This window comes from Falco punctatus (assembly GCF_963210335.1).
Source record: "Falco punctatus genome assembly, chromosome: 4".
NCBI lineage: Eukaryota > Metazoa > Chordata > Aves > Falconiformes > Falconidae > Falco > Falco punctatus.
In genome coordinates, this window is record NC_137583.1 from 89,807,200 (window position 1) to 90,922,145 (window position 1,114,946).

The 1,114,946-nt window shown below is 43.1% G+C and overlaps 12 protein-coding genes, 6 long non-coding RNA genes and 1 gene segment (V, D, J or C); 12 read left to right on the plus strand and 7 right to left on the minus strand.

Moving 5' to 3' along the window:
• Positions 1-18,897: 18,897 nt before the first annotated feature.
• LOC308062162 (uncharacterized protein) lies at positions 18,898-23,923 on the plus strand (the record flags this gene model as incomplete). Its single annotated transcript, XM_080383219.1, has 4 exons — positions 18,898-19,085; positions 19,666-19,730; positions 20,376-20,679; positions 21,424-23,923. The coding sequence occupies 4 exons, from the start codon at positions 18,898-18,900 to the stop codon at positions 22,049-22,051; spliced, it is 1,185 nt and encodes a 394-aa protein (XP_080239345.1). The 3' UTR covers positions 22,052-23,923.
• Positions 23,924-39,442: 15,519 nt separating this feature from the next.
• Positions 39,443-59,648, minus strand: LOC308062402. The gene is made up of 2 exons (XR_013927560.1): positions 56,822-59,648; positions 39,443-40,329 (listed from the first exon to the last, which is right to left on the minus strand). It is a non-coding gene; the product is annotated as an uncharacterized lncRNA (long non-coding RNA).
• Positions 52,281-56,322, plus strand: LOC308063677 (uncharacterized protein; the record flags this gene model as incomplete). The annotated part of the gene is made up of 4 exons (XM_080386978.1): positions 52,281-52,468; positions 53,049-53,113; positions 53,737-54,061; positions 54,880-56,322. 4 exons carry the CDS (start codon positions 52,281-52,283, stop codon positions 55,505-55,507), a joined length of 1,206 nt encoding a protein of 401 aa, XP_080243104.1. The 3' UTR covers positions 55,508-56,322.
• A 32,664-nt stretch (positions 59,649-92,312) lies between the features above and the next one.
• LOC308061735 (T cell receptor alpha chain MC.7.G5-like) lies at positions 92,313-195,396 on the plus strand. 5 transcript variants are annotated; one of them, XM_080382135.1, is made up of 7 exons: positions 92,313-92,554; positions 93,347-93,631; positions 166,188-166,262; positions 192,554-192,811; positions 193,256-193,303; positions 194,476-194,581; positions 195,056-195,396. In XM_080382135.1, the coding sequence occupies exons 1-7, from the start codon at positions 92,509-92,511 to the stop codon at positions 195,084-195,086; spliced, it is 849 nt and encodes a 282-aa protein (XP_080238261.1). In that variant the 5' UTR covers positions 92,313-92,508; the 3' UTR covers positions 195,087-195,396. The 5 variants fall into 5 exon arrangements, with proteins under 5 accessions (XP_080238261.1, XP_080238260.1, XP_080238262.1 ...); XM_080382134.1 differs by lacking the exons at positions 92,313-92,554; positions 93,347-93,631; positions 166,188-166,262 and adding exons at positions 102,812-102,954; positions 103,672-103,955; positions 170,449-170,527; XM_080382136.1 differs by lacking the exons at positions 92,313-92,554; positions 93,347-93,631; positions 166,188-166,262 and adding exons at positions 102,812-102,954; positions 103,672-103,955; positions 175,638-175,704.
• LOC308061742 lies at positions 112,019-121,590 on the plus strand. Its single transcript, XR_013927339.1, has 3 exons — positions 112,019-112,648; positions 113,119-120,363; positions 120,864-121,590. It is a non-coding gene; the product is annotated as an uncharacterized lncRNA (long non-coding RNA).
• Positions 143,767-151,009, plus strand: LOC308061740 (T cell receptor delta constant-like). The segment is given in 5 exons: positions 143,767-145,737; positions 148,289-148,570; positions 149,218-149,271; positions 149,604-149,720; positions 150,346-151,009.
• Positions 195,397-199,703: 4,307 nt separating the features above from the next.
• Positions 199,704-201,945, minus strand: DAD1 (defender against cell death 1). The gene is made up of 3 exons (XM_080382140.1): positions 201,465-201,945; positions 200,441-200,591; positions 199,704-199,902 (listed from the first exon to the last, which is right to left on the minus strand). Exons 1-2 carry the CDS (start codon positions 201,928-201,930, stop codon positions 200,461-200,463), a joined length of 597 nt encoding a protein of 198 aa, XP_080238266.1. The 5' UTR covers positions 201,931-201,945; the 3' UTR covers positions 199,704-199,902; positions 200,441-200,460.
• A 4,004-nt stretch (positions 201,946-205,949) lies between these two features.
• On the minus strand, positions 205,950-243,516 carry PLA2G4C (phospholipase A2 group IVC). Of its 2 annotated transcripts, none has more exons than XM_080382127.1 (16): positions 243,309-243,516; positions 237,782-237,822; positions 235,538-235,696; positions 233,966-234,108; positions 223,616-223,814; positions 223,228-223,345; positions 221,616-221,756; positions 220,529-220,582; positions 217,413-217,466; positions 216,008-216,134; positions 215,778-215,899; positions 215,560-215,619; positions 213,956-214,051; positions 212,829-212,983; positions 208,807-208,975; positions 205,950-208,189 (listed from the first exon to the last, which is right to left on the minus strand). In XM_080382127.1, the coding sequence occupies exons 3-16, from the start codon at positions 235,673-235,675 to the stop codon at positions 208,020-208,022; spliced, it is 1,746 nt and encodes a 581-aa protein (XP_080238253.1). In that variant the 5' UTR covers positions 235,676-235,696; positions 237,782-237,822; positions 243,309-243,516; the 3' UTR covers positions 205,950-208,019. The 2 variants fall into 2 exon arrangements, with proteins under 2 accessions (XP_080238253.1, XP_080238254.1); XM_080382128.1 differs by having other exon boundaries at positions 215,778-215,903; positions 216,012-216,134; positions 235,538-235,654; positions 243,309-243,492.
• On the plus strand, positions 237,830-260,082 carry LOC308061743. Its single transcript, XR_013927340.1, has 2 exons — positions 237,830-242,031; positions 254,814-260,082. It is a non-coding gene; the product is annotated as an uncharacterized lncRNA (long non-coding RNA).
• Positions 244,494-260,082, plus strand: LOC308063678 (olfactory receptor 10A2-like). The gene is made up of 2 exons (XM_080386979.1): positions 244,494-247,622; positions 247,727-260,082. Exons 1-2 carry the CDS (start codon positions 247,412-247,414, stop codon positions 248,248-248,250), a joined length of 735 nt encoding a protein of 244 aa, XP_080243105.1. The 5' UTR covers positions 244,494-247,411; the 3' UTR covers positions 248,251-260,082.
• A 12,176-nt stretch (positions 260,083-272,258) lies between these two features.
• MRPL32 (mitochondrial ribosomal protein L32) lies at positions 272,259-275,597 on the minus strand. The gene is given in 4 exon segments (XM_080382141.1): positions 272,259-274,247; positions 274,848-274,877; positions 274,881-275,029; positions 275,291-275,597. Coding segments are annotated over 4 exon segments (558 nt in total). The 5' UTR covers positions 275,415-275,597; the 3' UTR covers positions 272,259-273,992.
• A 99-nt stretch (positions 275,598-275,696) lies between these two features.
• PSMA2 (proteasome 20S subunit alpha 2) lies at positions 275,697-282,082 on the plus strand. The gene is made up of 8 exons (XM_080382139.1): positions 275,697-275,834; positions 278,099-278,175; positions 278,803-278,935; positions 279,350-279,472; positions 279,859-279,940; positions 281,043-281,116; positions 281,551-281,608; positions 281,691-282,082. The coding sequence occupies exons 1-8, from the start codon at positions 275,794-275,796 to the stop codon at positions 281,805-281,807; spliced, it is 705 nt and encodes a 234-aa protein (XP_080238265.1). The 5' UTR covers positions 275,697-275,793; the 3' UTR covers positions 281,808-282,082.
• Positions 282,083-282,707: 625 nt separating this feature from the next.
• Positions 282,708-288,084, plus strand: LOC308061734 (UPF0415 protein C7orf25 homolog). Of its 2 annotated transcripts, none has more exons than XM_080382132.1 (2): positions 282,708-284,232; positions 286,502-288,084. In XM_080382132.1, exon 2 carries the CDS (start codon positions 286,518-286,520, stop codon positions 287,784-287,786), a length of 1,269 nt encoding a protein of 422 aa, XP_080238258.1. In that variant the 5' UTR covers positions 282,708-284,232; positions 286,502-286,517; the 3' UTR covers positions 287,787-288,084. The 2 variants fall into 2 exon arrangements, with proteins under 2 accessions (XP_080238258.1, XP_080238257.1); XM_080382131.1 differs by lacking the exon at positions 282,708-284,232 and adding an exon at positions 284,247-284,438.
• A 4,006-nt stretch (positions 288,085-292,090) lies between these two features.
• LOC308061741 (uncharacterized protein) lies at positions 292,091-294,452 on the minus strand (the record flags this gene model as incomplete). The annotated part of the gene is made up of 3 exons (XM_080382142.1): positions 292,091-292,184; positions 293,905-294,159; positions 294,383-294,452. 3 exons carry the CDS (start codon positions 294,450-294,452, stop codon positions 292,180-292,182), a joined length of 330 nt encoding a protein of 109 aa, XP_080238268.1. The 3' UTR covers positions 292,091-292,179.
• Positions 294,453-294,477: 25 nt separating this feature from the next.
• GLI3 (GLI family zinc finger 3) lies at positions 294,478-721,511 on the plus strand. 2 transcript variants are annotated; one of them, XM_080382113.1, is made up of 16 exons: positions 294,478-294,536; positions 316,609-331,420; positions 486,571-525,140; positions 579,884-580,126; positions 628,228-628,333; positions 651,752-651,957; positions 657,031-657,177; positions 665,056-665,257; positions 681,091-681,307; positions 682,776-682,889; positions 684,164-684,304; positions 709,977-710,126; positions 710,721-710,885; positions 713,897-714,187; positions 717,370-717,697; positions 718,890-721,511. In XM_080382113.1, exons 3-16 carry the CDS (start codon positions 525,017-525,019, stop codon positions 721,172-721,174), a joined length of 4,719 nt encoding a protein of 1,572 aa, XP_080238239.1. In that variant the 5' UTR covers positions 294,478-294,536; positions 316,609-331,420; positions 486,571-525,016; the 3' UTR covers positions 721,175-721,511. The 2 variants fall into 2 exon arrangements, with proteins under 2 accessions (XP_080238239.1, XP_080238240.1); XM_080382114.1 differs by lacking the exons at positions 294,478-294,536; positions 316,609-331,420; positions 486,571-525,140; ... (1 more) ...; positions 628,228-628,333; positions 651,752-651,957 and having other exon boundaries at positions 652,005-657,177; positions 682,773-682,889.
• A 4,020-nt stretch (positions 721,512-725,531) lies between these two features.
• LOC308061744 lies at positions 725,532-776,636 on the minus strand. The gene is made up of 2 exons (XR_013927341.1): positions 751,344-776,636; positions 725,532-738,100 (listed from the first exon to the last, which is right to left on the minus strand). It is a non-coding gene; the product is annotated as an uncharacterized lncRNA (long non-coding RNA).
• Positions 776,637-839,565: 62,929 nt separating this feature from the next.
• INHBA (inhibin subunit beta A) lies at positions 839,566-860,894 on the plus strand. 2 transcript variants are annotated; one of them, XM_080382129.1, is made up of 3 exons: positions 839,566-839,711; positions 842,377-842,898; positions 853,999-860,894. In XM_080382129.1, exons 2-3 carry the CDS (start codon positions 842,511-842,513, stop codon positions 854,883-854,885), a joined length of 1,275 nt encoding a protein of 424 aa, XP_080238255.1. In that variant the 5' UTR covers positions 839,566-839,711; positions 842,377-842,510; the 3' UTR covers positions 854,886-860,894. The 2 variants fall into 2 exon arrangements, with proteins under 2 accessions (XP_080238255.1, XP_080238256.1); XM_080382130.1 differs by lacking the exon at positions 839,566-839,711 and having other exon boundaries at positions 842,005-842,898.
• Positions 860,895-865,093: 4,199 nt separating this feature from the next.
• Positions 865,094-903,151, plus strand: LOC308061746. The gene is made up of 2 exons (XR_013927343.1): positions 865,094-866,452; positions 899,029-903,151. It is a non-coding gene; the product is annotated as an uncharacterized lncRNA (long non-coding RNA).
• A 59,125-nt stretch (positions 903,152-962,276) lies between these two features.
• Positions 962,277-970,158, minus strand: LOC308061747. Its single transcript, XR_013927344.1, has 2 exons — positions 964,466-970,158; positions 962,277-964,370 (listed from the first exon to the last, which is right to left on the minus strand). It is a non-coding gene; the product is annotated as an uncharacterized lncRNA (long non-coding RNA).
• Between the last annotated feature and the right edge of the window lie 144,788 nt (positions 970,159-1,114,946).

Below are 1,114,946 nucleotides of genomic sequence, written 5' to 3' on the forward strand. Positions count from 1 at the left end.
GCTTGAGGACATGATGCACTCAGAGCCTGAGCGAACGAGGCCTTAGCAAAAGAAGGCTCCAAGGGAGACCTTAGGGGTGTCCACAGCTACGTGCTCTGAGCACGTGGAGAAGACGAAGCCAGGCTCTTCTCCAAGTGCACGGTGCCGGTAGGCCGCGAGGCCACAGACACAGTTTGGAACCTGCGGAATTCTACTGACGTGTGAGAACCTTATTTTCCAGTTCTTTTTGACCCTGAAAAAGCTCAAGGACTGGAATGCACTGTCCATAAATGTTGTGCAGGCTCTGGCCTTGGACGTTTTCAAGACTCGTCTGGACACAGCCCTGACCGGCCCTGTCCAACCTACATCATGCTATGGGGAGAGCAGAAACAGTTTGGCAGGTTTGTTTGATGGGACTGGAAGTAAGGGCAGGACAGCTGGAGATCCAGCTGGTTTGGAGGAAAGGGAAATTGGCAGGGTTACGGTCATCTGGAGAGGCTGCGTGGTGTTGGGTGAGCTTTGCAGAAGCTGATTTGTAAGAGGGGTTGAGCAGCGGGGCACAAAGCTTCATGTGTTGCTTCCTCGAGTACCGATCTTCTTTTGCATAGAAGGAGAAAGTCCACAGTGCCTGTGGGGCTGAGTGGGACAGTTGGTGTCTGCAGGGCTTGGGGGTGTTGAAGATGATGTTTGTAAGAGCTGCAGCCTTGGGCTGTGCTGACAGGAGCTTGGCGCTGGGCACCGTGAAGGCGCTAGGACAGGCCAACCCCACCAAGGCCTTGTGCTGTGAGAGAGAGGGCACAGGCATCAGGGAAGGAGAGACTCCCACGACATTGCATGGGAGGATGTGTCAGAGAGGTTGGTCCCCAGCTGCAGGCCTATCGCCCCTCCACCCTGGCAAGGCAGAAGCTGCTGAGTGCAGGAGCAACAGGGGCCACTGCTGGAGGAGGCAGGAGCACAGCACAGGCATTTCAGGCATGCTAAGAACAAGAATTCTCTCCTCCCTTTCTCGTTCTGGGTTCCCCTGGCAGAGTCATTTCTGGCAGCTCTGCTCTCTCAGAGCTCCTGGTGGGGACGCGGGCGTTCTTTGAGTCGCTCTCACACATGCAGGACGATCCATCTCAGCATGGTCCTTGCGTATCTCGTCATCGCTGACTTCCTGAGGCAACCGCTGGGTAAGCCTTGGCTTTGACTGACGGTACGATTCCTCGTCTGCTCTGGTACCAGCAGAAGAAAGGCTAAGCCCCACAGCACGTCTCGTAGCAGGCAGCGGGTACTCCCAGGCAGAGCGGCCATTTCACCACGTTGCTGAACAGCACAGGGAAATAGAGCGTCCTGCAGCCAGCGCAAGTCGAGGTCTCGGCCAGTGCCGTGCACCTCGCTGCTGTGCAAGACACCCTGGCACAGGGAGATGCTCCGGCTGTGCAAGGAGCCAGGGGAGGGAGGGGACGTGCCTGTGCAAGGCTGAGCTTGGGGGAAGGGGCCCTCAGGTGTCCCCGGGCAGCGCTCCTTCCCCCGTCCACCCAGAGCTCTGCGGGCCAAGACCCTCTCCCAGGGAGGGCCGGTGTCAGTGGCCTGAGAGGCAGCAGAAGGCGGTGAAAGAATCTGAGGTCCCCGTGCCTTCACTGTGGCTTACCTGAGTATTCTGCCCAATGGCTCTGCTGAGGCGACAGGCAATGCAGGAGATCAGCGCAGTTTCTGCATTGGTGCCTTGCTGCTGCTCTTGGCTTTCTGGTTTCCCTGCGGCACATTGCTTCTTCAGGTATTCCTGCAGGCCTGTCTCTTAGAGCAGCTGCTCGAGGATGCGTCCCTCACAGGTCAGAGCTCAAGGTAAGAGCAAAGGTACATAAGTAACATGCCACGTGGCAATGCTCCTTCCTGGAACTACATGATGACAAGGATTTTGGAAAACCCTCCGGCTGCTGTGTGTTGGGACCCTGAGGAAGCCTCTTCTCAGTGCGCTCTGTCCGCCCCTGGAGCCTTTCTCATGCCCTACCTTGTGTGCTGCCCTCAGCCCTGCCTCATCTCTTCTGCAGCGGGACCATGCTGTACAAGTCTATCCAAGAGCTGAATGGGGGAGCAGACCAGCAGGCAGAGGTGGGCAACATGTCCTCCAGGAGAAGAGCTGGCCTGGGGGAAAGCTGCTTCCTGCCTGGGGGAAGGCCAGGCAGCACAGAGCAGCTGTGGGGGCTTGGGCACTGGGTGCCGTCGTCTGTGGCCTGGCCAGGCTGACTTCAGCATCAGCCTGTGAGTCGCCTTAGCCCTGCCCATGCGTGCAACTGCCGTGCTGTGCAGGGAACTGTTTCTGGGATAGAGGGTGTACAGGTGACCTGCCCTTGCTATCCTTGCCCTTGGGTGCAGGCCATGGACCATCATTATGGGGACAGGTGGGAGGAGGGGGAGGAGGAGGAGAATGTCTTGGGCTCTTGTAAATGCTTTTTCCTCACTCTAGCCCCAATCCTGCTTCCTTTGGAGCATCTTCAAATGACCACGGTGACTGGAAGACGTGCCTGAGCACTGGAGGAAAGCCAGTGTTGCTCCTTCCTTCAAGAAAGGAAGAAGGAGAATCCAAGGAACCACAGGCTTTTCAGCCTCACCTAAGTCTCTGTGAAGGGGATGGAGCAGGTAATCCCAGAAAGCCTGATTAATGCAGGCATGATAGCGATGAGAAAGCCACCATGAGTAGTCAGTATGGCTTCACCAAGGGGAACTCATGCCTGACCAAGCTGGTAAGCTTCTGCGATGAAGAGGCTGGCTTGGGAGATGATGGGAGAGCAGTGGATCTCATCTGGCTCCACTTGAGCAAGGCCTTTGATGCCGTCCTCATTAAAGAAGCCATTGACATAGAGCGCTGCATGAGCAGACGGTGAGGTGGATTGAAAACTCTCTGAATGTCCAGGCCCAGCGGGGGCCGGTCAGTGGCGCAAAACTGAGTCACAGGCCACTGAGTAGTGGGTGTTCCATGGATCAATAGTGGGCCCTGTTCAACCCCTTCTTTAATGATCTCTAGGATGGAACAGAGCGTGCCCGCAGCAGGGTTGTAGAGCACCCCAAGCTGGGAGGAGTGGCTGCTGTTCCAGCGGGTCTGGCCACTGTCCACAGGGACCACACCAGGCTGGAGAAATGGGCTGATGGGAACCTCATGCAGTTCAACAAGGGAAAGGGAAAAACTCCCGTCCTTGGAAGAACAGCAGCACGCTCCAGGGCAGCCCGGGGTCACCCATAGAGAGCAGTCCTGTGCAGAGAACAAACTAGGCTTCTGGTAGACACCAAGCTGGCCATGAGCCAGTACTGTGCCCCTGTGCCAAGGAGTTCCAAGGGAATCCTCGGCTGCCTCAGACAAAGCATTGCCAAGAGGTCAAGAGAGGCGATTGCTCCCCTTTTCTCGGCACTGCTGGGCAACAGGTGGAGTGGCATCTTCTCCCATACTTTGTTGATCCCCAAAGTGGTGACAAAAGGGATCAAGAAGAGGTGAGTAGCAAAGGGCCTGGACTAGCAGGCTCCAGGAGTTGTGAGCAGTGGTGCAAAGCCCAGCAGGCAGACAATAGCAGGGCCTCTCAGGGATAGGCAGCAGGACCCACACTCCAATGTTTTCATGAATGCCAGGGGAAATGGAAAGGAGGACGCTCGCCACAAGTTTAGGGATGAAAGCCAACCACAGGAACAGACGGTACCTCTGTGGAGCCAAAATTGTTCCCAGCAGGGGCAGGATCTACCTGCTCAAAGGAAACAGAGAAGAGGGACTGCACTCGGGAAGTGCTCTGCAACAGAAGCCGAGGCAATGAAGAACTGCTGGAACACGGGGAGGCGTGCTTAAGCAACAGGCCAACAGCAACAACAAGAACTGGAATGGATGTGCCTGGACGTTTCTGCAGTACCAACCTGAGCGAGCCTGTCCAAGGCTGGACTGACTGTGACCTCGCGTAACCTCATGCAGTGGGCATTGTTGCAAGCAGGGGTGGATCTCGATGAGCTCTGGCGGTCCGTTGTGCCCAACACTGCGCTTCCCCAACACCCCTGCTCAGCCTGAGCCCCGCACGCCCCTGGGCACACGCGTCCTCACGCTGCCTTTGCCTGCACAGGACTCTGCGGCCCAGGGCTGGGGCTGCAGAGGCAGCAGAAGGCAGGCTCTGAGGCTGCTCCCCGGCACCCGCAGGGCAGCGGGGGCTGCCGCTTCCAGCCGCGGAGCGGGGAGGCAGCTCTGGAAGCTGCTCCATCTCCCGGGCCGAGGCCCCGCTGCTGCCACAGGCCGCTGCGAGCCCCCGAGCGGCGCCGGCGCCGGGCTCAGCCCCGGGGCGGAGCTGGCGGCGGCGCGGAGCAGAGGAGGCGGCGGAGAGGAGGCGCCGCGGCCGCCGCCCAGAGCCGGGGCTGGCGCGGGGCAGCGAGGCGCGGGCGGCGGAGCGGCGGCATGCGGCGGGGCCGGGGCGCAGGGCTGGCGGGGCTGGCCGCGCTGCTGCTGGGTGCGCGGGGCTGGCGGCGGGGGGCGGGCCGGGGCTCGGCCTGCGGGGGCCCCCGCGGGGCTGCCGTCCCCTCGGGCTTCTGCACGGAGCCCTGCCGCCGCGCCGGGCTCGCGTCCCTCCCTCCCTCTGCTGCCATCCGGCCTTCCCTCCGGAAACTCGCCGTGCTCTCGCTGTCCAGCCCTGCCCGCTGCCTCCTTCCCTCCGCCTTCTGCCGCGGAGCGCCTGCAGCCGCTCCTTCCCCGCTGCTGCTTCCCCCCGGGCTCCTTCCCTTTGCTCCTTCCCCGCTGCTGCTTCCCCCCGGGCTCCTTCCCTTTGCTCCTTCCCCGCTGCTGCTTCCCCCCGGGCTCCTTCCCTTTGCTCCTTCCCCGCTGCTGCTTCCCCTCGGGCTCCTTCCCTTTGTCCCTGTTTTTCTCCAGTGACTCCACCTGTCACTCTCGCGTTCCTATGTCTGCCAGCCGTTAACGGACACCTCCGTTAATGCACCTGTAGACATCCTCTGGGAACTCTGCCCCCCATGCCCGAATGTTCCTGGCTGGGATTTGCCATGGCGAACGGCAGGCGGGGCTGGGCACAAAGCAGGTTTTGAGGATTCCCCCTTCTTTTTCTCCTCGGCAGTGGCTGTGGGCAGAGCCCAGGTGCAGCAGGAGCCGTCGGCAGAGACCACCGAGGACACCGGCATCGCCATCAGCTGCTCACACCCCAGCATAGGGACAGGAGACTTCATCCAGTGGTACCGCCAGCTCCCGGGCCGAAGCCCCGCATTCATCACGAGCGGTTACAAAGGGTCCAGAGAGGTGCAGGACCCTCCGGGGCGGCTGTCGGTGGCGGCAGACCGCCGGTCCAGCGCCCTGTGGCTCGCCCGGCCCCGGCGCAGGGACGCGGCGGTGTATTACTGCGCCGTGGGAGACACGGGGCTCGGAGCCGGGGCTGCGGCCGGGCACGAACCTCCGCTGCCGGGGCCGGGCGTGTGTGTCGGGGGCGGGGGGACGGCCCCGGCCGGGCCCGCCAGGGGGCGCTGCCGCCTCGCCCCGCCCGGCCCCGCCAGGGGGCGCTGCCGCCTCGCCTCGCCCCGCCCGGCCCCGGGCGCTTCCCGCCACCGCCTGCGGCACCGGCCCCGGGATCAGCGGGTGCCCCTTGCAGTCGCTGCCCGGGCTCAGCACCTCTCCTCGTTGAGGGCTGCTGCGCATCGGTGCTCCGAGGCAGCAAACAACCGCGCTTGGGCCGCGCTGCACGGGGAGCCTGAGAGGGTCTGTGCAAGGCAGGGGGGCGCAGCGTGTTTCCCACCACGCGCTCGTGCTTGCCCAGCACGGGGTCAGAGCCTTGCGGGTACCGTGGCGTCCTCTGGCCTGTCTGAAAAGGCCTGCCGGCATTGTCCCGCAACGCCTTCCCAGAGGGGACCGATTCCCATCCAGGCCACCTCAGGCTGCTTCTCCTCTTGCCAAGGATGCTGAGCTCTTCATGACTTTTAGGAAGGCCAAGTGACACCTCTGGGTCCTCCAAGTGCTGCCATGGCACAGGGAGTTCACGATGTCAAGAATAAAGCGAACGCAAATGCTCCAGCACGATGCTCAGCTTAGTGGGTGTCTCACCTTTGCCTGGCTGCCTTGGGCAAACACAGCAGCAGCTTCCACCCGGTAATTTTCCCCATCCCAAGGACGCACGCAAAGATCTCAGCTTGGAGTTGTTAGTAACACTAACAAGCTCCCTGGGCATTCAAATCAGGCAATTCCCTGCAGATCCTTGTGCGTTTCTTCCTGTCAGGCTTTCCTTCTTGGAGATCTGCTGTGTCACCACCATCGTCCCCCAGATGCTGTCCCCAGGATTCCTTGCCAACAGAACAATCCTTTGTGTTTCCTGCTGTTATTTTCCTGCTTCTTCCTGGCTATGACTGAGTTCCCGATCCTCTCAGCCATGGCCTTCAGTCATGGTGTCACCATACGCAAAGTGCTTGGCAAAAAGCACTGTCATGACAAAGGAAGTCTGCTCTCTGCCAGCGCGGGGAGTGTGGGCAGTGGGCTTTTTGGTCACCTCCTCCCAGGTGGCTCTGCTGTTGCCGCATCCCCTTTTGCACCAGGAAGGTTGTTGGCCATTTCTACTGCTCTACTGGGCCAGCATGAGCATGGCGTGTTGGGGTTGGGTTGACCTTGCCTGGCTGCAACGTCTCCCCCACTCTGCTCTATCACTCCCACTACTCACCAGGATGGAAAAATAAGAATGCTCATTGTTTATGGCAAGGACAGGGAAATTTTGACCCAGCAGTCGGTGTCACAGGCAAAACAGGCTCAGCTTGGAGAAATTAATTTCTCGCCAATCAAATCAGAGTAGGAGAATGAGAAATGAGAATACGTTTTAAAACACCTTCCCTGCAACACTTCCTTATGCCTGAGCTCACCTTCCCTCCTGACGTCCCTACTTCCTCCCCCAGAGGAACACAGGAGGATGTGCAATGGGTGCTGCAGTCAGTTCATAACTCATTCCCTCCGCCGCCTCTTCCTCCTCATGCTCTTTCCCTACTGCGGTGTGGGGTCCCTCCCGTGGGAGACTGTCCTTCTCCAACCTCTCCAACACGAGTCCTTTCCATGGGCTGCAGTTCTTCACAAACTGCTACAGCATGGATCCCCCGTGGGGCCACAGCTCCTGCCAGGAGCCTGCTCCATGATGGGATCTCCACGGGGTCACAGCTTCCTTCAGGGCACATCCACCTGCTGTGGCATGGCTTCCTCCATGGGCTGCAGGTGGATGTCTGCCCCACCCTTAACCTCCATGGGCTGCAGGGGGACAAGCTGCATCACCAGCTCATCAGGGACAACCTGTGTCATGAGCCACACATGAACCTGGAGCCACCCCTGCAGCCCCCCTGCTACCATAACCTTGCCCCATAAACCAAATACATTCCACTCCTCACCTCTGTGAATTAATTGTTTATCAATTAACAGTCATATATGCATTCTCAGACAGTCCACAATGCTCACAAACTTCCCCTTACACCAGCAGGCCACAGCCAGGGCACAGGACACTGTGCAGATCGCGTCCACAGAAGGATTATGCCATTGTGGTTGGTCATGCTTTTAGAGCATTTTCTTCCATTGGAAACAGATCTGACATCATTGCTACTGTGAACCACCACAAGCCGGACAGAAGTCGATTGCAAATCAGCAGATAGTAGCAGCTGGGACATCCTGAGTTCTCAGGGTATAAATCAAGGCAATCAGCAGGGGAGTAAGAGAGGTGTAAAGAACAGCGACAGCTCCATCAGTAGGTGGTTTAAATCACCATCAAAAAACCCCAGAACCTCTGGCAGCAGCGCCCTTAGTTTGGACTGTAAAGCCTGCATGGATTCTGTACCGGTTTCCTCCATGTCCAAGATCTCCTCGGTTGGGCAGGCAAACCAGGGGGCATGCCAAGGGCCAGGAGCAGCGCTTTGGCGGTGCTGTGGCCAAATGGCCTCCTCGTCTGTATGGAGAAATGCCATCCCTCCCTCTTCTACAAGGACCATTGCAGGTGCTATCCTCATCAAGAAGGACCTCCAGCTTATTACAGGGTTTACTGTGATTGGGTTAGGAAGTGCAGCTGTGCTGCTGCAGGTGATGGTTCCTTGTAGCACAGCTAGGGAAAAAGGATTTCAGACATGCAAGTGAAATGCCCTGATAAAACATTGCCCTTCAGTCGTGGTCCCTGGCGAGGAGCGACTCCTCTTGGGTCCGCACAGGGAGGCAGGCAGCAGAGGTCCTCCTGCCACATGAGCCGGGCATTGCTGCTGCTCAACAGGCAGGGGCTGGGGATCTCTTCCACCCCACTAACATAGCCAGGCCCTGTTAGAACAGAAAGTCACAACTGAGACAGCCTGGGGGCAAGCCATTGCTTTGAATCCACAAGGAGAAGTGGTTTCTTGCTGGTACCTTTGTAACGTTGGCTCAGGCACACAATTACAAACTGGCTGCCCCGGCTTCACAGTCCACTTCCAGCGTGCTCCTGCTGCTGTGGGAAGGCCTCCTGCAGAGAGGTGTTTTGCCATAGACCGGGTCAGTACAAAGGAAACAGACCCCTAGTTAAAGAAGTGAGTTTAGCTTTACTTACATTTTAAAAAATAGAATAGGGAGTGAAACAAGTAGTAAGTGAAAGGATACAGCAAGAATAAAACAAGGCAATGCACCTAATCACTGCTGCCTATGACAGGCTACAGCGGTTAAGAAAGATACATCACCAATTGCCTTAATACTTTACCGTCATCCGGGTCCACAGTTGCTGGGAGCCCTGGTTACAGCGAGGATTTGGAGAGCCTGTCCCGGCATTTGGGAGGTCCTACACAGGGCATCCACTCGTAGGTGAGGTCTCCAAAGTCACTGTCAGAGGGTCCAGCTCTTATAGTGTTGAATAAACAAGATCGCCTGATTTCAAATATAGAGACATCTGGTTTCACTCTCCTCTCAGATCCCACCAAAGCCTGGCCAGGGCTACCAGGAGGAACCAAGGGAGCCTCCCTTACCTACTTGATTTTAACCACCGGTTTCCATACAAGGCCGTATATCTGGTTTCACAATCTTGGCCACCTGCCTCCAAGCAAGGAAGGATGCACTCCATCTTTGCAAATGATTATATTCTATCTAAGCTACATCTTTCACTAATGATCATGCGTATTTTACCAATGATTGGATACGAAATACATATATATATATATGTATATATAACATTTGGTTGGCGTGTTCATCTAGATGTCAAAGTTGGCTCCTGGTCCCAGCCAGTCCCCAGTGAGGCCGGTGCGGCTGCAGGAGCTGACACAGCTGTGAAAGTTCATGTGCACAGGCTTGAGAGGCAGAGGGGAAAGGTTCAGCCCTTCGTCCTGCCTCAGCTGGGGACTGTGGTGGCAGCTACAGTGCATTACCAGGAGCCCCTGGCAGGTTTGCAGACATTGGAGAGCAGAGGGCAGCCCACCGTCCCTCTGCCACGGCCTCGGCTGAGCAGCAGGACCCTGAAGGCCTTGTGGGAGCGGGGTTGTGAATGGGGGCTGCTGCGCTCACCAGCTGTTTTCTGCAGTCCCTGCCAGCTGTGTGAGCCAAGGGCCCTGGGTGAGAAGTGGCAGAGGAGCCCTGCTCCAGGAGCAGGAGGCAGTAAAATCGAGCAGCCCTTTGGCTTGCCTGGGTATAGCGGTTCTGGGGCCCAGGGTGGGACAAGCACCTGGCGCCTGTGGCTAATGTGGGCAGGTGAAGGGACACAGGGGGACTGCCTGTACAACGCAGAGCTGTGTGCCAGTGTCCTCCCCCTGCCCGAGCGCGGGAGCGTGCCTGTCCCTGTGCGGCTGGTTTCTGCAGCAGATGCTCTTTACAGAGATGTTTCTCTTCAGGTTCCTGCTCCACGGCCAGAGGGGAAGGGAGAGTGTGCGACACCTGGGTCCGGGCACCTCAGCGTGTGCCTGCTCCTCTCTCCTTCCAGACAGTCCCAGGAACAGGGCGGGCATGGGTGGGTGCAGGGGTGCCGGCTCCATCTCCTGCAGAGCCGGCTGCTGGCCTGTGCAGCTGCCTAGGGGGCCGATGCCAGGAGAAGATCACCAGGGATGCCATTCCCTCTGATGGACGGTACCTACACCACGAGGCTCTGGAGAGCGTTCTGGTGGTAGAGGCTGGGGGACAGGTGCAACGAGGCCTGCCTGGAGCAGCAGGGAGAGAGTTTTGCTCCACCCTCTGGGCTGTGGTTTGGAGGCCTCTTTGATCGGGCAGAGGCAGAGGCAGAGGTGAAGTTGCAAGCATCAGGTCCCTCCGGCTGGCAGGTGCCTGCACACCCCGTGAAGGGAGAGCGTGACATGGCCCTGATTGTGCTGGCAGCCCTGGCGGGACTGGCAGCCTTTGGTGAGATGCCGCTTCCAGGCTGGGGTGAACGAGGCAAGAGTTTGCGCAGCTGGTGGTGGAAGCACGGAGATGTCAGTCCTGACTGCCTGGGGGATCAGGGAGTGTTTCTGTAGGGAGAGCCGGGGCTGCAGGTGGGTATGGCAAATAATGTGGGAGATGTCAGGAGTAACGAGCATAAGAGGAAGGACAAGACTTTACCCTGCATTTGCGGGTACCGAGCATTCTTGAGTGTGCTGCTAATACAGCCCAAGCCCGAAAGAGGGAAGACGCTGGGGAGCGGAGCTGTGTGGCATCTGGGAGCTTCTCTCCTGGGTGTGCTGGAGAGAAGGTTACCGGCCTCTGCAGGGCTGTCTGTAAACCTCGGGGGACAAACAGAGAAGGCTAACTAGAGTCAAGGAGAGCTGAAATGCTGTACAGAGACAGGGCAAGGGCAGAGGACGTGGTGTGTCATATGGAGGAGCTTCGCTAGCAAGAAGATACAGTCAGAGGTGGGAGAAGGACAGCTCATGGCTGCTGCTGCTGAAGGAGACAGCAGCAGTTAACATAGCTCAGAGGCAGATACGGAGAGAAAGAGTGGCTGGAAAGACATGTGCGCGCTGCTGGAAAGCAGGATGATCTGGGCGGTGAGGAGTGGCAAGAAGCTGCAGAAAGAAGGGTGCAGGGACAAGCAGCTCAGCAGCTCAGAGGCTGGGAAAAGTGAGATGGAGAGCGGGGACAGTGAGCAAGCCCAGGAAGTGATAGATGGACTGGTGCACAGGCAAGCAAGGCTGAAAGATGTTTCTGGCTTTACAGGTCGTGCCCAAAAGGACTCTGTGCTCCAGTTCCCCGCAGAAATGACCATCCAGACGGGACACAGCACAGCTCTGCGCTGCAATTTCTCCACCAGTTCTGCCAATCCCTACATCTTCTGGTACCAGCAGCGTCAGACGCAGTCCCCGCAGATGCTGCTGCAGGGAGTGTACAAATGGAAACCGCAGGTGGATTCAGGGAGGTTCTCGTCTTCACTGTCTGTGGAGACCTCCCAGGTGGTTCTGCATGTGCGGGATGCTGAGCTCCAGGACAGCGCTGCCTATTTCTGTGCGCTGAGCCCACAGTGGTGCCCACAGCACGCAGCAGCGCATAGAAACATGGGCGGTGCTGTGAGGGGCAGATCCCTCCCTGCCACTGCTTGCCTGGAGCTCTGAGCTCAGCCTGCTCAGCAGCAGCACCTGGGGGCTGTGGTGAGGCTGGGCCTCTGCCTCCCCAGCCTGTACTGCTGTGAGGCACAGGCCTGTGTGACTTGTGCAGCTGCGTCTGGATCCAGGCTCTTTGATGATGAGAAGCGCTGGAGAAAGCACCGCAGAGTGGACGTTTCCATGGCCCTTCCAGATATCGAGCCTGTCCACATCTCAAGCCTATGTGTGGGGGATAATGTAAAGCTGGAGAACATCCCCTTTGCTGCAGCCACCCAAAGAATTCCCATGGTACCAGGAAAAGAAAGGAAAAGAAACATTAAATCCCTCAGTGGTAGCAGCTCCCGCCTGACCTTGGTGATCTCCTCAGGGGTCTGGGACCAGCCCCTGCCCTTGCAGAGGGAGCAGTTCCACAGTGACACACTCATGTGGCCGCAGAAGGGGTGTGTCTGGGACAAGCCAGACTCCCCTTGGGCCGCAGACACTGAGGCTGGGGCATCAGAAGTGATGTAGCAGTGAGCCTGTCTCTAGGCTCACGTGAAGGCAAATACCCTCTCGTGTAAAGGCAGAGAAAGGCAGGAGCAGCATTAATTTACAGAGCAGCTGAGCAAATGGTTTGGCTGCCCTGTGAATGCTCACGCATTCTTGTTATTTTTCCCCTCTTTTAATTGATGTGCTGGCCTTTGCTCGGCTGCTGTTTTGCCTGCAGGTGCGGGTGCGGTAATTGCCCGTAGCAAGAGGGAGCTGCCAGCAGCCTCCTCTGTGCGCCTTGAGCTGGCTGGCTTTATCCTGCAGACACAAAACAGGTTTTGCACATAACCATACCAGGGTAATGACAGTGCACGTGTTTCACCTAAGGCTGTGGTAGCGGACGGGCTGCAGGGATGCCTTCTGTGAGAAGCTGCCAGAAGCTGCCCCCATGCCAGAGCCATAGACAGAGCCAATGACAGCCGGCTCCAAGGCGGTCCTGCTGCTGGCCAAAGCAGAGCTGATCAGCAGCGCTGGCAGCGCCTCTCTGATAACATATGCAAGAAAGGGTAAAAGGTGCTGTGCATTGCCTGGGAGAGAAGAGTCAGAAAATGTGAGAGAAACAACTCGGCAGGCACCGAGGTCTTTGAGGAAGGAGGGGGAGCCGGTGCCTGAAGTGCCAGAGCAGATGCTCCCCTGCAGCCACGGAGAAGACAATGTTGACACAGCTTGTCTTCTGGCAGCCCGCGGAGGACCAGCTTTACAGGCCAGCCCAGGTTCCTGAAAGGCAAATGTCCCTGCTGGACAACCCCAGGCTCTAGGAGTTTTTGCGAGCTGAGTGGATGTGGGAGGAATATTTTCCCCCGCTGGATATGGAAAGCCTTCCCTGCTAAGGTATCGCGGCCTGTGATATGTAGCAGGGCACTCTGGAAGCCCACCCCAACTTGTAAGTAGCTCGTTTCCTGCTGGCTGCAAGGTTAGAAAGACTTTTGGAGACAACTCTTCTGCCTCTCCCCCCAACAGCCCCTTCCCAACTGTGTTACCGGTCACTGCTTTCATCTTGGGGTGATGGTGCAGATCGCCATGAATTAGGGTTACTTCTGGCCCAGTATCCAGCAGAGCCGTAACACGGTGAGTGCTGTGCTGGCTCCGCAGTGTCACAAGCAGAACTCAAGGGCTGTGTTCATTCCCGCCCCTGGCCAGCCCTGTCCCTGCCCCAGTGCTGAAGAGGGGACACCCCTTCCCTGGGCTGGTTTGCAGGTGAGGAGGGATGCCACCCCGTGTGCCCCCTGCTCTGTCTCTGCTTCACTATTGAATAATGGGCCATATACGATTTATTTAAAGAACATGTGCTCATGTTTGTCTGAGGAGACCCTTATTGTTAACTTGAGGGTGCACTAAATCCTTGAATGGGTGACACAGGGAGTGGGCTAATTGTCCAGGCATGAGATATGTTAATACTGTTAACTTGAAGATGTACTAAATCCTTGAATTTGTGACAGAGGGAATGTTGTGCTAATTGTCCAGGTGTGAAATATGTTAATGAGTTCATGGAAAGTTAATGAATAGACATGAGTGACTTGTATAAAGAAGGGGCTGAGAGGTTCCCTTGCTGTGCATGACTTTGGTGGAGCGATCCCCCATGCACCCACCGCTGCCAAATAAAGATAACCTGCGCTTGCTCATATATTGCTAGAGTGATTCTTTAAATCACTGTCCTTCCCCTGCAAAGGCATTTCCCACGGGGACCTGCCAGCTGCACCAAACGTTTTGCACCAGGAGCTGCTGGTTTGATTCCCAGTGGAAAGGCACCCGGACTCTGTAAATGGCCATTTCTTATCCCAGAGAATGTCACTGAAGAAAGAGATGGCAGTACAGATAATCCTGTGTCCTTCAGATGCTGGGAGCCCTAAGCTACGTGCTGTCAAATAGGCGGCTCCAGTCAGGGCACAGCACGCCACGCTCGTCCTGCCCATGAAAAGGTCACCCCTTCTTGGTCAGTCAAACTCTAAGACGATTGTCATGAAATAAAACAGCTCTATTCAGCATTTCTGCTGCGAAACAGAAGCCATGTTCACATGAGACCTTCCTGCTGCACTTCAGATACAGGCAAGGACACAAGGGCAGTGCAATCACTGGCACCAAGCAGAAGCTGCCTGAAAGCTCATCGGTTGCAATGGACGGGCTGAGTTTGTCCCCTGGCCAAGGGATCTGTGCAGAACAACACGGGCCTGAAGGCCAGGCTCTGCTTGTAGCAGGGCACAGCAGAGGCCAGGGCCTCCTCGGGATACCTGGATCACCAACTCCCTGACCTACGGTGATGTGGGGGTGAGGGTGATGGCACCCTGCTGGTTGTTTCCTTCATGTGAAGAAATGCCAGCTCTTGACCCTGCTCAGAGCAGCAGCTTTCACATCCTCCTTTCTTAGGGTGTAAACCAAGGTGTTGAGCAGAAGAGGAAGAACCACGCAGAGAACAGCCGCTACTCTGCCCAGTGACCTTTTCTAGGGGGCTCCCGTGTAGGTGAAGACACATGAGGCATAGAACCAGGCCACAGCAGTGAAATGAGAAGCGCAGCCTGAGACAGCTCAGTGCCCGTCTTCTGCACAGAAGAGCTGCAGCATGATTTAAATCTCCATTGGAAAGGACAGCCGCTGGCAGCAATGCCCTTAGTTTGAGGTCTAAAACTTGGGTGGATCCTGTGCCCCTTTTCTATCTTTCCATGGTCTCCGTTGGGCAAGCAAACTAGAGGTCGTGCCAAGAGCCAGTAGCAGCGCTCTGGCAGGGCTTTGGCAAAAGGCCTTACTTGCCAGGCACGCAACAGAAACGCCCTTATAATGGTGTTGGCCTTTTCATATTTTTGCTATGCTTGTATGTGCTTCATTAGCCATAATCCCCTCTCGGTGGAGGACAGGGATGTAGGGATTTCCATCCTTCCACTTGTACACTTTTGCCAAGACACTGGGATTTTCATGGAGGAAATAGGATATGAGACTGTGGTGGCTGACAAGAGACAATTCCATCTCCCAGAAGGGATGAGATTTACAGGTAAAGGGAATTCTAGGTATGTTCCCCCAGCACTGCAGCCAATTCCTGAGCACAAGGTCTGTGGTGGAGAGGAAGCCTGCATGGCTCTAGTAGCTCACTCAGCTGTTCAGAGTCCACGTTCTTGGGCTTCAGAAGCACAGAGGAAAACCTGGTTTGTGCAGCGGCAGAGGCCCTCGCCGTGAACCGGTGGTAAAGGATCCCTTCTCCAGGCATTCTTTGCATGCGGTTCAAAGCGGCCAGCCAGCACGCTTGCCTCAGCGGTGGTGGCCTGGAGCCCCGGGCAGCACAGGCCGCCAGGGGTTCTCCAGGTGGGTACTTGGAGGGATGGATGAAGCCTGGCTGTAAAGCAGAGGGCAACATGGTGCTGTGGGCTGTGGTTAGGCTGGGCGTGTGCCTCCCCAGCCTCTGTGCCAGTGAGGAAAGCTGTAGAGATTGGTATGGGGGTGACTTTTTCAGCCAAGTCCAAGCCCAGGGGCTTGGAACACAGGAGTGAACCCTCAGCAGAAGGATCCTACTTGTCTTGCTCCTAGGCTCCCCCCAGCATCCACCGAGAGTTGCCGTTGGAGAGAAGGGTTCTAGGCAGGAGGCATGATCGTGCTCGTGACTTATTTCCTGGCCAAATGAGCCCAAGGAGGGAAGATCCCCTCCTTGCCTTGCACCTGGGGGTTGGCTGAACCCTGAGCCTGCAATCTCACCCTGTTCAGATGCATGGATCAGCCTTTGGCAGCTTATAGAAAGCGAGGTGGAGCATGAGCCCAGTGCCAAAGCTGACAAACGGATAGATACGGCGGACACGGAGCCAGGCAATGCTGAAATACCTTTCTGGCTTGACAGATCACAGGCAGAAGGAATTTACGCTGCACTTCCACCAGAAGCGACCATGCAGGTAGGACGCACCAGAAGAGGATTGTTCTCCAAAGGCCTGAGCCATGATCGAGCACTTCCTCCGGGGAGAGGCACCTTTCAGCTTCTGGGTGGCGCTGGGACCGTGCTGTAGACACAGGTTGTAGGTCAGGCAGCTGGGGAGGCAGGGGATGCCTGGTGGCCAGTGGCTGAAGGTGAGTCAGCAGTGTGCCCGTGTGGCAAAGCACACCTACTGCGCTCTGAGATGCCAACGAAAGCGGAGCCAGCACAGGCAGGGAAGTGATCCTTCTCCTCTCTTTGGCGCTCCTGGGACCATGCCTGGGCTCCTGCGTTCAGCCTGGGGCTCCTCGGTGTGCAGGAAAGGTACAGGCGTGTTGGAGGGAGTCCAGCGGGAGGCCCCAAGGCAGGCAGGGAGCTTGAGGACATGATGCACTCAGAGCCTGAGCGAACGAGGCCTTAGCAAAAGAAGGCTCCAAGGGAGACCTTAGGGGTGTCCACAGCTACGTGCTCTGAGCACGTGGAGAAGACGAAGCCAGGCTCTTCTCCAAGTGCACGGTGCCGGTAGGCCGCGAGGCCACAGACACAGTTTGGAACCTGCGGAATTCTACTGACGTGTGAGAACCTTATTTTCCAGTTCTTTTTGACCCTGAAAAAGCTCAAGGACTGGAATGCACTGTCCATAAATGTTGTGCAGGCTCTGGCCTTGGACGTTTTCAAGACTCGTCTGGACACAGCCCTGACCGGCCCTGTCCAACCTACATCATGCTATGGGGAGAGCAGAAACAGTTTGGCAGGTTTGTTTGATGGGACTGGAAGTAAGGGCAGGACAGCTGGAGATCCAGCTGGTTTGGAGGAAAGGGAAATTGGCAGGGTTACGGTCATCTGGAGAGGCTGCGTGGTGTTGGGTGAGCTTTGCAGAAGCTGATTTGTAAGAGGGGTTGAGCAGCGGGGCACAAAGCTTCATGTGTTGCTTCCTCGAGTACCGATCTTCTTTTGCATAGAAGGAGAAAGTCCACAGTGCCTGTGGGGCTGAGTGGGACAGTTGGTGTCTGCAGGGCTTGGGGGTGTTGAAGATGATGTTTGTAAGAGCTGCAGCCTTGGGCTGTGCTGACAGGAGCTTGGCGCTGGGCACCGTGAAGGCGCTAGGACAGGCCAACCCCACCAAGGCCTTGTGCTGTGAGAGAGAGGGCACAGGCATCAGGGAAGGAGAGACTCCCACGACATTGCATGGGAGGATGTGTCAGAGAGGTTGGTCCCCAGCTGCAGGCCTATCGCCCCTCCACCCTGGCAAGGCAGAAGCTGCTGAGTGCAGGAGCAACAGGGGCCACTGCTGGAGGAGGCAGGAGCACAGCACAGGCATTTCAGGCATGCTAAGAACAAGAATTCTCTCCTCCCTTTCTCGTTCTGGGTTCCCCTGGCAGAGTCATTTCTGGCAGCTCTGCTCTCTCAGAGCTCCTGGTGGGGACGCGGGCGTTCTTTGAGTCGCTCTCACACATGCAGGACGATCCATCTCAGCATGGTCCTTGCGTATCTCGTCATCGCTGACTTCCTGAGGCAACCGCTGGGTAAGCCTTGGCTTTGACTGACGGTACGATTCCTCGTCTGCTCTGGTACCAGCAGAAGAAAGGCTAAGCCCCACAGCACGTCTCGTAGCAGGCAGCGGGTACTCCCAGGCAGAGCGGCCATTTCACCACGTTGCTGAACAGCACAGGGAAATAGAGCGTCCTGCAGCCAGCGCAAGTCGAGGTCTCGGCCAGTGCCGTGCACCTCGCTGCTGTGCAAGACACCCTGGCACAGGGAGATGCTCCGGCTGTGCAAGGAGCCAGGGGAGGGAGGGGACGTGCCTGTGCAAGGCTGAGCTTGGGGGAAGGGGCCCTCAGGTGTCCCCGGGCAGCGCTCCTTCCCCCGTCCACCCAGAGCTCTGCGGGCCAAGACCCTCTCCCAGGGAGGGCCGGTGTCAGTGGCCTGAGAGGCAGCAGAAGGCGGTGAAAGAATCTGAGGTCCCCGTGCCTTCACTGTGGCTTACCTGAGTATTCTGCCCAATGGCTCTGCTGAGGCGACAGGCAATGCAGGAGATCAGCGCAGTTTCTGCATTGGTGCCTTGCTGCTGCTCTTGGCTTTCTGGTTTCCCTGCGGCACATTGCTTCTTCAGGTATTCCTGCAGGCCTGTCTCTTAGAGCAGCTGCTCGAGGATGCGTCCCTCACAGGTCAGAGCTCAAGGTAAGAGCAAAGGTACATAAGTAACATGCCACGTGGCAATGCTCCTTCCTGGAACTACATGATGACAAGGATTTTGGAAAACCCTCCGGCTGCTGTGTGTTGGGACCCTGAGGAAGCCTCTTCTCAGTGCGCTCTGTCCGCCCCTGGAGCCTTTCTCATGCCCTACCTTGTGTGCTGCCCTCAGCCCTGCCTCATCTCTTCTGCAGCGGGACCATGCTGTACAAGTCTATCCAAGAGCTGAATGGGGGAGCAGACCAGCAGGCAGAGGTGGGCAACATGTCCTCCAGGAGAAGAGCTGGCCTGGGGGAAAGCTGCTTCCTGCCTGGGGGAAGGCCAGGCAGCACAGAGCAGCTGTGGGGGCTTGGGCACTGGGTGCCGTCGTCTGTGGCCTGGCCAGGCTGACTTCAGCATCAGCCTGTGAGTCGCCTTAGCCCTGCCCATGCGTGCAACTGCCGTGCTGTGCAGGGAACTGTTTCTGGGATAGAGGGTGTACAGGTGACCTGCCCTTGCTATCCTTGCCCTTGGGTGCAGGCCATGGACCATCATTATGGGGACAGGTGGGAGGAGGGGGAGGAGGAGGAGAATGTCTTGGGCTCTTGTAAATGCTTTTTCCTCACTCTAGCCCCAATCCTGCTTCCTTTGGAGCATCTTCAAATGACCACGGTGACTGGAAGACGTGCCTGAGCACTGGAGGAAAGCCAGTGTTGCTCCTTCCTTCAAGAAAGGAAGAAGGAGAATCCAAGGAACCACAGGCTTTTCAGCCTCACCTAAGTCTCTGTGAAGGGGATGGAGCAGGTAATCCCAGAAAGCCTGATTAATGCAGGCATGATAGCGATGAGAAAGCCACCATGAGTAGTCAGTATGGCTTCACCAAGGGGAACTCATGCCTGACCAAGCTGGTAAGCTTCTGCGATGAAGAGGCTGGCTTGGGAGATGATGGGAGAGCAGTGGATCTCATCTGGCTCCACTTGAGCAAGGCCTTTGATGCCGTCCTCATTAAAGAAGCCATTGACATAGAGCGCTGCATGAGCAGACGGTGAGGTGGATTGAAAACTCTCTGAATGTCCAGGCCCAGCGGGGGCCGGTCAGTGGCGCAAAACTGAGTCACAGGCCACTGAGTAGTGGGTGTTCCATGGATCAATAGTGGGCCCTGTTCAACCCCTTCTTTAATGATCTCTAGGATGGAACAGAGCGTGCCCGCAGCAGGGTTGTAGAGCACCCCAAGCTGGGAGGAGTGGCTGCTGTTCCAGCGGGTCTGGCCACTGTCCACAGGGACCACACCAGGCTGGAGAAATGGGCTGATGGGAACCTCATGCAGTTCAACAAGGGAAAGGGAAAAACTCCCGTCCTTGGAAGAACAGCAGCACGCTCCAGGGCAGCCCGGGGTCACCCATAGAGAGCAGTCCTGTGCAGAGAACAAACTAGGCTTCTGGTAGACACCAAGCTGGCCATGAGCCAGTACTGTGCCCCTGTGCCAAGGAGTTCCAAGGGAATCCTCGGCTGCCTCAGACAAAGCATTGCCAAGAGGTCAAGAGAGGCGATTGCTCCCCTTTTCTCGGCACTGCTGGGCAACAGGTGGAGTGGCATCTTCTCCCATACTTTGTTGATCCCCAAAGTGGTGACAAAAGGGATCAAGAAGAGGTGAGTAGCAAAGGGCCTGGACTAGCAGGCTCCAGGAGTTGTGAGCAGTGGTGCAAAGCCCAGCAGGCAGACAATAGCAGGGCCTCTCAGGGATAGGCAGCAGGACCCACACTCCAATGTTTTCATGAATGCCAGGGGAAATGGAAAGGAGGACGCTCGCCACAAGTTTAGGGATGAAAGCCAACCACAGGAACAGACGGTACCTCTGTGGAGCCAAAATTGTTCCCAGCAGGGGCAGGATCTACCTGCTCAAAGGAAACAGAGAAGAGGGACTGCACTCGGGAAGTGCTCTGCAACAGAAGCCGAGGCAATGAAGAACTGCTGGAACACGGGGAGGCGTGCTTAAGCAACAGGCCAACAGCAACAACAAGAACTGGAATGGATGTGCCTGGACGTTTCTGCAGTACCAACCTGAGCGAGCCTGTCCAAGGCTGGACTGACTGTGACCTCGCGTAACCTCATGCAGTGGGCATTGTTGCAAGCAGGGGTGGATCTCGATGAGCTCTGGCGGTCCGTTGTGCCCAACACTGCGCTTCCCCAACACCCCTGCTCAGCCTGAGCCCCGCACGCCCCTGGGCACACGCGTCCTCACGCTGCCTTTGCCTGCACAGGACTCTGCGGCCCAGGGCTGGGGCTGCAGAGGCAGCAGAAGGCAGGCTCTGAGGCTGCTCCCCGGCACCCGCAGGGCAGCGGGGGCTGCCGCTTCCAGCCCCGGAGCGGGGAGGCAGCTCTGGAAGCTGCTCCATCTCCCGGGCCGAGGCCCCGCTGCTGCCCCACGCTGCTGCGAGCCCCCGAGCGGCGCCGGCGCCGGGCTCAGCCCCGGGGCGGAGCTGGCGGCGGCGCGGAGCAGAGGAGGCGGAGGAGAGGAGGCGCCGCGGCCGCCGCCCAGAGCCGGGGCTGGCGCGGGGCAGCGAGGCGCGGGCGGCGGAGCGGCGGCATGCGGCGGGGCCGGGGCGCAGGGCTGGCGGGGCTGGCCGCGCTGCTGCTGGGTGCGCGGGGCTGGCGGCGGGGGGCGGGCCGGGGCTCGGCCTGCGGGGGCCCCCGCGGGGCTGCCGTCCCCTCGGGCTTCTGCACGGAGCCCTGCCGCCGCGCCGGGCTCGCGTCCCTCCCTCCCTCTGCTGCCATCCCGCCTTCCCTCCGGAAACTCGCCGTGCTCTCGCTGTCCAGCCCTGCCCGCTGCCTCCTTCCCTCCGCCTTCTGCCGCGGAGCGCCTGCAGCCGCTCCTTCCCCGCTGCTGCTTCCCCCCGGGCTCCTTCCCTTTGCTCCTTCCCCGCCGCTGCTTCCCCTCGGGCTCCTTCCCTTTGCTCCTTCCCCGCTGCTGCTTCCCCCCGGGCTCCTTCCCTTTGCTCCTTCCCCGCCGCTGCTTCCCCTCGGGCTCCTTCCCTTTGCTCCTTCCCCGCTGCTGCTTCCCCTCGGGCTCCTTCCCTTTGCTCCTTCCCCGCTGCTGCTTCCCCCCGGGCTCCTTCCCTTTGCTCCTGCCCCGCTGCTGCTTCCCCTCGGGCTCCTTCCCTTTGTCCCTGTTTTTCTCCAGTGACTCCACCTGTCACTCTCGCGTTCCTATGTCTGCCAGCCGTTAACGGACACCTCCGTTAATGCACCTGTAGACATCCTCTGGGAACTCTTCTGCCCCCCATGCCCGAATGTTCCTGGCTGGGATTTGCCATGGCGAACGGCAGGCGGGGCTGGGCACAAAGCAGGTTTTGAGGATTCCCCCTTCTTTTTCTCCTCGGCAGTGGCTGTGGGCAGAGCCCAGGTGCAGCAGGAGCCGTCGGCAGAGACCACCGAGGACACCGGCATCGCCATCAGCTGCTCACACCCCAGCATAGGGACAGGAGACATGATACTGTGGTACCGCCAGCTCCCGGGCCGAGGCCCCGCATTCATCACGAGCGGTTACAAAGGGTCCAGAGAGGTGCAGGACCCTCCGGGGCGGCTGTCGGTGGCGGCAGACCGCCGGTCCAGCGCCCTGTGGCTCGCCCGGCCCCGGCGCAGGGACGCGGCGGTGTATTACTGCGCCGTGGGAGACACGGGGCTCGGAGCCGGGGCTGCGGCCGGGCACGAACCTCCGCTGCCGGGGCCGGGCGTGTGTGTCGGGGGCGGGGGGACGGCCCCGGCCGGGCCCGCCAGGGGGCGCTGCCGCCTCGCCCCGCCCGGCCCCGCCAGGGGGCGCTGCCGCCTCGCCTCGCCCCGCCCGGCCCCGGGCGCTTCCCGCCACCGCCTGCGGCACCGGCCCCGGGATCAGCGGGTGCCCCTTGCAGTCGCTGCCCGGGCTCAGCACCTCTCCTCGTTGAGGGCTGCTGCGCATCGGTGCTCCGAGGCAGCAAACAACCGCGCTTGGGCCGCGCTGCACGGGGAGCCTGAGAGGGTCTGTGCAAGGCAGGGGGGCGCAGCGTGTTTCCCACCACGCGCTCGTGCTTGCCCAGCACGGGGTCAGAGCCTTGCGGGTACCGTGGCGTCCTCTGGCCTGTCTGAAAAGGCCTGCCGGCATTGTCCCGCAACGCCTTCCCAGAGGGGACCGATTCCCATCCAGGCCACCTCAGGCTGCTTCTCCTCTTGCCAAGGATGCTGAGCTCTTCATGACTTTTAGGAAGGCCAAGTGACACCTCTGGGTCCTCCAAGTGCTGCCATGGCACAGGGAGTTCACGATGTCAAGAATAAAGCGAACGCAAATGCTCCAGCACGATGCTCAGCTTAGTGGGTGTCTCACCTTTGCCTGGCTGCCTTGGGCAAACACAGCAGCAGCTTCCACCCGGTAATTTTCCCCATCCCAAGGACGCACGCAAAGATCTCAGCTTGGAGTTGTTAGTAACACTAACAAGCTCCCTGGGCATTCAAATCAGGCAATTCCCTGCAGATCCTTGTGCGTTTCTTCCTGTCAGGCTTTCCTTCTTGGAGATCTGCTGTGTCACCACCATCGTCCCCCAGATGCTGTCCCCAGGATTCCTTGCCAACAGAACAATCCTTTGTGTTTCCTGCTGTTATTTTCCTGCTTCTTCCTGGCTATGACTGAGTTCCCGATCCTCTCAGCCATGGCCTTCAGTCATGGTGTCACCATACGCAAAGTGCTTGGCAAAAAGCACTGTCATGACAAAGAAAGTCTTCTCCCTGCCAGCGCGGGGAGTGTGGGCAGTGGGCTTTTTGGTCACCTCCTCCCAGGTGGCTCTGCTGTTGCCGCATCCCCTTTTGCACCAGGAAGGTTGTTGGCCATTTCTACTGCTCTACTGGGCCAGCATGAGCATGGCGTGTTGGGGTTGGGTTGACCTTGCCTGGCTGCAACGTCTCCCCCACTCTGCTCTATCACTCCCACTACTCACCAGGATGGAAAAATAAGAATGCTCATTGTTTATGGCAAGGACAGGGAAATTTTGACCCAGCAGTCGGTGTCACAGGCAAAACAGGCTCAGCTTGGAGAAATTAATTTCTCGCCAATCAAATCAGAGTAGGAGAATGAGAAATGAGAATACGTTTTAAAACACCTTCCCTGCAACACTTCCTTATGCCTGAGCTCACCTTCCCTCCTGACGTCCCTACTTCCTCCCCCAGAGGAACACAGGAGGATGTGCAATGGGTGCTGCAGTCAGTTCATAACTCATTCCCTCTGCCGCCTCTTCCTCCTCATGCTCTTTCCCTACTGCGGTGTGGGGTCCCTCCCGTGGGAGACTGTCCTTCTCCAACCTCTCCAACACGAGTCCTTTCCATGGGCTGCAGTTCTTCACAAACTGCTACAGCATGGATCCCCCGTGGGGCCACAGCTCCTGCCAGGAGCCTGCTCCATGATGGGATCTCCACGGGGTCACAGCTTCCTTCAGGGCACATCCACCTGCTGTGGCATGGCTTCCTCCATGGGCTGCAGGTGGATGTCTGCCCCACCCTTAACCTCCATGGGCTGCAGGGGGACAAGCTGCATCACCAGCTCATCAGGGACAACCTGTGTCATGAGCCACACATGAACCTGGAGCCACCCCTGCAGCCCCCCTGCTACCATAACCTTGCCCCATAAACCAAATACATTCCACTCCTCACCTCTGTGAATTAATTGTTTATCAATTAACAGTCATATATGCATTCTCAGACAGTCCACAATGCTCACAAACTTCCCCTTACACCAGCAGGCCACAGCCAGGGCACAGGACACTGTGCAGATCGCGTCCACAGAAGGATTACGCCATTGTGGTTGGTCATGCTTTTAGAGCATTTTCTTCCATTGGAAACAGATCTGACATCATTGCTACTGTGAACCACCACAAGCCGGACAGAAGTCGATTGCAAATCAGCAGGTAGTAGCAGCTGGGACATCCTGAGTTCTCAGGGTATAAATCAAGGCAATCAGCAGGGGAGTAAGAGAGGTGTAAAGAACAGCGACAGCTCCATCAGTAGGTGGTTTAAATCACCATCAAAAAACCCCAGAACCTCTGGCAGCAACGCCCTTAGTTTGGACTGTAAAACCTGCATGGATTCTGTACCGGTTTCCTCCATGTCCAAGATCTCCTCGGTTGGGCAGGCAAACCAGGGGGCATGCCAAGGGCCAGGAGCAGCGCTTTGGCGGTGCTGTGGCCAAATGGCCTCCTCGTCTGTATGGAGAAATGCCATCCCTCCCTCTTCTACAAGGACCATTGCAGGTGCTATCCTCATCAAGAAGGACCTCCAGCTTATTACAGGGTTTACTGTGATTGGGTTAGGAAGTGCAGCTGTGCTGCTGCAGGTGATGGTTCCTTGTAGCACAGCTAGGGAAAAAGGATTTCAGACATGCAAGTGAAATGCCCTGATAAAACATTGCCCTTCAGTCGTGGTCCCTGGCGAGGAGCAACTCCTCTTGGGTCCGCACAGGGAGGCAGGCAGCAGAGGTCCTCCTGCCACATGAGCCGGGCATTGCTGCTGCTCAACAGGCAGGGGCTGGGGATCTCTTCCACCCCACTAACATAGCCAGGCCCTGTTAGAACAGAAAGTCACAACTGAGACAGCCTGGGGGCAAGCCATTGCTTTGAATCCACAAGGAGAAGTGGTTTCTTGCTGGTACCTTTGTAACGTTGGCTCAGGCACACAATTACAAACTGGCTGCCCCGGCTTCACAGTCCACTTCCAGCGTGCTCCTGCTGCTGTGGGAAGGCCTCCTGCAGAGAGGTGTTTTGCCATAGACCGGGTCAGTACAAAGGAAACAGACCCCTAGTTAAAGAAGTGAGTTTAGCTTTACTTACATTTTAAAAAATAGAATAGGGAGTGAAACAAGTAGTAAGTGAAAGGATACAGCAAGAATAAAACAAGGCAATGCACCTAATCACTGCTGCCTATGACAGGCTACAGCGGTTAAGAAAGATACATCACCAATTGCCTTAATACTTTACCGTCATCCGGGTCCACAGTTGCTGGGAGCCCTGGTTACAGCGAGGATTTGGAGAGCCTGTCCCGGCATTTGGGAGGTCCTACACAGGGCATCCACTCGTAGGTGAGGTCTCCAAAGTCACTGTCAGAGGGTCCAGCTCTTATAGTGTTGAATAAACAAGATCGCCTGATTTCAAATATAGAGACATCTGGTTTCACTCTCCTCTCAGATCCCACCAAAGCCTGGCCAGGGCTACCAGGAGGAACCAAGGGAGCCTCCCTTACCTACTTGATTTTAACCACCGGTTTCCATACAAGGCCGTATATCTGGTTTCACAATCTTGGCCACCTGCCTCCAAGCAAGGAAGGATGCACTCCATCTTTGCAAATGATTATATTCTATCTAAGCTACATCTTTCACTAATGATCATGCGTATTTTACCAATGATTGGATACGAAATACATATATATATATATGTATATATAACATTTGGTTGGCGTGTTCATCTAGATGTCAAAGTTGGCTCCTGGTCCCAGCCAGTCCCCAGTGAGGCCGGTGCGGCTGCAGGAGCTGACACAGCTGTGAAAGTTCATGTGCACAGGCTTGAGAGGCAGAGGGGAAAGGTTCAGCCCTTCGTCCTGCCTCAGCTGGGGACTGTGGTGGCAGCTACAGTGCATTACCAGGGAGCCCCTGGCAGGTTTGCAGACATTGGAGAGCAGAGGGCAGCCCACCGTCCCTCTGCCACGGCCTCGGCTGAGCAGCAGGACCCTGAAGGCCTTGTGGGAGCGGGGTTGTGAATGGGGGCTGCTGCGCTCACCAGCTGTTTTCTGCAGTCCCTGCCAGCTGTGTGAGCCAAGGGCCCTGGGTGAGAAGTGGCAGAGGAGCCCTGCTCCAGGAGCAGGAGGCAGTAAAATCGAGCAGCCCTTTGGCTTGCCTGGGTATAGCGGTTCTGGGGCCCAGGGTGGGACAAGCACCTGGCGCCTGTGGCTAATGTGGGCAGGTGAAGGGACACAGGGGGACTGCCTGTACAACGCAGAGCTGTGTGCCAGTGTCCTCCCCCTGCCCGAGCGCGGGAGCGTGCCTGTCCCTGTGCGGCTGGTTTCTGCAGCAGATGCTCTTTACAGAGATGTTTCTCTTCAGGTTCCTGCTCCACGGCCAGAGGGGAAGGGAGAGTGTGCGACACCTGGGTCCGGGCACCTCAGCGTGTGCCTGCTCCTCTCTCCTTCCAGACAGTCCCAGGAACAGGGTGGGCATGGGTGGGTGCAGGGGTGCCGGCTCCATCTCCTGCAGAGCCGGCTGCTGGCCTGTGCAGCTGCCTAGGGGGCCGATGCCAGGAGAAGATCACCAGGGATGCCATTCCCTCTGATGGACGGTACCTACACCACGAGGCTCTGGAGAGCGTTCTGGTGGTAGAGGCTGGGGGACAGGTGCAACGAGGCCTGCCTGGAGCAGCAGGGAGAGAGTTTTGCTCCACCCTCTGGGCTGTGGTTTGGAGGCCTCTTTGATCGGGCAGAGGCAGAGGCAGAGGTGAAGTTGCAAGCATCAGGTCCCTCCGGCTGGCAGGTGCCTGCACACCCCGTGAAGGGAGAGCGTGACATGGCCCTGATTGTGCTGGCAGCCCTGGCGGGACTGGCAGCCTTTGGTGAGATGCCGCTTCCAGGCTGGGGTGAACGAGGCAAGAGTTTGCGCAGCTGGTGGTGGAAGCACGGAGATGTCAGTCCTGACTGCCTGGGGGATCAGGGAGTGTTTCTGTAGGGAGAGCCGGGGCTGCAGGTGGGTATGGCAAATAATGTGGGAGATGTCAGGAGTAACGAGCATAAGAGGAAGGACAAGACTTTACCCTGCATTTGCGGGTACCGAGCATTCTTGAGTGTGCTGCTAATACAGCCCAAGCCCGAAAGAGGGAAGACGCTGGGGAGCGGAGCTGTGTGGCATCTGGGAGCTTCTCTCCTGGGTGTGCTGGAGAGAAGGTTACCGGCCTCTGCAGGGCTGTCTGTAAACCTCGGGGGACAAACAGAGAAGGCTAACTAGAGTCAAGGAGAGCTGAAATGCTGTACAGAGACAGGGCAAGGGCAGAGGACGTGGTGTGTCATATGGAGGAGCTTCGCTAGCAAGAAGATACAGTCAGAGGTGGGAGAAGGACAGCTCATGGCTGCTGCTGCTGAAGGAGACAGCAGCAGTTAACATAGCTCAGAGGCAGATACGGAGAGAAAGAGTGGCTGGAAAGACATGTGCGCGCTGCTGGAAAGCAGGATGATCTGGGCGGTGAGGAGTGGCAAGAAGCTGCAGAAAGAAGGGTGCAGGGACAAGCAGCTCAGCAGCTCAGAGGCTGGGAAAAGTGAGATGGAGAGCGGGGACAGTGAGCAAGCCCAGGAAGTGATAGATGGACTGGTGCACAGGCAAGCAAGGCTGAAAGATGTTTCTGGCTTTACAGGTCGTGCCCAAAAGGACTCTGTGCTCCAGTTCCCCGCAGAAATGACCATCCAGACGGGACACAGCACAGCTCTGCGCTGCAATTTCTCCACCAGTTCTGCCAATCCCTACATCTTCTGGTACCAGCAGCGTCAGACGCAGTCCCCGCAGATGCTGCTGCAGGGAGTGTACAAATGGAAACCGCAGGTGGATTCAGGGAGGTTCTCGTCTTCACTGTCTGTGGAGACCTCCCAGGTGGTTCTGCATGTGCGGGATGCTGAGCTCCAGGACAGCGCTGCCTATTTCTGTGCGCTGAGCCCACAGTGGTGCCCACAGCACGCAGCAGCGCATAGAAACATGGGCGGTGCTGTGAGGGGCAGATCCCTCCCTGCCACTGCTTGCCTGGAGCTCTGAGCTCAGCCTGCTCAGCAGCAGCACCTGGGGGCTGTGGTGAGGCTGGGCCTCTGCCTCCCCAGCCTGTACTGCTGTGAGGCACAGGCCTGTGTGACTTGTGCAGCTGCGTCTGGATCCAGGCTCTTTGATGATGAGAAGCGCTGGAGAAAGCACCGCAGAGTGGACGTTTCCATGGCCCTTCCAGATATCGAGCCTGTCCACATCTCAAGCCTATGTGTGGGGGATAATGTAAAGCTGGAGAACATCCCCTTTGCTGCAGCCACCCAAAGAATTCCCATGGTACCAGGAAAAGAAAGGAAAAGAAACATTAAATCCCTCAGTGGTAGCAGCTCCCGCCTGACCTTGGTGATCTCCTCAGGGGTCTGGGACCAGCCCCTGCCCTTGCAGAGGGAGCAGTTCCACAGTGACACACTCATGTGGCCGCAGAAGGGGTGTGTCTGGGACAAGCCAGACTCCCCTTGGGCCGCAGACACTGAGGCTGGGGCATCAGAAGTGATGTAGCAGTGAGCCTGTCTCTAGGCTCACGTGAAGGCAAATACCCTCTCGTGTAAAGGCAGAGAAAGGCAGGAGCAGCATTAATTTACAGAGCAGCTGAGCAAATGGTTTGGCTGCCCTGTGAATGCTCACGCATTCTTGTTATTTTTCCCCTCTTTTAATTGATGTGCTGGCCTTTGCTCGGCTGCTGTTTTGCCTGCAGGTGCGGGTGCGGTAATTGCCCGTAGCAAGAGGGAGCTGCCAGCAGCCTCCTCTGTGCGCCTTGAGCTGGCTGGCTTTATCCTGCAGACACAAAACAGGTTTTGCACATAACCATACCAGGGTAATGACAGTGCACGTGTTTCACCTAAGGCTGTGGTAGCGGACGGGCTGCAGGGATGCCTTCTGTGAGAAGCTGCCAGAAGCTGCCCCCATGCCAGAGCCATAGACAGAGCCAATGACAGCCGGCTCCAAGGCGGTCCTGCTGCTGGCCAAAGCAGAGCTGATCAGCAGCGCTGGCAGCGCCTCTCTGATAACATATGCAAGAAAGGGTAAAAGGTGCTGTGCATTGCCTGGGAGAGAAGAGTCAGAAAATGTGAGAGAAACAACTCGGCAGGCACCGAGGTCTTTGAGGAAGGAGGGGGAGCCGGTGCCTGAAGTGCCAGAGCAGATGCTCCCCTGCAGCCACGGAGAAGACAATGTTGACACAGCTTGTCTTCTGGCAGCCCGCGGAGGACCAGCTTTACAGGCCAGCCCAGGTTCCTGAAAGGCAAATGTCCCTGCTGGACAACCCCAGGCTCTAGGAGTTTTTGCGAGCTGAGTGGATGTGGGAGGAATATTTTCCCCCGCTGGATATGGAAAGCCTTCCCTGCTAAGGGATCGCGGCCTGTGATATGTAGCAGGGCACTCTGGAAGCCCACCCCAACTTGTAAGTAGCTCGTTTCCTGCTGGCTGCAAGGTTAGAAAGACTTTTGGAGACAACTCTTCTGCCTCTCCCCCCAACAGCCCCTTCCCAACTGTGTTACCGGTCACTGCTTTCATCTTGGGGTGATGGTGCAGATCGCCATGAATTAGGGTTACTTCTGGCCCAGTATCCAGCAGAGCCGTAACACGGTGAGTGCTGTGCTGGCTCCGCAGTGTCACAAGCAGAACTCAAGGGCTGTGTTCATTCCCGCCCCTGGCCAGCCCTGTCCCTGCCCCAGTGCTGAAGAGGGGACACCCCTTCCCTGGGCTGGTTTGCAGGTGAGGAGGGATGCCACCCCGTGTGCCCCCTGCTCTGTCTCTGCTTCACTATTGAATAATGGGCCATATACGATTTATTTAAAGAACATGTGCTCATGTTTGTCTGAGGAGACCCTTATTGTTAACTTGAGGGTGCACTAAATCCTTGAATGGGTGACACAGGGAGTGGGCTAATTGTCCAGGCATGAGATATGTTAATACTGTTAACTTGAAGATGTACTAAATCCTTGAATTTGTGACAGAGGGAATGTTGTGCTAATTGTCCAGGTGTGAAATATGTTAATGAGTTCATGGAAAGTTAATGAATAGACATGAGTGACTTGTATAAAGAAGGGGCTGAGAGGTTCCCTTGCTGTGCATGACTTTGGTGGAGCGATCCCCCATGCACCCACCGCTGCCAAATAAAGATAACCTGCGCTTGCTCATATATTGCTAGAGTGATTCTTTAAATCACTGTCCTTCCCCTGCAAAGGCATTTCCCACGGGGACCTGCCAGCTGCACCAAACGTTTTGCACCAGGAGCTGCTGGTTTGATTCCCAGTGGAAAGGCACCCGGACTCTGTAAATGGCCATTTCTTATCCCAGAGAATGTCACTGAAGAAAGAGATGGCAGTACAGATAATCCTGTGTCCTTCAGATGCTGGGAGCCCTAAGCTACGTGCTGTCAAATAGGCGGCTCCAGTCAGGGCACAGCACGCCACGCTCGTCCTGCCCATGAAAAGGTCACCCCTTCTTGGTCAGTCAAACTCTAAGACGATTGTCATGAAATAAAACAGCTCTATTCAGCATTTCTGCTGCGAAACAGAAGCCATGTTCACATGAGACCTTCCTGCTGCACTTCAGATACAGGCAAGGACACAAGGGCAGTGCAATCACTGGCACCAAGCAGAAGCTGCCTGAAAGCTCATCGGTTGCAATGGACGGGCTGAGTTTGTCCCCTGGCCAAGGGATCTGTGCAGAACAACACGGGCCTGAAGGCCAGGCTCTGCTTGTAGCAGGGCACAGCAGAGGCCAGGGCCTCCTCGGGATACCTGGATCACCAACTCCCTGACCTACGGTGATGTGGGGGTGAGGGTGATGGCACCCTGCTGGTTGTTTCCTTCATGTGAAGAAATGCCAGCTCTTGACCCTGCTCAGAGCAGCAGCTTTCACATCCTCCTTTCTTAGGGTGTAAACCAAGGTGTTGAGCAGAAGAGGAAGAACCACGCAGAGAACAGCCGCTACTCTGCCCAGTGACCTTTTCTAGGGGGCTCCCGTGTAGGTGAAGACACATGAGGCATAGAACCAGGCCACAGCAGTGAAATGAGAAGCGCAGCCTGAGACAGCTCAGTGCCCGTCTTCTGCACAGAAGAGCTGCAGCATGATTTAAATCTCCATTGGAAAGGACAGCCGCTGGCAGCAATGCCCTTAGTTTGAGGTCTAAAACTTGGGTGGATCCTGTGCCCCTTTTCTATCTTTCCATGGTCTCCGTTGGGCAAGCAAACTAGAGGTCGTGCCAAGAGCCAGTAGCAGCGCTCTGGCAGGGCTTTGGCAAAAGGCCTTACTTGCCAGGCACGCAACAGAAACGCCCTTATAATGGTGTTGGCCTTTTCATATTTTTGCTATGCTTGTATGTGCTTCATTAGCCATAATCCCCTCTCGGTGGAGGACAGGGATGTAGGGATTTCCATCCTTCCACTTGTACACTTTTGCCAAGACACTGGGATTTTCATGGAGGAAATAGGATATGAGACTGTGGTGGCTGACAAGAGACAATTCCATCTCCCAGAAGGGATGAGATTTACAGGTAAGGGGAATTCTAGGTATGTTCCCCCAGCACTGCAGCCAATTCCTGAGCACAAGGTCTGTGGTGGAGAGGAAGCCTGCATGGCTCTAGTAGCTCACTCAGCTGTTCAGAGTCCACGTTCTTGGGCTTCAGAAGCACAGAGGAAAACCTGGTTTGTGCAGCGGCAGAGGCCCTCGCCGTGAACCGGTGGTAAAGGATCCCTTCTCCAGGCATTCTTTGCATGCGGTTCAAAGCGGCCAGCCAGCACGCTTGCCTCAGCGGTGGTGGCCTGGAGCCCCGGGCAGCACAGGCCGCCAGGGGTTCTCCAGGTGGGTACTTGGAGGGATGGATGAAGCCTGGCTGTAAAGCAGAGGGCAACATGGTGCTGTGGGCTGTGGTTAGGCTGGGCGTGTGCCTCCCCAGCCTCTGTGCCAGTGAGGAAAGCTGTAGAGATTGGTATGGGGGTGACTTTTTCAGCCAAGTCCAAGCCCAGGGGCTTGGAACACAGGAGTGAACCCTCAGCAGAAGGATCCTACTTGTCTTGCTCCTAGGCTCCCCCCAGCATCCACCGAGAGTTGCCGTTGGAGAGAAGGGTTCTAGGCAGGAGGCATGATCGTGCTCGTGACTTATTTCCTGGCCAAATGAGCCCAAGGAGGGAAGATCCCCTCCTTGCCTTGCACCTGGGGGTTGGCTGAACCCTGAGCCTGCAATCTCACCCTGTTCAGATGCATGGATCAGCCTTTGGCAGCTTATAGAAAGCGAGGTGGAGCATGAGCCCAGTGCCAAAGCTGACAAACGGATAGATACGGCGGACACGGAGCCAGGCAATGCTGAAATACCTTTCTGGCTTGACAGATCACAGGCAGAAGGAATTTACGCTGCACTTCCACCAGAAGCGACCATGCAGGTAGGACGCACCAGAAGAGGATTGTTCTCCAAAGGCCTGAGCCATGATCGAGCACTTCCTCCGGGGAGAGGCACCTTTCAGCTTCTGGGTGGCGCTGGGACCGTGCTGTAGACACAGGTTGTAGGTCAGGCAGCTGGGGAGGCAGGGGATGCCTGGTGGCCAGTGGCTGAAGGTGAGTCAGCAGTGTGCCCGTGTGGCAAAGCACACCTACTGCGCTCTGAGATGCCAGCGAAAGCGGAGCCAGCACAGGCAGGGAAGTGATCCTTCTCCTCTCTTTGGCGCTCCTGGGACCATGCCTGGGCTCCTGCGTTCAGCCTGGGGCTCCTCGGTGTGCAGGAAAGGTACAGGCGTGTTGGAGGGAGTCCAGCGGGAGGCCCCAAGGCAGGCAGGGAGCTTGAGGACATGATGCACTCAGAGCCTGAGCGAACGAGGCCTTAGCAAAAGAAGGCTCCAAGGGAGACCTTAGGGGTGTCCACAGCTACGTGCTCTGAGCACGTGGAGAAGACGAAGCCAGGCTCTTCTCCAAGTGCACGGTGCCGGTAGGCCGCGAGGCCACAGACACAGTTTGGAACCTGCGGAATTCTACTGACGTGTGAGAACCTTATTTTCCAGTTCTTTTTGACCCTGAAAAAGCTCAAGGACTGGAATGCACTGTCCATAAATGTTGTGCAGGCTCTGGCCTTGGACGTTTTCAAGACTCGTCTGGACACAGCCCTGACCGGCCCTGTCCAACCTACATCATGCTATGGGGAGAGCAGAAACAGTTTGGCAGGTTTGTTTGATGGGACTGGAAGTAAGGGCAGGACAGCTGGAGATCCAGCTGGTTTGGAGGAAAGGGAAATTGGCAGGGTTACGGTCATCTGGAGAGGCTGTGTGGTGTTGGGTGAGCTTTGCAGAAGCTGATTTGTAAGAGGGGTTGAGCAGCGGGGCACAAAGCTTCATGTGTTGCTTCCTCGAGTACCGATCTTCTTTTGCATAGAAGGAGAAAGTCCACAGTGCCTGTGGGGCTGAGTGGGACAGTTGGTGTCTGCAGGGCTTGGGGGTGTTGAAGATGATGTTTGTAAGAGCTGCAGCCTTGGGCTGTGCTGACAGGAGCTTGGCGCTGGGCACCGTGAAGGCGCTAGGACAGGCCAACCCCACCAAGGCCTTGTGCTGTGAGAGAGAGGGCACAGGCATCAGGGAGGGAGAGACTCCCACGACATTGCATGGGAGGATGTGTCAGAGAGGTTGGTCCCCAGCTGCAGGCCTATCGCCCCTCCACCCTGGCAAGGCAGAAGCTGCTGAGTGCAGGAGCAACAGGGGCCACTGCTGGAGGAGGCAGGAGCACAGCACAGGCATTTCAGGCATGCTAAGAACAAGAATTCTCTCCTCCCTTTCTCGTTCTGGGTTCCCCTGGCAGAGTCATTTCTGGCAGCTCTGCTCTCTCAGAGCTCCTGGTGGGGACGCGGGCGTTCTTTGAGTCGCTCTCACACATGCAGGACGATCCATCTCAGCATGGTCCTTGCGTATCTCGTCATCGCTGACTTCCTGAGGCAACCGCTGGGTAAGCCTTGGCTTTGACTGACGGTACGATTCCTCGTCTGCTCTGGTACCAGCAGAAGAAAGGCTAAGCCCCACAGCACGTCTCGTAGCAGGCAGCGGGTACTCCCAGGCAGAGCGGCCATTTCACCACGTTGCTGAACAGCACAGGGAAATAGAGCGTCCTGCAGCCAGCGCAAGTCGAGGTCTCGGCCAGTGCCGTGCACCTCGCTGCTGTGCAAGACACCCTGGCACAGGGAGATGCTCCGGCTGTGCAAGGAGCCAGGGGAGGGAGGGGACGTGCCTGTGCAAGGCTGAGCTTGGGGGAAGGGGCCCTCAGGTGTCCCCGGGCAGCGCTCCTTCCCCCGTCCACCCAGAGCTCTGCGGGCCAAGACCCTCTCCCAGGGAGGGCCGGTGTCAGTGGCCTGAGAGGCAGCAGAAGGCGGTGAAAGAATCTGAGGTCCCCGTGCCTTCACTGTGGCTTACCTGAGTATTCTGCCCAATGGCTCTGCTGAGGCGACAGGCAATGCAGGAGATCAGCGCAGTTTCTGCATTGGTGCCTTGCTGCTGCTCTTGGCTTTCTGGTTTCCCTGCGGCACATTGCTTCTTCAGGTATTCCTGCAGGCCTGTCTCTTAGAGCAGCTGCTCGAGGATGCGTCCCTCACAGGTCAGAGCTCAAGGTAAGAGCAAAGGTACATAAGTAACATGCCACGTGGCAATGCTCCTTCCTGGAACTACATGATGACAAGGATTTTGGAAAACCCTCCGGCTGCTGTGTGTTGGGACCCTGAGGAAGCCTCTTCTCAGTGCGCTCTGTCTGCCCCTGGAGCCTTTCTCATGCCCTACCTTGTGTGCTGCCCTCAGCCCTGCCTCATCTCTTCTGCAGCGGGACCATGCTGTACAAGTCTATCCAAGAGCTGAATGGGGGAGCAGACCAGCAGGCAGAGGTGGGCAACATGTCCTCCAGGAGAAGAGCTGGCCTGGGGGAAAGCTGCTTCCTGCCTGGGGGAAGGCCAGGCAGCACAGAGCAGCTGTGGGGGCTTGGGCACTGGGTGCCGTCGTCTGTGGCCTGGCCAGGCTGACTTCAGCATCAGCCTGTGAGTCGCCTTAGCCCTGCCCATGCGTGCAACTGCCGTGCTGTGCAGGGAACTGTTTCTGGGATAGAGGGTGTACAGGTGACCTGCCCTTGCTATCCTTGCCCTTGGGTGCAGGCCATGGACCATCATTATGGGGACAGGTGGGAGGAGGGGGAGGAGGAGGAGAATGTCTTGGGCTCTTGTAAATGCTTTTTCCTCACTCTAGCCCCAATCCTGCTTCCTTTGGAGCATCTTCAAATGACCACGGTGACTGGAAGACGTGCCTGAGCACTGGAGGAAAGCCAGTGTTGCTCCTTCCTTCAAGAAAGGAAGAAGGAGAATCCAAGGAACCACAGGCTTTTCAGCCTCACCTAAGTCTCTGTGAAGGGGATGGAGCAGGTAATCCCAGAAAGCCTGATTAATGCAGGCATGATAGCGATGAGAAAGCCACCATGAGTAGTCAGTATGGCTTCACCAAGGGGAACTCATGCCTGACCAAGCTGGTAAGCTTCTGCGATGAAGAGGCTGGCTTGGGAGATGATGGGAGAGCAGTGGATCTCATCTGGCTCCACTTGAGCAAGGCCTTTGATGCCGTCCTCATTAAAGAAGCCATTGACATAGAGCGCTGCATGAGCAGACGGTGAGGTGGATTGAAAACTCTCTGAATGTCCAGGCCCAGCGGGGGCCGGTCAGTGGCGCAAAACTGAGTCACAGGCCACTGAGTAGTGGGTGTTCCATGGATCAATAGTGGGCCCTGTTCAACCCCTTCTTTAATGATCTCTAGGATGGAACAGAGCGTGCCCGCAGCAGGGTTGTAGAGCACCCCAAGCTGGGAGGAGTGGCTGCTGTTCCAGCGGGTCTGGCCACTGTCCACAGGGACCACACCAGGCTGGAGAAATGGGCTGATGGGAACCTCATGCAGTTCAACAAGGGAAAGGGAAAAACTCCCGTCCTTGGAAGAACAGCAGCACGCTCCAGGGCAGCCCGGGGTCACCCATAGAGAGCAGTCCTGTGCAGAGAACAAACTAGGCTTCTGGTAGACACCAAGCTGGCCATGAGCCAGTACTGTGCCCCTGTGCCAAGGAGTTCCAAGGGAATCCTCGGCTGCCTCAGACAAAGCATTGCCAAGAGGTCAAGAGAGGCGATTGCTCCCCTTTTCTCGGCACTGCTGGGCAACAGGTGGAGTGGCATCTTCTCCCATACTTTGTTGATCCCCAAAGTGGTGACAAAAGGGATCAAGAAGAGGTGAGTAGCAAAGGGCCTGGACTAGCAGGCTCCAGGAGTTGTGAGCAGTGGTGCAAAGCCCAGCAGGCAGACAATAGCAGGGCCTCTCAGGGATAGGCAGCAGGACCCACACTCCAATGTTTTCATGAATGCCAGGGGAAATGGAAAGGAGGACGCTCGCCACAAGTTTAGGGATGAAAGCCAACCACAGGAACAGACGGTACCTCTGTGGAGCCAAAATTGTTCCCAGCAGGGGCAGGATCTACCTGCTCAAAGGAAACAGAGAAGAGGGACTGCACTCGGGAAGTGCTCTGCAACAGAAGCCGAGGCAATGAAGAACTGCTGGAACACGGGGAGGCGTGCTTAAGCAACAGGCCAACAGCAACAACAAGAACTGGAATGGATGTGCCTGGACGTTTCTGCAGTACCAACCTGAGCGAGCCTGTCCAAGGCTGGACTGACTGTGACCTCGCGTAACCTCATGCAGTGGGCATTGTTGCAAGCAGGGGTGGATCTCGATGAGCTCTGGCGGTCCGTTGTGCCCAACACTGCGCTTCCCCAACACCCCTGCTCAGCCTGAGCCCCGCACGCCCCTGGGCACACGCGTCCTCACGCTGCCTTTGCCTGCACAGGACTCTGCGGCCCAGGGCTGGGGCTGCAGAGGCAGCAGAAGGCAGGCTCTGAGGCTGCTCCCCGGCACCCGCAGGGCAGCGGGGGCTGCCGCTTCCAGCCCCGGAGCGGGGAGGCAGCTCTGGAAGCTGCTCCATCTCCCGGGCCGAGGCCCCGCTGCTGCCCCACGCTGCTGCGAGCCCCCGAGCGGCGCCGGCGCCGGGCTCAGCCCCGGGGCGGAGCTGGCGGCGGCGCGGAGCAGAGGAGGCGGCGGAGAGGAGGCGCCGCGGCCGCCGCCCAGAGCCGGGGCTGGCGCGGGGCAGCGAGGCGCGGGCGGCGGAGCGGCGGCATGCGGCGGGGCCGGGGCGCAGGGCTGGCGGGGCTGGCCGCGCTGCTGCTGGGTGCGCGGGGCTGGCGGCGGGGGGCGGGCCGGGGCTCGGCCTGCGGGGGCCCCCGCGGGGCTGCCGTCCCCTCGGGCTTCTGCACAGAGCCCTGCCGCCGCGCCGGGCTCGCGTCCCTCCCTCCCTCTGCTGCCATCCCGCCTTCCCTCCGGAAACTCGCCGTGCTCTCGCTGTCCAGCCCTGCCCGCTGCCTCCTTCCCTCCGCCTTCTGCCGCGGAGCGCCTGCAGCCGCTCCTTCCCCGCTGCTGCTTCCCCCCGGGCTCCTTCCCTTTGCTCCTTCCCCGCTGCTGCTTCCCCCCGGGCTCCTTCCCTTTGCTCCTTCCCCGCTGCTGCTTCCCCCCGGGCTCCTTCCCTTTGCTCCTTCCCCGCTGCTGCTTCCCCCCGGGCTCCTTCCCTTTGCTCCTTCCCCGCTGCTGCTTCCCCCCGGGCTCCTTCCCTTTGCTCCTTCCCCGCTGCTGCTTCCCCCCGGGCTCCTTCCCTTTGCTCCTTCCCCGCTGCTGCTTCCCCCCGGGCTCCTTCCCTTTGCTCCTTCCCCGCTGCTGCTTCCCCCCGGGCTCCTTCCCTTTGCTCCTTCCCCGCTGCTGCTTCCCCCCGGGCTCCTTCCCTTTGCTCCTTCCCCGCTGCTGCTTCCCCCCGGGCTCCTTCCCTTTGCTCCTGCCCCGCTGCTGCTTCCCCTCGGGCTCCTTCCCCGCTGCTGCTTCCCCCCGGGCTCCTTCCCTTTGCTCCTTCCCCGCTGCTGCTTCCCCCCGGGCTCCTTCCCCGCTGCTGATTCCCCTCGGGCTCCTTCCCTTTGCTCCTTCCCCGCTGCTGCTTCCCCCCGGGCTCCTTCCCTTTGCTCCTTCCCCGCTGCTGCTTCCCCCCGGGCTCCTTCCCTTTGCTCCTGCCCCGCTGCTGCTTCCCCTCGGGCTCCTTCCCTTTGCTCCTGCCCCGCTGCTGCTTCCCCTCGAGCTCCTTCCCTTTGCTCCTGCCCCGCTGCTGCTTCCCCTCGAGCTCCTTCCCTTTGCTCCTGCCCCGCTGCTGCTTCCCCTCGAGCTCCTTCCCTTTGCTCCTTCCTCGCTGCTGCTTCCCCTCGGGCTCCTTCCCCGCCGCTGCTTCCCCCCGGGCTCCTTCCCTTTGCTCCTGCCCGCTGCTGCTTCCCCTCGGGCTCCTTCCCTTTGTCCCTGTTTTTCTCCAGTGACTCCACCTGTCACTCTCGCGTTCCTATGTCTGCCAGCCGTTAACGGACACCTCCGTTAATGCACCTGTAGACATCCTCTGGGAACTCTTCTCCCCCCCATGCCCGAATGTTCCTGGCTGGGATTTGCCATGGCGAACGGCAGGCGGGGCTGGGCACAAAGCAGGTTTTGAGGATTCCCCCTTCTTTTTCCCCTCGGCAGTGGCTGTGGGCAGAGCCCAGGTGCAGCAGGAGCCGTCGGCAGAGACCACCGAGGACACCGGCATCGCCATCAGCTGCTCACACCCCAGCATAGGGACAGGAGACTTCATCCAGTGGTACCGCCAGCTCCCGGGCCGAAGCCCCGCATTCATCACGAGCGGTCACAAAGGGTCCAGAGAGGTGCAGGACCCTCCGGGGCGGCTGTCGGTGGCGGCAGACCGCCGGTCCAGCGCCCTGTGGCTCGCCCGGCCCCGGCGCAGGGACGCGGCGGTGTATTACTGCGCCGTGGGAGACACGGGGCTCGGAGCCGGGGCTGCGGCCGGGCACGAACCTCCGCTGCCGGGGCCGGGCGTGTGTGTCGGGGGCGGGGGGACAGCCCCGGCCGGCCCCGCCAGGGGGCGCTGCCGCCTCGCCCCGCCCGGCCCCGGGCGCTTCCCGCCACCGCCTGCGGCACCGGCCCCGGGATCAGCGGGTGCCCCTTGCAGTCGCTGCCCGGGCTCAGCACCTCTCCTCGTTGAGGGCTGCTGCGCATCGGTGCTCCGAGGCAGCAAACAACCGCGCTTGGGCCGCGCTGCACGGGGAGCCTGAGAGGGTCTGTGCAAGGCAGGGGGGCGCAGCGTGTTTCCCACCACGCGCTCGTGCTTGCCCAGCACGGGGTCAGAGCCTTGCGGGTACCGTGGCGTCCTCTGGCCTGTCTGAAAAGGCCTGCCGGCATTGTCCCGCAACGCCTTCCCAGAGGGGACCGATTCCCATCCAGGCCACCTCAGGCTGCTTCTCCTCTTGCCAAGGATGCTGAGCTCTTCATGACTTTTAGGAAGGCCAAGTGACACCTCTGGGTCCTCCAAGTGCTGCCATGGCACAGGGAGTTCACGATGTCAAGAATAAAGCGAACGCAAATGCTCCAGCACGATGCTCAGCTTAGTGGGTGTCTCACCTTTGCCTGGCTGCCTTGGGCAAACACAGCAGCAGCTTCCACCCGGTAATTTTCCCCATCCCAAGGACGCACGCAAAGATCTCAGCTTGGAGTTGTTAGTAACACTAACAAGCTCCCTGGGCATTCAAATCAGGCAATTCCCTGCAGATCCTTGTGCGTTTCTTCCTGTCAGGCTTTCCTTCTTGGAGATCTGCTGTGTCACCACCATCGTCCCCCAGATGCTGTCCCCAGGATTCCTTGCCAACAGAACAATCCTTTGTGTTTCCTGCTGTTATTTTCCTGCTTCTTCCTGGCTATGACTGAGTTCCCGATCCTCTCAGCCATGGCCTTCAGTCATGGTGTCACCATACGCAAAGTGCTTGGCAAAAAGCACTGTCATGACAAAGGAAGTCTGCTCTCTGCCAGCGCGGGGAGTGTGGGCAGTGGGCTTTTTGGTCACCTCCTCCCAGGTGGCTCTGCTGTTGCCGCATCCCCTTTTGCACCAGGAAGGTTGTTGGCCATTTCTACTGCTCTACTGGGCCAGCATGAGCATGGCGTGTTGGGGTTGGGTTGACCTTGCCTGGCTGCAACGTCTCCCCCACTCTGCTCTATCACTCCCACTACTCACCAGGATGGAAAAATAAGAATGCTCATTGTTTATGGCAAGGACAGGGAAATTTTGACCCAGCAGTCGGTGTCACAGGCAAAACAGGCTCAGCTTGGAGAAATTAATTTCTCGCCAATCAAATCAGAGTAGGAGAATGAGAAATGAGAATACGTTTTAAAACACCTTCCCTGCAACACTTCCTTATGCCTGAGCTCACCTTCCCTCCTGACGTCCCTACTTCCTCCCCCAGAGGAACACAGGAGGATGTGCAATGGGTGCTGCAGTCAGTTCATAACTCATTCCCTCCGCCGCCTCTTCCTCCTCATGCTCTTTCCCTGCTGCGGTGTGGGGTCCCTCCCGTGGGAGACTGTCCTTCTCCAACCTCTCCAACACGAGTCCTTTCCATGGGCTGCAGTTCTTCACAAACCACTACAGCATGGATCCCCCATGGGGCCACAGATCTTGCCAGAAGCCTGCTCCATGATGGGCTCCTCTCCACAGGGCCACAGCTCCTGCCAGGAGCCTGCTCCATGATGGGATCTCCACGGGGTCACAGCTTCCTTCAGGGCACATCCACCTGCTGTGGCATGGCTTCCTCCATGGGCTGCAGGTGGATGTCTGCCCCACCCTTAACCTCCATGGGCTGCAGGGGGACAAGCTGCATCACCAGCTCATCAGGGACAACCTGTGTCATGAGCCACACATGAACCTGGAGCCACCCCTGCAGCCCCCCTGCTACCATAACCTTGCCCCATAAACCAAATACATTCCACTCCTCACCTCTGTGAATTAATTGTTTATCAATTAACAGTCATATATGCATTCTCAGACAGTCCACAATGCTCACAAACTTCCCCTTACACCAGCAGGCCACAGCCAGGGCACAGGACACTGTGCAGATCGCGTCCACAGAAGGATTACGCCATTGTGGTTGGTCATGCTTTTAGAGCATTTTCTTCCATTGGAAACAGATCTGACATCATTGCTACTGTGAACCACCGCAAGCCGAACAGAAGTTGATTGCAAATCAGCAGATAGTAGCAGCTGGGACATCCTGAGTTCTCAGGGTATAAATCAAGGCAATCAGCAGGGGAGTAAGAGAGGTGTAAAGAACAGCGACAGCTCCATCAGTAGGTGGTTTAAATCACCATCAAAAAACCCCAGAACCTCTGGCAGCAACGCCCTTAGTTTGGACTGTAAAACCTGCATGGATTCTGTACCGGTTTCCTCCATGTCCAAGATCTCCTCGGTTGGGCAGGCAAACCAGGGGGCATGCCAAGGGCCAGGAGCAGCGCTTTGGCGGTGCTGTGGCCAAATGGCCTCCTCGTCTGTATGGAGAAATGCCATCCCTCCCTCTTCTACAAGGACCATTGCAGGTGCTATCCTCATCAAGAAGGACCTCCAGCTTATTACAGGGTTTACTGTGATTGGGTTAGGAAGTGCAGCTGTGCTGCTGCAGGTGATGGTTCCTTGTAGCACAGCTAGGGAAAAAGGATTTCAGACATGCAAGTGAAATGCCCTGATAAAACATTGCCCTTCAGTCGTGGTCCCTGGCGAGGAGCAACTCCTCTTGGGTCCGCACAGGGAGGCAGGCAGCAGAGGTCCTCCTGCCACATGAGCCGGGCATTGCTGCTGCTCAACAGGCAGGGGCTGGGGATCTCTTCCACCCCACTAACATAGCCAGGCCCTGTTAGAACAGAAAGTCACAACTGAGACAGCCTGGGGGCAAGCCATTGCTTTGAATCCACAAGGAGAAGTGGTTTCTTGCTGGTACCTTTGTAACGTTGGCTCAGGCACACAATTACAAACTGGCTGCCCCGGCTTCACAGTCCACTTCCAGCGTGCTCCTGCTGCTGTGGGAAGGCCTCCTGCAGAGAGGTGTTTTGCCATAGACCGGGTCAGTACAAAGGAAACAGACCCCTAGTTAAAGAAGTGAGTTTAGCTTTACTTACATTTTAAAAAATAGAATAGGGAGTGAAACAAGTAGTAAGTGAAAGGATACAGCAAGAATAAAACAAGGCAATGCACCTAATCACTGCTGCCTATGACAGGCTACAGCGGTTAAGAAAGATACATCACCAATTGCCTTAATACTTTACCGTCATCCGGGTCCACAGTTGCTGGGAGCCCTGGTTACAGCGAGGATTTGGAGAGCCTGTCCCGGCATTTGGGAGGTCCTACACAGGGCATCCACTCGTAGGTGAGGTCTCCAAAGTCACTGTCAGAGGGTCCAGCTCTTATAGTGTTGAATAAACAAGATCGCCTGATTTCAAATATAGAGACATCTGGTTTCACTCTCCTCTCAGATCCCACCAAAGCCTGGCCAGGGCTACCAGGAGGAACCAAGGGAGCCTCCCTTACCTACTTGATTTTAACCACCGGTTTCCATACAAGGCCGTATATCTGGTTTCACAATCTTGGCCACCTGCCTCCAAGCAAGGAAGGATGCACTCCATCTTTGCAAATGATTATATTCTAAGCTACATCTTTCACTAATGATCATGCGTATTTTACCAATGATTGGATACGAAATACATATATATATATATGTATATATAACATTTGGTTGGCGTGTTCATCTAGATGTCAAAGTTGGCTCCTGGTCCCAGCCAGTCCCCAGTGAGGCCGGTGCGGCTGCAGGAGCTGACACAGCTGTGAAAGTTCATGTGCACAGGCTTGAGAGGCAGAGGGGAAAGGTTCAGCCCTTCGTCCTGCCTCAGCTGGGGACTGTGGTGGCAGCTACAGTGCATTACCAGGGAGCCCCTGGCAGGTTTGCAGACATTGGAGAGCAGAGGGCAGCCCACCGTCCCTCTGCCACGGCCTCGGCTGAGCAGCAGGACCCTGAAGGCCTTGTGGGAGCGGGGTTGTGAATGGGGGCTGCTGCGCTCACCAGCTGTTTTCTGCAGTCCCTGCCAGCTGTGTGAGCCAAGGGCCCTGGGTGAGAAGTGGCAGAGGAGCCCTGCTCCAGGAGCAGGAGGCAGTAAAATCGAGCAGCCCTTTGGCTTGCCTGGGTATAGCGGTTCTGGGGCCCAGGGTGGGACAAGCACCTGGCGCCTGTGGCTAATGTGGGCAGGTGAAGGGACACAGGGGGACTGCCTGTACAACGCAGAGCTGTGTGCCAGTGTCCTCCCCCTGCCCGAGCGCGGGAGCGTGCCTGTCCCTGTGCGGCTGGTTTCTGCAGCAGATGCTCTTTACAGAGATGTTTCTCTTCAGGTTCCTGCTCCACGGCCAGAGGGGAAGGGAGAGTGTGCGACACCTGGGTCCGGGCACCTCAGCGTGTGCCTGCTCCTCTCTCCTTCCAGACAGTCCCAGGAACAGGGCGGGCATGGGTGGGTGCAGGGGTGCCGGCTCCATCTCCTGCAGAGCCGGCTGCTGGCCTGTGCAGCTGCCTAGGGGGCCGATGCCAGGAGAAGATCACCAGGGATGCCATTCCCTCTGATGGACGGTACCTACACCACGAGGCTCTGGAGAGCGTTCTGGTGGTAGAGGCTGGGGGACAGGTGCAACGAGGCCTGCCTGGAGCAGCAGGGAGAGAGTTTTGCTCCACCCTCTGGGCTGTGGTTTGGAGGCCTCTTTGATCGGGCAGAGGCAGAGGCAGAGGTGAAGTTGCAAGCATCAGGTCCCTCCGGCTGGCAGGTGCCTGCACACCCCGTGAAGGGAGAGCGTGACATGGCCCTGATTGTGCTGGCAGCCCTGGCGGGACTGGCAGCCTTTGGTGAGATGCCGCTTCCAGGCTGGGGTGAACGAGGCAAGAGTTTGCGCAGCTGGTGGTGGAAGCACGGAGATGTCAGTCCTGACTGCCTGGGGGATCAGGGAGTGTTTCTGTAGGGAGAGCCGGGGCTGCAGGTGGGTATGGCAAATAATGTGGGAGATGTCAGGAGTAACGAGCATAAGAGGAAGGACAAGACTTTACCCTGCATTTGCGGGTACCGAGCATTCTTGAGTGTGCTGCTAATACAGCCCAAGCCCGAAAGAGGGAAGACGCTGGGGAGCGGAGCTGTGTGGCATCTGGGAGCTTCTCTCCTGGGTGTGCTGGAGAGAAGGTTACCGGCCTCTGCAGGGCTGTCTGTAAACCTCGGGGGACAAACAGAGAAGGCTAACTAGAGTCAAGGAGAGCTGAAATGCTGTACAGAGACAGGGCAAGGGCAGAGGACGTGGTGTGTCATATGGAGGAGCTTCGCTAGCAAGAAGATACAGTCAGAGGTGGGAGAAGGACAGCTCATGGCTGCTGCTGCTGAAGGAGACAGCAGCAGTTAACATAGCTCAGAGGCAGATACGGAGAGAAAGAGTGGCTGGAAAGACATGTGCGCTCTGCTGGAAAGCAGGATGATCTGGGCGGTGAGGAGTGGCAAGAAGCTGCAGAAAGAAGGGTGCAGGGACAAGCAGCTCAGCAGCTCAGAGGCTGGGAAAAGTGAGATGGAGAGCGGGGACAGTGAGCAAGCCCAGGAAGTGATAGATGGACTGGTGCACAGGCAAGCAAGGCTGAAAGATGTTTCTGGCTTTACAGGTCGTGCCCAAAAGGACTCTGTGCTCCAGTTCCCCGCAGAAATGACCATCCAGACGGGACACAGCACAGCTCTGCGCTGCAATTTCTCCACCAGTTCTGCCAATCCCTACATCTTCTGGTACCAGCAGCGTCAGACGCAGTCCCCGCAGATGCTGCTGCAGGGAGTGTACAAATGGAAACCGCAGGTGGATTCAGGGAGGTTCTCGTCTTCACTGTCTGTGGAGACCTCCCAGGTGGTTCTGCATGTGCGGGATGCTGAGCTCCAGGACAGCGCTGCCTATTTCTGTGCGCTGAGCCCACAGTGGTGCCCACAGCACGCAGCAGCGCATAGAAACATGGGCGGTGCTGTGAGGGGCAGATCCCTCCCTGCCACTGCTTGCCTGGAGCTCTGAGCTCAGCCTGCTCAGCAGCAGCACCTGGGGGCTGTGGTGAGGCTGGGCCTCTGCCTCCCCAGCCTGTACTGCTGTGAGGCACAGGCCTGTGTGACTTGTGCAGCTGCGTCTGGATCCAGGCTCTTTGATGATGAGAAGCGCTGGAGAAAGCACCGCAGAGTGGACGTTTCCATGGCCCTTCCAGATATCGAGCCTGTCCACATCTCAAGCCTATGTGTGGGGGATAATGTAAAGCTGGAGAACATCCCCTTTGCTGCAGCCACCCAAAGAATTCCCATGGTACCAGGAAAAGAAAGGAAAAGAAACATTAAATCCCTCAGTGGTAGCAGCTCCCGCCTGACCTTGGTGATCTCCTCAGGGGTCTGGGACCAGCCCCTGCCCTTGCAGAGGGAGCAGTTCCACAGTGACACACTCATGTGGCCGCAGAAGGGGTGTGTCTGGGACAAGCCAGACTCCCCTTGGGCCGCAGACACTGAGGCTGGGGCATCAGAAGTGATGTAGCAGTGAGCCTGTCTCTAGGCTCACGTGAAGGCAAATACCCTCTCGTGTAAAGGCAGAGAAAGGCAGGAGCAGCATTAATTTACAGAGCAGCTGAGCAAATGGTTTGGCTGCCCTGTGAATGCTCACGCATTCTTGTTATTTTTCCCCTCTTTTAATTGATGTGCTGGCCTTTGCTCGGCTGCTGTTTTGCCTGCAGGTGCGGGTGCGGTAATTGCCCGTAGCAAGAGGGAGCTGCCAGCAGCCTCCTCTGTGCGCCTTGAGCTGGCTGGCTTTATCCTGCAGACACAAAACAGGTTTTGCACATAACCATACCAGGGTAATGACAGTGCACGTGTTTCACCTAAGGCTGTGGTAGCGGACGGGCTGCAGGGATGCCTTCTGTGAGAAGCTGCCAGAAGCTGCCCCCATGCCAGAGCCATAGACAGAGCCAATGACAGCCGGCTCCAAGGCGGTCCTGCTGCTGGCCAAAGCAGAGCTGATCAGCAGCGCTGGCAGCGCCTCTCTGATAACATATGCAAGAAAGGGTAAAAGGTGCTGTGCATTGCCTGGGAGAGAAGAGTCAGAAAATGTGAGAGAAACAACTCGGCAGGCACCGAGGTCTTTGAGGAAGGAGGGGGAGCCGGTGCCTGAAGTGCCAGAGCAGATGCTCCCCTGCAGCCACGGAGAAGACAATGTTGACACAGCTTGTCTTCTGGCAGCCCGCGGAGGACCAGCTTTACAGGCCAGCCCAGGTTCCTGAAAGGCAAATGTCCCTGCTGGACAACCCCAGGCTCTAGGAGTTTTTGCGAGCTGAGTGGATGTGGGAGGAATATTTTCCCCCGCTGGATATGGAAAGCCTTCCCTGCTAAGGGATCGCGGCCTGTGATATGTAGCAGGGCACTCTGGAAGCCCACCCCAACTTGTAAGTAGCTCGTTTCCTGCTGGCTGCAAGGTTAGAAAGACTTTTGGAGACAACTCTTCTGCCTCTCCCCCCAACAGCCCCTTCCCAACTGTGTTACCGGTCACTGCTTTCATCTTGGGGTGATGGTGCAGATCGCCATGAATTAGGGTTACTTCTGGCCCAGTATCCAGCAGAGCCGTAACACGGTGAGTGCTGTGCTGGCTCCGCAGTGTCACAAGCAGAACTCAAGGGCTGTGTTCATTCCCGCCCCTGGCCAGCCCTGTCCCTGCCCCAGTGCTGAAGAGGGGACACCCCTTCCCTGGGCTGGTTTGCAGGTGAGGAGGGATGCCACCCCGTGTGCCCCCTGCTCTGTCTCTGCTTCACTATTGAATAATGGGCCATATACGATTTATTTAAAGAACATGTGCTCATGTTTGTCTGAGGAGACCCTTATTGTTAACTTGAGGGTGCACTAAATCCTTGAATGGGTGACACAGGGAGTGGGCTAATTGTCCAGGCATGAGATATGTTAATACTGTTAACTTGAAGATGTACTAAATCCTTGAATTTGTGACAGAGGGAATGTTGTGCTAATTGTCCAGGTGTGAAATATGTTAATGAGTTCATGGAAAGTTAATGAATAGACATGAGTGACTTGTATAAAGAAGGGGCTGAGAGGTTCCCTTGCTGTGCATGACTTTGGTGGAGCGATCCCCCATGCACCCACCGCTGCCAAATAAAGATAACCTGCGCTTGCTCATATATTGCTAGAGTGATTCTTTAAATCACTGTCCTTCCCCTGCAAAGGCATTTCCCACGGGGACCTGCCAGCTGCACCAAACGTTTTGCACCAGGAGCTGCTGGTTTGATTCCCAGTGGAAAGGCACCCGGACTCTGTAAATGGCCATTTCTTATCCCAGAGAATGTCACTGAAGAAAGAGATGGCAGTACAGATAATCCTGTGTCCTTCAGATGCTGGGAGCCCTAAGCTACGTGCTGTCAAATAGGCGGCTCCAGTCAGGGCACAGCACGCCACGCTCGTCCTGCCCATGAAAAGGTCACCCCTTCTTGGTCAGTCAAACTCTAAGACGATTGTCATGAAATAAAACAGCTCTATTCAGCATTTCTGCTGCGAAACAGAAGCCATGTTCACATGAGACCTTCCTGCTGCACTTCAGATACAGGCAAGGACACAAGGGCAGTGCAATCACTGGCACCAAGCAGAAGCTGCCTGAAAGCTCATCGGTTGCAATGGACGGGCTGAGTTTGTCCCCTGGCCAAGGGATCTGTGCAGAACAACACGGGCCTGAAGGCCAGGCTCTGCTTGTAGCAGGGCACAGCAGAGGCCAGGGCCTCCTCGGGATACCTGGATCACCAACTCCCTGACCTACGGTGATGTGGGGGTGAGGGTGATGGCACCCTGCTGGTTGTTTCCTTCATGTGAAGAAATGCCAGCTCTTGACCCTGCTCAGAGCAGCAGCTTTCACATCCTCCTTTCTTAGGGTGTAAACCAAGGTGTTGAGCAGAAGAGGAAGAACCACGCAGAGAACAGCCGCTACTCTGCCCAGTGACCTTTTCTAGGGGGCTCCCGTGTAGGTGAAGACACATGAGGCATAGAACCAGGCCACAGCAGTGAAATGAGAAGCGCAGCCTGAGACAGCTCAGTGCCCGTCTTCTGCACAGAAGAGCTGCAGCATGATTTAAATCTCCATTGGAAAGGACAGCCGCTGGCAGCAATGCCCTTAGTTTGAGGTCTAAAACTTGGGTGGATCCTGTGCCCCTTTTCTATCTTTCCATGGTCTCCGTTGGGCAAGCAAACTAGAGGTCGTGCCAAGAGCCAGTAGCAGCGCTCTGGCAGGGCTTTGGCAAAAGGCCTTACTTGCCAGGCACGCAACAGAAACGCCCTTATAATGGTGTTGGCCTTTTCATATTTTTGCTATGCTTGTATGTGCTTCATTAGCCATAATCCCCTCTCGGTGGAGGACAGGGATGTAGGGATTTCCATCCTTCCACTTGTACACTTTTGCCAAGACACTGGGATTTTCATGGAGGAAATAGGATATGAGACTGTGGTGGCTGACAAGAGACAATTCCATCTCCCAGAAGGGATGAGATTTACAGGTAAAGGGAATTCTAGGTATGTTCCCCCAGCACTGCAGCCAATTCCTGAGCACAAGGTCTGTGGTGGAGAGGAAGCCTGCATGGCTCTAGTAGCTCACTCAGCTGTTCAGAGTCCACGTTCTTGGGCTTCAGAAGCACAGAGGAAAACCTGGTTTGTGCAGCGGCAGAGGCCCTCGCCGTGAACCGGTGGTAAAGGATCCCTTCTCCAGGCATTCTTTGCATGCGGTTCAAAGCGGCCAGCCAGCACGCTTGCCTCAGCGGTGGTGGCCTGGAGCCCCGGGCAGCACAGGCCGCCAGGGGTTCTCCAGGTGGGTACTTGGAGGGATGGATGAAGCCTGGCTGTAAAGCAGAGGGCAACATGGTGCTGTGGGCTGTGGTTAGGCTGGGCGTGTGCCTCCCCAGCCTCTGTGCCAGTGAGGAAAGCTGTAGAGATTGGTATGGGGGTGACTTTTTCAGCCAAGTCCAAGCCCAGGGGCTTGGAACACAGGAGTGAACCCTCAGCAGAAGGATCCTACTTGTCTTGCTCCTAGGCTCCCCCCAGCATCCACCGAGAGTTGCCGTTGGAGAGAAGGGTTCTAGGCAGGAGGCATGATCGTGCTCGTGACTTATTTCCTGGCCAAATGAGCCCAAGGAGGGAAGATCCCCTCCTTGCCTTGCACCTGGGGGTTGGCTGAACCCTGAGCCTGCAATCTCACCCTGTTCAGATGCATGGATCAGCCTTTGGCAGCTTATAGAAAGCGAGGTGGAGCATGAGCCCAGTGCCAAAGCTGACAAACGGATAGATACGGCGGACACGGAGCCAGGCAATGCTGAAATACCTTTCTGGCTTGACAGATCACAGGCAGAAGGAATTTACGCTGCACTTCCACCAGAAGCGACCATGCAGGTAGGACGCACCAGAAGAGGATTGTTCTCCAAAGGCCTGAGCCATGATCGAGCACTTCCTCCGGGGAGAGGCACCTTTCAGCTTCTGGGTGGCGCTGGGACCGTGCTGTAGACACAGGTTGTAGGTCAGGCAGCTGGGGAGGCAGGGGATGCCTGGTGGCCAGTGGCTGAAGGTGAGTCAGCAGTGTGCCCGTGTGGCAAAGCACACCTACTGCGCTCTGAGATGCCAACGAAAGCGGAGCCAGCACAGGCAGGGAAGTGATCCTTCTCCTCTCTTTGGCGCTCCTGGGACCATGCCTGGGCTCCTGCGTTCAGCCTGGGGCTCCTCGGTGTGCAGGAAAGGTACAGGCGTGTTGGAGGGAGTCCAGCGGGAGGCCCCAAGGCAGGCAGGGAGCTTGAGGACATGATGCACTCAGAGCCTGAGCGAACGAGGCCTTAGCAAAAGAAGGCTCCAAGGGAGACCTTAGGGGTGTCCACAGCTACGTGCTCTGAGCACGTGGAGAAGACGAAGCCAGGCTCTTCTCCAAGTGCACGGTGCCGGTAGGCCGCGAGGCCACAGACACAGTTTGGAACCTGCGGAATTCTACTGACGTGTGAGAACCTTATTTTCCAGTTCTTTTTGACCCTGAAAAAGCTCAAGGACTGGAATGCACTGTCCATAAATGTTGTGCAGGCTCTGGCCTTGGACGTTTTCAAGACTCGTCTGGACACAGCCCTGACCGGCCCTGTCCAACCTACATCATGCTATGGGGAGAGCAGAAACAGTTTGGCAGGTTTGTTTGATGGGACTGGAAGTAAGGGCAGGACAGCTGGAGATCCAGCTGGTTTGGAGGAAAGGGAAATTGGCAGGGTTACGGTCATCTGGAGAGGCTGCGTGGTGTTGGGTGAGCTTTGCAGAAGCTGATTTGTAAGAGGGGTTGAGCAGCGGGGCACAAAGCTTCATGTGTTGCTTCCTCGAGTACCGATCTTCTTTTGCATAGAAGGAGAAAGTCCACAGTGCCTGTGGGGCTGAGTGGGACAGTTGGTGTCTGCAGGGCTTGGGGGTGTTGAAGATGATGTTTGTAAGAGCTGCAGCCTTGGGCTGTGCTGACAGGAGCTTGGCGCTGGGCACCGTGAAGGCGCTAGGACAGGCCAACCCCACCAAGGCCTTGTGCTGTGAGAGAGAGGGCACAGGCATCAGGGAGGGAGAGACTCCCACGACATTGCATGGGAGGATGTGTCAGAGAGGTTGGTCCCCAGCTGCAGGCCTATCGCCCCTCCACCCTGGCAAGGCAGAAGCTGCTGAGTGCAGGAGCAACAGGGGCCACTGCTGGAGGAGGCAGGAGCACAGCACAGGCATTTCAGGCATGCTAAGAACAAGAATTCTCTCCTCCCTTTCTCGTTCTGGGTTCCCCTGGCAGAGTCATTTCTGGCAGCTCTGCTCTCTCAGAGCTCCTGGTGGGGACGCGGGCGTTCTTTGAGTCGCTCTCACACATGCAGGACGATCCATCTCAGCATGGTCCTTGCGTATCTCGTCATCGCTGACTTCCTGAGGCAACCGCTGGGTAAGCCTTGGCTTTGACTGACGGTACGATTCCTCGTCTGCTCTGGTACCAGCAGAAGAAAGGCTAAGCCCCACAGCACGTCTCGTAGCAGGCAGCGGGTACTCCCAGGCAGAGCGGCCATTTCACCACGTTGCTGAACAGCACAGGGAAATAGAGCGTCCTGCAGCCAGCGCAAGTCGAGGTCTCGGCCAGTGCCGTGCACCTCGCTGCTGTGCAAGACACCCTGGCACAGGGAGATGCTCCGGCTGTGCAAGGAGCCAGGGGAGGGAGGGGACGTGCCTGTGCAAGGCTGAGCTTGGGGGAAGGGGCCCTCAGGTGTCCCCGGGCAGCGCTCCTTCCCCCGTCCACCCAGAGCTCTGCGGGCCAAGACCCTCTCCCAGGGAGGGCCGGTGTCAGTGGCCTGAGAGGCAGCAGAAGGCGGTGAAAGAATCTGAGGTCCCCGTGCCTTCACTGTGGCTTACCTGAGTATTCTGCCCAATGGCTCTGCTGAGGCGACAGGCAATGCAGGAGATCAGCGCAGTTTCTGCATTGGTGCCTTGCTGCTGCTCTTGGCTTTCTGGTTTCCCTGCGGCACATTGCTTCTTCAGGTATTCCTGCAGGCCTGTCTCTTAGAGCAGCTGCTCGAGGATGCGTCCCTCACAGGTCAGAGCTCAAGGTAAGAGCAAAGGTACATAAGTAACATGCCACGTGGCAATGCTCCTTCCTGGAACTACATGATGACAAGGATTTTGGAAAACCCTCCGGCTGCTGTGTGTTGGGACCCTGAGGAAGCCTCTTCTCAGTGCGCTCTGTCCGCCCCTGGAGCCTTTCTCATGCCCTACCTTGTGTGCTGCCCTCAGCCCTGCCTCATCTCTTCTGCAGCGGGACCATGCTGTACAAGTCTATCCAAGAGCTGAATGGGGGAGCAGACCAGCAGGCAGAGGTGGGCAACATGTCCTCCAGGAGAAGAGCTGGCCTGGGGGAAAGCTGCTTCCTGCCTGGGGGAAGGCCAGGCAGCACAGAGCGGCTGTGGGGGCTTGGGCACTGGGTGCCGTCGTCTGTGGCCTGGCCAGGCTGACTTCAGCATCAGCCTGTGAGTCGCCTTAGCCCTGCCCATGCGTGCAACTGCCGTGCTGTGCAGGGAACTGTTTCTGGGATAGAGGGTGTACAGGTGACCTGCCCTTGCTATCCTTGCCCTTGGGTGCAGGCCATGGACCATCATTATGGGGACAGGTGGGAGGAGGGGGAGGAGGAGGAGAATGTCTTGGGCTCTTGTAAATGCTTTTTCCTCACTCTAGCCCCAATCCTGCTTCCTTTGGAGCATCTTCAAATGACCACGGTGACTGGAAGACGTGCCTGAGCACTGGAGGAAAGCCAGTGTTGCTCCTTCCTTCAAGAAAGGAAGAAGGAGAATCCAAGGAACCACAGGCTTTTCAGCCTCACCTAAGTCTCTGTGAAGGGGATGGAGCAGGTAATCCCAGAAAGCCTGATTAATGCAGGCATGATAGCGATGAGAAAGCCACCATGAGTAGTCAGTATGGCTTCACCAAGGGGAACTCATGCCTGACCAAGCTGGTAAGCTTCTGCGATGAAGAGGCTGGCTTGGGAGATGATGGGAGAGCAGTGGATCTCATCTGGCTCCACTTGAGCAAGGCCTTTGATGCCGTCCTCATTAAAGAAGCCATTGACATAGAGCGCTGCATGAGCAGACGGTGAGGTGGATTGAAAACTCTCTGAATGTCCAGGCCCAGCGGGGGCCGGTCAGTGGCGCAAAACTGAGTCACAGGCCACTGAGTAGTGGGTGTTCCATGGATCAATAGTGGGCCCTGTTCAACCCCTTCTTTAATGATCTCTAGGATGGAACAGAGCGTGCCCGCAGCAGGGTTGTAGAGCACCCCAAGCTGGGAGGAGTGGCTGCTGTTCCAGCGGGTCTGGCCACTGTCCACAGGGACCACACCAGGCTGGAGAAATGGGCTGATGGGAACCTCATGCAGTTCAACAAGGGAAAGGGAAAAACTCCCGTCCTTGGAAGAACAGCAGCACGCTCCAGGGCAGCCCGGGGTCACCCATAGAGAGCAGTCCTGTGCAGAGAACAAACTAGGCTTCTGGTAGACACCAAGCTGGCCATGAGCCAGTACTGTGCCCCTGTGCCAAGGAGTTCCAAGGGAATCCTCGGCTGCCTCAGACAAAGCATTGCCAAGAGGTCAAGAGAGGCGATTGCTCCCCTTTTCTCGGCACTGCTGGGCAACAGGTGGAGTGGCATCTTCTCCCATACTTTGTTGATCCCCAAAGTGGTGACAAAAGGGATCAAGAAGAGGTGAGTAGCAAAGGGCCTGGACTAGCAGGCTCCAGGAGTTGTGAGCAGTGGTGCAAAGCCCAGCAGGCAGACAATAGCAGGGCCTCTCAGGGACAGGCAGCAGGACCCACACTCCAATGTTTTCATGAATGCCAGGGGAAATGGAAAGGAGGACGCTCGCCACAAGTTTAGGGATGAAAGCCAACCACAGGAACAGACGGTACCTCTGTGGAGCCAAAATTGTTCCCAGCAGGGGCAGGATCTACCTGCTCAAAGGAAACAGAGAAGAGGGACTGCACTCGGGAAGTGCTCTGCAACAGAAGCCGAGGCAATGAAGAACTGCTGGAACACGGGGAGGCGTGCTTAAGCAACAGGCCAACAGCAACAACAAGAACTGGAATGGATGTGCCTGGACGTTTCTGCAGTACCAACCTGAGCGAGCCTGTCCAAGGCTGGACTGACTGTGACCTCGCGTAACCTCATGCAGTGGGCATTGTTGCAAGCAGGGGTGGATCTCGATGAGCTCTGGCGGTCCGTTGTGCCCAACACTGCGCTTCCCCAACACCCCTGCTCAGCCTGAGCCCCGCACGCCCCTGGGCACACGCGTCCTCACGCTGCCTTTGCCTGCACAGGACTCTGCGGCCCAGGGCTGGGCTGCAGAGGCAGCAGAAGGCAGGCTCTGAGGCTGCTCCCCGGCACCCGCAGGGCAGCGGGGGCTGCCGCTTCCAGCCGCGGAGCGGGGAGGCAGCTCTGGAAGCTGCTCCATCTCCCGGGCCGAGGCCCCGCTGCTGCCCCACGCTGCTGCGAGCCCCCGAGCGGCGCCGGCGCCGGGCTCAGCCCCGGGGCGGAGCTGGCGGCGGCGCGGAGCAGAGGAGGCGGCGGAGAGGAGGCGCCGCGGCCGCCGCCCAGAGCCGGGGCTGGCGCGGGGCAGCGAGGCGCGGGCGGCGGAGCGGCGGCATGCGGCGGGGCCGGGGCGCAGGGCTGGCGGGGCTGGCCGCGCTGCTGCTGGGTGCGCGGGGCTGGCGGCGGGGGGCGGGCCGGGGCTCGGCCTGCGGGGGCCCCCGCGGGGCTGCCGTCCCCTCGGGCTTCTGCACGGAGCCCTGCCGCCGCGCCGGGCTCGCGTCCCTCCCTCCCTCTGCTGCCATCCCGCCTTCCCTCCGGAAACTCGCCGTGCTCTCGCTGTCCAGCCCTGCCCGCTGCCTCCTTCCCTCCGCCTTCTGCCGCGGAGCGCCTGCAGCCGCTCCTTCCCCGCTGCTGCTTCCCCCCGGGCTCCTTCCCTTTGCTCCTTCCCCGCTGCTGCTTCCCCCCGGGCTCCTTCCCTTTGCTCCTTCCCCGCTGCTGCTTCCCCCCGGGCTCCTTCCCTTTGCTCCTGCCCCGCTGCTGCTTCCCCCCGGGCTCCTTCCCTTTGCTCCTTCCCCGCTGCTGCTTCCCCTCGGGCTCCTTCCCCGCTGCTGCTTCCCCTCGGGCTCCTTCCCCGCTGCTGCTTCCCCCCGGGCTCCTTCCCCGCTGCTGCTTCCCCCCGGGCTCCTTCCCCGCTGCTGCTTCCCCCCGGGCTCCTTCCCTTTGCTCCTTCCCCGCTGCTGCTTCCCCTCGGGCTCCTTCCCTTTGTCCCTGTTTTTCTCCAGTGACTCCACCTGTCACTCTCGCGTTCCTTTGTCTGCCAGCCGTTAACGGACACCTCCGTTAATGCACCTGTAGACATCCTCTGGGAACTCTTCTGCCCCCCATGCCCGAATGTTCCTGGCTGGGATTTGCCATGGCGAACGGCAGGCGGGGCTGGGCACAAAGCAGGTTTTGAGGATTCCCCCTTCTTTTTCTCCTCGGCAGTGGCTGTGGGCAGAGCCCAGGTGCAGCAGGAGCCGTCGGCAGAGACCACCGAGGACACCGGCATCGCCATCAGCTGCTCACACCCCAGCATAGGGACAGGAGACATGATACTGTGGTACCGCCAGCTCCCGGGCCGAGGCCCCGCATTCATCACGAGCGGTTACAAAGGGTCCAGAGAGGTGCAGGACCCTCCGGGGCGGCTGTCGGTGGCGGCAGACCGCCGGTCCAGCGCCCTGTGGCTCGCCCGGCCCCGGCGCAGGGACGCGGCGGTGTATTACTGCGCCGTGGGAGACACGGGGCTCGGAGCCGGGGCTGCGGCCGGGCACGAACCTCCGCTGCCGGGGCCGGGCGTGTGTGTCGGGGGCGGGGGGACGGCCCCGGCCGGGCCCGCCAGGGGGCGCTGCCGCCTCGCCCCGCCCGGCCCCGCCAGGGGGCGCTGCCGCCTCGCCTCGCCCCGCCCGGCCCCGGGCGCTTCCCGCCACCGCCTGCGGCACCGGCCCCGGGATCAGCGGGTGCCCCTTGCAGTCGCTGCCCGGGCTCAGCACCTCTCCTCGTTGAGGGCTGCTGCGCATCGGTGCTCCGAGGCAGCAAACAACCGCGCTTGGGCCGCGCTGCACGGGGAGCCTGAGAGGGTCTGTGCAAGGCAGGGGGGCGCAGCGTGTTTCCCACCACGCGCTCGTGCTTGCCCAGCACGGGGTCAGAGCCTTGCGGGTACCGTGGCGTCCTCTGGCCTGTCTGAAAAGGCCTGCCGGCATTGTCCCGCAACGCCTTCCCAGAGGGGACCGATTCCCATCCAGGCCACCTCAGGCTGCTTCTCCTCTTGCCAAGGATGCTGAGCTCTTCATGACTTTTAGGAAGGCCAAGTGACACCTCTGGGTCCTCCAAGTGCTGCCATGGCACAGGGAGTTCACGATGTCAAGAATAAAGCGAACGCAAATGCTCCAGCACGATGCTCAGCTTAGTGGGTGTCTCACCTTTGCCTGGCTGCCTTGGGCAAACACAGCAGCAGCTTCCACCCGGTAATTTTCCCCATCCCAAGGACGCACGCAAAGATCTCAGCTTGGAGTTGTTAGTAACACTAACAAGCTCCCTGGGCATTCAAATCAGGCAATTCCCTGCAGATCCTTGTGCGTTTCTTCCTGTCAGGCTTTCCTTCTTGGAGATCTGCTGTGTCACCACCATCGTCCCCCAGATGCTGTCCCCAGGATTCCTTGCCAACAGAACAATCCTTTGTGTTTCCTGCTGTTATTTTCCTGCTTCTTCCTGGCTATGACTGAGTTCCCGATCCTCTCAGCCATGGCCTTCAGTCATGGTGTCACCATACGCAAAGTGCTTGGCAAAAAGCACTGTCATGACAAAGAAAGTCTTCTCCCTGCCAGCGCGGGGAGTGTGGGCAGTGGGCTTTTTGGTCACCTCCTCCCAGGTGGCTCTGCTGTTGCCGCATCCCCTTTTGCACCAGGAAGGTTGTTGGCCATTTCTACTGCTCTACTGGGCCAGCATGAGCATGGCGTGTTGGGGTTGGGTTGACCTTGCCTGGCTGCAACGTCTCCCCCACTCTGCTCTATCACTCCCACTACTCACCAGGATGGAAAAATAAGAATGCTCATTGTTTATGGCAAGGACAGGGAAATTTTGACCCAGCAGTCGGTGTCACAGGCAAAACAGGCTCAGCTTGGAGAAATTAATTTCTCGCCAATCAAATCAGAGTAGGAGAATGAGAAATGAGAATACGTTTTAAAACACCTTCCCTGCAACACTTCCTTATGCCTGAGCTCACCTTCCCTCCTGACGTCCCTACTTCCTCCCCCAGAGGAACACAGGAGGATGTGCAATGGGTGCTGCAGTCAGTTCATAACTCATTCCCTCCGCCGCCTCTTCCTCCTCATGCTCTTTCCCTACTGCGGTGTGGGGTCCCTCCCGTGGGAGACTGTCCTTCTCCAACCTCTCCAACACGAGTCCTTTCCATGGGCTGCAGTTCTTCACAAACTGCTACAGCATGGATCCCCCGTGGGGCCACAGCTCCTGCCAGGAGCCTGCTCCATGATGGGATCTCCACGGGGTCACAGCTTCCTTCAGGGCACATCCACCTGCTGTGGCATGGCTTCCTCCATGGGCTGCAGGTGGATGTCTGCCCCACCCTTAACCTCCATGGGCTGCAGGGGGACAAGCTGCATCACCAGCTCATCAGGGACAACCTGTGTCATGAGCCACACATGAACCTGGAGCCACCCCTGCAGCCCCCCTGCTACCACAACCTTGCCCCATAAACCAAATACATTCCACTCCTCACCTCTGTGAATTAATTGTTTATCAATTAACAGTCATATATGCATTCTCAGACAGTCCACAATGCTCACAAACTTCCCCTTACACCAGCAGGCCACAGCCAGGGCACAGGACACTGTGCAGATCGCGTCCACAGAAGGATTACGCCATTGTGGTTGGTCATGCTTTTAGAGCATTTTCTTCCATTGGAAACAGATCTGACATCATTGCTACTGTGAACCACCGCAAGCCGGACAGAAGTTGATTGCAAATCAGCAGATAGTAGCAGCTGGGACATCCTGAGTTCTCAGGGTATAAATCAAGGCAATCAGCAGGGGAGTAAGAGAGGTGTAAAGAACAGCGACAGCTCCATCAGTAGGTGGTTTAAATCACCATCAAAAAACCCCAGAACCTCTGGCAGCAACGCCCTTAGTTTGGACTGTAAAACCTGCATGGATTCTGTACCAGTTTCCTCCATGTCCAAGATCTCCTCGGTTGGGCAGGCAAACCAGGGGGCATGCCAAGGGCCAGGAGCAGCGCTTTGGCGGTGCTGTGGCCAAATGGCCTCCTCGTCTGTATGGAGAAATGCCATCCCTCCCTCTTCTACAAGGACCATTGCAGGTGCTATCCTCATCAAGAAGGACCTCCAGCTTATTACAGGGTTTACTGTGATTGGGTTAGGAAGTGCAGCTGTGCTGCTGCAGGTGATGGTTCCTTGTAGCACAGCTAGGGAAAAAGGATTTCAGACATGCAAGTGAAATGCCCTGATAAAACATTGCCCTTCAGTCGTGGTCCCTGGCGAGGAGCGACTCCTCTTGGGTCTGCACAGGGAGGCAGGCAGCAGAGGTCCTCCTGCCACATGAGCCGGGCATTGCTGCTGCTCAACAGGCAGGGGCTGGGGATCTCTTCCACCCCACTAACATAGCCAGGCCCTGTTAGAACAGAAAGTCACAACTGAGACAGCCTGGGGGCAAGCCATTGCTTTGAATCCACAAGGAGAAGTGGTTTCTTGCTGGTACCTTTGTAACGTTGGCTCAGGCACACAATTACAAACTGGCTGCCCCGGCTTCACAGTCCACTTCCAGCGTGCTCCTGCTGCTGTGGGAAGGCCTCCTGCAGAGAGGTGTTTTGCCATAGACCGGGTCAGTACAAAGGAAACAGACCCCTAGTTAAAGAAGTGAGTTTAGCTTTACTTACATTTTAAAAAATAGAATAGGGAGTGAAACAAGTAGTAAGTGAAAGGATACAGCAAGAATAAAACAAGGCAATGCACCTAATCACTGCTGCCTATGACAGGCTACAGCGGTTAAGAAAGATACATCACCAATTGCCTTAATACTTTACCGTCATCCGGGTCCACAGTTGCTGGGAGCCCTGGTTACAGCGAGGATTTGGAGAGCCTGTCCCGGCATTTGGGAGGTCCTACACAGGGCATCCACTCGTAGGTGAGGTCTCCAAAGTCACTGTCAGAGGGTCCAGCTCTTATAGTGTTGAATAAACAAGATCGCCTGATTTCAAATATAGAGACATCTGGTTTCACTCTCCTCTCAGATCCCACCAAAGCCTGGCCAGGGCTACCAGGAGGAACCAAGGGAGCCTCCCTTACCTACTTGATTTTAACCACCGGTTTCCATACAAGGCCGTATATCTGGTTTCACAATCTTGGCCACCTGCCTCCAAGCAAGGAAGGATGCACTCCATCTTTGCAAATGATTATATTCTAAGCTACATCTTTCACTAATGATCATGCGTATTTTACCAATGATTGGATACGAAATACATATATATATATATGTATATATAACATTTGGTTGGCGTGTTCATCTAGATGTCAAAGTTGGCTCCTGGTCCCAGCCATTCCCCAGTGAGGCCGGTGCGGCTGCAGGAGCTGACACAGCTGTGAAAGTTCATGTGCACAGGCTTGAGAGGCAGAGGGGAAAGGTTCAGCCCTTCGTCCTGCCTCAGCTGGGGACTGTGGTGGCAGCTACAGTGCATTACCAGGGAGCCCCTGGCAGGTTTGCAGACATTGGAGAGCAGAGGGCAGCCCACCGTCCCTCTGCCACGGCCTCGGCTGAGCAGCAGGACCCTGAAGGCCTTGTGGGAGCGGGGTTGTGAATGGGGGCTGCTGCGCTCACCAGCTGTTTTCTGCAGTCCCTGCCAGCTGTGTGAGCCAAGGGCCCTGGGTGAGAAGTGGCAGAGGAGCCCTGCTCCAGGAGCAGGAGGCAGTAAAATCGAGCAGCCCTTTGGCTTGCCTGGGTATAGCGGTTCTGGGGCCCAGGGTGGGACAAGCACCTGGCGCCTGTGGCTAATGTGGGCAGGTGAAGGGACACAGGGGGACTGCCTGTACAACGCAGAGCTGTGTGCCAGTGTCCTCCCCCTGCCCGAGCGCGGGAGCGTGCCTGTCCCTGTGCGGCTGGTTTCTGCAGCAGATGCTCTTTACAGAGATGTTTCTCTTCAGGTTCCTGCTCCACGGCCAGAGGGGAAGGGAGAGTGTGCGACACCTGGGTCCGGGCACCTCAGCGTGTGCCTGCTCCTCTCTCCTTCCAGACAGTCCCAGGAACAGGGCGGGCATGGGTGGGTGCAGGGGTGCCGGCTCCATCTCCTGCAGAGCCGGCTGCTGGCCTGTGCAGCTGCCTAGGGGGCCGATGCCAGGAGAAGATCACCAGGGATGCCATTCCCTCTGATGGACGGTACCTACACCACGAGGCTCTGGAGAGCGTTCTGGTGGTAGAGGCTGGGGGACAGGTGCAACGAGGCCTGCCTGGAGCAGCAGGGAGAGAGTTTTGCTCCACCCTCTGGGCTGTGGTTTGGAGGCCTCTTTGATCGGGCAGAGGCAGAGGCAGAGGTGAAGTTGCAAGCATCAGGTCCCTCCGGCTGGCAGGTGCCTGCACACCCCGTGAAGGGAGAGCGTGACATGGCCCTGATTGTGCTGGCAGCCCTGGCGGGACTGGCAGCCTTTGGTGAGATGCCGCTTCCAGGCTGGGGTGAACGAGGCAAGAGTTTGCGCAGCTGGTGGTGGAAGCACGGAGATGTCAGTCCTGACTGCCTGGGGGATCAGGGAGTGTTTCTGTAGGGAGAGCCGGGGCTGCAGGTGGGTATGGCAAATAATGTGGGAGATGTCAGGAGTAACGAGCATAAGAGGAAGGACAAGACTTTACCCTGCATTTGCGGGTACCGAGCATTCTTGAGTGTGCTGCTAATACAGCCCAAGCCCGAAAGAGGGAAGACGCTGGGGAGCGGAGCTGTGTGGCATCTGGGAGCTTCTCTCCTGGGTGTGCTGGAGAGAAGGTTACCGGCCTCTGCAGGGCTGTCTGTAAACCTCGGGGGACAAACAGAGAAGGCTAACTAGAGTCAAGGAGAGCTGAAATGCTGTACAGAGACAGGGCAAGGGCAGAGGACGTGGTGTGTCATATGGAGGAGCTTCGCTAGCAAGAAGATACAGTCAGAGGTGGGAGAAGGACAGCTCATGGCTGCTGCTGCTGAAGGAGACAGCAGCAGTTAACATAGCTCAGAGGCAGATACGGAGAGAAAGAGTGGCTGGAAAGACATGTGCGCTCTGCTGGAAAGCAGGATGATCTGGGCGGTGAGGAGTGGCAAGAAGCTGCAGAAAGAAGGGTGCAGGGACAAGCAGCTCAGCAGCTCAGAGGCTGGGAAAAGTGAGATGGAGAGCGGGGACAGTGAGCAAGCCCAGGAAGTGATAGATGGACTGGTGCACAGGCAAGCAAGGCTGAAAGATGTTTCTGGCTTTACAGGTCGTGCCCAAAAGGACTCTGTGCTCCAGTTCCCCGCAGAAATGACCATCCAGACGGGACACAGCACAGCTCTGCGCTGCAATTTCTCCACCAGTTCTGCCAATCCCTACATCTTCTGGTACCAGCAGCGTCAGACGCAGTCCCCGCAGATGCTGCTGCAGGGAGTGTACAAATGGAAACCGCAGGTGGATTCAGGGAGGTTCTCGTCTTCACTGTCTGTGGAGACCTCCCAGGTGGTTCTGCATGTGCGGGATGCTGAGCTCCAGGACAGCGCTGCCTATTTCTGTGCGCTGAGCCCACAGTGGTGCCCACAGCACGCAGCAGCGCATAGAAACATGGGCGGTGCTGTGAGGGGCAGATCCCTCCCTGCCACTGCTTGCCTGGAGCTCTGAGCTCAGCCTGCTCAGCAGCAGCACCTGGGGGCTGTGGTGAGGCTGGGCCTCTGCCTCCCCAGCCTGTACTGCTGTGAGGCACAGGCCTGTGTGACTTGTGCAGCTGCGTCTGGATCCAGGCTCTTTGATGATGAGAAGCGCTGGAGAAAGCACCGCAGAGTGGACGTTTCCATGGCCCTTCCAGATATCGAGCCTGTCCACATCTCAAGCCTATGTGTGGGGGATAATGTAAAGCTGGAGAACATCCCCTTTGCTGCAGCCACCCAAAGAATTCCCATGGTACCAGGAAAAGAAAGGAAAAGAAACATTAAATCCCTCAGTGGTAGCAGCTCCCGCCTGACCTTGGTGATCTCCTCAGGGGTCTGGGACCAGCCCCTGCCCTTGCAGAGGGAGCAGTTCCACAGTGACACACTCATGTGGCCGCAGAAGGGGTGTGTCTGGGACAAGCCAGACTCCCCTTGGGCCGCAGACACTGAGGCTGGGGCATCAGAAGTGATGTAGCAGTGAGCCTGTCTCTAGGCTCACGTGAAGGCAAATACCCTCTCGTGTAAAGGCAGAGAAAGGCAGGAGCAGCATTAATTTACAGAGCAGCTGAGCAAATGGTTTGGCTGCCCTGTGAATGCTCACGCATTCTTGTTATTTTTCCCCTCTTTTAATTGATGTGCTGGCCTTTGCTCGGCTGCTGTTTTGCCTGCAGGTGCGGGTGCGGTAATTGCCCGTAGCAAGAGGGAGCTGCCAGCAGCCTCCTCTGTGCGCCTTGAGCTGGCTGGCTTTATCCTGCAGACACAAAACAGGTTTTGCACATAACCATACCAGGGTAATGACAGTGCACGTGTTTCACCTAAGGCTGTGGTAGCGGACGGGCTGCAGGGATGCCTTCTGTGAGAAGCTGCCAGAAGCTGCCCCCATGCCAGAGCCATAGACAGAGCCAATGACAGCCGGCTCCAAGGCGGTCCTGCTGCTGGCCAAAGCAGAGCTGATCAGCAGCGCTGGCAGCGCCTCTCTGATAACATATGCAAGAAAGGGTAAAAGGTGCTGTGCATTGCCTGGGAGAGAAGAGTCAGAAAATGTGAGAGAAACAACTCGGCAGGCACCGAGGTCTTTGAGGAAGGAGGGGGAGCCGGTGCCTGAAGTGCCAGAGCAGATGCTCCCCTGCAGCCACGGAGAAGACAATGTTGACACAGCTTGTCTTCTGGCAGCCCGCGGAGGACCAGCTTTACAGGCCAGCCCAGGTTCCTGAAAGGCAAATGTCCCTGCTGGACAACCCCAGGCTCTAGGAGTTTTTGCGAGCTGAGTGGATGTGGGAGGAATATTTTCCCCCGCTGGATATGGAAAGCCTTCCCTGCTAAGGGATCGCGGCCTGTGATATGTAGCAGGGCACTCTGGAAGCCCACCCCAACTTGTAAGTAGCTCGTTTCCTGCTGGCTGCAAGGTTAGAAAGACTTTTGGAGACAACTCTTCTGCCTCTCCCCCCAACAGCCCCTTCCCAACTGTGTTACCGGTCACTGCTTTCATCTTGGGGTGATGGTGCAGATCGCCATGAATTAGGGTTACTTCTGGCCCAGTATCCAGCAGAGCCGTAACACGGTGAGTGCTGTGCTGGCTCCGCAGTGTCACAAGCAGAACTCAAGGGCTGTGTTCATTCCCGCCCCTGGCCAGCCCTGTCCCTGCCCCAGTGCTGAAGAGGGGACACCCCTTCCCTGGGCTGGTTTGCAGGTGAGGAGGGATGCCACCCCGTGTGCCCCCTGCTCTGTCTCTGCTTCACTATTGAATAATGGGCCATATACGATTTATTTAAAGAACATGTGCTCATGTTTGTCTGAGGAGACCCTTATTGTTAACTTGAGGGTGCACTAAATCCTTGAATGGGTGACACAGGGAGTGGGCTAATTGTCCAGGCATGAGATATGTTAATACTGTTAACTTGAAGATGTACTAAATCCTTGAATTTGTGACAGAGGGAATGTTGTGCTAATTGTCCAGGTGTGAAATATGTTAATGAGTTCATGGAAAGTTAATGAATAGACATGAGTGACTTGTATAAAGAAGGGGCTGAGAGGTTCCCTTGCTGTGCATGACTTTGGTGGAGCGATCCCCCATGCACCCACCGCTGCCAAATAAAGATAACCTGCGCTTGCTCATATATTGCTAGAGTGATTCTTTAAATCACTGTCCTTCCCCTGCAAAGGCATTTCCCACGGGGACCTGCCAGCTGCACCAAACGTTTTGCACCAGGAGCTGCTGGTTTGATTCCCAGTGGAAAGGCACCCGGACTCTGTAAATGGCCATTTCTTATCCCAGAGAATGTCACTGAAGAAAGAGATGGCAGTACAGATAATCCTGTGTCCTTCAGATGCTGGGAGCCCTAAGCTACGTGCTGTCAAATAGGCGGCTCCAGTCAGGGCACAGCACGCCACGCTCGTCCTGCCCATGAAAAGGTCACCCCTTCTTGGTCAGTCAAACTCTAAGACGATTGTCATGAAATAAAACAGCTCTATTCAGCATTTCTGCTGCGAAACAGAAGCCATGTTCACATGAGACCTTCCTGCTGCACTTCAGATACAGGCAAGGACACAAGGGCAGTGCAATCACTGGCACCAAGCAGAAGCTGCCTGAAAGCTCATCGGTTGCAATGGACGGGCTGAGTTTGTCCCCTGGCCAAGGGATCTGTGCAGAACAACACGGGCCTGAAGGCCAGGCTCTGCTTGTAGCAGGGCACAGCAGAGGCCAGGGCCTCCTCGGGATACCTGGATCACCAACTCCCTGACCTACGGTGATGTGGGGGTGAGGGTGATGGCACCCTGCTGGTTGTTTCCTTCATGTGAAGAAATGCCAGCTCTTGACCCTGCTCAGAGCAGCAGCTTTCACATCCTCCTTTCTTAGGGTGTAAACCAAGGTGTTGAGCAGAAGAGGAAGAACCACGCAGAGAACAGCCGCTACTCTGCCCAGTGACCTTTTCTAGGGGGCTCCCGTGTAGGTGAAGACACATGAGGCATAGAACCAGGCCACAGCAGTGAAATGAGAAGCGCAGCCTGAGACAGCTCAGTGCCCGTCTTCTGCACAGAAGAGCTGCAGCATGATTTAAATCTCCATTGGAAAGGACAGCCGCTGGCAGCAATGCCCTTAGTTTGAGGTCTAAAACTTGGGTGGATCCTGTGCCCCTTTTCTATCTTTCCATGGTCTCCGTTGGGCAAGCAAACTAGAGGTCGTGCCAAGAGCCAGTAGCAGCGCTCTGGCAGGGCTTTGGCAAAAGGCCTTACTTGCCAGGCACGCAACAGAAACGCCCTTATAATGGTGTTGGCCTTTTCATATTTTTGCTATGCTTGTATGTGCTTCATTAGCCATAATCCCCTCTCGGTGGAGGACAGGGATGTAGGGATTTCCATCCTTCCACTTGTACACTTTTGCCAAGACACTGGGATTTTCATGGAGGAAATAGGATATGAGACTGTGGTGGCTGACAAGAGACAATTCCATCTCCCAGAAGGGATGAGATTTACAGGTAAAGGGAATTCTAGGTATGTTCCCCCAGCACTGCAGCCAATTCCTGAGCACAAGGTCTGTGGTGGAGAGGAAGCCTGCATGGCTCTAGTAGCTCACTCAGCTGTTCAGAGTCCACGTTCTTGGGCTTCAGAAGCACAGAGGAAAACCTGGTTTGTGCAGCGGCAGAGGCCCTCGCCGTGAACCGGTGGTAAAGGATCCCTTCTCCAGGCATTCTTTGCATGCGGTTCAAAGCGGCCAGCCAGCACGCTTGCCTCAGCGGTGGTGGCCTGGAGCCCCGGGCAGCACAGGCCGCCAGGGGTTCTCCAGGTGGGTACTTGGAGGGATGGATGAAGCCTGGCTGTAAAGCAGAGGGCAACATGGTGCTGTGGGCTGTGGTTAGGCTGGGCGTGTGCCTCCCCAGCCTCTGTGCCAGTGAGGAAAGCTGTAGAGATTGGTATGGGGGTGACTTTTTCAGCCAAGTCCAAGCCCAGGGGCTTGGAACACAGGAGTGAACCCTCAGCAGAAGGATCCTACTTGTCTTGCTCCTAGGCTCCCCCCAGCATCCACCGAGAGTTGCCGTTGGAGAGAAGGGTTCTAGGCAGGAGGCATGATCGTGCTCGTGACTTATTTCCTGGCCAAATGAGCCCAAGGAGGGAAGATCCCCTCCTTGCCTTGCACCTGGGGGTTGGCTGAACCCTGAGCCTGCAATCTCACCCTGTTCAGATGCATGGATCAGCCTTTGGCAGCTTATAGAAAGCGAGGTGGAGCATGAGCCCAGTGCCAAAGCTGACAAACGGATAGATACGGCGGACACGGAGCCAGGCAATGCTGAAATACCTTTCTGGCTTGACAGATCACAGGCAGAAGGAATTTACGCTGCACTTCCACCAGAAGCGACCATGCAGGTAGGACGCACCAGAAGAGGATTGTTCTCCAAAGGCCTGAGCCATGATCGAGCACTTCCTCCGGGGAGAGGCACCTTTCAGCTTCTGGGTGGCGCTGGGACCGTGCTGTAGACACAGGTTGTAGGTCAGGCAGCTGGGGAGGCAGGGGATGCCTGGTGGCCAGTGGCTGAAGGTGAGTCAGCAGTGTGCCCGTGTGGCAAAGCACACCTACTGCGCTCTGAGATGCCAACGAAAGCGGAGCCAGCACAGGCAGGGAAGTGATCCTTCTCCTCTCTTTGGCGCTCCTGGGACCATGCCTGGGCTCCTGCGTTCAGCCTGGGGCTCCTCGGTGTGCAGGAAAGGTACAGGCGTGTTGGAGGGAGTCCAGCGGGAGGCCCCAAGGCAGGCAGGGAGCTTGAGGACATGATGCACTCAGAGCCTGAGCGAACGAGGCCTTAGCAAAAGAAGGCTCCAAGGGAGACCTTAGGGGTGTCCACAGCTACGTGCTCTGAGCACGTGGAGAAGACGAAGCCAGGCTCTTCTCCAAGTGCACGGTGCCGGTAGGCCGCGAGGCCACAGACACAGTTTGGAACCTGCGGAATTCTACTGACGTGTGAGAACCTTATTTTCCAGTTCTTTTTGACCCTGAAAAAGCTCAAGGACTGGAATGCACTGTCCATAAATGTTGTGCAGGCTCTGGCCTTGGACGTTTTCAAGACTCGTCTGGACACAGCCCTGACCGGCCCTGTCCAACCTACATCATGCTATGGGGAGAGCAGAAACAGTTTGGCAGGTTTGTTTGATGGGACTGGAAGTAAGGGCAGGACAGCTGGAGATCCAGCTGGTTTGGAGGAAAGGGAAATTGGCAGGGTTACGGTCATCTGGAGAGGCTGCGTGGTGTTGGGTGAGCTTTGCAGAAGCTGATTTGTAAGAGGGGTTGAGCAGCGGGGCACAAAGCTTCATGTGTTGCTTCCTCGAGTACCGATCTTCTTTTGCATAGAAGGAGAAAGTCCACAGTGCCTGTGGGGCTGAGTGGGACAGTTGGTGTCTGCAGGGCTTGGGGGTGTTGAAGATGATGTTTGTAAGAGCTGCAGCCTTGGGCTGTGCTGACAGGAGCTTGGCGCTGGGCACCGTGAAGGCGCTAGGACAGGCCAACCCCACCAAGGCCTTGTGCTGTGAGAGAGAGGGCACAGGCATCAGGGAAGGAGAGACTCCCACGACATTGCATGGGAGGATGTGTCAGAGAGGTTGGTCCCCAGCTGCAGGCCTATCGCCCCTCCACCCTGGCAAGGCAGAAGCTGCTGAGTGCAGGAGCAACAGGGGCCACTGCTGGAGGAGGCAGGAGCACAGCACAGGCATTTCAGGCATGCTAAGAACAAGAATTCTCTCCTCCCTTTCTCGTTCTGGGTTCCCCTGGCAGAGTCATTTCTGGCAGCTCTGCTCTCTCAGAGCTCCTGGTGGGGACGCGGGCGTTCTTTGAGTCGCTCTCACACATGCAGGACGATCCATCTCAGCATGGTCCTTGCGTATCTCGTCATCGCTGACTTCCTGAGGCAACCGCTGGGTAAGCCTTGGCTTTGACTGACGGTACGATTCCTCGTCTGCTCTGGTACCAGCAGAAGAAAGGCTAAGCCCCACAGCACGTCTCGTAGCAGGCAGCGGGTACTCCCAGGCAGAGCGGCCATTTCACCACGTTGCTGAACAGCACAGGGAAATAGAGCGTCCTGCAGCCAGCGCAAGTCAAGGTCTCGGCCAGTGCCGTGCACCTCGCTGCTGTGCAAGACACCCTGGCACAGGGAGATGCTCCGGCTGTGCAAGGAGCCAGGGGAGGGAGGGGACGTGCCTGTGCAAGGCTGAGCTTGGGGGAAGGGGCCCTCAGGTGTCCCCGGGCAGCGCTCCTTCCCCCGTCCACCCAGAGCTCTGCGGGCCAAGACCCTCTCCCAGGGAGGGCCGGTGTCAGTGGCCTGAGAGGCAGCAGAAGGCGGTGAAAGAATCTGAGGTCCCCGTGCCTTCACTGTGGCTTACCTGAGTATTCTGCCCAATGGCTCTGCTGAGGCGACAGGCAATGCAGGAGATCAGCGCAGTTTCTGCATTGGTGCCTTGCTGCTGCTCTTGGCTTTCTGGTTTCCCTGCGGCACATTGCTTCTTCAGGTATTCCTGCAGGCCTGTCTCTTAGAGCAGCTGCTCGAGGATGCGTCCCTCACAGGTCAGAGCTCAAGGTAAGAGCAAAGGTACATAAGTAACATGCCACGTGGCAATGCTCCTTCCTGGAACTACATGATGACAAGGATTTTGGAAAACCCTCCGGCTGCTGTGTGTTGGGACCCTGAGGAAGCCTCTTCTCAGTGCGCTCTGTCCGCCCCTGGAGCCTTTCTCATGCCCTACCTTGTGTGCTGCCCTCAGCCCTGCCTCATCTCTTCTGCAGCGGGACCATGCTGTACAAGTCTATCCAAGAGCTGAATGGGGGAGCAGACCAGCAGGCAGAGGTGGGCAACATGTCCTCCAGGAGAAGAGCTGGCCTGGGGGAAAGCTGCTTCCTGCCTGGGGGAAGGCCAGGCAGCACAGAGCAGCTGTGGGGGCTTGGGCACTGGGTGCCGTCGTCTGTGGCCTGGCCAGGCTGACTTCAGCATCAGCCTGTGAGTCGCCTTAGCCCTGCCCATGCGTGCAACTGCCGTGCTGTGCAGGGAACTGTTTCTGGGATAGAGGGTGTACAGGTGACCTGCCCTTGCTATCCTTGCCCTTGGGTGCAGGCCATGGACCATCATTATGGGGACAGGTGGGAGGAGGGGGAGGAGGAGGAGAATGTCTTGGGCTCTTGTAAATGCTTTTTCCTCACTCTAGCCCCAATCCTGCTTCCTTTGGAGCATCTTCAAATGACCACGGTGACTGGAAGACGTGCCTGAGCACTGGAGGAAAGCCAGTGTTGCTCCTTCCTTCAAGAAAGGAAGAAGGAGAATCCAAGGAACCACAGGCTTTTCAGCCTCACCTAAGTCTCTGTGAAGGGGATGGAGCAGGTAATCCCAGAAAGCCTGATTAATGCAGGCATGATAGCGATGAGAAAGCCACCATGAGTAGTCAGTATGGCTTCACCAAGGGGAACTCATGCCTGACCAAGCTGGTAAGCTTCTGCGATGAAGAGGCTGGCTTGGGAGATGATGGGAGAGCAGTGGATCTCATCTGGCTCCACTTGAGCAAGGCCTTTGATGCCGTCCTCATTAAAGAAGCCATTGACATAGAGCGCTGCATGAGCAGACGGTGAGGTGGATTGAAAACTCTCTGAATGTCCAGGCCCAGCGGGGGCCGGTCAGTGGCGCAAAACTGAGTCACAGGCCACTGAGTAGTGGGTGTTCCATGGATCAATAGTGGGCCCTGTTCAACCCCTTCTTTAATGATCTCTAGGATGGAACAGAGCGTGCCCGCAGCAGGGTTGTAGAGCACCCCAAGCTGGGAGGAGTGGCTGCTGTTCCAGCGGGTCTGGCCACTGTCCACAGGGACCACACCAGGCTGGAGAAATGGGCTGATGGGAACCTCATGCAGTTCAACAAGGGAAAGGGAAAAACTCCCGTCCTTGGAAGAACAGCAGCACGCTCCAGGGCAGCCCGGGGTCACCCATAGAGAGCAGTCCTGTGCAGAGAACAAACTAGGCTTCTGGTAGACACCAAGCTGGCCATGAGCCAGTACTGTGCCCCTGTGCCAAGGAGTTCCAAGGGAATCCTCGGCTGCCTCAGACAAAGCATTGCCAAGAGGTCAAGAGAGGCGATTGCTCCCCTTTTCTCGGCACTGCTGGGCAACAGGTGGAGTGGCATCTTCTCCCATACTTTGTTGATCCCCAAAGTGGTGACAAAAGGGATCAAGAAGAGGTGAGTAGCAAAGGGCCTGGACTAGCAGGCTCCAGGAGTTGTGAGCAGTGGTGCAAAGCCCAGCAGGCAGACAATAGCAGGGCCTCTCAGGGATAGGCAGCAGGACCCACACTCCAATGTTTTCATGAATGCCAGGGGAAATGGAAAGGAGGACGCTCGCCACAAGTTTAGGGATGAAAGCCAACCACAGGAACAGACGGTACCTCTGTGGAGCCAAAATTGTTCCCAGCAGGGGCAGGATCTACCTGCTCAAAGGAAACAGAGAAGAGGGACTGCACTCGGGAAGTGCTCTGCAACAGAAGCCGAGGCAATGAAGAACTGCTGGAACACGGGGAGGCGTGCTTAAGCAACAGGCCAACAGCAACAACAAGAACTGGAATGGATGTGCCTGGACGTTTCTGCAGTACCAACCTGAGCGAGCCTGTCCAAGGCTGGACTGACTGTGACCTCGCGTAACCTCATGCAGTGGGCATTGTTGCAAGCAGGGGTGGATCTCGATGAGCTCTGGCGGTCCGTTGTGCCCAACACTGCGCTTCCCCAACACCCCTGCTCAGCCTGAGCCCCGCACGCCCCTGGGCACACGCGTCCTCACGCTGCCTTTGCCTGCACAGGACTCTGCGGCCCAGGGCTGGGGCTGCAGAGGCAGCAGAAGGCAGGCTCTGAGGCTGCTCCCCGGCACCCGCAGGGCAGCGGGGGCTGCCGCTTCCAGCCGCGGAGCGGGGAGGCAGCTCTGGAAGCTGCTCCATCTCCCGGGCCGAGGCCCCGCTGCTGCCACAGGCCGCTGCGAGCCCCCGAGCGGCGCCGGCGCCGGGCTCAGCCCCGGGGCGGAGCTGGCGGCGGCGCGGAGCAGAGGAGGCGGCGGAGAGGAGGCGCCGCGGCCGCCGCCCAGAGCCGGGGCTGGCGCGGGGCAGCGAGGCGCGGGCGGCGGAGCGGCGGCATGCGGCGGGGCCGGGGCGCAGGGCTGGCGGGGCTGGCCGCGCTGCTGCTGGGTGCGCGGGGCTGGCGGCGGGGGGCGGGCCGGGGCTCGGCCTGCGGGGGCCCCCGCGGGGCTGCCGTCCCCTCGGGCTTCTGCACGGAGCCCTGCCGCCGCGCCGGGCTCGCGTCCCTCCCTCCCTCTGCTGCCATCCGGCCTTCCCTCCGGAAACTCGCCGTGCTCTCGCTGTCCAGCCCTGCCCGCTGCCTCCTTCCCTCCGCCTTCTGCCGCGGAGCGCCTGCAGCCGCTCCTTCCCCGCTGCTGCTTCCCCCCGGGCTCCTTCCCTTTGCTCCTTCCCCGCTGCTGCTTCCCCCCGGGCTCCTTCCCTTTGCTCCTTCCCCGCTGCTGCTTCCCCCCGGGCTCCTTCCCTTTGCTCCTTCCCCGCTGCTGCTTCCCCTCGGGCTCCTTCCCTTTGTCCCTGTTTTTCTCCAGTGACTCCACCTGTCACTCTCGCGTTCCTATGTCTGCCAGCCGTTAACGGACACCTCCGTTAATGCACCTGTAGACATCCTCTGGGAACTCTGCCCCCCATGCCCGAATGTTCCTGGCTGGGATTTGCCATGGCGAACGGCAGGCGGGGCTGGGCACAAAGCAGGTTTTGAGGATTCCCCCTTCTTTTTCTCCTCGGCAGTGGCTGTGGGCAGAGCCCAGGTGCAGCAGGAGCCGTCGGCAGAGACCACCGAGGACACCGGCATCGCCATCAGCTGCTCACACCCCAGCATAGGGACAGGAGACTTCATCCAGTGGTACCGCCAGCTCCCGGGCCGAAGCCCCGCATTCATCACGAGCGGTTACAAAGGGTCCAGAGAGGTGCAGGACCCTCCGGGGCGGCTGTCGGTGGCGGCAGACCGCCGGTCCAGCGCCCTGTGGCTCGCCCGGCCCCGGCGCAGGGACGCGGCGGTGTATTACTGCGCCGTGGGAGACACGGGGCTCGGAGCCGGGGCTGCGGCCGGGCACGAACCTCCGCTGCCGGGGCCGGGCGTGTGTGTCGGGGGCGGGGGGACGGCCCCGGCCGGGCCCGCCAGGGGGCGCTGCCGCCTCGCCTCGCCCCGCCCGGCCCCGGGCGCTTCCCGCCACCGCCTGCGGCACCGGCCCCGGGATCAGCGGGTGCCCCTTGCAGTCGCTGCCCGGGCTCAGCACCTCTCCTCGTTGAGGGCTGCTGCGCATCGGTGCTCCGAGGCAGCAAACAACCGCGCTTGGGCCGCGCTGCACGGGGAGCCTGAGAGGGTCTGTGCAAGGCAGGGGGGCGCAGCGTGTTTCCCACCACGCGCTCGTGCTTGCCCAGCACGGGGTCAGAGCCTTGCGGGTACCGTGGCGTCCTCTGGCCTGTCTGAAAAGGCCTGCCGGCATTGTCCCGCAACGCCTTCCCAGAGGGGACCGATTCCCATCCAGGCCACCTCAGGCTGCTTCTCCTCTTGCCAAGGATGCTGAGCTCTTCATGACTTTTAGGAAGGCCAAGTGACACCTCTGGGTCCTCCAAGTGCTGCCATGGCACAGGGAGTTCACGATGTCAAGAATAAAGCGAACGCAAATGCTCCAGCACGATGCTCAGCTTAGTGGGTGTCTCACCTTTGCCTGGCTGCCTTGGGCAAACACAGCAGCAGCTTCCACCCGGTAATTTTCCCCATCCCAAGGACGCACGCAAAGATCTCAGCTTGGAGTTGTTAGTAACACTAACAAGCTCCCTGGGCATTCAAATCAGGCAATTCCCTGCAGATCCTTGTGCGTTTCTTCCTGTCAGGCTTTCCTTCTTGGAGATCTGCTGTGTCACCACCATCGTCCCCCAGATGCTGTCCCCAGGATTCCTTGCCAACAGAACAATCCTTTGTGTTTCCTGCTGTTATTTTCCTGCTTCTTCCTGGCTATGACTGAGTTCCCGATCCTCTCAGCCATGGCCTTCAGTCATGGTGTCACCATACGCAAAGTGCTTGGCAAAAAGCACTGTCATGACAAAGGAAGTCTGCTCTCTGCCAGCGCGGGGAGTGTGGGCAGTGGGCTTTTTGGTCACCTCCTCCCAGGTGGCTCTGCTGTTGCCGCATCCCCTTTTGCACCAGGAAGGTTGTTGGCCATTTCTACTGCTCTACTGGGCCAGCATGAGCATGGCGTGTTGGGGTTGGGTTGACCTTGCCTGGCTGCAACGTCTCCCCCACTCTGCTCTATCACTCCCACTACTCACCAGGATGGAAAAATAAGAATGCTCATTGTTTATGGCAAGGACAGGGAAATTTTGACCCAGCAGTCGGTGTCACAGGCAAAACAGGCTCAGCTTGGAGAAATTAATTTCTCGCCAATCAAATCAGAGTAGGAGAATGAGAAATGAGAATACGTTTTAAAACACCTTCCCTGCAACACTTCCTTATGCCTGAGCTCACCTTCCCTCCTGACGTCCCTACTTCCTCCCCCAGAGGAACACAGGAGGATGTGCAATGGGTGCTGCAGTCAGTTCATAACTCATTCCCTCCGCCGCCTCTTCCTCCTCATGCTCTTTCCCTACTGCGGTGTGGGGTCCCTCCCGTGGGAGACTGTCCTTCTCCAACCTCTCCAACACGAGTCCTTTCCATGGGCTGCAGTTCTTCACAAACTGCTACAGCATGGATCCCCCGTGGGGCCACAGCTCCTGCCAGGAGCCTGCTCCATGATGGGATCTCCACGGGGTCACAGCTTCCTTCAGGGCACATCCACCTGCTGTGGCATGGCTTCCTCCATGGGCTGCAGGTGGATGTCTGCCCCACCCTTAACCTCCATGGGCTGCAGGGGGACAAGCTGCATCACCAGCTCATCAGGGACAACCTGTGTCATGAGCCACACATGAACCTGGAGCCACCCCTGCAGCCCCCCTGCTACCATAACCTTGCCCCATAAACCAAATACATTCCACTCCTCACCTCTGTGAATTAATTGTTTATCAATTAACAGTCATATATGCATTCTCAGACAGTCCACAATGCTCACAAACTTCCCCTTACACCAGCAGGCCACAGCCAGGGCACAGGACACTGTGCAGATCGCGTCCACAGAAGGATTACGCCATTGTGGTTGGTCATGCTTTTAGAGCATTTTCTTCCATTGGAAACAGATCTGACATCATTGCTACTGTGAACCACCACAAGCCGGACAGAAGTCGATTGCAAATCAGCAGATAGTAGCAGCTGGGACATCCTGAGTTCTCAGGGTATAAATCAAGGCAATCAGCAGGGGAGTAAGAGAGGTGTAAAGAACAGCGACAGCTCCATCAGTAGGTGGTTTAAATCACCATCAAAAAACCCCAGAACCTCTGGCAGCAGCGCCCTTAGTTTGGACTGTAAAGCCTGCATGGATTCTGTACCGGTTTCCTCCATGTCCAAGATCTCCTCGGTTGGGCAGGCAAACCAGGGGGCATGCCAAGGGCCAGGAGCAGCGCTTTGGCGGTGCTGTGGCCAAATGGCCTCCTCGTCTGTATGGAGAAATGCCATCCCTCCCTCTTCTACAAGGACCATTGCAGGTGCTATCCTCATCAAGAAGGACCTCCAGCTTATTACAGGGTTTACTGTGATTGGGTTAGGAAGTGCAGCTGTGCTGCTGCAGGTGATGGTTCCTTGTAGCACAGCTAGGGAAAAAGGATTTCAGACATGCAAGTGAAATGCCCTGATAAAACATTGCCCTTCAGTCGTGGTCCCTGGCGAGGAGCGACTCCTCTTGGGTCCGCACAGGGAGGCAGGCAGCAGAGGTCCTCCTGCCACATGAGCCGGGCATTGCTGCTGCTCAACAGGCAGGGGCTGGGGATCTCTTCCACCCCACTAACATAGCCAGGCCCTGTTAGAACAGAAAGTCACAACTGAGACAGCCTGGGGGCAAGCCATTGCTTTGAATCCACAAGGAGAAGTGGTTTCTTGCTGGTACCTTTGTAACGTTGGCTCAGGCACACAATTACAAACTGGCTGCCCCGGCTTCACAGTCCACTTCCAGCGTGCTCCTGCTGCTGTGGGAAGGCCTCCTGCAGAGAGGTGTTTTGCCATAGACCGGGTCAGTACAAAGGAAACAGACCCCTAGTTAAAGAAGTGAGTTTAGCTTTACTTACATTTTAAAAAATAGAATAGGGAGTGAAACAAGTAGTAAGTGAAAGGATACAGCAAGAATAAAACAAGGCAATGCACCTAATCACTGCTGCCTATGACAGGCTACAGCGGTTAAGAAAGATACATCACCAATTGCCTTAATACTTTACCGTCATCCGGGTCCACAGTTGCTGGGAGCCCTGGTTACAGCGAGGATTTGGAGAGCCTGTCCCGGCATTTGGGAGGTCCTACACAGGGCATCCACTCGTAGGTGAGGTCTCCAAAGTCACTGTCAGAGGGTCCAGCTCTTATAGTGTTGAATAAACAAGATCGCCTGATTTCAAATATAGAGACATCTGGTTTCACTCTCCTCTCAGATCCCACCAAAGCCTGGCCAGGGCTACCAGGAGGAACCAAGGGAGCCTCCCTTACCTACTTGATTTTAACCACCGGTTTCCATACAAGGCCGTATATCTGGTTTCACAATCTTGGCCACCTGCCTCCAAGCAAGGAAGGATGCACTCCATCTTTGCAAATGATTATATTCTATCTAAGCTACATCTTTCACTAATGATCATGCGTATTTTACCAATGATTGGATACGAAATACATATATATATATATGTATATATAACATTTGGTTGGCGTGTTCATCTAGATGTCAAAGTTGGCTCCTGGTCCCAGCCAGTCCCCAGTGAGGCCGGTGCGGCTGCAGGAGCTGACACAGCTGTGAAAGTTCATGTGCACAGGCTTGAGAGGCAGAGGGGAAAGGTTCAGCCCTTCGTCCTGCCTCAGCTGGGGACTGTGGTGGCAGCTACAGTGCATTACCAGGAGCCCCTGGCAGGTTTGCAGACATTGGAGAGCAGAGGGCAGCCCACCGTCCCTCTGCCACGGCCTCGGCTGAGCAGCAGGACCCTGAAGGCCTTGTGGGAGCGGGGTTGTGAATGGGGGCTGCTGCGCTCACCAGCTGTTTTCTGCAGTCCCTGCCAGCTGTGTGAGCCAAGGGCCCTGGGTGAGAAGTGGCAGAGGAGCCCTGCTCCAGGAGCAGGAGGCAGTAAAATCGAGCAGCCCTTTGGCTTGCCTGGGTATAGCGGTTCTGGGGCCCAGGGTGGGACAAGCACCTGGCGCCTGTGGCTAATGTGGGCAGGTGAAGGGACACAGGGGGACTGCCTGTACAACGCAGAGCTGTGTGCCAGTGTCCTCCCCCTGCCCGAGCGCGGGAGCGTGCCTGTCCCTGTGCGGCTGGTTTCTGCAGCAGATGCTCTTTACAGAGATGTTTCTCTTCAGGTTCCTGCTCCACGGCCAGAGGGGAAGGGAGAGTGTGCGACACCTGGGTCCGGGCACCTCAGCGTGTGCCTGCTCCTCTCTCCTTCCAGACAGTCCCAGGAACAGGGCGGGCATGGGTGGGTGCAGGGGTGCCGGCTCCATCTCCTGCAGAGCCGGCTGCTGGCCTGTGCAGCTGCCTAGGGGGCCGATGCCAGGAGAAGATCACCAGGGATGCCATTCCCTCTGATGGACGGTACCTACACCACGAGGCTCTGGAGAGCGTTCTGGTGGTAGAGGCTGGGGGACAGGTGCAACGAGGCCTGCCTGGAGCAGCAGGGAGAGAGTTTTGCTCCACCCTCTGGGCTGTGGTTTGGAGGCCTCTTTGATCGGGCAGAGGCAGAGGCAGAGGTGAAGTTGCAAGCATCAGGTCCCTCCGGCTGGCAGGTGCCTGCACACCCCGTGAAGGGAGAGCGTGACATGGCCCTGATTGTGCTGGCAGCCCTGGCGGGACTGGCAGCCTTTGGTGAGATGCCGCTTCCAGGCTGGGGTGAACGAGGCAAGAGTTTGCGCAGCTGGTGGTGGAAGCACGGAGATGTCAGTCCTGACTGCCTGGGGGATCAGGGAGTGTTTCTGTAGGGAGAGCCGGGGCTGCAGGTGGGTATGGCAAATAATGTGGGAGATGTCAGGAGTAACGAGCATAAGAGGAAGGACAAGACTTTACCCTGCATTTGCGGGTACCGAGCATTCTTGAGTGTGCTGCTAATACAGCCCAAGCCCGAAAGAGGGAAGACGCTGGGGAGCGGAGCTGTGTGGCATCTGGGAGCTTCTCTCCTGGGTGTGCTGGAGAGAAGGTTACCGGCCTCTGCAGGGCTGTCTGTAAACCTCGGGGGACAAACAGAGAAGGCTAACTAGAGTCAAGGAGAGCTGAAATGCTGTACAGGGACAGGGCAAGGGCAGAGGACGTGGTGTGTCATATGGAGGAGCTTCGCTAGCAAGAAGATACAGTCAGAGGTGGGAGAAGGACAGCTCATGGCTGCTGCTGCTGAAGGAGACAGCAGCAGTTAACATAGCTCAGAGGCAGATACGGAGAGAAAGAGTGGCTGGAAAGACATGTGCGCGCTGCTGGAAAGCAGGATGATCTGGGCGGTGAGGAGTGGCAAGAAGCTGCAGAAAGAAGGGTGCAGGGACAAGCAGCTCAGCAGCTCAGAGGCTGGGAAAAGTGAGATGGAGAGCGGGGACAGTGAGCAAGCCCAGGAAGTGATAGATGGACTGGTGCACAGGCAAGCAAGGCTGAAAGATGTTTCTGGCTTTACAGGTCGTGCCCAAAAGGACTCTGTGCTCCAGTTCCCCGCAGAAATGACCATCCAGACGGGACACAGCACAGCTCTGCGCTGCAATTTCTCCACCAGTTCTGCCAATCCCTACATCTTCTGGTACCAGCAGCGTCAGACGCAGTCCCCGCAGATGCTGCTGCAGGGAGTGTACAAATGGAAACCGCAGGTGGATTCAGGGAGGTTCTCGTCTTCACTGTCTGTGGAGACCTCCCAGGTGGTTCTGCATGTGCGGGATGCTGAGCTCCAGGACAGCGCTGCCTATTTCTGTGCGCTGAGCCCACAGTGGTGCCCACAGCACGCAGCAGCGCATAGAAACATGGGCGGTGCTGTGAGGGGCAGATCCCTCCCTGCCACTGCTTGCCTGGAGCTCTGAGCTCAGCCTGCTCAGCAGCAGCACCTGGGGGCTGTGGTGAGGCTGGGCCTCTGCCTCCCCAGCCTGTACTGCTGTGAGGCACAGGCCTGTGTGACTTGTGCAGCTGCGTCTGGATCCAGGCTCTTTGATGATGAGAAGCGCTGGAGAAAGCACCGCAGAGTGGACGTTTCCATGGCCCTTCCAGATATCGAGCCTGTCCACATCTCAAGCCTATGTGTGGGGGATAATGTAAAGCTGGAGAACATCCCCTTTGCTGCAGCCACCCAAAGAATTCCCATGGTACCAGGAAAAGAAAGGAAAAGAAACATTAAATCCCTCAGTGGTAGCAGCTCCCGCCTGACCTTGGTGATCTCCTCAGGGGTCTGGGACCAGCCCCTGCCCTTGCAGAGGGAGCAGTTCCACAGTGACACACTCATGTGGCCGCAGAAGGGGTGTGTCTGGGACAAGCCAGACTCCCCTTGGGCCGCAGACACTGAGGCTGGGGCATCAGAAGTGATGTAGCAGTGAGCCTGTCTCTAGGCTCACGTGAAGGCAAATACCCTCTCGTGTAAAGGCAGAGAAAGGCAGGAGCAGCATTAATTTACAGAGCAGCTGAGCAAATGGTTTGGCTGCCCTGTGAATGCTCACGCATTCTTGTTATTTTTCCCCTCTTTTAATTGATGTGCTGGCCTTTGCTCGGCTGCTGTTTTGCCTGCAGGTGCGGGTGCGGTAATTGCCCGTAGCAAGAGGGAGCTGCCAGCAGCCTCCTCTGTGCGCCTTGAGCTGGCTGGCTTTATCCTGCAGACACAAAACAGGTTTTGCACATAACCATACCAGGGTAATGACAGTGCACGTGTTTCACCTAAGGCTGTGGTAGCGGACGGGCTGCAGGGATGCCTTCTGTGAGAAGCTGCCAGAAGCTGCCCCCATGCCAGAGCCATAGACAGAGCCAATGACAGCCGGCTCCAAGGCGGTCCTGCTGCTGGCCAAAGCAGAGCTGATCAGCAGCGCTGGCAGCGCCTCTCTGATAACATATGCAAGAAAGGGTAAAAGGTGCTGTGCATTGCCTGGGAGAGAAGAGTCAGAAAATGTGAGAGAAACAACTCGGCAGGCACCGAGGTCTTTGAGGAAGGAGGGGGAGCCGGTGCCTGAAGTGCCAGAGCAGATGCTCCCCTGCAGCCACGGAGAAGACAATGTTGACACAGCTTGTCTTCTGGCAGCCCGCGGAGGACCAGCTTTACAGGCCAGCCCAGGTTCCTGAAAGGCAAATGTCCCTGCTGGACAACCCCAGGCTCTAGGAGTTTTTGCGAGCTGAGTGGATGTGGGAGGAATATTTTCCCCCGCTGGATATGGAAAGCCTTCCCTGCTAAGGGATCGCGGCCTGTGATATGTAGCAGGGCACTCTGGAAGCCCACCCCAACTTGTAAGTAGCTCGTTTCCTGCTGGCTGCAAGGTTAGAAAGACTTTTGGAGACAACTCTTCTGCCTCTCCCCCCAACAGCCCCTTCCCAACTGTGTTACCGGTCACTGCTTTCATCTTGGGGTGATGGTGCAGATCGCCATGAATTAGGGTTACTTCTGGCCCAGTATCCAGCAGAGCCGTAACACGGTGAGTGCTGTGCTGGCTCCGCAGTGTCACAAGCAGAACTCAAGGGCTGTGTTCATTCCCGCCCCTGGCCAGCCCTGTCCCTGCCCCAGTGCTGAAGAGGGGACACCCCTTCCCTGGGCTGGTTTGCAGGTGAGGAGGGATGCCACCCCGTGTGCCCCCTGCTCTGTCTCTGCTTCACTATTGAATAATGGGCCATATACGATTTATTTAAAGAACATGTGCTCATGTTTGTCTGAGGAGACCCTTATTGTTAACTTGAGGGTGCACTAAATCCTTGAATGGGTGACACAGGGAGTGGGCTAATTGTCCAGGCATGAGATATGTTAATACTGTTAACTTGAAGATGTACTAAATCCTTGAATTTGTGACAGAGGGAATGTTGTGCTAATTGTCCAGGTGTGAAATATGTTAATGAGTTCATGGAAAGTTAATGAATAGACATGAGTGACTTGTATAAAGAAGGGGCTGAGAGGTTCCCTTGCTGTGCATGACTTTGGTGGAGCGATCCCCCATGCACCCACCGCTGCCAAATAAAGATAACCTGCGCTTGCTCATATATTGCTAGAGTGATTCTTTAAATCACTGTCCTTCCCCTGCAAAGGCATTTCCCACGGGGACCTGCCAGCTGCACCAAACGTTTTGCACCAGGAGCTGCTGGTTTGATTCCCAGTGGAAAGGCACCCGGACTCTGTAAATGGCCATTTCTTATCCCAGAGAATGTCACTGAAGAAAGAGATGGCAGTACAGATAATCCTGTGTCCTTCAGATGCTGGGAGCCCTAAGCTACGTGCTGTCAAATAGGCGGCTCCAGTCAGGGCACAGCACGCCACGCTCGTCCTGCCCATGAAAAGGTCACCCCTTCTTGGTCAGTCAAACTCTAAGACGATTGTCATGAAATAAAACAGCTCTATTCAGCATTTCTGCTGCGAAACAGAAGCCATGTTCACATGAGACCTTCCTGCTGCACTTCAGATACAGGCAAGGACACAAGGGCAGTGCAATCACTGGCACCAAGCAGAAGCTGCCTGAAAGCTCATCGGTTGCAATGGACGGGCTGAGTTTGTCCCCTGGCCAAGGGATCTGTGCAGAACAACACGGGCCTGAAGGCCAGGCTCTGCTTGTAGCAGGGCACAGCAGAGGCCAGGGCCTCCTCGGGATACCTGGATCACCAACTCCCTGACCTACGGTGATGTGGGGGTGAGGGTGATGGCACCCTGCTGGTTGTTTCCTTCATGTGAAGAAATGCCAGCTCTTGACCCTGCTCAGAGCAGCAGCTTTCACATCCTCCTTTCTTAGGGTGTAAACCAAGGTGTTGAGCAGAAGAGGAAGAACCACGCAGAGAACAGCCGCTACTCTGCCCAGTGACCTTTTCTAGGGGGCTCCCGTGTAGGTGAAGACACATGAGGCATAGAACCAGGCCACAGCAGTGAAATGAGAAGCGCAGCCTGAGACAGCTCAGTGCCCGTCTTCTGCACAGAAGAGCTGCAGCATGATTTAAATCTCCATTGGAAAGGACAGCCGCTGGCAGCAATGCCCTTAGTTTGAGGTCTAAAACTTGGGTGGATCCTGTGCCCCTTTTCTATCTTTCCATGGTCTCCGTTGGGCAAGCAAACTAGAGGTCGTGCCAAGAGCCAGTAGCAGCGCTCTGGCAGGGCTTTGGCAAAAGGCCTTACTTGCCAGGCACGCAACAGAAACGCCCTTATAATGGTGTTGGCCTTTTCATATTTTTGCTATGCTTGTATGTGCTTCATTAGCCATAATCCCCTCTCGGTGGAGGACAGGGATGTAGGGATTTCCATCCTTCCACTTGTACACTTTTGCCAAGACACTGGGATTTTCATGGAGGAAATAGGATATGAGACTGTGGTGGCTGACAAGAGACAATTCCATCTCCCAGAAGGGATGAGATTTACAGGTAAAGGGAATTCTAGGTATGTTCCCCCAGCACTGCAGCCAATTCCTGAGCACAAGGTCTGTGGTGGAGAGGAAGCCTGCATGGCTCTAGTAGCTCACTCAGCTGTTCAGAGTCCACGTTCTTGGGCTTCAGAAGCACAGAGGAAAACCTGGTTTGTGCAGCGGCAGAGGCCCTCGCCGTGAACCGGTGGTAAAGGATCCCTTCTCCAGGCATTCTTTGCATGCGGTTCAAAGCGGCCAGCCAGCACGCTTGCCTCAGCGGTGGTGGCCTGGAGCCCCGGGCAGCACAGGCCGCCAGGGGTTCTCCAGGTGGGTACTTGGAGGGATGGATGAAGCCTGGCTGTAAAGCAGAGGGCAACATGGTGCTGTGGGCTGTGGTTAGGCTGGGCGTGTGCCTCCCCAGCCTCTGTGCCAGTGAGGAAAGCTGTAGAGATTGGTATGGGGGTGACTTTTTCAGCCAAGTCCAAGCCCAGGGGCTTGGAACACAGGAGTGAACCCTCAGCAGAAGGATCCTACTTGTCTTGCTCCTAGGCTCCCCCCAGCATCCACCGAGAGTTGCCGTTGGAGAGAAGGGTTCTAGGCAGGAGGCATGATCGTGCTCGTGACTTATTTCCTGGCCAAATGAGCCCAAGGAGGGAAGATCCCCTCCTTGCCTTGCACCTGGGGGTTGGCTGAACCCTGAGCCTGCAATCTCACCCTGTTCAGATGCATGGATCAGCCTTTGGCAGCTTATAGAAAGCGAGGTGGAGCATGAGCCCAGTGCCAAAGCTGACAAACGGATAGATACGGCGGACACGGAGCCAGGCAATGCTGAAATACCTTTCTGGCTTGACAGATCACAGGCAGAAGGAATTTACGCTGCACTTCCACCAGAAGCGACCATGCAGGTAGGACGCACCAGAAGAGGATTGTTCTCCAAAGGCCTGAGCCATGATCGAGCACTTCCTCCGGGGAGAGGCACCTTTCAGCTTCTGGGTGGCGCTGGGACCGTGCTGTAGACACAGGTTGTAGGTCAGGCAGCTGGGGAGGCAGGGGATGCCTGGTGGCCAGTGGCTGAAGGTGAGTCAGCAGTGTGCCCGTGTGGCAAAGCACACCTACTGCGCTCTGAGATGCCAACGAAAGCGGAGCCAGCACAGGCAGGGAAGTGATCCTTCTCCTCTCTTTGGCGCTCCTGGGACCATGCCTGGGCTCCTGCGTTCAGCCTGGGGCTCCTCGGTGTGCAGGAAAGGTACAGGCGTGTTGGAGGGAGTCCAGCGGGAGGCCCCAAGGCAGGCAGGGAGCTTGAGGACATGATGCACTCAGAGCCTGAGCGAACGAGGCCTTAGCAAAAGAAGGCTCCAAGGGAGACCTTAGGGGTGTCCACAGCTACATGCTCTGAGCACGTGGAGAAGACGAAGCCAGGCTCTTCTCCAAGTGCACGGTGCCGGTAGGCCGCGAGGCCACAGACACAGTTTGGAACCTGCGGAATTCTACTGACGTGTGAGAACCTTATTTTCCAGTTCTTTTTGACCCTGAAAAAGCTCAAGGACTGGAATGCACTGTCCATAAATGTTGTGCAGGCTCTGGCCTTGGACGTTTTCAAGACTCGTCTGGACACAGCCCTGACCGGCCCTGTCCAACCTACATCATGCTATGGGGAGAGCAGAAACAGTTTGGCAGGTTTGTTTGATGGGACTGGAAGTAAGGGCAGGACAGCTGGAGATCCAGCTGGTTTGGAGGAAAGGGAAATTGGCAGGGTTACGGTCATCTGGAGAGGCTGCGTGGTGTTGGGTGAGCTTTGCAGAAGCTGATTTGTAAGAGGGGTTGAGCAGCGGGGCACAAAGCTTCATGTGTTGCTTCCTCGAGTACCGATCTTCTTTTGCATAGAAGGAGAAAGTCCACAGTGCCTGTGGGGCTGAGTGGGACAGTTGGTGTCTGCAGGGCTTGGGGGTGTTGAAGATGATGTTTGTAAGAGCTGCAGCCTTGGGCTGTGCTGACAGGAGCTTGGCGCTGGGCACCGTGAAGGCGCTAGGACAGGCCAACCCCACCAAGGCCTTGTGCTGTGAGAGAGAGGGCACAGGCATCAGGGAAGGAGAGACTCCCACGACATTGCATGGGAGGATGTGTCAGAGAGGTTGGTCCCCAGCTGCAGGCCTATCGCCCCTCCACCCTGGCAAGGCAGAAGCTGCTGAGTGCAGGAGCAACAGGGGCCACTGCTGGAGGAGGCAGGAGCACAGCACAGGCATTTCAGGCATGCTAAGAACAAGAATTCTCTCCTCCCTTTCTCGTTCTGGGTTCCCCTGGCAGAGTCATTTCTGGCAGCTCTGCTCTCTCAGAGCTCCTGGTGGGGACGCGGGCGTTCTTTGAGTCGCTCTCACACATGCAGGACGATCCATCTCAGCATGGTCCTTGCGTATCTCGTCATCGCTGACTTCCTGAGGCAACCGCTGGGTAAGCCTTGGCTTTGACTGACGGTACGATTCCTCGTCTGCTCTGGTACCAGCAGAAGAAAGGCTAAGCCCCACAGCACGTCTCGTAGCAGGCAGCGGGTACTCCCAGGCAGAGCGGCCATTTCACCACGTTGCTGAACAGCACAGGGAAATAGAGCGTCCTGCAGCCAGCGCAAGTCAAGGTCTCGGCCAGTGCCGTGCACCTCGCTGCTGTGCAAGACACCCTGGCACAGGGAGATGCTCCGGCTGTGCAAGGAGCCAGGGGAGGGAGGGGACGTGCCTGTGCAAGGCTGAGCTTGGGGGAAGGGGCCCTCAGGTGTCCCCGGGCAGCGCTCCTTCCCCCGTCCACCCAGAGCTCTGCGGGCCAAGACCCTCTCCCAGGGAGGGCCGGTGTCAGTGGCCTGAGAGGCAGCAGAAGGCGGTGAAAGAATCTGAGGTCCCCGTGCCTTCACTGTGGCTTACCTGAGTATTCTGCCCAATGGCTCTGCTGAGGCGACAGGCAATGCAGGAGATCAGCGCAGTTTCTGCATTGGTGCCTTGCTGCTGCTCTTGGCTTTCTGGTTTCCCTGCGGCACATTGCTTCTTCAGGTATTCCTGCAGGCCTGTCTCTTAGAGCAGCTGCTCGAGGATGCGTCCCTCACAGGTCAGAGCTCAAGGTAAGAGCAAAGGTACATAAGTAACATGCCACGTGGCAATGCTCCTTCCTGGAACTACATGATGACAAGGATTTTGGAAAACCCTCCGGCTGCTGTGTGTTGGGACCCTGAGGAAGCCTCTTCTCAGTGCGCTCTGTCCGCCCCTGGAGCCTTTCTCATGCCCTACCTTGTGTGCTGCCCTCAGCCCTGCCTCATCTCTTCTGCAGCGGGACCATGCTGTACAAGTCTATCCAAGAGCTGAATGGGGGAGCAGACCAGCAGGCAGAGGTGGGCAACATGTCCTCCAGGAGAAGAGCTGGCCTGGGGGAAAGCTGCTTCCTGCCTGGGGGAAGGCCAGGCAGCACAGAGCAGCTGTGGGGGCTTGGGCACTGGGTGCCGTCGTCTGTGGCCTGGCCAGGCTGACTTCAGCATCAGCCTGTGAGTCGCCTTAGCCCTGCCCATGCGTGCAACTGCCGTGCTGTGCAGGGAACTGTTTCTGGGATAGAGGGTGTACAGGTGACCTGCCCTTGCTATCCTTGCCCTTGGGTGCAGGCCATGGACCATCATTATGGGGACAGGTGGGAGGAGGGGGAGGAGGAGGAGAATGTCTTGGGCTCTTGTAAATGCTTTTTCCTCACTCTAGCCCCAATCCTGCTTCCTTTGGAGCATCTTCAAATGACCACGGTGACTGGAAGACGTGCCTGAGCACTGGAGGAAAGCCAGTGTTGCTCCTTCCTTCAAGAAAGGAAGAAGGAGAATCCAAGGAACCACAGGCTTTTCAGCCTCACCTAAGTCTCTGTGAAGGGGATGGAGCAGGTAATCCCAGAAAGCCTGATTAATGCAGGCATGATAGCGATGAGAAAGCCACCATGAGTAGTCAGTATGGCTTCACCAAGGGGAACTCATGCCTGACCAAGCTGGTAAGCTTCTGCGATGAAGAGGCTGGCTTGGGAGATGATGGGAGAGCAGTGGATCTCATCTGGCTCCACTTGAGCAAGGCCTTTGATGCCGTCCTCATTAAAGAAGCCATTGACATAGAGCGCTGCATGAGCAGACGGTGAGGTGGATTGAAAACTCTCTGAATGTCCAGGCCCAGCGGGGGCCGGTCAGTGGCGCAAAACTGAGTCACAGGCCACTGAGTAGTGGGTGTTCCATGGATCAATAGTGGGCCCTGTTCAACCCCTTCTTTAATGATCTCTAGGATGGAACAGAGCGTGCCCGCAGCAGGGTTGTAGAGCACCCCAAGCTGGGAGGAGTGGCTGCTGTTCCAGCGGGTCTGGCCACTGTCCACAGGGACCACACCAGGCTGGAGAAATGGGCTGATGGGAACCTCATGCAGTTCAACAAGGGAAAGGGAAAAACTCCCGTCCTTGGAAGAACAGCAGCACGCTCCAGGGCAGCCCGGGGTCACCCATAGAGAGCAGTCCTGTGCAGAGAACAAACTAGGCTTCTGGTAGACACCAAGCTGGCCATGAGCCAGTACTGTGCCCCTGTGCCAAGGAGTTCCAAGGGAATCCTCGGCTGCCTCAGACAAAGCATTGCCAAGAGGTCAAGAGAGGCGATTGCTCCCCTTTTCTCGGCACTGCTGGGCAACAGGTGGAGTGGCATCTTCTCCCATACTTTGTTGATCCCCAAAGTGGTGACAAAAGGGATCAAGAAGAGGTGAGTAGCAAAGGGCCTGGACTAGCAGGCTCCAGGAGTTGTGAGCAGTGGTGCAAAGCCCAGCAGGCAGACAATAGCAGGGCCTCTCAGGGATAGGCAGCAGGACCCACACTCCAATGTTTTCATGAATGCCAGGGGAAATGGAAAGGAGGACGCTCGCCACAAGTTTAGGGATGAAAGCCAACCACAGGAACAGACGGTACCTCTGTGGAGCCAAAATTGTTCCCAGCAGGGGCAGGATCTACCTGCTCAAAGGAAACAGAGAAGAGGGACTGCACTCGGGAAGTGCTCTGCAACAGAAGCCGAGGCAATGAAGAACTGCTGGAACACGGGGAGGCGTGCTTAAGCAACAGGCCAACAGCAACAACAAGAACTGGAATGGATGTGCCTGGACGTTTCTGCAGTACCAACCTGAGCGAGCCTGTCCAAGGCTGGACTGACTGTGACCTCGCGTAACCTCATGCAGTGGGCATTGTTGCAAGCAGGGGTGGATCTCGATGAGCTCTGGCGGTCCGTTGTGCCCAACACTGCGCTTCCCCAACACCCCTGCTCAGCCTGAGCCCCGCACGCCCCTGGGCACACGCGTCCTCACGCTGCCTTTGCCTGCACAGGACTCTGCGGCCCAGGGCTGGGGCTGCAGAGGCAGCAGAAGGCAGGCTCTGAGGCTGCTCCCCGGCACCCGCAGGGCAGCGGGGGCTGCCGCTTCCAGCCGCGGAGCGGGGAGGCAGCTCTGGAAGCTGCTCCATCTCCCGGGCCGAGGCCCCGCTGCTGCCACAGGCCGCTGCGAGCCCCCGAGCGGCGCCGGCGCCGGGCTCAGCCCCGGGGCGGAGCTGGCGGCGGCGCGGAGCAGAGGAGGCGGCGGAGAGGAGGCGCCGCGGCCGCCGCCCAGAGCCGGGGCTGGCGCGGGGCAGCGAGGCGCGGGCGGCGGAGCGGCGGCATGCGGCGGGGCCGGGGCGCAGGGCTGGCGGGGCTGGCCGCGCTGCTGCTGGGTGCGCGGGGCTGGCGGCGGGGGGCGGGCCGGGGCTCGGCCTGCGGGGGCCCCCGCGGGGCTGCCGTCCCCTCGGGCTTCTGCACGGAGCCCTGCCGCCGCGCCGGGCTCGCGTCCCTCCCTCCCTCTGCTGCCATCCGGCCTTCCCTCCGGAAACTCGCCGTGCTCTCGCTGTCCAGCCCTGCCCGCTGCCTCCTTCCCTCCGCCTTCTGCCGCGGAGCGCCTGCAGCCGCTCCTTCCCCGCTGCTGCTTCCCCCCGGGCTCCTTCCCTTTGCTCCTTCCCCGCTGCTGCTTCCCCCCGGGCTCCTTCCCTTTGCTCCTTCCCCGCTGCTGCTTCCCCCCGGGCTCCTTCCCTTTGCTCCTTCCCCGCTGCTGCTTCCCCTCGGGCTCCTTCCCTTTGTCCCTGTTTTTCTCCAGTGACTCCACCTGTCACTCTCGCGTTCCTATGTCTGCCAGCCGTTAACGGACACCTCCGTTAATGCACCTGTAGACATCCTCTGGGAACTCTGCCCCCCATGCCCGAATGTTCCTGGCTGGGATTTGCCATGGCGAACGGCAGGCGGGGCTGGGCACAAAGCAGGTTTTGAGGATTCCCCCTTCTTTTTCTCCTCGGCAGTGGCTGTGGGCAGAGCCCAGGTGCAGCAGGAGCCGTCGGCAGAGACCACCGAGGACACCGGCATCGCCATCAGCTGCTCACACCCCAGCATAGGGACAGGAGACTTCATCCAGTGGTACCGCCAGCTCCCGGGCCGAAGCCCCGCATTCATCACGAGCGGTTACAAAGGGTCCAGAGAGGTGCAGGACCCTCCGGGGCGGCTGTCGGTGGCGGCAGACCGCCGGTCCAGCGCCCTGTGGCTCGCCCGGCCCCGGCGCAGGGACGCGGCGGTGTATTACTGCGCCGTGGGAGACACGGGGCTCGGAGCCGGGGCTGCGGCCGGGCACGAACCTCCGCTGCCGGGGCCGGGCGTGTGTGTCGGGGGCGGGGGGACGGCCCCGGCCGGGCCCGCCAGGGGGCGCTGCCGCCTCGCCCCGCCCGGCCCCGCCAGGGGGCGCTGCCGCCTCGCCTCGCCCCGCCCGGCCCCGGGCGCTTCCCGCCACCGCCTGCGGCACCGGCCCCGGGATCAGCGGGTGCCCCTTGCAGTCGCTGCCCGGGCTCAGCACCTCTCCTCGTTGAGGGCTGCTGCGCATCGGTGCTCCGAGGCAGCAAACAACCGCGCTTGGGCCGCGCTGCACGGGGAGCCTGAGAGGGTCTGTGCAAGGCAGGGGGGCGCAGCGTGTTTCCCACCACGCGCTCGTGCTTGCCCAGCACGGGGTCAGAGCCTTGCGGGTACCGTGGCGTCCTCTGGCCTGTCTGAAAAGGCCTGCCGGCATTGTCCCGCAACGCCTTCCCAGAGGGGACCGATTCCCATCCAGGCCACCTCAGGCTGCTTCTCCTCTTGCCAAGGATGCTGAGCTCTTCATGACTTTTAGGAAGGCCAAGTGACACCTCTGGGTCCTCCAAGTGCTGCCATGGCACAGGGAGTTCACGATGTCAAGAATAAAGCGAACGCAAATGCTCCAGCACGATGCTCAGCTTAGTGGGTGTCTCACCTTTGCCTGGCTGCCTTGGGCAAACACAGCAGCAGCTTCCACCCGGTAATTTTCCCCATCCCAAGGACGCACGCAAAGATCTCAGCTTGGAGTTGTTAGTAACACTAACAAGCTCCCTGGGCATTCAAATCAGGCAATTCCCTGCAGATCCTTGTGCGTTTCTTCCTGTCAGGCTTTCCTTCTTGGAGATCTGCTGTGTCACCACCATCGTCCCCCAGATGCTGTCCCCAGGATTCCTTGCCAACAGAACAATCCTTTGTGTTTCCTGCTGTTATTTTCCTGCTTCTTCCTGGCTATGACTGAGTTCCCGATCCTCTCAGCCATGGCCTTCAGTCATGGTGTCACCATACGCAAAGTGCTTGGCAAAAAGCACTGTCATGACAAAGGAAGTCTGCTCTCTGCCAGCGCGGGGAGTGTGGGCAGTGGGCTTTTTGGTCACCTCCTCCCAGGTGGCTCTGCTGTTGCCGCATCCCCTTTTGCACCAGGAAGGTTGTTGGCCATTTCTACTGCTCTACTGGGCCAGCATGAGCATGGCGTGTTGGGGTTGGGTTGACCTTGCCTGGCTGCAACGTCTCCCCCACTCTGCTCTATCACTCCCACTACTCACCAGGATGGAAAAATAAGAATGCTCATTGTTTATGGCAAGGACAGGGAAATTTTGACCCAGCAGTCGGTGTCACAGGCAAAACAGGCTCAGCTTGGAGAAATTAATTTCTCGCCAATCAAATCAGAGTAGGAGAATGAGAAATGAGAATACGTTTTAAAACACCTTCCCTGCAACACTTCCTTATGCCTGAGCTCACCTTCCCTCCTGACGTCCCTACTTCCTCCCCCAGAGGAACACAGGAGGATGTGCAATGGGTGCTGCAGTCAGTTCATAACTCATTCCCTCCGCCGCCTCTTCCTCCTCATGCTCTTTCCCTACTGCGGTGTGGGGTCCCTCCCGTGGGAGACTGTCCTTCTCCAACCTCTCCAACACGAGTCCTTTCCATGGGCTGCAGTTCTTCACAAACTGCTACAGCATGGATCCCCCGTGGGGCCACAGCTCCTGCCAGGAGCCTGCTCCATGATGGGATCTCCACGGGGTCACAGCTTCCTTCAGGGCACATCCACCTGCTGTGGCATGGCTTCCTCCATGGGCTGCAGGTGGATGTCTGCCCCACCCTTAACCTCCATGGGCTGCAGGGGGACAAGCTGCATCACCAGCTCATCAGGGACAACCTGTGTCATGAGCCACACATGAACCTGGAGCCACCCCTGCAGCCCCCCTGCTACCATAACCTTGCCCCATAAACCAAATACATTCCACTCCTCACCTCTGTGAATTAATTGTTTATCAATTAACAGTCATATATGCATTCTCAGACAGTCCACAATGCTCACAAACTTCCCCTTACACCAGCAGGCCACAGCCAGGGCACAGGACACTGTGCAGATCGCGTCCACAGAAGGATTACGCCATTGTGGTTGGTCATGCTTTTAGAGCATTTTCTTCCATTGGAAACAGATCTGACATCATTGCTACTGTGAACCACCACAAGCCGGACAGAAGTCGATTGCAAATCAGCAGATAGTAGCAGCTGGGACATCCTGAGTTCTCAGGGTATAAATCAAGGCAATCAGCAGGGGAGTAAGAGAGGTGTAAAGAACAGCGACAGCTCCATCAGTAGGTGGTTTAAATCACCATCAAAAAACCCCAGAACCTCTGGCAGCAGCGCCCTTAGTTTGGACTGTAAAGCCTGCATGGATTCTGTACCGGTTTCCTCCATGTCCAAGATCTCCTCGGTTGGGCAGGCAAACCAGGGGGCATGCCAAGGGCCAGGAGCAGCGCTTTGGCGGTGCTGTGGCCAAATGGCCTCCTCGTCTGTATGGAGAAATGCCATCCCTCCCTCTTCTACAAGGACCATTGCAGGTGCTATCCTCATCAAGAAGGACCTCCAGCTTATTACAGGGTTTACTGTGATTGGGTTAGGAAGTGCAGCTGTGCTGCTGCAGGTGATGGTTCCTTGTAGCACAGCTAGGGAAAAAGGATTTCAGACATGCAAGTGAAATGCCCTGATAAAACATTGCCCTTCAGTCGTGGTCCCTGGCGAGGAGCGACTCCTCTTGGGTCCGCACAGGGAGGCAGGCAGCAGAGGTCCTCCTGCCACATGAGCCGGGCATTGCTGCTGCTCAACAGGCAGGGGCTGGGGATCTCTTCCACCCCACTAACATAGCCAGGCCCTGTTAGAACAGAAAGTCACAACTGAGACAGCCTGGGGGCAAGCCATTGCTTTGAATCCACAAGGAGAAGTGGTTTCTTGCTGGTACCTTTGTAACGTTGGCTCAGGCACACAATTACAAACTGGCTGCCCCGGCTTCACAGTCCACTTCCAGCGTGCTCCTGCTGCTGTGGGAAGGCCTCCTGCAGAGAGGTGTTTTGCCATAGACCGGGTCAGTACAAAGGAAACAGACCCCTAGTTAAAGAAGTGAGTTTAGCTTTACTTACATTTTAAAAAATAGAATAGGGAGTGAAACAAGTAGTAAGTGAAAGGATACAGCAAGAATAAAACAAGGCAATGCACCTAATCACTGCTGCCTATGACAGGCTACAGCGGTTAAGAAAGATACATCACCAATTGCCTTAATACTTTACCGTCATCCGGGTCCACAGTTGCTGGGAGCCCTGGTTACAGCGAGGATTTGGAGAGCCTGTCCCGGCATTTGGGAGGTCCTACACAGGGCATCCACTCGTAGGTGAGGTCTCCAAAGTCACTGTCAGAGGGTCCAGCTCTTATAGTGTTGAATAAACAAGATCGCCTGATTTCAAATATAGAGACATCTGGTTTCACTCTCCTCTCAGATCCCACCAAAGCCTGGCCAGGGCTACCAGGAGGAACCAAGGGAGCCTCCCTTACCTACTTGATTTTAACCACCGGTTTCCATACAAGGCCGTATATCTGGTTTCACAATCTTGGCCACCTGCCTCCAAGCAAGGAAGGATGCACTCCATCTTTGCAAATGATTATATTCTATCTAAGCTACATCTTTCACTAATGATCATGCGTATTTTACCAATGATTGGATACGAAATACATATATATATATATGTATATATAACATTTGGTTGGCGTGTTCATCTAGATGTCAAAGTTGGCTCCTGGTCCCAGCCATTCCCCAGTGAGGCCGGTGCGGCTGCAGGAGCTGACACAGCTGTGAAAGTTCATGTGCACAGGCTTGAGAGGCAGAGGGGAAAGGTTCAGCCCTTCGTCCTGCCTCAGCTGGGGACTGTGGTGGCAGCTACAGTGCATTACCAGGAGCCCCTGGCAGGTTTGCAGACATTGGAGAGCAGAGGGCAGCCCACCGTCCCTCTGCCACGGCCTCGGCTGAGCAGCAGGACCCTGAAGGCCTTGTGGGAGCGGGGTTGTGAATGGGGGCTGCTGCGCTCACCAGCTGTTTTCTGCAGTCCCTGCCAGCTGTGTGAGCCAAGGGCCCTGGGTGAGAAGTGGCAGAGGAGCCCTGCTCCAGGAGCAGGAGGCAGTAAAATCGAGCAGCCCTTTGGCTTGCCTGGGTATAGCGGTTCTGGGGCCCAGGGTGGGACAAGCACCTGGCGCCTGTGGCTAATGTGGGCAGGTGAAGGGACACAGGGGGACTGCCTGTACAACGCAGAGCTGTGTGCCAGTGTCCTCCCCCTGCCCGAGCGCGGGAGCGTGCCTGTCCCTGTGCGGCTGGTTTCTGCAGCAGATGCTCTTTACAGAGATGTTTCTCTTCAGGTTCCTGCTCCACGGCCAGAGGGGAAGGGAGAGTGTGCGACACCTGGGTCCGGGCACCTCAGCGTGTGCCTGCTCCTCTCTCCTTCCAGACAGTCCCAGGAACAGGGCGGGCATGGGTGGGTGCAGGGGTGCCGGCTCCATCTCCTGCAGAGCCGGCTGCTGGCCTGTGCAGCTGCCTAGGGGGCCGATGCCAGGAGAAGATCACCAGGGATGCCATTCCCTCTGATGGACGGTACCTACACCACGAGGCTCTGGAGAGCGTTCTGGTGGTAGAGGCTGGGGGACAGGTGCAACGAGGCCTGCCTGGAGCAGCAGGGAGAGAGTTTTGCTCCACCCTCTGGGCTGTGGTTTGGAGGCCTCTTTGATCGGGCAGAGGCAGAGGCAGAGGTGAAGTTGCAAGCATCAGGTCCCTCCGGCTGGCAGGTGCCTGCACACCCCGTGAAGGGAGAGCGTGACATGGCCCTGATTGTGCTGGCAGCCCTGGCGGGACTGGCAGCCTTTGGTGAGATGCCGCTTCCAGGCTGGGGTGAACGAGGCAAGAGTTTGCGCAGCTGGTGGTGGAAGCACGGAGATGTCAGTCCTGACTGCCTGGGGGATCAGGGAGTGTTTCTGTAGGGAGAGCCGGGGCTGCAGGTGGGTATGGCAAATAATGTGGGAGATGTCAGGAGTAACGAGCATAAGAGGAAGGACAAGACTTTACCCTGCATTTGCGGGTACCGAGCATTCTTGAGTGTGCTGCTAATACAGCCCAAGCCCGAAAGAGGGAAGACGCTGGGGAGCGGAGCTGTGTGGCATCTGGGAGCTTCTCTCCTGGGTGTGCTGGAGAGAAGGTTACCGGCCTCTGCAGGGCTGTCTGTAAACCTCGGGGGACAAACAGAGAAGGCTAACTAGAGTCAAGGAGAGCTGAAATGCTGTACAGAGACAGGGCAAGGGCAGAGGACGTGGTGTGTCATATGGAGGAGCTTCGCTAGCAAGAAGATACAGTCAGAGGTGGGAGAAGGACAGCTCATGGCTGCTGCTGCTGAAGGAGACAGCAGCAGTTAACATAGCTCAGAGGCAGATACGGAGAGAAAGAGTGGCTGGAAAGACATGTGCGCGCTGCTGGAAAGCAGGATGATCTGGGCGGTGAGGAGTGGCAAGAAGCTGCAGAAAGAAGGGTGCAGGGACAAGCAGCTCAGCAGCTCAGAGGCTGGGAAAAGTGAGATGGAGAGCGGGGACAGTGAGCAAGCCCAGGAAGTGATAGATGGACTGGTGCACAGGCAAGCAAGGCTGAAAGATGTTTCTGGCTTTACAGGTCGTGCCCAAAAGGACTCTGTGCTCCAGTTCCCCGCAGAAATGACCATCCAGACGGGACACAGCACAGCTCTGCGCTGCAATTTCTCCACCAGTTCTGCCAATCCCTACATCTTCTGGTACCAGCAGCGTCAGACGCAGTCCCCGCAGATGCTGCTGCAGGGAGTGTACAAATGGAAACCGCAGGTGGATTCAGGGAGGTTCTCGTCTTCACTGTCTGTGGAGACCTCCCAGGTGGTTCTGCATGTGCGGGATGCTGAGCTCCAGGACAGCGCTGCCTATTTCTGTGCGCTGAGCCCACAGTGGTGCCCACAGCACGCAGCAGCGCATAGAAACATGGGCGGTGCTGTGAGGGGCAGATCCCTCCCTGCCACTGCTTGCCTGGAGCTCTGAGCTCAGCCTGCTCAGCAGCAGCACCTGGGGGCTGTGGTGAGGCTGGGCCTCTGCCTCCCCAGCCTGTACTGCTGTGAGGCACAGGCCTGTGTGACTTGTGCAGCTGCGTCTGGATCCAGGCTCTTTGATGATGAGAAGCGCTGGAGAAAGCACCGCAGAGTGGACGTTTCCATGGCCCTTCCAGATATCGAGCCTGTCCACATCTCAAGCCTATGTGTGGGGGATAATGTAAAGCTGGAGAACATCCCCTTTGCTGCAGCCACCCAAAGAATTCCCATGGTACCAGGAAAAGAAAGGAAAAGAAACATTAAATCCCTCAGTGGTAGCAGCTCCCGCCTGACCTTGGTGATCTCCTCAGGGGTCTGGGACCAGCCCCTGCCCTTGCAGAGGGAGCAGTTCCACAGTGACACACTCATGTGGCCGCAGAAGGGGTGTGTCTGGGACAAGCCAGACTCCCCTTGGGCCGCAGACACTGAGGCTGGGGCATCAGAAGTGATGTAGCAGTGAGCCTGTCTCTAGGCTCACGTGAAGGCAAATACCCTCTCGTGTAAAGGCAGAGAAAGGCAGGAGCAGCATTAATTTACAGAGCAGCTGAGCAAATGGTTTGGCTGCCCTGTGAATGCTCACGCATTCTTGTTATTTTTCCCCTCTTTTAATTGATGTGCTGGCCTTTGCTCGGCTGCTGTTTTGCCTGCAGGTGCGGGTGCGGTAATTGCCCGTAGCAAGAGGGAGCTGCCAGCAGCCTCCTCTGTGCGCCTTGAGCTGGCTGGCTTTATCCTGCAGACACAAAACAGGTTTTGCACATAACCATACCAGGGTAATGACAGTGCACGTGTTTCACCTAAGGCTGTGGTAGCGGACGGGCTGCAGGGATGCCTTCTGTGAGAAGCTGCCAGAAGCTGCCCCCATGCCAGAGCCATAGACAGAGCCAATGACAGCCGGCTCCAAGGCGGTCCTGCTGCTGGCCAAAGCAGAGCTGATCAGCAGCGCTGGCAGCGCCTCTCTGATAACATATGCAAGAAAGGGTAAAAGGTGCTGTGCATTGCCTGGGAGAGAAGAGTCAGAAAATGTGAGAGAAACAACTCGGCAGGCACCGAGGTCTTTGAGGAAGGAGGGGGAGCCGGTGCCTGAAGTGCCAGAGCAGATGCTCCCCTGCAGCCACGGAGAAGACAATGTTGACACAGCTTGTCTTCTGGCAGCCCGCGGAGGACCAGCTTTACAGGCCAGCCCAGGTTCCTGAAAGGCAAATGTCCCTGCTGGACAACCCCAGGCTCTAGGAGTTTTTGCGAGCTGAGTGGATGTGGGAGGAATATTTTCCCCCGCTGGATATGGAAAGCCTTCCCTGCTAAGGGATCGCGGCCTGTGATATGTAGCAGGGCACTCTGGAAGCCCACCCCAACTTGTAAGTAGCTCGTTTCCTGCTGGCTGCAAGGTTAGAAAGACTTTTGGAGACAACTCTTCTGCCTCTCCCCCCAACAGCCCCTTCCCAACTGTGTTACCGGTCACTGCTTTCATCTTGGGGTGATGGTGCAGATCGCCATGAATTAGGGTTACTTCTGGCCCAGTATCCAGCAGAGCCGTAACACGGTGAGTGCTGTGCTGGCTCCGCAGTGTCACAAGCAGAACTCAAGGGCTGTGTTCATTCCCGCCCCTGGCCAGCCCTGTCCCTGCCCCAGTGCTGAAGAGGGGACACCCCTTCCCTGGGCTGGTTTGCAGGTGAGGAGGGATGCCACCCCGTGTGCCCCCTGCTCTGTCTCTGCTTCACTATTGAATAATGGGCCATATACGATTTATTTAAAGAACATGTGCTCATGTTTGTCTGAGGAGACCCTTATTGTTAACTTGAGGGTGCACTAAATCCTTGAATGGGTGACACAGGGAGTGGGCTAATTGTCCAGGCATGAGATATGTTAATACTGTTAACTTGAAGATGTACTAAATCCTTGAATTTGTGACAGAGGGAATGTTGTGCTAATTGTCCAGGTGTGAAATATGTTAATGAGTTCATGGAAAGTTAATGAATAGACATGAGTGACTTGTATAAAGAAGGGGCTGAGAGGTTCCCTTGCTGTGCATGACTTTGGTGGAGCGATCCCCCATGCACCCACCGCTGCCAAATAAAGATAACCTGCGCTTGCTCATATATTGCTAGAGTGATTCTTTAAATCACTGTCCTTCCCCTGCAAAGGCATTTCCCACGGGGACCTGCCAGCTGCACCAAACGTTTTGCACCAGGAGCTGCTGGTTTGATTCCCAGTGGAAAGGCACCCGGACTCTGTAAATGGCCATTTCTTATCCCAGAGAATGTCACTGAAGAAAGAGATGGCAGTACAGATAATCCTGTGTCCTTCAGATGCTGGGAGCCCTAAGCTACGTGCTGTCAAATAGGCGGCTCCAGTCAGGGCACAGCACGCCACGCTCGTCCTGCCCATGAAAAGGTCACCCCTTCTTGGTCAGTCAAACTCTAAGACGATTGTCATGAAATAAAACAGCTCTATTCAGCATTTCTGCTGCGAAACAGAAGCCATGTTCACATGAGACCTTCCTGCTGCACTTCAGATACAGGCAAGGACACAAGGGCAGTGCAATCACTGGCACCAAGCAGAAGCTGCCCGAAAGCTCATCGGTTGCAATGGACGGGCTGAGTTTGTCCCCTGGCCAAGGGATCTGTGCAGAACAACACGGGCCTGAAGGCCAGGCTCTGCTTGTAGCAGGGCACAGCAGAGGCCAGGGCCTCCTCGGGATACCTGGATCACCAACTCCCTGACCTACGGTGATGTGGGGGTGAGGGTGATGGCACCCTGCTGGTTGTTTCCTTCATGTGAAGAAATGCCAGCTCTTGACCCTGCTCAGAGCAGCAGCTTTCACATCCTCCTTTCTTAGGGTGTAAACCAAGGTGTTGAGCAGAAGAGGAAGAACCACGCAGAGAACAGCCGCTACTCTGCCCAGTGACCTTTTCTAGGGGGCTCCCGTGTAGGTGAAGACACATGAGGCATAGAACCAGGCCACAGCAGTGAAATGAGAAGCGCAGCCTGAGACAGCTCAGTGCCCGTCTTCTGCACAGAAGAGCTGCAGCATGATTTAAATCTCCATTGGAAAGGACAGCCGCTGGCAGCAATGCCCTTAGTTTGAGGTCTAAAACTTGGGTGGATCCTGTGCCCCTTTTCTATCTTTCCATGGTCTCCGTTGGGCAAGCAAACTAGAGGTCGTGCCAAGAGCCAGTAGCAGCGCTCTGGCAGGGCTTTGGCAAAAGGCCTTACTTGCCAGGCACGCAACAGAAACGCCCTTATAATGGTGTTGGCCTTTTCATATTTTTGCTATGCTTGTATGTGCTTCATTAGCCATAATCCCCTCTCGGTGGAGGACAGGGATGTAGGGATTTCCATCCTTCCACTTGTACACTTTTGCCAAGACACTGGGATTTTCATGGAGGAAATAGGATATGAGACTGTGGTGGCTGACAAGAGACAATTCCATCTCCCAGAAGGGATGAGATTTACAGGTAAAGGGAATTCTAGGTATGTTCCCCCAGCACTGCAGCCAATTCCTGAGCACAAGGTCTGTGGTGGAGAGGAAGCCTGCATGGCTCTAGTAGCTCACTCAGCTGTTCAGAGTCCACGTTCTTGGGCTTCAGAAGCACAGAGGAAAACCTGGTTTGTGCAGCGGCAGAGGCCCTCGCCGTGAACCGGTGGTAAAGGATCCCTTCTCCAGGCATTCTTTGCATGCGGTTCAAAGCGGCCAGCCAGCACGCTTGCCTCAGCGGTGGTGGCCTGGAGCCCCGGGCAGCACAGGCCGCCAGGGGTTCTCCAGGTGGGTACTTGGAGGGATGGATGAAGCCTGGCTGTAAAGCAGAGGGCAACATGGTGCTGTGGGCTGTGGTTAGGCTGGGCGTGTGCCTCCCCAGCCTCTGTGCCAGTGAGGAAAGCTGTAGAGATTGGTATGGGGGTGACTTTTTCAGCCAAGTCCAAGCCCAGGGGCTTGGAACACAGGAGTGAACCCTCAGCAGAAGGATCCTACTTGTCTTGCTCCTAGGCTCCCCCCAGCATCCACCGAGAGTTGCCGTTGGAGAGAAGGGTTCTAGGCAGGAGGCATGATCGTGCTCGTGACTTATTTCCTGGCCAAATGAGCCCAAGGAGGGAAGATCCCCTCCTTGCCTTGCACCTGGGGGTTGGCTGAACCCTGAGCCTGCAATCTCACCCTGTTCAGATGCATGGATCAGCCTTTGGCAGCTTATAGAAAGCGAGGTGGAGCATGAGCCCAGTGCCAAAGCTGACAAACGGATAGATACGGCGGACACGGAGCCAGGCAATGCTGAAATACCTTTCTGGCTTGACAGATCACAGGCAGAAGGAATTTACGCTGCACTTCCACCAGAAGCGACCATGCAGGTAGGACGCACCAGAAGAGGATTGTTCTCCAAAGGCCTGAGCCATGATCGAGCACTTCCTCCGGGGAGAGGCACCTTTCAGCTTCTGGGTGGCGCTGGGACCGTGCTGTAGACACAGGTTGTAGGTCAGGCAGCTGGGGAGGCAGGGGATGCCTGGTGGCCAGTGGCTGAAGGTGAGTCAGCAGTGTGCCCGTGTGGCAAAGCACACCTACTGCGCTCTGAGATGCCAACGAAAGCGGAGCCAGCACAGGCAGGGAAGTGATCCTTCTCCTCTCTTTGGCGCTCCTGGGACCATGCCTGGGCTCCTGCGTTCAGCCTGGGGCTCCTCGGTGTGCAGGAAAGGTACAGGCGTGTTGGAGGGAGTCCAGCGGGAGGCCCCAAGGCAGGCAGGGAGCTTGAGGACATGATGCACTCAGAGCCTGAGCGAACGAGGCCTTAGCAAAAGAAGGCTCCAAGGGAGACCTTAGGGGTGTCCACAGCTACGTGCTCTGAGCACGTGGAGAAGACGAAGCCAGGCTCTTCTCCAAGTGCACGGTGCCGGTAGGCCGCGAGGCCACAGACACAGTTTGGAACCTGCGGAATTCTACTGACGTGTGAGAACCTTATTTTCCAGTTCTTTTTGACCCTGAAAAAGCTCAAGGACTGGAATGCACTGTCCATAAATGTTGTGCAGGCTCTGGCCTTGGACGTTTTCAAGACTCGTCTGGACACAGCCCTGACCGGCCCTGTCCAACCTACATCATGCTATGGGGAGAGCAGAAACAGTTTGGCAGGTTTGTTTGATGGGACTGGAAGTAAGGGCAGGACAGCTGGAGATCCAGCTGGTTTGGAGGAAAGGGAAATTGGCAGGGTTACGGTCATCTGGAGAGGCTGCGTGGTGTTGGGTGAGCTTTGCAGAAGCTGATTTGTAAGAGGGGTTGAGCAGCGGGGCACAAAGCTTCATGTGTTGCTTCCTCGAGTACCGATCTTCTTTTGCATAGAAGGAGAAAGTCCACAGTGCCTGTGGGGCTGAGTGGGACAGTTGGTGTCTGCAGGGCTTGGGGGTGTTGAAGATGATGTTTGTAAGAGCTGCAGCCTTGGGCTGTGCTGACAGGAGCTTGGCGCTGGGCACCGTGAAGGCGCTAGGACAGGCCAACCCCACCAAGGCCTTGTGCTGTGAGAGAGAGGGCACAGGCATCAGGGAAGGAGAGACTCCCACGACATTGCATGGGAGGATGTGTCAGAGAGGTTGGTCCCCAGCTGCAGGCCTATCGCCCCTCCACCCTGGCAAGGCAGAAGCTGCTGAGTGCAGGAGCAACAGGGGCCACTGCTGGAGGAGGCAGGAGCACAGCACAGGCATTTCAGGCATGCTAAGAACAAGAATTCTCTCCTCCCTTTCTCGTTCTGGGTTCCCCTGGCAGAGTCATTTCTGGCAGCTCTGCTCTCTCAGAGCTCCTGGTGGGGACGCGGGCGTTCTTTGAGTCGCTCTCACACATGCAGGACGATCCATCTCAGCATGGTCCTTGCGTATCTCGTCATCGCTGACTTCCTGAGGCAACCGCTGGGTAAGCCTTGGCTTTGACTGACGGTACGATTCCTCGTCTGCTCTGGTACCAGCAGAAGAAAGGCTAAGCCCCACAGCACGTCTCGTAGCAGGCAGCGGGTACTCCCAGGCAGAGCGGCCATTTCACCACGTTGCTGAACAGCACAGGGAAATAGAGCGTCCTGCAGCCAGCGCAAGTCGAGGTCTCGGCCAGTGCCGTGCACCTCGCTGCTGTGCAAGACACCCTGGCACAGGGAGATGCTCCGGCTGTGCAAGGAGCCAGGGGAGGGAGGGGACGTGCCTGTGCAAGGCTGAGCTTGGGGGAAGGGGCCCTCAGGTGTCCCCGGGCAGCGCTCCTTCCCCCGTCCACCCAGAGCTCTGCGGGCCAAGACCCTCTCCCAGGGAGGGCCGGTGTCAGTGGCCTGAGAGGCAGCAGAAGGCGGTGAAAGAATCTGAGGTCCCCGTGCCTTCACTGTGGCTTACCTGAGTATTCTGCCCAATGGCTCTGCTGAGGCGACAGGCAATGCAGGAGATCAGCGCAGTTTCTGCATTGGTGCCTTGCTGCTGCTCTTGGCTTTCTGGTTTCCCTGCGGCACATTGCTTCTTCAGGTATTCCTGCAGGCCTGTCTCTTAGAGCAGCTGCTCGAGGATGCGTCCCTCACAGGTCAGAGCTCAAGGTAAGAGCAAAGGTACATAAGTAACATGCCACGTGGCAATGCTCCTTCCTGGAACTACATGATGACAAGGATTTTGGAAAACCCTCCGGCTGCTGTGTGTTGGGACCCTGAGGAAGCCTCTTCTCAGTGCGCTCTGTCCGCCCCTGGAGCCTTTCTCATGCCCTACCTTGTGTGCTGCCCTCAGCCCTGCCTCATCTCTTCTGCAGCGGGACCATGCTGTACAAGTCTATCCAAGAGCTGAATGGGGGAGCAGACCAGCAGGCAGAGGTGGGCAACATGTCCTCCAGGAGAAGAGCTGGCCTGGGGGAAAGCTGCTTCCTGCCTGGGGGAAGGCCAGGCAGCACAGAGCAGCTGTGGGGGCTTGGGCACTGGGTGCCGTCGTCTGTGGCCTGGCCAGGCTGACTTCAGCATCAGCCTGTGAGTCGCCTTAGCCCTGCCCATGCGTGCAACTGCCGTGCTGTGCAGGGAACTGTTTCTGGGATAGAGGGTGTACAGGTGACCTGCCCTTGCTATCCTTGCCCTTGGGTGCAGGCCATGGACCATCATTATGGGGACAGGTGGGAGGAGGGGGAGGAGGAGGAGAATGTCTTGGGCTCTTGTAAATGCTTTTTCCTCACTCTAGCCCCAATCCTGCTTCCTTTGGAGCATCTTCAAATGACCACGGTGACTGGAAGACGTGCCTGAGCACTGGAGGAAAGCCAGTGTTGCTCCTTCCTTCAAGAAAGGAAGAAGGAGAATCCAAGGAACCACAGGCTTTTCAGCCTCACCTAAGTCTCTGTGAAGGGGATGGAGCAGGTAATCCCAGAAAGCCTGATTAATGCAGGCATGATAGCGATGAGAAAGCCACCATGAGTAGTCAGTATGGCTTCACCAAGGGGAACTCATGCCTGACCAAGCTGGTAAGCTTCTGCGATGAAGAGGCTGGCTTGGGAGATGATGGGAGAGCAGTGGATCTCATCTGGCTCCACTTGAGCAAGGCCTTTGATGCCGTCCTCATTAAAGAAGCCATTGACATAGAGCGCTGCATGAGCAGACGGTGAGGTGGATTGAAAACTCTCTGAATGTCCAGGCCCAGCGGGGGCCGGTCAGTGGCGCAAAACTGAGTCACAGGCCACTGAGTAGTGGGTGTTCCATGGATCAATAGTGGGCCCTGTTCAACCCCTTCTTTAATGATCTCTAGGATGGAACAGAGCGTGCCCGCAGCAGGGTTGTAGAGCACCCCAAGCTGGGAGGAGTGGCTGCTGTTCCAGCGGGTCTGGCCACTGTCCACAGGGACCACACCAGGCTGGAGAAATGGGCTGATGGGAACCTCATGCAGTTCAACAAGGGAAAGGGAAAAACTCCCGTCCTTGGAAGAACAGCAGCACGCTCCAGGGCAGCCCGGGGTCACCCATAGAGAGCAGTCCTGTGCAGAGAACAAACTAGGCTTCTGGTAGACACCAAGCTGGCCATGAGCCAGTACTGTGCCCCTGTGCCAAGGAGTTCCAAGGGAATCCTCGGCTGCCTCAGACAAAGCATTGCCAAGAGGTCAAGAGAGGCGATTGCTCCCCTTTTCTCGGCACTGCTGGGCAACAGGTGGAGTGGCATCTTCTCCCATACTTTGTTGATCCCCAAAGTGGTGACAAAAGGGATCAAGAAGAGGTGAGTAGCAAAGGGCCTGGACTAGCAGGCTCCAGGAGTTGTGAGCAGTGGTGCAAAGCCCAGCAGGCAGACAATAGCAGGGCCTCTCAGGGATAGGCAGCAGGACCCACACTCCAATGTTTTCATGAATGCCAGGGGAAATGGAAAGGAGGACGCTCGCCACAAGTTTAGGGATGAAAGCCAACCACAGGAACAGACGGTACCTCTGTGGAGCCAAAATTGTTCCCAGCAGGGGCAGGATCTACCTGCTCAAAGGAAACAGAGAAGAGGGACTGCACTCGGGAAGTGCTCTGCAACAGAAGCCGAGGCAATGAAGAACTGCTGGAACACGGGGAGGCGTGCTTAAGCAACAGGCCAACAGCAACAACAAGAACTGGAATGGATGTGCCTGGACGTTTCTGCAGTACCAACCTGAGCGAGCCTGTCCAAGGCTGGACTGACTGTGACCTCGCGTAACCTCATGCAGTGGGCATTGTTGCAAGCAGGGGTGGATCTCGATGAGCTCTGGCGGTCCGTTGTGCCCAACACTGCGCTTCCCCAACACCCCTGCTCAGCCTGAGCCCCGCACGCCCCTGGGCACACGCGTCCTCACGCTGCCTTTGCCTGCACAGGACTCTGCGGCCCAGGGCTGGGGCTGCAGAGGCAGCAGAAGGCAGGCTCTGAGGCTGCTCCCCGGCACCCGCAGGGCAGCGGGGGCTGCCGCTTCCAGCCCCGGAGCGGGGAGGCAGCTCTGGAAGCTGCTCCATCTCCCGGGCCGAGGCCCCGCTGCTGCCCCACGCTGCTGCGAGCCCCCGAGCGGCGCCGGCGCCGGGCTCAGCCCCGGGGCGGAGCTGGCGGCGGCGCGGAGCAGAGGAGGCGGAGGAGAGGAGGCGCCGCGGCCGCCGCCCAGAGCCGGGGCTGGCGCGGGGCAGCGAGGCGCGGGCGGCGGAGCGGCGGCATGCGGCGGGGCCGGGGCGCAGGGCTGGCGGGGCTGGCCGCGCTGCTGCTGGGTGCGCGGGGCTGGCGGCGGGGGGCGGGCCGGGGCTCGGCCTGCGGGGGCCCCCGCGGGGCTGCCGTCCCCTCGGGCTTCTGCACGGAGCCCTGCCGCCGCGCCGGGCTCGCGTCCCTCCCTCCCTCTGCTGCCATCCCGCCTTCCCTCCGGAAACTCGCCGTGCTCTCGCTGTCCAGCCCTGCCCGCTGCCTCCTTCCCTCCGCCTTCTGCCGCGGAGCGCCTGCAGCCGCTGCTTCCCCCCGGGCTCCTTCCCTTTGCTCCTTCCCCGCTGCTGCTTCCCCCCGGGCTCCTTCCCTTTGCTCCTTCCCCGCTGCTGCTTCCCCCCGGGCTCCTTCCCTTTGCTCCTTCCCCGCTGCTGCTTCCCCCCGGGCTCCTTCCCTTTGCTCCTGCCCCGCTGCTGCTTCCCCTCGAGCTCCTTCCCTTTGCTCCTTCCCCGCTGCTGCTTCCCCTCGGGCTCCTTCCCCGCCGCTGCTTCCCCTCGGGCTCCTTCCCTTTGTCCCTGTTTTTCTCCAGTGACTCCACCTGTCACTCTCGCGTTCCTATGTCTGCCAGCCGTTAACGGACACCTCCGTTAATGCACCTGTAGACATCCTCTGGGAACTCTTCTGCCCCCCATGCCCGAATGTTCCTGGCTGGGATTTGCCATGGCGAACGGCAGGCGGGGCTGGGCACAAAGCAGGTTTTGAGGATTCCCCCTTCTTTTTCTCCTCGGCAGTGGCTGTGGGCAGAGCCCAGGTGCAGCAGGAGCCGTCGGCAGAGACCACCGAGGACACCGGCATCGCCATCAGCTGCTCACACCCCAGCATAGGGACAGGAGACTTCATCCAGTGGTACCGCCAGCTCCCGGGCCGAAGCCCCGCATTCATCACGAGCGGTCACAAAGGGTCCGGAGAGGTGCAGGACCCTCCGGGGCGGCTGTCGGTGGCGGCAGACCGCCGGTCCAGCGCCCTGTGGCTCGCCCGGCCCCGGCGCAGGGACGCGGCGGTGTATTACTGCGCCGTGGGAGACACGGGGCTCGGAGCCGGGGCTGCGGCCGGGCACGAACCTCCGCGGCCGGGGCCGGGCGTGTGTGTCGGGGGCGGGGGGACAGCCCCGGCCGGCCCCGCCAGGGGGCGCTGCCGCCTCGCCCCGCCCGGCCCCGGGCGCTTCCCGCCACCGCCTGCGGCACCGGCACCGGGATCGGGTCCGTTGAGGCTCTGCCTCTCCCGCACAACCTTGATCCTTCCTTTTCCTTGTCTCTGCTACTTCCCCTAAACCTCTGATGTCTTGCAGAATCCCCTAATATTTTTTTTTACTGCATCCATAGGGAGTCTGCTCCTCATGGAGGCAGGATCACTTCTGAGTTTATAAGATGATCACCTAACCCTTGTAGGAGATATTATCCCCAGAGCAGAAGTCATAATACCCTAAGGGTTGGTGAGAATATTTTGGTAAGGCAGGTTGTGCTGAATTTCTTCCTGCCGGAGAGTAGCAGTGGGAAAAGGGAGTCACACTCCTGCCCAACAGAAAACGGCTGGTGGCTGCATTTCAAGGATGTGCATTTCTGGGATCAGTTTTGTCCCTCTGTGCACTCATCTCTTCTTACACAAAGTCGTTTTTGGAAAGCAATGACTGGCCTTGTAGGTGGGAGTCTGTGGGGAAAGCTGAAAAAAGCAGCTACGGTAGCAGGCCAACAGGGTCTAATTACTGGAGTGAGTCAGCTCATCAGGCCATGACAGTGGCTGTTTATATGGTGCCTTCCAAGGTGACAAAGAAAGCTCATTCTCTGCTCCCGGAGGAAAATATGTTTATGGAATATCTTTACTGGAAGGCATATGAGAAGCCTGAGAAGCCCCATTGCCACCTGAATGGGGTAGGAATAATAGGATTTGGATGTCACCCTGGGGTAGAATTCAGGTCTGTGTTCATGCTCAGCTGTACACACAAACGTCTGTTAGGGTGTATTCAGAATCTTGGAAGAAATGCAGGACATCTTGGAAGGTAAACTGTAAATATGTTGTAATATGGTGATGCTAACTAACTCTCTCCAGACTGACATTTCACATGACCTGAGTGCATTTTTACACCCACGTTACATTTGGAACTGATTGCTTATTTGGCCAATCTTCCTGTTTTTCTTCATGTTTGGAACATCTCAGGCTTTCTGGAAAGTGAGTGCTGTGGCTTAGCACTGCTGCAGGTGTTGCAGGGAGACACTTTAAGAACTGAGATCAACATGATGTTTGCCCCCAGAGCCTTGGCTCAAAAGATCCAGTTTTCTCAGGAGACAGAAGCCTTTCAGCATCCTGAGGGACAAGCACGCCTGAGCATTTTCATCAGAGGCCACTGTAAGGGCATGTGGAAGGTGGGAGGGGCTGATTCACTAAAGCTGTCTAATCAAGTCCCTTTTCCTTTCAAAGGGAAGAACAAGTAAAAGGGAAAGTGATAAAGCACACAATGACACAGGTCTCTAAGGGAGTGATAAGGGAGACAAAGGGGGAGACCAGAGCTCTTCAGCTGCTGATTGATGGGCCATTAGGAAAGTAAGGGTGTGGGTTTGAAGTGCATCAGTCTGAGCTTTATAAGTGAGGAGTGACAGAAGGAACATCATTATGAATGTTTGAGGGTTCCTGGGGGACTAGTCCAGCCCCCACCTCTCACAGTGCAGCACTCCAATGGGTGCCCTAAGCGTTCCTTGGGTGTATGTGTGGGTGAACCACTGATCCCTCATCCTGTTCCTTGCTGACCCCTCACCCCTTCTCTTGCTGAATAAGTTGTCCTCATCACCTCTGGCTCTGCAGCATCCAACAGCCTCACTGGAGGCAGGTTCCTCCATTAGACTATAGCTTATATCACCAGAGCAGGACACAGAGACAGAGGACACAGCAGGGTTCAGCTCCTGTTTCTGGAGACATGAGGAAGAGGTTGTGTTCCCAGGAAGCTGAGGAAAGAAATGGCAGAAACAGAAGAGACTTCTGTCCCCAAAGAAATAGTAACATCTCTAGAGAGGCAAGGACCCCAGCAGAGATGTGAAATGCCTGGCCTAACCCAGCAGTGGGTGTGCAGAAAGGCAGCCAATTCCAGCTGAGGAGGTGAGGGCTCCACTGCAAGCTGACTGGGAACAGCCCTTTCCCACAACTGGCACACCCAGAGCCCCCAGGGACCCTCATTGTGGAATGAGAGGAGTGCAGAGGAGAGCAGGTCCTCCAGATCCTAAGACACAGCCGTGCAGCAGCTTGTAGTTTTCTGACAAGCTCATTTTGAATGCAAAATATCCCAGCTAATGCTGTGGGCTGTGGTTTGGCTTCCTGAATTGCTGCCTTTTCATTTCGTGGGCACATTCCCCAGTTAAGGCACCTTTTGCATGACAGGATGACAGGCCCAAGCAAAACATATCAGCATGGGCAGAGAACTCCACTCGTATGCTGGAGTCATCAAATAACTGCCGCATACCAGTCCAAGACTAGAGCGAGGTTCTGCTTGTATTCTCAGGACTCAAAACAGAGTCAAGGAACTTTATTTGCCTGAGAACAGGTTTGCAAATGTGAAGGAGAGAGTGAGAGATAGAGAAAGGAAGGAAAGAAAGAGGGAAAGAATGAAAAAGTTCACAGCAATAGCTACTACGCTGGAGCTGCAGCATCCCAACAGTTTGATTTGTTTCCAAGTCCAGTGGGGGAACGTTTCATCTGATGTTGGTTGCTTCCATTCTTTTATAGGGTTGTCATGAGCTGTTAACTACACCTTCCACCCAGCGGTGGTGTGTGGGCCTAATACAACCAAGTGGTCCCTAGGGGTCTCCAGGCCCCTTGATATCCCAACCCCGGGTCTGGGCGCATGCACAGGGGTTTGGTTAAATTTCCCAGGATTAGGTCCCCTCATTGCTCCATGGTGTCAGTCAGTGGGTTTCCTGCCTTAACAATGTTGAAATAAACCTTTGCTGTGGTGATGGTGTGAGTTTCCTGCCATAGCAATGCTGAGACAAACATCTGCTGTGGCGATGGTGGTTCTCACCGATGCAGTCTCTTCTAATATCTGATGTCAGTCTGGGTTACACTTTTGGGTCTTTTTGTGGTCCTGTTGCCAAGAAGTGGCCTGGCTCCTGGGTTTGACCATATCCTACCTAACACTACTCCTGGGAAAAGTCCGCTGGTCTGTTTTATCTCCTCCTGTTCTGCACCAGGGAGGAAGGTATGGGTCAAGATGTGGTGCAAGCTCTTTTCCATATCTCAGAAAGAAAGGGCTGACAAGAAATGGTATAATAAAATGTCTGATTTAGAAAGATAGAATAAAAAGAGGAATACAGATACTGATAAACTTTACATTCCTTCAAATGCAGAGAACCCTGGCTTCATGCAGCATTGTGCAGACCCAGGTGGATTTTCCCAAGACACGCCGTACAGATCCCATCTAGAAAGAAATTCTAGTTTGCTCCCATGTTGTGTGCCTTTAAAAAGAAAAGGAAAAAAAGCCACAACTTCTCTTGACACACTGGAAGGTTATTTCTGCCATAACACACACCAGCGTGCAGCACAGGCTGGCAGAGGGCACTCCAGCAGATTCCCTTGCGGCAGCTACTCATGCTAACACACGGGCTTCTCAAGCCTGTAGTGCAAGGCCCCATAGAGCAGATATGTCTTGCCCAAGAATACTGGCTCCTTGAATGCAATCTTTGTTTTCTTCAGAGCTTCCAATACAATGCCCCTCTGTGCCGTCTCCCTGGGTACTCAAGCAACATTATTAGCACGTGTAGAGTCTTGTCCTTCCTCAGAATGCTCCCCAGAATCCCTGCTGGGGCTGTCCCCAGGATGTTCCCAGCCGAGTGCAAAGTTGCTCATGTTTATGCATGTGTTCTCTTGTCTACACTTATCTGCACGCTGGATTTGTGCAAGTTTTTGTGAGTGCAGATTTTTGCATGATTCTATACTGGTGTGCATGAGTATGTGCATGTTTGTGTGTCATTGGGTGTCACTCATCACAAGGGCATCATCTGCCAGTCATAGCAGAGGCAGTCTCCACTACTCTGATCGTGAGGTTCACAGAACAGCCAGAGCCAGAAGGATCCTGAGTGCAGCTGAACAGCAACAGAACCAACCTGGCAAAGAACTGTCCATAGCACAGGCACTGAAATGCAACCTTTGGCATCTTCAGCCCTCCTTTTTCTGCCTGCCCCTGCAAAGCTGACACTCCACCACTGCTACTTCAGGCCCCAGCAAGGATGGTTTGACACTAGTTTGGATTCTTATTTTAATTCAATATGGAGATATTTGGAGTGCCTCAGCATAGCTGGAAATCACCTCTCTCACCAGTTCCCTGCCAGCCCAAGACACAGTGGTTGTCCCAGGTACTAGAGTACAAAAGAATGGGGTTTGCTTTATGAGAATCTTGTTTGAGACCAGGAAACATGGCTGACTCATTGTCAAGTTGGTGTCCAGTAGAACCACCCAGGTCATTTTCTGCAAAGTTGTTTTACAGCTGGGTGGTCCTCAGCACATGCTAATGCATGGGGTTGCTCCTCCCCAGATGCAGAACTTTGCACTTTTGTCCAAAGAGGGAAGCACGGATACCTTGTTACCCTCCCATAGGCACTGCACCAAACCAGATCCTTCCCATTGCACTTCTCAAGTTGCTCACATCAGCTGGGTAGTTTGTCACAGTCACCTGCACCACCACCTCCTTGGACTGAAATCCCTCCTTCTTCTGGTACTGGTCATCAGGAGCAGTGAGCCCAGATACCTTCTGGGCTCTGCTGGGTCCTCCAAGAACAGTGACTGCTTTGTCCAGGTGATGTTCACCACCTGGGAAGATTTCAGCTGAAGGTCTGTGATTTACAGGGCCATCCTCACCTTGCAGCCTTGACTGACAGAGGAGTGCCTTACTGCAGAATTAGATGCACAGCAGTGAAAGTTCCCCTCTCCATTGTATGCAGAGTACCCACCAAAATGAGAAATGCAGCAAAGGCTGCAGATCTGACAGGAAGCTGGAAAGAGGGAAAGGTGCTGCCCAGAAGCAGTTGTTCCCAGTGCCAGGGCTGCTCCTATTACTTCTCTGCTCACCGGCTCCAAACACCAGAACTTTGCCTCCCACCCCTGTCCCAGTCTTGGTCCCTTTCCTTTTCAGTGTGCCAGCAGCTGCTGGGGCGGGGGGGGGGGGGGGGCAAGTCCTGCCCTTATGCCTTGTGCAGGTGTAGAGCTGCACTGGGGTTGGGGCTGCAGATCCTCAGACTCCACACCCCACCAACCTGCCCTGCCCCAGCAAGCATTGACCCAACCCATCAGAATCAGGACTTCATCTGCCTATTCTAGGAATTTATATGTTCACCCATTAAAATACGGGGGGTTTTCCCCTTTATCACCCCTTCCCCCCCCCCTTCTTTTTGTATATACCTTTTTTTCCCCTTTTTCCCCCTGTCTCTGAGTCCTCATGTGTGGAGAAATACTGAACATCTGCTTCCAAAATAACAGAGGTTAAACTAAGAGAAATCTGAAACTTTTTGAAAAAAACACTACACCTGTGTTTCCCAGAGCCCTGAACGTTATGAGGAGCAGCTGTGCTTTCAAAAGCCCTCCCACCAACAAAAAGCACACAAAACCAAATACACTCTACGGCAAGGAAGAAATGTTCCCATGCAGCATAAATCTTACAGAGGGAGAGGGAAACCCAGGGAAAAGTTCAGGAAGCCACTGTGACTGTCCAGTCTGCTGTGAAGACAAGCAAAGGCAAAAGGTGAATGGACCTCATTCTTGCCCTCCTCAGCCTAGAGGTGTGACTATGTCATACACGCTCTGGCATACTCTGCAGGATGCAGCCATTTCATTGTGCTCCCAAGAGTGCCTTGCTCTGTAGTGTGCTGAGAGTCTCCGGAGGTACAGGGGTACTGCAGCCAGGAAAAATGATCTTCACCATGGCTGTGCCAGCTTGTGTCCTGCTAATCCAGTCAGGTGGGTGTATTCATGTACTTCTTATTGTCTCCAACAGTTTTTAGTACATTACGTGGAGGTCTGTGCTGGCAAGATGATGAGGTCAGGGAGAAATGCAGAGGGGCAATGGAAGTAGATCTCTGAACTTTCCTTTTCTTTGCAAAGACAGAAGGGTTTGGTGCAAACACAGCCTTAAACCTAGGGCAAATGAGAGAAGGAAGCAAGCTGCCCCACAGACACATTTCTGCCTGTGTTGCAGGTCTTGTTGGAGGTGACCCCCAGAAGCAATTCTTCTCCGAGGTGTCAGTCGCAGTTGGGCAGCGAGTGGTTCTGCCCTGCCAGTCCACCATAGAGGACAGTGACAGCAATTTGAATTTCTTCTGGTACCGCCATCTCCCAGGGGAAACCTTGACATTTCTCCTGCAAGCATTTAAAGCTTCAGGGAATGACAAGTTCCGCAATGGCCGATTCTCTGTGGTGGTCTACGAAAACAAAACAGCCCCCTTACAAATAGCAACTGTCTCTTTCCAGGACACTGCAATTTATTACTGTGCTGTGAAACACCACGTAAAGCTAAGCCTCATTTCCGCTCGTGCAAAATCTGCATCACCAAGAACAGCACAGGAGTGGCGAGGCTTTCTCTGCATCTTCCAATCTTGGTAATGCTTTTGCCCTTGAAATGATTCTTTCCTCTTACATCAACCTTTACATCTCTCATCCCCAGCTTCTCCCTACCTTTCTCAAAGACCCCATCTATGCAGAGGTATTCAGATCAGGGACTTAGAAACGCAGGACCATGCGACTGTTTGCAGATGAGCTGAGACACTCAGCTTTCCTTGCTTTCTCACACAGAAACCAACACCGCTCGAGGAAATGATCAACAATCCCAGACATAACCTCCAGATGCAGCATCAATTTCTACCTGCTCTTGGTTCCTCCAGAAGCTGCCAGAAGAACCCAGTGGTGCTGGGGTTACAGCATCCTGCCTGAGGTCTTGACCCAGCTGTAGGCAGAGCCAGGGGATTCATGTCTCTGCTTTGCTCTTGGCCAGCCCTAACCCTCAACACAGCTGCCTGATGGACCACAGACCCTCATCTTGCTCCTCTTTGCCGAGCCACCAAGGAGCAGGAAAGCAGCTTTTACCTTAATACTGCAGCACTGGACAGGGTAATCCTTCTTTTGCTGCATATGGTTAAATGGTGAGATCTCCCCACACCCCAGGCAGCATAAAGTCACATTCTGTGGAAAATACTAATAAAAAGAAAAGCTAAAGAAAGTGTAGTAAAACTAAGAAACACCTAAGCAACCAATACCATTGCAGCTTATGAGGCAAGAGGCTCTACATATTAATAAAAGGTACTCCCTAACACTTCCCTGAGATAATCAAATAATAACTGATGAAGATGAATAAGTTCAGGAAGATGAAGATGATCATGCGATGATGATGGGGTTCCCCAGGGTGTGCTCTGCTCACTGCTTGGTAGCACTAGGGACCCAAAGGCAATTTGGTTTGAGCAGCCCAGAGCCCAGGCAGGATTCGGCTTGGTATGTTCTCCCCACAGAACAGGCCAGGGAGCCTCCTACAACAGGTTTTCCAAACAGAACAATCATGACTGCAGTACACTGGATGTCACCACACTGGATCTGAAGGACACCATCTTGTGTCCTGGCAGGAACGACAGGAAAATACACCCAAGAGTGTCCTGGCAATTCCTACTTTACCACTGTGCAGCTTCTAAGTTGCTTCTGGCACAGGCCAGACCAGCACCAAGGAGGTTACAGGGCTCTGACTGAAGCATAGAGTGGGGTGAAGGTGGGGCAGGCAGGGGTGAAAAGGGCACAGGCAGGGCAAATATGGGGAAAGATGAGGGTTGCTAAGGTGGAGCAGTTCTGACTATGCAGTCTCCCATGTCCCTGGGATTGTTTCCCAGGGAAGGATGACATAAAGACTTGGATCCTGAGGACCTGAGCAGGTCCCCGCAGCCCCAGAGTCCCCCACAACCAGCTTCTGCTTTTTCCTGAAGATGGAAGGCAAGGCACACAAAGCCTGATGTCACTGCTCACCCACAGGACAGCTGTACAGCCCAGCAGAAAACAAGGGCAAAAACAGGTTGAAAAAGGTGGGATTAACGGTCCGGCTCCGGCAGGGCTGCAGTGGCGGTGAGGAATGGGGAACAACGCGGTGTGGAAAGTAAGAGCGCGGGACAAGGCGAAGGAGTGCGGGATCACCTCCGCACCATGGGCCTTGGTCCCCGCGGGCAGGGCATGGCCGTGTGGGCGGGGCGGGCTGGGGGTGCGGGGCACGGGGAGGGCGCTGCGAGGGGCCGCTGCGGGCCGGCGTGCCGTCCGTGGGGCTGGGGCGGGGGCTGAGGAGGGGGCTGGGTCCGGCGCCAGGCGCGGGCGGCCGAGGCGCCGACCCCCTTCGGCAGGGCCCGGAGGGCGCCGAGCCGGGAGGGCGCCGTGAGCCGCGGGCCGGGAGCGTTCGCGTGCCGGGGCCCCGCGCCCCCGCTGCTGTGCCCGGGGCCCTGCCCCGCAGCCCTCCCCGCGCCCCCCTTCTCCTGGGCGGCAGGGGCCGCGGGCGCGGGGGGCCGGGCCGGGCCGGGCCTGGCGGGGGCGGGCAGGGGCGGCGGCGCTGCGCCGGCGGGGGGGCCTCGGCGGCGGGGCGGGCAGGGCCGGGCCCGCGCGTGGCTCCGCTGGGCTCCGCCGCGGCTCCGCCGGCCCCGGCGCGGCAGGGCGGGATGGCGGGCGGGCTGGGGCCGTGGCTGCTGGCCTTGGCCTGGGCCGCGGGGCCGGCAGGTGAGAGCCGGGCGGGGAGGGCAGCGAGCCCCGGGCCGGGGAAGGGGAGGAGGGGGAGAGGGGGTGATTGGGAGGAGAGGGAGGGCAGGGAGAGTGATGGGGAGAGGCAGAGGGGGAGGGAGAGGGAGGGGAGTGGGAGCGAAGCTAGAGGAGGGAGAAGGAGAGGGAGAAAAGGGAAGGCAGGAGAGGAGAGGAGAGGGGAGGGAGAGTAGAGAGGGAGGGTGAGGAGGCAGAGGGTGAGGAGGCAGAGGGTGAGGAGGCAGAGGGATGCTTTCGGGCAGCGGCCGTGCCGGAGCGCGGGGAGCAGGCGCGGCTCAGCGCCGGGCAGCGCAGGCGGGGCATTGCCCCGGGCCTGGGGCTTTGCCGGGCCCGGGAGGGGCAGCTGCCGCCGTGCCGGGGCGAGGGGCGGCGGGCGGCGGGGAGCGTCCTGGGGCCGTGGTTGCCCGGCTGCCCGTGCTCTCTGTCCGCAGGGGTGTGGGCGCAGCCGAGGCTGGTGGAGGCCGGTGGGGGGCTGCGACCGTCCGGGGGCTCCGTGCAGCTCTCCTGCCGCGGATCCGGATTCCAGTTCAAGAGTCTTGATGTTTGGTGGTACCGACAGACACCTGGTGGCGGACTCGAGTGGGTGTCCGTTATCTGGAAGGATTCCTCAGTCACTAAATTCGGGCCAGGAGTGGAGGGTCGAGCCACAGTGTCCTGGAACAATTCCCAGTCTGTGTTATATCTCGCTCTGCGTGCCCTGCGCCCCCAGGACTCTGCCCGCTACTTCTGCTCAGTCGTCACGGTGGCAGGAAATCCAGCAGAGCCGTAACAGAAACCTGCTGGAGTCTGGCCCAGACGGTGGGACTGTTGGGGAGTGGAATGCTAGGGCAGCTCTGGAGTGTTCCCAGGGAGAGAGAGGGCATCACTGTACATGGCACGTGGTCCTGGCTTTTTAGCAAGAGTTTCATTCCCTGCAATGCCCTTTTCCTTCTGCTGAGTCCCAAAAGCAGTGCTTTATTTTGCAGAGAACACCCAGTATATTCCTTGTCACTTGCCAACATAAATAATTTTATGCTTTCTTGGGACACCCAAAGCACTTGGGCTTTGGCAGCATCATTCCATGCTTTCTTGAATCTCCATGGGCATTTATGTGTGCCAGTGAGAGCAAAGCAGTAGTTCACTCCTGTATCATATGTGTTTCAGTTTGATCTAAGTGACGAGGTTTTCAGGATGGTGGCGAGCTGAGATACTTGGGGACCTTGCAAGGCACTTGCAGATCCAACGCTTCCTGTATTTATGTGGCCTGGTATCGGCAGCGTCCTGGTGGACCCCTGCAGTACTTGCTGCAGAGCAAGGGCCGGGGAGGCTCCTACAGCCACACAGCCCCTTTTGCCCGCAAGAGGTTTTCCTGCCAGGCTGACAAGAACTCCGGCACCCTGGTCATCACCGAGCTGGAGGTGGGGGACAGCGCGCTCTATTACTGCACCCTTCAGGAACCACAGTGAGGGACGCTTGGGGCATGCCTGAACAACAATGCTTCCTCCCCCTCCTGCTCTCTCTTCCTGCATGTTCATGGGGGTCACAGCCCACCTCAGGGGTGAGTCGATGAATGGGCTGTGCCTGGGGTCAGAGGGTGGGGGGTCTGATCGTGGCTAGGTGCTGTCAGTGGTCAGCACCTCCTCTGAGGAAACAGAACAGAACAGGATAGCATGGAACAGAATGGAACAGAACAGGATAGGATAGAATAGAATAGAATAGAATAGGACAGAGCAGAACAGGATAGGATAGAATAGAATAGAATAGGACAGAGCAGAACAGGATAGGATAGGAGAGACTCTTTCGATTGGAAGTCATCTTCTAGTCCAGCTGCCTAACCAGTTCAGCATGTTATTAAGGGCGTTGCCCAAGTGCCTCTTAAACACCGAGAGACTTGGGGCATTGACCAGCTCTCTAGGAAGCCTGTTGCAGTGTTTGGCCACCCTAGCAATAAAGAAATGCTTCCTAATGTCCAGTCTAAACCTCCCCTGGTGCAGCTTTGAACGATTCCCACGCGTTCTATCGCTGGATACCAGGGAGAAGAGATCAGAACCTCCCTCTCTCCTTCCCCACCTCAGGAAGCTGTAGAGAGCAATGAGGTTGCCCTTCAGCCTTCTTTTCCCCAAACTAGACAAACGCAAAGTTCTTAGCTGCTCCTTATATGACATTACTTTCATCCCTTAGGGTGGGAACCCTGATGTGGGAAACGTGAGCAGAGCAGACATGTAGTTCACCATTGTCTTCTCCACAGGCTGCAAAAGAATCTCTGCTGCGGCCCGGAGACCACCTCCTCCCCCTCCTTGTTCACTGACCTTGGTGTCTGCAGGGGGGTTTATCTCACAGTTTTTGTTCCTTTTTTTACCTTGTTGTAAATATGTTACCACAGAGGCACCAGCAGCTTAGCGGGTTGGCTTTGTCTTGGCCACCAGTGGGTCATTTTGGAGCTGGCTGGAATCAGCCATGTCTGACGTGAGGGCAACCCTGGTCTCCCAGCACAGAGGCTGCCCATGCAGCCCGCCCTGCTTCCAAAATATTGCTGCATAAACCCTGTAGCGCCACAAGGTCACACTGCTGGACACGTTCAACTCGGTGTCCTGAAGGAGCCTGACGGCTTTTGGGCCTTTCCAGTTGGAGAACCCCCAGCACACACTGGTATATGGGGTTGTTCTTCCCCGGGTGCAGGACTTTGCGCTTTCCCTTGTGTTGTGGTTTAACCCCAATAGGTAGCTAAGTATCACACAGCCGCTCACTCTCTGCCTCCTCAGCAGGAGGGGGGACAGAATTGGAAGTATAAAAGAGAGCAAACTCGTAGGTTAAGATCAAGGCAGTTCAGCAGGTGGAAAAAAAAAGCTGGGTGCACAAGCCAAGCCAAGTGAAGAACAAATTCCTTACTTGCATTGGCGGGCAGGTGTTTAGCCGTTTCCAGGAAAGCAGGCCTCCCTCACGCACAGGGATTGCTTGGGAAGGGAAATGCCATGACTCCAGATGTCCCAATTTCTCTCCTTCTTTCCTGGAGTTTTATTGCTGAGCCCGATGTCATATTGTATTGAATAGTCCTTTGTCGGTTGGTGTGAGCGTTCCTGGCTGTGTCCCATCCCAACTTATCGCCCACCATTAGCTTGCTCGCTTGGGGCAGCAAGCAAATCAGAAAAGGCCTTGATGCTGTGTGAGCACTGGCCAGCAAAAGGTTAACCATCCCTGTGTCATCAATACTGTTTTGTTCATAAATACGATACGTAGGACCGTACGAGCTCATTTGAAGAAAACTAACTGTATCTGAGCCAGAGCGAGCACACCTTGTTGAACTGCCTGAGGTTCCTCTCAGCCTGTTTCTCCAGCCTGTCAAGGTCCCTCCGCATGGCAGCACAAGCCTGTGGAGTAGCAGCCCCTCCTCCCAGTTTTGTTTCACCAAGTCATGTGTTGGGGGTGCTCTTTATTCCATCCTTCAGACCATGGCTGAAGATGAAGTGGGTCTGGGCGACCCCCAGTATCAATACAGACTGGGCAGAAAATGGATTGAGAGCAGCCCAGAGGAGAAGGACTTGGAGGTGCTGGTGGACGGAAAGCTCAGCATGCCCCGCCAGTGTGCACTTGCAGCCCAGAAAGCCAGCTGAATCTGGGGCTGCATTAAAAGAAGCGTGTCCACCGAGTCGAGGGAGGTGATGCTCCCCCATCTGCCCTTGTGAGATGCCCCGTGGAGTACTGCACTCGGGTCTGGAGCCCCCAACATAAAAAGAACATGGACCTGTTGGAATGGGTCCAGAGGAGGGCCACAAAGATGATCAGAGGGCCGGAGCGCCTCTCCTATGAGGAAAGGTTGTGTTGGCGTTGTTTAGCCTGGAGAAGAGAAAGCACCGGGGAGACTTGAGTATGAAGGCACGGACTCTGGTTGTGGTGCAACCAGAGACACTGTATTGTGCAGAGAAGCTCATATTTACATCTCTGAGCCTGGATACAAATTCCAGCTGTATGTACCACCAGGCTCAGGACAGAAACCATTCCTGCAGTTACATAGCTATATATCACTAACAAGCATGGAGACACCTTTTTGCTACTAGATAACCGTGTTTATCTTTCTTACTTTCCTTCATAATATCCAGCTGTTCTCTCATCTCCTGCCAGGTCACACATTCTTCATCCCCCTCTCATATATCTCTCTTCAGACATTCTCTGTCCTCCGCTCTCACATCTCCCCCTTTTTTGCTTGTTAATTGTGACAAGACAAGGGTTGTGTGTAGCTGGGCGAACATGACCTGATGTATGTTATGGTTAACTAAAGCTGAATACAGGAAGAGGCATGGGAGACATAAGGCAAATATCATTAAGGTGGTTAAGGCAATTATGATAAATCCTGCAATAGTTTTGATCCAAAGCCCAAAGTTTCCCAGCCATGAGAAGAGATCAAAGGCATCCCACCCCTAGCTCTGCTGCAGGTCTTTAAGGCTTTTAAATTTTGTATGCTTTTGTGAATTGATTCATAGCAGTCACAGATTCATGCAACACATCCCATCAAAGTCTTCATACCCATGTCCTTGTGCTAACAATAAAATATTAATAGCACCTCGGTTCTGTAGTGACACATGATGGACAGAATCAACATCCTCTAATAAGCCAAAAAAAAGCAGTGTTTTTAGTATCACTTTCTTTAGCAAGCTAGCAGCCTAATCTATTAAGCAATTTAAGAGCGTGTACTATTCCTACAGAAGAAATCAGAGAATCAAAAATGCGTTGTGCTGCATTCCAGAACTCAACCTGAGAGTTACAGTCTGCTGTGAGGACTGTGTTATAAACGTTTGACGCCTGGTGGGGTTGCGATTTTGCCAAGGCTGCAATGCCCACTTGCAATCATCTTTGGCATTATTGTAGCTAGTTGTTTTAAAAGCAACCCTCGAGTTTCCTCATGCTTGAATTGTCGTTGTAAAATATTCTGAAACCAATCAGTAAAGGTAGTATATGACTCTCTAGGACCCTGCAAGACTATAGCGAACGACTCACTAGAGGCTCGCCCAGACTCGGTATCTTTCCGGACTGCCTTAATAGCCATCTCCTTCATTTGCAAGTAGTCGTCCCTGGGATACCTTGTCTGAGTCATGGAAGCAGCAGAATTATTTTCCCCAGCCAACTGCTCATAGTTAACAGCAATTCCCTGATTAAGGTTTTTAATTGAGGCCAGCACACATAGCTCATGAAAATCAGGTAACCATACTATATACTGTGTCGGAGTTAGTACCATGCGAAGCAATGACTTCCAATCATGCCATGCGAGTGTATAAGGCTCTGCCATTGCTTCAAGAAGGCACATAGCAAATGTGCTATGAGTCTCCCCTTCCCACACTGTTTTTCTTCACTCTTTAACAGCCTCATATTGCACAGGCTGCCACTCTGGAGGCTGGTTTGGCCATTACAGTACTGGACATGCCATAGCGACTCTCAAATCCCCTTGACTAAGTGCTTCCCGCTTGCATTCCTGCCACTGATCCCCTGGGCCCCCTTTCACCCTCCCCAAAAACACAGTCAAGTCATTGGGGGGGGGGGGAAAGAAAAAAGTCTGGTTCCTTTTCTGGATCTACAGGGCTTGGATCAAAAGGTTTCTCAGTGTCAATGGAATCATTGTCTGAGTTGTCCTCTTCCTGCACTTGGTCCTGTGCTGTGAGGGTCACTGCAACTGGTGACAGGAGCTTTGAGGGCAGAGGAGGTACAGACAGAGTCATCATCGTTTATGGTGTGTTGAGAATGGTTGCACTGTCAGTGGAATTTACAGACTGCCCTGGTTTAGTGCTCGTGCTGTTGGTGCAATTTAAAGCCTGCCCTGGTTTAGCACTGTTAGTCGAATTAGTCAACACTTGGCGAAGGGTATTCAGAATTTGCTACGAAGGTGCTAAATGCATTCCCGCCCTGGAGTCCCTCTCCTCAGCAGCATCATACAATTGTCTGCCAACCTGTCACCAGGCAGGAATTTACAAAGAGCCATCAGGTGGAAAGTCCGGCACTTTGTCATGGATCCATTCTAACTAGCTGCGGAGCTGTCACAGCTCGTTGCTGAGCTGCAAGCAGCTGTCGCAATAGGTCCAGGCTGCGCTGTTGATTTCCAGATAACTTCTCTTCCATCGTTCCCGATTGCTCGGCTTTTTTTGTAGGTGATGGGTGCACAAAATTTTCTATGAAGCCTGGTTCACTCAGGCTACGCCACCAGTTTGGGCTCTGTGAGTCTCCTACTTAAGTCCCACGTTGGGTGCCATTTGTGGCGTATGAAGGCATGGGCTCCGGTTGTGGTACAGTCAGAGAGACACTATTCTGCAGAGAAGCTCATATTTATATCTCTGAGCCTGGATACAAATTCCAGCTGTATGTACCACCAGGCTCAGGACAGAAACCATTCCTGCAGTTACATAGCTATATATCACTAACAAGTATGGAGACACCTTTTTGCTACTAGATAACCGTGTTTATCTTTCTTACTTTCCTTCATAATATCCAGCTGTTCTCTCATCTCCTGCCAGGTCAAATATTCTTGGTACTCCTCTCACACATCTCTCTTCAGACATTCTCTATCCTCCTCTCCCACACTGCATCCTTTCAAAATACAAAGAGATCTTCTACGAAATATGTGGATGATTTTTAAATAGGGTCTGTAGCAACAGGACAAGGGGTGATGGTTTTAAGCTAAGAGAGGGTAGATCTAGATTGGATACTAGGAAGAAGCTCTGTACTATGAAGGTGGTGAGACACTGGAAGAAAATGCAAATGCCCCGTCCCTGGAAGCGTTCAAGGCCAGGTTGCATGGGGCTTTGATCAACCTGGTCTAGTGGAAGGGGCGTTTGGAGTTAGGTGGTCTTTAAGGTCACTTCCAACCCAAAGCATTCGATGATTCTGAGTTAAACAGGACTGTACCCAGCACTGACCTCTGTGGTACACTGCTAGATACTGGTGTCCAGCTAGACTTCACGCTACCAGTCATCACACTTGGGAACTGGCTATGTGTCCGGTGCTCGGTGTGGAAGAAAAAGAAGGCACCAAGAAACAGCAGGGATGACGAGGGACTTGCGAGGGTGCAGTGACGGTGGGGAGGACGGAGCTCTGCGATGCGTGAAGTAGGAGTACGGGGCAAGGGGGAAGGCGCAGGGAGTCTTTTTCTCCACGTGTATCTTGGTGGTCCCCGCGGGCAGGGCATGGCCGTGTGGGCGGGGCGGGCTGGGGGTGCGGGGCACGGGGAGGGCGCTGCGAGGGGCCGCTGCGGGCCGGCGTGCCGTCCGTGGGGCTGGGGCGGGGGCTGAGGAGGGGGCTGGGTCCGGCGCCAGGCGCGGGCGGCCGAGGCGCCGACCCCCTTCGGCAGGGCCCGGAGGGCGCCGAGCCGGGAGGGCGCCGTGAGCCGCGGGCCGGGAGCGTTCGCGTGCCGGGGCCCCGCGCCCCCGCTGCTGTGCCCGGGGCCCTGCCCCGCAGCCCTCCCCGCGCCCCCCTTCTCCTGGGCGGCAGGGGCCGCGGGCGCGGGGGGCCGGGCCGGGCCGGGCCTGGCGGGGGCGGGCAGGGGCGGCGGCGCTGCGCCGGCGGGGGGGCCTCGGCGGCGGGGCGGGCAGGGCCGGGCCCGCGCGTGGCTCCGCTGGGCTCCGCCGCGGCTCCGCCGGCCCCGGCGCGGCAGGGCGGGATGGCGGGCGGGCTGGGGCCGTGGCTGCTGGCCTTGGCCTGGGCCGCGGGGCCGGCAGGTGAGAGCCGGGCGGGGAGGGCAGCGAGCCCCGGGCCGGGGAAGGGGAGGAGGGGGAGAGGGGGTGATTGGGAGGAGAGGGAGGGCAGGGAGAGTGATGGGGAGAGGCAGAGGGGGAGGGAGAGGGAGGGGAGTGGGAGCGAAGCTAGAGGAGGGAGAAGGAGAGGGAGAAAAGGGAAGGCAGGAGAGGAGAGGAGAGGGGAGGGAGAGTAGAGAGGGAGGGTGAGGAGGCAGAGGGTGAGGAGGCAGAGGGTGAGGAGGCAGAGGGTGAGGAGGCAGAGGGTGAGGAGGCAGAGGGATGCTTTCGGGCAGCGGCCGTGCCGGAGCGCGGGGAGCAGGCGCGGCTCAGCGCCGGGCAGCGCAGGCGGGGCATTGCCCCGGGCCTGGGGCTTTGCCGGGCCCGGGAGGGGCAGCTGCCGCCGTGCCGGGGCGAGGGGCGGCGGTCGGCGGGGAGCGTCCTGGGGCCGTGGTTGCCCGGCTGCCCGTGCTCTCTGTCCGCAGGGGTGTGGGCGCAGCCGAGGCTGGTGGAGGCCGGTGGGGGGCTGCGACCATCCGGGGGCTCCGTGCAGCTCTCCTGCCGAGCATCTGGCTTCCCGTTCAGGAATTTATACCTTTGCTACTACCAGCAGGCATCCGTTGGTAGACCCAAAACTGTTGCTTGGATCACCATGTCAAATATGACACTGAATTGCAGGGTCAAGCCACAGTGTCCTGGGACATTTCCCAGTCTGAGGCATCTGTCTCCTTGCATGGCCTTAACGCTGGGGCACAGCCTGCTGTTCCTCAGCTTTTTGCAGAGAGACAAGAAATCAAGCCACGCTGTAACGCAAACCTGCTGTGGCCCGGTCATGGCTGCACAAGGTTTGGAGCTGGCAAGTGCTTAGATGTCTCAGGAGTGTTCCCAGGGAGGCAGGGGCCATCACTGCACACTGCATGTGGTCCTGACCTTTCTGCAGGACTTCTTTCCTGGCACTACCAGTTTTCAGCTCCTGAGTTCAGAATGCAGTATTTTATCTGTGGAGGTGATTCAGTGTGTTTCAGTCAGCTAGCCAGGCTTGCCACTCTGCATGCCTGTAGCCCCTCTCTGCCTTCCCTTGTTCCCCTTTTTCCTAGGGCCACACAAAGCACTTAGGCATTAGCGACACCTTTGCCTGCTTCCATTACCCCCTTGTGAGCCATCTGCTTGCATCAGCGAGAGCAAAGCAGTGCGGGAATCTCTCTCATTTTGTTTCAGCTGCTTATCAGGGTGATGAGATCAAACCAGAAACATCTGCAGTGTGGTGGCGAGAAGGAGGCTCGGGTACTTTGCAATGCACTTACAGCTCCAATGCCTCCTATATTTATGTGGCCTGGTATCGGCAGCGTCCTGGTGGACCCCTGCAGTACTTGCTGCAGAGCAAGGGCCGGGGAGGCTCCTACAGCCACACAGCCCCTTTTGCCCGCAAGAGGTTTTCCTGCCAGGCTGACAAGAACTCCGGCACCCTGGTCATCACCGAGCTGGAGGTGGGGGACAGCGCGCTCTATTACTGCACCCTTCAGGAACCACAGTGAGGGACGCTTGGGGCATGCCTGAACAACAATGCTTCCTCCCCCTCCTGCTCTCTCTTCCTACATGTTCATGGGGGTCACAGCCCACCTCAGGGGTGAGTCGATGAATGGGCTGTGCCTGGGGTCAGAGGGTGGGGGGTCTGATCGTGGCTAGGTGCTGTCAGTGGTCAGCACCTCCTCTGAGGAAACAGAACAGAACAGGATAGCATGGAACAGAATGGAACAGAACAGGATAGGATAGAATAGAATAGGACAGAGCAGAACAGGATAGGATGGGATAGAATAGAATAGGACAGAGCAGGACAGGATAGGATAGGAGAGACTCTTTCAATTGGAAGTCATCTTCTAGTCCAGCTGCCTGACCAGTTCAGCATGTTATTAAGGGCGTTGCCCAAGTGCCTCTTAAACACCGAGAGACTTGGGGCATTGACCAGCTCTCTAGGAAGCCTGTTGCAGTGTTTGGCCACCCTAGCAATAAAGAAATGCTTCCTAATGTCCAGTCTAAACCTCCCCTGGTGCAGCTTTGAACGATTCCCACGCGTTCTATCGCTGGATACCAGGGAGAAGAGATCAGAACCTCCCTCTCTCCTTCCCCACCTCAGGAAGCTGTAGAGAGCAATGAGGTTGCCCTTCAGCCTTCTTTTCCCCAAACTAGACAAACGCAAAGTTCTTAGCTGCTCCTTATATGACATTACTTTCATCCCTTAGGGTGGGAACCCTGATGTGGGAAACGTGAGCAGAGCAGACATGTAGTTCACCATTGTCTTCTCCACAGGCTGCAAAAGAATCTCTGCTGCGGCCCGGAGACCACCTCCTCCCCCTCCTTGTTCACTGACCTTGGTGTCTGCAGGGGGGTTTATCTCACAGTTTTTGTTCCTTTTTTTACCTTGTTGTAAATATGTTACCACAGAGGCACCAGCAGCTTAGCGGGTTGGCTTTGTCTTGGCCACCAGTGGGTCATTTTGGAGCTGGCTGGAATCAGCCATGTCTGACGTGAGGGCAACCCTGGTCTCCCAGCACAGAGGCTGCCCATGCAGCCCGCCCTGCTTCCAAAATATTGCTGCATAAACCCTGTAGCGCCACAAGGTCACACTGCTGGACACGTTCAACTCGGTGTCCTGAAGGAGCCTGACGGCTTTTGGGCCTTTCCAGTTGGAGAACCCCCAGCACACACTGGTATATGGGGTTGTTCTTCCCCGGGTGCAGGACTTTGCGCTTTCCCTTGTGTTGTGGTTTAACCCCAATAGGTAGCTAAGTATCACACAGCCGCTCACTCTCTGCCTCCTCAGCAGGAGGGGGGACAGAATTGGAAGTATAAAAGAGAGCAAACTCGTAGGTTAAGATCAAGGCAGTTCAGCAGGTGGAAAAAAAAAAGCTGGGTGCACAAGCCAAGCCAAGTGAAGAACGAATTCCTTACTTGCATTGGCGGGCAGGTGTTTAGCCGTTTCCAGGAAAGCAGGCCTCCCTCACGCACAGGGATTGCTTGGGAAGGGAAATGCCATGACTCCAGATGTCCCAATTTCTCTCCTTCTTTCCTGGAGTTTTATTGCTGAGCCCGATGTCATATTGTATTGAATAGTCCTTTGTCGGTTGGTGTGAGCGTTCCTGGCTGTGTCCCATCCCAACTTATCGCCCACCATTAGCTTGCTCGCTTGGGGCAGCAAGCAAATCAGAAAAGGCCTTGATGCTGTGTGAGCACTGGCCAGCAAGAGGTTAACCATCCCTGTGTCATCAATACTGTTTTGTTCATAAATACGATACGTAGGACCGTACGAGCTCATTTGAAGAAAACTAACTGTATCTGAGCCAGAGCGAGCACACCTTGTTGAACTGCCTGAGGTTCCTCTCAGCCCGTTCCTCTCAGCCTGTCAAGGTCCCTCCGCATGGCAGCACAAGCCTGTGGAGTAGCAGCCCCTCCTCCCAGTTTTGTTTCACCAAGTCATGTGTTGGGGGTGCTCTTTATTCCATCCTCCAGACCACGGCTGAAGATGTAGTGGGTCTGGGCGACCCCCAGTATCAATACAGACTGGGCAGAAAATGGATTGAGAGCAGCCCAGAGGAGAAGGACTTGGAGGTGCTGGTGGATGGAAAGCTCAGCATGCCCCGCCAGTGTGCACTTGCAGCCCAGAAAGCCAGCTGAATCTGGGGCTGCATTAAAAGAAGCGTGTCCACCGAGTCGAGGGAGGTGATGCTCCCCCATCTGCCCTTGTGAGATGCCCCGTGGAGTACTGCACTCGGGTCTGGAGCCCCCAACATAAAAAGAACATGGACCTGTTGGAATGGGTCCAGAGGAGGGCCACAAAGATGATCAGAGGGCCGGAGCGCCTCTCCTATGAGGAAAGGTTGTGTTGGCGTTGTTTAGCCTGGAGAAGAGAAAGCACCGGGGAGACTTGAGTATGAAGGCACGGACTCTGGTTGTGGTGCAACCAGAGACGCTGTATTGTGCAGAGAAGCTCATATTTACATCTCTGAGCCTGGATACAAATTCCAGCTGTATGTGCCACCAGGCTCAGGACAGAAACCATTCCTGCAGTTACATAGCTATATATCACTAACAAGCATGGAGACACCTTTTTGCTACTAGATAACCGTGTTTATCTTTCTTACTTTCCTTCATAATATCCAGCTGTTCTCTCATCTCCTGCCAGGTCACACATTCTTCATCCTCCTCTCCCACACTGCATCCTTTCAAAATACAAAGAGATCTTCTACGAAATATGTGGATGATTTTTAAATAGGGTCTGTAGCAACAGGACAAGGGGTGATGGTTTTAAGCTAAGAGAGGGTAGATCTAGATTGGATACTAGGAAGAAGCTCTGTACTATGAAGGTGGTGAGACACTGGAAGAAAATGCAAATGCCCCGTCCCTGGAAGCGTTCAAGGCCAGGTTGCATGGGGCTTTGATCAACCTGGTCTAGTGGAAGGGGCGTTTGGAGTTAGGTGGTCTTTAAGGTCACTTCCAACCCAAAGCATTCGATGATTCTGAGTTAAACAGGACTGTACCCAGCACTGACCTCTGTGGTACACTGCTAGATACTGGTGTCCAGCTAGACTTCATGCTACCAGTCATCACACTTGGGAACTGGCTATGTGTCCGGTGCTCGGTGTGGAAGAAAAAGAAGGCACCAAGAAACAGCAGGGATGACGAGGGACTTGCGAGGGTGCAGTGACGGTGGGGAGGACGGAGCTCTGCGATGCGTGAAGTAGGAGTACGGGGCAAGGGGGAAGGCGCAGGGAGTCTTTTTCTCCACGTGTATCTTGGTGGTCCCTGCGGGCAGGGCATGGCCGTGTGGGCGGGGCGGGCTGGGGGTGCGGGGCACGGGGAGGGCGCTGCGAGGGGCCGCTGCGGGCCGGCGTGCCGTCCGTGGGGCTGGGTCCGGCGCCAGGCGCGGGCGGCCGAGGCGCCGACCCCCTTCGGCAGGGCCCGGAGGGCGCCGAGCCGGGAGGGCGCCGTGAGCCGCGGGCCGGGAGCGTTCGCGTGCCGGGGCCCCGCGCCCCCGCTGCTGTGCCCGGGGCCCTGCCCCGCAGCCCTCCCCGCGCCCCCCTTCTCCTGGGCGGCAGGGGCCGCGGGCGCGGGGGGCCGGGCCGGGCCGGGCCTGGCGGGGGCGGGCAGGGGCGGCGGCGCTGCGCCGGCGGGGGGGCCTCGGCGGCGGGGCGGGCAGGGCCGGGCCCGCGCGTGGCTCCGCTGGGCTCCGCCGCGGCTCCGCCGGCCCCGGCGCGGCAGGGCGGGATGGCGGGCGGGCTGGGGCCGTGGCTGCTGGCCTTGGCCTGGGCCGCGGGGCCGGCAGGTGAGAGCCGGGCGGGGAGGGCAGCGAGCCCCGGGCCGGGGAAGGGGAGGAGGGGGAGAGGGGGTGATTGGGAGGAGAGGGAGGGCAGGGAGAGTGATGGGGAGAGGCAGAGGGGGAGGGAGAGGGAGGGGAGTGGGAGCGAAGCTAGAGGAGGGAGAAGGAGAGGGAGAAAAGGGAAGGCAGGAGAGGAGAGGAGAGGGGAGGGAGAGTAGAGAGGGAGGGTGAGGAGGCAGAGGGTGAGGAGGCAGAGGGTGAGGAGGCAGAGGGATGCTTTCGGGCAGCGGCCGTGCCGGAGCGCGGGGAGCAGGCGCGGCTCAGCGCCGGGCAGCGCAGGCGGGGCATTGCCCCGGGCCTGGGGCTTTGCCGGGCCCGGGAGGGGCAGCTGCCGCCGTGCCGGGGCGAGGGGCGGCGGGCGGCGGGGAGCGTCCTGGGGCCGTGGTTGCCCGGCTGCCCGTGCTCTCTGTCCGCAGGGGTGTGGGCGCAGCCGAGGCTGGTGGAGGCCGGTGGGGGGCTGCGACCGTCCGGGGGCTCCGTGCAGCTCTCCTGCCGCGGATCCGGATTTCACTTCGGGCATTTCGGAATTTGGTGGTACCGTCAGGGCCCCAGTGGCGGACTGGAGTGGGTGTCCTGGATAAGCCATAGTTCATTAGTGATTCACATCGGGCCAGGAGTGGAGGGTCGAGCTGCCGTGTCCCGGGACAACTCCCAGTCTGAGACATATCTCAGCCTGCACCTTATTCATCTTGGGGACTCTGCACGCTACTTCTGTGCAGTGTTCACACAGAGACAGGAAATCCAGCTTAGCTTTAACACAAACTACCCACCAGGATCCTGGCTGCACTCCTTGGAGCTTGAGGGGAGGTGTGTAACATTGATGTTCACAGTTGTTTTTGGAGAGTTGTGTAGTTACAGCATACAGTCTTCAAACGTTGGATTATGAAAGGGACATGCTACCTTTTTCTGTCCCCAAATGAGACTTTGGATGAATGCATCCACTCCTGGGCTCCCCAGCACAGGAAAGACAAGGACATACCAAAGTAAATGTAATGAAGGGCCACAAAGATGAGGAGGGAGCATCTGACATACAGGGAGAGACTAAGAGAACTGTTATGATGTAGTGTAGAGGAGAAAATTCTAGAGGGGAATTCATCACTGTATGTAAATACTTGAGGTTGTGTAGTCTCCATTCTTAGAGATATTCAAAACTGAACTGGACAAGATTGTGGACAGCCTACTATCCCTAACCCCAGTAGGCAGCTAAGCACCACCCAGCTGCTAGCTCAGTCACTGGCAGTTGGGTGGGTGGGAGAAATGGAAGAGAAAAAGTCATAAAACCTGTGTGTTGAGATAAAGGTAGTTTAAGAAGTAAAGCAAAAGCTGCACACAAATCAGTCACAATAACGAATTCTTTCCCTGCTTCCCACTGGCAGACAGATGTTCAGCCATTTCCCAGAAAGCAGGCCTTTATCATGCGTAACAGTTACTTGGGAAAGATAAATGCCATAACTCCAAATATTTCCCTTTCTTCCTCCTTTCCCCCCAGATTTTTTGCTTCACATAACATCATGCTATACACATTATCCCTTTGGCTGGTTCTGGTCAGCTGTACAATTGGTGGGCAACATGAGAAATGAAGAAGGCCCTGATGCTGTGTAAGCACTATTAAGCAATAGCTAAAACATCAGTGCATTATCAACATGGTTTTGGTCACAAATTATCACAGCTGCCCACGCAAGCTGCTATGAAGAAAATTAACTCCATCCCAGTCTCATGCAGTACACCCACGCGACACCAGTTGACCTGCTTCAAGCAGGAGAGTTAAACTAGACCTTTTCCAGAGGTCCATGGTAGCCTCCACTCTTCTACCACCCTGTGAGCAAAACTGGCTTTTCTTCTGCTCCTGTTTTCTTGTTTTCTGGGAACTTGAATAGACAGCATCAGGCCTGATGGCCATCCAGAGCTTTTAAGAGAGCTTTGGGGTCTGGAAGTGCTTTGGGAGTACTCTTGCATCCTTGGGTTTCTGACTGGGAGGACAACCTCTAATGTCTCCTCCTCATGTGCCGCCAACTTGCTGCCTGTACCCCCTGCAGTCCTCCACCAGTGGCCTTCAGGTGGCTGTGAGTGGAAAAGGGAGAGCCTCTACCAATCATTTCCTGATCTAATTGTCTCCACTCTTTCCATGAACCCTGCCTCCAGCAACACACTGTGGCCAGCAGTAGGCCGCTCAGGCAGCCAGTCAACCAGTCAAATACATGTGGATCCACGTTATTCCCCTTCATGGTGGGCTGGTCTTGGCTGGACACCAGGTGCCCACCAAGCTGCTCTGTCACTCCCTTCCTCAGCAGAACAGGGGAGGGAGAAAATAAGATGAAAAAACCCCTTGTGGGTCAAGATAAAAGCAGTTTAATGAAACAGTAGCAGAAGTTGCTTGTGCAGAAGCAAAGGGAAACAAAAGATGTTATTTTCTACTTCCCATCAGCAGGCGATGTTTGGCCACTTCCCAGAAAGCAGCATTTCCATACACGTAGAGGCTGCTCTAGAAGACAAACTCTGTAAAAACCCAGCGCCCCCTCCCCCTTCCTCCTCCATTCTTGTAGCTTTTATATCTGAGCAGATGTCCTATAGTATGGAATATCCTGTAGGGTCAGTTTGGGTCAGCTGTCCTGGCTATGTTCCCTCCCAAGATCTTGCCCACCCCCAGCCTACTAGTGGGGGGGAGGGGGTGCTGGAGAGACAGCCTTGCTGCTGTGCAAACACTGCTCAGCAGTAGCCGTAACATGGGTGTGCTATCACTGCTCTTCTAGCTACCAATACGAAGGACAGCACGATGAGGGCTGCTATGGGGCTCAGCCAGACCCAATCCACCATTCTTCACCAAAACTGTGTCACACAGGCAGGATATGGTAAATAGCAACAGGGACTGAAATCCTTCCAATAAGTGGGCTCTGGACAATCCATCATTTCATGAAGAGTCCACTCCTCCACTAACTGAATCACGCTGACTGGAAGGCCATTAGCTGCAAATGTTTCTTTGTGCTCTTTTTTTTTTTTTTTCTTGTGCTCTTTCTGGGGAACCTGAAAGGACAGCATCAGGCCTGATGGCTCACCAGAGCTTTTAAGAGACAGCTTTGAGGTCTGGGAATTCTGTGGGAGTACTCTTGCATCTTTGGGTTTCTGACTGGAGGAAAGACCTCTAGTCTTTCCTCCTGACCCCGTGTGCTGCCAACATGACGCCATGTACCCACTTTATTCTCTCCATGAACCCTACCTCCAGCAACACACTGTGGCCAGCAGTAGGCCTCTCAGGCTCTGGGAAGCAGCCATTCAACCAGTCAAATACACGTGGATCCATGTTATTGCCCATCCTTTCAAAGCTAGGCTCTGTGTTGTGTACCTAGTTTGTACAACCTCATCACATGCGCTTGTATCTGTCTCTGCAACTTCACAAAAGAACAACACACCACTATCTAACAGAAGACCACACACCATAAAAAATAGCAGACATCAGAAACACAGCTAACATAAGCATACTGAATAGCTCCTCTGTGTGATACTTTTTTACCCACCCATATTACTTTGTATCACTTGCATATTTATCTCTGGAGTGCCATATCTGAAACTTGAAGCCAAAAGAGGAAAGCAAATTTTCCTAAACACCCCTATAGAAAGCTATTTCCAGAAGTCATCAGGGGAGTAGCTCTGAAAGGCAAGATGCTAACTGCAATACCACTTGCTTAGAAGGATGGAAACTGAGACTATGAGCTCTTACCTCAAGGTCAATGTGACCTGAAGGCCCAACCAAAGCCAGCCAGCTCTTCCTGACTCAGAATACCCCATACTGATGACAAAACAATAGAAGATTAACCCTTTAATGAAATCAGGCATATAAGCATGGCCAGAAGTGCAATCAGCCAGAATTCAGGATAACCACCACCACCACCACCTGCACTGGACATGGGTTTAGAGGAGTGAAGATTCATACAGCACTTGCCATACATCTGTACCACCTATGCAGGACAAGTGTGTACTGATCCAGTGTAGGACAAGTACATTCTGATTATGCAAACAATAGTCACTAATCAGCCACATATAAAGACTCTGCTTTCCTCTATATCAGGCAAAGGCACAGCAATGAGCATAGCTAAAATACAAAAGAATAAGTTCCTTTGATAATTCTATGATAAGCAAGCACCCTTGCGCCTCTCCTCAAATGGCAAAGAACTGACTTTACATAGCAGTTAGACTTTCAGTTTTCCCCTTTTCCCTGGCACATATCACCTGCAAGGATGTGAATGAGCCTGTGAGTCTTTCACAGAATCACAGGAAGGTTGAATTTGGGAGGCACCTCAGGGGGTCATCTGGTCCAAGCCCCCCTACTCAAGCAGGGCCTCCTACAGCCAATTGCCCAGGACTGTCTCCAGACAGCTTGTGAATACCTCCAAGCACGGAGACCCAGCAACCTCTTTGGGCAACCTGTGCTTGGTCACCTTGACAGTGAGAAAGTGTTTCCTGAAGTTCAGAAGGAGCGCTCTTTGTTTCAGTTTGTGCACACTGCCTCTTGACCTGTCACTGAGCTCTACTGAAAAGGCCCTGGCCCTGTCTTCTTTGAACCTTCCTTCAGATGTCACAATTGGAGGCAGCCTGGGCTGTAGTGATCATCCACTGGTGGAATTTGCAGTCCTGATGTTACCGAAATCTCGGAATGAAGAACTTATCGACACCAATGTGATGTAGATAAGCAGACACTTCTTTCTTAACGCCCGGGTGCGTGAGCGAGTCCTCTCACGATCAACGCACGCCAGGTCTCAAGATCAGACACCATATATAGAACTTATTCATACATATTCATTAAGTATTCATGCATAACCATGATATTTCCCCTAAATCATTAACACATTCTCCTCCTATATCCGATTCTGCACAGTAGAGCTTAGAAAGGTCTAGAAATGGGTCTGGGGTATGATTTGGGTGGGTGGTATAGAGTCGGTGGTCGCGATCTCCCCCTGCCGGAATTACCTTTTACTAAAGTTCACGATTTCTTGGCAGGTAACTACAAGCTGTTCCAGTCAACTCTCCCCAGTTTCCATTAATCTCATATTCTGACATTTCAATACACCTCTACATACAGAAGACTGGTCAAATACAAAGAAACCTTTCAAACCCTGAAGTTATTGCCTAAGTTTTAACAATGGTTCTAGCCCCTTCTTCTAGCCTTGGTACAAGACGTACAGAAGATCTCATAGCAGCTTTTACTGTGCAACTATAAGTTTCATTAAAAATATTTCTTATCCTTCTATTTTTCAATTTTATAAAATGATTTTATAAAATCAATTAATCAATCAAATAAAGTCAATCAATCTTAACTTATTAACAAATCGATAACACTGAGGGATATGGGACAGGTAAAAAATATAGTTGGGATCCTGAATTTTAGGAAAGCAAACTTCCAGCTGTTCAAGGAGTTAGTCAATGGGACCTCTTGGGAAAAATCCCTCAGGGATAAGGGAGCAGAACAGAGCTGGCAGATCTTTAAGGTTGCTTTCCATAGAGCACAAGAACTCTTGATCCCTAGGTGTAAGAAATCAGGAAAGGAAAGCAAGAGACTCGCATGGCTCAGTCAAGACATCCTGGTCAAACTAAAGGGCATGAAGGAAAAGCACATGCAGTGGAAGCAGGGACAAGTATCTTGGGAAGACTATAGGGATGCTGCCCAGTTGTGTAAGGATGGGGTCAGGAAGGCCAAGGGGCAGCTGGAGCTGAACTTGGCAAGGGACACGAAGAATAATTAGAAGGAGTTCTATAGGTACATCAGCAAAAAAAGGAAGGTCAAAGAGAGTGCACACGCCCCCGTACACCTCCCAATGAACTCAACTGGCAAACTGGTAACAATGGCTGAGGAGAAGGCTGAGATACTCAAACAAATCTTGCCTCAGTCTTCACTAGCAATCTCTCTTCCCACACCTCTCAAGTGGATGGACCACGAGACAGGGACTAGGGGAGCAAAATCCCTTCCCCTGTAAGAGATGATCTGGTTTGAGACCACCTGAGGAATGAACCTGAACATACATAAGTCTCTGTACCTGACAGGATGCATCCCAGAGTTCTGAGGGAATTGGCTGATGTAGTTTCCAAGCCACTCTCCATGATACTTGAAAAGTCATGGTAGCCAGGTGAAGTCCCCAGTGACTGGGAAAAAGGAAAGCATTGCACTCATTTTTAAAAAGGGTAGAAAAGATGACCCTGGGAACTACTAATCTCAGCCTCACTTCTGTGCCTGAGAAGATCATGGAAGAGATCCTCCTAGAAGCTATGGTCAGGTACATGGAGGACAGGGAGGTGATCCAGGACAGCCAGCACGGCTTCCCAAGGGCAAATCTTGCCTGACCGACTGAATGGCCTTCTATGATTGAGTGGCTGCATCAGTGGACAAGGCAAGAGCTACGGATGTCATCTGTCTGGACTTCTGTAAGGACTTTGATGTGGTCCTTCACAATATCCTTCTCTCTAAGTTGGAGATAGGTGAATTTGTTGGATGGACTATTTGGTGGATAAGGAATAGGTTGGATGGTCACATCCAGAGAGCAGTGGTCAACAGCTCAATGTCTGGATGGAGATCAGTGACAAAAGGTGTCCCACAGAGGTCTGTATTGGGACCACTACTGATTAATAGCTTCATCAATGGCATAGACAGTGGGATTGAGTGCACCCTCAGCAAATTTGCAGACAACACGAAGCTGAGTAGGGCAGCTGACATACCTGAGGGACAGGATGCCATTCAGAGGGACTTAAACAAGCTTGAGAAGTGGGCTCCTGTGAACCTCATGAGGTTCAACAAGGCCAAACCCAAGGTCCTGCACCTGGGTCAGGGCAACCCCCATATCAATACAGGATTGAGAGAAGCCCTATCTGAGAGATAAGGACTTGGGGGTGCTGGTGGATGAAAAACTGGACATGAGCCAGCAATGTGTGCTTGCAGCCCAGAAAGCCAACCACATCTTGGGGTACATCAAAAGAAGCATGGCCAGCAGGTCAAGAGAGGCAACTCTGCCCTTCCACTCCATGCTGGTGAGACCCCAACTGGAGTACTGCATCCAGCTTTGGAGTCCTCAGCACAGGAAAGACATGGACCTGTTTGAATGGGAGAGGAGGGCCACAAAGATGATCAGAGAGCTGGAACACCTCTCCTATGAGTAAAACTTAAGAGAGTTGGTGGTGTTTAGCCTGGAGAAAAGAAAGCTCTAGGGAGACATTGCTGCAGCTTTTCAAAGTATAAAGGGAGCTTTATATATGTACATATTTATTTATATACATAAAAAAGATGGGGATGACTTTTTTATAGGGCCTAAAGCGACAGGAAAAGGGGTAAATGGTTTTAAACTAAAAAAGGGTAGATTCACACTAGATATAAAGATTACATTGTTTACAGTGAGGGCAATGAAACAACAGTTTGCCCAGAGATAATGTAGACCCTCCATCCCTGGACACATTTAAGGTCAGATTGGATGGGGCTCTGAGCGACCTGATCTAGCTGAAGATATCCCTGCTCATTGCAGGAGGGTTGGACAAGGTGATCTTTAAAGGTAATTTCTAACCCAAATGATTCCATGATTCTGAAGTTCTGTATGTTTCTATGCATTGATAAGACCCTACCCCCAAGCCTTCTCTTCTCCATAGTAAACAGTCACAGGTCTTTCAGCCTTTCCTCATGTAAGAGGCAGTTCAGTCCCACAACCGTCATCGTGGTCCTTCACTGGCCACTCTCCAGTATATCCAACTCTCTGTTGTACTGGGAAGCCAAGAAGTGGATGTAATACTCCAGGTATGACCTCATCTATGCTGAGTAGAGAGAAAGGATCCCATCCTTGAATTGCTGGAAGCACTCCTCCCCGTGCAGGCCAGGGTACCATTCGCCCTCCTTGCGGCAAGGGCATATTGCTGTTTCATGGTCAGCTTGTCCCGCAGAAGCCTTGGGTCCTTTTCAGAGAATGTTATTTCAAGTAGAACAGCCCCAGCCTGCCCTGAGCATGGCGTTGTTCCTCCCCAAGTAGAGGACTTCACTGGTTCCCCGTGTTGAGCTGCAAGAGGCTCACATCAGCCCATTTCTCCAGCCTGTTGAGGCTCCTGTATCACAGCCCTCTGTGCAGGTTGGTCCCTGCGGGCAGGGCATGGCCGTGTGGGCGGGGCGGGCTGGGGGTGCGGGGCACGGGGAGGGCGCTGCGAGGGGCCGCTGCGGGCCGGCGTGCCGTCCGTGGGGCTGGGTCCGGCGCCAGGCGCGGGCGGCCGAGGCGCCGACCCCCTTCGGCAGGGCCCGGAGGGCGCCGAGCCGGGAGGGCGCCGTGAGCCGCGGGCCGGGAGCGTTCGCGTGCCGGGGCCCCGCGCCCCCGCTGCTGTGCCCGGGGCCCTGCCCCGCAGCCCTCCCCGCGCCCCCCTTCTCCTGGGCGGCAGGGGCCGCGGGCGCGGGGGGCCGGGCCGGGCCGGGCCTGGCGGGGGCGGGCAGGGGCGGCGGCGCTGCGCCGGCGGGGGGGCCTCGGCGGCGGGGCGGGCAGGGCCGGGCCCGCGCGTGGCTCCGCTGGGCTCCGCCGCGGCTCCGCCGGCCCCGGCGCGGCAGGGCGGGATGGCGGGCGGGCTGGGGCCGTGGCTGCTGGCCTTGGCCTGGGCCGCGGGGCCGGCAGGTGAGAGCCGGGCGGGGAGGGCAGCGAGCCCCGGGCCGGGGAAGGGGAGGAGGGGGAGAGGGGGTGATTGGGAGAGGGAGAGGGAGGGCAGGGAGAGTGATGGGGAGAGGCAGAGGGGGAGGGAGAGGGAGGGGAGTGGGAGCGAAGCTAGAGGAGGGAGAAGGAGAGGGAGAAAAGGGAAGGCAGGAGAGGAGAGGAGGGGAGACAGAGTGGAGAGGGAAAGACAGGAGAGGGAGGGGGAGAGAGAGAGGCAGAGGGTGAGGAGGCAGAGGGTGAGGAGGCAGAGGGTGAGGAGGCAGAGGGATGCTTTCGGGCAGCGGCCGTGCCGGAGCGCGGGGAGCAGGCGCGGCTCAGCGCCGGGCAGCGCAGGCGGGGCATTGCCCCGGGCCTGGGGCTTTGCCGGGCCCGGGAGGGGCAGCTGCCGCCGTGCCGGGGCGAGGGGCGGCGGGCGGCGGGGAGCGTCCTGGGGCCGTGGTTGCCCGGCTGCCCGTGCTCTCTGTCCGCAGGGGTGTGGGCGCAGCCGAGGCTGGTGGAGGCCGGTGGGGGGCTGCGACCGTCTGGGGGCTCCGTGCAGCTCTCCTGCCGCGGATCCGGATTCCAGTTCAAGGGTCTTGATGTTTGCTGGTACCGTCAAGCATTCGGTGGCGGACTCGAGTGGGTGTCCGCCTGCTGGTCATTTGGTGCTATAAATTGTGGAGCATCAGTGGAGGGTCGAGCCACGGCGTTCCGGGACAGTTCCCTTTCTGAGTTATCTCTGTCTCTCTGTGCCCTGCACCCCTAAGACTCTGCTCGCTACTTCTGTGTTGTTTCCACGGGGCAGGAATCCTGTCTGAGCTTTTACACATATTTCCTGCCAGGTTTCCCCCTCTAGGCGTCCTGTTCCCACAGTTGTTCAGTGCTGCTCCCTGAGAGTTGTAGAGTTACAGCATACAGTTTTCAAATGTTTGATTCTGACCAAGATGTTATAATTGGTTTTGTCCCCTTCTGTTATACCCTTTTTGCCTGCCGTCTTCCCACATCTCTTGTCAATCTTCACTCCTCTCACTCCAAAACCTCTTCACCTTTGAAAACAAGCATTCCTGTTTCTGTCAGTTCCCAGTAGTACAGGTACCCCGTTGTGGCTTAGCTGGTGAGATGTGTGAATAGCCCTGCTCTAGTTTTGGGCTCAGGTCGACTTAGTGCAGCCATGAGTGTTTCTTCCTGAGGAACGAGCAGAGGAAATGGTAAAGTACGGAGGGTCATTTAACAGCACCGTGGAGAAAGAGGAAGTCTGTGCTTCTCTCCCAGAACTGAGACTATAACAGGAGCAAGAACTTGTGAGCATGTGTATTTGGAGCTACTAGTTCCTAGACATGACAAGCAGAAGCCTAGGGAAGTGGTAGAGTAGATGAAGCAATTGATTGAGCTGTTCCTGCCTGTTCATCCTTTTCTCCCAAAGTTGCAGGTGCCCTTTCTGAGGTCCAAATAGGGACCTCTGGCCCCATGGTAGGGAATGTCTCAGGGTCTGTCACACTTATGTGCCACATCTGTGGTGTACCCATCACTGACAGCAGCTACGCTTGGGACTGGATCCGGCAGACTGCTGGCAGGGACCTGCAGCATATAGCGCTGAAATTGCCTTTTATGGGACTCCAGCACATGGCATCATGTTTCCAGACCCGAGTCACCAGATCTGCAAACCCCTCCAGGAACCAGCTGTCCCTGGAAGTGCTCTTGCCATCAGCTGCAGACAACAGCCACCTATTCCTGCCACACCAGAGAGCTGGAAAAGGGCACAGTGCTTGAAACACAGTCAGGGCCGGGGCAGAACTGGAAGAAGTGCTTTAAATCCAGCCAGGCCTCTTGTGGTTGCTTCGGGGCAAGGCTGTTCCTAGATTTTTGAGACTAGTCTGGGCTGACTTTCCTGGAAAGGGGCAGAGAGGTGCTGCAGCAGCAGCAGACTCTTTCTTGAGCACACATGAAAACCATGAACATGCTGTTACCTTCTTGCTTCCCTCTCAGTCTCTCCCATAGGCAGAAAGAGACAGGAAAAGATGGTTTGAGGTTCTTTTGGGAAGAATGTGCTGGTTTTGGCTAGGGTAGAGTTAATTTTCTTCATCGTGACTAATATGGGTCACTGTTTGAATTAGTGAGCAAAACGGTGTTGATAATTCAAGGCTTTTTTTGTTATCGCTGAGCCATGCTTACACAGCCTCAAGGCCTTTTTTGCTTCTCCTACCACCTTGCCAGTGAGTCGACTGGTGGTGCACAAAAAGCTGGGAAGAGACACAGCCAGGACAGCTGACCCCAACTGACCAAAGGGATATTCCATACCATATGACATCATTCTCAGTATAGAAAGTAGGGGAAAGAAGAAGGATGGGGGGAGAATAATGGCATTTGTCTTTCCATGTGATGAAGCCTTGCTTTCCTGGAGATGGCTGAATACCTGCCTCCCAATGGGGAGTAGTGAATAACTTCCTTATTTTGCTTTGCTTGCGCACATGGCTTGTGCTTAACGTATTAAAATCTCTTTATCTCAACTCATGAGTTCTCACTTTTACCCTTCTGATTCTTTCCCTGATCTCACCAAGGGCAATAAGCAAGTGGCTGTGTGGGTCTTAGGTGCTGGCTGGGGTTAAACCATGACAAAGAAACACGACGAGCATTGAAGGAATTAAAATTTTAACATGGAAATGCAGAACTCATTTGTATATCTCATATTGTTTAGGGAGTCTCAGGGTAGTGTGCAGGAATATAATGATCGTCAACTGTATCTGAGAAGAGAGTGGCACTGTACCAGGAACTGCACTGCCAAGATGATTTTTCCCAGGATATAATGCAAAATTTCTTCTCTGCACTCCTAGCTTTGTCTCCATGTAAATAAACACACATGTTCTTATTCTGAGTACTGACCATTCGTTTCTTTATTTGGAAGTGTAGAATTTCATGGAAGACATACAGAGACGTATGCAGATGCATCCATATGCTTGTGTGCATGGACTCATTACCCTATACAAGAGTTAAAGATACATGGGAGGTCAGTTATCCCCAAACTATCCTGATTACTCTGTTTGGCTCTATGGAAGCATTGCTGCGGTGGATTAGGTTAAGAGTCATGCAACACAGTAGACTGCCTGTCAGGCCAGTGTCAGATGTCTTGCAATGGCTATAAATACAAAGCAAATGCTACTTTATTTCTTCTGTTAACCACTCTCCTTTGTTGTAGGTTTCAGCAGCTTAGGGACTTCCCCAAGCAGGTATTATAGATCTGTTTTTAAATCACTACTTCTAGCTGTCCTCTCCAGAGTGAAGTTTGTAACTTACTGTTTGGTCTTAAATGTCTAGTTTCCTAAGCTCATCGATAGTGTCTCCAAGGAATTAATGGCCAGTAATATTTCTGTCTTGGAAGAAATGTTGAATGGGGTAACTGAATCCCATGAAACAGAAGAACATAATGCCCACTGCATCCTTTAAGAGAAAAGTCACCTTCTTGACAGATGTCTCCCAGAAGCAGCTCTCCTTACCAGTAAAAGTCATGGACACAGTCTCCTATAAACATGTGATGAAATCAGCTAGCCATGCTGGGAGCTAGGCTCAGGGTGAGGTGTTCTCAAAAAAAGGAAATTGTGTTAAAATACAAATGGAGGTTTTGAGGGGGGATCAAGAAGAATTATGCTGGAAGGGCTGGGGTAGTTTCTTCTGGAAAGAAGCAGGATAGGCCTTTCAGCAAGAGCTGAAGGAATACAGCCAAGCATGTGTGCCCAAACTACCTGCTAGTTCCCCTCCAAAGCCTATCTTCATCTGCCTAGGACAGCTTTCTGCAGGGAAGGGGGACTCCCTCTGTTCTCATTTCCTCTGAAGCAGAACTCCAGAAGAAGTCTTCAGTATCACCTCATGGAACACAGCCTAAACATGCTCTCTAACATGTCACTGGCACTATTGGAGCATGTCCTGCAATTTTTTTGAGGGCATGCACCAGGACAGAGAAAGGAAAAACAAAGGCAGAACTCAACTTTTAAACCAAACAGATCCAAGCATGTGGCTTGCAGGAGGCTGTTGAAGGCAGGTGTTTCTGTGGCCACCCAAATGGAAAAGACTGTTTAACTGCATCTGAGATCTTGGTGACAGTGACAAGCAGGGTGTGGTCTCATTGCTCTGAGAAGATTTGGCAGCAAGCAAAGGGTGTAGGGGGGCACCTGTATGTACCCAGGCCTGTTGCAGGAGGTATTTAGAGCTTGTTCTGTTTGTCCTGCCAATGGTTTGGGAGACTGAAACTATCATGCCAGCCAACTCGACAGCTTTCCTGGAGAAGGGAGGCAGTAAGGTGGAGAATACATATAATAAATACATCAGAAAATATAGCAGCACTGGTGTTAAAACAGTGATTAAAAATAAGAAATAGGCCTTTGCACTTGGTAACAATAATGCAAATAAATATTGAGTACTACAGCATGGAACCATGCAGATTTGTGAACAGGATGAAATAACACTATTTCCTTTTGTGTCTTAGAACTGGATTTGAGGATTCAGAAACTGCCTTACAATGCCAGGTAACCATTAATCAAATCATTAACATAAGATAAAAATAAAATTAAAAGCCAACTTTAGTCAGCCATAACTAGATGTTCCCCACTTTCAAACTCAGCTAAAGGCACATATAAATAAATCAAAAGTCCAAAGCATGGCCAAGTCAGTGGTCAAATAATCTACCTCACAAGATCAAAGAAACTGAGAAAAAAATTGGTGCATATAATCAGGAAAAAACTCCCAAGACCCTTATAAAAATGGCACTTTAACAATAAATATTAAAAATCAAATACCTGAGTACATAAGCAACTTTAGCACATCAAACCACTATCAGCTAAACCAGAATAACTTTTGAACAATTCATAACATAAAAAATGTTCTATTTTTTATTTGCATGAAGACAGGCCTTGAGAACATAAATACTTGAAGGTCCAGCAAGACTTATAAAATGTAGAAAGAAACTCAACTGAAAATTCATAAGACTGGGGCAGGTGGTCCCCAGATAGTCTTTAAAATATTTCACCCAAACTGTCTTGATGTTTCGCAAAAGACCAAATGGTGATCAGGTCATTTAAGTGAGAACAGCTCTAACAACTCAAAAGGAACAATATCCCTTTTTGACAAGTATGGGCAATATTTTAGTGAGAATATTAATACTTCCCTATCTGCTAAAAAAGGCAATGCTGATAATAGTTTTAGTGTATAGCAACTTCTGGAATAGTATTAGATTGTTCAGAAGTAGAAAAGTGTAGAGGAAGAGGAAAATAAAATCTAGCTCTTCAAAGGACATGAAAGAGAACACATCACCTGGCACTGGAAAAAGCAGTTGTTTTTGTACAACTGTCTACCACTGTGTGAACTACGTACCACAGTGGTTGAAAAAGACTGAACATCTACACATAAATTATCTCACTCACTGACTGCTTTTGAAGGTGGGAACATGGTGCCCTATATAGTCTCTTTTTCCTCACACCACTGTATGCACATACACAAATTTGATTTCCAGAATTACTTAGACAGCAGAAAGACCTTTCTATGCAAGAACAGTTTCCTCAACGTTCAGCATCAGATCTTGAGTCTTGCAAGCATGTCATTTTAGACATCTGATAGTCAGCTCAAGTTGAGCAAGTGGGCATTAACCTACTGTACTTAGATGTTTCCATTTAAGCTTAGCATTATGTTCTATTTTTACCAGAGCACAGAGTAGGTAAGACTTGTTCACACTTTTTGGAAAGAACAAAGATCCCTTCAACTTCATATCCAACAGTGTCCAGAAGCAGATGCATGAAAAACAAGAACAGGAGACCAGAAGCAATCTCCCAGCTACTAGACATCAGAAGAAGGACTTGAATCATGTATGGTTCCTTTGTATTAAATATTTATGAGTTTTTCAGGAGCCCCTTGTTCATAATTCTGGCCTTCTGTCACCTTTGTCTGACATTGCTTTGTCAAGATGAATGATTCTTGAGCCTGAAGGAGCTAATCTCTGAAAATCAAGCAGCTGTCCTAAACCTCTTCTCTGTCCAGAACCATAAGCCATGGGACTCTTCCAGGAAGATCACTGAAGAGCTCAGATTCTGCTCTCCTGAAGTCCAGGGCTGCAGTCCTGTTTCGTGCATGGCTTCCTGTTCTCTGGATCCTGAGCTCAAAACACTGCATGATCATTGCAGCCAAGGCTGCCCCTCACCTTCACATCTACCACCAATTCTTTCTTGTTTGCAAGTAGGAGGTCAGGCTCATCAGTCACTTGTGTCAGGAAGTTTTCATCGCTCCACTCCAGAAAACTACTTGATTGAGCCCTGCTGTGCTGTCCTGCCAACAGATGTTTGGAATGGTTCAAGTACTCCATGAGGACCAGGGCCAGTGAATGTGAAGCTTCTTTCAGTGGTCTGAAGGAGGCCTTGTCTACTTCTTCCTGATCATGTGATCTCTAGTAGTCATCCATCACAGTGTCACCTGTGCTGATCTGCCCTCTAATTCTGGCATATATGCTATCAGCTGGCTCATTGTACATCCCAAATGTATATGCATTCTAGCTGCTTCCTCACAGACAGGGCATTTCCTCCTCCTCACCTCCCAGCCTGTCTTTCCTGTTCAGCCTGGCTCCATTCACTACAGTAAGCTCTCCCACTACACCTCCCTCATCCCATAGCTCTGCAACCAGGCTGCGGAGGAAAAACTGGGTCGTGCTGGAGAGGAACCCAGGCAATGTACGCTAACCTGCACTTCGCCATGCATTTCAGTTCTTGGGTCGTGTGAGCTCTCCCACCACATCTCTATGTTATCAATGAGATCATAGCCCTGCAACTACTAGCAGAGCTCTAATTTCTCTTGTTTGCTCCCCATACTGCATGTGTTTCTACACAGGCTCTTTAAAGAGGCACCCAGCCATGCTGATTTCCCAGAAACAGTATGAGGCCTTTTTTCCCCATATATACTTATTTATGTACACACACTTGAAGTCCATCCCTTTCAGCTCTTTTGTTAAAAATTTGTATTATTATGAAGTCTGTCCTGTTCATATCACTCCTCATATGTTTTGTACCAATCCTTCCCACCACTTCCTCATTTGATTATTGATCATTCTTTTCCTCCCCTGTTGTTCCTAGTTACCCTTCTTACCAGGTTGGCAAAGATGAATTTGTCTCATTTAGTCAGGATCCAGCAGGATCCATCCTCTCCTTCTCACTACCCTCCACCTCACCAGTAGGATCAAAGAGAAAACCCACCTGGGTCCACATGTCCTTGACCATCACCCCCAGAGCCTGCTTGCTGCTTTCCAGGACTCCCCTAGCAGTATCATACCCACATGGAAGAGCAGCAGGAGGTAATAGCAGGTAGGTGTGGTAAGTTTTGCAAGACTTTTAACAATGTCCCGAATCCAAGTCCATGGCAAGGAGTAAACCTCCCTAGATGACAGGCCCAGTTGTCAGAGGGGGGTTCTGTTCCGTGCAGCAGGGAGCCTTCTGTTGCTAACACTCACCACTTTTTTTGGTGCTCCTGTGTGGCTCATGGGCTCAGACTCCTCATTTGACAGAGCTCCCAGCTCCTCATTTGCTATGATCTGTTGCTGCAAAACTTAAGGTGAAGCAAGACCATTCCTCTTGGTGTCAGAAGTCATATCAGCAGCCTTTATCATAATGGGAATCTCCATTCCCCATCCTGGTGGGCACAGACTCAATATGCCTCTCCTTTGCTAGAAGAGGAAGGAGTGGACTCTTGAAGCCACAGTGTCTCTGAGATTGAGTCCATTTCTTGCTATCAAGGCCTAGACAGTGCTAACAATGCAGAAACTGATATTCAGGAAGGATTTGATAAATATGCAAGAACTCCTTTGCTCTTTAATAGATACTTCCATGAGTACAGTGCCCCTACCTAACAAAGTACAATCATTTTGCCTACTTTCTCATCTTAAAAAGGCATGAAGACTTTCTAAGGCACCAAATAACCCCCAAACACCAATTCTAAAAGCCCAGATGAGGCATATTCCTCATACTCCTGAGCACTGAAACAAAATTCAAGGTAAAAAAGCCGCTTCTGGCAGCCCAGAAGAATTTTCATAAAATGCTCTGAAAAATGCTCTGAGATAGCACTAAAATTACTGATTTTTTTTTCCTGCTTTCTATCCAGCTTAACTCCATGAGACTTTTCAGAGGTGTCATGTAATCCCCAAGTTTCCACTTATAATTCTACTTTTCCGGTATTATTTTAGACCCTTCTTTGAAAACTTCTTTGAAAGTTTCTTCATGTGGTATTTTGTGTTAAAAACCACTCGAGAAGTCATGTGACTGCCTGTGTAATCCAAAAGTCTGTATAGTGAAAAAGAAGGAAGAGAGAGTTTTTGTAATGAAATGTATCACTGTGTCTAGGGGCTGGAGTTCCACAATGATATAAACAACATAGGGCCCTGTACAAAAACCTAAAGAAGGAAAAAGGCAATATATTTTTGGGAAGAAAGAGGATGGGTGACTGAAATGATTAAGGAGATAAATACAGCATTCTTTTCATGTTTCTATTTGTCCTGGAAATACAGACCTCACAGGGTTTCTAAAAGCTGGAGGAAAGGGAGAACTTGGAAATTCTGTACTCAATCAAGTTATTTGCAATTATTGAACTATTCAAGTACTGTTTTTCCCTTTCTGGTTTTGGAAGAAAGTGTGGCTCTGGGTACCCTCATGGAGTTGCATATGTTGATAGTTAGGACAAATATCTGGCTTTTCATCTCCTGTTTTTACAACACTTTTGAAAACCATGAAGAAAGAGCTGTTTATTGGAGTAAGTATTAGCAGTGTGAGTGCAGAAAAGCTTTTATTTGGAAGTGGGACCACTCTCACAGTTGAACCAAGTAAGTACCATTACTTTATTTTTTGAAATGTTGTTAAAATTAAGGAGGGGGATGACAAAGGAATCTAATGGTTTGAGTTCACTGTAAGAATTTTCTGCTGCAGTAATCCCTAGAATGTATTCTCTTTGGCTAGGGTTTCAAGCTGAATCCTCAGCTTGTATCTGCTTAAGAAAGCTTAACAGGAACAACTGAGCTAACTCTATATATCACCGTTACTCCATGACCCCCAACCTGGTGTGTACTGCTTAAGTTTAACATGTCATAATTATTTCCAGTCTGGATAGGACTGTGGCACAAATTTACTGTGAAGTGCCCTATCCTCCAGTGTTCACTGCCTTATTTTGAGCAGGAATGCATGGTTCAGTGAAGAGCTGACAGTGGAGAGAAGTTTTGAGACAGATCTTTGGCTCTTGGTGTGAGAAGTTAGGTTTTGACACTGCCAGTACACTCATAGTATCACCAGGTAAGTAATTCCACTGTCATGGAGACAGAGGAAGAAGGAGGTTAACTATCCTTAGGCTTGAATTTTCACAACTGCCTCATATCCAAGACCACTTAGAATTAATGAAAGTTGGCTACCAAGTTGCCTAGATTTTGAAAATGCAGATGTGGTTAGCAGGGATTATGAAAAGCCTTAGTTATTTCTGTCTTTATTTGGAATTTCACAATGTACAAAAAGGGTGGACATGACCCCAAGGTTTTCTGTGGGAGTGTGAATGTTGGGGCAGCAGGGGAGTTTGTTAGGTTGATTTGTATTATATTAAGCATCCAGGTGCATACCTTAAGACTTGTTGCAGTGTTTTCAGAGGTCTGCATGTCTTTACAGTACTGCAAAAATGTCCCATGTAATTTTACATAGCTAAAACATCCTGCTCTCATTCCAGAAGGGCAAGTGGCTCCCTTAGGTAATGCCTAATATCTGTCCAGGTCTGTAGATTATTTTGTGTGGGAATAAATGTCTATTTTGGAACAATTTAAGTCCACTTCCAATTCCAAAGGGACAAAGGAATACAAAGTTATAATTCTGAAGAAAGGTCTGTTCTTTCCAACCAGCAGGTCCTGTTGTAAATGTAGGACCATAAGAAACTGCCAGATGCAATTATTTTAACATCGGTCTACGTTGGTTTGAATATGACATAGAGAATAGTAGAATTTGGCAAGAAAAAAACAACCAACAAGATTGAGGAATGGTATTGCCATGTTAGACATCTACAGAAATGCTGACATGATACTCCTTTCTCACATTAAGGGTCTTATACGTCTTTTTAAAAAAAGTTTAGTGTGTTGGTTCTGCTGACAAGAAAATATTTGTTCCTTATCAGCTGAAGGTAGCATGTGGCTCACACATGTTGTGAGTGCAACAGGTATTCTTGGTGTAAGGAAAAATTTTCAGTACATTACTCAAAATTCTAAAACATCTTCATTAAGTTTCCCAAAACTTGGGTTAGAGAACAATTCATTTCACAAAAGAAAGGTATTAGCCTTGTCTCCTCCTGTGCCTGAATGTTTTAAATTATTCTTTCTCTGCTTTTCCTGCTTATCTATCCTCTCTGACATCCTAATGCAAAATTAATGACACTTCAGTTGAGTGAAGTTTCCATGCTGTTAAATGATTTCTCTTTTCTAGCTAAGGATAGGATGACATTTTCAAATCTGCACAAAGAATTTATGATTATATCTGACATTAAGAGATAAAAGGCCTTAAGCATCTAAGTCACTCAGTCTCTGTTGAAATAATTAACAAGTTGAAAACAAAATTTTCAGAATTTGAGCAACCTGACCCTTTTGTTGTTAAGTCTGGATTTCTTTGGGAGATACTAATATGCATTTTAAGATGCTAAGAACAGACATACTTTATTACCCAAATCTTCTGAGAATCCCCAAAACCAAAATGACATAGGAAAATGTGCATTAGCAGTCACTATAAGATATTCAAGACATATTCTCTTGAGGACTCAGTTGTTTATTCTAGATAAAACTTTCATTAAGAATACTAAGGCCTACAACATTTGGAATATATAGTTCTTCCATGACCTTGTACGACTGAAGGGAAAAAGAAGTACAACTTTTTGTACTAATGAAATGCCACTGACAGAATGTAAAACACAAATCCCTAATCCCTGCCAAAAATAAGCAGTGGTAGGAATTCATGGCTCTCTTTTCAGGTAATGCAAAACAACAGGACTCAGTTGAGGCTTCAGGGGTCTGATAAAGAAGTAATTCTGTTTTATTAACTACATTGCACTGAGTGAGTTATGCCAGAGAAGCAGCTTGCTGGTATACTGGTTATTTGGAAATACTGGAGATCAGAAAACTAGAAAAGCCTTTAAATATCTCAGGTAACAAAGAATGCACAGGACTAACAGGTTCTGACAAAACCATGCAACAGTACCGGGAAAGGAAATGTATGTAGGGGGAACAGCGAAATAAGCCTTTTTTGATTTACGCTTTTCAACTGTGTGTAAATGCTGCTCTTGTTTTTGGGAATGGGACTCAACTGAGTGTGGAGCCAAGTAGGTATTATTTATACATTAATCTTTTCTGAGTTGTTGTTATTTGGATTTTCACTTTTTTCCTTTTCTTCCTCCTAAAATTCAGGCTTTATAGTAAGGCAGTCCCCCATGCCTTGAAGTTACTGGTTAGACTTTACGTTTTCTATGTGTAGCATTTTTATATATAATTAGACAATTTAAGTATAAAAAACATGCTGAACCCACTTCTGAGGACTCACCAAAGAATCTGGGCTCCACAAGAGCAAGTCCTGTCTGCTGTCGTGCTGAATTTCTTTGGTACCTAATGTCTGTCAACTTACTCAGGCATCTTAATAAGCTTTTTGTAGTAATTGTTAGGTTTTAAAATCACACTTGGACAGTCTAAAGAGATATAAAGTTTCTGTGGAGGTTGACATTTGAGTTCCTAAGACTCTATTCTGTCAGAGTTTGAAGGACAGCACTGAGAAAAGGGAAGAATAATGTACAAAAGCATTAAATGGAATCTTATCCAAGATCTCTGTACTGGTTTAATCTTACTAAATTGTTCAGAGTTTGGGTTAAATTGAATAGGTCAAATGAAGTCAAGGAATGCTTAATTCCTGTTTGGCATCTGTTTGCTGTAGGTGTTGACAAGCATGGAGTTGTGCCTGGTTTATTAGTAGAGCCAACCCATGAAGTTATGGCAGAGTACCATTTGACTTTCAACTCAGTTCCTCAGTACTAGGGTATGGGTGGTGGGGAAAGAGAGTAAAATCAGAGCCCTTTGATCAAACCTTGAAAAAACATCCTGTGATGAACAAAATTTTAGACCTGAGGGATCTCTTGACCAGACTGCAAGGCAGATGCCATGCAAAATTCAAAGCCTAATGCACCTCTCTAGCAGAGATCCATCAGGATGCTGCTGTCAAATTGGACATGTAAATCTTTTTTGATATGCCTGATAGCCTTTTATAAGATAAGCCCTTTTTGACAAGGAAGCATGCTAGATGATTCCTTTCAGTTTCATGTTTTTATTATAATTCATATTGCTAATATTGTCCTGGCATTGTATGTGGAATCACCCTAGTTTCTCCACCTATGACCTGAGGGCAAAGATATTATATTTTTTTTAAAAAAAATCATGATATCGTAATGATTTTCTGGCTAGTAAACTATTTTGAGACCAACTCTTTCCTTAAAAGACATCCTCTGCAATCTTTTTTCATTACTTGTATGTCTTATAAGAAATTCCCGGAGAAGACTACTGCTATATAGTTTCAATTCAGGCTTTTGCAGTTGTCAAGCCTTTTTCATTCATTTATATTGCTTGGAATTGGGAATTCAACTCTAGAATTCTTTCCAAAATGAAAAAAATACATCTGCAGGTTTCATAGTAACTCTCCTAAAAGATGCGTGAGAGAGCAGAGATCCCAGATCCCACAAAAATTTGTCAGCATCTTTTAGATTCTTTCAGAACTCCAGTTATAGGGCACGTTTTTCATCCCTTGATGTTTATGGGTATCTTAATGCTAAAGGACTGTTACTGAAGGTTATTACACTAAACTAAGGCAGATTGTAAGATTTGTCCATGGACATCGAGTTCATAGGCCTCAAGGTGTCCTTCCCTTCAAATCAGTTTATTATACAAATTCTGCAAATTCTAACTGCCCCTGGTGCTGTGGGACTAACAATATGGCACAGCATATGAATGAGAAAGGTCATAGTTTTTGGAACAGGCACAAGACCTTTTGTTGAACCAAGTACCAATCCTATTCTCTTTTCATTGTCTCCAGACTGCATTGGAATCTCTTACATCTTGTGCAATGTCTAGTGGGGAAAACCTCTCCCACAATTGAAAGTTCTTGACCTCATCAGAAACTCCTGGAGGAGTGGAGAGATGGAATTCACAAACTTCTGGTTGCTTCTCTCCTACTTTCCCATCTTCAAGACAAAAATCCTTCTTTCATTTGAGCATGTTATTGAAAAGATCAACCTCGTACCCCACTCCAGCAGCAGTACTTCATTTCTGCAAGTAATGCCATTCAATGGAGTAACCTTGCACCACAGTGAAGCAACAAACTGACTTCTCTTTGCCCTACTGCTCTTGCTATGGTTAGACCTTTTAACCACATCAGAAGAAGATTTGAGGGAGGGAAGGGAGAGCAAAGAAAAAGGTTATTCCTTCATGTCTCATCAATATACAAGACAGTCCTTGATAGAAGTGTTATTTTTAGGAATTAAATTGTTGAGAAAGCAGAATAATTTGACTCTTGGAGTGGCATGCATAAAAGTTCTCTCCTCATTTGCAGGTCCCTTATAAAGAATTCACATATAGGCACAATCTTTGGCAACAGGAAGTTTAGAATCCTGTGGAATTAAAGCTGATATAAAAAAACTACTTTCACACACACTTTCTGTCTTTGGTGTGATCTTTGGAAGCAGCAGCAAGAAATAATGACAAAAAAAGGAAGTTAGTCATTGATAATGTTAGAAATCAGTCATGGCTGGAGTATATATGAGCTTTAAGTGACTCAGCACTCAAGCAAACTTGCAATAAGATTAAATCATGACAATACAATGCTTGTTTTTACAGATGATGAAAAAAGTTCTGTCCCACAAGTCATTGTGATGAAATCGAAGAAAGTAGAAGATGACAGAATTGGGAAAGCAGCTTGTTTGGCAAGGAATTTCTATCCAAAGAACATCAGCTTGGAGATGACCTCTAATGAGGTTGTATATGAACAGAGTACATCCATTTTGACATCAGAAGGGTTGTATGATACTATTAAGGTGGTCAACGTGGCAAAAGACACAGGGGTGACCTGCATGGCCAAATTCAACAGCAGCACTATTACAGCCAATGCAACATTGCCAGGTACAATTTTGTGGTACAGCTGCAACTTATTTCTGGAGGCAGTGTCTTCTAGCACTTGCTATTTCTCCTGCTAGTAAGCATTGCCCTGGGTAACCAGCAGAAAAGGGAAAGACATCTGGTACTCAAGTAGATAGAGCTGAAAGATATTTAAAAGCATCTAAGATAAATGGTCTTAACTGTAACAACTAGAAGCTACTTCTTTTTTTGGGAAAAAAGACACAATCTTTTTTTAAAATGTACATTTACTTATGACTAAATACTTCACCACATATCAGCAAACCTGCTAGAGCACAACCTGAAATAGCCTTTCTAAAAACAACAAAATGCTGAAGTAGTGGTGTGTCGGGTTTTTTTCCTAAACCACTTTTAATACTTTGGGGGAATGTTTTTGTCATCATGAAGCTCATTCAAATAGTAAACCCAAAACAATTCAGGAATTCTTTTGTTTCCTGCAGTTGCATGAAGAAATTTTCTCCTCAAATTAATGTTAGAATTAGTGACTAGTCATCTAAGCCTCAGACTGTACTGCCCACATGTTCCTATGGAAAGGAGATACATATATATATATATATATACACACACATTTTGTTTAATCCTTTTTAAAATGTGGATATAGTTTATAATGTCTTTTCTTTATCATGCTACAGAAAAGGAGGCTGAAGAACCAGTAACAGGGAACGTTTGCGACACCTCTGCTCAAGGTTAGTTACCTAAATAGATTGTGAAGTTACATCACTATGTTGGGGATATCTTCATGGAAATGTACTTTCTCAGGGGTAGAGGAATCAGAATACAGTGTATCATCAAACACAATCTGCCTTTCCAAGGTAGCTAGTTTAGCAACAGGCAAGCAACAGAAAGCAAAATCCAGTCTAGACAGACATCATCTCCCCTGTTGTTGCCATGTTTATCATCTTTTCCTTTGCTGCTGTTTCTTTTCCTGAAACTATTACCTGTGGTTTTTTTCCTGCCAATATCACAATATCCAAATCTAGACCATGATCTCTCCCATCTTTTCTCTATCACTACACAGATACCAAAGTGGAGAAAGCAAACATGCTGTCTGTGGCTGTGTTGGGTTTGAGAGTCCTGTTGGCAAAAAGTATTGCCTTCAATACACTCATGAGTATCAAGTTGTTTCTTTTCTGAGGTAAGGAAGCACGTAGCTTGATCTGTAGAAATACTGGAAGCACATACCTGTCTTTGTATAATTCTCTAACCCCACAAGCAGTGATACCTGTTCATCTGACTCTGTTTCCTTTAAATAACTCTTGCAGGTTTCTGGGGAAAAAAACAATGATGACCAACAAAACCCACAAAACCCCCAACAAACACCAAAAAAACAACTAATAAACCTCCCACCCTCTCTCCCAAATCACAAAGAAAACAGCCCCTTTCTGTATCAAAACCTCAGTGCTTGGTGGCTGTTTCCCAAATTTCTTTTGCAGCAAACTTGCTTTGCCAGAGCAACTCAGGTATTACCAGAAATGCCTAAGAGATATCTCATTGACTATTTGAAGTGGCAGAGCACAAAGGCTGGAGAAAAATCAAGACAAATAAGGATTCAAAAGCAAGGCTGCCAAAACACAAACGTGAAGTAGTGGGAGGAAAGAGAGGAGGGGGGAGGATTTTTAAATTAAGGTATCCAAAGAGGCACAACAGATAGCGCAACCTGTTTTGTGAGCCTACCTCTGTCTTGATCTGACAGCTATTGAACAGTGGCACATAGGCCAAATTGCATTACATGTAGTTTAAAACACACTTTGCTCTTCCAGACAGTGGGGAAGCAAGGCAACAGCAATCTGAAGAACAGCAGGAGAGAGCATGTACCAGCAGTACAACAGGTTGAACAGCTAACATCAAATCTGCGGACGATAACCATCCAGAAAACAAGGCACCTTCCTCTTAAGCCATTTTATACTGCTGAATCCTGCATAGCTAGTTTATATAGTTTTAAGAGTTTTAACTGCTTTTGCTATTTCTTTTTCTCTGTGAACTGAGGAGAGTGTATTCTTCCTCATCCCCCTGCTAAACAGAAATAGATCTCCCTGCTTTTCTAGCCTTTGCAGATAATTATCCAATCTACTTCAACAGTTTTGAAAAATCCAATCCTCACTGCAGATATGTGACCCTTTTAAAACACCTTTTGAAGGCATGTTGCATTGCTATCTGTAGAATTGATGTATTACTGATTGGAGAATTAAGGCACAGTAGATGCTAATTATAGCTTTAATGTTTTTTAGATAGCTTTAATAACAATAAGTTTCTAGTGTAGATGAGAAGACCTGTATTGGATCTGAAGTGATTCAATTCAACCAGACAACGTTCAACCATAGAAGCATTTCTTTATTAAACCTGTATTTCTTTTGCAAAGCGTACAGCACATGAATTTTGGGTTACTGTAGTAATAAGCAAAATAAAGTTTTACTTGAGCCAAAATACTATGGTTTGTTCCATGCTTTTACTTCTGAATTTGAGATGGACATTGCTGAAATCCAACTGTTCTAATGACCACTGGGATTAGAAATGCAGCTTTGATAACCTAAATTTCCTGTTGGCTGAATTTGTCTTTTCTAGACTTTGTACAGGGAAGTGGAGATTCTTTTTGGCACATTAAAAAGCTTCAGTAGGGCCATGAATTCTAGACTTAGGGGATTTGAATGAGGTCTGATCCTTCAGATCACTTTGAAGAGACCCCAGCAAGATATTTTGCATCATGGCAAAAAGACACACATGTCCAAGGAGAAATCAGTCAAGAGCTCAATATGAGCAGGAGGAAGGGAACTACACATATCAGAAGAGAAGAAAACATGTTTTTTTCCACTCACTGATACTAGGAAGAGGCCAACAGGAAATTGTGTTTGATGGAGTGATAGTTTCCATAGCAGCTTGGTTATTAGTTAAAAAGACCCCAACACACACATTCCCCAACTCATCTTTCTCTCACAAGCAACAAGCAGGATGCTGTGGTCAATATTCATGACTAAGTTACACCATGTAAGATTAACTCCTTGTTTTGAGAAACAAGTTAACCACATCCTGAAGGGGAAATAAGGTTTTTCACATGCTGACTGAGTTACTGCTGGCTTTAAGACAGCCTCTACAGAATGCATAGTAAGGTCTGTTTAATTAAGCTTTGTCAGGTTAGTCCCTCAGACCCTGCAGACACCTAGAGGAAGACCCTCACCCTATGCAGAAGATAAGTGAAATTTGCATGACAAATCTAAAAACAGTAAAATGCTTATTTAGTGCATTCTACCACCATAATCTAAATCAGAGGGAGCGGTTCACTAGTATTTTTATCCTGGTTTTCTGATGACACCCTGAACCCTTTTGTCTTGCACTCCACACATTTTCCCAGTCTCTCAGACAAAATGCAGATTTCGAGTACCATTTCTGTGTCTTTATGCAATCAAGGAGTGACATCTTCCTAAGCAGTCCTTCGTTATGCCTGAGAGCTTTGACAGAATTAAAATCTGCAACACTGCACAAGCAAAAAGAGGGATCTGCAAATGTGTGACTACTGAGGTGTAGCATTGACTCATATAGAAATTTATTAGCCAGGTAACAACTTCAGTCTCTATTGTTCCTAAGCATAGGGCACCAGAGCCCTCATTTCCATCACAAAAATATTCATGATCTGAGTGATACCTCCATGGTCAGGTTTTTCAGACCTCTCTGTGTCACTGGGAAAACTATCAGTGTGGCAACATCTGTGTCCTCACTAACTCCCTAAAATGTCAGTCACCCAAGTCTGTTATCTAGGTCTCAGTCAAAAAAAGAGAATCTGGTGCCTTTGAGAAGATAATTCGAAGTCTTCAGCTCTGTGGATCATGAGAAGCAGGGAATACCCATCGATCAGTCTCTTACCACAGTCCATCACCCACCAACAGTGATCAAAGTTAGTCCTCACTGGAGTGGGATAGCCTGATGGCCAGGCCTGTGGCTCCCCTAAGACTTTATTTCAGGTCAGAGTATATGAAAGAAGAGGGCTGTGTCACAGCTGGCCAAAATAATGTTTCTGAGACATGATGTCAAGGTTGGATACTGAAGACAGTCCAGGCATCCTCATACTGTAGCCAAAGCTGACACAGCCTGTTTTTCTCACTTTACCTGGAGAAAATTATTTAGTTGGCTGTGTCTGGCCTTATTCTGGAAGGAAAGGATTAGTTTCCCAGGGCAAGAAACAACCTATGCTAGCTTAGACTAACTGGAGATGAGAGAGGAAGAGGGAACAAAGTGCATAAGTACGCCCTTGGGGAGAAGAGAGGTATCTGTACCCAGTGAGGAATCCTGGCACCCCTAGGCTGCTCATGTCTAGAGAAGGGATGTCAATGGGACAGGCGGTGTGGTACTAGGCCACAAGATCCAGCTAAAAGAAGCAGATACCTGTGCAGACACACAATCCCTTTCCAGCTCTTAAACTTCTAGGCCGAGTCTGCTGGATTTTTTATTTGAACCATTCCCCCTGTTAGGAAGGATCTGTCTAGATCTAATTATTCCAGTTTGAGTTAAGAAAGAGCCTCTTTCCTATTTTCTGTCACTATGACTTCCTGGTTGCCTCCCACTAGCAGTGACTTTTCACTTTACAGTTGCCAATCTGTAATTTTGAGCCAATGCAGAACATGCAGCTTAAGAAAACAGGAGAAAATCTTTGTTTGCAGAAGAAAATCCATAACAGGGAGCTTTTGTACAGCCCAATAGCTAGGCTGTGTTGGTGTGACTAATTCCACAGAAGACGGTAGACTCTGTAGGTTTCCCAGCTGATATGAGCTAAGAGAAAGTTTTTGTAGAGATATTCTGCTCCACAGTAAAATATCCTCTGTTAAAATCAGCACCTTGGAATTTAGAATTATCCCTAAACAGGAAAAAACATATTGTCCTGTAAGAGATCCAATGATATTGGAATAAATTAAGATGATGATAAGAAGAACTCCTGAGTAAAAAACATTTTAATAGTACTATTCATATTATCCTACAGATTTAATTGTGTCCATATTAGATTATGTTCAGATAGCCTTTGAATATCTCCAGAGGTGTAGTCACTACCCCTGGAGATATTCAAAAGCTTTCTGTACATGGTCCTCGGCAAACAGCTCTAGGCAGTCCTACTTTAGCAGGGAAGACCAGATGACCTCCAGAGGTCCCTTCCATCCTCAAGCATTCTGGATTTCTGTAATAATTTTGTCATACACAGAACATTTGCCTAGAAATTTCAAATAAGAAAGCCCAGGTTAGGAGTATAGTTGTTTGGACAGGAAAAACAAATTGCACATTTACAGTGCAATTCATTACAGAAAAAAAAATGCAGCTTATCTTCCTTTATACTGTAGAGTGATCAGGAGCACTAACACAGCCAAATAATGCTCAAGAAGGTAACTCATGAGATATTTAACAAAAGACAAAAATGCAGTATGGGACTTGAGAAAACAGTGATAGCAGTGATACTTAGCATCAGGGCTTGAATGCTTTTCTTTGCCATGTCTCACAATGAGAGATGGAGGAAAACTGAGCCTCACACTGTTTCAATATTGCCTGGTGGGAGCTGAGGCCCACAGCTCATGAATAAAGTCTGTTCTGAGCAAGCCCAGGGGAGACATGGCAGACAAGCCATCAGAAATTCAGCTAATGTGGCAACTTAAGGTTACTGAGCCTGAACATAATCTGAAATTTCTCGAAGACAACGTCAGGTGAGCAACGTCTTATGAGAAAGACAAACAGGTGTGGTACCTTTGAAGCGTACAAAAATATTCAGGCTTTAAGGTCTCTTGACATGGTTACAAAAAGCAGTACCACTACTACTACACCAAGGGCACTGTTATTATACCGTATCACCTCTGTTATCCAACAACTTCATTTTCTCATGGTTGTGCATACGTAGAAATAAGATCTGTCCAGTTTAGGTCTAATAGTTATTCAAAGGTATAAATGAGCATTTTTACAGCTCAGAAAATTATTTTAAAATCACTAGTAATGACTGTAGTTTGACCTTTCCCCCTGTCCTTTTGACTACACTGTTTTTGTGTAAGGGAGTAGTTTTCAAACTGAAGTCCAGCCTAGGGTTAAGAAACTGCTCCCAACAATGTTACTGTTTTCAGAATGAGAACAACCTCCAAAGATCCATTCACCCGAAGTAGAAGCTTCTTCTTAAAGTTCTCCAAACAGTACTCTCCCTCCACCCAGTGTTAGAGCCTGGAAACAGCTGATGTGAACATCTGTCTCCATATGCAAGCATGCACATCCAAGATGCAATTTGTGGACTTCTATCTTTCTTTCCTTGATGTTAATAATGCTCATGGTTTGTGACAATGACGCATTCCTCTCTGTTCTCACCTCTGGTCTTAAGGATCTATCAAGCAGTCTGGGTCATACAAAGTCACACAACAAATGTACCTGCCTCAGGGGGCTAGAAAATTTTCATCTTTGTAGGTAAAGGTCACGAGTGTGTCTCAGACTAGAGTTCCGAGTGCCTTGAAGTGGTTCATTGTGAGTATCTCCTCATCTCTGCTGTGCAGTTGCTGTTGCGTGGTGGGGTTTTATTTGTTTTCAGTTTCCGATTCACACTCTTTCCCCTTTTAATGCAGGCCTAAGAAACTTATGTCATATGTCCTGCTTTCAGCTGGGATAGAGGTAGTTTTCTTCTAGTATCTGGTGCAGCGCTGTGTTTCGGATTTGGTGTGAGAACAATGTTGATAGCACACACATTTTTAGTTGTTGCTGGGCAACGTTTACAATAAATCAAGAATTTTTCTGTTCCTTGGGCCCTGCCAGTGAGAGGGCTGGAGGGGGACAGGAAACTGGGAGGGGACACAGGCAGGACAGATGACCCAAATGGGTATTCCATACCATGGTGTTGCAGCACTATCAAAACTAACTATCCGCAACAAGGCTTTTACCATCCCATACCAGGTTGACTTCAATAAGTAGTTCCTGTGCCTTGCCCTGGCACAGCCACCTATCCCCCACAAGGTTTCACAAGTTCATTGACTGTCTGTGCTGTTGCTTCATTTTCTTCAGGCCAGACCATCCTGCTTCTTGCCTTTGCTGCATCTGGATTCTTCCTCTTCCAAGGTTCTCCTCCAGCCAGCCTCTCTCCCTCTGCTTTTCCCAAATCTCTCTTCATCCAGAGTTTCTCTTCCTTCAATCCTCCCCTTCCATACCCCTTAGAGCTATTTAACTACTTAGCGGGAACCAGCCACAGCTGCACATTATCCATGTCAGCCAACCCAACACCCCTGAAGCCAGCCCACAGCTGTATATTATCAATGTTAATTAACCTGCCTCCATTCCTCTATAACTGCTCTACACCATGGGATGTCATGCTGGGTATATAAACTGGGGGAAGAAGAAGGAAGGGGATGGGCATTCAGCATTATGGCATTTGTCTTTCCAGGTAACAGTTATGTATGATGGGGCCCTGCTTTCCTAGAGATGGCCAAATACCTGCCTACCAATGGGAAGTAGTGAATAAATTCCTTGTTTTGCTTTGCTTGCATGTATGGCTTTTGCTTTACCTATTATATTGTTCTTATCTCAATATTTGAGTTCTACGTTCTTTTCTGATTCTCCTTCTCAACCTGTCTTGGTGAGGGGGAGTGAGCAAGTGGCTGTGTGGTGCTTGCTTGCTCGTAGGGGTTAAACCGCAACTTCATAGAAGATGTTCATTTGGTACATACTAGTCAACAGCAAACCCATAACCCCTAAAGCTATACTTGAAATCTACTAGAAGTTATAGACATCTATTGCAGTGAAAATGACAAAATGCATGGCTTCCTAGGTAAATTTAAAAGTACTTGGGAAGGATCCCATTAATATATCATCAAAGGTGATCACCCAAGCAATAAGAATTAACAAGGCAGGTCCTTTGCTAGTGAAATTCTGTACTATTTGCTCAGAATGACTGCTCAGTCTGCCACTGAAGGGAATGTCTTCCCTCCTCTGCTGTGTATCAGCAAGAGATTTTTGCTTCCTGTTCCTGTTGCATTGCTTTATGAAACCTCTGTTCCCATCTGCAGAAAAAGTTGCAGCTTTTATCTCTAGCAAAATTTAGAAAAAAATCTGATGTTCATGTGCTTATTGTTCTTATCTAAAGCAAGCTGGTTGCCTGCTCTTCTCCCTCTGCCTCCTACTTTCCAATACTGAGACAGGACAGCACTTTTAGAAAACAGCCAAAATTTCAACGTAGAAAGTCCCCAGGAGTGCAAAACAGATGCAAAGAGAAGATATAACAGGTGAGTCACAGCATTTCTGGGGGACTGTGCCCTTCTAGCATTGCAGCTGGCGCTGTAGGATTGCTGCAGATGTCGAGAGTAATACAGAAGACATACAGTGTCTATATAGTTTAGCATCTTGGAAGAGGCATTACCTGAAGAGTTTTCTTCCTTCTGCATACCTTGTTGATCCTAGATGTTAATCTGTAAGATATCAAAAAGAGTAAAGAGCTTAAAATGCCCTTGAGGTCTAGTGTAATGGGGCAGCTAAAGTTCTTGGTAGGATTTAAGTTTGTTTGTATCCCCATGAAGTCCAGCATCAGAATCAGCGCAAAAAATTTTGGGAATGCTTTATTTTGGGAATAATTCAGCTCTTTTCTTTAAAGGATCCCAGCAAGTAAGTCAGGTGGTTCAGGGTGGGGAGAGCATATAATGCACCTTTCCCTTTACTAAGTATAGAAGTATGTGGAAGAAAATGTGGCTTTTTTTACTAACACAATTTTATTGCTTTAGTTTTCCTGAGTATTTCTAAGTCTTACTGCACCTACTGCAATACAATCCTATTTTGAATGAAGAGCTTAAGGAACCAATTTCACCAACAGAACTTCTATTTACACAGAATGGCAATATTTACAATGCTAAATCAAATTATGTCATGAGACAACTTTTTGTAAATTTAAGCCAATTAGTTGCAGGTTTCAAATGGTTGTATAGGCTTGTATTGTATTTTTTATTATATTTCAAGGACTTTCATTTTTGTCTAGGCATCATCACAGTCATTTCTATGTAAGATTTATTTTGACTGTAGAATAACTACTACTAGAAAGCTACTTTGTTTTTCTGTGGAAGAGTTCATTAAAATGATGATGATGTCTAGATTTCAATGAAAATCTAAACTACTCTGCTAACTCCTGATACTCTCTTCCTCTGGATACTACTTAAAGAGAATATAATGTTTTGGATAAGATGAGCTGTTTTACATTCCTTTCCCAATAGTTCTTAAAGTACTGTTCAATTTTGTTGATATTAGGAAATTTTAGAATTCTATTTCTGTTCCATATATGGCTGTTTTTCTCTGAATTATTTTCTTTTTTGTTTTTCCTTATTTTAACTTAATAAGGTACAGATGCTATGCTGCCATTGTTTTACCTATTGGCAGTCCTTAGCTCACACCCTGGGTCAGGGAACCATCAGGTGTTTTTTGACTGCATGAAGCATTAAATCCTTATTGCTAACAGTGTCTTATCCCGGTTTAAGCATGCAATTCTTTTCTGACTGCTACTGAGCCTCATGGGTATTCTCTAGCAAAAGTTTACAGCTCAGTGCATGCAAAATTTGCCTCTTCACTTTTCTGTTGGGAATCTGCTGCTTCTCATAGCTTCTCCTCTAAGTGGCAAATGCTTCTAAGCAGCCAGTTTAACTTCATGCTATAGGCATGATGGAAATGCAGAGAAGTTCAGAGCCCCATATGACTCAGAAGATGCACCATCTGCATTTCTACTAACTAGTGATACCTGCAATCATTAAAATACAATTAAAAAATAAAACCTTATAAATAAAAAAATAAACTCATCACTGTAATAGAAAGCAGATTTCTGCCTGATAAAAGTAATTTTTGCATTTTTGCAGGCTCTTCTAGTTTTAAAAGGGGTGAAACTACTGTAGCAACCAGGAGCTTTGAGACTTGACTGTCAAAAGATTCAACCTCCAAACAGCTTCTTAGATCTTTTGCTGCCAGCAAGTCAGAGCATGGTATGTTTTGTGGCTTCTCATTATAAAAGGGCACATGCTATCCAAAATATGAACACATAAATAAAACCTTTTAAGTACTTTCAGGCACTTGTTCACCTCCAGCACATGAAATTTAATCTTACTTTCCCTTGGTGGGCCTGACAGAAATAACATGCTAACACCTGTGTGTGGCTTCTTGATGAGCAAGTCAAAACGATGATAGCTCTCTCCTGTGGCAGAGAACATTAAAAGCACCCAAAGTGAATAAACACCTTTCCAAAAGGTTAAATGGAAAAGTGACATGAAGGACAAGGAAAACGGAATAGCAGGAAGAATATTTTGCATTTTCTTTTGTGTTTTTATTTATGTACGGGGAGAGGAGTGTTTGTGCTTCCAGCCTAAACCTTTCTTGCTTCTGCAGAAATATATGGCAATTCCCCAAGCAAGATTAAATATCTCTAAGGTTTCAGTGCCCAGCCTCCAAGCCAGAAAGGATGGTAAGCTATAGCCAGAAAGGCTCTGGCAGCACAAGGCAGGACTCCCAGTTTCATTCCTGTAGTGTCTTGGCTTTCTCAGAACCAGTAAGTATGTCACAGAAAGTAAGAAGTTCAGGGACAGTATTAATGTCTCTGTATGTAGACTGCCAGAGAGAAGTGCTTATACCAACCTAAAATGATACACAAGATTTTGTATCCTCTGGTAAATTGTTTCAACACAAATAAATATTTACTCCAACCATATGCAAAAAAGAAAAGAAACACCTATCTGAACTTCTTTCCAACTCAATTCCATGAATATGCACATATCGAAGCCTCAACCTGACCCTTGTAGAAAAGCTTTTTTCTTACTTTTCTTCATGTGATGCCCCAGGGTCTTCTAGGGCTAGAATACTTCCTCACCCTCGAAGGTTTAAGCTGCTTACGTGCGCAGCATATTAACCAGACTTGGGGTTTATTTAGTACTTTCTTGCCAAAGGAGAGTAAGGAGGTTTTCTTAAGTTGCTCTTAAAATAAGTCTGAATGCAACATGGCTAACAATGCTTGTTTATTACTACTGGAAAACCCAGCTGGGTGTAAGAGCTATGTCTGTCTGTGATTATAATTGCATGTGCTTTTATCCTCTTGTGCAAGGGTTGCATTTGGAATGAAGAGCATACATATACTTGGAAGGATACTCAAAGCAAAACACAAAATTTCTAGGATTTTTAACTTGTTAAAAGTAATTAAAATACATGAAATTAGGTAAAAAAAATAATCCTTTTTTTTTGGTCAACTCCCATCAGTATATTCTTTCCAATTTAAACTTTGTAGTTGAGATGATAAACCAGGCTTTATTTTATTTTCTTGCCATATAACCTTTTATAGATATTTTTAAGAAGATAAACTGATTGTTTTCATGTTATTACTTCAAACGATACCAAACTTCATGAGAATGGTAAATATTAAATAGCTTTTTGTACAGCTGAATGCTTCTGTTGTCTTATACAGCATTAAAAATACATAATAATAAAGATAGTACTTCACTCTGGTGGTGCATAATCTGACTTGTCCTGTGTCCCCAAAATAATAAAAAAATCCTGATTAAATATATTAATTTAAACTGAATTTCTTTCCTTGACCTCTCCTGCTACCTGCTGGTCAAAGTTTATTGTTCTCACATTTTCAGTTTGATGAAATCCAGTAAATAGGTCAAATGGAAAAAAACCCAAACCCTATAATATGTTTCTCTGCACATGGCACAAATTAAACTCCTTTGCTCTTTGCATTCTTGCCTTGCCAGCAGGTGCAAATGAAAACCCTGCCTATGTGATACAGAAGCTTTAGAAAGTCCACAGTCAGAAATGCACAGGTGAAAGAAGATGAATAGCTGAACTGAGATTCAAAGAAGGTTTATTTGAAGATCCATGCTAAAAGTTGTACAGTTGTAAGTGATTTGTAACAGAAGAAACGCAGTAACCATGGGAAACGTAGCACTGCTTTTGAAATTATTGGTACTTCTAAGGGAGGTTAAACTGCAAGTTGTTCAAGAAACCTATTGGTCTAATGTCCTAGGCTGGAGGAAAGATGTTTTGCTGGGATTAAGGGATGTGTTTGTGCCCTGAAAAGCTGTTTTGTCTAAAGCAGGCCAGGAGGCTAGTGTCTTCCAATGGCATGGATGTCTTTCTAAACAAGGAGGAAGTCTGAAACAGCAAGGAATGCAGTACAAAATTTCTGGCTTCCAGCAATGAAGAGGCTGATAAAAAGATGGATGAATACAAGTGCCAAAGCATCTGGTGCCCTGTGTTAAAGAAATTGTAGGGCAAGTTGTTGCATCTAGGAAGGCTACAGATGAGATGCGCTCAGGAGCTGTGTTCTGGTAAGGCTCTCTGCTCTTTTGAACTGAAGTTTTCTGCAGGGGGGTTTCTCACTTAGAAGGACCAAGCCACATCAGTTCTATCAACTTCTGCCAATTGGATCTGGCTGTTTCTGGAAACAGGTAAGTCTGCTGTTGGCCAGGAATTCTGCATGCCACAAACATGTGTATATAATACTTCTTTAATTTTATTGAACTTCAGATTCAGGGTACCATACATTGGAATCCTTCTCTTCATTAGATGTCCTACAGTCACAATAATGAGGATACTGAGGGATGTGGTCTTGAACAGACATGAATAGGCTTAGTGGTGCAGTCAATCAAGGGGAGGGTGAGTGTCAAAGGACTGGCCTTGGAGATGATCACTTGCTATAGGACTCTGGTAAAATGACTTACCTTTTGGTGTCTACTATGTGTGAAAAAGGAGAGAGAAACTAAATTACTTAATACTTCTTATGCACCTAAATGCTGCAGGGGCCTGGAGGAAGATGGAATTACTTAAACAGAAAGACAAAATTGCTCTGTTCTTGCTTTTAATTCTGTTCCATTTATATATTCTATAGTAACATCATTGCGAGAGTTTCCATTTGTTGAACAGATTTGTGTATTTGGGACTCTGGGTGAGATGTTCAAAACTGTTGAGTGATTTGATCTGCTGCTTTTCATCCTTTAATGAAAATCACAGTCTTGCTTCCCCACATCTCAGCCAACTCTTAGCTAAAAAACCTTGACTTTAGTAACAATTGCACGTACAGAGCAGCCTGGAAAGCCAACAGTCTTATATAGAAATAATTTTTGCATGGGCAGACAGAGAGGTTTCCCACCACTAAACGTAAAATTCCAAATCCAAATTGTGCTATGGTTGACTTACAAATGAAAATTGATCTGGACCTCTTAAGAAAGGAATTTTTTTGTGAAGTGGTGTTATACTGTGCTGCTAGGAGTTGGAACCACAGATACTCTTCAATTCAGCCACTACAACTCTGAGTCAAAACATAATCCCTTCTGTGCTTGCTACCCAAGAAAATATCTGATCAGCTTCTGGTCCTACCTACTTTTTGCTTTTATTCACTGCAAGTAAATGTACTTGAGACTGCTTGACTGGAGCAGCACTGATTGGCAAAGCTATTCTGGAAGAGATGCCCAAATTTTTTTTCAGTTGTTCCTGAATATGCATTTAGAATGCTTTTCTTCTGCATGGAGTGTGACACAGACAGAAAGATCGCAGTCATGAGTAAAGTAAAGGTTATAGAATAAATGCTCTTTTTGCTCTAAAGAAAATCTGCACATATTCAGTTATTTTAGAAGAGTTAGTGCAGAATTATTTACTTCATCACAATTATGCCAGTTACCTTCTCCCAGCAGATGAAGTTATGGCTGGATTTTGAGATGTTCATTTTAGTGGATTTTTCATGGTTTTGAATATTTAATCTCTGCATATAATTGTCAAGTTGCTTTAAAATAAAAATTACCAATACTTCTATGTGATAAGGGATAGTTAAAATTAATAATGTAGAATGAAAACATCCTAAATTTCAGGAGAGGACGGATGTAAAGTTTTTGTAAAGGGCGGAGCTGGTGTGGGCGTAATCATTGAGACATTCATATTTGTGTGTGGAATACGGCTAACGGTGCATTCAGGTAAGCTGCTGATTTTTTGTTAGAGGAACATGAGGATGCTATTTCCAAGGGCTTTGCTCCCATTTAAAATTTGCAAACATGAAAAAAATTGACAGGAGCACAAATTACTTCCCTGCTGCCAATGATAGCAGCCAGTTTTGTAAAAGGAAGATAAGCAGTAAAATCCTGTTTACAGTAGATTCATTCAAAGGTATTGTCTAATATAGGGATAAAGCAGCTTCCCAAAGTGAACGTTCAGAACACAAAGTGCAGCCAGGTAAGAAAGACTGGAAAAGAAGACTGCACATAGATGGATATAAGCAAAATAGATCATATTATTTCCCATGCATTTAAATAAACTTAAATTAAAATTAAATTAAATTAGCCAGCTGTGTGTATCAACTGAGATCTTTGCCATTAAATCATTTTTTTTCAGTTCAAAGTCATTCTGTAAATTCAGGTCTGCTTTCTGACTAGACTGAGTGCCATTGTCTGTTCAGTCTTACATTAGAAAGGGCTTGAAAGCTGCTACTGTCTGTTTGTAGACAGAAATACAATGTCCTCTGGGGAAGGATTTTAAGTTATATTTGAGGAAGAAAAAATTGGGATTAAAAATCTTACAATGGTTCTTTCCTGTACATCAGCAATTTGAAAAAAAGCCAAACCTCATGCATGAGATTAAAAAATAATTAGATGTTTCAGTCTGCTGCCTTTTTTTGTTTTTTTTGTTTTTTTTTTTAATTCAAATGAGTTTTTGCAGAGCTTTCTATAGTAGCGAAGGCACTTGTGACACAACTTTTGTCAAGGGGGTATATCTGATACTATATCCCACTGGGTGTAAGAATTTCTGAATTCTTTTTCCTGGTTTTTTTTGTGTGTTTGTTTGGTTCTGGGTTTTTTTTTATTATTATTATTTTTATTTTTTTCTTCCTAAAGGATAGGTTATTTCTACTGGAATATGAGAAATACTTATAACTCTATAGGCTCAAATATGTAAATCCATCTTTTCTGGCATACTCATCTTAAACTGCATCTTGAAGATAACTATACAGATACCTATATTTTGTAGTCTAGAAACACTAATGTATTTCTTTTGTACTGTTTTTTTGTCCTTATTTATTATATCTGACTTTATCATATGCTTCTTGGATATCTTATAAATTAAACTTCTCAAAACCTGAGCTTGATGATGCTGTGATGAGCTTTGGCATTTAGGGATTTAAAGATAATTTCTTCCCTTAATTTGAAACTTGCCACTATCTGTGTTTCCACAAGCAGTGGATGTGTCACATTTCAGAAAAAGAAGTGAATACTCATCTTGAAATTCAGACTTGTGAGTCCAGATTTACTCCCTTTAATAAACAGCATTCAAGGTCAAATCTGCTAGCCCAAGATGATTTTGCTTCTATCTCCATCACCGGTTTTTGAGGTGTTTTTTTAGGGTTAATATCTTCAAGAGGAGAACTGCTTGAAAAATGCCTGAATTTTTCCAGTCATTGTAGAGAGACATTAGGACACCTGTACTAAGTTTAGTTAACTCACATGTGTAGGATGTATCTCTGGTCTGTCTCAAGACATCTACTTTCCTTGAACATGTAGTCCAGAGTGTCAGTATCCTTGCACCATGTGAAGACTTAAAAAAACCCACCCTGACTTTTCAAATGAAGATTTTTACTAGTTTCACAGTTAGAAATGGAAAGACCATTTATAAGTAGGGAGAAAGCCTGCCATGGATCAAAACCTTCCATGTCCAGGATTTTGTAAAGCTCTGCTGTGATGCGACTTTGGAGAGTGCAAACAAGAGCTTAAATGCCAAAGAAAAATGCACCTACAAGTAAAGCTAGGTAAGCCTGAAAAAATGTGCAAGGCTTTAGAAAATAAGTACCTGTGCTCCTGAGGATTGCATGCATACAGATTTGGGCCACAGCTATCCAATACTGGTTCCCCATAGAGTTTAACTGATGGTTTGGGTTGTTGTTTTATTCTGTTTCCAGAATAAACATGACACATGGGTCGTTACATTTCAATATTCCAAGAGATTTACCTTTCAATTTATGTATAACTTAGGATTTAACAGCACTGGAATATCACATGTTGTTAAGAATTTATGAATGTCATTGCTGTCCCTGATCACTGAAATCTATGGATGAAAAATATTTTTGGGTGTCTTTGGCTTCCAACAATTATTTCTTTCAGTATTTTGGCAACCAGCAATTTTAGTGTTCAGAAAATATCAGCATGCATAGATTTTTGTCCCAAGGCAGACAATCAGAATTTTAATAGGAGTAGGTAAGAAGTTAGTGTTTTCTAGAAGTATGTACTTTCATTTATTTCTACACATTTCCAACAAGTCAGGCAAAAAGCAGGTTTCATCTCACACATAGTAGCTCAATACATTGGATGAGACTATGGCTGCTCGTGTGATTGGATATGACACAATCCTTAAACAGAAGCAGAAACAATTTGCTGCAGCATTCTTAGGCAATGTTCACAGGGAGCAACTACCTCTGGAATTGAAGCCAGAGCTGATCATATGTTTACCAGCAAACAAGGTACTATTAGAAATTAATTTCATTAAAGCTTTTGTTACTGCATATATCATTGTTCTGAATTCTCCCTGCAACTGGTAATTCACCTTCAGGAATGGAATTAAACTGTAAAAACAGGTATTTTTTCCTAATGGAGAATTGCCTTGTAAATGGTTTTATGGTTGAAAAGCAGATGTATAGATAAGATGGAGTGATAATTACTTTTTGGTGAAAGAAACCAGTTTCCAATTTGAAGTGGAAAGAAAAGAAAGGGACACATACGTATGTTACAGGATGACGGTAATGTTAAGCCATGAGTCTTATTCAGTAATAAGCTTATGGATATCATAATTTAATACATCCAGTTGCATTTATTTAACTTCTATTCTAGGAAAGGAGGAGTTAAGAAGGCAAATATATTTCTCTGGATGTTTTTTGTAAAGCATTTGCTGGCTGTGTGAATACAGGAAACTCTGGGAAAACAACATTTGGACAAGGGACAAGAATTTTTGTAATACCAAGTAAGTGAGAAGTGAAGAATTTGATATATAAACACTAACAACCAAACTTCCATTTCCAAGGTTCAGCTTTTCATATCAACCCAATTTCACTAATTAAACTTCCATGTGCTTTTTTTTAAAGCATTTGATTTATTTGTAGATTTAGGAACTCTTGTCTCTGTTGTGCTGAGTATCCATGAGACTGAAAAATAATGAGTTTTCTTATGCCAATCCCTTGGCTTTCTCAAAAGTACTGTGCCACAAGGGCAGCGGTGTGGAATGATTCAGAAAAATCTCCGATATTCTTTTAAAATTAATATATTGGCACAATAATGGCTGCAGAGAAATCTTGCAATGCTAAATACTGTCCTCTTTTTGTATCCATACTTCATCTGAAATATCTTAAATAGAAAAAAAACAGTGAAATGTAAAACGACTTTGCTTTTACAGACCCAGAATATGTACTGAAGTGGACACTGAAGAATTAAATTGATGCCATTTGTAATAAGATTTGGTTTAGCAAAATTTTAACCAACAAAAGTAAATTTCTGTGGATACAGTCATCAGTACAGCAAGATATTTTGCTTCTAAAGATTTTGGAAAGGCAATATTTAACTCTGTCATTCAGTGGTGATTTGGAATCTGTTAAATTCTTGCTGTAATGGTTTATATAAAGTGCCTTGTCACAGTGTGACTGGTGGTTATGGAAAGTTCACTTTTGGTGGAGGAACTCATCTGTTTGTGCTTCCAAGTAAGTCTTTCAGTAAAAACAGTGATCTTAGATCGTAGTGTTTCAGAACATCCCAGATCCAGTGACAGTACATTCAGTGCAACTTCTGTGTCCTCAGCAGAGCTGAATGAAGAAATGTACTTGTGCTTTGGTCATAGATATCTTCTCCCAGATGGAGTGATGAATTGACATTCATCCTAGAAGTGTGCAGCAGTATAAATCAGACAGGATAACTTCCAGTTTCTGTTTAATTCTGTTCTGGCCTTACGATTTCAGTGAAGTACCTTTATGAAGGAGTTTGTATTCAAGGTCTTCAGCATCAGGTTTTCATTTCCAAGCTAATATCTGATAAAATACATAGATGTTCTCAGGGGCTACGAGACAAGTAGCTACTAATTTCCTACCTAATTCGAGACTTCAGCGATGCTAATTCAAAACTGTTGCATTGTCCTTGAAAGCTAAGCGATTAAGAAGTAATTGGAAGTTTAATGGGCCTCCCTTTTAGCTTAGATATTTAAGCTACTTAAAATGTTATCTTGTTCTACTAGGTTGATTGACTTAATTGTGTATTGAATGCTGGTGATAAAACGGTCACTTGTGCTGTTGCTGAGAGGCATATACCAGAGAAACAGAAATCAATAAAGTAAAATGAACTTTCTTTTCACTTCATAGAAAGAAATAAGAACAAACTCATTAATAGGAAACAAATTTCCAGTTTGCACTTTTAGTTTTAAAAAAATACCTGAGGAAGAAAAATAGTCTAGATAGCACTTCGCATAAAATATTTATATGTATGTGACAGGTTTATTTTTTCATTTAGTTTTGTGAAAGGCACAACTTTTTCTCTATATTCAGGTCCTGGAACTCACTAGGATGCTTTTAGCCATGAAATTCTTAATTTCAAATTTCAGAATTTATTTTTGTAGAAGACTCTCATGCAGTGCAACTGTAGAAGGAAGAAAGAGATATTTGAACAGAGGGTATGGTGTTATGACACCAAGTAAGTGTAGTCTAGTTAACAAAACTCAGCATTTTTACCCATTTCTCTCTCCATACTCTTCAAGGCATGGAGATCTATCTGGCTTTGAAGTTAAAAGAAAAGCTAAGGGGGAAGAGAAATTGAAATCCAAATGTAAACCATAAGACAAGTACTCAGTGGTATCAAGCAGTTTATTCTAGCGAGCGTATGTTTTCACACAAGAAATAAAAATTCTGGATGCTGGTCAAAGGCCAGGGGGCCTAAATTCAGTAAGGTAAGGTGATCACACTTACTGCAGGATGCAAAAATACAGTTTGAAGGGCCAGTTTCACTTTCTCTGCATGAAAGCAAAACATACCTATCTGAAGTTTTCCAAAGCTATTTTGGAAATGCACCCAGCTCCAGTTATTGGTCCATAATGCTAGTAGAGTGGCAGTAGAGTATCATTATACTTCTGTTGTGACAACCCTGAATACTGTAGGAATCTTACACTTGGTTCTCCTGCTTGTGATATGTAGATGTCAGGCTAAATAATCTTAGTAAGTCCTGATTCTTGATCTGTGATCAGAATGTTATTTCTGTTAGATTCTGCCTTAGATTCATAGATGAGAAATTGTGGTTCTGCTGAACCCTGTGATAAGCATTCCTCTTTTCCATATTTTCCAATTATGTGTATCTATCACAGAAATTTCTTAGGGGTATGGTTAATTATTTGACTGCAAGGACAGGTTCTCTTTCTTTCTCTCCCTTATGTTTCAGTCTGCATATAAGATCTGAATTTTTAGTGAGGAACAAAGAACAAAGGTTTGTAGTCAGAGTGCAAGCATTTTCCTGTCCAGTTAGCTTACAGAATGGAAATGTGTTAATGGGTTTTCAAATATATGCCTAGATTTTCTTGACCAAGTTGAGTTAAGTCTGGGCTGGGATCATTTTGATTCGTTCCTGTCCAGATATCATCACAGATCAGGCGTTTCCCTGTTTTGTGTACAACTGCAGAGCAGGAAAGGTTTTTTCAAAGCAATTAAATGATGTGTGAATTCAGGAGCAAATTACAAGTTGCAGTTTGGCAAAGGAACAAGACTCATCATTAAGCCGAGTAAGTGCATGAACAAAAGTATCTTGGGAAGTATTGGAGACTCATGCTGGGAATTGATCCTGGGAAGGGAATCTCCTTCCATATCTACTGCTTCTAGGGCTGAAATAACACGGTGGGTGGAATATTCAATATAAGGATAGCAGCAAGAAAAAGTCTGGATTTTTTGTAAGGTCTAATAGTAATAGCTTATGGAGAGTTCTTCCTACAGTAATTACAGTGCTATGTTTCCAGTCAGACAAAGGAAGCAAGGACTAGATTCCCAGCAAAATGAAAACAGTGTAAATCAGCATAGAGTGCCAGAAAGCTGTGACAAATCTTTCCCCAAACTACAAAATTGTCTCATTTCTCGAGCTGCTTAAGCTTCATGGTATTCCTTGGTAGAAAGAGACATTGCAGACAGTATAAAAGAATGGACTTTCATTGTGCTTTTCACATCCTTTCTGAAGAGAACCTCAAGGGCTATCCATGTGTGGAATTACTTGAGCAAGAAACAGAGAGAGGAGAAGGTGGCAGAAAATTGAGGAGTCTCTGCCCTACAAAAAAAAAAATAAATAAAAAAAATAAAAAGAGTGATTTAATATGCATTAACAGAGATAGAAGAGCCTGCAGAAGTTTTGCTCCTGTGAAATACTGGACCAGCTGTCCCAGCCAGATATTCTGACTGCTCAGTTACATCTTTCTCTGCAAAACTGTTCAGGACCAGGGAGGGAAGTGCTTCTCTCTCCTTTACCAAGGCACAGATTTGAAAATAAGTGTTAACTAGGATTTCTGTAGAGATATTCTTAGTTTATTCCTGGCTATGTCAAAGCATACCATGCTCTGGGCACTTAATCTTTCTTGATCTGTAAAAAGCATTGACATGAAACCTGCTAGGAAATAGAGAAGCTAGCTTTCATTTTGTGGGAATATCTAACAGGCATTTTGCAGACATAGTTTTATTTTGACTGGAGTTTCCTGCTGTGGAACCTGAAATGTGCAGAAGAGCATGTTTTTTTTTGTAAAGGAGCTTTTGACAGTGTGTATTCAGGAAATGCAGCCAGACTAATCTTTGGAAGAGGAACCAGGCTGCTGATAAAGGCCTGTAGGTATCTCTTCACCAATACGGTTAGGAAAGACCGAGTACTTTAGGTCTTTTGTCAGATCTTCCTTAAAATACAGAGGGAAGAGCTTCTTTAAAATATGAAGTAAAGGGCATGGGGAAGAAAAGCATACACTAAACGATTTGCTTTTGACTTCTCTGCCATGTTGATGTGAGTGGAACAGGTCAGGAATCACTGTTGTTCTAAAATCAGCGAAAGACCTTTGTGTTTTACAAATGCCATGTTAGTCAGAAAAACCCTGCACGGGAATATGTTTGAGATTAGTGTTCATGCACAAATCTTGCTTGCTCAAAAGATTAGGTGAAACCGGCTTCTGGGACTTAGGTTTGGATCCCTTATTTGGTTCATTGCCAACTGAACAAACAAGAAAAATTGAATTGGTGTTGTCTGGCAATTTACTTCTATTTATTTTTTTCTTGGCTTCTTTTGCTTATGGATCTGGTCCCTGGCTTAGCTTCTGAGATTGACTAGCTGGCTGATCTGTCTAAACTCTTTCTGTAGACCATGAGAAGTTTTAGAAACATCTATGTTAGTTGTTTTAAAAAATGGTGGAAATTTCATCTCACTTTGCTTAACAGTGTGTTCTGGATTTTAAAGGCTGAGGCTTCTTTCCTTTACAGTTTTTCTATAGAAACTTATTACTGTGGGACAATTAAGTTTTCCAGGAAATGACCTTTGGGAAAGGCACAAAACTAATTATGAGATCAGGTAATCTTGAAACAAATAGTTGTTTCACATTATAAATGTGAGGCTGAGATTCTAACCATGGCAAAAATGGTTGTATTTTAAAACTGTCCAAGGAGCTTTAACTGTGTTATGCTGACAGGGCAATGGGCTTGATTTTCTACTTCACGTATTTCAGAGTTGTTTCTGTCTTCATTTATATGGAAAAATCAGAGGCATACAACTAGAAAGACATCTTAATATGCGGTCAGAGCTATGTGACAAGGATGACATCTGTTTTCCCCTTTGATCTATTTTGAAAAACGCATATACTTGTCTGGGCCAAAAGTTGTGTGCAGTTTTTGTTAGTTGATGTGTCACTGTGTGAATTCAGCATCCAACTGGAAAGTCACCTTTGGAAGTGGGACGCTACTGGTGGTGAAACCTGGTAGGTAGAAACCCTGAAGGAGTAAGGATAGGAAAGCCTATTTCCCTTTTCTATGAAACAGCCATTAAAATTCCGTTGTTCTTCTGTGGGCAATCAAAGGACAAGGTTGATCTTGCATGAGGGGAAAAAAAAAATTGTTATAAAGCTAAATACCTATTTGGAGAACTGGTCTCTCCTGTATGTGTCATTAAGAGATATGACACTTGTGAATGTTCAAAATGAGTTTAATTCAGGTTCTGGAGCAATTACTACAATAATAATTTTCTGGGCAGCTTCTATTGATGTCAGTTGTCCTTCTGAGAGACAGAGAGAGATCATCCATCCCAGTGGACTGTATGCTGCATGTTTCTTTTACTCCAAAAAGAGTATGCAAATCTCTCAGTTATAGCTTTCTACACCTGGAGAGAGGAGTCCTACCACAGATACTCCTTTTCTTCACTACTGTGTGTTCCCAGAAATCTCCCAGACCTGCAGGGACACTCACTGTCCTTTCATTTCAGTTGCCCAGAACCTTTTCCTCATTTATGCTCATAAGCTGGAGTTCTTGTCTCTGCTGGAAAAACTGTCTTACCTTTTGCTCTGATGTTCCTGGTATGTTTCCATCCAGGTTTTTACTTCTTTACAAAAAAAGTTTGCCTGTCTTGGAAAGCGATCTGAATAAGCAAGGTGTTGTTTGTTTGGGGAATCAGGAAAGGTATTTTTAAGATTTGCACTATGTGCACACAGGTCCAGGGGGGGAGATCTCTGCTTCTAACGCTGATCTAATTCTGCCAGAGGAATTTTGCTGTTAATCCTTGTAGCATTTTTTCGTATGAATGAAGGATAAAACTTGCAGTCAATGGCCATCTCTGTAAAAACGGAAAAAGATCATCAACTAGGAAAATCTTTAAAGGAAATCTAAGTTTAAGTTCCCAATGAATTTACTTGAGCAGACTAAAAGAAATATCAAGCAGGAAATAATGAGCTACTGAAGGAGAAAAAAGGCTTTTCATTTTGAAGACAAATACTGTGTGAATAGCATCATGCTACTAATATATTGTCTGAGTTGAAGAAAGGTGTACTAAGGTACGCCCTCAATAATTCAACTCTGTCAGTAACCTACTTCCTTCCAGAGAAGCAGAGTGAGGTCCTAAAAACATTTGCTGAGGGACAGACATTTTGTGCCATGGCCATGTGAGTATGGGTTGCCTTTCTCTCTAAGGTTGTGGATGAGCTTGTGTTCCTGTTGAGCTGAAAACCCCTGAGTGAATGATGGCAAGGTCACACTTGGCAAAGGGACAAGACTTCAGGTATTGCCTAGTAGAGGCTGCCACCTTCTTGTAGCATCCTTTCATATGGGCAAAGCTAACACTATCCAGCAGGATTTCCACCATCTCTTTTCCCGGGCTTGTGGCTCATTGGCTTTGGGGTTACACGCTGCCTGCTCTCCATCAGGGCAGGCTTTGTCTCAGGGTAGAAGCATCAGTCCTCACAAATGCGGTTTGTAGCCATAGGTCCAATAGAGCTCTTAGTCCCACAGACAGACTGGGGTGGGGGTTCTTCACTCCAGGATGTACCTGACAGTGAGTGAAATTCAGTACTGTTTAGTTAATCTGATAGTGCCCAGCTTTGCCAAGTTGTTGGGAAGGTTTTTGTTGAGAGAGGAAATGCTGTGTGACCACAGGAGCTGGTGCATATAAACTTATCTTTGGATCTGGAACGAGAGTCACTGTTAGGCCGTGTAAGTCCAACACTGCTCCTCTGCTTTCTGCCTTCTTTGAGACCTTTCTTGGGGTGGCTGGGAGCAGCAGTGTGGCTGGGTGCTTGGTCAGTTATGTGTGACCATATTTAGTGACAGGTTTTGTTTGAAGGGAATGTGCCGGATTGGCCCAAACCCACCCTTCCTGCTCTCAGTTTGGCTGGGACAGTCAAAGTGGCCACACGCCTGTTCCCAAAAGTCCCTGCTGTCCCATGGGGAGGTTGTCCTACGCCACTGCTTCCAGCGGGGTTTGTGTTGCAGTGGGAAGCACAGTCACCCTGCTGCTGCCCCTCCAAGCCTTGGCAGGATTGGGCAAAGGCTTGTGGAGAGGTGCTGCTTCTCAAATGGCTTGCTGGGCTTTTTGTTATGGAAGGAAATGCTGTGTGACTATAGCTCTGGCTCTGACAAGCTGACCTTTGGCTCAGGGACCAGGCTGTCCATCCAACCCAGTGAGTGTGCAGCTTTCTTGTGTGTCCTTTGTCAAAACTGCTTGAGTGTCCACTGGCACACCCTGTAGATATCCTTGTTGTATCTGGGTCACCTTTCACAGGGGAAGGAGAACACAGGTGCTATTTCAAGGTGCTCTCATGCTAGAAAGTGTTTCCAGGTGGAGGATTTCTGATATTTGGGGAAACGTGTCCTGAGCATGGTGCTCCAGGCTGCTTTCAGCCTAGGTGAGGTGTGGACAGCGAAAGAAGGAACGTCATGTGGCTGAACAGATAGCCAGAAGGAGGAGGACCCTGAAAAAAGTCAAGAAAGTGCAATTACACTGCATTGAACAACTCTGCAGAAATGTATCAGGTTTTCACTTTAGTGAGTGTCCTACTTGCCCAGGGTATAAGTGAAACTGCTGCCGGTACCGGTCAACTAGTGGAGGTGTCACGAGCTGGGAAGTAACCCTCTGGGAATCTGTAAAGTGCTCTGCTGTCCTGTCAATGGCTTCAGATTCACTTTTGGCTCAGGTACTAAAGTCACCGTCTTGCCAAGTAAGTGAGTTAATGCCTGCATATTGCAATCTCACCCAAATATTCTGTCTTAAGGCTGTGCTCCAGCAACAGCACAGGGCAAGCATATAGGAAAGGAAAGGTAAACTGAACTCTCTGGGGAAGCTTAGGTTATTGATAAACCAGAAAGCCAAGAGCAAGAGTGTCCTTGTCCTCCTTTGCACAACAAACCAAGACCAAGCCGTTTTGGCAGTCTGTCCAGAAAAGTCACTGTGCCAGTGAATGACTGGTATTGCCCAAGCAGCCTAAGAAAGTCATCCCTCGGTTTTTATCTTTCCTTCCACTCTGTGTTGTGGTTCCCAAAGCCAATGCTGTCTCCCATCCAAGGAGTTTGTCCCACCCCTTGCAAAAGGAAATTGCGGGATGGTAGAAGAGTAGGCTGAGCCTTGGGTTCTTGTTAGGTTGTGTAGCACTGTGTGACCGGCAATGTAGGAAAACTGCAGTTTGGGTCGGGGACGAAGCTACACGTTCTGCCAAGTATGTTTTCTTCTCCTGCTTCTCCGCTTTATGCTGTCTCCTCTTACTGCATTCCTACTTTTAGCCCGCTCAAGGCCAAAAAGAGAATTCAAAGGCATAAGGGAAAGAAGACACAGAGGATTTGTTTTTCCTAGCCTTGGCATGGCTGGGCAAAGGCTTGTGGAGAGGTGCTGCTTCTGCAACGGCTTGCTGAACTTTTTGTTATGGAAGGAAATGCTGTGTGATTATGGTTCTGGCACTGGCAAGCTGACCTTTGGCTCAGGGACCAGGCTGTCCATCCAGACCAGTGAGTGTGCTGCTTGCCATTGTTCTTCCATATGCCTCTCTTGCAATAAGGGTGTTTTTATATTCTTCCTTTTGTGTTAACTTTGCACACCTGAAATGCCTTCTCTCCCATCACAGGCTCTGAGAATGCTTTCAGATGTAGTCTTTAATGAGGTTGTGGCTGGACAGAGGAAACCTCAGCCTGAGGTCTTCACAATTTTTTGAGAAGTGTCAACTATGCCTTTCTGGAAAGGTCCTTGCCAGCCATACTAATGGCTTCCTTGCTATGGGAGATGTGAGTGTTTGTGTAATGACTTTTGTTGCTGCATCAATGGGAACAGGTATCACCTTTGGAGATGGGACAAAGCTAAGTGTGAAGCCTTGCGAGTAGTGTCAAAGCTACTTTTTAGCCTGCAGGGCAATGCAGAAGTGTATGCTGGGCATACATTTTGGGAAGCGCTCCTGTGAGGTCACATAACCCTGTGCCCTCTCTGTGGGAGTGTAAAAGCTATGAGCTGCTGTGAGTTGAGTGGGAGGCAGGACAGGTTTGTCCTTGGGGAGTGGAGAAAGCTCTTAACAAAGGCACCTAAGGGCCATGAGATTGAGAAACGAGATTGAGAGAAACTTGTGTGTCTTAGTTGCAGTTGTTGTTGCTGGGTAGCGCTGGCTGCTGCTAAAGAGGATCAAAGGCAGTGCTGCAGCCCCTATGGGCAAGGGCAGTGTTGGAGGAAGAGCAGCTGTGTGTTAGCCTTGGGTGTGTGTATGATGCTGTTGTAGCTGAGGAATTCGTGATTTCCCTTGTCTTTCACCATTTTTTCCATGCTCTGCCAGGAAAGGCAAATGTCCACCTCTTCTACAGGTGATGTTGTTTCCTTTCTGATAGCTGTGGGGTTCTTGTAAAGCTGGCTGTGGCTGTGGCAATTTTCAGGGTCAGATCTTGGCAAGCTCACCTTTGGGCATGGAACCAGACTTTCTGTCCAACCCAGTAAGTAGCTATGTGTTAGTTGTCTTTCATTGTACCCCAAAGGAGCTTCTTGTTCCCACCCCGCCCTTGATCTCTATGGGGAATCTTCTCCTATTTACTGGAAGAAAAGCTCTGTGTGGGTTTTGGTAGTGGGTGTGTGACTGTGCGATTTCAGCACCCACTTGGAAAGCTGCTTTGGGGAATGGGACACAACTGATGGTCAAACCTGGTAGGTAGAAACCCTGCCTGAAGGAGTGAGGATAGGAAAGTCACATGCCTTACTTGGAAAAAAACCCCAGCTGAGCTCTGCTGGAAACTGCTCTGCACGGGGATGCAGTGTGTGTGTGTGTGTAAGTGTTTGTGTGTGAGATAGAGCAGTCAGAACCAAGAAAGAGTTTTTGAAGGTGTGCAAGTGAGTCCAGGGGCAGATCTGTGCTTTCAGGGTCAATTTTTTAAGGGCTGAGAGAGAAGTTGTGATTATAATCCTGCATCTTTCCTCTAGATGGAATAAGGATGCACTGAGAGGTCATCTCTGTCAAAGCTGGAAGGGGTGACCAGCTGTGACTGGTGTTAAAGAAATGCCCAGTCAGCAATGCACAGCTGGGGAGGAACAAGCTAGTGCAGGGCAGACATGATTTACAGGGTTTTTGTTGTGAAGACAAGCACTGTGTGACTAATTACGGCAACCAAGTCACCTTTGGAGGTGGAACTCAGCTAAGGATAAATGCCAGTAAGTTCCAAAGCATTTTCCTGCTCCACTTGGTGGAACAGTTTTCTGGTCATGAGTTAGCAACTAAAGTGGAGGGAGACTGGTTCAATCTGTGGGACTCTTTGCTTCGCTTTCTCTGGTAGCAGCAGAGACCTTGATTCGACAAGGCTGTGAATTTACCCCTTCCACTTACTCCTGCCAGCTCCTGTGCTCTGCCTGTCACATAAGCAGACTGGGGTCCTGAATCCTCTTGTTTATAGAGACAAGTATTTTGCACCATGGCCATCTGTACTTGTGAAAATTGGGGTGGGTTGCTGATGGTTCTGTCGAGCACAGCCCTGGGTGTTGGTTTTTTTTTTTGCTCTTTCCAAAGCAAAGGTTTTCCTTTGCTCTGCTGAAGAAAGATCAAATTAATAACCCTCTTGTTTGCACCAGAATCCCATTTGTGATCTCTCCTGTAGATGAGATTCTCATGAGATTACTGGTGGTAGTGCTTCAACTGTTGTTGCATTACTGCGGTGGTAAGAGTTGGGAGTGTGCGGACTGTAACTGTTACAGCTGCAGTGAGCGATGGCTTTCCTGCCACTCGTACAGCAGATCCAGACTTTCTGCTGCTTGAAGTTTAGGCAGCATCATTGATTCAAACACAAACTCATGGTGGTAACCTAAAGTGTAGTTTGAGTCTAGGTCAGCAGATTCCTCTTGTCCAGAAAATTTCCTAGCTCAGGAGACACAAACAAGAATTCCTTGGTGCTGGGAACAGCTTAGGTTGTTTGGGTGACCAGGGAACAGGTGTCCAGCAGTGACATGCTTCTCCATAGGGCACCTGTCAGACCTGCACACGGTGCAAACCCAGGTATTCCTTGATGTCTTTCTGATCGCTCCTTGCCAAGGCTGCAGTTGCTCTTGGATTCAAATGCCTGGTGTTGATGGGAAGGAGCTGATCTCAGAGATTAGTGGTAGAGTTACTGGCATGAGAGATGAGCATTTTTGCTGGGGTGTGAAGGACTTTTTTGAATGCAGGGAACTTGAACCTGCTGCTGGGGATATGGACATGCTTGGTTGTGAAGCACAGTGAGTAGACCTGCTGCCCAGCTGCTGGTATGTCTTGCTCTTTGTTATCCCAGTCCACCCTTTCCAGCTCCCTGAGCACTTACCTTTACCTGAATGGAACGTGCTTGTTCCTGGCGCAGTGGGCAGCAGGCTTTCCAGCATCTCTCTTCTTGAGGTTGTGGCTCTTCAGCTATGGGCTTACATGCCACCTGCTTTCCTCCAGGACAGCTTTGGCTTAGGGCAGAAGCAGAAGGCCTTCACAAATGGTGTTTGTACCCATAGGTCCAATGGTGACCATGTCAGGCTGGTCAGAATTGCCATTGCTCTCAGTATGCCCGGGATGGACAAAGTGGCCAAACACCTGCTCCCACGTGTGCCGTGGTGAGGCTGTCCTATGCCACTGAGCCTCAGCAGGGTTTGTGTAGCAGTGGGAAGCACAGCCACCCTTCTGCTGCCCCTCCAAGCCTTGGCAGGATTGGGCAAAGGCTTGTGGAGAGGTGCTGCTTCTCAAATGGCTTGCTGGGCTTTTTGTTATGGAAGGAAATGCTGTGTGACTATAGCTCTGGCTCTGACAAGCTGACCTTTGGCTCAGGGACCAGGCTGTCCATCCAACCCAGTGAGTGTGCAGCTTTCTTGTGTGTCCTTTGTCAAAACTGCTTGAGTGTCCACTGGCACACCCTGTAGATATCCTTGTTGTATCTGGGTCACCTTTCACAGGGGAAGGAGAACACAGGTGCTATTTCAAGGTGCTCTCATGCTAGAAAGTGTTTCCAGGTGGAGGATTTCTGATATTTGGGGAAACGTGTCCTGAGCATGGTGCTCCAGGCTGCTTTCAGCCTAGGTGAGGTGTGGACAGCGAAAGAAGGAACGTCATGTGGCTGAACAGATAGCCAGAAGGAGGAGGACCCTGAAAAAAGTCAAGAAAGTGCAATTACACTGCATTGAACAACTCTGCAGAAATGTATCAGGTTTTCACTTTAGTGAGTGTCCTACTTGCCCAGGGTATAAGTGAAACTGCTGCCGGTACCGGTCAACTAGTGGAGGTGTCACGAGCTGGGAAGTAACCCTCTGGGAATCTGTAAAGTGCTCTGCTGTCCTGTCAATGGCTTCAGATTCACTTTTGGCTCAGGTACTAAAGTCACCGTCTTGCCAAGTAAGTGAGTTAATGCCTGCATATTGCAATCTCACCCAAATATTCTGTCTTAAGGCTGTGCTCCAGCAACAGCACAGGGCAAGCATATAGGAAAGGAAAGGTAAACTGAACTCTCTGGGGAAGCTTAGGTTATTGATAAACCAGAAAGCCAAGAGCAAGAGTGTCCTTGTCCTCCTTTGCACAACAAACCAAGACCAAGCCGTTTTGGCAGTCTGTCCAGAAAAGTCACTGTGCCAGTGAATGACTGGTATTGCCCAAGCAGCCTAAGAAAGTCATCCCTCGGTTTTTATCTTTCCTTCCACTCTGTGTTGTGGTTCCCAAAGCCAATGCTGTCTCCCATCCAAGGAGTTTGTCCCACCCCTTGCAAAAGGAAATTGCGGGATGGTAGAAGAGTAGGCTGAGCCTTGGGTTCTTGTTAGGTTGTGTAGCACTGTGTGACCGGCAATGTAGGAAAACTGCAGTTTGGGTCGGGGACGAAGCTACACGTTCTGCCAAGTATGTTTTCTTCTCCTGCTTCTCCGCTTTATGCTGTCTCCTCTTACTGCATTCCTACTTTTAGCCCGCTCAAGGCCAAAAAGAGAATTCAAAGGCATAAGGGAAAGAAGACACAGAGGATTTGTTTTTCCTAGCCTTGGCATGGCTGGGCAAAGGCTTGTGGAGAGGTGCTGCTTCTGCAACGGCTTGCTGAACTTTTTGTTATGGAAGGAAATGCTGTGTGATTATGGTTCTGGCACTGGCAAGCTGACCTTTGGCTCAGGGACCAGGCTGTCCATCCAGACCAGTGAGTGTGCTGCTTGCCATTGTTCTTCCATATGCCTCTCTTGCAATAAGGGTGTTTTTATATTCTTCCTTTTGTGTTAACTTTGCACACCTGAAATGCCTTCTCTCCCATCACAGGCTCTGAGAATGCTTTCAGATGTAGTCTTTAATGAGGTTGTGGCTGGACAGAGGAAACCTCAGCCTGAGGTCTTCACAATTTTTTGAGAAGTGTCAACTATGCCTTTCTGGAAAGGTCCTTGTCAGCCAGACTAATGGCTGTAGAAATGTAGCAGAAATTTAGTGAAAGCCTCTTACTTGCCTAGGGTGTAAGTGAAACTGGTGCCAGTACAGCTAGTGGAGGTGTCCCAGCTGGGAGGTAACCCTCTGAGAATCTGTAAAGTGCTCTGCTGTCCTGTCAATGGCTTCAGATTCACTTTAGGCTCAGGTACTAAATTCACTGTCTTGCCAAGTAAGTGGTTTAATGTCTGCATATTGCAATCTCATCCGAATGCTATGTTCTAAGGCTGTGCTGTGTCTTGGCAATAAAAAGAAAAGGCTAGTTGAAATGTGTAGTACTGATTGAAATACTCTTGTAGTTCTTGCACTGGAGAAAAAACCCACCTGTATATAGAAATCTGGACTGATAGGAAGGTGGGCTTCATCAGTTACTCACACCCTAGAATGCGTTCCTGTTTTTATTCCCATTTCTTTTTGCCATTCCCGTACAACAGTGGCTTGGGGCAGGGATCATAAAGGAGTAAGTTCTTCTCATCTTTGATACATGACATGACTATAATCCTGCTAGTTATTCCCATGTATTTGAACATGGGAAAAAGGTATTTGGCAAAAAGAAGCTAGAGGAGATCTGTGGAAACCTATATGAGTATTTAAAGCTTCTCTCAGAGGCGGATCCGTGATGACTTTATCCAAGTCCTCCAACACACACTGAGGTGGCTGGATGAAAAGGCCCATTTTGTAATGTCCTGTCACATAGTGCTATTACTGGAGGACAAAGAAAACTCACATGGGGAATTGGAACCAAATTTCATGTTGCTCCAGGTGAGCTGTCTCTTCTCTGAATCAAGCTGGACTTAGTATAGATGGTATTGTACCCTAGCTTCAAAAGTAAGTGTAGTGGCTTTGTGGAGCAATTTGGGATTTTTTTAGTATTCCCTGGAAAGAAGTGGTAGATTTCCTATTTGACCAATGTGTACCAGCAAAGTGTCCGTCCTGCAGAAAGGAAGCAATTGGAAAGTGAAAAGAAAGTGAAATACAAGAACAGAGATATGTGTGTATGGGGAAAATATCTAGCGGTCTTTAGTGAATGGTGCCAGTTTGGATTTGTCAAGGATGGAGGTGGAAAGGGAATTGCCTTGTGACCCTTCCTTGTGGTATTACTGAGACTGATGTGCAGAGAGGAAAAAAGATAAGCAATGGATGTGGAGGTTAGACGTAGTGCATTGCAAGCCTGTGCATGCAGAATTGTGGGATTTCCTTGAGGAATGTTATTCAGGTGCATTGGGGTGGATAGGAGTGTACAAAGGTTTTTGCTATGGCAAACAACACAGTGTCTATGAATACCTACCAACTTACGTTTGGACGTGGAACGAGGCTCACAGTAAAACCAAGTAAGATTTCTGAGATTTGGGACAATGAGCTGTTCAGTGGAAAAATTCAGTCCACCCAAAGTTAATATTTGCTGGGAGAGTAGCAAAATGCAGTTCAGAAGCAGGCTGTTACTAAAAAATGCCAATAGTGATCTCTTGGTTACTATAGTATCTGCTGGGTATTGTAGAACAGGAGAGAGGGTCTACAGAGCAATGATGGAAATTAAACATGCTGTGGAGAGAAGACATAAAAATTGATAACTTCAGTAGGTGCATGCAACTGGTTTTCCTATTATGAGTAGCTTCATGCTTGCAGCATTGTCTATGCAAGCTCAGTGTTCTCTTTTCCTTCCAGAAGTTTTAATAAACTTGTTTGGAGTAGGAACTAATCTTATTTCTCCAGACCTGTGAATTTTGCAAGTTAGGTAAAGGCCTAACTATTGGTTAGATACACTCAGGCTTGAAAAATAGTCACAGAAAACTCTGTAGTTTATATCTTCCCTTCATCTGGAATAAAATTATGAATAAGAAAATTGGTCCCTAACTTTAACAGGGGGGGGGCAGTTCTGATAGCTGCTTGGATTTGGAGATAAACAATCCAACAACTGAAGGAAAGAAAATAAAATCCTTTGAAAATTGTGAGTATAATCTTTCCTAAGAAAGATTATTCCTAAGAATTCCTAAGAAACTTTCATGAGAATTTGAATCAGAAACCTCAAGTAAAAATTTTCACTACTTCAGTAATAAAATTTTCAGCCAGAATTGTAGATTCTTCAGAAGATTTTTTGCTTTCAAAAACCCCAATAGTTAAGAAAATAAGACTCTTAGAAGACTGCCAGAATAATTTTTCCCCCCATTGGAAGAGAGTGAAAGGAATTGTAAATGCTTCCCCTGTGGCTTAAATGTTGTGTCTGCTTTCCCAGAAATTAAATCCCATTTTCTTTTTGTGACGGACAGCAAACTGAATTGTGGTCTAGGTTTTGCAGAAAGAATGGGAGAGAGGTGTCACTGGTGCTTGGATATTTTTTGCTCATTAACTAATGAATTAACTATGGTCTTGTCTTCCTTCTGATTTGCAAACTCTTCAGGGACAGCAGTCTTTTATGGTAGACTTAAGGGAAGGATGCTGGGCTTTACAGTAACCAGTGGGTCAGGTTTTGATGCACTGTGCCCAAATCTCTGTTTTTCTATGAATGCATTTTCCCATTATGTATGACGTGCTTTACAGAACATTCCACAGCCTAAGCTAGTTTTTATCACGCAAAACGAGCTACTGCAGACTGCGACATTTGTACACTCCTGGCTCAATTAACCAAGTTTGGCTACAACTGGTTTCTCTTTGTGGTTTGGTGGTGTGGGTTTTTTGGTGGGATTTTTCTTCTTGTTTTTCCATTTACTAGCTCAGATGCAAGATTCTCTGAATGCATGGCCTCAATTCAGGTTCTGATATTTGATATTTCTTCATTATTTTTTTCAGCCTTTCTCACAATAACCATACTATTCAGGTCCTTCTGGTATCTAAGGCAACTCAGGTTCTCTGTGGCTCTGGATAATCAAAAACGGACTATATAGTGCACTTACAGAGTCCTTGCTTTTGTGTGTGTAACTGTATAAACATTAGTGATGAACTTGTGTTGATGTAGAAGACCTAGTTCTGGAGAAAGATGGAAGGGAGATTTCTGTTGTGTTCTGAAGCACTGTGCAGACTTTGGAGCATGTGACAAGCTCATGTTTGGTAGTGGCATCCCTCCACAAAGTGGACCTAGCAAGAATTAACGCAACATAAAGTGCAGCCTGCAAAGGAGGGTGGACATTCCAAGAGAACAGAGCAGAAAGGTAACACAGACTGGTGAGACGCAACAGCAGCAGTCAGAAAGCTTCTAAACACTGTCTGAAAAGTTGTGTATGTGCACACTGATTGACAGATGCTGCTATTGTGTGGAGACAGAGGAAAGAATCAACAGAGTACTAACTAGGTGGTGGACAATAGCTAGACTAGTGAGTATCAGGAATTATGAAGCAAGCAATGGAATGTGGCTGAAGGAAGTGTTTTTTTTCACTATATGTGCTGTGGAGGTAGCCAAAAATGTTGGTCAGATTATTCCAATAAGAATCTTGCATTGCCATGCAAGTTCTCAAGTCTTAATCCAGTACATGGGCACACCAGTGCACCATTTTGCAAAGCACGGTGTCACAGTGTAAAACTGTGGGTTATGACAAACTTACATTTGGAGCTGGAACCAAACTCACGGTTTCTCCAGGTATGTCTGACTTCTTAAATGAGATTCCTCTTGGAACTGTTTCTTTCACTTTGCAAGGTATTTTGCCTATTTCACCACTCCACAATATGTTAGGGATAGGACTATAAATTTTCAACTAATATAAGAGCAAGTGATTTCCATGGCTGCATATGTATTTTCCCCTCCCTGTTTCTGATGATGAACTAGCCATAGCAGAAGTGTTACATCTGCAAGAGGATTTTTCTTGGAAGGTTCACAGGAATTGGGCTCCTAAATCAAAAACCTTCATGTAGAGGAGAAGGAAAGGGAAATCGGGAAAGCCAGCATGGGCCAGCAAAATGCAGAGTGATGAGACTAGTCTCATAAAGCTGTAGCAGGTAAAAAGGACTTTTTGTGAATCTTACATGACTGCTAATATTTTAATATAAAAAGACTCTTAATTGTATGCAGATGCAAAATATAAGCTTGTATTGGGTCTTTGGACTCCTCAGTAAAGTTATAATGATGGGGGGGGGGGGGGGTCCGTTGTATTGTGAGGCATTATATATATACTGGAACCTCAGGAAGCAAGCTTATCCTTGAGAATGATCACAGAATCACAAGTTTGTGAACACAGCCAACTAGTGCTGAGGACTGTGAAATTATCTTCTCTTCAACATCTATGTGAAGCTTGGAGCACATTAGAAGTGAAGCTCTGAAATTGTTGGAGAACAGTGTGACAAGTCTTAAAATCTAGGGGTGGAATAAATACCCAGACAGAGGGGAAAGAGGTAGAGAAGTAAAGTTCATTACTGAAGGACTTCTGTGGAAAGATGGAAAGGTGACCCTGACCACAAAATAATTTTCTTTGAATGAAAAAGCATGAAAAAAATGTGTGATTTGACAGTTACTGCCACAAGTGTTTGAAAAAAAAAATCCCCCCAAAACCCCATGCCTCTTCCCCTTGGAAAAGGGAAAGAAAGTAAGGCAGATCCTGAAATACCTATGTTTTTTTTGTAAATATATCAATTTTTCTGAATTTCTTAAGAATACTTTCAGAAGCATTAATACCTAAATGCTTTGGGTTTACTTTTGAAAAATAATGTTTCCATTTCTTAAAATGGCAATGATTGTTAAAATCATTTCAAAATAATTGCATACTGAAAGTTAAAAACCACAGCAATAGAAAGAAACTATTCATTCTGAATACCTCTGAGGAAATTCCTCATATTTCAAATGAGCCTCCTGGCCCTGTTCAAAAGCATCTGAGAAAAAGAAGAATCTCAGATTTATAAGAAGCTGTCAACAAGCCAAAGGAGCTATAAATCAAGGCTCTGCCTAAGTTCATTTACATGTCCCTAAATTTACTGTTATGGTCATGTCTGTATTCAGCAGCTCCAGATCTCACTTTGGCCACACTGTAGAACCTAAGAGCTTCCTGAATGTAAACGGAAAACTTACTGTTTAATGGCAGAACAAGCAATGGTCTTCCTCCCTCAAAGAAATTGCATACCAAAAAGTGTGCTTTCTACTTAAAACCGGAACAGCAAATTTGTTCTGGAATCACTCTTGACTAATTCAGATGGCAAATCCAAGACAGTGGGACGATGGAGTTTGTATTATGCTATTGATCACTAGGTGAGCTGTGAAGTTATAGTAAATAAACTGATTTTTGAGAGAGGAAACTGACTGGCAGACTAAATAAACAAGGAATGAGGTGAAGAATAGAACTTGTGATGTGGCTTTCTGGAAGCAATGGGATAAATATGATGGAGGAGAATATTAAGGAATAGTTGTTTGGAAGTTTGAAAGATGCAAAAAAACACATGAAAAGAAAGTTAGTTGGAAGAAAAATCCTAGATAGATGGATCTGTCTAATCTAGAGATAAATAGGATTTCTTTTGGTGGAGTATTTCACTGTTGAAGGCTCCATTCAATAACACTCTGGAAATTGTAGAGGCCTGTGTTATTGTGTGGCTTTGGAGGTAGTTACAAACTCACATTTGGATCTGGGACGAGACTTCTGGTTTCTCCAGGTACATTTATCCTGATTTTTTGCCTAATTTGCGAGATTGGTGTGGATACACACCAAGATATGGGAAATGGCAGCTGTCAAAGTCATAGTAGCCTGATATTTCATCTTAACAAATGGAATTTTTTCCATGGCAGCTGTCCAAGCAGTCTTCCTTGAGGTAGCTGCTGGTAAGCATGTGCTTTCAGTGCTTTTCCATCAACTGCATTCCTGTGATAAACTAAGACAAAGCCTGGCTTTGCTTTTCTGTCAAGTAAGTAATGTGGAATTGTTTTCTCCTAGGGGTAAATGCATGTCACTTCCATTGGACTCAAGCAAAGAAATGCATGATATAACTGAAAATGCATTGAAATACCAGAATGGCTATGTCCTGGTTTCAGCTGGGATAGAGTTAATTTTCTACTTAGTAGCTGGTACACTGCTGTTTTGGATATAAGATGAGAATGATGTTGATAACACACTGATGTTTTAGTTGTTGATAAGCAGTGCTTGCTCTGAATCAAGGACTTTTCAAGTTTCCCATGCTCTGCCAGTGAGCAGGTGGACAAGAAGGTCGAAGGGAGCACAGCCAGGACAGCTGACTCAAGCTAGCCAAAGGGATATCCATAACACAGAACATCATGCTCAGCATCTAAACTGGGTGGGGTGGGGTGGGGGGTGTGTTGGCTAGGAGCCGCTGATTTCTGCTCAGGGACTAGCTGGGCATTGGTCAGCAGGTGGTGAGATATTGTACTGTGCATCACTTGTGTTTCTTCAGTTTTCTTCTCTTTTTATTATCTCCCTTTTCATCAGAAGGAGGAGCAGGAGTAGTAGTATGTTTAACCATTTCAGTTATTAAGCTGTTTTTATCTCAACTCATGGGTTTTACCTTTTTCTGATTCTTTTCCCGATGACATCAGGATGGGAAGGGAGTGAGTGGCTGCATGGTACTTTGCTGGCTGGAGTAAAACCATTACAGGCTATATATAATATATTGCTGGACATGAGCCATCAATGTGCACTCACAGCCCAGAAAGCCAACTGTATCCTGGGCTGCATCAAAAGAAGCATGGCCAGCAGGTTGAGGGAGGCATTTCTGCCCCTCCACTCAGTTCAGGTGAGGTGTCCAGCTCTGGAGTCCTCAGCACAGGAAAGACATGGACCTGTTCAAACAAGTCCAAAGGAGGTCCAGGAAGATAATCAGAGGGATGGAACACCTCTCCTATGAGGAAAGACTGAGGGAGTTGTTGCTGTTTAGCCTGGAGAAGAGAAGGCTCTGGGGAGACATTACTGCAGCGTTTCCATACTCAAAGGGAGCTTATAAGAAAAATGGGGACAGACTTTTCAGTATGGCCTGTTGCAATAGGACAAGGAGTAATGGTTTTAAAATAAAAAAGGATAGATTCAGATTAGATATTAGAAAGATTTTTTTTATGATGAGGGTGGCGATGCACTGGAACAGGTTGCCCAGAGAGGCGGTAGAAACCCCATCCCTGGAAACATTCAAAGTCAGGTTGGACAGGGCTGTGAGCAACCTGATCTAGTTGAAGTTGTCCCTGCTTATTACATGGGGATTGGAATAAATGATCTTTAAAGGCCTTTTCCAATGTAAATCATTCTATGATTTTGAAAATATCCACTTATGGTGATTATCACCATTTTAGCTGGTGTTTTGCTTGTAGCAGAATCCCACCAAGGAACAGTATGCTTCGTTTTGGTATTAGTGTTGGAATGGGAGTTGACTGCCTTTTATCTGGTTTGTCTGATGTACAGATACTATATTATCCACAATATTGCAAGTGGATTCTGTTCACGACTGGGACTTGAATCCAGAGTTACTGCCCTGTCGTAGCTGCAAGGCCATACTTAATGCTTACTTCTGCTACTGCATATCTACGTAAGTGAGAGTATAGGAATCCTGACATAATAGAGTTAGAAGGCTCAGATTGTCTTTACAACTGCCTGACAAGCTCTAAGATCTAGAGAGGATTACAATGTGCCAGTGAAACCTGTAAGGAGATAAATGTAACCAAGTTCAAAGGGGTTCTTGCAAAGTTTTCCTGGGTCATGTGAATTATGGGGGTGGAAAAGGATACAAGCTGGCATTAGGAAAAGGAACCTTACTGGTGGTCAAGCCAGGTGAGTAGTAAATGGTGAAACATTGAGGAGGAAACTTGAACTGGAAGGCAGCGGCCCTAACTACACAGTACAGTGAACAAGAATTTTAGGTGATGTTGCAGATGGAAAAGCAGATTGTTCCTAGGACTGCCCTGCAAGGTGTAATACACAGTTGTAACCAGTGAATGAATGAACATTCTGACCCTGATAATTTTCTAGTAGAGTTCTTTAGTACTTTGATGGTGACTTAAATCAATGTGTTTTGTCAATGCTGCCTTAAGTTATTCCCTGCTCTGGAATGTCTGTTGACCTGGTTGTCATGCATTGCAATAACCTGTCTACATTTTTGTAGAGACTGACACCAGTGTGTCAGTCAGGGTTATACAAAACTCACATTTGGAACCGGGACACAACTTCTTGTTACTCCAAGTACGTTTGAGCTTTTTGTTTGGTATTAAGACTAGGACTTGCAAATAATTTTTTCCTTGGGTAGATGGACTAGGGATTTTTGTGGAAGGATGTTTCAACTTCTTTTCAGCTTCCTTTAACAAAAACCAGTTGGAATAGAGATGCTGTCTTGTAATCCAAGTAGTGCTTGGCTATGGTGTGGCAGTGATGCATTGCAGGAAAGAACTGCTAGAAAAAATGGTAATGTTCACACAGGCTTAACAGTCATGTCATGGTGCAGTTACAGTCATGGCATGGTGCAGTCACACATAGAATGCTGCAAACAGTTCACACATGGTTGAATGCTACACAAACAGTTTAGCACTTTCATAGAGTTTCTGTCTTTTAAAGTTTTCGGACTTGATTTTTGCATGTTTAAATGCCATAGAGAGTGGATTTTTAAACTCAGCCTAAGAGCATATGTCATGATATTTTGGTTCATAAATCCAGAAATGAAGTCCCCTACTATATCTATAAAAACTGATGTTACAGGGTGAGCAGTCAGGAACTACAAAAATTGTATTTGGAAGGGGAGCTACAATTGTGATGTATGGTAACTCCTTTCCTTTCCTCAGTTATATTGTAAAATACTTTAGAAACTTGAAAAGATGAAATGAAATTCCAAATATCTTTGTGTGTCATCCTCTGGTAGACAGCTTTCTCACATGTTTTGGATGAGGAGCCATTGGAATATGCAGCTGGTAGGCAGGAATTTATTGCAATGGCTTCTTGTTGAGCGGGAAGCCGAAAGATACAGTACATCTGTGTTTGGAAGAGGGACTAGATTTAACGTCAACCCAGGTGAATAAGATTTGGAGCAGGATGGGCTATGAAGGTATGAGAGCAGGAAGAGTGTCCACTGGTTAGTCTTTCTGAATAGGTCTACCTTTAGGGGGAATGAACATAAACACTAGATGATGAGTGGAGGAGTTAAGGCTGAAAGAAAATGAACCCAGGATTATTTATCAGCAGAGTGCTTGTGAAGATGGAGCAAGGAGATTTGGAATAGTGGGAAATGAGACAGCATCATTGACACTTAGGTTCATGATGCTGGCATATCAACTTCTGAGTCTTGGTGGACAGTAGTAGTGTTTTGCCTTAAATTGAGGGGGGGGGGGGGGGGCGGGGGCGAAATTCAGAGATACCTCTGGTTCATGGTTAAGTCTTAGTTTCACACTGCATTGTGAAGAAATTTTCCAGGTGGCTTAGACTAAAGCATTTGCATGATTCAGACTGAGGTGAGTGGGAATCTGGAGCTAGGAGAGTAATTTTTGGAAATGGCACAAATCCCAAATAAGTAATCTAATTAAATATACCCATTAAATAGACTGATCAGGAAAGAATATGATTTTGCTGTGAAACAGACATCTACATCTGAGGCAATTCCTCAACTGTAAGATCAAAAGTTCTTCTGCCTTTTTGCTATCAACATAAAAATTACCTTCCACTTTTTTTTTTTTAGACTAGGATTTTAGATTGATTCTTTTGAATGCTTTTTTTCTTACTCATTAAACAGATGTGGCTGGTGTGGGTTTTTTTTTTTTGTTTGTTTGTTTTTTTGGCTGGTGCTACATGAATAGCTAATCTCTAATTCAGAAAGTTTATTCTTTTTTAGTTCACATTGTTTGAATTGAGGGTTGGATTAGATGACTTTTAAAGTCCCTTCCAACTCAAACCATTCTAAGAGTTTATGAATTTTTTCCTAGAAACTAAAACTGTGGCATATAAAATCGAAAACTTGTTCTGGAAATGTAAAACCCACTCTGATTCTGGAAGAAAAAGCACGCAAAGGTATTTTGTGAAAGTGACAGAGGTTCTCAGGAGGTTCATGAGCAATCATTTCAAGTCTTTTTGTTTCCAGACAATGGTTAGATAAATGGATTAAGCCATCTCATTCATCTGTGAGCTTTAAAGAGTGGATTAGATAAGCAGAATTGTTCATTCTGATCCCCCAAAATCTTTCTTTAACATTGTTGACAGGAGCAGCAGAGGAAATCCTAGTAAATCTTTCCTGCAGTTTAGGTGATGCATGAGTAAATCTCTACATGAACACAAATAAGGCATTGTTTCCCACTATGAAATGTAAGGAAACTTAATCTCAACTTTTCCTTAATGTGGACACATGCTATAAGCTCAGAATTTATCTTGTTTTGATACTAGAGAACTATTTAGTCCATTGAACACTTAATTTCTCCTTATATACTGGGTATTTTCCTCTACTAATTCAGCTTTAGTCTTGGTTCAGCTAGAAATCTTCCTCTTTAAAGGTTTGTGAGAAAGACCTTGGATGGTTTTTGTGGTTTGACTTCCTCAAGTGTAATTACAGAGGTGACAACAAACATATTTTTGGGATGGAGACCAGAATGATGCTTGAACCCTGTAAGTGAAGCAATATACTCACATTTGCAAATATTGAATCTCTGTGCAGTCTTTGTGCTTCAGATGACTTAGCTGATGCTGCACTAGGATCTGGCGTCTTTTACCTGAATGCCTCCAGACACAAGCACTGGAAGTCTTGAGAAAGGTTCAGATACCAAATGTGGACATCTAGCCTTGCGGTTGACATCCTATCATCCATGCAGGGCCAGCAGATTTCACAAAAGACCTCTGGTAGACCTTTTGGAACCTCCATTGGAGGACAGCTGGAAGACATCACTAAAGTGCTTGTTAAGTCATTAGAGTTGCTCCTTTATGGTCAGGATTAGCCTGTATGAGTATGTGAGGGGGAATATATTTCCTCTGAGTTGGGCCATAGCTCCAGATTTACTCTAGCCATGGAATATTGTGTCTCAGGTTGAGGAATGGTAAAAGGATCAAAGACCCCTATCACACCAATTCCAGTCTGACCAGAGATTCAGAGTTTGCTTTGGCAGGAATGGAGAACGAGAGAAATCTCTGTGTAATACAAGCTGTTAAACCACTTCAGGATTACTACTGCAGCTTGTTTGGAAAAAAAGCTGTATGTCTCAGTCTGATGTTGGAACAGACTTCTACTGCTGTCTCCCTGAAATCAGACTCTGGAATTGGCTTCCTCTGTAGACTGGTCAGGAATAGCATTTCAACAGCTCCTGTTCTTCATCTGGAAGATATCCTTCAGTAAAGATGAAATTAGGCAGGGTGGACAGCTCGGAGTATCATGATTTACATCTCAGTCTTTCCTGCAAATACATATCATATTTTTTTCTTTCTTTCCTGCAAATACATAGTCATAAATATCTATACAGTATCTCCAACACATCCGCCAACTCATTGAGACAGAATAATAGGAAACATAGGTCACAGCGCTGTGGTCGTAATAGCTGATATTTACCAAGACTATCTGCAGACTTTCAAAACAGTGTGCAAATATGCAAAGGAATTTACCAGAAAAAGACTCTAGTACCAGAACAAAGCCAGCAGCCACTCTGAGCAAGAATGAGAAATGAGTATTTTGCAAAACAGATGGTGCTGAAGCTGCCTGAAAAACACAGAACTTGTATTTTTATCTGCTCAAGATACAAGCACTGCACAGATTGAAAGGGAGAAAAACACCTTTATTTGGAGAAAGGTAGATAGGTAGCTTCTCAAAAAGCATCATACTCATTATGAGAGAGAAGCAGAACAGCTCTATCAGTTCCTCCTCTTCTGTTTCATATTCATGTACTCCACGACAACGATGTACCCTGGTTTATCTGTACTTTATACAGGGATCTACCATCAAGCTTTTAATCTGCTCCTATCTTCCTCTCTCTAACAGACAATCACTGAAATCTATTTCTAAAACAGTAACTGGGAGTATGGGACGTGAGGAGTGGGGTTGAGGGAGTCAGAATGTACATTAGGCCATATCCTGTGTAGTTTAGAAAAAGACAATCTCATCAGGTTTTTTGAAGCCAGGACAAAGCTGGGATAGGTGATACTGCAATTCAGAAGGGCCAGAGAATGAACCATTAGGCTTTGTGAATTAGGTTTTTTCTGAGATCATACTAATAAAGAAGTATGGCTATTTCTCTGAGGTGCTGACAACTGGCAACTGAGCAGATGAAAAGCACTTACCTCAGTAATAGAACTAGGATCTTCACTTGTATAAGATATTGAGACACTTTCTAAAAGCCAAGATTTAGTCCAAACTGTCTGCATGGGAAGAAATTCAAATTTCTTCTTCTGAGAGATATGCGGTCTTTAGTATTTCTAAAATATAATAATTTCTACAAAATAATAAAATACAATTTTAGTATTTCTACAAGACCCTATACAATACGCTACAATACACTACTTCTCAGTGTGGTGTGTGAACAGGGACAAAGCAAATATTAATCTAAACTCTCAATCCTACATGATAACACTTTGTTAGTTTATAAATGTGAACTGAAGCTCCGGTTCAAACCTGTGATTGTGAAGTCAAATGGAAAATGCAGCCAGAGGGGTGCTGAGAGCCCCAAATCTGCATCTTGACTACAGTATGTTTTTAATGATATTTCATCTGTTCGTTGTTAGAGCACTGCAATGCACATGCCATTTTACTATTACACATGAACAAAGATTTAGGAAAGCACCTTTTCAAAGAATAAGACTTCAAGAGCTGGACAAGATGAAATGTATGCTTAAAGTATAAGTTTACAAAGCTAAATGCGCATAAAAGAATTTAACCACAGGTAGCGTTTTGATATGTGTGGAAAATCCTAGTCTGACTTGCTAGCAGATTTGAAGCAAGAAAACAGAAATAGATGCCAGGTGTCATATCTGCAGCCTTTAGTTCCCCAAACACCTCTTTTACAAGGTAAAATCTAGTAAAAAAAAATCTTGCACCATTGTCAGATGGTGGAACATAATGAAACATCAATCTGTTTTGTCTTTCTTTCCCTAAATACAACCATGTGTTCTTTGCAGTGGCTTTCCTAGCTTTCTCCCATAGGAACAAAATTAGCTAAACTGCTGGTGAATGTGGACATCCTTAAGACTTAGTAGTTTATCCACAGTCCCGCAGGACAGGCAAAAGAAGTGGAAATTTGAATGTCAGTGGTGGATTTGACTACACATTTGCAGAAAAGGCAGAATGTCCCTGAGCTGCTCAGTTCTTTCCAGACACATTACATGTCATTGTAGCAGTGAAGCAAGAGTGCTCTCTGCCCATTACACGCAAGTCCTGGATGAACCCCAGACAAGATCCAAAAGGAAGCCAAGGCTGGAGAGCAAAGTGGACTGAGCTGTTACAGAGAGGGATGACTAGGTTAGATATGGACATCTAGAGTGTGGGTGCCCACGTGAGTATCATTTGAGATGTTCTAGGGATCTTGCCTGATGACTTTCTCTGTCTCACCATATAAATCAACATAAGTCTCACGTAGCTCTTGCATCATCTGCTGTGCATGCCTTGGTTCTCTAAAGGTGTCCTAGTACAAGATCCCTATGACCAGGCAACTTCCCACCAGAATCATGCAAAAACCTCACATAAGTGTCTGTATATTAAATTGAAGTAACTATGACTGTGTACTCTCATCTAATGCCTCTTCTCCATTTTCAGATGTTACACCATCTCCTTCAGTCTACAAGCTGATCTCTAAAGATGATGAGGATTTGGAAATGTGCCTTATCACAGATTACTCCCCTGGAAAGCTTAAAGGGACTGATAAGCAGACAAGTGCTGTCGTGGAGGTGACAACATCTGAGAACAAACCAGAAGCGAGCTACCTGTCAACATACTGGGCCAAGAAAGATAAAATGTGGTGTGGTGCAAATCATGAGGGCTTTGGAGAACTGGAGGCTGAGGATCCTGAAAGTGGTAATGGCATTGTTGGATGTGTGTACATGGCTAAAGTACTCTGGTCTCTGTGCTATTAGTATGAGCATGACTTGTTCACGTCTCCCAATCCTGCAAGCAATGCTGAATTATGCTTCCACACTCCAGAGGAATCTTGCCTTGTTGCTCTCTTTTGCCTTCCTCCTTGATGGAAACAAGATTAAGGGTCAAGTAGACTGTCACAGCAGAGAGATCTTAAAATCACACTATGGGGATTAAAAAGCTTGAAATTCCTTTGTCTGATGAGACACCAAAGTTTAATTAGAACATATGTTATGCTTGTCCTGAAAACAGCAGAAATGGGTGTTTATGGGAGGGTTTACTGGCCAGAAACTCTAATCCAGCCCTTCTAAGTAGAGGTATCTCTATGAACTTATGAAGAAGTATCTTTCTGTTTTTAATTAAATTTATTGTTACTATCTGCAGGTGCCAGCACTGTCTGCGTTACAGGGATATCTCTACACTTCAGGACAGGTATGTACACAGCATTTTAGGAGTAAACTTGACCTGATTAGAGGAAATGTCTCCCCAGGTTTTTGCTAATGTTCCTTGTTTGCAGAATTCCTGTTGGAGCAAAAAAATCAGACTGGAAATTTCCAAAAGGGCCCAACAGGCTTTAAACATCAAGGCTGAAAGTCATTGGGTTAATGTAGTCTTCCGGATCTGAGCTGGTAATTTTATGTGACCAGTGTAGCCAGTGCCTACCTGCTTATGCTAGGACCAGCCAAACAACTACACCCCATCACATAATGATTTAAGGTACTGATATGAGTCAGCCTTGCTGGATGTTTGTCTGCATTTCACACTTCAAAACCATTGTTTTTATTTTTGGTTGTACAAGCACCTAATAAACCAGGTGGTTTCTCCAGTGTGTGCTCAGAAGCAGGGTTGCAGTAAAGATATTGTGCACCTCAGCAAGCTTTGCTGCAGCTCATGGCTGTGGGAGTATACTAGCCAGTGCTGGAGCCCAAGCAATTGCGGTTCCTGCTAGTTCAAAGGAGCTGAGCCTGCTTTTGCACTTGCCATGTTTGCATAATAGCTGTACTTTTGCAAACATTCAGCCTTGCTGAGAAGGAAACAGCCAAATGTTCACAAAATACCACTTCAGAAAAACACTCATCAGTAATTTGGCTGATTTGATCAGTCATTTCAGACAATTTGTCAAAAAGAAACATAAAGTGACTTTTTGATGACATCTCCCTTCTTCCCCAACATAGATAAATGTATTTTCAAATGAAAATGGCTTTGCAATTTAAGATTAATAGAAAATCCAAATAGACTTTGTGTTCTTTGAATAAAATGTTGAATAACTTGTTTTCTCCTTGCCCATCTTAAAAAATTTCAGGGAGAAGGAGGAGGGATGCCTCTAGCATCCTGGGTTCATAATACTCTGTAATTAGATCAGCTAGATGTTGGCAGACTTGCATATTGGATAATTAAGTGGCTATTGAATGAAAACCTGGCCCTTGAAACATGAGCTGGAAGAAATTAAAGTCTATCAGTCAGAGAGTCCTGCTCACTGTCTCATTAGCCTTCCCACTAGCTGACTCAATCATGCAAAATGGAACAGCTTCATTAAGAAGTGCTAAGAAGAGGATATCTCAGTGAGGCTGTCCTGTGACTTTCATTCTTTATTACTTTTACAGATGAAAATCTGAACATGTTGTCCTTATCACATCTGAGCCTGAAAATAATTTTAATGAAAGTAATAATTTTTAATGTGCTGATGACGATGCTTATGCGGAAAAAAAAGTGAGTATGCATGGGGATGGTAAGACCTCTGACAGAAAACATCTCGATCAGTTCATTAGCTATGATGTTTCTTCTCTCTGTAGTAACTGTTTGTGCAGTCTATCCATACACCTTATGTCTACCAACAGTAAGATGCCTCTGCTCCTTTGGACGTATCACCGTTTTTGCACACCCCTCAAGTCTGTATACTTTTCCTTATCCACCTGCAAATTTAACTTTTTTCTTCTTTCTAGACATCTCTTTCATCTATTTCTACATCCACCTCTTCCCTTGTCTGCATTCATCCATCAGGTTCATCCCCTGACATCAGGGAGTTTGATGTTTATTGCCTTTAAGACCTCAGACCTAATATATTAGTTTTAGTGCAGTGTCTCTTTCTCCTCTTTCTATTGTGTAGACACTTCAGGTCCACAACTGTGTAGCTGCGACTGTATCCCAAATAATGACTTTAAAATACTTTTATTTTTTTAACAGGAATGAAAGTAACCAGATGGTGCAGTCCTGAGGTACCAAAAATACCTGCTAAAAAATCCTTACCAGAGCATCGTGTGCAAGAGGGAACACAGTCATTCCTGTTGCAAGGGATATCGCTTGCTGTTTCTGTGTATCTTGCCAGCCATTGTAGTCTAAATCACTTTATTTGCTTTGTTATAAAACTACTCAAAAATAAGCTTTAAATGTTCAGCATTCTGCTCCCCTAGATGCCTGACTGGTTTAGCATGACAATACCTCTTTTTGCATGAAGCATAGTTTGCTGTAACTATAAATTGCCAAACATTATTACTTGCATTAAAATTACACATGATTTCTGCTCAGGACTGTGTTGTTTATTGAAAACTGCAAGCTAAATATTACTTGAATGTGAATTTTTCAACTCTTGGTAGCTTGCAGGTATGCAGGTATTAGTGTAGCCCCACAGACACGATTTCAGTTGCAAATGAAACACTCTGAAAAGCAAAGGGAGGCTTGCGGGGCCAGGAACCATGTCCTGCTATCTTTTGCTAGATCGGAGCAAAGTATCCTCCTGCAACCCCCACCCAGCAAGATATGCTACTAGGTCTCCCAGAAGTCCTGAATTTCCTGAATTCAGTGAAATTCTCATTTCATTATCACCGAACAAAATAACGTTTTAAAGTATTTTTTAAAGTTTATCTGGCCTTAAGATTTTCTGAATTTAAACCAGCTTAAGATTTGGCTTTGGGTTTAGTAAAAACGCAAACTACTTTTATTCTTTTTGTTTAACAACCTTAGATTTCTCTGTCTTCTTCTGAAGCACCAGAGATTGCTCTGGAAAGAAACACATCCTCCCTGCAAAGCTTGAACCTTGCTTGTACCTCACAGCAGTGCCCAAACTGAGTGGCAGGGAAAGCCTTGCCAGACTGATGGGGGTGATTCCCCCTCATGGGATATTTCTCACCCTGCTAGATTCACAGCCGTTGCAAGGAACTCTGATTTTGGAAAGGCTTACGCTTCAGATACTTTTAGTCAAAAGCCCTGGTGCTTCATGGGGGAGAGGGTTTCTATCTGAAGACCATGCCAGCATCCCTGCCACAGGATCTGACTGAGCAGCAACACAAAAAAGTCTCCCTGGTCTCTGCTATGGTGCTGCCACCTGATCATTTAGCAGATGGTCTGTCACAGGGTGGCAAGTTACTGACCCCCTCCTGCCAAGGAACAACTTCAAACTGTCTGGGTCTATTACCCTGATTATTTGATAGTACAGATGTTCAGGGATTCATTCTCTTGCCTTTCCCTTGACTCATCAATCTCTAATTTCTCTCTAGCTGTAGAAAGCCCACAGCCCTTTAAATGCTAAATTCCAGGCAGATTTTGAAGCTTACAGTTTCATTCATGATGAGGTCTACCAGTCACAAGACAGCTTGATGAAGCTGCCTAAACCATATTTGAATTACAAAACAAGTCATTGCATTTGACAGATTTCCAACTGATTAACCTCATTCCAGAAACCTTCAGAGATGTGGAAGAAAAGTTCCCACACTCATTTACCTTTAGCATCACTTTTAAAAATTAATATCCATGTTAAATTTTTTGTGTTGCATTTCAAACACATTCTCAGCCATATATATGGTCAAAGAGAAAGGACAGTGTGCTGCCTTTGTTTCCACATCTCAGTCTTTTCTCCTCCAGGTTGAACCACCTAAGTGATAAGATCTGCCAAGTGGCAGGATGAGTGTACAGGTAAAGATTTTTTACCAAAGTAACTCTTAGCATGTGATCTGCAAAACACTGAATTTGTAGGTCTAGTTCAAAGATACTTTCAGATATTGGGTTTTCAATCTCCCACCACTGCAATGTGCTCTCCCCCCTTGCCCCCCACCCCCCTGACCCAACTTTGTAAGCTTTCTTGTTTATTTCAAGAAAGAAAAACCACAGTGCAAAGCAAAGGCAGGAAATAACACAGTAGGACAGGACGCGGAAGGGGTCTCATGGCCCAGGTGGGGCAGGAAGGGGATGCACCACCAGTTCCATGACGCCACAGTCGAGATCTGGGTCACCTTTTGATTCTACTCTACGCCCTACCGCAGAAACCACTTCCTCTGGAAAGTGGAGCACAAACAAGGGGTGGGGGGAGCAGGGCTGGTGTGACATGTGGCACGGAGGAGGAAAAGCATGTGGAAAAGAACAGCAGCCGTTAGACCACAAGCCACAGTCAAATGAGATTAAGGTACCCTCCCTTTCTGCCCCCTCACCGCAGCCTACACTTTGGTCTGGGAGGAGTTGTTTTGGGTACAGCAGAAAAGATTGAGCTATGTATAGCATAGGCAGAAGAAAGAAGGAGAGAAAATACATTATAAAGTGTGGTGGGGAGAGACCTTAGAAGTGTGTATGATTTCTGAATTTGCTGATAGGCTTCTGCACCCTGTGATACAGGCTGTTAATCTGTGCAGAAAAATCTTTTCACTTCTCCTTACCCAAAACAGAAAGGAGGAAGGTGGAGCAGGTCAGAGAGTCCTCTCACATTTACAGGAAAAGAGATGTTGCCATAGTCCATCTCTATCACCCTTTCCCCTATGACAGCTCCTGCCCCTGATACCCACCCACCTGTGAGTGAGAGATGAATTTGCATCTTTTCTGAGGGTTTTATTGAAGGAAGAACCCTCCTTGACATTTTTCATCTCTCAAACATAGCTCTGTACACGAAACAGCCACTCTTCTTGCCTTCTTCCATAGCGTGAGTAGGGACCCAAGCACGGTTGTTATAAGCAAGGCACAGCGTTTGAAGATATCTATAGAACTGTTGAAGCTTATTCAGATATGGGAGTAGCTCTAATAGGACGTGAACTCTAGTGCTGAGTTTATGGCAACTAAAGGCTTTGCAAGCCGGTAAGAAACAGGTGGGGTGGGGACAGCCCACCCACCCCCCACCCCACCCCAAACCCCACGTTTGTTCCTTTTCTGCAGGCTCCCGTGCAGTTCTTAGACGTGGCCACAGGAGGGTCCCAGCCTGGAGCTCTCTCTAAAGCCAAACCGTGGGGAGACCGAGTCACACAAACCTGCCGGGAGGCACTCGCAGCTTGCAACAGCAGCAAAGGGGACAGCCTGAGCTGTTCCTCTTGCTGCAAACATACTGGGTGCCTGCCATGGGTCTGCCTCGGAGAGGGCCCTTCTTATGGGAAAGAAGGTCTCGGTGGGTCATTTACAATCTCTACATGCTGTCGAGTCCCCTGACTGCTCCCCAGCAGTACAACGCTGGTACCATTATAAACAAACCCAGCTTAATGTCTGGGGCTGGAGGGAGGTGACGAGGTCAGAGCTGACCTTAATTCTGTTCCTGCCACAGACCCAGACAGCATCCTTTAAGACAGTAAAGACCCTGCTCCCTCATACCTCGCTCTTCAGAGCCTGTGTTAGGCTAAGAGACTTAGGAGTCCCAGGTTTCACACTTTAAAGCAGAGGTCCTCAAACTTTTTAACCCGGGGGCCGGCGCGCGGATGAAGTGTCAGGCAGCCATCTGCGGCTGCTTGGCTTCCCCCCCCCCAACCCCTGGCGGGGGGGTGTCTGTAAATACCGGGGTCCGGATTGAGGACCCTGGGGGGCCGTGTCTGGCCCGCGGGCTGTAGTTTGAGGACCCCTGATTTAAAGGGTTTATTGTCTGCGGCACAGCTGAAAATGCTAAAAGGAAAATGGTGTAAACAGAAGCCATATCCAGTGCTGGGAGGGTGAAGCTATCAGACCCCATGTTTTACCTCCTGAGTGCCAGCAGACAAGCATTTCTTTGCCACATAGCCTTAATGCACAATTTACCTATCCAGTGTTTCAGCTGCAGGGCAAACCAAACAAGCCCGAGGCAGGATCAGTGTCAAGGATGGAGCCTCTTGCATGAACGTAACCCCAGTAAATTCTACAGCCAAAGGTGTGGAGGGGCTAGCTGGGGTTAGTATCTTGTTCTGTGCCCATAAGCTGATCCTCACAGGGCTCTAATTTTCCATCAGGACAAAGAAGCACTTGACCTAAATGCAGGAGCTAGCCTGGGCTGGACAAGGCAACAGTCAAGAGCCAAAGCCATTGTGTTTAAGCATTTCACAGTGCTTTAAGAGGGGGAAGGATTTTCAATGAAGTTAAGTCTGAGGGTTGGGCTTCTCCATGGACCCAGAACAGCTCAGGTGCAGCCCTGTTTGAGGCACTGATACAGCTTGGCAGCCCCTTCCAACATCCTCAGGTTTATCAGCACACCGAACTGAAGTGAACACTGTGGTAGGGTGGCTGTATCACTACCAGACCTTAATCAGCTAGTAAGTCCAGCTGGGACATCCAGCTGTGCCCCACATACCACCGAGATATATGGGAAGGCCTGCGGGAAGACAGGTGTACCTGGGAATGTGCTGAAGGACACCCTCCACTTCCTCCCATTCATGACTGCTAACCACAGCCTAACCCAAATCTTCCACAGCTTTGAAGCTGAAACAGGGAGATGAAAAGGGTAGGGAACAAATGAGTTGCCACGATGACTGACTTCCTGTTTTCCTCCAAAACTCGGGCACAGAAAAAAGTCTGCTGGGTAGAAAGGGTGGGAGGTGGGTAAAAACAGGGAGTCATGCCTGAGGTAACTTGGGTGTCAGAAAAACCTTTGTATTTGACACCAATAGGAAAAAGACTGCAGTACTATAAAGGGTTTTTATTGATGGAAAGGATTACAGTAACTGTAATGAGGCAGCAGACCCCTCCATAGGGTAGTCTGTGGGGAAAAATCTTGAGCCCTGTGTCTCCTCCCTCCATCAAGGAAGCAGTTAAATGTCTGCTGTGGAATAGCCCTGCCCAATGCCAGGCTTTGGCATCAGAGCTCAAGAGCAATTCAAGACCTGGAAAGAGAGAAAGGCAACATGAGCAACATTTCTGCAAAGGAGGAGGACATACCCCACAAGCTCCAATGATCTTGTGGCCCCTGGCAACAGTGACAGGGCATGTCCTCCACTTCCCAGCACCAAACTCTCCCTGTCCTAAACTCCCTGTTTTACGTGCTGAGAAACTCATACTCAGACACGAGCCATACCACGGCCTCCAAACAGGACAACCCTCACAGAGCTCAGGAGTTCCAGCTCCCAAAGTCCCTCGTGCAAAGAATGGCATGTTTCTCTCATAAGAGAGACATGTGGGTAGGTTTCTGTAATGCTCCTGGTTAAACTGCCTTTTAAATGATAAAAGCCAAAAAATACACGCACAGAACCAGAAAGCTGTAAATCCTAATCCTGTATCAACCCAGAGGACCACAGCTTAACAGTGCTTGGCCAAGACAAAGCTGGGAGCTAGGACTCCTGGATTCATTATCTTTCTAGTTTATAAAAGTATCAAAGTTGCATGAGCTGTGGTTGACCCTTTTGCGACCCCACTGATCAGTACCTCACAGTCTCTTCTAGAGCTCAGCCAACAAAATTAATGACGACAAGATGGAGGATGGTGTTTGCAAAGAGGAAATCAGCAAACGCCCGCTCTGGTGAAATGCCTTGGAACTCGCCTTTGTTCTGGGGATTGATCTGGATCCGGAGGCAAACTGCAAGGCAGAGAAAGAATGCGAGATTAGCAATCACACAAGGAAGCCATGATGGGAAGCACAGTTTTCCAGGGGCAGTCCATCCCAGTCTGGGTCACTGTTCCACCTTCTGTGGTACCCTGGTAACTCCTATCTCTATTATAAGATGAGCGGAACACTGGCATAGCACTACACTATTAGGGGTGGCCAAGTCCTGAGGTGAACAGGCTTATAACAGGATGGGACTTGCACAGGAACATGGATATTTCTATGTCCTCCATTGGGTGTGCTGGGGAGGGCTGTACAGGAACAAGGTGGTTTTGGAGGGTATTACAGAAGAGCAACACCCTGAAGTAATCATTACTATGATTGGGGTTTCGCCATGGGATGGTTGCTAAAGGACAGCAATGCGAGACAGTAAAAGGGAAGGCTCCTTGATTGTCAGGGAGAAGCAAGGACACCCTGGAGCTGATAAGGAGCCAGGCTCTGTGGTGCACGCCGGCAGGACCACCACAGGCTCGAAGCTGCTGTGGAGCAGGCTGGCCGAGGAGCCTGGGAGTTCTGGGAGCAGACCTGGGTGTTACAGGGGAAGGGAGGGGGTGCTGGGGATTGCTATGGGGACACCCTGCCTGCCAGGGTACGTTTGAGGGCTGCAGTGGGTGGCTCTCTTGGGCTGCTGGGGAATGCCTGTGGCTCCCAAGAGAATCCTGCGGTTACTACAAGAGATCTCGGCATTTCTAAAGCAACTCTCTGATGTCCAGGGGCCTCTGGATATTGCTGGGGGTTCCGCGATCGTTGTGGGAGGCTCAGGTTTTGTTATGGAGAGTGCGCGGTTGTGAACAGGATTCCAGGGAAAACCGCGCGGGGGCTGAGCAGGCGTGGCGGGGAACTGACCGCCGAGGATGAAGCTGCCGACCGCGGAGATGAAGCCGCTGAGGAAGGAGTTGAAGGGGAAGGTGCCGACGCCGAGGCAGTAGCCGAACTGGAGCGCCCCGGTGAGCAGCACGTAGAGAAGGTAGGCGTCCAGCACCTTGAGCCGGCTCGGCGTGCCGCTGCCGTACTCCACCAGGAAGCGCCGCACCACCGAGCCCACCGAGCCCGCGGAACCCGCGCCCGACCCCGCCGCGCCCGACATGGTCCCTCCGCCCCGGCTGAGGTGGCCGGACGCAGCCCGAGGAAGCGCTTCCGGGGCGCTGCGGGCGGCGCAGGCCCAGCCCGCCGCCGGGGCAGGAGCCCAGCACGCCGGCGCGGCTCTTCCCCCCGCGACGGGGCGGAGCAGGGGGCGCTGCCGGCGGCGCTGCGCCTGCGCCTGCGTACGTGTCGGGCAGCGAGCGGCGGGCCGCCGCGTCCCGTGCCGCATGCGTCGAAGGCTTACTGGGGCCGCGTCCCCGGGCTTGTCCGAGAGCCGCCGGGGGGGTCGAGAGCGGCTGCCCGGGCCCGTGGCCGGCCCTCGGTAGCACGGGCATCTGCCCTGCAGAGGCTTGGGGGTCTCTGGTTGCAGGACGCCCTGTCGCGGTACGGGGGGGCGCTGCGGGGGGCTGCGGCCCCGGGCCAGCTCTGCCCGCGGGCACTTTGGCCGCCCCGGTGGGCGGGACTGGGGCCGGTCCCCCCGCAGAGCCGGGGCAGCTTTGCCCGCGGGGGCCAGGCGCGGCCCGTACCGGCCTGTCACACCCGAGTGCGGGGCCGGCCTGGCCGAAGAGGGTCCGTCCCGGGTAACCGCGGCCGCTGGCAGCGGGGGATCCTGCTGGGGGCGCCCTGGCCTGAGGCGGCTGCGCTGCGCGGGAGGGGGGAGCGCGGGGCGTGCGTGCACGTGTGCGCCTGCTGACTGCCTGAGGAGAGACCGTCGGATTTCTCCGAGGGGGGCGGTGGAAGCTTGACTTTTGTGGCCCCCTTCTCAGAGCTGGGAAACGGCAGACTGTTGCTTTCCCTGCTTTTGATTAAAAACTCATGACGGTGAGCCCGACTTGAGAGCACAATGACTCTGCTGTTTTTAGGTTTTCTGGGGGTGGGGAAGACTTTTCAAGACACCAGAAGCAGAGCTTTTCTACCCAACTTCTGTTTAAGTAGTTCTAGCTTTTCTGCCTCTCCCACAGCAGGGATGGTCTCTATTTGGACAGCTGATACTCCTGAACATGCTTTGAAATGAATGTGGGGCATTTTTCTATCCCCTGCCCTCTGACAGAAGTGGTGTTTGTGTGCCGCTTGAGCTACATCATGTCATCAGTCCTGTAGCTTGAATCTTTGGAGACCTTGTCCTTCCTAACTTGTGTACTTGCTCCCTGTGGATGTCCTCTTACCTGTGCTTGGGACAGGGATAGATGTACCCACAAGAAATAACACTTGTGTTTATGTGGTAGGGAATGCACCCATCGGGGGGCTGGGCAGGTGAAGTACGGACACATTCCCTCCTTTGGCTTCAACTTCTGCAGCATGTTTCCCCTTCGAAAGCCAAGTCTGTAAATGGTAGGGCTGAGCTGGGATGTTTGCAGATGCTCCATCCTCTGATCATACCTCCAGTGCCTTGTGAAGGAGCCTCATCCTGTAGGAGACACCTACATTTCTGAGCTTATTTGTGGCTAGGAGATGGGATTAACAACATATTTTTGCTAGGACACAGTCTGGGAGGTTACCTGTGTTCCTTCTATAGCCTCTGGTATCCTGATGTGTTAAAAGTTTCACTGGTTGTGGAGGAAACTGGGACCTGAGTATGCATATTCCCCCAGGGTGTCTATGCAGTGCCTGTAAGAGGACTGGGACCTTTTTCCCTTGGTCCTTGCCTATTTTTGTGGTATTTCTGGGAATAATCATTTGCCTGTGTCCAGCACAGGAGCAAAGGCATGTATGGGAATGGGTTCCACAGCCATGTCCCTTGCTTCTTCCCCCAAATGCTAGCAACTGCTGCTCTTGTGGGGGTCCTCTGCATATTCACATCTACGATCATCAGGAACTGTAGGGTTTCCTCTTCACCACACCAAACCCAGACAACTCTAGGACACCGTGTCCTGGGTGAAGACGGTGGCTGCAATCTTGAGGCACTCCAACAATTTTGGTGGTGCTCAGGATTGCTGGGACCTATGGGAACATGCCATGCTGATGACCGAAGAAAGACAGGCTGGAAGTAATCTCCTTTCACTGGAGAACACCTGCATTTGATGTTGTCTCCATGGCCCTGAAGAACAATGTTTGTTTTGTCAATGGGATAACAATTGCTAGGCCAGAGCCAGGCTACACATAAAATACTGGTGAGCTATGGAATGGAGAGGTGAATTATAAAATGGTGGGTCTCCAAGTTCAAAAGGTGGTGATCAATACTGCAGAGTTTAACTGGCAGACAGTTACTAGTGAAATACTTTGGGGATCAACAGTATCTTTTTTAACATCTATACGTGTATCTGGGTTACTCTGGCTTCTTCCATGGCATTGGGTGCCTCTTGACAGGCAACTTGATCAAGTGAAACTTCACTAAGTCTTCTTAGATCTACTGTGCAGATACACAGGTGAGCTGAATCCCACTGTTTCTTCTCTTTCACTCTGTACCGTGAGACATACAGATACGCATAAATACATTCACACATAGGCAGGCAGTCACATGAGGCAAATCCCACCTTGTGTGTCTTCAGACTGGAAGTCCTGCAAGGATCCTAGTGTGACAGATTTTTCCAAATTAAAACAAACAAACAAAAACAAAACAAGCAAACCCCAAGAAAGGGATTTAAAATAATAGACTAAATTAGGTTGAAAGAGGTATCTGGAAGTCATCTGATCCAACTTCCTGCTCATAACAGGGTCCACTGTAAAGTTAGATACAACTTCAAAGTGAAATAAAGTTGCCTGGGGTCATGTCCGGATGAGTTTTCAATATCTCTGGAGGCAGAGATTCCTCAACCACTCTGGAAAATCTTGCAATGTTGGGAAACCTCATTTCTCATAAGATTTCGGCTCCCTACCCTCGCCCCTACCCCCCACCTCCAATGCCTAATAATAATTTTCCTTTTTTACTTTCTCAAAGGAAATGAAAGTCTGTCTGAAATGACTGCATATTGGTTGGGAGTTTTGCCTGGGCCTCTGTTCCTCTCACCTAACTATGAGGCAGGATTCATAGAGCCTGTCTGGGACATCTGACCAAAGCCTAGGTGAAACACACTTTTTAATGGTGTACTTGCAGATGAATTCAGCTGTGAATAGCAGCACAGAAGTGTCTCCCTTAAACATACATGCCTCTGGATAAATGAGATCCACTCAAGAAACCCAGATTGGAAGATCCATGGCTTCAGAGGAAGCGATCTTGATTTCACTAAACACAGAACCATTGCTCCTAACGAGACCATAACAGCAAGAATAACACAGAGAAATAAGATTAAGTTGAGATGTAAAGGGAGGAGTTTAAGCCAATCATCAGCAGTCTTGTGGAATTGTCTAGAATATAGCTCCCTCTTTGTGAAGATATTTCCCACAACTGAATTTTGGTACTGGGAGGAGTCATGTTGGATGTACTCCATGTAACGTATAGGCTGTCACCCAAGAGGTTTACCAAGCAAGCAGGAACTGAGGGCTCAGTTTCTCACCTGCATTGGCAAATAAATATTTTTTCCCTGATAACTGTTTGCTGTACCAATTCATATGAACATATCCTACAGTGTGGACTCACACTGACAGTGTAGTTGCCTTGAATTGTGGCTGTAGGTAAAAAGCAAAATTGAAGGAGGTGTTTTTCTTTTCTGGTGTGTGTCACAGAAGTACAAGCTCCTTTTGTTCTTGGCCCAACGAAACCAGTGAACATGCAGTAGAGCACAAAATCAGTGAACACGTAGTGCTATGCAGCTCATTTGGAAAACAGCAGAGATGATGTTTAGCAGGTTAAGTTATCACATGCAAAAATGTTTGCAAAATGTTTCTGTCTCATTGTGGCAAGCCACATCACTCTGCCAGTCTGTGTGTGTAATGACAGCTCTTTGCCAAGAAAACATCTTTTTCATGGTGCTTTGGCACTCCACACCACAGAAATGGCAAACATGCTAGAGCCAGGGTCCTTGAAGGAGTAACTTCTGCATATCCGCTGCCCACAATCAAGGTCCCTGAATTCCAGCTGGAATTCCAATATGAGTGTCAGCATTTGAAAGGCATTATTCTGGGTTTAAGGAAATAGCATTTTCCACACAGTGCTATTGGTGGTTTAGCAGTTTGGTAGTACATAGCCACACAGAATCATTGAGGTTTGAAGAGACCTCTTGCTGTCATCTAGTCCCACCTCTGTTGCTCAGACAAGGTATTGTGGGTGAACCCTGACAGGCAGCTAAGCACCACACAGCTGCTCACTGACTTCCCCCTGAGTGGGATGGGGGAGAGAACCAGAAAGGTAAAAGTGCAAAAGACTATGGGTTGAGATAAAGGCAGTTTAATAGGTAAAGAAAAAGCTGCACATGCAAGCAAAGCAAAATAAGGAATTATTTCACTGCTTCCCATTGGCAGGCAGCTGTTTAGACCTTTCCAGGAAAGCAGGCCTTCATTACGCGTAATGGTTACTTGGGAAGACAAACAGCATAACTCCAAACATCCTCCCCTCCCTCCTTCTTTCCCTCAACTTTTATTGCTGAGTGTGACACCATATGGTATGGAATATCGCTTTGGTCAGTTGGGGTCAGCTGTCTCGGCTGTGTCCCCTTCTAGCTCCTTGTGCACCCCCAGCCTGCTCACTAGCAGGGCAGTGTGAGAAGCAGAAAAGGCCTTGATGCTTTGTAAGCACTGTTCAGCAACAGCTCAAACATCACTGTTTTGGTCACAAAAGGCAGCACCGTATGAACTGCTATGAAAAAAATAACTCCATCCCCGCCAGATCGACTACAGTCTCCTTATTCCATACCATTTACATCATACTCAGGACCCACGTCATCCAATACACCCTCATTAATCACCAACCCCTTTTCTGTCTTTAGATTTACACATAGATATCATTCCCTTAGTCTTTGGGCCACTCCTGTAAAATACCCATAACATGTCCGTAAATTGGCCACTGAGTTCATTTAAGTCCATGACTTGGGTTCTGTCTGTTACAACAGTCACTCAGGTCAGGAGAGGTGTTGTGTTGTGTGGAGTTATTAGGCACCCAAGGCATGACTCAGGCTGGGTCACTGCTGCACTTGCACTGCTTCTTGCGAGGCTCGTTGTCTGTTGGTTTGGCTGGTTCCTGCTACAGTACTTCCTGTAACATGCAACTCAAATAATGGGTTACAATTTAAACATATATCCATTGCAATCTCCATTCCTGCTCCCTTTAAACCAGGCCACAGGGCTTAACATTGCAATGAGCTCCTCCCCTTGCCCCTGCTCTGGTGTGAGCTTTTCCATTAAACATAATCCCTTAGGGGTGTACCTTCTCCAGCTTGGCCTTTTACCATGGGCCACAGTCTCTTCAGGGACATACCCGCTGCTGCAGCTTGGACTTACCCACAGCCACAGATGCTCTGAGATGTACTTGCTCTGGCATGGACTTATCCATGGCCACAGATGCTTTAAGTTGTACTTGCTCCAATGTGGACTTAGCCACAGGTCACAGTCCCTTTGACTTGAGTTCATACTGGAGTTCCAGCCTGTCCAGTACAGCAACACAGGAATAGCAGTGATACCCTGGCCACCTGCCATCCCAGGTTCATCGCCATTGCTGTATAGCAAAATGTTCCCAGGCACAGAGGAGTAAGATGATAATTAGTACAGCAAACAGCAAAAGAATCCACTAACAAGCACTAGATTAACGTACATTAAGGTAAGCAAGACCTGTGACAAGTGCAGGAGCCTGCCAATTCATAGTTGAACAGCTGGAACAGGTATAAATTTGGTCTAAGACACTCCAATCAAATCCAATGTTATCTTGAACCCTTTGAGCTCAATGGTGGGCACCAGGAAGGATTGTCGTGGGTGAACAATGACAGGCAACTAAGCACCACACAGCTCTCACTTACTGCCCCCCAGTGGAATGGGGGAGAGAATCGGAAGCATAACTGCAAAAACTCATGGGTTGACGTAAAGACAGTTTAGTAGGTAAAACAAAAGCTGAGCACGCACGCAAAGCAAAATAAGGAATTCTTGACACTGTGCAAGCACTGTTCAGTTGGAGTTTCTTTGTGAACACTGATGCCTCCATCTCAGCCAATTTTAAAGGGAGCCTCTTCAGAAGAAACTCAGGCCATCTTATTGTCACAAATATGTTTAAAATGTGCCAAATGATTCACTCCCTAAGAGCAGCTTTTTCGTTCTTTTGACTATAGAGGAACTTCCAGAAGTAGCTGAGAATGGAGAAAATGGAGAAATCTACGTTACAGTTGTACAGAGCACAGTATGAAGACTAAGATCAAATGGCCAAAATTAAAAATGCAGTGGGGTAAAGTTTACCAGCGATTCATGAATTTGTTATCTGGTACTGAAAGACACCCCCCCACCCCCCCCCCCCCACATTCAGAACTCCTTTTTGTGAGAGGAAGACACAAGCCGTTTTATCTCATCCATAATCTTCCCGCTATTGTTGTACACATTCAACCTTGCTTTCTCAAGGAGGTCTTTGATGTCTTCCTTGGGGAAGAACATGTAAAAAGTGTGAAACCTCTTTCTGTATTCTTCTATTTTATCTAGAAAAAAGACAAAATATGTAAGTAAATGCCAAACAGAATACTACAACATCATTCAATAAGAGCATGGACTTAAGGAAAACATTAATCCCTGAAGATCTGCAAGTTTCACATACAAGTTCTTTATCACATTAAGATCCTGCTGCATTCAGTGAAGAGTGAGGAGATCAGTCAGAGTCTGGGGGTGGCTCTTTCATCACCTGCTTTATCAGCTGTCTCAGAGAGGAGGATAGGTCTCTCTCTGGACCTGCCTGTTCCTCACCAGTAACTATCAAGAGAAGCAGTGGTAAATATCCCAGACTTGGGTACTCTGGCTTCCAAATGTAATGCCTCCCCAGCTCCTCTTTAGGAGAAGGACCACAATTTAATTACACTGATACACAGAACAAACCAAGAGTGTAAAATCCTTATAGCTCAGGACATACATCTGAGAGGGTATGTTAATGCTTGTGCAAAGCTTCTACTCATTGCACATAGAGGCTGCCCTGTTCCTTTTCTTCTGTGTCCATTTGTGGCAGCAGCACTGAGTAAAGAAGGACTCCAGAATGCATGACACTGGAAGTTGAGAATATGAAATGCAAATATACAGAGACAAAGTTGCATAGAGTATGTGTTACCAGAACAATTCACGCTGTTGAAGAGTGGAAAGTGCATGACTGTAGGGCATGACTTGTCTCCTCGGAAGATATAGCAGTCAGAAGGGTGGTTCTCATCCATTTCCTGATTCTCTATCTTGGGAAATGGGATACTGTTTTTCTGGCAATATGTAGCTGTTTTCTTGATAGTCTGAGACACAGAGAAAAATGTCGAAATTAAGGGGAATTGGCATCTATAAAACAAATCTGAAAACCTCACCAAGTTCATAGACTTTCTGAACAAATTTTACTTTCCAAAGCAATCCCTCCTGTTGCTCTACCACGCTAACAAAATTCAACACTCTACCACTCCAACAAAATAAAAAAACTTGCTCTGTGTCACTTAGGTGGATCTGACCATCAAAGGGAGACAATAACTCACTTGATTCAAGGCACTCATTAACTTTAATGTTGGCTTGGTTTTGCATGAAAATATTGACTGGGTTAAGCATTGTGTTGGGAGCTTCAACAAAGTGAGATTTTCTGTGGTGTCCCTGAGAAATATTGCCCCCAGCTGTTCAGGAGCTGAGAAGAAGAAACAGCCTTTGGGTCTTTTTCACTCTCCTCTGAATGGGTTTGCAATATTCTGTTCTAGATGGCACAAGGGTTGTGAACAGCAGCCACTTTATGTAAGCTTCCAAGGGTGAATGACATCTTACACAATTCATTCCAACAACACCTCCACAAAGAATGCACTTCACAACCAAGGATGGGGCCTTAGGCACTAAGAACACTACTGGCTTCTCCCATAGACAGGCACTTACTGACACTTTGGTATTTCTGTCACCCCAAAAATCTGCCTCAGGACTTAGATTCTACAGTTTTATCCCTTTTCCTTATTCACCATTGGGAAAAGGTTGAGTTGTATCTAAAGACATGATGACTCTTGTAGCCACAAAAGATACTGAAGACTTCTCCCAACATCTTCTTGGAATGATCATAATATTCCTGAAATAGTAATAACATTTTGAAAGCTTAGCAAGTTCTTTTTTAACTCAAGCTTTCAAAATTCATCCCCTAGACATAGATCATAGAATCACACAATCATAGAATCACACAATCATAGAATCATTTAGGTTGGAAAAGGACTTTAAGATCATCAGGCCCAACCATTAACCCAGGACTGCCAAGTCCACCACTAAAACATGTCCCTAAGCACTGCATGTATGCATTTTTAAACACTTCCAGGGATGATGGTTCCACCACCTCCTTGGGCAGCCTGTTCCGATGTTTGATCACCCTTTCAGTGAAGAATTTTTTTTCTAATATCCATTCTAAACCTCCACTGTCAAAACCTGAGGCCATTTCCTTTTGTCCTATTGCTTGTTATCTGGGAGAAGAGACCTACCGCTCCCCCCACCCTCCTTCCCCCCTTTCAGGTAGCTGTAGAAAGCAATAAAGTCCCCACTGAGGCTCCTCCTCTCCAGGCTAAAGGATTGCTATTCCCTCAGCTGCTCCTCATCAGACTTGTGCTCCAGACCCTTCAGACTTGTGCTCCAGACCCTTCACAGGCTTCATTGCCCTTCTTTGGACATGCTCCAGCACCTCATGTTTAAACAGAGGCAATTACAGGAAAAGTATTGTACACTTACCCTAATTTGTAATGAAAATTGTTCAAAAAAAGGGAAAGGAAATGGAGTATATTAAGTAGAAAGAATTTACATGAAGGGAAACTGAGCAAAATTATGGCAGATACTGATATGAGACCTCCTCAAAGGTGAAAGATACATTTTGCTGCAAATACTGCCTGTCAGAAAGTGTTCTGCCATCTGATAGGGGCTTCTCTTACTACTAATAAGGGTTTCTGCTCTTCTGCCTTGGAGAATTAAATTTTCCAAACCCCTTTTGCTTTATTCTTGTTGAAGTGTGAGGTGGTGAGGACCAGACCCTTACAAGGGGCCATGAGCTCCATTTAACCTCAAACCTGGTCCTGCAACCCCTACATGAGCTATGTCCTAGGTGCACTGTTCTCCTGCTCAGCCACAGTCATGCCTGTGCCTTTAGTTCTCTTGATCTGGGCCCTGACCCAAAGGCTGACCTCCCAGCTTAACCTTGGAATGGTGTTGTCACTATGGACCTGCCCAGCAATCACTGGACTGGTTACCCTCAGCAGACCTGATCCTTACCTGCCACTAATCCTGTTCGATATTGACTTCCTGAATTGATCTTGGACCTGCCTCATCACAGCAAACTTGCCTGATCATTCCAACCCTTCATTGAACCTGACTGCCATCTCCAAGCCTGCCTTGGTTGATGCACTTGGATCCTGTGAAACTGGTCACTGGCTGGCAAGGCCCCGTCCTGCCTGCTCTGTTACCATGCCTGGCTTCCTTTCCCTTAGGAGCATCCAGCCCTTGGTAGTTAGCTCAGGCCCTCCTGAGCCCTGTGACGAACACGTGGAGCCTGGCCCACACCTGTGCAGGACCTTACCACTGACTCCTCCTGAGGGCTGAGCCTTGACCTGGGCTCTGACATTCCCACACTGCCAAACTCCTACCCATTCCCAGGATCCTGAGTGATGTCTTTCCTCAAGCCTGCCAACCCTCCAAGGCTTGCCAGGGGCAGCCCTGAGAAGCCCCTGCCCCACCTTCTTCACTCCCAATCTGGCCTAGACCCCAGCCAGAACACCCCTATCCAATCCCAAACCTCTTGTGCCATGTTCTTTTCCCAGTTGCCAGACCCTGCCCTGGCTCAGGGTCCCCTGAAATAGCCTGCTAACAGCTGCAGCAATGAAATCACTCTACAGCAAGGCCCTTCTGAACCCAGACTTCCCAAGCATGAGGACACACTTTGTTGGGAGGGGAGGCTATTGTCAGGGTCCTGAATGCACTAATAGGTCTCAGTGGTCCTGGGGCCTCCAACCGTACCCTTCCCGTTGGCCCAGGGGCCTCACTGATGTTGTACAAGTAGCAGTGGTCAGCTCACGCATGGATGTGCCTGGCCATGGACTCCACTGATCCACACCCTGGACCATGGACTAGCTTCTCTGCTGGACCCTGGACCTGCCTTTGCACCATGGACTTCCCTAATAATCTGGACTCCTGATTGACCCTGTCTGCCATCTTCAGACCTGCCTTGCTTGTCTCTCTCAGGTGCTGCAGGGCTGGACCCTGGGTGTTGAGGCTCCTGCCCTGCTGGTCATGTTATTGAGCCTGGCACCCTGTCCCTTACAGAGGAGCTGGCCCTCGCTGCTCCCTGACAATCTTATTTGTAGTCAAGTGGAAATGGGCGCTTGGAGAGATCAGTTAATCTATTTTCAACACCTACTGTAAGATGCCCAGAGGAACCAGAGCCTCTGGATACAGCTGCCTCCACTGTCCCTAAAGTGACCACACTGAAAATACCCAGAGAAGCAGCAATCTGAGACATCTCAGAACGTTTTAAATTCTTATGAGACACTACACTTAATCAACTTGAGTCAACTTCCAAAAGAAATTCCAGATCAAACACTGTGTTTGGAAGGAACAGAAACTATAGCAAGGAATGGTAATAGTTATGTATAGTGTACTTCCCCCACTTATTTCCCCCAACAATATGGAAGAATTCAATGTCAACACCATGCTTCCTCGTCCTGGTGAGCAGGAGCAGGATGAGGTTCTCCTTCATGAATGTCAGCCACTACCCTTAAGGAAGGAGTAATATCACTTGCCCACAGAAAAATTCTAGTCAGCCCTAAGGCAAAAAAAAGGATGGTAAGAAACTTGTAAGCTTTCCCTCCTGCTGCCTTGATGCACCCTTGATAGCCTGACAGCTTGATAAGCTTGCTAGGTTATTATACAATGCCTGTGAACAAGACAGACAACATGGCTCATGTTCTACAAGTATCTGTTTCTGCCAATTGTCTAGAAGAGAAGCCAAAACAATGTAACAATCGGCATACCAACCTGCCAGAATCCATTCAATCTTCTTTGAAAATTGCCTTGACAATGATTATAATGCACTTCTGTAGTCCCCAACCCAATGACCCCAAAGGAGGTTCTCCAAAGCCATAACCACACATGTACCTCAAAAGGATCTCCAGAGCTGAAGTCAAAGGAAATTATCAGATCTGTTCTCCGCTGTGCTCGAAGGACCAGAGGATAGGCAGAATTTATTGCCAGGCCAGCATCAATCAAAGAAATGATTTTGTTTCTGACCAGGTAAGAGGGCTGAATGTTAGCTAATCAAATGAAAAAAAGCAATGAGATTTCATAAAGACATACATGAATGAATACACACACACGCGCGCGAACACGATGGGCCCCAAAAGGAGTCCATTGGTCTTCACTGATGATGCACCCCAAGAATGTATTGAAACTTGTCCAGCTGTATTCTGCCAAGAAGAATCCACATCCCTCTCTCTCTGGCTGTGGTCTGTTGCAGACCAGAATTGCTGATGGGCTTTTTGAAGATCAAGAGATCACACCCCTTGAACTATGCACCCATAGTGCTAATGTCAGATCTTTGAGAGGAAAATGAATGCATGAGCCAGCTAGAGATCATGACACCTAACTATAGCTGTCTAAATGCAGGTTTCTACTTATACACTAGGTGCCCTCGCTTACCTTACCATAAGTGAACATCCAGCTAGGGCAGGGAATGGAACCTAGAGACCAATGTTACTGCTCATGCATCAGGAGCACAACTCAATTTCATTAATTTAGCTGTCCAGTTCCAACTCCTTAGGTTACTTCTTGTGTCCTTCAGGTTCTGCTCCAAAAGGGTACAGGGGTCCTATAGGTCTTCCAGCTTAATGCTGTTGTCCTTTGTACACAAGGTCAGTTTGTGTGATGTTAGATACCTGTGTTAATGTGATATAATTGAGCTTATATATCTGCAATGATGTTGCAGATCTGGATTCCAGTAGTGTGAAATAATTCTGTTCAAGACCAGCTTATTTGCTGCTCATAATGGGTTGCTGTTAAGAGAGGGGGAATCCTGCAAAGAAAAGCTGCCTCTTTTAAACTTTTTAAAACTCACTATTTTAAGCAGACAAATGGCAAAGACTGTTTTCTTGGTTTAACATCACACAAACACAGCATAAAAGTTCTGCTGAACCCCATGCACTCTGCCCCATAGATCTAGTTGGATAGCATAACCATTCTGTATTTTCTGAATATAAAAAAATCATGATTTCACTGGATTTTCTTACAGCACTTGTAAAGGAAGTTATTAGTCGTTCCCCATTTCCAGGTCATCACGCATCCAATTGTTTTAAACATCATCCTAATGACATCCTGCAGTGGTCCTGGGAAAGACAATAAATTCAGAACATAGCTGATTCTGGAGAACCTCACTTTTTGACTGGTGTGACAAAATCTGGGGAACATGTGTTATGTAAAAGAACATATGTGCAGATAGCGTACAGACAGCCTGAGGGCCAAGGCCTGAATGCTTCAGAAGAGAAAGAACCACACTAGTTCAAATAATTAACACCAAGCAATGGGATCTTAGCACAGGTGAAACAGATTTGAATAAGACACAAACTGTGCAGGACTTGAGCCCTACACCAGCTAGCACATTCACCAGTGCTGTACAAGAGTGAGGCCTGAGCTTTTGTAGGCCTGTTACAGCATTCCTGTGGTTCAGAGGAATGGCTATTTCTCTTCAACTTCTTTCCAGCTGAAAGTGACCTGAGTGAAATGAGAGCCATGATACAACCCAGTAGAATGACCTGTAAGAGGTGGGGGGTATTAGCTGAAAGCCATGAGAACATCAAGATATCATGAAGGAGAATGTGAGATCAGCTCAGTGAAAGAGTTTGGAGGACTGTACTGCACACAGAGAGACAATCCAGGCCTTATCTGTGAAAATACTCCCTGGAACAGGCATTGGAGAGAAAAAAGACTTGTCTGCAGCGCCCAGCTTTAATCTCAGAATACCGGTCAGTTCGCTCCAGAAGGAACTGGCCAAAAACTTCCCATGAACTGTGGCTGATGGAACTAGGAGAGCCCTGGATCTAAACAGGTAATGTACCAGCTAAACATGACAAATGTATTTGAGGAATTTCAGTGTGAAATTTTACTTTGCAACTCATTTGTGTCTTGCTTAGTCCTTTTCCTGCTCTCTTTGATGCAAATCCTAATAATCCTCACGTCACCCACAGCCGAGCCTATTAATTATTGAAGGTGCAGGCTAAATGAGTTCAGTTTATTGAAAATGAGCTTCCGTTTAGATAAAAGGACAGAAATGCTAATTAGCTGCCAAAAAAAACCCCACAGCAGGAGTGGAGTTGCCTGTAAAGAAAACCCAGATTTGTTTTAAAACATCTAAGTTCATTACTTTTTGTTTCATAATTTCCCTAGTGATAGAAGTTCCAAAAGACACTGGACATGAGGGCACCGTAGGTGTCCAACAGCAATCCACTCAGTAATCCAGCACCTGCAGCTGCCAAGATCTATACTTCATCAGTTTGGCATGTCTGTGAAGTCTTGCTGACAGCACAGGCTCAGTCAGGAGCAGATAGATGGGAAACAGTGATTGTTCAGGATTAGGCTTCTGATTTTATTTACTTAGGCAGGCAGATTCTAAGTGCTTTCATGAGATTTAGAAGCTTTGTGAATATTGGAAAGTGGTCCCTGGATGAGAATATCACTGCCACGTATTCTGCAATATGGTTTTCACCTTATCTTCCTACAGTGGCTGTACCCAAGGTTTACACTGGAATTTAAGTTCACAGAACTCCAAAGCTGGAATTTTTCAAAGCACATACAATACAAAAAGCAGTAAAAGATACTGAAAAGGGGATAAACTTGCCTAGGGAGTTTCCATGGGATGATTGTAACTCTCCTAGAGTACCTTCTTCTCCAAGATGCACTGAGGAAGATCACGTGGAAAAAAACACAAAACTCAGTCACAGTGAAGAAACAGATGTCAACCTACAGGGCAAATTTTACTACAAATGCAGGTGGGCATTTCTACCTGGGATGGAGAGGGAATCATTGTTGTGATAAATATTAATGTACAATACTTGCCTCTCAATTCCTTTTCTATCTCTTTGTCCAGTTCAGTACAGCTCTCCATTCTTTCCTCCCTTGTTTTCATTGCCCAAGTATTATGCATTTCAGTGCACAGTTGGTAGGATGCACTTTTTGCCCTGTCTTCTTAAAGAGAGAGAAAAGAAGAAAAGGAAAATACGAGAATGCACAACGAAGGAATCACCATTTGTAAAACCAGATTACTTGGAAATCTCAGCATCATTCACTTGCCTGACAATATATTCAACAATTTCTTGAAGACTTCCTTAGGATCATTCCCACTTACAGCACAGAACTCAAGGTCTAGTAGAAGAAGAGCAGTCTGATATGCCATGACGGTATCTGAATTACTCTCTAAGAAAAATAAAAGTTACGTCAGAGTGTAATTTATCTTACCAAACATCTGATTAGACAGTAACTGACACATGAATTACTGAAATGTAGTCCCTGCATTCAATGAAATCTGTAGAAACACTGACCTCATTCCTCTTATCCTAAATAAGTTGTTTAAACTGATGAAAGGAACTATGTGCCAAAGTGAGTAATTCTCTCTGTTGACAATAAAAACACTTAACATGGAATGTACACATCTGGACAGCTGCACAACCATACCAGGATTCAGATAGCCTTTGTGTTCATCTTGGAAGAGAAGTTCCATGAAACAAAGTAGTGGAAAAGGAGCAGAAGTATCTTTTGGTGTAAATGGGAATTTTCCAATAAGCCTCAAATACTTCATTCCCATTTTGAATTTATAAATAACTACATAAAAGAGTAAGAAATGTAATGATGATTTGAGTGAAGCCTGGTGTGATTTCTTCCAGTATTACCAAAAGAATACTGTGGTAATGCATTTTGTGTTTCAGTCATTAAAATTAAATTTTCTGTGTGAACATTTCATAGAATCACAGAATTACAGGATCATAGACTGTCTCAAGTGTAAGGGTCTCAAAAGAATAATTGAGTTCAACTTTCTGCTCCTCACAGTACTACCTAAAACTTAACCATATGACTAAGAGCGTCGTCCAGATACTCCTTGAACTCTGATAGGCTTTGTGCAGTGACTGCTTCCCTGAGTAACCTGTTCCAGTGACCAACCACCTTCTAAGTGAAGAAATTTTCCTAATGTCCAATCTGAATTTCCTCTGATTAAGCTTCATTCCATTTCCTCATGTTGTATTGCTGGTCATCAGCTGGTCACCATCCCTGCTGTCCCCATGTTTCCCAGGTGGAAAGATCAGCTATATTGCAATCTAGAGCCGGCACTCACAGGCAGTGTGGACAAGCAGGAATTTTGGACCTGAATGTGTGTGTGAGCCTTGTATATGTGTGGTGCAGGCTTCACTGGTGCTCCCTGGCCACAACAGCAACATGAGAGTGCAGTAACATCACCTTCCCAGAAGCCCATTAGTAAAGTACATCTAGCATGAGTGAATCCCTCCAAAATGTCAGGGTGGTTATTTTAGTTACATGTTCAAGATCTCACAAATCGTTATGTGTATGAGAGACAAGGAAGCCTGGATTTCCTTGTGCCTGGCTGACACTCCTGTCGGTCCCCTAAGGAAAAGACGGGTCAAGCAGAAAATAATGTTAAATTTAAAAAATCATTAAAAAATAAAGAGCAAAGAAACTCACCAGGTGCACATGAGGAGATGCCTTCCTGTAACTGAAATATTCTTTGTAGACACTCTTGGAAGAAATAAAAAGATAATCAAAATAAGACTACCTCTTCCAATAAAATAGTCATTGTCTGGCCAATGAAAGATATCAGGAAAGCTAGCCATGTACCTAAACATAGATGGACAAGTGCTATTTCAGATTCCTTGGAGAATCTCACCTGCCCTGTGGCTGACACTCCAGAAGAGTACTAATCTCCTGGTTTTTTTGTTCATCACTCATAGTTTTACATTTGATGCCTCAGATACCTGATGACATCTCAGTCATCTCTATTATTCCCCCAGCAGTTTTGATAGCCTCCTATGTCAAAGTTTAAGATATCATCTCTGATGCTTCCACATCACAAGAAATATAATGTGAAGATCAGTCCACATTCACTGACATGATATTTAAACTTTCCCCTGTGATACTGGCAGAGATCCACTTGACCAAAACTGGACTTCAACAGTCCACACTCATGCTGCTATAGATCTATATTCAATGGAGCAAGTTTCATCACATGTTTAAACAGGTATCTAAATGTATCTGTGAAAAGTACCTGTAAAGTTCTTTTTTACTTATGAAAAGACCTTAAGGCGAGTAATTTGAATGTTCATAACAATGCTATAAATGTTAAAATGACATGCAAGCAGCAGTGTTTTATTTTGGTCATTTTCAGCTGAGGTTGGAAGGGACCTCTGGAGGTCATCCAGTTCAGCTCCTGTGCTCAAAGCAGGGTCAGATATAGCAAGTTATTCAGGGCCATATCCAGCTGGGCTTTCAAAAAGTTCCAAGAATGCAGGCTCCATTGTTCCAATGTTCAATCGTCCTCACAGTAAAAATGTTTTTTCTTATGTTTAAATGGGATTTCTTGTATCTGAATTTGTGTTCATTGCCTCTTGTCCTTTCAGTAGATATTACTGAGAAAAGTCTGGTTCCATCTACTTTGAATCCTCCCATTTGGTATTTATAGAAATGGATAGGATCCCCCTGAGCCTTCTCCAGGCTGAACAGTCCCAGGTCTCTCAGTCTCTCCTCATATGAAAAATGCTGCAATCCCTGAATCATCTTTGTGGCCCCTTTCTGGACTCCCTCGCATATGTCCACATCTTTCTCATACTGGGGAGCCCAGAACTGGACACAGTACTTCAGGTGTGGCATCACCAATGCTGAGTAGAAGGGCGGAATCACCTCCCCTGAACTGTTGGTGATGTTTTTCCTAATGCAGCCTGGGACACCTTCAGCCTTCTTTGCCATAAGGGAACACTGCTGGCTCATATTCAACTGGGTATTTACCAGGGCTCCCAGGTCTTGACTGAAAAGCTGCTTTTCAGCTGGTCAGCCCCCAGCTTGTCCTGGTGCCTGGGTTTATTCCTCCCTATGTGCAGGACTTTGCATTTCCCTTTGTTGAACTTCATGAGGTTCCTCCTGGTCCATTTCTCCAACCTGTCAAGATTGCTCTGGATTACCAGGCAGTCCTCCTAGTTTCATATTATCTCTAAACTTGCTGAGGGTGGGTGCACTTTGTTCCATTATCTGAGTCACTGATGATGATAAAAATATCAGACCTAGAATTCAGTCCTGTAATACACCACTAGTGCCTGGCCTCCAGCTGAACATCGTGCTGCTGAACATAAGTCTCTGGGCCCAAAAATTCAGGCAGTTTTTCAATCCACCCCACTGTCCACTTAGACCATAAATTCTCAGTTTGTCCATGAGGATGTGATGGGAGACACCATCAAAAGCCTTACTAAGAGGACAGTAAACAACATCTGCTGCTCTCTGTTCACCCACCAAGCCTGTTATCTCATTGTAGAAGGTTTTCATGTTGGCTAAGCATGACTTGCCCTTTGTAAATCCATGCTGACTAGTCCTCATGGGATTCTTATCCTTAATGTGTTTGGAAAAGTCTTTGAGGAAGAGTTGCTCAATCACCTTCTCAGGGACTGAGGTGTGGCTGGCTGACCTGAGACTTCCCAGATCCTCCTTCCTGCTCTTTCTGAAGACAGGAATGACATCTTCCAGTCATCAGAAACCTCTCTCTATTGCCATGACCTTTCAAAAATGGTTGAGAGTGGCCTTGTAATGACATCAGCCAGCTCAACCAGCAACTATGGGTATATCCCATCAGGTCCCACGGACTTGTATATGTTGAATTTGTTTGCATGTTCCTTAACCTGATGCAATTTGTTTACTTGTTCCCAGGGACAAGGAACTTCCTTACTCCAGACTCCCCCACTTGTCTTAGGGACCAGGAGTTCCTGAAGTCCAGTCCAAACAGTAGAGTGAGGCAAAGGCTGCACTGAGTACCTGAGCCTTTTCCACATCCGTTCTCACCAGGGCTCCTGCCCCATTCAGCAATGGGCCCACATTTTACCTAGGCTTCCTTTTGCTGCTGCTGAACCTCTGAAAGCCCTTCTTGTGGCCCTTCAACATTCCTCACCAGATCTAGTCATGCTTGATGGTATCGTTGGTGCCCACAGGGCAGGAACAGTGGGGGGTGATAACCAGAAGGTCACACACAAGCAACAGATATATCTATAAGGTCTCCCAAATTCAGGCCCCCAGCAAGGAGTGAACCTCCCTAGGCAAGACATGAGACTGGCAGATGGGTGAGTCTCTCCATTGCAGCGCAGAGTTTCTCACTCCTATAACTCATCACTTCCTTCAGCTGGTGGTCCTGTTCATCTGACTTTCATGCTTCATTTGACAGAGCTCTCAGTCCCTTGTGCTTGCAGTCCCTCATCTTTTCTGAGCCTACTAAATGTATTCCACAATTGCAGATCTTCAGGTGGAGCAGGAGCCTTTTTCCTAGTGTCAGAAGTCAATTTTTTATCACAGAATCTGCTTTCATTCTTGCCAGTCTCCATAGATGTATTTCAAACTATGATCAGCAAACTTTCCTGGGATTCTGCTGAGTGCTGGGAGAAGGACAAATGGAGAACCAGTGGAGTTTCTGTTTTTCTAGCTACCTGTATTTCTGTTTGGAACTAGAGGACTGCAGAGATTATTTGATGGTAATGTGAAGTATGTACTCAATTTCAGCTGGTGCCACAACTGATTTGAGCATACTGGCAACAGGAAAGATGTTGTACCTCGTATAAACTTTAGATTTTCTTCGATGCTTCCAAGAGCACTCCCCCATAAGGCTGAAATAAAAAAGAGAATGTGCTTAAAGTGCTTCTATTATTATAGTCTCACTAAGAATTCAATCCGAGTTTGCCTTTCAATAGTATGCTTGTCTTAATTTTCAAAATCTAAAGTGATGTCTAAATTAAAACTCCTTTGCCTAGTTTTCACTTACTGTCTACTGATAGGATTACACACCTCCTGAGACTACTCCTTCTTCCTCCTGCTAGATCTACACATTTTTTGTAGACCAGCTTTTTACGTTACATAAGTCTAGAGTCCCATGGCAACCATCAGGTACTCTCACACTGCAGTACACTTGCTCGAGCACTTCCCTGGGTCAGCCTCCCACATAAACCTGGAGGCATAAGTACTCTTCATGGATGTGTTGTGCTTATTTGGTTTTCCTTCTGAATAAATTAAATAGTAGGAACTAGAGTGCTTCTTTTTTTTTTTTTTTTTTACCTTGTTTCCCATCCCCACCCTTATAGCATGATGCCAAGGGTATGTTTTGAGGAGATTGGGGTCATTGAGCACAAGATGTGTCTAAGGATGCCAGATATGTTTAGCTGTGTCACAGACAAGTGAGAGGAAATCTGCAGCTGTAACACTTAGGTAGCAAATGAAAGAACTTCAGACCTGGCCTGAAACAGAGTGAAACAAATTCGCAAAATAGGGACTACCAATCCTCACAGTAGGATGTCTCTAATTTGAGAAGCATCTCTCCCTGTAAAGTGAACATGCTGAGATTACAGAACATTTAGACATCCAGTCTGGGACTAAATATAATTATTATATTAGCTTTGGTAATCTGCAGTGTAGGTTTCTAACTTCACATACCAACCACATAAAATTGGTCAATGTAGACAGTGGAGTGTAGAGAGGCATTCAGATGTTCCAGTTTGAATGCTTAAAGTGAGACAAACTTCTTTAGAATTCATTTCTGTTATGCATGAATTCATGGAATAATAGATATATTCCTGTTCTTTACAGAAAGATACAGAATAGATAAACCTGCATTTTTTTCTACAAAACAGAACTAGGAATATTCACCTTGCATGTAACAAATGGGTTTCTTCTTCGCCCTTTTCTTCATCTTACCCTTCTCAAATTCACTTCCAAAGTACTTGGTACTCACAAAAGCACCCAAGGCAGTATATCCACTCTCATGTGGGGTGAATTCAAACCAGGTCCCTGAAAAAAATCAAACAGCTTTGTCACTTTGTCATTTGGAAGCATAGCTGACCTCACTGTCCCAAAATAGCATTTTGGTTGTTTTCCTTTCTAAAATTTCCTGATTTTAGCTGTCAGAAGATGAATTGACATATGGGGAATAAACTAAGCTGTGAGCATGCCACCACCTACTCTTTGATATGCTCTTTGTATCCTTCCCACCCTGGCCTCCAGCTGTCACACCAAAAGTGTCTTGGTTTCCCACAGATCATATGTCATATTGTACAGCTCTGTGCAGATCTCCCAGATGTGCTAGGTGTTTCAAGGGCTTCCTGATGCTTATGCACAGGCAACAAAGTCATTCTGTTCACACAACCTACCTGCCCTAAAATTATTTAGAGTTGATGAAGAGACTGGTCCTGAGTCAAATATCCAAGATACATAACTGGGAACCTATGGTACTAGGGACCTACAGTGAACTGAGTCATCTGCATGTGGCCAACAGCTATGACACAGGACTGAAATAATACTCATACTCTTTTAGAAAGGTAGGTGAAGTAGGCAGAGTATGATAAGGCATCTCAAACAGAACCACAGGCCTCTGTGTGGACAACTGAATGGAGTCTTTTTGCTCCAGGGAGAGATCAATTATTTTAACAGGTATGGAAAATAAAATTTGATAGCAATGGTGAAACTTTTTGATGGTTGAGACTACTATCCTGCACCTGTCTGAGCTGCAAAGCCACCTACTCTTTCTTTCATAATGCCTTCCTTGATTACAGTTCCCTTCAGAATGAAGTTCCCAGTTCTCACTCAGACCTTCCAGGATTATCACAATTTCAGGGCAGCTTATGCTTGCAAAATCAAGTCCCATCACCTTAAATCAAGGCCTACAGTTGCTAAGTGGAAGGAGGTGATCTGTCCTCTGTGTGAGGAGGGGTAGGAGAGGCAGTCAGAGCTTTAAATTGTACTGAAGGAAAAGTCAGTTTAATGGAACAGGGTAAAAGTGGTTGCTTGAAAGTAAACTTCTCCATGTGAAGGCCTTCTCCCTAACTACTGAAAAAGGATATAGTTGCCTAGTTTTAGAAACACTGGATTATTTTGGAGTTCCACATAGGGCTGATGAATATTACAGAGCATTTACAAGAGATCTGCACCCTGCTGAAAACTCAGATGGTGGCCAAGGAAATCTATGATGGCACTAAATGCCTCTATTCAGGCTTCTACATTTTGGATGTCTATTTTATTGACGTTTTATTTAATCTGTTTAGCCCATTCTATTCAAGGGATTCCCCACCCTATCCAAACATGAAAGCCACTTTTACAGAATGTGATTCAGTCCCTGGTTGTGCATGTTTTTCTCCATTACCTATAAATAAAGACATAAGCTGATGAGCTGTGATTAGATGTCAGCACAGTTTATGCCTGCCATTAAGTTAAAGGAACCTAATGCATGGTATTTAAGATAGTTAGACAAGGACCCCTGTTTTACCTGGAAAGTTTTCACCTTCTTCACTTAGTTGTTCCTTATCCACTGCTGCATAAATTGGGTAAGGGTTTATTCCAGTTTCTGAGGCCTCCCTGTGGTCAGCCAGCTCATGCTCATCAAACTGCAAGGTAAGTATAGACTTCTGAAGGAACATAAAACGCCCCTCCCCTCTGCTATAGCACTGAGAACACCTCCACTTAGGAGATTGAATTAACCAAGGAGTTGGATTAACCGCTTCTACCTTTCCACACCTAGAGATAAGATGTTGTGCTCTAAAATATTGCTTCAACTTATACAGCTCCTCAAAAACCCACCCACTAAGGTCAAATTTAGTTGTAATTACTCTGAGATCTTCAAAACACTCCCAAAGTGTTTGCAGTTAACTTCTTACCTGCTTCAGTACTTGGTATACAAGACAGGAGGCCCAGAAGTCAGTGAGTGAGTAAAGTTCATCTCTTGATGACTCCTGTAAGTATTCTTCTGCTTTCATAATATGCCAGGGGAAATCATTGAGTTTTTTGCACAGTTCCTTTTCCAAGGACATCAAATTTTCTGACCATTTCCTATCTTCGTACAGGAGGGACATGCACCTTTTAAAGAGAAAGAAAAGCCCTATCTCTACCACAGAGGAAAGTGCATGGGGCTTTACTTTTTTTTTTTGAATCTGCATGCAGACACAGGAGTGTCTTTAAAAATCTATGGGAGGAAAAACAAGTTCCAGGCTTCTAAAAAACAAGGCACTTTACATCATAGGAAGGTGTCATTATTCCCTGATCACTTACTTCCCAGCTACTTATTGATAATGTCATTTAATTAGTTAGATGACCTGAAGCTGAATTTCAGCTGGCTACATGTCATATATTAAGGGTAAATTGTGGCAGAAATACAGTTTTGCAGAAGGCTTTAGTGGGGAAGATACGAAATCTGCCAAGACACAGATAATTCATCAAAGAACTTGGAACAAATGTAAACACATAGAACGATTTACATCATGTCATCATTTTGCACTAAAGACTTCTGACATTTTTTTGGTCTGTTATTAGGACCAATAAAGCTGGTACACTTGAAGAGTGACATCATCTCATACTAAACTTACAGCTCTCAGCTCATGCTAGCTAACTGCAGAGATGTAAAGGCTCACTCTGTTCCAAGACCAACTCCACAACCTAACTCAGGTATAAATTAAGGTGTACAGCATTACCTTCTTTATCTAGAGCAGCATGTGTCTGACTCTGTTTAAGGAAGGAGGCATTCTGGATTACTGCAGACACCACATATGGTACCTAATCACAGACAGTGACAGTTGAGGTGGCCTAAAGCATGCAAGATTTCTACCCTTATTTGACCAGCAATAACTTAAGGTCTGTGGCAGACTTGCCCTCTTGAACCAGCATTTGAAAAACAGACTGGACTTCCTTCTAGGACATCTAAACTGTCACTGGAAGTCTGTCTTCAAAGAACGTAAGCCTATCGCCTTAAGTAAAATGGAAGGAGAGGTGTATATGTCACATACAGATACACATACTGACACATCTAAATTTAGGAGTGCTAGGGTCAGACAGAGTTCTGTGCTTTCAGGGCAGACATCTGTATGTGACCTATAAGCTAGACTTCCTTCACAGTCACTTCAGTGTAATGAACAATCTTGGCATGTTATTGACATGCTACATGTGGGCCTTAAGGGAAAATGGCTCATGTTCCTGAATGTCATTTCTTTTGTGTATTTCTTTTGTATATTTCTCTGTATTGTTTCTTGTGTATAAGGTAAGCCTAAAAAAGTAAATGAGGTATAAACATTCAAGACCATAACCATACATATATATTGCCATTTAACCTGCCACAAGGATGAGTCACATCACCACAGATTTGACAGATTCGATGCAATATGTGCAGGAGGCCCAGTGCTCTTCCAGACTGGTAGGGGGCTGGCTAAGTACAGAAATGGTACTAAGTATTTATATTTAGGCACCTGATTCATTCCCCTACACTTGAGAGATGTAGCTTGGTAGCACGGGCTCCTCTTAACTATACCACAGCTTCTATTTAAACAAGTCCTTGTGTTTCTGAGTAGTAGGTTACCTAGAAGTTTTCAATACTTTCCTGGCTGCTTATCCCTTTTCTGCCTCTCATGGCCTGTGAGCAGGGGGAATCATCTCCTCCAGAAGGTAAGACTAAATGGCCAAGTGAGGTCTTTATTTGAATCACCATTGAGAGGCACTGTAGAAGAATGGCTGCAGAAGCGTGGCCTTAGAATCTCTGAAGATCTGCACAATCCAGGCCTGGTATCAGAATAGGCCTGTAACCAGAATTGTACTGAAGTTGCTGTGCTGAAGTTAACAAGAAGGGTGGCCTTGAGCTATTCTTGAATCCTGAGCCCAAGTAATTATGTTGTGCCAACAGGCCGTGGCTGTAACAAGCTACAGCTGCTGGGAAAGCAGGTGCAGGGCCAAGAAAGATAGGGACCGGTATGGGAAAATAGGGAGTAACAAACTACAAGGCTGAAGCACAGCGACACAATTAGCTACGTGGATAGAATGCTTATTTTAGTCATGATAATTACGGGTGTGAGAACTGCGTGCGCTTAGAGACTAATAACCAATTATATTTTTGCTTTACGAATATGCATGTGTATCGAGTCTATATAAGTAGTGTTAGAAGCTAATAAAATTGAGCAAGATGCATAACTCATATTGAGCGATTTCTTGACTCTGGCGAACCCTTCTCCCCAACAACTGGTGCCCGAACCACGGGAAAGCTGCAAAAACTCTGCCTTTGCATTGCGATGGTGGGCTTTGCGAATTGAGAGTCGCTGAGAGGAGTTCGAGCAGGAAGGTGTCCATAAGGAGTAAAGACATCTGAATCCGGCAGTAAGCGCTCCTGCACAGACCTGCACCGGTAAGACCGTTTTTCCCTCGATAATGGAAAGGGAGGCGGCACTCACGCTATTAACTGATATTCTTGCTAAGCTAGAGGCTAGTGTGAGCACAAAGAAGCTCCATGAGCTCTGCAGGTGGGCGAATGATAAAGGACACTTAAAAGACCCGCAACTGATGTTTAGTGTGACTGAGTGGGGAGAGATCGGGGATTCCCTTTGCGATGCGATCCTTAGCGGCAGCAGGTCAGCCAAGGACTTGGGGACTACCTGGCGGGAGGTCATGAACCATTTACAATCAATGGTTGCGGAGAAAAAAATGGCTATGGCTGCCTCAGACCTCCTCGGTCGGGAAACCGAGTCGGAGTCTACCCGATTATTTGGTCAAGGCGCTCCGTCTGCAAAAGGCATAATTGTGCCTATTAAAAAATCTGCGACAGAGCTATTACACCCGACACCGTCTCCAGAGGGTGCCGCCACAATTGGTGCTCCATGCCAACCTGAAAGCTACCGAGAGCCGCCCCCCCTGCTAGATGAGGACGAGGGTACTAGAGCGGGTCTGAGCGTGCCTCTGAAGGAGAGCGCAGAGTCCGATAAAGAAAATGAGCCCACCCCAGCTGCAGCTGCCCCAATTCCCCGTCCCCAAATGAAACCCTCCGATGGGACCCTAAACTGCTTGCAGCAGCATTTGAACGAATGTCCTCTGCCTACTGCCGGTCGTGATGTTCAAGTCCTGACCCAGGAAGGTGTTATCCTCCACCCTGCCGCTCCCCAAAGTCGTTGGTCTGGGGTTATACGAGACGCTATATTGGAGGGAGAGTGGCAGGCTGCTTCTGCTGTTGCATGTCCGGTGCGGATCACCACTTTACCAGATGGTTCAGCAGCCGCAGCGTGGAGACCTTTTGATTGGAAGTTTATGCAGCAGCTACGACAAGCCGTTACACAATATGGATTACAATCTGAACCAGTCAAACACTTGCTGAATTATTTGTTTGACTCTGAAATTATGACACCCGGTGACTGTGCTTCGCTAGCTAGGTTGCTTCTTACACCAGCACAGTATTTGCTTTTTGAAAAGGAATGGGAACGACAAATGCGTAAGACTTTGATTCTGCCCAGGGCTCAGGGGCATCCCCTGTGTGGTGTTAAAGAGGACATGCTGTTAGGCCGTGACATTTGTGCCGACCCTAAGGTACAATTAGTGTTTTCCGTGGAAATGCATAATGCCTCTGCCCTGACTGCAAAACAAGCCCTGATGCTCGTTCCGTCAGAACGTAAGGCCCCTTCCTTTATGACAGTCAAACAGGGAGCAACGGAGCCATTTGATAGTTTTGTAAACCGGCTAGTGCAAGCCTTGGACCAAAACCACAGTATGACAGAGGACCTTAAAGTACAAATGCTCCGGATGGCTTTTGAAAATGCTAATCCAAGGGCCAAGACGATTCTGTCCACCCTTCCCCGAACAGCTCCAGTGGAGGAAATGCTGGAGCAAATGATAAACAGCGCATCTGCCCAGCAAGCCGCCTTCGTCTCTGATGCTGTAAGTTCTGCTGTAAGTTCTGCTGTATCTACAGCCATGCAAAATGTTACCCAGGTGCTGGCAGCTGTTCTTAAACCTGCAGTGCGACTGCAAACTAAACAAAAGACTTATACAGGACCTTGTTTTCGTTGTGGTGGGACAGGTCATCAACGCCGTAACTGCTCGGTGTCTGTATGGTGTGATAATTGCCAGACTACTTCTCATGCTACTAAAGTCTGTTGGCGGCCGGGAAACTACAAGCAGAGCGCGAACGGTGGCCGCGTGCAGACAAAAGTAGTCCCACCAACACAGGCCCCGGTCACCCAGCAACCCGGGGAAGCTTGGGAATCGACTTGGCGACAGCAGATGTCACTCTGTTTGACACGACACCACAAAAGATACCATCCACGACCTTTGGCCCGATACACTCCTCGCGTCAGCAATTTGGAGCTCTCCTAATAGGCCGATCTTCAGCTGGTTAAAAGGTATCTTTGTAATTCCGGGACTAATTGATGCTGATTATACGGGACAGATTGTTATTGTGGCTTACACATTGTATCCGCCTCTCCACATGCCGCGCGGAAGTAAAATTGCTCAATTAGTTCCCATGAAAAATTTCACAACTAGAGTATGTGCGCCACCTTGTGACCCTTTACCGAATCGTGGGAATAACAACTTTGGCTCTGCAGACGAACTTGTTGTATGCATCACTATGTCAATGAACAACCCAGAAACTAGAGTCACATTACGGAGAGGAAATGAATCTTGTACTTTTGTTACACTTTTTGACACAGGAGCTGATGTTACTATCATCACCTGACATGTGTGGCCTAGACATTGGCCTACTAGACCGGCTACAGGAGGAGTCAGCGGCGTTGGAGGCGTCTCACTGCCACATACTAGCACAGAGCCGATCATTATTCAAGTGGAAGACAAAATAGCATCAGCACATGTACTGATTTTACCTTTACCAGATGGCATCTCTGCCCTCATTGGCCGCGAAATAATGACTCAGTTGGAAGTTGTGTTAACTACCCCTGGTACAGTTTTCTGGCAGCGGCCCCTGCAGGGCAGCCTCCCATCCTAAAACTCACCTGGATTACAGATGAGCCTGTCTGGGTGGAGCAGTGGCCACTACAAAAAGAGAAGCTGCAGATAGCGCATGAGCTGGTTCAAGAACAACTAAATGCTCACCATATTAAGCCATCAACCAGCCCTTGGAACACCCCCATCTTTGTTATACCAAAAAAGTCTGGAAAGTTTCACTTACTTCATGATTTACACAAGGTGAATGAACAAATGCAAGCCATGGGAGTGCTCCAGCCCGCATTACCAACTCCTACTATGATACCTAAAGACTGGGCCTTATTAATTGTAGACCTGAAAGACTGTTTCTTTACCATACCATTACATCCATCAGATACACCGTGCTTCACCTTCACCTTGCCAGCAATTAACAAGGATCAACCAGCTCACCGTTATGAATGGGTGGTCCTTCCACAGGGAATGCGCAACAGTCCCACCATTGTCAAATTTTCGTTGCTGCAGCATTACAACCCTTCACGTCGACAGTGGCCGCATCCTCTCATTTATCATTATATGGATGATATTTTAGTAGCTCAACCACAACCCTTTACGGAACAGAACTTACAAAACTTATGCAAACACTTGCACAAGCAGGATTACAAGTAGCACCAGGAAAGGTTCAAAAGCAATCTCCGTTCAAATACCTGGGATGGAAGATTAATGACAGCATCATAACGCCAACAGAAAACCACTATTACCACTGAGATAAAACCCCTTACTGATGCGCAGACACTGATGGGGGATTTACAATGGGTACGTCCCCTTCTGGACATTACTAATGAAGGTCTAGCTCCCCTACGGCCTCTTTTACAAGGCACAGATGCAGCTAAATCCATTCACCTCACTAATGAAAACCAGAAATGTATACAGCATCTTGGGCACCTAGTATCAGCGCGATGGGCAGCTCGACGAGATGCTACCCTCCCCCTCCGACTACTAGTGGTTTCTCGCCCTGTCTCTGTTTTTGCTGTTATCATGCATTAGCAAAAGAAAAAAGGGGGAGATGACCTCTTCCATGTCTTGGAATGGATATTTTTATCCCTTCAACCTAAGAAAACAGTTCAAACTCGTATGGAAGCAATGGCTGAAGTAATTTGAAAAGGTCATGATAGGATGGTAGCTATTTCAGGGGAAGAACCATTTAGTATTCACCTGCCAATGAAGGGAGCAGACCTAGAATGGGCTTTGCGAAACTCTGCTGCTTTACAATTGGCACTCTTAGGATATTCTGGACAGATATCATGAGAACAGCTAAAGGGGAAAGATATCCATCTTTTGAGAACGTATTCATGGATGGAAATACCTAAGCATTCATCTGTTCTGCTTCAGGATGGTCTTACAGCTTTCACGGATGCAGGCAAGGCTACTCGAAGGGCTGCTGTGGTCTGGAAGGAAAAGGAACTCTGGCAGCAACACATTATTGTTGCCCACCCTGAAGATAATTTACAGACATTGGAGCTGCTTGCAGTTTGTCAGGCTATGGCAAACTGGCGCACAGTGGTGCTGAGCATTGTCACCGATTCACTGTATGTGGCAGGAGTAGCTCAAAGGATAGAGGATTCACTTTTGAGAGAAGTAACCAACCCACGACTAAATGAGTTATTCCAACAACTTCAAAGAGCTACAAAGCAGAGGACTGCGCCATACTGTATCATCTATATCAGAAGCCACAAATGGCAGGAAGGCTTAGGATAAGGTAATCACAGAGCAGATCAATTGGTTAGCCTGACACGAACTGCACCCATCAATCAATTTGAAGCCGCACGAATCTCCCACACTCAGTTCCATCAAAATGCTAAGGGATTAAAAAGACAATTTTGGCTGACATATGCTGAGGCACAGGGTATTGTTAGGAGTTGCCCACAGTGCAGTCACCATGGCCCTAGCCTAGGGATGGGGGTCAATCCCTGAGGTCTGAGGGCATTAGAGATCTGGCAGATGGATGTTACTCATGTTCCTGAATTTGGCAGGTTGAAATATGTACATGTCACGGTAAACACCTATTCAAGATTTATTTGGGCAACTGTACAACCTGGGGAAAGAGCCTAGCATGTATGTAAACATCTAACAGCCTGTTTTGCCATCACGGGAGTTCCAGAACAGATTAAGATGGATAATGGTCCTGCCTATGTCAGTCAAGTTGTGTGGAAATTTCTTATTGTGTGGGGAGTACAGCATAAGACCGGAATATCTCATTCTCCTATGGGACAAGCCATCATCGAAAGAACAAACAGAACGTTGAAGGATTATCTGCAGAAATTTGCGGACATTACAGACCCAAAGGAGCATCTACACAGAGCCTTGTTTGTTCTCAATCACTTGTGTGTGTTTGGGGACAACTCAGAGCCCCCAGCTATCATTCACGCTACTTGTGTAAATACTGGAACCCCAAGAACTGAATTATCTGTTTATTATAGAAATCCACGGTCAGGGGAATGGGAGGGTCCTGCCCCTGTTTTGTTTAATGGTCGAGGTTATATGTGTGTTTCCACCCTGACAGGTCCAGTATGGGTACCCAGTAAATGGACACGTGCTGATACCAGTAGTCATAAAACTGGTACTGGAAGCTCGCCAGTGGGAGCTACATTGGTGGCAACTGGCCACACGGTCTCTGGCGTTGGAGGCATCGCTGCTGTTACAGAAAAGGACAGTTTGGGCCTCCCCAAGGGATACATGTGACCAGCTACAGGCAGAACTAGAGAACAAAACTCTGTACTATTCCTTAAATCCCTGTGATTGTGGACAAAGGGAATGTGGCTGGGTTCTATTACTCTGTGGCTTATGTAAACTTGTATGGTGGGTCTCTGTATATACCTTGCGAATGGGTTTAGGGTGTTTACAATGTAAATGGAAAGTTAGAGAGAGGATTCCTTTTTGGGAATTGCGAGAAGGGATTAGAAGAGACCATCGGTTTGCCCGAGATCTGTTTGCCCTGTTTGAAGCTACTGAAAACACAAATCGAGCACAGTGGCAGTGGCGCGTTTGCAGATATTTGGACGGCCTCAGGCTGCAACGCCAGACTAAAATTGTAAGCAGGGAGTGTGGTAAAGGTATTTTTACACCTTGACAATATGCTGTCCCTGCCAAAAAGTGGAGGAAGGCCCAGAATGAGTGGGCAAGGAGAGCTCACAGAAAGTAACGTTTCTGTAGGATTAGACATGCTCAAATGGTGGACTCGGTTTATGGTCTTGATGAATATGTTACCTGTTGGCCAAGGTATTTTTAACATCTTGCCTAGGACAAACATATGGGTGACACGGGCGAATATTACAGGGGTAACAGACTTTTGTTTAAGTTTGCAGCAAGCAGACAACCCCTTTAGAACTTGCTTAACTGGTATTCCCTTGCAGGAGAATGAAACGGATTTTGATGGTTTTTGGAATGTTGCGGCTGTGAATCTGACTTCCAATGAAAAGGGAACATGCCCGAGTCCGAATGGGCAATTTGTTTGGCCTTCTATGCGTAATGCAGTGTGGCAGAAAACGGTTATTGAGAATTTAAATCGACCATATCATTTACCATTGCAGGAGTTAGACCTATTGGGTAGCATTGTGCCCGTTAAATACGTTAATGTAACTGCAACGGGAATGCCAGAATGCGACGACACGGTACCATCACTTCAACCTGTAAATGGCACTGGAGTAATTCAGTTTGGTGAACCGTGGCGATTGTGGCTAGTGCATCAAGGTGAGTGGGGGTTTTATACAGGGTTTCAAAATCTAACCAGTTCGCCTGTTTGGGGTGAATTGAAAACTGGAGGCCTACATGTAAATGTATCAGGGGGCTACCAGTTGCCGCCGGGAGTCTTTTTGATATGTGGGGATAGAGCATGGCCAGGGATTCCTTTGAATCCTGTCGGTGGACCATGTTATTTAGGGCGTTTAACTTTGTTTGCTCCACGTATGAAAGACTTATTGAAAATGACTCCACAATTTCATAGATCACGGGCACTGTGCACCTTTGATGAAACATGTAATGACCCAGTCGATCTGCAGTCTGTAACAACAAATGTCTTAGCCTCCATATTTATGCCAGGAGCAATGACTGCATTAAACACTAAGAATATACGAAGGTTAGCGTGTTGGGGAGAGAAACAATTTGATCTTACATTGCGGATTTTAAGTTCGTTATTGCTTGATGTAGATAGTGTTAGGCATGCTACATTATAAAATAGAGCTGCAGTAGATTTTTTGTTATTAGCACATGGACACGTTGTGAGGATTTGGAAGGGATGTGTTGTGTGGACCTTTCCGATCATTCCATATCTATCCACAAGAAGTTGTCACAACTGCAGGGAAACATGAAGCATATTCTTGCTGATGATAATCCCTTGGATGAATGGTTGAGAGGATTGGGGATAACAGGTTGGTTAAAGATGTTATTGATCGAAGGAATACGCTTTGTTATAATCATTATTGTAATGTTTTCAGTTTTTAGCTGTACTTTTTCTTGTTTAAAGAGAGTAGTTTTTAACATAACCAATCAGGTCTGGCTTGTGCAAAAGAAAAAAGGGGGAATTGTAGAAGAATGGCTGCAGAAGCGTGGCCTTAGAATCTCTGAAGATCTGCACAATCCAGGCCTGGTATTGGAATAGGCCTGTAACCAGAATTGTACTGAAGTTGCTGTGCTGAAGTTAACAAGAAGGGTAGCCTTGAGCTATTCTTGAATCCTGAGCCCAAGTAATTATGTTGTGCCAACAGGCTGTGGCTGTAACAAGCTACAGCTGCTGGGAAAGCAGGTGCAGGGCCAAGAAAGATAGGGACCGGTATGGGAAAATAGGGAGTAACAAACTACAAGGCTGAAGCACAGCGACACAATTAGCTACGTGGATAGAATGCTTATTTTAGACATGATAATTAGGGGTGTGAGAGCCGCACGTGCTTAGAGACTAATAACCAATTATATTTCTGCTTTACGAATATGCATGTGTATCGAGTCTATATAAGTAGTGTTAGAAACTAATAAATTTGAGCAAGATGCATAACTCATATTGAGCGATTTCTTGACTCTGGCGAACCCTTCTCCCCAACAAGGCATTAGTTTCTCCCTCTCTGGGGATGAAAGGTCAGTCTTTCTGGGCTGTAGTTAATGTCACAAATATTCCCTGTGCCTCCCACCATTACATAGGAAGATACCTCATCTACCACTTAGTTCATTTGTTGTGAGCCCAGCAGAAAGTTCTGAACAGTGATGAGTGTTGAATTGCTATTTAATCTATGGAGCAGGGAAAACATTCATCATCACACCAGACAACGGGCACCTACCAAGTGGATCCTGACACCCCACACAAATACAGCACAGCATCCAAGAAATTCTGTGTCTTCAGCTCGACCAAGGTTCCAAGCAGGGCTATCATGGCACGCAGGCCTCCGCCTGATCCCAGAACAACAATATTAGGCACATTATTCTGGGGAATGGAAGACAGAAAACATATTTCTTTTGGAGCAAAGGCTTAACAAATAGACAGGCATAAAGGCTGTTGCAGTTCTCACCTGATCTGCTTCCTTGCTTTAAGACACATTCCATAATCTGTCTTTTCCCCTCGCATTACAGTCACAGAATGGGTTTTCCTTTGTGTTGTGCTATGGCTTATCTGCCTGGTAGTGAAATTTGTTGTGGCTATGTTTCTGTGCTGTAGCTTCAAACCTTGAGCAGTACCAGACCCGGCTGGAACAGAGTGAACTTTCTTCACAGCAGCCCATATGGTGCCGTGGTTTGGATTTGTGGCTGAATAGGTATTCATAACACACAAATGTTTTTACTTGCTGAACAGTCTTCCACAACATCAAGGCTCTCACTTTCCCACTCTGCACTCCACTCTGGGTAAGTAGGCTAGAGGTGGGCAGGAGGCTGGGAGAGGGCACTGCTGGTATGGCACAGCTGACCCAAACTGACCAAAGGGATATTCTATACCATATAACATCATGCTAAACAGTAAAAGCTCAGGGAAAGGAAGAAGTGGGGATGTTTGTGGTTATGGCATTTGTCTTCCCAAATAACTGTTATGTATGCTTAGACCCTACTTTCCAGGAAGTGGCTAACTCTTCCCTAGTGATGAGAAGCAGTGGATACATCCCCTTGCCTGTGCACACATCTTTGCAGCTTTTCCTTTCCCTGTTAAACTGTCTTTATTTTGGTCCATGACTCTTGTCACCCTCCTTCCATTTTCTCCCTGTCCCATGGCAAGCAGCTCTGTGTTGCTTGGCTGTTGGCCAGAGTCAACCCACCGCGCATATTGTGAGGATAAAATCAGCATGGAGTCAAAGAAAGATGTGTGCAGAGTTATACCGTATGCCTGTGTTCACAGCATATGAAAAAGCATAGGGGCCAGTGTTCCTGTATCATTGTACATGATGGTGTACTTCTGAGGATGAAAAGGCTGGAACATAGAGAAGAATGTGTACACAAGAATGCAAAGATGGAAGAGATGTGTGTGCACACTTATTAAGATACAAACACTGTCAGGTGGTTAACTGTGTGTGTGTTCCAGACGATGCATATATATTTATGTTTACACATATGTATAAATTTATAAAACTATGCATGTATATAAACATATGCAAGGGAAATTTGATTAATTAATTCATTATCTGATAGATCTAGGAATTGCCATTGGGAATTCCACTGGAAATTAAGAGTCCTGCTCCCTTTTTTCTTCTTGGGAGTTCCCAGCCTGAATCCTTTTCCCAGCAGTGGACAGAAAGCCTGTACTGGAAAACTTGTGATGACAGATGTAGTTTTCCTAGGGACTGGACCTTACTTCACGTGGCACCTTATGTGCCATTACATCACTGCAGCGTTATCCTTCTTTCCTTCATAGGACTGTCAGTCCTTACCTGGTCACAATGAATCCCAAGGTCTTTCAGACACATCAATACTTTTTCTTGTCTCTTCTGAGTGGCTTTTATCTCACCTTCTGAGAGAGCATGAGACAGACGGATTTCATTCTCATCCTGGCATACAAAGTGAAACATTCAGGGTAAGATTATTTCTCTCTGTAAGAAAATCAACATATGGGATCCATACAGATGACCCAGCTCTCTACAGACCAGCCAGTGTTCACTCTGAGTCAGCACCTAACAACATTGTAAAGAAGATCAGGGAACTAATTTTTGTACTACACTTTAAATTTGTGATGAAAGAGGCAGTATTTATGAACTTAATAAGCAAAGCAAAGGGGAAGGAACACAAGCAAAAATTTCAGTTCTTCCAGGTTAAAAAGTCCTCAAACTCTTGACTGAACAAGATAGTCCATTTTCTAAAACAAAACATTGTTTTACTTATGTGGGAAAATCACGTGGAGGGGGGAAATTATAGAAAATTAGGACCCAATAGAAGTTGTAGTATTATGACAACCTTTTAAGGGAAAAATACAGGGGCACGCAGGGAATCTACTCCACCCATGGTTCCCTAAGCCACACCACCTGCTATCCTAGAGGAGCAGTGGAGGGTGGAGGGGAGTGGAGACACCACGGCCAGGCTCTGCTGTGCTCCCTGCAGGATTGGGAACTTGATGGTACCATACAGCCGATAAGCTGCATAGGGGCTGTGAAATGGAAAATATATGAGATGTCCATTGCTGGGCCAAGAACTGTGGTAGATCTCATTGCCCATTGGTCATCTAATTGCCCATTATAATCTTGTTATAATACTAACATCTCCATCCCAAAGTTACCTACCTCCAAGACACAACCACCCCTCACCAAGCATTTGCTTTCCAGTTCTTATCTATTATGTCATTATATGAAAGCAAGAGAAGTTTACACCAATCAATACTAGAAGAATATATGACTAGAGTCACTCAATCTCCACCTGAGAGTTAAGAAAAGTGTAAAATTAAATGAACGAAGGGAGAAATTAGGGAAGATGCCATTGTAACTTCTGGGATCAGTTGATAGGCTGAACCTGTCTTCTCCTGCACAGGGACGCCTATTGGGTAAGAACTTTGTTTTATGTATGCTAAATAACTAACCCGTGATAGCTGTTATTAGTGATTAATGCTTTGGTTGCATATAGTCTGGTTGTATAGCATTTCAAGCTTGTTTTTGCAGATAGTCCCTATAACCAGCAATCACAAATCTTATAATGAAGAGTGTTATTCCATATAATGTTGGTGTGAGTCCTTTGTGGGTGCTAGCAGTTGCCAGCAGTGGGTAACACATTCAAATAAAGCTGAGGGGTCCCCGTGATGCTGTTGGGTGTGTTTCCCTGAACAAGTCAGTTGGATCACCCTCTGATCCAGCGGGACTGTTCATTGAAGGGTCCCTGTAATGGGATGCTGACAGACTGGTTGGGCACAAGGGTCTCGGCTTTCCTGGGGCACTGATAGACAGATCAAAAACCCAGTGTTGGGAAAATCTACACGCCCCCTAAACCCCCCCCCCCCCTTTTCATGTGACAGCTTGTTAGCATTTTTTTCATAATAGTAACTGCAAGTCTGAAATACTCTTTTGTGTTGAAGGAATGTATCAAATTCAGTTAAATACACTGGTTGATTTCCTTGAGCCAATGGTGTCTTTTTCAGTTGAAAAAAAACCTTCTAACTTGAACTGATGTTCACAGTAGCCTAAAGAAATACAGCTTTCCTAGGTTTGTATATATAGATCAGGTATATGCCTGTAGCAGCGTTCACCTCACTTAACTTTCAACTTCAGCCTGAAATCTGCAGTTCCTGAATATCCTTAAACATCAGAGGAGAGCAAGAAGCACTTCCAGAGTACCACTCCTAAACCATACTTCAGACAGCCCTCAAATGCCTGTTCAACTCCACTGTGAAATGCATTCCTGACTAGCTCATATGTAGAAAGCTATAATGCAGATGCTTAAAGTCAGGTGAGATGAATCCTACCCTTGTTCTGATTCATGTCCCGGAGGCTCCTCTTTAGCTATCATCTAGAGAGGAAGGCTCAAATAATTGAAGTTAGTCCTTACAAATACTTTTCAGAGTAATATTAGCATGAAGTACATAGAACATCCATTTTAAAAAACAATCATGACACAAGTGTCATAGCATGTGGACAGTGAAGCAGGCAGAAGGGGGATTAGGAAACAGAGGGGAAAACAGAGTAGAAAAAGCATACCTTGGTAGCCATTGAGGTGTCTGTCTTTGTGTCCTGGAGACCTACCAAAAAGAGAATACACAGCAGTATCTTAGCTCAGAGGAACTTTCAAACTGTAAAGGAGCTGAATTTATTTTCCGATTACCCTCTTCCAAGCTAAAAAACCAAACCAAACCAAACCAAAAAACGAAAACAACAAACCAAATATATGTTTAAAAGAAGAGCTGAGTAATTAACACATTGCACCATACTACTTATTACCTAGGATTAATGATTCACAGCCTGATGGCTTTGACTGCTCTGCCTTGTCAATATTGCCAATATTGCCACAGTTTCCACAGAATGCTCGCATATGAATATGAGACATTTGATAACAAAATAATTAATAAATATTGTGTATATCCAAAGGCAATCAAATTATCATCATTAGCCTAAATGGTTACATTATGATTGGCTGTTACTGCTTACTTGACTCAGTCTAATTTGATAACATGTATGAAAAAGCTGTTTCAAGTTTCCAGCATTCTGCTTCCCAGGGGGAGAATGGAAGCTTCCTGATACAGGTTGAACGTTCCTTTTGCTTAACACCCAGCTGTTAACAACCTAGTCTCAAGAAACAGATACAGAGTAGTCTTATGGGTGTGTGTTTGTGTATATAAAACAAATGGCAATATTCTAGTTCCTTGTAAGTGCTGAACGCCAAATGCAATATTCAATATGTGCCGGCCTGGTTCCTAAGATCTCCATCAGAATTTAAAAGGCCTGCTATCCAATAAAGGTTTAGTCCCTGTATGGCTATATGGCTATGTTTCAATATTATTATTTTTTTTTTCCCCTGGTATCAAAAAGGTGTTGATGTGGGCCATCCTCAATAACAAAGATAGAATACTCAAATAAGATATAAGGAAGAAAATTTTTATGGTGAGGGTGTTGAGACACTGCAATAGGTTTCCCAGAGAAGTTGTGAAATTCAAGGTTAGGTTGGATGGGACTTTGAGCACCCTGATCTAGTGGATCTTTAAAGGTCCCTTCCAACCTAAACCATTCTATGTTTCTATGAGTCACACTCAAAGAGTTGCAGTCAATGGATCAATGTCCAAGTGGAGACCAGTGACAAGTGGCATTCCTCAGGTGTCCATAGTAGAACTGGTGCTGTTCAACATCTTTGTCAGTGCCATGGACACTGGGATTGAGTGCACCCTCGAGTCTGCCAATAACACCAAGCTGAGTGGTGCGGTGGACACGCTGGGGGGAAGGGATGCTATCCAGAGGGACCTTGACAGGCTTGAGAGATGGGCCTGTGCTAATCTCATTAAATCCAATAAGGCCAAGTACAAGGTCCTGTACATGGGTCAGGGCAACCCCCAGTATCAGTACAGGCTGGGCAGAGAATGGATTGAGAGCTCCAGTGTATATGTTACCAACCACTGTTTTCTTGGTACAATTAGACAGGCACTGTACAGATATTCAAAGCATGAACACTTTTTTCCCCCTTTCCCTTTGAAGAATGCTCTCAGTTCCCACAAAGAAAGGCAAGACCTGAAAATTATTTTGATAATACAGGGTATTAATATTCATTACAGTCATTGCAACTGCTTTCTTCAGTGTGATGAATCCTAAGTCACGTACCCACAAATATGCTTCCTTTTAAGTCATGTATGCTACCCACTGTCACTCGTAGGTTCATAACCCATAAATCAAACAAAACCACATTCAAATGAAGAAAGACATGCCTTCCTAAGATCAGTAGGGGTTGATCCTTGAGTGTCTTAGGAGGACATGAGCTTTTTCCTCTGTGCCCTAAGCATCTGGTTTTTTTCTGATATCTTTCCTGCATGCCTTTGAGCAACACATATTTAAAAGAGAATAATTTTGTCTGTTTTCAGCTATTTCATGCACAAAATTATGAAAAAAAGTATATGTATTCACAAAGGGAAGAAAAATACTTATTCAGTGAAGGTTGGTAAATGAGAGCATTTGTGGAGAGAGAAGCAGAGGAGATAGGCTGTGGCAGGTGGACACAATTTATTTGCCTTATGTATAAAATAGTCACAATGAAGTTTCTTTGCTAGACAGCACAGATATACTATATACTGACTTAACGAGGAGGTGCAACTCACTCTGGATCTGTCTATTCCTTTCCACTGCCTCCAAAATAAACCTGCAGGCAAGGTTCACCTCATTGTTTAGATACCAGGTTAAGATCCCTGAAGTTCTTTCCCACCAACATTTCTATGACTGTAGCAATCTCAAATACAGAAAAAATTATTTCTGAATGCTAAAAGTAAGACAAAGAAAATGCCAGAGTAAATACTTCTTATGATTTTTATCACAGACTAAGCCTTACGCTTTTAAGATTGGCTAACAGCTTGGAGATGCCTCAGATTTACACTTCAATCAACTACAGAATTTTGTGTGGTCCATCCATTCTTTAGTCCCACCTTCTGCCTTTGTGAAGGGACAGGTATGACAATCCCTGCAAGGCAGTCATTTGGCTGCTCATTCAGACCTTTTTGAAGCAGATTCCTCATCATCCTTTAACAACCTTTCCTCCCTTCATGACCACACCGCACAATTCCTCCAACTGCAAGGATATCCTTTCTCTCTCTTTTTGTATCAATTTGTATTCAATTTTGTATCATTCCATCAAAGAACATAGAAAGCAATTAATGAGCATTTTCTTTATCTCTCCATGTATAAAAAGATTGGTGCAGGTATAATATTCTTCCTTTCCATGGCCAAAACCTTTTACGTGAAAACATTCATTCTTCATTCTTCTAATGCTCAGTCAGATGGGGGGTTTTACCTCTTTTTCCTCTCAAAATCTGCAATATATTGTTTTCTGCAGATGTTATTGACAGGTGAAACTCAGGAACATATCTTGGGAACACCAATGGCTTTTCCAGAGGCTTATGTTCTTGCTGTGACATTTTATTCTGCTGTCTAATTGCAGAAACTTAGCAAGATGATAGAGAAAGGCTCATGATGGTAAGTTATGCCTAAAAATAGAGCCATTTGTATAGGTCCCTGTCATTTACCCTTAAGTGATGGTAATCCACTTACCTTACAGATGGACAATGATGTGATAATGCATTCTTTGGACCTTTTCAGAGGAATTCCCTTCAAATAAAATGTCATCTGTGTATCAATATACTATTACCCCTGGTTCCAGTAGGATTTGTTCTAATTCTTGAGCTAAATCCTGATTTGATAATGCACATCTATGTCTGAATCCTTGAGGTAATTGGGTAAAAGTGTACTGAATTCAACTCCAGGTACATATCTCTTGACCCCCAAGTTTAAAGGGGACCATGAAAATCACATCTTTTACATCTACAGCAGCCATCCAGGGATGGGCCATTTGCTCTATAATAAAAATAAGACGTGATAGATGAGATGGCAGCCTGTAGGGGTCCACTATTTTCATTCAGTTTACTGTCAAACACCAGGTGCCATTAGATTTACAAACAGGCCACACAGAAGAACGATATGGGGAATGAGTTTTCTGAATAATTCCCTGCCATTCTAATTTTTGAATAAGAGTAGTTATGCCTGGTGTGTCTTTAAGGCTAATACAATACTGTCACACATGAACTGAGGCAATTTTTGGTAATTAGGTGTGGCCTGTGATAGGCAGCAGACCCCTCAGTTGGTACTTTATCTATAGAGACTGCTAAGGTTTGAATCCAAAGATTTGGCATCCCATGCTTAATGCAGTACTAATGGTCAGGTTCAGTATTTCTGTGCCTAATATATTTAAGGTCCCTACTATCAGTATAAGTCTCAGCATTCTTCCATTTGGCAGAGTCAACTTTATCATAGATACTTGGAGCTTTTGTCTTTCCCAGTGACCCATGTTATATAAATACTGTCTTGAGTTATCTGGATCAATCCAGGAGTGTCCCCAGCTTTAATGATGGGCATTGAGGATCCTGGGCCCATGAGAAAAATCATTTACCACCAAAGGTATATGAGGTCTTTTACTATATATTAAATTCCAAAAATTTTAACCACTTCAGACGTCATCAAAACTCCCTGGGCTAGATGTTGGTATCCTTCCATTACTTTCCCAAAGGTAAGGATGTGTAGAAGAATGAAGCTGGGTTAATTAGCATTGATAATTTACAGCTGTGGGTTGGCTTAAGGGCCAGCCGGTTGGTCAATGTAGATAAGGTGCAGCTGTTGCTGGTTCTTTTAAGTGGTTGAGAGCCAATGAAGAGAGAGCAGCCAAGGAAGAAGCAAGAGGAGAGAGAACCCATGCCCTGGATGAGGTGAGGAGAAGGCAGCAGAGGGACTGGCATAAAGAGTATGCTGGTATGAGATGGTAAAAGACCTTGTTGCAGCTTCATAGTCTGGAGAGTGCTGTGACAGGGATGGAGCAGCAGATGCAGCGATTTCCTCTAGCACCTTCCCAACATTGAGGTTGCAGGTGCCTAAGATCATGTATTATTTAAGATAACAGAGAAAAGGTGTTCTGTCCAGCCCCTGCTTTGGGGCTTAGAAAAAAAATATTGCTTCTCCCAAGAGTACCCATCCTAGTGAATCCTCAGTTGGCTTCTTCCTGAATTTTAAGGATATGTGCATTAACTGCTTCTGCCTTGTATGATACAATGGTTGTAGTAACCTGAGGCAGGGGTAATGGGTGCCTCCTGTGAGTCTGGCAGGGGCAGGAGATTGTACTGCATCAGCTTTAATAATACGGTGTAAGAGGCCCACTGGAGTGGCACCTGTTTTACCTTACATGGATCCGTCTCAGATAACACTGTGGCTGAGGTGCGGGCAGAAGGCCCATTGTCATAATATCAGAATCAACCTCCTCTTCATCAGCTTCCAGTGCAGCGATCTTTTGAATAATATTACTTTCTGAGACTGGGAGGGTATAGTCTCCAGCTTTTGCAAAGCCAGAGGTCTAAGATTAGTTTCTAACCATTGATATTGTTGGCTTTTTTCATGACTATGAGATTCAAAGCACATGCCTCTGCATCTTCAGCTCACTGTTCAGTGTCTTGAACTCACTGCTCAGCACCTTTTAGCAAAATACCTGTGGACATTAACGTGTCCATGAGAAGCCCAGTGAAGGGTTCCTGGATTTCCTTTGCTTTATGTTTGGAAGTTTCCTGCCACTTCTGAAATTCTGTTTACAGCATCTCCCAGTCAAGACAATTTTCAGCGACATGTTTCCTGTCCCACCTTGGTGTTTTCCATTCCTTATTCTCTTGCATTTTAGTTGTTCTTCTACAGCCTTCTCCATATGTATTTACAGAATCCCTCTTCTGACATCAGTTAATGTCATGGTCACAACCTATGAGGATTACCTGACCCGTGTGGGTATAAGGATTGCAATTGTGGATTTGCAGGATTCTGTAATGCACAAGGACATGGAAGCTTTGTTTTCATTAATTACTTAATTGCAAATTACTACTAGTAAAGCAAGTGTATGTTGTAAGTTACTACAAAATTACCACTAGTAAAGCAAGTATAAGCTTATACATTTACCTATGTATACACCTATATATATAGTTTGAGGTGTTATGGGTATGACACTCACCAAACAACTCACGGGAGTGGAGCCAATCAATGACAGAAAAGTTTCACTTCGAAGATCATCCGTGTTAGAGTCCAGAGCCAGCCAAGCATCCCAGACAAGGGTCTGGTCTGTCTGGGAGATCTTACACAGAGAAGCTCCCTTTGGGTAGATAGTGTGTAACTTTTATATCATCGATGTAGATACATATCGGGACACCACATATTCTGGAACAGTGTTGCCGACTTCTGCTTTCATAGAAGGTTTGTTATTGTGGTTTCTTTGTTGTGTGCTTATCTTGGGGTTTGAATGGTGCATATCAAGGATGTCCTGACCTCCCAGCGAAGCAGATGCTCTTGTCTGTCAGTATTTTGCCATTATCACTGAGTTGCCTTCATGGCTGCACCATCACTGGGTTTGTTCAGTCCTAAGGAAAGAATGTTCAAGAGTACATAACAGAGGAGTATGAAGAAAGTAGAACCCAAATCAGAACAATATTTAGTGCTATAAGTTACTGCTTCAAAAACACTTCCAATCAGTTAGCACTGTAAGCTGAATGACTTTCTGGTGGTCTTTTACCCTCTTTTCTCTTTGACCCTGCATTGGCAAGCACAGAGACCAGCAATTATATTACTTCTTATTGCTATTGCAATTGCCAACTCAATTGTCTCTTTTGCACAGACAGTACAAGGCAAATATCTGTTCATTTTACTAATAAGGTTCATACATTATCTATGAGTTTGTTCAGTGATGCATGTTCATTTTTCTTCTGGTGTGTGTGGTTAGTTTTGGTGCTGCTGATTTTTAAATATACAATAAAATTACTTTATTCTTTGTATCTTTTATTAAAGCTTATAGCAAGCAAAGTGGGGTTTTTTTGAGGGAAGTGTTTCTGACTAAATTAGAAGAATTTAAAGCGAAGAAAGCACAGTATGATATAGCTGCTGTCACGGTTGGCATTTTTTTTCTCCTTACCTTTGAGGTACAACCAAGGTGCCTAGACAGCAGTGTATAGTGTCTTGTTAGTTGACTTCAGTTTTCTGACATATCTGCAAAAGACTGTCAGATGTTACACAGGGGTTATGGGAAACCTTCTGGAGAAGATGAAATATTCTGAGTCATACTGATCAACACACAGACCCAGAAATGTCATTAGAACCCTCTGTTTAGTCAACTGAATGCAGCCTAAGAACACCAATTACAATAACAGGACCTTCAACATCTATCTTACATATAGACGCAAACATGTATGTCCTGATATAGGTCCCGTAACCCACAAACTGATTTTTTTCTTGAGTCTGTACATCATTCTATCACATAGATCAGTTTAACAGTCCAAAGCCAGCAGATATGATGATAGAATCTCCATGGTTGGAGATAATCAAAGCTTACTTGGACAGGGATACATTATAGGTCATTTAAAAAGCACCATGCAGTCAAGGGACATACATTCCTCAATAAGGCAAAGAGTTAATGGAGTCTAGGAAGTTACTGAAATGACCATATACAGATTTTACTGGGTGCTTCCTTGTATTTACATGGCAATATTTTCCTATGTACAACCAGAAAATCAATTATCTTGCAGCAGATAATTCACTGTACTCATATTAACATGATGGATCTCACTCTGTCTCTTATATGAATTTAATAAAATAGCTTTCAAAGCAAAGGAGTTGCCCAAACTGCTAATTGTTCTGTTTGAGGGCACTGCTCCTCGGATTGTCTGCACTGTTATATTGGTTTTGTCTGGGATAGAATTAATTTTCTTCATATTAGCTCATATTGTTCTCAGTTTTGGAGTTGTGACCAGAGCAGTTTCATAACACACTGATGTTTTAGCTATTGCTGAGCAGTGCTTACACGGGATCAAGTCCTTTTCTGCTTTTCATACTGCCTTGCCAGTGAGCAGGCTGGGGAGAATGCAAGAAGCTGTGAGGGGACAGGGTCAGGACAGCTGACCTCAACTGACCAAAGAATATTCCATACAATATGACATCTTGCTCAGCAATGAAAGCTCGGGGAAAGGAGGACAATGGGGGATGTTCAGAGTTATGCTGTTTGTCTTCTCAAGTAATCATTACATGTAATGGATCCCTGATTTCCTAGAGGTGGTGAACACCTGCCTGCCAGTGGGAAGCAGTGAAAGAATTCCTTGTTTTGCTTTGCTTGCGTGTGCAGCTTTTGCTTTACCTATTAAACAACACAAAAGTTTTCTCACTTTTAGTCTTCTGATTCTCTCCCCCATCCCACCAGTTGGAAGTGAGCGAGCAGCTGTGTGGTACGTAGTTGCTGACTGGGGTTAAACCACGACACTTGACAGATTTAATTCAGATTATCCAAAGATATCCATCTGCCTACTGATCTAACATACAGAGAGATTTATCTTACCTGCTTTTGCCCATTGATTATGCAGGCAGCCCAAGGCCAAATTCTCTGACTTAGAAGTCTAAATCACAGATGATCTTTGTACTTAGAAAACAAGAGATTGTAATTCCAAATTTATGCTCAGGTTGGAGTGTTTTCTATTCACAACTGAGTGAACAACACAACTCAGTTGTCTGATTCCTTTGGACCTAGTAATCTAAAATTTAAGTTTGTTGGACAGGATGAATAAAGAAGTCTAACCACAGACCTCTGCAACACAATCATCTACCTTTGAGCTAGTTATTACTTGCCGTCTTACAGTTAGTGGTGATTTAATCAATATTCACTGACCTTTCATGGCAAGGGACACTGCATCTTGAATGAAGCTAAACTAAGTCAGATCTATCACTGGTAACAGCCTATTTCTAGAATAAAAGGAAGTTCTGACTAATTCTGATTTAAATACCTACATTGTCAATGTCTTAAATTAGACAAAATTAATGCTGAAGGCAGTGACAGTTTCACTGGCAGTATGGAAAAGGCTTCAAGCAGACAGAATGACTTTCTGACTGTTAATTGCCCTAATACTACAGTCACTAATGTGTGTCCAGATACCAAAACCATGACATACAGGTAGATCAAGCTTCTATTTTAAAAAGCTTTTAAAACTTTTCAGCTAGTTTCAGACTGAATTTGAAAATAATAATAATTGTAAGTTATATAATTAAATTAATTTTTTGTTTGTTTCCTTAAACACAGATAATGTCCCTGAGGATCTCTGAACAGAAAAGACATTTTGTTTAAGATATAAATAGACAATTAGCAAGTCTTAACTATGCCCACTGAATAGCTTTAGAAGTAGCCTAATATACCAGAAAATAAAATAAAAGCTAAACATTAAGTACCTTTGTCTTTCCAAGCTGATAATAGGAGAAATAACTTTGTTAGCTTTGTTGCTAACTACTTGGCCGTCTATCATATCTAACATGGTTGCTTGGTACTCAGAAAGTTATGATAAGCTGGAGTACATCAGTATTTGGTTCTTATAGAAACATGATATGTCAAGAGATGGAAGTTAAAAGCACACAAAAATTATGTATTTCTACTGCACATAATGAAATCTTTGGTTGAAGTTAAAAAAAAAAATCTGCATCTGAGGAATTTCTGTTCTCTGCACAAACACTGCAACTTGGCTTTTCCAGAGCATCAAAGGAAGTTAGATCTCCAACATTCACTGACAGTGTGTAGCACCAAGCACAGATTTTTCTTATCTGACGTGAACACTGCAAACTAACTTCCTTTTTTTTAATATAATTTTCTTTATATCTGAATAATAGTTTAAAAGCAGGCTAATTCTTCGTGTTCAAAGTATGGAACCCTGTAGGGTGCTTCTGATTTTAGACACATATTTCATATGATCTTGATAATTTCTGGAAGGTGTATGGGTGAATCTTGACTTTGATAGGGAAGGTGATGGGGTTTAGTCTCACAGACATTATCATGAATACTGTCCTGAGAAACCAGGATTTTTATTGCAATCTTTACAGGGAATTTCATATAGAGGATTCCTCTTTCTGTGCTAATTAACATACCTGCACTAAAAGTTGGTAGACTTTTCTCAAAATATCAAAATATTTTCATGGATCTTACTAGAACTGTTATAGTCATGAGAAGAGCAGAGCAGGGGAATGAAACAGGTGTTGTGGAATTAATTGTCCTGTGTTTCCAAAGTATTCCATTCTGTACAGTTTATCTTCTTCTTGATGATTCTAATAACCTACATTACATCTGTGTTAGGAAACCTCCTGATCATGATTCTGGTTGTGACTGATCATGACCTTCATAACACCATGTTCTTTTTCCTGAGGAACCTGTTATTCTTGGAGAACTGTTACACTTCCACCATCCTTCCCAGAATCCTGGCAAGTTTCCTAACAAACTTGATTTTCTTCTGCAGTACTTTTTCTTCACTGAGCTAACAGGTACAGAATGTTGTCTCCTGACTGTCATGTCTTATGACTGGTCTATTACAATATGCAACCCATTGCATTACACAACCATAACGAATGGCAGGTGCTGACTCCAGTTAGCAGATGGATCTTGGGTAAATGGGTTGTCGGCTAGTGCCACAGACACCTCTCTTATGCCACAGCTAACTTCCTGTGGGACAAACGAAACTGAGTGTTTCTTCTGTGTCTTCACGCTGGTTGTAAAGATCTCCTGCGGTGACACCCACTGGATTGAACTTGTAATATTTATCTTGGCATTCCTTTTCAAACTACCTCAGTTTCTCTTGATGCTCATATCTTATGTGCACATCAGCAACACTGTCCTCAGTATCCCATCAACCACAGGAAGGCATAAGGCTTTTCCTATGTGTTCTTCCCACCTCACTGTGGCAACACTTTTCTATAGGACAATGATTGTTATACACTTTGTACCAAAACTAAACACACTGGGAAGCCTCCACAAAATATTATCTGTCTGCTACACGGTTATGACTCCACTGGTCAATCCCCTTATCTGCAGCTTAATAAATAACAACATAAAGAAGGTTTTGAGAACAAATATGAACAAATACAGGGGGTTTGATAAGGCATGAACAAGCTCTTGTCAGTTATTAAGTGAAAGTGAAATATCAGTCTTATGAAAACTTTTCATGTGATCCTGAGGTAGTCTTTTTCCCTGGAAAGGAGACAAAGTTTCCAGCATCCTAAGACAGTCATGTAGGTAAGTGCCCTACCTGCTGGGCTGTTAGGGCAATTTCTTTCTTTGAACTAATTAATGTGTGTTTCTACAAAAAACCCAACATCCTTTTAAGAGAGAAATAGCATATGTGTCTCCAATAGCTCTGTGCTTGCCAAGTGTTTGGATTTATATCCACATCCCAGCCCTCTGATTTTTCAGAACTACTTTCAAGATAGCTCATTGCTGGTCTAGAAGCAGGAAAAAGTGATCTAAAAGTGAGAAGAAGGTTACAAATGCATTTAGCTCTTCCCCTACCAACAGTACAGGCCCAGCTTTTGTAAATACAGGAGGTGTAGATGTAATCTCTACTGATCAGATAAGTACAGTGTTACAGAATATATTAGTATGTGCCTTTCCGAACCACCAGACCAGATGGGTTTCTGAAGAGCATCTCAACAGCACTACATGCTGTCAAGCGGGCAAATGATTTCCTTCCCCTGAACTGAGATTCCAAAACATGTGCTGGTGTGGTTTCATGTGTACTGGTTCCTAGACTTTTATTGCTGTTGTGACAAGAATTAAGAGGAATGTAGTTATGGGGTAGAAGCAGGGTACTCAAGTTTGTCCTTTAGCTATAACTGTGGTGTAGTCTTGTGCAAACCCATTTTACCTAGTCATTAATTTCCTGGTGGTCCAGGAACTGCCCTGCTAGTCTCAGCATAGATGAGACAGTGTCCTGGCCTGGGATATGTTGCCAAACCTAGTCTAATTGAAAAGCTCTATTTGTATATTTCAAGGTGTTTGTTCACATCCTGAACTGAGAATCCCTCTGTCCCAGAGACCACTCCTGGCAGTTCCTACCAAAGAACAGATGGGCTTCTACATAGATAAGACACCTGGAAATCACAGAGGAAGGAATGGTCCCGAAGTACAGATATTTGAACATAAATTAGGAAATGTTTTGTGCACAGTTAAGATGAAAAATAGCAGTGAAACATGTATGTGCTGGAGTGGTCAAAGAGATCCACAGACCAGTTTGATAGATGAATTAATCAGAAAAAACATTTTGGGGAGTCTTATTCTACATACTTGAAGATGCTGCTGCAAAGACTTTTGCAACAGAGAGTCTCATCACCATCTGGACAGGGACCAAGCATCCTTTCTGAGAGATTTTGATTCACCTTCTGAGCATCACTCTTTGCAAAGATCCCAGTAATGTATTATTACCTTTTAATAAACACCCTGTGACCATCTATGCAACATAGTCAATGGAGGGTGTCCTGAGTGTGGCTAGGGTGGAGTTAGCTTTCTTCAGAGCAGCCCATAGAGTGCTATGCTTTCTATTTGTGGCTGAGACAATGTTGACAACTGCGTATTAAGTTTATATTGGAAGGTTGGGGGTGAGGGGTGGTAGGTGAATCTGCAGGAGTGGCCTCTGTGGGGAGAGGTCAGAGGCTGCCCCTGTGCTGGACACAGGCAGTTCCAGCCATCTCGAAAACAGACCCATGGCAGGGCACAGCCGAGCACATCGGCCAAGCTGGTGCTGTCCCTGGGAAAATGTGTAAAAGCAGAACATGTCAGACAGGCAGAGGAGGAAGGGAAAGAAGAGAAACAACCCTGTGAACACCATGGTCAGTGGACAAAGAGGGATAGGAGCGGGCTAAGCTGATTATATTTTCAGAATGTACTTTCTACCTGCTTGTAGAGCTACTAAAGTTTTTACTTGTGCTAGGCATTGTTTATGCTAGAAAATCGAATAGTAAGGGCTTTCAGAGGATGGAAAACAAGGAATTTCCTCTTAGATAGTCATAATAGTGTCTGTAGGCACAAGTCTTTCCGTTGTGCACATTGACAAAAAAGTTCATAAGAGGATGAGAGCTAAAACCCAAAAAATCAGCCCCTGCCTCATCCCTCAAATCCACCCTCCCCAACCAGATGAGAGTAATGCCACATGTTGTTGAAATCCTGTGGCCCTCCAGGGAACAGGCTTCCCATCTGTGCAAAAGACAGCTCCATCTGTTTACTGCTGAAAAGGAGAGAAGGAAAGGGCAGACTGGGTGGAATACAAAACTGGGAGAGAAAGAGAATATCTGAGGATCCAGGTACTGGAAGCACTTCAAAGCATTCAAAGAATATCATTACTCTCATCCAGAGGAGCTGAGGTCTGAAGATCTTCAAGTCTTATTTGTTGCCTTAAAATAAAAGAATAAGTGATTGTTGTCTTCATGCTTGCTCTCTGCCACGAGAGAGAAGTTGTCAATTAAAAAAAAACAGACAAAAACCCAACAACATGTATCAATGTGCAATAATCCACATGCAGTAATCTGCATGCATTGATCATCCCTCCCTTGAACTTAGGAAACCTCATACTAATTTGCTTGAATTGCGTTTGAATTCAAAATTCTTATAACAAAGTGGCTTGATATAGTTATATCCAGAATTCCTGTAGGAGAAGAGCTTCATGCAGTTTTTTCTTTTACTACACCTATGTTAGTACAATCAATATAATAAATTTAATACTTTTAAAAGCCTAGTATGAACGCGGGGGGATACCCTTCTCTGGACAGGGGATGAGTATTAAGGTTTTACTTTTTTTTCACCGGAAAATGAAGTTGCAGAATGACCCTGTTGTCTGTCTCAGAAGTAACAGCAGATTTCCCACCAGCTGGGAAAGGAGCAGTAGCAGGAGGATACTCACACAAGAGCAGCAGGATATGGAGTCCCATTCACAAGTCTCTTTCCCACTGTGTATCAGCTACACTCCCACAGCTCTTTAAAGGTGTCCTGTCCTCCGTACTTCTGATGACCACTTGCTTTTCAATTCATCTGCAGCAGTGGAGGGATATGTTTGGGTTCATATTGCTGAAGTTGTGTTTTGAAAGCCATCTACCTCTGATAGACTGCTGCACTCATGCCAAAGGACAGATGACGTGTCTTCATTTTCATGAGAGTTAACCTCCAGTTCATGCTCAGGTTCTGATGCTCTGAGCACTCACAAAGCATAGGTACAGGCTCAGTCTGTGCTTTATAGTAAATCAAACAGGTACCTTCAAGCTGAGATATTCCTGTTGTACTGGTTTTGGCTGGGATAAGGTTAAATTTCTTCATACTGGCTTGTATGGATTTATTTTGGATTTGGGCTGAAAGTGTTGGGAGGGGACACAGCTGGGACAGCTGACCCCAACTGACGAAAGGGATATTCCATAACATATGATGTCATGCTCATCAATAAAACTGGGAGGGGGAAGTTGTCAGGGGGCCTGCTGCTTGAGGAGTTGTTGAGCGTTGGTTGATTGGTGGCGAGCCATTGTTTTCCTTTGCATCACTTGTCTTCCTTGGGTTTTATTTTCCCCTCTCTCTGTTATTTTTCTCTCTGTTTTCCTTAAAATTTAAATTTTAATTACTATTTCTTTTGAATTATTAAACTGTTTTTACCTCAAACCACGAGTTTCTTTCTCACTTTTACCCTTCCAGTTCTTCCCCCATCCCATGAGGGGACAGGGAGTGAGTGAGCAGCTGTGTGGTGCTTAATTGCCACCTGGGGTTAAACCATGACACCTGTGATTCTCAGAGCAGTTAGTTCCAGAGATGCCTCCAGGTAGATGGTGTGAATGGGATGGCTTAGGTTTGTGTGTCTCTGTTTTTCACAGTCCTTCATGGTAATCTGAGTGTGTCTTGAGGTCCCAGTCATCTCCCATACGTCTCCTGACACATCTCAAGACAGTCAGTACAAATTCTCAGTGCTCACCTTCAAAAGCAGTGTCCTGGTAAGCTGCAATACAAGCATGTCTGCTCTGACCCTTCCGATATTTTGAGCAGAAAAATATATGGGCACAAAGAACAATAATTCCATAAAAGCACCACCATGCAGAGCCTCAGCATGCTCCAGCCCATGTGCTCAGTAGTATGATTGTGCAGTCCCATTCAAGAGGTCACAAGCCTTGCAGTGTATCTTCTGGCTTGGGATGTTTAATTTTATTGCCAGTGATATTAAAGGATGTCACTTCCTCATGCAACACACTTGGGGTTTGCTCTTGCTCCCTTATCTCACAGTTCTGTCTGTCTGTTTGGCTCCAACACCTTTGTAATGTTACTTTCACACTAGTATTTGAGATTTTTGAGATAAACTAGAAAAGGGTAGATTTAGATTAGATATAAGGAAGAAATTCTTCACTATGAGGGTGGTGAAGCACTGGAACAGGTTGCCCAGAAAAGTTGTGGATGCCCCTGGAAGTGTTCAAGGCCAGGTTGGATGGGCCTTTGATCAACCTGGCCTAGTGGAAGGTGTCCCTGCCTGTGGCAGGGGATTTGAACTAGGTGATCTTTGAGGTCCCTTCCAACTCAAACCATTCTATGATTCTATGATTTTTCCAAACAGCCAGAGAAGAGGAACTTGGGGTTGTGATTTTGGGTGTTTCCCAAGAATTCCAGTATGCAAAGCTGTGTCAGAGAGGAAATATGAGAATTACCTTGTCTCATGTTCAGAAAAGCTCCTCATGGGCACAAAGAAGACACAGTCTCTTACTTGAGAGTTGTTTGAGATACCAGCCAAGAGAGGAATTACTGAGAACATCAGCTCTTTCCTGGAAACATCAGAATACTGAAGAGTGGTGTGGGTTTGCTCAAGTTTTTATTATCATTTAGTGCTGCCGTTTGGTGTTACCTGAAATGCCTCATCAGTTTGGATCTGTGCTCCTCTGATAACACTATCTCATACACCACAGTAAGCAAAGTGGTTTGCAGCTTTCTGCTTTATCTCTTGGTGGGACTGGGAAGGAAATCGGACGGTTAAAAAGCTTTCAAGAAGCAGATCAAACCAGATTAGATGTCATGATGGCAGGCCCTAGAAGAATGAAAACATGAAAGGTGAAAGCTAGCAAACAGGAGAAACAGACATTTTCTAAGTCTGGAAAAATCACGGAGCAAGTCTCTGCATGTTAGGGTATACGCAGGAGAGGAAGGGGACTGGAATAGTCAGCATGCATTTACCAAGTGTTAAACAGGCCTGAGCAAAGTGATTGCCTTCTTTCATTATGGCATTATGGATGGAGGGGGAGCAGTGAGGGTCATTTACCTCGACTTTATGAAGGCTTTTGCATTGTCTCCCAGCACATTCTTCTATCTAGGTTAGGATGTTATGATTTGAGTGGACAACTGGATGCTGGATGGCCAAAACCAGGCTGGATGATCAGGCTCAGAGACTGGTGGCAGTGCTTAACAGGCTATACTCTACCTGGAGACAAGTGGACAAGTAGCAAGTGGAGTACCATAGAGATCTATACTGAGGAGAGGTTGAGAGAACTGGACTTGTTCAGACAGGACAAGAGGAAGGCTCAGGAGGAACTAGCAGAAGCTTTCCAATATCTACAAGCAGGAAGATGGAACCAGGCTCTTCACAGCAGCAAATGGTGGGAGCATGAGAGATAAAGATAATGGGTAAATATTAAAATTGAAATAATTAAATGAAAGACATTCAGGCTATGCATAAGAAAGCTTTCTCACCATGAGAACAGTGAAGCATCAGAATCTGTTGCTCAGAGAGGCTGTCCAGTTGCCATCCTCAGTGTCAGCACCTTAAGTACATTCCCCACCTTGGAGGTTTGACTAGCTAGGCTCATGGCCAAATTAGCGCCAGTGCAACTGAGGGCTGTGTCACTTCCCTTTATTAACACTGGAACCAGTGTTCCCAGGGAGGACTTCAGAGCAACCTCAGCCACGTCTCTTCCGCTCATGGGAACTACTTTGAAAAGGAGGCTCTGACTCTGGTCCCCATCTGAGTTCCAGCTTCAACTGTGTCCCAGGCATGCCGGTGCCTGGCCATGTAATCTGCTGATCTGGACCTGGGTGCATGGACTGAGTTCCTAGTTTGACCTCAGACTCTCCTCATCACTGTGGATTGTCTGATCATCTAGAACAGCAGTGCTTGAGACGGTGGATCTCTGTAGGTCTTGTGCCTGAACTACTCTGACAGGTTATTTCTGATATCCCAAGGCACCTCTGATGGCAGTCAGCCCCTCTGATAAGAACCAGGACCTCTGTCTGGCCCTGCTCAATTCTCACTGTTCCTATCGGGACCAGGGGAAAAAAGGTAAAAGAAAAAAATACCAAAAGAAAACAACTCAACCCATAACTAGAATCCAAGGACAAGTCTTGCCAAGGGTCTGCAATGAGATATGCATTCTACTGGAGATGCCCCACTCCTCTCACTGCTGCCTAGGTAACAGGCAGTCTGGGTACTCTGAAAAAGGCCACATTTTACCACCTTTTGGAAGAGATGGTGTCAAAAACATGCCACCATGTTTTGATGACATGATTGTGACATTAACCACAGTCTGGGATTTTTAAGAACAAAAGCAGCAAGTGACACAAGCTGATAGCAGGTTGAAATTTCTTGTTTCAGCTCCAAACTTTGTATGTGTAGATTGTCATTCTGTAACTGTCTCCTGCCTAGCCATAACAACTGTTTTGTCTCTTTAGGACAGTGGTAGAAGATGCTCCTTCTCCTTCTGTTTGCAAGTGCTTTCTCCTTGTTCCACAGGCTGGGGCTGGTGAGTACAGATGGGATTTAGATGAGGTTAACATGTGATATTAACAATTATGTCTCTTCCAGGAAGGATCATTCATGGATCAGAAGCTAAGGCTCACTCTTGACCCTATCTGGCTTTTTTATTAATTCAAAATGTGTCAGATGAATCTGCGTGTGAAGAGTTCCTGCTTCGCCAAGATGCAGTGCTCTCAGCAGCTCACTGTATGGCTGGAAAAATGTAAGTTCTTGTCTTTCTTGTGTGTGGGTTTTTTTCATGTCTCACACAGTCATGAAGAGCTGGAGTCCTGGCCTGGGGTGAAAGAGTACTCTGTCTCTCGGGCACAGCAGGGCTCTCTGCAAGCCAAGCCATCCCCTGGGAGTTGCAGGACTTGTCTGTCAGGGACCATGTGCCCCTGGGGACAGGACTGCTTGGTAGTGGTCTCCTGGTACATGGTTAATGCTGCCCAGGGAGCCCTATACTACTGTCTGTGGGCACTTTCACCTCGTGTGGGAGGTGTTTTCCCAGTAGGAAATATTCTTTCTTGATTCACTGGCAGGCTACATTATTTCAATACTAGAAAAGCTGAGTTTGTACTATCAATTACATTTTCAAAGTCACTGTATGCTATTTGAGAGAAGTGCTAAGCGCATAATGTGAAACCACAAAAGTGCTTTTTTGGCATTCTTTAACTTAGGGAGAAATGGCTATGCTGATTTAAGGTTGTTGTAACTGTCCTTAGACCGAATTTCATCCCATGGAAAAGTTATTATTGTTATGTGCCTTTTGAAAAACAAAATGGGGGTGGGGAAGAAAAGGCTTTTTTCAGAATCTAAGATGACCTTCATCAGAAGTAACATCACTGTAACAGCATCATGGCAACACACAGAAGGAAGCTGCCTCGGGACTAGAAAATAGAAATGGGAAATCTGTACAATTCAGTCAGTCCTTTGCTCTGCTACTGACTTATTATTTGGCCTCAGGCAAGTTCAGGGAAGTTGGTGAAGGAGCTTCTCTGACTCAGTTGTCTTTGGGTGAGACTCTTAAACACCCTCTATGCCAGCTGAGTTGACCTCTCTATAGAACGAAGATACTGAATACTCCCAGAAATAATTGATTAATCATTCCAAAACACTTCTAATCCTTTGGCAAGACTACTTGATGATTATTGCACACATTAAGCAATATATATGGATATAGATATATCAATAGCTGTATATATAGATAGGCAGTCTTCTCTCTGTGAAATATTTCCAGATAAATTATTGATGTTGCTTTTTAATGGCACATATGCTTTTATTAATAAGAAGGAAAACACTTAAGCATACTTCTACCTACTTTTTAAGCTACACGGGGACAACATAAAAGACAAAACTATATCTCTCGGTGGGTCAGTCCCATAACCACTTTAAACTGGCTTAATGCAGGCTGCTGCCACCAAAAAAAGTAGTTTCATCCTCTTCCCTACCAAATTTTCCTGCACACGCCCTTGGCTGGCAGTAATGTCTGTGCACTTCGCAACTTCTTTTTATTTTTCCCCGTTCCCCGGATGTTCTTTGGCCAGATCTGTTCCTCTGCATGGTTGCGTGGCTGGATGGCAGCAGGAGTGCCTGAAAGGTAAGGCAGCACATCACCCAAGCCAACCTGTATCCTAGATGGTGGCTTGAGGACTAGGAGAGAGGTTGTGAACCAAAGCACAGGGGATCTGGAGTCACTGACGTAACACACTAAGCGCTTCCTAACCCTCCTCCGCTCACTGGCTTCTGAGCAGCACCAGGTCTGCCTGCCAGCTCAGTACCAGCCCAGTCCACGTTTCTCTACAGTGCATGGGAGCTCTCAGCATTACCATGTGAAATCCATCTCTGAGTAGAAATACCACATGGAGTAACAGCAACATGAGCCTAGTGTAAAAACTGTCTGTACTGAGTGTCCAAATACACACACAAGCCTTAATAATACAGATTTTGAAAGTAAAATGAAAAAAAAATGGCTCATTTTGCCAGACAAATGAAGAACAGTTATCCTGGCAGCACGTGTTCTATTTATAGTAACAGGTAATATCCCTGAGGACTGCCAAATACTGAGCAAAACGCAACTGAGTGCAGTGTGACTATTAATAATAAATTTTAACTCTTAACTCGTCACTTTACTCAGATTCCTTTGCTTCTCCTGTCAAAGCAGCAGAGCAAAGCATGCTGACAGCTTCCATAAATAGCAGGGATTTAAATAATTAATCAGCAGGCAAACGGGATGCACATTTATACAGAATGTGAGCATCTTCCTTGCTAGCTCTTAGAGCCCAAGTTAGCTGAATGCATTTCCTTGTAGGCATCAGTCAGCTCCGATATAAAAGAGCAATACAAGAGCACAGAATCAAAAGGAGTAGTTTTGTCTGTGGTTTTACACAAGGGACAAAACTTTCCTGATTCTTAAAGCTGACTTTAGCAATCATTAAACTTCTTGCTTGTACAGTGGAAATAACTATTTCTCACTTGAAGTGCAAATAACTATTTCTCACTTGAAGAGCTCTCCTGCATATTGAAAGAATGAATGAAAGGTGTTTAGAAGCAGGAAAACTGGCTGAGATGCCGCTGACATTCACAAAGCCACCCCTCAAGTGACAACTAATTCTGTAGGTGTGTAATGTTATGCTATAGTAATGCCATATGCTATTTATAATAGCTATCTGTAAGTAAGGTAACCTTGGAAATGGAAGCTGCACAGCAAAGTGTGGGGCCTCCCAGGCCCATGTATGATGCTTCTCCAGAAGGCCAAAAAGAAGCAGAGTGAAATGCCACAGTAGCATGTCTAGGCTGCTTCCAAGACTGAGTTAATACATTCAGCAATGGCTCAGATGTCTTCACCTAACACCACTGCTCAAGTGTTTGCACCACTGCCTGAAAGTCCACTAAGTTGCTAGGTATCTAGTACACATCTAGGGCCCATCATGAGCCACAAAATACTGTGAATCTGCTGATTTCTTCTGCCAGGCTCAAACCAGGGGATATGCTCTCCATGCACAAATGCCCCTGCGCTTCCAAGGAGGTGTGCGGAGGACACCACCACTTACTTCTGCTCCATGACTCAGGACGTTCACCTGGAAAGCTCCAGGAATTAGTGCAATGTCCTGGGCTTTGGGAGATACAGTTCAAGTTTTTTAGACAGAGGAAGGTTTTGAACTGAGGTCTCCTATATAAATGAATGCACTAGCTAACAGCCTGTTGGCTGCACACAGAAGATAAAATGCTGATTCCTCCTCTGGCCAGCTACTGGGTGAAGTTTACTCAGAGAGCAGGCTCCTGACTTATGCTCAAGTGGAGCTAGTTGTTCACAGCAAACAAAAGAAAACAGATGCTGCAATCCTAATTCGTACAAGAACCAAAATTTCCTCTATAATGCAGTCAAGCAGAACTGCCTTCACATAAAAAAACAATTCCAAGAATTAAAAAAGGTCCCTCTTAAATTAGCAAGCCTAATGTGCAAGGATCCAGTATAGCCTTTGAACATAAAAAAATATTTGTAAGGATCAATGTGACTTTCTTGTGCTTAACATTATGCAAATGCTTCTCAGAATCAGGAACTAAATTTTATTCTTGCAAACAAATAACACCATGGTAATTAATAGAAACCAAAAAAGACTATAGGCTACAAGATTGGTCATTTCAATGAAATAACCCTACTACCTGAAAGCAAACGCCTGAGTATTAAAGAAAAATGAGTTGAGCAGAATGTGCAATTGCATTGGGAAAATCTATTACTTATTCAGCAGCAAATGCATGAAGGATATCATCACAGGCAGTAGCACTGCCAAGTACTATTAAGCAGCTGTGCACTGCGTCAGGCTGCTCCTCATAATTTATTAAATGAATGCCTCTTTCTTCATTCCAGCAAAGACTGGCATCTGAGATTGTGGTGTTAAGAATGATTGTGTAAATTGTTTTCTGCAGAACAGTTTTCCAAACAAAGGTAATTTCTATTTGCTCCGTGGACTGTGGAAACCAGTGCCTGATGTCGATGCAGTCCCCATAGGCCTGGTCACCACCCAGCAGGGCAGCCCCAAGCTCCAACATTTGTCCTCTGTCAGGTGCCACAGGAGATGTAACCTCCTCCAGAAAAGCCAGCTGACATGCTGGCCATCATCTCACCTGCACTGCTGGAGAGCCAAAGGCTGGGGGCTCTCAGGGAGCATCACATCAAAGCCAGGACTGTTCAGGCACACAGCACAGCCCTAGATCCCCACACCAAGCCTAGAGAGTATAATATTGTCTCTCCAATCTCACTGCTCATTTTTTCTGAGTTTTTTTCAGGCTTTTTGGAACATATGCCATCCAGCAACCCAGCACAGTGCTGGCATAGGAGTGTCTACAGCTGCTGTAACATATACTACATGAGGATTCCCTTCAGCTGGAGGAGTTCTTAGGCAGCTGCAACCCACCGAATGTACATTTCCTTTAGCATCAGGAAACCTATGCAAAATAGCACCCGGGGATCAGAGAACAGGGCCTTCCAGAGATGGCTTCCTATTATTTCCAGTAAGCACATACTGTTTTGTCACAACTATCACAAGTTCTGTTACTTGTTTGCACAGGAAAACACTCCCAGGTCCCCATGGGAGAGAGAGCAAAATCTCAGAACCACTGAATGGTTTGCATTGGAAGGAACCTTTAAAGATCATCTAGTCCGACCCTTCTGCCATGGACAAGGACATCCTTCACCAGCCCAGGTTGCTGCAAGCCTGTCCAACCTGACCTTGAACACTCCCAGGGATGGGGCATCCACACCTTCTCTGGGCAACCTGTGCCAGCACCTCGCCAGTCTCACTGTAAATATTTCTTTATGTCCAATCTAAATCTACCCTCTTTCAGTTTAAAACCATTGCCCCTTGTCCTGTCGTGCCAGGCCATGGTAAAAAGTCTGTCTTTCTTATAAGTCTCCTTTATATATCAAAGGACCCCAATAAGACCAAGACAAAAAACTGGAGTAAATCCAGGAACAGGTAACATGTTAGTTCAGACCCTTTTAGGAGAGCCACGCTTAATAAAGCCCTGCTGCTTATACCCATTTAGAACACTGTTTTCAGGCAAGAATGAACGCTTCTGGGTCTCAGGAATAATCTGCACTTTTATTTCAAATCATGCTATTATAGGAATCTGAAATTATAGGTGTCCCAGGAACCCGTTCTGTTTAGCCTCAACACAAGTAAACGCATCATCTTAAAAAAATTATATATATATTTAATTAATTTGGGGTGTTTTGAGTTTGAACTCTCCCTATAAAAATCCCTTTGAAAAACCACTAACCCCCATGGATTTCCTATTGAGACTGCCACACTCAATTTTTGAGCAGTCATAGAAGTTCCATAGGAACTCAGATCTGGGATTTCACCATTTTGGCTTAACCTGGCCCCCTTCCTGTGCAGCATTTGCGATAATCAGGTCACTTCTTGGATAAATCTTAATGCTTTGGCAGTTCCATAAACACAAGGCAGTCCTCTTGATGGACACCCACAGCTTCCCCAGTTCAAAGCAGGATTTCCTTCCATCGCAGTAGCATGCACGCTGCCATCAATTTGTTTGCCTCCCTTGGAAGTTACCATGAGTGCATCCAGCAGCTTCGGCAACAAGTCAATCATTTGAAGGGGGGTAAGCTGCAAAGAAACAGGTGTCTGCTTATTTCCAAGCAGATCTGCTGTTATAACCCAAATGACACTTACCGGTGCTTCTGTTGGCTGCCTCAGTGCAGAGGCTACTGCCTGCATGGCCTTGAGGATGAACTTACTTCTCACTCCTCAAGGCACTGCTTAAAACCCAAGTTGAGGACTGTCACCAAGACCATGGGGGAGAAGCCTGTACTATCACTGTATACCATCCTGGGATACATGGGAAATGGCAGTATAGAAGACCTCATATAAATCCCATAATTAGCAGACAAGCATTTATTATTCTGTTTTTCCTCCTTGAAAAATTTTTGCTTTCCCAACACAAAAGACAGCAGAATATATTATTAAACTAGAGATTCAGATGACCACATTATTTCCATGTCTTTGCACATCTGAAAATCTGACAACAAAATTTTCTAAGAGAAAAGATATCTTTTTCTTTTTTTGTCGCCCAGCTTCTCCCCACCCCCACCCCCCCCCACCCCCAAACCCTGCATCCCTCTTCCAAAGCAGGTCAATTTTTCATGCAAGCTGTACAAGTAACTGGCTCAGTTGTTTTGATTTTGCATTTCTGAGCGTTTATGATGCTGGCACCTGTGGGCAAAGTTCACTGAATCTGGATAAGAGATAAGAGATCTACCTTGGTGTATTGAAAGAGGGCTGACTGGAAGCTACATTTTGTTTTTCATTTTTCCATTTTTTAAAAATAGAATGAAACCTCAGTGGAGATCTAAGAGTTGAAAATATTACTGCAAGAATGGGGGGGAGCAGAGATGAAGGAATATGTTCTATATTCTTACCCATCATACATCTTCACTGAGGAAGGTAAGAGGAGAGGGAGAACAGGCAAATGTTTTATTTTGGATTATTTCCTCCAGGAAAATAAAGTTTGGGTTTAAATTAATATTTTTTGAAGTACTCACAAAATGGATGGAGCAGAAGGACCACCCTGGATATCTCAAATTAAATGAAAAGAGTCTGCTTTCTTTCCTCATTCAAGGAGACAATAATTTTAAAGTGGATGCTACTATATTTGTCCTGAGCAACTGGTTTCTAGTAGACGTGAAAGTCACGTTGGCTGTGGGATCTGTTTCCGTTCCCATTTTTTCCACTGGAGGCAAAGAGAGGGTATCCCCAAACTCTCAGGTAATAGTTTGTAGCTTCAGGTGTAAACTACCTGCTTATCTAAACATGCTTTCTTGTTTTTCTAACAGGTCGCTAGAAGGGACCTCTCTCAAGCCTGTGAGGGCCAATCAAGGGACTTCTGGCATCTGAGGTGGTCATCCACACCATGTCTTATTCATCCACATGTCTTACATGGTCTGCAGAATGCAAAAACAGCACTGAGGAGACACCAGGAGAGATAGAGACAAAACTGGCATCAGGCAGTATAACCTACAAAATCGCAGACAGTTATTATTAGCTTTTTCTACCCAAAGGACAAGGCAAAGCAGGAAAAGATGCATTTTGCAGTTTAAGGTTTTGTCCCATAGGAGCTGGAATAACTTGAATGATAGAGACAGCCATCACAACATAGGTCTCAGCTGTGGAATGATTAAACCCCAGAATTAAAGCAAGCTTTTACTAGACTAAATAAAAACCTGTTAAACCTGATTTCCACAGCTGCATTTTGCCTTCTTAGGCTACAGCAAGACAGTGAAGATAGCTGAAGTCCTTCATAAAGGATGCCCACCTAAAATAACCTTTGCTTCATTATCATGCCTAATCTCACAGAGCTGAATTATATCTTTGTCACAACTGAAGTCACAACCCTGAAGGACTCTGCTACATGTATTTCAAAGTGGTGAGTGCCTTTATCTACCTTAGAGGTACCCCAGGCAACAGGAATCAGTTTCACCGTCTATATTAATATTTGTAGTACAGAGGCTGCTAAATCTTTGCATACAGTCTCTCAATATTTACCCAGAGCTGTATGAAGGGGCATGACCTTGCCTTTAAATGGGAGCTGGCCACTGCTACTGCAGAAGATAAAGAAGTGGAATATAAGAGCTTCTTTTTTCTCCCCTGTAGTGTCAGAAGTCAGTCACCTTCCAAACAGCTGGGTGGTTTTGCTGAAGACTCACTACCCATATTCACAACCACTGTGCTGGTGCATCATCTAATCAGCTACTTAACAGAGCAAGTGGGAGCAGGTTCTATCTAGGTAGTAACTGCATTCAGCTGTGACATTTCATTTCATACCGAAATAGATTTTAGATTTTTTTTTCTTTTTTTTTTTCCTAAGAAAATGCTCACATGCTCCCCTCAATTCTTGCCAGTTTAATTACACCTTCAATAATTCATTCGGTAGTTGCTCAATCTGCCTACTTGAATTATTAAGTAGAAGAGTGGAAAAATCTGCAACTAAGCATGTGAGATGGAGCACCCTAGGAATGCAGCTAGGGCTGGGCACACACAACATCTGAGAGCGAGTCCTGGAGCAATCCTCCATCTGAGCCTAATCTCATGTCTCTGAACACACAGAATTTCCTTGCTTCCCTCCCTCTCTGCCTTTGTGTTTTTCCTTCTTATTAACACATCCCGTCACCTTTCTGGAACAAAACTTTTGGGTGTAGTTGTGGCTTCCCCAGCAAACTGTCTGTCTTTTTATATGCTGAATGGAAATGTCAGGTCCCAAACACACTTCCAGGAAAGACCTCAGAAGAACAAGGAAAGGTTTATTTTCAGGAGCTAGGGAAAAGCATAAGGTATCTCAGACTTCAGTGGGGGTAAAGATAAGGGTTTCATACAATAGCTGAAGATTAAAAAGATAAATCCTTAGAAGAAAATATGGGAAGAAGGAACATCTCACAGATGTGTCAGAGATGTGGGAACAGTAAAACAAAGCTGATAGCTTCACTGACACAAAGGAATGTGGAAAGCAAGAGGGAGAATGGATTTGGGATTATACATAGAATGGCAGAGAGAAAGTAAAATGACACGATATAATTAACTACCTTTATTGAAGCTTTCTTTCAGCTGCTAAATTTGCATATATGCTTCCCATATTGATCCATGTTTCTGGTTATTAACTTGTGACATAGTCATCCACTTGAAAAGAATTTCTGAACAATGCAATCAGGTTATTAATTTCTCTGTTAGAGAGCTTGTTTAACCAATAAGAGTTCTTAATATTTTAAGAAAATTTTCCCCTACTTAGAAGAATATATGGAATATGTGTGAATAAGTAGTAGAAAAAACCTTACCTGTCAAGGAAAGTGGTGAGCTAATTAGAGCACTTCTCACAGGCTGATGCAATATTAAAAACTAATTAATTACAAAATGTGGCTTTCTGCTGGCTTTGAGAAAACCAGTGCATAAATTAATTGAAAGATACTGCAGCCAGATATACTACAGGGCAAGCAAATCAAAACCATTCTGGTCATTCTGGTTATAAAACCCACAACTGGTGGTGGTCCACAGCTAACAATCTGTGTTCTCTCTGCAGGGCCCTATGAGATCAACGTGCTCATGACAAGATCTCAGCGCTTACGATGAGATCTCTGCTTTCCCTATAGAGTACCAGCACCGAGCACTCTCGAGCTGCTCATTCCCCTTCCCCCTCCATACACATTTCCATACTGCTGCTTTTCTGATAATCCCCCATGGCCTTGGGACTTCCTCTGTAGCTAAAATAAGATATAAAGCCATACTAGTTTCAGCATAATAAGTACTGCATCAGACCTCTACTTCTATATACTGCCAGTCTTTCCAGCCGATCAGAAGCAGAAAAAATTGGATACGCACATATCTCAGGGTGAGCAGATGGAGGATTCTCCTCAGTACGAGCTCTTCATTGTTAGTGTTATATATTGCTGCCACTGGAGCTGTGCAGACACAAAGCATTCTTTTGTAGAAGCTGAATTTCACAAAAGAACAATGTCCTTTTCTTTAAAGGAAAATACAAAGTGGAAAGAAGTCAACGAGGTACAGAGAGTCCTCCATGTTTATTGACTATCTTGGGGACTGAATGCTGAAAGTAATTTGCACCAGGTTGTTCACCAGTTCTTGAGCTTTGTCTCAGAATTTTGCTTTACTGGAAAATGACTGAGGAAGAGAGTGGGAATTGTGCCAGTCCAGGATTTAAAACTGAAAATGGAGGAAGCCTGAGAATACTGTTTAACTTCTGCCCTGCATGAATTCATTTATTGCAAAATCTGGAGGGACCCACTCTACACACTGTAAAGCCCACCAGTAGGTTGACTGGAAATATGGAACCATACTTATCCGCGTGTACACAGCTTCGATCAATCATTTACCAAAGGTGAAATTAGCCCCAAGGTCACGCACAGAAAATAGGAGGAGGGTACTAAGAAAATTGGGCTGTATAAAATGTAAGCTCTTTTAAGAAAGGTGTCCAACAATTAGTGTTTTCTTAAAATTTCAAAAGGGGAAAGTAAGTGATTAGGTTGGGAAAACACAAGACATGCCAAAGCCATGAATATTTTGGTAGTAAGGTACACAGCACAGGGAAGTCCACCATGGCCAGATTATAATGTAAATATCTAAAAATTCAGGCACTGCAGCAAGAATTGCTTCATGGATGGAGTCCAGGAAAGCAGAGCACTGAGCAGTCCATGGAAAACAATAGCTGGCAGTTTCTGCACCAGGAACAAGACTAGAGGTTGATGCCTGGCCTGTCAAACATCCCCCATACTTCCGTTTCACTGATGGAAGAACTATGGTACATTAAAAATAGCTTCAATTTAAAAATCTGAGCTCCATATTCTCTACAGCAAGGGCAGCAAGACTGGGTAAGGGAGAATTAATTAGTTCCTGCTGCACTCTGTCCTGATCTCAGCACAGATCCAAGAACCTTTATGCCATGTGTAATCCAAGTCTGCTGTGGGTGGTGGCTATTGATGAATGGAAAAGAGGTGCTGCAAGGTTCAACAGCCCTCGGCTGGGGACTGCCTTCACTCCCCCCTGCCTCCTCAGGACCTGAAAAGGGCAGATAGTTCATGCTTCCTTTGACCATCAGGTATGGCAGAATCTGTCCCTTACCACGGAGGGGCCACAGTGCGTGGCACAGCCAGGGAAACACACAGACACCCCACAGGCACAAAGCCTGCTGCAACTGGCTGCATACAACCTAACCGAGATGTGGTTTGTGCCTCTCCATGATGCTTTGTACTTGCTTGTCGTTCCCCAGCAATCAGCGGGACTGATTATTTTCCACAACTGCTCCTCTGAGACCGTCAGCGCAGAGTTGCTGTTAGTGCTTCTGGGCAGGCCGGTGATCATAGAATCACAGAATCATTTAGGCTGAAAAAGATCTTTAAGATCATCAAGTCCAAGTCCAAGTCCACCTAGCACTGCCAAAGTCCATCAGTAAACCATGTCCCTAAGCAACACACCTTAAGACCACTACATGTCTTAATACCTCAAGGATGGTGACTCAACCACTTCCCTGAGCAGCCTGCTCCAATGTTTGACAATCCTTTTGGTAATGAAATTCTTCCTAGTATCCAACCTAAACCTCTCCTGGCACAGCTTGAGGCCATTTCCTTGTGTCCTGTTGCTGTGTTGTGTAGCCTACAGAGTGAGAAGAGATGTTTTTCTCTAGTAGGCACACTTCATCTCATGGCATGAGTGTGAAGAGCCTGAGAAGTGGGCTATAAGCATGGCTCGCTCTATACAGGGGACCCCTTTCAGAAGCCAGAGCTCAGTGGCTTTGCAAACAATACCCAGTCTGCCAGTAAAGCAGAATTCTGTGTGCACCTGGCTTTTCTGTTGAATGCACCCATGTCTGCATTCTGGTGATCTTCAGAACCTAGATGGCTTAGGAAAAAAGATTCCTGGCAGAGCTCCATGGGAATGTCATGGAATTGGTGTTATCCCCATTTTGTAGACAGAAAAGAGAGGCAGAGAGAGACAGGTACAGTTTTCTGCAACTATTGGCAACATACACACTAAGGACCATGGCTTATGGTAACCACTTAAGGGAAGATGCTCAGTTGTGAAACGCTAGTGTCTATTACTTGACCAAAGTAACTATGGATTTTACAGTTGAAGTAGGGACCTTGTAAATCACATTTTTCTTATGGCTTTTTTCTGCTACTTGCTCTGTTAATGAGATAATACATGTGGTCATGATTAACACCAACTGCAGACAAGTAAGAGGAATTCTGTTGGGACATGAAAATAGTATGCACAAAAAGTAGCCTGCCTCACAATGCTCTCTACAGCTTTGAAATCAGCAAGGAACTTTCACGTTTTTATTTTTTCCCTCTACAGGCTGGGAAAACTCAGTGAAACATATCTATCACTGGTCATCAATTTCTCATTTCAGCTTTATCTCTGGAAAGAAAGGAATCTCGCTTGAAGCATCAGATTCTCAGACCTGAATGTGGCTATAAGACCTGTCAAAGGAAGATACAAAGTTTTGTTGTTTTTTGGTTTTTTTCCTCCTTCAAGTGCTATGTTCCTGATATAGATAGCATTCTTGAAAATCATATTAACAAAGCCAATGTCTAGGCTTTTGGGAAGGTACAGTAATTTCAATCAGGGTCATATAACATCAGTAAATTGAAAAGAATTCAATTACTTTTGATCAAGATTACCTATTCTCAATCAGTTGCCTGTTGAATCTGATAGTCATATAACCTAAGCAACAGATCCAGGGAACCCAGCAGGATGAGAAAGATACACTCCGGTGGCTTAAAAGCAAAGTACATCTTTTTGATTGGAAAGAAAAGGGAAAAAATAATAGCAAATTCTCTTCCTTTGTATTTTTCAGCATGCAGTGTCTCAGAGGAAAAATGTTTGAGAAGTGATCTAAACCAATTGGTACTGCTGGTTTTGCTAGTGAAAGATTTCTGGATCTTGTGTTCTTGGGTTTTCCTGAATTTAATTGATTACATTGTTTAGGTTGGACTTTTTTTTTTTTCCTATTTGACAGTCTTGTATATAGCACATAAAGAAGGCACCTTGTTCCTGCACCAAAGGAATCTAATCTGTGGAGGAGAAATTGTTTACTTCTAGGACTACACTTATTTCAGATTCATACATCAAAAAATTCCTAGGGACAGATTCTGTCATTGTTGTCCAGCTGAGACATACTCTTATAAATAAGGCCACTGTACAGAATGGCTTTTCTTTTAGGGTAAGACACTCTTCTGCAGATGAGAAGTGATTGAGTCTGGTCCTTGGAAGCTTCCTGCAAAAATCACAGTTTTCCTCCAGTTCTCAAGTGAAAGGAGGATAAAAGAAGGCATCATCTAGTAATAAACCAGATTTCCAGCTTATCTGAAGAGCTCTGGATAAAGGCTGTCATGGGCCTATGCCCCAACAAATGTTCAGATATATAGCATCTTTGCAGCAGTTTACTTGATCAAAACAAAAACCTAGCTAGATTAATGGCCACTGCAAGTAATAGTTGTTATTACTCCCTAACCTGTGACACAGCAGAGATTTCAAAAGTCTGATAATCTGCAAATAGCTCCAGTCCCTTCCTCTGCCACTGACTGAGGGCACAATTTTGAAGAATTCATTTGCTCTTTCTGCACCTGTTTGCCACCTGTCAAGAAGGAACAGTGCCATTTAGCTTCCAATATAAATTGCTAACATGAAAGTGATCCATGATAGGGCGGTGTTTGCTATGCCATCCATCTATGCAGTGCCACACACATGAATACTTTGCAGTTACTTACTCAGTTGCACAATGTAGGTATGTTTCTTGCAGAAACTCCTATTGCACTCTTTGTATTACATATACAGCAACAGGATGCCTCTTACTTCTATGCCCTTGCCAATAACTGTACCTCCTTGGCCTCCAACCCTTCCTCCATTCCTTTCTCTTAGTAACTTTGTGGTAAACTGCTCTGTGCTGGACAAAAATATATGAAGAGGATTCATTTAGGGCAAGAGAAATTCAAGCATCTCAGTATTCTCCCAAACTCCTAAAAGATTACATGTTTTGTTCATAAATGACCATATCCAAATGACTGTGGCAGAACTGGACTCATGGGCTCAAGTATGTATCACGATGGGTGTTGGCAACTAACAGGTTTAATTATTTTTTTTTCTTTATTTCAATTAAAAAATGCTTTCACGATCTCATTAAGTGACTTTGTAATACAACGGTTCGATGCTTTACAGCCTGCCTCTCAGTCACTTGGAATGACAATTTCCTTTAAAGAAATGCTACTGAAGTCAATGGTTTCTTGAAGATCAAGGTATCGTTTATCCTGTGTAAGAGTGACAGAGTTACGTACCTTTAATTGGACCAAATCCTGATGTTATTCTTCAAAACACCTTAGATGCGTTGCTTGGTCTGATTAGGACTGATTAGGAACAGTCAAAAGATGAATGAGTAGCAACTTTGTGAATTGTGAAATATTTAGAACAAACAAAATGGTCTGTCCATTGTGAGCCTTAAGCTATTCAGTATAGCTTCTTTAAAACTACTATTCTTTGTATTTAATATTAATCCCAGATTATAAAATAAAACATACATCTTTCCAACAGCCTGTACAAAATCCTCAGTTCTATTGAAAGTATTTCACATAACGTGCTCTAGAGCTACACCATAACGGAAAATAGGGCAGTAAGCCATATCACTAGACAAGACGATGAGCCTGTGTGATGGAGCTGGGAAGAGAAACAGTATTAGGATACCTTGGGAATGGATGTAAATCTGTCAGCTGTATAAGTAGGGACTGATTGTGCTTCCCACACATATAACACACTACATTTAATGTGCCTGTTCCTCTGGAGCCTCATGAGCTGGTCCCAAATTTAAGACACATAAAGGATTAATCATGCTTATACCCAGGTCCTGTTAGACAGAACGCTTCTATATGCTCATGTAGTGAGAACAACTCCATCAGAACCACCTCCTATCATGCAGAGAAAAGTCTGTGCCCTTTCAAGAAATCAAGGGAAAGGGTCAGATGCTTGTGTATTTGGATGATCAGGACACACTAACTATACCCCAAGTTTTCAGAATCATAGCATTGGCTTAAAAGGTATCACACTTAAAATAGTAATAATATAGGAACGGTTTTCTGCCTAGTGATTTTCCAAATCTTTGCTTCCTTGTCTTTGACCCACCATCTTAGAATGAGGAAAGCTGCTTTATTAAAAAAAAATAAATAAATTCAAAAAAATCATGTGATCCAGGAGTGAGGCTTTAGATAAATTCCTGACAAATACTGGATGTTGATAATGCCACAGAAGTTTTTGGTTTGGGTCTTCTGCTCCAGAGCAATTTCAGTTTTGCTTTTTGTATGTTTCTCCAGCACATTCAATATTAAATGAATCCTATACCCTTTCTTCTAAATATGTATATTGTCCTCAACCAGGGGAAACTGATATCTAGGATATTTGAAAGGAATTGAAAGTTGAAAGTATCAACTGATTAGACTCAACTTACTATATCAATTAAATGCAATCTTACTTTTCAGCTGTAAACCCAACCCAGCTGGTAACCAGCAACAGTTTCACAGGTACATGCTCTGCATTAAAGAGATATATTATTGCACACATCCATATGTCCAGGGTTTCAGTACATTGGACCAAATTCTGCCTTGAATTATACTCCACCAACTTCAACAGAATTTCCAGAGTAAACAAAACTAGATCCATCACTGCTGCATAGCATACTTCTTTCTCATTCCTTTCATTAATTTTCCTCCCATTTGGCCCCATTCTTAAAGTCCTTGGCAGGTAAAGAGTTAGGCCAATTATTTGGAAACAACTTTTATTTACTGATCCTCATTCGCTGTATAAATTACATAATGCAATCATGTCAGGTAAAAGAAGGATTTTTGCTAATATCTTATTTAAATACTAATTAAAAAGTAAGTTCTAAAGATGTATCTTTAGATACACTTTTATCACTGGTGCACTTGCAAAACATTTAAAAACTTTGATGGGGCACACAATCTTCTATTCCCTTCCGAGCAACTAATATTCATTCAGACACCACATTGATCTTCTTTCCTTTCCACTTCGTGCCTGCTGTTTGCAAATTGATCCTTATGACTACAAATTCAAGGCAGTTACACATTGAAATTCATTGGAATGCCGCCAGACCTATTATTTGCAGGACTTTCTAGCTGCATAAATAAAATGTCAACTACCTGAATATACCAGGCATACCAAGCAGCATAGAAAGCCATCTGTAAAAGAGATGTAAAAAGAGCTCCGCTATCTTATTAGGGAAAAATGATAGGTACAACTGCAGTTTCAAGTAATTGACCCAGCAAAGAGCAGAAGTGCATAAATATACAGAAAAGCCAGCACATTAGTTCTTAATATAGATCTGATTAAATTTAGCTGGAACAATGAATTACAATAGATTAGTTTATGTCCATAACAAGTGTAATATTTTTCTTTGTACTTCGCAAATTCGGTCTTTCTGCAGATTTTTGCTTACACAGGTGCAAATTCCTTGAATCTGACGCTGTTTCCTATCTCACTAGTGATCTTTGCCTTTTGCTTTGCACCCACCAGAAACCTATACTCCTCTGCCATCTAGTGCTTTAAAGAAATATATTTTATATGAACTAACAGCTCTTGCTGACATAGCGTGTTCAATAAGAATATGAGGGCTGTGCAGAAACCCTTTATTAAAATTTCCTTGCTAAATGGGAGATTAAAGAGAAACTTAGTTTATCAGCCTCTATGGATATCGTAATTGATCACCACCAGAGATCACCTCTATCACCGCAGATATTAGCAGGATACAAAATTGTTTAGCAACTGGCATTCTTGTGTTTTATGATATTACATAATCTTCCTGGATCTTTCTAAAATATAAAATAAATTAATTTTTACATAAGATCATTATAGAAGAAAAGCATAATCAAATAGAACGTGTATTTAATCATATGAAATCGTCAGACAAAACAGAACGGCTTTTTCAACTGCTAGTTCCCAATGTATCAAAGTGAAGTTCCCAAGGTATGCCTTGGGATACTTTTTGTTTTTAAGCAAACATACTTTTTGTTGTTAAATGGATTTTGGAGTATAGCATTTGTAACAACTAGCGTGCTTTTTGTTACCTTTACTTTACATTGTTTCAAAAGTGTATGTTTATATATTATCACTGTTGCAACCTGTACTTCTTTCAAAATTACACATAAACATTGTTTATTTCAAATACCAGAGCATGCCACATATTGTAGAGGAATTCTGGACTTACTATTATTTGTTAATAAAACGAAGCTATGAAAGTCAGCTTTCCTTTTCGTTTGAAAGGAATGTCATTCCCACTAAACTGTTCTGACTCTCACTGAAGACAATTCCTTTCTCAAAAAATTAACTGATACTAGAACAACTGCACATACAAATCTTCAATATTTGTCAGTTCTAATTTTTCTTTTAGTGATCACGAATACCAGATATTTTACTTCCCCCGCACCCCCCCCACCCCACCCCCAGCTCCAATTACTCAGAAACCACTATGAAACATTACCAAGCATCTCCTTTTGTCCAGATTGCACAACTGCAATACTAACATAAGCACTATGGCTGTCAAATGAATCATTACTTAACTGTGACCTGGCAAGTACCTTAAAATTTCTAGTGTTGACACAACCTAACTTCACTCATGTTTCATAAGAACTCTATTTGTAAAGCATCTTCACTGCTTCACTGATCCTGTAACTCAGTAAACTAATGCAATATACTACCAATTATAATTATTACTCCATTAGCAGAAAGCACATGTCCTCTCTCATAGAGAAAAATAATTTTCTTCTTTTCTTTAAATAATACTTCTGTTTTTCTGAGAAATTAACTTATGACTCTCAACATCCCAGACTAATTTAGATTATTTCTCTACAGAACCTTTGTCAAAAAAAAACCCCAACAAACAACTAATATAGTAAGGTGTAACTGATCCTATGATATATGGACAATGAAACAAAAAAAACCCACCTCTCCCTGAAATACAGACACACCTTTCCCTCTGGAAAAAATATCTGCCTAATTGCTTGGCTAACCTCACCTCCAACATGTCACTCTCATGCCATGCAGCTGTCAAAAGTAAGCTTTCCACTCCACATCCTGCTTGCCACCTTTTTTTGGCTTCAGTTCTGAACAAGTGTAAAACAGATACAACTGGAATAAATCCTGTTTGGACAAATCAAAAGAACTTATATTGTTTGCTTGGACACTATCAATTAAATGGCATCAATTTACACTTACCAGCTTTCATTGTTCCTTTAGACTACAGAAGAAATGTAACATCTCCACTAACATCTATTCCCACCAGTTATGTTTCAGAACATGGAATCCAGAGCAAGCAACACAGAAGTGCAGCATTAAAGCACACACAAGCCCCATCCTTGAGCAGGCATAATTGGCTCACCCACATACAAACAAAGGCTATTCCAGAAAGTGTGTTCCTGTGTCCTTCGCTTTCATGTTCCCATTCACAGTGCCACTTTTTGGACCCTCACACAAGCCAAGCTACAGGGAGGTACCCACTAAACACCAAGCTGTAGAAAGCCAGGGATCAGTTCTCTGTAAGCATAGCTCCCCAAATAAGGCCAGCACAAGGAGCAGATAGACTCAAGTGCCTAAGAGACACAGAGGCAACATAGCCAGGGTTAGGGGCACGCTTGCATTTTTTGGCAGGAAATAGCTGAGCCATAATAACCAACAGTACTGTTATGTATTTAAGTCCCAACCTAAAATTCAAAACAGTCTTAATCTTAAATGCAACAGTGAAAATCCCCAGCTAGATGCTGTAACCATACCACTGAAGTACGAATGGACATTAGAGGGCACAGCTGCCCTCTTTCTGCAGAAGACTCAAGACAGGCAGGAACTGCTCGCTGTTCTTTGCGGTTCTCCAAGCACACACAGACCACCCAGACTACTTAATGGCAATGGCTGCAAAGAATCAGCTTTGACTCTTCTCAAATCTACAGATTTTCCATCATAACATTTTGATTTGCTACTTTGCCCAAGAAATCAAGGGCACTTTGAAGGGAGAAATCCAGGCATATTCTGTAAGAGCCACGGAAATAACCAGACAACTGTATCTTTCCTTGTAAATATATTTTGTATCTAATCCATATTGGGTTTGAACTTTTTTCCCCCTCTCCCAAAAAGCAGCAGCCAAAATCAGAAAGCAGGCTTCCTTAAACTTAACATACTTTTTTCCCCTTTTTTCCTTTGTTTTCCCTTTGTTACACAAGTGTTATTCACACCTAAAACCAGCATAGGACCATTAGCATACAAATTACTCAGTGTACTGTATGCAGAAGTCCAAACCCAATGCAGAACCTGATTTCTCTTTAACTGTTGGCGGCTATGATGTATCACTGAGACGTAATTCCCACTGCATGCTATAGAAACAACACCTGACGGCAAATTTCTATGGCATGACATGATTTCAAGCAGGCTTTCCAAAAGTTCATAGGGTTTCTGTATCAACACTGAATGAGGAAAACATTCTTTAAAATCATGATCTTTCCTGCTGTAACAACTGGCTTTGTTAGCATTAGGCCTATAGCATCAATTTTGAACAAACCAAGACAGACGCTTCCTGGCTCTTTCAATGATCCGCTTGCCTTCATCTTTTTCTGTGGGCTTTTCTCCATCATAAAGGACAGCAGTCTCTACAGTTGGAGCACTAAATTGTCCTCGTTCCTTTTTACGCATTTCCAGCCGTATCTGTTGAGTTTCTCCTTTGACCTTTGCATAACAGTAGCCACACAGGACGTGTTTCTGTTTCAAGTTTCCACACTCAGGACAAACATCTATGTTCCTCTAAAAAAGACAGTGGAAACAGGAAATTATGTAATTTGAACAATGGAAATGAAAGACACAGGGAACAATCACAAACTACTAAAAATGTTAAATGAAATATGAGAAAAATTCAATTGTCTTTTCAAAATGTATTCTTCCTTGTAAAATATTTTTTCTGTAATGTATTGCTATGCCAAATACTTACTACTAAAAATAGCCTATGAAGTCAATACCTAAATCATCATGCCTAATGATGTCTGGAAGAATAAAGACCTAACAACTCAGATGCACAGAAAGTACAGAACTTTTCCATTTATACTAGCTGTTTAGCTAAAATTCACATGTTGTTGGCTTACACCTGAACTGTCACTGTTTATTTAACCACAGACCACTGTCACGCATGATGAACATACCTGTTACAAAGTATTCTGATGATTACAATGTCTCTTAAGTTTATTTATAAACAAATTCCAGAAAGCTTTTTCAGTTCAGTATTGACTGTATTGACATCAGTAAGATGAACAATGATTGGCATAAATCTTACTCCAGCATGCTTACTTGCCATTAAGAAAATTACTTGCAGTGAGTAAGGTGGCAAGCCTGCAGAAATTTGATAATTACCTTTACTTTTAGAAGCTTAGGGGCGTTTCTTCACCTGCAGCGATTCACTTCAATGGTGTGCCGCGACTTTGGCGCCGCCATCCACAAGATGCTATCCAACAGGCCTGGCACCTCATTACTTTCACTGGTGTCATTTATCGGTTGTGGAAGAAAAGCTGGAGCTTGGAGAGCTAGTGCTGGTCCTGAAGGAAAAAGAAAAGCTAATTCATTACAGGCAAGCCCCATTTTCGCCTGCAACCGAGGAAATAAGACACAGATGCAACTGACACTCCCAAAGTGAGGAGGTAAGAGCGGCCAGCGACGCTTCCCGCCCTGACCCCTCACTATCCCCAGGGTGTGTGCTTTCCTGCTCCAGCCCCCTGCTTCAGCCGTTAAACGGTAAAGATGAGTCCCGTGGCCCCGACACCGCCCTCCTTCAGACAAGAGAACAGGCCGATACCTACCCCAGGGCGGACTCTGGCTCCTGGAGAAACTCGGCAAGAGGCCATGTTCCAGGTGCCCCCAGCAGCGCTGAAGGAGACCGCGAAGCCCCGGCAGGGGAGACAAAAACATCACCTGAGCCACCATAGCCCCTCAGAGCCCCGCCAAAGCCTCAGAGGAGCACTGAGCATGCGCACCTGTCGCTGAGCCTTCTGGGAAACCGCGAGCCCAGAGCGCTTCGCAGCGCAGCGGGGACGCGGACCGGGACTTCAAGTCCCAGCATGCCCCTTGCTGCCAGGAGGGCGCGGCAGCGCCGGGGCACGCCGAGGACTTCAACTCCCAGCATGCCTCACCGCATGCCTCTTGGCCAATCGCGCCCCTTGCTGGCCCGGCGCCGTTCCAGGCATGCTCCGCCATTCGCCACCTTCTCGCCAATCAGCGGACGAGCTGTGTCCTCGTGCCGGAAGCGGGGGGAGCGGCTGCGCCTCCGCAACGGGGGCGGGAGCGGGGAGCAGAGCCTTCCAAAATGGCGGAGCGCGGCTATAGCTTCTCCCTCACTACGTTCAGGTACGCGGGGCGGCGGGAGAGAGCTGTAGGCCCGGGCTCTCGGCGGGCGGGCAGGCTGGCGGGGGAGGGCGGCGCACAGCCTCCGTGTGGAGCGCTTTCCGGCGGTGGGGCAGGACAGAGCGGGGACTTTGCAGAGTCATCGTGGAGCCGGGCCTGCGAGCGTGGGGGGCCGCGGGGGTTGGGCGTGGGGAAAGCGGTGGGGAGCGGGCGGCTTAGTCTTCGCCTGAGGGGGGCATGCACCTTCCAGGGGGCTTCGTGAGCTGAACGGCCGCGGGCGCAACTGGGGGCAGGGGCTGGAGTTGAGGTGAGAGTGCCGGGCCCGCCTCATCTCCACCGCTGACTTCAGGCCCATGTGTGGCTGCTGCTCGTTGCTGTAAGTCAGAGTCACTGTGGGGCAGCCTCGGGTCGGTCCCCTCACTGGTAGCGCCTGGTGCTTGGCGAAACAGTTTAGGGAACTTAGGGTTCCTTCCCCTGCCATGCTTTAGGCTGGGTCATAATTCTGAGCTAATTGGAAGTGCGTGGTGGTAGCTGAGCTATGGTATTTTGAGAGCTTGCTTCAGAACACACTTTGCAGACATGGGAATGAAAGAAACCAACAGATGAGTTTTAACTACTTTATTTCCCTTCCTGCTGCCCTTTGCAGGCAGTGCTCATATCTTGTGCACAGCCTGCATGTGGGATGATTGCACGCACAGAATGAATATGCTATTGGAGTGGTACCTATTGAAGTGTTGCTCTAATACATATGCTTAAGATTAATTCAGAGAAAAATACTTTCCATTCTTTTTTTTGACTAACTATTAAGCTATCCAGAATTACATGATAGCTGTACATAGAAAAACTGAATGCAAGAATCTTTGTGCTGTTTTAGGTAAAGCGTCCCCTTAATCTCAGAGGAGAGTAATGCTCTGTAATTGCGAAGTAGATTACAAATGGCTTGTTGATGTTAAGCAATTGAAGCAGTGCACAATCTAAAATGAGGAAAAGAATCTTCTTAGTGGATGGATGCACCTGAACACACTGCTTTACTTACATGGGTTGAATTCATTTGTTCTTGGAAATGGTTTCCTAAGGGAGTTACAAACATTTTGTACTGTATGGAAACAGTACGTGCTCTGAAACATGAAGCCATTTGATTTTATACTCACATGGAAGAGAATACACTTCTTTATGCTTTCCCTCATTCACCTGTTCCTTGTACTAATAATTATTTATTTTAGCTTGTACTTACTTTTAAAATATTTTGCTGATGTTCTGTATATTTTAATTACTGGCATAGAAAACTATGGCTATGGTTTGTTAGTGTTTTGTAGCAGAGAAGATGGAATTAATACTTTGTCACCTTTATACACTGTTTATTCAGTAATATAAATATTCGGTGTATAAATTACTAATTGATTATTGCTTGCTTGGTTTTTTTCTAACTCTTCTAAGCACTGAATTATGTAACTTTCTATTTTACTTCTGCACCCGTTAACAGCAGTGTCTCAAATACAGCCCGGAGAATAGATCCCACTTGCAAAATCACTTGTCCAGTGAATACTGCTCTGTGCTGTCCTTTTCCCCGGGGATCAAGAATGGACCCCTTGATCCCCCTCATTCTGGATGAGTGAGTTTGTTAGGCTGATACTGGCTGCTCTGTTCTGATGATTTTGCACCCATTACTAGAACACCACAGATCATTAAAACAAAATGCCTGCGGATGGAACGGGAGCTGTTTCTATCTTGTGCCATTGACCTGGTCTGTGCTTATCAGGCAAAAAGAGTAGCTGTTTTCCTTGTATCTTTCAGCAGTGGGCATCACTGTCTTGAAAACTTCTGCAAATCATACCATGTGTATGTATGGTATATACCATACCAAATGTAATGTCATTTCAGTAGAAAGTCACGAGACACTTTGAAGATTTTCCCTACTGAGTGGAAAACCTGTTTAAAGTGGTGTAGTGCTGGAGAACAGACATGCCCTTCAACCTGCATCCCAGTTACTGCTCCTGATCTGAGACACATTAGCTTTCATCAGGATTGTAGGCAGGTGCTGTATGAGTATCCCAGTAGTACTGTGTGGCAGTGAGTTCTGTGCTGAACCGGTCTAGTTCCTTTAGAAACTGTTATGAATCTTCAGACTTGCAGGGTTTAGTTGGTGGAATCTGATTAGAATACGCTGATACTAGGTGTAAAGCAGCTTAGAGAAACAAGTTAGCATCAGAAAAGTCATGGGAAAGATTTGAGCATGTCAGAATTTACTTTTGCATTTTCCTTTCTAGTCCCTCTGGAAAGCTTGTTCAGATTGAATATGCTTTAGCTGCAGTGGCTGCAGGAGCTCCATCGGTTGGGATTAAAGGTATGTTCAGAAAATAACTTCTTTAGCAAAGGATTCAGGATCCTGAATATCGTTGGAGAGAACTAAAATAGTTTCGATGATGCACTGGGTCTTTGTTCATTTTGCCTTCTATTGCATATTTTTTTCTTTCAGTGGATTTTCATTTGTTATATTGGGTTTAATTTTATTTTTTTTTCTTCTGCAACTCAATAAGAGGGAAGGAAGCATAGAGCTTCACGCTAGGAGAAGAGAATTGTGTGGGTGATTTTGGAGACACTCAACTGGTAGAAGTAGACATCTTTTTTTTTTTTTTTCTTTAATGTTCCTGTCTCTTAACTAAGTCCAACTGTGTGTCCATATATATAAAAATTACACAAAAAGTTAATTCAGCTGCTCAGTTATTAATATGTGCTTTAGAATCTTTAGAATGGGGTTTTGGGAGCTGTATGATTATTTAAAATGACAAACGAAGTGTTGAGTGGATTCATCAAAGTATCTGTGTTTAATGTGGTTGTAAACTTGAAGGGTTTTTTAAAAAGGGAGAAGAAAAATTCTTTACAGTCAGATAAATTTATTCTGTGTTTTGAGTGCTTTCCATAATTTTAGTTTAATACTAAAAAGAATTTCAAAAATCTTGTTCCTTTCCAGCTGCAAATGGAGTGGTATTGGCAACTGAGAAGAAGCAGAAGTCTATCCTTTATGATGAAAGGAGTGTCCACAAAGTAGAACCAATTACCAAACATATAGGTTTAGTGTACAGCGGTATGGGTCCAGATTATAGGTATTACAAAATTTTGTTTGGTCACCATTTAGATACATTTTCCTGCAAGAAATGTAAGAAACAGATGGCAATTAGCTGTTTCATTCTAAACATATGGCATAATATTATATTGTACTACAATGTATATAAATTCCACTTTAAGTTTTTCCTTATAATTCAATACCTTGTCAAATAACCTTATATCTAAAGTGAGTAGGGAATGAACAGCAGTGTAATTCAACTGTAGTTTCAGTTTTAAGTATTTCAGAGATTACACGGTTGATAAAGATAACCCAGTGCGGTCTGTGTTTTCTTACGTTGTTGTTACACCAGATATATCAACTCCTTAGGACAGTATTTATTATGAGTTTTCAGTTTGGGTTGTAACAACTAGTTGGAATTTCTTTGACATGCTAATGTTGTCTTTGTTTTTAGAGTACTTGTGCACAGAGCTCGGAAGCTGGCCCAGCAGTATTATTTGGTTTATCATGAGCCTATTCCAACAGCTCAGCTAGTACAGAGAATTGCTTCTGTGATGCAGGAGTACACACAATCTGGGTATGTAGTTTTCTGAATTTTGAAGTTTCTTAGAAAGATAACATTGAAATGCAATGCATAACAACTACCTAGCGATTCCATTTTTTGTGTCAAAGAGGCAGTTAGTTTTTCAATGGAAAGAGTGTCCACTAAAAGCGGGCCGGTGAGAGGACTGCTGGCAGCAGGTGAGATAGGGTCTTCATATCTTGCAAACACACACATCAGACCAGGCAGCGTGCTTTTGGTTTTGTACTGTTGGTTGCCTAGTCAGTCATTCCTGATCACAGCTCTGGGCTGGAGGGAAGGTTAATGCATCCAAAATTATTCAGTCACCTTTGGGTTTCACTGAATGAATTTCACACAAGAGCTGTGTTTTTTCAGTTTGAGGTTTTTTTTTTTGCTTGTAGTGGTGTTCGTCCGTTTGGTGTATCACTGCTAATATGTGGCTGGAATGAAGGGCGGCCCTATTTATTTCAGTCAGATCCATCCGTAAGTATCTTACATTTGTAAATTCTGCTGCTTTTATAAAAATCTAAAACTTTATATGTGCTCCTGAAATACTTTCTGTGTAAGAATGCAGGGCTAGAACAAAAGATCCCTTAACATCAGAAGTCAGAATGAGCCGTTTCAGTAGGTGCTTGGAGCAAGCCTGGATCTGTAGGTGCCTACATGTTCCTGTCCTGTTTGAGGGATGGCATCTGTTTTTGCAGGGTATCACCACCCTTTTTCATGCCTTCCCACTTAGTTGGTAGTGCCAGTAAGAGTGGCACGGCACTGCAGGTGCAGCAGGTACCAGGAAAAAAAATTGACTGCTTATGCTGCTCAAATAGTCATTCCCTAAACTGGGTGGAAGTTGGGCCAAATTCTGTTGCACTGTGAAATCTAATGCGTATGCTTTAAATTAACCACTGTAATTAAATACTAAGTGACTTTATTTGCTGTTTGCACTGCATATCTGAAAAACTATCCTTTGATGCATGTGTGAGTTGTAATGCTTTACATCTGACAGAAAATGTGGTTATTGTAGTGATCATTGATAAGCTTCAGAAATTTGAATTATTACCTGGTGCTGAAATGTAAAAAGCAAAATGCAGGTGCCCTGTGTAAGGCAGCTTGATTGAGGCATAGAGCTGCTGATGGCCTTCATGCCAGGGGAAAGAAGTGGTGGCTAAATAGCCTAGTAGTACCGAAGATAAATCAGATGGCTGATTTGGAGCAAGTTGTTTACAGTACTTAATCTTAAAAAAAACATAAGGGGTGAACCTGAGGAAAGATCTGACTGTGTTCATTCTCAAGGGCAAACGTACTATTTCTGTTTAAGTAATCCCAAATCAAAACTATGCTAATAACTTACTAAATTCATTTTTCAAAGTAGTGAGAGGATGAAAACAGATGGAACCCTGTACAAATGTTCTGTACATTTTCACAACATATGTTTCCATATCAAATTAGTCTGAATGTGATCCAAAACAGTCTCCTATATTCTCTGAACATTGTGTGTTCATAATTGCTTCCATACTTTTTACCAAGTAACTGAATACATGTCTGACCAAATCACGCAGAACAATTCAATGGATTATTGCTTTTACAGGGAGCTTACTTTGCGTGGAAAGCAACAGCGATGGGCAAAAACTACGTCAATGGGAAAACATTCCTTGAGAAAAGGTAATGTATTTGATACTTGTCGGGAAGGATACTCTGTTTTGTTCAGGTTCCATGTTAAAACTGCAAAAAAATGCACACTTTTAAAACTTTGTTCTGATAATCTTAAAATACTTAAGATAAGATGCTTCCAGTTTCTTATTTATACATGCACAGGAAATTTGTTGTATTTAAACTCAAACTTCTGTGTTTATAGAGAATTATTTCAGTGCAATAAACACTATATTAAACATACTTGCAAAAATATTGTTCTGTACAGTAGTGACACTTTTCAGATTTCAAATATATTATTCAAATAATGTTGACTATTAATTTCACAGTGCTTACAAATAATATTTGTATAAGAAATAGAAGATTTTAGTAGTGTTTGGGTTTTTAGAAACTCCAGGTTTATTAGGATTTGGAAAGATAGTTGTCCCATGAACTTCTATTTACAGATACAATGAAGATCTGGAGCTTGAAGATGCCATTCATACAGCTATCTTAACACTAAAGGTTAGCAAAATACTTGAGAAGTAAGTTCATTACTCTTAGGACATCACTGATATGATTCACTGAACAGTTTTTTCTTTAATAGGAGAGCTTTGAAGGGCAAATGACAGAAGACAACATTGAAGTCGGCATCTGTAATGAAGCTGGTTTTAGGAGGCTAACTCCAACTGAGGTTAAGGACTACTTGGCTGCAATAGCCTAGTAGAAACCAGCAAGACTGTGTGATTCACACAAAGGTCTTTTTAATTTTGGCTACTTAAATGTTTTTGTTTGCAGTTTTTGCATATGTATTTGTACATGGTTTGTCTGAGAGATTTTTTAAATATCATGGATGCAAATGCAACAGTCCTAATACATGGAATCTTATTACAGGTAATTCCCTTGATACATGGAATCTTTGTACACAAAATGCTGTACAAAATGTAAAATTATAATGACAGCTTGAAAAAGGCTAAAGAATAAAATTTGAAGGCCACAGTTCTGGGGGAAGGTGTCTCTGTGTCTCTCTAATCACAGCTTGTTTATCTGCAAAAAGCTGAGACTTCAGTATCTTTAGTGTTGAGGAAACAGAATCTTCCACATACAGACATGATAAACTCATGTTAGACCTTCTCTTAAAGAATTTAAATGTTGAGTGGACAGGATAATTTTTTCACTTTGGAATATTGTTTAAATGTTAAGTAACTTCCAAAACCGGCGTTATCTGGTGTTACAGATCATGTACTTTCACAAAGAGGCAGAAACATTTCAGTGTGACCTGTCATCTATCTACTGGAGCATCTCTGCTCTGTCTTTGTGTCTCAAGAACTTGTTTTCTACTGCGTTATTTTTGTGGCCCTAGAAATTGCACCTTTCCAACCCTGAAATATTGTTAGAAATAATGGAAGTAATAACTGAAAACTAAATGTATTTATCACAGTCAATAAAAATTCAACAGGAGTTCCAAAGCAAGATGGGAATATATAATGTAATTACTTTATCCCTTGAATTGTGCTGAAGTATTTTCCAACTTGCAAGGTAACTCTGAAGGTGCAGTAACGAACAGAACACTTAATGTGTGGGTGTTTGTATCAATACATTTGTTACATGTGTAGAGTAATTCAGGCTATATTGATACACAAAACTTACTGCAAAAGAAACAGAATAAATATGTACTATTTTCAGCAGAAGTCCGTTTTTTAAAAGCAGGCTTTTAACCGTTCTACTGTTTGCTGATTTTCTTTTAAAGCAGTCAATAATGAACTGGGAGCAATAGCTGGATCACTCTGCTTGTAGTTAAGGTTAAGCAGGTATGGGAGCAGCCTGACAAGTTACATGGTAGCCAGCTGTAGTTATGTAGTTAGTCTGTAGTAAGCAGTGTGTAAGCTAATTGATCTGTTCTTTTCAGTGTCTGTTGTCTGATGTTTTATGTTACCATTAGATAAATAAGAATTTCTGACACTTGCCATAAATTAAGTTTTTTTCTTAATGTCAGAAATAAAAGCTATGTCCAAACAATGCATTAAGATACACTCCAGATCACTTTTCGAGTATTTTACTCTGAAAACCAGTTCATGCTCTGATTCTTCTAGAGAAACAACTAGGAGTTGAAACTGGAGAATTTTATATTGCTACATCTTCAATTTAGAAAATTTATACCCATTTTTTTAATGCTATATAAATAAAGGAGTTTTCTATATGAGAAAATGCAGGTTATGTACTTCAGAAAATGGTTATGTCAATTGCTTAGAATAGTAACTACATTGTATCTAGTACTTAAAGGGAGCCTTTAAACTGCAAGGAACTAATTTACATCTCTATTCAAAATCCTTGGGATTTAAGTAAATAGTAATTTTAATTTGGAAATGTATTTCTCACTTCAGCAGTGAGAGATACTAGTGCAATGAAGTAACAAACTGATGCTGTGGTCACTTTCAAAAAGTGCAGTTCTTTTTTTAGCTATACGATGCTAGCTTTGTATTTTATAAAATCACTGTATGAAGTGTGGCAGGTGGGGAATAAAGCTGACCAATACAGTTCATTTATGAGAAACAACAAATTATAAAAGCTTGATTACTTCAGCTGGCCATCAACTAGGACTTTTCTAATGCAGTCAGCTGGAAAAAGAGACACTGGTCACTTAAAGGAGGTAATGTTCTTGATTTGCATCTTGATCTGCTAGGAGGAACTCGGGACAGGGACACTTAAGAGAACAGAATTTCCTTGGGCTTTATTTAACTAGTAGGATCGGGATCTGGGAGCAGTATCACTATTCCATGCGGTTCATTCTTTCAGTAGGTTCCAATACGACAGAAGGAAGAAGTGCAGGTTTGTACTTGATTTGGCTACTGTCGCTTCGCAGGTGGTGTGCAGTCATCGGGACAAGCAGAGAGAGTTCCTGGCGGTAGGCACCGGTGGCCAGCTGCGGCTAGGCGGAGGAAGGGGGGCCTGGCCGGGAGCAGTGCTGCAGCGGGGGGAGGCCGGAGGCCGCGGGGATGCAGTAACGCACGGCGGGCACCGGCTCGCGTTTGGCGCCGGATGGTCTCAGGGCCCGATGTTGTTACCTGAACTTCGCAGACCCAACGCGCCGTGTTTTTTTCTACCCAGCTGGAAGTTAAAGCCCGAGGCTGGCAGGTCTCCGGCCTCGGGTAATGTCCTTGCTCCTTAAAGGCTTGTCGGTATGAAATACACGTGTTTAGTTGAGGCCCCGCGCCGGGGAGGGCTGGGGCCGGCGGCGAGGCGGGTGCGGCGCTGTCCCCGCCCGGCGGCCCCGCGGGAGGTGCTAGGCCGGGCCGAACCGCGCCGGCCTGGGGCTCCTGCCGCTATCCGGGGTGCAGGTGGCCGCCGCCGGGCTGTAAGTACGGGCTGCGGGTGCCGGGGAGGGAGCGGGGCTCGGGAGCGCCCGGAGAGGTGCTGGTAGCGCCCCGGGGGTGTCTGGGGAAGGGGGAGGCTTGGCGGCTGGTAGCGCCCCGGGGGTGCCTGCGGAGGGGGGGCAGCCCGCCGAGTCCTGCTGCCACCCTGCCGGGGAAGGCGTGTGGGCTGAGAGCAACGCGCCGGGGCCGGCCGCCGAGGGTCCGCCCGCATCGCCGGGACGGGCCTGGGGCAAGCGCCGAGGGCACCCTGTCCTCACCTAAGATGGCGCCGCGGCCTCCCCGGCGCCGCTCTCACGTGATGGCGGAGCGGTGGGAAGGGGCGGAGCGGTGGGAAGGGGCGGGGCAGCGTGAGGGGAGGGGCGGGAGGGGCGGCGGTCGCCGCCGAGGGGAGGTGCGGGGTAGCGCAGGGGATGAGGGGCCGGGGCGCGCGGGCTGGCGGGCTCCGTATAACGGCGAGCGTTTGTGTTAGGGCCTTCATTCCTCCCCCCCTTCATCTGAAGGAGTAGTTCCTCTTCTGAGGCTTTGTGCTTGGTAGTGAGGCCGCCTCGCAGTTGTGCTGAAGTAATAGTTGGGCTTGTGGGTTTCTTCCTTACTTCCACTGAAAAACTGGAAGCAAGCTTTGTCTTGAAGACTTTTTATGTGTGTAGAAGTTGAAAGTGTTGTGGTGAGAGGTGCCAAAGCAGCAACTGTGGGGTTTTACTCGTTTTACGTATAAGAGTAAACCTGTGGCGATGGTGAGGACTCTGGAGGGAAAGGCTGATGCCAGTGGCTGCCCTGACCCAGGAGAGAGCTGGTGGGTCATGTTGGAAGCCGTTAGGCTGCTTAGTTGAGAAGAAGGGGGAGATCTGGGGGATGCTGGGCCTTGACCATGCCAATAGCAGTTAATGCGGACTGTATTTGATCTTGTGCTTAATGCAAGGGTATTTTCAATTGCTTGAAGCCCCAGGCTGCGGGTTTTTGCAGGCAGAGCCTGTGGTAGGACACAGGCCGCATGATGTTGCTCCTTTTCAGCCCAAGCTGTGTTTGTCTTTCCCTTTAATGCCAGTTTGCTTCAACACTCAGCTTGGGACAAGATTATAGGAGCATGTGTCTGTACTTGGGAGTCAAAATTAATTAATTTCACTGCTCATAGTGGCAGTTTACCGCCTGTCATAAAAAGTGGTAATTGTCTTCTGTGTGGTATTGAATCCTACATTTTTCAAAACCAGCCCACATTCAGTTAAGTAATTCCTATCATGCTTTTCTTAGGAATGCATACTAAAGTAATATGGACGCAAAGGAATAGTCTTAACTGGATGCAACGCAGGAAATTTTTAGTAGAACTAGAAAACGCAGAGGTTTCTAGATCCTCCTGGCTCTAGAATTATGAATTGTAGTCTGTTATGATGCTGTGTGATGTTGAAACTTTGCCAGGAGGTTGTTAGGGGCTCATTCACTGAGTTGTGCAGGGTAGGTTGGAAGCTGGAGAGGACAGATCTGTGCTGCCTGTAATTGTAAAATACAGTGGGCTTCCTCTATGCTGTGTTAAAATACTTGCTGGGAGCCAGACTTCACAGTTCTTATGTGTGCCTGTAAGCATGGTGGCTAGTTTTTATATGTTAATGGTAACTGTGGTGAGAGGGAGAGGCAAGATTTGCCTAAAGCATCAACAGGATTTCTAATTTTGCTCTGAATGGCAGCTTTTCCAAATGACCTGTGAGAGTTGCGGTCTTACTAAGTGACTAACTCGGTGAAGGGCTCACGTGTGTGTGCAAAAAGCAAAAAATTACAAGGGGCGTATGGAGACTTGAAAGCTGCTGTTCTCCCTTGCTGAGAACAGAGGTCTTCTGAGGCTGCAGGCTGGACCCCCAGAGGCAAAGGAAAGGAATTGAACTCTTCAGTGGAACTTGTGCTGAGGTTCCTGATGCTTGTGCTTTACAATAGTGGTAGCTATTGCACTAAATCTACTGCAAAGCTCCAGAGTATGCTGTTGCAAAGACCTCTTTTGACTGTTTTTATTCTTGGTCATGCAATAACAGTTTTCTCTTTTGCTGTCACTTGGTAGGAATAATGTTTCCAACATGTCTGTGCAGTCGCTGCTTTGTGAAAGGATTGCTGTTGCCAAAGAATTGATCAAGAGAGCGGAAGCCCTTTCCAAGTCACAGAAAAGGAAAGTGGAAGGTGGGGCAAAACTATGTGGCAAACTGAAGGCCGAATTAAACTTCTTACACAAGGTGGAGGCAGGGAAGGTGGCCATTAAAGAATCCCATCTGCAGAGTACGAACCTTACCCATCTCCAAGCCATTATTCAGTCAGCAGAGAACCTGGAGGACGTTGTCAGTGTCCTGCATGCCTTTACTTATGAGGACAGGTTTGGAGACAAACAGACACTGGTGGTAGATGTTGTTGCAAATGGAGGTCACACGTGGGTGAAGGCCATTGGTCGGAAGGCTGAGGCTCTGCATAACATCTGGTTGGGGAGAGGCCAGTATGGTGACAAAAGCATCATTGAGCAGGCAGAGGACTTCCTGCAGGCAAGCCATCAGCAGCCAGTGGAGTACAGCAATCCCCACATAATCTTTGCATTCTACAACAGCGTGTCCAGTCCTATGGCAGAGAGACTCAAGGAGATGGGAATATCTGTGCGAGGAGACGTTGTTGCTGTGAATTCACTGGCAGAGCCATCTACAGAAAACAAGCACCTTAGTGCCAGTGAATCAGATGAAGAAGGCCCTGAACTCCTGCAGGTGACCAGAGTAGACCGGGAGAATCTAGTGGCCAGCATTGCTTTTCCAACCCAGATCAAAGTAAACACGTGCAGTAGAGTTAACTTGGACATCACTACCTTAATAACCTATGTCTCTGCTCTGAGCTATGGTGGCTGCTACTTCATTTTCAAAGAAAAAGTGTTAACGGAGCAAGCAGCCCAGGAGAGGAAGGAGAGAGTCCTGCCTCAGCTGGAGGAGTTCATGGAGGGGAAAGAGCTCTTCGCCTGTGAATCTGCTGTCAGAGATTTTCAGTCCATCTTAGAAACACTGGGAGGACCTGGGGAGAAAGAGCGAGCTGCATTGCTTATTAAAAGAATTAATGTGGTGCCAGATCAGCCGTCTGACCGTGCCTTAGGACTAGTGGCTAGTTCAAAAATCAACAGCCGTTCTCTAACCATTTTTGGGACAGGAGACACTTTAAAAGCCATCACCATGACTGCAAACAGTGGTTTTGTGAGGGCAGCGGCTAACCAAGGTGTCAGGTTCAGTGTTTTTGTCCATCAGCCACGAGCATTGACAGAAAGCAAAGAATCTGTTGCCACACCTTTACCAAAGAGCTGTCCACCTGATAATGGACTATAAGTCATTAAATGAGTTAGTCATTGAAATATTGCAGATGCTGCAGTGGAGGCATTGGAGAAATGAAAGAATCATAACAATACGTTTTTGGGTGTGTATCAGTGAAAGCAGTAACTGTAGCAGCGGGAGGGCTCCTCAAGGGATTTGCAATAGCTTTACTTAATCCTTGGGTGTTTTTTTTTTTTGTTCAGCTGGCCATTAATTTATTCAGTAAGGTAATAAGATTTCAGAGAAAATTGTTAACTGGCTTGCAGTATATTAATTGTATCCATCCTGATTAAAAAAGTTCATTTAAAGCACAGTTGCTGTTGTGCCCTTGTCATTTTTGTCTTTTCCAAGAGATTAATTTCAGCACCTTAGAAGGGCTTCAGTGGAACTTAAATCTTTCTTTCACCAGTCCTATTCAACTGAATTGTTTGTTACTTCAGAGGTACCTTGTGTACAGACCTGTACCTCTTTGGGTGTATGCTGTTTTGTGAAGACGTGACTAGTAGCCGTGAATAGAAACCAAATTAAACCTTCCTTCTTTTACTAAAGGAACCTCTATGTACACCATGTTACGCTGTTACAACAGCTTTGAAATACCTGGAGAAAGCAGTTGAAATCAGAGTTTATTGGCACTAATATGTTGTGACTCTTGGGTGAAACTGGACAGCTGGCAGTAGCAGGCCAAGGAGGCAAACCTGCTTCCCTGTTCTCTTAGCAAGTGCAAAGTCTTGCTGGGTGCAAAACCCGTCTTGAGGCTTCGAGTAACAGAATCCTTCTGAAGTGAGCCAGCATCCAGGTAGTTTTTGATATTAGTGAGCCCTCTGCGAAGGACTGATTGTGTACTTGAATTTGGCTTGGTTGCTTGAGGATTACCTGAAACAAAGCCTCACAGAGGTCCTTTAGTGTTGGCATGGTGGTGGAGGAGGAGGTTTGTGGGGCAGATTGTTAAATGGTAGTTTGCCCTATAGTAGAGAGAAGATTTTTCACTGTTGTTGTAATTGCTGGTTTTACTCACATGTGTAGAATAAATTTTAATTATTATTCACCCCCACAGGAGAGAGTTGCTGTTTTCGAAGTCTTTCTAATGTTTTCCTGTATGCTGTCATGATAGCACTTGCTATTTGATGTTAATTTGCATCAGGTTCCTAGTGGAAAATACTGAGGTGTCAGTGAACCTCTTGGCCCTGAGTGATGTATTTTATCAGGTCAGTGAAAGAGATACCCACTGAATGTGTTATAGGCTGTTGTTCAAAAGGATAGCATCATTGTGCAGTTTATAGTTCAAGCAAAGAATGTTCTCCTGCCTCTTGCCACTCTGCTCTAAATTTCTTCCTGAGTAGAAAGTAATTGTGGTGCTGCCCTTAGCTATAGTCTCTACCTATTTCTTTCTGTCTCCGGTACTCTGGTACACTCGACCGGTGTAAAGATACTGGCATGCCAGCAAAACCAATTTGCATGCCTCTTTCAGCTGAGTAAGCTTAACTCCAAGGAGCAAAAGCATACTTTTTGTTGGTATAACCTTTGCTCTGCTCTGTTCCTACTATGCCTGTAAGTTAACCTGTTAGGAGTTAGGCAGCATGAGGATACTGGTTGTCTTTACTTGTAACTGTTTACAATGCAGAGGGCAGTCTGCTCTTCACCTGGCCCTCATTTCTGCTAGTCACTGAGGTGGTTCATGGGGTTTGTTAATGTGGGTGGAACTGGATTTTGGTTTTTGCTGCTTCAGCATCCAGTCTTCTACCTGCCAGTTTCACAGTTCTCCCTTGGTGAGCTGTTCTAACAAAAACATCTAGCTATTTCCTACAGTCTTGACACAGTGTAACAAAACCTCATGGCAGGATACATCCCCCACTGTATCCATTAATTTTTCTGAAAGTTCTGAAGGGAAAAGGGGCCAACATAATGAAACAAAATAACTAATAAGTTGTCTGTGCTACAGAAACACAAGTCTGCCTTCGTAATTAACAGTGCAAGCTCCGTCATATAGGAGCTTAGGGAGATAATTGCTTTATCGTGGCACGATGGATTTACCAGGCCACAACCACAGATGCTGGTGAAATGTTACAGTGCTATAAACAGCTGGAAGGAGAGGTGCCTTTCATTTCTGCCATGAGAGCTCTTACTCTGGACATCACCCTGGGCACTTGTGTGATGTCTTTCCTTTGTGGTAGGTGTGGAAATACAGGTGGGAGAAGCTGTGGAGAGTAAGAATGAAGTGTGTCTCTCAAAACTGTGTGTGTCTGATACCAGAAGTCCTGAAGAAAGGTACAAGAAACCACCTAGTGAATAATTTATGAACAAACAACCTGAGTGAGAGGAGTCCTTTTTGTTTGCAATGCAGAGCTTTAAAAGCTGAGGTCCCAACAGGCAGCTTACTATTCATCACTGATTAAGCTGTTTTACAGTCTTACAGAATATACTTCAAGGTAAGTGCATGGTAACAGTGCACTTATGCATTGTAATTCATTATGGCCTTTTAAGAACTAATCCTTTGTATTTAGGCTACTTTTAATTTGCTTGCAGCCTTTCTGCCCTGATAAGGGTTTTGAACGAGTAAATAGGAGAGAGCTGCTTCCTGCTACAACTCTGAGACTGTATCCCATTCAGTCCTCTTGAATAGCCTCTTGGGCACCCTCTAAAGAGGTTTCCCCAATCCAAGGATGAGGGGGCAGTGACCTGCGCTCTGACATGGTAGATGACCCAGAGAAAGCAGTGAAAAGCAAGTGACTTGTGTTTGCCTAGATTAGAAGTGAGTGAGCTCCACTTGCTGTATTTCTTCACTCCTGCTGCTGCAGAACCAGCTGACTTGTTTTGTGTGACCATTAAGTGCTACTCTGTTTAAAAGCCTCTGTATCTGGAGCCATCATGTGATAATTTTTTTCATTACCAGTCATTTATGCCCAACACAGTATTAATTATTTAATCCATTTTCTTTTTTTTACTGATTTCTATGACCAAATAAGTGATATTTTAGGAATACAAAACTCTAGAAATTATCTCCATGCCAGTGTGCACCTTGAGAGGTTTTTTATGTGTCTCCCTGTTGCAATAAAAGTTCAGAATGTGGACTTTTATTTTTTAATAAAAAAAGGTATTTTTACCTACAATGGTTTTCTGGCTTATTGGTCAAACAGGAGTGCAATGCTGACAGAGTGTAAGAATTGCTTGATAAGATGAAACCTGAAACTGAATGCTGACTTGTAACCAAAATGTGTTTTAATTGTCTTATCTGGTGGCTTTTGTATTTTCTTCTAAGATATTGGTGATCTACATATATAAACCAGTGTTCTGGTTTGGTGCATTTAGAGCTTCTATTTAATTTCACAAATGGGGGATAAGACGTGGGACTTCCCTTATTTATGACTTTATAAATGAGTAATCAGAAGATACCCAATTATGTTTGAAATTAAGTTGAAAAAAAACCAAAACCCAACACTGCTTATCCTTTCTTTCCAGTATCACACAGCTGCTTTGTCTACACCGCTCCAGGCACTCAGGGATAGGGACATCTTCCTTGCTGCTGTGGTTTTTTTGTTTGGTTTTTTTTTTCCCATGGAATTTGTCAGCATGACGTTCTTTGGCAAAGATGGATTCCCAAACTGTTTTGGAGAACCTTGTTCTTCTGGCACTTTCTATTTTATGTTACCTCTGTATGGTTCCATGGTCTCCTGAGGACAGCCAGCATTGCTTTTCTGTGCAGCGCTCAGCCTGTTCTCTGCTCCAACAGTAAGATTACCAAACAAGGAACGTTGCGATTGATGTCAGGCAGTACAAAGTACTGGCATCGTATATGAGAAATCAATAGGTAAGTTAAGCAGTTAATACATTTGTGTGTCTAATTTAGCTTCTACGGTTTTGTCAGAAAAAGGTTGTGTTTCAAACTGTTCCCCTCACCTGGTGATGCCTTCAGCAGACTTAAAAGCAGTCTGCTGAATTCCTCTGGAGCCTGTCTGAAAACTTTCACAACCCCGTTCCTAGTTCCTGAAAACTGAATGTAGGCTTGGTTGCAACAAAAATAAAACTAGAAAACACAAACATCAGTTGTTCTAAATAACTTTGGAGGAGACTTCGAAAAAAATACCCTAAAATCTTTTTTTGTTAAAGTGGTGCGAGGAAAGGGTTTACAATGACAGAGCATGTAGTTGCAATGACATTTTTTATTTCAGGTTATCATGCAAGCAAAACAGCACAGGTCACCTGTTACCTAATCAACCTGGTAAAGTAAGCAAGAGTTAGATTGGATTCTTGACCTGCAGGCTGTGGTTACAGTTTTTCTGCAAGCTGTGGTTTTAGGAACTGCTCTGCCATCCAGCTTGCTGCGGGCACTGTCTATGTGTTCTTTTATGGTGAAATCAACTCTGTAAGTGCATGTGGCTGTTGCTTTTCCATCAAGTTTTAATGTTGCAGTTCATTCTGGAGTAAAAACAGAGAGAGTGAATGTAGAACTACTACTTCGAGTGACAGAACTGCTTGGAATTCTGGCTTTGGAGCTTTGCAAATTGTTTCCTATGAACACCATGGAAATTAAGATTGTTCCTACATCCTATTGTAAAGAACAAGCAAACAAAAAGACACCCCTCCTCAAGCCTTCGTTGTTCAGAAAGTCCTTCTGTCCATTTAAAAGATCCTTACTTATAATGTCTTATATTAACTTTTCTTTAAAAAAATCACAAAGAAAACCCAATTCCCCCAAACCAAACCAACCAAATAAAATAAAAAACAGGCAAAAGAATTAACAACATCTGATAATGAAGCTGTGTCCCTTTATCCATTAATGAGGCTGAGTGCATGATAAAGCAGCTCACTGTGGTAATAAGAAACATGGAGACACAGGGCACAGAAGTTTACACTGCAGTGTAGGTACCAAAATCCAGGGGCTAGAGAAGCAAGTAGCATGAGTGCTTGATAGTATTTTTTTTTTTTTCTGAGGTTCATCACCTCCACTTACTGAAGTATTTGAGGTCTTAACACTGCCCTGGTGCTAACAGTAGTGAAGGTGATGGAATTATGGAATTTCTTGAGCTTATTGTAAACTGCCATAGCATTTCCTTGCATTGGTGGTAGTAATGCTGTCTAATTTCAGACATTGCTCCATTTTCTGAAATCACACTGGACGTAGTATTATGATTTCCAGTTTTCCTAGCACAGACATAGTCCTAAATACAGTCAGTAAGTGGGAGAATCGAAGCAAAAACATTTCAAAGGAAATGTTTACAAGGTGAAACACTCTCCAAAGATGAGGCAGCTGATGGGAACATGAGTGAATGAATATGGAAGGTTAAGTCGGTGTCAGATTGTCCTGCTAGCCAGACTAGAATCATGGCAAGAATTGGCAAAGGTGGGGGAAAAGTAATTTTTTGGCATATCCTCTTCCATGCTGTGTGCCCTGCTGTGAGCTCTGGAGAAGTACTGATAGCTCTAAGGGACAACGAGTAGAGCCTTTGAATGTGGCACTGTTCAAAATGAGATCTTTGGGTGAGGTATCGCACAACCTCCTTGCAGGTGAGAGCTCCTTATAGACGGATGATATGACAGACCCTCTGCTGCTTTGCAGGCACTGAATTTCTGACGACTCTTCAGGTTTTTCTTCTGTAGGGGTTAATTTGGCCCATCTTTATGGAGATGAGGTTTACCAGAGTGAAATGTCACTGAGGCAGACCACAGGCCTTCATAACAATTAAACTCTACCATATAAATCTGGTTTGGTTTTGATTTTTGTTTGTTTGTTGTTTTGTTTGTTTGTTTGTTTGTTTGTTTTTTTCCCACATCAAGAATGCACATTATAAGACAGCATTAATTAAATCCACAAGAAAAACCTCTTTCATGGAGAGGGGGGGTGCGACCCCCTTACTTCACATACAGCTGTAAAGTCATTTATCCATAATAACACTGTTCATCTTAAGGAGTCTCAACTTCCTTTCCATTACTAGCCATTTATTTATGTTTTGTGAAGGAGGAGAGGAGCAGAAGGTGGCTAGATCTCTGTCACGTCATAGAGCCTACCAGACACAGACTATAAGGAAAAGAAATATTTTTTACATTATGCCTCATGAGTGCAGGAAAGGTAGGGGCACTGGAGTAACAAAATTAGGATAGCAATAACATGGACAATCAAAGACAAAATGGGTCTTACCAGATATTTCAGTGATTGACTCCTGAGTTGGTTCAGTGCTTGGCTCCACACTCGGCTTGAGGGTGGGTTCAGTACTTGGCTCCCCGCTCAGCTCCCAAGTGGCCTGTTCACCTTCTTGCACGCCAGTATTCCCAGCTTGTTCTGTGCCTTCCTCCTTGTAGCGGTCTCTGCTGTAGTCCAGGGGGAGCTCTGTGCTTGGTTCCACGCTGGGGTCTCTGCTTTGCTCTGCTCTTGTTACCTCAGGCACAGGGATATCTACAAATAAAATGAAAGGAATTTATGTCGATGAGGAGGATGGTTTGAAAAGCCAAGTTACTTACGGGGCTATCTAACATGTTCATAGCTGCTTTTATAGATTAGAGAGACCAAGCAGGAGTTTGAGGAGAGGGAAAAATAAATCTGGGAATAAGTGCACTCTGGAATGTGAATCTCATTTCAAATTGACAAAGATTGATTTGCCAATACATTTTTGACTCACCTCCTGCCTTCACCAGATCGAACAGAATCAGAGCCAGCAGTGCTGAAAGGATCGTCATCTTTTCCAGCATGGTTACCTAAATGCAACGTTAAGCACAAGCGTTTAGAGTGAAACTTGAAGTACGTATTGGACAGAAAGCCCTGGGTATTTAAAGGTAAGCTCATATCTCTGTGCGCTTTGGCATCTTCTCGAAAATAACAGGTTGCAAAAAGCAACATCCAAATTACATTCTCAAAATGAATTTAGGACCCATCAGGGTTTGTAATCAGTCAGTTCCTGCCCTTGCTACAGGGTGAGATAACCTTTACTGCAAGCAGTAAAGGACATTGAGGGCAGAGAGGTGGGGCAGTGGTGGCCCCAGACTGCAGGAGCACCAACAGTGGTGTCACTGCGTGCCTCTGGCAATGCTGGTTTCTCAAAGCAATTGATCCTGTTGGTTTTGAATGAGAATCTTCAAAAATCCTTTGATGTGACACTTGACAAACTGAATGTGCCTCATGGTAACAGGTGAAGGGTGAGGTGGGACAAAAAAATGCGCAGCTGGCTTCTTTTTTTTAAGGAAGTAATAACAATGTGAAAGAACTGTCATGTTTTGGTCAAGGCTGGATGAGCATTTCATTGTGAAACCTTCCTTTTTCCTTGTTGAATACTTGTGTGTTTGTGCATGTGTGTATCTAGCCTGTCATATCTCAGCCCCAAAGTGATGCATTTTAGGGGTTCGGACAAGTCTCCGGAGAGGAGCCAGCTCCTTTGGTGTAGCCAGCAAGGCACAATCATTGTTCCAGGAGCATTTCTGATGCAGAAAAGATGCTCTGTTTGCATGGATGCAGGTCCCCATGACCTTCCCCATTACCGCTAACCAGGGAGGTGGGTCATGGCAAGACCCTGGGAAATTGTGGCAAGTGTAACAAGGTTAATTATGCTTCAGGGTCTGCCAGGGGAGTGGTGGACCTCAGGGCTGTGTGTTCAACTCTGTGATGCAGATAGAGAACTGTGAGCCTGATTCTGCATATTACATTTGTATGAGTGAGCGGTGTAATTGCTATAACTAGCAATTCTGCAGTAATTAGCAGAATTAGGTTCATGTCAAATCAACATAAAGGAATTTAGAATCTGGCTCTCTAAGATTATTTTTTCCCCTCCCATTTCCCTGATTTCACTTGTTTAATATTGCATCAACTTAGTTTTTCAGCACAGTGTTTCTTTCAAGTTGCTTCTACCTCTAGGGTTTGCCTGAGGCATTATTCCTCTAATCAAGCTTTTTATGGTGCAACAGAAGGATTTCATTTTTTTCTTCAAGTGAAAAAGAAAAACTGATGCCCATGAACACCTACAGATGCTGCAGTAAATTTCTCCTGTGTTATTTGTTTCAATTGAAGTTTGATGTGTAGCATTTTCTTTTTTTTCAAATGTGAATGGAAGACTTTGTCGCTGAGTCACCTGTAAGAGGTAACAGCATGATGCAAGGGTCAGAAATCTGCTGATAACTATTTGCAATGAGCAAGATTCCTCAGTTAGAGACTAAGAACTCTTGTTTTTCATTCTTGAAAATATTTTTCTAATGCACAGTTGTTTTCACGAGGTAGCGGTGGGCCTGCTGTTTGTGAAGAAAGAGCAAACAAATTTCAGTTACTCTACTGAAACAGATATATTCTGTATTCTAAAATACTCTACTGAAATAACTGAAATTTCAGTTATTGCTGTGCAAGGAGAGAGAAATTGTCATGTTACTCATGTTTCTAAAGTGTTTATCTTCCCTTCTCACAGGGCTCACTGAGCAAAGTTGCCCATCTCGCTCTTCCCAAATCTCTTCTGCTCCTTTCATTGTTCCAGTTTCTAACAACTTGGAAGCATAATTGAATTTAAGCATTTTAAGGCAGCATTGCAGGTTAGTTGTTTGTCTGGAGACAAAGTTAGATTCACTAGTTTTTCACTGTTGCCGGTTGTATTGTTAAGAATTGTTAAGGAGCAATCTCAAATAGTAATCAGGGGATACATTTTGAGTAGGAGTTCTTACTGTTTGTTTTTTTTGGTGTTTTGGTGGGTTTATTTTGGAGGGTGTTGGTGGGTTTTTTTGGTTTGTTTTTTGGTGGTTGTTTTTTTTTTTTAGAATTAGTACAGTCTGTTACTATTCAGTATCTTCAGTGACCTGAAATTAAATACAGTTAACATTGCTGAAAGAATCAACAAATTAAATGAGAATCCTGAAGAATAAATAATGGTGAGAACAGAGGTGTGTTACAGGTTTATTGCATTTAGTGACAATTTTTTCAATCAGCCCCAGCCATCAAGGCAAGTTACATGTACAGGATAAAGGAATAAAAGCCGTACTTAAGCAATGGAGGCTATGTCTTCAAAAACAATCTTTCTTGAACTGTTTCTTTCCCCAAATGCCTGAACATGGCCCTCAGTCCAAATATTAATTACAGAGTATAACCAAGTCAGAGAGGGTAAAGAAAAAAACTATAAATGTTTATTGCTGGAAAAAATCCCTCCCTATGAAGGAAGAAATCCTTTCAGATGCCCAATCTATTTATTTTATCAAAAAGAAAGATACAGGAGTGACTTATGGTTTGCAGTTTCATGGGGAGGGGGAAAAAATAAAAATGCTAGATCCTAAAGCAGTCATTAATGGAATGGACAGAAGCATAACCAGCGACTGTGGCTTGATGCCAAAACAAAATTAATGATTTAGGTACTAATCACTAGACTTACTATGCGGGAACTGAGTGGTATTTAAAAACCTGATGGATTTAAAAAGAAACCTAAGCATGATTACCCAGCAATTCCTCTTAGCCTTGTGGTCACTTGGGTCTCAGTTGTCCAGATTATGTATTGATACTGGACTCGGGGAGAAACAAACATGACTTTACAACTATGGAGATGGATCACCGCCTTCCTCTGTGCGGTGGTAGATGTTTGGTCTCACTTATCATGCAGAAGGTTACAGCGTACCAGGCACGTTTGTATGCTATGTTTGGCTCACTCGTGTGCAGAAGATGGAAAGCTGTGCAAATATCCACAGAGCATCTTTAGTCAGAAAAATAAAAGTGAACTCTGAATTAACTTAAATTTACTGAGATTTGAAGGATACCTGATAGAAACCTGATACTGACTGAAACTGTTTGCTCTTCCCTGGAGTAGGATCAGTTGTGATGATACTGTTTTAGACCATCTCTGTGGAGGGACAACTTCACTCCTTCTCTGTACTCATTCAGTCCAGGCGCCTTGATTGACATGGAGACTGGCACCTGGAACTCTAGGAGGTGTGAAACAAGCAATTCTTCCTTACAAATCTGTGCCTGTGCAATGGCTGGAAGTCAACACTTACTTTGCTTTTTAACAATCCAGTGCAAGTGTTCCAAAGGTATGCAGTGCAGGCAGGCACTGTGCTGAGAGGTTTTGACAGCAAGTAATGGTAACTGAAGCAGGTTGTGATACATAGCCTCCCTTCCCCCTCATCTCCAAGTTGGGAAATGTAGTGCAGGGTATTTATTAAAAGCATTTTCATGTACTAAAAGTATTGTGAATAAATGATACTAAAATATTTTTTTTAGAAATCTACTGCTTTCCTCAGCTGATGGTTTTTTATATTTTTTTTTTCACCTGGAAGCAAGCTGGGGCCATCATATAAAACTCTGTGGAGCTAGGTTCAGAATAAGGGACATTGTCAGATGGTGGAAAAACTAGTTGTCAGAAGTTTATGCAGGGTCAAGAGAACACTGCCTATAAAAGTAAAACTGACGGTAACTAAATACATGGAAGCAACATCCAGCCCAAGAGATCCTCAGATGAAAAATAGGATCATAGGGTAATTCAACTTGGAAGGGATTTCAGGATGTCTCTAGTCTAATATCCTGCTGGAAGGAGGGTCACCTAGCTCATACCAGTTTACTCTGAGCTTTATTCAGTTTGGTTTCAAAACCCTCCAAGGACAGAGCCCGCACAACCTCTCTAGGCAACCTCCAATGCTTGACCATCCTCATGGTGAAAAAATATTCTCTTATATTCAGTGTGAACTTACCTTGTTTTGATTTACACCTGTTGTCTTTCATCCTCTCATTGAGTACCACTGTCAAGCCTGGCTTTTGCTAACCCTCATAAATAGCTGGGAAGTGAGAGAATATTAGTTGGAGGGACATATTATATGTATTTACATGCATATAATATAAATACTTCTGAATTCTTACTTTTCTCTGGGCATCAGCTTATGGCCACCTTTGCAAACAGGGCTAGGTGGATTGTTGGTTGGGCTGGGTTATGTTGAATGTATTGACTAGGATCCTTTGTTGGGCTAGTATAGGAGAGAAAGATGTTGATCCTAATTTGAGTATTTGAAACAGCTTCAGAACACTTAAAAACAAATGTAGCTGGTTATTTTCATCACTGTTTCAAAAATAAGCAAATTCTTCTACTGTTGTGTTGTTGGTTTTGGGTTTTTTTTAAGGTGTTGCAGGAGGCAGCATAATTTTTAGTTCTGCAGTCTTATTAAAGGAGGTCATTTGGGAAACAGTTTAATTTACAGGAGTAGGCTCAGTGCTGAAGACCTGTGAGATTAGATTGCACAACAGAAGACAGAAACTACTGTTTTAAAAACAAGCACTTTTTTTTTTTTTTTTTTTTAGCAAGGACCAGATTTTCTGGAAAGGTGAAGGATGCTAAATTCTTTCCTTGTGAGCTGAGAATTGTAAGTGCCCTAGGGCATCTTGTGTCAGATATAACTATTTATGTTTTGGGAAAAGGATCTGTGATAGTGTCCCTTCAGGTACTTTATTTGTATTTTACAAAGAGTTTTTTGCTTTTTAATGGAGATCAGTTTGGGAGAAAAGGAAAGTCAAAGATTCTGTTTCTTCCAAGTCAAATTCCAAAGGAAGAAGAGCTTTGTGGACTATACTTAGTGCTTAATGTTCCAACAAGCTTCTGGAGCTGATTTGTTGTTGTTTTTTGTCAAGAAGGCAAATCTTGGCCTTTTCTGGAGAATCTAGGAAAAAAATATAAAGTCAGGATCTTTTGCATATACATAAGAGTAGGCTGAGTTACATATCAGAAGCTCTAAATATAACTGAAATAATGTTTTGTGATTCAGGCCAGACTTTCAGCACTACTTGGTACCCAGCTACCTTTTTTCCCTAGAAGTCCAATGTAATTTACAAAGATGAATAAGTTTTTATCACTTTGCAGCTGGGGATACTGGAGCACAGACAAGGCTACAAGACTGAATGAATGGTACCCTGCTGCTTCTCAGGGATATCTCAAAATAAATTTTTTATCTCCATTTTTCCAGAGATTTTTTTTTGTGGGGGAGAGAGGTTGGAGCCATGAAGAGGAGGTGAAGGAAGTCATGAAAAAGAAAGATGTTATGGAAAGTTAAGGTACCTGTGGTAGATCAGAAGGAACTGGTGCTTTGAGCGTGTGTTCTTTGTAGGCCATGTCTACAGTTCAATGTAGTTCAACTCAAGAATGGTAAAGTTGAACCAGGTCCAGCTGTCCTCATTTGAGCCCTGCACAAAGTTGTGCTCCACTTTTATCACAGGGAGGGTAAAGAAGGCATGCAGTAAGCTGTTATTGGACAGTTTGCCCACAGAGAGCCTTTTTTTCTAGCTGTCATTAATGAGGTGTTTGGGAAGACCCAAATCCTATGTTTGTTTCTGATCATTGTAGGTGTAATTTGGGTTGTCTGATTCTATCACATAGCATTAAGTGCTTTTGGAATCCCGTTATATTTTTTACTTTATTAAAATCTCTGATGGTGATTTCCATGTATCAATGGAAAAGTGGATGAAGTGATTGAGAAATTAACCCATGATGCATGGTCAATAGCAAGGTGGAGAGTTGATCTTTACAGAAGATCTGTCAGAAGTCATGTCTTTTATGTGTCTTCATTTCTAAAGACATTTCAGAGCTGGCTTTGGTGTTTGACTGGCTAAATCAGCCCCGAGGTCTGCTGTGTAAAGAGAATATCCAACTGCTCAAGTAAGGCAGCTTTAAGCCACTTCAATGTGTAGAAGAGGATGATCTGGTTCTGTTTTAATGAAATGGTCATCTCCTAGGAGCGTTTCATGCAACTTCCAAAGAGAATCGTGTGCTCTCTATTTAATAACCTGCTGCTGTATCACCTTGTCATTAGGTAATGTAACCTAATGTAACATTATTGGATGAATGTAATGAAAAGCCTGTAGATAAGGCAGCTCCTCTAAAGCCATAAAGACAGGGAAGATGGTTTATACCTCGCCTTTTCTGCTCAGTCTTTCAGTTTATAAGGACGTGGTAGGGTGGGAGCATATGAAGCTGTGTAGCCCTTGATTCCTCTGTAGAAAGCTTCCACATTACTTAAGAACCTCACTTTGACTTCCTGTTAATTGTACTAGCTCTAGGAGTGAAGTAAATGCCTGAGCACATGATTCTTTACTTTTCCTGCCCTTTATTGGGGGTTACTCTAATTTTGATGATGTAAATTTGGATTCTTACATCTGAACTGATATAAAAATCTTTACAGAAGCTCCTATTTAATTTTGAGAGGTGCAATTTGGTACGATTTAAATCAGATTGGCTTGCGACTTCCCTGGATTGAACCTGGGTAAAATAATAAAAGATCTTTCAACCAGCTTAACTAACAAAACAGAGATACCACCCAAAAAAAAAGTCTTGATTCCCTCTCCCCTTGTGCCCTGTGCTTTCTTTCTTGCTACCAATGGGGCTTAATTGCCTCCTGGGGAGCTGGTTCTGCTGATGTGGCAGAAAACTTTCTTTTCTTGCTACATGGAAGAATTAAACCACCTCAGTAGAGGTCAGATGAGCACTGGAGCTGATGTAGGGAAGCAGTGGGAGCACATGGCATCATGTCAGTGGCAGTGAGCTGCTCGGCCATCTCAGCTGACCTCATCTAGTTGCTCTGTAACTCACTGGAAAGGCGTAAACTGAAATGGTGGGTTGTAGTTACTCTTTTCTTTGTCTGTGTAATGCCAAATTGACAGTAATTAGTCCAAATGGAGCTGACGGTAGCGGTTTTAGGCCAGACGCAGTAAAGCTGTCTCAGCAAAGCCCCTGTGCAGATTCTGGCACTAGTGGGTTACGCAGCACCAACGCAAGCTGTGGATTGCAGGGTTACAGCTCAGAAGCACGTTCAGGGCTTCCCCCGAAACCTCATTGTTTTAGTGGAAACTCTCGTGTCACCCCAGCCTTGTCCTTGGTTGCTGAGAGTGCTAAGGGCTGGCATTTGAGAGCAGGCAGGAAAGTATGAGCCAGCAAAGCAGATGTGCAGTTTGCAAGGATATCCTGCTGGGGAAAGACAGACAAATAAGATTAAGTAATGCCTCAGTTTGGTAGAGTATTTAGTAGCAGATGCAGGCTTGGGTATTTTTCCTGGTTTTATCAACATGATAATTTCCACAATCTATTTTGTATTCTTGTTCCATGTCCTTTCATGTCCCAACAACGTCACATCCTTTTGGCCTTTCCTTTCTGTGTCTGTTTCTCCTGTCACTGTTTTGTAGATGCATGTTTGTCACCGTTTCACGTCAGCTTTAGTCTCCCTTTCATGGAGAGTCATCTGAAGGAGGTCAAGAGGGAAGGAGCTCACCTGAACTTTGCCAGGATGGAGTAGATAGAAGTATTTTCTTATCTGTAAAACTTCAGACTCTCCTCTTTCTGCCAGAAGGCAAAAATGCTTACTCAGAGATAATGTGACCCTACTCACCTGTTGAGATCTTTGGCTTACCCAGCTGCATATTTGACCCTGTAATGTCATGGCTTCCCACTGCCTTTGGGAGTTTCTCTGAAAGCAAGTGCTTTGTGTAGGGAAGGACCTATGGAACAACAAGTGCCATAGTGGCACAGATACCAGAGTTTGCCTGCTCTGTAAAGGGTTTTCACTGTAGTATCTAATTCCAGCAGGTTCTGAGAAAATGAAAGTGCTTAGCAGAGGCACCTCAGCTCTTCTGCAGGAGCCATGGAGAACACATCATCTCAGCTGAATGCGGAAGATGCAATGCAAAATGATTTTATTTTTTTCTTCTTTCACTTTTTCAAAATATTTCAAGGTTCTGTAGCTCTCTTAATAATTTTTAAGCTTTTTTGTGACACTCGAACTGCTGGCAATACTAATACAGCAAAGCAACATTGCCTGCAAGAATATCACTTTTGCTCATGAGAGGAACAAACAGAAATGTTGCTCAGAAATACACTGTATGCTTTAAAAATGGTTTGTGAGTAGCATAATAAAGTCATAGATTTCATGTACAGGAGGATCTTTCTTGTACCACGGAAGCACGGTCTATTATGAATTGCTTTCCCTCTTTTAGGAATCAGTATTGATGAAGCTAGTGGAAGCTGTCTTATCAGCTTCAGTAAGAGCAGCCACAAGGAGTGCCAGAGCTCATATTTTCTGCCTGTTTTTAATCTTATGTGAGCAAAGAAGTCATCTTCCTCCCCTTCTAGAATGTTCCTATTGTGGTAAATATCAGACCAATAAATTAGGTTCATGCAGCACTTTTGGTTCTCTGTGAATACCTTTTTGGTATGTGCCTTTGCTCAAGCTTCGTAACTTCATTGTTGGTGTCACTCTTGACAAGTTTTCCATATCAGCAGCCCTCGAGCACAGCAGCTGTTGGCTCAAGCAAGAGCTTTCTTTAGCATCTTGGTTATTCTCTTAGATGCGGGCTTGCATACCCATGGGTCCTGCTCAGCTTGCAGTCATGATATGTGCTGTTTATCTTTGTGAATGCAGGACTGGATGGGTAGGAAGGGTGTCTCAGCAGTCAGAGGGGTAGCTTGCACATACTCAACATGTGTTTTAATCCATAGTGAGTCCACTGGCACTAAACAGCACATGAGTGAGAGACCTCATCAGGATGTTCTTGTAAGGTGCAGGACATCCATCTTGAAATCACTGCCCGATTTCTACTGCATTTTGAGAAAGATTTTTTTATTTGGGGAGAGGAGGGATATTTTAGTAAAGAAGTCAATGATCATCTCTTTTGGGATGTTTACCAAAAAGGCTGTGCTAAGGCAATAATAGGTTCTGTACAATGTTGAGATCTATGTTTCACTCTGGCTTTGGTCTGCATAGTCATAAGGTTTTCAAAGGTATTGCTGTTGCTTGTTCCGGCCTGAAATGTATGGATTGGTTGTGCCAGTCTTGATTCTTTAAATGCTTAGGTTACTACTTGCCTGCCATCGGTAGAGAGGTGGGTTGTAGAGCTCATAAATTTCACTCCCTCTTCTCAGACTTCCCTTTGGGATTGAGATGTTTTAAAGTTTTTATGGAGCCAGTTGAGTTTTTTGGGTGGAATAGTTTTCTGCTGGAAAATATTAATTTGCCAGCACTGAAACATTCAACATTGCTGTGTTACTGTGTCAAAACATTTAATAGACACCAAAGAGGGAGGCAGGGCAGCCTGCGTGGTTTCCTGCCTATCTGCGCCCTGTTGGCTCCCGGGGAAAGCATTTATGCCTGAGCACTGGGGTGCCCCACTGCTGACTTACAGCCTCCCTAGGCGAGCTCCCTCAGTTCCTGATTGTCCTGGTAAATCATGGGACTGAAGAGCCTGTCTTGTGAGAAGGGACTAGAAGATGTTGGCTTGTTCAGCCTAACAAATTCAAGGCAGGAGGTGACGTGTTTTGCTGCTTGTGAACACATCAGGAGGGTAAACACTGTAGCTGAAGAGCTGTTTTAGGTGCTGGCACAGGGACAAAAAGCTTTATGTACATTTAGAGTGGAAAAGAGAGAAGGAGGATAATTTTGTGAAGAGCCTTTAGAGGGGAATAATGAACCAAAAGAACAAATGTTTAAGATGAGACATGATAGATATATGAAAGGGATTATGTGATCTGATGGGGATAACTGGGGGTGGGATGCAGTGATCCAAAATACCTCTTCTGACCTCCCCTCCCTGAGACAGAGCAAACTGGGCAAAAATGAATATTTCAGAATTTTTTCCTCTTGTAATTTTTACTACTTACATCCTGTCTTCAGATGATTTCACTTTCTCCTTGTTCTGCCCAGAGAGGAAGCGAAACGGAGTTTTCACAGAGGCAGGATTACATTTTACAGCCTGATCACTCCAGTGACATTGAGAAGGGTCTGTCTCTCTCGAGGGCCTTCTTGTTCTCTGTTGTTTGGTTATATTACTTTCCATAGTTAACAGCGTGAGGCCAGGAATGGAAATAATGGATAGGTTTGCACCACGGTGCAGCCTCTAGGTGGTACATACTCCTAGGTAATGTATATTCTTCCACATCTCAGCTTTCTTTAGGCTCTTAGAATTTGATATCGAAGCTTCTCTTATACCTGTATTTCCACCTGCAGTTATGCGTTTACTTTTAAAATCCAACATAAATTGGCAATGCTGCAAATAAGCTCTCCAGCATACCCCTATGCCTGACTTCTTGTTCCCACCCTCTGACTTTTGCCTATGTGACATTTGTCTGGCTATGCATTCAGGCAAGCCAGGGGAACTATTTTGCTGAAAAAGGACTCCAGACTGAAAGGCTGATTTCTGCCCTGGCTCACTGTGCAGTTGTGTGAATGCCCAAAGGGAAAGGATAGTACTGACTGTAGGAAGGCACAGGTGTGGAGGATGGACTACACTTCAGGAGCAACCTGGCTTTATCTCGTGACATTAAAAGTGACTGAGTTGCAATAAAGATTGAGGCACACAAAGCAGAATGGATGCCAGAGAAGGAGGCAGAGCTTGCCTTTCCCTTTTCAACAGCAGAGCTATTTGTAATGCAAGATTCTGACTCCCACTGGGGAGACAGGAAATTCTGGTCCTACACAGCTGTACTTAGTAGGTAAAGCTGTTGCGATTTGTGGCTAACCAGGTTAGCAGAACAATTGTGATTTCTGTTGAGAAAAAGCATTAAGGGACTATATTAAGGAAGAGATATTCTTTGACTTAATTAAAGTAGGTGTCATGGTCGGCTGGGAAAGCTGTGGTTCTTTTCCTGGGACTAGAAATTGAGCCCCTGTAATGCAACGTTTGTTTAATGCAGGTGTAAGTACTTTATAAGAAAATCCTGATGGATTCTGCTGTTTATGTGATACTGAAAGAGTTAAGAGGAAACTCTTGATCTCTGCTCAGCCTAGCAGCATCCAGTTCAAAAGATAAAAGCACCCCTCAGCATGAACCGGCTGCAAAATGTATTTGAAAATAAATTCTTTAATGCCATTTGTCATTATGAATTTATTTTCAAATACATTTTGCAGTTTGTTCATGCTGAGAGGTCCTTTTATCTTTGTAACTTCCAGACTGTGGGGCTGAACAGAATAGGTAGCTTTCCTTTTAAATAAAGTGGAAAGTATTGGAGCAAGATTATATCTGTCACAGATTATAATATTTATATGTATTTCTCAGCAAACCCAAATTCTCCAGGGACTCAGATTCGCATGAGGTCTCAGAGTCTTGGATTTTGTGTCTGGGTATGTGATTGCTTTAATGAAAGACAGTGCTGTTTGCATTTGCTCTACCGACACTCCGTTACACTTGGTCACATGTACATAAAAGAGAGTCTAAAGCTGTTTATAAGGATGATACTTCAGCTAACGTGGTGAGTCAATGTGTCATCACTCAGCCCTGACACTTAGGTTCAAACTTGGCAGTCCTAGCTACATCTGTTATGATTTGTTAGCAACCTTTTGATTAGGAAGTACCATAGCTAGCTGTAGCTTACATTCAGATGTGGAGTGCAGTTTGTGTGTTTCCCTGGCTTCTACCATTTTTTGTAAAGCATCAATTATTTTATATACTTAAAATCCTGTGAATCCCATCTGCTGGAAAATCACGAATCCCTCTTTTCTTTCTCAGAGGTACCAGGGGAAATGTAAAAGTCCAGATATTTTCAACAAATTTATAGAACAAATGAATATTGAAGCAAAAATTGTGCCTAGTGTTGGTTTCTGGAAGGTCCCAGCCTAGCAGCTTTGCCTACTTCACTGACATTGGTGGAAGATCTGGAGTCCCCCAGGAAGTCAGTTTTGTCATGTAAATGTTTAATTGCTAAACTCTTAGATTATTTTTTTTTCCTTGCAGCTCTACAGGAAGACTTTTTTCTCTATGCTTGGATGCTATTCCAGTTTTACTGCATCTTTCCTAACCTGGCTAAAGGGGAATTTGTTACATAATTTGCCACAATTATGCTCAAACAAAATTCTTGGATCTTGAGAAATTCATTGGGAAATATCCCTGAATGTGAAGAAAACAAAGGGGAGTAAGGGCTTCAGGATCTGACTTCTTGGCAGGTCCTGATTAATTGTTAATGGCAACAGTCTTTTAACAGAAATGGACACTTAAGTCAGGCAAACAGGACAGTACAGGCACTATTAATTCTTGTCTATGAACAAATGCTTTAGAAATGTCACTTTCTCTACAAAGTCGTATTGTGGGAATTATGACACCATCACTTCAATCTTTTTTATATTACATTAAAAAAGCTATGTTTTTTTTTCTCTGAAAATTTACCAAAAATAAGGTTATTCCAGCATTTCTCACTGAAGTCCACTGTATACACACAACAATCAAACAAGGATTTTTTTTTTCTTATTATTTTTGATACTGTGCTGACCTCTAGAGAGTCTAAGCTTGGTAACCATTTGGGAAGTAGAATTGAAACTGGATGTAGGACTTCTTGGGGGTTTTTAATCAGTTCAAACAGTTTGCATTCTAGTAGAGTTCTAACAGCCCTATTTTAAATCTCTATAAAATATAGTATGAAATAATCCTACATTATTGTTTTCATGAAATATATCCCAAGCACTTTAGGCACTGTAATGGAACTCAAGGTTAGGTCTGACAGCAGGTTTGTAAGCAGATGCAACAAGATGCTCCCAAAAGGGGATGGATGGTCCCGCTTCCCCCATTTCTCATCATCACAGGCATGTTTCTACCCTTGCCTTAGTGCAAGACTGTGTGATCTGCTATTGAAACTGCTCAGGGAACTAAAAGAAGACAGCCAGTGCCAGTGAGACGGTGGGAGCACACAGGCAGGACAGGGACTATGTGCTGAAAGGGGCAGCAGCCAGCCATGAAGTTGCTGTAGCTGCACTGTCAAATTGCACGCTCCATCAAGCAAATATGAGTGAGGGTTAGGTTTTGGGATAAGACTGTTTTCTTGCTCTTACTGGTTTGCATTCAACACCATAGACATGCTGCTTGGGTAGAATTGCCCTTTACAAACAGCTGCTCTAGACCGATGCAGATCAGAAGCCTTGTATCTGGGAAACACAGTTTTTAGGGGCTTTCTGGAGGCAATTTCTGTCATGAATACCTAAAAAAAAGAGAAGGTTCAGGTGATTACCTGGGCCACTTGTAGTTCTCTGATTTGCAAGCGTCTGATTTATTCAAAGCAGTGGAAACTTTCTCTCCTTCCCCTTTCAGGCTTATTAAAAACTATTTTTACTGTGGATTTTTTGGCCTCCGTTTCATTCCCTGCTTGGATTTCCAGAAGGTGCCCAGATCCCAGCCTTTACCTTTGCTGTCACTGTCCTTTTGAAAGGCTATCTGATGGTTATGTGGGCAGAACTAAGTCACCTGATTCTTTTCTCAAGTCAGAGATCCACCAGTATGTCTTTTGACTTCATCTGCTGGAGGTCGAGGGAAATGAACTGAGAGCAATTGGCTGAGAGTTTGGAGAAGAAATTTGAATCAGAACTGGGAAAAGTATCAAAGAAAAGAGTATGGATTAGCAAAAAAAAAAAAAAAAAAAAAAGTCATGCACTCCCAGAAAGCTGATCTGTGTCCCCATCTTAGAAAGGACTGAGACAGGGACAGGTTGGAGGTAACCCGGTGGGGCAGCCGAACTGAATGGTGGGAGACCCCGGGTAGGAGGTCTGTGAACTCTTGAATTAACATCCAGGGCAGAACCCAGAATTTCTATCTTTGACTTTTGGAAATGGCTGAGAAACTCACACTCTCATCCTCCTGTAGCACTAGCAGGAGGTTTTCTTACTGCTTCTCTCTCCCTTGGGTAGCACAAGTGAGAGTAGCTTGTGTGGCACCTGAATTTTGTGCTCTTATAGGCGCTGGTATGGTGCCACATAAAGAAGCTTTGGTATTTTTGGTTTGTTCATTTTGTAGGAAACTTATAAAGAAAAAACTCTGTTCATAAAACATTAATATGTTTGTAAAGTCAAAAGTTATGAGATGTCAGAATTTATCCTTGCAACTTCACTTTGACTCCTGATTGTAATGCTATCATTTAAATTACATTATACAGGTTATTTTTACTGCAGGATATTGAGCTCATTTATTACCTGATGGCAAGGGGGTGAGTGAATAACAATTTTGTTGTTTGCAACTTGTATGAAATCTGTAGGAACATGAAGGAGACAAAGATTTGGTGTCATAACTATGCAGCCACATCTGTCTCAAACTAAGGTTCTTTCCTTATGTCTGCTAAAGGTACCTTTGAGGGCTGACCTGCAGAAATGCACAGAAATGACCTCCAATGCACAGAAAGCATGTTTAACAAAGTGCTTGAATTGAAAGAAGTCTGTGCTTTGTATCCAGTACTTACAACTCTGGATCTCTGTGATAACTTGTACATTTTCAATACCTCCCTATTTCTCAGCTGTGGAACTGAGAGATGAACACACATGTTGCAAGTATTTTAGGGAATTTCATGATGTGCTGGAGGACTCCCACAAGGGAGCGATGAGTACTGTTGGAAAGCCTGTTAGGATTCATTAATTCCATGCTTAATCAGCAGTGGGAAGGCTGTGCTTTTAATGCCACAAACTGAATAATAGTGGTAAAGCCAAATAGCCATTCTCTATTTCAACAGTATGTCATGGGCTTTGGGTGAAGCAGAAGACTTATGTTGTGTAGTTGCATGGCTCAGAGGACCTGTATAAACATCACACAGGAAAATCATAGATCTGCCACTTCCTAAAGATGGAGTGGTTGACTATACAATGTCCGTAGTGATATTTGAATGTAATTTTATGTGTATGATAGACATAATGATAGAAGTCCAGATGTATGACAGATGTCCAGAAGCATTCCTGCAAGCTGGTTTTAAAGCTGAAAGGCACAAAATACAGAGATGATGAAGAAAAATGGAAGTTGGAGAGGTTTTCTGCTTTGTTTTTCACTGTACCAGGTACTGTTGAAGTGACTTCCTCATTTCACCCGTTGGGAAGAAATCTTTCTATTGAAATGAGTAGCTAACTGCTTAGGGGGAAATTAAAGAGGTGGTAAGGAGTGAATATCTCTGTTCTAAGTGCTATGTCATACTCTCACCTCAAAATGTGATTCTGCGAGGTAACTGGGAATATTGGAACATAGCTCAGAGAAGACGCCTGGCCTGAGTGTCCTAAAGGGCTTTAAGCAGGGTGGCAGAAAGCAGCAGAGTGGCTAGGAACAGTTTCAGGGACTGAGTCTCAAGATTTTATGTGGCTAGTAGAATTGGTGCAGGCCACCTTAAGGGAATTAAGGGTGACTACAGGCAATTAATATTCTGGTGAACCTTCTGCATTTCACACCTTGCCTAGCAAATTGTGCTTTCTCTCCATTAGAATGGGAATTAAAGTGTAGCACCACCAGCCTTGCCACCAGGCAAGGGTGGAAAACAGTAAGTCCAATCTTATTAGCTACTATAAAACATGCTGAAGTCCCTGGCTGAACTTGTTCTTAATGTATAGAAATATAAGCAAAGGGCAGTTCAGCAGAGGAAACTTCTCATACCCACTGAGGGAGGCTAGGCACCTTTCCTAGGATCAGGTCTGGTACTGAATGCTGGATTCATCTGTACTAATACATCAACTGTAAGAGAGACCATGCATTTTTTGGGAAACTAGTTCAATTGCTGCAAGCAGCAGAAGAGTTTTGCAAAGCCAAGATCACAGCAGGGATGAAAGAGTTAGCCCTCATCTCCAGAATTAAGAGTTACTCCTCTGAGGGAAATGAAAGCACATTTCCGTGTTCTATCCTGCTATTGAGATTTCTGCCCAGTGCTTTCTAATGCTGGTGTCTGAAATGGAAAATGCAGTTGTCTCCAAAATGTACTGGTTTGTGACTCGATATTTCTCCTGTGCCTGGGTTTTGTCCATGGACTGAATGCGCATTCTTTGTTTCAAGTTTCTAAAATGGTGAGCTGAAGAATGTCTCTTAAATATCTTAACAATTCTCACTTATTTCCCCCCTCCTGGAGATCATACAATACAAAACATACAATGTTTTTTGTCTTTCATTTTGTTGTGTGAGTTCTGTGTTGGCTGAGGTCAAATGAAAGGTGGTGAGGAAAGTCAGGTTGATGCTGACCTACTACTCCCTCAGTCATAAAGGAATCTGTTAACTAAAGCCATTCCTATTCTCATGACACCTTACAACATGTGGATACCTGAACTAGCGAGGATGGTATGTGTAGTACATGGCTATAGGACTACTGATTTTCTGTGTTCAGAGATTGTAACTCAGACCTTAAAAAATCCCAAGATGTAATAAAATGCTTTTTGCCTTGTTTTTAATTTTGGTTGGGTTTGCTTTTTTTCTTTTAGTTTTAGGGATGGCTGCTCTCAGGGTTACACTCAAACCTCATATAAACTTTCTAACATGCAGCTGTTCTGCTGGCTGCTTACTGCTTCCACCTCCCTCCCCATTTGCTTCCCGTATCACCATTAAATTTGCCTTCTGTTTCCCAGTGTCCTGATATCCCTGCACTCTACCATTTTGAAGGATCAGGGCTGTTCCCACCAGTTTCTGTGTTACTCCTATGTCCTAGGTTTGCTGCCGGACTATAGAACAGTAGCCACGTTTCTGGCTGTAGGATTGCAGTAGAGTGAGAGACAGTTTTACTTCATCTTGCAAAAAACTTGAAGCAGCTCCTTTAGCTCCTGTGGCATCAGTACCTGTTTTGAGTAAAAAAAAAAAAAGCTACAGATTAGCTACTATTTTGTCATATTTTATAAAATAGATTAGAAAAAAAAATTCCCAAATCCCTACCTTTGTTACAAAGTTGAAGCAATAACATTGCTGTGATGCTCTGGGGCCACGACAGCCCTTGTGCTGTGGATGCAGATGGTGGTAGATGGTATTTGATGGTTTGGCCTATGTCTTTTGGTGATGCTGGGTATATAGGGCATAAAAGACAGTATTCCTAGTTCTCTGGCTTTCTGTTTTCCTAGTGCCCTGCTCTACCCTGCTGAGGTAAATGAGGAAAGAGCAGAAAGGGGTCTCTAAGCAACAGAGAGGATGTAGCCACAGACCAGTGGAGACCAGGAGACAATGATGGTGATGACTGCGGGAGTGGAGGAGAGAAGCATGGGAAATTAGGAACTATTGGTAAAGTTTGTCGTAGGAGGGTACAACAGAAGAAATGAAGAAGGAAGTGTTACAAGGATGGTACGGGAAAAAGTGAGAGCCCACCCAGGGGCAGGGGTGGGGGTGGACATCACCACTAATAGCCATAGAGAACTAGGAGGATTTGTGAAGAGATGTGGAAGGAGTAACAACCTCTCCCTGGCACATGTTCTCATAGCTAATGGGAACCTTGTAAGGAATAAGGGACAACTCAACAGCTCTTCTTGCAGCTAAAAGGGCCTTTTTGCCAGCCTGAAGTTTTTTGCCAGCAAAACCCCACACTGTATTCTTGAATGATGCTTCTCTGGGTGTGACAGAATGGAACTCCTGTGTTTCTCTCAGGAACAGTGATGATAAACCCCCCTGCTAATCTAATGGATATGGTGTAGGATTTTCCTATGTCAGTGCCTTGTCCTTTTGTGGGGAAGGGCAGGAGGAAAGCAGCACAATAGCTTCCCAGAGAGGTGATGTGGAATGCATGTTATTTTTGGAAACCTCATTTCTTGTCAGAAACTCAGCTTGGTCAGAAGTTGGAGATACCAGCAGAGAGGACTACTGAATTTTAAGAATTGCCTTGATTCCTGTTGTGAGGTGTGTATTACTGGGCATTGTCAGCAAACTGGCTGACCTGAAATACAGATGGAGGCAGATGTCCTGAAAGAAAAAGATGAAGAATGTCCTCTCCAATTTTATCTGTGGGAGAGTTAAACACGTGACTGATGCCCGTTTAGTTTGTTTTATTGGTTTTAATAAGATTATTTTTTTTAATATTGTGTGTCACAGAGTTTGTCAAATAGTTAATGTTGTCATTGCTCTGGAGGGAGCCAGCTTCAGGGTCTGTGCATCCCAGGCAGATACTCTTACACACAGGAGGACTGCAGCACAAAGCCCTGGTGAAAGTTGGTAGTATTGTGCAACTCTGCTCCAAGGAAAGATAAACACAAAGCCTCACTAAAGATAAATTAGGGTGCACTGGAAGAGACTAAAACCTTTGCTTGCTTTCTCAGAAACAATCTATTGTAACACAACCAAGTTATGAGTCTGAAAATGAGCTTATTTCTTTATTTGCAGCACTGTAGGAAGAAAACTGTGGGGCTTTTTATATGTTTGTTTAATTATTCTCTCAGAATCAAGAGCTGTGTTTTTACAATGCTGGTCAAATTTTCTGTCATCTTTCTCCTGGCAAAGCTAAGTAATAGGAATACAACACAACTTTTCTCCTTCACATTATTATGACAATAGCAATAAAACCCCATACAACGCCCCCCCCCCCCAAAAAAAAAAAAAAAAAAAAAAAACAAACAAAAACCCACAAACCCTACAGGGCAATTTTTCCCAGACTTATAGCTGTTCAGTTCAGCAGAAAGGGAAAAAAACCAGGCAGCAACACCTTTATTAAGAGTGATGACATAAATTAGATGTTAGGAACTCGGCTTAAAGTTCTTGCCTGTATTTTTTCATAGTGCTGGAAATTGTGGGGACCTCTTACCCCAAGCATCATTTTCTACATACGCTTGAAGTAGCTGTGTTCTGGTGGATGCTTTTTTATGACCCCTTCTGTGAGTGTGGCCTCAGTTTAAGGGCTGTAGCTCTGTGCAGAGCACTGAGCTTGTTCCCAAGAAGCCCACACTTTGCTCCTGCCTTTCCATCCAGTTCACTGCTTGGCATTAAGCAGCTCACATTCCTTCTGTTTTTCTTCATAACCTTTACACATCTCATCTCTTTGAATGACAAACCTGTTGGGGCTGGCACTCTTTCCTTCAGTGTGGCTGCAGAGCACTTAGGGCAGGAGGCATTTGGCATCAGATGGGGCTTTTTGAGTTGGTGGTTCCCAAACTGAGGTCTGAGGGGCTTGCAGATTGGTCTGGGAGCTCACTGTAAATGGCCTGTGGATCTTGTAGACCCCAAATGCTGGCAGAGCTGATTGCTGTTTGCTTACTCTGCAGGAAAAAAGTGCCAGGGAATAGCTGGTCTAGGTGAATAGTGTCTTGTGGGCAGTGGCAACATTAGATGGCAAAGGCCTGCCACCTCTCTGGAAGAACAGTATATGATTCTCTGACAAAGGATTACATAGCTTTTGTCATATCCTTGTTGCTAAATTTACTTCAAATAGGATAATGATTCTGTTTAAATAAAACACACAGTTGCGCTCATTCTCTAAAATCAGAGATGTGACTCTTTCTCAGGCCACAAAGCAGTATGTATTATTATTGCTATTATTTCATTTCCAGCAAAACTCAGAGTTTTGCTTGCATTCCTACCCTATTCTGAAATAATGAATTCTCCTCTGGCCACAGTAACAGTCTGTAGCATGGTCTTATAGATGTATTTGCACTGGGGTTTTAAACACTGGCTGTACTAAAGGAAAATCTTCACTGAAGCAGGTTTCCGCCTGAAAAGGTTGTTCTCTTTAAGAAATGTAAATTACTCAAAGCTGCAGTTTCAGTTTCCAGCAGTCCCACCTGCCATTCAGGAAGTGTCTGTTTTTAGAAGGAATTCCTATGGGGGAGGAAATTCCCCACAGATTAGGGAGGATTTTTCGTGTAAGACTATTTTGATTTGTATAAGGGACTAAAAGGCTATTTTTCATGTCACTGGAGAACTTCCAGCCAAATAGATATTTTTCTTTTTGAGCTGCTTAGCTTGAAGGTATTCTTGTCCAGAAGTAGAGTTCCCAGGAACTGTAACTACTAAGGCTATTTCTTAGTGATACAGTTCTCCAAAACTTGCGTTTAGATCTTGTGCCTGGGACATCTATTAATTTCAATATGCAAATTAAAAACACAAACCTCAGCGGCAGCTCCCACTATCTCAGGCAGGTCTGTGGGGCAGGTGCAGTTGGATGCACTGCCCAAAGCCCAGAGCCCCTCAGTTTATGCGGCAGAGGGACTGCTGGGCTGTGAGAGCACATGGAGGCTCTCTCCTTGATCGGTTCTCTAGCTGAAAACACCTTTCAGTTGCATTGGAAAAAATAAACTGGTTTGGACTTTGGGAAATATGCTTCAATCAAAATCCAGAAGAGGGAGCCCTCCATCAAAATAAGGCTCTTATGCTGGATGGTGACCAAGATTCACAGAAGTTTCCACTTTTCTCTTCCACCTGCTTATAAATCACTCGGTGGAATTTCTTGCCTGTCTGCCTATTCTTTAAAGACTAACAGCTCACAGTTTCTAGCTTTAAACAATATCATTCAATAGCTGTGACATGCATGTGTGAGATTTTTTTAAAACTCTGGCTGGACAGATCAGATACGGAACTCAGCTGCTATAAAAGAAGGGCTTCCATTGTCCAGCAAAGAAAAACATCCTTTTGTCTCATGCTCAGTATATCATACAGCAAGTCCTGATTTTCACTCACAGCTAAAGCTTCTTATGCTTTAAGGAAGCCTGCAGCTATTAACCTTGTTACTGCTTGGCTGAAGTCAGTGAAGTTTGCTGTTGTCTTTGACGGGACAAGGAGCAGGCTCTTCAGCATAACAGACTATGTTTATACAGGAAATTCCCTCAGATCCACATGATGAGTAATTAGCTCTGAATAAGACTAATCTGTAGTGTGTCGAAGCCACATGACATTTGTGGACACCGTGTATGCTATGTGTAATAGCTCACTTTTCAACCTACCCCTAACAGCCCCAAGTATCCACAAGTGCAGATTGCCCTATTTGCATTGATTTCCAGCTGCTGAGATTTTGCCTTGGCCGATACTGCAGATCTGTAGAGCTTGCTGCCTATCACCCTGGGTGAATTTGGCACGTTTAGAGTAGGTTTGGAGTCCACCCTTCTGGTAACAAACTAAGAACCCTCTGTCACTTATGTTTTTACTACACACACCTCCCTCCCTCCCTGAGATATCAAGGATAATCTGCCTTAGGGTTGCTTGTTCACTTGAGAGGGGTCTCAGATTTTGGGTATGAGTTTCGTATGCCTTCTGCCCTTTTACTTAGCTAAAGTAACTTCTCATTAGAAGAAAAAAAAATCATCGCTTAAAACTAAGGCAAATAGGTCTTCAGTTTCTCATCTAAAATATGTCTTTTCTGTCCTTTCTGACCCTCTCCATTGCCTCCCATAGGCCAGGGCAAAATCTAGACTTCAAAATCCCTTTATATTTTTAAACATCTAGGTATAATTGAGAGTGGTCTCAGGGATTGTATAATTCTCCCACTTTAGTCTAGTGCTCCTCTAGATTCATCTCCAGTGTGACTCAAAGGCATGAATTTGGCTTAGGAACTAAATCCCTTCAGCTTCCTTGAACGCTACTGAGAGGTGACAGTGACGCTGCCTGATAGGACAGGATTTGAGAAAGCAGCACCAAAAAATGCGTTGTATTAGGCAGGAGCAAAAAGATCCATGACTCTGGGTTTAGTGGCTGAACTCCGTGTTAAGGAGACCCTGGTGACTTTGCCTTTTCCCCCCCTTCTTCTTTTTCCTCTTTTCCTTTTCTGTTTTCTCTTCTGCTCCATCCCACCCCTCCCCACCACCCCCTTCTTTTTCCTCTTTTCTTTTTCTCTCTTCTCTTTCTTTTCTTTACGGGTTTGAACAAAACATTCAGCTTTTTGTATATCTTCCCAGGGCTGTTACTCTACTTATCTGGACTATGTCCTCATCTTAATTTGTCCCTTGATGTACAGTTGAATTAATACAGCTTAACATTGAATAGCCACTCTAGTCATAACTGTAAAGTGAATTTACTGAGATAATATACATTATATGAAAAGTCTAATTAAAAAAGTTTAGGTTTTTGGAAATTAAGCTTTCAATATATTTTTTATCCTGTGTAATCATGTGAGGTGAATGTTAGCTGCCAGTGTTTTATGCTTACACACAGTGACTTTTATGTGCTGTCTTAAAGAAGACAGTAATGTAAACATATTTAGAGTACAGCATGTGTGTGTTTCCTTGAGCTTTAGAAAAATGCTTGTGTTTTACTCCTCAGCTGTGTTCTGTGATCATCCGTTTCAGAAAAGTCTTCAGAGTATATTTCGGGGATGGCAGGCGCTATGGCTAATTGGGTAAGTTATGGCCATCCTGAGGTCTGTACATTATCGGTGGGAAGGCGGTAGTGGACAGGTTACTTCCCTTACTGTCCCCCTGCCAAAACACAAGGTTAGACAAGTCAAACTGCCTTCCCCTTGGGCCTGAGTGCTGGAAGGTGAGATCAGGCTGTCAGATTTCTTTCTGCTGGAAGGTGAAAGTGCGTTGGTAAATTAGGTACCTTCCTGCTGCTGGAAGGAGAGCTTGAATGGGAACACCAGCACCCTGCATCTCTGTTGCTGTTGGATGTTTGCTGCTGCTAGGCAGGCAGCAGGCAGGCAGTGGGCAATGTGATGACTTACAAACAGTGCTCTGCCTTCCATGCCAAAGTGGTGTAATACGAAAGGCCATAGATCCAATATTTTCACCCTGACATTTGGGTTTTTTTAATAAAACACAGTGTAATTAAAAAAATAATCCTAAATCAAATCAGTTCTATAACAGAGCTCATGGGCTGACTGCAGTTAATAACCTTAAAATAACCCAGTAATAAATGAAAAAATCTCCTACTGCCCAAAGACAACCAGTTAACTTACTTCTATGAAACTGTAGGTCTTTTTATTAGGCTACAAAACTGTTTCAAACAAATGAAAACCAAATGTGTAAAAAATGTGAGTGTTTTTCTTTAAACTCATACCAAAATAGTGTAAGCTCTCCAAGTGAAGCCTCTGCCTCAGTCTCTCCTGCAGGCTGGCTTGTGCTTTTGAGAGTGAATACAGGACTCATCTATTGAGCAAAGCACTGCATCGTGCTGTTAGATAGAGGATCTATACAGTAACTGTACCAGAGAGATTAAGCAGCCATTCAGTATGGAACTATTCAGAGTAGCGAACCCCGAGATATGCAAAGCATTATGCAACTCAGATTGGCACGTTGTGTTCTCCAGCCCAAAATAGTTGCTATTGTGGAGACAGGCTATTTTAATATTCACATGCAAAAGCTTTCAACACATACTGAACCTATGCCCTGCCTTGTAATATTATTCATTCTCATACTAAACAGGCATGACGCCCAAACCAGTCGTGCTATAAATGAGTGCATCTCCTATTGAGATCAATAAGAATTGCACTTGCTTACACTAAGGCTGAATTTTTGCCTATAAATTACAAACAGTTCCACTGTGGATGGAAAATATATTAACCTTCTGTGAGCATAAAACTCAATATGTCATCTGTAGGATTTTGCTTTTCAGTGGTTACTTCCTAACTGGAGAACAATTACATTTCAAGTGGGAAACGTTTCAGCAACAGATCTTTGTGTACTGCCTGAACATGCTCATGTCTTGGCCTCAGTGGGAAAAATTCTTATGTAATGGTCATGGCCTGGGCACTTAGGTCTTGAATTCTGATAAACCTCTTGTAAAGACTAAAGGCCAGGCTTGTTTCAGCCAAGAGAGCAGAAAATAAGACTGCAATAAGACATGTTACATGGAGCAGACCTTAATAAGCAAAATACATAGCTTGTTTTATTTTCTGTGTCAGTGAGTCTTGTCTGGTGAGTTACTGAGGCTTCCCATTAAATAATACCTTGTCTGGCTCATATTTCAGTTAAAGGCTAAATCCCTACTCATATATTTACCTGACCATGCAGATAGTACTTGATGCCAAGACCCATTAAGGTACGTAGGTTGTCACATCTCCCTGCAAAATGAAGAACTGGGCTCCTAAATGTTCTTGATGTCTTTGGGCTGCACAGGATTTAGGAATTGGTACATGTTAAGTTACCAACTTTTAAATTTCTCTCTGTGCCACTGCTGTGTGAAATTTTTGCTAAGGGGTCTATAGGGAGAGAGCTCTGAGAGGGTAAATACCCAAATGAGTCTAGGACATGGGAATTCCAGAGGAAAGCCTCTCATTCATCATAGACATTGGGCAAGAGTCACACAGCATGCTAAAGGTCCACAGAAACTTCTTGGGGTTTTTTTGTCTCCCCTTATAGTATATGTGTAAACAAGCTTTGTGAGGTCTATGGCAAGAGCAAGCTGACACACGGAAGATAATGTACTCCATCTTAAAAATGAAAGTAATTAGAGAACATGATGCATTTGAAAAAAACCCAACGTGATCTTGCGGTTAAATTGTGTAGAACAATGCACATCTTTAAGAGGTTGCACACAGATGCTTAATTTTAAAGGTTTTCTGAATATTGAGTGTTTAATTGTGTACTCTCTCAATGCACTTGCTTCTTAAAGGAGTATAGATTATACATTCCACCTAGTTTTCTATGGAATGATGTATGACATTTGGTCAAATGCATTGTGCTCTCAGGATAAATTATGAAGTACTTAAATGTATTTCATTATGCATTATACTTCATCTTCAGGCAAAAATATGTTTTGTCAAAATATTGATTTGTATTATCAGGGCATGTTGTATAAAATCCAAGACTGAATTTCATTTTAGGGAACTGTGCAATTTGTCTAACCATTCCAAGGAAAAGGACATCAAATACACATAAGCAACTGTGTTGGTGAAATGAATTTTAACCATGTTTATCATCCTTCCAGATACACTGTACAATGGGATTTGATAAATTTCACTCCCTAGACCTTAGTCTGATCGCTGATGAGATAGGAATGTTACAACGTCCCAGTGGCATCGAGCTGGATTCCTGCTCTTAATAGGGTGCTGATAATATAGACACTAGTAGTTTATCTGTTACTTAAGAAAAATTAAATCTGATTCCATGAAAGGAGGAAAAACAAATAAATGAATATAGGTGAGAATTAATGTAGACATAGCCTGCAGTATATAATTGGTGTCAGGAGGTTTTAAGGACCAAATGTAAGTATTTGAAGGATTGTTTTTTCTTACAATCTTGTGGTTAAAACTTGGGAGTCATGAAGCATGGAGTAGTCGTGTGTCGTCCCCCCTCCTTTTTTTTCTTTTATTGTTATTTAACTGTCTTACAGATTTTCTACACGACCTTGGAAAAGTTGGATGGGCTTGATTCTGCACTGATTCTACATAGAGATGAAGACTGAAACTGCGTCCTTCCTGTACCTTCTGTCTCTTCATTTGTAAAAAGAGGCTACTCCTTTGTCCTTGGGGTGTGGCAAACCTAAATCACCTGGTATTTGCAAATATTCTAGTATTAAAAAAAAAAGGGGTGCTTTTGCTTGAATCTGCTGATATTCCAGAGCAAGGTCTTTGATCTGGTTGTGGGTTACCCAGCAGAGGGCAACATCACTCTTGCACATGAAAATCATACATCTGCTACTTGATCCAAAACTTGCCAAGAGCAAGAGGGATCTTTTCTTTGGCCTTTATAGCTCTGTATAAATGCAGACTTCTACTATATTTCAATATTAGCCTTGAAATGAAATGGCAGTGTGTTAGCACTCCCATGGCACTGTTGGCAGCAAGCCTTAGAAAAAAGCTTCAAAACCTTCTAGTGCTGGCCAGAAACACAACAGCAATTTTCATTTTGTTAGTGGTTGATACAGTGCTAATATCCTTAACAGCTGTGACTATGCAGTGCTTTGAGTGTTGCATAGCTTTGGTTAACTTTTATCTCTCTTATCTATTTATTTGATATGATACCCCAGGGCATTTGAGGTGCATGCCACAGGACCTGGAAAAGAAAGACATCTGCTGGATCGTGACCTCATGGAAGTCAATTGCAGTATTTTCTTTCATTTTCATGGGGTCAGGACTGTGCCTGAGCTTCCCCCGAAGCCTGTGCCTGTCAGGGTCCTTTGGGCACTAATGAGCCGTACTGGCCCCAACCAGTTTCTACCCTCTGCCCAGGAGCCCTGTTTCAGCTCAGGGCTTGGCACTCAGTCCTTGCCTGAGCTATGCTGTGGGCACTTCAGTCTCTGACCTTGCCATCTGGACAGACCCATGTTGTAGTCTTGCCTCCATTCCTACCTCTTACCCTTGTTTGCTGGATGGACCTTGGAACTGGCTGATTGCCTTGCCCAAGGCTGTCAATAGGATGCATTGCTATGACTGCCTGGCTCTGCCCTATGTTCAAACCCTGTGGGACTGCACCCTATCACGGAGGGCATGGCCTGTGCTGGGTCCCCTGCAGCTGCTGGCTCATCTCCACTCATGGGACAGCCCTGCTTATGCTGCTCCCTGACACTGCTCCCACAGAGAGTGAATTTGTGCCCTGTGAGAAATCCCTGAAGAGAAATTCAGCCAAACCATTTAGAGCACTTGAAGCATACAGGGAGGTTGTAATAAATCTTTGGAGGATCTCTGTAATGCAAAAATGTACATTACAACAAAATAGAAACAGTTGTATACAGCTTAACTGGGTGGTAATGAAGTTCTTGCACCCATAGGAAGCCAGCCTTTTAAATATCCAGATCTACTGAAGAAATTATTAGTCCTCAGACTTGCAGAGAAAAAACTGAAAATGAAGAACCCTAGAGGTCAAAAGAACAAAAGCTGAAAACTGAAATACCTAGACAATCCCACTTACTTTTATTATGCTTGGAATTCAGGAAATCAGGTGGATTTTTAACCTAGCTTCATGATTTATTGCAGTTTATTTCCTGGTGGTTGGATGCCTGTGACTAGCCAGACACAGAAGATGACAGGCAGTGATATTTTTTGTTCACTGTGAGGCAAAAGGGGCAAACTTCAGCCAGTTTTCTATTAAGCTTTCCCCTTCAAGCATCCAAACAACAAATGCATAGAAATACTGGTATTTAGATTTGAAATTCTGTTGGTGGGGAAACAGCTCTCTCCGGGGTGCTTCTCTGTAGGCTAAAAATTGCTTCACGCTTTATATTCTCTTTTTTCCATTTTTTGTTTAAGAAATTCAGTCCTCAGAATGATTAGGAATTTCTTTTGAATGTTGTTAATATGAGACACAAACACATGTATAAAATTTCAGGTTGGAGTAGTTGATATTTCTTCTGTGAGCCTCTGGGGTTTGTATCCAATAGGTGTCGGGGAAGGGGTTTGTAAAATTCAAGTGTGTTTCTAGGCAGTCGCTGCATTGGCTTTGTTTTCTGAGTTTAAGTGGGAGAAGTGTCATTGTTTAGTAGCCAGTTGCAGGGAGAAACTTGTTCAGTCCCAAATGGGAACTGTACTATTTCACAGGAATGTCATGCTGAAATTAACGGGATGTAAAATGTCCAGGGATTGTCTATTCAGTAAATAATGATTCTTCCAGTTTTGGTGGATGTAAGGAGGCAATAGGTTTTGTGTGGAACATGTACCACTCCAAAGTGAAAACAAGGAATTATTCTCAAACTGAGATTTGGAGAAAAGAAGTGTAACAAAGTTTAAATTCCCCATTGGCACAGCTGTTCTGAGCATGCTGGGATCTACCAGTCAAGGTCCAAGAGCAGAATTTGCCCTGTGAGGTAGGGGATGCCCTGGATGTGCTTGCACCATGTAATGTGCCACAGTGTGAGGAGAGGGCACGAAGACCTACCATAATTACTGAGTTCAGATGAGTGTTAACAGCCTGTGTTGGATCTCAGGGTGACATGGCCATACACTTCTGGAAGAAGCTGTGAGTGCAAACTAGCTTGTGCAAGGGACTGCACTGTATCCCTTCAATATGACTGTATGAGTAACCAGCAAGACTGCTAAGAAGTCTCTTCCCCTTAGTAGAAACTCTTTAAGGTTGTGCTAATACTTCAGACACTTATTAGGTTATATTTGGCTGGGTGGGTTTGAAAAAGAGTCTTTTCAGCAAGGACGGTATTATTTATTGCTAATTTTAGGGCTTTTCCTCTAGATCCCCTTTGAGACAGGCAGGTCAATGATGCTCAACAGCATAGATGCTCACTGGGTAAAGAGGAGGGTCACTGCCAGGGACATTCCTGGTGTAACCATTGTGACACATGGACCAAAGCCAGCAAAAACGTGGGATTAAGGAAAGGAGCAGGAGATCAAGGTAACAAAATAGCTGCAGTTTAGTAGAGATAACAAACTTGACAAGTCACAATTCACCTAAAGAATGAAATGGGAATGCTTCTTCCCAGAAACACGTGCTGTGGCTCCTATTGCTTTTTTTCTCTTCTGCTTTCCTCCCCAGTTCTGATAGCAGCTGAGATTTAGTCAGAGAGGACTTCCTCCACAGGATACTGCCTTTCCTTGCCGTTTTGTCTTCCCCGCTTCCTGTTACCCTGTTCCGATGTAGTAGTAACTCACAAGATGGTGATTCTGGCATGACTTGGTGGAGGCTGCACTGTCTGTTTTACCAATAAACTATTGCTGATGTGGCAGGGACTAATGTGATGGCATTGATTTGTAAAATGTACTAACACTTCCAGTTGATGGCATAAATCAGTAAGTTTTACTCTTTTGGTTATCAGATTCACACGTTTCCTATTATAAACTTTTGCATACATAGATCTGAGTAGCACATATGAAATAGCTTATTTTAGTCAACTGTCTTGGACCACATAGAGTATAAGTCCATCAAGCACAGACTGAAAGCCCTTGATTTAAAACAAAAGTGCCTTCAGAGTAAGGTCTCTAACCTTCACAGAGTGGATTAATTCATGGAAATGTTTTTTTTTAAAAGGTACTATTTTACAGGAAGTCAAGTATATTTTTCCAGTAGATTTAATTGTCAAGATGTTTTTAGAGAAAATGAGCCCTTGCCACTACTAATGAATAAGGCAGCTGAAATTCCTGTATACCCATGACTTAAATTAATGTTCAGCTTCTCAAAGGGTTATGGCAGTAATAGTGTACAAAGCATTTCTGTAAATTGTAGGAGGATTAGAGAGTAAATTGTTTGGGCCTGTCAGTCTGTGGAGAAGTTGTAAATATTTCAGTGGTGAACAAAAAAAATTACTTCTAATAAGAGGGACTGTTTTCTGCTTCTGAAGTTGTTGCTATCAAAAACCCTTATGGTATGGATGCCACATGCTACTAAGGTTCTCTATCAATATTTTGTATGGTTGATGTCTGTAAAACATCTAAGAGAGGCTTTCTGGTGGTGATTATCCTGAACACAAACCAGCACAGCACCCAGTCATAAGATTGCGGGTAGTCCTCAATCTTTAGTTCTCTGGAGTGAAAACTGGTAAAGTTTTTTCTGAAACTTAATGCTGTCAATTAAAGCCAGTGGTATCAACTGCATTGTATCTACTTGGTATTTCTATCATATGCATGAAGTCCATTATCGAGGACTGTTGTGCTCAGCTATCACAGTAGTAAAGTCCGTCTGACATAATACAAGGATTTCCTTTAATCAATTCTATCTGAATGAGAGCACTAGCTCCTTCCTCAGTATGTTTTTATAAACCACATATTTTCATTTTCCTATTAGATTGTTTCCAGCAAGTGTTAATAGAGTCAGTAAGCTGTAGTTATGCTCACAAATGAACAAGTCTTCCTTGTGCATCTTTTTTCTTTTTTTTTTTTTTTTTTTTTTATTTTTTCTTCTTTTCTTTGGTGTTTTGTTGTAGAGGCAGGCATTGTGCAGGTAGAGGCAGTGAAATTATTTTGTACTCTTTATACATTTTGATGTTTTGACTAGTATGGCTCAAACCCATGATTCTTGGGCCTGTTGTTTTCTGTTACCTTTGCCTTTTGTTTTGTTGAATGTGTCATTCTGTCCGGAAGAACTAAGATATTCTTCCTGTTTCACAAAATCCTCAGCCTTACAGCTCCTTTCTAGTTTGTATTTCTGCCTTCTATCATCTTCTGCTTGCAGTACCAAAATGGCTTCCGAGATCAGATGAATACTGCTCTTTAGTGTCTGTCCAACTCTCCTAACATTGTCTATTGTCTGAAGCACATAGAAATTTTGTCTAGAGGAAGGTGCCAGAATGCTAATACATATTGTCAGAGACATTGTTCCAGTACTCAGAAATAGGCTCTGATATGCCATTCAGGACTGCTATAGCATGAAGCTTGGGGCCGAGATACAGAGAGATCCTCATCTAAGACACTGGAAGGAAAAGAAAAAAGAAAAAAACAAACTTGGGGGGGAAAAAAGTGGCAGATCCTGAGGCAGCTTGAATAATATTTGAGATGGAGATCGATTTTATCAGTGTGGTAAAATAAGTCAGTGTTAAAATTAATCTGTGAAGAAGCAAATTATTTATTATAACACTTGTTAGGCTTTTAATGAGTTCTGAATAAATACTTGAATTTTTTTCAAATAGTCTAGAAAGCTTCAAAGGTGTGGACGTAGAATGTCCACAGAGCCAGGTAGTGTCTCCAACAGGGTGCTGGTTATAAACTAAGAGGTTGTCAGTGATGTTTTGCAACTAACATACTTGTGTGATTCCTGTAGAAAGATATGTAAATCATTTATAAGATGCAGGTGCAATTCAGTTTATTGCTATGTATGATTGTCAGTCTTTAATCCTACATTACATTAAAGCCATTTCAAGCAATTGGCAACACCAAATTTTTCCCTGATATGAGGAATATTTTTTGCAGGCATTAGATGTTTCTGCATCAAAGACTGGCATTTCTCAGATATGTACTGTGTTATTGGGCCAAACCACTGGATCTTAAGAACCCTAGGTTTCTGGTGTGTTTGCAGCTGAAATTCTGTTCTTCATATATGGTTTGAAGGATTATTTGTACTTTTTCAGAATATTTCCCATTTGCTGCACAAAACTTCTGTACTGTAAACACTGTTAAAAATTATGTGTCAGTGAAGGTACCCAATTCAATTAATTTACTCAAAGGACTTCACCTTCAACAAATTATAGTTCTTCTAATTCTGTTTCTTTTTATTTATTATTTAAATTACAATTTATTATTTTCTCTTTATTTATTATTGAATAAATAAACAGTACCTATACATTTACTGTTTTATTTTATTTATTTATCTATCTCTAGAATTCCTATCATATTGCCAGCTTAAGCATGTCCTTCCATTTTGTACCTGGTGGGAAGGTAAAACCTAATGTAGAGTTAAACTGGCAAAGCTCCTCTGTGAAGTTCTTCCCTTGCTAGTGAGCGTGCTGTGTGTTTCCAGGCACTTCACACTTCATAGCGATTAAGAAATGCAGCTTTTTGACAGTACAATGGGTAAAAGGTCCATAAATGTGAAACATGAGTGTGTCTGAATGCTGCTCCGCTCCTTACCTTTTTTACCTTACTGACATGTGGTGTATCGCATATGGACATGAGCGCACAGCAGGGCAGCAGGGTCCATGGAGCAGAGCGGGCGCTGTCCCCTGCTGCTAGGGTGCGTTGCAGTGCTGTGAGGGAAGCAGGGACTGGCGACTCTCCTTTTACTCAGCCCCCCTATGGCTTGTTTCCCCACCAGTAGTGCCGATGTAGTGGGGTCACGTGGTGCTGAAGCCACATTGCCGATGAACTCCTTTGTGCCTTTCCCCCTCTGTAAGCCCAGAGATTCCTGTGCCTGATGCGGAGGCGCATCCTTTCATTTCCAGTTGATTCGTGCTCGGGGAATCAGAATGAAGCGAGTCCTTTACACAGCCTCTTCTATCTCCTCAGCTCTGGAAAGATTCATGTACACTGACACTTCTCAAAATCCCCAGGCCTCTTGAAAAGTGTGCCTCTCATCCCTCTCTCCAGTTATCTGGCTAACATTTTGCCTCTGTTGCCCATACCCTCTGAGATATTGTAATCCCAAGGAGTCTGCACAGGAGAAAGCAGGGTGTGGGCAGAAGACCGAGAACTTCGTGTTCCTCTCGGCTGCCCTGTGGGCATTGCCACCGAGCCCTCCTGCACTTCCCTGCCTGCCCTAATGCCTGCTCCGTTTGCTGTCAAACCTGTGCAGAGTAAGCAATGAACCAGCACAACTTTTTGCAGCTTATGCATGATTGGGATTTATCCTCAAGCATGTAAAGCAGAATATGACTTCCAGCAAAGTGAGACAAGGAAGCAGAATGGAGACCTGGCAGGACAGGAGAGCTGGCCTTAACTCCTCAGCCTTGCAGTGAAGCAGGTGCTGATGTGCAGGCAGGGGCTGAGGATGTACACAGCTATGGTTGTATCCCCCTGCTTTACCTAATGAAAGGCTGTTTTGTTCTCTAGGACTTTTCATGAAGCATTTCTTTCCCAGCAGCAGAAATCATCTCAGAGTTATGCAAAGCTGAGGGGAAAATGATGCACCAAGGTTTGAGGCACAGCTGGAGCTTCAAAACATCTGTGTGCCTAACTTCAGACCTCTCTGAAGGACTGGAGCACCGCTTAAGAACAAAATTCTCCCTTTTAAAAATACACGTAGAGAGGTAGTCATTGCTCATATTTGCTGCTGAAGCACCCCTGCATTTTGCATTAGGAGGACATTTACAAGGACTAAGAAGCAAGATATACTGGAGAAAACTGACACCCAAGAAAAGAATAACTATTGCGTTTTGAAGCTTGCAGAGGAACAAGTGTTAGATAAATGCATATGACAAACAGACCCTGTTTGATCCCTCTAAGATGATTTGACAAGTCAGACACACAGGAGCCATAAATTACCTGTAATGGCAAAAATTACATCAGTTATAACCTTTAAAGCAGTTGTGCCTCATACAGCATCAATTCAGAGATAGTAATCTAGGGAGAACTAGTCTCTCTGTACATGTTTCCCTTGTAATATACAGCTACAAGAGTAAGCTGTGTATGATTTTCATAAGATGTGATAAAAATCTAATGGTTCTAGGCTGCATACCGTAAACCTGTGCAGATAACTGGCTCAGACTCTAACTGATAAACATACTGGGCCAGGAAAACCATTTTTTACTTTAAAAAGAAATGGAAGTATGATTGAGATGTCATGGTGTGGGGGTACTGCATGGGGAAGATTCCCATAATCAGTCATCAGCCCATTTCAAAGACAAGCTGTGGAGAGGGAGGGGGCTGAGGGCTGCCAAACGCTGGAAAGCAGCCTTCAGAGGGCTCTGCTTTTTGCACCTGTGAGACCTCCTGTGCCTTTTTTACAGGGTTTCCCAAGGGCAATTGCCTTTGCTTTTGTGCCTGGCTTGCAAGTTGGTGGGGCAGGAGGGGAGGAAACCTCCAGCAGATGCAGCAGTTAGCACCTGGGTGCTTTGCTGACCACCGGCACCGGAGAGGGAAGCCGGCTGCTGCAGCACAGAGCTGTGTATGACATCCATACCGGCATGGCATGGTAGTAGAGGTCCTATAGCAATGACCTCTGCTAGGGTCTTGTTTCTCTTTCTCCCCTAATGGCAGAACTTGATTTTACCTGGAGCCCAGGAACAGCATGTAGGAAAGATTATTTCCACCCTCCACATGGCCTTGCTTGTGCTCAAGTAGCTGCTTTTGGGGCTGGAGGAATGATTTCCAGGCCTGACTTTGCTGTAAAGCAGTCCTGTGCACGTCTGCTTGCACGGCATGAACTCGGTGGGTTGCCTTGGCTGGGAGGGGAGATGAATCTGGCAGTCAGAAGGATGAAGATGAGCCGATTCTGGTGTGGTACAAGCAGCCTTGCAGTCCCTGCACAGAGAGCTGCTGGTGTTGTGGCTTGGAGCATCTTATTTTAGCTTGATGGTCATCTTAATTTGCTTTTGATTACTGCCTGTTACTTCAGCCCTAAAAAGCCAAATTTCTTGCAAGGCTGCTTTCCCAGAAACCTCCGCAAGGAGTTGAATCACACCAGAGTAAGTTGCCACAGTTTTCTCTTTCCTCTCCAAAATAACTTGTTTATATGGTAAGGAAAGCTCTGTACTGACCTTTTGGGTAGGAAAGGAGGGGAATATGTGCTGATTCTAACCATATCTTCCAAAAACCCACCTGAATGCCGACAGGCTGCAGGCTGCCTCAGGCAGGAGCCTGCATTTGGCCTGAGCTGCCGGAGACCCCTCTGCTCCCCAGGTTTTGTTGCTAATGGCCTGATGATACCCCCGTCCCCAAAAAGGTGCTGTCTGCCATGTTGCTCTTCAGCCTGGCCCTGGGCTAGGCCCAGCCGCTGGTGGGGGCTACAGGGGTCTCTGTCAGTAGAGGTTGGGGCTGCCCCGTGCTGGACACAGTCAGCTCCAGGTGGCTCCAGTGGCACCTCTGCAGCACACAGTGGGCACCTCAGGGACAGTGCAGCTAAGAAAGGGCAGAATGCTGCTGGCACTGAGGTAAAACGTGTGAGGAACAGCCCTGCGACCCTCAAGGGGGGAAGTGGGAGGAAGGGGATGAGGGGCGCCCGCTGCACCCTGCTGCAGGGACTCCTTTGGAGGATCCAGCACAAGTCCCAGAAGAGGAACGAAGCCATGGCCATGCTGTAGCCCATGTGGCCAATATGTGGGCTTTGTAAGTCAGGGGCTGGTGTCAAGGTTGGGATGTGCTGCTGTCACAGGGTTAGCCAGACCTGCCTTTGGGAAGGGGATCCTGCAGCAAGCTTTCCTCCTAGGCCACCGCTTGGGGGTCAGGGTTGAGGTGCTTTTTGTGCCCTAGTAAACAAAGAGCTGTCTGGCTGTACATGAGGTGAATAAAGAGGAATTTTGTTCTCTGCAGGTAATTTTACCCCGTGCCTTTCACAGGTACTAAGTTACTTGGAGTAGCAGTGCTCTCTCATTTCTGTCTGTAATGCTTAAATACTATATGGGTGCTCAATGTGGGGCTCCAGAGCCAATGCGTCTGCAAAGCGTGTGCCTCACCCGAGGGATGCCGGCAGCGTCCTGGCTGTGGGGCTGTGAGAAAAGAAACAGCAGTTTGCTGTAAACTCACAGACTCAGCTGCAACAGTCCTGGGGTAATGTGATTTTAATCCTATCCCAATGGCCTAGCACTTTTTTGCAAAGGAGAGTTTTGCCCAGTAATTCTTAGAAGGATACAACGCATAAAAAGGGAGAGAGGAGAAACAAAGCAGGAATCAAAAGTGCAGGTAGTCTCATACACTGAATTAAACCATTTGGAAACTTAATTAAATTTTATCTGCATTTTAGGCTGTGGTCAGTCAGGGAATGGGGAGAAGAGCAAACGCTTGAGTATTAAAGGTGTGGTTGTATAATTAATCTGGTCAGCACTGCGCATAGAAACCTCAGTCCGTCTGTTGGTACATTAGCTAGTTGTTGATTAGGAGAGCTGGATAAATGAATCAATTAATTGTAGCTGAGAAAGGAAGTGACCTGTATGGTGGATGTTAATTTCTCTGTGTTGCTTGTGAAAGGTACGAAGTGAGACGTACTGGACACAGTGAATTTGATTTTCTGCTATATATACAGGTGTAAAAAGTATGGCATAGGGCCAGCAGCTTACTCAAACTATTACTTACCTCAAACATTAATACTATCTCCAGCTGCCCTAAGATGACTGCTTTAAAAACAGGCTCTAAAGCTGGCTGGCTTGCAAAATTCTGTGTGCCCGTATGGCTGGACCATTGACCATGTGCTAATCCTTGGTATATTATTGGGTTATTATTTTTTTTTAATATAGCTGTCAGTAGCGAAAGGGTGGTAGCTGCCTCTATAGCTCAGGGACTTCTAAGCTGTGGGGCAGAAGAGGTGGACATATTGCTGCCCTGTGTCCTCATTAATGCAAATTCTTCTTCTGGTACAAAGGAAATCCAGAAGAGATGAATCCTAGGTCACTTTCTGTGGATACATACAACTGAACAGCATGAAAGTGATTAGATAGCTTTCTGGGAAGGTTCAAACATAGCTTCTGATTTGAAGCCCAATGTATAACATCTTTTTTCTTTAACAATTTATTTGACTGCGAGCAGGCCATGAAGTAAATGTGAAAAGAGTTTCTTCAATATGTAATAAAACTTAGCTTTCTTAAAGAAATGTGTCATATCTGAAGCACATGTCTGCCTGTCCCTTCCCAGAAACTTTTAGGTTCTCTGTGCAGTTTCTTCTAGACCTGGAAGAGTAGCAGAAGTCTCAAAATCTCTTATAAATTTCTTGAAAGAAGCCTGGAGTGAGAGGAGAGCCCCCAGATGAGATAAAATTCTGAGGGAAAGATAGGAACTCATCTGCTACATATTTTGGTTGATAATTACCTCCCCCCGATGCAGGTGTCTTGTGGGGCTAATCAGAGTGCAGCAAGGTGCAGGCTAGCCCAAGTATATCCTCCCTTTTGCCAGCAGTGGTATTGTGAGGGCAGGTGAGTGGGGTTTGAGAGAAGGCACAAGCCTATAAGAAGTGAATCTTTGTTAGTTTTGCTTCTATGAAAGAGCTTTAATTTCTCCTAGTGCCTCAGAAAATGGCTATTTATTTATTTATTTATTTTTAGCAGCATACGTTTCACAGCAGTTTGCTGATGGCAAGGGTTGGGGTTCTGTGATGTTCTGTGTGTCTGCTGGTAATTCTTTTCTTTTGAACTCACCATGACTTGCAGTAAAGTCCCTATATTTGTTGATATAAATGGATGCAACAGCTCATCTTTAGCATAACTATAACTTATTTTATTAGCATTAATAAAGGCATCAATTCTTTTGGTGGGATTTTTTTTTTTTTCTTTTGAGTTATCAGAAAACTGAACTCTTGCTACCCCAGAAATTTGAACCTAGGGAGTTCAGTGGTTAGTATATGACTACTCTAGGGGAACAAAAGATACCTTTCCAATTAAAGTTAATAGAGGGATAACTTCAGACACACAAAAGGAAAAAAAGACACCTATAAGTCATGGTGAGTTCAAAAGGAAAGAATTAAGGTAGGCGCACAAAGCATCATGGGAAGTGCTATTCAAGCTACCATGTCAAAAAAGCTGATTAACAGCAGTTCCAAGTCTACCTGATCACCAGGGAGTCTTACTGATAAAAATTATTTCACCTCCAGAGAGAAGAATCTCCCTGAACTGAACAAAAGTGTCACTTTTGAATAAGGATTCATGAAAAGGCAGAAAAGGAGAAGAAAAAAGAATAAAGGTACGCATTCACCAAAAGATCTGAAATTTGTAACTTGTGACTGTTTATCAGTCTCTTGGTTCTGAATGAAACTGCAAGTCATACGTCAGTGAGCGGGATTCATATCATTAGCTTTGCATTTCTTTTTTGTTTGAAAGTGGCTGTTTGCAGATAAAATTCACTGACATTTGTTGCAATTGCAATCAGGGAAATCTAATGGCTTTGTTTGATGTCTTGCTTACACCTTCCATGCTGTAAGGCTTTTCAGTAGAGTCCTTTAAAGATATTGATTAAATTCTGGAGCTACTTTGTGGAATTTGGTGTGTGTTTTGTGTAGAAGTCAGACTAGATGAGTGTAACGGTAAATTCTAAATGAAAAATCAAATTATTTCAGGCTACTAATGAATTTTCGTTATTCCTGCGCCACCCCCCCCCCCCGCCCTTTAACTTCCGTAAGTCATTTTCAACACTTTGAACTGTACAACAGAAAAGAGACATGAAAGAAAATGCTGTTGGAATGTCTTCTTGTGAGCATGATGTTATACAAATGCCAAAATGTCTTTTATTTGGCCTTAAACTGTTGTTTGACCTTTTCTAATTCTAATGTATATTTACATGATGTTTTAGAGGAATTTCTCTTTCATTTGCCTTTTTGCGTTTGAGTAGATCAGTCTTCTTCATACCCACAGTTTGTTCCTCCATTTGTGGTGATGTGGAATGAGTTAGAGAACAGGATTGCCACAGATTGGGGGCAGTTCAATATGAAAATGTATGTGCTTGAGATATGTTGTGCAGGGTGGTATTTGGAAGAATTACACTGGACCCTGTGTTTGGTTTGGGCTGCTTTCTCTGGGTTATAGCAGTAGATGTATTTTAGGGGTGTCCAATGCCTTGGCGTTAACGAAATTTAGGAAAGGTTTTGCAATGAATGTAGTAGGCTTTGTTGGGCTGCAGCAGGAAATTTGAGATACATCAAGGATGAAACAAAGAGGAGCCATGGTTCTTTGGCTGCAGCTGGACAGTAGAAGACGAAAAAGTCCAGGCTGTGCTTTTTGGGCAAAAGTGGGCTGACTTTTTGAATTTTAGCCAAGTTGTGAGGAGCTTCACTAAGTACCAGAAAGAAATTCATGCTCTTTACCTACAAAATGGAAGTAGAAGGGGTCTTTAGGTAGCAAACTGCTAAGCGAACAATATTCTGTCTTGTAAGGGGAAATGAAGTTTTTGCCTGGACTCTTGTATGTTCCAAATAAAACATTACCTTCTGAGAAATCACTGAGTGTTTTCCCTCTGTTTGGCTCAGCATTTTCAAAACCAGTGGATAGCTAGTTTCACATTACATTTGTGATGTTTTGTGAAACTCAAGTTCTAAACCTATTCATGTTCTTCTATTTGTTTTTCTAGATGAGTTATTACTTATGTTCTCATAGTTGGTTTTACTTGAAGTTTTTAATGTTATGTGCTGCTATTACTAGAATTTAAATGTTCAAGTGGGCTTTTGTAAGCTCATTTCCTGACTGCTGTTCTTAACACCTTGGGGAGCTGTAGAGTATGAACTTTTTTCATTCAGTCTTTCAGCATCTCATCATTTATTTATAATGATGTTGTAAAAATGCAGAAAACTATGCAAAGAGCAGTCTAAATGTGGTAGAAATTTCTCCTAAAAAGTGTTTGTATGTATAGGAATATGTGCACCTGTATAAAAGATTAAATAACATTTGCATTTATACAATACAGTATATTAGATGTATTCTATGGACTATTTCATTAAAACTAGGAAAATTCTATGTAGAATTAAAATACATAAATTGCTATCTTAAAACAGGTGCATATTGAACAGAATTATCTGAAATATATATTCATTTCATCTGTATATGCACTTGCTGTTGTCCCATCCAAATGAGTGAGTTTAACATTTAGTAATAGAAAAGGACAATTAGTGTAATTTTCTTTATCTGACTGTAGAAGGCTACCACCTGGAAAGCAATTTATATGCATCAAGTGTAAAGTTCATAATCACTAGGCAAGTTACCCAAAAGGGAAAAAAAGAAGCAATGTTGTTTCTGTTCTGCTTGTATCCACTTGTGGTATTAATATTTCTTTGACTGGGAATTGATTATTCTTTGGGGAGACAAGAGAATCACCTCTTTGCAGCCAATGGGACTACATCACTGCAGCAAGCTCTACCACAGTAAGAGCTCGGATGCATCTCTGAGCTCTTCAGTATTCAGCTGAAAGACTGGGGCCCCATAGCAGTCAAGGGATGCCTGGGTTATTTGTCTGCTTTTTATCTGAGAAATCATTGTAGGCTTCTGGTGCTGTTGGCTTTCATGCAGAAGTCTCTCTGTCATCGTTCTAGTAAGCAGTTTTAAAACATGAGTATGTTCTGGGAATTCTGCTGGAAAGAGAATGACAAGCATGTTTAGTAAATCAGAGCTTTTTTGGTAGGTGATCTGACAGCATGCTTAAAATATAATTGATTTGTGATCAATTTAGCATCAGCATTTTAGCACACTGTAATATGTTTGACACCCATTTTATAACACATTGTATGGTGGGAATAGTTTCTGCTGAATGAAGAATTTCTTTGTTACAATAGGAAGAAGTCAGGAGAAGGTAGGTTAGCTGTGAAGAAAAAAAATTGCTTTTGCTGGAGGTGAGAAGAAATTACATCATTATTTGCTTTAACATGTTTCCTCTTCCTCTTCCCCTGAAAATTTCTGTACCAAAAGTTTCTCAAGTAAAGATTTTCTCTTCTTGTGAATCCAGATTTTCTTCAATTTCTTCCTTAACAGGTTTAATTTCAGTCTTTTTCTCTTGGACCTTAAAATTAAAGATACTGTTTAACCTTCTATATGTTGCTTTAAAACATGTATCTGCCCCCTTCCTGGTGAGGAGATCCCCCCCTCCTTGGGCCTTCCTGGATTCAGTTGTCTTCTCCTCCCAACACATTTCATTACAAATGTGTTTTTTCTAGAAATAATAATAGTCTTTATCATTTAGATTGTCATACCTTTCCTTCAGCTTCCTGCATTTTATCAGTGTTTAGTTCAAACTCTTCCTTCTCATTTAAAATCCATGTATCTTTGCTCCTCCCCTTTGCCTAATTTACTACTTTTCCTTTTCCTTTTTTTTTTTTTTTTTTCTTCTCCTATCAGGTAACTAAACAACAAATTAATTTGATTAATTCCTTGTACAAATTTGGCCATGCCATCATTCACGCTGCCTGTTATGGAGTAACCTTCTTGAACACATAAGCAATTCTGTCCTTTGTCCCACTGAAACCTCTCTTGTTATATTCACCTCTACTGCACTGCCTTAGGGGAAAATTGCTGCCAGTTTCCCATTAAAGCAGTGACATAATTATGCTGATTGTAGCCCTGTGTCTTCTCCCAGCTTCGGTTTACTTACCTGGCTTACAGATTTAAAAAGTACCTAGGGCGGTTTGTACTGGGTACACAGAATAAGTTTTGGGTTTTTTTTTAATTATTTGTTAATTACATCTGGGCTGTTCACCCTGGGGAACTGCTTCTGCCTAATTATTTAATCAAGGACACAAAATGGACTCAGCAGTATAAAGGGAGTTTGGGATAGTGCACAGAAAGAGCTGGATGATGATGAGGACTACAAATAGGATAAAATGTATGAATGTAGAAGATAACATCATGCATTTGGGGGCTCTTGCTGAAACCCACTGCTCTAAACTGGGAGGTCATCAGCTGGAAACGACCAATCAACACATGGGAGTTACTCAGTCACAAGCTGACAGTAAGCTGTGAAGATATGAAAAGGTAAAGATACGAAAGAGGTAAATGCAATTCTAGGGTGACTCAGGAAAGGTAATTCCAGATAGGGAAGTAGTGCTGGCTGCATACAAGGATCATTAATGAGACCTTGCTTAAGATACCACATGTGGTTTTGACTAACAGTTTTCAAGAAATACGACCTGAAACTGAAGCTTGCATTGACAAGGTATAGTGATCAGGGGAACAGAGAACTTGTTTTACAAACGGAGGCTAGAAAAGGTTGGCTTTTTTATCTTAGCAAGGCAAAACATGAGAGAGTATACAATTTTTTGTCTTTAAATACATTGTGGCAGAAAATAACTTTTTAAGATGAAGGGCAGCATTGGCAGAGGAACAGAGGGGTATAAACTGGCCAGGAGTACATTTCAGTTGGGGTTAAGAAACAAGTTCCTTATTATTAAAGCAGCTGAGCTCTGTATAGACACTCCACTGGAGCAGTTGGGGCACAAAGTATAACATAAGTGAAGATGAAGCTCTGTAAGTTTATAAAAGGATTATCTGTAAGAAGGCTGCTCCTGAGAGCAGACTCCCTGAGCTGGGTGATGAGCCTAGGCCTGTGGTCCTTGAGACCTAAAGAGTTCAGTCTTCATTTTTTTTATTTATTGACAGATCTATCTATCTATATTATTTTGTAGTAAAACCATTTGCACTTGAGGCCTTGTTTCAAATAAATGGAACATTTGCAGATAGCAGGATGTGTTTGTAACTGTGGTTACCTTCCAGAAGTAAACAAAGTTTCCATCCTTATCTTGATGGGGGGTTTGGAGCAGATGCTTTTTAAGTTACATTAGCTCAGATAACTGAACTTGACGGAAACTCTGCTTGTCTAAAACTGAGCTGTAGGTGCTGGAAAGTTTCTACTGAAACAGTCTGTGTAAGCTAATTCAGTCAGTTAAATTGGTTTGGTTAAATAAAGCTGTGTTATGTTACTGACACACATTTTCAGCCCTTCAAATTTCATCCACTATCTGATAGGAGCTAAATAAAAACTACTGAAAAAATTTACATTGGACAACACACAGTATTAAAAAAAACAAAAAACAAAACAACAAAGCAAAACCTCTAATGATTTATATATTTGTCTAAAACCAACTGTTGGATTTATCTATATAAGGCTCTAACTCCTCTTTAAAATAAAGGATTAATAGTGTTGATTTCACTGTTGGACAAATTTCTTGCAAGTGAAAGGAGACTGGGATGCAAGACAATTTCCAGTTACTTCTATCAGAGGACCTAATAAAAGGAGAAAACCATAATAAGAGTTGTAAAAATATTATCCTCCCATGTGCTCTAAAAGGATGAGTTTGGCATTTGATGGAATGCCAATGTGCTGCAAGTGTTGACTGCTGTTCTTTAAAGCCTTATAAAGAAACAAAACTAACAAAAGACACTACAGACAATATTGCAGCAACGAGTGTTTCTTGGATGTCAAACACCCTCCAGCCCACAGCACTTTGATCTTGGGAACAAACCATAAAGAACAAATAGAATAATTTTTCTTACATGCTAACATTTAACAGTGAGGTTGATGAACTTCTGGAAAACTAGCATAATGGCCGTGCCTTTTCCATTTGTTAAATTGTTTTGACAAGGACATATTTCATTTAAAGAGGCTGTTTTTTATTCTTTCCCTTTTTGGTCTCTCAAAAAATAAGAGGAACAAATATAGAACTTCACAGCAGAGATCAGCTCACCTTCCACACAAGCCAAAAGGAAAAACAACACTTAAATGTGCCTTTTTTTTTTTTTTCTTTTTTTGGTGTGTGTGTGTGTGTGTAGGCAGGGGAAGGGGTGTAGAAGGGCAGAGGGAAATAAGAGAAAAGAGTGTGTAGACAGTTATATCTGGGTATTTGTGACTTTTGGCTCAGTTAAACTTTTCATTGAAAGCCTCTGTTTCCATTAAACTTGCCAAAGAAAATGTATGAAATACATTAATACACACTGCACACATTAGGCATGGGAGAAGTGACTTAGAGACTATCAAAACCCCTCTTGCGCTTTCTCTCTGTAACTAGATGCAAGCATGTCGGCAGGCTCTACCATGCTTGGTTAATATTTCCCATACACAAAAGAGGTGGGGCTTTTATTTTTTTCTATCTCTGTCCTTTCACATTTCCTTAGGAACTGAAATTGATGATGTGGAGGAAGCTCCCTCATGTATTGCTAGTCCAACTCCCACAACAGGGTTTTATACTCCCCCAAATCCTGCTCTTCAAGGATCCCATTTTCTCAGTTTGCAAACTTGGGGCTTTGGTCTGTTTGGTAGGCACATAAACTTTTGATATGTTAAAGTGCAGGCTCTATTCACAGATTCTTTTGGATTTGTTTTGCCAGTGTGTCTCTGTCTTCCTAGACACTAAATAAATTTTTTTCAGGAATAGCTTAACATACTGGAACAAGAGACTTTTGGAGTCTTGGCTTCTTGGAGTCATGAGTTCAAATTCTGATTAGATTTAACCCAAGCCTTTAACTGTGAGGAGTTGCTGATTTATATGATTTCTGTTCAAAAACCTTAGCGTGTTCCAGGACTCATCTGCTTTGTCTAAATGTATGCTAGCAGTCTCTGGGCATGAGAATTTGGCTTTGTTCCACCTGTCTCATTCTTTACCACTGTTTGCAGTGTAATGTCTGTATTTCAGCACTGCTGTGAAAGACCCTATCTATCCAGGTAGACCCTACTTATTGCCTGAAAGACCTCATCCTCTCCTTGTCACACAGGCAAATTTATCCTCCAGTTTCTGCTCTTCATGGTTTTCCTTTTCTGAGAAGAAAGTGATGACCAGAACCATTGCTGAGACATGAATGTATCCTTAGCCTTTTCCAGGGCAGAAACCACCCCCTCACTGACAGAAACGCTGATGGATCCTTGCATTTGTTTTCAAGTCCTAATTCAGCTATGCTCTGCAACGCACTAAAAATGAAACTTGGGATGCCTAGTAGATATTTCTCAGATTATGTCCTGACCATTTGCAGAAGAAGTAGAGTTTATACTATCCAACTTTAGGCGTCTGACATGGGCTATGAACTGCTTTGCCTCCTGGATCTATTTGTGCTGCTGGACAGGATTACCATCTGCAGCTGGGTATCAGACATACACATGAGCTTATGTCTTACTCAGATCTGTGAGCAGAACTGCTATGTGATGCAAAATGAGCCATTCTGCCAAGATTTTCTGCTTACACAGTATAAGCTAGAAAGGCTCATTCTTCACAGCTTGGCACATCTTTGCAAGTGGTTGCATGTTTGCAGTTGCATGTTTTGTTGCAAATGTTTTGACACTTCTGCCTTATTTTGCCTAGGGGAAGTGGTAACTGAAGTAGGAAAAAAGATAGTTCTGCTAGAGGCAAACCTTAAATGACAATTTTTTCTGTCTTCTGAAACTGCTTTCTGTCTCATGGCAGTTAACAGATGATCTCAGTGGAGCGTGGCATCTGCACATAAACCTCTTACCTTCAATTTCTCATTCAAACAGAACACAGAAATTACTGGTTAGGAAACAAGTACTAAAAATATCCATAGATAATTTCCTTTTATGTTTTGACTTGACGTAGCTTTTGGGCAAGTAAAGAGAAATTGTGCACAACGTGATGAATTTCCTGATTCTTTTAAATCCTTTTTTTTTTTTTTTTTTTTTTTTTTTTTTTTTTTTTTTTTAATATGGTTGACTGAAAGCGTTTCTGGAAATCACTTAAGGTAGGAAGCTTCCAAAGTTACTACAACTGTTCAAATCCTGCTGCATTAGGCCTAAACTCTAAAGACCTAAACTCTATAAGAAAGGTTTGCTTGAAGTTTTATTCTTTGGCTTATATCCAGTGGAAAGTCTTTTATGACTTCTTTAAGATTTTCCAATGTGGTTCTTTTAACGGAAGCATGGTAAACCTTGTGGAACTTCAGTCATGTTTGTATGAAATATATAGGCTTACCTGTGCCTTTAGGTACTGAAGGAGTATTCACAAGTAATGAGCAAGAGGCACAGATGGCATGTGAAAGATTTCAGGAAACATCCACAATCTGATGTGGTATCTCATCTGAACTCTGGATGCACTGGAGCATCACCTCTGCCTGGGAAGCTGTGTGCTGATGCCTTTACCTTCACTTCTCATGAAGGACAATTAAAAAGGCAAGAGAACAGGTCTCCAGCAGATACAGACCTGTACAGCTACACTGATTTGCCCCTGCATTAATAATATGTTTCAGTTATTTACTAATGGTAGAACTGACAGCTTCCATAAACTCTGTAAATGAAAACTACTTCACACTTAAATATGTCAAAACACTAGTAACAGCATACCCCTGAAAGTGTGCTGTTCAACATTTCAGTGAACAAACTGTGGGGACTTTTCGGTTTCCTCAGTTCATGAGACATTTAGACAATATCTAAGGTATGTCACTGGGGCAGGACAAGGTGTCCTGCAGTGCTACTGAGCTGCTGCTGTTCTGTGAGAGAGCAGGGCAGCCTCCACCACCTCAAGCAGAAAGCAACTTGCCCTGTACAAAACTGTAGTTGGAGTGAAACTTATTCTTTGATCAAAATGTTCCCTTTGTGAAAATCTTTGGGTAGGTGAATCTGTGGAGGGGAAATTCCCATTTTGTAGGCAAAATTGCCCCCACAGCTGGGCAGATGATGGACACTAAGGTTAGCTGGTATCTCTGCATCACTTGTTGGCTAGCTGACCCCGGACTGCTGTGGCCACCATCCACACCTGGCATGAAGGCTGGCTACTGAGCCACATGGCAGCATCTCACAGTGTACAACCTTCAATAACAGACTCGCTGCCTTTTGCTTGGCGATTTCTCAACAGGGATCTTAGTGTGAATCCTTTGGCTTTTTCACCCCATCTGGGCTGAGCACTCTTTAGGTGCCCATTTTACATGCATCTCCTCAGGTGATGGCTCTGCCTACCTGGCTGCTATCATCAGTCTCTTTCTCACACATTTTCTCTGAGAGGCAGGTCCGCAGTGCGGAGGGTGTTTGGAGCTCTGTATAGAAGGCTCAGTTAGATTTGCTGATTCCTTTCTCAGCAAAAGGCTTCCAGTTTTCTCTGTGGAGGACCTGCGAGCAGCAGCTGTGGACTTCGCAGAGGGCTTTAATTAGGAACATTGCTGCTTGGGTGTCTGTGTTCTTCAAAACACAATAATTTATTTTTAAACTTTCTACTGTAGTGGTGCTAAAGGGTTACCTCTTCCGCTTGCCTGCTTCCCCCCCCCCCCCCTTACTAATATATTCTGAATACTGATGTAATGTAGGTGAGTGGGTGGGTTTTTTTGTTCTGTCTGTATCTGTTTAACTATGTATGGCATTATTGAAGATCAATCTTTCCTCGAATGAGCAAGGTTAATTATGTGTTAAAGTAACAGTGATGAAGAGTTCAGTACCGTGTTGAATTGTGTTCCTCCTTGGGGGCAGATTTTCTTCAGAATTTTGTGTATTTGTTCACTGGGAGCATATGGCACTTTTCCATGTAACATGGGTGAACAACAGCTAAACTGATCAGAACATCACAGGTTTTGGGTACTGTCTTTGTGCATTATGGAAAGCCTGCATCCTTCCAGAGGGAGGGTGAATCTACATCTTCCTTTGATGCATGCGATCCTACCTGGTTGTAGTAGGCATCAAACAACTGAGATATGATAACCTTCCTGCTTTTCTTCAATGTCTTTTCCACTCTCGTCAGAGACTGTAGTACCCCTTAGACTTCAGAATCACTGGAATGCAAATTTCTCTGAAGTACAGAAGTGTGCATGTTTTCTTCTTCATACATGTGAATTTTGGCTATATTTCTATTTGCCAAGGTGTCCCTGTGAGCGCATGAAAAGGTATTATTTCATCCTGTTGCTCACAATTGAGATTCAGATTTCTGAAAGAACTCATCAGTTTAGTAACCTCATTCCAGACTGGAAACATTAAACTAGATGCAAAGTTATACAAAGTCTTGCGATCGTACAGTATTTCTAGAGGATTCTGGATGTGCAGTTTGCTAGACCAGAATGAATGATCTTCTTGGTGGGGGGCTGTAGCTTGTCATTCTGAGCTTGCCAGTTGGTAGTTATATTACTTTTTCCAGTGTTAGGATCATTAATATTCCTACTTAACTGCCTATCCCCAAGTCATGAGAAAAGGGTAAGTAATACTGTCTACCCTTGTGCTACTTCCTGGCTTAAGAATGAGAGTGGTAAAGGCATGCTGTGCCTTATGCAAGCTCTGTTTGCAAAGGTATAAGCTAAAATAAAGAGGGGCTAAATAACTTTTTGTTAACATGGTTCAAGAAGCCTGTAAAAACCTGAAGAGTAAGTCTTATCTTGTGACTGATATTGTTCTTTTTCCATAGAATGACTTTGGCTTTTTAAAAATTATACTACCAGATGAAAATAAAACGAAGAAGAGTAAGAAAATTATATGTAATTTTGAGCAAAGTCATAGTAAAAATTCCAGTCGTCCATTTGCTGGCAGGCCTGTAGGTGGTACTTGGCAGGGCATGTGAGTTGCGGCTTTCCTTCTAGACAAACTGAGATTATCTATTGGTAACATCAGCTGCAATCAGCATTGCAGGCCCACCACCTCCATGGCTTCTCCAAGGGAAAGACAGTTCCCTTGGTAAGGCTCGGCATCATGTCTGCAAAGACCTGGGCTCAGGTTTGCATTGGTGAGGCATGGATCAAGTCTACAGTATGCCTTTCTATACCTCCTGTATAATGTGGATTATACTTATTTTCTGCCTTTTGCCTGTCTTACCTCTGCCTGAAAGGACCTCTGGACAGAAATGATTTTTTGCTCTGTCTAGCAATGATCCCACTACAGGGTTTCATGTTGCTGCTGTAACAATGTAGGTCCCATGAAGTGGCAATAATTACTTAGAAAAGCCATGCTAAAAAAAAAAAAGTGAAATTGCTGTGAACTCTTGGCTTGCATGGCTGAAGTTTGGCACTCTCCAAGGAAGTACAGCATTTGAAGCTCAAAAAAAGGTACCTTCTCTATTTCTGAGACACTGTCTTGGGTAGGAAGAACAGCTTTCTCATGAAAAGGTTTGACACCCTACTTTGCTCCACCTCATTTTACATCAGCCTTGCTCAGTGTCCTTTCCCTTGATTTCAAAAAGCCAAGTGTGCTGAATACTGTTGCAGATGATGGTTTCTGGTCACCATTAGGAGCATGAGCATCCTCAGCCCTCAGAGGTGCCATCACACTTGCCACTGGAGCATGGTGCTGTGTGCCGAGCTTGGGAGGAAGCTGTCTGGGAGAAGAACAATGCAGTGTCACAGTCAGCTTGAACATAACTTACTGTGTCAGGAAGAGAGAGCAAGAAAAAAGCTTGAGCCATTATAATGAAAGCACCAGTACAGTGAAGATTCATTTTTCTTAGAAAGAATCTTAAGAAGTTCTTTTTTTTCTTTTCTCCCCCTCCCCCGACACGCTGTGTTGTCAACTCCTTAGCCGCTGTGTCTGTGTCTCTTTCTCTGTGACTTTCAATATGCATTGCAACTTCTGTCTACTTCTTTGTTCGTGTTAGCAGGATGTGTCTTTCTAGACGAAGGAAAAGGGACCTTTTGCTGGCCTACATATCAAATAATTTTTCTACCTTGTGAATAGTGGAAGAGGCAATCCAAATCTCTTAGTTCTGAATTTCTCTTACCTTTCTCTTGGGCTGTACTTTGAAGCAGGGATAAGGTGCTGTTGGCTTTGCTGCTGCGTGTCACTTGGTAGATGCTCACAAATCCAGGAAGTGATACAAATCCTGTATGACTTCTTTTATCCCCAAGGGGGCTTCCTGCAGAGGAAACAATTAGGGTGGGTTTTGTTGGTTTTGGGTTAAGGAGAAGGCTGCTTTCAGATTGTATTTCCACCAGCATCAAAAAGCAAGCCCTTTAAGATTTCACATCCTGAGTTGATTTGTGAAGAAAGCTTGACTGATCAGATTTTTTTAGGGGGTGAAGAAGCCGCTCACCCTCAAGTGGTTATAGACTAGTCTGGATCAAGCTTGCTGTGGCAGCAGAGGAACCTGTAGAATATACCATAGGCTTCTGCTTTCTGCACAGATATCTGCTGATATAACTGGAGCAATCTGAAGTGCCATATTATCTCACAAATTTTCGTGGGGGAAACTTCCAGACTTCCTTCAGAGCTGCTTTTCTCAGTGCCATTGTAATGTTCTTAAACTTGAAAATCATTTGAGACACGGGTTTGAGAGCATCAGGAGCAGGGATCAGAGACCTCCTGAGGGCCCTTCCCACCTAAGGAACTCTGTGAAACTCTGATGATCTGCACTGATCATTGGCAATCAAATGGCTGTTGCATGTAATGTGTAGTGAGTGTGCACAGAACTGTGGAAGTGCTGTCATGGAAAGTTAAAAGTATTGTTTGTGAAGGTATATGAACTGCAGAATCAGAAGTATTAATTGCAGCTTAAATATGGATTTATTTAGCCTGAGAATTAAATTTAGTAATCATAGGTAATATAAAAATGAGTTGCCTGCTGTGACTCTGTTCTAGGGAAAACCTATGTCGGGTTTTTGGTATTAGAGGAAATGTGCAAGTGATTCTTCCCACCTGCCTGTGCAGTAAGACAGAAACTTGGCTCAGCCTTCTGCTTGAAGTGGTGCTGGGAAATGTACTTGAAGACACAGTTTTGACTCTGCCTGAAGAGGGAGGAGGACATGAGGAACTGTGGCAATATCAAGATTTCAGGCTGGTATTTAAAATCAAACAAACTAAATTTAGGAGCAGTTTTAAACAAAATAAATCGGGTCTATCTATCAATGTTAAGTGTGGCAATGTTATAGGAACTTAACAGCCAGAAGTTGAATTCTACATAATGTTAAGGTGGATCGTTTCCAAAAGACTGGTCTGTATTTGAACTATGGATGTCCTCAAAGCTCAGAGACGATCACATTCAGGATTGACCTGTGTAAGGAGGCCTCTCAGGCCTTGGATGTGGATACTTCCCGCTCCTTGTAGCTGTTTTTGTTGCAGCAGTTGGGTAAAGCTTGAGGGAGGACAGACTCAAACTTTCCTGTTGAGTTGTACCTGAAACCTCTGAATTAGAGTGCAGATTGTCATGGGGTGCTTTCAGTTTCTCACTGTCATATCACCAAGGGCCACAGAACAAATGCATCCACTGAATTTAACAGTTTGTGGACATCATCACACAGAAAACAGATGCAGAAGGCTTGCACAAACCTAAGGAAAGTGTTGCTCTGGCAGGGACAATGTAGTGTAAGGCCAAAAGTGAATTCCTCCAAGGCAGAACTGAATACTGTAGCCATGTGATAGATGGAGGAGACCAGTATAAATCACCAGATAAAATAACTGCTGTAAAGAATGCTCCTTGTCCTACAAATGTTGTGCAGTTATGCTCCTTCCTAGGATTTATAAACTATTTCAGTCATTTTTTTTCAGGACCTTTCAACAGTCCTGAATTCTCTGAATCAACTGCTCAGGAAAGAATTGAAAATGGCAGTGCACTGATGCCATAAAGGAAACCAGAAGATTTAGGGATACATTCATCTCTGATTTAACCCAGTGGATATACTCTGAAATTAGTAAATGTTGTACTGATGTTACTGTGAGCAGAACTTGCCCTTTGCAGTTTAAGATGTGGGGCTCAAGTCTGCAGTGTTGTAAGTTACACCCTTGGCAGGAGCATGTAAAGCACTATGGTGAGCACAGGTGTGATGTTTTGTGGGTATGTGATGCTGATTAGAAGAGGTGGGAGTGTGCCATGGGAATAATGCCTATTGATGCATTTCTGTGAGGAGATCTGGTTTTCTTTTGCATATATGGCTGCAACCCCTAGGGCAGTGGAGGGGCTTCCTGACTGAGGGCAGTCCATGCTTGGTCACAGGAGCATTGGGAAAGCTGTGAGCAGATGCTCAGGTTAGGCTTTGCTTCAGCTAACACTTAGAAGTAGCAAAGGTCTGATAACTTCCAACCAGTATGGACCTTCAAAAAAAGTATCATGAACACACTATCATTTTCACGTGTGTTTTGTTTTTAAGTAATGTGTATCAGGAGTTTACTGTTTGTAAACTACCTAGGTTACCAGATTTGCCCCAGGTACTCATCCAGGCTGTGCAGGCCTGTAATGCTCACGGCATTGACCCACAAATGCCTTACAAAGTTTCACTGTATGAGCCTAAATTAGCAATATTGCCTGTGATTGGCACATATTCATATTGGCATTTTACCCTCTCGATTCCTCTTCGCTGTAATTTCTCCCACCTGAGCTTGATGTAAATGCTATGAATTGGGTTCAGCCATAGTCTCTGGGTTTTTTTTGTTTTAGTTTTGTTTTTTGGGGTTTTTTTTCCCCTTATCATCCTGGTTTTGTGGTGGTGAAGCACAAACACTTCTGATGGTGGCTGGGCTCCTGTTAATGTGCCAGGCAAGCAGGCAAAAGTAGTGAAAGCCAGGTTGAACCATGATTAGAACTGAAAGGAGAAATTCAGTTCACATGATGGTATGAAACTCATGAATGGATTTGGTAGGCAAGCTGGGACTCTCATTTGTTATTTTACATTATCATCCCAGCAGAGCAAAAAGCAAAGGTATGTTTGACTTCAAGTATTTGAATACACCTTTACTCTCCATCATCCCTGAAATCAACTCATTTGTGCTTAGGCCCATTTTCTAATGATAATGGAAAATGGCATTCATCTTGATGATTTATGTGGGGAAAAATGAATTCAACTGTTTCACAAATCACCAAAAAATGTTGAGAATAGGTTCAAGCCAGTTCTGCCTCTATTAAAATAAATTGGTATACCATAACACATGCTGTTGTGGAGTGATTGACATGGATATTTGGAAAACTATGTGTTTCTAGAACATGGAAACTATTAAATAGTGAATTTTGTACCAAGTAACAATATGACACATATAGGAAAACCTCTGAGTAGTCCAAACCAAACCAATCTGTTTATCCCAATAACTCATCAAGTGCACGTTGCTTTTGTGCTTTAGTTACCATATAGGCTTCCTGCTTTTGAAGTATCTAGTTCACCATCCTTGTTCCTGGTACCAAGAACTCTTCTTGGGGCAGTAGGTAGCAGCCTGAGATTTTTTCTGTGTTCAAGAAAGTTTAGGTGAACTGAGCAAAGTTATGAAGTTAAGCCTCATCAAACCTGTGTGTGGCTCCTACTCAGGGCTGCTGCCCCAGGTGTTTGAACCCTCAATGTGCTTTAACCAGCATTCTTGAATTAAATCATTTTTTCTGAAAAATGGATCAGGAAAATTTGTCTGCCTTTACTTCCTCAATCCTAAAAGTTTCTTTGAAAAATGAACCAGTAGGAAATGCCAGCCACTAGGAGGAAGGCTTAATGGGTAAATACCCAACAAGGAGGGGATGGATTATAGCACTCCTCCTCTAAAAAGCAAAAAAAAACCCAACCCAAAACAAAACAATTCCTTTCAGAATTAAAATGCAACACAATACTCTTATACTTTCCTTCATTTATTTCCTCACACAAAGACTCATGCAATAGTCACTGCTTTACTTTAAATTTAAGCTATTTCTCTCTGGTGTGGGAATGATGAAAGAGTATTTTCAGTTTGTAAGTACTAGTGGGAAACTTAAAGAATTTTAATTGCTGACTTTATATTTTAATTAAAAAGGCATTATGGAATGAAAATATAAAGAGGGCTTTGAGTAAAAGTTTTCAGTCTTTTTAAAGTTTCTGGCTTTTTTTATGGAAAAAAGAATGCAAGCATAAAAATTTATCCTCCTGATGGTTTATTTTTATCAATAATATTTGTTTTAAATAGTGATTTTTTAAAAACTGGGAATGGTCATTTAAAACTAGGGTATTTTTCCTTTTTTGATCTGTTAAAAAACCCAACCCAACCAAATGAAAGAAAAATCCCAAACCAATCCCGCCTACCCCTCCTCCAACCCCCAAAATACAACAGAGTCATTAATACAGGGGAAATTTTATTTTTCACATAAATACATCATTTTCACTTAAAAAAACCCCACCAAAACCTCATATTTCTCCCTCCGCTTCACCTGAGACATTTTCAGGTATTACAGCGATATGGATCATTACAATACTTAACAAAGGAACAGAACTTATCTTAGCTGTTAACTGGCATCAGTTCCAAAACCTCTACTAAATTCACTAGTCCACACCTGTGATGGAGGAACCAATCTCATGCATTAAGAGGCATGCTTAACTTGTGCTTATGTCATAGAGGACAGTTCCCTTACACATGTTTGTAACGGAAAACTGTGTTTGGTAGCCCTTTTTTCTGTCCTTCAGAGCACTCTTAAACACTTTAATGTTTTGTCATAGGAAAAAAATCAAGATAAATTTTTATTGGTAGGTATCCTTCAGATTTACATTTGTGTTCTCTGTGAGCACTGTGGAATTTTAATTTACTTCTATCCACGCAGCTGGGTGCCTGACTTGTAGCCATAGCTCAGAGAAGTGGTTGAAAGAAGTGAAAAGTAGAGAGTATAAATAATACCTGTATCGGCAAACTACAATCTAGGGGTGCAGATCTCTGTTTTCCAGCCATGCCTGGTTGTTTTAGAGCTTGTCAATAGATGAAGTGAGGAATTCTCCTCTAAAGTAAACACTTAACTTTCTTTTGGAATGTGAATGTCTAATAAAGAATTCTTAAGAGACATGTAGAAAATGATATACTGGCCTTCCAACCAACTACTTGCAGAAAACTAGTGTCTTTTTGGTTAAGAAGGTAGTCCAAAAATCAAGAATCTACCTGAGATTTCATTTTTGTATGCCATGGCTCTCCATTTTTAAAGTTAGGACAATAAAACATTCTTGTTTGTGATGAGAAAAACAAGAAGGTAGACATCAGTGACTGAGGAAGTAACTAACATCACAATGGTCATGACATTAGATAAGTAATTGAGAAGTGCTTAAGTATATCAATGACCTAAAAGAATGAATAAAGCTAGCAGAAAATATGGTTAATTTAAAATACAGTGAGAAGATATGTTTTCTTAAGTGCCTGGAGGTACCCTTCCTGTGTTGCATGGTTTCATCAACAGTAACAGCAACTCCCACCTACCCCCAACCCACTTGCTGAAGATTTAATTTTCCAGCAGGTAAAGGCAGAGCAGAAGTGCCTGCATCACAGAGCAAGCAATGTCTAGAGCTTCTGAAGGACCTGCGTGGGCCATGCTTTAGGACGGGACATATATGGGAATCTGTAGATTAAACGAGTCTTTGAAGAGCTCAGATCTGAGTTTAAATTTATCTTCTGTCACTGAAGCTGAGTTTTTCAAATATTTTTCTTCCTACGCAGAAATAAATTTGCTCAAAGAGAGAATGTTGTAACTTATTCTCTGATATTTTTGGCCTGTTCTAGTCCAGTAGATATTTTGATCTTGTGTTTTTAAAAAAGACTTATTAAATATTAAATTAGCATTTTTGCAATTATTTTCCTGAAAGAAAAATAATAGTTACTTTTCAAGGAAATACTTACATTTTCTTTTATATGGCTCAATTGGCTGTAGTTATTACAGGGAAGTCAAACCAGATGTGGCTAGAGTCCTCATCTGCTTCCACTAAGGCTGACATGGACTTAAAGTTGGAGTATAGCTTTGATGACAATTTGAATGGGAACTTGGAGACTGTATTTCAGGGTTTGAAGGCTTCAGTACTGATGGAGCCTTAAACTAGGTGGTTTTGTAATTTGAGATTTGAATTGTTCTCTAGAGCTGCATGAAACCAATATAGTGTTGTAGATAAAATGAATTTAGTTGACAGATATGCAACTTGTGCAATATATTTTTATTATTTCTTTACAAAGGTAAAGCCAAATGCTGAAATCTTTATTCATTTGTGTCTCTGTCCTTACCCAGACTAAACTTCCATTGGTTCTAACCTGTCTCCAATTCACTGAAATCAGTGGAAATGTATCTGCATAAAGACTTAGAGATATGATTGACTTTATTTTGCCTCACAGGCCAGCATCACTCAGATTTCCATCCTAATGCTGTCACAGTGGCACAGCAGCTGTGTGAGCAACACAGCCAGCATTCCTGGGAGGACAGTTGCCCTATTTTGTTAGCTCTCACATCAACATTGTCCAAAATTCCTGTTTTAACTGTTTCGGTCACTGAATAGTTCTGCAGCTATTACTGTATGAAGATTTTTTTTAAAAAAATTATCTGGATGTATTGTAAGTTGTGTTTCAGCCACTGGCTTGCTGGGTCACACTGGTTAGGATCCTGTTTCCTTTCTTTTTCATGCTTATATCTAGATTTCAGGGACTATTCTAAATATCACATATTTTCCTAGGCAATTGTTTGGATCATAAGAAGGTGAAATCACTTGCACATGTATTTTGATCAGTGTTTCAGTTATGAGTAATTTGTTTCTGTATTTCATAACAAATGTTACAAGTGTCTCATATCAGTCACGAGATGTGAAAGTGATGTTTGACATGCAGGTACCATTTATTCTTTGAGAATCTCTTGCATCATGGTTTTCGATGCCACTCCTGAGCAAAATTTTCACAAAGGTATTCCCAGAACAGTCAAATGCAAATCTAGGTACCTTGGAAGATTTGATGTTTTAAAATATTTTAAATAACTTGCCTTTTATATTTGCTGTCACTTACTGTGTTGTAATGATAGACCACTGATTCTGAGCAATAAGCTATTTAAGTAAAACTCCTCCCTTGAGTTCCTACGGTTTGATGCTGTAGTTGAACTCTTAACTCTTTCAAAATGGTTTTTGGGAATCTTTTTTTCACCTCTTGTGGTCACGTAAGATCATTGGATGTGGTGGAATTCTTGCTTGTTTTCACTACTGTAAGACAGCAAGAAGATTTGGATCTTGATTTGAAATAGTTTTGGTGGTAGTATTATTATTTTATTTTTTTTAATAAGACCAAATTACAATTTGACTACTTTCATTATAGATGATCAAACAGAACTGCAAACACAATTTTCAGATTAACATCCATTACAGCATAAAGTATTCAGTGGCAGCCTTTGCCAAGAGCTGTCCAGAACCTAATTATTCATCATTAAACTGCAGCCTGAAGACACAAAACCAGACCAGAGGTCTGCTGTATAACGTTGCCATACATGCACATAATAAAACAGAGGGTTGGATCCACAGGGGACTTAGGTCTCCGTTTCTGCTTCCTGCTTTTCACGCTACACACCCAGCAGTTAAAATCTATGCGGTGTTCACCGGGAAGGGCCTCAAAGCACTGCTGGCCACCTGCTTCCCCTCCAGGTGGCTCCCCTGACTGTCAGGCTGCAGTCACACTCCCTGCCTTGCTCTCCTTAGCTCCACCGCGCAGGTTGCTGTGCAAGAGGTAACACCTTGGGTAGGATAGATGGAAAATGCTCCTGCAGGCTTTCCTGAAAGGTGGGAGGTGCGGCAATGAGCTGCCCCTTAGCAGGGGAAAGCTTACGCCAATCCTCTTGCACGCTATGTGACTTTTCCAGTTCAGTACTGTGGGATGCCATTGCTGCAGCCAGGCACCACAGACATTCCCTGGTAGAAACTTGAAAGCCTGGAGGCTGGGTGGAGGGCAAACCATGTAGCGAAGCCATCCCTTTTCTCCTTTTGTGGATGCCCCCCAGTTACAAACCCCAGCGGTGGGTAGTGTGAAGGGCTGGGATAGATGGATGGTGGAGAGGGAAGGAAGGAGGAGCACAGAGACAGCAAGAACCCTGCCTGGGCAGCAGGATGGGGCAGAGGCAGGCAGGCACCACAGGTTTCCCCACCCTGCTGGAAGGTCCCATCCCTTGGAAAATATTGCCTCTCTTATGACCTTGTGTCACGTGGCTATCTTATTGGGCATTGGAGATTCTGGAGTGCAGAAGGTGAGCCAAAACATATCAAAAGATTTTTTCTGTTTGCATGTTAGAGAATACTCTGAGCAGTGGAGGGAGCACGTGGGCAGCCCGGGAGCTGACTCGGTGCACTGGTTTACATTTGGACAGATATCTCCATAACAAAAAGAGTTCATAGCTTACTGTCTGCCTCTTAAGAAGGGCTGAGCACCTGCAAACTCAGCATGATAAACGAGAGCTTGGAAAACTCAGCAACTCTGAAAACTGCATCCTCATCTGTTCCAGCTTTCCACTTAGTATTAAAAGCAAATATGCACAAACTGATGCCTCTGCTGCTTGATCTCACCAAAGACAAGCTTCCTACTTCCTATTTATGCCCCATACTCACACATTTTACTGGAAATGATTCCTTAGAATGAGTAACATGAAAATGTGTTGGGCTGTTCTTCCTTTCAAGGATGGTATGTGATCCTTAAAAGGAAGAAATAAGTACAGAAATTAAAACACTTAACTTCTCCATAAAATTGCATTCAGTAAGTCTTTCAACTAATCACAGTTCAAAATTGTAATGCCTGGAGCTAAAACAATTGTGTTTAAAGCAACAAGGCAGAGTGACAGTATAAACTTCCATCAAGATGTTGAGCCTGTACTTGTTTGCTGTTTGCTTTCTCTTCTCTTCTAAGCCTTAATCTTCAATGAAAGCTGTGGAATAGGGCCAAGCAACATGGAAAAAGCCTATGTGCTGCTATGAAAGTGAAATCCATAGCAGAAGGAAAAAACCTCCTTGATAAACTGTTGAACTGCCTCTGCTAGATGGTGATGGTTCCTGCTGTTATTATAGGAGTAGTAGGTAGCAAAATTTCATGTCTCACTTCCCCCACCCCCATCCCCCCTCCTGGCATTAAAGGCTCAAATTCAACAGTTTCTTTCTTCTCTCCTCTTTTCTTTTTGGGCAGAGCTGGAGAAAATACGAACTCTTTCTCACCTTTCTATATCCTCTGCTTTCTTTCTTTAGAGTATTGTACCTTTTTTTTCAGAATTATCTCCTTTTCTTTAAATCTTAAAAGTTTGATTATTACAGCCCAACAAGATTCCTCAGCCAATGGACCTGGGGCTAGAGACCTATACGCCCTTTCCATTTCAAAAGTGTCAATATCTTCACAATCCAAAATGGCTTTCAACTTTTCTTTCTTCCTTTTTTATTTAATAAAATTATTTCAGTAAAAGTAAGCTCCAGAAATTTCTCCCACCATCTCGTCTGCCAAATATACATAGATAATTCATATGACTGTGGGCTTTCAGCTTCATGCAGCCCTCTTGAATTGTTTGTAATTTCTTGTTTAGAAACCAAATCTGTGATAAAAATGGATCTGAAATGCTGCTTTCAACATTAGATACTTCCACTAAAATTAGTGGGTGATGACTGAAGTGCTCATGCTCTGGAATTCATCAGAAAAACATAAGTGGTACAGATACCTGACCTTATTCTCTTTCACCTCAAACTACATTTAAGGCAGGACAAAATGCGTTTTTTTCCCATTCCTTCTTCTGGGTCAAGACCTCTTTTCTTTTGGGAATCTACCTCAGGATTTAAAAAATATTGTTTTTCAGCTGTATCGGTCCCACTAATCGTCTGTTTTTCAAAAATCCTACATCTTTTTCTTAGTTCATAGATACTTGGATTGTCTCCTCACCAACTTGTTCTGCTGTACTCTGGTGGATGATGGCTGGTGCCTCTTTCAGAGTTTATTTTGGGGAACCCAACTCAAAATGACCTGGGAGGGTCTGGCTTTTAAAGGGCAGTCTCCCAACTTCGCTTGAAACTGGTATGTGTTGAGTGACTGATCTGTGGCTCTCATCATGGATAGTGACAAAAGTGGCTTGCAGGTCTTCTTAGGACTGAAGATTGATTTGGCTACACTGGAACCAATTGCTACATTCTCAATCTCCTTTTAAGTGATACGTATTTATGGGTACTGGTGTTGTAGTCCTCCTCCAAGATAGAACTATCTTTCACTTCTTGGTTGCATCCAAGAAAGGAATGGAGGATTAAGCACAAAATTCCTGCTACCAGCAATAAACTGTGGCACACTAGGGAGCAAGCAGGCTCCTTTAACCCTCAAGATAAAACCTTAGGGGCTTGCATACTTACTAAATACTAATTTTTGGCCTGTTTCATAACGATTGTTGTCCAGGCACATATTCTTGTCTTTGTGCATGGCTGTCAAGAGAAGATAAGGGCCAGCAGTGGAACTCCAGCCTGGCACCTTCCCTGTGGGAGCAGAGGGGCTGGAAGTTTGCATTTGTGGCCGAGGGCCTCCAGTAGAGCTGAGAAGGTGCTGGGACCATTTCTTCAGCTCAGAAAGCAGGTAGCTCGAGCTCTGCTGTGGCAGGTCTGTGGCTGCCAAGGGAAGGTGAGGGCCAGCAGTGGAACCCCTGCCTGGCGCATTCTCTGTGGGGGAAAGGCTACCTGCTTTCTGAGCCAAGGGAAAGGTCTCAGCACCTTCTCAGCTCTACCGGAGACCCTTGGCTGGAAATGCAAATGCCCGGCCTCTGCTCCCACACAGAAGGTGCCAGGAAGGAATTCTGTTGCTGACCCTCACCTTCTCTTTGCAGCCGTGGATCTGCTGCAACAAAAATTGAGCTACCTGCTTTCTGAGCTGAGGGAATGGTCCTCACGTACTCCCAACTCTCACAGAGCCCATCGGCCACATTGGAAACGTCCAGCCACTGCGCTCACACAGAAGGTGCCCGGAAGGAATTCTGTTGGTGGCCCTCACCTTCCCTTTGCAGCCACGAATCTGCTGCAACAGAGCTTGGGCTACCTGCTTTCTGAGCTGAGGAAACAGTCCCCGTGCTTCCTCCCTGTAATGGAGCCTGTCGGCCACATTGGAAGTGTCCAGCTGCTGCTCCCACACCAAAGGTGCCAGGAAGGAATGCTGTTGCCAGCCCTTCCCTTCCCTTTGAAGCAGGCAAAAGTATGGAGAGATCTGTGAATGGCGGCAGCAGGCAGCCGAGCTGACTGGTCCCACGCTCTGCCTGATGCGAGAGGCACGATGCTGACAAGCAGTCTGCATGCAGCGTTGACTTTCCAATTTAAGGCTGTTTGGGGAAGGATACAGCTGAGGTCAGTTCCCTGGCATGCGGCGGGCGCGGTGCGGGAAGCCCTCTCCTTGTGCTGCCAGCACCCCCTAGGGGCACGCACCCCGCACAGACCCGCAGCGCCTCCGCTCCGGCCACCTCCCTCCTGCCTCAGCCCAGCTAGAGGGGGTACCGGAGGACAAATTGCACCTTTACCTGTAAGTCAAAGATAGGGTTACTGAAAAAAAAAAAAAAATTTAAAAATCAGTCTCGAGTGCAAAAGGGTAGCTTGCATGCTTTGCACAGCTGTGCAAGCGTCCCAGAGCTGCCTGCTTGAGTTATAGCTCATAATATTCATGGAAAGTTCTCACAATTTGTGACCCAGGAGATCCCAAACATATGATTTAATCAGGCATTAGTCAATGTCAAATTTTTCCTTTCCCAGTGAGTCTTCTGATCTATACCACATTGTCAACATCTCCCTGCTGTTCAAGAGAGGCACAAGGCACCCTGATGCAGGGTGAGAAAGGGAAGAGGGGAAACTGTGCTTGGACTAGAAGCAGCTGCAAAACTGGACAGATGTGGCCTTCAATGATCCCGCATGCTCCTTCTCAGCCTGTCACCCCTACAGCCCAAAACATGTCCTTATTTATGACATGGTCTTAGCCGCCTTCCAGTGAACACATTTCACCAAACTGGCATCGCTTTCAAACTCACTTTATACTTTTCTTCCAGTGTGCAAGCTGCTGCCCCCAAGCCTATTCTTTCTTATCTGCTTGTAACAGCAAATGAACAAAACCTTCTGTCCTTATTTACAGTGATCTTCACTGAAGAGCTTTCATTTTGCACACACCTCCCACTACAGCTTAACTCTTACCCTTTGGGCTGTTGTGTCCAGAGCTTCTAAATCCCACAAAAAGGTGGAATAAAGCCATGCCTTATGGAAATGAAGACTATATATGCTACTGGCTTTGAGAAAGCTGTGCTATCTTTATGTGTTTATGGACACTAGTTACCAAATACCACCATCCTCCCTCCTCTTCATGGTAAAAATTGTTTGAATTATGATTTTTTTTGGAAAACAATTGCATTTACAAATTAATCACTGTTCGCTGTTCATTGGTTATTCTCTTCTCCAAAAATTTCAAGCCACCAATCAAGGACTAAAAGCAAAACAATGTGCCAGACTTTTTTTTAAGAGTAAAAGAGTTTAGCTGTGTATTGATTCATTCCTGCTAAGAACAAGACTTTATGCAATTTAGGCCACAAACCACTCATCACAAACACCAAACAACTAACAGATGGAGTGGTAGTCTGCAAACAAAGCAGAGGTTGAAATCACATTCCCCCAAATGGTCTGGCAAAAATCTGCTGAAAACAGGATGTCTTTCTGAGTGATTTGCAAAGAGAAAAGAGGCCTGAATCAGGGAACAAATATCGTAATGCCCTAACAAGTTCTACATACCAGATAGTGTTGTTCTTGCTTTCCTTCAAGTTGCAAAACTGGATAGGCAATCCTAATTTTAGGCTCAGGCAGGAGACGGTACTTTGAAGGGAAGCCTTTCCCTTCCTTCTCCCCACAGCTGCTCCACACAGACATAAGAGAAGGCAACAGAAAAACTCTCCCAAATAGTAACTTGTACCTCTTACAGTCCTGATCCATCGTTGGGCAAATCTTGTCTTGTGAGCAGCCTCAGGTTAGTTCAACAGTGTAATGGAGTGCTCAGACTTCCTCCTTTTCCATTTCTTCACTTCAGAACCAGGTAGTGATGAGCGAGAAATGAGCTTATGATTAGTCAGAATAACTATTACCAACTAGATAGCTCAGTACAGGCATTTACACAATTGTAATTTATCCCTTGGCCAAAAAACCATCCAGACAAAAAACTGGGAGAGACATTGCCAGCAAAGAAATGACAGAGTTTAGGATCCTATTCCAGATGCATATAGGAAGTTGTAACATCCCAACAGAAACAGTGAAGAATTCACCCTGCTTCTCCTATCCTTGCAAAATCCTTAGCACAACATAAATCTACTAGAGAATCATTGTAGGGCAGAGTATTCTTCTTGGAGACCCTGTTATGATTAAAATACAACCTACAGTGTAGAATAAATATATAGATGAAGAATTGTGTTGCCTAGCTCTGTTTACACTCTGTGGAAATGTGCATTGGTTCTATCAGGTACAACATTTTCTATCTGATACACACATTAATCCACTTGGCCAGAAACAGTTCAGGTGCTGAACTACCTTCATGTAAAAGAAGACAAACAAGGCACTTGAATGGAATATATATACAGAGAGATAGATTTTGATACAGACTTGTAATGCTCTATGACATGCAGATTATAACTATGTTGTGTTGAGGTTTTTTGGTTTGTTTTTTGGGGGATTTTTTTGTTGTTGTTTTTTGGTTGTGTGGGTTTTTTTTTTTGTTTTTTTTTTTTTTTTTGTAGTGTGTCATGGCTTTGGACATCAAGATGAACTGATGCCCTTTTGTTAGACCTGCAAAAATGAGTTCATCATTGGCAAGAAAGATCCTGGGTATCTGCTTTTATTATGAAATGCTACTTCAGGTTCCCTGGAATATCTACAGTCCTCTGTGGTTAAGGCTACCCATCAGAAAATCATCTGACAGATGTGATAGCAACAGGAAATAGGTCTTGGGAGATATGCAAGGTGGTATGATTGCTCCATAGCAGAGTGTCAATAACTGAAAAGGCAGGCATTAAGGCTTTCAGTGAATCCTATTTTATGCTTGGCCACAAATATGGTGAGAAATGTCAGTCACAGGAGTTTTCTCTCAAGCAACTGGCTGGTAAAGTCAATGCCACTTTTGTTACAATACTTGACTGAAGTGGCTCTGGCAGGGCAGAAGGCCCTGGATAGCTTGGGCCTGGAAGAACTGTTCTCTTCACAGCCTGGATTAAACCCACTGCAGGTGAAAGGACAGGCTGAAGGCATTTTGGATCCCCACAGCTGACGTCTCTGTGTTTCTCTTCCCCCTTCTCCCCCTCTGCCCCCCATTCTGCTCCAGTGGAAGAGGAGAAAGGGAAAGTAAAGATTGCTTGCTACTTCTCCTAAAAGAATAAAACTGATGCCAACGAAACAACATGCTGCAGCTAAGCAAGCTGTTATGGTCTTACCTGGCACCAGGAAACCAAAGGTGGAAGATTTGATGGACAAAAATTGTAGGTGCTGAACAGTAGATGGCTGTGGTTGTGATGGCATAAAATGCTTCTTTCTTTTGTGGTAAAATTAATGCACCTCTTCATTCAAATATAAACCTGTTCTTTTTCCTCATGATTGTTCCAGAAATACATAGTCCAGGACTGTACAGTGCGCTTTTAGCTTAGGACTATCGATTGCTTACCACAACATGTCTTTGAGGAGGACTTCTTACCAGTGTGATACCTTGGACCGCATTTACACATCCTAAACACTACACATGACCTCCACTCTCTGAGCTCTAGGGCACTCTTTTCAGTATGAAGTACTAGGCTAAGCAGTTTTGGCTGAACTTTGACTATTTGGTCCTTAGTGCACTGGTTTCACCTAGCTCTCCTGAAGAAAATCAGTCATTAATACCATGTAAGAACTGAGACATTTCTTTCCGATTCCCTCATCTGAGCCCACAATTTATCCCATATTGCCTTCCCTGGCAGAATAATCAGGCACACAGTCTATTAATAACAACAGAGGCGGTGGAAAGACATAACAAGAAAACTGTACCAAACACTTTATTCTGCCTAGAATGTAGAAATAAGACTTGACATAAAGAATAACTGCAATGAGCGTATGATTTATTGTTTATACGATGTCATAAGACAAAGCTCTTAGATATTAGTGGCCTAATAAAGTGATATAATGCTTGCTATGTGTTTATCCATGTGGTAAATAGATAGCACAATTGACACCTGAAGCACTGTAAAAGGAGCAATGGCTACAAAATCAGAACTCTGAGAGGCAGTGGCAGAATTTATTGCTAATCCCATCTCTTAGGAAATAAGGAAACACATTACTCTTCAGCAAAATTCAAATATCTGGTGAATTAAAAGATTATTGGTGACAACATTACAATACTGCTTTCCTTTCCTCCACCTTTTGTAGGAAAGGAGGACGTGCATTACAGAATTCTGAGCCTGACATAAAACTCTTGCAGCATCTCAACATAAAAGAGGCTCAAACCTAGAAATTCCATTTTACAAAGATGTTGTGGCTGCAACATATTTTCTGATGCAGCGTGAAATCTTTTCAAGAGAAGAAACTCACAATGCAAAGTCCAGCACCACCCCTCTGAGTTACTGCATCTGTCTGCAGCCTGGGTGACCCTGGGAGCCAACTCCAGCAGAACAAGGCGTGACCATCAGTAGCTACTTTCCACAAAAGCACCCTAATTGCCAGACTACTGCCACTATGAGACAGAGATATCTGTTACTGAGTTGAACAGTGCACACCTGGAGGATAACCTTCTGGAAAGAGAGATTTGAAGCTTTCTGGTAAATGGGAACATCATTAAAAAAAAAATCCCAACTCTGGTGGCTGTCCCTTGTGACAGGCCAAGCCTTGTAGGTAGCACACAGGTGACACCAAATGACTTTTCAAATTCAAAATTCAGCCATAAATCTCAGGCCACACACACTGGGGTTCATGTGGACTGAAGTAATCTGCCTGTCTTCAATGAGTGAATATTTAACACAGTCCTCTCCCCAGTCCTTATTTTTGGGGTAACTGGTTTGAGATTAAGGTCTACTCTGATCCTTCACAAAGAGTAATGCAAACATGAGGCTACGCAGGGATTAAAGCCTACTCTTAATGAGCAAGAATGGCAAAACTGGGAAGTGAGCCCATCAGAGGTAAACGTGTCTCACTTGGCATCTTGACTCATTTTAACAAAGAGGAAATTCAATCAATATGCTTAGGTTTTCAGTCACGAAACTGCCACACTGCAGAAGTCTTCTGTCTCTCATGGATCATCTATTTGTATAAGAAATCCCATGGACACTGAAGGTGCCCCAATCTAGCTTTATTCTTCTTCATATCCATAAATCCCTCAACTCAAGTGGTACTTTTGAAGACTTGTCTTGCCCTCAGTAACACTTCTTCATGTCATGGGGAGACAGTAATATCTCTTCTCAGCAAATGCAAATTAGCAAGAGTCTTTCCTACCAAAAGGCACAGCCTGCTTGCTCTGTCACTAAAATATTTATATCTGTCTCTGTAACAGTTCCTTTAGCTAGGAGCAAAACTCTGTTTAGGCAAAGCACTGGGAAACTGCCACATGTGCCTGCAACTATATGTTGCATATAAAGTAATTCAAAAACACTATTAGAGTGTGTAATTTAGCTCATATGTAGTTAGAATGTGCAGAGTTTGCCAAGTGACTGCATCCAGCTGGAAAATCAATTTATATATGCCAGTTTAGTAAAACCTGAAAGTCTTCTGCAATACATGAAGAAATGTTAGACAACGTTGAAATTGTACATTATGTAAAACCAAATGTAGCTGTAAATTACAGGCTGAGTGTGAGGATCATTTGTCCTCTGCCAAAATTCATATAAGCGGTCGCCAATTTGGGGACAGAGGGGGAAACATACCGTAATAAAACGAAACTTTGTACAACTCCAAGTACAAGCTTCCAGGGCCAAATTTTGGCAGAAGAAACTTTAAAATAAAATTGACTTCGGCCTTGAGCCAACTCTCACTGATTTAGATTAGTAGTACTCAGGGGCTACACTGATACAAATGGAAACAAAACACAGGTGATTTGGTTGTGCAGAGGTCTTTCAGTGTACTACAAGAGAGACCAGATCTCTCAATTCGGACTAATCACATTGTTTGTCTCCTGAGTTTTCCATTCATTCTCACTTTAGAAAGCACTATTTTTTCATCCATGGACTGTGTACTGTATTGCTATGTGTGTATAAATTCAGCCCAAGCACTAACTAGGTTACCCATTCCCTGTTTCTGCTTTGCTGGTGACAACCCAGGCAGCTTGCTGGGAAGAAGGTGTTGCCTTGTGATTGCTGTTGTGGGGTACAGGTGCGAAGCAATGAGTGTTACCAGTCCTGTTCTGGAGACACAGACACCAGCATTGCAAAACCCACAGCATGGATGCTACTGATTTCCAGGCTTGCTTCTGGTCTCAGAAGAGGGATGAGTAGTTAAGGGGCCCAGAGAGACTCCTGAAGTAGCACTTCCTCCTCCCTCTAGTGTCTTGATTGAAGCAGTAGAGGGTGAGCTGGGAAAACCTGTGCCCAGACAGGAGACAAACACAGGACTTCAGTTTTCAGAGCTATCTGTTAACACCTCTTACTAACACCAGCAAACAAACTCTCATTAGTACTAGGGAACACACAAAACTATGGAGGTAAGCCAAACTTTATTGCATGGGTTTGTTACTCTATTTTCTAACTATACATGGCAGGAAAAATGACACTTCTCTGCAAAACAACACTAGTCTGATCCTGTTCCCGCATATGGCCCTACCTACATTAACCATTTAGATTAAATTAACTCCTCACCTGCACTTGCATACAGGCTTGTCTGCAGAGGTAAGATGAACACAACAGTTCTTGGGTGCATCTTACTTGCACACTAGCTACACAACCCTGTCTAGGTCTCCCTTTCAGGGTACCCCTGTGATGCAAGGTGACCAAGAGCAGCCAGACAGAAAGTAATTGCAGGGTACCTGATGTGACACCCTACTTGTGAATCACCCTCACTTTGCTCTGAACCCAAAACAAGAAAGACACAGACTCTTCAATGCTTAGTAGTATCTGAGGGATCAATTTTATTCATTGTAGCATTACAAAACCCCCAAGGAAACTCCGTTTAGATCAATGGCTACGTCATCAATATAATAGAAACTGTATTTGGCCTGTTTTCTAACACTTGTATCCTAAAAGTATTTCCAGCTTGTGAAAGTTGGATGAAGAAGTTTTCAGATACTCTGGTTATCAAGGGAATTCCTCAAGCCTTTCTGATGAATCAAATTCATCTTAGCAAACTTTTTCTTTCAGGGTTGTAGGAATCAATCCTTATTCACACGAACAAACCCTTACTCTTGCACCTTAACCTGCTAATCTCCTCACCAGTCTCCTCATTCATCCTCACTTAGGGCATGCTGTTTGTTGGCACAGGAGTGTTGGCATGCACCTTTGTTTTCACACAATATACAGTTTCAGCTTGGCTTAGCACTTGACAACCTCAGTATCAATGCAACCACTCACAGAAGTAAAGGTCATTGATTTAAACCACAAGTATTCAAGATTATTTTTTTACGATTGCCACTGTCCAACATACAATTAGGCTTTCATGTACAGAATGTGTTTCAAGAACTGCCAATAATTTTCATTCCATATACAGTAGTTTTTATGCCAATACATATGCTTTATATCTAATGGCAAGGATATTTGAGGGAGTGGAAGGTCAGTCTTCTATAGACAATCCAAAAAATAAAATAAAATTTGAGAAAGGAATGGAAACATGCATACTCAGCAAAAAACCTAGCAGGAAAAGCTTTCTAGGTGATTAAATACAAAAATGAGCATTGTCCAATCAGTAAAACCATCGTGGGGCATGTGTGCACACCAGTCACAGAAGTGCCTGGAATGCAGTACCATTCAAGCTCAGTTTTTAACAAGGCACTTCTGGACCTGGACACAGGCCAGGCATAAAAGCCTTGGGCCCAGCATGGGCTAATTTACCCAGCTCTTACAATGGCGATCTAATCTAACCTGGTTTATTGGCTTTGAAACAAACTAGGAACACTCACACAGCCAGTAACCATTCCTCAGCTGGGGGGACAGCGCTAAAGAGCTGAGCACAAAAAGGTTGTTTAAATAACTTTGTTCCTCAAGACCATTCCTGACTATGGTCTTGTACCAAAAAAAGAGAAATATAGAAGAAGCACCTAGTACAACTATTTTTCGAGATGTGTGAATGCCAGTTTAAAGAGCATTTACAGACCCACAACTGATTCTCCTTCCCTTCTTTGAAATACAGCTATTGATAAATTACATAAAGTGCCATTACGCTTCGGCCCAAGATAATTATATTGACTCTGGAGAAAAATTAGGAGTTACTGTATCATTTCAGCTGTATCAGTGTGATAAAAGCAATACAATTTATGTATAAAGATAACTTTCAGGATACTATGCAAGGTACAAATGGCAACTATTGCTAAGTACTGTAGCTGTACAAGACTTGATTTCATTAGCTCTGCATGAGTAGTTTCTAACCATACTACACTCAAGTTTTCTGGTGAATACAAACCACATAATGTCACTGGAAAGATTCCAGTTCACCTCAAGATGCAATCAGTTCAATGTAATTAAGTCACAACCCTCCTCACCTTCAGAAAAGAGAATTAGAAATTTCAGCTTCTTTTTAAAGTGTGCTGGAAAGCAGGAAAAAGAACTTTCAAAAAAAAGTTTTCATCCCTGCATACAGACCTTTCCACCTATCACATCAATTTGCTGCTCAATTCAGATCAGCAACAAATGTGCATGTTGTTTTCTTTAGCTTGACCTCTTCTTTGGTGAGTTTATGTTTAAAAAGGAGGAAAGAGGATCTACCATTGATAATAACAAAATTAAGGCTTACCTTTTAAACTGGAAAGTGGTTATGATTTTGGGATTTGAATCAGTAGTTCTCCATTCAATGGAGAGATCATTGTTCCCAGGGCTACGGCAGAGGTTGCTGTTTTGCAGTGACAATGGGGAGAGCCCTCCTTCCTGCAGCAGGTGGAGGTCAGTGGCAAACCCGGGGTGGGGTAACAAGTTCTTTCCATGCACCCCTTCTCCAGGGAAGTGGCTGCACAGTAAAAGTGTCAAACAGTGTATGCCTATGCCAAGGATCGTAAGTCATTCTTCAGTGGGCAAGAGAACTCAGGAGTAGTGGGGAGCTTCTCCGGTACCCTGTGTCAGTTGCGCTCATCCTGTGTTGCAGACAAAGGCAAGACATACAGAGCTGCAACAACTGTATTTAAATAATTTATTAATTAAGGGGACTTAGCTGTGGAAATGTGGCTTCAAAAATCTCAAAGGGTTTTCTCATCAAGACTTTCTGAGGTAAAATAAAAAAAAGGCTATTAGGGATCAAAGAAGACACTTTCTCTGTGTCTCACTTCTCCCACACTGTGTATGAAGGGAAGGAGAAACATAGGAAATGGGCAAACACACATTAATCCCTTCTTGCCAAAATTTCTGTTAGAAAATGTCTCTGCCGACTACCTTTGCCATTAGACTGTTTGCCTGCTTTGCGGGATTGATTTGATACATTGATTTTATTATAGCAGAGCTTGCAAGGAGTGAAAGAACATGAAATACAGTTCCCTAAAGAACAGATTTCTTGGTCAAGAAAGATTCCTACAGACTAGCAGCAGAAAGAGAGCGCTAGCAAGTATGCTAAATAAAAGCAGATACCAATCATAAACAATTACATATGTGCTTAAAAATTCTCCTCCTGACATCTTTACATTTGGTGGTGGAAGTCATCTTATGAATACCAGCAGATGAATTATTCTCTATGGGTAAGGAGTTGAAAAAGCAAAGGACATCTCACTTTTTCCTTTAACCTTGGGGAACAGAAAAGATCTGGCTCTGGCATCTCTTTGAGAATACAGTGACTGCAAGGGAAAAACCCATATGCATTGGAAGGCTTCTGAATACATCTAAATAACAGGCATATCAATAAAATGCCAGACTTTGGCTGAACGATAACGCACATATAAATCCTACAGCATAGTGTGCTGTTTACCTCAGATTCACACTGAGCTGCAAATTTAGCTCTACTGGGAAGTTTGCACAGGTGGACCAAAACAGACTGGCTAAGAAGTACATCTGCCTCATCCATTTGTATAAGCAGAGCTAAACTGATGGCCTTAAATCTGCAATGGAAACTAGGGATCTTTTTATATTCTGGCTAGAAGAGCATCCCTGTTTGTTTGTTAGTAGTTAGAAATAATATCTTGTGGTCATTCAAATCTGAATTTTAAATCTGTTATGAATGTAATTACCTTTCTGGGGTACATACTATCTTGCAATTGGTCTCGCTTTTTGAGAAGTTATTAATTATTCTCACTTCTTAGCTAAATAGTTTTGGTGCATAACTTTCAGCCTGTGGTTTGATTGCAAACTTTCTCCTTTGAATATTCGTTATGCATCTTGGATGTCTAAACATACAGCGTGGTATTGTTTCTGGCTGCTGATTGTGTGACTCAGATTTTTCAACAGTAGATGGATAATTGGCAAGTAACAAACTTTCAATACAAATTAATCATTCTGGCATTATGGAAAACGCAGGATTCTCAAGGATTTCCAGAAATACCTACTGGCTGTATGACTATTCTGAAATAATGAATAGTGTTACTCACAGCCAACTGAAGTTTGGCAGTCATGCGTGCAAAATATTTTTCAGTAAACTTTATGCCTGTTTGTTTTTTGCTTTTCAGCTAGAACAAGTGCTATCACTTCCTAACTCATGATTAATTCAATGTTGCCAAATCCTGTGATTTTTATCGCATGTCTCGTGATACTTTATGTTTTTTCCCTATAACTTCCCATTCCCGGAGTCATTTAATTAGGTGAGAATCTCAGTTTTCATTTTTATAGAAGTAAGTTTCTATTCCTCAGACTGTGAAGAAGTTTGAAAATATGACCCAGGGGCATCCTAAAGACAGCCACAAAACCCCAGGAAAAATACAAATGAATAGAACTGTTTTACTTTTTTTGTCTCATGAGTTTCAGATAGTTCCTCAAACACCCCATTCCCTATTCATGACTTTTGAATATTTAGGGATGAGACTACCCTTAACAGATTTTTCCCCCAAAAAAAAATTTAAAATGACAACACATTTTCTTCAAAGGGGAAGGACTAATTGTTGTGGAGCTGCAGTGAGGCCACACGGACAATGTTCAAAGCACTCCCTCGCCACCTGTACTCTTAGCTCAACCTAACTGTGATCTGAATGCATTTTTTTGCTTCATGTTATTTTGCTCAAAGGTCAAATTCTTTGGTTCCCAGGTGCAATGAAACCCATTACGCACTGTGCTATTACAAGGCAACCCTCCCTACGGCCTGAAATAGGAGACACATTCCCTTTTCAGGATAAACTGCCATGAACAGTAAAAAGTGAAGCTTTGCATGACGAACCTTGTATGATGTATGTGAACGTGCAGACATTCATAAGAATTTTTTTCAGTTACAGGAACAGAGGAGATCATGCTTTTCACAGATGAATGTTACTTGAATATTCCTCCCCAGACACTCCTCTCTCATCCCACTTTTTACTCAATCATGCATAAACCAGTCCCAGTTTCTGTGAATATGCTTGCTGTTTGTAAGTGTTTCCAATAGAAAAAGTGTGTATTCTGCTAAAGTAAATAATGTACAGTTGATTGATCGTTCAAACTGTTTGATTAGGGTTTTTCAGAGCTGGCTGAAAAGCAGGATTTCCAGTTTTTGAGGATTTTTTATTTTTTAGCAAGTTGACTTTAGTCCAATTGACCTGAAAACTTTTTTTTTTTTTTTTTTAATTTCTTATGAACTGAAAAAATGTGCTCTGGAGACATTGACAAGGAATGTCTCATGCAGCAGTCAGACTAAGGTGAAAGTTGGTCTCATTTTTCAACCTCTTCCCCTTCCCCCTACCCCCCAAATGTTTCACTGATCCCTTGCCCTGCTACCAAGCTGTAATGCCACCATCCATGTAACACAGCCCAGGCTTGCTCTTGTCTGGGCAGTCCTTCCCTTCCTCTTCCTCCTGCCTATTCTTCCTCCTTGCTACTGTACCTCTGCTGGAGGGCATGAGGGGAACCATCTAGAAACAGAAAATTCACTGTGTGGCCCCTCCAGAGCTGGTGGCCACCCAGGGAAGAGGTCAGCACCCAAGCAGGAGAAGGAGACAGCTCCTGCCCTGGCCTGCAAGGTGATATTTTTAGTCACGGATGAGGCTTTTTCTTCCTCCCCAACAGGCACTTTCTAAGAAAATTGGTAATGAAATGGATGATAGCTACTGTTCCTGCCTAATCTGAAGGAAAGACTCAGATCTATTGGGTTTTGGAGTAAACCTTTTGTTAGTAAGGCAGAATTAAAATGGATAGTTTAGAAAAGAAAGTTATTTTCTTACAGAGTACAAGGCTGAAAAGGGGTCTGGCCAAACTAAACATGAAGGGCAAACACATTTACTGCACTGACCTGCACCTCTGCTTTGACCCGTGTGACATTTTCTGCCTCCAGACTCTCCCTTAGACTTGTGAGAACTTTTGATCCTGATCTGGCCACTGCAGCTGAAATAAGGAAGGGGAAAAAAATTGCTAGTGAAGGAAAGGCACCATAAAAGAGACTATAGTGTAAGGAAATTACAGATAAGGAGAGCTATGAGAGACTCACTGTTGAAATGTGGATTTCACTGACAACATTCACAACAAGGAATGATAAAAAGAAGGAGGGGACATATCCTCTACACATGGGAAGTCGACTAGCTTTCTTCTAAGTACAGGAAAAAACACTGTACGTGACAGAAGGCCTGGGGCCCCATCTCCTGTTAAACTGCCCCAAAATGTAGTTAAGTCTCGTCTTGGGTGGCCTTTTCTGCACTGAGACCTTTTCTGCACTGGCCAGCCAGTGTGCGTGACAAGGCTGTGTGATGATGGAGGGACACCCATTCCCTCTTACCATGATGTCACTGTATGACAATCACCTGCATGCTGGCACACAGATGCTTGCATCCTCACTTGATGAGTCAGGAAATCCTTCCTCGTTCTCTGTGCATAAATTAAAAAAGTGCTGATTTAGTGTCTTTTTGGATTTGACTGGAGTATTTGGGAAGTTTCTTTCCAGTCAAAACAACACAAAACAAAAACCCCACACCACATTGCCAGATGCTACACTGCTAGCATATCATAAAACAAAGAAAGCAGTAATTTTGTCGCATATACATATGGTACGGGGCTGATGGAGTCAGGCTGAGGAATCAGAGGCTTCAAAGAGGCCAGGAAACAGGCCATGCAATAAACCTATTTTTTAATATGATTAGAGATGGTTAAGAATGTGAATATGTATCACAAAAAAAGTTCCAGAGTTCTTTTCTGATCTGGTACAAAAGGCAGTTTTTAAATGGGAAATGTTGAAAGTTGCTGGCCCGATCTGTGTCCCATGCATCTACCACGGTGACTCATGGAAGCTGTGGTTCTCGTGATCTGCTCTCTTCCAGGGCTGGCACTCCCCATTCAGATGACTCTTTCCATCATGAGCTGCGGGAGTCCAAATAAAAAGAATACTGTGGTGCACTGTGGAAAATGTGCTCGAGCCCAAGAGCCAAAGAGGAAGGAGAAGGGGGGCTCACATCACTTGAATTACTGCTCCCATGAGACAATAGGACTAAGAAGATGACTGGAAAATGAGGCTGAAAAGAGACACTGATTTTTGTTACGAGCGCTTTTCATGATTTGTGTTAGCACATCCTGGAGCTAAAAATTTAATTTTTTGCGATGGGAAATCAAAAACTTCTGAGAAAATCTAAAGTTTCTCATGGAAAGCACATTTGGCAGAATTCACATTTTCTTTTAGCAATAGTGGTAATGCTTCAGTGGGCTTTCTGATCTGTTCTGCTTCCCATATTTAGCCCTGTTTTAAGTGGGACTGAGTATGGGTTGCAGTTACTATATCCACAACTACACTTATGTAGATGCCTAATTAACCAGTTTGATCAGCTGTCACTGGGCTTCTATCCACAAATGTGCTTGCAATTCTTTTTGAAAATACTGCTTTAAAAGTACTAGCTCCCAAGAGGCTGAATGGTAAGAATAGCACAATATTTTGAATGATGACATATGGTGTCCCTTCTCTTCCCTCCAGCTGAAGTTCTGAGCTCACATACTTGGCAGCTTGATGCAGCAAACCAGAAGAGGTCTAGTGGAACAGATTTGCTGGAATTGCAGGCTTTTATGTGCAAGCTCCCGTGCAGAAATATAACTTGAGTGTTCAGTAGTCACAACAAAGCTCATTCTGGAGTTGCACAGCTTCTAGAGTGAGACATAGGCACAGTGTGTAAAAATGGGTCCCTTTATGAGTCCCTGGTCTAGTGGACTCATAAAAATAATTAATAGGGCATCCACCATGCTGTAACTCTCTGCTTGGTCTATGAGACACATCAGCTCTTGCAGTTTTGTCAAGCTGGGTGGGATCTAGGGGTTTGCCATAAGCCCCAGCTCAGAAACTGTGTGGGAGTCTCCAATCTTATTTTGAGAAAAAAACATACCTGACTCTTACAGATATATTCTTGAGGTGACTTAGGTGAAACTGAGGATTCAAGAATATTCAGAGTGTTTCCTTCTGTCTTCATTGCAGGCAGTAGTAGGAAGGGTGAGGAGAGCCTTTCTGTAATAGGTGAAACAAGTCCACTGACTGCAGCATCCTATGACCTTTCCTTTCTGTAAATGGCACTCCCCTTCTAAATGGCTCCTTTTATTATGAGTGGCACCAGTGTAACCAGATAGGAGGCTGGTGTGTTGTGGAGAATGGAGTTCTGCTACAGGACCAAGTGTTTTTATAGGAAAAAAAGCAATCTATTAAGTACCCTGCTTAACCACAGAAAGCAATGTACAATCTTGCCTTCACTAACAGTGGGGAGGCAGTAACTCCCCACATCATCATGCTGGCCTTTTTCTTGTGAAATTATTGTGTTGGGTGTTACACAGTATCTTTTCTTCCCTGGTAAATAGCATTTTAAATATAAATCACATTAAAGAATAGAACACCATTGGAGACACAAGATCATTTTGTTCCTCTGAAAGCAGGAGACATCTGCTGTATGCTGCCCTGTAGCATCTCCAATGCTCACGAACACTTTCTATACTTGATCTGGTACTAGAAGGGAAGTGTTCCTTATCCCTTTTTGTCATGTAACTGGATTTCTCAGCTGTAGGGTGGAAAAGCTTCTGAGTGAGAGGGAGCAATCTTTGGAAACCACTAGAGTTGGGTAGGCCAAGAATATTGAACAATGTCCATGTATTTTTCCTGTTCAGGAGTGTTTTCCTCTGGTCATTCCTTAGTTTGTTAAGCCATTCAGTGTTTTCTCTGCAGCTGCCTTTGTTGTTTTATCTGGGAGTTTGTTTGATGTTGCAGAGATATTAGATACCACTGGGGAAGGGAAAGTATGGAAAAGTTACCTAACCTTTGCAAAAATAGCTCCGTTTTATCAGGCTTTTGTTTCAGAACTGGAGGTTTGATGAGGTGTGAATGTGCTGGTTCTGGAAGGGACCCGGAGCCCTCTTATTTTGGGGGAAAATGGGAAAGGCCAGGACCCTGGGCTTGGGTGTTATGGGGGGTCTGTTGCCTTTATGTCCACAATTGCAAACATTGTCAGGAAGAAAAAAGAGCCATGACTCAATCAGCAGAATTAACTACGTGACCAGCAGCAAAACTCGCAGAGTTCCCCCTGCCCTTCCCCATTACGTGAGTTTCCATGTTTTGGGAGGAAAGGAAAAAGAATAGCTAATTACTTTGAATGGTTCATTCTGCAGCAGAGAATGAAAACTGAGTCTGTATGAGAGTTTCGCACTGGGAGAACAGAGGATGCAAAGGCAGCTGGAAAGCAACTCTGGAGTTTGGTTTATTTTGATTCAAAGCCTGTGAGAAGTGGATACTGTCCTTTGTGTCATTGCTTTTGTTGTTTGCAGGGGAAAAGTAGGTTAGGACAGAGAGCTCTCTGAGTTGTCCTACACTGAGAGCCTGTGGACTCCCGCAGGGACAGGGCTTACCCTTGCTACCTCCTCTCTGCCACCCACACTCACTCTTTAACACCACTTTGCTCCCTCTGCTCTCTTTTCTGGAGGAAGAGGGAAAATGCTGGAGACTCATCAAGAGACTTTGGACCTTCTTTCCTCATGCTTGGAGAATAGGGGGTAAGAGACATCGGACTGCTTTTCTCGTTCTTTCCCCAGTCCCCAAAAGAGACAGGTAGATAGTGGTCTTTGCCCTTCTGTCCTTCAGAATCGGGTGGAAGCTAGGACTACAACCTGTGCCTCTGGCTTGCTGGTGAGCACATTTCACAGTGCTTAGAGCCATTTCCCTTGTTAACCCTGCAGAGAGCTGTGGGGGCAAGGGGAGCCCATCCACAGCTCCCACTGGGTGGTGGTTCTGGCTCCAGTGCCAGCTGAGCACCAGTGGAGGAGTGCTGCACAGGAACCAGCCTGTATGTGGACAGGTAGGGATGCAAGGAACCCAGCCACCAAGTTAACTGCTGTTCATGCACTTCAATTCACATATTCAACAGCCCTGAAAAGTACAGAAACAGCCTCAGTTCCAAGCTGTCCCTTTTTGTGTCAGGTAATTTAATTTCTTCCCAGAGGGACCAACGTTCAGATGATGAAAAGCCTTTGTCTTTGCATGGGGCTGTGTGAGATGGCAGCAGATGAAATCTCCCAGAATCAAAGAAAACATGACCACCAACTAGGTCCAAGTTACCATCCTTTGGATTTGTGTGCAGACTGCAGCTGTCCTGCTGGTGCCCTTTCCAAAATCAAAGCCCTCCACTCTGACAGCCAGTTAGTGCGACTATAGCTGCCTCTTGGAGAGGAGTGAAACAAGCTGGCACGAGTTATCTTGCTTTCTCTCAATGGAAAGTTACGTTTTCCTTCTATGACAGCATCCACTTTGGATACTAAAATAACTTTCCAGTGCCTAATTAAGCTTCCACTTCCTTATTGGGAATACATGATGGTACAGAAAGATTGAGATCTGCCCAATGCAAATAAGCTGGTAGTCAGGGGATACAAACCAAGAATCCTATGTCCCTCCAGGCTAATACCAGGCAACCCCAACTCACTTGGATGTAGGAACAGACACCGCTAGTGGACTGACATTTATTGAAGGACTGAGGCCTCAGCCTAAGGAAGGCTAACTGAAATGCTTTTAAACTTTTTTTTTTTTCAGTAATGGCCTTTCTTAAAAAGAAAATAAAAAATTAAAAATGCTCCCCACGGTTGTTTCTATAATTTATCTTCCAGGGTTGGTTTTTATTTTTTTCAGTTTTAAAAATAAAACAATGTAAAAAAAAAAGTTTTCCTTTTCTTTTTGATGCAGTCACCTGTCCTAGGAATAGAAAAGGGGCAGGAAAAGTATGACACTATTCCAGAAAAAAAAAGTTCTTTTCCAGACACTGTGGAAAAAAATTCTGCAAAGTCTGCAGCAATTCTTTTCTATGGCTCTAATCAATGTACAGATTTCTACAAAGTTCAGCCCTATCTTCTAAATTTACACTTCTACTCTGATGAGTCAAGCGATTTAAAAAAGTAATTTCCTCCTCCAGCTTACCCTACTCACTTCTGTTCCTGTGCTGTCTTTATTTGCCATTTTCAGAAACCATGCAATGACTTTGTTTAATTGAATCAGAACAATCATTGTCTGCAACAGAACTTGTAATGGAGAATTTCCCTCTGGTTTTGTCTATGAATAGCTTGAAAGGAGACCAAATAAATTGTCTGGGATTTACTGTTGGTCACTGTAAGCTCTGTGTTGTTATTCATAGTACATGCAGTGGTTACATTCATACTTATTCTATGAGTATATGAATATGTGTAGCACTCCAAGTGTAATGTCCAAAAAGTTAATTTTTCTCGCTTATTTATCTATCAGTAGAAAAGCTTCTATGTGTAACTTCTGCTGCATACTTGGTGTTTACAGAAATGTTTCTTCACTGAAGTTGATGGAGTTACTCTTGATATGTAGCAGTGCATGTTAGGATCCTTTAGTTTAAGAGGCCTTGAAATACTGATTTTGTGGAGCACCAGTGATCCCACAGTTGTATCAAGGCTAGTGTAGTAACTTCTTAAACTATGAGCATCATGAGACTCCTGAACTGAACCTTGGAGGAAGGTTCATTTTAGAGGTTTGGAACTACTTATATTTGTGGGTAGAAAAGATAAGCATGAGGATATATGACTTTGAAAAACAGCATTTAAGTATAATAAAATCACTTAAACCAGACCTTCCTGCTCAAGGAATTTGGTCTTACCTCTCTCATTTAAAAAATAAATAAATCAAAGCTACGTTAACAAAGGCCCTGACAAGAAACGCATTGCAGGCTGCTAATTAATCAATATAGGCTTCTTGTTGTTGGGGAACATTTTTGTTTGTTTTGTTGGTTGGGTTTTATTCATTTTAGCATTTTAAAGCTTGTCTGTCCTTTGTAATAAATGCACTAAATAAAATTAAATATGGGGTGGGGTGGGGTATCTGCTCTGGCTACTGGTGGAATTATTCTGTGCTTTGAGTGAGCCTAATTTCTTACTGACTTAAGAAATTCAGATGTCAAGAGATAGGAAATCTTTATACTTTTCTAAAGATGAACAACATATCAAATAGCAAGGAAATCAGACCACTTTGTTGGGCAAGATTTTAATTTCTTCTAAGTGGCTTCCTTGAGTTGGGTGTCACTTTGAAGGCAAAATTTTCATCTTTCCAGGAGATGTTTCCAGTGTATTATGTCAGACAGGAATTTAGGTGGCAATAATATGAAACCTTACAAATAAGTCCTATATTTTCTTACGAATGCTATTTCTTGGTAACACATCAGTATTGAATACACACTAACAGTTTTTAGAGGACTGATTTTCTACTGATTGGGATGTAGGGTTAAAAGCTAGGAAATAAGGGATGATGCTCTAGGCTTAGTGGTTCTGTCAGAAAGCTGCCGTTGGTTTTTAGGATTGACACCCCAGTATTTATTTGCTTGACATCTTATTTCTGAATTTTTGGAGGCTGGGAGAGAGTCTGGAGCTGTGAGATCTACTTCTGGTACCAGCATCCTGGAGAACAGGAATGCCAAAGGGAAATTAGGCATCTTGAAATTTCTCCCTTTCTGTGCATCAATCACAGGCTGACATGGAAGAACCAATGTCAGATTGGGATTTACAGATCTTCAGCCTTTTCAGGAGTTCAGCATCTGGATTGCTCCTTCCCAAAGAGAAAGCACAAATCACTTTTGTGTGTGTGTGTTAAAGTCTTTGTTTTGAATAGGGCAGGAGCTTCAGCTGGTCCCACACTCTCACCCCTTCATATAGGCCACTAGTGGTCAGTTCTCTTACCAAAAGCCTCCCACCATGAACATCTCCCACTTTCCAGGAAATGCCTAGCTGTCTGGTTATAAGCTGTTCTCGGAATGGCAATCTCTAGCCCTCCTGGCAGATATCTATTAGGGCAGGACAGGGTTCTGATCCACAGGGAAGGGGAGGGAGAAGGGGAAAATAAAGAAGAGTGAGTGTGACCCTACAGCATAGTAGGGACATGTTTCTGGGGAGATGGGCAACTGATCTATCATAGTGAAATTGCTGAGAAAGGCACTGCATTTGGGTCCTGCACTCAAATTCTACTTTCCTATTCTGATTGATAGGCTGGTATATAAAAGGCAGGTGTTGCCTTGGCCTGTACTTTAACTGTTAGGAGGGCTAAAAGCTTGTTGTGATTGCACCTGTGGAATGCAGGTTTGCATGGGAAATCAGCAGAACAATGCATAGAAGAGTACTGATGGGGCTGGGAGGCCCACTGCTCTGGAGCTAGCCACAGATATGTGCAACGGTGGCAGACACCGACAAAAACTGCTGGCAGAAATATCACCTACAGACGTGGGAAATTTGCGGTCTAGACATGGGCTTGGAAACTTAACCTACTGTCTCTAGGTATGTAAACTCGTCAATGGATCTGGCCTTAACCTGTGTATGCCTTTATTTTTGTATCTGTAAAACTGGGAAACTGCTATACCTAAAACATAGAGATAAATAACTATGGTTTAAGTCAGACATTCATGAAGTTAAAGTAAAGATGCTTTTGAGTTTCTCAGGCCTTGGAGCCACTCTTGTAAATAATTGTAAAAGCACTCCAGGATCCTTCCAATGGAATATGCTATAGCTATATCTAATATATTTATTCTAATAAGAAATCAGTTCTAAATTTTGGTGAGTAGCCTATTTTATTAGTAGTAAGAAAATATTTGCATTAGTTTAATGAAATAGCATGAGAAATGGAGATACAACATTTGTCTGTTTTCAGAGTTGTGGTGGTGGCTAAGGCGTCTACCAAATAGTGTTCCTGTGAACTCAAGTGGCGTTATTACAGAAACATTCACTTTCTTTAGAATAGTGTCTGGTTGCTACTGCTGCTTGGTGAAGTCAGTGCCATTCCAGAATCCAGGACGGCTGTGTTTTGGTGCTAGCTCTGTCACGGGGCTGCTGAACACTCACAGTCCTGTCACTTCTCCTTGTCTGTCCAACCTTCCATGAAATGAAATGTTTGGGTTTTTTTTTTCAAAGTGCTTTTCTAGGGCTCTCTGTAAGAGAAAATGGTTTTCTTTAAAAAAGAAACTCTCCCAGTGCAGGCACAGCAGGAAGCCTTGGGCTATGTTAGCAATAGGACCCAACACAGACCGGGTCCAACAGGGCACGGGGGCGTGCGTACAGCCCTGGCTCCAGAGTGGTATCACTGATTCAGTCCATTGTGTTTCACTGCTGCTGGAGACCTGTGTTCACCTAGGGCCTCAAACAGCAGACATGGGAGCAGGCATCTGCTCAGATCAAGAGGGAGAGAGTAACTTTTCACCAGTGAGACCTGTTAGGAGGCATTTTACAAACACATGCAAAGATAGGGTCTGTGGGCTGGGTGGCTCAAAGGTAGGCACAGCCAGACAGTGAAATAAAGTTAGTTTGGAAGAAAAATCAGGAAACTGTAGAACTTGTAACAACAATAGTGTTTGCTTTCTTTTGGCCTCTTTCATGGGGTATACTTAGTCTTTCTCTTCAATTTTTGTGTATGTTAGTACCTGCAGAGGCTCAATGGAAACTACTTGCATGTAACAGTGACTGGGGAGGAAAGGGTTGCTTCAGGTTTGAAAAAAAAATGTAGTGTTTCTTCTTATTGTATCCTACTGTATCAAAAATATCTTTAAATTCTTCTGGTTTCTTATTGTCTGTTTAGATCATACACAGCACCCATTGTATGTTCTAACCAGTCCTAATTCTTTGCAAATGTTGAGCCCTAAAACTGCCTGTGTTTCCAGTCCCACTGTCATAAAAGTAATTGACTTCATAGGGTTATTATGCATTTGCCTAATTATTGGTATTTCTCTTCACCGTATGATGCTAATTTAACTTTTACTTTTTCCATCTTGGATTTATTCCTGATTTTCTTGTATACTTTTTGTCCTGGCAGTATGTTGGCTTGGGCTCCAAGTATCAAATTTAACTGTGACAGGGTCTCTATTCAATTCCAAAGTTATTTTCCATTCTTTATTTTCCTCGGTATTGACATGGGACACAGTTCCAATAAACAGTTCGTATAGCTTAGTATCTTTGATGACATATGCATTTCTGCAAGCTGGGTTTTGGGTTTTTTTTTCCATCTCCACATATATTCCCATATGCGGAAACTATATTTGTGGGATATTTAGTAATATATCTTCCATAAACCAAATTTTGCCTGAGTTTATTGCTCACTGGTTGCACAATTGTTCTTTATTAAAAAAAAAAAACAACAAACCCTTCTGTTTTTTTAAATAACATCCTGTGCACCTCACCTTCAGTTAGTTTTACTATGTGACCTTGCATAATGAAACCCCTCCAATACCTCAGATAAATAGCAAAGTGCAACTGCTCAACTTCCAGAAGGGTGTTGGGAGATTTAGGGCACTAGCTTTGGGATATGCAAACAGCGCTGCTTAGCTCAAACATAAGTGGCCCAAATAATCCAAAGATAAGGAAATACGAAATGGAAGTTCTTACTAGCAACACAGGGTTGTGAATTAAACAGTTCATCTTAAGTTTTGTTTTTAAATCTGCTACTTAGGAAATTTCACTCAGATGAAAACCCTGGGCTTTTTTGTAAGTTTGCAAAAATACATGTGATCTGTCTGAACATTTGTACTTGACATGCTTGGTAGCCATTGCTAAGGTTTACATTAGCTATAAAATGGGTGTATTCAGTAACTTGCAAATTCTGTCTAGTCTCATAGATGTAAAATTGAGTATTGCACATTTACATTTTGTATTTTGAAGGTCTAAGCAGGACTTATGCAATAGCCTTGTGTTGGAATTCTGCACAGGGACTGGGTAGAAAGTAGTAAATATCAGAAGCTGGAGTCAAGAATATCTTCTGCATGATGTCACCTTCTCAGTGAATATGATCACATGTCATTTACTTGCTGCTTTTAAACAAGGGGGGAAATCCATAGTGAAAATACAATTCTGTTTATGAACAATTCATAAATAGAGAAGGGAGGGAATATCCTATTAAGTAGTGACACCAAATAATTTGCTCCATCCAGATTTTTCCAGCAACATGGTTAACTCAGTCAGACTGTATTTCCTGACATTTAATGAGTAATTTCTGGTATATACATTTAACCAGGAAAAACAGGAAATTCACCTCTATGGAGAAAGCCAACAAAAGACCTGTGTGTAGTGACAAAGTTAAAACTGCAGTAGAAACTTTAACATATTCATTTCCTGGTGTCCTATTATATTAATTATGCATCCTTTGTCTGCCATTAATTGAAGCCCAAGGCTTTTACAACAGGTGTGTGAAGTTAGGCTTATGTCCTTGTCAGACAGACAATTAAATAGTCTGATTTTTCAGGAATGTTGGATATACTTTCAGCTCGCTTTTGCTGAAAAGCTGCACTTTCAAAAATCACATCATAGGTATTAAATTTAATTTCCAGAATGGCACTGGTTTTAAACACTGGGACTGGAGGAAAAAAAAAAAAAAGAAGAAAGAAAAAAAGCGAGTTGAGGTTATTTTGTGAGACCAGACAGATTGTGCTGCTTTTCTTCAGTTTATTAATGCATCTTGGTCAACCTGGTAGCAGAGCTTGTCTTCATGAGTTGCTACCACTGCATCAGAGATGGGAGCAACAATAACAGCAACAAGTTAGGCAACAATAAAATAACTTTTTCCCTTGCTAGTTTTTGTATTTAACCACTCTCAAGCAGCGGGGGTGTGTACGTTGTAGCATACAGGCTCTTGCCCTTCCAAAATGATCATTGGTTATTGGTTTTGATTTTAGCATACAACATTGTGAGAATGCTTTTCATCCACTTGGTCCCTGGGCTTTATGGCAATGAGCTACATCTGGGACATCAGCTTGGTCATTGCCAAATCCCCATAAGACACATCCCAGGTTGTTTTCTCAGGGTGTTCTCTTTGGGTAGTAGCTTTGTGAGCTGTAAAATCAGTGGTCCACCACAGGAAGAATGATTTGTGACTTTTGCTGTATAACTACAAAGAACTTTCATTTATGTGAAGGGTTGGTGTTACCTGCTAGTGTTGCTGCATGCTTCTGACATCGAAGGTCAGTATATTACCAGGCAGACAAAGGAATCTGTACCCATGAAAGTCTTTGTGAAATAGGTCAAAAAACACATCCTCAGTCCTCAATAGCTGAAAAGTGCTCAGATCTGTTGATAGTGTTCACAAGGCAGATGCTGAACAGCCCTTGGTACTGGCTGCAGCAGAGCTTGCTTGGTAAGGTATGATGGATTTAGTGCTCTTAGCAAATGGTACAAATACTAAGAGATTTAAGCAAAACAAGAGCCGTAATAAACAAAATTATTAAACTTAAGTGGTACAAGTTCAATGGATCTCAGCGGTTCCTGTTTCGGGGTGGAACTGCAGAGATTTTTTTAAGCATTTGAAGAGTGAAGTCCTCATAGCTTCTTGATGCAGGTACTGGGAAAAGGAAGCAAAGTCATCTTTCCACTAGTTTTGGTAAGCTTGTGATAAGAATTATTTAACAGAGATGGAGTGATCCTGGGTTTGGGTGGGTTTTTTGGTTTTTTTTTGTTGTTTTTTTTAAATGTGTTGCTGTCCCTCAAAGGATGCTGTAATGAAACTTGGGCACTTCTTATTTATTAAGTTGTCAAATCGTACTGGTATTGTAAGAGTTGTCTTGGCTGACCTTACCAAGAGGCAAAAAGATGTGTTTCTCTCTTTCTGATATGTTTATCCTCAAAGTATAACTTGTGAAGCCTCTTTGCATTCTTCTGAGGAATGGCCAAAGATTGTGGTAGGAAAGGTGATTCTGGTGATGCTGTGAAGTCTCTCAGGTTCTTGGTTGCAAAACTCAGCCCATTGGGCAGAGATGGTCAGCTTGGCAGTTGTATGGCCAAGTCACACGGAGAGGACCTGCTGAGATGTTTTGGCCTTCTGTATTAGTGCGGGGTGCTGTTTGCTTCCTGTGTTTGTCCAGGCACTTTCACTCCATGGATCTCTTGTTTCTGCAGGAAGCCAGCGCATGGATGGTTTTACTCTGTAGGCGTTGGATGCACCTATGTGAATTACGGTGCACATAAAAGGAGACATCTGTATTCTTGTGGGCAGGTACCGGGTTTCTTGTGAGTTCAAGAGACTGAATGTGATGATCCACCTACTCTCTGCTCATCGCATACATGATTAGGAAAGAAATTGTATCTGTTCAACAAGTCAAAGAATGGAGTGAAGATTTTCCTTGAGTAACTACAAAAAAATATCACTACTGTTTCTCTTTTTTAAAAAGTCAATCCACCTGGATTTTGTCAAATGGAATTAAAGCATCATATAATGATGAAGTTGTTTATTTTCTTAAGTTAGAGGGCAGATATGATAGCATTAATAAAATGAAATTCAGTAAAAGAAAGATGTTAAGTGGTTTATAACTATAGAAAAAACCTAAGACATTTCATCTGTAGAAAATTAGTAAATTATGCAGCTAGAATGGAAAAAAGTGAGTATCTTTACACAAAGTAATGTGGTAGATTTGAGTCATCCACACAAGACTTGATTAAGCTAATTAGAATTCCCCAAAGAACCATATATTGGGTTGTATAAATGGGAATATCACTTCTACTGCAATCTTCCATAGTCCTTGGCTCCAAAAAAGATGTATTCCTTTTGGAGTAGCACAGTTTTTAAAAACACTTATAGCAGAAAAAGTAGTAGAGCGTGAATAACTAGAAGGACAAGTTTGAAGGTATGAACTAGAAAAGTGATAAAACTGGGTAAGGTTCAGTGTGGAAAACAGAAGTCTGGGAAGAGACGTGCAAACACTTCCTCTAACATGAGTGAGTGTGTTAGGGGGATTAGGACTCAGTTGTTTGTTATCCTCAGGTAGTGAGGGTAAAGACATTAATCAACACTTAGTCAGGGATGCTGCAGTAGTAATGAACTGAATTCATGCCACTTTCCATGGCTTCAGCAGAGCTGTCCCCGCTATGCTTGCCAGTGGGTGTGGCGCCATTAACACTCAAGCTGAGAAAAGGGTAGAGAGGTGCAGAGGAGCCAGAGCTGCGATTTTCAGTGGTGGTGGGCAGACAGATTTGCATATGCCAAATTAGTCAGGTTTAAAACACTCTTCCTAAATTCTTCAGTGGTCCCTTCTGTCCCAGGTGACCCCCTGCTGAGACATGCCTTCTCTTCTAATATATATAAAAACTCTCCTAAAACATCATGACAGAAAGGCATGATTGTCCACAGACAAAGGTCTATGAACTGTTGCAAACAATCTTGGGCACAGTTATCATTACTTTTGTAGCATTAAGCCTTGTGGACCCAAGTTAAATCTTCTTGCTGCATATGCCACAACTGGGATGAGATGTGCTCTCTTTCCTCCTTCTGTTCCTTTGTTCTCCTTCTCTTCTTTGTTTCAATAAAAGCTACTGCAGTGTACGCATATCAAAAACCTGAAAGTTGTCTGGCACTTCAGATCAAGGAATGGATTCAAATTCACTGCCTCAGGATATGTGTCAAGTCACTGTGCTTATCTTGCTCTTATATTACTGACTTTCTCGTTTTCACTGGGAGTAGTTTTCTGCTCTTACTTATTGGTGTTCAAACCACGAGCAAGAGAAGTCAGTGGAGGATAGCACCTCCATGCTGAAATTGGGCAGGGTTCCCTCTTTTCTTTGAGCATCAAGCTGAGGAAAAAAGGAGATTGGGAGCCCTGGGAGGTAAGAGTGAAATTGGCCTGATGTCTGCCTGGTAGCAGTAGTCCATTAATACTATAATTGTTATTATTTCTATTTGCATTTATAAATGAGAAGTACTGTAGATTCCTTTAAATGACTACTGAAACAATAATATGAAAAGCACAGGCCAGTGTGTGAGGAGGATTCTGATGCTAGAATTTCCCCAAGAGTTAATTTTTCTGCCTAAATGTAAATGCATTATGTGACTTCCAGTATTTATTCCTGCAGTTTGCAGAATTATATTTTTAGCCTCTTTCTCTGGAGTTACTTTGATAAGTTTTCAGAGCCCCTGTGGAAGACCTAACAAAACAGAATAATGTGGGATACATCTAAATCCAGCGGACATTTAGAAACAAATTAATGCTCTGAATATCCTTCTACCAACCCAGCGAAACATGTTGGCTAACAAAATATTTAATCAGACATACTGCACGCAGAGGGGATATGCATGTCTGTGTTTACACTATGATTCAGGTCTGGTTAAAGGCAGTGGGTAGGCAGCTGGCTTTGACATAGCCTGTTTTATTTATTTATATATACATGTGTATTTAGGCTTTGGAAGATTCCACCTGTATCTGCTTGTAAGTTTAGGATATTATTTTTTGAAGTGGGTTTATTTTTAACATGTGCTTATAAGTATAAATTAGTAGGAAATATTAAAAAGAAAAAACCAACAAAAATTATGAGGAGTTGAGGCTTCATGACATATTGCAATACTGCTTTGTCTGTAGAAGGTCAGATCCTGGATTTGGAGGGTAAATTGACACAGCACTACGCCCCAGGCTCCAAAAGTCATTTTGAATGCCACAGGTATTTCCTGCCTGTATGGGTTTGCCATAAGGGCAGAAGTACTGTCTTTGGGGTCTGAAGCCAGGCTGTGAAACCCTGGCTCCACACTAAGGTGCCTATCCCTGACGCAGGGACCCTATTAGTGTCTCTGCATGGCTGCAGCTTGTGCTGTGTTGATGGACCAGCTCATTTGGAGGTGGCTTGAGGGTTTGAGAGTAACACTTCTTTACATGGTATAGATGTGCATTTCGGCTCTGGTGGAACAAACATTGTGGCAGTACCAACGTCACTTGGGCTTTAAGGTCATTGAGAGGTCTGCCCTAGAAGCAAGGAGTCAACTTCTTTACCCAGGAGATGTACAATGCATGCTTGCACAGCACCAATACTTTTATTCATGCTGAGTGAAGATACAGTGGGTTCAAACATAGATCAGTTAGTAATTTGGTGTGTAAAATAAAACACAGCACATTCTAGAAAATGACCAGAGAGCTACAAGTCTGGAGTTAGAAGTCAGGAGACTTCTGACCCTTCCATGGTCTCTCTGTGAGACCTTGCACAACTCCTGTTAACTTTCTGCCTCTCTTTCTCCATTTATAAATCATTTCCTGCTCTGCATCATATGAACCAGTTCATGCTTGGGCAGTTTTGAACATTAAATACTCTTAAAAAGGCTAAGTAGTATTATATAATAATACCTTTTTCCCTTGTGTGATGAAGCCTGCATCTGTTCTCTGACTTGATGGCAGGAAGGAAGGCTCACTCTGAACAGACCAAAGTACGTGAGGGATTGATTAAGAAAAGAAGTGGGTGAAGGAGGGAGGAGAAAGGCAGTTAATGGGGAGAGGCAAGTAGTGGAGAAATGTCAATTAATTGACACATCTTAGCACAGCAGAAAGTTGAATCTGTCCTTAAGTAAGGTAACATGAGGCTCATAGACAGCAGGAAATTCTAAAAGCAGTTTATTTCAGGAGTTATCCTAAGGCTTGGATAACACAGAAGCAACAGGAAGAAGCAGATCCCAGTATGTTGAGATTCATCAACCACTGACCGAGCTAGCTGCTGTTACAAAAATGGACCAGAACTGCTGTGTGGAAGATGCATTTTAAAGCAAATGTTTGCTTCCCCTGGCAAGTCGTGCAGTTCTTAGTTTCACCAGATCTCACGGCTGAATGGCTAGGTACACAAGCAGTTGCTTGTGTGTTCAGGCTGACCCTAGGAGCTACATCAGACTCTAACATGCTAAGGCTCTGTGCCATGCAGCTTCCCCAGCAAAAGCATAAGCTTGTCTTTGACACATTTTACAGGAAAATATGATCTCTGTTAATGTAGGAATTGCAAAAATTATTTCAGTATGATAAATAAGAAAGGATCTTGAAGCATATTTTCATGCTTTCAGTTGAAAACTGTGGGAACATCTGCTCAGGAATATGTGATCAAAACCAGCAGTGTAAGCTGTGCATATCTAGGATTGGAAAGAGAGGCAGACACATCCTCTATACATGAAAATGCAACAGTTTAAGATCCGTGACTATGCATGGAAGGGGTTACAACAAGATAACAACCTGGTGTAGGTAACTGGGAGAGCTGTGAATTGCTTTGATGATCAAGACTGAAAGGTTGAACCTGATGTCATGAAAAAAGGGCAGTCAGTGAAGGTATCCAAAAAGAGTGAGTGGATTTAAGGTAGCAGGCAAAGAAGGTAATGTTTCCAATTGTGTTTTACATGGACATTGCCCAGGTGAGAGAGGAGGGAATTGTAGCTGTCAGAAAAGAAATTGCTGAAGGTATCGACCAGATCAGTGAATGGACATGAAGAAATCAGATTTTAGTATTGCAGAAGGAGTAATGGGAAGATACAAGATGCAGTAAACACACACCTTTACAGGCCCTATGCAGGTGAAAAAAGGGAAGAGCTGGGAGCCTTTCACATGTTTAAATTTTGGGTTGATGGTGAGATGACAAAGGCAGGAAAACATGATGGCTCTGGAAGATAAGGAAACTTACTTGGACATTTTAAGGCTGTTGAAATAGATGAAACTTGAGATTATTTGAAGTACCCACTGGTTTACTATGTCTTGCTTCAGGAATTAACCAACAAGAGGAAACAGCCAGGTCTAAGTAAACAGCGAATGAAAGCATGAAGAAAAATATGGAGCTTCAGGTCTAAATGTAATGTGTGAGAAGCTATTTTGGAAGAAGAAAGTTGAATCTGACCCTAACCCAAACCATCTGTGCCTGTCTTTACTTTCACTACTCTTATCTCTGATCACAACACTATAATTCAGGATCTGAATCAAAAGTTCAATTAACGCTGACTTCACATTCTATGTAATCACTTAAATTCCAGGTTTTTTATTTTCACCTGTGTATACATCCTCCCTTCCCCCTCTGCAAAGCCAAGCTGTGCGTGCATGCCTAGCAGATTTCCATCCGCAAGATTGAAATAAATTTTGGCTTGTTTTGCTTTCCTTGCTGTTACTAGGCACCAGTGAGGCAGAATTTCTTAATGGTTAGCCCTTGCTGCTCTCCAGCTTCAAGAAAGGGGAGGAAATTGTGCATCTTCAGCCCAGACTCAATTGTAACTAGTGGTGGCCCAAGCTGGGCAGGCTTGACACTAGTTACACACTATAGCAGAAAATTGGTTGCTGTAGCAATTAGCAAGAAGTTGTCTTTCCATTTTCAGGTGACTTTTTGCAGTTACAAACTTGTAATGGGCTAGGAGATAACAAGCTGGTGGTATCTGCTCAGGTTACAAGTTACAGATAGGTAAGAGATGATCACATGGGAGATCTGGTTCCCCTCTGGACCTCATGGGATTGCAAAGGGACAGTATTTCTACCTCCGACTCTGTATGGCATATATGGCTAGGGCAAAAGGGCTTCTTCAGGCTTCTCCTGTGCACTTTGGACTAGAGTCTCAGAGTTCCTGAACACCCCAGCCACCAACCTCAGGGGCCATGTGAGGTTGTGGGTGTACAGAACTCCTTGCCTAACAGTGCCATACTAAATGAGAAAGACACTGATTGCAGGAGTGCTGCCATAGCCAAATAAACTCTTAACCACAACAATTACACTCTTAATGTGTTGAAGTGCTACAGGCCTCTGGAACACTCATGGCTTCAGAAAGCTCCTAGTCCCATCTTCCTCCTGGGCAAGTCTGAAATTTATGAAGCCAGATGGGGCCACCTTGCTCTTCCATCTCCTGCTTGTCCCACTGGCTTGGAAATATTGAAAGCGGCAACACATGCTGAAGTAGTCTCTGACAAGCGCTGCTTTCCCAAGTGTTGGCCTCTTCACTAGTCTCACTGGCATTTCCTCTGGAAAACCATTTCTCTACAGGAATCAGAAGTGTTATCATTCAAAGTTGATAGTTACAGACTGCTGCCTCAGCAGGTACTCTGTCATAGTCCTTCACTGGAGTGTCAAGCAGCTTTTCTGGGCAGATTTGTTCTCTGGCACACAGTTTAATATGTTTATGTTTCTGTTATGTTTGGATATGTGTTCAGTAGAACATGAGGGAAAGTTGCCAGTTTAACACAGAGATAGCTTGCCCTTCACGCCACCTTCTGAAAGTATGTCAGCAGGGACATGCAGATAGAATGAGCAGTGGAAGGGGTACCAGGCTGCTTTTTATTCCCAGTTCCTGTGGCTGACCTGGTTGCATGACTATAAAATCGCTTTAGTTTCCACTGCCACACTATGCATTTTACCTTCCTCACCCATTGCGCCTGTCATGCCATATATAATGTGTACAACATCCTGCATTGCAACTGACCCTAGTACTTCAGTCAGGATCTCCTGTGACACTTGCAAATAATAGTCCACTTTATCACTGGCCCCTATGGTAGCTAACAGGCTAAGTATAAGCATGTGTGAGAAGACTGTTGTGCAACTAGATGCGTGGCCTCTCCCATACCTTATACCCCATGGCTTGCATATGAGGGTACTTACATGTCCTTCATGTCCACAGTTTTTTGGTACCATTATCATGGTCAAATACTAAATAAAGGTTAAAGAATGTTTGTAAATATATTGTTTACTTAGAGGGAACTAAGAGGAGGAAACAAGAGAGAAACATATAAAGCTCTATTCATTTTCAAGTGAAATGAAGAAAATGTAGGCACAGCCTGGAAGTCATCCTCTTTTGCCTTCACTACCCTCCTGTGTCATCACCCCATCCCAAGGCATCAGATCCCCTCTACATTTTTGTGTACCTTTCCTGTCATATGCCCTTGTGACAGCCCCATTTAAAGTCTGTCCCTTGAAATTTGACAGAAGGATTAGAGCTGTAACTCTAAAATGGCTGTTTCTTGCTTACTGTATCTTCATCTCTGAAAAGCAGGAAACATTCTTAAATTGTGGTGTGTTTTCCCTGTCTTATTTTGAAGGAGGCAAAACTTACGGTGATTTGCTGCTTGCTTCTCTGTGCTTGCTTTACTTCTATGGAAATGGAACCAAGGGCAGAGCAGAGCTTGCTACTGTTAAGGCTTGTGATGGGCAAGAGAGCCAGCGCACGACAGTGCCTCAAGAGATGCGAGAACAGCAGGCAAGAACCTGGCCAAAAGGCCCCTGACAAGCCCTGTCAAGGGGCTGTACTCGGTGCTACAGAGGAAAAGCAGCAACCCACAGGGGACACACTGGGGCCCCCCCCGGGTGCCTCAAAAGCTTCCTCCCCCCGGATGCGGGGCACGAGGCCATCTTCGTGGGGCACCAGCAGCAGGCACCTGGCCAGAATGGCCCAAAGGAGCCCTGGCCAGGGGCCCTGCTCAGTGAAAAAAAGCCCGAGCAGGGACACTTGCTAGCCCACCACAGCGGAATAAAAGCCTTCCTCCCCCCAGCTGCAGGGCACGAGAGGCCACCTTCGCGGTGCACGAGCAGCAGGCGGTGACCTGGCCCGAGGGACCCGAGGAGCCCTGACAAGTGGTCGCGCTCAGTGCTGCAGAGGAAGGCGAAAAGCCCCCGGGGGCCAGTGCCAATGTGCCCCGGGGGAAAATTCCTTCCTGACCCCAGGCAGCGCTGGCGATCGGCTGTTCCCTGAGCATGTGAGCGGGACCTGCTTCCTCGTCCCACGGGCTGGGCACGCCTCCCGGGAGATGCCAAGCCTCTCCCTCTGACCTGGAGCCATCGCAGTGGATTCAAAAAATGGCCAATGCCCCGGGTCAGGTGGACCTTGGGGGCAAGAATCCTTCCTATGTCAGATGGGACACTAGTGGGTGCTCCAAAACACTGGGACCCCTGGCAATACCTCTGCATCCCATTACTTCTGACTGCTGTCCCTGTTTTCATAAGGAATGAGGGCAGCGAGCTCTGCAGAGCTCCTCAAGAATGTGTTCCTGTGGTGTTGCCACCACTGTCCAGCTGAGGCCCGACAGCCTCCAGCACCCCCAGGGGTGGGTGGTTCTTCTCATCTCCAGCAGTCTCATCCATTCTCTGGTCTTCCTTCCTCAGCCTTGCCGTATAAGGAAGCCCCTCGAGGTCTTCCTCTTGGGTGTCTTCAGGCCAGCTCTGGCAGCTGGACATGGATGATGCCCCTTTTATAGTTCCCTGGGGCATTGTGACTGCTGCATTGCTAGGAGATGGCCCCGTCATCCCCATGTCACAGTGCAACACCTGTGCAACCCCATACCCCCTTCCATCCAGCATCATTCAGAGGAAGGCCTTTGGTGTTTGATGAACTGTAGTTACAACCTTTATTACGAGGCTCTCGAGTGATGGGATTGTGAACTCTCACGTCCTGACTCTCTTCTGAGCTCTACCACACCTTAGGAAATGTGCTGTCAAAAAGAAGGAGGCGATAAAATTTAGTTCCTGTTGGGAGGACAAAACCGCTTTAAAGCACTTTTACAGGACTTTGAAGAGACTCAGTTGATGTTATTCTGCCCCTTACTTGAAAGCATGAATACACAGAAGTTGGTCAAACTGGCGGTAACCTCTCTTCATGTGTCAGGGAACACCAGAGGGCTATAAAGTTGCACTGGAAAATTCAGTTCTAGCAGAAATTACGTCGGTATAGCCAGCAACACTAGTGAGATTGGACACTTACCAAAATATTAGAAAAACAAGTGACCACAAACCACAGAGAATTCTCAGACCCACAGCACACCAAAAAGCACTCCAAAGCAGAATTTATTAAAGCCATACAGTCTTGGATATGAATAAAGCACACAACTATTTTGAATGACTTTCAGTATGTTTAGCATTTTACAGAGTATCAGGCCAAACAAGCCCACAATGGGCTTGCCTGAACACATCCTGATGATGTAGACTCTTCTCTCCCTGCAATATTGCTGAGTACATTAGCAAAGACACCAAATGAATGGAGCAGAGAGGCTCCACAGAAGTCAGTAAGGTCTGGAGGAGCAGGAGAGGTGAAAAGGAGAAAAGGATGCTCTGGTGTTGCCCTTACTTGTTTAAGAGCCTGATTCTGTGCCTAGCTGCATGTTTTCTCTGGTGCTACAAGGGCATTTATGTAAACCAGCTGCTCAGCAGTGTAAATCTCCTGCACTGCTGCCTTTATGGACAAGTATCGCTTTCCTGTCCAGAGTGAATCATTTGATAAGAGCAGCCCTCTGCTATGGCTGCTTCTTCTCACTGCTCCTCTTGATAAGAACTAGGCTGTTTTAATTTTCTTTTTACTGATTGCATGTCCACTTGCCTCAGAGAACTCTCCCAGCACCATATGGTGTGCTGCACCAATGGTTGCTAGCTGCAGTGGAGCTCCAAACGGTGCTGTTGTCATGGCTCTACATACAGGATCTCAGCCTCTTGCTTGCTTTCCCCCTGGGGTGTTTTCAGTTGCTGTGGTCTAAAGTAGCAGCTGTGGCTTCCAAATTCGGAGCGAGGATATTGGAATCGTGTGTGTGCCTGCTTGGAGTGAAAGGCTTTGCTTTGTACACTGCTGAATGCAGGGGTTCCTTGGCTCCTTGTAAACGGGCAGGGAGCCGCACAAACTCCCTTCCCTTGAAAAGATGCCTTACTGAAAATGAACAATCGTGAAGATTTCTATACTTCAGAAACTACCACTAAATGTGCATATTCCAAATAGGGCTGGAGCAATGCCAAATATGGTCCAGCTTATCTGAAACACAAAGTGCCTGTTTCAAGAGCGAGAGGGTTAGGGTTGCAATATTTAAAAATTTCTTCTGATATAGGCTGCTCTGGGGTTGGGGGAAGGGAAGATATTTTAAAAAAGCTTTATTGGAGGCTCTTTTGAAAGAGTCCTCAAACCTATTTGTGTGTTAGGGATAGGATGATAGAGAACATGGGTATGGCCTTGCCTGTATTAGCCTGTTAACCACTGGAAAAATCCAGCTCAGCGTGCAGTATATGATAAAAGATACAGAAGTCACTGATTCTATGGCTTGTACTTAGTGGGTCATCCCAGCTCAATGACTGTAACATGCTTTCCTGTCCAATAAGTGTTAATTCTGAAGCTATGTCTTGTGGCCACAGAGTTTTGCCAAGTTATGGGATACCCCATTGCCTTGCTCATAATGTTGCTACACCACAGTCTCATTGCCATTGCTATGGTAGTGTTGGTGTTTCAGCCAAGAATCCCCGTGTTCAGAGTTTTATACAGCTGGGGAACAATTAGCTCTGAAATTAATCACAGCAGACCAAACTCAGTGAATTAATTCTTACTTTTCCTTATTATTTTGATAACGTGTTTAATAGAATCATCTTTAGCCTTGTAGCTAAGCAAGGATTTCTTTGCTTATCCTATTTTTTTATTCTGGGTGGTGCCTGCAGAAGGATGATTAAGTGGTAGAAACTGGGAAAGGAGTATCTTAGTTTGGATGTGCTGGAAAAGTTCTTCCAAGTATAGGCACTGGGCCAAATGATATTGCTTGAGATTTGATTTCAAGGTTCTGCGTCTGCCTGGGATAAGTGAAAGGCATGTCTTAAGCACTTCTAAATAAATAAATGTCATTTAGGTATGCAGTTGCCACCCTCAAAAACTTTCCAATGCTTGTCTTTGCAATTAGATGTTATCTAAACTTCCCTGCACTTAATATAGAGAATGCTTAAGCAACCTGTGAATAATGAAGTATCGTTATTTAGTTACCTCAGGCAATTGAAAAGATTTCTGAGGTGGCTGCTGTAGTACAATGGCTGCTATATCTTAATGAAATAAATTGTCATTATTACAAGCCTTTTCTGAGGTCAAGGAGCAGATACTTACACTTCTTAACATATAATGTCAAGAGTTTCAAAAATAAATTGTAAGTGATTATAAAATAGTAAGCTTTTTAAAAGTATATAATTTCATTTCTTTGTGTTGGATACTGTGTTTGGAGACCTTAAGATACCATATTTTGAGGACTTTTCTGCACCTACCAGGGCTAATTTTTTTTTTTTTTTTTTTTTTGGTACAATATAAACTGAGATCCTCATGTAACCAGAAGACTTCAGGAGTTAGGGCTTTCAGGATAATTTCACCCATCTCAGCAGTCACTCACTGATCATCGGCAATGGTCAGCAGCATTCAGGACCTCAAAGTCCTGTAAGGCCATGAAAAGCATTTCAGCAGGCCCACGTGGTAGGTAAGTCCATCAGCCTCATCTGTGGGTGGATGGCATGAGATGAGGGTGCTCATGAGTGATCAAAAGGCTTTCTCCTCTCTATTGTTGCTCCGTGGGTGAGGGGTGTTTTAGTGACCATGGACATGTGTTTACAGCAACACCAGTCACACAGCATAGGCACAGCAGATCCACCATGAGGCGTACTGTGTTTTCCATGAAGAAATGAAGAAAAACCTGGGCATGGAGGGAGGCAGCAAGTTCTCCCCACCTGTCAGCACAAATGCAGGCTTTTGGAGTTTACCAAACGGCTGCTCAGCTCCCATCATTTAGAATGGCCTGTGTCCTCCCTTGCATGTTCTGGTTTGTAAAACCACATTGGAATCACAGACATTTTCCCTCTCACCATGGAAGTTGATAGTGGAAAACACTGATTTATTGTCCCATGTTTTCATCACTACAAGATGGGTTGATTACCAGAGGCTGCAACAGTTTATCTTCCTAAATCTCCATAGCCTGTAACAATTTCAGTGTTCCTACAGGCTACCATCTAACTTGATAAACCACTTGCAGCAAAGGTTTTCCTGAGTGAAATAGGCCTGATTTCATATTTGTGAAATGAAAGAAGACATATATTGTGGAAAAAAATGATTAGCAATGGCAAACAAGTTCATAAGTACATTTATCTCTACCTGGAAGGTGACTGACAGCTACTGTAGTACTTAATCATTTTCCTTTTGATTCTGTCCTTGTTTGATGGGTGGGAGTTGTTTCATCAGTATCTCTCATATACTGGACTTCTTTGACTGGCTAGGCATGCTTCTTGTCATCACGAGGGTCACCAGAAGATAGCTGACTGATCTTTTGAATGTGGCTGCATTGTGGGTGCTCAGCCAAAGTTGCCTTAAAAGCTGTTGGTAAAAAAAGAATGTGTGCTTCACCTTGTAATTTGTTAGGGGGGTGGTATGTCTGCTTCCTCCCTGAAGGTCCTTACAGGAGATCCATGGGAAGGACCAAATGTGCATCTAGGCTGATGGCCAAAAAAACTCCCCACCAACAGGCAGGCAAGGCTTTCCCCAGAAAGCAGGAGTAGGGACTTTTAGAAGTGTGGACTTCCCTTCAGTGCCTATAGTTTGGCTAACCTTTTAGAGCTCCCCATCAAAAAGCCAAAGATATGTTGAGGCAGGTTTCATGGGGAATATATCAATGAAGCATTGAGCTTTCAGAACTCAAAAATAAATTGAGGGCTTATAAATTATATAGAATGAATTATAGTATGCTGAAAATGTCAGGAAACCACACTGCTTTCATTATGATTTTGTTATAGGATCCTCAAGATTTCCCAATCAACAGCTAACCTCCAGAACCATTTTATTACCTACATAGAAGTTCTGGATTGCTTTTATGCAATTCAGATCTCAAAACTGCTTGCAATACCTAGGAGAAAAACTGTTGAAAATTTTGCATTGTTTTGAAAAATGAATAGTCAATACTTGTTCCCAGCCTGTCCCATGTATTCCTGAATTTGGGATTTCTGTCTCAACACAGTTGAAGTGGGACTGTTGTAAATTTGCAGTGTGGTAGGGCCACAACAGCCAAATTACAACGGAAAGTTGAGGGACCATCAGATTTATGGAATCCACAGCCCAAACTCAGCCTACGGGGCTCCCTCAAAGACAAAAGTCAGAAAAGTTTGAGTAAAGAGTTTGGTTTGAGCTCAATTTTCTGACACCTACTCAGCCTGAGATACTTGAAACCACACAGCTTAGGGGTATCATACTCTGCTTGTGCTCAAACACTTGACACAAAAGTTGCCAGGAGAGAGCTCCAGCACTGATGTTTTGTTCCCAAGTCCAACTGCTCGGGTAGGGCTATGGAGATCTCTCATGGGGAAGTTGCATCAAGGTGATGGATTGAGACGCAGAGATCAGGCAAAACAGAATGCTTGAAACCTAGCCTAGTAAAGGCCAGACAGGATTTGAACTTTAAACAAATGGTTCTCATTTTCTTTTAGTAACTTAAATTTGCACATAATCTGGATAGAGTCAGGAAGATCTTCCTAAAATATTCTTCCTTTTGGCAGGGTGTTGTCTTCTGAACCTTGTTTTTTTCTTTACATCTTCAGAAACATGATCTGGGAGGAATGACTTGTAACTGAAATTCCCCGCTGCTGGTATTAATAACAAAAAGCCCGATGTGTAGACTCTCCAACTCCCATCCGCCTCTGACAGGATCAGGCCCTAACACGGCTTAGAGACAGATGTTCTAGGAAGTCTCAAGTTGCTTAATATTATTTGTTCACACTTCCCAGCTGATACTAAATCTTGTTAGGGAGGTGTTAAATGTCTGAAGACGACAGAGGCACTATCCATTCCCAGAATGAGTCACTGGGATGGGAGAGCTGAGTCCAACTATTACTACCCGCCAGGGCTTCCGAGACTTCCCCCCATTACTTCCCCTTTTTCATTTTAATGGAGATATTAAGTCCATTCCCATGAACTGGAATTTGGACACAATCCCTGATTTTCTTATGACATTAATAGCAAAATTAGAAAGGCACAGGATTAAAAAAATAAGGTCTGGTGCATGGTCAGAAATGTATAATGAACAAAAATCACAGTTTTTCTTAAAGGGAGGGACCTATTTTTCCTCTAATTAAAAACTCCTCTAAAAATATATGACAGTTCCTTGCATACAAAGAAGTGGTTCTGTGTGGGTAGCTCAAAACATTTTCCCAACTCTACATACCTTCCCTGAGGAAAGCGTACCAAGCTTGTTTATTGTCTTCATTTCACAGATGGGGAAGCAGAAGCGCAGAAGTGAAGAGATTTGCCCGTTGTCAGCTGTGGTCAGGCACCAATCCAAGCAGTCCTGATTTCCAGGCTTTGCTTTAACCCATCAAGTAGACTCTGGTTCTTCCTCCTCCTCCTTGGCAGCGTCCCTCGTGGTTTTGCTGCCTCCCTCCCTGAAGCTTCTTTCTTAGGTTTAAAATGGGGCCAAATGTCTATCCAGTGCTGTGCATAGGAGAGCAGCACACCATAGAGCTTCCCAGTGTAGAAAGTAAACATGAAAATGCCATTGTCCCAGACCTCAGCCTTACACACACATGGTGCACAGCCCCACTGAAACCCATTTAATGTGTTTAATATGCATCATCCATGACTTATAGGTTGGATGCAGGAAAAGAAAAACAAAACATCACTGTAAAACAAACTATGATTTCAGAGAGTTGCTGAAAACGAAAAGCAGGAACAGGCACCAGGGATCTTTCAACAAATGTAATTTAAAGAGCTCACTTTCAGCTCTCTGGGCACTTTGACAAGCATTTAGTGGGATTCAAGCAACTACTGAGCAGTAACGGGCAGCTGTCTGTGCAGCATGGCCGTGCTGGGGCAGGAGTGAGCAGGATGCATGGGAGGGAGGAGCGGGGGCGATGGGAGAGAGCAGGGCTGAGTGATGTGTGCCGGGGTCCTCTGTGAACCCCAGCCTGGAGGGCGTATGGCTGCCTGTTGTGACTTTCACGAGTCAGGGAGTGAACACCCTCCTTGGTAATGAGTCCGATGCCCTCGCCAAGCCAAACAGCATGCTGTTTCCAAGGCTGAGGAGGACCCCAAGGGAAAGGCTGCAGCTCCAGGTGGCTGCAGTACAGGAGAAAGTGAGGATGGGGGGACTCGGCTGACAGGAGGGAGCAGCTTGGCAACGATTGAGGTTCACCCAGAGCTGCAAAATGTCTTGGCTGCTCGTTCCTTGCAGAGAAACTGCTCCTTTCTTCCTGCCAGAAGGGATTTCTTCCTCACAGCCAGCACTGGGCTGCACCAACCCCCCAGGCAGTCATTTGCAGCTTCACTGGAATGACTTGTGCGCACCAGGGACACCTTTGTGAAGATTGTCCTAGCCACGCCTTTATTTACTACCTCTGCAGAGCCAGTGGTTATGCTGGGCCAGGCTTCCTTCTCCTTATCCTTCCCAGCATCCCACAGCATCAACAGGGGAGATCCTTCCCTTCCTTTGCTAAGCTTTGCATAGTTTGCATTTCTGCCTGCCTCCACACATAGTCCTTAAAAACAGGCGTTGAATACAGGTCCAGTTTTCTTTGATGGTTCTTTCACAGAATCACAGGGGTCAGAAGGGGTCTCAAGAGGCTGCCTGGTCCAACCCTCAAAGCAGGGTCATCTACAGCAAGTGGCTCAGGACTGTGCTTGGTTTTGGTTTTGAACATCTCCAAGAGTGGAGACTTCACAACTTCCCTGGGAAATCTGTCTTAGTGTTCAACCACCCTCCATTTCTCAGGTGTTCCCAGGTACTTCTTTATTTGCTCTACAGCATAAGCTGTGCAAATGTTGTTATGGATCTTCCTGGAACTGGGTACTTTGAGGGCATAGGGGCCCTCCTTCTTTATGTCTTGATAGTTGATATCCCCTTCACTTGCATCCCTGCTCCACCAAATCTGTGTTGTGAGTTTTAGGCCTGCTTGGGCTAGAAATGGACAGCACTGAAGATTATTACAGTATATCAGTTATGCATCAGGGATCGTGATATATGTGTGTGATACATGCATTATTTTAGATTTATGTTTGTCTTCCTATAGAGAATTTACTTGACACACTCAGACATCAGTGGCTTTTGGCTGGTTATACTCTACTTCTTCATGTGCTTTTAATATTTGTGTGTCATAAACAAGCTTGAAATTTTTATAAAAGATTCTTCATGTCTCAATGGTTCAAACTTTTCTTAGGAGAAAAATGCTTTCCTTCATTTACTAAGTATTAAGAGAATCAGATGGTGTTTGATTAGGTGATAATTTAGTTCCTGAGCAAATAAACTTTGACAACAAAGAGATCAAATGGTTTATGCCACTGGCTGAAAAAGACCATTTCCTAGTAAACCAAAGCTCTCCTTCCTGTTGCACTGAGAGACAGGCTCAGTGGTGTAAATCTTGTTGTGGAGTTGAACTACCCCATGGTTGGCTCCATCTGGCACAAACACCAGTACCCCACTCCAGCCACTGGTCTGGAGCAGCTTCCTTTTGCTATCTCCCCAAGGCAGGAAATACCCCCACGCACTGGCTTCACTCCCTGAGTTATTTCCTGGGAGAGGGATCCCTCCCACCCTTTGGGAGGAGATATGTCTTTTAGGAATGGGCTGGGAGTGCCAAAACCCACCCACTCAGCCAGCTGGCAGAAGAACTCAGTCACTGGCCTCATTGCCTCCAAGCCCCATTTGGGTTTGTTTCCTCCGAGTTTGGAGCAGTGAGGGGCAGTTGGGTGGTTTTAACCTTTTGTGTCAGCACACGTGGTCTCCTGGGGTCTCAGCCAGCTGAGGTCACTGCCTTGTGAAAAAACCAAGCAGCTCGTGAATTTTGAGTGTGATTTCCATGAACCAAACCCATGCTTGACTTGGTCAGTTGACTTCATCTCTGACGGGGGCACAGCCTTGAAGGGCCAGATGGTGTAACAGTGTGATGTTGCCAAGAGGGACAATAGTTCTTGTTTTGCTGTACTGACTTTGTATTTCTGTGTTTCCATCATGACATTGCCCACTGTTGCCCAGGGAGTTGTAGTTCAGAAGCTGGAATAGGTAGAGGTAAAGCAGGTGTAGGTTAAATGATGTTTGGCAGCTTTTTTTCAGATTGTTCTGCCTTGGTATGTAAAGCAACTCAGCACTTCTGCTGCTTTTATATTGCTTTCCATCAGGCAGAGGCCTAATCACTTTGCATTTTAAAATAAACACCCATAGATGATGGAAATAAAGGTGTGGGGCACCAAGCATGCCAGCCAGGAGAGGTCATCTTGGGCTCCTGTCTCCAGTATAGAGTCAGAGTCAGTGGAGGTTAGTCTCAGCCAAAGGCAGATCAGAGGTTCTCTGCTCATGTCCAAGAGATTACTTCATCTTTAGCCCTTGTTTTTGACCCTTCTGATTAAAAGGAGGAGCCAAGTCCTTTTGAGAACATACTGAGAAGATGAGTTGTATTAAATGACACAAAGAGATGGAAGTGGTCCAAAGACTCTGTCCAAAACTTGGTATGAACTTGGGCCAGGCCACCACTACAGGGACAGTAGCTTTGAGGGAACCACACAGACAACGTGTTGCTTGTTTTGTGATGAGGAGGGCCAAGACTGGAACATTTTGAGGGACATTGCCAGGAGAAGCATGCGTTACACACACAGGATCATTTAGTACTTAAGCTGGGCTGAAGACACTTGAAGTGATTAACTCAGTGTCTCAAACTTGGAATGATTAGCCAAACTTAAGGAAATGCATTAAGTGAACTCCCTGCCTGTGAAAATAGGTATGGACATGGCCCCCCTAGGTATCTAAATTAATTCAGTTAGACAATACATGCTATGGGGATTGTATGCATGTATGTGCATACATAAAGATATTTAAAGAGACATGACAGATTTTCAAAATGTGCAACATATGCATGTCAAGTATCATTAAAATGTCATCTGTGGAAAATAATGCTTGTGTGGGACATTCTGAAAATACATTAATCATGTTTATAGCCATATATTAGGTTGAATGTGTTATATATTTTTCCTGCTTAGGACATGAGGTAATCAACGCCAGATTTCTAAGTTTTCCATTGCTTGATTTCATTAAATAATCATCAGAATATATTGATTTTATATATACAAGGTTTGCAGTAACATTTCTTACATTGGCTAAGAAACAAGCTCTGCAATTATTCTTTGAATTAAAAGTCCAAGGATATACCAAGATAGTTTACACACAAAATCAGTTAATTAAATTAAATTTGACTTCATAAATCAAACACATAGAAACACTCCCATTTAATTTGTTAACCAAAATCTCTTTGCATATGGAATTTTAATGATGGATAACTTCAGATTATGAATAAATCTTTTAAAAATTGTAAAATGTGGGGGGCAAGGGAAAAGGAAAAACAAAAACAAATTAAGTATTGGTTACAAATTAATGCAGGTGCCATAACAAAGCAATATCATATTTAGTAATGTTATCTTTGGTATTAAAATGTTCACTCTAGCTTTCTATCAAGTATTACTTAAATCAAGTAATCAAGTGGAGGGTGCAGGTTGTTTGAGGAAGTATCTTTCATTTCCTGTAAAAGAGTAAATCAGCTCTGAAATTGTTTCTGTTCATTGCTAAGCTGGCTTTGCTTTCAGCTTTAAGAATGAAGGGGACCAATTAGTGATAGCCCAAAGAAGAGAAATCATGAATATCCAGAGGCCTAGAAAGCATGACCTTCTGAGGAAAGATGCAAAGATTTGGATTTTTTTAGTCTAAAGAGGAGACGACTTAGAAAGAAAGATGATTGCAGCCTTTGGGTATGTTAGGAGTTGCTCCAGAAGATGATGGCAATATACAGCTCTCTGTGTCCTCTCTGGATAAAGCAATAAGTGACAGGCTAATGCTGATGCAAGGACAGTTTGGTTAGGACTTGAGAGGAGGTGCCAATGTGGGTCTCTGGGATGGAAATGGCGAAATTACATGTTTTAGGAGCAGCTTAGAAAATGTCAGGGATGATGTGGATATTTCTTATTCCTGCTTTAATCATGATTCTTCTGGTTGGAATAGGTAATTTTATAAAATCCTGTTCTCAAAATACATCTCTTTTTGACATCCTTATTTTCTAAGATCCTGATTATTTGTAAAAAAGCAGGAGGTGAATGTGTCCATAGAAATTTTTACCTGTATATTGTACAGTATCACACTGTGAAATCATACTTTAAGGTTTTTGGCCATGAACATACTCTGGACACAAACAGGAAAACTATAAATGTGAGTTATAAGGTTATATTAAACATAGATGTTCAGGTACTGTTGACTATTGACTAAAGCAGGTTAAAATGGAGACAGTACACAGAACAGAGCTGGAAGGGGCAGGAGCCTGTTCTGGAAGTTCAGAGGAGGGAAACAGTGCTAGGTTTTTTGGGCAGCACACTAAGGAAGATTATTTTTCTGCAGAATGCAGGGTAACAGGGACAGTAAAAGACATGCAGTAAGGAAGGCCAGGGAAGAAAGTGCTACATTAGAGTGAGTGAGAGAGAACAGAGACACAAACCAGGCTGTCAGCAAAGGTGGAGAAAAGGGATCCAGTTTCAATACATTAACTGGAAAAGACCAGACTAGAGCAAGAAACCAAATGCAAGAAAGGAGGAATCCAAGCTAACACATAGACTGGAAGTAGATTGAAGGAAAGATTAACATAAGCTACCATGGAAAAGGAGTAAATAGAGAGGAACCAGGAGAACAAAGGAGATGTTTTGTATTTACTATGTTTGTGGAAGTGTTGGGATTTCCAAGCACTAACATAGTAGCTAGAGAGATATATGAGCCTTAATAGCATGAGATTCTTGACAAGATGTGATAACCATGCATACAAACATAAGATCATTTGTTCCAACTAAAACACAGAGAAATACTTTTCATGAGCTAATTTTAATCAACAGTCTGGTTTTGCATTAACATGGTGTCTTGTAGCACGTGGTCAGATGCTAGCTGTGTAACATCAGGCAGGCAGACTGTACTGTCTGTTAATTAATTATTTTTTCCCATGTTCATTGATGGATTTCAGAAGGCTTGTAATTTACCTTTTACTCATGGCCTGAAGTTCAGATTGCTAAGGAAATATGAGTCCGCAGAGTAATGGAATCCACAGCCTAACCCCAACAAAACGTTTGTTTATAAATAGGAGGAGAATATCCTAATAACAGGAGGCAGATGTTAAACATCTTGATTCATTTCAATTCTACTCAGTCCAACTCAATGAACCCAAAGTCAGGCAACAGTGGACAAACACAGCTTTATTTTTATTCTAGTGGGTCACATTAAAATATATGTTGTGTTTTCTGCAGCTTGTGAGCTGACTATGAAACAGTTTGAACAAATTTTAGAAAGGAACTTTCAGGTTTGATTGTTAAAACTATTTAATCATACCCTGATTTTCAATATTATTGTTTGTTTAATATTTCAGACATTGTCCATATAAAATCCTCAAGACAGCCTTGGGATTTGTAAGTTTGTTGATTATATTATACATAGCTTCTCAACCACCATCCCTATTAAAGCCAGTGTTGCAACATCATAAATAGTTGAATTTTTATATTGTCAGTGGGTTTGGTGATGGCAATTTAAAAATATTCCTAAGTGTTCTTTTTCTGCTTGGCCATGTGTACTCTTTCAGTGCTGTTCGTACACAAATAAACAATTGGGATAATGCTGTAAAGTTATTTTTGAACTGCTGCCTGGGCTTGAATAAGCTTAATGCACAAAACTCACTGAGGTGAATGGAAACATTCCAGCATGTTTCAGTGAGCTCTGGATCAGACTCCTGAGCGCAGTGCCATTTCAAAGCCTTTTTATGTAACGTATTGTAATAGGCAATGTTTACTGAACTTATCTAAGGTTTCCAGTGATTAATATACATTAGCTCCAACGTGTTTTGACTGGCTGATGATTAGGTATCACAGGGCAATTTCTTAGGGATTTTTTATTCTGCACTTCACAAGCATTACACAACACTGCTCCAGCTGTCCCAATGTCCAGATGTTGGTTGTAAAGTTCTCTGAATTCAATATTGTATGCAATCCTTGTGCATGCGCACATACACCCCCCCACCCCACCCCCACCCCCTTTTTTTGTTATTTTTTTCCCCAAACTGGTTGAAGCTGCAATGTCTGTGTTAGCTCTCTTTTCTTACAAGGACTGTTTTGAGGTGCTATTACTCCAAAGTGGTTTGGAGGGAGCCCAGATTTCATTAAAACCTGTGCACAATCACTTCATTTGTTTGAAGCTATCTTTCTCATTCAAGGTGAAAGAGCCTTCTGAACATGCAGGACACCTTCTGCTCCTGCACTGGCTGGAGAACCTTACATTTCTGGTTTTAGTCCTGCATCCTTGCCATAGTCCCTTGTTAACTTTAGCATTACTAAACAAACACCCCCTACAAAGCTTCTGCTTGAAACCCTACACAGGAAAGGCACTGTCTTTATTTTAACAATTAGGTTGTTCACATTAGGGTGAACAGTTTCTTCCACTTGGCTATTTCACAGCCTATTGTACATCCTTTTCAGTGCTTCCCCCAATACTTTCTTTTGCGTGCCTGTAATGCCTGCCAGTTGGACATCTCTGAGACCATTATAAGTGTGAATCAGTCTTTTCTCAACTGTACTTCCAAGCTGTTTGCTGAAAAATTTATCTGTTTGGAAGGAAAGCAGTTAATTGTCTCCAGGTATTCGACAATGCTTTTTGGTGTTGGCAAGGGGCATGTACTTTCAGTCTGTATACCACTTACTGCTTTGAAGGTCTCTTGAGAGCTCAAAAAGGATTGAAAAATGTTGCTAATTCCTCTAATCTTTCAGCATAGGGTTGAGATGGGGCATGAAGTATGTCATTCAAAGGATACTTGAGCATTATGATTGGCTAATGGGGAGTCCTAGCAGCAGGTACAAGATTTTAAATATGCACTACCAGAACACAGGCTTTTAAAAAGCATTTCTTGTCGCCCTCACCTCAATGTTTGCAACAAGGTAGATAGCTTTTCTAATTGTAATAAGTCACAACAGGGCATGCCTTGTTGGGCCATAATCATACTTCTCAGGCTGCTGATAGCACTCCTCCTTCGGGTTCGTGGCTGGTGTACACCCGAGGAGTGCAATTATGGCACAACAATGATTGCCCTGTTGTGCCTTATTATTCAAGCAAGACACTGAAGCAAGTGTTTGTGTATGTGCACATGCAGAGACAAAGTACATCTGAGCAGGTTCTTACCAGATAATTAACAAACTTTTATTAACCCTATCCCAACATTTCTTTAATTTGAATGTTCCTTTTATTGCTGCCATTTTATCATACTTGCCAGGTAGCTCCCAGGAAGCTCACCAGGGACTCCCTTTTCCTTTACTCTTTGCCACTATTTTTTTTCCTGTTTTGTTCTGCTTTGTTTTGGTTTAGCATGAATTTGAGTCCTGACAAGGGTGACATCCTGCCAGGCTTCAAGTAGGAAGATGCTTGTTTAGCTGTAGAGCAGATAAATCTTAACCTGTGGTAGTAGTGCCCTTCACATCAGGTGGAAGGCTTGAGCTGAGTTTCTATGTCCTGATGGCCCATTGAGGCTATGTTTGCCCAGATCACTAACAAGTGTGCCTTAATAGTGCTAATAACCATAGCAGGTCTTAAGAAGAGCCCTTTGCTCTGCTCAGACCTGGACCAGAAGAGCCAAGATCTCATTTCACAGAAATCACACTGCTTTTTGATGGACGGACCTGAGACAATGACATGAAAAGTGCGGTGACTCTACCAAATCCCTGAGTTATCCAATCCCCTTTAAATCTTCTTGGTGTTATTCTTTAGCTTTAGACATATTTGGATACACAGAATATGAAATGTATTCATGATGTATAGAAGTCTGACATACAAGTGGCGCCCTTCTCCTGCAATAACATCTTGAGCAGTGGACTGCTGCACAGGGCTGGAGGACAACCTAGGGTCAGTGCACTATCATTTGTCACTGCAATTTGGAATTGAGGAAGTTGCTTAAACAACAGACAAGGGAGAGGCACTTCTCTCATTTTTCTAGGCTTATGCTGTCAAATTTTTAAGTCATAAGAATGGAATGAGTTCTATGATCCACATGTTTTTTTAGAAGAATGCTTCCAATTCTGAGCATTTTTAATTGCAGATGTTGTTAAGATGTCATTTTTAATGGCATTATAAAAAAGCTTTGCCATTTCCACATTCTTGAGCTTTGAGCAGCATGCATTCTTCAGCTGCTCAACAACAACAGCCCATCTCCCTCGGTCCCGAGGATGCTGAGAATGGGAACACTCTATCTTTGCAGAAGAGCTAGTGTTTGTCATTGCACCATGGCACATTCCCAGTTCAGGGGCTGTAAATTTTCCTTGAGAGGTGCAGCTTTGTGAGAGTTCGTCACAAGTGAGATTCTGTGAAAGCTAATGCAATGTTTCCTGAGATTACGGATTGCTAGGCTGGGGTCAGTGTTAGGATCACAAACATAAGGTGTTTGAGCTAAAAATATTTTATAGCATCTGCCAAACTGGTGAAATTTTCCATATTTGCTGCTGTGTTCAGTTCTTGTAATGGTTACAGAAGATCTTGGCTCCCTCTTTATCCTCCCTCGATAGCAAAAGTTAATCACTTGCACATGGACTCCCTTGAAAAAAAAATTTAATGTTTACTTGTTTTCCTCTGTCATCTTAAATTTCATTTCCTCTGCTCCTACCATTTTACCGTGCTGTGAACCAATTGCTCATTGGGGTATAACACACAGAGCTGTTATTCCTGAACAAAAAAGTGATGGTGCTCATTTCTTTTGGAAAGGCCACTCTACTTGTCCGAAGATAGAATCTCTTCTTTGATTCCTGAAGCTCTCCTGGATTCTCTCAGTTTCAGTCAAGAGAAGTAAAGTTTGAAGAGAGCAAAAATAATGGTGTGAAGCTCCATGGTGTTACACCTGTAAGCCATTTCTGCAGAGAGGTACAGAGGGACTGGAGGCTGGGAGGTTCATTGTGCACCACTTTTGCATTCACAGGAAACAGGCAAATGATCTAGTTTGGCTCTTAAGATTTATATCCAGCTGCAGAAAACTGCCAAGAGGGACCCTGGTGATGGGGCTCAGAGTGTTTTGGCTTGGCTCAGTGTGTTGTTGGTCCTGGCTGCAGGGTGACAGCCCAAGGGAGAGAGATATGGCATCCCTGTGCCTCCATCAGTCTCAGAGGAGCCCTTCTGACTCTCTGAAGCACAGTTTCAGACAGCCTCCTTTCCCTCCATGTGCTGCCAGCGATGTAGGATTCCCCCTGACTTCCCTCTAACTCCCTAATGTGCTGTTTCAAAATGTTTTGGCTCTTCCTAGCTGTATTTGGTTATGAGGTATTGCTCCAGTTCTTCAAGGACAAGCACCTCTGATCTACGTGCCCAATTATAGGATTTCAGGGCTCGGTCTGGCATACACCATTTAGGATGGTGTCTTAAATAAAATCTCTATCACGTATACATCCTCATCAAATTAGTCTCCCCTCCCCTCTGGATCTGCATGCCGACCCTGATGCTTTGATGTTACAGCACTGAGGAATTTATAAGACATGGTATTTTTTCCCAGCAAGAAAACATGAGCAAACCATCTATTATGATAATTACTGAAACTGATTTACATCTTGTGAAAAGATTAGGTCGCGGCTGCTACTGTTGCTGCCTTGGAAATGTCCCCTAATGATATCAAACTTCAGGCCTAAGGAGAAGTACAAAAAGGCAGCTTGAAAACCTCTGGATGTATATCTTCTGATAAGTCTCCATGGATTTGCTGATAAGGCTGTCCCTGGAAGGATTCTTGATTCTGGTTCTCTCACCAGGCAGGCACATTACCCCCTCCTTGCAGTTATGCTTCCAATGAGCATGTGAATTTGGTAGGACTTTAAAGAATGACAACCAGAGAAAAATTAGATTCATACACAACTAACGTTTCAACTGGTTTTACAGCATTAGCCAGCAAGTCACGCTGAGAGCCTTTCCATCTGGAAAACTTGGTTACAGAGACAAGTCTGTCTGATGCGTTCTTCAGTATCTCATTTTCTCTATACTCCAGCTTTTGGAACCTTAACTTGCAGACACATTTATGCAAATAAATAACTTCACATGACTAAGTTTCTATGACTGTGTAAATCCTTGAAGCATCTTAAGCCTCTGCTGTAGATATTAAGGGTAGTTAGTTTTGTCCCTGGCTCCAGTTGGTGTATAAGGACAGCTCAGGTATGCAGTTTGTTTCCTCCCCCTCTGTTTAGACACCTCTCAAGTAAGTGTAGGAAGAGTTGGGTGAATTATGCAAAATATGCACTAATTCTTGCTGTTCTTAGCCTGCTGAGGTTTCATAAACAAATGCATTTTACTTTCAAAAATAACTGAATTGGATACTTGAAGGGATGAGCATCTTTTGAAAATTACATTATTGCTAAGAAAGCCAGATTCATACAATCTAAAAGAAAATAAAATACCAGGTGAGTTATTTTGGGGCTGCTATTAGATAAGGAAGACAAATATATCAAGAGATTACAAAAAAACTTTACAATGAAGTACAGTGTTAAGGATTTTTTTTAACTCTGATAGTTTAAAACATTATGAACAGAAGACATTCAATGAAACTGAAGGGCCTTTCAACATCTTAGCATATGAAATTCAGAGCCATATGCTACTGAGGTTCATTCCAGTGACAGAAGTCTAGCAGGGTTGAAACAATAGTATGAAAATTTATCTGTGCTGTGATCACCAATGCAATACTATGCATTAAGCAAACTCACCAGTTTGCTTCCCACCTTTGCCATTTCCCCTGATTAACAATAGTTTTGGTATGGAACGGTATTTTGCCATGGACATATGCTACTGTCTGGGTCAGGGAGTGGTTTGGTGCAAAGCTTTGATGTGTTCAGATGTTAGTGTATGCACTGCTGGGTTTTGTGTTTGGTCTCTTAAGCTATGAAGTACTGGCAGGCTGTGCAGACTGAAGAAGACAGGCAACATTTTTTCAAGTTCGTATGAGTGACGAGGTAGATTTTAAAATATTCTAGGATGTCTTTTCTGAGGGGGAAATGTTCAATATGCATTTAGTAATTTTAGACACCACTAAACTGAAGGCAATCAAACACACAAAATGGATCTTGTATGGGCAATAATAGGTAAATTAATCATATATTTTACAGTATGTGTAGTTTACTGTGTAATGATGTTTTATAGGGGTGCTGTAACCCAAAATTGTCCAGTGTTCTTATAATGGATCGAGATAGGGCTATGAACACGGATACTTTTCATAAAGTGTCTAATTCAACACATTTAAAATGCTTAAGCCAGTACACATGTATTATTCTGTGGAAAAAATAAATCTAAACCAAAAGCTTTGGCCAGTGGTAGCATTTTTGCTGGCTGAAGGCAATGGTTAATGTCCACATGCCTCATAGACTGCTTTCCAGAGGGTGTCCCAGCTACTGGTATCTCTAAATACTTTGTGCTACTTCATGCCACTACATTTACTACATCTCTGTCTAAAATGAAGGTTACTCTTTGTGTTTAGATATTAGATCTGTACATCCCTCTAAGGTCCAGTCAGCTCAAAGAGAAGTTGTTTTATGTGGTGATGGCCATATGCTACAGGGGCAGCAGCACAGAAAGTCTCTTCCAAAGCCCCAGTTTCCTTGAGCTGTTTCTAGTCTCATAGACACTCATGGAGCTGCAACAGAGCTGCAGAGCTCAGTCTAGTGTAGATTATCAGAATGACTTGACTTGTTTGCTTAGGAGCTCACTGGCACCAGGTTTTCCCTGATGGCTGATAGGATCCGTGTGGAAAAGCCTTACAGGATGTAATAGGAATCCTTGCAGAAACATTAAAAGGCCCTATTTAAACTGCTCTGAAACCTATAGAGTTTAATAGAGAGTAATATCCTTTCTATTGTTGTTTTTAACTGTCCTATATATTCTATATTAAATTCTTGAGAAAGGCTGTAATTTTCTATTAAATTCTTCCAGGCTTTTCCACAAGGGTTCAGTAACATCTTTCATCTTTCCCAGAAGTCAATCACTTCAAGCCGCTAGCCATATGTACACATTATATATATACACACACACATACATGTATGTACGTGTGTTAGTCCTCTGGAGTTCCATACTCGGAACAGGTTCAGTTCCCTGCCAAGTGATCTCCCCCTTCGCTGCCTGTGAGCAGTCAGCCCTGGGGAGAACCTTGCATACTCGTGCTCTGGGTCAAAACCACCCGTGCTGGGCAGGTCCGCTTTCTCTGCTTGCCAGGGACAGGCCCTCTGTGTCCCGCTCCGGGAGCTATGGAGTAAAGGCTGGTAGGACATTGTCCAGCGCCAGCACCACAAGTGTGCCCACTGGGGACACTTGCCTTCTCACTAGTGAAAGTTTTTTGCAAAGGGAGGAAAAGCATGCTTGTAGGAGGCAGGCAGCTGAAGCCAGCAGCTCAGCAGCAGTTCCAGCTGAGCTGCCTGGCTCACATGAATTAATCTACCCCTTTTAAAACATTCACACGCTGATCTGATTTTGACTGCTCCCTGCACCCAAGCGGCTTTACAGCTTGGTGTGGTTTAAAGGGAAATTCCGACAGCACTTTCTCTGCAGATTCAGTTTATCCCAGTGCTGGCACTCAGACCACCTGATGTGCATGTTATGTTTGTTTATTTTGCTGATACCCTGAGAAGGTCGTTGGCAGTCTGTTTCCTGCTCTTTGGATACATATGCTGCTGCAATCGCTCTGCTCAATGTACAGTATGCAGGAAATGTAAAGTTCAGTAAACAAAACAAACACAGACAATTTGTGAATTGGAGAATATTTTGTTCTTCCTTCTGGATTTCAGTTTTATTTCCATGTAGTGGGTGTAAAAGGGCAATCAAGCTTCCCTGCGAGAAGCCTAGCCTGACCCAACTGCAGTGCTCGCAACGCCATCTCTTCCTCCCAGGGTCTGACACAGAGCCCTGCCCTGGAGCTGCATGTTTGTCAGGGTCTGGTGGTGCTGAGGTCCTGACCTGAACTCCCAGCTGTAGAATCACTGCTTCTCCCATTTGGCTTTGCAGCTTGGCTCTGGGGCCTCTCCCTACTTCCATGGCAAAATGTCTGAGTGTGAGTTATCAGAAGTCTGGCCAGTCAGGTTCTCAGTGAAACACTTTTTGATTTTGTGCTCCTGCATGTGGAGCTGAGGAAAGAAAACACATGTGAAAATTGCTCATGCAATCATCCCTGGAACCCTCAGCTTGACAGCTTATTCCCTCCCTTATAGTTCAGCACAGCCAAATAGGTACTTCTATCTTGGATATGGGGACCCTTCTGCCATCGTGCCATTGGGACCTAACCTCTGGGGCATGCAGAAAACCCTGGGCCTATGCCTGCAGTCTACCTATAGGAATCACTGTGCATGCTCAGGAGGTCAGAGGGGTATGTTGTTCTTCGCTCTGCTAGCTTTGAAAAGTTAGCTCTTGTGTCGCTATAGCCCAGGTGGTGATTTTGAAGCATGTGAGAGAAAGCATGTCTCATGGTACGAGGCTGGATTCAGGGAGCTTTAGCTGGAAATGTGAATGTGGAGGAATGAAAATGGAATGTGGAGGAATTAGCTTTCTGTAGTAATTTTGGGGGTGATTAGGTTTGCGCTGAGTACCTAGGCTGCTTTACTGCAAAGAGGAGCCATTTGGCTTGCTGCTACTGTTCTCATCTCTGCTTTGTTATGTGATTAATCTGCTAGGGTGCTTAGGCTCTGGACCAGGAACTCTTTTAATGCCTAGATGTCCAAATCAAACTGCATAAACAACAGTGAGTAAATAAAAATATATGGGTATTTTTATATCTATAAATAAATATAGCATTTAATATGGGTTTGTATATTGAGCTGTCCATGCATAGCCATCTGCTGGGATCATGCCTGGCAGAGTTGGAGGGTAAAGTACATAAGATATGGAGCAGCTGGGAATATACATACTAAGATACACTTATCAAGCCCCCTGACAGCTATTCCAGAGAAATTCCCAGACTTGTGGAGTGTGAATATCTTGAAATTTGTGGGAGCAAGGAATAGAATACCAAAGTTTACCCATCAGAAAGTGCTGCTCCAGCAGTAGTGAAAGTCTGTGGTGACTCCAGTAAAAATAATAGAGTTGCAGTAATGCAGAACTATTGTAAGATCGGCATCAAGAACTTTGCTTTTCTAGGAGATATTAATCAAAGTTCTGACCTTTTCCCTGGGAAGTTTTATTTCTTTTTAACTCTGTCCATAGGGTTACCAGATGTGCTGTGTTACTGGGATTGTCTTAGCCATGCAAGACATTCTTACGGTCCCAGTTGATTTGCTGAAACTGGGATCTGTCCTGATTTCAATAAAGCACTGGGATTTCCCAAGGGCTTTCCCAACTGTCTTTGCCATTTTAGCAGCACATCTGTGTGGCCAAGCACATCTTCTCCTCCAGTAACCTCAAACCCCTGTTGCCAGTCAGCTGAAAGCCTGAGACAGACAATTGTATTGCTACCTTCACAGTTGAAAGGTGTGTACTGTAACAGCAGGAGCTCAGCAACAGCAACAGATTCACACCTGACATATAGGGAAAAATGTCTTCATCCTTGCTTGCAGGCACTTACAGCAGGGCTGTGAAAGGGGAAGACAGAGTACACTGACTCTGGAAGGCATAAAAAAAAAAAGAGGAACCAGAAAACTCAATAGAAGCAAAGCTAATTATGTAGAAAAGTGAGTAGGAGCGGGAAGTGAAGGGTAAAAGAAATTACAAATTGCATTTTGGGGGCTTTTTTTCTGCAGAGACATGGTAAGGTTTGAAACAGATAAAGATCATTTGTGATCATTAAGATATAAATGATCTGAACTGGCAACACAGGTTTCAAAACGAAGTCCAGGATCTTCTGACAAATCAAGGGAACTGATCTTTAGGCCTGATATGAAATTCAGAGCAGGAATGTTTGGCATGATTTCGCATTTCCTAATAAAAGCACACAGTGCCTGACGTAGCATCCTACTCTTGTTAAAACAGCAGTAGAACTTTTAACGAGCAAGTGTTCAAGAAATTTCTTTAATGTCCTCTTCAAAAAACAGCCTCTCGCATCACAGCACTCTTTAACACTGTACACAGGACTGTAACTTTATAGCCTCCCTTGAGCAATACATGGTGCTTAGCTGTCCCAGACCTGTGCAAGCAATGAGCTGCAACTTGGTCACAAACCCTATGCCCCATCTCCTCCCCACTGAGGTCTAGCAGAAAATAAGTGCTTCTTACCCCTTTAAGTGAAATAAGCTATTGCACCTCATTTTGCATTCTGGCTGAGAAGGAGAATGCTCCAAGCTCAGAATATTACGCAGGCTTGAAACCCTTTGCTTCTCAGGTGCCACAGGTGCAGGCAGTGTTCTGGCAGGTGCAGACAAACTGGTTTCCAGGTGCTCTCCATGAGCTCCTCCAGGTGACAGCTCCCACCCCTCTGTTCTACCTCCATGCAGGTCGCTACATATAATATGAAAATTAGGCCTGGTAGAGAACTTCTCTGGTCACCTTTTCCAGCTTCTGGAGACTTCTTTCTTCCAGCTGTGGTTTGTTGTTTTTTTCCCTAGCTGTTGAGGCAAACAATGATGTGGCCTGCCTATGTCATGTGCCATTGCAGCCGATGTGTGTGGCTGAAGCAGCTTCATATCAGAGCTGCTGGTAGTGAACTTGCTTCCCTTTTGCTGCCAGCTTGACTCTCTTGAGTCATGACTTGTCAGTCTGAAACGTGATGAAAACCTGTTTCTCTGAATCCAGTGTTGTAGGCTGAGGCTCATCCCATGGCTCCTGGCCTTGGTTTTATTTGTCCTCCTGTGCTGGGTGTCTTCTGTTTGCAGTTGCTTTTTGTCTTACCATCCTGGTTCTGTAGCTCCCTCACATAACAAGTATTCCAGTGTAACTTGGACATTGCCTTTTGCCCTTACTTTATGGAGATATTGAGCAGCAAGGTAAAAATCCATTTGCACTGTGATCCCAGGTCTTTTGCTTTTTTGTGATGAGCAGGCTGCTGGCTCTCACTTTGTTCCCTTTTCCTGTGTGTCTTGCACTGTTCCTTCTCTGGGCTTTTCATTGAAAGCTATCATGTTTCCCTGTCCCTTCAGCCAGTGCTGAGTAACAATCTAGTCCTTGGGAAAATGCCTCATGTTGACGTGGGATGGTCCATGCCATCTGATAAGCAACATACTTCTGCCTTCTGTGTCTTTGACATCAATCTCTGCTTTGTGTCTACTGCTGATGCTACTTTTGCAAGCATCCAAGGGAAGATGAATTGCACTCTGGCTCCCTTTTGGCACTGAATTACATGAGTGCTGCTGCAGGGCACAGTGGGCAGTTGGCTAAGCAAAGGGTGTTAGGTTATGACCATCTATAGAGTACAGCATCTTGCCCCTGAGCTTGCCTCCTGCTCCATGCCCCCCAGAAGACCTTCCTCACATGGATAAGAGTTGTGATATGCTGTGACCATATAGCCCAGGTTACTAACAGTGAAAAGCTGCTTGTTAGCACTTCCCTAGGTTTAGGTTTGAGTTTTTTGAAGCTGTCAATTTGAAAATTAGAAAATATGGCTTTATACCCCAAATTCTTTTTTCATGAACAGCACACTGCAAACTCTTTTGGGATCACCCCACATGGGGCTTCAGCCCCAGGTATAAAATACGTACCAGTCTCATGAGGTAATTCTCAATGTCCTGGGATGACTGCCAGTCACCCTGAGGCAATATTACTCTTCCCAGTTCAGCTGGAAGCATGGGGTTACCTCTTCTAAAAGTTGCTTCATGTGATCTGATTAACCCTGGGATTTGCCTTCCTTGTGCCCCCTGGGGTCTTTTAGCAAAGAATCAAAGATGTTGCTGTCCCCTCATGCCATGGCACAAAGCCCCTTTGACCCCCAACAGAGAAATGCCTCAATGCTGTTCTCAGAAATTTCTGGGGCAATCCATGCAAGGAGGGGTGCTTCTGGGGGATATTGGTACCTCACATGCTAAAGCTGGATTCTCAGCCACACGCATTGTGGACACACTCATGGCTCCCAAGTCTTGGTCCGAAACCCCTTGTGGTAGTTTCCCATGTATGCTGACTTCAGGTCAGTGCCTGCTTAATAATTATCTTGTTTCCTGTAGGATGAGGTTCTGCACCCACTCTGACTATATGGCTGCTCTATGGCTTTCAGTCTTCTGTCCATTATGTAGCCTCTGGAAAGATGGCTGCCTCTTTCTATATCCCAGGATTTCTTTCGTAAACCCCGCTCTGATGATTTCCTTAATGCTTTCTGGTTTCTCAGGATGTTTTGATATCATAATCCTGAATTGCCTCTCTGTTGTCAGCTCCTTCTGTAATAGCAATGTCATTAGTTACAGCCTTGGTGGCTGGGAGTTGCTCTAATGAATGGTTCAGTTTACCCAGCAGGCTGGGCTGATGCCAGAGGTATTTGTGACCAGCCAGAGGTACTTGTGTACTTGCCAAAAAGTACAGCAGAGGTTTTCAGGAGAGTTTCTCTAACATGGTATGTCTGCATTCACTTTTTGGCATCCTTAGCAGGAATGCTTTGCCCCAAAGAGCCTGTGGAGTACATTTATGATGACACCAGTTTTCAAACTGTGTAATGGTGTGAGTCTGGCATACCTGAAGTCTTCCTTGTCACTGCTAGGCTGGAAGTTGCAGTGGGAATAAAGATGTAGCTTTGCCAGCTCTTTCCTTAGAGGCTCCATCATGGCAATGGAGCTCCACATTTAAGCAGGCTCAGGTTGCCAACAGGGATCAGTTTCTAACCTTAGTTTATTCAATGTGTCTGTCCTTGACATACGTCTGTACATTCAGCAGCAAAGCTACACAAGGGACTATTTTCGCTCCTCTTTTGTGCTGAGAATATCTGGCACAAAACCACAGTCCAAGATTTGTCCTGTTCTGCCTACATCTCTTTCTGTAAACTCCAAGTGATAACATCTCCTGCTTGGTGGGTTTCTCACAGCAGTCAGAATTTGCCCACCAGCCTTTCACTGTTTTCTCTGTATATGGCTAAGGTATGGTTATGTGTCTCAATCAGCTATTGTTGCTTATCCGTGTTTGTAGGATTGCACTGCAGCCGATTCCACTTTCCAGCTGGAAGCAAATAAGTTTAACAGCACACTTGCAAATATGGAAAGTTAAACGTTTAGCTACCTCCTTCTGCAATGTGTGCCTACTGATTGTCTGTAATGTCTGCTAAGATCTTGCTGCAATCATCAGTAAAGTTCCTAACAACCTATCTACCCAGAAAATGAGATGATGACTACATAACGATTGCACAAGAAACAATACCAGTGAAGGCCTGGACACACAAAATTTGGCATAAATGAGTGCAAGGTATGCAGTGGCTTGTACAGCCTTTGGAGGCCTATGCTGTGCATGTTTGTATGGCTAGCAAAATTAGAGCTAGCATGAATCCATGAGTTGCCATATAGAAACTACAGTGAAACCTCTATTTTTTTTGCCGTAGAGATATATAGTAAGTGTCTGTTCCCTACTTTCTTTTTTTTCCCCTCCTTTTTTTCCCCTATTGTAGCATTTTGCCCTTGCATCTTTGGTTGGTTTGGTTATTTTTCATTTCTTTCAGCTGTCCTTGCTAGATGGAAACATTTCTCTAGATTAGACCCCTTTACCTCAGTAAACTCTTTGGGATATTTGAATCTTATGTTTCACCCGATACCACAGTCTTCATGAGGGAATCCAGATTTGCAAGTGGATACCATTATTCCCAATCTGTAATAGCAGTATCTATTCACTCCTTGTTGTCTTGATGAGTCGGAAGAGGATTGGTGGGCGGAGGGTGAGAGAGGACCGCTGTCTTTGCAAGGTCTCATTCCTCCTGGGGTGAGAGCCTGCTAATGCCTTTCCCAGCTGCCACAGGGCTCTTAGAATTGCTCATGGCGTCAGTGTCTTACTCATGTCTTGTTCCTTTTCAGAAAGGAGACAGTCAGATGCTTTGCTTTCTCTTTCTTATCTTCCATGATCCATCCTGTTTACAGGTTCAGGTTACTCTTCAGAGCTTGTACAGTGATATCTGGCTAGAAAATAATCTTTTTGGTGATCTGTCTCTCCAGCTACCTGCTTGCTTTCTTTTTATGTACTGTATCATTCACCTTGTAAACACATGCTTTTATTTACTACTTGACTTACTGAAATAACCACTGCCACAATATATAATGTGCTTTGTTTATGGTAGGAAGCTAGAGTGAATTAAAAATATGCAAAAGAAAAGCAATTGGAATTTGCAGAAGTCTGTGGCTTTGATAATGCTTTTCTCTGAAAAACCCTATCTACAGTATGTAAAATGAAATAGGCTTTTATTAAAATAACTGATCGCAGAAGTGCTAGGTCTGAACCGACGCAAACTGGTTTCTAAGCACTTCCTCTGTCCCCTTCCCAGCCGCACTCCACATGCTTTCCTCCAGCTCCCAGGAGGGTTCTGATGGTCTTGCTGAATCAGCAACTGCCTACACCCTCAGTGGAATGGAACAGGGCTGCTCTTTACATCGTCAATGGGAAGGACAAGCAGGAGAGCTGCTGCTTCTCCCTGCTGCTTTGATCAGGAGTGCCAAGGGAAGAGCACCAGCTGACTGGAGCAAGCCAGGGCAATATCGACAAGGTGGAGCACTAGAAGAGGTGTAAGAGGCAATGGGAGATTGAAGAATTTGCTGTCCTGGTTTCTCCTTTAGACCTGGAGACGTAAAGAGGCTGAAAGTTTAGCCTTATAATATAGTGACATATTCAGTTTTGAGACATGCTCCCAGTACTGACAGACATGTAAACCCCACAAACCTTTTCTGCTTTAGCTGTTTGTCACAATAACTCCTAAGTAAGCTTTCCGTAGAACTGATCAGTGACACCCTAAGTCCCCTGAAGTCAACTGGAAAGCTCTTGTTTTCCTCGCTGGTACAAGGCAAGGCCACTAGCGTGGATGGTTTATTTCCTTGTGTATGTTACAGCACTGAATATAGATTAATTTTTACTCTGTATTCAGTTCCTTCCAATGTATTATTGCTAAATACATTGTATCTGATTATCCTGAGTGCACAATAACTGCAAATATAATAGCATTAACTGCTCTGAATGAAAGTAAATTGATAGCTAATTACAGAGAAGGGAAATGAACAAGCCCTGAGTTAGCTAGAAATTTCTGCTAAAAAGCAGGTATTTTGGATGGATTTAGATATAGGTTTTTTCTTATTTGACACAACAATGCATCATGCTCCATTTGTAGCCTGCATTATAAGAGTACAGCTGGCTGGGGGATAATGAGCCTCCAAATTCATGATTTCCACTTTAATTTCACTTTATGTTAATATTTGTTCCTTGGAATTTGGGTGCTTGGGGCAATTTTCTGTGAGAATCTTGAGAAAACAGACCTTATCAGTAGAAAAGACATCCTTTATGGAGACACTTTGTTGAAGATTCACCTACAGAATCACTTTATTGGTTTAGACTTTCTTGTCTGATGAGTTTCTTGATTCTGGGATACAAACATCCTTCATAGTTCCTACTTAATTGTAATAAGTGACTGGCCCATGCGGAATCAAGTTTAGTGAGTAGATGTGAGTACAGATTTGGAACATGACCTTCCCTTGGCCAGGGCCAATCAAAGATTTTTCTGGAAACAGTGAATTGTTGTTAATGTCAAAGTGCTTCAGTGATCAAAACATGTAACACACAGCCACTTTTTCAAACTGTCTCAATGCAAATCCAAACTTCAGATTTCCGCTTTAGAAAGTTACTTTCATTCACCTTGAAGTTTGCATGAATTTTCACACCAAGGCTGGAAACAGCAAAATCTTAAAATAATCACAACATATGTCCTGATAGATCAGAGTGGATACAGTATCTTGAAGGTTTCTGTTGACAGTGTCTCCTAATTTTTGCAGATAGTAATTTTTTAGATTGACTTTCAGAGGCCTTTGAGCTACACACCCAAGTCGGAAAAGGGCCTGAATACAAGAAAACAACCTTGAATAGGAATCTTTTCAAGGCTTACAAAGCTGACATCTGGCTATAAACTCTGGCCAGTACTCTGGCCCCTTGCTGTGAGGTTGAAGACAGACTTCAGGCCTGTTGTGGGGTTTATGTTTGCAAGATCATCAGATGATTCAAGGCTGTGTGCATTTCACCAAGGTTTCCAGAGCTGATTCCCTGGGGGTGGGTGGTGAACGTGGCGGCAGACCAAGTGACGCCCTTGCCTCTCCCCTCAGAGCTCCTTGTTGCCCTCCTCACCCCTGTCAGCTTTAGTACCTCAGCTCCGAGTCAGCTTTAGCTGCATGCAGCTGGTGGGGGCCAGGGAACGGTTTGCACTTTCTCAGGTATTGGGTCAGGCCTGTTTTTCTTTTTTAATGGGATCCTGCAGTGCCATCCAGGGCACTGTTTTTTCACACTGTCATCTCAGACCCATCCAGTCTGATGGAAAAACCTTTGACTGACACATCGTCAGAGCAGCCTTTGGACCAAATCCGCTTTTGTACCGATTTTCATACTGGTGTAAAACTTGATTTCCTGGGAGTTACTCTGGAATTGCAGCAGTGTAATTGAAAGTGGAATCAGGCATCAGAGCCCCCTTTATTCCCCTCACTGAGGAGAACTGAGTTATCAGTGTGAACATTTGAATGTGAATGAAGCTGAAGAAATGGAATTCTGTAGCCAAAGGTTTCATTGAAACGCCTTCACCAGCATTTAACACAGGCTGGCGATTGTCTTTTATTCATAAATTCAATACTGAGGAGGAGTATACCCTGTCACTTAGTGTATAAAATCACAATTAACCTACTATAATGGAATTTTAAGGGCAAACCCTGTAGAACTGATTTATATCTCTTAAAGTACTGCATTAAACCCTTCTCTCTCCTGACACTTCAGTTGTATTTCTTCTTACTGCCTATGTTTTAAATGCAACTCTGTGTATTGTATTATGTTTGTGTAAAGGTACAGGACAGTGGAGACAATGTAGGAAAAGGAGAATTTGGGCAAAACCATTTTGCAGTGACTGTGACCTAAAATGATGGAGTACATCGGTTTACATTTGCAACCAGCTTTTAAAGAAAAATAATACAATGAGGGAAGAAGGACAAAAGATAAAGCAGTAAGTTGGGATGTCTCAGTCTTTTGCTTGCTCTTTCCTTCTTTTTTTGGCAGATATAGGAGTAACATCCCAGTACCACAAACTCTTGCAATAGATGTCACAGGCCCAGTCTGTGGTGGTTAGACCTGTGAAATCCCACGGCAGCCAAACAATGTGCAGTGATAAGTCATTAGGGCCAGCTGGGTTAAAAGGAATGGCAAAAAGTATTAGTTCATAATTTACCTACCTCAGCATCATCTGCGTAGGTCCACAAAGGGGCTTTGACATTTGCTGCAATGCAAATGTATATCTAACTGGAGTGTGTTTGCCCCAGTTGTAAGGAAAATTTCTTCTAATGGTGTATTCACTGGGCGTTAATGATGGCAACCTGGAATTTTTACCTGCATCTTTGATACAGATTAAGTGGTTGAGGCTTTTGCATTTGGGAGCACTGGAGAATCAATCAGGGACAATCCACTTCTGTGAAATACCGTCATGTGATTAAATATAGATATGGTCTTGAGTTGTGCTTGCACGTTGTTCAGTTGCAAGATGCTTGGAAAAAATGGGCAAAGATTCTCAGTGAAGTAAACTGGCACAAGTCTACTGACTTAAGGCAAAGGTACCCCAGTTTGAACCACAGAAGAATTTAGGCTGTGGTGAAACTATGTTCTCCCCTGCCAATACTCCACTACTCCACTAGTTTTCCTGGTTTTACTACAGCTGCTCAATGTCTGATAATCTAAAGGAGACATACAAAAGTGGAGGACTGCATCAGTGGATAAATACGTAAGGACCCCTGGTTTGCACCACTCCCAACATGGTGAAGAAGGAAGCTCAGGCAAACACTGTTGAAATTTTGATGTTTTCTCATGTGTTCATACCAAAACATGTCTCCTGTCAGTGTTTTGGGGATGCTCCAAAACCTGATTATTTCTGCTTGCTCTGTGATATATGAATAATGCTTATTTTTTGCTAAACCCCTTATTGGATGAGAGCTGCAGGCACAATTAATTGATATTTAAAATTGTTGCTTTACTGTAAAGAAGGGTATCTGCAACTAGAGGCAGGAGCTGCATGTCAAAGAGAACTCTGATGACTCTGTTATTAAATGAGAATCATGTCTCATTTTAACTCTACTTTTCAGCTTTAAAGGACTGAAGGAATCAAACTGAATTTTGATCTAAATAAATGAGAATCCCAGCTGAGAGAGTTAAACAAATTTCTCTCAGACCTTTCCAGACAGGATCAAGGCCATCTTCCACTATCCTGGTTCTTGAGACAGGAATATTCATAGCCCTTAGAAATCTTCTTGCTGTGTATGTGTGTATGAGCATATATGTTTTGACATTACAAACAGAAAGCAGCAAGGAACAATATAGCTTGATGTGAACTTCAGGGCTGAAAGGAGGAAGGGAGAACACTGATTCAGGAAGTGGTGGGATTTTTTCCCTCCAGCAGTCAGTATATCGTAGCTGAAATCAAAACCCTATAGCAAGCTCCCTGAAGGAAGCAGCATAATAAATAGGTCTTTAAGGTCCTTTCTGAATGACATGGAATGAATGCCCCTCTCTTCCCCCCTCTCCCCTCCCAAGGTAGAATTAGAAAATGATTCTCCACATAGAGATATGTGATCCGTGCTAATGGCAGCAAATGAGAATGCCAGCTGCTGTTTCACCCTTTCTTGCACCCCTGCCCTGCTCCCACCTCCCCACAGTCACTCTGGCAGTAGTTTCATGCTTTATTTCAGGTTTACTGTTTGAATAATGATAATAATGTCTTGCACTCCTGTAGTGTCTTTCATCTGAGGACTACAAAGCAGTTTTACAAATGTTAGCTCTATAGGGGCTCATTCTGCAGTGTACTAAAGATGATCACAGAACAGACATATAGGCATATCATCACACAGTTGATTATTTACCTCTTGCAAATCTATGCCATCTACATCTATACTCATCTCAGAGTAAAACATTATGACTGTCTTTACAGGGTACACTGCATATATAAAGCATAGAAAAAATTCAAAGGGAAACTTACTGCAGTGTTCCCAGGAGTTGGAGACCTATTATATATTTATATTTATACACTTGCCATTATACTAAGAAAAATGGAAAATACTAAGGTATTTGCGCATCATCATCTAAGATAGGTTTGTGTCAGTTCCATTAGGAAATTTAATTTTCTCTACAATCCGAATTAAAATTTCTGTGGCCTTGCTGCAAAGTACCACGTCCAAAAATCACTGAATTGTGTGACCCAGGAGAGGTTGAATGTGCACCTGTGAAACAAGGTCCTCTGTATTCTTGGAAATTTTGGGATTCCTGACCTAAGCTATGCAGCTTGCAGTTCCCATCTAATCTAAACTTTGTGTGATGGGTTTTGTTGTGTTTTCCTGTTATTTTCATGCAGGATAAGGCCAATTTCTGCCCTTTTTGCTGTTAATAAGCAAATTTCACTATTTGCAGTTCCCATAAACAAATATATGCCTGCTTGTTATCTTTACCTCCCAAAGCTTCAAATTTCTGCTGGAAAATTCCAGAACTGGGCTTTTTCTAATCAATTTTACATCAGCATAACAGGATCTCTCATGGTATGTCAGAATTTTAATTTCTCCTGTCTCCATCTTGGTAGTGAAGGCGCTGAGTAGAAATGAGGAATAGGCTAGCCAGATGTTTTGAACTCAAATTCAAACAGCAATTTGAGCTGAAAATAGAAGTATATAACCCAGAAGTGTATCTTTTTTACAGCTTAGCTATTGCCTCACTTGATTTTGACCAAGTCAATTAGGTCAGACTTTTCGAAAGGATCTATGAATTCTGGCTCCCTCCATGTTCAGTGCCCAACTGAAAACACACCAAACCTGATTTTCATCATCACTGTGCCAGGTTACTATGTACTTAACATCCATAACTGGGCACTGTGTTTTTTCAAGATCCTGTGCCCACTTAGTGACCTAAATATAGTCTAGATAAAGCATATGGGCCTTAAGATAAGTCTCATGTATTTTGATTCCCTAGTGAAGAAAATGGTTCCATAGAGATTTCTGACATATTCATGTGTTTTGAGACAGGCCACGTCTTTTGCTTGGATTATTGAGCTGTATTTTGTTAAGATTGGCAAAACTTTTCTGGAAAAAGCAGATATAAGGAGAGCTGTACTACAATAAGCCACTACTTCTGAAAGACTTAAGAGGTCTTAGGTGAGAGAATCACTGGCCTTGAAGACTGTCATTCCGTCTGGGATGGCAGTTTGACCAGAGGAATACACAGGAGAACTCAGCATAGCTCAAGGGAGATGTTTTCTCAAGAAATAGCTGACAATTGCCAAGAGGAAGCGAAACCGAGCCAAAGGAGCTGCAGGGATGCTTGAAACTTCATCAGGTTCTCCCCTGGAGATGAATGTTTTCTAGAAAGATGGACATGCATGTAGATTATTTGTTACTTTAAAATCTATTTCTCTAAAACTTTGGTTTTTTCAACATACTTTTGCTTGTAGGGCGACCAGCAGTGTCACATTATGCCTGTGATCACACTTAAGCCATTAGCCACAGGGACTCAGATTTGACCTGCCACTACAGAGGGCACCACCATTAGATCCCAGTTTAGGAAAGACAGCCATCCTACATGAGGGGAGGTGCAGACTTGGCATCTGAAAGACAGTGAGGTAAACTCTGGCAAAAAAGAAAAGGAACAGAGCTTCAGCTGTCCTGTAACTAAGCAAATCCACCACCAAGTATATGTAGGACACTGTTATGGTGAAAGGTAAAACTTTTTTGACTGGTCAAAAACAGGATTGGTGCCTGGAGTTCACACTATGAGTTATGAAGCAAGGACACACTAGTAAGATGCTGTCTGCTTTTCTCAAAATCTTTTTTAATTTGTGGTTCTGTTTATTGAATTAAACTCCCAAAACAAGACCCAGAGAAGCCCTCCGGAGTTAGCACTAAATCTCTATTGATCCAGTCAGCAAAACCATTTGGGCTTCTCTCCACTGGGTTTGAATCAGCCTGACCTACCTTCTCGGTGTTACATTACTTGTGACAGCCTCCAGGAAAACTGGTCATACTCAAAACACAGACAATTCCTACAGCCATGGCTTAAACAGAGAACAAACTATGATTTCTTTCTTTGAAAAGTTCTATCAACCCCTTTCAAAAGACAAACAAATTTTCATAGAAAAGACCTCCAAGATTCCCACTTGGAAACATGTCTTGCATCTGTGTGACACTTAGAAACACCTGCCTGGGATGTTGCCACCTGCCACCCAGCTCTAAGGGTTTGCCTCCAGCCACTTTTGATTTGTGTACCTGTAGAAAGTTTCCCACGTAGGTGTGGGCCCCTCTGTATGGTCATTGAGCCTGGTGACAGTGGCTTTACAAAAAATGTATTTATATTTACTGCAGGTGTTTCCCAGTGATTGTAATTCCCAGCTTCTCCATGCTTCATACACCCCTGCAGCTGCATTGCTCCCTTCAGTTCGTTAAATGATTCCTTGGCTGGGGAAACCAGGTACAATGTAGGAAGGTAGTGTGCGCTGGGATCTGGTCCCTCCACCTGTACAGGCACAAGGTAGGATGTATTACTCAAGCAGGGGAGCTTCAGGGGACTTAGCTGCATAGGTGAAATATAAGTTACCTTGTGGAGACCCCTAGGACTTGTTCACAAGGGTGGAAGTCATCGCCCATAGGCCTTGCAAAGCACTTGTTAAAAATCACGGAATTACATCAGTTGCCATATGGAAGTAAAAGCTGGGTATCACATGTCTTATGACAGAAGCTAAAGGCAATGAGATTCACTGAAGGATGCACTGGTGCAATGCTGGAGGAGAATGCACTTCATGCAGGAACCCTGAAGTTTTGTTTTCCCATTACCTTCAGGAAGGCTCCACAGTCTTTGCTGGAAAAATATGAGAGCATTACAAAATGTTGTGAGTGGCTGAGTGGTATGGTAATCAAAGCCATCCTTGATATATCAGGTTATATATCTGAAAAATTATTCTGCCTGAAGGTCACACTTCCATCCACAGGACAGTCTCCAGGATGCTGGGGAAGACTACTAAAACAAACCTCTGTACCGTTACAATGTTCTTGGACCACCACTAGCTTCTTGGTATTTTAGAAGTGCCACTACAGGTAGGTTGGGTGGTGCCCACACGTAACAGCTGTACAGATACCTTGAATTACTTTAAATGCTTGAGTGGGCTGGAAGGTCTCACATGGAAATGGGAGGTTCAGGTACCTAAATCACCTCAAAGTGCCTGCCAGCATCCTCCTCGCATAAGTAACAATATTTAATGTGGGCACAGACAGAGGTGTGCACTTAAGCACACATCTTGCAGGCAAAGTAGTCCTCAAATGCATGCCTTTACATACTAGCCATGTCCAGCACAGAATGTTTTTCAGGCGATTTATTTCCTTAGCTACTGCTACCCTGTAAATAATATGATAGCACCAGTATTTTCTAGTATATATTCCCTACGGGAGAAACAAAATAGCTTGGACTCAGGGCAGAACGTTGCCTTCAAACATACATGCACAACTGACATGGATTTCCATGGCATCTTGCCCTGAATGTATAATTGCATTTGGTTTTGAACAGCTTTGTTTATTTGTGTATTTTGTTAATGTGTTTTGCACCTCAGGCGTGTACTTTACAAATGCAAATTCCTTGGCTTACTGTGGTAATTTACAGCTTTTAAAAGCTAATTTTGGATCATTTTGCAATGGTAAAAAGCACATTTCACGAGATCCTTTGGCAGGGGGACCTTCTGTGTCTTCTCAAAAAGGTGCAGGGCGTTCCCCAGGACTCAGACAGCCAGAGGGAAGCCCAGGAAGCCCTCAGCCTGGCATGTGGGGGAGAAATCAACCGTCTTCCTCCTTATAAATCATTATATTGCAAGAATACCCAAGAGCTCAGGGCAGAAAGCAAAGCACACTGCTGTATCCACTGTCCAAACACAGAGAGAGGAGAGGGAGAGGATGATCCTGTACAAGGGAGAGGAGAAGATAGTGGTTGGTTTAGGAAGTGCTGAGAAGATTCAGGGAGTGTTTTTAAGCAGGAGTTAGCTCTTGTCTTCCATCACTAGCAAAACCCTGCTGTGGGACTGACAGGAAAGGACATAAGGGCACCGCAGGTTTGGTGTTAACAAGTAGCTTGGGGTTACTGGTGTATTGTCCTGCAATGGTGCAGGACTGGTGCAATGCAGGAGGAGAATTAACTCCATACTGTACATGGGTAAACAAGACAAAGAATGGTCTCAGATTTCTTCAGAGATGTGATATGAAGCCTAAATCTGATCTCTGACTTTCTTTCATGTTTCTTAAACATGCAGCAGCTTTCCAGCTGCTTTTCAATGGCAATTCTCACTGGGCAGGTTTCTGGCCTGAAAACCTGTAGAAGTGCTTTGTAACTCTGCTGAATTGAGGGCATTAGCCCAAGTGTTATACTGTAGCAAAACTGGGCCCAAGCTTGCTGTGTTGCAAAATGTTTCTTCCTATTTGTATAACTGCTTCTTGAGACAAAAACACTCAGTTTTCAATTGTAGGTACTTAAGAAATAGGGAATTTTTGTTTCATAGTTTGTTTAAGAAACAAGAAACGGGAAGAGAAGGGCAGCTTAGTTTTTAAAAGAGCCACTGAGGTTTTAGAGCTATTCCAAGCCTTGGGGTTAATTTTCAAAATGAAGTCTTTGAGAAAATAGCTTCCTAATAAAATTTTAAAATTTGGAAGTCTCCATTCTCTGGATTCTTTAGGGAACTTGGCTTATTAAGGAATTTTACCACTAAAATTTCTTGGCAATGACTGTGCTGAGAATATGAAAAAGGCCTTGCAGTGACAACGGTCCTTTGCCGCTAAAGACCAGAGGGTCAGAGATACTGCGTTAGTTGCTTCGTTTATCCATTCTGTGTTGTGATGAGAAAGTTGCTTTAAGCCAGCTCTGCTCAGCCCAAAGCCCTGTTTAGACATGAGAGTCATATCTCACTGATCCAGCTACTCCCAGCTTGCATCAGCTTTACTTTACACTGGTGTCTTGTGCTTGTGAAATGAATTGCTGAGGCTCATGCCGTTTTGACAGAGAGCTTAAAGCAGCTCAGCAAGTCAGAGTTAGACTAAGTGTGTTAGGGCACATGGGGTCTGATCTATTAAACTTTCAGCTGTGTAGCTCAGCATAATTGTGTTCTTTCTCTTTACAAGCTGCTAGATTCCTAGAATGGGTTGCTTATATGTACTTTTCTCTCCGTATCTGACTAATAAGATTTTTCAAGGCTTAAAAGCCACACAGCCTTGAAAGAAATCCTTTCTTAGTTGCTTAACAAAAACATGTCTGGATTTTGTGTGGTGAATGTGAATGTGGGTAGATGTCACATTAACCTCTGAAACTGTTGTCAGGGTTCCTAGTTTATTCTAGAGGAGGGCAGAGAAAAATAATGCTTTGCCCTTATAAGATCAACACTCGTTTGAAGATGGAGTCAAATGTTAAAATTACAGCCAATGATATTTGTAAGGCTTGGGGGCTTTTTCACCCCAGAGGGCCTCTCAGCTGATATAATCTTTGTTTCACCTGGAGGAAAACGAAAGTCAGGAGATGCAATTCTGAAATTCACTGCTGAGTGCACAGCACCATGGTATGAATCTGATCTCTTGAAGCTGGCACCCAACCCAGGTCACTGCCTCCCAGCCATGCTTGAGGTATGGGGCTGCTTTTCCCTCCCTTCGCAGCCCTCAAAATGGTTATGTTTCATTTCCTCCTGTTTAGGGTCGAGTACACAACAGAAATAATCTACGAGATTGTACAGTAAGGCTTCAGTCCTCCCTGGAGACCTGCAGGGATCCTGTAGAGGCAGTGATTCTGAGAAAAGATAACAGCAGTCTCCGTGCTTCCTACATTTCACCAGCCCTCTAAGCCTTGGTGAAGTAAGTAAATAAAATATGAAATATTAAGTGGTAAACTTCTATAGTTGCACTGTTCCTGCAGGAGTCCCATAGCATGTTGCCAGTGGCATCCCATATCCAGCAGAAAGTTATTTCTAGTGGTCAGGGGCTTATTTCTGCATGTAACAGCAAATGCCCGCCTTGAAAATGTGGGAGCTGTATCCTACTGGAGGAGTAAGGAGCTTTAATAGTGCTTAATATTAAAAGGCAGATGTTTCTTTAAATGTCAATGCAAAACCATTCCTTTTCCTTTTTTCTTTTCTTTTTTTTCTATTCTCTTTCTTCTTCATTGGAAACTGCTAGAAGAAACTACAGAGGTATGCAACCTTAAATATGGATGAAATGCAAGTGAAAGCAGTTGCAGAAGCTAGCCTAGGGCCTAGTTGCCTACATGCTTTATAAAGTTCGATATATCCAGAATCATGTCTCCTGAAGCTTCATGTGTAACTCTTGTCATAATACAGTTTGTGGATCTGTAGAATAATAAACTCAGAGATAACAAGCTACCCTTATCCCAGCTTTGAACAGGAGCAAGAAATGCTGACAGTGTTCACCAGCGCCTAATGCTGATCCAGACTTCTTAAATTTCTAGCTTTACTCACATTCAGCCTTCCAACGGGGATCATTGTAAAGCCACAGTGCTGAGATTTACCTTGCAAACTCCGCTTAAGACTGGGAATCAGACATACACACAAGCCTACTGAAATAACTCTAGCGGTCTAAGGCGGCAAAAAGACCTAAGAAATTCAGTGTTCAGGCTGAAACTCTGTCCTTAACCCTGTCCTTCAGACCCTATGCTTTCTGCTTCTGGTAGGTGACATCTGTAGTGATTTTATGGATCCCTGAAAATGTGGGAGCTGTTTGTTAACTGTTGTCTTCACCCATGCTGAGCTTTCTGAAGGACACCTGCTAGTCTTTACTGTGAAAAAGTTAATGGCAAAGATTCAGGACAATAATCTTATATGCATTAGAGGTTTCTGTTAATTTTGATTTCTTATTCTTTGAAGGATGAGGGAGTAGAGTGACTAATCTGGCTGCTCCCTAATGTTTAATCTTAAGGACTGGGTTTTGGGTAGGTTTTTTTGTCAAAAATAATAGCATGAAATCTCTGTTGAAAAAGTATGTAATCAGAATACTGACACCATTGTAAATTTTTTTCTTCTGTACCAAGACTGTATTTTAGCAGTTTTCTGTAAGTGAAATAACAGTGTAGGCATGATGTAATGATTTGTCATGTAGAAGGCTTCAGAAGCAATTTCTTTTCAAGGATATTGTACTATTTTAAACTGTGTAGTATCTGCTTTGCATATTCAAGCCAGGAAGTGTGACTTTCCCTCCCTCCTCCTCCCCAGTGTGCCAAGAGAAGATGTTCAGCTGTGGTGTATATGGCCATAAGGGATGGGTTGCTCTAAATAGGCCTGGGCCATTTCACACCAGCTAAAAATCAGTTACAGTCTTTGAGTGTTTTGTGTCATCTTCACTCAATAGATCATGAATCTGCAGACTGAAGAGCGCAACACGGGAAAAGCCCTAACATTTCCAGCCCATCTCTCCACTAACGCAGAGTGTTCCTGCTGTGTTTTTACCTCCCTTTTATATTCCAAAACATCCTATTTATTGGCATCTTTGCCTTGATGGCCATTCCACACAGCCTAACATGTCCCACCGTCAGGAAATTCCTCCGTAACTTTTATCTCTTTTTTTTTTTTTTTTTTTTTTTTTTTTTTTGCAACATTTCTTTGTCGTTCATGGTATGACTCTGTGCTTTCTGCTGACTCCTCTCAGCTTGGCATTTGCATCCTGCAGATAGCTGTGCTCTCTCCCCTTGTGCAGGCTGTGCCTCCACACTCATTGCTCAGCCAGGATGTGCTGTTAGCAACTGGGCTGTCTTTCTGCGGGTAGTTTTGCTGCCCTTCTCAGAATTCATTCCAGTTAGTTAGTCTTTCAGGTAATGACATGCCCAGAAATTAAGGCTACATTCCAGCATCTGAAACGAAGTTTCTGGTGACTCAACCAAAAACGGTTTTGGTCTGTTTCACTACTGTATTACTCTTTACTGCATGTCCAATTTGCTGCACACTATTACTATTAAATCTCTGTTGACATTACCGCTTTCCAGGTTTCTCCCTCCCATTGTGTGACTATTTCCCATCTGGGCTTTTCTCATGTGGGAAATATTCACACAAATTCAAGACTTCAGCAGAGCTTCCCAGCTGCATTAGGCATTTCACCAATAAATCACTGTTTCCTGTGGCAGAAGAGAAAACTGACTGAAACGGCTTTTCAAATCCCACATGAAGTGATAGCTCACCCTTCTCTATTCCCTTACTCCCAAATCCTGTGTAGTATCACAAGCAAAAATTTAAATAGAAAATTGAATCAGGCAGGATTTCAGGGAGGATCCGAAGTTGCAGTGCTAGCATTTGGTGAGGATCCACACACTACCTCTAAAAGACATGAAAAAAGTAACTGCAAGACCAACACTGAGTTTATTTCTGCCATGTTAACCCAAAGTTACAACCTACTGTGCAGCTCCCAGGATCGTTTCCCTGTTCCTTAAGTTTTGGCTAAGCTGGTGCTGTAATTTAGTGTTGTTTAGATGTGGTAGAGTTGATTTAGACACCTGGCCACCCTGCAGCATAACTTCAAGTGATGTGGGGTGCTCAGGAGGGACAGCCTCTTCCTGGCGTGGTGCCAGGGCAGGACCCTTCAGAAAACAGAGCAATTCCTGTAGGGGCATTGTCAGTGCAATTTCAGTCCTGATGATGAAGAGAGAATATTTCATCCAAAGTCCATCTGTGTCACCAGTGAGGATATAAAAATGATCAAGGTTGTTCAGACCCCTGGACCACCTAGCCCAGCACTCTGTTTACAGTAGCGCCCCTAAGAAGGCAGGGGTAAGAACAGAGCAAGCATACGTGGTAATTTCTTCTTTCAGCCTCCAACTACTTTCAGCTCAGGGGATTTCCTGGCCCTGGTGAAGTTTTTCTGTTTTCTAACCCAGGGGATTTCTATTTCAAGCACTTGTCCAGTCTCCCTTTGAGCCTGTGTAAATATTTTGTATCCACAGCTCTTTGGTAAAAGCTCTACAGGCTCTCCAATTCCTATGTGAAAAACACTTCTCTATGTGGCAAACCCAGCTCCATTTAACTTCATCTGGTGGCTCTTGTTCTTGCGTTGTAAGAAGCAAACAGTCATTCTCCATCTAGCCACTTTTTGCTACTCTGGGTATTATAAAACTTCATCATACCCCCACAACGCCCAGGCAGAAGAGTCCGAGACTACTCAGCAATTCCTCATATGGAAGCCATTTCACACCTTTGATCGTTCCTGTTTCCTTTCTTAGAGTTGTTCTTTCAGTTCAAGTTGGGTACAGCACTGAAGGCAAGGAGGAATGAAGGAATTGTACAATGGCCCAGTGATGTTCCCTGGTTTGCTTTTCATTAGTTTTCCAGACTTTCACTGACTTGAATTGCCTTTGGATTGGGTGTGCAGAGACTTCTGGCTTTGCATACTGACAACATGCAACAGCCTGTGTTGCAGGAAAAAAAAAGATTTTACTGTCTGGTCACTGCTACAATTAAGTTTATTAGCAATAGATCAGATCTAAGATGAAAGATTACTAATACAATTCAGATCAGTTCCTGGATTTCTTAGCTCAGTAATAGCTGTAAATTAAGCAGTGCCAAGGCTTGAGCACTGGAGCTCAGTCATCGGCACCGTTGCTGGTGTGCTTCTGGGTAGGGTTTTGGCCTGCCTCAGCCTGCCCTCTCCCAAACAACCCCCGAGCACATTTCAGGAATTAGCATGGGCCAGGGATGGTTCCCAAAGCAGTCTGGCTGCAACTTGGATACTGTTAGTTCCTTTAGCTGTGATTTAGAGGATGAAAGAGATTAACAGTACAAACATGGCCAGACCATGCCAGCTGGACTCAGAGCTAGGGAATGGGCTCTGGCTATATCTAAAAGCTTCCTTGTGCGGGAGGAATGATGGTGTTCACAGCAGCAAGGGCAGGATCTAGAACAGCCATGGAAATGGCTAGACCTGACTGTGGGATACTGAGAAGTTAATACCAACATTGGTCATGCTTTCTGTGTTCGGGACTAATAGTGAACTTCTGTCTCCAGAACTTTCCATCTGCCTGCTTTTCTCAAGCATCCAGAATTGGAGATGACTGAGTTATTCTAGATGACAAGATTTATACATTTATTTTACTGCAGAGCATGAAAGAATTCATGCTGGGAGGACATGTGGATTTAATTGATTTGGTTCCTAAGCCAGTTTATGGAAATCTATATATTTAATCTGTGTGGAAAGCAGTCCTAAGTGTCGGTTGCTTTTGAGTATGAAGAAAGCCTATTCCTGTGCTTTACAAAGGTAAACACAGCTTGGATGTAGAAAGGTAAAAACCTTCGCCACTTGCCTCAGTGCTTTGTTACCCCAAAGCATTTCAACTGCTTTAGCTGTTTGGTGCCACTGCTGTACTCTGCTGATCTATCCTAATGTATCTCTTCTCTGGCAGCATAAAATCAAATTTCCATTTAATTTTTTTTACCATCTGGGGTAACAAATAATACATAAATGTTAAATAATAATATATTTTATTCTATATATTATAAAAATATTATATATAATTATATTATTATATAATTTATATCTTATACATAATAACATATAAGATATAATAATACATAATAATAAATGATACATAACTGTAATGGAAAGTGATGAGGGACAGGAAATTTCTCATTTATTGCGGTTAATTTACACTGTGTATGAAGAGCGCTTACATACAGTTAATGCATCATTGGTAGCAGTTCCCCTACTTGTGTGGATCTTTTACACAGCAACAGGCAGAACAGAACATTTGAACAGGTAAGAGAAATTAGGCACAGGAAGCAGAGATTCAGGTCTAGTAAGTAAAACTTCAAGTGCTGGCTGAGACCAAGATAGGTCTTCTGGAGGAGGATTGCATTCAATGTTTTATGAAGAGCTGTTTTTGTAAAAACCGATGAAATAATGACCATATTTATTTACTGATACTGATTCAGTGAGGAGAGGTCAAAATTCCCAGTGAATGATTTGCATTAGTCATCGGTCATTTATTCTATACATACGATGTACAAAGAAGTTAAAGAACACTGAAGACCTAAAATCGAGAACTCAGCAGCTGGGAAATGCCAAAATTAAGGTTATTGATTGGAAACATGGATAAATGGAACAATTTGGAAGTGGTGTAGGCAATGTGCCCTAGGGGAACAGTAAGAAGTGGATGATTCATCCTCTTGTAAAGTGGTGGTTGCCTTTCTACAGCTTAAAAAAGTTAGTCAATAATCCACAAACTCTTCTGTCAGTCTGAGTCTAAAACATTAGTCCTTTTATGTTAATACCTTAATGATGAATTCTGGACCTTATTAAATGGTAGGAACCTCCTCTCTCTTTATATTTATTTTATTTGAAATAAGTGCTGCACAATTTTGTATTACCTATAGACAGTAGACTCCTGCCAAAATCCCAGAAGCCCATGGATCATTGTATCACTTTGGCTCTCCCTTTCCAACTGACTGGAGTTCTTGTCCTCATCTGTTTCACTCATCCCCACTAAACTGCAGGTTGTATGTGTATTCACCAAACACACCCCTGGCTGCACAGAGGAGTAGTTCCTGGGGATGTTTTTACGAGTTACAGAGCACCTTGGCTGACTACAACTGGTCACACTGATTTTTCTGATCCACCCTGACCTTGTTTTCTGTGCTGTGCCTGTTGCTCTGAGCAACACCTACCTCCTGCTGAGGTCTACCAATTTATCACAGATAGACGAGGTCAGCTATCCCTAGTTCTTCTTTTCTGAAAGCTGCTAGTGCTTGTACAGTGTCCTCAACAACACCCCCCCCACCCCACCCCCCACCCCCCCCACACACACCAGTAGCATAGGTGTGTTACATCCCGTCTGAGACCTTTCAGGACCAGAAAGAAAAGGAAGTCACAAAAATTTGTGAAATAAGTTGGTTTCTGGGAAAATAACCATGTAGTAGTTTCATTCAGTGATGTGTGAAGCACTGTATCCACAAAGTAAGGACTGGCATTTGTAAAGGCTTTCACCTGCAGCAAGCTGCATTTGGAGCCTGCAAGGGTGGGGACACCTTATGCAAGACTATGTGGCAGGATTGGGAATGACATAAACACCAAGGCGGCCACAACACAGACCCATCTTCTTGTCTGTTAGAGAAAAAGGAGAAAGGAAAAAAATGGTTTGACTGTTTAATTTGGAAAAAAAGGAGAGATTATGTGGTGAATGAAGAAACTTATTTGGAGGGATACTTGCTGGCCTTGTGAATCTGCAGGCAGACTCACCTTCTGCTGAAGCTTTGTGTCATTTTGGATTTCAGGTCTTGTATTGCTGTGGAAGTCAGTGCACTAAAGCATAGGAGTTAGCTGGAGGAGAGGTACTCTCATGCCCTTCACTGGAGAGCCAGGTCCGGCATGTGGACCGCTGGTGAATGGCAGTATGAAGCAGGCAGGTTGTGACCTATCCCCCAGTTAGAAGTTGTGCAAGGTACAAAGCTCTGCTCTGCTTGTATTGCTGTAGCAGGACCTAAATCATATGGGTTTGTCTGGTACTTTCCTATCCATCTCTTGGATGATTTCTAGCAACATGCCTAAGCAGCTGAATGGTAGTTTAGGGGCCATTTTATTTGATTGTCATAGGAGTGCAGTTCTTTGTTCTTTCCATTCTTTCTGTTCGATCATCTGTGAGCTTGGTGGAAGCCAAATGGGCTCTGAAAAGTCATCTTCATTTGCAAGCAGTTTTTTAACTATAAGGTGTTAGCATATCTAGCCTTATACATTTAGAAATGATACTTGAAGCCCTTAAAATCAATGCAATTAACTTAATTTAAAATCATGGGGTTTGAATTATATATTTTTAAGTATTTTTTATTTTCTGTCTGTTTTTTTTCCCACCAGACCTTAAGTTCATGTTTTCAGACTTGTCTCTGCAGGCACAAAACTATTTTTTCTTTTAATGAAAGCTGAGATTTTCACAACTCCAGAACCTAGAGCTCTGAGCAAAACAAACATTAATTACAATTATAAGAACTGGCAGTATTGACAAGGCAGTCTTCAAAATGCCTTCTTGTCTCTGCTAGCTAAACCTTTCTCTTGCTGGATTTAGCTAAAACTAGCCACTCTTCACCTAGATCAGGGGTCCTCAAACTTTTTAAACAGGGGGCTGGCACGGATGAAGTGGCAGGCAGTCATCTGCGGCTGCTTGGTTTCTGCCCCTCAACCCCTGGCGGGGGGTGTGTGTCTGTAAATACCGGGGGCTCGATTGAGGACCCGGGGGGGGGCGTATCTGGCCCCCGGGCCGTAGTTTGAGGACCCCTGACCTAGATCATCATTTAAGTGACACCAAGACAGCTTGAAGGGGATGCAGAGGGTAGCTGATGGTGAGATGTGGACATTGGTACTGTTTCTGTGTTGGTGACTGTTCTGCTTGCCTGTGACCATCCACAACCCCAAAAGCATGTATGGATGGTTACCTGTGCCTGGAGATGGGCAGAGGAGGAAGAGAGTTTTGAAGTGTTTTAGAAAAGAGCAATTCTGGTCTGTAGGAATTCATCTTGATACTTTCTGAAATATGGTCCACGCTTTCATCCACTTGAAACAGAATATTCATACTGAGCCAGCAGATACCTTAGAAAGTTTCAAGAAAAAAAGCATACAGATCCTTCTTCAGTGGTTGTTGCTTTACTGCAGTTGTATTTATAAACTACAGTCCAGATTCAAACCACCCTTGGGCTAAATACTGGGCGGGTATGTAACAAGTGCATACTCTGAGTATATGTCTGTGGAAAAAAAGGTGGTTACCCACTAGAATATCACCCATTTCCTCAGTCTTCTAGTCTTATGAAAGTCACAGAATTTTTTATCCAATTATGCATCTATAACCTTATCCGGCTGGCTGTATTATCTGAAGAAATCGGAAATAAAAAAGGATTTTGTTTAAAAATCTAGGCTTATTTAAATATAGTTTTCATTCAGCCCAGAATACTTCAAGCATTTGTTTGCAAAGTTAATTCTAAAATTTCATCCACGTTCTGAGGTGCAAAAGTTCAGTGGAGAGTAGTCTTTTCAGAAATGTGATTGCTGATAAAAACCTATATTCTGCACTACAGCTGTTATTTATGAGTGACACAATTAGAGTTTTTTGTCTTACAAAATAAAGAGTGTAATAAATTTGTAAGATCCTCAGTATAGCTTCTGCAAATTTCTCTAGGGGAATATTCCACTCTACAGAAACAGTCCTTCATTGTGTGTTTATGCAGGGTTTATGTCCGAGAAATTAATTGAGTCACAGGTGGTAACTGTGATTATCAGTCAGTATCCTATTTATCTCCTAGAGTGGTATTAATGTTTCTGCCAGTGTAAAATGTTTTTCTTTTAGTTTCAGAGGCAGCAAGTAAAGGACTGTGAGCATTAAAAATATGCTTATATGCATATGTATACACAATCATGCACATACATATGTGTATATACACCCATATGTAAAAACATATTAAAATATACATATTGATATATAATGTGTATATCAAAGGTTTTTCAGAGTTTCTCTTACAAAGCTTGAATAAATTGGCGACTGGCTTTTCTGGAGCCTTCCCAAGCCTAAAGCGTGTATGGAAAGTACCAGGAATGCCAGTCTAAAACTGTAAGTTAACCTTCCTGCATGTGCCCACGTGTGCAGATTCACCCCCCAGCCCATGCAACCCACTTCCTTCTGTAGTTGTGGTCCCTGTTGAGCGGGTGCTGTCCCCGCTCCGGCATCAAGCCCTTGGCACACATTCCTCTAGAGACACTGAGTTCCAAACCTTTTTTAGAAAGACCCAGCTCGTAATTCTTCCAGCTGTAAATACACGATAGATGGATACCAGGCACCTGTTGCCTAATTCCTTGCCAAGTTTTTCAATTTCAAATTGCATTAGATGCTTGTTCAGGGGAATCTTTGTAACTTATTAGCTGCTGAATGTGTGGGAAAGTACTGGCCATGTATGGGAATGGCAGAAAACTGCTTTCTGAGGTATCAGAGAAAAGCAATAGCCACACACTTACAGTATAAATATGAAGGACCATCTGGTCTTAATTACTGTTGAGGAACGTATGTATAACATGTATGGAAATTATATCCATCAGAGGAAATTCCTCTCAGTTATATACCAGTGTAATTCAACTGAATCCAAGGGATTTACTCCAGTCACCTTGCTGTAACTAAGCGTAGAGCTTGGTTCACTGACTAACTGCTAGGATCCTGTGTAAGGAAGAACATACAATAAAAATATGTGGCATACACTTCAACTGGCCATTGCCGAGCTTATACCTCAGCAGAAAAATACACATTTAACAGGGACAAGTACATCAGGGGCTTACTTCAGTAATATTTCACTGTCTGAAATGATCACTTTAACTCTTAGGAAGCATTATTAATATTTATTATTTTCATTTCTGTTGTGTCTGTAGGTCTCAGCTGCGAAAGATAGCTACGAGATGTAAATCCCTATGTTCCTGCAATATCCATTAGAGAATCCCCATAGCAATGACTGAGATTTTAAAAGCTCTGTGCATGTTCAGTATTCAAAGCAAAAAAGTCCAAGATGGCAATCGGTAGGAGTTACAGCTTGCCTTGCAGAAGGGTTTTCAAAAAGATCCTGTAGAAATTCTTGGTATTAGACTCTGTACTCCCTAAATAGTAATCCTTTTAAAAACATATGTATTTTGCCTTCTATTATTTAATTGTTCCATTTGTATACATTGTCAAAAACAAGGCCACCTACTTGTAACTCATAGTGAAGAAGAGAGTGAATTCATGGGCTTTTCTTTTTACATATAATAGTGCAGATATTTGCATATTTTTTAAATTAATTTTACAAGCTCAGTCTGCAGCCTGAACCTCTGTAATATTTCTCACAGATGCATGGATTTTTCCACTGCTGCATTACTGCAATTTGTACACATACCAGAAGCTTGTAAGACTGATTCTTCTACCACTGTAGCTCACTGATACACAAGAAACCAGATTTTATAATTTTCCTGTTTCTTCCCTGTGACTTGGTCTACGGCAGGTCATACTTAACTGCTGTTAAAATCCCTCTGTTATGCTCCAAAAGTGTTTTCTAACTGTATGCCTAAATCAACATAGTTATTTTCAGCTTCCTAAAAACAATCTGTATAATAACTTGATGGTCTGCATACTTCTAAGCTGTGCTAAATTGGCATCTAGGTCACCTGCAGGCAATGCCAGCTTTGATTAGCCACTATGGAATCCCAGACAGATTCTGCTTTCACTGATCCCTGCATAAGTTTACATTCTTCACTTTACATATTCTTTATAAATTTATTTCTGAAAACAAAGATGATCTTCCTAGCTGTAACCTATTTGCTAACCCAGTGATTTGACAGGCGAACACTGTATGGTCTTCAAGAGTCAAAATAAAGCAAGTACACAGCAAGTGAGTTGCCCTCTGCTTCTCAGAGATGCAACAAAAATTTTGTAGTGTTCTTCAGATTAGAAAAAGTAATATTTTCTTTCAAATGGGTAGCATAAAGCTGGTCAGGAAAAAGTCTAGAGACTATTCTTGTTTTAGAGTTGTAGTTCATATGATGTAATTTAATAAAGGCTGCTTCATCAGTTTTAGGACAAAATGTGTCTTCTGACTCCTTATCATTACTACATGACTAATAATATGTCATAGGATGAGTGAGACTGTTGCTGTAGGTAGAAGTCAGCACTCTAGGAATGCTAAGGTACCAACCTATCAGTGACTATTTAATTTCAGCCCTCTTCAGAGACCAGTCTCAATACATCCTCCCTGCCTCTGTGCTAACTAGCAGCCAAGCACATTTTTGATTCCCCTCTGCCAATAAGCAACACTGAAAGCATGTTGCCCAATTTCTTTGTCTTTGCCTAAGGAGATCTGAGAAACTGGCATGATTTCTATCATGCTTTCTACCAAACATGAGGGTTCTTGAATCTCCCCAGGCCTCCATCTCCCATTCTTCATCATGATGCTAGAAGTTGTAATTTTTGTCCTTTTAATTAAATCCATGCATCTTAAAGAAGCCAACAGTACAAATTATATCCAAACAGACCTTCTAGTGAAGAAAGCCTTGTGTGTGACTTCCTTTCAGCAAAGCACTCCACAACAGTAGTGGAAGGGTTCTCATGCATTTTTGAAGGAGGTCTGTGAAACTGCTTTGAGCTTCTGCTGCTGCTTGCTACTGAGCAGATATTCCCACCCCCCTTAATGCTTTGCTTAGCAGAAACGTGGCAGAATTGGATGTCCCAGTAAGCATAAATTCCTTTTGAATTTTGCATGGATTATTTTCCTCCCAAAGGGATGGCTTATTGTGTTGTGCATCTCACTATGAATCAACCTTTTTTCTGCAGTGATGCCCAAGGCCTACATCTCACTACAAAGAAGGGACTGTAAAAGGGAAAAGTCTTGTAAATTGTGGGGTTTTGGACCTCTGTCAGACAAGCTGAGCTTATGGTAGAAGACTGCTTGGTCCCTGGGGTCATTTCTGCCTATCATCAGATAATTTAGAAAAAAAAGGACCACGTCCCTTCAGAAAATCCATGTTTCATGTAAAGGTTATGTTGCAAATAGTTTGAGATTAATAACAACTCAAAACTTGCAGGTAGCTGGAACTGTGTATCTTCTGAAGTTTATGTATTAAGTTCATTCCAAGGATCTAGCCTCACTCCTGTGGCTACAGAGACAGGGAAGGTTGACTGTGGAGGGTGCTGTGAAGATTATCCATTCTGAAATTCCTCTTCTCAGGCACCATGGTTGAGCAACTGCTGCTAGCTGTTAGCATCTTAAAAATGGAAACTGTTCCCACAGGCCAGAATATTTGTCAGTCAAAGTTCAATTTCCCAGTTTTTACAACCAAGTCTACTCATAATTTGCAGTTTTAGGAAAAGTAATCTGTACTGTGCCCCCCACATTCTCTTGACTTTTGTCCCTAAGCTACACCCTATTCTAAAAATCAGACAGTTGGAAAAATGCAGTCAGTGAGTCAATAAAAGGAGTATGTTAATGAAAAGAAAATGCATACAGTTGTTATATTTAGGGTACAAAACGTTACATGGTAACTGATTTCTATTACCGCAAAAGAAATCTGTAACTGTGTTAACTGCACTTAACATATGTTTAATTTCTTAATTCTGTTTTCACTTGTGGCGTATTTCAATTCCTAACCTGTGATTTTCCCCTAAATATGGTCTGCTTTATGGAAAAATTAGGACCTTTACTCTGGAAACTATGAGTGTTTTGTTCCAGTAATGAAGAGTCCCTTATTTCCTGTCCCACACAACTCTGGGTGTATAGCCATCTGGAGTCTTTGCCTCCTTCAGCAGGAATTAAAGGGGAACTCTATTTATTTGTATGACTATGTTGTTTTTAATGATGTGGCAGCTACTGGGACTTTTAATCTTTCTGAGCTGATGCAAAATTGACTGTGCTAACAAAGAATGCATGTTATCTTTGGTAAGCAGTTGAAATATCTGCTGCTCAAATTCCAGGTTTCCTCTGATTTATCAATGTCACATTTCACATTAAGGCACCCCACTGTCCATTTTCTTAATTTCCTGTCTAATTGCAGCTCCTTAGCTCAGTAATTTATAGTTGCACCTTTTTTGAAGTCTTGTTTTTAGTTTATTCAGCAAAGTGCAAATGTAATATGATGGCTGGCCTTTCTGATGGCAAAGTAGTACAGAAAGCTTTCTTCTCTCTTGCAGTTGTGGATGAGTGCTGAAGACAGTTTAGTACTGCACATGATAAGAGGAGTTAGCCTGTATTTGTGTATTGTTGTTGATTCTTGCATTAATATCTTGCAAACTGAAAATTGTGGCAGTAAAAGTGACATGTAAGCCGTCACATGAACCGACAAGCAGTGCTTTCATTCAGGGATGTTTGAACAACCTAAAAACTGGATGGGGACATGAAGGTTTTGCGCTGATAACAACAGTTGGGCTCTGTTGCAATTTCATTACAGTGTTTCTAATGGTATTTTTTCATGTTTTTTCATTAATCTGAGGTACAGTAAGCAAGTCCAATATTTCAGCTATGTAAGGAAAACATGAGTTGCCTATCTAAGGCCATTGAAAATATCCTTGTATGCACTATGGAAAAATATACCTTCATACGCAAAGTGCACATGTTTCTCTGATGCCTAACCATGTTTCTCAGAAATAAAATGATGGTGCTATATATTATTCTTAAATGGTGTATATAGAAACAAGCTGTTCCATAAGCAATATGAGTAATGAAGCTTGGTTTCCATAAGATTTGTGTTCCTTGTCATCGGATCCTGAAATTCAGTTCCCTCTGAGTTACAGTAATGACGGCTCACCCATTGTGGATAATATTAGAAGTAAGCCAAGGTTTAAGAAAGCCATGTTCCTCCAGTGTGGCATAGCCATGTTTGTTAAATCTCTGCAGGAATTTTTCACTAAATCATCCTACATGCAGAACTGGATGGTATTGTTTAAAACCAGGAGACTCCAAACCCCAAGTGCAAACTTACACATAAATGATGTTGAGTGCAAAGCAGTTACTCCAAGCCCAGGCAAAGGGCACCCCTTGCATCATGCTGGGGGTGAACTGGTGCTGCCAAATGACATCTCCCAAAGAGCTCTTAGGGCTTCAGCACTTATCTGGGAGATCTACAGCTTTACACAAGGAGGATGGCAGATACATAAAGAGAAAATGGGGAAAGACGAGCTCATTTAGCAGTGCTGTGACATTTGTCCATTTTGTGCCTGAATAATTCCATGTTATGGAATTTCCATATCATGTAATTACTGCTGATTTACACACAGGTGCTGAGATCGCACCTGGGCTCAGTCTTGTAACTGGCAATATGCCTGCTATCCTTAGATGCAGACCTGTCTAGTCATAGACGCAAATAGAGATTTACTGTCTTTAAGATCGTGTTAAAAGACCTCTGACAAGGGATAAGTCTCAAAGAGATCCTCTGTGAAGTACCTATCAAAGCCATCAAAATAGTGGAAAAAAACAAAAATTAAAAAAAGGGAGCTAAGCACAGCAACACTAGGATTTGTAATGCTTAGTTTTCAGGACCCCATCCTCTTCAGGGCTGTTGTCCTTTCCTGAATGGGAAGAATTAGATTGTGATCCTAAGCAGCCCCTGTTGTGAGCAAGCAGCATGCCTGGATCTAGACCCAAGGAAAAGTAGAGAACATGAGTCTCTGCCCACCTCTAGCGCTTATTCAAAGATACTGGATAGCATGTTGTGTCAGGCTGCAGAATCTGAAATCTTTCTTTTATAGGATATGTTAAAACTCATTCTTTCGAAACTGAAAGAGAGATTCCTCCCCATAGTCATCCAAGTGTCACTTTCTGTTAGCTTCATATCTTACAGGTCCCTATCAGATAAAGCACTAACCTACGGAGTGGAGGTCCTCAATTCAGGTCTCTCCTTTTCCTTTCAGCATCTCCCTCAGCCAAATACAAAGAACTCTGACCACTAAATTAGAGGCTGTTTTGGGTGACATACTCTTTACTCTTCACTCTTTCCAGTACAGCGGTATGCCTCTGCAGAAAATGGGTTAGGACTCTTTGGCCCAGCAGGAGAGACAGCAAGTGCTTGGGTGCTCTGCAATACACTCTGGTGCTATGGACCTGGGCTGAGAACTGGGAGAACTCAGTTCTGGAGCATGGTCCTGGGACCGTGTCCATGTGTTGTGGAAGGGTTATTCCCTGTATCTGGGGGAGGAGGAGTGGAGGGAGGTGTGAGTTTGCACCTCATTGGGCAGAGAAGAGGATTGAGTGTTATACCCTGGGAACTGGTAGAAAATGGGGAAGAAGAGAAAGAGGGTGGGAGCACAGGCATGATCACCAAGCACTTCCCACAGGCTGTGTCATCAATGTGAGTGCTGATACACCTGGGAGGAATGGGGATCCCAGGTGTGCTGTCAGTGACAGAAGTCTCCACTGCTGCCCAGGTGAACCCTGCAAGGCAGATGCACATGGAAATCCACATCCTGGAGCTCAGCCAGGCTCAGACATGAGTTATGTACCCACCTGCTCTTCCCTAGCAAGACAGGTACCCTGGAGGCTGTGCAAAAGTGCAATGTTAAGGAGCAAGCCTGGATTTAAAACTCAGGGCTTAGGGACTCGTAGAGCACAGGCAGCAAGATTAGATAGCAGCTGACCAGACCTGCGAATACTGTTTATGTTAGGGCTAATCCTAATGCCCAATAAAATAGTTTCCATCTTGGCAAAACTCTTTCTTCTCTGGCCATGGAAAGGGAGAGGACAACCTCCCTATCAAAACCACATTCAAACTTTATGTTGGCTTGATAATGGTATATGTGTGGGTCAAGCTTACCAGTCTGCTGCAACTGAAGTAGTGGAGGACCAGGAGAGACTGGAAATGTTATCTGTTGGGAAGCAGGAGCAGCAAATGAGACACTCTTTAGACACAAGTTTGAGACAAGTCTCCCATGTAGTTTCTTCTCTTTCTCCACTTATTCTTCCTTGTCTGGACTTGCCATTCCTCTGGGGGAGAAGGAAACACTAACGGATGTCTGATATCCTTTCTCACATCATGCATCCTCAAATTGCCCTCTCAGTAATACTAACAATGAGTCTGGCCTCAACACCCCATTTATTTCCAGTTCACAATCCTGTCTCCATTAGTTTTCCCTTGATGATTTTGTGTGTGTTTCCACAGCACCTAGCAAATGGTCCACAGATCCTGATTATTGCTCTTTGCACTAAGTCATTAATAACAGCAGTACTCAAAAGAAATGAGGGTATTAATCAGGTATTTTAAAAGCTGCCAGTGCCCATCTCTGAGTTTCCTGGTATGTTTTGTCCTTCACGGATCTGTTTTGTAGATTGTTATCATTCCTTGATAGAAACTACCTTTACTTAGTGCGTTACCCACTGCCAAGAATGGCACTGATATGAAACAAGTAGGTAATAACCTGTAGTCTTGATTAATATCTTATGGTAATATAAATAACTAATAAATTTAGCAGTTTACAAATCCTGACTGCCAGATGGTTTCTTCTGCCATTGCTGATCTCTTTGCAATCTTATGTATGTCCCATGAAGTTTTCCCGGGTGTGTTATTACGTCTTTGCTTTTTACCCGCTGTTTACTGTAAAGATGAACTAATCAGAAGGCTCTGAATACTAGTCTAATAAAACCAGATGAATATGGAACATAAGAATGACCTGGATGCTTAGGGGATTTATCATATGGCTAGGAGAAAACATGTTGGACTTCTTGTGACTAGTATTTTAGTTTGATTTATGGATTCTGCCATCTTTTATAAACTTTGAATTAATAAAAATCAGAAAACTTTTAGGCTCCACTAAAACAAAATTATTTTTTCCATTGACATACTTTATCTACATGAACTTTTCAGCATTTTAAAATTCCAAAGTTGCTGAAATTTTTGAGCTAGATTATGATTTGCTAAAATAATAAGGGACCCTAAGGGAGAGCTATTTTTTTAATTCTATTTCATTTGCCCTAATATGTGGGGGTTTGGGGTTTTTTTTGTTTGTTCCTTTGTTTTTAAATTCTGAGCCTGAAACAATTCAAATGCTCCTTGCAAAATGTAAAAATTTGTGTTCTTTTTCAAAAATCTCCAAGAAAATGCTTTCTTTGACAAGCATTTTGATTAACAAACTATAGTATCTTACAAATCCACAAGATGGGTTTCACAGGAATAGCTAACTCATTTCCAGCTAGAAATCATTTTAAAAACATAGAGGTAAGAAAAGTCATCTATTCAAGGAGAACTCTTAGAATGACTAAAGAAGGAGATGAAGAAAGTGGAGGGGAACTAAAATCCATAACTGAAGGAAAAACTGTTATTTAACACCTAAACATATGTGTGCATATAAAAGCATACCTTATAAAATGCTTAGGTTTTAGAACTACATAAAAATTTTTGACATTTTTTGCCTGAAGTAATGTGGAAAAGATGCAAGACTGTGCACCCCAACTGGCTTCTCTGTGTCTGGGGGGTGAGTTGTTTGGGGTGTCTATGACTGATGGGGTTCCTGCACAGAACTGAGATGCGCAATGGTGTTGCACCTTCAGTGAGCTCTTCAATAGATAATTATGTTCTGGTTGAAGCCCAGGGGACTGCTAGTCAGATCAATTTGTCTTTTATTCTTTCTCATGGTTTTCTCCTATAAGGATCTTTTCATTTTGCTTTCTGCTGCCCACTATGTCTCCTGGAATGAGAGATCTCTAAGGATGCAATGCTCAGAAGTGAGTCTGCTGATTGTGCACAGATAAAACATATAGTGAGTGAAATACAAAGCTAACTGCACATTGCTGACTGCAACTTCCTTTGCTTGGCCAATATTTGACTTGTGTCAAAGGGCTTGTAGGCTTCCAAAGAAGCTAAAAAAGGAATTGGGTTGTTTTCAAGTGAGTTAGAAAGATTGTGAATACGATGAAAATCCACCATGTTTTCACGTGAGAATAAAAAAATGAAAGAGAGATACTCTTTCATGTCAGCATTTATTCAAGTTAGGAAGACATTCAGCCTATGAAAAGACCACTCTATCGTTACCTGTTGTTGGGTTCCTCCTTACTACAACAACCTGTGGATACTGGACACTGCTGTTCTCCTTGTATTATCTTGTAATTTCCTAATTCCTGTGATAAAGCAAACTTAAGACAACTGTACAATAAGCTGGTCCTGAAACTCAGCAAAATGTTGAAGTGCAGAACAATGCTCCTTGGCAGAACAATTTTGTACAGCAGCTACTGTTGACTATTGAACCAGTAACAAGTGGCTGAGTGCCATAAAATTCCTTCAGAAAATACTTTAATCACATCAAAAGTTAATTTTAATTCAGCCTGTCTTTGTTGCTTTATTATGTGCCACTGAGGCACATCAGTAAGGGAAAAATTCTGATGGTACAAATATTCATAGATACTTCAGACTCAAGTGCAAGAATACAATCCCTTTTGGGCAGAAACTTTTTACGAATCTCAGTCAGCCAACAGATACACCACCCCATGAGTTTAGTGCCCAATGCTGTAACTAAGATCTGGTGTTCAAGTAATAGATTATCCTTGGGTTGTCATGAGTTCTAATATGTGCACTGAAAAATTAAGTATAATTTGTTTTGGGAAAAATTCAGTAATTACTAGATATTTTACTGTGTTTGTTTACAAAAGTGTTATCTATTTTTGTGCTTGATGTAGTTACTCTCTTTTAGAAAAAAAATCAATAGCTTTAATGTCAGCACATCAGTAATGACATCCCCGAAATATGAAGTGGTAATTCAAAAAGAAAACAAAACCAGTAACAGGGAATAATTTTGCTTTAGGAACAGATGGAAAAATAACATGGAAAATATTAGTAGGCCATTACGGAATTAAGTATGTGGGCTCACTTAGCATGCGGGATACTGTGCCCATAAGTGGTGACTGCAAACCAACAAGAACCTGGTGAGAGCAGGAAAAATTCAGGGAAGGGAAATATTAACAGCATATGGAGGAAGGATCAGCTCTTCTGTGGGGAGGAAATAGAGAACCTGGTTATTGTGTGAAGTGCTCCCAGTTATCTGAAGGGAAAGGACACAGATTTCTAAGGACCTTCATCTCTCCATAGCGTCATCATGACCACGTGCCTGAGCCTGCCTGGAAACTACCGGGTTTTCTAAGAACGGTGCCCCAGGAGGGCCCACTGGCACAGGCAGTCTCAGATTTGCTGTCTACTGAGGCTTCAGCTTCTATACAACTGCTAAGCCAGAGGACTGGTTTCACTGAGGGAAAAAAGAGTATGGTCTCTGAGAGAAGTATAAAAAATAGCCGTGATGTGCATCTGTTGTCCGTTTTCAGCAACAAAAAGCAGAAGACAATGAAGTAAATACGAAAGCTGTGAGCCCTGTTGTCAGACAATGGGCAGACTTCAGCCCAGTTCAGCGACTGTTTGGCTTGGTCACTTACACCAGTTAAGAATATAACCCAAGAGACAAAATTATTCAGTCAGTCCTTAGTGAATTATTATTATCCTCTGGAAGTATTTCTGCATTTCAAAGGTAGATATGATAGTTAAGTGCACATGGGGTTTGGTTCTTCTCTACCTTAAAGAGCTGAAATAGGATGGAAAATGATAAATGATGACAGAGCCCAGCAGTTTGTCTCAGCCACTTTTGGTGGGGTTTTTTGCTGGTTGGTTGTTTTTTTTTGTGGACTTTTTGGTGGGGTTTTGTTGACTTTTTTTCTCTTTTTTTTTTTTTTTTTTTTTTTTTTTTTTGGAGAAGCAGAGGAGACTGACTCAGAACATGTAATACAGAGAAGGTAATAGACTCTACTTCTGCGATGGTCCCTGGGAACTCCTGCTGCAGCCTTTTGTTGTTGTTGTGGTCTGGTAGCAGTCTGCACTCACTCTGCATGGGTAAAAATGGCAAGATGATGTGTAGGTACTGGTAGATCAAACTTCAGAAGTTCTTTCCAATTTTTTAGGGTGTTACTGGCTCCAGCAATATTTCCTACAGTTAATATTGGAAATAGTTCTACAAAAAGTTATTCTATTTTAAGAATATGTTTTGCAGTAAAGAAAAAAACAGATCAAAACCACATAGTATAGACAGAGCATTACAAAACATTGTGAAAATAATATTTTAAATTACTGTCAGGTCTCATGCTTCCTGGATTCATTTGTGGCTTGTGAATTGTATGTGTTCATTTCAGTGGTGCCTTTCATTTGGGGTTCTCTGTGCCAGAGGCTGTAGCTTTGTATAGTGAATTGACTGCTTCTGCTGCAGAGATCCTTCAGCCTCAGTGCTGAGCTAAAGAGGAATTCATTTCCATTTCCTATCCCAGGGCAGGTATAGTAATGAAAAAGGCTGAGCATGACAAGTGATTCTAAGCTTTCCTTTAAAACAAGGTTCATCAAGGCTTAGTTCAAAAGAATCTGGGAAGGCTGGTAAAAGTCAATGAAAGATGTGCAAAACCAGCTATGCTTCAATATTGCAATACTATGTGCCTTGCAAATGTATCCCATTCTTTGTATACACCTAAGAGGAGGTGCATGAAGCTGGTTCTTCACATACTTGGTGACATATTTACTAGAAACTCAGACATCCCATCCTGAAGTGCCCAACACTGATCACTGCCATGGAGAAGACCCAGGACAAGGTGAGGCTCTGGGGTCACCTCACATGCATCTGGTGAAATTTAACAGATTTTTTTGTTGCTTAACTGTAATTTGTAAATCAGCTTCTTACCCCAGCTAAATTCCTCTAACTTCATCTCCATTGTTTTATCTCAATTTGTTTCTTTAGCAGCTTGTTTAGGCTGTGAAAGATTTGTCCAGTGACTAATTTGAAGAACGTGTAGGAAAGCATTGGTTGGAGGGGGAGCAGCATGTGCTACTCTCCAGGTTCCAGGCTGACCGGTACTTGACCCTTTTGAGCTTTGCTGTGTTTTTGGTTTTGATTTCAGAAAGTTTTGATGATGATGCTGTTCAGGAAACAGCAAAAGCCCATTGTTTTCCCAGATTATCTCCTCAGATGCACTCCTGAAGTATATTGCTTGGTCTGACTGCAGATCAACCACAAATGCTAAAGCAAATAATACTGTGGGAGCCTGGAAGTGCAAATACCATTCAGCATAGTCACAGATACTTTGATGTGGGCACTCGCTTTATATTTCCTGCATTTCTTCACTCTAAATGTAGTTTTGGCTTTAACTGTTTTCACCCGGTCTCTCAAGTCAGATCTCCATGCCATTGAATGACAGTGTATAAATGTTGTGCACCTGATGATTTAGTGTGTATTGTACCTAAACTAGTACGTCAAACAAAGGCATGGATTTTGGAGGATTCAAATATCAAATGCATACATAGGTCATTAGAGAGTTTGAATCTCTGGGATTAATTTGTTTGGTTATAGAGACAGGTACTATCCAGTAATCCAAACCTCCAAACTCAGAAAATCAAGCAATTGACTCTGCATTTTTAGTCTGGCACATAGACAATTTGAGCCAACACAAGAAGCTTGTTATGGCAGAGAAGTTATAGAAAAAGGTGTGGGAAATGCTTTGTTTTATGGATATTATTATGCTTTTGTAGTGGAGGAATTGGAAATGTTTGCCTGCCTTCACAGTGTACTATTTTCTTCATCTCTCTACTGAGCTGGTTAAAAAAAACCTGTAAACTTATTTGTGGAGCAAAAAGGATGATATCTAAAAAGTTATTAATAGCATATGCACCAATTCTTGACATGTTCTTGCCAGCACTACAGCACTTATCAATATCTCCCGTACCTTAGGTATTCTCTCTTTTCTTCTCTCTGAAGGAAAACTTGCTTTTCTTATTTCATGCACCATGAATATTTATCATTCACATACTTATTTCTCCCTTTTGACAGCTGTACTTCCAAGTTGCACCAGCCAAATGGATTGGGATGATCTTTAAAAATACTGTGCAGGACATAAGAGAATTGAAAAATCCACAGTGAAAGACCATGCCAAAGACCCCCAGGCCTTCCTTTTTTATTTCATTAATTCCCTCTTTCTTACCACTTATGTGAAAGCAGAATGAAGCTTGTGTGGAAAATGGATGAGTAGTGTTCTGGCTCTGTGTGCAGTCCTTCTGTAGCCAAATGTTTCTACCTGAGTGGTCAGTCTGCAAAGCTTGATATAGGCACTTAAACTGTCTCCTCCTTGTCCACCTTTCCTTCCTAAATCTCCCTTGTGTCTGGTGTCCTGTCTGGACTAATGCCTGCTACAGTGCCAGTCCCAGTGTGCCCAACTGCAAACACAGCAACTCTGTGTTTGGAAGCTCTTCTAACCAGCTATAGAGGCAATAAAGGTTGTTTTGGGTAAATAGGATTCATGAAAGCCTAAAATTGAGAGGAAGTGGAAAGACCATCAGAAAAGTGTAAGAATGACCCAGTAGAGTTGTTCTGGCTCAAGCCCAACTGTGCAGCAGACCTCCTTGATTACTGTGAAACCCCCTAGAGCAGAATGTGGAAGACCTAGGGTTCAGCTGTCAAAAACTTCCACAGCATTTTTGAATAAAGTATGGCTGACAGATGGTTTGGTGGGAATGTAGTGTAAAGCAGGATGTGAAGTGAAGGCAATAGACTGGGAGACAGTCCAATTAGCAAGGGGTCATACAGGTAGAAGAAGAGGGCCATAGTACATTGTGGATGGAAGAAGTCACAAGTAGACTTGCTATGTGAAAAACAATGTAGAAAATGAAGAAGAAAAAAATCATGAAGGGAGAGAGGGAAACGGGCCCACCTAGATGCCCCAGCATAAAGAGCTTGGTGTAAGTCAGGGTGAAATAGAAAGTACTTTCTCTGCTTTGCTTTCAGTCTGTTTTTTCATCAGGTAGCTTCACAGCCAATTCCAGTGGGTGGCTCTTAGCTTTTATTGCAGTAACCAGAGAATGGCAGTTAATAAACACGCTATCCATTTCTTTATTGGTTTCCACCACAGCCTCTTACAGTCATCTCCCCTCAGAGATGAAGAATCCTAGTCTATTAATCCGTCTGTCTGGAACGACTCCCTATTTCTGACCATCTTCATCTTTATTTGTTTTCTGGCTCCTTTTTTGAATAGAGGGCCAAGTAGAGGAAAGGACAACTAGACCAGAACTGCGTTCTGTATTATGAATATTCATTGGCATATTGATTCCCTCTATTCCTTTCCTAATTCTTCTCAATTATTGAGAAGTCAGTTATACCCTCACCTCTTCCAGTATTGCTGAAGAAAAAATTTTGACTGAGTTAAAAAGACCCTGCCAAACCCCAAACCCAAAAAACACAACCCACTAAGAACTATTGCTCTGATTCTGGAGAAAATATCATGTGTTCAAAACCATGCAACCATTTCCTACAAGAATGTTGATCACACACCCATTTTCTTGAAGAGAAAAAAGAAAGGAAAAAAAGCCAGCAGGGTCTTGAGTTAATTAAATGGCACTGTGTTAACAGCACACAGGAAAGATGCATAGCAACAAGGAAAGGAGAACCTGATACAGAACTTACCACATTAGTTGTCTGCTTTGTCCGTAGGAGACTTGGATAGAAATTAAAGCACCTGTATAGCAGCTAATAATGAAGGAGTGGCATCATAGCAGTGGAAACAGGCCTAAATCATTTAGTTCCTAATGTTTCAGGGACTGTTTGGATGTAGATTTTTGGCTGAGGTGTAGTTTGGAACAGTTTCCAGCTTTGGCTTTTTTCTTGTGTTTCAAGGCATTTGGGTTCTGTTTTGCTGTAGGTTTGCTAGACATGCGTATACTACAAGAACAAGCAAAATACATAAGAAAATAGAGAGTGTTTGTTTATAATGAAAATTTGATGGTGACCTTAAATATTTCGAAGTATATGCTTCATATTTTTTTCCTGAGCTACAGAAATATTGCAATAGTTTCCCTCCAAGGAAGGACATGCAAAAAAGCAATCCCAGTAAGTATGTAGTACTTCACAAAACTTTCTTAAAAGTTGTTTGCTGATTTTTTTCCTATATACATGTACAACTTTTGCAAAATCCATAATAATGCAGAGAAAATACTCTGGTTAATATTATTTATACTAAAATAGTGTATTCTGGCACCTGGTTTATCTATGCTCTTCCTCTGGTTCTTTGAACATACTCAATTATTCTGGCCAGCCATGTTTTAGGCAAGTATCTTCTCTTGTGACGTGTTTGAAAAACTCTGATCTAGCATTCCCAGATATTCAGTCTGGAACCTCAGGACCTAAAAAGAAGGGACTCTTCTCATGGACTGGAGACTTTATCCGTTGGTTAAGAAGGTGCAGAGACAGGAACAAATATGCATTTCCCTCATTAAGGTGGGAGACAGGATGGATTGGGATGGAGAAAAGAGTGAGCCATGGAGTCTGTTGTTTTTGTCCCAAATAGGAAGCTGCTCTACAGTCAGAGTGCTTTGAAGTGTGTCAGAATCACCACTCTCACCCTAACTCTGTCAATAGAATAACAATCTGAAAGATGACCCTGATTAGAAATGCCCGTGTGGACAGAGGGGAGATGGTGCCCGTATTACTCCTCATTCCTTCATTATCCTCCCACCCAATAACCAAATATCCTCTTTTTTTTTTTTTTTTTCCACCAACCCCAACGCTTCCAAACCCCATCTTCAAATCTCTAAATTCTCTGCCATCCAATCCCCAATCCATCTTAAAATCCCTTCTCATGTAGCAACCTTCCCTGAATATGCAGCCTTACACCTAGACACTGCCTTGGCAGATGTTGTAGTTCTCTGGTCTGTTCTCGTGCCTGCTTTTTGTCTTGTTCTTGGGGTGATTTCTATAAGCTGAACACCAGTTGCACATATCAAAACAAAACTCATAAAAAAGAAATGACAACTGGGACATGTGCAGAATAAAATATATGTGCTGTAGCTCAGTATTGTGAAAAATGGCTTCCTCCTCACGGGGCTCCACTTTGTATTCAACATCTGCTAGGCTACTTAGCTCTTTAGTGGACACTGCATCATTGCTTCACCAAAAAGGGTATCTTAGCATAAAAGCAGGGCTATCTTACAGTGATACTTGTCCAATATTTCTACCTCCTTTCTGGCAGTCTGCAGCCTAGACACTTTTTGAAGTGGAGATTATGTCTGTATCTTCCAGTTTAATAGCCCTCTGTGGACTTCCATTAATTTGTTTAATTGTACTTTAAAACCCTTTGATACTTTAATTTCTACAGCATGCTATGGGAGGGAGTTCCACAGTTTTTCCTGAGCTCGAAAGCCACTTCAGTAAGGTGTGCAAGCTTGGCCTCCATCACAATACTAGAACCAGGACTGCGATGAATGTGTGAGGGGAAGCCAAGTTCAGTTATGGCAATTTGTGGACAAAGCTGTAGACTATCAAATCAAACTCACAGGATGCAGAGCTAGTCAGCACCAGGATATCTGTTAAAGGAGAGACACAGGTCACAATCTTTTATTAAAAAATTACTCTGTGGCTTAACAATATTTATTGTGCTGTCTCCCAGCTACACTCGGCTGACTCCAAGAGCTAGTTGTTGAAGGAAAGGAAATATTTCTCTTCCCCCAAAAAAAGTGAGATTAGGAAAAGGAAATGTCAGCTCAGAGTATGGCTCAAAAAGCTCCTCTCTGGTGGGGTAACACAGTCATGCAGCCACATAGTTGCTACTTGAATAATGGTATAAAAGTGGGTTTTGTCAGTCACTTGGAGAATGTAGCCACCTCATCAAGCACTGGTGAAGCTAATAAAAAGGGAGGAGTGGGTAATACTGGAATTTCTCAAAAATCCCTGCAAATATTTGTTTTATTGCATTTCGGATGGATTCCTTTTAAAGTTCCCTGCTTGACTGCCCAGAGCATTTCTGTCCTCTAGCCCCTCAAATAATGGTTCAGATAGGAAACTCAGCCCTTGAAAGTCCTTTTCTTTTTTTTCTGAGGCAAAATGTGAAGACAAACAACTGCCTAGGATAAGCTTCTTATCTTCATCTTGTAAAACTCCTCCAGGAAAGCTAATTAGAATATGTAAGACAGGGCAAAGAAGCACCAGAAAAGGAAAGGAAAAAGAGGCCTTGAAACCCACAGGCAGTCAGAGGAGAGTCCTGGCCTTTATGGTTCCCGTCAACAGCAGGAGAAGCCTGGAAAAGGTTGCACAGTGAAATCCATGGCTCTGATTAATTACTTTGAGAGGAGGTTTAACGTAGTGCAGGAGGCAGAGTGGCCCCAGCACCTCTGTTCCTGGGACAAAGCTGCTTCATCTTGTGGCGGTTGGATGGTGGTCCAGGATCATGGTCTTTCCTAGGGAGCAGACCTGGGCTTTAGGAACCCAGATTTTTCTGGGGAGAAAGAAAAAAAAAAAAAAAAAAAGAGCCACCCACCCATAAAACTCCACTGGCAGGGCTGCAGCCATCTACCCCCTGGCATGGCTCCCTGAGCTGGATTTCATGCAGTAGCAGCTGGGAATCATGGCTTTCAGTGACAGCAGAAGGTTACTAACAAAACAAAAAAGGTTTTTATTTATTAGTGCTGTCAGCAATACAGTGATTACAGCGATACGTGTTTGTGGGCTTTCCTCCAGGACATTTTTGCATGGCATGAGCAGCTTTCTGTTGAGTTTCCTGACTGGAAATTAGGTGAGGTGCAATTGAACTGTGGCATTATTTCCATCTGCATCTTTGAAACCTCAGGTGGGTATGTTTGTACCAGGAGATAAAGGGTGATGATTTTTGAAAATCATCTTGCTGCAAGGGTGACCCCAGAAGAAGTCACTCTGAATCTCATTTGGGTGCCCAACAGCCCCCAGCACTGGGGACCTCGCCAGACCTTTCCAGGGAGGGCAGAGGGCAGGCTTCGATGGACAGATCCCCAGGGAAGATCAACCAGCATCTTTCCCTTGCCTCACAAGATTTGCTCCTGGAAACTGATGCATAATGATTTTAAACAAAGGTATTGAAAAAATGTTTTCCCTTTTATTTACCTGCCAGGACCTTACTGTCAGGTTTTACCTTTCTTCTGCCAGCACTGCTCATGTGCCAAACAGCTGAAGTAGGAGGTGTGAGTTTGGGCAAGCCATCGATATTGTGGTGCTTCGTTTTCCCTCTTGTGTAAAAAGGCCACAGCAATCCTCACCTAACTTACAGTGCATTGAGGGTCTTATTATTTGACAAGGACTTTGAAATCCTCGGCAATGTGGTGCTATCCTATATCACTGCAGAGTGCTGTAAAGAAAATGATGTGATCTTGGTCATCGCCTGCTGAATCAATAACAAGCCTTTCTCTCCCAAACTTTTGTGGTTTCCCCCCCTTTTTTTTTTTTTTCTTTATTCAAGCCAGCTCAAGTTCCTGCAGTGCTTTGTGGTCCTCCTTTACTTTTCACCTTTAAAATTTTCCATTTTAGGTCCCCTTTTGTAGTCTCTGCTTTAGCCCATATTCAGTTCAAATATGCAGAGTCTCCTCTGGTTCCATAAACTCCCTGTCTTGCCCATTAATTACCACCGTGGAGCTTGTCAGACTGTTTTGAGAAACACCCAGCCCCGGCAATGGTGCACCGTAGCCCCTTGCCTAGCCCAGCAGTAACATCCGCAAAGAATTCCCCTCTGCTAGTGAGCCATGGTGACCTCCCCTTCTTGAAGCCATGCTGGCTATTTTCAGCTAATTTGTGCTTTTCCAAATGTTCTCCCTTTTGACTCTTAAAAGAGTTTCAAAGGCTTCTGCTCACAACTCATGTCAAACTGACTAGTATGTAGTTTCCTACTATGTCTCTATAGGTTCACTTTTAAAGTTATGGCATTACATATTAGTCATCTTTTTTCCTCAGAGACCACTCTTGAACTCAGTAAACTTATGAAAAAAACCACCAAAGTCTCCCCAGTTCCTACTGCTATTCTGCTCAGTATCCTCTGATGTCCTCGCCACCAAAGACCCAAAACCTGGTCCTGTGGAAGGTCTCCGGGTGCATGTTTCATCTGTTGCGTCCCTGGAGTTCAAAGAGTATGTTTAGAGGTGTCAAAGGAATTATTCTGGCTTTGCACAAGAGTTAATGACCTCAAAATCTGGCCAGATAACATTTGAAATAAAGTTTTTGATGTTATGAATAACAGCAACCTCCAGAGAGGTGCTGTAATTTATGCTAGGCCTCTTGTATGTTCAACTATAGCATAAGGCAATAGTTAAGTATCAGTTCCTTAGCAGGACACCAATGTTAATTTTTCTAAGTAATTAATTTACTATCTTCTCTGGTAATTATTTACATCTCTGACAATTTGAATTCTGCCCTTTGGTAACATCAAAAAGAGGAACAAAAGAGGCAAAATCATTGTCCCCTGACATCATTTTCAGGTTGTTTGATTTTTCTATCTCTGTAGCCTGTTCCCGTATTCACTACGAGGTTCCCGAGTTTATTACATGTGGTTCTGAAATAATCATCGTTCCCGTAACATGTTTTGTCTTATGCTACTGCGATGTTCTCCTGCCCCTCATTCCAATGGACTTGCTGCATGGGATTTCTGTATCAACATAGTTCCCTACCTCAGCATTTACATTTCTGTTTTTACAAACCAATATTTATATCCTACAAAAGATATTTTCTACCTATTTTCAGATCTAAATTTATTTAATAGATGAACTTATGAAACAATAAAGAGGTATAAATACAATTGTAAAATTTATAGTCATGAATGAGGTTTGGAAGAATGCATTTTAAATTTGGGATCAACAGGAGAAAGGAAGAGGAGCAGAATGTACTACTGTAGAGGGCGATAATGAAAAATTATTTGAAAGGTGTGCTTTTTTACTGAAGGATTAACAAGGAGGCATACAGGATGTTAAAGGAAACTGACTTTCCATCTATACTGCAATAACGTCTTTTCATTGCTTAATGTGGATAAAAAAATATCTTGACATAATTCCTTATAGAACTTGAAAAAAGGCCAATATTTTCCAGACTAGCATAGTTTTAGCCCTTCTGCATCTGTCTTCATGGGATCATCTGAGAATCAGTGGATGTTCATGAATCTTACCTGTAACCTGTCCCAACACCATTTTTAGCAGAAAATATTTTGAAATTATTTCTGCTCTGTCACTCTATTTATCTTGTACTAAGCCAGCGATGCTCGCATGGTCTTTGAGGACATTCTCTATTTTTGGATACATTTCTGTACGGAGAGGTGGTTGGGGAAGGCAGGATGTTTGTCTTTTTTTGCTTCTGTTTTTGGTAAAAGTCAGTTTGAGTTCAAGGGCAGACTGAACATGTTCTTGGAAAAGAAACCTAGTGAGGTTTATTAAATACATAGGCACCACATCTTAATCAAGAACTCCCAGACTGAAAATCGTTGGAGAGTAGGAGATTACCAATGGGAAGTTTCACATTTACCTGTCTTGTTCTTCCCCTTCTTTAAGCATCTATTTAACTACCACAGCTGGAGAAAACATAGTGCATTCAATGGATCCTTGCTCTGTTATGTCTTACTGTCTGTCTTTTTATGCAAAAAAAAAAAAAAAAAAAAAAAAATTGATAACACAAAATGGATTTAGTTTTACCTGATAATTGCTCCCCCACTAGAGGAGCAATTCAGGTGCCTGGAACCACTGTACATGTGCCCAGAGGTATTGAGGACATTTGGACAGGACTGGCAAATGTAGTGAAAATCCTCCTTTAAAAGACAGAACCCAAGCAGATGACCTACAAGAGACTTGTGCCCTTCTGTGGAGGCTGTAAAAGGCCAGGTGAGACACCCTAGGGTGCCTATGATGATATGATGTGTCTGTTCAGGCACTCAGATCTCACCTACAGGCTAGGTGTCCAGGCGCTCAGGTAGTCAAGAAAAACTTGTACCCTAAAAGGTGTGTATTAGACACGCATCTCCAGATGGAGTGACTTACCCAGTTCATATGTCTGCCTCTTGGTGTTAGGAAGAATAGAGGGCTCCCAGATTAACTAGCTAGATGTCCAAAATTGTGGGACATAAATACCACACACCTTCACTTCTGTCTTTTGTCAGATCTGTTAAGAAATGAGAAAGAAACAAAGATCAGCCTCTCAGGCCAGGCTCATATACCTGACATAGCTGCTCCAGCTAGCCAGATATGTGACCCCTCCCTCCCATTAAAATGTGTAGGTGTGAAATCCCACCAGGTAGCATCAGTCAAGGGAAAAATGCTTGTTTTGGCAGCATATGTAAAGTACAGGCTCACTCAGTCTTTCCCACTCACTGAGTCTTTCCCAAACAACACTGAATTTGAACTCTGCTCTAGGTTTTTGCTCGCAGTGATAGGTGTTCCTATTTATTAAGCTGACTTCAGTGTTTTCAGTGTCGTCTTCAAAATCCCCCATATATATATATATGTATGCATTCAGAAGAGATTTTTCCTTCTTCTTTTCAGAAGCTGAATGGAGACAAATAGTAGAACAGAGACCTTAAAGCACTTTTAATGCACTGCTTGTTACCCACAGCCACCCCTTCAATAAAAGTGAGATCTGCTTCTGGAATGTATCCTTATGTGGAGTTCCAGTTTCAAATCCTCCTTTCAGAGACTCCCTGAACCTGGGATGGTCGCCTTTTCTGCTGCTAACTGTTCCAAATTCACCATCTGGCACTTCTCAGTGCTGGAGAGTGAAGATAGTTGTCAGCAGCAATGCAAATCATTGTTGTTTTGTTAAACTAACCTATAGTACATCCCCTCTTTTTTTTCTTTTCCTTCCAGAGGGTATAAATAAAAATGTTTAAAAATGAATAAACACACATGCAAAGACATATAATATCTCAACCACATTCCAAAGTCCTTGCTCAGGTTTTTCATTCACTTCCAATGCCAATAAAACTCCAACTGAGGTGAATACGATTTTGGTAGACTAAAAATTGAGTAAAATTTGCAGAAGAAAATTGGCAGAGATTTGCAACAGCAGCACTGACAATTTAACTCTGAATGCTTATTAAAAGGAAACCTGAGCTGCCATTTGTGGCTTGGAAAAAATGTCTATTTTGAGGACTTGACTTTTTTTCCCCCCTCACTATATTCTTTCTCAGTAGCAGTATAATTATTAACACTTACGGATGAAATTCTGAAAATCTTCCCATATTTGCTCCTTTTCACAGCAACGGTAAGAAATCTGCCCTGGCAGAGTAGTAAGTTCTTTAGCATACAGGGAACCTAACAGTATCTGCTTTTAGTCATTTTGATCAGTGAGTGGGCTGTTTTATTAATTGCTTGGTATACTTAAACAGCAGTATTTTGAATACTGTGTTTGTAAACTCCCTCGGCAAGGTTGTTGAGGAAAATCTGTTGAGGACAGGCTGAGTCACAAAGCTCTCAGTGGAGGTTGTATTTAGCACCTGTGGGTTCCTGCTGCCTGTGACACTGTGAATTAGCTTGATGAGACACCGCAGAGTGATGGAGCTGCCACCCTTTGTCCTCTGGGACTCTCACGCTGCAAAGTTTTGATCTCCTCCTACCTAACAGGCAAATGAGATAATTTTCTCAGATACAAATCTTTGTTAATTATTAGCAGAGAGATGTTTTAAAAAATTAAATAACAAAACATAATCTTGAAGAAGGGAACACTGCTACTGAAGCAGTTAAAGATCTGTCTGGAGATCTTTGAAATTTCCTGTTAGTGGGATTTCCACGCTGATACAATCTAACACTTTTGGGGGACTGTGTACTTCTGTTCTGCTATGATATCCAAATTACCAATCTCTTGATTATAATATTCATGATATTCAAGCCGACCAGAAAGAGCACTAAAATGTAATTTAATTTAACCATTTGCATTTCTGTATTTCCAAAGTTGCTGATACATTATCCTGCTGCAGTATATCCTCTCATTATCACTTTTTGTTTAGAAACACTCCATTCTGCTATCACATAGGGCTTTGTGCACCCACCTGGAATGGATGAGACCTTTGGGTCTCATCCTGACCTAAGGTCCACCACTATAAATTCAATGTACTGCCATTTGTTTGCCATTACGTGGCTCTAGTTTGCACTGATATAAATCACAGCAGCAGCTGACCTTTGGCATGGTGTATACTCTTTCTGGTTGACAGCATATTGGCTGGTCTAATTCAGCAGAGTTCCCAAAGAGGAGCAGCCCTTCCTTTTATCTGTCCTAGTGTTGGAACTGAAGAGGACCTGGGAGGTTTTCCTGTTATGATGTCAGTGTACCCTGTAACACTGCAGCTCATTCTTGCCAGATCCTCAGGTTCCTGCATCCAAATCATCTTCTGATGACACTCCTGCTAATGAAGGGTGGATGTGGTAGACTGCCTTCCTCCTGTGCCTTTGCCCCACCTCTCAAAAGGGAAACCTTGAGAAGGGATACAATAAAAAGCATGGGAGACACGGGGAGGCAGGGAGTGCCTGAGGTTCAACAGCACCAAACTAATCTGTCAACAAAATCTCATTACAGTAATGTACAGTAAGTCTTTCATTGTACCACTACTGAGGCAAGCCCATCCTTGCCCCACATTGTTTTGCTACCAGAACTTTTTTCCCTGATCCCACCACCTCTCTCCTGGATGGTCAGAGATGGTCTGCCCCTCCTTGTCCACTTGGGGAGGGGCAGAGAGCAAGAGGGTGGCCCAGTAACCCGATGCCTATCTGATGGCTTTGTGGTTCTAGCCAGGAGAGGGGAATGAAGCAAGGGTTAATTACTGTGGCAGTTCTTAGAGCTGGGTACGGGGCACACTGTTGCTCTTAACTTTTGTTCCTGTAGCTCTTAGTGCTGAGTGATACCCCAAGTTTTGCGTCACTGCAGCTACTGACTTAACAGCCCGCCTTGCAACTTCAGACCACTGACTGACAACTGGTAAAGGAAAGGATTCAGCTGCTTTTCAGTGGCATAGTATCTTTGGCACCAAATATATTTTCCATTTCAGTCTGTCACACAACTTATCCAAAATTAGTGCCAGGCTCTGTGAAAGAAAAGGTCCACAACAGAAGATTTTGAATCTAACAGGAAAACTTTCCCTGCCTGTAAGGAGCCCTGGTCATTGTTCTGTGGGGCAATAACAGGGAAAACACTGCAAGGGAAACCTCCTAGAAGCCAGCAAGGTCTTCTGAGGTGGAGCTACCTGCTTTATTGAGACCAAAAGTGCAAGTCTAAACCTGATGAGCTAATGGGTTTCTCCCTTTGCAACTCACACTGTCTCTCTGATATCTGACAGTGGTTTTTTTCACTTAGCAAAACCTATGAGTTTCAGAGAGCAAGCCATAATAGATTTGATTTTTTTTTCTCATTTAATGTTCAAAAAAATTAGTGAGCTTTTAAACCTAGTGAACCCCAAAAAGCTGAACAATTTTGTAAAAAATTATTTTGGCTCAGCATGCTCATGATCCAAATGACCTTTAAGGAGGAAGGTAAGAAATTGATGAAAATAGCTGTTGAGTTTTGTGTTCAGTCTGAGTGCCTACCTCCTAACCTAAAGAGAAGACACATGTTCTGATACAGTCACTGAATACAACAATTTATTAAACTTGTATTTCTTGGGCTCTGCATCCATGAAATACATGAATGCACTATTCAGTTGAAGGTTTATGAATATGGTTTATGAAAGAGGTAATGGTTTTTGAATCTTGCATTACCTAATGGTTAAAGCTCATCCAGAACATTGCTGAATATGTCTGAAAGTCACAAATAAAGTTGATTTTATGTCTGGCCTTTTGGGGAAGGTAGACAGACTTGTTTTTTTAGACTAAACTACATAGAAAAACCTGTTTTCACATGTGAGATTCGGATAGATATTTCTCCTTTTTCTTTTACTGCTATTGTCTTAGGTTATATATATACTTAAAAAAAAAAAAACAAAAACAAAAAACCAACAGCTCTGGATCCTGCAATGCAAACAAAAGAGCTTAAACAGTGTTCAAAGCGTCATATTGTGATTTATTGTTCCCTGTCATTTATAATTTTAGTATTCTTACTGGCTCATCTGTAAAGATATTACATTAATGTCTTTTAAGAAGATTGCCACATAAGCTGTAAGTGTATGCACATAAATATTATTTGACTTTTAATGCAAGGGTATGGAAAAGCTAAGATGCTGCTGAGATAAGACGTCAGTGCTGTACCTGGAAGAAACTTGTGCAGACCAAACTTGGCCCAGTTTCCAGTTTTATTGAAACCAGATGCCTTTGCAGCATTTAGCTCCCAAATCTGCAGTGCTTTGTCCAACCCGTGACCCCTGGGAGCTGCTGTCACCCGAGGCATGGCACGGGAAGGTGTCCCAGGGCTGTTACCACAGCCATGCAGAAATAATAGGCTTGGGGAAAGGTCTCACTTTTGGTGTAATTTGTAAGAGTATTTAATCCATGGGAGATTTCTCCAGAGGAGGCTAGGGCTGTTGTCTCTGGATATCAGAGGATGTGCCTGGACAGACGTTTGGGGCAGATTAGCTCCGCTTAAGACACCTTGCAGGACGCAAGGCTGGAGCTACGCAGGGCTCAGGAGGTGTCCCTGTGAGGCCAGAGCTTCCCTCCCACCACTGCAAAGGGTATCCCAGGGCAGGGGAAGGCAATGGCCTGACTTGGCTTCTCCTGGCTGCCATATGGTGCCTTGATGACTGTGTCCAGCTGCCACAAATTAAGGCTGTCCCTCGGCCTCAGACTGCTGGAGGCTACACTGGAACTGGGCAGGGAATCAAAGGAGTGCACCCGACTAACGCCCCAACTGTACTCCACCACGGCCACTCTGCTTAAGCCTCCGTATTTAGCTCTGGATGTGCATATTTGGATGCAACAGGGGTGTCCAGTGCACAGCAGTACTTTTGATGCTTAAAAAATATTGGCTAACTTTTTTCAGCCTTCTAGTCTGTTCCAATTTGACATCCTCACCTGTCTCTGGAAATATTTTCACTTACCACAGAAAACTGTTCTTGAGGTGCTTTGATTTGCCAATGGAAACTTTAACAAGACAGTTTGCTCTAGTGGGATTTCCCTCTCAGGGCTTGGCCCTTCTGGTTTTTGTTGATTTGGGGTTTTTTTTCCCCCTTTTCCCCTTGTGAGTAATGGGACAACTACTCATAGGCAGCTTTCACATGAGAAAGAGCTGCTGCGTAATGGCCTTATTTTGCAGCTACAAGGAACGAGATAACTGGTATGTAAGTTATACTGGTTGTCACATCTGTAAGCACAGATTGAATGGATCCTGTACCTATGCTAATACAAATATACTGAGGCAAAAGGGTAAAATTCTTTGTCAGACCCACGGAATAGTCACAAGAAAAAATAAAGAGGACTTGTATAAATGAAAAGTGTGATGGTGTATGGCCTGAAAGCAATCTGCAACATGAGATCAGAGCATAGGGCTGCAACGTGGCTTCCTTTCAGTGGATATAGTCCCAATTTCTGGAAGGGAACATTGTTGAAACCAGCTCTGAAACTTTCTGGATCCTTGACCCACTATGACTTACAAGCCACTTACCCTCCATAGAGTAGGACCAACAGATACCCACATTGCTGTCTTCAAACCTGAGACGGTTGCCCCAGTGGTATAGATCAAGTATCTAGGATTTCGTATACTGCATTTCATAAAGGGAAGTATTTAAGTGGAAGGTAACATGATGTATAGCTTGAGACACTGAGGCCAGTAGGATGGAAGTTTTGATGTATTTATTTACATTTAAGATATTGTCTGCAAGACAGGAAAGAAAATAATCCACAAAACTTGGGGAAAACTGAACATTTCAGTCACAAAGCTGAACACGTTATTCTTTTCAACATTCAGAATCTATATTCATGCATTCTTGTACCCCTGAAACACATCAAGTCTTCCCCCACAAAAAAACCCCATGTCTTTTAGCCTTTTCCTATCAAATGCTATAACAACGAGGTGCATTTCATCCCTATTGGTCAAAATTTCCATTTCCAAAAGTGCTTTTTTATCTTATTTGTTCTGCTTCCCCTGGTTGAGTTGCTCTGAGGGAGGAAAAAAAAAGTCCTTTTTATGGGTTACATTACTTATGCAGCAGGCATGAAACTGCAAACACCTGGTAGAGTTTCCCTTGTGTGAGCTGCAGCCTACCTCAGAGTACTCTGCAAACATCTGAAACTCATTCTGTGGATCTCAAAGGCCCTCTCCATCACTGATTGAATATTTTTATGAGATTCATTATGGAACAGCTGTGATTGATACTGGTGATCACACAATAGAGGCTATTAATGTTTGAGATGTGGTCAGTGTCATCTAGAAGACTAATTATTAAATTAAGGTAAATACAACATCTACCCCTATTCCACATGTATTATGCCTGCTCTTGGCAGGGAACGTATGGATGAGGTGATGCTCACTGTAGGTATGGGGAAGGCTGGAGTGTTGGCTTATAAGGATGTTAATTTTGGCTAGCAAACTGAGAAGTAAAATACCTGAAAAAACTCCTAAATTAATATCAGATTTAAAATAGCTAAATAATAACTGGATATACAACAGTATTCTGTGACTGTGCTTCCACTTTTCTGTTCATTTCCTGAAATATTTTCTGTTTGGTACCAGGGAAACTCCAAATTTTTACCATTCTAAGTAGTCTGTACTATCTGTGCTATCACCTTTTACTTGGAAATTCCATGCCACTATCACTGTGGAAAATAATGAGATTTTTTGAATGTAACGTGAGTGTCTTTCATGGATGAAAATCCTGTACAGTCGGACCTGCAATAAGTAGCTGCAGAGTTTTGTTTGTGTGTGTTTGCACACACATATGTGTATGTGATATTGTGTGTAGGGGTGTGCATGTGCATGAATACTCCAGAACCTATTTTAATTGAATAAGACTGTCACACAAGACTGACACTTAAGGAGCCTATCTTCCTATGGGGGGATTCAGCAAGCAAGCTACTTCATAACTTCAAAATTATCTCTGGGACCTGGAACACAGCCACTAATAGCTGAATGGTGCTAGACATCACAACAGATTCATATGAGGGGTGCTCTTCAGCTGTAGCACCCTTTGAAGGAGCCCATCAAAATGTATATCGAAAAGAAGAGAAAACAATAATTCCATATTTGTCTTGCTGACTTGCACCTCCAGTATATAATATTGATATTTACTCAGTTCCTAGTAAGTACTATGGTTTGCACGGGCTTTATATACTGACCAAGAAAACTTCAGCCTAGTCACATGCTGGTTAAACTACTTAATTGATTGCAAACTGGCTGTATGTTAGGGATCTAAAAATCACCACTGTAGTGAACTTTATTGCTACTGCCTGTATGGTGCTTCACAGTATCGCCCATTTAAAAGAAACTTGTCAGGATTGTTTCATCTCAGTGGAATTATGTTGGTTTATACCTGGTGGATCATATGACTCTAAGTAGGACAGAGGACAGAAATGTCTTTTTAATTTTGACTGTTTTGATCCTTTGTTGATACTTTTCCTCCAGTCTTTTTTTCTGTCTGATCAAGTGGGTATCGTTAAAAGACTAATATGCAATCCCAGAAATTATTAAAAGGGGAAAGCAGCTACCTTTATTCAGTTTTTTTATGGGCAGACTCTGCTCTTTTTCTTGTTTCCTACACTTTTTGTCCTTTAAAGTAAATTTCAATAAGATCTGTACTTTGTATATTGCTAAGAAATAATAAATCAAATAGAATCTTTCTAGGTTTATTGTTTCTACAAGTGGCCAAATTCTCCATTCAGTTCTATCTGTTTGACTGTATTGAATTCATGGCTGCTCACCGGTAGAGACAAGAATTTAGCTCATATTTTATAAATGAATGAAGTATTTTACCAGGTTCTCCTTTTCTTCCTGTGTGAGTCAGTTACACAATACATTCAGAGACTTGCTCCAGCTGGGACTTTATACTGTAATCCATAGTACTCATATGCCAATCTCAAGTTTATACTAGAAAGAATCTTTAAACAGTTTTAAGTTCAACAACAGAGAAAATCAGGATTTGGTGTCAGAGAATTAGTCTTTTTCCAGATGCAACAGAATCTGATCATCATAGATGATCTCAGTTTGTGCAGCTGAAAACTGCATTTCTTTAAAGTGCAATTATGCTTACATTTTACATTTGGCTAAATTAAGAAACCAGTACTTCATATCTATTTTCTGCAAGTCACACTACTAGAGGTGACTACAAATCAGCATATGGGGTTTTTCTAATGTAAAGAAAACCCAATTATGGCAAGGCTGAGCGGTTATTTGACATTTATATAAAGTACATGTATCCTAAGGTATGGAAAATTATCATTATTTTCAGATGGTGAATTCCTGACAGACTGTTGAACAATGCCTTATGAGAACCTTTCTTGCACAATGCCACATTCAACTTTGCTTTTTACATGCCTTGCAAGCACAAGTGTTAGAAGACAAATTCAGAGAGAAAAAGCCTTGGCATGCTACTTCTGTGTGTTTTTTAAAGACAATCAAAATTTCTTTCTGTGCATTCTACAGTGCTTTTAATTTGCAAAATTCTTCTGTATAGCTCATTGCATCCATCAGCTTTTGAATTTTGGTGGGAAGACCCCAGACACCTTAGCAAGTGTGCTCTTGCAAAGTTGTACATATTGTGATCTTCATATCCAAAATATTCCTTCTTAGCTTCAGTATCTCTAAGGCTTTTATAATACCCTAGAATAGCGTAGTCCTAAATGGAAGTTGGATAGGGTATTTTCTGTAGCACTTTTTTGCTGGAACATTGGAGGAGATGAACAGCTGCTGAAAGTAGCCCAGTGGGATGTTGTGTTATACTGCATGTGTATAGAAGCTATCACCAGCTAGCCAAGCACAGCTTCCAGCTTACAAGGCAGTCATCCACCCCAACAGAAGTACTGGTTAGCATCTGTGTTTTGAGGTATAAACTGAAGGACCTTGCTTTTCAAGGTGCTTAGCCTTGAAAAAAACAGTTATCCTTGTACCCTGAAGTCCTAATGAAGGCGATGGGAGTTGGCTGGCCAAAACCAGAGGTCCACCTCTGCAGGTCTCTGGGTTTGTTTGGTGTTGTCCTTTGAGGTAAGTCCTGTTAATATCACTGATTCTTGGTTGTGGTTGACCTTGGGTAAGTTGTGAGCGAGTTAGAAATACAAGCTGTGTGGACTGAAGGGACACAAGGGAGGCAGCCCAAAGGCTGTTCCTGAAGAACACGTCCTGATGGTTAGCAAGCAGGGCTACAGTCCTGGGGTGCTTACAGCTACTCAGGTCCTATGCTGCCTTTCCAGCACTGCCATGTCTTAGAACACCTCCACATCACTAGATAAGGAATCTGATATCTGCATTTTCCAACCATACTTCACCGGAAATCCAAGCCTGCTTCCAAAATCTCCAGATCTGACTATGTGTGTTTTTCTAACCTAATTACATTTCAAAGACAATTTCTTAACCCACCTGAGATGAGATCATATCCACAGCAAATGGACAGGGAGAACTTGCTTTATATCATAGCAACCAGATGCTTGAAAAGAGTTCTTTTTCAGTCATCCTTTCAGAAATCCTACATGATCTCATAGATTTGTGTCTCTTCAACTTAATTGCATGCTCTTTTAACATATTTCATTCATTTTTATCTTATACTATATGATTCAAAGGGAAAAGCAGCACAGAGGAACTGCAGATAACCTAGCGAGGCCTGCTGGTACACACTGCAGTACGCCTCAGAGGGTCATGCTGAGTTTGAAGTAAGATTCGCGCTCCTCACAGCGGAGATGAAATTCAGTTATAGCAAAACCTCTTCGTTCCAATGGGCCTAAGATAAGGATGCCCAGAGCTAAGCACGCAAATCAACTTTATCCAAAGCTCAAACTTAAGAGATGACTCGGGGAGAATGGGAGTTCATACCAGCACGTATGAAAATTTTCGTCATATCAGTCTGGATTCTTGCTCTGGCTTTCTGTGTTTTTCTAGTTCTAAGGCAGAGAGAGAGCTGGCTGCTTCCATGTGTCTCTTTACTGTGTCCTGCAGCACAAGAATGTGCTGGGTGCTATAGGTTAACATCCACCTCAGCACAGTAGTACATCCCCATACCACTGCTGAAAACCTGAAACCTAATATTAAGACCAGTTCCAATGACCTCTCTCCACCCGATATTTATAGGGATGAATGTTGGTGGTATTTTGTTCTTGGTAGAGATCAGCTGCTTTTTTAAAAAATCAGGAGGAGGTGAAGCTATATAAATAGAGCTCTTTTCCTGTATTTACTTGTACACTGGTGTTCAGCCAAGGGCTGTCTTAGATATAATTCCTCTCAAGCTCTTCCTACTTGGTCTGCACTCAAAAAGCCATGACATAGTGTAGAAGAAAACACAGAACATATGTAAATGGATATACACACAAATATATGGTATTACGCACTATGTTTAATACATGGTATTAGTGCACTACATTTAATACAGGAACTTAAAAGGTCAGTTTGCCTGCCTGTTATTCTAGTCTTCTGCTGGTGTCAGTCCTCTGTGATGCCTTACAATTCAGAGAAGCATCCATTATTTATTTTTATTCCTCCAGATAACATGGGGTCCTGGGCCTTACTTAATACATATCATCAGGCCCTGCAGTGAGTACAGAATTGTTAATTTCATTGTAGGCTCATTTATGAGCTGTTAGGAGAGCAAGAGTTGGGTGAGCATTTTACAAATGTTGAGACTGATACTTGAAATATGAGGTGCAGTGGTATTGTTATGTCCATTTTTCAGATGAGGAAAGGAGGACTGGTATAAAAAAACCCCACCAACCAGTCAATGAAAGGCACCTACTAATTTGGGACAGTGAGCTTCAAGAGGACTTAGCAACTTTATACAAGTTTGATATTTAACGCAGGACTCTAGTTTGTTCTGTTTTCTTCTGTGGAAGTTCAGACCTGCACTAACATGACCCCAGTCCAGACTTTGTCACATCCTACTTAGGTGCTCACCATGACTGCTTGAGCTTGTAGCACTTCTGACATCCTTGTCTGGAGTCTCCAGTTAACTTACAGAAAGGCAGGCTCTTCCAAGGAGGGATTAATCAGATCTGTGTAAGATCTTAGGAAGAAATGAAGGTTGTACCACAAAGTATGATTTTTTTTCCATGGACTATGAAGGTAGAAGCAGTTCAAAGCTGAGGGCCCAGGTCAAATGAGGTGACTTTTCAGGGGTCTAATGTCAGCAATGACAAAATGAAGACTCCAGTTCTTTCTGGATAGTTTTTTGGATATCACATTAGATATGGGTAGCAGTGTTGTGTTATATACAGAGTTTGTTGTAATAAATATGTATGGGTTTATCACGTATTTATTAGGTACGTACACACACACACAGAGATTTTGCAGCCATCCACACATTTTTTTATGTAGGGATACTGAAATATAAAGGCATTTCTGAGAAAATGAAGGGCAACTAATGCAGAGCAGAGCTATGCTCCTCTTAAACTGAATTTTAGATGCTCTTCAAAAGGATTTCATAAGGAACAGGTAGAGTTTCGTGTTAACCATTTGGGAAAACACTGCAAAGATCTTTATTACTGGCTAGTTGCAGGAACTTACTGTATGTAAACCTAGGAATGTCTGCACAGCAACAGGATGGCTACATTTATGTATTGCTTTGTACAAGTATTTTTAGTGCCTTTGCACTCATTGCTGGTGCTGTCGCTTTTCGCTTGTCTGACATGAAATTTAATTCTGCTCCTTCTTCCTTGATTTAATTCACAACAACAAAAGTGTTACTCAAATAATTGCCTACATGAGTTGTAGATAATGAGTTGAGCAACTTAGCAGAAGATTACCTGATTTCTTGATTGACACATACTACTGGCAATTCTCTCCATCTCCAGAGGTCTGAAAAGATGTTGTCTTTTATTTCCAGCAACACGATCAGAGGAAGTGCTAATCAGTTATGTTCTGTCAGTTACTTTCTGCAGTGGGTTGGATCACATTCCTTGACCTTGTGAAATTTAAATCTCCTCAACTGTTAGGCAATAGAATTGCAGCTTTTGCTGCTTTACCCATGGCATTACGGCTTGGTTTCTTCCTTCCCCACCCCCTTCCTTTTTTTCTAACAAACACGTTGTTTTGCTGAGTGAGCTGTACATAGTTTGTGTTATACAACCTGCTGATCGAGTGAATTCATTTTACTAGTTGATAAATTTATTGTTCTGATTGCAATTTATACACTCATAAGGAAGAAGGGAACAGACTGGACAGTGCAAGGGTGATGCTTCCTGTTATACTGCAAATGAGGTGGCACATCTGAAGCAATGCATCTTAGCAAAGAATTTAAGAGTAAGGGAGTGTTTGCTTCCCCCTCTTGCTGCTCTCTGCTCTCCCACTTAGCTTCTGAACTGGGAGTGGAAATGACAGTACTGGCATGCCTCGAGCAATCTTGGTGACTATAACAGCAGCAGGTATGCTAAATTCTAAGAGAATAAAAATGTAGCTGTAAACTCAGCAATTACCTTCCACCATGCCAGTCCAAGCGCTACCTTCAAGTCTATTAGGCTTCAGTTTCAGATTCCTTTTCATTCCCAAATTATCTTGTTCAGGCTTAGACATAAGATTTATTCCAGCTCTGCCCTTAGTTAAGCCTTTTAAAGAAAATTAAGAAGATTGCATATGACTTCCAGCAAGGTATGTCATACCATCTTTTCAGAGGGGTTACTAGTGTTGTGTGTAAAATCTGGTTTGCTTGACTCAGAATAACTTGAGGGAATATGATGAAACCTCTTCATTCAGTGCTGACGTGTCAAAATGTACAAACACAATTTTTTGTTTCAGAGCTAATATACTAGTATACAGATTAATTTAGTGTTTTATGGGACAGCTGAGAAGATGCAGATGATGTTTCTGAGGTTGCCTATAGTATAATCTAAGCATTGGGGGTGTTTACTCAGATCTAAGAATTACCTGTTTATGACCAGATGAATTGTAGATGCATATTTCCAACACTCCTGGTTTTACTTTGAATCTCTTTAATTAGGAATCCAGAAACTCTTTCCATTCATAGTAATGACTAGTTTTAATTTTTTTTCCCAAAAAATTGCTCATTGCATTGCCTTCTTACCATTCTGAGTCCACGAGTTCCAGAATCAAATGAGCTTCCTACAGAAAATGTGTTTCGCTGTTGGTTTTCCTCCTGACAGTTCTCCAAATCATTGCATGTTCCCTATTTCACTGAATAGTCTAAAAAGGCTGAATATAAATTCCCAGACTGTCTACTCTCATAGTTTTTATTTAATCTATTTTTATATCATAGCACCTTTTGTTAATCTCTTATTGAGGTAAGGGAATGATCTGTGAAAAATATCTCTTTAAAGCATTTATCTGAAAACATTATAACATTGTAGGATTAAATCACTTTCAGGAAAACACTGAGTGCTTTCAACACCAAGATGAGCCTTTCTACCTGAAGTGTGTAACATCTTTAGTTTGTTGTTATTTGTGGTAAAAAAGAATTAACTCTTAGCAAAGAGTTTTATTAATTTGCATTGTCCAAACAGAGATGACAAAGCCCATATTCTTAAATTATTTATCAACACCTGAGGATTTTTTAAATTATTAATTAATTTAATAATAACTATCTGCTACACTGATTAAGCAAAGTAAAAGCAAAATGCTTCCCTTGGATCCAAATAGGAGCAGAACTACTGAATGTGCTTAGTGCTGCTCCCTCTCACAATGCCTACGCCTTGCATTCAGTGGGACAAACCACATGAGCAAAACATGTAGAACTGAGTGCTCTTACAACTTATTTAATATCAGTTATAGCTAACAATGGGAAAACTACTCATGAAAGGAGAGGAAGACATCAGAACTGAGATCTAGGACAGGAGAACACAATTCTGCTCTCAGGTCTCCAAAACTTTCTACAAAGTTTACACACATTGCATGGGTGGCCAGTGGATCCTTTCCAAAATCCATAGAATTAAAAAAAAAAATACTTTTAATGATTCCAGTGGGTTATAGAGCCAGGCCTGTATTATCGAAGCCCTACCAGTGGTTAAAGCATCGTCCATGCAAAACAGAAAGTGCTCATTTAGAAATCGTTTTCCTTTACAGAATTCTCAGGCTGTAGCCTTAAATGTAAATTTCATTAACATAGATGATAAAATAATACAACAAGATAGCTTTTTTCTCCAGAATTCTCAGAGTAATAAAAAGAACAGTGGGCAAAAGTGCTTTAAATATATTAACATTTTTTTAACTCTGCAAGCCTTTGTTCTCAAGAAAGAAAACTGCTGTTTCACTTCCCTGAAGCCATTGGTAATATGATGCAAAAACATCAGAGAAAATCTAATCCAAGATAGGTGCAGTCCCCAAGGGAACATGCTCTTCTTTGTTTTATATTTCCATTGGAAATCTGGGAGATTTTGCATGCAAACATCTTATTTCATGGGGCTGCTTCTCAAATTGAGAGATTAAATCTAGCACAGTATAAAGGGCTTTTCAATAAAGTGGGTTGCACAGTCTTCTGTTTACAGAAAATTGATGCATCATCTGATATGTCTGAAATTGCTAACTTCTGTTTCAGAAAAGCTGAAGGAATTTCAACCAGCCCATTATCTAATCAAGAAAAATATTCCCTTAGCATCTTGTCTTAAGGAAGCTGGCTGGCAAGCAGTGTTTGGACTACTATATATCATGATTCATTACAGCTACAAAATGGACTGATTTTCTTGGGAAAGTCATATTTGCAGAACTATCCATCAACCCCAAAGTGTTCACAAATGCCTCAAAAGCTGCAACACAGCTATTAAATCCTAACTTCATTTTGGTTTTTCTTCCCTCTTATTTCAGACACAATCAAAATTTAAATATTTAAGATAAGCGATCATTCTTGTTGAGTGACTGTTGACCAAACTCGCTGCAGTAGCAACACTCAGTATGAGCCCCAGCCAATTTCTCCATCCTCGGAGCTTTACAGGCCCCCTGTGCCCCCAACACTTCCTGTTATTAACATACCCTCCACCGAGGCAGCAGCCAGCTGAGTTTGCTCAGTCCTCAGCACGCTGGTGTGATGGAGCACATCACTTGCTTTCAAGCAGAATTGCAAGGCGAATGTTCCAGGGAGCAGGTGGGAAACATGCCAACTGGGGAGACCCTGCCAAAGGTGGATGCAGCAGTGCAGGGCCAGCACTTATCTCCTGTGATCAGACATGCAGAGCTCAGTGGATGTGCCCAGAGCACCCAGAGCAGGAGGTTACCAACAGCTTTGCTTGGCAAATGAGGCAGGATGCAAGCAACTGGAGTGGCCAGTGCCATATAATGCATGGATATGTTTCACCAGGTCTGCGCACCTGGGGCAGTCTGTTGTCCCCCAGCTGCTCTCAGACAAGTGCTGCTATTTAAAACAAATGCCACAGGAACTTTTCAACCCAGAATAAGGAAATGAAAGCTGATGTGGCTGAAAAGCAGGGCAGGTAGCAATGAGAACAGGACCAGGATCATGGCCCAACATCTTTACAGCTATCAGGACAGCAAACACTGACAGCTGCATTTCATCTCCTGCCAAGTACAAAAGATATGAGAGCTTTAATTAACAATGCCAACCTTTTCTGCAGGACTTTCCATGCACAGATCTCAAAGGGCTTCACTAATGAGTTAAGAAAAAAAGTGTGTATCTCCTGGGTTCCCACGCCGCCCGGAACCAGCACTGTTCCTTCCTCACCATTCTTCCTCTCTGTGGTTTTGTGGAGAAGAGCAGGTCTCGTAAGCCCACAGGGCAGGACTGGAAGGAGCTCCAACATCCACCGAGGCAAGTGGAAGAGAAGATATTTTTCTGGATTTATCTATAAGAAATTCAAAGCTGATCCCTGTTCCCAGCAGGTGCAGTGAGAAATCTAGCTGAAGCAGTATCTGTTTCCACATATTTCTACTACCATTTTCAGCTCAAGGTTACTTCTATTAAAAAAAATTGCATTCCTTGGCAGAGGAGCCAATTAATATATGGATTTCAAATTTAGATTTTGGATAACTGTTTTAATGAGCAAACCAAACAGAATCCCAAATTCCTTTGATTTTGAACAATTGTTATTTTGTGTTACAGCAATACTTCTAGGTACTAAATTTGCACTCAGACCTGAAGGTACTAGGCACAGTGCAAATGTACAAAAGGAGATAAGCTCTTCCCTGATGAGTTTGTGAGCTAAATAGATATATTGAGGTAAAGGGAGCATAATATTGCACATCATGTGCAAGACAGGGCCAGGTAGCTACGGTCCGCGTACCAGCTCACACTGCTTCACCTCTTGGGAGGATGTTTGCTTTCAACTAACAAGCTGTTACTTCTGCTAACTGTACCGTATGAAAGCTATTTAATCCAACAGAAATCAGCCAAGTATCTGTAATAAAAACAATTAGAGTTAACAACAGTCATAAGAGTGGGCTGTCCTAGATGTGGCAGGGTCGGGGCAGTGTTCTGCCCAGTGTCCTGTCCTTTCTGCACAAGTCCCTCGGAGGGGCAGATGTGTGAGTGGCAGTGCAACTTGCCATGCTGAAAACCCCCCTGGTCCAGAACAAAGCTCCCCTGTGAGCCTAGCACCAGCATGCACAGGCAGACTGACTGTACCAGCTGTGGGGGAGGCACTGGAGTGCTGGCTGGGATGGCAGGACTATGGCATCCAGGATATCTAATCTTCATGCTGTGATTTAGTGGCACTGGAAATCCACCCCAGACCCTTCCTGGGCTTCCTTTCTCTCTCTTCCCTCACCTTTCCCACCCAAAATTTTTATTTATGGCTGCTGAAGAGGGTAGGGAAAAAATCTGAGGGTGCAGGTAGTGTGAGGGGTTTCAGGTATCAATACAGGTAAATGCCAAAACAACTGGGAAAACATCTTACCCTGATCCTGTCTGAATAGTGCTTTGGAAGTCATCCCTGCCAGCTACTCCTCTGAGGCTGACAGTGAAGGACTCCAAGCTATCCTCTCCTCCTGCCAGCCCCACTGGTGGCCCCATTCCTATCCCAATGAAGGAGAAGGCCATAGACAGAAACGTGTTTTTTTAGTGCAACACCACCAGTACACTTCTGAAAAGTTTTACCTGTGAAAGGATTTTTGGATACAGGAGGCATTTTGGAGATTATCTCTTTGTATTCGGTGGGGGGAGGTGTTAGGAACTGATTAATGGCCAAGATCCTTGTCCCAGGCAGCTCCACGGGGAGCATCATCCAGGCCCTGGCACCAGTGCCATGGGCTACCCAACAGGGCAAAGCTCACAGTGGGTTATGCAGTCACCGGGGCTCGGTTTTACTCAATTGGAAACCTTTGCTGAGGCAGAACTGAAGCAGAGGCTGAGCCCATTGCCACTGGGCATCACAGCAAACCCCTGTAGAGTCAGAAGGGAAAATTCCAGATGTGTCCCTCACTGGCAGGTCCCTGTTTCAGTGACTGTTAACTCACTGCATTTATTTATTTATTTCCTTTGTTGCTGAAAGTGTCAGTGAAGTAAGAAAGGGTTGTGGCCACCTCCACCTCAGCTGCTGTGGGGTTGGATCCCTGAAGGAGATGGAAGGAATCCATGCAGAGGTGCCTCAGAGGCCATTGCTGCCATGAGGGGGAGGCTCCCTCAGTGACTGGGAGGTAGCACTGGGAGAGCCTGCGGGCTGGAAATGGAGGATAAGATCGGAATGGGAGCCTGCAGCTGGGGAGCAGAGGCTAGAGATTACTTTTTTATTATTTTATTTTAAGCATATGTATTAATCATTGCTCAAAGCAGGGATGGCAATGGGAAACTGCAGCTGGAACGGGTAAGGGAGGAGGAGGTGATTTTTATTTCAGACATAAATTATGTATTAATTGTGGCTTGAAGGGAGGGTCAGTGTGGGAATCTGTAGCACGGGGCAGACGAAAAGGAAAGATGATTTCAATTGCAAGTATATTTATTAAAGCGTAACTCAAAACAGGGACTGGGTGGGATCTGCAGATGGAAATGATAGGGCAAAGGGAAATATTGCTTTGGTGGAGGGGTATTATTTTAAACACATGAGTAAGTCCTAAGCTCAAAGCAGGCATGAGGGTGGGAATCTGCAGTTTGAAGATGTCAAGTAACACTTGTGGGAGAGAGGATCTTTATGCCTTTTCAGGTACATTCAGACCTGGTGAAGGTTGCTGAGCTGACTTTCCTAGAGCTGAAACCCCATCTGTTCCCAGAGCTGGGTAATTCAGGATTCCCCAGCAGCCCTCCACTTCCCTGCTGGCTCTCGAGAGCCTGCTCTGCCTGACAGACATGGACATGACTATGTGACTGCTGCAGTAGAGCTCAGGTAAGGCAGCTGGCTCTAAATGCAGTTTGCTGCTCCACTCAGGGTGGCCAGTTTTGCTCAAGGGCAGCTGCAGCCATCGTTAAACCATAGCTCAGTGCAGTCTTCCAGCAGGGCAGCAGCACTGTGGCTGTCGTGGCCCATCTGTCCTTTCTCTGGCCCATGGGCAGTGGGTCATTCCTCACCACCTTGGTAGGTCACCATCCCTCATGCTGGTGATAAGTGATCTCTGGGCAGCAGACTTTTTTCCGCAGGTGCTGCTGATGTGCCGGCAGGCAGATGAGGCCAGCTGGTAGCAGGGCTGTGTGCTGTTTGTGCCTGCTCTTGTCTAGGCAACAGGAACACTCATTCCCCAGGAATTAGCCTAAAGGAGCTGGCTGGCCTGTTCAGGAAAGCCGTTCTGTTGGAGAAGGCAAATCTTTGATTCAAATGGTGCACGGTGGTAGTTAGAAAGAGAATGCTGATCCCATGGAAATGTCACCAAAGTGCGAGCACCAATTCATATTCACATATCCTAGAGACAACAGGCCTTTTCTGTCTGAAGCTCTGGCCTGAAGTCTTGCATCTGGCTGGTATGTTTTGTATTACAGCCCTGAGCAGGAACATTATGGCTTCCACAGGTGGATGTATACGAGAACCACTAAACACCATGGATTTTTTTCAGCGTGTCATTGAAAAAATGCCTGTGCTGAGTAACTTCTTACTAACCAACTGTGAAGACTGTTAGAGTACTCGGTGAGCTTCATAACATAATTATTATTTTTTCTAGATAGTTAGCTTTAGTCATTGCTTCTTTGCTACAAAGAGTAAAAAGTGGAGAAGTACTTGATCTCAGGCTTTGCCTTGTGAGCTTTTCACGAGGCAAACCAGGCCTGTTTCTCTCCGGGCTCTTCAAAACATGACACTGTAGCTATGCTGCTGTTTTCTTTTGAAATTCCCACCAGTGCAAACCCTCTTTATGCATACTGTGTCAGTGTGTGCATATTTGTGTACATATGTATATTACATCATCAAGCTTTTGATCCGTAAACGTGCATGGCTTCCCAGTGTCTAACGCACTCAGAGAATCAAAGTGCTTGACCCGTCATGATATAAAACTTCCCAGTAGGCTCCAGAGCTTTTTGGTTACCTTGTCTGGCTCACACATGGCATGATGCTCAATGGTAAAGGAGAATAGGAGTCCTCGCCATTTTGAGGATGATCAGTGCTGTGCTCACCAGTTGTACCTAACTTTACATTATACACAACTGACCAACACCGACGGATGAGCTGCAAATCAGAAATTGCTAAGAAGGTTTAGCGTTAGCCTGGTTCTGATGTTGACCCGTTGTTATTCTTGAGGTAAATGTTAAATTTACCTTTGTTCATGCCAGTTGTGGACACTCTGAAGAAAGACCTTAAAAGGTCTGTTTTCCTCTGAGTGAGACAGCAGACCTTTACTGCTTTTTTTGGGCTAAGCAAAGTTGATAACCTTTCTGCTCCCTGTCCTCTAGACTTCAGATCTGCTCACGTCCCTGTGCTTGCGCTCATTCTTTGCTTGAGTTAGTCTAAGCCCCAAGCAGGATGAACTAGCCACAGTTTGTGGGCAAGGTACTATGCCAGACTCACAGCCCAGACCTTGACCCAGTGTCAGTCACCTTCAAAAGCTCATCCTGCCTTTTTCTGCCTCACCAAGCAGGGGAACCCAACCTCATAAACTCAGGATGTGGCAAGGGCTTTGCTGCATCTCACAGCATCTGAGTCCTTGTTTCAAGCCTCAAAACCTTCCCAAAGTTGTCATGAACTTACAGCAGTTTAAGCCAAAATTTCTGAAGCTATTCTATGTCTTGCAAATTAGCAGGAATCTCCAAAAATTATATCCAAACTGCCTTTCTCTTATCGTGTATCACGAATGAGGAAAGCCTTGTTCTTCTTATAAAAATGAGGTAGAGTAGGTTTTTACTTATTTTAGGTTTCAAGTATAAGCTTGGTTTTTTGCCTCTTTGCAAACTGAAACAAATGGGGGAAAATCACTTTTTTTTTAAGTTTAGTTTAGAATGTGTCAGCTGTGAAAACACAAGGAAACAAAGTGAGTATTTCTTGAATTTCAGACCTTATTAAATAACTACTTTCTATTGCAGATTATCTGATATTACTGCTTTTACTTATTCTACCATCAGAGAATTTTATTACCTTTATCTTACTCACTTTTTGTTTCATAGACCAATGGCAATCAGATGATAGGCCATAAAATAATTTTAAATTCCCATGTCCTCCAAAATGATAAGACTGTTCTCCGCTATTCACACATGGAAGTCAGCAGGCAAGCAATGTAGAGAAAATAAATGAAAAAACATTCACACCATAACCTAAGTTTTGCATGGTTGCAAACATAAACTCTCACAGTTGATTGTGGAAGTTTTTTTAAAGATTGAGGAGCCCATGGATGATTTTAGAAAGCTTAACCATTTTTTTCGATTAAAAATGGTCAAGAAACACTTCCCTATATTATTGCTTAAGGAAAAAGCAAAGTCAAGCACTTCTGACTGAGATGTATTCATGGTTTACTATTTGAGTATTGTTTGGAGATGTCCCAGGGGTGGCTCCTTTTTCATTCATGTCTGCTGTGTAGCTCTGAGTCAGGATGCTTCTGCCTTGAAAGTTTTACAACTGATGATATTTAAGAGAGAAATTTAAAGGGGATGTATTTTCACTTGTGAGTTCATGGTATAGGGTGTTTTGAAGACAGTTCAAACAGCTGGAGTTGGCTCAAATCAGCCAATGTCCATATGGGACAGATAAGTAAGTCCACTGCTGCTGAAATAGATACCAACCACTGTGGGTGGGTTGGAAATAATGTTCTTATCCTCTGAAAATTTCTGAGGTTTTGAAAAAAAGTCTCAAATTAAACTGAGATGAAAAATCTCAAATATTGTATTTGATCACTCAAAGTGTTCAAATCAGCAAAATTTTACACTAAAAAGGTCAGTTTTATTTAAAAGTGTAAAACCACAAAATTTTGGTATCTTCAAACCTTTTTTCCAAATTCTGTCAAAATTAGAAACGTTCAGAACTGATCTTTTTCCATAAAACATTGATTTTTGTGTTAATGAATATGCATTTGCTAACAAGTTTCCTAAATTCCTACTAGCCAGTACTTTCTTAAGTTCACATTTTGAGGCTGCTCAGGATGCTAATGTAAAGAGCTCATCCAGTTTTAAGTTTTTTTCTTGGCATGCTCATAGAATTTCTCAGTGAAAGTAAGGGTTTACAGTGAATACTGCATCTTTCTCTTGAATTTTATGTATATCTTCAGTTCTTTTCCCACTTTCAAACAGAACTCTAAGCCAAGACTTCCAAGACTTTTTTTTTTTCCTCTTTTGTAAGACAGCAAGCATTGTGCAATATGCAATATCAATTGTGCTAACTCTTACATTTCAACAACAAAACTTTAACTCCCAGAAGCTAAATTAGGGCACAACATAGCTCATATTAGTGCCATCCACACTTTCTCCAATATTCCCTTGCTTCTCTTTATCATCCTTTTTCAGTTCAGCCAAGTTGTGTGTCAAATCTCCCCATTACCTGGGTTCCCAGGCTTTGAAATCTTACTGTCCTCCAGTTCTTGGTTCTTCAGTACTCATCCTCAAACCTATGCTGATGATACTCTCTGTATGGTACTTCCCTGGGGATTCAGACTGCCTATTGATAGTTTCTCTTTCAGATCCTCTCCTCATCTTCTGCTGTATTTTCCTCAAAATTGAATTCATTCATGTCTAAGTTGCTTCAGCTCAAAGATTTTGGAGATCTAGGGAACTGGAACCTAATCTTTTTAGTCATGTAAAACATAATACTTAAAGCATAAGGAAAGCAAATCATGGCAAATATTACATTCCCCCCTACCTCCTTCCAAACAGAAGCATTATAGCTTTGCAGCGTTGTCTAGCTAAGAAGTATATATGAGAACTAGGCTTCCAAATAATAGTAAGACAGACCAGCGAATGACATTAGATATGGGAAATAATGGGAAAGATGAAGTATACACTTCTGAAGTGTTAGCAATGCAAACATTTATTTCATGGTGATGCTAACAGACAGATAACCCTGGGGAGAGCGCACTATGAGAATACTGCAAAGCTCAAGTAGGACTAATGCACCAAAATATTAGCCTCTTATCCCCAGAATTGCACAAGGCGAGCACTGTGCTTATTGCTTCTGTATCTCATAGAAGTTTGCCAGATTGCCAGCACAAACAGCAACACAGGAAAAGCTAGGTATACACAAGAAACTCTTGGTGTGCATCCAAACAAAAGAAGGAATCCAGGGCGAAGAAGCATGAATGTTAATAATCTTGCCAGAGATCCTTTCTTCAAGGCTAATAGTTCAGTAACCTCCTTTGATGTATGACTTGAATATATCACAGCATCTGTATGCCTCCAGCACCTCCCCTAATGCACGACTGCAGCCAGAATTAATTAGTAAGCAGGAGTGGGAAGGAGCAAATGACCCCATATGATGCAGATCAGTTTGTTCTTACTAGTGATGCAGCGCTACCAATAATTTTAGCAGAATTTTAATAAAGCACACATAGTGGCTGGTTCCCAGTAGCCAAGAGTCTGCAGTAGACTTTACGCCCTATAGCCTTTAATTATTCATCTCTATGAACAACAAAAACCGGAGATGCCTAAGGTACTGGACAAATCCTTTGACCTGCTCAGACAAGAGATGAATGTCCATTGGATTAATTCTTCTATTTACCAGTCACTTTCATTACTCCAAATCTAATTAATTTTGTTTGCACTGAGGGATAATGCTATCCAGCAAGTGATCACATCAGCAATGTAGGGAATTTGGCTGGGTTTAATCTAAATGATTTCAAGGGAGAAGTTTGATTCCTCTTGCTATGCTAGAATTAGGGAAAGCCAAAGTGTAACAACCTTTGCCCACCCTCAGCTGCAAGCCCTGTAACCATGGGCTGGGATTTCAAATCAAGCCAAATTCTCAGTACCTGTTGTGTTTTCTGTCTGTGAATGGGACATAACTGGCAGTCTGGTTGGCTATGTGAGAGAGAAAAAAAGTCCTCTTTACGGTTTTATAGTATTCCTACTCTGGGGATCACAGAAAAATACCCAACATTGACAGTCAGAAAGCAAAGGCAATCTTTCTGTGCACACAGTCTTGCCATTAAGATCCTTCACACCAGTCTCAGTGGTCTTTTTATGGGGTATATCAAGTATTCCCTTCACCATACTTCCTTTTCCATTAAAAACTTTTGTTCTTTTCCACGTGCTACCCCATTGTCCCTGCTGAGAAAAAGTATGAAACTTTTCTTTCTTCACTTCCTCTCTTAAGGTTTAGGCTTGTGCTGATCCTGGCCAAACACAGCCTGCTGCAATAGAAAGACCAGTGGCGAGTCTTCCCCCTTTTTCTCCATTTCTGCACATGTTGCCCTTGATTGTAAAACTGAATTAAAACCAAAGGACGCTTTAACTCTATGAAGCATGTAGCTGGTATAACCCATAACTGTTTGTCACAGTATATTGCAATCTACTGTTTCCCTATATTTGCCTGAGAAGGATTCCCTATTCTAACATTATGGTAAATATAAAGAAGCCCCAGTCCAACTGCAGCCTTTGAATAATATAGTAAATAACAACAACAATTATTCCTAACAATTATATAAAGAATCACTTTTTTGCCTAAGAAAGAAATCCAAATCTTATATTCTGCCTATTTAATCCTTACGTGATCAACAAGATTGCTGTTGACCACATTTATATTTATAGAAGTGGAATCACCACTGTGTAGAGATGAACAAAAGGACAATTAAATACCCTTAAACTCAGTTTTCCCAGTCTAAAGTAGACTAAGGAAAAACCATTTGAGGTCAAAACTATCATTGAAGCAATAAAACTGATTCCCTAGGCTAAACTCAGTGACTTAATTCAGTGGGGTTATACTGGGGTGAGTTTGGCCCATTATTTTTTAATTGTTTCCAAATGTGTTTCTGCCTAGTGAACTATCCTGATAAAAATAAAGGACTCTCATGAACTTGTCAGGCAGCAGCAATATCCAAGGTACTGCTAAAACATGTCTACTGGTGAAACTTCATCTTTCCTGCTCTACGAACACAAAAATGTACAGGCGAAAGGCTGATCCAGAGGGAGTATCTGAAGACAAGACACTGGCCAGAGTGGTGTTGCAATCACGTGGCCAATCCCATGACTGCCACAGAGCAGCCACAGTGCACAGCCAGGTTTTAGCTCTCACCAGCTGGACTTTCTCTCCTGCCTTGCATGGCCCGACACCCTTCAGCACTGCAGTCATAAAGTGGTCTTTTGTTGGATTATAGGTTTAAAAGGCATGCTCACCTCTGTTATCTCTAGAGCTCAAATTACCATTATCATACTTCATTTCCTTCCTTCATTTAAGTTTTTGTTATTGTTCAGTTCTGTGGTGTAGTAGCTACTATCATGATGACACAGGAAAACCAGTTGCTTAAGGAAAGCTGGCTACATCTGAAAACTGTCCTTTAATTCTAATGAAGTATTCAATGATCAGTCTCCACATTGTGCCTGCCCTGCTGTTAGCCAGCAGGATGCAAAGCAGAAAAAGGTTTATAAGGGAATCCCAGTAACACCTCCAGTGGGAGGCCCCACAGGGATTAATTCTCTCAGAATTTGTTTGTGGGATAGGGTGAAAAAGGCTTGGAGCCATAAACAGCAAGGCTAAGGAAAGCTTCAGCCCCAGGCAGAACCCATATACAATCGTGCCCGAGACCTCTGGGTTGTGAGTTGGTTTCTGCTAAGTTGAAGATCTCTTAACCATGCCTGAGCCTAGGCATGGCTGAACTTTCCACTTGGTTACATTTTGCCGTGGAATCCTCTCTAGGCTTGTCTTAACACAAAGCAGGCTCCCTTGTTTGTTTCCTACAAATCACAGGAGGAAAAAAAATCAAGGTGCTTTTATTTGCAATTGCTCTGAAAAGGAGGCAGTAGGGTACCACTGTCTTTATCAATCCCAAATGGAGTTTGACAAACTTATTTGAATTTCTGCTGAGCAAAGTAAGATAAAATGCTTTGCTGCATGCATGCCATACATGTTACACACATGGAACAGAAACAGGAATGGTTGGTCTGTTTCAACTAATTGTAATTCCTGGTCCAGCAGGTCTCTGGGAGGTTCTGATGGTGCAAGCTCTCACATTGTTTGAAGTCCTGTGGGCCCAAGCAAGAATGGACATTTTTCTCCCAGTTTGCAGTTTCATACTGGTAAAATGGAGATAGGTAGATATGGTAACAATTTTAGATTTCTAAGAACACCAAAGAGATTTAAATGTGGGGCTTTTTAATGACATTCTTTACAGTCTTTTCTGAAAGAATAATGAATTTCTAAAGCAAACATCCAAAAGCCTGTCTATTGTTTTTTGCATCACAAACTCCAATGACATAGAAACAATTTCTTGATGCCAGTTTTGTTCCCTAAATGCTTGACAGCATCTGCAAGACAAAGTTGGCTGAATCTCAACTCAAATAAAAATGAGAAAGCGCCTGTGGGTCCAGGGAAGCTGCGCCAAACATCACTGGAGGGGTTTAAGAGACAGGTCTGTGATATGAATATTACTAGTGCCACTGCCCTGAAAATGCCAGCCTTCTCCCAAATAACCATGGCAATAGACATTCTCACCTTCATCGCCTTTATGGTAATAATTAGGACTTCAAGCTAGGGTGCTACTGCAACAGTGGAACATGGATAGCAATTTTTCTTGGGAATCAGAGCAGTGGATTCAACAATTTCTTTCCTCTGGTATCAGTCCAGGTGATCAATAAGTCAAGATAAATTTAATGAAATCTCTAGCAATTTGGCCATGCAGGCCCTTAGTGACTGTGCAGCCCCTGGGGGCAGCTGTCATGGGCGCTGGCTGGTGTCAGCAGCCTCCACTCTCTGCTCAGGTTTCCATTTGAATTCAGCGCTGGCCTGAGCCATGGTGCTGTGAAAGGATGCTGAGCCTACCCAGCCAGTCCACTGCATGGACACCAGTCAGCTGGTGTGTACACAGGGTGAATGCTCTGAGGCATGCAGGGCTGCAGGCACACACCAGACCCGCATGGGAAGCAGACAAACCAGTTCTGGCCTTGCCTGCATGACCCTACTGTGCAGCTAACATGGAGGTACTCATGTGTCTGCACTCTAATGCCACGGGTCATCTCCTCTGAGTCAGCTGGGCTGCGAGACCCTCTCTGTCGGCCAATTGTATCTTGGGGAGTCACTTTTGAAAGCATCTTTTGGAGATACCTGTCTCCAATATTTAAAGTCACACTTATCTTTCTTCTCACATGCTCTTCTGTTTCTATTCCCTGTTTCCACTGCGGATGGGAGGATTGAGTCTTTTCATGTTGGCCATTTTGGCCCCATTTAATTTTGCGAGTTTTGTAAGTATATTGTGGTTAGAGCTACAGGAGCCCGTGAATGGTATTACATGATTATAAGACACAGAGTTACCGGTATCTTAACTGAATCCTTTTTAAAGTATTGGGATAAAATTTGGGAGCCAAAAGTAATATATTTATTATCAACTTCTCTTCTTTTTGTCAGTGGTATGGAACAAATGTAAAGTGCACAGGGGAAAGTGTAGTAGCATCAATACTGATTCCAGATGTTCTGCTAAAAGGTGCTATTTATGAGAGGTTATTATTGGGAACAGTTCTGACCTAATACCTAAAGGATTACACTAACTGTACGTTACACACACACTCGCTCACATATATGTATACATATTCCCACCAGCAATGTGAGAATTCTATAAGTCTGGAGGGGGAAAAGTGAAAAACATTGGATCAGTGAAAATGGAATTGTAAAAATCTCTCTCCTCAAGTTTAAAGCAGAAATGTAAAGGCTTAGGTTCCCTAGCTAAGTGCCTCAGATTTCCTAAAGAACACTTGACATTTCTTATTTCTTACCAGAAACAGTGGAGGGAAGATCTGAACCTCAACTTCTGTTCTGTTCAGTCTACAGATTAGAAAAGCTGAGAGTTTATCTGAAAGTTTCTATCCAATCTGCAAAACCATGCTGGATATTGCAGAACTTCTGAGGTTGCTTCTAGGGCTTGAAAGAGAATTATCTTGAGAACAGATGTTGTGCTGGTGCTTGGACACCCCCAATTCCAATCTCGAGTGCAACAAAGACCAAAAATGGAGCGAGGAAAATGGAAGTGAAGATAAACATTTCCAAACCCAGAATGAGATCTGCTCACCTTCTAGATGAGTTCGGGACTGAGCGGAATCTGCAGAATTCGAATGTAATTTAAACTGTGCCATACATTTTTAATAGATAAGGAGCAAATGAAACCTATTTAAAGATTATAGGTGAGAAAGTTAAAGAAAACACTAACGAAGCAATCAGAGGCAGGTGGCCTCTTCACTTTCACATTCCATGCCTCCATCTCCTTATAGATACATGAGAACAAAAGTGTGCCTGATGCTTTACAGCCATGTAGGAAGATGCTGTCACTAACTAAAATCTCTCTTAGACTCCTGAGGGTAATGGGACTCCATGTGTGTCTGGACTGCCTGCACAGCGCTCGTTAAAGATTGCATTTCTTCCTGAACAGCTTGTACCTATTCACGTGTCATAGGATAATCTTCCAATTACCCTGGAATGAAGGAGTGAAACAATGTTGGGAGATGCAGATCACACACAATTTGGAGGTTAGATAGAAAAACTGAGAGATATGTGTTTCAGATAAAGCCTCATGTTTTAAAGGGTGTGTTTGTTTTAATGGCAACTTGAATACTGCATCACCTTCTCTAATAGGGAAGCAATTAAACCTTCAGATATGTCAATTAGCTACTGATGGGCTGATTTCCTGTTTGTTAGTGTACCATTAGAGAGTCATATGGCTCTGGAAAGTTTCAAGACTGCTGTCTGGGGCTTTTTGCACTTCAGGGACATTTCTTGCAGACATTAAAACCCTGCTTGATTCCTGATCATTAAATATCAGCTAAAGTCCAGGAGCAGAGGAGAACTTCAGGCTTGAAACCAGCAAAACTGCAGAAAGTGAGCTGCTACCTCATTATGATCATAGAGTCAATAAAGTCACCTGATGGCAGATTTAGAGGAACTCATTAGGAGATGGAATTTGGTTGTGCAGACAAGCTGCTGTGATTCTGGAACCTGGCCCTTTCATTAAGGTCTTCAAATAGGATACAAGGCAGAGGGAGGGGGAGCCTGCAGGGCATGGCAGCTTAAAAGCACAGCAATAAGGATTCTATATGCATACAGCGCTCTGAGTTGCAAGGCAAAGGAGGTAAGATCTTAGGTAAAATTTAAAAGAAAATAAATGAGAAAGGAATTAATTTAATATATCCTCTTAAAAGTGATATTTTGTAATTCTGACTTGGAGTGTGAGCTATGACATCCAATGAGAATACAGCGCAACAGACCTTTTATTACCTAATCTCTATGTAAATGTACTTATTTCTCCTTCTTGGAACTTAACTTTTTTTTTAAGCATAATTGCATTAGCCTAAGTCAAAACAAAACCAAAGCTTTTCATGTGGCCAATCTATTTCTCCTTTGTTTCTCCAGTCTGATTGCTGCCAAAGGCAAGCACATAACACCCAGTTCCTAATCAGTGGACTCCATTCCTGCAGCACATGGCCTTACCTCACAAAGGTAAAAAGATGAAGCTGCTACAAAGCACAGGTCTAAGGTATACAAGTCATAGGCATGTCCTTTAAAGCCAGTCCAGAGCAGGAGAAAAGCTGTCTTGTAAACAGTGTGCACCCTGGTGAGCTGTACATACAGAAGTAGAAGTAGGTGCTCTGATTTTGAGCCAGAGAGAAAACCGCTGCTAACAAGTCTCCTTTTGAGAATCACTGATGTAGCAAAAGTCTGGCTATAATGAAAGAGAATAAAGCTCCTGAATTCTTTCACTGCGGACACTGCAATTTTGGTTACAGCAAACTTAGAAAGAAAGTGAATGGAGGGGAGTGGCTTGATTACAAGAGGGCTCACTGCGGTTACTTTAAAATCTTGGATATGGTGTAGGGTAGTTCTTTTTTTTCTTTTCTGGTTTTTTGTTTGGTTTGGGTTTTTTTGTTTTGTTTTGGGGGTTTTTTTCCTTATTAAGGAAGGCTAGGAGTGTTTTGGACAGTCCCCCAGAAAGCATGCAGTCAATGCAGTGTGTACTTGCGTTGCTGTTTCTTTTTGCTATCCTGCATCTGCCTTACCAAAAATTTAGCGTAAAACTTAAACAGCATTGCAAGGGAAAGGATCACTGAACAATTTAGCTCTGCTAGTGAGATGAGTGTTTGAAAACAGCAGGCAAATAACATTATTATTGTGCCACTGACTAGTTTGAAATAATTATCAATCCCAGCCCTGTTTGGGAAAGAAAAAAAAAAAAAAAAAGGGAAACCTGGAGAAAGTAAGTATGCATCTTTTTATGTGCTGGAAGCTCAAACCAGCTGAAACTGTCTGATACTCTGTTTGCTGTAACTGACCTGGCTCTGTGAGCATTTCCAAAGCCATGTTTCTAGAAAACACAGTCTGTGTTTAACTTATAGCTATGAATATGTAAATGTCTTTACTGGTGTGTTATTTGTCTGCCATGCTCCTGTTCCTGTGCCTGGCTGTCCAAACCAGAACAGGCAGTCTAGTCTTCCTTTCTGCACCGAGTAAAGCCAGCAGGAAGTTTCTTGCAAATGTTCATACAAAAAGTTAAAAAAACCCACTCTGCACTGCTTGCTCGTTTGCTTCACAGAGGTAGCCTCGTGAATGACTCTGCTGCTTTTCTTTATACTGATTTTTCTTATTTGTGTTACCACAGCACCTTGCAGTCCAAATTGTGGTCTAGAACCACTGTGCACAAAGTGCTGCTGCAACACAAAGCTGCCAGCCTCTGTCCCAAAGGGCTTATAATAATATGATTGAAACATAAGACCAGTGACCACAGATGGATAAGAATAAGGGAATAACAAGATCATACTAGGGGGTGCTTTCCATGCGCCTGTAAGCTAACCATTTTCAAGTTTTTGGCAAAGGAGAATTTTAATAAGGAATTCAAAGGAGGATAACAGTTGGTTTTATGAATGCACATGCAGGCTCTTCTCAAGCCTGAGGGGCAGCAAGGGAGAAAGCACAAAAGATGCTTGTTGGAAAATTTAACAAATTGATCAATTGAAGCTGGCATCTGGGGCCGACTGATGCTGGGCATTTATATTTTGATAGTGAATAAAAAGTGACAAGTTGGGAGTAAGCCATGAAGGGCTTTGAAAGTTAAGAGAGTCACAATAAGCTTGATGTCCCAGAGGAAAAAGGAATCATTGAAAGGGTTCAAAGATAATGGGTATAGTCAGAACAACAGGCCAGGAAAATGATTTATATGGCTGGGGCCTGAAATGAGCAGGGCAAGAGTGCTTTTGTGAAGGCCGGAGAAAAGGGCATTGCACTAATCAAGATGAGCGGCAGGACAAGAACTTCAGCAGTAAGTAGAGACAATAAAGACTATTGTTTAGAGACAACGTGTGGAAACCTGATGTGGACTGAATCAGGACACAGATGGGAGACTCGGCGAGAAGACAGGATCTCATGTTTCTGCAAGTGAATGTCCATGGCTGGAAGTGGTGTTGCTCACCATGATCAAAAAAGAAGATAAGGGAAAGGATTTATGAACATTCAGGGTTTTTAGTCACCTTAAGTGTGATATCCAGAGACCGGCCAAGACTCCCTCTTGGATAGTCAGAGACAAGTCTGGAATAAATTGATATGGAACAGAGCTCTGGATCTGTATTATGGAAATTGTGATTTGTTTGCATGGATGTATGAGATTATCCACAGACGATGTCTAGAAGAGAAAGAGAAGAGAATCTTTTGGAATGACTACAGAAAGCAGGAGAAGGGAAGATGCTCTGAGGAAAAGGGGGTGGGGGGCAATAATGGGAATTGAGAAAGGAGAGGTAATCGAGTCTGTTTGATAGTGTTAGTGACAGGTCCAGGAAGGTGAAGGTGGAGCAGGAGTGCTGAGATTTAGCTAGGGAACTGCCATGATGCTTTCTGCACAGTGAAAGGGGAAGAAAAGACATGGGGAAAATAAGGTGAAAACAGAAGGGAGGAATTCAGTGAGTTACTGTAAAAAGCATCTTCAGTCTGCTTACAGGGAGGAGAGATGGGGTGGAAATTATAGATGTAAGTGGGGTGAAAGGTGGGAGATTTTAGATAGGAGAAGAAACAAGGCATTTTTGTAGTGTGAGGAGAGGAAAGAATCAAATGAGAATGAGAGGTGAAGGAAAGAGGAAGGGAGCAGATAAGAGGAAACACTGAGACTGGGAGAAAGGCTAGGATGAGGTCCCTGTGACAAGCAAAAGGTCAGCTAGAAAGAATGTTAAACAAAATATCTGATTTTTAAATATATCTTACAGGCTATTTGTGGGAAATGCATCTGGGAATAGATATCCACAAGAATTTGCCCTGAAGATCTGCTTTGAAGACCTAAGCACATGCAGTCAAGAAAAAGAAACATAGACAAATAAGACATGCTAATTGAAGCAGCTCAGTTTTCAGTGGAGGTTTCCAAAGCAGGACATTTGTAAAGAAAAACACAACATCTTTTGGCACTGGAAGACTGTAGGAAAAAACAAAAAAATTCTTAAGGCATATGGGTTTCTGGGTTGGCATTGACCTATTCCAAAGGTAGAAGACTATTGGAGAGCACAGAACCAGAAGTAAGTGGGTTGGTTTTTATTGGAAGGCCTTCACTGAAGGCCACATTGTGTTCACAGTCATACTCTTCACTAATATGTGTCTTCATGGTCTGGATTTTAAAATCTCAAGCTCATCATGGTCTCATCCTTGCTTAAAGTGACACCCCACAGAACTGCCTCTACAACTTGCTTCAGCGGAAAACTCCTCAAAATCCATCAGAAAAAAGCTAATGCTTTTAAAAGAGACTATTTTTCAGGTGCCTACCCACTTAAAAAAAACTTCTGACAAAGCACTAATGACATCCTGATGAAACCTTGCCTGATTTCCAAACATCTTGCCTGAGTACCTGCTCAGGGAGCCAGGTCTCCAGGACCTCTTGCTCTGTGAGAGCAATTCTTTGCTGAAAGAGGGAGGCAGGAGATTCAGGATATAACCTTCCAAGTTTCATCTAGGTTTGAAAGTGATGTATTAAAATACCTTAAAATAGTTTCCTTTTCCTTCTTTATGAGACCTCTGATGTTTATTCAGAAATGAAATTAATTATTTTTCCTTGGCATTTCCAAACATGCTGTTGAACACAAATATCAGCTTTTGAAGAGCGTAGATGCTAAACACTGAAGTGAAAAATCAACACATGCCTTTCAGTCATTAAGAAACAGTATGAAATGAGACAAGTCTTTCCTGCACATTGTCAAATGTGTGCATTTTAGGGAAAATTTCAGTAAATTAATGAATGTGTTGAATTCACACTAAAACTTCCATTGAATGGTGCCTGTATTGCGATACTTAACAAATGTTGCCTGTGTTATATGGAGCAGAAGAAAATTAGCTGCAGTTTGGGGTGAGGGGAATGTATAATTTGGTATTGGTGCTGCTTTTCAGAGAATGACAGAGACATCTGACTTCTTGATTTTGCAGTTGGATTTGTGGATGCATCAATTGATCAGGACAAGCGGCCTTATTAAAAATCCAACTTAATATTTTATCTTTGCAGATCACATTCTGTTACATAATCTTATAGGCACATGATGTTTTAAAGAGAATGCTTTCTGTCTAAACTGCATGAGGTAGGGTATAGAAAGATGTGGAAAAAAGGCTTATTGACAACAAACTACACTGAAATAGGTGAATCAGGAATTTTAAGAAAAGAGATTGAAATCAATCCTGTAAACACAGATAGGTCAGGCAGCTGTGTTGGACCTCTAACAGCAGCTTCATGTGGCAGTCACTGTCAGTAAGTTGATCTGTATTTCCAGGGACAAAAGCATACTATAAGAGTAAGCTATTAGGACAGCATCCTACTGTTAACTACGGTAAAGGTATCCTATGCTGTACAAAATCATAATATTCTATTATTTTTTATGTGTTAAGTGCGTACAGGATGAAAAGGTGGAGCGACCACAGTAACTTCTAGTTTAGAAACTGGAGAAGAACAAAGAGATTACTATCATTGTAAAAATCTATATTAGATTTATTTATTTTAAGGTAAGCTGATCCTAAAGTAAACTACTTTCAAAGTAGCCTGGAAAGACTATTTTAGTTTTCGAAATAAATTCTGAAGAAAGGAGGTCACTGAAAGGGCAACATCATGGAGATGAAAACAGCTTGAGAACCACCGAGAGCATGCAGCATCTCTTCCCAGCACCCCCATTTGCTGCATGGAAATCACAGTGTACTACCTATTATCCATCTGCATCCAACTTTGAATGAGTCAGCACCTAACGTAATAGGACCTTGCCCCAAATATTCACTTCTGCTTCCTTCATGATAGTCTCTGCCATGGCTGAACATCTTTATTAAGTTGCCTCATAAAGTCAGTGTGTGTATCTGTGAAGGGATATATTCCTCAATGTTGAAACGAATTGGAAAGGGAATTGGGAAATGCTTCTAGTTGTTGGATGATTAGAATACTGTGATGTTTAGCATGGCATGTGTGTATAATTGTGACAACGCTTGGCTTTTATTAAAGTGTGTGGTAATTGTTTTTTATTTAAATAAAATAGCAGAACCGCACAAAAATAGTATTTACTGCAAGTTGACACCACTGCGCAAGAAAGGTCGTTCTCCTTTCTTGCTCGATGTCAAAACTTCCAAAGTTGCAGAAAAGACAATTTTCTTAATGTACTTTGCTTCCTTTCACAAAAATCACAGCATTTGATACTTTAGGAAATGTAAAGGTATAATGTTTTCCTCAGATATACACACCAGGATAATGTTTGCTTTTCTGTATCTTTTTGGTTTTCTTTTTCATGGATATTTGACATAATTGACTAACTCATTTTATTTCTCCAAATAGGACTGCAGTTTTTAAATGGATCCAGAAGGTCAGACAAGAAGCCAAAAAAAGATGAGGAAATGAAATGAGGAAAAAAAATATCAAGATGGAAATATAGACATGGAGTGGAAAAAAATAAAAAGGAACCTTCTTCTGGAGTCAAAATCCCATCAGCTGATATACTTTTCATGGGAAAAATGGTAAGAATCTTATACCTATACATAATATTATAGGAAAAGTAAATCATACATAAGTTCAATTAAAACAAAACTTACTGGGCAAAATTGTGTGCTAGATTGTGCTATCTAACTGTTCCCAGGGATCTCAAATATTGCCTCTTTAGTATGAGCTAAACTTACTTTTATTTTTAAGAAGTTGCTGCTAACCATTAAAACTGGTGGATGTTTGAAATAGTGTATGGACAAAGATAAAATGGCATATTTGCATTTTGTAGTTGTTGCAAGCTGTAATGTAACCTATAGCAAAAGAGCAAGTGCCAGTTGGTTGCAAAGTGAGGTAGGCTCTGTACGGAGATCTTGGTGAAATTCCATGACACCTGCAATAACACCTGAATAGCATAGTCATGACTATTTATTACATTATATGTGCACATTTTTGGCATTACACAGAAGCTTCCATGATGTCAACAGTGTTAAGCTGTTTTCTCTATAAACTAAAATGTGAACTATGTAGTATGGACAGATCTGACGCTATGGAAAGAAAGGTACCTTGATAAGAAAAGATATTTGTCTTTCACAGTTTATGCAGACCTAAAGGTTCCCTAGGGACAGCAGGAAACACAGAACTAAAATCTCCTTTGACATCAGTATAACCATCTCTTCTGTTTGTTAGTCTTCGCCTTTTACTTCTAAGACTGACTGTGACAAATGTGGGTCTTCAACAGAAATAGAATTACTTTACTTTCAATATACAAAAACTTTTAGTGATTTCAGATGTAGCCAGCAGAGTTCAGCAGCAGTCAGTGTGGGACCTTATTTAATATTTTTCTTAACGAATGCCACAATTAGTTATGTATTAAAAAAGTTTTCTAGACCTTCCTAATTGGAAGGCATTGACAATATTTGGGAGGATCAGAATACCCTACAGAAAGAATTGCGTGAATGATTTTGAGAAGTGAGTTAGTGGTAATGGGATGATTGTTAACAGTAGAAAATGTTCATTTGGGGTCTAATAACCAGAATTTCTGCCCTAGGCCAGGAGCTCTTGACCTGCCAACAGCTGTGGAAAAAGGCTGCAGGATACATGGCCACATCAGCAACACGCCATCCCAAGGGCACTGGTGAGGCATTTCCAGTAGAGATAGGGAGTTTGTAATAGTGTTGTGTAAGGTGTGAGTAAGAGCCAGCTAGAATTACTGTGTGTATAGTTGTGTCTCACATATTAGGAAACATTAACTGAATCTAGAACAGATACAAAAAAGAACTAGTAGGATGATCTGGGAGTGGCAAGTTTGATGGAGGAGATGAAAGCAGGATGGCTTGGCAAAGCAAAGTCTGGGAGGGGAAGTATGGAATTCTGTGGAGGTAGGGAGGATAAAGAGTGGGTAGGGAAAGCAGTACTTCAGCGTTTTTCAGGTCAGTGTTGATACAAAACCAAGGGAATATATCTGTGTTTCAAACAAGAAGCTTTTGAACTATCAGAGTGGTGAAGACCTAGAGTAGCCGACCTGCAAAAGTTTTTGAAGTAACCCAGCTTGCTTTACAGTAGGTTTGGGGTAAGTTTTGAGCAGATTGGAAAGAGGGCCTAGGGAAAATATTCTGTTGGTTTTGGTTGGAGGCCAATTAAAATGTTCTTAACATACTGCTGGTTGGTCGATCCAGTAAGGATTTAAACTTACATCACCAGGAGATCCCTGGCAGTCTATGTTTCTCTATAAAATTATATAAATTTTACACTGATATAATTTGTCGGCACAACAGTGAGATGTTTGCTCCTCGTGGTAAAAGCCATGGTCCTGGAAACATAGTTGGGATAATGGAAGAGAAGATTGCCAGGGAAATGCCATCAACACTGTGATGAGTTAATTTTATGTTTTAAGAATTAGTTTACTGCTCCAGAAAAACTAATAGGACAAAATTTGGCCCTCCAAGCATGCATATATAAATGGGCACTTAATATTATTTTTTTTTCCTTCTATTTGATCTTACCTGAAAGATATCCTGAGTATCTCCCAAAGACTGCAGTCGCAGAACACTAAACACTAAACTTAGATGGTGACATTACGATCCCTCTCTCTCCTACAGTATTGCTGGCTGGCCAGGTCAGCAGGTTATCCGTAAGAGCACGAGGCATCCTTTCCAAGGTGCTTCTCCATATTGTTCCTTGGTGCATCCGTTTTGGACTGCCACAGTCCTCTTCCACTAGTATAATACATAATGAAAGCCAATACAGCAGTGTCTGTAAATTATAGCCTCTGGTGTGGGAATTGTAACAATGTGAGAGAAGTTGTTAAACTCCCTCTTTTTCTCCACCCACCCCCTCCCCCCCTCCAAGTGGTCACTCAAATGTGCTTAAAATTTTTAAAGCTGTTGCTGTTGTGATAATTTTTTATGAAACCTCTTTTCTTTTTCTTTTCTCTAAACCGAAATGTTGGGCCTATTCTAAATTAACAGTGTCCCTTTGACATTCATGGGATTTATGGGCATGCATGGATGGAAAATACATCCCTTTGCTGGATTTGAGTCAGGAGGATCCCAGAGGCATATACGGTACTTCTGAATTTCCTTCCGCTTTTCATGACTGTAATTCTTGTGTCCTCTTTTGCATACATAATTGATTAATCTGTATTTTTAAAGGTTTAATACGTTTCCTCTTTTTAATCTGGAGGCACATGATTTCATTTTCATTATACTCCCAAGGTCTCTGACTTCTGTTTTCGATTTCCCTACCCTGCCATCTGTGGGAACAAATTAGAGAGAAAATAACACACTTGGATTATTGGGATAAGGAGAGAATAATACAAGCAGCAAAGGAAAAAGGAGAATTAAATGAAAATTCAAAGGTATATGTAAGGATTCCCTGAAACAGGAGCAGGGAAATTTAAATTACACTTTGTTGTGCCAGCATCTGTCTTGAACTGTGAGGGAAGGTAACCCCTATAACTGTGCCTATTGCCATTGAGACAGCTGAGTCCAGGATCCTGCAAAATTCCCACTGATGGAAGTCACTTAATCAACAAATTCCTCAGATTCCTTGGCCCTACCTCCCTACCTTTTTAAGGCTTAAGAGAAGATCCATTAAGAGACTTAAGGGCTTTTCAGATGGTTAAGTGTTGCTGGGCCTGTGCTAATCTGCCTCAATGTGGTGTCCTAAGCATCCTCTGCTTTCACCCCTAGGACATGTTCTGCAGGGGAGCATAACAACTTTGCCCTGGATAGTGACCCACAAAGCCTCTCTCAGCAGGCTGCCTGACTTGTGTATTGCATGGCTGAGCACCAAAACCCCAAATCTCTATGGAATATGCCCCAGGCAACTCCCGATACCCTCTGTATGGAGAAAAGCCTATCTTTGTGCCTTGGCGTAGGAGCACTCTCTTCTGATGAATTCTCAGCTGTGGGCTTCTGCTCTTGCAAAATCACTGTGAACCCAGAATGAGTCTAGCCCATCCGACAGATCTGACCTAGTATTTTTCCAGGTTTCAGCCCCCACTATTCAAGGGAAAATAAATGAAATGAGGTGAGAGGGTGTAGGTATTAAGGAGGTTTGATCTCCCTATGACTGTACCATGAGTCAGATTGCTAAGAATCAACTCTATCACTAGCCACGATGCGGTTTTACTTATAACTCAAAGTAAGAATTAAAAATGTAGATTTACAGTAATGTAAAAATACAGAAATTTAAAAGAACAAAAAATGCATTTAGCAGGACTGTGTGTAGTCTTAGTAAATATCTAGCAATAATGTTAAGTCATCACAATATTTCAACTGACTTATATGGCTGGCTATATAGACTACATAACCCATTCGTTGACTAGCCTGCCTTGGACACTCCTTCAGCCTACATCTTTCCTCACCTCTTAAAGATAAGTGCAGTAGCTGCTCCAAACAACTGCCCAGAGAAGCTTGTCTAGCCAAAGGTGTAATGACCTCCTCCTTCCTCTCTTTTCCTGTTTACCTGCCCTCGGTCTCCATGACTGTGCACTGAGCATTTGGAAATTAGCTCATTTCCTTCCCCCACTGCTTAAGGTTGCTTGATTGTTATTTCTATTGTGTTTGCACCTTCCTTCTACCTTCTGAAAACATGCTGGTACAGCTTTATGTGGGATATCATGAGGCATATTGAATACATGATCTTACCAGAACTGTAACTATCCTTACTCCATGAATTTCATATAAAAGCTGGATGTGATACAGGTATGGTGATGGTGAAACAGGGAGCCTTGAACATCTGTTCCCAGTGGGGATTTGAGGTGGGGGGCAGAAGGAGGGTGACTGGGTGCTTGTGTAATTTGTTAAGGTGCTATAGAGTAAATTTTTTGCAATACCAAACCATAAACAGCTCTTATGGTTGATAGCCTTAAGTCTGGTTAGCAGTTTGCAGGATTGAGATAACAAAAGGATTTATTGGAGTGGACTTGCCTCAACACAGGAGGGGTGAATCCTGCTTCCTGCCCTAAGGATGAACAAAACGTTTTCCATTTAGATCATAGAATAATGTGTCTATAGACAGGGCTGGCAGCAGGAAGAGTCCCCATTTTCCTAACTCTGGGAGGAAAGCCTTTCATTTTGCTTTGTTCCTCTCCCTGTCCAATTCCTATTTCTTCACCACCATGGCCCAGCCTCAACAGGAGAAAAGAGTGATCCACCTTTCACTGTTTCATAGTCTGAGCAGTATCACTGTGTTTGAGGAGTGGTAATCCTTCCCTCCTGTTCCCAGTATCTTCAGTCAATGTTTTCTAATTGCGTATGTATGGGCAGTCCTTGGCAGATGAGCAGAGAGTAGGACATGGGATACGGAGATGTCACACCAGTGTAAACACCTGTAGTGTGTCTGGTTTTATCTTATCTCCTTATCAAGGTGTGTGAAAGGAATTAGTCAGTAATTTGTATTGCCAACAAGCTGCCTGGCCTGTTAGCCAAACTGCTGAGCTTGAGAAGAGAGATGGGCTTTCTATTATGCATCAAGCTCAACTAATGAAGACATCAGTGTTTTTCTAACATGGATTTATTTTAACTGTTCAGCTGCAAATACACATGCAGGCTCCAAGGCAGTTTAAAACAGCTCCAGAAACTTCTTCATCACATTTCTCAAGCAGATTATAAAGTTACAAATATTACATCATCAACAAAAAGCTTCTTTGGCTGGCCACTCTGTAAAACCCTGTCCTTTAGGTTTCGCTACGCAGGCGTTTCTGAGTGTCTTGCACACTCTGCTAGCTCATGTTCTCCGAGACTTTGTAATTCTCTATTGCACAACTTGGGGAGTTGAATTCTGGAAAAGCTCTTTTCAGTAATTTTCCCAAGTCTACCTAAGTGAGCCTCCTTCAGTGCTGGCACCCATCTGACTTCTGTGGTCTGCTGAAGGATGGCTAGTGGTTTTTTTGCTTGATGCCTTCCACTTCCCTTACCTAAATGTAAAAAGAATACGATTCCTGCTTTATAACAAAGACAAATGATTACATAGTCACTTCAGAGGTGAAAGCAGGAGGTCGTTTCCCCATCATCTTTTAGCCAACTTGAATTGTCTTCACCAAAAGCAGATGTCATTCCTGATGGTTAAGAAAATTATTTTTGAAGGAGATGCTATAACTTCCATTCATGAGAACAGACAACAGATCCTGCGTGTTCTACATGTCCCTCCTCAGTGGCATCAGTGGGAGGTTTGGGCATGAATCATGCAACAGGCAGGGCTTGCATTTTAAGCCATTTACAGCTTCAGGTTGAAATATGCCCGTTGGAGAAATGCAGCATGAAAGGGACTACATACTGGCTTTGTTCTGCATGTCACACCCACAAGCCAACATCAGTGGGGTCTCATGCGCACAGCTGAATGGCATACGACCCAAAGCTTTAATGAAGAACAGATTTTTCCCGAGTTTTGGGGATTTTTCCCGGGTTTGGGGGCTCCTATAAGGGCTGTATAAGCTCATACTTAAAAACTGACTAGTTTTGAACATGGCAAGTAGAATTACTGTTTCTTGCTGGTTTCAGGATAACATTATCTCGCTCCTAATGAGAAAAAGAGGATGATTTTTGGGTCCCATAAAATAGTGCTGCTGCTCTCGTAAACTGTTAAAGTGAATAGGAGCTTTAAAGCTGGTAGGTGTTAGACCTGGGCTCTTTCAGACCCGAGTCTTCAGCTTGTACTGCCTGAGCTGGCCGGTTCTCCTCATGTTGATCCTTAAGTGAAGTCACTGTCCATTCTTATGCAGATTGAAAAAGAGCAGTCCTTTTCCTGCTGCATCCGGCTGAGCCCTGGGGTGAGGAGGGGTGTGAAAGGAGCGTTGTAGGTCACCTCGCGTGGGTGCTGTCTATCTCAAGTGGTTACTGGGGAGATCAGCAGCGTGTTATTGCCTACCTAAACTGAGGAATGAAACTTCCTAAGAAGGTGGTGCAACAGTATTTTGTGTTCAAGACATAATAGACCCCTAAGCATTTTGTACTCCACTCACATAAATTCCCTACTGCAAGATATCCTCTTGGTTTTGCACCCCTAACAAGTTCATCAGAATTTTTTTACAGAAATGCTTTGTTTGCTGTTTTTGACAAAAAGAGGGGGTAGAGTGTGTCTTTATAATACCCCCCCCATTTTTAAAAATTACTGTAGTAACCAAAATATTTTTGCAAGCAACTCAGATCCAGAGCGATTCCAGTAGGCCCCATTCTCCTTTTATTGATGAAACTCAGCTGATTTAAAATGGGCTCCTCTCCTCTCACAAGGAAATCACACAAGATCCTTCAGCTAATTTTGAAAAATTTTTTCTTCTACATCTCCCTATTTCCATTGAAAAGTTATCCTAATTGAATCAGTTTACCTTTTGAAATGTTAATTAAATTAAAAAGATCTGGTGCTGCCAGCAAAACAGAAAAATGCTTTTTTAATGTACAGTGGAAATCAATTATCCAGTATCTGTGGATATAACCAAAAAATATTATTGTAGTTTCTTTTTTTTTTTTTTTTTTTGGGGGGGGGGGCAGGGAAGAAAGACTAATTGTTTTTTAAATGAAATGTTAAGTAGCATAGTTTACCAAGAAGTATAACCACAGACCAGTTTGATGTGTGTTGCACAGCTGGAATTAGAAACACACACAAAAAGAACAAAAAAAAATAGAAACCACAGAGCCATTAAGCTGAGACAGTAAAGAAGCAGCGAAATTGGCCTGGCTTTTCTTTTTCCACTTAAAGGTACTATTCACTTGGATAAACGGGTACAGTCTTTGCAAATAAATAAACTTACATTTTTTAACAACAACAAAACAAAAAAAGAATCAGAAGAAGGAAATGGGAAAAACCTAAACCAAACAAAAGAGTGAGAACATAGGGATCATTAAGCAGTGATTTCAAACAAAAATGCTGTTAATTAAGGGCAACGCCCAGCAGCAGGAATCTGGGAAAGAGGTTGAAACGAGAAACAAATATCATGTCCTTCAAGTTTAATTAATTTTTTTGGATAATCTCCAAATGCGCAGGGGGCAAAAAAGGAACATAAAATAGCCAAAGGAAGAAAAATATTAAAAGGTGAGAGTTCCTGAAATTTGGAATTGTAGCATTTACAGAAATGCAAAAGTCAGTGTTTTCAGCCTGCAAAGCTGTAACTAGAACCTGAGAGGTTAGGAGAGTGAAGTTTAAACTCTTACATCTCTAAACAAACGGCCTCTTTCGAAGTGTTTGAGGCAGCTGGATGCCACGGCGGCCTCATCATGTGGCACAGAGCTCTTTTGCGGCAGAACATTCAGTAAAGTGGTCCCTGCTTGTAGAAAATACGTGCTTCTTCCATGCATTTTAATTGCCTGGGTCATCACTGTCTGCAGTCCTGACCATACCCCCAGCAAAGCTCTTCCTGTTGGTTCAGCAGTGCCTCCAAGTCATTCTGTAGCTGGAAATGGTACCATGGTACCAGTGCAACCAGACAGGAGTAAGGGCGAAGTGCCCCTGGCAGAGCAAATCCGTGCCAGGTCTCACTGCGGGGGGGGGGGGGGGGGGGGGCGGGAGGGGGAAGGCAAAAGAAGTGAGTCAAAGCAAATGTATTCCTTTTCCACTGTGTTTGCCTTTTTTTTTTTTTTTTTTTTTTTTTTTTTTAAATATTGAAGTCTTCCTGTATTAGCCAGCTACTTCTTCCCAAATTCATCCCGCTGCTGTAACTAATTCATGAATAGTGTGCCAGTCATGGACTAACATATTTCTAACCTCCCTTTTTTTTTTTTTTTCTTTTACATTTCCTGAGTTTTCCAGTCAGATAACTGACTCCCTTCCACTCCTATGCCTCTTTCCACCCCTAAGACCTACCATCACTGCCTAAAGAATCCCTCCCATCGCCAGCCACTTCCCTATCTCTGTGCTTGGAGCTGAATTTCCTTGCCTGGCTCCAGCTGCCCTGTTATTCTCCACAAAGTTTTAAGAGCTTTCCCCACTGTAAATGATGGGGCAAAGCCTGCCAAGGCAGTAAGCAGCCAGAGGGTAGAAAATAAATGGATTCAGGAGCTCCAGGTATATCAGTGGTGCTGCAGATTGCAGGAGGAAGGAAAAAGATAGGCAGTGTGAACAGATACAGTGAACTTGTTTATGGTGAGCACTCATGGGACTGACAAAGATCAGTTGCTTAATGGAAGTGGGTTTCCTATAAACACTGAACAGATTCCTAGTGAGTGTGCTGTGTGGATATTTTGGACAGAATTGCATTATGCCTTTTAAAATATTCATAAATAAGAAAAATCTTTCCAAAAGACACCTTTTAAAGATGTAAAAAGAGTGACAGACAATTTACGTCATTGTATTCTGTCTTAATTGTGTACAACCCATCCCTTGGATAGATTAACTGCATAAATGTTGGCTGAATCTGCAAATAGATAAATGAGTGGCCAGCCTGGACATCAGCCCCCCAAGGTGCTCCCTGTCTCCTGTGGGACTTGAGGATACTCAGCTTTGAGGATCATTTGACCCAAAATATAAAGTTCATGGTAACAAAGAAGCAGGAATGCAAATAGAATTTCCTTGCCTTGAAAAAATAATAGTTTGATAAGTTGCTCTGAAGAATGTTAAGCACATTTTTTTGAAAGTGTTTATTTGTATTTGTTAGTGTGCAGTCTAAGGGGGGAATGAAACATCTGGATAATGATGTGGTTATAGTTTAAAGAACATCCTAATGGTCATATTCCTTCCTCTGTAGGAATGCTCACACGATTCGAAAGAAGATACTTGTTCATCTGTGTTGTGTATTGATCTACTGTCTGACTGATACACCACTTGAAAAGATTCTGAGCCCAATGTGCTGCTAATGTAAGCAGAATCAGTGACATGGAAATCAGTTGCAAGTCTGGCCCTCTGAGTTTGCTCATGAAAAACATTACCTTGACAATGACTGGTCAAAAATACCTATTTGTTTTAATTCAAGTCTGTCTCATTGAAACCAGATTTACACAGAGATCGTTTCAGTAAGTTCATCAGAATTGCTCTGAACATGCTCTAGTATGATGAAAACCAAGCATTTACTTATTTTTAAAGAGTCCCTTCCCAATGCCAACACTTTAAGAATTAAGAATGTTCCTTTTTTTATGTCACTCATGTTGGAAGTGAAATGTGAACAGCCTATTTATACTGAGGTTTTCCTGTATGCAGTAACACAGTTATAGCGGGGAAAAGTTTTGAGCATCATCGAGGAGACTTTAGGCTTTTTCAGCCAGATGAGAAAGGAAATCTAGAAACTTTTTCACAAAGAGATTAAGGCTGACATTCTCAAAGTCAGTTTGGGTATTTAGATAGTCACCTTGCACTAAAATTAACAAGATTTCTTTGTCTAAATACTCTGTCTTTGAAAATTTTAACTTTTAAGCACTCCCCCTGTCTGCCCCCTCCCCACCCCTCCCTAATGTGGACTCTGGCCTAGCCACAAATAGATCTCGCGTCTCCCTAGTATTAGACTAGAAATACCGCGTATCTGTGTGTGTACAAACGTCAGTCTCTATACTGTTGTAGGTTTGAATCTTCAGTAACAGATGTAACATTTCTATATGATATGAAATACTTTAGCAAATGATGTGAGAAGGTGGGTGTCAGCCCAGTGGTTTACTTTACCTGCATTTCAAAGACAATCCATTTGAAATGTGATGAAAGGTGGACGATGTCCAGCTCGACACTGAAAAGTTTTTCCCTACCCCCATCTTTAAAAGGCATGAGGGAGATGATGCTTTCAAAGCAATCCTTGTCTCAGAGGTCACTATTGTGGGGAAGGATAATGTTGGTTTAGAGAAATACATAATTATTTTACTTTTCTTGCCAGCCCATTGGTTGTCATCAGGGTTGCCTTGGTGGGGGGTTTTTTTCTTCTTTTAGTTAAGAGAAACAAATGGTGAAATCTTCAGCTATTTGAAAGGTGAGGCAAAGTAAGATTGGCATCAAAATAGGCTAAATGGTATAAGCCTTAGCTTCGTGAGTCTTGTGTCTAGCAGAGTGGTGCTCTGGTCTCAATTGTACACTAAAGAAATAACTCCAGAAGTAACAAAGATTGAGATTTTGTTGTATGAATCCCATAATTCTACATTCTTTATCAGAGAAACATTGCTGTTTAATATATTTTGTCCAGGAAGGTGAAAATCACTATGGGTCTGTAAGCCAGAACAAGTTCAGGCAATTTTGATGTTTGGGGAAAAAGGAAAAAGAAAAAAAAAAGAAAAAGGAAAAAAAATACAGGGAAAAAAGAAGAGGCATGGTCCCCTGTAGAAAGGAGGGGGTTCTCAGCCTGTGAAATGGAGTCTAAGTGGAAGCAGCTTCACAACTGACCTGGGCACAGTACAAGGGAACCTGCTGAAGGCAGAGCAGTCCATGCGTATGCTCTAGAGCTCACCACAAGCTTCTCTGTGGGCAGGACCTTGAGGTCCTTTATCTGTTTGACCCTAAACTCAAGAGGGTTTCTCCTTCTCTTTTGGAGCTGACAGAGCCACTTTAAGGAGCAGGTTGTTTTACAGGTAGATCGGCCAGGTAGTGAGGACGTGTGGGTTGCTGCGTGTCTTTGGTTTTGCAGATAAAATGCAGCTCTGTTTTTGTCTTTACCAATTTGGTTAGAAGGGTTGGTTGTCTCTCCTGGCATGCGAGGCTGGGGCATGGGGGAGGGCCAGCTGGCTGCAGTGCCATCCAGATAAGAACACCTTGCTATTGTTAACGTGGAGAAAACAATCAGGAGTTATGGTAGGGATAATATCTGCCCCTTTGGGAGGGTGTGTACCTGCCACTTATTACTTACGTTCCCAGTTCTGGTTAGCTTTCCATTTCTCGCCGGATAACTGGAATCCAAGACTAATTGAGAAGGACATTTTTCTTCACATTTTTCTCTGGTTACCTTTTCTCCAAAGCAGACCTCGTTCCTGTGGTTCATGCCTTTATCACCTGTAGACTCACCACTGCCTCACTCATCCCCACCAAGGCCCCGTCTCAGGCATATTTGGAAGCTGGCTCAAAATGCTTGCAGCCGGGCTGCCTGAGTGCGTGGTGCTGCCATTGGTTTTGATTTGTAAAGCCCCACAAGGTCCTGAGGCTGGCCTACCTGCAAGGATGGCTCTTACCCTCTGCCAAGAGGCTGCTCAGCACCAGGAGCAGCATTCCTGCTGGTGCTCCCTCCCTGCAAGAGAGAGTGAGCCTCTGGCAGAGCTCTGGGGAGGAAGGCACTTCAGTAAATCCCCAAGCTTCTCCCAACCATGAGAGGCTCATGTTTGCTGTTCGCAGGCCACATCACAAAGTTCATGTCTTTACATGCTTGTGAAGAGGCAAGGAGTCCCTGTCCTACTCTGCAGAATAGACTCCTGTTTTGGTTTTTTGCTATCTGGGATGCGGAAAGAGTTGCTACCGATTTGGCTCTGTGTTTCAGTCTGTACTGTTCAAAACTCAGAGCCTGGAGAAGCTACAGCTCATTTTATTATCATAGGTCTCAACAGATTTTTCAAAAGATAGCAGACCAAATACAGGACCAGTTTTTGGTTTTTATTCAGCTGTTCTTGCTGAAGGCACCTTTCTCACTGATGGCTCCCAGTACCAAAGCTGAGAGGCCACTAGATGAGGACTGCAGAATATGGCCCACTGACCTTAGCCCAGGCAGAAGGGGCAGAGCACACCAATCAATTACAGTTTGATACCCAGGCTCATAAAAATCTCACTGGAATAGTACGTATAAATGTCTAATGCATCCATGAATCTGAAGCCAACATATTTTCTCCCCAGTCCATGGAAATCATCTGGGTTTAGACCATAAAGATATGCTGCTCTATGTGTGGTATATAAAGGATATCAATACCAAAAGAATTTATGTAAGATCCAAGAACTTTTTAATAAAGTGTGTGTTCTCTGGCCATTGCTTCTGTTCTTTATGAATAGATATAAGAAGTGATACAGTTTCATCTAAGATCATACACTAAAGGTAGATTGCTAGCTGTCTGTAATCTCCTTGGGTAGGCTGGGCTCTGAAGAACAAGCTTTTAATAGTTTGATATAGTGAGTGGTATTAGGCTGCTCATATATTAGGGCTCAGCACATCCTCTTATACAACCCAACATGGCAGGACAAATTAACCATACTTTGGCCTGCTGAATGGGATTTGGGGGGGCATAACTATAAATGAAGCTTTTCTTCTACTCCAGAATGATTTGTCCTCCATATGGCTCATGAGCTGTACCTTTTCCAAGCTGAGTCAACACTGTTAATTGTCTTACTGCACACAGCCTTTGGAGGTCTACCTCGACAGCTGGAGGTTTTCTGTTTGTTTTTAATTGTTTGTGCTTCTCTTCCCTTTATGGAGACGGCAGGTAGAAGCTCGCAGCTTTGCAGTTGGAACAGAAGACACTAAGGATTGTTTCTCAGTGTTGCCTTACCCCACTTTCCTATACAAACAAGACTGTCTCGGGTAGGCTCCAGTGTGTCTGAGGAATGATGTTATTATTGTGGTTATCACCTCGAAGCATTAGGCATGTTTTTTAGTTACAGTAAGATGAGGAATCTCATCTTCTTTGGGATTCTTTGGGAAGCTAGTCTAGAGGGCAAGGACAGACTTGATTTGCTTGCAGTAGTCTATGCTGTTGAGAAGGCTTCATGAGCAGGGTTCTTTTTATGTTACTACAGCAGAAGTACTGTATAGGGCACTTTTATCAGGCAAAGGTGAAGGTGGCAAATGCAGAAGTCAGAGGCAAGGTCACTGGCTGCCAGGAAGGAACCACAGGTGGAAGAAAGCTCTGCTCAGGGAGCTGGACGATCAGCACAGAGGTGGGACTTGTCTCACCAGGCAGTGCAGGGGCAGATGACTGCCTGAGCCTAGCTCCCTCCTGCGACTTCCATGCAGTTGGCACAATTAATTGGCCCTGGATTTCCATTGTTTGATTCATCTACCCTGTCTTAGTCATATTTTTTAGGAGGGGTGAATTGCAATGCAAGAACCGTCAAGGATGTCCAGATGAGAAGGTCAAATGGGAGGATGAGCTTTTAGCCCATTACAGTGGAGTTGACACGATGTCTGCTCAAAAGTGTAAGTGAAGAATAAGCTCTTGTGAACAGTGGAGTGCACTGATCGAGTGCTTTTATATACATTTAGGTGAAGGAGAGAGTATCATGGCTGCAAGTCTCATAAACCTCTTGCCTGCTTACCAGCATAATTTCTATCTTGTTTCTTCACTTTTCGGTTTTCCATCCATTAGCTGACCTTAGATAAGTCTGGGCCATGGCATGAGTAGTCATGAAGTTGTATATGGTGAAGGATGAGTACAGCTCTCTGTCATCTTTTGATCATATTACTGTCTTCTGCTTATGAATTTCCTCTGTTTTATCTACTTAGGAAAATTAAAAGTACCTTCTCTCGATTCCTGTCAGCCTTGTTAAATTTCCCTGTGCAGTGTCCTCAGATTTCCAATTCTTACCTCAGTTATCCTGCTATAGCATGTGGGTGTTTGTGAGTACTTATTTCTCTCTCTTCAAGCTCTAGATCCCAGAATCATGCCAGCATCAACTACTGTTCTGCTCTAACTGTGTCTTCCCTGCCTTTGCAGCTGCAAAGCAAAACTTGCAAGTCTAGTTTCAATTTTTATAGTATGCTCTTCACTAACTGAATAACCAGAAGGAATTGAGATTTCAGTAGCATTTCAGTTGTATCTTCTTTTTAAAGCAGATCTCATGAAGTATGAGAGCCAAATTCACTGGTTTCAAACGCTTTGATGTCTCTGTTGTGATTATATACTGTGTGGTACCATGTGCATCATTCCCACAATATATCCAGAAAGCTACATAAAAATGAAAGTGTTTTAGTTCTTTGTTTGATGCTCCTGCTAACTAATATTTTGAAAGGCAGGAAGAATAATCTAAATCTAGTTTAACAGTTCAACAAAGTAAACAACAAAAAAATCAAGTGCAGAATAAAACTGGAGGGTAAAATAATACAGCAAGGAAAAGATAAAAGAGTCACCCATCTGCACCATGGCTATGCTTATGGAAAGGGCAACACTGGAAGCTTACAATGAACATAGGATAGATGCACATTTATGGTACTTGGCATTCTTCCTTTGGACTGTGCTTCACCCTAAAAATCATGCAAAATGAATAACTAGAATGAATCTTTGTGGGTTGGGATTTTTTCTAGTTTGTTTATTTTTAATAGCTTATTTTTTCATTTTGAGATATTCGGCAGGCTTGCTTTTTCTCTATAGCTGTTTGTGGTGGTTATTTGAACTAATGATGACAATTATAAAACCATGGTTGGTCTCCATTTTAAAATGTTCTAGTGCCTTTGATGGAGCATTGGTCTTACTGTGTTGGGTAAATGTACAGATCGTGAAGTGCTATTTCCTGCCTAAAAGCTCCGGTGATTTTTGTCAAAACTTGTGTTTGGTTTTGTCTAACTGGCTCGAAATGTGGGACTATGTATTATAGCACCTCTTACATTGTTTTCCTTGTCTGGTGTTTTCTTGGTTGGCCAATTGCTGGGCTGTGTCAGTACCAATAACAAGTTAGCACCAGCCTGCAATGTTTATTCAAGTAAAATTTCACAGACTTTTTGTTTGCTTGAGCACTGCAGGACTGAAACCTTTTAGGTTCAAGCAAAATAACATGCAGCTCTTCCAATTTGTTACATATTTTTTAGATATTTCTGCCAACTGTTGACAAATTTGAGGCATGTTGACAAAGTATCATCATTTCATAAGGAAAATGTTCTCCTATTTCTTATTTTTCAAATAGCTTCCTTAGGATTAAATCCTGAAAATCTACAAAACAATCACAATTTACTTTAAGCGTAGGGGTAACTCCAGGAGTTTCAACAGAATTTACTGTTGAAATTACGTTCCTTGTGCCCACCAAAGCCCATGGCAAAAATTCCACTGACTTCAGTGAAACCCGGGAGCCTTGATACTGAATTAGGAGGCGATATTCATATTTGATGTGAATTATAAAAATGTGACATCTGCTTTTACTTAAGACTTGCAGGACCCTGGGTGCCCCAGCTTGCTGAGGACACTGAAAAGAGACAGAAGGTTCAATTCCTGTTAGCTACCACTTGGCGTTGTGTTCGACTTCAGGCTGCTAGCAGTGGGGATTACAGCCAGACCAGTGTTGGGGATGGCTGGTTTTGATCCCCGGGGCTCCTGAACTTCCACTTTGTAAAACTAACTAGGTGTAATTTTGAGAACTGTCTGCTTAGATTTTCAGTTCAGGACCTCAAATCTGGATGCAGGGCTCAACGTTGTTGTATTTTATCTTTCTCAGTTTTGAGACCGAGAGTTTTATAAAGTAGTATCAAAGAACTAAATATAAGGATATTTTCCAAAAAGGGGGGCATTTTGTGGGATCAGTTGTGATCCTGGGATCCCATGTTTGGTTGGCTTGTTTTGCTAAAGGTACTTGGGTGAGGGTGTAGCATTAAGCCCTGGTAAAAGGAACAAGGCACACCAGTGTCTATATTTTTTTGTTTCTGAGGTATCAGGTCTTTGTCTCCCTTTGAACAACACAGCATAAATTAAGCTGTAGATTTCTTCTTGTCTTCCAATGTGGCATTACCCAAACTTCCAACCTGGGGAATAGAGAGGTGTAAAGGTGTAACTCAGATTACTCCCTTGTGAAACAGTGCAAGTCTCCTGCTAATTAGTTCCTCCCAGGCTCTTGTGAATGTTCTTCATTACAGAAGAGGAAAAGGGAGAACTCAAATAGTCTGACTTAAATGATGTGCAGGGAAAAAATGATTATAAGGAAAATGAAAGGCTATAACAGCATTTTTGTATACGTGTGTGAATGCATATGCATACATGGGACTGTTGTCCTCTGTCATTAATGAGAGCTGTGCATGCTGCTGGGTCACACACCAGCAATAACTCGATCTGCCACGAGTACCTGAGCACCTTTCTGCTAAATTAACCACAGTGAGCTTGTGCTGGTTTTATGTTGGCTGCAGGGAAAGAAAAAATATCTCATCCTGGTATAAATCCTGACTGTTCAAGCTTGTTAGTTGTTTTTTTTTTTTTTGTCCTGACTTTCTACCAACAGAATGGCTTTACATTGAAGTGGTGTGGTATTTTTGATCCAGTACTCGAAGCTATAAAGCCAGATTTCATGTCTTTCTGAGCTGTAGCTCAATACAGGGCCTGATCCCGGGGTAAGGCCCGGAGCAAAGTCATCAACGGTGCACTCAAAGTATCATCTGGTGCAGTACATGCATTTTCTTTGTTCCATTTGGTGAGTGCACAGCTCAGTGTCCCGTTCACAAGATGAAGCTGGCAACTGGTATAGACAGATAGATATGAGACTGAGAGATCGAGAGAGGTAGATATAGATAGATACATCACATGAGGTATTGGTGGATGAGAAATTCATGCTTTAGAATCACTAATCTCAGATGTCTCCTGTCTAGATATCATCAAACATGTTGCACTGTATCTTTCTGTAAGGACAAATGTCCAACAAGGACAGATTAAGGCTGGTAAACTGGCTGGATTCCTGACTAGATTGGAGTTTGCACCCAGGTGGCCGAGAGGATAACCCAGCAGTACGCAGGGACCCCATAGAGCCCCTGGAATGCCACCTGATTTACAAACTTTATTGCCATACTTTACCTGGGACAACTTTAACGAGGGATGCTCTGCTAGTAGTGTAGTAGTAGAGCATTAACACTTTATGAAAAAGATAACTGGCAAATTCTCACTGCTATAGATATGCAAGGCCAAGATGAAATTACTTAGATGCTGTTTACCTATATTTCCTGTTGCCATTAAAAAAAGCAGACAAAGCCCTCATATGTACATTGGAACTGTGACAATGGGCATCCATCAGCTACTGAAATAATTATTTAAGAGGCTGATGAAAAGGCTGAAGACTGCAAGATTTCCATGGTATTTGAGAATGTTTTAACTTTTAAGTGTTGGCTAGTAGATTTAAGGCTTAGAGAAAAACCTAGCCATTTCCTAGGGGAGTGTCTAAATGCCATGTTTCACCTCAGAATGTGTACGTCCAATTCACTGCATCAGCAACGGAGAAAAAAAAAGAAATGTTGATGGTTCCTTTAGATATGTGATATTTCCCACCCATGACTGACACAACTATACCAGGCAATGTTAAAGTAGGATTGGATGTGCTATGAAAAACTGGGGTTTTTTTGATAATGATTATTTCATTCAAGGAACTGGTTTAAATTCTGCTAGAGGAATCTATATAAATTCCATCTTCTGGAGTAGGGCTTGTGACTACACCCTGCAAAATACTGCTAAATCTTTTCACATGCAGTTTGATGGCTCAGTTGGGAGAAAAGCAGAGACAATTCCCCAGAGAGAGGCTGAAAGTATCCCAGATCATTTAAAGGGGATGTTAATGATGATCTGTCTAATTATAACAACCTAAATATCAGCACCGTTAGCAATTTAATTTCTTATTATAGCATGGAAAAAAGGAGATAAACAGATTATTTATGCTTCTTCTGTGTGGAATGTTATGATTTTGGTGTCTTTATTGGATGTAGCCTGTTAGAGGGACCGTGCTTTTCCCTGTATGTTCCCTGCCTGATAATTAACATGTACAGGATGCTTTTAAATAGCAAACAAAGGAAACTCACTCTGCTAGTTAGTTTGGTGGTTGTATACCAAAACACCTCATGCGAAACAGCAGCAGTTTAAATTTCCTGGAAGAAGAAAACGTTCTTCTTATGAAAATGATGTTAATAACAATGAAGTGCCTTAACACAACCATACATCTGAAGTCAAAGAAGGTACAAGTAACTTGAACAAAAGTTTGTATTTAAGAGCTGGAGAGCTCAGACTTCTTACGTAGCCAGCCTGAAAGTGCAGAAATTTCTGCAGAAACTAATGCTCATTTTGTCCATGAGTAAAACCCAGCTTGTTGCCTAAGTTTTCCTTCAGCAATCACAGCAGATTAAAAAAAAATAAATAATCCTTGCATATTTAAGATGAAAGGGGATTAGAAAAAAGAAAAATCACTAGGCCTTGACCCATCTGATTTTATAGTATGACATTCAAAAAAACTAGTAATGAATATGGTGTAAGTAGCTAGGAAGATTAGTTAGCTTAGACACTTGCAGAAAGAGTATGGTGGACAAGAGATGACCTGCTAGAGTAGAGATGATCCTGATAACTAAAGATCAGTCCTCCTTCCACTGAAATCTAGCAAGATCCCCAGTGTTAGCAGAAGTAGAAAGATGCAGGTTTCTTGCTAAGAACCACCAGCAGGAATGATGTATGTCAAAGTCTGTGAAGGGCTACAGCGAGCATCCTTAGAAAATGCAGACTCTTAAATGAGGGATGTTATTTTGAAAAATCTGACTATTTTCTGACAATTTTCCATTTTTTCCAATGGCACTAATAACAACCAAAAATCCAAATAATGAAAGAATCTAAAGCAAAATAAAAATTCTGTGTGAGGCTGTAAACTGAATTGTGACAGCAAAAGAAATTCTGAAAGGGAAACTGATAGTGAAATTCATAAGACCAGTTTAACCTTATAAGATAAATGAAATGAGAAGAATTATAAGTAAATAACAAACTTAATTGACTAGTAATTCAGGTCTGCAATATTTTTGTAAGTTTAAGTATGTTCCTCAACATGACAATGTTACATTATATTGCCATTAATCCAGAAGGGTAAAAAATTGCAAGCAGGCTGCAAGAAAAATCATGATATTGGCTCCAATTTTTTTTTTTTTTATTACAGTTCAGTAGTCCATTTCCCAGCCCTCCTCCAGAAATATAGCAGGTAGTATACTGCCTTTAAAAGAAATTCGGCTTCCACTAAAGACCTACATTAGACTAGTACAGTGGTACATCACTAAGAGATTCCAACTAATTAGTTCTTTCCCTCCTCAGGCCCTATTCCATTTGCCTTCCCTGCATCAGTTCCCTGTCAGTACTGCAGATAAGGTTTTTGCCTTGACCTTGACCTTTATATCCCTCCCAAACGTGGTCACATTCACACCCCAGTTCTGCATCCCTTTGCAGGCCATGCACCTGTCCCTGTACCTCCAGCTGCTCCTCCTGCAGACTGAGTATTTTGACATGGTATCACCTCATACCCCTCTTTTTCTTCCACCAGCTACCTCTTGAGACCTCTCTGCTGCAGTAGGCAGCTAAGCAACAAGGGGGTTGCATGGACGGGAGCAAGATGCACTGGCCAAGTACTCAGTGCCCAGAAATTGGTGCTATTTCTCCATATTCTGGTGCTGCACCTGAGGCTGCCCCGGGAAAGCAAAGCAGATGTGCCCATTTCATAGAATTTATTCCAATAAGGTCTTTGCCTATTAGCAAAAAAGTGACTGTCTTGATAGCTCTGTCTGCTAGTGGGTGACACCTGGATAACCAGCAACCAGTTAAAGTCCTTGAATGTGTTCAGTGGAGTATTCACTGGGATTGGAGGGAAAGTGGAGGGTGGTGTAACTTTGAGTGGTAGGAAGACTGGCTCTTGGCATGACTTAATATCAGGTCTTTTGCGTTGCAGCTTATGTCAGCCAGGTACCTGGTTCTTCTGATTGCATGCTCCTGGAACAACGGATGCAGCAAAAAGGGAATATAAGCGCACAGCCTGGAGGCCTGTAATTTTCAAGGCATAGGCTGAGAAGAAGTGGGGACTTAAAGGAGGCTGAAGAAATGCAGAAGTATTGTGTGTGATGTAACTTGTAGTCGAAATGTCCTGTGGTTGTGCTATCTTCTGTCAGAGAAATGGGTTTTGGCACCAGCCAACAGGTCTTCTGCAAGAGCCAATTCCTGTTTGCAGGAAAATGTCATAGACAAGTCTCAGAGGTCAGTTTCTTTTGGAGGGCCAATCCAGATGTGTGGAAAAAGCATTACCTTTTATTAATACATAGCTTTTGTCTTGCTATTGCGTCTTGCAAGTCCAATTTCACTGAAGCAGACGTGAAAGATGTTAAGGAAGGCACCTCCCTAAACAGAGCTGGCCATTTTCATTTTGTTTAGCTGAAGGGTCTTCGATGCTCTATGCTTCTTGTTATGTGCTTCATTGCCAAGGTGCTGAAACATTTACAGTACATTTCAAATGGCAAATGTCACCCACTCTCCATCATTTTTTGTTTTCTGCTTGGCCTGACCATTCAGGCAGGCACAGGCAGAAACCTTGGTTGCTGTTTCTGTGTTTCCCTTCTCTCAAGACTTTCACTGCTCAGAAACACATCAGGCATCTTTTTATTTATTTATTTATTTCTCTTTCATAAGCATTCTGTCTGCTTTTTAGTTTTTAAAATTTCTTGTCTGTCTTAATTTTGATGCAAGTTGAGTGTAGTGAAATGTTTGGGTTTTCTAGATATTAAATCAGAAAAGTGTGGCTTGAACAGGGCTGGTGTGAATCAGAATTAAAACCACCATCACCACCACCACCAAAGCAAACAAAAAAAAAAAAAAACAAACCAGGAAGATGAAATATAGTTTTGTGATATGACAAGATGTCCAAACTCTCAGGAAATCGGAATTTCTTTTTTCAAAAGAAATTCCTCTTAGGAGGAATACTGATTTGAAGGGCCACCCTCAGCTTAAAATCATGTCCCTGTTTGAACATCTTTTCCACCTACTGTTAAAAGCAGTATCTTCAGATCACCGATACAGAATTCTAAATGGTTAGACAAACAGGATTTTCCACATTAATTTTTTTCTTTTATAAAGTAACCTTTTGTATGTTGGTTAATTTCCCCTGTTACTTTTAAAGGCTTTCATTATGCAGAGGGGAAAAAAAAGTTGAAGAAAAAAATTGATTGCAAAAATACAAAGGAATAGGCAATAGGCAGAAAAAGAGAGAAGGGAACTATGGGCCAGATGAGTCATATAGCTCTGAAACGTATCTCTAAAGGGGTCAGAGGTTTGCCTAAACATTCTGTATACCTCACCCCCCCACCCCCGGTATATATACATATGTCTAAACCAAAACATTCACAGTACCATATCACTCTTACCATAATATCATGAAACAGCTAACGTTTTCCTAGGAAAATGGGACTGGAAAAGGAAGCCATATAAGATGAAAAAAGGTGGAAGAATATCAGCTCTTGCTATCTGTATTTAGATCCTGCTGTTGCACACGCCTCCTCCCCACGCAGCGCTGTGCCTGCCAGCAGTATCGGTTGGGCAACCAAGGGCTGCTGGTTCTGAGTGAGGGCAGATTTAGCCCGTTGGTACGCGATGAAATCGTTGGCTATGGAGTCACCGCACCAGGTCACAGGCTGTCATCCTTTCCACCGCGTCCCAGTGCTTGCCTTTAGCTACGCGCGGTGTCCAGGAGTCAGGTGCTGGGGATCTGCTGGCCTGGGTGTGCGTGGCAGGTTGGATGCTGTGTACCTTTCACCGTGAAAGCATCTGACTGCTGCGTCTGCCCTGAAAGTCAGGGTGCACCGACCCCCTGCTGCCAAATGCACACAAACGAGCCTCCCTGGGATTGCCAGTGCCATTGGTCTGACCACACCTGGGACATCCATAAATTATAGGCATCTCTTCAAAGCTATCACTTTGCACCTAGAGAAAATTTCTGGGCGAAAAAAGAGCAACCTAGTTAGTCTGAGGAAATCTAGGCTGAAATGGCCTTTGGGTTGCATGATTGCCTTCTCTTTGTTTCTAAAAAACTCAGGATGCCCCAAACCACAAATAACCCACAGCTTTGTTTTGTAATAAAATGAGCATTTTCAACAGTGAGACTAAGGGAAGCTTCATGAAACGTACAGTATCAGAGGTCAGTCTTTCATTTCCATCAGCAAATGTGCCTTTCTTCAAGAACCATTGATTTTTGCGGGACTTCTCAAATGCTTAGGGGAGAGCCTGAGCTTAGGTACCTTGCTAAATCATCTACATCAGTAACAAACCTTTACTTGGCTCTGCTGTGAGCCAGGTTATGAACAAAGGTGCATATGAAGAATTTGACATTGTGATGGCAACAACTTAAACACAGACACTTTTCCCAAGAGCCAGCCCCACCTTTTGACTTTGATGGAAAACGCTTGTGATAATGTTCATTTATGGTTTCTCAGATTTTTTTTTAATACCAGGGGAGCAACCTGTGGGACAAGAAAAAGGCAAGGTGTCTTGTCGGGATGTATGGTTTCCCGAAGGATGGACATATTGGAACAAACAAGTTTTGGCACCCTAGCTCCTGGTGTTTGTGCACCGCAGCGTGCATGGCTGTGATGTGCTTCGGGGGGAGGATGGAGCCCTGTTCTGCAGCTGCAGGCCGGCGGGGCCTGGCAGGGAGGGTGCTGTGGCAGGAGGAGCGGGCGAAGGCACCGCCTTCACCCTTCCCCTCGCCCAAGCGCTTGCATTTTTCCCCGAAAGCGCTGGTTTTCGGTGTCACATGGCTTAGGTGAAACTTTCCTTGAAGTCTGTCAGTCAAGTCACCCCGCGGAGCCAGAGCAAGCGGGACCCTGGGGAGCCGGAGCACACGCACAGAACCTACCGGAGGGCACGAGTGTCCGTGTCCGTGACCCTCCCCCCCCCGCCCAATGCCCTGATTTTCTAGGGGGCTGGGGAAGGCGCCGGACTCCTCGCGGCGGGAGCAAAGGGGGGTCCCAGCGCACCGGTGCGCGAGGAGCCGGGGCTGCAGATGCAGGCTGAGCTGGGGGATGGAGCGGGGGAGGAGGAGGGGGAGAGGGAGGAAGCCGACCCCAGGCGTAGGGGGGCCGCTCCGGGGGGGGGGGGGGGGGCGCCGTTACCCCGCTTTGCCTCCCGGCTGTGGGCGGGGTGTCGCCGCCTTCGGGCCGCCGCCGGGGCGGGCCGGGCCGGGCCGGGGGGAATGGCGGGGGAGGAGGAGGAGGAAGGGGGGAGCGGGGGTGTCATGCCGAGAGCGCGCGTCGCAGCCCGCCAGGCCGCGGCCCGACCCGCACCCCGGGGCGCAGCCCGCCGCTCTCCGCCGCGCCCCCAGGCAGGCGGCCCCGCTTCCCGCCGGGCCCGGGGCAGCCGCGGCCCCGGCAGCAGCCAGCCGCGGCCCGGGCGGGGGAGAGCAGGGGGGGAAGGAGAGCGGAGCCCTCTCCGCCGCTTAGAGGAAGGGGGAAGGGAGGGGGGAAAGTTTAGCGGAGGGTGTTTGAATTAGGAGTTATCCCTAAAGAGCCTTTCCCCTGCTCTGATCCAGAGGGCAGCGCTGGGAAGAGGGGGCGGCGGCGGCCAGGAGCCCTGCAACATCTGTAAAACTTGCAGGAGGCGACGGAGAGGAGCGTGCGAGAGGGAGGAAAGCGAAGGGACAACTTTTCCGACACGTGAGTATCTCGGCGCGGTGTGTTTATTCTCCTCCTTCGGTGGCTGCGCTGAGCCAAAACAATGCCGGGCGGCAGGGCTGGGGGGGCAGACGGGCGGGACGGGACGGAGGGGTCCCCCCTTCCCTCCGAAAAGTGTCTAATACCAGGCGGTGGATTTAGCATTATTATTTTTTTTTCCGGTTCCCCTCCACTTCTTTTTCTCCTCCCCCCCCCCCCCGGCTCTTTTTGTTGAGCCAAATCGGAGATGTCAGTCAGTGCGGGTGAGTCAGAAGGGATCAGATTACAAGATCACTGAAACTGATGTGGGATCCGCGCACACCCCCCCACGGCGGCAGCGGCGCGGGCTGCTCCCCGCGGGAGGCGGGTAGGGATAAAACAGCCACCAACAGCGCCCGCCGGCCCTCCTCTGCCGCCCTTGTCCCGTGTGTGCCCCGCGCGTCCCCCCTCCGCCCCGGGAATGCCCGCCGGCCGCGGCGGGGGCCGGCTCCGCTAGCCGCGGCGGGGGAGCGGCTGGGGGCGAGCCGCGGCGGCCCCGGCCCTCGCCCATGGGCAGCGCGGGGGCTCGGCGGCAGCGGCGGCAGGTACGTACCCACTTGGGCGAGAAGTTCTTTGTTCCCCGGGCTACTTTCTCGTCTCCCCAGCGCTCCTTCCCCGCTCCCGGGCCCCCTTCCCGCTTCCCGAACTTGGAGGCGGGGGGCGGCAGGGGGGCAGCGAGGTGCCTAACCCCCAAAATGGCAGTCACGGAGCGCGGGAGCGGAGGCTGCGGGGGGAGGCGGGGGCAGCCGCCGCTCCGGGCCGGGCCGGCGGGGCTCGGCCGGTCACGTCCCGCGGCGGAGCTGCCGATTTGCGAAGGGCAGCTGCTTCTTTTTATCCCCCCCCTCCTACTTTTTCTCTTCACCCGCCCTCCCTCCCCGAACAACTCCCGGGCGTTTTCACGCCCGTGAGGCGGGCCGCAAACTTCGCCGGGGGAAAGGCGCTGTCACATCTGGCGGGGTGGCGGGGCGCTCGGGGCCGGGGGGTGCGGGGGCGGCCGCGGCTCCCCACGGGCGGCCTCCCTGAGGGGAAAGCTGTGTCCCGGCCGGGTGCGGGGGGTGCGAGCGCGTTTTCCATGCGGGGGGCGTGTGCGGCGCGGCGTGGGGCGCCCGTCCTCGCTGCCGCCGCTGCTGTTGGCACTGGGTCAAGCGGGGCGGCCGGCGGCGGGCCGGGCTGAGGGCGGGAGGAGCGGGGCGGCGGCCCGCGCTGAGGCGGGAGGCGCGGGGCGTGGGGGGCCGGTGGCGGGCCGGGTCGGCAACCGCGGCCCGTCCTCGCAGTCGCGGAACTTTGACGGGTCCGAGGAGGAGCGCAGCCCACGGTGGCCGTAGTCAGCCCGTAAAGCCGGGGTGGTGACACAACTCCCGCGCCTCGGGCGGCCCTGCGCGCAGCCGCCGCTGCCCGCTCCCAAATAAATCTCGCACCACGTGAAAAGGTAAAAGGAAATCCCCGCCGGCCCTACCTCACCCCCTGAATTTTCCTTTTAACCGTCTGATGCGTAGTTTTGATCCGGTCCTGTGGGTACGTTGTCCGTGGCCTTCTGCCAGTTCGTATGTAGATATATTTATGTAAAACATTTTCTCCCAGCTCCTTGCCAGCTGTTCCGCATTTTCCAGCTGCCACTTCAGTTTGAAATGATGGACTGTACGGATCTCAAAGAGCCTTTTAGTCCAAGGTACGGATAGCTGTCCGTTTGATACACGGTGTCACGTTTTAGAGGCTACTTGGCTAGAGGAGCGTTAGGTAGCAACCCACAGCAAAAAACACTCCTCGCTGTCGCACCCCTGCTCCTTCCCGCTTGGTTTTCAAGGCTCAATAAACGTGATTTTTTAAAGTTTTTTTTTTTAAAGCTTCAGTGTGCAGACTTTATTTCTTTTGCGTGTGCTACAGAAAAACTTGGAAGCGAAAATTTTCAGGGGCCTGAGGGTATGTGGCTGATTAAATCAACAAACATTTTTCAGAGGGCACAGCTGCCCCTCTTTATAGGGCATGATGTAGGTACCTGTTTTGAAGCTGTTTAAATCGGTGGAATAGCAAGAAATCACCAAGTTTCTCTGTCTTACAGAATTGTTCTTGATGTGGTGTTCAGCGAGATTACCGATTGAAATCTGCAAGAACCGGCCTTAAGTAGTTTGAATATTTGTGCAATTGCATTGTAATTTGGAAAGGTGCCTCACTGATTGATTCCTATAATTATTTCATTTAGGTCCTTTATTAAAAATTAATAACGATCTGACAGTTTCTTAATTACATATGTCATGATTATTTTGAAGGAAGACGAATGCAGCGTTTTAAAAGTAAAGTAACCTTAAAACGTAAAAATTGCCGTGCCTGCACTACTATTTCGGTTGAGGAGATATATATTAAAAGTAATGGTGAATGAGTTTCACAATGTAAACTGTAGGCAGCCTCCTGAGAGTTTGTTTATATAATGAAGGTTTGGGTTTAACTAGTGAGTATGTAAATACTTTCAGCTTAGTGTATAGGCCAATTCTAAAAACATAAATAATAGTAACTATGAGAGAAGGCTGTTTTAAGGGGGAGGATTATGTGATTTTGAATGAGTAAGAAGAATGAGTAAGAAAAGGACTCCCTCAGAGTGTGTGTATGTATTGTTTTAAGCAGCAGTGGAAGTAAAACTGGCTTGAGGTGCCTAGATGAATGCACTCTTGCATTCTGCTAATTGCACGTGGTTTTCAGTAGGACATGCTGTTTTCCAAAGCTTTTCTGTGGAAGTACTACAGAACAAAGACATCACCTGTGTTTTCCTGCTTAAGTAACGTTTTTGGCTTGAGAAGGCATGCAGTGGCCCCGGCAGCGTTTACTGCTACAAGTAATCTGCAGTTGTGAAGGATACCTTGTGCATTTTCAAAACCAAAACCACTTTGTAATCAAGAAATTAAAGTATCGATGGTAATTTCAAAAGAAAGTAATTTCTGTTGATTTTGGAATTGGTGTTATAGAAGCCAAAACACTCAAGTCTTGAGATAACATTGTAATTTGTTCATTTTGCAGATTACTTGAATTTTTTAACAAGATAAATGTGTGCATTTGATACTGACCCATAAAAGTTCCAGTTACGCTTCCTGCCTTTTTTGGGAAAGCTGTTCCATTACCTGCACTCTGTAGCATGTTTGAATTTCAGCCTGCGAATTCCAGAAAGGAATGGTATATTTTTGTGTTGCCAGGTGTTAGTGAAAGGTTAGTCATCTTTGCCTGATAAATAAGGAATCTGATGGTTATTAAAGCAGGATTTATTTGGAGTTATGGAAGGAAGCAGTTTAATGATCGGTGTTGTGTGCACTCATCTATATGGAGACAGTAATGTACAAAGAAAAAGCAGACTTGAAGGAAAAGTGAATCAACGAGTCATGAAATCCTCAGGAAAACCTTAGTAATGGAATGTTAATGCTTTTAGACTATAGTAGATTACCTTAAAAGTCAGGCTTTTCTTCTTTATGCAATTGTTGTAAATCCCTAGCTAAAGAATACTTTGAAGAAGGGTTTAGTTTTTCTGGCACTCATATTCTGTAGTCATTCTGATTGTTTTGGAAGAGTCAAGAAATTTTCTGCCAACTTGCAGTTAGGCAATTAAAATGCTGAAATGGCTACAGAGGAAGCTTTTTATTCAACAAAAGGTTCAGCTGTAATAACGATTTCAAGTTGTATTTTAACCATAGGTTTTATAGACATCCTCCCTTTAGACTTTGTCATTTTTATATGGGAATTGATTTGTTATACTTCAAAATCAAATAAAATGAGACAGAATAAACAAAAATAGGGCCTGGGTACTGCTGCAAACTTTTCAAGTTCTTGCAGTGCATTTTTCATCTTTACTTTTATTTGATAGGTCTGTGAAATAGAGCTGTAGACTGGCAAAGACTTTAAATGAAATTTCACACTTTGATGATTTTTTTTAAACTTTGATATATTGACAGCAAAAGGAGCTGCAAAGCTTTTATATAACTTGAGCAGTAACGCCAAGCAGCAGTCAAACGTCTCTATGCATTTGTGTTTAACTGCAGAAGAAAAACATGTCCATGGGCAGTAGAGGGTTCTTATCAACTCCCTAATCCCAGATCCCAGCAAACCTTGAGGGCATGCCTCAGATCTTGCTGAAATCATTGTAGACTCTCACAGTTTGCAGATTAAGTATGCTATGTGTTCCTGGCTCCAACAACAGTTTTATGAGCTCACTAAGCTTCCTGTTTTAAGATCCTTTTCTGAAGTTTTTAGGAGCTGCTAAAGGCGATGCTGTCTATGGCAAGTGGTACTTGTTAATTTAGGGACACTTTGGATATTTCATTCTGTCTGTCAAAACAGCTAAAATTGCTATTTTTGCGTTGGAAGTCGAGTTGCACTGGAGGGAAAAAAAAAAGAGCTCCATTAAAGAGGGATTCTGTTTTAACGTGTTTGTCAGTACACAAGGTTACAAAGTTTATACGAGGCTTGATTTGTTTTATAGGGGCTTGACTTTGACTGGGCTCTTAAAAAGGAGACTTTTTCAGTTGTAATTCTGAGTACAATGCAGCTTTTAGTACATAATTTCTGAGCCTCTTTTAACCAATTGTATTTGTAGCAGCTCATTAAACATACCTTTGAAGTTCTGGTTCTCCTTTAATTTTCAAAGAAGGGAAAATGTATTCTGCCAAGGGTGTGAATTTCAGTGAATCAGGTAGTTAACCCTGGGATTTGTTGGCCCTTCTGAAGGGATGGTTTTGCACCTCAAATTCAGTGTCCGATCTTCTTTTCTAGCTGCTAAATAGTTAACTCTTATGTTTTATTCACTGTAATCATGTTTATGTATTTGGTGTAATAGTTTTAATTAAAAAGGAAAATACTTATTGTCCAACAACATGTGTCATGTTATTCCCAAGAGAACTTGAGCCAATTTTGTGCTAAAGGTTATTCAATGAATGAAATTTTGAAAGCCCATTTGTCAAGGTACTGCACGGTTTCTGTTAGTTTTCAACCCCCAAATTCATTGTCTGCATGGCCCAGTCATTAGTCATCAGTGTATTAGTGCTGCCTTCAGGCAATGCTGCCCAGCACTTCTTCACACCATTATAACTCTAAAAGTGTACTCTGCCGACTGGTAGAATTACTGCTCTGATTTCCACTTGGCTGGGTTTGAGGTAAGTCCCCTCCCTACCTTCCAGCTCACTCTAATCCCTGCTTTCTTTTAAGGCAGCTTTCTGCAGAGATTTAGGGGAAAACTTTCTTAAAGGTTGTGCTGGCATCATACTGTGGTTTTGTTGTGGTATACACTGTACATACAAATTGTACCTGCGATATCTTAAATGTATTAAATTGGCTGCTGATCTGAAGAGTTGGTTTCACTCTCTTTAAGAGCAAAACAAGAAACGAGACAATACGTTGATTTGAAAAATGCCTGCAAAATTATTTCCATTACAACAAGGGATGTACTAATTGGGATAGAATGCGTTTGTCTCTAAATAGTTGCTGGGTGTCAGAACTGATAGTATCAGAATCCACTACCAAGAGGTCTGATTGAATAATTTTCTTAGCTGAAGTTTCCACTCTAATGTCAAGTTATTTTTTGCAATCATTGCCAAGGCAATTAATCCTTTTTTTTTTTTTTTTTTTTTTTTTTTTTTTTTTTCCCAATGATGCTCAAAATACTGCTCTGTTCTTTTGGTATCTGATATTTAGGTCAGGGCTAAAAGACCCCAGTAACCTTTTGGTGGTGTAGAGCTGGACATCCCCCAGCTATGTTTGCTGCTTCGTATGATGCTGTTTTCTTTACATACAAATCTATTACTGTCAAGAAAATCAACTGTGTGTAAAGAATACTTCATCCCACTGCTGAGTGAAGCCTTCATTAGATAAGATGTATGAATACCTGAAACCAAATAGTCAGAAACACAGATCAAGTTAGTGTCACTTCAGTACCATGTCTGCTGTTCTGAACCATGTATATTAAAATGAAATCTTAGTGCTACCGATTCTTAACTAACAGGAGGTGGTTCGGTGTGGTTTTGCTTGACCCCTCAAAAAAGAAAAAAAAAAAAAGGATGCTTTTTCTTGGGAAGTGAGACAGCTGTATAATTCTGTGCTTACACTATTTGAACAGGGTCAGTGGATTGTGAAGTAATTTATACTGCAGCAGTTCAGAATTGTCCTGTCATTTTTTGTCACAAAAATGTGAAGGAGTCATGATGCAGTTTTACTACTGCTATGAGACAGGTGTAAAACCTAAAGTAAACTGTAAAAGCTGGAGATAAAGTTTTATAAAGTACCTTTCACACTTGAAGTTCTTCCTGGATATATGGAGCTCTTTTACGTGTTAAAACATCTGTGTTGGGTTAGAACGTGAAATTCTGGATGAAGGCATCCTTTAACCTGAGAGTATGCTGAGAAGATAAACAGTCTTCCAGGAATGGGACTGGTGATAAAAGCATGGCACTTTCAAAAATAGTCTACTTGACTTCTTTAATCTTGTTTTAAAATGCTAATTGTTAAATGTGGGATACAGTCTTGTCTTCTTTCATTTGCATATCATAGGTTGGGAACAGAAGGCACATCTTCTCAATAAATGTATATTAAATATGTTCTTCCTTGAGCTCAGTTCCTGTGTAGATTGACGTTGATATATAGATCTAGTTTTGATTCTAAGGAAACTTTCATCTGTTTGGATTGATGAGATAAAGCAAGAAGTGTGAAGGAAGTGGTCATGCCATTGGAATTCACGTTTAGCTCTGGTGCTCTAAATTAGAATATTTCTGCATTTTTCTGTGGCAGTTGCAGTGCCTTCTTATTGATGAACTAAATAAATTGTGATGCAAAGCACACCCATTACAGATGTTTGTAATTTGCTTTACCAAGCTGTTTGTCGACAAACTGGCAAGAAGGGAAAGAAGAAAACATCCTGCATCATCACCGTAAGTGGTCCTAGTGCTAATGACAATATCAGCAGAGGAAGTTGTAGGCTATGTTATCAACACAGCAACTCTTGCCAGTCATTCTCTTCTCTGCATATCCCTGTCCTTCCAATCTTGAGCATATGAATGCTCTGATTCAGGTTCCGTGTTTTACAGAAGGAAGTCACTGTGCTGTTATTTAAGTTTGTTTTGGATTTAATGCTGCTGAATTCCTGAAGAACGATAGGGGCAAAAACCGAGTGTAGGCTTGGTAGGGAAGTTGGAAGTGTCACTGCTCATTTTAAACTATTGCTACAAACATTAAAGTCCACAGTAGATTTCCCTCCCCCCCGCCCCCCCCCCCCCCCCCCCCGTGCTAATTCTTTTACAGCTAATCTTCCTTTGACATAATTATTAGAGTTTTTCCTGTTGCAGAGTTTGAAGCACAAGGACACGTAGGACTGCAAACCAAGCAGTAATGCAGCTTACTGTGAATTTTCTAGCAATATGAGGCAGTTTAAATGGCAAGAGTTCTGGTTTCTTAAGGGTAACTGCATTATGGGTTTTAAACCCATCGGCCACCATAAATATATTTACAGATTTGGAGACTTGAGAAATATGTGGCACTTCCTATATTTTAAGAAATAACCTTTGTTCTTTCCGTTGTCTGTGTTTAGATAGTTTGTAAGAGAGTCAAAATGAGGAGTAAAGAAACCCAAGACCATGTAATTAAAATAACAGATGCTTAGATGTAGAGTTAATGACCTGGTTTGTTTGTTTGGTTTTGGTTGTGGGATCTGGGTTTTTTGGGGGGGGTTGGGTGGTTTTTTTTTTGGTGGTTTTTTTAGTTTTTGTTTATGTTTGGGGTTGTGGTTTTGGTTGGTTTTTTTTGTTTTTTTTTTTTTCATTTTAAAGTTCATTTACTCTAAAGGCTCTTGGATAATGAATGGTTTATGAATTTTTACCTCAGAGGATACATCATATCTGAAATGTAAAGCCACTAAGATGTGTTGTAAGTTCTGACTCTGAATCCCTCAGCTTTGTGTTGGGTGTCCCCAAACAACTTTTGTGAAGGATGGGCTGGTTGGATATGGACAGTTTGACCTGAATCCTTCAGTGTTTTTATCCATTAAATTCTGTTACTGGGTAAGAAACTATGAATCACTTCTTTCCTGGCAGAAAGCTGTTTTATTTAGATACAGAGGTTAATCTGTTGAAGTAATATTAAAAACATTTAATTGGGGTTATTCTTAACAGCTTTCTAAATCCCGTAACAAAAGTGGAGATAATCTACTTCTAAGAGTATGTGGGTGATGTGTATTAAAAGCAATTGAGGTGCTGCCTGAGTAGAAAGTGCCACTTAGTGATCTTACAGAGTGTTTTAAATATTTTCAGAACTTTTGATAATCCAGTTTATCTGTAACAGAAGGATGTAAGCAAATGTAATTCCTCTGGAGTCAAGCAATTACTACACTTGATCAGTAGTTCAGTGTATGCTGTAGAGTAGTTTCTCACTTAGGATCTTAATCACGAGGATACTAATAGCACTGCTTTGCCTAGCTGATTGCCTTTGTGTTTGTGATCCTGCATTATTGTTGCCACAAGCTATTTAACCTATCAGGAACAGATCAGATCATCATTAACCAAGCTTTAGGTCTAGTTGTTTTTCAGTCTTCATGGGGGGAAGAAATCAAAGGAATGGAACACAGGAAAAGACAGCAGATAGTAATGAATTTGGAAAGATTGTATTAATACATGTGGTGCCCTGTAACTTCGGGTATTTTTTAATTTCAAGCAACAAATCCACTTATCTGATTCTGTCTGGGAGGTGGTTGCTTTTTCTTTTTCTCTTCCTTTCTAATTTTACTTTGCATTTGAGAACAGATTTAGAAGTATGCAGTCAGCAACTAGTGCATATATAGATTATGTGTGTAATTTGAAGGGAGATAAGTATTGCAAAGTATAAGATACCTTTTTTTCCCAACCTATTAATGGTTTGTTGTGGTTTTATGTATAGTGGATATAAGACTATTATTTGTGCTGTTTGTGTCGGTCTTAATCCTGTTGTGGCCAGTTGTCTCAACAGGGAGGAATCTGAAAAAAATTTGCCCAGGAGCATTTAGTGGAGGCTGCAGAATTCTGGTTTAGCTTACAAAGAACTGAGAAAAGATAAAACTATTTTAAAAAACCGTGTAATATTTAGAGTAGTTCCTATGGCTATTATAAAAATGGTGAGATCTACCAAGAGGTTAATGTGACAACTGGAAGATAATTCTTAAAACGTCTGAGCACTTGTGTATTTTTCAGCAAGTGCTGTCAGGGTAACTTAGTGCAGCTTTGCCAGCAGGTTTGATGGAAAGCAATGCTGAAATCTAGGTGGATTTTGGAAGTTAAATGTACCTGAATCAAGCCTTTATAAATCAGTGTGAAACAGCTCCTGTATAATAGCTTAAGATTGTCTCATGTAAATTTTGCATTTGAATGTATCTGAACAAGACACGTTTTTTTTTTTATCCTTAAGTGATCCCAAGGAACAGTGTAACCAGTTTTGATAAAATTGATGAAGGGTCCTATATGGTTGAGAGAGACTGTAATTTCCTGATTGTTCTTCATGTCTCCCCTTGTGTTTTTCACTTTCATACAGTTGTGCTGTTCAAGATGTATTGTATCCCCAAAGACTGCTTCCAGTAGTGTGGATCAAAGTAGTACCTATGAACGCCCTAACTACCCAGAGTCTTTTCTGAAAAATTAAACCTGCTATGTTTGCTTGCACGCTGATTGGGGTACTCTGGTTGCTGATGGCAATCAGGATGAACTTCCCTACTGCTGATGTAATGATGATGAATGCTGTGACACTGCTATTTCAGACAGCTCTTCTCAGCGGATGCAAACCACTTGTTAATGAATTGAATACAACTACAAGCAGCATCGAATAAAACAGGAAAAGGATTTATTTATTTACTTATTTATTTTCAATGTCCCCAGCACATTAGAAGATATCTCCCTCAAAAAATACAACAAATAAAGGCAGGAGAAGGTTTAAGTTCACAAGAAACATAAACCAGTGTAACATGCAGATTGAGAATTTTAGATGCTAATTGCTGCCCAAGCAGCAGTGAGGCACGTAGTCTTGTTGAAGTCAGTGGGCCTATTCCTGTGAATAAAGATTTGTATGAGCTGATCTTTAAAACTAATGTATGCAATATAAATGCAATGATTTAAAAAATAATTCAGAGAGGAGGAGCACAGAGCTGAAGATTTCTTGGAAAATCAAAGTGTATGTTCAGAAGGGGTCATGTTTCCTGCTCTTCCAGGCAGAGGGCTGTTCCACTGGTTTCGGTTGGTTGGCACTGTGAGTAAATGAACAAAAAGATTTTTTTGCTCCCCAGTATATTAATATGATTATTTTTACTACTGTGAGGCACACTTTTATGACCAGCATACATAAGGGCCGGAAATTATATAATTTCAAATTGCTTGAAAGAATTTCTTTGTTTGAAGTATGCTTCCAATGTACTGTCATTTGTTGAAACTTTTTAAAAGAGAGAGTTTTCCTCATTTAACTAGTTCATTCCAGTAGCTTGTTCCTAAAATTCCTCCAATTTAATATGCAATTGGTGAAAGTTTACATTTGTGGTATATAGAGACACACCTGCAGGCAGGTTACTGTTTTGAGAGGGATTACGTTTAAAATGGGGATCTGGAATTAATTGTGCAGTGGGTTCAGGCTTTAGGGAAATTACAAAAGGTTCAAGCATGGTTGAATGGGAAAAAGCCATGAATGTTTGCTTTCAGGAAGGAATGTTTATCCCTCTATTTACCTATGAAAGTTCAGGCTTTTGCCCATATACTATTATAGCATTTTCTTGCCATTCATATGCACATGGAGATGCTGTATAGCTGACAGAAGCTAGCTTTCTGGTTTTTTGAAAGCATTGCTCCTTGCTGCAGAATATTGTTTCAGGCCTGGGGGCAGGAACAGGGAAGTCACTGACCCACATGCTGGGGACAGCCATGTACACCATAATATAAACCACTTTGTATTTTAATGTGAGGACGTCGTCAGGCTGGCTCGTTTTTGGAATGCTTTTTGATAGGGGTTAGCAGACAGTAGAAAGAAATTGTCATCGTGTCCCAGATGTTTGTTTGTTGGGTTTTTTTGTAGACCGCAATTCTTATTTTTCAGTACAGTTTTCGAGAGAAAATAAAAATCACAGCCAAAAATAAGGGGAATTATTCTAGAAGATACGTGTGTCTGGTTTGTGGTTTCAACTTGGGCTTAAATTTGTCTTCAGGAAGAAAAAAATGAAAAGGTTTTTGGGGCACCATATTGATTTCCAGTTGACCGCTTCCCTATTGGGCATGCTTGGCAAACCATACCAAAACATGTACCTCTGATTATTAGTCCTGCTGTCTCTCCTGGCTTTCCTTACTTTCCCAGCTGTGCATCCCACCAGGTAGTTGGTATGGCACTGAGTGTAACTGGAGCTGCTGGAATTCTTGCAGATGCCCTTGCCACATGTGCGGGTTGGGAGCGGAGGATGGAAGGCACAGGAGGAACATCTGCACAGCTGGGGCCGATGGCTCCTTGTGGGGGGTGTAGGGCCAAGTAGGAAAGTCTACTCTTGTGGTGTTCCCTCTTCCACACTGACATGAATAAAAGCAGCCTTCTGGATGTAGACTAAGCAGAAATGAACCAGAACAGGTACCAAGAGCAGATGTTTATATTAGCTCATGGCCAATTCTGCAATTTTCTGACCAGAAATTCACTTTAAGCTGCTCCTTTAGTCATCTGTTCTGTACTGTTGTCCATGCTAGGTAGCGTAAAACAGGAAAGTGATAGAGAGTGGTGGGAAGTATGGAATTATGTCTACTAGTCTTCCATCCATTAGAGAAAACAACCCCAAAGCACCCAAAATCTCATTGGTAGGCTGTTGGGGAAAGAAAAAAAAATAGCCAAGAGAATGGATGGCTGCTAGTCTGAGCAGCCCTGTGTTGCGCTTGAATTGCAGGTGATCCAAAGATGCTTCTTAGGAGATTAAAGCTGTGTTAACTCCTTACACTACTTTCATCTCCTTTCTTTTCTGAGCAGTGGTAGGATCAGATTGTAACAGAGGTCCTATCTTGCCGTGGTGGAGATAAGTGAGGGCTTCTTGCTCCTCTCTGCACAGGCAGCTGTGTAACAGGCAGTGGTGAAACTGCTGTTATACCTGTCATCATTTTTGTCACCTTTGTCTAAATGTTTCAACTCTGCTGGCCTTGTGAAACAGGCGGTACAGTATGTGGCTTCTTCCTTTCTTGTCGAGTAGGCAGCATAGTTGTTTTCTTTCATGATTTTTAGCCAAAAAAACCAGGCTTGAGAACCAAGGATGGAAGAAGATGGGGGAAGTTCTGCAGCTTCCCCTTCCAAGCTCTCAAAGTCAAACTCTAATGTAAATGAAGATGCTGCTTGAATAGCAGAGTTGGCTCTTAGGAGGCAAAACAGAAGAAAGATAACCACAACTGAAAATGTATAGCTTTTAAAATTACTTCAGAGACAGCATCGAAAGTTATTATTTTTAGAGAATATTAAATAACTCAAAGGAGGGTAGTCAGAGCACAGAATGGTACATTGGACTCCTTCATGTAATGGCTGGAGGCTGGGTAGAGGCAGGTTTTGGTGTTCAGTGTGGCCAGGGCTCTACAGTGGAAACAAGCATGCTCTTGTCAGCGTGAACAGCTTCGCAGCTGTGCCAGCCTCCCATAATTGCTGCTAATGCAAGGGATTGAAAAGCCTTATGTATGTATATCATAACTGACCAAAGCTGTGGGTGCTCTTGGATGAGGTGTGCAAGGGGAAAGGGGGAGAAAGTGTGAGAAATTTGGAAAGGTGCTACTTACAAAGCTCATATGAGATCTTTCCTCAAGGAGCTCTGTGCAGTGCTGGCTACAAGTGAGGCTGTCGCAGGTTGAGTATTGTTAGATCTCTCCTGTGTCCTATTTGAACACACCTGACATTCCCCTTTGTGTTCTGGTAGGAAGTCATTTTGCAGATCACAAGAGTATTTATAGCACTTTCAAAGGCAGATCTTGAAAGTACTTTACCGTGGCAGGCAGAGCTTTGTTTTTCCTGGTTTTAGCAAGAAAGAAACTCAAGGGAAGAAAAATGCCTTGCCAAAGGTTAGACCAGTAGGCCAGTGGCAGAGAGTGTCTGATATCTAGTCCAGTTCCCTGGCTGTGCTGCCTAGCTAAATAATGATTTGTTTAGTGATTGAGCTGTTCTTTGATCCCTACTATATAACAATGAGGCTTTGGAGGGGTTTATTGTGCTATTAAAAAGAACTCCTACTAGGGAGGTGGGAAGAGGAAGGTTTACTAGACAGCTGTGTTTGTGATGAATTGGCTTTGTAGCCTTTTTTGGGGGTGGATTTTTTGTTTTTGTTTTTGGTTGGGTTTTTTTGACTGTCAGAATTGGGCAAACAATGTTGCTAATGTAATTACACTTCATTATAGTTTACTTTGTGGCTTGTTTTTTATTTAATTTAAATGTTGTTCTAGAACACTGCAACTTCCTTCTCTTTCAGACCCCTTTAGCTAATGACTCGGTGCTCCTCAGAACTGAAAACACTCTCTCTTTATTTATTATTATTTTTTGTTGTTGTTGCCTAGGATTGTGTTGAAATTACTGAGGTACCGAGGTAGTTTAGTTCTAAGCCTGGTGTGTGCTGAATATTGGTGATTTGTGTAAAGCTTACTTGGACAGACTGGTGTGCATCAAGCTAAGCTGCAGACCAGTGCTTGGAAATGCTTGTGTTCTTTACAGCCCAAGATCCCTGCAGTCTTGGGGCCTGGCATGGGTACACTGCTGTACAAGCAGCGTTACCCTTTCAGAAGCTTGTGAGCTTCTTGGGATTATGTCAGGAATGTAAAAGCTCTGAGAATAAGGAGAAGTGATCTGCAGGGTATAAAATGAATGTATTACTGGAGATGACATACAACAGCCAGGAAAGGCAGAATAACCAGACACACACCTCTGCAGAGTTTTCCATTTTCAGCATTTTCCTGCAAAAGAAGGTGATCTCGTTATCTGCCACTAGCAATATTTGCCTTTCCCCGTGGTTTTCAGGTTGTTGCTCCAATGCACTTTTGTTTGAGTTAGATTTCTGAACAAACAAAGTGAGAGGTGTTTACACTGGTAGGACAAGGTGTAGAGATAGACAGGATAATTCTTGCTGCAGTGTTTTCGGATAGCATGAATGTTGAAAATTAAATATTTGGCTTCTATAGTCAACATGAAGGTCTGTCTGGGTTTCTTTTGCGTTTGGAACAATGCTGTAGACATAGTATAAACGTACTGGCTTTTTTCCCTTGGGTCCATTAAAACCCTACAGGCTTGAAAAAAATGGACCTACCCATCAAGCAGTGTAGTGATTTGTGATGCTTATTCTCTTCAAAGGCAAATATACTTATTTTTGGTGTTAGTGTTTCCTTAAATTCCTCAGGAATTCATGCATGGAAACATGATTTGATGGGCATCCAGAAATGGCCTGTGGACCGCTAATTCAGTTGTGCTGCAGGCTCTTCTTCAGGTGAGAGGTGTGAGAGGTTTTGGGCTGTGCTTTCCAATAGTATTTAAAGTTTGTGATTCTCTTATTTCATTCAGGTATTAGTACAAGGAGAGCTGAAGTAATGAGAAGTCATCATGGAGGCGCAGTCCCATAGCTCTACCACGACAGAGAAGAAAAAAGTGGAGAATTCCATCGTGAAATGCTCCAGTCGAACAGATGTCAGTGAGAAAGCTGTTGCCTCCAGCACAACTTCCAATGGTGAGTAACAGCAGGGATTTACTAGCAGCCAAACCTACAGTAATTTTATGTTCACTGCATTCCTTGTGAATTGAGCATTTGCACCTGGATCAGTGTTTGTTCTAAGGAAAGGCTAAAAAAAATGAACTAGGGGGGAGGGTGGTGGGGTGGTGGAAAGTGGTAGGGTACAATAAGGCCTGTTTTGGCATCAGGCATAGTCTTTTTCTTCCAGATGTTCTAATTTGAGATGTAAATGTGCTAAGTTATTTATTATAGGAAGTTGCTGTTTTTGGCATTTTGGAAATTGTCTTGATTAGCCTGACAGGGCTTGCGAGTGCTTTGCATTTGGCCATTGAAATCTCTTACACTAATTAGATAATTAGTTATTACAAAAGAGACAGAAGTAGCTCTGTCAAAATTAATGGCAAAGGTTTTTTTTTTCTTCTCTTCTTTTACAAATAAACTTGTTCTTTGCAAAGAGCTGCCCCCACCTCCCCGAAGTTCTTTAATGGCTGGGGACAAAACATCAAGCTAAGAGTGTATCCTCTTGTGAATTCATTTCAAAGTTGTGAATGTACAGGCTGTAGATTTGCAAAAGTGGAGTAATTTGTTTAATTCTCCCCAGAGATTACCTCACTTGATAATTTTACATACTTTCTGCCTCTTTGGACAGTGTGTAATCCCAGCGCTGGCCTTTTTATTGTAAGAGGTCTGAGCCTGTTGGTCTGTACTAATGCAGGAGTTTTGCATTGGGAAAGAAAATTGCTTGAAAAGGTGTGGGCAGAGTTTAGACCTGTGGATTTTGGGTAACTGCAGATTAACTGTTGTTTTTTGCAAATCAATTGAATAGTGGCTCAAAACAGAAGATGTCTTTCTGCATATTTTGGAGTCCTGGTGTGTTCCTGGCAAAACATTTTCTGTTCACCCTTTTTGCTTCCATCATGCTCACTCATCTGGGCTTGTGGTCCAGGTCAGGTTCTCACTTTGATATCTTGAATAAACGTTTTTGCTTTCTCAAAGAAACATGTATCTCTCACTAGACTAAAGCAGAAAATACATGAATCCTACCGTCATACTAGAGGGGAATGAATCTCTTTGGGTCAGTAAAAATTAGATGGCACATGTCCCAGTGTCCTTCTGTGTGACTGAACTTCAGATTCAAAGCAAACTCAGCACCTGCTGACCTACTAGTTGAAGTTGATCCCCACGAGAGTATAGAAACTCTTGAGCAGCTATGGAAAAAGTTGCATCAGTTTTCTAAGGCATATGAAATTAGATCCTCAGCTGGTGTAAGTCAGCATAGATCCTTTGCTGTCAATAGAATTACAGTGGTTCACATTCGCTGAAGAGCTCCTCATTGTATTTTATCCCACCCCCCCCACCCCCCACCCCCGATAATAGGATTTTCCACATTGGCCCAAATTTTCAAACAGATGCACTCTTAAACACACATGCATATTCTTTGATGTGTCAGGGGTTTGTACTCAAACTCAATATTGTCACATACTGTTTGGGCTAGCTTTAACGTAATTGTAAAGCATTTAGATTTAGAAGGCTGAAAGCAAATACTTTTCTCCCTCTATTCTACCTATCAGCCTTAGCGGTAAATATTAGTTCTTAACTACCTGCTTCATCTAGGTGGTGTATGACTGCGTGTCAGGGGCATCAAACTCCTAAGAGATGGAATAATTCTAAGTCTAATGAATGACTAGAAATTTTTGTCACTGGAATTGTCTCTTATTGATGGAATGAGATGCTAATGTAGTACACATCCTGGGGACTGAGGCTGCATTTGGTTAAGGTAATGACAGTTACCTTTGTTTTCAGTGGATAAGGGTTGGTCTTATTAGTCTTTGTATTTAGGGAAATTACCAGGATCTGCAAGGTTTGGGTTTCTAATCCACCTTCACGTACAGCCAAGCAAACTTTTCAGAGATACAGGGTTGGGTTTCAAAGGGATGAAAAATTCCATTCCTTCCTGGATATGAAAATTCTCCTCTTAGTGTACAGGATCCATGGAGCATGTACCAAAACAAATACTAATATGAAGACTTTAGGAACTTAAACATGAGTTTTACTATTGCAATGTTTTAAAAGTTTTGCTTCTTGCAGATGTTATTGTCATGATAATGAATTTTGGTTACAAGGACCAATTTGCATGAAAGCTGGAGCTTATGTGGAATTTGCATCTTTTGTTCTTTAATGCTGGAATGAGTATTACTACAGGAACATCATCAGTTGATATAAGACACCACTCCTACAAAGCATGCAGCTTTTGTTGATTCAGTGCCTCTTTTTTTGCAGAGGGCTGTGGTAATGTTAAATGGTTGTGATTTGCATTTGAATGCTCTGTTAAACAAGGTAAGATACCCTTAAAAATAACAAAAAGACAGAATGATCCTTGCTGTTTTTGTCAGAAGACTGTGCTGTCATTACAGAGCAACATCTGCCTATCATACCAGTGTCACCCCATAAGCATGTCTAATTTCAGTGCTTCTCTCCAGAATGACAGGTTAATTAGCAAAGTTTGCAGGGTAACATGTATTGAGTGGCAGCTGTCTGAGGTATGATGTAGAAACTAGTATTTTCTCAGTAGCTCTGCTGTCTTCTGAAGGAGTCAGAACTTGGATCATAAATAGATTGAAAGCTGTTAGTTGTAGGTTTTATGCAGAGCTTACAATCTTGAAGAAACAAAGAAAATGCCATTTTTTCAGCAGCTCCCAAAAGTGAGGAACACGCCCAGGAGCAGAACCTGCATTAAAATGAATACTGAGTGTAGAAAACTTTTAAATCATGCGATGTGCAAACTTTATTGAAGATCCTAGTGTAAACCTAGGCGCAAGGAAAAGGAAATGGGAAAGGTGACCTGGAAGGGCAGCTGGCGTGTTAACCCTAGCTATGCAATGCAAGTTACGAGGCACAGACTTGTGAGTGCCCCTTGGAAAGCATCAGCTGCACTGTAGACTCAAACATTAAGCAAGCATGGGCCATGGTTTATATGTTAGCCACTTCTGCTGAGTTCCTGTCATTACTTAATATGAAAAAGATTTCTGCTGCAGTCACCTAACTACAAACTCTGACTATATTCCTTGCACTGTGTTAGATAAGGGCCTGCCAGTGTTTCCATTCTAAACCCCAAATTTCAGGGATTTATAACTAAGCCATTAAAATGTGCTCCAGGCCGAAACATGTGGGGAAGGTCTTAGTGCTGGAGCAAATTAAAACTTCTTTTAAAATACATGTGATCAAAAAAGTAAAACAAAAATTTTAAAAATTGTAATTTGTAATAACTAACAAAAATCTTGGGTGCACTTTGATCCCCAGTGGGACTTTGTAATTTGGGACCCCTCTCGCATTGTTTTGAATTAATTTTTGCAAGTTTTTGATTTTTTTTCTCATTTGTGTTTCAGTTTGTGTATCTCAACCAAACTAGGTGCAGTTTGCTAGGATATGTTTCTTTGCAAATTGTCCCTTTTACTCCTTCCTTGTTTGACTGCTATATTTACTGCTAGGCTAATGTGCAAGGAGGGAAAAACTGCTAAAGAAAACGAGATGTTAATTCACAAAAGGCTGTATGAATAAAAAAGTTTATGCTAGGGTATAAAGTAAGCTTACTTTTGTGTATCGTGTGATTTGATAACCTCAGGCTGATCTGCTTTGAACAACAAATAAATAGAGTGTTCATGTCAGGACCATGTGACTGGTATTATATTGGAGTAATGAGGCCAGTGTCCTGGACTGCCTTGCTGCCATGGTGCCGTCGTGTCAGGCCTTGACTCTCACATGTGCATCCCAGCCACTTTTCTGGAGACAAAGCAGAAAGGCCCTATTCTCTACCATGTTGGCGCGTGGATTTAGGTCATTGTCCTCAAAGCTGCTGCACATACACATAGATTTCTGTCAAGTTGTGCAAGGAATGGCTTTTTGAAGAGAGGTATCCATTGGTAAACTCATTAAAATGAGTTCTGTGCTCCCCTTGGAGAGCCTTCACCCAGGTCATGAAACCTGCTTTGCTAGACCTCTGTTGGATTATGTGGTACCTCCTGTAATTTTAGGTAATCCCAGGATTAAAACCAAATCTTCAGGTGAACACTGTAGAGGTTACAGGAGTCCTCACAGTGACCTGCCTTGCTGAAGTGGGATGAACGCCGACATGGAGGCTTGTTCTTGACTGTTCCTCCATGCTGCTCTGCTGGCGAGCACCAGGGCTGGCAGGGCGAGTAGTGTGCCTGCTCCTCTGCCACCATGCCTTGCAGCCTGGTGTATGAGCTGTTGCTGAGATCAGCAGCGTTCTAAGTCGGTGTGTCAGGCTGAGCACCGCAGTGCTGGAGCAGAAAACTCTGCTCGCTCCCCTGCCTGAGCGGCTGTGCCGCCTGCGCTGGTGCAATGCCCTCCTGTCCCCCAGCATGGGGAGTCACCAGCTCTCCCGAGTCCCAGCATTGCAGTAAAGTCTTGAGCTCCGGTCCAGCAAGTACCCAAGCGAACGCTTCACTTTAGGCACAGGAATAGCTCCGTTGGCCCTAACGTGGGTATTTGCATGCTTAGAATTAGGCAGTTGCTTTAATGCTTTACCAGGCTGGCCACTTTGACTGTATGCTCTGCTTTGTAGGTGAATCAGGTTTATTGTTAGAGTACCTCCTAAGAGGTGTTGACCAAAAAACCCCACGCTAAACTAACACAGCCTGCGGCTACGTGCAATTTATTTTTTTCACTTAATCAGGGGCATGGTTATAATTATTTTTTCACTTTATTTTCTAAAAAGTACAGGGAATTTCTGTGAGGGCTAAATTAATACTTTTACAAGGCAAAGCTGCACTTTGCAGCATTGCTTGGAGAATGTTAGGAGGTTGTAATACTGTGTTCAACCCTGATTTATATACTGTTTGGCTTGTGAATTTTGTCAATGACCAAAATGCATTCCTTTTTTGCACATTTTGGCTCTAAACTGATGTTTTTAATGTTGCATTAAAACAATGCAGTTATTGTATAGGGACTCCTTCAGTGTCTGACAGGCAAGCACTTATTTTCAGTTTGATGTGTTTTGTCTAGTTTTTGACCCCTGAGCTTGTTCCAGTGTAATCTGATATTTCTTATTAACCTATTACTCTGCCTTAAAAAAAAAGCTAATTATAAACGTATGCAGGTTGTGGACTTGACTACCTTTATCAGAATCAGATAGTTATTGAGAACATACTTTAAAGTGATAGAAAGCAGAAATTATTATCTTAATGATGATGTAACTTAAAACTGAGCTTGATAGATGAATAAATGAGAGGAAGTTCATGCATCCACTTTGATTCTTTCAGAAGAAGAGCCAGCTTCATCTAGATCTCCTTTTTTTTTTTTTTTTTTTTTCTTCCCAGTGGTTCTTTCAGGGTTGTATGAGGGAAGTATTTAGCAGTCTGCAACCCCAGAAGAGTCACATTTCCTGTTTAAACTTTCAGATGGTTACTTGTCCTGCTGCTTGCTTTCAAGCTCACTAAAAAATAGGTGCTAATCATAATACCCATTCTTGGCCCCCTTGTTGGGTTGATGTGCTCAGGGTCCCGTTGAGAGGTCAGGGTTCAAAAGTGGTTGTTAGGTATTAAGAAACATTGCCTGTACTATTTTAGTGGTCTGCAAATTGAGTCCCGAATTGATTATGAGAGACCTGACTCTACAAAGTGATAGGAGATGCCCTTCTCCTGTCCTGAAATCAAAGGAGATGGAGGGGCCCGCTTCACTTCTCATTTTCAGGTCAACGAGGGAACAACATCCTTAGTACTAGATATTGGAAGTGATGACTTCAGTGTATAGGATTTTTGCAGAGTTTGGTTTTTCAGCAAGACAAATACTGCAAGTACTTCTTATGTGTAATGATGGCATATGGCAGCATGAAAAGTAAGGGTAGAGTGGTCATGTATGGTCGCTCAGAAAAGTAAGGGCAAAGACCTGAACTTGTAAGATTTTGTGTACCCTTCCGTTCTAGTTAATAATGGTGGCCAGGTCCTAAGAGGATAAACTAAAAGAAGGTACCTATCCTTGGGGAGGATAGGCTCTCCTGTTGCTTGGCAGTATTGGAAGCAAAAGTATTGGAGGTTGTAATTGTGTGAGGACTGTGTGCGTGTCTTGGTGTAGTGTAATCTGATGCGAGTAGCTGATTAAATATGTGTTCTTTTGCAGTAATGCACCCATGGTCCTTTATGCTTACTAATACAATTTCAGTCATAAAGTTAGGGTTTGTTGTAGACTGTAATAATTCATTCTGCCTGATACATTTTCTAGTGTTGTTCCTCAGTGAGCCAGCCCTGCCCTTACCCTTACTCTAAACCCAGTGATCTGCAACTGCAATACAGTATTGCTTCATTAATTCTGCCGAGATTTCCCTCCTTTTTTCCCCCCTTCTCTCCCCTCCCTGCAGTAGTTAATAGCATAAGGGATATTAAATGTCAATCCTCCTGTATCCTTTTGAAAGTTCCAGAAAGAGATGATTGAGTGGCTTATCCCTGCAATCACTGTAATCAGTAAGTAATGACTTAACATCCTGCTGGATAACACGAGGTGGAATCGGGAGAAAACATTAGTAGCAGAAGCTTGCCACCTGGACGAGGTGGAGGTTAAATTTAGGGAATTATACACTGGGGAGTTTTTTCCTGAAAAAAAACCAAAACCAAAAAACTCAAAACACCTAAGCAACCATAATACAATTGTACCTGGGTTTTGAAATACAGTCAGGAGCGATAATAATTTAAAAAGTTTAAAATAGGTCTCTGTAGTATGGCAACAGTACCATGCTCTGTAGCTTGTGCTTTGCAGGAGTCCGGTTTTGATCAGACCTCAAAAAATACAGGCATTATAGCAGTAGTGGGGAAGGGGAAGCAACCAAGAGGTTTGATTTTTAGTAGGAAAAAGGCTTCTGGCAGCTGAAGCTTCAGATAGTGATGGTGTAGCCTTCCCGAAAAGGGCTTGTGCAGTGCTGTTAAGTGCTGCTCTCTGGGGAAGATACCCTAAAAGAGGAAGGGTGTTCTAATAACCTTGCACTGCTGTGCCAGCCCGTGCCACCGAAGTGGGGAGGCTGTTTGGCAGCAGCACTGCTGCTTCAAGTGATGGCACCTTCCTCCCAGCTGCTGGAAATGGGTGTCAGCAATCGTGTGTGTGCCAGGTGGCTGGGGAGGATTGGAGGGGCACTAAAAAAAATTAAGGTAGAAAACTCTCCCATCCTGGGTCCTGAAAGAGAGATCAGACTTGGGAAGCTGCGAATGAAGGAGCTATGTGGAGTAGGTCTTTTTCTTGAAGCAAATAAAAAGAATTGTAAAAAAATATTCTTCTAATTGACTTAAAACCAGGCAACCCCTCTGGCAGGTGCAGTATTTGGCTTTACAGTTTGAGCTGTGTAAATTAAGGCAGTTGAAGTAATTAAATTGCTTAACAGGTTTTCAAATGGCATTCGTCCTTTCTCTTCTAGATGTTTTCTATTTCATATTTGTCTCCAGCTAAAAGGAAATAATCAGACATCAATGTTGCATTTGATTATATCCCTGCTCTGTATGTTTCTATTTACTCCCCGCCCCTCACCCCCCCACCCCCCCTTCTCCCCCTTTTTTATTTTTTCTTTTCTGTAAGATAGAAACCTCAGCTTCTACTTACATAGAAATTGTTACAAAACGTATACCAAAAAGTGGGAGAAGTTTGCTTAGAGTTTGGTGTATGTGATTAAGCAAAGAAGGTACTGCATTGAAACTACATTCTCTGTGTTCTTTCCAAGCCATATCTCACTATTTTGGGTGAGGGTGGAAGGAGAGGGAGATGCATTCTTTTGCCATCCCAGCTAAGAGAATGACATGGATTTTATTGCTGTGTTATTATCTTATTTCCCATTAAAAGTCTTTGCCTTGGATGTGTACTGCAAGTGGTCACAATTTAATTTGCAGATTCTGTTTTTGTTTGTAAGGCTGGCAATTCAGAAGAAAATTGATTTACTTGTAAATGTGATCTGGACCTAGTGATGGATGTATATTTTGAGTGCACTGAGGCACTTTGGAAAAAGGAAGTACACAGGAAATACTGGGTTTTGTTTAGATGATTTTTAAATTTGGCTTGTAAGGCTTTGTGGGTCAGATTATCAAAAAGCAATTCCTAATCTTGTGCCTGCAACCAGCTGGAGCCTTACTACACGGGAGCTGTGTGTGCACATTCTTTGCACATGCCAACCGCTTAAAATATGCGGGTTTCCATTCATTCGGTACAACTTTTCATGCGTGTTCCACATGCAGCCAAATGGAAATGTGAAAACTTTAAGTCCCATACATGTAGTAGCTTGAAAATGCACCCAGGTGTCCCAGACTAAGGGGGTTTCTTTTGTTCTGCTTAATAGGACAGATCTTTACTGGTAGAATTTTTCCTAAGATGAGATAATAAATTGCTGAAACTTAAGTTAGTGTTACAAACTGTGTGCTCCCTCTCCTGCTCTCTCTCAGTCCCCATCATGTGCTTGCTTTTCTCTTCCAGCACAGGGGTTCATACATAACAACAGAGGATTTTGTGGAAAAGTTCCTTCTGGGCTGACCGATAGTGTTTTCCCCTCCTCCTGGTCTCTCTCTTTTCTTTCCTTCTTTCTCTCCTTTCTCTTCTCTCTCTTTTCTTTTTCCTTTTTTTTTTTTTTTTTGTTTTGTTCTTTCTTTTAGTTTTCAGAAAGTTGAGGTCTATCCCAATTATTAAATCTTCAGAGACCATTCCCACATGGTTCTGTAAATGGTAGTTTCATCCTGAGTTCTTTCATCTCTTTTCCTGCTCTCCTGGCTTGACAGTTGAAAAGGTCTGACTGTGCCACACAATGGTTTGATTGGTTTCTCTAGGGGAGGCTTTACCCTGCCTCATCATTCGCCAGGCAGGTGGACCAGAAAGTCTCTTGATTCTTTTGTTGCCTCCCAAAGTCTGAGGTCTTTGACTGAATAAATCCTCCGTCATGGGATAATTTGCTAAAAGGAGACTGAAAGATGCGAGAGAAAAGCCTCACTACTTGGGTGCTGAATTAATGAAATAACTGGGCCTTGGAGTTTGCAATTGAAAAATCACCAGGAATGCAATGGGTGGAGACAGGCTTCAGAATGCAAGCCCATTGCTTCCCTGTAATAAACTATGAGAGCTTTAAATGATATTACTAAATACGCTGGCTCGCCTGGCCGCCTCCAGTTATTTGCATTTGCAGCCCCGTTCGGCGGGGGAAACCCAACCAGAATAAAAGCCGTTTTGGTGCAGCGCCTAGTTAGTCATTAGATTATTACGAGGGGCTGGAAAGAATTCCATATGACAGAACTAGGGTTGACTTAACACAGGACGAAAAGTAATTTACAGATAGGCTGTCCTCAGCCATCTTCGTAGCCCCTGATAAGGTTTCATTTCAGAATGGATAGGCGACATTTCCACTTACGGGCCCATTCTGCGACACCTGTGATAACAGCTTCTGGATCCTAATTGAAATTGGTTTCAAAATGGATTTTCACTTTTCTCTGTCTGTGGAAAATATTGAATGGACTCAGAGCTGCCACAGAGAATCCCAGACCTTGGAAAATGGAGCAAGAAGCCAGGATCATCTTTCATAACTGTGTCGATGATATGACAGTTTTGTTATCTGTCTTATTAATGAAATCATTGATCACCTGATGAGTGAGATAATAAACTACATTTTTGCTGCTGTTCAGGAAGCTCAATTAGATTTTTTAAGAATACAGATGGGGGGAAAACCAAGCCAAAACAATGAAGTGAATGTTTTCAGATCTATTTTCAACTTTGCTTATCTTGAAGATTTTTAGATGGAAGAAGTCTCTGAGATTGTAGAATGCTGACTGCATCTTGAGCTTATTGAAAGTAAAAAGGAAAAAAAAAAGTAAACCTGATGCTCATGTTAAGACTTATTGTTTTTTTGTTTTTAACAAACCTCACTAAGTAAATAACACTTAAGTCCTAGTGCGTGCCATGGAAACTCAGATGAACCGAGAAACAATGGAGCTCGATTTTAGCTGAAGTGGGATTAGTGATTTGAACTCTCTGAATGCCCTGATGTGGACAAAGGCCAGTGCTAAGTATAGTGAATAGTTGCCGTGATGCTGGTTCTCCTGAAAATTATTTCTTCTTTAAAAACAGGCATCAGTCTTTAGTTGTTAAAGCTGCTCAGGCATTTTGAAAAAATAAGTTTCTTTGTTTTTTTTTCCTAATGGACTTGAGGAGATTTTTAAATACGAGCACACATAATAAAACCTGCTTGGGATAAAATATGCATGCAGGCTTTGAAAATAAAACCTGAGAGGATTTTGTGATATGTTCTTTTCCTGGCTGTTTTCTAATTATTGGGGAAAGAGATAAATCCGTTGTTTGTGCTTGGTTGATCTGGAATGCGGGCTGTATTCCTTGAGGAAGGTGGGAAGGGACAGTTTTTCTAAAGAGGGATGCCAGTGACTTCTCGTATTTTGCTGTGAATTGTATCCTAGGTGTTTCTTCAGTCCCTCCGCTGCTGTGGGTCAGTCTATCCCCCTTTTTAAGCTTGAAAGGGGAGCTCTGATCAAAGGCTCATATGATGTCACTGATCTCTGGTGATTGATTAGGAACAGAAGTTCTGGAGCATTTTGCATGTCCGCCTTTTCCTTATCACTTCAAATCCATTAGTGCCTACCCATTAGGATAGCTTTCAGTCAGAGGAAAAATACTCCCCCCGCCCACCCACCCCCTGCCCCCATCTCTTTCTCTGCCCCCATGTATATGCATATACAGAGAAAAGGAATAGGAAAATGTACTGGCTTCGTGGTCTGAGTTATAAATGTATTTTTCTTCAGTGTAAAAAGTAACAATTTTTATTGGCTTGTGTTGATATAGGGGATACTTATTAATTGCTAAACTCTGAGGTATAATTCTCCACTGTTCTTCTGCAGTTGCTTTTACAGTTTTAAATCCACGTAGGTCTCTGTTGTCAGTGGGGGTTTGGCTGCTTTACCTTCATTTGCTGTAGTTTACCCAGAGAGGAACCATGCTCCTGCATGCTGTTTCTTTGCTGTGCCTGTGATGCACGTTGAGAACCACTGCGTGTGTTAGTGGCTTAGAGATATTTTTTAATTAGAGATTGAAAAATAAATATTTGAAATGTAAGTCTCCTGGAAGTTCAGAGTTAGCCAGCATGTATGTTAAGCTGTTAAGAGAAAAGACCTTTAGTTTGTAAAGGAGGACCAGTCCTCTGGCTCTCGGTGGTGTGGGAGGTTGGGCCGTGGGGTTTACTCGTGTACATAAGGGCGGTGTGTGTGAGCAAGAGGTACGGGACTTGACTCTGACTTCACTGTGGCGTAGATGAAGAAGTTGGGTTGTGTGAAGCTGGAGTCTGTTCCTAAATAGCCCACTTCTAACAGTATACTGTGATTTGAATGAAGAACTTAAAAACTCTGCACAGGTTTTAAAAATCTTGAGTTAATTAATTCTGGTAAATGGACGCTTTCAGTATGTAGGATAATTCAAAAATGTTAATGTTATTTTCATGTATCTCTTTTTCTTTTTGGTAGGTTGGCTCATCTCTCTCTCTCCCCGCCCCCCCCCGCCCCCCCTCCTTCGCTCTCTCTCCTACTGTTGTGCATTTCACACCAGGAGATGACAAGTCTTGTGATTGCAGCAGAAGCAATTGAAAGAAAATAAAAAGAGAGTTCTTTTTCTCTGGTGCTGGCCCATGAACATACCGTAAAAATTGGATTAGACACACCTAGAGTTGGGATTGATTGCATCTTGAATGGGAAATTAGAACATCTGAAAAATTCCTTTTTGGATGGAACAGAAGCTCAAGAAGGAAAAGTTGGATGGAAACCAGAGAAGAACTGTAAATCACTATTAAAGTTACTTCCTATGGTTTACCATTGGCTGTCAAAGAAAATTGCCTCGGGCTTGTTTATAGCTAATTCCTTCTATAGAAAACTTCAATTTGTGGACTGGCCTCTGAACGGGATTGATAACTCTGTTTATAGACCAGGATGGGTATCTAAAGATAACAGATAATGCAAATGAGCCTTTTTTTGATAAGCTAGGGAAGCAATTATGGGTGCAACTTGGTTGATGGATTTCAGAGTGCCTTTTCACAGATAATAGATTTATTTTTTTTCATTATAGTTTTCTTAGCGGTGTTAGAAAAACAAAATCAAAGTCATTCGAATAGAACTAAAAAGATGGAGTGGCTGATACAACCAGCTTTCCTACTACTTGTAAACACAGTGAATCAGATTAAAAAAATAAACAGGCAGTCCTCAGCCTTCTCTGGGAGAAATATGATTTGATAAAAATGTGTGTTTAATATTCAATTTATGGTTTCATCTGAAGTGTGTAAACCTAGATGTCCTGTGGGAGTTTACAGCTTGCTCCAACTTCAGCTCAGATAATATGCTCCTCATAAACTGTCTTCCTGCTTTTATTTTTGAATTGGTATTTCTGCTGGAGAGGAGGAAGGTGGAGGCTGGACCCCGTGAGTGGTTCAAGGCTCCCCAGGATGCTCAGCACCTGTGATGATTAAGTCCTTAACCCTGGACTGGTGTCAGTGCTGACCGCAAGGCACTGTCATGAGGAGTGGCTGCACCTGGTGGTGTGTTTCCCTCTCAGCTCCATGGATTTTCCCATTGGACATGCCTGGAAAGCCGTGGCTTCTCACAGCCAGGAGACCTGTGGCTGAGGTTCATGGCTGCTGGAGGTCAGAGGGGAGGCTTGGTCTGCTCTCCCCACCTCAGCTCTTTGGCATAGCTTGCCAGTAGTCCAAGCCTGCTGCTTCTGTGTGTTACGGGTAGTGCCCCTGCATGAGGAGCTCCCCTTTCCTTCCCCCTTGGTGTGTGGGGGGCTGCCCTGAGCAGGCAGCACTTCCCATTCCCTGCAGGTCCGGGGGCGTCCATCCCTGCCCAGGGTTAGGGCTCCAGACAAGGGAGTATGACTTGCGGGATCCACAGTGGGACAGGGATGAGACAAAACTAACCCTGTAAAAGGTGTGCAGTAAGGTGCGTTCATAGTCATAATTTCATATTGTTCTTTAGTGGTAAGACTGAGCTTTATTTCATTTAAGGCCTCAGTACAGAACTTACTGAAACACTGAAAGCAACTTTAACTAGTTCAGACTCTAAATATTTAATCTCACTTGTAGCTTTCCAGTCTCCTTACTCAAGTCATTGTCTTCTACTTGGTTCCCTTTGGTGGGACGTCTGGGCTCCCGACACTGTTGGTAACTGAATTACAGCCTTCATCTCTGAAACCTGAGATAGCTTCTCATGAAGCTGTTTCAGGACCTTATCCTGGAAATGTGTTTTCTTTTACAAATGTCCTATTTGAAGGCTCTTCTGTGTGATCAGAAAAAAAGAATTATTTCTCAGTTCCCATGCAATTGTAATAATTGCGTATTACAAATATGCATAATACATAAATACAAAAATGCATAATACAAAGAGTGACTTTTTGTAGTTTGAACTACTCCAGGTTTCAGGGATTTGGTAAGATACAAACTTTGCTTTTATCATGAAGCTGGTGGCACAGCTGCTGTTGAATTCCATGGGAGCAGCATGGGAATCCTTTTACTTTAATTGATACTTAAATATTCAGTCACAGACTGCTATAAAGCTCTCCTGTTTTTCTCAGGCATTTTCAGTGCCTTTATAAAAGTTCATACCTCTCAGCTGGAAAGCCAAAGTGAACCAGCACAATTTTGCTTAGAGAAATACTGGATTTCTAAGCTGTTACTGGAACATTATTTTAAACCTCCTTTTCTGAATGCGTGTGCGATGGATTATTTCTTACCTTCAGAGACTTTTGGCTGAAGAGTTAGCATGAATGGACCTTGGCATCTTTCAAACACTAGGACGGGTACAGGATCATAGTGCCACTGTCAAAAAAGTATGGACCTGGAATCCCTGAAGGGATTTCTTCCAACTTCATTCCCAGCATTCATCCCAACCTATGTTAGTGCTATGTTTTCTAAGTATTGGTCAAGGAAAAATATTTATGGCAGGTTGTATTTAATATTTTCAATTTGATGTGCATGAGCATCTTCTTCTAACAGTCTCCCTGAGCTTAATATACCTGTTCCAAGACACCATTTTATTTGCTGACATGATAGATTAATGATTGCATATAAAAGAGCGGAAACAATTTAGAAGTCCTGTTCTCAGCTTTGAATGCTTTCTTTTGGTTGTTCAGAGGCTAGGGGGAGGTAGGTTGCTTTTGCTGTAAATTCCCAAAGACCTTTTTCTTCAGCCATCTAACTTAAATCAGAGTTAGAGCCTTGCATACATTTCCTTTGGCACCATAGAATTACTTAGTTTTTCCTCTGAGAAATAACCTCAGTATGAAGGATACCAAAACTTCTTAATAGAAGTATTTTGAGGGATGTGATTTATTGCTACATTCATCTTCAAGGCTCAAAACAGATGCTAAAATAAGTCTACTCTTAAAGAAAAATAGTATAATTATTATCTGTAAGTGAATTAGAACCTTGAGCAAAGATATCAAAATTTCCACCAGGTATTTGCAAGAGAGAGAAAAAAAGTGAAAGGAAGGAGGAAAGGCAAGTCCTAAAGGAAAAGGAAGAAGGCAAGGAAGGAAAGAAAGAAAGAATGAGCTCTTTGCTCCTCTGTGGTGCTTTGCTTTAAACAGATTTCAGGTGGTTTTTTTTGTTGTTGTCATAGTTGGACGAGAACCTGTCAAAAATCAGTATTTTAGCATTGTTAGACCCAAGTCGTTCATGGGATCAGTACTTAAACTGCAGAAGTGTAAGGGCTTGTATGTAGGTGCAGAGTAGTTGATACAGAGTAACTTAAGGTGAATGGTCGCGGTAGGTGAATCTGAGAAACACATTGCACTTCAGACTCCTTAATTATGGGCAAAATGTTACCTTTAGACATAGATGTTAGACATGAAGGGAGAGCAACAGGAGTTTTTTTCTTTTGAGTGGCTGAACATAGTTCAGGCTTCTGCTTTTGTGCTTGCATTTGGTCAGGCATACGGTGTTGGATTTCTGTCGCTTACCCTCTGAGATGTGTAGGCCCTTTGGAAAGTGAAGACGGAACCTCAGCCCAACACAAGAACAGAGCAGGACGCGGGCACCGTGTTGACTGTTGGCTTTTTGCAGTTGCAGCTAAGTCCAACTTATTTGCCAGGTCTCTGTGTAAGTGGGGTTGCCTTGAGCATGTGCTCAGCAGGGATGTGTGTGATGGGTGTCCCTTGTATCTGCAGGTCTCACGTGTGGTCTGGCTACATGCAGTATTGCCTTGTACAGATGATTCTGGATTTCCAGGAATCTTGGCTGCTGTGGAAACCACATCCTTGGCAGTCTGGTTGTGAGAGCCCTCTGTCTTGCAGGATTCCATGTATTTTAATGTGGAAGGTAACTAAACAATGAGAAATTTAGAGGAATCTAAGGAAAATCCTTTAGTTTGTTGGGCTTTTGTTTTAGCCAATAAAGCAAGCAGTGAAATTGTTTTTCCTTGGTTCTGCTGAGGGAGTTGGAGGGGGCAGCAGTGTGTATATCTCCAGCTACCAAGCTGTAATTGAAAGGGAGAGCATTCAGAACTTAGCAACAGTTAATTCTTCTTCAAAAGGTAGAGTCCTTCAAGTTAGGTGGATGTTAACTGAAGTGAGCAAAAGCCATGAAGAGGTATGAAAATCACTGAAAATCTGTTCCCTGGCTTTCTGTCCTTTCACGTTCTAGAATTTTCTTCCACTCGTTCTGGAGGTTCGGTAGAATCAATTTCCAACTTGAAAAGTGAGATATTAAAGTAAAAATGTGCAGATGTTGTGGACAACATGGTAACATTGCGCCTTCATCTGTTCCCTTCTCCTAGATAGGTCGTCCAGTCTAAACTTTCTCTTAAGAAGTCAGCAAAGAGTGTGATGTAGGCTCGTGTGACTACTACCACATGATCCCAGTGATCCCATTTTTATTTCAAGGAATGGAATTGAAATGGAAGGAGCTGGAAAGGGAAATGGAGGTTCCACTTAGAGTTTACAGTGCTTTTGTTAAACTTTTTGTTTTACCCTTTCTTTTTTTTTTTAAGTTGATATCTGGTACAACTTTTTTCTTTTTTTAAAAGAACGCAGAAGGTTTCTATTCATAAACATGTATTTCTTTTTGTTTCAGTGCTGGAGATGCCTGCAAGTGACTTAAAACTAGAAGGGACTGTGAAAGCAGGGGAAAGGAGGAGGAGGATGTTCTACATTTCAGTGTATTAGGAAATAAATATTAGCAAACAGTAATAAGTGTCTCTTTTTTTTTCCCCCCTTCTTTGCGGAAATGCATGGGATGTGGATCAGATGACTTTATTCAGTGCTCAGCATTTCAGCTACCTTGAAATGGGAGACTGCAGGCAGTTGGATAAATTTGCTGGAAAGTTGCCCAGTTTCACTGCTGCTTATATAAGCTTGCCTGTCCTCTGGGGAATGCTATTTTGTAACATGTTATATCAGGATGAGTATCCCTGTGTCCCCTTTAGCTCTGGGATGCCAGTAGTAGATGAGTGATGGTGGCGGTGGTGATGATGGCACACTTTCCCCATCCCTCCCGCCCCCCTTTCTGGGGTAAATGTAAGACAGCCATTAGAGACCTTTGTCAAATCAGGTGCTACCCGTCTCTGCTTTGCTGTTGTCTGCAAAAAATGTGCAATGTACATTACTCACTATAAGCAGATATGGCTGAGTTATAAATTATTTTGCAATTGTCTAAATGATAGTTGTGGAGCCAGCATAATTAAGGATGTGTAAGTGACTCCCTTATTAGACTGCCTTCTTGTTGGGTTTCAAGAAACAAGCCATCACAGCTTGTTTATGTCTTGGTATTTTATCTCTGCAGATGTGTGTTCACCTCTCGGCTGTGCTACAGTTAAGATGGGGCTTGAGGTCTTGTCCTTACTTCCATCGGATAGCTGTTCACATCAAAAGGAAATGCCTGAGAGTTTCATGCTTTTGAGACCAGTACTGTAAATTCACTGTTGCGGCAGATGACATGACTGTGAATCTGTAAGCACTGCAGAGTGGACCTTCTTGTCTTGTAATGGTGATAGCAGTGGGAAGCATCTATTCATGAAGGCAGACCCTTTCTCTTGTATACACATGCAAATTCCTTACTGGAACCTGCAGATGAGCACGTTGGGTGCATCTACCCAAGCTCCAATTTACCATTACAGCCCTCTGTTTGGGTTACTTAATGTAGAACCATGAACTCATGCGCTCAGTAGTCTGTACCAGTAGGCAGAAATCTAGCTTCATTATCAGCTGGCCTAATTTTATGTCAAGAATTGCCCTCAGCTTGGTGAGAAACTCTTGCTGATTGGGTACTAAGTCTGATGATGCTAGTTACTTGCATTTTACAATGCTTGTTGAGGACCGGAATGCCCTGAGGACTCCTGCGAGGCTTGGAGTGACAAGGACGATACATCCTATGGTACATTCCAGAGTAGAAATGATCCATAGAGACATTTAGCATGAAGGTCCACTCAGACAGAGTGAAGAGATTCCTGACAGAATAAGTGAGACCTATGATCTGTTTAGGGCAGTGTGAAAAGGAAGACTGGGAAGTGGGTTGGATAATGACAGTGGTCACTGATCTGAGGTGACACAGCTTACCTCGTGGGGTTGTATAGCAGTCACTTACGTTATCTTAATTCCTTGCTTTCTCTCTGACTGGTGGGGTCCATTTGTTTCCTTGCCTGAAACCCACTAAGCTGGGTGGAGGAATTCTCATTGTGTAGTGCTTTCCAAACTGTCACTAACCCAGCCTTTTACTATAAAATTAGCTTGAAACAGTGATTGCTTGAAGATAAGGACCTGACCTAAAAATCCCAGATCCACATAATGTAAAATGGTCTTTGGATGCTGATGGTTGTTACTTACCCAGGCCTGCTACCCTGGAATCATTTATATATGTGTGTTGGAGGGACTGGGATGTTGTGTCTAAAATGCCCATTTAAGAATAGAGTTACAGGCTGGGCAAAAGTAGAGGAGAATCTCTTGGCTTCTTTTCTTTCAGATGTAAGAGGAGCTTTCTTTCTCATGATTTACATGGTTGAACAAGTTAGAATGAATTGGCAGGTGTCATTCTGAACGTGTGAGTCTGCACTGACGGAAGCAATCATTCATATGGCTTTTGCATATGCTCTGGGAGTTGCTGTTAAGTCAATATTTACTTCTCAGGGAGTAAATACCAGAGTTGTGTCTGAGAGCTGCTACTGCTGCATCAATGAAAGAGCTATTCACCATGTCATCAAGTATTCTACAGTGCAGATTCCTGGAGTTTTAAAAGTGTTATGATGAGCTTGTGGTCAGTAGCTGGAAACACAAAAGGTATTTTTCAGCAACTCTGTACAACTTTACAGATCATCTATTTACAAAATGTCTCTCAGTGGGTCTCTAATGTTTCACAAACAGCTGGTCAGGTGTTGAGGTGTTAGGAGCAGTCTCACATTCACAAGCCCTGGTCCTCATGAGGGGCTTCAACCACCGCGATATCTGTTGGAGAGACAACACAGCAGGGCATAAGCAATCCAGGAGGTTCCTGGAATGTGTTGATGATAACTTCCTTCTCCAAGTGATAGAGGAGCCAACAAGGAGAGGTGCTTGTTGGACCTTGTTCTCGCCAACAAGGAGGGGCTGGTGGGGAATGTGAAGCTCAAGGGCAGCCTTGGCTGCAGTGACCACAAAATGGTGGAGTTCAAGATCTTTAGGGTAGTGAGGAGGGTGCACAGCAAGCTCGCTACCCTGGGCTTCAGGAGAGTGCACTTTGGCCTCTTCAGGGATCTGCCTGGTAGAGTACTATGGGATAGAACCCTGGAGGTAAAAAGGGCCCAAGAAAGTGGGTTAATATTCAAGTATCACCTGCTCCAAGCTCAGAAGCGATGCAGGCCAAGGAAGAGGAAGTCAGGCAAAAATGCCAGGGGGCTGCATGGATGAAGTGGGAGCTCCTGAACAAGATCAAACACAAAAAGGAACCCTGCAGAGGGTGGAAGCAAGGACAGGTAGCCTGGGAGGAATACAGGGTAATTGTCCAGGCAGCGAGGGATCAAGCGAGGAAAGTTAAAGCCCTGATAGAATTAAATTTCTACAGGGACATCCAGGGCAACAAGAAAAGCTTCTATAGGTACGTCAGTGTTAAAAGGAGGACTAGGGAAAATGTGGGCCCTCTCCAGAAGGAAAGGGAAGCCTGGTTACCCAGGATGTGGAGAAGGTTGAGGTACTCAGTGAGTTTTCGCTTGGGTCTTCACTGGCAAGTGCTCCAGCCACACTGCCCACATCACAGAAGGCAAAGGCAGGGACTGGGAGAATGAAGAACCAGCTGCTGTAGGAGATCAAGTTTGAGAGCACCTAAGGAACCTGAAGGTGCACAAGTCCATGGGACCTGATGAGATGCATCTGCGGGTCCTGGGGGAACCGGCAGATGAAGTGGCTAAGACACTACCCATCATATTTGAGAAGCTGTGGCAGTCCAGTACAAAGTTGCCACTGACTGGAAAAGGGGAAACATAATGCCCATTTTTAAAAAGGGAAATAAGGAGGATCTGGGAAACTACAGGTCAGTCAGTGTCACCTCTGTGCCTGGCAAGATCATGGAGCAGATTGTCCTGGAAACTATGCTAAGGCATATGGAAAATAAGGAGGTGGTTTGTGACAGTCAGCACGGTTTCACTGGGGGCATATCGTGCCTGACAAATTTGGTGGTCTTCGATGACGAGGTTACAGTGTTGATGGATAAGGGAAGAGCAGATGACGTCATCTACCTGGACTTGTGCAAACCTTTTGATGCTGTCCTGCATTACATCCTTGTCTCTCTAAACTGGGGAGATGTGGATTTGACAGATGAACGACTTGGCAGATAAGGAGTTGGCTGGATGGTAGCACTCAAGGGTTGCAATCAACAGCTTGATGTCCAAGTAGATACCAGTGATGGGTGGTGTTCCTCAGGGGTCGGTATTGGGACTGGTGCTGTTTAACATCTTTTTTGGCAACACAGACGGTGGGATTCTGTGTGTCATCAACAAGTGTGCTGACAACACCAAGCTGTGTGGTGCATTTGAGGCTCTGAAGGGAAGGATGCCATCCAAAGGGACCTTAGTGGGTTTGAGAAGTGGGCCCGTGTGAACCTCATGAAGTTCAACATGGCCAAGTTCCAAGATTTTGCATGTGGGTCAGGGCAATCCTGAGAACAGATACAGGCTGGGCAGAGAATGGATTGAGAACAGCCCTGAGGAGCAAAACTTGGGGATGCTGGTGAATGAAAAGATCAGCATGACCTGGCAATGTGCGCTTGCAGCCCAGAAAGCCAACCATGTCCTGGGCTGCATCAAAAGAAGTCTGACCAGCAGGTTGAGGGAGCTGATTTTCTGCCTCTGCTCTGCTCTCGTGAGACCTCACATGGAGTGCTCCATTCAGCTCTGGGGGCCCCAGCATAAGGACATGGACCTGCTGGATTGAGTCCAGAGGAGCACCATGAAGATGACCAGACAGCTGGAGCACCTCTCCTATGCAGACAAGCTGGGAGAGTTGGGTTTGCTCAGCCTGGAGAAGAGAAGGCTCCAGGGAGACCTTATAGCAGCCTGCCAGTGCCTAAAGGGGGCTACAAGAAAGCTGGGGAGGGACTTTTTACGAGGGCGTGTAGTGATAGGACAAGGGGGAATGGCTTTAAATTGAAGGAGGGGAGATTTAGAGTAGGTATTTGGAGGGAATTCTCCTGTGAGGGCGGTGAGGCGCGGGCACAGGTTGCCCAGGGCAGCTGTGGGTGCCCCATCCCTGGCAGTGCCCAAGGCCAGGCTGGACGGGGCTGGGAGCAGCCTGGGCTGTTGTTGGGAGGTGTCCCTGCCCGGGGCAGGGGGTTGGAACTAGCTGACCTTTAATGTACCTTCCAGCCCAAACCATCTATGATTCCATGAACTTTTGGTTAGAATTTTTATTTTGTTGGGTGAGGGTGATGGGGGAGGTAATTTAATGGACAACTTCTGGAGCTGTTTTAATTAGTAGCCTTTAAAGATAGATTACATTTGGTCTGGTACGACTCCCTCCCAGAAGAAAAGCTGATGATGACAAAGGTCTGATACAATGTAGGATGTGTAAGGTGATTGCAATACATTTTTGTGTGAATGCTGAAGAATGCTTTAAAAATACTTTTTTTTTTTAATCAGATCACCGTTACCTTCCTGGGGGACCCACACCTGCAGCATTTATGCAGGCAGGTTCTCTGTCAAGGGTGGAGCAGGCAATCTGCAGGTGCAGATGGGTGCTGCAGTGGCACATCAGTGCTGGGCACATCTGCCATACGTTTGAGATTATGCATAAATGCATTGCTCCTCCCTCCCTTGCTTTGTGCAGAAGGTAGCCACCCTTTGTGAGCCTGTGGGAGGTAAGGTGGGGGTTATGCAGTATTTAACCTCTGACTGATTTTCATGGGAAGCTTAAAAGCCTTCTGGGAGAGAGGCTGTAGTGTGAAGCTGCCCATGTCTTTTTCCCTCTGCCTATGAAGCCAGGTGGACCATAACCTTCTTGGAAGCTGGAGGCTTTTGTGGAGTTCAGGGCTGGATCCAGGGTGTATTGAGATCAGTACCTTCCTAATGGGCTTTGGCTGAGTCCCTATGAGAACAGGAGCAATTGGCCCACAGAAAGGATGCTAACCCATTTTTCACGCTTGCCTCCTCTCTACTGACGGAATCAGTGGGGAAAAGCATGACTCTTAATGACTGCTGATTATAAATAATTAGGAGTCATTCAACATTTAGGCTAACATATTTAGGTTGTGATGTGTTTCGCATTTATTAAGTGTTGGCTGCTCTCCTGTGGCTTGGTGTCTTTGCTTAGTATCTCTCACCAGCTCCTTGTGTAAACACTGGGGGTTAGATGAGAAGATGGGCCCCCAGTTTGAATTCCTTGGCATCCCATGGAGGCTGGCTGCCGTGTGAGACCCTTCTGTGGTGTTTCGCTATGGAACAACTGATTAGAAAGTGTTGAATTTTATCTCTAGTGCTTGCGTTTAGCTTAGCTGGATTTTGCACACAGTAAGAATTATTAGTCTATAGGGGATGCACAGCGGAGAGCTTAGATAATGCAAACAACATTGTTTGTGCGAACACTTAACACACTGAAATGTGGTGAAGACAGGGATTTTTCAGTTGTAGCACAGGGTCCAGTAAAGACCAGCCAGGCCATATTGCAGTCATGGTGCACCAGCCATGCTCTTTTGTATAACTGTGAGTATATTTTTTTCTTCTTTGCGGATCACATGACAAAACTATAACAGATGAATCTAATAAATATTTCGGCAAGCACTTTCATGTGCTGTTTTGTGTAAAATAAAATTAAGACCTGTAGCATATGTTAGTTTTTTCAGGGAAATAGGTTAAAAAAAAAAAAAAAAAAAGAGAAACACCTCAAAGGCTAGATGTTAGCATTTATATGTACCAAAGAAAATTTTTAACAGAGGAAAAAAAAATAATTCTGGATTTGCACTTCAGAAATGGTATTGTCTTCATCCAGTTCATAAATGTGAAGCTGAGGTGAAACTACACAGTTAAACTGTGATGTGAGAAAGGCAATGTATAACCTCTTTAAAGTCTATATAAATCAAACCTTTAACCTACTGCTTTTAAAAGGGAATGCCTAGAGGATGCTTTTGTATAACATTTTTTTTGTATCCCATTTAAATGTAGATTTTTAAGGCCCTTAGTATATTGGTGCATCTTCTGCAATGAAATGTTAATCAGGATTCTTTTGTAGCAACTTGGTTGGAAGATAAAATATTTAGTGCTGTTGTATATTAAGCCCAGATTCCTTACATACACACACAAGCTCTCTCCCGTTTCCCTCTCCTCTTCCTGCTGCCCCCCCAACCCCCATCAGAGTTGTACAGAAATATTTTAGTTACTATTTGAAGAGCAGATCTGTGCTTTCCATTAGCAATGACCTGACTTGTTATGTTTCTAGCAGTCTGCTAGCAGGCGAGTGTAATACTTGGGTGACTGAAGGTAGTTAATGTCCAGGAACGGTCCCTTCCTCATTTGTCCTTTGTTTCTGAGTAGAAAACAATTCTAGCTATCTCTAGGTAAGTTTCTTTGCTGAGCAAATTTGTGATGGTATTGGAGATCTGAGCTTCTGTTTCTATTGCTAACAGTAAGTCTCAGCCAGTAGATGCAGACACATCGTACAGTCACATAGATTCTGTGGGTTTTGGTTTGTAATGCTATAGCCAAAGGACAGTAACGTTCAAGGTAGTGTGTGTCTTCTGAAACACACACACACCTGCTGCTTGGAACTGGGTGGTTTACATATATTAATCTAAACGTATGTATAGACTGTTCACGGGTTGAGGGCTTAATCAGTTTAGTTAGTTACTAAATCTCTTTTTTCAAAGTTTGTATCTTTTGAATAAAGAAGCATAGAAAGTAAGTTTTGTTCTTACAAACATCCCATCATAGTGAGCCTAAGCCGGTTTCCTCTGGTGTAATGGGTCAGAGTTTGTTCCAAGACTAATGCTTGTTTCACAGAAGCCATATTTCATTCGAAATATGATTGTTAATTTTTGTCGGATTTTTCTTGTCAATTTCTTGATCTTTCTGGATTATTTTTTTTTTTACTACTATGATTTTGTGTGGCTTGATAAAAGCCATAATGATGGGGACATAGTAACATTACACTGAATTACTGAAATTTCCATGAAGCCTTAGACTTTGCAATACAGGAATGATCATCCTTGACGTAAGGCTTTGCTTAAGCTGTGTCTCGTGTATCATTTTAATTTTTTTGAGGAACATGGTAATAAAAGAGGTCAGGAGGCAGTCTGTCACCAAATGGCAATGTGGCATTAAGGGCATAGGGTCCACTTTCAGTCAAGTCCAGAGCACAGATTTGGACTGTAAGGATGGGAGAAGCAAGGGAGATTGTCCAGTATTCATCCATTGGCAGGCGTTTAGTGTGGGATTATACTTTGTGTTGTCTAAACTCTGCTTCCACAGAAATCACTTGAGTTTTCTGCAGCACAAACAGAGCTGTGTCAGTGCACACAGCCTGATGATCATTCTCCTCAAAATTTGCAATGGCCACTGCACTAGGAATACTCATCATGGGTTTATTTTTTATTTCTTTTTTGACAGGGGGGGAAAAACCCATGGGGTCTTGAAAATGAACATTTTGATACCTTCTCAAACTTTATCTGTTAGGCTATTATTCTGGACACAAGGCTGTCTTCTCAACTGCCCCAAACTATTTACTGCAAAATGCAAACCAAGCTGAATGTTTGAAATCAAAAGGTGAATTGCATCATTACCCTTTGTGTGTAAGACCCCCCAAAACACTCAAGGATGCTTCCTGTGGAGATGGTGGTAGGAAAGTATTCTGTTTCAGAAAACCATGCCAACCCTGTTCAGTTAATCTCATGGTACCACTCTATTATGGTAGCAAGTTAAAACTAAAATAATGCCAGGTGTTTCAGTTTTGTATTTAGCAGGCCGCTAGTATGAATTTTTTCTGATTTTTTTTTTAATTATTTTTTTTTGCCAGTCTCTTGCATCAGTGCAGGAATCACCAGAGCACCAGGAAAAACAAGTCCCTGGCTGTAGTCTACATGGACCATTTGTCCCCCAAAAGAATCACTTTTGTACAGAATGAACAGGCTGAACAGCCTGTAGTTGTGTAGGCTTCAAGGCTTCAGATTTTTTTTTGTCCTGATGAGTCCTGAGGTTTTGTAAGAATCTGTGCTCTGCAGCTCTGTGAGGTGGAGGTGGTGTTTCTTGCTCCATTTCACTGAGACTTTTACTGGGAAGCATGGACTGAACTTCATCTGTCTGGTTTATTACAGTGCAGCTACAGCTTCATTTGTCAGTGACAGCCTTTTTAATGATATTTTCTTAGTTTTATAACAAGGAGTTTTGGTCTCCAGAGCTGAAAACAAAACAGTGAGCAGTAATCTATGAATTAAGCAGGCAGTGCTGTTATATCAAGGTATAGTAAGAGCCATTGTGCTGGACCGCAGGAAAGGCCAGCTTGGATGCCAGTAGGGAGTTAGTGGCATTAGCAGACCAGCTAAGATTGACTTAGCATCTAAATAAGTGGTAGCATGCCCTAGGAAGGCTTTACTATACAAAGCAGAATTTTTGTTCATGAAACTTCATGAGATAAGAGTCTCTGAAGTCACAAGTCAGCAGCAAGAACAATGACAGTCATTGATCATAAGCCAGCCCAGGTGAGGGTGAAACTCCTCTCCCAGGACGGCGTCCCTTCAGACGCTTGGATCAGTTTTATCTCAGCGTTGCTTCACTGAACAGCTCCTCTTGGTTTACGCTGGTTTTGAGTGAGAGTGGAAACAAGTTTTCCATACTTGGCGTGGTGTGCCCTTTGGCAGTGCTTTCTGAGACCTTCCCCAGGACTATTTGAGCATGAGGTGGGATCCTTACATTTTTTAAAAGCAATTGTGATTTGTTCTGGTTGTAATCACTCCACCGGGCCTTTTAGTCACTGAGCACAGCTTTACAGAGCCTGTAAATGCTGTTCCTTAATTGCTTCTGAGCAATAAAAGGAACTCTTACACTAGCCAGATCTTCTTAAAAATCACTGTTAAATATTAAGCTGTCTCTTATGGTTAAAATGAGGCAGCCTTGTTTTGTAGGGAGCAAGAGCTGGGGACTAAAGCAGTTGTAATCTGAGTCTGATCAACTTGCTGTGTGACTCAGGTCTTTATTCTTTCAGGGCATGTTATTTTCCTCCATAAAGGAAGGATTGTAAATTTAACGCTTAATCTCCTTTTGTTTAGAAGGAGTTTGATGTACGTGTTTAAGATGGTACCTTGATGGGCGTGTGGCCCATTGTTCTGCTTCACAGAGGATGTTGCTTTTACTCTGAAGCCGGGTATCACACTGCTTCGCTTCGCCAGAAAAATGAGATCTCTCTTCTTTCCTTACCCACCCTTGCAAAAGGAGGAGGTGGCGAGTTGGGACAATAAAACAATTTGCAGTGGTTTCCACTAGCTGCCTACAAGAGGGAGGATCTCTTCAGGCTCTCACTCCCCCCTGCCTGGAAGTGGAGGAGTGGGAAGCACAGGGTGGTGTGCAGGCTGCATCCCCATGAAAGACTGTTCCGAGCTCCTGCTGCTCTCCCCTCCCAGGCCTTTTCCCTCCGTGGTGTGTTGTCTCTGCAGTAACAGACAGCAGGTATTATAGCTGGAGGCAGGTATTATTGGCAGAGGCAGCAGCGTAGATCAAACTGGCCTTGCTCAGAGCAGGGCTAATGCTGTAGATGTTCCTTCTGCTAGGGCAAAGGGGGAGAAACGAGGAGGGACCGATCGTGTGGGAAGAGTGGTGCAGGAGGCAGATCCTCTGCTCTCCTAAGACAGCAAAGGCTCCCAGACTCGGGTACCTTTGCAACCAGGTAGCTGCCCCCCTGTTTCAGAGGAGGGAATGGTCTCCCACCGGTGGTGGTGGCAACAGCCCAGTTCTGACCTGGGGGATACCTGCATGCATCCACTACCTGCTTTGTCTCATCTTCCCCTGCCTCTGCTTTGCAGTCCCTGCCAGAGGCACGGCTCCGTCCTGGACTGGGAGGACTGGGCTGCAGGCTGTTGGAAAGAGAAATGGGGAGTGGTGGAAAATGGCAGATGAAGAAACAAGGAGACTTCCCTACAGGGTAAAGGAAATGACATCTGGGTCAAAAAAGAGGGAGAAATATTTTTTAAGTGGTGATGAGTAGAAGGTAAAAGAGCTAAAAGAAAGCTAAAAATAAGTGGCAGATGACACCTAGGAGAAAGAGAACAAAGGGTTGGAGGAAGACAGACGTGAGCTTACAAGGAAAAGAAGGATGAGCATGTGAGCATTTTTTGGGGAAAGGACATCTGTGGTGAATCACAAGCAAAATAGAAAAGAGAACAGAGAAGCAAAACTGAAGTTAGAGAGAAACGAAAGAAAATCCCCAAGTACGTAAAAACATACAGGAGAGAGACTTGCGTCTGAAGAAAAAAAGGAGACGATTTAATGACAAACCAACATACTGTTGGTTCGACATACTGAACCCCAGCTCTTGCCCTACTCTTCCTGCTTCTCAAACTCAGATTTTGTTTCTGGCTGATTAATGAAGTAATTCAATACTGTGTGTGGAAAAAAGACAGCATTTTTACACCTATAGAAAGAGTGATGTCACATGTTTTGGTTAGAATGGTGAGAGTTACAAAAATAGTCTGTGTGAGTGTTTTTAAGTTGGAGGAGTGGTGAGATCACAGCTTGAGCTGAAACACAGACATTCTGCTGAAGCAACCTCATGCATAAGAAGTGGCCTGAAGATTTTTTTTTTTTCTCAAGGAAGCCAAACAAACCTGAAACAAAAATAACTTCTCCCATGGATATTTTTTTTTTCTTATGGCAGTCTTCAGGCAGGCCCCAGCTGATGACTCTCACGACAGGAAACCTCAGTTTGCAAGTATTTGAGAGTCACTAGGGTTCTCATTATCCTAAGTCTACAAGTGATAAGTGGTGTAATGTGTAGTGGTAAACATGGAAGCACAGCAGGATTTACAAAAATGGTGTAAATCAACTGGTCTTGGCTTTTTGGTGGCATAGTTCCCAGTGGAGTGGCCCAGCAGAGGATAAAAGGAGCTGCTACTAGTGCAGGATGATGTCCTGATGCAGGGAGGGGAGATAAGGCTGCATAAGTGGGAGAGAAGGGGGAAAACCAACGCTAGGCATTGATGAATTTGCCAAAATTTGGAACTCTGACTTATTGAGGGGCATAATGTGGACCTGATGCTGAAGATCATGTGCTGCTTTTCCTGCCTTTTTTTTTAGTGTAGTTCTTTAGATTTCTTTCTTATGTTGCTCTTCAGGTCTGGTACTTCAGGTTTTAACCAGCCATTTCTGTTTGTGTGTGCTGTGGCAAGGCTGGCTTTTTCTGTTTCTTCTCCTGCCTTTACCTCCTCTTCAGTTTTCTCCCCGTCCTTGCTCAGTTTTCTCAAGTTACCCTTTTGTCCGTCATCTTCTGATCTCCTAAGTATTTCTCTTTGCCAGGTTCCTGTTGTTTCCATCTATACATTTTTTTTCTCCTGTTCTCATATGTTCATTGTGACTTTTCCATTCCCTCTCATTTCCCTTTCCATTTCTTACGGTTACCGCACTGAAGGCTGCCCTGCACTTCTGAGGCCAGTGTCTGTTTTGCTTCCTTTCCTGCCCTCACTATAGCCCTCCCCACTGTTCTCTTTCTTGTGGAGTTGTCCTGCGTGATTGTCCTTGCATATCAGCCTGGTTGCATATCTTGGGATGCTGCTTTGGCAGCATAACCTTACTTGCTTTCAGCAGTACCTGTCTCTGGTGCTCTATCTACTTCTTGGTACAATTGCAGCAGAATTTACTACCTTCTCTGTTCCTAGAGCTTTCTAGAGCTGTTCTTTCAGCTCCATCATCTTTATGGAAATGGCGGTTCTTGTTTTCTTCACGTCAGTTAGAAATCTACCAAAGATTCCCTTTTTCTGCTACCTATATAACAATAGTTTAGTTTCCAGTGAGAATCTTTAGCACTGAGTTAATGAAGTGACTCCAGTTACTGTGCAGGGTGGAGGGGATGCAACTGGTGATGTTGGTAGTACATAAAAAAAGAAAAAAGGTGGAAGTATGTATATCAGATGTTCCTTCTGTTCATTCACCACTCCTAAATCCTTTATACAATTGGAAAAATGAGAAAAAACTCCTTTATTACATGTGTCTGTTCAAAAATTGGTTGGGACAAGATAAGGTGATGAATGGATGCCTCAGGGCTCTGATGAAAAGCTATATTTATTGTTTTAAAAAGTCTTCCCATTTAATGAAAAACAGGCACCACACTAGACTGAGCATGCCCTCAAGATATGCCAATGTACACAAAACACAGCAAAATATGTGAATCACATTGCATAAATGGTTGCAGATACTGGCACTGCAGTTCTTCATAGACACATGATGGTGATATTTACAAGCTGTAGGCATTGTGCGACTTCAGGCTTGGTTTAGAAATGAATGTGATACAGATTTGATTGTTGCAAGGTTTGCAGTAAGCAAACAGTATGTGGTGGTGTTTTGTATTCATTTATTGATAGTGTGTGTGCCCAAGTAAAACTGTTTCTCTTTTTATAAACATTTACTTCAGTGCCAAATGTTGATAGTAAGATAAGTGGATTTCCTAAAAGAAGTTCTGCCAAGGCTTGCTAGTCTTTGATTAGTCCTGTAAGTACTGGTAACCAGTTCTGAGGTATTGCTCGCATGGCTGTGAAGGGGCTGCACTCTGACATGTGGTAAAGACGCTACAAAGTTTGGCTTGTGCAGAATGTGTTTAAAGGTGCAATGAAAGATTATTTCATAATTGTCACTTCCCCCACCTATACTCTGCCGATTGCTCTGTTCTTGTAATTTATTTCGATGTGCCAATTGGTTGTTGTTTTCCAGATGAAGCTGACAGGGAAATTGTTAATTCCTTTCCCAAAAGTATCCTGCCCGTAAAATTTGTGAAAAGCTAACAGAAGTATTCCCAAAATAAAATAAATGTTTCCTTTAAGACCACGTCCAGATGTAGAGCAGCTTTTGTCTTGCATTCTGCTGCCATCCTGGAGGCCAGTTTGGGCTAGGTCGGCAGGGAAGCTGTTAGCGCTGAGGAGCTCAGGTAGGAGTATGCCCCGTTGAACAGGCCATCTTCTCGACCGACGTCTTAGTGTGGCAGGTGTTGTCTGCAGGTGCAGCAGAGAGGGGCACAGCAGAGGGCTATGTGAAAGCCAGAGTGACTGCACTGTACACTGCAGGACAGGGCTGGTGGGTCCGAGTGCCTTTTGTGTAGGACCAGTAGCAAGGAAGGGGTCCGTGTGGTTTGTAAACAGAAATGATAGAGGACAAATGTGTCACGGTGCATAAACGGTTACCACCAGGTTCCTTGAACATGATGAACACACTGTAATTAACTAAAACTTACACGAGCCTAAATGTGTTTTGTTCTGTGGTATAAAGCTGCAAGAGAAAGTCCTCTATGAAATGTTCTCACATTTCTAGGAATGATACAACTCCACAGTAAAAGGTCAGCCCTGATTCTGACATACAAAACAAAACATGGACACAGTTCCTCCAAACTGAAATTGGAGTATTTTTGGGAGAGGTCACACTGTAGTGTATGGAGTAGTTTCAGAGACAGAGCAGCTCTTCCTCTTTCAGTTTGCTGAGGCTGATCATAAATTCAAGAAATAAAGGAGAAACCAGTTCCCTTTATTTGTAAATTTCAGGTTCTTCCCACAGCTACCCTCTGCAGCCTGAAGGAGGTGAGTGTAGGGAAGAACAGCCTTTGGTTTTCATTGCAAAAAGGGGAGTAATGACATGTGTGTAACACTATGAGTTACTAGTGAGGATTTGGTACTTGGCTACTTGTGCTTGTTAGCATGCCTTTGGGAGGCAAGGAAGCTGGAGACATGACTTCTGTGGAATCCATTGAAATCCTTTAACTTAATATTTCATAACATTTCATTAACTTGTGTAGACAGAACCACATTTATAGTTTGCATTGCGTGTGCTGCCTATCTGTACTCATAACATTGTAATGCAGATGCTAGTGATTTCTCCATGCTGAAGTCTGTAAAAGATGTGGGGTTATTCACTGTCCTCTGTGAACCTCTAATGGTGTGGAGAAAGTGGTACCTGTGTGTATGTGGCAACTTGAGCGTGGCTAGTCAACTGTATTCAGATGGACAGGTCCAGAAATATTTTGTTAGACCATACCAGATTATTTACGGAAAAAAAATGGTGCAACACTGCTGACCAGCTGTGTCCTTGCTGCTGCTCTGCTGGCTGGTCACATAATGATGGCTCCTCACTTGCTTGAAGCTGCTGAAATACATTAGGCACAGCTAGAAGATCCATGAGTTATTCTTTCTGGGCAGGTACTTTTTGTAGTTGCTGTCATGATAGTCTATGTAAATATGAAGCATGTTAGTTTCTAAGCCAATCTAATGATTAAGTTCTGAGTAGCCTCATAAGAAGTTTGAGGCACCCTGCTGTATTTTCGTTTGACATGAATGATTACTCAGGATGTGAGTACTTTTGGGTTTTTTTTAATACTCTGAGGCAACTCTTTGGCCTGTATAAATCAAATATACATTCTTTGGTTGTCACCTAGATGGTGCTTACTGTGTCAAGCACCAGACTTGCTGAAAACTTCCTCTTTTAAAGGTTCAGGCTGCATGTTTTGTCTTCACCCAAGAAGGTGGGGAAGTTCTGTAAGTGGAAGAAGTAGCAGCACAGATGTTAAATGAAGAGGTGTAATACCGAACAGATAAAGATATGTGTTTTCTTTTTGTTTTTCAATGTGTAAGATGTTCTTTTAAATGGAGATCTCACTGGATGATGCTGTTTTACCTTGGCATATGTTAATAGCTGCCCTGAACCCACTTAGGCTCCTGTGCAAGAAGAGATTTAATGGTGCATAATCAACTTTTGCCAGATGCTTAACAGTGCAAAGACTTGTAACAATTTGTGCAGGAAAGGTATAAAACAAAACATTTGGATTTTGGATACAACTACTCCATCTGACTTGATAAAAATTGATGCAAGAGCAGTTAGCATAAAATGTAGACTGTTCTGAACGAGTATTGACCCAGTATATCAAGTTAGTATGTGTCAGAGAAACACACGAGGTCACACAGAGTAAACACTGATCTTACAAGATTTGGACCAAGTTTCTTTTGCTTTTTAGCTTGCCAACAGGTGTGGGACTTAGTTTAATAAGAATTTTTACTGCCACAAAAGAGAGGAAGATTTTCTTGACCACGTGAGCTCTAGTAGTTTGAAGATGTCCAGTGTTTTGAATGGGGTTCTGACAAACTGCAGCTGCCAGGATGTGATTCCAGCCCTGCCACTGGCAGCATAACCTTTCTGCCTTGGTGTGCACTACTCTGGGGTACCCTGAGCTCTGGGAACTGGCTGATGCTGCTAAGGTCCTTCGAAGGACCTCCCTGGAGCTGACTGTCACTGTCTTATGGGGAAAACCTAGAGGTCTTGCAGAATGTGGTTTCATTGGTTGAGGGAACCTCAGTGCTCAGACTTTGCCGTAGAAAGGATGGTTCTTTATCCCTCACCATTCAAGTAAACTGTAATAATACACGAACTTTCTGTATCCATAACCAGGTGATTTATTGTTCTGGAAAGCTGTTCCTGGCAGCTGACACGACAGTTAGACTGAAATAATCTCTAGTTTTCTGGTTTGCTTTCCTCCTTTTCATGCTGGGAAGTGAAAGGACGTGAAGGAGAAAGATGTAGAAAAAAGGGGGGGGACTTTATGGGGCAGTACTAGTTAAAACTCTTCCTCTCTAAGTCTTGTTCCCATGTTGGTCCAGGTACTGCAGTATCATGAGTGGGAGTATACTTACTTTAGCCTAGTTCCTTGCTTATTGGCATGCTACAGGAATGCTAGGAGTATTTTGACTTTTTTTCTTATTGCACTATTTCATTCATAAGAATCTCACATTTCTGCAGTTACTACTCATACTTCAAAGAAGCAACACTTCAAAGTGATGTCCTTACGGATACTATGGCACAAAACTTGCTCTTCTTTTAGCCTTAAATTTTGTCTTTTTGATTCTGAGAAATGTTCATCTCTGCTAATGAGGGATAGCTGTCAGGGGCTTTAAAGAAGTCCTCTGTTGAACCCTGCCTCCCTCCTCTCTTGCCATCTAAGTCAAAACTTCTGAGAAGAGTTTATAAGCAATGATGTGGTTTGGATCCTGAGAGCTAATGAAGGCCAGAAGCCTAGGAACTGCACACATCTGGTTTCTGTTACTGGATGATTGTGCCTTTATTTCGATGGGCTGCTGTAGCTGTCCTTCTGTGTCAGGTTTGGGCACTTCTTCTTTCACTCGGTTTCTTGCAGGGAGACATTCCAGTGCATGTTGTCACTGGTCTGCTTGCACTCTGCCTTCTGCTAAAGACCTTGGAGGTAGCTGGCCAGATATTTCCAGAAATGAGTACAAGAAAAGCACAAGTGGTTTAAGCAGGACCCTTCTAAATGGTGTGTGGGTGCAGCTCAGTTGCTCTTTCACCATCACAGAAATGCTGGTGGTCATCTATTTTGAAAGAAGTGTACTTACTATATGGACAAGATTTCTGACTCAAAGGCTGGAAGTAAAATATCAACGATCATAATGTCTGTGGTATACAGTTGTGTGCAAGCCTGGTAAGGCGGCGACCTTGTTTAGTTTTATCTATTCTGAGAGGGAAGAAACATCTTTTGGTTTGTAGTTCTGCCAAGAGGTGTGTGGTACACATGAAAATAAGGTTGCTGTTGTGATGCTTTTGTATGCAGCAATGTCCGAGCAGCTTGGCCATGGGAAGAGGAGGTATAGGCAAAGGTTAGAACAATGTGCTGCATGCTCTTATTTTGAATGGATGGACAGATGAAAAGATTGTTAATGAGAGAGCTTCAGGCTTGTCATTATTTGCTATGTGCCTTCTGCTGGGAAAATTGGTTGCTTCAGAGAAAGTCATTGTGGTCGGTATAGTAGCAACTGTGGAAATACCGGAGTGGGAGGCTTTCAGAGGATGGTACAATGTTGATGCCAAGCTGCGAGAATGAAGGTCTACGTTAAGATTAGATAAATGACTGCTGTCCATAGCTCCACAGTACAGCCTCTTCTTGCTGTGCTGTTAGCAGAGCCCAATTAGTATCAAATAACTAGTCTGTCAGAGTTGGGTGGATACATCAGACCTTTTTGTTCAAAATTACTGGCTTGTAGTTGTTGTTCTGGCCATTTCCAAGCTTGTTGCGCTGTATGCAGTTGTCACAGAGATAATGCTGGATGCCATCACTGTGGCATTTTTTTTTTCTCTTGTGCACGTAGTTTTTGGAGTCTATATGTAGAGCATTTCCACATCAACTCCTCTATAGACTTACCTTCCTCAGCACCCTTGTCTTCCACCACAGGCTTGCGCTGCTGGTGAAGGCCAGTGCCACGTACAGAGCTGGGTAGCCCCTGTGATTAGCCAGGGTTTCCTCTTTGCTGTGTGTCACCCCCACCCCCAGTGCACTGCTTTCAGAGAGAAGAAAGCATTTTTTGGCCTATATTTGCATAAGCTGCCCCCGGATCCTCTTATCTCTCTTACATCTCTGTTATGCTTTTCATTCACTTGGGTTTCTTCCAGCCGGGTTTATCCTTAATATTAGCAAGACGTAACTGCTGAATCAGTTTTCACATAGTTTGCTATGCAGGTTTCTTGGGGTTTTTTGTCCCCACCCTCTGTGTGCAAAATGGGCAAATAGCATTCCTAGTTATCTGGACACTTGCATAGCCATTTGCATGTGCAGTCAAATTCACTGTTGTGTTTGAAAAGAAGCTAAGGAGGTTGGGAAGGAAATTAAATACTTCAGAGCCAGTTGTCAGAGTGGGTAGACAGCGCCATGTTATTTTGGAAGCATGAAAACCTGCAATATTTCATGTTAGCATTGCTTAAAATCGCTACCAACTTCTCTAACCAACTGTATTGCCTTCAGGATGGCAGAGGAAGGGGTGATAGGGCACTGGGAAGGAATTATTTGCTTGCTTGCTGGCGTTTTATATTTTACTCAGCAGTGACTTTTTCATAAGGCAGAAGGGCAAGTAAGAAAGGGGTGGTGAATAAAAGAAAAAAGTGGAATAAGGAGAAAGCTAGGAAAGTAGGCTTGGAGGGGAAGAGGTAATGCAGGTATTCCTGTCAAGTTAAATTCAGTCTCTGGTCTTTGTCAAAGTACTTTTGTGTTAGACACCGAGTTTAAATGCTGGTTGTGTAAAAATGAACAAATTTTCACAAGATAATGTCAGGCTGTATTTTTTACCTGTTAGTTGGCTCTTACAAAGTCATTCTGTTAATGCATAGGGTCAGAGAAATTATTTCCTATATAAAATACCCATATTCAATCTGCATTAAAAGCAGGAAAAATTTTGTTGTTGTTCGTTCTCGTAGAAGTCTTGATATGTTTACTAACAGGAAGAAATGTAACTCTGTTTTAAAGAAAAAATAGATGCAAGCCATATGTACTGTGCACGGAAGGAAGCATCTAAAATCTGGTTTGAGTAAGGAACTGTTCTGTGATCTCTTTGTAGAGCTGAAGGAAGAAGTATTTTTTTTGTTAACAATTCCCTTGTCCCAATTTTGTTCTGTGGTTGATTTTCTCTCCAGATTTGTTAGCTGTTAAGAGATGGTAACAGTGTTTTAAAACTTATTATCCCTCAATGGTAAATACAGCCTCCCCGAGTTTGAAATGAAACCTTTTGGCAATGCAAGTTAAAATTCAAAAGATGAAATCTAAATGTATACCAGCTATGCACAAATGCCTGAGAATTTTTCATGAATTACTAGGGTTACCCTTTGCCTTATTTACAAACACCCACACTTACTCACAACAGTTCTGCCACAATTTTGTCTCCCAGTAGTGGGTTGTACCAAAGCCATTTTAAGTCAAGTTCTACAAGTAAAGAAATCTAGAGGTTTTTTTCCTGCTTCCTAATTTCTACCTGTGTTTCTTTAACATGGAGATTGTCCTGACTGTGTAAGAAAGACGAGATGTGATTTAATTACTCCACCGGTTTAATAACTCATCTGGGAACAGTGACAATTAATTGTACTGTACAGTTCATCGATCTTCACTGGATCCTGATGTAAAAAAAAAAAAAAAAAAAGAAAAAAGAAAAGGTGTTCTCAGGAAGATAGGATATGTGTGCTTTTTCTTCTCCGTGTCATCAGGAGACCAGTGGTACCAGACAGCTCTCAACTCCGGTGATGTTCCCCAATGGTTATTGGAGGTAGCAGTGGTGGAGGTAAATACCTAAAAGTTTACAACCTTTTGCTGTCGAGGCAAACTACCTCTGCAGCAGTGAAGGAAGGCACATTCAAATTAAAATCAGATGGGAAGGGTGAGTATTCTGAGTGTCATATTCAAGAGATGCTCTTAAAACATTAGTGATGCCAGTTAAGTATGACAAGGGAACATTTCTTGTGCTTCCCTTGTGAGACTGAACTATGACTGAGACCTCACTGTGTTCACACATAATGGGCAGCACACCATTTTTTGCAAAGGTAGCTGTATGCACAGTGGGTAATTGATGCCTAAATACAGGTTCTCCAGTAGACCTCCAAGAGACTCAAATTGTGCAGCCTGAAAAAATTTTCTGTGATGCCCTTGAAGGACCCATTCTGAGAGGCCTCACTTTGTTCAGTTGTGGGTGTGTATCTGATGTGGGGAGTCTGTAGTCTGAACAGTCAGAATAGATACAGGCAGACAGATGGAGAAAGAGTTAAGAGAAGTGGCTGCACAACACTCATGGGGATCTTGATCTCTTGCATCTCCAGTCTTGCGTGCAGGCACAGAGTAATACCAGTTGTTGACTAGGTCACGCAGGGTTTTGAAATTCAGTTGCTAAAGACAGTGGAGATCAGTAGACCATGACTGCAGTTACTTAGTGATGCTACGGTCCATGTTATTTTAGGCCTTGACTTTCAGATGCCCAGTTTGAGGAGACTCTGAAAGTTTCTGAATGATTCATGGATGTAAATGGTCTTGTCAGCATTCAGTACCTTTGCATCTCAGGCACCCAGATGTCTGCAGTGAGGTGTTCCAGTTTTGGTACTGTTTGGCCTGACTTCCTTATCTAGCCAGTCAGAAGGTGATCTGGTCTGTCCCAAGCAACTGCATGTATCGCTGGGATGTAAGTTTTCCCAGTAAAGATTAGATGAATCATTTGAAAATGATAATTATTCATGGCTTTTCAAATGCCCCTGCAATATTTGATTGCTGTAACGAAAATAGAGAATGAAATCTGTTAGCTTCAGTTCAGCTGTTTATGTTATTGAAAGATTAAATCAGTTGCAGAAGTGAATTGAAGATGGATGCATGTATTATTATTACTGGATAGCAAAACAGTACCTTCTACAGAAAATGATGAAAAAACACTTTGCATTCCTCGTATTTCTAAATGTTGGGAAGTGGATTCACCTTAAGTACCTTTATCTTTCTGAAAGGTAGATATGCCAGATAACTGGCATTAATCATCTGGGTGATGTATAGTCAGTACATACACCAAAAAGATGAACCCTTCTATTTTGAGATAGGCTGAATCACTGTCTGGAGGTGTCTGTTCTCAGCTAATGGTAGAATGAACCTAGACGACTAGATTATGTTAAAGTTAGGTGAGATGGATCCTACTTCATTGCTCTGGTTGTATGAACTGGTATTTCTCAGCTTCCATAGACTTAACTGGATCTATGAAAATTGCAGGGATAATTACTCCTTCAGTATTACCTACCTTGCTCCTGCAAAGCATGCAAGTGGACCTTCGGTCTGTAGTTTTTATCTGTCACTATTACGAACCAGCTGCAGCAAAGAAAAGGCAATGCTAACAAAGTAAAGGAAAAGTGAGAGGAAACTGAAGATCTTACAGGATCCCCACTGTTCTGAGCATCATGTAAAAGACACCCCCGCCTCTGTTTTCCTGTATTAGTTAAGGATTTGATGCTAAGAACGATGAAGGAAGGTTTCTGTTCAATTGAATGTGGGTTGGAGTGTGGGAATGAGAGTGAGAGTCAAAAGGGAGAAGGGCGTGAGAGAGAAAAGATCCCATAAAAAGAAGCTGAAGAAAGGAGCCCAAGCTCATTGTGCTGAGATTGGATGGGGAACCTGGAGGGAGAGACGAGGCATCATCAGGAATGGGGCACACTGACTGTCATGCATGACTGAAGATTAAGAAAAAGACAGATTGAGGGAGAAGATCAGAACAGTGGAGCAAGGAGCAGCTTCCCACAAGGAACAGGATGAAGAACTTAGATTTCATGGCTAACATATTTTGGCTGAAGACAGTGGCTCTGAGATGAGAGGTTTGTGGCGAGCGGGGTTGCTATAGCAAATAGGACTGGGAGGAGGAGACACTAGTGGGAAAGATGCAGCATTTTAAAAATAAGTTGAAAGATGGAACAGCAGAAGTACATTTCAGTGGAAGAAGCAGCAAGTTTGCTCTCACTAGAGCAACCTTCTTCTTCAAAGCCTGGGGTGGGGGGTTCAACATGAAAAATTTGCTGTTAGCAGCAGCTGTCTGTGAACCCTTGATGAGCTGTCCATCGTCTTCTGCCCTGGATGTATTGGGGGATGATAACTTACTGAGGTTACAAGGTGGTTTTTTTCCTTGAGGTTTCAAAGGGATCAGTGGGTTGAATAAAAAGCATCCGTTCCTTATGTCTGCTTTGTTCAGCTTTCCAGTCTACTTTTTTCTTTTTTGCTTTTTTTATACTATATGAAGCTACATGCAAGTCATTAAATTCAAGGATTATTATTTATATCACAAAATCAGGAATACCAACATGGGATTCTCTGTGCCTGTGCGTTACAATGGAGTCTTCAATTATATGATCACGTGCATTCATCCCTTCCTAGTATGGTGGCCTGAAGGAACAGGACACATGACTGTAATACTTCTCTCTCTCCCACCCCCCTCCTGTTTCTCCACTTATAATAGCCTGGCACCCTCTTGGCCAACTTTTGCTGCATTGACAGTGAGGTGGAGGCCTTGGTGATATAAATTTTTGTTTATATAATGGTTATATATTTTAATAAATTTATATTTAAGTAGAAGACAGTATCTCTCTGCTACCATAGAAGGAGCAGTTACAGACTGAATTCACCTTTTAGATAATAAAATACCTGCTCAGGAGAACGACTTTTTGTAAATGCCCCAGAAGTGAGCCAATCTTCAGTCACAACTCCCACCTTTTTAATGACATTAACAGCAGAAGTGCAAATATGTAGGAACTTTTGCCATGTCATTAACTACAGCACACCTAGAACTTGGGGCAAGTCACCACCACCAATGTATGGAGTGTTTCTTGTTTTCTTGGTATGTTACTTGCAGCTTATTTTCAAAAAGACGAGCACTTGCGCATGCTAACAAATGCAGTCATGGATAACTCTGGAAACACAAGCTGTATAAAGTAGATCTGATGCTAAAAATTCCAAAAACTTTGAGCTCTTAGGCTCTTTGGACTAGGCACCTACAACCAGGGGCAGTAAATGGGTAGTTTCTCTAGGCAGTGGATAATACCATCCCTTCACCTCACAGAAATGTTGCAAAATATATTTTGTTAATATGAAGCTCTTGGATATTGTGATGAGCGTCAGAGGAAGCCCAGGAGGAAATTAATAATTCTTTCTGGAGAGCTGGGCTTCAGTGAAGGGCAGCACATGGAGCAGAAGGGCCACATATTGAGCTCCAAGAGGAGAACCAGGTCGTGACAAGCTGCTGATTAAACATGTGCTGGGCACTCCGTGCACTGGCTGAAGCTGGGGTCCTGCAGAACAAAGCTGGCATGCTGCTTTGTGTGCATCTTGAAGCAGGCATGTGAGGTCGTAACTGAGGGTACACACACAACCTTATTTTTGCCATGTCTGTCTTTTGCAGGCTTAAGGTTACATTTGAATATCCTTTTTCTTGTTGATTTATTTATGTTCTAATAGCTCTGTGTGTGCATAAATGTATAGTGCTTCATAAACAGTATATGATAGTTCTGTTCTTCTGGTGGAAATGCATACCTACTCTGAAGTCCTTACAAGTAAAATGTTGTTATTTGGGAAGAGGGAGGATAACTTAACAATCTACTGCTACAGAGTAGGTAGTTGCAGTCATGCAACAGATTGTCCTGACTGGTGCTCTTCAGATGTGTAGCTGCAGGACACATTCCTAGGTGATTAAGCCGTGCTGGCATTTTTTAATTTTATTTTTTCTTGCAACATCCACCAGATAGTGGTCTTGTCTTGTGGAGGAGTTGAGAAGTCCCCTTTTCCAGTAAACTCAGCTTCTGATACACAAATCTGACATTTCTACAACCATGCTCCTGTTCTAAGAAGATAGCTATGGTCACTTCTGGGCCAGACTTTTAATTGCTAGCCTTCATTAAGAATGTGCATGTATAGTTTTCATAATTTCCGGTTTGTGGCAGATTTTATGGTCAGCCTGGCAAAACAGGCTCTGTAGTCAGCTTACCTTTCCATGTCTGCATATAGTTTTGTGTTTGACAAGGCTGTTGAAAGCATTCCTGCCTATTCTCTTCCTCAGTGGTTGAGGGGGACTGTGGAAGGCAGTTGCCTGGTCCTCAGAATACTACTCAAAAGCTTGCTGTTACTACTCAAACACTATGGACACCTTAGTCATCCAGATACTGCTGTAGCGCACAGAACCATGTGTGAATCTGTTGCATTCTGGTGCTGTGAGTTGTAAGATTTATCCTGGAAACTTGCTCTGAGTCACACCCCTAATCAACAACTCTGTTCAAAATGCAAAGCTGCTTGGAGTAGGAATGGACCTTCCTGGGAATTTCTTCCAGGGCATGGCTTTTTGTCTTGATTCTCTGGTGTCTAATAAGATGCTGGCTCTGACCAAAGATTTTTCTTCTGGTGGGAAGCTTATTGCACCTTGTTTCTTGCATTGTAAAGAAAAGTCACTCCGCAAACTTCGTGTTGGAGTGGCTGGTAACAGAGCATCTCCTCCACCTGGCTGCCTTTTTTTTTTAAGGTAGAGATCTAGTATAGAAACTTCTGCCTCAGGCAAAAATGGCTTAATCTACTCGGTGGATGTGAAAGTATGGAGAAAAGATACCAAACTCCTTTCTGCCTTCCCTTGATAGTTATTATTTAGCCTTGTTTCCTTTGGAAATGGGGAAAAAGAAGAATGTGGCATGGGAGTAGTAAATGTAGTATACGTGTAGATGTGGTGCTTAGGGACGTGGTTTAGTGATGGACTTGGAAGTCCTGGGTTAACAGTTGGACTTTCCCAACCTAAATGATTCTATGAGGAGAGCAGTCACTCTGGGTACAGTTATGTACAACAGTGTTTTGCTCAGTGTTTTACTACTGCATCACAACATGCATCCTGGGGTTTGTCCTATTAATAGGGTACCAAAAACGCTAGGAATCTACACTTGAGTGTCTTTTTTCATTCTTTTTCGTTCTTTTTCATTCTTTTTCGTTCTTCTTTCTTCTTCCCGCTTACCCTGAAGCTTATACTTCAACTTGAGGTGCATAAGCTACACTAGTTGAAGCCCTAATGTGTTGTTCTGGCTAAAGTTGTGTGACATTTTATGAGGAAACATGTACTGAGAGTCTTGCGTAGACTTCAGTATGGACTAAGCTGGTTAGTTAAAGCATAAGGGGAAGTTAAAAATCAGTGCCATGTACCTGGATGTTTTGCAGTGTCTTTTCCAAATGAGTCACATTAGCTGGTGTGTGTTAGCTAGTCTAGCCTTTTGTAAGGTCATGCCTTTAAATTCAGGCCCAGACAAATCTGAATCCAAGTTACGAAGATGGCATTGGAACTGTCTTGAAGAACAAGGGGGAATGTGTGTGAAAGCTAGCGAAACCCCAAGTTTTCATGGGAAATGGTGAAGGTTAGGAAAGAATTGATATTCATACTTTCTTCATTTTTTTGATGAGAGAATTTGAAGCTCTGTTGGGATATGCAGACTCAGACGTAAGGGATGTATGTGATGATGCATGAGATATGGGGGAGGTACACAAATATGTTATTGGCATCGGTTTACATAACTTCTTTATGGACTTGTATATTCGTTTTTCCACTTGAGGTAGACAGTAATTTTTATGTAAACCAAAGGACAGTGATGTTGTACAGGCAGTGGTTTGCCCCAGTGAGAGGGAATTGCTCTGGATGGAGGCGTTAGACGTTTTTAGAATTTTTAAATGAAAAGAAACAAATAGAAGGCTTCATATGTTCAGAAATGTAGGTGGATGAATTGTGAAGATGCTAAGAAGTGAATTTGGATTCTTGCTGCTTGCTTGATCGGCAGCTAGTTGTTAAAACATACAGCCATACTGTGCTTTGAAAAGTCGGTGAGCAAATGCAGGCCACAGCAGAGAGCTCAGTTCAGCTGTTTCTGAAATTACATCGACACCCCTGATTTGTGCCAGTTAGATTGCTGGTTCAAGGCTTTGGTTAATATCAAAAGTAGTGCATGTACTTTGATGTTAACACTCTTTAATGTCCAAGTTTACATCTTTGTTTCTGTGATTTCTGAAGATAAGACCCAAAAGAGAGGGAAGTACGTAGTTCAGTGCAGCTGACAGTGGTAACCTTACTGCTCTGGAAAAGATTTTTTGTAGTCTTTAGAAAGGAGTTGCAACAAGCAAGCCCAATATGTATTCTGCTGTGAGAAGACTGTGGACTGTCAGTCTTTTTGCTGTGAAAAAACATTTTTCTAATGGGAATTTCCTTTATAGCTAGCTGGTTTTGATGTTATGATTCTGGTGCATCTAAAAAAGCTAATTGAGTTTTATAGGACAAATATGTTAAATCTCATATCCTCTGCAAGGAGGATATGTTAATACAACAAATTATTATGGCACAGTTGGCAACATTGCCATGAACAGCTGTAGAAGTACCTTAAGGTGTTTAGGCTGCACGTTATCTTCTGCTATTTTCACATTTACAGGACTTGGGGTTAAACTGGTCCAAACAGCATAAAAGTATTCTTTCTGATCTGAAAGAGTCGGCAGTATGATGTGGGAGATACCTGTATTACAGTTCCAAAAGACTATGGTTTCCCAATAAAGGAAAAAAATTGGATTCTCGTTGGTGCTGGCAAGATGGACCTTTTGTCCTGCACTGGGGAAGAACGAACATGGCCATTGTTTGGAAAAAAGCTTCTTCAAATACTTAGCAATCTGTAGCTAACACTCTAAATCTGTAACACTGTAAATCAAGTCCACTGCTTTCATTGAGTTTTTTTCAGAAAGCTTCTTAAAAGCCATCTTCAGAACTTAAGGTAGTTTAGATATGAAGAGGTGGAGGCGGAGGCATCGTGTTTTGGGCAAGATTGGTAATGATAGAATAGGCAGGAGGGTTGGATGGGGTAGGCATCATGAATTCAGGGCAATAACACTTTAAAGGTTGATGTGATTGGGTTTTTTTTTTTCCGATTCTATGGTTTCTTTCTTTCTTTCTTTTTTTTTTTCCTTCCCTGTGGAAGGATGTGGTAAATAATTATTAGTGAGTAGTTATGCATTTGTGGACAAGTTGTGCAAATTGTGGACAACTGTTTTACGTAATAGAAAGGGGAGTCACGCTGTGTTTTGCAGGGTTGGAACATTTAATATACAGGGTGATTTGTGGGGCAGCTGTGGGCTGACTGTTCAACATATTCTGCCTTCAGATCTAACTGGATGCTTCTGTATATAAATCAAATGGACCTGGAAGCCTTCCATCATTACTGCGCTTATTTGCTGTATAAAAATATTTTTCTGTTATGAAATCAGTTATCAGTATTTTACCCGTTTTGTGGGTGAAGAAGACGAAGTTGTGAGAAGTGATGTGGCTTGTGGAAGACAAGGGTGAGGTTTGAGGAGCAGAAAGCTTCAAGTCCAGAGTCCACTGTGGATTCTTCCATAACAATTCTACTTGTGCAAGAACTTGGAGGTTCAATCCCTCACGACAGTTGCGTGTGAAATGCTTGCGGAGGTTGTGCTTTCCATTAAAAAAATGTTCTGGTTCTTGTTCTTTGCATTTCTAGAGTAAGAACCCTTTCTGCCATTAGTTTTGTTTTGTTTTGCCTCAGGTTTGTTGAAAGCAACAGTGCTGCCCCTTTTTATCACACAAAACTTATTTACAGAAATAAAGGAAAATGGTTTTTAGTTTTGATTCTGCCACAATGAGAAAAAGTCTGTGGCATGCTTAGAAATAGTTAGAATTCTTAATGGTACATTTAAGAGGCAGTCCTAATTTTTTTTTTTTTTTTTTTTTTTTCAAAAAAATAGGCTCCTTTCAGTAAAATTTGGTAATTCTCTTTTGTCGTGGAATACTTTCTGGATTGGAATGGTTTTGTCTTTACTGGCTACAGTTTTGCATTCTTTCTCAGCACGAAGAAGCGATTGTACTCCTGGGCAGTGTGCAGTGATTTATTTATTTTGCTCATTTGTATGTAGTCAATTGAACTTTTCAGGTGGCTCCCTTTTCCCTCCCCAACCTCCCTCCATACAAATCATGATTATTTAACTTTTTTTTTGAGGAATCTTTTTTTATTTTTCTATGAAATGAATGTTGTCTCAAAATCTAGGTAGCCAAAAATTGTAACAAAAAATAATAAGGAAACATGGAAATCTACTTTTGCCAGACTGTGCATGGATGAAGCCACCAAAATATGATTAACAAGTTAAGAATGCTCTTTTTAGCTGCTATGGCCAGTGTAGTAGGAGGAGAGGGTGCTGTATTAATAAAATTGTTCTGACACTTTCTTTCGGAACATGTAAGCGTTTTTTCTAACTTGGCTGTCTTTCTGTTCTCAGGTGTGCATTGCATAATGATAAATGGAAACATATAATATTGCTTAAGACAGTTATAAGCATTTAAGTACTTTCATGCGGTTGATTGTTAAAAGCTTCCGGCAATATTCCGGTGTCTTTTAAAATCTGTTATGTAGCATTGAGGTTAGAAAGACAAATGCAGAAGTAGCCAAAGTGAAGTCTCAAAACCAGTTTTGCTCATTCCTAGAACTCAACAGAAAACATCAACTATTAACTTGTTTTGAATGGTCTGGTTGACATGCAGTTTCTCCTGCTAGGGCGTTGTGTTGAGAAGCTGGAAAAAGGTGGTGGTGTGTCTCAGGTTTTTTCTTGCCTCTTTTCAAATGTAGCAGGCAAGGCTGCTGGACCGTGCCAGATGCTGGAAAGCCTGTCCACAAGTGTGCAGTGAAGTGAAGAAGGGAGAAGAAAGGCACTGGCAACGAGGAACCCACTGTCTTGGGAAGGGAACCCCAGAGGCTAGTGAGCTGTAGTCAGTTATCTTAATTATCCAACTCCATGTGTCACCAGCCTTCTTTCCAAAGTTTTTAATAGTATTCCTTCCCCTGGGCAGGGGGAGTGGAGATCATGGTATGAAAAATTTGCTCCTTCCTATCCTTTCCTTCCAGGCTCTCCACTTCCCAGCTCTTTGCCCACTCACATGCATCCATCCCTGGAGCCAGTTTGATGCTTGCTTGTAGCTGGCAGTAGTATTTTTGGTGACTGGAATGTGAAGATGGTAACTACGTGAGGTAGTATGGCAATGTGCATCTCTGCCCGAGCTTGTGCATTCTCCTTAGTGGAGAAAACTGAGAAGAAAGTGAGCACAGGGAGGAAAAACCAGGCTGGTCTTTGGGAAGGTCAAGCACTTTGGAAGGCCCTGAGGAGAGATTTTTCCTTTTGTAAGGAGGTGTCTCTAGGCAGGGAAGACAGCCTTTAACTTTAACACTTAACTGCATCTATTTGATAGGTAAACAGATGGTATCAGGTTTGGGGTTCTCAGAATACCAAATTCTTGGGGGAGAAGCAGTGTTGATAAAAGGAATATTTGACAACGTCTGTGAATTAATAGCTCTGCAGTATTTTAGTAATGCACTAATGTCCAGAAGATCATTCAAAGCATCAAATCGTTTGGTGTATAGGACTTGAGAGTCTTCTGGGGAGGCTTCTTTTTTGCTTGAGAGCATCTTCACTGTAAGTCTTGCATTTGTTTTGCAGCATAGGCTGCTGCTGAGGAATGTGAAAAGTCTTATTTCTGTGCTCAGGTACGCAGCATGCCTGTGTGGGCATTTATGTGTAGACATCCATGTATCATGCACAGCCTCATCTGCAATTGGTTTAATTTTACGGCATGTAAGGTGGAGCTGGATTTGTGAGTGCATGTGACCACGTGTGTATACATACACATTTGCACACAAAAAAATTTATATGGCATTCAGATTTTGCCCTGAGACCTTGATGAAATCATTGTTCGCAACTGAGATTACAGCCACTGTAAATCAGGGCAGAGTAACACATATTTTTTAAACAACTTCAGATATGCTTCAGAGGCTAGAAGTACAGGGATATAATGGAAACACTGACACTTACTGCAACTGTGCAAAAGGATGCAGCAATAAATATGTTTCGCAATGAAAATAGGTGATATCTGCCATCTAAACTGAAGGGTTCCCATGGCTTCTGGGCTGTTGCAAACCACTTAGCGATTGGCTAATGATTGCATTTAGCAGTTTGAATGCAACAAAGGAAAAAAGGAAGAAGTATCAATTCTGTATGCAACACTAATTAAAGTAACTTTTTTTTTTTTTTATTCTGCCCAGGCCAAGGTGTCTTGGCTGTGGATGTTACAAAGGGAGATGGTGCACCAAAGGGTTTATAACTTTCACTCTTTCGTGGCTTCTAAGTATGGCTAATCAAATTTATATCAGGCTGCAAACAGCTTTGTGAAACAGCTTTAAGGCCCAGCGTTGCTGCTGGCTTGGTAGAAAGTGACAGCACTACAGAATAAGTCCCCCAGTGTCTGAGTGAGATGAGGCAGTTACCCTCAGATAGGCATAAATGGGTATTAGATAGTTGAGAAATACATTTTTCCCCCCTAAAACCCTCCTGGGAATTTGTTGTAGTGCCTTTGATGTAACTAATTAGCTTGCTCAAAGTAAGCAGTGACTAACAGTCTAATAACTAGCTAATGGAAGGAACTTCATAATGTTTTCAAATCAGGATCCTTCTGAATGTTTTGCAAGAGGCTGAGGAGCTTTTCCCTTCTCAGGAATGGTTGCCAATAGTCAGATCCTGATGTCCGTAGCCATCTTTCTCCAAGTTATGTTTGAGTCTCCTGGCTCTTTGAAGAGGCTAGGTGTTGGAGAAGAGCAATAATCCTGGAGCTATCCTGGAAGTGCCAAGCTTGAGTGTTAGCAAATGTTCTAGTTTGCTGAGGCTGTTGCACAGTAACTCACAGGCTTTGCTGAATTTTGTAAGGCGAAACACTTTTTACAAGGGAAAATAGAAAAGTAAGATTGGTTCTGCAACTGATTTTTTTTCTCCTGTAAGTTTCCCAGTCCTCAAGTAGCAAAATCAAAACATAAAATTCACTATATGAAGAAAGGGAGGTGTTTTTGCCTGCCTTCTAGTTTTGCAAATGTAAAGGGAGAAATCACACGCTTCATGTTAATTTTGCCAATTAACAGTACCTTCAAGTGCCTTCTACTTCTGCATTAGGACTTTTGTTTTTTTCTTGTCCACTGGAACTACAAGGCACTTTTACTAGTAAGAGTCCCTTTTTCGTCAGACTAATTACACGGCATTTCCACATGCTCACAGACATCTCCAATACATTTTCCAGGCACAGATCATTTGCGCCCAATGGTTGAAGCGTTTCTGATGCTGGATGTGAATCCCTATTGCTTTACTTGCACGAGTGGTTTCGCAGAGTTCCTGGGATTACAGTGTGAGTAAAGCAAGCAGGATTTGAGCCTTGTAGGCCCCACAAAGGTAAACTTAAAAGCTCACCACCTGCTTGGTACCTGGGTACAGGGTGTAGTGTTTCTCCTGCAGCAGTCGATGTCGTCACTAACACCTAAACCAGAGGGCTGGGGGCTGCGCTTGTGAGTGGTGTTAAGTATCGCTGCAATAATCCACTGTCTGCCATGGGAGAAACACGTAGCCCTGAACTTGGGAAGGGAGAAAATGGTTTTCATCTGTTTTGATTTAAATTGTTTGTTTTTGTTATTTTAAAGCCTGTGTGGAAATGGGCTGGAGGAGGGCTCGTTCAGAAGTGAGGCTTCCGCTCCTTTGGAGTCTGACCTTGCGAGCTGCTTAGAATTAGTGCCTCTTATTAGGTTCGCTGAGGCTTGGGGCTGTGCATTGCAGGGGCTTGGGCTCCATGTGTCGGCTGGTTGGCCATTCAGCTGGGCAGCTCTAGCCAAACTGGGCCAACAGGATATCGTGGGAATCTAGTTCGCAGCAAGCAACTTCCGCAGTCTGATCCAAAGTCACTGAAGTCAGTGGTATGGCGCGAGTGTAAGGTCAGTAACTTCAGGCATATACCTAAATGTTACTTCCTTTTTTCTTACCTGTGTCCAGCACGATCAGCGAGATGTAGGTCAGGTGCAAGGCAGCCCAGTCCTGCCTCCTTCTTGTCCGCCTTCTGAGATTCTTGGAACTGACAAGTTTTCCACAGCACTCTGTGCCTTTGTGTGTAGGTAGCTGTGTCCGCAGCTACCTCTTGTGTTCCCTAAATAGGATTTTTTGATGAGTTTTGGTGAGGTTTTTTTAGCTTAAATGAGATTTTTAGCATCTCCCTATAAGTCTGATGCTGGGGTTTGTAGATGCAGACTCCCAGTTAACTATGAAACTTTAAAGGTGGTTTTATTTGATGTAATTTCATACATATCTGTTTAACTTGATTTTATTTGCGTGCAAATGGGGAGGCACCAAGCAGTTTAAATTCTCTGGATATTCAAGAAATTGAGGTAAACATATCGCTACTAATGAGGCGCTCTCTGATCTAGGTGTCGGAAAAAGTTTATCTGAATTTTAAGCTGCTTCACACCATGAGCAGGTTCCCCAGCAATCTCGGGGAAGAGTTGCGTGTGCACAGCTGGAAGAGGTTGTGAGCCATGTTCTGCTGCTAGCAGTGCATCACTGACCCAGTGTCGGAGCAGTGTGAGCCTGGTGCAGCCCCAGTCTTGTCTCTTCCGGTTGGTGGGAGCTCTGCCATTGACCCAGGGAGCGGAGAATTAGTCTCTGTTTCAAAAGTCGTAGAAATTGTATTGATGTGCTCTGTTCTGAATTCATCTGTACTTTCGAAAAAGGGACTGAATTGAATTGTGCTGTAAATGCAGCAAAAATGAACGTATGTCTCATTTGTGGAAAATGATGGGGGGTGGAGTATTATGTAGATATTGTTGGGATTGGGCCTGCTTTCTGCCTTGTTGAGAAATCCTTTTTCTTCCATTGAAAGTTAAAGATGACAAACAAAAGAATATAATAGGTTTTTCAAAACAAACAAAAAACAGAGAAAAGTGTTGTGTATTCATATTCCAAAGGTCACAAATCAGTTCCTGGAAAATACTATACATATGGTAATGGGAAAATAATGAAGCTGAAAATCCATTACAAATGGGAATATAAATCTATACATTTTCAGTTTTGAGCTCAGATAATGTATGCTATTTATAAGTAAAAAAGTCTTGTAAAGGTATGCTTAAGCATTGAGAATAGTGAGTACCATACTTGTTATCTAATAAATTTTGTAGCCTCTTGTATGGTTGGAGTCTATTTTTAAAACCAATTATGAGCATTGTGCTTCGTATCTGTGTTACTGTTTCCAGAGCACGTACTTCATGTGCAGTTGCTCCAAATGCAGGAAAATAACAAACTTGGGACCAAGAGTGCCCAATTTAAACTACTGTACCCACCCAAAACAAAACTTTGGTTACAACGCACACTGTTTTTAAAGGCAGGCACAGTCCTACAGATGTGTTTCGTCCTGCTTTGCTGTTAAGGTGGCCAGAGAGTAGTGATCAGCGTGTGTATAGAAGAGGGTGCAGATACACATCCTAATGAGCCTGGCAAGTGCTCTATTGCATCATTTTGAGGAAGAAAATATCAAGTCTCAAAAACTTAGACCTTCTTAAACATGAGGGAGATTGCTTTCTTACTTAGATAGCTATTCTATTAAGAATCTTAAGTAGTCAATCTTTTTTATGTTCCATCCCTACACACACACACCCCCCCCCAGCTCACAGCAACCTAAAATGCTACTTTTCTGGGAAAGACTGATATTCTGACTTCAGTTTTGTAATTTAATGATGGAGAGTTTCCTTAGTAAACCAAATTTAGAGTACTAGAATGCTTATCTTATATCCAGACCTTGAACATAAAAGGCATTTTATACCAGCAATTGTTCATTTAATGAGCAATTGCAGAGTGCAGGACGGTTAAGGGATTGAGCTATATGCACCATTATTGCAAGAAGTATTCTGAAATACCAGAAATAGGACGTAAGCTCTGATCAGGGGGACTGTGAGCACAATTACCTTCTTTTCAAATCCTTCTGTGACACTGCGGGAGGAAAAAGGACTTTGAAACTTGAAAGGAAAGAGCTTGCTTTCAACCTCAAAAGCTAGGAGGAAAGGGCTCTGAAATTTGCTCAGTATTCCCAATTCACCATTAGCCTGTTTCTTCCTTTAGCCTCAAGGCATTCTCCGCTTTTTGAAAAGATGTTAAGAAATTCAGTCACAATAGAGAGCCTAGTTTTGAACATGTTTCACTCAGTCCATTGAGGTCTGGTCTTCAGCCTTTGTGTGGGGTGAATTGAGCTGAGCAGCAAGCTGGTTGGGGAGAGGTGAATGAGCAGTCTCTGTGCAGTCACAAATTCTGGCAAAGAAAAGATTACCCTTTCCTTTATTTTACAATATGCATTCCTGTACAATCCTGCTAGTGGTAATATGCGGAGCCGAGCTTGTGCTTAGGTCAATATGGAGCACTTGGTTTATAGCAACTCTTGTTAAGTTTGTCTTGTAATTGAAGCTGCTGTTGACCTTGCTTGGAGACCATTTGTAAAACCATTTATTTAGCATAAACTGAAATAATAAACCCTCCTTCTCTTAGGCTGATTGTGATAGGGTGACATTAGTTTGATTTAATGATTAGCCGCCTGACCCCTCAGCTAGAGAGAGCCACTTGAATAGGGAGAGTTCACTAGGAAGCACACAGGAAGAATACTAATGAGCTTGTTAAATTTAGCATGGCACCAACCACTTTTAATTCCTCTAATGGGAGAAGCACTGCCTCTGAGACAGAGGGAGGGAGATGTGCGGGGGGGAGAGGAAAAGAGAGGGAGGAATGCCCACGTCCTGGTAGCCATAGAATTTTGGTCAAGAGAAGAGCTTGGAGGGAGCATCAGCTAGGGTGTCTCGGACTGAGTTGTAAGTACCTTGTCTTTTCTTTTACCGTTGGCATATCACTCACGAGACAGTAATGCCCTCTGCAAGTGATGAAACTTAATAATTTAACAGATTTGACTGGGCTGGTGTTGTCCTGTTTAAGCAGGAGTCTCTTAAGTGTGTTGAAACTAATTTTTAGTGTAGTGTATCGGTAGAGTTCAACCTTTTTTTGGTTGCTGGCTTTAAGAGGTTTAAAGTAAAAAAAGCTTATACTTTGTCTTGGTCTACAATAAAAAAAGAGCAAAAAAAGTTCAATAGGGTGAGAAAGTTAAATGGATTTTTGCATTAGTTTTTGGGTTGACCTGACTTAATTTTCTGGGTAAATAGCTGAGCAATTAAAAGTGCATTTATTCAGGCATGCTGTCTAGTGTGAATTTTTTGAAAAAGCTTGTTGATTAGATGAGGTGCTCCTTGGTACTCAGCACTTGTAATAAAAACTGCTTCTGATCCAAACAGCAGGACTAACTCGGCTATTTCTGAGTGGATGGGAGAATCTTGGATCAATGTGATCATTCCAGGCTGGGCACTTGTAACACGTGTCTCTGGCTACTGACTTGTTAAGACAGGGTAGGATATACATGAGGAAAGAGAAGCTTATGCAGATTGCTCTCCGGGCCTGATAACTTTTTTCTTTTCTTATTAACCCCTCTCTCTTACACCCGCAAAAGGCGGGATGAACTGTGCTGGAGTCAGTGGGGCCCCACCGGCAGGGAGTAGGTGGAGGTAAGAGAGGATCAGTCTCTTTAACTTTGGCGTTTGTGTCTCTGCAAGATTTTAGTAAATCGGATGTTTCTTTTGACCCTAAAGCTGGCCACTTCTAAAACGTGCTCAGAGCCGTAACAGTTTTCATGTATTTGGCTGTAAACCCCTTGGCAGATGCTGCTGGAGAAGTGGGCTGTTTGCTTACATTTTTGCTGTAGAGTCCCACTTGTTGCCATGGTGGGCAGTATGTTTCTGTCAATAATTTGGCCTGGCGCAGCTTGCCTGCACTTACTCTGAAAAGTTTATTGAACAATTCAGCTGAAACAGAACAAGATTAGACAGCTTTTGCCTTTTGGCGCACTGAAGTGGCTCGCCTGCCGTTGAGAGTCGGCAGCATTGCTGCAAGAGGACTTTCCCACTTGGTGCCTGCGGAGCTCCTGCAAACCGCTTGCCTGTTCATGTCTGGAGCGTGGGTGCTGTCAAAGTTTCTCATCTGCCCCCTATCAAAAGCGGCTCCGTGGTGTGGAGCATGAAGTAAATGCTTAGTGAGCTGTTTGGCAGTTGATTATGCCTTATTATTGCAAAAATGCCATCGTGTTTACTTAAAAAATACTTCTAGGGTTTTTTACATGGCAGGCAATTTACAGAAATGCTGGACTTCTAATAGCACACGGCAGTAATTTCATAATGGGGAGAGAGGTGGTTGATGCAGAAGGAAAAATACTGCTTTTTGTTTTCCTTTTTTTTTCCTCAAGAAACTATAAGAAAGGAAAGCTTATTAAAACAAAACACATTTTGCCTTGAGTTTCAAAGTTACTGGAAGTAGGTTTTGAATTTCATTCAGCAATTTGGAAAATCAGCTTGTTCCATAGTAGTCACTAATACCTTGATTCATGACACATGCGTGTTTTGAGAAGGAAGGAATAAAAGTGGAGACTGCAGACAGATGTCAGCTTCTTGTTGTATCCCAGGATGGCAGTTTTAACAAATATTATCTTTATATGGAAGAGTAAAAGAACTGAAATCCTATCTGATCCTTGGATTGATTATACAGCCCCACAAATCACTCCAGCTTGCTTCTTTCCATACTGTGGTAGCACAGGTTAACTTGCTCTGCTTAAGGGTCTGTCAAGATTTCAAATGGAGTGTAATCCCCTATTTTTACAAGAGTTTACATCTCATCAGTGAAAGTTCACTCTAGGTTGAAATTTAGCATAAAAGACTCTGGCTAGAGAGAAACGTGATGGAAAACATGACTTTGGGGTGATTTATTTTTTATTTTTTAGTTATACAAGCAGCTTTCTAAAAACCTCATATAAGTTTTAAAGTTTTAGATTCCCTTTTGCAGTTCTCTAACTGAAACCAGCTTTGGTGTAAAAAGTTGAAACCTTAAACCCTGCTAATCCAGAGAAAGGACCGGTGCCTGTGCATATTAATAAGAAGTAGAAAAGGGCAAAAGGTTTCAGTTCTACGGTGGTGTTGTCCATTTCCATTAACTCTTTCTCCTCAGAGCCAACCCTGGAAATGCTCTGTATGGAGAATTACTGCTGGCTGTAAAAAGAATTCATTCCCTGGAAGATGCTGATAAGTCAGCCGAGCCTGGTTGCTGTAATACTTGGAGATAGAAAAATAATTAAGCGCTCAATAGGCTACACTGCTGGGTTTTCTTGTTGTTGCTACTTGGGAGGAGAGGGGGCAGGGAGAAGACCAGCGACCACCACATTCAAAGTAATAGCGTGGTGTGTTTATGCATATAATAGCCAAAATTCAGCTCCAGCTATCTACACGTACGGAGCCTGTTTCTAATCTAATTTGTATGTAGGCAAATAGGTTGAATTACGCTAGTGTCAGGCTTGGTGAAAGTAGTCTCCTGGTGAATTGATGGTTGGGACTTTTGCTGTGTGAACGAGTACACCAGGACAAGCCGCAAGTACAAATTTAGCCCTGACACCAAATCTGTGACGACTGAAGTGCAATCTTGGCACTGCTGTCCATGATCTTTCCTTGCACGTGGGCTGTAGACTAAATGTACCGTAGTTTTATTTCCTGGGGGCATTTTCATTTCCTTTCTAGTAACCTTTTTTTTTGTGACCAGTGTTTAATAAGCTGAGGTTCCTCATGTGCTTCCAGAACTGCTGAGCATCTTTTGGAGCTCAGCATTATTTATCAGTACTTCTTCAAGATATGTACCACTGTACACCCACATGTGCAGTGTGGTTGATTGCACAAGGCAGTACCTGGAGCATGGGTGTCAGCCAAGGAATACAGCATTCACACTTGTTTAGAGAAATGTCTCTGGTTTTTAAAGCAATAACGCAACTTAAGGAGACCATTTACAGTAGAACCTTGTGTAGCTAATGAAACCCCTTTGCCACATGCCACGTGTGAAATGTACCCAGGAACGTCTGGCTGGCTTTGGAGGAACAAAACCATTTGGTGTGGCTTTCAGAGGGTGCACGTAGTCCCTGAGGGCTAAAATCCCTGTGGGAGCAGAGCACTGGCTCAGCAGCTGGCCCTGGGGTGGCCTGAAAGGGAGGCCCCGTTCCCCTCACAGGTGGTACCACAGGCCTAGAGACTTACTCCAGACCTAGGCCTTGGGTTTGACCCTCCTAATTATCCCCCTGCCCCTCACTTCCTTTTTCTTTTCCCCTTGCTCATTAAGAATTTGTGGGTTTGTCTGTGGACATGGGGGAAAAAAAGGAGAGCATGCTTCGCCACCCTGTGCACGCATGCCCATGCGGTCACCCTTTAGAGTCGGTGACTTGCCTGCACCCGCCTGATGCTACTGGTGCTGTAGCTTGAGCAATTTTACCCCTTTTTATTGTTGCCCACCTTACTTTTGATTGCTAACAACCTTCCTGCAAGGCTCCAGCCTCTTACAGAAGCAAACCTCCCATGACTGGAGCTGGGCTGCAGAGCAGTGGTGGGTGGCTAGGTTTGATTTAGGCCCCTCTGGCGGGGTTCATCTTCTCCTCTTTGTAACAAATCACTTTTTTTTTTTTTTTTTTCTGCCTCCCGATCAGGCAGCCCAAACTCCCAGTCTCCTTGTCCCGGAGGCAAGAAAACAGCGAGCCTGTGTCTGTTCTTGCACAATTGATAGCCCCGCTGGTGGGAGCATCGGTGCATGGGTGACGATGATCTACCGCTCAGCAGCTTCCCCAAACCATCCCTCATCGCTGCACATGCACCTGCTGTCATGAACTTGCACCGTGAGGAGGATGGCGGGGGGAGAACTTTTCTTTATTGTATTTGCTATAAATGGGCTAAAAAGTGTGCGTGTCTCTTTCTCCTTCCCTTCTCTCTTTCTTCTCCCTCGTTTTTTTGCAGAGGATGAAAGTCCTGGGCAGACCTATCACAGAGAGAGAAGGAACACGATCACAATGCAGCCGCAGGGTGGGCAAGGCCTCGGCAAGATCAGTGAAGAGCCTTCCACGTCGAGCGAGGAAAGGGCCTCATTAATCAAGAAGGAGATCCATGGATCTATATCGCACCTTCCCGAACCTTCTGTACCTTACCGCGGGACGCTCTTTACCATGGACCCCCGAAACGGTTACATGGACCCTCATTACCGTGAGTATCAATTGCTGGTTCATTTGTGGATGCAAAGTTGGAAGGCTGTCAAATTTGGCGTGATTTGATTTGTTGCCTTGCTTTGTCCTCAGGGAGAACAACTGCTTTGTCTTGGTGGGTGGGGAGGAGCGGGGTTGTTGAGGTAAATACAATCTCTTTTCCAAAGTTAAAAACCAGGGTGCAGTTGCATTGCAGCTTGAAATTACCACAGGCCTCTGTAAAGCAACTTCCACAGGACATCTCATCTGTTGCTAATCCTTCTCAGCCATCCAGGGTTGCATTTGCTCCACCTCCTTAATACATGAAGGAAAAAAAAAGCCACATTAAAGAAAGCACAGAAGGAAAATAAAACAGGCCTTAAAATCCCTCTTTTAAAACAAAATCGAAGTACGGTATTAAGGGGAGGAAGGACTGTGCCTTGTACAATGAGAATTTGTGGGGTGGGGTGGGGGAGGGATTGGAAGGTTTATTGCTGTGTTTCGGGAATTTTATGTTTTGTTTTGGAGGTGGTTTAGGGATTCACGTGTGTGTTTGTGCATGCGGGCTGATGGACTACTTTTGCAATTTTCTTCCCCAGCTACAGCTCCCTGAAGTTGAGGGGGGGCAGAGGGGAGGCAAACAGTTTCAACTTCTGAATTCCTGCTCAGGCATTAATAAAAAAGTAAGAAATTAACTGACACTTGAACACAGATGTGGAATGGATTTCTCCACAGGCAAAATATGAGGGAGTTAAGCAATTTTTTTCATCTGCTTCTAGTTTACAAAAAAAGAAAGAGGAAAAAAAAAATCATTTAGTTGTGTAGTAATGAAGTACATCTTGAGGTGTCAAGGCTTGTGCCTTTTGATTATAGATTTATCACCCAGTCAGGATACAGATTTGCCATTTAACCTTCCAGTCTCCTATTCCAGATGATAGGCTTAAGACCCACAAAGAGGGGCCAGGCTGCTTTGGGGTTTTTTTTCCACATCATTCAGAAATTTTAGTGTTTTAAGGCAAAAGGTCATTAGCCAGACGACTGATTAGTGAGGACAGCTGATTAGTGCATGTTTTTTTGCTAAAGAAAGTGCCAGGGATAAAAGCTAATTTTATCCCTTCATTAGTTGGGCTAGCAGCAAAGGGGAATGTTCACTCATCAGGGTGCAGATCAAAGTATGTCTTGCACAACCTTAAGTCTCACCAACCTCCTTTTAAAAAAAAAAAAAAAAAGAAAAGAAAAAAGCCTGATTGTTAATAAGGATGGAGGTATTATGAGAAAATGAACACTTGTTGTCCTTATAGTGTAGAGCAATATTTAGGGGAAAAGTTTGCAGTTAAGCTTTTGAGCTGTCTTCCAGCGTAGGCAGACGGTTTCTGTACACCCTCCTCCTTCTCCTGCTCTCTCACACAGCCCTGCTTAAACCCTCTGGGGGAGTTACTCATCTTTCTATCAAGTACGATGTGCTGCAGCACACCAGTGGCAGACTCCTTTGCCAGAGAGGCATGAATGTGCAGAGCAAATGACTGCTCATGAGCAGCAGTGCCTAGAAGTACTAGCTTGCGGGGTGGGTTGGAGGCACCATGCATAGTTTACAGTTTGTTAATGCAACCCCCAAATCTCATTTTTTTAAAAAAAAAGAATCTTATCGGGGAAGCAAAATAGCTTCTCTGTTTGTAGGCTGTACAGCTGGGGAGAGGTGAAATGGGTGACAGCAGTAAACTCCCAAACAAACAACAAGCCTTATGTTGAATTTAGTGGCGACGATTGCCATTTTGACCATCAGACCAGCTGCTAGTTCACCCCTTAAATCTAGTCCAAAATGTTATTGCTGCTACTGAAGATTCAGACTGAAGGAAAAGGGCCAGACAGTTAGAATGTGTCTGAGTGGTTTGCATTTAGTTTATTTTGGTTTATTTTATTACATTTGCCTTTTAATGAGAGTTCTCAAGATTTAATGAAGCTACTATGTCTGTATTGTGATCAATAATATTAGCTAGTTACAATGTGTGGGCTACTAGAAAAACATAGCTGTCAGAAGTTGAGAGAACAGCAGAAGTTATCCCGCATACAACAGCAGAGAAACAGGAGATGAGTAGATTTTTAAACGAGCAACATGCTCTTAAAGCAGAAGTCAGAAAACATCAGATGGGCAGACCTGCTTCATCACTGCTGTAGCAAGTTGTACATTTGTACTCACTGATTTATAAAATCCCTCAAACTATTAATGTCATATAAAGAGCCATCATGCTTTTATTTACCTTTAATAGATGTGATACAGAAGGACAACTAAAGAGACAAATGTCTAGTTAGATTTATAGGAAAGCAGACAGGCTTACTGAAATTTTCATAGTAGTTGCATCATTTATATATGTAAGACATGCTTTCATCAAAGTGGTGACTGTATTCAGGCTGACACTTACGGTGGTCCACATGAGGAAGTCTGAATAATGTAAACATACCCCAGTCCCACTGTAGCAACAGGTGAAGAACCAGCAAGTCTATTGTCTGTCTATTCCTTAGTTTCTTGCCAGTTTTGCTGGGCATATGGATAGAAAATACTGTTTTAATTCAACATAGTTGGATATGTAAACACTCAAAGTAATTTCTTAGTTGCCCTGTGGTTGGAAAATACAGACTTTTCAAGATGCCTAATTTGTGCTTCTATTTATACCCACTTAGTATTTAAAAGTGTGGGCGGGCTTCCTGTAACACAGGAAAAGGGAAAATAATTTTTTTGAAGAAGAACATCTGTATATTTTTATGGCAAGAAAAGAAAAAGAGCATTTAAGTCAATTGTGTGTGGAACGCATGTCCCCTCCAGGAGCTGCAGTTATTAGAAACAACTTGAATGCTTTGCATTTCTACATGTAAATATGCGTGTCTCTTTGCATTGCAGGATTTTTTGTTGTTATAATTTTTTTCCTAATTAAAGTGACTGATGTTGTAAATGTTGCAAATAATAGTTACCATATATGTGGAATAAATACCTCATTGAGGGGGAGTTTGCTCTCCTGCCGAGTGTGGGTGGGGATAATGGTTGTGTTTCAAGTGGACCAGCTTTTCAAACAGCTGGGATGAAACATGCTATGGAGCTGGCGGCACTTCTGCACTGCCAGAGAGCCCCTCAACCATTTAGCAACTGAGAATGAGAGTGCAGCCTTATGCTCAGCTCACAGCCCTCTGTCTTCCAAGAGATAAAAGGGAAAACATACAGGCCTAAACCAGAAATTTTTGTTTTCCGTCTTTTTTTGTTCCTGATTTCTTAAGCACTGTTTAAACACTGCTCACCAAGTATGGGGAGGGTTGTTTAGTTTTTTTTTTTTTTAACTTTAAAAAAACTTCTTTCTTTTAAAAAGCTGGAGGCAGATTACAAAAATGTGGGGTTTCCCTTCATGTGTTGCACCTTTTCTTTATTGAGGAGAGCCAGGGTTACTGAGCTTAATCACAGTGTTTCTTAAATGGATTTAAGACCTTGTGTTTCTCAAACACCGATTGCAGTGGTAGCTGGAGCCCCTTGTTAATGTAAATTCTGTCTCTAGAGGTAGGGCTGAGGCAGGGCCGGTGGGGATAGCAACTTTCCTTTGTTATTCTCTTTCCCAGTTTTAATTCTCATGCAGATTTATGGGAGTGCTAAGACTGCCTGTCTCGCAAGTCATTCCTCATGGAAAAAATGAATCATTCCTGATGTAAACACTCTGATTTAGAACGTACTGCTGGTATTCTTCCCTGGGTTTCACAGCTCATCTGAAAGAATTGTTAGTACCTAATTAGTGAAGCCTGAAGAAGTATCTTAAGTAAAAAGCAGTGACAGTTCAGTTGGCTCTATCTAAAAATTTGTATATACAGGAATGGCCCTGGCAGGATTCTCTTTCTGGTACATTGCCTCATCTCAAAGAGGTTGCACTGAATGTAGCTGAAAGCAGGAACTCACTCCTGTTTATTATTATTGTTATTGTTGTTGTTGTTATTATTATTATTATTATTGTGTTGTGGTGCGTTTTTTTCCCCTCCTTACTGGGGATTTATTCTGCTAGTTTTGAAGCTTCTGTCTGGGGAAGTGGGAACTGCTTATTGCACATTTCATAGGATTAACCTTCCAAAGGTATTGATTGCCCACAGTTCCCACTGACTGTGCCTCGACTTGTGGTTTGTAAGGATCAGGCTCCACATAAATGCCTGGGTTAGATTACCCAGTGTTGGTGTCATCTCAAAATCAATTTGCAACATGAACAAAAGACCACAGCAAGGAAAATACAGTGCTGGTTCACTAGGTGCACTTGTTCATTTACTGTGTTTTAATTTCTGTTGACAAGAATTCCCTTTCTTTCATCTCCCCCTAGAAAAGGAAGAAAAAAAAAAAAAAAGAGGAAATCGGCTTGTTTCTGCAAATGCAAACTGGTAACTAGAAACACTATCTTAAAATACAATAGTTAGAAAGCAATGAATTTTCATGGCAACGTGGACCATGATGGCCAGCTGTGCGCAACACATTGGGTACTGAAAGCAGTCCAGGTTGCCACCAGCAGATAAGCTCATGGAAGGGGGTCCCCATTTGCTTTGTATAGGGGGGAGCCAGTGGCATCCTTTGTTGTCTCCCTGACACATTTTGGATCTCTGAGGGACGACTAAGATACTTTTGGATAGTCCCAAAGTGGGCACTCGTCTTGGCTCACCTCTAGTTTCCCAGCATCACAGGGTGGCAGGAGCCTGGGACAGCTTTTTATAGAGGGCTATGTTATGGTAGGAGAGTGTCACTGAGGAATCCTTGTTGAGATTTAGGGCTGGGGTCTTTAAAAACATTTAGGTGCTCTTCAATTTCAAAGTGAGTTTGGCCTCTTAAATACATCTGAAAATCTGGGTCCTACTTCTTCATCTCTTTTTGCAGCATTTGGCAGGAGAGGGGCTTAAGTGCTCTAGTAACAAAACTCCACTGACAGTGATTTATGGGGTGGTTTCCAAATGTTGTCAAGGAGGGCTAGTTGAAAGAAGTAAAATCTAAAGCTTTCAATAAAACTCATAGGGAAAAAAACCTTCTAGTATAAAAGTGAATGTCAGATTACTGGTGTCAGCAGAGCGACAGAAATGTTGATCTTCAAGAAAATGAGCATGTTTGCAAAAACATTTTTGGGATAAAAATGTAAAATGTAGTAATATCTTTCAGTAGTCTCCAACAAAAAATGTTACAGCTCTCAAAATCAAACTTAAGGTCAGAGGCAACTCAGTTTGAAATTTAGGAAGGTGCTGCAGACCTTATAAGCTTAGCAGTTTATAAATGGAAATATCTTCTCCAAGATGCCTCCCAGACCTCTTGGGTTGTGTTTGGGAAGTTCTGATCATTACAAGTACTCCGGCCCGTGTCTCTGGAGCCCTTCTGTGGAATAAGCTGGGTCTCTTGAGAGCTCTGGAGTTGCTGCCCATGTGCGATGCTCTCATTTGGAAGTAACAATTGCACCCATAGATTCAGAACTACAAGTGGCACATAGAGACATCCTTCCTTCTACCAGATTTTCTCTCTTGTCAGCATGAGACACACCACAGAACTGCCAATATTCGAAAGGGCTTGAAATGTAGTGTGGTTGAGAAGCTGAAAAGTGATCTTTTACAGATTATTTTGCTTTGTTTCATTTTTTAAGTTTAAGTGAATACACACCTTTGAATATTGACTTTTTTCTTGTAATTACCAGCAGTATGAATTTCAGCTGGAAACTATAGGCAATGACATGGAAAGAGGCAATCCTGTTTCTGTGGAGGGTAGAATAGGGTATTTGAGGTCTCTTATGGCCCTGTAATTCTGTTGGACTTCAAACTTTTAAAAATATCCTGAGAACTGCATTTAAAAAACAAGAACAAACCAAAAAACCAAACCCTCTGTGGCACCTAATAGTGTTTATCAGCCAGGCACTACCAAGTATGAAGCCTTCTGAGAAGCAGATGGGTTCTGTTAATTTCTCCTTTTTTCAGTTGTTCAAGTGCGTGTAAGCTGTGGTGTGAGGTTTTTTGTTGGTGTGGGTTTTTGTTTTGTTGGGGTTTTTTTTTGGTGGTTTTTTTTTTTTTGTTAAGGAATAGGGAAGATAACGCTGGGACAAATGCAAAAACACCTCTTTCACAAATTTGATTTGGTTTGTCAGCTAAAGCTTTTTTAGATGCTTTACAGTATGTATTTGTTGTATGTTGCCTTCATGGAAGGAGACAGAATACATTGCTCAAAGCCATAGAATCATAGTTAAGAACTCCGGGAAAAGAAAAAAAAAAGCCAAGAAATAATGTAATCCATCTCTTTAGCCTCAAGGCAGATCAGCTGTCCCTAAATCAGGAAAGAATGAAAAGCTTCTTCAGAGTTGCTATGTCCCTTGATAAGTGGGCATTTTTCTCTTTAAGAGCCTGGTGACAAGTTCTGTAGTGGTTTTGGGCTGATCTTGTGTCTCTACATGGTAACTTCTATAGCATCAGCAGCTAGAAGGTGCTTCTGAAAAAAATTTAGAAGCTGTAAAAGTCTGAGTTGAAAAGGTTTGATGAAGTTTCGTTTTCCCTCCTAGAGGTTTGTTAGCATGTGGGAGATCTGGTAGTTTCCATTGCTGTGTTCTTTGAAAAAAATCCAAAAACAAACAAACAAAAAACCAAACCACCAAAATCCCCTGAAACCCCCACAGCCTGACACATAGCTGTTGTGCTCATTACTGCCACTTCAATAGGCAAGATCATTTGTTTTCTCTTTTTATTAGTTATCAGAGCAATCTTTGTGCTGTTGTTGAGGCTATGTAGTGCAAGGGGTTAGCCAAGTATGATAGGTATGCAGAGAAGTAGTGGCCAAAGGAAGATAAGCTTCGTTTGTTACAATTCTTGAAGCATCCCATAGTGTTGAGGTTGCTGTCTGTCGGTCAGCTTTTGGAGTGTTTTTTCCCTGCGAGCATTTCTTGGCCAAGGGCACTCAGTATGAAAAGCAGCCTCTTTGCCTTGGTTGCTCAGACCTTTAGAAAAGGTTAACTGGGTCTCACAAAGCTTTTGGTGTCAGTTGTTATCTGTATCTGTAAGGTGCTTTGTGGCTGCAACAGCTTGAGTCTTCGTGGCAAAGCACTGGGAACATGTGAACCAGGTGCCGGTTCAGTGATCATGACCGCATCAAGAACTGGAACAGGTTGTCCTGAGCTGGTGAGGACAAGCCACGTACTCAACCACTGTGCAGTGCTTTACACTGCCAGGGAGATGTTTCTCTTGCATTGGTGGCCTTCCATCTGGTCAGTGTGATAGAGGGAAGTCATTTGCCTAAGCAGAGGCTTCAAGTGCCATTGTCATGCCTGGGAGGATCCCAGCTGGTCTGGCTGCCACCCTGGAAAGACTGCTCCTCCACATCCTGTGTGATATCTGTTACCTCTGTATGAACATCTCAGATACCTTAGGGGTCTAAGATGGCACTATGTGTCTGCATTTAGGCAGCTGAATCCTTGTCAGTGTTGTAACCAGGCGTTCAGATCAGTGTGTCCAAATGTGGAAGACAAACCTTTAAGTTCAGTTCTTTTTTTATCCCCTTCTCTGCTGCCATTGCCCAGCTCTTGTCAAGAAATCTGTGGCAGTAATTGGGTTGCTGAGTAGCTAATATCTACAGGGTGCTCCTCTTTCATGGTTCCCTTGTGTTAATTTTCTTGTGTCCTGGGTGCTTGTCACTGAGATCACACTCCCTTGCTGCTGCCTCTGGGGCTGGGGGGAATCCCAGATGTGTGGGCACTGAAGGGAGGGCATTGTGTCCCAGAGGGTGCCTCAGGCTGGGCAGTGGGGGTAATGGCAGTGTGAGGGCACCATGGGCCTGCTCTTTCCATGGCATGGACTTGTCAAGGGAGGTGATGAAAGGCAGCGTCATTCCTGCTGACAAGGTCCTACAGAAGTCTCTTAGCATCAGCTTTGGCCTCCTGTTGGAGTCCAGGGTTGAACAGACCTTTACTTTTAAGGCAGTTCAAATGCTTTGGTTGATGAGCCATTTTCAGGATCACTAGCAGATACAGCTTTATTCCTCTTGATTGAACTCAGTACTTGGGAGAAGAGCCCTTAGCCAGAGCCTCTGCTTCCTTTTATTCACACCTAGCAACCCAATTAGCTTCCTCTTAGCCTGGCTCTTGGGTAGTTTACACAGTGCACTCTAAACTCTTATTAAAACACTGCTCAAATTACTCACAACTGGGGCTCTTCAGCTTGCTCAGTGGGTGACATCTGAGTTTGGAGATCATGTCAGGTATGCTTCCCCCTTCAGTCAGAGTTATACTGGCTGCCTCTTTTCATTGGTGATTATATAACTTACAGCCGAGGCAGCAACCACCAGCGCAGGGAACCAGTACTGTACTATATGTCAGTGTACTGGTAGCTCTGTTTTTTAAAGAGTGCAGCTGCTGTATTGGCATGTGGTCATTGGCATGTGTGGTGGTGGTTGGTACACAGCAGCAGGAAAGGCAGTACATGTCTGGGAGCGTTTGTATGTACAGGTTTGTACATAATTTTTTATACCTTCTTTTAAAAATAGAGAAAAGGAATGTTTTGTGTTGTCTCAGAATTTGTTTTGGAGTTCAGTACAGATAGCTCCCCAGATAATGGAATCACTTTCTAATCTAAATTATGCTCGTTTCCTGCTTCACACTGAATAAGGTAGCAGAAAGGCTCCCCCATTGTTCACTCTGGTTTCCCTTTCATATTTCAGTGCTGCCCCAAGCCATCATTTTTCCCAAAGAGCAGAATGGTGCTGATCCAGAACCCAATGAATTCAATGAATCAACAGCTGCTTCAATGAACTTTTTCATAATCCCCAGTTGCCTTATATTCTACCCTTTCATCTTACCTGCTCCTCATGCTAGCTGTAATTTAAAATCATAATTCTCAAGGATCCATGTTACCATTAAGCAAATGAAGGGCTGAACATTGCTATTCCTCTATCTACAGTCCCCTGTTGAAGTAGCTTATGGTAACAAGCCAAAAGTAATGGCGTATGACATACTTGCTAATAAATGGCTGATTATGGTAACAACTGAGTGTAACACCATACCAAGCGTTGAAGCAAATAACTGATGAGGTAGAATGTGTTAAAATAAATTTAATTCCAGCATGTCATACTCCTTAGTGTAAAAAGGTACTGCATTTGATTTGTATGTTTTTTTCACCAAGCTGCCTACAGATACAACTGTTGAAAGCCTTCAGCTTTGGCCTTGACTTCTGTTGGACATGGTTGTTGAAATGAAATTGGGTCACTTGGGTGAATAAGGTTTCTTTGGATCAAGGACTATGTTACATATAAACAGGGGTTGCTCACTTAATTGGGATAGCCCAGCATGGTACGGTAATAGGAAGCTGTTGGCACCAAGTTATGTGTCATGCTGGATGATATTTGAGTTGGCATCAACACCAGTGATCTACAGTGCTTTTAACAATAAAATTGGTGCCAGACATTGAAAACATTACTTGCTGCTATGATAGCAGTGGAATTTTTTCTTCTTTTAACTACAAAGGAGAAGAGGAGCACTAGTCATGTATCACTGGCTAATCATTATGTTGCCCACTATGTGGGATGTTTGATTTGGAAGGTCTGATGTATGGACTACTCATATATGCCTCTACTCTGCCTGAGACTGACAGTGCCCATGGTCTATGTTTATTTTCACTTTTACAGGTTTTCAGTTTTTCTTGATTTGTCAACTTGACTACAGAGAATTTAACAAGCTTACAGGCACATCAAGCCCACTGGAAGAAACCCCTTTATAAATGAAGACTAAAGGCCTGATCTGGCTTTTTCTGCTCCCATGGAAAAAATTAAAAGACCTGAATGAAATCCAAAATGCCGTCCTGTGAAAGTGTTTCTGGGTTCTTGTGGGGAAATATGGCACATCTCTTCAAAGATGGTCGTTATTTATCATGTACATCACAGATTAACACACATCCTACACTTAGTAGTGCCTTCCATCCTCTGCATTATGAAGGAGAAAGGCAGACTGAAGACATGGGCTACTTTAGTGGTTCTTCCATAAATGTTAGTTTTGTGTGTGTACCGCTCTGGAAAGGTGGGTCTATACAGGGAGGTTAAAGCATGCTATGCCTCTGCATCCTGACCAGCCTCCCTCTCTGGGATTTTTTCGGTACACAGCCCGTGGGAATGTTGCCTGTGTTGTCTTAACACATGGGGCTTGCCTGGGTATGCAGGGTCCTGCTGGACCAGAGGGGTGGAGGCTGGTTGCTGCTGAGGCCACACTTGAAGGCTGGTAAAGCGCAGGGTTGACATGCCTTATCTTGACGGTGTGGCCTCTGGGCTGCCTTTAAGAAATGATGTAGGCATGGATACTGCATGTTAAGGCTATGCAAAGTATTGACACAGTGCTCTGAGGAAGACAGTCATCTGAAATAGTGTGTTCTGGCTGTTGAGAAGTGACTGCTGTATTTTCTTATGGGAGGGTGGTGCTAGCCTGACATTGCTCTGTGGTCCTGAAGCACATTCCCTGTTGTGGGAATTCCCATATGGATGGGAAGAAGTCATCTTCAACTTTAAATTCCTTCTGAGCATGTCTCTAGGCCAGGTTAATTAGGCAACATGTGCCAATAGGTCTTGGCTCCAGAAAATGCTGTCGTCTAGTGTTTTCTGTGTAATGCCTTTTTCAGTTAACATTCAGACCCTATATATCTGCTCCTTGTTTGCTGCAGTCTTTTCTTATCTGTGTATAATGGTGAGTGTCCAGCTTGGCAGTTTGATGCAGAATCTCACCATTCACGTCGTTCGTTGAATTCTCCCAGCTGGGATTTCCCAGGAAGCTTTGAAAGCAGAAGGTGCTTTCTCTTTCCCACTTCCATCCTGCTGTGTAATGCTTCCATGAGCCTCACCTGCAACCCCAACTGCAACTAATGACATCCTTTTATTTTGTCAGAGCAGAGAACTGAGAGATGCTGCTGGCAGGCAACATCCTCTTCAGCTAGCTGTACTTTGCTTGCACTTCTGACAGTGCCATGCACTTAGAAAAAAAAGGACTTAAAAACTGGTCCAGAATTGATTGAGTGCAGGAGTGGGAAACCAGGGTGGCAGCTGTAGCAGCATTCTTCCTCAGCCCAGCCTGCTTAGGGCCATGGTGACTTTTATAGCATGGCTTGTAGCTATCAGAATACAATCTGATGACAACCCCCTGGACCCATCTTCAGCTCTCTAACTGGCTGGTGTCTGCTGCAAGTATATGTCACCATGATGTTGGGAGCATAGTTGCCAGTGTATCGCTGTTTACAAACAAACCCAGACCCATGACGTTCATGCTAAAGCCATACCCCTTGTGTGAGCTGGGTGCATACTTTATGTCAGTGTATGTATGCATCTCAGGTAGCGGAGCTGCTATTTTGTTTGAACTGGCCAACACTTTTTTGTTTTAATCTAGGATAAATTCAGCACCGGTACAATATGCTGGACACTGGTGTTATAGGATATTTGTGTGCAATATGGGATGCATGCATAGACTATGGTAATTTGGTGTTTTCTCTGTGGCTTGTTGCTTCCTGGTTATTTTCCTGCTTATTTTTGTAATGTATTTTTTCATATACTTCTGTATTACGAACCTTTTTGTTTTTTAAGCTATCTCTGATATGCAGCTTTCATATCTTGGCTCCCAGCAACGTTGAACCTCATTGTAAAGTCCCTTCGTGTAAAAGCCATCTAGTTATAACTCTCAAAAATAAGAGGCTTGTCTCCTGAGGACAGCCCCATATTGCGGGTGGAGTATAATCCTTAACATTGGTTGTTTTTCTTTTTTTTTTTTCTTTTTTTTTTTTTTTGCTTTCAAATAGCTGGGGACAGTAAGTCAAGGAGTGAGAACTCCCTTTGTTTCATGTAGTGTGCGTTGCAGGGAAAGAATGTAACAGAGCAGAAAATGAAGAAAGACATAAAAGAATCTCAGCTCAAGGAGGTCAGATCCATCACAGGCTTAGCGTTGCCTTCAAAGATGCCTGGGACAGGTGGCAGTTCAAGACAATCAGAGGAGAAGCATCCGCTAGCGCAGAGATAAGGGATTCTTGCAGAATCCTGCTATCTGGTCCCAGTTTGCTTTGATGTAACTCTGCTAGAGAAGACTTCTGGGAGCAGGCTACTGCTTCCTTCTGTGATAGGCTGCTGTTGTTCAGCCTTTTAAGGTCTCATTACAGTGGTCCTTGAGGATTAATCCTCTTTAAGGTTTACATGGGAATGGTTTTGTCTGAAGGCCCAGCTAGGGACCTTGGTACCACCTGTACGAAGCATTATTGCATTCTTTCATTCTATTTTTTTAAGTGTCTCATATTTAACAGTATTTGACAGAAAGTAAAACCAAACGTGCCTTTTTTTGCTTCCCTCTTTGGCTGTTACTGAGTTTTTGTTGAGCGCAGCTTGAGCAGTCCTTCGCAGACACTGAACCATCAGCAGTAAATAGTACGCTTCCGGTTACTCTACTTAGCCTGCTGGTTTTGGCAGTCTTTCTTTTTCTTTTTTTCTCTTGCACCCACCCCCCTTTCTCCTTTTTAAAGGAGAGGAGTGGTGATGTTTGGCTTCAGAAGCAGAAATCATCCTATTACCGGTTTATTCCCATGCCTGCACTAGTGAATTTTGCATTCATACCATTCTGCCCAGGGAAGAGGGTTCAGCGTACAGGAATGTCATAAATTACTGGTATTAATATATTAAAAAAGGTGCATCAGCGCTTATTGAAGGTTTGTTTATGAAAAACTTCTACCACTTTCTTCAAAAGGGAAAGCGGGCTATCAGTGAAATGGCAGCAAGTGGAGTGCAGTGTAGCAGTGATGCATGTATGGAAATCATACCCTGGGTTCGTGATGCAGTAGGAAGCAAGTGCCTTCCAGCTCCTGGATATATTCTATTATTGGCATTGTTTCTGTGTAACTCTATTATAGATCTGTGTCTTGGAGCTGGAAAAAAGGCATGCAGCCTTGATTCCAAAGAAGCGAACATTACTCTGCACTGGATTTTTTTTTTCAGTATCATTCATTGTTTCGCTAATTGAACAAGATGTTACAAAGTCATTTTGATACTATAACTTTAAAAATAGTGCTTGAGGTAAAAGTAAGACAAAGGTTCACCTTCGGTAAGTGAAAACAGTATCAGTGACCCTGACAGGTAAAAAAGTAAACTTACTGGTCTGATGGTAATAAAGAGTTTAAGGGACTCATCTCTGTCTTGCAGCAGAAGTCTGTAAGTATAGTTCTTCTGAGCCCATATTAAGCAGCTTGATGGCCCTGATTTGAATTGTTATGAAAGGTGTGTTTTATTTAAAAATAAACCAAAGAAAAAGCTACCACATATTTCTAGCTAGAAAACTCAGCAATAGCTGTAAGTTGAATCCTTTTGGGATAAAATAATGAGTTGTGTGTTGTTGCTTACAGAGCACCTGGTCATTAGTTATGTAGTGATTTTTACTTTATAAAGAAAAAGCAAACAAAAGAGTGCCTTCAGAAACCTTCTCGGTTGTTTTTTTGAGTGTTCTGTTTGGAAGTTATGTATGAAGGATGTTGAAAAGCACTCATAATGCATGTATAGAGAATTAGTTTTCTTTATATATAAAACTGTTATAGGAAACCCTATAGCTAATGCTGGCTATATAAAACTGTATGGTGCCATTACTACCATAAATATGCCTGTGACCTTCATACACTTGTACATTTCCAAATTGCACGTAATTTAAGAGTAAAACATATATTTAATTTTTACCGTATTTGTGAAGATTGTTAAATTCTGCCCATATAATTTTTTCCCTAATAGCTAATTCTGAGAGGGTGGGAGGACAGAGGAAGCAGAAACTAAGGAAAAAAAAAAAGATTAACTAAAATAAAGGTAATAAAATATGCCATGATGTGAGGTGCTGTAGATCCCTTCAAGAAGACCTGTCTTCTGAAGAAATACAGGCAAATTCTTGGCAGGCTAACTTTATACAAACAGACAAACCTGTCTGATTTATAGATACACATGCAATCAAATGCTTTAGCTGTAGTCTTGATGCATATATTGAATATGTGTATAAATAGAATAATCTATACTTACTGTCTCTAAGATACAAGTACTTTGAATAACGTGATGTTAAATTTGTCCCCTTTAATTTCACATTAGAGCTAGTTGTCAGCAATTTAGACTTCTGTAGAACTATTCTGAAGGTTGCTGTAGCATTTCTGACTTCATAAAATACAGGGAATGTAAGATATATTTTTTTCCACCTGATGACATAGGCATGAAAATTCCCAGGGCTAAGTATTTGATTGAATTTAATGGCTCTTTGTATCATTTCAATGTAAGTTGCCACTATGAAGCATCTTTTTAAACTGAAAGTTGACACCACAGTTTAACAGTGGTTCAGCACAGAGTTAAGTGTGTTTCAGGTGGAAAAATGAGCTTGGCTACACCAAGCCAAACGGTGACCTATTCTGTAAAGAGCTCGGCCTCCTTTCCTTTTTCATCCCAAATGCGAGCAGGCTGGATGGGACAAAGGGAGGCGCTGATTTCAGACAGCTTGATGGGAATGTGATGCTGCAGTCCAAGGGTTCAGCTGCACAGTCTGCAGTGAGGCAAGAAATGGATAGAGTTGCCTTCTGGGCCCCACGGCCGAGTCCTGGGCTTGTTTTTACCCAGGCTGTAAGAAATAATGTCTCTTGGAGACAGGGAAGTAAAATGGCCAGCTCTTGTACTGTTTGTACATATACCATGGTAACATTTACTAATAGTAGTATTAATGTTTTCTAAATAACAAAAGTACCTAGTGATCAGTGGGGGTCAGCCATCCTGGGAGTTCAAACTGAAAAGTTCAGCCATTCTTTCATTGTGAGAGGAAAACAATATATGAAAATGAAAACCTGTTTGGTTTTGGTTTTGGTTGGTTTTTTTTCTCCTGCTGTGACATAAACCAAGAGTATGGTACTTGATTTTGTAGGAGAACAGGCATGGAAAACATAACTCCTGAAAAAGGGTTTTCCAGAAAGTTATTATCAGCTAAAAATAGGGTCTTCTGAGTACTTACATAAATCTACTACAGCAGGTGCTACCCAAACCTCCTTCTCTATGTGTAAAAATATATAGAGGAGTGTGTGTATATATATTTGTATTACATGAATTTAAAATTTCTTTGCAGCTTTGGGGCTTTATACCTCTCATTAGTCTAAAATCTTTCAATGGTAGTAAATTCTGCATTTTGTATTAGTAGCAGTAGAATCTTACCTTTTTTATTAGGGGGGAATGAAATTGTAATAAAAACTGATCTCAGGCTGACAAATGTGGAACGGGCTATGTGTTGTTCAGAGTAAGTCTGATGGTACACCAGACTGGTATTTTGTAAATGCAAGTAAAGACGATCTGAAAACACAAAAAAAGTGCAATACAACAGAGGTCTCTCTGTGTGTATTAAGTATTTACATACATACATACATGCCATACAGATGCTTAATGCTGTTGTCAGCATGTAGAAATTCCTTTCTGAAGTGGCGGCAGCAATTGTAGGTGCTAGTCCTGCAAGAAGATACGTATGCTCAGAGAGTCTGTTAAAGGCAGTCTGTCAAAACTGTAGGAATTCACCTCAGTTAAATTGTTTCAGTGAATTATAGTTGCCAACTGTTGTGTTGAACACTTAGTATAGATTCAAACCATATTAACAAAGATTTTGATTAGGGGGAAAAAGAAGCTGGATGGATTTCCAAATTGTCTTCCTTCAGAGCCTTTTAGGGTCTCCTTGTAAACAACTCTTTCCTTGGCCTTCTGTTTCCATCAAGGTCATCCAAATATTTCTCCTTATTTTCTGTTAAATCTTTTGCACACTCCCTTACCTTCCAGACTTAGCATGTTTGAATATCCACAGGGCCATCATTTTCCTCTCTGTGTGCTCTCTTCCTGGCTCCTGGCTCCCACAGCTAGAACCACATGGGAATTACTTGTCTGTCTTCCATTTATGCAGTAATAAGATAAAATCTTCAAAACTTGGGTTATTTCTGTGCACTCTGTCCTGTTAGATCCTGTGATGAGCTCGCATGGGCTGCAAAGCTTTCTGTCCTGGGAAGGGCAGTATAAGCATAGCCTGTGAGATTGCAAGGACCTGAATACTGGGTGACAGAGCAGAATCAAAATGTCATTCAAGCAGCTCTGAGATGGTTTGGGTGCTCAGTAGGGGTCAGCTAAATCCCCCAGTATCTGAGCACTGGCTGCAGCTTTGCAAGAACACACAGGCCTTGGCTATAAGGTGGCAAATAGGGTTTTCCTTGGTTTGGGTGGTACAGTATGAAACAGCAGGATCTGGCCTTGACTCTGCAGGTGAGCCAAGCTGAAGGTCTCATTCTGTAAAGCAAACAAACTGATTTTGGGCTTGTTAGAGATGAAACCCCTCCCCAGCCTGCCCCAAAACAGCTGAAGGTTTGCAGGTATGTTCAGCATTAGATCTTATAATTGCCTAAAAACAAGAACACAGATGAAGTACTTTGGAAAGATTGGAAGTGATTCTTTTTTGATGTTTTGGTCAGTTGTCTGTTTTGGTGTTTCTTGGTATGTACTGTTTTTTACAGGGTGTAATTTTGCAGGGGGAAAAGGAAAGTAAATCTTTCCATCTGCTTAAAAAAGCAGTTTTCTAAGATAGTAAAGGAGTTGTTAAACATGATTCCTTATATTTAAAGTCAATATAGAACAGCTAGTAGTAGAGAATGTTTTCATTGTTGACCCACATTATTTTTTCAAAAAATGAAACAAAACTCCAGGGGCTGATTAAGAGAGGCTCCATATCATGTGTTCTGTATGAAGTGCTATTTTTCTTTCAAAGCACTGTGCACAGACTCATTCCCCATTTGTAGCAACTGACAGGCAGAGAGGTTGAGATTTGTTGGAGATCTCCAAGGAAGTTTGTGGCAAAGCCACAAATAAAAATCTTTGTCTCCTAGCCCGTGCCTTACTAATTAACTAGAAACACTTTCCAAGTGGATTTAAGTCTCTGTTCCTAGCCTGGTTTTCAATTTTGGTAATTCTTTTTTAACCCTTCATTTTTTAGATGCTTTTTCGAAGTGTTTTTGTTGGTCATAATTTTTTCATATGAAGCTGCTTAAGAACTGAGATTGAGTCAGCAATTTGATAGTTAATTACCGTTCAGCTGAAAAAATTGCTTGAAGAACCACACAGAGTGAAACTACAGGTTGATGCAGCTATATAAATAAATGGCTCAATTTTCAGAAGTGCTGAGCTTTTTTTTTGAGAAAACTTCTGAGAAGTCTTTTTGGATGCTTGGTAATTTGAAAATGAAGAGTGTTTTCTCTAAACTTAATCAGGTCTTAGATTAATGGGTTTTACACTCTGAGTTCCTAGTAAGGTGAGTATTTTTGAAGATCAGACTCTTAAAGCCTGACTTAGTTCTGCTTTCTGAAAATCTTGGCCCTAACTTCTAGTCTTGAACTTGGATGTCGTCTTTGTGTGTATTTTGCCAGTAACCAAGGTGAAAATAGGCTGTGGTGTAATGCATGTAGTTAATTTTGCTTCATACTGAAAGTGCAGATGTTGCCAGGTGTTCAGTGAATGCGGCAGGTCTCAGAGGAGCAATGATCAGCCTGGCCAGCTCTACTCACACCTAAATTTTTACATGATGGGCCCATTTTTTTCCCCAGTTATTGAAAGAGGTTTGTTTTGGTTTTACTTTTTCATATTGTCATATTGCAGTGTTTACTCATGTCCTTGTGTTTCACAAACTGTGCATTGTTACAAAAAGTCTCTTGAAGTTGAACATCTGCTTAATTGTTGTCCCTAGTAAAATGCTTTCATTCAACAAAGCTGAAACTTCGGGTACCCTCACAGAAGAAAAAAAGGAACTTGGATGGAGAAGGTAGTGCAGGGACCTCATGGGGAAATTCCCAAAAGAAAACACTCATTTTAATAGCTGGTTACCATTGCTAAGTGACAACAATGGAGTTAACCTGTCTCATAGTTTATACAGTCCCAGCACTTATGAATGTGAAAATTAATAGTTAAGGCTATCGTAAATCTTACACTACCCACATAGTAAATAAGTACATTATTCTTATCAACTTTAAACTACATTAACTCAACCCTAAGTAATTATTATTTGAAGTTTTAATTTTGCAGTAGGAGACAGGCTAAATTCTGGCTATTGGTTTGAAAACCCCAAGCACTGCTTTCGTAGATGTAATGTCAAGATACTAAGAACTATACAAAAATTTTGCACGAAAGAGTCATGGAACTGGTGTATTATGCTGAGTACTTACTGGTGATATATTCCTTAAAAGCCCAAGTACAAGTCACTAGCTATACATTAAATTTTTACCAGAAGTCTGTTATAAACATTTCCTTTTGAACTCTCTGTACAGGATTGTACAGGAAAATCTCTTTTGGACGTTGTAAGTGCTAAACAGGAGTATTTGCTTTCAAATAAACATGAAATAGAGAATGTTCTCACTTAAAAAACCCCAGTTTGATAATGTCAGAATGCTAGAAAGAAAATTAACTCTATCCCAGCCAGAACCAGAACATAATGTGATATAATACAATTGTAAAGCCTCATCAGTTGAGGCCACAATGTTGCAGGTTCAGGTGCATGGGGAACATATGTTTCCTTAGCTGGTGGTACAAGGTAAGGAAGTTAAACATGATTCCTTATGGATACAAGGGCAGAGTCAAATTTATGTTCACTGCCACTCCCTTCTTTACTTTTAAATTGCTAGGGTTTTGGAAGTGATGTGTTAGATAGCTACGCTTCTGTCACCTAGCAACATTAAACAGACTTTTGAAACAAATTGTATTTGGAGTAGGAAGCTTTGGACCATCACTGGATGGAATAAATCTGGGTATTCCTGCCATTCTCCAAAATCAGATACTGCTATGGCTTCTTCAGGTGTCCCCTTTGTTAGGAAAACTTTGGAAAGCAAATGACTTCCCAGGTGACTGAAGTTCAACTCAAACTTGAGCTTTGACAAAACTGTTGGAGAAGTAATTATTGGAAAAGAAGATCCTGCTCTTCCAAAAAAACTCTGTCTGTGTTGCAGTTAAATGGGGGTCCCACTGTGACAATGAAATGTGTTGGCCTTTAGTGCCGTTTTCCTGTGCACCAAATGAAGTGATCTCCAAAGAAACTAGTGCTCCAGCCCACTAAGGCTTTACCAGTGCTGACTAAAGCAACACTTCAAACCACAGCACTAGTTAAACTGAAGGTTGTTGCAAAATGTGTACCTGCAGTGTGTGCAAGCACTAATGAAATACACGGGTATTTCTGAATGTGGCAAGAAGCACAAAAGGCAGATAATGGAAGATTGAGTATCTCACAGTTACTTTCCAAAGGTGATGGTTAGTGAAGATGCATACTCTCCAGGAGATTTTTGTTCTTCATAAATAGAGCAGGTGGGAGTACTGTATTTCCTTTCTGCTCATTGGCAGCAATATTACAGTATTTTATTTAATTGCAGAGATGGTTTGTGTACATTATAACCTCCATAAACAGCGGGCATCAATCAATGATCCTGATTTTCTTGCCCTCTTCTGTTAGCACTCTTGCTCTGAAAGAATAAAGAAAAAAACCCAAACCAAACCGTCATTACAACCTTGCAAGAAGAGACTGGGAAGGGTATAATGAGCAGTACTGTGCTGATATGTTTTAATAAATATTAGTTTACTGCATGCTACAACAGAGAGCAAATACATGCAATTACTTGCAAATTTCTTCAGTGTTTGTACTTATAAATCTCTGCCTAAATCTTCCCAGCTGGGAGTTAGGCTGGTCTTTCTGCTGTGGAAGCAGGGCTTTGTTCTCATGTTCAGCTTCGGCTCAGTCTGGAATAATTCAGAAACGTATTAGATAGATTGCTGCTCCCAAAAGGCATAATGAAATAACCTTCACTCCCAGCCTTAGGGAAATAAGCACACAATCAGGGTTTGGGCAGATTTCTCGATTAAACAAAGAACTAACTGTGCACAAATTGCTCCATAACAATTTGTAAAGAGTCCACTTTATAAATTTCTTGCAGATGTAAAGCTGATATTTTTTAATCAGAATGGCAGGGCTGTTAAAGTTGAAATGTCTTCAACATTTTCCCTTTGCTCCATAATTAGTATCAGAAATATTTAGATTTAAAATGGAATTGGTAACACATCCTAGGTTATTTTTGATTTGTTTTTGGGAGTCAGTGAAATGCAATGTCAAACTAAAATCTCCATTTAATACATACAGTGAACTTAATCCATCTGGAATAGATTCAGGATAACTTGGTGCTGTCAATTTTTATTTTGTTTAATTTCGTATGGTGTTCAGCAAAGGAATGAGAAGTTATTGCACTTAATGTTGTTGTGACTTAAGGTGTTCTCCGGTCAAATTATTCAATAAATCAAAATCAGGCTGTAGTTGTAGCTGCTAAGCGTTGTTTAGAATAGGATATTTAGGAGATTTTTAGCAGCTTTCCATTGATTGAACAAGACACATGTGTCATGCAAAAAGCATACAGTATTTTGATGAATAGCTGTATTAGATGGCAAGTCCAGGGACCCAGTAAACACAACTTCTTATTTTACTGGTCTTTGTTTGTGACTTGAGGGCTTCAGTGTAAAAGAAAATACCACTCGAGTATCGTTCTGATGCCTTACTGCTTATCTACGACCCATGCTCATGTCCTCAGAAATCTCCCCCAACGTTTAAAAATATGTACCTATTTACTATACATTAGCTTGCCACTGATTACCTCATTCTTCAGCTAATTAGATGGTTTGAAGTCCTGCTCTCACCAAAATGCTCAAGGATATTACTACAGCTTGTAGAGAATGGGAGAGATCTTCAGACTGTCCTTTCTGTGCAGCAGTGTTCCTACTCTTTAGGCTGGTGTCTGCCTCCATCCCTGGCTCTGGTTCTCAGTCTTCTGCATCCAGACACCAGAGCTGAAGTCAGTAGACCTGCAGTCACAGAACAGAAATCAGAATCCATTCCCCTGTTTCCTATGTCACGCACTGAAAAGGAGCTGTGCTTGTATCAGCACAGCTGTCAGCAGATGCTGGTAGGTCCTGTTACTACAAGCACAATGTTCAATTTCAGTTTAAACAGACCTGATTTTTAAAAAAGTGAACTTTCCTCAGAATGCATGCAGCTACTTGCCATGAAGTTGCACCGCTTTCTAAACCAGCACAGCTTGAGTAGTACTGAGCCAGCTGCTGTCTGGACCAGTTCTCAGAGACCAAAGTGCAGCCTGGGGAGTGGCTCCTGCAAAGCTCGGGCCGAGCCTGCGGCATGCTTGATGTTCTGCCCCAGAACATCATCTGTGCTGTGCTCTGCACTGATGATAAGTGATCCGCTAGGGAGGTTTTGACTCTGAATCAGACTCTGCAGTGTTTTACCCTTTGTGCGTAACATGTAGCAGCTCCTCATGCAGGCCTAGCTGGCCTGACACCACCTATCCCTTTCAAAGGAAATATGCGAGACATAAGCAGGAAGCCTGGTCCCGTACTCCATTGAATTAATGACAGAATTGGAGTTTCTAGTTGTGTCAGTTTAGCTGTGGTTTGAGCATGTGCTATAAATGGGGAGGGAGATACAGAGAAATACCTAAATACATCCTCCCTGAAGAATGGACTTGCTGCACTTCTGTGTAAGTGCATAGCATCTGTGCTCATCTTGTTTACTTCATGCACCTGGGTCAGTGTATGACTTTGTGTGTAAAAAGAATGGAAAAATATTAAAATGGCTTCAGGAGGGACAAGTGCTAGGACTGCTCACTGAGAAGGGAAACAGCAAAATGGTGACCAGCATCTTGAACTAAAGGGAAGAAAGACGCAACTGAATTTACTGGGAAATAAATCTTCTACTCTGTTTCATGTCTGACAGGACCTTCTGACAGCTTTTACCCATCAAGCAGATAGAAACACTGTTCAAAGTACTTGTATTCTGATAGCTGAACCCAGGGTTAGGAAATGAACTTTACAGTTATAGTGGACATTTAATTAAATACAGTGTCGTTCTGCCAATAGAGACTGTAGCAACTGCTTGAGGTGATCTGCTTTTACACTGGAGAATCTGCAGTGGCATGTTGAACCTCATGAAGGCCTCAGCTTGGTTTTCTTTTAAAATTGCATTTAAGTGTACACTAGATACACATTCATCACTTTAATCTAAACTCTACTGTAAATTAACATGTATAGCCTCTGAGATCATACACTTTCACAGAAGTACTCTAATGAAACTTGGCAGCTTTCGCCCTGTAACATCATTTGTTCCATTCACTAGCAAAAGCAGACCTCAAACAAGTCAAAACTGTGCTCAGTAATGAGTTCCATTATTTTTCTTCATGTTTTTGGAGTCTCAAAAGCCTCCTGTCCTGTGTCTTTATTTTACAATAAGTCAAAAAAGCATGACAAGCCTGCAGATATATCAAAGGAAAGCTTTCTCATATAAGATCCTGAGATGTTTGTCATTTACTGTAACCAAGCACAGGACTTCAATTAGTATGAGTGACTTGTTGTCAGTAAGGAAGCTTTCTTCTCAAAACCGGCACATTAGCTGCTTGATGTTCATGGATGCTGCTGCATGTACAGTTGGCTGTTGCCTAGATGATTCTGTCGTAGTCTTTTGCATCCCTATTGATGCACATACAATGCTGACATGAAAACCAGGTGTCAAAGGAAGCTCATAAATATAAAGATTTTGTTTCAATTAAACATTTCTGTTGACCTCATGGAAAAGTACACATTATTTATCACAGAAGCACCACTGAGGCTGGGCCAGTGAATGACTTGGTTGCAACCGTCCATTGTCAACAGGGAAAGAGGTGACTTGCTCAGTTTTGGGATGGAATGGGGAGGGTGAAACTTGACATGCTGTGTTTCTTCTCTGTAAGGGGAAACCAGAGTAACCCTGTTTGACCATCTTAAACTATAACAGCGACGGGGGAAAAAAAAGCTATAGGAGAAACCTATCCATGCAGCCTGTGTACCTGGAGGAAAGGAAAGCAACATTTCCATGTGGTTTGGCTGTGGTGTGAGCTATGATGTCTGATGTGTCTCAGCTCAGAGCTCTGACTTGAGCTCACAATGTAGTGGGACAAGCTGGAGGGAGAATGGGCTGCTTCACTGCACCCTGTGTTGATTAATTTATACAGGCTTAAGGTTTCTGCTAAAGAGGGCAGATAAACTTCAAGTTTATCCTGTGTGTAACTGCTCTGCTTAATTGTGTAGTTGTCACTAATAAGTAAGAGACAGTAATGAGCTCTGGACTTGAATATTTTCAAGCAAGTTTTTTTGGTTTTCTTCTTATGTTCTTATAGTTAAAGCTAATAAATCTAATGTTATTTAGCATCAAGATAAAAAAAATAATTGTGGTAGCAATCATATCTGCATAGAAAAAAATACTGGAATGTATTCATTTACAGATCTTCTACTTTCAATAAGCAAGTGATTTTTGTAGTCATTCACTAGCCGATAGGTTTTATTGTACTGAATTAGCCTATTACGTCAGCTAAAAATATCCATGAAGTCTTTGCTATCCTTACTCATTTTTTTTCCTAGATAGATACGTGTATATTTACATTACATATAATAATATGTAAATGTAGATCCTTTGTGAGTTCAGTTGTTTTTCTGATACTGAGAATAGAAATTCTATTGCAAGGGAAAGAAAATCTGTTCTAGTATAAATGTCTTCCCCTTAAAAACTATAGCCTGACTCAGCATATGGGCTGATGACCCACTGAAGTCATTCACAGAAGTCAGTGTTGGTCTGCCAGTAATTGATAGGTCAGTTGATGACTTTCAGTGTATCTGTATGGGTTAACTTCACTCTGTCTTCTGGGGCTATTCTGATGAGCTTTCTAGATCTGTGTTTTTGGAAGCAAGATCAGATGCCCAAGAAGTCAGAGCACAGAATTTTTCTTAATAATAGTAATTCATTAAATACCTCTCTGTGAATAAAGCAAAAAAATCCATAAAATACAGTAGAACCCTGCTGATGTGATCTGGAATTTGTAGCAAGCTTGGCATTCCCACCAGTTACGCTGTGTTGCCCAACTGAGTTGTGTTACCTCTCTCCCTGCTTCTAGCTGGTCTGTAAGGTGTTACAGACCAGCTAGAAGCAGGGAAAGAGGATACAAAGCCTCTCAGCAGAACTGAAAACATCTTTCTGATAGCAGAAGTAAGGAATGTCCATTCCAGTTTCCAACTATTCCTGATTTGGATTGCTTCTGTTCCTATTTGGTTGGTTTTTTTCTTGGCTTCTGCTCACTTTGTATTTTATTTCTGTCAGACCTTTTTCCTTCTCTTTTCATGCAGTGTCTCTGCAGCATGCTTAGATAGTGATTGATGGGAACCCTGACTCAGAACACCTGGCTACAGTGAGTCTTTCATTTAACGGTGGATAAGCCAGTGAACTTCAGAGCAAAGAGCTCACGTACCTCATTCTCGTGATCAAGTTTAAACAGCAATCTCCTATATTCAGACCTCACCATGTAGGGAAAAGCTGCATGTGCAGCTGATAATACATGTGCATGTGTTGTCAGTGGCTTTCAGGTTTCAGTCTCTGTAGTGCCCCACAGGTTTTATTTGATATGTCACTTTGTTTTGTCTTTACTCTCCATGCTCTAGAATCCATAGTTATTTCCCTCCTCTTTTTGTGAAAGAAACTAAAGATGCTCCATGTGTTTTCTGTGGCTCTGCCTGTGGTTAGTCATTTCCACATGGAAGTCAGAACTGTCTTCCTGGTATGGAAATACCTGTGCTGCCTGCTTCTGTTGCTCTGCATGGTATGTGAGTGTCTTGTATTGCAGAGCTTTCATTACATAGCATGTGTTCTGGCTGTTCCTGTTTTCCTTTGGTTTGTTCTTACTGAGACAGGAATGGTTGAATGATGAAGGCTAAGAATTAAGATGAACATAATGATGAGAGATAAAGGTTGGTGACTAGTGTAAGGTTTGAGTTTTCCATTAGACAGTGGTGAGTGTCAAGGAATGTTCAAAGCAGCCCATGGCACATAGATTATTACTGCACACCTTCATTAAGCAGGAGTGAATTGGTCCTGCAGGTACTTGGGTCTTTGACTTTTCTGGCAGGGTAATAAAACCACCTTACACCGAGTAATAAACTTTTAGGCAGTTCAACTTAGTTGTCAGTCTTCTCACTCATTCAAATGCCTAGTCTAAGGCACCTGAAAAGCATGTAAACAGCATTCAAGAAGTAGAATACCCATCCTAGGGATGAAAATGTGCCAGCATGCCAGATGGCAATCTTGTCACCAAACTCTCAGATGCCCACTATATATATACACACAACCTGTTCTCTCACTCTGTGGCTCACATTTTGCACAACTAAGTTTTCTTGTGGAACTCTGTTTCCAAAATACCTGTAAGTAAAAGGGGACCCATCTGTGTTCAGGGCTTTATTCCACTAAGTATTCTTTAAACTCCCCTTACAAACCAATTCTTCTGCACATACACTCTTCTTAGTACTTTTTCTGTTGCTTTTACCAACATTTTTTAAAAAAACACATTGTTTCTGTCCACAGGCTGGACACTTCCTATGGCTGTGTTTGCTTCCACTGTACATGCAGCCGTGATTTCTGCTGCCTCTTGCATGGTCCCACTGTTGGCATTTTACATGCTCCTTCTTGGAGGATTGCTTCTGCTCACCTGAACAGATCTGAGGCTTGTTACCTTTGGTACTTGTGATTGTTTTGTTTTTCCTCTAGAACTTGAATTTATATCTGGCCTGGTCTAATCTGCAGACAGAATGGCAAATTCTCACTGTTTTTTTAAAGTATTAATCATAGGGTGGTTTTGGAGCGTCTGATCCCTGCTGTAATCTGATCTCAAATATTCCACAGGTCCTCTAAACCTGCATGTTTAACTCATCTCTCTGAAAAGGGTAAGAAATTAAAGCTTTCCCCCTTAGGAAGCTTTTATAACAAGTGGCATCTCAGAAGTTTCAGTGGGCTTTATGCTTCTGTAGTACAGTGGTGTACTTACCATTCTTCATGCAACTGTTAAGTATGAAACAAATGCAATTCTTCTGACCAGCAATAGTGAACTTGAGTCATGAAGATATGTCTTGGTGCCTGTAGTATGCCTGCTAGTCAGTGCTTAGGAAGTGAGGCATTGTCATGATGCCCAATTGAGTTAAAATTGGTTTGCAGTTGGGAATTTGAACACAGCACATATTCTCCAGGATGCCTTTGAAGCTGCCCAGAAAGCCAACCAAATCCTGGGCTGCATCAAAAGAAGTGTAACCATGGAGTCTTCTGGGACTGACTGATGTCACCTTTTAGAATACACCATGCTACATCTGTTCAGCATGAAAGATCACATCCTGCTGCTTGAATGAACTTGTGCTGCACTGAAAATAAGGATCTTTTTATTGATGAACGATGGACAACATGTATGCTATACCATAATTAAGTATACTCAGCTTACCATATCCATCTATAGTAATGATAATGAATACATATAAATAAAAACCCAAACCCAAACCAGGCTGTGCCAGAAACATCAGTAGCGATCAGGGACTAAATGTATATTTCTTTTCAAATAATCTTGACAAAAGGAGTTTCTTCTGTTTTGCTTTTTATGTTTGCACTCAAAGAAAAATTGGACTCCTGCAAGATGGCAGGGCAGCACCAAAATACATAACCTGTTTTGAAGGTAAGAGAATGGAAGAAAAATAAATTGTAAGAAATTCAAACCCTGAGAGAAAGATTGAAGAGATGCAAGGAGAACTTTGTTTGCTCTGTGTGGCTGTTCTACAGTTCTGTCAGCCAAGTCTAAGGTGACAAGTCGTTGACTCAAAAGGCTCCGCAGGAATGTTAAATGGTTATCGTTATTTAATACTTACGCTCTATTAAGTGACAGCCTCTTTACATCTTCAAAACACTTTTCAAGCACACACTAGTTTGCAAGGCTGGAGGCTGCTCTTTTTTACAGGCAGGCCTCGAGGTCTTACTTAAATCCTGCGGTGGAGCGGAGCTGGGGAGCAGTTACAAATGGAGTTTCTGCTTTCACTGGTCCCTGCTTGCTCTTTGTGACACAGAAAAAGTCTCAAATAGGTTGGCTTACTCTGGGGGTTGTGGCTGGTGGGCAGAAGTCCCCTTTTACTTGGAATACCGAAGACCGTTCATTTAGAAGCTCTTTTGTGAAGCTGTTGGCATACAAACTAAACAAACAGTTCCTGGGGTCCCTACAGGGCAATCGTGCAACTTTCCTGCTGGTAAGGGGAAACATAAAGCTCCTTCATTTCAGGCAGGCAGGGCGAAGTTATATTTAATTTTTGGTGTTCACCCTAAATAAATGCTATTCTCTTACTGGGAACTTTACATTTCTTACTGAGCACTGAAGAGCATGCTTTCCAAAAACCTGTATTAGAAAGTTTGGAAAATTGACCGTCAATAATGGTGAAGCTTGGGTTTGATTAGTGTCTGAGTAATAAGTTGGAGGTGAAAGTTTACCCCTCTTGAAGTCAGACAGACCTCTCCCCCCACCTTTTAAGCATGTTGACTTTAGGGAACTATAACTTTAGGAAATCTGTGACTTGTGTACTTTAATCTCTGCTGAGGAGCCTAATTTTAGGCCCTTCTCTTTCAGTCTTGGCTCTAATTACTGTATACTCCTTTCTTTTAGATTTGGTCCCTCCTTGAGTTCCGTGACATGTTCTGAACAGTTTGGCTTGCTTTGTTTTGCAGCTTTCAAATTGCTGTAATCTGTTCAGTGTTACGTGATTATTTCAGCTTAGAATATCTCTACCACACAATTCACATGCTTTATAATTAAGATAGGTTTGTAATGAAAAAGTAGATCCAAACAATGAAAGACAAGGACAAGATTTGATCATACAGCTAGGGAAAAAACAGCAACACCCCAAACCTCACCATATTACAGCTCTCATTTTTTTTCATGTGTTTAGTTATTTGTTTTCATTATCAGATGTTTTTCTTTCTTTCTTTGTCTTGCCAGCGACACAGAACAATATTTATCTTTCAAACATTCTTTGGAGAAACTAATTTTTGCAACACCTGTGAAATCGCCTCTTAGACCTCTTGCAACAGCCCTTGCTGTCCCTTTATGCTGGAAGAAGAATATGTTATCTTGGCAGAAATCAGCATGAGAATTTAAGAGAGTTAAGGTACATTAAAGTCTTTTATACTCATAAATTCAGAATTTTTCACTTAAAGGGCTTGCATTTTTTATGAATAGACACTTAGTGGTTAAAAGTTGAATACATTCAGAACATGATGAAAAATACCTTTGTTAAGAAAGAAGAAGTCTGGCTGCTAGAAAATACCCATAAGACTAGGAAAATATCAAATTATGTGACAGTAGTTGCACATTTTTGAAGCATGACCAAGTAATGTATCACTCGAAGCATTTCCCTACTCTCTTGTTGTTTTTTCCCCCCTGGAACTGGGAGGAAATGGATACTACACACCCACCCATTCACAAAAATCCTGGCGGGAGGCCAGCTTCCCTCTCTCTCTTCGTCCCTGAGCCAAGTTGTGGTCTCTTTTCCCCTTCTTTCTTACTCCTCTTTGCGGTTGCTGCCTGCCAGATTTGAACCTATTTCAGCAACAAATGAGTTCGGAGGCCTTCTCACAGAGGTCTTCTAGTATTGCTCATGGTCTGCACAGATCCTCTTCTACATGCTGCCTGAAACCTGAGTTTGTGCGTGACTCTGGCTTGTTGGGGAATTTTTGTTTTCTTTTTAGCTGTTCCTTTATTTCCTGATTCTCCGTCAGCTTTCTCTGTGTTCTTGTCTGTCATTTCAAAAATGACATTGTACTGGCATAGGCTGCTGCCAGCAAGTGAGGGGGAAAAAAATAAGTTCAAAAGCTCTTGCACACATCCGTACGCCAGATCTTTGCCAATACTTCTTCCCCAGCTGGTTTGGCAGCAAAAGTAATACCTGTTATGGCGGCAGCGGCTGCTGCAGCCACTCCAGATGCCATGGCTGGAGCAGTGTGTCAGGATTTAAACGCGCCGTTCAACATGCCAGTGCCAGGGGGTTTGAGTCTGAAGCCGTCAAATGAAAAACTGTGTACTGAATTGTCCCCATAGTGATTTTCAACTGCTTTGGGAATGTGGGTTTTGGATCGTGTCCAAAGTCTGATTCCGCTTCCCCCCCCCCCTTTTTTTTTCTTTACTCCCCCACACTTCCCCCCCCCCCCCCCTTTTCATTGGTGGGTTAACAGCATATGAAAAGGCACTGGGATATTAAATAGAGAACATTGGCTGGAAAAGCTCTTCCCAGCAGACACCTCTATAATTTTATTTGATGGGCTGGAAACTCCCTGGCCGGCTTTAGCCTTCAGTCTGCTAAGGGCTGGTAAGGTATGAGCCTCTATGGGAGGGTGAATGTGTCCGTATATGTCGAAGAGCACTCAGTACAGCCATGCCCTGCTTGAGGTGCTGGTTCTGCTCACTGCTGCCCTAGGAGCATAATTAGGACATTCATTTAGCATCCTGCTGGCTGCAACTGGGCTTGTTCTCGCTTACCCTTCGGGCAGGGGGTTAGCATGAAGCCCGCAAGTCCATCACCAGCCACACAAGTGTGGCTGGTGCTGGTGTTTGTGCCCACTGGCATCCCACCAGCTCAGATGCTGACGCTGGGTGCAGTGGACACTGTGCAGGCTACCCCAGCTGAATAAACAGGCCAGAACCATAGCTGCCATGCCAGGGTTTGTATTACCACAGCTCTGCTCTTGCTGGGACCTTGTGAACCAGACTGGGCAGATACAGTACAAGCATGGCTTTGCTCATGGGGGTCAGCAGCTCCAGGCTTCTCATCCTGCTCCTGTCCCTGCTGTACTAGCAGTGGCAGGGGGCTATGGTGAGGGAATGGGAGGGGAGGGATGACAGGGCAGACAACAGAGGCCGGGGCCTCTTTTTCTGTTCTTGCAGAGGGCAGTCCCCAAGACAGCTTACCTGTCCTTGCCATTTCTGGGCTGTGGGAGCATACTGGATTGTGGTGTGGCTCGCATGTGGGAGACACAGCTCCCAGTCCTCAGGACAGCTTCACTGTTCTCTGATGTCTGCATATGTTGGTCACATCTCTTGCATGCAGGCAAAGCCTCAGTGGGATGCTCTGTACGTGTGCCAGATGTCTCTGGTCCTGGTAGAAATGCTTTCCTTAAAGAACTGAATACACAATGCAGCACATGACAAGGCTGCTTTGGGTTGGTTAAGTTGGTTAAGTTCCTTCTGCCAGGCCTACGTCAGGCTCCCAGAAAGTTGTTACATTCAGTCTGCTGCATTCTCTGCTGGGTTTGTGCTGGGTTCTCAGTCAGACTTGTTTTTAATTTTAGTCTTACTGTGCATATAGTCAGCCATCGGTGTGAATCAGGAGCTATGCACGTCCCCTTAATGCAGCTCTTGTTTCAGCATTGTCTTCACCTTCCTCCTCACCCACCAGCTCTGTGCCAGGGAACAAGGAGTTTCCCTCTGCTCAAGGCACACAGCTTCCAGCCAGGGATTTCTGTCTGCTGAGCTCACGTGCACAGGAGAAACACCATCCGCCCATGAGCCAAGTGCTTCAGTTAAGGACGAACTTAACTGGGGATTACTTACAGATGGTTTGCTGCTCCCCGACCCCCACCCCGTTATGCGCAGATTGGGAGGGGAGAGAGGAGGGAGCGTGAGGCTCTTGTATTTTTTCTAAGCCTGTGTCTGAAAAGGAGACTCTCCCTTGATTTTTACTTTTTTTCCCCCCAAAAAAGCAAATTCTATGCCAAATCTGTAATCAGATACAAATAGGAATGAATGCCAGAAGCAAAGGCAGCCAAAGGGAGCTTTTCATCTTGAAAACTGCTTTCCCACCTGGCCAAAAAGTCCCCACATGTGCCTGGCACAATGGCTCAGCCCTCCCCAAGTCTCCCGCGAGGGCCTGCCTGGTGCTCAATTATTGACTCTCAACTCCCTTGAGTCCTGGTGGTTTTGACCTTCCCAAAGTCGCTCAGGTAGGAGGGGAGGAAAGGCATGTACCTCTTGTCCCGAGGATTTACATGCCACGTCTGCCTGGAATGGTCCTTACAGCCTGGGTGCTTTAGAAAGTAACTCCTTAAATTTCTGCCAGAACAGACAAGCCTTGTGTGTGAAGAAGATGGTAGTTGACCAGTAAAACATCTGTTTGTCTCAGGTTCTGCTGTACCTCATCATAGGATTGTTCACTGCATCCTGGTTTAACTTTTGTTGCTGGCGATCGTCTCTGTCGTTGGTTCCCCCCAAGTTCTGCCTGTCATATACTAATGAATTTGGAGGCCTATGAAAAATAGCTTTCCAGCTTCTACCTGCTTTAACCATTTTGGACTCTTCAGCAAATTCTGGAGATCCATTCTGATGAACTAAAGAAAATGCTAAATATACTTGTTGCTGCTTTATAGTCTTGATTGTGTTTGCACATGGGAAAGGGACAAGCCCCTCTTATTTGCTCTTCATCTGCAGTGAAAGGCAGCTTGTGCCACCATTATTGTAAACATCGGTGAAGTGTTGCCATCTCATTTTGACTAATGAGAATATGTCACCAAGAGGAATCTAGGAGCACAGGCTATTGTTGATGCTGCTTGTTCACATTCCTCTATCAAGAAGGCTGCTGAACTCAAGCGTGATTGAGAGTCTCTCGAGGACGACCTTGGGCTTGAGCATCAAGTGAGAGGTCATTTTTTCCAAAGAGATGTCACCCCAAGTTAAACACTTGGAAGAGACAAGCCACGGTGATCTCTCGTGGAGCTAAAACAGAGACCTGGGTTTCTTCAGTGAATGCTTGTTATGTATTTCCCTCTTTATGGTACATTCATAAGATGCTTACATGAGTTCTCTTTAGCTCATATGAGGTTTTCTATTGCTACAGCATGGGTGGATGAAATTAAACTAATTGCAGACTGCTCAATTAAAGAAAAGAGCAGAAATAACACTTGTAGAAAAAGATGGGATGATGTTTTCCTAGGATTCTCCTCTGTGTTTGTGGATCAGAGAATGCATGATTTCCTTATCTCTGACCTGACTCTTCCAGGGAGCTTGTCCATTTGTGGCAAGAGGGTGTACTGGATTTGGAGGGAAAGCTGTAGTCTGTTGGCTGGTGCCTGACATGGAGCTTAGATTAACTCTGGTGCCTTGAACCACCAACCCAACAAAACCATGTGCTGTTTGGGTAAGCATAACTTCTTGCGGAAGTTGAGCGAGCTCACTCCAACAAACAAAATCTAGGAGGTATCTTTTAAATACCAGGGCAGGCTGGTGCATCTCCTCGATTCGGGTGATCAAACAGAAAGTAGTTCTGAGACTTGTACATGCAAACTATTCTTATTTTGCTATTAATATACGAAATAAACATGTGCAATAAAAGAGTAGACAACGTTGTTGGCTGTTAAATCTTGTACTACTTAGAGTTATTCCTACCAAAGATGCTTTAAGGAGAATGGCCAGGCAAATTTCAGCTAGTAGCTGAATGTGCTAGGGAACAAAAAACTGCAACAGTCCAGGACTCACTGGAATGTTGTAAAAAAACTTCTACAGAAGTGGTCTCTTTCAAGTTGAAGATTGGGGAATGGCATAATAAAAAATAAATTGTTTTTCCCCTTTTTGTATTAGAAAAGCCTCAGGCCATAAACATCTTGAAAGAAATGATTTTTTTTTTTTTTACCATTCTGAATGGATCAGAGTTGCTTGGAAAAAATCATATTGTTGGTACATAACCCACAAGAGCAGCAGGGTTTAGAGTCCTATTTTTAGTGTCAGTAAGTCTACCAGCTTGGTACGCTGGGAAATCCCCAACTTCTGGCACCTAAAGGTTAATATTATCAGCTCTCCAAGAACTGGTTTAAAAGATATTTTAATTCCATTAGCTCAGCTTGTGTTATCAGTTGTAATAATAATAGTAAATTTATTACTTGTATTATCATAGCCCCTCAAAGAGCTGGCTAAGACTGTTATTTTCTGTAGCTCATGCTGAAACTTAGGGGGTTTTATTTTCCCTTTAAACTTAAATTCAGCCTTTCCACTAAACTGATCAGAAGGGATCTTTCTACCTCATGTGTTTTAGTAAACCTCATAAGCCAGGTTATAGTCTTGAAGCACATTTTAGAAGAATCCTCAACTCTTAATAGAAAGGACAAAAAATACTCTTTCTACAGGAAGCATCTATGTAGTTAAATAAAAAGTCATTGATATTTGATGTGCAGTTTTGGTATGGACCAAAACCTTTGCAAATTACTTTAAAGATGATCACAGTTAAAACCCATGGATTGTAATGCCAACAGGCGCCATTTGTAACACAGATTTACCATCCTGCCATCAAAATAATAACTTGGTGTATGTGAGCATGCAAAAGACTTCCATATCTACTTAAAGATCCTGTATCTACATACCTGCTCATGTGCTTTTGTTGGATCTTTTTATTTGCTCACAGTTTATGAGACCTGGGGGTTTCTCATTTTCCAGCTTTTCTTTGCAGCCGTAACAGCTGGAAACATACATGTTTGTGGTTTGTTGCTTTTTGGATTTTTTTTTTCCTTTTAAATGAAAGCTGAGATTCTTACTTAGTGACATGACTGAAAAGACTGGAGCTTAAAAAAAACCAAACATCAAAAAGAAAAGGAAGACTCATGATAAAATTGCAAGAGCTGGCTACACTGACTCCACTCCACTGAAATTAATGATAAAAGTGTCATTGACTTAGTGGGACTTAATTTTGCCCTCAGAATGAAAATAATGCAATTATATTTTGAGTCACTGCAAGGTTAAAGTTATGGTTGCTGAGATGTCCTAACCTTCATTTCCATACTTGATAGTACTTGAATTCCCCCTAATAAAAATGTTACCCGTTCTCTCCTCTTCATACAACAGTTGGAATAACTTCAGTGCTCTCACAGCTTGTGAGCCCTCACCCTACAGCCAGGTGCAGTCAGTCCCTGCTCATGAACTTTCTGAAGGATTTTTAGATTTTTGGTTGTTTCTTTTTGCCTGAGAATAGATTTAAGAGCATATAGACAGTTGATGATTTTATTTTTTAAGGCTGTGCTAAAGTTGTGGGCATGCCATGGGTCTGCGTTTTATGGCTGATGCCAGGAGATGCTGTCCTGGTAGCTTGCTGTGATTGCTCTGATGACAGTAGTGATGGACGTGGTTAGAGTGCCCTTGTCATGAGCTGCCTTGCGTCCTTACCTTCAAACATGCAAATGCCAGTATTTTGATTAAAAATTTTCAGTTGGCACAAAGTAGTAAAAAGAGCAGGGAGTGACAGCAAACTCTCTTTCTGAGCCGCTTTGCTCTCCTGAGGGTGTATTCCCAGGAGCCGCAAGGGTCTGCAGAGGGGAGGGCAGGGCATGGGAGCCTTCCAGCTCTGGCTGCCTTCCATTACCTCCTCTCTGTGTCCAGTTGTGTTTTTTCTTCCTCCTCCTTTTCTGCTTGTTTCTGGGATTTGAGACTATGTTGTGCGCTCCTGGGGCATTCCAATCACCATGTGTATTTTGTCCAGAAAGAAATGCCTTGGTGCTTTATCTGGTGATTTGTTGGCTGCACAGCTTTCTTGCTCTTTTGTACAACTCTCTGTTGTGTGCCAGTTTAACGACTCAGTTAAATAACGATGGAGGTGCAGTAACCTTTCCATTGCTAAGGGTAAAATTCGCTTCCCTTTGTAGAGTCAAATACACCAAAGCAGGCCACCAAAGCAGCGCTGCTTTTCCAGTTTAACAGGTTTAGCTGATGCTACTGGATTGCCACCGAGTTTATTACAGTTTCATAACTCACCCAGGCCTGGCAGCGAATGGTTTGGCTTTCTTTTCTTCGCCTGTGCAGCGGTAGTGATAGTCATCGGGGCTCTCAGCCCTGCAGATAATCTCTTCTGGGTTATCATTTACTTACAAACAGACGTGTGAAGTATTTGTGAAAAGGCTTTTGAAGTGGCCTTGCAGGCGGATGCCGCCCAGAGCTGCAGAGCAGGCGGTGTTTACACAGGGGCAGAGGATTTCTCTGCCCGGCGTGGTTCTCCTCAAGTGCTCGTATTCTGTGGCTACGCTGTTTGCCTTTCTAATGAAGTGAACTGTTTGTTTGAAATATGTGGTAGAAGGTATTTAAACACAGACTAAAGTAAACTTTCGGGCTGTTCACATAAGCCATGCATATCTGGTTTGTGAAGTGAAGGGAAACAATCTGGCTGCAGCTTACCTCTGGGAAGGGCAGTCAGGAGCTGTTTAAACAACGAACTGGGCTGCAGCGGATGTTGCTGCAGCCTCTTACGGGCTTTTGGTGTTGACTGCAGCTCGCGTAGGCATTCCTCGGGATGCTGCCTTGGTGGAGAGCTCAAAATTACTATCGTTGTTTAAAAAGGGGATTTATTCATTAGCTGCAAAAACTTGGGTACATTCATATTTGATTAAAACCATCCCAATTAGACAATGGACCGTTGAGAGCCAACATATGCTATTGCCTTCATAACGTCATTAGTAACCCAGAGTCCCCACTTTGAAATAAGATCATGCCCGAGTGCGCAGACATCTGTTTCTGCCTAGCCAGATGGAGGTCAGCAATATAACTTAAACTGCTAATCCTCATTGTGGAGAGGGGAGTGGGAATCTGAGGAAGGTAGTAACAAATGAACTCGGATCCTGCTCCTGGCAAGGCACGAGGTATCGATGGCTGATACAATGCTTGGAACATGCACTGCAGAGCTCTGGTAATAAGTTTCTGCCTAACCGCAAGCAGAAGTTCAGAGAGCGAAGGAGGACTGGGTGAAGTGATACTCTGTGGTTATGGCATTACAGTTTGCCTCAGAGAGCCTCACTGCTATTCCTGGCTCCGCCACGGTTGTGCCTAATGGGAGCGTTAGTCGGCTGTGGCATGACGTTTCTCAACAATGACTGGCAAAACTGGGATCTTGATGGTGGGGAGCGCTTTTCACCCCCTGCCATAGCACAGAACAATTAAAACTGGTCATGTGGGGAGTTCAGGAGCAGAGATTTCCAGCCCTGTCCAATAGAGACCATATGTTTCCATCCATCATTTATATTTTTTGGTGGGGAAGAAGGCGCCAAGTTGGTTGGGACTACAATGCTGCATCCTCTGGCATTGTTTCCCTGTGCATTCTCCTCGGGAGCAAGGGGAGTCACAACACTTCAGACTCCTTGGACTCAGCATAGAGATTAATACAAACAAAAAGTCCTTATGCTCCTGGAGTGCAATAAATATGCTAGAATTTCAATAGGATCCAAACAAGTGACAATAGTAGCATTAAGAGCTGGCACATCCTTTCTTGTTATTGACTAGAAAAGGACTGCTGTCGTCTCTGTCACAAACATTTAAACTTTTGACCTTCAACCTTTGTGTCAAACAGCTTTTCCATATGGAGGGTTACTATACCTCTTCGAGTGCCACTGCATTTAGTAGAACATCAAACACTTCACTGCTGGGAAACTGATGCTTAATACATTGGAAAAGCTCCAAGATCGCCGGAGGGTGGGACTGAGGAGAGCTGTCTCCTCTTCTTCTGCCGAAGGGTAAATGAAGTCCCCCACAAAGTCCCCCATTTTCCTATAGCCAGATTGCATCTGAACTCCGCACAGAAACGCGGAAGGGAGGATTGTGTCTCAGTGGGCAGGGAACAGACATCGCAAGTTATTTTTATTACCACCATGTGCTTGATGTTAACCATAGACCAAAGTCCTCTTTTGTGCACTGTGATGTGTAAATGTACAGCTGAAAGTTGTGCTTTTACAGGCTTGGGAAGTCTTCATGCTTGTGCTGCAGAGCTGCATGGGCTGAAGGCCTGCAGCTTGGGCAGTGCTCTTGTTGATGCGCTGGCTGAGTGTCAGGGGAAGGGGTCTGCAGCCATCCTGGCCTTTGGGAACATGCCAGGGGTGAGCAGGGCGTGAAGGGCTGTACTGGCCCCCACCACAGGTTCCTCTACCCTGGTATCTTTTCCAAACAATGACCAAAAGCAGATGTTAATGTTAAGATCACGGCACATGATTCTCCTCCCCTCTTCCCCTCAAGCACTCTCCCAACTTCCCAAAATTTGCAGTCCAGGGATTTCCTGGTCTGTAAGTGGTTTCTACACATTTGGACCCTTCCTGCCTTTCTCTTCAGTGACTTTCCCCTTGAGGCCATTTAGACTTTAGGTGTCTGTAGCCTCCTGTGGCGGTTGGCTGTGTGGCAGGGAATGGTGGTGTGTGCCCCATCCTCATATGGCTATCTTTGCCCTCTTGTGGCTCCTCTTGTCTCCTCGGAGCACCCTTGGCTTCCCCTTTGGGATGTAAAGAGAGGAATGAAAAGCAGTGGCCTCCTCTTCAGTGTCCCCTTACCCACCCAGCGAAGCAGAAGTACAGTCCTTACCCACTTCTCTCATGTTCATGGAGTTCTGCTCCACCTAATTCTGCATTTTCTCCTGTCTTGTCCCTTAACCACCAAGCTGAAGAACATGGCTATGCATAGGCAGGTAATAAAACTTTTCCTCTGGTCTGCCTGGACTGGAGGCTGGACAAAATAATGCTGTTGTAATCTGTGGCAGTGCCAAAAAGCTCAGTCAGAGACTAGGGCCCTATTGTAAGCACTGTAGACAGGTGATACAAAGACGGAAACTGCCCTGAAGAGTTTGCTTTTGTGCTTTTGCTATGTGAAAAAATCTTTGCTGATGCCATGGGCTGCTTTGCCTGCTACTGCATTTCTATGCTTCTGCCTGCATGCCTCTGTTCTCCCATTTTTCCTTTTCTCTTAAGGGGAGTGTTTTTCGTCCCTGGTGAGGCTGGACCTGCCCCTGCAGCCTGTGACACTCAAGTCCTAGCAGTGAGGCTTGTGCGAGTAGGACACAGTGCTCAGGAAATGCCGGAGCGGGTTCTGCAGCCAGGTGCCCTCTGCAGCTGCCTGCCCCTACTCCGCAGCTCTAATGCCACCAGGTGCAGCATCTGGTTTTGACACATCACGCTGCTCAGTGCCGTCCTCTCAGGGCATAAGGACCACAAGCATTAACTGAGCTGAGGTTGTCAATTCTGATTTTTTTGATTTGTGTTTTTCAACAAGTAAGCTCAGACAGACATCCCATTTCTCAGTGGTGGTGCGAGCTGTAAGTGGGTGATGTAAAGGCTTGGCCGCTTTTGGTAAGGAGCACTTAGCTCCCAAAGCAAGAGAATCGTAGGCCTGATCCTGCTGCTCTGTCTGCAGAGAAAAGAGAGGGGATGAAGGTGAAGGTGTTGATATGACTTTGTGAGGAACTTTCCATACACTGTAGAGAGAAAAGCCCTTTTGTGGGGAAGAGGAAATGGGGGGAATCCTAACAATAATCCTAAAAACCCAGCAAAAAGCATGGTTATATCTAAAGCTGATACTCTCACCCTGTGTCTGAGTAATAGGAAACAAAGAAGTTGTCTGCAAAGAAAAAAAACACTAGAAAAAGATCATGAGCAAAACCCAAGATAGATTTGCAGAGAATGAGCAGATTTAGGCAATTGAACCACTTTTTAAAGGAATTAAAGTATAGTGAGTAGTGGATAAAATACTGTTAAATCAGGCTCTTCATTAGGACTTTTCACTGAAGAGGGTCGTAGTGCCTCAGAAGAGATATCTCTGTGTTAACAGTGGCCGGACTGAGTCACAGGGAAGTGATGTAATTTGACTTTGGCCGTTTTCATTAAAAATGTTTGCCTCAGTGCTTGGCTTGAAAAAACCAACTCAGATTGACTGGAATATCGACAATATGACATTCTCAAAAATAGGCTGAATGAGCATTTAGGATAAATGTCAATAGGGCAAATTTAGTGAACTTGCCATACTTTCCATCTTCAGTAATGATCTGAAACAAAAAGTACCCAGCATAAAAATGAAACATAGGGGAGAAACTCTTTGAGAAGCTGAAGGAGGACGAGGGAACAAGGAGGAAGAAAACAGCTTAACTTCAAGTATTTAGAAATGTCAAGAAGTAATAACCAAAAGCCAGTTTGTGTTGCCTTTACTAGACTTGAGTAGTGCCCATTTCACCAGCAGTCCTCTAGAAATGGTAGGGTAGGTTGCTGCCATGGGATGAAGGCACTGTCTTATAGTGGGAAAATGAAAGGTAATGGTATTTGAGTCTGTATATAAGAAACACATACACCTGATGGAAAGAGAAATTTGCAGAAATACGTTATTCATATTATAAATCTCTAAGACTACCTCCTAAACAGTGTCATGTCAGCCTGCATGAAAACCTGATGCCTGAGAGTTGCAGAGGTGACAACTGTATATCTCTCCCAAACTGGAAGAAACTCGAGGAGCAAAACCAAGTGACTGTGATTAATTTAGAATATGGACATAGAGATTAAAGGATGCAATAAAAGTATATTATTGAGTGGCCTGACAGCACATGTGATAGCTATCTGCTCATCTGCAAGAGCTGGAAGAGTGTAAACACCACAGAGGGAGAGTAATTACTAAGGATGGTACAGAGAGAAACTAAATAATTATGAATATTTGGATGAAATTTAAAAAAATCGGATTGATCACAGGGAAAAAGAAATTTCTCCAAGTGTTCACTTGATTGTGCATCCCGTAGAATCTGAACTGTTTTAATATCTAAAAATAGCTGTAATTGATTTAATTATGCTTTTCCCTCTCTAATTCCTATCATGCCATAAATTACTCATCAAAGCTGCTAAGTATAACCTATTTCTAAGTCTTTAACCCTGTGGTCCAGATCAGACCTTCAGCTGCTGGAAATCTGTTTAGCTACGGTGATTTTCATTGTGCTATGCTGATACCCAACTGTTTGAGATTTGTCCTTTCAAATAGCTTTTAATCTTGATTCTGGTATGCAGAAGAGCACACAGGTCTCTGAAGTTTGTGAAGCGGCAGCATGGGTCAGTCTGCAAATGTTATTTGTTTAAATGATGCTTTGGAGAATGTCACCAAAGCTTGTTGAATTATCCTACTTACAGTTATTTGTTCCCACATCAAATCAGCAGCAATACAAGGATATATATATTTTTTTTTTTCTAGTTTCTAGCTTTCTGTTACCGCTCCTTAGCCACATTTACCTTTGCTTCTTAGAGATATTTGTCATTGCTGAGTTAATGTGTGCAGCTGGTAGCAGGGCATTTGAATGCTTTCCTTGAGCTGTATTGAGCTGTAGGAAATAACCAAGCTGTTGTGTGGCAGCTCCTTGTTCCCACTGGTCAGGAAGCTCACATTAAACCTCTGCTTAGGAGTAGTTCGGAGTTGAGAGCCTTACTGTGAGAGTTCTCCTTTAGTTCTCTCTAGTGTGGATCAGGATTTATTTCTTTTACAATCTTTTCATTTCCTTGGTTTCCACTTTGCAGCTCACCTTCAACCACTGGAATTTGTTGCTTTGTGTTACAGAAATGGGTACGCACACATAGATAGTTCGAAATTATTTGTGTATATGTTGTGGTTATGCATCCAGTTGCTTGCTACTCATAGAGAAGGAAACACTGATGATGTGATCCTTCATACATATGTGTAGTCAAAGGTAGGAAGCATTCCAGAGCAGCTGGGTGAAGCCACTTGTCTGGGACTGTTGAAAGTTAAATATGGATGCTTGGGTTTTTTTTCCATAATTTGGGGGGTGTGTGTGTGTGTGTTTTAAAGTAGTGGAGGATGCACTGACACGTGGTGGCATGATAAGTTAGGGCGAGCAACAGCAAAACAGCAAGCATGTTACAAGGCAGAAGCTGAATTATTATTTTGCTGCAGAGTCCATCAGAGGTAGCAGAGGGAGGGATTTCTTTTGTCAGCTCCTGGCAGAGGACAATTTATCATTTTCTTGTGGAGACCACATTATTAAGTTTGTTAAGAAATGCTGCGTGGGATTGAGAGGTTATGAAAAAGATGAGCTGAGCCAGCTGCATTAGATGAAACAATGTTCCCGCCAAGTAATGTGGTGATGAGGCTAAGATGTCTTATCATCCTCATCTTTACCTGAAAGCATGGGCAGTGTACAGGCGCTGGCTATGTGCAACTGTTGCTCATGTTCATGAGGGTTTTCTAAAGTTGTGTATAGGATGAAACAGCAAGTATTGTTTGGGTGGAAGAAGCTACTGAGGTGGGATCTTCCTGGTGCATTTCCAACAATTTCCTCTTTATTCTTGGACAAACTGTGCTGGTGGAGTGTCTTAGCTTTCCTCTGAAAATGCGTGTCCTGGGGCGCTGTGGGGCGGCAGTGCTGTGCCCCCTCTGCTCACCGGGCAAGTTCGTGACTGCATGGTCAGGGCAGCACAAGGAGTCCTTCCTTCATCTGCCAGAGTCCGTCCCTCTGGAAACAGCAATTTGAAGTCACTGGGCTGTGATGAATCACGAATTACATTTTTAAAGAATATGAGACTCTTCAGTCCAAGGTGTTGTGTACATGCAATATATTTATTATTCTGCAAGTCTGTCTCTTATTACTTTTTTTCTTTTTTTTTTTCTTTCTTCTTTTTTTCGGATGGGCAAACGGCAGGGAGCACTGGAGTCAGTTGAATGGACTTGAGGAAGTTTAGTTAATATTCCAGAAGGCAGTCCTGCTCCTCAGACAGCAGAGTTGCAGTGACTGAGAGGAATAATAAAACATTCAAACTGAAATCAATCCAGCAGTTATTTAGCCAATACCTGCAGCAAATTTGGCATATTAGAGACCTCTCAGTGCCAGCTGATGAAATAATTTCCAGCCACTTTTCTTCCAGCACACCGGTAACTGCTCCTCCTTCGTGTGTTTGGCATGATGGTTGTTGTGGAACTACTAAAACCAATAAAACATGTTCCCACAAGGTGTTTAAGTTTACAAACTAAAAAGTGGTAAAATGGATGGCAGGGATATAAGATGCCCCGAAGTCTTAATTTTCAGTTTTGCACAGGTAGAAATTATTATTCAGCCATAACAAGAGGCACGGAGCTGGAGCTGTGCTCTAGTTTGTGAGGTTTGGCTGGGAACTCCTGTGGTTTATTTTTAAGATGAGCGTACAGGCTGTGCAAGCACAAGCAGAGGGTAGGGAGGGGAAGTCTGATCATCATTAAGACACGCGGACATGGAAGGGATGTGATCTGATTGAAGATTTTGGTTTTCTCTGGAAGTGGTATATCTGCTCTATGTTATCACAATTAACATTTAGCGATACTGAAATGGAGAGGACTTACAAATTAAAAAATCTTTTTCTCACTCTGTCTGTTTCTTGGCTTTATCTATTTATTTGATTTTCTTTTTTTGGTTTTGCCATGGCTTTTTCTTTTTCCTACTTAAAATCTCCTTCTCTGTGAAGTCAGATAGTGAGTAGGCGCATCTGTGTCAACACGACAGTTGCCACACTGGAGGTGTGCATGTGCATACGTGCACACACAGAGGGACACACACACAGGAGGAGGGGGAAAAGCCTCCTGAGATAACTGGCTGTAGCACACCAGTGGATCAGCCTGCAAATAAGCAGTGCTGCGGGTGGCAACCAGCCACGCTGAAGCAGCAATGCCAGTCACCTTAGGGAGACCCTTCAAAGTGCACAAAGTTACGTGCATGCATTAACGTGTGGCTGTGGCTCAGTCATTTTTCTTCCTGATTCAAACCTTTGTATAAGCAGACATAGAGAACTCACCCCTTTTTGAAAAAGAGCTAACCACAGCCCCCCAGCCCCCCAAAGACAACATGTGCTCTTATTGAGCCCTAACGCAAGCTGTAATTAAATAGAAATCCAAAATAAGATCTTTGTTTGGCAAAAAAAACCCCTAATTCTTCCCACAAAACCTGGCAATACCATTACGTTCAGATCAGTTGAAACGAATGTACATGAAGAAACAGTGGTGCCCTTAGGGACTCTGCAACCTGAATATTAGAAAATTCCCATCTGGTGATCAGCTTATGAACCAAAGGAAGTGTAGAAATTTGCTGGCAAACTCTTCAAAACTGTTCTGCATATTGAAAAGACATTAGCGGGGAGGCTATATTTTGCCTGATATTGTTTCTGTTACATCTGGTGTGGAAGCTTGGTACCACTGAGTTCAGCATCAAGACTGTAATGAATTTAAGTGGGAAGGAGATTTCACCTCAAATGAGGTTATATCTGAGACAGAGTTTTGCACCTGGCTCAGTTCTGACATTTAATTTGGTGAGCTGATTGTCCTGAGAACAAATCTGCTAAAACATAACAAGGGCTTCCTGTGTTGGGCTTGAGTCCTGTGTTTGCTTGGCCCTGATTTCATGACACAGGTGCAGGCATCAGGGCCATGCTGGGCACATTCAAGCCGATGCAGGCATTTTCTACAGTAGCAAATGTTTTCTTGACATGCTGAAAAACATAGCCTGTTGTTTCAGCGGCCATCTTCCTCAAGGGTTTGGCAGGAATCACAGGATGCTAGAGCAAGTTGGTTAGCTCAGGGCAGGGTGTGGACCACCACAGCTGAAGTTTCCAAATGTAGTGATCCCCCAAGTAAGGCTTATCTGAGAGACTACAGAGTCTACAGAAAAGTAACCCTTAACTTCAGTGAGCTTTGGAGCAGCCTAACCTCTTTGCCTTTGCCTCAAGATACTGCACGGCACCTGGCATTGTCTACCTTTCCACCGAGTCTTTCAGTGAATTGCTGCTACCTGCTCCATCTCATCAGACTTCAGTTCAGGTTTGCTGTTCAGCAGCGAGGAACATCCCTGTCATTTCTCCCAGTCTCCTTCCCTTGATGTTGCAGCAGAGCCCTAGGTTGCTGACTTTCAGAGAACAAGTGTAGGTCTCTTCTTTTTTCCTGTATAGGAGTGATTGTAATTTGAGAGAGATGACCCTATTCACTTTAAGAAGGCGAGAAAGATTCTTGAAGAAGAAATAAAAAGGCACATTTTACACAAGAAGAAGTCAGCATAAATTGACATATTTTCCAGAAAATCTCACGGTGCTAAAATTGATGAGTTTGTAGCATTTCAGGCAGTTGTATCTCCCCATTTTGTTTTGAGGAGACCCAGTTAGCTATGCAGGAGACAGGAGAGCATCTGAAGGAAGCTTACAGTAGTAGGCAGCAGAGAATTCAGAAGGCAACAGCTAACAAATTCAGCAATGTGCGAGGAATGTGTTTAAGTGTATTTCCATTGCCTTGGCATGTCCTTGTAAGTTCTTGAAAATGGTGAAATTTAAGCACAGTGTCAGATACTTCTGCTGAATTGGAGCTGAGGGCTCCAAATACACAGGCAGCATCTGTCCGTCTCTACTGCTGCGCTGTACACTTATGTTAGGGAGTCTCTGTAAGGATGTAATTGAAGGATTGGTCCAGGAATTCACAGTTGCCTTTGGATATCTACAAGAAAACTGCCTGGCATACGCTGCGGTAGTTTGCCTCTCAGCCAGAATTTTTAAGAAGTTGCAAACGATAATAAATAATTTCCCTCGCGGAATAGGCAGTTAGATTTCAGTCAGTTTATTTTGGTGAGAGGAGTGCCTTTTTACTAAGGGTAAGAGTTTTATTTCTTGCAGTTTATATAAGAAATGTGAAAATTATTATAGTCAGAGCAGGTATCCTGTCTTTTACATTAAGTTGCCCTCTGGTTTTCTAGATAGGTAGAGCATCTCTCACAACAGCCAGGAGTCAGGTAGGTAGGTCTAGATTAAATTCTAGCCCAGGGGTCCTCAAACTACAGCCTGCTGGCCAGATACGCCCCCCCAGTGTCCTCAATCTGGCCCCTGGTATTTACAGACACCCACCCCCCCTGCCCCGCCGGGGGTTGGGGGGGAACCAAGCAGCCACAGATGACTGCCTGACACTTCATCCGTGTGCTGGCCCCCTGGTTAAAAAGTTTGAGGACCTCTGTATCTAGCCTGTGAATAGTCTCACTCATTCTTTACTCAGCTACAGCATAAATAATAGCAGCAGAATGTGCCTGTAATATTCTGATGGTGCCTTTAATGAAATAGTTACTGGGTGGGTTATGAAATAGCAATGTGAAACTGGCTACAGCCCAAGTTACTGCTTTGTAAACTTCTTGCTATGTATTTCCATATAAATACGTGTCAACCGATTACATTTTTATGGAGTTTCAAGTGAATTCCAAGTGAAGCCCTGGATGATGAGTGCTTTGGCAGGTCTCTGTTTGATCTAAGAGTCTTTCCATATAAATATTCAATGCTCTTCAAAGTGGAGTGGTTTTGGGCCCCCAAGCATGTAGAATTTACTGCCTATTTCTGTGCTGAGGGCTGACCCAAACACAGCAGAATTTGAATTCCCTCGGTAAAATTGACTCCACTAGTTCTGCACATTATTCTCCCTGTCTCCCATTTAGCATGTTAGTCTGCTGACAGTAGAGTACACAGCACTTAGCAGCTGGTTTGTGGAACCATCAGTCAGGAAATTATATGATAAATAGGAGGTAGCCAGGTTTAGTGGCACTTTATTCTGCTTCAGCAGTTTTAGCCTGACTTTGGAAAAGTCATCATGTGGTTTTTCTTAAGAGTTGCAACAGGAGATGGCTACAGTGTAGTAACTTATTACACATACACTTGAGTTATGATGTTCACCAGCTGTATTGCTCATGTGTAAATAATAAACTGTGAGATGGATAATTATGTTGGGTTTTGATATGCAGCTCTGCTCTGGTCGGCACAGGGCTGACAGAGACATCTCCCGGTACTGTGATGGAGTACGGCTGTTTCCCAGATGGAAACTGCAAACAAGATGCAACCAAGCTATACAAAGGAGCTTAATGTGAGAGGACTCAAAAAGGTACTTTTGGGGATTTGTATCCCATGTGTACAACTTGTTGGTGCCCTGCACTGCACAGGCCCCACAAAGGGGAATACTCTTTTTGGGTCCTTTAATGCTCATTTTCCATTTCCCAGATAGGGGAAGATAGATGATCACATTCAGAAGTGTTAAATGGTGTTTCACTGCTTAAATATTGGAACTGTTTTTAATGGGTGGCTGCTCAGGCTGGATGAGGGTGGGACAGTGAGGAGGCATGGCATCCTGAGCGGGATTGCTTGCCTTGGCCAGGTGGAGCCCATCCTGTCTGACCTGAGTAAGGGTGACAAAATCTCTGTGGTCTCACCTGTGCTCCCCAGACTCACTCTCCAGAGACAGGTCAGGCAAAGAAAGACTTGCCTGTGCACAGTGACTTCCTTCTTTGCTGAAGAAAATGGTGGCAGAGTTTTTATGGTAAAATGCCAGATGTCTGCTTTAAAACCTCCTCCCTTTGACTTACGCCGCTGTAGTCAAATACCAGCAAAGTAGGGCACAGAGCAAGCAGGGAGATGTGCTAAACCACACTTCCCATGCCCCTTTTCCCCTGCTCCGCCTTGGCGGGTGGTTAGGAATGTGTTTCAGAAGGTGGCAGCGAGCATCCTCCACTTGGGTGATGAATGACACTGTGTTCACAGGGGTACCTGGTCATCTGTGACCCACCTTTGCTTCTGCTGAAGCCCAGGAGTGCTCAGCATGGGGAGCGAAGCTTGTAACAGAGTGCATGCCAAGGTCCAGTTAGTGCAGCAGAACCAGAATTAAAGCTACTGCAAGTTTGAGGTCCCAGCTCCCTGGAGTAAGCCACAATTATTTTTCATTTATGGTGCCTAAGCCCCAAGCCAGTAAATGGCAGAAATGTGCTGTGGCTGATCACGCTAGTGATGTTTCACAAAATCAAGCCATGAAACTGGACAGACTGTGTTGATGTTTCCAGATTTTCCTGAAATACTGGGAATATCTCCTCAGAACTGTCACAAGTTCCCCTTTGTGCCCTCCATTTACTCTCTCAGGGCCATGAGGTTTGTTCCTTTAGTTCTTTCTCCTGCTTCAAAACATAATGATAAATTAACCCAACTTTTGACAAACACCAAAGGCAGAACTCCTTTTTTTTTTTTTTTTTTTTTTTTTTTTTTTAATAATCATCTCCAGTCGGTGAGGGAACTGCTTTCACAGGTTACATAATCAAACAGGAGGATGACGTTTGCTGAATAGGAAAGGCAGGAAATACGAAGATACCTTGAAGAGTCAGCAGGCAAAACTGAAATAGGTGTAGTTTTACTGCTGGTGCGTAATTAAAGTTTTCTTTCTTTGTAGAAGAATTTTAGTAAATACATGACATGACCTAATGTCTGTACTGCTCCACTCTTGGTGTCGAATAAACACATGACTTCATCCAGAGTGGCAATCGGGTAATAACTGGGCAGGATCAGTTTGTTTCATGCCGCAGAAGATACTCAGCATCATGTTTGAATTTTTGAACATTTGGGAGGTAGCAGCGAGCAGCGCGGTCAGCAGTAGCCTCCTCTAGGCACACAGCTCGCCCGGGTGTGCTGGTGTGTGGAGCCGCGGTCCGTGTGCATTGTTTCCTCCAAGGCTGGGAGGCAATCCTGCTGGAAAAGTGGTGGGGAGCTGCGGGGCGGGCTTTTGCTGGGTCCCACAGGGCAAGAGCCCGGTGGGGGCGGCGAGGGCACATTCCCCCTTTTGTCAGCCAGGTTGCTGAGGCTCTCTGGAAACAGTGGGGAACAGGAGTTCTGGCAGCTGCAAAACCCCGTCCTGCGAAAATCTTGGAGGAGACGAGCAGGGGAGCTTACTGCAGCTGCGGGTCCCCGGGTCTCCAGCCATGGGGACAAAGAAAGCCCCCTTCCTTTTTAAGAGCAGCGTATGAAATTAAGTCTCCCTGTCCTCAAGCACATTCCTCCAGATGTGACCATCAGCCATCGGTGTGAAGCATTTAAGCATCTCCGGTATAGCCTTTCCCAACTGCATTTCCCTTTTAACTCCATTGTCTGATTTACTCCAGATAGTCATTTCTCAGCATATCACTTCAGTTCTGTTTTCTGTTGTAGGATTGTGTGTACATCTCTGAGGGTATACTTTTTTTTTATTGTATTGTGTTCTCTGCTTAGGCTTTTGGTCCTGGAATGATTATTTTTTTTCTTTTTAAAATAAAAAAATAAATAAATCAGGAGTGCTTATGAAAGGCTTGATGGTCCTTTTGATCTGACGCTTCACATATGGGCACATAATTATTTATTAACAACTTCTTTACGTCCCTTTCCATTTAAGCTATAAAAAGAGAATATTAAAATTACTAAATACATATTCATGCAAACACTGTGGGCCAAAATCTCCTCTCGGACAGACCTGACTAAGCGCAGTGGGGAAGGAGAATGCGACCCGTAAGTCGTAGCACTGTTGACACAATGCTTTTCCATATCTGTTCCGTTTTTATGAGTGTTGTTTTTAAAGAGTTGTTGGAGATACTCGATCTGGGAACCTCGTTTGTTTTTTCAGATCCGCCTCACCTCTTTCCAGCATTCCACCCTCCTGTACCAATTGATGCGAGACATCATGAGGGACGCTACCATTACGAACCATCTCCCATTCCTCCTCTGCATGTGTGAGTATTCAGTATTTCCCCTTGTTCCAGCTGCCTGGAAGATTGGGCAAGTATATGAACCTTTGCGGTGCTTAAAGCCATGCACCTGGCACCCTTTGCCAGTCTTGTTGGAGAGCGAGATGTACCTTTAGAAAGTGTCAAGGTTACCTCTTAGTGAGGTAAAAGCCAGGCTGGTGCCTGAAAAATTCCTGTTACAATAGGTGGCTGTTACCTAAATGTTTTGCTGACATTTATTCTGTGTGCTGTCATTCTATAAATATAAAATTAAAAAGTGCTGAACGCTGTGAAATAGAGACAGGCAAAGCATGTATTTTGTCTATATTGAGCTTAGGATTCTTCATAGCTAAAATTTCCTCTCATGCCAAAGGTGTTTGTTTTCTTTTCTGGCGACTGCTATGAAGCATAATGAAATTTTTGGTAAATTTTCATAGTCCCTGTTGTGTGCATGCACAGGCAAATGGTTGATTGATGGGAATGTCACCCAAACAAAATGGCAAATGTGATAGAGCACATGGTTTACACAAAGATAAAAGAAATGAATACGAGTGATAACATGCATTAGAAAAGGGCACTAGTGGTGAAATCCTGTAGAAATAAATATTATCTTCTTCTGTATGGGGAGACAGATATCAGCATTGCAGAATAAAAGAGTTATGTTCAGAAAACTGCTATGTACCATTAAAAATGGAGGTGAAAAGCAGGGCTTAGTACTTCGCTAAAAGTCTTGATACATACGTTTAATCATACCTACTAAGCACCTCTCGTACTGAGAAAATACAAGAAGAAAAGCACAAGTAATACTTAGAAGAATAATGCTAGTTGTTTAGATGGCAAATTGCTTTGCTATGGCTATTAGTTACAGCTGTGTAATTACATATATGCAGAAGAAAAATGAAGTTTTTTAAACAAGTCCTCCTCTGTGAGAGCAGAATTAATTGATATTAACAATCCTAACTACATGCCCAAGTACACACACAATATTTTACTAACAGGTTTTTTTGGGTCAGTCTTCTATAACTAAATTGTAATTTCAGAGAAAATTTGCCTGGAGGTAAGTAATAAATCTGTGATGCAGTCTTCTTGGGCATTAGAGGAAAAGTGGATATTTATAGAAAGAGAGAGTACAGAAACTTGTGATTTATTCCTCAGAGTTCCTCTTGGTGCATCACTGTTAACACCACAGTCAACCACGTCATAAAATGTACTCAAATATATGCTTATATTTTCTGGGAAAAAACATGTAAGCTGAAGGTGGCAGGCTCAGACAGAGTCATTACGTGGTCATCCTAGATTTTGCAGTGCGGTGAATGTTCTGCTTGGATGTTTTTGGGAGCTGGGGGGATGATCCTACTCCTTCTGAAGCTAGTGGAGAATTTGTCTTTGTCTTCGGTGCGAGGCAGACAGAGTAGGGAGCCCCAGGAAGTGTTTTAAGCTGCATCAGCAGAAGACCATCATCCAAAACCTGGATACTGCAAGGTTAGCCGTCGTGGAGGTTTCTGGATCGCATGCCATGTGAGACCCTGCCTGGCAGCGCTTGCTGTGCTGAGCCCTCTCCAAAGCCTCAGCCCCATGAACTCAGTCCATGCCATGACGCCAGTGCACCCACAGGCAGGGCTTTTGGGTGGGTAGACCACTGTTCCTGGCTTTGGGTGACAGTGGGAAATTGGGACTAGCAGCCTGCACTGCTAAAATTGCCACGATTTCTGTGAGAGCCCCAAAAGATCAACGTTGAAAAAGCCTGCTTTGTGCCTCATTTGGCCTTCAGTGGTCATCCCCTCTGACACCAAAGTCAATGACCCTTCTGCAGAAGGGTGCTGGTGCTGCATGGACCCGCTCCTTGCCACACTCCGTGGTGCGGCGGTGATTCAGCCGGGCCCTGCAGAGGCTTTTTAGAGAGGGGGAGATCTTCGTGTAATGCGATACAGCTTTAGAGGTGCACCCTGATGTCAACGCAAGCTTTACACTCAAAATTTCCTTGATACCGGCTGTTTATTTTTCCATTAACTTCTGTCAATCCTTCCACTCGTTTGGTTTTTGTCCTCATTGGAATGATGAGCTGTAGTGGACCCTTGGAGCCCTTGTAGTCAATATAATTAAATGTAAATACACAATCAAGTTAGAAAAATGGGTTGGACTCCAACAGTTTCTTTGTGGATGTTAAGGTTTGTCATGGTTTTGCAGCTTCAGGGAATACATTTTAGTGGATGTGTAAGGTAGACGCCCATCAGTTTTCTTGCAAGTTTTACAGAGCCTGGTGTGAGTATGACTTAGGAGTGTTAGATTTGGGATTATTTGGAGCCATCATTTGAACTTCTGTCCTAACACCCATTTTAAAAAAAGAAAAAAGAAGAACGAACTGGGTCTGAGAAGTTATTTCAGAATTCTGAGAAAATGGCAAGAACATGAGTCAGGATACAAATGTTTACCTACAGCTTGATCAATGACTTCATTGTATGCGTGGTTTTCTCCTCAGCTTATAATACTCTCAAATGTGTGTGTGTAATATAAATATGGGCAAAAAATTGGCATCATTCCTGTTACCCATGCTCCCAGAAATGTGTTCCAGAACCTGTCAAGCCTTAGTGGAATTAGTTTAGGTTTAATACAAGTGCAGAAAAAATGTGGAGAGGGCCTTGTCCACATGATGCATATGTGTCCACATGATGCATATGTGTGCACATGATTTTGAACAATGGCCAAGTGAAAAAGAAAAAGGGAGGATCTTTTAAGGTGTTGCAGGGCCCTTACAGACTTGGAGCTCTAAGGAGGTATGTGTGTTTATATGTATAATTCTTACAGTTTAGTTGCTGATGGGCAGAACTGTGGTATCCCAAATTTCAGCCTGGAGCCAAATTTTACAATTTGAGTTATAAACCCCTAAAATAAGGGTTTATGTTTATGACGGAATTGCTGACAGATGCTTATGTATAGTAGGACTAGCAGGCATTGCTGTAATTATGCTATCGTATCCTATCATTAAAGATTTCAATTGAAAGAGGTTTATAAATTGCTCTTCCTCTAGATAAACCACCCTACATTAAGGCATCAACGATATGGTGCAGAATTAAATTAAAATCTCATAAAATGAAATATGTTCTGTATTAGCTGTTTGACACTTAATTTGCCTCTGAATGAGTAGAGGAAATCACAAATTAACCTGCCTTTGTTTTTCCAGCCATGGCTTATTAGGTGTTAGAACAACTGCAATTACAGCCCAATAATAACCCCCAAACCTTATGAATATGTACTGAAATGTGTCACTTTGTGTTACCAAAACCTGTTTGTTAGAACTATGTAGTTATCCTGGAATTTCTACAGTACATCTTTGCTTTATACTTCAGGGAAGGTGTATGAAACTGAAGTTGTTGTTCAGCAGCAATATATGAAAAGTGTAATTGGAGCTGGAGCTTGTGTTCCCCCCCGCCCCCCATCAAGGGATGAACCTTAATTAAAAAAAAATATTCCAGTAAACTGTAATTCAGTTTTTCTACTCTTCATTGAACTAGCAAGTTGAATTACTTGTTAAACATCCTATGATTAAAACGTACCAAAAGAAGCATGGCTTTAGTAATGCCACTTCTGCTTTCTGGGGTAGTGGTGGTGGTGGTTTTGTCTAGCTTTTTCTTAATTTTCAAAATTGATTTCTAAAGTAAAGTACTAAAGGAGAAACTGAAGCTAAACTATGTTTTGGTTCTTGATGTTTGCTACGCCATCCAGTAGAGTGTGATGCCTTCTCTGGTTGGTGTGCAGTGATTCAAAATCCTGCTGCTAATGAGGGTATTTATTTGAACATAAACTAATACTTTGAGCATGCTATTTTTTTTTACTCCTCAAGAACCAAATCATAAATTTACTGTTAGCTAACTCTTCAAGTTCCCTGATGTCTTTATTGACGTTGGCTTTGTTGGAATGAGAGTTGTTAGCAGTGAGCAGAGGAATAATAACGTTGTCTTGACTATTTTTATGACAGTGCAAGTGTGAATAACTTTGTAGTCCCACAACTTTTAAAATCTGAGTTAGCCAGGATGAGAGTTTTGATTTATTAATTAAAAAACCCCAAAGCTCCTAAGACAGAGGCAAACTGCTATTAATGGATTTAACGGCAGCGATTTAGGAAGCTACCATTCTTGGTCATTCATTCCCATACCTTTATTGAGTTGTTTTAGTAGGTTGCTCCTGATCTGCTTCCTTTCAAAGTTGGGTTGGACAGCCTTTGAAGATGACTTAACCTGGTATTTCCAGGTGCTGTTGAGGTGGCTGTGAAGGATGCACACTCCTGCGGAGCTGGGACAGGTGGCAGCATCAGGAACAGCTCCAGGGTGGTGGCCTGTGTGCATCTCAGAGCAGTTAATGCATGTGTTGTAGGAGGCTAGTAGAAAGTTAAAGTTTCAGGGCTGAATGTGCTGCAAGATACACCACGTATGTTCCAAAACATTAATCCATTTAGCCTCCGTCTCTCTTTCTGTTGCCACCCCTTTTTACATTAGCCCTGGGCTGTCAGTAAGGGAGCATGAGCAGGTAGATCTAAGGGAAAGTGCACTGATGTTTACCCATATGCTTATGGCCAGAGGAGGCTGCCCTTGGAAGAAGGAAGCTGCAAGGTAAAGCTGCTGTCTTGTAGCTTCCTAGGATCAATAATGCTCCAAGCTCCTTTTTTTCCTAACTGCTGATTGAGGCTTGCGGCGTCTGAGTTTGGCAGTCTTACGCCCTGAAACGATAGTGTGTGGACCGTTGTGCTTGTGCCTAACATGAATGCCTTGAACAGGTATTTTTAACTGTGTGAATGCACCAGTACTAAAGCAAAGCATGTGTTTTGCTTGCAGTCAGCGTCAAGTTGATAAAAAAGAGAGTCTGATTCTTAGATATGTTATTTCATATCTAATTTATACAGACATCAGTTACACAAGGGTGAAAAGGAAAGGAAAGTCAGGCCCAGACATTCAGCTTTCATCAGCCTCTGATTCTGGACCATGCAGTACAATGGGGGATGTCCAAATGCGAGAAGATTAAAGCATTGGCTCCGCAAAATATCCTTGATTATGAGAGAAACTGCTTGCCATATGTTTGATAGGACTTTCCCAGCCTCATCACTGACATTTTGATTTTTTCCTTTGCACTTTCATTCCTAAGCTCTCATTTCTTTTAAAAATCTTAGTGTTTAAACTTCTTAAATCTTTTACCTGCTGCTTTACCTCAGTGTACCTCCAAGCTGGAGACTTGGCAAGGAGTCATTCATTGATCCTTTCACAGTGGGAAGGACAGCCCCACCCAGTGTGAAAAACATCACTCCTTGAATTGGCTTTAATTACTTTACGACTTGAACCGGGAGCCAGGAGCCTTCGAAGAAGAAAGACTGGGAAGCTCTTGGGACATGAAAAGATGACTGTAGTTAGGGCTTTCCAAAATCAGCCATGAAAGTATTTTCTGTAAGCAGGGAGAAATCTTGTATTAAATGGGAAGCACCCCAAGAAACTTGTCCCTGGAAGTGAAGTGCAGCGTTGAGAACAGGCAGCTGCTAATAGTCTGGAGGATTTTTATAGCAGGTCTCTGAGAAGGAAGCAGCGTGGTCTGGTGACTTGTTAAGGTCATTCTGAGTTTGTTATATGCCATGTGTGTGTGTTATAGGCTCTGCGAGCAACGTGTATGCCTGTTAGTGACAGAGTAGTGTGGTGATGGTAATTCACAGAAGTAAAATAGCTGGGCCAGATGCCCACACATAAACTTCAGCAGATAATTTTCGTTCAGTGCCAGGCCTTTTGCAAAGCAGGTAAGAGGAAACCTGAGTCAGGACCAGGACTGCAATCTCTCAATCAGTATATGGTGTTGCATCATTTAAAACAGTGAATCAGTGTTTTGTTTAGCTGTTGGTACTTGTTTAGTAATATTTACCTTAAGACTGGCAGACCATAAATTCTCCTTTGCAAGCAGGCTTACAGAGTAGCTTCAGAAACAGACTTTTTAAGAACTTATCTGAAACTGGGAGAAGTTTGGAAAGCAAATTATTGGTGGCATATATTGAATTGCAGGGAAAAAAAGGATATGTGATTCAAATTTTTGATTTTGAGACACTTCAAAAGAAAAAAAGTAGGTAAAAATGTGGATAAAAATACATAAATATTTTTAAATGTAGCCATTTTACATAAATTCAGTTACATTGATTTGTTTAGGTAAGCTGTAGTCTGAAGTTTCTGTACACTCAATTCAACTCTTCTTTGTTTCTCTGTTCCTACTAGGAAAAAGCAGTATTGAGAAAAGAATATCTGCTGGCAAATAAATTCTAGATCAAATAAGGATTCACTGCTAAAATTCATCCTCGTTTTTAGCAAGCACATTTACATGAAAGTCAACAGAATTGCCTCTAAGCACACCAGATTACATTTGGTTCACATCATTCATCTGTTTCTGTGGCGGATAATACTTTGTGACATAATCATTTTCTCTGGGGTAGCTAATTGTAATGCCAAGGAACTACGGATTTATAAAGGAGAAACAATAGCAGCAGATAAATATTGCGTTAACAGAGGCTCTTTGTTCTTTTCTACAGCCAGCTTGATTTTGGGATGGCTGGGGAAGTTACAGCAATTGAAATAAGAGGAAAATTTTGTTGAGATTTTTAATGTAGAAGGGAAAACTTGTAAAATGCAATGGTTTGTTTTGTTAAAAATCCTTTGGTAGAAACTTCCCCCAAATCTTCCATCCTTTCCGCACCCCACCCACCCCCACCCCCCCCCCCCCACCCCCCCGTCAAGAAAAGCCCTTGCGAGGCAGCAAGGCAGCAGCCCCCAGCCTTAATGAGAAAGGCGTGCTTCTACCATCCCTTTGGCTGCTGGCTGGCCACCTCTCATGATACGGGCACTCAGTAGTAGCAAGAACTCACAGGGCAACTTCCTGGGGTGATACAGAGGGAAGAAAAAGAGGAGGAAGCCCTTGGTGGTCCTTGGGAACACTCCTCTGCTGGTCTAAAGGGAATCAGTTGCCTGAGCCCCACCTGAGAGGCAGTGGCACAGATTCGTCTGGTGGGGCCCAATCCAGTGAAAGGGGTTCTTGGAAGAGATTTGTATGAATTATGTTGTTGCAGAGAAACAGTTCCTAGGTTTATCAGTGGTAAGGTATCTGTTGGCACTCAGCACCGCTGCCACTTAGCTGATTTACCCTATCTGGGCAGTTAACAGCACTTAGATGAATTCTTGGCTGCCAGTGAGAAGTGATTCCCTAAGGCAGGTGTTCAAACCAGCATGAATTAAGAGGTGATGGAAGCAAAATGAATGGCCAGCTAAGTCGTGCCTCGAGACACCTTGTTGTATGTAACGTTTTTCTGTAGACCAAGGAATAACTAGACATGATTTCAAGCTTTTGGGGCACTCCCTGTGCATGGATGTGTCTATGAGTGTGCATGTGTGCATGCATCCTCTTTAGATAACAGGGTGAATATCTTTGTATGCATTTATCGTGCACTGAGTAATTGTAGATCTTTACAGTTACAACTAATGTAAGGAGCTACACAGACTCTGAGAAAGATGGAAAATGAGAGGGAAAACGTGAACAAAACAAGTAGGAAAAATATTCATGGGCAAAATCATTGCAAATGTGGATCATTACCTTAATTTTTAACCAAAAATACATAGAACAATTGCAATGCTAGAGTTTTGCTGCTTGAAATTTCTAATATCTCATTCTGTTATCAGCTGCAAAGAATGCAAGCTCTAAATATAGTGCACATTCAGAGGCTCTGAGCCTGTGGTTTCTTGGACAAAATTCCTGTGTTCTTTGTGCTGTAGTCAGCAGTATTAGTCGAGTGAGCAGATATTGACTGTGGTATTCACGTGCAGTGAACCAGAAGCAAGCCAACTCTATAGAGGCTGCTGTCAAACTTGTTGCAGTGGCCTGTGAGGTACTGGACTGTGACAGACTCCTTTTTTTTTCAGTACAATTCTTCCACTCATGTTAAATCTTGCTTCAAAGACAACTGAAATGTTACAGGCTTAGCGTTCTTTCTTTTTTCTTTCTCTCTTTCTCTCTTTCTCTCTTTCTCTTTCTCTCTTTCTCTCTTTCTCTTTTTCTCTTTCTCTCTCTTTTTCTTTCTTTCTTTCTTTCTTTCTTTCTCTCTTTCTCTCTCTTTCTTTCTCTTTTTCTCTCTCTCTTTCTCTCTTTCTCTCTTTTTCTCTTTCTCTTTTTTCTTTCTTTCTCTCCTCTTTCTCTCTTTTTCTTTCTCTCTCTCTTTCTTTCTCTCTTTCTCACTTTCTTTTTCTTTCTCTTTCTCTTTTTCTTTCTTTCTTTCTCTCTCGCTTTTTCTTTCTTTCTTTCTTTCTCTTTTTCTCTTTCTCTTTCTCTCTCTTTCTCTCTTCCTTTCTCTCTCTCTTTCTTTCTCTCTTGCTCTTTCTCTCTTTCTCACTTTCTCTTTTTCTTTCTTTCTCTTTCTTTCTCTTTCTTTCTCTCTTTTTCTTTCTTTTTCTTTTTCTTTCTCTCTTTCTCTTTTTCTCTTTCTCTTTCTCTCTCTTTTTCTTTCTCTCTTCCTTTCTCTCTCTCTTTCTTTCTCACTTTCTCTCTTTTTCTTTCTTTCTCTCTTTCTTGCTCTCTCTCTTTTTTCTCTCTCTTTTTTTCTCTCTCTTTAAAGAGTACTGGTGAGATCTCTGTGTTGTGAATTGGAAGTTCCTGAAGTGAGAGTAAGTATAAACTAGAAAAAATATGAGCAATGAGTACAGCTGCAGTGTAGGTGCACAGAGCACCTTCGTCATACTCTGCTTAGTCTTTCCCTCACTTAGACTCTTTCCTCCGCCAACAAAGACATCATGTCCTATGGTCTTGGAGCGTGGATTGAATTTGGTTCAGACTTTTTTCCCCTGAGGAGGATGAAACAGAAGTTAAATAATACCTTGTTTCCTTTTTTGTCACCCCTCCCTCAACACACTGTATTTTATATGCATACATTGATATTTGTTTGCATATTTGTAAGAAAAAGCAGGCTTTTGAGCTGGCGTCAGCTGTGCTTCTGAGATGTAGGAGGCTAACTAGCTGTCCCTTGCATATTCTCTATTATATGAGGCTAGAAAAAAAAAAGACAGGACCCTAATTCCACCTAAAGGAATGTGCTCAATGGGTGTTTTATCTGTGTGCCTTGGGGTAGCCTGGGCCAACGGTTGTGACTGATGTTATCAATTAATAGAGGAAACAATTTAAAGAAAAATGTTACAGTTTGATTTTTGCTCTCAGGATGCTTTACATGACCAAGGAACAACTTGGGGCCTTATTTCAGAAGAAGCTTTTCATTGAAGCGGCGCCCTATGAAGTTGGCAAGAATATATTGCTTAGTACCTTCCGGCACAGAATGTGTACGTCTGATCCTACAACAGATTATGACTGCATTTACAGTCAACTTTATAGGGGTGTTGGTAATTTTCTGGAGACCCCCACAGAGGTTAGACACAGAGGCAAAACATCCTGAAGCCCATGAGCCAGGAATACAAAGCTTCTGAAAGCATGAACTGACCTATCATCTTGTTAAAAGCATTATTTACGAGGCGCTGTGACCATTGGTGTTAAGGATCAACAGAAAATTAGGGAGTATTTCGCATGAGGAAGAATTTCTAAACATATCAGATTTAAGTGGCTATCTCTTTAACGATACACATCTTTCAGTCCTGTATCTCCAGCTGAAATTCAGCCTAGATTTATCGTGCCTTTTCCACTGGCCTGTGGAAGAAAAGATTGATAGTCTAGTCCAGTTTATAGAGGCCACCAACGCAAATAGCCCCATTTAACAACATTGTAGACAGATTTGGCAGGGAGAGCAGGGGCTGAATGACCAGGGGCAATCAAGTGTTCTTCGCTTCACCCTGGAAGATCACTATCAGCGTACATCATCAAGACAGTACCAAGAAAGCTTGCGTAGCTGCCTCTGTCTTGGTTTGCCATTCTTGTTCCTTGGACATCAGGCTTCCATCCTGACACTTTTTCTAGGAACTGTGTTTCTATTCCCGTGGTTAAATTGAATTGCAGAGGTGCTTAGAGAGCAAATGCGTAGGTCATCCTGCTGGTGCAGGTGTGACCCAGGTTTGTTCCCCTTGGGGTTTTCATCTTTATGCTTAGCTACTTACTCTGTTTAGAGCTAATAATGCTTCCAGCATATAGATAGTCCATTTACCTCAAATACTTCAAAACTGAATTTACTGCTTTACTAAAAAATGTGCAGCCAGCTTTTTTGCTTTACACTTAGTGTGCATTTGCTTTACACTTAGTGCTTGTTTTTCACATATTTCCCCTCACTACAGTCACATTAGAAGTGGTGTCCCCACCCATTTCAAGTTCTTGAAGTTGTGCAAAGTTACAGCTTTGCCCAAGAACTGCTTTTTTATCTCCAGTTTTGCACACAACTAGAGCAAGAACAGCAAAGTCAATCCTTTATCTCGTTTCTTCTGATGGCTTTGGTGTTCCAGCCATTCACCATTTGTGAGAACCAACTGGTTGTGTGGGTTGCGTAGCACCAAAATGGCCTTCAGTGCCTGCAGGATCAAGTAAAGACACTGGCCTGGCTGAGATAAAACTTCTTAGCGCTCTGCATGAGAACTGAGTGTTTTCCCACTCTGATTTGGTTGCACTCCAGCCAGTTCCCACACTTGGACTTTTGATATTGGCAGAGAAAACACAAGTGACCATTAGCAGAATACTTTCTTGCCCCCTCTTAGCGGCATTCACCTTTGGTAGAAGTTGTGCTTCATATACCTGTGAATCTTACTGCCCTCATGGATGTTGGTGCTGATCCATGGCTCGCCTGCTATTAGTGGTGGTGCTTGGAGGATGGGAGAAGCTTGGAAGCCATTGTTTTCATAAGTTCACTCCTGGACTCGCAGTCCTGGTTATAGCATAGATGTGTAGCATATGCCTGCTACTGTCACCGAGGTGCACTCTCAAAATGGCTTTTCTTCCCTGAATCATGGGTTTGTCTTGGGTAGGGGGGAGGCATTTCAGAAAATAATCTGTGTATTTTATATAGAAATGCATATATACATTTATATATATGTATATACATATATATGTGTGTATATATATGTGTATACACATACGCAGAAATTTCTGTACACCTTCTGTACACCTGTATGATTTCTTTTTTTTTTTTCCCTGCTGCTAGTAGTAGTATTAGGTGAGAAATTTTAGCTGGTACTCTCTCTGTTCAGTAGTAGTTGACAATCTTTGTGAATACAATTTTGGACTGTCTGCTAATGTTTGAACAGAGATGTGAAGCAAATCCACCATACCTCAACAGAAATGATTAATGCTGAACCTTCACATCACTGTGTCAGGATTGTAGTCCTTTAAAGTTAGAGTTTTATCAAATGTTCCCTTCACAACCAAATTTAGGTAGCAAGCACAACAGAAAAGGCATTCAGTCACTGAATTTGTCTTTGTTATTGACAGCTTGGTTTTGTTTTAAACAGTTAAGATCTTAATTTAGCATATAAATTCAGAATTGAAGAAAAGCTTTATCTCTTCCCCAAAATGTCAGGTTTTGTAATATTGTGGATGTAACTTGCAGTAGGCACTGGAAATGAAAACTGAGGGGTTTGCTTTGCTTTGGTTTTGAATTTGAGAAAGAGTGTTTCTGGCATTACAGAATGCTGAGGAGTGTTCATTTGAGGTGATGTGAGAGGGTTTTGGCGTGCTTTACCAGGAGAAGGAATGCCTGGCTTAGCGGGAGGAAGACATTAAGGGAAGAAGAGAATCTGAAATTTGCTGAAATAATAGTGAGGATGATATTCTTGAGTGTGAGGTAGGGAGGGCTTAGAAAAATCGTCAATGAATGAATGAAATGAGGAGAAAGGTATTTAAGTACTGAAAGTACTAAAAGCTTAATTCTCTGAAAATTTAAAACCATTAAATTATGGAAGTAAACCCCCATTAATTGAAAAGACTGGGTTTTGAAATAACAGAGTATTTATGAAATTCATGTATCAGTTGATGTCAAAGTTTGATTTTACTGTCACAGGTCATACCCATCACAAGAAAAACTTCCTGTGAATACCTCAGGAGTTCTGTCGAGATTTAGGACAGCAAAGCTCTTCTTTCTGGTCAGGTAATCTCCCTGGTGGATGCAGGAATCTGGCCCTCACTCTGGGGGAGTGGATCCCAATTAGCAATGCTATTTTTCCACAGAGAATATTGTTGCACATAGCCAGGAGCACTCTTTGCATGCAGGCTGCATCCTCTTCTGATCTGTAAATGGTAGAGAAATTGGGAGTAATTGTAGAAACCATTACAACTCTCTTAGTTTTTTGCCATTTGGATGTTTTTCTTCTTCTCCCAGTCATGCCTACATGTGTGTATGCACACTTTCTCTGTTGTGCATAATGACTTCAAGGTTATTTTTTAAAGGCCTTCAGGCTTTTCTGAGTGTTTTGGAACAGTGCATCATTCACCGGTGTATTGCCTGTATAGAGGTAGTCTTTGATGAGGTTTTTGTCATATGCACCCACTGAAGTTACAGTGTACTCAAGCATTAGAAAAGCCACTATTTGAGCGTCTTTGTTTTCTTTGTTGAGCTGTTTATTTTGCTTTCTTCCCACACAGTTCCCCGGCCTCGCTCTGACAACTGCTTTTCTGCATGAATTACATTCCTCGGGGCCGCAAGTCTCCTAATTCTTCCAGTCGATTTGATTCCTGCCTGTGTGATTAGTCCTCCGCTCCAACACACAGTTGGTCTTTGCCAAGCAAACTGCTTGCTAAGTGCCTTTAACATGAAGACCTAACTACATTTTTTAACCTCATTAGTCTGTAGGGCACTGCTTCATTCCGGCTTAATAACACGGCCACTAGTGAATCATCACTTGCTCTAAAACAGGTTACAAAAAGGTTACCTAAATTGTCTGGTTTTCTTTTTGTGTGACTGTGCTTTTGCTGGGTATTAACAGTTTCTTTCAGCCCACGTCCAGTTTTAGCATGTAAGTTGCTTTTTGAAAGGAGACCCATTGATTCTGCTCAGGTAGATTTGTGATGCTGAGAAATTTCATATTTGTATGTGCAAAAACCCCAGCTCACCTTGGCACCTATTTGGAAGTAGCAAATCTAAGTAAATAAAACTGGTAAGAAAATGTGTTGGGAGAAAAGGGGAAGAGGGCTTGGGGGAGCTGATAAAATTTTCCTACTTGTTTCAGCTTTAGAATTACAAAACCCTCATCTTCACCAGTTGGAATACAGACTTCTCACTGTAACACCGGCTTTACCGCAATGTGGCCACACTCTGCACTGGTTCACTTTGTCTCATGGGATCAATTTTAAACTGAATGTATCGTCACTGAAATTTAGATTTCGGTTGCAATCGCACATAAACTCGAATGGAAAAGATATTAAAGGACTTCCAAATGTTGTAAAGGCAGTAAAAAAAAGAAAAAAAAAGTTTCCTAAGAATACAGCGTCACCAGGGAGCTGGGGGAAGAAAGGAGGCACTGGGTCACATGCCACTTGTGATGGTGCATTTGTGCAGTTGCATAGCACAGCCACTCAGAGGGTGAGACTTCATGATTAATGGTGTTTATTCTTGACAGAAGCCTCCTTTATTTATCTGCAATACAGTTTAGTGATTTTATCAGTCACCTGAATGAAAAATATTCAGTCATACCAATATTGCGGTGTAAATTGAGTAGAGTCACTTTTTATTATATCTTTCAGCCTTATCATCTGCACAGTAATTTTCTAGCAGGGGTTTGATATAGAAAGGCTGGATTTAGCTGTACTTGACACAAAGCCTCTTCAATTTCCCCTAAAAAGTTCAGGCTACTCTTAGAAATGTATATAAATATATATATAAAAAACCCTCTTATCCAAGCAATTTCAGGATTTGAAAGAATAAAGATAAAATGTGCAAACCTGGATGTGAGAAATGTTGTTCGAATGAAAACATCTAATAGCTCTGAAGCCACTGGTGAAATGCTCTTTAGTGTTTAAGCTTGTGGCTTAGTGCAGTTCTTTTTGCATGGCTACATAGTCTGACTTTCTTCTAATCAATCATCATCCAACCCCAATCAGCATACAGGCAGAGCCTATCGTTCATCCTAGGTGTAATTTCAGAGTTGAAGACTATAATGGCCACATACAGCACATTAGTCACTGCGATAACAGCTAGTGGCACTCCTGAGGAAGGGGGAGGACAGGGGAGAAGGGGAATAAAATTCTTCTCATTCTCACAGTGCATTAGTGAAATAGGAGCAAATGTTAAACAAATGTTTATTCAATTAGCTGACTTAACAGCATTAAGTGTGAGAAAGCTTCTGACACTCCTTTGACCCACTCTTTTGCAGGAGGAGAGGAAGGGAAAAGGGAAGGAAGTAAAGGGGTGCATGAATGCTATCAGGATTTATATATGCCCACATATTCATATGATGATGCCGCTGTGGTTAAACACTTCAAGAGATGGCAGGCCCTGCCTGTAACTGAGAGGAGGCTAAAATTTGAATAGCAAATGAGACCACCTCTAGAGCATCAAAAGAAATTGCAGAGCAGGGAAGTTTGCTGTAGGAACGCAGCTGGTAATTTCACTGTCCAGTCTGTTATTAATAACAGATAATGAGTATGCTGTAGACCTTTCAGATTTTCCTGCTGCACTTTGTGCTACAGTGTAGTTTGAAGAGGGAATGGTATGTGGCTCGCCACGGCAGTCTCTCCTCTAACGTATAGTGACACTTTTCCAAGGCTTATTCAAATAACATTTGATTGTCCCATGCCTTTTTTTTATATTTCTGATGATGAGTTCTACATCAAATGCAGCATGGATACATTATCATCAATATATTAATGACAACAAGCCAATAGACTTGCAACTGGCTGAAGACAGGGGAGGAAGACTTTACCAGCACTGAGATAGCTGTGCTATGCAGGTATAGGGTCTTACCCCGCTTACAGTTCATAGAAGTCAGTGTGAACTGCGTAAAATAAGGCAATACCTTGGTAAGGCTCTAGCAGAATCAAGTGATGGAATCACAGCATAGCTTGCTAGCATTACTGTTATTTACTGTTTATGTTGCTGCAATGTCCAACGGCTCTGTGCGGAACTGGAACTCTGCTGAGTGTTGTGCAAATACAAGGATCTCTGCCAGGAACAGCTCAAGGTCCAACTGCTTTGGCAAATGAACTCTGGTGAGTCAGTTCTGATGGCCTCGGGGGTTACCAGCCCCAGCTGTTTTTCTCGCCCTGTGGATTATCCCTTGTCCCTCAGCAGGGTCGACCAGTGTCCCTTTGCCCCATTTACAGTCCAGCCGCTTTGCTCTGGCTCACTGAAGTTGGGCACTGGTGTGTTCAGAGGCAGAGATGTGCTGCCTGTGCTGGGAGGGCACCAGCTGGGTGGTGTGGGGCAGGAAAAGCTTACACAGCTGCTGCAAAATTTGCAAAAGGGTGTCCTCTAGCAGCCTAAAAGGCAAGTGGCATTTGGAGGGAGTAATTCTACTCAGTCACGTTTCTGTATGTTTGCACCCTTTGTTTGTACAAGCAAAGAAATTGCCAAGTAAATCATGTAATCCTCCCCTAGTCACTGATTTCTTTGCAGCAGTCCTGGGAAGGATTCAGAGGAAGGAGAGGCAAGCTGTATGCAAAGGGCAAGTGGAGAGTGTTTCAGAGGAGGGTCAGGAGGCAGTGACAGCAGTTGGTGGCAGGATGGAAGGAAAAGGGGGAGGCAGGTTGTGGGGAGATTGCCATTGTGTGAGGAGGAGAATGAGAAGCCTGGGCTTGACTTGGAGAACTACTGGGAGGCCGTACATGGGTTTAGTTGCATTTTGTGTAAAGAAGAAAAAAAATAAATCGGTCAAAACTGTATCTGCATACATACTTAAGGAATGCATGTCAGGGCTCCAAGTCAAGACTCATGTAATGAAATGAATATACCTCGGACTCGGTGGCATCTAAAGTAGCACTTGCTGACTGCAGTCAGTACAGGTGTTACTGTGAGCTGAAGGTCACCAGTGTTACAGCTGACCTTATGTAAATGAAATGGTAAATAATGGAATGAAAATTCATTGCTTTTTACAGCATAAACTCTTCTTGAGGGAATCCACAAGCTGATGGTTGGGTTATTTATGCAGTATTACAGGTAGTAGAGGGTGTATGTACAAAAGCTGTGTCTGCGTTCAGGCAGTCCATCAGGTGAAAAATAGGAATACAGTCACTAAGGATTTAGTGCCTTGATTGATGTAGCCAATTTTTAACTGTAACTACCTAATGTTAACACTTCCCAAAGAAGTAAAGGGGAACCAGAGTAATATTCTTTTGCTGTGGGTCATCAGCTAATTGTCGTGCATGATTTCCAGCACCATGAACATCTCTTGTGCAGTCATTTGTATCTTTTTTTTTTCCCTGCAGTGATACCTTTTAACTTTATGAGGGTGAAATATTTTATTCTAATCCAAGGTGAGGTTATTTGTGTATTTTAGGAATTTACATTCCAGAACTGCACACATTGTGTAAGGCATTGTCCTTGCCTGAGTGAGAAGATACTAGTAGCATATTATCTCTTGGTCTGACCTTTTCACTGTAGACACCAAACACATTCTGAGTGCTTTACTGCAGTTTTGCAGACTGGGAAACAGCAAATGAGGAAGTTAACAAACTTGTCCGAGGTGGCACAGCAGATGAGTGATAGGAGCCAAACCATAGCCTGTATATCTTAAACCCTGAAATCCCTGATGGCTGTCCCCAAAACATTAACACTTTTATTTCTATTAGATAATGGAAGATGAATAAACAGTGAGGACTGTCTTGTTAGGTAGTGACTCCTGTTCTAAAGCCCACGGCTCAATTCCTTTGGTAGTATCTCCCATGTTAAATGAGTATTGTTTGTGTAATGCCATAGTTGATTGTGCAGACCAGCCCTTCAGCATCAGCAGTCAACAACTGGCTATAAAAAGGTTTTTATATTAAGAAAGTTGAGCTCTAAAAAAGTAAGGCTTGTCCCTGAAAATACAAGTGAGAACAATTCTAATAGTTGTGATTAGCCCAAATGATCAAGTTACTCCTCACTGTTACGAGCATGTATGTGGTTGTAGGTGCTCGACAAATCAGGCTCAGACAACTAACTATATGCCTAAGTGATATGGAAAAACTAAGCATCAAATAGTCATCCTGCTTCTCAGAATCTTTAGTTGCTATTGTAGGGTTCAAATCTCTATAAACTGCAATAAATGGGAAACTGTCTGCTGATTTAATTGATGAAACTTTTAAGTGATCATAGACATGATCTTCATAAGCACAAAGTGCTGACCTAGTTCTGCTCTCCCAGACACCCACCAGTAAAGCTTCCGCTGACTTCAACGCAAGGAGAGTGAGGCTAGCACCGAGTATTTTTAAAATGCAATTCCATGGCTGCTTTTTTCTTTACGCTTCTAATTGAATTTGTAAACAATCAAACCCATAAATATGTAGTACAGGAAATCAATAATACCATCTTTTAATACTTCAGAAGATTATTGGGGGGGGGGGGGGAGAAAAAGAAAAAAAGAAAAGGATCATATGCAGTTTAATGAGTTTAACATTTTTCAATTCTCCAGGCAGGGCTGAATTGAACAGGTATCAGAGAAACAGCGTGGATATCACTGGTATGAGATTTATGCCATCAATGCTTGCTCCAGCATTGAATAACGTACTGTTAAATGATTAAATATCGAGGTTTGAACTTTGACACTTTCATAATATAACAAGATGGATGAAAAGGCAATAATAAATTAGGTTATGTTACAATATTTCATCCCACTTCGTTGACAAGCTTTGTTCTGTGAGATAGATTATTGTTCCATCTGTAACCTCAGCTCAGTGTCATATTTACAATGTTATAGTTAAGGATCACTTGCTGTTTTCAATATAAATGTATTTTTCAACAGATTCATAAAAGAGCCATTTAAAAATTTATCAGGACAGAACTTGGCATTAAAATTTCCAGTCCTAGAGTTACAGTTTCCTTTAAAATCAGGAAATGCTTAAATCACCATGGTATTGCAGGTTTTGTTGTTTTGGTTTAGGTTTTTGTTGGTTGGGTTTTTTTAAGATAGGTTGTGCTTAGAAGAGGTTTTTGCCAAAGCACAGCTTAAAGCTATTTGGAGACTATTTGTGACAGATCACTTCTCTAGCACCAAACCAACCTCAAAATTTTCATCCAGCTTTTCTAGTTACACAGACCTTTGTGGCTGTCCTGAGTGGCTTTACATCTGCTTCCAGAAGACACTGCTATTGCAGAGTGCTCTGTGACAAGCATGGGAGGTTGCAGTACATCCCAAGGCCTGCTGTACCTTTCATAGTCCCAAGAGATGCAAGAACAGAGACAACAAGCACTATATTGATAGCCTAGGATGTCTCAAAGCAGTGTGAGCACCCTGAGGCCACTAATAAGCCATAATTGCCTTGAATAGCCTCACCTGGGACCTCCACCCATACCCCAGGCACTCGGGAGCCCCTTTTAAACTCAGCCTGGAGCCTTTAGTTCCTGCCTGAGCTATGTTGTAGGTAGTGCCTGTTTCTGCTCCTGCCTGAGCTTGGGACCTGGACTGTAAGTAGCTATTTTCTTGGATGGACCCCTCAGAGCCGTGGTGTAACTTATCTCCTGTCCTGTCTTTGGCCCCATCTCCTTCTGCACTTGACTGGCCTCCCCCAGACCTGGTTTGTCACTTTGCCTTGTCTCAGACTGCTGATGGCCCTGTTATCAGTGCCTGGCTCTGCTCCTTCAGCTCAGATCTGATGGTGTGGAGTGCATTGCCTGTGCTGGGGTTAACCTTGGCTCTTGGCTTGCCTTCCCGTAGAGAGCAGCTGGCTCTTGCTTCTCCCCAGCACCCTGAAATTGGTCTCTTTCCTTCACTTCCCCACCCCCCTTCACTTCCTGGACTAGCCACCCTTATTCAGTTATAAGCGTAAATCCACATAAGATGGTTTCATGGTACTTTGGGCTTGTCTTCTGCCTGGCCATTCACTAGATCTACAGGAATGATGAAGAGAGGGTGGCTGAAGAGCCACGTAGTCAACAAACTCTGTGCTTGCTTACCTGCCAGGGGATTTTTATCTCTCATCATAGCCAGACAGCAGTATTTCACCTGCGTGAGTTAGCCACTCCGTTAGTACCAAAGAAAGGGACAGGATTTCCACTTGAATTTGGAGCATCTGATCTTCTCCATCATAAAAGAGGCTAATGCTTAGGTACAAAAACCCAACCTAAAGTATGTGGTATGAGACCCCGCTACCTCCATACTTTCTGCTGATGGAAAAAATTTGTGTCCTTTCAGGATAATACTAGGTAATGATCTGTGTAGGAAGATAATTTTGAAATACATGTAACTTGCTCGTGCTTGCCCCATCAGCTCTCAGTATCCCATGATCTTCATTCCCCAGTTAAAGAAAGGGCTGCATGTGCTTTGTTCAGATTTTGTGGCGGCTAAAAGCCACGAAGGAGTGTAGAGTTTGTCTGTTACAGCTGTAAGCAACAAAACAAAATGACACACCATTTTCATGAGTAATGACTGAAGTCTTAGATACAGCTCATCTGTGGTTCAGCTCAGAGAAAGCATTAGGGGAAAAAAACCCCACAGCTTCGTGTGTTTTGTGATTTGCCATACATCTGATGCTGCTCACGGCTGCTGAACGGGTGTGACCACTGAAGTTTTTAAGGCTGTGCAGACACCTCTGTGACATTCATTAAAGAAAGTGTCATGGCTAATAGGAAAAAACACACCTGTTTGCCCTGGCATTGATCTCACTACTTGGGCATGCATGCACCACACTCCTTTTGGGCAGCTGAGATTCTCCAGAGCATTAGAGCTGGGACAAGGAGAAGCTGGTAGGGTAGAGGTGGTTGGGAAGTGGGAAGACCTGTATTAGATAGGGAAGTTGTGTGGCAGTCAAGGTATTTCGGCACCTTAGTGGTGAGCAGGGAAGCAGTCTGGACAGAAAGGAGGAGGAGACTTCACAGCTGGCTCCATTCTCTGCTGCTTCTCTTCGATGTCAGGGATGTAGATGTAATCAAGGTTACTGAGAAAATAATAAAATCAGCCTAATGTGCCAGGATAAAAAAATGCGGTGATGAAACACAGCCATAGGATGTCTTTTATTTCAAAACCTGGAGACCTCCCAACTTCAAGTAAGTATTGGAAGTATGATAGGCTTTGTGTTAAATTTGAGTTGAGCTGAGTTTGCAGAATCTCTGGGAGCAGACTTAAAGGTTCTGATTCAGAAAAGAGTGTGCATCTGCTTCACTCCCTCTCTCTGAAGGAAGCCTTAGTGCTCCAAGTATGTTGTTGAACTGGAAAATCCCTGTGTAAGAGAGGATGCAGAACAAGTTCTGTCTTCCCATGGTTTGCAGGTGAGGCATAAAGTTTCAAGCAGCATCACTGAAAATGTCCCTGCCTTTTCTCACGCTGAAGCCTTGTTGCATCCGATGAAGTAGCCTCAGAGCTAAGGCAGAACACCATTTGCCCAGGCTGGGAACCAAAGTACATGTGAAATAAAAATGATGGGGGCGGACTGCCACCCACATCTGGAGATTTGGGAGATTTTATTTGCTTGTCACTGAATGAGTGTTTGCAGAACCACTCCTGGGCTGTACTGTTTGTTGTTTACAGGAGAAAAGTCATTCTTTATTGGTACACAGAGGTTACAAAGCAGCAGCAGCTAGTAGTGTGTTGGGCTGCACCCTTTCTAAAAGTCACATTTTAGTTTGAAGGAGGGAGTTAATACTTTTGAAAGATGTTCATAGTGAAGTTTAATCAAGGAGGGAAAGGAAGAGGAAAAATAGTGACATTTATTGGAATAAATCAGGAGGGTTCAAACAGTGGGAGCTGAGAGCAGATGGAGGCAGGAGGGAAAATGAGATTGTAGGAAAAGGAGGGTCTGGGAACAGAGAGGAGTGAGAAAAGTATGGGCTGGAAGTGAGCAGAGAAGTTAGCAGCATGTTAAAATCAGATGTTGGAGAGAGGTTAGTAAACATCAGAGTCGAGAGCTGGGAATTTTCTGTGGAATCTGATGACTCCTTATTTCTGTCTCTGATAATACAGCTTATATGCCTGTTGTTGATTGATGGTACCCAGGTCGGCATCCTCTCCCCAGCATCCTTGGAAAACTGAGGAGCTCAGAGGGAGGAAGAGGCAGGGCTGAGGAGGAGGAGAAGCGGTTGAGTCCCAGTGTCCTTGAATGGCTCCCATTGGATCTGGAGGGAAAAGCTGACAGCCTGGCTCTTAATCTTGCTCCTGCAGCAGCGTTTGGCTGTTGGCCAGCTGGAGAGTGAATCACTGAGGCTGATACAGACTTTCAGCCTTCTTGCAAAAGCTTTTAAATAGTTTTCTCTTCGATGTGCATCAGATAAGGCCAGGGCTCCTGCCTGCCTGCATGCTCTTTGGGTTTCTCTCTCTTTCTGAGCTGAGATCACATTAGAAAAAATGACTTGTAAAATGACATCCAAACTTAGTTTCTTTGTTACTCTTGTATTAAATTTTCTCTACTACTGTATATTCCTCACTGCCAGGATGGGAAATTCACTCAGTAATGTGATATTCAGCTGTGGTATTTTTGCTTCCTACATCACCATGAGTTTCAGGGCTCCTGCCTTCTACACTTGGCCTGACAGGGAACTGCGAGACAGCAAATGCTTCATGGCTGGTGGGGGTTCACAGTACCCACACAAGTAAAGCTTCATTTCCATTGTAAAACAAAGGTGCTTCGAAACCACGCAGAGAAGAAGTGCTCTGAGGAAAGGAGGTGCACAGTGGGGGAAAATGCCTCCTGGTTTCAGGGTCTGGGTGTGTTTTAAATATGGTGAAGGTGTACCAGTGCATGGCTGGGCTTCGTGTAGGTCACTTGCTCAGGTGCCAAAAAAGCATGATTGTGCTGCCCAGTACCTGCTGCTGGCACACAACAAATGCGTCTCTTTAATGAATTTTGGAGCTAGGAGGTAATTTCATATGAGAAGGCTGAACAGGCTTACCTTGTAGAAAGCTGTAGGGAGGGCAAGAAACACACAAAAGCCAAATAGGGAAGGGAAGGAAAGGGAAAAGAGGAAGAAAAGAAGAGGAGGAAAAATCTTTATTCCCCAGATTTTATGAGCCCTCATGGATTTTGTGGCAGGGAAGCCTGCGTCATGTTGGGAATGTAGCAACTTTGATCTTTGTCCCACTCATACGCTAGCATTTCCAAGCTGATGGCAGGGCAGAATTGGCTCCTACGTAAGATTATGTTCTGTTGGCCTTTTAGGTGACAACAACTATCTCCATTGATCATGGTATGTGTATGTTAAAAGAAAAAAAAATACATTTCTTGTTTTATTATTCTTCGTAAGCCAGCAGCATCAAAGGAACAGGCTGCCCTCACTGCTCTCACAGCTGCTGCCTGTGTCTGTGCTGTATATATGCTAAATTAATTGGAAAAACAGGGACAAAAAGGCATTTAGTTCGGGTCAACCAGTTGGACTACAGCAAATGCATGACAGGCTTAATCATTGTCTTTTGCCAAAGAGCAGGTTGGCAGGGGCAGGCACTCCAACCCCTCCTGATGAAATCTGGACTTTTTCCAGTGCCTTTGGAGGCGGGATGCTGTAAGAGAAAGGTCTCCACACAGAGCCCGGACGCTGTCATATCAACGGGGGGGGGGGGGGGGGGGCGGGGGATGATGGGGAGGGTAACGGCAGGTTATTTATCTTTTGTCAGCTGTGAACTCAGCGTTCAGCCTTGGTTCATCACAGCTTCACACACATAGCCTGAGAAGGCACCAAAGCTCTCCCTTTGCAAGAATGAGGTAGTTAATTAATGTGGTCATGTTAAAGGCATCAGCCTCTGGTGCCATGCTAAAAACAAACATAAGCAAGCAATCTTTCTTCCTTTGTCTCCAAGTTTTATCCATCTTAGGGAAGGGACATCAACAAAAAGCTGCTCCAAAGGACCCAGCTGTCTTAATGGCTTACAAAGTTTGGGTCTTCTGACATGACTTCTGTGTACATGTGCAATCTTACACTTGCAGGGATAGTGAGCTGGCCAATGAAGGGAGCAGGTGCAGTGTTGCTCTCCAGACTTGTTTTTCCAATAGCCACATTTTGGAGACGTAAAAGGTTCAGCATCTGAGTATGTCTTCCATATTGCAGCAAGAATAAATATGTGGTATACAGGGTGCATATTTCACACTAATTAAAGTTATTTTCTGCTGAACTCCATGGGGAAAGGGTATTGAGGGATTTAAAGATTAAGCTAAATATAAACTTATGTTAAAATTGGTCAGAGAAATGTTGCTAATAATGGGTACAGAGAAGAATTAATTTCCTATCCTTTTTCTTTCCAGGCAGTTGACTTTAGTGGAGGTTATTAAATGTGCAAGCCAGTTGCTATTCTTCAAGAAATGAATGTGTTACCTTTACAGTATTTTTCTTTATTCTATAGATAACCTGGCTGTTTTTTGTTTGTTTTTCTTTCTTTTTTCTTCCAGGCCTTCTGCCTTATCTAGTAGCCCGACATACTCAGAGCTTCCGTTCCTTAGAATTTCCCCGCACCGAAATCCTGCTGCAACATCAGAGTCTCCCTTCAGCACCCCTCACCCATACATTAACCCTTACATGGACTACATCAGGTCCCTGCACAGCAGCCCGTCCCTTTCCATGATCTCGGCAGCCCGTGGGCTCAGCCCAACAGACGGTGGGTTAAGACAGGCTTCTTGTTTTCTGTCATTGTAGCAACTTAAGTTATATTAATCTTGTCAAAATTTTTTCCCCCTTGTTCAAAGCAGCTTCAGCAGGTTTGTCAGACATATTCATTATGTCATAAATGTTTCAATACTTCATCAGCCGATCATGGCTCATTTGTACATCTCACAAATGTTGAAACTTCAGGGAGAAGGGGGAAAAAAAAAAAAAGAAAAGGCCCTGCCTCATTCAAAATTTAAGCTGGAAGGGTGGTGTATGTCTTGTGATATCTTTTGTTTGTGGAGGTGACCCAGGGTGTGATTCTGATCTCCCAAGAAATCCGCTTTATCTGCACTGAATCGAGCCATATTCTTCATGAGTGTACGTCAGTGTATAACCATGGAGTTCTTCAGGTGTGAAAGGCTTATTGATTGAAATAGTATTTTTCAATCATAGAAAGCATGCATTGAGTTGTTGTATTTAGTCAATAGTTCTGTTAAAGTTATGTAGAATTATTTCAGTTTATCCTAGTCAATGATACGGCCAAATGAAATGATGCTGATGTAGAAGAAGTGGCTGATGATCAGGACTGGCCCCTTCTGTTTAAATGGTGGGCAGTACACCTGAAATATCAGTGCTTTAGGTCTTGGTGTGACCGTGGCTATTACTTTCCAGGTTATTTCGGTTGAAGTGGTCTCCTGTGATCACTCTTGTCATTACTCTGGCATATTTCCGATTCATTTAAATGGGAGTTTTGCCAAAGTGAGAAACGAGTAAGAGTTGCAGAAAGGTTCAGTCTTGTTAGCAGTGGGTTTTTCAATAATGGATAAGCAGTTTGACATTTCAAAATTCTAGCATTTGCTGAAGAGAGCTAAAATATAACATACGTGGAAACAAATATGTAGTGAAGTTAATTAAACTATTATTTTAACTATGGGAAAGATCTTCCTAGTGTGTGCAGAAACTTACCAGAGTTCAGCTGCCTTTAGCTGAATTTGAAAAATGAGTGGTACACCCTATCCAAATGGATAACTAATTAATCCTCGCTTATAAGAACATATACCTTTACAGTTAATCCATTAGTTATGGGCACATATTTTTATGAGAATGAATTTTAATGACCTATTGTCAGTCAAGGCATATGGCATGCACATAGAGCTTTCCTAGCAGCACTTTGGTTGTTGTATGAATCCTTGCTAATTCTACTCTTTTTGTTATGAAAAAAATTACTGTTTTGAAAGAACAATTTCAATGCTCAGAAATAAATGTTTTTAACTCTGGGAGCACTGGAGCTTTTGATATAGGATAAACATGATAGAGCTGTAACGTAATGGCATAAATTGGGAAAATTCTTGCTATGTATGTTTGGGCTTTTCACAGACGCTAATATGCAGAGTGTTTTGCTGTCTTTCCTTTGATAATCTTCAGATCACATTCCTGCAGAATTTCATTTATGCTTAAGGTGTGCTCCAGTCGCACACACAAATAGAGGAGGGAAGGAAACCACCTGTCACGCAACCATATGACATTAACCTGTGTGTGTTCTTGGTCTCAGGTACACAACACTGAATTCGCTTGCATAGATGTAGGCACCTAGTACTATCAGAGATACGTTGGGGTATCTGAGCTGGCACCCAGCTGAAACTCCAGAAGGGCAGAGATCTCCTAGAGGTGCTTTGCCATATTCACCAGGCCAGTGGTTATCTCTTTTGAAGCCTAAGATGTCTCAGGGTACAGTTTGGTTCCAGATTCTGGCCTTTTAGGTCTCTACAGAATAGAGATCTGTAATCTGGGTGTGCTGTTTTGCCATTGTAGTCCAGTGAGTTATCTAGGTACTGAAGTCAGTGGAGCCTTGGAGAACTATTCAGTTCACCCAAATACAGACACCTGCACGTTACCAGCTGAGTTAGGAGCTTCATCATAACTGCAGTGGTGCTAAGATTCATCTGTCTACAATGCTGGTGTTCTATGTCAGTTCAGCTCTATGAAATACCTTGCCTTAGCCTTAACTCCAGCTGCCACTTCAGAAAGGCAGTGTTCTCCTCTAAGGCCTGTTTCGTACCTGCCAGCCTCACGTAGATGCCGTGGATACCCATAGGTTTTCAGATGGCCTGAGACACCTGGGCATGGACAACACATCTGAGGATGCTCTGTAATAACACTCGTCCTCTGAGCTTTGATTACTGACTGTATACACAACCTTAGCCTTTTATAAATACGAGCTAAACTTGCTATCTTAAGCTTCTTTGGGTTTTAAACAAATATGTGTTACTTCACATTTCCTCTAGGCTCATGGCTCATCTTTGGTCAGTTGCCATAGCCCAGGTGTTGTGCAGCACCTTGTGAAAATACAATAACTTGATTGAGGCATTGGAGATTCTTCAGTAAAACAACATGCTCACTGAAAAGCTGTTACATTTGTTCTCTAGGGTCCGTAGTTTGTTGCGTGATCAGTCATGTATATAGTGAAATGCTTTTTTCAGGTGTACGTTCCTGGGATCAGGTAGCCCAAGTCATGTTGGGGGGTTCCAAGAATGCAAATAACCCCCCCTGATATTTAAAAGGGTACATGCACATAAATGTGCTAATAACATAAAGGGCACTGTGGCTTAAGTCATATAGCATTAAAACTTTGAAGACTTGAAAGTTGTTATTGTTCTTCTGAAAGTCATAGTGAGATTTCTCTTGCTACCCTAATTGCTTTAGGCCAGTTAGATAATTAGGTCAGTGTACTATTGGGCTCAGTCTGTCAAGTCACAGACCTGGGGATGGCCAGGAGCCAAAACAATCTGGAACATAACAAAGAGCAGTTTCATATACACTGCAAGTCTTGCCAGCTGTAATGGATGACCGCCACAGCAGCAGTAATAGTGGTGTCTTCTGTCTCGTCGCTCCACCTTACCTAGCAGAGCTGGTGGGCCAGGGGTGGCCGAGGACTCCTGTGAGTAACACAGAGGGTGTGGGGCTGGTTGTTGGTGTGTGTAGAGCAGAGTGCTCAAACAGAGCTCAGCAGTGCTCACAGTGCAGAAACAAATGCCGCCTCTTGTAAATAAAGCAGGGGCAAAACTGAAGCTACCCAGGAGGGAATTCAGGGCTTTGGGCCTTCCCATTTGCCCTTCATTTACCCTTCATGGAATACATCATTAGTAGGCTAATTTTTTATGTTTGAAGAAGGTAGTAAGGAATGATCTTTAAAGAGCACCAGAGCATTTCTTAGCGTATGGAACATTTAGTAATGCCATTATGTGCTCACTGTGTTTTCTGAAGCAGTTAATTTTAAAGTTTTCAGCCAGTGTTATTGTTAGTTAACCCAGACACTTATGTCAGAAAGCTCAGGAAGTATTTTCAGTGTGTCTGGAAAGATATGATGGTTGCCTACTACTGTAAAACTTTGAAAATCAGTGATTCAGTCTGAGTTACTCCTCTTTTAAAATTTTGTCTGAATATTTTTTTGCTGTCTTACAGAAAGTGGGTGGTGACTGAAATAGATTATATATAATTGAGAATTCAACTGGTAATTTGGAAAAAGTACCAACAACCTTTAATTTCTCTCTGCTCATTTTTTATGCCATTCCTGTTCCTGTTTGATGTACTTTTTATTTTTCTGAACCTTTCCTGAAATTGTTTATATTTAACATTGTAACATCAAAAGCACATTCTTCCATTTTCTTTGGTAAAAATAAAGACACTTTAGAAATCTGCTGCTGAATAAACTTTTCTCCAAGCTCCAGTGCCATGTTTGGTGTAAATATTCCTTTTAGTGTAAATATTGATTCTTTGCTTCTAAGGTTTGCATTTAGGATCTGATTCTCTGTAACATTACATTCTGATAAATGTAAGTTATCCTTTTTAGTAATACTGTGTAAGTAACAGTATTCAAGTTAACGTGGGAAATCAAAGAATTTCAGCTTAAAATTTTATTTCCATTCAAGATTCAGTTGCTGGGGTCAAAGAAAAATCTCATTAAATATTATGAAAGAATATAAAAGTAATCTGTTGGGGTATAGCCCATTAACCTGGGGAACTTGGAAGTGTTTTAGGCAGACTTATGTACCATCTTCTGGTGAGCAGAGTGTAAGGAAATGTTAATTGTTTTGCGAGTGAGACAAGTAGAGAGCAGGGAGGAAGGCTGCTCACCTCTGGTCACATAGCAAGTCAGAGTCAGGGTCAAGGAGATGGAGCCCAGCTTATCTTATCAGTATTCACACAAGCCCATGATATAACCCTCTACTTACTGGAGCATCTGAAGCCTGCTGACATGAGATGATACTAAAATTATATGGATTTTTGTTTGTCCAGAGTTGCCCATTACTTGATGGCATGCTTGAAAATCGCAGAACAGAAAGCTTGCATATTATTTTTACGGGAGTCATCAGAGGAGGAGTGCATCACTCATCTCCCTGGTGGGATGCAGAGCCTATGTAGTCTGTGGTTTTGACTCTGCAAAAATGCTTGCATGTCAAGGACACTTGTATATGAACTTTGAGTCATGGGATGGCCACATTCATTGACTTCAGTCTGTCCTCCCAAAAAACTGCCCCTATCTTGTCAATTGACAAACAGCATTTGTCCTGAAAACGTGCTTTGTCCTTGTTTAAACCTAAACTTATACACAGACTACCACCATGAATGAAAATCTTCTGGTCCTCTAAGCAGAGACTCCAGAAACTTGAATGCTTATGGAAGTTCAGCTGTGGTGTTACCTTAGAGATGGAGTCCTTTGGGCCAGGGATGAGGTAAATGGGGAGTAAAGCTCTAGGAAGGTTTTCCTGCTTTTTTATGTCACTTAATAAATCATACTAATTTCCATTGCTGTCAGCCTGTCACTTTTTGAGTCACTTAATAATAAATATAAAACTATGAGATCACTGAGCTCATTAATATTTTATGCCTTGCTGTTTTTTGAATGGTGTTTTTGCAGCATCATTGGTTGAAATATATTGACCGGTAGTGGCATACTGCAGACATTGCACTACATTAAAAATAAACAAGCTGTTTTAATAACCAGAGAAACCAGCAATGTGATAAAACTTTCCTTCTCATTTATCTTACGTCATTAACTGTTCTTTTTATGTTGTGTGTTTAGCTCCACATGCTGGCGTCAGTCCAGCTGAATATTACCATCAGATGGCTCTGTTGGCAGGCCAGCGCAGCCCGTATGCAGACATCATTCCTTCAGCTGCCACTGCAGGAGCTGGTGCTCTTCATATGGAATATCTTCACGCTATGGATAGTAAGTGACATTTTCTAGGAATATAAACCATTCTATAAAGCGAACCACGTGGGTTGTTCCTGGTTTGATCCAGAAGGCCTCCATGTGGATAGAGAAGTGGGAGTCAGTGTAAGCTTCCTGGTGAGGCTGGAGGGCCAAAGCATTGATTGCCAAATGTGCAAGGGTTACGTCAAGTCTGAAAGTAGGCTTTTGAAAGTAAGTAGGGAGAGGAACAGGAGTGCTCCTGGAAACAGATTATAAATTTCATTTCCAGCAGCTTGAGTGCTTTTGAAAATATCCTTTTCTGTTCACAATCAGTAACTCACTTTCATCATTAGGGTGAGTATTTCCCTCATGAGCTCTCTGTTAATACAAGGTTTACATCTGATTTTCCCACAGGAGAGCATGTTTTCCTCCTTTTTAGAGAGTGGTAGCCCTGCTTACAACTTGGCTATCACGGACCAGCAGGCCTTGAGACTACTTCTAAGGTGGTTTGCTGAATTCTCAAGGATCTTGACTTAGTTTTCCCTAATAGTAAAAACCTTCTTTTCCCCACTTCAGCATCTTTCAGATCCCTGATCTATCTCCCTTTCTCTGAAGGAGGAAAAGAGAGTACCCCATTCCAAACTGCTCAGTACTGCTGCTTTTGATCAGCCAGCAGTGATTAAGCAGAGCACTCCCTTTTAGTCATAAGATGCCTACATGCTTTTTGGGATGTACTCTGTTCCTTCCAACAGGGGAAATAAAACGTGATGACAAGAAAAGGTAGTGACTGTTGACTCTTGCTTGGTAGTACAGAGCAATACAATGGCATGAGACCACCTTGTTGCCCCACAACTTTATAAAATATTTATTAGCATGCAGTTTCTTCTTCCCTGCTGTTGGCTGTATGCCATAGCTGCTGATCTCAATGAGTGTGGGAGCTGGGAGTTTCACCTGTGGAACGCATGGAAATATAGATAGCTACCTCTGAAGAACACTTGCCTGGGGTGTGAAGTAGTTGAATAAGCAGCAGTTACAAGAATCAGGCAAGGCAGATAGTTGTGGAACTGGGCAGGGAAACTATTTTCATCCTGTTACCTTGATAGTTAAGGATTTTTTAATTCAGTTTCGGTTATCAGTCTCACTGCACTGGTGGTGTGCGTAGTGATTTTACAGTAATGTAACATCCCTTAGGTCCAATTCAGAAACATAATAAACCCACACAAGTAGTCTGGACTTAAACCAGAAATTAATGTGCAGGCTTCAGTGCCTGAAAGCTTAAGAATGTGATACTTCCTGATTTGGATTTTGAGAGGAATAGGGAGAGACAAGGTACCCTGCTAATGCATTTGATGCATATTAATAATAATCTGCAGAATGGAAACTCTGTTACGCATGGTTCAGGTAATTTAAATCTTCTGCTGTGTTCCAGTTGCAAGGACAAAGCCCCAGTTTGTATGAATGAACATGACTTCGTTGAAGTAAAGGGATCATAGAACCATAGGATAGTTTGGGTTGGAAGGGACCTTTAAAGGTCATCTAGTCCACCCCCACCTGAAATGAGCTGAGATTTTATACTTTCAATGTTTTTGGTTCCTAGTGGGAGAGAGTTTCTGAATGCATGTAGGTAGCAGTATCAAACCACGTATTTGGATGCAGACTTGGTTGAATGGGCCCATTCAGTCTACAGGAAGACGGATACCCAGATGTATGCCAGAAAACTAGAGAAAAATAGAAGACATTGCAGTACTCGTCCAAATAATGGCATTTGCACGGAGGAGCTTCATGTGGTAGTAGAGATTGTGGATGCTGTAATCTACATAGAATTACAGCTTTTGCATCCCAAGGATGTTATCACTTCTTACTTAAGAGAAGATGTTTTGACCTTTGCCCATAACTTCAGCCCATTCATGAAAGGTACCTAAGCGCTATCTGTAATAAGGGTATTTGCTGTTACCAGCTTTAGCTAAGATATATTCAAAATGCGGTCTTTAATTTGTTTTGTGTTTGTTTTTAAAAATTAAGATCACACATTTGAGATTCATTATAGCAGCTACTTTTCAATTAGGGATTATTTCAGAGTTAAAGACAAAAAAAGTGTAGCACTGTTATGCAAATGGGTTATTTTTAAACAGTAAATAGAGAATTACAATAACAGTGAATCGTAGTAAGGTCACTCAGCTCACCTTCTGTATTTGATGAGAATGTGTTTAGTCAGGCAATAGCTGCTTTTATCTAAATAGAGTATGAAGTTACCCTTTTACTTTGTAAAAACTAATTAAAACTATCTTAACTTGCATGGGTATACAGTAAATTAATTGTCATTAAGTAGGAATCTGAATGTCCTATCATTCATCATGCTAAAGAAAACCCCTTTCTTCTTTGTCAGAATTTTAGATTAGAAACTAGAACAAAACAATTAGCGGGAAGCTGATATTAAGACTTTTTTTTCCAAAAACTATAAGAATGGCCATGTTTGCATTTAATAACAAAGTACAGTGATCAATGCGAAGCAATGCCATTTGTTTGGTTCCTTCTTCTTAAGGGTTTGTATGGTGATCTTAAAAGTACTCTTTTTGCCTTTGCCTAGTCTTGTCAAAGGAAAGAAGAGAGACTGGTAGTTTCCCTCATTATCTGCTATCAAATTCTGAGCAAGTTAACTCACTCAGAGGCTGCTGCTCATTTATTCCACACAACAACCAAATAGATACAAGCAAGACATTGTTCTTTTGTGAAGCAAGTCTGTCTTCTAATTGTGTGTTTATACAGCATCTAGCACAGTAATTTGGCATCTCTACCCTCTCGTGTAGTGCAAATAATAATTCCAACACCAGCATGCTCTGGGCTCGAAAGCGTGTTACATACAGTTTGTGCAGTTTGGGGTCTTTTGTTTTGCTGTGTAGTGCCAGGAAAACTGATTTCAAAATGGGGATGATATGAGGGGGAGAAGCATTGATCAGAAAGTTAAATCTTGCCTAAAGAGCAGAAGACTTCTTGAAGTTCTGAACTTCACTGTCTGTGAACTGTCTAATATGTCGTGGAAGAATAAGGCCAAGACCGTGTATCCTTGATTGTCATTTTCATCATCATGTTCTGTGTGGCTTGAAAAGTGGACCAGAATTTTCTTTGCTGCTATAAAACTTTTCTACAGTTTTGATTGCCAGACCCTGACCAAGTCTTCCCATCTTCTTGCTTGATTTAAAAGGGCCAGATGTCCTACCTATAAGTATAACATCAAAGTACCTAGGAGGAGAGTAGATGGGGAAGGTATTAACAGGACCACAGTAGCAACAACAGAAATTCTTTGCAGCCTTTTGGGTTTGATACCTGCATTTTTCACTTGGGGAACATGTTTTACTCTGCTTTTAAATGATATTCAGTGGAAGGCAAGCATGTTTACTGAGGTTTCTAGATTTGCCTTGAGAGTATTAATATTCACTGATTAACTTTTGCTTATGCTCACTCAGAATGAGAGGTTTTTCTTTTTCAAAAGCATTGACCTACCCCTTTTGGTATTAGACACACTGATAGCAACCCAACTGATGTAAAGAATTCGTCCAGCCTGAAGATGTTGATTTGGACTGGGTTTGATTTCTGATCTTCAAGCACAGTTGGAGAATGAGGGTGGAGTAGCAAAGCCATTCCTTTTGCTCTCACACTGATGACAGATTTACAATTTTGAAAACTAAGACAAAATTTATGACAAACTTTCATGGCGTGAAAACAAAGTTTACACATCTGTGAGCAGAAACCAGAAGGAAAAGAAAGAAGTTTAATGTAAAAAACCCCACAACAACCTCCCCCCAACTTCCCACATTCCAAGCCTTTGAACTAAAACTAGTGCTTGAGACAGGTTCAAAGAAGTTTGATTTAAAGGGATGGAATAAATGATACATGTCTGAAGATTGCCTTATAAATGATTAAGCAATGCTAAAAACTTCAGCTCAGAAATCAAATTCATGGGCAAATTTGCTGGATGGCATATTCCATTTTTGAAATTTATGATGGAGATAGATATCTGTTATTTTAGAATTGATCTCTACCCCAGGAATAAGATCTTTTCTTCTGACACCTGCTGGATTTTTTGCTGGCACACTCAAGTCTTTACTGTTAACTACTGACTTTGTATTACTGTAATGTCTACGCCAAAACCGTGACATTCCTAAACAAATCTTCACTGTCAGCTTCCATTTGCATGTTTTGCCAAAGCTGATGGGTTTTTTTCAGCACTTGCACAGAGGTAAATGGATTTTTAGTGAGTGAGTGCTCCTGCATTTTTTTGGGTTTAAGTGTTATTGAGTAGGGAATGTAATGGTTCAGTGGGACAATACTGTGAGCAGACGAACATCTCAAATTGCTAAATAAATATTGAAGTGTTTGTTTTTGAAACAAATGCTTGGGCAAGGCTGAAACGTTTGGTTTAGTATTCAGAGGCACTGTGAAATTGTGACCTATTCCTTTTAATAGTAATATACTAACTAAGACTGTTATGCTAAATCAATGGTTTATCAAACATCCTGCAGCATAATGCGTGGTCAGCTCATGCTTAAGACATTTTAGGCATGTGAAATCTAATTAAACCATGAAGATACAAAAAACCAGTAATTCCGTTTCATTTTATTTTCAAATTTTGAAAGTTGTGGCCTCCCTTGAAGCAAACCCCTCAATCCTCTGGTCAGACTCCATAGAGCTGTTGCCCAGCCTCAGCCATTGGCTCCTGCTGTGAAGCAGGATTATTCCCTTTTTGCAGGAGATCATTGGCCCTTAGGAGGTTGTTCCCATCCCAGGTAGATGGAGGGGACTGCTGATTTCCCAGGTCTAGGCAGGGCCTGAAACTGGTGCTGCCTGGAGAAGAGGAAGCCTGAGACCACTGCGTGGTGTGGCTGAAGCCCAGGCTCTGCCCCTCAGAGCTGGAAGGATTGTCTTTCTGCATCACTGGCTGCAGATCTGGTGCATCCCCTGCATCCCAGGGATGCCCTGGTAGCAGCTGGCAGCCATGGGGAAGGTTTAATGAGTGGTAGGCAGAGAGGGGCCTCTTATGAGAGCCTTAGCATGACTTAGGCAAGGGACAAAGGAGATGGGCTCAGTCCAGAAAGGGCAAGCAGGAGGAGGAGGGTAGTTGTTGGAATATTTGAGAGTCTGCAGGGCACCACAGGGAGTATAAATTGCCCTCCTATGTGGTCAGTTAAGGGTGACCATCCTTCTCTCCAAGATCGTAAGAGCTTTGAACAGTTGTCGGTAATGCTTGTTCAGTCCTTTCTGAGGTGTGGGCTGGATCACCAACAAGTCCACTTGGGAGGTTTTGGCATGGAAAATAAATGGTGTCTGATTGTGGAAGCAGCACAACACAACCATTGCCTCCTAGTCTAGCTTCAAAGGAGAGATGTTCAGGCACTAGTATTCTTAACAACTGCTCCATACTTCTGATCTAACTTGTGCACCTTCTCTCTAGTAGCATCAGTAGCCATCAGTTCACGTTTATCAGGCTTGTGATGAATTTCTCAAGTAAGTGGCAATCCCTTTGTAGTTGTACAGATTCAAAACTGGGCTTCAGATCCATTAGAAGTAATTTTTTGAAAGTGTTTGTACGTGGCCATCAGTAGCACATGGTGACCCGCCATCCCAAATGCAGAAATTTGACTAGGTCCTGCTTATCAAAAGAGAAGGAGCTATGCTTTTCCGCTCTCAGCATCTCTGCTGCCTTCTTGCTGGCATGATGAGGTCTGTGCCCATCAGTTTGAGGAAAATGGAGAGTTCATAATTACGTTCACATTACTGGGAACTTGCTGTCATATATAGCACACCATTAAGATGGCTGTACCACATGGTACTGTGGTAGCAGTGCTTGAGTAACATCTCATTTTGCTGGTCAGCCAATGTCTAGCAGGTCTTCCTTGTCCCCTTCACTTGCTGTTTAACCAGGAACACCTGTACTTGGCTATCACCTTGTAAAACCAGGATAACAGGGGCTATTCACCCGTAAAGCACTTGAAATGTGTCCTCTGCTGAGGCAAATTACATTGCCAGTACTGACTTCAGAGGTGTTCATGCTGGCTGAACAGTCAGCAGAGGAGAGTTGTGCATGAAAGATGTAAGTGCAAAGTATTACTATTTTTGTTTTACCATGACACGTATCTTTATTTCCTTACTAAATATGTTGCAGCTCCTTATAGCTGCTGATCATTGTTGGTTTTTTATTTTAGCCCAAATAAAAGATCTCTGCCTTTGAAAGACATGAAGCACAGCACTAATAAAATATCAAGCAGACACAGTACAATAGCAAGCTTCTAAAAAGGAGATAAAACAAATTATGTAAAATAACTTGTAGTAGTTTTTAGGAAGAAATAAATGGCAATGCCTAAGTTTTAAATGATGAGTCAAAAGCATGAATATTCATTGAAAGACAGAAGCAGTATGGGCTAAGGCCTACTGTGGAGACAGAGCGTGAAGGAGAAAGAGAACTGATGCCCATGTAGGCTAGTTGAGTCACATCTAAGCACAGATTAGGAGAAGAGCTATAGATGGAGATCTGATCCCACAGTCACAGCAGCGATAAAATGGCAACTTTTAATACCAGTTGAAAATCTTGGATAGCATGCACAGAAAGAAAGGTAGCCCACTCAGGTGTGTAAGGAAAATGTAATGGCAGCTTCTAATCCAGCTCTGTCCTTGAGGTAAGTCTAATCGGAGTCAGTTGGGCTTTTCTCCTGGTTAATGTTAGGCACATAGCTGAAATACCCTACTCAAAACCAGTCCTGGGCACCAAAACGTGAGCAAGAATTAGGAAAGGCAGACCTATAATGGAGGTTTCTGGCCAACTGAATTATTAGCAAGTTACAGAGAATGTCAGGGACTCTGACTCTGGGAGAAGTAGCTGTAGAGTAGGCATCAGACCCAAGACCTGCATGACCCTGGCTGTCAGGATTGTTAGGACTCAGTCCTTTACTACAGGTTAAAGGGATTAAAAAGGTAAAAGCAGCAGTACTGTTCAAGGAAATAGTTGAGTATGCAGTGGGGAAACTAATTCTCTCCTTGGTCTGAACTGAGATTGAAAATAATTAAATAAAGGGAAGAAATTTAAGGTGATACATCTCCCATCAGGACTGCAGAGAATTGGGATGACATGGTAAAATAGACCAGGAGAGGTAGAGATTTTCAGAGCAGCACTGAAAATTTAGAAATGTAATATGATTTATTTAAATGGTATCTGTATGGTTGCCTTCTCTTTGCTGCTTTGAAAGCTTAATCTCTAGTTTTAAATAAATTTGGCAAGTGTAGGCCCCTGTACACCCCAGCACAAGAATATCATGGGATCCTGGACAAATGCAAGTAAAGCCTACTGTTTCTCAGTCTAATGTTGTGAATGTCCGTTTTGACTTGTGCTGATAGAGTTGGTCTTGACAGTGTTTTTTCAGTGCTGATTTTTAGTTTTGCATCAGTATCAACCAGGCAGAATTACAGTCAACAAAGGAAAAGCTGCTTCTTCATTTCTACGCTGTATTTTACAAGTTTAGCTTTGTCTGTATGTATTAAAGTGATGTGGGTTTGGGTTTGCTGGAAGCCCAGATATGAACCACTGTCTCATTGCTCATGGTTGAATTAATGATGTGAATGTCTAAGAAGCCATCAGATTCATAAATCACCAGAAATGAGAGGGATAACTCATAAAAGTCTTTTCCTTTTGTTTAGCAATTTATCATTTTGCTTGCACATTAATAAACAGAGCTCCCCTGAGGTAAGCCATAGGAAGATAAATTTTTCTTCCTAATTTTCCTCAATCGTAGCCAGTAGATCACAAGAGGAGAGAATGGGCTTGTCACAGCGTGTTGGTGTCTTGCAACTCCCTCTACCCATCACTGATAACAAATAAATGCGATTAAGTACCTTGGTGGATAATTATTTGTGTTTACATAACAGGCGCGAGGTTTCCGAGTCCGAGATTGTCAGCTAGACCAAGCCGAAAGCGTACGTTGTCCATATCCCCCCTATCTGATCACAGCTTTGACCTTCAGACCATGATACGGACATCTCCAAATTCCTTGGTCACAATTCTCAATAATTCTCGTAGCAGTTCCTCAGCCAGTGGTTCTTATGGCCACTTATCTGCAAGTGCAATAAGGTAAGAAGAGCATTTTTTACCTATATTGTATATTCTCATTTATGTTTCATAGACACATGCAAATGTGGATGTATACTTACATCTTTAAATAACTGCTTTGTGAATATGTGTATTTTGCAGTTTCTATAATGTATGTTTGCTGGAGCTTAACATTCAAAATACTCTTTTTTTCTTGCTTAGAAAGGTATCCACAAGGACTTTCAGGCATATTTGTCCAGTGCAGGTAATACTTCATCTGACTAGTAGCAACACTGTGTGTATGTGTGCTCAGGAATCTTGTTTTCAGAGAAGAAGCTCCGGGCTAGGTTTGTGACTTAAGTCGTTTGGGTTCTTCTGGCCATAGATATAATGGACAGTGAAATGTTCCTACATAACAATCATCAGAGAGTAAAGCACACAGCCATGGTACTGATCAATTGAAATGTTTGGCTAGACCTTCATGGTGTTAATCTCCAAGTTGTGGTTTGTTTTTTTTTTTTTTAATATTTTGGTTCATATATTGAAAGATTAGACTTTCTGTGGCTAAATTATCTTACTTTTTTTGGTACTAAGGAAGTTCTGTTACCATCCAGTATCCTTAGAAATGTTGTGATTTCCACTTGGCTGCTTCACATATGTGTGCAAGAAGACAGCCAAAAATGGTTGTTCTGGAGACAGAAGAGCAGAGTAGCGAGGGAAGAGGTGGGCAGAATCTGTGCAGGAAAGGGAAGTAAACAGGGCACAGGGAGAGGGAACATGAGCAAGAACTCATGTTCATGTAAAAAAAAAAAGAGAGTGGAAGAAAATTAAGAGAAGCAGCAGAAAAAGTGGAGATGCAACCGCAGAACATTCTTGTGTGACATTGCTATACATTAACTTAGAGAAGCTCCTTTGGCATTCCAAAAAAAATCCCCCACTTCTCCAAAGTCTCAGAAAATTTTGGTTTTGCATTTCTGACATTCAAAGAAAGACTGCTGCTAGTCCCTGGCTTAAAAACAGCTTCCACCTTCAATTTGCAATGAGGTAAAGAGCGAGTCCCCACAGCAATTTATTGTGATCTAAAAGACCCATTTTTGGCAAGGCTCAAACAGGCCTCTCCAGCAAAAATGACACACAACTTCAAAAACTGACTATGGGGATTTGCACTCTTGGAGAAAATGGGGCATGCAACTGGTCTGCTAGAAACCATAAGCTTGCCAGACTTTGAAGGTGACAGCACTGTAAATATTTGGTATTACTGTAAGTCCTGCTGGGTTTTTTTAAGCACTTTTTTAAATAGTCCTGCTTCATAGCTCTGATGTACTTACATAGCTGTAGAATATTTCACAGGTATGATATCATAGCTCTGCCATACAACTCTGCAGTCTGTGTAACCATGGTCCCAATTACAAAGCTCCATAATGTAGAATATGATTTATGTCAATAGCTGGCAGCAGTTTTGGACCACATCTGTTAAATACATGTACTGTGTGGAGGTGTACTATCCCCCCTGTCATTAAGATGGGATGGCACTTAAAACACTAACCTTCTTTTCCATTGCTTGTAACTTTGGTAAAGCAAATAGTGCATGAAAGTTGGCATAGTCTCTACTTTGTAGTAAGTCTTCCCTCCTTTTACTCCTCGTCCACAGGTTGGTATATGTTTTTGACACATAGAATCACAAACCTAAGGGCCACCCCTCAAAGCCAGAGTCAGATGAATAGTTTTGTTCAAGACAGTTGTGGAACTGGAGTGAGTTATGGGCAGAGACTGAGTAAGGGTGCTAACGAGTAGAACAGTGAGTCTTGTGAACTGGTGTCACTGAAGAAAGCAAGGCTTGTGTGACTGAGGCTGTGGTTGAGCGAAGCTTTCAGCACTTCCTGGTCATACTTTCCAGGAATGCATAATCCAAAATTTCACATGATTTTGAATGTTTTTTTTCTTCTTTTTGATAAGAGTATGCCTACTCAACATGAAAAGTTGGAAATTCATATACGTCTCCATTCTTCCCAGTGGGAATGAGGGAAAGGGAGAGAGCTAGCTCTCTTTCCAGCTTTGCAACTCACCTCTGTTGATGCCCTTTAATGTCTCCCATGTGAACCTATCTATAAAAGAGTTACACCAAAATAGTGACGTAAAGTATTAAACCCAACCCACATTTCATTGCTTTAATAAATTCCAAGACTAAATAGCAACAAGAATATCAGTAAAACTTAATTTATTGCAACTCACTGTCTTGTAAATAATGCAATCAGCACAAGAACTGCTATACTGAACCAAACCATAGGTTCATCCCATTTAATATCCTGTCTGCAACAGTAATCAACGTGTAGAAAAGACTTTTTTTTTTCTTCTAGTGTAAAATCCCAGCTCCTAGAAACTTGCAGGTACATCTCATAGGGGTTGCTGCAAGAAAACGGTACAGTTCAGCAGGCCACTAGATGGAATTGCGAGACAGGAAGGATTTGTACTTTAGGCAACATCAGCAGTGTTAACTATACTTAACATTACACAATCCTTGTACTTTTAGATCTTGTTTCCAATCACTTAACTGAGTCCAAATAGTTTACACTTGGTAGCATTTTTCATGGCAGATACTTATCTAATGCTAAGTATTCCAAAAAGTGTCAGTGAAGTTACTCATTTATCAGAATGAAGGTAGCAAAAAAGAGACTTTCCTGTAGAAACTAAAAAACCTGTTGTTACCTTTTCACTGAGCAGCTAAAATTTGCCAGGAATGTTGCCTAGATGCTCTAGATTTCATCTTTGCTGTTCTTGAGAAATTGCCCCATTCAGGGAAGCGATAAGCCCTTAAGAGGTTTCTATTAGTATGTGTTAAATAGGCTAAACCTTCAGCATGTTCCAGTCCAGGGCCCACAAAGAGGAAGGAGGACCTTTCCCTGAAGCTGCAGCTCTGGTTAACCTGGAACTCCCTTGGGAAGCCTGTGGAGCCTGTGCTCTCTGCCCAGCCATAGCAGCCTTGTGAAACAGAAAGCGGTCTTCAGGGGGGAGAGGAGTCAGGCCAGCAACTGTCCAGGTTAAGCAAACTGGGACAAAATGTTTTTGTATAGCACAACGTAGGATTGCGTTGGGAGAAAGGAAAAGCTGCAAAATAAAGAATGCAGAAGCCGGTCATTAAGGAGAATGAAGGTACTGCCCCCTTGTGATTGTGCTTTCATACCGTCTTTAATTTCAGGGTTGCACTGTATTTTTTCGCAGGGCCCCTGCCTGCTTCAGGGCAGAGGCTGAACATCCCCTCTGGATCAATCAGAGCTGCAGGACCCTGCCTCACCTGTCCAGGCAGCTGTAAAAGAGGAGGGAGCCTTTTACCGGGTGGTTTGCTACCTGGAGGGTGGACCCTGCTCTTGCAACACAGTCCCAGCCTGATGCTGGGCAAACTGAATTAGTCAGAGGTGACCACCAGGCTCATACAGTTTCTCTTCTGGAGGCGCAGCCTACCACTCTTAATTCTGCAGAGAAGCTGAATTGCTCCGACATGGCTTGAAGCTACTGACAGCTCTTTTGAGCATTTCATGTGGAGTGTCATGTTAACTAACCCGGGAGATCTGGTCTCCATGTCTGGAATTGGGCAACCACAACGAGTAGCACTTTTTACCTTTGTCTTTCTTTGATTCATGTTCCTGTGCAAAATGAGTCCTTTGCCTTCCCCTCAGAGGGAGGCTGAAAGCATTAATGTTTTGTGATTATTGTGATCATTTATTGTGATGATTATGATCATACAGTGATGAGCACAGTAGAGAAGCTCAGGAGCGTACCAGTAATTATGTACTCACTGATGGTTTAAATACAATGGAAGGAAGGCCTATAGGCAATACTTTGGGCAAGGAGAAATAAAATACCAGAGGGTCTCTCACTGAAGACTATTGTGCACCTTGTGTGCTGAATAAGTAATGAATCAAGCAGGGGGGGAAAGGGGTGCATGGTCACTAACTAACTGAAAGCTGATGGGCAGGTTTACTTCTGGTATGTTTGACTTTGTAGAGTCAATGCTTTTTTAACTTGTTTTTGCAAAGGTGCTACTTGTGCTAAGAAAGTGTCTCCAGGACCTCACCAGTGTTTGCCTTGGCTAAAAAAAGTACATCCTGTGGCTAAAAGATTACATCCCGTGCTTCACACATTTTTTCATCATAGGACCCTCTGTATGAGCACTGTGGGATGTTGAAGATGAAATCAAATTAAAGGAGCCACGTTTTGGGTTCTGGTTTTACAGAGCCAAGCACAGAAGGGCTCTGGTCCTTGACATAGGTACTACTCTGCAGTTCAGATAATAAATAGTAATAGTTTAGCACAATCCAGATAGGGCTCGACTTGGCGGGCACTTTGTCATTGTCAGCTGGCAGTGTAATGCTGTATCCTGACTACTGGCAGAGTACTTGAAAAGAAGATGTCGCTCCTGCTGACAGCTAATAGTGGATCTCCTTTAGCACACCAGGTAGAGCTTCTGCTTTGTGCATTTGAAAACACCTGGTTTAGGTCTCAGCTGGGAGAGATTATGCAGAATGGAGGCATATGAAAGAGCATCAAATGAGGATAATCCTTCATTTGACATTTACTCATTTGGTTACCTGCCTCCATCCTGCAGTGCAGCACCCCTGCTATTAATCTTTTGTCAGGATGTACTTAATGTTATATTTGCTACCTGTGACAATTATTAGACTTTGCACTTCAGTAGCACTTCTTTTTTTGAGAGGCAGCATGGCCTAGAGTGAGTACAGAGGGAGTAATCACTTCCCATGATGTTGAGAATACCAATTCAAAACCTTTAGAAAAGATTAGCTAGTCTTTAATAAACACGGGAGATTGGGACTTCATGTTCTATATGATCTGAAATTCTGAACCTCTGTGTTTTCCTAGTCTCTTAGCAGTGCTGAGATACCAAATCTACAAAGTAACTTTCCAGAAAATGAGCCAAGTTCCCTGTCAGCTATAAGGTGTTTAAGTCGGGACTAGTTCCACCTGCTACAAGAGATTTTCTTTGTTTCTAAGCAGATGTAACTGTGAGGTGTAACACCTTAGCCATCTCATAATGTGTTAAAATTCAGTTTCATGTGAGCATGGGAGACCTTTGGGATCTTCTCCGCAGTTTGAAAGAAACTGATAGCACAGCAGCACTTTCTTTTTTTTTTTTTTCCCCCAGGCTCTGCCCCTGCTTCTCTGACATCATCAGAACAGGAAGGAGCAATTAACACAGTGTGGTTAATTACAGCCAGATCCTGGCTGTGCTAGCTCCTGCCACTTTGCTCGAGGCTGATCTGAGGCTGAGCATCAGGGAATGGTGGTGAGGGTGCTTTCAGAAAGAGCACTATAAAGGGATAGCTGGGTTTGTAGGGTGAGCTCAGGCAGCAGTGGATTAATTATCAGGGGTGAAGGCTGGAGTCCATGTTTCTGCAAGCAGGTATTGGATTCTCAATGATCTACTCACCCTGTATAAGCTCCTTGTATAGAGCATTTGTTGTGTAATTAGTCAGTGCCCTCTTTTCTGAACTGCTTTATAACTAGAGACAAGTGACCATGTATTAATTTCTCCAGTTTCCCTTGGCAAAGGGAGAGAAAAGCAAAGAGAAAAATAAAAACAGAGTTAAGATATACAAATGAAGTATAAGGTTATCTCAGAGCAAAGTGAAAGCATCTCCAGCAGAGACCCCAACAGTCTAATTATGCACTGTATAAAAAAAGCAAAGAGTATCCTTTTATCAGGTTTAAATTATCCAGGTTTTGAATTTAACAGAATGTCTCATAGTTATAAGACAGGGAGGCCTCATGTTCTCAGTCTTCCTTCTTTATTCAATATTTTATATATTCTTATTATGTCTCCTTTTATTCATCTCCTTTCTGAGGCAAATGGTTGTTTTCAGTCTGCTCTTTAGAGAGTTCTTGCATTGTCATTTTAGGCAATACTGTTGGAAACAGTCTCTCTCTACTACATACAATAATATTCCAGAAGAGGAGTAGCAATTCAAGTGGCACCATCATTTTGTGTTCTGTTTCCCATTCCATTTGTCACAATGTGTTTTTGCCATAGCTTCACATTGATCAACTTTTCATTCCTCTGTTGAATTCTGCATTGAGACAAGCGAGTGCTTCTCGTGAGTTGGCTGAGTTGATTTAGAACCAGTGTATGAGTAGTTCAGACTCCCCTTCATTATCAATATACTTCTTGTTATCAGTATTGCTCATTCATCTAGCATACATGGCTCTAAAGATAACCTCTTAGCTCTTCACCATGCTGCTCAAAATAATTTTGTCATATATGTAGATTTCATTTTTTCATTGCTTGATTCCATACACAGATTGCTGATAATTGCACTAAAAGCCAGAAGAGCCCATCTGAGAACTTGCATCTAACTTTTACTGAAAACCAACTGCTCAATTCTTACCTTTGATTTTTGTTTTAGACTGTTAAAAGTTTTTATGTTTATATATTTAAGTTTGTGTAAAAGGACACAAACGCTGCTTAATGAAATGAATCTTAAAAGGCACGTGTTTAGGGTAGAACAGGTAGAACACAATATATTCAACAATATTTTGCAAGAAGCTCCTTATGACAAGTTGTATACGATAAAAAGTATGTTAATTAAGTGAGCTATATTAATTAAGCAGGTAACATGTAAGTTTATTACGGGTGTTTTGCTGTTTTGTTATCACCCTTATTGGGATCTGCCTAAAGAAGGTGCAAAACTGAGTGAAAACTTTTCTAGTCTCTAGATAACTGCATGAAATTTGTTGTAAATTAAGGCTTAGTTGCAGTTCAGACTGAGTCAAAGTCAACCCAGGTGTAACCCCACTGAAAGAGGTCCTATTATAAGTAGACACGTCACATATGTGCAGCTCAGGACTTTATTCTCCATGGTCTTGTACTGTGCATGGTTAATCTAAAGAAGGGAATATAATGCTCTATCATGCCATAATAGCTTCATTTTATGCTCTCTTTCAAGAAGTGTGAATGGCAGAGAAGTTCTACAAAGTGAATAAAAATGAAATTCATCAGTATTACAGAAAGTTACATCTATTTCAGGCTCTGTGGAAATATAATTCTGCAGCCAGCCTCTTATAGAAAGCTCATAGATTATAGGATGGGGTCATTCAGGGAGGTTGTTTTGGGGATCACCTGCATCTTGCATTAGAAGGCGATGAATGTTTTTCAGCACAAATACACAAGATGGCAAGATTTCTGCCTTCAGAAAGTGTATAAGGTATGAAGTCAAGCTACATAAAGAATACAGACTATGCAGGCATGTGCTGCATGCACATTTACATGTACATATAGACCTATATACAAGTGTGATTTATGTATGCCTGTAAATGTATATGTCACAGATCTTGTAATTAAATGTCAGTTTGAAGCAACTTGCTACAGATTGCTTTAGTGTTACTTGAAGAGTTTAAAGTAATTGGACCCAGTGCAATATTAATTCCAGGAAAGTTCTGAAGCTAAGAGAGGTACGCTAAAGTTTAACACTTAATTATTTCATTTTGAGACCCTAAAAGCAAGTATTAATTAGCACTTTCCATGTAATCAATGATACCAGTTTTAGAAACCAAAAAATACTTACCCATTAATTTAATTCAAAATTATGTTTGCCAGAAGAATTGTGAGCTTGCGTGGGTGGGGGGGGAGCACAGATGAATTATGCGAGGTACTGTTAATACAAAGTCCAGTTAGGGTCCTGAGGATTACTGAACAGCAGTATTCCAGCAAAAAGGACAAAGCTGTCAATGCTGTCTGAGCACATAAGGTTAATCAGTGTGGCTGTGTTGCTCTCAGTGAAACTATTCCATTTTACTCCGGTATATGGCAATATATTCATGAAGAAAATTTTCACCTAGCCTAGCAGATAAAACAGAATAGATAATGTGGTAAGCTGAAGAGAAAGTGCAAACCACAGTCTGTTAATTTTAAACTGGTAATAGGAAAGTGAAAAAAAGAGGCAACGATGTATGTATGTAAGTTAAATACAGTTGTAAAATGATGACTGTTATCTGATGAAAACTGGGAAAAAAAAAGTGTAATATATGCTATACTGTATTAGATGCAGGATACATCTTTTTACAAATTCAGTTAGATGACTTGTCTCTATGTTAGTGATTTTTAATGAAACGTGTCAACATTACAGATGCAGAGGGATATTCGTGAACCTAGTCAGTTTTGAAGAATCATTTCAAAGGATTTCAAGTCTCATACCTGCCGTTAAGATCACGCCACGTGTCTGGTTTCATAGTCACAGTTTGATACTGTTTTCCTCTCTACTTAAGTGACAAGCTGTAAAATCAACTAATGGCTTGTCTGCATTGCCTACTGAAAGCTCACTGTTGTCAGTTAGAAAGTAGAGGGACAAGAACAGGATTTAAAACAAAACTCTGTTTGTTTTACTGAAAAAGGGTAAAATACTCCAAACAGAAGTGTGTTTTTAAAGTCTCCCTTCCTGTAGCACCATTTGGTTTTATTTTTGCAGCTAAGATACTTGAGGCGGCAAGAATTTTGCAAATCTCTTCAGGGCCACAAGTCTGCTGAATGCATTGTCACCACTGTGACCTGAGCAATTTGTCAACAGTCACTCTTGCAGGTTGTTTCCATCAAGAGGGGAAGTATGTGACAGAGTTGGAAACTTCTTACTCGCTCTTGTTTGTTTACAAAGAACATATACAAATTCCTGTTTCTGCCAACTCAAACAACAGGAGACAATTTTCTTATGCAGTGTTCCTGGCTGCTTCTTCTCTTCTAGGTCTTGTCCAAAAGAACTCCTTGGCTTTCTATCTTCTGCATCTCCATTAAGGTCAGACTGTGAGTCTGTCCTGCTGACTGTCCGCAGCTTTCTGCGTCTGACTGTGAAGTATTCCTGGCTGCATATTACACACATGCATAGTTCCATCAAAACATGCACATGAGCTTCTGCGTATGAAGTCAGCTTATGCAGACCCCCTCAGCACCAGCAGCTCAACTCCCAGCCACCCTTACATACGTCCCGTGGTTTGGACAGTTGCTCTTGCATGACAGTGGAGTGAATGAAGCTGTTTCCTACATTACTCCTTATACAAAAAGAGAATCTGAGCATGTGAAAAGCAGTATTTGATCACTATTGACTTAATTATGACTTGGGTTATGACTCAATTCAGTTAAGACTGCAATGTCTGTAGGGCCCAGGTTTTAGGACAGCACTTAAGGACTTGCTGAAGTCAGTCCCTCTTCAGAAGTATTGAAGAGTTATTAGGGGTGCTTTCCTGAAGAGTAGCTGGGTGTGTTTTTAAAATGGGAAAGGTGCTTGTTTTGCCCCTTAACAACGTTCCTAAACAATAAATAAGGACTTTGGAAATACAGACCAAAACCTGAAGGTGAAATCCTGGCCTAGTGTAAGGAAGGGATAAAAACTCCATTGAATTCAGTGAGTCCAGGTATTCACCCAACATTTATTAGTGGATTTCTGCACCTTGGTTTTTCAGTTCTCTTGCCCACAGGCTTCATGCAGCTCTTGAGGGACAGTAAGACAAAGTAGTGACATCTGTACCTACTTGAGCATGAGCTAGGAGAAGCCATGGTGTTATCCTAATACCTGGTGATCAGCTTTATTGAACATTAAGCCGGTCCACCTAAAAATTACCTCTAGCTTCATGAACTTTTTGGAGGGACTTGGATCATTTGGTCTGCCTAGTGTCAGTCGCTGATGGCAAAACAGATGATGGAGGCTACGGAGGGATCTGGGAGTCCCAAGGCTTTTCCACAAGTTGGGAAGGGCCCATGTGCCCCCTTGCAGTGCAGGATACACCCTCCTTCATGGAGCGAGCGCTGGGGCTGAAGCCTTCTCCTGCATTGTAGTGTTGATGGAGCCAGTGTGCCTCACTATGACACATACCTCTGTACTGCCACCACTTCTGTACGTTTTATTTCAAGAACAATGTTAGACAGTTGGGGGGACTACCAGGAAGAGCAGGGAAAATGATCAGAGGTCTAAAAAATTATGTTTGATGAGTTAAAATAGATTTGACCTATTTTGTCCAGATTAAAGATGAGAAAACTAGACAGGAAGAGGGTATAGTAATAATTTCAAGTATGCAAAAGAGAAAAGAAAGAAGAGACTGCAAAGGGGAAGATGCATGATGAGTATTGGCTAGAATAACAAAGTGCTGATCTTGAATTGCTGCAGGAAAGATTTGGGATAGGGGATAGGAAAGGAAACTTTAATGTGGTAAACATAATGTGGTTCTATATGAATAGATAAAGATATCCCAAAGCAACAAATCCATCCTTTTGAAATTTAAAAAAAGAAAGAAGATTTAAAAACATAGGAAATGTCCCACTGGATCAAACTAGAGGTGCTAGATACTATCTAGTTACACAGTCTGTCTCTGATGGTGCAAACAGCCGACTATTCAAGACACATACGAGCCTGCCTGCTTTCTGACTTTCATTCTCTCTGTGCTCTCCTAACATCAATAATAATTATGTTAGCGATCCCAAAGCATATGCTCTCACTTGTTCCTTTTAGTATTTCTTTATGTTGTCTTTGGACTTTGCTAGTCCCATTTGAACCTGCTGGCTATGTCTGCCCCCTGGGGCAGCTGTTCCAGAAGTTCACCAATGCTTTTTATTCACCTGTGGCTTTCATTGAATGCCCCCTAGTTTACACGCTTGAAAAGCTCTTTTCAAAAAATGTTGCAGAACCAGAAAAGGGAAAGCACTGGACTACTTTTGCAAGACGTACATGTATGAGATCTTGCAGAACTGCATATGTTTTGTGATACAAGGAAGGTATCTTCACACGTTTTGTGAAGACAAGAAAACTATTGTGATATAATGAAACTGTCCTCACAGTACTCACAAAATTAGCATATCCTCTGCCATTTTGTGTCAGCCTGCCTCCTTATGCACACCTATTCAATGTATAGGAGAGAAGGAATTTTTCCTGATGAATTCACAGCTGTTTTGCAGTAAATTCCACAGCTGTGACCAGAAACTGGATGACCTTGTTAGTAGGACAGCCACAAAGTAGCCACAAAGTTTGGTTTTGATTATAATGTCTGTTTTTCTTCTTCTTGAAGTCTGTTCCTTAAAATTTGATGTGCTCATGTAATTGCAATGTAGTTCACTGCCCTGCTTTACCTCCAGTGAAGGGAGTTTGAGACTTTGCAGAGAGAAGAGAGACAGACTGACAGACACAGAAACCCACAGTATGGAAAAAATAAATTATATCACTGATGGGCTTTTCTGTCAGTGTATATGAGTTATTGATTGCTTAAGCAGAAGTATTATACATTTTTTCTAACCCTTATTCCCCATAAAACTCAACAACTAAAAAGATAACTTGCATGTAGTTTATTAGTGGTCTTATATGCATTCATCTTTTTGTTTTTTCCCTTTTCTACTTTGTTTAAAGAAAAACCTCTGTAAAGGAAACACAAATCAGATTCCCTACAGTGGTGTAGGTTTTCATTTCTCAGTAGGTATATGGAAGAAAAAGATCAATAATTCACACTTCTGTGAATCCAGATTTTTTTGGAAGTGACTGGTGTTTTGGAAAATGTGAACGGTTGAGGCAGGCACCTTGCATTCTTCTGGCATCTGGATTTTGGAAGTGTTGAGCACCCCTTCTCTGAAATGAAGCCTCTTTAAGGTATCTTGAAAGAAACGTGCTGCAAGTTAAGGCCTCTGAAACCACTCATTGCTTTTAAAAAAACCTGGTTGTTGGGTTTAGTAGTTCTGGACACTCAAAGTGATTACTTTCAGGTCTTGTTTACCGCCTCTTTACTGCATGGCTCTTTACAGCATGATTTTTAGGCAGTTACTGAGGGACACCAGTGCCATCTTGATCAACATTTCTGAGCAAGCATGGCTGCATGGGCTGGGCAAGGCCAGGTGGTGCTGCTGCCCACCCTTCCTGCTGATGCCGGCCTCCTGGCTAGAAAGTAACGTTAGCTTGGTGGGGCCAGCAAGAGGGCATAGAGCTGCCCATCAAGGCAGGGAGATCCCGTGGGGTCCAAGAGCTGTCTGGGCTACCAGGATTCTTCACACATCCCATATTAAAGAATTATTGAACAAAGTGTGTTAAAAACTTTGAGAAGGAGGGCAGGAATACAGGTCTCCCCTTCCCAACAGAGCGCTCGGTGCCAGCAGTGTTGTAAGCTTTGATTTTTTTTCTTCATTTTGTCCCACATCATCAACTTTATTGTCGAGCAGCCTGAATGGTTTCTGAAAAGCAGAGAAAGACCTGCCACCTTCTCTTCTCTTCACATCCTTCTGATCTTTTCAGATCAGAAAAATTGTCCAGGCTACCCTGTGACAACATCTTGCATGTGAGTGACGTCAAACCTGGGCAGGTCATCTTGCCTTATGGAGAGCTCTCCAGAAACAGCTGGAGATAATTATTTGAAGGCAGTGCTCTGAGCGATTTAAAAAATCACCCTGGTGGCTGAACCATTTTTGAGTACTACCCTGAGCTGTGCTAGCTATTCCTCTGCTCCCTCACGATCTCATCTTCACTTCAGTCTGAGATGTTTGAATCTGGAGGTAGAGGGTGTGAATTGCAGGTTGCCAGGCTCCATCAGAACATCCTAGTGCCTCAGACTCAACCATTGCTGCTGAGCACAGGGCAAAAGATACTAAAGAAATAAGGATTCCTCCTTCCCTTAGCCCATCTGTCCAGCTGTGTCTTAATGCATCTGCTGCTGGTGGTGGTGTTTTCCAGTAAGAGCCACTAGCTAAGATGATGTCTGTCTCCTCTGCTGTACCCCAGAAGGGTACTTGCTTGCAAGTTGGACAGAAGTTGTCGATGCCTGACTTAGCATCCTTCTTCTGGAGGCTCATGTGGTGTTAAAGCAGATGCAGATGAAGAGGACAACCCTGTGAGGTAAAACCTGTCCTCTTGATGGAAGCAATTTTTATTTATATAGAGGTGGGAATAGTAAATCTCTTAACGTTTGAGCACTTGCACTATACTGGTGTGAGGCATGTCACTGCAGGACGGTGAAACTAGCTTCTGTATTTGTTGAAGCAGAGCTGCGTTTGTCCTATTGTGAGAAAGGCTGGGGAGGCATCATCACTTTTTGTGTTCCTCTGTGTGGGGCAGAGAACTTGAAGGAGGGGTGCTTGACCAAAAATACCCTATTGACATAGCAGTCTTTTCCCATCTTTGGAGAGACTGAGCGAAGAATATTGCCAAACCGTAGAAAATGTGAGTGGGCTACATGAAGGGCAAGTTGTATGTATACGTCTTGGTGCTTCTGCAGTCTTGCCTGTTTGGGGCCAGATGTTCCTCTTCAGCATCCAAGTTGCTGGGTCTCTTGTCAGCGTCACTGTAACAGCCTCCTATTGAGATAAAAATATATTCAGATCACATCTGTTCCTTCCTGCCCCTTCTGAAGTGTTTGGGAGGGATCTCCTGTGCTCTTGCTTTAGATAGATTAAAAAAGTTAATGTTAGATTCAGGTGCTCATGTAACTGTAGTCACAGAGCAGTGAGGGGCAGGTTCTGCATCTCTGAGCTGAGATCTTAAGTCAGTCACATCTTGTGGCTGAATCGTAAGTTTGTCTTTTTAGCGTGTAGGATTTGAAGAATATTACCATTTTTGAGCCTGGACTCGCAAAGCTAGGTATTTTTGTGCAGGCTTAAACATCTAGAAAGGAAAAACCCCAACGTGTATTTCCAAGGGTGCTATGTGCTTGGAGCTCCCAATGAAATCAGTCAATTATTTTTTTTCCTTTTAAACTGATTGAGCTGAAGGGTGAGGATGTCCTAGGCATTAACCACTCACAGTGGACTAAAATACTTCATCCAAATTGTTTCTGTGCTGCATTTGTTGATCTTGATGAATTTGATAGCATCTTCAGGATGGTGCCAACTAGTGTTTGAAGTGTACGAGATGAACTCACAGTGTATATATGGAAGCAATAAATGCTGGCGTATAGTAAGGAGGCATTGTTTCAGCCTTATGTATGACATTGTAATTGTATGTTTTTTAATGAACAGACTGGAGTAGTTACACTTAGGAATGTTTGTTCGCTAAAAAGGAAAAGGGGTGTTAAATCATTGTGTTCTTTGATGAATGGCTTGTGCACTGAAGAATAAATTGAACAAACTGGCATAGAGCTCAGTGAACATGAAATCAGCTATTAGAAGAAAGCTTGTGAACAAATTCTGAGCCTGATATGCATCTTTTGATTAATGCCCTATCAATCATCCGTAGTGGCTACCTTAGCTAAGTCGTGCAGTAATCATCCATGGTTGCTTACAGGAACACTAGCAGGGACTCTAGAGCTGCAATAACTGAATATTATTACTGATTTCTCCCTAACTCTTGCTGTGAACAATTACTGTTTTCACTACGTTTCTGCCTCCCTTTATTAAAAAGAATACAATACAAAATGAAAAGAGAGTTCCTCAAAGACCAGTAAAATTCTCCCAGGGTATTCTTAATGATATTCTGTCCTAAATGGGCAAACTATTGTAATGCAAAGTTCTCACCAGGAATAATAGTAATGTAATCACATTGAAGCTGTCTCTTTATGAATTGTAGTCAAACAGACAAAATGTATAGTCAGATTAATGAACACAGACTTTCTGTAGAATTATTATTTAAAATGGTTGAAATTATTTTAGCTCTTTTTGTATGGCAGTATTTTCAGTTAATGCACTTAACAGCAACAGCAATTAAGACTCCAGACCGTAAACTCGGATTAAACCCACCCTTATGACATTAGAAGCCTTGATTTTTAAAAGGTATTATGCTTGAACCCCTCTCTTTGAAGACCTAATGTTTTAAATTTGTATGTCTCTTTTGAACTGTGGTTGTTTAGCTGTTTGGGTTTTTTTTTTAAGAAAAAGAAGATCAATTAATACACTACTTCTTCTTTTTGGTTTTGGTTGGTTTTTTTTTTTTTTTCTTTTATGATTTTAAATTATTGGCAAATGTTTACAGGAGAATCTCATATTCCTGTGTGTGAAGATTTAGTTCCACACCATTTATTTCTCGAGTGTGACACAAAGAATGCTTTGGCACTACCCACAGAATAGGTCCTTAGATGGCAGTGTAATTTCCTCCCAAGTCACTGTAGTCTGGGAAATATGGTGAAGTAATGAAGTGATGACAGGTATTAACATGCATAATGGGCTTTAATAGACATTTAATGTTGTTTAACTGGAAGAAGGAGAAGTGCTTTCCCATTGGAATATTTCTACATTGAAACTCATTGATCACCAATTTCAGAGGGGAAAGGTTAATCCATCAGTTTCTGTAACCAAACGGCACTGATGGAAATTCTTTAGGTGACATTCTGGATGAACTGAGCTTTCCATCTTTGCAAACAAATGAGTGATATGACAAGCATGGTGTTCAGAACACATTTAACCAATTGATTTTCTCTCCTCTTGTAATAAGATCTAGAGACATATGAAAGAGCGTAGCATGAGCCAAGATTAAAGGAACTGCTTCATACACGCGAACATAGGGGAACTGCATTATCAATAAAAGTACTATAAAGTGTGTAGGCACCCATTCTTTCTCTTTATATAAAGTTTGTTATTGCAATAAATAGCTGTTATTGAACTGCTTGCCTTTTATTTCAGTTTTCCTGAATTTTATTTCAGTCGGCTTTCTGTAGTTGCCTGGTAAATGTGAGGAAAAAATGTTATGTTTTGTTATGGTATCATTTTTGCACTCACTAGGAAATCCAGGCCAATTCTGGATTTAAACATAGGATTTATCATCCTTTGGGGCACAAAGAAAAATATGAGGGGGAGGGAGGAAGGGACATGACTTAATGTAAATATATCCAATCTATTTTAACGGTTTAATCTGTACAGTTCCATACTGTAATGACCCTCATCTTTTTCCTCCCTCTTCCCTCCTTTTTTCTCCCAAATTCAGCCCTGCTCTGAGTTTCACATACCCTCCTACACCAGTATCCCTCCAGCAAATGCATCAGCAAATTATAAGTCGTCAGCAAACCCTAGGTTCAGCCTTTGGACACAGCCCTCCACTCATCCATCCTGCTCCAACTTTTCCTACCCAGAGACCTATTCCCGGCATCCCCAGTGTTCTGAACCCTGTCCAGGTCAGCTCTGGACCTTCTGAGTCCACACAGGTGAGAGACAACAAAAGAAATCTGTGCACCCCATTAATTTAAAAATGAAATAAATGGCATTGTCTCGATGGCAATTAATCAGCACTGTCACTGAGACCCTTCGATAACAGTTTTCTTGCAGCTATAGCATTTGCAGTCCCTTTATTATAAATCACAGGAGTGTATGCGTGGTTCCTGATTGGTAGTGTGCTTTTTAGTCCTCATAAATACTTCAGTGCGCTGTAGCAGCTTCTCATTCCAAACTGTCTGTCCTGGATCTTACAGGAACTTAATAGTGGGGAGTAAGAAAGAGGAGGAAAATGCATCAAAAACACTAAAATTTTGAAGATGAGCAGCTTCAACTCCAAATCAGATCGGCTGTAATATACACAGGGTCATACTCTGCCCTCCTGACGCAGGTGTAACTTGAAGTAACTCACTCCTGTCTGTGAGAAACAGAGGATCTCAAGGATAGTGCAGAGACTTGAAGGTTTTTTTCCTCTGATTTGTGCAAATTTGGACTTCAAATGACTTTGAATTAATCATTTCAGTAAACCAAGGTGTGTTCTCAAAAGCTGGCGATGTGCAGCCATGAATCAGGCCTGTAACATGGAGTTTATTGCAGTTTGTGGTTCGCCTGTTATTAGCTAGTGCTATTTGTTTCCAGATGACCTGGGATAGGTTATTTATCAATCTGGGAGCTGTTTATCTCCTGGCTAGCTTTTACAAATGTAGAAGCAGAACATGCTCCTGTAGGAAGCATATTGATTTTTTGTGGGGTCCATGCAAGTTCAGATATCTCTAAAAGATCTCTGGATTCCTACAAGATCCATTTGCAGGTGTAGATAATGGTGTTCAGTCTAGCACAGCAAGCAAAAACCAAGATTCTGGCCTGTTCATGTCAGCAGCAGTTTTGCTATTTACTTGGGAGAACCCAGGACTTCACCTAGGATTTTTTGGCTAAGCCTTGCACTAGTGTTCAGTTTTTCTTTCTATCTACCATTATAATGGGAAACACAGTAAAAGAGCTTTTGTGTGCCAATGTTCAGTGCAAAACCTTTCCTCCAAGTGTGAAAAAATAAATCTTGCTCTTGTGTTTATTTGAATGAGCACACACTGATTTTGCTTTTCAAAATTGCCTTTCTGAAGTCATCATTATGTGGAAAATCAAGTTCTTCCTACCTGTCCCTGGCCTGACAAAACTGCTATTGGTTTGTAGCAAGGAACGACATCAAACGCCATCCTCCCTGTTCCCTCCCTGCTCCATTACAAGGTTGAGCAAGGCAGCTCTTCTGCGAGTTAATGCTACGTAATTGAAGCACAATGTAATTGCACATCCAATATAATTAACAGTGTAGCTTCTCCAAATAATGTTGCTGAGCAGATGCTGCATATTTTTGTTTGGAGCTACATATTTATCACCGTCTAATTTTGTCTTCTTTCGGGGGGAAAAAAAACCCCACCAAAACAACCAACGTGCCTGCAGCAGAATAAACCCACAAGTGAATCTGCCGTGAGCAGCACTGGAGATCCCATGCACAACAAGCGCTCCAAGATAAAGCCTGACGAGGACCTGCCCAGCCCGGGAGCAGGAAGCGTGCAGGTATGGCGGCCAGGGTACACCCATAAACCTTTTATCTTCCTGCTGGAGGGAAAACGCACCTTGCCTGTAGCACATGTTTTCAGCCTTCCTGCACTCGTATGGCCCTTCATTCAGCGCACACAGACGGGCAGGCTGGGCTCAGGGTGGCCTGGCTTAAATGTGAGCTGTGAGGGGCTGCTGCAGAAGAGGGCAGAGAGGGAGGAGGCAGGTGGAGAGGTGCCTCTGATCAGTTAGAGAGTGCTCAACCCTCTGTTTGCCATGGAAAAGCGAACGAGGCATTCAGGTCTTTATTGAGGGCTTTTTTTCTGTTCAGCAAAAATACTTACGCCACCTTGACTTTGACCGGGTCTTAGCACTGTACTGCACTGAGGCCTCAGCGCTGGGCTCCTGTCTCACTCGCTAGACTTTCTATACCAGTCAATGCCACTGGTTTTAATAAAGCAAATCCCAATTTGCAGTGACTCGGAGAGATGAGAATCAGAGCCTCCATCTAGTGAGTGAATCCATGAAAAGAAAGTAGAGGTCTGTCTGAATTCTTTAGCAGGTTTGAAATGGAAAAGTAGCACGAGTGCATAATCTGAACCAAACGTTTATGCTTACATCTGACTCTCTTAACCTCAGCAAATAACAAACTGGAGTGAATGAAGCACTTGAGGAACTGAAGGTGGAAAGTCAAAAATCAAAATTAAATACTCTCTGCCCCGGCTCACCCCTTTCATGCACATATTATGGATGAGAACAGACTAACAAGTAGCCTGAAAGTTAGCAGTTTGTTCTTGGAAAGGTTTTAGTGTGAAAAAATGTTAATGGATTAACAATGAAAACACGCTGCGGAATACTGGTGATCCGGGTTGTGTCTAATCCTAGTACTAAAGTCAAATTCATTTAATTCAACTATATTGAATATTGTCTTTTTCGCAAGCAGCAAGTGTACAAATAACAAGCTGCTTAAGTGTAGGGAGAGGGAAGCCAAGCCTTTATGATTTGCTTTTAATTGAAAAGTAAAGGGACTTTTTTTAGATGCTCTCTGGAGTGAGTACTTCTGGGGAGGAAAAATGTATTTTACACGTATAGTCTGCAAATGGCTTCTGGCTTACCAGGCCTGTTTTGGGCTTCAGTACTTTTTAGAATGGAGTAACATAGTGAACTGAGAGGAAAATAATCCCCCTGTCCCATCATCTTTCTTTTAATGCTGAAGTAATTCACTTTTCTTCCTTCTCAGTTTTAGAATTTCCTCTCTTCTCTCCTCACCCCTGTTTTTTTCCTCTCTCCAGGAACAGCCAGAAGGAGTGACCCTGGTAAAAGAGGAAGGGGACAAAGATGAAAGCAAACAGGAGCCTGAAGTGGTCTATGAGACAAACTGCCACTGGGAAGGCTGTTCCCGGGAGTTTGACACGCAGGAACAGCTAGTGCATGTAAGTTAATGGTATTCAGGAGCTGGGTTTTAAAACTACGTGACCTTTTTCATGGGGGTCGGGTTCTCTGACCCTGTGCTGAGTCAAGTTTCTTAGCTAACAGCGCTGCAAACTGGAGAGGGGTTTATGAGTTTCTGAGAATAAAGAAAACTCGGAGCCACAGTGCTTGACCTGTTCAGTCAGCTAAAGCTTAGTGTAAAATTCAATAAAGTCTTCAATAGAGATTGTAATGGCTCTGATCCTGTAAGCCAGCAAACGCTATTTTGAGTTAGAGACTTTGATAGTTATTGAGTAATGGTAAGCTGGACATGAATTATTATTAACCTTTAGCCAAGTTTGATTTTTTTTCTCCCCAAAGGGACTGTAACAGTAGAAATGGGTGAGGGGAATTCTTCCCCTTCCCTAAGCGGGGGTTTAGTATCAGTTTACTGTTGTGTGTAAACTGAAGGTGGTTATTTGGCTAAATACATGGAGACTGAGTTATTTCAGTCTTTTTAGCAAAAGCAAACTGTATGGTCTTTTTTATGCTACGCCAAATATTAGTCTGTCTTCCTTGTCTTTTATTCCTCCCTGCCACCTCTCCAAAAGAAATGATATTTTTTTTCTGTTTTGTAGTATTGTAAGTTAGAAAATGAACAACCGAAATATAGAATATAACTTGGCAAGTGCAGTCCCCACAACATTTCCAGCCTTCTTAGCTAGCAGCACCTCTCTTAATTACCAGCATCACAGATCATATCAAATACTCGGGGGGGGGGGGGGGGGGGGGAAGAGTTGCTAGTACAGATTAGAGAAGAACATCTTGAGCTAATCATGAGTGTGTCAGAATTGTATATATTGTAGAAAACTGTTTAATTCTTTCTTGGAGATCATGCAAAATCTATTGCAAAATGTGGCCAGTGCTACTGAAATACCTTGTTGAAAAAAGTACTTTTCTACCCCAAATAAATAAAAAATACCCACCATATATTTCCAGACACTATGCAAAATGACAAATCGATGCTGCAAAGCTGACTTTAGTAAAGCAATGCCAGCTTTCACTTGCTGGAGTGTGAGAGCCTATTGGTGTTGTACTTGGTCATCATGATGTATATTCAGCTTCTTGCTATTATTAGGCAGTAGTAGTAACAACTGTAGCAACAATAATAATGAATGTAAGACTATCAAAACCTAAATCTTAAATAAAAATGTAATATTTTTTAAGAATCATTTGGACACATTTTGCACAGATAATTCCCTAACATTTTAATAGGCCAAAATTAAATGTGAGGAGAGACTCTTTTGGTGTCACAATATCTTTCTTTTTGGGAAAAAAATGCCATACAAATGGCTGCTGCAAAGGATTGGACACATTTAAAAGATAAGTGTTGGTCTTGCAATTGATTCCGTGCAAACAGACCAATTGACATCATCTGGGGCTCTGCACAGGCACAGTCTTTCTATCTGCTAATAATTGTAAGGCTGAAGCTTTATATGCCTGGAAAACCTTTCTCAATATTCAGAAACGATCCAGAGATGATAAATGATTTACACCAAAATACATGAAACAAAAGAGAAATTCAGAATAAAGGTGCACTTGGTAATGAAAAACAGGAAAAGGATTTTGTGACGTTTCAGATGTAAAATTTAATTGAATTTCACTATGCCTGTTAGTTAATAGCTAATGTTTTGTGGTTTAAGGCAAATTAAACTGACAGTGTGATAGTTTGATTGTTTGGGGTATTTTTAAATGCATGTGTTGTTTCTGGTGTGATTTTTATAGCGAAAGTGACTATATTATAAGGGTCACAATCAAAACTCTTCTAAAGAAAAGTGTATTATATCTCTGCACAATAGCAACATCTGAAATGGGTTTCTCTAGATGTAAAAAAGCGATATAAAAAATGTTTCTGTGAGACAAGGAGTACTTTTTGGCAGGGCTCAGGATTCAGATATGTTACGATGGCATTTAAGATTATGAGGTGCAAGTCTTGACTCGATACCCTGAAGACAATAAATTCATCATCGCAACCATCACATTCAAGTAGCACAAATCACGCTGTAAGAGTCAGCGTGACTCAGTGATGGGGCCCTGGTCTGTGATTTCTTTTGCTGCTCCGACAGAGCCCTGCTGTGGGGACTTGAGCGAGTTATTTCTGTCCAGAATAGCAAAGGGCTTCAGACATCTAACTCTGTTTGAAAGTCTCGCCCCTCACCCCAGTCTGTCCCACATTTTGTCTGCCCTTGATTGCCTCAGCCCTCCGATGTATACCTGCAGCAACTAGGGAAACGAGGTCCACCTCTCGGGAGGGCTTCACGGGCGGGCAGTCCTGGTTTTCCTTAGGTGCGTGACTCTGGCAGAAAGCGTTTAGTACCCGAGCAACACTTTGGTCCTTGAAAATCTTCCCACTGATGTGGTTCATGCATGCCTCCTACCCAATGCTGGTGGGTAAACCCCAGTAAATACAAACTGCCGTAGCTGCGCTTACCTCAGTGTCTTTGCACTGGGTGAGTTCCTGACTTCGCTTGTGCATGTGTGCACCTGAACTGGCACAGACAGGGTGTGTGTCTCAGTGGCATGCATACGTCCTTGACTCGGGTATATTTACACTGCAGTAGCAGCTAGAGGCCTCATCAGGAGTCCTGTGGTGCTAGCTAGACCAGAGTCCCATGCTGTTAGGCACTGCTCAAATGCAGAAGAGGGAATGGCCCTGATACGGGCATGAGGTCTTCACCCTGCAGCTCCAGGGCCACGTACATCAGGTGATTCCATGCTGTCTGGAGTTGCCTGAGCTAGCTTGTGTACAGGTGGGACTGTAGCTAAGATCGTGCCATTAGCCTTTAAGTCTTGCAGCAGAACTCTGCCGTGTTGCAGGTGATTCCCAACCTGCTGGCAGACTCAGCAGAACCTCAGTTGCTCCAGCTGATTTGGAAGGGAGTTTTTGGAGTAAGATGCTGGACTGCTATCTGGGACATAAAAAGTATAGGCAGCCATCCTGTTTTGTTGACTCTACTGTGGGGTAGTGATCATCAAGACAGGGGCAACTGGCATAAATAAAGGCTTAAATTGCCTTAGCAAGATGTATTCGGATAACATCTGCCAGCTTACCTGTATTCCCAGACACTCAGAAAGGGTGATTAGCGTGAGCAGAGAGCTACAGTCATGTGTTCAGAAGTTGGGTGGGGGTGATACAGCACTACACATGTGATACTACATTTTGCCATGTACACACACCTACTTGCCCATACTATGGGTAGTCAAGTGAACTGTATAGTGAAACTAAGAGTGGTCTATGTAGACCTTCACAAAGGATTGCATGAAACACCTTCCCTGTCACCCACTTCATTGGGTACATGGTATGTAGTATATACTCAGTAGAAAGGAAAATACATTTGTATATTTCACTTGGAAGTATTTCAAGTATTCTTTCACCCGTTCAACACTCTAAACCAGTTCCCTGGGCTTTGAAAGTTCACCTGGGAAGAAGAAATTTGTAAAATGCAGAGTTTCAGAAAAAAGGCTTAAAAAAAGCATTCATGTACATCCTGATAAGGCTAAATTTTCAGGATCTACACAGGCTAGCAGTAAGTCTTTTAATGAGCATGGTTGTTTTTTTTCTTAAGGGGAATAAAGCTGCTGCTTGTAGCCATACAGAATAGTAAGATATCAGACCCAAGATGTCTGATGGCGTGGAACAGACTGTTATCCAGACATTGCATCCCAAAGCACTGGAATTCTAGAGGAACTGCAGTGTTTAGGGAAGAGATGGAAGTATATTTCTAGCTGTTTATTTTGTTTCCTAAAGGGTTCGGTACCTCAGCATGAATTGTAGGTGCACCAGGTTGAGCAGAGCTTGGGAGAGCTTTTCCACGATACACAAATGCACACAGTTCATGTTATAGATGTCATTACTCCCATCACATGTAGGGTGTACACGCAAGCATGTATGCATGTGTTTTGAAAGAAGTAAATAAGAATTTGTGTATATTCTGGTCTTTTTGTCACATGAGGATAACTCTATTATGTTTTTGGGAATGATGGGACCTGATTTACTTTGAAATCAACCGTAGGCGAATCAGATAGCAATATCTGCATTGCAAAGTGATGTGCATGTACATATAGCATGTATGAGATAGTAAATACAAACATAATCTGTGTCTGAGTATGTGGTGTAGCTTTAGAGCAGAAATTGCAACCTTGGGAACAATAGTCAGCATTTGATGGCATTTTTCTGCCTTACTTTCTGTAGCAAAGTCCTGCTGTTATTACTGTAAAATGTGGGCGCTAGTGGAAGTGTGCTTAGGCCCCAAGAGGCAGTGTTTTCTGACTGAATTTATGAACAGAACCTGGTCTGCTATGAATAAGTAACTGAAAAGCTACATAAAAGAATCGTTATTGACCCACCCAGAAGGGTTTGACACTGAAATGATTTTGGTGCGGGAGCTCTTATTTTCAAGCGATATGTGCCGCTTAGAATTCAGTGTGGTTAAATTTTCATGATACATACACCAAAAGGCAAGGTGTTAAACCATTCAGACACTCTGCCTTATTTATAGCACCTATCCATCCTTCCCCCCCCCCTTTCTCTCTTACAGTTAATAGAAAGATTCATGATTCTTCATGGTTGTCTATCTAGCGTCTGACAGTACCGACTGCCCTGCTAAAGCAAGTCACTATCTATAATTGATATCCTTCTATGGAATAGGGTACCGGCTGCAATTGAAGGGTTTGCTGAAAGCTCTTAAATCCTGACAAGTTCTGCCCTTGTCCTGGTTGTTGCTGAGCTGCACTTCTGGGATCCCAGGGTTATTTGAAGTTGGTGCAAGAGGGATACGTGTGTTGCACATTAGCAAATCATAAAGTTGGAGAGCTGTGTTAGAGCCACCACTGCATTCTCCTGCCAGCTAGTCTTATTTACAGTGCATTGCACTGCTGAAAATATTGCTTACATTACTGTTTGAACATGTGTATTATAGGTTTCTTTCTTTCCTTTCTTCTTCTTATTAAAAAAAAAAAAGATCTTATTTATTTTAAAGCCTCAGTTTGCTGCTGGGGTCTTTATCATTCAGCTGTTTAATTAATTTCTCTGCCCAGCAAGATATTATAATTGGGCTTAGCTGAGCTCAAGTTTGTTTTAAATATGTGATAAATGCACTTGAACGCCCAGAAGCTAATAAGATACTGTATATTTTTATAAATCTGCTTTTTGTTGCAGTTTGTCTCCCCCCCCCCCGAAATCAGTTTTAGAATAAAATATTGCAAAAGGGTTAGACACTAAAGATAAAAGTTTGTTTAAGAAAATCATCCTTCAAGGAAATGACTGAAGTTATTGTTAAATATTAATACAATGGCAATCAGAAAAATGCAGTGCTGCCTATTTCTCATCCCCCTTGCTGTGTAGCCTTCATGGTAATTATTTTTTTTCATTTTTTAAAAAAACATGCTTGAAGAACTGCAGAGCTGTTCTTCGTTAGGGTTTTCTCCTTAATTGTACAGCAATAACATTCTCTCATTGTTGTTATATTTGATTAGATGAGATCAGAAAGCCCTAAACTGATGGCAGTGGCTTACATTCAGGATTTCGTTTTCTGAGGTCTTCCGCCTGTTTGCAAAGAGCTGGTGGCTGGAGCACTCCCCCAGCAAGCCCCGGGGCAGCTGCTGTAAGAGTCCATCAGTCTCCCCTCTCACACCAGAGGAATGTTTCTTGTGTTTCTTAGGGACCCACGTGTTCTCAAGGTAGTCGCAGTGCCCTGAGGATACCCAGAAGAACCATTGTGTGAAGTTCTTGATGTTTTTTCTCCTCCGCTCCTACAGAAAAGGATGGGTTCCACTCTGACCAACAGAAGCTGGCAGCAATCCATGGAGGACCTACATGGAACCTGGGCTGTGCCCACAGGCTGCCTCTTCTCAGGTTTCATGGCTTCTGTTGTGATAGGAGGTGTCTTCATCAATGATGTGCACCTCAAAACACTTAAGAATGTATCTGATCAGGAGGTGAGGAGCACACCACTCTCAGAAAGACTAGACCTCTTTGGAGTGGCTCATTTGGGATGCCCAGAAAATAAGGATACTCAAAGTCAATAGATGTGAAAGTCTCACTCCCTCTACTACCAGGCTGCCTTCGGTCTCCGGCTTCTTTCTCAGCTCCTCTCCTGTAGGAGAGCGGTAGATAAGGACTAGATCAGGAGTCCTCAAACTTTTTAACCAGGGGGCCGGCGCACGGATGAAGTGGCAGGCAGTCATCTGTGGCTGCTTGGTTTCGCCCCCCAACCCCTGGCAGGGGGGTCTGTAAATACCAGGGGCCGGATTGAGGACCCTGGGGGGCCGTGTCCGGCCCGTGGGCTGTAGTTTGAGGACCCCTGGATTAGAGAGAGCTTAACCTCTCTTCTCTAAAAAAAGATCCACTGGCAACTGGAGAATAAACCAGATTAGAGTATTTCCCCTGAGTGACAGCTGCAGTGGCGGAGCTGGAAGTGACCCCGAGCGCTGCGCGTTGCCCACAGCTTGCCAAAGGAGAAACTTTCCCTGGAGCAAACAGCCCCAAGCTGCCAAAGCCCACAGGGTGCTTCTCCCAGCTGTGCGGGTAGGCATCTGTGCCTGAATGTGGCAATTACACCCAGCTGCCCCAAAAGGCAGGTGATCCTTTGTGCGTTAGTGATTTCTTTCCTCTGGGCAGTAGAGGTGTGCTTGCAGGCTGGTCATGGCACAGGTGAAGTCCCAGCTACATGAAGCAAGTCCCTTCACAATCCCAAAGGGGTGTCATTATGTATCCCAGTTTGCCTGCAACTCCAAATACATGCAGGGATTTATTTAATTTTTAATTCTTCCTCGCAGAGGCAGTTTTCAGTGCATTTTCATTATAGTTTTATTTGGCTGTAGCACAGTAACACAGAGAGGCTTTAGCCCATCTGCAGGCTCATTGTGCGTGGCAGTGACAGCTACTGCCCTGAAAGGTTCAGAAATGTTTCCTTTAAATTGAAAAGAGTAAGGAATAGATAAGAACATGAAATCCATTATAGTAATCATTTCTTTCCTGACAAAAGGAGAATGTTTTACGTACAACAGCAAAAGTTTTTTTTGTTGGTGGCTTTACTCTGTTTTATCTTATTTTTTAATCTCTGGGGTCTGGACCCTATTCCATATTTGGAGAGGCAACACTGTGGGCAAAGGAAATCATGCGAGAAGCGAGACAAGCCCAGGGCTGGGGCTGAAGGTTGGGACAACATGGGAGTTGTCTTGGAGGTGAGCAAGTGCCAGGGAAAGTTTTTTCCAGTTTGTGCATCCCCTCAGTATATTTGATCTTTGTGGATGTGAGGGAACAAGGGAGAGGAAAGAGAGAGAGGGAGGATACAATATAGCAAATAATCATGAGAAAGATCTGTCCACAACTTTATAGATTTTGAAATCTCTTCTTCACTGCCTGCTTAAAGGCTGAGTTAGAATTAAGACACCACCTTACGGTGCTGGATCATAGGCTGCTGAACCCATAGTTCTGAACTGCACCAGAATGGCAGCTTCGTCTGTAGCCCAGCGATTGATGACATGACATAGGAAGGCTAGTAAGCAGGTCTGTGCCCCTAAGCGCATGTTGGCTCTCTCCTGGTTTCCATATGGGCGCCTAACACAGACTTGTTTAAATAAAGCAAGTCTTTGACCCCCCCATCAAAGGTAACCATCTAAGTGCTGCTGGGTTTGAAGGTTAAGTAACTGCAGACAGACCCCACTGCTGTCTGTAGCCTCAGTAGCCCTGGGGGTCTGGCACGGCCCCAGTTTGCCTGCCCAGCACATCCTTGCTCCATCCTTGCTCCCCACCGACCACTGTGATGCCCGCTGCCTTCCAGCAGTGTTCAAAGTCAGCACTGCTGCCTGATGAAGAGGTCTGGTTCACTCGGGGCTTGACCCAAAGGCCAGCTGTGCTTTGCTCGGGTCCCTCAAGCACTCCTCTCCACAAGCGCATCGGCAGTTCCCCTACCTAGAGTCTGGCTTTTGATGAATCACAGGGAAGGGGAAAAAATAAAAAAAATAAAGTGGGGATTTCTCTTTTTGGTAGAGAGAGGTTTACAAAAAAAATAAATCCACTCTAATCTGTGAAGTATTAAAGAGGGGATTTAGAGAGAGAAATGTAATAATTTTTTTTATTTTAATTCCTCTGTAATTAGCATTTCTTTCACAGCATTAGGAAAAGTTGTTCGTCTGCTGCTGCTACAGCTGCTGCTTACATGAGTTGCCAGAATCACTGTCTTTAAGTTGGTGTCCCTGAAAGAGGTTGCTGAACTATGACAGTCGTTTAAATCATGCTTCTTTTTCACTGTTGTAGGTAGGGATGAACAGCACTCCTCCTTCCTATGCCCCCAGAAGTTACTCTAGCCATTGAGATTGAAATTGTAACAAGTGGGCACTTGAGCAGAAAGGGATGTGTGTGGCTGGAGCAGCATTTGGCCCCTGTCTGGGGTTTTAATCACAAAGCACTATTTAGGTGGTTTGTGGATATACATACTTAATTGAAGTGTTTATTTTGCCTGAGAGTTCAGCTAGTGAGCTCTTCCAGGTTAGTGGTGTTTCACAGGTGACTTCGAGTTTTGGGGAGAAGTGTAGGGTAAGCAGCTGCCAGGCAAGTCCCAGGGGAGCCGGCGCTGACTGAGGGACAAGCACTAGGCAAGGGTAAAGCTGCAAACTGAGATGGCCCTTTGGCTTCTGACTCTTGTTGGCATATCCTGGAGAAAACAGAAGAGGGAAGCCCCTGCCTGTTTTTTTCGCTGTCTCCGAGCTGCAGGGAAGGTTGGGCTTGTGCATTGACTCCAGGTACCTTTCGGTCCTGACCAAGTGGCCAGGACAAAGCAGATTTGCCTGGACAGAGCTGCGGTTTCTGCGCAGCTTTTTCCTGCCTTGCCTTTGCTAAGTGATTTGCTGCTGTGTAGCCCCTGTTATTACGCTGAACCTGTGGAAGATCTCCCTCAAATCTTCAGGAGTCCCCTGCTTGGTGTGGTGTGTCTCTGCACTGCTTTTATTGTCTCCCAATGAACAGGATTTTTTCCCCACAGTGCAGCCCATTCATATCTTTGTCACAAATGCCGTTTTATCCCTTGTAGCTGCCCATATTCTACCCAGAAGGTTTGCCTATAGAAACCTGATGCCTGGAAGAATAGAAATCCATGAGCGCTGGCCCAGCTACTGCATGTGGAGGTGTTTTTTCTCAGACAGAAGCGGCAGATCCGCATGCATCAGCAGTGGCAGGGACAGGCAAGGTGAACACAGGCGCGGGTGCCGCTTCCGCCATTGATTTTGAGAGGGCTGGGCTGCACAGATCCACTTTTGCAGTCTCTTTTGTTTGTACAACCTCTTAACAGAAAGAAAAAAACAACAGATGAGCCTTTTATCGTGCTGAAAGAAATTTAATGTTTTCTAGTGCTTTAAACTTTTGTGTGAGCTTGACTTTTTCTTCCGGGTCTCTGGTACCTAATCAATAAAAGGAATGGGTGGTGGGTTTGTCAGGAGTGGGTCCTCTGGTGGCTTGCACTGTAGGTATGAGGTCTGCATATACCATTCTTACGTGTATCGCAGGGCTGAGATGCTGCAGTTCTCGGTGAGATAAAGTAGTCAAGCTGAAAATGAAACAAAGCTCTAACTGTATCCCTCCTTGTGTTTAGCAGAGATAAACTACAGTGGAGTCTCAGTGCTGCTCCGTTTGGCTTCTGGCAGCAGCTTTAATTGGTAAAATGCAGATTTTTTTTTTGATCAAGAGAGGATTATTCTTGTTATCAGTCTGGAGCATCTTATTTCAAGATGAAAAGGCTTCGCTGAATTACAGATGCCAACATTTTTACAAAGCACTTTGGCGATTGACATCTCAAAGAGAAAGTATGATTTATTAGCCTATAATGGCTAACACTGAGCACTGGGCTAGGTCCCACTGATTTGTGAAATTGCTTAATATGAATTGCCTTTTTGTGTAATTCAAGCCCCAGGTTTTTAAAATAAACTTAGAATATGAAGTGTATGAAACATTACATACCTGGAAAGGGAGAAGGGTAATGGGGCTGTGTAGCTAAAAAGAAAAGAAGGCAAAGGAATAAAGGGAGAAAGAGAGAGACAGAAAGGAAGAGAAGGAGAAAGAAAAAAGAAAGACGGAAAGAAAAGAAAGAAAGAAAAAGAAAGACCTACTTCTAAATCCATCTTTGTGGTGCTTTTTTACAGAGTTTGGTTGATATGTTGGCAGGGTAAAGATTAATAACAAGCCTTGTCGCTATCAGTACCTGCTTGTCGATTCTCTGTAACAGGGCTGTCTGTTCAGCATGGAAATTATTGATTAAATAAAAATTGCTATTAGATTGTGATGTGATCCATAATCACAAACAATGGTGGACATTCCTCTTTCAGATCCCAAGCCATGCATCAAGGTTTTCCTTGTAGTAATTTATATTGTGCTGACACTCGCACCCATTAGGCTTTTATCCTCTCCTACATGTGTCAAGAAAGCAGTAAAAGAAAGAACAGCAGCAGCACAGCACCAGGTAGACACTCGCTACATTTTCAGAAAGAAACACAGCACAGCTAAGCCCATCTTTTGCTTGTAGTTAGCACCTTACCTCAGCAGTGATTTCTGCCAGATAAGGGCAAGCCCCCTTGAATTCAGGGATCTTTTTCAGAGTGTTTTCAGTGAGGGCGAGAGCTTGCCCCACAAGTATTTGTACCTGAAATGCTCACTGTCACTTTTTTCCTTCTCTCATTCCCTTGGCACTGGTTTTATTTATGATCCTTGTTTAAGGTACACCTGTGAGTAGATCCCCCATGTCAGGACAGTGTGGGAAGGGGATAAGGCATCCAGGGAAACCCAGTATGGTTTTGTGGGTTATTTTTAGCATTCTGGAGTGTGAAGGACGAGTAGCTTTCCTGTATTTACAGAGCTCTGGTGCTTCCTAATTTGAGGAATCCAGGATTAGAGTGCTTCAGTTAAGACTGCGTCACTTTAGGCTGAGTTAATGAAAAAGATAGCATCTCACTCTTCACAGCACATGTGAGCATGGTACCAACTTTCTTCCTCCTGTGCGAGCCTTTGTCTAAAACTGAGGGAAACTTAGTCAAAATATTGTTGGGAGTTTGGCCGCTTATAGGAATAATGCCCACACAGCTTCTCTGTCCCTTTGTCTCAGAAGCCCTTAAACAAGATGTATGTATGTCCAGACTGATGAAGCCCACCTGGCCTGGCTGCTGGGGAGCAGCATCCCTGTAGCTCTGGACTGTCCATTGTAGATTGTGTTGCCGTTACCAGCACTAGGTAGGATTACTGGAAGAGTTTTATACCACTGTACAAGAGCTGAGAACATAGAAACTTAATACACTATGGGTATGCAGTGATTTTTTTAATTTTTTTTCTGTTAGTGTAGTTTTTCTTGAAGGTAGTAAAATAAAGGCTTTGTCCTTTAAACCATCAGCACTAATTATCATACGATGTATATTTCTGTATCATGCTACCATTAGGATATTTTTTTCATATCTTTCCTGTGCCTAAACTATTTCAAATATTACCACAGACAACCCAGAAAACCCTACCTGCAGAATTTGACTGTTTGCCACATTACACTCATCTTAAAGAATGTTTAACAGTGAGCTTAGCTTACTTCATTACGCAGAGCAAATAATAAGTTTTCAGGTTTGGCCACTGTCATTTAAATCAAGAGACGGCTTCATTTTGCAAAGCCGGAGCATGTGCCTTGCACACCTCCCTCTGGTGCAGCCACTTTCTCTTCATGGACCACAGCCAAGGGATTACCAGCCAGGAAATTAATTGCCAAGGGGATTCCAACACTTAACGGTTAGTAAAAAAAGCCTGAACAAAGAAGTGTGTTTTGTGTCACATTCTGGAGGCACTAGGCTCCAGCTCCGATAGTTTTTGGATGAGGGGGAGTTACAGAGACACAGGACTGCCCTTTGGTTTACTACTGCAGACTTCTGGGGCTGATGACCAGCACAAGTCTGTCCTGTTCAGATGGTGCCACAATGGTATACATAGGAGAGGAGATGAATCTTTGAGATAAACCAGACTGTTTGGGATTGATTTTTAGTTACCAGAGGCACCTTAAGTTCACTGCAAGTCAATTAAAGTTAGCTCGTAGAATTCAGGGCAGAAAAAAAATTTCTCCTTGGTTCTTTTCCAAGTGTGTTAGGTGATACCCCCATGTTCCTGTAAGAGATACTGCACAGTTTTCATTTCAACAGCTCAAATGTCTGTCTGTGGTCTTGCTACAATGCAAGACTGTCTGTGGTATATACAAGAGAACAGCAAATGTTACCCGTGGCAAGAGAGGGATGAAAGAAGGTATCTCTGCTGCCACTCCCTGGAGCATCAGGGGCAACTGAGCTCTACTACATGGCAGAGACCTTTGCTAACTCTGGTTTTGCTAGGACATGACGGGGACAACAGCCAAGCCTAGCACAGATGTGAAAGGTAAATTCTAAAAGGATGTCCAGTGGAAAAAAGCTGAGGGAGGTCTCAGAGGAGCCATAGACTGTTGCATGTGCTGAAGCTTGTTAGAAATGTTTCTTGGAGGTGTTAGGAAGGAAACAGCCCAGATACTTTCTCCAGTTCAGTTGTGATGTGGTGGCTTTAAGACACTGCTGCTTCTGTCACCCACCGATGTTGGATTAATTCTACCAGGATCTCCTCTGTGATGAAACAAACGTTAAAACATACATCGCCTAGTAAAGATTTTGGTAACGCTTATCACTGCCATAATTTTTCTTTGTAGTTTCGGTGAAAAGTGTTGTGTGTTTTTAAGTCACTAGATTCCCAGATTTCGTAGGGGTTTTGTGTGTGCATTTCATTGCAAAAGGTGGATCAGGCATTATCTCCATCTGAAAAGCAGCTTTCTTAGGTTATATATAAGGAGACACTAAGCGCATTTATTGAAAAAAATCCTGCTATTCAACAGTCTTTTTCTGCGGACAAAGCTTTGGTATTTTTATCATACAGGCAATTTGAATGCGTCCATGTGGTAAGCGTAGGACTCTTTAAAAAAAATTAAAGGCTCACCGATTGATTTACACAGGAAGATCCTGCTGAGGGGTATCTTTTCTTTCATTTTAAGTGGTTCAGTCTTAGGTGTGCCGTAATCATTAACAAAGTACTAAAAGCAGAAGAAAGCACACGGTTTTACAAAATCATCTGGTCCAAGGCTGAACTAGATGAAGTGCATGTTGTTCTGCAAGTCCTGTCTATGTGCTTAGTGTTAATGGCTATATGCTTCATACACCCCGAAGAGCAGATCCTGTTTAATTGTCTGACATTTATCTTGCTATTTTGCCCCTTTAGGAGCATAGGATTTTCAGTAAAAGGAGGCAGTGGTTGGGGTTTTTTTTGTAAGGGATAACTATTTTGCTAATCCTTCTGCATAGATAGGTTGTACCAGTTGTACCAACCTGGGACTTCGGAAGACTTCAAAAAGTTGTTGAAATGGTACTTTTTAGCATTTCCATATTCTAGCTTGCTATAGCCTTTCATAGATTTGTAAGTAAGCTGGCTCATGGGATTAAGCGGTTTGTCTCTCCTAATATAAAATGATATAAAGCTGCTGTAATATATGGTTACATTTTAACTCAAAGAGCCTGTTCGTACTAACCTGCTTGCAGTGCGTTTCCAAGCCCATGCACTGAAAGGCAGTATAAATTTTAACAGATTTTTGTCATTAAAGCCATACAATGTTTATAAAACAGCTCTGACTTTATATATTCATTTGGTGCAGCACAGTTGTTGGGATATTTTGCTGGGTACCTTCCTACTTCCACTTTTTTCTGCTTTAGGCATCTTTACTGTTGAGCATTTATTTCTTGGCTCCACCAGTCTGGTCTGTGCTGTGGAATGTAAAGATTAGAAATCTCTTTGCATTTTATTTTCTTGTGAACATGCCCTATTTTAAAGGAAAATATTATTACTTTGAGTGTGGTTTGAGCCCACAGCTCAATAACTAACTGCAAGAGATGCTAAATCCCCGCTCTTGCAGAGAGCTTGGTGCATTCGGACCCGATCAAATTTAACGGGCTCCAGGCTGCCGTAAGAGCCTGTGCCAGCAGAGCAGTGAACAGAATCAAGATCTACTCATCTTGGCTAGGAGCAATGGCTGGAATTTATCAAACCCAAACAATATGGAGGGAGAATAGTTAATTTCAGCTTTAATATATACAGCAGGTCTGATTTCCATTGAAGTCAGATGAGTTATGGTGGCAGGAAGGAGGCCTATAGATTTTTGTCTTCTGCAGCCATGTGGGAAAACATCCGAAGTATTTAGTTCTTCCGTCTCGTGTGTGCTAGTGTGCTTCTTGCACATGATGGTATTTTCACAAATAAGATGAAATACCTTATTTTAATGCCTTTTTATGATGACTTCCTTGTCGAATGTGCTGGCATTCTGTGGTCTTTTTTTGCCAGTGAGAAAGAATATGTACTTTTAAGTGTGTTACACTAACATCTGCAGCAGTGCTAAGTACTGGGCTGTTCAGGTTCTGGGTTTTTTTGTTTGTTTTTTTTTTTTTTCAAGGTAAGGCCTGGTTTTCATGTATGTGTTTGTTAAAGGTTGTACACAGCTGTATGTGGGTTCAGATTTGTAAAGAAGTCAGCAGCCATTGCTCACTGCCTGTGAGGGAGTTTTAATGAGGTCTAACTTGGTTTTCCTGGAAATTCTGTAGCAGTTGCATATAAAATCAATTTTGATCCCTAAATGCAAAGACCATGAAGCAGAAAATTTTGAAGCTGAGCGTCAGATGGTTTTGCTTCCATATATCGGTCACTCCTAGAAGGTACCACACAGTGCATTTTCTAGGCAACAGTCACTGGTAATCTTGGACCTGGTCAAGGGCGGATGTCTAGTTTCAGGCTAAACTGTACCCTCTTCCCCATCCAACTTAGGGAAAAACCCTGCCCTTGTTTGTGCACTACTGCTTTGACTAGGTTGAGAGAGGAACGTGTAATAGATTTGTGAGGAATGTGGAACTCTTAGCAATGAGTATCTCCTCTCTTGTGAACTTATGGCACAAACAGGCATTGCACTTCCTTGCACTCATGCTGTAGAGCTGTTTCCTGAAAGCAGGAATCCTTCCTGCATCCCAGGCTGTAGCACTGCTGCCTGTAGCCAGCTCTCAGCCTGTGGGGAGAGCTTGTGCACATGTGATATGCAGAAAGAAGGCAGGAAAAGAGGCAGAACAGGCTGAAGATCATCAGTGCAGAGCTAAGGTGTAGGATTTGGGAGAAGACCACCTTTGGTGACTACTGCATCCTTAAGGCCGACATCACAGTTTCATCCCTTTGTCAGCAGCGGGTCTTAAACACTTCAGCAAGCAGCCTTTGTTCAGTCTCATCTTCCAGCCCTGGCCTTTTGAGCCAATTTTGAGTTCTCCATCACTGGTGCATACTTCAGCTGACTTCTTTCTCCCTCTGCTTTTCTCCTTGCTACTTTGTCTTGGGTCTTTTGGTTTAGGCACCAAATGACCTAGATTTTTCTCATGTGACGTTTACACAGAAGAGAGGTAAAATGTGGGAGTAATTTGGGGACCTGAATATGAAAAGCATAAAAAAAAAAAAAGCAAGCCAAACACAGATATGTAAGATTATTTTTCTTAAATTAATTTCTGCGCATTGCTGAAGTCTTGGTGAAGGTGCGAGTTGTAATGGGGTACTGGTACTACCTGTCAGGTTGCCTTTCCCAAGAGGGATTACCCGCCAGCAAAAGGCTTTCTTGCCCTTAGCACAGCAGTTACATGCTCAGCACAGCTCTCAAACTGTGGTACCAAACACACATGGTTTGCACCAAAAAAGATTCCAGAGTGAGTGGAAGGTGGGGGAGTTTACCAGCATCCACGCAGTGATGCAGAGAACGCTAATACAAGCAGCAGGAGTCGTGTCCTGGAGCACATCGTGGCAGGGGCAGCCGGGAGGGCAGGTGAAGGTAGGAGAAGGTGGCTGGCAGAAATGCCAGTTGGCCCCTCGTACTCTTCCGGGGGCAGTGTGGGAGCACTTCCCTACAAGCTCCTTCATCCCAGCACTCAGAGAACTTAGTCATCTTCATGGTAACCCTGTTGCATCTTTCCCTGCTTGAGCAGGAGAGCAGGGCACACCCTTGGAGGGCAGAGACATAACCAAAACGCCCCCATTTGAGAACAGTACATTTGAGCACCGGGTTCGTGGTTTTCCCTTTCATTTCCTTCAGTTCTCTTGTATGACACAAATGCAATTAGCCCTGTCCTTGGGCAGGTCACAGATTCAGGTGGTTGAAGGGAGAGGTGGAGCTTTTTTTTTTTTTTTTTTTTTTTCCTCGTAACATTACGAGATATAGAAGCCATGATACCTTGCTTGAGCTAAGGGGCAAATGTGAGGCAGAGCATCAGTGCTGGAGCAACTGGCAAAGCCCAGTTATCACAGCAGCACACATTGAAAAATTATTTCCATATATTTGGAAAATAAAAAGAGTAGAGACAGCTGGAATTCCTGTAACGTACCACCTTCACCTATTAACCTGCCAGCTAGTGATACAAGAATGCAACCTTCAAGAAAGAGATGGCACTTGATTTTAGACAGAGTTATGGAAAAGAACAACAGAAAAGAAACAAAGCTGAGAGTCATCAAAGCATCTTTCCTACCACTGTAAAAGTGGAATGATTAATGTCCACAACATTTATGTTGATGTTCTGGCAGAATCTCATTTATTAAATTTCCAGGTTTAGGAAACAAAGATGCAATTTCTGCCTGCTGCTTTATAGCTGCCTGCTCTTACACAGGAAATCAAGGGAGAGCTGTAAAACATTGCCCTTGATGGAGCTGCTTTTTGCCGCTAACAGACTTAACTGTACTGTATACATGAATATATGTATATTAAATGAAACAAGAACAAGATGTGATCTTATTGGGAAAGAATCCCTGCAATGTCCCATAAGTTCCATTCCCTCCACAGACTATCCCAAAGCCTACCAAAAAGCTGTCCAAAACCTGGAAACATAGATACAGGCTGAGGGAGTCGGTTCCCAGCCTGACAAGCAGGCTGTGTTTGCCCTGTTGGTATTATATCACATCCATACTGTATAACTACTATATCAGAGATTAAAAGAATGTCATGCTGTATTATGAACCGCTTCTTTATTTTTAGGATTAGATAACTTTTCTCTTCCCCTCCCCCCCCACTGATTCCCTTTATGTCCTAAGGGCAGATCCTTTCTCTTGGGTCAGGAATGTAATAAGGCAGGTTTTCCTCTCTCCAGGATATTGTGTCTGTCTCACTGTGTTTAAATTGCCACAGAAAGCTCTTCTGAGCAAAATACAGTATTTTCTTTGTACAAGAGCCAATGGTTGACGTATCCTTGGGGACTTCTCTGTCTTTAGCATTTAAACATGCAAGTTGGATATGTTTAACCTATTGATAGGCAATGAAGACAACTGCAGAATTTATTGCAGGAGAGCAAAAGGAGAAGCAGAAGGAAAACGTTTTTTTTTTTTTAACTTGAGGATCGAGAACTTTTATTGCTGCTGTTAGTGCAGAGAGATGAAAAGAAACCAGACCTATATTTTCAGCTGGAACAGGGAGAGGAGAAGAAAGCAGTCATGCTGGGTTATGTCCTTTGAATTAGTGTATTCCTGTTTATTACTAATATAGTTTCATGTTTAGAGAACAAGACTCCTCCAAGCCCATAGGTGAAAAAATAGTTTGATTCACCATGGCTTGGTTAAACAGCATTTGAGACAAAAAGATGTCTCCTGCTCAGGCTTTTAGTAAACTCCACAAAATGCAAATGTTCATTAGTTATTATTAATTTGACCACTCTCAGTCTTGTGCATTCCTTGCTTCCAAACTCGTATGCCCCATGAGACAAGAACAAACTCTTTCCTAGTGTTGCACTGACCCCAGGTCTTTAATACATTTTTAAATTTGACTATAAACCCGATCTTCTTGAGGTGGCAGCTGTGCTGGCCCAAGACAACTGTTGACCCCAACTGTTTGTTGCAACATCTCCGAGGTTCCCCTCAGACTGCCCTTCATGTGGGAATTCTCCCTCGGATGCTGGAGTCAAAACAGGCAGATTAACCCAAGCTCTTTGGACCCAGGCAAAAGAATAAGCAGTTTGTAAGCTATCGAGGTGGTTAAAGGGGAAGTACAGCAACATCTTGCTAAGAAAAGGTGATGAGCTGCTACAGAGCAGAGCCACACAATGTCTCAGCACCTCCAGGACGTGATGTGATGGCCCCTACCCACCACTTTCCTCCTTTCTTAATGTTCCCATCCTCTCTTCCAGCTGTTGGTTTCCATGCTGCCCTTCTCCTGTGCCTGTCAGCCCTCTTCCGTGGGCTGTCTCAAGTTATAAATCATCATTATTTTCCAGTTGACTTGGGCTTCTAATTTTGATCCCTACGTTTTTTCATTGACTGCTGTTGCCAGTTCTCAAGGGACAGAGATGGGAATCCAGAAGGGCATAGTAATAAATAAGCTTCAAGATTTAATTCAGCTGGAGTGCTGACTGAGGTCTAATTTTTTTTTCTTATAATTAAGTATTAACACTCACGGATACAGAGTTCATATATTAAGTTTTTAAAGTAATGCAAGTTATATTTCCTAATTTCCACGTACTTCACTCCTTTTTGAAATACCCATCTTTTTGACTCTAACTTACTTTATATAGTGATTTGATTTTTCTTTTCTGAATGAGTAAAAACATTTTAGTCACACTGGAGTTACAAAGATTTGCAGTATGTATTTTTTTATACTGTTAAAAGTCACACTCCTCTCTCTCTCTCTCTCACATGTAACCCCAAAAGATCTGATTACTGACATGTGGTACACCACTAGTCCTCATGTAGGTTTACAGTCATGACCAAATCTAGGGGGAGTGGGGAACTTCTTTTGTTAATAGTGGAAAACTTTGAAAATTAAGTATTGAGATTGAATGACAAGATCAAACACAGTGAGGTGAGGAGTGCAACATGCAGACAGAGTATTTAGTGCCTTCATTATACACAGAGGAAATTGCCATGCAGTGCTTTTAAGATCCAGCTGATTTTAACTGTGGGTATTCCATTTCAGCAAAAGTGTCAAGACTATCAAGGCACTGACCTGCTTTGGGCCAGATCAGCAGATTGTATAAATTGTCATGTTGCTAATCAGCATTAGCAGAGATCTGTCACAACAGCATTTCTTAAGTCGTCCATAAAGTATGCAAGACAGCCGCAAGAACTCTAATGGAATAATAATAAATGCATCCAAAGGAAAGGAAGCAGGGGTGGAGATAGTTATCTGAGCTTCTCCACAGTCATGTGCCTATGGAGAGGTGCCAAGTTCTTCATGTATAGCTATAGCTTTAACTTAGCTTTCGGAACTGCAACCAGCTTAAGCATTTATGCCACCGTAAAGGTTTAAAGCAGCTTAAGTGCTTCTTCCGTCTCGGGAACTAAAAATGGCTTAAGTACTTACGCCACCCTAAGGACATGAGGTCAAAATCAGACTCTTGACTTGTGCAACAGTGAGGAGACATTAGTCTCTCGTGGTTGTTTAGCCAGGATGTGCCTGCAAATGATCTTTAGGAGGGAAAGGACAGACAGGATCCATACCTATTTGCCGGCAGATAAGAGGAAATTAAAATGCATGCATTGTTCTAACGGAGAGTCACAGAGGTTAGAGAGAGACTCGATTGCAGTGATTGGAATGTGTCCTAAAAGTCTGCTGGGGATTTCACTCCACAGAGACGCAGGGGTTTTTTCCTCCTCACAATGGGATTTCTATTGTCACAGGATATTTCCTGCCTCACCAGGACCTCCTTTATATCCTGGCTTCTTTACAAAGCTTTTGTCTGTCCATCTTGCTGTGGATCATGGAGTTAATCTTTATCGAGATGTTAATGAGATGGTAGGGAGGTCTGCCTGATGTCATCTTTTAGTTGCCTGACTACCTAAAATGGTAGCGAGGAGCAGTGATGAGTTCTGGATTGCATCCCTTGGGGAGCAGGCGAGCATGGATACTGCCGTAAGTGCTACCCTGTCACTCTTCTGAATGCTGATACTCTTTTTACAGTTGCTCTGATATCTCAGGAAGCTGTGTGGGTCAAGAACCTCAAAAGTATGCACACCACTCATGAACAAGTGACTACTTCTAGTGGGGAATCAAAGACCTAAATGCTTCTATGCGTGTGGGATTTAGCTTTTCTGGGTCTTAAGTCTCTACCTCAGCTGTGGCCGTAGCAGTAGATACTATTTCCCAAGATTTGTTGGTAGCGGGGGTACATTCACACGCCATGAGGTACACAGGTGCTTTGGTAACGGTCTCAAGTCCAAAGCAAAGGACTGACCTGTACTTACACCTAAACGAGGACAAGGAGGTTTGAGTTTTGTTACCCCAAGTTTGGCAAGCTCTGGTGTACTTCATGCTATTCCGGTTGAGAAGGTTGAAGTTGTACTAGAGCAGGTGAAGAGGAGGGCTGAGAGGACAGTTGAGGAGGGGTGGACTAACACAGCCCTGGAAGTGGCAATGAGGAACCTGAGAACAAAATGACAGGTAGGACACAGAGACTTCCATACCCCAAGCCAAAGCCAGGTAAGAGGGGGAATGAGGACTTGGCAGCCTAGAGGAGATGAGAAGGAGTCAACTTCTTTAATCCATGAAATGAAGGCAGAGAGGAAAGTGTTCTCTGTCAGTTAGTTGGGGTGGGGGAGGGAACGAAATAAACACCATGCAGGGAAGCGGAGCTGTTTAAGCTAAAGGATAGTGTTGGCATGAGAACAAATGAATATAAATTGGCTGTGAATAAATCAAAGCCAGAAATCAGTTCCTAACCAGCAGAGGCGTGAGTTCCTAGAAGAGCCTTCCACTGGGAGCAGAGGGAACAGATCACCAACGTACTTAGAAGATGAAGCTTGCCCCGTTCATGACCGGGATTACGTATAGCAGGACTTGCCACAGCAAGGGATGGGCCTGATGACCAGGAACCCTCCTCCTATTTCTAACTGTATGTGGGCTTAAGGACAAACCTGCATCTCCTATGCAAAACACATAAATAAGAACGTTCCCTTATTTATTTAAGAGGACTTATGGTCAGGGACAGCTAATCCCTTCCAAACCAGCCTCAGAGCTATCCAGTCTGTTACTGCCGGACACAATCTGTGCACATTTCCTATCTGCGGCCTGTGGGCTCTGTGACTCCCTTGTGCAGCTGCGGGATGAGCTGTGTTTAGCAGCTGTCCCGCTGTGATGCCTCTGCGCAGATGCACGCGTCCTCTGCTACGCAGGAAATGCAGCAGCTCTGCTGGGTTGAGGGACTTTCTGTGGGAGTGCAGTCCAGGAGGAGGTTGTGCTCGAAGATGGCTTAAGTGCTGCTTCTGCTTGATGTCGGTAGTGAGAATTACTGGGAAGTTATTTAGCACCTCCTTTTAAAATTTTTAAAATGCAGGGAAATACCTGTGAGAAGGTAAAAAGTCTGAAACTGTCATTGTATGATTGAAATGAAACCAGTTTTTGGCAATGGTGATACGCCTTCTGCTGTGCCGCTAACTTACCACATTGTACCAATACAATATGGTCTTTTCCCAGTTTTCTCCTAGCATATGCTAGGGTAGTGTGTCTAGGTTAGCAAGCAGAATCAGGAGATTTTCCCAATGTTTCTGCTTTATCCACCAAATAACTCTTTCCTTTCACATGCAATCTCAGTTGCAGGTGACAGTCATTCTTTTTCTGTTGTTCCTAACTCATTCTTCTGGTATGGAGAGGCTTTCTTCCAGCTGTGTAACTACTGTGAGAGCACATTTGGCCTTTGTTTATGTACTGAATAGCTAATGGGTACCAAGCAGCCAGTTAGGATATGCTTAGATACCCCTTTATTCTAAAAGACCTGTGGAGGAGGGAAACAGAACACTTAAGATTATTGCAAATCCTACCTCCAGCATCATCTCACATCATCTTGGAGCAGCACATACGGTGTGCATTGATTATGTAAGAACATGTGTGATTTAAGGTGTTCCCTTTTTAAAATAATATTTCTTGCCATGTAAGCATCTATGCTTCCAGGACTCTGCAGGTTGTGCTCTCCATTACCTCTGGGTTTTGAGCTTCCCCAGTAGAGATGGCAGGCTAACTTCAGCCTTGATTTCACTGAATTTGGTGGCTTATTTTGCTCTGGAACTGAAATCCACCTCAGAACTTCCTTCTTCAAAGCCAGGACGTTCTGAGACCAAAATCAGTATTTAGGTCAGCTCCCTCTGTTAATGTTAAGGTATTTTGGACCTGAAGGATAATAGTAGTATTTTTTAAAGAAAAGAAAATGAGCCAGGACAGACTGAGGTTTGGTAATGAGTATTGAAGTGGCATGAAAGTGACTGCTATTCTGCAAATGACCCCTGTTTAGCAGCTTTTGGGAGCCGTGTGCAATGGGAGATAGCTAGTAGAATTCAGCTTTTAATGGGGGCTTTTTTTTTTCAGGTCAGAAATTCTTAATAATACAGAGCTGGTGCTTCAGAGCCTTATGTTAGCAAACCTGGCACTAGGGAGTAATATCGTTGGCTTTCATGCGCCTATTTACTGTAATAAGGATTACGAACATAAGTAAAACTTGCAGGTTTGGGCCTACCAAATTAAACGAAAAGCCTTTTCACACCCTGAAACTGCATCAAAATTCAATTTCACCAGGAAAAAAAAAATCCTTCTGATCTAGTCCCTGGAATTTGACATTTCATGGGTGTAATAAGGTTACAAACAGATTATAAATTGAAACCCTATAAATCCTTATTGTACTGTACCAAAGCTCCTGCTTTGCATAATACTCTTATTCCTGACTGTTCTTTGTTTTACAAGCTCAAAACTATTCATTCCCTCTCATAATAGATACCAGGGAGCCAAAAACACCGTGCAAAATCCAAAGGTAATTATCTGTCTGAGTCAAAGAACCTGAATGCCAGAGTTCACAAACTTCTGAACTTTTCTAATTGCTGCTGGTTGCAGTGAGACCTCATTCGTCTTTTAAACATGTTGTAAATATTGCGCATTGTTTCTGCCAAATGATAATGATAAAAAACCCCAGTGTAGTTAGCTCCTGTTTTGTGTTTTTATAGTTCTGCCTATGTGTCCATAGCAGATGAGTGATCATTTTCATATCACAACTTGATTTGAATTATAACTTGGTTGGGGTTGCAAATGCTGTGAATCTCCTTATCCAGGAGCACTGCTGGCTTCTGCCGTTGGCCTCTGACGTGTGCTGATGTAATGCCTAGCAAGCGTCTTCTTGAAAACCAGCCTTCTGATATTTGAGCACGTTTATAGGTCTGCTAAAATATTGCCCCTCCGCAAAAAGCAGTTGAGTGGCTTACCTGAGAGCTGAAGAAATTACCTAGATTAGCAGACAATGTCATGGGCTTGTTTCTTCTAGGCTTTACCTGAAGGTGAAGATCCTCAGAGGGGCTGAAAGAGAACGAGATGGCTTTGCAGGTGAGCTCTAGGAGGCCACCGCTTGAAGCATCAGAGCAATGAGGGAAAACAGCACAAAGAGGGGTTTGATTGTAGGAAAAGCAGAGGGAGTCAAAAAAGAGTGACAGGAGAAGAGAGCAGGGCAGATGGGTGTGGAGGGACCCGTTGTGCGGTGACCTGAGGGTGATCAAAAGACACCAGACAGGTGAGCCAGTGGAGTGACCGAGAGAGGCAAATGATTAAGCCACCATCCTGGGCAAAGCTTTGTCACTGCTGCAGGGAGCCTGGGCTGGGGAGGGAGTGAGGAAGGGAGCTTTACACCCATGAGAAAGGCCAGTTTTAGAGGATGCTCACGCTGATAAAGGCTAGAGGTCTGGAGGGCAAGGAGCAAGCTCATTTGCAGGGACAAAGAGAAAAAGTGTCCTGTGGAGAATTCCTCTGAAAGAGCATCCTTGGTGCCTGAGTGCCCACACAGTGGGAGGTAAAGGGAGGTGCTGTTGTGAACTGATTGAACCAGCCTTGAAGTTTTTGTATCAATTATAAAGCCTGTGTCACACACTCAGTTTTCATTTCCCTTGCGCCTGTGTAGGTTTAACCAAATAACTCACTGTCTGTAATGTTTACAGAAGGATTTGGCCACGAATTACTTGAATGCATTGATTTTTGTCCTATTACTTCTTTCTCTTTTGGCAAAGAAGAGTGCACGTTAACCTTGTTGTACCCTTGCGATGCCATTTCGCAGCACAGGACATCTGTACACATTTGGTACAAGCATGTGTGTCATGGATGGACTTGAGACCTGCCCTTGAAACGTAAACTCCTGCAGATTACATGTTGTACGTTGTCCAGCACATCTGCTTTGTTCATGCGCTCTGCACCCCATCACAACTTTTAAGAAATGGCAATAAAGTTTCAGAAAAAGCGCAGTCATCTTTTACAGGCGGTGCACATCTGTTTGCCATGATGATGCCACGTAATTATGAACATAACTGATTTTATTTGGTTTTCTGATTGTTTTCAGGACTTCAGAAAAGATCAGGATTATCTTCTTTGTGTTCCAGTATGAACTACTGAGTTTCCGTATGGCTGGCTTTTTCTGTGAGCTACTTACAGAGTAGATACAGATTTCATCTCTGTGCTGTGATCAAATACAAACTCTGGAAGGATTTTGTCTCGTACCTTAATGGAAATAATCGCATTTGCTGAGAAATGCGGCCATCTAGTGGCACAGCCAGCGAGGTGTGGTAGAAAGTGCAGCAGTGGGGAAGTCTCCGAGGCAGGGTTTCTCCCAGAGTCAGCAAGGATGAGTCTGGTACCTCCTGCTGAAATTCCAGCCTTCATAAACTTGAAAGCCAAGGTGTAGGGTGCTTTTGTTGTTTTCTGAAGCCGTGCAAAAAAATTCAAACAGTTAAACCTTGAAAAAAATCAAGGTTTTTGATGGGTCTGGCCGTTTGTACTCAGCAGGACAATCAGCGCAAATTAAATCCATATTCCAGTGCTCTGCTGGACTGGATCTTAGTGAAGGGAACAGAGCAAGCTGCTTTTCTGGAAGAGTAAAGGGTACACAGCCCTGTCCTGCCTCTGGATACACTCAGGCAGGTGACGCGGATCACAGCAAGGCACATGCATGTGTGTCACCAGGCCAGGCAAGAAGGTGTCGCCCCCAGAGAGCCGTCCATGGCAATGGCAAAAGCCGGCTTGGGGGATGCCTCGCTGCTCGGCGGGTTTTGTTACTGCAGTGTGTAGGGTTTTGTTTCCCCCACCACAATGTGCACGCTAGCCCAGTACATTGACTGAAAGCAAATACCAGTAGCGGGGAGCGAGTTTAAAAGCTTTGGTGGAAACTTGGTTTAGCAGACCTGGTGATTTTTCAGGCTGGGGGGTGTGTTTCTCAAGGCCTGGTTTTGTAAACCTTGTTTGTGCTGAGTGGCACTTAGGTACGGCTTCCCTGATCTGCGACGGCATTGCTCAATGTGAATCACGCAAGTGGTGCCGTGCATGAGATTATCCAGGGTCTGTTTAACAGCCTCTATCCCTGAGGCCTGATCCAAAGCCTGTTGATGTCAGTAGAAACAAATTCACGGGCCTTAATGGACTTCCAATGAATTTGAACCCCACGATCGCTTTGGAGCGCGGACGGTCTCCTCACTCTTTCAGTACTTTGGGATCCTGGTTCACACCTGAGCCGCTGGTGCTGTTCCAGTGCAAAGCCGCAGCAAGGCTGATGGCGATGGTACGTTTCCATTAAGCTGTAATCCCTCTTCTATCCAAACAGCACATAAACAATGACCATATACATGGTGAGAAGAAAGAGTTCGTGTGCCGATGGCTGGACTGTTCCCGGGAGCAGAAACCATTCAAAGCCCAGTATATGCTGGTGGTCCACATGAGGAGACATACAGGGGAAAAGCCACACAAATGCACTGTGAGTAACGGGGGCTGAGCTCCAGGCTCAGATGGGGGAGCTGGGGCTGGGCAGCGAGCAGAGCGGTGTGCACGCTGCATTCTCTGTTCTCTTGTCTGTCAGATGTTTGCTGGAGAAGAGACGACCGTGTCTGCTTTTTTATCCAGCTCACCCAGATGACAAGAGCTTTAGGAGTGGTGATTCACTGGATAATTTGGCCCACTTCCTCAAGTTTAATGTGCAAAGAAGCCCCAAAAGGCATTATTAAACAGAGCTCAGTTTGCTTGATTATTTAAAAGCATTTTCTTTTACAGACCTGGGTATTATTGCTGGCCACCAGCCTTCTAATTACTTTGCAGTAGATTTCTGTCTTAGATGAAGTACACAAGTACTGTGCTGTCCTATGAGAGATTTACATTATCCCTTCATAAGCATTTTGACTTGAGCTGTGATGGGGTTTGCCTGGGTAAAATTTAAACCCAACAAGCCAAAACAGAATTACACTGGGCAAGGTTATGAAGGCTTGGGAAGTTTCTAAACTTCTGTAGGTCAGCTTTTACCGCTTCCTGCAAGTCCAAAGATTAAAATTAATCCAGACTTACTTCTTGTCTGCAGTTTGAAGGTTGTACAAAGGCCTACTCCAGACTAGAAAACTTGAAAACACACTTGAGATCTCACACTGGAGAAAAACCATATGTGTGTGAACACGAAGGCTGCAACAAAGCTTTCTCCAATGCGTCCGACAGGGCCAAGCACCAAAACAGGACTCATTCCAATGAGGTAAGCAAGCACAGCTCGAAACAAATACTAAAATTTGGTATCAAACAGACTTACAATGTGGTCATAGGAATTTCCTCCAGAGGACGGGCAACCCTCAGCATCCTGAAAGAAACGTAAGTTCTAGACGGCTTTTACCAGCACAAGCTTTCCCATGTCATATGGACCTAGAGAGGCTGTGGGTCATTTTATTGAGTGTAGGATAGGTTCGAAGGAGAGGTCTAATGGAAACATGGCTGTTAACCAGGGACAACTCCTGGTTTCCTTGGAAAGCTGGGATGGTCTCTCCCTCCAGAGTGGGAGGGCTGGCCCCAGCAGCAGGAGTGTGTCACTTGCCAGCACTGGCAGTGGCACCTGGCAGTTGCTGAGCCACAGTTCCTGATGCCTCTTGTAGCATCCTTTTGGCTGTGGCAAGGAGCTGTGGAGAAGTCTTCAGGGTCTGGAAAACGTGGGTTGCCCTGTAAGTTCTGAGTTACGCCTTCTCCTTCTCCTCTGGGCTATTTCACTCTTTCTTTCCATCCTGAACAGACTTCATGGAACAGGGATGCAGTGGAGGGAATTTGAGCTTTCTCAGGCAAACCAGCTGTGGCAGTCACAGCCGTCTCCCAGGCTCTCAGCGCAACATCTCTTCGTTACCGTGTGTTTCCTGTTACTGTTGCCCTTCCTTCAGGAATCACACCATCTTCATGCCTGGTCCCTGTTTCATTGCACCATGTCAGGTTACACAGGGAATCACATCATCTCAGTCTCGCACCTTGGAGCCCAGTCTCTCCTCCTTGACCTGTCCCTGTACTCATTCATCTCTAGCCTAAACCTGGAAGTACTGGACATACCAACATGGTGACTGTGTGGCGTGGAAGCTAGGAGCTATATCCATTTCTGCAAGGCTTGTATCCTTCTCTAGCTGCATCAGGTCTCTCACAGGCATTTGCTGGGGCTGGCAGAATCTCAGGAGCATTCCTCTTCTTCCAGTCCCCTGGATGCCGCAGCATCTCTTGAGTCACAAGGGAATACCTGCTGTAGCAGGAGTTTGGACTAGATGATCTCCAGAGGTCCCTTCCAATCCTGACCATTCTGTGATTCTGTAAAGCAGAGAGCACTGCAGATGTCTGAGTTCAATGCGTCCCTGCAGTGCATGCTCTCAGCAGCCCACCTAATAATGGGGCTGAAGCCCAGCAGCAGTTTTGTGAATTGTCACCAAAGTAGAAGGAAGTTCACCAAGTCTCTCCAATAGCTCACTGAGAATTTTTTTCGTTCACTGTCTGAACCAATCTGTTTGTTGCTTAGTTGATGAGTAAAATCCTCTCAAAGATGTTTTCAGGTCAGGATTTCATGTCTAACAGTAAGTCACCAAGACAAATTTGCTGCCATGCGTCATTTCTGGTAGGTGCAACAGCAAGGGCAAATGAAAAATTTCCTTCACCATTACTTCATAACGAACCAGGCTAATACTCTTAGGCAATGCCTGCTGATGGAGTGCTGTGAATACTGTGAGAAGTGCAGACCCGATTCAGCACTTCCTTGCAGTGCTGTTTGAGTTGTAAGTAGGTAACCTATACTTAGATTTAAAAGCAACTGACATGTCTTGATGCAGATAATGCCTTACACATGTAGAAGAGAGTGAACTGACTTGTACTTCCATAGCATCTTGAGAAAACCTGTTTCAGTGGCTCAGCATCAACTTTAAATTGCTCATGATCAACAGTTTTGCTCCTAGTCAATGGGAGGTTGTTTTCCACTGATGTCAGTGGAAGCAGGCTCAGGCTTATCAATATCCATGAAGAAGCTACATTTGTCAAAGGCTCCAGAGTGCCATGTGTAAGCAGAGAACCCCTTTGACGAACTTGGCACGAGTGTCTCTTATTCTTTTTTTTTTTTTTTTTTCTCTTTCCTTTTTCTTGAGGGCTAGTATAAATAAGAATTTAAATCAGTACTTTCTTGGAAACAATACAGTAATAAAAGGGAGTGAAAGACACTTTGTTTCCTGAGGCAATTAAAGTGTTTAGGAAGAGCTCCACTCTTCTTTCTGATCCTCTGTAAATACATTTACCAAAGTCTTTGTTAAATTATAAGGCTATAAATTTACTTTATTCTACGTTGCTTAGTGAACTAGAGAAATTTACAGACAAAGGAAGCAGGTTTATGCTGGTAGCAGTAATACTACTAGTGCATTTTCTCAGTGCAATTGCTGTGACGTGAAAATGCTCATGGTACTGTGTGCTGTGCTATGACATCATGCTGGTGATCTGAAGGAGCCAGGAAAAAAATGCTTCCTCTGACAATACTGTCTGAATAAATGTCCCAATATGTTTTGGAGGGGGTTGTTTGCCTGTGAATGTCAAGAAGTACCTGCCATACTAGAAATAGGGTATGAGACTGCTGAGGGCAGTGGACAAGATAGGAAATTAGGCTAGTCTTCATAAATTGCCGTAGCTCTGTTGACTCTGCTGCTGTGATAAGTGGAAGCTGTGACAGTTCATATTATGAGAAGTTCTGCCCTCTGTAAACTATGTGACATTAATGGGTTATAAAACAGGTTAATAGAATATAACAATGAGTTAATAAAACCCAAGGGAAATTAATAGGTTTGACTAGGTGTGCAGTCACAACTCGATAGGAATGGCTTTAAACTGAAAGAGGGCAGATTTAGATTAGATATAAGGAAGAAATTCTTCCCTGTGAGGGTGGTGAGGCGCTGGCACAGGCTGCCCAGAGCAGCTGTGGGTGCCCCATCCCTGGCAGTGCCCAAGGCCAGGCTGGATGGGGCTTGGAGCACCCTGGTCTAGTGGAGGCTGTCCCTGCCTGTGGCAGGGGCTTGGAACTAGGTGATCTTTAAGGTCCCTTCCAACCCAAACCATCTATAATTCTATGATTCAGTCACTGTAGAGACCATAAATTAGATAACGAATTCACTGTGAAAGCATATAACTGTAACATCAGCTGTGCTCCAAGGAGCTGTTCAGGAGTCCCATGTGAAATTAGATCTAATTTAAGTGATTTTCCTGTCTTGGCAGAAACCGTATGTTTGCAAGATACCGGGCTGCACAAAGCGCTACACGGATCCCAGTTCTCTCCGGAAACATGTGAAGACCGTGCATGGCCCGGAGGCGCATGTCACCAAGAAGCAACGGGGAGATATCCACCCAAGGCCTCCGCCACCGAGAGACCCGGGCAGCCACTCTCAGACCCGGTCACCAGGCCATCAGACTCAGGGTGCGATTGGTGAGCAGAAGGACCTCAGCAACACTACCTCAAAGCGTGAAGAATGCCTCCAAGTGAAAGCAGTCAAGTCGGAAAAACCAATGGTATGCAATACACCATGCTGCTCCCTTTGTCCTTTTTCGTCTTGCCACCAGTTAATAATCCCTTTATAAAATAAATGCTCAAGCCCATAAACTCTAGCTCACAAGGTTAGGTTTTGTGAGTTATTCTTTTTCATTTCCATCATAAAATATTTTTAAAGCCTAAGAAATAGCAAATAAGAAGGTTACATCTAATCTGTGCAATATGCAGCAAGTGCAGTGTTGGCAACTCTCACAATAATTGCTTCTCTTAAAGCTCCATCTTTCAGAATCACTGTATTATGAGAAAATCACAGTTTTCATTTTCAAAAAGGCATTTTTTTCCACTCTACTATTTGCAGAAGAAAGATAATGTGAATCCTGCAGAATCAAAACTAGAATGCAAAAAAAAGACAAGTCCAAAAGACTGAAATGATGATATTGATGGTGATAACTTTTGGAGAACCTGGGAAAATGATCAGATTTTAGGAGCTTGAGGTTGTCACGTCATGGATCAAACTGAAGCAGGATAAATTGTCTTTCTTAAATAACAGGACGAGACCTTTTGATAATATGAGATCTCTATTGTGATGTGATCTCTTACGTTAATCTGATACTTAATTTAACTTCACCAAGTTAACCTAATTTAAATTCAACTGAGTTGAGCTGAATTAAGAGTCGCTGCAGGTCTTTTCCCTCTTTACCTTAATGTATTACATTAAACCAGTATAGGCTTGAATGTCAAAAGGACTTTGTTCCATTTTTTCACACTCTATCTTAAAGAAGTTATTTCATTTGCCTGCATTTTGTGTGCCATTCATCTTCTCCAAAAGCGGTCACTCTGTCCTCTTCCACATCTGGGTCTACGAGTCATCTGGACCCAACCCTTGGGGACTAGAAATTTGAGTCCTCTGAATTCTGCTCATACTGTTAATCATGCTGCAATTCAAATTGATTACTCACTGAAATACGAGTTACTGCTATATTGTGCCTAAGGCTTACGCCTAAACTGTGAGGTATTAATCCTGAATTTGGAAACTTCCAAGGGCCCAGAGTTAACTCCCGCTGAAGTCTAAAGGAGATCCTCTGCCATCTTTGGCGCTAACCACCTTACATTACAAAGGAGCCAAACCCCTTCCCCTTTTGCTTAGCTAGGGAAATCTGTGGCATTATTGGGGCCTGTTGAATGTAGATGTTTTTAGCATGAATAAGATTTGCAGGAAAGGGGTATTAATGCTGGTTGCTTGCATAGTATTAAAATATTTCTCACTGAAAAATATCTTCTAAAAACAGTTCTGCATTTCCTGCTTTTCATTGCTTGTGTGAATTAAGATATGTTTTCTGTTTTCCAACTAATCCAATGTCTTTTCTGTCTAATGCTCTTAAATGTCTTGTTCTAACTTCCTAAGGACAGTGGGTAATAAGGTGAGGGCATTTTAACTTTTCCACTGTTTTTCTCATTGCAACATTATTTAAGTCTTTATTTTAGCCGTCTGCCTGTTGTCCAATCGTTCCTTTATTTAGTAATGTGCAATCCATCAAACTCATTCCCAAACGTAATGTTCTGTGAGCATTTTGCGACACTTGACATATGAAAAATCTGGCTTATATTGGTGAAATCTCTTCAGAAATGTCTTTGTACCTTCTCCTCTAGACAGAATACCCATTTTTTTTCTGTACTGCACATCTAGAAATGTATGTTCCCTGTAGTACAGTTCTTATTTCTGTAACCTGCCTCACTGTGATCTTGACACATGGCTACAAGAACAGACTTCTGACTATTACTGCTCTTCCATATGGCATGGAGCTATTGTCCAGAGGCACAAACCCTCCTCTGTGTAATAACTGTTATTTCTATTCTTGTCACCAAATCTGCCATGACCAGGGTTTGGAAATGAACTTGCTCAGTGTGGCCTCATAAATTCTAAATATCATCATTCAAGTTAGAAATAATAAAATAGTTATTGCATCTTAATGGACTCCTCAGGGGCATATGAAGCTACAGTAGTGCCATGAATCTGTGTCTTCAATCACTGATGTTAAAAGTGAGAGCTGTCACTGCTGCCTCAGAAATTCTAGCTAGCATTTGTCAGTAAAATGTGCATAAAAATCACAGGCTGGCAGAAAAAAATATAAAAAAGCACAGCAGAAACCCCAAAAGTGAAATACTTACATGAAACTGTTCTTGGGAGCAAAATGTTACTGCATGCCCCACTGATACAACCTGCAGTGGGATATTATGTCCAGAGACTTCTGTCTGTCTCGCTGTCTGTTTTGTCTGTCAGTCTGTCAGAGTGTTTCAGTTTGTCAGAGAAATTTTACCATTCTTTTATGAGAACTTTACAAGCATTAAAAAAAAAAAAATCAAGCCCATATTTCCCTACAGCACTGCTAGAGCAGCAGAGAACACTGTCTGTTTAAGAAAGAAGCCACTATTGTGGTGGGTTCATATCCCCATAGATAAGCAGCTTGTACTGTGTACTTGAATTCTTAAATCTAAAATCTTAAATTCTAGTGAAATAAAGGGTTTGATTCAGTAGATCATCACCTTCTTGATTCAGGGCAGAGGTGGTATAAGTTAGGTATAAGAGGAGGTATAGGTTAGCCCTTAGTGCTGCTAGGGTCACAGGATGCTGATAATATGATACTGGGGTTTTTGCCCTGTTGCTTTTTCCCCGTTTTATTACATGCCAACATTTCAGGACAGCTGCTGCTCGTAACAATGAGCCTTAGGCTTGGAAAATACTTACATTCTTTAGCCACAAGTCTAATTAAAAAAAACCAAGTTCCAGTGTTGTTGGAGTCTTGGTTATTTCTTGCTGCAAGCCTAGCGGTGTCAATTAGACCTCATAACATGGCTGAATTCTGATTTGGTTTGCTGAGCCGCAGCTTCCATTGGGAGCAGCGCATACCCGAAGTAGCATATCCATACATACATGCTCACGAATGACATGAAGTGCTAGAAGCAGTTATGGGAGTAACTGAAATAAATGTCTCATGCAGTTAATCTCAGGTTTTGCAATGGCATTCACTGCAGTTAGAGTCTAGAAAGCCTCTTAATGAATGATCACTGTTATCATTTAACACTAAACTTTGCTTTATGTTGAGTTTTATGTGGCTCCTTTTAGACCCACATTTGCTGCAAGTGCTTCTGTCGACATTGTTTGCTTAATCCTCACGTTTTATTCCTTGCTTCACTCCAACAGACATCTCAGCCAAGCCCTGGTGGTCAGTCTACATGCAGCAGCGAACAGTCCCCCATCAGCAACTATTCCAACAATGGGATCGAGCTTACTCTGACCAGTGGTGGTAGTGTAGGAGACCTCAGTGTCATCGATGAAACCCCAATCATGGACTCTACCATTTCCACAGCCACCACAGCACTTGGCTTACAGGCCAGGAGGAATATGACAGGGACCAAATGGATGGAGCAAGTGAAATTAGAAAGGTTGAAACAAGTTAACGGAATGCTTCCGAGACTGAACCCCGTTCCACCTTCCAAAGCCCCAACCTTGCCACCTCTCATAGGAAATGGTGAGCTACATGTAACAGGAGTGGTTAACACTTTTTGTCCTTAAATTCTTTGCCTGCTAGCCCGGTCTTGCAACCCTTGCGAAAGAGTGGTACAGCTTTTGAGACTCAGCAGCTGTGGCCATGGTTTGTACATGAATCACTGTCCATTTATCCCCTCACGACAAGTCCTACTACCCACCCTGAAAGAAGTCTGATAGTCCCGTGTTTTACAGAACAGGGGCCAACAAGGGAGCCATGCATCACATTTTAAATATTCCCTGCAGTTAAAGGTTTGGACCCAAGATCATCATCATAATCCTGTCTTGTTTTGAGGCAAGGCAAATGAAATAAATACTTGCCAATTTCTTGTACGGAAGTCTTTCAGATGAGACCTTAGCAAGGCACGCTTTGCATAGATGTGTTGGGCTGCCCTTTAAATAAACTGTTTCCAACACACAGAAGTAATCGTATGTACAGATCCTACTGCTAGGAAGGCAGATGTCCATGAATGGGGGCAAGGCGAGATTGCACTCTGAAAATCCGTAGTTGTTTTCATATACAGAGCTGCTCGTTGCCAAAATGTATGTCCCCGCTGCCTCTACATGGCATATACAATATGCCCATAGGTTTCTGTGCCCCACTCAGCAGTAACAGCCCAGGTTTTCTGAAATCCATTCTAATTGAAAGAAACTATGGAAAATTAAGAAATGTATTCTGTTTACTTAAAAACAAAACAAAGCAAGGAAACCAACAAAGATGTTTTGCAGTTGTTAGGAGTTACTTCAAGAAGATTTCAAGAAGTCTTAGAAATGACCTTGAATAGCCTCCAAATTTGTATATTTCGCCATTCCATGCAAATGCCTGTTCAATTATATTTTGCCTGTAAAAAGCTCCCTTACAAATGTGTCCTTCTGGCACATCAGTCAGAATAGCTGCACTGCAGGCTGGAGCGCTATGCGAGCTGATGACAGTTTGTGGCTATGGCTTATAAATTTTGTGCTAGAATTCACACTGAAATGTTACCCTCGAGTCTCGGAGTTAGCTCTTAACCTAAGGACAGCATTTTTATCCCGACTTCTTTCAAGAAAGGGCACTGCTATGATTTGTTGTGGTGATACAGGCTCTTCCTCTGTACTCTCCTTACTCTACTGGGTATTTTCTGTGCCAGTTTCTGGGTGATGCCCATTTATTTATCTCTGAATTTTACCTCCAGGTACCCAGTCGAACAGCAGCTGCAGTGTAGGAGGATCCATGACTATTCTGCCAAACAGGAGTGAACTTTCAAGTACAGACATCACTGTGTTGAACATGCTGAACAGGAGGGACAGCAATACTAGCACCATCAGTTCAGCCTACTTGAGCAGCCGCAGATCCTCTGGAATTTCACCTTGCTTCTCTAGCCGGAGGTCCAGCGATGCCTCCCAGGCAGAGGGAAGACCACAGAACGTGAGCGTTGCAGACTCCTACGACCCCATCTCAACAGATGCCTCCCGGCGCTCCAGTGAAGCGAGCCAGTGTGATGACCTGCCAAGTCTTCTCAGCCTCACCCCGGCCCAGCAATATAGGCTGAAAGCTAAATATGCAGCAGCTACTGGTGGACCCCCACCAACTCCACTGCCTAACATGGAGAGGATGAGCCTCAAAACAAGGATGGCACTCTTGGGTGACTGCAGGGAGTCCGGAGTATCTCCACTGCCTCCAGTGAATGCCCCTCGAAGATGTAGTGATGGTGGGGCAAATGGTTACAGCAGGAGGCATTTTCTGTCTCACGATGCTCTAGGAAACGGGATGAGGAGAGCCAGTGATCCAGTAAGAATGGCCTGTGACAACCTCTCTGTCCCTAGAGTCCAGCGTTTCAACAGTCTTAATGGCTTTAACCCTCCTGCTTTGCCTCCATCCATGGAAAAGCGCAACCTTGTTCTTCAGAACTATACCCGTTCTGAGGGTGGCGTCTTCCGTGGCTTTAGCTCCCCCTGTCCTCCAAGCATCAGCGAGAACGTTGCCCTGGAGGCTGCTACGATGGAAGCGGGTGGCAGTCTGAATGATGAGGATCTCCTGCCAGATGACGTGGTTCAGTATCTGAATTCCCAGAACCAGGGCATATACGACCACTTGTTGAACAATGTCCTAGACAGCAACAAAATGCATCATGGCTCAGTGTTAGGAAACGACAACCCCAGCAACTTTGACCAAGCCCCTCCACCAAGCAGTCAGCAGGCAGGTTCTGAGACAAACAAAAGCGACTTGCCCATTCAGTGGAATGAAGTAAGCTCAGGAAGCTCTGACTTATCTCCTTCGAAACTGAAATGCGGCCAGCGCTCCACAGTGCAGCAGACTCGGGCCTTCAGACTGTACAACAATATGATGGTTCAGCAGCAGAACCTGGAGAGAAGCAACGTGGACCAGCAGAATGGCTATCTGGTGGAGAACAACAATTCCTACGGTTTACAGCAAAACGCAGTTCTTGGCAGCGGAGCCGCTAATTCTTTCAGCGTGCAGCCCAATAAGCCTTACAGTGAAAGCATCAGCAGGCAAGCAATGATGCCTGGAGCAATGGACAATTCCTGTGGCATGGCAGTTCAGGGGCAGAAGCTGAGAAGCAGCAACGTGCCAGTGAGTGGGAACCAGCAAAATTTTGGCCATCCCATGGCATCCAGCGATCAAGCTGCCAGTATGGCAAATGGGATGCAGAACAGCAGTATGATGGAACAGGAGTATCTGCAAAACCAACCGGTCGGAGATGACATTCATTACCAGGGAGTCAATCAATCCGGTCAAATGATGCTGGGGCAGGTTAGTCCTACCTCACAAAGCAGCCTGTATCAGGGGCCGCAGAGTTGCCCGCCAGTGTCTCACACCGTTGGTAGCCAGCCTTCAGGTTTGTTGGTGGCCAAAAGTTACCAGCCATGCACCAATTACAGCAGCAACAGACGGCAAAACATGTTGAGAAACAACCTGGCACAACAGCAAGGACACGTAAGTGATGGCAACCAGACGTACAGGGTAAACACCATTAAGATGGAGATCCAAGGTCAATCACAGCAGTTCTGCTCTAATGCACAGAATTACTCTGGTCAGTTATATGACCAAACCATGGGCTTTAGCTACCAAGCTATGAAAACAGGTTCGTTCTTTGGTTCGGAAGCTAACTGCCTGCTGCAGGGGACTGCGACTGCAAACTCATCGGAACTTCTTTCCCCGGGGGCTAACCAAGTGTCGAGCACAGTTGACAGCATTGACAGCAACAGCCTAGAGGGTGTGCAGATTGATTTCGATGCTATCATAGATGATGGGGACCATGTCAGCTTAATTTCGGGAGCCCTGAGCCCGAGTATCATTCAGAATCTCTCCCGCAATTCCTCACGCCTCACCACTCCCCGAGCGTCTCTTACATTCCCAGCTATGCCCGTAAGCACAACCAACATGGCTATTGGTGACATGAGCTCTTTGTTGACCTCACTTGCAGAAGAAAGCAAGTTTCTTGCTGTTATGCAATAGACATTAGAAAAAACAAACAAACAAAAAAACAAACCCTTAGGAGATAACAGAATGGAAAAAAGGACTCATATTTTTTAGTTGTGTATGTATTTTAGCAATCTCATCTCACCTAAATGGGATGTGTTTCAAGTATATTCCTTTTATGGAATAAGGACTCTGAAAACCCTAAAGTGTTCTAGGGAGAAACTGTCTTCCATTTCAGTTTTGAATCAGTATTGCTACACCCATTCCCCCCTGCCCCTCTTCTCTCTCTCTCCCTCCCCTTTTGAATGTCTGTATGCTTCCTTTTTCTTTTTTTTTTCTTTAATTGTAAACCAATGTAAACGTGTGAAGTGCATGTTTTTGTTTTGTTTTGGGTTTTTTTAAAAAAAGAAAGGTCTGATGAAATGACTTCGCTATTTTCTGTTACTCAAAAGAAACTAGACCTTGTAAAACTGTTGCAACTTCCCCCCCTAAACATATAGGCACAAAATAACCAGGCACAATATGAAGTCAGCATGCAGGGATGAAATCTTCTCTGGATGCGTTGGATACATCGCACCAAGGTGGACAACCAGTTTAGAAATGCACTGCCATGGTACCCCTAGGCTGTAGTTTCAGAATCATGGAGCAGGATAAATTAGGAGGCTCAAGCAAACAAGAAATGTAGAGCCATCAGCCCTTTGATCCCTAGGAAATGTTTAAGGATTTTGTAACACCACACACAGACAGCTGTCACTGCCTTGCATAATGATACTGAGATTGTTTCATGTTCCCATTTCAGAGGAAGGAGAGGACCAGAAAGCTGTTCTTAGTCCAGCTCTCACCTTTTGCAGTATTTGCTGTTCTGTTTTTCAGTATTCTTTTTTAAATGACTGGATAGTAGAGTTATGGGCGTGTTTGGTGATTTGGGTAGTCTAGAATCCCTTTGTTGCATACCATATTTGTGAAGAGATGATCAGGGTCTTACAGAGTATTTCATACAATGAAATAACAAAATTGCAGTATTCCATACTGGGGACTTTTTTTTTTTTTTTTAATGCAATGCAAACTCTTGAGATGTGATTTGCTGAGCCACTGGTTCTTATTTGCAATAATAATTCCTTTGCCGAGAGAACTGTCTTGTACCTCTCTTTTAGCACGTACAGCTTCGTGGATAGATGGTATGTTTTAAAATAAGTAAATGGCTGTTGAAATAATGCACAGTTAGGGCTTCAAAAGCGTCATGGTCATGGCATATAAACCAGGTAGAAAGCGAACACCCCATTTCTTGGACTAGCCAAATAAATGAAAGCGATTGCAAGCAATCTGATAGTCTTATATGTCTTTTCACCGTATCCAGGTTTTACAAAAGAAATTTTTAAATTTAAATTTAAATTACAAAAGAAGTTTTAAAAAAGAAATTTAAACTGCCATTCAAAATAGCAATGAAATGAGCAGAACAGCAAGTATGTCTGGTAACTAATCAAAACTCAGAAAGAACAACCCAACCTCTTGGTGACACCAAAGTGCATTTCATTTCAAAGCAAGCCAGCGAGCCAATGCCCAGGGTCAGTTACACCAGTATAAATTGGAACTAATGCACTGTGCTCATGAATCTGCTCACTGGTAGAGGTGAATGGCGTTTCCTCCATAAGCTGTAGCTCTTGTAGCATGTTTTTTGTTGTGCTGGGCTTCACATGTGCGCCCCTGAACACACAATGCTCCTAGGCAAACAGGTTGGGATGGAGAACAGTTAGAAGGCCAAGGTTTAAGTTCACCCACTCCTAGAATCTGCATGCAAGTCCAGCCCTTGCAGACTTCTTAGTTAAATCTCAATAGTAAAACGATGCTACAGGATGTAAATGGTGTAGACGCTTAGTCACGTTTTTGATGTCTGCAGGGAGCTGATGTTAGAGTAGACACAATGAGAAGGGGGAATGGGGTCAATTTTGAAATATAGATAAACTTTAGTCCAGTCAAAATTAGGGATAACACCAGAAGGTGGTTTCTATAGGCTGGAAGGCCATAGCAGTAATATTTTTGACTGTGAAAAAATGGTGAAGTAGCAGCTGAATCAGGGCATGGCATTTGAGGAATGTGCAGGAATACAACCTCAGTGGAGCTATTGGTTAACATTCATCTATTAACAGCTGTTAGAATCAGAGGAAGAAGCTGTACATCAGCAGGAAAACATCACAGGAATCCAGTGCTGGGGCCGTATTTGGGCTTATCACAGCACGTACCAAGTGATTTGCGTTATGAGCTGGAATGTCAGAAATCAAGACAAATGTAATTATCCTACGGCTTTTATCATCATCCAGCTCCTGTCTTTCTCCGGATCTTTAGCAAGTATTTCTTCCTTCCTCTGCCTCAAGCATGCATATTTCTGCTCTTTGCCCTTCGCCGTTTCCCCTCCTGACCTTCCTGCATGGGGAATCAGGCACAGCTCACCATGGCAAACGGTCGATTTGCTGTTACAATGTGGGAAGCTGCTCCCCGTTGCGCTGTCATCGCCCAGAGGCGCCTGGCAGGGACCCGCTGCCCATGCACAGCCCTCACCCCTGCCCTGCTGCAGGGGCGCAGAGGGATGCTTCAGTGGCTGCGCTGTACATGCAGTGCTACGGTACAGCTCACGCCCCTGAGGAGAAACAGCAGCATATGCATGAGGAAAGGCTGTGCTGGATGCATTTCAGATGGTTCTCGGTAACCGGTCGCTGGCTGTTTATTAAGCCATCAATGACATGTTTATAAACAATTTCAACAGGGCAACTTATGACCAGCTTGGGAGTAGGTGGCTTGGGAGAGAAGCCTTTTATTGTTATAGAGCAAATACATTTAAGAAGCAACAAAAAACAACAAAAAATCCCTTTTTTTTTTTAAACTCAGTTTTCCAGTTCATAATTGTATTTGCTGGTGAGTTGAAGCTGGGAAGCTATTAACAGATGTGATCCATCAGAGCTTAGAAGGAGCCGTTCAGATTGCTCAAGGCTAAAAGGGACTGTTTGAGGAGCTAATTTGCCTTCCTGGATTTGACAAACCTTCGTCACTCACTTACCCTGTCTTGGGTCAACAGTGTGTTTTGGCCGAAACCACATGCTCCAGAAAGGCAGCCCATTTTGATTTGGTGAGGTTGAAGAACCAGAGACTCTACCATGTCCCCAGGGAGTTTGTGCAAATGGTTTATCATTTTCACCGTGAAGCATATGTGCCACTTTTGTTCATGTTTCACTTTTCAGCTTTAAGTATCTTCTCATGCTTTTCTGGTTTATGCTGAAGAGCCTGTTTTGGTACCTGTGAGGGCAGCAATATGTCATAGACCAGCTGTCTCGAGTTTGGGGTTAGTTGTGATAAGGTAGGCTGGGCTCTCTGAGCCGTGGTGTTGTTAGCCTGGGCACCATCTGTTACTTGTCAACCTCAGTCCCAATGCGTGGCAGTCTTGGGGGGGGGGGGGGGGGTGTCCCATCAGCATTGCTCACATGTTTATGGCACCCCTCTACTGCTGCTCTTCCAGGTGCAGAGCCAAAGCTTGCTTTTGTCTATCTGGTACATCAGGTGACGTAGCCGTAGCAGCTGAAAACCCACCACTCATGCCAGAGTACTAGAAAATGCAGATTGCGGATTTCCTATTTTTAAAGCATTGCAGCCTGAGTCTAAATCACCTTTTCTTGTAATGGCTCTGTGGGGATCTTCTAGATTCATTACTGCTGGCCTTGGGCGCGTCTGCCTCCCTTAGCCTGCGTGAAGCATGCAGCTCTCCCAGCAGTTCTGCTTCCCACAAAGTGGGAGTTGCCGGTGAGAGCTCGTCCACCAGGTCTGCCTGGGTGGAGGAAAGGTGGGTTTGCGGAGAAGTCGGCGAGCTTCCAGGGGGGCTTTGCTGGTGGGTACGGTGGCCCCATATAGCCACATGGCAGATGATGTTATTCTCTCCTTGGGGAATGGCACCGAATGGTCCATGCATTGAGGTGCAGGCTGGCTGCCTGGCTTCCAGGCATCGCTTCCCCCTGCCCCTTGATGAAATGGCTGGCTGGCTCTCCCACACCTCTTGCTCAATGGCTTCTCCTGCTGAACAGCAGTGTTCATATTCTCACAATGTATGTGCCTTATTTTGTGTTGACCCTGTAAAAGAGAGGGACCAAGATGTGTTGCCAAATTTTCCCGATGAGGCTATACTTGCCATCCAGCTAATAGCACATACCACTGTTAATAGTGTCCAAAATGTCTTGTAAACCTCTGGTATTCACGTGTTATTGTCCTTGGATTGGTGGAATGTCTCCTATGGAACAGTTACTGTTGTCAGTCCTGCAGATATGTAAGATAAAAGAAGTGTTCTTTTTTTTTCCCCAGTTTTTTTTTTAGGGTTTTTTTTTATAAAGCTTGTAATCCTTTTTTTTTAAAAAAAAAAAAAAAAAAAAAGAAAATGTGTAAATACATTTACATACGGTAGGAATAGTGTTCGGCTGTAATGGGCCTTAGTGGTCTTCATCTGATAAAACTGCAGTTATGATCTGATGTTTCTCGAGCCTTAGGTTGATCTGAAGGGTCTGTAGCACTGTGTACATATAAACTGTACTTCTGCTTTCAGAACCGCTTAGCTCTTTTGTAACAAAGAAAAAAAAAATGTTTCTTACAATGTCAATAAAAACACAAAAGCCTTTGTACTTAACTTCTTAGCTTTCCGCTTTTAAAATATCTCCTTGGGGGAGGGAGTTCTTTTTTTGTTCGGCTGAAGAGCCTGGTTGCAATCAGCGTGTGTATCGCTTCCACTCAACGGTCGCTCGCTGTTCTGTTCCTGCTTCCCAGCCTGTTACTTCACTTCATTCACATTTTGAAAACCAACAGGGAAGCAAAACAGGGCGTTTGCCTTCCCTCTAAAGAAAAATGGCTGAGGGGTGTGGGGTGAAGAAATAAATGGCAGTGCAGTGTCACACAGATGAAATGCTTGAAAGGAGGAGAGAGACTGGCCCGGTTAACTGCTGTAAGAGCCATGGTTTCAGAAACTGAGGTGAAGGCCAAGCTGTGTGGGACGCCAGGCTGTTACTGTATGGGGGCTCTGTCTGGTGCCTCACTCAGGGTCTCTTGCAGAGGCTGGGCGTATGAAGAAGCATGGGACATGAGAAGCTCCTCTGGCTGGGTTAGGCTGTTGGTGTCCGCTCCGGTGGGTTACTGCACGATCTGCAGAACTAGATGATGTCTTCAAAGCTGGACATACTTAATGAGCGTTCCGTTGAGTATAGCAGTCAGTTGGGTGATGTGAGGTTAATTGTTGCAAACAGTACAGAAGATGTGGTAGTGCTGCTTCATTTTAGGGTGACTGAGCTGTTCTCATTTTACGACCTTTTTTACTTTTTTTGCTTTGCTTGTACCTCGACAAGACCTGGACCACTCTGCTGAGCTGTCAGTGCTCAGCTTCTGCCTTAGTCCTTCCAAGGCCAAAATAGGTGAACCATTTCTGAGGCCAAGGGAGGTAACCTTGCATTGTTACTTGTTCATCTTAACTTGTTTTTTGTTTGTTTGTTTCATTTGCAGGTTTTTGGTTCACTCTTTAGCCAGAATTAAACTTTTGTCATCTAGCACAGACCTTAAGGTTTGGAAGGGATGAGAGGCGGAAGGGAGAGGTGTTGCAAGCCAAGCTGAGAAGCCAGTGAGGCAGGAGGAGAGACTTGGGGGTGGTCTGGTAGGGGTGAAGGAGGCCCTCCAGTGGGTCAGGGGGCTTGATGGTGGCCACAGTGCCTTATTTCATGTGCTGCAACCCAAAATCCTCCCAGAGTTTGGCAGCACTTCAGCATCAGCCCACTTTGGGGGGGGACGGACAGTGGCTTCCCCCCAGCTTCCTCCAGGCAGGGATGGGACAAAACCAGGATGGAGCAGTGGGGAAACAAGCAGGCCTGTGGGGTTGGGGACATCAGTAGCAGGGTCTGTGCTGACCACAGAAGCACATCTATCAGGGCCTTAAGGGTGAACGTGGTGCTCCTGATCTTTACCAGCTGCCTACGGGTAGCGGGGGACAAGGGACTCCCACCTCTTAAATGCTAATGCAGCAAAGACACACACACACACACACACACACACGCATGTGTGCAGAGCGTCGTGCTAAACAAGCATCAGTAGCATTGCATGCCTGCTTCGATAAGGGAGCCCACACACTTGGACTACCAGTCCCGTTCCATGCTCCTTGCACCATGCTATCACACCACTACCTTTAACCATCCCTGTGCACGTGTTTTTCATTGCGTCTCCTCCAACCAGGTGGATCTAACTCAGGATGAATGTCAAGAGGGCAGATCATGGGACACCTGCCCTGTTTGTCGCCGTGGTTGGTTACTGCATTGAGGGGCAGGTGAAGATGCTGCCAGGCGCCAGGACAGCGTTTGCAGATGTGAGCACTGCTGGGGCTGCAGGGCAGATTTCTGGTCCTCCAGCCTGACTTGAGATCAGGCCGATGAAGAGCTGCATGTGCAAAGCTGCAGCTGGGAGCAGGAGGACCTGTGTTTCCATGTGGTAAAACTCCAAATAATGCCAAATACTCAGGAAAGCAAAACATAGCAGGGCAGTCATGATTTGTACCATCCCAAATTAGCAGATGCTGTTGACCTTTTGTCTGTGCTACAGTACCAAGGCTGTAAATGAATTAATTGAATTCATTAAATTGGTTTCTTACTTCAGAGAGGCATGTATCCAAGAAAACTGCAGTTTGCAAAGCCTGAAAAAAATACAACAGGGATATGTAGCACCAGTCAGCAAGGCAGGAAAAACCCACCCCGCAGACCTGCCACTATCTTAAACAGGTGATGCCACGTTACTGCACCTGAACATCAAATATAAGGGCAACACGAAACTCACCAATAACACTGAGGCCAGACCACTGGGATTGGGGATGAAGCCAGGGTGAGGAAGAGCAGGTGCTGTGAGCCCAAGGTGCTGATGGAGTTACCAGGCTGGCTGGGTATAAGCAATGGCACTGTAGGACACCCCAATGCCATTTTATTTTTTTTCCCCTTTCCCAGTTTATGTGGGCTCGGCTGTGCAATCTTCATACTGTTTTTTTCAAAGAGGGGAAGGAGACGACTTGTTCTCTGCAGGCTAAAACACAAGCTATTTGTGTTAGGAACACAGCTTTGTTACGTGATTAGTGCAATGGGAGCCCCTAGGCACCACTTCCCAGTACAAACAACTGATATTAATAACTCATGTGAAAATTGCGTGCTATTTAATAACCTGGGCCTCTTTCCACCCTGAGAAGCACATAACCACTTTGTGTTTCCAACCCTTGCATTCCCACCATCTCTGCCCAGCTTCCCTCGCTGGTTTCAGACTGGCCCCGTGCATTTCCCAGGAAAAAAAAAGCAGCAGTTTGGGCAAGGAAGTAGGAAGAACTGATGGCATTTCACAGGCACCTCGCCGCTGCCTGCATGCATACCTCCTTACCCACCCCTCGCGTGGTACAGCCCCTGCACATGGTGCTCACTGCTGCCATATCGTGCAGCCTTGGCCCCCTCTTTCACCCCCACCCCGGGGACAAAGTGACCTATTTCATGCCTCGCCAAGGAAGCAGCCACCCTCCTGTGCTGCCCTGGCTGACTGAGACGTGATAGACCAAGGCTGTTACTCATGGGTGGGAGGCCTGTGAGTCACGCTTCCCTTCGTAGCCACACATGGGGCGGCTGCGGCAGGAGAGCAGGGAGTGAGCGGGCTGAGCTGCATCCCCCCGTGCGGGGATGTGGCAGCAGCACAGTTGGGCCCAGGCAAGAGAGAGAGAAGCAGCAGGCAGATCAGATGGTGATGAACCATAAACAAGATCATTTCCCAGGGGCTGGCTGAGCTGTTCCAGCCTTTGCCAGCAGCACTAGGATGGCTGTCCGGTCTGCAAGGCAGTCTCTAAGCCACCCTGCTCTGCAGAAAAACTTTACTAATATTCCCACGACTGGAGCAAGAGAGAAGAGACAAGTAACTTGGACAGCAACATGAAACAGTGGCAAAAATCTGGAAAACAGAGAGAGGGGAGGAAAAAAAAAAAGGGGAAAAAAAAAAAAAAAGAGGGTGGAAGGCTGTGTAATGACTGAAAAGAACCCCAGATGGATATGAACCGAGAAAAGGCCAAAGAGAAATAGCAGCACTAATTAGCTGAGCTGAATGACCCCTCTCCTGCTGTACCTGCACACCCTCCTCTGTCCTCAGAGCCCTGGCGCTGCCAGCCCCCTGCTAGCAAGGGGGAGAAGGAGCAGGGAGCTGCTCAGACCTGGATGCAAAGAAGTATTTAAGTTCCTATAGCAACCCTTAATAAAACCCCCAAAGCAGAGGCACCTATAGGGCTGGGCAGAGAAAGGCTTGTGGTTCCAGGCAACATCTCCTGAGGGAGGACTGTGGGAAATGTGCGTGCTTCCCCCTCCTAAGCCTGGTTCCCGCTGCACCTTTGCTATTGGAAGAGTGCCCGTTTCCATGACGTGAGCAGCCAGCCATCCCAAGCCACAGGAAAAGCTCCATTTGCCTATCTTGCCTTGAGGCAATTTTGCTTTGAAGACCTACAGCACATCCCACAGTGCCAAAGGGTCGAGGCAATGTTTTCACTGGCCAAATGCTTTATCTGCCTAGAAGGGTTTTGCTGGGAAAGTGTGGGTATGTCTCATTCCTGGCACTGCTGACCACTTCAGCCCCCAGTCCATTGCTTTCAGTAAACTCCTTCAGCTTTGGCTGTGGGACCTCACACCATGGCATTGCCAGAATATAGCTTTTAGGATGGAGTTTCAAATAAATAAATAAATAAATAATGGTCAGAGGCATCCCTGTGCTTGTCTCCATCCCCATCCATCATCCTGGTGCAGACACTGAACCTCAGCTCTCACCAGAGGGTTACAGAAGAGGGCCAAAAAAATGCCAGCTCATACCGTGTGTGAAAGCAGAGTTCATCAGGCACTGAAGCCTCAGACTCATGGAGCTCAGTGGCACATGGGTACCTCCCAGAAGCTCCCCAAAAGGTGTGGCTGCACATCAGACTCTTGCTTGCCTGAGTTGACAGCCTCCTTGCGTGCACTCATTGCTGCCCAGTGGCACAGCACCAGCCAGTGTTGACAGTGAGGCCGGGTACCGGGGCAGCCGAAGATGGAGGTTTGCAGAGCTGCAGTACTTGGCAGCATGCCACAGCACGCCTGGGGATCAGGCTTGGGTCCCTTTCAGCAACAGTAAAAGTCAAGCTCTCCTTTGCAGCCACACAAGGAGCAGCAGCATGGCTGGTCCTTTGGGACTGCTCTCTCCTCTTCACATCGCCCTTGGAGCAGGCAAACTCCTGCTGCTGACCCGGCTAGCAAGTGCCCTTCTTCAGGCACAATTACTGGGGACACACTTGTTTCTTTTATTGCTAAAGTCAAGGAACTCATGTCACTTTGAAGTCTGCAGTGCAGTGTCCTAGCCCCTGCCCACCACGTGGCCTCACTGCAGGCTGGCAGCACATGAGTGAGCCCAGTGACACAGCCTTCTACACCTGCCCATGTCCAGTCCTTTCCTTGCCTCAGATCCCTCTCCCTGCCCTGTCCTCCTCTTCTCAAGCTGGGCCGTGGCATAGGGGAAAACCAAAAATATTGCATGCTATACTTTCCTCTCCTTGGCTGGTCCCGTAGAGATTGCTGCTGCGTTCTCCCAATTACAGAAAATGCTTGAGGCTATGCAGGGGCTAGCCTCGCAACAAGGGAGGCAGCAGTGCCTTTCTTAGCTCTGTGGGGTACAGTCTTGAACCGCCATAGCACTTCTCACTTACCTTTGTGCCTTGAAACAGCTTGGGTTTCAGCTGGCTCTTCACCTGAGCTTTGCTTGGCACGGGCAGCCAAGTGCCAGCGAGGGCTGGAGAACTGGCCAGCAAACTGCGGTAGGGAATCCTCTGATGCCCAGCAGCCTCTCTACTGATGCTGAAGCCAGGGCCCCTTCTGAGACGTGAGATGTCCACTTCAACTGCAATCTCTGATCGCAGTCTTTGCATCTTCTGTTTGGAACAGGGCTGGGATGCTGCAAGCTCAGCTCTGCCTCTGGCAGCTCCCATAGTGTCAGCAGCTTGTGTGCAAACCCGCTCTGCCAAGCTTCACTCAGAAGCATAGGTGCGAAGGGCCCCAGGTTTTGCAGAAAGCCTGGCAGATTACAGAATCCCCTTGGGCTTTCTGTGTGGGGGAGCTGCTTGTCACAAACAAAATCTACAGTTCTGAAGCAAGCAGTAAAGGCTTTGATTTGTCCAGTTAAATATGAGCACTGTGGAACACGATCCTCCTCTTTTTGTGCATGTTCTCAAAGTATTTTCCTTTGGGAGAGCAGGCTGCAGGGTGACAGGCTCTCTTTTCTTCTGTCCTACACCAGGTGATGAGTTTTATGTCAACATTCCCCTGAAAACTTCAGGGTTCCCACCAGTTTTGGATGCAAATGTCCTTGCTTTAAGAGGCACAAATGGGTACATGAAAGTCAGCACATGTCTGGCTGGCCTTGCTCTAAACCTAAAACCGGAGCGCCTCAAAACCCCAAATGCTGTTCCCGTTGTGCCCTTGATAGTGGCGTTGCTTAGATTTGCTGGTGCCACTGTGATGGGTTTGCTGAGCATGACTATTTGGTCAAAGTCTTTTTGCTGGTAAATGCTGGTCCACTGCAATGAAAATATCAGATTTAGAGGAAGAAAAACAAAGCAAAAAACACCATTTAGTCATTTTAGAGCCACCACATGCACTCAGCAAAAATGGAGTCGGCCCAGTTTCAAATCGGGTGTTTCTTGAAGGCTGCAGCCACGTGTGACCTCCTCAGAGCCTTCAGGGCCAGCTCTTCCTCCTCTGCCTTGGGACCATTTCATGATTTTTGCTGCACAGGAGGACCCCCAAAAGTATGCCTGAGGCCCTCGGGAGGTGAGCACCACAGCTGCCTCACCGCTGCTGGTGCCAGCATAGCTGGACCTCAGCTCCCAGTTTTGGGCCCTTCCCTGAGTGCTGCAGCCTGGGCAGGGAGCTGACTCATGCCACCCTGCTCCAGGGGTGGGAAAACCCTGGCTCAGCTTAGGTCAAGGGAGGAACAAAAGGATAAACCTTCCTGAAAGGCAAATAAATGGCAGAAGTGAAATGATGAGCTGATTGCTTCCCAGGAAACCCCCCCCGCTGCCGTGTGGGTGGTGTGGCAGCACAGCCCTGTCCCCACGACTGCCGGGAAGCCAGGGCCCTGCCAGGCAGCTGGGGCAGCCCGGCCAGCCGCCGTCCCCTGGAGCTAAGGCCAGGGAGGGCCTGGGGTGCCCGTGCAGGTTTTGTGTGGGCAGCTCCACTCACAGCCACAGGGTTGGATGGCAGCAGGGAGAGGGTCTGCCTTGTCTCCATCCTTCCGTCTGGGAGCGGGGCCGGGTGCCTGATTCGTGCTGTGGTGCCTCTTACTGTACTGCCGTGCCCGGCTGTTTCACACACGGCGTCGCCTCGGCCCCGTCACACGTTGGCTTTCTGGCTTCTAACGAACGCTCTGCCAGCATTTGATGCTCACCTCCGAAGGGCTCAGCAGCGACCCTCTGCCCTCCACGTGTGCCATCCCCCGGGCCGCGGCAAAGCTCCCAGGGCTGGAAGCCGGGAAAGAGCCGTCTGTGAGAGCCGGGCCCGAGCTGTATCAGCAGTTCAGTGCTGCCACGTTGTGGGAGTCCCGGCTCACTGTGCGGTGCTGCCCGGCGGCCCAGCCGCCCGCCCACCCGCTGCCCCCGGCCCTGCCCCACCGCTGTCCCCGTGACTCAGGTAGCTGCCTGAGGCCGTGCTGCGGGGTGGCGATATGCTTGTCACCCCCTCCCCCGCCACAGTGCTGGGCTGCACCCAAGACACAGACCCACCACCCGGCAAGGCTTCAGCTGCCTGTGCCTGGTGGTGAGACCTCTGCAGCCTCCACCTTCTTACCTTCCTTTTTAGAGGGTCAGACACCTGACAGGGAGCATGGAGAAGGGGGTGCAGAAGTCTGGCCAGGAGACACAAATGTCATTTTGCCTTGCCATCACCCTTTCTCCCTGGGAGCATCCAAACCAAAGTGAATGAGGCATCCCCAGCAAACCTCCTGCTGCCTTGCTCAAACCCTGTGGCTGTGAGTGGAGCTGCCCACACAAAACCTGCACAGGCACTCCAGACCTTCCCTAACTCCAGCAGGGAGTTAGTTAACTCTACTGCCAAGATGAGTTTGGCAGCTATGCAGCAGCTTCTTGCAGATGCTCTAAACAGCATTTGGGCATGGTGAGTAAGGAGAAACACCTGGAAGAGCCAGGGGTGGCTGAGTGCAACTACCTGGGCTGGTTGCTGGCCAACAGAGCAGGTAATTAAGAGCAACTGCTTTATGTAAAGTGGCATGGGGAGCAGGCCACTTTCCATCAGCTACCAAACCAACCTGGCAGTGGCATTGCCACTGGGACGGAGGGCTCACAGCAGGAGGACCAGCACTGCTCAAGCAACACCCGCAAGACAGTTTGCAGCCTCTTGCTGAGCTCTGCAGTGCTGCAAACCACCAGCCGTGGCCAGGTCAGCTTGGGAAAGCTGATGGGCTGGCAGCCCAAAGCAGTGTGGAGTTTTCCATGGTCATTTATTGTGCTGGCATGGCTGGGAGCTGCTATTATTAGATGGCATATGAATCACCCACACAATGGGAGTTAGCAGCTTCAGCCTGAACTGGGCAGGCCACTTACCGGAAAGGCTCTGCTTGCAGCCCAGACAAGAGCCAAAAGTGTGCAGGGCTCAGAGAAACCATCTGAGCTTTCCCACTTCAGCACTGGCTGCTGCCTCTTCCAGCTGAGTGGGAAGCCATAGTGCTGGGGGTCTTGCATTGCCCTGATGATGTGATGGGGGGAAGGAAGGAGAAGGAAAACTATAGCCCTGTTTGTGCAATGCCAACCCCATGCAAAGCATCACAAGAGGAAAAAGACTCCAGGGGATGTGAGCTGACACGCTGTTCTGATGGCTTTGGTTAAAAGGTCACAGCCTGGCAAAATACGTTTGAATGAAATGCAAAGGAAAACATGGACTGTGGCAGAGCTGAAGCCTGAGGGCCCATGTGCCAGCAGGATGGCGGGGATCCCATGCCTCAGAGCTGGGGCCAAGGGAAGCATTTTGGGCTGTGTGGATGAGGAACATGTGACAAGAACTCTGCCTCTCTGCCAGCCCCTCTCACACAGGCAAAGGGGTTATGGCTGCCACACCTGTGCCACAGCTGGGTCTGCTGCAAAGTGGCACCAACACGCGATACAAGCAGACGCTGAATGGGGTAACGGGTCTCTGCGGCTGCAGGGCCAAAACTGGCAGAAATACCGGGAGATCTCTGGGTGCAGAGCAAAAAAGAAGGGAGGGAGCTGGAAACACATTTGCTTTCCTGGATGGGAAAACACTGACGCCCTTTGATTCCTGTATTGACTCATTTAAGCCTGGAACTGCAAAAAGACAGCCCAGTAAGTAACACACACTGTAGAAGTTGCAGATGCTCAAGTTTTACTCACTTTCCTCACGAGCAATTTCAACTTTGTTGTTCCTCTTTTACCCTTTTGCAAATGGGAGAAAGTCCAGTCTCTGGGTCATGATCTCTCATACGATCGTGAATCAAATGCATCAATAATAAAGTTAAATCATCAGAACTGTGCTGTGATCTTTGCTTCACCCTGCACTTTTCCTACCGCAATTAAAATAACCCACTATGTCATCTTTTCATGGGACATGAAATACAATTTCATATGCATTGCAAAGTCACACCAAGGCACATTGTGAAGAGCGGCAGAGTACACACCATTTCTTATAGCCTAACAAAGGAGCCTTTATTTAATAATGAACTATTACAGCACAGTACAAAGATTTGCTTTGTTCAGTGACTAGAAATTGTTTGCAGATTTTTCTAGCCACCGGGAATTGACAGTTCACTTAGGAAGTCAATTCTTAAAGTGAGAATGCCTACATGCCTGTTTTGCTCTCAGAGTGCTGCAAGCCAGAGTTGCATGGGGTCCAGTCCAGCTCTCTTTTCCAGTGAACCGAAATAGTGAAACATTTCTGGATATATTTCTCGGTGGAGGGAGCAGATCCATGGTTTCGGCTGTTGACCCTCATCACCTTCAGAAAAGCTCAAGCTTCTTAACCAAACTGCTGAAAGCATGGGACAAGAGAAAACACCTTGGTGCAAACTTGCAGGGGCTGGTCACCCTGGCATGAGGCAAACACACCGCTCTGGTGCCACAGAAGGCTGAACTGCATGGGGTTGGCTTTCAGCTCTCCACAGCTAAAAAAACCCCATATCCTAGTTTAGATGATCTATAGAAAGAAAGGTGTACAACAACTAGGGTGGTGCACTGCAGTGAGCCAGCAGCACAGGACAGGCTTTCTGCCCAAGCAGAGCAAGGCACTGCCAGGAAAACACTATGATTTTCTCCCCTCCTAATCTCTTCCTCTATTTTTATTTATAGTCATTGGTACCAATCCAGCCATGGGGTGCAGGCATGCGGGGTCCCTGGGGATCCCACCCCATGTGCCTGCACCTCCAGCAAGGGAGGTGATTATCTGGGACAGCTTGTTTCAATTGCACAAGGCAGGTCAAATTGTGCCACTTGGCTCAAACACACAAATCCCACAGCCAGGGTGTTAATGAATGAGGACCAAAGACATTATTTTCCAGAGAGAGACCATGACCAGAGGGAGGGAACAAAAAGCAGCATTTACCCAGGGCTGTACCTGGATACCTGTGACCAGCAGCCACCCTAACCTGGGGGTAATGCAATTACCAGACTGGTTTCTCATCATGTACCTTTAACCACTTTGTTCCTCCCCGGGAGCTTTTTGTAGCAGGGTGAAGGAGCGGGAGGGTGCTTGGCCCTTTAACTCCAAGTGAGGGCACTTAATGAACATACCTTTCCTTACCTCTCACCTGGCTTTCCCAGAAATATCCAAGCACAGAGTAAGGAGCTGCCTTGATACCAAATCCTTTGGCAGGTTTAACGGCACCAGAACCTCAGTTCTGCTAGCAGCCAGAGAAAGGGGATCTCCGAAAAGTCTCAGCACAAAATTGTCCATCAGCACACTGCTGAGGCTGAGAAACCCAAAGTCCTGAGTTCAGGAGATGTCCTAAATTCCCACATCAGCTGCTGAGGACTTCTACTCCTTAGGTCTTTCCAAAGGACATCATGTGTATGTGCAAACACGTACATATGCAGACACAAGCTGGGGAGTATGTGGTGGTGGCTTGTTTGTTTGCCTGTTTTTAAGCAAACTCACTCTTCTGACTTTTCTGGGAGGGAAACTAAAGGCCCCTACAGCACCAGCCCCTCTCTGTCAGTCAACAACCTACAGCAGGGAGTTGGGAATCTGGCACTTGGCCCACACATGAGCTTCAGGTTAACACTGAGCAGAACCTGTTGCAGTAGATCTGAAAAGCCTCGTCTCTCCTCTGCACCCTGCTTCGTACTGCCAGGCTCTGCTGTCATTTCTGCATGTGCCACTGCTGGTGAGTGCAAAGACAGTGTCAGTATATTGGCTTGTTGCGTACTGGGATGCAGAGGCAAGAACCTTGCCAAACGCGTTGCCCAATGACATCACTTGAGCTTTTGTTTTTCTCTCAATGGTGAGAAAGGAAAAGAAAAAAGCGGGGGGAGGAATTTGACTTGGAGCAGCTCCCTCTAACCATTTATTTACCTTGTGTACATGTTTCATGGTCTTACTCATGGGTTACAGTCACGGGCGGACAGAAAGTCTTGAGGGTCCTCAGCAGCAGTCCCTCGACAGAGGAGCTGGCTCATGGCATGCTCAAAGCATTTTTGCTTCATTACTTTTCTCATCAGATAGATAACAACATAAAGTAACTTCATTGCTGCTTCTGGCAACTGCCGCACTACTTTCCTCATGCATCCCTGACACACACAGAGCATGGGAAATGCTCTTCTGTTTCAAGAGAGAGCTCAGCACTAGGCCAGGCGGCTGGGCAGAGGGCATGGCCTAGTGCTGAGCCATCGGGAGCTACAGCACGGAATGCTGACAGCTGGAAGATGCACAAGTGTCTGTGGCATTTGGAATTGTCCTAGCCTCACAGCTCTGCCATCAATAGGGAACGTCCTTTGCTCCAGGCCTGCCTGGGGGTGTGAGGACTCAGCAGCACCCTGGTGCTCCACAGGGGTGTGAAGATGGGGCATGTATTGATGTCTGGACGATGGGAGCGGGGAAGCAACCAGTCACGCAGCAAGTTGCAGCTATGTTAGGAAGGCAGTAACTCTAGTCTGCAAACAGAAAATCAGAGTTACCTGCTGTGGTTCAAAACAAACACAGTCTTGGCACAAGGGTGACATCCCACAGTGACTTTTACAGGCATTTTTCTTAGGCCATTTCCTCTCCAACATTGCACTCCTTGCCTCCTGTCCCACGGTGAAATAAGCTCTGGCTCTTTCTGCTCTGTTGCGGTTACTCGGCATTTGCTGGCAATGCCTTCATCACAGCTTTGCTTTTCAGTCCTGGATCAAACCGTTTGGTTTGGACACCAGATAAGGGATGGACTTCATCTAACTTTGCAGACCTACACTTGGCCTCTTCGTTGTGGCTTCTTTTATAAGCAAAGAGGAGAAACGGGCATATTTGCCTGACCTGTTTTAGACACTGACCTGGGGAGAGGATGACTCATAGCTGTGCCTGTATTTCCCCATGTTCTCCTCCATAAAGGAGCCTAATGTGACTAGCTCAGATGGAGACATCTATGTTTAGTCAGATGAATCCCACCCAAAGTGACTGCAGCTGCTGGAGGAACATGAGCTTTCTCATAATTGCTCCCCTTCCCCATAGTTTTGGGGCAGAGAGAATTACTGGAGCTGATGAGTCCTTGAAGGATTCCTTGAAAATTGCACAAAATCTGCTCAGAAGGATGTATGTCTGCTTGCATCAGGCCTAAACATAGTTCAGCAGGCTGTGGAGGTCCCAGGCAATAGGACATTCAGAGGGCAGCACAATATTGGTGTTATCATGCTCTCTGCTAGCAGGCATCCTGAAAATGGAAAAAGCAAAGACAGTAACAGAAGGAGCATCCAAGACATCTCCTGGGTTTGGACAGCTACTAAGTTGGCCACATCCCAAGAGAAACAACTTCCGCTCTGTCCCCTGGCTCCTACCCTTCCCTCCGCCTCCCTCCTTTCCCTCTGCTTTCTTCAGTCATTTCCCTCCTGAATAGAAACTTTTGGGAGGCTTATTTCCTTGCACCTGTTTCAGCTGTGATGTAACTGTGGTAATAACTCAACCACTGTTGGATGGAACGTTACAGTTATTTCTTGGTTTCTTTCTTTTTTATTTTTTTTTTTTGTTTTGTTTTTTACATTATGGATATATTTAGAGATGGGCCCAGTTCAGAGCTGCACAAGAGGAGCACTCCCATGGTTTGGGAAAGTCTAGAGTGGGAGTCAGACCCCTTCATCTCAGCTGGCCTTGCTTTTGCTAAAGCACGGATCCAAAGTCCAAGGTCCAAAGCTGGAAAAGTTCAAATATAAGCTGTAGTGCAAATTCTGTAGGTGAGACCAGTCTGCGGTTGTGGTGGGACAAAGCAATGTGCAAAGATTTAAATTCTGCCATAGCATGAAGTAACTTTCTGCATCCTTGATTGGAAAGAAAGTCATTAAGTAGGCCTGGGAAAGCCAGCTGCTGCCTTGACTTCCAGAAATCGTAAATGAGACAACACACAGATCAAAGTTAATGGCAATAATGTAGGACTCTATCCCAGGAGTATTTCCTAGGTGGCCTTAGTCCCTCTCTGGGTATTTTAACATCTCATGTTCTTTAGTCACAGGGAAAAGCACATTTTTTGACCTGTTGTTTGATATGACTAGATACTTCCTTTGACGTCATGATTTGACCTCCCAGCTGTCAGGGTTGAAGAGCTCCAACTGGTAGGAGGTCCTGTGCTCATGGGCGTATAGAGCCTGAAGCCTTCAGCTGGGCTAAGGCAGCACAGTCCTCTGGAAGCAAAGCTTGTTCCGTGCCACAGGTAAAGACCAGGACAGACCAGAGCAGGGACCTGGCTCATGCAACATGCCCGTGTGGTTTTGGCAGGTGATTGGGAGCCCATGCTGCAGGGCAGTGCAGGCCTCCGTGGAACTCAGCCAGTCCTCGGTGAGGTGGCAATCGCAGGCAGGACCACAGGCAGGTCCCAGTAGGAGAAAGATGGGCTGCACCAGTTCACACATTCCAAAGCATTTACCCTATCTATTTCCAGTGCTTCAGAAGAAGGTGAAGAAAAGCCAGCAAAACCCTACAACACGCTGCCTGGTTTGTACTGAAGAAGAAAAGTCTCTGGCCTGTTGTGGCCCAGTGCTTTAAAGTTGGAGGCTGGGCACTGGTTACTGTCTGAGTGCGGAGCTGCAGCACGAGCAAACCAAGGGAAATGCAGATTATTCATTTTCTTTCTACCACCATGACAGAAAGGAACAGGAATGAGAATTCAGAGGTGATAATCCCAATCAAACTTTACATATTAATGCTGGAGAATTTCTCTCCTATGGTGTGCTCAGGCATATCTGCTGAAGTAGTCCCCTGAGGTGATTTTACCATCTCCTGCCTGGTCAGCATTACCTGCCATTAGGAATTAAAGTCTCACATCACAGCTGAATTAGATTAACTTCAGTGTCCCTTCACTGCGATGCTGTGATCCAGTGCCACATCTAAGGCACCAAACCCTGCCTTAGAAAAGGTGGCTGGGTTGCACGCTTTAACCCGTACATAACAAAAAGGTTTTTCTTTCCCCAGCCACCCTGTCAGTGGTCCTCCCTGGTGTTTCCATGTTCTCACTAGGATGTGAACAACTGGTGAGACCACTACCTGGTACTGCAGCCCAGGGACGATCCTGCCAATGCTTCTTGCCATCCCCAAGTCCCATCATTTGTTTCTAGGTTCCCAGAGTCCGCTGAGCCCTTTTAGCCCCATTGAACCAGCAGCTATTGTGGAGGTGCTTACCACAATGACCCCATAATCCTGTTTTCCAAGGCAGAATCTCCTGTCCTGTAGGTACTGCCTGAACTCTTTGTTCCCAGATGTATTACTTTTCATTTAGCTAAATTAAAACACATTTCCTTGGATTGTGACCGTTCAGCCAGGCAATTCCGATCCCTCTGTAACAGTAAACTATCCTTGCCATTATTTACTGGGCTGCAGGTGGACAGACTGAAACACTAGCTCTGCACGGGCTGCTCCCAGTCTGTTGAATGGGCTGTTAATGCTGTACAATAATGACAACTATTTTGGTGTCCAGGGAAAAGATTATTTCATAGCTGACTCTTTCAGCTGAAATATTCAGCTCTTTGAGATTTGGGAGCACGTTTGGGATTGCTGAAGGAGTAGCATCTTTTTCTCCACAGACTGTCTCATCACTGCACGATAACAACCTCTCACTGCCTCCCCCCCTCCATTTCCTCTGTATGTGGAAAATCACAGATAAGAAAGAGAAAAGGAAAACAGATTTACTTCGTTAGTTTATGCTCCGAGTCATGCAATGACAGAGCTGCTGAACTGACAACAACCCCTTCCCTGTCTACCCCACCACAGCTGCATACCACCCTGAGCCATGTAGTGTGGCCAGATGGGGAAACTGAGGCACAGGAAAGATGAACAACCAGACTGTCACCTTCCATGCTAATGCACACAAACTGCTGCCATGAGGCTGACTTTACAGTGTAACAGCTCCTGGTACAAAGCAGACAGGCAGAGGCCTGGAAGACCTCTCCAAGGCAATTTTAATGCCCTAAAGCAGTTACAGACAAATTATGTACATTTATTGGATAAATACCTTTTCCTGGTTTTGGCCCACTCTCTATATCCACAGCATATACAATATGACAACCGGATAAACACTCTTCCCATGCAGCTCCAGTGAGGTCAGTAAACTTATCCTAGGATTGAGTTTGACTTCATTTGGGGCAGAGCTAGCCTGCAAAACTGTTCCTGCTAACAGCTCTGGCTCAAGCACGCAGGCACGCCAGCTCTTGCCCTCCCTGTGCTGCATGGCCTGAATGCATTGCAGCCTGCTGAAGAGATGACATGGTTTTTCAGATCATCTCCTGGGGTTTGGCATAGGGAAGCTGTACAAATCAAGACAAGAAAACAAACCTAAGAAGTGACCTGCCAAAGGTCAGATCCCATTCCTGGGATAGGATGAGCCCAGGGTAGGATGAGCCACTGGGTCAAGAAACTTGCCCTCCATGACAGCACATTAAAGCAGTTTTCCAGGAAAATTGCTCTGCTATGACCACATCTAAACCATAGCGTTAGTAAGAAACATGCGTCCTCATAGAATGGGCTTTAAAAACAGACCACACAGCATTCGCCCGGCTACAGAGATGCATCATAAACGTGGTGTGAGTGGCTTACCACTAGTCTCTTATCCCTCCGTTTATTGAATCAGAGGGTGGTGTCGTCATAGCACATGCTGCAAAGGCCACCGGGCCACACACACACGTACCTTTCTTGTGCACATTGTCTAAATCCCATTGATCAATGACTTCCTGCACGGTTACTGGAATGCTGTGGGAAGAGGCACATAAAATTCCCCACTCTCATTTAGCCCTCCTGTCAAAGCTAGAGAAGTCCTGGCCCAGCTTCAGCTACAAAAACATATGAAATATATCACCTGAGGCTGAGCAGAATAGAAACTGATGGCCAGTCCGGATATTGCTGCTATTTCACGGAGAAGTTTTACTTCCGAAGCCAGTGCAGATGATTCATTCGAGAGCCCAGGTGCTCAGGCAGTCGCCAGGTACTATGGTAAAGGGGGCCAAAGCCCGGCTAAAGGTAAATCACTATAAATCCACTATCTCTAGGAATCACTTGCCAATGGTTAAAACACCACAAGAATGATGAAAAGCACAATGAATGTTCTACAGATTTTACTTTTATCTTATTTTTACGGCTTCATCTCGGGCACTCATGATAATGTAACCAGAGAACTGCATGAAGAGTGGAAGCCCTGTCTTGCAAAGGACTTTCAGATTTTGATATCTGGCTTCATTTCAAACAAGAATGGAAAACAAAAACGTTCACATGCTTCTAATGGGGGCCCAAATAAAAACAAAAAAGCAATGGAATGACTGATAGTTATTGATTGCTTCAGCTCTATGGGACTCAAAACACTTTAAAGAGACCCAAAAACAAGAAGCTAGATGGTTCATGCCTTCAGAAAATCAGGTTCTGTATAACACACAAACCTGAGTGCACAGAATGGAGACATGAGAAAACACTATCCACAAAAATAATGCAGCCCTTGCTAGAAACCTACAGTTTTGAGAGGTGGCTGGTGAAACTTTCACAGACTCAGACTCCACAAGAAACATACAGTTTTTTGTTTCCCTTTCTAGACAGTTTTAAAATTGGGTTTTCTTATTCATATTCAGCATCGTTTACATGGAAACAACTGCAGGGAACTGCTAACTAGTAAAAGAAAAAATCAACAACGATGTCTGTTGTGATTGTAAAATACAAATAACAATAGAAATGCCTACACAGATGTAAAAAACAGTCAAATACTGGGTTATGCTGTTTTTAAACGAAGCATGTATGTATATTTTCTTTCACTTATAAGCTCGTGCAATTAAGTTATAGTCTTATTTGTCTAGAAATATTTGTTAAAAGATAAATGTAGGGAAAATCTTATTCTACGGCTGGAATAGTTTAATTGCATGTATTGCACCAGCACGTGCATTACCATGCTGGGAAGAAGCCTAGTCTGGGCTGGAATTTTATTTTATTTTATTTTTGGTGTGTGTGTGTCCTTCGTTAAAATGTTGAAAGGTGGTGTTCACTGGGACTTTCACAGCAGCTTAGAATCTCAATGTACAAAGCTATTAATTCAGAAATACACTGTAATAAACTACTTAGCTGTTGCCAGCCAGCACTGGCTGTTTAGGTTCTTTAGGCAGGTCAAAGAAGCAGGAGAAAAGCTTCAAAAAGTTTCATCTGTGGTGTTTACTTTTTTGTACAATCAAAACTCTCTGTGTCAAAGTGTCCTATGCATAAAGAAGTGTGCAGGAATGCCAGAGTGGGGATGAAGAGGAGAAGTACTCAAGCAAAAGTGACAGAGATTTCTGGTCCTTTGAGTGTAAAACAAAGTGTGGCAGAAAATTGTGGGGCTGTGTTGGCTGGTAACGAAGCTGATGGTGTTTGTGCTGTCAAATGCAGGGTGCAGCAGGATGACCAGGTAGGGTGCCTGGCCTCTCAGACCAAGGGGCTTGGAGCTTCCTGGTTGTATTTGCTAGAAGTTTTAAAATTAGCAACTCAAGGCAAGTAGAGAGGAATCTCAGATTTGGCTTAACAAAAATGAATCAAGCTGATCTGATAATGAACTCAAAGAATTGACAATTTCTTTTAAAGGCTTACATATTAATTCTGGGAGTTGGGGGTTTGGGGTAACTGGTTAGGGGAAACAAGAAAAAAAAAATGGCATTAGCCTGGCTGAAAAACCTCCAGCATCAAGATGTTGTAATCTCATCAGGAATGGAAGAAGCAATAAAACAAACATGTTCTGGGTGCCATTGCCTTTCAGGAACTCCCTGACAGCAGAGAATCTTGAATTTGGGTGACTACTCTCATACGGAAAACCCTAATGGAAATCTGAGGAGCTCTCAGGAACACTTGGCCAAGGAAAAGAAAAAAATGATTTATTCCTTCAGCAGTAGTCTTTTGTACAGGAAAGAAAAAAATTGTGTTGGTTGTTACAGGTGATTTGAGTTTGAGAAAAATATTTTTGAGGTCCCATTGATACAGTGGTAAAACAGTCCAGAGTTTCTAAAACTAGCAGATAAAATCTTACACAGCAATTTAATGTAGAAAGACCTGAGTTTACTATGGACCTCATTAAGGCAGTTATGAGCTCATTGATTCCTGAGCTGGAAGTGGTGAGTTGTGTTGGGATTGTTAATTCTGGTACGATTACACTCTGTATGGGCAAAGAGAGGAGATTTGCAAATAGTGATTAATATACCCAACTGTTGTATTAAAGAGGTTTCCCAAAGTTTCGGAAAACTACAAGCCAAATTAGTTGGGTTGCAAAACCTCCACAGAAGAAACATGAATGAAAATTGTGCAGGCATAAGAAACATAAAAGAGAAATAGTCAGTCCCCCTCCCTCCATAATCAAGATCTTGGAGCTTAAGTTAAAACCTTATCCAAATTCAGCAGCAACTGAACATTGCTAACTAAACAGGTAACAAAGAAGGAGGAAAAAGTAAAGAATATTCATGACACTATGAAATGCAGAAATACAGTGAGGGAAGCTGTAAGCCTTGATGGAAACAGTCCTCCAACAGGGAACATATTTAGGTTCACCATATTTCAGAAGAACAAGGAGTTTAAAAAATACATTAGGAACAAAAAGTAATCCTAGCAATGACAGACAGAAATTGCAAAACTGGTAATGTTGATGCAGAAAAGATGCTGAAATAGTTACTTATTTCTTCTACATTGGAAAGGAGTAGCAAGGAATTTATTTTATATGAGAAGGCAAATTATCTTCCAGTCCCTTAGGAAATGGATAACTTTTTAAATTCAGCAGCATCTTCTGCTGTCTGAGAGTTGTGCCAAAGGGGTCTCAAGAGGCATCCTGCAAATAGCTCTGCTTTAGAAATACCAGTCTGTAACACATGGCTGGGCTGTAGGCAAGCAGAAAATCCTGGGGGTGATATCCCTCTGCCCTGGGCTGGGAGCAGGAGATGGGACAGAGGAGAAGGGCAAGAGAAGAAGTGGGACACTGCAGCCTTGCTCTCTGGCCCTAGAGCACTGGCCATGGCTGCAAACTATGACTGCCAAAGTAGTGTTAAAAACCTGCCAAAAAGCCACACAATAAATGGCAAAACTGCATCTGAGTGAAAGACTTCCGGAAGGGAGTTCATTCCTGTCATTACAAAGAAGAGTCAGAGGTGCCTTGATTTCTGCGTGAAGGATGGAAACAGTCCTTACTAAATCTTTCTCCATCTAGCAGAGAAAGCTATCACAATAGTTTAAGGATGAGAATCAAACCAGATCAAATGGAGAGCTGGCACCAAGTGTTAAGAATGAGGGTGAATAAATTACTTCGAAAGGTCGTGGATGGCTCTGTTTCTTGATGTCTTCATTGGCTTTGGTGAGGAAAGATTTCATACCACCAACTGCAGTCTGCCAAGTCATTCAGCCAGTCTCTCTAGCTTCTGGTCTATGGAAAAAGATAAAAACTCCTGCTGGGGAAGATTCAGAGTATGTAAATTAAATGTCTGCTTTGAATTGCCTTCCGAAGAGACCCATCTCTTTCTCTTTCTCTGTCTCACCTTCCTGCCATGATTACTGAGGGATCTTAGGGAGACCAGGTGTGTGCCAGGTAACTGGTTGGGTAGCACAAAAGTCCTGCCTACCCTCTATGAGAAAATCAGTGCAACAGACTCTCTCTTATGGTCAGGATTCAGGCACCAGTGCAAATGATGCACGTGGCCATTTGTGCAGATCCAGCAATGACCTCTAAAATTCAGACCCTGAATAGAGCACTTGCCCCAAACAAGTCACAAAAAAAGCACAGGCTTGAATCCATTTACAGAGGATTTGTTCAGTATTATAGACAGGCAACTAACTGACTTCTGCTTCCAGTTCAGAAACGGCTCATATCACAGAGAAAGTGAGAAGTCATAAAGCACTCGGTACCCACAGTAAATAGGTAAACCCAGTCTTGTAAGCAGTGTAGCAGGAAGACTTTTTGTAACAAAAATCTTCAGTTGGACAGAGCAAAGTCTAATTGCATGTAATGAGGTGAGAAAATCATCTGAACTGTGGATTTGTCTGTGTTTTGTTTTGCTTTCAGGAGTGATGTGACAAGACATCCCCCCGCCCCCCCCCTCCGCCCCCCATTAGCTCTCTACCAGGAGTGGTCATTTTTCTCCATCCTGCAAACACAGAGGGTTTGCCAGAGGCCTTTTAATTTATTCCATCTGGCTCCTGTTAAAATGTCATTTATCAGCTGACTTCTTCAAAACTGTTTGCTAGGGATGGGTTGCAATCCATCATTGAAGTTGGTGAAGAAGTTGCAAGCATGCAGCTTTCCAGCTACCGGCTGCCCAGGTAAAACCCGAAAGCCTCAGGGGGCCCAGTGTGGGGTATGAGCCATGCTGGAGAGCTGGCGGAGCAGGGTGGGCTTGGGTCTCTGTGGCTCACAGGGAGTGGAAGTGAGCCCAGATACTCATACTGTAATGAACATCTGCGCGTCGCAGGCAGGAGGCGCACATTTTACACGTTTTGCTTGGAAAGGCAGCCCCACTTTTTCTTTTCCTCCAGTCTACACTCACTACTTGTAAAACTTTTTCTGGAGTTGCAGTGTATGAAGCATACAGCTAGTCAAGGCTAAGGGCTTTGTCTCTGTGCTAAAAATCTCAGTGATTTTACTCCGGTCCATTTCTAAACTGGTTCAGTTAAATGGCTGAAAACTCCAGTGGGAACACTTCTTTAGCTGATTTTTGTTTCACCCATCCACATTCCCAGCTGATTAAAGCTACACTGAAATAAACATGGTGTAAATCCATGCTAAGAGAATGCAACTGATGATTGCTGTCCTTCAACTGAAGTGTTGTACTAGATTAGAGTTGTTCATTCATGGCAACCCCCCCCCAAACCAAACCCCAAACCCCCAAACCAACATATTCCTACGTACACACAAAGCAGAGCACTGCAAAAAACATTTTGTCTCTCATTCGCGTTCTCTCATTAAGGGCCACATACTGATTATTTATTTATTTCTAATTTAGCAGCAGCAGTAACACGAATTGCCTCCCTGACCTGAGGTAGTTGCCAAGCATTTAGTTCAGAACCAATTTCAGTGCTACTGTAATCCCCTGAACTGGAGAGCTGGAGCAGAAGTAAAGCTGAGCCAACCTGAAACTGTAGCTGCGTGAATGGCGCCAATCTAATTAAGTTATGAAAAACTGTCCCCCTGGAGATGAGCCTCCTGCAGCTCACAAGCAAAAAGGTGGAGAACATGTGAATCTGGCCACAAGCCTCAGCTGTTGACAACCCAACTTACAAAGCATCTGTACACATGCCCTTTGGGAAGGAAGATAAGTGGTACTCAGGGGAACCACACATTTGTTTAACTCTTTGTTCTGTACTCGTCCAGGCAAGGAGAAAATGTTTCATATTATGTTGAATACCGTCGCAGATTCTGGCAGGATTATTTGTCAATATTATTACAGCCTCTTCAGTTACAGTGCTTCAGCAATAAAGTAGTTAGACTGGCTTTGAAATACAGAAATTCAGGCAATACAATCGCACTATGAAAGAGCTCTCATTAGCCTTTGGCTGACCTTGAAAAATTGCATTTCTCTCCAATTCTTCCACAAATTGCCTTTAAGAAGACCTCCTTAGTTCTACCAAGTCACAAGGTCCGACTGCGTGACTCATGGTTTTTAGCCACTCTCTCACGATCACAAGGCATGCTTGCCTTTTACACGCAGCCACAATTGCTACAAGGAGGATACGTAAAAATGCACCAACGGCCTTATTAATAGTGGCATGTTCTTATTTGTTTGGGATTTTTTTTTCCAGCCTCAGAAGTTTCATAATGAAACAGTTGGTCTTATAAAAAGTGTCACTCATCAAGTCACATTTTATGGCTAGGTCACTGTAAGGAGTTTGTCAGATTGTGACCGGGCATGATAAAATTTTGTAGCTGTGGAAGCTGAATTAAGTGTAATCAGATACTTCTGGGGGCATGAGCTGGCTCTCAAAGGGATATTTTCTCTTGCTTAAGACAAGCAGCACTACTACTTGTTTCCTCCAAGATCTGACTGTTGCTAGACACACACCACCACATACGTTGAACCAAGTAGATAGACTTGTATCCTGAATCCATGCCTCTACTGACAACAGCCCTTGCAGCTGTGGAGGAGCCCTCCAGCGAAGTCCTTGGACAAAGGAGGACAGCTCGGCTCAAGGTGTGCCTTGCCCTGATGTAACGAGCTTTGACGCCTCCATGGTGGAGGTCTCAGGTGTACTCTTTTTAGCAGAACCTGGAACTGGCATGTGACCCCTGAAATAATTGCCTGCCTGCAGTGAGGCTAGAGCCAAAAGCTGCTCAGCCGTTCTTCTGTTCCCCTTGCACTGTGGCTGACGGGACAGGGCAGTGTCGGAGATAGTGAAAAGCACTACCTGAAGAAACTGCAGCTTCCTGGCACAGCTTGGCCAAGGAGCTGGAGCCTGTCTGAGGGGCCTGCCACAGCTGGCTCAGAGCAAGCTGGCAGACTGATGTACCACATCTCACGGCCAGGGTGCTGTCAGCCAGCACCCTTGATGAGCAAAGCCTCCTCACGTTGGCAGTCTGCTGCTCAGCTGTCCCCACAGGAGGATCACTGTCAGCATCACTGCAGGAGCGGGTCCTCTTCCTTGCACCCAGGCAATGCAGGAGCTTGTGCTGGTGGACAAAGCAGACACCCAGATCTAATTCCACCCAAAAGAGGGCAGTGGTGCTTGTGGACGCACAGACACGCAGGCAAGATAGTAGTTCACTCTCCAGCTGCTCGACTTTCCCGATCAGCTGACAGAAACTCTCCCCGGCTCTTGGCACAGGCAGAGCAGTCCACAGAGCTCTCTCTTTCACACACTCTAAGTTAGCCTCTGCTCTCACTTCCTCCCTTTGACTCATTAGCTGTTTTACCATCGTTTCTCTTGAAATTCAGTGTAAGAAATCACATGAATCCATCCACACCAGTGCTGAGCACCACATACCGGGTGCCTCTGTGTCACCCCCATCTATCAGTTATTCAGCTGCCAGCCAGTATACATCTTCTGCAAAAGCAGCTTTTCACATGAGCTGTGGCTTTGGCGTAGCCAGGAATGGAAAATTGGATGGACCACCGTTTATGGCAATCAGGCAATGTTCAGAAGTTTGATGTTAGAGGAAACCACTGATATTGCAAGTAATTCAGAGCAAATAAAAAAATCCCCAATACACCAACAGTTTTTCCCCTGTTCTGGCAGCTATGTATTTTCAAGTAGCCTGTTTGTCTATGCCCTCACCCTCGGCAGGCGTGATTAACAAAACAATACCATCAAACCCAAGCATCCGCTGTTAGCACTGGTGCTTAACCAGGGTTCTCACTCAGCCACAGGGCTATGTGGTTTTCCATGGTTGAAAGCCAACATAGGTCACAGACTTGAAGTGGGGAGAGACGCTCGCTTCGTTTCCCAGCATCAGAGGGTTTCTCAACCTGGCAACCTCTGCTGTCTTGAGGTTGTTCAGTTAATGCTGTTTTCTTGGCTCCCACGCTAAAAACACCAGACATAATAGCAGCAGCCAAGGTATTAACAACAAAAACAGCAGCAAAGACAATAGCAACACAAGTGTAGCTCATGAGCTTAGCTTTGTTTTACGGTACAGGATCTGCACAGCCTCTGGGAGCTGGACCCAGAGCAAAAACCACAGCCAACTTTCCCTCCTCTGCTGCTCTTGACAGTTGGGAATGACCCTGCTCCAGATCAACACAGCCTTTTACTCCTGAGTGAAATGAAGCACAGCCCCAGCACACTGTGGCAAACACAGGCCTAGAGGCATGATTTCTTACACAAATGTGTTTGTACAGAATGTTGTGCCATAGGTGCAATGCAGCCTTTACACAGGCTGGGTTGATAGCATTGCACAGCAGTCCTTGTGGTGATGCACCTCTGTCTCCCTGTGGCACCGTGCCCCTTCACCAGGTTTCCCAACAGGAGGAGATGAGTTTGCCACTCCCCGCACTGACAGACTTGGCACTCTGTGCTGAGAAGAAACTTTTAAGTTCTTCTTCAGGTTAAATGCTCAGACGAGCCCTCCCAGTTGTGAGAAGCCTGGTTAGAGGATGAGGCAAGCTTGAGAGCCGGTGGATGGTTGACACTTGCGCAGCTCCTGGTCACCTTCTAGTGAGACAGATCTTTCAGAAAGTCTCTCCTGGGTAGCAGTGTCACCCCTTCATTGAGAAATATGAAATGCTGCCCTCTAAGACTGTTTCTTGCACTGACAGAGAAACCAACAGAGCAGGGCTGGGTCCTTAAATCACAGACAAATCTGCCCTGAAATGATCTGATTGTACCTTATGTAACCCACTTGTTTCTTCAACACCTAGGCAATGCCTTTGCCGTGTGAAATCCATGTAAATCCAGCTGCCTTAGTGTGGCCCTGTGGCACTTCTGGGATGCCTGGCAGGACCTCAGGCATCAGCTTGGGGCTAGGACATGCCCCCTACTGGCACTTAGAAGGGCACCCTAGGGCATTTAAGATGTGACTATTCTTGCATTTGAGCTAGACTGTCATCAAAGGAAAAACCAAAGTCTATCACACTTCCTGCACATCCCCTTTATTTCTGAGGCTGCCTGGATGCACAGTCTTCTAAATAAAATCTAAACATTTATTATGTCTCCCCAAGGGGAAAACCTTACTTGCACCCTCAGAGCAAGATCTACCACCCTTAGTGGCAGATGGTTCAGACAACTGAGCCGATACATCTGCTCAGTGTGGATCTACATGGAGGGAGTAGTGTAACTCTTGAAAGAAAAGCCAACTTATTAGTATTGCACCTGAGACAAGAACTCCTGGTGCACCAGTAGCTCTGTAGTACTCCCAGTTTTAGAGCTGCTGGTGGAGTCAGTAACAGAGGCATCCATTGCATGATGTTGATTTTCCAATGCCTGTTTTACTTGGTGGCACTTACTGACAGACATCTTCAGGCAGAACCTCAGCTTGGTATGCAGCTTTATCAGTGCCACAGGCAAAAATCTGTGTGTACTTTTGTTTCTAATTTTTAAGTGCATGTGGTTAGATGCGCTGACTCTCTGCTCACTGTCCACTTCACTGCAGAGGTGACTGAGCCAGGATGAGGACCCTCATAGACAGTACAACTCAATATGGAAAATCTGGGCCTTTTTCTCTAGAGACAGAGAGCAAAGTTATTGCTATTGAGTGTTAGGAGAAGATGAGCAATGTCAGTATTACTGCATTTGGGAAAGTGCAAATATGAAATTCTTTCCCAGTGAATAGTGACAGTACCGTGCTATGTAGAAATGCGGGGAATTAGACAGTGTCATCCCATGTGATTTGTACATACTTAAGAGGGAATTAAATCCTTGTGAACCTATCTGGCTTTACAGATGTTGAGGTCTGATTTGGCTTGCTGATGTGCCAGTTTTATATGGAAGCAACTCCACTGAGACCTGTGGAGTCATTAAACACTGACAGAAGAAAGCAGAGACTCAGATGCTGCCACCCTACTTACCATGCCAAGAAACAACAAGCATTTCCCAAACACTTCATCCATTGAGCAATAGCAGCAGCACTGGCAAGATCTTCCGTGATCTGTTTTGCCCAGTGGCTTACCCACGAGTCCAGGGAGGACCACCTGCAGGAGTAAGAGGTCAGCAGTTTATCTGGACCCACTCTGGTTTGTTCCTCCCTGCAGTGTATTACAAGGATGTCAGCATCTGCATTCTGCCATTTGCACATCATCACAGCTCAGAGGCTTAAGAGTCCTTTGCTGTACCATTTGGTGCCCAGATTTCCCTTCCCTCTTAAATTACTGTCATATATTGCAACCACTTTTATGCTAGAGCTAATGCAGCACCCTCTCTGCTGAAAGGCTCCTTTTCCGGCATCCTAATTGCAATATACCCCATCATAATCATTATCACCCCCATTGAGGGATTGCCTTTCCACCACATACTGGGTCGTATGTTCTGGTTTACAGTGGTGCGACATCCCCTGACCTTCCTCCTCATTTATGGCAGCAAAAGAAAAGTCTAGGCCAATGCAACATTCTAAGTAAGCCTTCCTGGCTATGCAGGGACCAGTGTTGTTAGGGCTGTGAGCCTTCCCATCTGTGTGCTGAAAGGACTGTTGCATCATGTAAAAGAAGATAGATGCATAAACTATGCTGGGTGCAAACCATGTGGAACACCAAGAACAGCCTTTGAGCAAGTGTCAGTCTGAGCATCTACCTTCCGCCCCCATACATGGAGGAAGGGTGGAGCAGGCTAGACTGCAATGGGAATGCGATCAGTATCATGCTACTGCAGGGTTTACATGCCTACTGATTTTACTCATGCAACCACGTCGGGTCTCCTCACCTCCTTGCCCTTGATTAACTTTCAGCGGAAGAGTAGGAGTAGGAACATGAACGACACCATCCAAGTGCATAAAGCTAAGCATGTGCATGCTGTGTGGAGGATCCAGGCTTCACTTATGATTCACGCTATTCCCTGGGAGCAATCTGGCAGCCCTGCAGCCATGCAGCCAGGTGTCCACGCTAGCCCTTGTGAATGCAGCCTTGAAGTCTTTTCTTCTCTTGGCCCTGGAATCAAGCCATGGATGCTGGGAGAAAGGATTGGGTTTCCTTTTTTTGGTTTTTTTTTTTTTTTAATATTTTCCTATGAACCCACCCAATTTTGCAACACTGCAAAATGAAGGCTTTGCCTGGTTGTTTTTTTTTTTGTGTCCTGCTGAGGGAAGGGACAGAAAGAGCTGGGTGAGATAAAACAATGGAAATTAGAGTGGAATGGAAGAGTGTGAAAAACAAGAAGGTTGAGGTTGTGAAAAGCAAGACCAGGCTTGGGAGAGAAAAGCCCTTTCATGTATTTAGATGTTGTCTCACAGCTGTACTACGTATGCATCAAATACCAACCCAGTAGGTACAGAAAGCACAGACAGGTATGAAACTGCTAACAGAGCTTTTGTAAGCTACTATTCAGTCTAAGGCACAAACCGGGTGACCTTGCCTTTAGCTAAAATCTATTAAATACATACAGGCATATGTGTAAATTGAATTGCCTTAGGAAAAAAAAAAAAAAAAAAGGAAAAAACAACCCTTGGATTAAAAATGACAGCAAAATCACATCAGGTAATCCTACGCAGTCTGGCAAACTCTACAACTGCTTTGAGTTACTCCTGACCCTGGCAAGTCCCCATTCAGTGTGTGGTCCTTGGCCGGGGTGGCTGTGCCACTGATCTCAGTGCTGCCAGGCCTCCGGCTCACTTCCCTGTCCTCCCCCGTTGCGCTCTCTTTCATTATGATGGGGTAATATGGAGTCGTGGTTAGAGTTCAGCAGAAAACAGAATCAGAGGCTTTAATGTTTGACAGTCCTGCTTGGGATGGACCAGCAGGGCCTGATTCTTGGGGGGACCTTGTCTTTATGAATTTTGTGCATGAGGGGCTCCTGAGAATTCCATGAAATGCCTATCTCATTCTTTACCACCAAAATCCATTTTAAAACACAGCACTCATTTTCATGTTTTCATAACACCTCATTTGCAGGCATATGATTAGACCTACTTAATGCTTGTAATCAATGAATGCTTAATTGCTGCTGGTGAAAAATGCTGGATAAATGCAGAGCACTGCTTGATTGAATGCTCTTTGATTGGCTAATGGATCACTATTACTCTTTTAGATTCTGCTTAAGCAAGCAAAATATCTGGGCTGGTGTAAAACAATCCTGCATTGATCTCTCCAGCCAAGTGGGGTCTTTCCAGTAATTAGAAGGGTGGTGACAGGAACAGACTTGGCTGGCTGGAGGACCAGGGGGACTGGAAAGAGGGTGGTGTTTTGTTTTTTTTTGTGTGTGTTATTTGGGGATATTTTTTTTCTTTTCTCTTTTTTTTTTTTTTTTTTATTTGAAAGCTATGCAGCAAATAGCAAGGAGAAGATTGGTCAGATCTTTTGACTTTTAGCTGTAAAAAAATCATTTAACATTCCCTGATAAGCCTCTTGATTTAAACAGAGAAGCAATTTCTTCTCCCTGGGAGTTCCATTTGAGTAAGTCTGGCCCCAAAACTTCACAGGCTCAAATCTTTGGAACCAAATTCCAGGAAACATTCATATGTGGATGATGCATCTGTAACAGATACAAAGGGGAGAGGGGAAGCATTTGGCAATTAGGAGCTGGAATCATTTATAACTCCAGCTGGTACTTCTCTTTTTTCAGGTGAAATGTCTCAAGGGGAGGAGGAGAACCTGTCAGTGGCATGTTTTGCACTATGTCTTGCCTTTTCTCCATATTAAGGTTTTCCCCCATGAACTCTCCCAAAGGAGGCCAATTTCATGAGCATGGAGTACCAGCACTAGGTTGTTCTCTGCTTTCCAACACCCTGCACAAAGGTCGCTGAAGAGCATCCTCACTGCATGCCTCTGGATTCACATTAGTGAAGGTGAGACCAAACCATAAGCCACTCTCTTAGTGGACGTTCAGGACAAGAGGGACCATGTAACAGCCATAGGTCCTAATTCCTTGTCTGACTGTACCTTTCTGGATCCTGCAAGAGCAGGACCATCCAGTGCTAAGCACCCCCAGGACACAGATGCCAGCAGGTTTGGGAAGAGAGCAGAGGATCACAAGGATCTGCTGGCACCATGCAGGCTCACTTCCACTGTGAGATGTTGCTGATGCTCTGTGTAGATCAGGAGTGAACTTTTCCTATAGAAAGAAAAGGGCATTAAGAAAAGCAACAGAGATGTTAGCTGTGAGAAACTGATTTTCACTTTCTTTGTAAATCCAGATGAGCTCCGTGGCAGACAGATCACAGGCCATCCAGCACTTGCAAGACAGACTACCTAGAGAAGCAACAGCACCAGCACATATAAGTCTTGGAGTACAAGTGAGGTTTCACAACCCAGCTCATTGTCTCTTTAACTTTATGTTCAAATGCTCAGGCCTGTGCTCCAACATAAATACATTGCCTGAATTTCCCTCCCTGCTACATTATTCCTCTTGAGCTGTAGAAGATTATACACAATAGATAAAAAAGTGCTTGTTTCTTTGACAAATGCAAGGCTTAAAGACCACCCTCTGTTCTTGAGCAAAATTAGCTTATCTTTGCCCCAAAAAATGTTGTTACTAAATATGAGCCATCATTTGTGTGTGGCCTGAATGAGACGCTCAATTCATCTTATTAGAGGTTATCCTTTAAGGAGGTTTAAAAGGAAATGCATTGTTCTTAATTACTCTTATCTCAACAGCTGTATAATTCCTGGTTTTGATTTAAAAAAAAAAAAAAGAAAAAAGAAAAAAGAATGTCCAAAGAAAGATTACACTGAAAGCTGCAGATGGGTCTGAACCCAGATTGCAAAGTTGAACTGCAGCTCCTATGTCTGTGCTAAACTGTCTTCCTCTTTCCTTTGAGAAGGTGTGTGTCCTTTCTCTTCTCCCAGAGTTAAACCACGAATCTGTTCAGAAAATCTCAGAAGAATAGGCTTCATCTCTCTTTCTGGTTTTAAAATTGTCCTAATAACATTCTTTTTGTTGTATCAGAAAACAGTAAACAAGACTTGGTGCGGAAACACTACTTTTCTCTGTCATTCCTGCACCCCAAGCTACCCTGAAGAATTTTGTAAATATTTGCATCAGAAAGGCCCAAACCCAGTATTTCTTTTCCATTCAGTGAAAATTCTAAAAAAAAAAAATCAAAGCAAATTGAAATTTGTGTGAAATTTACTACCATGCTAAAAAGCTGCTTTCTGTTGGTTAAATGTTTGCACAAAAAGTGACATTTGCTGTGATGCTGTACGGTTGTCACAAGCTGCTACCCACTTTGAAGTGGAGCAGTACATAATGGATCAAATTCTCCACAGAGCTCAATGCCAGAGTTTCAAGTGCTTGGCATCTCGCATTTGGTCCAGCTTCTCTGAAGTGGTCAGCATCCAGCAGCTTCTATTGTGACAATAAGTGGCAAGATGTTTTGCAAAAGGGCTTAGCTACCAAGTTGCTGAATTCTTTTGAAAAATCTGGTCCAGGATGGTATTGAAAGCGGTTTCAGCCGGTTTGACTGAACCAGCTGTTGAATCACAGTGGATTCCTTGAACTTATTATAACATGCCTCCCCCATGAAATGCTGCCCCCTTTCCCAGCAACCAGGTAGTTGGTATGTCCTGCTTTCCACTGGTACCATTTTATCATTCCAGAAATACAGATGCATCCTTCTTTTTCTTCCATCCCGCCCACTCAGGCCCAGCCCCAGTCCCTACGTTTGCATATAGAAGGGTTTCTTCCATGGTTCAAGGCTGAACTTAGTAATATTGAGAGGATGGTATGTCTCTCTTTTGGTTTCTCACTAAATGGCATGTTGAAAAACAAGCAGTTTCAAGCTGTGGGTGTTGGACTCCTCTAGAAACATTAGTCCACGCGCACAAGTCATACTGAGATGCACATGTGATACATGTGTGCCATGAAAAGGCTACGGGAAGGACTGGAACAATGGACAAGCAGGAATATTACACGTACCAAAGCTGCTTTTTGTTGATATCTTATATAAACAGACTGATGAAGAGACTTCAGTTTCGACTGGGCTACTTAGTGCTCATCACATTGGAAAACCAGACTGCTTTGGTGCCACAATATGGAAGTAGGCTCTGATTTTCACAAGCATTTGAAATCAGAAAGAATTAGACAACAGTAACAGCATGGCTGTGGAAGCCTGATTTTATCAAATTTAGCAAACTTTGCCTTCAAATACCAATTTAAAGATGCAAAATAAATTAAGCGGCTGCCACAACTGCTAACCATGCTGCTTTCCTCTTGGCTATCATGTAGGAAGACGGAGGATAAACTACTGTGTCTGGGTCACCGAGCAGGTGCCCATCCTGCAGGGGCTCCTTTCAACCAGGAAGAAGCTCAGCTCATGTGTGCCTTTCCAGTATGTCCTCAGTATCTTATCCAGGAGGACTTGGTTGGTTGGACATGGGCAGTCAGAGATCTTCTTCCCACAATAAGGTGTTCAAATGTTTCCAGGGACAGGGCATTTACAACCTCTCTGGGCAACCTGTTACAGTGTTTCACCACCCTTGTCATAAAAATTTTCTTATATCTAGTCTGAATCTACCTTCTTTTAGTTTAAAACCATTACCCCTTGTCTTATCACTACAAGCCCTGCTAAAAAGTTTGTCCCTGTCACCATCTTTCTTGTAAGCCCCCTTTGAGTATCAACAGGCTCCTATAAGGTCCCCCTGGAGCCTTCTCTTCTCCAGGCTAAAGAACTACAACTCTCTCAGCCTTTCCTCATGGGGGAGGTGTTCCACCCCTCTGATCATCTTCATGGTCCAGTGGCTAGAAATCAGAACCTACCTTAACCAGTTTCTCCTGAGGACCTCAGGGTGAAGCAGCTACCAAGTTTGCATGGTGTATCATTGCTATACATACAATAGGCTTGCTAGGCATCCAAGGCACTGGCTTTCCTCTGACAAAGCATGTGGTAAATCACTAGAATATCTTGCCTGCCTGCTGTCTTTCTTATGTGGCATTTCCTAAAGACCTGATCTTGAACTGAACATGCTATGAAGAACTTCTGTAGGTGCTCCTGTAGATAAATTGCAGCTTAATCTCTGGCAGATAGCAGCAAGTTACTGCTATCCAAACATTGGTACTACAAAGAAGCACAGAACACATTGTTGATGTTTCTCATATAATTTTAGATTTGGAAGGTATGTTCTTCTTTCAATAGATCTTGAAATTTCAAGCAAGTATAAAACATCATGTTTTTAAACATCTAAATAATAATATTTTTTTTCATTGCAATCATTCTTTGCTGTATTAGCTGCATAGTGATACTGGACAGGATAATAAATCAGCCTGTGATGGGAGCTCTCTACTGGTAATCAAACACTGGTGATCAGGCTCTGGCTGCTGGTAGGTTCAGCAACAGATGGTTATTTTGTACAAAACCCCATCAGTTACTATGAATGTGCATGTGAAGGTCACCTCCTATTCAAAACACAGCAACTAGCGAAAGCACCTAGACACTGTTTCTCTGTAGGAAATACTACTGGTTAAGCAGTGTTAGCTCAGAATACCAAATTTCATCTGCGAAGATGTTCAGCTACTATCAGTAGTGGATTTGGGTCTTCCCTCCTGAATTGCACAGTCTTATTTCTAATCCCCCAACAGCAACATTCTTGCTTTTATTTCTCATTAGTGAAAGGCTACAGGGGGAGTGCAAGATTAATGACTGCAGCACAGCCTTACTCAGTACCTACAGCAACGACAGCTGTTACCTCATACAAAACAGTATTTTTCTCCCCAGTACTCATTCCACCTACACCAGCAACAGAGATAAGGACATTTACAGTTTCCCAAATTCCTTATCTTTATTTCTAGACATTCTTAGCGAGTGTATAAAGCACCACTGCTAGGCATGAAACAGGGTGGGGGGTCAGGGAGTACAGGGGGGAACTCTCCACAAAGCTTAAAGAGGCACTACAGCCAGATTTAAAAGAAACAGCAAAGGGGTATGGCAATAGGCCATCTCTTCCAAAACAAGCTCTGACTCCTATCCAGACATATGCTTCGCAAAGAGTGAAACAGCCAAACAGGTATTGATAACAGAGGAATTATTTTAAAATACTTATTTTCCTTTAAAAAGATTAATATCTGCAGCTAAAGAGAACCTGTTAATTGGAACTTTAGTGCGCCGTCCATGCAGAAATAACCATTCGCCAGCACAGCAGAGATCAGACATGACAAAAAATAGCTTGACTCATCCAGACAGTAATTCAAAGCAGCAAAATATATTCAATCCTACCCAAAACCCCATCGTGCATTTTCCACGTGGAAAGTAGACGGCTCCCACAGAGAGTATCTTGTTGTCTTAAGCATTTTTGAAGTTGCACTAGAAAAGTGCACCAAGTCACGCAATATAAATGGACACATTGCTACTTATCACACACGTACATCATTTTGTACAGCTTTGTACATTTTTGTTGTTGCTAGGGATACAATTTAGTGAGGACTTGACCTGAAGAATGATTGAGCAATCTCTGTACGTGCAATGATCCCAGCAAAGGGCTGGGGGTGCCCAGTACCTCTCATGAGCAAGCCTGTGCTGTATACAGTTGTCTTACATCCTGCAAAGCAGGCAGCTGATTTATAGCAATGGCTTGAGCACAAACTGGTTTGGGTAAGGCTCATTCCCATGGTGGAGTTCCAGCAATGTCTGGTTCAGACTTCACTGAAAATGTAAACCTGTTCCAGTATCGTTGGTCTCATTTTATGACCTTGGGTGAAACACCGGACTGACTCTAAATAAGTGCATGTAATTCTGACTATTATCAATCACTCAGCATCCAGAAGAGATGAGAACAACTCACCCACTCTTCATTGGTCTGATGTTTCTAGCGGCTAAGCCTGCTAACTGGAAAGGAAAGACTGCACATTTCTGAAGCAAAAGGATCTCTCACATCATAAACATGAAGTTCTGAATGTCATTTTACCAGAGGATACAGTTCCCTTTTCTTTTAAATTAGAGATGAGTGAAATGGGTTGAACAAAATAAAACCTGGTCCAGATTTCCTCTGAAACCTTGAGATGGCCTTAGCAGAGAATTAGATACAATGAACATGTTAAAATAACTAAATCTCATTTGAAAACATCAAAGAAACAGAAACACCACAGGCCACATTTTAAAAACTGGCTGCCTGAACAGTGAAAGGAAAACTGTGTAAGCACCACCTCATATACCAAATATGCACTGATGTGTGCAAAAAAGGATACTCGCATACTCCACCACCATTTCTCCTCAGGCAGTTGTCCATTCCTTTACAAAAAAACTGGTCTTGTACAGACAGAAAGTAATCAAGTCCATTTGTAAGAACAGTTGGGTTATCTAATTTTGAAAGCATATGCCCAAATTATACACTCTGCCCAAAGAGGATTGGTATGCTCTACCAACATGCAAAGCTGTGGCCAATATTCAGGCTGCTTCAAATTTCTGCACAAAGCTCACTTTTAAGTACCTTCATTTCTGAGTGTCCAAATGGAAACACTGACTTTTGTAGGGCAGGATTTCAGTACTCTCTTTTTCAAAGGAGCCCTTCAGGATGCCTCCTGCTAGACCTCTCCCAGGGTCGCTGTAGGTGGTCATGAAAAGGTAAAGCATGGTCCTCAATCAAGTATTTTCTCTCTACCCTTTGTGAAGGAATCATGGTCCTTCTTACAATGGTTCCTGGCAGAAGAAGTGTCACAGCAAAGTTTCCAGGTATTGCACAGAGTGACTAAATAAAATCTCTTGGAAAAAGTTCAGTCTGACAGCATCAGGCTGTAGGCTACAGCTGTGTCCACTGCAAGAACAGAGAAGAGATGCAAAAATAATTTTAGTGTACCTTTCCACTCCGTTATCTTTCCACTGTCCTCAGCTGCCTCAGCATGAGGATAAACATGTTCCAGGGAGCCTGAGGTGGGCTGGCTGATGCCCACTGGCCTAGCCACCCCAACCCACAGCCCTTGCAGAGCCCCTGGGGATCCGCTGCCTGCCCTGGGCACGCAGCAAGGGAAAATGGGTTGGGAAGGATGGGTGTGAAGCCAGCTGAGCAGCCCAGAGGCTCCGGCCCAAGATTTTGCCAGTCAGCTTTATTACAAACATTTGTGGTGTCCCAATGAGAACACTTCAAAATGCTAGAGCTCACACCACAGGCAACAACTGCAAAGCACACTGCTTATTTATTTATTATTATTTATTAACTGAAAATGAATCTGCTTCTACAGTTTTTAAATGTGTGGGTGTGGGGGTGTGTGATAAAAAACTACTCCTTGCCCCATGCAGTGGAAGGTGCTATTTTTCCATCAGGGAAAGAAAGGGGCATACTGGACAGGGGCACCACACAGCTATGGCACCAGCTCCAGCAGGCTGTGTCCATCACAAGCTGACTTTTTTAAAAACTCAGGGGTCAGGTTTAGTGCTAAAGAAAGTGAGGAGCAAGTTGCACAGATGTGTTGTCCAAACTTCCCTGCACAGCTCTGCCAGCACAGTGCATCTTAGCCATGTCCTGCAATAACCTTGTTATCCCAGTCCCTGGGAAGAGACTTTTGTAATTTTCCCATGATTAGATTTTTTGTACAGACTTTTCTATAGTCTGTTTCACCAAAATACCGTCAGGGTTTCTAAACATTGAGCCTTTATGTCTCTCCATGGTGTCTGTCAGATTGAGCAGACGTACTATTTCCATTTTTCGGATGCAGAGAGAGGCTCCAGCACAAGCTCCAGGGTCACCCCAGGAGCCTGGATGAAGCTGGGAAGAAGTGCGCTCTGGGTGCAGGCAGGGGTGCAGGTGAGAGGATCCTGGCACCGTGTCAGTATGTTGAGCTGGAGTTGCCAGTGCCATGACTTCACGAAAGTCATGGGAGTGAAAGCTAGCAGATCTGAAACTGTGACAAGTAGAAGGAGAGGCAGCTCCCTTGGCTGGTCCATTTTTAAACCCTATGGACTTAAAATGTCTGAAACATCAGTGCTCTGTAGAAGGAATATCTGGCAACATCAGCTTTCAGCAACGCTGACACCTGGCCGAACAATGATGTCTCAAAAGTACTTAACATCTGCAAAATTCTGAGGTTCTGCTCTTGTGTTTGCTAGGCACAGGCAAATTATTCCACATTTGTCAAATTTATGTTCTCTTTGAATTATTGCAATTTTAAAATGCAGCTGTATCATCCGTGAACATTCAGAAGAAAAGCTAAAAATAAATTTAAGAAAATAACCCAAGAATTGGGGGGTGGTGTGGTGGTGGTGTGTCTCTAAAAACCAAGACTCCAACCCTGATCTAAACCAGACTGTTTCTTTCTTTCCCCCCACCCCCTTCTTATTTAAAGTGGACTGGAAGGGAAAAGACTCCATCAGTCTCTGAGTCTGTAAACCTTTCCCCTCCCTAATATCCGAGACAAGACTTAAAGAAGAACCAGCCTGGAACAGAACATGAAAAACCTTCTGAAAAATGACTAGAGGCCTAATGCTGTCACTGTCCCATGTTTATTTTTCTTTCTTTGATGTCTGATGTCAAAGAGAAAATAATGTCATCTGCTGGAAACCCAAACATGTTTGCATTTTGAGGTAATTAGAATTAATGTTGGAGGGCAAAACTAACACCGAGCCACTCCAGTCTTTCCCATGTGAGGAAAACATTCCATAATGACTTACATTTAATCTGGGAGCTGGCAGGCAGTCAGGAGCAGCCCGGATTCAGGCAACAGGGTAATATTTCAAGAACATTTTCTTAAAACAAAATTAAAATAAGATAAAATAAAATAAGCTATCTATATGTTCTCTGATTTATAAATGATGGCAGCCTAACTGTGCTGCCTCAGTTCCAGAAGGGTGCAACTCTGCTGAAGATCAATGGCTGACAAGGGTGTAAATCAGGGAGTAATGGCAGCCCTGGTTCAAGACCACCACTGCTTCCTAAGTACTCAGCACCCACAATTGCAGCCAGATTGTCTAAAGAGCTCAAGCCCCCATTCACATTCAAACAAGGGCCAGATTTTTGTAAGTGCTTAGCACGCAGTCTCTCCTCATTGTGCTGAGGTCTTTCGGAAAATTGGTCATACATGTTTGTTTTGGACCACATCTTGTCACCTTTTTACATGTTGGGTAGCATCTTACTCAGTGAAGAATCCTGCTGAGGATTCTAAATATTACTGCAGAAGGACTCTCTCTTAAAAAGCATATGCAAGCTATGTTGCTCAATGCCCTGCTGGACGAGTCTCAGATACTATAGTTATTACTGAGCTATGAAGACCTGACCAGAATAAAATCAAAGTGAATCAAACCAAACTGAGTAGCTATGGGTTAAAATGAGGAACTCATTTGAAGCTCATGAGAAACTGGGTTTGGTCCTCACAGGGCGAAAAGAAAAAAAAAAAGTTATTTCTGAACTGGGGACTTTCGTTTGAATTACTCAGCCGTCTTCAGGGGTTAAAAATAGAAAAGCAACCTTTTCCAGTTCAAAGAAAATAAATGGCTACACTTATCTGTATGGGTAATTCAAAACAGCTGAACTCCAAGAGCTGGAACCTTCCACACAGCTAGTCCTTGCTGAGGAGTAGCTTCCCAGCAATATTTGACATATTAGAAAAAGAGGAGTAGCTTCCCAGCAATATTTGACATATTAGGAAAAGTTACATTATTACAGACTGCTCTGAGGTAAGTAAAATGCAGATTGTTGCTACATTCAAAGGTAGGTTATGGGTGCTAAAACTATGGAATAGATTAAAACATTCCAAACCAAAACAAAGAAGCTTTTCCTCTCACGTGGGTCGATTGCAACTCCGTTGACATCAACTGTAGTTAAGAGCAGAGCAAATGTCGTATTTTCCCTTCTGCAACTCTGCAGAGGTGTGTGCGCTGGCCCTCGGTATTGCACAGCTGCTGTGGCAACCCAAATGACTGCACGTATGGCTAATGCACTCACATGATGTACCTTGCGCTACAGTTCCATCTCATCAGTTCCCCAAGACCCATGGGGATTTCACTGGTTCAGTCATCATTTTCCCCTTTTCATGCATCATCCATAAGTTTCTCTTTTTCTGCCTTTTCTGACAGGTCACGCGGTCCCAAAGATACACATGAAAGACAAATGATGTGGGGCCTTTTCTGTTGACTGGCTTGAGTCTGGCTCAGCAAACTTGGGCAGGAAGACTGCATGTGCAGAGGAGAAGAAACAGAGTGGCAGAGGAGTGGTTCTCATGGTGCATCTTGTTCTGCTGTCTCTGGTCACTTCACGTCTGTCCTCAGATTTGTCACCTGTGCAGCTGAAGCCCTGGTCTTACACTTGTGTAGGTCAGTTGAGTTACTCTTGCTCTGTATCACTACTGTGGTGGCATGGAAAGATTTGTGGTGGTAGGTTGGTATCACATACTGTCATCCTGTGGGCTGCCTTTCCAGCCCCTCCACCATGCTGTTGCAGCACATCCTTCTATTGACTTCTATTTGACAGCCAGCTAGCAATTGCAAAGGCAGTAGAGATCAACAGAAAGAATCAGGAATGTCTTTCAGCACAAAGGACAACATTTAAAAGGCAATTTTTCTTTGTGTTTCATCAAAGCAGCCTATAGGAAAATGAAATCCCTAACTTTGATTATTATCCAGATCATCAGTCTCTTTAAGTCTGCAAAGCTGAAAGTAGATACCTCTTATATTTGCAACATATTTTTTTTATTTAGCTGTGGCCAAAAAAAGTAAAACAATAGCACGCTGTCCTTTTCAAATTTACATTGGCCCATACAGACGACTCCAAAGACAATTTCTCTAATCTGCAACTGCCTCCCAGGCCTGGACTTAACCAGGCCATTTCCCATGTTGACAAGACAAAAGCATCTTTAATAACTGTAGAAGGCATATTCCTGCGAATGTCAAGGCCATACAAATTCCTGCGCCCTGAGTGCTGCCTACACATCAGATGTGCTCCAGCCACAGCCAAGCAGGAGGCTAGAAGAGGAGGAGGAGGGCTATGCAATTAATTTCTTGCTGTTTTCTTCAGCCCTGGCCTTTTCTGCTGCTTCCCGTCTTCCCTACCCTGATCACCTTTCCCCATTTTCCTCCCTGTCCTTTCAAATACAGGGTTGTGTGCCAGAGGCACGAAACCTGCTGCTCAGTATCAATTTATGCAGCTATGGCAAGAGCTGAGTGCTATTCAGGAGCTGAGGGGGGACTGCATATACATGTTACATCAAGCTGGGGGCTCTGGTTTTGGAAGAGCATTTTCCCCATTGACTTTCCATTCTCAGGAAAAACTGATGACTAGTGGTGGAAAATGGATTGTCAAGAAGCAAGTTCTCAAGAGAGGAAAGGCAGCACAGCTCCAAATCTCTAGGTCTTTTTTATCTGCAAAGAAAGTTTTCCCTCTGCTTTCCTCTTTTCCAAGAACAGCACTGCCATCACAGCTTGCCTGCTGCTCGGTGCTCCTCTCTCCCTAGCTTGCTACCTCCCCATCTATTCCATTGCTTCTCTCCTTTGTTTTCTTTCTTCTATCCTTTGTGCTTCTGCTTCCGCCAGCTCCATTTCATTTACAGCAGTCAGGGTTTGCACAGCAAGGGTACGGTGAGATTAACCAGGTTTGGGAAGTTTGCCTTTGCTGTGCACACATGCTCTGTTTTTTTCCCTCCACTCCAAATGAAGAAAAGTGTGTCCAAAACTGCTGTGAAGTTCCTCAGTGAAGAGCTGGCACAAAGTTCCCCAGCCAGAGCAGTGCCATGCCTTTGTCTTGCACAGGAACCCACACACAGCTTACAACAAACAGAATGCCAACTGTTAACAAGAATAAAAAATGTCTCCCCACACAACATGGTAGTACTTTACGTAAAGAAAAAGAAAAAAAAAAAAAAGAGAAATTAAAAAATATATCACACTAATCACAAGTCTTTCATTGTTTAATGTAGATATATCGTACCCAAAACTCATTTCACTTCATTTGGTGTGAAGCTGTGGTAAGTCCATTAAAGCTGAAGGAGTTGCATCTGCCTAGAACTGGTGCAAGCCAGATCACAATCAGATCCGTTACATCTATTGCTATAATATCATCACCTTCCATATGGTGCCGCAACTAGTCCGTATGCTGAACAGAGCACTGCCTAAAATCTGTTCATCCCAAAAGCTGCATTGATCTTAGCCTCTCTTACAGTGAGAGGAGATCCTCCCTCCAGCTTGCAAAGACACAGACATTGTCACAGGGCTGTTTAAAAGTTCCAGTGCATCATGGAGGATTCACTACACATCCTCACGTACTTCTGAACAGAGATACTCAGATCAGGCTCTCTGATGAAAAGCAGAGCTGAATCTCCTTTGCAGAGTCTGTGTGGCCTTGGTACTTTGTAAACTGGACACTGCAAATACGGTCCTTCACGCTACTGCCAACGCACCCTGAGCTTTCCTGAGGTTTCATGTGAAGCTTACCCCTTGGAAGTAAAAGGTTTCCAGCTTCTTCCTCTGACCTAATACAAATAGTCACTGTGTGGATTTTCTAGTGCTCTTTACTAACAGCTATATCTAATTACTTAGAAAATATATCTGTGCCAGTATCCCACCTATTATTTCACACTTTGTTTGGATGAGTACTCTGGTATCTCACTACTTTAATGAACATGAGTTTCTTCCAAGTTCCTCCAGCTCGAGAGTCTTCAACCCTGATCATACCTTACATCCCTGCAAGTGGAGTGTTTGAAACAGGAATCTTAGAATAACAAAGGACCAACACACAAATGTGTTTATCTGCTCCAAAGTCCTCTTTCACTGGCATTCAACTGTCATACATGGTATCCAACAAGCAGCATTTATCATTGTGTACTTATCCTCGTGTCCTCTTGTACCTTTATCTAATGTCATAGCCCAGTTCATTTCTCATCCTAACCTCACCTTCCTTGGGTGAAGTGGTTTGTTTGTGTGTTTGTTAGTCTTGTAGAGTGAGCTGCAGCAAATTCCTCTTTAACCACACATCATAACTGACGTTTTATTTCTCCTTCACTTTACTTTTCAAATGAGATTGTCCCACCTGATCTTCAGGTTCAACCTCTGATCTAAGGGGAAGAGGGAATTGCTGCTGTTTTCCTTGCACTTTTTACCCCACTGGAATTTCCTTGTATTTATTCTAATCAAGTTCCCCACTTTTAAAATATCAAATCTAAATTACCAATGATTAAAACTGTCCAGTGGAGCACATACGCTTGCTGTTTGTGTTAACTCCTGCTCTTTCCTTAGGGGTAAACTGAACCTCCCCTAAACTACGCATCAAAATGAGTGGCTTTAAATAGCAGTCATCTGTGGTATTAATCAAGTTTCTTCTTAAAACCATCCCAGATGTGCCACTCAACCAGCTTATACTGGTTTCTGTACGAACACCCACTGTTATTATTGTACCAACAGATTTTGCAACTTCCTTAATTTCTTTTAACACATGAAGGTCTTGAGCTGACTTTTGCAGCAGTGAGGGTGTGTTAACAGCAGAGGGTTGCATAAATCTGTGCAGCAGGCCAGCTGACCATGAGGGCTGCAGGTACAGGGTGGACGAGAGAAGAGTTACTTTAAACAGATTGCCAGTTCTGCAACATAGCTGACCATTTTCTTTGGCCTGGAAGCTACTGGAAACCAGATGGAGGAGCAGGATGTAAGCTTGGCCTTACACAGCTACATAGGCACGTGAACACAGATCGTGTGAACCCAAAGGCACTTGCCCAATTCCTTTTTTTTTCATTATTTGAGGGGCAGGGAATGTGTCAGGAAACCTGTTAGAAAAAGCAAGCGGATGGGCAGGGATCCACAGCCACTCTGTACCAAAGCATTGAGGAAAAATGGTGTTTGGCAGAGAATGAGGATCCTATAAAAAAGCTCTCCGTCTGGGTCTGGGACACTTGGGACATTCTGAGCATTTTTCTTTCCACCACCCTCAGGCAGTGGGAAATTACTACCTCTTGTGTGAGTGGAGAGAAAACAACTAAACAGTCTCCATTTTAGCATGCAGGACGTAGGTGGGTTGACTTGTCAAAGGAGTGCCTTTTATTTATATCAATGGGCAGGTATCTTCATCCTGGCAATGCTCTGGGGATGTCCTGCAGACTCAGTTTCTACCCTGCATGGTCCAAGCAGCATTGGGGCAGTGCTTCCCTCTGTTGCATTTATCCTGTGTATTCCTTGATGAAAGCAGCCCCCAAACTGCTTTCTGTAAGATGACCTGATACTCCCTGGATGTAAAAATCTGGCTCTGTACCATCATGTGTTCTGGGCCTGCATTTTATTGGATTTGCCACACCAAAAATTTGAGATTAACACACTTAAATCTAAATAGTAAAAGCAAATTCTGAGGAAGGCCCAGTGAAATGACAGCACACACAGCTGAAAAGTCTTTCTACTGCAGGCCTTTTTCAGTCATGTCCTTAATACAAACACCAAACTCAGCCCTATGACATTAGAGAAATCCAGTAACAGTTTCTCATGCAATGGAAACATTTTTGTAGAGACTTACATTTTATTTGGGAATGGGCTATCTATTACAACCAGCAATTCAAGTTGAAGCAATGGAGTAATATTTCAAAAATGATTAGAGCAAAACAAATAATCACATGAATGGTATTATTTTGCAAAACATGCGATCCTCAGTAATTTGTGGTTTTTGGTCCCTGGTGCTAAAATTGTGCTGTGTCTTTAATCAAGCTAATTATGCAAAATTCTCTGAAGGTCACAAAAGGTTCAGGCAGAGGCTTTTGATGCTGAAATGCAAACCAAACACCCATAGTACATTGTTCTGATTAGAAACGAAGCACTGCTTTCTTCAGACTAATACCGTGTTTGAAATTCCACTGTGAAATACCAGCATTTAAACCTCAGATACCCTCAGCCTGCTTTGCACACTGCTGCAAAAATCAAATTATGCCTTCCCACTCTCTAACATGGATATGGAAATGAGCCTTCTCTTTCCATCACCATGCCCTCTAAAAACATTACATTATACTTACAGCATTTATTTATTTTTGGCAGCCAGCCAGAAAAAAAAAATAATCCCCTTTCAAAAATACCCCTCCCTGTGAATTGGATTATGTTGTAATCCATTCTGGATCTACCCCAGGCCTGCTTGCCTTCTGGGGTAAAATGACAATGTTTTGGACAGTTTGCAGGGGTGGGTGGAGGGGGTGGACCACCGGGACACTATGATACAGCCCAGGTTTCTCTCCCACTCCTTAATTTTACAGCCACAAGGAAAAAACCTGTACACAGAGTGGGCTTTGTCCATCTGTGAAACACACGCTCGCCCAGGTTGCTGCTTCTCATGAGGTCATGGTGCAGGACACTGCAAAATGGTTAGCAGTGCCAGCAAAGTGGTGATGCTGGCCCTGGCTGGCATGACTGGCTTGGTACAGGCACAGAGTGATTTGAGGGTATTTCTACCCCACTGCTTGGCACTGCTCAGGGCTGCCAGCCAGGGGATAAGCCATTGGTGCCATACCCCACTGCCATGGGGCAGCTCAGCTCCCAGCACTGCTGCAAGGGTTTACTGTGGCTCTTCTCCCCCCCGGGCCACTGCTTATACTGTTTTGCTGGCATTTTACATTGCTTTTTCCCTGTAAACCTCCACTCTCCTTTAATTTCCCCTTCTTCCTGAGTGGTCTCCATGGCCACTCTTCTCCATCTGACTTTGTGGTGAGTTGGGGATTGCTGGTGTTCTGGAAACCTGATCACCGTGTCTCTGGCTGCAGTGTAGGGACCAGAACTCCCTTCAACTTAAATTGAGGGCAACTCGATGACAAACTGAAGGGACTTCAGAGAGGGGAAAAAAATGATCCAAGGCTTAGATGTGGGCTGAAGGAAAATGAAGGGAATGGGCTTTGCACATATCTTGGATGAATGGTATCTAATTGGGGTATGATAATTCCCTGTAAGTCTTAGGAGAATATAAACACTTAAGAGGCAAAGGAATTGATTAGGACCAGAGATGGGAGTATAAGTGGAATTAATGAGATGAAACTGAGAGCAGAAAAATTTATGCTTTAGAGTAACATTTCCTATTAATGAGATCTACTACAGTGTGGGGTAGGATTCCAAGGAGAAGCAATGGAAACCCTGTTGCTTAAGTTATTTCAGAAAAGACTGGACCAAACACTCAAGAACACACTGTAGGGAACAATTCCACAGTGACAGAAGGATGGAAAAGATGATCTAATAATAGCTCTTTCCATCGCTAATTTATATGGTGACTTTATATTAGAGGGGTTTTTTTTGAGCTGCCCACTTGTCATTAGTAAAAGAAACATGCTAAAAAGTTCCTTCTGGCATTCTATAACAGTCCCATATTTCCCTACTTCCCAGCTCCTGTCTATTACACATATACACAATAGACTTGATGATTTATAGCAGAAACGTCATCCTCCATTCACCCTATTTTGCTGAGTTACTGCAGGGTCTCTGAACAGTGGTTATCTTCTGTGCTGTATGAGCTAAAACATTGCAGCACAGCACAGCAAATTCAGTCAGATGATTCAATATTAATTTCCTGGCTTTGAAAAGTCAAATCTTCAGCCTCATTTGAAAACCATTTCTTTTTCCTATTACCTTTTCTTCACATACACAGGCAGTTGTGTAGAATAACATTTGGAAAATCTTTGTAAATAGAGTCTTATTAATAGAAAAGCAGAACCAGACATTATTCAGTAAAAAGAAGGGGAAGAAAGGCTCTTTGTACTGCAAAAGGTACCATAAGAGAAAGGAAATTCTTGCTGAAGACACATTTACTTCTGTACCATTGACTTTGTAATACATACAGTTCCATATTGCATGAGCTCTATTTTTTTATTACTTTACATCATATACATGAGCAACGCTCTCATTTCAATGAGGGAGGGCAATAAAGGTTGCTTTAATGTCTAATCTAATAATTTGAGTTGTGAAGTGATAGCACAGACTGCCTTGAGTGATAAAGCATAGAAGATGAGTTGCTAGAAATGATGTAGATAAAGACCATCCTGCTTTAGATGAGGATAGATAGATGTCTGGTCAAGCTCCTTTTCAGCCATATTTTTTAGTTTTTTACAGTACCTTCCACTGGCCTGCCTACAAAATGTCCAGAGATCTATTTGCCAAAATATGTGCAGATGCATGTAGGTCAGCTAAATCCAAACATCAGTAGAGTCTAAGGTCACAGTAGATAAGAGTTTATCTTGTCCAGTGTTTCTGAACATTTTCCAAACCATGATCTCATATTACTACAGAACAGAAGAAGGGGTCCTTTTCCCTCTTCTTGACTGTAAAGGGCGGGCAGCTGAAATTCTGTTGGAGGTCCCAGGGCCCAAAGACTGAGAATGAAGGCTGTAGTTCAGCCCCTGAATAGAACTGTACACACCAGCTCCCAGTGCAGATGGCAGCACAGCTGCATGACTCAAGTGTGCAAATAGTGATATGCACAGACAGGACACAGGGCACGCAAAGAGAGGGACCTGAGGTCTGCTGTCTGCCACATACCAAATGAGTTGCTGGTAGAAGGTGACTGATTTTCACAGACTCTTACTAAAGTATACTGACAGTCATGCTAGCATATACCACAGCTAATGCTGACTTCATTAAAGCTCACTGGTCAATGAAAGCAATTGTGTGTTGTCTGGCGGCTGGATTGGAAGACGGGAAAGGATTTGATTCAGTGCTAGCTATGCTACTGACTCATGGCTTACCCTCCAAGTAAGTCATTTGACCTTTCTGTAGTTCAGTCAATCTGGCTGGAAAATTGTGCGGGAAGAAGGGAAAAGCACTATTCTTACTGAAAACCAGAGATGGAATCTGAGCTAAGTTTTCCTAGGGTAAAAAAGAAAGGGACAATATCAGAACGTGAGTCAGGATCAGAACCTCCCTTGCCTTTTCCACTCAGGACGTCTGGTAGTATCATCATTATCATAGCAGAAAAATAATTTACTTCAAGTCTTATTTCTAGTTCAGAAACCAAAAGGAAATACTTGGTGCCTGTGCCAGGTACACTCAGCTCCTGAATAGATTGAAGGACTATCTGAACAGATTTAATAACTTTGGACTTCTCTACATGGATCATATTTAAAGGGTATAAATAACCAGAGCGAACACTGGAACAGAGATGGATTTATATTACTAATATTTAAAAAAAAAAATTCTGATGGGAAAATGGGAAAAAGTAGGGACTTAAAAATACCTTTTTTCCTTGTGTTATGCTTTCTGTCAGATTTTGTACTATAGAGACCTAAAGAACATTTTTTGGCAAAATACCAAGCTAAATACAACGTGGTGTAAGTTCCTAATAATGGAAAGAAAGTCGTGGTGGGAAAGTGTCTAGAGCAGATTTTGTAGACAGAAGGTCCCCGAATTGGCTGCAAAACCAATTTCTTTTTCAGAATGTCTTCCTCATTTTGAAAATATAAATAGCTCTAATTAAATGCCCCAACCTTTTTCTTTTAGTATGAGTAGGAAGTAGAGTTGTAAAAGATTGATTTTGGCCAGTATTGCCATAAAGTGGTGAAAACAATAATGACCTGTAAGGGAAACTGAAATTCATTGGAGGCTGGATTTGTGGTTCTGGATATCTTGAAAATACCTTTATTTTTGTGAGAAACCGCTACTAGACCCATGAAACCAGACCCCCTGTGGATTTCAGGAACATTTGAACTAGAGCAAAAGGCCCTCACTCTGACAGATTACTCAGACTGAGAACTACCGTATGAATGGTACTACTGAAGACACATCCCCCCCATACAGCACCACTCAATGTACTTCTGCACAGTGGGTCTCCAGGGAATAGTTGAATCAAAACTCAGGGGCACTTTGCAGTGAGGGAACCACATGCCAAGTGCTGCAGGTGAGTGGGGCTGTTGGATTCAGGCACTGTGAATTTTCAGTTTTGACATAGCCCTTAATGGAAACAGAGTCTGCTTCCAGTTTGATATCAGTTGAAATATTGAGATGCTTTGACCTGGTAGTAGAAGTACCACTAGAAGCGTGGCTTTAGTACTGTAGCTATTGTATTGCTACCCTGCCAGTCATTTATTAAGGGGCCTCCGAAAGACCTGCCTTATGAAAAAATGGTGCTATATTTTTGTGGATCCAAATGTTTCACTTAGGTCTTTCAAACTTCTTTTCAAGAAGTATTTAGCTCTTTCTCAGTCTAGATACAGGGATTATCAGAGCTTCTAGGTTAATAAGACCCATTAACTATAATGACAGCATTGCACAATAGGCATCATTAGTGGGGAGGAGCTGGACTGTGGAGATGGGTTTTCTTCATCAGAAGTTTTATTGTTATAAAGCGCAGGACAGATAGGAACATTTTTATGAGTCCCAGGGATACCACTTCTCCATCAGCGTCATGAGAAGAAAAGAAGTCTCTCAACTCTATTTTCAATTAGGTGGTAAAACATGATCAAGAGGCTCTTTGTGGGCTCTTGTGAATTAGTCACCATCACTGAACTGTTGTGTTAAAAGACATAAGAGGACATAATGGACAATAGAGGTCTGGCAAGATTTCACAGTAAACAAATCTGAACTGAAACTTTAGACTTCTTTGAACTCAGACCTGACCTTGCCCTAAGCTGGTTTTACATCCAGAAATTATTGTCTTGGCTTATACACAGAAAATCGGAACTGTACTGCTAGATGCGAAACACCGTGAACTCTGATGCTCTGAAATAAAGCCAGGCATCTGTATCACCTGGGAAGTTAAAAATATTTGGAAGCAGAGTTTGATAGGCGTCAACATTGTAGGCATGGCTCATCTGTTAGACTTCTGAATAGTTTCAAAAGTTTTGCTTTCAATCTGTGCAAACACTTCATTTTTAAAATTCCCCTCTGTTACTTCTTAAGTGTAGGAGACAATTTTTTCTGAAATGACTATTTTTTTCTCTTAGGATGCAATCAGGAGGGGAATATTGTCTCTTTCTCACATGCTTTTACCTTGTTAATAAATTAACTTTGTACATTTAGATCACAGTAATATCATAACTTCAAGGAATTAACAATCTGGTCATAAAGTACAAGTGCCTCATGACCACACTACAGGAACAACATTCCTGAAGTAACCTCAACTTTTCTTCTTTTTTTCAACCTTGCTTTTACAGTAATACTGCGTAAATTATCTTACATTGCAACAAGGAAAAGCAACTGAGCCAAGTCCAAAGGGACAGATGCAACAAACAACTTTTCTTTTTCCCATGTGCTGAGCTGGTCAAATGCAAGCCAGCTGCACACTGGAAGCAATGGATGCATGGTAAATATGTGTGAGCTCAATGTGCCCTGAATTCTTCATGTCCAGCCAACTTTAGAATAAAGAGAACAAATAAATGTACCTGCACATATGAAGATTTAGCTTTGGGCTCATCTTGAAGTTCGAGCATTTAAATGAACAATTTGCCTTTGGAAGATGAAACAGCCAGATTAACTTCCAACTTAGCATAGATGCCAGATGCCATAGATGCTATAGCATCATATTAGTGCCACCTAAAACCTGGTGCAGTCAGAAGGCCCTAAAATGGCCTGAGGTATGCCAAATCTGGTGTCAAGTTGTGTTCTGTCATCATGACTCTACGCTTAGTAGAAGTGATTGTTTCCTCTGCACAATAGCGTGGTGGTTGTTATTCTTTTCATCTAAGACTGGAAGAGTTGAGACTGCTGCTGGTTTTTGCACTTTCCAGTTTTTCCTGTAAAAAAATTTCTACCTCTCCCCAAGGTAGGATAAGGCAAGTATTTCTAAGAAAGTTTCTTTCCCAATTCTCAATTGTCCTGGAGCTCATCAAGATCCTCTGCAGCCATAAGTTTCTCTACTATTTGAATGTGTATTAGTGCATCAAGCTTTCAGGTAATTTTTTAATGTCATCTTTCCAGAAGTCTGCTGTTACCATGCAAGTCATGCTTCAGAACCATAGTGCTCAAAATTGTATGCTTGTATAATTCTATAGTTGTTATACTAGAAAGCTTTTATTTAAAGATCCTTCTCTTACAGTGTGCAAAAAGGGGCCAAGATGAGAAAGAAATGAGAAAACATGACAGATAAAGCAGATAGAAGTAGGCTTGTATGAAATTGTGTACTGAAAGCAGATGTACCATTCAGTAGTTTCTGAAATTCTGGTCCCTAATATTTGAAACTGTTCACACAAATACCTTGCAGCATCTAGAAAACAGCACTAATGTCTTTTGGCAAATTCAGGAGCAAAGCTTGTAATTTTCTAAACTACTTAATAATAAAATACAATAAAGGCAGGCCAGCCTTTTAGATTTAGATAGGCTGGTTTCCTCAGGCAGTGTCAAACAGCATTGGTATGGTGACAGTCTGGTATCTCACAGTCTGCCAGAATTAGAGTGTAACGCTGCTTGTGATTGTAAACTGCAGTGGGGAAGTTTGTAGTTTCTCTTCTTTGGTATAGAACACCCATTTCTTTCTAGATGACTCATAAGATCATAGATCTTCATTCTGTAACTCATCCAACATTTAACATACCCTTTGTTGCATTGCATACCCCTTTAATTTGAGAATTTTACATTTAGAAAGTAAGAAGGAAACAATTTTGTGGCAGGTGTTCATTTTCTTTTATTTTTCTTTTCTTCTTTTCTTTTCTCTTTCTCTTTTTCAATAATTTGAAAACTGCTGCCAGCTCTTTGTGGAAGTGTTCCCACTTATGGGGGTATGATATGGTGGAGGACAAAGGATTATGCTTTGGCACCTAATATATCTTTGTGCTTTTGAGACACTGACCTGAGCCTTGCTCTCTCTGTCACCACCAGTGTCACAGCTAACCTTCTGAGCACTTTCCAGGCAGGTAAAGGTTTATTAAAAAAATGAGAACTCTGCTACAAAATGAGTTTCTACCTTTGTCCCTATCCTGGTTAAAGAAGAACTCTCCCCCATCTCAGAGGGCACTGTTCTGGGCTACAAGTTGTTACTCTGGTATCTATATAATCAGTGATGGACATTTTGTCATAAATTACATCGATAATGCATTTCCAGAAGGTTTACTAAAAAAAACCCCCAACCTTTAAGAACCGTGCCTCACCTCTGTTCCTAGCAAGGAAGCTATCATCTACCAATCCACCATCCTCAGTCTTTCCTCAAATTACAGAAACAGTCCTTAAAATATTGCCTTAGCAAAAAGGAGGAATCAGATTAAATCCTGATATCGGAGGGAAGTAAACTTCTGCATGACCTTGAGGGCTAGGCGCAGGCAAAATAGAAAGAAAGGGGACATTCTTGTTTTTCTACACAACGCTGAAACTATACTTGGAAGGTCCCAAGATATCAGACTGGAAAGTTGGGTTGCTTCTAGTCACAGTATCACCACAGTGGTATTTTTGTGACTTATTTCTCCAAAATCCCCCTAAAGAATAAATACCAGAGAACCCTACTAGAGCTTTACAGGTAAACAGAGAAGAGACAATTTCCAATAAGGTTTCAAAAAATGTGTCTGAAACAGCTGTCCAAGTGGCACATACTAAGTATCTGGTAGAATGGTACAGCATAAGCTATTGGTACTGATGTGGGTTTGTCTCACTCCTGAATAATCTCAAACCCATGCCAATAAAAGATTTATCGTGCAATGCTACGTCTTCTCCCCCTTCCACTCTGACCAAATGAAGTGAAATCAAAATTAATCAGTAAATTACTTTAACCTCGGTATGGTTCTCATTTCCCACATCTCCATTGCTGCATAAAACTTCCCTTTTTTCAGACAGTTCACTGTTTACATGATAAACATACTCCCTGCATTACCCTTCTGGACTTGAGTTGCTCAAGCATGAGAGCTTCAGTACATCCCACTTCCTTACCAGCCCCTTGAAACCTCCTTGATGACAGTGCTTGGTGACCACAACAGGCAGTGAGCACTAATATTGCAGTACAGAGAATTTCCCCCCACCAATGAAGCATAACATTCAGTTTCCCCAGCTGTTCTTCTCATTCCTGGAAACCTGCTGGAAGCCACTGTGGAGGTAAATGGACTATCTTGGCACAGAGGCATCACTCACATCTCAAAAAGAATTGACTGAAGAGGATAAGGCTCTTTCCCTGAGACTGGCAGCAAATTTTGTTGCACTGTTGGGATAAAAAAATGCTTTAAAGTGTGTGTATTATGTGTGTGTTATCTGGAAGCTCACCAAAGAGAAGGACATTTCTCTGGAGGTTTAGTTGGGACAATTGACTCCCCGCGAGCTGCTGGCATGGAGGGTGTGCTTGCAAGAAAAGGTTTCATGGCCAATGCTTATCCTTGCCCTGCTGTCCCTGATTCCCTGTGCTGTTGCAGATCCATAAAATGGTGGTTTGCATCCGACAGGCACAGCCCTTCCCCAAGCGCAGCAATGGAGTCAATCTGCCCATTTCTTCTACTGGCACAGAAATGTCCACCAGTGTCAGTGGAGGGTGTATAGTTGAGAAAGAAAGAAAAAGAGGCACAAATATGTAAGGCATCTCAGGCAGCAGCCTCAGAAATTAGACCTCCAGCTTACCCAACATAAGATATGTCACTTCAGTGATTATGTTTGTTGTGGAAAAATACACTCCACCAAGTCAGTTTTACTATGAGGACTTGCTAGTGATAAACCCTACTGAGGCACATATTCACATCAGGAATGTCTCTATCCCACCAATCTTGCCTATCTAATAAACCTCATCAGCTCATAGGTCTTTTAGCAGTGTCCTTCCAGAATCACTTCTGCGAAGCAACCGACAAAGGCCAGGAGAAAAAAAAACTAATTACCAGGAACTTAAATTATACTTGTCATTTTACTCCAGCATAGAATTCAAACTATCCACAAAACCAGAGGGTTTTATACCATATTAATAATTTACCAAGTTAATTTTTATGTTCCTCCCAATTAATTAACTAAACAGTAAGAGCCAGGATGCAGTCTCAGATCCAGGGATACCATCTGTCACAACCTGGCTCAGTCCCATCATGTAAGGTCACCAGTCTGCTGTGAGTGGGCTCAATCCATGAGGTCCCACCTGCTTCCAAACCAGCCATTTCTGAGGCAAACTGCCTCTCCTTGCGCTTCCTGGTGCCCTGTCCCCTTTCCAGGGAGGTGAAACCTTGCAGGGCAGCCAGCCCCCTGTGCTGCCTGGGGCTCATGCTCACTTCTGGGAAACTCATGTGGGGTTTCAGGGAAGCATTTCTGCACTTCCAGTTTAACCCTCACACCAGGACAGCGCAATGGGAAAGCAAGAAGCAAAGTCTAAGCAGAAGATTGTCTGAGCCACAGACACGGTACTCTTAAAAGGAGTTGAAAATCATAGACTTCTGAAAAAGGGCAAAGTCCTGGCTTCATCACCCGTCCTGTGAATGCTATGGTTGGGATGAGCCCATCCTTGTTTTCCACACACTCTAACACAGAGGTCAACCATGTTCAGCTGCTGTCCTTTGCAGTGTCCCCACCAGGAACACCTGGCCCTTTTCTCTCCACTTTTCTGCATTAAAAAAAAAGTCTGTGGGAAAGGCCAGTACCTAGAAGATGATCAGCATACTTAGTCCTAATTTAGCATCATGGTGGTTTCTTTCAGTTAATGCCTGGAAAGGCCACCAAGCATATTTCTGAGGCAGAGCCAACCCAGCAAGCTGCCTAGATCATGTCTAGATATGTGTCCAGGAAGATACAAAATAAAGTCATACTATCCGACCCAAACACACAGATAGTGCTCTAGGAGAAGGTTCCCTGCTGGGGCACTGCCACAGGTTGTCATGTCACAGCAGAGGAAGTCCCTGTAGATAAGGATCCCTCTTTCAAGCTGTATGGCGATGTGCCCACAACACATTGATGAAAGATTGGGAGGGTGAAGCCCCATCATTATAGAGCTCAAAGGAAGATCTGACTTTGATTTAGCTGGATTCAAAGTTTCAGTCATGGGCTACAGATGATACAAGGGCGTGCCTACAGATAAATGTGTTTTCTGGATTGCACTCAGGGCACTTAGTGCCTTGTAAGATCAGCATGCGGATCTTCATGCTGGTTTTGACATCGTCTGAATTATTGTATTTATTTCTGAAACCACTTAACTGCCTGGAAGTGTTCTAGACAAAAAACAATGAAACTATCAAGAGACTAAAAAAAATTATTTGTGATGAGAAATTAAAAGCAAGTGTCTCACCTACCCACAGAAGAATACGTTCTTTAGAGAAAAGTAATTGTCTGCCTTTTAAGCTGTGTTGAGCTTAAAAATAGTTCTGAAATGCATATATTACATAATGAGAATGATACTGAAATGGACATTACAAATACTACATAATAAAATTCTATTTTAATGTGTGTGGTTTTTACCATACCAAACAAAACGTGTAACCCCTTATGTGTAATCACCTAAACAATAATTATGGGTGTGCATGTGTGTGTATGGGCACATATGCATGTATGTATTTTTAGTAATAAATTTGAAAAGCAAAAATTGCAAATATGAAAAGGGACATTTAGGATGGATCAAGGAATAATGAAGGAAATAAAACTTTCCCAAAGTTAAGAAAATTAATATTTATCAATGTACCCTAAATCTGAAATTAAAGATGGAAGATACAAATATAACTAGAAAAGCTGTATATAGTTTTGCCTGCATTTGCAGAAAAGCAATGAATATGCAATATAGATTAAAAACAATAAAGGGTTTTAGGTACCTCTACTTTCAAGTGCCAAATTTTATTCACTGTAACAACACCTAGATTTCTAAAGGTGACTTGCTTAGCATTAAAAAGACACCCTCTTCAGTGTCTGAAGTTCAGCACCCCAAGGACACACTTAGAAATGTTAGACAAAGGACCAGATGTGTGAATTATCTAATTTCCATTGATGTAAATGGCAGCTAAATGCCTAAAGAAGGAATGATGTGCCTCTTTGCTACAGCCTTGTGTTATAATGGATTCAGCAGAGACGTGAAACTTGCGCCAAAGATTTAGAGCTTACAAAGCTATTCAACCAAAATCTCCAACAACCAATGAACAAAAGCCTCTACTGTCATTCAGCATCATACTTCTTTTTTCATCAGTATAATGCTTTTAGATTTTCCAAAGGTGGCTTCAGCTATAGGACATTTCTCTCATCTGCTAACTAGGGGAGAGCTGTGTGGGCAGTGTCATGTTTTAGTTTAGGCAAGGCTTGGGACTGTGCTGACAGGCACAGTACAGTGGAGGGAAAGGGCTGAAGAGAAAATGTCCATGTGGATCCTTACTTGGTTTAGACAGGATTTGCTTTCAAGGCCAGAATGAAACTCAGATCAAAATTTAGACTATTCTTCAGCAGCCCACTGTGGATTTGAAAATACATCTTGAGACTTCTCCTCTCTCTTGTCAGTCCAGGGAGTCACTTGGACCGCTTCCTTGTATGCTTAGGAATAGTAATCTTTTTGCATTGCTTTTGAGGATGTAAGAAAAAAAAAAAAAAAGTCCCATGGGTTTTAAAGGCTGAAATGGAGCAGAAATCTTTTGCTGCTGGCTGCAATGCAAATGCATAGATATGGCCAAAGCCCAAGGCACGCGTTATGTTTTTCCTTTGGGACATCACAATCTGAGAAACCTAGACAGTCTTGCAGCTCATTAGTTTGGTAATCCCTTTGCTTCAACAACAGAAGTAGAGGGAGGTGTGACTCATTTCCCAATCATCACTACCTCTGGCAGCTGAAGAAAAAGTGCCCAGTCTCTGGGCAGCAAGTTAGCTGTCCAGAAGCTCAGCTACACAAGGCTTGTGGAGAAAAGGTGATGCCACCTCAGTGCATGCAGCAGCCATGTCCTTTTCCCTCAAGATTTTACACCATAAAGTAGGGTGGAACAAATATCCAATCTAGATTTATCAGCAATCTACAGTTTTCTATTAGCTAAAGGGGAAAAAGAAGGGTCAGGAAAACCTTTACATACGTAAACAGCCATTGCATTTGGTTTTTTTTTTTTTTTTTTTTTTTTTTTTCAGGCAGAAGCATGTTTCTTATTTATCTGAAAACATCCTGTTCAAATTTAAGATTTTCTGTGGTTAGTTGCTGTTCATTATTATCTGTTCTTAAACCAGTCAGGATGGGAATAATTTCTGATGGGTAACCAACAGGGAAAATAAAACAAATGAGGAGAGAAGACGTATGTGGAATCCTTGCATGGTGTGGTTGATGTTATGATCTGTATTTGAAATGAGATAGGATATGGAGGTTCTACCAGCAATTCTGTGTAAATCAGCTAGATAGCCTGGGATCTGCAGGACATCTGCAGGGCAAATACATCCATGTGTCCTTTTTTGACTATTAGTCATTACTGCACAGTTTAAAATGCATGTATCATGAAATAATATGGGTAGCCTTATGTTCTAGCACTTATACATGATGTGCCTTGTGCCTTTCCTTGAATCTATCATACAGATTTTTAACCGGACCTGGACCACACCAGCAATTATTTTACTCCTCCTCTGGAAAATATTTCTACGTGTGCATTTCAAGTGATCTTCAACATTAAGTTTAGCAAAATGTTCTAAATGTGACATCTGAAGTTCAGGTTTCCTGAAGTTTGCAAAAAAATCTGTGGAAATGCTGACTACCTACAACACCACCAGGGCTCGTGGAATATTTTTGCTTTAGTAATGGCCACTTTTTGTTCTTCAGCTTACGTAGAGCCTCTTCAGCTCAGAGAGGCTCGCTGAGCATTGTGGAGCATTACCACAAGAAGAATGGTGAAAGAGTTACACTGCTTTGCCTTTTGGTTTTTGTATGTATAAATCAACCTTAGATCATAAAACACAACCTGTAATAACAATCACCAATATTTAATGAATTTCTGACTAGTTTGAAAACCTGTTCAAATACTTTGTACCACCCACAAAACCATTTGTAATAAATTGCAAAGCAATAAAAATCACATAACACATAATTACTGGCATTATTGTATACTTCACTTTTTGGAGGGGGGAGGAGCTGGGTAGAGAGAGGAAGAGGCTGGGTTTAAGGAAAAAAGGGAACTTTTCAGTTTTATTTCCTGAGCTCCTAATTCATTATATGATTTTTAAAATAATACATTTTAAGCCACGCTTAATATGGAAATAGTCTTTTTCAAATAGGTCACAAGTTCTGTTTCCGACTGAGTCATTACTCATCAGTAGGATTCTCTTAACAGGGGATTTACAGCAGAAGAACCAAAACCTATTTCCACTGAAATCAGTGGCAAACTCCCACTGACTCTGACAGAGGATTGACCCAGCAGACCTATTAGAGTCAAGGATGGAAAAACTTAGAGGTAGTGTTTTTTTTTTTAATAAATCTGCAAGGACTCTTGCAATTCAATTTCCACAGTTTTTGGCACATTTTATCATTCTCCTGGTTTGCACACAGGAATGAAGCGTAAATGGCTTAAATAAATACAAACACCAAATCCATGTTTACATTTGCAATAATGTAAGCTTCTCCTCTCTTATCTGTGGCTTATGATAAATTAACTTTACTTGTGTGTTAGCTCATTTTGCCAAGAAGTGGCTTACTGGCCACTGTAAGGTTATTCTGTTTGTGATCCAAAAAAAGAAAAGGAAGACAGTTCTATCAAGCAAGAAAGAGACCAGCAGATCTATTAACCCCACCCCAAAAGAACAGAACACCAGTTTTCAGGTGAAAATATAAGCTTTTGTGCTAAAAATAAGGACTGAGCTGACTGGAATGTAACATTTGTGAAGTGTGACTTAGAAGTATCAATTTCTGGTTGTTATTTTTTGTTCTTAAAATACCTAGCAAGTCTAATTCCCATGGAAAGTCCCGGGAACTTAGGAGCTTGCATGACTCTTGGAAAAGCACTGAGAGTCTTCTGAATATGTTACATGTGAGCATTTAGCCTTTTGAACTAAATTACCTGTTCAGTTTAAAAAATGTATCAGCTATGAACTTTACTTACAACACAGATTCACTTCTTTCTAAAACCTGATTTATTCCTTACAAATAACCTAGTAATTATTACTTGGCCAAGATATTACAAAATTAAAGCCATTCATTTTTGCAAGGAACTCAGTTAATCTGATCAAAGACACACTATAGGAGAAATTCAAATTTCTGTAAAGATTTACAGACATAAACGCTTAGGAATGGTGCCTCAGGGGCTGGATCCAAGTGCATCTTTCAGATGGGAGCTGCAAGACAGGCCTCAGTGCCTCTGGAAATGTTCTCACTATTTCTAACCTGATTTTAGTTTTGCCTAGGGGTTTCTGTGATTTAAGGAAACCAGAGTAGGTCATGTTAATTTTATAAGTATATATAATGTGTTTTATACACACACATATATATAAAATTTTTACTATCACAAAAAACTGTTCTTCAGCAATTGAACTGATGTAAACTGGTTGAAAAGCACTTACAGACAGCTGGGTCCCTTCTTCAGTGGCAGAACAGGAGAAGTGAAACACCAAAATTCTCTCCCTGCTTTGCCCAGGACATACACACAGAAACATAGCTTTGAGATGGTTCTAAAGCATTATCTTGCAGGGCAATGTCACTGGGCAGGTTCTGTTACTAATGAGATATGAGAAGGAACTGTTTGTACTTGAAGGAGTGGGTAAAAATGGGTTGCAGGCTGAATCCCAAACATTAATCATGGCTCTGACTTCACAAGGTGCATACACCCCTTGAGGTGTGGTGATGCTACCATGTGGAAGAAAAAAAGGCAAGAAGTAAAGACCAGGTACTGAACTTTGTCATGAATGTCTTTGTCCCTGGCAGATATCCCAGGATCTCTATAGCTCTCAGAAAGACTTCCACTCACTTTGGAGAATAAACTGACAGCTCATTTGAAGGGAAGCAAACTGTCTTTACCTCCCTAAAAATAGGACTAAAAAGAACTCAGCATGTGGAGTTCTGCAGTTTCCTACCTCCTTCTTTTTCCCAGCTAGTGTGTTTTCATCCTTAAACAAATGCTCTGAAAAATTCAGTTAAAAAAAGTAAAGCATGCAATTAGAAAAACATTTATTTCAATACTGCTGAAATGCTTTTCCTGTCTCTAATTTAAAGTCCTGCAGGTGAAAATGCAAGAAAAACAATTTGGGGCATTTCCACAGACAGTCACAAGATCAAGTAAGACAAATTGTGGACTAAGGGAGGAACAGCCTCTGCCAACTGCAGCAGCTGAATTAGAAAGTTACATTCTTCCACCAAGTACTTTTCCCATTGTTAACATGTGTACCAAGCCATCTCGGGATGATATGCATGCGCTGCACACAGACAGTCACGGGATTAAACAGAGCCACTTACAGAATAAATTAGCTCAGTATTAATTGCACAGACCTTCCATTTCTGCTGTCAAACCAGAGCCTCTTCCAGTTTACAAGGATTACAAGGAGTAGAGGTTGGCATGCAAAGAAACTCTAAGTATTGGCCTCAGGGTTACATTCATCTTCTAACAATAAATGTATGTATACACAGAACATTACTTGTAGATCATTCCGGGTTCACCAATGAGCAAGATGTTGGCTGACAGTGTGGTTAAAGCAAAGAAAAAAACCCTCTGCTGAATGGTATTAATAAAAACATGGAACCACATTTTTAGCAGACTGAGATGGAGGAACCAAGCTGGAATTTAGTGTACACTTGAGATGCAAGATTAATGCTCCCAGAGCAAAAACATTGAGTCCAAATGTCTAAGCTAGTAAAGGCATATTTAGACACCTAAACAAAAACTGCGCTTCCCAGTGAAATCGGTGAGTTTAGCAGGTTCACTTTAGGAACACAGGTTTGAAATTTGTGTATATGAAATGGAATAACAAATGGGGAGACCAAAAGCTGTGTCAGCAGATGCACTAGTCTTTGCCATAGCAGTGTCCTGCAGATGTTGCAGAGACGAAAGCAATTTTCCACGACAGATGATACATTCAATATATATACAATTAAAGTAATGGGAAAAAAAATGAGAAATAGGGTCATGCTCATCTGCTCTTTTGAAGATGTTTTTTCCATAGAAAGAAGCAGCTGAATGCAACTGTCGTTTAGTTACATCAAAACAACATAACATGTGCGAGTGAGGGAATCCTGGCACGTTAATTGGCAGGGTAGCTGGCAATGTGCTGTGTGCTGGACACCGATGCCTCCACCCCCCACATCTTTTTCCCTTCTTAATAAGAAAAGTAAACTCCAGAGAAGGTTTCCAGAACACAAATAGGCATTGTTCCCTGGTTGGTAGATACATGGGATGTACGCAACAGATTTTGTTTCACTGGGTGTGGGAAGATGAACAAGTCACTGCAGGGTAAGGCAGCACGTTGGACTGTCAGCACACAAGCTGCTCTATAGTAATAATCCTTATGCACCCTGCAGGACACTGCAGTAAATGCAAAATACTTCACCTCTCAAAGGACTTGGATGCCTAAAGACACTCTGTCTCCACACATCCAACCCATACTGAAATCCATGGGAATCTGGCACATAAGTGCTTTTGTAAACATTACTAGCTGTCCACCTGCAACTTTATGTACCTAAATTTCTTTGAAAAACCTGACCTTGGATCTCAGGCAGGTAATGAACCGTTTTCATACTCATTTCATTTGATGCATGTAGCGCATGTAGGCCATTAGGAGAACTATTAACTCGCTTGCCACCGCATGAGTTTCTGGAGCTTATGGCCTCTGCTGCTGAGGGAAACCTGGGGTGGGTGGAAAGGATCAGCATCCTATTGCATTTGGCAATATGGCTCTTCCACATCCACCTGCATCCAGTCTTTCTGCCAAACTACGAGCCCTAGCTTTTCCTGGTCCAGTTACATCTCCCAGAGTGCAGGTGGACGGGTAATATAGTAGACTGGAATTTCCTTAAGTTCAGCTCTGAAATCAATATGCTCCAATCGTACCTAAAGGGGCCTGATTTTCAAAGTTGAACAACTCTGGCTGAGGTCAGGGGACTGAAAGTCAGTCCAACAGAAAGTCTGAGATGTGAACCTCTGAATGCGGTGTGCGGATTCAGCCCTCCTCCTCTCACAGTAAGACCACTGCTGTGGGAATTAGGGATCCTTGATTCTCTGTGGAGTCAGCGCTTTGCGAATGTTTCCTCTTGCTCTTTTGCCCATACGACACCACTGGTCCTTCCCTTCTGAAAAGCAGGGAATATCTGAATTACAGACACTGAGATGACTGGCACACATTGTTTTCAGGCAGCGGTTAAGGCAACCCTCACAAACAGTATTACAAGCTTCAGGGTCTCTGTCCAGAAATGACAAAGTAGGCAAGCAGTGTGATAGCACAGGAGGATTCACAAGTCTGAAATTAGTGTATTTCCTACTGCAATATACTTTGCCGTAATATTGTGCCTCACCCAGCTCTGACAGTGCTCTTAGACTAACATGCTGTGATACATAATATAATAAAATCTGTGTATGTTGCATAAATTAAAGGCTCCATAGGTATTAAAGGACCTAGCACTTACCATTTCCACTCTGAACTAGAGCCTTAAAACTTTGAAAGGTGTGAGCTTTAAATTTATTTGTTAGTTTGTATTTTTGCAGCATTATTGAATAAGTTATTATCAGTCTCTTATGTATTTAAACTCCACTATCTACACTTCTAGATTAACCCTTTAGATTAAGTATAAATAAACAAACAAACAGATTAATATGGTGGTTGAGAAGGTACTAACTAAACCCACTGAAATCAAGAACTTTGCAATAAGAATCCTTTAATTTCTCCTTTAAAAATATGAACTAAGCCTATACTGTTCTATGCACACTAAAAAACAATGATGCAAAGAAGTATTGCACAGGTTATTTAAGCTTGAGCCTTACTGCTAAATGCACCTGTGGTTGTGAATGCTTCATTTAATTTGATGGGTTGAGATGCCTGAATATGAGGAGATAGTAGCTAGTTAAGGGCCTTATAGCCTTTCTTGTTACCAGAAGAATTTTCTCTCTAAGCAGTCTGGCACAGATAAGGAAAAAAACCTCCTGTCTCCCATCTCATAAGCCTGCACTTTAGCCACACATCCCTTTCCCTCTCTATCTATGTGAAAGCTGGAAGACCACAGTGTCTGGCAAAATATTTAATGATAATAATACTAAAACATTTCCCACTGACTGAGGGAACTACAGAAGTAACACATAGTGTGTGTAGGCCTCTATCCAGGAATAATAAACTAGAAGTTTCAGTCTGATGGTGAAAAAGAGCTCAGATAGCAGTGAAACAAATACATTTATCCTTATAAGACTGAAAGATAGCTGTGCTGGGCCAAATATTAAGTGATAATTACTAGGGATAAGCAAACCCTGTGGAGCTGGAGGTTTTGTAAGCAGCTCAGACTTTTAGTGTGTTTTAGAGCTAGAGTTTTGTAAAATCCCAGGCTTAAGAAAAAAAAATAAATTGGAAAGAGTTGGAAAATTCTCCTTTTTCTGTTCCTGCTCCACTGCTTCTGTTGGAATAATGGCAATGGCCACGTAGGTCCCACAAGAAGGAGAATGAAAATATATTGTCCCTCTCCAACCTCTAAATCTTGGTCACCTTGCAGGACACTGAGGCTGACACACTGCCTTTCACACACCCAAGCAGTTCAGAGAGAGTGCTTTTCACTCAGCTGAGTGAGGACAATAGCCCGCAGACATCAAGGTTTTCAGACCTCTCAAGTTTTTATTGCACCCATAATGATAGTTGGTGTTTCTTTCTCAAGGTCTTGGCTGCTGCAGCTGGCTTATTACCCGGGAATCTTTGCATTCTTTTAGGAAAAAGAAAGAAAAAGAAACTAAAAGAAAATCTAGGTGCCACATCTTCTGAAAGAAGCTGTCCTGAGTCATGATTTCTCCATTTGAGAGGTTTGCACTGCTGATTGTACCACACACCTGCAAGAAACTATGGTGCTACCTATAGGCCCATCAGCAAAACAGCCTCTGAGCTGCTGCTCATCTTTCTGAGCCCCAATCAGAGACAGAACAAACATAAAAGCAGAAGCACAGAAGTTGTGCTGGCAGCAGCAGCTGTGAGCAGCGAGTTACTGCTCTTGAGAGATATCCAGCTGTCTCAGCAGATAGCTCCATCGTGCCAGCTGGTTTGCCCTGTAACCTAGCTTCACCTCTGCTAATCTGAGGGCACAGCTACAAACCCTGCTACTATTGCCCCAGCTTCAACGCATGATGGCAAGAGGCAGTGACCTTAAGCTGGAGTGGCAAATGATGTATACAGTTATTGTAAATATGCAGATTTTTAAAAGGTAATTTGGACAGCTGCAAAAACTAAGTCATGTAAATTGTCACATGGGGAGCTACACAGGCCTTCCTCCTTCCAAAATCTCTTCATCTGCTGTTGAAAAAAGCCAGCCTGGTTCTGTAAGTGGATGTGTTTATCTTTTCAGAGGGAAGGAAATGAAAAAAAACCCCACCAGGTTTTTTTGCTACATATAAGACTTTCCCACCCATTCTGAAGTTTAGCAGTGTCAAAGGCACAAAGGCAAGGTGTCGTAAGACAGCAGAACTCAAGGTATATGCCACCATAAACAAATGCAGACTGGCTTTGCTGTGACACAATCAAGCCCCTGCTTTTGAAGAACGCTGCTTTCCCAAAGAGCCTAATAAGAAAGTTTCATCCCACTGGTGTGGCCAGAAACATTTTGCCTTTGAGCTGCAGCTGAGTATTTTGTCATCCATACTCCTTTCAGCTGTAAACAGCCTCCATTTACCCTGAATACAGTTTATATTCCTAGGCACCAGTGGCAGCAGTAGCAGACAGGGCTTGGGCATAATTTTTAGTCTGCTACTCCCACTTGCACTGCCCTTGCTCTGCTCCAGATTCCACCAACCCAAAAAGGAAATGACTAGGAGTTACTGACCCCTGGAAACAGACCTCTCAAAGCAGATGAATGTAGCTACTGCCTTGCTATAGAGAGGACAAGCTGCCATTACTTCTCCCATCCAGATATGAAGAAACATGAGGACTACAGTTTATGTCCACAGCAGAAATGCTTCCTGGGAGAATGGGAAGAATGGGACAGCTTTCTAGAAGCTGTGGGGTGCAGTTGTAGCAAGTGGGGAACCACTGATAATATGGGATTTTCCCCTTCCTCATACCTCAGCCAGGGGAAAGAGGGTCTGGCCACAGCTAGGAACTCATACATTGCTAATTCAGGACTTCTCTTCACAGCAGCCCAAACTGGCATTTTGCCCCCCTTTAAAAAGAAAACAAATCTAATCCTTTTGGAGTTCTGTTCCTCATTTCAAAAGTGTGTGAGTGGGTTTGAAGTGAAACAAAATATGTCCACCTCTTCTTAGTAATGCCAAATTACTGGAACTGATTGGAGGAAGGAGCAATTGGAGGGTACATTGCATGAACTCTGCACAGACTGCATGAAACAAATCTCTCCCTGTAAAACAATTCAGTTCTGGGACCAGTGAATTGAGCATAATGTCCTGAGAGAAACAACAGACCAAATATATCACTACAGTATTGCTGTTTTCAAAGGAACTGAAAGATGCAGTCGATGTATTTATCACAGAGTATTGGCTGAAGCCTGTCAGTATAATTCTACTAGAACTGGTGTAGTGGTGTTTGAATCAATGATCTGATGTCATCAGAAATGAAAACTGAGTCAGAACTAGAGTCTAGAAATAAACCCTCCACCACATCCACCTTGTTTTCTTCTCCCTCTGCCCTTCCTCCCCACCCCAAGCTAAATGAGAGGACTCCACTGAATGGTATCCTGTCACTGAAAAAGCTAACTGAAAATGGCTTCTGTTGAGCTGGGTTAAACATGGGAACATATTTATGTAAGCTAAACAACAAACAAGGAATTTGTAAGCAAAATTCTCCTACCTGAGGTCTTAACACCATCTGTAAAGGGCACAAACAGTACCAATAATTGCATCAATTGCTTCAGTCTTTCTTTAGAGATAGAGGAACTTGCATGGGGTGTGAGCCTAGAGAAGAAGAACGTCTGGAGGAGGCACCAGTCTGTGTTATGTAGTCATAGTGCTAGCTGAAGTTGACTTGCAGCATGTGTGAACAGGCTTCTCCTAATAAAAAGCCTCTTTATTTGAAGGATAATGAAATCCTGCCATTTTATTATCTAGGATAGAAGTGATGGAGGAATGACGTTCACACTGAAAAAAGTTGCTTGTTTAAGAAGAGAACAAGGCAACATTTATAGAGAGAATCAATACAACTCACTCCACAGGAAAGCTAGTTTTCTAGACAAACAGTATTGCATAATCATTTAAACAGTGCAAAGGAAAAATGGATCCAGAATGCAGAACTGACTATAAGGATTAACAAGGCAAAGATTTGTCCCTATCTCACACACCTTTCTTTGGCTGGGAAATACAGGAATAATAGATAATTGTACATGATTTTAGGCAGAAATACACTGTGGATACGTATTTGGGTCAGGATGGAGTGGGGAAAGTGTTTTGTTTTTACCTGGAATCAAGAAGAAGAGAGTAGCTTAGATATGTGAGTTACACATTGGAGAGCTCTGGTATCCTCATGTAACTCTAGAGACAAAAAAGATTCTCTAATCAGAAACAGCATCGTTTCTGAGACATGTGATTTCAGTTTGCAGGAGAAAATATCAAGGGAAGTATCTCCAGCCCTGGGGAAATGCATACAAATGTCAACAGCACAGGAGCTGTCCAAGGGAAAAATCAAAACAGTGACAGCCATTAGTGTGCAGAACAAGTACATAGATGCAAGATAAAGAAGCCAATGACTCAGGACAGCCAGACTGAAAATCATGGCTCAGTGTACATACTGTGGGAAGAATGTGAAAGGCAGAAATTAACATTCTCAGCCACTGAATACAAGTGCAAGGAGTGTAAGAAATCTGTCCCAGTATACAGACGGTTGAGAAGGAAGAACAGCTTTCAGCAGATGAAGAGATGGGAAGAGCACTGGAGGTGTCAGGATGTATGGAGAGATTGGGAAAACCAGTTATTAAGTTTGGTGACAGCATTAGGGTTTGAAAAAGAAGAGCTCAATTTCATTGCCAGATCCTGCAACACTCACAGAGCTATCTGAAAGATTGCACTGCCAGCACTGGCAAAAGGCTTATGGCTTGTGAGGTAAGGGGTCAAAAAGCTATGGTATAGCTTTGGGTTAGTGTCGGCATTTGAGATGTAAAAAGTGGGGATGAAAAAAAGCATCATTATTGATACATCCTTCAAGACTTCCAGAAACAGGGTAAGGAAGGGTGAAAGATGATTATTTCTGAGGCACCTCTAGTTCTGCCTATACCTACAGTACCACCTTGAACTTCAAAATGACAGTGTCTGAGAAGCTATTCAATCCTCCATTGCATGGCTTTCAAAGAAAAGTGGATTATAATTAGTGTTCCAGGTTCATGGGACATATTAAGGTCAGGGTTAGGATTTGGGAGAGCAGGGACTGGCCAGTTTGTTTTGCTCCTGGGCTGTGAGCTCAGCTTGATTAGGAAATGGATTTGATATGGCAGCTGAGAGCAGCTTTTCCTTGTGGCTGTGGATGGATCTGTGGCTGTTTCACATTGCTGGATGTACTTGATAAAGCCATGTAGGGCTTGGACTTAGGAACATTGGATTGTCCATAGAAGGTCAAACCAAGAGTCCACCTAGCTTTGAGAATGATCACAGGGAGATGTCTAGAGTATAAAACAGAGTAAGCCTGAAAATACACCCACCAACATTCAGCCATGATTCTCATTTTCATGATCTTGTCTAGTCTCACCTACCTTGACCACATATAAACAGTATCCACAGGTTATCCAGCAAAGGATTCTATGCTTTAGTTATACAATCTGAAAAGAACCAGCTTCCTCAGAATCTTGAAACATGCCTCTCTCTGATTTCATTTGATGACCATGGGTTTGTATTGAGACAGTAAACAAATAATCACCATTGACCCTTTCAATACTGCTGAAGATTTTATAAACTCTCATTGTACTCCTCCTCTATGTTCTTCTTTCTAGAGTAGAAATGCCTAACTTATATGGCCCAGTTCTATTATATTTTTATCTTTAAGCCAATACTCAACATCAGATTAGGTTAGAGCTCTTCAGCTTTCCAAAAAGAAAGGAAGACTTAGGTTGAGTTTTCTTTGGAATAAGAGGATAATATGCTATTGCCAGATCTTATGAGGCCCACCACTGCCAGAAGGTCTGTAGCATTTGGGAGCTGCTAAGCTATTGTTAAGTCCAGGTTTTGAAGGGAAGTTCTGAAAGAGCTGTCTTTTTTTGCCTGTACAGTCTATCTGTATGGGTAGAATCAGATGTGGTTAATGGTTGCTGTTGGGGACAGGCCTAGGTTTGTTTTGAAATTCAGAAACCACAAACAGGAGAAGTAGGATTTCTGATGCATTCAGCAGGATCTGCAGGGTCAGGAAGAGGACTGGAATGAGGAGGAACCTGTGCCACCAATACCTTCAGCTTCAGAGGAAATTGCTACAGATTAATTTCTATCTCTAAAGCTACTTAACCATCAATGAACAAAATTGTTGCTGGACACTGGAAAACACTCTTCTAGCAGTAGGTAGGTAGGGCTTGGCGGCCGGAAGATGTCGCGCTGTACGGAAATATAGGGCCCCCCTCCGGAAAGCCAATAGCTTTTAGCTTATGACGTAAGCAGACGGAAGTGACGTTGTAAACCCAAGCTATATAAGGCTGCGCCGCTTATCAATAAACGCCATTTGCCATCCACCACATTGGTGCCTGTGAGCTGATGGACCGCGTGGCCTGGGGTTGGCCGCTGTGCCGTTCCTGAACCAGGTCACCGCACGCCTGTGAAGGCAACATGGCCCTGTATACTTCACAGGCCTGGAGCTCAAGGCCAGAGCTCCAGGGAATGCCCACTGAACTTCCACACTTCCTGCTACCAGGAGACATGGGAAATACAAATGTGTTTGCGTGTCTTACGTCTTATGTCAAAGGACATTGAAGAGAATAAGGTGTTATGCCTTAGAGGGGAGTTAATATGCCATTGCCTGAAAAAAGGGTGTCCCCATGACAACGTCAGCAGATGAACCTAGGAACCAGATAGGAAGGATGGCTTTACTACCTACTGTATGCCCAGGGAGCAGCTGCAGCAATCAGTCACATGTGTCTTCCTGTAAAGACCAACCCTGGCTGATACTTCTACTCAGGTACATATGGGTTGTTTTAGTAAACATCACTCTCTTCCCCTTGCTGCCTTGCCAGAGCATTCATGGTGCTGCCTGAGGGCACTGTGGCGTGGAGCAGCAGCACAGCAAGTGTGTTTTTGGCAAGGGTTGGAATTAGGAAGCAAGGAGCTGTTTTCCTTCCTGAATCTTGGAATTTCAAATGAGCAGGTGAAGGATACAGCTTAAAACTGTGAGTTTGCAATGTTGAATAGAATATGTTTGAATTGTAAACTGCCTTGGATCACTTTTACTGCCTTCAAGCTAAGGCTGGGGTCAGCTCAAGAGTTGCAGTTTAGTACAAGGAAATCTAGAATGAAACACAAGCTTAAATCTTGCAGGTGCTGGTAAAGAAAGGATGAAGAAAGTAGTTAGTGTGGAGAAAGGGTGTATGACTGATTCTTTTTCTGCCTAGTCTCTGACTCAACTCAGAATGAAAACTATAGTCAGGATCAGGTTTTAAGAAATTAAAACCCATAGAGCTAGTCCTAATATCAAACCTTGGAATTTAAAATAATTTCTCGTCACTTGTAAGCATCTCTTTCAGATGCTTAGGATTTGTAGGATAGGAAGAGAAGAAATCTAAAATGAAGTTTATTTTTGAGTCTTGCAAGTCTTGCTGTGATAAAGATGGAGAGACGTAGTTAACAGGAAGAATTAGTTCACAATTAACTTTTTTTTTTCTCCAGTAGTTTGTGATTGCTCTTTCGTATCACAGTTAGGAATATGATTAGGTGTGCCGATTTTCTTTCAGAAAAGAAGTAGTAACAATATTACTCCTGTATCTTACAACTTGTACCACTCATATGCTCATTTGACAGAAATGATTTAAGTTTTGTTTCTGTAACGAGGCAAAGCTCCCTTTCAGGGTTGAAGCTGTGGGGTAGGAAGTCTCTGAGTAGTTTTATGCTTGTACCTTGCAAGTCATAGCAGGTAAGATGAAGGATACAGCTAGAAGAAAAAAATAACTGATGAGCAATTTCAGCACTTCAAGAACCTGTCTTTCAGGACAGAGGTATGATGGGGGAGAGGAAGTCTAGAACTTCAGGGACTTTTCTTATTCTGGGAACTTGCCAACATGACCAACATGAGGTAAGTAGCCTGCAGGTAAAATAGTTTATAATTAATTTTATGGTTCCCATGAGATGCAGGTTGTTTAGTCCTAGTCTATTTTAATCTAGTCATGTCTGATGAGGGATAAGAAATTAATCACAACTTCTTTTTCCCTACTAACTTCATCCCACATCTTACCTTCTCAGTGGCTGTAAGATTCAGGAACAAATCTGGCTTCACAGTTTTCACGGCCTAAACCCTACCCTGAAGGCGAGGCCTGAAACCCATGGCAGGAATCAGACTTATTGTAACACTTTTTTTTCTGCTAGCTACACCCAGCATCTTCCCTCATTGGAAACTGTGAGTTTCAAAGTAAAGGATTTCCCAGTCCTAAGCCTTGCTCAAAACTGAAGAAAGAACTGTAACTTACAATAGGCTTAAACAAATTCTAAGTCACTTCTCTGTAACCTTAACAATCCTTTGGGGCTTTCAAGATTTGGGCAAGTAGAATTTCTCTGTAGACTAACCCACGGAATTTCTCATTTTCTGAAGCTACCTTTAAACCTAAACTAAATTCTAACATTCAGAACAACTCATATTCAAACCCAAATCAGAAGGCATTCTTTCCCCTTGCCAGCACAGGCAAACTGCTGGGTTAGGTTTAGCATTCAGAGTAGCATGGACTGAGTATTTCAGGTTATTATTACCTAGCGGGTCCTATTACAGGACTGAAGTTTGGCCATGTTCAAAGATCAAGCATTAGAGAAGGTACCAGAAAGGTTTTTACCTGTTCTTGCCCTCTATAGCAGCATTAAGACAACAGTAGAATTTGGAATAGGAAAAGGCTTCAAGCAGGAGACACAATAGGCCATTTTTTTTTCCTTTATTCTGCAAGTCCTCCAGGCAAATTGTAATGGACAGCTCAGGAAGAACATGTAGTTTAGTATTCTTAACTGCTTGGAGATAGGGTAGATTAGGTCTAAGGTTTTGAAGACAAATTGTTTTCTGTAGCTTGCAAGGCTGGAGAGGATTGTTTCTAAGTACGTACTCAAATAAGGATCAGATCAGCATTAAGTATTTAAGATTAGATTTTTCAGGTCAGTATTTTCAGATCTGAAGACTATGGCAGCATCTGCCCATGCTGCCTCTATGTCTCTTCTCTGTTTCCAGCACTAGAAGATTCTGGCGCTCCATATGACTTCTTTGCCTCATTGAAGAGGAAATGATCCAGTCATAAAGCTAATTAATCAGTTCCTCATTTTCTATACCCAGACCTACTCCTAATTATAACCTGCCAACCTAAGACAGCCACAAAACTAGGCATTTCTGCCAGCTAGTTTCATTTGCATTTCCAACCATAACAACAACAGAAATTATCCTCACTCATTCAGACTTGCTTGTCGTGACTCCATGGGCTAGCACAGAAATTTACTGCAGGTAACTGTAAGCCATAATTTTTCAGTTCCTGATTATCATCAACACCAAGGCTAAGCAACGATATCTCTCCATTGTACCATAGTCTAAAGGGTCATGGTTAATTCAGGATCAGATATTAGTTTTCAGGTTAGGTTAAAAGTCATGGTTACTTTTGGGACAGCAAGGACTAAAGAGATAGTTTTATTGTTGGGTACTGCACAGCCTGTAGGACTAGAAGCTAGGCTATCAGAGACAAATGGCTTGTGATTAATCCTTTTGCTGTTAGGGGTCTCTGGGCTATTAACCTTAATTTTAAGGTTAGGGTTCAGAAGATCTGGGTCATCAGAGCTAGATTTATTGCTGGGTTCTGCAAAGCCCAGAGGGCTAGACTGATGGCTTGAACAGGAATGAGCAAATGATTTGTGGTTTGGGGCAGTTAGGGATGACTAGGCCATGGGAATAATGTAGCAAAAGGTTCGCACAGATACCAGTTTTGGCCTCAGCAAAGATTTAGATGGGTAGCAAGAAAATGATAAGTTAAAGTGTCTTTTACATTTAATTAACTTAAATTTATTAATTTATTATTAATTAATTTAATTACCACCAAAAAAGGTTTCTATGAATATACTAAATTAAAAAACTTATCAGACTTACTCCCAGTTTGCTGGAAATATAACATTGTTAAGCAAGTAATGTAAGACTGGATTAATTTACCAGTTCACTGATTCTTATTCAGTGCAAATTTTCAGGAAGAAACAAACACACCCATATACATAAAAACATATTAGAGGTTAAAGTTTGGTGTTACTGCCAGGCCAATCCACTAACAGAAGGTCAGCACAAATCACACAACTAATCAGAATCTTCTTCTCAGTATGAGACAGGAACAGGAATAATCACTTTGTTCAACATTCTCCAGCATATAAAGCCACATTTCAAGAATACTCTTACAAGGCAACCTGAAGCCAGAAATTACTTTCCATGTGCAGCTCTAAATCTAGTCATGATAAAGTCACTAACAGTAGCTCTAAAAATGATAGTAACCATTACAGTCAAAACCAGCACAAAATCAGGGGTCTCCTAATCAAGAGAAAGACTTCAAAGCAACGTTTAAGGGTGCTGCACAGCAGAATGCTAAAAAGACTTCTACTCCCTGTAAGGTGGGGGGTTACTACCAAAATTGTTTTGGACAAAAGTGCTCCAGTGTTCTTAATATTGGTGGTAGCTTGCATTACTGGCTCTATTGCCCGTCATCTGACTATTTGCCATCACATTTGACATTTAGCATTAGTCTCAATATTATTGTCACAAATCTAGCCCCTCTAAGCTTTCTGATAAGTACTAAACCTGGTACTTGCTAGAGGGATTCAGAGGCACCAGGCATGTCATGCACCACAGTCCTGTTGCAGTAGCCAAAGGTAACAAGTAGAGGCTACCCAGTTAATCACAGGATAACAATCACAACCAATTCCCAAGAAAGGACTAGGAGTGTAATGTATCTGAATGCAGACAAGATGAAGCCAGACATCTTTTGATCTTGGAGATATACTGGTCAGACCTGAGAAACAGAGACATAAAAGCAAAGCCTAGACCAGGAGATGAAAAGGGGAATCCACTGATTTACATGCTCTTTGGTTTTCTGGGCTCTGCTTCTTCCTAGCTCTTTGATAATTAGCATACAATGATGCCACACAGGGGTGGTCCCAAATGGATCTGGAAAAAAGTAAGAATATTCTAAAGTGCCTCAGTCTGTGGGGCAGAGGAGATGGCAGCTCTCAGATGGGGGCAGGTCACTACTGTGGCCTTAAGACAATTGACGGGGGAGGGAAAGAGGCAACTCGACTTTGTATCTCATTTTCTGGCTTGCTTTTGTTTTTTGGGTTTTGGTTTTTTTTGGGGGGTGTGTGTGTGTTTGTTTGTTTGTTTGTTTCTTTCCTAGAATCTTTCTCCCCTCTTCTGACAGGCACTTGGGAATGAGGGCATTCATTTTGAGCCAGTGGTGGCACAGGGATAGGAAGCTGATAGGAACAAAGATTGTGGTTAGGCTGAAGAGCTCTCTGTGCATGCGTCTACCAGATGGCTGCCTACTCCTTCCCATGCCTTCCCTTCCCTGTGCAGGGCTAAACTGAGTGAGGCTGAGGGGGAAAGCTGGGGCTCTGGTGTTGACAACATGGATAGTACTACATTTCCCCTTGCAGGAGGTGTTCAAGATGATCAGCTAAAGGAAGGCTGCTTTGGGGAATTGTTATGATGGCTACACCAAGGAAGTTAGCATAAACAGAGGGTGCAAGGGCAGGAGACAGCAAGGAGGAGACACCTTAAGGCTTTGAGAGTAGAAATTCAGAGAAAAAGGTAGGAAGTGAGGATGGACTAGGAGCTGGCAAGCAAAGGTTGGGAGGCGGGGGGAAAGGTAGACTAGACAGACTCTAATCTGCTGGCATTTGCAACTAGTTGTAAAGGCTTGTTGTTAGGAAGATACTTATTTTTTAAGTTATGTTTGTTATACTTAAGACAGGGGCACTTGATATGGGGTGAAAAGATCTGCAGAAGGCCAGAGAGAATGTATGCATACAGGGAAAGGGAGTAGCAGAAAGAAGAGAGGAACAGGGACAATGTAAAGCACCTTAAAGAAGTCTGCAAAGCTGGCAGCTCAGAGCAATGCTTCAAGCACTGGACAGAGCCACACTAAAGGCTCAAACCAAAACACCACCTGACTGATCTCTTGGGAATTCAGGTGCGCTCTCAGTTCACCTTTTAGTGCTGGCTGGATATGAAATCCCAGTACAAACTGCCACAGCAGGAAACTACTGTCCACTACACCTAAGCGACTGGTAAATCTGGTAAACACACAGAGCAGGATGCCAAGGCTGAGAAAATTATGAACTGGCTTCCATCTAAGAAATTATTAAATAGACTAAGACCCTTCAGCCTAAGGGGCAATATGATAGATGTCTGTAAACTCACAAGTGGCATAAGCATGGTAAATAGGAAACAACTACACATTATTTCTTCTGGTATACAAGCCAGAGGGCATCAAATGAACAGCAGGAAGCATTTTCCAAGAAAATAAAAGGTAGCTTTTTCCTTTCTTAACTCACAGTAAAGTCAGCTAACCCCTTGCCACAGGATGTTGTGGTGTACCACAAGTTAACTTGCATTTAAAAATTCATGAACAAATTCACAGAAGAAAAATCCATCAGAGCTATTAAAAACAAAGGCCCCATCTCTGGCTCAGGAATTACCCGCACCACAGATTCCTGGAGCCTGAAGAGTGTTTTGAGGAAGTCTCACTACATTTGCCCTCTTCCCACAAACTTCTTCAGTCATCTTTCCCTGACCATCCTCAGCAATGAGGTACAGGGTTATGGATGGACCTTTAAGCTTAACCCAGCCCATTGTTGGGGCAAATGCCAGACAAAGGTAGAGAAAACCATGAATATTACTATGGAATAAGTGCAGAAAGTCCGTGTGTCATGATGAATGGAACCAAGCCCAGAATTTGGAAATGCTGAGCTTTAGCCATCACTGGAAATAAGATACACTAGTCATGCAAACAACCATGAAAGCACCACCAAACAATAAAGGGAAGCCAGATAGGGTGGAGGCAGGTCCTTCACTAGCAGCAATAATTCAACCACATAGTGGGAGTTTCATTTCAAAACCAATATATTTGAACATCTGTGAGACTTATGAGGCTGTAATGGGCTGGCAAGACAGGATTCCTTGTCTCTTCTGTGACTTATGTGCTTGTAATGTCTGGCCTCAGAAAATCAGCAAGTACTGGCACAAAGGACATGGCAACAACAAACATATTTAAAAAGGAACATGTAGCAACCCGCATGGAGCTTGGAGGGAGGAATCCAGGCTTCTGCCGGTCAGAGGGAGAGAAAGCAGCAGGAAAGTCAGTATGCACTGGAGGGATGCTAGCTGCAGCTGTGGTACAGCATTTTTGCTCATCTCTTTTCTACTAGAGGCTTTTCAGTAGCCTTCTGATACTCACAAAGCTCGATCCCAGTTCCTAGGCTAATGCATACACATGTAATTCTTATTTGTTCATTCTGTTACCCTTAATTTTCTTTAGCTTAGAAAACTCTTCTTGAAATCCAGTATTGACTAATTTTCCTTCTCACTGCCCACATACCTTCAAACTAGCTCCACCTCTTCACATGTGTTAAGAGAGATAACAGTTTCCTGCCTCAGCTTCTTTTTCTATTAGACAAAGCAGGCAAAGCTGGTTTTATTCTCTCCCATAAGACAGACATAGATTCTAGTTTAAATTCATCATTCTTCACCATACAGGGCCAGAACTATACCTTTCTCAGATCTTACCTGTGCCTTGTAAAATAGTATCAATTCTTCCCTATCTTTACTGAGGTTTCATTTGCTACTTCCTGGGTTCCTTCAAATGACACAAACATTTGTTGTCACAAGGTAACCCAAAACCTCAGGCCTTTTTCCTCCTCATAAACAGGAAAATTGATGAGTTCTCAGCCTAGAGAGAAATTTCTGGCTTTAGCTCTATATGTGCATGACCTCACAAAAGCAGTCCCATCCTCAACATCATATAATCCTTTGTATATGGTATTTGGATCTCTGCTTTTTTTGACTGTGCTTTACATCTTGAAGTCAAGAGCAGATTTTATTGGCCTGCAGTTAATTCTGATCCAGCCTCATTAATGAGAATATTTGAGTAGGTGAGGACCAAAACCACCTTTGCAAATGTTTACTTGTGTTCTCTTGCCAGTTGTCCTTCACCTATGAGTAGCAGCCATTCCTGCATACACTTTTATCCACCTTGAAGCTTCACTGTTAAACCCCATCTGTTGCCTCTTAGCCACTTATACTATCCATATATTATCTAAAGAACTTTTCAGTCAAGTGCACACAGACAGAATCTACAGAGTATCAAACATGGATATCAGGTTATCCTAGCATGACAAAAATTGATACACCCCAGCTGCAATTTAGTTCTTTTCCCCACCATTTCTAATCATCCTTATCTTTAAAACATAATCTAAAATGCTGCATATTAGGGAGGTAAGTTTAGAAGGCAAGTAAATTCCCCAAATAAGATTCTCTCCCTTTCAGCAGTGCTAAACTTGTTCTTTCAATGTACTAGAAATATTAAATATAATTTCATAGTAATGTGTCATTTTCTCTTGTTAGTTACCTGACACCAGTCCTTTTATAGACTGATAAAATTACTTTGCCTGTGACCTGCAATTTCATGTGCCAGTTCTTTCAAAAGTGGAGATTATCCACTCTCCTCACTTGATTGTAATAAGAATTTTGCATTTTGCTTCACCTCATTTTTGTTTCTCCAGATCCTCATTCCTATTTGTCATCCTGCCCGTCATTACCCTTATTTGAAAACAGGTATTTACTCACTCTTTTGGGCTATACTTTGAGAATCAAATCCCTGCCATATCCTTAGTTCATATCATATTCCAACTTCATCTCCTTTCTTCTCTTTTTATTTCTATAACCAAAGAATATCTTGCTGCTTGCTTTAATTTTCTTTTCAAGGTTCAACTTGGTCTGATTCCTGGCAGTTCTCAATTTGCCTGTATACTTCCTGACATCCAAGACATAGCTTTCTTTGCTGGTCAATCCTTTTTTCCATCCCTTGTAAGCTCCCTGCTTACTCGTAATATCCCCTTTGAGATGGTTATTCATCCAGTTAGGGCTGGGCCCCCCTTTGGTAAGTTTTTTCCACCCACCTTGCTGGGATCCAAATTGCAGATAGTTTTTTACCTTTGACTTGAGAAATTCCAAACTTCTTCCACATTCAAATCCCTGTATTTTCCATGCCAGTTGACTTCACTAACCAGTTCCCTTAAAACTTATCATATGGATATTTCAGAGTATATAATGTTACATAGTCCGTTATGTGTTTAAAACACAAGTACCACTAACTTCAGTTGCAGCTGCAAATGCTCAGCACTTCTGCAAACCAGACCCTAGAGTCTCCTGTCAGGACCCCAGAAATGAGGAACACGCAATTAGAGACCACCTGTGGAAAAGTGTGATGCCTGGCAAAGCACAGGGACCGAATGGTAAAAGGGAAAGGGAGAGAATCCAATGGTGTGAGCCAGTATTCAACTGTTGTAGCCATATGACTTGTTTTTCTTCCTATAGCCACCTTGTTCCATCACTATACATCTCACAAAATTTTGTGACAAATGAAGAAATAATATTAAAGACAATACCTTGCCCCAGTACTCGTTCCTGATTCACTCCCAAAGCAGGTCAGTGAGTAAATGGCCCGTGGAGAAAAAATACCCAATAAAAGAAATAAAAAAAATCCCAGTATGCCTGCAATTAAAGATGCTATCAGAGAGATAATTTATGGGATAGGGCAGGGAAATGTAATCACGATTGCAAACTTCAGAGTGCTTTGGAAATTTTAAAATTCCAGGTGCTTAAATGAAACATTAATAATATTCTCAATATGTATCTTTCTGTGCAATTTGGCTTGTTCTTTATGTTTTTTGAAAGCAAAGTGAAAAAACAGAAGTTTCATCATGTAACTACTTGTAAGCACTGTCCTGTCAACCATATGAATTTTCCAAACAGGTCTAAGTAATTTAGTTTAACGGAGTAGCTTATAGCAATAGGTTGTTGACCTCTTTATTGGCAACACTGAAGTGGGGCGACACACACTCTGCTAGCATTTAAACAGACTTTTGCTGACAGCAGAGGAAGTGTGAGAGGACCTAAATATCACATGTAGTCTTCCATGTACCTTGGCTATTTGTCTATCCCATGTCAGCATTACCCTTCCTGTCTCACCTTCTCTGACACAGCTTTGCCTTCATTAATCTCTTCCCTGCTGCTGCCTCAGGATCCAAATTTCATCTTTCTCATGAAACCTTTCCACTTGCTGTTCCCAACACATCTCTCCCCTTGCCTAAGAAATCTGAATCCTCTGGATGCTTGTGCACAGTCCCCTTTCTTCTCCCAAACCTAGTCTTATTGTCCAGCCAGCCTCAATTCCCATCTTACATTCTAGCTCCTCATCTATTAATTCTTTCCACTCTATGACAACTTCCCCTAACCACCTACCCTCCCTTGTGCCATATCTCCCTTCCCCGTGTTCCAGCACATAGGATATATACGGTCTTTGTACCTACCTTGTCATCAGTCGTTTGCCCTCAAACCTTTACCCTGCCAGTTAGTTTCAGTTCTACCCTGCTTCATGATCTAGACTCTTCCTTACCGTACCTCTCCCTCTCTCTGCCTTCCCCTGCCCAGCTATCTTCTAATCATGTTTTCATTTTCCAGCCACCACTAGGTTATTCTGTCTCCTCATCTGCTATCACTTCCCTTCTTCCTCCTGGCGGTTCCTGCTCTCTCCTTATCATTCCTCCACCTGATGCATTGTCACTTTTCCCAGATTGTTTGAGATTTTCTTCCTTACTCTCAAGAACATCTTGTGGCAGTGATTGTGACAAATCAATTTATACATTGATGTGTACAAAGATACAAGAACAAAAGATTTCTTTCAATAAATTTTCAATTTTTTTCTTTTTGCTCAATACATGTTCCAATCTGCAGACAATATTCTGATACTTGGTGTTAGACATATGTACATCAAATCCTCTACTTCCCTCTTAAGTATGTTTTTCCATTCTTTCTCATCCCCTTTCACTAAAATGGAAAGAGTTCAGCCTCAGCCACACATGAGAATATTTCTTGACTTCTCTTATGTGACTCATTACAGTGAAATAAACTTGAACAGAACATCAAGAATGGAAAGTTGGACATCTAAATATATAGATAAACTAAGGTATTGGGAAAGAAAGAGACAAAAATATTTTGCATGGATGGTTTACAAACCCACAGCACTCTTAGAAGTGACTGCTGCTCCACAGATACAGCTGAACTGAGAGCGGGATAGTTTCTTTGATAACTGTGTTTCAAATCAAAGAAGTCACCTCATACCAGTTTCTAACACTTTTTAAGGTATGTTTTATTTTTACATGGGATGCCTTGCAAGTGCTGTCACACTAACTAGGGTGAGAGGTGATAGATTGCAGCATTACTCAGTCTCATTCATACTTGCCAGCCAGAATTAGCTTCAACTGCCACAACCAATACTAGATTTAGTGTCTCTCCCAGACATTCCCTTCATGTACAGTCTGCCTGTTTTTCCTTGCTATGTAGAATGAACTGGTATGAGGAACCCCAGCTTTGGAGTTGGCTTGCATAGTGACAGACCCCCCCCCCATAAACCCAAGTGACCCCCTCCTCATTTAAATAAGCACCACACTCCAAGGTAACAAACCTACTGACTGTAAGTTCTGCCTACTGCAAAATGACACTATCCCAGCAGAATGCTGCTTCTGCAGGATCCTGCCATGCCCTAATGAAGACAGTCTGCCAGAGAACAAAGATTACTCACGTCCGAGACCTTGACAGGTCAATTCAATCAAACAAATTCAAAGGCATGTTGGGTGGGTAACTCTGGAGCAGGCTATTACTATCACTAACATAAGCCACACGGCAATATTTCACTGCCAAGGCTTTCATCTGGTGATAAACCAACATCTCAGGAATAGAACCACCAGGAGAGACAAAAAACAAAAGTAAGAGTATCTTCATCATGCACACGCACCCCTCCATACTGAACGCTGTAATGGTAAGAGTTGTTTCAAGGCACTAAAATAGTGGGTGAAGGGAGTTTTCTAATTAGCTTATTTAGAAGTTAAAATTGTCATTCTGTTCTGAATATATAACTAAGTGAGCAGTAACTTAAAACCTTGAGCTCTGAGTACCCTTGGATGGAGACCAAGAAGCCTGAACACTATATCCATGCAGCTTTGATTAGCTCGTTCCATGCCTGCACTGAGAATGAGGAATGTTTCAAAATAATTTGAAATGGCTCTTTCAGTGCTGTGCTCCCGCATAGGTTAACCACCTGAGAGGTAAAGAGTGCCAGACCACACTACAAATTTTGTTCAGAAGCAGTGGCTAAGTGGAGGCTTGGTTTGTCTGGTTGGCTTAGCCAAAGACCTGGGAAATGCATCAGGAGGAGCCATCTTCAACTTGGTTTTCAAACATGTCTCCACCCATTAGAAGTGGGGTTAATCAAAATAAGGCCAAAGTTTGTTTGCAAGGTTTGTGAACCTTAGCAAACCATTTCCTCAACAGGCCATCCTGGTCTGAATTTTGAGTTCATAATAAAAACTGAAACCTGGCCGGTGTTTGGTGGTTTGGGATTTGACAGAGAGTATTTCACATGGCCCTAGTTATTGGCTAAGGAAATACAGCGTGTCTGTGTCTACAAAAGAGAACTAAATCCCTGAAAACTGGGTTGGTAAAATAGCAACAGTGCTATTAGAAAAGTGTAATGTGCAATAGCAGCCTAAGTATTTTGGTGATATTTTTGCAAAAAGCACCATTTCAACTGCACTATCCTTTAATTATCTAGACCACAGCTTTCACCACAGCTACCTGAAGATTTAGCTTCTGGCTGAATGGGAAGATCTTCCAGTGCTCCAGGGTAACTGTGGAAGAATAGTCAGTACTCTTGGGAAAGAAATATAATTCTCTGATAGGTCTGCTAAAGCTTCAGGAAGGAAGTGGACCTTTGCCGCAATGGCCCATACACTCCTCTTACAGTCAGTTCTAGATGACATTTGTAAATGGTGCTTATGAACTGAAGCACAGCTTTTGTCCACAAATAGTAACAGAAAGAAAAATAGTGCATAAATCCTTATGCCTGACATGAAATATACCTCATAAAACCCCAAAAGGTCAGTTTTTCAGTGTGTGTACTAAACCTTGTACCTGGCATAACAGTGATCATCCTGTGAAAGGGGTCTGTGGATATCGTGGACTAAGCACTTTTCCAGCTGTTGGTTTATATAGTTCTTGACAGAAACAATGAGGCCAATGGACATCATTAAGCACAATTAGCTTGGTTTCAGGCTGCTAGTTCTGACAGAGAAAGAAAAAGTCTATTTCCAATACTCTAATATCTGTTATATGTTTTTTTGACTCAAGCTTTATGAGATACATTGAAATGGATTCTCCTTTTCTTCCTCCGTTACTTTAGGAGGTATACTGAAATTATATTAATCAAAGACCTGATAAAACCAGTTTGGCCACAGCCAGCAAATGAAGGACACTGACAGTAAGCCAGATTGGTTGCTGTAATTTGGTGTTGCTCTGTGGGCTTCACTGAGGTTAGGGACAACCAGGTGATGATTTACTTCTATATCCCTATGCCAATGCATGCAGATGGAGTCTAATATGCAACTATCCCCAACAAGAATGGGATTTAGGCGCGTAAATCTTTATGCATTATGATGAAATATAACCCATGAAAAAATCAGACTTCTATTTTGTGCTTGTGTCATAAAACTTAAAAGAAGTGCAAATTTTAGCTGGGAGGGAACTTTTATGACCTAGTTATAAATCTCTGCAAGGAGTGGTTTGCAATTGAAACACTGACAAAATCTCAGGCAGAACAGTGCAAGTGGGTGCGCCAGTTACATCCCCTCCAAATTCTACTCCAGTGCAGTTAGTGTGTCTCATGCCAGCATTTAAAGTCCACAATGAAATAACCAGTACAAAGAGAGGAAAATAATCATTTCTGAATTACTGTCCCTCTTCAGAAAATAACCACAAAAACAGGGTAATTTTGTTACTAGAGTGTTGTGGTTCATATGTTCTAACAAGAGCCTGTCAAAAAGAAAGCAACATATTCCCTTTTGTATATGTAAACAGGAGAATGGAATGACTAAGAAATTGGTCACAACAGTACTGCTGTGACAAAGAGAAAGTATTTTGTGTTGTGCTTAGAGACATTTAAATGTTTTTTAGATTCTTCTTTGTGTATTTCATAAGACTGTCTCATCACCTCCCGCCCCGCCCCCCCCCCCCCCCCCCCCCCAGGTCTGTTTCATTTCATTGCTACCTAAATCATATTTCTGGGTTTAATTTTACTTTTTTAAAATTATGGACATGAAGCTTAATGAACAAACTTTTTAAGAAATCTTATCATCTTTTATCATATCAAGGTGCCTTGGTCTACAACCCAGTCTTTTTTTACAGTTTGTCTCCCATGCCCTTCCCTGGTCAAACTGCTTTTAAGACAGAATGACATTTTTGTTTTATAATCCCACTGATGGAATTAATGAATATGCTTATTAATTAGGATTATTGAAATTTCCTGTCTTTCTGTTTCATAGTAGCACTCCACCTCTGCTTGCCAATCATAATTATAACTACTGACTCTATCACATTTTGCTTTTTTAAATGAAATAAAATGTTAGGCTTGGCCCTGTGCCAAGAATGGGGTCATTCCCAAACTTGTAATAACATATCCTTAGCTGATGTTTCTTAGTAACATATGTAAATAGGAAAAAACAGTTGCACTGCGGCGGTTTAGCTTGGCCACATGTGACTACAGTTAAAGAACATGGGAAGAAAATCATGGTCTTTCCATGATAGCTCTCCAGTTCAACGACGAGCACACTGCACAGAGACAGAAGTGCAGTCATACACAAAGTTAACTACTCTCTTTGCTCAACAGCAAGCTGGCGCAGCGTGTCCCTTCTGTGTTATGAACCAGCTGTGCAACTTCTGCCTGGAGCTGACATGAGGAACTGAGTCTCAAAGATGAGTCTAGTAAAACCGTGGTGACGTCTACACAATTATTCCTTCTGATAACTTCTATTCACCTCTGGCAACACTAAGCTTCTGTTACAATTGAAAACACATTTTGGGATTAATGACTTTACAAGTGGTTTCTTGGTAGCACCCTCTGGATAAAAGCAGAATGTTAGATGTCGCTATGTGAGCTGGGCTAAAGCTGTGAAGGTGGTGCTAGGGTTTGGGTCTTGGATAAGCCAAGATGCCTGAGAAACAAGGGCTTTTCTCTGACCATTCCAAAATCGGGCTGCCCTTCCACTTGGCTCGGACTTTGACGCTCCTAGCAGCTAAAGTTCAGAAACGTGTGAACTAAGGACATTCAGATTAACAGAACAAATTTGCCTCATGCCTTGCTGCAGAGTAAAATACTATGAAAATGGAGATTTGATACGGAAATAAAACATAGAGTAGCAAATATATTGAACACATGATTTTATCCTAAACTTATTTTTCCTTCCAGAGCCCCCAGTGACTTTCATTATTCTGATTTCTACTTTTTTTTTTTTTTTTTTTTTTCAGATAAATTGAGTTTAATGTACGCATTCTGCAGTGGGAACTGTTGCAGGCTGAACGTTGCTATTAGGACAAAAAGAAATTACTGTCAGTGCAAAACATTTAATCTAGCAGGTACCCCTAATACTCTGTACAGCGATCGGTCTGCCAGAGAGACTGCCCAGCTCTACACTGGGCATATGAAATCTTTGCTGCTGCTGCCTCGGTTCATTCAGAGGCTAGGATCAACAACAACTCGTAGAACTACCCACCCTCCTGCCCATACAGAGGTATTGAAACCGCTGTGATCAGTCTGACATGGAATTTGGCAATGCAGAAAATAACAGGTTGGTAAAGGAAGAAAAAAGGCAGAACTGTAAGCTAAAGATGTTTTGAAAGAGTCCTGTCTGAGGTTTTTCCTCTTGCCCTTCCAGTGTTGTGATCTCTCAATTTGCAACAACAAAGAAAATATATTTCTTGTCCTGCTGCTGTGTGCAGGGACAATATATCCCTTATCTGCCCATGAGAATTAAGCAGAGGGACACCATATACTTTTCTTCATTATTAATTTCTCTTTGACTCTTAGCAACTCGTGTGACTTTGTCAAAGGATGATTCAGTGCAACAGGACTGTACTTCCAAGGCCAAATGAGTATACCACATACTGAGAGGAATCCTTCATGTGTGGTTTGGTGGTTATGGCAGGAAACTGGCAAACATGGCTCCTGGGACTGACATTTGCTGAGATGTTGGTTGCAGCAAAGCACATATAAGGCAGGTGGAAAATGAAGCAACTGCAATCAAAAATGATGTGCTAGGATTATCATTCCTACTGTGCAACAGGAGATGAAAATATAACCTCTCAACTGGTGCTGGATGAAGTAGTGAACATCTTGTTTTTCACATAAGCCTGGAGAACTTTAACATAACTTGTATAGAAGCAGGTGTCCCCTCTATTTTTCACATACTATAAAGTTTCCCATACGGGAAACTGGAAAGTAAGTCCAGATCTTGGCCCAGGCTGTGGTTGCAAAAATGGTTTAGCAGAATAGCCAAATATTTCCCTGTTGTGGATCTACCAATGGGAGTTAGCTGGAGATTCATTTCAGTCAAGGCAAGCCAGGGTAAGCATGTAGCCAATCTCATTTTCATGCAGGGTTGATCTGAGCAGAACAGGTCTACAACTACCAGTGCCAAAGAGTCTCAAAATCACTAAAATTTTTAACATGCTCTCTCGGCTCCTCTTCGTTCTCTTAGTCTTCCGTATGTCAGAAGCAAGTTTTCTTTTGCTGCATTATGGACTCCTTATTAGTTATAGTAAAATCAAGATGTCATACAGAACTATGCACTGCACTATCACAACATAAAAGACAGTGGGAATAATTCCAAAAATCTCACTGGGTTAAAAGCAATAACAACAGCTGGAGTTGTCTGAGTTTCCCATATTCAGTGGATGCCTCTGAAGATGATGTATATTACATGGTGCGCACTGTAAATATAGGTACCGTGATACTAGAATGGGAACTGTTATGCTATTAAATCGATGACAAAAGTTTCACAGTGAGTTAGCAAGAGTACCCAGCATACACTGCAGCTTCCCAGAAGCTAGGCAGAATACATTTAAGCTGAGTGTTTATCCCCTAAATAAATATGATATCTCGCTCTGAGGCACAGCGCTCCTGACTTTTTTGAGGGGACAGATACCTTGTTCCAGCAAGGCTGGAGCTAGCAATCTAGTCAAAGCTCACTACAGTTGGAAGGAAGTAAAGCAGGAAAGTGGGAATGATTTACTGTGATGGTTTACACATCCTTCCTTGCAAAGAACACTCCTCGCATGTACGTAATGATATTTCTTCATGTGATGGCCCTTCTGCTGGTACATACACAACACTTTGACATGAGAAAAGGATAAAGACCATGTGAAAGAGGCAACAACACACATAAGCAGCGAAGTAATCTCAGGAACTATGTCACATGTCTGTCACCTTTGTCTTTTATTTGCTGCTACAGATGCTGTAATATGGCTGATTCATGTTACTGCCTTAAAACTTGGAATTCAAACATGATTTTAAGGGAACCATGTAATTCTATTACAAGGAGATATTCAGTGTTTAGATAGCTGCTTGGCACTTGACACAGACATCTCTAAACAGACAGGAATAAAATAAAGACTTATATGTAGATATAGAATGAATCAACAATGTTTTCTTTGACTGCTGTGAAAAGCTGATTTAACCTTGGCCAGAGATGCTGGAAGAGAGCCTGTGTGAAATTAAAGCAGCAGAGATCTGGGCCAAATCCTCAGCTGGTAAAACTGTCAAAGCTGCACTGATGTAAATGGTGTTAAATCCTCACTATCAAATGGGACAGTCCACGTTACATCACCCAAAAAACACTTGAAAGTATGAAAAGACAGCTAGCAAGCTCAACAAGAACAAATGGTTTACAGGGCAGGAAAAGTTCCTAGTCATTAAATAAGGGTCAAGCATATGGGCTAGTAAACTTCTCTTCATTTGATCAATTTGCTTTAAAAATCAAATCAAAGCCATTCTTAAGGATATATCAAACAGTTAAAGCCACAAGAACGTCCCACAGCTGGGTAACAGTAGGGCAGTAAATCAGACCTTTTTGTAGGCCTAGCAAATGCAGGGCAAACAATAACAAAACAGACAATAGCAGCAGTCCTTTGAACTGGACACTGTAACTAATATATGCTGTCTTTTTTTGCAAAAACAGCACAATAGTATGTTGCTGAGAGCATACAGAAAGCTAAAAGAAAAACAAAACAAAAAAAATCTGGCTTTTTTCCACTTTTAGTCACAAAAAGCCATGAGGAAGTTGAGCTGGGAGGATATTTCAACTGCTTTCAAACAGGTCATTCTGCTACGTGAGGTCAGCAGTACTGCTGCTATTGACTTCAGCTGAATCAGGTTTTGGCAAACTGGTTTTAATTTATCACATTACTGAAGTTGCACATTGATATAAATCCACACCAGAGCAAAATAGGAATAATGCTGTAATTAATCAGGCCTAATGAAACAATGGTCCTCTAGGTCAGAAATACAGTTGTATCTCTGATGTTAGGATTAATACTCGCCCAGCCTTGAAATTGGTTAAAAAGTTTATTGCTATGGATGTCATAGTTCACATATGGAGGGGCTAACCAGCACAACCCTCAGATCTACGTGATCAGGAAAAAAAATGCCACACAAAGAGGTGCAAATCAATAATTCTAATGATCCATCTGCCAAAAGAAATTCCATTGGCTAAGTACTAATACAAAAAGTCAGCTTGATAATATGGATGAAGCCTAGCAGCAAAATTATCTGCAGATTCATAAACCCCTTGTAGTCCAGGTGATAAAAGAGCAATACTTGTGCATGTTACTGAAGAGGAGGAACAACATAGGTGTGCCATTTGCCTGTGTCAAACAGAGCACTAATATATTCTGACTGACCTGCTACAGATACATTCAAAAAACTCATTGATGAACCTCATTCAGGGAAAAAATATTTACATTCCCGGAAATTGTAAGGTCTTTAAACAAAGTCTGCTGAGCTAAGTCAGTATTAATTTTCCCCTAAGACACTCTCAAAATCAGTACCAGAGATCCCTGAGGAATGAGGGAAGTGATGGATTTACAATGGCTGATGATTTAGTTTATAAAAGAGGTTTGATCATACTGAAAGACATAGACAATTTTTTATGTGTAATAGAGAGATATAACGCTGAACTTAAGTCTGATTGAATAGACACCATCTACCCAGGAATCAAAACCAAACAGAAAGAATTGAATTACACCAGCAATTCTTTTTACTAGCTCAGGCATCTTCTTGCTTCAGTATGCCCCATATCATGCCCATAGCTCATCCCTATAGTAGTATGCTGACTCCGGCCTCAACAATCGCTGCTGGGGTATTTTCTCCCACAGTCACGATTGCCCATTCCTCCGTTCCCTGGCTGTGCTCACATGCTGGCATGTGAATGAGGTCACTCGTGCAATCCATGCTTGAAATGCTCACAAGTCATTGACTGGCACTCTTTGCCCTGCAACACGTAGTGCTTTCTGGTATGATTGGGAGAAATGCTGAAACAAATATACCACTTTGAGGACAATGCTAATTCTCACTAACCTATACGTGTGACTTCAGCTGAGCTAAGTTGCACAGGAATGTTCTGCGCCTTACTGAAGATATTCCCGTAAAAAGTAATACTTCTGTAGCCTTAAGAGATACATATAAACAAACATTTCAGCCACCCAGAATTCTGTTCATTTATTTTAATTTTTTTTTCTTTGACCAAACTACTCTCTTATTTATGCACCACCCTAAGGAATGGGTGCTTCATGCAGGAAGGGGAGTGATTTTATTCATACCAACATCTCTGAACAACACTGCAGCCACCGTTTGCTCCTAAATGGACCACAAATACTATGCCTGTATTGATACAGAGAATTATGGCAAGTTGTTTCAAGCTTTAGTGTTGTAGCCTAATACTTATATAAGTTAACGGCATTCTAACTGAAAATGTATTTTACAAGCCTTTTTTTTTAATTTAATTTTATTTTTTTTTGGTTTTAGCTGCAACTAGAACACAGATATGAAAGATAATTCAACTTAAGGGTGGGTCATATGCTCAGCAAGGCAATAAACAGATCTACACCAACTAAAAATAAAGCACATTCCTTTTCATTCTGCAGTGTCAGAAAACTATTACAGAGATATATTCCTCCCCTCTAGTTTTGTGTTAAGTAAAAGAACAGAGTTTATAAAGCCAGGGTAAGCAAAGAGTGTTTAGATCCCCACAATCTCAGCATTTTAGAAAGAAAAGAATGAACAGAACCTCTCAGTGTCAGGAGAAATATGATGATTTCAGCAGTTTAGGAAAAAACACAGTATCATAGGTATTGAAAAAACTTAGCAAAGGGCAAGACAAGTTTTGCTGTGGCCTGGGACATATGCTTAGATACAGGACATGATAGTTCCAAAGAACACAAATGAAAAAAAAATGATTCAAGTTCATGAAATGACAGACTATGGGAAAAGCAAGAGAGAATTTGACCTAAAAACCTATTTCTTAGAATACGATTCCTGTTCTAAAATTCAAAGAGAAGCCAAAACTAATAAACAATTAGTACAGTGTCGATGTTTATGCATATCAAATCATGATGTGCAAGGCGAAGAATATCAGCAGTTCAAGTTACTGGGTGAACACCCAGTGAGGTATATCCGTTGCTCAAAGCATTCACAGGGCAATGAGATGGCTGGGAAAGCCTGCAGAAGCTTCACTCCCTTAAAGACAGCACAAAAGGCCAGTAAAGACGTGTGACTGGATCCAACTGAATCTTTAGAGAGCACCACTGAACAGACCTGGCTTCTTCAGTGTTGATGGCACTGAATGTATGAACATGGGTGTGCCTGTTCAGAAGGTTATAAATATGTAAGTATATAGTGTATTTACAGTTGTGTTAAACAGCAAAGGAAAAGAATGCTGTGAAGAATGACACATAGAAAACCATCTTCCAGCCTGACAGTCACAGCCACAATGCCAAGCCAGACTACCCACCAGAGAATGGAAAAGCCAAAGATGGATAGGCCAAAGATGTCGCAAATCAAGAAGAAACGTCACAACTGGGTTAGGCTCTCAGCCACAGACAGTGGACATGACTGTCCCAGCTGCCTGTATGGGATACCAGTGGCATCCCAGCTAGCTATCAGTGGGAAGTGAGAGGAGAAAACTGGCCTCTCACTGCAACAGAGGGCGATCATTTGCAATGAGGGCACTAAAGTACAATTCAGCAGATACGAAGGCATTCATCCCTATTTTAGCGGAAGCGTAATGCAACACTGAGCTTTGCTGAGATCTAGATTTACTGTTGTAAAATAGGTAGTAACAGCTCTAACAGGTAAGAGGGTGTGAGAATGGCACCATGGACATATTTGCACTCTCATGCCTGCACCTGTCTCATACACCCAGCTGAGTTAGATGGTGTCAACTATCAAGATGGCACGTCATCTGCTCGCAGCAATGTGCTGACTGAGCCTGCTTGTCTATTGTAGCACTTATCCTACCACTCCTTTGCCCTGTAGAGCATTTCTGTATTTCAGTTGTGGATCATGGCAGCTAGTCTTGTTTCTGTCCCTCTTCACTCAAGGTGGGAACAGAAGCAAACAGATATTCTTGAGAGCACAAAGATGGTGGCAACTATCAAGAGACCAGGTTTTACCAGCAGCGGAGGAAACAGCTCATATATATAAGTTCCTTCTGCATCTTTACCACTGAGACAGAAATGCTGAGATCTGAACTGTTTCTTTCATTTATTTCAGTAAGTTTTGATTTAAATTCTCTGCTTTCCATTTGGAAGTGGCAAAATGCCAGGAGGAATAGTCTTATTTGTTACAACGTGGTTCTTTTTTGGGCTTTTCCAGGTAAAACCCATTCACTCTTGCAAGTCTCCCTGTGATGAAAATTCAGTCTCAGGTGCTGCAATGAGCAACAGCTATGACAGTGAAATAGAAAAGAAGTATGTGGTATCAAATCTTACACTAATGATTTGAAGTTGTTGCCATCTATATTCTGTATCATGATCTGAGTAAAACAAGCTTCGTGATTGCAGTCCTGTTCCCGCAGCACAGAAATCTCCATGAAAAGCACCACTGCAACCAGTATCGCTCTGGCTACAGCTGGTAGGGAGGCCAAGTATTTAATAGAAAATTATACTATCTCAAGTCAGCTCTAGATAATCGTCCTCCAAAGCAGGTTAGAGGAACAGCAAAGGAGTGATGAGGGGAAATGTACATTAGGCATAATTTTCTTTTTGAGTACACAGTTGAGGCTGGTTTTGCTTTCTGTTAGCCAAGGACAACAAAAGCCATAGCAGTGTGATAAACATTTTTTGAGCAAGCTGGACAGAAATGCCCTTTAAAATTCATCTAGGGGGGGAATAAAAACTCTTTCACTTAGCAACAGTCTCTTAGTCCCTCAGCCCTTCTGAAAGTCTATCCCTCTGAAAAAGGTGCCTCTGGTCCTCTCTGTTCCTTTCGGGTTGTCAGCTGGGAATTGTAGCTCTCGCCTAATTGCCAGTATTTGGGTAAGGTTTTGTTGTACAGTGGCACCAGCTACTCCCACAGGTCCTTCAAGGGGCCACATGCACTGTTACACTTCTTTATCCCATGCTGTCAGTGTAAGACTGTCTGTATTTGCTATAACAGCAAGAAAATTACTTTTGAAAGAAGAATGCTTCTGACCCCACCATGTTTTGGACCATAAGTAAAACTTTGTGTCCCAACAGGCATTCTGGGAGGTTCTGGGCATGGCTTCATGTGAAATTTCAGGGCACACAGTTCCTTGAGCAATCAGATCTGATATGACTTCAATCCTCATCTGCAGAAGTTTAACACATCTCAGATCTTTCTGACAGCGCTAGAGTTTTTGCTGATGCTGAGAACATTTTGATGCTAGTTTATATCTTTTCCTGAGGAAGCACAGAAAGAGAAGCCAAAGCTTTAATTCTTCTAAGCTATTCTTTTTATTTTTCTTTTGATATGCATTTTTACCCATAGGCCACTTGGTTTCTAGCTGTACTTGCCAGTCCCACAAGTGCTTTGGAACCCTTCTCAAAGGAAGCTTCTTCCTTGTCATTTGTTTGCAGAGAGCTCACTGAATAAAACACACTCATCTCTAACTTCTCCTTACTGTCTTTTCTAGGAAGACATACTACTTCTAACTTCTGCAAGCTTCTAGGGTACGTAGGGTACTACCCATAGCACTGCAACACACATTGTGTTGTTGGGAGAGGAGGGCTGTGTGAGTGACGCTCCTCTGTGCTATTAAATACCACAACCAAAGCCTAAATACTGTGCTGACATGAACTTCATGAATACAAAAAAGAGACTCACAGGTTGGTAAGAGCAGCAAGGATTCTAAAAAGCACATTCCCACACCCTAGGATATCTGTGCTCTCAAGAATATCTGTTTGCTTCTGTTCCCACCTTGAGTGAAGAGGGACAGAAACAAGACTAGCTGCCATGATCCACAACTGAAATACAGAAATGCTCTACAGGGCAAAGGAGTGGTAGGATAAGTGCTACAATAGACAAGCAGGCTCAGTCAGCACATTGCTGCGAGCAGATGACGTGCCAGCAGAAAAGAACAGCAGTCCCAAGACAATTGTGGCTGGCCCACAACCTCAGTCTATGTCAACTCTGTGGCCTGTAAGCCAAAGGTTTGCTTTTTTTCCCACTCCCTGGCATACCACATGGCATCTCCAACTTTACACAATTACTGACTTCTCTCTGGATCTTTGGGTGAAGGAAACAAAGCCAGGAATGGACTCCAGAGAGCAGCAGACAGTATGTTAAACATCTTTCTGAGAGCTGAACAAGGGTAAAAGCTGCTCTGACTCTGAAGAACCCTCCTACCTCATTTGACCCAGCTTCCTTGAACCTCGCGCACATGTGACAGCAATCTATATCCAAGAACAAAGCAAGTCCCTTTTCTGGTCATCCAGGTTCTTTTTCACAGATATGTAGAAGGTTTTCCTTTTTCATGATGCTCTCAGTCTTTGCTGGTCCCTGTAGTAGGTGACTTTGGTTCTTCATGCAGTTCCTGTATTGCTGGAATTCATCCATTATAAGAGGCTGAAGAATCCCTTGATTCTTGTGGAATGGCTTGAAGAAAAAAACCCTCTACTGGATTACAGCTCACTGAACATAGCTGAAGGTATTTAAATGAATGAGAATTATACTTATACCCAGGCTGTTCATTACTTTCACTGCAAGGCCATTACTCTAGCTACTGTGCCTTTGTAAGTTGTGCATCCTCTAACAATGGTTGTGGTGTCAAAACAGTGAGATACAAACACATTATTTTTTCTCAGCCAAGAAATCAATTATAAGGCTGCTCCTGAAGAATCTCCACATGTACCAGTATGTAACCAGCATTAAATTAATCAGATTAACAGGTCTGGGGCTCCTCTGCAGCAACACATACTGTTAGAACCAGGTGCTTGGAAGAGATGAGAAACGACAGTTCAAAATGATGCTTCCTTCAGAAGAACAGAGCAATACTAAGGGGCAAACCCAGACTAATGCCTGTCTCCACACACTGTCAGAGAAGCCGGTGATAGAAAAGACATAAGGTAATTCAACCTTTCTCTGGGACACTAAACAAAATAGCTGGAAAAGGGAGGATTTTCAGTTAGTGGGGAGGGGGGATAGGAGGAGTCTGGGAAACTTGACAGGCCAAGTTTGAGTGCTCAGCAACATCCCACCCACAGTATGGGGTTCTACCTACATACACCATAGGGCAGGATAAAGGCAGCCCCTCTTCCTTCCCCTGACAGTGTCCGCCGCACGGGCGGCGCGGCGGCCCGCGCCAGAAGAGGGCGCTCCAACACCAACCAAATCCGGGAACTGCCTTAATCAGCGCTTCAAGCTAATTAACGCTCCGATTAAAGGCTCCGGTTTTGCGGGCACTAGCTCGCTCGCACTGAGAGGCGGATGCAGGCAGCGGACGTTACAGACGTGCTGCAGCGAAGCAGCTGCAGTTTATTCACAGAAGCCTCCCTTTTTGTTTTCCTTTTTTACCATGCAGGCCAAATTCTTTGCCAAAGGCAGAGATTGAAGAACATGACTCAGGCAGGGGAGCAATAAGGCTATTTCATACCCTATTTTATTCCTGGGGGCTGTGAGTTTCCTCATTGATCCCATTGCTGCCCCTTCCCCAGCGTGCAGTAGCTACAGGGACAGACACGCAGTGAAACCACAGCTGCTCTTGCAAGAACCATGGCATGCTGGCTCCTGTCCTCTTGCTGCTCTCACATGTGTCACCTCTCCCTTAGGCTTGGCATGTCTCCTGCACAGTGAGGAGACAGCCAAGGGGCTTCTGGAGTGCAAAGCCCACATCCCACCCACCTGCAATGCCAAACCCTAGCCTCCTGTAGTGCCCAGGATGCCAGAAGCATCCCTTGAATGCCTGCATCAGGGACTAAACTGCCCTGTGGGCTCCCCCAGCCCCCTCCCCCATAATCTGAATCACAAGGTCTCAGTGCTGGATAAGTACAGGTAAAACATCCTTATTCTCATTTCATACCACAGAAGCAAAAGGTTTATACAGGTAGATCAATTTTGAGCAGATCATACAATAACTAGGAAAACTTCAGGTGGAGCCAGCCATAACAGGACCGGTAAGCTGATAGCCCCAGAAAATCACTGCCTTCCCCTCTGTTAATGTTTCTTTTATAAACTCTCTAAAGAGGGGATGGGATGGGTTATATTAGATTATATATGGCTTACACTCTTGGATTCACTGTACATATGAACATCAACAACTTAATTGATGGTGTATGTCCATCCCGTAGGAAAATATGGCATTTGCTGATGGGCCAACCAGAAAAATATCTCATTTGAAATGATGAAAAAGTTTCTTTCAATGCTAGCAGGCAAAGGACTGTCACTTTTTGTCACTGCAGCTGCTCACTGGTGTGCATCTGCTCGTTCACTCCTTTAAGTTCCACTACTGCCATAAATCCAAAATTTGTTTATTGAAGTCCCTGAGGTTTGATCAGCCTGCTTTTGTTACAGCCTGGTAAGACAACCTGCCCTTAGCTATCGATTTGATTTAATTGCATAGATATATTCTTTAGGAAGAACATTATCCATGCTTAAACTTATTTTTTAACCTTTTTCAGTGTCCTGAGGGGCCAAACTTAGAAGCGTGTTAATGTATAACAAACAAGGTTGCTCTTTGTTCCTGCAACTGCTCTGATAATATGGTGACAGGATAAGCTTCACCTAGTGGACGCTGCTGTGAACTTGTACTTATACATCCCAGGAGTCTCTGGACAGGCCACTTGCTCTGCCCTACACTCCAGTTTCCCATCTGCAAAATGCAGCTGGTACTTCCCTGCCTGTCAGGGGCAGTGGGAATAAAACCCTTCTAGGATTGCAAGGTGTTTGAAGACTGCATTAGTGCAGGCCATATAGGTGCCGAGAACAGATACGTATCTACATATCCAGACAGCTACAGACTTATTGTGACTCAATGAAGTTTAAATATTGTAAGATAAAAGCTGCTATTTCAAGCTTATTAGGCTCAAGGAAATCCATAATAAAAACAAACCATCAGCACAGAAATAACTGGGATTATTCACACCCAGAAGAAGTGAGAGAAATCCCTTGTCAAGGTCACTTCTGAGACCTCGACAGACTGAGGAGAAAAAAAAAAAATTCCAATGTATGAAATCCATGACAGAAAAAAGATGTAAGATTAAAGCTTCTTTCCCCATTACTTATTCAAATAGAGAAAAAAATCCAATGTTTTATCTCCAGCTGAATACTCCTGAAGGCTGAAACACTGAAAATGAGTTTATATATACCAGGCCAGATTTACCTTTTCTACAATGCCTTGAGGAACAGGTCTGCGGCATAGATGTGGTCCAGAATATTCACTCTTCAGGGAAAAATCAGTTAATCTTGAAAGCACACCAGCCTCTCATTTGCTATACATTGCTGGAGTGTCAGGAGACAACTGTCTCATGATTTACCCTCTCCTCAGCTCTGGCCCAGTTGAAACTGATAAATTACAAGGTTGGCTAGCCTTTAACCCCCTGGCTAGAGATTGTCCTTCTAAGTGCTGGCACACAGGAAATTCTTGTTTTAAAATATGGGAGTGACACTAGCAGAGCATTTCAATCAAAAGGCAATTCTGATCCAGCAAAAGCACAAGACTGGTCTTATTGCCACCTTGGCTCTATTGTTTCGAAGCCTTAGATACACAGTTGCTTGTACTGACACCCATAATCACCACCATTCATTCACCCACAGTCACACAAGCTCTTACAGCAGAGATGAGCCCGAGCTACAAAATTCTGCTCTGGATCCAAAGTCCACCCTGTGTCTCCCTAATCGTGGATGTAGTTTTGTTCAGCCTCAACTCTAATACAAAGAGTCACAATTACAGACACAGCACAGAAACATAGACATATGAATCTCCCTAAGGGGGAGCCTGTAAACATATATGGGCTTAATCAGATCCTTATCCCTGTAACTAACAACTAAAGGAGCATGAAACACAGTATTACGCACTACGTGGAAAATGAGCTCTTCAGTACTACCCTGACCTTGCCAACTAGAATGTATTTTGTGCCTGCCTGTCCAACCTGGACAAGCTGTACACTCAGTGTAAGGGATTACTGTGGTAACTGTGCACGAGTTACTTGTTACAGGGAAGCTCTGGGACCTTTCCTGTACCAGATCCATTGTTCTCCCACTTCTGCATTTCAGTGACCCTCTTTGGTCTGAGGCTTCCCCCTACCAGGTTGCTTCATTCCTCTGCGTCAGAGTGCATGTGTGTGTGTTACGTAAAGCATGTGGGAATGCTAGTGTGGACTATTTACGCAGCAGAAAAGTGTCATATGTCTGTTTTGCAAGATATAGAGTGTTTCATATGTAAGTTACTAGCAAGATATAGGTACAGATAAAGACATGGATATAGACATGCACCTGTATAGTTTTGGAAAATGTCAACACTTTCCTATGGCACGGGGTAATGTGATTTAAATCTACTAATACCAGAGAAGAGGCAATACACTGTTCTTAGATGTTGTCTGAAGGATGAAAACATTTGGTGAACTCTTGGTTTGGCAGCCGGAGCAAAGCACTGCTATTCAAAGCAATATGATAAAAATACAGTAGTGAGAACCTTCTAACCAACTATGGCAAAATAATTTCTCATGCTATTTCTTTTTAACCTTGTATTTCACTCTTCTGCAGTTGATTTCAAGTAATGTATTTTTCCTTCTTTATTTCAAAGGAAATGGAGATCGAAGAGCGTTGTAAACCCACAGAAGAGGAGTTACAGGGATTGCCAGTTACCTTTTGCTGCTGCTACCCTTCTACTGTAATAGAAACGTGAGAACACAGAACTGGAAAGGACCATCTGGAACCATCTGTGAGCCGTTCCTCGCACTGTAGGCTACTATGAATTAGATGTTTAATTGCATACAGTGCATAGAACATGCACTCCACATGTCACAGGCCATAAAACAGTTCCTGTGTAACACAATTAAGAAAGATGATGAATAATAATAAGCACCCACAACAGTAATGTGCCATAGATAGAACATAGCATCAAGCATCATAGCATCTGAGTCCTGTGGGCTATCATCATTTTAGGGTGGAATGCTTTTAATAAATAAAGCATGAATTTTGCTACAAGAAGGTAAAACCAAGAAAAACCCAGCATCCACTACTCCTACCCAGGGGAGGATTTCTTCTTCACCTCGAAACTGGCAATCCATTTAGCCTGGAGCGTGTGAATCAGATTCACCTCCCACTCACTTACAGGAGAGCAGTTCATGATGAAAGCATGTGTTATTGCCTGTAATTCATCTCCTTTTCATTTCCCCCCATCAGTAGTACTACAGCCACTGTATTTCAGCCATAAGGCAGGTCTGAAAAAGCTAGAGAAGACCATACAGGAGATGCGCAACTCTGGACTAACTCACTTTACCTGAGTATGTACTACAAAGGTTTAAGGGTGTCATAGCAGCACACTGATCTGCTGCCAGTGGCCTTGTAAAGAAAATATAAGAAGCATTTGAGGTTGTGTTAAAGGTATAGCTGAAAAAGTGCATCAAAAATGCTGCTGTTTTGAGGGCTGGGCTGAAAGAAGGCCTTTCTTCCTATCCATTCCCAGTAAGTCTTCCTTACACACTATGACTATTAAATCTAAAAAGGAAAAGTAATGGCTAATGGAGCTTTTAACTGGATGGCTTTAGGATTTTGGAGGATGTTATCTTCCAGGGTTAAGGCCAGACTGAATCCCAGCAGCTTGAGTTTGCAACAACCATAAAACAGAGCATAAAACAACTGTCCAGAAGTAAAAAAAAAAAAAGGAAGCTTACTGCTTCTTTTTCTCTCCCTTGATCCTAATGGGCTGATCAAGAAAAATGTGGTCTGTGTAAATGGAAGGTATTCCATAAGCACATTGAGTGGAGCTTACAGTATCCCAAAGGAGCTATTCATCAGCTCCAACAGGAACATACACCAGGAGGCCTTCACTGAATTAAAAACAACAAAAAAAGAGCTATCCACTTATCTTATCATTTGGTTATCTCTGATTTCAAGGAACGCATAGAGAAATGTTAAGCACTCACCAGACTTTTAAAAAGAGCTCCTTAAGCCCAATGTCTTTTTTTCCCAGTAAGTACAGGAGAGATTTCCAAAGATTTCTGCATGTACTGTCTTACATTAAAAGTACTTTTTAATTACATTTACATTACATGGGATTTAAATAATATTTTTTTACTGATTTAGAAAAAGCTATTAAAATCCAGACTGTGCAATTCAATACTCTATTGACAGACAGTTTTAAATACCACTGGCATGTACTAGTGTCCATTCTGCCTGAGCTTCAGCAGAATTTTTTTAATTAAATTTAAAATTCTTTAGGGACTATAAAGTGAAAAAAATAATTGGTCAAGGTTCAATCTTACGAAATACTAAACATTTTCAAGACAGATTGAGTGTCCTCAGTTTTATCTTAATCCAAATGAAAGTTGATGGTGCTCAGTGTCTATCAGAAATGCTCAGCACTTTGCAGGGTTAAATCCCCCAAGAACAAGCAAACAATATGCTCTGAATGCTGACAAGCCTTTAGAAAACACTCTAATAATGACCTCAACCATGACCTGGAGGGACTATTTCTTGTGGGGCCAGAGATAATTCAGCCTCTATGCGAGTTCACACTCAAGACTTTTCCCACCAGAAATGGTCAAGTTGCACAAATTATGAGTTAACAGTCTTAGGTTTTAAGATACAAATTCCTGTCTGTCAGGAAGCAAGAGCTATAAATGAATTTTATTTAGGAGTTGAACAATGGTGAAAAGAAGGGTACTCTGTCTGCTAAGTTGCTGTTCTCGGGAGACTTCCAGCTTCCATTGAGAAGGTATGGAAAGAAGAACCTTGTTATATTGCACAGCTTACTCAGTTCACAATCAGTAAGGCATGTTGACTCCACGGTACGTATGTAAGAACTTCTGCACTGTGTTGGTTACTGATCTATGGGGCATACAAAGAACAGACACGTTTTAAATTTCACTGAGGTACACAAACTTTTTTTGTCTACAGGGTAACAGGGGAAACTAAGGAGACAAGTGTTAGAAATCCACTGAGACTTGTGGAAGTTATTAAGGCAGTTCTGAAGTCAGCTGATCCTTCTACAATCAGAAATGAAAATGAGCATTATAAACTTCACTGACTGCACAACCTTTTTCCCAATAGTTGGGTACAATTAGCTCAGAAGTGAAGGGTGACAGCTTCTAAACATCACACCTTTGCTGTGCAGAAGGGCTTTGGAAAGGGTAACATGCAGGTAGAACTGTGATGGAATGTTAGATCAGTGGGATATAACTGTCAGGCAGAACTGGTCAAAAAGGCAAGACTGAAGAGGATCATTTGTAGAAAGTGCCTTTAAGCTGGGAACCTTAATGACTGCAAATGGGCAGAAATTTGGCCTTGCTTGTCTCCCAAAGACATTATCTCTATTCCAGGATTAATCCTTTCAGCTTCTGACACACTGGTACAAGTTCTGTCAGAAGAAAGAGCCTCTTTTTCCTCAGCCTCCTCCATTCACACAGATACCTTTCAGCTAACGTTGACCCACTCACGTCACTTTAACTGGGTACGACACAGAATGGTGGGACTGCCAGGAGGCAAACCGCTACACTTCTTCTACCTTAGCTTGTATGATTAAATCCCTCAGAATCAGAATACTACAGCATATAATGAACTTGCATCTTGTCAAATCAAAGGGATAGCCAAGTGACTGAAGGTAGTGGCTTAATATGACACTGCATTATAATGTGGCCCTGGAGAATAAAACTCAGATGAAATTATTTGGATAGAAAATTTTTGACCATATCAAGGTTTTTTCCAGACAAAGATGTTGACATGTCTAAACTGAAGCTTAGCAGAAAAGGGCAGCTTCCTGAATATCTTTACTGGGAAACAAAGATGGAAAAAGTACCTGGAATTTCTGTCCTAGGTAGAAGTGCCAATTATTCAGAAATTGACAAATGGGTTTTGAAAGACTTTTCAAATTACATTCTCGAATATTAATAATATGGACATTTAGAAACAATACAAATGATTGAAGTAGCCAGAAAATGTCATAAACTGAGTATTTAGTCCAGAACTTTATTTTTTGAACTTTCAGTTTGATTTTTTATTCTGTTGCAGCTTGGGAAAATTTTAAAAATTCTAGCAGCTTTCATGCTTTATCCTTTTCTGCCAATCCTGCGGACTTCAATAGACACAAAACTTCCTTTTCTTTAACCATGGACTTGTATTCTATAAAAGTAAAAATGACATCTGACAAAGGCTTCAGACCTAACTGGGTGGACAAGGATAGCAGAAGAAAACCAGTAACAAAGTATGCATGAATAAGACTGTATTTTGGAGGTCAAGAAGAGTGAAAGTTGCGAAAAGTTATATTGAGTTACACAAAATTCATGAATTTCCTGACTTTTCTTAAAGCAAACAGCAAAAGGCCCTTTGTTCAATACAAATGAGAATAATTATTATTGTTGTGCAGAAAGGTTAGGATAAGGCTCAAGATACGGCTCCAAAAATGAACTGTGTTGCCTCACTTTTCACGGAAGATGCATCTGTTAAGTGTAAAGGGCAAGGTTACAGAGTGAATGCAAATAGAATTCCTAACAGACACATCTGAAGTAAAAACTAAATTGAAACAACTAAGCATGCTCAAATCACAAGGTAACTGCCACCCCCTTTTTTTTTTTTTTTTTTTTAAATTGGCCTGTTAAACAGTAAGCCTGGTAACAATCTGTTAGTAAATCTGTCAAGCTGTGGGAGCACTGAATTACTAGCAATTTTTGAATGTGGCAGCCAGAGATAACTGGGGGAAACGTGATCCAGGCAAAAAAGGGCATTTGACTGATCTCAGGAGTACTTTAAAGAAGAGAATAATTGAGGGCATGCAGCTACATGCAGCTGAGTAGCAAAAAGGTAAAAAGTGGATACAGTTTCATCAGAGGTACTTCATGTCAGAACACCCATGAATCTTTCTTTGATACAAACAAAAATTTCCTAGAAAAGATAGTTTGTATTTCAGTAAAATATTTGGTATGATGCTACAACAGAAATTACTAGGAACCTGAAGAGGAATTGTGCTTTAAAGATCAGTCATGTCCCAGAACAGAGTATGGCCCATTTCTGATATTTCCAAACCTTCTCCTCTGTGTGGAGTAGAACTTCTTTCCCAGTGATTTTCTCAGGAACAAAATCTGGGAAATAAGACATTTTACTTAAAGTCTTCAGGAACTCCAGGAGAATATGATGCAATGATGGTTGAAGATTGGACCTGTGAATAGTTAGGACTAACAAAGGACCGTTAGAAAAAAAACCTTTGAAAGACAGCTACAAAGGCCAGAGATAATGGTTATAACGATATTTGTATTACTGGCAACAATCTGAGCTATCATCAGAAGAGGCTTTAAATCTTAGACACAAGGAAGAAATATCCAAGAACAAAGATGCCAGTTAGGAGTCATATCCAGCTTGGCAAGCATTACAAATGCACTGGAGCTAGAGAACTCTTCCCTGAAAGAGATGGGAACTGAAATGGCCTAGCAGGTGGAGTCATCATCTATCTATTACACAATACCAACCATGCCACATTTGATGGCACTGAGCACACAACCACTGAAATAGAAACGCGTGGTGTGTGACCACAGCTGATAGATCTCACAGACCCATGGTGACAGCCATGCCTAGCATCAGTGCCTCTGATAAACCCAGAAGTCTCTTGACTTCTTCTTGACTGGCATGAAGGATGATGACTGGTGTCTACACTTTCCTGCCTGATGTGTCAGGAGCTGTAACGGTGTGGATTGCCCTGCAAGCTCTAAGAGGTATGATATTCCTACTGTGCAATCTCTGCCTTGTTAGCACAAAAAGAGAAGCTAGTTTCAAAAAGAGCAGAAACCTGTTTTAGAAAAAGAATCTCAGGAGAAGGGACTCCATAAGGGTTAGTCCCTCAAAAATAATCTTAAATGAATGTCACTGGCTGAAACTGAGAGAAGATGCAAGCCCTTGACAAGGGGGCGATCACAGGAAAAATGACAAAAAACATTCAGCAAGACACTGTACAAACTGATGGCTGCTGTACTGGCCAGGTGCACCTTCATATGAAAAAAGGCAGTCTCAGTCATCTATAACTATATCAGAAGATTCAATGAAATTAAGTGGGCCCCATCTACTTGAATGCTATACAATGCAATGTTTCTTACTGCTCTAGTCTACTATCACAACCATTAGGAGGATGCAGAGTGCTACAGGGGCAGACTCATTAACTCTGCCCTTGCCGTTTGGTCTGAAGGAATGATATGGCATTTGCAGTGCATACACGGCCCAAAGAAACTGGGCTTAATAAGCATAAATTGACATGACAAAACCCACAGGACACCACATGTAGATGTGCTTGAGAAGTCCACCTCCCTTCTGTTACTTCCTAACACCTGGCAAGTGAAGCACTTGGCTTCACACACACAAAAAAATTCATCATCATCTGTTCATGTCTGTGTATATATGTATGTAGATGTAACCATATATGAACATACAGAAACTGATTAAAAGAAAATACTAAAGAAAATAAAATTTCTTACAACTCAAGTTATATAATGTTGTTTGGTGCTACATTATATTTTGCAGCATGATGCTAGTACATCTTCAAGTGTATCATCTTAGAAAATGCAAATACTGGAGTGAGGTCATACAGGGGCAAGTTATCACATCTAGGCATACTGAATTTATGAATAAGCATGTTAAGTAATTCCAGCCAAATTCTAAACTGGGCAATTAACTTCTGGCTGCCTGTATTTTCCTTGAGATGTGAAATGGATACAGACTTCTTTATTTCCTAGGCTGAACCTTTTTGGCTTTGAATTTAACGTTCATAAAAGGTGCCAGATTAATGGCCTGGAGACTAAAATGCCTTTTATGCACAGAACAAAGTACGTTACAGGCAGAAGGAGCACAAGTTCCTTGAATTGTTTCAGTAACACTGTCCAAACATGACATGGACAACTTCTCTTTAAAGGTTATAGCATATTTCAAGACAGACTGGAGTAGAAAATTAGGCAAAATGGTAAATATGACAAATAACATGATGTTAAATTTGAATCAGACAGCCTTGAGAAGGACTGACATTTAAACGTTACGGCAATTTATGGTTAACCTAAGTGGACCAGAAGATTAAGCATGATCAGTTGACATGAAGTTAAGCGGTCCTTATCTATAGTAGTGTGTATTTCTCTAAATTGCCTTATTTTATAGGTGTTCTTTAGTGATACGATTTCTTTTTTTCCTAAAGCCCTTTACTACCTATTAAAACCATAGATTCTGCTGAAATATTGAACAGCATGTTATTTCAATAAATTAGACACAGAGGAATGCAAATAATTGATAAGGGAAGCTAAAAGTACTCATGAAACTCCATGATCAATAGGAGTTAACTTCAAAAATAAATACTTCTTGTCCCAATTAGTTTATAAATCAGGCAGAAAAGGAATACTAGCAATACATCAGGTCAAATCCTATTTGAAGTTTTTCTGTCAGCAATAATGACAGAAAAAGGGCAAACATGTATGATAAATATTTCTGTTCTGTATTTTTCTGTAAAAAAGAAAAGAGACTGCATGCATGTTTTATAATGAATTACTTTGTGTTTTAGCAATAACTACAGATATTGTTCAACTTCATGTATTTATGTTAAACATTCCCAGGTCAAATGCACTTTTCCAAGGTATTTTAAAGGAGTTGACTTCAGTGCTCTCTTATCTCCTGAGTGTTGGGTTTTAACGTTAATAAAATAAAGAGAGAATTCAGATTATTACAAAAAGGACTTAGATTCATTAAACTCTGCTGGATTCTTAAAGATCCAGATAAGTCAAACTATCTTTTCCTATGTTTAAAACAGGTACATAGGATGAGAATCATTATTGCACATTGGGCACATTGACACTGAACAGGACAAAATAACTGGTTTTGGATTCCTTCAGTAAAAAAATTAAAGAGTGAAAACATAAATAATACCAGTCTCCATGATTTTATGGAATACCGATCTGATGAGTATTTGGAATGGAAAATCAATGTGGTAATATCAACATAGCAGACATTAAATGTGTTTATATCAAATTAAAAATTGGCTGATAAACTTAACTATTCATGAGGAACTGTACAGAATAAGGCAATTAATTTTAATTCCACTGAACCTTCCAGTGTCTCAGTGTTACTTAGTATAGCAGTTGAAAACATTACATGGAACATAATATTAAATCACTACGGGCAATGGCTAAAGGTAATGAAAGTTTGGTGCCACAGTAATAGTAATAAGAGTAGATCACTTATGTAAAGTACTCAGTTGACAGTGATCTGTATAGATGACCTTGTCTTACATACTGACCTGACTTCCTAAGTTCTGCTCAAGTGCATTACAGGTGTCTTAGTGCCGCAGAGAGCAGTGCAATGCAGCTTTCAACAGAATTTATGTCATACCCACGGCAATTTACCCCAGGAGAAAAAAATTTTAAAGTCACAGTAAATAAACTAAATAAGTAAAGCTCTTTGTATTGTGTTGCAAAGGAGTAAGAAACTGATGCTTCCCCAGGCTGTGAAACTATACCTTAAAAAAAAAAAAAGGGGGGTGGGGGGTGGGGAAGGGGAGGGGATGTTAAAGAGGGGCACAAGATCAGAACGGTTTCAGGAAAAATACAAGAATGGCTTAACCTGGGAAGAGTGTTCATTAGTGACAAACTTATGAAGCTCAAAAAATTAACCTTCCAAAGAGAATGTTAAGATCAAATTTTAATGATGATTTCCAAATCCCTACAATAAGAGAAAGTATCAGACAGTAAAAACATCTCTAAGTAGCTGACAAACACATGACAGTGTAGAGTGGCTGGAAGCTAATGTTAGCTAAATTTAAACTGGAACTAAGGGGCACTTGCCTACTAATAATGACAATTATTCACATCAGTAATTTGCCATGGAATCTGTCTTATTCTGTATTTGTTTTATTCAGATTCAACAAATGATTTTAGTGAGAACTTAGGAACTTCTTATGCTGTTGAACCTGGTCTTTAGGATCTTTGTCATCAAGAGTGGACATATTTGTGAAAACAGCATTTGGTCACATTGGAGAAATGGGAATGCAGGTATCATTGAATTAATTTCTACATCTTTTATCTTATAGAAGGTGAGACTGGATTATATAATGATAAATTTATTATTCTGCAACTATATCATGTTGTGATGTTTTCCTGAGGAACTACACAGTCTACTTGGAAAAAGAGACCATTATTTTACAGAAGTTTAAACACCACAGAATTGAAGAGCTAGAAATGACTGTTGGCCATATCAAGAACAACCCAAGACTTACTCCACTTTAGCTGAAGTCAAGGAGAGTTTTGCTGTTGATTGAAATAGAAATTAAATTAGGTCTTTAGAGAAAAAGGTATATATCTGTGACCAATCTCTCCAATAATCTATACTGCCCAAAAGGAAATTTACCCATTCTAACATAATATGTGGAAAAAAAAAAACAGTCAAAAGCTATAGAAATACCAATCTCAGATTGCCAGGTGTTTTGTTGAAATTCATCTACCTTTATGTTTGATCTGTCTGCCTAGTACTTCCCATTCATCCCATTCTTTATTCTTTTCCCTGACCCTTAACAGATGAAAGCTGTCTAACTCAAAGTCCTAGCTGTATTTCCTTCCCCAGTGTAAATGAATCACTTCCTCTAATGAAAATACTCTCCCTTACTGTCTAAATACCCCTTCTCAGCTGCAATTCTCTTAAAGTAAGAAGGTATCTTTTGGCCTCAAAATGTCTGCAATATGGAGTTAAAAGTAAAGGGTAGAGTTTGTCTCTTCCTTGGTCTTAGGCAATAGGTCAGCAAGACTAGAAAGATATTGGCTTCTTAGCAGATGACTAATTAAATATCCTTCAAAAAATCATCAACAACAAATTGCCCTTGGAGTTTGGTTTATTTGCCTTTTTATACAGATAGATTTACAAGCAGGCAAACATTTTATGTTATCTAAAACAAAAAAGGAGAAAATACACAGTGGAATGTACCAGTGCTGAAACCACATTCAGAGTATGATGATAGCCTATATCTGAAGAGCTTTAATATGTTATACTACAGAAGATGATGTTTTCACTATAATAAATACCACTAATGTTTTATATAGCAAGTGATTTCATCCTATGAGGATCTCCTGGAATGTCCCAGCTTCCAGTTAAAGATATTCTCTTTCATCTCTAAATAGATTACACCTTTAGCAGGTGTTTGAAATAGGCAGAGGCCTGTAGCCTCATAAAGAGGAAAAAAGGGGATGATTGGTCAGACATGAAAAGTGAGAGCTGCTAATTATTTTCATATGACATGCAAGAACTGTTATAGCAAAGTTGACTAAAGCTGAGCATGAGTTAGCCAGTCCAATTCAACAATGATGTCACCCAGTTTTTGCTTTTTGCAAATTTATGATTAATAAAAGGGAAGGATTATTACAGTAACTTACTCTTAGTGGGCAAGGAGTGACATCAACAGCAGCTGAGCAAACCGACCAAACTTAGTTGTGTGTTGTTGAGGTTTTTTTTCTAGCAGTGACTAACAAGGGACTAACATCATCTGACAGCACAAAGGGCCCTTGAAACTGGAAGGATGCTTCTGGTGGAAGTTTTGAATAGAAGCCACCATTTTAACTCTTCTACTTCATTTTACAGTTGCAAGATATTTTGGTTGGCCTGCAGCAAGCTCTTGCCTTTCTCCAGTCATTATACGCACACACACGCAAACTCCGAACTGGCCAAAAACTACCAAAAAGGCTATTGCCTTTCCAACATAAAGCTGCACAACCCCTGTTTTTTGCCTCATCTGCTGCTATAATAACTTCTTTCTTCATTGCTAATTCCATAATATCTTTGCAAAAGGAACTTAACGCATCTTTGGAGCATGGATTTTAAAAGGAACAACACAAAAAAGCTAGGCGTGGAATGTAGAATGCCAAGCCTCTGGTTAATCTCTGCAAGAATGCTGTGTTTAATTACATTTTCTTTTTTCAAATTGATAGAGACTTACAGCAATCCTGCTTGCTTTTTAACCTTTGAAAATTTGCTCTCCTAAAATTAGCCTTGGCCACCTGGAAATATTTACCAACGGAACTGAAATTCTCTTGTGAAAGCACCACCAGTGTAAATTGAATTCTTACCTTTGTAGTTTAACAGCACTTGCATTATACAGCCCTGAATATAACTATGAGGTGCCCTGAGAGAAGGTCAGATACTTTGGACTCTTTCTATCAAGTTAACTTTTTCATGTGAGGTGGACAGCATTTGCACTGATAATAAAAAGGGCATATGATGCTACTTTCAACTTCTCTGTTCTGCAGGCACTAAGAAAACAGCTCCAAATGAGAACCACAGAGGTTTGATGTTACATTACTAAAAAGTTCTCTGAGCTGGGACAATTCAAATGCCCTTTTTGAACATCAATTAAACAAAAGATAGAGTGTGCAAGCTAATCATTTACTTGTCCAAACGCTAATAACTTTGTGCTTCTCATTTTCACAAAGACATCTTTTGAGCAAAACAAGAACTTTCTAAACTGAATCAGTGAATAATAGTCCCAATGGTAATATCTGGAAACTCAGCCAGAAGATGAGCTGTGGAGTACTACAGATACTGAAATGTTCAATCACAGAACAGTTAACTGTATCCTAAACATTTTCTGTTGGAGGCTTTGTGCAGCTTGGAATGGTTTTACAGTTCATAAGTAGGTATCAACATATTTTAGCAAGTAGGAAGACAAACTTGGGAAACATGGAAGGTTCCAATTTCCATCATGACCACAGGCTTCTTTGGTAGCCCTGGACAATGAATTAAGCACTATGACCAAGCTCCCACGTTTTATCTTCCAAGTTAAAAGACACATACCTATTTCAGAGGATACAGTGGTGATTAATCAGTTGATTTCTGACAAGATCTGCATACCATCTGAATACCAAGTATTCATGCTACCAGTGATCAGTCATTTTATCCCTTATACTTCACAGTTAGAACCAAAAAGACAAGTTCAGATTCTGTGCAGTTCTTGCTGTGTTTTAGCCTGTTCTTGAATATCAGAATATGCTTGGGAACATTTTTCTTGGTTTTTTTTCATGGTGTGACCAGATTTTCAGCAGACACCTAAAAATGTCTCACACATCTGCAACTCTAGTAATATATGTCCAAGAATGTCAATATTTGCATGTCTAAATAGATCATTGTATGTAGAGATCAGGTAATGAAAACTATCACTTAATCGGTTATTTCATTTCTATGAGCTGGAGTGGTCAAAGGAAGCTACTGGGGTAGCTTTACATAAAAGAATCAACTCCTGACTTTCACCTTTCTTTCTGATTCAGATGTCGTCCTGCACTTCCAGCCTTGCTGCCCGCCCGTGTCTGTTTCCAGACAGTGACATGCACCAGGCTTCCCATAAATGTTAGGACATCCAGCCATACCTGGGCAATTTAGAACAGCAGAGGCAGTGTTTCCCAAGTGATTCAGCTTTGAGACTATGAGAAAGCAGTCTAATGTATACAAAAGATGTTTTCTTAACTTTTCATCTTAACCAAAGCTTGACGTACTGCTTCAACATCACTGGTTAAGGAAATGTTTCCAATTGCCTGTGATCAAAGTTAACCAATAATCCGATACAGTGGTTTTGCTCTTAAAAACACTCACCAAAATGACTGTGAGGGGTCTGGATTGAGATTTTGTATATGACACTTTTTTTAGTCCTTGATCAGCCGTTCAAACCCAACCTGTGTCAGTTGTGACTAACGTGGTTATTCACAAGACTAACTTTTGTCTACGGTAGATTTTCTTTGAAATTGATGGTGAGATATAGGCTTTTCTGAGGGTGATTCAGGGCAGGAACAGTTAGGTTTTGCTGTGAATCACCTCCAGAAGCTTTCTTCTTCTTTCCACAGCATGAAGATAGGAGCGCCTCACTACCATGTAAGGACATGAGAAACTTCCTGCAGGGTCCCGCTGGTGGTCCATCTAACCCCCTTTTCTCATGCCAACAGTGGCAACAGTACATGCTATTTGGAGAGAAAATGTGAGCCTGGCTGCTTTCCGTGGGCCTGTCCCTTCAAACTCCCCAGCATCTGCAATTGTTGTATTAAGGATGTTAAAGGATATGTCCCTGCCTATTCCCTCTGGTAGTTTTTTATGGACTTTTTTTGAATCTTCTGATACTGTGTGCCTCCACAGCCTCCTGTGGCAACAAATCCCAGAAGCTCAGTCTCCATTGTGTAAGCACTGTATCTGTTTTAAATCTTCTACTAGTTTCAACGAGTTCTCCCTAGTACTGCAGGATTTGGTTCGGCATTCACCTTATCTGCCATCTTCATGATTTTCTAAACTCCAAAGCATATCTTCTCAGCCTTCTCTCTTCCAAACTGCCTTTCAATTTCTTATTAAGCAGCTGCTCCACAACCTTAATTATTTTGATGGCTCTTCCCTAATGCTGCTATGTCCTTGAAATGCGGAGACCAGCACTGCATACAACACCCACCTTGTGGGGGCACCAGGGCTTTATATAGTTGCAAAGTGGTGCTCTCTGTCTCACTCTCCCTCTCTTCCTGACACCACCTAACATTCTGTTGGCTTTTTGGTCTGCCACTGCCCATTAAATTTATAAGTTTGGAGACCTCTGAATACCTCCAAGACCCTTCTCTCCCTAGGCTGCAATTACCCATTGGGAATACTTCCCTGGATGTCACTTCCAGATTGGCTGTTTGCTGGTTTGTATGAAAGGATTCACTTCTCTCAGTTCAGTTCCTACTCAAAGCAAGATACTAGAGCAGGCAGCTCTGCTAAGAATCCCAGGAACTTGTTGGACCAAGGACATGAGCTAACTTCTGCATACCCAAGAACAAGGGTGAGGAAGGCTGTCCTGTGGCTGTCCCTGCTGCACCTCTCCTGTAAGCAAGCAGATTAAATTATTGTTCAAAGCTGTCAATTTGGCTCTGATCACATGAGCTAAATTCAGTTTAAGGGGGAAAAAAAAAAAGAATCAGAACTAACCCTCCCCAAAAGAATCTTCTTCATGAGAAACATCTGAACACTTCTTTGTTGGTTTTTATACTTCCTAGATGCTTGGTTACTGTCCCTGAATGGGCAGCTTCAAAGGAGCAATTAAAAAATGTGTGCATGGACACACAGATGAGCCCTGTTTGCACACAAAAACTTTATTCTGAGCTACCTTATGTCACCCCTTTTAGCAGGAGTCATCACGAGGGCATGACACCAATAAGCAGACAATGAATAAAGAAAATAACTGTTTATAAGTTCATAGTTGGCATACAAAAGTTATTGAAGAGGAACTGATATTCTAGGCAACTGGCCACCGCTGCTGCCTATCAACTCTCTGTTCCTCCAACTATTACTGGGTGTTATAACGCTCATTTTAAAAACACTTTTACAAGACCTCTAAGCTTGGCAGGTACAATTTTGTGCTCACTAATAAATACACTTAAACTTTATTGTTCATGCACATTGTAGTCTGTAGACAGACACCAGGCAAGCAGGTATTTAACTGTCTATGTGTTACACCTCCCACCTGCACAGAACTACAAGCATAAAATTTCAACCATAAAATATGAAGTCACATGAGGAAAATTAATGGAAGTGGATTAGTGAATTAAATCCAGATTTGAGGATCTTATATCCATTCCAAAGATTTAACTTCAGTGCTACTAAGTCAAATCTCAACTGTTATAACCCTGGATTTCAGTAAAATTCTAAGAAAAATTCTCAGAACTCAGGCAGGTTTAAATTTGAACCTGGAAACTGAATGTCATCTCCAATGCTTGTTAAAAAGGAGTGTGGGGGGCGGGGGCACACAGCTTTATTACATAAACAAATGATGACTGCTTATTTTACTCCCATCACCTCCCCATATGTCAAATGTTTTCAGTAATTTTCTGTGTTTCCTTGAAAATAATCACCAAACTCCAACCCACCCTTCAGAGGTGACCTGTGTCTGTATTGGACATCAGTCCAAACGTTACTTTAAACAACCAGCATGAAAATCAGTGCTGGCAGTAAGAATACAGCATGGTGCTGCTCATTGCACATTACGTGCTTTAACTGGACATCGTGTCAAGTTGAGGAGGTTCTGAATTGGGTGATTAATGGCAAAAATGCTAGACTGAGATTTTCAGTGAAGACACAGATACTTGTTCATGCTCCTGGGGGAACCCCCACAGCTCTTCCTTCCTATGTGATGCAGTGTTGGAAAGTGTCTCCTAGAAGATCACTAGCACCTCAGAAAGGAGCATTGAAGGACACCAAGAACAGGTGGTGCCAAGATGGTACTGAGGCAGTACCAAGGAAAGGTAAAAGGCATGGGGAGCAGTGACACTCGGCTTGATGTCAGACAAGCTCAGCTGGTGCCTATGCACTCACCTGCACCCTGCCTCCCCTTATGGTTTCTTTTATTCAGATCCCAAAGGGTCATGAGAAACCAAACAACAGCAAGGGCTTGTTTGTAATTTCTGACCCACAGATCTCAGAAGAGATCTTGATTCTTTCCATTTTACAGGTAGGGAGTTGAGGTAACTCTCTTCAGCAGTTGAGGACAGAGCCAGAGAATTCAGATTTCCTGGGTCCCTATCTAACACTCTCTTCAGTAAACAGTTGTAAGCAGTCAGGTTTCCCCTTACCATTTTCACTTCAGGATATATTTCCTTTTACATAGTGATTTGCTCCACAGGGGATTTGCAATGGACAAATCAGCAATGATGCACAAGATCAACATATCTGTTCTAAGCCACCTGTTGGTGTCCTCAGTATTTCACTTATGCCAATTCTTTGCTGGCCACTCTCACAGACAGGGAATGTCTGTCCATGTGTGACACTGCAGCTTTTCCCAATGGCCTGTCCATGACTACTGCCTTGGAAGATTTGCCCGTGTACCCTTTTGTTGAGTTCAGCTCAATGAAAGTGGCAAGCTTACAAGCTTCATTCAATTCCCTCCCACACATCAGCAGATTTAGAAGTAATCAAAATATAATAGGTAAAATGTATCTCCACTATCAAGGGAGCTAAAACAAGGTGAAATTGGACCTTTCTTAGAATACAAGAACTGGGGTCTGTTTTAAAAAGGAAAAGCCACAAGCCAGACATTAATATGTAGAAGTTAAGAAAACAAACAAACAAAAGAGGGCTTTAGATAGGATCTACTGATGTAACCCAGTCTGTTAAGTCAGGAGAGCTACCCCAATTTACATTAATTAAGGGTCCAGCTCTCCTCTTGCAAACAGACTGGTAAATCTTTCTCAAATCCAGAGGCAACATTACTTGGGAAGTACATCAGTGAGAAATTATCTGAACAGTTTTTATGTAAGACCCAGTTTCTTGTTTCTCTTTCCATCCACCAATGGTTAATATTAACCTTCAGAGTCAAAGCTTGATTCAACTGACTTCTGCTCCCACAGTCAGCACTAGCTCCAGTGGCATCAAGAATTGGCCCCAAAAGCTGAAAGATAACACGGTCTGTACTTACACCATTGTGTGTGCTGTGATTTGGCTAACTGTAGTAAAAGGAACACAGAAAAGAGAATTCAGGGCTTGTCAGAGAAATAAAATAATTCCCTGTTATTTTGCAGCTGGCCAAAATATATCCTTGATAAAACTCCACTGATCAAAGTGCATTACGTTGATTTATGTACTGTACAACAGTCGAAGTTTTCAACAGCATGCAAATTAATTTAGTGGAATCTACCTTTCAATAATAGCTTTAATTTACCTATAAATGTTAAAAGCTGCTCCAACTTTAGCCATAAATTTTTCACCCTCCTTGGAAACAAATAGAATATGTCATTTGGGGCTCCCTCCCTGTGTGGTTTAAATAATCGATGTGACTCTAATCATAACCTCTGGAAATATCTTTGAAGACAGCATCACTCAACATTTTACAAATTACAGGGCTGTTTCTCAATTTAAAAATATTACTTTTCCAGTAATGTACTGAGAAATCACCTGTCAGATGGACAACCTGTATGAACAGATTTAGCTCTTTGGACTACCTTCTGCAATCGTAACCTAACTCCATACTCCCTATAAATTCAAGAAAATTGTCTGTGAAAATAGGTCTTCCCCCAAATGCAAAGTTTTGAACAAGCTCTGATTACAGAACACATTTGTGTCTTATCACACTAATAAAATCGTCTGTGTCACCTGACTTATGCATTCCTATCTCCAGGTTTTTATTTTTAACTGTAAAGCGGTAACACATATGCTAAAATAACATGGACATAAAAATATCCCTGTAAGAAACAGCTCACTGTTCCATGAGTTGGCAAGAAAAAAGATCAATGAATGATACAGCAGACGACATAGGTATAGTTTAAAGAGAAAATTAAAATACTTGCTTCTATTAGTCAGATTGACTTTATATAATATTCTCTTAAAACAGACTTACCCTTCCCCCCCTGCAAAGTGTCATCCATTAATACTAAAAAAAAAAAAAAAAAAAAAAGTCGAGAACTTGAAAGCTATTCTTTACCCCACCCTCTAGACTGAGTTCTTATCCTCAGATGAACTTTATTTTTTGACCAGCTCACTAATTATGATTGAAATCACTGGCTCCTCTAAACAACACATAAGCATTAGAGTTAGCAGCAACAGCAAGATTGGCCTTAATTGGTCCACTTACATAAAAGTAGAAACATAAAACTTCTAAATATAAGTTTCTGGCATATCTTTTCTTGCTACTACAGTAAAATAAGGTACAACAGAGTGAGATTCCAGCTGATTTGCACAGAAATCTGTGCCAATGTGTTTTCTAGTGACTGATTTGCAAAGCAGGAATAAAGGTGCAGAAATACTGTTGTGAGCAATTCAGGATTCCAAAATAGCCAGTAAATCACACAATCTCCACTAGGTGAATAATGAAGTGGCATTGGGTCATTTTTCTAAATGGCTTGTAAGATAAAATCCACAATTAGGAAAAAAAGAATTGCTGGAATACTAACCTTTCTTTCTCATTCCTATTCCTTTAATTATTTCTGATCCAGCAGGGAACTAAAACATGCCTGCGAGCCAGCAAGATAGGCTCAGCATCACTCCGATGTTTTATGTGGTCTCAATCGGTGGCATCAGAATTTAAGTTAGAAATCCCAACTTCCCTAAATGAACAATGATTATCTGAATTCTGAAGCTGCCAGAAAAAAAAAAGAAAGAAAGAAAAAAAAACAACCAACAACAACAACAACAAAAAAAACCCAGCTACAGTCTTTCCCAAGAGCAATTGCCCTTTCTGGCAGGAAGGGGTAAAAATAGAGGCAGCTCATTAATATGGCTTGGCAGTGCTTAATGGCAGCTGGTCTGAAGAGTTAGATCAGTGGGTCTTTCCAGCAGTACTCCCGGACCACTGCCAGCAGGTGTTGCTGTGTTCAACAAAATGAAAAGAAGTGGAGGGGTGGGGAGAAAAATATTTATAAAGAGAGAAATAGGTGTGAAAAAAAATTAGTCACTGAGTAAAGCTTTCATTAGGCCTTTGGTAAAGCTATACACAAATTCCCTGAGGCAATAAGGAGCATGCTCTGAAATGAGTAATGCTTTTCACTTCTCCTAATCTCCTTTCAGAAGTTATCCTGCACTATAAATCACGTACTTGTTTGCTGTGCTTCACTCGGTAGCCTTCTCTTTTTGTTTGTCACGGACCACACACTTTCACACTGGGAATTCTCTGATCTGCTGCTGTCGTGGGAGAAGCTACGGACCCACTTGGGTGCCGCATCAGTAGGGGTGTGATGGGCAGCAGCCGTCATGCCAGCTGCTGCGAATGGAGCACCGTGCTACCCCGAGCCCAAGGAGAAGATAACTCTGTTACTTTCAGGGCAATTTTTCTATTCTCTGTAAAACTAATGCAATACAAGACCTCTTGCTGAGCATATGTCTGCTGCCAAATTACAGCAGTCACTGCACTACCAGTACATAACTAATTTCAAAGAGTTTTAGGATGCCAGCTAAAACCAAACTCAGCCTGGTCCTGAGAAAAACAGAGTTCCATTCCTTTGCCAAAACTCATGTTTAGGTTCCCTGTTAAAAACACAGTCCTGCAAATAACTAGGTATGTGCATGCTTGTTATTTGTTTCTTCAAGTGTGTCTTGCACTGTCCCTGAAGGAAAAAACCAACAACAACCAAAAAAAAAAAAAAAAAAAGGGGGAAAAAAAAAAAGCACTGTTCTTTGTAACAACTGGAACCACCAATGTCAGATCGCAGGAAAGCTACTGAAACCTGTTTCAAGAGGTTCAACCCACAGCACGTTACAGCCTGAAAACTTATTATATGCATATTAAACCTGGGAAACAAAACAACCTATCTGGTCATATGTTTCATATTAACTCCTGAATTTTGCTCATTCTACCAAAGCTGTCGTGAGAATACAGCACACACACTGGTTAGAATCAATGTTGCTATTAGGACTCCCTGGTATCACTTTAAATTGAAATTTTAAAATCTTTCTTCCCTGATCCAGATTAAACGTACATTACCACAGGACATAAAAATACAATTATAAGTACGATTCAGGCCAAAAAAAAATATCTGAAGGATGGGGATTTTCTGGTAATCAGTGGGTGTTTTGAATGAGTAAAGACTGCATGATCATGCCATTTGTCATAAATGGTACCACATAAAGCCAGCTATTATGTGTGTTCAAGAAAGAAGATGGATTTTGGATTTACTTTTGACCTTATATATATTACTTTTGTGCTGCCTAATTGGCATAGTTGTTTCTGATTTTCACTAAACTGAAATGAAAATTGCATTTTATTTTATTCCACATGTGTTAATATCACACTTGCAAAAAATGTGACTTGTCATTCATTGTAACTTATTTTTAGATGTCTAAACAGTTTTTAATAGTGTGATGCAATCTGCACATCAAGAAGCCAGGAGACTTGGACAAGAGCAATATGATTCATTTTTTAAAAGTGTTAAAGAGATCCCTAAGTTAACAGAAGGACATATTTGTACAAAGATTGATTTAGAAAAAAATAATCCACAGAAAAAGGATTCTTAATCAAATGCATTTTCCTGAATTTGAACATAATCCAAATTTGCAAATAGATTATCTGGTATATCCTTAAGTATGAAAGAAGAAAACAATTTGCAAACTAGTAATTAAGTATCTGGCAAATACTGTAGCTGAACTAAATCAATGATATCTACATCTAATAATATCTATATCTAGCTATGCAATAAAACAAGTTGGAGTATGTCTTCCTGACTCATAATGTTTGCTTTCAGTCTGATTTTAAGTTCTATTCTTTAAATGGATACAGAGATCACCACTACAAGTTGAATCCACGATATTTTGTCATGCTAGACAATTAGGAGTTTCCATTAGATAATTACCAGAAGTATGTCTCATACAGGAAAAACAGTCAATTGCTGATGTAACAGGATTAACCAATCCAGCACAGTGATCCGGCCCACTTACTTTTGACAGACATTATATGTGAGTGTACACATGAGAAGTACAGTATAAAGCTTCGCATTATAAATACCACAAAGAGGAACTTCAGCAGTTCTTAATGCACAATACAGCAGTCTCCTTCTGAGAGTCAGGACTAGAGAGGTAAAACTTTAAATCAGCTTTTTTTCTTTTAAAATTAAAACTTTTAATTCCTGTGCATGCTGTTGCATACTGTTAGGGCTATATTGAATGAATGCATATACAAAGCTTTGCAGCTCAGGTAATTTTACAGAAAGAGTCTGAACCACTATTTCTGTATTTATTAAAACACTATGCTTTTTCCTACATATATCTATATGTATGTATGTAAGTACAAATGAACTATATATAAGCGGTATCAGTGGACTTGCATTTAGAAAACAGTGGTTTTTAGAAAGTTATGCTTTAATGTTAAATCTGTCATCATCATGGCATGCAAGTAAAGTATGCTATACCTATATGTAATAGAGACTGTTTGTGATGTGTACCTGTTATATATGGCAAGCAACGTATACCCCACAGCAAGAACCTAAATATACCTACCTGTATTTTATATTGATTTATGCCTATCCCTTAGTTTTCATTAGACACTGTTGGGATAGGTGTTATATTAGAACTATAAATAACCCCTTTAATTATGTCTTCTGTTAGTACATCTAATCATGAATGCATATTTTCGTCTGAAATTATTTTTTTCGTCCAATTAAACTTTTAGTTCTATTTCAAGCTGACTTTCAGACTTCACATAATTACAACAGACTTTGGGCTGTTCACAAGATCCAAGAAATTTAGATGTATTATAGCGAGGTTTGTGTTACAAAGATGTGTTTATAAGAATGGCTGCAGGGTTTATAATGCTGACAGACCCGTAAGTGTAACAGTATATAACAGTATAGCAACTGAGGTCAGTAAAACACAGATGAGGGTGTACTGTGGATGCCTTATAACAGTGAAAGACTTATAAAAGAGCTTAATTGAAAAGGACTTGCAATATATAACATTTGTAAAACTTTGGTTGATTATTCAATTACTTCTGTATGTTTCATTTACTCTAACTATAATTCCTTGCCTGTCTCTCAGCCTATGTGCCTGTAGTCATCTCATGGAAATTAGAGACCTTACAATGCTTGTATTTATAAATTACTCCTTTCCACTAAAATACAATGGTCAGCGGTAATATAGCAAAAGTGGAATATTTGCTGGGTAGGAGGTAAGCACACCTGAGAAGACAGAGATGTGTGAAAGAGAGAGTGAAAGGAAGGAAAAAAAAAGGGTAAATATTAAAAGAGCAGAAACTCTTCCAAGAAAATCTGTAGAAGTTAAAGTGTGGAGGGGAAGAACCTCAAAATTACAGTCTATCAGCTGCAGTTTTCTCATTTTCCATTACCATGTTCAAATGTGAGTGCGTCTGCTAGCTAAGGAACAGGATGGCGAGGCTACAGAATGTAAAGGCAACATGAAGCCATGGCAGTGACACAGGGAATGTCTTTTTACTGCAGAGCAAAACCTTCACTGGCATAAACTGACAAGGGTCTACCAACTCTGGTTGAAACTCCAGCTTCTACCAGTGTTGTAGATTGCTTTTCATTCCCAGTGTCTTATTCTGATATTATGATTGCTCTGTGTGGTTTAAATGAATGAAAGAAAAAGTGCCTTCTAAAAACAATGGGCCAAATGTAGAAGATCTTACTAAGTCTTCAATCAGGCAGAATTATTATTGGCACCGATGAGGGATTTGCCTGAGTCAGGAGTATGATTTGCCCAGATGACATGTAACACTTTTCACCTTCAAAGCATTTTTCAGACATTACTAAATTAACCCCAAACCTAAATATATCTGCCTGAGAACTTCTAGGCACAGACTAGCATAGAAGTAGTGATATTTCTGGTGGGAGAGCACAACCTCAGCATGTCACAAATATGTGCTGTACCAACTCCTGCTTAGGCTTTCAGTGCCTGACTGCATATTGCAGCTGGGGAGTGTATCATGTATTATATAGCCCTACAAACAACAGTGTTATTTTGCTCCTGTCAGATCTCTTGCCAGTGTTGATAACCTCCAGCATTTAGAACTGAGGATGAAAGACCTTTTTTCTTCTACTCAAGGCAGAATAATGTTCTGCCCAAAATATTCAGAGCCCCTGCCCTCATCCCCATCTCATTCACAAGCTATTTAGCATCTCTTGCTATCCTAACAATAGCAGGCAGGACCAAGAGCAAGGTGCTTGTTAATATAAGGTTTCTCTCTTTTCATTCATTCATATTTCCTATGTTTAGTTAAGCCAGTGATACCGCTGAAGGAATAAAACAAACAAACAAAACAAAACAAAAAAAAAAAAAAAAGGAAGAAAGAAAAGGGGAAAAAAAGGGGGGTGGGGGTGGTGGGGGAGCTAGGAGGGTCAAATGGAGGGGAAAAAAAAAAAGAGTAAATTTACAGGCATGAAAAGAGATTTTAGAAAGGGGGGAGGGCAGAAACCACGAGTAGTGATATTTGAAGAGAGGTGTGTTAGGGGAGCAATGAGCATAAGGAAGCCAGCCTGCCTGTTCCTCCCCCTTCCTAATCATAGCCTTTACTCACAGACAAAACTCCCTCCCTCTCTCATTCACTCACTCACTTTAGGCCAATCCGTCCTCTCTCTCTCTCCCCCTCTCTCTGTGTCTCTCTCCTAGTCTGAGACAGAGTCAGAACTCTTCTCCCTGACAGCCACAAACATCTACAGCACTTATTGCATTCAGAGAGGGAACCTGCAAACAAAACTTCACAGAAAACTTTTGGTTCTTGTTCCAGAGAATTTGCTGAAGAGAAGGAAAAACAAACAAACAAACAAACAAAACAAACCAGCCCCCAAAAAAACTGTGCGTGAAGGGGGAGGAAAAGCAGGGCCTTTTAAAAAGGGAATCACAACAACTTTTGCTGCCAGGATGCTTTTGCTTTGGAAGAGAGGATTTTTGTTGGTGCTTTGCTGGATTATAGTGAGGAGTTCCCCAACCCCAGGATCCGAGGGGCACAGTTCAGTCACTGACTGTCCATCATGTGCCCTCGCCACGCTCTCAAAGGATGTGCCCAGCTCACAGCCTGAGATGGTGGAAGCAGTAAAGAAGCACATACTGAACATGTTGCACTTGAGGGACAGACCTAATATCACCCAGCCGGTGCCCAAGGCAGCACTTTTAAATGCCATCAAAAAACTCCACGTGGGAAAGGTGGGAGAGGATGGTTATGTGGAAATAGAGGATGATGTTGGAAGAAGAGCCGAAATGAATGAAGTTGTGGAGCAAACCTCAGAAATCATCACTTTTGCAGAATCAGGTGAGTGCTTGAAAAACAAACCTGTAAAATATCCTTTGTGCCAGAACTGCAATTAACTTCTTTTCTTCTCCTCAGCAATAATGTTTTCTGCAAGGTTGTAGGATGAGACTTGGGGGAAGGGAGAAGGAGGAATGGGATGGGGGGGTGGGGGGTAGGACTCTGAAGGAATTTGATTTTTCTGACTTAGTCTTGGCTACAGATTACACTTGCTAAGCACAGTCAGCCACACAGGGAGGAAGCTCTCTAACCAATCTTGAGCAGAAAGTCAGGCTGCAGCGGCGTCCTCCAAACTGTGCCTGTGAAGCTAGAGTACTTACAGTAAAGTACTGGACTGCAGACCTGATGGTGAAAGAAAAAGGCTGAAGCCTTTTGGGGAGTTTATCAAGACCGAAAGTGAGCTGCAAACTAGAGAAACAACCCTTTCATGTAAAAAATTATAGTGGAAGCTAGAAAATCAGATGAAGCAGCTTTAGCTTCTAGAAGTGAGAGGGTTTTATGTGTTTGGCTTTGGGTTTTTTTTTTTTGGTTGTTTTTTTGTTTGTTTGTTGGTTTGTTTTTTTTTTTTTAATTTAACACAGCATCTTCGGCAATAAAGAGTTGCAGGGACTGTCAGATGACTTCAATAGAACCGGACAAGTTGCTGTAGCTGATCCAATTTGTAATGCAGACTTCTGCATACTGGAAAAAAGATTCTGTTCCTAAAACACTCCTGCCAAAAAATGTAACCTTGGTAGGGTGTGTTTTGAACTCTTTCACAGTTCTGTCTTCTCTAACTCTTATACAGTAAGAGCTCAGAATATAGATATTTACTAAGTAATAGCTTAATACTCACATCAGCTGCCTACAGGAAACAGCTCTAAAGTTTTATTTTACTGTCCTGTTTCTACATGAATAGGACCAGAACCCATTTTAATTCAATGTGTATGTATGTGCATATATATCGGTTAGTATATGAGAGTATGTTTATACATGCATCAATAGAAGTATCTTGCAATAACTCTATCATCTAACTAACAGCAACTTTTTATGATGCTGTCTAGCCAAAGTATTTTTCTTGTTGCCAAGATGGTTTTAAAAGAATGTCATTGTTTTGTTTGGTACAGCATATGGTAGGCAAAGTATGCAAAGGAACTCCAAGCATTTTTGTTTAAAAGTTTGCTGCAGCAGTATAAACAATTAAGACAACACTCAGAGTTTCCAGTCCTGAAAACCTGTTGACTCAGATGTTCTGTTTGCAGGGAAGCCATGCACAAGAAGTGTGCATGCTTTTAAGAGCAGACATTCCTGCTGGCTGTCTGATTTCCAACTGTACAAGGAGCCCTTGATTTTGGAGTCCTTGTTAATATACACATTATCAGTTCTTTCAGTATCAAAGTTCAGGCTTTTCGTTTTTTCCATCCCCTCCACTTCAGCAAGCATGCAGAAGGTGTCAATGCCAGTGGTCATTAGAAGCAGGGGCAGCTCAAAATTAGTTTAGAAACGAGTTTTTAAAAGCAAGGAAATCTCTAAGCTGTCTATGCGTCGGATTCCCCACCTGGTTTTCAGCAGCTCGCTCTAAGCACAGTGAAACACATATGGCATGAGCAGTGTTTTCTCTTCACTGTGTGAGTCCCAATCATTTGTAAACACATTATTGTCTCTCCTGAGCTCTGACACAAAGGAATTTGGAATTTGATATATGCCTACTCAGTACGACACCCTCCAACAGCGACTCCTGAAGCTATTGGCTCTCAGGGTCACGTGAGCAGCAAAATTCGTGCCATTACCCACACGCTGGCCAATAGTCCAGTCACCGATCCCCCTCCACAAACTACCCAGCATTAACACGTCACTTTGTTTGATTTGCATTGCATTGACCTACCACTGCTAGCCAAATTAGTTTAAGAAGACATATGCTATGGCGTTGCACAGCTGAAGGATGGGGGGCATCTGCTGTGTTCCCATGCCTTTTCTTCCCTGCTGCTGTTCTCCACCTTCACACTAAGCCCGTCCTGCAAGCCAAGGGAGGAGGGCTGCTCCAGCCTTTTTCTATACCCACTAGGGTTTGATTTTGGGAGAGGAAGGAGTAATTAGCAACCTAGATACTGAGCTCTAGGGTTTGGGCTTATAATGGAAATGATAACTCCACTCTGCGGAGTAACGTCAGACTGCTAAAACACATTTCTCATCTATAGCCATTCATATCTGGTGTCTTGCTAACGTCAGAAGATCTACCAGATGCCAATGCTGCAACAGCTTAAGGAAACTCTACCTGGGATCTCTTCCACTCATGCACCAGCAGTATTGCATGGCAGATATTAAGGCATTCTTATTTTTCCTTACTGAGGAAAGTGAGGCAGAAAGAAGGCCAGTGACATGTCATATAGGAAGTGTGTGTTATAAACATAGGAATAGAATCTAACCACATGGTCAGTCCCCACTTTTCACTCTGTGAGAACTGGGAAGAGTATGGATAAGTTCAGAGCAGCGAGCAGGAGAGTAAACATGCTCCTCTCACAGTCAGGTTAATGTTCTTCCTGCTTTTAACATGAAACTCGCTGTGTCGCGAAAGAGGGCAATGGGAAATCAATGAAAATGAATGGAAACATCTCACGTTGTATCAAATAAAGGTCTATGGAAAGAGAAATAAGACTTTAGGCTTTTTGTTCCTTTGGGCATGACTTGACACAAACCAGCCATTCCCCCGACCTTCCAGAAGCCACATTTACTACTTGCCTTCATAAAAAAGTAGTATTTCCATCTTTCATCAGCTGTATCATCAGACATACAATGAAATGGTGTGAATGAACAAACAGTGCCCTGTGCACATAGCTCTGGTTTGAGACTGCTATTTTCTAAAATAGACCAAAAATCAAATGAGCACAGGCTTTGGACAATTAGAGGGGAAACTAAATGCAGTGAACTTGTCTGAAGCACAGGTGTAGTTATGTCCAGGAAATCAGCAAAATACTTGGCAGGTACTTTTCACAGCTAACAAATCCAGGCAGATCTTTGCAGAACTAATGACCGTGAGTATTGGGCAAAAGTTTACAAATGCACCCTACTGTCCTTTGGCACTCTTACAAGTAAAACATGAAAATGATTTTCTACTTTCATATCAAAATAAGATTACTAACCTCGATTAGTTCTTCTGTGAGGGTAGCTGTGCCAGAGTTGTGGGTTGCTTCAAGGTCTTAAAAATAGTCTTTTGAGGAGAGGGGTCATATAATTTTGTGACAAACAAACCCAACAAGTTCTATAACTGAAATAGCTAATGCCCATAAAATATGCTTGGCTACTAACTCTTTCATTATTTTAAGTAGATAGCTTATTAGGCAGAGCTGGGGTTTTGCCAAGTTAATTTGATCCTGGCAACTAAACTACCAATGAAATGGGTTGATAACATCAGCCCCCGAGAAGGTGATAGGAATTACTGGGTGGAAATACTGAAATCCAAAGGCTTATCGTTATGAAAACTATAAGGAAAAAATGAGAAGTCTGACAGCTGTTTCGACTGCTTCTACCTTCTTGTATCACTTCATACTGACTTCAGGGTGAACCGACTTGATCATGTGAGACCTACTTTCATGTGCAGATACATGCGTGTACATACTCATGCCTTTTCTTAGGATGACACCTACTCCTATACAGCCAGGCTGGTAGTTCAGGAGGAAAAAATGGATGGGTTGCTTGTGTCTCTTTAAATCATTTAGTCAATTTTCTTTTGAAAGCGAATGTATTTAATGGCACAGGTATCCGTGCTGAATAAAGAACGGCCACGAGAGGGCACACTCCAAAGGCTTTTTGCTCCACGCAAGGCAACCTTCCTGCAAGCTCTTATGCTACCTAATTAGATCCTGAATCCCAGAGATCTTTATGCTTATCTGTAGCTTCTCTGAGTGGAGCTCATTTCTTACTTTTAGCTTATTTAAAAGGCAGAGATTCACTGGAGTGGAAGACTGCAAGTAAAATAATGCAGGAAGGAAACAGGCAAAGGGAAAAAGATGGACTAGACACTAGAAGTTCTGGGAATCTAGAGAGATCAGAAATTATCATTATTATTTTTTACAAGATACTGAGAAATGTGACCATGAATCATCATCTGAGCTGATTTTCTCACATTTTTTTAATGCAGTCTCCTTGGGTTTTAGAAAACAAGCCTATTTCCCCTGATTTTTTGGAGGTTTTGGGGTTTTTTTTGTTTGGTTGTTTTTTGGGGTTTTTTGTTTGTTTGTTGTTGTGCTTTGGCATACTGTATCAAAGATTTCAAGTTTACCAAATGAAAGGAAGTTACTTCCAGAAGAAGAAAGCCATTCTGTATTTATCTGTTTCATTGTAACAAAATGTGAGAGTTCAGGGAGGTTGGTTAGTTTGAGAACAACTTCAGAAAGCACAGACAAATCTGAGAACATGGGAACCAGTTTAGAAAAAGATACCTGAGAGAGAGACAGAAAGTACTGTGTGTGCCAATCTTTGCGTGCAGTCATGCACACAGTTTTGCATGCAAATGTAGTTGCGAATAGCTGAATATGCATTTTCCTGTATATAGTGCACATATGTCCATATGTACAGGTATGCCAAGGCAGACATGCTTATACACCCATGTAGCTATACCTACATCACTGCAATATGAATAGATTCCTGCAGATAAGTACATGCATCCATGTGCTCTGCTGTGTGCATGATGTCTCTATATTGCATATGTGTAAATGATGCATGGTGAGAAGTTCTTATAGCTAGATATGTCTATATGGGTATGAAAAGGCAATGTCATTTAATGCAACGGAGCTTTGCAAGATTGATTTAAGATTGACCATTACTGGAAGCAACTGAAATTTCTGTTATTCATTTCAATGGGCTTGGGATTTCAACCTTAGCGCACAGAAAATAATTATTTTCATGAAAACAGACTGGCAGCTTCTGATCCACTTAATGTTATGATTTAAAACAAATTATTAAAAGTATGTAAAAAACCCCAAAACTCTCCCTTTTATTAGAGAGAGTATGATAATGTTTTTACCTTGAAATATATTATTGGTGCAAGTGACCCTAAACTTTGCTTGAGCTATTTTAGAGGTAAATGCAAAAATCAAGTAACAAAAAACTTCAACGAAACAAACACCTTTTTTGTCTCTAAATATTTAAAGCCATGTGGGGGAAGGGCTTTCAATTTGGAACAAACTAGGCTGTGGATGTAAAGTACTTCCCTCCTAACAAAATAGCAGAAGAGAGTCAAGGTTCACCAGAACTGAATTATTTCACATTCTGAATGACCTTGTCAATGCTCCTTTGGGTTAACTTTTCAAGAGAAGGTATTTAAATAAGGTTGATGCTGCTTTTCCCCCTCATGAACACTTGGGGAATAGTTCTTTTTCCTGGTTTTCTTTTTTGGTTTATTTTTTCTTACAAAAAAAAATCTCCTTTTGCTGGCAGCAAAGGGTATGTGAACATAAAGATAAGGTGTTTGTTATTTGTGTCATAATTGCTTATCCCTTTGTAAGAGGCAAATGTCAGGCAGTCAGGGAGCAGGAACAAAAGTATGTAACCTGGATGACCAGGCACATATGAGGGGTGATGAATAGTTAGAATAAATCGTTTGCCAGTAATCCATAGGCTGAAACGCATTCACAGAAACAGCCACTGTCTAATCGTGGTAATAACACATTTGTAATAATCAGTCTGCCTAGGGGATAATTGCCAGACGATAACAGTCCTAAATTCACTGAATAAATTCTACACTGTGAACAATTCATCTAACTCTAGTGGTCACTCATTAGTAAACATTTTGAGCAATTATCTCTCAATAACCATGCTCTTCTCTTCACTCTCTTTAGAGGAACCTTTCTAGTAACCTATTTTTTTCTGTCTCCTGGGGAACGGAAATGAGAAGTGAAGAAAAGGATGCTTTTGAATGTAATTACAGATTGGCACGCGGTACAAATTCCCCCAAATCTAAACATAGGCAGTAGTAAAGTTAGCAACTAAAAAAGGGAAAAAAAAGGTTGCTTTGTATGGAAAAACAGTTCACTTACAGTATAATGCAAAAACAGTTCAAAATTAAGCACCAGCGAAGCATGGAAATTTAAAGTAACAGCACCTTCTTACACAGTGAGCATTTTTCAAAGGAAAATTTAAATACTGTGTATTAAGAGGAATTAAGAATAATTCATATTGTAATGTCAGGAAGGGTAATCACTTTCATTACAAAAAAAATAATCATTTAACAGCATATAGTAAAAAAAAAAAAAAGTAATGTTAAGTATAGTAGCATTTTACTCAAAAAAAGATCCTCGTAAATCATATAGTTTAGACCCTACCTAGTATATGTATATAGCTTGAAGTAACAGGGCTCGGTCTTGAATCCCACTGCAAATTGCAAATAAATCAGTTTCAATTGCATAAAGCCAGCGACACCGACGGAAGGACCCTTAGCCTCAGAAGCAGAGCGCTGGAGCCGCAGGCTCCTGCTGTGAGCCCAGTGTGAGCTGCCCCACACAGGGCTGCCCCACCAGCCTCCCTGCGCCTGGGCCCGCGGGGCTCTGCCAGTCCCTCACACTATCCTGTGACTCGACCATGCCCGTCGCCCAGTGCCGCTTGGGAGTGGGTCCCGAGGGCACAGTCCCATGTGTGAGCCCTGAACAGCCCTTCCAGAGGTGGGGAGGAGGGTACCTGTGCAGGCACACCTCTGCTCCCGTGTTCAGAGCTCTGGCCTAAAAAGGTGCGCGAGCACCACTGAAGAGAAAAACAGATACGAGCAAACTCATGCTATATATACTGATGCTACACTTTCTTTCCATTCAGTAACTCCTTCCATTAAAGCTTTTACCATATATGCACTACTTCTTAGGGCTTGTATTTTTAACCATTTCTCACAGCATTTGTCGGTGTCACTTGTGCTGCTAGACTGCTCCCTAGGCGTAAGAGCCCTCTTCCTGGAAGGGACTTTGCTCAGCAGTAAAGTAGAGAGGTAGCCTCTCCAAGGCTTTGGGAAGGGGAGATGAGGAAAAGCAATCAAAGGGGGCCCAAAGTAATCCCTCATCTCCTTTTTCAGCTGCTTTCCGCTATGATAACTATCCAGGCTGTTGACATCGCTGTTTATACGAGCATGGAAGTGATGAAGGCATTACCACTGTTGGGCTGTGGGTCTTTCCACAGGAATCAGGCAGGAGGAGCAGGATGATTAGAAATGGAAAAAGACCCTTGCAAATCAGCTGTGGTAGATGAAAAGGCAGGACAAGAGGATAAACAAAGTCTAATTATGGAAGTGATACCATCCCCAACTTTCAGGAAGGTCTCCTTTTCACTTTCAGTTAGATTAACAGTATATATTGCCAAAGCTTTGAACCTGGTCATTAACTCAGACCAAAAAGGAAAGACTGTTAAATCCCTAAGCAATATTTGTAGAAATGAAATACAGCATTTTTTTTTGTCTCAGAGCATTTAAAGAATTTATTTTATTGTAGCACCGAACCTATTGGAAATAAAGATCCTGTTATAAAATGCATGTGTAATCATTACAAGCCGGATCCAGAGATCTCAATTCAGTTTTATCACAGGCCAGACTCTGATTTCAAAATGAGCTTCTCTGAGCATAGTGACCTCGTAAAGACTGCAGGATTCATACAATTTGTGCTGTGTGATCGCAACAAACTAGTTGTGAATGTGAAGAGAATTCAGAAAAGCTTCGTTTTTTCCTAATGTGAAAGCATGCTTTTTATCCCTAACTTTTCACCATTCCCAGTCTCCTTCTAAAAAGATCTGTGAAAGGGAAAGGGTTTTTTTTTATTGCTATAAAACCTTTTATTAGCTATGCAGGTTTGAGGACTCAGGATTTTGTTTCTTCCAGAAATATTAGGCTCATATAAGCTTCCTGCATCTTCTTTCTTTAAAATCTGAATCAAGCATTCGTATGTGAAAACGTAACTAACCACATCCAGAGAGGCTGTTATTGTAGCTAACAACCTACAGGGAGGCTGTTATCCCTGTATAAGGACACGTCTTATACTACCTTGTTCAAGCTCACTTCTTCCCTCAAGTGAAGAAAAAGAAAGTACTTGGGTACTTTCACCGTACTATTCTAGTATTTTTCATAATGAGGAAGAATTCAACTTTCACACATACAGAAGTATATGAAAAACTAATTAAGAGAATTATTGAGGTCCTGTTTCTTACATGTTATATCTGCCAAAAAGACTGGTTGTATTGCTACGCTTCTGACCAGTGCATAAGGTAATATGAATATTTATTGTTGGAGATAAGTCGCTTCATAACTATTTTCACCTCCCACTAGCATGGAAATAACAGAATGTGAAATATCATGCACTAGCACTTAACAGTATTAGGTCATTCTGTAACACACGACTGCCTGACTTTTCTGATCGGACGGGCCATACAGCTGCTTCTCCTGTTGAGCCAGGTCTGAACACCCCAGCTCCTGTCTTTAGAGCATATGACTGGCCCAGTTTTCCATGTTTATGTCCAGCACAGCTGATCTGCTTATGCATGGGAACCCCCCTAGTGCCAGAACTGCTGTCTGTGCCCAGCTTGGTACCTCAGGAACACAGAATAAGTTTTGCACTTCCCAGCAGTATCTGCCTGTTCCCTGCACCAGTCTGTGAGCTCTGGGGAAAGAAACCAGCTGGGAAGAGGCTGCTGGTGCCAGAACACTTTCTGCAGCTTGGTCTAGACCACCATTTTCCCCTCAAGGCTTCCTTCACTAGGGACAGCAAGCAGAAAGAGTTGAATGGAGAGTCTTGGAGGCAACAAGCCAACCCACTTCTGGCAAGTCACCTGCCTTCAGGTTCCCCTGAAGCTCAGGTCTCCCTCAGAAAGGGTTTATTGTGACTGTGCCAAGGAAGGGGATAAGATAACGTTAGAAGCTTGCTTTAGAAGAGCCAGGGGAAATGAAGCCACAGGCTGGCTGGCTGGTCCTTGCAGGCCTTAGAAGTCTCCATTCTCATAAAACACATTCTTTATAGCATCCCTACATACAAAGCAACCAGACTCTTTGACCACACTTCCTGGGAATGAGGAATGTCATTGCACATCTACATCCTCATGGTCTGAAACCTGGGCAGGAGTGGGATTAGTGCCTATTTCCTGCCCTTTGCTCCAACAGAGCTGGGAAGTTTGCTGTAGTTTCATTTCCAGAATGGAAAAAAAATGGTGTTAGCTGGTAAGAGCTGACTAATGAACTTTCCACCAGTATTGAATGAATGTTATTTTAAAAATAATAAAACCCGAGTAACTCCACCATGCCTTGCAGTACTGGTTGGCTTGCTCTGACTTTTCTATAAGGCACTGTCCCATGGTTCATGTAGCTCCCTGAGAAATCAATGTAACTCACTTTGGAGACTGGCATCAGCAAAGCCTGTAGAAGCAGTTAACACAAACCATGTGTTTCCCTATCTCAGCGACAGTTAAAAGTCTACAGTTTCACACTCTCACTTACAGGGAAAACAAAACCAAAATGCTGTGCCCTTTGGCCACTGCAATTCAGAAACGTCTGTCTCTTTGACCTGGGAATGCCACCAGGGAAAGCTGAGTGTGTCAGTGCCAGGACTTCACAGAGAGGGAAAGCAACAGGTAGCTCAAAGGGCAGCACAGCCTGCCTACAGACTTTAGAAACCAGGAACTCTTGAATTTGGAAGTGAATATGGGATAGATGTCTCTTGTGATTTTGCCCCACTTCTGCCTCACCTGAGAACGGGGGAGCAAGGACATGGACAGGGAGCCCCTACTAGCGAGTTCAGTGATCATGGGAAGCAAGGAGGAGAGCCTTGCTGCTCTGAGAGCAATTTTTCCTGTATATGTCCAACCACTTCACTTTTGGTCACCACTTGCCCTTTCTAGAGTGCAAAGTTCTAGTTCTGTGACAAGTAGAACCACTGCATAGAGAATTGGGTCAACAATTGTGGGCAGCTCAAGAATAATATCAATGACAAATTGGTAATTGTGAATACCATTTCTTTCTCACTAAAGCCAGATATCTGTGCATTTCAAATCTGTGACCCCAGTCCATCCTGGCCTCCATACTGAGAAAGAACAAAAGATGCCAACACAGCTTTTCCTTTTGTCAAGAAAATAGAAAAGTACCTCTCAAAAAAATAATGCCACCCACCCACCTACCTCACCCCACCCCCACCCCCCAGCTAATTCATTCTCTCTTAACTTTTTCATGCTCTAGTGATCAAATCATTAACGAGCCCTCATTATTCATTCCAACTTCTGCCAGGGATATGAGCTCTGTATCAGAGAAACACCTCCTCACCATCATAATCATCATCATGACATCTCAGCAAGTTGATACAATTATGCCAGAGAACCATCCCCATAATTATACAGTTCTTTAGCTCATTTCTCAGTGTACTCACCGTTACTATAATCACAGTGAGTACAGTGTGTTAAATTAAGAACAGGATCTACAGCTAACATCTCACAGGATGAAGAGTTTGCCTGCTGCAATTCTGAAATTCTTTACAAAGTAACTCTGCAAACCTCCAAAGCCAATGCTCATGTTTTAGTATTTCTTTGTTTTTGAAACAATTGAAATTTACAACTCTCTTTAAGATGCATATGAAGAATGGCATTTTACAGAGGGAGAAAGGGCAGACCTTATTCCCACATAATGTCCAAAGTACTGCCAAAGAATTGGCAGGGCTGGAACTCAGTCCCTAACTTTAGCTATTAGGCACAGATTTGTATGTATATGGTACATACAGTCACGGACTGCTGTCGAAAAAGCCTTTTTGCCTTTCAGCTAGCAATGATCACAAAGATAGCCTGGGCAAATGAACTCTTAACAGCTACTGATGCTTATTTGCCATGAGATGCTTTACATAAATGACTGTATCATTACTATAGAACAAAATGTTAAAATGTGATACTGGAAAATAACAGGCAAATAAATACCTTTCTAAGGAGATAATTTTCACAACAGACAAGCTGAGGAGGGGATCAGGTGAATGAAGGTTAGAAGACAAGAATCACAAAAAATCAAAAAGTCAAGTAGGAAACCTAGGGAACTTCATGCCTGTGGAGACAGTAACAGAATTCTCTTTACCAGAATGCAAGCAGACATACTAACAAGTTCTTCCTGTCTATTTCCATTTACCAAATCAGGCACAGCCAAGAAAATGTTGCACTTTGAGATTTCCAAGGAAGGCAGTGAATTATCGGTGGTGGAACATGCTGAAGTGTGGCTTTTCCTGAAGGTCTCCAAGGCCAACCGGAGCAGGACAAAAGTCACCATCCGCCTGTTTCAACAGCAGCGGCAGCCAAAAGGCAACTCTGAAGGAGCAGAAGATATGGAGGATGGGGGCCTGAAAGGTGAAAGGAGTGAGACTTTGATTTCAGAAAAGGCAGTGGACACCCGTAAGAGCACTTGGCACATCTTTCCTGTCTCCAGCAGTGTCCAGAGACTTCTGGACCAAGGGAAGAGCTCTTTGGATGTGCGGATTGCCTGTGACCTGTGCCAAGAGACGGGTGCCAGCCTGGTGCTACTGGGAAAGAAGAAGAAAAAGGAAGATGATGGGGAAGGGAAGGAAAAGGATGCTGGAGAATTCACAGGAGAAGAGGAGAAAGAGCAATCACATCGGCCCTTCCTGATGATGCTTGCCCGACACTCAGAGGACCGTCAGCACAGGCGGCGGAGACGAGGCCTGGAGTGTGATGGCAAAGTCAACATTTGCTGCAAGAAGCAGTTCTTTGTCAGCTTCAAGGACATAGGATGGAGTGACTGGATCATTGCACCTACAGGTTATCATGCCAACTACTGCGAAGGAGAGTGCCCCAGCCATATAGCAGGCACATCTGGTTCATCGTTATCTTTCCACTCCACTGTCATCAACCATTACCGCATGCGGGGCCATAGCCCCTTTGCCAACCTCAAGTCATGTTGCGTGCCCACCAAGCTGCGGCCCATGTCCATGCTCTACTATGACGATGGCCAGAACATCATTAAGAAAGACATACAGAATATGATTGTGGAGGAGTGTGGCTGTTCATAGACGCATGTGTGCGCAAGACCCTTCTCATTAAGTTGAGAAGAAAATTTATCAAAAGCCCAAGAGGAAAGACCAGACACGGTATAACCTTTTTTGATGAAACAAACATCAGAAATAAAAGCTAAAATAGAAGATAGAGAAAAAAGAGAGGGGAAGAAGAAGGGAAAAAAAAAAAAAAGATTACTTATGGAGGATCAGAAAAGACTTCGGCTATAAAAAGGAAGAAAGTTTCATGAACCTGGGCTTGAATGAGATACGTCTGAATGGCGGTATGGGTTGGGGATTTCCCCTTCCTTTCAGTATGCTCCTTATGTTATTACATAGTATACTAAACATTAGTTATTACTAGGGGAGTTACGTTCCATCCCTTAGTTACCTATCAGTTCAAGCCATGGTAGCAGCTCATCTAACCTGCAGCAATTTGGACTACGTCCAAAATATCATTGAAATTCCTTGAAAAGCCATGTGTATGAACATTACATTCACTGGCACTTCCCCCCAAATTTCTGAGGGACTGAGTAGGTGTGTAGTGTTTGTGTGTATATATATATGGCTATGTATTTATATACATATCTCTATACATATAGACACTATACACATACATATACTTAACATTGGTAAAGGGACAATATTGTGCAGGTGTATACACCTTCATCTTCTGCACTACATTTACAAAAAAAAAAAAAAAAAGAAAAAGAAAAAGAAAAAAGGAAAATGAAGAAAAAAGAATAAAAAAAAGAATGAATGAAAGAATAAAAGTTACATTTTGTAAAGGTGCTTACAATGTTAGAACTATGCAACCTAGTTGGTTTGAACCTGTTTACCTGCGAGAGAAAGAAAAAAAAAAAAAAAAAAAAAACAACCAGAAAGACTTTTTTTAAAATGGAAATAACTTGTTTTAAAAAAATTCTTCAGTGAGAGATACTTGAAAGGAACATGTTTGTCCAGTTACTGGAGCCAAACATTTCTATATTTTGTAAAAAAAAATTTTTAATCGTTTACTATTTGCACTACAATGGTGTCTGACCTGTCTAATCCTTATTTAACAAATATTTGCAAGGGAGGGTGGTTGGGTGTGGGAGGGGTTGAGAGCTGCACTTATTGTGAGCTATACAAGAACTGCTACAGCACACAAAATAGCTATTTTTATTATTATAATAATTATTATTATTTTGTACCTTAAAATGAATAGACACATACACCAAAGACATTTGTGCGAGCTTCTAAACAGTCCGTTTGTGGTTGGTACCATTCAACTGTAATAAGTTAGGGTTTGAATTAAGGGTCAGTGAGTTGATTACATTCAGCTGTTAACCAGTTAAATTCAAATAATGCCCTCGACAGAAAATTGCCATTTGAAGTAAGCCCAGAAAAGCCCTGGGATTTGGATCCAAGGTCTAGGATCTGAGGTCCACCTAAGCATAATTGTACTTTTTTGCATGTACAACACTAAGACTTGTCCCTGGTGCACAGGAACTGTGCATTGTTGGGAAACATCATGCAAAGGATATACATATATATATATGTATATATTTCTGTATGTATATATGTATGTATACACAAAGTATAAGCACTTCTGGCTTCACTTTAATGTTCTTAAATCAATGAATGTTTGTGTGCAAAGCACAATATGTTAAAAGATTGTTTGTTTGTTACTACCAAGCGGGAGGTTACATGTTCAAAATAGTTTTTCTGTGAGAGAAACCTAAAGTGCTGGTGTACACTTAGAAAGTCTTGACGTAAAATTGCAAGCAGCTTTGGGCCCTGCCCACCATCACCCCTGCAAATATCCAGAAAATGGCAGTTGTGATAGGATTTCTGTTTGAAATGCAAGTCTTCAGTGAAAGACTGGCTGTCTCAACCACCACCCTCTAGCATGGCACCTCTTGATGGGTTTGCGCTTTACCTGTAAGACCTAATTTTCAGTGTCAACACCTAACCTGAAGGGTCCAACCCGTAGGGCATAGGTAGATAGTTTTTAAAAAAAAATTCTATTGCTGTCATATTTAAAAGAATGTTTCAGTTAGAACATTTGTCTTTGAGTAGAGGGAGATGATAAGAGGCAATGGGAGAAACCTTTAGGCCCTGTTTACACTGAGTTTGATAACCCTGAGCCTGAAGCTTCAGACTCTCAAAGGTTTGCAGGACCAGGCCCCTGTTAGCTGCCTTCTGATGGGACAAGCTTCAAAACACCTCTCACAGAAAGAAACGCTAACGCGGCTCCCCACCTTGTTGAGAGCACCGTCTATATATATATAAATATATGTAAAAAAAATAAATAAAAAAAGAAAGATAGCACAATTTAACCCTGTCACATTCGCTAGGGATAGCGTGTTAGCACCTTCTTGGCAAGAACCATGTTTAAACAGTGTAATCAGGGCCTTAAATTTTTGTCAGCCAAAACTGTTTGTGTGTGCATGTGTGCGTGGCTGTTCTCTGTGTGTGCATATGTATGTATGTGCGCATGGGCACATGTCCGTATTTGTACGTATCAATAGATTAAAAAAAAAAAAGAAAAAAAAAGAAAAAAAGAAAGAAAAGGAAAAAAAGCCCTTTCCTCTGTTGAATAGATATCAACATACATGCTTATAGCTAAGTTTTCTATCTAATTTATTCCACATTATTTAGATTGCATAGTACAGCTAATGGGTTATACATTTATGTACTTTTTATACAATGCATTTTTTACAGACTTGTTTGCAATTTGCAAAAAAAAAATATTAAAAAATTATAACTATTGGGTAAACACTAAATTTGTCACTAAAGTATTCTGTAAAATATCAAGGCTTTCTGATTTAAATTATTTGCAGAAGTTTGTCGAGTTTTTTGTGTTTTATTCCTGGGGAAAGGGAGGGATACCAAATGCTAGTAGAAAAATTAAAAAAAAAAAAAAAGATGCACAAATAATTTATCTTTCTAACTTAAACAAACCAACTTCCTAGCCCTGCTTCGTTTGAAGCAACTGGCAAAATTACTGTTGATTTTTCTAGAAGTAGAGCCAGGCTCTGGAACAGCAGGAGCAGGGACACAGTCTGTGACAGTTGCTGAAGGGAATACCTTTTACTTCACTGGGCTTTAGACCTGTCCTTAAAATTGGATGCATATTGTCCCAGAACACTTACTCATGTTAACAGGCTCTTTGATGTCTACTGGTCTCCTTACAAGAGTAGTAAAACTACTTACACAAGTAAAAGTAAGCCAGGGTGAATCACAGGTTCCTTTTGCTGTAGGCAGTGTGAAGGGAGAAAAAGGATTTTGAATGAATGGCCCCATATCCAACGTTGTTCAATTCAATTATTTAAACCAGGCTGCTTGCATCATGGTTGATCTCTGAACAGAGTGGCAAGGGAAGCAGGTGAGATGGCTCATGTTGGTAAAAATTGTTCTCAAGTGTGATTAGTTAGAGAGCATTGGGAGGACCTGAGATCCCAGCACCTTCCTCTAAATGACAATGACAAAACTCCCATTAGCTGCAAACAGAGTATGTTCAAACTCACGGTTTCCCTGGCCAAAGCAGAAATTGCCTTTAAAAAGAAGTCTGATAGCAAGCATGATACCAGCTTTTATGTTGTGAATGGGGACTGACCCTGAGACAACTTAAAAGTGAGGAAAGAAAACACAATTTTAGATGTGGTGAGCATGTTTCATTTTAGATACACCAAACCCAAGAAGGTTTTCAAATCAAGAAGCAACTGTTCTTAAGCCCTGTTTTTTAGCTTTCATTTGTGTGTATACTAGTCACAAATTTTAAAGGTTTCTCCCTCCGATCTCTAGATTCAGTCATAGGGTTTCGATTTGTGGTCAGTTATTTAAAGTAGGGGGAAATGAAAAAGTATATGATAAAATAAAACAAGAAATTGGGAAGTTAATAAAAACTGACTGATTTCAGCAAAACATCCCATCCCTGATAATTTGATTTAATTAAAACTATATGCACTTAAAATAGCATTAGAAATTGTTACCATATTTAAACAGTTGTTCAAGGGCATGCAGTCTCAAAAATTACTTCTCCTTTCAGGTATGAATACACAAAAAAAAAAGCAGCTTTCAACTACTAACACATTCCTTTCCATATAACCTACTTCCTGGTTATATTGAAAATGTATTTTCAGTATATATTTAATCACAGAGATGTATTTATTTAGTACTTCCACAATCTTCTTACTTCACAGTTGTCCACATTTCGCTGTCTTTTCCTCTCTCTAAATCAGATGCTCACTAGATACAAGGCCTAAGAAATTGGCAGAAGTGTATGCTAAGATGTGTCTTTGGGAGGGCTGAATGTATTTGTGTTCTTAGGGTTTAGCAAAAGGAAATGCTTACAGATGCTTGAAATTATTTTGCACTCATGTATCACAGCAGAATACCAATCTAGGGCCCAATACCTTAGAATTGAATAAAATGGGAGTTTTGTCATTGACTTTAATAGAAACAGTCTCTTACCAAATCACTGCAAAGTAGGGCTCCGTTATATATACCTCCTTTTTCTGTATTTAGTTGAGATTTAAGCCATCAAGTTCATTTACTGTGACACCACAGGGCCACAAAGAGGCTAGCAGCAATATCTCTGAAGAAGAGAAGTTCAGGCATCTGTAAAGTCTATGTGCAAAATGAAAAATTTATGGACTATAGTTACTCTTGTGGAATAGTGCCTTACTCTGTAAGCAATGCTGTTAATTTCAGAGGGTCTCCTTTCCTAGAAAGTTACAAGTCAGCATCAGTAAAGTGAGCAAAATCTATTTCTGGAGTGTAGGTAGAAGAGATGAGCTGGAAATGATTGAGTTCTTTAAGTTAAACCTCATGTCAATAGTGTGCATCAGTATAAGAATCAGATGCTAGTTACTTTCCTCACACTGAAAAAAGCTTTACTCCCCATCTGCTCTCACTGCATTACATGTGGAGTAAAAAGGTTTTCAGTATGAGTAAATAAAATCATAATTTGACCTTTCATGAACAACTATAAGCAACATTTTCATGGGCAGAAACAAACAGCACTTCTGGGTTATATAGCTATTTATTTTTTGAGATATAGTGAATCTGTGTTAATTCTCAATGGGTTTCTTTGTATTTAAATACTTTCAAAAACAATACATCGACGATGGGTTGAAGATATATATATGTATGTATATATACATATTATATATATCTACAGTATATATACACAACTATATATATGTATATACATATATATAAATTATGAAAGCCAAGATATTATGAAGCCTATTTTGTTTTTATCATTTTGTGTTTTGTTGTTGATATTATTATTATTATTGTTGTTATTATTATTATTTTGCATACTACATGCAGTGCTTTAACCAATGTCTGTTCGGCTAATGTAATTAAAGTTGTTAATTTATATGAGTACATTTCAACTATGTCAATGGTTTCTTAATATTTATTGTGTAGAAGGACTGGTATTTTTTTTATTTACAGTATGTTTAAAGAGGTAACAGTTTGATATGTTCTCATTTGTTTATATTAGAAGTTATTTATTTTCACGGCATTCCGTCTGGTATTTTGATATTTGGAAGGCATGCTACCTATACTTTGTACAGTTAGTGGGCAGTATTCAGCAGCTCCCGGTAGATTTTTAGGCCCTATGTTAAATAAAAGAGCTGTTTGGGGTTTTTATTTTAGATCTTTCCTATTGGTTTGCCAGGACCACTCAGTGCACTTATTGCCAGACACTCTGCCTGTGTGACCAATTTATTCCTACTGTATTTGCCCAGGACAGAGGACCAAAACCACCTCTGGTGTAAGTCCAGTGACTTCAGTGAAGTTATACCAGAGATGTATTTGGCTCACAGAGAAAATGCTTGTGCAAATCAATGCAAAGAAAAAGCAGAAAGAAAGAAAAAGTAAAAGTCTTTGCATTTGGAGGGAGATTTCAACGTGTTAAAAATGTTTGGGTCAGCTACTATTTTATTTTACTTTGTTCTTTTTGTTATTTTGCTCTTTCTTATACAACAGCAGCAAAAACACAAGTGAAATAAATAAAGGGAGTTTCACCAAGCATTGTGTAATTGTCTCTTAATATGCATTCCTGGTTGGGAAATTCACAGAGGCTGGGGAAATAACAGAAAAAAAATAGAGGTGAAAAATATTAGTGCCTTTTTGCACTGAACAGTGTGATGTCTTCTCTTTGGTGTGACTGTGCTAAATGAACATTGGAATTCATGGCCCTACGTGTAGTGGAATTTTAGGTTGCTCACTTCTCCTTGTGACAACACACTGAGCGGAAAACTTAAAAGCAACAGCAACTTTTCTTTGCCTGCAGGTTGTAAGGTCTTCAACTACCATCACCACAATTCCCCTGGATAATCCAGAATTCGATGCTTACACAGATAAAAGGAGAATTTGTATTACCAAGACAAACCTGCAAGGTTGTCTGTTCACATGCATTAGTTTATAGATTGATTAGTAGCCAAATGAAGTGATCACAGAGGCCTGATCACAGGAAGCTGATCCCTAGTGGTCTGAGTGAGAAATTATCTGAATACCCTCATATTTGAAAGTAAAGTGAATTTATGACAGGTTTTCACCAGTCATTGCATTCCTATTGTGATAAATAGACTCCTGTTACATTCCAGTGGGGTGAGAATCAGGGAGCAAGAATTTTGAGGTTGATCTTTAAATGGATTATTTGCACTGTGCTCAAGCATAGGCTACCACAGCTATAAGCAAGCCTTTTACTAATAAGGCACTAAAAGCCTTTCTACAAAGGGTGAAGTGAATTGCTTTCCTCTTACTGAGAATAAGTTTTCAAGAATTCAATGCAATCCTAGAGAAAGCCTTTGTTTCAGATATAATTAAGACATGATTGAATATTGCTTTCTTTCCTTTGTTATGATCACTATTATTATTATTGTCAGCAACTGGATTTGGAAGTTGCTTAAGAGAATAAAATCATAAGGGCTACTTGAATCCCACTGCTATTGTATTAACCTGGTATAAATGAAGCTTACACTTCAGGTGTAAAATGGGGAGTTACCCTTTCTCTGACATAAGTGCAGTACTGTATGGTATAATCCAGTTTTTTTCCATTATCTCCAGCCGTTTGATTTTCTTTTTATTTTAAGAATGCTATTGAGAAGTGTTGCTATTGTACAGGCCTGTTGAAATGCCTCATCCAAAAAGAACAGTGGGGAACTAAGAGTTGCCTTTTCCACAAGAAGAACAATCTACTAAAACTCAAAAAGAACTGTCCTAAACAAATTAGGCCGAGCCTTTACTGGCTCTTTACACTTTATCCGAGTAATACACGGATAAAGACAGATAACACCAAATGATTTTGCGAAACAGATACACAGATAGTGTCTACTCAGTGTGGATTTCCTACCTTAGAGGAACATTTTCAGACTGCTGCTTTGACTATTGAGTCACTGAGCTAGTTTCTGCACATATCATGATTCTTTCCATGCTTGTCACTGGGCTAACAAAGTCTATGTTTTGGTAGTCTTAATGGCTGCCCTCAGTGAGCCCTTTCTTTCTTAAGTTTGTCTGTCTCCCTGAAATACAACCACCAGACTGATTTCAAGTACTGCCTAAGGCTCAGAGTGACTGTTCTCCCTTATGCTGCTGATAGAAATATAGCACAGTGATCAAATACATGGCTTGCAAATACCTGCTGCCCAGCTTCTATGACCTCTGGGCATTTCATGGTTTCAAAAGAGCTATATTGCACACTGTCACCATTTGATCACATCTCTCCCATCTACTATTGCTTCTCATCAGCTTTGCTAGAATTGCAAATTGCACTGACTGGAAAAAGTGCAGAAATTCATCAGCTTGTTACAAATCAGCTCATCATCAAAGCATCACAAATCCTTTCTGCAGGACAGAGTTATGTGAACAGTGAGATTTCCCTTTTCTCTACGACAGTAACTCTGAGTACCTGAAGTGAAAGGGTTGGGAGAAAGGTCCACAGGAGTGTACACTATCTATGTATCTTTGTCTGATGATGACTATGAGAGGGAATCAGTTTATTTTATCTTTGAATAGCGACACTGCAATGTCACATGGACACCATGGCAAATTCAATGTACGCATTACAACACCACATTAGGAAGTACCATAACAATTATTTAATACAGTCTCTATTGCATGAGAAAGTTACTGTTTCTGAGAAGATAGAAATGCATATCACCAGAGTTATGGCCTCCTGAATGTCATATAACAGCAGACAAAACCAGCATAGCAGCTTTATTTAAACAAGAAAAACATTCAGAGGAAAGTTGGCAAGTGATACTAACGGAGTTCCCTAGAGGAGCTTTTGAGCAGACTGCTCCTCCACAACTTAGACACACACAAGAATGTCTCTTATGGCTGCATTAGGATGCAGTTTATAGGCCTGGGTTTGATCGTAATGAAGTCAGCAGGGTATTACAGACCTGGATGGCTTAACTGAAAGTAAAATGAAGTCCTATTTTTCAAGAAAGGTTGCTGAGTATAAAACAGCAAAGAGTAAGACGGTAGATGATGTGGGCACATTAATGAACCACATATGAGAGTGATCAGAGTTGAATGCCTTTGAAAAATGTGAAGATAACCAAAATCAGGGTAGCGGCAGAAAAATCTGTAGTTATAGAATGCGATTTCACAGGATCTTTCTACATAGAAAGAGCCCATTCAAAAGTCTAAATTTTAGTTATCAGCTGAGCTGTGTGTTTTCTACTTCACTGACAGAGCCCTTCCCAGCGTCCTGCCAGCCTCAGAAGTGGTGCAATGCAGGAAGAGGATGCAGCACCATTTTCAGGCATCAGACACTCACTGCTTTTGCCACCCTGGGTGTGTACAGAAGCCACAAATCTACTTAAAGACTGAGCAGACTGATTGGTTAACAAGTGACAAATCACGCTATTTCAATTTTTTGAAATTTCTAGCACATGACACAACTCCTAGAAGCAATTCAGGCCTGTCTCAGCACTGGCAAGTAACCTTAGTATGAATCAGGTTTAAATTTGTCATGCTTTCAAATGCATACCTTTTTGTGCAAATCCTACTCCTTTCTCACGCTTTCAGTGGACAGCCTGGTCATTTGTACACAGCTGTTGTGGTGAAATTGGCTCTAGGTTTAGGCTTCAGGCTTCACTTCTCATTCCTATTTCCATAGCATAAGAAAATACCCTCAGGCACAGGAGCTTTATGCTACCCCAGCATGTCCAGGCAGGAAAGAGAGAGATCAGATAAATAAGCTAATTATGTCAACAACTAAGAGACATTCTCTATGAATAGAAACTCCAGGTCCAAACAGGAGAAGCCCAGTACTAGAACTTCCCTGCAAGTAACCCAGCCCAGGTACCGAGAGGGTCTGCAGCACCTGCGGAAGAGCAGAGGAACTGCAGGGAGAGGAAATGCAGCAATGGGGGATTGGTTTCAGTTACTCCCATACAGTAACTGTCACATCAGGTCATGATGAAGAGATTAAATATTTTGTTGTCACAAATGACCTCTTCAGCTAGGCAGGGAATCGCACAAGAGAAGCAAACTGCTATGCAGAACCTGGTTCAAGAATCTATTACCAAAACATTGTTCTGAAACAGTAACTATACCACGCTCAGCAAGAAGGTAAGTTTACTTGTCCATCTTTCTATCTACCTACCTCTACTAGAGCAGAGTGCCTTTTCAGAAAGAGAAACTGCAAAAACCTATGAAAACTTGAAGGAACTAAAAGGGACAGCTGGAAGGGTAAAATATTTCAAAGCAACTTGCAGACCATTTAAGGATACTGTATTAGAGGCACAGTACTGAAAAAACCCCAAAGTCAGTGTGAAGGCTCAGCAGGATAAAGTCATATTTACGTGAGAAAAACAGAAAAGAACAGAGATGTCAGCAAGTTAAAAAAAAATAAATTATTGAAGGTTAGAAAAGAATCTGAGTATTCCACAAAATCCATAATATCTAAGAATGAATTAAAAGGTCAAGTAAGATAAATGCCGTAAGATGCAATGTGTGCTTTGTAGGTGGAAAACCTTTTCCATTTCTTTGAAGGATTCAACCAGTTAATGAAAAGGAAAACTGATATAGTCGGCTTGGATTTTCCAGGAGGAATTTATGAAGACTCTCACTAACTCTTCCTAAAGAAACTCAACCCATGATGGGATAAAGAAAGCAACACACACATAACTAATAATTTTAACTAAAGCACATGAAAGAAATAGATTAATAGTCATTAATTTCCGGCTCTGCATTAGGGTTTGTGCTATGAGCATAGAAATCTGAAGAGTGGATGAAAAGTCAGATGACAAAGTCTCCTAACAATACCGAGTTAATCAAAATAGCAAAGGCAATGGCTGGTGGCACAGAATTGCAGAAGGACTTAGCAGAAAGGACTTGCAGAAAGACAGGACAATGAAAAAGCAGCTGAAAATCAGTATTGATAACTGTAAAGTGACAGGAAACACAGGACATGTATGACAAAGTCTTGACTTCACATGGACAGAAGTGAGCTGCACCTTGGGAAAGGGACTTGAGCATTATGACAAAGTGGTATCAGTGAGAAAAGGAACCTGAATGTTAGGGGTTACTAGGCAAGACAAGGTTCGTTGCTTATGAGACTGGTTGGTATAGCAGGAAAATGCAAACATGGTTTTGGCTATCAAAAGAGAATGGCAGACTTCAGGGTAAAACAGAAACTCTCCTTAGTTAGCTGAAGACCACAGTTAGGCCTCCCTTTTACTTTCTCTCCTCCAGGCTGAGAAAGTCCAGCTCACTCAAGCTCTCCTCACACAATTTCCTTTGAGGGACAGACAGAGGGAAGAAAAATAAGACCTAATTTTTAGGTAATCATGTTTCTGATTGGAAAAGCTCATTGCTGACTCTCCATTAGTTACTTCATGTTTACCTTAGTAGTACTCTCTCTCTGGTAGAACAACATGGAGGATCAGGTTATGAACAGATGCTGATTCTGTGTGTACAGAGAGGATTCACTCAACACAACAAAACAAAAATACAGTTATGCTGCAGCAAACCAGACAGCTTGGTTATCCTTCTAATGAACCCAGTTGGTTTTGGTTTTTATGTGTGTGTTTTTGTTTTTTGTTTTTTTGTTTGTTTGTTTGTTTTTGGTTGTTTTTTTTTTTTTTTAATGCATGTTTTTAAGATCATAAAACTATTATCCTCATTGTTGAGAGCTACAGCCTGTGATGATTATCTCTGAGCCCTCTTCAAAGGCCAGTCACTACTTCAGTCACTACTTCCTTCAAGCTCAAGTTCAAGTCCTCCTAGCTGTTTCAGTTGCACAAGCCATATGCATCCCTGAGGAGACTGACTGACGGGCAAATCAGCTTATGAATGGCCAGGTTTGCCTTGCTGCATTCATGCAACAGCAACAGAGATGGTGTTTACATTATTATTCCTGGCCTACACTATCTAAAAAGAAAAGGAAGGGAGGTAGGAGGAAGCAAGACAAACTAAAACAAAGATGAAGCTAAAACAAAATTAAACTAGTCTTGATAGTATTTCCACATAAAGAAAATTGTTTGACAAGAGGTTTTTTTTAATAGGGAAAAGGAGGAAACATAGACTGAAAAGAAGTGGATGTAACTTCAAAGATCAGAACACACCAGTAGGTAATAAATATTTATAAAATAAGACATGCATCAGCCTGCCACATACGCTTTCTACAAAATGATATATGGATGACTAAAGTGTGATAAAGAAATGCAGAGTAAAGTAACACAGACCATAAATTTAGACACATGTAGATTTTCCCAAATGCTGCATTTTCAAGTATATTAAAAAAGAGACAAGGAGGTAGGGGAAAGATGAAGTGTTTTGTTCTCCTCCCCGCCCCCCCCCCCTTCCCAAACTAAACACAACTGTTTCACATCTTCATTTTTTCTTTGTTTCTTCCTTTTTTTTAATTTCCCTCAACTTCCAGCCTTTGTTCCTTTGTCTTATAACACGTTGTTATTCTCAATATGACAAAAGTTGTACTTTTAATGCCAAATTGTTTGATACATTTTATGAAAGAAAATGAAAGACAGACCTTTGACTGCAAGGAGATGTGGAAGTGTGCTTGGTGCCATAATATGCTACATCCACCATTTTCAGTTAACCCCTTCCCTGGCCAGCTGCCACCTATGCACCCTTAGCAATACATTTCCTGTCAAAGCAGCTGAACAGTTCACCCTTTCTACAAAACAGAGAGGTACTGCTTTAAATTTCTTAGACACTCCTTTGAGACCAAATGAAAGCTTTCCTGGTACATTTAGCAGAACGGTGACCAGATCTCTGTGGTAAAAGTGCTATGCCTCAAACCTGCCCCCCAAAGAATGACCTCAAGCAGGTTTATGTTTGCCTCTTGTAAGAGAAGTAAAGTTTTACTGTTACTAATACTCGTCATTTCTGCCACTCTAACACAAAGCCTGAGCTGCATTTTATTCTGTGTCGTGTATTTCCCTTGCATAATGTGATCCTTTAGTCCTGTAACACGCTCATGCAATGCAAAGGGCCTGACGGTGTCACCAAGGGCATGATATGAAGAAGACAGGGTGGTACAAGCAGACAGAGGCTTTACAATATAAGGTGGCCTACACTGGTTGCAGAATCTGATGATGGTATGTCAACAGCTTGAATCATAACAACCTGTGCATTTTGCAGGGCTAAGTGTTAGGAAATCGCTTTTTAACTTATAAAATGAGCACATTTGCAACAGAAACAACTGTCAGACAAATATAGAATCCTGAGATGTCATTTTTATGCTCTTTTTTCAAAGTAATACTACATTTTAAAGTATAGTAGAACATAATGACAGTTTTAAAGAGAAAAAGAACAAATTTGATTTTAAAGGCTACGTATAGGAGAAGTGAATCAGACCTGATCTCAGGGATACCAGAGGAGTATTGAAGTTACTGCATTAGGATTATTTTTGAGGAAGGAAAGTATAACTGAAATCAGGATCTAGCAAACTCTGGAATAAACAAAGGCAGAAATAGCCTTCATTATGGAGCACTTGAAGACAGTTACACACACACACACACACAAAAAAAAAAAAAAAAGAGAAAAAAGGGCAAAACACAAAGCATACATAAGCACAGGCATAGCGCTCCCCAAAAAACTTTCTGGTGTCTGAATCCAAGCCCAGGTAGTTTCAGCCAGCACAGAATAGAGGTGCTACAGTTCAGTTCTGTCTGTTGAAGAACCTTAATTTTGGATTGTGGCAAGGGCGTTCAGGGTGTTATTGAAGAAAACTCTGGCGTGGAAGGAGAATGGTAAGCTACTCCTCAGGCTGATCCTTACAATACCTCTCTGTACAATTATCAGGCAAGAGAGTAAAGAGGCAAGAGGTCAGGGAAGTATTGTAAAATATAGCAAGCAGAACAAGACAGACTTTGAAGACTAACATAAAAATTCTGATTTTGAACTGAAGCGGCATATAAACATCATATTTATTTGTTTAGATGCAAAATTACATGTGGCCCTATGCCTTGTCTTTATAAACAAAGAGGCTATGGTGCTTCTCTAGAAGGAAATCTTGCATCTACTAAGGTAGTTGTTGAAAAGTAAAGGATTTGGTGCTTTAGTGATTTGTGCAAAGCTAGAAAGACACAGAAGTAAAGCATAAATTGTCACTGAAAGATAAAAAAAATGTAGAAAAATAATCTTTCAGCAGTATACTTGGCCAAGATGATATATAACATATAACTAATAAAAAAAATGATGGCTCGGTAAAACCATTACGTAGAATAACAAGTTCACCTGATCAGATTATATTCCCTAGGATTAGGAGTATTTGTCAAAATTTGCCTGATTATGGAACACTTTTGTGTGATCTGGCATAAAAGAAGAAATGGTAGAGATTGCAGCCACACACACACGACCCTTTGCTTTGATCCATGTGTGCTGCACAGCCATTCCAAAAAGGAAAGGCAAACAAATAAGTACAGCTTGCTTCAGTCTGCCTGCACTGCTTCAATTCCTGATATCACATGACCTTTTATAATTGGACAAAAAAATCCTGCTGTAGTGGGCAGGAATAACTTCTTTCTACTGCAGTTATTAAAGCTGTTATACTTCACAAGAAAGTAACTTCTTCAGCTTTCCAATATATGTACACTCATTGTACCTTGTACTTGTAAACATATTTTAAACAGTGCCCATCAAAATGGAAAGCATCCTTTTCCATCAGAGTATCTCATTGCAGAAACTTTCTGACAGCAATGTTAACATTTTTCTCTACTTGGACTGCAAGAAATAGTCTAAAAGGATCTACAATGATGCCAGTGATGCATAGTATCCGGTGTTCTACACTCACTATATTTTGTTCATTAACTTCCCAGTTACATGACATGTTACTCACTTTTTGACCTAAATTATTATGCAACCTTACTTCATGCTATTTAAAAGTTACCTCATTTCACCTTGAATACCACTGAGCAATGACAGCTGAAGTGATTCCTAACATGGTTTGTACTTAATTTCTGGAATCTATTCATGTAACAGGCCGTATCAATGTAAGATCTTATTATGTGACAAACTCCTGTATGCTTGGAATTAGTCTCAACATCTAGTTTGGACATCTGAAACAATCACACTTTTCAGGAGATAACTAGTGAGTGAACAGTGTTCATGACAAATGTAATGATATTATTTCAATATCAACTAACAGAAGGATTTATGAATATTTTTTACCAGAAATGTAAAGACAGTATTTTGGATCCTCTAATAGAGAGATTGCAGAGAAACTGATGAAAAAGTTTATGTTTAATAGTATGGTACCCTAAATAAATACCTAAGTAAAATTTAATCATGCAGCTTGCGAAGACAATTATGGCAGAGAGACACAATTATAGGCATCTCAATCTCACAGAGCTAGTGGGGTGGATCCAGCTGTCTTTGTTAAATCTTTTTGCTAAGGATTCCCACTGAGCTAGGTACATGTTTCTTGTCACTTCTGGCCCTTGCCGCAGTGGGACAGGATCATTCTCAAGCCACTTTACCACACTTAGCAGTTATAGGCTCCCTACACAGGATGCTCAGAACAGAGACAAAGCCAGTCATGGGTGCAGAAGCAGCACGAGTTCCTTGGCATGATGGTGCAGCGAGGCGGTTGATCTCAGTGCAAGGCAATGCTCACTCAGGCATACAGCAGTGATGCAAAAAATCATATATGCTCTTCTAAGATGTGAGCACGTACCGGGGTTTGGTACTTTAATCCCCAAGTGGCTTGTGGAGGCAGAAATCACCACCAATGGCCTAGTAGGCTTCTCTGCCCATGCAAAAGAGTTTCTTTGTGTATCAGACAGAAAGTCTGGGGAGGGGAGACAAGCCATGTATGAAGCTGAATCCTGAGGAAACTGGTCAGTAGTATGTTAGAGGGCAATATGTCGTTGATGCCCTTGGGAAACAGTTGAGGATCCAGATGTGATTTGAATTGTGACTGAAAAATTCAGTGTGGTAGCAGTGACCATCTAGGTCTCTGTGGAGTTAGGTATAGAAATGCTCTATGGTTACTAATGCCTGTCCACTGGCACTGCTGGCATTTGCCAAACTTGTACCTAATCCTGCAGTCACACAAACTTTGATGGCTAAATTTCAGTGGCTGTCATCCCACAGGGGCCCATATAGCTGCCAGTGTGCAACTTCTAGCCACACTGAATTGCAAAGGGAAAAACCTCAACAAGGCATCACAAAATAGAGTTCTAGCTGTTTCACTTTGCCATGGATATGATCAAACATAAAACAATCTGTTAAAATAATCTCTATCCTGGTTACCCAGTGGCAAGAAAGTCAATCAGGAGATCTAAAGCATAGAAACCAGGGCTTCTATAGCTCTTCCCTGAAAGGACTGGAATTGTTGTCCACGCTAAGGCCTCTACCAATGGCAAAAAATACGGTAATTTTTGCCACAGCTCTCACTTCCTCCAACCTATTCAGTATTTACTGCACCCAGAGTAAGACAGCAAAGGGTCTGAGAGATCCCCATCCAGGATTATTTACAACATGACTACACACTACCAGGTGAAAGCTTCCTCTCTGATACTTACTTGAATCAAAATGCCAAAGAGAAGCTCTAGTATTTTCCAGCCACACTACCCTTGGCTATTACTTCGTAACTCCACGTAAAGTTTCACTGCATCTGGTAAATATCTAGGGGGGCTGGATGACTCAGTCGCTTAACCATGTAGCATGGTTCCCCCTATTTCTGCTTTACAGCAGCACCCCAGTCTGTGACTCTGAGCATGTCCCAGGCTGCCTTTCAAATGGTATTTAATGTGAGGTTCTCACTGCTTGCTAAGAAAGATCCCCTGGCACTTTTCACAAAAGTAGGGCTATTAACCTCTCTGACCTGACCATATTCCACTATTCATTAAGCACCATGGGGGAAAGAACTAATTTAGTACTGACTGAGAAGGAAGAGTGCCACCCACTGAACCAAAAACTTCACACTTAACAGCAGCCCGAGTATATACGTACATAGACATATGTGTGTTTATAGTACATATACACAGTGTATGTTGAACAGAAACCAAGGAGCGATCTGATGTTGTGGTTATAATTCACTGAGCCTTAAATTAATGTGTTACATCGTTCAGTAGCAAAACTGACAAGATGTTGCATGATCATGTTTAGTCAGATTAAGTATGTTGTAAACCAAATGAAGAATTTTCTCTGATGCTCATCGTTTAAGCATCTAGGGAAAAATCCCTAATCTGTGACTGTAACCTTAAACTGGTGGATTTACACCAGCAGAAAAAATGAAGCAGGGAGTGAGGCCCATGTTATTTCTCCCATCCCACTGTTTCCCCTACATTGTGACTGCTAAGAACAACTTTCCTGCTTGATATGTTGTTCTTTCTGCCAGCTGCCACCTTAAATTAGGCTTTCTTATGTCATTTTATAGTAAGGATCTTTAGGTTCACGTCAGGAGATGCATTTAACATGCTTCTGATACTCCAGCATAAGCAGCTGTGACATGTAGGCAACTCTGAACATCCACAAACATCACTGCCAATTATGTCCTTTATTAGTCTAACCTTGTGGTGGATATCCAGGGAGAATTTCTCTGTCAGTCTAAGCATTTCACAGCTTCCTATGTTTCATGAATATATATATATATATGTATATATATATATATATGCTGTGTTTCACATTTCACTTGTTTGCTGCCCTCCCAAACACCAGCTTCTTAATTTTAGCTGCCTCGGTAATAAGACATAAATCACTTTTTTATGGCTGCTGCACCATTTTTCTGCTAACAGCTGTCATATTGCATTAGCCTACATTATACATGATGAAGAACGAGCGAGAGGTGGAGCACTACATGTGCAGCCTAACAAATTTATTATGCTGTTCAGTTGATAGGCCTATTCATCTTTCAACACTGAGAATACAATAAGTCCTACTAACCCAAACTAACAGCACTCCAGGAAAATGTTAAGAATGTAGGTTATATACAAATCAGGAAACTCTGATACTGTGTATTCAGCTGGGATAATCTACTCCTTGATAATGGAGCCGATGTATTTTAGGCATCCATTACCCTTAGGATGCTTTTATGAAAAGGCATTTATAATTCTGTTTCCAAGCACAGTAGAAATCTGTATTCAACAATGGAACTGTTTAGCCTGTGGTTATGTTTATACAGCTCAAACACACTCAGGAGTTGTCTACACTGCAGGCTGTGAGGTGATGCAGAGATACTACATCTCAGCTGAGGTAGCTCATGGCTTCCTAGTGTGGTGTGACCATTCCCTGGGCCCACATTTTGGAAGCAGGTGAGTACACACCTAGTACAATGCAAAAAGTCCCTAGGGTGCCAGAAGCACTGCTCTCCCCTTGCCTGAAAAATCAGTCCTCATTCCTGTGTTTTGAATAGGTCATCCACAGTCGGAAGCATCCCTAGTCATGTTTATCATTTCAGCACAGCTGGGCTTCTCTGACACTAGCACATATTTTTAAAATGGGCTGTAAAAACTGGCAAATGTGAAAACCTGTTTAAAAGTTCTGACCTCAAAAACATCAGGAGTTCCTACAGCTATTTTTATCAAATCCTGAAACTGAACTTTCCAAGTGGAATTCTTCTAACAGAAGAAACAAAAATTTCTGTAAGAGCAAAAATTAAGTGATTACAATATATACATTTGGAGTTATAGTATAGATTAGTTAGGCTATAATAATGCAGACTATAGAGGATTTCGTAAATCAAACAAATTTTTAAGAAGCTCTTAAAAGAAATATTCTTTTTCCTTTCCCATGCAAAGCCCTCTGTTGCTTCTGCAGTTATTGGGAGTTAAATCACAACATTGAGACTCCATATTAAGGAATACACAAATTGAAATTTTTACAATTCTAACTTTTACCTAATTATCTTTACAGCAGCATTCATAGTGTGGGGAATGCTGTAAACCACATGCTAATGTTAATTACGTGCAAATGGCAATTGTAAAGGTTTTAATAGTGACTTCTGTCACTAGAAACCTTATTGATCATGTCTGTGCTCCTATGTGTAATCCCATAGTGCTGGCTAAGGCTAAAACACCAAAATTGTCTCTTGACATGTACTGAATTCTGTGTAAAACCTGGGGTGGACTCCTGAGGAACAAATTCTTGTTTGCTTGCTTTTCAGAAAGTGTTAAGTGTCTCCCCCTTTCCCACAGTGAACTAAAATTTTAGAAGTTGGGCAATGATTCTGAATGATTTTATAGAGCTGTGAAGAAAGCTGATAGAATCAAAAATTCATACAAAGTTATCCATGCCAGTTTGAATTAAAACATTTGCAAAACAGTGCTTGAATTAGGACTTTGGCAGGTTTTGTTTTCTATCTGGATATCAGCAATATTGCACCTAATGAGGCCTTTTTATTTCTTATGTGTTCTGAGACCTATATATCATTCTTTCAGTCCTTTGCTAGTTCAGATGGTTCTGTATTTAACACCCCCACACCACGCACATACTTATTTAAAAATAAATGCAGTGGAACATGCACCTTATTTTTTGGGTCCGTTTTTCACAGTTGTTCACAGACTTGGGACAATCTGGAGAGATCTATTTTAAAATCCACAGTGCACCAAAGTATAAATTTTATGCTTTCCACCTCTGTTACTAAGATGCACAGGTAGCCAAGATTTTACTACAAACCATGGAAGTTTTTATCATTCAAATCACAGCACTGGATAAGCAAGGGTCAATACCACGTCACAAATTTTGGGCTATCTTTCAAAGAGTCTTTCTCTGGCACACAGTAGCTAAAACTCCTGAAAATTCAGATTTTTTTGCTAAGACTCAAAAGCCTTGGATATGGCTATGTCTGGTCAGCTTTGCTGGCTGCAGTGAGCAATAAATGAGACCATATTTTCTGTTCTCTTCATCTTTAGAATTAAGTTCATGTGAGCCACCTTCTGTACCAGTATACGTGCTCAACAAATCTGCCGTTACAGCTTGCTGCTACATAGGGGTGTTATTCCTCACCTCTTCAGTGCAGCCATGCAAGACCTAGGCACATTGTTTTGAAGAGGTTAACCATCTCTGAAGCTTATGAAATGTTTTGAGTGTTAATGGTCTCTGTTCAGTTCTGCATTGCTTTGAAATGGCCCAGCTTATGCATCTGTTTATTTGAACCGAGATTAGCTAATGCAGTTGTTTATTTTTCCTTAACTAGAGCACTAAAACATTTATTCTATATAGTTTTAATCATTAATTCCTGAGAAACACATTTTTTCAGCATAAGAACTTGGAAAAAGTTGTTCACTTTGAGTGGGAAGAGTAAGATGATTTTATCCACATTTGGGTCTTATTGTTTTAAAAGCGGAAGAGCAATGACAAAATGTTAAGACCATGACATATGTGCAAAATTATTTGTTTATTTGATTTTTTAACCTAGTGAGATGCATGAATTTATTTCAATTTTGTTTGGATAAAACTTTCCCTTGACACTATAGTCTATGTATTTTAATTTGGTTTATTGCCTGCATTCTTTGAATAAAGCCAAAAAAAAAAAAAAAAAAAGACATTCTCCAGCTATATCTAAGAAGATTGCTACTTAACCACTTTTTAACCATTCCAGTGCTTTGTAAGGAATCATCATCAGTATCAAAATGCTTCCCCTAATTTTCTTACATAGAACAATCTTTATTAGAGCAGAATGAAATTCTTGGGTCAAAAGAAACATTTTGAAATGTCAGGATGGATCATATTGATGTTTTCAAAACAGTAACTTTCACTTCTCATTTTGCACTAATGGTTCCTTTTGAAATTTACCTATATTCAGTTTTAATGAATGCTAAAAAGCCTAAATGAAATGTCTTCTGACCTGAAATGACATTTCTTTCAAATTTGTGTGTTGCTGGTTGGCAAGAAAACTGACAAGTTTTAATTCTGGGTGGACCAAAAGAAATGTTTTTATTGTTGATTTTTTGGTTTGGCCAGCACACAAATACAAATAAATTTTTTTATATGACTCTAGTCTTCAGATTAGGAAGAACTAACTCGACCAGCAAAACTGTCCCTTCAGTTTTACACACGTAAACAACAAGTAACCAGATTTGTTTTCATGGGGTTACTTCATTCTTATGCAAGAAAAATAGGAGAAAGATTTCCTGTCAAAATAGTAAAAACAAAAAAAGGTTAAAAAAAAAGAAAGAAAAAGAAAAACAAACCAATGTAATAGAACCACATCTCTCCTGTGTGTTGCTTGACACCAGCTGAAACAAAGCTGACTTGAGACTCTGCAGAAGCATAATTTGGAAGTGAGCAAAATAAATTCAATCCTGCAGCAGTAGAGCAACACCCCCGGACACCGCACTGGGAGGAATCAGGGGAGTTTCAAGGGGCTGTGGGTGGAAAAAAGGATTAGGAAGAGCCAGCGGGACTTGGCTGACCTTTGCTAACTTCCTGACCCCCGCTTTCCACCCCTGGGAGCTGGGCTCTGGTCGTGGGAACAGCACCTGCCTTCCCTAGTCCCGTCTCCACAGGGGCAGCTGCCGCCCCATGGACACCCTGGGCCAGGAGTGACCACATCTAGGGGAAAGCCTCTTGTGCCTCATCTGCCCTGCTCCTGAGTCCATGGGGAGGGGATATCAGCAGGGTGGAAAACATCTGAGGTGTGGTGGAGCAACATGGTTCATTGTTGCAGGTTGTTCTGCAGCCCCACGGAGTAAAGTGCCCAGCCCCAGCTCCTTGGGGAAGTTCTCTGCTGACAAGGTCCCATGGGCCCCAACCCAAAAGACAGCACAGAAACAGAAGCTGCCATCATCTTTAACTGTGGCCTGTGTCCAAAGGTGGTTTTGGGTCCTACAAGTGGATACCAGAAGTCGATGACATGTCTTTTTCAGTCATCCATAGCTATACCATGAGTATTTCTCTTACACTAAAGGTCTAAAGACATCAGCTACAAGACCTAGATAGGATCTGAATAACATAAACAAACTGAATATTGAATACACTTTCTATGCCAACCTGTCTCTCTTACAATAATGCAAAGAACTACAGTAAGTTACACACATATTTCAATACACGTGCATGCAACAGGCAACTTCGTCTGTGCTATAGACTGAAAACAGCCTCACTTAGGTCAACACCTACACCTCTGTCAATTTTTATATGGACAGGTTCTCATATTTAATGTTATATGTGTGCACTCTGAGCACACATGTGAGTCTGCACACGTGTTTGTCTAGTGTACACATTGGTTATCCTTAAATTCCTGTTCAGGGGAAGATAATTTACCCTACAGTAATGATAAATCACATACCACATAACATGTCCACACAGTGCTTGTAAATGACTCCATACCTACACAAAACAGAGGCCGGTGGCATCACTACTAGCAAACATTTGGGCCCTGCAAGGTTGATTGCAGACCTGGGACAAAAGCTAAGGAGATTTCTGTTGAAGGATATGCTTTTTCCCTCGCCCTGCTGTCTATTATCTCCTTTTTTTCTTTTTTTTTTTTTTTTTCCCCTTTTTCCAGTTTCCTCCTTTCTCCTGCTCATCTTTCCCTTACTCTGAATAATGCAACTATTACATGTTTTTCTAAGTCTACCATCATGCCTAATCAAGCTAACAAATTCTAATAATAACATTACCGTAGTTCTTTTTATATCTTTCTTATATAATATTTCTTTCATTTCTATGACTTACACAAAAAGAGAAATTATATTTGCTTTTTTCAACAGAAAATTAGTAGAATATTTGTCATCTAAGACAGGAAAGACTTGTAAATGTGCAGACATAGGAGAATTAAAAAGAACATAGAAATGTTGCATTGTAACACATGTACCCATACGTATTTTGTATATCAAAACACAATAAGGATATTTTAGCAGGGTTAGTTTACAATTTGTGCTAAATAAGAGGCAAGAGCAATGCATCTCTGTGATTGCCTAGCCTAGGGTCAAATCAAAGTCAATTAAGTTAATGTAAAAGTCAAATCTTCCTTTCTGGTTCCCCATCTAGTCTAGAAACAGAAAAAAAACCCTACAACACTGGATCTACCTTAATCACAGATGATAGTTCCCTTTCCCATCATGACTTCTGCATAAGCTCAACCCAACAGCGTGGCACTATGAGGAACAGATGCAAAACCTCCTCAAGCTTCAGGAGCTGTGGGTGCTACAGGCAAGTTAGACAAGGGGAGGTGCTCCCACCTCACTTGTGCTAGAGGGGAATTTGGATAAACTAGAAAGGAGGTAACAGACTTCAAATACAGATGTGCAGGAACACTCCTAATATTGTCATGAATCTTTATTCATTATTTTCAAATGAATAGTCAAACCAGTCTTTATTTTATGATTACTGTGCTATAGGTATAGTCATTTTAAAAAGTAGAATGCAATAATGCAAATAAGATACATTGTAAAGCATACAGTTATTCAATATTGAATTCTACATTAGGTACTAGAACCTGAAGTGGAAAATTATTAATGCAGAGAAAAGCTGGACAGGTTGATGTCTGCAAATCAGTACAGGTTTTGAGATAAACAGTGAAGCAACTCATTGTCTGAAGAATCAGCAAAGGGAGGGAAAGAACTGTCTCTCAGAATATCAGATCTTGGTGGTTACTGCAACCCCTGTTAGGTAAATAAGATTTGGATCTGTCTAGAACTATACAAGAAGCAGGAGGAGGAAAGACCTCCATTCTGATTTTGATCTTGCATCTTGGGACATGTCCATTTCAAGATGTTTTTACTTGATACATTTCTCTCCACACCTGCTGCCCCTTCCCCATCCTTGGAAGGGCAGAAGCTGACAGAGATAAGCACTTGTTTATGGTCCTGCGTGGTTGCTGTTCCTCAGCTGCACAAGAGCATAGTTCACACAGGCCGTGGTCATAAGTCTGATCTGGGAGTGGTGCTTCCCTTGTATTCTATGAGATCTCAACAAAAGTGAGTTGAGGAGTTCCCAAAGAACTGCCCTTGGTGGTAGTTAGGCTAATACCATAAAAGTAAAACCTCTTTTTATGAGCCCTTAGTGAGAAATAAAAGTGCGAGTAAATTGCTGAGATTATTTTCCAGAAGGCAGCTCCAATAAAGTCCTATATCTCATTTCAATAACAACACAGAAACCTGCTGATTTATTGCAATGTGCTTTCAGAAACTTTGGGATGCTTCAGGTGGCTACAAGTAATGCTGGAGCTTTTAAGCAGCAAATGCTTGGATGAGCTCAAACATTCCGGGTTTTCCTGTGCTTAATATGTTGCATTGCTATCTTGATATGTAATGTCACAGATGGTAATATTAGTCATGAAAGAACAAAGAAGCCAAGTCCATAGACAAATTAAGGTGGTGGAGGGGCAGAGAGAGGGAAAGGAGAGAAAGGAAAGAGAGTGAGCAGTGAATGCCTACAGCAAACAAGTTTTATTTTAAAGCCTCTTTATATACACTGAACACCTCAAGATTCATGCACTGGCAAGAGTCACCGTAGAAGGCTGTAAATCCTTAACCTGGCTGGTATCCACTGCAAAAAGTAGAGCAAGCAGTGTCATGAAAATACTTGGAAATGAATGGATGAACTTAATTTAACAATGGGCAGCCATCCCACAAATTCTCATGCAAACCAGTGGTGTTTCCTCTCTACTTTTTTTTTTTTTATCTTTTTTAAATTAACTACATAGCCCTTCTCCAACAAGTGAATTTAGTGTCTGCTTCCATCTTCTTTGCACCTTTCAAATGTCTTTTTTAACCATTTGGATACAGTTAATTTTACCTGCCATGAATTGCTTAAAGAAAGATTCAGATAGATTAAATTCAAGTATGAAAAGAAAGAATGAGACAGTGATTGAAGGCACCATTTGACAGAAATTATAGGCCTCATGAAACTACATGTGCTATATGGAGTTGTGGGAGAACTCCCTCCAGCTCAGCACACAACATGACCACTACAGCTTCTGTTTGCTAAGTTAACTCTTTTTCCACGAACAGAGGGTGTGGAGCTGATGTTAAACAAGGTTGCACACTTTTATGAAAGAAACACACCTCTTAAGTAATTTCTAAATTCAAATATGCAAACCTATTGAAATAAATTTAAGTGTAGAACTGTACCGTTGAAATTGCCCTTTTCATCTCTTAGTCATCTAAGTGTTTGGGAAGACAGTGAGAACGGTAACAATTGGGCCAAAGAGCTATGAACTGGTACAATTGAGAAATTTTGTGAAAGGAAAGGAGAAAAATATTTCATCCATAGTAAATGTAGCAGTTTGCCCATAAGTTCAGCTTCAAAACAGATTTACCACTTTCCTTTTGCACGTGGTTGACTTTACAGAGGTTGGCGTATATATGATGACAATTTACAAGAGTTTGGTGTCTGAACTCTCAAGGAGGAAGGACAGAAAAGGGTGGCTTGCAGGTGTGAGTAAGGCAATACAAATGAACAAATCCATTTTCAGGCTGAGCAGTAGGGAAAATTCCCAACACTGATTTTATTGCGCTATGGAATAGAGTCCTCAAGTGAAGGAATAGATGCCTAATAGCCTGAGATGGAAAATACTATATACTTTAGAGTACACTTTCACTGGCAAGGAAATGCATAATTTAATAGGTCTTTTCCATTTCTGTGATCTTATAACTTGGAGCCATTCCAAGGTGTAAGGTAAAAGGAAAGATATATTGAAGTTCTGCGTCTCTTTCATAAAGCACTTGATCTATCTTGGCATACACAGGAACATATATTGAAGCTATTTTGTGTGAAAGATTTTACTATTTGGAAGGAGATTTGATCATTCTCCAGAGATTGGACAAATACAGTGAAAGCAGAAATAATGGCAAGTGTTACCCTCTCCCTTTCATGCCATTTATTTCATAATCCAGATTTGACAGTCTTTCTGCACTGCCTGGTTTCCCTTGAGAAAGAAATAACAAACTAAGTTTTATTGCATATGATGATTTTGTAATCTTACATTTGCATACGTCACTCTCATTCTCTATATCCAATGCTTTTACATAGTCCACAAAGCAGAAGGTCTGATTTCCATATACCACTTTGTTTTACCCTATGCTTAAGGAATAGGAAAGTAACTTACACTCTTGATGCTGCAAGAACCTGAGGATACACAGAAATTGGGCCCATTGAAAGCCTTCTATTCCATTTAAAGTCCAGAGTGCAGATATACATTTTTGAAGACCCAATAGTTGTATTAACATCTAGCAGAGACATATTTTACAGAAATAAATTTGGATTATTTAGATGGTTAGAATGGCAGTTTCTGAGTGATTTGGGGCAACATAAATGAGATCTCAGCCTTTCTGCAAAGCAAGAATACAGGAAAATTGATCTTTGGTCAGCTGAAAAGATATTACAATTAAGTAACAACATAAAAGTCCATTCCATAGGTTTTTTTCCAACCTACGAGATAGGCACAGAAGTTGACCTTTCAGGACACTGACACCAAAGGATCTCCTGCCTCCCAATGTTCCCTCTAATCGATGTAATCTGCACAGTTGGGCTAAGTCAGATATATTTTCCCAGACCATGAATTATGTTAATTACACTTCAGCAACATGAGGAAGAAGCACAAAGAGCTGCTTCTGCTGCAGAACAAACTTAAATCCTTGGACATCAATGTATATTTCTATTTAGGATTATACTTGTTTCCAATGAAAAGTAAGATTTGAGAATCTTATTTATTAAAAGAACAAACTACTAAAACATGTGTGGATAAAAATCCTTATTTTCCTTCATGCTAGTAGGATGTACAGTTCTTAACAATCGGATTCTCACACATTCTAAAGATGTGGAAGCATGAAAAAGAGTTTTTATATGTGGATAATCGAGCAAGGTAGATTATATGAAAATCCATGGAGGGAAAGAAAAAAGAAAAAAAAATATGAAAACAAGAAAAAATGAAACAATATAAAAAAATATGAACTGGCCTTAACCATCTTGTGGTGTAAAAAGTATTTAATGTGTTGATGGCCAGCTGACTACCTAGCACATCTCAGGCTGTGGAAAATGGCTCTGGTACTGCAGGTCCCAAAACACAATACTGAAAAACACCTAATATAGATATTTAAGTTCAAGAATTTTTTCTCCTGTAGTTTATGAATGAATGCTATGACAGTTCTGAAGATTAGGTGTCAGAGATTAAATTACATGGCAGAGTCTTGTTAGAGAAGGTGTTCTTACAGCACATGAAATGTAGTGTTATCCACTATAAAGTTTACTCTAGGTAGTAAAGAAGTTAAAGTGCTGTGTTTTGTGACATTGCAGGATTTGATACAAATGAACAATATTCTAAGGATATAAGCTTTAATGTTGTAAGTTGTAGAAAATTTCCTTTTCTTACAAGAGACCCGAGCCTCCTGTTTGAGCATCCATTTGTTCTTGGTGAATTCATCCCAGTGGTTTGTTTCCACCAATATATTAGTTAAACAATGGCCTTAGAATTATCCAGAAAACAAACAAACAAAAAAAACCAACAAAAAAGAAAACCAAACCCCACAACTTCCATTATTTTTCTTTTTTTCTATTGGGATCCATAGAGCAATAATTCATTTAGGCTTTACTTTTAAATCTGTCTGGTCTTGGAGAGAATATAGGTCCTTTTCCTCTTTGGCACTACTAAGGTTAAAGATCTGTTTTGTTCACCTGGCCTGAGAGTCACAGCCCCAGAGACAGCATGGCATAAACAGTACCGCTTCTGGGTTTATTTCCTATTTCAGCACTACCCTGAGGAACAATGAAGAGAGACTATGAACTCATAGACTAAGAAACTTCCTGAACTTTGTATCGTTTAACAACTCGCATCTGAGGTCACAAGATACAGACATGTTGCATGATGCTTCTTGTTAACTATCCTGATAGCCAAAGAAGTCAGCCACCAGCCCACGAAGCTATGCAAGAAACCTACTTCTGCATGCAATTCTTCTGTATATGTTGCGTTTATCTTCCCTCTCAGCAGATGTACACACAGAGATCAGATATATGCTCCGTCAGGAGAGCTCCTCCTGATCAGGACAGTTCCTCTTGGAGATAAAGCTGATTGTGGTCATCTGACTTGGATGAGAACCATGTCAGACACAGAGCATTGTGTTGGGACACTTGATCTCTGTGGAAGGGTCAGTGCCCAAAGATCTCAACGAATTGTATCCTGAGCAGTCATTGTCATACTGACTTCCCTTTTGATACCAAAAATGCTCTGCCAAAAAAGGCTCCTTTTTGTCCATATTTTTTCCCAGTGTTTGGAATTCTGTCCCTCTCTGCATTGCAGCCAGTTAGAGTGGACACCAAAGAATGGGGACAAGTTATTGCAAATATATATGGCAGTAAGCTGGGACCAATAACATGGGCATGAGTGAATAGCAGTCTGGAGCAACAGCTTGAGAATGGCATAAAGAATCTACTAATCTTTTAGGTGTGTTAGGAAAACCTTGCTGTTCTTCCCTAGCAAGAACAAGGAGCTACAGATTTCTAAGCTGAGTTGCATACATTTCAAGCCTTTGGCTGATTTTTTTATCATCATTTTAAGGAGCTAGAATATTTTACTGTTTTCTCCATTTTGGACACCTGGGCTTTCTCCCACAAAGAAAAGGAATTGCTTTGGTGGAACTAAAGATCTGTCTTTCTACACAAATAGTCATATTTGGGGGTCTTGTTTCAATATTTAACACTCCCGCTTTATTCCATAAAGGTGCTAAACATAACATCGATTGCATCGTTAGCTTTTTTACCTCTCTTCTCTCATTAGGTTGGATAAGGGAGCAAAACTAAGCTAAGAAAACACACTAGAAAAGACGTTGAGGATAGATTTTTGGCAAAGAACCCATATTGCATGCTCCACAGAACCAAATACTAACAAATGGGTGATTACAGAGAAGACTAAGTCAGATGCTTCTCAGAGACACACGGCAAAAGGAGAAGAGGCATAGTTGCACAATCCAGTCACAGAAATTTGGCCTGGATGTAAGAAAATAATTCTTCTCCATGAGGTGGTGCCGAATGGACCAGGCACCCAGGCAGGCAAGGGAATCTCCATCTTTGGGGATATTTGAAAATCACCTTGAGACAGCCTTGAGCAACCAGGCCTAGCTTGGATTTGAGCAGAACAGACTAGACAACCCTCTGAAGTCCCTTCCAACCTACTTAGTTTGCCTTTCTATGTGATACAAAACCCCCTTTATTTCACAGAAGAAAGATGAGTCTGTGTTTCCCCTGGAGGTGTCAGTCTGTGATAGGATTCAGTGAGGGACATGAAAGGTTACAAGATGTGGCAGCACCCTGGATCCCTGGGGGGAAAGACAGGGAGAAATAAAGTTAAAGGCATGGCAGCTGATGGAGGCCCTAACGATGTCAGAGGTATGACAACACCACAGACTTGGATAGCTTGGGTGTCTGCATTGTGTGGCAATTCATCCACACATTTGGGCACAACCTGCTAAGCTTGTGCCCTGTCACATGGCCACCTGTGTCAGAGAGGGGCTGGCTATTCTGCAGTCACGGCTTCCAAATGTCTTTCTGTCTTTTCTTAAGGGGAGATGGGGGCCAACAAAACCCACCTGGCTGAGGCTGTCAGTCGAGGGAACGCTGCTGACAAATTGGAGCCAACCTTCCTGCTGAGACTCTCAACAGAGGAGGAAGCAAAAGACACACGTGGTTTCATATGCCTTTGGCTTTTCTTGGACTAACTTGATCTCTGAAGTCTGCAGGAAAGCTGAGCTGAGGAGGCAAACTGCTCCAAAAGTAAATGCCGCCTGGGGACTTGGCTGGGAATTAGACAGACATGTTACTGAGCCAAACTGTAAATCTAAAATTTTGAAATAAAGTTTGGAATTTTCCTCAGAAAAGCTTGGCCACCAGGAGGTCTGGCTGTAATGCCAGTGCCAGAAGAGGCAGAAAAAACTGGACTGAACTTCAACAAGCAAGATATTTCCTGATTGCCAGTGATTGACAAGCTTGGCTTCAGCCCCACTCCTTGAACACACCGAAGCAGCTATCAGAAAAAGGCAACTATTGTAAAAAACACAGGGAGTGTTTTTCAGTGGGTGGTAGAAGTCTGCTTTTCACTCAGGCACCCCTTAGGAGTCAGTTAGGAGTAGCACACAATTCTCAGTAGCAGCAGAGGCTTATACAGTTGAGAAAACAAAGTTGAAAACAAACAGCTGCATAATGTATTGCAGTAAGGCTTTCACAGCACAGAGATAGTGGGTCATAAACAAGTCCCCCAGAACTGGAGACTATCCAACAAGGCACAAGGCCTAAAAAGAACTATTTGTTTTTTTACTCTTCATGAGATGAAATGCACACTGCAGGAAAATCCCGTGCAAATCAACATAGCGTCATGGAAACCCCGAGACCATCAATAAAAGTAATAAATGGAAAGGGTTATAATAATATATACTTAGCACTTTACATTTTCAAAGTGCTGACAGGACATTAATCCTCAAAATACCCTTGTGAGGGCAAAGGCAGCTTTGACATTTTGAGGTGGGCTTGTGAAACAATTTTTAGTCTAAAATTGATGTGACCTTACTTCTGTTCACAAGGACTATATCTATTTAAAATTGGATTATAATATTTTCACAACAGATAACACGATGCTTCATTGTCTTTCCTCCTCTGAACATAAGAAGCAGAACCCAGTCAGTGTTTGCTAGACTACACTTTCATGCCAGCACTGTAAAACTGCTTTCTAAGGTCAATTCTTCCTCTTAGCTTGGGCCTGTGGACCAATGTGTTTACTATCACTGGAGAATTTTATTACATTCAATTACTCAGTTAACCTTTTTCTCCAGTTAAATAACTGTGCAAGACATAGCTGCCAGTAATTCATATACCAAAATATGCAGACTAGCCATTTCAAATGAACTGAGAGAATTGTCTTCAAGAGAGCCAGAAAAGGAAAACAAGAGAACAGAAGTCATATTTTATAACTTCAAAGGGCTACTTTTTATCTTCCACAGATTACTTGTTCAACTGCAGTATTGAATTAGCTCTGCCTCTCCTGATGCTCAAGTCAGGGGCAGGGGATGGAGGGGACAGTCAGTTGTTTGTTGCACGTTTTTGCTCCTATTTCCAGTTGTTTACATTGGGGCTGTGATTCTTCTAGTATCTCTGTTACTGTTTATGACCTCAGTAAGTCAAAATGTCATAAATGCTGGATACTTCTGTGTAGCTGTGCAAGACAGGTTTCATTGAAATAATATGGAATTAAGTAGAGGGCTACAAACAAAATACCTGTATCAAAAGCACAAAAGCTAAGATTATTTTTTTTTTTAAAAAAACACAAAACAAACAAACAAAACCCCAACAAAACAAAGGAAGGAGGGGGGAAAAAAGAGAGTCCAAACTTAGGTCTTCAAGAGAAATGATTAATCAAAAACAAAACTAGGAGAGGTGAGTTGATGGTTGTAGAAAGAAGGAAGAGGGAGAAGGAGCAGAGATCTAGAGATCACAGACATGTACTTCCTAAATATTTAGAGTAACCAGCAGTTCAGTGGATCTGATATTCAACCCAACTGTGTGATACTTCATGTTCTGCCCATGTAACCTTAAAACTGAATGAGAAAGTACTTCAGAAGCAGATTTTTATAATTTTTATAAATATTGGGACTGATAGCATTCGTCATGTACTGTATATGAAAACAGTGCAGGAATGCTCACCATAAGTAATAGGTAACTAAAAAGCTAAAAAAACCCACCCCAAAAAAAACCCAGACCTAAACAAAACAACACTCATGCCAGCACAATGTGAGATTTCCTGAGTAAGGAAGGAATTGTTAGTGAAGGTCTTAACCAGAATTTAATAGGAATGTTCTTCTGAGAAAAATAAGCCCAAGGTAAGCAATCTCCTTTTTTAGAATCACGGATGTACAGCGACTTGCATAAAAATGCCATAAGCCACCCATTAGAAGAATGGCTTAAACAGTACATAGCAGAAATCATGGAATGAGTCTGTGCTGCCCAACTGTGGCACAAGCAGACAGTTGATGGAGGCTGATGGGGAGCTTGTGCATGAGCATCTAGGGGAGAGAGGGAAGGAGGCTCTACAATTAAGTTTTGCCAGATCTTGCTATGCTAGGGATTCCCAAATCCATCTGTGATGTCCAGCAGATGATTTTAGCAGATGTCTGGGTTGGGTCCCTCTATATTGCCTGACTAAAGAGATACAAGTAGAGCTGAGAAATTACTTCAAAATATGCAAAATCTTTTGAAGATAAAGTTCTCAAAATGACTGAATCACTTCTTTATTATTAGTGATAGTGATAGGAGGTAAAAAGAATTTGAAATGACCAACCACTTCATATCACATGTTGGGAAATCACCTCGGTAAACATAATCAAGCAAGCTAAATGATGGGTGGCCTAAAATTTCCGTTCTGCTGTTTATTAGATGAAAAGCTATGACAGTTCTGTCTGCACACAGACTGTGGGTACAAGATTTCAGTGACCCAGGCAGATCCCAGACAGATAATAACTATTGCTCTCAGTTCTCCAAACTATGAGTTCAGAAGTTTAAGCTGATACAAATAGTGTGTTTTGCCATTGTAAGCTCTCTCTTTTGCTTATCTTTAGATTTTATGCTGTGCTTATTACAGTGGTATTCCTTCTAGGCTACTCTTCCCACAAACACTCTTGCCAAACTCCTAATGATCCATTCATCCTGTGTCTTGATATAAAAAACCTCATGCAAGATATGATAAACACTAAGGCAATTAGCTACACCACCTGCCCCATTCCACCTACTTGCCTGACGCTACAGGAGACACCACCACATCAACAACTACAAATCCGGATCCAGACCCAGACCAGTAAGATGTCCTTCCACAAACTTCCAATTATGTTTATTTTTGGCTACTGAGTAAGACAAACTTCCTCCTTGCATCCCATCAGTTTATCCCAGGAAGTATTTAAAATTAGAAAATAGAAAAGCTTCTCTACAAACTATCAAAGAAAGATGAAAGAAAAAAAAATAACCACACAACAAAACATGTAAATTACAGGAAATCATGTGCCCTTTAACCAGATGAGCAGAGTGGAAACATGGACATTCCTTTGGAAGAAAGGACTTCTATTTTGTGGCAAAACTGAATATATAACTCATGTTTTCTACTAAGTAAACTCTAATCACATATATAATGCATATGCATATTTGAGGTTGTATGCTGGACAAGTGACAGAAAAATATAACCAACCAAAACCAGACACTCCTTGCTCCAAGATGGAAGTACCTATTTACTGCTCTAGGAGGGAACAATTAAAGACCTCCTTCCTTGAAACTGTTCCCCCCCCAAAAATAAGATACATTAGCATCATTACACCAACCGTTTTGCAAAAGAGTGGAATAGAACAAAAAAATACAGGCATTTTCAGTTCACATACTAATGGTTAAGACAAGTATGGGTCCCCTACATACCACTTCTGGGAAAAATATGGTTATTATTGTACCTTGTATTCCTAACCAGTTCTTACTAGTGTAAGTGAAAATATTTCCAGTGCTTTAATGTGTATAGGTCTGACTCTGGAAAATATTTTAAAGTGCAGAGCTTGAAGAATTTGCATATTTTCACTGATTTTAGTGAGAATGGATGACAAGCATCAGACATAAGGATCCTGCTAACCAGGAGCCACAGTGAATTGTTTCTGTACCAACAGGTAAATAATAATAATATTAGACAGAGTATACAATTCGGTGACTCTTCTACTATGGGCTAGCTAACTATCATACTTATTTTAATTTCAATATTTTCTGAAGGATCTAGGAGCACAGTGCTATTTAGATCTGTGCCAGAATAGGAGTTAAAATACTTACGAGGATGATAACTATTATTTACTATAGCAGTGGTAACTACTGTAACTACATCCATATTACTTAAGTTTTCATTATCATGGCACTGAAACATTGAAGCAAATTAAAAAACTCATGATAAACCTTTAGGAAAAAAATCTCCCTCAAGTGAAATGAAGAAAGAACTTCTAGCACTTTAGGAAGAAGTGTGAGCTCAGTACTGTTGATGTGAAAATTTCGATCAGCAAACATATCTGAGTTGTTTTCATTAGAAGATAGTGGGAAACAGTATCTTACACATAAGCTTACTTTCATTTCCTAAGCATAGGAGAGAATTAAACTTACACCCAACTTTCAGATTTTTTTGCAAAATGTTCTTATATTATTAGTTGCTAGACCATGTGAACTGAAAAAATTGTGTATATGGTGCTATTTTTTATAAACACAGTATAAACTCGCTGGAAGATTAGTTCCTCCTTCAGGACACATTCATTGTTGCAGCATAATTTCTTATTTCCACTTTAACAAAGTTCTTATTTTAATATGAAATGAAGACCATTTCTATCAACATAACTAGAAAATGACTGAACTCTCACTGAGGCCGATGCAACTGGGCAGCAGAAGGGAGGACAACTGTGCCAGTTTTGGATCACATGGTTTTCCCTTTGGACCCACCATCTTGGCAGAAATAAATGAAAGTCTAATTTTCATAGAATCGCAGGATGGTTTAGGTTGGAATAGCCCTTTAAAGATCACGTGGTCCACCCCCCCTGCCACGCGGATGTACACCTGTCGTTAAATCAGGTTGCTCAAAGCCCTATCCAACCTGACAATGAACACTTCTAGTAATGGGGCATCGACAGCTTCTCTGGGCACCTTATTCCAGTGCCTCACCACCCTTAATATAAAAACAAAATTTAAATATAAAAGTCTTCCTTACATCCAGTCTAAATCTACCTTTTTTCAATCTAAAATCATTGCTTGTTGTCCTGTCACTACAGGCCTTGATAAAAATTCTCTCCCCCTCTTTCTTATAAACCCCCTTTATATATGGAAAATGACCCAGTGAGGTCTCCCCAGAGGCTTCTCTTCTCTGGGCTGAATGACCTCGACTCTGTCAGCCTTTCTTCATAGGAGAGGTGTCCCAGCTCTCTGATTAGTTCTGTGGCCTTCCTCTGGACTCACTCTAAAAAGGTCCATGTGTCTCTTGTGATGGGGACCCCAAAACTGGATAATAGTGGGGTCTCAGGAGAGAAGTATTTTCTTAAGTACCTGCATGCAAACGTATCTATAAGAGGCTGAAACAAAGACACTATCCATCATGTAATTATTAGCCAGATCTGAAAAACAGGAAAAAATATTCTTAATCATTGTGGTTAAGCTGTGTGCTCTATTTCACTTAGGTAAGCCATTTATTGCACAATTTATGCTAAACAAAGTGTTCTCCAATTCACAATGTATTATTTCATAAAAATAGAGGGAAAACGCACAAGGTATTTGCCTGCCCCTTTAACCAGTTCACATCATACAAGACAACCTTCATCTACCTTTAGCAGCACCGCTATAGCTTAGCAATACTTGTTTCTTAATGTCTAACCCGAATACAATCACCAGACAAGCTGCATGAAAAGATCTTGCTCCTTTATAAATATGAATGGCTAACAGGGAAACGTCAACAATAACAAAAAATCACTCTGTGCACTTTCTGCAAACTGGCATACTTTTGCAAATGACGTAAATCTTTTGTTCTACAGTGGATTGCAATTATCTAAACAAAAGAATTACAAGAGCCAACTGATTTTGGGTAGTAATACTGAAAACTGATACAGAAGTTTCAGTAAGAGGTTTGCCAGTTGGCGCAATAAAGAAGGGAAACCCCTCCAACAGGCAGCACATAATAGAGCTCCTTCCTCCTAAATACACAGAAGCTGTAACACTTTGTGACTTTCTTCTTCCTCATCCTTATGTTGAGGCAGTTTCCATAGCTTATATTCAGACTCTCAAACCCTGCTCTTCTTCCTGTGCTATATACGCAGAATAATTATGTCTGTATGAGTGTGTATCAAGAAAAGAACATGGCAAAGTGCTTGAACTGAAAATAGCTTCTTTTCCTGATTCATGAGCTCATAATTTATCATAAACCAGTTACTCTGGGCAAAACACCTCTTGTGCTCCCCATGTTCCAGTGTAATGGCTCCCACTATGATGCAGCCTCACAGCCAGCTCTGGGAAACTCCCAGGAAGCATTTGGAGCTACATTAGTAGAGCAAAAGGTGGCATGGATCTGCTTAATTTCAGAAAATAGCAGTGTTGGAATTACAATGTGGTGACAGGACTCATCAGAAGAATTTATTTCCATGCTTTGGGCCTGTGGCCTAATGAATTGGAAAATATTTGCCTATGTTCTCTGCTTAAGCTCTAAATTAAACTGACATCTTTTATTAAAAATGCCAGTTTTACAAACTGAAATGACATGCATTTGCCTTTTTGATAATACAAGCTTCGTTGTAGTTGCATGTATAATAACATTTTTTCTTGGCATACATGGGGTTTGTAAGTTCTCCACAGGTGAAGCTCTAAGCTCTGAATAGTGTATTCAGTGCACTGACTATACTGTTTCTATGTAAATCATCAAGTATACTCAATTATGCTAGCAGGGTTATGGTGCTGAGATTATACTATAAATTACAAATTGCTGGTTTTTTATTTACTTGTTTACAGTGCCTGGAAAAAGGCAACAGTCTACTGTTTGTTGCCTATTCTTTTAGCTTTCCACTGATGGCTTTTAGTTTTCCATGGATTTAACAAGCAGCTTGATTGAACTAGGGTTTTTATTCTTGGACATAAGGAGGAGAGAGGATTTCTTCTCAGGGACCTTAAAGGCTTTTGCATGGAGGTAAACCAAACTTTGCCTATGCACAGTCCCCTCTTCTGACTCCATGTCACTAACAGGAAAGCAGCAAGAGCTGTGGTGAGCCACCCCCAAGGGGTCTGTTTCAGCATCTGCTGGAGATCTGCCAAAGAGTAATGCTACTCTGCAGTGCAAAGCAATGGCTTGATTGTTATCAAATTCCCTCTGTGGCTTGGAGAGCCAGATAAAGGCGGCAAGAAGAGTTTTAATTTAAGCTTCAGAGGCTCACAGTTGTGTTCTGCTAATGAAGTGGTCTGACTCTGTTACCTTTGCTTGCTGAAAATATAAAGACTGATAAGTCATGTTAACAATATTATCATCAGTGGTTTCAGGGATGATATACATTATCTCTGCCTAACATTTCATCTAGAACTACATGACTCTAGATAGTGGAGGAGTACAATCCAGCCAATTCTGTGCTAGAGTGGGCTAAATGAAAAGTGAAACCAGTCGTGTTACAAGTCACAGAAGAGTCATTTTTTAAATTCCTATTTCCTTAAATAGATTCCACGAAAATTCTCACAAGAATCAATTCACATCAAGAGATAATAGGGTGGGACATTGTTCTCACAGAGAACAAAATGAGTCCATACCCTTTAAACTTCCAAGTATCTGTGTTAATTTTGAAGTGGCTGCCAAAACCTCTGCAGCTTTCTGAATGAACATTATTACTTATGGTATGACAGAATGTTTCTGTGTTTGCTGTATACTACAGACACGACAGTAAGAAAAGCACACCATGTACAGAGGTGTCTCAACATGGGAGCTTTGTCCCCCTCATGAGCCACCTCCCTCCTCCCCCCTGCTTGCTTTTGTTTTTTTGGCCACCTTGTATTTTGTGTTTCCTCTTCTTCCCCTGACCACAACAGTTCCTAGAGATCACTTTAAAGAAAAAGTTTTCATTTCCCTCTGCACACTACATGGGGATATGCGGACCCACTCATCTGTCACTTAATGGTGTTTAAGTTGGTGATGTTATACAAGCCTAAAGGTGGTGTGGAAGGGCAATTTGGCTCTGCGTAGTCTTCATCTGTTCAAGCTCATACTAGCACATTGAGTTCCAAATAATTAGGAGCTCCTCTCCAGCTGGTGTTTTGGTAGAAAAGGTGGTTGAGCAACCCAGTCTGGATTTTCCTACATCTGAAAGAGCCTAAAGATGCCTTGAACATTACATATACTTTCCTAATATGTTTTCAGTGTCGGCTATAGCACAGCAGTGGGTGGAATGACAAATAGGTATTCTTTGGGAACGAATTGCCACTGTCAGGGTTCAGAGGAGTTCAGAGCATTACATTTATATTTATTTACTGGTGCTTTCCACTGTTTACCAGGATTTTTCCCCTGACCAATCCATGCAGCTATACTCAGGAGAATTCTCTCTGCTTTGCTGCCAGAGCTCCCCTGGATTTTATCACCCACAAAGTCTGCACACAGATGAAGGAATATGAGGACTTTGAGTGATATTTTGCATACTCAGGTTTCACTCCTGATCCTGTTAGTGATCTGCTGTGCCACCTTGCTATGCAGGCTTTTTGGAGAGAGCAGGAAGCAGAAGGTTAATGGGGTGTGTATCACAAAAAATGTTAATGATTAGATTTTTTTTTTCCTTTAACTGATATATTTCTCTTTCTTGTGAAGCAACAAATGGGTAAGATGCCAAACTTGCCCACCCCTCAACCTCTCCTTAAAACTATATTTTAAAAAAGAAAAGGGAATATGAAGGGTGAAACCAATCAATGGAAAACTTAGCATGCATTATTACAGAGACTTCTGGATATTATAACTCTCTTTCCACTGGACTTCCACCCAGAAACTCAGGTGGTTTCTGTTAATAGCTAGAGCACAATGAAGATTTCTAACTGAATCATCTGAAAGACTATTTTAAAGAATGACTGCATTAACATGTATTACCAGCTTCCTGCTCAGACTAAAAAGAATTTATTCTTTTAATGCAACTAACTCCAGGGTGTTTTTTTTCCCCCGTTTTCTGCCTCCTTTTGTCTTCATTCCCTTGGGTTTCACAAATATACAGTAACAATTAATTATGACTCAAATCAAGGTGATTAACACTGTACTATTAATAAAACCTTACTGGGGAATTAGAAACTACTTTTGCATTCACAGAGTATATAGGTAGCAATATTTATTCATGTATTATTCATCGGGAGATGATGAGCTGAATAGGAAAGGTTGTATTAGTGTGGATAAATTAAGAACAGATGAATACCTCACCTTAAAAATCAAACTGAACATGGATTTCCACCCCACCCCACCCCGCCTTTGGAGACTTTAAAGTGTTCTTTCTCTTTTCTCTCCTTGCCTCTTTAGTTATTTATATAATTCTTGTAACGTTCCCTTTGCATTTCCAAGCTTTATTCAATTATATCATTATATGTGGAAAACTGAAACAAAAAGAATCACTAAAATCACATTAACAAGAGATTTGTAGATGAGAGAGGATACTGCAAATGTTTGATTAACACAATTTGCAAGATTGTTATTTGCAACTCCATCATTTGTCTTGAGGGAAAAGTTACTGTAGTTCACTGCATGCTATTTAGATATAAAGAAATTCCCAGAATCTCTCTACACAAACACATTAGAATATTTCAGTGGAGTTGCCCTAAATTATTATCAACAAATGTGGCTCACACAGACCTTGCACATCACATCTGTGAATTTACAGGAAGTAAAAATGCAAATGAATTCATATATAAATACTGAAATGACACTCCTTAAGTAATAAAGATCCAATAATACTATAGTATCACAGGACTATTAAACATCAGCTTTGGAACAGTGTAACTTAATTGTGAGAGAATTTATTTAGGCATGCTGTCTCATCCACAGCAGTGACGAAATGTGTATTAATTTAAATGGTGCTTAGATCTCATACCCAAAATGCCACTAGGTGTATTAAATATGGCCTAAACAGGGGGTTACAATTATCGTACTAAAAACACACATAAGTAAGAAAAAAACACCCAAACTTCAAAATCCCGACCAGTTGAGACAATGTATTAAATAGTGTTCAACAACCCATCAAGTAGTCATGAATTTGCTGTTTCATTTAATTTTAAATAGTGGTATTAGCTCTGATGAAAAAAGTATCAATGCTTTTCACCGCCAGTAAGATTTCAGTGGGGAAAAGGCCCACATTTTTAATAATTTTACCACAGTTGCAACTCTCTGATTCAAATATTTGAAATACTCAAGAGACTTTGCTATTTAAATTATGAATTTCAGAAAGGAACCAGGAAATATCTGAATGAAAAGTTGTTTTTTTGTTTTCCAAACAGTTGTGTTACACTATAAATAGAAGTGCGTGCACTTGTTGAATGTTTCATACCTAAAACCCTTCCTTTAAGTATTAGTGCCAGGGTTGGGGGCACATCCTGAGGGGGAGGAGGGGAAGACTGGGGCATTAAGAAGAAATATGTTCTGGTATTTTGACATCACAGGTTACTACAAAAGAAAAAGGAGGTACTGGCCCATTTGCAGTCCTTATTTATTTTCCTATCCTTCTCCTAAATTAACTCAGTCAAGGAGTGCATTCCCTAGCACAACCACTTCAGATTTCCTCATCAAACTGCAACTTTGCATGATAGCATCTTTTTTCATGTTTAATTTTTAGTGAAAATTTTTAAAAAATCCTGTACTGAAACTATGGCACTTAAAACTAAGATGTTTCCAGTACAATTTAATGGGAAAAGTATAGACTTGATTATTATTAAGCTATATATAGTTATATACACACACACAAGCACATGCACACACCCTTTTCTGTGGCTTGGAACAATTGCAAAGGACAGATGGACTTGGGAGGGGTTTCACAACTACTGCAAAAGGTCTCATGTACTGCATTTGTTTACACCATTTAAAAACACATAAATCAGCCACTTCAGGGCAAGCAAAGCAAAAAAAGGAAAAAAAAAAAAGGAGGTGCAAGTAAAACATGTATTTGAAACATGTATTTGGTACTAATAGTGGAAAGCTAACATATCTGCACTAACATACAATAAGTGTGGAGAATATAATCTGTAGTTTGTGTTGCTCTTTATGCCAGACCTATTTAATATAACTTCCATGTTTAGCTTTAGGTTATATCGATCTCAGAATGGAAAGGAAACTCTAACAAGTCTTGAGAGTATGAAGCTGGTTTGCAGTTAGAAAAGGCCATAGACGAACAGTACCTTCACCCAGACTGAGGCTTGCATAAAACTTGGGATTCACCACAAGGGGAAAAGTTCCTAAAATAGTCTTGGCCCATTGTAGTACACAAAGCTTGATAAGGACTTAATCCTACCTAGTAAAGGGCAGAGCTGTGCTGAAGAGCGGGCTTAAACATGTTGCATGAGCCATAGCATCTGAAAGCAATAAGTCCCTTGAGGGATACTGTCAGGTAGTATCTCTGAACAAGTAGTGCCTTTTAGGAATATATGACAACTCTTTGAAAAGACAGCCTTTCCCTCCTCCCTAGAAGCCTTTCTAGCACTGCCCAGTGTAGGAAGAGACACCTGCAATTTCCAGAGAGACAGGAGAGCCTGCATTTCAATGAACGGCTCTTGTTTAAGTATTATTTCAAGAAGAAAGTTTACTGGCCAGTTACCAAACTCTTCCCTTTCACTTAGCTCCTAGCAGAAAGGACCTTGGTTCCTGACCACCCAGTAAGCCCCTGCCAGTACTTGCCACTCTGTGAAGAAAGCACTGGTAGCACGCGGACAGGTAGCTTAGGAACAGAAATCTCTTTCTGCACTTCTCTCCATACCTTACCGTAAACTTACATCTGTGAATATGTAATTAAGCTCTTACTGTGCTGAAGAAACCAGAGAATGATGAATTGGCAAATCAACTATCTACCTGTTCCATGCAAACACAAGTATCCTTTGCTTCAGAAAACAGTACAATTGCCCAGCTCCCATCTTCTTGCTCTCTTTTTTGTTCTTCCCTCCCCAAATGATTTTTTTTTCTATATTCCTCCTAGCTGCTGAGTCCTCAACTCAGCTAACAGAGCTGTAGCATCAGCATTCTCAACCTTTTACAAAGATCACATATTTAACATGCCTATGTGCCTGTGCTTGAAGCTGCTGCACCTCCAGCACATACTTGGATTAGTGTGGCAGGGTGCTGTGCACCCCAGATAGCAGTTGTTCCATGTGAGACAATCAAAGAACTTCGAGATGCTCCACATATGAAAACATATACGCTGTTTTTAACTTAAAGTCAGCATGGTTTAGCTAACCATCAAGTTCACAGGCAAAGTAATTTTTCATATTTGGCAAAACTTACTTACGTGGTCTGTCAAAGGTGTAAGTCAACACATAGTCTAGGGAAGGACCTAATTATCCCAGTTACTGGCTGTATTCATTCTTCTCCCTTTCTGTGGGGAACAGCTTCCACCGAGCAAGAGTCCCCACACTGTGAAAACAGACAAGATGTCTGAAAATTTTGCACTTTCACAGTATTCTCACTACTGACATTCCTCAAAGCTTACAAAATATAGCCTTCATCTGCAGATTTTTTGGGGAGAGGCTATTTTCTTTCCATTCATTTCTGGATAAATCATTTGAAATTGTGCAAAATCATATTTCCCCAGGCAACACAGATAAATCAATAAGCTCTCCACTCCCAATATTTTTGTACAATTCAACAATCCTCCACATTGTTACTGTGTTTTCACTTGAGAACATAAAAACACTTTTCAATAATCACACCACAACTGTTACAGTGCAAGTTCTGAAATGATATGAAGCAAGGCATAGCAAAATTCATGGCATGTTCAGGTTCACATGGTGTGTTAGGAGACATTAAGACTTGCGTAACTATCATTGTCCTTGTAGTTCAGCTGAAGCCACTTTGCGCATTGATGGTAAACATGAGCTTATTTTGCTTAAACAACCAAAGGCAGGCAAAACTTGCACACCATGCTGATCTGACCGCTGAAAATATGACAAAAAGTCATGTAATTTTTGTATTTAGGCATACTCTTAATGTCAAAGCTGTTACAAAAACCTCCAACACTGGACAACCCTCTTCCCTCTTCTCTGAATTCAACATTCCTTATTTCAGCACAGGCCAGATGTAACAAGAGGGAACAGCAAAGTTTGTACTGCCGCTGTGCATGATGAATTTGCATAACGTTACAGTATGCTAGACAAAATGATCCATTATTCATTGCAAAGGAATTATCCAGTCATTCAGTATATGCCAACAGTCAGAGCAAAAATATCAGTATCAAAATTTCCTTAATCCAAATCACTATTAACTTCATTATGTTCTGTCACATCTTGAAGATGCTGGATTTGATTTAATGAGCTGTTTCTATCCCCTAAGCAAAGAATTTTAGCAGAATAACTGTAAAGCAACTCAGAAGACCCTAAATGGTTTTTGAAAGCTCTCATAACCACCCATACTGTACTGTATCATTCACTTGCTGCCATTCATTGAGCATTTTTTATAACAGCAGAGCTTTAAAAGGCGGCATGCTTGGGTTCACATAGAACAAGACTATTTAAATGGACTACAATTACTTTAAGAGGAACAGACATGTAATATCTTATCTTTCACCTACTAATTTATTCCACAGTTTTCTCAACTTAATGGCTGCATAGATTTGTTGGACTGGCTTGTTAAGAAACCACAAGGCATGGGTCTTGGCAGAACTGCATCTGATGTCAGTCTCCTCCATTGACTTTCTACTCTCAGTTTTCCTCCAAGTTTTTTAGGCTTTCCTACTTTGTGCTCTCAGTTTCCCCATAAATCTATTTGTACAGTTTATCTGCAAATAAAAAGCAGTCCATACATTCACTTGCTGCTGCTGAGCCCCCAAAGCAAGCCATATGAAGAAAACCCTAAATGAGTGCCATGAAAGTACCATTTAGACAATGACTGCATGATATCTGGTAGGCTTGTTACTCTTATGGAAGTCCCTGGCAACAGCTACACCTGACTCAAGTGACAGAAAGACATTAAAATCCTGTCTTTCCAGGGACATGCACAGAACACTGTTCATCGCTGGGTGTCAGCTCCAGTTTTGGTCTCTGACATACACTAAGCAGAATTTAGCAACTGACAGGCAGAAGCTAATGTCCACAGCCAGAAGGGTTTATGTTCTAATTACACCAATTCATTCTGATAACATTGAAAATAATACCAAAGAGTTAAAGAAGTGTTCAGGATCCAAAGCATTTGTGATCCAGTGACACACATGCTATAAAAAGGGTCTTACTCACTCCAGTGGAAATGAAATCCAAGTACCAGAGGTAGCTTCATACCACGGGTCATTTGAAGATGCAGTGAAGGAGCTATATATTTGTCTAATTTATAAAGTGTTTATAAGGGAAGCTTTATGCTGGCTAAAAAGTAGCAAGGAATGGGATTCAGGTGCTTAAGTATAGGCATCTAGTATTGTTTTAGATGCACCCTGTTGGCAGAGACATTTGCAAAACGCTGGGGGATATGACCCAGGACTTAGAGGAGACACCTAAACAGATACTAAATGGCTATACTGAGACATCCAGAAACTTATCAAGGTGTGTAAAATGCACAATGATTAGAGACAGTCAGAAATGATAAAAGCATTTTTTTTTTTAAGAAAGATAAACAAAATAGGTACATGCTTAGTTAAGGAATCTCCTCCTGCTTCACTGGCTGGGGGTTTTGGAGGGCCTGACAGATCAAGGAATTTCTGCTTAGCAGCTTACTAGCTTGAAATATTTCGAATTACATAATGGGTACAAAAAATTAGAACCCACTCATTCTGTGCTAGAAGAACTCAGAACATCTTTAGGGTTTATGAACAAACATTTACAAGTCACTCAATTTCATTGCTGTCATGAACAAGATGGCCAGCTGATTGCTTTAATAAAGTCTATTGATCATCATCAGACTCACCAAAACCTTACTTCCAGATATCAGAAAACTATTATAAAACAAGTTCATACGTGTCATTGCCAGCTTTATCTATTTCCACTTGTACTTAAAGACAGACAACTAATCCTTTTTTATGTGAACTGAGCAAACGCATACAAGGCATTGAGAAGGATTCACATGGCTATATGTAATAATATCTTGCAGGAATAACCAAGATGCTGAAAGATACGATTATGACTCCTAGGAAGGCTGGAGTGCAACTTTGGAGCCTGTTAAGGAGTGAGTATGAAATGAAGTAGCTGGAACATTTCACAAGGTAACTGGTATCGTGCAGTAGCAAAGAGGAGGAGGATGGACATTAAACGAAGGCGATTAAAAAGCACTGCATTCAAATGTACAAGTACTATGCCCACACTGCAGGAGACAGCAGGAGGCAGTGAATCATCCAACATTTAAATCAACACCCCCTTAAAACAAAATGTATTCAGCTCAACGTGGGTATCTCCAGCGGGCTCCAAAAGTTCTGACAATGCGTGGCATGGGTTACTCACATCTCACTCTGCCCATAACGCAGCCACCATTTAGTAAGTAACTTGATTCAGAGGCACAGAGAGTTTCTGATGAATCATAAAATGCTCAGTATCTGATTTAAGGGCTTTCTGTCACCACTGTAGATTTGCTAGTGCTAATTTTATGTAGAAAAGGGCTTCCAGGGACAGAATAATGATAGGGTGAGGGGTTGAGGGAAGGGGAAAAAAAAAAAGAAGGAAGAAATGAATCCAAGGGTCCTGGAAACGGATGGTGAAAGTACCGTGGAAACAGCATGCATTTTTTCTGCATTGTTGTGTTGGTTTTTTTTTTTAAGTGAATATTGAGGAGACATTAATCAGATTGTTAAAAACCTGGCAGAATAAATGTGTCAACAAAACTCCTTTTTTACTCGCATTCTATTAAAACACTTTGAAGGATTTCTATGGAAACAGTAGGCTGTTACAATGGGAAATACCCAGCATAGCTGAAAATGTCAATCTTCCTTTCAGCAGTGCACTGGCCATAAATAGAGATTCAGTGCAGCAAAATTGGTATCACTTGGAAGCAAAGTCTCAAGTAAGAAGCACAGCAATGCATGAACACTCGAAATCCAAGACAAAGCAGGCAATTGCCTCTTTGAGTAGCAGTAGAACCATGCCAACAATAAAATATTTAATTACGCTATGCTTTTTTATTTTGGAAGAATGTATTTGGATGTATCATGATATAACAACTATCTGTATATACAAGAATAGTTCCTGCTTCTAATATTTTTGCATTTGGAGATAACTCCATGTGACAGAAAAAGAGGGATAGCTCACAGAGTGTCTGCTTCATTTATTTATCTTATAACTGATGACACCCCACATCCACATCACACACAATCAGCAGTATTGCCTCTGCCTTATCTACTACCCACTCATGCCTTCTCTTTCACCAGACCATGTTCAATGTCATTTTTAACTCTTCTGTGTGCCTTTCCCAGTGCCCAGAGTAGAAGCTCTTATATAGATCTAAAACCAAACCCCTAAACCCACACTGTATTCTTTAAAAAAATTGTAAACCAAGAAAGAGCTCTTGCTCTATTCAGAAGGCCTTCAGCTATGCGCACACCCCCCCCTTCCCACACTCTTCCCACACACAGATCCTATGACTGGAATAGCTGCTTCCTAAAGCATGAAATATTGTGAAAGCTCACTTTAAATCTTAGACCATTAATTTCACCAATATCTTTAAATTTCTAAACCATATAAAAATGTCATGATCACAGTTAGTAATATATACTTCTGCTACTTTCCACACACAAAGAAAATTAGCCCTCTTTCAGTACTCTACTTGTTTAACAATGTATTTGAAAAGCACATTGGTCCTTATTACAGATGTGCACTTTCAGTAACTTCCAATAAACAAAGCAAGTTCCAAAATTAGCTGGTAAGTAATGATTATGTTCTATACTTTACAAAACAATGCAAGGAAGCACAGAGAGATCATAAACATACTTTTTATTAGTGCTTCTAAATTTCTGCCTCTGAAATTCTGGATTGCCACCTCTTGCTGGTCTCACACACAAATTGGGGTCAAAGGTTTCTCTTGGTGGCAAGCGGCAATTTGGATAAGATCAGTCAGTGACTCATTGGTGATGTATGGGGTAGAAGCTACTGGTATTGGCTACCATAGTGCTGCTGTGTTAGATTGGCATCACTGTCTCCTTTAGTCATCAAACACAAGAACTGCTGTCAAATACTAATAAAAATGCACTACATTTTTTGCATGTTTTTTGTTTCCCAGGGACGGAATGCTTTTCACATATGGATGATGAAATCTGGAGGGCAATGACGTAACTTGAATGAAGCACTGCCCATTGCTTCTGTTTATTTGTTGACAAGTCTATTTATTTAAATGTGCCAGAGTAATAACAAGATGGAATTTAAGATAAGCATTCCATAACATATTATTTTGGAATGCTGTGGGCAGCATGGTGTTTCATGCACTGTGTTGCCTGTTGTATCGGTAATGAGTTCATGACTAAATACATTTTGGGCATTTGCCAAACTGATGGGATTGTGAAAGGCTGAGGACCGCAAGAATGATGGCCTGGAACTACAGAGCCCAGCAATACAGGAGGTCTTTGCTAGACTAGTAGAGGATTTCTCAGTAGTCATCTGTAAATTATGCAATTACAGCTGATTAGCTTCAAACTCATGTGGACACACTGAGTGAATAAACACCATACAATCACACTGCACAGAATAAACCAGCACTCATCTAAATTAAAATAGGGATTCCAGCAGTAAAGATGACATCTACTCTGAAAGTAACTATGTTGTGAATAGTACACTTTTTCTTGCAATAAATGCAATCTAGTTTCTCATGTCATGTCATGTCACCCAAAGATTAGCCAAAAATAAATACATTTAAAAAGTAAATCATAACTAACTTTGGAAAAAACACCCAAATTCAAATGTTTATAAGGAGATAGAAAATCCTGATCCTTCAACATCCAGCAAAAATAAAACAGAGATCTCACAAGTACCAGCTCTTTGTGAACGTTTTGGGAAGTCTATTTCTAGCTGCAACTGGAAACATTGGTATAATTTTTAAAAGCAGCTAGATTCTTATGCTTGGAGAGGACAGAAAATTTCTAAAAGACAATACCTCCCAAATCCCCTGCTTTTTGAGGAATGCTTTGAACTAGGTACCAGAAGTACGACTCACCTATCCATAACTAGTTTCTTTTTGAAACTTAGGCTGCTTTCTAGTAGCCATTTTCAACACTGAGATTTTTAAGTATAGTCAGAACTGGATCTTGAAATTAATACAATCAGTCAATTAAAAAAAAGTCACTTGCAGGTAGGGACTTTCTTTTATTACAAATTAACTTGTACCATGGCTAAGTTCAGAAATAGAGCAAAGATGCAGTTTGAGGCATTTAACATTTCTTTCAATGCATAAAATGCTTCATATCACAGGAAAATCTTTAAGACCACCAAAAAGGAAACAAGAAATAATTCACTGTTTTATTGTTACTAGAAGTGGCAGGAAGTTCTGAAAGGTTCAGGTGGAGAAACAAATTACTGCAGCAAAGTGAACACCAGATTCTTGACTTTTTACACATTACTCCATCAGGCCCAGCCACTTGGCTAAACTAACACTGGGTGAATAACTGCTCATCAGTATGGGACATGGGTTCACAACTGACAATAACTTTCTCATGTCCAGAGAGTAAAACACTTAAATTCATTATAACAGTACCATGAAAATTTGTCCTGGATGAAAATGTTTTCATTTTATTGTAGGTTTGAAGAAAAAAAGACATAGAAAAATTAACTAAGTGTTAACAGAGTCCATTGTAAAGACTTCTTTCTGCAGGGAACAAGTTTGAATCACTTTTAGTGATCAAAAATAATAGCCAAGTGGTAGCTGTTGACTAGCAACTATGAAGGAAGGCAATCACATTGTTCCTGAGATGACATATAACAGAACTTCTGACATCACAAGGCTAACTGCGCTACATGATTCTTTTTGTTTCTTCTTGGTGATATTACCAGAAAAGGGAAAGTTTGCATGAATCACAGTGGATGTGATACCTGTTGGATTTCCATTCATTGAGAAACACTGATACATCAACATGGTGAAAACTCCCTGCTTACAGCTTACGTTATTTACCCAAGTTGTCAACCTGACCTGTTTCCCAAACCTTACAATAGCTGACTTTAAAGTGTCATTTTGGCATGTGTTTCATTCTTAAAATCAAAACCATGTTATCTTATTAAAAACATAACCCTGAAGAACTTGATCTGTTTTGAATCCTACTGCTTTTCTTTTTGACAGCAACATATATGCCTCTCAGATAGAACTACTGAGCAAGAGCACTTGATAACGTTAATAATCTTCGTATGCATAAAGGAAAATTAAAAGAAAGATATCTGTGCATGAATACAAAAACAGCGATTGAGTATCTTGAGGGGTGTGTGGGAGAGTTCTTTGAAATGCTTAGGACCCACAGCAATTTGAGAGATACTTCAAAACAATTGTCACACAGCTGAACTAATGAAACCCGTGTCCTACAGATGTGTCCCTTTTGTCCCCTGAAGATTTTCCCCTTGCATTAACCCACTTCCCTCCTATTTTGTCACTGACACCCTAGATAATGTCTCTTATCCCCAAGAGATAACGTGTCCTGCTGCTTGTCCAGAGCGGTGCCAGGCTCTGGCTTGCCAGACAGAGGCCACGATACCTGCTTCTCCTGCTTCCTCCTCACTGTGCCTCTCTCCAGGGCTCCACTACCCAGGTCAGATGATCACACACAGAAATCTGCATAGGTGGCCCCATCTTTGAGATGTCTATTCCCCTGCCAAGCCTGGATGGACCTGAACAACCAAGAGTTAAACAGCCAAAAGTGTGGCAGGAAGGGTGAAGGACTGAGGATAGCAGGAAGCAGAGGGATCTGAATGCTGACAGGTGCAGTCAGACCATTTACTGAATTCTTCTCTCCTTACAAGGATAAGCAAATTAAAATAAAAATTAGAAATCTAAACCAATGAGAGGGTGGATCAGAAGATGCTGTAATACTTGTTACTCAGACCACAGCATTATGGATACCTAGCTAAAACACAGCAGAAATTAGATGTGTTATTAGTCCTTTGACTATCATATAAAATAAATCTAAGCATGAATAAAAGGTAATTATTTTCTATCCAGTTCAATAAGAAGGTATCCACTGCAACTTTAAAAGATAGCTTTCCATGGATTTGTTTTAACTCACTAATAAAGGGTATCAATATTACTTGAGAATGAGGCTGGGCTTTTCCCCTGTATTACTCAAAACCTGTTTCAGATACAGTTCGAGGTAAGGAATATTAATCAGGGTGTAGCTGACTGATGTCATGATTATCAGGAGAGATGGGATTTGGTAAAACAGTTAATTAGAGTTCAACATGGAATTAGGGCAGGTTCTAAAGTCTTGCTGCAATCATTCCAAGGCCGTTTGTACATACATATGTGAAACTTCTGATGGCTGCTTTTCTTTGGGAAGTGTCCCTTTCATCAGTCAAAGACACTGTGCAGGAATCAATTAATGCCCAGTGCATTGTTCACCAGAGATGAAATTTTGGAACATAAACCCCTCCAGACTCTCTTAAAAAATCTGGGACCAGTTCTCTATTCATCTATTAGGTTCATGTCAGGCTTTCCTTCCTTAGTAAACATCCTCAGTGGTGCTCTTAGTAACCCAATAAAAGAGAGTTAATTCCAGTCTGCTTGCATGAGCACTGCAAAGCACAGTACAGGAATGTTGGAATGAAAAAACAGAGTATGAAGGAAGAGTATGAGAGGAGTGGCTACACAAAAATACCAAAATCCAATTTACCAGATGGTGTCAGAAGCATAAAAAGGAGGGAAGACCAAGGAAAAAATATTCCCCAGTGGGGCTTTCCTGAAGATCTCATGCTGCCGCTAAGAAGAAAATTGCAAAATTCAAGGTCAGTGCAGAATTCATGGTTTCTGCCAGTAGAAATGTGAATATGCGCCCATGGGCAGGACATGTACACATATCAGAGCAGGTGTTATGCCACTATTTTCAACATGATCTTCTTCCTCACCAGAGAGGTTAAAGCATGAAAGCAAAAAAATCCAAACCCATATCAACACAAAAACACACCACCAAAACCCAACCCATTTAAAAGCCTGATTGACAAGAACAGTACATACTCTTTAAAACTTTTCTTAATCTTCTTTTTGTTTGTTCACAGTTAATGGCTTACACATTATTACATAGGAGCTACTGCTACCGTAAGGGCCATTTATAATTTTACCACAATTTTAATAAAAACAAATAGTCAAATCCTCCAAACCTTTTCAGTTGTAATCCAGGGAGGGAGATTTTTTTTTTTTAATGGCATTCAAGTGGCTTAGCCAACACTGACTGTTTTTGTAACACTGGCCCCATTGTTGGTGATAATAAGACTAGGGGAGAGACCTTGGGAGGTAAACCACACATTTATTTGGTCTTTAAGATTTACTGTGGTGTTTGGCTACTGTATGATCTTTGTGAAACTCAGGGGTGCAAAGTCCAGTGTTTACAAAGACCACTGCCAGCAAATTGGACATGGTTTTCCCACCGTTATTTCTGGGATGCTTCTCGTACTCAGGCATTTGTCCCCTGGTTCTGCAGTTTTGACAATATGTTTGGTGCTCAGCTTCTCAGTGTGTTTTCTTGAGCCACATTCAGCATGGCATAGATATGGTATTGAAGAGATTGCTAACTGTGTTCAGAGCAGCCTGTCAAGTCCTGGTGATGGAATAGCCCCAAGCTGGTTTACTTGTGTCTCAGACTGCCCAACAGCAACAGACACTGCCACTGCCTCAGGGATAGCCTGTGAGGGAATGGGAGAGTTGTGAGTCTTTAATGCCTATTTCACTGTCTGAATTAACTGTTTCTTTGCGGTTAACTGAATGAGGCTGCTGAGCTCCAGGTTTTGCACCACTTTGCCTGCTGCAGGGAACATTGGCCTTGGGGCTGCATGGGACAGGAGAGACAGAGGGGAATCCAAGCCTCGTGAAAATCACCTATTTGATTGCAAAAGATTTATTAAGAGGTTATGGGACCTCACATGTGTCTGAAGCAAAAATGTTTCACACCCTGCATATTTACTGGTTCTCACTGTTCAACCTTATGCAAGTTCATTTTGGTTTTTTGAGTGACCATTACGTGGGCTGATTAGTTTTCTGCTTTACAGGCTTTTCATTTTATTTCTCTTGAATTATTTCTTTCAGAGAGTTGTCAAACTTATCTAATAATGGTTGTTACAAACTTTATGATTCTTAAAGTATAGATCCTGCAGAAAAAGGAACTGCTTCAAAAATGATAAATAGAATAGCACAGCTCTTGCTGTCAGACAATGATAGATTTCTCAGACAGCTATCACTTAGGATTATGTTTTCTGAGACTCTGGCTGCAGGTGATTAATTTTAAATTTTTTCTTTTTAGCCTGAACAGTTCTGCTGTTGTAAAAATAAAACGAGAGGAAGTATAGGGGTAATAGGAAAATTTCATCCCCAGGAAAAAGAAAAAAAGCTCTTTTCCATTTTACAGCAGGAAGATTTATCTAGAAGCAGCTAGCAAGTAAAAAACTGGGGTGAAAACAGTCCCCAGCAAATAGCTTTCATCAATGTCTTTTGTTCTGATTTTTCCTAATAACAACGCTTTGAAAATCTGATTTTGTGCTTGTACAGTACTCTTCTCAGGAAAATCCCAAGTCCACATAAACTCCGACTGTACATGCACACATACATTTTTAATGTAACAGTTCTGTGAATAATTTAGTAAGGATACCTCACAAAAGTCAGGAATTACACATTGTTCATGTACAGATATCAGGCCTTGGAAACACCTGTTTTGTAATCCATAATGGCTTGATTCTAATTCCCTACCTTGGTATTTCCCTATTCCTGAAAGGGAGAACTGTTTAGGTGCCATCTCCACCTAAAACTGATTTCTTCAAGCCTTCATTAACACATACCAAACTTAGAAAAAACAGAGTGTTAATTATTTTTTAAAATATCTGTGAGTACTGCATACAGAGCTAAAAAGTTACACCTGCCAGAATCCTAATCTGCATCTCAAATTTTATCAAGATATTTTTAAGATTCTTAAAATTTCTTAGGCAATCTCAGGGACAATATTTTCTAAACTCTGTGAAGGACAAGTTTGAAAGTTTTTCTGTATGGGAACATGCTTATGGATTTCACATTAAGGCAAACCAGAAAGGTCTCAACCTCACAGGGATCAATAACAATCAAAATAATAGACTGTCATGTGTGTATTATTTACATGACATAGTACTTTCCACTGAGACTCCCATCCCAGAAAGAAAACAGAATAAGTGCAAGTAAAATATTGTAGGAAAGAACACATGGCAGCTGAACTGTAATAATGTCTAAAGCAAAAAAGATGAACGTTATTAACCAAAATTGCTAGTTAGTCTCTTCCTCCTTCCCCACCCACTTGAAAATACACTACTTGATAAACTTGTAGCATGTCCAGCATAAGAAAGAGGCTTTCAAATTTTATCACCTAATAGGATATAGAAATGGATTTAAAAGAAAGTTTGAAAGGTCTTAAGTGAATGTAATTTTCTCTAATTTACAGTTTCTTCTAGCCTTTCCACATGTGGAAATTCACTTGGAAAGTTCCAGAGAGAGAATTTTCACCCTCCTACATGTCACCTCTGTCTGATACAGCTCACAGTTCGCAAGAATTCAAGGGACTAAATCCTTACTTGACATTGGTAATTGCAGACAACCCAAAACAGAGCACAACTACTTACCTTTGGGATTGCAGAAATGTGTACCCACTCACCCTACCTGGTGAAACAGAGCAGTTCAGAAGTATGCAGAGGAGAAAAACGGCTTACAAAAAATGAGTTTGCAACCTCAGCTGGGCTGGTCATTTGCAGCAGTAGAAAAGCACTAGGCTTGAATTATGGCACTATGATTTGTTCACTACTGTGCTAGAAACTCTTAAAGCAGCCCAAGGAGGAGAAAAGAGAAGAGGCTCTACGTCTAGTTTTCCTAGGACAGTAATAACATGAACAATGAAAGCCAATAGATAAATTTTGCTTTAGTTGTTTTGTTCATGTAAGGTATTTTTCTTCTAATGCTGATTTTTCCACTTCCTTCTCAGTCATACCAGATTATCATCTGTTCACTACTATTCATATACCAGTATCCATCCAACCCAAGAAATGCTAGTTTCAGCTTTTCCTTTTTTTTTTTTTTTGGAAGATGGACTGACCATATTTGTTTTTGATTACTGGTCTTTGAACTTACTTTGTTTAAGTGCGGTCATCTTCTGAATATATCACTCCGTAAATATGTCGCGGTAGGGTTTCATGTTTGCTGTTTCTCAATGACTTCCAGATCAAACTTATTCAGTTTGAAACCAAAAAAGATGGTACGTGTGCTTGGTTTTGGGCTGGGGTTTGTTTTGTTTCTTTATAAGCGTGGGGGGAGGGGAACAGAGACGGAAGCAAGGTTAACCAGTATTATGCTCTCAGCCATGTCTCTGGAAATTAGGCTGGATCATGCCTCCTCACCATTGCCAGTAACAAAGATTTTGCAACCTGGATTTCACTAAGGACTCCTTTATGACATGAGAGACAGGATAGCATATAGTTTGTTCTGAATAGCCCTCCTGGCACTCTACTGACAAAAGGATTGAAAAGTAATGACAGACTTATTCTCTCAAGTGAAACATGCATATGAAAGTGGTAATACACATAGGGAACAGATCTGTTGACTAAGAACATGCCATTTTCACAGAGTCACTTTTCTGACCGTAACCGCACTTCATACCCCAGACACAGTTTTGTTTTCCTCCACTGTGGCACAGCAGATGTGAAACATTTAAAACCTTTTATCAGGACCCAACCTACAGCTACATAACAAAACAATCCCTAAATTTCCATCACTGGCATTTCAAATGTTCTGTGACAGGGTCAAAAATCTTGATAAAGCAAAACTCTCACACTGGGGAAAAAAAAACCCAAAAAACACAGAACAAAAACCAAACCAACACAGAGTCATGATTCATTGAATGGTAAGAGATGCAGATGTCTCCATGAAGTCCTGTTTTGAACAATAAAAGTTTTAAAGATGCAATTTCGAAAAATCTCAGCTTTCCAGCTATATTTGCCCACCACAATATAGTGGAGGAGGAGACAATATACAGGGTTTAGTTTCTGGGAAATCTCAGTTGCCTCTCTGCTGATATGCATGTTTCTACAGTCTTTGGTTCAAGGCAGAGACTAGCCCCACCCCCACCCCCCACCCCCAAAAGTGCCATGTATTATGTTTTTCTTATGAAGTGAGGCAGTGAAACATGGGGCACTTCAGAAGACGGCTGCATCTTGCTATAGCAAATATTCCAAAAAGGGGCTTATGCAGAACAAAATTAGCAAATAAGAAGAAAGTCCCTCTATCTGCTAAAATAAAGTACAAGAGAGTGTTTTAAGGGCTCACCAGCAATTTCTCTTGGCCTAGCAGACCACCACGGACACTGTAAACATCCTGGGCTAGTCTGTCTGTGACAGTTACTCCTTTTTAAAGGTAATAATCCCAGAATCCCCTTTTACAACACACCCTGAAGACATGAAACAAATCAAACTATCCATATTTTGCAATAGTTTCTTGGCATGATCCATGTGGTAATTAAAAAACTTTTATTGGAAATTGCTGCCACAGTTTGTGGGCTTCCTTAATCCAGCTATGGTATCTGCAGCACCTCCAGGCACTTGTCTTGTTCTCATAATACAAAATCAACTATACCATGGCAGGGCTTGAGGGAATGTCTGAAGATGATGAGAACTTAGAAAGGAATGCCAGTATGAAAACTTGGCTGGTGTTTCACTTATTTTTTTTTGTTTATTTATCTAACCATTCTTTTACCAGGAAATATCACATGGAAAAATGAAGTCTTCTTTTGCAGAGGTATACAGGCCAAATAGTACTAAATTATTTTAAAACAAAATTAATTAAACCAAAAACATTTAAACACTATGATTCTAAACATGGCCTTCAGCTACATACATGCCAAGCTACAGCAATTGCAATGCAATAAATCAGTGTGAGATATATACTAACAAAGTAAAACCCTGATTTTTGCCAGGACAAGGGCAAAGCTCTCTTAAATATTTTGAAACTGCACTCTTGAAATGATCAATTATCAACAGACAGCTGCATGGGGGTATTGTTGGGGTTTTTTTGTTTGTTTTGTTTTCAATGAAATTTAGCCCTTCATTACTGTACTTAGTAACTACCATTTGGTTGGTTCTGACCTGAATAATCCAACATGTTACTTACTAGTTTTCAAATTCTCATCCCCTTCCATTGCATTTTCTCTTCCCCCTAATACTCACATCAAAGCTTTCAATGGGAAAAGCTCACAATATCCTCCTGAACTAATTCTGCTTATCAGTTTCACGAAGATGAAAAAATCCAAACAATGTTTTATATAATGTCCTATGAATACAAAATTCAATGTGTTTCTTTTGTACCGGATACAAAAGTCTTTAGCCCATTCCAAGGAGAAATGTCACCACACCGTTAATACCTGGACTTGCAGTACTCAACAAGCCTTTTTTAAATGTAGGATCATTTTGAGGAGGTACTTGGGGGGTGGGGAAGCATGTACAATTAAGAGTTACCTACATACCTAAATACGGTTTTCCTGCTTATTTCACTTTTGGATATTAGTAACACAGTTCTCCACACTGGTTTGCTGCCCGTCAAAGTGCACTGAAGTGTAAAATAAATAGCCCTCCACCTCACATCTTTCCCTTCTGAAGTGCTGCAGTTTCAAAGAGTTTATATGTCTACTAATAAACATACTCCAGCTGTGTAGCTGTTGCTTAATACTAACACTTATCCATCTGGTGGTATACACTACCTCTGCCTTTCTACTTCTATGGAACATGAACACAACCAAATTCAGCAAAGATCAACCTGACTGACACCAACCTCAGCCCATCTTTTAGACTTTCAGAGGGTTGCTTTGCATGTGGCACAGCCTCTCCATCCAGTTCCTAAGGTGACACTAGTGCTGCTTGGACCTCCCTGCCTTGTAGTGAGACTGTGACTGCTCTCTGTCAGCCTTGGAGGAATCTGGCAAGCCGGAGCAGGTCCAGGAAGCAGCAGCCACTGACCTCCTGCCTCTGCAGGTGGGGTGGCTGTGAATCCCCAAGCATGCCTGGCTCCACAGTGCCAGCTTGTTTGTGCCTGGGCTGTCTTTGAAGCCTACGGTCAAGTTACAGAAAAGATAACCTTTCCCTCTATATTCCCCAAGGCTGCCTCAGGCCTATTGCTGTGCCCCCGGGTTTCATCATCCTGGGCAGGCAAGGGTGGTCACCAGGAAGCTCGTGAGACATGCATCACCTTATGGTGCACTGGAGCACTGGCTCAGCATGAGCCCAGAGTGCTGGGCAACGTATGCCTGTTTGCAGAGGCCTTTATAAAAGGGACAGTAGAATTCAGGGAATTAAACAGTTAAAAACAATAGCCTTCACTCAAGACTATTCATTGTTTGTTTTAAAACTCCAGTAATATGTATTCCACCAAAAAAAATATTCTTGTTATTATTCATCTGCTGAATCTGCCTCCATCTTATTTGAAGCAACAGATAAGACAAAGCAAATGACAGGCAATTTAACCTTCCTCAGCAGACAAATACTGTTTATCTTATCATGTAAATTATGAAAATAGACCTAGAGGATTTGGCATAGGAAACCTAACACCCAATAGGTTAAAAAAAAAGCTTTAGGAGAAAATACCAAGCAGTCTATCATTAAGAAAAAGGTGTGAAGGGTTGGGATGACGTGTTTGAACTACCAGTGTCCATTCTGACAGTGACCAACAGAAGCTTTATAATCATTTATTACTGTCTTACTCTGACGCTGGTAAAATACAGGAAATCTGAAATCCTGATATATATATATTTTTAATATTGACAATTGACTTCTCTTTCTTTGAATAAGGGATGTGGGAATTAATTAATCGCATACATTTTTCAAACCCTCTAATACAACTAGTTCAAATACAGTGTTACTGGTTTCTAATTACAATCAAAAGAACACACAAAAAATGGGACAATCAAGACATCATGGAAAGAGAAAGAATTAATTTAGAATATAATCAGAGCACAGCGGATAGCATATAAAGGGAATATAGGGTAAAACAGGTAGAAAGAAAGTGGAAACAATTTCTGTGAGAGTAGAACTGAAAAGACATCCATATCATCCACTTGTGACTGAGTCAGCATATTGCCCTTGATTAAATACCTAAAATAATCCTGACAGTACTGTACTTGTTCCTTGCACTGCTATTATGACAAACAGTCCTGGCATGAACCAGGTCCACCCTCAACCCTAACCTGTCTTTAACAAAGTTACAGTACCCCTTGCAGGCACTTGACACGCTTAGATTCTCCACCTGATTTTCAAAATCTGCTGCCTGAACATGTGCAGCCTTACAAAAGGGCAGCTACGCGCTTCCCAGCCATGTAGGGAATGCCACGTTTTGCCATTCTGTGAGTGAAGAAAGAATCAGGGCAGAAATATATCAAGGCACCAACCAGGACTGGATGCACCAGCAGCTGGAACACACAGCTACCGGAGACCAAGGCCAGGCAGTTCACTCTATTGCACAGACCTATACCATTCAATAAGGACAGGGAGCAACTCACCACCACTGTGATTTTGCCGCCTTCAAGAGTCTGCTATCCTTAAACTAGTTCCTACCTTGCTTAAGCTTAAAGAAAGTCCTGCCATCCAGCAGCTCTTTCTAAGCAGCAAGGCATAAAGTACTAGCAGTTAAATATATTTTGCATTATCTTTAGCAAACACCATCTCAGAGCAAAAAGACTCCAAGGCCATTCCAAGACCTTCAAATATAAGACAATCTCATGTAACCAAAGCCAGAGGACCAAAGGGAAAAAGGGAAAGGTATGCTTTCCAAGCAGGACCCATGCTAACCAAGTGAGGGGTAACCCTAAGCTTCAGTAAATGCAATTATGTTCCCTGTTACTGTTGTGAGACTCCCACAAGACAGCGCCTCTCTCTGGCAGGAGTGCTGTGGCATGCTGACTGCAACAGGCAGTTATGAAGAAGCAGTCCTTGGTGTGGAGGTGGGCTAACAGGTAAAACATTCCCTCTGTACAGCTTAGAGCACACTGACCAGCTGATGTGGCCAAGCAGCTGTCATAACGTTATCGGTCAGTATACCACACTGGGCATGTAGAGATTTGAAACCACAGATGGCTAACTTTGCTTCCTGCCAGACATTTATTTTGCAATACAACAAATGAAAACAGGCCTTTGCATTGCAAATGCCATATTTAATGTATCTGAACATGAAAGCATTTTGTTGACTTTTTTTTTTAAAAAAAGTTTTGGGTAATACTTGCATGTAAACAGAAGGCATGATGGTCAAATCACATTACCTTAGAGTAGCAGTAGGACAGTAGAAGTCAGAGCAGTGAGGCAAAGGGGGTTTTCAGTCATCTTGAAGTGATCCATGCCAAGCTGCAGAGGTGGGCAGAGGTATGATGGAGTCTTCTTGAAGTTTCATGTTAATCTGCAACAAAATAAAGGCAGGCTGATGAGTTGAAAGCTTCTCCTGGTATCCTTGTATATATTCTCCTGATATACCTGTATAAATAGCCTTATGAAATGCAAAATGGGAAATTGAATTGCCCATAGTTATCACTGTCTCACTACTTCCACACACACTATGGTTTTGATGTGGTACTGACTTAGAGGAAACCATTGGCATAAACTCATTTCACAGATGACTAAACAAAAAGGAGATTATCATCATTTCATTTGATGTTGGTAATTAAAGGTTTTGAAAAATAAAATGAAAGACAACACTCCCTTACAGTTTGGAGACTAAGTAAAAGCATATATAGCTTTACAACATATATGTCTTAAACCAACAAGACTTGATCTCCTAAGCCTTTATTTCATGTATAATTTATGTAGATATACTGTACTGTGGGTTTTTTGGTGTAGCTAATGTTTGGGTCTTTAAATGCAGTAAAACAAAAGGAAACTAAAATAGACACCATGTGCAAAATCCACAGTCCACACTATCTTAACCCTTTGGTCCTGTACCTTTCCAGCTGCAGTTTAATCTGAGGCTATCCGTTTTTATCTGAAAGGGCCAACAAACAGTTAATTTTTTTGACAGCAGTTGACACAAGCACATCCAATACAATACACTGATAGAGCCATTTAAAAAAAGTTTCCACTTACTTAGGGGCCATGGTCGCATAAGAAATGAAAAAGTAATATCGTCTACTTTTCCATAGCTTGTACATGGTCTAAGTAATTATTATTATATATTTATTTTGTTAAAAGGAGAGACTTTTGTTTTGATTTCTTTGCTCTGATCCCACTTATTACTGCTGTCTTTGAAACTCCACAGACACTGCATTTCTTTTACTGACTGGACATTTCTGAAATAGTACCATTATCAGGTATATCAGATTGTTGGCAAAAGCTTTGGCACCAAAGAGACTCAACAAATAAATTTCATCACGCTGACCCTGTACTAAACAGCAACTTTATGTGGATAACCTCATGGGAATGGAAGTTGAGAAAGAGCTATTTCAAGGCCTCCAATAACTTAATCTCTGTTCAGTTCATAATGCAAAGCCATTTCTGTTTCCTTTGCTCACAGCACTAAAGAGTTTTTGGGATACGGTAATCCTCATAAGGTGGGGAGGGCAACGTGGGGGGTAGGGGCTTGTGGGAAGGAGAGGAGATCCCACCCAAATTATGCCCCATTTAAAAAAAAATGAAAAATAAATAAAAAGCTAAGTTTTTCATCTTGGAAATTCTCAGCCTCAGTTATGTGAGTGCAAAAAGTAACTTTTATTTGAAGAACTAACACTCACTTCTTTGTTAAGAAAACTTAGGGCACCACCCAGCAGACATGAAGGCTCCTATGTTATCAGCAAACTATTTCCTGGGTATACGTTCACCCTTTCCATGCAGCTTGCATGGAAAAAAAAAAAAAAAAAAAAAAAAAAAAAAAAAAAAGAGAGAGAGGAAAAAGAGAAAGAAAAAAGGCAGTGCAAACAAATTCTGTAACACTGCTAAATGATCTCTGTTTTGCTGCAACAACTGCTGTATTGATGTAATGGAAATTTTGTAGATGTTCTGCTTTGCAGAAACAAAATTGGAAAGGTGCCAAGGGGAACCCTAATGCACCCTCGCATGTTCTTTCCAAGGTGAAAGGGGTCTGTGCCTGCCTGCCATCATCTAAGAACAGGCTGTAAGAGTCGAAGACAACGTGCACAGCTGAGAAAAATAACCTGGGTGGAAGAACATGAACCCCCATTAATGGCTAACCTAACCCCTTACCCACAAACATAAGACTAGTTATTCTGCAAATTTAGCATTGCAAAGCTTGAGTTCTGAAGAGGAATAAGCTTGAATGATTATGTTCTCTGCCCATCTGCCTCTCCTCCCAGTTTTGAACTTATAGGCTGGTCTGAACTATGTTTGACAAGGGTGTGAAAAGGTAGGACTCACAAAAATATCAGGTTCCCATAAATGTCCAGAAAACCAAGGACAGGAGAGCAGGAGAAGAGTCTGGTCATGCCTCCACAGCAGCGACACCCACCCACAGCAGCTGCCAGCAGCTCTTTCCTGCGTACCCTTCTGCACCTGCAAGTCATCAACCAGAGGACCCTGCAGCATCCGATGCCTTGCACCCAACTGGGAAGCATGCAAGGATGCTGAAGAGATGGGAGAAAGAAACAAGGATAATAGAGGGTCCAGCTCTGTGGTGTGTGCAAAGGAGATCAGATATACTGTGGGACAGCCCATCACAAGCATGGGGAAGGGAGTCAGGTTATTGCTGTGGGCATCTAGACCAAAATAGCTGTTTTTAGTGCTACAGTTTATGGAACAATTAGTCCTCTTGCTGGATCCCCATTCTCCCCCCAACAAACATTTTTTGTGTGAGCAGCAGGACTAGCAGGAAAGGAAGATTACACAACAGCCAAAATGAATAGCAGGCATTACATACAGAAAAGTATTTCTTTCTGCAACCCTGGGAGTCACCTCAAGTAACAAACCAGACAGTGATATGGCACAAACTTAAATCCAGAAGAACAGAGTTGCTTGGGCCTGTAATAACACTATGTGTAGCAGGATGGAGCAGGATTCACTGACCAAGGTGGTTGTACAATGCTTATCAGAGGACTGCAGTGCTCAGGGATCTTCTGCCTCCCTCCCATCCCAAAATTATGGATCACTGTCTCCCCAGCACTGTTTAGCAGCATAACCCAGCAGTTTGCCATGAAGTCCCCTCCACACTCTTGCACAGAAATCTCATTGTTTCCCAGGAAAGTGCAGCAGAAACCCAGCATTTGCCAGTAGCAAGACACTGCAGTCGCCTTGGTTGGCTTCAGATCCAGTGTTGAGCGACAGAGCCAAACCTCCGCAGAGAGGCTGGGCCTCAGGCATCAGCCAGCTGCACAGATGCTGGGGGCTTACAGCTACAGAGCAGCGTGAAGAGTACTATGAACATAAAAACCAGGTAGTGCACAACTTTTTCAGTTGTGATGTTCTGCCTTTTTTGGGAAGGGGGAGTACTGAGAAAGACAATGACCTCTATCCCCCTGCTAGTCTGACCAGATATGCAGTACTAACTTTTGACTTTTAAAATACATTGCACCTTTTCATGAAGCTGCCCTTGGAAATCAGCTGTACCAAATGTTACTGTGTATATCAAGGTACAGTGTATAGAATATATTAATTTCTATAGGACTGGAAGAAGAGATGAAATAGTCTTATGAGAGGATGCTTTTTTTAACTACAGGTTTAGCCTATGGATTTCACAGATTTAACTAGAAGCAAGCAGCCGCAACCTTGCTATTTCGTCAAGCCAGAGCTTTAAACACACCTTTGCATTTCACCAAGTTTTGTCCTTGAGAAAGTCAGGTGTCCGTGATTAGCGTATCCTGACATTTAACCAGATATCCAGTCCAAATGCAAGAAAAACAAAGGACTGTTGTGATGGGACAACTGCTTCCCTCTGCAGACAGCTTTTGCAGTTTCACTCTCTTTGTCTCTCAGTTCATTGCCCTGGTAAGGTGTCTAGCAGCCAACAAATAAAGCCCAAAATTTAGGAGCCTGCAAATGCCAAGCAAACTGTGCACGCACATTAACGAAAGAAGATCCCAGGCATTTTGCCCTGGTAAAGTAGCATAGCAGAACAAAACAAAGACAGAGTTTCAAAGTATATCTTCTGGAAGCCTTTTGCACCCTTGACAATGCCTTTGTATTTCAGGGCCTTTTAAGCTGGCCTTGTCAGGCTAGAAAGACCTCTGCACAGTCAAGAAAATACTCTCTTATAAGACCCTGAGATATGATAAGGCTGCAAATCCCAGGTTTTAAAGAAACAATGACAGCAAAAGACCAAACAAGTAAAAGAACAGAGGATTAGGATCAGATGAGCTATGAGGTAAAATTACAATGGTTTACATTTTTTAAATATCAGGGAAAATGCTCAATTGCAAGAATGAATTTCATGTTTGGTTTCTAGCACCCCACATCTCCAAGAGAGCTTTTTTTTTTTTTTTTTTTTTTCTTGTTTCTTTCCACTTTGGCTGCTCTAGACAAGAATTTTTCCCCTCAACTGTTAACTCTTTCACTCAGTCTTCAGTAAAATGTCAGCAAACAATTGTCATTTGGTATCTGTTAAAGATAACGCAGGTGGAAAGGGGAATACTGAAATCCAATACCTCCTTGTAAAAATGTACTGTACTATCAACAGCAGATAAACTTCCTTTTTCACTGCTAGAAACCTGACCTTGTAAATACACTTACTAGGATAATGGTAAGGGAATACCTATGCAGCTTGTTTGGGTAAGTTATCAGCAGGTCTTCCTCTCCGAAGGCAGAAGTTTTCTGGAAAGTAATACCTGACCCAGCTTTGCAACAGCACCTTAAGCTTTTCTCTGGATCTCAGTATGGAATGGGTGAGGTTGTGAGACAGTTGTAATGGGTCCTGTTCTGAAGTGCTGGGCACAAAGTGGCAATAAGGTCAGTATGGTGTATTCACCTTGAGCCAAGTAATTCAAAGAAATCTCCTTTCCTTAGCTTTCTCAGATAAGGAAACATCCTCAAACATTGAGTTTGGAAATACGTCATCATCAGAACTGCACTTTACATTCTAGAACTTTGAAGTGAATGTGTTATTTACAGGATGATTTAAGAATAAATTAGGGAACCTCTCCTACTGATTAAAAGCTAAGTAAAAGTCAAACCTACTAAAGAGCAAAATACTACTATGCTGTATTTTTGCACTACATGTTTATATTTTAACTAACTAGTCAAGTAAGCTTTTAGTCACCAGCCCTGCCGCACACCCACCCACCCACCCCCTTTTTTTTTTCAAAAGCTGCAAATCCCCTGAAAAGAAAGGAGATGCTCTTGAAGCAAATTTTACTAATCAAACCCAGATCATGGAGCTTCTGTTCATGTAAATATGCTACTCTCACAAATGCAGTGTCAATAGCACTTCAAGAATACCTCATAAGTAAATTGTTGGACTAAAATCTAGCATTTTTTTTTTTTAAGTACCTTTTGGAAGTTAGTTCAGGAAAGAATTATCTTCCAAAGATTTTTTTTTTTTTTTTAATTTACTTCAGTCACATGAATAGTCATATTGAAGTCACAGGAACCACCTGTATTACGAAAAAAAGCAGGATTTGGCCCGGACTGACTCAACTAAACTCCATGTTGTTGACCTACATTCTACATGTAATTCAAGTTAGGCACTACTTGAGGCTGTTTTAAATCTCAGAAGTGTCTGGACCACAGCAATGTCACTACTACACAACTGCTTTTTACATGATTTAGAACTTTTCAGGGAGCAAAACCTGAGAAAAAAGTTTTCTTTTCTTCTTTCTGTTCTAAGGTTTAAATTGAATTGGGGTCCCACTGATTTAATTACAGAGCTTTGAGGAATAAATCTCTAAATATAATAAATGACTAACAGAAAATTAAGGGTCTATCAGTACAATACTGCCAACCCTGAAATTATGAAAAATCATGAATAACAACATCCCCATGCAATCCCCCAAACTATTCTGAAATATAAAACAGTGCCAGTAATCTTTTCATCTTACACAACCATATGTGTGGGTCAGATTCTAAAGAGCTAGAGTAAGTCTATGCAAAGACTAGAAGTAATATATGTACGTATATATATAAATGTTTAACAAGGAACTTTGAAATGTCCCTTGATGGAGTTTTCCTTGGCCTGCTCCACTTGCACAGATGTTCTACCTGGTATCTCTTTTCTATCTCCTGGGCATGTCCTTTACATAGTATGACCATACCTGTTTGCTTTTCTCACTGTTACCCTAAATTTGAGCATGAGGAAGACAATACATCTTAATCAGCTTTAACTACAATGGCGTGTAATAACATTCTTTGACAGAGAAGTTATAACAAATATTTGCCAAGCTCCTGCTTTAGTCCCACACCTTTCCCTCGCCACCTGTTAAGTACCAGTTCCATTGGGAAGCTCCTGCAAAATCTATCGAAGGTGATGGAGATAGCACTGCAATATTGACATTTCTCCCTGCTCTGCCCTGAGACCAGGGGAAAACCTGGAGCAAGGAAGACTTATGCTCGGTGGAGAAGGATCAGGTTAAGGGCACTTAAATTGGGCATATGTAAGTCCATGGGGCCTGAAAGGTTGCACTAATGAGTGCTGAGAGAGCTGGCCTATACCACTGCAAGACCACTCTCAATTATCTTTTAATAGTCATGGAGACTAGAGTGGTTTCTGAGGACTGGAAAAGAGCAAGTGTCATTCCTATTTTCAAGAACAGCAAGACAGAAGATCCAGGAAAACAAAGGCTGGTCAATCTCACCTCAGTACCTAGAAAAGTGTTGGACAAAATCCTCCTGGAAATCATTTCCAAACACATGAAAGACAAGAAAGGGACTGTTTTTTTTAAGGGGAAATCATGCTTGACCAACCTCACAGTCTTCTATAATGAGGTGCCCAGCTTTGTGGATGAGGCTGGAGCAGCGAATGTTGTCCACCTGGATTTCAGTATGGTCTTTGATGCTCTTTCCCATAATAAAGATGCTAAAATACAGGTTATGTAAGTGGACAGTAAGGTGGGTTAAGAACTGGCTTAATGGTTAGGCCTAGGGGGTTGTGATTAGTAGCCCAAAGTCCACTTGGAGGAAAGTCACTAGTGGTGTAGCCCAGGGGTTGATACTGGGGTCAGTATGGTCCAACACCTTCATTAATGACCTAGAGACTGGGACAGGGTGCACTCTCAGCAAATTCACAGACAATACAAAACCAGGAATGGCTGACATACCAGATGGTTGTGCTGTCATTCTCAGAAAGACCTCAACAGGTGGAGAAATGGGATGATGGGAATCTCACAAAGTTTTTCCACATTTTCCCTTGCTAAGTATTGCATCTGTGGAGAAATAACCCCAGGAACCTATACACACTTGGATAAGACCAGCTGGAAAGCAGCTTTGCTGAGAAGGACCTTGGGGTCCTGGTGAACAACAAGCTGTCCATGCAGGCTGATGCAGCCTTACAGCAAAGCGGCCAGCACTGGCACTAGACGCCCAGAGCAGTAGTGGAGTTCTGTATCAGTGGAGACATTCAAAACTTGACTGGACACAGTCCTGATGACTTGATTAAAGCAGGGGATTGGACCAGATGATCTGAAGAGGTTCCTGCTGTCCTTGGGAGTTCTGCCTTACCCTTCTCTTACAGGAGACAAGTAGGGGAACACAAAGTAGAAAGCAGTTTCCAACACCATTGCATCTAGTCCTCCAGTATCAGAGATATATTAACAAACTTTTGTAGCTTCATGTTAACAGACTTTCATAGCTCCACCTTCTCTGCCCCTGCAAGACTCTCAGTGCTATAATGGTCAGGAAACTTGGCTTAATTCCCTGCTTAAATTTCTCCTAAGTCAATAATGATATATTCTCTGACCCATTTCAATCTTGCATGGTTCTTTGTTTTCCATTTCATTTACCCACTGCATGAATTTTCAGTCATTTCTGCTTAGTTTTCTGTTTTTCAGACTGGAAAAAGGTACCTTTTTTTCTGCACTTGTTCTGGTTTTGAGCCATCTCCCTCAAAGACTGTGCAAAAGGCTTTACAGCTGTTTACAGGGCTTCACAAATAGGACAAAACTAGCATGTGCTATATGGCACTATACATCACCATCTCTTCTAGAAGTGCTTCTTTCAGTGAACACAGACCTTACACTTTCCTTTTCATAACTGCGTTACCAGTGCTGCCCTATAGTCAGCCTGTCAGGTTGGGACCCTTGGAGCCTATGCTTCTTTTTTTTTGCATGACATTCCATTTTGCACTATAAGGTCTTCCTTTTAAAAAGTAATACTTTTTTGCTAGAATATCAGTAATGAAATCCATAGCACTAATATGGCAGGATCTATCACTTTTAACTCACTAGACCCAGAGCTGCTTTTCCCTCCATTTTTCCTTCACCAAATCTTAGCTTTTTCCCCTTTATCCAAGTCCATGCTAGAAATTTCACAAATCAGTTGTGAAATCTGGATTAACATTTACGCTAAATTATTCAGTACTCTGGACTGCTGAAAGCAATGCAATCATGTCCACAGTACATGTGTGCATGTATTCAAGCTACCACTTCTTCATGAAAACATAAGAAATTCCCACTGAATTTAAAATGACCCTACAGGTGAACAGAATTAAAAACCAACCAGTGAAACAAGTAGAGGTTTCTTTTATAGCTGGATTTCTTCAGACAGCTTTTTAAGGGATCCCAGAGGCAAAGCAACTGAATAATATATATGTAGCCAGAGGCAGATAATGCATATTTGTAAATAAAGCACTACTGGAAGACAAGAACAAGAATTTAAAACTTCTTACAAAATATCAAGTGTTTTAAAAGCCCTGAGTAAAAGCTAAAAAAAAAAATAAAAATAAGAAAATCATTATTGTTAAAGTCATGGGCAAAACTTTTCTTTTCAAGAATCTTCTTTATAAGGTATCAATTCTAAGACATGCTATACCCAAGAAGTAAGGTTAAATATTTGCACTCTTTCCTGAATTTTTTACGTACCAAGCCAGCCACTACTTTTAGACGAAGATTATAACGTCTCTTTTTTTACACTGTGTCTTTTGATATTCATTCATCTGGAACTTGTACAGAATTTCTTTCTGAATCATGTAGTATCATAGATGTTGTCATGTACTTACAAGTTGTAAAAACAAAACAAAACCACCCCTCAAAAAACAAAAGGAGTTATGGCACACTGAATGTCACAGTGCAGGTTATGATGTAAAATCCATTGCAAGCCATAGAAGCTAATGCTAACAAATACAACCAGTAATAAAAAATTAAGTATTTTATTACAAGGACTTGATAAAATGATAATATGAATGACATCATATTGCATTGGTCTTCTTGAGTGAAAGTCAACAAATAAAAGCAGTACAGTATTTATACAGCAGGCGGTAAGCAGCATGCAACCAGAAGCATTTACACTCAGGAACAGGGTTATGATAGCGAAGAAGTACAGCAACTGTTTTCAGCTTTATATATGTATTTTTTCCTAAGTACCACCATGTAATGGTAAATATGTAAGAAAAGAAAAAAAACTGTTATGATGTGTTTAGCTATAACATTGTTGTTGGAATCCATTCAAAGACAACTGTATCTGCAGCAGCCAGATCCATTGCTTCATTAGTTCTTGCAAGGAGACAACCGCTAGCCACTGTAAAGTTAATACTCCTTTTCTTCCTAATAAATCATATAAACGGATATACCATAATACCCAGAAATACCACCTAAGGAAAGGGACAGCTGCAGGAAAGACCTGCCTGACACTTTTGATGCCTCTTAATAGTGCAGAATTTGCCTTTTTGAACAGGACATAGTTTCTGTATTCAAAATAGTACTATATAAGTTGCTTTCAGTTTTAGAAACACCATGCCCCGCCCCACCCCACCCCCACCCTTTTTTTTATTATTAGCAGAAGACATTATGGGTTGACAGTCTGGAGAAATAAAGCTAGTGGCAAATGTTTCAGTGTAACAGATTTTAATGGAAAAAATGGAGTAAAGATCATTGAAGCTGAAACACACTGTTGGAATGTACCAGTTCTCATGAGATTTTCTAAAAAAAAAAAACCACAACAGAAAACAAACAACAGAACCCAGCCTTGGAGCCCCAGTGTGAAACTGTGAGGATCAAGGACAGCCAGCAGCTCACAGGTGGTTGAGTGCTCGCTGTGATACCTGGCTTCAGAGCATTCTTTCAGATAGTTGCTCACATCCCGCATCAGCCTCTTAAAATCAGGCCGTACTAGGGGCACCCACTCTCACTACAGCTGCTCCTCTTCAAATAAAAAAAAAAAATAAAAAGAAATATTAAGTGCCACGGAAGAACTTCCATAGCTGCAAAGAGGAGCATGGGAGAGAGATATTGTGGAAGAGCCTTTATGAGGCTGCTGAAAGACAGCACAGAGCTGGATATGTGCCCCAAGCACAGGGGTGTTGGCTGGTCTGCGTGTTTGTGCTAGTGTACAAGTACACCCACACTTTCTTCACAAGATGGAAAACTTTTAAAGTTGCTCCACCCCCCATCCCCCTCAACCTCAATGCAACAGGAACATTTTTTGATTACATTAAAGTTTCCGAGAACAGAAAATATATTTGTTACTCAGCTCTCAACATTACTTTTTTCCCCCAGCTAATACAACCATTGCTGAAACAGTTCCTACTCTTATGACTAGCCCCAATGCAATCTGTGGTACTACATTCCTGAGTAAGGACGGTTTTGTGAGCAACGGCCAGACAAATGGGGCCCAATGTGTACATTTTTATGTGCAGCCAGAACCTTGCAACAAGCACATTTTGCAAATAAAAATAATCAAATATCATTACCCATAGTGGGTAATTGGTGAAGATGTTAAATACTCAATACTTAGTCCTACTTCACCATTAAATATTCTTTACTTTGTAAAGAACTGCCTTGAATTTCTTTCCAGCTTTTTCTGACCATCCTTGTCCCAAAAAAGAATTTAAATAGTGGCTCCTCATTGCTGCCATTACATCAGAAAACATAAACTCTGACTCTTTTCAGAGGCTCACCGGAAAGAAATACTAAAAAAAAAAAAATACCTCTTTGCAAGGAGCAATCTTGTGTTGGCAGGAAAATTGACAAGATGACCTAATAGGCCTTTTCCATCTCTAATTTCCCTGAGTCTCCTACTCCTGTGGGGAAAAATAACTTGTCAGCAAACTTATTATAGAAGAAAATACCACAGTAAAAATAGTCACAGAAAAGAGCCCACCAATTCTTTGATGTAAGATATGAACATTATTCTTGTGACAGTTGCTTATTCCTAACTGAGAAAAACACATTCCCAGATTCTGTACAGCAGTCAAGAATTGCAAGTAGCAGTGGAAACAAAATAAGCAAGCTAATAAACTATTCTCAAATACATAGGAAGTTAAAGATGTTCAGTCAAGCTTCTATTTACTTGCACAGTACATTTTTTATGCCTTCTTGAAAAATAGAATTTTTTTGTAGAAACACAGAATTTGAAGAATAATGAAACAATGCTATTTTTTTGCAGTTGTCAAATGTACCATCTCTGTGGGGTTTTTGGGGGGTTAGGGTCAACCTAGTGCGACCACCACTGATTTTATCTTTTCCTTAATTCAGACAAGTTTTAAAAGGCAAAACAATGAAACAGTAGGAAATACCTAAAGATGCTTCTGTTTCAGGAAAACATTTAATCAGGAACATGCATTTAGCAATGCAAACAACTCATGAAAGAGCTTCCAATGCCAGGTCCTGCCACTAACATTGCTTTCACAGTTACCTTTAGAATTTTACTTGTTTCCTGACATGAAGACAATGAAGACAAGAACAACAAATATACATCTAAGAATCTTCTAAGCACATGTCATTTAAAGGAATTAGAGGTAAGGCAGAGGAGATCTGATCATAATTAGCAAGGTACTTATGTCTTGTATGTCTTAAAGCTTTTAGAGAAAAAAAAAAATCTTACTTACTTTGACACTATCAATGAAAAATAGTTTTCTTCCCAGCTTAATTCCTACTAAACACTATGAACTAGTAGGTTTTTGATCTGGTTCAAAATAATGCTGTGGTTCTCAAATGCTTCATTCTCAAATTACCAGGTACAATTGGCTGATAAAGCAGCAGGTATCTTTAAATTATGTGCAGCATGGTAGCAATTAAAAGAGATGTCCAGTTACCTTATTGGAGGAAACTAGAGCTGCCACATATTTAGGGTATAAAAAGAATTTTTGTAAAAGGTAATATTGAAAAAAAATTGGCATTGATTTTGGTTGCACAGTACTATACATGGGGAATAGTGGCTTAAAACTCTTCACTGGTGAGATAGAACAGTAAAGAACTGGGGCCCTGCGATACTGTAGTTTGAAACTCCATCACCACCTCTCCTCACGTTTTAGGAAAACATGGATACAGATCTATACTTAAATCTGGAACCTCATCTGATTTGTACAGCACAGGGTTACATCTAACACTGCCCACAATTACAACAGTCCTTGGACATCATTGCTGGTGAAATAAAATTCCTTTAGAGTGAAAAGCACTTTCAGGGGAACATGTTGACCACCATCATTTTTCCAACTTCCATCCTTCCACAGTTTTTTCCATCCCACTCTCCTGTCTCCACCAGATCTGAATCTCTTTTTCTGTATGGCAGCAAAGGCAAAGGTGTCTGTCTCAGTCCATCTTAATTACAGCCTTGATTACATATTATCTCTAATCAAGTTATATTCTTTAACAGAAAACAAGCCCTGATTTTCCATAATGCAGCTATTGATATGTGCAGTCTATCTCATCTTGTGAACTCGTGAAGTCCTGTAGTGTCAATAGCTGTCTGAGAAGTGAACATTATTCCTGCATTAGGGTTTTTTGGTTGTTTGGGGTTTTTTTTTCCCATTGGTTTTGGTGGTGGCGTGGATTTTTTTTGTATTTTTTAGCTTTCTAGCATTCTGACATTTCCATCTAGACCTACCCAACTGAATGCATGTAAAAGGCAATGAAATACAGCACTGTCTGCTGATGTAGTCCATTTTCCACAAATGGTTATTAAACAGCCATATTTCATGACTACAAAATCCTATCTTTGTTTATCCCATTACTGGGGAATTCCCATATCAGTATATCAAAGATAAGATAGTCATGAACAACTTCTAAAACTCTTAAGTTAGTTACAGAAACTGTAATATATTCCATTATGTACCTGACAGGTAAGTTTCTTTGATTTCAGTTAAGTGTAATTACAATGAGTAGCATGTAAAATTAAAATTGCATTCACAGTAATACATGAGCATTTACAGTCAGAATCACCACATAACTCAAAACTGTGAGATGATAGGAGATGGACTTTGCATAACTACCTCAGTAAAGTTCACATGCATGTTTTCAGCAGTATTACGTGACCTATACTGTATTCTTTAAGATTTCAGAGGAGTCATTATGTGTGGGATATGTTAAACTATCAGCCAGTCTGTTCTTTAAAAAATCCTTTCTGTTTTTACACATGCAGTAATTACTGTGAAAGTGTACCCCTTTGAAAAGGTAATCATCTTGGTTATTATACTATTATTTTTGGCACTTTATTTTTATTTTAAAGTAAATTATAGAGCAGGCATTCCACATTTTTTTCTTATCTAAGTCAGTCACGTCTGTTGCACTTACGTAGGATCCAAAACTATTGACTGAGGGAGGGGGGAAGAGAGGGAAAGGAGTGGATGGCTCGTTTTCAACACAAAGCTTAAGATTCCAGCATGATGTTTCTTCTTCCTTTTTATTTTCCTGCCTTTAACGAAACAAAACAAAACAAAACACCTTAAAACATAAAAAATACCATATGCATCTGCAGATGCAAATGTGGGTTGAAGTACTGTTTCAGAAAAGATGACAAGTGCAGACTTCAGCCCAGACATGGAACTGAATTAACTTTAAATTATACTTCCAGAAACACATCAGGTCTGCTGGGGAATGACCACCCCACCCAGGCCCCCAAGTGCGTCTATTGCTCCTAAAGGCAACAACAGGATCACAATTGCATATGTTGTTCATGTCTTCGAAACAATATCATGTAAATAGATAAAAGCCCAGTTGGAGAAGTAGGTAGCTGTATTAAGACAAAAATATTGTCCTTCTCAGGTAACTCAAGGGTTTTCTTAATCTGAAAATTCCCCTTATCATTCAGTGGAACATCTTCTTAAATTAAGGAGTTAAGTTCCTTAATTGGATTGGGTATCTATGATCTCATGTCCCCACAGGGGAAAAAGCAAAAAAAAACCCACCTCCACAAACAAACAAAAAGAACTCCAACAGCACAGAAAGAGATGAGAAAATAGGTAAACTTTCTTCTGCAAAACAGAAAAAGCCAAACCCTAACACATGGAGTGATATGCCTCACTGTGGCATAACTGATTTCTTTTCCTTACATTGCCTTCAATATTAACCAAGTATGCAAAACCATTTAAAAAAAAAGAAAAGTAAAAATTAGTTCAAATATATTCAAAGCAATAAGGGATGGAGTCCAGAAATTTTTGGAATCCACTAATAAAGCACATTCCTGTTCAAATATGATTAGTAGCTTTTTTGTAATTTACAGTACTGCTGGCTTCACCACTTGTGAGTTATAGACCTTTATACCTCTGCTGTTGGGAATTAAATATTAAACTACTGCCCAAAGTTAGTATTCCAGGTCTAAAATTATTTTTTCTGCCTTGTCAGAACCACATGAGGAGTTAGTAAATCAGGCCACAAAGAGACCTCACTAGCCACTGATATTAATAGAAAAATCGTGAAGAATACATTTGTTGTTACACTGGGAGGGATAGACTGTCTTCCAGTGACAGATTTATCTGTGGAATTCTTACACCTCTGAGCAAGGATTGCAGCACATTGCATTGGAAAAGTACGTCTGCTGCACACACAGGAAAAACCCTTCTTGCCACATGCACATTGATTTATACATTCCTATACTAACTGCAAACTCCAGAAAAAATCTAGGGGTACCTTACCTCCCCATATCTACTGGCAGTAAATTGGTCTTTGAATTAGTGATGCCCTAAGTTGCATTCACCTTTTTGGTGACTCTACTGTGTATTAGTGTGTCATTTTTAGCAAAGGTGTCTCTGACATCACATAGCTACTTCGAAAAATGCAGAAAATAAAACAAGTGTCTATTTTGCATTCTGGTGATTTCAAGATGAGACAATCTATAAAAATGCTGTGGCAGACTGTGCATGCATGTGTTGGGAGTGGCAGCCCAAGTCTTTATTTTCTTCTGCATTTTCTTCTTGAAACACTACTTTTTTGTCCATAGCCAGTATTGTTTCAGGAGTGATTTTAATATGTTAAAGATGAGCTTGCAACAAATGCTCTTGCCACTTTTTAATTATTTCCACTGGATTTCAAAGCAGTCATGATGCAATTTACAAGAAAAGATGACTTCTATAACTATTTGAGAAAGTTTTATCAATTGCATCATGGACATTTGGAAGTTCAGCTGTATAAAATTGTATTCTCTACTTTCCCAAGGAACAGAATAATTTGGAAGAAAATAAAGTTCTATCTGATGGAACCTCACAACATAATGTCAAAACAAGAACCAACCAAAAATGCAAACAACAAAATACAGTGACAGAAAGCTCTAAGGTAACAACCAGGTGAAAGTTTGCACTATTTGCGGAAGACTGACTCATGCTGTACTGCTATATGTAATCATTGCACAACACAAGTTGATTAGTATCACGTAGCTGACTCAGGGCATAGGGCTATCAGCTTATCAGAGATCTACTATGCAATGCTGCCTTTTCCAAAAAAGAAAAAGTGCCAAAAAAAAAAAAAAAAGCATGTGACTTAAGAGAATCAGAAGTTAAATGCAGCATAATGTGGAACCAAAATAAATTTCGAAGAATAAAGTCAATAACTAAGGCAAAAAAAGAACAAAACAGGATCAGGTGAAAGAAAAAGGCCTTGTGAAGTGAAGGGAGGACATACTCTATCCCCTGAGGGGAGCCAAATGCAGTCAGAGCTCCGAGCTGGGAGGCTGGAGGCTGTGGTGAGCCTAGGGGGTAGGGTTCCCATCAGCCAATGGCAGGGAGGTTGAGGAGAGGACCTTAACCTTCACTTCCACTCCTGATTCTTGTCCCTGCTCATACGTGCTTTGATCTCTTCAGGATTTTTGGGTCCACACACACTAGCTGTTAAATTTTCTGCTAGCTCTCATACTTCCTTCCCTGAGAAGGTTAAGTGACTTCCCCTCCCTTGTTTGTTCTTGCAAACATTTCCAGCCTTTTCAGTTCTGCTTCACCATCCAGACTATCAGAGGGGCTACAGCCTCTTCAGAGCACATTTCTTATCTCTCACCCATTTATTTGTAATATTTGTAATCTCTATCCTCTAGACCACAGTATGCGGACTTTTTCCTTGTTTACAGGTCAGAGTCCCTTCTGCAATTGAAAAGATACGTTTTGCATAGATTACAATGCTATTACAAAGAAATCCAAAGTGCTAATGATGCCAATAAGTAACATGATGACACTGGTGTATACTGAAACCAAAGGCCTGAATTAATCTAGCTGAAAGGAAATTAGTTTGGAAAAATAAAGCTATTAAGAGGCTAGACCAAGATCTTTTCTCAGCCAGCTGGTCTAAGATGGGAAGAAAGCATAGGTGGATACATAAACCAGAGTTTTAATTTATACTAAACACAAATATAACGACTTTAGGATATGTCAAGGACAGTACCACTGTTCTGACAGTGTACAGTTAAGAGGAACACCAAAATTTTCAGAGCTCATTTGATAATGGCCTAACTATTACCATCAACACGAGGGAGAGGAGGAGGGGGAGTCAGTAACTTCAGTAGGAATAAAGCTGGGCCAGTAATGGACATCACTGAAAACTATGATAGTAGTACAGAGTATGCAAATATCAGTTAAACACTACCTAGAAATAAAATCATACTCTACAAGGTGTCAGATGAGGAAGCTGGACCACAACTAAGGTTGGGAAACCTGGAGAGGAGACAGGGGGTGAAAAACTTATTTAGCAAAAAATTAAGTCAAACAAACATAATAGCTCCATCTGGAAACACTTTTTTATGTTTTTGGGTGTGGTTCATAAAACTAAAGATTGCAGGCTTCCTTTTTATCCAATGTTCTAATGATCTGAGGGCACTTAAATACTTCAAAATCTTCAGTAAGATACAAAAATTTACAAATTGCAAGTGCAAAATTTTTTTCAATGCAGCAACATAGTTCTTGAAATTATGAGAGTGAATGGCTGAATATCAGTGTAGAAGTTTTTGGTTATGATTAAAAAATGATGTATGCTTTGTTCTTAAAGTACAAACATCTTTGAAGCTTTTAATTAACAAATTACAAAATATTTAGAGATTATTTAAAACACCCTTAGAATCTCTTCTTTATTGACTTCTGGCATTCCACAAAATCTCAAAATTTCAAAGTGAGCGTATCATACATTAAAGAAGTTGCAAGTGATTAAAACTGGGAGGTTGCATGATATTCAGAAAGAGTAGCCATGACAGCATCAAAGTCTTCTGGACTACAGTGTAGAGCTTCTACCTTGTTTTCTGTTAAGTTTACATTTAAGATTTATTCGTATTTTATGGTACTGATAAACAAACAAATATGTTATATGGTACTTCACAAAATTCAAACATTAGTGTTTGGCTTCCTGCTTTCAATTCCACTTTTATGAGCCAGCTATGTTCCAGGTTGTTACAAACAAATACTTTATATTTGACAAAAAATCCTCATAATAAGTAAAAGAAACATATTGGAATAGCATATTGTTGTGTTTTCAAGCCAAGAAGCTAACTTGTATATATTCAGAATTGCGGCTATGATAGCTGTATTAAACAATAGTATATTTTGTTCTGAGTTATGCTGTATTAAAAGGGTTTCTTAAAATATGTTTTGCCTTCTTTGATGATTGTTTTCTTGCAAAGATAATTCAAACCAGCAAGGGCCCACCCAGCCAGAGCAACAAAAGGTCTAGTCCTTGATGAGCAGTATTTGTAAGCACTCACTACTAATATTAATTAATTTGATAATTTATCCTCTTCTTCTATTCATCAGTTGTCTCCATGTGGTTTAAATATTCATTCTCTATTCAAAACTATTCACACTGGATGAATTTCATTCCTCTTTGGAGAACCAGCATAAGGCATATGCATCACTTAAATCCTCTGAATAGTGTTCAAATAAGTCTCGAAGTGCTATATTGTCTCTCAGCTCATGAATAAATTTCACCATTTGGCTAGATGTAGATTCTTTCTGAACTGCTTGTTGCAAGTCACTCTCTCTGCTTCAGTTGTTGCTGTAGTGTTTTAGGCTGTGGCCCCAAGACTTTAGCTCCATAGGCTGGGATGTTTATTTTTGCACCTAGCAGTGCATGCACTACACCTCTTAAATGCCTGTCATTGATACACTGTATCAGCAGTTTGAGCCCAGTTTACCAGATAAATGCAGACCACCAGCCTGTACCTGCCAGAGTTCTTCACAGGCCCCATGGACTGATCAAACCCACTACACCTGGGACATTCAGAAACCATGAACAAATCTCCAAAGTCTTTCCATTTCAACAAGATTTCTGGATGAAAAAGGACACGTACTCAGAGATGTCCAGATGATATGTTTAAATTTAGACTTCTAGTGGCAGGGACCATCATATTCTTACATTTATGTACCAAACAAGAGAACGCTTTTGTGACTGAATTTCTTATGTATGTCCTTACTCCACAAACAAACAAGCAAAAAATAAGCAGAAAACCCCAAACAAGATTAGTTATTTAAAACCTGAACTGAGGGGAATTATTTCAAGTTCAAACTTGACTCTTTTTTGCAAATGTTATGCCAATATTTTTTTCCTAGATTCTATGCACAAAGCAATCCCAAAGAGTGAAGTCAATTTCCAGTTTTAAGTAACCATAGAAATGCAGGAATATTTTCCAGCTCTTTTAAAAATAAAAGCATCCTTTTCCATGAAGTCTTTTTACAGTTCAGTATCATAATTAAACCAGAGCTGAAGCAAACATTTTACCCTCTCTAACAAACACACTTATCAGAAAGTTACTTTGAGGGTGAAAGATAAGGTAAAAAGGGAGCTTTCATTAAAAGCCCAGACAGAGCTTCTTCATTCATCCTCCAAAATCATTATGTAGATTGGCAAAGAATGAAAGGTAGCAGTGGGAGTAATGAAGAGACATCATTCTTATACAACAAATATGCTACAGTGATAAGTGATAGAAAATGGTGCTGTATGTACTTAAAAGTTCAACTAAGAAAATCCTTTGCTATGTAAAATTGACACAGGTTAGTCTTATTGCCTATTAATATTACTGGAAAGTTTTAAAAGATACAGCTCTGAGAACACTATGTCAGATTAGAAACTGGAATTTAAACAAACACAATCTAAAGGAAAGACAAGGGCATTTCTAATTACCTTTGCCCTTTGCCACTGCAAGCTTCTACAAAGTTAAAAAGACCCTATGAATCAACAAGGGAGCTCAGAAAAGTGGCTTTCACTTACATCTGAATTATGTGTGGGCAGTTCCATGACATACAAGCATTCAGACAACAAATAACAGAGTGCAGCATGCTGCATGTCCCTGACACATCTGGGCTATGTCCTAACGACATAGACCAGCTACACTGCTTTCTCTGAATAAAGTGTACTCTCTGAGCCAGGAATTAGGAGAAACTAGCAAGGGAATGATATATCATGTTCCGAAAACACAGCCAGTATGTCCATGCCTAACTTCTACCTGATCCTGCATTCTTTGGGCTTTCAAAAATTCTTCCCACAGCAAACAAGGCTTTTGTGTGCAGAAAGGGAGCACAGTAATAAAACACAGTACACTGTTGTATAGCAATGATGTTCAAATAGCAGAACTTAGAGAAGTGTCATTTCACCTTTTTCCTTACAGCAGTTATCTCAGTTTGTTCTGCAGAAATGCAAAGATTCAGTGTCTTTACATGTAACTGATTATCCTTACTGTCAACTTCAAAGTTTGCTCATACTTTGGTTGCTAGCTCTGAAAGTCAGGGATTGACTTCCCTCATTGAAGCACTCTAGGAGCCTATTTTCCCCCTGTAGCACAAGAGTTTTGTTGATTTATGCCACATAGCAGGAGGAAAGACTCACACATCCTTTAAAATCCCCATCTTCCTGCGACACAACAAAGAATGGTGCATGGCATTTCATGAAGCTAATTAATTTAATTGATGGAGAGAAGCAGGCACAACTCCTCTGAAAGTAATGTTTACCCTCCCTGTTTACCCCAAGATTTAGGTTGGCTCCCACTGTTAGCTATCAGTTGATAGTTACAGCAATTGCAATGACAGCATGAATCATAATGCAAAAAACATGTTACATATTGAATGATAGATTAGTGAATTTCAGGCCAATTCCTACTGGATTTTTCTTTGCAATTCACTCAACGGATCAGAATATCTCCTGACTAGAACCACATGGCTTGGTTTTGAAATTTTAACTACTGTAGTGTGCGAGACATTGCCCCCATGGCCTGTAACAAGGAGGGGCTTCAGTGAGATGGCCACCTGTCAGCTCAAACATCAAATACTGCATATTTTTATGTGGGCCCCCTGTCAGACTCCTTTCCCAGACGCATCAATGTCAAGTCTGTTCAACAGTCGGTTTCTCTAAAGGACATGAGAAGTTATAGCTTTGCCATACCATCTCTGCAGCTTGTTTTGGAATAAGGCAGTAGTTTCCCTATGCTCCACAAGCTCTACAGTCTTCATACTTGCTGCCAAGAAAATGGAATCACAATCCCAGTCAAAGGAGACAGGTTCTGTCTAAGGCAGTAAGCTTCAGACAAAACTCTTTAAAAAAACCCGCTTGCTTAAAAGCCTATTGATTTACTTATGATCTCTGGAAAACTGTGTTAAGAGTAGAAATGGAACTGGCAGTCTCTTGACATCCCACAGCAAAGCAGCTCTTCCCATTTTCTCAGGCTGCTTACAGGAGCATAAGCACTCCTACATAGTACAAGATGGGAAACTTTTCTTCCCTTTGATATTTTTCTTGCCTATCTGCTTCAATTAGTTTTTTCCCCCCTTCCTGGATAAATGTGAAAAAATGAAATTAAAAATAGAGTCTATTTTGCTGCCCTGCCAGTTTCATAGATTTAATTAAAAAATACTTTGTCTGTGTCAGAGCATGCAAATTCTCTAAGCTGTGTCAGTGGTTATACATCAAGACAACACCACCACACCTCCTCATTGTGTTCATTATGCACTTGAGGAGACACCAGTCATTGTAACTTCCACTTTCACTTTCCTTAGGTGGTCCTGAATCACAATCACCAGCAGTGAAGAATCTTGGTTTTGGCAACTGAAGTATTTACTGTCTTCTATTTCCTTGCATCAAAAGCACTGTAGCCAGCACCCTGTTAAATTTTTTTAAGCCACCGAAAGTCTTAATAGTCACTTAAACCTTATTATATAGTGCCTTTAATTCTGGGTCCTCCTTTTCCGTTTCCCAGTTCAAATGATTTTGATTTGTCTCATTCTCAAAACAATTTGAAAAAAGCCTGGAAAAATGAGAAATGTAACAGAAATCTTTAGACAGTTCCATCCACTACACAGAAGCACTGGTAATATATTCTTTCAGGAAAGATTGCACTACAGGATATATTTCATGCTTTAAAAAGTAACAGCCAAAAAAGGGGTTGGGGGGTGGGGAAGAATGGATTGCGCACAGTAAACGTAAAATTATAGCCCTCTTGCTTTGGATCTGGTTGCTAATGTGCTCAAAAAGATCTGCGCCTCATCATATTTTATAGGGAGGATATACAGTATGTGCTCTATGGGGAGCCTATATGAGTCCTAACATTGCTCAAAAGGACAGTTAAATAAATGACTCCACCAGTCAAGTCACTGAAAAATTTGTATTTCTGCCAGCTTGCTTCCAACCTCTTTGCATCGACGGATTGTGGTGACAGCAATTATATCATCTATAAAGTTAAGAAGCTGGGAATCCTTACATCAGCTCCCAGACTTGCTTTTTTGTCCCTCCTACAGTTATCACTTGTTATTCTCAGCATTTCCATATTTTCTAAAAGACTATGATAACCAACACAAGCACTATGAAAATATGGATGAGTTTAAGCTGCTCTAAATGATCACAGCCTCAATTCCCCAGCATGCCTCATACAGACTATCACAGGTTGGAAGAGGATGTGTGTTTTCTCTTTGGTCTGTGTGAGCACACATAACAGTCCTTAAAACAGTCTATCCCATTCAGTCCTTAACTGCTAATATTGTATACCCATGTCAGCAAAATATAGGTTGCTGCTTGCAACTAGGGTGATTCAGCTAGAGATCTGGTTCTATGAATCTATTGATTTTCAGGCAGTAGAGGGGACAGCTAAGCAAGACTGTTGTTCTGGGTTTATCAGAACATACTGTATGAGGGATGTCTAGACACGCTGTATTCTGAATCATGGCTTTATTTATGGTGCTGCCCTTTTGCTAGTGGTCCCATTTCAGTGGTGACCTCTGGGGAACTTTGGAAACTGTTGCCTGTGTTTCCTTTATTGCTTCTAATGTCCACAAAACATATTCAATAAGGCTATGGCTCCACAGTACAGTATCTAGAGCTGCTGAGAAAGGAGGAAGAAATAATCTGAAACAACACTACAATATCTTTCCAGTGGCAAATTTTAGTTTTGTGATAAATACTGGCATGTTCTACCTTAAAATTATTGGCAAAAGTCTATCTTTTTTTGGCAGAAGTCTGTATGTAATAGATGGGCAATACATTCATGAACAACAATTTATGATTCTGTCACTGCTGCATTTCATGGCTGTCTTAGAATGAGTCATGGGGTTTTTTTTCCTCTATACCCCCCCCACCCACCCCCCACCCCCCGGTGAAAACATTCAAAATCCACTCAAATACTGAATCCAACACAGCTCTGGTTTTGAATTGCAAGTCCTTCACCAGAAGCAGGCCTCTGAATTGGCTTCTGAGAAAATGCCAATAGCATATACCATCATTGGGTGACTACTGACAGAGGCTGATTTAACCAGCTACAAGCTATAGCTAAATGCTCAGGAACACAGGGAGGTTGCTGCGTCTCACTGGCAAGGTGCTTATGCCTCACTTCTCCCACCCACATAAAGGGTAAATCAGGTAAGCTGGCTGCATCAGCCTGAACTGACTTAATCTGTACGTTACACGAGATGAGTAACAGGCCACGTTCAACAGCAGACCTTACAGGATCAGGCCCAAACAGCTCCATGACTGTCTGCTGCTTAAAGTTGTTACTCCTACTGGCAAGTCTCCAAGTGGGGGGAGGAACACTCAAGCTGTAGCTCATGATGTTGAACACACTCTAGTTAGTTTATTGCTTGGTACTAATAAAAGGTTTCCGAAGAAGACTGACTCCTGTGCAGCACGCAGACTTTCCTTGTATCGCTTCCAAGAGGGCTTCGCACTCTCTTCACAACTAGCCTGAAATGACACTCTCTTATTCACCTTGTCAAGAAGACATGTACGGTGGAGCCAGTATTCTCCCCATCCTCTAAATTGTCTGTGATGAACATGACTGCTATATATAAACACTAAAACGAAGAAATATTTCAGAAGCACTTTCTGTTTTTTCCTTCATCGAGTCATTTCTTACAGTCTTCTAAGTTTAGATAGCATTACCTTTCACTTAGGCTGCAACACTTGCCAGACATAACAGACATTTCACAGTAACCTTAAAATAATGATTTTGATTAATCAAATCCCATGAAGCAACAAAATCTGAATTAGGGGAACTAACAGTAAAGCCCAGCAGCTATGTAATTCAGAGGTGGGACAAAATTATTAGCATTGTAAGACTGTCCAGCAAAAAAGAAATACAGCTTGCATGGTACCAACACTTTTCAAGGAGAAAAAAATGTTCAGACAAAAAGAAAATACTTAATGCAGGAATGTCAAGCAAAATTATTGCTGTTTTGGCATTCAGATTTAAAGAAATCTAGGTGAAATTATATTTGAGCTGAAAAGTTCAATTAAAACAGAACTAGAAAGCCCAAAATGTTTTCATCAACACATTTTGAAAATTTTAAACCTGTCAGATAATTCCCCTCCCCATCCCTCTCCCCCAGTCAATTTTTTCAAAGAGAGAAGGATCAGGACTTCAGATTAGAATATGCCTAATATTTGGGAAAAGTCAAGACCAGCTCCAACACATTCTTGTGGTTTTAAGCTCATTTCTACATTTATTTAAAGGATTTATTCCCAGTTATTTTGGGGAAGCTTTTATGCCTTTCTCCATCTATTGAGTGCATTAGAATACTTTCCCTAGCATAGCTGTCAACACAGTTTAACACAACAAAAAATGGAACAGGCTAGATAGAGTCCAATTAAAAATAATATTCAATCCAATCAGTCCAGTGCAAGAGTCACATATTGTTATTCTACAATGACTAGTCTCCTATTAAAGTGACTTTTTTTTTTTTTTTTTTTTTTTACTAACTGGTAGAACTTTGGTTAAAGACTTTGTTTTGTCTTACTCTCAATATTCCATGCCAGAAGACGATTTATTTTCTTCTTTTCCATGAGCCCAGAAGTTACTGCAGATTCCGCCAGATTTCTTGCTAATGCACTTGTAAGAAGCTGTATAGGAAATAGAGGAAGGTAACGCAAAACATCATTATCTTGGCCTCTAAGAGGCATGTACTTCAAGCATGCCTGGACTGTGAGTATAGGCAAAGGGATGTCTCTTTTCCTGTAAAAAAATGCTGAGCTTTTTCATATCTGATTTGAGGATGCAATTTACAGCTGAGAATGCAGGTAGTCCATTTTTGGTGGACAAAATATGTTGTGGTGAGGAATACTTTGATGGCCCTACCAGTTGTTCCATGCTAGATCTCATGTGTTTTTTCTGGTTAGTTTTCTTGCTTTCAAAAATGGCCATGTCCTCTGAGATTTACATAGTCTCTGGCACACCATCTAGCAAATATCACTTATTAAAAATCTGTGTGCATCCCTTCATCTGAAGTCCCTATACAGCAGAGAATGCTTCAGTGCATTAGAGGCACTTTCCTTCCTGCCCACAGCAAGACTGACTTCAGGATTTCCCAAGCCACACCATGAACCATCTCAAAAGTGAACCTAGCAGCACTAAGTTACAGTTCCTTGATCAGCAGAGCTCTAAAAAGAGGTTTAGCTTCCTTCCCATTCCTTTCCCCAGCTGTGCATTTCAGCAGTGGTTCCTGCTGATGCACACATAGTCCAAACTCATGTCTCTGGATGCCCACTAGTAGCCCAAGCTTCTGCTGAAGTTTGTGTTCAACGTAAAGGAGAGCACTCCTCCAATTTCCTGTCCTGACCTTTTTGCCTTCTCTATAGGGGATACACTTTCAACCTAATTAAACTGTATATGTGACAAAGATCTTCTAAGTAGCTGCTATCAGCAGAACTCAGGCATGCTCTGTATCAGTGTGCTGTGTTGTAGGTCTAGAATTTTAAAGAGCAGTTGGCATTTCCCATATCAGCAGTGCAAGAGCCAAATAAATCTTTCAGCTGTGATCCATTTTGAGAAGTGGCTTGGATACTGTGACTATATCCCCATCAGGACCCCAGGTGTTAGAAAATCTAGCTTTTGGATCTGAGTGCTATGGGAGTCCCAAGACACGCCTCAATGCCTGTATTACACCTGTACAGTACAGTGAGAATTTCCATCTGATGAGAGGTACATGTACACAAACTTTAACTTGCTTGAAGCCTATGGGCTTAAGGGAGAAATAAACGGAAAGATTTTTAAAACAGGCAGATATAAATTCAGGTATAAAATGGATTCAGGAGGGAGGACTGAAGCAGAAGGATTTATAAAGAGGCTTGGATAGAATCAGTGGCTTGGCAATCCATCCAAATGTAATTTTCTCCTAATGAATACATACTCTAGGACTAAACATGCTGACACTGTAGTCTGAGTATATACATTTTGTTTTCTTCTAAAAAAACTCTGTTCCCCCTACCAAAAAAAAAAAAAAAAAAAAAAAAAAAAAAGAAAAAGCACACAAGCACTCCAAACATGCTCCAAAAAAGGATGTGGATGTGAAGGGTGAAATGTGACCTGCACTCCTTGGAGGCAAAAGCCAGCATGCACCACTGTGTCACCTGGACTTCTGACACTCTCTGCATTTATACTTAATCAGTATTAATCTTGATAATTATTTACCCTGAGGGAATCTAATGAGATGCCAGTTGGTCTGTGCATATGCTTTTATATTCTGCTTAGACTAAATAATCAGGGTTGGGGGCTAGGGAGAGTCAGGATTTCTGTCAGTGGGACCCTGTCTACATTCTGTTGGTTCTACTGTCTCCCTGTGACACAACGCATATTTGATATTCCCTTGACATGAGTGTCCTTAAAAGAGAAGTTCAGGATAGTGGTCATGCATCAAAACATGTAAGAGACAACAGGTCTCAGAAACAATAAACTATCACATAGAGAGGTTGATAGAGGAATGAAATCTAAAGGGTAAGAGACGCTTCTTAGCATTCAGAGGAAAACAGCAGCATCAATATCACTGATAGCATAATCTTGCTTAACCTTACTTTTAAGGACTGGGCTTAAGGGTCTAAAAGCTGATTTTGATAGTAGATGCATACACTCTTATGCAATGCATTATCCTTACACCACAGTTGCATTTATAGAGCACTTGTTACATGGCACAGACTACTTTGCATGCAGAATAAGTTAGTGAATGCTGGAGTGCCTGTGAGGAGTCTCACTGTAACTTTTGATTGTTTCCAAAATTGTTTAGTCATATCTTGAATATTAAATTTAACCTAGATCTTCACAGATTTCATTTCTAGAGCCCTTCCAAGTAAAGAGTTTCCCTGTAGTGCACCTGATTTAAATAGATTTGATGGGACATTAGACAGCATAGTAACAAGAGACATTTACATTTTTAAAAAATGACCCAGGTAAACGTAGACAGTAACACTCAATAGGTAAACGCAAGGAACTATCTCCATGGATAAACCATAGATAACTGGAGAGACTCTATTTCCATTTCCCCCCCCCCCCCTTAGTTTTTCCATATGCTTTATGGAATTAAGAGCTACAACCAAGAATAAAACAACCCCAGCTCTCCCTATAGTACTTTAGCATGAAAAAGGTGAAAAATGTCTTGTGAAAAGGTGGAAATAGACCAAAAAGCCCCACGAATACTGAAATATTTTTGGGCTCCTCATGAAGAATAACCTAGAATCAAAACTGTTACAGCCAGAAACCTGCCCTTGCTTCAAAGGAGTTCAGAAAAGCAACAGCAGCTATGATTTTGAGAGGGGACTCTTAAAAAGAAAATAATGCAAGCACACTGAAGGCAGAATTCCCTGCTCAAATGAACATCTCTCCCCTGTTAAGATAATATTGTCATCCCTACGGTACAAGATTACTTGAGCAAGCCATCTCCCCTCCTTTAAAATAGATTACAAATTCTACTTTTAGCACCAGTTTACCATTCTCCTTGAATATGATATGGGGGAGAAATAAGGATACTCCATACCTCCTTCTAACTTTGGACCAACAGTCATCCTTTATCACAATGCCTAAAGGAAACTTTTGGTAAGAGTCTTTTGTTGAAATAAGGACAACATCTCCCTGAGGAGGCTGGAAAGGGGAGAAAAGAATTAGCCTGGCTAGAAGAAGGGAATGAGGGTGATGAGATGGAAAACAGAGATGTTGATCTGGATTCAGTACAGGATCAGAGATGGGAGGGAGATATGACTCTAAGTCACCCATCTGCTCTCCTAATTCTGGAACAGAATGAAACTGTACCCAGTCTGCCCAGACACAACTCCTACACGCCTGGGTGAGGGAAGTGTGGAGCATATAGATGACTCCATTGGATTTATTCCATTTCCACTAGGAGAAATTCTGGCTGCCTTTTTAGGGCAGGCAGGCCTTGGTTCCCTGAGCTGTGTAAAGTGAGTATCTTTCCTGAGAGACTGTGAAGCCTTTTTTGTCCTCCTTTCCTCACATTCTCACCTTGGACCCCAGAATTATGGCAGCACTAGCCAAAATGATCATCTGAAGTATCTGTAAGCTTTGCATGCTCACTTAACTCATGCATAAAGGTGGGGCGGATGACCAGGTCCCCGTCTAGAGAGATACTGCTTAGTTGCCTGAGTACAATCACCAGTGTAAACCACTATGATCATGAACAATTCAAATAAGCTAGATTCATAGACTGTAATAACAGTTAAACTACATATTGAAGTTGGTAAATGCTACCTAGTGAAATGCCTTGCAATTCTTTGGGTCCTGTAAAGCCTGAATGTATTGCTTAGGACAAGTAGTCACCCATTTAATGGTATTTCTATATGTATTTGGATATTTCTTTGTAGTACCACAACAGACAACCCAGATCTGAATATATGTGTCATAATTATCACAAATTGCTCAAGAGAATTCAGATGAATTGGGTATATGTCACAAAATTGAAAAGTTTTATTTCAAAAGTTAGAGTTGCCAGGGAACAATGTTATAGTTACCTACTCATCATTATTTACAAAATCCAAACATATAAAACCAAAAAAATTAAAAACTAAGGGCATCATAAATCTTAGATGGTTCATAGTCAGACAAAAAGACGTTCTTCTTAAGAAAATATTTCAGTATGAGACACAGAGCCAAACTCCACATCTTGGGTCAGTTTTCTGCTATTTAGATTTCAATTAATAATCGATTTAAAATACACTAAGTGGGATTTTTCAACCAAAGGGCTGTTATGGTTTGAGGTTTTGTTCTTTTCTTTTTTTAATAAAACACTTAGAACAGTAGTTTCTTGGTTATGGTGTCATATATTCACTTTAACAGAACTGCTTCTGAGGAATACAATGACAGAGGTTAAATGACAAAATTTTAGAAAGTGACTCAGTAAGACCAAAATCACCATAACTTAAACCTGGAAAAACCTAAGGAAATATCCTGCCATGTGACAAATAAAACATAAAAATGTTCTTAAGTATTTTGAAACAAAGAATTTATGTATTAGAATTCCAGCATAAAGTTTGTAGCAATGAATTCTTGTTTTATGTGTGTGAAAATGTCATATTAATATTTACTTTTTGTATTTTCTAAAGAAAAAAACAAAATGGGTACTTTTCTTGTTCTCACAGAGGTGGCGTTTCTGTTTTCACTGACTGCCTTCTTTTCCTCATCAATCCCTAACATTTTTTTATTTTCCCCTTATGTCCCCACCCCCCCCCCCTTTTTGCCATTGACTAAAACATGGAGGCAGCAGACAAACAAGAAACTGGAAAATAATATTCATTTTTTTTTACACATAACTTGCATTAGATGAAAACCTCCCATGACAAGGAAACTCAAGAGCAGAGGAAGATCCTGCGCATGCTCAGATACCTCTCCTTTGGGCAGTATGGATGTGGCTGCTTCAGCAGTGTGAATGCAACTAACATGCACCACATAGCTAGAGAACTTGTGTGTGAGTGTGGACACTGCTGCCAAAGACAAGATAAATGCAGCCTCAAGGCAAAAGGCAAGAAAATCCATGTGGGTTTCCTCCCAGTCAGCAGGCCTGCCAGAACTAAATGGCTAATAGCAGAAAACATTATTCCATCATGTCAGCATCTCCTCTCTTTTGCAAACATGGAAGGTCTAGGGCGAGTTATTATCTCATACTAGGTCTCAGACTAAAAGACTAGGTCCCCTGCTGGCACTGAGTTGATGGGTCTACATCTGCTCCAGCATGACCTTTATTTCAGAGGTAGAGCCCCCACCTACCTCCCTCTGCAACAGAGCTCGAACCCTGCAGGTTTTCCTTAATCCCTAGGGGATCACATTCATGTCAAAGATGACAGCAGCACCCCAAGGGACAATTCAGCTTCCCAACATGCTTGCACAACAGATACTCTCTTTTTAATGGAAGCAACAGTGCATGGAATAGCAAAAAAATGCAAATAACCAGTACAACACTATCTGACCCTGCTCTGTCAATTTTGCACCCTTCTCCTTGCCCTTGTTCATTCCCTATGTCAACAAAATTACAATAATATCCAAGTCACTAAGGTTATATAAGTGTATACAGAGAATTCTGAATAGAATTTCTTTTGCTCTTGTTAGGAGCTCTGCGTTTCATAGGTTATGCTGCCTTTATGCTTACATTTTGTTCAAAGTTTGAATTTATAACATACAACGTTAGAGGTAAGACAATTGTCACCTAGTAACATCAATTTTTTATTGTCTTTGAAGTTATTTGTCCACATCCTGACTCTTCATCACCCCCCATTTTCCTTTTGGAACACTTACCTCCATCACTAGGAAACCCTTCATGTTCTGTACAATGCTACATGCTCTCAGGCCTACAAATCAATACTCACCATACCTTTACTTAGCTTCTGCAACACTTCAAAGAAAAGTTACATGCTAGTTTGTGGAGCATTTTATGGTGCCCTCAGAGCACTGACTGGTCATATGATTTAAGCACGCCTTATTTTCAGCTATGAAAAACAGGAAGCGAGCAGATGAGGTGAGAAATAAATTATTTTTTACACTAAATGCCACCATTAAAACCCACTAAAATAATTTCCTTGTATGAGTTTCCATGTAACAATTCCTACAGTTGTCACAGAAGCCTTTTGTGAACAAAAGGGTTGGGTTTTATGATCACAAATGGGAAGGAAGCAGGTCCGTGGCACAGTCTCTCTGCTAGAAACTCTTGATCTGAAGTCTGGGATGTCATAAGTTGGCACCAAAATAGAAACACTCAAGTGATAGCGGAACGGACAAACCGCAGGCCACCAGATAGGAAAAAAATATGATACCCTAATGTGAGGCCCCACAGGAGGTAAAGAAGATCTGGACAATGTTACCAAAGAAAGGGAAAGAGAGAGAGAGGCAGAAAAAGGAACTACAAATATACGTGCACAATATTGTGACCAAACATAAGGGTGTTGCATTGTCATTTTATCTCTTTACCAAAGATACACTGGTTAAGTATTTTTTCAGAATCATATAAGTAATTAAGCTATGTACCCTCTGTTTACTTATATATGCACTGTAATGCTTTATCAGTCTGATGCAAACCCCGTGGCAAAGACTGCTGTTGATGGGAAGATGCTTCTATACAGACAGTGCATTACTGTATCTAAATGCATGCATGTATCTAAAAGCTCTACCTATTTACTGATTAACTGGTACTCATTATTGACTCCTCAACCTCATTCTATTAAATGCCATCTCATAATTTTTCTGATAGCCAGATGCCATCATTGTGGGGTCTTGGTTTTCCATTAGGCTATAGTAAAACTTAGAAGTTGCTGAGAGCACAATATTATCAATTTCTCCTCTTCAGGGTGAAATGTTCATGCCTACTATGCAACACAAGGTCTTAACTTCATACTTCATTTGATGTTGTATTGGCAACCTCCCAGAAAATAGTTTATCTAGGTACTTGTACGGCACTCATCACTGCAGTATCTAGTGTCTTCCAAAATTCAACCCTCTCTTAATATATGTGCTTATCCACAGTTTGTGTGTCTGCCACAGAGTAATACTACCCAAAATAGCTCCTTCCCTCGTTCTGAACTGCAGCCCTCCAAACCTGGCTGCTAAGATAGCATTGCTGAAACATTTGATGCCAGCCTAAGCAGAGAAGGGCAAACTCTCTGTGGTTCTCTACAGCACTTGTAAGCAAACCAGTGACTCTGTATATGCAACAATACCAGGACAGGAATGGTAGCAACAGCAGGGGACTCAACCTGAGCACAGAAATTGGATGTTTATTATGTTGACCATTGTACTGAGTAACCTGAGAACGAATTACTGGGAAGCTGGCTTATAAAAAGGTTTGCCAGGAAGTCCAGATAATGCTGAATGAAATACAGGTATTTTTTGTGACAAACCCCACCTGCGCTGGTTCTCAGCTCAGTTAAAGGCTGTTTATGGACCAATGCAGGATAGGACAATGCTGTCTAGAAGCACAGATAGTAAAAATATTGACCAAAGATTGTGAAAGTACAAGTCAGCACTGAAAGTAGCCTTTTCAACATCTGCTCAGTATCAGCACAGCTGTCAACAGTGTGTGGATTCAAATACATTCCTTGAGAAGCCTATGTTCACTTAGGATGAGCTTGCAGTTACAGACAAAAATCAGTGATGCTGTAACATTCATGAAAGACAGCAGAGGGGGAAATCTTACTTCACCAAGTTGATAAAACTTGACAAGAAGGATCTTCCTTTAGTCACGGCTTCTACTCAACCCATTTTGGGCTTTGTAGAAAAGGAAATCCCGTGGAGACCATAAAGATGTCCCCAGAAAACAAGATTCGTTACAAAAATTTCATTCAGGAAAAACTCTGAGAAAAAATATTTTGCTTTAGTCATAGTCTTTATGATAAATATGAGTTTATTTTGAATTCGGAACCTTATGGTTAACACAATGCATAACAGAGTGCCATGGTCCTTCATACAACAGAGTAAAGCCTGAAAAATGGCATCTGATTTTTACAACAGCAAGTAGTGGTAAGCAACATTGCATTATATGGTCATTTTGTTTTGGTATAGCAGAGGACAAGACAACCTGCAAGCTTCAGATACAAGTTTGAGTTGGAAGACTACCTGCCCCCTCCACACAGGACACCAGACCAAAGATAACCACACAGAATATAATTTTCCATATTTGCTCTGGTAGCCCATTCCAAACAGCTCTCCTTCACAGATCAGTTTGCTGCTTTATACTTAAGGAACTTGAAGACAGGTTTGAGAACAGTGTGAGGTCAATCAGCTCTTCAATAACTTTCTGAACAACCATCAGTTTAAAGGAAAGCAAAATACACACCTTTGGAGGAACACAGTACTTCTGCAGCATATTTGAGAAAATATTCTTTATAGATCAGGAGTACTATCAAGCCCTATGACAACCCCAATGGAGATACAGGAATGTGTATCCAGATGATGAAGCTATCCTTTGGCAGGCTTACACCAGATGAATGTAGTCAGCCTAAAATAAAACTTTCCACAGGACTAAAAGCATCAAAACTATCATGTTAACCATACTTCTGTACAAGCATGCTCTGTGCTAGCCATACATCCACCACAACACCCACAAGGAGGTTCATTACATAGTCTTGTGGGAGGGGCAGGATGCACTAGTAGCCAATTAACCTGCTGGGTGGGGCATACAGAAAAGTGCATCCACCTGGCTGGTCCTCCTGGCAATATCATTCTCAACTTGCCTGTTAATTAACTTCTGGTAGAAACTGCAACTTCACTCAATCTGTTCAGTTCACATACAACCTCAAACATCTATTTGGGGGGAAAAAAAAGAAGAAACTTTGATCTCTGAAAAGGTCATTATACTTTATAGCTTTAAACATGACATGCAACCTAGGAAAGAATCTTTGAACTGGCTTTTTGTCTGTGTTACCCACAGCTGTCATCTATTATTGTTAATAAAGTTTATTAGTAATGTTTCACAATCGTATCCTTGTAAATGAATAAAAAAGAACAAATCCAGGGTGTTTGGCTGGGGCTGTTTGGATTTTTTTTCATCAAAAAATAAAGATTCTCCAAATAATTGCATTAATTTTTGAGATTCTATAGTGTAGCATGTATTTTGAAAACATTAGAGATTTTCAGTAGCAGTCAGCACACTTGCAATGAAGGAGAATAGAATAACTTTGAGTTTCACTGTGTCTACTGATACAGACTCACACAGGGAACAAAATCTGTAATGGATAAAGAACTTTAATTTCACAAACCTGGCCCTCATCTTCAAAGTCATTCCTTAGCAACCATGCAGTCAGTAAGCAGTGAAACAAACAGATCTTCTTCACTGATCACCCATTTATTTTTTTTTCTATTGATTATATCAAATTTTTGAACTAAAATACTAGTAGCATATTGGGAAACACTGAAGTCACTAATCTCCTGACAGAAAGTGCTTACTTTGCATAGAGATGTAGCTAAATAGCATATACTGATGCATCTTTACCCATGCAAAATAATTCTTTGTCTACAGTTCTGGACAGCTTTCATTTAATTTGATTCTATTAAATTTCTGGAGTAATCTTCTACCAGGATTGCCATGGTGCTACATCAGTAGGTCACAGATGTTAGAAGGGTGAAAAGAGGGGCATGGGAAGTAAGATTTGCATCTGATGGCAGGTAGACTAAAAAGGCAATTAACAGACTAGAGACTAGAGCATCAGGTTTGTCTGATGGAGAACCAGCTGTCTCAAAGAAAACCAGCTTGGGCTTTTCTTAAGAAAATGGTGCTTGATCATATGAAGAGATGTGGCAAAATAAAATCACCTGGTTTAAGAACTTTACAAAGAGATGACTGGAAACACAGAACGCTTAACCTGTGACCTTCCCAAACTCACATGCAACCTAGGCATACAACCAACCTCAGTGTGTCAGAAAATGGGAGCTCTGGGCATGGGCAGTCTCCAGACCAAGACAGCATGTCAGTGGGAGAAAGCACATGACAAAACAAATATTTTAAGTGTCTTGATCATGGCTCCTTGGTTAAGCCTGCTAGAATTCTCAAAAAACCCAAGGGGCTGAGGTGGAGAGGATGTGTTTTTTTCTCAGCTGCCTCTCTTACAATTAGACTCCGTAGCGATATAACTACAATAGAAACATGATTCATTTGCTTCAAGCTGCTAATTTTATAGCATTGTTATAACTTAACTCAGTTTGCTGCTAAGTCTCAGTTTTTGCACAGATTCCCATATTCAGTGGCTATGCTGAGAGGCCCTGATCCACTTGGAATAACTTTGACTGTTATCATAGGATGAGATCCCAAGAAATGTTGAGATGTATTCCAAACTGTGGCACAGACACTAACTGGTATCTGAAGCAAATAACTAACCTCTCTGACTTGATGTGACCAGGTAGATTTTAAATTGGTAATTGCCTTCAAAGGAAGGATTTTGCTTTTCAGCAGCAAGGGCTGTGATTTCCATTTTCAAAATAGAGATCAAGAGAATCAAAATCTATCTTTAATTATTTACCTGAAAAACATGTTCCCTCCTTCTGCAAGAGCAATGATCAAAAAACAATTTGGTTGCTCAAGTTCACTTAACAAAGGTGTAACTTTTAAGTGCAGATAGTTCTCTTGTACTAGTACAGTGTACAAATGTTCAATGTGTATGTTTGATATGTGTTGTTAGTTACTTGTCCTTAGTGCCAAGTCAAAAGAATGTAAAAATACCCACTTCCATTATAAGTTCTCTCATATGTAAATTCAACTCCTTGTTCAAATATTTGTTAGAAATGAGACCTTTCCAAAAACTGGAAAGAGGCAAAGTCAAAGGCTGGCCAAAGAAAATTAAGAGAAACTTTGCAACAAAAATGCGCCGTTTCCCCCCATCCTTCAATGTTCACAGTTTCATCTGTTAGCTAATGCTAGTAAAGAGATTGGAAGTTTAGAAGCCTCACATTAAGTAAGAGATGGGTACAAATCTAAGTTCTGGAAGGGAGCAACCTAAAATTCTCTAATGGTTTGAATTCAAATCTATTTGGCAGCATGGAGCCATCTTTGATTTAATGGCTAAATAACAAATATTTGTCTGGGAGAACACGGACAAACTGTTTCCCGAACATAAAACAGAATCCCTTTGAGATTTTGGACCACACAGTCTTGTTCTTCCTTAATAGGCTCCAGTAATTTGAGAAATTACATTTTATCTCATAAGTAAAACGAAAAGAAGGATGCTTCCAACACACTGAAGTATGCTAATTTTTTAGGTTTGGTTTGGTTTGGTTTGTTTTTGGGGGTTTTTTACAGTATAAATTTTTAATGACATCATATCCATGAATCTTATGCAAATGAAACTATTTGGTTGAGGAAGACAGAGCAATTCCAAGATACTTTCAATGTACAAATTAATCTTAGGGGGCCTAACCTTACTTGTCTTTTTATTACATCTAACTTGTTCTTTTAAAAATTCTTCAAGCTACAGGTTAACAGCCTTGCCTCCTCATGAATTGTTCTTTCTACCCCTTTTAAAAACTGGGCCTTCCTAGTAGATATAGATACTACATTCCTTTAAATATATTTTGACAAATAAATTTAATCTTATAACACCATTCTGTAGTTTCCCATAGCTTGCTATTAAAAATACATAGGCAAATGTTGGAGGAGTCTGAGTCTAAAGGGACCTTAATGTCTAAAGAGATATAGATTGAAATCCCTTTTAATCAAAATCCTGTGTCTCCTATATTTTCAGACAGAAGACTGAATATCATTAGCCAACATATTCTTCAGCAATACCAGTATGTTGGATAAAACATAACACACTGATCTCAGTGCAGTGGATGAAGCAGGCTGCTCAGGTACGATGCTGAAAAATCCACTAATGTAAAAAATTCAGTAGAAATCACACACACACACACACACACACAAAGCACTAAAATTTATCTAGATAGAAGCATTTACTTGGTTTTACATTTGTCTTATGGTGAAGTTTAATTTTGTTTTCTATACAGCATTTGTATTTTCTGGTTTATATATTACTTAGCATTGGTTTTTTGGGTGTCATCGCCAATTTTATTCCTGTGTTTAATATTTTAGTTTTTCCACTTCCTGCTTAACTATGGAGTTCAGCTGATTTATGATTCTTTTTTTATTGTTTGTTTGTATAATTTGGTTGAGGTATAGATAGCTGTCTGTTTTTATTGGTTCTTTAAATTGGTTGTTCCCATGGTAACTTTTTAGTGCATTCTTTCCTGAGGTTTGAAGGATGCTTTGGGGCTTTTCTGTGGTGGTCTGGTAATCTTCACCAGACTGCAGCATGTCTTTATGTCTTCCTCCATGTTTTGACCATCTAGTTTCTTAACTCTTTGCTGCTTACGTATGTCCGGTAGCCTCCCATAGTACAATTTCTACACTGGCATTTAAATAAAAGCGACGGAAATATAAAAATCATACAGCAAAAATAGATACATTATTTAAATATAATCTAGGCATAGGTGTAAGGAAATCTGTTCCTTTTCAACCTGGATTCATGCTCTCAGGAGTATCTCTTCTGTTACACATGGAAGCATGTATAACTGTGCCAGTATGTGTTGAGCCTAATTCTACTTTGAATGTCCCAAGCCTTTTACAACACACAAGCAACAGAAGAACAACTTAAAATATAGCTTGCCTGCCCAAAAAGAATTTCTCAAGATCTCCCCCCCAAAATCATAAAAGTAAACAGTGGTAACTCTAGATCACTTGTATAAAGCTCCACACAGAGAAAAAACAACCAAACTTCCTAACCACTGCTGCACTCCATTCACAGCAATGGCCATCGAGGTCCTGAGGTTGCTCTGCTTTCTTGTGAGAACTGGGTACACCTGAGGACAGCCCCAGGCTGCAGAGGGGTCCAAAAGTGGCTCAGAACTACTCTTGTCCCTTCTGTTTCCTGTCCAAGTACAGCTGAGTGAAAGCAGAGCATCAGACTCTGTGTAACGGGGTGACCTGAGACCACATCAAACCCTCTGCCGAAGAGCTCTGTCTGAGGCATGACAAAGGTGGAACTGTCCATATTTCAAAGCTTGTGTTCTGGAAACCAATTTGCTAGTAAAAACAGATTGTCTAACACTGCAAAAGCTGCACATACACCTTCCAGAATGTTTATCAGGTAGAAAAAAGGCATAGTACTGATGGATCCTGATTACATGCAGCACATCCATATCCTGGTGTGGCTCAGTGCTGGAGAGGGGCAATTACCCTCAGCATATTATGCAAAACAGAAAAACGAAGCTGTGCTGAGCCAAATATGAAATCTTTCCTGACTACTGAGATCACATGCATGTTCACATTATTTTCAGAATACTCAGATTATTTTTTGTTTTGGTTTTTTTTTTATGAAAGTCAACATGCTACATGATGGGTTCAAGTTTTCAAGCAACTTGTCCTCAATGTCATCACAATTTCTTCTCTTTTATAATGTTTACCCTTTAAAAAGCCTTGTAGACTAGAGCAGTTCATGGTATGGGATAACCGTATTTTTATGAAAAAAACCCAACCCAACCCAACAACTACAAAATACTCTTCTAATAGGCTAGCCTTCTCCACTAAATTCTGTAAATGTTCAAATAACCTCCAAAAATAGTATTGACTGAAAGTTTGACATTTTCTTTTGCAAGGGCAACTCTGTTACCATAATTCTTCACATCCATTTCTACTGAAGAAAACACACAAAAGGAAAAAAAATCTAAATGCACAATGCAGACTTCTGTTTTAAGAACGTGCAAAAGTTGAGAGCTAAGGATATGTATGACCAGATGGCAGAAGTTCAGAGCTTTTGCATTCATGATGTTGAGAGATCATATGAATTCCTGGGGAAGTATGCAAACCAGTTGCTAAAAGGGTAGTTATGGAAATATTTAATCATGGGAACAATTATGTGCATCATTTTTCCAAAGTGTCAGGAAGAAAGCAGCTTTGAGAACTTATTCAAGCCATCTGCAGACTCAGGCAGACCACAATCACTTAACACTGTTCATAGTTGGAAGGTAATATTTACAACCCAAGGAACTACAGGTGGATTTAAGAGATTTAAATTAGTGAAGTCTTTGAGCATTCTGTAGCAGCTTTGGAATAAAAAGGAAATCATGCAGAAACAACCCTGCCAGGAAGTAAACCCACCTAATCCTAGGGTTTTGTGCATGTGGCTTGGTAGATTGAGCAGAGATTTCTTTAAATTAGTCCTATTCTTTTTGCCTAATCTTTTCTTGGTAGAAATGGATTACAGCAGCACAGCTGCCTTTGTAAAATGTCATCTTGAATCTTGCACTAATTTTGGATGCTATTTATTTGGATTGCCTTGGAATAAAATTATTATATTTAATGGAGAATGATACGCTCACCTAAAAATTTTGCAGTTTGTTTTTCTCAATATCCCATAGTAAGAGTAGTTGTGTATTGCAGTCTACACTGCAAAGCATTATAATTGCAGCCAGTAAATTATATAGGCTTTTGGATGAGATAATCCCATTAGGTTTCCATAGTAAAGCACTGATTTCATTCTCACTACCATTCTATAGGATGTTTCCACAGGGAAAATTTGAGCTAAAGCAGAATCTCTAGTATCTTCTTCTTGGCCTCAAAGCTACTACAGAGCATAACGATTATAAACTGATAAATCATTTCAATGGTTATGACATCCTCCATTGACTAGAAGGGCAGTGGTACATACACACACGCTGCTGCCAACATTAAATAATGTCAGCTGAATTAAGTAAATGATGATTTAGCTTCAGCTAAGCTTTTAAGGGCAAATTTTCTTCCTCTCAAATTGGGATGATGGTTGCACTTCCTATATTCAGATCTTGTTACACTTTAAAAGTCCAGTTTACGAGTTTGGTGATTTCACTAGGCATTTTGCCCATGCTGAAAGAGCAGGATGTTGGAACTGAGTCCTGCCGTATAGATTTAGAAGGATGAAAAGGTACAGTCAGTTTGAAAACTCTTAAATTCCCACTAATTTGTGGACATGAACAAGCTTCACACAGCACAGATACCCATGTGCTTTATTCCAGAAATTTTTACATCCCACAACGTTGTAAATAATTCCCAAACTTTGGATGCATTAATCTTGTCATATCCCAGACTCCCTGTCCCATCCCCCTCAAAAAATAAAGAAGTCAACAGTGCTCCAATAACTGGTAGGCAGTCTGAGTGGCATAACTGTATTCAACTAGCAACCTTTGACCCAAGGAGCAGTTCTCACTCCTGCTAACACAGTTGCAATAATATTTGTAAAGGCTCACTAAAATGTCTGGAGTTTGATGGTTCTTTTTCCTCTCTGAGAAGAGGAGAAAAGGCAAAATGGTGTAGGCTGGGAATGCAGAGGATGAACAAAAGTACTTGCTAGACTCACACTAACTGTGCAGTTGTTTGCTTCCTGACAAAGATGGTGTTAGTTCCATTTGCCAACATGCACTGCAGCTAGCTATATGTAACTACTAACAAACCACACACACAGTCAAGGTCTGTCACTTTTGGCACAGAGACTAGAATAACTGTATAATTCCAATGTAAAAAAAACCCATGCAGTAGGTGGTCTTTTTTTGCTCATCCCCTGCACCCTCTTCCACCAAGTGACACTGACAGTATCAGCTCAGCACACTGCCAAGGACAACAGCATCACTCGACTTAGTCCACTGTTGTGGCACACCAACCTTGTTTTAATTTTGTATTTGCCACTGTCTGATTCTAACTGTGCTAAGAACACAAATTTAACTGTATATAGGAACCCTAATACATTCATCACAGCTGTAAAATGACATTTAGAAAAAAAGGAAAGATGAAACACAGAGTACAGCAGATGGAAGAAAGGAGATATGGTTCATGCTTCATCCATGAAGAGAGCTAAATTAAGCAAAAAATTTCATTTTCAGAAGGCATTTTTTATTAATGTCATTATCATGCAGGTCTGCTCAAGAATTATAACTTCGTAATGAAAACAATGCAGAATGGACTTCGAAGCATATGAATCTCCACACTGGTGAGAAGAGCAAAGCCTGTTTTTCACTATTTCACTCAGTTGCTACATTCAAAGTGGTCTCATTGCTCTTTTCTGTACTGCCTATACATTACTGGTAACGCATTTTTTTTCCTGTCACACACACTTCACATGCATTCTTCTCTCCTGTCCCAAAGTTAACTTCATCCATTTTTAAATGTTAAAATTATATGCATAATAAGTGTATTTTTCCCACAAATTATGCCTTGACATCCACCTGATCTATGGACAGGGAGGGGGGTTGCTGAAATGTCTAAAGAAACTGGAGGCAGAACAGTATTTCCACTCTAAAAGGTTTCTAGATAATCTAAAATCTATTCCTCGTAATGATTATATCTATATTCTTCATATGACTATACCTATATTCTTCATCACTCGACATCACTTGTTACTCCTTACTGAATTCTGAAAACCACTCTTTAGTTGAGAAAGACTAAAACCCCATCAACTTTTTACCAGGAAGAGCTATATTCAGCTTCTCCTGAAGCAGAGAATACTTACTATGCTTCCATTGAAATATAACAGATTAGCCCCTCTCTCCTCCCCAAGCTGGTGCCCATCTTCTTTTCCTATTCCCATAACATATTTCTCTCACACAGTTTCTTGCTCTTATAGGAAAGAAACTAAAACACATACGGCACAGAAACAGAATAAACAAAAGACAAGTCCACAAGAGAAAGCCACTAGGACACTGGAAAAAATATTTTCCCATGAATCTAAAAAAGATAACAGGCACTTTGCTTACATGTCTCCTTTCATCCCTGAAAGCTTTAAAGTTAATTCATGGTTTCATAACTACAATAAAGTAACCATGCAGAGATTAAAATCAGGGCCTCTTTTTATTTGGATATCAACAGTATGAATCCCACCCAGGTCTTTCTGAAAGCAGCCTTGGCTGACACTCCACAATGCTTCCTCAAGTTCATCTTCAGCCAAATAAGAAGTGGTCTGGAAAGGATTCATCCGTTTAGTGTACACAGAAGATCCTCGTCTTGGATCTATAAACCAAGTCTTTAAATTCCATTGTAATTACTTTGCAGTCATAAATAGAACAGACACTATTTGTGGCATCCCAGCTGGCTTTTTAGACAAGGTGCACACATCTTCAGTGTTCAAGAAATACACGTGGACAGTGACAGAGACCTGAATATGAATAATTAATGAACTCGCTCTCAAAAAAAAAAAAAAAAAAAAAAAGGAAAAAAAAAAAAAAACCAAAACAAAAAACCCAGCCAGCATTTCATTTTTTTTTTAACATGCAGTAATAGGATAAAAGAATTTTCTGTATTGAGTAACATTTGCTCAGAAGCTGGGTTCCCACCTTGAATGTTTCTGGTTTTGAGGAAGGCAGTCAGTGCAAATGAAAGTTCTGCTGTAGCAAAGTGCTATAAATCATTTAACTCTAAAGACATGATGACTTAATAACAGTTTTACACAAAACTCTTCACTGAATTTAAGAATCAAAACCAAAACACTATTTTCCCAAGATATGCAGTTTTGGAGAGACAGTCACGGAAAGTTAGGCTATGGCTAGGGTTAATGCTTGTTAAAGATTTTACCAAAGATTGCAAGTCATTCATAGTCCCTCTGATATCTATAAAAGCCTAGCTTCCACGGATGCATATGCAATGGCCACAAGTCCTTTCATTTTAAGCTGGGATAAAATTATTTCCTAGAAGTTGTCTGCCAGGAGTTCCCCCTGACCCACAGCTTTTGCTGGCTCTTCTGCTGAACAGCAAATGATACTTGACCATCAGCAAGACAGCCAACAGCGCAGATTTCTGTTTATAAGCTTAGTATAAAATTAAGATTCGGTAGGTCTTTTAAACGTGATCAATTCTTGCACTGATTTTTAAAGCCTTAAATAAACATACCTTGTAAGTTTCATACACTCAGCAGTAAAAACACCACTTGAAAAACATGGATTATTAGAGTATATAGCAATTTTTTGTAACATCATTATTTCAGTATCTCATCTCCAACACTGGTCTTAAGTAAATACTGAGGAAAGAGTGACAACAAAGTATATATGAGTAAGTATACCCCTCACTGCCTCCAGTGGTAATCTCTTAACACAAAAAGTGCTATGGCAACATAAGATAACTGTATTGTTGTTATCCATCATTGCAATGGTAAACCACAATTTAACAGGAGTTTCAGAATTCATTTTCGAGTAGAGAAGAATGCAGTCAAACTGATTGGTAGAATATATTCTGAAGTAAGGAAAAAAAGGAAATGCAAGAATTGTCTAAAAAGAGTTTACAGGTATACAGGATAGCAATATGCATGATCTATAGAAAACACCAACCTCAAGTGAAGACTGACAGAACTGGAGCTCTATCAAGCAAAGTAAAACAGGAGAGACATGACATGGGTTTTAAGCTACAAAATAAAAAAAGCAAAGGACAAGCTAGCAATCTGCTTCTCATATCCATAGTGACATGAAGTGACAGGCTTAATGGCAGAAAAGAAGTTTTTTAAACATTAGCAAAAAATACCCAAGAGTAAGGGTAGTGAAGCTCTGTAATAGATTGCCTGGGGGCCTTAAAGAATAACTGTAAAGTTTTGGAACAGATTAGACAAACATCTGTCAGGATTAGCTCATGCTGCCTTGGGGCAGGGTGATGAACTAGATGATCTTTTGTGCTCCCTTTTAACCCTAAAATTCTACAACTATTAGCAAAAATCCCCACACTTCCATGGCAAGAACCAGAGAAAAACTTGGTTCACTAGCAAACCAAATATAGTGATTTAAACAACAGTGGTCTACCACTGGATGAAGATGGTAATGTTTTAATAATGCTGCAAAGAAAAGCAAAGGTTTCAGCACATATTTTTGTTCTTTGGTCTGGAAGAAGAAAGATATGCTTTTATTATGCTTTCAGGTTTCTTGTGTGTGCGAGTAAACTCATAACTTCTTCAGGGAGAGAGGAAGAAAGCCATCCTCTAAACCTCAAAAATGGAGGCTAAAAACTAGTTAAAGAAGCATTTTCATGAGATGTGGAAGATCTATAAGGAGGTGGGGCATGCTACATCTAATAAGACTCAATTCGTTAAAGGCAGATCTTCATTGTGTAAAGTGCCATTATGCAGAGACCATGCCACAAACAACTCATACAAGGTCTGTAACTGGAAGCTGTACAATTGCATTGTCATGGGCCAAGAAGCAGGCATTTTCACTGCAGAAACTGCACTATGCTAGCTAACCAGGAGGGAGACTTGAAGTGGTATTTGTGAGTGGCGTCACACTGCATCTGATGCACATACCAGCCTAAATCAGTGCTGGCTCAGCATTCCCTCTACTCTAAACTCCACTGAGATGGAAAAAAAAAAAAAAAAGGCAAAAAAACCTGTGATGGAAAGAGGCTTACATCAGATTTGCTATTCTCAGGTAAATATTTTTCAACTTTGTTGTACATGTTTAATTTAAGATCATCATTAAATAGTATTGGAGTTAAAGAATGACTTGGCAAACTCCTGTGCAAGATCCAGACTTAAGTTCCCACTAAAGCCATTTTCTTCTATAAAGTGGAACACTTCCACCCAAGGAAAGCCAAGGGTATAACAGCGTGGTTTGAACTTCACATATTCTAGACACTTACCTTTCATTTTGCACCAGCTACCTTTCTATTCAACTAGCTGTTTCTTCTAGATCAAAACTTGTGATGCCCTCACAGACAGGAGGAACAATTTCCAGCTCAGTATCCTTTGAAATACAAGCTTCTATTAAGAGCAGCTTTGAAAAAAAATCAACATTTTAAAGCTAGTTTCATACACAAATATTTTTGTCACATCTCACAAAATCTCTGGTTTGGTTCCCTTTCTATGCAAAATAAAAGTAACACCTGTGAGAGGATGCACTGTGGAGTCACTCATAAGTGCTGGAGCAGACTAGCAGCCCCACTGCCCCTCTTCCTCACGGTGCCCCCATGAAAATGCCCTGCCAGCGTTCAAAGGCATTCCAGGGTGCATACTAATGAAAAGCAGCAAAGCCTACTCTGGCTCCTCATCCTCTAGGAAGAAGAGCAGTTACAATGAGTGAGAGAGACAGAGGATTTGTGCCAACCCAAAGGAACGGCAGGGAGCTCAAGAGAAACACAGAAATGTGGTTTGTAGTTTTTTCGCTTTGCCTTCTCTTCCCTCTTCAGCCCTCCTCCCTGCAAGTTTATTGCTTGTAAAACGGCAAGAAGAGAGCACAGCTGAAGATTGCAGGCCAATTAGTGTCCATTTGGATTAGCCCAGAACCCCTGCAAACCTACCCTAAAGAGTCCCCAAATAATTTCTCTTCCTTCTCATTCCCCTCTAGGCCTGCGCCACTGCTTCTTGGGGAAAGTATAGGAAGTGGTTCACTCAAGACGAATGCTTGTACAGACTCTGTGCCATTCCAGAACCAGTAGAATAAAATTATATTGGTCACAAAGCTTATTTTATATCTATATAACCAAACACTTTATGTTTACAAATGTTACCTATGCATTAATAATACAACTTAGAACACACAGTTACTTGTTGAATTCTTGTATTTTGCTATCTATGTGAAAAGCACAGCACCAGCAGCTGGGCTCCAGCACTATCAGAATTGCTGAAGGAATAAAGACCTATCAATGCCTTAGAATACAAGGAGCAGCCCTCCTGAAATGCAGGTAGTCCTCCCAAAATGTCACCACATTAACCCTCCAGCAACTGCTCAGAGCTGTGATGTGAACGCAAACAGGGGAGGCTGACATTTGTGCCTCATGCCTGTGCTAAGGCCTCCCTAAACTGAAAACACAGCTGGTCACAGTGTGCAGCTTTCACCAAATGACAAGGCTGGCATCCCTAGATGTAACAGAAATTTAATGAGGTTTCAATATGTCACGCTAATAGAGCTAAATCAGAGCTACTATGAATGTCAATGACGTTATCCTACTGACTTCTCACCCTGGACATATAAATGGCTCCTGAAGAACATGACATATCTGAGCATTAAGTTGAACAGGGTTTAAATAGCATAATTAAAGATAATATGAATCTACTCATGTTAAATATGCTGAAAGACTTCAGACACTAGAATAAATACGGTCTAATCTCAGGGGAAGGATTAGTGTGATAAAGATGACTACAGTTCCACTGTTTAATTTCGTCATGTAGATGCTCCCTGTAGAAACTGCAGAGATAATTTTTCTAAAATAGAAAATGAGGTTCTGTTTCTGAAGGCATGCAAATCCAAAGCTTAAGAAAACAAAATGTTATTCAAGCTTGTAAAAACAGAAGGCTAAAACCGCCAAATGTAACATGGTATTGAATAGCATTCACACTCATCTAATTTAATGAGGTTTTGGACTCCTGATGCCAACTCTGGTGCCCAGGGTGGTAATACACAACCTAAGCACTGATTTACTAAATCATAACCTGTAACTTATGTAATGTGTTTAGTATAGATAAGTGGTTGTAGCTTTTTGAATTATGTACCCTAAAAACACAGTAACACACACTTCTTTACACCAGTAAGCAAAGCTATGTGTGGTAAGGATTGGCTCTAAAGCCATCAGAATAAAGGATATATAATTTTATATATAAAGAATTTAGAAATTTATTTGTCAGTTCAGAGTATTTTGTTTATGGTTTTGAGAAAATGGGACTTCTCATGTCAAATATTTAGTAATACCAACTACTAAACTGCCACCTAAATAATTGCTGAGACTTACTATGACAAAAAACAGCAGATGGTAAACTGACAAGCTTTCTGAAGAAAATTCACATAAATGTACCCCAAGCATACTAATCTTTATTGGATTTTCTGTACATTGCAAATATAATCCCATTTATGTTGAAGTTAGTAAAAAGATAAAATGATTTTACAGATCAGCAAGGAACGGCTGGGTAGTGATGCATATATACAACACACAACATTCTGGAATAGGATTTATACTGCTGAAAATACAAACAAAATCTAAACAAGTTCCTTCAGGTGTGTAACTGGGGAAGTAAAAAAATTGAATTTATACAAAAATATGACTGAAATATTTACAATGGTGTTAAAAAAACCACTATGCCTAGATTACTAATTCTCCCTGTCTGATCCTGCACTTCTGTATTCAATCAAATCAGAATTGAAACTTACAGGAATGCAGAAATACCAAGATTCAGTGAGGGATTTATATATTTGTTTGTTTTAACTATAAGCAACACTCTATACTGACGGTGCTGAAACACCCAAAACCAAAGTCACTCCCCAAAAACACAGAAAAAGTCTGAAACTGGACAAACGCCAAGCTGTAAAATTTTAGTTCACCAGTCTTTGTTTCTGAGAAATCATTAACTTGAGAGGTTTTTATAGAACTTTAACTTCAGACAGCCACTGTCACAATATTATAGCTACATTATGCAAAGTTTTAAACATACTGTGCTGTGTGAAAAAAAATGAATGGTTTACATCTCATTAGGGGAAAAAAATAATCCTGACAAGTCATAAAGCTGAATGGAGACAGGAGCAAACAAGCCCAAAAGCTGGTATAGGTATAGGATTTACACTGGTTTCATAAATGACGTTGAGAATAGTCTTAATATTCTGCTCTACCAAAGAATCACTAACATATAATTAACAAGACCTATTTCATCATACCTTACTCTATTTCAAGAAATAAAGAAAATGTAGATAGATATCAGTGACACCAAATATTAGTACTCTATTTATATACAACCTATGCATATTGCAATGTAGATAAACTCACACATCAAATATTATTTACTACTTTATTATTAATTGACATATCTAACTTTCTTACATTCTTCTTACATTATACTGACCTTAGGTGACATTTCACCTATAATATACATTGTATACAACATATACAAGGAACAAAACCTTTCCCCAGTATTTTTCTTTTTTATAGAGAAAAATAAAATTAAAAAAAAATATGAAAACTGGCTGGGGGATTACCAGAAATTCTATCCTATTTTTTCCTACATGAAGGAATGGGAAAAATTTTGGTATTGTCATGAAGCCACTGGAAATATTGCAGTGGTGAATATGAACATAGTCTTCATTAGGTGACTGCTGCTTTGTGGTCATTACTTGGGAATGGCTTTGGATTATCATCTTATTTTTATTGGCTCTAACTTAAAGATACCTTCTTCAGTTGGTGGAAAAATAATGCTCCTTCTTTAGTGCTAAGAACAGCAGCCTAAGGCTGGAATGCTCTAAAGAAACACAAGCTTTTGTAAAATGATGTCATATGCCAACTGTGCCAGGCAAATGTGTAGTAATAGCTAAAGCATTCTATAATTAAAACAAGTCCCTTGTTAAAAGAGACTGAAAGTGATCAAGGCTCTTTTGTCTGTTCAGACACTTGATAGATGTGAAAAGAGTTTTGCTTACAGTGAAGATGGTGCTTTGGTTTCTGTCTCCATCTTAAGTGGAATAGAGTGCACCCTGAACTATGCCTATTTGCAAAGAAACTAACAGAAGTAATTCAGCAAAATGATCGCAACAAAAGGGGCATTCAACACAAAATAGACAGGTATTTCTCTCCCCTCTAAGACATGGAGTGAAGCCTTAAATAGCTGAAACTATTATTTAATAGTTGCAAGGCAATAAAGCAAAGATATTTTAACAGTACTGCCAACAAGCGAATTATCCACTCAGGCTAAAGGGACCATTTGATACCAGTAGTCACTTGATTACAGCATGTGGTCCATGACTATTCTTTCACACTATCGTGTTTCTAAAACATTTTATATTTACCAAGAAACAGTACATGTGAGGAAATACTTTGAAAATAAGGTATTTCACTGATTGAAACACATTCCTCATTGTGCCCCTTCTGACCTTGTACCTGCTTTATGCCTTAAAGGGTGACATGGCTATCCAAATGCACCATTTCTAACAAAGAATAATTTCTCATCTAAGTACACTTCAGTACAGTTTTAAAGTCACATTTGTTCTTTCTTCTTGGACTTGCAGAGGTACAAATACAGCAAGAGACAGACAGTTCTAACAACAGCCCTAGCCATGCTTGCAAGAGAGATACCTGGAAATTTTAAATTGTAGCCTCTTATACTCTTAAGCAACAAAAATAAAAAAAATACCAAACCCACAGCATTCAGAACACTTTTTAAAAATTCCATTTACTTGACCCATAGTGGCAGGGGACAAGGTTGCATATCAGCATGAGAGGCTGGTTAATGCTAAACTCTGTCCTGAGCATTTGCCATCATGGAGCTGAAGCTCCAGAATAGGAAGATATGAACATAAATCTACTTCTTTCCACCACATAGTATCAGGCCAAAAATAAGTAAGTCTGAGACAACCCACTGAGCAAGTAAGGAGACTGTGAGCCCACACTCAATAGCATGTTCAATATGCAAGTACTTAATTGCTTGCAAAAGTTGATACCCTCTTTCAAAGCTGGACTTGGAAGTCTTTGAATTCATAGTATCTAACTAATTCTTGGACAGTTCAGAATTTTGCTGCAACAGCCATAATCTTGCCACTTTTCTCATCAAATGCCAAATCAAAATGCAACAGTAAGCATTGCTCATGTGTGTATTTCTGATAGACAACTTTAGTTATGAAAAATTAACATCATGAAGTGATTTTCACTACAAAAAAATAAGGTAATTTCAGGTGCAGAGCTTTGTCTTCAATACTCTAATAATAAAACAATGTAAAACATGGGATATATATATAACAAAAATAATACAATAATTCATGTATTATAAATAAATGTAAATTATATGATTCTTTTATATATATATATATATATAAATATACATGAAATAAAACATGTATATTCCACTCTTTCTGACCAAAAGAGCATTTTGTTTGAACTGACTTTATAGTAAAGCTAAGTCAAGTATTCCATTATAATTTTAAAGGACTTTAGTCACATTCTCCCTAAGGGAAACAAATAACTGATTTATGAATTGTGAACAATTTCCCAGCTTAAAAAAAACACAAACACTTCTAAACTGATCTAGTTATGGTCCATCTGCAAAATGTAAATCATTCAAAGTAAAAACCACAGTGTAGGTCTTCAGAATTCATTTTCTTTGAGCTATCGACACTATATACCCTTTCCCATTATAAAATACTTGCAATCACATAAGACTTCATTTCTCCATTGTAAACCATTCTTTTTTTCTGATAATCAGCACTATGCATAAATAGACATTACTCAATTTCAAATACCTTTTTATATCTCCTCTGCTAGCCCACATTCCACTTTGGAAAAGACAACCAACCAACAAAAAACCAAAGTCACACAGACAAACACATCAAACCATGCTATATAAAAAAGCTTACTGAAAACAGGCCATTTTAGGGTGTTTCTAGGCATACCATATTTTTCCAGATGTTTTGTGACTCCTAATGCAGTTTACTCTAGGAAGGAATTTGACCTGTCTCTAAAATGCTTCATCACTAAAGGCAAGCATAATGATATCTGGCTTCCTGGATCTGTTTGAAAAGTTTTCCTACAAGATTTTTTCCTATACCCGTTTTAAAGCAGAGTTAATGCTCTTCCTTGTAGCTCTAAAAAAAGTCTAATTTCTAGCCAAGAAATGTTAACCACCCCCATTAATGGATTATTAAACTCTTAAGTCTTTTCTTTGCAATTACTAATGTAATGTTATTTGGTTGAGCTAGGGTTTATTTCTGTCATCTCTTCTTGCCTTCAACATGTGGATGAGATGGGGCATGCACGGTTTTCCTGCCATGCAACCTGTTGTATTGCAAAGTTGTAAGGGGAAAGAATGATCACAAGGATTTGTTAGCTGTGCATTTTCAACTAGCTGGATTTGAGAGGAAGCAAGGCAGGTCTTCACCTAGTGGTCTTAGTTCTAATTTTAGAATCATTATTACCTTTAAGGTCATCAGGTCCAACCATTATCCTAACACTACCAAGTCCACTGTTAAAGCATGTCTTGAAGCACCACATCTACATACCTTTTAAACACCTCCAGGGATGGTGATCCCACCACCCCCCTGGGCAGCCTGTTCCAATGCTTCGTCAACCTTTCAGTGAAGAAATATTTCCTAATATCTAATCTCAACTTCCTTTGACGCTGTTTCCTCCTGTCCTGTTGCTAGTTATCTGGAAGAAAAGACCTACCCGCTGCCTACAACATCCTTTCAGGTAACTAGAGAGTGATAAGGTCTCCCCTGAGCCTCCTTTTCTCCAGACTAAACAACGCCAGTTCCCTCAGCCACTCCTCATAAGCCTTGTGCTTCAGACCCTTCACCAGCTCCGTTGCCTGTCTCTGGACACACTCCAGCACCTCCAGGGCTTCCTTGCAGTGAGGGGCCCAACACTGAACACAGGATACCAGGTGCAGCCTCACCAGTGCTGAGCACAGGGGGACAATCACTGCCCTAGTCCTGCTGGCCATGCTGTTTCTGACACAAGCCAGGTTGCTGTTGGCCTCCTTGGCCACCTGGGCACACTGCTAGGTCCTTTCCCACTGGGCAGCTTTCCAGCCGCTCCTCCCCCAGCCTGTAGCGCTGCGTGGGGTTGGTGTGACCCAAGTGCAGGACCCAGCACTCAGCCTTTTTGAACCTGCATCTATAACAATAGCCTTCACTCAATGATCTTTTAGTAAAACCAGATACAATCTCAGTAAGATTACAATGAAATCAATACTCTTATAGTATGATATGCGAGGTTTTATTAATGGTATGTTTAAAAGGCTGTAAAAAAGAAAATCTGTAGCCAGAAACAGGCTAAATAAGCTACACAAAGGGAATATTAAATCAAAGTGCTTTCTAAAGAAGCCGAAGAAGTAGTTTCATCTCTCCATAGGTGTTGTCCCAGAGAACCATTATCTCATAGAATAAAAATTCCAGAGCCTTTAAAATAAACAAACAAACAAACAAATAATTGAGCAACATGGATTCTAGTTCTGGGTAGCACAGAGAAAACAAAAGGGGATACTATTTCTTACCAAAAGACAGCAGGGAGCTTGCCTAAACCTGAAAGATGCCCAAAGGACTGTGAGACAGGGCAACTACATCCACGTAACCTCTACCAGTTCAGAATTTCTAAATGCCATTTTTATAGAGATAATTTGAATATCCCAATCATTTTCCTACTCTCAAGAAATCCAGCAAGAGCCCTTTCCTCTTCTTTTGTCTAAACTTGCCATGAAACAATTGGAAATTAAATAAGAGCAGTTTATTTATTATAATTGATACCAGGAAATATTAATATCCAAGGCAGACTGGCAATGTGCAAAAATGACAAACTAAAGCCTACCAACTGGGCTCCAAGTTCATGCCTTTTTTTATAATGCCTGCATACTTGCCACCTCCCTACCAAAAATATCATGATGATACAATGGAAAGTTGATACAATAATAATAAAACATTCAAAAAATGCCTTTAGGAAATGACTTCAGTACTGATGAATGAAATCCATAAATAAATGCTAATCCCATTACACAACATAGTGAATTCCCAGCAATGCTGCATTTGGTGCTGAAGAAGAAACAATCCAAGCATTATCAAGAACTAACGTAATTCAGCATAAGTAAAGATGCTCCAGGCTAATATTTTATCTTGTATTAACTCTATTCAGCACACTACTCCAGTTTGTAACTAGCTAAATTTATAGACAAACCAGTATTTCAAAATGTCCACCAATTATTGTTGTCTTATAGTTATTGAAACATCATCTATTCCTGAAAACACAGGAAAGACAGTGCCTTTTCCCCATAGGAAAAAGCTGTAGAGTGCCTGTTACAAAAGGGTAATTAAACACCTTCCGAAACAAAGGCTCATTTGAAAAAATATACTGGAATATCTTCCTCTGGTCAAAACCAATCAGAGCAAGCAACAGGTTTTAAGGCTACAGCTTGATCTCAGATCAGTCAAAAAATACTCAGTTCTCCAGAAATAGCAGATTCTCTGCTACTGTGAACATAATAACTTTTATGGTTCAACAAAGTATTTCCACAGTTCCTTACCTGTTATGTGCCTAATGAATCTAGTCACCTCTGCTTAGAGGTGAACTTGCTCTGCCAAATTATAGAACATGGCAGTGTATATAGGAATATATTTGTATAAAAGAAATTTTCACAAGGAAGATAAAACCTACTTGCAACAAGTTTTCTAATGCTTTCCAGTAACCTACATGCAAATACAGAAGGACAAGTTATTGCAACATCTGCCAGTAGGAAACAAAACCTGCATACTACACCAGGTCTTGCATGAGTGTCCAGTCCTTCTCCCCACCTCCACCCACCCCCACCCCACCCTCCAGAATTTTTATGTTTATTTCTAACATATGTTGTAGTAATGAGTAAAGTCAAACATCAAAAAGTGACTCGATCTTGCAGTAGTAAAGAAAGCACACTTCCCCATGGAAATTATTGTAGAAGCACAAGCCAGTATTTTAATCTCCTGGGAGCTGTATTGGTTTACCTCTGCATTTCTGCTAACCAAAGAGATCTTTTTGTTTTGATAGCTGACCAGAATCTTAACTATCTTGTTTTAACCCAGTGTGGAGGGACAGTCTTGCTGTCTAGAGCTGGCCTGGTGCCTAGCTCAATAGGATACTGATCCATGACTCTGGCTCCTAGAAACTGTAACACAGAAGTAATAAATAGCAATAAATAACAATGGATGATCTGAAACATCAGCGTACATCAGTGCCCTGTGTCTACATTTCTACATTTTCTACCACCAGTAGAGCTGAAACTGAGCCAGTAATTGTGGGAAATTTTAGGAAAGTATGTCAAACATAGACAAGATAATAGTGTCTGTCGCCCCCTCCTTTTTCTTTTTTTTTTTAATAGCATTGTGGGGTGCCATTTTTATTGTCTATCGATGACTTCCAGATTGTTTACCCAGTTCACAAATAAAAATTAAAAGGATTTTGAAAGCGAGCAGTTAGGAAAAGTCATGGAAAACTGGAAAAGTACCAGAGAATTTGTTTAAAATGGAAGTAGTATCAAGCTTCCAAATACAAAACTGAAGTAATCCTGACAATAAATATTCAATAAATTTATGAAGATAATCCAAAACACTATGACAATTCCCATTGTCTTGTAAAACAATAAGCAGCCACCCAAGAAGCAAGCCAAAATAGTTTGTTTTGTAGCTGTAGGACCTTTTGTTCTATCATTTAAACTGACAGACCATCCACAGCCAAGTTATTTAACAAGAGGATGAAGGAAATTACTTCAGAAATTTCAAACACTCATTTATGCTACTTACACTTGTGTGTTTACTGAAGCCCAGACAGTGTCTTATCAGTTATACTTAGGGTAGGTTTTATGCTAAGCTTTGCAGTAATGCTCATTCAGAGCTGTTAAAGTTTCACCTTTATCCTATATCAGAAACAAAGCCTGGATTGTGACACAGGCAAGCAAGCACAATTTTCTTTTCAATTGTACTGGTGTGGTTGTGTGTTTCATCTAAATTAACTTGTTCTTTTAGCTAAGAATCACCAAGGGGTAATAGAAGTATACAAAATTTATTATGCCCACATCACGTCCAGATTTCATGACTTGGAACAATGAACATGGAATGTGGACTTTGGAACACAAAATGCAGAATGTACAACAGAACGTTACTCACAGCCTGGAAAAGAGGGCTCTCAGAAAATAAATACAGTTGGCATTCTTTATTACTCCAAGTGACACAATATTCTTGCAGTGTCCTGGATTCTGGAAATGTGCATGAATCAATATGGAAAATAGTGATCTATAACTAGAGCCTCTGACAGGTGTTCAATTGCCGTGATGGGAGCTGTGTATACTGCAGCTGATGGCAATTTGTCTGAGAGGTTCACAATTACAGCTGGTATCCCATTTACCCATTTTAAAAAAGTATTTTGAAGGGTCAATACATGTTATGAACTAGTCACTGTTTATTAGGAATTGGTAGTAATCATTATGTCATCAGGACATATGATGCTGAAAGTATCAAAACATTTGTTTCTTGTAATGAACTTTTCAAATTACTTCAACAGAGTAACACTATTATTCAAGCCAGTGTGATATAATGAAAAAAATCTGACACATTCTTTTCTTCCCCTTCTGGGGCCATTTCTGCTACCTGCAGCACTACCAGAGCTGAATGGCAAAACTAAAGACACTTATACCGAGAAGTACAAGACAACCAGATTACTTAACCTAGGCATCCATAGGATATCTCACATTTACATTTGAAAATGTTAGCATACTGCTTCTCATGCCTTTGCTTGTCTGGAAAATAACGTAGCTAGTAATGTTTCTTTCACTGGCCTGTAAAGGTAAATTGAAGTCCATAAGCTAATAGAAAATCCTAAAAATAGGTATGCTATAAATGCAAATGTCATTTTGGCGTCCACCTTCATTCAGAATGGGTTTGTTTCAGCTTTACCATTTTAGGAAGACAGGATAGAGAGACACATTGCATAAACATCTCTAAACTATGACATGCATGGTGAAAAACTAGTATTTAAGTGATGAAGAGCTGTTAACTTTTTTTAAACTAACTAATCTTACAATATTTTTGGGTAGGTTTTTTTGTCATCTTTGCAATGAAGAATCCATAGAGGAAAGAGCACAGGAACTGCTTTTCCACCCCTACAGTATGGAAAGCATCAGCCATTACCTCAAAAGGCATTGTAAAGGGTGCTGAATAGATTCAGGAACTTTTCTTCCATTTTCAAGAATTCTTTCATAGGACTAACGGTGACATGTGAGTAAACTCAAAGGAAAGCTATGCCATAAAACCTGGAAAACTTAGGTGAAGTTCACACATCTGAAATTGCACAGTATACCTCACTTCCAATATGATGCCAATGTTACACTTGGGATGAAAGATTTACAAGGGAATAAAGAAGGGAGGTGGGGCAAAAATCACACCAAACATGCGGAAGTACATGGAGTGCACAGTGTGAAAGAACCAAGTGGCTGACGGGACAAAAGATTACTACAAGCAGAGATATGGTCCTCTCAGACTTTCAATTCAATTTCTGTACAGTTTGACTCACTTACATGTTCTACTCTGAGAATAAACCAGACCATGTGGAAATGAATTTTTATAAAAAAGTGATTTAACTTTGTGCTTTCTGAAAAGCATAACAAAGACTGTATTTTCAAGGGGAAGGCGGCAGCGTTTCACTACTTCTGCCACATAAACCAGATTTTGTCCAGGAAGTAGATACCTTCTCACAGGAAGGCAACAAAATAATGTCAGAAACAATAGGAGTACTTAGTTGCCCAAAGATAAACACGTGCTTAAGTGCTTTATTGTATTGGGGCCAGAAATAGGACAAGATGACCTTGCAAATGATATTATGTAACAGGCTTAAGTGACACAGAACCAATATACAAATTAAACCCCACCTTTGCAGACAGGAGGGCATAAAAAAACCCCAAACCTCTGGAACTATGTTGCAGCTGGAGACAAGAAGGCCTCTGACAGACACTGGGGTAATTTATTGATGTTACATTTGCCTAATTGGTTCAAAAAAACAGGGGTTAAATAACAGAAACAGATATACAACTCTCAGGAGTGGGAGGAAAAGATGTGGAAAAATCACGATCAGCCACAATGCCAACTTTGGGTATCTCAGCTTGTGACAGACAAGACTTCAGAGTGCACAAGCAATCCCTGATCTCAAGCCTGCATAGGCAAACCTCAAGGGACATAAGGAGCGTGTGCATGAAAAACTCCCTTAAACCAGTGCAAATACTGATGATGTGCAGTAAAGTAAGTGCAGCCCCCATATTATTTAGTTAGATGAAAGAAATATATTTTAAAAAACAAGCAAATGAACAAAATAATCTGAGGTCTTAGCAGCAGACAAGCTAACTTAGTATACTCAGGGGCACAATACAGGAATACAGTAATTCTTGTAGATGAGGTAATGACTAGAAAATAAGAAGGCAAGAATGACTGGATTTAGGAAACAGCTGTATCTGATTTACATGGGACCTTGTCACAGTCTTATCTTGAATGCATATTAAAGTCCTACAGTTGGCATAACAAATTACTAATCAAAAGTTTCTTTATTAAAATAATAATAAAAAGAAATAAAAGTGAGACAGTAACATACAGGAAAACATTTAAAAAACCCAAACCAAACAAACCAAAAGCCTCAAATCCCAAACAAAACACAAGCTCAAACATCTTAGCATATGTTTTCATCCCAGAAGCTAATTGTACACTATGGAAGAATCCCTCTGCAGTACCAGTCCTTGTCCCTACCTCAGCCTGAGCTCCCCAAACACACTTTCTATTTGCCCTGCTTTGTGCTTTATGGAAAAAAAAGAGCTTCCACGCTAGAAGTGACCAGTGGTTAATATACCCTGATACACTTTCCAACAGTGGGCAGTCAAAGGCTCATTCATTAAGAGGTGCAGCAAAATCTACTCAGTAGGCAGCTATACAATGAGCTGCCTCAACCTGGGGAAAGATTCCTCCTGACCTCAGGAAGTAAATGCTAGTTTATCCTCTAAACATAAGAAGTGATACAGTGATAGTGATCACTTTCAAAGCTTTTTATTGAAACTTTGTATACTTTTGTAGGGCATATAAATACCTGATGGGTTTTGTATCCTCATCTTTTTAATGTACAAAACTTGAAAAGAGTGGATTTTGTTGGTTTGTTGTGGTTTGGGGTTGTCCAACATGTGTCCCACCCCCACCCCACCCACCCCCACCCCCATCTGGCTTTTTGGTTTGCAAGTCACAGTGCCTGGAAATCACCCTAAATCATTTTGTATGCAATTTTCACTGCAAAAGGGAGTCATCCCAGCTACATTCAAAGGACTAAGCTGGCATACCAGGAGCAGTTCACCTAGTTCAACAAAAGGCTCGGCATGAGCTGTCCTAGTCTGTGAGAAGCCCATACTCAGCTGTCTTTTCTGGTTTCTGACTGAGGAACACAGGAAAGACAATCACTGGAGTTGAAAAATTGCCAGTTTATCATGGGTAAAGTGTTCTAGTGCTTCCTTTAAGCTAACACAGGTACTCCAACATTTGCATTGCAGCATATACAGACCTCTCATAACATCTGGAAATTTTGTCATACGTACCATTGTTTAACCCCTTTGTTACTGCACATAAATAAAAGCTAGAAAAGAAGTATAATCTTTCTAGGGCAGCATGGATTCTTCTGATTTTTAGTGGCATGAAGATGGATCATTTTACCACTTCTTTTAATTTGTTATGTAACTTAATCATTTGCAGATTCAGGAATAACGTTTTGTTATCCATATCATGACTACTTACTTGGTTTCTTCTTTGTTACTGAGAGGAGGAAGCATGTACTCCAAGGCCTTTTGAAAGTCTTAATGGAGTTTGTTAACAAGATTTTGTTACCCACTTATTTATCTCCTGCTCTTCAATATGTAGCACAGTAGGTATCCTAAGGAGGAAAATACTTCAGAACCTCATTCTGCTAATCTCTTGGATTAATCTCATTAAAATCAAAGCATATGCTTCCCATAGCTTAAATAAGATCATTAACAAAGACTTTTTGTGCCCCAAAACCTCACAGTGTAGAAGTCAGCTTTATACACAACCATGTGCACAGATCTGCCATCATTGTCTTAAAGTCAGAAACCTTTGGTAAATTTAATAATAATACTGAAATATATAAGATTTCCTTCACCATAATAAGCACCACCTAACTGTAAATCCATATACTTAGCACTGCTAGCCTGCCTCTACACTAAGGGGGTGTTTTAATGCTTAATATTTCTACGGCTACTTAGCACTCCATGCAACCACCCACACAAAATATTACTCCCATGCGGCAATTCAGGAAGCAGCAACAGATTTCCACTAACAAACATCAAAAACCCTAGGCCAAGGTGCTGGCAGCAGGGTTATGCTGCCATTAGGAACAGGTGAACCACCTTCCCGAAGGCCTCTTTAAAACCAAACTACACCCACAGGTTTATTTTTCCAACTGATAACATTTGTTTAGCTGTCACTCATGTTAATAGTCACAATTATTAAAAACCTCTGGACTCTTTACAGCATGCAAATACCTATAAAAATGGATGTTTCACCGTGTTGGTTTTGACACAAATCAATTATAACTCTTGGTGTTTCATGCAAGCAGGCTAAGGAACTACTAAGGCAACTGTGCCCCTCCATCTTGCTGTAGTGTGCACAGCAGTTCAGCGTCTGTTGATTTAGAAAGCCTCCCTGACACAAGTGAAGCAACATGAGAGAGACTGCCAGACCATGGTGGGCCTACGACAGAAACAGCAGTGCTTCTGCCCAGTAGTCAGGAACATTTCCCTCAGTACTCTCAGAAGCCAATAAGAGAATTTTTCTGTAAGCCTGCAGTAAAAAAAACTCACTAAAAATAAAATACTACAAAAATGATAGAGATTGGAAAACCTGCTGCTAGTTTAGACATTTCAGGGAAAACCATGTGTACCAGAAAATGCTCTTTGGAAGCCATATTAAAACCTACCAAAGGGAAGGCAAGAGCTTGTGAGCTAGAAATTAACCAAACATTTTCAAGCAGCGCATGGAAAGGCAATGTTATTAGCCTAATGCTACTAATGTCTGATCAGTGAATATAAAGGAAGGGAAAGGGGGCTGAAAGAGAGAAACAGGAGTACAAAATTACCTGAGGGAACAACGTGACTTTCTGCTATGTGTCTGCAGGATGTCGCTTGTGCATTTCTTGTCAAGTGTGTGAGATGCAGGTGCCAGCTGCTGGTGGGGGCTTCAGGGGTCTCTGTCAGGAGAGGCTGGGGCTGCCCCACGCTGGACACAGCTGGTTCCAGCCGGTTCCAGCAGCCCCTCTGCAGCACACAGTGGGCACCTCAGGGACAGTGCAGCTAAGAAAGGGCAGAATGCTGCTGGCACTGAGGTAAAAAGTGTGAGGAACAGCCCTGCGACCCTCAAGGGGGGAAGTGGGAGGAAGCAGACAAGTGGTCCAGCTTCCCCCTGCTGCAGGAATTCCCCTGGAGAGCCCCCAGTGGGGCAGGGGGATATCTACTGGGGGTCTGTGGGCTGTGGAGAGCCCTTGGCGGGGCAGTGGGATATCTCCTGGGGAGCTGTGGGCTGTGGGGAGCCCCTGGTGGGGCAGGGGATATCTCCTGGGAGGCTGCGGGCTGTGGGGAGCCCCCGGTGGGGCAGGGGAATGGCATGAGAGGGTGGGAGAAGCAGAGAGGAACTGGCATGGACTGACCTCAGTCCCCCATTCCCCATCCCCCTGCACCCCTCAATAAGTGATTTCCCTGTCTTTATCTTGACCCTTGAGCTTTTTTATTTTTCCATTTTACTTTCCCTCCCATCCTGTGGAGGAGGACTGGGAGCACAGCTGGGCGGGTGACAGCCTGTTCAACCCACTACAATGATAAAGTCCCGTGTACTTGCATTGCCTAATATGATCTTAAAACGATTTCTACACTTGGTGAAAATCAGGTGGACTGAATAATAGAGAATAAAGCAACAGTATTCAAACAACATGCAGCGTATGTAGGATGATTGAAATAGTGAATTTAGACAAGCCAGTACATTCTGGTCATCCAAGGCTTAATAGTCACCACCAACTCACAGATAAACAGATAAGAGATTAACTTCCATATGGGAAACCTGTGAGTATATCTCCCACAGTGGCCGAGGTATATGAAGATTAAACATAAGTAAACACAATACAAGGATGCTTCTCACTAGAACTTATAATATTACCTTTCATGTACTTTGCAATTAAAATTCAGTAAGTAAATGAAGATAATTTCCTTTGGTAGGCAACAGGTTTAATCTCTGTTGAGGCAGAATATAAAGTGGCACTCAGCTACCAAGTTCATTTTAACTTGAGTCTGTGCGGTTTTTCATTTCATTAATTGAAGAACTTTCATCAGCATGAATGGGACCAGGATCAGACCCTTGAGAGAGTAATCATTTTTGAAGCACTGCAAGAAATGAGACTTGTCACAATATTCAATAATTTATTATGACTTCTTTTTGTTATTGTCTCCACCACTACCATCGGACTGTGTTAATCATTTCTCAATCCTTTCATGAGTGAAAACAACAAAAATTAAGGATGTATTTTTTTTAAATTGATTTTTGTTGTTTAATGGAGAACAATAATTCAAATGGATCAAACTTTTGAAGACCGATATAAACAGACTTTCACCAAGGGATTCTAAGTTAGCCTTATTTAAAATTACCACAAAGGAGATGCACAGAATTTTATTTTATTTTAAAGATGCTTCTAAAAAGAAAAAAGAAGCCCAGTTAATTAAATTATGTCTGTGCATTTATGACATCTATATATAACTGCCAGTTAACAGGATTTGCATCCCCCTGAATAAATGCCAAGAAAGTGATGCTGTAAACCCAGTTATATACAGATTTCCTAAAGTGTCATGCAAAAAGTTTTTATTAAAAAAAGATTGAAATTACTCGTATCTTAAAATAACTAGCTCATGATGTAAAATATACTATAGTCAGTCAGATTTTTTGGAATGTCAGAAAGCAATTAGGCCCCCATTCTTGGAACAAGAGCTATGCTATTATGATTACCAGTGAACTATAAAATGTTCTCTTCACAGATTTCTACTTTGTCAGAGATCATCCATGAAATATCACTGTTAGAGAATAACTGCACATAGGAGAACATTTTTTAGTAAGCTGATTTGACCACCTATATTAATAGACAATTTTCTATAATTACGTATGCAGGATGACAGTTGAATGAACAACTTAAGGATGTGCTTTAATCTTCACACAGAAAAGAACTGGCCAAAACTTATTCAAAACCCACAAATTTTCCATGAAATATAATTTCAGCTTGAAGGTTTCACAAATTCAACCCAAACTAGTGAAAGCAATTTGTTCAGAAATAACTTTGATTTGACTGTTACAGGTGTTTTTGGTCAATCACCCTTGCTCATCCATCATTACCATACACAAAGATGGATGATAAGCTTTTTTAACCCAATGATTTGTAAATAAAAACAGTGGCTTTAGCTAGTTACCTACAATGAGATACAAGCAGTTTTTCTTTGCTGAAGGACACATGAACCCAGTCTCCAGGACAGTTATCAAGGTAAACTAATGACTACATGCGGCTTTCAATCTCCCTTATTCATTCTTCTGCACATTGTGGAAGTATATAAGTATGCATAAATTACCAAACCAGATACAATAACTGACATGGTGCTACTTCCTGGGTAAAGTGTCCCAACCACCAACATAAAGAGATTTTTTTTTTTTAATTTTTTTTTTTTTCTATTACAAATTATTTGAATACTTTACAGACGTGGGAAGAAAATGCTTCATTCTACAAATACCACATTTTCATTAACACTAGCTGAACATCTACTTTTCTGACATAGTGAGACAAATGCTCCCCCCCACCCCCTACCTCACCCCCAAATTAAAGCCTTTGAAATGTTTTTGATTAAATAGTTGATGAAGTAAGGTGTGGCAATCAAATTATTTAAAGAATCCTAGTTGGTAAGTCCCCTCACATTTGAATACCCATGTAATAATGGAAAAAGCAAAAATAAATAGTAAATATCTTAATATTGAAACCTAGTTCATTTCTCCAATCACAGCTAAGCTGAAAAGTTTAAAGACTGTGTTAATAGTCTCATTTCTTACTCTTATACTTTGTATTGCCTTAGCCCTTGAAAGTCATCCCATCTGGACACCTCACAGAAAGCTCTGCTGGTAGTATGAGGCAAGGTTTGCAACGGGATTTCTCAGCTGGCATCTTTTTGTGAAAGTAGCATGAAGCAGATAAATAGAGAAAGAGGAGGCAGCCCAAAATCTTGTAATCCAGCTCCATTTACCTCAGCTCACACATATAAGATTGCTAGTAACTGCCACATCAGAGATGGGACAGGGAAAACTGAAAGCTACAAATGTCGGAAGCAAGGGCAGTTGTACTTACTAAAACTCCAGAAAGCAATGGACTTTGTGTGCTACCTTGGAAGGCATGAAATAGACTTTTGTTTTGGGGTTTTTTTGGGTTTTTTTGGGGGGGTTGGTTTTTTTTGTTTGTTTGGTTGGTGGTTTTTTTTTTTTTAAACATGTATGTGTAGCCTGTAGCCTTAGGGTCAAAGCAAATGTGCAATCCAACCCTTGGCTAAGATTATATTCACTGCACACACACTGAACAGAAACAAGCGTGAAGTTGCCAGTAAATCTCTAGCTGTGTGTCTTTCTGAGTGAATTTGTTTTACCTCAGCTTAGCAGAGCTTGTACATTTACTTGGTATTGTTTGTTCATTACTTACCTTCCTCATGACCATCTAGACAAACTCAGATATTGTTTCCATAGCTACCATCTGTACATCACTTAAACTCTCCTCTGACCCAGGCATAAATTCCTACAAACACCTCTTTTCAACAGCTTTGCACTGTCCAAAGAGTGGGAAATTTTCATTAGTTCTTCTAAATTCAGAAAACCATATTTTCAACATACATTATGGAGTTTTATTAGCCAGATCTTAAAGCTTACATAAAATGATGTTACTTTAGTGGAGCTAATGGAACAGCAAAAAGCGTAAAGAAATAAAACCTTGCACAGGTTAAGCTTTGCATACAACAAGGACCTCTCAGCATGAACTTTTATGTATCAGAAGCTGCAAAAAAACCCCAATAAAATCAAGTTCAGCAAATCCCAAATGTCTGACTCGGGAATAATGGCTTGTCAGGCAATGCATGGAATATCATAGACTTTACTACTAAAAAGCAAGTCCTATATTAAATTATGTGGTGACCAGAAAAATCATCACCTGAAATAAACAGGTACAAAAAGGTCACATCTCCAAATGTTTCAAGGTGAGAAGCACAGGAAGCCAATCTTTGTTCGGAAACAGGGTAGTATTTGTGACACCTAAACTGTTTCATTGCACCTCAGGCAGCAATCCAAAGCTACTAAACTATGACCACAAACCACATACGTTTACAACACATCTAGGAGATTGTGTCATAACAAGAGTCTATTTTTGAATAAAGTACATAGGGTATTGAAAGGGACATAAATGTCCTTTGTATTTTGTAAGTATGTCCTTCACTGGCTTACCAGTTATATCTAGAGGTATCTACACAAGAATGTAGAAATACAGAGCACATCATACAATCAAGACTCATTTTACCTAATGCTAGAAACAAACTCCAAAAAATAATGCATTCTTTCAGCAAAACTTTTCATTCACATAGCTCTTACATAAATCACTGAATACCATGTCCTAAAGAAAAGTATTTTAAGGTTTTCATTTTCAAACTTTTACTTTTTTATATATAAAAAAATGGCTAAAAAATGAAATTAAACACAGGGAAAGAAAGTGCCTCCAAAGCAGACTTCTGTTAATGCAAGTTGATTATATAATCCTATTCAGAAAGTCATTTAGAGTTTACCTTTGAATAGGGTTTGGCCTGAGTCTTGCTGCTGCCATTAAAAGGCAATTCCAGAACACTATTAGAAGAATATTTTTACCATCAGAGGAGCATTTTCCAGCTGAAATTTAGTCAGTTAATATCCTTTTTTTCTGGGCCAGCAGCGTCTTTTAGCTCAGGCACCCCTTCTCTGACCCTAGCATTCATCTCTGCTATGCATTTATACAGATCTATTACACGTTTCCCTCCAGCCTTCAGTTTATGAGGCTAAACAACAAGCTCTCTAGTCTCTCTCTGCTTTTTGATCCCCACATCCATCCTAATCAAAACAATGGAGGTTTTGACTGCAACAATCCAATAATAGTGTAAATTAAGACCAAACTATTAATAAACAGAAGCTTAAGCATAGGCTCCTGAAACTCCTTTTGGATAGCCAGGAGGTCCAAATACAATAGAACTTGCTGGGTGGGTTATGCTGAATTTTAAAAGGAAACAGGCATAATGTTGCATACCCGTTTTACACCATCTTTACCATAAAAAAATAAAACTCGTAATTATATCTGGATCTACTACTACTATTATATTTCTTTTAATACTGAAAGCATCATTCTTTTTCATTGATGTGGCATTTTCATAACTTAAAGACTTTATAAACCAAAAAAAAGAGACAGAGAGGTGTAATTTCTATAATTTAAGAACTCTCTACTGCCATGTTTCCAGCATCTGAATTAGGCCATTGTACCAGGGAAAGGGGAGGGGAAAAGAAAGAAAAAGAAAAAAAAAAAAAAAAAGAAAAGATTAAAAGGCAATGAGGGGTAATCTTCCATTGAAGTATACTGCTTTGGTTCTGTACTGAAGCTTTTCTTCACACCATACTTGAACTCCAGCTATTTTCATGTCACCTTCTTGCACACATCAAGCCTCACACAGGGAATAATATTACAGGAACCCTTTACTAGACTCAGGCCTAACCAGCATTAGGAATGCAGCCCAGCAAAGTCCTGAGGTACAGAGTAGTGCGGCTCAAGAGAAAACATGGGGAAAACAGACTATTAAGAGGGGTCATCTCTTAGAACTAATTAGATTTGCATTTTCTCAAAATAACAGATATGCACAGTAGCATGGAAATGTTTCCAAACAGAAAAAAGAAATATGTACCTCCACCCTCTTTGGCTTATGAAGAGGATGCGTGACAGCTCTGTGTTGCCTAGCAGGGTATAAACTTGATATATGGGAAAGGACAATTGTGATATTGTACAGAAGACAGAGATGCCAGTACTCTGCTGAATACAATGGAAACAATGCAATTGAGACCATTTCAAGAAAGACATTACTTGCTCACTCACTTGCTCCTTTGGTTTACCCCACAAGAGACCTTCCAGGAGTCCTTTCTGAGTCACCATATTCTTCTCACTGCAGCTCATGGATGGGTCAAGCTGAAGAAGGAACCTTACACAGAGCCGTATTTGCTGTGCTGCTCCTGAGTGTTGACAGTCTTTCTACAGTTGTTTTAATACCTTCATTGATTATTCTTTGAGAACTTGCATTTACAAGAAGCAGCATGGAAGAAAGACCTCAAAGAAGAAGGAAAGGTGAAAGGGGAAAAACGAAAAGGCAAGGAAACTTTTTAACAACAGTGAGATTAGCAAAAAAGAGCTGGTGTCAACCAGGAGTTGAAACTAAAACCCTAGAGCAGTTTTTGAGGGGTTTATTATATATTTTGCTAAGAAGAAGGAGGTTTATTATTAGACAAGTTTTATTGTGATTGTAGTACATTTATTATTGTGGATTTCTTAATTTCAGAAAAACTTATTTTTTTTTAAATGTGCTCATCTGTTTTCATTTTGAAGTGACATCTTTGTTTAGAAAATTGCCAGTGTTCAATTAAAAAGATTTTAAAGGCTTGAGAAAATACATTTTGCTTCTTCCCTACTTACCCCCTTGCCCAGTTTAGTGAGGGTGGGAGTGGGGGGTGGGGTGGGGAAGCCACCCAAGTTAATTTGAATCAAAACACTTCTCTAGCTTGGCTAAAAAACCCTGAAAAGAAATCAGTACTGCACTGCATCCAATACAAGGTAAAAATTAAAAAAGGTCCTACTAGTAATAGGAAGAGAAGGGTTACTTTCTTATTGTGCTCTGTAAGTGTTCGGGGGAAATAACAACACAAACACTACAGCTTCACAACGGCTTATATTCAAAGCTAGCAACATTTTCAGTCTAGAAGTCTCCAGAAGCAACCATTTTCATGGCTGAATATTCCCATGTAACACACATGCTCTCTTTTTTCTTTCTTTCTTTTTTTAGGGCAAGAAAAGTGAGGGAGCAGGTAAAACTGTCTGCATACACATTTATATTTCTCTTGCATCTCTAACTTTTTTCCCCATGGTAATTGCTCTGTAAGAAAGGCACACTGCCTTCCAGCTGCCTAAAAGCTGAAGTGTTACTTGTGTTTTGTCACCACACATTATCCCATCTTACATAATTGACCAAGTACTTAAAAATCTTAGCTGCACCTTTGCCCTTGTCCCACTTGTTTTATGTCATTCACTGATCATAAGCTTCTCAAGGGGTGGTCACAATTTTGTTTTTCAACTCAGAGAACAAAAAGAAACGGGAAGCAAGTTAATCAGTCAACATATTTTATAACATTATATTCTCTTACTACTTTTCTACTTAACGACTAATTCTGTCCATGTGCACACCTACGTGCTTGAGTTGTGAAATTCAGAGAAGATATATTGACTGTACTTCTCCATCATCTTTATAAGATACACCTGCCAACTGCCAGTTAATTATTTCTTATCATCATGTCCACCTACTTAATTTATAAAATACAGAGTTATTTAGTACTTGCACAAAGCAAATGTAGGAGACCTTAGCTTAGAAGTCTGACACACGTGAAAACATCCTTGCTTCTCTCTTCTCTTTTCTCTAAGCTTGAAGCTGAATTCAGATCTTAATTTAGCTGTTCCTTGCTGTTAGGAAGAAAGTTCCACAACCCACATCCCCCCTTGCCAATTTGTGATAGAAAATTCTCCTTCTGAATACTTGATAACAGCTGTTTGCCTTATTAAAACTAAAGGTATACACAATAAAGAGATAGCAAAGGTGAACTTCTGGGTATTTATCTTTCATTTATGTGTACGTGTGAATATACATACACATGTACGTATAGGTTATAACCATATACTAGATATTCTGATAACAATAATCCTTGTCTTAGTCCAAAGGACATATTGACCTCTTTCTACATGCTATAAAGGTCCCAGTTCATGTCTTGGCAATAGTAAGTGACAAGTCAAACAGGGAGACAGAAGATCCCTTGGCTTACTCTCCAAGTTGAAAAAAGAATACAAGATCTATTCAGATGATCCTCGTGTTCTCTGGAAATGTATTTAGTGTGTGATTTTTACCACAGTTGTGAAGAACATAGGAGGAACTTGATGACTTTTGGCTAAACATGGTTGATAGGTCTTGTAGGTTTTCCTGCTGCAAGCTGCAACATGAAAAGCAAACTAACTACTCTTGAAATGCTTCAGAGGCAGGGGTTCTCACCCCCATCCCGTTCAAACAGGGAAATATCGTACATAAAAGCTTGATTTTGGCTAGGTAATCTATATTAATCCCTATCTTATGAGCAGTGATCTCACTACAAAACACAACAATTCGCTTCAGTGAATTCTCTCTCACATGCAGCCAAAACTGCACATTCTCACTAAATATTCTTGAACAGGGAAAAATAAAAGTAATTTTTAAAATTATTGTGGTTTGTTATACATTAAGAAAAAATTAATATAATACATCTGAGATTTTGCCCACCCCCACCTCCCACCCCTACTCCTTCCTGAATGATTTTTTTAAAAATGGCTTTCTTTGTCACAGCTGAACTGGAAGGTCAAATTTTTATTCCTTTCTGAGCATTTACTCAGCCTCCTATCAAACTGAAAAATTATGGCTTTGAATGCTGCTGGATGGAGAGAAATGCTGCTGAAACATTTAACAAAAATAAAGCTCTTTTCTGGAATCCAGGAACTTTTCTGTAAGACCAGAAAGAAGAATGAAATCCTCACTTCATTGAAACAGAGAGAGCGTTGCTATTGAACTCTCACTGAATTCAAAGGGGCCTGAATAACATCCTGAAAGTCTTGTATCTAAGTACAAATAACTACTGCTTTGCTGTACCTTCTCTTGTCCAGCTCCCTTAACACCACAGCCAGAAACATAGCAAAGAAAACCAAACTAAATTACAGAAGGTAAAACTCTTTTACATTATTTAGCCCTTTAAATAGTAATTAAAGAAAGGATCCACAAAAGTAGAAAGGGGATGAGAAAGATCCAAATAATAGTGTTTATTTTTCATATTTCTTTAATACCTAGAGGTGTCAATCTTCATTAGAATCTCTGTGCAAGTTCTGAATATTCATACTGCAGGGAGAGATTCTTTCCCATAAGACACTAGTAAACCCAAAATATTTAAAAAAGAAAAAAATCAATAGAAGATAAAAGAATGCTGGGAATAAGACAAAGTTATCTCCGTTGTCAAAATGGAGATCTCTGGCTCCAAATGATACACTGATTTGCACAAATTTACCTAATTTTAGAGTGGCAGAGGTAAAAACAAAACCAGATTTTAATGGACAATGCATTCAAATCCAAATAGTTAATCCTAAAAGTTACTAAATGTTTCATTCTTGAAAACAGCTTATGCAAACGAAGTGTATTTTAAATGATGTTGATATCATCAAACACACACAAGAAGATAACAACATTCATTACAGTATTTCAGGGGTTTGTTCATTTATTTCTTTTACATTCTGTGTTACCTGCACTCCTTAGCTTGTAACGACAACAAAAAGTTTGCTTTGCCTCTATCATTCCTATAGCTAGTAATTACTATTAAGTGGTAAAAATTTTTATTTGTGATTACATGTAAGAATGAGAAACTAGGTATTTAAGTATTATCTGTGCTTAATGGAGGAGAATATTTAATAAACATTCAGCATAGGAATGTATTAAGAACTCTGTTCCCTTCAGATGCAAAGGGTTTAACCAGACTTGGCAGAAGCAAGAGTATATTGCCGCTACCCATAACAAGACCTAGGCAAGTTAAACTGAGTGTTGCACAGTGAGCTCTGAACAGCTGGGCAACGCCATATATATATATACAGAAACATATCTGGCAGAGTCTTACAGAAAACTAGATCTCTTCCCATGAGCTTGTCTGCTGGTGTGGGGTCACAATCAGCAGACATTGATACTCTCGAAATAGATATCCAGAATGGGTCTATGTGTGGTGGCATGCATATTGTTCATTAGAGTACACTAAAGCTTTTTTGGCTTACTGGATATATTTCTTTTTGAGACTTCCATTTTTCCTTTTCAACTGCTATTCCTAACATGATTTGCTGCCACTAACAGCAGAATTTAATCACCTACTTCTTGTTCACTGGCAAACACTACTATCCATATCTTACAGTAATTTAAAAAACATTTTCTATGAGTTTATCATAGAATAGAAATAGGTTAGCAACTTTTCAACAATGTCACAACTTCAGAAGTTAAGTTTGTTATACTGGAATTATTTTTCAGCAACTGCATTGCATGTGAACTAAAAGCCCTTAAAACAGCAAATGATGCTTAAATTCAGCCAGTATTTCTCCATCTTGCTAGAGAAACTCTTGTGAGCATCTGCTCACAAAAAGTAACAAAATGCTGCAGTCTTAAAAAGACAATCATAGGAAATACATACAAGTAATTAAAACTAGAATTGTTCTGATACATGTACACAGGAAAATACAACAGTATTAATTAATTATAACTTTTGAAAAAATAATTATTCTTCAAATTCATCATTGAAAGCCCTTCAATCAAATCTTATCATCTCTTTGATCAGACATAAGTCTCTGAGAAGTCAGTACCTGTATTAGTATCAGAGTTGGATTCATGACTGGGGGCAAAGGTTATGCATTTCAAAAACATCTAGCTTCCTACGTAGTATTTTCTCCGCCATAAACAGGAAAGGGTTTTGCAGAAAATAATAATTAGATCTCACAACATCTCTCCAAGATGAATATTTCCATCTCTGATTTTCAGGCAGAAATCAGACTCTTCAGGGTAGCACTGAATGCTGACTGATGTTCAGAGCATAGACCTGATATACTCTATCTACAAAGCTGTCCTTTCACTGCTTGAAACATTTTAGTGTACCAAATCACTTATAATTTAGTTTAACATTCACGTATGATTTAGCACCAGGATTTTCTTGTTGTCATAGTACTCAATTCAAGAGAAACGTGTGCAGAATATTATTGCCTCTTATGTACTGCACAAGTCATTTAACTCTGTTTGTGCCTTATCCTGCCATACATCCAAAACTCATTGAAATAGGGGAGAATGGCTTTTAACCTGAGAACTTTCAGTGATCCAAGTGCGGGCTGCTCCCATAAACACATGTTTTGGTGCAACCTGAGAGGCAGAGCACTCCCTGGAAGAGGTAGCAATGAGCCACGGAAAGTGTGAACTTCACAAGCACCACTTACTCCATCATTTCTTTAACTGTATCTAGACTAACTTCCTAGGCTCAAAGTCTACTTTGTCCCAGTAATTCTGTCTGTATGTGTGCATGTGCACACAGCAAAGATTCAACTAAATGTGTGCTATAGCAAAGTTTCCATCCAACAATAGAAAGTTCAGCTACTGACAATGCCTTAGCCTCTTCAGCAATTTATACCACATAAACATTAGAACTTGAAGCCAATTTAAACTCTCACTACGATTAGAAACACATTTTCACTTGTCATCAGTTTTTTTTCTGTTTGTCTACATCAGATACAAATTGGTTATCTATTATATCTACTATGAAAGCATCAATGAAAGCTTATGTTAAAAAGGAACAGTTACTACTTTAGATTAAATGCTAAATTAATTTTGGTTCACCACATACTGAAATTCCCATCAGCCCTCTCAAAAAAGAAACAGCAGGTGAACTTAAAGAAAAAATCTTAACTATTTAAAAGATCTGTGAAGCAAATTACCATATTTAAAAGTTTATTACAAGTCTTAAGAGGAGCAGCTGAGGGCAATGTGTTGTTTAGTCTGGGGAGCAGAGGGCTGGGGGGACACACCTTACTGCTCTTTATAATTACCTGAAAGGAGGTTGCAGGCAGGTGGGGGTTGGTCTCTTGTCCCAGGTAAGAAATGATAGGACAAGAGGAAACAGTCTCAAGTTATTCCAGGGGAGGTTTACAGTGGATATTAGGAAAAAGTTCTTCACTGAAAGGGTGGTCCAGGTGGAACAGGCTGCCCAGGGCAGTGGTGGAGTCACTATCCCTGGAAGTATTTAAAAAATGCATGGATGCTGTGCTTAGGGACATGGTGTAGCATTGGACTAGGCAGTTCTGGGTTAACTGTTGAACTTGATGATCTTAAAGGTTCTTTCCAACCCAAATGATTCTATGATTCCGTGATTCTATATCCCACTAATGTATTGGAGGCAACTACACCAAAGTGGCTGGAAAATTCTGTCGTATACAAAATTAGTATCACAGAATCATAGAATCGAGACTTCCTGACTGTGATAAATCATAAAGCATTCTACCCTGTAGAATGAATTGCTGCTGCTAAGTATGCCATAAGATGTTTTTTAAAGGTATAAGATATGATCTTAAGCTTAGTAGTCTGCCACATTCATGGTCATGCCAAGCTTTCTATCTAGGACACCAACATTCCCTACAAAAAGGAAATTACACTCAAGATGGGACATATGAAATGGAAAGGTGCTCTTTTTAGTAAACAGTGCAATCTAGCCCAACTTTTCCAAACCAGAATGAACTGAAAGTCCTAAAAACTAAGCACAGAGAAACATAGATGTGTACAAACTCTTCTTTGAGCAGGCCAGACAAGCCAGTGCAAATAGTGCTCTCCGGGTTAGCTAGTGTACTCTATCAGCTTATAAACCTCCTAACCAAAGAGGATTACATGGCTTTTGGACTGACTTTTGGCTTTTTTTCTGCTTGTTCATATAGACATGACTCTATCCCTACCTCAGTTCTATGGAAGTGCTCCTTCTTTCAAAGACCTAAAAACAGCTAGGTAGCCTGCGTCCTGTGAGATTTCACTGTGGTTTAAACACTGATTTTTCTCTCCTCTCCTCAGAATGGAAAAGAAAGAATTGTATCAATTCCTAGAGACAGATGCTGAGACTTGACATGGAAAAGCTGCCCCCAGCCCCATATTTCCTGTCCTGCAAAGACACTCATACAGAAGAGACCAAGAACACATTCTGAAAGGACAGACTGATTTGCATTTTTTCTGTGAAGTTGTACTGAAGCTTGCAAGATTCTTTATAGACCCAGGAACAGACACAGTTTTGTCTTCTTTTTTTGTTGTTGTTGTTTTGGGTTTTTTTGGGGGGGTTGTAATGTTTCTGTGATTTCCCATGGTTTACAGAGTATAAAGGGACAGCCTTTATAGAACTACCATTGCCAGGAAAAGGAAAAACAAAACCAAAAACCCAGATATCCAAAATAAGATTTATTAAGTTATACCAAACGTCTGACTAGCTAGTGTCCCTCCTCCAACAGTGTCCCTAAGTTGAGGTAAAGACAGGATTAGTTGTTCTCTGGTCTGTGTAGCATTTATTTCTGTCCACAATGAATTTAATCTGCCATTTCAATGACCAGTCATTCAGTCTTGTTAAATCCTTCTGCAATTCTTCAGTCAGCCTTGCCCTGAATACCCCAATTAATTTAGCACCATCAGCAGACTATCATCTCCTCGTTCACCCCCTTTTTGGGTCTGCTAATTTCTTGCTACCAATCTGTCCAAGAAAGACAACCCTCATGAAAAACATCGAGCAGTGCAAACTACCCAACTGACCCTCTGCTGTTGACCTGTCTTGTCACAAACCTAACCTTGCTGCCATACAAGCAGCAGGGCTGTGGCAATAACAACAGTTTTGAAAGGTTCAAAATAAAACACTCAAACCGTTATCCAGCAGTCTGGCAATCAAATCATACTGCTATGGTACTCAATGAGCCACACTTTCCCACTTACAAGCAGTAAGTCAAACAAATGGGTTTAAACAAAGAGAAGCGTACTGGAAGAGGAAAACATTTTGGCAACAGATTAGGAAAACCTGAACAGTCCCATAGGCAATACACTATCTTTTCCCCAGAAATTGCCATCAATAGCTTCTCTGATGCCCCTAACGGCACATGCTTTTTTTTCTGGGTGTTATGTCCTCTCACAGCTTTACAGAGAGTTTGCTTTGCTCCTGGAGCTCTTTAGGGGTAGTCTCTTAGACCAGCTCCTGAGAGCCAAGCCCTCCTCAACTATGGGTTTACACTGTTTTTTCTGTCAGACAGACCCAAGAGTCTGTTAAGTACACTCTCCATCAGCACCCACTAGCCCAACTGCCCATTAACCTGTTGCCAATAACAGTGCTGGCCCATGATCATTCCTACTAGCTGGGTTCATTAATTGCTCCACTTGGTTGCCGCCTGTTCTCCTACTTACTGTGCCTCTTGGCCATCTCAGTCCACGAGTTTGAAGACTGCAAGTTTACACTTCCCCATCCACAGTGCTTTCAGTCCTTTCTGAGGAGAATAATGACATACAGCTTCTGTACACTGCCCTGGCAACAGAGATTTTGTAAACATAGCCTTTCTCTTGCTTCCAGAAATCTCTCTCAACCACCTTTCTTTGCCAAAGAATCCTTCACTTCAGGCTGCAGGCCATAACAAACAGCTTGACTGACCCCAGTCCATTAGGGACAGGTGGGCTGCCCACGTGTTTTGCCAGAACAGCATAACCATAATTATGACAATTAAAACTTCACTGACTTAATAGAATCACCCTGAAAAAACAATGTGCTTATGAACCAGTTTTTTTGCTTTCTTTACCTCACCAGCAGAGGCTGACAGAGTACTCTGACTACTAGACCCACAAGGGCGTTTGGGACCACAGAAGCCCACCGGCCCATAATGCATATGATATACTCAGGGACACCTCAGGAAGCACTCTCCTATTCTTACGCTTCACACTTGTAGTCATAGAAAGGTTTTCTGGCACAGAAAAGACACTCATACCTAACAACAAATTGCCGAGTAAGCTCCCTTTTAATTTCTTTGTTAGAGGAAGTAATTATCGCAAAGGGTCCAAGCAATTTTGGATAATAATAATGAAATGTATAGCATTCCTCTTTATTAGAACTATAGAAAATCATTGTTTGACAAATATGAGGATGCAGTAATGCAGTAGATTCCATTCAAGATTGTTTGTTTATAGAAAGCACCAGCCTAGGACTAAAGAAAGAGATCAGCATAGCTGGCAGGAATGACAAAAAACAGTTCTAAAGACAGTGCTGTTGCCTTCTCTTCAGTCCTTACTGGTGTCACATTCAGACATATGTCTGTCCAGAAAGACCTGACCAAAGAAAAAATAATTTTTGAACAGGGGAAAAAAATACCCCATCACAGAGACAGACCCATGAATACATAGTTACGAAAGGAGAAAAGTAGCAAAAAGCACTGACTATAGCTATAAACACACCCTGATATGGCTTTTGTGCTCCAATTCTTTTTAGTCTGCAGGTACTTATTTTCATGGTGTGCATCTTTTTCAGTTATGGGCTTAGCTATAGAAGTCTGTGCTTTCACCAACCTTAATTAGTCTACTGTAACACACTAACCTGGCTAACGCTGTGAAGGACTCCAAGAAAAAAAAAAAAAAATAGTAAATCAGAATTAAAATTCAGTAACAACTAAGTGGAGAAGACAGGCCAGTGACAGGTTACCAGACCAATTCACAATCCATTTATAAGCTGATTAAGCAGTTCTAATACATAGCTGTGAAAATTAACAGTGGCTTCTACTATCCTAAGCCATTTCTCTTGCTTCTGCCTTAGCAGATACTTTGGTGGGGAAGCGTTACATGAACACCCAGCAGTTGGATATTCTCAGAAGGGGGCCCTGACCTGAAGCATCCACTCCAGCTGGGAATTCGCTGATACAGCTTTAAATCATGACACAACTTGCATGTCCTCAGTCAGGCCCTCTCTGTCCTAATAGATGATTCTTTCCAGCTAGGTTGTACTGAAAACCCAATGGGGATTTTATCCTTCTTAGGAGAACAGCTGTCACATGAGAAAGGAAGGAAATATTTATCCTTTTTAATTAAGAAAGATAACTATTTCCATTATGTTATGTGGACCTCCCACATAACAGAGTGCTGGGTCCATTTCTATTATTCTTGGTTAGATCGTAGTCAAGAAACAGCAGCCATGTATACTAAAAGATCAAAACATAAGAGAAAACTATCTTCTTTTGCAATGTCAGCCTTTGAATATGTGAGAGGGTACAAATCTTAGCAATTAAGATGACTCAGTATTTAAAATTAAGGGAAAGAAATGGAATCCTTGCCCAATTTGTTGGCAAATATTGAAGACTGTAAGTGAATACTATGTGCTACTGTTTACCGCAATAGGTGGAGTTTGTGTTTTCTTTTTTTTCAGCTTACTCTGTCAAATCTTTATAATGCCACTTTATAAAAGTAGCATTTTATGGTTTCATTCTTTTTGAGTTAGTCATTTGAACAAAGGTTGGAGATTGTTGCAGTCTGTTGGATGGTTCCAATTAATGGACATAGTATGGAGGTTTCAGAACGTCACAGGCAAACATCAATTGGAAAATCCTTCTTTTTTCCCCTCTGAAATTTAGAATTTAATATTATTTCAAGATCTGGAAAACTTATTTTCTGGTTTTCCGTTTTTTTTTTTAAAAAAAAAAAAGTCACCAAAACAGAATGAATGGAATCAGAACTGAGGAGGGTAAAGAAAAAGAGCATTACATTTCCCAGGATCACTAGAAGTCTGTTTTAGAGCTAAGTTGCAACAGGAAGGGAGCTTTGATTTCAAACAGTGCTTTAAAGTGAAAGATCCCTTCCAAATGCTACTACCAAGCAGATCCTATTGTGATGGTAATGACATGTTGCGTGGGAAGTAGTGGTTTTACTTGGACACAAAGGGAAAAAACATCGCTATGATTGATGTACCATATGAGGGCCAAACCACATAATCACTAACTCTCACACTGCCCAGTGAAGTGAGGTTGAATTACTTAAGAATCTAAGATTTCTGAATTATTATTATTATTATCAGCAGCATCATCACCACCACCATCATCATTATTACTACTACTACCACCATTAATTAGTTGTAATGATTAAAATGTCACAGATTAAATGCATTGTCTCTTAAGAGGATATCACTAATATTTGGGTTGCTTTTCACTGGTGTGCAACAAGTTCCACTAAATTCTCTTTGCAGCTACCATATCACAGTAGTGGGTGGTCTTATTCTGCCAAAGCATAAGCCATTTGATAGCTCAGAAAGTCATCAAAGTGTTGTGCACAAAGACAGGGCAAATCAACTAATGTTGAAACTCACATTTATCAGCCCTTAATACACTTCAGTGTTCATATGCTGAGCGTTAACCACCGGTTTAAGCTCATGTATAAAGAGGATAATATCTTGAAGAAGCACTCTGCAGAAGTAGCGTTGAAAAAAAACCCAGAAAATTTGTTTTCTGTTTTCTTTCCTTAGATAGAGCTTATAAGTGTACTCATGCTCTTGTTAATGCATATTTTAGAACTAGCTTCTGCACTAATGAATTCAGAAGGAGTAGTAACGATTTAAATGAATGCAGGATTAAATCCTTAGCTCTGCTTCAAACAGTCTGCTTCTACTTGGCAAAACATTCAGTTCCATATATGAAGTCAATGACAATTTAATACATGCTTAAAATGCTTTTCTGAATGGACCAATCTATGATTGCATTCCCATTGTTAAACTGTAGAATTGGGAGCCTTTGCACAGCAATGTGCCCCCAGGGAGGGCTGCCACATATTACATATACCTTTCACATTCTCTTCAGCTGAAAGTCTCCAGAACTAACAGCTTCTGCTCTTTAAGTCTGCATCAGTTTTCAGCTTCAAACAAACAGCATCAAGAAGCAGTTCACTTTCACCAAAATACGCAAAACCCAGGAAAGTAAAAAATTTAAAAGACAGAAAACCTTCCATTTATTTTCATTTGTTAAGTGGATGATAAAATTTTACATTTGTATGACTATAATTTTGAATTTAATGATGCAATCCCATTTGACTTTTGATCATCCACCATTCTGCATAAATTTGACAGGCTGAAAAACCCCACATTTAATGGCTTAGATTTGTTTCTACTGGTTTGGTTCACTTATATTTAAAATGAAACATGCTATTAATAATCAATGGCAAACTTACTACAGTTAACATGCTCAGTGTAATTTTTTCCAATTGTAAATTCACTCACATTTGGTGAGAAAAAAAATAAATACATTTTCCACAGCTAGATCATATGGTGCTTAAAATCCATTCAATTTTTACGGCTGTTGGTATGTTTTTCCACAATCAATAAATTTTAGAGATATACGTATACACACACACATACACATATACATGCCAATCTTAGGAAGAGATCCTCTTTACCTTGAAACAGCCCATGTGGATCTTTAAGAGAAAAAACCAGATTTTGAATCCTGTATACAAAACTAACTGCCCTTTACATTTCACTTTGTAAGACTCAAATGGCAACAACTTCTGTAGTGTGCCAACATCATTGATTGAATGAATACAGACCAAATTGATGCCAGACTCTTTGCTACGCAGCACAAAATCAGGCACTGTCCCTCCTCAAATAATAATACCACCACACAAAGCTATTTTTTCAGTGGGAATAATGGTTCATTGGTCTCCAACACTTGGTTCTCTGCCATTGTGGAATTGAATTAAATCAGCCCCAGGTCACAAATAATTGAGTTAGACAGGTTCCGCTCTTGTAGGTTGTTAAAGGACAGTAGGCCAAAAATAAAACTTCAGCTCTACTTGCTCACCACAGTCATCACTCATGGAAAGCCTAGATTTGGCCAAGCCAGGGCAAGATAGTTCAGAAAACTGAAATTTGGGTCTGTCTTGGAAGAGGTCTGAATTCAGTACTTCCAGCCTCTGGTATTAACCATTATCAACAGAGCTTTCTGGAACAGTTCCCATGCTATGGAGTGGGAAGTACTTTTCTCATTAACTATCACAGAAAATCAGTTACGGCTCATTTTATCAGTACCCTATGGCTTCTAGTGTACTGTAGAAAGTACTTAGAATCCAGTTTCCCATATAGTGTCAAGCTGAGATAAAATTTTCACCGATATTCTCAAAGCACTGGAAGGTCTCACACTAACAAAGTCCGGCTCTTTTGTCTGAAAAGGAGTTCTCTGGGTTATTTAATCTGGATCAATGAAAATTTTCTTTCTGAATCAGACAGAGTTTTTGTATGTGTCTTAAACCACTAAAGCCAAGAAATCCAGATTTAATACTGAATTGATTTTCTTAATCATAATTTTATGCTGTTGATAATATTGTAGAGATTTCCAGTAAAAAAAGATATTACATCTTAGTTCTGCTATGAATTATGAACTTCAAAGGAACAGATGCTAGATTCAGGTAAGCCCCTAAATGTTTGGATGAGAATAGGCATATTTTTCAGACTAACCAAATCTTTTGTGTCTAAAATGAAGATAGAAGTCAACGTTTTCTCTGAAATTTCTAAAATGGTACTCTTCAGAATAAGGCAAGCAATCTTTGAGATAATCTTTACATTTAGATTTAAAATCTGAGCGCTGTCATTAAGAGTAGTCACTAGAAAGTGAAGAAATTAGGTTAGCAGGAGCACCTTTGCTTAGCGTATTTTCTAACAGAACTATGTATCTTCATATATGAGCAAGTACTTAGGAAAAAATTATTCTTCTTGGATTTCTGCTATTTCTGTCCTTCTGTTGAAGTGCCAGGAAAACAGACCACATAAGATGACTTTCATTACTTCTGGTTTAGAAGAGACTTGGAAAACAATGAAAAGAAAAAAGATTTGATTCCCATTTGTGAGCAAGGTCCAGACAGCTATGACAATTACAATGTTATAGCAGTTGATTCAGAAAAGAAAGAGGTGATATTTCTAAATGAATGTGAGTATTCAGGCCAATCAAGGCAGGGGTGGAGGAGAGCCAAGACCCCCAACTTTAAGGTATCAGTTGTATTTGATTTGGCATTGAGATTGCCAATACCTGTATAATGGATTACTTATATCACTACTCTACCACTCATTTCCTCTTACCCCTTTCTTCTCCTCACCTTCATCCAGCACATACAGGTCAGCCCACAAAACTGGTTATAGTTCATGGAGTCATGGTTCTGTTCTAGGTGTTCCTATGTCCTTGTGTGATGTGAGCAGCACCAAAAGAGATAGCAGGGGTGACAACCCCATGCTGGATCGGGCCCTTTATTTCAAGGCAGAAAGGTGGAGGAGCATGTAGGACTCCCAATCCCTGCTTCAAGGCAGGCTGGATTAGCCTGACACAGCCACAATGAAAACCAGCCCTGAACCTGACCACTTGCATATACCCTGGCTTAGTGATTATGTAGTGGCTCAACAGGAGAACAGACTTTGGCCTTTTCAGTGAGCTGCTTGAGAGTCCCATGGGATAAGGCCCTGAAGAGCAGATGGGTCCAAGAAAGCTTGCTGATATTCAAAGAACACTTCCCCCAAGTTCAAGTGGTCCATCCCAACAAGCAGCAAGCCTGACAGAAATGCCAGGAGGTCTGCATGGATTAACAAGATGTTATTGGCAAACTTAGACAGAAAAAGGAAGTATATAAAAGGTGGAAGTAGGGACAAGCAACCTGGGAGGATACAGAGACAGTGTCTAAACATGCAGTGACAGTGTTAGGAAAGCCAAAGACTGAAGTGGAATGGGGCAAGGGTTGTCAAAGATAAGAAGGGCTTCTGTAAGTCCACAGGTAGCAAAAGAAAGACTAGGGAAAATGTAGGCCTGCTGCTGGATGCCGCAGGGACCCTGGTGACACAGGACTTGGAAAAATTGAGGTACTGAATGCCGCCTTTGCCTCAGTCTTCTCCAAAGACTTTACAGTCAGGGTTTTCCAGGCCCCAGAGACCACAGAGAAAGTCTGGAGCAAGGAAGATGTAGCCTTGCTGGATGAGGATCAGGTCAGAGAACACTTAAACAAATTGGACATATATAAAAACAAGCACCCTAATGTGGTGCACCCAAAGGTGCTGAGGGAGTTGGCAGATGCCATTCCAAGGACACTCTTGATTATCTTTGAACAATCACAGCCACTGGGACAAGTGCCTGATAACTAGAGGAAAGCAAATGTCACTCCTGTTTTCAAAAAGGGCAAGAAGGAGTCACAAGGAATTACCAGCGGTTCAGCCTCATCTCAGTCCCTGGTAAGGTCATGGAACAACTAATGCTAGAAACTATTTCCAGGCACATGAAGGACAAGAAGGCAATTGGGAGTAGTCAGTATGGATTCACAATGGGGAAGTCACACTTGACCAACCTGATAACCTTCCACAATGAATTGACTAGCTTGGTAGATTAGGGGAGAGCAGTAGATAGAGTCTACCCTGACTTCAGTAGACCTTTTGACACCGTATCCCATAAGATCCACATATGGAAGCTTATGAAGTATAGGCCAGAGGAGAAGGCAGTAAGTTGGACCGAAAACTGCCTGAACATCAAGGCCCAAAGAGTGGTGATCATTTGTATGAAGTCTAGCTGGAGGGCAGCAGCTGGCAAGTGTACTCCAAAAGAAGACAGAGCAAGGCATTTTTCAGTGGTGTCCACTGACAGAAGAGGCAACATGCACGAATTGAAACACAAGAGACTGTCTGAACATCACGTACCACTTTTTCACTGTGAGTGTGGCTGAGCACTGGTCCAGGTTGCCCAGGGAGGTGGTAGAGTTTCCATCTGTAAAGACATTCAAAATCTAGCTGAACACAATTCTGGGCAGCTTGCTATAGGTGACCTTGCTTGAGCAAGTGGGTTGAACCAGATGATCCCAAGAGGGCCCTTTAAAGCTACATCATTCTATGATTCTGAACATTTACATCAAAAGGAGGCCTGTGGTGGGTAAAGCAGTCTTTGGCAAGTCTTCTGGGTCACCTCCAGAAAGTTTTTTGTTTCACAGCTATGTAGCTACTTGGAATAGAAATGTCAGCTTTCCAGCAAAATAAAACAAAAAATGTTAAAGGCCACCTGAGATGGGGCTTACCTGAATTTTGTATTCCAGAAGGGAATAACAAAGTCTCTGAAACAATAGGTTAGTCTGCATAATAACTGATCTGAATCAAAACTGATGCTGGTATTCTACTCCAGACCCTAAAACATGTGAAAACTGGAAGTTGGCAGAAGTAGCTTAGGACCAACTTATCTCAAGAAGGCTGAGGAAGTGGGAGTTATCATCAAATCTGCCTATAAACACTGCTTGATAGGAAAGGAATACCATCATAGATGTAAAGATGACATGTCAGAAAATATACCAAGCAAAGATATTTTAATAACTCTACTCCTTCACTTTCCTGTAACTACCATCTCTGATAAGATTCACAACTACAGAACTGGAATAAATGCTTGGGTCAGCAAATATTATTCCTTTCAATAGATTCAGGAGAAATTTAACAAGGGGATTTGCTTTTCTCTATCTTTTCCAACATAATACATGGCAGGAGAAGAATAACCAAGTCCAAGCGGATTTTGGAAATGAGAGGCATTTGTTTTAGCCATATGACATCTGTTCATATAAATACACCAATGAATGGAACAAAAAACATTTTTTAATTCTTCACCCACTTGCTTTGAAATTCAGCAGCTCGTTTCCCAAGGAATAATGTTGCATATTATCCAAAGACTTCGTCTAAAAGAGCAGGTATTTACATAATACAAGATACTATCTTTGGCTATTTTATCAGTTGTTTCTACACTTCCCAGAACAATTCAAATTATATTCTGCAATAACTTTGTCCCAGTGTCACAACAACACCTGCATGAGATATTACTTGTTTCTGCCAAGCTAGATACAGATATACTACCACAATGGTATTTTCTGCCTTACTGTCAATTGACTTTTTCCCATATATGCAAATTTTTAATTCTACACCAAAAAAACTCAAACCAAAATCAAACCACCCAAACAAAAAAACCCCACCACCCTACATTTGCACTGGCTGCTCTGTTACAGAGACAAACCTAAATGGTCTGGGTTTTTATACTTGTACCTAAAACATCTGGAACAGTAGGTCAAATTGACCCTTGAATGTCAAAACTGGAACATCACAGTGTCCCTGGCAAAGCAAACACTGCTCACAGTAGAACATTTTAAAAACAAACAAAACAGAAAAAACAAACACCACCACACCCCCTCCTCATTCTTAAATCTTTGTAACAGTTGGAAATGCTAACAGCAAGACTGATAAGAAGGGGGAGACAGGAATCCTTGATCTCTATGAGAAAGATTCCATCTTTACACCTTCTTTTATATAGTGTGGGCTTCCGGAGAAGAAACTGTAATGTGGATGAGAAAAATCAGTAAGATGGCAAGGCAGTGAAGACTCCTTGTACTTGTAATTGCCTGGGGCCTCCTGATAGAAGTGAGAGATCATTAGGCTATGCATAAAAGGAATATGAAATAAGAACTAAGGAAGAGTTTTTTATTATAGTTCAAGAAAACCCAACAAATTCTTTCCATTAGAGTTCAAAAGAAATCAACAATAGCAAATCCTTAGTCACATCATTTCCCTAACCTAAAGCAAGCAAAAATCACTCCTCAATACATAGAGTTATTCATCACAGTTTGAATAAGAAAGGAGGAGACTTGAATCATAAGTGAAACCTTCCAATACAACTTGGAGCTCTGAGGAGAGAAAGAGAGAGCATTTCTCTACTTGCTGCATGAAGCAAGCAAGGAGTGTGAACAGGAATTCCTCATGCATTTTACCAGGAAATTACTGACCATTAGAAAGTGAAGAAATTAATACATGCTACCTAATTTTATGAGAAAGAACAGAGACTACAGGAATGGCATTTCAGTTCTGTGCTGTGGCATCAATCCATCAGCATAAAGCTCAGGAAACAAAACTCATCTCTCACTCACCAGAAGACACCAGGAAGTTCAGCAGAGAAGACAGAGTGGACTGTGCACAGACTCCCATTGCCTCAGATGGGACTCTGAGAACAAGTAAGAAGGAAAGAACATGAAGGGAAAAAAAGTGACTTTAAAAACTGAGCAACACAGAACAAATACATGAGGAATCCAGGAACTGTGTAGAGAAAGTCAGATGGGGTAAAAAGATAGGAATGTAAGATGAACGGTTACTGCAGAGCGAGGATGGTGTTCATGCATCGCAGCAAGTTTGGATTACTGGGGTTGCCTCCAGCTGAGCTGGGGAACTCACTGAATGTGTTTGTGCTCTGCCAACCCCCTGCACCTCACTAACAGAATGGGCTATTTTTCTTTTCCTCTAGAAATGCAGGAATTAAATTCTTGCTCCTTCCAATCTGAGTAGTGCTATCTTCTAGCTCCACGAAGCTGTCAGATAGGCAAAAGATACTGGGTAGAACAATACCACTGAAGTTCCAGGAGAAAGAATACAATTCGGAAAGGTTGAAAACAAAACCAACAAGTACAACTTTCTTTTTTGGAACTGGTTACTGTTAAGGCACAGTGAATCCCTCACACTGCCAGGGTACAGAAGATCACTGGTTATCAGCTGAAATCAGCTTGTGACAACCTTCCTCTACTCCCTACAATAACTATGAGAGTAAAAGGTAGAGGCTTATCCATGTATTAAATACAGACAGCAGGTTCTTTGTTCAGCTACTGTCCAGTCCGTACCAGCAAGTGTGTGAAAGCAGGGGAAGAGGCATTATCTCCTTAACAAAGCAGAAATAGCAACATATCTTCAATGGGAACAAATTGGCATGAAATGCATGTCATCAGCTCTGATGGTGGTTGATAAGGACATCCATGGCTGGGTAACATGAACAAAAATAAGATGTTTGCCTCAGACCAAAGTTTAATAGAAATGGAGGCAGCAAGGAATCAGTGACAGGTGCTCTGAAATTTCCCTTTCTTAGGGAAATAAATGTGCGATTTCACAAATGTTTGGATGTTTACACCCATCTGATTTTCCTCTGGTAACTTTGTAAGAAAAGGATGTAGACTTTCCTGATCTTGCAGGCCACCTTGGGTGAACCTCATCCTCCTTTGCAATGAGACAAATCCCAGAAAAGCAGGAGAAATCCCAGAACATCTATTTTGGGGCAGGCCAGATGAGTGAGAAGGGCATATCAGCATACAGGTACAGAATTCTGTTTCTGAAACAGAAAGTGTATTTCTATTATCTCCAAGCCTGCAAAGACCAAAAATAACTTATTTTTGACACCATCTCATTAGGAAAAGGAAAACTAGAAGATGAAGGAAGGCATTTTCTCAAGAGAGATCAGTAGGAAATAAAAGCTTTCTCGTTTCTCAGTGTTGAGACATGATGCATAGGATATGGAATGACAATACTTAAACTACTTCTCTGATTTCTAAGAGAACAATAACCAAGTATCAAAACAAACAAACAAAAAAACCAACAAGGTATTTCTGCTTCTACAATTGCATTGTGATGTCCTGCTCTTTAAAGAGCATGTCCCACAACAAAAAAGTGACCAAGCTGACAGCATAAACTTGCTGAGACACTCTCATAAAAAGAAGGTGGAAGGAGCTGACAATACTCACCCTTTTTCAGGGGCAGGATGTAAACCACAGTATGGATGGAGGCACATCCACAGCGGGAGGCTGTTCCATGGTGCAAGTGGAGCTAGAGCAAACCATGGTATCAGGCAGCAGCTAGGATGACACAACTTGCTGATGACCTAGTAAGCAGGGGGTTGCAGAGGAAACAGTTCTGAGCTTCCCCCAGGTAAATCCATGTTTGTCTTTCATATCAAGGTCAAGAAAACTCAGTCTTCCTCCTGTCAGAGATCTACACAGCTAACCTAAATGAGTACTAGAAAGGAGGTGAGTAACTACTTTTAACTTAGTTCCATAAACACCCCAGTCCCTTACTGATCATGACAGTGCTTGCTGCAAAGTTGTAATTAAAAAGGAGTTCCTTTTTTTGTGTTTAAAAGAAGGATCCGAGCTTTTTGTCTGAAAGTTGGAGATCGCACAGCACAATTCATTTTATGATCAAAGAATATCAGTATACATGTGTCTTTAAGAAATCTGGTGACTTACATCAGTCTTTCTTATTCCATGTCATTCAACAACAAAATAATGCAGACATTTGACACCTTCCAGCATAAAAACAGCAGATGAGAGACTTAGTGGCGGTATCAGTGACAAGATCTGGGGTAAGAGAAAGCTGACACTATGATATATACATTCAATTAACTACTTCAGTTTGGGTATTAAAAAAAAATACAGCCTTCCTCCTTTTCCTTTTTCAGGAGAAAAAAAACAGACCCCACAAAATCTCACGTGTAATAATCAAACATGGCATTTTCTCTAGCTACAAAAAACCCTTTCAATAATTTAATTTGAGCCTTTGTTCAAAAAGTTAGACTCTCTTGGGCTTTTATGGATTTCTCAGAAGTATTTTTTTATCTGTCTTACTATATTACATACGTGGAAATTAAAAAACATCTTGTTTATCTAACTTTAGGGATGCCTTTATCCTTATTATTCCAGAGCACTTTTTCCAGAGAGTTACATAAATAATGAAAACTTCTTAGGAGCTGCAGGTTTTCTCAAGAGCAGTCTGCTCATTTCCCTACAGGCTGTTCTAACTTTGCATTCCTTTTCATCAGGAAGCTGTTCTCAGGCTACTGCAAGGACTGGGAGACATTACCTTACACAATCCACAACTTAACATGGCAAACAGAGCCACCAAGGCCTGATTTTCACCTCTTTTACCCTTGCTCCAATCATCAGCACAACTGCCTTGGAACCAGTAGATCCTGGGCTAGAATAAAAATTGTTAAGAAAGAAAAAAAAACCAAACAAAACCACAACTACCAAACACCCCCCCCCCCAAAAAAAAAAAAAAAAAAAAACCACAACCAAACCACAAAACAAAACCAACAAGCCTTCAAGCCTTCAGGCCCAGGCAGAGAAGGGAAGAGAGCAGCAGGAAGGTAATCATAATTTGCTTGCAATAGGAGTCAACACCTGCCTAGCTATTGCCAGTTTGAAATTAAACCCCAATTTTGAATGGGTGAACCAGCGCTTGGCCATTCCCTGCCCTTTGCCCTCTACTGCAGACCCTTATTACATCCTTGGTGATGGGCGCTAAGAAAGAGAGGCAGGCAGAGCAGTGCTGGAAGCCAAAATGCTTGTGCCATCAGCTGACCCTTTGCAGCTGCTTTCCAGCCCCTTTCTTCCTCTAGCTACAGCAAAAGGCCCAGATCTGTAGTAGGACTTTAGCCTAATGGCTATAAATGATTTCTTAGCACAATGCATCAAAGTGATTTCTGATTGACCATCACTATACGTTCTTCAGATCAAGAGCAATCTGCTCCTATACCACCCTGCCTAACCCAGAGGGACTATCCCCGACCTCTGAGAGGACAGCTTCTTTTGGCTTCAGTGAGGTTTCAATCAGGCTTCGTCATCAGAGGGCTGATGAGAGTGTGGAATTCATTAATCCTTTTCAAGGTTGCACTTTGATGCTTACAGGCATAAAATGCATTGTTCCTTTTACTGATGTGTTTCTAGTTCCTAAATGTCAATACATACAAAGTTGTTAGTCAATTAATAACCCAAGTAAAGAAAGAAACCAAAAGCAAGCCTACCAGCAGCACCTTACAGTAGTCTGAACAAATTGTAGAGAACACAACAGAAGGCAAAACAAACAGCTTTTGGCATTTAACCTGTAAAGTCATTTTCACTCATTTCAAGGAGAAGAGGGGAGTGGAAAATGTCTCTGTTAGCCTGCCTTGGCATTTTCTGGGTGTTCCACAGAGACCTAGTGTCCACCCTGAATTAGTCTCCCTGGGGCCTCCAGGTTAGTCTTCACACTTCTGGTGTTTTCTTTTGTGGTCTTGTGAACAATGATTATTCTGCTTTGGCATATAACCAGTATGTTGCATAACTGGGAAGAAATCTAGCGTGCATCCCCACACTGTGAGGATCATGTTCAGGCAGTGTGGGCTGCCCTCCAGAACAGCAACGTCAATCAAGCAGCAGAAGGATGCTTCCTTTCCATAAGAGGGAAAAGACCGGGGGGGGGGGGGGGGGGGGGTTGGGGTATGGGGGATATGGAATCAGCTTTAATAAACCTTTGATGTCTTTTTTCATGCTGCAAACTCAAAGCTCGATTTTCACTGACATCTCAAACAAAAAGAAAAGCTGCCTCTGTCATTACAAGAACAGGTACAAGGGACCTGGCACAAGATCTACTTTGCTTAGGCCAATATTAAGCATCAGAGTTGACCCAGAGAGAAACAGATATTAATGAAGTCTGAACTGCCTCATACTGAGCTTAATGAAATTGTTGTGATATGCTTCTGACAAACCTGCCTACTGATTGCTTCATTTAATGATATGAAGTAAAACACCCATAGCTCAAAAGAATCACACAAATTCAGGTGCCGTAAAAGGATTCCGTTGACAAAGCTCAAATCTGAAAAGCCTCTAACATACAGACAGTATGGATGGAATCAGTAGCTTATGTTAACTGGTAGCCAGAGCAAAGCAATTGGAGGTATATTTACCTTAAAGGACACAGAAAACTGCCCATGAGCCTCTCTTCTACAGTGCACCTTCAGTTTCTCTGTTTAAAAGCATAAGAAGGTTTTTCAGATAGGATTTTCAGGGGTAGATGAGCCAAAGTTTGAACAGTGCTCCATTGATCACAGCTTGGTTCTTCTGTTTTAGAACATTGATATTTACATTTCCTGGACTCATGATCAGGTGTCCCAGGCTGCGACTAGCTTGCCTTAATTGTACTTAACTCCTTTTTGTGGAACAAGTAACTGTGGTTGCTGACTAAGCAGTTTGCTGTTTTTAGTCTGCTTTTGTAAAGGGAAATTCAGTTTCATAGCTCAGCCTTAAATTGTCATGGATGTCAATACCACAGAAGGAAAGATCCTTACTGAATATCCTTCCCTGAATGCAAACTAAATGGACAAACTGCAGCTTTGTCACTGTGAAAAAACATGATAAACCCTGAATTTAGTTTGGAGGGCTGCTGCTTCACGCAGTTCTCACAGCTCTCTCTCCCCTGCCACTTTTGTTTATTTTTTTATATTGGACTCAATAGTTAGTTAACAAAGGGAGCAAAGAGACTGGAGACAGCTGCCCTCCACGTAACCCATGTGCCAAGTGCAGTGCAGACATGAGCAATGCAGGCTCACCACAGAGCTCTGCTGGTGCACATGAGCCGGGCCAGAAGATACAGCATCTTGTGGTTGGAAAGTGATTGTGATACCCACCCACAGCAGTTACGAGAAGTGCCAGAACATCAACCCAAATTTAGGCTGATGATGCCAGTGATATTGTAGAGTGCCTTCTTCTCTGGGTGGATAGTGTGACATTATTTCCCCAAAATTGTAATACTGCATGGAGGCAGTGCTTTTGGAGTAGTGCTTTGAAGCAGTTTTCAGCTTAGTTTCAAACTCAGATTTTTAAATATAGGCTACCTACACTTGCTACTACAGGAAAACACAGACTCCTAAGTTTCAGCTTTGTGAACAAATGTTGATAAGCACTTTTGAAAACCTCACTCCTTGACAGGGACTTAGAGACTAACCTCAGGTACTTAAGCCTGAAATTCTTGACCCTGGCACAGGAATGAGGTTTTCAAGTCCTCAAAAAGCACTTCCATTTGTGAAATTAGACATCCAATATTAGTAATGGACCATAAACCAAAACAACTGAGCCCTTGCTTCTGGTCCTGTCAAGGTAATGGTCAGTTTAGAGTGCTAAGATAGCATAAGATAAAGGTGGCATAAATCACCGTATAATCAGCATCTTCTCCTTTCAGGGCTTGGATTTATCGCTCATTTTTTCTACTCTCTCCCACTGTTGACAGTGGAAGATTACGTAGCTGAAGCCACACGGATGCCCACATACTTTTCTCAGTCAGGTTTTAATTCATAACTCTACAGAAAAAAAGTTAGTGAAGCGGGCATACTCTGTGATCTCTTAACCATATTTTCTGTGTGCTTCTTCTCTTGTCTCTTTCTGCTTCCCAAATTCCCACCAGCCCTTTCAAGTTTTATAACACAATAGCTGTAGAGCTTTTCAGCTTCTTTAAACATGAATCTTGTTCCTCCTGTGTGAAATGAACTTTCCTTGCCAATTGTATAAAAAAATAAAAAATGTCAAAAACACAAAGAAAAGTATTTTTTATCTCTTACCCTGCTTCACAGGCTGTCTTGAGCTTCCACTGCACAGGACATAATCTAGCTCAGCAAACAGCCAGATCACCCTTCATAAGCCTCAATAGCACAGAACTGATGTCAAAGACCTTTGCATGCACCCATAATGGGTCCTCCCAGTAGACCTATACACTGCTATACTGACTATAACCAGGTATTTATATATAACTACAGTTACAATTCAGTGACTTTTATGAATTCTGAGCTTTCTTCCCCATCTATGAACCCTTTGTCTAACATGAGACATGTTAAAGGGGCTGAGGATTTTTCTTTCTAACATATTTTTCTTCAAGCAAGTTTTAACTTACTGCTGATCAACTCCTTTTTTTAAAAAAAAAATACAACAACAAACAAAAAACCAAAACCCAAACCCACAATTATTTTATTTTTAAGCTAGACTAGATATTTCCAAGACGCTTAAGCTTTTTTTCTTGGACCTTACTTACTGGAGCACAAGAATCCTTATCCTGAAATAAATCTACCTAGACTATCTTTTAAAGATGTGTTAGTTGCCTTGAGTAAATTGGCACTCAGGTAACTGAAAGTAATTAGTGAAAAAAGAAAAGTAGTCCAGCGCAGGCAAACCATGGTTGTCCAGACAAGTAAAAGTCATAATAATTTGGCTTAACTTCGTCTGCTGAGATTTTCACAACTACAATTCATGTCATCTTCCACTCATCTCACGTTTAGTTTCCTTGAATGTAAAGGGCAAGCCCACAGGTAGGTAAGTCCTTTACAGGGGAAAAAAGTGGATTTGAAGCAAAGTGGGAAATTTGACTTTCTCTTCATTTGGAAAAATACACACAAAAGAGACGTGAAAGAAATGAAGATGAGAAAAAATAGTCAAAAATCTTCTGATGTAGAGTTCAAGTTGTAAACTGAGAGATCAGTTATGACAGGAAGAATAAAGAGTACTTGAGCCTAGGAGATTTTTATAAAGTCAATCTGTAGAGCTCCTTGCTTAAGAGTAAAATTTTCATAAACTGTGGAAATCCCAGAAAGACATACAGATAGCTGGCAGTTCAAGGAATCATAAGAAGCTGTAATGAGACTAGATTGTTCTTAGTTACTTTGGACCTTCCTAAAATAACGGCTAGCAAGTGTCAAACCCCAGCAGACAGGGTTTTTTTGAGTGTGGTGAAATGTTCCAGCTAAATCCTTGAGCATAACTTCTGAAACAATGCCAATGATGTCTTTATAAGCAAGTAGCAGGTAGATCATTCATACCAAGTTGGGGCTCGTTTCAGTGATTCATGGAATGAAAATTATGAAGGAGAAACCTGTAATCCAGCTAAAGTAGATGTTCAACTTAAAAAAATAAATTAAACTCATGAAATATCAAAATGGCACACTGATATACTATTGCTAATATTATAAACCAGCTATGCAAGCATCGTGGTACAAAATTAAAATCTTCCCCAAAATGTTAACAATGACCCATTCAGCAATGCTGGAAAAATCTTGCTACTGTGTCAGTGGAGCATTACGTAAGGGTTAGCAATCTGCACTTGGCCAGGAGAATTATTTTTAAAAACCTCGAACTATGAGTTATGACAGTGTATGAATGGAAACCAAATAATTTCTTATAGAAACTTAAAGTATGGAACAGTGAAACAGTCTGGGAATGAGTGAAAGACTGTGTGCTTTTTCTTGCCAGCCCTAAACTAAGACTTGCTGAATATAGGGCCTCACTTTAACTGCATCATCAAAAGTTCAAGAGAAAAGTCATGAATAGGAGGAACTGATTATTTTTTCCCTTCATCTCTATCATGAGGAACTATTTCCTAGCTCCTTATCAACGCTTCATCAACACAGTAATCTTTTATTTATGAAAATACTGAGGAACCTTGAAGTCTTTTCACCAGCTCTTCTTATGCTCATGGTGAATAGATCCATCCTGAAATGAGTAGGCAATAACCTCAAGTACTTTTGAAAATCTGGGTCTTTTTGCCAGTGACATCTTCTGAAGTCGCCATTTAAACCAACTTTTATACACACAATATCGGTCACAGATTACAAGCATCTACTTGTTGGAAGAACACCCTATAAGCATAAAACTGGGTTTTTACCTCTCTGATATGCCTGACAACTTTCTATTCCAAGTGTAAAAAGGGTTTCCAAGGGGAAAAATAACTTCACTTTCCTACTTTTGTAAAAATTCCTTATCCAAAACAGGCCAGCTCAGGTTCAGCATACAGATTTTGAATGCTACACATTCACTCTCCCCTCAAGTTTGGTGAAGCTCAAGGAGGTGACATGTTCTCCAGAAGCTCACCCATCTCATCCACTATCATCATCAGATAGCTCCTCTTCCCTTCTCTAACTGCATACATTCCCTCACTCTCCAGTCTGAGATGACCACAGCAGTACTGAAGAAGCATGAGTCATACCGCGATCCCACCACAAACTGAATCACAGTGTGAGCCTGCTTTACAAGAAATCTTGTTTTGGGATGGGGTTAGGGATAGAAGGGTCAGTTTTGCCCTTAGCAAAGGGATGCAGGCAGGGATTAACTTGCAAGCAGCTGATGTTGTGCTGGCAGTGCCTCCCCATGTGCAGAGAATGAAAATATCAAGCTGATCACTACTCTAAATCAGTGTCTTGTCTGCTTCATTAGGTTTGCTTACATTAGCAAATAAACACATTCAGTAGCATACATAGCAGGATAAGGCCTGTAGCAGCTGACTGCTGTGATTGTGTATTAAAAAACAGTAGAAGTGAATACAGCTAACAAGTAACATCTTCAATGTAAAAGCAAGCATTGGGAAGAAGACTTCCAGAGTTAAGGTTGACTATGCATTTTTTGCCTCAACCTTTGTGATAAAGCTTTCCATTAAAGCTCACATTCTGTGGGGGTTTCCCCCTACATTTCCTACATCCTATGCCACAGTTGACAAGAGCTTTTACAAAGTTCTCAGAAGCTTGCCATACTTTCCTCCTTCCTGAGATTAATTAAATGCAGGTGACACAGTGCCCACGTGCCCTACTTCTTTTTTACTTATTTCTGATTATTTGATTTTAATCACCATGTATCATGACCACAGGTAACCCTACACCTGCCAAAACCCACTGAAAACATGTAGAGTCAAGCATTTAGAAGTGTGAATGTTACAGAAGTAGCATAAAGCTGGCTTTATTTATTTATTCAGACATTCCTTAATGATTACCTTAAGGCTTAGAACTTTGGAATTATGTTAATTCTTGTGAAAATTTGCTCATTAATCATAGCTTGTTGCATTTGCTCTGTATGAAGAACATACACATTTAATTTAAAGGAAAAAAATGTTATCTTCAGGTCCCTTCCAAATTAAGACTTTCCAAAGTGAGACATTCTTGCAACGTACATCCCACACCCTCATATCCAGCTAAACCTCAAACCTGGCCAAAATGGTGGGGGGCAGGGTATATGAAGATACCCCAACTCAGGAATAACATTAGGTCTTTACAGAAACTAAGATCCAGCCCTCTTCAGATGATGTAAAAGCAATACTGGTCTACTTCAGAGGCAGAGTATGTTAGCTGTTGTTGAGAAAATCCAGGCAGATCCCACAGCCTCCAGAGAGCATAAGCCTAGAAATATCCCAGGATGACCCAATGGATTTAAACAGCATCAGATAGCTTCTCCATTTTCTGAAAGTCCCTAGCAAACTGACATCTAGCATCACAAAACTGAACTGTAGGTGGTAACAACAAGCCTGAAGGGACCACTTCAGTAACTATATGCTGTAGAAAATATGCCACAGAACAGATTATGCAGTAACACAGCTTCCAGCTGTGTTGTTTTGGGTTGTCACTGTATAACAACATGGTGCTACTTATATGAACTGCCTCTAGCAAAGAGGACTACTGTTCTGTCTTTCTTCAGGACTTTGAACAGGATGCTGGTTTTATGCCTTCTGTTACATTAAATACATGTTTAAAAAATTAGGGAGCTGAAGAATTTAAGCAACTCCAAGAACTCTGATAATACCATGACATTATCATAATTTGTGAAACTTCTAGGAAAATCCTTTTACAATCCTAAACAATGGCAAAGTCATGATAGCATAAGAGTTCACACTGAATTAAAAGAATACACACAAAAAGAAAAAAAAAAAAAAAAGAGAGAAGGATTAATTTCTGTTCATTTGCCTGGTGAATTGAGCTTAATTTGTAAGAGGTAATTAAAACCTTTTACATGCTTGAAGTTCATAATATTGTTAAAAGTTTTGCAGTTTGGAACTTTAGACAAGAGCAATTCTTGCTTCAAGCTATCTCTTCTTTAGAGATTCTTAGATCAGTCTCCTCAGCAAGCCAAAACTCTCTATTTTTTTCAAATGTCTGTCTTTTTAATTACGTATTTTTCCTCTTTGGATTAGGAGCATAGATTAGTTTATTGTTAGACAGCCATTTGTAAAGATGCCACTGTTCTCAAATCCCAGCCTTTTAGAATACAGCTTTTTCCACCAAAAGGCTAGCCTGTCCACAGAAGAAAGTGTCTTTTCTTCCAAAACTGTCCTCCCATTAAAAATTCAATATTCTATGGTAAACCACTGCTGACAGTACGTTTTCAGCTCAGTTTGTAACTAAATGCACAGAGACATGGAGAACATTGCCGAAGCAGGCAAAACTCTGCCCTTGCTGTCTGAATGTCTTCTGAGGAGTGTGATGGGGGAAAGCAGCAAGTTAATCAGCTCAATTCCCCCACTGGAACAAGAGTCTAGGTGACAGGAATACCTCCCTTCTCCCATTCATTTTCTTATTGTCAATTAAATTACTTAAACCCAAGAACTAAAACAACATCAGGTCCACTTCACATGTGAGCTTTGGGTCTGCAGGTTGAAGAACCAAGCCTGAGTTAAGATCACTTCTGCCTCTCCAAATTTGTAATCAGGAAAAGGAAGATAAACTAGATTTGAATCTTCCTTCCCACAACTTGATTTGCTTCCCACATTTCAGTGGCATGCACTTGTGCATCCTCTCAAGCATAGGCTCTGTACAAGTATGGGTGCAAGTCAGCCTGGGGAACTCCTGTCATTCCAGGTAAGATACAAAAAGGAAAGAAAGCAGTTTTGGCGTTTTATTTCTTTCTGTTTGCCAACCCTTGCAGCTCAATGCAATTATATTCAGAAATGGAGATCATGTGATGTGAAAGTAACAGGGAGCAAATAAATGTATTTTCCCCATGTTACTTTTCTCCTTGCAAACTTCCCAGACCTGAAGCAAACTTTTAGTTTTGGTAGCCTTCAAGGAATCAGCTTGCTGACCTGCCATCATCAAATGGCCCTGTGTATAATGCCTGATGTGCACAATCCATGTGAGCAGATCAGTTACCAACTGGTGGAGAGGTTTTGCAGGCCTACACAAAAAACGCAGGGGCCAGCTCAGTGATCAATCTACTCATTCCTGTCTGAACACAGGGAAAAGAGAGAGGTGTAGCATCCCTTCTATCTCTCTTTATATTTGCAGTATAATCTACTGATCTTTTTACTCTCATTATTGCTATTGAGACAGACAGCTTCTGAGATTAGTCTCTTCTTGCAGGCATTGCAATCAGATCCACTTCCATTAACATCTGTTCACTGCAGCCTCTTGCACAATCCTGTTTTTCTTTGCTGCTGATCCTGAAAAATTACAATTACTTGAATTGTTTACTACTTTCTTTTGTGAGCTGGCTTATACATTATTGTTCATTTCAATAAAAGCGTTTAGCTATTTCCAAGAGTGCAATTTTTAGGGGAAGCAGAAAGAAATTGTTTAGGTCATGTTTGACAAGATAGAAGTTTAATAACCTTTCCTGCTGTAGCTCCAAGGATACGCCTTTTGTGATCCCCATGAAAAGCCACTCTGTGGCCTTTTGAAATACTAGGTAAGCCTTTTACATGTAGCTTGTCAAGGAAAGTCACAAGTTCTGTTTAACTCATTTTCTGGATGCCTAACTTAAATGCTGATTTTTGAATTACCTAAGTGCTGGTCACATATGACTGCAGCTATCCTGCACTGCATAGATCAAGCTAATTCATAGTACTTGGAAAAGAAATCAGTTCCTGGGCATCTCAGATTTCTCTGAAATGAATGGTTACATTTAACTTAATCTCTCTGCACATCAGTTTCCAGGATGCGAAGCAGAGATAACACTTCCTTTGTTTCATTCATATGGTGAGAAAGAGTTCTTGAGACAATTTGAAAATGCACTGATAAGAATTATTAAATAACAAACAATAACAAACCACACTTGAGGAAATTAACAGTTCAATATTTGAAGATCAGCCTGGATGCAGGAAATGACTGAACAAAAAGAAAAAAAAAGTGATTAATGGGATACTCCAAAATATTATCTGTCCTGTGACTTGAATAATGCAAAGTTTATGCAGAAAAAAGAGAAACATACTGTGTGATTAAGTAAATGATTTTCAATATAGATAATTAAAGGACTGATCTAAGTACATGCTGGCAAAGTTAAAGAATGGCACTTTGTACCATCTGAGTACTTGACTATACAAACTTATTAATATCCTCTGAAAGCCAGGGCAAGGTTTCTGCACATGCTTTACACTGATGAACTTGGAAGACCCCAAGAAAATTCAGATGACTGTGCTAAGCACTGTACAAACATAACCAAAATCTAATAAGGTAATAAGCTAATAAGGTACTGTGCTAATAAATGTTACTACAAGCAAAAAGTGATACTAAGAACACAGAGATGCATATTTCTCCTCATTTCTTCACCTCCTATGATTATTTTTAATTTCTTATTTCTTTAAATTTTAATAGTCAGCACTTTATTTATGACAACAGACTTTCAGCTTCTTCTAGCGCCTAGAGTTAAAGATGGTGTATTTAAATTTAAAAAAAAAAAAAAAAAAAAAGGTAGTCTGTCTCAACAGCTTGATAAAAAGTATTGCAGTTGTGTTTTGCCCAGTCCCAGGAGAAAAAGTCCCCTACACATACAGATATGCATTTATATATTGATACTGAATTTGTCATTGTTGTATGGCTGAATAAAAGCATATTCCGCCCATTTTTACTTGTATATGCTACAGTTGTACCCATGAAATCAGAGTTTTTCAGATACCCTTTCTGTTACCTATAGACAAGTCTGACAGAGAATATATGTGTTTCTTGGTTGCTTTTTGGGTTCAAAACCATTGTATAAAATCTACAGCAATGTATAATCTGAAATTCCTATTGCCTTCACTACAGTGACCTGTGTCTCTACACTGCTTAGACTGCTACTAAAAGCTATGCACTGGATTAAAGAGACTAGTATTTTTCTAATCCTCTAGCTGAAGTAATTCATGGCTTTTATAGGTAATAAAACTATAAATTAATGAACTAAGTTCCATTATAAACACACATTTTACACACACACAAAAGCAAGCTACTAAGTACTGCCAAAAATCCCACTTGCATTAATTCTGCTTCAGACTATTTTTGTCAGAATACTTTTCATATCATCCATCCATATTGTCATTGGAGTTACAGAATTCTCAAGAGAGAGTACAGGATGACACCAACTTCTGCATTGAATGCACTTGGATATTTTGAAATTTAAAACCCCACAAAGATTTTAATAGTGTAGAGCACAAACAGTATTTTTACTCTGTCTGGTTATGAGAAGATAGAGTAATGGACTGCACAGGTGACTGAAAGCTACTGCTGCATATTCCTTGGAACAGCAATTGCAGAACAAAATAAATTTGTCAAACAGATTATGGGGGAGTGGGGCGGTAGGGCAGGGGGGAGAGGAGCAGATGACAAAACTAAGAGCATTCCAAAGTAATAAAAATCCCTGGTAAAACCCTGACTGACGTTTTTAAACAGACAAGAGTAAGAAATAAAATACAGTCAGGAAAGAAAAGTAGGAGTGAAAGGGGATTTAGAAGTTTAGAACATTTGGTGAAAATTAAAAATGGACTGTAACCAAAATGCTTGATCCAAATACCTCTAAATTTTGGAGGACACTTGATAGCTTGAACTGGATTTGAGTTCTACAGACTTGCTTTTTTATAATGGACTTGTAGCCAAACTCCACTTCCAAACTCTGGGATAGTTTGAGAACGTCTTTGGATCCACGTCCTGTATCTTCCACCCATGTCAGCTGGAAATCTTACATTAACGCAATTGTTGAAAAACAGCGTTGTGAGCCAGGTTTCTATTTTCAGCAGTTCAACCTCCAGAGCTGTTCTAGGCCACCACTCTTGTCTGCTGGAAATAGTGCGTGAGGTTTGACCTAGGCAGCTCGAACGCCTTTCTGCAGTGCACAGATGGAGGTTTTATTGTAAGCTTCTCTTCCCAGCACTTCAGTCCCTCCTACACAGTTCAGTAACCAGTTAATTTATATATTCTGCCTGAAGCACTCCCTCTGGCTTCATAATACGATCTCTCAAATGAAGAAAACGTACATAAAAGCGGATACAGCCATTCCCAGGCTACTTCCTCAGCTCTAGGCTGTCTGCTGGCGTGAAGGCACTAGTAGCCAGCTTGGTGTCCTGGGGCAGCTTGCGGTGCTGGATGAACATCAGCCCCTTGCTTCACTCTCCAGGCAGCTACCTTCCCGCTGCACAAACACCTTGCTCCAGCACGGTGTTTCCGCTACATTCCCTATATTGCATCACCGTTCTTGCCAGGTCACTCTGGAAGATTTTACTTTGGAATCAGCTTGCTTGCAAACAGGTTTTATTATACTTAGAGAAGATTAGAGGAGAGGGTAAAGGAGAAGAAGGAAGGATTGAAACAAGTAGTTTACAAGAGGTAGAGATAACAAAAGCCTCATTTCTTACACATTTCTTGTGGAAAGTTCAAATGGCTGCTTAGGAAGATGTAAACTCTGATTCCTTTTTCCCCCACAATTTTAGTGTTTCTGACAGCTTCTGTGCCCTGTGAATTTTCTGATGTGTACTATAGGAAAGCTCATACTGCTGCCCTTTCCCTTGTGGGGACACTGACAAGGTCTCTGCTCTTCCCACTGCCTTAAATCCTCTATCAAACTTGTCTGAAGTAAGCCAGTGGATCCAAAAGATACTTTGGGGAATACACTAGGAGGTATGTTCATGGACAGTGCAACAAAATAAAGCTGAAGATAATATGCTTACACTACCCCACCCCCCAAAAAAACCCCACAAATTGGCTGTACAAGGGGAATTGAAAGGACCTTTGAGCACACTTCAGTTTAGAAACTTTCTAATGTCCTCCATATGTAGCACCACTATAGAAAGGTGAACCACAGGGACTTCCATTTAAGTTGACAACCCAGCATGTTTGCTAAGAGGATGGTAGATTTTTTCTTTGCTCCTAGCTCTAAGATACTAATAGTTAACTACCTAATTTCAAGTAGCTATTTGTACACATATTCCTAAAACAATACTATACTAATACAGTGCCTTTTTTTCCCAATAAATAGTGTGTTGTATAGTCACAGGTTTGTGCCTCTGCATGTAAGAGTGGAAAACAGATTTCCTGTGTTTCTAGGATGTTTACATTCTCCAAAAGTTGTACTGAAAAACTGAAGTATCAGACCTTTCCCACAAGCAGTGAAAAAGCCTGTGTGTTCCAATGGAACTATCAAAATGTTGTCAATTTTTTTAAAACAAAAAGTAAACTTTGAGATTATATTTTTTTTCCTTAAAAATATGAACTGTCCAAAGTTGCCAAATGGATAATTGCTTCCAATTCACAAACCTGATTTTAAAATGTAAAGTTGAATGTTCTGATAAACTTTTTAAAATTTTCATTTTTCAGCTGGAAGGTCTATCAAATATTATATGTAAGCTGAGTCCCTAATATATTTCCATTTGCAGGGAACTACCCTTTCGGATAACTTCAAAGACAAATCCCATGAAGATTCGGAGTTACCATTTCTATCATAATAAAATAATCACTCAGCTCAATATTACCACAGACTTATTAATTTATATTTTTATGTTGCATAATTTCAAAAACTTTTGTATATTTTGTATACGAGACATTTTAAATTTGGCATTTCTTTTCTCGTGGAAAGGATAGGAAAAGAAAAAAGTATTCCCTTTTCTCAGAAAATCGACTGCATTCATTTTCGGCACACTTCAGTTTCAGCAAGAATGCCATCAGAGACTTATGGGGGATCTTCTGCAGTGTTTGCCTGGAGGCACAGGACAGACTCACTATCCTGTGTTTCCTTTGTGATCCTGGTGAGACTAATCTAGGAGTGGAGACTTCAGGCACCATTTCCCACAGAAGATGGCTGAAAGGTGAAGACAGGCTGATGCTTTCAGCACAGGAGCACAAGAGAGGGAAAATAAGCTGATAACTGGCAGCCTATGATGTTCACACTAAACATGAAGAATGTGGGAATTTGGATAGCTTTGTCTTTAAAAAAACAAAACAAAACCAAAAAAAACCCCACAAAAAACAAGCACCATGAAGACTGTAGACTACTTTATTCAACTACCCAATAATTCTGTTTATAGCAAATAAACAAGAGAAGTGGGACTACAAGACAGTAGGGTTTTTTGTAACTGTGGAACAGAAGGGGCCTTGGAAGAGTAATCTATATCAGGGAAAAGATAAACACAAATGAATTTAATTTTTTTATACAACATGTATAATTTTCCTTGCAACAATATGTAAGTTACCATAGTGTGAAATCAGGTTGCAACTTTCGGTTGCCTTTTTTTTTTTTTTTTTTTTAATTATTACCTTTTGAGCAATTCCTTTTCAGAAAAAAATGTTTTATGAAAACACTCTGGCAGGAATGCCAGAATATTTTTTGGATCTCTAATGAGATTTTGTCTCATGATTCATCCTGCACAATCTGATTCCAAATTATTGCTTTTTATGTTCAAATATTTTCTTATGTAAGCAGGAATTCATATACTCATGGCATGGGAAAAATGTGGTAAACCATATTCCAACCAATACAATTCTTTTCGTGTACAACCTGTCATGTTTAACTCTCAAGGATTTTTAAATAGCCCAAAGAAAAACACAAATAAAGTGAAAGGCAAATAAAGCAAATTCTAAAAGTAGAAAGAAAAATACTGTTCCCCACATATATTCCTGAAATGTTTCACCAAGTTAATGTTTGTTATTTATATAATACTTAGGTACAAGTTTTCATAGTTTTATTGACAACAATGACCAGCACTTCTTTTCAAAACCCTTCAGGTAATTCAACAATCTTCAAAGTTCTTCTCTAATAAGTAAAAATTATTTTACAAAGATGGGGGGGGGGGGAGAAGGAAAAAAAATAAATAAATAAAAGCCGCAAAGACGCAGACTACTTTTCCAAGGCTGAATTTGGAATCAGCAAGAATCAGTTCTCAAACCCAAGCTACTGGTTTCTTGAACTGTGTATGGGAAAGGAGATGCATTAAACTTAACCAGTGCACACCAAGGCCTCCAGCCCTAAACACACAGCATGCTCAAGGAGAACACAAACTGCATGGGCACATCTAAGCCCCTTACTGACCAACACCAAAGGTGCACCATTCCAGAAGCACAAGGAGGAATTTACTCCTCACCCCTTGCTCTCTTTTCTGTTGTAGAAACTGGTTCCTGCACGAGCTCATCCAGATACTCAGCCTTACCCACCTCTCCCTCACTCATCCCTCCAAAAATCCCCGAAATTCCCCTAAACATTTAATAAGATTAGATTATGTTTAGCTCAAAATAAAGAGCTATTTAGTTTGGATTTCATCCCACCTTAAGGCTTGCTTCTGCCACAAGGCCTACCAAACACTGCCAGCCAGCAAGGCGTAGCCAAGAGAGATGTATTGGGTGATAGCTATTCCTCTGTAAATGAGCTCATCCTCCCACTATCCAGTTCTACCAATTTGCTTCATCCACGTGTTGTTTCTTGTCATTCTTCTAGGTTTTAAACTTCTGGAAGCACAATCAGCTCTTTTCTGTATCTTGGTGTAATCCCTACTAGAACCCCAAATCCAGAAAGGGGCTCAAGGGTGCTCCTACAATATAAATCCTTACTTTGTCCTCCCCAAGATACTGTCCTATTATAATACGATGACTGGCACCATTATAACTAAATCTCAGTACCTCTCTTTTCTTTCCTTAGATGTGTCCCGCCCCCCCGGACTTCTCATCTCACTGACAGGTGTTCTAGTGTTTTGTTTTGTTTATTTTTTAAGTGTTAAGTCTGATAAAGAAATAATTTTCCTTCTACATGACTGAGCTCAGCAAGGTGTTTAACTACACAGAACCCCCATAAGGCTGGAAGAGATAGAGCTCCCCTAGTCCCCAGTTCAGTCCACAGTGGACCCATGAATCCACAATAACTCCAGAAGTCAATACTTATGTCTTGATTGACAGAAGTTCATCCAACATGGCTGTGAAAATGTATCCACAGTGCCTATGGACAATATAAAGCTTCCAGCAGTCTACAGCAACTCAGCAGTATCCTTACTGTTAGAAAAGTTTGCCTAACATCTCACCTTCATATTTCTCTGGGAAATATAAGTTCATCATTTCTCCTTATGTGAGCATATTAAAAAAAATGTAATAAAATTCATTGCAGTTTACAGCAGTCTTCCAAATACTTGAAAACTGTTGTTATATCCTTACTCAGTTTTCTCTAGATTAAACAAGTCCAAATTAAGGCACTAGTCCATCACTTGAAATACCTGAAGTCATCTGACTGTTTCCCACTAGATCCTCTTCACTGGATCCCACCATTCTGGGAGGGTAGATTCCAAAATTCGGTACAATCCTCCAGCTTGAGTCTTGCCACAACATGTGTAGCATAGTACAAGATTTCCTCAGACCTCTTCCAAGATATACTTCCCCTCAAGTATTCTCATACGCGTTCCCTTCTGCCGCCATAACAGTAATGTTTGTCTTGAGTTTAGCTTGTAAGCTACAACAATCAGTACAACAGCCTTTCATAATTCTGAAATTAAGTTCCCCAACATAGGTTCCCTGCCCTTCCCAACTTAGAATCTGCAAATTTAATGAAGCACATCCTGTATTCTCTTCCTGGTCACTGATAGAAATACTAAATTTGACAGAGAATCTTGACGGTTGCTTTCAAAATATGATTTTCCAGTCAGTTTTTCCTTTAGAGTTTAACCCAACCTCATTATTTTCAGCTTCTACCATGCCTCCTCAGAGAGCTTAAAACCTCGCTGAATTAGGTAGGCCTGATTTTCACAGATAACATAGGGAAATGTTGTCAGCATTGCATCTTCCCTTTGCTGCCGCAGTTATTGAAATATATTAATCAGGTTCTCAAGTGTAACTGTTGCTTCTCATTGCTCATTCTACTGGGCTTGCAAGGCAAGGTTTTGGTAGCCATCAGGCTACAAGGGTGGCTTCTGTGAGACGCTGTCAGAAGCTTCCCTCATATCTGATAGAGCCAACACCAGCCGGCTCCAGCTTGGACCCATTGCTGGCCAAAGCCGAGTCCATCAGCGACAATGGTAGTATCTTTGTGATAACATATTTAAGAAAGGGAAAAACAGCGCTGTGCAACTTCAGCTGGAAAGAGGAGTGAGACTGTGTGAGAGGAGCAGCCAAAGTCATCACAGGAGGGGGCAGGAGGAGCTCCAGGCACCAGAGCAGAGATTGCCCTGCAGCCCATGGTGAGGCAGGCTGTGTCCCCAGCCCATGGAGCCCATGGTGGAACAGTTATCCACCTGCAGCCCAGGGAGGACCCCATGCCAGAGCAGCTGGATGCCCAAAGGAGACTGTGACCTGTGGGAACCCTGTGCTGGAGCAGGGTTGCTGGCAGGGCTTCTGACTCCAGGCCTGGAGAAGGCTGTTCCTGAAGGACTGCATGAAAAAGAGTCATGCTGAGGCAGTTCATGGTGAATTGCAGCCCCATGGGAGGAAGAACTCATGCTGGAGAAGGCTGTGGAGGACTGTGTCCCCTGGGAATCTCCTAAACCAGAGCAGAGGAAGAGTGTGAGGAGGAAGGAGAGGCAGATATAATGTGTGATGCACTGACTGCGATTCCAATTTTCCATCCCCCTGTGCTGCAGAGGGAGAGCAAGTAGAGAATTCAGAGTGAAGCTGAACCCAGGAAGAGGTGGACGGTGGGAGAAAGGTGTTTTTAAGATTTGGTTTTATTTCTCATTACCCTACTCTGATTTTGATTGGCAATAAATTAAATTAATTTCCTCAAGTTGGGTCTGTTTTGCTGGTGAGAGTAATTGGCAAGTTATCTCCCTGTCCTTATCTCAACCCACAAGACTTTTATTTTATTTTCTCTCCCTCTGTCCAGCTGAGGAGGGGAGAGATAGAGCAGCTTTGGTGGGCACCTGGCATCCAACCAACATCAACCCATCACACTCATTTAAGCAAATCTGGCTAAACATTTGAAACTCAGTCCTTTGAAAAGTCTGTCAGGTTTATTATATCTTGATTTTGGCACCGTAAGGTCACTAAATCTTTTTTGACATGCAGCCTCATTAAACTTTTCTGTACCCCGGTGTTTGTATTTTCTTTTAGGTATGTTTACTTTTGAGATAGCATTGTTTTTTCTACACGTCTTTCCCCTGTGTGCCTTTAATTAAAGGCCAAAATGAAAAAGTTTCAGAAATTAGTAAAAAATCTATTCAAGCTCCTGAAATACAATCTTCTCTGTAATAACAAAATGCCTTCTAGAAGTGCAGTAAGTAAACTGGCAATGATTTGGGGCAAAACTATGTGCATTTATAAGCTGTTTTCTCTCATCAGAAATTTGAAATTCAAATGCTAGCAAAGTTTATTCCTCCACTGATCTATTTTGCAGTAAACAAAGTTAATTTGACAAGCTTTTATAATCCAAACACCAATATATGTCTAAGTAATGTCAACATTCCTACAGTAACATGGGATATAAAAATAAAGACAGAGACACCATAGTAGATCATCTAAATCTACCCCTTCTCACAGGAATGTCAGGGTAAAATTCCCCTAACACCAGATGTTTCAAAAGTTATTTTAAACCTAAGAAAAAGAAAAAAGGTTACTGATAGAGGAAAAAAAGATATGGTAATTTGAGTTGTCATTAATCAAATGAGAAACTGGCCTCCTTAGCTCAGCGTAAGAAAAGCAAAACATTAGCAGTACAACACACTCTCATTCTCAAGAGTTCTGGGTGTCTTTTTGTTTTAAATAATATGCTTTTTTTTTTTTTTTTTTTCAAACCTCCACATAACCTACAGAACATAAGAGTCCACTGCTAACTCTTCTGAATCAAATAATTTTATCTGGGTTTGTATCCTTTTTCACACCTTTTCTGAAAATTAGAAACTATGATAATAAAATCATTGTATCCTTCCAGAATATAAGAAGTCATCTGTGAATTCCCCAAACATTACTATCATCTTTGTTTAGTGGAATGCTTTTCCACCCTTAACTCTGAGCACTGTAACTTCCCTCCAAACACCCTGGGGCCTAAGATACCTGTTCCAATTTCAGACCAACTTTTTGCCTGCAGAGTAAATGGCAGCAATTGTTATTGCTGGCTGCAATGTCACCACATGTATCTGTCGTCATTCCATTTATTACATGAACAAGATAAGTGAAGACAGGCAAGAAATACATACATGGCTACCACTTCAATCCTCAGGAATGAAGTCACACTCTCTCTCATGACTATTTTTAGTGAGGTTTGTTTCCAGTCAAAAGCAAGCAGCATTATCAAGGAAACGGCTTATTCTAGCATCAGATTACTGGTCATTTCTAGACAAACCCCTGCTGCTTCAGAAACTAACAGTATCCAATAATAAATAGTCCCAAGGTCCTTTTCATTCACTTACTGGGAGTTTCTCTCGTTTGGGAGGAAAGACAAGGATCTTTCTGAGAGGTATTTTCTTCTAAACTTGTCCTCTTGAATTTAGGCAGTTTAAGGAAACAATGACTGCTGACAAGTTCCTTATTACCAGCAATTAATGGCCAGTTTGTTAATTAGTGTCCTGAGGCAAAGTTAATGTAGCATTTCCAGCAGAACCCAAAACAAAAACATAGAATATTTTTGGATATGGGCTAACAGTTCTGTTTTATTCAGTATTTTTCTTAACAAGGACAGATTTTCCTGTTCAAATCAATGGACTGCAAAGTGCACATACTGGGAAAAGAAATCAGCTTCATTAAAAGGAAAAATAATAATAAACTGGTTGTGGTCTTTTTCCTGACCCAGAACATGGCAAGTTCCCAGTACATTCAGGAAAGAATAAAAATTAAAGGGAAAAAAAAAAGAAAAAGAAAAAAAAAAAAAAGAGACAAAAAAAGAAGAAAGAAAGAAAGGCAGGGGCATGGGGAAAGAAGAGGATGTGGAAGGGTTTTCTCTGCCTTTTCAATAAAAACTCCAATCAATCCTGGAGGCTTTCCTGACAGACTCTTTCCTTATCCCAACTAATCAAAGCAAAAATAATTATCTATCCGTTACTGAAAATGCCTTCAACAAGCTAACATCTTTGGGGGAAAAAAAACCCACACAACCAAAAGCTCCAAAACAAACCAATCAAGAAAGCTCATGGAGTTGTAGCTCAGAACTTGGTCCTAAGAAGTGCTGCTTGCTTTGGGGACATTTCTACTCACTCATTAGAAAATTATGAACTTTACATAGACAAATTGAGAAGCCATCACATATCTTTTCCCCCACCACCACTCAAAGCTGTCTCTTAGAACTGTGAATTCTTCATCTTTTCCTCATCTAACCAGCAGAGAGAGACAGGATACCTCCTCTCTTATGAGTAACAGTGCTCCTGGAACAGTGTCTACACTGGGCATTAGTATTTTTCAGGATTTCTCACAGGTATCCCAAAAGGGTGGTGTTCAGAGACCTCCAGAGCAGGAACAGAAATTAATCTTAAACAGGCTTTAAAACCTACTACCAGTTGTAAAGGCAACAAAAACCCTCTAGCAACCACGTGGCAGAGGATCACAAAACTTTCTAGGAGTGGCCTCCACTGCCACTACTTCTACATCCCCCAGACTGTTCCTCATGTGTCACTGTGGTGGTTAAATCAGGCAAAACTGCTGCTCGCCTCTGCTGTACATAAAAGACACCTTAAAGACCCTGGATTACTCCTCAACTTTCCATAAGGCTAACAGCCAAAAACAAGAGCCGGCCCATCTGGCTCCTCTATGAGCCATGCAGACAGTAGTGCCGAGGCAGACATGCCAGCAAGAGTGACTCTGAACAGCTCACGGTGCGGTTTCTCCGGCGGGGAGGCTGAACTTTCATGCTGCAACAGCTCATTTCATGACTCTCCAGGAAGAGGTGGGCTACAACTGGCAGCTGTAGTCACTACAGGCATCACCGAGAACATTATACCCTATCGCTGAGTGATAAAACCTTACATAAAAATTTAGAATATTATAAATATGAAATTTTTTTCATTAATAAGGCATAACTAAGCTGATTTAGTTTCAGACTTTTTGCATCAGCCAAACACAGCTTTCAGACGTGAAACATTTATAAATGTCTGCATTTAATTAAGATGGTAAAACTTCTTAAAATAATTCTCTAAACATGTTAAACCACATGAAATACAATCAAAGCTGCACCACATTTAAAAAAAAAATACACAAGTTTTTTATTGTATAAACTTTATTAAATTTTAATACCAGCAACGATGTACTTACAAGAAAAACAAAGCAAAGCACACATACAAAAGTAAAGCCGCTTTAGCAGCATCTCCGTATATAACTGAACCTGGCCGCTAGCTGGTGGTTGGGCAGCTGTTTTCCCCACAGAGGGGTTCATGAAGTATGCTGTCAGAATACTTCAGAGAGCAATCAAGGTTTCATTTGTTTGGTTAATATATTAATTACCACTAAGAACTGCACTACAGATGAAAGCAGAATAATCGAGAGCCATCCTTGACATGCTTTTCTCCCCGTCCCATCTTCTAATGAACTGTAAATCATTTTGAAGTTATGAATGACTTAATGATTTAAGATCATTTATACATATTTTTATAGTTTAGAACACTATATATAAAACCTATATTTTTATAACACTATATATAAAAAATCGGGATTTTTAGGACAGCTGTTCTTCCCTTTCCTTTTGGGATAGTTATATGAATGCCTTTGGGAAGAAAGCATTACCTTCTAATAATATATTGAGATGTGGCGTCACTGATGTTGTTTTGACACAGTGATTCAGCTTAAACTGTAGAGTCCATTTGTGTAAGATCAACTACATTTATAAAGGCATGGAGGGATAACCTGAGAACCCTCACGTGGTTTATGTACAATTTACTCACCAGAACTGCAATCAGAAGAAATCTGGAGTTTCATCATCATCCCATTCATTTTTAAATGGAAGCTTGTAGTGACTTCAGCCAGTTAGTTTATACCCATAGTCAATATGAGGTTAAAACATTGTGTGTGAACTGCTGCAAGTACAGCAAGACAGGCTTATTGCTAATATCTTATGTGCAATATGAGCACTCAACCAAAGTCTGAAGCTAGAAAGGACATCTTAAGAGGTAATCAAGTCTTAAACTTACTGTGATGTAGGTTATATTAGGATTTTGTCAGATGGCCTAAATAAAGAAGTTAATGCAATCAAATCCAGAAGTGTTCTGCATAGCCAATGTAACAAGTGGCTCCCAAGGAGCCTTTGAGTAACACTTTGATTACTAGACATGCTAGTAAATACCAGTTATTTTAAAGTGAGCATACCTCACCCAACACCATCCAAAAAACTCATTACAAAAGCAAATTAGTCAGAAGCTGAAGACATTTGCAGGGGGAGACAGCAGACTAGTTTTGCCAAGCTAAACAACCTCATAAAGACCCTCTCTACCTGTCCTGCCACAGCTGAGGAGTGGCTATTAGGCTAATTAACATAACCATATAGACCTGACAACTCAACAACATTTGAAGCCAGAGCATAAACCAAAGTCTAATTTTTGCCACTGGGTTTGATCATTTTGGGAGGCTGAACTGAAAGCCGGAGCTTTCCCAAAACATATCAGTGAGTTCTCACTGAACTCTCCCAAAACATGGGATGAGTGGCATTCCTCAGGGTTCAGTATTGGGATCGGCACTGTTTAACGTCTTAGTCGGTGGCATAGACAGTGGGATTGCATGCATCCTCAGCAAGTGTTCTGATGACACCAAGCTGCGTGGTGCGGTCGACACACTGGAAGGAAAGGATGCCATCCAAAGAGACCTTGACAGGCTTGAGAGGTGGACCCTTGCGAAACTCATGAAGCCCAACAAGGACAAGTGCAAGGTCCTGCACATGGGTTGAGGCAATCCCAAGCACAAGTACATGCTCGGTGGGGAATGGATTGATGGCAAAGACTTGGGGTGCTGGTTGACAAGAAGCTCAACATGACCTGGCAATGTGTGCTTACAGCCCAGAAAGCCAACCGTATCCTGGGCTGCATCAAAAAAAGCATAGTCAGCAGCTCAATGGAGGTGATTCTCCTTCTCTACTCTGCTTTTGTCAGACCCCGCGTAGAGTATTTGCATTCAGCTCTGGGACCCCCAACATAAAAACGACATGGACTTGTTGGAGCGAGTCCAGAGGAGCGCCACAAAGATGACCAGAGGGCTGGAGCACCTCCGCTATGCAAACAGGCTGGGAGAGTTGGGTTTGCTCAGCCTGGAAAAGAGAAGGCTCCAGGGAGACCTTATAGCAGCCTGCCAGTACCTAAAGGGGGCTACAAGAAAGCTGGGGAGGGACTTTTTAGCAGGTCCTGTTGTGATAGGACAAGGGATAATGGCTTTAAACTAAACAAGGTTGGATTTAGATTAGCTATTAGGAAGAAATTCTTTCCTGTGAGGGTGGTGAGGCACTGGCACAGGTTGCCCAGAGAAGTTGTGTCTGTCCCATCCCTGCAAGCACCCAAGTCCAGGCTGGATGGGGCTTTGAGCAATCTGGTCTAGTGGAGGGTGGCAGAGGGGATGGAAGTAGAAGATCCTTAAAGTTCCTTCCAACCCAAACCATTCTATGATTCTATGATGGAAGTCCATGAAATTTTTGTTCAGTAACTATTTGAGCTATCTTAATTAGATATTCCAGCATTACAACAGAGAAATATAGTATACAAAACGGTGCAGGGAATGGACAAAAAGAGTTTAAGTATAGAAGAGAATTTGACTAAAAAAGCCCATAGCAAAGGACGGAGTTTGCTGAAAATAACTCTGCTGGAAAACAGCAACTGGGGGACAAGGCAGATCAAATGGGAAAGAGTATTAACAACAGGCTGGGGTTTTAGGAGGGTTGCACCAGGAGTGAAGGATGACATCTGCCTGGCTCCCTTCTTATTCAAAGATGATACATTTTACAGTTGAACACTTAGAATCTCTAAACTACAATGGCTTTAGTATTGTTTGTTAAAAGAAGGACAGTTGTGCTTTGCCTTTTGGATGGGAGTGAAGAAAAATGCCTTTTCACTTTCTGATTAATCCTACCTTATTATGTGGGGGGTGAGAAATCCAGTGTAATCATGCAGGTCTCTACCCAGGTGAATCATCCATGTGAAACATGTACTACTCCCTGCAAAAAAAATTGTCTTTTTTGATTGGGTTTTCTTTTTTCCTATTATTATTAATATTTTTGAGTCATGTGGTCAATGCATGGATACTGCTTCTACCCTGGTCTGCATGCAGTTGAGCTGTTCCAAGTGTTAGAAGGAAAATTCTAGTCAGCTACAAAGATATGCTGAAAATATAGCAATGTCTACAGTCTAACCTGCCTCCACCTGTCCACCCACGCAGCTACCTGTATCAGGAAAGAAGTGAGTAATATTTGCTCACTCATGAGAATTTGTTTAACATTATTGAATGATTCATAGAAAAAGAGATGGGGAATAATAACAACTTTTAAGGACAAATGCAAAAGAAAAAAGAAATCGATTCAATAGATATACTTTCTTTGGTATGGAACATAACTGGGCTGTCAGCCATGATCTTCTCTTTTTTTCTTCTTTAGAGATATTTTTCACTCCCAGAGTTCTTTATGCATTAAAGAGATCTGCTTGGTACTTCTGCAGTACCATTTTTAAAACTGCATGAAGTCAAGAGAAGCATAAAGCCTCTTCTCCATCCCCCAATCAAGAGTTGCCCATGATCACAAGATAAATGCAGCAATGAAACCTTTTTTTCCTGTCACACTCTAATAGAAACAGGTCATGTGCAAAATTGTGATAAAGCTGTGCCAACCCAAAAATTTCTTGGCTTCACTGTTTTTTCCCCCGAGTAGAAAAATAAAATAAAATATGATAATAGAAATCCTACATTGCTCCTCAAGATTTCAATGTGAAGAAATCAGTACCAAAGAACACCCTTCCCACTCTTCGTGTGGGACAGAATAGGACCACAGGCTGGTGACAGCATTAGACTCCTAAAATGTTGCAAGAGTCACAAAAGGAGGACTTGATGCTCAATGGCTTATCAAAACACTAAGATAGTTTTAGTGAGCCACAGGTGAAACAGAAATGGATAACAAGACTTTTTTTTTTTTTTTTTTTTTTTTTAGGTGTGATAATAAACTTCAAGCCCACACACTTTTGTGATGCCCCCAATCCCACCTGAAGCTACTTGTCACAAAGATACTGATGCTTTTACTACCAGGCCAGCTCCACACTGATTAATGTCACACTCTTCAAAAACTTTAGTAAAATGGATCAGCTTCTCGCAATGTGCTGTTCCATGTAAATAGAAACTACAGAATATGAAATGGTGGTGACTTTTTTTAAAAAAAATAAAAAAAATCTATATTTACTTTAGGGTTTTTTGTAGGCGTGAATTCAGGACAGCATCCCTCCCCAGGAGAGACACTTGTATAAGTATTTGCCTCTCAGTGAGCATGTATTTCAGCACTTCCCCGAATTAAGATTGAGATGCTATGTTGTATCCTTTGCTCACACAAAGACACTGAACTTGCCAGAACAAATATTGTACATGTAAATTAAGTTTTAAAAACAGTTCCTACTAATTTGTAGTTTAGCACTCAGTTTTCAAACCTGGCAGACCAAAATCCACTCTCAGGCATATTAAAAGGGGCCTTATGTAATAACACAGAAAGAACATACAGCCTCCACTAACATCCACACTCAAGTCACTGGATGTCTTAGTTTGCCAAAAAAACAACCCCCAAAACCCCACCTCCCACAAACACACACCAAAACCCAACTGCAACCCCAAACCCCAACACCCCTCAGGGTTTAATACCTCTAAATTTAGTTTTTGAAACATAAATTTAGCCATTCAAACTTTGAAAAGTTGTCTCCACACTTTCGAAGAAGAACAGGAACCTGACATCATGCTCTAAACCATTTTCTCTTAAATAATACTGTAAACTAATGATGACTCTCCACAGACATTAAATTAGGTGATCAACAGACAGGCTTTTCATCAAGTGGTGCTTTGCACAACTGGAAAATCCTGCTTTTCTATTAAGCAGCCTAAAAAATAAACATCCATTTCACTTCTGTTCCTCTCTTTTCATTTCAAAAACACTTTGATACTTTGAGAAAAGATAATAAAAAGCAATCTACAGAGTTGCTGTTAACTTTTGTAGTAAAAATTCCTTCCATGGTTTGTTATACACGTATGCACACAGACATTTCATCATATTAGCTTGTGGGCATGCTCAGATGTGTTTAATATCTGGAAAATTACAATATCCATTTATAATAAATGCCAGATAGAGAACATGGCAACTTGTGGAGTCTGGTTCCTTTAGGAATATAAAATCGTGCATTAGGAAGGTGCATTCTTGCATCTCATTCTGTCTTTGGAAATACAGTATATCTTCTGGTTTCAACAGACCTCAGAAATACCCAAGTAGCCATAGTTCATAATTTCTTTGAATTAAACATTAATATATTTACCGCTGTTTAATTGCTTAGATACCTCCGTAATTAAAAATAAAAGACATTTTTATTGGCTCTCACTGCCAACTTGAGCCCATGCTGGTGCGCAATTGACAGCCTCAAAATATTTGAACAAACTGGTCCTGGTTGAACATTTTGGCTTGTGATTGTACTGTTCTGCTCAGTTCTGGTGAGGCCTCAAATGTAGAATTAAGTTTTCATCACTGTGCCATAGGATCAATCAAGGCAAATTTGTGAGACCAGAAAAATGGCTAGCATGAGAAAAGGATGAAGGAACCGGTCTTGTTTACTCTGGAGGAGACATGAGAGCAAAGATGTGATGACAGTCCTCAAATATGTAAGAAGCAGTTATGGAGACAATGGTGATCAATGTTTTCCATATGCACTTAGAGTAGCTTGGGGAGAATTTGGCTGAGTTTGCAGCAAAGTGTTCTCTACATATCTATTTATAATGGTTATGAAGCACTGGAGAGGCTACCTAGAGAGGCTGTAGAATATTCTTTATTGGGAATTTTCATTAGTTGATCCAGGTATGTCAATTCCAGGCAAGAGACAGTCTATATTTTTTAATGTTGGATACATCCTGCCGCAGACCACGCACCACGAGAGCTGCAGGGACTACCTCAGGTCTAATCACAGTTTTTCCAATTCAAAGGGGAGGAGGGAAACAACTTCTGAAATTTTAAGAAGGAATTCTGTGTACATGGATCCTACTGCTCCAGTGAGCTCTTTGGAGAAAGAAAATGGCCAAAACCAGGCTAGTAAATGCCTAGTTGTGCAAATGCACTAGCCAAAATTACTACACAAGAAAAAGAAAAAGGAGCTGTAGTCAAGGTTACTTCACCAACAGCAACATATCCCAAGTCCTTGTGAGGAAGAGCACCAGGGAAACACAGAGTGTTCGCATGGAGGGCCCCAAACTCCTGGGACTGTTGGCCAATATGTGGATTACAAGCATTATTTGATCAATTGTTAGTTGATGCATGGATTACAAATATTATCTGAAGGACTGTAATCCACCCCCAAAGGAAAGGAAAGGTTATGAATCTCCATCTCTCAGCAGTACCATGCTCAGACTGAAGCCTTGCCTTTATGTCTAAAGCAATTTTAATTCCACCTACAAGCATCAGTGGCTTAACATTCACAAGGATCACAAGATAATGTAGTCACTCCACACTTGAAAAGCAAAATACAACACTTGTGTAACAAATACGAAATAGGATCAATTAAATACTCTGGCAGTATTTAGGTGAAGAAAGAAGATAGTTTTAGGAGAAAAGCTGCAGTACCAAAGCGCTTCCATGTCCCTGTTAGCTGGGTGTCCTCTCTCAGCAAGTGGTTTCCATAAGAGAAAGTGTGTCCAGAGGAGGACATGAAACTACAACAGCATTGCAACTTGTGGTGACGTTGCCATAAGGAGGAAGTTCTTCCTGACTGCAGCTGGTGACCAGCTCATGCTCTTGGACATGAAGATTGATCATACTCTTCATTTTTTCTTGGCTAGTGTAAATTCAGATACTTTTCTTGTCAGTTTTCTATAAATCAAATAGTCTCAGTTCTTTCTATCTGTTTATCTTAATACTAATAGTCTATGGGCTACCTCCTCTCCCATTCACAAGTACACCTTCCCTTCAGTAACTATTTAATACCTCTGTGGCAAATATCAGAGTCACCCTATATAGAGAGCAGAAGCAAGTAGTTCTGTGTTTGTAAAGCTGTCTTTCAATGACATTGAAAGAATGAAAATAAGGAAAAAAGCATGTATAAAGGCATGAAGTTTATTTTTGTAGGCTCCACAGACCATCAGACCTCAACAAATTGGGTTTTCCTAATAAATTCTTAAATAAATTTACCACATAACTTCTGCTACAGTGAGTACTACGTATCGCCAGAAAGGTCAGCACTAAATTATTTGGCAAAAGGCCTCAAGAAATGTGATAAAGTGTGACTGAATTTGGCCCCAAAGTCTCTATCTTACTAATTTTCAGGACCCACTGCCTAAGCATACTAATTACATGTGCAGTAAATGAAGCATTATTTTTATTTGAATGAGTTCTTGTGTCATTATGAGAAATGAAATATAGGACCACCCAGTTACGTTTCTTCTTTATTTGTTATTCCAATGTCAGTTTGTGACTTGGAGAAATAGGCATAAGAACTGAAGTAGATACCACCCACCATTTGATAAAAGTAGATGTTCCAATTCCTGATCACAATTGTAATATGGAAAATAAAAAAAGCAGAACAGAAATAACTATTACTTTCATAGCACCTTTTTTGAAGCTGTCAAAGCGATTAGCAAGCATTTATTAGTCTCACAACAGCCCTATGAGACACTTAAGATACAATATTATTTTATGGAATGACTTCTATGCAACAGCAACTAGTCCAATATGTGAATTTATGTATAACATATAACTTTTTTTTCTTCTAATCAGTTAGCCTACTTTCAGTCATATCTTTTTCACTGGCCCCCACTTTTGGGAGGAATTTTTTTTTATTCTACATGATCAATTAAGCAGAGTTCATGTATTTCTGTACTCATTTCTTACAACTAATTCCACATGGTACAAAAGGTTATGGTTATGAATCAAAGAATACGGACTACATTGAAATAAATACAATATGAAGTAGCAACCCTACTAGTCCCCTTGGAATGCAGCAGGTGATAAATGCCATGTTCCAGCAGAATTAGCATTTCTCCCTCCTTTTTCGGGTAAAGAGGGGGAAAGAAGGAGGTTAACTGAGGTAATAGGAGATGTATGCAATCAGGAAGCCCAGTGACAGATTCCTTTGACTCCAAGCAATAAAGAGAACTTGAGTGAAACTCAAAAGACCTGTCGCATTCACCCCAATGACATCAGCGTAGGCCCTCTCAGTTAATACCTGCTCTACACAACTAGCTAAAGGATTACATTTATTCTTAGAATAACCTGGAAAAAAGTGGTAGGGAGCGTCTTGTCGTATATTAGACAAACTTCTTCAACTTCTGTCATAAGAGGTTATTTAGACATATGCAAGTCAAAAGCAATGTTAACACAGGCCCATATTATGCATCCCATACATTTGGAACTCATCTGTAGACCCAAACATATTAATTGTAAGGAATATAGTAACATTTTCCAGCCAAAGTAAAAGACACAGAGCTTAATATTGCAAAAGCAAAAGCTAATACAGCGCAACACATCACCTTCTTTTTTTCTTAGATTTATTTCGAATGGTTTGATTTGCTTTATTTTGATGGAAAGATAAAAATTGTCATTGTCTATATAATGTTCCTTATACAGACACCCTCTAGTGCCTTACTGTATGGGAGATATCCATTCTACAGATTGGATACAGGCAAGTTTTCAGCTACAGCTGACGTCCTGTTCACAACAGCAGAAGCACTTAACATACTAGCAGTTTCTAACCTCATCACTTTTGTTGTGCTGGACTTCTCTGAGAATTTCCACAAAAGCTTTAATTTCCAGCTGAAGAACTGGAGCTAATGGACAAGAGGACAAAAGTGCCACCTCGAAGGTTAGGACCCTTTCTGCCCTCCTGGGTTGTCAGCATCTCAGTCCCTCAGCAGCAGGTATGAACCTGACACTGATGACCCGAGAAACATACTTCCATATGGGGACCACACTGGCTAGTCACACCATGTACTGCAGCGCAGCAAAGTCATCCTCATAAATCCAGAATTTCCCATGACAGCTCTCATGGGGTTTACAAACCTAAAGCTGATCCTTGTCCCTAGCTTCCCCAGTGAGAGGTCCTGCTGGACACCACAGGGAAGCCACCACCCACACCAGGTGGAGTCCTTGTTGCCCTATTGTCCCTGCTCCAGAAAGGGCAGAGCAGCCCGTATCCTCCTGTCTCCATTTCAGCTTTCACATTTCACTCTCACCTCAAGCATTAGGCAGCAGCCACAGCTACAGCACTGTCTGTACATACAGTATTAGGAGCCCTCCGTTTCAAACACTGACTTGGAGAGGTGCCACACACCCCCTGGAAGCATCTGCATTTGAATTTAAAGGGGTGGGTGAGTGACAGCAAAACTAGCTTCTTCTTCTGACAAGGCTTTGGCAGATCATTGGTTGTCATCAAACCTATTGCGTTTCTTGCTCACTGCCAAAAGTTCCACCTACATGCCTGATGGCAATTAGTCCTTTGTAGGTGCTAATGAATAAAAGCAGCACGCACACACTACAGACTTAAAAAGAATATCCCAATCCATATATTAATTCCATATATAAATTCACATGCACACATGGTCCCCCCTTCCCCTATCCACATGCCACTGTGCACCCACACCCAAACTCGTGCTTAGAAGAAAAAAAAAAAAAACCAAACCAAGTAGCAGTAAGATGATCATCCAACTGTGTGCAAGTAGGATTTTTTTCATGAATCATTATCTGTTTTTCCATAACTCATCTACTGCAAAAGGTATTGCTTTATGAATGCAGAAGGCACCCTACATTTGGGATAATGAAGCACATTCATTGCATGCATGAACCTTCAAAGGCCCAGATATTTCACACACTCCCCCTGTGTGTGATTCTTCTGTGGTGTCCAAAATCATCTGGGATATGACAGTATGACATAACCATGCTTCAGGCAAATACACTGACAATTTCCACAGAAGGGAAAACGGATAACACAGGGGCACCATAAGACTGCAGCACCACAGTACTTCCAAATCAACACATTGAACATTGCTTTCATGTTTATGTAATTCTGGCTTTTCTGTTTCATGTCACTTCTAGAAGACAAGGCATCAAAATAGTATGAGGAGATACAGTCTATGTAAAGCTGGTTAAAGGGTCCTTATTAACTTTCTCCATCAGCAAAACCTCAGTTTTATCAAAAGCAAACCATTTTAAAAGGACTGCATCTACTCCAACCCCCCAAAATTTAGAGGGAAACACTGTATTTTGACTTTCATGTTAATGCTACATATATAGACAGTATTAGGTTTGAAAGCCAAAGCAGGATAAACTGATTGCTACAAAAAACATTTAAAGCACCCTGAAAATTGTTGTGTAATTTTTCCTCAAATACTCACTTTGCATGAAGTTTTAGCTCTCAATTTAAGTTTACAACATATTTCAAATAAAAGAACTTCCCCCTTTTATCGCTCTCATGAAATAATAAGAAAAATAATGTTCAGTATCTTACGGTGACATTTCCAGCCAGATTGCACAGCCTCCGAAGGGCTTCAGGAGGTCAGCTTTACATCAGCCCATTGTAGAAAACACCTTGCTTCAGCCTCACTAGATTACAGTGGGTTTTACCCTTCTCTGCTGGCTGAAGTACAGGCAGGAGCAGTTGGAGAAGGCAGACAACAGCTCAGAAGTTGAAGGACAGTGGTCCCAAGCATGGTACATGCCCTCTTTTTCATTTATGTTCAATCCAGGAAAATCTCTTGCTTTGTAACAGGTGGAGTTTTTTTGGCAATGCAGGCAGCAGGCGTGAAGGGAGAAGGGGCAAATGACAGAAGATACCCTTGTGAGAGGCCTTAGCTGCAGTGTCCTCTAATTTCAGTTTCTAGAAGAGGTCTTTACATTTCATCCAGAAACAATATTTTTTTTTTAGAATTTATCTGTATGAGGAAGGAAGCAATTTTTCCATTTTAATTCCTTCTCTTCCAGGCTGCAAGACGATCACTGTCTTAGCCCATTCTCATCCTTAGCATATCTGCAAATACAGCAGGGATCAACAGCACAGGCACTTTTTCTCCCTCCCCTTCAAAAATTTCTCCTCCAACTTCCCCTTGAGGCTGAGGAATTCAGGCAAAAAAAAAAATCTGGCCATTTCTGTCTCCTGTACCACATTAACATTCATTGCGCCAGCTACTTGAGCAAACACAGGTGCCCACCGTCATCAGCATAACACTGACGGCAAATACTCTGAGTGATACCTTGCCTGGCTTACATTTCACTTAGCAGGACCTTGCTGCCAGAGTGGGCAATCCGGTAATTTCAGTAGTGCCATGACTAATTGCAAAACCATCCTTCAGAAAGCTTTCTATCTGTTTCTATCACAGATGTTGTTTCTTCAAATACATTTGAAGTACAGTTTCTTCAAATAAATTTTCACTAATACCCATTGGGGAAAACCCCAAGCATACAGGGATGGTTGTGCCTGCAGGTGAATCCCATCTGAGAGACCTGTGTGCCTTGAGGATAGCCCAAGGTTTCAGGTGCTCCTGATGGTGCAAGGCAGGTTCCTCTGCTTCTGATGGAGGGACAGGCACCTTCTCCATGAAACCGAAAAGCTCCAGCACATCTCTCCTTGGTCTAGGCATTGCCTTCTCTCAGCATAAAAGGGCTAAAACCTCTGCCTTCCATTGGTCTAGGAGGCTCTAATCCCTGGGCCATAGCACACTGCCCCTGGAAGGGCATCTCCCACGGGCAGAAGGCAGGGTTGTGGTGTGGGAAGAAGACAGGACTCTTCTGTAGGGGCCAGCAGCAGGCAAGACACTAATTCTGCAGACTGATGGGCAGAACACACCATTGGGAGGAAGAAAACTGCTTCCTAAAATCATCCCAGGATAATTTTCTTTGTACTCAATGACTGTTTAATGTAAAATGCATTAAAAGCTTATGAGCAAAATGTGAAAACATATGGAGTGAAGATGTTTAGGCAAACTGACAAATACAGCCCTATCTCCCTGGAAAGTCTTACAAAAGTCTTAGAAACTCCTTGGATTTAAATATTGCCTCAGCTTTCATTGTCTCCTATTTTGTTCTAGACAGCTTTTGGGAATATCACTGCTCAGAATATTTTATAAGGTTTTGAATATCCCCTGAGTTCCACTCATTTTATGAATTGTCAAATTATCAAGGTCATAGATATAATCCTAGTGTTTACATAAAACCTAAACTTTTAACTGGCATGTCTTAACACTCTAAGGGGAGTTTGGTTGTGGCTGATGTTTCATCTGTACTCTCCATTCAGAATCCCACAACTGCATGGCTACATTTGTAATCTCCTGATCTTTTTGAGTTGTAAAAGTTTTGCTATTTTCTCCCTCTCTGAGTCGTTGGTAAAAAGGAAAGACAAAAATAAAACAAAGGCAAAGAAAAACATTAAAGTAATATTTCAGGAAAGCGATTTCTTTCAAAGTATTTTTAATTTTTACATGATTCAAAATAACTTCACATACAGTAACCACTCAAACCAACTGACTCATCTTCATGTCCACATGCTTTCTTTAAAAACAGAAAACTTCTTTTTTAATGTTCAAAACATAACATTTTGCTGGAACAGATGCCTTATTTGAGCAAAGTGCCACATTTCTGCAATATTTAAAATGATGTTTGAGTTTAACCAAGATGTGACTAATAGTCAATGAGTAGGAAAAGTTACCATGCCTGTGTTTTTGTCCAGTACCAGTGACATGACTGTGAACCACCCTGATAAGTGCTGTTTGATAATGACTCATAGCTGAACAGTATTTCTTGTTTTCTTAGATATCATTTTGCTTATTAGCTTTGCTCACAGGAGCTGACCAGTACAAAGTAATGAGGTGAGGCTGTAATCTTGGGCTAATATTGACTTTTTAATGATATACTTGTTGTTCTGTCTTATTTTTACATCCATCTTATCCCTTCTGCTTTAACCTTTGTGAAAAACTACCTACTGTAGTAGCTCAAAGAATCCAGTCCCCTGTGAAGAACTCAATGCTTTTAAGTGTTTCCTTGTCAGTTTTTGTTTTTGTATTTTTCCAACAGAAGCACATCTGTGTCTGAAAGTTTTTAAGTATCATTGTAACTAATAGGAGAGAAACTTCAAAAAGTTTTATTTGTTTTGGCTCAGTTAAAGGCTTTGGTTTCTAGCTGCTTGTTAACTCCTCCCATGAAACTCAAACTCCAAAAATAGATGGGAATCTCGGGATGTTTCACTGTGTTTTTGTCACCTCCCTGCATCCCATAGGAAATTTCACAAAAGCTTTCTTTAGAGTAAACTGACATTTCTGTTAATGGATCTACATCTTAGCTGTAGACCTAGCTGCAGACTTACACTGGCCAACTGAGCTGTGATCATCACAAGACCTGGGAACAAAGATGGAGGAATAACAGGCCATCCTTATCCCATGTCTGCTACTTTGGGGGAGAAAATTTGGTTTCTGTTTTGAGTCTAACGTGAGAACCCAGGATTTCCATGCAGATGACAGACACTGTGACACTGTGTCAATGATTCCCCCCCAGATTTCTTTATCTTTACGACCACAATGCGTTTGGGAATTGAGCCTCTGGTGTTTACTATCCAAAAATTCTCTAGAGATCTAACAGTACAATTTAGAACATCTTTGTATTTTGGTAGCACTTTTCCCCACCCAAATGACAAAACCGTAAGAGTTTATGCAAAAAAAGACACCTCAGGCCCCACATGCTGAAGAAGACACATGGGGAAAAGTCAGCAGCAGTGTCATGAGGTTGCACCGCTATTTTGATCATTCAGCTGACAAAAGCATGAACATGTGCCATCTGGCCACAAGGCCATAATGTCTAAGCAGCAAGACCATCTACATTGACTGTGGGCATAGCTAGGCATGCAGGCAAGGCTTACATGCAGCAGGGTCCATAGATCATGAGGATACACTGTGCATTGCTGGTTGGCAATGGTCTTCTCCACACCCTGGTCCATGCCATCTGCTCTACTTCTGGCTGATGCCAACTCCTGTCTGAGCAGCCTGCCCAGCAACATTGCAGTTGCAGGATGGCCCAGCCCCTGTCACCCCAAAGTTGACAGAAAAGTGATACGCAGTGGATTCTCACTGTTCCCATAATTTCAATAATCTAATAACAACTCTGGTCATTATGGGATTTAAACTTAGATTATTTCATTATGAAAAGGCCTCAGAAGTCCATACAGATGTTTAGTATCTGGGACCTGAGCATCAAGTCCAATAAATCCTTAGTTCAGAGCAACATAATTGTTAGTCCATAGGAAATGGAGAAAACAAGAGCTCCTTTTCTTGCAGCTTTAGTTTCCAGATCCTAATGTCTATGTAAATACAGTATGTCTCTAGTTATTTTATGTTAAAGAAGTCAATAGGTAGTTAAGAGTATCAAAAGATTTCTAAAGGTAGATAGGCACTGACCAGTGCCTGAGAAACTTACGTATTTACACCAGTACAGAAAAGCTAGGAAACTGTGTTTTTATGGAAAAATACTCATATTTAGGAGCACTGCCACTGGATGGCTAAGCCAAACAACTGGCCATAAATGCATTTACATCAGATGGCAGCTGGTCACAAGTGATGTTCCCCAGGGTATTGGGGATGGTTCCATCTGATATCTTTATCGATGATCTGAACAAGAGGATCAAGTGCACCCTCAGTCAGTTTGCAGATGACACCAAGCTGGGGGGGAGTGTTGAACTGCTGGAGGGCAGGAGGCTCTGCAGAGGGCTCTGGGCAGGCTGGACCCATGGGCCCAGGCCAGTTGTATGAGGTTCAACAAGGCTCAGTGCCGGGCCCTGCACCTGGGTCACACCAGCCCCAGGCAGCGCTACAGGCTGGGGCAGAGCGGCTGGGAAGTGCCTGGTGGGAGAGGACCTGGGGGGGCTGGTCGGCAGCTGGCTGGGCATGAGCCAGCACTGTGCCCAGGTGGCCAAGGAGGCCATCAGCAGCCTGGCTGGTGTCAGAAACAGCATGGCCAGCAGGGCCAGGGCAGTGATTGTCCCCCTGTGCTCAGCACTGGTGAGGCTGCACCTTAAATCCTGTGTTCAGTGTTGGGCCCGTCACTGCAAGAAAGCCCTGGAGGTGCTGGAGTGTGTCCAGAGACGGGCAACGGAGCTGGTGAAGGGTCTGAAGCACAAGGCTTATAACCAGCAGCGGAGAGAATTTGGGTTGTTTAATCTGGAGGAGACTTAGGGGGAACCCTATTGCTCTCTATAGCTTCCTGAGAGGAGGCTCTAGGCAGGTGGGGTCGGTCTCCTGTCCCACATAACAGCAGCAGAACAAGAGGAAACGGCCTCAGATTACACCAGGGGAGGCTTAGGTTGGATATTAGGAAATATTTCTGAACCAAAAGGCTGATGAAGCATTGGAACAGGCTGCCCAGGGGGCTGGTAGAATCACCACCCCTGGAGGTGTTTACATGTTTTGTGCAGATGTGGTGCTTAGGGATATGGTTTAGTGGTGGACTTGGTAGTCCTGGGTTAATGGATGGACTTGATCTTAAGGGTGTTTTCCAACGTAAATTATTCTGTGATTTCTACTATGAAAACTCTGAGTTATAGCCTCTGGTTTTACATGTAGCTAAATCTGCCCCCTAAATCCACATCCAGCAAACGTACTGGCCAGTTCCACACTCAGCTGCCAAGGATACATCTCATGGTTATAATGAGATTGAAATTACTTGGGAAAGAGAAGGTAACCTAGATCATCTGGATATCTGAGATGATACACTGTGGTACACATTGGCAAAACAGAATAACAGAAAGGGAAGAGAGAAAAGCTCTCACGAGAACACCTGCATGTACTTTTATTAAAAGCTACCAGATTTAAACTAATGCTTTTACATGTCCTTCCAGTTATCTGGCCTGATTTTCACAAGGTCCAAATGCATATGCCTCCACTGTGTCTTCCATTAAACAGGAACACAAATGCTGCCAGCTGTTTTACAATCACAAATGCCTTATTAGCACTCTAAAAAGGTAACGTTATTCAGGCTTGATTCCACCCTCAATTACATATTAAGTATATCTTTTATATTTTTGTCTTAGGTATATCATTTATATCTTAGGTATAATGGCACAGATACTCTAGAAAGATACATTAAAGAGTAAAAAAATGAAACAAATCAGGGTTTTTTGTCTGTTAGCAACTATATCTCCTGATGATAATCATTCTCTTTTCCAAGGCAGATCTGAATCAGTATGGCAAACATGCCTTCCCCAGCCTGCTGAGAGCTGCTGGGGTATTAGATCCACAGCAGAATTCAAACACTCTGGCTCACATCTATCTCAGTGCAAAAAACCTTAATACTTACACAGGTTACAGGTGAACTCTAATCTTTCCTCACAGCGCAGGTCATCTCTAATCCTGCTGTATTACTTCCTAACACTAAATAACTGGAGTTTTGAAAAAGGTCAGCACACAAATCCTATATAAACAATGAAGTAATTTTCTTAGCAGATGTTTATTTTTCTCGTTAATAGAAATATCAACAGAAAGTCTTATATCACCAGGTGAGTCACCAGCACAGAGGTATGTCATCATAGGAACCACAGGCTATCTCCTTGTTTGGCCTCATTATCTAGTCATTTTTGCTAAGAGGAATTGAAAGCAAAAATCTTCTCAGAGGGCAGGAAAACCCCATAACATCCCAGAATGATGAAGAAAGGAAAGTACATCTTGTGTCATCAAAGCAAGACAGCCACCAAAATGCGTACTGTGAAATGACACAGAGGGGTTTCTCCACAAGAAAACACATGCTGCCAGCAACTTGCAGTGATTAACTCTGTCTCACAGGCAGGAAGCAAGGATCACACGTTCCACCTTTAAACCATTCTGGTCATTTGAGGTATATATCAGATCCTCTTCCTGTTTGCCTCTAGAGCAGCAACAGCAGCCACATAAGGCAGCTACGATCCTTTATTATGCTGGATTTTTCCCTTCCTCCAAGCAGTAAGAAACATCCTGGAACTGACTAAAAGCTTTGTGTTACTGTCGTGAATGGCATCTCTTGGTCCACGAAAAGGGAAGTATTTCTCTGCTTATTTTCCCATATTTGGACATCCCTTGAAATCTGTGGGTTTTAACTCCAGTTGTGAAATTGCAAAGATCTTTGCTCAGGAAGGCTCACACGCCTGCCCTGGCTTCACTGAAGTCAGCATGGCCTCATTTCAAGACTTCAAAGCATAATTCAAGAGATTTCCATCGGGCACTGGCCAAATGAGGTGGCAAGACTAGTCTATGGTTTCAGATCTTATTTCCCTTGTTGCCCTAAAATCACTCAAAGAAGCACCTTCATAGTTCGCATAGCAGCAGATTTCCTTGTACAAATTTTCAATTCAGAAGGGAGGAGGAGAAGGGAGAAAGTACGATTCCAGAAATTGAAGCCGAAGTTAGACAAATTTAGACTGGAAATATGTAAAAACATTTAAAAAGAAAGGCTTGTCACCACTAGAGCAACTGATCCATTACCGTTTTCCGTCCTCAAACATGTCTCAGATCTCTTTCTAAGAGAGATGTAGTCATTCTCAAGCTTCCAATCTGAAATATGGATCGCACATGGCAAGCCACGCCACAGCAAGGAGCTGCTGTTGCTGACGGCAGTAATCAGTAGTGACATTAGGTATGGGACATGGCAAGAAACAAGTGCATGGACACAGACACACACACGTGCACACACAGAGGAAAATTTTGTCTGCTTTTCCTCAGGAGACAATGTTACCCATGGGAATGGGAGGGCCAAGGTGAATGGCCCAGCTTAAAAAATTTACCAAGGAGAGAATTTAAACTGTAAACTCTAAAACATCTTGAGAAAGTCTATTAGCAGGATGTTCAGTAGGTCTTACTCAGTAGCGAGTCAGAAGTAACTCCCATCGAGGTGGATGCTAAATTTGCTCAATAAGAATGACTAAGGTATAAAGAATAAACTCAGAGGTCTCTACTACTACTAATGGCAAATTAACTACATACCACAGAACTACAATTTCTCTTCTTTATTGTGAGTGATGGCTGGGTCTCTGAAGTGGAGGCTGAGACTTTATCCCCCACTGCAGAGTCTGGCAATGAGGCATCTGCAATCTATTAATCTATTTGACCTTTATTTTGGCCTTCAAAATTTGAAAAGGAATGGACAATGTGATTCTGCCACTAATTCTACTCCTCCTAGCTGCTAGCAGAAAATAACCCTAATTTTTATATTTCTAACTTTTTTATTGACCAGAAGCCATAATGGCAAAAGGCTAAACATTTCATTAATCATTCTAATTAAAAAAATATCTGAACATACAGCAAGATTTGGATTTCAGTGTTGAGCCAAAATCTTTGCCCTGACTGCCGTGACCTTGATGCTATCAGGATCAAAGGCTACTGAACTGCTTGCTCTCAAAATATTCTAGAAGTAGATGGATGCTCTGTTTTTTCAGAAGGAGATAAGCTCACAAAATGGAGCTCCTCTTTAAAAAAATAAAAATTGTCCATTTCTTTTTGCTAGCTCTTTATATATTTAGCATAAATATTAACTTGACGTTACAAGACTGTTTGAAGAGTATTAAGAAAAGTCTCCCACACAAGTATTTAAGCAACATTTCATTCAGTTTCTCCGGAGCCAGCATTTTGAAACCAAGAACCCAAAGATAACCCAAAGTTATCTTTTCTCCATTTAAGTGCATATATCTATGTAATGGCTTCTAAAAGTGGTAACTAGCACACTTTTCATATAATTGTATGTACAAATCCATTTTAATACATTTAATTCCCATCATCTGTCATATCCTTAATAAAACAATAAATAAAATAAAATTTCATCACATTTCCCCCCCAAAAAAAGGAAAGGAACCTCTTGTCTGGGACGAAGCAGAGGAATATTTTGAGCCTCAATGAGTATTTTTGTTGTGTTCAAAGTTTAATACCTAAAATACAGTGTTATAAGGAGATAGTTTTGGTTTCAGAATAAAAATACTGTAACTTTTCCTTCCAAATGATATATTGCTGAAAAAAAACATGATACTCCTCTCTCTTACAGGAATTGCTCACAGAATTTCTTCTTTTTCACCAAAATGCAATCTGTCTTTTTTTTTTTTTTGACAGTCACTTACAAAGTACTGTACTACTGATCACAGAAGCAGATGAAACATTCAGAGGCACTGAACATGAAAGGGTAAATATTGCAATACCGAAAGTTAATTTTCCTTCTTTGCTATTGTAGTTTTGCTGCTGGAACAAGATTATTGTGTAAACACACCTAGTCTAGGAAACGGACATCAGCTCCTCTCAAATCCTTTGAACTAGGCTCCAAAAGAGCACAAATAGTGAATGCTTCTCACTCAGTAAGTATCCCCCACACACCCCCCAAGTGCATGTACAAATGGTCTTGGCTAACCAAGCACCACTATCTAACGTGCAAATGCTCCCATTTTGGGGAATTTTGCTCTACAAACCACTGGAAAAAAGAAAGAGCTAACCTAACAAAATGGTGCGGTTGTGCCAGGGGACTGGGGTGCCCCAAGAGCCATGTGCAGGTGACAGCACGTGTTCACTGCAGGAAGTCACAGCAGCGCAAGGAGGACTCATCTCAGAGGAGGGCTTGGAGGATATGCAGAGGCTTCAGCCCTGGCCTTTTGTCGAAGAAACACGTGTTTGAATACTGCATCATTTCAGCAAAGAAGGAAAGTCTTCCAAGCTGCACAATTATGCTATTGTAATCACTCAGCGCAAGCCAAATTAGACAGAGTAGCTCTGTTTTCCTGAATCCGGTTTTATAAGCTACATTCTAGCAGCGTTCCATTACACTGCTATGCAGAAGTGTCTGGCATTGTTTCCATCACAAACAAATCTTTATGTCCTAAATTCATGTTGGACGGAAACTTGGCTTCCAAGGCCTAAACCCAAGAATTACATTTGTTTGTTTAAACAAATTTGAGGGAAAACATACTTGGCCATCTTTGAGTTATATGATGACAAGATGATTTAGATTTCCCATAACAGATATAATTCTTTTTGCCTCCTCAAGCCAAACAATGATGCTTTCTTATAGCTGGACAGTTGTTGGCTAGAAGAACAAACCTATCAAGAAAAGCCAACTCTCAGCTATATTGATTAGGGCAGCAGATGCTAAGCACCTCACAGGATGTGGTTCTTGCTTTGGAAAAGTGAAGACAAAGGTTTATCTCCTACAGTTATAAGACTCCATTTTCATTTCTCTGATACTGCTCTGTGTAAAGCTAAATTGGAATTGATGTATTTTGACTGTATTTTGTACTATCGGAACAATTTTATCTTCCCTAAACAGCAGGTATTTACAAACTGCTACTGTAATAAACCATCCCTGAGAGGAAACGTCCCCAGGAAGATACAGTTGAAATACACAAGAAATGCAACCAAACCTCATTTTCCCACTTTTTCACAACATATTATCTCTTACGCTTACCTAAAGTACTATCAAAGTAAAATCATGGTGGCATTCTGCGCTCAACACCAAAAAAATCAGATCTTTGTGTTATAGTCCTTGAACTGATATGTAGAATTATTTTTTTATGATATCTTTGTAGAATGCGTGAAAAAAAATGCTTTATATATCACTTAAGTAAGCAAATTATCCCTTGGAGAAAATATTGTAGTCTAAAGGTATCCTTAATTTTGTCTGTATATCACAGAAGTTGTGTCATTTTGGGTTATCTATATGATTTCATATATTGATCCAATCCCAAAACACTGAAGTATCACAGAGGAACAGAATAGTCTGGGAAAGTTACAAATCATTAGTAAAGCCTTCTCTGAAACAAAAGACAAAAGCAACCTCAGTAAATGCTTCGTTCTCAATCCACCTTTATTATCTATTCTATCTCCTATCACATTTCATTCAGTTATGATCTAGAGTCTACAAGGCTCTTTCAAAGAGGAGAATAAATAGGTACTGCATAGTAAAAACAAATACATATTCTCAGAAAAGCCCACTGGATGATGCTACGTATAGCTCCTGTGAAGGTATTTTAGACGTTCTCCTTCTGAATGTCTAAAACCTACTTGTACCTTTAAAATCCACTGGGTCAAGGAACGATAGAAGTATATGTGAAAATTCAAAATTTATAAAATATATTGCTTCACATGAAAAGCTGGAGCTTTTGTGTTTTATTGAAATCAAGCCTGTAGCATATAGGTACAAGCAGGTCAGCCATGCATTTCTTGATAGACTTGGACCTTGAATGAGCACCTTCTTGCTTAGGAAGACTCTCACAAATCATTCTTTACAACTCAGCCAGATGTACCAGCTAATTGCCTTTTCCAAATTATCTCTTAAAATTTAATTTCCAGGACTGAATATTTGTTCTTGGCAGCCTCAGAGCAACTCAGAAATACAGATTAAACAAACCATTACATGCTTAGACACCTGCTACTCTACGGTATACAATTAACAGAGTCAAGTCTCAACAAATTATTTCATTTGCTCATTGTTATGTTTAAGCAAGTGCTTGCCATTTAAAATAAAGTGATTCTGAATATTTTCCATTATGGAGCTATCTGTTCTTCATGTCATCATTCATAGAGGAGTGGCCAGAAGTGGATTTTCCATCCTGACTAGATCATAGTTTACTTTGACAAAGCAATTATCTATTATTCCCATGTACACTGTTTGCTTATAGGTTCAGTACTACATTCTTCTTTCTAAACAGAAGCAGCAATATTTGCTGAAGGCAAACCAAACAATGAGTTAGCATGAAGAAATAGACCAGTAGTAAATGAAACCCTCACAGTTTAAAGATCTCCAAGCCAGGCATCCAATTGCTTTGGGATAGAGGAGGGAAATTAAGAAGCTGCATGGTGAGCTAAGGAGCTGATGTTAGCCAAGAAAGGACTTTCCAGGATGTCTTTAGAAGTTTACCCAACTTTTCCAAGCCACTAATAATCAATCACCTGGACCTCCCACTTGGATTACAAGCATCTCCCTAAATTCAATGAGTCTTCCACACTTCTTTCAGACTTGGGGATACACACTCACACCCTTCCCCTTACAAAGGAAGCACCTGTACATCTCCCTGGCTTACTGAGCAAAAGCAGCCCATAGTCAGCTTCTTTGCAGTGCTACAACCTTGAAGAATACCAAGCAGCATGCTTTACTCATCAGCTCAAAACATTGAGTCTTACTCTTCTTCGGGGCTTTTTCAGATTCCACTGATTTATCTGGCTGGCTTCCACTAAGAAATGCCACAGCGCTTCTCTTCAGAACCGGTTGGTTTCTCTGATCTTCCACCACTTTCAGAAATTCTCCCTTTCCCCGCTAGTGCCCTCTTCCTTTTTTTCCCCTCAAAAACTTTTACAAGGTGGGCAATTCCTAAGGAGGGAAGCCAGAAGTGACACACCTGACATTCAGCTCGCTCAAAATAAAAGCCAGCTTCCCTTTGTGGAGTGAAGTAAATACGTGCATTAAATCTTTCAGCACTAGCTAAAATAATTTATTACCATTTCCTACTGAAGGGAAATGAGGAAGGTGATCTCTGTGTGCAAGTATTACAAAATAACACCTGGGGATTTGATATGATCAGCCCCTAATATTTGTGAGGAAACCAGGGGCAGAAAGCAAGGAAGCTTCCCATCAGAATGAATGCATGCTGGAAGTAGCTCAGGAGCAGCCTGAGTTAGTCTGCCCCCGTACTTCTGTCAGTGCCACACTGATCTACATTTTGAAGTTAAATTTGAAATAGTGAAAGGATATCTTAATAAGAAGCATGTGCATGTGCACTCACTTGCAGACACACACTCGTATTTTCTTGACACTAACTGGCACCTGGAGATTGGTTTCAATATTCAGCTTCTCAGTTCTCTGTAAAAATTTAGAGGGAAACAGAATGAATAAAGTCCTGAGCTCCAGTAAAATCCATGGCAAAACTCCCACTGACTTCAGCTATCCTCATTCTTCCACTCAACTTCAAGTCAATGCGCCTTTTTGTTTATTTTCTTGTTCAAATACTTTCCTCTAATGATATTAACATAGGAAAAATAACTGCTTGTCAGCAGAGCTCTACAGAAATTGGCATGTTCTGTTCGAAAGCGTTTATGCAAGCCTCTTCTCTGGTTTGATTAGAGTAGATTCTAGCCGCAGCGTTTGGACCCAGATCAAGAGAGAAATTTCAAATTCTGCCCACAGAATGTTCATGCATGGCATCTGAATTGGGCTGAGGTCATTCTGCCTTCATTTTCATGCCTTGAGGTTTGTTACTAGCTTTAGAACAAGAAATCTGCAGCAAAACTCAGCTAAAGCCATCTCCTTTCACCTAGTTTCAGGACGAAATTACCTAACATCAGGAACTACTTATGTTGGTGAATATATGCCAACAGTTATCACACAGTGGTATCTGAGATGGAACATTTGTTTCCTCTTTTAACCCTAAGGAAATATTATGATAACAAAATGTCGTCACCCCTGGAAAGCACTGACTTTTACATGAGGACCACAGGGTCCGTTTTTGGACCAGCTCGTCTGAAATTCATTACACTAACCAAAGACTGGAGGCTTAGGTTTCTTCTGTCGTGTTCTAAGAAATTGTGGAGTCATAAAAGCTTCATGCCATGTGAGATTAGACAACAGAAGTTCTGCTAAGTTCCTCTTAACTGTGCAGATGTAGCCCAGACCAAGAGAGAGGAGTATTTATGGTAATGTTGATTCGTGGATCTCTGAAAACCAGTGATCATTTATTTTCCATTGCTTCAGAGGGGTCTGTTGGAAAAAAAGCCCACATGTCCTTCAAGAAAACATTTCAAGTTGCAACCAGTGAAACCCTGAAGCTTACTGTGAGGGCACAGAACTCAAACTGGCATGGCCGGTTTATCTCTGCTGGATATATGTATGTTCTGAATATTGATCCCAAAGGTCTCCTGGAAGCACCAAAATAACTGCCAACACAGTTTTTATTCATTTCCTCATCATTCTCAGTTCCTCATCATTCTCAGTATCTCCTTATTTCTGTCGTCCTTAAGGTGTTTCTTTTTGATTCATCTTCCTCCCTGTGTCACAGTGCTAATCACATATAGTGCTATCCTCCCAGTGATACCGCTCATCAATTCATACAACATGGACATGATGCTTCAAAGGCTGTCATGTTGCAGGATTGTCGTAGATATTTCAAATAGTAGCTCCTGCAGCAGCATCCTAGCTAGTGGCTGTGCAAAGGTCATCCCCATCTATTTGCATGGAAAATCCACAGCAATGATTCATTTGTGCATTCACATATATTTAAAGGGCAGAGAAGTTTGGCAACCTGGTGAAGACCGTCGCCAACTTGGGCATGCAGAATCTGGTTAGCAAGTGTTCCTATAGACCTGTAACTCCACACATAACCCTGTTCTGTTTGACTTCCCCCCCTCGGTTCTATTTTCCAAATCAAATTTTAAAGGGTTGGATCTGACCTTCTCACCCTGAGAAACAGAGAAAGTGCTCAAGCAGGAATACCTGGCCAGTCACACTATTAAAACAAAAACAATTACTGCCTTATTTAACAAAACAAGCCACAATCTCAAAATGGTAGAGGCCGCCTATTTTGTTAAGGTCTTAATAGCATATTTTGTGGTTCCCTGAGGAATAATTCTCCTTATTCAGAGAAACACTTATTAACCTTCATAATTTATTTGTGGCTTCACTAAACACACACATACTGTACTGCATGGCCATTAATCCTGGGAATGAACTTATTAACGATGGGTTAACCTTAAAAGGTTCAGTTTAGCTCAGATAACCACCCAGATTTCTGGATGGCTTTTTGAAATATATCAACAATTTGGAACTCACTACTACACTTTTTCCAAAGTCCCTGTTATATGGCACACTGTTTCTAATCAGCCCTCCCAGTAGGTCCTCAGTAGGTGAAGTGTTACCTCGGACATTTGTTTAGCTGACACCACAACTTGCTTATTGGGCATTCTGGGATAAAACCTTAGCTGTTAGCAAGATGGTCCTGGAGTAAAGGAGCCTGTATTGTAATTTTAGTCTTTGCCATCAGACATGCATGCTGCCTCTCCCCCATAACTCTTGTTTCGATGTTCTTCCCCTCAGTGAGCTAAGAATGGTGGGACTACAGAAATTACCCCATCTAACTTGTATAAAATGTACACAAGACTAGTCTGTGCTAAAACCTCATACAGCTTTTGTTACTTCACCTTTTTTTGTCAATAACATGCTTAATCAGTCAGGCCTTTTTTGATGCCTCACATTCCGGTACAGGTTCTCATGTGTGTTGCTGCTGTCCCTGTCACAACAGGATTCTGGACCTGTTCAGAACTCTAAATACAGCCAGTATTAAAAATAATAATTTATCTACAAAGTGTTCTTTAAATTTCCCAGAAATACAGTCTTGCTACTAAAAAGAGCAAGCACCCAAATATAAAGAAGCTAGCCTCTCTATTAATGCCCATCGTAGTCTGGCTTTTGAATACTTCTTATGCTTTTGACTTTTTCTACTGCTTTCAGCTAGTTATTGTAACTGAATATGAAGAACTCCTCCTTGAAATACTCCATCATTTTCAGAAAATGGAGGAACCCAATACTAATGAGGCTAACTTACAGAATTCAATACATACTAGCATAGGGATATGTCTGTGAAGCCTGTGGAGGGAACAGCAGCCATACCACAGCTATGTGAGCAATTACTGCTTGAACCAGAACTAACATTACAGAAAGCTATAGTTATTTTTAGCCAAATTGAGACTGCAATGACAGAGGCTAAAATAATTGCTCAAGAGGCTATAGACCATGTCCAAGCAGTTCATTCATTAACAGGGTGCTCTCTAAACTGGCATAAGTGTGGCAGGCAGAGTGCTGGTAAATGGAGCACATTTGATACATCTAGAAAGCACTATGCCATCTCAACACCCTCTAGTACTTCAAAGTCAGACTTTCACTGTGAATCTCTACTGTGTATGGCCAGCTCCAGTCTGAAATGAAATCAGAGACTGCAGGAGATTATGGTATCAAGTTATGTGTAGGATAAGGGTGAGAGAAAAGAATCCCTAACCTGTGCCTAAAGCTAACACACTCAAAGCCATGTGAAGACATCAGACATTCAAATTGTATTAAAACAAAAAATAACTGAGTGAACAAAACCACACTAAAGCACCTGGGCTTCAAGCCTATGCTGATTAAAGAGAAAACTTTGAAAACATGACCAGATGTAACCAATGTAACAACCCTGACTAAATCCGCAGACAGACTGAAAGAGACGTACTGAAAGATGTGAACTGTATATCTGTATATCAAAAAGAGAATTAACTACTAGAATATGCACTCCACAGGACCTTATTAGCATCACTGTAATGATACACATTTACTACCAGCATACTTCATGAGTGGGACTGGGAAAGAGAAAAGGAGGTCTTGCTGCTGTTGTCTTTCTCTGGTTGGCTGGATAAAGGAGAGGTGAGCAAAGAGATGCTTCTGGCTGCCCTTGGGAGGAAAAGAAAGGTGTTACTTCGGCCAAATCAGGAGGGAAAGGCTACTTGCTTCTCCTGACAACTCAAATACCTCAACATGCACTCAGGCACAGGGCCCACCCGACTGCACAAGACCAAAGACCCTGACAGGACCAAGCAAGGGCATGTTGCTGTTGGAAGTGAAGCACTCGATTCTGTTTAAGGGCCCAAAAACCAGTGCATTTCCCCGTAAGCTGCACCAGCCAACATCAGATCAGTGTGAATGAGCAAGGCAAGACAAACACATGCTGTGTACCTTGTCCATACACATTAGCTAGCTTTCACGCATGTAATTAAATACAAGCCCTGAAGTGAAAACCCTTCCATAGCTTGCTCATTGGAACAGCAAGGCAGACAACTGCTATCTATGGTGGGGAGGGTAATATGCTCTTTGCTCGCTAACAAATCACCCCATCTTGCTGAACAGCTCAAAGTACATTATGGAGTAGAGCAAGAAAATTTAAGACTACCTAGCTTGCAGAAAATGCACGGCAATCCCCTGATGTAAGCGTGAAGGGCCACCTCTGCCTGGCAGAGCTGCAAGGGACACTGCTCCATGTCCCACTGAATGCCAAAGTCAGGTTCCTTCAACTTGTTCGGAAGCCACTTAGACAGTTGGCTGGGAGAGCAACAGCTCAGAACCAGATTCAAGTCCTAGGAAATCCTGCTACTTGCCAGAGGCAGGAGAAAGAAGCTGCAATACAGTTGGCCCACTCGTATCCATTGTTCCTGACACGGCGTATTACGACCTTTTGGAACAGCATGAGAGATCCTACAGTACACCACTGCTTGTAGCGGTCTGCGCCAGCCAATGACTAGAAATAAGCTTCTTTTCTGCCTTGCTTCTCTAACAGTGTGTCTATAAAATACTCCCGTGTTGCCTTAATTATGTACCTATTTGGAATACAAGCCTTGTTAGGTAAAACCTCCAAGAATAAAATAGAGGAGCTGACTTGTTCTTTTTCCTCTGTTTTTGTTAGCACAGCCAGTCACAAAAGTGAAAGTAGGAAAACACAAACATTTTCCTAGAAATGTTGACTTTTAACTGCAAATATGGTTTTGATTATTTCTTTTTAGTCATCTCTTCAACCATTTTAAAAACTCTTGTCTTTTATGTGCTCAGAGACTGGGGGGACATCATTCTCAATAACAGGGTTTTTTTTCCATCAGAAATGTAGACAAGATTACTTTGACAAGCTGTACTGAATAAAATGTGTAAAGTCTGCAAATACTTGTTTTATTTATATCATGGTAATCACCACAGTATTTCTGGTGCACCTAAATATAAATGGAACCCTATATTATAATTCCACAAGTTCCTGTTTGTTATTATATATACTAATCACAAAAGACTGTTTTCTGACTGAAAACACTGTGCACCACTGTAATGTAAACATTAACTACAACAAAATAGTAACGGGCAATTGTTGTAGTTTACAGAGCTAAAAATATACATAATATCTATGAAGAACATGTAACAGGATAGGGCCAAAGGTTTTTTCATGAGGTTTTACATGGGGCTGACCAAAAGTTGTGTTAATAAATATATTAATAAAGATATGTGACTCAAAGTTGTGTTAATAAATATATTAAAAAGTAAGTCTCATTTTACCCAACTCACATCCTATGGCAGTTGGGAGGGCAGAAATGGTCTTTCACTGACTCGCCCTGCTGGCTGCTGGTGTAACAGGGTCATGAGCAATGCAGCCTAAGTAAATGGGGAAGACTGACATCTCTATTTATTTACAAAGGATATCTTCCTTCCTCTGGTCTGCCTTCCTCCCTTCTTCACCCCCGCAGTCTAACCCTGCCCTGTCTGGTACGTGGGTATGGTATTTGTCTTCAAAATATAACAAATAGGAGTTAACATTCACCAACTGTGAGTTATCTGACAGCTCAACAGTCTGTTGTTGCAACTCAGTTTCCACAAAGCCCTGCGTCACGCGGTGGCACCCTGCCAGGTCATAGGCTGCTCTGTCTCTTGGAAATGGAAATTCGTGAAGTTCACCAAGCTTTTTCCTCCTTTTCTTAATATATTTCATACAGTAAGCAGAAAAACATACTGAACAGTATTACTGCAGGGAACAAAAATTCCCAGTTCAGCAAAACTGTCCCTCCATTTTCAGCATGAAATTTTGCTACTGTTTGACATAGGAATTTACTGACTCCATCTTCTTCAAAGATATTTTTTTCCCAATATTCTTCCTTGGACTAGAATGAAAATCCTCCTATACGGTTCAGGTGTCAATTACTCCAGTCCAGAGGTAAAATTCTCTCCCTCTCTCTAAGCAGACTTATTTCAGACATGTTAGGGTATGGGTCAAGACTCCTGGTATGAGCAACTACTTCCTGACCTCAGCTGCACCACAGGAACTCTCTCTATTTTTTAATTTTTATTTTTTATTTTATTAAAAGGGTCAATATGTTTTACAGGTTTTTCCTTCCCCTTTCAGACTTTAGAATAGACCAAGGGCTACTCAAGACTCACAATGTAGCAATCCATAACGATGACAACAATAAAAATAAAAAAACCAACCAAACAAAAAAACTTTATATTCCGAAATATGGATTTTTCCATTATGGCAAAATTTGTCTGCAAGTGCTTCTTAAGGGAGTTAGTAACAGTCAATTTTGTCAAATATCTGCTTTTATTTGTATTTCAGGAAAAACAGAAACTTCTTAATGCCTTGGTGTAATGGCTGAGTCATTATGAGCCAAATCCCATACTCTGAGGGCCTTCAAGATCTGCAGGGCAATGGTAAGTTCCTTTCTTTGTTCCTCACTCCCACATCCAATCTTCCTGCTGGATTACCTCACACCAAAAGGATGTTGGAATCTGTAGCTTGCAGGTGCACCCCTGGACACCTAAATCCAAAAGCGAGAGTACTGCACCAAATCCAGTCATGAGGTTGGATTAGTGGACTACAGCCTTTCTTGCTTTCCATGCCTCTACACCTCTCCAGAAACTCAAATTAGCCTGAAAACCCGTTTACATACCCATTTGTGCTCCACCACTTGAGTGGCTGCGCTCTTTGCTACGCCATGGGTTTCAGCCAGCCTACGCAGAGCTAGATTTATACTCCATCCCTCTCATGGTCTCCAGTGAGCCAGTGGAAGGCACTGATGGATAGACCAGCATTAAATCACTCATGGGGTCATCCCCTAACGAGCACCTCACATTAGCGAGAGCTGCTCTTAGGAAACTGAGTCTTAAATGAAGGACTTGACGAAGGATTGTGAGAGATCATAGAAAAGCAGAATGAAGTCTTGGCTCCCTACATCTGCAAATCACCTGCAGAAGTCATCTGCAAATCAAGATAAATAATTTTCTAATTGTCTATAGCTATGTTCTGCGCTATTTTCTTTTTATTGCATGGCTGTTTTCTATGCTATTGTGCTATGTTGATGAAGTCTTGATAGCCTGAGTCATGGGTAGTCCCAGTTCATTATTTTTATCTTCGTGCCCTCTCTAACCAATAGGAGAGAATATTTCCTCAGCTGAAGTGCAATAAATCCCTACTGCTGCTGCACACACCTCCCCTGGACATGCAGTCACAGACTGTCCTCCTTGTGTAACACAAAACCCCTCTGCTGTTGCTGGCAGACCTGTCCTTGATGATGGATGCAAAGCTAGGAATCTGATCCTATCCATAATTTCATTTCACTGATACATCTTTCAAAACACCACCGCCTCTCTAATGAAGCGATCATACTGCTGTTATTCAGATATGAGCAACAGAGCGCCCAGCCCTGACTCACTTTCTTACTTGGACATTGCTTAGACAGAGGAGGATTGAACAAAACCTCAGTAAGAAGCTAAGGACATGGCCTACGGTGATTAATTCTCTCCCACAAGTACCAGTCACTGAGGGTGGTGCCTCACCATAGGTACCAAGCCCTTCCATCTCTCCCTAGGGCAGGAAATCCTCACCAATGTCCTGAAGGAGCAGGGCACCCCCTGCTGTCCCGGCACCCAGAAGACAGGCAGCTTTCCGCGTCCTTAAGCCCAACTGAAAATATGAGCAGATCAAAGGAGCTCCAAATTTTTGTACATATTCTTAATGTTGTTCTTTTAGATACATTTATTTTCACTCTTCAACGAAAGACTTGCTTCTCACAGCTCAAGAGTTTCATAGAGTGGAAAGAAGTAAGACTGATCCAGAGCTTTCCTCCATACTCTTGGCATGTTTAGCGAAATTCCTCAAAGTAACAACTGTTGGAGGAGAGGAAAGCTGGCTTCTATATACTGCTGTTGTCATAGCTGAACAACTAGTCCAGATAATTATTCTTCATACCAATCAGAATAATACTTCTGATTGCTATGAAGACAGAAGAAAAGTACTTATTCCTTCTCTGTGAGGAGGAAATCAGGACTTTGCCCAGCTCAGGGTTCACAATAAGTCTAATTTATCTGTGTCCTTTTATCATTTCTCCCTGTGGGACACTGTTGGGGCAAAGAATTACTGTTGTTCAGATCTAATCCATCCATGTCCTTCACTTCAAGACCTTCACAGTCTTCTCTCATCAAGTAAAGGTAGCTTTTGGAAGAAGTCTACAGCAAAGCCATAATGCCTCAGTATTTATCCAGGAAATAAGAAAGGAGGAGGGCTTCCCTTTGTCTTGCATATGGTTTGGAGCTTGAGGACAATCAATGTGCTTGTAAAATCTGAAACACTTCACAGATGCCAGGTCTCAAATTAGTTTTGGAAATCAAGAACCATATTTTAAAAATAACAGTTTCAGCTTTCTACCTGACATGCTGGAGATACCAGAAGGATCCTAAATCCTCTCTTCTTCCACTCTATTTACTCCAGATTTCTTATAACAGACCCTTGAAGAAATATCTGAGTAACGAGCAGTATAGGTGACGGACAATTACAGCTCACAAAAACCCCATAAAAATGTCATAAATTTCAAATCCAATCTGGACAGTTTTGATTATGACATATCATGTTCTCTGTTTTAATATAATACAACACAATTCATTTAAATGCATCACATATGCCTAAAATTGAAGGAAAACAGATTCTTCTTTACTTAGGTTATGACCTTTGGAAGAAGGGGCAGGCAACTCAGGACTAGGTGGATGTCATGAGGTTATTCAGAGAGAAAATGAGAAGAACCAAAGCCCAACTAGAACTTAATCTGGCTACTGCCATAAAAGACAATTTAAAAATGTGTCCATAAATACATTAGCAACAAAAGGAGGGCTAAGGAGAATCTCCACTCTTTATTGGATGTGGGGGGAAAGATAGTGGACAAAGGCTGAGGAAAAGTCTGAGGTACTTAAAGCTGCCTTTGCCTCAGTCTTTAATAGTAAGACCAGGTGTTCTCAGGCTACCCAGCCCCCTGAGCTGGAAGACACAGACAAGGAGCAGAACAAAGCCTCCATAATCCAAGGAGAAATGGTCAGTGACCTGCTACACCCTTAGACACACACAGGTCTATGGGGCCAGATGGGATCCACCCAAAGGTACCGAGGGAGCTGGCAGAAATGCTCACCAAGCCACTTTCCATCATTTATCAGCAGTCTTGGCTAAGTGGAGAGATCGCGAATGACTGGAAATTAGCAAACGCAATGCACATCTACAAGAAGGGCCAGAAGGAGGATCCAGGGAACTACAGGCCTGCCAGCCTGATCTAAGTGCCAAGGAAGGTTATGAAGAAGATCATCTTGAGTGCCATCACAAGGCACATACAGGACAACCAGGCAATTAGGCCCAGTCAGCATGGCTTTATAAAGGAACGCAGGCCCTGCTTGACTAACCTGATCTCCTTCTATGACAAGGTAACCCACTTAGTGGTGAGGAAAAGGCTGTGGATATCACCTACCTAGACTTTAGTAAAGCCTTTGACATTGTATCCCTCAGCATTCTCCTGGAGAAACCAGCTGCTCATGGCTTAGATGGGCATACTCTTTGCTGGGCAAAACACTTGCTGGATGGAGCCCCAAGAGTGGTGGTGAACGGAGTTACACCCAGTTGGTGGCCAGTCACAAGTGATGTTTCCCAGGGTTCAATATTGGGGCCACTCCTGTTTGATATCTATATCAATGATCTGAACAAGAGGATTGAGTGCACCCTCAATCAATTTGCAGATGACACCATGTTGGGCAGGTGTGTTGATCTGCCTGAGGGCAGGAGGCTCTGCAGAGGGCTCTGGGCAGGCTGGACTCATGGGCCCAGGCCAGTTGTATGAGGTTCAACAAGGCTCAGTGCCGGGCCCTGCACCTGGGTCACACCAGCCCCAGGCAGCGCTACAGGCTGGGGCAGAGCGGCTGGGAAGTGCCTGGTGGGAGAGGACCTGGGGGGGCTGGTCGGCAGCTGGCTGGGCATGAGCCAGCACTGTGCCCAGGTGGCCAAGGAGGCCATCAGCAGCCTGGCTTGTGTCAGAAACAGCATGGCCAGCAGGGCCAGGGCAGTGATTGTCCCCCTGTGCTCAGCACTGGTGAGGCTGCACCTTAAATCCTGTGTTCAGTGTTGGGCCCGTCACTGCAAGAAAGCCCTGGAGGTGCTGGAGTGTGTCCAGAGACAACGGAGCTGGTGAAGGGTCTGAAGCACAAGGCTTATAACCAGCAGCTGAGAGAATTTGGGTTGTTTAATCTGGAGAAAAGGAGGCTCAGGGAAGACCTTATTGCTCTCTACAACAAAGGTAGGAAGGTGGGTTAGAGTCTCTTCTCACAAGTAACAAGTGATAGGATGAGAGGAAATTGCCTCGAGTTGCACCAAGGGGGGGTTAGGTTGGATATTAGGAAATATTTCTTAACTGAAAGGGTTGTCAAGCATTGGAACAGGCTGCCCAGTGAAGTGATTGAATCACCATTTCTATAGGTATTTAAAAGACATAGACATGGTGCTTAGGGGCATGGTTTAGTGGTGGGCTTGGCAGAGCTAGGTTAATGGTTGGACTTGATGATCTTAAAGGCCTTTTCCAAACTAAACAATTCTGATTCCAGGATTTAGAGAAAGGCATAATTCCAAGCCTTATACAATACACAGAAAGTTTTCATATCAAGCATAGTTTGATAGTTTCTTGTTGTTAATATTTCTATTATTAATTGATAATTAAAATTTTTAAAGTAGGAGAAACTTCCAGTCTGATTGTTCATGGTTTTCAATTCAAGATAAATTTTGTTTAAAAATTCTATGTAAAATTGCAAGAAAACTTAGTGCAGAATAAAAATAAAATAAGCACTGCTAAAAGTTAAGGAATAAAAAGCTGTTTGAACCATGAGTATTGACAGATGGAAAAAAAAGACAGCCTCTTTCCTGAAGATCAGTCAGACTTGGGGTTTGTCTGATCTCTGCAAGATGATTCCACATTCTCTGATTAAGAAAGTCTTGTATCCGTTTCTCACATACTTTCCTCTGGGCGATGCATTCTGCTTCAGTCAGTAGGAGTACTATTGTCATGATGGTTCATACATCAAAATTTGGATTTGATTAGCTGGTGTTGATTCACTAACCACTCTCAGTACTGAAAGTGACATCAGAAGTTCACCCTGCATCAGGAAAGGACTTGAGTTGCTATGTTCAGGGTAGCACACACCATAGAAAAAGAGGGAAGCAACATCTTCAGACATTTAACACACCACTAGGTAGCTGCATTAACCTGAACCTGAATGTGAGCATCATTTTTACAGTCAGATAAAACATATCCAGATCAAATCAGTTCCCAGAACCCAGAGATGCGTACTCCTGCTCTCAGGTTATCACTGCCTGGGAGGAAAGAAGAGACATTTTCCAGCTAGCTGTGAAATCTTTATAAAGCAAGGCTACCTGGCCATTGAAGCCAGGCAGGACCCAGAGGCCTTGAACAACTTTGATAAATGAAGGCCATATGCCTTCAGCGAATGGAAGATGGAGACAATGCCTTGGCCCACTCTTCAAAGCATTCCCTCTTTCTGACTAGCATTGCTTTGGTCTTGCCTGAGTTCAACTTGAGCCATCTGCTCTTCATCCAAGAGTTTATTTCCTGAAGACATTCTGAAATCCTATGGCCAGTGTGAATATACTGTCAGATTAGACCATCAAATAGCCCTGTCTGCCCTCAAAAACCTCAGAATTGCTGAAGTATTAGCACCTACAAGGCTCAGATGAGATTACAGCCTGTTCAGATTATGCACAGGAAGGCAGGCCTGGCCTGGGATAGTTTGCAATCAATGAAGTAAAAGTAAAGGCAATGGGGATATAGGATGGCACAGGGTTCTCTAGGAGCAGGGCAGGAGCACCAGGCATGGGTCATCTCCGCAGTACACCAGTGCTCATCTGCACAGTCGGCTCCCTGACAGAAGTACTTGTCCTCAAAGAACCTTATAGAAGGAGTAAAATATTAATCCTGATTTACAGCTTCCAGAATCCTGAAAGTACCTCTGTTTTAGAACCCTTTTTGACCTGTAGAAATTCAGGGTTTTCCAAACGAGACCATTTTAACAAATTATTTGCACCAAGAATACATTGACATTTTGTTTTGTGCAAAAGCTGCTTTTATGAAAACATTGCAAGTATTTTTAAACATATCCATCCAGAAATATTCCTTTAATCAGGTTATTTTTTTCTTCTTCTCCGAGAAGTTATTCACTTGGTGATTTTTTTAAAAGTTTGTGTATTTTCAGATCAGAAGCAACCAGTGCGATCAACAGTGTCTGATTTCCTACACAACAGAACTTAAAACCAATTTCAGAAATTTCTCTGTCAAACCGAATATTCCTGCTCAAGTCAGAGGATTTCTCCCAGATCTTTGGCAAACTGGAAAAGCATCCCTGTAGTCTGTATTAAGTCACTGAATCACTTCAAACAAAAAAACAAACAAACAAAAAAAAACCAAAACAAAAACCCAAACCCACCTAATGCCTGTACTCTAATTCTCACACATTCATTGTATCCAACATCACACACTCTACTTGAATTTTTCACTCTGTATTTTCCTAGCTCTCTCATAGAATTAAATATCAACCAGTCAACTAAAGCCTTAATGAATGAATGCTCACAGCGTGCACAGATTAATATTAATCATTATCATGTGCAACTTTCTTGTTGATTTTATGTTTGAACTCATGAAAACTGCCTCTCGGGGCAGGCATGCGGACAGCTGAGCTGCAGAAAGTACTGTGCCTCCAGATACCATCCCCTTGCTCCAGCCCCGTTTATTAATTGAAGATCCACATTGTAATGAAGAAAAAAACAAACAATAAACAACCATTAAAAAAAATACTACACTACTTTTGGATTTTTTATATCCCTGAAAATAGCATGGCTATGTGTGAGAAGCAATCAACCTTGCTAGACTCTGTACATGCAGAAAAACCTAGCTAATCTCCATCAATAATTTTTAAGTTTAAAAAAAATAAAAAAAAAAGGTTTTAACTTATGCCTTTTTAATGATTAAGATTTAGATTTTAAAGATTTTCTATCCTTTACAAATGGGACATTTTTCTCTTTTTCAGAGGTTTCCTATTATCCCGAGTCCAAAAATTACCACTTAGAAAACTGAGAACCTTGCTGATTGGTCACCAAAGTTTCAAGTCAGTCGCACAACAAACGTATTATATGATCATTACACACGCTGATGATTTCCACTAGTGTATTTAGCATGGTGGGGGAGGTTGGGAGCAAAATCAGTCCATCTTTATGAATAAACAGCTTTCAACACTTTACGAGTAGCCAGCGGATGAGATAACATGGAACGACTGCATACCATCTATCCCCCTACATCTGGATGAAAAAATAAAAGGAAACAGCCTTCTAAACAGATATAGTTACTGCATTGCCCAGTCAGCTGGAGAGCCAATATGACTTTTTTATGTCTAGTAATGGCTTTTGAATGGCTTTCTGGCTTTCATTTATTTCCTATATATTTGGCATAGATCATACTCAATATTTTGGATGATAAAAGAACAAGGAAAGTCATTAACTTTATAGTGCAAAATACATAACGTTATAGTGGGCCAGTGGCATTGGACCTCCCCTAGCTGGCACTGTGTTGAGGTCACTGTTGGGGCAACGGATGAGCCTTCTTGACCAAAGCTGAGAACAGGAGAAAAGGATTGGACTCCGCAAAGCCGTAACTGTCGTCGCTATAGGATACTGCTCATGAGCTTTATTATATAAGAAGAAAATGAGTAATAAACATAATTATTCCAAGAAAGAACATATATTTGGAACAAGAACACAGTATCAGTGAAACTCCTGAAGTATAATTCTGTGTGAAGGCCATAACCATCAGGAATAAATGTGCTTGTCTCTTTTTTCCTTCTCCTGCTCCATCACTCCCACCCTCTACCAACATTTTATCACATGTTGGGAGAAGGGTAGGAGAATTCTCGATCCCTTAAGTACATTAAATTTATATTTAGAGAACAGGCTGAATGAAAATCCTACTTCCAAAGCAACTCAAACTTTGCAGGAAATATGCACTTAGCTCTTGGACTGTCATGACCCAATCCAAATCTTGTAACACAGCAAAGTTCAGAAAGGGACAAAAATGATGTTTATTGGATAAGGAAACATTTGGTTATGAACAGCAAAAGGGCAGATCTCTGTTCCAGATATGCAACACAAGACTGGTGTAATCTCAGAGACTTTTGTAGGGCCAAACCAAGGCTACAGAGCACAGAAGCAGAGTTTGGAATAGGACGTTGGCAGTGTTTACCCTCATCTCAACACATTTTTTCTACCAAGTCTTTCCTAGCAACAGTTTTACCTGATACTTTCCCCTCAAATAATAAAATTTTCAACGTACAATTTTTCAGTTTCTCTCTCACTGGAAATAATATCAAAAGTTCAAGTCCTTAAAACACTTAATGCCATGATTAATTTTTACAGCTTAAGGAAATCCAAGATGACATATAGTAATTTTACTTATTCATGCAAGTGACGCTAAGCATTGTTAAGCCGGCACAATATTCAAATAAGAATAGTGAGCTCATGTTCTTAAGAGCATGGAGCATTTGGCTCCAGCATTTTGCCAAAAGACCAAGAGGGAGTCTGTGAATCACACTCTGGTTTGGTCTATGATCACTTCTTTTGGGAATGTATCAGCAGCTTTTTTACTTTGCTATTAATCAATTAAAGTGAACCTGTGTCCTGAATTTCCAATGCAAAATATACTCCCCAACATAAAGCAACTAAGTGCTGCCAAAAGAGAAAGACTGCATTCAGTCAGAGCTAAGCAACACTCTTCAGAAAAAATCTTTTCCAGAGAAAAAGGCAGACTTGCCTCTGTTAAAATGTTTCACTAATTAAAATGCTTTCATAAACATTAAAAAAAACATTTTAAGTTCTTAGAGGCTGAAGATTTGTTTCAATACTTTCTTGACTTATAAAATCAAAGCTGTTTTTTTAACTGAAAATCAATTTTCTCCTAATATATTTAAAAGCAATTTTGTAGTAGAAGATTATTTAATATTCCATTTTGTGTCTTTTTCCCAACCTGTTTTATTTAAAATATCAAGGTGTCAAGACCTCCCAGTACACTGGAAAATACATTATTCACAGAGGTGTAGTGTGCCAGCTAAAGGTTTTGCAAATATTGTGAAGCAAGTACTCTGAGATCAGAAGAAGGCAGAAGCAATTCAGCATGCCTGTCTGAAACGCAGGCAAAGCCGGAGGTTTTTCAGCTGGAAGGATCAGATTGCGTTGGGCTTGCTCACACAGATGGGCTGGCACTCACCAGAACCACCCCAGTGAATCGAATGGAACAACTTTGGTAACTGCTCGCTAATGTAAATGAAATGCTTCTCCATGTGGCTCCAGGTTTAAAGTTTGCTCCTGACCAAAGCTAATTTGAGTAACGATAATTAGCTCCTTTTCTCTCAAATGTCAAAACACAACATTTGCTCCTCTGCTTCTGTTGCACAAAAATAAAAAAAAAAATCCCCCCCAACCATTGAACATACCTTTAGCAAAATGCTTAAGACACAAGATAAGAGAAAGCTTCAAAACCACTATAGGAGATGGCAGAATGGACTCAGAGTCCAATCCTCTAAACACATTCTTACTTTTTACTCACGCGGATCACTCCAATAACTTCAACAGGACTATCAGTGCAGAGTGGTGCCCAGGTGCTCAGAAGTTAGGAGGGATGGGCCATTACAAAGCAACTCAAATTTGGGATTTAAAGCCCTAACAAAATTACCACATGCTTCAAAAAATACCTTCCACAACCCCTGAGAGCTGTTAAGGGCATCCCCAACACCCCATTCTATGTGGAAAGCTTCACTCTTCCACTGCAGGTGCCTCCTCCCTCCTTACTCCTCGTTACCACCAGCACATCTGTGGTCTAACAGGGGCCTGGACACCCAGGGGTAAGCACTTGTTGGCAAAGGGAGAGGCAATACTGCTTCTATCCCTTCCTGCTCTTACAGCTGGGGAAAGAGCAGGGACATTGTGGTGCTCTGTAAATTGTGAATCCTGTCCCCTCTCTCTGCCCTGGGGGAAGCAGAAGAAACCTGAAGGCAGGTCCCATCCTGATTCTCCTCACACAGAGCTGAGGTGACAGCAAAGGTTTGGTCCTCAAAACATAGAGCAGGACCTTCTGCAGGCACTATCTCGAGTAAGATGCCCTGTGGTCCCTAACACTGAAGCTTCCTCCTTACAGAGGACCGAGCAGCAGTCTATGTTACGATTTGCAGAGGTATACCAAAACAACAGGGTTGGAGGCTGAGATATTCTGCTTACAGCTGGCCAGGGAACTCAGAGTATTTGTACCAAGCATTACCTCCCTTAAAAAAAGCCCACATAACCTCTACCATCAGTTTCCTATTTGTTTATCCACAGCACAAGTCACACGGGTAGTAATTCATCTCCCATTTAGAGATGTTGCGTCCAGGCGCTGAGAGCATACAGGTAATTTATGAGTGTACAGCTCATTTGCAGACCACTTATTGTGCCCTTCCATCTCACGGACTCTCCCCAGCGTTGCCAATACATGATAGCTGCTTTTCTAGTTCTACCAGGCTCCTTGCTCTCAACACATTTGAGCATCTCAGTGATATTAATGAACATATACTCACAATGCTCCCACGAGGCACATAGATATTATCACCGTTTACAGAGGACTTGCCTATGGCTATACAATCTGTGGCAGACCTGGGAAAGGGACCAAGAAGTATGGTGCTTCAGCCCAGTGCGTTAACCACAGTGCTCTTCCTCTGCTCCCTTTTATGAGCCAGACACCTGTTCGCTGGTCGAGGACCACCAAACAGCTATCACATGGTAATAAACTTTTACAGTCACTACAGACCTGATCTGGATTTGAACCAGCATCTTAGAGGTGCAAAAGCCTTATGTATAACCCCTTATGGGTCCCTCGAGCTAGGTATTTCTCTGGTGAACAGTTTGTTACCCACTGTAAATGCAAGCTTAGGTTGCCAGCAGTCTCCAAAAGCAGATATTACCATGTACTCAGCATTATTTGGGTTCAGTGGAGAATTCATACAATAAGGGTGTGTGTCTGTGCCTGAATGTGTGTGTGCGCATTCTTTTTATTTTTTTCCTTCCCAAGGAAACATTAGAAATCAACCTTAAGGATGTGAGCTTAGTTTAAAAGTCAGCTGAAAAACAGCTGCTGAAAAGAGATATAATCCATGAGCCAAAAAAAAGTGGGGCTGGGAGGAAGTTGAAATGAGAGATGTTTAGTTTGCTAATGCTCCTGTGTGAGGATAAAAGGGTGAGATGTGGGGAATCTTCTCTGGCACGAGGTCCCACAAAGCGTTCTGGAAGATTCGGGTTAGCAGAATATGATCTCCCCATATGGTAGGTTTGAAAAAGCGGTGAAAGAAGTCCAAGCATATGCAGCAGTGATGTAACAGGGCCAGAAGGGTCAGGCACCTGTGACTCTCTAGCCACATTAAGTTCTTCAGAAGCTGCTTTTTGACTTAAACGAGCAGAGTTTTCCATCACATATGTGTAAAACATTTCATCCATTACAGGTTTCCTGGCTCTTCTGGACTGATTTTGTTCATGTGTGGAGAAATTTAAGGAAACAAAACAACAACAAAAAAGCTTCTGAAACACATTTCTTCCCCTGTTTCAAAATTTATCACTCATCCCCTTGAAGCATGAGACTCTTGTCTTGCATTTGAAAGGTCAGTTTTTTCAGTGCCTTGTTTTGTTACATGTTTGCATGCTTCTTAGCACAATTAATATGCAAGGCTACAGGAGCCTTCACTTATTACTAGGTATCTTAGGTAGTGCTATAATACAAAATCACTAATAAATAACTGCTTTCTATCCACTCTAAAACTTTACAGAGGCAATGTGTGAACTCTGGCTACAGGCAAAAAAACCCAACTGCCTATGCCTCCTCATATCAAAAATTACTTAGAGCAGACTTTTCCCCAGATAACTATAATCCTGAAATATTCCTCACTTGCTACAACAAAAATGACAGAAAAAATATTCATTGTTGCAATGCAGCTGACTCCTTTACCTTGCAGTGTACTCAATGAGTGAGGAAAGGAGAGGATATGGTGGCTCCAGGCAGCTATGTGGGGCTCAGAGCTCACCACAGACCTCAGTTTTTATGCAGGTTCAAGCCATCACCAAGGAGAGAAGCCTCTGGAGGAGCCCTGCCAGATCTGGAATTACAGCTGTGGCCACCAAAGGATGGTACTGCGGTCTCCAGAGTGGGTTCCCAGCTCAGATCGCTGTTCAGGGTGACAGATGGGCAGGCACCAGCAGTAACACTTAAAATACCTTAAAAATGTAGGGTGACAGCCTTTACAGTGCATATACTACCCTCACAATAGATGTGGGAAGAGAGGACACTGCTGATCCTGAATCCTAACCTTTTGAAATTCATTTCTGTGTAAAAGTAAAGGTAATGCTGATCCCCATTTTTCTGCCACCAGGGACCAAATCATCTTGTTGTGCCTGAACACCGAGCTTGTATGTGATATTACTGGCATCCAGAAGAAGCTAGAGTCAGCGTGGTCCTTCGGCACATTGCCTCTTTCCCTCTCTATGGTCACTGCTCTAAACATAGTTAGTCCATTTGTAGCCCCTTTCAAGATAGCAAATTTTAAAAATTAAGATAATTATTTCATTATGCAGCACTTCAGAAAGTCAGTTATCAAGCTTTCCACAGCCGGCCAGCCAAGGCAGTAAGAGCAGGGCTAGCACCTTAGCCCATCCTAAAGACCCACCTCCAGCTAGAAGAGGCGCAGAGAACGCAAGCCAGACTTTATACATGTTATTGCCTCACCTTTTGAACCACCCTGAATTCACAAGTCCCTTAGTTTCAGGAACATATTGTGGGGGGGGGGGAAAAGCTGCTCTTAAATGAGGGGAATTCCCCTCTTATCAGCTCCCTCCTGCAATTCTAGCTGCATTTTATCCTGAACTGTGTCACAACATGGGTGCCTTATCACATCATAGTTAGTTCTTTAAGCCAGTCCAGGCAATGCCACAGGCATCAGGAGGGTTGCGTTCACCTGCATGCTTTCCCCTACCACAAGTATGATCCTTCTCTCTGGTACCAAACCTCATTGCAGCTCATGGAGGCTGTAGAAAGAGCTGCTCACCTTACTCACACATAGATATAGGGTGGGAGAAAGGGGCAGAGAGGTTGAAAAATTTGCTGTCGTGAACAGCTTTGGGTATGACAAGCATCAGATGGGAGCTGTGCCACAAATCAGCCCCTCTATCAACACCAGCACCCCACCAGCTGCACACCAGTGCAGACACTCCCCTGCAGCAAATGCAAAGGGAAACTCACCAGGCAGTGAGTTGCGATCACCCCCATGCCCAGCAGCACCACAGGGAGCCACCACACTGCCACAGGAGAGGGGCAAGCCCCCTGATACCCCCACCCAGCACTGAGCCCCACCAGCCACTTCAGCATGGGGCAGCGGCATGGGCCAGAATTAAGGCCATTCTCTGGCATTTGACATTGTTTGTGACAACACCCGCAAAGCATCACAAGTGGATACTATCAAGGATTACTATTTGTGTATTACTGAGTCACAATACACCAGATTCATAAGAGCCAGATGTCACAGCTGACCCAGACAAGGCACTCAGACAGATCCCACGCGTTTCATGTGTCAGCCTTATATCCATTCATAAAACAGCTCCCTCCCAAAATATAAGTCTTGGGAAAATTTAAGATCATTGTGCAATTCTAAGTCAAGTTGCAATCAGTTTCTTAGGTTTAGTCTTCCCCTTCTCTCTCTCTTTTTTTTTTTTTTTTTTTTTTTTTTTTTAACAGTGGTTAAAAGAAAGGAGGGGCAGGAAATTATGTCCATCACAGAGGAGGATATAAAAAATGAAAAATATGGGTAGGCAGCCTTGGAAAAATAACTTTTTTTCCCCTACTTCTCAAAATGTTACAGCTATAGAAACAATCTCCTGGACAAAGTCAGACAGATGTTTTTTTCTTCCCCCCCACCCCCCGCTTTCTTTGGATGGAGTGACTTTCTCAAGAGCACAGCTGAAAAACCTTGGGGAAAAAAGAAAAAACAAAACACCACCACCACACCAAAAAAACACACACACACACAGTCTCAGGCGTTGGAGGTGTCTGGGGCTGAGGATTACAGAAGTTCAAATTGGCTCCCCCTGTCAAAATTACAGCTGCACAAAAGATGGTACAGCATATCAGCCCAGGGCTCAAAAGGACTTTTTCCGGTTCTCAAGAACGACGCAGGTCTTGAGAAAAAGCAGCTGTGCTGCGATCAGCCAGTTGTGCTGGCTGGGCCAGGGCCTGCCCCCCACCCCCAGGCAAGCTGCTAGGGATGCCAGCCTGCTGAAGGGCATGATTAAAGAATACCTCCCCATGTGTGATTGTCATTTAGGGGTGATTTACTGCCCGGGCATACCCTTTGTGACTTCTTGTAATATGTTTTTTTTTTGTTGTTTTCACACTTCCCTCTTGAGACTTGAAATTTAATATGTATTCCAGCAAAGAGAGTTCTTGCTCCCTTGCCCTCTCTGTCTCCCTTTCCCTCTCCTTCCAGCAAATTATCTTTGTCCATTGCCCAGATGAAGTGAGCTGATTAAAATTTATGTGTGTTGTCACCAAGGTGCTGTTTTAACCCTACGAACATGTTCCAAGGCTGTTGCACTGTTCAAAGCCACCCCACTCGGGTGACCCTGCTAATCTCAAACTGCAGCCCTTGTCAGGTGATGACTGCTGAGGGATCCCTTTACAAGCTGCACCACACCACGGTTTTGTGTGTGTGTATGTTGGTGTAAGGTTCCCGTGGTGTTGCACTTGGACGCTGCAACATCCGCCAGCTGAGCACAGGTGGAGCAGTTCAGTGGTCTACACACAGCATGGATATTCTCAGTACAATTTGCCAGATATTTTTGCCTACATGTTTTACATGCCACGTTTCCCCTTTTCCCTCCTCAAAACCACAGATGATTTGACTGGTTATGGAGAGAGCGACATAGCTGGGTTTGCAGCTCCTGAACAGATAGATACACTAGCATAACACGGTCCGACTCTTGCACGTGCTGCTGTAATGCATGAGAATAACACAACCTCCTTCTAGAAAAAGGCTCAATACTTTGGCTACAAATCATGCTGGGGTCCTCAGAAACTATTAAACAAGGGTAAATTATATTCTTCTATAGCAAAGGCAGCTAAACTGTTCATTTGAAATTCCATCACTGGACAAATGGCAGCAGTCCCAAGAATGCAAATATCCTGCTGATCACTCGCTAGCTGCTCAAAACTTTTAGTCTGATTCTCCTCTACAACTGCTGTTTCTGTACAGTAAATTTAAAATGAAATTTCTATGATTTACAGATACAGGAGCACCTGTAAATTTTGGGTTCTTCCCTGAACAACCATTAAGGCACAAAAAAAATCTTGCTTCCTCTAAACATTTTCTTTTAAAACTACTGCCATTCTTTGCATTATATTCTGCCAACTCCACAATTGATTAACTACTATTGCCTTCCCTCCTTCTCACTCAATAGTACCAATTATGCTGCTAAAAAAAAAAAAAATCACCCTCCTCCCCCACCCATCTAATCACATTCTTCTCTAGGCTTTTCTATACTTGGAGGAATTTTCTCACGCTTCCATGGTAATCTCCACTTCTGCCTATATCCCTCTTCCTTATCTGCGTTCCCTGCCCGCTTGCCTAAAATTACTCCCCAAGATCCTGGTATCTTTCATGCATTGCTACCGCCTTTGAGCTTCTCCAGCCAACATGGAGCTGTTCCCATCTATCTGCACACCAAATGGTCATCACCTTCTCACTCTTAGTTCTGGGAGGTAGGTCAGCCTGGTAACAGCTTATGTAAATCATGCATATCTAGAGAGGCATATTTATATGTAAAATATTAGACTGCTCCCAGGCTAGGTCAGCTTCCAGATAACATACATTATCTGAAATTCCCTCTGAATAGCAGCATCTCTTCTGAAATTTAAAATATTGTCTCAGATTACTTGTAATTTAGTGAAAAAATTAGCAACATACCTTTTTTTTTTTTTTTTCATTTTGCAGCAAGGTTTCTTTCATTCAATTCATGGGTAGTGGCAAAGCATAAGCCTACTACTATACAGGTTATGATAGATACTTGCACCTTTGGCAAGTTACTTTATTTTTCGCTCTAGTTTGACTCCCTCTCTGAAGCAGATGAGAGCAGCTGTTCTCCAAGCCAGCAGTGATGAGGCACGTTATCAATGACCTTTATTTGTTTGGTCCATTTATAAATCCTTCAGAGGCTGATCTAGGTCTTGGTATATCAAGGTATGTTGCCAGGTACAATGTAACCTCCAATCTCAGTCAGTACTAGTGTAACATATCTATAACAACAGTGTCATGAAAATTAGTTGATATTTTTCTAGTGCTCTGAGCATGGAAAACACTGCATAAGTGCCAACAAGGTGCTTTGTTTGCTTTTGGTCAGGGCAACTCTGTGGCAGGAGTAGTAGTAAAATGTGTTGAATAAATCATTCATCAGGAATTGTTCAGTCAGATCCCAGTATTATTACTGGAATCAACTGCATGCAATTAAATATATTAATACATTTACAGTCTTTATTTCAAATGATATATTCTGGATTACTCTCAAAACAGTCTCAAATTCATACCATTGGGTTTTACAGTAGCTATATTGTGTAAAGCGTACATTAAGTAAACTCCATAATACAGCAACAGTATTTTTGATAAGTGATCTTGAGAACATATTGCATGTGGCATATGTTTTTCTTTTTTTTCCCCAAAAATGATTATCCTTGATAACAAAACTCTTGGAAACACTGGGAGATGAGGGGGATTTTCTACTGCTGGTAACTCATTTCAAAGCCAACTTGAAACATAGGCTGACAATCCTCCGTATCACTTTTCCCTTATTGTTTTCTGAGGAGACAGAGGATTAAATTGGATGCTTATTGAATTTATAAATTATTAACACCAGTTATACTCAGGCACAATGTTTCCAAATTCCCCTATCTTTTTTTCTTTTAAGCTTTGTGTATAAATTTAGTTCTCATGGAATGGGGATGGGGAAAAAGGGGATATCACTGACTAAAGTCAATATAGTAGAAGCAGATGCTGTGCTAGCTTCTACCCAAAGCTTTGCCAGTACTTTTGATCCAGTTTGTTATATCCTTTCCTGTACCGAGTCTTATCTCTTTCCTGACTAGATCAGCAATTGTCTCTCAGTCCAAATTATGTAGGTGAGCTCTCTAGTTTGCCAAATGCCCTGTACAAATTAGAAGGAACTCTAAAAAAAAAAAAAAAAAAGTTATTCATGCTTGTGATCAAAATTTATAAAGGCCAAACCCTTTGCTCTTGTCCAATATCTGCTAGCAGGGATCTCAAAGCAGAAGCATATCAACAGTGGTATTCTGGCATGGTTTGCCCCCCTTATTTAGGCCTATACTGTGTGTATGCATGGAGAAGACCTTTTGTGCACTTACTGGAAGAAGCAGGGACAGAAGCACAAGTACCACATTCCCCATGAATCTGTTACACCAGTACAAACCATGCCGCCAGCGCGCTACTGCATTTAGCATGCAGCCAATAGCTACCAGGTCAAAATGATCACCTTTTGTCTTGCTGTAAAGTCACAGATGGTGACTTGTGGGCTCAGCATCATTCTTTCCTTATGTCAGTTGTTTTACAGGCAAAAAAAGGTCTCTCATATTCTAACTGCAAACTCTACATTGACATTACACAAGGGTACTGTGTGGTATGCCCTTTTACAACCTTAAATGATGCACGGCTCCTTCTATCTTTTTTTCGTCATGTAATCTGCCAGGCTAATCACTTGCACTGAACAAGGCAGAGATGTAGAGGGGAAACAAGAGGCGCATGATAGCTAGAGCTTATGTTATTGTACATATCCATGGTGTACACGGGGCCAAATGAGGGAAGGGGAGGCTGCTTTAGTATTCTACTTACTTTAGTTACCCAGACCCAAATGACACCAAATCTAAGACAGTGATACTAATTCTTAGGATTCATTTAGGGAAAAGGCAGTGTAGCATATGCTCATTGTCAAATACTGAGGAGACTAGCACTATACACACTTTTCCCAGCACTATCATGATGGGGATTATGGATGCAAGAACAAATTTTCTCCAGTCAGCTGTTCCTTAGTAACCACCCCCATGAATGCTATCAACACATTATAGATGTGTTATGGCTTATTCTTCTTTCACTTAGGAGCAGACAACCTTGAATTATCTCACCACCACTTTCACAAGGACAGTTACACACTGGATACATGGTAGACTGTTATCTTATGGAAGCCTTCTCTAACTGGGAAACACAACTAACAGTGTTTAGATCAATTAGAGTAAGCAAAAGTTCATTTTTAGATTCAAGGAAAAAGAAATTCAATAATAATACTTGCATGTGTGAGCGCTCAGCTAGTCCCTCTTCTTAGTCACTCCACACAGGAGTATTATCTTTTCAGCCCCACTCTAGGTAGGATTAGGAAAAAACCACTACCTTATTTTATTGGTTAGCCTGTGGCATTATCTACATGAGGGGTCCTCAAACTTTTTAACCAGGGGGCCGACGTGCAGATGAAGTGTCAGGCAGTCATCTGTGGCTGCTTGGTTCCCCCCCCCCCACCCCTGGCGGGGGGGTCTGTAAATACCAGGGGCTGGATTGAGGACCCTGGGGGGCTGTATCCGACCCGTGGACTGTAGTTTGAGGAGCCCTGATCTACATGGTTTCTTGTGTCTTCTTGTAAAGGGTATGGCTCCTGTCAAAGATGACATGGGGTTAATTTGTATAGGAATTACAGTTTTCTTTAAAATGTTAAAATCTAATATGGTCAAGGCCACCAGACTAGGCAAAAAATGTTCATGGTAACAGAAGTTTTAAATACCTTCTGCTTGCAGAACCTTCACAGACCTGGCAGGTACTATAAGCCTCACCTTAACAAGAATACCCAACCTACCTCAAAGCCTAACTTTTCAAAAAGAGATCACAGCCATAAAAGAAATTTTCATGTTGAATGTGCCCCTGTATTTTATCTTCCAGCACTACCACAAAGAACCTCTGTAAAGCATTAAAGATATGTCAGAAGATAGAATCTTCAGGAATTCAGTTATTGGAAGATTAGCAAACAGGAAAGTTTAATTCTCATCGGCTCTTTTTTCCTGTAGTCTGTGCTAATACAGCTCCCACCCTGCTGCTTACCACAGCTAAAACTGCATCAATATGCCTATTATAAATGTCACATTTCCAGTACTTACAGTTCAGCTGTTGGTATTTTCCTTTGGACTAGCCATGGAAATTCAAGCCTATAACTTAAAAGCATGTATAAATGCTCCATTTACTCACAGAACAGAAAACCTTTACTGCCAGCTACCTAAACAGAAAGCTTTAGGAACAACAGCTACAAATGACTCCCTAACAATATCATCTTTAACCACCTGTTACTGCAGGCAGTTTCAAAGTATAATCCTAAACACCACAATAGATCAGGCTAAAATATAGTCTGATTAGAAGTGACTCGATATATTTTTGAACTTTCCAAGATCTCTGTTTAGCAGTAGTTTTTAAAAATACCTATGATCACTTCAGCACATGATAGCCCACAACAGCTCCAAAGGAGAGCATAGAAAACCAGCCTTTGTCTCAAGAGCCCTCAGATTAGTTTGTGCTGTGGTCGCACATGTAGCCACAGCAAATTCACAGTGGTCACAGTTGCCAGACTCACAATGGAGTAATAAAAAGTGAGTTTTTAGACGGTGGTTGCACACAAACTCCCTGGTGGCCACGTTTGGGAATTGCTGGTTTAGCAAATACAACTCTTTAAGACCGGGAGCCTCAGTTCCTGTCTTGGTTCAAAGACAAATTCACTTGGACAAGTCATCTTTGCTTGCTATACTTGCTTAACTCGCCAGTTTCTCCCTCAATACAGCACCTCCCCCAGTGCAGGGCTGTGGGATGAGCTTTTTCCATCAATGGCTGGAATTGACAGCAAGCTTGAGCACTGCACAAGTGCCTGCAGGAAAACAAGAGCCACCTTTTTTTTTTTTTACTAAACTCTGTACAAGTTTTTCCTCTCTTCATTGACAGTTCATGGTAAAGTCATCACTTGTGTGAAAAGCACATTTCTTAGTTAAGTCCCAAACCCATTCAACTCAAGAACAGGTAGTACGATTTCTCTAACAGGACCTCACAGACATGCTCCAGCACTGACTTACATACCTCTCACTGTGAGATGGAAAAATAAAGAAATAAATCACAGCAGTGTGTCAACTGACATCGCTTTGGCACCCACCTCAAGAACGTTATGAGACCCAGGACTGATGCCTAAGAGGCTTCTTTAAGCCATTAAATGCATGTTCTCAAATGACCTTTTGCTACTAGAGAAAAGTCACCAATTAACAAAAAGTAATCCCTGCCTACTCAGTCCTGGACCTTGTCACTGTGACAACTCTCACTGTAATGGCATTTAATGCCATTTAATACCAAATGTGGTGACAGAGATTATCATTAAAGTTGCTTTTCCAGGACTGAGCCATCAATTCATTTCAGCAGTCACCTTTTCTCATAGAACAAATTATCGCCAAAAATGCAAAGTATTTGCATCTTCCAGTAACAGATGGTCCTTAGACAACAGAGAACTGAGTCTTATCAATAACACTCTCAACTACACAGGGAAAAGAACGCTTCCTGAGCTACAGTGTAAAGTACCATTTATTGCCATAAGGGAATTTTGGTGGGGCCAGAGCTCCTACAGCACACTGGTTTGAAACAGGAGATACAAGATCCTGGGAGCAGGTGGCGGGGTGAAGTTCATGCCAATTTTTCCAATCTGTAGAATATGTTTCCAGGGGGAGAGAAAGGGGAAGAAGGGCTGTCGTTGTGAGTTAAGAAGGAGCGTTGTAATCTAAAGGGAAGGTAGGGTTTGGCTAGCGGTAGAAAGGTGAGGGACTAAGGTGCCTTGCTCCGGAGGCAGCACGGCTGGAGGAGCCCTCCTGTGCAGCAGGGCATCAAGCCAGGGTACAGCCTGAACGCGTGGTACCAGAAAACATTGGAGAAGTAGCGAAGACTAATAAATGAAGAAACTGCTCTTCCCAGCTGTCCCCTAATGAAGGTGCTTGTGATTTCATTCTAAAAAGGGGGGAAATGGGAGGAAAAGGAGGAGGAGTGGGCACTCTTTCTCATTAAAATCCTTCCTCAGGCTGCCAACTGTACACCCACGCTCTAACTGCCTATTTATTTGCCGTGGCTTGGTGGTTTGAGTGTATAGAGAAAGAGAACCGGCCCAGGAAACCCAGGGTCTTTACTTGCATTTCATCTGCATGGACCACCAAAGCCCTAACCCAACACATGCACGGAGCCTTGGAGAGGGCAGTAGGCCCAGAGACCACAGTGTAAAAAATGTGTGATACTAACATCAGTACCAAAAATATGGTTGTTATTAGTGGGACTTTACTCTCTTTTGTACTTCACACCCCAAAGACACTTCCATTCCCTTCGAAGCAAGAGCCCTTCCTCCTCTCCTGCTTCCACACCACACACACACACACCCCCCCTTGCTTTAACTCTGTTCCCAGAAAAAGGGAAAGAAAAAGCAATGAACACTGTTGAATTAGACAGGAAATATTTGGTTTTTTCTCATGGGAGAAGGCCTAGCATTCTTCAGCTAGCCCAAATATGGTCTATCAAATATCCTTTTCATAGTTAAAGCTTTTCTTCTGAGGATTATTCTAAATCAAGAGTTTGCTCTCTTTAATATCAGAGAGACAAGTGGTACTGGAATCAAGGTAGACAACATCTCAATATCCCCACACCTGAGAAAAGTCTGAAGTTCCTGTTCAGTCTCCTCTCCTACCTCCCTTCAGCTTCTTTCTCTCTGACTGGCAAAAAAAAACCCCAAAAACAAACAGGTTTAGTGAATGATTTACAACTTTTCTTACATTTTGACACTTGTATTTCTTGTATACAGTTGGTTTCAAAGCTGTCATGTTCTGCGCCTCCTGTAGGTTAGTCCCCCAGTTCTAAGTGCACAGCCCTAGGCTGAGCATGCCTGCAGCTCATTTTTAGGTACCTGACCATAGCAATCCAGACTTACAGCTCTTGGTTAGCTGCCTGAACCTCTTATTTCATGGATGAAGAGACTTGTGTCAGGATGGACTCCTACCATGAGAAAAAAGACACCAAAATTAGCTGTGACAGCTATTTGTTCTATGTGCCTTTATAAGGGGGAGCATAAAGACCTACCTTGACGGCTACTGAGGCTGCAAGGTGCAATAGCAGGCAAGAAGGTCTTAAGTCATGTGGGAGCCTTCAGGATGAAAGGTGTGAGAAGCATCTTGTGGACAGCTAATACTTGCTGCTACTAGGAAAATCACCAAGTTGGCTGGAAGCAACAACCATCCTGGTGAGATATGGTGTAGAGGGGACATATATAAGCATTGTAAAATTTCTGTTTTGTTTGATATCAATATTTTGAGCTCCTTTTTATAAAAAAAATAAAAAAAAGAGTTCTTGGGTTTTACTTTAATCCAATTTGGGTTTGTTTTTTGGGTTGGGTTGGGTTTTTTTGGTGTAAAAGTCCTTTGATCACTTTGAGGAGCTCACTGCTTGGAAGAGGTCTAGCTGTGGCCAACATTAATCAATGGGAAATGCTAAAGACTGGGAGCATTTTCTTCGACTTAAATGATGTAGGTACTTGGCTTGCAAACCTGACTCCTGCCTTGAACTACTTCCTTATTTCTTAAAATACTCTTTCTGCTAATACTGTCTTTTGTGCACCAGAAACTAACAAGAAACTAATTAGCATATAGAAGACCTATGTTAATTTGCTTCCCACCATGATAAAGGAATGGAGGCTATATCTGCTTATAAGGAGGCTGTAGTCTGATCTTTGCCAGTACTCAACACCCAAATATCTTCAGATGTCTCCAAATCCAAAGGGAAGGAGGTACATCCTTATAGAGCCTAATCAAAGCCTGAAGAGGGAGACATACTGATCCATGTTATTGCCAGTCAGTTTGCCTCCAGCTGCATTTGTAACTGGGAACAAATGCACACAAACAGAGTTTACTAACTCCCCTCATACAGGCACATGAGTATCAGCCCACTTCCAGTCACCACACATAAATTTGTTCCCTTTTTATTTATTGCTGTATCATTGAAGTTGTTGTGAATCCCATTTTGCAGATTCTTCCCACTCACAGCACACGTAGCCTTGATGCCTAACACCAGGTTGAGGCAATAGTACCAAGATGCCTAAAAATTAGAGCTCCCTTGGCGGCTTCAGCTCACAGCACTCAGAAGTACAGTTAAAATCATGGCAGTTATGAGGATTTAAGCATCCCTGATAAGCAGTAAAAAGGGGTTTACAAACATTTCTTAGTGATTTTTGAGATAAATCGTTATTGTCTGGAAGATGTTCAGATAGTCCAGAGGAGAAGCAGGGGAAATGTACATATTAAACATATTGTATCTTGTAAAAGTAAGCAATATATCTCTCTAGATCAGAAAACAAGCAGCTTGGCTCAAGCGTGGGAAGCTGGAGACACTTAAACGATTTAGAGTAATTTCTCCTTTTATATTTTTTTCCCTATATATTTAAACTAACTAATTTTCCTGTTATCATGGTGCTTAGGTAGCTCTTGCTAAGGTACATAGTAATAGAACTCATCAATAGCATATGCTGCATATAGAGCTTTGCTTTCTTATCTGCAGCATACTATCACTACACATATTTATCTTAGATCTTAACGTAGTCAGAAAGGCATGACAATCTGTAAATACAGGTTTTAACATCCCCAACCCTGTTCTCACTGATAGCAATATATAAACTTGTGCTACCATAACTCCTTCCAAAACAACAGCTAGTCCTGATGCAATAAAAAGTCTCAACCCCCCATCTTTTCAGCCACTGAATATCTTCAGCACAATGATTAAAAGTACTTTAATCACTTTTAGTTGTGCTTCAGAAGTTGATGCACTTACCTATCCTTAATTTAAGGATACTGCATCATTTTTGCTTTGGAACAACCCTTTTAGGGCTTCTGTGCTTGGTGAGTGATAGAGGTAGTTCAGAGTGCTAAACTGGGCTGCTGCTGCTACACAGCCACTTGAATATAAAAAATAAGAGATGATTTCACTGTAATCCTAGTGTGTAGCTACTGTTGTCAGGCTACTGTCTCACATGCAATACAAAGTACATAGTCTGCTTTGCTCAACACACTGAGGGTGGTTTCCCAGTTTCTCTAACTGCGTCGAAGGCCACGCTTGATCACCTTCACAGAACTGATGCTGCTCTGTACCATAATAGGTCTCTTAAGACACTGAAAATATGAGCTATCAGGAAACAGTGAGAAGGAGGAGTATGTGTGTAGGAAGCTCATATTAAGGCACATAAAAAAATTTCCTAAAAATCATGAGGGAAAAAAGGACAGATGGATTTTTTAGTAAATACTGTTGCTTCACATCTCCTTAGCTCCATAAGGGAAAACATTTTCTACTAAAAATAGTAGCTGGACTGAAAAGGTACCAATTTATCTGAGGGTATAAAATGAGGTGTGAACTGTTGAAAGAGGCAACTCAAACTGTTTGCTAGAAAACAGCCAGCATATCATACCAGGAGGCCGGGGGTTAATCTGGTGGTAAATACAGGGTACGTGCCTTGGGAAAAAGATTTGAGCAGCAGAATATTTAAATGATGAGGTGCAAATCTGGTAGCTGCACCTCCAACAACCTACTGAGCACAAAAATGTTGGTATAGTATTTCCATTTCCAGCTTTGAGCTCTACTTGGTGGTTTGTTTTTTTTTTTTTTTTTTTTTTTCAATAAACAATCCTCTCCAACCTCACTACCCTATTTCTGTTCCCAAGCCCATCAGAGAATCATCTCCTGACCAGCTGGCTTCTGCCTTGAGTAATTAGGTGGCTACACATAAAAATAAGCAAGCACACACACAAACCCAGGTAGTTTTAGAGTTCCATCTCTAGATGCTATGGAACCAAATATTTATTCTGTTCTGGTCATGGCTTTGTTGTCTACCTTTTGTGTGTTAACCTGTGTCCTGTGGCACAGGGACCAAGTTAAGCCTGGCTTCCTCTTGAAGTGTGTACTTATAAGTCTTGATGTACAGGATTTCAGGCCCAGAGGTAAGCTGTACAGATATTTTTAAGTATGCTAGTGGACCCGAATGCTTAAGGGTAGGAATGTGTCTAAATACTGACATAATTTTAATAGGATACGTGGGCAGAGAGCACTACTGCTTGGGGTGTTTTATTTTTCATAGCACCTGTGGAAATGCAAGGAGTAACTCCCAGGTATCAGAAGCTCTGAGGGCTTTGACTGGGTACCACTTGGCAAAAAGTTTCCTTCATGTCAAAATTCAGTGAATGAAATTAATACACTTCCTTGAAAAGCCAAAATCTCTCCTAACATCTGTAGAGAGAACCATGCAGTTGCCCCAGAGCAAGCAGTAGCTGCAATGGACAGGCATACAGGGGGCTGGCAAGTAAATGTTATACATACTGCTGCCTGTGGTTGTGAGAGAATTAAAAGCATTTGCTGTGATGACATTTTCATTAACAAGTTTCCACTTTGCTCACAAGGGAATATAAACCAGTTGTCTCCACTGGAAGGATCGCATCATGCGATCAGGAAAACATTGGAAACAAGTAGACATAACATGGATGAATTTAATTTTAGAAAAAGTTACATAAAGACTGTGGGATATTCATGGGAGAGGCTATTCAGATTCTTTCCTCTTCTCGAAAGGAAAAAAATCTCCCTGCGACTATAAGTTTAAGGCTCTAAACTGGACACACATTTATTCCCTGTTTCTTTAGTGCAATTGATACAGCAGACTCAGAGGAAGAGGAGTGTAAAGGGAGACAGGCAGCGGTGGTGCCCCCGAGGCAGCCGGGGGAGAAGGCAGTAGTGAGCTGGTGGCCAAGGGGCGAGCGGGGCCACAGCCATCGCAAAGCCTGAGCTCTGCAGAGGCAGGGAAGGGTGAGCTGCAGCAAAAGGACCAGCCTCTGAATCGGGGAGAAAGATACTGAGAGCCTGATGGGCTACGTAGCTTGAAGTGAAGGCATGTTAATATCATTTCAATAGTTGCTTTAGAAGGTTTTCGATGGCGAAAAGAAGCAATCAGTTGTTAATCACAGATTCATTTTTATCTGCTTTCTCTAAGGATTCTTCATAAATAAAAGAGATTGATTTCTCATTCCATAGCAGGAGAATCCAATAATGTTCATTTTCACTGTCTAGAAGCTGAAACTGGAAATAGATGCTGGAACCCTCCCCGCTTGCTGCAAGGCTAGGGACAGAAGGGAAGATGATGTGATTTATTAGAGCATTCTGACTAATGCAAAGCTGCAAGGTGCATTCACGAAATCTGCTTACTCTGGAGGTTGCATTAAGAAAAAAGAAAAAGAAAAAAGACAAAAAAGATGAGAAGTCTGGGGGAGAGTTTTTCCCTTGGGGGTGGTCTGACTAAGAAGTGACTAAGAGCTCTAAAGGAGAAATTATAGTAAGCAAAAGAGCATCCTAGGGTATCTGCAAACAACTGGCATAAGTGTAACTTTTAGTTAGGCAAATGACTAACATACACATCACTAAGCGCTTTGTGTGGCATGGCTTTTCAGGTCATCTCATGGTGTGTAGGCTCACACTCTGAAAAATCTCCATGAAAACTACAAAGGTAATGAAGGATGCACAGGCGGAGGAAGCAATAGAAGTTCAGGAGTAGAATGATAGGGAGTAATGGTGATATAACTAATTGGGTTGTATGAGACATTGCTGTCCTAGTGAGCCAAGAAGTTCACATTCTCTGAAAGGATAGAAAACTTCAATAAAATTCAGAACTCTCACAAGATATGGCTGAGCTAGGGGATATAATACCTGGTCAGCTCATGTTTCAGGCTGTTGTGTGTGATTTATGAATCTGAAGGGATGGTTTGCACTAAGCAAGTCATCCTCCTGGTTTATGCGAGTTCAGTAACAAACTATATATGCTTTTAGTTATGGGTTTACCACAGCATTTATTCATCCATCTCACCAAAACTGATATTTACTGATAGGATATATAATACATATGTTTCCTTGTTTATGATTTCTTTAAACCCAATACAACAGGGGAACGAAGAATATAACTTCAAAGCATTTACAAGCAAGACTGCTTCTGAAACAAGAAAAAAGACCCCCAACTTTTTCTCCTGGCATATTTTTTGCAGGAAGATGCATTAGGAAGGAGCTTTCCCCCCCCCCCCCCAACACCTCCATCATTAATGGAACTGTATTTCATGTGCCCACGTATTTTGAAAGGTACCTAGGTTTTATGCTACACAGCAGCACAAAACATTGCCTAAACCTGAGCTTGTAAACGAAATCACATGGCGCTCTGAACAGCACTTGAAGAACTCCACTGGATAGCTGAAGGAGCAGGACATACTTTATTTCTAACAGAAATAACAAAGATACCACTTGAGACACGAGTCTGGGGAGACCTAGAGAAATTTGGGCTGAGCAAACTGCATTCCCTCCTGCAACTTATTCTTAATCTATCATATATCATTACTGTCCCTCTGCAATTATTAGTACATAAATTCATCATCTGTGCCAAGCATGAAATTGGCATGACTGGAGTATTTCTCCTTCAACTTTAAGCCCACTTAAAGTATTACTTTTATTGAGGGATAGAAGTAACGAGCATGTTTTGAAAAACAGACTCAACTAAACCCAAAAGTAATGGCATCTTTTGACAGACTCCACTACTCAGCACACCCCTGTAGGAAAGCAGCACTCTGGACTGAGAATCTGGTGAAAGATGTCCGTCACTATGTCTAAATATGAAAATAAAAGATAATCGGTTTTACTAATGCCACTGTGGTCTAAAACTGCACAGCTCAGGACCCGGGATCAGGAGACCTAGCATGTAGGCTGTAATTCACATTCTGACCATGCTGCTGAACAGGAGAGCAGTAGCTGAGGACTCTCAGGGTCTCATCATTAGATAACAACAGCAGCAAAAGCAACCCCCTTCCTTGGGCAGAATAAATATTTTCTTCTCACTTGTTGGTGCAACAGATTGTATGCTTTTTGTAAATACTATTCTGGTTCCAGTGAAGGACGTCTTTACGTAGGAAATTACCAAAGTGTTTCATCCATGCAGTAAAAATTAACTTTTCATTCACCTCCCATTGTGTCATGTCCATTTATATTATAAACTCTTTAGGAACAGGGAGTATTCCTTTCCCCATGTGTATGTAACATCCTTCATACTGTGTCTCCCATCTCAAATGGCACCTCCAACTCTAAATACAACCAAGCAACAGGAAGTTTAAGAACTGCTCTGCAGATGCTAATGATTACTCAGGCCAGTCATGGACAGAATGAGAAACAGAAATCAGGATTTTCCACTCTGCCTTAATTCACGAATCCATACACTTTCCAAGGAAAGGAGCAAGATCTCCTTTGGAAGTATGGCTTTGTGCGTATTCTTTAATCTCCAAATGGAAAAAAGTATATTGAAAAAGTTCAACTAAGAAAATAAAAATAAAATCTATAAAACCATCCCAACTTTGTGGCTATTGTGAGCCTACTAAATGTCTGCTGAAATGACTCTCCATTGACTTCTGTGAACCCTCAGTGAGAGCCTTTATGAACCCAAAGCCAGATAGAGGTTGGGAGGGTGGGGGGAATTTTTTGATACACATATCCCACTGTGCTCTGGGGATTTGGTTTCTGCACACATAGGAAAAAGGGTTCAAGAGAAAATAGAAGGGGAGCTCCCTCCCATCACTTTATTTTAATAGTCAGAGCAATCTGAGAAACATTCTTTTATGAAATAAATCCTATCCTCACTTACACTCATACAACTGAAGGCAGCATTTGGCTGCAAGACAAGTGTATTTCTTAACTATTTTGAGTGCCATATGCTATATGAGTGCCATATGTTAGCATTTCTTAACTATATATAGCCATTTCAAATGGTATACCGAGTTAAAGGAGAGAGCACTGCCCTGATCTCCCTTTCACCTCTTCTCAGATCTCTCCTCCCCCCTTCCTTTCCTTTTCTCTTCCTTCTGCACTCCTCCCCGCCTACACTCAGCTTCCTTCATCACACTTCCTACTATTTTTTATTTTAAAAAACAAACAGTATTTTGTATTTCTAACAAACCTCCTCCTCCCCCCCTCCCATCTGACATCTGGTTTTGTTCTCCCCCCCTTCCCCCACACTGCGTACAAGCATGGGTTCCCATTTTGACAATGCCAAGGCAATGCACCGTGGCTGCGGTAAGGGCAGGAGCTAAGGGGAAGGTACAGTCGGTGCTCCCACAACCCTTCGCTCACCTGTCTCAGCCTCTGCTCTCCTCTCTCTCTCTCCTCCCCACCTCTCTGCATCTCTTCAGCACCTCTGGGTTTCTTCCCTTCCTAGAGCAGAGAGATGAAAGCAGCTGCCTCCCATCAGGGTTGGTTCAGCAGGCATTTTCCTCCACACTGCTGTACTTTATTTTCTTTTCAACCTCCTTTAATTTCTTTCCCTTTCTCAGGTGACACCAGGGACACTGTGTCCACCCTTCTGCACCCTCTGGCAATTGCAAAGCAGGTGGAGTGGGAATTTTCACTGCCAGAAAGGCACAGAGTATAAAGTAGAGGAGAACAGAGGCAGCATCCAGAGGTTGACAAAACCCATTATGTAGAATCACGGCCGAGGACAGGCTGTGAGGGAGGAGCCCGCTACTGGGAAAGAGCTAGACAAAACCCCGCAACATCTGCCTGACTGCAAAGAAGGAATCAGAGCTTTTTCACCAGGTTGTGCTTTAATACAAGATAACCTATTTTTGCTGTTGCTGTTTTTAATTTGGTTATGGTCACTAAAAGTAATGGAATTTAAATTGATTGTTGCAGTGACACAAGCACTTGAAAATTTGTGATGACAAGTTTGTTTCTTGTCATCTGCACCTCTACAAATCTATCCATGGAAGCAGAATCATGGAAAGGGAAATGCTTAAAACGTGGGGGAAAAGCCAGGTCCACTGTGTAACAAAGGTCCCTCCACAGCCCATACCAGGGACAGCAGAGAACAGGCATCCCCCAAAGGAGAAACATTAAGGCAAGGTCAAATTCACCCCCATACACACCACCAGCCCAAAATTATGTCAAGATTTATGCTTTTCTTGGCACAGGTCAAGGTGAGTGTGATTCAAGGTGTGCATAGGCCTTTGCACCCCATGGGAACAGATGCCTCTGGTTTTACATGAAATATTTGCAGGCTGCTGTGCCCTCAAGGACCACTCAACCCCCCGACAGCAAACCCAAGCCCACCTGAAAAGGCTAAAGCAGCAGCCCTGCTCCAGCATCCCAGCACTGCTCCATGCTGCCACCAGCACTTCTTCTCTCAGCAGCTGGATTCCTCGATGCAAAAAATGTCCTTTAAATGCAGCAGTTCTGGGATGAGGGAAACGCCAAAAAATATTGGAATGCAAACTGGCACGGCCTCTTTTTAGCTAACTCCACCGTTTTTTATAATGTACCATAAAGCAACAATGCCCATCTGAATGTCACATTCTACTGAGGCTTAACCTCAATTCCTACCTTGAGGAGTGTATGTAACTTATGTATTTTTCAAAAAATATTGTAATTTATGATTTGCGTGCTTTATTGCCTTATAATTATAATCCAACAGTGCCATCCACTGCTTCTCCAAATAATCTTTGCTTACAGTTGCTTCCTGAAGTAGTCTTTCAGAAGTCACGGCACTAAAACCGAACAGTTTGGCTGTGTATACATATATGGTACATATGAATGTGTAGCCAGATGTGGGGGAAAGAAAATAAAGAGCAAAAATCAAAATTGTAATCTGGTGATGTTCATAAGGGATTATCAGAGCTGTCAAACAAAACGTTTCTGGACTGTAGATAACACCACATTTCATAGTTAGAAAAAACACACTCCTGAGTCACACAGAGAAAGCTTGTGTGCATAATTGTATAATACTTCTTGAAGTCACTCCAATAAAATAAGGCCTTTCAACCCAAACTTTCCCCCAAATATAATCTCTAGTCGATGGGAACAGAAAACCCCGCTCTGTGAAATGCCAAGTAACTCTTGCTGACTCTTTGTGGTCGCTGCTTTGGATGACACCACCCAGCACCCCAAAGAACCATAACCTCAACACTGAAATTTTCTGATGTGTCCTGTGACTGTTGGACCTCTAGATCTGTGGAATCATTTGATGCCTGATAAAGATTCCTTGAAGAAAGTACCAAGTATGTTCCCAGGACACCACTACTAGTATTGCCTTCCCAGCAGGAAACCATAAAAATTTAGCCTAAATTCAATCCAAGCATTGCATTTTCTTGTATTTTGTATGTGCCTTCATGTTTTATTTCAGATGCTGTACATGCATGTGTAAACATATATGGGTACACATATATGCAAGTACCCAGATAAACACCAACCGCATGTTCTTCATGGACACCTATAATAATACTAAGCAGTATTTAGATGCACATATTTTTAAATAGCTCTTAATTTTTTGCTTCTAGCTCTGTACTTAAAAGCAGTCTGTACTTATTTGAGCTCCTAAGAGGTAATAAGCTTTGACTGAGTTTTGTCAGAGTTCCAATACTCAGCTTCTCTGACATTTTGGACAGCAAAATTTGGAGGGAAAAAAAAAGCCAAACAAAAAGAGGACCTGAGATCTTTTGTGCCTTGGTTTTCTAGCTTCTAATGCAGAGAAAACAAACAAACAATGTTTAAAGCTTAGTATTTACATACTGTGAGCACACCAAAATATCCAACATGCCATATTCCAGGCCTCCAAAACTATTACTTTTGTCAAACCAGCACAACCTTAAAACTGATGTAAATGGCCAGCTGAACATTTCTCTTATGAGGAATCCTTCCCATAAGAGCCTACAAGGGTTTTCACGGCATGACAAAATGAAGGTACAAGTGTTTATTCATCACATGTCAGAAAACCCAGTGAGTAACCTACAAGGTCGTTCTCAACTAGCAAAAGACATGATTACCTTTCCTTTCATATTCAAGTTGGACCTGAATTTGGGGGCCACTAACAAATGCTGCGTGAAACAATATAGTAATGCAGTTAGGCACATACGGAAGAAAGTTTCCAAATCGCTGAGCAACTGGATTAAAACCAAACCACTGAAAAAGATTAAAAGGAAGATTTTTGTATTGCACTGCATAAAAGCTCCCAGGCAGGAAACTGCATCTGGAAATGAATCAGCAGTCTTAGTGGCAATAACAGGGAACTATTACATATGGGTTTATCAGCTCTGCATGGATGCACATGGACATACACAACATATCAACTACTAACAAGTGACCTATTTACCACCTCCACATATGAAACCTAAGGCAAACATCCTTGAAATGCAGCTCCATTACACTCCTTGACACTGAGAACCAGGATGCAAACTTACTGTGTTTAACTTGGTTTTCCAAACCATTTCCTAGCAGACTACAAAAGAATTATCTACACTTTAAATCATCCTCTGAAAGCAACTTGCAACCAGAAGGGACTTACCCAACCTTGTCCCAGGGAATGAGAAAACACTTCTGGATGTGTGCAACTGGGAGCGAAGTGATTTAGTGGTAGTTTTTATTTTATAACTAAAAGGATCATGTTTATACAAGTATTACTTCTGCCAATACCTCCCACTACAGTAAATTTATCTAACCCTTGAATCATCAATAGCACATGAAAAAACTACAGACATCTATCTGGCCGATATGGAGCCAAAACTCAGGCATATGGACTGTTGTATATTCTGTCATTGGGAATAAAGCATTGCAGTACATTTCTTCTATTTATAGTTCAAAGAAATTAAAAAGAAAATTACAAAACCCTTAGTGTCAGCAAAGGGAGCTACAAAAGCCGCCTGGGCTTACACTGTTCATGACCACAACTTCACCATATGCAGTTAAAAAATAGTAACTCTGATTGACAATATTTATCAGTCTTGTTTATGTGAAACTAAAAGGAAGACTTGTAATACACTGTAGAATGTCTAATCTGACACTGTACTGTATACTTGGAGGGAAAACAGTAACAAAATGTGGGCAAGTTCAGTAGCTAAATGCATGGTTTATGACTGAGAAAACTCTTTCAGAACAAAAGCTCTTTTTTTTCCTATCAGGTACCAGGGACGTGCTTTTAAAAGATGAAACCCAGTGTGTTTATGAGACTGTAACATTTTGGAAAATTATTCCTCAAATATACAGACATATGTATACACACCTAACTACTAATGAAAAGCCTTTTCAATCCCAAAGGCCATGTAGAAAGAAGAAACAGCCTTCTCTTCCCACTTCTTTGCATTTTGCCAGTCAGACAGACTCTTTACCATCTCTACAGACCATCACGTTACTGAACTATTCGCTGTGAAGATAGTGGCAAAACGCTAGCATAGCGGTGGCAGAAAGCACACTAGCACAGACATGAATCCAAAGGTCTGATCCTTAGATTGCCTCAGCTGGAGCAGCTCTGCTGATCTAAATAACAAGAAACTGAAAAATGAGCCCAACAAGTTTCCACAGACCTTGAAAGTTTCATGGAAAACATGGCTGGCAGGGATCTGAAGACATTATTCAATACATGTTACTGACTGAAGGGAGGATTGGATTTCTTTAACCAAAATTCATTAGATATTAAACACAACGGTTCGGGAACATTCTTCAGCTCATTCCTAAAATTTGCCAGAAGCCAGAGGGATGTAATGGGAACACTGCACTCTCCTTATCTTCCCTTCAAAATACATGCCACTGACAGACTCTGGGGTGGACAAGGCTCTGTTCACCTGCTCTTCTGGTCCTCTCTTCTGAAAGACTTTGAAAGAACCTCTTTAAGCATAATCTGTCCTTTCCCCTGGCTCTGGAGTTTATAATCTCTAATGCCAAACTTTCTTTCGTCAACAGAAAGTGCAATAAAGTCTCAAAGGCCACCAACATAACAAGCTGACAGCAAAGCCAGACTGGTAAAAATATTAATTTATATGAAGAGAGATTACAATCTACCCATAACAAGGCATCCAGTGTGTATTCACAATCAGAGCCAGCAAACACATGTTGGATATGAGGGCATATAAGAAACTACAGTTCAGAGGAAAAGATAGAGATGGCGCCAACAAAATAAATGTTTTTTCCCCCCTTTAAATATTCAGGATTGATTCCCCCTTTTATATCCGGGAGAGTCCAATGCAAAGCTCAACTAGAAATAAGAGAGAGGTGGTCCCATGACCTGGCCTTTATCTTGCGCTGGCTGTCCTTCCCCCTAGGTGGAAGAGGTCAGCCCAGCTCAAACCCAGGGCTTAGCCTCAAAGGAGCTGGGACCACTTTGGCAGCATACCAAAATCTAGTCTCAGATGCACCTCAATCAGTCACTCTGCTAAAAATCACACAGTAACGTGACTTAATCTTCCCTTGCACCAAGAATACCGTCTCCATGCCAGGCAGAGAAAGGCAACCCGCAGAGCAATGAAACCATTGCCTTGAGCTGTGAAAATGACCTCCATGGAATGATTTTGTTCCTCCATAAGGCACTCAGGTAGGGAATCCATGGCAGGGCAAGCCATGCGTTATTAATCTCAGTGGCAGAGATCTGACCCTGTAATCTGTTACCCAGCCCAAGACCTTTATGATGGTCTTAGGTTGAGGAAGACACAGTGTCACAAGAGAATCCCTGCACCAAGCTGATTCCTAGTTTGCACAACTGTGCTTTGGACACATTGCAATTCAAGGCAAATTAAAGAACATTGGAAGCTTACAGTCTGCCCTGGTGCGTGGGAATACAGGAACCACCTGCACTCTCCAGGTTGCATCGCAGCTCTTTGCCAGTGCTAACCTTCCCTTAGGTCACAAATCTGTGCTTGGTCTGGGATTTGCACTGGGTTGCCACCACTATCCAGCCCATCTTTCACAGGCCTTTACTCACTCTGTGACCTAGATCTAAAGTTTCCACAACAGCCATATAGTATCTATCACCAAGTGATTAGGGGTTGGCACTCATTTATGACAATGCCTCGCAATACAGCATCAATGTATCCTCAGCATTTACCTTTTACTTCAAAATACATACTTCCTCCTCACTGCTGCTGTGGGAAGATTTTTTTTTTTCTCCATTGCTATATCTCCAATATTTGCACGGATTTATATCCTGCCCCAACATATTTTTCAGTCTTACAGCTGTCAATGAGGATCAAGTTTAAGCTTTATAACAAGCTACCGTACATGTGCCTGGAAACTACAGGCAACATGAACTTAAGTCCACACCTGTGAAACAGAATGACTCCAAACATATTTTCTTTTCCTTGTCGCTTTTTGAGTGCTGTCCTTTAAGCTTTGGTAGACACTGCAATTTGTTATTGCTGTGGGAGGGAAATGTTTGGGTTTGGGTTTTTGGTGGTTTTTTTTTTTAATATGTTATAAATTTGCAGCCCTCAGGAGTTTGAGTAGTGGAAAAGGAAGGGCAGCTCCTCTTCGCTATCTCAGGAACTGCAGAATCCCTGTATCATGCCAAATTTTATCATTGTGCAGAGTGATGTGATAACTTTCTCACACTCAGCCATTTATAAGGCAGCATTCACATGGAGAATTAATAACATGCTCTCCCTCAGCTCATTGAAGGGCATACACCCGTCTGATTTTGACAAATTTCATTTTTATGAAAAATTCAACAATAGAATATGATTAATTTCTAAATTAACTATCATCAGCTAAGCATCACAACCAGAAGGAAACTGCTGAAGCAGAACTTGTTGCTTAGAGCTATGAAGCATAAAATATACAGCAGAATCAAACACCAAAGATTTTTTTAATGATGTGGCAAAAAAGATGATTATATTAAATTAACAAATTTATGATTTTTTAGGATGTTTCTGATGGTGGCAGGGGGTAAATCCAAATTAAAATGCCATTTCATGTGAAAAGGACTAGTTTCACATCTGTCAATCACAGAAAAGAATAAATGGCTTGATATTGTGACCTGTCACTTCTGGTGTTCTACACATCCTGCATTAGATGTGGGATTGGCTTCTAGTAAGCTCAGTAAGAACGTTAAAACATGTTTATTGTGGGGGGAGACTCTTCTTACTCCTTTGAATCTGAATAAAAGTTTACATTTACTGAAAGCTAACATCATCCTAGATTATTTGGTTCATTATATGAATCTATTGTCAATTAACTGTCATAAGAATTAACTGGTGGTATTTTTCAAATCTCAAAGTCATTTAGAAGCTCAAATTTCATTTATCTGAAGCAGACTTATGAGACAACATGCACTCCCAAGGCCTTCAGGTGGTTTTAAAAGTATAAACACTCTAGTTCCTTCCAGATGTTAGGTAAGTGCATTTTCAATAACAGAAATGTCATTAAATAATTGGTACATTTGCTTCTTTCTCTATTTCCTACTTATAGTGACAGAAAAACTGAAAAGGAGATATTGGACCTTTCAACAACAATTTTTTTAAGGTTATTTTTCTTAAATATGTATATAAATGCCTATACAATCAGAAACAGGCACAACAATTTCAGGTGTGGTACACTGAAAATCTATTATCCTGACCTCTCCTTTCTGAAATGACATTTTAAAAAAATGTGATGACATAAAAAAGAACAAAAAAGACATTTAAAGAAAATATTATTCTCATAGTAGATGACTCTGAGTTCCACCAAAGTTGTGAGAACTTGCTCTTTTTTATCACAATAATGTCACTGACGTCATTAAGGAGGGACAGCAGCTGCTCCAAGTTTAGGATTGCAACAGAGTCTTCATTGGAATCTCAGTCTGGACCCCACAAAACGATTCCACTAAAAAGGGGGTTTCACTTATGCAACCACAAGAGGAATGGCAGAAGAAGAAGAAAGGTTTTATACAATCAGGACCTACCATCATGTTTCCTGTTCGGGTTGTAACATTTCTGCTTTCTTTTTCACTGTAATTGACCAACTTCTACTTCCATGTTCCAGTCCTATATTGCATTTTGCAGTGGGGAAGAAAAGAAACAAACAAGTCCATGGGACACAAAGCAAGTTTAGATCATCTGGTGTCCTTCCTACCAGGCTCCTCCTGCAAAAATCAGTTCCATGCTGCTTTCAGTTTCCTAAACTTACCCTGCTCAGCCAAGTCCCCTTGGAAATAAGGATTTAAGATACCACACTGTCAACCTGTCGTGTTCTCATATCAGTTTCTCCCCAATAAATTTCAAACTCCCTGCTCATTTTCAGCCAAGGCTGACAGAATGGTAGGTGCGGGGTGAGTGAAAATTGGTGCGCGGAGCCAGTGTGGGAAAGGTTGCAGCATATTCCCTTTACCACACATCAAAGGATATAAACAGGAGACTTGTGGAAGCAAGAGGAGCAGCCTTTTAGAGAAAAGTCTGTGGGAAACAAGACTCTGTGGGTTGTGCTATTCATGAACTACTTGTTTCATGAAACACAGGACGTGACCTGTTCCTTGCCTCTGTAAAAGCGATGTAAATTCCCTCCCCTGTTCTTTAGCACTGGGCATCACCACTTTGTTTTTTATTGGATTAATATTAATATGATACTTCTTATCATATTATCATAATTAATATTAATATGGATAAATCCATATTTTATGTGCCATTAAAGGCGAGTCTCAAGCTACGGTGTGGTGGGCTTGCTTTGGCTGAACTGTGACATTTGCCTGGAATCAACACTTGCAACAGTCCTTCTCAAGCGCTTGTAACAAATGGTTAATGCATGTAATTACACAGCCTTTTCACAACCCTAACACTGGGAGCAAAAGATACTATCAGCACAAAAGTTTTATAAGAGAAGCTAGGAAAAAAGATAAAGCTAAGAGAACCCACAGTCATCTTTATGTGAAAAGGAGAGCAGGGCCAGGCAGACTCTGCTTCTCCCCATCCTAGAGCAAAGCCAAGCCCCGTCAGCATGTCCTGTGTGAACTGGCCCCGCACAGCGCTCTCCTCCCTCTCTCCACAAAATGGTTTAAAAAAAATATTTAGTGTCCTTTTGATCTTTTGGCTCCTTGCCTTGGCATGTCTTAAGACTTCGGCCGGAACCTGGAAGAAGCATCTTCTTAATTAATAGCTCAGGAATTATTTGAGACTGCCACCCACCAGGACTGTTTAGCTGGATGGATTGTGTGACCTTTCAGCTGCTTTTCTCCAGCCTCGTCCCAGGGTGCTGCAAGTGACCAGCTTGTGGCTGTGCCCACCGAAATCCTGCCTACCTCTAGCAACCCCTATTCCATACCAACCCTAAAAAGGCCTGCTAGGGCCTGCCATCACTCAGCTTTTCCAGTTTATTAGGACACTTTTATACGTTCTTTTCCCATGCTTCAGACAGCAACACCACAGAGCAACGCTTCAATGCCCCATTCCCTTTTCAAATACTTTGTGTGTGGTTAGTAAACAGCTCCGCATTCAAGATCTAACAGATGAGCTCTTCCTGAGCTGCCCTTCCCAATCTTTCAGACCATTATAACTGTCTGCTCCTAGCAAAGTCCTTCTACATACAACATAACTTATAAAGCATACTGTTAACATTTATTTGCAGCGTCTGTATACAAACATGTGAGGAGGATTCACAGACAGATATAAATCAGAAAACAATGCCCCCATGCATAACTTTATGGCTAACACTTCCAGATGAAAACTGATTTTGGTAATCTCTGGGTTTTCTTGGTGTCTACCACAAAACATCTGTGAGGACCCTCAGTTTTCAAAAGGTTATGGGAACCCATATGCTGAAGCTCCAGTCCTTTTAAGGTATTTTTAATGGATCATCCAAAGAATAAGATGTCCAAAACAATTAGTCACTCTCAAAAAATCTTGACTATTCATGTAACCTTATTTTTCTAGTTGTGAATAATTGACTGAGCTTGTGAACCCACACACTCAAATTCATGGCATTTCTTTCTAGGTTCGTCTGCTTGTCTGTCACACAGCAGTTTGGGAATGCTGCATTTGCTCGATTAAAAATGTTAGAGACCATTCTAGATGTTCACAGCCAAGGAAAACGAGCACAGCAGTAATGGGGAATACAAAGAGCCTTCATCATCTGCTTTGTGCTTCCACCACTCCCTCTTAGGTCAAAGGTTTGGCTGACAACATTCATCAACACTTTCTGAAATAACAGGATCACTCCCTCACCTCTTTCCATTCCATCTTTCTAATTGAGCTTATTATGCTGTCCCCCAACAAATGTCTTCCTTTCCCAAATAATGGGAGGGAGGAAGCAGAAGGTGAGGGACACAAGTGCAGGCCTACAGGAAGATGGAGGCTGTGGGACACACGTGGAATAAATATCCACAGTATGTAACTCTCTATGGAAGCGTGATTAGTGATCCTGGTGCAATGGACATGGAGAAGGCTAGAAAAGGGAATTGAGAAGGATGAGGTACACATGAGCTGTCCCTCCCCACCAGGAAGGAGTAGCAAAGAGTGACTGTGGGATGGAAGCCTTCAGACCTGGAGGTACAAATGGAAATAACACCAATACACACTGTATGGAGTTCTGAACGCTTCCTTCAAAGCTTCAGGTCAAAACTGACAGCTTGGGGGAATTGATACTCAAATATGTGAAGCAAGGACCTGTGTTATTAGTTTTGGAAGAGGGAAGAAAAAGTGAGTATCTTATGAAGGCCTATCTAGTTCATTACATTTTTGTACCCACTGTCACTCTAGTTGGAACACACTTAGCTTTGGGTACTGATCCAGGGAGTTTTGACTTTGAAGAGTTCATTCAACAGTGGGATAAATTTCTTCTCGGCCATAAACTTAACACCTTCAGCAAAGGCAAGCCAAGGATACTTGTGGCAAGTAAGTGTTTTATGTCCTAGCAGGAGCCAACATTCAGCTTGTCATCCCACGTTTAATCTGGGATACCAAATTAACCCAGTGTAGAAAACATGGCCGCTTGACTTTTATGTGTTTAACAGCTGCATTGAAGGAAACTTACCTAAGGTCTATGCTACACAGAAGCCTACAGAAAACAAAACAACCTGATAGAGCTGATGACTACGTGCCCCCACTAGTAATGTTTTCAAACACTAGAACACTGTGTACATGTGAAAAGTTGACTGACAATCTTGACATTTTGTTTGTGGCAAAATAGAAAATATACAGATGAACTTCCCAGAAATACTGTGCAAGCTTCTGTTTTGTCCACACAAGTCTGATAAGTGTGTGCAGATGAAGAAACTGCATGTGCAAGCTGAACCATGCAATCAACAGTTTCACAAGTGGATGGTTTTACCAACATACTTGGCAGATGAATCAGAGACACAGCATTTAAACTTTTGTCTCTCTAGGTTAATCCCAAGATGCGTTCTGGTTATACAGGTAAGCATAATTGTTAGTTTTATGAGTGTTTACATATCCTGCTACAGTATCCTGAAAAAAATGTAAGATCTGCCTCTTTAGCACTACTGGTATTGGAAAGGACAGCATAAAACTTTACCTGAATAGACAGAAGTAATTCAGTAGCTCAGAAATTTTTGATTTGTACCTTCTCAGAAGTCACTAGCTTTTAAACAAGCAATCATTTAATACTATGGTCTTCTATCATATTTAGAATGTTCATTAAAATACCTTCTTTCTTGAAATGACTATACTAAACTGACCACCAGATTACACTTGCCAAATACTCTCTTGATTTCAGCTCTCTGTGGAGCCTGGGCTGCCTTCACAGCACAAACTGGTCACTCCAGCTGTGTGCTGCATTGCCAGGAGGAGCATGCTAGCCTGGGTAAGATCAATAAGCCTACCACAACATTTGTCCCACATCGAGAAAGACTGATACCTCCTCAGCACTCTTATTTCAGGTTGGCTAGCAGCCTGGAGGAGCCCTAGGATTCACAGAACAATGAAAGATGGGCTAGAAGAACACTTTCAATATGTTTGGTCTAACACTAGATTTTCCTGCCATGCTGCAGTCCTGTATGAAATAGGAGCATGTTTTTGGGAGTGTTAGGTATGTCTGTGAGGGTGCAGGTGTACACTGAAGCAGCAGAGCTTCTTTATCTTACACTCTCCTCTTGGTCACTTTTTTGCAGAAGTAACACCTCTGCTGAACCATCTTTGCTAGTTCCTGGCAGTTCCTCTTTTGGCTGGCTTCACCAACCCTCCTCTGCAGGCCATTCCACTCCCCATTTTTTTTTTTTTTTTTTTTGTGCATGTGTAAACTCTAAATACATCCAGCTGCTTTCCTGCACTCAGATTGCTTTGAGCACTCCAGCCTGTGCATTTCACCTCACACAATTTAGATGAGGATCTTACCAGTAATTAATAGGTGTCTCAGACATCATCTGTTCCTTTTTAAACTGATCACTGTACTGCTAATGCAGTTTATTACTGGAGACTGATTTCTAACAACACCTGAAGTTACTGATGCCTGCACTTGGAGCTCTGTGGTCTCAGTGCTCTTGGAAACCAGGTACACCATAGCCCAAGTGAAGAAAACATAAAACTAGTGTCTATCACTCAAAAATCAGAGTTGAGTCCTCTTCATACATAGCCCAGCCGTCCCAGCTTTGAAGGAAGGAAGCAGCGGTCTCATGGGCAGCTGAAAGCGTGAAGCCTCATTTCTGATGGATTGGAGGCTTGTGTTGGGCTGGTTTTGAATTCTAAGGAAAGACAATATCTTGTGCTCTGGCAGCCTCTACGGTTAGTCCTGGCAGTAATGCATCTGTCTTCCTTCTTCCATTAACTGGCCATCTAGTTGCATGCCTTATGGCACCATAAACAACTTACAGACTCCCAGCCCCCTCAGTAATATTTTTTTCTTCCCCCTCCCCGCTCCCCACCCAATGGTCAAAAGGCTCAAAAGTCACACGAAAGACAGACAGACACTAACATCTCGAGGCTAAAACACTTCAATTAAAGCTCCAGGCTGGAATTTTGAGAGGATATTATGCATGAATCTCACTGAAATGGGAACAGAGTACCCAAGTCTCCTAAAGCACACAACCCTCTTTTTCAAATGATGATGAAATCAAAGCAGATAGTAAGTTTTATAAATCCCATTTCTTTCCAGAACAGTGTGAGCAATGATAGCGTGATGCTGGCATGAGTGAAGATTCAAGACAATCAATGTTGATTTCAAACTGCTATTGTTGTGGCTCCGAGCCCTTAATTTTTCCAGTCACACTGGTTTGACATATTGGGAAGGGCTGTTCCACTGACAGAGTCATCTTTGCCATTTAAGTAGCCAATAATACATTTGCTATCATCACTAATGCTTTTATTCTGTTCTTTTCAGGCTAAAAAGCAGCCATGAAGACTATGTATTTTATAGCATAAAATGCTGGGAAAGAACCCTTCCACCTTTTGCCCACAGTTGTGTATGCATACATGCAAAATTTACAATTTATTTTCTCCATCTTCACAATTTCTTCCATCCAACACTTACTTAATCCAGCCAGGGAAGGTGAAAACGTAACGTAGGCTGCTTGCTCAGCCAAGCCCAGTGCATAACCTACAATTTCAGATTCAAGCAACAGCAGTAAACAGCCATCGTGGACAGGAGTGATTATATAACAGAGTTCATCTAGCGGATGAGTTCAGAATCAGGGAAGAGGAGGGGAAGTACACAAAACTTTCCTTCATAATGGAAAACGAACTCAGAAAAGGTGGAAATTTTACAAGGAGACATGAAAATGCGAAATGAATACCCTTTGGGTCCTTGCCCCAGAACTCATCCTCCCCAGGCTTTGTTCTGCAGAAAGGAAGTAGGAAACAAAAATGAAAATATTTCTGGCATGAACTGAGAGCTAAGGGGTGTGTGTGTGTGTGTGCAGAATGACTGCTAAAATTCCATATTTCTACATCTGCTTTCAATTATACTTATGTCAAGTCACTTTATTATTTGACGAAACCAATCCAAGGAATTAGGCTTTTGTCGGATGCCTTGAAATGTCATTAAGTGCTCATACACAAACACACACACAAATAAAGTCACGTTTTCCATCCGATATAAACATGATTGCTAGCCTGGAGGGTAAGAGGAGCAGTGAGGTGGTACCAGCTTCCAAAGCATTACTTCCCCACACTCCCACCAGCCTTGCCCTCTCATGTAAGCCCAAAGCCAGGGCAAGGTGCCCCTTTCTCCAGTATGACCCAAGGTGCACGACCTGGGACCAGCAGGAGGAAGATATGGAAGAGCAAGTGCTGCTCAGATTAGACTGGGAAGGGGGGGGGGTGGAGGGGGGGGGGAGTGTCCGCTTACAAGTTATAATTTTGTCAACAATCCAAAACTGGTTTTAAATTAAATATTAGCAATAAACTCAGAGAGAAAAGATTTCCAAAATGCATGACAAAGGAAGTGCTAGGAGCATATGTCTTTTCAACAACTCAACAGATGTCTCTCTTTCCCTCCCAGTTATCCCAGCCCATCTATTTAAGGTTCTCTATACTTTTAAGAGCTGGAGCCCTCTGACTGCTGTTTGTATATTAGCTTCAGAGGAAATCCCTATAGGCCTTCTGTTCCTTTTACACAACTTGAGGTATGACTTTGGTGGAGGGGTTAGAAGTGCTAAACACCTTCTGGGGGGAGGGGGGGAGTAAAAAAAAAAAAAAAAAAAAAATAAAAAAATCAGACCCAGTGGACATGCATCTCACTAGAAACCCCAAAAGTATATAGCAACAAGGCTCAATTAGTCACCTTAAAAAAAAAGGGGGGGGGGGGGGGGGGGGGGGGAGGGAGAAAATAAAGAAAAAAAAGGAAAAAATAAATCTTGCCTCTGATCACAATTTGTGGCTTGTTTTAGAAAGCAGCATTGCTTTACTGCTCAACAGGATTGTGATCTCATGATAACAGCTGAGAAAATAGAATCTGTGTTTCTTTTGGTATTTTCTCATTTCAGAATCTGCAGGCTTGGTGATGTGTTTTCACTCATCATGCTGATATTACTGCACAAAATGCCCTGGCTTTTCAGTATTTTAACAATGAGCAGCCTGGATAATCCATCACTGACACCTATTTGGGCCATAAAGCGTAATCCTGGCCCTGAAGATTTTCCTTCCTCTGCTTTACAGACGCTCCCATACAAACTTTTCCTTGAAGAATTTTTTGGTGAAATAATGTCATAAACATTACTTTCTTGCATGACAGCCATGCTTTGCAAAGTAGGCTTTCAACAGTCAGACAGCTTTCTTTTATACACTTTGTGCAATCTATTTTGTTCACCTTGTAAGAACAGGTTGTAAATTTTCTTAAACCTATAACATTCATACTCCCAGAACCAGAGTTCCCACATCCCAGTTTTTGCTTCCTCCATTCTGTGTGCACCAGCTCCAGGTACCAGGGTACTCATGCACTCAACAGGCTTTATATTTTCCCTGCCTTTCCATAGTGACATACCACCATTTTCCTTCCATTATCCGAAGCCCAAATTTTGACAGACGTAGTCTACAACAGAAAGATTGATGACTTGACTGCTCTGCATGTGGAACAACGGGGTTAACCACAAGCAGTAAAATACAGAGCTTAGCACATGATCCTGAAACATGTCACAGTGATACTGCCATCACATCTGTGGTGTAAAGCATCAGGGTTTATTCAAAATCAATTCAAGTTTTAGCAAAAAAGAAGCCCTAGCAACCCAGCCAGCTCAATGAGTAAATAAAAAAATCTCCAAGACACGATCTTATATTGGAAATTAAAAAAGCCTATCCTTATTAGCTTTCCTAGAAGCCTTTTCTAGGCTGGAAAAGGCAATACAGGGGATTACATAAAATAAGGAGGAAGACATTGTGTTAATATGCACCTAATTTCCATTAAAAGGAAGAGCATTGAAATATTATCTAATCTTTTTAAAATTAATAGCTTGACTAGTTGCTTTTTGTTTGGGTGGATTTTTATACGCTAAGCAGGGAAGTGAGAAGATCTTTCCCAAAATACATGCTTAAATACACATTTATCTCAAAATCCAGGTGCCTTAGATACAGGACCAAAAGAAGGACTTCAAAATTACCTGTCATTTCTTGAAAAAACTAGCTCTAGTCCTTAGCCTGTAAACTGAGCTGACCATCCAGAGATGCTCCAAGGCCTTCCAAACACACTGAAAATGTTCATCCAATATCTTAAAAAAAATTATACCCCAATGGCACAATTCACACTTGCTCAACAAAACTCCAAATGGAAGAGGAGCTTCCCTTTGAAATATTTTCACCAGTCAGAAGATACTGAACATCAGAAACCTGTTGCAGTGCAATGCCTTGCCCAGTTTTGCTGATTGGAAATATATAGAACAAAGATATTTCTTTCCCCTTCAGGACTTTTCCTATATCCCATCCCTAATTTTAGCATATATTCTTATTTTTAAATAGTTAATGAGGGTGCAAAGTTTTCAGGGTAGAGAAAACATCTGCAGTGTGCTGGGTACTGTTCACACAAAATATCCAGACACTAATAGAATAGGAATAAGCAACTGTTTTAATAAAAATTGCAAAAGATATCAGAAGTGGGTGACCGGGAATTACTTAGACACATGGAACAATTGGAAATCATTTACCATGCTTGAGATGTTTGTGTGTTGCATAAGGCTGTCTCTGGTTACAAATACTTTTGTTTTTGACTGGGAGAGGAGGAGGTAGTAACTTCTAGCATGCTCTCACTGATAGTGCTCACGCCATTTGCTTCTTTTCACTGCTGCATAAAAAATGGTTGAAAGAAAAAGCACAACTCAGGAGTAGGTTTGAGGCACTCCAAGGTGTTCCTGCAAGCTTGGGCTGCAGGCACTAGCACACACAAAAATACTCAGAGAAGCTACTTCTACACAAAGGGAAGAGGGGAAGATGAAGCAAGAGATGAGAGGGGAAAAATAATAATAATAAATAAGCATCGGGTTCATCAGCAGAAACATGGTCCGTAAGTGTCTATTGGGCAATGTGACACCAAAGCTTGCTTTGGGACCGGACCAGTTGAAGCTTTAAAGGAGGGGGGGAATCTGTTTGTGGGTTGCATTCCTGCAATAATAAAGTCATGACTCACTGAATGACTGACAAAGTTATAAATTAGATGGTGATTTAGTGAGTTATCTCACACCTACCTTGGAATGCAGTCAGGAAGAAGAATGTTTTTAAAGGGACGAAAAAATAGCCATTGCATGACTAGAACTAATGGGAATTAAGTCACAGTAAACATTCGTGTTAAAACTTCTGAGTTTTGGTATGATCTTGTATGCAATATCACATTCACTCATGAGTATGTGCAGGCTAGGATAGTTCTGAAATTCCTCTTTTCACAGCAAGGATTAGTGCTCTCACTTTACAAAGTAAAATTTATTCAGCAAGGCTAAAATGCAGTTGAATTCAAGGGCATGCATGAATTCTGCTGTGTTGGAGAGCGTTTTGCTGAAATTGAGTAGTGCTGCTCCACTACAGTTACCAACACAAATGCAGCACCACTACCCTGTTCCAGGTGAGGACATGGCCTGTTCGCCTTCTGGGTCACACCGCAGTAGCCTGGGGAAGGGTTCTCTGCAGGGATGCAGGCATGACAGGCGAGCAGCAACAAGGCAAACAGCCTGGGTGGAAGTAACCCTTCTGTTTTAACTTTTAGATCTTGCAGCCAAAATTAAAGGGTGGTGATAATCCAGGAAGAAATATAAAGTTGGGGAGAGGAAATTTGGAGGGGCTGAGAGAGAACAAATGTTTGCACAGGAGAGAGTTGATATTTTAGTGGTGGCTCAACATGGCCAGACCCCCATCGGACCCAACAGTCTCAAGGATCCTGCCCTTTTAAAATTACTCATCAGCATCTTAAAAATGGGTGAGTTTGGGTAGCGATTTGATTTCTCTAGATTCTAGCCCTGCTAACTACACTGTGAAGTGAAAATGGACCAGCAAGAGGGATGCTTAAGCACTGGGAAGAAAGTTGGACGGTAAGATGTAAAATAAAATGAAAACCTAAAAATGCAGACAGCGTCTTATTTTTAGAAAAAAGAACATGTTCTCTTGTGCCTATAACACATAGGCATGTGGTCCAAATCACCCTTAGTAATGATTTTGCAGCCATGATTATCTACATAGAAGTGGCTTGGCTAAAGTCACTTTCCATGTTACTCTCCAAGTCACTCGAGTCACATAAGGTGTGAATCAGGCTTTTCTCTCAAAGACAGTAAGTCATTTGACAAGAGGGTCAGCAGGACCTACCAGTGCTGTTTTATGATATCACAACACCTGAAGCAATCCATCTCATTTACTTCCCTAGCACAATGACAACGGCATGCACTGGCACTCTGCCTGTCGTGACTTCACCTTAACAAGCGTCGCACAGGGAGACGCTCTTCCTCTGCATGTTCTTGGTCTTATTCTTTGCTCAGGACAGACCTCATCTCCAAGGACACGTTCACACGCATCTTTCAGCCCGTAGCGCTTCAGCATACACACACTACTCTATGGCTCCCTGCGTGGGCCACACACCTCAGGTCCATTGCTCCTCCTTGCTCTTAACCTTATCTCACAGCAAGGGGGTTGGAGCAATGCAAGGGCCACCACGCAGGGAGTTAGGTGGGCGTCCAGTGGTCTGAGCATCTGTCACCCCTGCCGGAGGCCCATGCCCTGGCCATTGAACCATCCTTCCTCTCCAGGTTCAACGAACTCAAGCATTTACTTCAGAAGGCAGTCCTGCCAGATTCGGTTACCAGCCCTACAAGCAAAACTTGATCTTTGCAAGTGCAGCTTTATTCTGAGTATAAAAAATAGCATTCTAGTATTCAATGGATATGTTCCTGACTGCACATACAGTCCTGCCTTCTGTCTCAGGAGTCAGGGGGGTCGGAGGTTTTTGATTTAATCCTAAAAGGCAGAATAACGTTAGATAGGGTGAGGTAGGTACTATTCCTGCTTGTTTTAATATCATTGGTGCTACAGAGCCCTGTAAGGCCATCTGCATTTTTACTTTTTACCAAACACAAATATACCTTTTATTTTCTGTGCAAAATGTGTAAGCACGTAAGTAAAAATCAAGGATTGACCAGCATGCTATAAATTTAGACGCCAACTCACCCAACAACAACATATTGGTATGCTTGTCTCCCTAAACGACTAATTTTCTATTCTCCTGAGTATAATTTCAGGTCTAAATTCCAGTTGCTTTTTCTTCACAGTGCTCCTTTTCCTTTATGGCCTCTTAAAAGGAGTCAGGAAGGCCAGGTGAAGGCTTCAGTTTGCCACTCTATCAACTGAATAATGATGCTGGCGCCAATGAATGAGGATATTCTGGGGCTCTATAGGCAGAATTGAAACCAGAATCCAATTCATAATTTTGTTTGCTGCATCCTAAGCTGTTGCTGTGGAAACAAAGGTAAAAACCTATAATTATAAATTGCCTGATGTCAACATAGTGTCTAGTTTTCACTTGCACATACATTTATTATTAAAATTAGAGCCAGGCAAAGCCCTAAGCTGAAATATCACCTGCTGCGTTTGCTCTAGGTGGTTACAGGCTTTAAAATTCCCTTGCTGTTTCGGGTGAAATATGTGTCGGAGTAGGTATCTTGGATCCAGGCTCTTCAAAGCTTAGATCCAGATTCAGAAGTATGCACGCTTAGAACCTAAGGTCAGCTCCATTTCAATACCAGACCAGAAAACCTCACACTAGGAGCAAGAACTCAACCGGCAAGGCCACGCTGGACGCTTTCACCCTGCCCGTCAGCAGTAGCAGATGTCAGAAAACTCAAGGCCCTCTTCGGTACCTAATGGTTAAGGGTATTGCAGGTTAAGAGACAATACGCAGGGGGATGCCACAGGGTAGGCAGCACCCAGTAATACACCCACAGTCAACAGTTGGCCAGTGCCAGCTTATCTGCTGCCCTTGCCAGGTTACTATGTTTTCACACACTCCTCCTGCCTCTCTTGCACTCCAGCATGCAAGTTCCCTGTTAACGCATGCCCCTGGTGGGCTGCACTGTGTTAAGCAGACACCAACACTATGTTCTGACCTCCTGCTTCGGATGTAAACATTTTCAGGTGACCATGCACAAGACCAGCAGTCCCAGTGCTAAAAGCAAGCCAGCAACCCTCTAACCTGAAAGCCTGTCACATGCCAAATCAAACAAAACTACTCAATATGAAAACACTGGATATCCATCAGAGAAAGTGGGGGAAAGAGACATTACTTGTCACTCCCTCTCTGCCATCTGTACTGCTATTAAGCACGTACCAAACTAGTTAATGCTCTGGGTCTGTTTGGATGTAAGAGGCACCTCCAATTCTAAAGGCTGCTAATGACCAACAACAACACTCAGCTGGAAAGTACCATTAAATCCAGTTTCAGATTGAGATTGCCCCGGTATTTTAAAAAGTACACTCTGTAGGTGTTTTTCTTTATTTATATGTTTTTTCACCTCACCTTCTGTTTTGGCTTTCTAATATGGCAGCTCCTCCTCAGAGCCTACCCAATTTTGTGACCCCTGAGAGTTACAATTCCTTTTTTCTTCCTTTTTTTTTTTTAAAAAAAAAACAACTACCTTGTCTTGTCCAAAGGAACAGGATGCCATAAACAGAAAGACCGCCCCATTGTCAGATCTACTAGGAAAAAAATACACCCAAGAAACTTTTCAAAGTCTTTCCTGAAAAAACAGGAACCTAGAAGATCAACTTTTCTGTAACTAATTGTTACGTGTGACTCTTAACACAGGAAAAGAGCCGTAGAAAATCTGAGAAAAGGGTAGAGCTGACTGGGAGTATTTGGGTAAACCAGCTTTTCAGTAAACTGTATTGATTTACTGAATCAGCAAGAACAGAGACAAGTGGCAGTTTTGGATCCAGCAGAAATCTTCCTGGTTTTGACCAGAAGCTAACGCTATGGAGTCCCCAGACAGCACCTCCAGAGGACACCAGGGACCTGGCCCGAGTTGTGTTTGCCTCCTCCAGACCAGAGACACACTGACAGGCTTCATACACCAGGTAGTTATTCTGTCCACCTGCCTATTCTCAAGCAAGACTCCAGGTTTCTCCTGGGGGAACCTTTCTGCTTTGCTAATCAAAAACTTGTTAGGTCTCCTGTATCCCAGGGGAATGTCCCGCATCTTTGGTACATCTACAGAAGGAGACTACTGTCTTGCTCTTTGGCGGGGGGGGGGGGGAAGTTGTTTTGGAAGTGTTTGGGTATACACCAGTGAAGAGAACATACCTATCTAATAAAATATGAAAAACCTCAAAAAAACTAAAAACCCCTGACCATTTGAATAAAAATGGAAAACTGATCCGTCTTCCGTAATTCTGTTGTCCTGCCTGAGACAGCACTTGGGATAAACAGCTATCCCACAGTATGACTCTTACAAACAATATTCACCAAACCCACCAAAGATGAAGTATAAATGGCAGAATATTCTTTTGGGCTCTGTGGTGAAATTAATATACAATACAACAAAATATACCTGCATGTAGCGTGTCTTAATGATAAAAAGTGTATGCACTATTTCATTTGTTTTCAGGGAATGGTGCAAAAGAGAGGGCACAAATTACATTTTGATCTAATGGAAAATGCAAAGGAAAACACTATTTATAATAATCTTCTTAGTAACACAGGTTGCTATGAACACATCGGACCATCACTCCCCTCTCTAGACTGTCTCTTGGCAGAGGTAGCATGCAGCTCAGTGCCTGCACAGCGGGCTATCACCATCCCCATAGGGCTCAGCATCACTCACGGGAGAAGTGCTCTCTCTCTCCAGGACATCCACTCCCCCACACTAACAAAACTGCCAGCTAGCAAAGAGGGCTGGTAAATCTGGACAGCAGGATTTCCTCCAGAGATGGATCCACACTTTAGGGCAGATCCCTCCTGCTCCCTGCAAAATGCCCTGGAGCAGCCCAGATCTTGGCACCACCAGAGCTGAAGGCAAAACTCACTTCTTCCTTTCCCTTCATCACATCGATACATACGAATCTATTCTCAGGCAAATGGAAAAGCCATGGTAATTTCAGCACTAGGAAGGACAGAAGATTTTGGAAAAAAAAAAAGCGTAATTCCTAAAAATAGATGTGTGTCTCCCTGTGCATAAATAAATACATGAGCAGCACTCAGGTATTCCAGCAGTATAGACTATGTAAGTACCTGTGAGTGTAGATAGGCCACAACCCTGCTTGAAGTGATGAAATTTAAAATCTGCCATTACAGAACAGTGGCCTGAAACACTATCCAAGTGACGTGAGTTAAGGATGGAGTAACAGCCTTTACACTCAATTTCCTGGCTTTCCTTGGTTTGCGTCACACCCTTAATGTTATTTCAACATTGCATTTTGTCCTCTAAATTAAATGTACAGTAGGTGTTTTGTATTTAATTTCCTTACTGTTTTTTTCCCCTCCTAAAGGAAAAAGAATGGAAGAGATTCATGAAAGGTTATAAAACACACATTGTGTACTAGAGAGGCTGGAGTAGCTCTTTTGGAGCCTTTTCATTCTCCTGGGAAAATATGTAATTAGGTAGTTTTTTAACATGTGTATTATGTACTGAATTACATGTATTTATACATTTCTCAAAGGAGTATTGCTTACACAATAGCCTGGAGCAACTCTTTTGGAGCCATTTGGGTCTATCATGTAATTACATACTTAAGACCCGTTAATAGTAAATTTTGTTGTGCCTACGTAGTAGCTTTTTATTTCTATTTAAGATGAATTTTAAGGCTTATGAGGGGTGCTACATTGACAGCCCTTGAGACTGCAGGCTTCTGTTGATTTACAGAAAGGGAAAAGACAGGTTAATGAAGATGTGGGCATCCCCAGACTACCCCTCCAAAATTTACCTTATGCCTGACTTCGGGAACAACTTCCCAAAGTAGGTAGTAAATGATTCAGTATTCAGCTTTCTTAGCAATTTGTTATGGCAGGTTTGGGGATGAGGACAGCCATCTGCCTGGAACTGGACTAATACCAAAAAAAATTATTTCACATAGGCTGCTAAGTGTTTGCCATCTGCTAATCTGCAATTTATCTCATTTCATTTTCTTTTCTTGTATAGGGAAAAAAACCCAACCACCTGCAAGCAGATTTTTGTAAAGATTTAGGTGCTGTGAAACAGACATAGGCACTATGGAAAAGGGTATTAGATATGTTTGTATCCTCCCAAGATACAGCTTTCTGAGTCTTTAAACATCAGAAATAATTTAAAGGTTCTGTGGCTTTATTTTCCTGGAAAAAAATGAATTTATAAGCCAAAATAGTTTCCTCGTAAAATCATAAACAAACTCCCTCCCACCCCCCAAATACAGTACAGCTAAAATGACTTAATGTGATGCTGCCAAGAAAGCACGGTGACAGCTGTAATATAAATGCTCAGGTGGATGGATGGATTTTTACATTATTTAAAGTCCCAAGAAGGAAAATGGGTTGCTGTGAATAAGAGAAGCTGAAGTCATCAAGCAGTAGTGCTGGGCAAATATTAGACTTTCTTTACCTAAAAAAAACCCCTAACAACTTTATACCAACTCCCAAATTAGTTTGACACCCCTTCTCAAAACATAATTTCATTTTCCTTGGATTTGGTTATTTCAAAGGTGTATGCCAGTTATGTTTTGTTGTTGTTGTTTTTGTTTTGTTGGGGTTTTTTCGGTGCTTTTTTTTTTTAAAAAAAAACATTCTTATTTAAAAAAAAAGTATCAGGAACTATTTTTCAAAAGCGTTGAAGGAATTCTGCATTTCCTAAGCAACACTTTTCATTTAAAACATGTTGAAAGAGACTTAAATCTCTTCCTTTAATTAAAACATGACTGGAATTCAGCCCAATATGTGAAGTCTTAAAACCTTCCAAAACTAATTTTTGGAAAAAAAAAAAAAAAAAAAAAAAAAAAATCTATACATAGAAAAGCCTTCACCCCAGTCTCCTACAGAGCACTCAAAAGCACAATATTTGGCTCCAGCTTCTCTTTTTCTTAACGCCAAGCTGTGCGGGGAAGGCATAAAAAGTGAGGTTAATGATGGAGGTCAGCACCAGAAATGTTACTCTGTCAGGGCAGCGTTTTCCAGAGTATGAGTAGAAGTGTCACACGCTACCTTTTTCGCACTGCAGTCCATCGATGGCACAGAACAGCAGTACCCCACAGACAATACGAAGGCAAGACTCATCCCCTATCTATGTTGAAGGAATATATCAGGTGCATGGAAAAGCAACCAAAACCCAGGGAAAATTACTATAATTGACATGCTGATTACTGGGTACTACAATATTTTTTTTAATATTGTTTTTAGTGAAGTATTTTGCTGGTTTAGCTCTCAGTACAGAAAGTACCTTTGTGCACAGCGTACAAATTTCAGCGAGTTACAGCTGACTCGCATCAAAGCTACCAGAGAACTATGTGTCAATCTGCTTCCCAGGAGGCTATTTCTGTGCCTGCTTCAGCTTTTTCTCCTCAGCTCTTTCTGCAATAGAGAGGTCCACCACCAAGTTTGTATGCATTTTGGGGAAGAGAGGAGTTCCTAAAATATCGCCAGTAAAAAAAGGAACAAGCCTGAAAAGTTTCAGCTCCAAGGGCCAAAGATTCAGAAATACATAAGTAAAAGAAAATAGCAGGTGAAAACAGAAACACACTTAAGTTTCATGGGGGCTGTCATTCAAGAGGATGTATGGTGCAATAGGCGGAGCGTGCAGTTGAAAAGCCAGAAAACTGGCATCTTGGCATCACTGTGCCAACCTCCACATCCCCAAATCATCTGTGCTCTGGTTCCTTTACCTGTTAAATGCGTACCATAGTGCTACTCTCACTGTGGTATAGAAGGAAACATTTCATCGTGAGCATCAAATTTAAAGGTCACATGATTATTTTGCAGCAGAAGAAAACACAAACATTTAAAGTTATGAAAAGGTCCTTCTTCTCTGTACTGTCGTTTTTGAGACATTGCTGTCGTTTCCAGTCAGGGAAGCTACTTTTATTCCTTGGGGTTACACTATTGAAAGCCTAATCCTGCATCCCTTCCTTGCAGGAGGAACCTTATTAATATAAAAGCCCCAGAGATATCGGTAGGCATTTTGGCATCAACAGTTACACACACAGACACAATGGGTGCTGGAAACTTCCCCAGACCATTAAAGGACGTTAGGAATACAGCCGCAATTTAACACCGGTGCTTTCACTTTCAGCAGTAGGTACTTCTGGTGGCAGGACGTGCCTGTTAGCCCTGTACCAACACACATGGTCAGGAGCGCAGGCCTAGAACAAAGCTGTGCAGCCATGAAGCCTGGGTCTCTGTGGGCACAGCACCACATAGCATCGCCCCCCTCATTGTCCACAAACAGTACAGTGTGCTACTGGAAGGCAGTTTCAAGACCTCACTATATGGAGGGGTAGAAACCATCTGATTTCTAGTTTAAGCCTATTCAGGGCCAAGTTTATGCCCACTTGTTCTTACGCAAATATTGCTCTTGGGTTTGAATAGCTTTTTCCTCTCTCTGGCATTTAGCTCTGGATGTATTTATAGAGCACTGTCAAATCCTCTCTCAACTCTATTTTGCTAAACTAAACAAGCCAATCTCTTGTAGTCCCTTCCCATAAGATAGGCTTTCCAATCTTTTAATATCCCCACCAGACTTTCCATATGTTCTACCTTTAATTCAACTCCAACATAGTTATTTCAAAAAAGTATGCAATATTCTAAATTACGTTTCCTAGTGTCTTGTACAATGGTACCAGTGCCTTGCCTGACATTGGGCCTTCCTGCAGCTTCACCACTTTCCCTTCACCACGATGTCACTAGCTAGAGTAGGATGGACAGAGTTAACCTGGAAGTTTTAGCCCAAGATTCAGCCACACATAGAAGCAGCACAGTTAGTTAAGCATGAAGTTAAGAGGTTATTTCCAATTCTCAGCACTGTAATTTCCTAACAGGTTGGAAAGGGACTCTTGCCTGCATGTGTGCAACATGTCTTATTTTTAAGGTGAGCATTAACAGACTAGAAAGTGAGAGACTCCACCAAGGTTGCTCTTTTCTCCCACTCAAACCCCCAGCCCCAGCCCTAACTGGAAGCAGCTCTGCATCCAGGCATCTGCTTTTGTTTTGAAACCAGAGAAATGCAAAGTTGCCTCCAGATATTATCCCTGATGGACACATCCACAGGTTTAGACAGGAACTAGTTTGGCTCACTGTCTTCTGCTACCACCACCCCCTGCACGGGGGAGGGCAGCCTCTGTGCTGATGTGAAGCAAACTTTTGCTGTCACGCTGACAAAGTTTCAAAGTGCTGCCCAGCCTTCCAGGGTGCTTCTCTCCAAACCACCACTGACCTACGGGCGCTCTCTTCTGCTCTCAGCTGCTGTGTACCAAAATAAAAATCAAACGAAAAAGCCAAAAAAAAAAAAAAAAGAAAAAATCATTGCACAGCACTAGGCAGCATGCTGTTTGTGTTGCTCCAGCTGCCTGTGATGGCCACGCAATAGAAGCAAAGCAGTAGCAGCAGGCGGCACGCACACACATACAGCAGCGCTAGGGCAGCAGGGTAAACCTGGGTGCTAGCAATGGGTGTACCCCTCTCTTCTCCCAGCACCCCGTTGCTCCTTAAGACCCTGCAGCGTTTAGTCTTTCTCTCAATTTTATTTTTGCTGTCCTGAAGCCCATGCCCGAGTAGGCAATCTCTCCGTGCCAAAGCAAGTGTAGCTGCCCACATACTACAGCTCTTTGGCATCTGATGAGCATTTAGCCTGAATAAATTTCTTCAAGCATCCTCAGCCACTGACCTTTACAGAACATGTGTTAAGAATACAACTGTATTAATGGCATCCTCTAGATGTGTTGTTTTCCCCGTGGTGGTGACCAAGGATGCTCTTTCAGGAGCTCACCATGGTATGCATTAAGTAACAAGGTGATATCAGGACAGTTGCCACCTGTCCGATGAGGTAAACAGCTAACAGTAGACCGCATAACATAACAAGAAGTGATAACGAGGCACTGTAAGCTAATAATTATCAGCATTACTTGATGCAATCTACCTACTCTGTGATCCTTCCCCCCTCCCCTCCATTTCAACTCACATACATTGCTTTGGAACTTATCCTGGGAGCAGTTCATGCATTGCAGATTCTGTACCATACATGCTCCTGAGTTTTCCACGTAGACACAGGCACAGCACAGCCCTCATCATCCTTGGCTTCCGCCAGGCACAAATTTAAGGAAAGAAGCTGTGAGTCCTCCTGAAGCACCTTCCCTTTCATGAATGGCTCAATCCTCACATTGTCCTAAAAAAAGTGACACCATACCACCAGCTGGAGCTAGACTCTGCTTACAGGTTAAAAAACCTTCCTTGTCCCACTAAATTTCCTTTACCATCCTCACCCACACAGACAGATCACTTCCAAAGTATAATGCACCTTTTCCTCCTTAACATTTAGAAAGCATTCTCACATTTTAATGGCTCAGAAACATGGATTTGCACTCGCTGGCTCACATTGCTAAATTTGCAATACCAAAAGCACAGTAAGCAGCCTGCAGAACAGATATTTATAAGCATTACAAAAGTGCAAAGATTAATATATCAGGTTAAGGTAGAAATAAAAGCACCATTTGGGCCTTCTTGTCTTTCTTACCTTAGCAAGCTTGGACTACTTTGAAGTGTAAATTTAACTTTCAATTACAACATTCCTTTAATGTATTACCCACGTGCCATTGAGTTGTGTAAACACATAACTTTCATGCTTTTTATTCTTAAACACATGAAACCATTACACAAGAAATCCAAAGACTTTGCTGCTGCATCACCAAGTCACCAACAATATATGATGGATAGAGTTCATCCTGCAGGTCAAGTCCTAGACTCACCCATCCATTCAAGTAGGATGCTACGTGCAGTGCTACAATATCAGGAACTTCCCACTTCCACAGCACTAGAAGGTTGCTAAAGTCCCATTAACAGACATGAACACAGCATCTACAAGGGCAGTAACCAAACAGAACAGCAACAAATTATCAGTGAAAAGATGATGCTGGTGGCTCTTGTAACAACACTCGCTCACAGCACACAGAACTGTTGCACACAGGTTGGATGATGATGGTAGCAACCATCTTCCCTATGTTGCATATATAATATGAACACTGAAATACTACTGCTTGGCACATTTTATATGCTCTTAGTGATTACATACAACTGTTCATCTACATATATCTTTTTTTTCCCAAATACATTTAATTGTAAGGTTTGTTTGCTGTAACAACGCAATAAGTTTGAAGCAATAAAAGGGAATACTTTTCTTTGAAAAAATCCAGTTTGGGTCCTTTCAGATCAGGTAACTTCCTCACTAGTTCTAAGAATATTTATTCTCTTACTAAAAAGTGGTGGGCTTCCACTCTTACTTTTCAGTTAAAAATCAGGGTTAAAATCCCAGATTTGGATGAAAACAGAACTCATACTATTGAACCAGAGATGATCTTCACTATAAGAATTTCTCCCAGAAACAGTCAGCATTTCAAATTTACAGATTCTCCTTTTCATTTAAAGCTCCCTGTAGCTTTTTTGGAGGGTTGGTATGGGTGCTGTTTTGGGTTTGGAGGGTTTTTTTTTGGCTTTTGGTGCATTTGAGAAAATGTTGGTGGAATCATATCAATGTTTCTTTACACTGTCCCAGCAGCAGCTGAAGTTTATTTGAAGATGCTCTCCAACACAATGTAAATACTTGGCAGTTACCTACAGTAAGGGTTGAAACATTCTAGAAACCCTCAAGGAACAGGTATTCCAAAGACACCTTCAGATCTGAATGCTCAGTTCCTTTCCAAGAACCTTTGAATAAATATATTCATAAAAATTGGGAAACTCAACATTCCAGCATGAGCAGTTTCCACAAAATCATGACAAAGGATTAAAGTTGTGAGATGCAAGAACTTAAAATTTATATATTGATATCTTTTTCTTCATTCATCCTTCTTAAACACATGAATTAAGTCCGAGAATCTCTTGCAGATTTTTCACTCCTGAAACTGAAACCTTATGGAAAAGAAACTTGAAACATACCTAACCCCATGGCTTGAATTGTAAATTTCCATCTGGGAGACATAGTTACTTGCTTTTATATCTCCTTAGGGTCAGTAAAAATAAAAGATTAGCTATTAATTTTAGGGTCTTGTATTGTCATGTGTCTGAAAATATGCCTCATCCTTCCCCAATTAGATTGTGGAAGTAAAAGGCCTCAATGGGATTCATGGGGTTCTTCAGCTCTTGCTTCTCATCTTGAAGGAAAAAATTCCTCCCGCTCAAAACCCCAAAAAACCCACAAGCCCTAATTGTAAACCAATAGTTGCTACTGCTACTCAACCAAGTTTTAAAAAAATCTTGTTGACAGAAAAATGCTGCAGAGGCATTTTAATGTACTTGCAGAAGAAGGTTCAAATTCTGAGCTAACTGATCTCCGCAACTAGTTCCTCTATCTTATTGTGGATCACTAAACTGATTTCCAGACTCCTTGCCCCTCTACCAAATCACGATCTCTCAGAAAGATAGTAACGGGACAAATCACTGCCATGGAGCATGGAGTTTTTGCAACACCATGGTAATAATTGATTAAGCCCTAATGAAACTCAAACTTCCTGGAAGGTTACAGATGTATTCAGCTGCATCATCTAACACTCAGCTTATGGGCATCTCTGCTAAGATGAGTGGAATCTGAATCCAGGTCCCAGATATTACATGCATTGTATTATGACTACTTTCAATTATGGCCACCTGTTGGGTAAAACATCTCTTTGAGATGATGACACCAAGCTGAGTCATGCAGTTGACACACCTGAGAGACAGCATGCCATTTGCGGCACCTGGACAAACTCAAGAAATGGGCCCATGTGAACCTCATGAGGTTCCATAAGGACAAGTGCAAGGTCCTGCATGTGGGTTGGGGCAACCCCTGGCATCAATACAAACTGTAGGAGGAAGGGATTGAGAGCAGCCCTGCCAAGAAGGACTCGGGGGTACTGATGGATGAATAGCTGGACATCAGCTGGCAATGTGCACTCACAGCCCACAAAACCAACTATATTCTGGGCTTCATCAAAAGCAGTGTGGCCAGCAGGTCGAGGGAAGTGATTCCTCTCCCCCCACACACACCCCTACTCCACTCTCATGGGACCCCACATGAAGTGCTGCATTCAGCTCTGGGGCCCCCAACATAAAAAGGACATGGACCTGCTGGAGCAAGTCCAGAGGAGCGCCACAAAGATGACCAGACGGCTGGAGCACCTCTCCTATGCAGACAGGCTGGGAGAGTTGGGGTTGTTCAGCCTGGAGAATAGAAGGCTCCAGGGAGACCTTATAGCAGCCTGCCAGTGCCTAAAGGGGGCTACAAGAAAGCTGGGGAGGGATTTTTTAGCAGGGCCTGTTGCGATAGGAGAAGGGGAAATGGCTTTAAACTAAAGGAGGGTAGAATCAGACTAGACAAGGAAGAATTTTTTTCTATTATGAGGGTGATGAAACACTGGCACAGGTTGCCTAGAGAGGTGGTAGATGCCCCTTCCCTGTAAACAAAGGTCAGACTGGATGGGGCTCTGAGCAACCTGATCTAGTTAGAGATGTCCCTGCTCATTGCAAGGAGGGTGGACTAGATGACCTTTAAAGGTCCTTTCCAACCCAAACTCTTCTATGATTCTATGATCAGCTTTTGTATAGAAAGTTTCTAAGCTGTGTTTTGTTACGATGACATCTTTTGTTTTTAAAGGGCACTATGATAAAGAAACTAAATGTGCTTAGATGATAAATAGAGACTCAGTAAAAATTGCCAATGCCTTTAAAGTAAGTGTAGACGTCTGATAACAGTTCATGAAACAATATTGTTTTTTCCTTTTGTCAATAGAAAGAAATGTTAACAGGGAGCAAGGCAAAGGCAGGAAGGGAAGGGAGGTGCCAGGGATTCCCGGGATGTCTAATTTACTGTAAGCGAGCTCAGTTCCCCAGTGTGCTTAGCAGATGCAAGTGGCAAGAAGACTGAACACAATGGCAACAGGTATGGTTGCTGGTTTACAAGAAATATCCTGAAAGAGCAGTTTAAGCCTTCGTAAAATACTCCAAATAACCTTTTTTTTTTTCCTGTTTTTCCACACAGATAAAAACTCTGCTTGAGCAGCAGTAGTGGCAGATAGTTGCCACACCAACAGTTATCATGCCAAATCCAATCTGTTTAGCTTAATTTAAACAAGATTTCTAAAACTTGTTATCCTTTGAGCTGGAAGAACATCTCTTATTTATATTAGTTGCTTAAGACTCCCCTGCATTATGTGCTGCACAGTGCTATAGTGAGAGCATTCCATCCAGAATCACTCACCATATAAACAGAAGAGATACAGGAGATATTTTTCTTGCTTTTAGTAATACAGATACAAGTCATGGAATCACTAAGAAGCTTGCTTAAGGTCACATAGAATACCTGCAGCACAGCTACAATATTATGGGGTTTCGAACCTGTCACACCCTGCTATAGCTGTCTACCAACAGGATTGGTGTCATCCCTTGAGAGATGTTGAAGCTGTCACTGTGGGTTCACTGATGCTATGTTCCCACTGACCTGCAGTTCTCTGTCAGCTCTACCCATGTGCAGCCCCAGGCTTATTCCATGCATTAGCGGCATTCAAAGCTCCCAGTGAAGTTGGCTCACACTTGTTTGCTAGAAGGGTTTGTAACGTTTCAAAGGCAGCTCCTCCACAGCAGCCTCCTACCGCTAAACCCAGGGTGCCTGTTTCCCCTCACAAGTGCAAGAATTGCTCTATAAGGAATACCTATGTATGCTCTTTTAACCACAAACCCAATGTAATTTTACAAATATAGTAAGATGAGATGAGAGAGTTAAATCCCCAGCACAAACTAGTTACTGCATACAGCAGAAGGGGAAAACTGTCCATTAGGATGGCTGACATAGCCACAGTGATACAAAACCTTTTGGCAAACCCAGAGCTACTGAACCTCAGTGACGCTCTGTGGGTTTGGAGAATGCCACAAACACCACATGAACATTAATTAAGCACAAGGTAAAGCCATAAACTTTTTAACAGTAGCCATGGCACTCTGGGAGGCCTGATTACCCACTGTGGTTCTGTGCACTATCTGATGGTTCTTTCAGGACCTTCTCTCCATCGCACCACTACTTGCAGGCCATGATGACCAGCATTTCCAGAATAGATGTATTCTCAACATTGTCTTTCAAGGGGCACTCTGGAAATATAGATACACCTGCCACTTCCACATGCCGGCTCGTGAAAGCCAGCATATGTCCAACCCTTTAGCAGAATCAGGGCCTTCACCACAGACATAGGCAATATCGCAGTCATTAAAATTAGGCTTGGTTACATAAAGGTCTCTTGCAGATTTCCTTGATAGAAAGTAAACATCAGAACACATAAAACAGTAAGATTATTTTTTTAAACCTGTACAACTATTACATATGTACTTCTCACCAAAAAGAATCTGAGCTAGCAAAATTCACTTTAAAATGTATTGAAGGATCATTACCACACTCTGTTTAAGAGCGGGACTGACATAAGTGCTAGTGGAAAACATAAACAAAGCAGAGCATAAATCTTCTGAGTCCGGAAAAGACTTTTTTCATAGGTTATTTTTCCTTCTATAGAGCAACAATGTAATCATCAAGCAAACAGAGAAAGTGAAGGAATGATTGACTGAAGGCCAGGATGATTTTTCACTAACATAAATGCATTCACTGCCTGGAACAACCAGCAAGTTGTCTTCCTGTTATTTTAGCTTCTGGAAGGAAAATCTATTTGAAAAGATGGTATCTCTGCATGCATAATACGTTTTTTTATATATATACATTCATATTCACATGCACACATGTACATAGGGAGTAGGGGCACTTAGATGCATAGCCCCAACATCCAACCTTCTCTACAAACTATGACAACGCATGCAGACAGTTTGTTTCTTCTTTTTAAAGTATGTAGGATAATAGTTATTGCCTTTAAGGGTGCAATGTTGTGCTCTGGGACAGCAGGGTAACAAGGGACAAAGAACAAGCCTGGAAAACACTGACAGACTACACCGGTGAAAACCGCTCCAGTAACATGAACCTCACCATCAACGAGCACTCATTTACCGGGGTATGGCTTGCTGGTTTAGCCGGTCTTTAATCCCCAGCAAGCTGCTGCCTTCAAACATCCAGTGCTAGGACTTCTCCTAGTAAGGGCTTGGGCAGCCTCCCTCCGCCTTAGGGAAAAGTGTGAAGCATGGGAAATTTCAAAGCAGCAGACAGAAAAGGCCTCGCAGGGAAAAGGAGACAGATCTTTATATAGGTCCAGACTGAGCCAGGTATGTAAACATTTGCACAGCTATAAGCTGTAGGAGTACTCCCATTGTAATCAACAAGATCTCTTAAACATGCTTAACGTGAGGCTTATGCTTACATACCTGGCATAAACGGAGACAGAACAAGCAACTGTGGGGCCTGCTTATGGGAGGTTTCCAGCACACACAGACAGGAGCAACAGGGCCACAGACCCAGCCCCATGTTCTTCGAACAACAACTGATAATTTCAGATGGCCAACGAGGGTAAGGGTCAGGTATTTAGAGGTACTGAAATAAATATCTAAGAAATATATATGAAATTACATATATATGTGTGTGTACATGTGCATTTATATATGTACTTATTTAGAGATATACATAAAAATCAGACCATAAGCTACAAGATATGCACTCACAACTTGTGAGGTTCCTAAAACTAACAGCAGGTGCTGTTACAAACTGGGACCTAAATGTCAAGTACCAACGATGCTCAAGTGCTACTTAATTAAAATGGAAGAGAAATAGCGTTCTTGTATTAATGCAGTCATTCACAAGGTTTTTATACATTCACAGCAAGAACGTAACTTACTCTTCAAGCACTCCAGCAACCTTAGGCACTCTAAGTTTTCACCTAATGGCTTTCACAGTCACAAGAGTACCACATCTCTGCATGTAAACAAAAAGCTGCCCTGATCTCTCTAGCTTTGTTAGGTCAGGTATCTACTGTCTAAGTACACCCCATACCTTCCTCATATTCTGTAGCCCAAAGCATCATAGTGCATAGGTCACTTGTTCCACAACAGCATCCTTTGCTCTCAGTAATATCCCCCCAAGGACATTAATGGCAGAAGAAATCACAAGTAGAGTGGGTACTCTGAACACTTCAGTGAAATAAACAGACTTACTAGTTCAACAGAGTTTAGCATAAAACACATTTGAGTCCCAAACAGAGCTGTGAGTCACAGTTATCTGTGCAACAGGAGCAGAACTTTGACCGGTGCTTTTTACTGATGGAAATACTAGTCTATACTACATAAAAGGAATACCTGATATATCGCATATAATGAAAAAGCCTGAATTAAAGTTAATGGACATATGGAATACATATGCAAGGGAAAACTGAGGGTTAATTATTCACATATTATTACACAATCACTGAAGAGAGCTTAAATGTCAACCTGTGCTCCAGGATTTAAGTCAGTAAGGTAAGAATCCACTACTAATCTTGAAGAACTAGATTAATTACATATAATATTATTAAAATATTTTAGTGTATGACAAGAAAAAAAAAATGCATCAAGTCACATCAGCCGAATCAATATTCATTTTCTAAAGAAAAGCAAGAGGAAAAAGAATATCATGTTTAGAAATGGATAAAAAAACAACTCTTGCTTTTTCCACAAGAAATTAAATTTTGGTTTAAGGAATTTCTTTGCGTCACCAGAATCCACAAATACAGATTTAGTTTCTTCAAGCACTAGCTGATTTTCTTCTTGAAAAGGGAACTACACCACATGCATTAAGAAGTCTTAAAAAAAAAAAAAAAATCAACCTTTTTTTTTTTTTTTTCTGCTTTTTGCAAAGAAAGCTCAGGAAGCACCAATCCTCTATTTGAGCATGCAAAATATTTTCCTGCCTCTGTAACTCTCACTAAAACCAATTTTTTATCTTAAGCAGATAAAGAACTTACTTAATGTAGAACACCTTATTCTTCTAAAAACTCATGTAGCTTTCTGAAGGTTAACAGATGCATCAGAAAGAGCAACAAGAAACCAAACTTTCAGAAAGGTTTCAAGGTTTGATATCTGTTACATTCCTGTTAGCTCCCATGCAAGCAAACAAAACTGGTTTTCTTTTTAGGCAAGACTTCATCATCTACAAGAAACTTAGAAGAGTGGAGTGTCATGATTTAACTTTATTAGATGACGTGGCTGCAACTCTTTAGATATGCATGTTCTTTAAGAAGGGAGATAGGACCACTTCACTATGGCATCACTGTTACACCAGCAGCGTCCTGCTGACAAGTATGGATACTTTTCTAATGATGGTGACAGAGTGGGAAGGATGATTGGAGAGAACGCAGCTCATGGCTCCACTAAATCTGGAACCAAGCATGCTCTTCAACAGCATGCCACTGGCTGTTTTTTACTGGGAGTGTAAGTCTACATTCTTTGAGAAGCTGCACCGGAAGACAGGACATTAGTAGTGGCTGGTGCTGCTGTGATGGGCACCGAACTATTAGCTATAACCCCCTACTCATCATTTGTGTATGTGGAAGCACCCTGCTGCACATCCCCATCAGCACCTTCTATGGACCCTCCACGGCCTGGTTCCTCCCACACAGTGGAAGGCCCAAGTGCACATGGTCTCTGCAGTTTCCAATGGAGGAGGTGAAAAGCAGAAATTTAGCCACTGGAGTGATCAGTTTGAAGAGCTAGACACAGTTAAGTTCCCCATCATCTCTGCTCTGATTTGGGAAGAGTTAGAGGATTAAAGAAAACAAATGTCCTGTTACTTTAGAAAAGTTAATTCCTGGAATGACTGCTGCCAGGGGGGCACAGCAACAGAGCAAACAAAAAGGGAGGGATTCAGGATAATTCTTTCCTATCAAGTTGGCATACGCCCCAGAGATTGTTCAGCAATTCTCCAGGAACAGTGAGAGAAAGTCAGCTGTGGGAACCCAGCCTTGCCTTTGCAAGCATCAGCAACCTTGTAAATACCCAGTAAAAGAGCTCCAAAGTGAGCAGAAACATGAAACCAGGCTGGGTTCCCAGCTGGTGTAAACTGGTGTCATTCCACCCACGGAAAGCTAAACTTCACAGCTTCAGCTCCCCGGTTGCGCCTGTGCTCCCGGGTACCACCAACCCTTCCAGACTACGGCTCTGCACCGAGCAGCTTTGCAACATCACTGCATGCGGAGGCTCTCCGGGAACCTCCCTCCTGGACCGGCATGGGCAGCAGACCCACAGGTTGCTGTGACACTATTTCAGAGCCTATTAGGGATGAGGAACTGGTCTTAGAGAGGGCATCCTCAAACTGCCAGTAGCACAGGGCCATGGGCCACCACACTCAAAGCACTGGAAGGAGGATATTTGCCCCTCATCAGCAATAAAAGGGTGGCAAATGAAGAGGAGCCTTAAGTTAACCACATAGGACTCCCCCGGGCACCATTAGGCAGAGCTAAAAGCCAGCACAGAAACAGAATAGTTAAACTGCATTCCTCTCAGAGTACCCATTAAAAGAAAAGCCCTTGTCTTTAGCCAACTGCAAATCCACTATTCTGCAAATGTGAATTAAAGTGGCTGGAACAGAGCTTTTCTAAAGCAGTTTACATTGGACAGATCACAAGAACAATAATCACAAAACATGCTTTCTGTGAGCCTTCCAAATTATCACATTTCTTCTTTTGACAACAGAAAGCATTCAGAAGGGGCGGGGGGGGGGGGGGGGGAGGCTAAGAGATAAGGGCAAGGCAGTTTTAAGGGTTAAGGATCTGAAACAGGGACCAAAGTAAAAGAAAGAAAGATTAAAAAAAAAAAAAAAAAAAAAAAAAGCCCTTTTTGAGGGTAGCCCAAACTCATAGCGACAGTAGGAATCAGATATTTCCTTGGTGACAAAGTCCAAAAGCACAACAAAAAAGATAGCCAGTTCTTTCAGAATTTATAGCTGCTGAACAAAACACTAGTTATTTATACCACTGTAACATCCAAGCAAAATCAGTACCTCGTTATGCTCATCAAACACGGAGAAAGAAGCGGTCCTTATCCAAAGAGACTGCAAAGCAACTGGATAAACCAGAGCACCAAAGGGCTGGAGGAGAAGCAACCAAGAGAACACTCTGATGAAGCACATCAGCAGAGGACTCTGGGAATCCCCTTTTGTGCTCTTGCAAACCACCTGCCGTAAATTTCTGAGCATTAGTTTCAGGTGAGACACATCACTACACCAGACCAAGGTGGTTACAATGACCTGCAGCCTGTGAATGCTCTGGTAGCTGTGCTGGCTTGCTTTCCCAAATGCAGGTTTTCTGTCGTGCTCCAGAGTAAAATAAATCAAAGAGCAGTTAATGCTCATAGATTTGGCATGATGGAGTGGCTCAAATCATGCAGCTAGCAGCCAGCAGGAGCTGCCCTGCCCACAACCCAGCAGCCCCCCTCCATCCCTGTATAGCTTTACAAGGTGTCTCAGCTGCATTGGACTGAATTTCAGGAGACCTTTCCTTGCCAAGAGACAGAAATAGGGACCAAAACACGTTTCAGTTTCCAAATACCC

Coding starts and splice junctions, on each gene's coding strand:
- LOC308061735 (XM_080382133.1), top strand. CDS start 109,735: ATGCAGCCATTTCATTGTGCTCCCAAGAGTGCCTTGCTCTGTAGTGTG. Junction 109,874..110,111: donor TGTCCTGCTAATCCAGTCAG/GTGGGTGTATTC, acceptor CCTGTGTTGCAG/GTCTTGTTGGAGGTGACCCC. Junction 194,582..195,055: donor ATGCTTATGCGGAAAAAAAA/GTGAGTATGCAT, acceptor TTTTTTTAACAG/GAATGAAAGTAACCAGATGG.
- DAD1 (XM_080382140.1), bottom strand. CDS start 201,930: ATGCGGCACGGGACGCGGCGGCCCGCCGCTCGCTGCCCGACACGTACG. Junction 200,592..201,464: donor CGGCAGCTTCATCCTCGGCG/GTCAGTTCCCCG, acceptor TCTGCCTTGCAG/TTTGCCTCCGGATCCAGATC.
- PLA2G4C (XM_080382127.1), bottom strand. CDS start 235,675: ATGTTTCACTTTGTATGCCAGGATGAGAATGAAATCCGTCTGTCTCAT. Junction 208,976..212,828: donor GCTCTGGAGATCCTTTTGAG/GTACATGTGTGG, acceptor TCTGTGTCTCAG/ACTATCAAGAAAACAGCTAC. Junction 208,190..208,806: donor CAACAGCGTGAATTGTTCTG/GTAACACATACT, acceptor TCTTTTTTCTAG/ATAAAATAGAAGAATACAGA.
- LOC308063678 (XM_080386979.1), top strand. CDS start 247,412: ATGATTCTAATAACCTACATTACATCTGTGTTAGGAAACCTCCTGATC. Junction 247,623..247,726: donor CAGTACTTTTTCTTCACTGA/GCTAACAGGTAC, acceptor ATGGCAGGTGCT/GACTCCAGTTAGCAGATGGA.
- PSMA2 (XM_080382139.1), top strand. CDS start 275,794: ATGGCGGAGCGCGGCTATAGCTTCTCCCTCACTACGTTCAG. Junction 278,936..279,349: donor GGTATGGGTCCAGATTATAG/GTATTACAAAAT, acceptor CTTTGTTTTTAG/AGTACTTGTGCACAGAGCTC. Junction 279,473..279,858: donor CAGGAGTACACACAATCTGG/GTATGTAGTTTT, acceptor TTTTGCTTGTAG/TGGTGTTCGTCCGTTTGGTG.
- LOC308061734 (XM_080382132.1), top strand. CDS start 286,518: ATGTCTGTGCAGTCGCTGCTTTGTGAAAGGATTGCTGTTGCCAAAGAA.
- GLI3 (XM_080382113.1), top strand. CDS start 525,017: ATGGAGGCGCAGTCCCATAGCTCTACCACGACAGAGAAGAAAAAAGTG. Junction 525,141..579,883: donor CTCCAGCACAACTTCCAATG/GTGAGTAACAGC, acceptor GTTTTTTTGCAG/AGGATGAAAGTCCTGGGCAG. Junction 684,305..709,976: donor CGCAGGAACAGCTAGTGCAT/GTAAGTTAATGG, acceptor CTATCCAAACAG/CACATAAACAATGACCATAT.
- INHBA (XM_080382129.1), top strand. CDS start 842,511: ATGCTTTTGCTTTGGAAGAGAGGATTTTTGTTGGTGCTTTGCTGGATT. Junction 842,899..853,998: donor CATCACTTTTGCAGAATCAG/GTGAGTGCTTGA, acceptor TTACCAAATCAG/GCACAGCCAAGAAAATGTTG.